The sequence below is a fragment of the Anolis carolinensis genome, chromosome 2 (genome assembly GCF_035594765.1).
Source record: "Anolis carolinensis isolate JA03-04 chromosome 2, rAnoCar3.1.pri, whole genome shotgun sequence".
Classification (NCBI taxonomy): domain Eukaryota; kingdom Metazoa; phylum Chordata; class Lepidosauria; order Squamata; family Dactyloidae; genus Anolis; species Anolis carolinensis.
Window position 1 is genome coordinate 92,334,111 of NC_085842.1, and position 1,153,433 is coordinate 93,487,543.

General features: G+C 40.8%; 2 protein-coding genes and 1 long non-coding RNA gene across 12 annotated transcripts; 1 reads left to right on the forward strand and 2 right to left on the reverse strand.

The window, feature by feature from the left end:
• Positions 1 to 64,476: 64,476 nt before the first annotated feature.
• sgcd (sarcoglycan delta) lies at positions 64,477 to 971,389 on the reverse strand. Of its 9 annotated transcripts, XM_062973869.1 has the most exons (10): positions 971,250 to 971,330; positions 803,725 to 803,780; positions 598,815 to 599,006; positions 425,544 to 425,729; positions 273,595 to 273,696; positions 216,140 to 216,227; positions 208,368 to 208,487; positions 165,382 to 165,454; positions 87,360 to 87,483; positions 64,477 to 70,940 (listed from the first exon to the last, which is right to left on the reverse strand). In XM_062973869.1, exons 4-10 carry the CDS (start codon positions 425,727 to 425,729, stop codon positions 70,767 to 70,769), a joined length of 867 nt encoding a protein of 288 aa, XP_062829939.1. In that variant the 5' UTR covers positions 598,815 to 599,006; positions 803,725 to 803,780; positions 971,250 to 971,330; the 3' UTR covers positions 64,477 to 70,766. The 9 variants fall into 9 exon arrangements, with proteins under 9 accessions (XP_062829939.1, XP_062829936.1, XP_062829937.1 ...); XM_062973866.1 differs by lacking the exon at positions 598,815 to 599,006 and having other exon boundaries at positions 971,250 to 971,389; XM_062973867.1 differs by lacking the exon at positions 598,815 to 599,006 and having other exon boundaries at positions 971,209 to 971,345.
• LOC134296120 (uncharacterized) lies at positions 567,225 to 576,482 on the forward strand. The gene is given in 2 exon segments (XM_062970238.1): positions 567,225 to 571,090; positions 571,093 to 576,482. Coding segments are annotated over 2 exon segments (4,425 nt in total). The 5' UTR covers positions 567,225 to 568,140; the 3' UTR covers positions 572,568 to 576,482.
• A 43,179-nt stretch (positions 971,390 to 1,014,568) lies between the features above and the next one.
• LOC134296121 (uncharacterized) lies at positions 1,014,569 to 1,017,273 on the reverse strand. 2 transcript variants are annotated; one of them, XR_010002691.1, is made up of 3 exons: positions 1,016,887 to 1,017,273; positions 1,015,052 to 1,015,104; positions 1,014,569 to 1,014,731 (listed from the first exon to the last, which is right to left on the reverse strand). It is a non-coding gene; the product is annotated as an uncharacterized LOC134296121 (long non-coding RNA). The 2 variants fall into 2 exon arrangements; XR_010002692.1 differs by having other exon boundaries at positions 1,016,841 to 1,016,887.
• Positions 1,017,274 to 1,153,433: the final 136,160 nt, after the last annotated feature.

A 1,153,433-nucleotide genomic window follows, 5' to 3' on the forward strand; every position in this document is an offset into this window, starting at 1 on the left:
GAGGGATGCGGTGCATCGTGGGAAACACGACCACGTGTTCTGACAGGCAGCAAAAACAAAAGAAAAGAAAGAAACAGCCACAGCCGAAAAGGCCCACACGTTAAAATACTAGGCCGGCCACAGTGGGCCGGCACGCATCCCAGAGAGGAAAAAAGAGTGGCCGCCCCAAAGGAGGCTTCTGTGCAAAATCGCACAAAGGGGTAAAGAACGACAGCCGCGAGAGAAGAGGGATGCAGTGCATCGTGGGAAACACGACCACGAAGGCCGACAGGCAGCAAAAACAAAAGAAAAGAAAAGAAAGAAAAAGCCACAGGCGGCAAGGCCCACACTTTAAAATAGGCCGGCCACCGTTGGCCGGCACGCTTCCCAGAGAGGAAGAAAGAGTGGCCGCCCCAAAGGAGGCTTCTGTGCAAAATCGCACAAAGGGGTAAAGAACGACAGCTGCGAGAGAAGAGGGATGCAGTGCATCGTGGGAAACACGACCACGAAGGCCGACAGGCAGCAAAAACAAAAGAAAAGAAAAGAAAGAAAAAGCCACAGCCGAAAAGGCCCACACTTTAAAATAGGCCGGCCACCGTTGGCCGGCACGCTTCCCAGACAGGAAGAAAGAGTGGCCGCCCCAAAGGAGGCTTCTGTGCAAAATTGCACAAAGGGGTAAAGAACGACAGCCGCGAGAGAAGAGGGATGCGGTGCATCGTGGGAAACACGACCACGAAGGCCGACAGGCAGCAAAAACAAAAGAAAAGAAAGAAACAGCCACAGCTGAAAAGGCCCACACGTTAAAATACTAGGCCGGCCACAGTGGGCCGGCACGCTTCCCAGACAGGAAGAAAGAGTGGCCGCCCCAAAGGAGGCTTCTGTGCAAAATCGCACAAAGGGGTAAAGAACGACAGCCGCGAGAGAAGAGAGATGCGGTGCATCGTGGGAAACACGACCACGTAGGCCGACAGGAAGCAAAATCAAAAGAAAAGAAAAGAAAGAAACAGCCACAGGCGGCAAGTCCCACACGTTAAAATAGGCCGGCCACAGTGGGCCGGCATGCTTCCCAGACAGGAAAAAAGAGTGGCCGCCCCAAAGGAGGCTTCTGTGCAAAATCGCACAAAGGGGTAAAGAACGACAGCCGCGAGAGAAGAGAGATGCGGTGCATCGTGGGAAACACGACCACGTAGGCCGACAGGCAGCAAAATCAAAAGAAAAGAAAAGAAAGAAACAGCCACAGGCCGCAAGTCCCACACGTTAAAATGCTAGGCCGGCCACAGTTGGCCGGCACGCATCCCAGAGACAGAGAGAGAAGAAAAAAACCAGGAAATGTGGGCCCAAGCCCCTCAGACCCGGGGGGCCGGCCACCGTTGGCCGGCCCCACGCCCACACCCCACAACCCACGGGGAAGGGCATGTTTTCTTTCCATCTGCTTTCGAAATGTGGGCCCAAGCCCCTCAGACCAGGGGTGCCGGCCACCGTTGGCCGGCCCCACGCACACACCACAGAACCCACATGGGGAAGGGCATGTTTTCTTTACGTCTGCTTTTGAAATGTGGGCCCAATCCCCTTAGACCAGGGGGGCCAGCCACCGTTGGCCGGCCCCACGCCCACTCCCCACAACCCATGACACAAAGACACACTCCATGACAGCAAACCGTCAAGCCTCTGGAAAAATCAAGCCATTTTTGTAGTCAATGATTCCATTATATCGTGATATTTTGCAGCCAAATTCATAAATTAAGCAATAACAACATAACATTACTGCATATTGAACGACTTCTTCTGTCACATTGGTTGTATAACATGAATTTTTGGTGCTTTATTAGGAAAATCATAACCTCATATGATGTGTAATACGCTTTTCTTCAACAAGTCCAATCCAAGATATTTCCTTATTTAAGCTTAGGTAGGCCCGTTCAGCTTTGATCAGTGAGACTCTTTGTATTCAAGGAAATGTTGGGTCAATAAGACAAAAAATAAAACTGAAGTCACAGTCAGCATACAGCATTACCAGCTTAAAAAACAGTGGTGTAAAAACACGGCTCTGGTCCGAGGGCTGAATACTTCACAGAGAGGAGGTAGTTTGACAGTTAAAAAACAATACAGTGCGAAATACTATTGGCCTGGCAACCAATTCTTCAATAGGCTACGAACGACCACACAGACCTCTAAGGCTTTTTGGAAGAGGAAGGTTTTAAGGCTCTGATGTTAGGTTCATGTTTCCATGGAGTTGCACTTCAGGGAAGACTTGTGTGTATTTCTGGTGTTATTAAAGTTCTCCAGCAGATGAGCTGGATAGAGGGAAATGACTTCTGTTGGTATACAGTTAAAGTAAAGTTGAGGAAGTACAATTATGAAAGATATTGTGTGTAATGGAGTAGAAATGAATCCAAAGTAGAAACAAAGCACAAATGTTGATTCCAAAGGAAACATGAAGACATAAGTAATTGTTTTTAATAGCAAAACAGAGTTTCTGAGTGGATTGATTCTCTACTTATGAGTCTGCGGAAGATTATCATCACATACTGTCGACTACACCCGCTCAAGGCAATGGTACAGTGAAAGAAGACAATTTTGAGAAGTGGTAAAGGCCAAGGTGTCCCACTTTTTTCAGTGATTCCACCATCTTCTATCATTATACACACAGGCCAGCAAAAAACAGTTCCCACGAGACGGAACCTGCGCCCACACCTCGAAAGCAGCCGCAAAGGCACACGCCCTGACGGGCAAACGGCACAGTCCGCATGCGCGGCCAGAGGGCAAGGGGAACCAAAGGCGGCCGTTCTGCGGCCACAACGTTGAGTACACTGCCTTTCTAGGTGAATGGGACACTGTCCCACTGTCTTTGATCATTCCACCCTCTTCTATTGTTATACCAACAGGCCAGCAAAAAACAGTTCCCACGAGACGGAACCTGCGCCCACACCTCGAAAGCAGCCGCAAAGGCACACGCCCTGACGGGCAAACGGCACCGTCCGCGTGCGCAGCCAGAGGGCAAGGGGAACCAAAGGCGGCCGTTCCGCAGCAACAGCGTCAATCACAGCCTTTCAGGGTGATGGGACACAAGGTTTACATTTTGAGAAATGCTGGCAAAATCGTAGGTGTCCCACATTCTTCGGTGATTGCACCCTCTTCTATCGTTACACCAACAAGCCAGCAAAAAGCAGTTCCCACTCGGCATAACCTGCGCCCACACATCGAAAGCAGCCGCAAAGGCACACGCCCTGAAGGGGGAACGGCACCCTCCGTGTGCGCGGCCAAAGGGCGAGGGGACCCAAAAGCGGCCGTTCAACGTCCACAGCGTAGACCACGGCATATAAAGGAGATGGGACACTAGACAACCATTTGGAGAAATGCTGGCAAAGGCGGAGGTGTCCCACTGTCTTTGATGATTCCACCCTCTGAGTTATACCAACAAGCCAGCAAGAAGCAGTTCCCACTCGACGTAACCTGCGCCCACACATCGAAAGCAGCCGCAAAGGCACACGCCCTGACGGGCAAAAGGCACCCTCCGCGTAAGCGGGCAGAGGGCTAGGGGACCCAAAGGCGGCCGTCCCGTGGCCACTGCGTCGACCACACCCGCTCAAGCCGATGGGACAGTGAAAGATGAAAATTTAGAGAAGTGCTGGCCAAGGTCAAGGTGTAGTAATCCCTGCGGCAAAACACATCCTCAAAGGTTCAGATGGACAGATACCTCTGTAAAGTGAGAGTCTGGCGTATTCCTTCACCTAAAATGATTATCTGAAGTATCCACATCAAATATAACAGTGCTCTTTCTGTACAGGAACTGCGAGGATCTGGAGAAGACCAAAAAGTCATGGCTCATGAGGGAAATATTTTTTGACCAAAAAAAAAAAAATAGAGAATTGAATGAAATCCGTACTGAACCCAAAGAGGAAGCATTTCCTACCTTGGCTTTTATGGACTAATTTCCCACAGAATATCCTTCTACCTCTACAGAGTCAGTATTACAGGAGAGAAAACGTTTTGTAATTTCAGACTACAGAGATGGGCCAAAAGTAACTATATTAAGTTCAACAGGGACAAATGAAAGATACTTCACTTCGGAAGAAATAATGGAAATCCAAGCGACTGATTTTTGGACGCCTGGCTTGACAGCAGTGTGTGAGAAAAACATCTGGGAGTCCTCGTGGACAACAAGATAACAATGAGCCTACAATGGGTTGCGGCAGATCAAATATCCAATGGGCTTTAGGCCTGCATCAATAGGGGAATAGCGTCTAGATCCAAGGCAGTCATGCTCCCCCTCTACTCTGCCTTGGTCAGACCACACCTGGAATACTGTGTCCAACTTTGGGCACCGCAGATAAATGGAGATGCGGACAAGCTTGAAAGCGTCAAGAGGAGTGCGACTAAAATGAATAAGGGTCTGGAGAACAAGCAGTATGAGGAGAGGCTTTAAGAGCTGGGCATGTTTAGCATGCAGAAGAGAAGGCTGATAGGAGACATGATAGCCATGTACAAATATGTGAGGGGAAGTCATAGGGAGGAGGGAGCAAGCTTATTTTCTGCTGCCCTGAAGACAACGGGACGGAGCAGTGGCTTCAAACAACAGGAAAGGAGATTCCACCTGAACATCAGGAAGAACTTCCTCACTGTGATGGCTGTTCGGCAGTGGAACTGTCTCCCCCAGACTGTGTTGGAGGCCCCTTCTTTTGAAGCTTTTAAGCATAGGCTCGATGGCCATCTGTCGGGGATGCTTTGAATGAAACTTCCTGCGTCTTAGTTGGGGGAGAACTCGATGGCCCATGAGTTCTATTCCAACTCTACTTTTCTATGATTCCATGATTCAATGATTCGGGAAACGGCCCCTTGAGATTGATGAACCCAAAAACGACAGTGGGCAACGTTGAGTGATGATAAAGACGAGAAAGGAAGGGAAAAGAGAGAGGAAAGCATTGTAGGATAGAGGAGAGAGTTGTTGGACAGAGTCCAAAGGGGCAACCCCCCCCCCCCCCCCCGGCCACCAACAAAATTAGCCAAAGTTACTCTGAAGCAGAGCTGCTTAAAGGAGGAGAACTGTTGCTCTAGGAGCCGTCGGTGTCAAAATCCAAATCTGGGAAATTCAACACGGGAAGGTTGGCCTTCAGGAAAACCAGTTTCTCAACTGTTTGAGGGTCCAGCAAGCTGCGGTGGGGTGTGACTACATCTCCCACTAGGCTGAAGACCCTTTCGCTCTGCACGCTGGTGGGAGGACAGCTGAGGAACTGGCGGGCTACGTGTGACAGATCCGGCCACATGTGTTCACGTGAAGCCCAATAGGCCAATGGATCACAAGAAATTATCTCAGGAGGCTCCTCAAAGTACCTGTTGACCGAGCATTCGGCCGAGTCTACCTTTTGAGCAGAAGCCAGCAAAGAGGATTCTTCAGAGCAGGCAAGTATGGCCACCGTCTCTGCAAAAAAAAACGTTTCCTGGTCGCGGCTGGAGATCCGTATCCCTACGGCAACCCCCTACCGGCTCCCCGGGACTTTCAGTCTCGCCACTAGCGCTAGTGCTGGGGGTGACAGGAATTTCCGGAAGAGGGGCCGCTGTGCCCGTTTCCTCCACCCTGGCAGCAAAGACCTCCATCACAAGGTTAACTAGTTGGGCCTTCCACACGGTAAGGTCTTTTGGGCAGACGTTGTACTTTAGCCGGGGATCACACAAGGCCGCCAGCATATGGACCTTGCTGGAAAGAAGTTGCTCAAGGCATTTCCGTACAGCAAAGGACAACCTCCTCACCACCTCCTGGGCCGGCGGTGTCAGCGGTCCAGCCAGGGAGTCCAGTGTTCGACCGGCCCCAAGCCTTTCTAGGTGCCTCCTTAACCTCAAGACCATGGGCACTGCCTGGCTAAGAAGGGCTTTAGATTCCGAAAGGGTCTCAGTGGCATGTTTGAATGGCTTTAGTACGTCTACTAGCTGGGAGATGGTGTCCCACTCTTGCTTATTTGGAACAAGCTTGCTAACAGGCGCAACCAATGTGAGGGAGATGCCGTGTACCGCCTTCTGCTGCTCGACTATGCGTTCGAGCATTTTAAAGGTTGAATTCCACCGAGTTGAGACGTCCTGGAGCAGCTTGTGCTGCGGGAGGCCTTCAAGGCTCTGCCTGTCTCTCAGCTGCCGGGCTGCCTTGATGCTCCTGTGGAAGTAGCCCGCAATCTTTCTACAGCGCTCGATCAGCAGGGCGATGTTTGCGTTGCTGGCTGGCTGCTCTTCCGGGCTCTTTAAACCTTCCTTGACGGTATTGTGAAGCAAGTGGGCCATGCAGGACACATTCTGAAACCCGGCACTTTCAACCGCTTTGATCATATTTCTACCAGCGTCAGTCACCATAAAGCCCCTCCTCATTTCTTCCGGCCTGCACCGCATCCACTCCCCCATCATGTTTCCCAGATAGCTGCAGATGGTCTCTGCCTTGTGATCATGATCAACTACCTCCAAAGCGAGGAGTGCCTTTTTTTTTTTTGTGTGTGTGTGAAGGGGGGGTATTTTTGACGGTTTTTTTTTCTTTTTTTGTATTAACAGTCTTTAATTTTCCTCTCTACTATTCTAATCTTAATTTCTGCACTTTCTATATTAAAAAATGTTCTCACTAAAAAAAAAAACAAAAAAAAAAACAAAGCGAGGAGTGCCCAACGATGGGATGTATCCATACTGCCTTCCTTCTCCCACCAATGTGCCGTGAGAGAGAGGTAGGAATGGCCTCCTCCCAAGCTTGACCAAATGTCTGAGGTAAAATGGATGTGTCCTCCCATGGCGCTACGCAACATCTGGATAATGCGTTCCTTGCATCCCTCGTACAAACCGGGAATAACTTTTCTGGAAAAGGTGTGACGGGAGGGGATTTTGTAGCGGGGGCACAGGCGTTTCATAAGGCGTACGAAGCCTTCTTGTTCAACCAGGCGGAAGGGATGGTGATCAAGGGCAATCATCTCTCCCACACTTTGGGTTATCTGCTGGGGTGTGAGTAATGTTTCCCCCGTTTTCTTTCTGGGTAATGGAATGACCCAATCCTCCAAGGTGGACTGTGTCTGCCTTCCACCATCTTCACCAGGAGAACTTTGTGTGCTAATGCAGCCACTGGAAGGGCTTCCTGCTCCCCCTCCTACCGATATGGAGGGATGGTGTCGCTTCAAGTGAGAACTCAACCCCGAGGTCGCAAGATGTCTCAGGTCTCTGCCTCTGCTGATATTTGCCCTACAGTGCCTACAAACTGCCAAAGTAGCATGCTGAGAGTGGACATGGAAATGGTCCCAAATATATGACCTTGGCCTCCCCACAGCCACTGTGGAGACGCCCACAGAGATAGGAGTCGAGGGCACCCTTTCAGCAGCATGAGAAAGTCTATGGTTTGATGGTACTACCTCCTCTACCTCCTCCTCACTGTCAGTAGCGGGTGGAAGGGTGGGGTTATCTATATCCTCACTATCCACCACCTGTAGTTCCAGGACGGCAACACCTGTATGTTCCATTGATCGTCCTGCTGTCTCAGCTCCATACGACAACTGGCTCCGTGTGGAGGGCTGTGAACTTTTAGCATTCGAACAGCCAGGTTCTTCATCAAGTCCACCCACTCCCATCGTTCCGCGTTCCAGACGGATGGGACCCACCCTAACTTTTTTGGCCCCCCACAGTGTCCGGGCTGTTGCTTGACCACTAGCTGGACTTGCTCCCCCAGACCCGCGTTCAGCTGAACGCTTCATAATAACGGGAGTGTTTTCAGGTGACAGAACGGAGGAAGGTAAGGTATTGTGTAACTGGGGGGAAAGATTTGTTGTTTCTTGATTGGCAACGTGTTCTGTTCAGTTCCTATTAAGTGCCGCAAAACCGTCTATTACTGTTTTAGTTATTGTTATTCGTTTACAAGGGGATACCTGTACTTTCCTTTTCTACAAAGGAGTATGGGAGCTGCAACCCTTTTCCAAATTTGGCTTTAGATTCACAGCATCCCTGGCAGAGACAAACAGCCCTGCTTGAGCAGGCAAGGGGCAAAACAGGCTCCCTTGTTTCCCAAAAAGGAGGTGTAGTTCTACAAAGGAGTATGGGAGCTGCAACCCTTTTCCAAAATTGGCTTTAGGTTCACAGCGTCCCTGGCAGAGACAAGCAGCCCTGCTTGAGCAGGCAAGGGGCAAATCAGGCTCCCTTGTTTCCCAAAAAGGAGGTGTAGTTCTACAAAGGAGTATAGGAGCTGCAACCCTTTTCCAAAATTGGCTTTAGATTCACAGCGTCCCTGGCAGAGACAAGCAGCCCTGCTTGAGCAGGCAAGGGGCAAAACAGGCTCCCTTGTTTCCCAAAAAGGAGGTGTAGTTCTACAAAGGAGTATGGGAGCTGCAACCCTTTTCCAAACTTGGCTTTAGATTCACAGCGTCCCTGGCAGAGACAAGCAGCCCTGCTTGAGCAGGCAAGGGGCAAAACAGGCTCCCTTGTTTCCCAAAAAGGAGGTGTAGTTCTACAAAGGAGTATGGGAGCTGCAACCCTTTTCCAAACTTGGCTTTAGATTCACAGCATCCCTGGCAGAGACAAACAGCCCTGCTTGAGCAGGCAAGGGGCAAAACAGGCTCCCTTGTTTCCCAAAAAGGAGGTGTAGTTCTACAAAGGAGTATGGGAGCTGCAACCCTTTTCCAAACTTGGCTTTAGATTCACAGCGTCCCTGGCAGAGACAAGCAGCCCTGCTTGAGCAGGCAAGGGGCAAAACAGGCTCCCTTGTTTCCCAAAAAGGAGGTGTAGTTCTACAAAGGAGTATGGGAGGTGCAACCCTTTTCCAAAATTGGCTTTAGATTCACAGCATCCCTGGCAGAGACAAACAGCCCTGCTTGAGCAGGCAAGGGGCAAAACAGGCTCCCTTGTTTCCCAAAAAGGAGGTGTAGTTCTACAAAGGAGTATGGGAGCTGCAACCCTTTTCCAAGCTTGGCTTTAGATTCACAGCGTCCCTGGCACAGACAAACAGCCCTGCTTGAGCAGGCAAGGGGCAAAACAGGCTCCCTTGTTTCCCAAAAAGGAGGTGTAATTCTACAAAGGAGTATGGGAGCTGCAACCCTTTTCCAAAATTGGCTTTAGATTCACAGCATCCCTGGCACAGACAAACAGCCCTGCTTGAGCAGGCAAGGGGCAAAACAGGCTCCCTTGTTTCCCAAAAAGGAGGTGTAGTTCTACAAAGGAGTATGGGAGGTGCAACCCTTTTCCAAAATTGGCTTTAGATTCACAGCATCCCTGGCAGAGACAAACAGCCCTGCTTGAGCAGGCAAGGGGCAAAACAGGCTCCCTTGTTTCCCAAAAAGGAGGTGTAATTCTACAAAGGAGTATGGGAGCTGCAACCCTTTTCCAAGCTTGGCTTTAGATTCACAGCATCCCTGGCAGAGACAAACAGCCCTGCTTGAGCAGGCAAGGGGCAAAACAGGCTCCCTTGTTTCCCAAAAAGGAGGTGTAATTCTACAAAGGAGTATGGGAGCTGCAACCCTTTTCCAAAATTGGCTTTAGATTCACAGCGTCCCTGGCACAGACAAACAGCCCTGCTTGAGCAGGCAAGGGGCAAAACAGGCTCCCTTGTTTCCCAAAAAGGAGGTGTAATTCTACAAAGGAGTATGGGAGCTGCAACCCTTTTCCAAAATTGGCTTTAGAGTCACAGCGTCCCTGGCACAGACAAACAGCCCTGCTTGAGCAGGCAAGGGGCAAAACAGGCTCCCTTGTTTCCCAAAAAGGAGGTGTAATTCTACAAAGGAGTATGGGAGCTGCAACCCTTTTCCAAAATTGGCTTTAGAGTCACAGCGTCCCTGGCACAGACAAACAGCCCTGCTTGAGCAGGCAAGGGGCAAAACAGGCTCCCTTGTTTCCCAAAAAGGAGGTGTAATTCTACAAAGGAGTATGGGAGCTGCAACCCTTTTCCAAGCTTGGCTTTAGATTCACAGCGTCCCTGGCAGAGACAAACAGCCCTGCTTGAGCAGGCAAGGGGCAAAACAGGCTCCCTTGTTTCCCAAAAAGGAGGTGTAGTTCTACAAAGGAGTATGGGAGCTGCAACCCTTTTCCAAAATTGGCTTTAGATTCACAGCATCCCTGGCAGAGACAAACAGCCCTGCTTGAGCAGGCAAGGGGCAAAACAGGCTCCCTTGTTTCCCAAAAAGGAGGTGTAATTCTACAAAGGAGTATGGGAGCTGCAACCCTTTTCCAAGCTTGGCTTTAGATTCACAGCGTCCCTGGCAGAGACAAACAGCCCTGCTTGAGCAGGCAAGGGGCAAAACAGGCTCCCTTGTTTCATAAAAAGGAGGTGTAGTTCTACAAAGGAGTATGGGAGCTGCAACCCTTTTCCAAGCTTGGCTTTAGATTCACAGCATCCCTGGCAGAGACAAACAGCCCTGCTTGAGCAGGCAAGGGGCAAAACAGGCTCCCTTGTTTCCCAAAAAGGAGGTGTAGTTCTACAAAGGAGTATGGGAGCTGCAACCCTTTTCCAAACTTGGCTTTAGATTCACAGCGTCCCTGGCAGAGACAAGCAGCCCTGCTTGAGCAGGCAAGGGGCAAAACAGGCTCCCTTGTTTCCCAAAAAGGAGGTGTAGTTCTACAAAGGAGTATGGGAGCTGCAACCCTTTTCCAAGCTTGGCTTTAGATTCACAGCGTCCCTGGCAGAGACAAACAGCCCTGCTTGAGCAGGCAAGGGGCAAAACAGGCTCCCTTGTTTCCCAAAAAGGAGGTGTAGTTCTACAAAGGAGTATGGGAGCTGCAACCCTTTTCCAAGCTTGGCGTTATAGTCACAGCGTCCCTGGCACAGACAAACAGCCCTGCTTGAGCAGGCAAGGGGCAAAACAGGCTCCCTTGTTTCCCAAAAAGGAGGTGTAATTCTACAAAGGAGTATGGGAGCTGCAACCCTTTTCCAAGCTTGGCTTTAGATTCACAGCGTCCCTGGCACAGACAAACAGCCCTGCTTGAGCAGGCAAGGGGCAAAACAGGCTCCCTTGTTTCCCAAAAAGGAGGTGTAGTTCTACAAAGGAGTATGGGAGCTGCAACCCTTTTCCAAAATTGGCTTTAGATTCACAGCATCCCTGGCAGAGACAAACAGCCCTGCTTGAGCAGGCAAGGGGCAAAACAGGCTCCCTTGTTTCCCAAAAAGGAGGTGTAGTTCTACAAAGGAGTATGGGAGCTGCAACCCTTTTCCAAAATTGGCTTTAGATTCACAGCGTCCCTGGCAGAGACAAACAGCCCTGCTTGAGCAGGCAAGAGGCAAAACAGGCTCCCTTGTTTCCCAAAAAGGAGGTGTAGTTCTACAAAGGAGTATGGGAGCTGCAACCCTTTTCCAAAATTGGCTTTAGGTTCACAGCGTCCCTGGCAGAGACAAGCAGCCCTGCTTGAGCAGGCAAGGGGCAAATCAGGCTCCCTTGTTTCCCAAAAAGGAGGTGTAGTTCTACAAAGGAGTATAGGAGCTGCAACCCTTTTCCAAAATTGGCTTTAGATTCACAGCGTCCCTGGCAGAGACAAGCAGCCCTGCTTGAGCAGGCAAGGGGCAAAACAGGCTCCCTTGTTTCCCAAAAAGGAGGTGTAGTTCTACAAAGGAGTATGGGAGCTGCAACCCTTTTCCAAACTTGGCTTTAGATTCACAGCGTCCCTGGCAGAGACAAGCAGCCCTGCTTGAGCAGGCAAGGGGCAAAACAGGCTCCCTTGTTTCCCAAAAAGGAGGTGTAGTTCTACAAAGGAGTATGGGAGCTGCAACCCTTTTCCAAACTTGGCTTTAGATTCACAGCATCCCTGGCAGAGACAAACAGCCCTGCTTGAGCAGGCAAGGGGCAAAACAGGCTCCCTTGTTTCCCAAAAAGGAGGTGTAATTCTACAAAGGAGTATGGGAGCTGCAACCCTTTTCCAAAATTGGCTTTAGATTCACAGCGTCCCTGGCAGAGACAAACAGCCCTGCTTGAGCAGGCAAGGGGCAAAACAGGCTCCCTTGTTTCCCAAAAAGGAGGTGTAGTTCTACAAAGGAGTATTGGAGCTGCAACCCTTTTCCAAAATTGGCTTTAGGTTCACAGCATCCCTGGCAGAGACAAGCAGCCCTGCTTGAGCAGGCAAGGGGCAAAACAGGCTCCCTTGTTTCCCAAAAAGGAGGTGTAGTTCTACAAAGGAGTATGGGAGCTGCAACCCTTTTCCAAACTTGGCTTTAGATTCACAGCGTCCCTGGCAGAGACAAGCAGCCCTGCTTGAGCAGGCAAGGGGCAAAACAGGCTCCCTTGTTTCCCAAAAAGGAGGTGTAGTTCTACAAAGGAGTATGGGAGCTGCAACCCTTTTCCAAGCTTGGCTTTAGATTCACAGCGTCCCTGGCAGAGACAAGCAGCCCTGCTTGAGCAGGCAAGGGGCAAAACAGGCTCCCTTGTTTCCCAAAAAGGAGGTGTAGTTCTACAAAGGAGTATGGGAGCTGCAACCCTTTTCCAAACTTGGCTTTAGATTCACAGCGTCCCTGGCAGAGACAAACAGCCCTGCTTGAGCAGGCAAGGGGCAAAACAGGCTCCCTTGTTTCCCAAAAAGGAGGTGTAGTTCTACAAAGGAGTATGGGAGCTGCAACCCTTTTCCAAGCTTGGCTTTAGATTCACAGCGTCCCTGGCAGAGACAAACAGCCCTGCTTGAGCAGGCAAGGGGCAAAACAGGCTCCCTTGTTTCCCAAAAAGGAGGTGTAATTCTACAAAGGAGTATGGGAGCTGCAACCCTTTTCCAAAATTGGCTTTAGATTCACAGCATCCCTGGCACAGACAAACAGCCCTGCTTGAGCAGGCAAGGGGCAAAACAGGCTCCCTTGTTTCCCAAAAAGGAGGTGTAGTTCTACAAAGGAGTATGGGAGGTGCAACCCTTTTCCAAAATTGGCTTTAGATTCACAGCATCCCTGGCAGAGACAAACAGCCCTGCTTGAGCAGGCAAGGGGCAAAACAGGCTCCCTTGTTTCCCAAAAAGGAGGTGTAATTCTACAAAGGAGTATGGGAGCTGCAACCCTTTTCCAAGCTTGGCTTTAGATTCACAGCATCCCTGGCAGAGACAAACAGCCCTGCTTGAGCAGGCAAGGGGCAAAACAGGCTCCCTTGTTTCCCAAAAAGGAGGTGTAATTCTACAAAGGAGTATGGGAGCTGCAACCCTTTTCCAAAATTGGCTTTAGATTCACAGCGTCCCTGGCACAGACAAACAGCCCTGCTTGAGCAGGCAAGGGGCAAAACAGGCTCCCTTGTTTCCCAAAAAGGAGGTGTAATTCTACAAAGGAGTATGGGAGCTGCAACCCTTTTCCAAAATTGGCTTTAGAGTCACAGCGTCCCTGGCACAGACAAACAGCCCTGCTTGAGCAGGCAAGGGGCAAAACAGGCTCCCTTGTTTCCCAAAAAGGAGGTGTAATTCTACAAAGGAGTATGGGAGCTGCAACCCTTTTCCAAGCTTGGCTTTAGATTCACAGCGTCCCTGGCAGAGACAAACAGCCCTGCTTGAGCAGGCAAGGGGCAAAACAGGCTCCCTTGTTTCCCAAAAAGGAGGTGTAGTTCTACAAAGGAGTATGGGAGCTGCAACCCTTTTCCAAAATTGGCTTTAGATTCACAGCATCCCTGGCACAGACAAACAGCCCTGCTTGAGCAGGCAAGGGGCAAAACAGGCTCCCTTGTTTCCCAAAAAGGAGGTGTAGTTCTACAAAGGAGTATGGGAGCTGCAACCCTTTTCCAAGCTTGGCGTTATAGTCACAGCGTCCCTGGCACAGACAAACAGCCCTGCTTGAGCAGGCAAGGGGCAAAACAGGCTCCCTTGTTTCCCAAAAAGGAGGTGTAGTTCTACAAAGGAGTATGGGAGCTGCAACCCTTTTCCAAGCTTGGCTTTAGATTCACAGCGTCCCTGGCACAGACAAACAGCCCTGCTTGAGCAGGCAAGGGGCAAAACAGGCTCCCTTGTTTCCCAAAAAGGAGGTGTAATTCTACAAAGGAGTATGGGAGCTGCAACCCTTTTCCAAGCTTGGCTTTAGATTCACAGCGTCCCTGGCACAGACAAACAGCCCTGCTTGAGCAGGCAAGGGGCAAAACAGGCTCCCTTGTTTCCCAAAAAGGAGGTGTAGTTCTACAAAGGAGTATGGGAGCTGCAACCCTTTTCCAAAATTGGCTTTAGATTCACAGCATCCCTGGCAGAGACAAACAGCCCTGCTTGAGCAGGCAAGGGGCAAAACAGGCTCCCTTGTTTCCCAAAAAGGAGGTGTAGTTCTACAAAGGAGTATGGGAGCTGCAACCCTTTTCCAAACTTGGCTTTAGATTCACAGCGTCCCTGGCACAGACAAACAGCCCTGCTTGAGCAGGCAAGAGGCAAAACAGGCTCCCTTGTTTCCCAAAAAGGAGGTGTAGTTCTACAAAGGAGTATGGGAGCTGCAACCCTTTTCCAAAATTGGCTTTAGGTTCACAGCGTCCCTGGCAGAGACAAGCAGCCCTGCTTGAGCAGGCAAGGGGCAAATCAGGCTCCCTTGTTTCCCAAAAAGGAGGTGTAGTTCTACAAAGGAGTATAGGAGCTGCAACCCTTTTCCAAAATTGGCTTTAGATTCACAGCGTCCCTGGCAGAGACAAGCAGCCCTGCTTGAGCAGGCAAGGGGCAAAACAGGCTCCCTTGTTTCCCAAAAAGGAGGTGTAGTTCTACAAAGGAGTATGGGAGCTGCAACCCTTTTCCAAACTTGGCTTTAGATTCACAGCGTCCCTGGCAGAGACAAACAGCCCTGCTTGAGCAGGCAAGGGGCAAAACAGGCTCCCTTGTTTCCCAAAAAGGAGGTGTAGTTCTACAAAGGAGTATGGGAGCTGCAACCCTTTTCCAAACTTGGCTTTAGATTCACAGCATCCCTGGCAGAGACAAACAGCCCTGCTTGAGCAGGCAAGGGGCAAAACAGGCTCCCTTGTTTCCCAAAAAGGAGGTGTAGTTCTACAAAGGAGTATGGGAGCTGCAACCCTTTTCCAAAATTGGCTTTAGGTTCACAGCGTCCCTGGCAGAGACAAGCAGCCCTGCTTGAGCAGGCAAGGGGCAAATCAGGCTCCCTTGTTTCCCAAAAAGGAGGTGTAGTTCTACAAAGGAGTATAGGAGCTGCAACCCTTTTCCAAAATTGGCTTTAGATTCACAGCGTCCCTGGCAGAGACAAGCAGCCCTGCTTGAGCAGGCAAGGGGCAAAACAGGCTCCCTTGTTTCCCAAAAAGGAGGTGTAGTTCTACAAAGGAGTATGGGAGCTGCAACCCTTTTCCAAACTTGGCTTTAGATTCACAGCGTCCCTGGCAGAGACAAACAGCCCTGCTTGAGCAGGCAAGGGGCAAAACAGGCTCCCTTGTTTCCCAAAAAGGAGGTGTAGTTCTACAAAGGAGTATGGGAGCTGCAACCCTTTTCCAAACTTGGCTTTAGATTCACAGCATCCCTGGCAGAGACAAACAGCCCTGCTTGAGCAGGCAAGGGGCAAAACAGGCTCCCTTGTTTCCCAAAAAGGAGGTGTAGTTCTACAAAGGAGTATGGGAGCTGCAACCCTTTTCCAAAATTGGCTTTAGGTTCACAGCGTCCCTGGCAGAGACAAGCAGCCCTGCTTGAGCAGGCAAGGGGCAAATCAGGCTCCCTTGTTTCCCAAAAAGGAGGTGTAGTTCTACAAAGGAGTATAGGAGCTGCAACCCTTTTCCAAAATTGGCTTTAGATTCACAGCGTCCCTGGCAGAGACAAGCAGCCCTGCTTGAGCAGGCAAGGGGCAAATCAGGCTCCCTTGTTTCCCAAAAAGGAGGTGTAGTTCTACAAAGGAGTATAGGAGCTGCAACCCTTTTCCAAAATTGGCTTTAGATTCACAGCGTCCCTGGCAGAGACAAGCAGCCCTGCTTGAGCAGGCAAGGGGCAAAACAGGCTCCCTTGTTTCCCAAAAAGGAGGTGTAGTTCTACAAAGGAGTATGGGAGCTGCAACCCTTTTCCAAACTTGGCTTTAGATTCACAGCGTCCCTGGCAGAGACAAACAGCCCTGCTTGAGCAGGCAAGGGGCAAAACAGGCTCCCTTGTTTCCCAAAAAGGAGGTGTAGTTCTACAAAGGAGTATGGGAGCTGCAACCCTTTTCCAAACTTGGCTTTAGATTCACAGCATCCCTGGCAGAGACAAACAGCCCTGCTTGAGCAGGCAAGGGGCAAAACAGGCTCCCTTGTTTCCCAAAAAGGAGGTGTAGTTCTACAAAGGAGTATGGGAGCTGCAACCCTTTTCCAAAATTGGCTTTAGGTTCACAGCGTCCCTGGCAGAGACAAGCAGCCCTGCTTGAGCAGGCAAGGGGCAAATCAGGCTCCCTTGTTTCCCAAAAAGGAGGTGTAGTTCTACAAAGGAGTATAGGAGCTGCAACCCTTTTCCAAAATTGGCTTTAGATTCACAGCGTCCCTGGCAGAGACAAGCAGCCATGCTTGAGCAGGCAAGGGGCAAAACAGGCTCCCTTGTTTCCCAAAAAGGAGGTGTAGTTCTACAAAGGAGTATGGGAGCTGCAACCCTTTTCCAAACTTGGCTTTAGATTCACAGCGTCCCTGGCAGAGACAAACAGCCCTGCTTGAGCAGGCAAGGGGCAAAACAGGCTCCCTTGTTTCCCAAAAAGGAGGTGTAGTTCTACAAAGGAGTATGGGAGCTGCAACCCTTTTCCAAACTTGGCTTTAGATTCACAGCGTCCCTGGCAGAGACAAGCAGCCTGCTTGAGCAGGCAAGGGGCAAAACAGGCTCCCTTGTTTCCCAAAAAGGAGGTGTAGTTCTACAAAGGAGTATGGGAGCTGCAACCCTTTTCCAAGCTTGGCTTTAGATTCACAGCATCCCTGGCACAGACAAACAGCCCTGCTTGAGCAGGCAAGGGGCAAAACAGGCTCCCTTGTTTCCCAAAAAGGAGGTGTAGTTCTACAAAGGAGTATGGGAGCTGCAACCCTTTTCCAAGCTTGGCTTTAGATTCACAGCATCCCTGGCACAGACAAACAGCCCTGCTTGAGCAGGCAAGGGGCAAATCAGCCTCCCTTGTTTCCCAAAAAGGAGGTGTAGTTCTACAAAGGAGTATGGGAGCTGCAACCCTTTTCCAAGCTTGGCTTTAGATTCACAGCGTCCCTGGCAGAGACAAGCAGCCTGCTTGAGCAGGCAAGGGGCAAAACAGGCTCCCTTGTTTCCCAAAAAGGAGGTGTAGTTCTACAAAGGAGTATGGGAGCTGCAACCCTTTTCCAAGCTTGGCTTTAGATTCACAGCGTCCCTGGCACAGACAAACAGCCCTGCTTGAGCAGGCAAGGGGCAAAACAGGCTCCCTTGTTTCCCAAAAAGGAGGTGTAATTCTACAAAGGAGTATGGGAGCTGCAACCCTTTTCCAAGCTTGGCTTTAGATTCACAGCGTCCCTGGCACAGACAAACAGCCCTGCTTGAGCAGGCAAGGGGCAAAACAGGCTCCCTTGTTTCCCAAAAAGGAGGTGTAGTTCTACAAAGGAGTATGGGAGCTGCAACCCTTTTCCAAAATTGGCTTTAGATTCACAGCATCCCTGGCAGAGACAAACAGCCCTGCTTGAGCAGGCAAGGGGCAAAACAGGCTCCCTTGTTTCCCAAAAAGGAGGTGTAGTTCTACAAAGGAGTATGGGAGGTGCAACCCTTTTCCAAAATTGGCTTTAGATTCACAGCATCCCTGGCAGAGACAAACAGCCCTGCTTGAGCAGGCAAGGGGCAAAACAGGCTCCCTTGTTTCCCAAAAAGGAGGTGTAGTTCTACAAAGGAGTATGGGAGCTGCAACCCTTTTCCAAAATTGGCTTTAGATTCACAGCATCCCTGGCAGAGACAAACAGCCCTGCTTGAGCAGGCAAGGGGCAAAACAGGCTCCCTTGTTTCCCAAAAAGGAGGTGTAGTTCTACAAAGGAGTATGGGAGGTGCAACCCTTTTCCAAAATTGGCTTTAGATTCACAGCATCCCTGGCAGAGACAAACAGCCCTGCTTGAGCAGGCAAGGGGCAAAACAGGCTCCCTTGTTTCCCAAAAAGGAGGTGTAGTTCTACAAAGGAGTATGGGAGCTGCAACTCTTTTCCAAAATTGGCTTTAGATTCACAGCGTCCCTGGCAGAGACAAGCAGGCTCGGATCCCTTGTTTCCAAAAACCCTTTTGCGTTGAAAAAAGAAAGAAGAAAGCCCACCCCGCCCGCAAGAGGAAAGATGGCGCAGCAGAAAAATTGCTGGCCGGGTGGGAAAATGGAAAACGCCAATCTCGTGAGGAAAAAAACACCCACAGGGCAGCCCTTTGCAAAAAAAAGAAAAAGAAACACCCAACTGTTTCCAAACCCACACCACCCAAACTCACCCACCCAACCTTTTCTCCCGGTCTTCTGTAGCCTAGCTCTAGCTCAGACACAGCCAAGGAAGCTGTGACGCAGCAATCTTGCCTGCCTGCCTGCCTGCCTGCCTGCCCAGAATCTCCCTTCCACCCTCTTCAGATTCCAGGTGCAAATGAGCCACGAGGCTCCCTGTGCCCGCTCTTTTCATTCAGGACGTCCTACCAGCCCCTCCCCCTGGTTAAACGTGCTCTCTGATTGGCCACAAGGTGCAAACAACACGCTAGGTTGCCCCAGTGCACTTAAACAAGCTTGGGTGATTTGCAAAAGCTTTTTTTAAAAACGAAAAAAAAACGACGACATAACTAAAAACGGCCAGTCGCGGTTCGAAACCGCGCTATCCAGACGTGTGGACAATCAAGGCCGTATATTGCTTCAAAAGTAACGAAAATAACGAATTAATAACGGGTAACGGGGAAATCGAATTATTTGAGCAAGCCTAATAGCTAACACTCCAGAAGACAGGAGCAGAATTCAAAACAATCTTGACATACTAGAGAAACTAACAAAATGAAGTTCAATAGGGACAAATGCAAGATACTTCACTTCGGCAGAAAAAATGGAAATCAAAGATACAGAATGGGGGACGCCTGGCTTGACAGCAGTGTGCGCGAAAAAGACATTGGAGTCGTCGTGGACAACAAATTAAACATGAGCCAACAATGTGATGCGGCAGCTAAAAAAGCCAACAGGATTCTGGCCTGCATCAATAGGGGTATAGCTTTTAGATCCAGGGAAGTCATGCTACCCCTCTATTCTGCCTTGGTCAGACCACACCTGGAATACTGTGTCCAATTTTGGGCACCGCAGTTGAAGGGAGATGTTGACAAGCTGGAAAGCGTCCAGAGGAGGGCGACTAAAATGATTAAGGGTCTGGAGAACAAGCCCTATGAGGAGCGGCTTAAAGAGCTGGGCATGTTTAGCCTGCAGAAGAGAAGACTGAGAGGAGACATGATAGCCATGTACAAATACGTGAAGGGAAGTCATAGGGAGGAGGGAGCAAGCTTGTTTTCTGCTGCCCTGCAGACTAGGACACGGAACAATGGCTTCAAACTACAGGAAAGGAGATTCCACTTGAACATCAGGAAGAACTTCCTCACTGTGAGGGCTGTTCGACAGTGGAACTCTCTCCCCCGGGCCGTGGTAGAGGCTCCTTCTTTGGAGACTTTTAAGCAGAGGCTGGATGGCCATCTGTCGGGGGTGCTTTGAATGCGATTTCCTGCTTCTTAGCAGGGGGTTGGACTGGATGGCCCATGAGGTCTCTTCCAACTCTACTATTCTATGATTCTATGATTCTATGTTGCTAAGTTTAATTTAAAAAATCGCATTCTAGAATGCAAGTATGGTGTTAATTCTATGTAATGATACTATATGAACATAATGTTGTTAATAAAGTTCTGGTTTGTAAGGAAAACTCTGTTATCCATTCTGTTCACCTCTATCGTCTACCTTTTCTTTCTCAGTGATTGGTTTGGGGGAGGGGGCACCAAAATTCTGTTTCGCCTACACTTGAAAATTACCTTGGTCCAGCACTGGACATAAGTATTGCAGGGAAGATGAATTTCCAATGAAACACAGAGTAAAAATTACCTATTGATTTTGTATGTTGATCTGTATATTGAGCCTTCTTTTAGCAGAATTCCCCATAGTATTTTGAAGAGCCAAGCTCTATTGTCAAAATCTTCAAAACAGTACCTAGTTCTTTGATGCTAAGGTGTCCACTCTCTGCCTGAAGCTGGTGATACTGATGTTCAAGTTTCATCTATTTAAAGAAGGAAATACTGATACCACAAAGGTTTCTGCTATATCTTGTGTTAGCCATTAGAAAAGGCCTAGTCCAATGCAACACATTTGTATCTTAGCAATGAACCAGGTATCTAATTAACAAAAGTTCACTGCCTTATTAAATCTCATCAAAATGCCAATTACAGATTCTGTATTTAAAGCACTAAAACTTGTTATCTAAAAGAATTTAAGAGATTAAAAAAGAAATACTCTAAATTTGTCTGGTGAACAACTGGAATGTGTCTTGAAAGTGAGAACATGAATATTTGCCTAATTATTTTTCTAAAAGCTGTTTTTCTTCTGCTACAGTAACAATTTAAGGAGCAGTGCACTTTGAATTCATAATGCCTTTGTATAGGGGTGACAGCTAGGAAGCTGTAATGGAAGTATTCTGCTTGGTATACAGCTTGCTGGTGCATTATTAGAAGAAATGAATTCATTGTGCTAAATTAGAAGTGTTGTCATAGGCACAGTGAATGTTAACAGCCATGTAATCATGCAAAATTTTTGGGTTTTATCTAAATAAATCACTATACAGATGCAATAAACATAAAAGATCCATAATCCAAATACAGCTGATGGAAATATGTCAGAAAAGACTGTTTTCTCTTTAGTGTGACTTTCTGTGCTAAAATGCTGTCTTTTCAGCCCATCTAGAGTAGAGCCTTTGCCTTGAATTTTCTTGAAAAATGCCCATCCAACCTTGGTTTACCCCTCCCCCAATGTTCAAGAGAAATATCTCTTCTTGTAATTTGAACCCATTGATTAATGTTCTCACTTTGGAGCATTATTATTATTATTATTATTATTATTAATTAGGGGGCTCAAAGCAGCTTGCTCATTCATATTCATGGCATTCCTTCAGATATTTAAAGAAAGCTATTGTGTCAGTCTTCTCTTTCCAAAGTAATTCTTCATAAGGCTTGGTTTCACTGGAATACTGTGTTCAGTTCTGGGCACCACAGTTTAAGAGAGATATTGGCAAGCTGCAATGTTTCCAGTGGACGGCGACTATAATGATCAAAAGTCTGAAGATCATGCACTATGAGGAACGTCTTAAAGATCTGGGTATGTTTAGCCTGAAGAAGAGAAGGTTGAGAGGAGACACGATTGCCATGTTAAAATATTGGGAAGGATGTCATCAGGAAGAGATAGAAGGCTTGTTTTCTTCTGCCCTGGAGAATAGGACTCGAGCAATGGGTTCAAATTACAGGAAAGGAGAATCCATCTAAACATTAGCAAGAACTTCCTGACTGTAAGAGCAGTTCAAGAGTGGAACTCTCTGCCTGGGAGTGTGGTGGAAGATCCTTCTTTGGAGGCGTTTAAACAGAGGCTGTATGACCATCTGTATGGGGTAATTTGATCGTGCTTTTCCTGCATGGCAGGGGATGACTGGATGGCCCTTGTGATTTCTCCCAACTCTATGATTCAGTTAGAAAATGTCACAGATGTTCAGGAGTAACCACATTGCTCATGCAACAAAATAATACACAACCCACAAGCAGTGATACCTTTATTGGAACAACTCTAAAATATAAAAATATCATACATGTTGTCAAAGCATCACTGTCTTCATCACCAGACAAAGCTGTTAAAAACCATACAGGAGAAATAAAATGTAATTATAGAGCAGGTCTGCACAACCTTTGTTTGGGACTCCAGGTGCTTAGGACTCCAATTCTCAGAAACTCTAGGCAGTTTTCCCAATGGTCAGGAATTCTGGGAGCTGAAGTCAAAAACACTAAATTCTTCAAAGAGTCTGAAAAAAAGTTTTGATACTATTTAGATAAAACATGCCAAATGATAGTCCAATGAAAGAGTTTTACCTTTGTTGGAGATGTTGACCTACAGCTACAGGTGTTGCTTGACTATAGCTCTCATCAGCTTTAGTCAGCAAAGCTAATAATGAGAAGAGATGGGCAGTTTGGTTCGCAATCAGCTGGAGGGGCTTGTTCCCTATTTCAACCCTAAAGCAGCAGAACTTTGTTTTGTGCAACTGACTTGATAGTTTGTTTAGATCTGGTGCTACTCCCTGCTGTCCTTTAACAGTTCTGTATGCATCAGCTGGGCTAATAATAAATGTGTGCAAATACAGTAGAGTCCCGGTTATCCAACATAAACGGGCGGGCCCAATGTTGGATAACTGAAATTGACGGATAATACGGAGGCCCTATGCATGGAGGGAGGCAGGCTCAGAAGGAAGCTTTAATGGAAAATTTCTTCTCCCCTCCCCCCCCCCGGCGCCTTTCTTGTTTACCTTACAGGAGCTCAAAGGCTCCCACCAGCTGTTTCTAGGGGCGGGCAGTGAGGCGGGCTCCGTGTGGAAAAGGGCCTGGAGCCGCCATGCGCATGGCTGCCTCTGACGCGGCGTCTGTCTCCCCCTCCGCCTCCTCCTTCGCATCTTCCTGGGGAGGAAGAGGGAGAAAAAAGATCTTTTCTCAAACTCCCTGCCGAGGGAGAAAAAAGCTCTCCTCCCCCTCCTCCCCCTCTTCTCTTGAGCTCTCTCAAGCAGCCGAAGGGAGAGAGAGAGCTCAAGAGAAGAGGGGGAGGAGGAGAGCTTTTCTTTCCCTTGGCAGGAAGGGAGCTCGAGAGAAGAGCTTTTTTCTCCCTCGGCAGGGAGTTTGAGAAAAGATCTTTTTTCTCCCTCTTCCTCCCCAGGAAGATGCGAAGGAGGAGGCGGAGGGGGAGACAGACGCCGCGTCAGAGGCAGCCATGCGCATGGCGGCTCCGGGCCCTTTTCCACACGGAGCCCGCCTCGCTGCCCGCCCCTAGAAACAGCTGGTGGGAGCCTTTGAGCTCCTGTAAGGTAAACAAGGAAGGCGCCGGGGGGGGGGGGGGGGAAGAAATTTTCCATTAAAGCTTCCTTCTGAGCCTGCCTCTCTTCAGGCACCCTCCTGTGGCTTCAGTTTCAAAGGTTTCTCAAATGGCGCCTTTCAAGTTTGGCCCTCCCCTCTGCACCCTCCTCCATGCATGGGCGCAAAAGTTCCTTCCCTCCTTGCCACGCTCCCCCCCCCCCCCCGGGCAGTGCGTCGGATAATACGGTGTGTCGGATAAACGGAAGTCGGATAACCGGGACTCTACTGTAGTTTTTATATTGAATAATACAATGCTGGTTAGGCAGCAAGCCCTCTGACAAAAAGCTATCCAATATGTTGAGATGCTAAAAACATTTATTCTTTGTCAGATTATGTCCTACTTATGAATTTGAATGGGGAAACATCCAACATATATTAGCTGGACAGGAGAAGGAAAATCCCCCATTTCTGTCTTTTTTCTTCTAAATGAACTCCTAAGTAATGATCATTTTTTACTCCTTGAATGTCAATGACTGGTAATCCCTGTCTGAAGATCTGAGGAATTCAGGGAAGTGATGGTAGGTGTAGGTCCTGGCTAAATTGTGATTAACCTTGATCTATTTCTTACGATGACCTTGTTCATTGCTGTCTCTGTGTTTTACAAGATAATAAAGGGAAAAGTAAGATTAATAGATGACCAAAATAGAGAACTTTCCAGTACATAGTCTTAATAAAGTAGAAAGGCAAAGGTAGAGTAGTTATGTGTCTTATGTATGCACATGCTCTATATTTCATACAGTTACATGTAGAGATGGATGTCCAGAGACATACTTCCATGGCAGTGACCACCTTATAACTAGAAAGTTAACTTTTCCCATTGTTATGAGCCATGTTCAATAAATATGACTTGCAAGCAAGCTTTTAGGCAGAGAGATGCCCCCTGAGACAATCTGAATAAGAGGCCAGCTAAAGGAATTTTCTTTCCTGGATTGTTGACCCTCTGGGAAGAAGATAAGCCTCATTTTAAAAGTACAAACTGGAATTGTCCTACAAAATTATTTACCTCCTGCTGCTCATTGTTGCATTTAAGAGAGCAACCAGTGCTTAAATATCCTAATAAATGAGAGATCTTTCCAAACTAGTTCGCTTGTACACTTTAAACTTGATTGGCTTTGTCCCATGTGGCAACTCCATTGTTTTTCATCAGAAGATCCCCTAGGAATCACTAGGTGACATTATCACAGGGTGATAGAGGTCATGCTAATATCTGCCTTTGCACACAGATTGTAGTTTCACAATGTCTTTAGATCTTCTCTGCTAAAAGTACTGGTGTCGTACCAAAATACAACTCCCAGAATACCATAGCATTGAGCCATGGCAGCTAAAGCAATGTCAAACTGCATTAATTTTACAATGTAACAGCTTTCAGTACGGAGACCCCAACTCCTTATTGATCTGTGTCAGCAGGAGTGACAATGTTATTATTATTATTATTATTATTATTATTATTATTATTATTATTAAACTTTATTTGTACCCCGCTAGCATCTCCCAAAGGACTTGATGCGGCTTACAAAGGCCAAGGCCTCAACACACAATATAACAATACAAAACAAAAGACAAATTAAAAACAATTAAAACAGTATAAACAACAAGCAATAAACAATACGCTAAAACACAATAAAACTGGGCTGGTCAGTGATGAAAATGTGACACATGCAGAAAGAATGACTATTTCACATATAAAACAAATGGGAGGGAATGTAGAATTAAAATCATTGAAAACTTTTGGGTGGGAGTGCATAGCTGCAATTTTCTTGTCATTACAGCAACTAAGACAGGAAACAGAAGACTAAGAGTTGAATTTTGCCTGATCAGTAAAAGTAAGTTATTAATAGATGCCACAAGTTTCAAGGAAGCTGTAGAAGGCAAAAGTTTAAAAGTGACTTCAGACTGATGGCTTTGCTCATACGCTTGAATTCTAATTTACATTCAACGGATGAAACAACTCCTTTCATCCATGGATAGGAGTCCAATCCAGGAGAAGCCTCTACTGAACAAGTGTGTTGTGCGTGTGCGATGTTGTGATTTTGTTTTTTTAGTATTCTTTCTGTCAATTGCTGTCCCCTGTTACCCGCACAACAGGGAGAATCTAGCCTGTCTTATGCCACAACATCACAAATTAGCCCTTAGAAATGGGAATACCCCTGAAGCAGTTGAAGAGCACTTTAGACTTTCTGGACATTCTATTTTGGACCTTCAAGCAGCAGTTCTTGAAAAAAAAATGGTAAAAGAAAATTGAGAAAAGAAATAACTGAATTAGAATACACCCACAAAGATCCATTAGTAGTGTTTCTTTAAACAAAGATTATAATTCCTTAGCTAGCTGTACATACTAAAACATTTTTGGTCATCAGATCTACTAAGAAGAAAATTCATGCTTGCTTTATTACAACATTTTGATGGACCTGAAACCACACCAATGTATTTCAGCCTTCTCCACCATCAGGCTTATCTTAGTTTGTATGTAAAACCTGTCTCCCACATTTATCCCTTTAACTATTCTCTATGACCCATTGCTAAGAATGATCTTGTCACACTACCAAGATATCTACATGTTTTACATTCACAACCCCTTTCTCTTCTGAATTGTGCACTTGTCTGTCCACAGAGTCTTCACTCTGTGCATTTGGTAAAGTGGGCTGGTGCCCATGAAAACTCATGTTAATTAGTTTTCTCTTCCCTTTCCCACCCCACAGCGGTCTTCCTTGCTACCTCGTGAAGTCTAACTTGCCCCCGGTGATCCACGCCTTAGTCACCTCTAGGCTGGACTATTGCAATGCACTCTATGTGGGGTTGCCCTTGAAGATGGCCTGGAAACTATAACTAGTTCAATGTTCAGCAGCCAGACTGCTAACGGGAGTGAATTACAGGGAGAGGTCTACTCCTCTGTTTAAGGAGCTCCACTGCCTACCAATTCAAGGTGCAGGTTCTTACCTATAAAACCCTAAATGGTTCGGGACCTGCCTACATTCGTGACCGTATTTCCCCCTATGAACCTGCATGATCTCTTTGTTCATCCAGAGAGGCCCTTCTCTCGCTCCCGCCACCATCGCTGGCTCGGTTGGTGGGGACGAGGGAGCAAGCCTTTTCAGTAGTTGCCCCCAGGTTCTGTAACTCCCTCCTGGGGGAGATTAGGCAGGCACCCACCTTTGCTTCCTTTAAAAAGCAGCTTAAAACTTGGCTTTTTCGCTGCACCTTTGAATAACTGAGTCCCCTTGATTAAAAGTCAGATCAATAACACCTTTGTTTGCACAGGTCCCTTTTCTCACAACAAATTGGTCAGCCGTCTCCCTCCCCTTAGATCCTGGAATGTTTACACTTTGTCCTTTGACCCAAAGCACTTTAGAACTATGTCATTGCACTTTAATTTAGGTAGCCCCGTCATGCCATCCTCTCCACCAGAACCTGGTGGTCCATTTTATCTTACTTTATTTTAACTGTTTTTGTTTTTAACTGATTTATATGTTAATTGAGTTTTTTATGATTTACTGTATTGTTTTGGTTAAGATAACTGCTTGTACAACTTCTGGTTTTTACTGTCTTTGTATTTTAATGTGTTTTAACTGATTTATTGTTTTGTATTTCAGGCTTCTGACCCGTGTAGCTGCCCCGAGTCCTTGCTGGGAGATGGTGGCGGGGTAGAAAAATAAAGTATTATTATTATTATTATTATTATTATTATTATTATTATTATTATTATTCCTCTGTATCTTTATAACACATGACATATTCACTCAGGTCTCTGGAGGAGAATCTGGGTGTGAGAGATTCCAGGAAAAGAAAGGGTATGATAAAAATTCCCTCCTTCCACCAGCAGAAGCATTGTCGCACCTCAGGCTAAGTTCACCTTGCTATAGATACCCAGTCAGACACAAGGAAAGTCTTTTGAGGCTTTTTATTAAGCAAAGCAGGATATAATTCAAGCAAGCAATCAAAAGGTAGTTCAAAGTTATAAGGAAATAGTTAATAAGAATCCAATTGTTCACAATGCAAGGAAATGTCCATTAATCAATGATGCAAGGTCCAAAAGTCCAAAGAGCATGGCAAGAACAATAATCCACAAGGCAAGGCAATAGTCCATAGAGTCCAAGAACAAGATCCAAAATCCAGAGGTCCAATAGAGTCCAAGAACAAGGTCCAAGATACAAAGATCCAAGAGTCCAGGAACAAGGCCCAAAATCCAAAGGTCCAGGAGTCCAAGAACAAGGCCCAAAATCCAAAGATCCAAGAACACAGACGAAGAGAGCATCCACCTAGATAAGGCGAGGAAATTGCTCTGACAAAGAGCAGTCTGCAAAGCATCCTTTTAATAACAACTTAGAAAGGCATTTCTTTTCCCACAGCTGGTTTCTCTTTTGCGCGCCAAACGCTCAGTTCTTCGAACCTGGGAACCCATCCAAGACAAACGGTCCTCTCTGGATAGTTCATTGCTTATGCTACCGTTATCTTGCACCTGGCATGGAGCTGAATCTACTCCCTCATTATTTCTCAAGGGAATGTCAGCCTGTCCGTTATCTATGGCTCCTGGGTTCAGCAGGTCATCCTGCTCAAGCTGAAACTGCAAATTTCCGGCCTCTGAGCCAGACTCCATCTCTGAACCAGCTTCTGCCTCTGGCAGCTCTTGAATCTCAAATCCAGAATCCCCTTCATCTTCATCATGAATCTGACCAGCCCGTGGCATCTGCATGGGACAATACTGAAATTCAAAGTGTTGAACTTAAGTCACTGAAAATACTTATCTGTTACTGTGGAAAAACATACAAGCATGTATATAATGTTTGATGTAATGTTGTAAACAGTCTTCATTTGTGCATTCCTCATGTGCCTGTAATGATTATAATTAGTCTGTTACCATTGTTCTATTCTGTATATTAGCTAGTAATAGGACAACTTTATCTCTACGCGTCAGTTTTGGAATCTCCAGACAGGTCTAACATTTGAAGCACCAAAATGTGTATCGGCCAGTGTTATCCTATCTTGTTTGGTCATCTCACAGGAAAGTTTGCACATCGTCATTGCACATAACATTTATGTCCAAGTTGTATTTATGCATTTATGTACTTATAATCTGCACAAAAACCTTGTATGGCAAATAATACTTCCATGTTGCAGACAAGGCCACCATGTGAGATAATTGTTTTGAAGAAGCTATGTAGTAAAGAGATATAAATGTTCCTCCAGCTTGTTGAAGTTAGTCCTTCTTGGACATTTCTCCTTCCTGATTCTGTTACTGAAGCCTGCTGCTTCCTTTCTTTTAATTAGGAGTCTGCCACACTGTGTTTATGTGCCATCCATACAGACATTTTCCTCATTTACTTTGCTAAGTTTCTCACTACACAGATGCTAAAACCAGCTGCTTCACGAATCCATTTGAATCTTAGCAACACAAAATGCTTGAATCACCCTGAGTGTAGTTTATTGAGGACAATGCAATTCCATAAATTCTGTATGCAGCTGCTTACATTTAGCCTGGACACTGGAGAAGGTGAAAGTAGCCCAATGCTTCTGGAGGCCACTACCTAGGAGACGGATGTCATACAGAATAATTTAATATTGAAGGATGTTATGGTAAAGTTATTGTACACAAACACACCTAAATCTGCATGCTACTGTTGTAACAGCACTCCTTTCTGAATAGATCTGTGAACTCTGCCATCCTTGGGACCCATGAAGTCAGAGAGGGCAGGTCCAGATCCAAATCATAAGGAAAGAGACTTTGTAGCTTCAAGATGTAGAAAGGATATTATATTGTCTTATTGACCTGTATTTCTTTTAACTCTTTCACAGTCAGATTTGTAAGTAAAATGTCTGATTTTTGAATGTTAATGACCAACCCTGATAGATTATAAAATTTCTTTATGGTATTAATAACTTCTTTTATAGAGTCATCTGGTGAGCCCATTAGAACCATGGCATCATCTGCAAATAAATTAATTTTGACTAATTCCTCCCAATTTTATAGCCTTTAATTTTATCATTATTCCTAATAAAATTTGCTAAAGGTTCTATTGCCAATGCAAACAGGATAGGTGAGAGTGGGGTAGATGTGATTCTTAATGAGATATGCTTTTGAGATATCACAGGATGTCTACCCCCCCCCCCCCCCCACACACACACACCACTGGAGAAATTATACTTCTTAGCCACTATTGCACCACCTGACATCCACTGAGAAGTAGCAGTCAACAATGAAAGGAACAAGGCAGTGACATCTCTGGCCCATCCCCTGATTGGATATCAGCCAGCATGCCAACACCTTAAATCAAGAAATACAGTGGGGGGGAAAAGTATTTAGTCAGATACCAATTATACAAGTTCTCCCACTTAAAAAAGATAAGAGAGACCTGTAATTGACATCATAGGTAGACCTCAACTTTGAGAGACAACATGAGAAAACACATCCAGAAAATCACACTGTCTGATTTTTCATGAATTTATTTGCAAATTATGGTGGAAAATAAGTATTTGGTCACCTGCAAACAAGCAAGATTTCTCGGTCTCACAGACCTGTAACAACTTCTTCAAGAGGCCCCTCTGTCCTCCACTCATTACCTGTAGTAATGGCACCTATCTGAACTTGTTGTCAGTATAAAAGACACCTGTCCACAACCTCAAGCCATCACACTGCAAACTCCACTATGATGAAGACAAAAACTGCTATCGAAGGACACCAGAAACAAAATTGTAGCCCTGCACCAGACTGGGAAGACTGGATCTGCAATAGCCAAGCAGCCTGGTGTGAAGAAATCAACTGTGGGAGCAATAATTAGAAAATGGAAGAGATACAAGACCACTAATAATCTCCCTTGATTTGGGGCTCCACGCAAGATCTCACCCCATGGGGTCAAAATGATCACAAGAACAGTGAGCAAAAATCCCAGAACCACACGGGGGAACCTAGTGAATGACCTGCAAATTGCTGGGACCAACATAACAAAGGCTACCATCAGTAACACATGATGCCGTCCGGGACTCAGATTCTGCCATGCCAGACGTGTCCCCCTACTTAAGCCAAGACATGTCCGGGCCCGACTGAAGTTTGCTGGAGAGCATTTGGACGATCCAGAAGAGTATTGGGAGAATGTCATATGGTCAGATGAAACCAAAGTAGTACTGTTTGGCAGAAACACAACTCATTGTCTTTGGAGGAAAAAGAATACCGAGTTGCATTCAAAGAACACCATACCTACTGTGAAGCATGGGGATGGCAACATCATTCTTTGGGGCTGTTTATCTGCAAAGGGACCAGGGCAACTGATCCATATACATGAAAGAATGAATGGGGCCATGTATCGTGAGATTTTGAGTGCAAACCTCCTTCCATCAGCAAGGGCACTGAAGATGAAACGTAGGTGGGTCTTTCCGCATGACAATGATCCCAAGTACACCGTCATAGCAACGAAGGAATGGCTTCGTAAGAAGCATTTCAAGGTCCTGGTGTGGCCTAGCCGGTCTCCAGATCTCAATTCTATAGAAAACCTTGGGAGAGAGTTGAAAGTCCATGTTGCCTGGTGACAGCCCCAAAACATCACTGCTCTTGAGGAGATCTGCATGGAGGAATGGGTCAACAGACCAGCAACAGTGTGTGCCAACCTTGTGAGGACTTACAGAAAATGTTTCACCTCTGTCATTGCCAATAAAGGATATATAACAAAGTACTGAGATGAATCATGGTTATCAACCTAATACTTATTTTCCACCATAATTTGCAAATAAATTTGTGAAAAATCAGACAATGTGATTTTCTGGATGTGTTCTCTCATGTTGTCTCTCATAGTTGAGGTCTACCTATTATGCCAATTACAGGCCTCTCTCATCTTTTTAAATGGGAGAACTTGTACAATTGGTATCTGACTAAATACTTTTTTCCCCACTGTAGATTTTTAAGATCTACAGAGATACTTGCAGGAACACCTCAGCAATCATTCAAAAGTGGCAGGCTAAAACCTGGAACCTCAATCCATGGCTGATACCGAATGAGAGACTTCTCCCAGGGCACATAGAACACTGAACAGACTGCACTCTGGCACCACGAGGTGCAGAGCTAATATTCACTCTGAGTCCCCTTTGGGGTGAGAAGGGCGGCATATAAATGTAGTAAATAAATAAATAAATAAATAAATAAATAAATAAAATGAGGCTACAAAGTGGAGTCCACGACATGCGAGTGTGGGGAAGACCAAACCACAGACTACTTACTACAATGCTGTCTGAACCCTTCCACATGCATAATGGAGGACCTTCTCACAGCGACACCAGAGGCACTCCAAGTGGCCAGATTCTGGTCAAAGGACATTTAGTATAATGCCAAGTTTTTAACTTTGTGTTTCTAAATATATTACAACTGTACCCTCAGTTTCGCTTCTGACACGATAAATAGATAAATACCCTCCAACTTCCCCAGTGTGGCAGGGATAGTCCTAGTAGATTCACTGCTGTCCTGCATTCTGAGCTTCTTTTAAACTTTTCAAGTTTTTCCCTACTCCTCCTATCTTCTTTTGTCCTCTGATTATTTCAGTGGCTCCAAGCTGAATTCAAAGGGCATAAGTAGTAAAGGTAAAGGTTTCCCCTGTTAAGTCCAGTCATATCCGACTCTGGGGGGTTGCTGCTCATCTCCATTTCTAAGCCAAAGAGCCGGCGTTGTTTGTAGACACCTCCAAGGTCATGTGGCTGGCATGACTGCATGGAATGCCGTTACCTTCCCTCTGGAGCGGTACCTATTGATCTACTCACATTGGCATGTTTTCGAACTGCTAGGTTGGCAGAAGCTGGAGCTAACAGCGGGCGCTCACTCTGCTCCCCGGGTTTGAACCTGGGACCTTTCGGTCTGCAAGTTCAGCAGCTCAGTGCTTTAACACACTGAGCCACCGGAGGCTCCTAGGGCATAAGTAGTTTGCACTAAATTAACAGAACTGAAAGGAGAGGGCTGCAGCATCTTCTAGCTGATGTGTTCTTTCTCAATACATTTTGTTAACTTTGCTATGCTTTTTGGATAGCAAAGAAGCATATCCTGGTTTCATTAGTGGTTTCATCAGTGATGAAACATCCTGGTTTCATCAGTCAAGTGTTTGAAGGTATGGACACAATATCAAAAGGAACAGGTTTTGTTTCATGCAACTAGAAGTACATGAAGTACTTTATTTTAATCAAGTGTGCGAAATACAGTAGATGCTACTTCAATCCATAATGCAAATGGAAGGCATCCAGGTTTCAGTGTACAACATCCTAGGTGCAAGAGAATTAGAGGTGAAATATATAAAGATGAAAGCTGAAAACAAGCCTTGGAAATAATCACCCAGAGTATGCTTTTGAATACTGTTAAGACAAAATTGAGAGTGTATAATTGGAACATTATTTTGTAATTCAGAATTTGGCATTTTGCTCCACTGTATAGCCTTAGTGACGGTGGAAGACACAGCCATCTTGCTCTTGACGTCTCTTTTCTTTGATAAAGTCTGTCAGTGTTCTCCAGAAAAGAAGAACAGCAGCATAAAGATGTTGAAGGCAGATGAGGAGGAGAAAGAACTTCAGACATGCCTAGGATATTTCTCAGTTTGCACATTTTGAAAAATAAAATAAACCTCTATGTTACCTTTTACTCCTCTAAGAAAAGATTTATCTTTCTGATATTAAACCATATTAAGTTGTTCAAGTAACTGAGCTGTAGAAAATGTCCTATAAAGGGAGAATTTGTTCTTTTTGGGTTCTGGCAGACAATAAAGAGGGGTTATAGAGATAGTGGATATTATTTCCATGTGAATACATTTTTATATCAAAACATTTACGTGATATGGTATAAGAGTCTAGAACTCTTCCTCCCTCACCAAAAGAGTAGTGATAGCTCTAACAAGTGACAACAGATTTCTATGACTTTCTAGGGGATATTAAGGAATTTCCCCTTAAAATTTATCTCACTTAAGTAATCTTTCTTGTATGGACCCAAAAAGGAAGAGCAGAAATCACAGTGAAATGAGCAATCTTCCCCCCTCCCCACAGCTGAACCCTATTGCTCATGTGGCACCATCACCACTGACTTTTTGCTGGTAGTGCTGATGTTGAAATACAAGTTACATAGAAACTGTACAGGCATACAGATTTCTGCTCATAGGGCAAAAGCAGATATATTTAAAATCTCTTTCAAGATTACTCTAAATAAAGATGGTTGGCACACTCCACCTGCACAGTGAAGCCTGGGTGCTGGGTGAATCCAGATCACAAGTAAAAGCTTCATATAGAAAAACACCAGTTAACCCTTGATGGCTCTTAACATTAGTTCACCTGATGTTTGGGGGTGCACTGCCTGTGGCTGGTAGGAGCTACAATCCAAAACCTTTAGATGACCAAAGGTTGAGAGCCTTCATTTTGCAGAGTTCTATCCATGTCTAGGATTTGAAAGCATTCTTGGTAATTGCTGAAGCCTGCCTAGTAAGGTAAAGGTTTTCCCTTGACATTAAGTCTAGTCGTGCTTGACTCTGGTGGTTGGTACTCATCTCCATTTCTAAGTCGAAGAGCCAGCGTTGTCCGTAGACGCCTCCTAGGTCATGTGGCTGGCATGACTGCATGGAGCACCGTTACCTTCCCACTGGAGCCGTACCTATTGATCTACTCACATTTGCATGTTTTCGAACTGCTAGGTTGGCAGAAGCTGGGGCTAATAGTGGGAGCTCACCCCGCTCCCTGGATTTGAACCACCAACCTTTTGGTTAGCAAGTTCAGGAGCTCTGTGCTGCACTACCAGGGACTCCTTTTTATCCATGTCTAGGATTTGAAAGTATTTTTGGTAATTGCTGAAACCTGCCTACCTAACTGCAAATAATGCTTGGAAAACCCAGATCATGCATATTGGCATGAGTTTCCCTGTCCCTAATGAGGGAAACAAGAATAACTTTTGTTGGCTACATTGTGAACAGCTGCAGACCTGCTCTACCGCAGCTACTCCCAATGTTGGCTCATTAAGAGCTATGTCGGTTTGTTAAATTGACTTAACAAAGCTTCCAGTTGTGTTTTTCATCATAGAAACCAAGTATCATTATCCTAATTAATGAACTTGTTTCTTGCAGTAGCTGAAACTGCTGCAGGAAACTATTACTGAGGAAAGTGATAATAGAGGCAATGGGGCTAACAGATCCCTCTCCTTATATATGGCTTATACAAGTGTAGCAAACTGCTAAATAAGACTAATATTTCTCTAGATTCAAATACAGGAGTGATTGATTAGAAGATTCATTGATCCCCTTGCCCACTCATGGCATGTTATGATTAAGGTATTTCTGAAAAGTTCATTTACAAGTGCAGGGTCCCATTTCTTAGGCCAGTGGTTCTCAACCTTGGAGCTTGAGCTACTATGGAAATTCAGTTTCCAGAAGAAAAAGGCAGCATGGTCAATGGGGAGGAATTCTGGGATTTGTACTTCCACAAAATCATCCAAGGATGGGAACTACTTCTCTAGAGTGAATCCTCAGACTGTGTTGGGCAAAACTAGCAATCATGGTTTGATCTATGCCTGTGCATGACTGTTTTTAGAAGTATCAAAATGTGTTCCTCATTAGCTGCTCACTCAGTGTCCAAACTCAACTGATAGAAACTTTGTCAAATTTTGCTGTATTGCTGTGGCCATTGATGTATTAAACTTATTAATTTGATTTATACCCTATTTTCATTAACAAACTTAGTGGGAAAGAAAAAAAACACCCTGTCACCTTTAGAATTTCATTACAGAGAGAACAAAGATGAGCCCTGGGCATATAGCAAAGATAACAGATGGGCATATAGCAAAGATGAAAAGTAGAAATAGATAAGGAAGAGCCCTCACATGTTGCATGAAACACAGCACTCCATTTTAGGATAGAGGTACTGAACTCAGCATGTGTTCATATCATAACTTCAAAGCATAATGTTAGTGTCATCCTGCAATCTCCTCAGTTTTAGAAACAAAACTGGGCCTAATTTGTTATACCTATTAAACTGTTTGTATTTGATGCTATTTGCTGACTGATCTTTAGCATCTTTCTAGGCAGACACTGATCTCTTTGACAGATAAATGCAGAGCTGTTATTCATATGTTATATTATTTCAGTTTTTTTAAAAAGGAAGAAAACAAACCAGGAAAAAACAGAGAGCTGCTCATATATTGTAAACCATTGAAAGCCCATATTGCAGGTTGACATTAAAGGCTAAAAACTAGAGCTTGAAAGGAAAAGAGCATTAATTTTAATCAGAAACTGTGCTTGGTGGATCAAAAGCCATTTTAATGCCAGGCTTTGTAAGTAGTAAGTAAGTAAAACTTTATTTATATACTGCCCTCTCTCCCCGAAGGAACTCAGGGCGGTTTACAACTATAAAAATAGCAACATACATTACATAAGCAGCATAATACACACATTATTAAAACAAAATTAAAACCTATACAACTCATAAAACAGTGAACACCATAAAAAACAATCACAACAACCAGAAGAACAAGAATAAATAATCATATGGGTTGACATGGTCTGCTATTAGGGATAGGTGAGCCTTTTACAGCATGTTTCAGGGCCAGGGGTTGGCAGTATACCAGAGAAAATTATTCAAAAGCCCACCGAAACCACCAGGTTTTCAACTCCTTGCGAAAGGAGGACAGAGTAGGGTCTAGGATATTCCAGAGCCAGGGAGCCACTACTGAGAAGGCCCACTCCCTCGTCCCCAACAGTCATGCTTGGGATGAAGGTGGGAGCGAGAGGAGGGCCTCCCCAGATGATCTCACGGGGAGATGCGATTATGGAGATAGGCAGGGCCCAAGATGTTTTTGCAGAGTGCCGTAGGCTCTGATCTACCTGACAGCCACACCATTGTGTTATGACAATTCTTCCTAGTTTGAGAGCCTTGATATTCCAATATCCTTTGACCATTGCTATCTTATTGTTCTGCTAGATAGAAATTGCCTTCATTTTCAAGTTACAGTAATTGAAAAACAGAGGAATGCAAGACAAAATGCATTTCAAATCACTCTTCAAAGGGGTTGAAAAATGTGTGTGTGGTCTAGGTGTAAGTCATTATCTCAGTAAGAAGAGATGTCAATGTTTTCCCCCAAATGAGTAAGGGGAGAGAAGAAAAAGCTAATCATCTTTCCCTTGTCAATTTTTATTTTGCTTCTGAGTTTTGTCTCTCAATTAGGTGCTTTGCTTCTTTCATGATTCTCCGGAAAAAATGTAATGATCTACAGCTGTTGTGTGGATAATGAGATGACACTACGCAGCTGCATGGCAAGTCACAGCAGGAGACTGACACCTGTATGAGCCTTCAGAGTTGGGAATTTGGGGGCTGGGCCTCCCCCCCACAAACCCATGAATTGATGCTTCTCTACATTTATTTATTTACTTACTTACTGCATTTATATACCGCTTTTCTCACCCCTGCGGGGACTCAAAGCAGTTTACAACATAATAATGGCAAAATTCAATGCCAACCATACATGTGAAAACATAACAAACAGATCAAATCATAAACAATAAAATGAATAACAACTCAAAAATAACAAAAATAGAAATTTAAATATATAAATCAAAAAGTTAGGACATGTTTACTAATATATCTAATATTAGTAAACAGTTAAAACATTAAACGTAAAAAGGCAGTTTGCAACAAGCCAACAGGGCAGATGTAGTGTCAGAGTGTTTAAAGTGCTGTCTGAATTAGAATTATTATATTGCACAATTCCACAAGTTAAAAAAGACCAAGTTAAAAAAGTTTAGTTACCATTCCCCTCCCCCACCTGCCTCCCAATTCCCTCCCCATAATGTCTAGCCTCAGTCTTTATGCCCTCCTAAAGATTTCCAGATCATCACAAATAAGGACTCCTCTGGATACTGTTTAGGCACAGCCCGGGTCTTCATGGGGGGCGGGTGGTGTAAACTGTGATATGAGGTCCTTGGGAAAGTAGATGGAGGTGTTTTTCCCCGTGATGGTGAGGTGTCTCTATCCATGTTGGTAAAAGTCCTAGAGCGCCAAGATCTTGATTGGCTTAACATAAGTAGATTGCACATGAACCCAGAGTCTTAAGCTTGTCTAGTCCATAGGTCTTGTCCAACCCACCCCAACCCAGATCCAAACTAAAATAGCCCAACCCACTCTGAACCCAAAAAGACCCTCCAAGACCCCCCCCCCCCCCGCAAAAAAACCCCTTGCAAAGGTGATGGTAAAACTCCCTGAATCCAAAACCTAACAAAGACCATTGTGAGTCTCTAATACAAAATTGCACATCTGCAAGACAGGGTGCGACAAAGGGCCAGTGATGGTGTTTTTATCTGCTGCTGGCTTCAGGTGAAATAGCACAGCTGTGGGGGCCAAGCCCAGTATGTTTGGTGAGGCTGGCCCCAGGCAGAAGTTCTAAAGTAGAGCTCTCACCCTCTGGCTGCCTCCGTTGCTCAGCAACAAGATGAGAAGATTTGTACATACTCATGTTTATGTAGGTAAAAAGGTAAAGGTTTCCCCCTGACATTAAGTCTAGTTGTGTCTTACTCTGGGGATGGTGCTCATCTCCATGTCTAATCTGAAGAGCCGGCGTTGTCTGCAAACACCTCCAAGGTCATGTTTATGATTTAAAGAAATATCGAGACTGAAAAACAGTTTAATTAAATACAATCAGCTCAGATTTTCTTGATCCACGAGACCAAGAAAATCAACATATACTGAAATTGTCAAAACTTTAGTGAGTTGCAATTCCCTTCACAAGGTGAATGGAGTATAGTTTGGAGTCTATTCATTTTTAACATACACATACAGAGATTCCAACTTGTTGCACATTCTCAGTGCAGTCCCCAGCAAAACTGATCTGTTAGTGTCAAGCCTACTTTTCTGCCTTAATATAGAATCCATAATTTCCTGCAGCAGTTGGCAATAGCTACAAAAGCCCAACAGGGATTTCCTCCCCCCCCCAATGCCATTTTTCTTCCTTGTAAAGTACAAATAGTGCTGTTTTCACAGCATTATTGTTGACTGCTGTAGGGAATGGTGGATACAGTATATTAAGACAAGCACCTTATTGAAAATGTTAAGTTGTTCATCATTATTTGTACTTTTTGCATTTCAGCCCCCTCCCAACCCTTCTCCCACCCAAGCATGGATGTTTATCCAATAACTGAAGCCACGCGACATTAATCTGATAAAGAGGGGTATAGTCCAGTCCATGCAGGCATGCCAGCCACATGATCTTGGAGGTGTCAATGGCCAATGCTGGCTCTTTGGCTTAGAAATGGATTTAAGCACCAACCCCCAGAGTCAAACAAAACTAGACAACATCAGGGGAAATCTTTACCTTTACCTAGTCCACTTAAGCTTTTGCCAAAAAAACTTGTCTTTATGGTGTCAACTCTTGCACATCACCTTTGCTGTGACAGACTAAATTGACTAATCCTCTAGAATTTGAAAATAGCTATCACTGGATATGTGAAAGATGTAGGGGCCAAATAATTTGTCACAAGATACATGGATTCCAAAGTATCCTGCAGTTCATTTACACATTTGTATGCATTTGTATGCATGCAGCACCTACAGCTGTTTAGTTTTACCCCTTGGATGGGGAATCCTACTAAAGAAAGAATCTAAGACAGTTTTCGTTCAGAAAATGAAAGAACTAGAGAGGGCTGAGGCTGATATTTTACAGCAAGTAGAAATTTAAGCTCGATGTACCTTGATTTTCTTTCAAAGATTTCATTTTATTGAAGGTGCATGACCTTTTGGGAGTTCATATTCTTTTTCAGTTGTTGTGGAACAAGATAATCAGTATCTCCTCACATGGTTTACCCTTCTTCCTGTCAAAAGGCACATTTCAAAGGGCTGGAATGTGTTGACTGGGGTTTCAGATAGGAATGTAGTGTCATGTTCTATATACACAACAAATAATTCTTCTAGTACAGTGGTACTCAGTGTGGGGTCCCCAGATGTTTTTGGCCTTCAACTCCCAGAAATCCTAACAGCTGGTAAACTGGCTGAGATTTCTGGGAGTAGTAGGCCAAAAACATCTGGGGACCCTAGGTTGAGAACCACTGCTCTAGTGATATCATGCATATTATTATTTTAAGGCTTTAAGATCTTACTCATTGGAACTACTAGACTACTATTGGTTATACAAGAGATGGTTCTGAAGGATGTTTCCTTGATATTGACATAAAGGATCAGGGATGGTTTTCGCTGATACTGATTTTGTGTCACCTTTGAACAAAAAACTCTTGTATTGGTGGTGGATTGGTGCATGGATTCTAGGAGATATGTTTATGTGCATTAAATTTAAGATTTGTTTCCACTTGTTGAGATTGTTTTTTGTTACGTGCTTCCAAAATGAAAATCTTTTCAATGATAATTCTGTTTGCCAGAGGTGTAGCTAGCTACTCAAGGGGAGATGACAAAAAAAATCATCATCATCATCATCATCATCATCATCATCATCATCATCATCATCATCATCATCATCATAAAAAAAGAAGAAGACAAAATTACCAGGGGAATGCAAACACAGCAAATATGATTTTTAAGGTGTGAAGTTTTCAATGTCTTACTTTCATCCATGCAAACAAATGCTAGAAAGTGGAGGAACATTTTGTGGGAGTGGTGGAATTTTTATTGAGGGACAATATCCTCATTTTGAATCATTTTAACAGCTAGCCCTATAGAACCAAAAAAGGACTTATACATAATTTATAATGGACAAAACATTTTTGCACAACCAATATGCTTGAGGCAGCGAATGCGGCCATGACTCCTTGCCTTGCTCAACATATGCACATTAGAGCAGCAAGAAACAGATGGAGGCTGCCAACTTACTCTCAGGCGGGTGAATGAGCTGCTGATTTCTTTCATCAAGGCATCTTCTCTTGACACGAAGGTCTTGCCTAATGAGTTTGTCTTGCTGCAGGGAAGGTCAGCCTGAATGAGCTTGGCAACTGGACATATAGAGAAAGTTATCATCCAGGTAGGCTTGCACTCTAGCCTGTTTAATAAAACTATCTAGGAGTTGGGGAAAATCTTGGCTCCAGTCTTTGATGGATTTTCCTCCATCATTTTTTTTTGCTGACTGGACCTGGTGTGAATTAATCTACCGTTGAGCTCAGTGTGGGAGAGGTTCAGAACCATGGTTCTGTAATTGTCTCACCGGTAAGTTATAAAATTGAGGAAGAAACAGTGAGACCAATTTCTTGTTCTTTTCTTTCTCCATCAGCAACAAGCCACTTGGCTCATAGACCACCATCACAGGTGTGGGGATTAAATTTAAATAGCCAGCAATGGAAATAGAAAACATCTCCTGGCAAAACATGCCTTCATTTTTTCTTTCATTTACTATCCTACAGCAATCATGTTCAAGTGTAACTAAAACTAGAGTGAGATATTGTTAGAAGTGTTTCTTTAGTATCTAAAATTTTTCATCTTAAATTAGAAAAATAAACAATCCACAAATTATACAGGAATATCTCAGTTAGCAATGCTTCAGACAAAGAAGCTCCTGTTTTTTTTTTTTTTTTTTTAACAGGAGTCTTTTTATGTCCACCTAGTTCCTGCTTTTCTTCCTGGCAGTTTTGTAGCCACATTGGGAATATGGTGGAGGAAGGCTAGAGAGATGCAGGTTTTCATAGTGCCTGCAATAAGCAATGCAATAAAGAGCTATTCAGTAGTGGAATACACTGTGCCAGTGTGGTAAAGTCTTCCTTTCTGAAGGTTTTTCAACAGAGGTTAGATGGCAATCTGTTGAGAGTACTTTGATTGTAGGAGGTGGTTCAGCCCAACCTCCTCCTACAACCAAAGCATTACCAACAGATTGCCATCTAGCATCTGTTGAAAAACCTTCAGAGAAGAAGACTTCACCACACTGGTGCAATGTATTCCACTACTGAATAACTCTGTGATACAGTATATTCAACTTTTATGAATTTTATGATTCTTAAGACTAATTGCCATACATATTTGTTATTTTAAAGCTAATTGTATTGTTTTAATCTATTTCTGTAAACCGCTCCGAGCCAAACTGGAAGTGGCAGTATACAAGTCTAATAAATAAATAAATAAATAAATAAATAAATAAATAAATAAATAAATACAATAATAAATATATGAGTGTGTCATCATAGGACTAAATTTATTTATTTATTTATGTATTTATTCATTCATTTATTTACTACATTTATATCCTGCCCTTTTCACCCCAAAAGGGGGACGGACTCTGAGTGGTCTTACAAAAAGGCAGCAATTTTTAAAGTATATTTTTTGGGGGTTTTTCTTTTATACATCAAATAAAATTGCAATAGCTCTAGGGAATATGAGTATAAATAGGGAAAAGGGATTGGGTAGAAAGACATGAAAAAGGGATAGGTAAAAAAGAACGAAATAGGATGGAAACATAAAACACGAGGATGGGAAGAACAGAGAAGGGAAGGGAGGGGAGGGTCTTCTAAAAGTCCTACACTATAACATCCGATCTTCTTCCTCATTTCTATATTATTTTCTTCCTGTCTTTACCGTGTTTGTTCCAAAGTTGCTTCTCCTTTTCTTATGACTAATCTTCAGGTGGTATTTCTTCCATATTTCTTCTAGGTCATCATTTTTCCCTTTTTCTGAATTAAATAGTCTCTCAATGGGCTCCAGTCTGTTTCCCCTCTTACCGATCCTTGATGTCTTGTCAGTAACATTGTTAATTTATCCATATTTCTCATTTCCATTATCTTGAATTCCCATTGTTGCATTGTTAGTAATTCCTTTGACCTCCAATTTCTTGCATACATGATTCCCACTGCAGTTGTTAGATAACTTAAAAGTATTTCTTGATTTTTCTCTAGTTTATTCTTTGTTATTCCTAATAAGTAGGTTTCCGGTAGCATTTCATAGTTTAAATTTAAAGTTTTTTTAGTCTCTTCATGTTTTCATTTCCAATATACTTTTGCTTTTTTGCACATCCACCACATATGGTAGAATGTACCTTCTTGAATTTCATACTTTCAGCACTTTGTCTGCATGCTTTTTTTGTGGTGTGATGTACCATGAAGAGTTATTCAGTAGTGGAATAAACTGCTTCAGTGTGGTAAAGTTGTCTTCTCTGAAGGTTTTTCAACAGAGGCTAGATGGCAAACTGTTGGGAATACTTTGGTTGTGTTTCCGCATAGGAGGAGGTTGGACTGTATAGCCCTGTGATATATTCAAATTTTATGAATTTTATGATTTGTAAGACTAATACCTACACATGGACATATATGAGTGTGTCATCATAGGACTAAATTTATTTATTTATTTATTTACTACATTTATACCCCTCCCTTCTCACCCCAAAAGGGGAACTCCGAGCGGCTTTACAAAAAGGCAGCAATTTGATGCCATACATATATATACATACAGTAAAAAATAAACATATACAGTAGAGTCTCACCTATTCAACATAAATGGGCCAGCAGAATGTTGGATAAGTGAAAATGTTGGATAATAAGGAGGGATTAAGGAAAAGACTATTAAATGTCAAATTATGTTATTATTTTACATATTAAGTGCCAAAAATAATCTTTTACAAGTCTGCCACTTGTTTGGGAGTGTGGCTGCACTTGTGTTTTTTTTTGGGTGTGTTGGCCCACTGTGCATTGCTGCCTAGAGAAACAGCTGTGGATCCAGGCAGGAGACAGACAACATTGGATAATACAGAACATTGGATAAGTGAAGGTTGGATAAGCGAGACTCTACTGTACATTAAAACCATTAAAATCAGCAGTAATATTACAAATTATTAAAATCACATCATCCAGAATCAAATCCGAGGCCATTCCAGTAGTCATTTAACAATTTCATATACTTGTATTATATTAACTTGCTAGCAAAAAGCTTGGTCCCATAACCAGGTTGTTTCTTTCTTCCTGAAGGTCAGGAGGGGCTGCTCTGATTTCACAAAGGGGGGGGGGGGAGTTCCATAGCTGAAGGGTCACCACTGAGAAGGCTCTGTCTCTTGTCCCCACCAATTGTGCTTATTCCTGCACTGGAGGAGGAACATTCTCAGTTAACTACCTCTACAGCTACATCTCCCAAAAATCATACTTTGTAAGTTCCTCTAGCACGGCCATTTCCAGATTGTCATAAAAAAGAGAACAGTGGCAGTGGGGTGATATGACAGATACCAGCAAGAGGGTCTACTAAGTACCCCTGCACATTATACCATGGCACTGCATTAAGCAAAAACAAAATAGGTGGATAAGCTACCATTGATTTCTCACTCTCTGACAACCTAGAAACAACTTCGTTGAGGTTTGCAAGGGTAGGTTGGGTGGTGGTGGTCATGACACAGTTGGAACTGAATTCCAACCTTTGCAATGAACAAAAAAGTGTGTTGCAATGTCATAAGGCAGTTCTATGACACTGTAACTTACTAACGGTTTGCCCTCACCCTGTATTTCCAAAAGCATTTGGAATGTGTTTGAAAGAGGGAGAATATTTTAGATTCTGAAAGTCTTGCCAGGCAGAGTATTTGGGCAAGTGCTTGGCAAGCTAGAATTTGGGATCATCACTAAGCTGCCTTTAGTGAAGACAAAATGTTATTAAAGTTGAATTCCTATTTCAAGAAGATGTGGGCTACCATTTCCAACTGTGTGACTTTAAAAGAGAGAAGGACAAATATAGAAAGAAGTCCTATCATCCATATTGGTCTTGAAGACAAACAACAGCAGAGTAGGCAATCAAAAAGGGTACTTCCTGAAGCCACAACTATCTTTGTTGCCCCCTGGTTGTTCTATTTTTCCTCATTGCCAATTAGGGCTGCAAATCTTTGCTGGAATTCTGTTTATTTGTTTTATTTATTTATTTGGATTGTGCAAATCTTTCCCTTCTGCCAAAATGGCTTCCAGATTGGCTTCCAGATTTGACAGATCCCTGCCCTGAAGCTTACAAATGATAACAGGAAAAATAAAGAAAAGGTGCTGGCAATGGGGCATGGGATGTATATGACCTAGCTATGTAGCAAAGGTACAAAGAAATCATTTTACTGAATGGTGAAGGTGCACAGTGGAAGACAAGCAAGAGCATCCAATGTACATCGGAACCTATGGGATTAGTGTTCACTGAGCAGCGGAAAGGTTCTTATAGTAAAAAAATGCAATAATACTGTAAATGGGGCAATTAAAATAAATAATAATGAAACAATTTTAATAAAATAACAAACACACATCTTTAATCCTCACAGAACAATGGTAAATGAGACGGATGAGGTCAGTCTACAAGGTGAATCAACTACTGTACTTCATTTCAGCACAATTTGTTCACACCAGCCTGGACAGAAGATAGGCACCGATTGTGGTTTCACTGTGACCTTGACTGTGTGAAAGACCAATGGCTCCTCAGATGGCTAACTGGACCAGTAGTTTCATGTGGCAGAAAAGATACCCAACTTTCTAATATCAGACCTAGTTTCTGCTTCATGCAGAATTCTGGAACTTGTAGTTTAGGGATGGGCCTTTAAACTGCTCAGCCAGACAGGTCCTGGATCTCACTAAACTACAAACCCCAGAATTCTGCATGAGGCAGAAACTGGATTTAAAGTGGATCCATGCTTTAGTGCAGTGGTTCTCAACCTGTGGGTCCCCAGATGTTTTGGCCTTCAACTCCCAGAAATCCAAACAACTAGTAAACTGGCTGGTATTTCTGGGAGTTGTAGGCCAAAACACCTGGGGACCCACAGGTTGAGAACCACTGCTCTAGTGTGATGAGGCTGCAGGAGCGGAGAAGACAAAAATGGCCAAAGATCTTCATGCTAAATCAATAGAAGCTTCCAAGGCCAAAATGGGATGCAATTAGAAGGATAAACATGTGCATGCTTATCATTCATGATCATATCATTGTGTTCCATGGGGAAAAAGCCACCCCAGAGTTTGAACCCTATTTGAAACTCCTTCCACACTGCAGAAAATACAGTGGGATTCCACTGGCAACAGCTCACACCTTTGGCCTAGAGGCACCATGTGATTAGCAGTCAAGTGTTGACAGCTCAAATGAGTTTTGTGTGCATGCAGAAGAAGGATTTTACACTATAGTCCTGCTATAGCCTAAAGCAAGGATGTCTTTTATTCACCACATGCTTCAAAGTACAGCTCCCACAATGGTGCCTTACCATAGACCATGCTGGTTTGAGAATCTGGAATTGAAGTTTGAAACGTCTAGAGGATCGAAGGTTTACCACCTGTGGCCTAGAGCCTGCCCCCTTTTCCCCCACCCATTAATCTCTTTCACTGTTGTTTTACTTTATAAGCCTTATGGGGGAGAATTTATGACTTCTACTTTCTGTACATAAATGTAAGAAGCAGTCATAATAGAGACAGTAATAATAGGCAGTTAACTGCTTCATAGGCCACACTGTAAAAAGCTGACTGCTCTAGTACTTAACTTGATGCAGGAATAACAATTTTGCCAGATAAAAGCTCTAATCTAATCATAACCCAGTGATGCTTTAAACTCTGAAGTTTCAAAGCAGTAAACTTTCTCTCCTTTAAAAAATTGAACATTGTAACCTTTCATGCAAATAATTGTTGGGAGTCAGCAGGAAGGATATAACCTTTTTCTGCATATTGTAAACTAATAATTAATGTGAAGTGAGTTTACTACCTGGGAGAGTAAACAAGAATGTGATTAATTGTCACTGGTATTTAACAGGCTTTGCTTCTAGTCAATAAGCAGAGCAGCAAGGAGGCAGTGGGGAGTGTCTGCAACCTTTGTGAGCTATACCTGCTGATGAATTTTGGAGGAAGAAAGTCATTGTCTTCAATCATCAAAATCAAACCCACACCTTGTATTCCTCCCTGCAAGATAATGGCACAATCAGGATGTGTACATCCACTTATGGCAGGCCTGGAGGGCACTCAGCAGCTGTTGCGTAGCTGACTGAGATTGCAAATGGAAATGCCATGGTGACCATGGCTATTTTGGGGATGGGTGAGGGGTTGAGAAAGGAAAGGATTTGAACACCTAGGCCTTGGTTATTTTACAAGAAAATTGTCTGAAGAACACATGCAGATACCGCTTACTATCTCCAATTTGTCTATGTACAGCTATTTGCCAAGTAAACATTTGCTAGAAACAGAAAAATTGAAATAAATGCAATTGTGGCGTATTCAGTGCATTCCTTGGCTGTTCACAATGCAATCATTCACACTAAATCAGCGAGGGTCTAGTTGTAAACATTGTGAGTTTTATGGATGGGCAAGGAATAAAATTAAATTCTTCATTGGAATGGTTGTTTTTCTAGATCTTATTATGACATGAATGCATTGAAACAGCAGAGTTACTATGTAACATGTTCCCACTTTACAACAGCTCTTTAGCAACTGTCAGAATGACAAAATTCTGACTACTCTTTTTTTCCATTTTTCAGACTGGGTATATGGGCAGATAAGAGCTTGAAAATCAAGTACAGTATAATCCCCATATCCACAGGAGAGACACTTCCAGTCTTTGTGTGGATATAAGAAACCATAGATAATAATAAATCCTATTATTTTACAATGGGACAAACAAGTGAGGTACCAAGAAGATGGTGTAGTTTGTACAGGAGGTTGTAAGTGAATAAGAGAAACTTTATATGTAGCTTATTTTCTTAGTAAAATAATGCATCACCCATTGCTCATTTTTGAGAGCAAAGTGACAGTGATATGCTATCTTTTATTGTTGTTGTTTTTTTTTAAAAAAAACAAAACAGTGTGGAAAGAACATTTCTTTCTGATATGCATTTTATCATTAGAACAAGAAATCCCATTTGCTTTCAAAAATGCAGTCTACAAAATGGAAATAGTTCATTGTATAATGTATTAAGAGAACAAGGTAATAAATTTAAGGCAGGGAAACTAATTGGATTCACTGCTCAGCTGTTGCAGGAAGTCAACATGACTGGATTCATAGCAGACATCTTACATCCAGCCTTTAATTTGTGAAATGGCACATAGAGTTTCAGAGGTGTAGACAGCTGCATCTAGCCTAATCCGATGTCTACGTGGCCAATAGACCCACTGTTATGCCACTGCTGGCAAACAGCTCTCTTCCAGAGTCTTGCTGGAGCTGTTGCGTTCTGATGATGTCCTTTCAGGGGTAAAGCTATATGAACAGAAGTGATACATCACCAGCAAGTCCCTGGGAGGGTGTTGCTTGCGGGCATACATTATTATTAGGGAAATTATTCAAATCCACTTAGAAATTTCTCTTCTCATTAGTGGTCAGTGGCAGGCTCCAGATGTACAAATGGAGAGCTGCTTCATTTGTACAACTGGATTCTGCCACTGATATGTTTTCTGAATGCCACCAATGAACAATATGATGTGACTGTACTATCTCTGCTTCCAGGGCTTCCACAGAGAGAATTGCATCTAAAGAAGCATCCATATTTCAGGTACTGCCTATGCCAACCACTCATGCTGTTAATGGCTAAAATACTACCTTTGGGACTTTCAGACTGGAATAAAAGCCATTCCATTTCCCAGAGTGCCAGTAATTCTAGCACTGTGTTTTCAGATATCACCACACTGCAATTAGAGATGATGGTCCTCAGAATCCAAATGAATTCACTGACAGCCCTTTGCATGACTGACAAGTAGGGTGGCCACTTAAGCATCACTAATTATGCAAATGGACTTGCATTACTATATTTAGAAACACCCATCTGGAAATAATTACATTGGGTGATATCTAATTAACCCTGGATGCTATCAGAAGGATGCAATGAGGGGAAGTCCCCTTCCTTTTTGATCTCCTTTTTACTCTCAGTGGTGATAGATGGGGAGGCAAATGGGCACAAGGAGAATTTCCCTTTAGCAAGTGGAAATGCTTGAAATAAACTTTATCTCGAGCAGGACTGTGAGTAGGCTGGATTGAAAGCAGTCCTGGGATTTGATAGTTCATTTCACCAAAGTTATTGTTTGTTCTGTTTAGTTTCTTGCTCAATTTCAAGGCTGATCCCAGCCTTGTGCCCTATCTGGGGGTATTGTAGAGCTTATATTTCAGCCCTACCCAACTCTGTAACACTTGGGGGATGACATCCAAACTATTTGTGTCAGGAGAAGCTGTCCTATTGACTCCCAAGATGATTGGGACTCAGCAGGACAGCTTCCTCTGGGAACAGAGCTAGGTGTCTCTCTTGGGAAAAATGAACCTCACTTTTAAAAGCACTCTATACTGGTGTAAGATATCATTTTTCTGGCTTAGATTATGAACATTATTTTAGTCATGGAATCATTTCCAAAGTAGAGAGCTTTGAAATGGGGGCAAATTGAGGGAGGATTGCAGATTAGCTCACTAAATGTTTGGTGGTGTTGTGGAAGATTGTTTTTTAATGGATGTAGTGTGCTTTGAGTTTTACAGCGCTTTCTGAGAGGCACTATTCTCTTTTTACACCTTTTTTCTGGAGAGATTGGTATAGTCATAGCTTCTAATTTGCAGACATTACCTTATTTGGCACAGACAGTTCACTCTTTATTCACATTTGGCAGTTTGCCCAATAGTTACCTGCCTTAAAATTCTGTTGGAAGCCTTGTAAATTTCTATAGGGCAAAAACCATCTTTAAATACTTCAAAGGAGTGAGCACAGCATTTAGTTTCAGGTAGGAAGTACCAATCTCTACTTGTCTCCATCTATACTTAGGGTTAGGAAAACATCTTCCCCCTGTTACTCTGGACAGCTGCTGGCAATCATTGTCAACTATATTGGACTTGAATGAGTACAAGGCAGCTGATGTGCTCCTATATTCCAAAACGCTATGAAGAAAAAGACTGTTATGGCCTCCAGTAAGCTATATATTACATTCGTCTGCATGTAGATTCATTGCTACGCTCATGTCCAGCTTGTGGGCATCCCATAGGCTTCTGCTTACTGCTGTGGCAGTAAAAAAAAACTTGAATGTGGTTTGAATCAGCAACACTCTTCTTGGTGGAGAGCCATTAAGCCCATGCTCATGTATGTTTGCAACAGTTAATGCATGTTATCCTCCAGCCATGAGGGATTGTTGTTCCTTAGTTTTATCCTGGAATGGGCAACACACACTGGGGATGTGTAGGTGGCAGGTTTTCAGCTGCCATTGAGCATCATGAATAAAAGGGCCATCTTCCATGCTTAGTACCACTGTGGCCAGTCAATTATTGGGAGTCCTCAATAATAATTATTATTAATAATAATTATTGGGATGTCCTCACTGCGGGAGAATATGCGGGTCAAGAATAGGTCTCTTCAGCCACCCACCCTCAAGACACCAGGGATGGAAGACAATTGTCCTCGAGCTACGAGGGATCGCCTAAGTAATTAAGTATTGGGAGTACAGAATTGCACCCAAGAGCCCTTGCATAATTGGGGTAAGTGGATACCTATTTTTGTAATCCAGCCAAAAAATGCATTCACTGATGTTATTGAGGATTCCACCAGTGAACAGCTCTGGGATTAAAAGGTGGTACCAAACAAGAAAATGGAAGGTTTGTGTAAAGCTTGGAAGATAAGACAATACCTTTTAAAATGATGGGTAAGTATGCAGTCATTGAACAGAAAAATTTTCTTTGCACCACTAGCTCTTCTGTCCTTATTTTAACAATGCCTTCTTCTTTCCTATTGGTTTCCTGAATGTTTTGACACTAGTGACTAGGCATTTTCCCCACTCTGAATGTTGCTGTTGTCTCCTCAGTCTGATGCCTGCTGACCCGGAGCACCCTTCTGACATAGATTCATTCTCACCTCCTCTAGCAAAACTGTGACTTTGACATGGTACCCTTGATACCTTCAAAAATCAGGTTGGCTATTGGAAGGCACTGGTGGTAAAAAATATTTGAAAAAATCACTTGCTACCTTTGAAGTTTGCTTTCTGGCATACGAAAACCGCCCAAAGATGCTAGGTAGAAATGTGTGGTGTTGGAAATGTGTAAATGAAGAACCTAACACTTGAGGAAAAAGGGCCAGTTTATGCATGGCAGGATTATTCACAGCTGAATGTGTGATATGATTTCATTAAAAAGCACTGCACCTGAGCAAAGCATTGAATGTGTTCATTTTTGGAAGGAGAAATGTAATAATGATGTTTGGTACACAAGGGTTTGGTTCTTTATAATTAAAAACACGCTTTGGAAGTTTTTTCATTCAGATTTTTTCCAAGCGCTGCTCTGAATATATAAATGTCAGTGTTCATTTGTGTATCTTGCAGCCCAGTCCTCTCCCTGCTTGTCTAGAATGATGTTTAGTGTGGGTTACTCCTCCTAAAATATACATTGCAGCTTTACTCTTTAGGCTGTAATACGTCTATGTTCATAAGTCATCCAAGTAAAATAAATGCATGTCTCCATGTCTACAATAATTCTGTCTTCAAGATTCTGAACTTTCCTAAGAGCCAATTTACATTTTCTGAATGGAACGAAAATATGTGCCAGAACTCAACGATCACATAAAGGAATGACCATCCCACATGGAAGGTGTGTACCATTTTTTTATGCCTAGAGTATAAAAATTGAAGGCATGTTTTTTCCTGCTATCTGTTTAACCTTACAGTAGACAGCTGGGTAAGCAAATGGTTGAAATAGGTATACTAGAGAAAATGGTATTGTTGTGCCTTTCTGTTAGAGTTCTATTAGTAGTGTCATCGGTGTGGAAATTTCTTGACACAATATCAGATGAGAGTCCGAGACTTGATAAAGGAATGTTGATGTGTGAGGTTCCCATGGGAATTAACGTCAGAAGAACTTCTTATGTCTTTTGAATGGCTAGGGAATATCTGGAGTGAGCATACCTTCATTTCTCTAGTGAGTCTTATTAAGGTATCCTAATCAAACATAAAAGACATCTTAAGTAGAGAGTAACCATGCTTTACTAAGGCCATGTGTAATTCAGCCTTGTTGAATGGGAGCTGGCTAAGATGTTATGTCAAATTCACATGACCACATAATACTATAGAAAGCAATTAAAATTAAAATGACCTTGGGACAACAAAATTGTGGACTGGAATACAGTTGAAAATCAATATTGATAAATATAAGTCTCATCTCCTTAGTATAGCGTAAGTATCTGCATGTGGATTTATAAAGAGCCATATACCTTTCCCCAGTTTTCTGATCCACCCCTCCTCTTCTGCCATTCCATAAAACAGCATCAAAGGAGCATATAGCCACATTGCTATAGCCAGATGTGAAATTGTTTACAGCAGTGCTGAGACCCCCTGAAGGACCCCAGAAGATCTCAGTACTGATGTGATTATTTTGCATCTGCTTATGGGGACATATCTAGACACTTTTCTGACCCTGCTTGCTTACTATGAAGCACAGAATGACCGTGCAGAGTTGCTTCACTGGCTTTTCAATAAGTTAGAAAGGGGGCTTTGGTCTCTATGGTGCCTGAAAAAGGATGTCTGCATGCATAACTGTAAAATGTGGCATTAAGAAACTGGGTGAAGGAACTGCAAGTTGAAGGAAAGCGAGGGAGTGACACACTCAAAGAATGTACAAGACAGAAGAGATTTGGCTTTGCAGAAGTGCTTCTTCTAGTTGGCCACAAGCTAAATGTTTAGATCTAGTTGCTCATCCCAATTAGATGATTCCCATTGAGTCAAGGAGATTTTGGTAAGTCAACATTTATGTTAAGTTTAATGATTTAATGAATTTATTCTAGCTTGGAGAAGCGATTGCATGTCATTTCCAATCTGAACAAGTAATGAAATGAAACTACTGTACTAAGGAAAATTAATAAAATCTTCAGTTGCATTAACAGAAACACAGTGTCTATGTAAAGAGAAGTAAGAAACCCTGTTAGAACATTCAGATTGGAGTTAGGGTGGAGCAGAGTGTGCCAGTCCTGACCCATTATCACTCTCCAAATGTGGAGAGCAACAGTCTGAGGAGGGGAAGCTTTTCAACACGTAGAGATTCTCTGTATGGTTGTGACCTTGGTTTTTCTGTATTGTTTTACTGGAAAAGGAAGAATCCCATTAAAGTTTTTTAACATTTCAAATAATGTGCTTGACAACTTACACTAGATATTTTACTTGCACCGTTTTCATGGGCACATTTGATTTCTTCCAGCAGTTTTTCTGTCAATAGTTGCTGCTGAAAGATCGTCATATGCCAGGGATTCAGTTATTGTCTTTACCTTGGCTTCTGCAATGATCAAAAGGCTGGAGAAAGTGAACTCCAACTCGGGTTTCAGTGCTGTAATTCTTCAGTAAAGAGGTTATGAGAAATTTTTTAGAAATATGAATATAAAAATAATTTTGGGGTTTTTGTTTTTTTAAAAAATCAGCTGACAAAAAGCAGGATTAAAATAGCTACCATTTCTGTGGAAGCCAAAGGCACCACAATGTACCTATAATAGCTTTCAGCTCACTGCCTGGAGCTCAAATTGGCTGTCCAGTTTGAGCAACGTGCTCTTCAGCTAATTAGTTTTTATGCTGTGGGGAAAATAGCAAGGCAGTTCTTTAATATGCAATTGGGGCTCACTTTATAAGGCTCTGCAACGTTAACTGCATTTAACAGATCATAAATGTTATTTAATTGCAAATAATTCACCGTAACTTATGTGGAAACCTTTTAAAATTCCAGACTTGTCCTTTTCTTAGCTGTTGAGGTGCCTTTTGAGTGCTTATATCAAAGTCCTCATTGCCTTCGCTTACAGAGGAAATGTAATTTCCTTCTTCCTTCCATCAAGTGCAAAAGCCCCCTGTGAGTTTGTGCTGGTGTTCTTGGTAATGTGCTAATCCTATTGGGAATAAGATGTTTTCCCTGCTGAGTCTAGAGACGCTGTTTCTGTTTATGAGTGTGAGCTGCTACTGTGCCTGTAAGCACTGAAGTCCCCTTGTGCTAATCTTGAAGGAGCTGCAAAGGGTGCCAAACAGAGAGGGAACCACCTCCATTCCAATATGTCACAATTGCAGACGTTAGATAGGGGTGGTGCTACAAGCATCTGCCATCCTTGAAATTAATACCATTCAAAGAGAAATGCTTAATCGTCTTCCGATATAATGGTTTAGAAACTGACATGCCTTACATACATGGCCATTTTGTTTTAGAAATATGGAACAGAAATCACTATATTTTCATATATTTACTAGACTGGGATGATATTCTGTTTCACATCCTAAGCAGGGCATGATAGTCACTGTCTTATTCACAGTGGGGACAATATTATGGTGAAAATGTGTTTGGAGTAAGCTAAACCTTGCTGTGGCTTATTGATCACCTGCTCAAATGGATTGAACATTCCAACAAAAAGGAAGAAACCATGAAAATGAACGAAATCTGGTTAGCAGTATTAAAAAACACCAGAATCAAGACAGTAAATAAGGAACACCACTCAGAAATAGGAGAATTCCAGGCAGCAATCAATCAAGAGCTAAACAAAGGATGCCTCCAGGCAACAAAGGCAATGCATGTGCTCTGCCACTCAGTTATGTTCCCTTCTCTCCTTATTAAATGAGTTTTTGTTATTGTCCATGCAAGTTAGTAGTCAACCCATACCAGCAGAAATCCTAGTAATCCCTGTGGCGCTCTGAAATGATGTGTCAATCAGTTTAGTGTTGAGACATCTGTTTGGAAGCATCAGAAGCTTTTACTAAGTATTGGTGTTTGGTTTTGTTTAGCTTCAACAAGCTTCTGCTTCTGCCATCAAAATTCACTGCCTCCAATTATGTTTTTGAAATTAAACATTTGATGCATTCTCATTATTTCCACTTCCATCGTCCTTGCCTAATAAAGAAGAGCAGATGGTGCCAACATATTCCATCCTAGCATGACAGTTGGCATTTTCTGACTATGCTGGTGTGTTTTCTTGTAAAATGAAAATAAAGGCCTCACGGGGGAAACAAGTATTTCTGTGGGTGTATAGCAGTGCAGCTGCTGCCTAAATACTACCAGCAGCCCTGAAGCATGAAGTTTTAAAAAGATACCTCTACCGAACAACTTCATATGGCTCTTTTAGTACTGAAGTGCATATTTAAATAATAATAATAATAATAATAATTATTAGCAATAAGAAGAAAGGGAAGTAAAAGAATTGCATATTTTCATGTTGTAAATTGAGTTTTATTTTACACTAGCACTTTAGTGAGGTGGAATAAATATAAAGAATAGATAACGGCCACATTTTTATTTTGTACATTTTGTATTTTTCTTTACCTTCACTTTACGTTAAATCTAAAAATGCCTGGCTTTCCATTAGTAATATACTCAACCAGAATTGAAAATTACATTTGTGTGCATGCATTTTTTTTTTTTGGTTTTGGTCATGGTGGGTGGAGGAATTCATCACCTCTATCCACTGCAGTGACTGCTGTGACATGGAGGGGAGGCATTAGGGTGGCTGCTCAGTGGCTGGGGAAGCCCCTGTGAGGAGGATACCGGGGGTCATTCCACTATTCAGCATACTGGATCGGCCTCGGGTTATGTGTCTGCATAGACTTGCCCTGAGCCATACAGGATTGAAACCAATATCTATCTTGTTAAAAGCTACAGGTTCAGACTAGGTTCTAATTTCACAGACAATCCTGACGTATCCGATATTTTTTCAGGAGTGAGAACTAGGAGGTATACTGTATAAGGCATTGAATATTTGCCTTTTTATGTCTGTGAGCCACCCTGAGATGGGGCGGGATATAAATAAAGTTTTGTTGTTGTATAGGTAAAGGTAAAGGTAAAGGTAAAAGTTTTCCCCTGACATTAAGTCTAGTCATGTCAGACTCTGGGTTGGTGCTCATCTCCATTTCTAAGCCAAAGGTCATGTGGTCAGCATGACTGCATAGAGCACCGTTACCTTCCTACCGGAGCGGTACCTATTGATCTACTGACATTTGCATTTTTTGAACTGCTAGGTTGGCAGAAGTTGAGGCTAATAGCGGGAGCTCACTCTGCTCCCCAGATCCGAACCACTGTCCTTTCGGTCAGCAAGTTCAGCAGCTCAGCGGCTTAACCCACTGCACCATCTGGGTTCCTTTGTTGTTGTATAATGTTGTTTAAATAACACAATCATGTTGCTATTTGGTTCCTTTTAAAAGTACCCTTGGAATGGTGCCTTTTTATCTCGAGTGGACTATGCGTGTAAGTACTAAAATGAATCATTTTCTTCCAAGTACAGCCCTTGATTCAGAGAGATTTGTCAACATATTGATTCATCATTCAACAATTCATCATTTAGTGGGTCTGATCATGTTGAAAGTAGATCTAGAATCAATGACTTAGAAAGAGATTTAATTGTTAAAATTGTGTCAAAAAGACCTGCTATTTTTTAATATAATAATTTAAAATTAAATGTTTTTTCATGAAGTGGTGCTGCGCATGCTATAATAGCAAACATGGCAAATATGATGACATTTAATATGATATTTTGACAAAGTTATGTTGCTGGTCCTAATGTCTTCCAGGAATATTGGCACATGTGTATAGGGTGTCTTTCAATTATAGCTTTGCTTGATCCGAAGGTGACTCTTGCATCATTGATGGTTGGATAGGAAGACAAGCATGAAAGTGTTAGAGACACAATAGGGTTTACATTTTTGGCATCTCTGAAGAAAAAAATTAAATTACCACTACAATCCTTTAGCAATCCATCCGCTAGCTATTGACAGGCAGGATTTTGTTTTGCAGACTGCCAGTGGATTGGGGCTTTAGCATTTATATCCCCTGCCAAGTCTCTCTTAAGATAGCAGAAGATTCCACTGATGTCCATTCACCATCTATAATGTTTCACCAGTGATAAGGGAGGAGAGAGTTCCCTGGATCTAAGGCCTGTTTGTTGTGCTGACAAAAAACAGACATAAGCCCTGAATCCTGTGCATTAATTTTTTCTTCAATTTGGTGTCCCTAAAAATGAAAAAGAGGAAATTAATAGAGGACAGGGAGGGACAAAGAAACCCTACTCGCCTTCCCTTTGACAGGTTTGAACTGCCACATCTAGGAGATGATGCTTCTTCTGTTGTGGATTCTGTCCCTTCCTCCATTTGACTCCACTCTCATCTGGAAATGTGGTCAAGACCTCTAATGGACACACACAGGTTGACCCACATGGTTCTTTCTCTATTCATTATGTTGAAGAGAGTCATACACACTTTCTTTTACCCATGTAGACTTGTTCCTTCCCTTGAAATGAACAGGGAACCTCAACAAGCAAGATGTGTGAACACATTTGTTTGTACATGGATGAGTTCTTCCTCAATGTGGATATATTTGAATGGGTTGAATATGTGCAGCAATTACTATAATCTTGAAATATTTAAGGCTCGTTTAGCTGAATAGGTTTGCTCTTATAATTGGGTTAAAAAAGGAGACACAGTTCCTTTCTAAACAATCATTATTTTATTAATATATTTTACAAGATTGCTGTTGAAATCATTTTAAATACAAATCTTTTTTATACAGAAAGTGTAATAAAGTTAAAATAGTTCCTTGTGTAATTCATAGCATTATTGCAATGCTTACAAAAGTTTGCATAGTGTGCAAGGATTGATGTTACTTGATAAAAAAGCTTTGTTTTTGTCTCACGCAATCACACACATACATAAATAAAAAATAAAATAAAAAAGAGTGAAACAAAATGTAAACCTCTTAATGAGAAAACATGATGTAACTTTCTCTCCTGTTTACCTGATGAAGATCTTGGTGTCAAAACTAAGTATCTCACTCGCAAAGATGCAAAACTAAGAGGGCATACAGGTTTGACTTTTATGCTACATTCCTAAAGAGACAGTAAGAGCCTGACAGTTTTCAGCTTCATTGCTTTATACCAGCAGAAATGGTGTTTTGTATGCACAGCATTTTAGAAGATCAACATCAGTAATCTGATCTGTCAAATACCAGTGTCCAGTCAAGGAAAGTTATTACAATTAAACAGAAGCTGTGATCAGGTAACTGAGTTCAATACATCAACTTACTTACCTGGAAATAAATATTATTAAACACTGCAACTTACTTAGGACTGTAAGCCCTAGACCATTCTCACTTAAAAGGGCTAGATCCAGACTTAGTCATGGTTAGAATAAATCAATTGATATCAATGGGAGACAGGACCTGCATCTACATTGGTTTTGTATGTTTTGATCCAAGATCTGCCTTTCATAAGCTCTCCTTCAGAAGGTACTTTTGTTCAACTGTTTTTCCTTCAATTTCCTCTATAGCTTATCCCATTCAGAAGTATCCTACCTCTCCATGTAGCCTTTGAAACTGCCATGAGAAGAAAACGTTCAGGAAGTCTAGTTCCAGAAGTGTCATAGCATGTCCCACAATCCAGATTCCGTGAGTTTACTCTAGACATGACTCAGTCTGGCTCCAGCCCATTGGTTACTTCACTTTTCAGCAAGCTTAGTTCAAAGCAGCTCACAAGGGCAGTTCACTGCATATGAAATGGTGGGGGCTTAGAATATAGGAAAAGGGGAACTCTGTGGCACTACTTAAAGAAAAGTATGTAAACAGCTGATGTTACAAAATGAACACTTGACAAAGATGGACCTTTGGTTTGATTCAGCAGGGCTTTGTGCCAACTACTTGTAAACTTTCTATGTTACAACTTCAGCTAAGAGCTTGAGCACATTTTTGCACACTAAAATGTGTGCATCCCTCTAATTGTGTTGGTGTGCATGTAAAAGTTATCAGTGTGGTATTTAAAGCCAAGTCATGTTTCAATTAACTGTTTATTTTGGCCAACATGAGATTAATGCTGGAGTTATAGATCTGAATGCAAAATAACAACAAAAGTACCATTACTCACCTCTATAATATAATGGGTAGTTTCTAGAGATGTGTGTGAAAATGTTTCCTTCATGCTGTTCTTTTGTTTCGTCCATTCGTCTACACAAAATGAATGGCGACATTTTCATAGGAAACGAGGAAATGACACAAAATGAAAGCCACAACCATCGTGTTTGCTTTCGTTTTTCTTTCATACTGACAGAGGGCTGATGTTTTCCCACTATAAGGGCTGTTGTGGCTCATTGTGGTGCTGCTGGGGGCTTCTTCTTCCCAGATGCCCCCTGTGTGGCAGGAAATTCTCCCGCCGCCTGGTCTGCTGTCCAACTGGTGGTGGGCCAGCTCAGGCGGCTCTGTTTAAGGCTGCCCAGAGGGCCAGAGCAGGCATCAGGCCTGTTGGGACAGCCGCGGCAAGGACAGCAGCAGCAGCAGACCCAAACGATGGTGGACCAAGTGGCACAGTGTTTCTGAAGCTCTGGGAAGGTGCTTTGGCCTTCCAGGGCCTTGTTCAGGCCTTTTTACTTTCTTTAGGCCACTTTGGGGCCTACCCCCCCCCCCCCAGCATGCAAGGCCCAGGAAAACCCAAGATGCTTGTTGCCGGGAGGAGGGGGGTAGCCCCCAAAGCGGCCTAAAGAAAGAAAAAGGGAAAAAGGCCTGAACAAGGCCCCGCAAGGCCCAAGCACCCTCCCTGAGCCACAGAAATACCCATTGTTTGTTAGCGGGCCACGAATACGAACACGAAAATGAGATGACAGAAATGAAGCTACACAAAATGAACATGAATGCACAACTCTATTAGTTACATCAGCAGTAGTTGTAAGTAATAGTAAAGAGTATATAAAGAGTTAGAACTAGCAAAATGGAAGCAACAACAGAACTGATAACAAATCTCTGTTATGTGTTTTGATCCTAACAGATGTCAACATGTCATGGTTTATAAGAATGAAGGAAGAAACGGCACAGACTTCTTCACTGGTGCTATTAGTTCCACCCATTTTCAAACTCCTATAATCAAGTCACTAACGCATTTATTATCTCTTGCATTAATAAACAAGACTTAATTATCTGAAGCTGGCAATGGTAAACTCAAAGGGGAACCCAAGTATGGCCACTTTCTCAAACAAAACTTGCCCTATTCTTTCTCTCTGTTCTATCTACCATCAGTGGTATATATAACTAAACTGTTGAGAACATGAAGAACAACAGTATTTTTTTTGTCGACACTGGCCAAATTAGACAGTTTGTGGAATGTAAATCCCTGCCATCATAGCTATATCAATGATGCAAGAGTGATTTCTGCTTCTTTTCCTTGGGTTGCAAAGATAGCCAGTTATTGGCAGCAGAAGTGAACCCCTGAGCCATTTGGACACTCTTTTGGACCCAGAGCAAAAGCAATGTGTAAGGAAGTTCAGTTGGCCCTCTGTATTCATGTGTTCTACATCCACAAATTAAACCATTCCTGGCTAAAAAACATCAAGGGTAGCGGGGGGGGGGCTCCTTGGGGAGTCCTGGAACCAATCCCCAGTAATACTGAGGGCCCACTGTCCTAGATACCTCTTTTCACAATAGTAAGGAAGGACTCAGGCTGGCATAAGTGAGTTTATGCCAGAGTTAGTCACCAAAATAACTCAGACCTTGTTATCCTATTTTGTATGAAAAACAACCCCAAACAGTTATTTGTGAGATGCACTGGTATTTTTTAACATTCAAAATTGTCCAAAGATATTACCAAGGTTTCTGTGATATAAATTCTAAAAGCCCAAAGAAATAACATTACTTTATAAAATAATATTATATTCAGGCAACAGAAGCCTATTTTATCTCTTATCAATAAATATAGTTTTAGAATAGGGAAAGAAAATCCCTCTCCCATAAATACAGAATAATTCTTACAAAAACACCAATATTTACCTGTCACACACTGCAAAGCAACCTTATTCTTCTATGATATTTAGCAATAGCTTATCCTGCGGGTGAAAGGTCCTAAAGAAGCTTTTAAAAAGAGGGAAAAAATGTGTGAAAAAAACCTATTTCAAATATTTGGCAGGAAGGAAATATGCAAATGTAACATTTCTTACAAATCTTGCCTCCTGCTGTCTACAACCTCTGGCAGGGAGACAGAGCAGATTGAAAAAATAATAATCTACTTTCCTCTGTGTGGACCTTTTTCAGCCAACTCCCTCTCCCTCTCAAAATTTGGTCACAAAGTGATCAACAACCCACTTTTTGAAAGAGCACTTAAAAGATGCCTCATCTCTCATCTTCATAGCTGGCATGCTTCTGTGTAACAATTGCACCAGCCAGGAAAATGTGAATCAAAGGAAGACAGGAGGCTCTGATAAAAGAAGGGGAAACCTTTCCAGCAAATGGAAATGTTACTGGGCTTCCCTAGCAGAATACCATATGTACAAGTCAAATTAATTTCCGAGGAATTTCGCATCCCCATGGCGTTGCCAGATTTGCAAGAGAGATTTCAGTATACCTGTGTGCCATAATTTGGAAATCCATCCCTCCTGCACCCCCTCAGTCTCTTCCAATACAATAACCAAATATGAATAATTTTTGCAAAAAGGACTATCCCTCAAGAAATTCAGAAAAGTGTAAGGAAAAGGACTTTCAAACCATGGTATGATTTGAAAGCTATCCCCACTGAACTTAAGGAGAGTTCCTGGTGAGGAGGTATAGATAGGATAGCACTGCATAGATGGAGAAAGCTTTCAGAAGAATCTCCACCAAATCTGTTAGATTTCTAAGATGGAATCTGACAAATGAGTTTTGTATTCTGATATAACAGGTACAAGGACTCTTGTTCAAGCAGAACATTTTCTAATTTTGAGTGCCAAAGTACAAAGTAGAATGAATATCTAAAGTAGCAATGCACGTATTTGTTGATATTTCAACATATAAATAGCTCCCTTCTACAATCCATTCAAGCAGAGGGACTTGGAGGATGCCAGCCTGTCAAATTGAGTTGGCTGACATCGAAACACTTCTGCAAAAATTGGTTGTGGATCAGACTGGAAGTATAATTAGTTGAACGTAATAGCATAAATAAGCAAATATGTTTCATTTTCTCCCAGTGGATATATTTTCATAACCTGTGGTCTTGTTATGTTATACAAGCAAAGACACATTGCTCAATGTAAGTAGTGTGTTGCAGTCTTCTAAGAAAACAGAAGCATCTACCTAGACCACCCTTCGTATTGCAGAAAATATTATTTGGTAGCACCTGTGGGCTCTAAAGTATTTTATATGGTTCATTTATTTGCATATTGTATACATTTCAGAATTTGTGATCCCATTAGCATATTCTAGCTTAACCCAAGAAAAATGCCTGAGCATCTACAGAATCAGGCTTGAATCCTATTTTTAGTCCCATTTGAATGCAACAATTTAATCAGTGAGATTCAGTAAAATTCAGCAAGTCTACCTACTCTCTGGACTAATTGAGAAGATGCAGGGCTTTGAGTTATAATGTTGGAGAATTCAGAGTGTATTCCTCTAAAATCCCAGCCAGTTTACCAGCTATTAGAAACTATGGGAGCTGAAGTCCAAAACACCTGGAGGCCCAAAGGTTGGGAACTACAGTAGAGTCTCACTTATCCAACATAAACGGGCCAGCAGAACGTTGGATAAACGAATATGTTGGATAATAAGGAGGGATTAAGGAAAAGCCTATTAAACATCAAATTAGGTTACGATTTTACAAATTAAGCACCAAAACATCATGTTATACAACAAATTTGACAGAAAAAATAGTTCAATACATGGTAATGCTATGTAGTAATTACTGTATTTATGAATTTAGCACCAAAATATCATGATGTATTGAAAACATTGCCTATAAAATGCGTTGGATAATCCAGAATGTTGGATAAGCGAGTGTTGGATAAGTAAGACTCTACTGTACTATTCTAAAAGACTCAGCAGAAGTCCCACGACACCAGGCTGTAGCTTGAATATCTTTTACGGTTGCATCTTATGCAACTGTAGTTGCACACTGTAGCAAATCATGTGGGAATCTGAAGTGATTTTTCAGTGTAATGCAATAACTCCAATCTTTGTGTGTCTGCCTTAGACAGTTGATGAAAGTGGCTTTGGTAGCCCTCCTCAGCAACAGAGTCACAGGGAAACTGTGAACTTGCTGACAACAAATTACTTCTTGTTCAGAAATGTTTTAACAAGTCTCTTGAGGGCTACATTTCTTCTTTCAAATTTCCAAGAAAGAGCAAGGGGGGGAGGGGTCTTTTATACATCCCTAAATATATGACACTATTCTTTACTTTATTAGGAAGATAAGTCACAGGCTGTTTCCAACATGCTTTAATACCGTGAACTCTGTGACTGCCAGCTCACACTGAAGCTAAATATGTTAAATTTGTGCACTTGCTTGAGACTCCCCCCTTCTGCTATTTTTAAAGGGAAACTTAAATTCACAAGAAGAAATTATTAATAGACAGACACATCTTTTTCACTTACAAGCTCTGGAACTCAAGGAGGGGAAGAATTACAGGGGGATGTTTATAAGGAGCATGAAGTTTACCATAATAAGAGTCAATGAAAGAAAAAAAGAGTAACATACATCAAACCAATCCATAAAGACACACAAACCTAAATCTAATTTTTAGTCACAACTAGAATATACTCATTGGGTCAATGAAAATGTGGCAAACCACAGGTTAATTCCAAATATTCTATGGGCCAAGTCTGCTTGGAACAACTGAATTTTGGTCCATGAATTCTAGATTCTTAGAGATATTGACATATGTTGAAGTAAACTCTCCCATGACAAATTGCACCTATTTAAATCATGGTGCATGGAATTAACATGGAAGAAAGGAGACATTAAAACTGTGAATACATGCAGACTGCATATCTTGTTTTGTTTTTAGGAGAGAAAAAAGAAACATGGATTTCTACTTAGCAAACATTTTCCTTGCAGTATTATGCCCTCAGTTCATCAGAATATAAAATAATCAGAAAGCTAATTGCTAATGTCAATGGTTAGTCAAGCTTCTCTTTCCCTATTCACAGAGGTGAGTGAGTACTGAGTACCAGTTTGGTGGAAAGAAAAAAAATGCCTTAGGTTATAATCTGAATTTTAAAGAAGCAAACCAGAAAGCTGTTTATATTTTGAGGATAACATTCAGCTCTTTGTATTGCTCTTTTAAAGTTGAGTCTAAACCTAAAATGGATTCACCACTCTGACATGGACTCTAACTGCCACTGCCACACATAATGCCAAACGTTTCTGAGGACCAACTTATACAAACAGTTGTGATTCTGACAATCAGATGGCATGCTAAAGGCATTACATAAAAAGTGGTATGTTGGATCACATTTTCATGCAACCAAACCACAAGTTTATGATCTTGTGCATGTAAACTGATGTTGAATGAAAACGGTATTCACAGAATGGGGATAAATAAAAGGCCTAATCTTTAGCATAATTAAAAAAAAGATGGAGCTAGCTTTTTGAAAACAGTGAGATTTACAATGTAGGGATTTCCATGCCTATTAAGAAGTAGGTCAGATAGAATTTGTTGGCCTAAATAAAATTAGATGTTTACTGCATAAGACTGCAGGCTTAGGCAGACCCAGATTTCTTAGAGCTGTATCCAGTATCTTCCATATAGTCCACCATTTTCTTAAAAAGTAAAAGACGTAACACTTTGAGATATCAGATGTGCACAAGCCTAACTACATACAACCATTACTTATACAGCCTTCAAAGACTGGGGGCTGGTATCATGTTTGATATTTTAAATGTTGTAAGTGAGACTTATGATGCTGTAACTTTTTGAAACCATGTTTATGATTGTTGCACCAGTGTAATGCCTGAAAATGCCATCCAAAACCTATTTTAGAACCAGGCATCACCACCATTTTAGGGATTTCTGGGGTGTTGGGGAGCAGGATGGTGAATAAATATGTGTCCACTCTCCTAGCAATTGGATGTTTGCCAAAAAGCAGTTGTGACAGGACCCCCATATGGGTTCCCACAGTGTCATGAGTGAGGGGGACAGTTCTTCATTCATCACCCTGCTCCTCAGTGTTTCAGAAAACCCTATGTTGGGTGATGTTGCCTGACTTCTGCTAAGGTGAGGTTTTGGAGGTTTCTCCAGAAGATCCATTGCCATTGCAATGTCTCCTAATGCAGGATCTTGGCCTATTGTCTCCTTATGAACTGTCCAACAATGGCAACGTCACATCTGAATGGCTGAACTGTTTTGCTGACTGCTGAATCAAACCAAGTAAAAAAAGATGTTTGCAATAATTTTTCATATGTTACTTGTATACAGGCAATGAATAGCAACAGTTTTCCTCAATATATTCTAGGTGTAAAAACAATTCTAGTATGTTCTGAAATACCTACAATGCTAAATGTCACAGTAATTGGAAACATTTCTGCTTAGCCAACCTAAGTATTTCAGAAAGAAGCTACAGTATCTTATTCCAAGAGGTGTGATGCTTCAGTTGCTTGAAAGCTCTTGACATAATTTCCATTGACTTGAAATGATAAAGCTCAGGCCAAAATAGGTCCTAAATTTTGAGAGAGAGAAAAATCCTTAGGATGCCTTCTGGAGGCATTTAAGCTTCTAACATTTCTTACATTGTCTTCAGCATGAGCAGGCTCAGCATCCACCTTTGTTTCCCCTTGGCAACTAGAAATAAACTGCTGACTAGAGCATAGAATGCCTGATGTTCATTAAATGACAAAAAGGAACCTGCACAATTTTTAAAATAAACAGAAAAAGTGCACATTTTCTTGATTAAATGGGGGGGGGATGTACTGTTTCTTCATAGGCTAAACATGTCCTTTTAAAATACAATTATTCATGAAACCACTTCTTACAAGAGGAAAAAAGGATAGAACATGAAGCCATTCTTATATCTGAATATCCCATTTTTAATGCATTCATAAAAGATATAGGTCTCCGTTGCCAGTATATAATACTTTTTAAAAATAAACTGTTACAAATTATCTCCCCTTCTTTATACAGAAGTACATATGTGACAGATCCAAATGCAGAATGTGCAAAATGATGAATGCTTTCAAAATACATGTAACCCCTTTTAAACCAAAAAAAAAGGTAAACCAAGATATATACTAAGAATTCATCCCTATATGTTTTATGAATGCCTATAACAGTGACTTGTTATTATGATGCAGTGGAATAAATTCAAGGTTCTATTGGCAGAATTTTTGAAACTTGACTCCTCTTTTCTCTTCCTTCCAGACCCCTGCCTTTTACAGATACATTCTGGAGAAAGAAAGAATATTCATTGTTGTTCTTGTTCTGTGCCTTCAGAATATTTCCATTTTATGGCAACCTTCAAATCTATCATGGGCATTTTCTTTGCAGAATTTGTTTTGAGAGGGTGTCCTCTTGACTTCACCCAGTGGGTTTCCATGACTGAGTGGGGATTTGAACTCTGATCTGCTGGTATCTTAGGACCTCTTCAGACAGGGCATTGTTGCCCTGTTTTGCTGCTTTTATGCATGGCTTGGATAAGGCCTGCCATACGCCACCACATGATCTTTCCTCCCCTTTTTGCTGTGTGATGGCAGAAACACGCATTGCCACACATTACCGCCCTTTCTGCCATTATATGGGGTGAGGGGAAGGGTGCCAATTCACCCTGTCCCATCCCTGGCCCGTGCACCTTCCTTTTAGCGGTGCAATGGTACAGCCTGAAAGGGCTGTGTGAAGAGGTCCCTAGTCCAATACCCAAACCACTATACCATACTGGATCTCAATAGTCATGTTTCTCACCCTCCACCCCCAGCCTTCTCAGTTGTATTGGAATCTGTGGTTCTACCAGCAGAGGTCCACTTTGGAATTCTAACCTGTATAACCTCATGCTCTGAAAATGGCATATCATACTTTTGTTAGGATTTTGTTTAAAATAAGCAAAGGCAATATAGACCACAAATAGGAAACTGCTTCAGTTAGACTCTACATTTCCAAGAGGATATGGAGGTACAACTTTACAGAAGTCATACATGTTTCCTTGAAAAGATGACCAACAGTGCAGTCGTATTATATTACAATGCTTTGCAATTTGGGTGCTTGAAGAGATACAATTCAGGCCAGATCAAGAACTAATTTAAATATTCCTTTGTGTTGGAGATATGGTCGAGGACTAGGGAATGGAAGGCATTGCAGTCTGCAGATTTAGAGCTGCTCCTGCTTTATCTACACCAGGGCTCTGCTCTCTTTCCCACCCTCCAGTGCTGACACTGTAATACTGGAGTGGTGAAACATGGAGATTTTTTTGAAATTGTGACGAGGACTCTTTCTACCATGGAATATTGCCTCTAAACAAGCAGGGTTTACTAGAAACCATAGGATTGCACCATACGTAAAAGTGCCTAAAACACAGGATACTATCTTAACATGTATGGAGTTCAGTTTTGAAAGATGTGTCTTTTTGCTATTGCTCTTGACAATGTTGGGAGAATTACCAATAAAGGTCCCATAGCCAACTGAAGCTTACAAATTGCCTAAGCTCTAAACTAAAACTTTCAGTAGTCTGTAACTTTAATGATTTACTTTTGTCGGAAGACAAAAAAGGGGGAAAGTTCTTCAACAACATGTAGTTTGACAAACTTCAAATCCTTGTATTTTCTAGATGAATTTTGGATAAGGTTGAAAACAAGTGTATCTGGCAAAAACGATTTAAGAAGAGCTTAAATAACAGTAACCTCTTATGGTGAGAAGAATGACATCTGCAATTGGTAGGCTGTAAAGATCTCCCATACTATAAGGTAAATTTGGACAAGTAACTAAGCAAGCTCATTAAAGAATAATTGAAGACCATTGGGAAGCAACCTGATAGCATCATTTCCAACACTCAATTTTCTTTCTAAGCACCATAATCCTTTGATTTCAGGTAATATAGTTAATAACTAGATATGTATCTTTAAAGATCAGGAACCAGATTAACACAAAATCTGAGCTAACAAAAAGAGAAGCCATTCTGTTACAAACACACACATACCCACACACATCAATGGTATGTACCACAAAGGAAACTCATTTCAATGTCATTTTTCATTCTCAGTAAAATTAATAGAGGAAGAAATGATCAAACCACTCTGTTACATTGCAATATGTATATTTTCTTTGTAGTGTCCAGCTTGTTTATCATCGTGTGCAGGCTGACAAGTATTCCTTAATGAAATGGCCCTTGTATGTGATCAATGTTCAATATGAAATGAAAAAGAAACAAAATGTCATCACAGTATACAAACATTTCTGAAGCTCTGAAGCTGAATCTCCAGGATGAGCTGAAAGTTTCAATGCACCGGCCAAAACATGACAGAGATTTCCACTTGTTCCAGTTGCCCCGCAGTCTTTGTGAAGTTCCAGTGAGTCTACTTCACAAGCCATCACTCAACTTTCAAACACTGCAACCACCATTCTCTCTAATCTTCAGTCCAACACTACAAATAAATGAACTTAATAAAGAGATAAATATGATGTGCTTCTCCTTGCTGAGTGCATTGACTTAAGGCAAAGGCACGTCTCCCTCTTTGAACAGAGATGGTGAATAGTCCTGTGTCCCAATACAATTATTATCCTGGGTGACCCCCTTGCATCAAAGTGTCAGCTTGAAAATTAAGTGGTGACAGCAGCCATTCAATTTGCAAAATGCTTTAAATTCCTAACAGTGTCACTAAGGCTGAATCTTAAATGTATTTACCTGAACGTAAGCTCCACGGAACATGCTGAGACTTACTTCTGAGTAAATACACATAGGATCGTACTATAAAATGAAATGTGGAGCTGCTCATTTACCCAAAGTGCACTTCATTGGTGTCTTCAACCTTTCTTTACCACCAAGCTGAAGCACCAAAGTACAATATTTAAAAATGGCTTAATCCATACTCCATTGAAATCAATGGGAGTGCTTTTCAAGTTGACACTGACAATCTTGTCAGTCAGGTTCTTGGTACTCTCTAGTCCACAAGAAATCAAAGAAATGGCTTGAAAAGAATACATTAGATTCTGTTTTGAAGTAGCTAAACCTGTCATTATCAATTTATTTGAGTAAAGCTGAGGGGTATGAACGGGTCTCATATTATGCTTTATGCTCTTCATGGATAACAAAAATGCAGCTGGCAATTGTTTATGGAACCAATTTTAAAAATGATGTACCCTTCTCAGATACATCAGATCTGTGATATTATTTCTATCGCCTAGGTGATTTATGTAGGGAAACATAACAAAATGTTCGATGACAACATGCATTGTAGCATACTTGTAGCCTTTAAGTGTCTCAATACCATTTGTTGTGTTGGCTAACATGGCCTCCCCATCTTAACAGTTCTTGTAGGGAATATTATCTTAGACTTCGTTTTAAAAGAAACTCTTACATTAATTTTTAATGAACCAATTCTTTCACAATGAATGCAAACCATAAGAATCTTTTGTTTCAAAGTAAGCTTCTGTGATATTTGAAGTGTCTACAACTAATATTGACTGTTTTCAACAATCTCTGAAACATTCTATATAGGGAAGTTACTTTTTTCTAATTTATATCCTGGCCTTCTGGCCCAATAAACTATTATGGCAAAGGAATTACTGTCCTCTATATTTTTAATTTCATAATGCCAAGAACCAGTAAATGTTTTCCCACACAGATCTCCTGCATTTGTACTGAAATAAAGAAGACATTTCAGAAACTGAAAGCCTCAAATGTTGACATTAAAGGCTGTCTCAAACACCTATGGTTGTGAGCTTCTTAATTTTTTTTTTTGCAGGCATTTTAACTTGAGTTGAAAACCAGATTGCCTTTTGCTGATACTACAACTATTTCCTCACTTGTGCAGTTTTGAGTGATTCAAACCTGCATTTCACTGTACCCAGTGCAGAAGCCATATGCACAAGCTATGCTGGTTCCATGGTCATTTGTACTACAGAGAGTAATGCTGCCCGCAAAAAGCATGTTTTGCATAGGTGACACGGCAGGATAATCAGTCCAAGTTTCTTTCCTTCATCATTTTCTTATTTTTATGGGGAAATTATTTTCCTACTTGTGATCTAGAGGGAAAAGCAAATCTCAGCAAATGTGTGAGTAGACCTTGGGTTTTTTATGCTTACCTTCACATGTTTATTGATTTGGTCTTGCATTAACTTTAAAGCTTTTTTAAAAAAATGAAACTTTCATATTTTATTTATGTTGATCCAGTCTTTAGCCCCTTTGCAATGTCAATCATCATGAAGATGGATTCATGCCATGTAAGGGGAGGTGGCTGCGGAAGATATAACGGAAAGGGTTCCTCTAGCTCAGTGGTTCTCAACCTGTGGGTCCCCAGATGTTTTGGCCTTCAACTCCTAGAAATCCTAATGGCTGGTAAATTGACTGGGATTTCTGGGAGTTGTAGGCCAAAACACCCAGGGGTACATGGGTTAGAATAATAGAATCTTAGAATCATAGAATAGTAGAGTTGGAAGAGACCTCATGGGCCATCCAGTCCAACCCCCTGCCAAGAAGCAGGAAATCGCATTCAAAGCACCCCCGGTGGTTCTCAGTGGGTTGAGAACCACTGCTCTAGCTGATTAAGTGCCTTGATTGAATGTAGATCTCAAATGAGTGGAATATCCTCTGTGAGTAGTCAGTGTCCTTTTCAGACTATCACTGAATACACAGAAGTCGCAAACAGAGCTGAGAGAACAGCCATGATGCCACAGAAAGTCCAGCTTTCAGCTTGAACTCTTTTCAGTAGATAACACCTTGATGAGGACTTTTGTGTTACTTAATGAGACACCAGCTAGCCAAATTAGGCCCAGGGATATGGATAGCAACACACAAGATGTCTCTCGAGATATATGCCCCTAATTAGAAGTGAGCTACATGTAATTTAACCATAGGTGTCTTGGATCATTCTAAGCAGTAGGAAGTCTGATCATCTTATCTGATAGGTTTTCATGGTGTAATAAGAATCACAGATTCATGTCTCATTATGCTGCCTTTTACCAGACGGTTTACATTTTGCTTTGATGAGCTAGTAAATCGTCAGGGAATCACATTTACATGAATCTCAAATGGAAGGCAAGCCACCTCAAGAAGGGAGAGCAGTTGGTAAAACAATTATTTTTTGAGCATTTTTGAGGATTTGAGTTAGAGGGTGACTTATAAAAAATGTATATCTTTCCCATTCATCCAATTGTTGATGAGATTAACAGTTCTGTTTACTATTTATTTCTGAATAGCTCCATTCAGTGGAAGACTGTCCATGTAGCCCTGATGCCTGTGTTCCTTTTTGTTTCTCTGCCTCCAGAAATCAGCTGATAAGGATTGCTACAAGTTATATTGCCCTTTATTGTGACGGCTATAGTTTAAGGATGCTTCACACATGCCATTATACCTAAGTCAGGTATATAGAGACAGAGGAAACTAGAGACATATGCAAACTATCTCATGTGAAGACGTTGCACCTATCTGAGATGGACACACTAGAAAGCCACACTTTATAGATCCTGTTTTCTGTACGTTTGGCAGATAAAGATGGGTGCAACCACATCACATGACATTGTTTCTCTTTACACTCATATAGGCACAGAGTCATGTGAGATGGTTTTCTTAAACTAATTTAGAGAGGCTTGAAAGCATTACCATTATTTATAGAGACTTCGACATAGATTGAATACTTTTGGAAGCAGGGCTCTCTCTCTCCAATGTCAGTGGAGGTGGGTGGGTGGGGTGAGAAATCCAAATTATATTTTAGTCTAAACTATAAAGAAGCCACCTAAAGTATTGAACATATTTGGGGGATAGGGTTCAAGCACTTTAGGTTGCACCTTTAATGTTCAGACTAAAACCCATGGGAGCCACCCATGGCCACTGCTTGGTAGGTCCCAGATCCAAATTTGTGCACAGCTTTCAAATTCTGATGTTGAAGCAATGAATGCTACACAAAGAGGGTCACCCTGGGATTTCTTGTACCGAAACCTCATTTTACACAAAGGAGATATATATATATTTATTTATATCTATATATATCTATATATTTATATATTCACACCCACACACGCGCGCGCACACACACACACACACACACACATAAAAGTCTTTGATAGGCTTTCTGTGTTCTAGTAAAAATAGTTGGGGAGCCCAGGCAGGGGCCATGTTGCCCCCAGCTCCGCCTGCCACAAGGAGTCTCTCTCAAAGGCAGACACTTGTCTTTATCTGGCAGGTGGAAGTAGATCCTGCCTGAGTCAGGAATAACCTTCCATTAGGACACACACACAGCTCGTAGGCTTTCTGCCCAGATCCGGAAGGGGAGTAGGATCCCTGAGGCAATCTAGGTAGTTTGATATTTGCGGCCTCCAACGTTATCTGAAGGGGAAGAGAAAGGGAGGGAAATACATGAAAAGGAACACATTTATTTTTTTTATTTAGGTCATGAGATTTTAACACTTTCAATGGAAACTCACAGTGAAATTCAGGTCTGTGATAAATGAATGCCTGGAACCAAGGAGAAATAGCTATTTATACATATTGTTCAACAGAAATATCTATTTCTGTGTTATCATTTTGTTAATCTAGGCACTTCTGTATTGCATGCAGAACTAGTTTGTTACTAGTTATTGAGACTACGCACAAACCTTGTATTCACTCTGTGTGAAGGCTCCAGCATTCATGTGGAGCCATTCTTCTTTGAAAGCAGATTAAAGGTAAACTTTGGCCACTAAGTATTTACAGCCGGCTCCCATCAACCTAGGCATCATACTTATAGAGTGTAAATCTTTACCAGAGTTTTCCCTTTTTTATTAAATTTTATAATCATAATAATCACAACTATATTTTTTCCTCCCTCCCTCCCCTCCCTCCTCAACCACAGTATATTTCTACCAATCTTGCAGATCCAGCCTCTGGTAAAGTCTTTGTATTTTCTCTTTGATGTTATCATTGGCTCCTCCATTTTTTACCCAGTTGAAGTAGACCTTCTGTCTATTTGGGATGTCCTTCTGTTTGTTCGTTCTTGTTACATGCTTAGTCATCATTCTCGTAATGTCTAACAACACCTGATCGTACATATAATTGTTCAAATTACTTATCATCCATTTCGATTTTTCTCTCCATTCTCTAGTGATCACTGCATGTGTTGCTCTTATTGTTACTTTAAGTAACTCCTGACAATTGATTTTTATACTTGGGTGTTCCAACACTCCCCATAGTAGCAAATCATTCTTAATTTGAATTTTTATCTGTAATATCTCCTGAAGTTTTCCTTGTATCATTTGACAGAATTTTTTTTACTTCAGGACACTCCCACCACATATGTGAATAAGTAACTTTTTCTTTATTACAAGGCCAACATGTCAAATTCTTCCCATTTATCATTGGATCCCATGACCCTTGCCAACTATCGTCCTGTCTCCAACCTCCCATTCTTGGGTAAGATGATAGAGCGGGCTGTACTGGGACAATTGCAACAATTTCTGGATGATACAGCCGGCCTGGACCCTTTCCAGTCAGGCTTCCGCCCTGGCCATGGGACGGAGACAGTCCTGGTTGCCATTACAGATGAACTCCGTCGCCAGTCTGATAGCGGCGGATCAGCGCTTCTGGTACTTCTCGACCTTACCGCAGTGTTTGACACCGTTGACCACGATCTAATGATTCACCGTCTCGCCATGTCCGGAGTTCGCAGTCAGGCCCTCAATTGCTTCAACTCATTTCTGCGAAACCGGAGCCAATGCGTGGAGTATATGGATCAAGTCTCTGACAGATCTCCTCTCCTATGTGGGGTGCCCCAAGGTGCAATTCTCTCCCCTCTTCTCTTCAACATCTACGTTAGACCCCTTGCTAGTTTGGCTCAGAGTTTCGGCCTAGACTGCTATCAATATGCGGACGACAACCAACTCCTTCTGCGCTTGGAGCCTGGAGCAACGTCAATACCAGACAATTTCACCTTATGTCTGGAGGCTCTGTCGAACTGGCTACGTGCTAGTAGACTGAAGATGAACCCGGAGAAGACCGAGATTCTCTGGCATGGCCGCTTGACTGGTCTGATCCACTTGCTACCCACCTTCGATGGTGCTGCCCTATCTCCTTCGCCTACCGTTAAGAGCCTGGGTGTCGTTTTGGACTCGCAGCTGACAATGGAAGCTCAGGTTGCTGCTGCCAGAAAACAGGCCTTTTTCCACCTACGACAAGCGAGGCAACTGGCACCCTATCTATCTGATGAGGCTCTGGCAACAGTCATCCATGCCACGGTCACGTCTAGGCTGGACTATTGCAACGCCCTGTATGTTGGGCTTCCAATGTCCACGACCCGATAGCTCCGTATTGTTCAGAATGCAGCAGCCAGGCTACTCACAAGAACACCCATGAAATGCCACATAACACCAGTGCTGCAGCATCTGCATTGGCTTCCAACTGATTACCGTGGTCTATATAAAATGCTAGTCCTGACTTTTAAAACTCTTTACGGCCAGGACCCATCGTATCTTAGGGACCGTCTCTCCTTTTCCCATCATCGGAGGTCACAACGACCATCCCAACAAGACTTACTCTATGTACCGGGTCCTAGAGAAGTGCACTTGGGACTTCCGGCCGGCTGCAGAGCGAAGAGGCTGTGTAACATCGAGGCTCCTGCTGATTTACGAGACAGTGGTGAGATAACAAAACTTCTCCCCATTGTCCTCAGTCTGATGAGCAAACAGACTGAGAGGAGTTTTCTGGAAACCTGAAGCAGTTTAAAGTACAGGACGGAAGATTTTTTTTTCCTTTTCTGTTAATTTAAACAGCAACTGGGTGCCAAAGGTACTCCTGTCTCATTATCTCTTCTGCAAAACCTGCTGCCCGTGCACAATAAGGACATTTCCTACTTCTTCTTTTTTTCTTTGTGTTTCTGCTTGTTTGTTTGTTTCACCACTCAGTAAGGATCTGTTTGTTTTCATACCCTGGGCTAATGACAGCTAGACTGATTTATCCCCTTTGAGGGCCGAAGGGAGGAAATCTAATTGTCTGGATTCAGCGTTTTACAATATACTCCAAACTTAACTCCCCCAGAAGAAAGAGAAGATAGAGTAAAAGATCTATTGAAGCGGTTGTGTGGGGGATTTTGATATGTGCTAAATGTGCTAAATAAGGCCTCACAAGATATGGCTAGTTTGTCTTTGTATTTGTCTTGCTAAAAGAATTTATAATGGAGTAAAAGAACTCTACATGTTTAAGAAGTAAAGCCTACATTCCTCCTCTCCCCCCAATCTTGGTGCAGCTGCTGTAATTAAGGCTCTCCTCGAAAATTTAAAGTAGCCTCTCAAGGCAAAAATTAAAGTAAGCACTCCGAACGAAAACAGAAATGGAAAGGAAAGGTCAATCACCCCGACTGACTGGGATGAGCGTCAAAGGACTGATGACATCCTACGCCACTGTGGCCGGTGGTGCTGCTGACAAACAAAAAAAGCAGTCTGGCGGTAACACCTCCATTAGCACTTCCACCTGCTCAGTCTCGGAACAAGTTCTTCTGGAAATTAGATCTATGATCCAGGACCTAAAAGGGAGTATGGACCTATTGAGAGACGATGTCAAAAAAATTGCAGAAAGACAATTTGTTCTGGAAAATAAAGTCTCTAAATTAGAGACAGAGGGCAAGTCCCTGAAAAAAAAGGTGGAGTCAAACACTGACTCGATCAGAGGGGCTGAGATGAAACAAATGGCACTGCAAGATCAAATGGACTTACTGGAGCTGAAACTTAATGACTGCTCAATCAGAATCAGAGGCCTGCCAGAGGGAGTTGAGAAAGGCGATCTGAGAAATTATCTGATTCGAATCATTACAACACTTCTGGGGGAAAAGAATACAGATATGGTGCATGCGATGGTGTCAGCAGCATACAGAGTCAATGCAGCGTATGCAAGAATCAAAAAAGTGCCTAGAGACTGCATCCTCCAGCTCATCTCCAAATCCTTCAAAGAACTTATTATAAACCAGCAATATGAAGCTCCAGTTATGGTGGAGGGCCGCAAAATCCTGTTTCTCAAGGAGATCCCAACGAGGCTATTAAGGAAAAGAAAAGAATTTACTTTTTTAACGACAAAACTGAAGAAAAAAGGGGTGGTCTTTAGATGGCAGTTTCCTCAAGGTTTATCGTTCCATTATAAATCTAAAAGACATATCATTCTGGACGTACCGAAGGCAGAACAATTTCTACGAAAATATAACAGGGACTTCGAGGAAGACATGGACCAAGAGGAGACGCGCCCGCAAAAAAGAAGGCCACCAAAGGATCAGGAGGCCACGGCGGTACTACAGAGCCAACAAGCTGAGGGGGAAATACAGAGTCACCCGATAGGGGCAGACGGTGTAGATGAAGAAGAAGTTGAAGAAGAAGGAGAAGAAGAAGAGCCGGGTTTAGAGACAGTTTAAGATCAAGATAGTAGCGAAGATCGGGGAGAGTTTTTTTTTTTTTGGGAGAGGGGGAGGGGGAGGGAGGAGATAAACAAAAATGAAAGCACAGGGGTTAAAAATCATCTCCATGAATGTGAACGGGCTGAATAATTGCATAAAAAGGAAACGGGTTTTTCACTTCTTATATAAAAATAAGGTAGATATAACTTGTATTCAGGAATCCCACTTTGTATCCAGAGACAAACATCTGTTAGTCCAAGATAAATTAGGTCAGTTATTTACTACATGCAATGTTAAGAAAACCAATGGGGTGCTGTTCTATATAAATAGGGAACTAAACCCAGAGAAAATATATGAGGATCAAGAAGGAAGAATATTAATTGTCAAAGTGAGGTTTCAGTATAAACATATTCTATTAGTAGGGATTTATGCACCCAATACAAATCAAAAAACATTTTATAAAAAACTATCTAACATCCTAGCTGAAGTAGGGGAGAAAGAAATGCTGTGGTTAGGAGACTTCAATGGGGTAATGGACACAAAAATAGACAGAAATAACAAAAGAAAAAAGGACTCTAAAGAAGGAAGACTTCCGGGCATCCTACAAAGAGACCTAAAACACTGGGATTTATATGATCTATGGAGGATACAAAAATTAGACAGAAGGGAATATTCATACTATTCCCATAGACATGGATCGTCATCCAGAATAGATTACATCTTTGCAACTAAGGAGTTGGTAACCAAAACAGAGAAGGTGGAATTTCTTCCTAGAGTATTTGCAGACCACAATCCGATGTTGCTACAGCTAAAAGGGGGTTTTTGGGAAAGGAAGCCTTGGAGATTAAATGACTACATATTAAAAGACCAAAAAATTAAGGAAAAGATCAGGCTAGGAATACAAAATTACATTAAAGAGAATGACAAGGAGGGCATAGCGGTAAAGACAGTCTGGGATGCAGGAAAAGCCGTGATAAGAGGTTTACTAATCCAACAACATGCCAACTGGTGTAAAAGAAAAAACAATATACAAGTACAGCTGCTTACCAAAATCAGAGATAAGGAGAAAGAATTAGAAAAGTCCAAGGTGGATAGGAAAAAAGTACAGCAAGAACTAGCAAAAGCCCAACAGCAATATGAATTATTTTTAACAAATGAATTAGAAAGAAAAATTATGTACAAGAGACATAATTTTTTTGAAAATGCGAATAAACCCGGTAGGCTCTTAGCGTGGCAGGTGAAAGATCATAGGAGGAGACCATTAATTGCCAGGATAAGAAACAAAGGGGAGACTATTTCAAATATAAGAAAGATTCAAAAAATCTTTGAAGTCTATTATAGAAACCTCTATAAAAACACGCAGATAGATACAAAAAAAATAGATCAGTACTTAGCAGATATGAAGGTCTCCAAACTTTCTGAAAGCATGAAATCAGACTTGGATAGACAAATTACATGGGAAGAACTGAACTCTGCCATTGATAAGGCCAAGCTAAATAAAACCCCAGGTCCGGATGGTTTCTCAGCTCTGTTCTACAAGTTGTATAAAGAAGAGTTAGGCCCGTTACTGCTCTCAACTATGAATCAAGTGCTCCAAACAGGAGAGATGCCAGAGTCCTGGGAGGAAGCCACAATAGTTCTGATACCCAAACAGGACAGAGATACGGAACAAGTGAAGAACTATAGACCTATCTCATTAGTCAATAACGATTATAAGTTATTTGCTGTAATCTTAGCAAACAGGTTGAAACAAATCTTAGTAAAAATAATACATGGGGATCAAGCAGGCTTCCTTCCAGGCAGACACCTGAGCCAAAATGTAAGAACTGTGCTAAATATAATAGAATATGCCGAACAAGACCCAAGCAGAGAGATTGCACTATTGTTTTTAGATGCAGAGAAAGCATTCGACAACGTGCGGTGGGAATATATGTTGAAAGTGTTGGAGCTCTTTGGAGTGGGACAACATTTTAGAAGGGCCATAGGAGCCATTTACTCTAGACAAAGGGCCAAGCTAAAAATAAACGACGAAATGACAAATTACATAGAAATTCAAAAAGGGACTCGACAAGGGTGTCCTCTGTCGCCGCTACTGTTTATTTGGATATTAGAAATTTTGAACATCAGAATTAGAGAGACCAGCGAAATCAAAGGAGTCAGGGTAAAAGGATACGAATTTAAAGGGAAGGCTTATGCAGACGATTTGGTCTGCTTCTTAAGGGAACCATTAAAAAGTACATGCACATTATTTGAGGTTATTAACAAATTTAGCATGGTGTCGGGCTTCAAAATCAATAAGGAGAAATCGGTTTTTCTAACCAAAAATTTATCCAATTGTGATACGGCTGACCTAGAGAAACTGTCTAACTGCAAGGTAGTGCCAAGAGTAAAATATCTTGGACTATGGTTAACTAACAAAAACAGCAAACTCTATCAAAATAACTACGACAAAACGTGGAAGGAGATAAAAGGAGACCTTGAAAATTGGCAAAGACTCCAACTTACCTGGCTAGGGAGGATTGCTGTGATTAAAATGATGGTGCTACCCAAAATGCTGTTTATGTTTCAAAATTTACCAATTATCAAGGGGGTAAAGGTGTTTGAAAACTGGAAGAAAGATTTGGTTAAATTCATTTGGAATGGGAAAAAAGCTAGAATTGCCTATAGGAATCTTATTGATGTGAAGGACAGAGGGGGCCTGGCACTCCCAGATCTCAGATACTACTATGAAGCTGCTAACTTTAGCTGGCTAAAGGACTGGATTAAATTGGACAACAAAAAATTACTTAAATTAGAGGGACACAATTTAAGATATGGCTGGCATGCTTATCTATGGGATGAAAAGGACAAGGTGAATAAAGAATTTAAAAGGCATATTATAAGATCCAGTCTCTTAACAACGTGGAAAAGATACAAGAAGGGGATAGAGCCCAAAACCCCTCTGTGGCTGCGCCCACTTGAAGCAGTCTTGAGACCAGCTACATGTATTGAAGTTGGAACGTATGAGGAATATTTAGTTAAAGAAAGAGGGCAATGGGCACTTAAGGGCAGAGAAGAATTAGGGTTAAAAGACTGGTTCAGTTTTTACCAACTGCATGATAGATTTAGAAAGGATGCGGCGGTGGGATTTGCATCCAAAAAATCCGAGTTAGAATGTATCTTTGACAGAGGCAACAAAGGCTTACTCTCAAGGCTTTATAAATTTATTCTAGACTACAACCTTGCAGACAACCAAATAAAAACCGTTATGATCTCTTGGGCCAGAGACTTTGGTAGAAACATAGACCTGGAAGAATGGGAATATCTCTGGAAAAAGGGGTTTAAATTCTCTCTGGCCGGCTCAATTAGAGAGAATATGTTTAAAATGTTCTACAGAACATACATAACTCCAGAGCTTCTGGCGAAAATAGAGAAAACAGAAGGAGGGGCCTGTTGGAGATGCAAGAAAGTAAAAGGAACATTCTTCCACACATGGTGGACCTGTAATATAGTTCAAGAATTCTGGATAAAAGTGGTGAAAGAAACAAATAATATGATTACCAATAAGGTCAAGAAGAACCCCGAGACATGCTTATTAGGTTTATTTAGAAGGCATATTAGCGCAGGAGATGAAGAAATTTGCCAATATTGTTTTGTTGCGGCAAGACTAATAATCGCAAAAACATGGAAGGGGGAAGAAGAGCTAAGTATTAGAGATTGGAGAGACAAACTGGGGGGATATATCCAAATGGCCAAGCTGACAAATAGCAACAGAGGAGGAAATAATGAGGAGTTTGCAAATAAATGGAGGCTGGCACTTGGGTATTTGGAAAAGAAGACAAAGGTAGATTTGATGACAGCCATAAAGGGGATTTAGCGAAAGAAGATACAGGGGTAGTTGACGGTCAGTTACGCAATACTTACTGAGGGGTATCGGAGGTCTAGGGGGTTGGGTTCACGGGCGAGGGGTAAGGGGGACAAGGATAAGTTAAGGTACAACAATGGTATAGCAAATCTGTGATTATCCATTAGTTTAGCGACACTACAGTGCAAATTGTTATACCTGTTTGTATTTTTTTTTGTTTCTTCTCTTTTTATTCCTTTTTTCTATTTTATTCCTTTTTCTTCTGCGGTTGTATATGGATACATGTTATTTTAGTTACTGTTTTTCACTTTCATTAATAAAAAAAAATGTGAAAAAAAAAAAAGAGAAGTGCACTTGGAAAGGACCAGGCACAGAGCTTTTTCTATTTCTGCCCCTGCCTTATGGAATGCCTTGCCGCCCTATATGAGAGCCATGCGTGAGTTGGGGCCTTTTACCCTAGCACTCAAGACCTGGCTCTTTACTAGAGCTTTTAATCTATTTTAATTTTTTAATCAATATTTGTATGTATGTATTTTTATCCTTTAAAATTTTATCTTGTAAATCGCCTAGAGCATCGTGGATGGAGGGCGATTAATAAGTAATTAAATGATGATGATGATGATGATGATGATGATGATGATACGAGCCATTTGTTCATGAGTTTTATACCATCTTAATACCATCTTTTTTCTAATTTGTTATATTTTTCTATTTTTATTTTATTCATGTTTTAAATTATTTCCTCTATTTCTTGTATCGTTAATGATTTAACCCCATTCCATTTATTACGTATTGCTCTGTAAACAATTTCCCTCTCTGCACTCCTTATCTTATTGCTCTTGGGATGCAATTCCTCAAAAGCCATGTGGTTGCATGGTAATGAAGAGGGATGATGTGGTCATTTTGTGGTTGCCCACCAAGGCACATCCAGTCACTGACTGGCTGTCCACTATTGTCCCCTTTCAACTCAATGTTTCTGTATGTGTGTGTTCTGGCATCAGAAGAGTAACACAAAGGTGCTGGGGGTTACCCCAAACCAGAACTTCTTAAACTGTTGGTCCCAACCTTAGGTGGTGTTGCAAAAGGCTCCCTGCCCCCTGTGGCAGAGTAGGAGCTGCATCCTTACATCATCACATTAGTGGTTTACAGAATAGGCATAGCATTTGCACCCACTTTCAGTCCTGTGGCTGCATCCTGCAGAAATCCTGGGAGCTAGGTAATGGAGGATTGGGAGGAGAAAAAGGATGAGGACAGGAAAGAAGTGATGTAAGTGTGAGCCCTGCCAGCCTCTCCAGGCATATACTGTATGCCGCTTTGAGTCCCACTTATGAGAGAAAAGTGGGATATAAATAAATAAAACTGCCCTTCTTTCTCCCCAATTTTACCCCTTTGCTTGAAGAAAATCAAATTTTTTGCACCTTAATCTTCCTACAGAGTTTGGCTTGCAATAGGATGGGCCCTCTGTATCCACGGATTCAACAATTTACAGCTTGAATACATCTATATATCTCAAATCTTGACTTTGCCATTTTATATAAGGGACATCATTTTACTATACTCATGTATATAATGGGATTTGAGCAAACATGGTTTTGGTATCCCTGCAAGTCCTGGGATCAAACTCCAGGGCCACTGTAATTTACTTAAGGAGTTTTATGTACTTGGAAGTTAGTCATGCCCGAATTGTTATTGCTGTGGTACAATTGGTCCTCCATATCCACAGATGTAACCATCCAATATTCAAAAAAGTTTGATTTGTATACCTATTTTATATACTTATATATCTGGGGTCATATACAACTATATTGAGCAAAAAGGGGTTGCAAGTTGAAAGAGTTTAAGAAGTCTTGCTCTAAACAATGGAGTTGGATTCCACCATCTGCCTTGTGCAATGAAATACACATATAGGTTTATATTAGTTTTATACCTTCTAATCATGTTTTTTTTAAAAAATTTTTTATTACATTCCAACAATTAAGAAAATTTTAGCGATGCATGTCTTATTTCAATATACATAATACCAAAAGTAAGTAATGCTTAAATGACATTTTAAACGATCCTTTGGAATGTAACTCCCACCCCCCTCCCCTCCCCCATTCCCCCTCCCCCCTGGAACAGCAATTCAATATATTATCATTGTATCATTTTAACTGTGTGGAATGCCTGGTTCAAGGTGGTGTATCTTTCGTCTCCATCTATTTTGTTAATTAGGACTGACCATTTCCTGAACCAGTCAGGTTCTTTTAGACAATTTGTATATTTTCTTTTCCTTTGATTAATGAAATCATTGATGATATATTCTGATATATAAGACCACCAAATTTCTACATTCCATTTTGTCTCATCCCTCCATCCTCGGGCTATTGTGGCTTGTATTGCGGCTGTCATATATTTTAGAATCTCGGTCCAATTATTGTTATCTTCCCTTACCTTTATTGTGAGGGACATAAATCTGGCTTTGTCCCATATTAATTCTTTCCCCATAATTTCTTCCATTTCTTTTCTTATTTTGCGATAAAAGATTTGAATTTTTCTACAGTCCCACCACATGTGGGAGAATGAACCTATTCCCCCACATTTATGCCAACATTTGTTCGAGGTACTTCCCGTTATATGAGCCAATTGTAGGGGGGTTCTATACCATTTTGTGATTATTTTCCTTTGTGTTTCTTTGATCCTTATATGATTAATTTTATGAATATTATTGATCCATGACCCAATTAGTTTCTCAGTAAAGTTTTTTTCCTGTTTCCAGATCTCTGTAAGCGTTTCTTTCGTATTATAAGTTAAGGTAATTAGTACATCATACCATAGCCCAATCATTCCTTTATCTGTTTCTAATTTCCTTCTAATTATTCTATCCAGGGGGGTTTCACCTACTTCTCTTCTTTTCATGGCCTGGACTTTACTGGACAAACCTAACCATGCTATCCAGTTCCCTTGGCCACATTTATCTTTTATTTTATCCCACTTTAATATTTCTCCATTGGGGTCCATAAGGTCCCCAATCCTTTTAATACCATTTTCCTTCAGTGCCTTAATTATATTCCTAAATGTCTTGTCCTTATTTTCCAATGTTTCTAATGGGAAAGGGTCAATTTTATTTATTTGTAATTTAGTTTGCCATTTTTTTCCAGATTGACAACATTGTTAAGCAAGGGCCTGCTTTTATGTTCTTTAGGTCTTTTATATCTATTCTCTCTCCCATTGATGTTCCCTTTAGCCAATTATTTGCTTCCTTTTCTATTTGCACCCATTTTTTTGACCCTTCCAATTCGAATTCTAGTAATCTCACTAGTTGACTTGCCTCATAGTATAATCCCAATGAGGGAGCCCCCCATCCACCCAATTCTTGTTTACTATAATATAAGAAGTTAGCAATTCTGTTTTTGTTTCCTCCCACTACCCATTTTTTGAAAGAGTTATCCCATTTCTTCAACAAATTGATAGGGATATTCACCGGGAGGGTTTGGAACAGGAATAAAAACTTGGGCAAGATCTTCATCTTGTAAATTTTTAGCCTTGAGGAGATATCTCGAAATTTTTTTCCCCATGAAATGATTTGTTTGCTCATATTTTTCCATAAATGATTGTAGTTCATTGGTATAATATTATTAATATTTTTTGGTATATCTACTCCCAGGTATTCCATCTTCTTATTCCCCAGTTTTATTCCCATGATGTTTTGAACCTTCTTAAGTTCTTCCCATGTTAGATTTTTATGTAGAATCTCTGATTTCCCTAAATTAATTGTGAGGCCCGAAGTTTTACCAAAATCCTTAACTGTTCTGACTATTGATTGTAGTGACTCCTCCACCTCCCCTAAAATTATCATAACATCGTCAGCGTATAGATTAATCTTGATGACTTCCTTGCCCACCTTATAACCTTTAATAGCTGGGTTGTTCCTTACTGAATTTGCTAAGGGTTCAATGGCCAATGAGAATAGGGCTGGGGAAAGGGGACATCCCTGTTTAGTTCCCCTGTTAATGTTTATTTGTCTAGTTTGTTCCCCGTTAACTAAGATAGTAGCTTTGTTTTCAGTATAAAGTTCTTTTATTACCTTACATACTTTCCCCCCCCATATTGCTTTCCTCACAGAGTCTGTTCAAATATTTATGTTCTAATGAATCGAATGCTTTGCAAAAGTCCAATTTTAGTATAAGTACTTTAGATTTTTTTCCTGTGGCATGATTCAGAATGTTCAGAATATTCCTTATAGGGTCTGCTAATTTCCTGTTTTTTATGAATCCGTATTGATCTTCGTGAATTATATCTGGGATTATATCTTTCAATCTATTAGCTAATATTTTAGTGAATATTTTGTAGTCCACATTGCAAAGTGATATTGGTCTGTACGAGTTAGGATCCGTTTCATCCTTATTTGGCTTTAAGATTGTGAGAATTTCAGAGAGTTTCCAAGAATTTGGTACAAATTGATTCCCCAATATTTCATTAAAGAGTATAAATAGGTTGGGAGTAATTTCATCTTTGAATATTTTATAAAAATTTGATGTAAATCCATCTGGCCCAGGTGATGTATTTGTTTTTAGGTTTTCTATTGTTTTTTCAATTTCTGATTTAGTTATTGTACTATTTAGAATAGATTCTGACTGTTTATTTATAGGTTTTCCCAAGAGGCCAATTCGTTTGGTTAAGTCTTTACCTTCGTAAAGTTTTTCATAATAACTAGCCATAATCTCCCTAATTTCCTTATCTGAAGCTTTCAGATGTCCTCTATCATCTTTCAGCTTGAGTATTCTGTTTCTAGCTTGTTTTGATTTTAGGACTCTGGCCAGCCTCTTCGAATTATTAATTGAGTTTATTTGATAATCGTTTTTAATCCATAGGTATTTTTTGTGGTCTCTATTTTATCTAAGTTGTCTAATTGCTGTTTTTTCTCTTTCCATTTTGTTTTATTCTCGTTTGATGGGATTTTTTGAAAACTAAGGAATGCATCTTCAACCTCTGATCTTAAATTCTGAATTGTAATCTTTTCTTTTCTATTGATTCCTATTTACATTGAAATACAAGTACCCCTTATGGTTGCTTTAAAAGCATCCCATAAGATCTCTTCTTTTATTTGTGGTTGTCTGTTAAAATGAAAGAATTCTTGAATCTGCTGTTTGATGACCTGTTTATCCTTTTCGTTAAAGGTTACCTTTGGGTTGAAAATCCATTTCCTTGGTGACTTTCTTATTGGGATTCCTAATTTTAACAGGAGGGGAGCATGATCACCTGGCCAGTGATTTCCCACTTTAACTTCCCTTATTGGTTGTATATTGTTAATTCCAACTATGAAATAGTCTATTGCAGAGAATTTTGTGTGCCTGTGGGAATAAAAGGTTGGGGTAGTTCCCTCCTCTCCTAATCTATTTTGAGCCTCTATGAGGTTCCATTTTTTAAAGTTTATTTTGCATTCAAGTCTGCCTGGATTCTGCCCCGTTTTTTTGGTTTGTTTATAGAGTTCCATATTAAGATCTCCCCCTATTATTATATCTCCTATTGCTTGTTTTACAATTTTAGCACAATACTTTTGTATAAATTCTAACTGATTTTTATTGGGGGCATAGATACTTACTATAGTAATTTCTTTATTATTTAATTTTCCCCTAATCATCACAAAACCTCCTTCCCTATCTACTATTTGTTTCTCTAACTCAAATTTATGTATATCCTTTATTAATATTGCCACGCCTCTTGCCTTATTTGACCCCCGGGATTCATATTGTAGTTCCCATCCATTTAGGTTCATCAATTTTGATGTGTCCTTTCCCTTGTGAGTTTCCTGGAGTAGGCATACATCTGCGTGCTCCTCCAATAACAACTTGGCAATTTTTTGCCTTTTAACTGGAGACGATAGTCCATTTACATTTATTGATATAACAATTATTTCATCCCCCATTAATCCGGTTCAAACTTTTCCCACCCTTTCCCCAGGTCTCTTCCACTATTTTAATTTGATTTAAAGCTGTTCCTAATCCCTGTCCTGAAGCCCTTTGCTTCCCCCCTCTGGATCCCTAGCCCCCCTCCTTGAGGACGGGGCTGCTTGGAAAGACCTCCTCGCACCCATCCAGAGAATTTTGAAGGCAGAGTCCCCTGCTGCAGCTTCCCTCTACCGTGTATTACCCCTTTACCCATATAACACCCTCTTATTACTTCCCATGTAGGCAGATGCAGACTTCTCTTCCTGCTTAATCAACTAATTAGCAAAACAAAATTAATGATCCAATTTCTAGATTCCCTTAATAAACATTGTTTTGTAAACACCTTAAGTTAAATTCCCTTCTTCAACTTTTAGTAGAGAAAGTACTTTCTTCTTGAGAATAGTCAGTCTTAAATCTCTTACAATGTATTAGGTGTTTTAACAATTATCACTGTCGGTTTAACACATATTTTATAAGCACTTTTTTTGTTCAGAGTGCATATACCACACCTCAGATAACTCCAGTCCCACTATTTATAGTTTCTTCTCGTTTGGGGCCTGTACTGGGATGCTTGTTGTTTCCCAGTTCTTTTTTTCCTAAGACCCTTCTTTTTTTTTAAATGATCTGGCCTCGGGTGAGCTTCGGCTCCTTCTTCTTCCTCCTCAGTTGTTGTGCCAGTCCCTTCATCTGGATCTGTATCAGCTGAGAGACTCTTGGGTGAAGGACAAGTTAATTTCAGCTCCTTTAGCATCTTATTTCCCTCTTGTGGGGTCCTCGCCGTGATTTTTTCCCCTCCTTTGTAGACAACAATAGTAGCTGGAAAGGCCCAGGTGTAGTTAATCTTCTCTGTTCTGAGTCTATCTGTAATGACCTTGAGAGAGGCTCTTTCATCTCTAGTTGATTTTGCCAAGTCCTGAAAGACTGATACTGTATTTCCATTATATTTTAAGTCCGGCACTTTTCTCAGGAACTTGTAGACTTTTAAACAGATGGACTCTCTGGCAAAAGCAATTATCACTGCTCTTGGTCTTTGTTTTTTGTTTTTATCTTTTTTAACATATGAAGAAATCCTGTGTGCACGGTCAATATCCCCTCCTGTAGCTGGAACCTGCAGTTCAGTCCACCATTCACTCAATGAAGTGATCAGATCATTATCACTTATATACTCTGGTATACCAAAAAATAAAAGATTCCTGCGCCGTTGGCGATTCTCCAAATCTACCACTTTCTGGTTCAAGAAGTGCACATCATTTTGCAAGGATTTTATTTTCGATTCAAAGCCTGTCTGTAGCTGGAGGATAAGCTGCATTTGCTCCTTAGTGTTTGTGACCTCAGTAGAAAGAAGCTCCATTGAGTTTTGCAGCCCTTGTACCATTTCCATCAATTTATCCAGCTTGGAATCAGTGGAATTAAGGTTTTCTGAAGCCATTCTAAAATGCTTTGTCTCTCGCTCTCCTTTCCCCTGTCCGCTCGACTGCCAGACGGCCTTATCTCCGGCAACTCCTGGCAGCTCCTGGCGGCAGTAATAGTTTATCTCAGGAAGCGTTTGAGAGTTCAGAGATTAGCTTTTAATGGCTATAACTTTCCTCCCCCCCACTTTCTAATCATGTCACCAACGTTATTCTAATCCTGGAATTAAGGACTTCAGCATTGCAGGCCAGAAAACCCGAGTGGGGCCTTTGTACATTTGATTTAATTTTACAAATCAAGCATTTACTGTGAGATGAGGAGGGGAGGAAGGTGGGATGTCTCATTTTGTAGACAATAGGTCATACGTGGTGCCTAGCAAAATATTAGGGAGAAGAATATATAGAAGAGCGATAGTATAGAAAGAGTTAGAAAGGATTGCTGCCTCTTTTTCTGATAGTGATATACACACACATGCTGCAGATAGATAGCTAGACTCAACAATAGGTTCAATGGGTCTACTGTAATGTGGAACTAACCAACAGGATTGCAGCCATTGCTTGATTCAAATCACAGTGCAGCTATTTATAAAGAACTCAAACAATGGGTTAATAAAAGAGAGGAAGGCACTTAGTGAGTAAGGTGTTTAAGGCAATGGACAATAGTTTAAATATAATCTCAGACTCTTAAGCATCTCCAGCAGCCTAAAAGATTTCTTTGACCACATTCCTTTTATCTGGATTGCTGTACAGATCAATACAGGTGAGTTAAACTCTCCTTATTGCAAAAATGGATGATATAAGATTTAATTATGCTAGTGAAGTAAATCTCAGTTTAAAGTGACAAAAGAAAAGAGAATTTAGTAGTACTGCACATTTTTACAGCTGCATAAATCTGTTTCTCACAACCAATGCTATTATCCCAGTACTTTAAAACTAATGAATCATTTTGCTGTTTTGTATAGAGGAAGTATAGTTTGCATACAATGAATTCCATCCTCCATACAAGGAGCTCTAGCATACTTGCTAAACCTTTCATGCTGCAACATCAATGGAATTGCTTAGTGAACATCATCATCCTATTTTTTAATTTTCAGATTATTAACAGATAATGGGCATTGTAGAACAATACATCAAAACCGCATGGACTTTAATGTAGGGCCCAGATCTTAATTCCTTTTGCTCATAGTTTTGATGCTGGCTTCATGTTCTACTTACCTCTCCATCTTTGGATTCCAGCTTGAGCTCTGTCCTACATGTGGCTTCCAGGTTGCCAGCCTCAGCATCTATTATAACTCCCTTGGGAGCCTCCATCACCAAAGAGCGGGTGGGTGACTCGAGTCTGTAACATGAAGAGAAGATCAGGTCATTTGCTGATTTATAATGGTGGTGAAAGAGAAGAGTGCTGGGGAGAGAACGTCATAAGTTAGGGATAAATGCATTAATTACCTTGAATATAATGTATGCCATTAAAAGCATATTTGTCTGGAGATTGCCTGGAAAAACTGTCATTCCGACATGGTGGCACTTCACAGCAACCCGAAGATCATTGCGAGTTCATAATAATTTCAGACCAAGCCTCTTTGTTTTCTCATTTAGAGTCTCTTTCAGGTATTTTTTCAGTGGTAACTGTGGAAAGCAACAGGTCTGTGTACTGTAGTCCTATCCTTTCCATTCTTGATTGTTACATGTTCATGAGGAAGGTCTGAATTGGAAATGTCATATCTACTTGGTAGAGTTCTGTGCATTGGCTTCAAATTGTATAGAGCTCTGTAATCATGTTTGGCTTAACAAATTGTCACGATATATTGAAAACATTGACTACAAAAATGCGTTGGATAATCCAGAACATTGGATAAGCGAGTGTTGGATAAGTGAGACTCTACTGTAAATAAGATCTGAGGTCCAGTTGTGTTTGAAACACAACAAGAAACAGGCACAAACGAAGAAGCAAGACCTGGAAAAGGTACATGGCTGGGAACTCACAAAGATAGATTAAAGCTAGGGAATGAAGATTTTCTGATAAACATTTGTCCTTCAGAAAAATTTACACCAAAATGGTATTTTGGACACAACTGGCTTAAAAAAAATATGGTATACAATTTCCAGATTCCCCAGTTCCTTGTTTCAGATAATTCACATGAGACAACGCCCATGATCCCAAGAATACAGATATTTTACACAAATGTTTTCCTGGCTCCACACACTTTATGATTTCTGATATCAACTGTTTCTTCAACAGGAATGGGAAAACAGAGAAGTATTGATAGGATGAAGCAGTCATAGGGTAAAAGGAATACCTATACATTATAGTTGCTAACTTTCTTTCAGAGATTATGCATAGCTGGAAAACCCATCATGTGTCAGAAAGCGAAAGGTTAGCTTCCAAGTTATATTTTAGTATTTCTTTTAAAAATTAAGGCTCAGCTGCTTAGATACCTTTATTTCTCTCACATTGCAGCAGAATACACGTAATTTACTTGAATGCCTGGTCAACTGATGATACAAATTTGAATTCAAATAAGGGATATTTTAATAAGAGGTTTATCTGTATCTGAAGCATTGTGCTATAAAAATACTTGAGGGTAGGAGCCTTCACTCACACTAAGAATGTTGTCTGGATTGTGTGAAAGGATTGCTCTAGGGAACTGGAGAGTTCTGCACACGTGGATAATTTACATTTTTCTGTGATTTTTCAAAATTAATCTTTACATTTAGCTCATGAGTAGTTGCAGGATCCTGATAAGCAACAAATGCACTGCAAATGAAACATCTTATTCAGGATAACACATCATACTTCAGATTAAATGGACTTCACTATGTGAAAGTTTACACTATAATAAATTTGTGAAGGTGCCACAAGACTCTCATGTTAATTTTCTTGGATGCCTTGACTGTCTCAATCCATTGATGCACCTGCAAGTCTTCTGTCTCTTCTACCCACAGAAAAAATAAATCATATGTAAGTAAGACAGGATATGAGTAAAAGAGATCAAGCAGAGTCAGTTTGAAATAGCATCAGTCAGTTCCTCGTTTCCAGTCAAATCCAACATTGTGAGCACACAGAAGAAGAAAAAACACTAACAAATTACTCAAGGATTCAAGTTAGAAGAAAGCATATTCTATTTCATTTTTTCTCATGTGATGTTTGCACCTCACTTTTCCTTCTAAAAGGAAGCCCCAAATAGTTTGCAACACACTTGAAAAATATAAATTACAATATGCATCTCAAGTAATTGTACTTTGTTCTCAGGCCTGTAGCCAGGATTTTGATTTGGGAGGGGCTGGGATTTTGGTTTTTTTGGGGGGGGCTGAGTCTGGGTGAGAGAGGATCTACCCTAGGAAACCTTTTGTATTGTTATCCCAATACCTCCAAGCATATGGGATATATTGAGGATGGTGATCAGATCATGATATGAATAAACGTAACAGTTTAAATAATAAATGTAAGGCCTTCTCACGGACCACCCTGTTTGCCCTTATTTCAATCCCACAACCTTCCCAGGTGGAGAACACCAGACAAGGCCTTCTCAATGGCTGGGCTTTGAGAACCCGATCCAGGGAGGCTACAATGCTGTCCTTTTATTGGTAAGCAAAGATTTTTTTTGTTATTGTTATTCAAATAGGCATTGAGAACTGAACAAAAGGACTTGTATGGGGTTGCTACACTACTTTAATTTCTTTTTGAGGGTATGTTTCCAATTGCTTAAATATTATTATAGATTAATTCTATTTTAATGTTAACTTTTTGTGTGTGTTTTAATTGCACATAATGATTTTAATTTATCTAAAAATATTCATGTGGAGTGGTTATTACTTCAACTTGTGATCCAGAAGTCCTTGTATATTACCACAGGCATAGGCATGAGCAAACGCCAGCCTCCAGGTGTGTTGGCCTTTAACTCCGAGAAATCCTAACAGCTGGTAAGCTGGCTGAAATTTCTGGGAGTTGAAGGCCATAATACCTGGAGGGCCAAAGTTTGCCCATGCCATAGTAAAAGCAACTGCCTTTGTCCAAAAAATAACCTACCACTGTAGGCATGTATTCACCAGTCACAACTCCCTAAATTTGTTGTTTACTCCAACATGCAAAAAAGCCTTTTATTTTTCATCTTTTTTTTTTTGCCCACCACCTCTGAGTAATTCTCCTACCCGTTCCTCTCCTTTTAAAAATAAATAAATAAAAGTATGCAGGAAAGGGAAGGAAAGTAGAACTGCAATGATATTAGCTGTTGTGGACTCAGCATGGCTTGTTGACCTTTTACCAAATGAAGATGAGTAAATGGCAACATATACTCATATTTTGAGTCGAATGCACCAACAAATCTAATGTGCACCTCAATTTTCAAAACCCTGAAATCAATGTATTTGCTGGTGAATGTAATGCGCAGCTGAAAAAAGGGCATTCTTTGTAATTTGGCCAAAAAAAAAAAAAAAAGATGTGCATTTCCTTTTTGAAAAATAACGCTTCCAGTAATGGAAAAGAAAAACTTGGGTGAATCTATCCACTTCAACTGCCCTGGCTCAATGCTATGGGATAATGGGAGGTGCCAAAGAATGCTGATGCCTCTCCAAACTACAAATCCCAGCATTGCATAGCATTGAGCTGTGGCAGCTAAATAAGAGTTGACATTCCTCAAATATGAGCTCCATGTGCTTCTGAAATAGCTAGCTTCCCCTTTTGCTTTGACTCAGCACTAAGATTACCATATTACACAAATCTAATGCATACCCTAATTTTGGGAAGGTAATTTAGCCAACAAAGGTGAGCATTAGGTTTGAGTAAATGCAGTAAATTGTTTGCCTTAACCTTTCTTGACCATTTGTGTGACCAATCCTAAAAGTATCCTTACTTTCCCCAAATAGATTGAGTATCCCTTATCCAGAATTCTGAAATTTAAAATACTCTAAAATCCAAAATTACTGACATGGATGACTAAGATAGTAGCTTATTTGCTTGATGGTTCAATGTGCACAAACTTGTGCACAAAGTTATTAAAAATACTGTGCATAAAATTTCCTTCAAACTATATATGTGAAACATAAATGAATTTTGTCTTTATTTTGTATTTAGACTTAGATCCCATCTTCAAGATATCTCATTATCTATGTGGAAGTACAGGCAGTCCCCAAATTACGAACAAAACAGGTTCTGTAGGCTTTTTCTTAAGGTGAATTTGTATGTAAATCAGAAGCAGGTACATTTTAAAGTGTAACTCCAATTGTCTATCTGTCTGCCTATATTTGTCTGTCTGTCTATCACTTAGGATATCACTGGGAAGGATTAACACCTCTGTGGTGTTTGTTTTGCTGACTGTGCCCCTGTTCAGAAGATTTCACCTCACTTCATGTCTCTGTGATAATTTGATTTTGAAAAATTTGGCTTGTGGAAACAAGGACTGGTGAGAAAGCTTCAATGCAGACAAACACCTTTTCCTCATGAAGAAGTGAATTTCCTTTTCTAGGGGTAGAGTTATCTCACTCCTGTTATCTCACCCCCAGTCTTAACTATGAGTCAGATGTAAGTATGTTGTTTGTAACTTAGGGACTACCTGTATTCTAAAATATGGGAAAAAAATCTCTTCTAGTACCAAGCATTTTGGATAAAGTATACTCAGTCTGTACCTTGTTTCAAATCCATCTTGAGGGCATTCAAGCTCTCAGTCAAAACGGCAACTGTGCACCTCCCAATCATGTGCCTTCTCAGTGTCATTGAAACACTGCAGAAGCATGCATCAAGAAAGAGTAAAACTTTATTTTCCCTAGTTGGTTTGAAAACTCCCAGAGTAATTTATTGGAGGTCAGCATATCAGTTTGTTCTGTAGTTTCAGAGGAATTCATTCTCTTGAGCAGACATAACTTATCCAGATTTCTCCTTTTCATTTCCTGCCTCATTAATCACTCTGAAATGAGGACAGCAGCTGAGCTCATATTTTCCTGCAACTTCCAATGGTACAGGCTCTGGTGCTTTCTTTGCTTTCTGAGTAAAGCTTAAATGAACATTTGTAAATATTCATCATTTGCCAAACCTTTCAATTTGCCCAAGTATTTTTTGAAGGTAAGAATTTGAAACCAATTTTGTAATTGAACTTTGATAGTGTAAAATTAAAAAAACAAGTATTTTTGACTTGTGTGGCTAAACAATCATGATTGTTTCTCAAAATTGTGTTTAATTTAGTTGGTTTCAATAAGAAATTTTATAAACTCTTAGCTGGCAAATACTAATTCCCATTGTATATTTTCTTTCAGATTTTCTAAAATTCCACTGTGTATTTTCCAAATACTATTATAATTTCAGATCATGCCATACTATAACATAGAGTGTAATGGTAAGGCCTATGCTCCATGCAGAATCAGAGTATCAGTTATGTAGCAAAACAGTATGAAAAAAGATGAAATAGGACAAGAAACAGACAGTCAAAAAGGCTAGATGTACACCTGGTGGAATGAATAGAAGGGGTCCGTGCTCCTCCCAGGATAGACTATGTTCTTACCTTTTGCCACTCTACTCAGAGAAGGGGATAGTTCCTTTTTTGATAAATGTTAATATACAATATTTATATTGACATGGAGATAAGTTGACCCAGGTTTTTTGAGTTTACCTTTGAATTAAAATTTCTAAACTGACATATGAGTATGTAGGGTAATATGGAAATCTACACAGATATGATTAGTTTAGATCGTATCATTACTAGGCATTTCACTGATGTGGTCTGGGAGTGCCTCATTCTGTGCAGTACATATGGAGTCTCTTTTATCTGAAATGCTTTGGATCACAAGTTTTTCAGATTGCTTTCTTATTTTATTTTCATATAAAATTTATTTGCATTTACATTGTGAATGAGGGATGAAAGGAAAAAGGTCTAGTCATGTGTCCAACATTCACTTTCCTTAAGGTACCCTAACGGGAGAAGAGAATAGAATAAATGAGAAGAGAAGAGGAGGAAGATGGGAAGGACGCTGTTAACACAAGACCCCTCGTAAAAAGCAAACATCCCAGATGCTTTCCCAATTGTCAGTACATTTTTGTCTTTTTACCAAAGTAGTTAAGAAGTGAATGGACAATCATCCCACCTGCCTTGCACCTCATGATATTTTTCATAATATCTGGGTTGAATACACGTGGCAGCCAGTGAGGCTGTTCTGCACTCAACCTTGTAGTCATTTCCCACCGTGCACAGCCATTGACCAGGAAAAGTTACAGAAATGTCCTTTCTCTCCCTTTCATTTTTTTCTCCTAACAGTGTGCTGACTAACACCCTTTCTCCAAAGGAGAAGTGGGATGTTGACAAAAGATTTTAGATTTTGGAGTATTTCAAATTTTGGATTTCTGGATAAGAGGAAATGGACTTATACTGACAAGAGTTAGCTAAATTAGAAGCCTTTGTAGCCTTTGTTGGCTGGAGAATGATATACACATGATTTAATAATAAATAAAAATGACTAAACTAAAGCTATTGTATTTTGACACAATATAAAAATATCAGATTGACATAATGCCTGTTAAAGCAGGAGGCAGTATGAAGAGGAAAATCACATTTCCTCTGAGTTGGAAAGAAATGAGCAGGGTTGTTGATGGCTGAGACTCCTGGAGGTCCCTCACCCATAAGTGAAAACCAACTTGCCAAGTAACAACAACAAATAGTTATGGATGTTTAGACATATGCTATAAGGACATTGGGCTTTTTGTATGTGTTTTAAAAGAGTTCCTTTTATATGCTGATGTCTCATTTTAGTTGTAACTCTTAACATGGTTCTCAGGAAGTAATTGCCAGCATTTGTATTTTTACAATGTGCCAATAAGGGTTTAGTCTTATATTTGGGGTGATGGGAACAGCTGATTCAAGGCACAGGGAATCTGTACCTCGAGGAAGTTAATTTCAATTCCTAGAAATCTAGAAAGCATTTAGAGGGTTTTGGCAGCCTGGTATCTTTTGCACAAAAAGAGCAAAGGGGGGAATCAGTCTTAAAAGGTACAACCAATCCACTAGCTGAGGCAAGGACTTCTGAGAATTGGAAGGGAATAGATCAACCTCTTGTTCAAAAGGAGAAGGAGGAGCAGGAAAGAGAAGAAGAGGAGAAAAGATGAAATCATGTTGTCAATGTTGACCTTAACTATTAGCAACCATTTAATGTGTTGAGCCAGCTCTGCCTGCTTCTGTATATTAATAGACCCTGATCTATGCCTACCATGAAAAATCAGATAACTAGCCTAGCTACTAAAGAAAAGTCATTTTCAGAGGTATGTTATCTAAACGAATGCATATTCTTACTCTCCTGGCATTCAGTTCGATCAGTTTTTGATATCAGGTTAAGGGTGAATCTATAGAATTAATGCAATTTGACACCACTTTAACTGCTATGGCTCAATGCTATGGACTCACGGGAGTTGTAGTTTTACAGGATCTTTAGTCTTCTCTGCCAGAGTGCTGGTGCTCACCAAACTACAAATCCCAAGATTCCATAGCATTGCAGTTAAAGTAGTGTCAAGCTGTATTACATCTACAATGTAAATGCACCCTAAGACAGCTTATCATTTGGTTAGGGTTTCCATGATGGTTGCTTTGCAATGGTTTGTCTAATGGTGATATACTTGTTTTGTTTTATCCTTATGTTTTACCTGTTTTATTTTCATTGTATTGTTCTTTCCACTTTAAGAAATACCTTTCTGTTATTTTGTAAGGGATCTTCTAACGCTAGGGTTAAATTGTACTAACTATAAAAAAAATATTGGAGCATACTGAGACGGATAGATTAATCACATCTCAGAGATTTTAATAGTCTTAATAAAACATCACAGCCAATGTGTTAATGTTACCATGTTTTCTTTTTCCTGTCCAACTTTGTATTATTTAGCACAGGGGTCCCCAAACTCAGGCCTGGGGGCCACATGCGGCCCATCGAAGCCATTTATCTGGCCCCTGCGGTGGCAGCTCCCTCCTCCTCCGCCGAGGAAGGTGCGTGTGGCACAGGGTAGGAGGGAAAGGCACACACCTTTCCCATCTCCTCCCTCGCCTGGTGCGTGCCTTCCAAAGCTTTGCTTGTATATAATGGTATTTTAATTATTATTTAATTAATAATGAATTATTAAGGGGTGCTTTGCTAGTGCTTTTGGTGAACAAAGGCAGAAGGAAGTTGGGCTAAATGGCCCAAGGGATCACTTTATTATTTTTATTATGATTATGATTAACATTGAGGCTGTATTTATTCCTGTTTTGTTTTGTTTTTTACTTCAAAATAAGATATGTGCAGTGTGCACTGCATAGGAATTTGTTCATACTTTAAAAAAAAACAAACAAACTATAGCCCGGCCCTCCAACGGTCTGAGGGACCGTGAACTGGCCTCCTGTTTAAAAAAGTTTGGGGACCCCTGATTTAGCATATGGACCTAATTTTGTTCACTGCACCAACAGATTATTATTTTCATGGTGATGTGCCTGTAGGGGTTAATTTACTGTCTTAACTGACTCTGTGCACAGTGTGTTGTTGCAATTGTGGACTATTATTTCTTATGGCCCTAATTATTTTCTATGGCATTATTTTAACCACTAAAACAGTTCATGTTGGGTATGCATCATTATCACCCGTTTCACCTTAATTGATAAATAGCCGTGTCAGACATTTCTAGAATCACATTCATCTTCTAGCAAGTAACTACTATCTTAAAAAAAAAATCTTTGTTTTGTTAAAATCAATGGATTTCCTGTTCAGACTGATGTGTTCTTCATATTTATGTGCCCGCTTCTAAAGAACCAATTATTCCTTCCAACTTTACTCAAAGAAAAAGCTATAATTTCACCCATTGACCAAAAGCTAATTAACCCACATGTCTTTGGTTTGATGAAATTACAGCTATAAATGCATTTTCATTTTGATGTTTAGGATTCAGGGTTGATTATCTCAGTGCAATAAATATCCCTAATAGGAAATACATGTAGCTTATTGGTTTGAGCAACAGAGATAGTTCATAATGACTGTCATAATCACATCCAATGCTAAGGGCCATATAGTAACACCAAGCTAATAGTCATGGTAATCTAGTTTGGTAAGTGGGGGAATGAAGAGATGCTCACCTAACCTCCGGATGCATCTGCATTATAGAATGAATGCCATTTGACTGCCTTGGCTCCATGCTCTGGAATCCTGGGAATTGCAGTTTGACAAGGTCTTTAGTCTTCTCTTCCAAAGAATGCTAATGCCTCACCAAACTACAGCTCCCAGGATTCCAGATAATGGAGCCAATAGAATTAAACTGGTGTCAAAAAGCATTAATTCTGTAGTGCAGATACATCCAGAGGTTAGGTGAGCATCCCTTCATCCCCCCACTACCTAAACTCTTTGAATCTGACTGTTGACTTGTTGTTATAGTGTAGATGCAATCTCTGTTTAAAACCTTCAAAGAAGGAGAGTTCATCTTCCAAGACAAGCTTTCCTATTCTTCCATCTTTCAAGGCAGTAAAACATCACTTACTGGAGATCACCATAACACAGAGAACTGGAGGGGATGATAAAGGTGGATGTATGGTGGTGCTGAACTGCATTCATTGTCATTGAGCATGAGCAGTCAGGACTCCCTCCTGCCTCTGCAGTGGGTAAGTGGTGGTAGTGGCTTTGGGACCCATGCCAGAGACAATCCAGCTTGCATCATGTTGGATCAGCCCTGAAATAGCGTGTCAGTGCAGATCCTCCCTTAGTCAAAGATTTCTCCTAAATCAGCATAGTCAATTTGTTCATCTCAGCTAATTAGGAGATCTTCATCAACAATTCTTCTTCCACTAGAGAAGCTTGCAAGTTTGCATATAGCATTCCTAACAAATAAAACTCCAGTGTCATCTTAATTTTAACCTTAATAGTATTTTTCTGCATCAAATGTATTTGAGGCCAACATTTCCAGGCCTTTCCACAAGCTGACCAAACAGGCACAAAGAAGAGATATAGTAGTCATGGGTGATTTCAACTATTCTGATATCTGCTGGAAAACAAACTCAGCCAAAAGTACAAAGTCCAACAAATTCCTCGCTTTCCTTGCAGACAATTTTATGGTCCAAAAGGTAGAAGAGGCAGCAAGGGGATCGGCTACTCTTGATCTCATCTTAACAAACGTGGAGGACCAGATCAATGCAGTTGAAGTGGTCGGATCCTTGGGGGCAAGCGACCATGTGCTCCTGCAGGTTGCAATACAAAGGAAGGCCGAAACGAAAAAAAGTCAAACCCACATTCTGGACTTTAGGAGAGCTGACATCCAAAAAATGAAGGAAATACTGAGCGGCATTCCATGGACACCAATACTAAAAGACAAGGGAATCAAGGATGGATGGGAATTTTTCAAAAGTGAAATACTGAAGGCGCAAATGCAAACAGTGCCAACAAAGAATAAAAACAAGACAAGTGCAAAGAAGCCAGAATGGATGTCCAAAGAACTTCTAACTGGTCTAAGACTAAGAAAAGACATGCACAAGAAGTGGAAAAAGGGAGACATCATCAAAGAAGAATTCAAACGAATAGCCAACTCCTGTAGGGAAAAGGTTTGCAAGGCTAAAGCGCAAAACGAGCTCAGGCTTGCCAGAGACATTAAAAACAATAAAAAGGGCTTCTTTGCTTACGTTGGTAGGAAAAGGAAGAACAAGGAGGCAATAGGGCCTCTGTGAGGAGGAGAAGATGGGGGAAATTCTGACAAGGGTTAGGGAAAAAGCAGAACTATTTAATGCCTTCTTTGCCTCAGTCTTCTCACAAAAAGAAAGCCAGCCTCAACCTCAGCAACATGGAGTGGATGAAGGATTGGGGGAAATCCAACCCCAAATAGGGAAAGAAGTCATCCAGGAATACCTGGCTGCTCTAAATGAATTTAAGTCTCCAGGGCCAGATCAACTACACCCAAGAGTATTGAAGGAACTAGCGGAAGTTATTTCGGAACCACTAGCAATCAACTTTGAGAGTTCTTGGAGAACAGGAGAAATCCCAGCAGATTGGAGGAGGACGAATGTGGTCCCTATCTTCAAGAAGGGAAAAAAGGACAACCCAAACAATTACTGTCCGGTCAGCCTCACATCGATACCAGGCAAGATTCTGGAAAAGATCATTAAGGAAGTGGTCTGCAAACACTTAGAAACAAATGCGGTAATTGCTAATAGTCAACATGGATTTACCAAAAACAAATCATGCCAGACTATTTTGATCACTTTTTTCAATAGAGTTACAAGCTGGATAGATGCGGGGAATGCCATGGATGTAGCCTACCTGGATTTCAGTAAGGCCTTCGACAAGGTTCTCCATGACTTTCTGACAAACAAGCTAGTCAAATGTGGGCTAGGCAAAACTACGGTTAGGTGGATCTGTAATTGGTTAAGTGAACGAGCCCAAAAAGGTGCTCACCAATGCATCTTCTTCATCTTGGAAAGAAGTCACGAGTGGAGTGCCACAGTGTTCCGTCCTGCGCCGGGTCAAAGGAGTGAAGCCACCATCACCAGGGGCTTTGAGGAAAGAGGCAGCATTTGTTTCTTTGCTACCTCTGGCTCAGCTCCTGGAACTCACTCCTTGCAGTACTGAGGCCCAGGCCCTGTGACTCAGTGACTCTGGGAAGCAAGGCCCAGCAAGAACACCTGCCTGCCACCATAGGCTGGGGCATAAAAGGACCACATCTGTGGGGGCCTCAGCCATAGAGGGCCTCCACCATCTTGCTTCCTGGGGGAACAGGGAGAGTATATAAAGAGGGGTTGAAACTTTATGGAGAGGGAGATGGGGGATGGTGGTGGGGGAAGAGATGGGATCTATGTAATGACATGTTTCATGCATTAGTCTATATTTGATGTTTTTATAGTTTTAATGGTTTTAATCTACAGTTGTATGTTTTTGATTTAGATATGCGATATGTTTTTTTATATATATGTAAGGCATTGAATTTTGCCATTTATTATGTTGTAAACCGCTTTGAGTTCCCCCGGGGTGAGAAAAGCGGTATAGAAATGCAGATAATAATAATAATAATAATCATAATCATCATCATCATCATCATCATCATCTTTATTAAGGACTTAGACGAAGGGTTAGAAAGCACAATCATCAAGTTTGCAGACGACACCAAACTGGGACGGATAGCTAACACTCCAGAAGACAGGAGTAGAATTCAAAACGATCTTGACAGATTAGAGAGATGGGCCGAAACTAACAAAATGAAGTTCAACAGGGACAAATGCAAGATACTGCACTTAGGCAGAAAAAAATGAAATGCAAAGATACAGAATGGGGGACAATGCCTGACTTGACAGCAGTATGTGTGAAAAAGACCTTGGAGTCCTCGTGGACAATAAGTTAAACATGACCCTACAATGTGATGTGGCGGCAAAAAAAGCCAATGGGATTTTGGCTTGCATAAATAGGGGTATAGCGTCTAGATCCAGGCAAGTCATGCTACGCTTCTATTCTGCCTTGGTCAGACCACACCTGGAATACTGTGTCCAATTCTGGACACCGCAATTGAAGGGAGATGTTGACAAGGTGGAAAGTGTCCAGAGGAGGGTGACTAAAATGATCAAGGGTCTGGAGAACAAGCCCTGTGAGGAGTGGCTTAAAGAGCTGGGTATGTTTAGCCTGTAAAAGAGAAGGCTGAGAGGAGACGTAATAGCCATGTATAAATATGTGAGGGGAAGTCATAGGAAGGAGGGAGTAAGCTTGTTTTTGGCTGCCCTGGAGACTAGGACGTGGAACAATGGTTTCAAACTACAGGAAAGGAGATTCCACCTGAACATCAGGAAGAACTTCCTCACTGTGAGAGCTGTCCAGCAGTGGAACTCTCCCCCCCGGACAGTGGTGGAGGCTCCTTCTTTGGAGGCTTTTAAGCAGAGGCTGGATGGTCACCTGTTGGGGATGCTTTGAATGAGATTTTCCTGCTTCTTGCAGGAGGTTGAACTGGATGGCCCATGAGATCTCTTCCAACTCTACGATTCTATGATTCTAAGACTAGAAGACGTTATAGAATGTCCCAGGACTGAATCTTATGTTTTAAAAAGCCATAGAAATGGATGAGAATTGGAATAGAGAATCAACAATGCTGAACAACAACAACAACAACAACAACAATAATAATATTAATACTTTATTTTTCTATCCCGCCACCATCTCCCCAAAGGAACTCATGGCAGTTAACATGGGGCCAAGCCCAAAACAGAAACAAAATGTGATAAGTTAAAACCAGTATAAATAACTAAAAACAGTATCAACACAACAATAAAATAAAATGAACAATTAAAACACAAAATACAATCCTCTGAGAATTGGAACCCATTCTGATCCTCTTATAGGGTATTTCTACTGTTGAATAAAAGTAGCCATTAAAGTCTTGGGGTCAATTCATTTCTGTAAGCTGTCTATCTCCACAGCAACATATTGGATATATATTTGCAGTAGAAAAAATCCATTATTTAGCATGTGCTGAGAAACCAAGCTTGTAGGGGTTGAAACATAGAGACCTGTAATACTAGAGTAGGACCTTCCAGTCAAGCTGACACGTGATCCTAAAGATGACGTGGGATCCAGAGGTTAGCAAAACCAATAAGGGATAAGCTATAAATTAACATGTGCACGCCATGTTAGTTCTCTTGCACAGGACATTGTCATGTGTGTTTGACCCTGTACATAGACTTGTATAAATAAAGAGATAAGCCACTCTGATAAGCAGAAATTAAGGGTTACTTATTTATTGCACAGACACAGAGCAGAGTGGATGGGCCAAGAGGGGAAAAGGAGGGGAAAACATTCCTGCCGGCTGGCAGTTTTGAGATAAGCCTCCTTTTCGGCATCACACACCAACAACACTGAGCAATTCCAATCCAATTATCTTTTCTGTGTGATAGCATATGATCAGAAGTTGATCTTAGTATCAGCCTATGCCGTGTGCCTTTTATATTACTATTATTCAGTATGAATCTCTAAATTAAGTGTAGGATGCAATTTGGAAAAATTCAGTGGTAGTTCGTAGTATGATAAGCCATTTTGTATCTTATATAAGTATGGTGATTGCATGTTCCCAAACCTGTCCATTAATCATACAGTCATTGGAAATAAGATCAAAAGGAGCAATGCCTTCAATTACACATGTTAGCATTCTTTGACATTAGTGATATTAAATATTTTAAGATAATATTAATAAAAATGTGCATCACCCAAACTAGTGTAAGATGTGTTCTCAACTGGGCATATTTCCCAATAAAATTGCCTTCCACACTAACAACAATTTTATCCACCTCTCCCTATGGATTGAAGTGAGGAACAACAGATCAAAATGCAACTGATAGACACATAATAAAAATAATCTGGATGGGACCACTGAAAGAGATTCATTTTCAGAGCTATTTTAAACTCAGTGTATCCAGTTGTTGAATCTCTTCCAGCAGGTCACTGCATAATTTGGGAGCAGCTGAAGAAAAATTCTTCTGTTTAACAGTTGCTAGTCTAGTCCTATCTAAGGACTTCATAACATGGGATAAGTAAAGCATTTGAGATAGTTGGTTGTCCCTTGAGCTTCATAAAGCCCCATTTGGAAATTAAACAGATGATTTTGATAACCCCATCACACCCTTCTCCTTTTCTCCACTTTCTGTAGGATTTATCTGTTTGATTTTCCACCAAAGACTTGTTTTTCCCACTCTCCCTGAACTGTTTTCTTTCTTTTTAAAAAATTCTCTCTTTGTAATCTCAGGAGTTCAATTTACAGCCCAAAAAATTCACAACAACATATATAGGGTGGTTATTCTTACGTTGTAGAATTGTGAACAGGAGGGAAGGAAGAAATGAAACTTTAGCTCTTTTATGTCTCTGTCTGCTAGCCTTTTGATAGACAAAACAAAAGCCTGTCAGCACAGCAGGAGTTTCAGAGAGGCAATTGAGAAAATAGTAGGTAAGAGTTCAGAAGGACTTTTACTAGAAGGGAGATAATGTAGGAAGAGGGGGAAGTGTTAAAGAGAGAGCTCAGAGACAAGCACAGGATTTGCATGCCTTGCTATGTTTTTCTCCTGAATGTTTTGAACTTCTTTCAATGTTTGCTATAACTTCTCAGTCCCAAAACTATAATGGCAGAAGAAAGGAATCAATACTGCCCATCTTGGTTCCTTCCTCCATAGTGACATCATTGTTATATTTACAAACGGGCGAGGGGGAAATCCCATCATATGTTAAATTGGACATTTTTACATGTCTCTTTGAGGGAAATTGAAGAATAAGTAGCTTGCCAACTGGCTTAGGAATTGTCAGGAAAACCCACACTTTAGAAACGGCAAGATATCTCTACCCCACATTTGAACCTTGTGTTATGTGAAGGGCATTGTTGGTTGCAGTTTGTTAAGTGTGTAGAAACATTGATTTTATTACATGTGATGAAGTCCTAAGTGAAGTAAATGTCCCCAGAGAATTTGAGCTTATAGTGTGTATTATATGGGAGAAGAAGATCCCTTAGACAGCCTTATAATGGGTTTTGTAATACATGTACCTCCCCTATTTTTTTTTTTGCATATCTCTGTGTCTGTATATATGTATAAAGAGTCAAACCATGAAGGCCTTGAATACTTTCTACCTTTCCTGGAATAATCTCAGACTTTGTTAATATAAACTGTAACGTTCACTTTATCTATGTCTTATACATACCAGGCACGATCCCTGGGGAAGGTAATGGCAACCCACCCCAGCATTCTTGTCATGAAAACTACATGGATCAGTACAACCAGAGAAATGTCGGTATACTTTCGGATGATAGGACCCCCAGGTGGGAAGATGGTCAAAATGCTACTGGGGAGGAGCAGAGGACTAGTCCAAGTAGCTCTAGATATGATGACGCAGTTAGCTCAAAGCCGAAAGGAAGGCTAACGGCCAACGGTGCTGGAGGTGAAGGACGAATCTGATGTTCTAGAGATCAACACACTATAGGAACCTGGAATGTAAGATCTATGAGCCAGGGCAAACTGGATGTGGTTATTGGTGAGATGTCAAAATTAAAGATAGACATTCTGGGAGTCAGTGAACTGAAATGGACTGGAATGGGTCACTTCACAAAAGATGACCACCAGATCTACTACTGCGGACAAGAGGAACACCGAAGAAATGGAGTAGCCTTCGTAGTTAATAATAAAGTTGTGAAAGCAGTGATTGGATACAACCCAAAAAATGATAGAATGATCTCAATTAGAGTTCAAGGCAAGCCATTTAACATCACAGCAATCCAAGTACATGCCCCAACCACAGCTGTTGAAGAAGCAGATAAGTTCTACGAGGACCTTCAGCACTTAGTGGATAACACACCAAAAAGAGACATTATTCTCATTACAGGAGATTGAAATGCTGAGGTGGGCAGTCAAATGATAACCGGGATCACAGGCAAGCATGGTCTGGGACAACAAAATGAAGCAGGACGTAGGCTGATAGAATTTTGCTAGGAAAACACAATGTGCATAATAAACACTCTTTTCCAACAACCTAAAAGACGACTTTACACATGGACTTCACCAGATGGTCAACACCGAAATCAGATTGACTACATCCTCTGCAGCCAGTTGGTGAAAATAAGACCTGGAACTGACTGTAGTTCAGATCACGAACTTCTTATTACAAAATTTAGAATCAGACTAAAGAGAATGGGGAAAATATACAGACCAATTAGATATGATCTCACAAATATTCCCAGTGAATATGCAGTGGAGGTGAAGAATAGATTTCAGGGACTATATCTAATAAATAGAGTCCCAGAAGAACTATGGACAGAAGTCCACAACATTGTTCAGGAGGCAGCAACAAAGTACATCCCAAAGAAAAAGAAAACCAAGAAGGCAAGATGGTTGTCTGTTAAGACACTGGAAGTAGCCCAAGAAAGAAGGAAGGCGAAAGGAAACAGCGATAGGGGGAGATATGTCCAATTAAATGCACAATTCCAGAGGTTAGCCAGGAGAGACAAGAAAGTATTTTTGAACAAGCAATGCTTGGAAGTGGAAGAAGACAACAGGATAGGAAGGACAAGAGATCTTTTCCAAAAAATCAGAAACATCGGAGGCAAATTTCAGGCAAAAATGGGCATGATCAAAAACAAAGATGGCAGGGACCTAACAGAAGCTGAAGAGATCAAGAATAGGTGGCGAGAATATACAGAAAATCTGTATAGGAAGGATAATAATATAGAAGATAGCTTTGACGGTGTGGTGAGTGAATTAGAACCAGACATCCTGAGGAGTGAGGTTGAATGGGCCTTAAGAAGCATTGCTAACAACAAGGCAGCAGGAGATGATGGGATCCCAGCTGAGTTGTTTAAAATCTTGGAAGGTGATGCTGTCAAGGTGATGCATGCCGTATGCCAGCAAATATGGAAAACACAAGATTGGCCATCAGATTGAAAAAAATCATTTTATATCCCCATATCAAAAAAGGGAACTGCTAAAGAATGCTCAAACTTCCGTACAGTGGCACTTATTTCCCATGCCAGTAAGTTTCTACTCAAGATTCTACAAGGCAGACTCCAGCAATACATGGAGCGAGAGTTGCCAGATGTCCAAGCTGGGTGTAAAAAAGGCAGAGGAACAAGAGACAAAATTGCCAATATCCGCTGGGTAATGGAGGAAGCCAGGGAGTTTCAGAAAAACATCTACTTCTGCTTTATTGACTATTCTAAAGCCTTTGACTGTGTGGATCATAGTAAACTATGGCATGTTCTTAGTGGTATGGGGATACCAAGTCACCTTGTCTGTCTCCTGAGAAATCTGTATAAAGACTAAGTAGCCACAGTAAGAACAGATCACGGAACAACAGACTGGTTCAAGATTGGGAAAGGAGTACGGCAGGGCTGCATACTTTCACCCTCCCTATTCAACTTGTATGCAGAACACATCATGCGACATGCGGGGCTTGAGGAATCCAAGGCCGGAGTTAAAATTGCTGGAAGAAACATTATCAACCTTAGGTATGCAGATACCACTCTGATGGCTGAAAGTGAGGAAGAGCTGAGGAGCCTTATCACCAAGGTGAAAGAAGAAAGTGCAAAAACTGGGTTGCAGTTAAACGTCAAGAAAACCAAGATCATGGCAACTACACCTATTGATAACTGGCAAATAGAAGGAGAAAACGTGGAGGCAGTGACAGACTTTATATTTCTAGGCGCGAAGGTCACTGCAGATGCAGACTGCAGCCAGGAAATCAGAAGATGTTTACTTCTTGGGAGGAGAGCAATGGCCAACCTTGATAAAAGAGTGAAGAGCAGAGACATCACATTGGCAACGAAGGTCCGCATAGTCAAAGGAATGGTATTCCCCATAGTAACCTATGGATGCGAGAGCTGGGCCATAAGGAAGGCTGAGCGAAGGAAGATAGACGCTTTTGAACTCTGATGCTGGAGGAAAATCCTGAGAGTGCCTTGGACCACAAGAAGATCCAACCAGTCCATCCTCCAGGAAATAATGCCTGGCTGCTCACTGGAGGGAAGGATATTAGAGGCAAAGCTGAAGTATTTTGGGCACATCATGAGGAGACAGGAAAGCTTGGAAAAGATCACGATGCTGGGGAAAATGGAAGGAAAAAGGAAGAGAGGCCGACCAAGGGCAAGATGGATGGACGGTATCCTTGAAGTGACTGGCTTGACCTTGAAGAAAATGGGGGTGGTGACGGCCGACAGGGAGCTCTGGCGTGGACTGGCTCATGAGGTCACGAAGAGTCAGAGATGATTAAATGACTGAGCAGCATACATACCAAGGAATGTGTTTAATCTAAGAATGGAAAGAGAGCTGGGATTTAGAGATGGAAAGAATAGTCACTGTTGTTCACTTCTTGGCTGAAAAAAGGATTTCCTGACACTTGGGAAGCCAGTGGTAATAATTTCTTCACAGTTTTTGTCAGGTATTTGTACATCCTGAAGATTTTTGGGGAAATTAAGTTGCACCAAAATGGTTAGGAATTGCTTCTGAGTAAATAAGTACAGAGGTAGACTGCACATGGATCAGAAATTTGTATTAGTTATTTTATGCTGATAGCACCCAATTTTAATAAGGGACTCTAAGGATACTGGTTCCATGATTATTGTAAACCCCTCGAAAACCTGCAAACCCATGTGCATTTCTCAAAAGAGTGTTTTGCACAAAGGCTCCACATTTCTTCCCATTCCTGTGCTGAAATCTTTTATAAAGCAGTAGCTTTGCCCAGCCATGCATTGCTGTGGCTTAAGGGAATCATTTGTTGGCCAGGTGGAATAGCAGTGAATAGCCTTGCAGCCTCAAAGCCTGGCCATTTTCTGGAGTAGCTGGAGTAGCACCCTCAATCAAAGAGCCGCTTTGAAGCCTGGCTACTTCCTTTGTAGGGGAATCATTGTTTGGCCAGCTTGAATTGCACTGAATAGTCTTGCAGCTTAAAAACCTGGCTGCTTTTTACCTAGGGCATCCTTGCTAGGCCATGTTGAATGAGACGGAGTAGCCTCGTGGCTTCAAAGCCTGGGGATTTTTCACCTAGGGGAAATCTTGGTTGGCTAGGTTGAAAAGCACTGAATAGCTTTGCTGCTTGCAAGCCTAGCCGCTTTCTACCTTGCGGAATTCTTGTTTGGCCAGTTTGAATAGCAATTAATAGTCTTGGTGTGGCAGGTATGAATGCTGCAATTAGGCACCTTGATTAGCATTTACTGGCCTTTCAGCTTCAAAGCCTGGCTGCTTCCTGCCTGGGGGAATCCTTTGTTGGGAAGTGTTAGCTGGTCCTGATTGTTTCCTTTCTGGAATTCCCAATTTCCCTGCTTACAGAGTGTTGCTCTTTATTTACTCTCCTGGTTTTAGAGATTATATTGTTCTGTATTATTATACCACAGTAATTATTTCATATTATATTTATAATCTTATATTATCTGCTTAGAACTGGATTATATGAGACCCCTTCTACACAGCTGTATAAAATCCACACTGAGGTGGATCATATGGTAGTGTGGACTCAAGAAAATCCAGTTCAAAGCAGATTATAAATGGGTAATGTGGCTGTGTGGAAGGATCTTGAGTCTACGCTGCCATATAATCCAGTTCAAATCAGATAATCTGTATTGTATAGGCAGTGTGGATCAGGCCTAAATGCACTCTGCCTGTGCCCTGGGTGCCATTTTGGCTGAGGGAGTTGCTAGGATATGAAGGGGACGGGGCCTAAAGGCAGCAGGGAGAGGGGCTAAAGGCACAGAGCCTACCTTTCTAACTGGCAGTTAGGGGGAGAAAGGCTCTTCCTCATCCTCTGTAGTTTGTACTATTTTTCTAGGTTTTTTTTATTGAAAGACATATTTTTGATGACTATGTCTTTTATGGGCAAATTTGGTGTGATTTGGTTCAGTGATTTTGTTGTTTACTCCATAGTATGTATATGTGTGTGTGTGTGTAGATTTAGATTTAGATTTAGATTTAGGTGTAGGAGACTACCAAGTAGAAACTGCAAGGAAGTATATTCATTTTCTCCTACAGTATGATGAAATAGTCCAAGATTTAATCCATAGACCAGACTAAGGAGCCTTGCTATCTGAATAACAAAACATGTGGGCACACCTTAATAATTTCTCGGTTCAAGAAAGTGTAGAATCTTAAGCTATCATAAAGAAACAATGTTTTAAGTCCTGCTTATTTTAAAATGTCAAAAGAAGTCCAGGCATATACACAGTAGACCTTGACTTTCAGCTATGACTGTATGTGACTGTCATGAAAGGAAATATATGATAGACATTGAGAAAAACCTTTCTTAATCACTGCAGTTCAAGAGCTTCATGATGTTCTATAAAACTACAACTAGAACCAGTTGTTTCGTAAGCATTCCCTGAATATCATGGCTTGCAGTAAAATATTTGTCATGATCATTTATTGCATCAATCTTGTTTTCAATTATATTCTAATGAAATTCACCAATTATGGTTTGAACTGTTTGACATACCATAGTAATCTCATTCAACAGAGATAAATCTTCCTAACATAAGTTTGTCAGCCTACTTTCTATAACAGCATTAATGGTGGATGTAAACAAAGACATGTTATTATCTTGGTATTCTATGATAAATCCTGGGGTTTAGTGTAACATGCTCTTCTGTTTGACAATCTTAATCACTGTGTGGTTTCCAACAATTATGCTTTAGATCCAGAACAAAACACAAGACTCAGGGATAGCCGATTTCTAAATGCTGTTACTATGACCTAGTATCTGAAATTATGTATAACTCTCTTTCAAATACAGGTAGAATAAGAATATTCTCAACTTCCTTTCCTAGAGATTAGGTAATTCCTCGCCAACACCTTTCCTTTCAAAGCCTGCTAATACTTCCAGATTTTGCCTTTTTGTATGCAATGGAGAAAAATCCACCACTGACATTCACTGAAAAGATTAATACACCAGGATGTCATAATTAAACAGAGGCAGTACAATTAGGTGTCTATGACTTTGCATCAAGTATTCAGTTGGCTTATATTTAAAGCATTCTTATATACATAGAAAATATATCTTAATAAATGAATATTCAGGGTCATGCTTAAGGTATAAATGCAGCAACTGTTTTACTAGAATAACAATAGCAGAAGAGGAAGGGAAGGCTGAAAGGGGCTTCAAGGGTCATTTAGTCTGGGCTCTTCCAATTCAAAAAATGTAATTATTGCATCCTGGAAAGTTGGTCATCTAGCCTATGCTTATGAGCAGCATCCAATGAAGGAGGGTATACCATGTTCCTAGATAGTCCTGTCTGCTATTGAACATCTCAGGAAAGATCCTCTGTCACGTTTCCAAATCCAAGTCATCATTTGTCCATAGCTGGCAATGCAGATTGGGTATCCCTTATCTGGAATCCCAATGTACTCCAGAATTGCCCACAAGGGTGATTGGGATGCTGAGACTTTTGCATTGCGATGATCTATATTACACAAACATTGTTTTCTGCACAAAAATATTTTTAAAATATTGTATAAAATTATCTTCAAGCCAATAAACTGCCGGGCCCAATTTAAGGTGCAGGTTTTGACCTATAAAGCCCTATATGGCTCGGGCCCTACCTATCTCCGTGATCGCATCTCCTCCTATGAGCCAGTGCGGACCTTGAGATCATCTGGGGAGGCTCTTCTCGTGCTCCCACCACCATCTCAAGTGCGGCTGGTGGGGACGAGGTAATGAGCTTTCTAGGCAGTGGCCCCCCGCAGGCCTGTAGCGAGGGGGGGGGGTTTAGGGGTTCAACCCCCCCCCCCCGAAATTTTTCAGGTTATAAAAAAAACCTGGTTTACTCATGAGATACAAAACATTAAGAGTCCCTCCAGGCACTATCTCAAGCAGATATTGACAGGTTTGTAGCGGGGAGGGGTGTGTGCTAGGGGTTAAACCCCCCCCCCCCCAAATTTTCAAAACCCCTTCCGAAATTTTTTTCTGGCTACGGCCCGGCCCCCCGGCTCTGGAATGCACTGCCAAAAGAGATCTGGCAATCCCCTACATTATCCAATTTCCATAAGGAACTGAAGACCTGGTGGTGTCGGCAGGTTTTTGAGTAATTACATTGGAATATCAGCGATTTCTGGGCCTGAATATATTGCACAAGATTTCTCTAGCCTAAAATGATACATTTTAATATATTGGGTTTATGGTTCCCATCCCCTTGATCAGGTCATGTAAGTGTTATTTATTGCTATAATTATATTATTTTACTTTGCTTCGTGTGTTATTATGTTGCTATGTAATGTTTGTGTTGTTTTTATTATTGGAAACCGCCCTGAGTCCCATCCGGGAGATAGGGCGGTATATAAATAAAGTTGTATTATTATATTATTATTATAAGTGCATGACATGTATATGAAACACAAAATAATGTCATGTTTAGACTAGTGTTCCATTTCTAAAACATCTCATTATGTCCATGTGTGCAAATACAGGTATCTCAAAATCCCTTCTCCCTCAAAATCCCTAAATCCAAAGCACTTTGACTCTCAAGCATCTTGGATAAGGGATACTGTTTAAAGGCAACTCCAAAGTGAATTTTGTCCATGGGGGTGGGAGAAGGAGGCTTGTTTGCCAGTAATTCACATTAGATGTTAGTTCCCATACTGTTTTAATATATGGCTTGAGAAGGAAATGAGACAGTAAATTACCTATAGAGGTGTACTTTTAGTCAAAACTATTTTGTGTTTTCACTTAGGTCTTTGAGGTTGCCTAACTAATAAGCTGCAAGAGTTCTGAAGCACTGATACTTTAAAGGGTACATGGAACTCTGGGATAATGCAGATGTACTAGTTTTGGTACAGAATATGTTATATAGTTACTGTTAAATTTAAAGTTGTGAACTGTTTGAACTACTTGCAATGTAAATATATAATTGGCTCCATAGATCCCAAGGAAATGGTACAAAATAAACTAGATGGTAAAAAAAGAATAGTGAAATGTGGAGGAGATTTTTTAAAATCCTGATGTTGAAACCATAGACTATGCAATTATTCATTTTCTTAAGATCTTAAGCATCTCATCCCTTTTATTATTTAATGTTTTTATATAATCTTTTGGTGCTATTTTACATTATATGGCTTTGGGAGGACAATCTCTCATGAAAATCAATTTTTAAAAGCTTAAAAGCAATTGGAGATGAGTCTGTAAACATTCAGACAGGACTGTACTAGGTGCTATGACAATTTTAGTTACATCTATGACTACCCCTTAGGGCTGCAGAGATGAAGAAACATATAGTATTTGATTTCCTTATTTATGAAAATACCCCACATCTGTTCCTTGGCTTACTTGCTTTAATGTGGATTTGGGGGCCACTTTTGGTTTTATGTGACTAAGTTAACTTTGCAATAGCAGGAACCTAGTAGGGAGAAAAGAATTCTATATCAGCAGCAGTTGGGACTTTGCTTGATGACATCATACTAATTAAAATCTAGCAGCATTGCCTTCCATTGGCTTTTTCAAATTTAGTACTGTAGCTAGCTAAAACAATCTCAGCAATTGTTAATATTAACTAGTGGGATATAGCAGAAAGTGCCCCAAGCTCCTACTCAATGTGTACTTAATCTCCTTGTTTATCCATCTACAAGCAAGATTAGAATAATATTATTGCAGAAAAACAGGCCAGATTTTGACAAGGCAGAAGAACAATAGATCAATGTTTTGTGCTTTCACACTTAATCCAAAATAGTCTGAAGAAACCAAAGGGATGCCTATACACGGCATTTGTGGATTTTACCTCAGTTTTTGACTTAATTGACAGACAGCGTTTGTGGGAAAGCTGGCAAAGACTAATGTGGATAGACGGCTGTTGTTATTATTGCATCAGCTATATTCGGGGACAGACCTAAGAGTGAGGTTAGGTCTGTCAGGTAAGCTATCGAACAACATTGAAACAAAAAGAGGACTTGAGGCAAGGCTCTTTGCTAGCACCTTTTTTGTTTAATTTCTATGTAAACAATCTAGTTGCCGAGTTGAGCTCCCCCGATCACTTCCCTCCATTAGGAGGTAATAGGAGAATCCAAATCTTATTATATGTGGATGACATGGTCCTCCTGTCAACTATGCAAATAGGTCTCAGGAGACTTTTGAGATCACTAAGTAGAATCTGTGAACAAGAGAAGCTGATGATCAATCACTCTAAAACCAAAGTGATGGTATTTTCCAAAAGGAAGCAAACACATAAATGGAAATTGGATGGTCATGCAATAGAGCAGTGTCATAACTTTAAATACCTGGGCATACACTTCTCATATAATGGTAACTGGAAGAGCCATATAGATGCAGCCAAATTATCTGCCTGGAGGTCAATGAAATCAATCCTAGCCTTCGCAAAAAGAAAGGGAGGTTCCTTGCTATATGTCCCACAGTGAAGATTTTTGTGGCTAAAATTTTACCCAAACTGTTATACGGAGCAGAAATTTGGGGACAGGGTAATACAAAACAGGTTCAAAGCATTCAGAATAAGTTTGCTAGAGCTCTTTTAGTCCTTCCCTCTGGGACTCCAGCTGCCTTGTTAAGACTTGAATGGGATCTTCCCTCACTTATGGCCAGAATGCATAAGCTTAACATCTCATACGGGAAGAGACTTCTGGGAATGGAGGATGAGAATATAACAAAGCAATGCATGATAGAACAGTATAAGCGGGGAGGATGGGTTCAATACTGGCTACCCTTACTCCATCAGTATTTTGATGGGTCAACAACAACTCTAATGCATCTGGACAAGAAGGTGATTAGAGACAAAATCTTTGAGATGGATGCAACTGACAACCTGCAGATTAGTAAACAGCAAGGTTTCTCTATCTGGTATCCCCAACTAAAGAGTGACCAATATTGTCAACAATATCTGCAAGACCTAACGTCTGCAGTCCTGAGGAAAGCATTTACAACCCTGCGCTTCCAAACAATGCCATCAAACTGGCTAGAGGGAAGATACAGAGGGATCCCCCATGTCCAACGACTTTGCATTTGTGGCACGGGGAAAAAAGAAGATCTAACACACTATCTGTTACATTGCCCCTTGTATAATGATCCTAGGAAAAATCTCCTGGGAACACTCTTGGAAGAAAGGGCAGCATGGAAACAATGTGCTGTGATCTGTGACTTGCTAGCAGATTATTCCAAAAATATAACACTAAAGGTTGCTACATTTGTAATCGCAGCCCAAAAGATCAGAGCTAAAGTAGCAAAATCCATACTTGATGTCAGAAATGGAAATGGGGATGGTTTGGGATGATACAAATCGGACACTGTCATTGTTATGTTTCTGCTATTATAATTTTAAAGAGCTAGTTTTAATTTTTGAATAAATGTTAATGTTCATATTGGAAAGTGTTTATAAAGGTTGTATATTACTGATGTCATGGCCTATGGCTAGTACAATAAACAATTCATTCATACAGGCAAGATTAGGGATCCCACACATCCTGTCAAATTTGGCAAGACAAAATGATGTACAATATAAGAATTATTTCTGGCCATGTACTCTTTATGACCTCGAGATCATGCAAAGAATTGGAAAACAAAGGTTTTGCCTTTCAGGAAACCCACATAATTCCCACTGAGATGAATGACTAAAACATGAGGATGAGCATGCTCCTCAAATGATAGAGGCAAAAAAATCCAACGAAGCTGCAAGACAAAGTAGTAAACATTTAATCTCTCTCTCCAATCATTCCTGGCTTATCCAACATGGAGGTCATCAAAGATTGCCCTTTCCCTATAGCACGTTGTGCTATGTGAGTCTAAGGTCACATTCAAAACGTAACAATAATAATTTTACATCACTTGTTCCATCTCCGCATTATTATTAATATTTTAAATTAGCGATGGGTTGGTACAAGGGCTGTTCGGCAGTGGAACTCTCTCCCCTGGACTGTGGTGGAGGCCCTTCTTTGGAGGCTTTCAAGCAGAGACTGGATGGCCATCTGTCGGGGGTGCTTTGAATGCGATTTCCTGCTTCTTGGCAGGGGGTTGGACTGGATGGCCCATGAGGTCTCTTCCAACTCTACTATTCTATGATTCTATGATTCTACAAGGTTCATCCTTCATTTTACAATCTTTTTTGTTATTAGCAATTTGGAAAGTGAATCAAATACCCACATTAAGCTTTTTAAATTTTATTTCAGTCAATTATCTGAATAGAAATTTTCTGCCAGAAAGAAACACCAACTTGTTTAAATTCTTCAATGTAGGAAGGTACAGAAGAAATCATGTCAGCCAACAGCAAGGAAAAGATTGGCCAACTGAGCCAATGCCTTGCTAAGATGGGGAAAAATAAATGGGTAAATGTTGCACTTTGTACTGATATCAATTCACAAAAAGCAATAACATTTCATTAATAGTGTAGTGGAATTGAGAGTAACCTTGTCCTGCAGTTTAATAGTGAGATTTCATATTTGCTTTTAACACTGAAAACTGATAAAAAGAATGAAGATGACAACCAGTAAAAAAAGCAGCCTGTGGGCAACTGTTCAGGCCTGAATGCACAGTATGATGAAAGCTATGGAAATCTAGAGATGAACAAAACACTGTGCCAGCTCTGGAAACCTGTCATTTCATGGTTTCCCAGGAGGATGTGGAAGAGAAGTGAAATGGTGCAAAGTAAGCCAGCACTCTTACTACAGAAATGCTTACTATTCATACCATTTATATTGCACTTGATTTGTTCAAAGTGTTGTGTGCTCTCCCCTTTCCCTGATATAATAATCAATTTTACATAAAAAAAACTGAGAATGACAAAAGATGACTTGCCAAGCATAATACTGAAAATACAAGTTTGAATATGTGTTTATAATTTGGTCTCACTAGGGCCTCCTCGCTGACACATTGATGCATAATGTATCTATATATGGATCCATCCAGGATAAGTAATATTATTTGATCTCTTTTTGCTTGTCTTCTGTGTGTGTGGCATGGGCAAGAAAGAATGAATCTGTGAATTTTCATTAAACACGGGAATTCAGTAATCATATTAACTCAATTTGAAAAGCTCTCCTGGTATGATGAATTGACCAAACATTTGGAAATGCTTTAAAGATTTCTGACACACTGATACACCTGTGGTATATTCATTCATGCAAAGTCAATTGGTAATGATTCAGCTAAATTAACCCTTCATTAACTATCTTACTTACTTGGGCTTTGGCTTGTTGCTGCTCTTTTAATTAACTTCAGTGATGAAACAAGAGGCATCTAGTATTTCAAGTGACCAAACATTTTGAAACCCACAAATTATTTCATGTTTCATTTCTGGGAAAGTGAAGCGTTGAAGAGCTATTTACTAAATGATTTTTTAAAAATATAATTTTATTAAAGCTTTGAATTACATAGGGGGCCCTACAGGAAAGTTGGGGAGGGATCACCTGGGGGAGGGAGGGTTAAAACTACGACTGGGGGGGGGGAATGGGTAAAGGGTGTGGGGAGTGGGGAGAGGGTAAATTCCCTAAAGCACATAGTTTGAAGGAAAAGGGGGTGGGGGGAGGGGAGGTAAGCTAATGGTTGGGGTATATTGGGGGGGGTTGACTTCCTTTCTTCTTTCTTCCAGATTTTTTAAATTTTTTTAAAAAAATATTTTTTTAAATATTCTGCTAAACCTTTTCTGTAGCTGTCAATAACAAGTTATTAAGAGCGGCTCAGCTGTTTTTCTGATCAGAACTTTACACAGATCAGAAATTTATGCTGCTTTTGTGCTTTTTAAAATAAAAGAAATGATGCTAGGAAGAGACAAATGTGCAGAATATTTGTTATTGTGTGCCTTCATGTTGTTTCCATCCTTGTTCTAGAGTTGCAGTCCAATGCTCAAACACTACATCATGCTGGTTTTAGGGGCCACAATTTGGCCAAATGTTAAAGGGTGTATGCAGGGCCAGCCCTAGGTAATTTTCAAGTGTAAGCAAACAGAATTTTGGCACCCCCCCCAAACCAATCACTGAAAAATAAAAGCGTTGGATAAGTGAAAAAGTTGTATAATAAGGAGGGATTAAGGAAAAGCCTATTAAACATCAATTTACATTATGATTTTACAAATTAAGCACCAAAACATCATGTTTTACAACAAATCAACAGAAAAAGCAGTTTAATACATGGTAATGTTATGTAGGAATTACTATATTTGCGAATTTAGCACCAAAAATTGAACTGGGATATAGGGTGGTGGACTCAGATAACCCAGTTCAAAGCAGATATTGTGGGTTATTCTGCTTTGATATTCTGGGTTATATGGTTGTGTGGAAGAGCCTTGAGGGTCCTTCCACACAGCCATATAACCCAGAATATCAAGGCAGATAATCCACATTATCTGCTTTGAATTGGATTATATAGAAGGGTGGACTCAGATAACCCAGTTCAAGGCACCTATTATGGGTTATTCTGCTTGATATTCTGGGTTATATGGCTGTGTGGAAGGGGGCCTTGTAAAACTAGGATTCCCAGGAGCCTTGGTAGCTCATGTGGGGCTAAATTGCATTCATTGCTATGGCTGACTTCTCTGGTCGAGTTAGTCCGCACATAGTGCCTTTCATGTTCCTTGAATTCCAGATGTGAAACAATCAGGGCCAGCTAATGACTTCCCATCAAAAGATTCCCCCAGGCAGGAATCAACCAGGCCTTGAAGCTGCAAGGCCATTAAATGCTAATCAAGGTGATTAATTGCAATACTCACACTTGCCTCCAACAGACAAGAGATCTTTCTCCCACCCTGGACCTTCCACAGATATATAAATCTCCCTTGCCTAGCTTCCAATATACCTCACAATCTCTGAAGATACCTGTCATTAGATGTGAAACATCAGGGGAGAATGCTTCTGGAACACGGCCATACAGCCTGGAAAACTGACAGTAATCCAGTGATTCCAGCCATGGAAGCTTTCAACAACACACAAAAAAACCCCTTGCCTTCAGAGTCATCATCACTTGAAAGCACACATGCTGACTTCAAACTGTAGCCTCCAGATATTCACCCCACAGACAAGAAGGAGGCAGACAGTTGGATGAGGAACTCCTGGCTGTAGAGCGGGTGGCTCTTGGCCCGCCTCCAGAATGTCACAGCAGACGAGGGGTTAAGCGGCAGTGGACAGGGCTTCAAGTCACACGGCCAGCCAATCAGGCGCCTGGTTCCTTGCCTGCGCAGAGTGGCCCAGGTTTGAGGTGCGGTCTGAGCCGCTGGAAAAGTTGCCCCAGGGCGGCTGGGGAGAAGTTGGCAGTGCCGAGCCGCTGTCTGCCGGCTGGCCAACTTCTCCCCGGCCGCCCTGGGGCAACTTCTCCAGCAGCTCAGACCGCACCTCAAACCTGGGCCACCCTGCGCAGGTGTGGCAGTGGGCACCTGGTTGGCTGACTGTGTTGCCTGAAGCCCTGCCCACTTCTGCTTAACCCCTCGCCTGCCAGACTGGGCCCAGGAGACAGCCTGGCAGTGCCATGTGGCAGAAGGCTATGCCTGGGCAGAGGTGCCTCAACAGTTTCTGAAGGCGCCATCCTCTAGGGGGTACCGTTGAGGCACCTCCGCCCAGGCATGGCCTTCCTGCAGCTGCGGCCTGGCTGAGGCCGCCACAGAGGCAGGAAGTGCCTCAACGGTGCCCCCTAGAGGATGGCGCCTTAAACAACTGCCTAATTTGCCTTGCGGTTGAACCGCCCCTGGGTGTATGAACCATATTAAATCAGAATCATAGAATCATAGAATCATAGAATAGTAGAGTTGGAAGAGACCTCATGGGCCATCCAGTCCAACCCCCTGCCAAGAAGCAGGACCCCCTGCCAAGAAGAAATTGTGGTCCTGTTCCCCAGAACATGATCTGAAACATGGCAGTCCACAGGAAGTAAGACAGAGGGTACAGGAAAATGATGTCTGATGAGTGTCTTCAAGTAGATGTCATATATTGTCAGATTTTCCCTCTTCGGAGTAGGTTTGTCACTGTGCAGCCCCTAAAGTGGAAGCAATCTTAATGTCACCTTTAGGACATCTCTGGCTTTTGCATCTCTTTGTTCTTGCCACCTATGTTAAGTTATGGTAGCCTTAGTGACAAGTTTGTGGCCAGATAGACCATGCCAGGTGTACTGTGCCCTAGACAGTGGCTCATCCTATTAGAATTCAGAAAGCGATGTGGAGCAATAAGAATCTACATTGTGACAAACATATTTCTATTGTAAGAGCAGTACTTCCTGGCAAAGCAATTGCCTTTTAAATATTAGAAATGTAGACATATTACAGAACAGTATAATTTTAAACAGTAAAAGACACCAATAGCCAGGCCTATATGAATTGTTCTGCAACCAAATAATTTCTTGCACAGTGCTCAGTGATGATTTTCACTCACTGCTATTACCAGATGTGCTTTCTTTCCCAGGAAAAGCTAGAATTTTACTTTTCTCAGTAAACTATTCAGTAATCACCCAGTAGGAAGTAAAGTGATGCAATTAGAGTCAGAGTGAAGTGAGATATAGTAAACAAAAAAATAGAAAGGGAGTTGGTAATTTTTAGAAGCTGACACAGTGCCTGAAACATTTTTTTTCAGTGTATTATTAGTACTATTCTTTTGCACAGTGGTTTCACTTTACTTCTATTTTATAACTAGCATTCAAGCAAAGGGAAGCAATGCCTTGATTTGGGACACTAGGTTGATGTTCTTCTTACTGTCATGTGCTGTCTGTATTGAAGCTTTTAAATGATCAAATACAATAGTTACTGTTGGGTTTTTGTACTAGTGGTCCAGTTCTCTCCAACATTCAGGCTATTATTTCCAGCACTTGATAAACTCCTGCCCCCAAGAAGAATATCTCCTTCCACATACCACCCCCAGCTCCAATCATGTTGCTGACACTATAAGCAAAAACATTCCTGCCAACTGTTCTGAGGTGTAATTCATCATTTGCCATCTTTATAAAACTGACCATGATCCAGGAAGGCAAATTTTTCCTGGTGGCGCCATTTGCGGAATGAGTTGTTCACCTCTACTATTCTTCACTCCCTTCTTAGGAGCCCCTGGTGGTGCAGTGGGTTAAGCCTTTGTGCCAGCAGGACTGATGACTTGAAGGTTGGATTGCTGACCAGAAGGTTGCTGGTTCGAATCCAACCCGAGGAGAGCGCAGATGAGCTTCCTCTATCAGCTCCAGCTCCATGCAGGGACATGAGAGAAACCTCCCACAAGGATGGTAAAAACATCAAAACATCCAGGCATCCCCTGGGCAATATTCTTGCAGACAGCCAATTCTCTCACACCAGAAGCAACTTGCAGTTTCTCAAGTCACTCCAGACATAAAAAAAACCCATTCCTGGGTGGTGAGAGATGAAATGACATCCTTTGGATCTATGAACAGCTAAAGCTAGTGCGCCAACTGCGACCGTGCCTCGAGAAGTCTGACTTGATCATGGTGGTCCATGCTCTGGTAACCTCAAGGATGGATTACTGTAACGCACTCTACGTGGGGCTGCCCTTGAAGATGGTCCGGAAACTGCAGTTGGTACAACGGTTGGCAGCTAGGTAACTAACCGGAGCCTCTTACTGGGAGCGGTCAACCCCCCTGTTCAAGCAGTTCCACTGGCTGCCGATAATATTCTGGGCCCAATTCAAGGTGCAGGTTATTACCTATAAAGCTCTAAATGGCTTGGGACCTGCCTATCTTCGTGAGCGCATCATCCCCTATGAACACACCCGATCTCTGTGATCTTCCGGGGAGGCCCTCATCTCACTTCCACCCTCCTCACAACTGTGTTTGGTGGGGACGAAATAGAGGGCCTTCTTGGCCATGGCTCCCCGACCTGGAACTCCCTCTCCAGGGAGATTAGGTTGGCTCCCTCTCTATCTTCCTTCAGGAAACAACTGAAGACTTCCCAGATTAATAGGAAATCTCCAACTCCAAGTCCCATAAGCACTTTATTAGAACTAGATCGTATATCGCACTCTGCACTTGCCCTAGAAGCCTTATATATCATCTATCACATCAGCACTTTTAATCTTGTACCCATTACTCTGGCCCAGCCCATTTTTATTGTGTTTTAGCGTATTGTTTATTGCTTGTTGTTTATACTGTTTTAATTGTTTTTAATTTGCCTTTTGTTTTGTATTGTTATATTGTGTGTTGAGGCCTTGGCCTTTGTAAGCCGCATCGAGTCCTTCGGGAGATGCTAGCGGGGTACAAATAAAGATTAATAATAATAATAATAATAATAATAATAATAATAATGTTTTGGCAGGCCTTCGGTGAGACAGTCATTAATTAATCAGCCCCAGAGGGTTTTTCATAATCTATCCTGTATTTATTATGTTCTTACCATTTATGTGTTTTAAATGCAATTTTTAATCCTTGTATTGTTGTTTTAATTGATATATTGTATTACTGTTTTATCTTTTTTATATTGTGATTTGTATTATGTTGCTTATATTTTGTCCTTATGTTGTTTGAGCCTCTGCCCCATGCAAGCCACCCCAAGTCCCCGCGGGGAGATGGTGGTGGGGTATAAATAAAGATGATGATGATGATGATTATCTTTAGTTACCTACCCAGAATGTCATAATCACTTGTGATATCATGAAAGGTAGTTTTGCAGTGTTATTGCTTACCATGTGAACAAAAAAGGATGATTAACAGAGTAGGCTTGCCAAGCCTTGCCATTCTCTCTGTTGCACCATGGGTTTTTCTTCAAGGGAAATAGTACTTCACTCATTCTGTCAGGCCCACAAACCACTTATCCTATTTCCCTATATCAGGAGTTCCCTGCCACCATCACATGGCTTCTTGAAGAACTGGCAGGGGTCATTTTATGTGCAGAATCTATCAAAATTATGTGCACCTTTTCTGAGGACTGACACTGTTGTCGTTCCTGTTTTTCATCATCATTGATAATGATGAATTATTCCTGATCATTCTACCTCTAGGTGTTATGTTCCTGTGTTTGAGAACTACGCTCCTTTCCAGGGGAATCCCCTGTGTATTACTCATTCAGGATAGTCTACTCTTTCAAAGAAAACCTCATGTTCCCAATATGCTGAAGAGTAGATATATGGGCCTTCAGTTGTTGGACCTTCTTTTCCACTAGGCCAGGGGTTCTCAAAGTTTTTCAGCTGTGGAGCCCTTTGTGATGGAAAAGTTTCTTGTGGAGTCCAAAGAAATGTTTATATATTATATTATACATTATATGATATATCACAAATAATGTATATATATCAGGCATGGGCAAGGGTTTGGATGCAAGGGTCACATTGCGTTTTTTAATTTGATAGACGGGCTGGGCTAGAGACAGATGGATCGAGAGTGTGTGTGTGAACTAATTGAAAAAACATGAACAAATTCCTATATACACTGCTCATATCCTGTTTGCAGTGAAAAAAAGAAAGAACAATACAATATGTTAACCAACATCAACTTAACAGTATTTCAGTGGAAGACCCCATGAGCCATCCAGTCTAACTCCCTTCTGCCATACAATAAAAGCACAAATCAAAGCGTCCCCCAACAAATGGCCATCCAGTCTTCGAAGTAGTAGTAGTAATAGTAGTAGTAGTAGTAGAAGTAATAGCAACAACCACAGAGGCCATCCAATCCAGTCCCTTTTGGCCATGCAGAAAAAGGGTTCGGGAAGCAGGGAAGGCATGGGGAAAGAGTCTGCATGGTGAGGAAAAGAAGGGAAGGTAAGAAAGGAATGAAAGGAAGGCATCATAGAATAAGGAAGGAAGGGGTGGCGAGAGAAGGAACGGGAAGGATGGAAAAGGGAAGGGAGCCCTTCATGGCAGGCGTCACCAGGGAGCAACCAGCCAACTGGTGCCTCCTTCCCCACCACCTTGTGCTTGGAGGGGGAAAGGGAGGAAAAGGGAAGCACTTGCACTAGGCCACCAAGTTTCACCTGATGCAGGTGTAGCTACCCACATCGTCTGAAAGAACATAAACTTACCACAGCTGCTGCAACAGTCTTAAGTAGACAGAACACTGAGCCCTCTCCCTAAAAATCCCCCTTGCTAAATACTTATGTAAAACATCACTGTTGGCTGAGTGCCTGTTTCCCAAGCTACGGGAGATGGGGCTGCAACCTCATTTTTCTATCTATCTATCTATCTATCTATCTATCTATCTATCTATCTATCATCTATCTATATAAAAATGGTAATGAAATTTCGGCCTAGGACAAAACAACAAAACTACACATCCCAGAAACACTAAACTTGGCAGCACAACCCTTCATCTATGCCTCTACATTCATACAACAAAAAGAAAAGAAAAATAAAGTCCTAATTAGAGAGAGAGGAATAATTGTTTTTATCCAATTGCTGCCAGTTAGAAGGCTAAGCTCCACCCACGTGGTCTCCTAGCAACCCACTCAGCCCAGGGAACAGGCAGAGTTAGGCCTCACTTAGGCCTCTTCCACACTGCCTATAAAATGCAGATTATCTGATTTGAACTGGATTATATGGCAGTGTAGACTCAAGGCCCCTCCACACAACTATATAACTCATTTATAATCTTATATTATCTGCTTTGAACTGGATAATCTTGACTCCACACTGCCATATAATCCACTTCAATGTGCATTTTATACAGCTGTGTAGAAAGGGCCTCATATAATCCAGTTCTAAGCAGATAATGTAAGATTATAAATATACAGTAGAGTCTCACTTATCCAACATAAACAGGCTGGCAGAATGTTGGATAAGTGAATATGTTGGATAATAAGAAGGGATTCAGGAAGAGCCGATTAAACATCAAATTAGGTAATCATTACACAAATTAAGCACCAAAACATCATGTTATACAACAAATTTGACAGAAAAGGTAGTTCCATGCGCAGTAATGCTATGTACTAATTACTGTATTTACAAATTTACCATCAAAATATCACAATGTATTTAAAACACTGATAAGCAAATGTTGGATAAGTGAGATTCTACTGTAATATGTAATAATTACTGTGGTAGACTAATACAGAACAATATAATCTCTAAAACCAGGACAGTAAATAAAGAGCAACACTCTAAAATCAAGGAAATCGGGAATTCCACAAAGGAAACAATCAGGGCTAGCTAACACCTCCCAAGAAAGGATTCTTTCAGAAAGGAAGCTGAGAAGGGAGTGAAGCAGTGTGTATTACAAAAGTCATTATTATTATTATTATTATTATTATTATTATTATTATTATTATTATTATTGTGTTGCTGTGAACTGTGAAAATGAAGACAATCTCGCTCCAAGCATTCAAAAACACTAAAATCAGAATATATAAAAATTACTGTGGTATAATAAAACAGAACAATACAATCTCTAAAATCAGAACACTAAATAAAGAACAACACTCTGAAAATGGGAATTCCACACAGGAAACAATCAGGGCCAGCTAACACCTCCCAACAAAGTCTGGCAAATCCTCTGTTTTCTGAGGACCACAGACAGTAGAAGCACATAAAATATCGCAAAGAACACCACTCTGAAAACAAGGGAATTCCAGACAGGAAACAATCAGGGCCAGCTAACACCTCCCAACAAAAAAATCACTCAGGGATGAAACAGCCAGGCTTTAAAGCTGCAAGGCCATTACATGCTAATCATTTTGCCTAATTGCAGCATTCATACTTGCCTCCAACAGACAAAAAAAAACCAATCAGATATATTGTATATTTACAAGTTTTAGAAAATAATATCCCCTGATGGCACAGCGTGTTAAAGTGCTGAGCTGCTGAAGTTCTGGACTGAAAGGTCGCAGGTTTGAATTGGGGGAGCGGAGAGAGCCCCCACTGTTAGCCCCACCTTCTACCAACCCTAAAGTTCAAAAACATGCAAATGAGAGTAGATGAATAGGTACTGCTCTGGCGGGAAGGTAACAGTGCTCCATGCAGTCATGCCACATGACCTTGGAGGAGTCTACGGACAACACCAGCTCTTCGGCTTAGAAATGGAGATGAGCAGCAACCCCCAAAGTCAGACACGACTGGACTTAATGTCAGGGGAGAACCTTTACCCTTTACCTTAACTACCACCAATTCCTCAATACTTTATTTCCCATACCACCATACTTCGCCACAGCAATGTGTGGCCGGGCACAGCTAATATACCTATAAAGTAATTGTATGCTATTTTATGATAACAAAATGTAGGTTAGTTCTCTTTCCTGTTACCTAGGTTTCAAAGTACTGAAGATTCCTCACTATTGGAAGATTATGATCACTGTGTTACTTCCTATACAACAGTCCAGGATAGCATAGCAAGAATAAAATGGCAGTCAGAAATCATTAAACTGGTCCATTTGTTAACAATGCCTCTTGTGCTTGTTATACAATGAAAATACACAGCATGGAAAACAATAATTCTAAAATACTTGCAGTTTTAAAATATTATGGTCCTGAACGCACAGTGTGTTTATTTTCGTTAAAGCTAAAAATCCCATAAATTGACTATAATGCACAATGAATTGATTATGTCAAAATATTTCAACAAATAAAGCTATTTCAGCTGGAAACAGGAAATGTTGCACCATCAATAATCACTGTGCCATGTTCCACCAATTTCAAAATTAGGTGTAAGCTCTGAAAAAAATCAGTAAAACACTGAGAAGGAAGTGAAAATCTTTTGGAAACATAGAAGATAGCTCCCTTTCCAAGGTGCAGGCCATATCTACATGTGCCATTCTGGGATCAGTAAATGCTTTAATGCATCTTGTATGGCCTCTGTATCCAAGGGATTACTACAGATAGCAAAAACGGCACATAATACAAAACCCTATTGACCAGTGGAAGCATACTATAGAGACCTCTTCATCATGACTCTATGGTCAACCTCCGGTGGAAGCATGTAATAGAATCATGTTTGAGGACCTAGAGAATATATGTAAAAGACATATTTTATCATATGCGGGTACTAGTCCAATACAGGGTTGTTCTATAGATGAGTTTTCATGGGCATGCTGACTTCTATGCATCTTTCAATGGAATCAAATGTTCCACAGGCCCGTCCTTTTGTATATTTCAGGTTGTCAGCAACATTGAAGCGTATAAGCAAATCCAAGAAGTGGAGGATATCCATGAAACCAGCAGAGCTCTCCCACTCATCTATTATGAATTTGTATTGATTAGTATCGCCAACCTCTTGTATAAAAGGAAAATTTGGCAAGGACTAAAATCTCTAAAATCTATTGCACACAGCTGTTCTACATGGAATTGTTTTCCATTTAAACATGAGTTATTCCTTTTATGGACAGACTGTGTTCAATGTTCACTATTGTTTCTTTGTGTGCTATGTTATAATGTATATAAACTGGGTTGCTATGCTTTGTTTGTAACACCTTTACTGGGAAAGGATAGTAAGGTATCTTTCAGTTGGAGGATGTCTGGACTACATCTGGAGGATGTCTGACTTGGAAGGGATCAACTAACTAATAAACATTATGTCAGGTTGCAACTTATACCTCAGCTTTCTTTGGATTTATAAAAACATTTAAAAAAACTCATAACTCAGCTTTTAAAATTATTGCTGTGGTTTTTAATATTGTTTTTAGTGTCTGTCACTCTATATGGATTTTAAAAATTATTTTAATTTTTTAATTCCCAGTGTTTCACTTTGGTTAATTTTGAGAATGCAGTATATAATTACCAACAAACAAATATTGCTATACTTTACAAGAGATAGCCAGCATGTTATAATAGTCTGAGCACTGGAGAACAACTCTGGAAATCATGACTGGATTCCTTGATTGACCTTGGAAAACCACTGAGTGGCCTTGAGCAAGTAATTTTCTCTTGACTTCAGAGGAAGGGCAAAGGAAACCCCTGGGATTTTTTTTTGCAACTTTGGATTATTTTAAGTCAGAAATAAATTGAATGCACACAACAATAATACACAACAAGATGTTTTGTCCTCTTGAAATTGTAACACCATCCTAATTATTTTTAATACAATGACTTGAGTGGTCCATATGAGAATACATGTCTCTGGTGTTTATTTCACCTATTTTGAACTGTCTTTTTTGGACCTAGTATGTATTTTTTCTGCTTGAAATGTACGAGTAATGCTGAATTGTAGGAGGGGAAGGGAGGGATCTAACTTCCATGACTTTAAAAAAATGTAGTTCTAGAACTGACCTTTGCAAGATATTTTTTTTTGGTGTGAAATTGATGAACCAGTTCACTGTGATTATAAAATAAACAAGGTTTTAGTGGAGTCTACAGAGACCACTTTCATTTTAAACTACTTGGCTGTGTGAAATACTACATATGTATTTTACCATGTAACATCTGTGTTACACCACACTAACAATGCTATAACTGATAAAAGAAGTACAATTCTATTGACATGGACTTACTGGCTATGGATTCTTTATTCTCTTTGCTTGTGCTGACAAATATCTCCCAATAATTCTGGTTGTCCTAATCCCACACTGATGCCACATTAAGATTGATTAAGGTGTAATGTTTGTTTTCTCTTTGGTTTGAAGGGACTGAATTCATAAATGAACAGGAGAATCGTACCAGGATTTAACTGGCATATGTGTATGCGTGTGTGTAGTTTTTTTTAATGTTCCCTCAAAATATTTTCCAGCATAGTCTTTGAGCTTCCATAGTAAACAATTTCAACGCAAGGCAATGTATGTGTCAGAACAACACAACATTCCCCTTTTCACCTTTGGTTGATCTGTCAGTTTGAGTGGAAGAGCTGGCTAGACAACAACAACAACAACAACACTTTGTTGGTAGGCAACCCTGTCTCCCTCCCCAAGGGGACTCAGGGCAGAGTACCTGCTGTTTTAAGCTTTTCAGAAAGTGGATTATTTTTAATTTGTAGTATCTAATCAAGTGTTATTTGGGGTTGTGCTTCCCTCCACTTATAGCATGGAAAAACCCTTCCTAGAGACTGGACTGAAAATGAGCCTGCTTATCAACCCAGTAAAAGTTTTCTAGAAACATATTTCTCAACATGATCTGTTGTGATATGATTAATGTGTGAAGAACTGCACAGTGGAGTGGAAGTGAGTACTGAAAACCATGTGAAAGGTGTGATTGGTGCAATTGCTCTCCAGTAGCAGAGATGTAAAAGGTAAAGGTTTTCCCCTGACGATATGTCCAGTCGCGACCGACTCTGGGGGTTGGTGCTCATCTCCATTTCCAAGCCGAAGAGTCGGCGTTGTCCGTAGACACCTCCAAGGTGATGTGGCTGGCATGACTGCATGGAGCACCATTACCTTCCCACCGGAGCGGTACCTATTCATCTACTCACATTTGCATGTTTTCGAACTGCTAGGTTGGCAGAAGCTGGGGCTAACAGTGGGCGCTCATTTCGCTCCTGGGATTTGAACATGGCACCTTTTGGTCCGCAAGTTCAGCAGCTCAGCGCTTTAATACATTTTGCCAACAGGGGCCCTGGGCAAATAAGGAATGTTTGAAATCCAAATGGACAAAATGGCAATTTAGGCCCCAGCTTTGTAACCTTACTTTTTCTACCTGTCGCTACATAGGAAAGAATGGGGAAGAATTGAATGTGTTGTTGTTGTTTATTCATTCAGTAGTTTCCGACTCTTCGTGACCTCATGGACCAGCCCACGCTAGAGCTTCCTGTTGGTGAATGGAATGTAGAGAAATGTTTATGGGACAAAATGAATGGTCATTACAGAGAGTAAAATGGGATCATGAGTGTTTTTGACTGAACATTGGGAAGAAGTACAGAGATGGTCTATTTCACCTTCTGCATAATGTATTAGACAAAATAAATAAATAGGAATCCATTGCCAGGATTGATGGTATTATTTTTATTTCATGGCAACACATTTTGAATCTACAGTAGAGTCTCGCTTATCCAACCTTCACTTATCCAACATTCTGTATTATCCAACGCAGTCTGCCTTTTAGTAGTCAGAGTTTTTGTAGTCAATCTTTTCAATACATTGCAATATTTTGGTGCTCAATTCGTAAATGCAGTAATTACTACATAACGTTACAGTGCATTGAACTGCTTTTTCTGTTGATTTGTTGTAAAACATGATGTTTTGGTGCTTAATTTGTAAAATCATAACTTAATTTGACATTTAATAGGCTTTTCCTTAATCCCTCCTTATTATCCAACATTTTCGCTTATCCAACATTCTGCCGGCCTGTTTATGTTGGATAAGTGAGACTCTACTGTATTTGCCTCCCCATTCCTTTTTAAATTAAAGGTAAAACTGAAGTGGTCTACTATACAACTGCCGCTATATGATGACAAGCCACTTTGGCAGGCACCTTTGAAAATGAGATTATCTGAGAAACTGAAAGGATATTTATAGAGGATATTTATAACCTGATCATTATAAGTACAACTAGAAGACACAGTTCTAGCTCTCACTGGACAGAAGCTTGGCACATTATCACATAGCCTTCTTAAGATGACTTCTGTTGGTGACAACCCTGGCATTAATTTTCCTGTAAAGTACATTTGACTCAGTTTTGCCATAGTTGTAAAGAAAGTAAGAAAAGTGTGAGGAATGGACTAAATTGTAAAACCCCACTTTTTAATAGCTGCAGCTGATTCCACCTTCCCCTTTTATATTGGTTACTTTGTGCTTATTATATTTTTGATCATGTTTCCTGCTTGTCTCTATTTAAAAGGAGAGGCACAGAAGTTTGTACCAATGTAAATAAAGTCCAATAGCAAAGTCCAACAACAGCCCAGAAAGTGAAAAGAAATATTTATCAAAGGAATAATAAGAATGTAGACTTCATTGACTAGTTTGTGGTTCGGTTTGCCTCACCTGCACTAGCTCAATTAATCATTTGGAGCAGGGGTTGATGCCCCAGCAGGCTGCACCATAGGATTTCTAATATGAGAAGCACAGCATGCTGTTTTGGCTGGCATTTTGTGTTACCACATCACTTCTATCATCTTTCTTTTCTGGGAATGTCTTGCTTTGTTGGGATGGCCTTCCCTTAGCCCTTTTAGAATGCTAGATACTTTGGGCTGGAGATTGATGAGGGCCCAGAGAGCAGAGCCGGCACAACAATGAGGCGAATTAAGTGGTCGCTTCGGGCGCCAAACATACGGGGGTGCAGTTGAGACTGCTTTTTCTGTTGATTTGTTGTAAAACATGATGTTTTGGTGCTTAATTTGTAAAATCATAATGTAATTTGATGTTTAATAGGCTTTTCCTTAATCCCTCCTTATTATCCAACATTTTCACTTATCAAATGCTTTTATTTTTCAGTGATTTTTTTTTTGGGGGGGGGGGCAAAATTCTGTTTGCCTACACTTGAAAAATACCTAGGGCCGGCTCTGCCAGAGAGCCATCCCCCTCACACAATAGCATCCTAAAAATGGAAAAGGCCACAAGTCCTACATCATGCAGGACACACAGTCAAATCCCTCCCAGCCGATGGATTGTGTGAAGCCTGAAGGCTTCACAAGTTCTATTACTGATTTAGTGTAATAGTGTAATGAATATCTATGTAGCTTGTGGGTGCCTAGTGATTACAAAATGCTTTATTTCAAAATTATTTTAGACACTAGGAAGTGAGACTGAGTTCAGGTTTATCCTTAGCCATTTATTGTGCTTTGGGGTTAGAGCAGGATATTGAGGCCCCTTCCACATAGCTATATAAAATCCACATTTAACTGGATTATATTGCAGTATGCACTCAGATATCCCAGTTCAAAGCAGATATTGTGGGTTATCTGCCTTGGTATTCTGGGTTATATGGCTGTGTAAAAGAACCCCGAGAGACTGATTTTGTATCTCTCCTTAACCAAGGAAATCCACTGAGTGGCCGCAAGCACATCCCACTTCTTAGAGGAAGGCAATGTTCTGAATAAATCTTATTAAAAAAACCCTGTAGGATAAGGTCAGCAAGAAGCAGAATCAACCTAAAGGCATACAACAGCAGCAACAACAATGTGGTTTCATAGCTAACAATTGTCCAGTTCTTGGACAGCTTACTCTTATTGTCTGTTGCTTCACCCTATTCTTGAGACCTCTTCACACTGGGGTTTTTAAGGCCCTTTTTCCCTCTTCAGGACAGGGCCTGCCGAGTACCATCAAATGACATTGGCTTGGCCCTGCCTCATTCCTCCCAAAGTGGAGAGGAAGCACCACAAGACACTTCCTCTTCCAGCATGGAGAGGAAAGTGTTTTTGGGTAGCTCAATTTTTTTGTTCTTTCCTTCATATGATAGAGAAAAGGGCAACACGGCAATGCACCCTTTCACCCATATGATGGGGACAGGGACAGGGCATCAATGCGTCTTGTTCCATCCCCACCATATGGTGGGGGAAGGAGGGAGGAAGGGCGAGCAGGGTGCTACGAGGCTCCCCGCATGTCTGCATTTTCCCCAGAACCTTTCGGCAAAACGGCCTGGCTCCAGGAACCATGTGAAGAGGTCGTAGTCTGCTTCACAACAGCAGATTGCCTACTCATCACCTTCAAAAAGAGAAGCAGAACTGAAACACCTGAAGGAGTAGAAGATATACCCAACAGCTACTTTTGTTGAGTTCTTCACCATAGTTACTGCACCCTCACCCCATTCCAGTCCAAAAGGTGATTTGCACTGGGACGGGCATAGTTCTCACAAATTATAGAACCATCAGAAGCACTGATTTAGTAGGCCTGCCACTGGAAAAAATCCAAATTAGGAAACTACTTCAGAAGTGGAAGTGACTTCCAGATTACTTCTTGGTTTAAAGCAGGCATCCTAAAAAAGGATTCTCTGGGACTAAAACAGGATACCTGCTTGCTGCCAAATTTGTCTCCAAGGAGTCCAGGAAGGACCTTTCAAATAAAACAAGTTTTTTAAAAACCTAAGATTAAAAGAATTAGATGGGACCTGAGGAGTGGAGCTCTCTGAGGTCTGGTGAATATTTTATGTGGCCCCAGAACTTGGGTAGCTGCTTATTCTAGTCCAAACTGAGTCAAAAGAATGATTAAGCGTTGTTGTGGGTTTCTTTAAAAGTTTTTAAAAATAAACAAAAATAAATACCACACCATTTCTCTGTGTGAAATTTGCTCATAAATTAGAAAAAAATGCTACTACTGTAATTACTTAATGGACAATCCATGCACTAGCAGCTCTTCAGAATACATTTATTGGGAAAATAAGGAACATAAAAAGAACTGACAGAATATATGAGTAGATTACTACCATCATTCTTAATATGCGATAGGCCTTCCTTTACAAAAGGGAAGAAATCAGTTTTAGAGGAGTAGATCTTGATAACCAGACTTTTCCAAATGCTTTAGAAATTACTTCAGCCTAGCCCTGGTAATAAATTCTAACTGGTCTTAGTTGAATAATTGTAAAATTGGCCTCATTTTAAAATGGAGCTATTGGAGTAAATTTTATTCAAGAGGGTGTGTTTTAAATGTTTCTCATTAAGAGCCAAAGACATAGACCAGTGAAGAATCTTGCAATTGAGGCTCCTTCCACATAGCTGTATAGAATCCACATTGAACTGGATTATATGGCAGTGTGGATTCAAAAACCCAGTTCAAATCAGATATTGTGGATTATCTGTCCTGACATTCTGGATTAATGGCTGTGTGGAAGGGCCCTGAGTCTTTCCAAGCTGTTTAGAAATAACACACCCTTTCCCAGGGGTATACCTTTCAGTTTCACCCTTTTATTATTTAACTTACATACTGAAATAAATATTCCTGGCAATTAAAAAAACATGATGTTAAAATTGGTGTCTGTCCATCTGGATCTGTAATAAGACCTTTCAAGGCATGTGTGAAAGATGAAAGCACCTGATTGCTATGTCTGTTCCCTTGAGTCATTGAATTCTACATATGGAGTGCATATATGATGGGTAAAAAGACTACTTATGGGATAAGACCTGGCTCACAGGATCCATATCTCAGTAGCACAGTGGCCTTTCATCTCTAGCTCATTGCTGGGACGAATCCAAACCAGATTGAAAGTCATTACAACTGACAACTGTTGTTCAGTGACTTATATGAGATGAAAGAAGCTGCCAAACTACTTCATGGTATGCATACTTTTTTCTTATGAACAAAACTTTGACCACATAGGTATTTGTTATAGCTACAATTTAATCTTAAAAAAAGACAAGAATAGGTGACTTGAAGGCATATGACCCTAATTCAGAATGACTTCAACATATTGTAGGAGTTGGCTGAAATTCACAAAATGGATTTCAAGAAAGATCAAGGTAAGGTGCGTCATGTAGGCTGGAAGAATAATTTGCATAATATAGGATGGATGACTTCAAGCTTGGTAGAAGTACATATGTTTTAAAAGAACCTAGGAGTCAAAGGACTCATCTCCACTGACCATTTAATGCAGTTTCAAACCAATATGTGATTTCGACTCTGCTAAGCTATGGGTTCAGCCTCCTGCTTTGTCTGGGCTCCGAAGATTGAATGAGAATGCAAACTGGTTGAAGACAAAGAACAGAGGCTTTATTCACTTTGGCCAAAGTGGATGTCAGCAGAATTTGTGTTCCCAAAACTGACCAAGGGCAATGGAAGTATACAGAGGATTTATAGGAGTTTGACAGCACCTCAAAACAGTGGACTTTTGCTTCTCTGAGTCCTGATTGACTCAAGCTGGCTAGGATACATGGGGGAAAGGAATATGGATAGAGTCCGAGCTGATGGGTGCTAATGACTGTATTTCTGTTAGCTCAAGATGGGACAATGGGTCTGAATGGGTTCCCAAGAAAGGGAAAAAGACAGGGCATTGTGCAACTTCCATGATCTTTTGGTTTGAATTAATTGTTAGGTGCATGGTAGTATTGTGAGAGGATTGTGACCACTGCTTGGGGGAATATTAGGATTTGCCCTTGTGTGTGTGTATATGTGCTTGTGTAACTTTGTCGATTCAGGCTAGAGATTGTCTGTGGAAGTTAGCAGAACTGAGTTTCTGGGGGAAAGGTCACCCATGGGAACCCTTCCTGCCACTCCTGGGGGCTCAGGTATTGGAATCCATTTGTGGTCCTGGAATTTTAATGACAAAATTAGTATGTGGTTTTGCTGTGCAGATGATTACATAAGGAATCCTGGAACCGATTTGAGGTCCAAGTAGTGATTACACAAACCACAGAGCACTGATGCACGTTAAGAGCTTTCTTTAACTCACTTTCCTGGGAGTTTGTTGTCTAGTTAGCTTCAAACTGAATTAGATAGTCAGTACAGATGGGGCCTTAGTACTCAACAAGCCAAACATATATCAAGACTATAATGCAGTGACAACAAAGAAAAAAATGAATGCTGCTCTAGGCCTCATCTATTGAAGCATTGTCCATCTCAAGGGAAGTAATAGTATCATTTCAGTCTGCTTTGATCAGCTGAAGTATTGTGTCCAGCCCTACACAACATACTACACAAGCTTTCCCCTTGAATTTCTCTACAACTCAACATAACCAGGGCATCATTCCCTCCAGTTTTAGAAGGATTAGCACATTTACTAATTTGGGGAAAATTTTAAATTAGCTAGCTTCATGAATTTCTATATAATGTATCTTAGCTGCTATGACTGGCTGGAGTGTAGTGGAGTGGGATGGAATTACTCCCCAAAGAAGTAGTCATTAAGGGTGTGCAATTCGGTAAATACAGAATGGTTTTGGAAAACTACTAAAGCTTTGAGACTTTAATAGTTTTCCCCAGCAGATGCAGTATCAGATGCAACAACCTTTGCTCCCAGCAGTTATCCCTTAGCAAAATCAATAATAAATTAACTGATAGAAGTAAAATAAAATAAACATAGAAGACTCTCAGCAGCCTGGATTCTTTTCTAATAGCAGTTGGTCACTCAATCCTCCTAGCCTCTCTCAATATAGCATACTGCATCCCTAGCCTTAGCCTAGCCTGCTGCTCTGCTCTCTCACTTGCTCTCCTCTCCCACCTCGCAGTGGAGGCAGCCTCGTGGAGCTCCTTAATTTAAAGGGGAATGGCCGTAGCTCTGCCTACCCCCCCCCCTCCAGCCCTGATAGGCCAAGTGGCATTATCATGTTTGGATTTTCCTCCCGATACAGTTTGCTTACTCTGGAAATTAGAACTGCACCACAGAGAGAGTTACGACACTTACAAAACTTACGAAAAGTTACTGGGTGAGAGTTTTAATTCTTCCATTTTTGGAATATGCACTGCCCACATTTCTTAATATCGAGTTGTATGGATGATTTCTATGAAATAGATCCAGAATATGACACCGACACGACTTTCAGCAGAGACCTAGTAATTTCATTTCACTTGCATGGCCAAAATGAATGAGTGTGTGCATGTGTGTGTGTCTTCTGACCCCACTCATTTCTTTTAGGATCTGTAAAACCTCCAAGCAAACAAATGGAAAACTTCTGTGGGATAAATTCCTACTTGATAACACTGGCCACATAAACACAGTACATGATTCTTTTTACAAGAAACCTGTCTACTTTAAAAGGTCACACTGATTGCAATTTGAATATATTACAAATCATCTGGAAGACATACTCTTCTGTAATACTTTGATGGTCATAATACAGAGAACTTAATTTCAAGAGCCTTCTGAAGTAGTAATAATCTCTAACCTTTGACACATTACAGGGAGATCCTGTATTTTATCTATCAAACTGAGCAATTATAATGACTTACCATTAATAACCATTTATATTTATTACTCTATCATTAAACCCAGAACACTAAATCTTTCATAATAAAAAGAAGATAATGTTCATTATATACCATTTTATTTCTTGTCTCTTAAAATGCTAATACCTAAAGAGTCAAGTTTATCCTCCACCACAGGTAGATTTCAGCACCACAGGCATAAAATGTTGCCTCTTGCTTTCCTCTCTTATTATATAAAATGTAAGCAGATTTTCATTAAGCCCACTGCAAAGGAACATTACACTTTAGCTCCAGTGTCCTCTTCACTGCCCTAACTTTTTGCCATACTAAAACCTGCTGGGAGGCCATTTTCCTTTCCTTTTCTTATGACCTCATTTGATATCGAACCTGACCAGTTTAGGTATTTTTTTTCCTTTGTTTACCTTTTTTAACTCAATTCCTAGAGCCTCCTTCATGACCTGATGAAATTTGTCTGCCGACAATTTTTGTTAAGAGATAAAGGACTCATTTTTTTCTTTCTTTCTTTTCTTTTAGTGAAACAGATAGGCAAAAAGAAATTTAGTGAAACTTTCTTTTAGTGAAACAGATAAACAAAAAGAAAATGTTTTATGTAACCCATGGTGAAAATCAATGACCTTTAAAGCAACCTCACAGGGTGATATATTGGTTTGGTCAAGGAAATTCTATCTCAATATTTGATAAACAATTGGCAAACTTATTTTTTAAAAGTTTTGCAATAATCAAACAACTGACATTTTTCCAGAAAGAGGAATATTTAAAGAATGGCCATAGTATTTTAAATACTTAAATACTTAAAGGAAGCCAAGGGAATATATATATTTATTCGGTAGCAGGGATAAGTATGTATGTGTTGTTCACTTGGGGTCTCTTGCCTGCAATGTGTAGAGCTGATTTATCTTTCTGATATGGTTTCCAAATGTATTGGCATGTGTTTCTTAGCACATACCTAGTACTCTCCCATTATTCTCATGGGAGGAATTTGTCCTGCGCCTCAGACAAGAGATATACAGTTCAGAATAGCTATACTACTAATATTAGAAAATGTTGACCATTTCCGCTACCTTGGCAGCCACCTCTCCACAAAAGTCAACATTGACACTGAAACACAACACCGCCTGAGCTCTGCAAGCGCAGCATTTTTCAGAATGAAGCAGAGAGTGTTTGACGATCGGGACATCCGTAGAGATACCAAGGTGCTTGTTTATAAAGCCATTGTCCTCCCAACCCTGCTCTACACCTGCGAAACGTGGATGGTCTACAGACATCACACCCAACTCCTGGAGCGTTTCCATCAGCGTTGCCTCAGAAAAATCCTGCAAATCTCTTGGGAAGACAGGCAGACAAATGTCAGTGTGCTGGAAGAAGCAAAGACCACCAGCACTGAAGCAATGCTCCTACGCCATCAACTTCGCTGGACTGGCCACGTTGTCCGAATGCCCAATCACCGTCTCCCAAAGCAGTTGCTCTACTCCGAACTCAAGAACAGGAAACATAATGTTGGTGGGCAGGAAAAGAGATTTAAAGATGGGCTTAAAGCCAACCTTAAAAACTGTGGCATAGACACTGCGAACTGGGAAGCCCTGGCCCTTGAGTGCTCTAATTGGAGGTCAGCTGTGACCAGCAGTGCTGCGGAGTTCGAAGAGGCATGAATGGAGGGCTTAAGGGAGAAACGTGCCAAGAGGAAGGAGCGTCAAGCTAATCCTGACCGGGACCGCCTTCCACCTGGAAACCGATGTCCTCACTGCGGGAGAACATGCAAATCAAGAATAGGTATCTTCAGCCATCTACGGACACCCCCCCCCCCCAAGACCCTATAACTGGAGGACAATCATCCTCGGCCTACGAGGGATCGCCTAAGTAAGTAACTACTAATATCAAGACAAAGCACCCATTGTAGTTTCAATGTGATCCTTTGTTTACATTTGCCACAGAACTCACTGAAAATGTCCCCTCTCGAGTAACAGAGCTAAACCAGCTCCTTGGTTCAATGAGGAGCTGGCAGCGATGAAGCAAAAGAAAAGGGAACTAGACCGAACACGGCTATGTGCCTATCTAAGGACATATGCTGTGGTAATAGAAGCTGCAAAGAAAGCTTTCTTTGTGGCCAATCGGAGTACAATGTTCACCTGTATGCAGATGATGTCCAGTTTTGTCACTCCTTCCCACTTGTTACTAAGGAGGCTGTCCAGGTCCTGAACCGGTGCTTGGCAGCTGTGTCAGATTGGATGAGGGCAAACAAATTGAAATTTAATCCAGATAAGACAGAGGTCCTCCTAGTCAGTCATAAAGTCAAACAGGATATAGGGTTACAGCCTGTGCTGGATGGGGTTACACTCCACCTGAAGGCGCAGGTTCGCAGCTTGGGGGTGATTCTAGATTCATCATTGAGTCTGGAGCCCCAGGTCTCAGCAGTGGCTAGGGTAGCCTTTGCACAATTAAAACTTGTGTGCCAGTTGCACCCATACCTTGTGAAGCCTGACTTGGCCACGGTGATCCACGCTCTTGTTACATCCTGAATAGACTACTGCAATGCACTCTATGTGGGGCTGCTTTTGAAGACTGTTTGGAAGCTCCAATTATTCCAACGGGCAGCAGCCAGGTTGCTAACTGGAGTGGCGTACAGGGAGCATACCACCCCCTACTACGTCAGCTCCACTGGCTGCCAAAGTGCTGGCTTTAGCCTATAAAACCCTAAACCGTTCCGGCCCAGTTTACTTGTTCAAACGTATCTTCTGCTATGACCCACCTCGCAGTTTAAGATCCTCTGAGGAGGCCCTGCTCTTGATCACACCACCCTCGCAAACGCGGCTGGTGGAGATGAGAGACAGGGCCTTCTCTGTGGTGGCCCCCCGTCTGTGGAACTCCCTCTCTAATGAGATCAGGCAAGCTTCCTCACTCTTGTCCATCATCGGAGGTCACAATGACCATCCCAATGCGACTTTATGTACCGGGTCCTAGAGAAGTGCATTTGGAAAGGACCAGACACAGAGCTTTTTCTATTTCTGCCCCTGCCTTATGGAATGCCTTACCGCCCTACATGAGAGCCATGCGTGAGTTAGGGCCTTTTACCCTAGCACTTAAGACCTGGCTTTTTACTAGAGCTTTTGATCTATGTTAATTTTATCAATATTTGTATGTATGTATTTTTATCCTTTACAATTTAGCTTGTAAATCGCCTAGAGCATCTTGGATGGAGGGCGATTAATAAGTAATTAAATGATGATGATGATGATGTCTCACCATGAATTATCACCATGAATTATCTTGTGCAACATGCAGTGGGGATGACTACACAAACCACCCCCTGTCTTTACAGTGTCAATTGAACATGACTGCTTTCACTTTTCTTGCTTACCCCCAACCCCAATGTGATGACTCATGGGCCATGTAGTCCCGTTCCTAGTACTGTTGTGACAGATGAAGAGGAAAACTTGGTGTTTTCTAGATCACAATCAGAACATGAGAACCACGTCAGAATGGTGTTACAACGATTGCGGGATCATGGACTATATGCCAAGTTGGAAAAATGCGCTTTTGATCTACAAGAGGTAGATTTCCTGGGATACCGTGTCTCGCCTCTAGGGCTCTCCATGGACCCGGCAAAGGTTTCAGCAGTATTGGAATGGCGGGCGCCAACCAACAAGAAAGAGGTGCAGCGTTTCTTGGGGTTCGCGAACTACTACCGCAAGTTCATTCCAGACTTTGCCCGCTGGTCTGACCCAATCACCAGCTGCATCTGTGGAAAACAGCCCTTCCACTGGACGGAGCAAGCAAAGGAAGGGTTCCAGCAACTAAAAAAGCTATTCACATCCCAGCCAATTCTACAGCACCCTGATCCTAAAACCCCTTTTGTTGTGCAGGCTGACGCCTCCGATGTGGCAATCGGGGCTATACTCATGCAACCAGTGGGAGAACATCTTCACCCTTGTGCCTTTTACTCCCGTCAACTAACAGCCCCAGAGAGAAATTATACTATTTGGGAAAAGGAACTTTTGGCCATAAAGGCAGCGTTTGAAAATTGGAGACATTGGTTAGAAGGGGCCAAATTTCCCATTGAAGTTCATACTGACCATCGTAATTTAGAACATCTAAGAACTGCCCGCAAGTTAAATCAAAGGCAGCAGTGCTGGGCTTTGTTTTTTGAGCGTTTTGACTTCCAGATCCATTATGTAACCCCTGCTCAGACCAAGCAAGCAGATGCTCTTTCACGGAAACCAGAGTATGCTGCAGGGCGCAGAGAAACCTTCGAATCTCAATTGCTACAGCCTGAAAACTTTGCCACGCTCACAGTGGGAAACACCAAATCCACTGCAGTTGAACCAACTCCCTCTACTCCAGGACCCCTTTGTGCTCAAGAAATTAGAGCCAGTCAACAAGCAGACGCCTGGGCTCAAGATCAAATTCGCCAAGGACTACGTTTCCCTTTCTCACTTAAGGATGGGTTATTATGCTACAGAAATCATGTCTACATCCCCCCAGGACCAGGTAGGGAAAAGGCACTTCGCCTGTGTCATGACTGCAAGCCAGCAGGGCACTTTGGACTATTTAAAACCATGCATTTGATCCTACGAGATTTTTCGTGGCCCAAGATCCGCAAGGATGTGGAAAAATATGTCAATACCTGCCCGGTATGCCAGCGTTCCAAGACAAGAAGGGAGAAGCCCTCAGGACTACTGCATCCCCTTCCTACTCCATCTCGTCCATGGGAGATAATTTCCGCGGATTTTATCACTGACCTACCACCTTCTCTTGGTTTCACCACGATCCTAGTGGTGGTGGACCTTTTTACCAAGTTGGCTCATTTCATTCCCTGCGATGGCCTCCCCACGGCCAAAGAGACTGCAGATTTATTCCTTCAGCATGTTTTCAGACTACATGGATTACCCAAGAGTTTAGTCACAGACCGTGGATCTCAATTCACCTCTCGTTTCTGGAAGGCACTACAAAAACTATTGGGCATAGACTCTCGTTTATCTTCAGCTCATCATCCCCAAACGGATGGGCAAACTGAGCGCACCAATGCCACTTTGGAACAATACCTTCGCTGTTATGTAAACTACCAGCAGGAGAACTGGGCTTCCCTGTTACCTCTGTCAGAGTTTGCCTACAACAACAGTGTCCAGGCTTCAACCAAAGAAACCCCGTTCTTTGCAAACTACGGCTTCCACCCACGTTTCTTTCCTCCTGTCATTGAAACCTCAGAAGTCCCCGCAGCGGAGGACTGGCTGCAAGAACTCACAGCGGTGCAACAACTATTGTTCCAGCAACTGGACCAAGCCAAGGAGGACTATAAACGCCACGCTGACCGTCATCGCCAGCCGGGCCCCGAAATCAAGGTAGGAGATCAGGTTCTTCTGTCCACTCGCTTTTTGCCCTCCCACCGTCCCTGCCGGAAGCTAGATGCCCGTTTCATTGGTCCCTATCCAGTGGTGGCGCAACTTAACCCCGTGACTTTTAAACTCCAACTTCCGCGCTCTATGCGCATTCATCCAGTGTTTCATCGCTCCCTGCTCCTTCCGGCGGATGGTGTGCGCCCTGATGCAGACCGGCCGGCCCCCACTCCTGTTTTGGTGGACGGGGAGGAGGAATTCGAGGTTCAGGACATTTTGGATTCTCGCTTCCACCGCTGCCGCCTTCAGTATCTCATTGACTGGGTGGGTTTTGGGCCTGAAGAACGCTCTTGGGAAGACGCTTCCACAGTCCATGCCCCTGATTTAGCCCGCCGCTTCCATCAGGCCTACCCTGCCAAGCTGCGACCCCGCGAATCGAGGAGAGAGGCCATGTTTGAGGGGGGCCTTGAGGAGGGGGATAGTGTGATGACTCATGGGCCATATAGTCCCGTTCCTAGTACTGTTGTGACAGATGAAGAGGAAAACTTGGGTTTCCCACCGTTTCTGCCAGATTTGGAGCCCTTGCAGCTGCAGGATGTTTGCCCACAAGAAGTCAGCCAAACAAGCCTTGAGCAGAAATCTCCCCCATTTTCTCGCCGCCTTTATTATAATCAAGATAGACACGCTCGGGAGGCGACTCGCCGAAGCGCCCGGATAGCTGCCAGACAATTAGATGATTAAGTCTGTTTCCCTTGGGAAAGTTTAAGGAGTCCTGCATCTGGACAGTATAGGTTTCGGTTCTTGTTCCCCAGAGAAAGTGTGCTTTGGCGGGAAAACAAGATCCTATATAGATGTTTGGCCACAAAGGATTCCTTGCGGAGTCAATTCGTCAGCTCGTGGAGTGAGATCGTGTGTAGACTTCGTACCCCAGTTCTCAGCTCCTGAATCAAGTTCCCAGCCCTGCCTTGTTCCACGGATTTCTATGGACTCAGTTCTTGTTCCACGATTGCCTTGTTTCAAGTTGGACCTTGCCAAGTCTCAAGTCTTGCCTTGCCTTGCGTTTTAAACCACGGACCCTGCTTCTCGGATTCCAGCCTTGTTTTCCTTTCCTTCGGATTTACCTTGAGCCTCAAAGACTATGGACAGTTCCCCACACTTTTGCTTGCCAAATAGTGTGTGTTTCGGTGAAGTGGATTATAACCTTGGACTTTAATATCATATATTGGACATTGTTTTCCTGGACTATATTTGACCTTCCCTGAAAGGTCTACTTCTGAACTATATTCTACACTTGTTTTTATTGACTTTAAATATTTCTTTAATAAAGATATTAGATAGATTCTGGCCTCTGCGCATGGTTATTGGTGCTCTGTAGCCTGGGTCCTGACACCCAACAAGGAACTGTACAGCAGAAAGCATCTGTGTTCATACATGATCTCAAACCAGAATTGAGAAAAAATGTCATCCACAGCCTGTGTTTTAGTGACCTTGGTGTAATCATCATCATAATAATCATCATCATCATCTTTATTTCTACCCCGCATCCATCTCCCAAAAGGGACTCAGATGGCTTACAAGCATTCGGAATGTAACAATACATATGGTGCAATAAATACAGATACATCAATATCGAAGGAAAACATTATTTACATCATCAGTACATAGATCAACACCACAATAAAATCAATCAACCCTAAAATAGACATCGATAAAACATTATGGTTATTATAGACATAAAATGAATAACAACCAACCAGTCATATAAAGTGTTTTCAGTGAAAACCAATGGGTCTATTATTTAAACCTTTTGGGCTCTTTACCTATTGGAAAGCTTGGTTAAAGAGCCAAGTTTTTAGGTTGGATCAAAAATATTGGAGGGTGAAAGCTAGCCTAATTTCCTTTGGGAGGGTGTTCCAGAGCTGGGGGCCCACCACCGAGAAGGCCCTCCCCCTCGTCCCCATCAATCGTATTTGTGAAGACAGTGAGACCAAGAGGAGGGCCTCCCTGGTAGACTTTAGAGTCCACGCTGGTTCATAAAAAGAGATAGGCTGGATGTGAACCATATAGGGCATTGGTTCTCAACCTGTGGGTCCCCAGATGTTTTAGTCTTCAACTCCCAGAAATCCCAACAGCTGGTAAACTGGCTGGGATTTCTGGGAGTTGTAGGCCAAAACACCAGACTGAGAACCATTGCTCTTTGTAGGTAGGCTTTGTGGGCTTTGTACCCCACAAAACACAGAATCTATTTTTTAAAAATCCTCAGCTGTTTTTAATCTCTCGAATTACTGAAACAGATGCAAAATACAGCATTTTCTTCCCTCCTATGCTTCCTAACCCCTCATACCCTCACTGCTGTAGTCCCTGTCAAACCAACAAAACCTGGGATGAAGCATACAACTAAAAAACAGAGCTAGGGAAAGTAACTTTTTTGAACTAAGACTTTCAGAATCAACCAAGCGGTATGGCTACTAATTGTACTGATTAAGGGATTCTTTTCTTTTTTTGAAAGTTATTTCTTTTAATTAGTTGACACAGTTTGACTATACTTTTAGAGAAAATAATGCAATGTGACATTCTCAGACGTTCAGTACAAAACTTTAAGACAGCATGGTATCAAGTACTTTTTTAACCATTTTAACTAAATGCAGTTATTTGTAATTTGGTGCTTCAATCCCATTTGACCTGTTTTTTCATCTTTTTAAAAGTTGTAAATAGTGCTACGTAAAATTATACAAACGTTCAGAACATTTTCCATTGGTAACACATGTTTACATTCTTCCTCATTTTTCTCCCTCCCTCCCCTCCCCTCCCCAGGAACAGTTTACAAATTTTCTATATTTATTACAATTGTTCGATCATGAGGATAATCTTGTTTAATTCCTTATATTTGTCTTTCCCCTTTATTCTGTAAATTAAGTCTTTCCATTTTGCCTCCCATGTCTTTCTGATTTGGCCTTTTCTATAGTAATTTTTCCTTTTGTTAATGTAGTCTTGGAGGAGGTAGTCTGCTAAATATTTATACCATGTTTTAATGTCCCATTTCTTTTGATCCTTCCAGCCTAAAGCGACTGAGGCTTTAATTGCATCCAACATATAATTTATTAATTGTTCCCATTTTTTAGTTCCCCCTTCACCTTCAATTTTCTGGAGGAAAAATTGTCTCTTGTTCCAATCTATTTTTTATTCCTAATAGCTCCTCCATTTCTTTCTTAATTGTTTTGTGGAACTTTTGTATTTTTTCGCAATCCCACCACATGTGGGTGTATGTTCCGGTTTTCCCTCAGTTGCGTCAACATTGTTTTGGGGAGTTTCTGGTTATATGGGCTAGTTGCACAGGCGTTCTATACCATTTTGTCTGGATTTTGCGTTGCATTACCTTTATCTTTAAATGTTTTATTTTATTAATTGAATTTATCCAGTTGTCTATTTCTCTCTCATTACAACTTAGTTCCTCCTTCCAGATTAAGGGTTTCTGGGGAGTGGAAACCAAAAAATAAAATTTCTGATTTCTGTGGGAAAGTAAAGGAAAAAGAGGAATGAAAATTTCCAAAACACAATCAACAGTCTTGCATAAAGCGTAATGTTACTTTGCCAAATCACCTCAGACCCAATCTATACTGCCATGTAAAGCAGTTTCAGAATGCAGATTAATCCAGTTTAGTGCAGTTCAGTCTGCATTATATGTGCCTACACTGATAATTATTAATGAAATTCAAACTGCTTTTTATGACAATATGGATGTGGCCTCAGGCTACAGGAGGGGAACTGGGTATGTAAGAAAAAAATCCTGTGCATTCATTGTAATGAAGGAAGGAGATTTGAAAGTAGTGCTTTTCCTTGCCATTTTAATTGTGACATTGAATGGTTTCCTTCCTCAACAAATAAATACAGATTTGAGTAAGAAGTCTTAGCTAGGGAAAGACTATTGCTCCTTTTCCCTCTAACAGTCCATGCACCCACATTGTGCCAACCTTCAAAGAATTTTTTTTTACTCCTTGTCCTTGAAAGACCTAGTTTTTCTTCAGTTTGCATTTCTTTTCTTAAAACCATGCAGTTGCTTTCATCTTACTTCTATAGTAATCAAATTTCTGCCTCCACATTTTTTACTTTACCCACAAGTCACGTGAGATTGTCTGAAACCCATTTCTATAATTGTCACTTGCCTCACTGTCTAAGGACGCATTGTCCTCATGTAGCTGAAATAAGAATGACTGCATTATTTGACTTGCCAAAAACATCTTTCACGTCCATATTTATACATGCATTTCTAACAGCTTCACCCGAAGGAGCTAAAGCAGCTGTGGCCACTTTTTTTTTTTTTACTGGAGATAAATAACAGTTCAGCAGTTCACAGCTGTTTTTACAAAGCTGATCAAGATGGACTTTCCTGCTCTTTGCATGGCATAACATGTACACAAAACAATAGTGGGCTCCTTTTCTCTCCCTTTGGCTTCTCCTTCCTCCCTTCCTTAGGCTGTAAACTGTAGTTTTTATTATTTATAATAGTCTTTTAGAGTTTATTAAAAAACCGCAAAACAGCGAATCCACAAAAAGTGAACCACAAAGTAGTGAGGGAACACTGTATTTAAAAGGGGAGATGTGACAGCAGTGTACAAGGAAAAGTGTGATAGGGAGAAATAAGATGGAAGCCTTCTATGTGTTTGTTTGTTTGTTTGCTTGTGTGTGTGTGTGGAGCAACTGGAGATGATCCTAACAACACATGAATCTTAAGGCTATTCTTCAGGCATAATTTTTGGAAAATGACAAGAGTTTCTCATGATTTTTTCACAGTAGTAAAACAGTAAACAATGTGTGCATTAATTCTAGTTATTCACCTGAATTCTACTTTTTAACTAACTCCAGTTCATTACTTGCCTCATTTAGCAAATGCCCATAGGAAGCAATAATGTCCAAAACTACTTTGTATATGGACTCGGGCTACAAAGGGACCGAAATTTTACTAACATGTCATCTGCTGTTGAGATGAGCCAGTACTATTTAATTGATACCTAAAGGCACAGTCTCCATCCTGCAAAAGAACTTCAGTCCATTGTAAAAAAAAAGAAAAAAGATTTGAACTGCATTTAAGTGTTTTCTTTGGTTCCATGTTTGCAAAAACAAAACAAAACACGACAAAAGTTAACACCAGAACTAATGCAATCCTGTTTTCAAAATGTACACATTTCAGAGCCTTGTTTTACTATTTTATATCGTCTTTAAAAATCTAACCATAAGAAAAAGAAGGAAAAGAAATTGACCTTTCCTAATCGTGTCCAACACCTTATGACTTAAGCCTCAAGGAATTTACTGCTGTGATTTTTATAAAACAGAATATTAAATTTATTCTCCGAAGTGGCAGCTTCACATTGAACATGCTTCATGCAAAGTTGCTGGAAAAGCACTCCCTTCTGACACTGGAAGGATAAGATTATAGCTTCTGGAGCCACTGATTTTATATCAGATTATTATTTAGAAATTACCCCAGATTAGCTATTTGGACTCTGTGTTGTTAGTTAAAGAAAAGGGCTACAGTCTTATAAGAGACATAATTAGACCTCTTTCACAAAATCATTAGTAGCTCTGACATACTGTGGATACCCAATCAGCTAACATTGTCCTTTGGTTTAAATCTGCACAGAATTATACACTTGAAGAACAGCTCAGCAGCAACAACCTATCATTAAAAGATAAAATCACTCTAAGCCACTGGGGCCCATGTAGCTACTTCTGTTTGATCTTAGAGGAAAACAGCTATAATGCTATGTATAATTTAACTGTAGGTAAAAACTTCACAAACACAACACACATGAGCTCTCAATGTAAGTTTATAAAATATTGTATTTTGAAGCATTTAAAAATCCCATTATACTTCAAAAGAATACCTATTACTCCTGGCTTTCACATTGTTATAAAATGGCTATTGATTTCCAACTGCAGTCAACAGATGGAATGTCTGGAACAAAGTGTTTATCATTATAACAACAGTGGACCAAGAGCCAAAGGGCTTAATTATATTATACTGCAACCCTCTTGCCCAGCCTTCAATTATTTGAACCTCCCAGTTATAATGCTCACTTCCACCACAGAAAATAGTCCCCTTTTGCCAAATCTCTTCTTATGTAAACATCTGGGACAATCTCCAATTTTTAAAAATGATTTAACTTTCTATTCTATATTTCATGCTCATCTATGCACACACACTTCTTTTTCACATTGCAGATAACTTTATGGACACATATATGTTGGATATAGAAGGTTTGGTTCAGTTCTGAATAGGTAAGAAAAAACATGGACTGATGATTTTATAGGGTATGCAACTTCAAGATTACAAAGCTTCAAGCTGGTACAAAGCTGGTAAAGAAATAAAAAAAATTTTTTTCAAGCTACTTTGTGATTTTGTTGCTGAATGAAAGCAGAGAGATTGCTCTTCAGGAAACTCACATCTCCCAAAGATTTGCGGCTTTACTAACCCAAAAATTCCTCTGCAAAGAGTTTTATTTGGCAGCACAAGAAAAAAAGAAGGGGTTGGTAATATATGTGAAGGAAAATCTCTCAGCTAAACTTGCATTTAAAGATAATGAGGGTAGAATAATGGCCATCCTAATAGAAAGAGGAGGGAAAAGATTATTAATATGTAACATATACGCACCGAATGGGCCAAAAGGAAATTTTACAAAGAAACTAAGAGAACTAATTGGAGAACAAAGTTATGATGACCTCATACTCCTAGGAGACTTTAATGGTGTGTTAGATAATAAAATGGATAAACAAATACAGAGAAAAAAAGAAAGGGCAGGAAAATCTGGGACAACTCCCCAAGAGCTTTATCAACTTAAAGAAAGAATATGATTTAGAAGATGCTTGGAGGACACATCGCTGGTCAGAGAGAGGTTATACCTACTACTCAAGTAGATATAAAAATTGGTCCAGGATCAATATGATCTGGACAACAAAAGCCTTGATTCTGAAAATAAATAAAATTCGAATACTACCAAGAAAAGATACAGATCATTGCCCAGTAGAAAAAAAAAAATCAAAAAGTCGGAACTAGAAAATGGAGACTAAACCAAAATTTACTGAGGAGGGAAGAAGACATAGTGAAAAATAAAAATAAAAACTTCTCAAAGACTATAGCACTCTGAATAACACTGCAGAAATAGAAGTCAGCACCACCTGAGACACCAGCAAAGCCATAATGAGAGGCAATTTTATCCAACAAAATGCCACAAAAAACTAAGAAACCAAAAATTGAAAGAAATACAACAAAGAATAGAAATGGTGGAAAAGAACCTTTAAAAAATCCAGAGAGCCCTACGCTCGGAAGGAGTTGGAGCTCCTGAATAAGCAACGGCAACATTTAGAGACAGAACAAAGGGCAAAATAATCGAAACTTGTTAAACAATATCACTTCCAAAACGTGAATAAACTGGGCAAATGGCTAACATAAACATTAAGAAAGAAAAAACAGGCTCAATGGATAACACAGATAAAAGAGGATCAAAAAGTATATACAACAGAAAAAGAAATCATGGACCAATTCAGTAAATACTTTGGAAACCTATATAAAAAAGGTTATATAAAAAGAGACAAAATTATGGAATATTTAGGGCAACAAAGGATACAAAGGCTTACAGATGACCAGAGAGAGCTGTTAAACAAAGACATATCACAAAGAGAAACTGAGGACGCAATCAAGAAACTGGACACAAGCAAAGCTCCGGGCCCAGACGACCTGACGCCAATATACTATAAAATACTCAAAGAAGAATTATTACCTCACTTACAAAGTGTTATGAACCACGCCCTGCATCAAAAGAAAATACCAAAATCCCGGAAAGAGGGAAATATAATAATGCTCCACAAAGACAATATCTCATTATTAAATACCGATTACAAAATCTTCACATTAGTAATTTCGGAAAGACTAAAGACATACCTAACGAATTGGATAAAAGAGGACCAAGCGGTATTTCTACCAAATAGAAACATTAAATGTTACATCCGATGTTTAATTAACACAATTTAATATTATGAAAAGCACAATTAAAAAGTGGCAATAATGACGGTCGATGCTGAGAAAGCTTTCAATCATATGGATTAGGATTTCTTCAAATTGCTAATGAAAGACATGGACATAGGTCATAACTTTATGAACGTAACACATGCAATTTACGATGAGCAGGAGGCCAGTGTCTGGATAAATGGTCAAGCGTGTCAAAGGAGAGAATTAGGCTGGAGTATCAGGCCTACATACAGAGACGTACTGAAAAGAGAAGGAAAGGAATTAAAGTTAAAAATAAAATATGAATTAAAAATAAGAATTAAATATAAAATATGAAAACATGACTCGGCTTCAATATTATCAACTAAAAGAGTGTTATGACAAAGATAAAACTCAGGGTTTTGAGGATAAAATATCACCATGGGATGAATTGCTCCCCAAAGGAAAAAAGATAATTGCAAGGACAAATACAATTTTATTAGAATGGAGAACCAAAAAGAAACAAACAAAAGAATGCATGATAAAATGGGAGTGGGAAATAGGAAGAACGATTTTATTAGACAAATGGGAAATAATTTGGAAAAAGCTAAATTACACATATACCTACGACCCAAAAGAAAATTGGATAAAAATGTTTTATCAATGGTATATGACCCCCCAAAAAATAATGAAATTCACTAAAGACCAGAACATTAAGTGTTGGAAATGTGGAAAAGGTGAAGGATCATATCTACACATGTGGCGGACCTGTGAGAAAGTGAAACCCTATTGGAGAGAGATACACAATAAATGCCAGAAAATACTAAAAATTAAAATTCCATTACAACCAGAACAATACTTATTGGGTATAATACCCAATGGGGAAACAATGAAGACAAGATATTTATGTACCTAATGACAGATGCCAGAATAGTGCTCGCCAGGCTATGGAAACAGAAAAAAATATCAAGAGAGGAGGAGTGGATAAAGAAAATATTGGACATAATGAATATGGATCAACTAACCTTCCTACTGTCAAAAACACAGAACAAATCAAAGACGATGACAGATTGTACACTGGTAAAAGGTTGGATGAAGAGGGAAAAAAATAGAAAAATTAGAATTGCTATAACACCCATCAATTGAACGTGAAAAATCTACTGTAGAAGACAAAAGTAACAAAGAATGTAAACAACAGATATTAATATTAATGGACATGACACCATTATAGAGGAGAATTGAAGTCAAGAAACGCCCCCCCTTTTTTTCTTTCTTCCCCTTTTTTACCCTTCCCTAATGCCCACTTACACACACACCCTTCCCCCTTCTCCCCTATTACTTTTCCACCCCTTTTTCTTTACCTCCTTCCCCCAAGTCCACCAAAGGTGGTTTTTATCCTTTCACTATTGTAAAATTCAATAAAAATTATTTTAACCGAAAGCTGAGAGATATAGGTGGACACAATTGATGAAAGATGAACATGTATCAAATGTATCAAATGGGTGAACAAAGCTGATTCTCAAATTCTTCTGAAGGCTACAAGGCAAGGAAGCAGTGAAAAGAGAAGGTGATCATGTGAATGTGAATCCTAGTTCTTTATCACTCAGTTCAACTTTCAAAGTTCTGAAGCTGTTTTGCAGATCAAGACATGAGCATGCAGAAAAGCTTTAGATAACTAGCTTCTCTTAATTTAGATAACTAGCTTCTCTTTAGATAACTAGCTTCTCTTAATTGATAATACCCCATCCTACTACACCAGCATTTGCAAGAGCTGCCTCGCCAGACCGGGAGGTGGCCTGCTGGCAGCACACACTGTTGTGGCCACTGCACCAGGGCTACACTAGGGCTGCCTCGCAAGCATCAGCTGAATAGATCTTCTCAGAGACTCAAGAGATCGTGGGGGCCTCAAACATCCGCCCACCCACACTTCTATCCTGAGAAGGGGCTCCCTACATCTGCCCCTTGATGACTGCTGGCCTCTATCGCTTCTGCCTGCTACACCAGCATCTGCAAGGCTGCCTCGGGCAGCACACACCAGGTGCCACCACAACCACTGCACCAGGGCTGCACTAGGGCCGCTTGCTGGACCGGGAGACAGCCTGCAGGCTTCAGGTGGAATAGATCTTCCTAGAGACTCAGAGATCGTGGGGGGCCTCAAACATCCACCCCTTCCTGCTACACCAGCATCTGCAAGGGCCACCTCGCTGGACCGGGAGGCGGCCTACAGGCCTAGACTGCCAGAGGAGGAATCACCCTGTGGAGATCAACTTACGTCATCTTGTTGTTGTTGTTTGTTTGTTTGTTTATTTGGTTTTAAAAATTTTGTTTTAATTATTAATTTTAGCTGTCTTCTTATTTTTGCTGGGCTACCATCTCATGACCAGGCCAGCATTGTTCTAGTCTTTAGGTTATGTTGGGGAGGAGAGAAGAGGGCTAGTTAATTTCAAACTAATATTGCTATTGCAAATTTTGGTGGGGAGGAGATAAACATATGATTATTTTATTTAGGAGAATGGGTGGCATATGATTTTTTGGAAGGGAATGAGCTACTATGAGAGACTTCCTATGAGTTAATTTGAGTGGTTTTGGTTAGGTTTTGGAATGTGATAGATGGTCTGAGCAAGAAAGAATGTCAGTTGAAGGTTTGTCGAACAGTAAAGTGGAGGGTCCCAGGGAAGAACCCTATGAGAGATTTCAGGAAGGTAGGCAGAAAAGGAATTTAGGAAGAAAGTGAAGGAAAACACTGAAAGAGTTAGAATGGTACTATATGAAGGCGTTGGGAAGTTGTAGGAAAATACATTTGTTGGAAAATCATGGGAAAAGTGAACTTTCACATTTATGTGACCTCATGGGAAAGTCGTTCAATCTCATTTTACAGCAATTCGAGACACTGAATGACAAAATAGACCATCTCTTCAAGGGGATTTCACTCATGGCAAAAAATCCTATACATTATAACATCATGAAGGAGGAGGATATTGTGTTTACTAATTGAACTGTGGGCAGTTGGTCGCTGGACTTGGACGGGGAGGGAAGGGGAAGGCTAGAGGAACATAACGTGGAAGAAATGTCAGAGCCTGAAGATTGTGTGAGAGAGGGTGGGTTTTCTCTTAATCAAAAGGGACAAGAGAGGGCTGGGCATTGGGAGATAGTTCCGGGCCTACAAAGGGCAACTTGCGATGAAACATCCGAGTCTGATATTCAGTCTGTGGATACAACACACCAACTGCAACATCTTTCACAACCGAACAAACTGGCATTTGAAATTTCAGACTCAATAAGATCTAGTAATGATAGTGCACACAACTCTCCGGATAGGTCCCCTCCATTCTCAGAATTTTACATCGAGACTCCCTTATTAACATCAGCCCCTGCCCAACCTATTCCTCAATCCCACCCACGGACATTGCCCTTGTTTAGCCCTCGATGATTCCCTTCTTTCACCACTGCAAGAAACTTCTTTAACCACTAGTCAAGACAGGATTCTATGCGGCTCTCTGTTACTGGAGAGCTGACTAGTGCCCCCAAACATTAGTTCTGCCCAGCCTGTCTTCCTGAGGGGGGGATGGACCTGAGCCGCAGCTCAAGACTTCATGGTTGCCATGACGACCATGGGGCTGCCCCAATTGATATCTGCGCCCACTTATCAGGCTGGACATACACTCAATGTAGTTTTTGTTGTGGACGGTGGAGTGGTTGGAGTGGAAGAGCAAAATATTCTTCCATTGTCATGGCCCGACCACCATCTGACCCGTTTAGGACTCACTATGATCCCAAATGTCTGCAGGAGTGGTGGACCGATTAAGATGGTTGGCCCCAGGAGACTTATGGATTCTGACAGACTCCTAAGGTCTCTTGAGGATCTTCCTGTCATGGAGACTGACGATCCTGTCAACGCCTTGGTTGATCACTATAATAGCAGGATGACCAGGGCAATAAACATGATATCCCCCCAATGTCCCCTCTTGCTACATAGAATTACTCCAGCTCCCTGGTTCTCTGAGGAGCTGGCAGTGATGAAGTGTGCGAGGAGACTAGAGTGCCTCTGGAGGAAAACTTGTGGCGTCTCCGACCGAGCATGGGCTAGAGTCACAATTAAGACCTATTCTGCGGCTTTGCGAGCAGCCAGGAAGGCTTTCCCAACTGCCCGCATAGATCATCAGAGTTGTTTCAGGTTGTCGGGGAGTTCCTTCACCCTCATGGGGGGGGGGGAAGACCTCTGAGTACTCGGCATCTCAGTGCTGCAGGTTCGCACACCATTTTGCAGACAAAGTCACTCAGATACACTTCGAGTTGGATGCTAGTCTTATTGCAATGACAGATGAGGTAACCAAGGCACCTGTCTGTCCGATTTTGTGGTATAAGTTCCAACTTGTTCAACCTGATGACGTAGACAGGACCCTTGGAGCTGTGAGAGCGACCGTGTGCTTTGGAGCCTTGCCCTTCTTGGACCGAGGAGGGTTAGCAAAATGGTTTGTGATGATAATGAATTCCTTGTTGGATCAAGGAAAATTTCCATCGTGCCTTAAACAGGCGATAGTAAGACCAATACAGTGTTCCCTCACTTACTGCGGGGGTTATGTTTCAGGATCACCCGCAATAAGTGAAAATCCACAAAGTAAGAACACTAGGCTTCTCCTTAATAAGGAAGTAGAAAGAAGGAGGGAGGGAGGAAAGGAAGAAGAGACGAAGAGAAGAAAGAGGCAGGGGAACATGGTGCTGCCTCCTTCTCTTCCCACTGCCATTTGGGCTCCTTCTCTGCCCTGCCTCTTGCACCCGACTGAGACCACCGCCACTGTAAATCATAATTTTTTATGATTTATAGTATTATTTTGGTGTATATTTAAAAATCGCAAAATAGTGAGTCCGCAAAAAGCGAACCGCGAAGTACTGAGGAACACTGTATTGAAAAAGACTTCCCTTGATTTCACCATATTAAACAACTACAGACCAATCTCTAATCTCCCTTTTTTGGGCAAGGTGCTAGAGCAGGCGGTTGCATCTCAGCTCCAGGGATTCCTAGATGACACTAGAAACCAGTCACAGTCTGGTTTCAGACCTGGGCACAGTACCAAGATGCCTTTGGTCACCGTGGTGGATGACCACCGCAGGGAACTGGGCAGTGGGAGTGTGACCCTGCTGGTTCTCTTGGATATCTCAGTGGCTTTCGATACCATTGATCATGGTATTCTTCTGGGTCAGCTCTCTGGGATGGCCCTTGGGGGCATTACTTTGCTGTGGCTCCGGTCCTTCTTGGAGGGCCATTCCCAGTTGCTGAAGCTGGGGCACACCTGCTCGGACCCTTGGCCATTGGGATCCTCCAAGGTTCCATTCTGTCCATTAAGATCATCCGGGAAGGCCCTGCTCTCGATCCCACCCCCTTCGTAGGCACGACTGGTGGGGAAGAGAGGGAGGGCCTACTCGGTGGTGGACCCTTGGCTGTGGAACTCCCTCCCCAAGGAAATTAAATCAGCCCCCTCCCACCTGACCTTCAAGAACAAAGTTAAATCCTGGTTGCGAGACTAAGCGTTTGCACAATGATTCCCAGTGCAACAATTGATATCTCATTGCAATAATGAACAATTACAGATGACAATTGGAATGGCTCCTGACATTTGTTTTGAGATTGTGTGATTTTAAGTCATTGTTTTAATTGATATGTTTTAATGATTTGATTTTAAAGTATATATTGTTTTTATGTTGATATGTGATCAAGGCATCAAATTGTGCCTTTGTTGTGAGCCACCCTGAGTCCCCTGCGGAGTGAGAAGGGTGGGATATAAATTAAATAAAAAAACTTTTTAAAATTCCCAAAAATCAGTAGATATATGAATATTTCTGAAAGTTGTGGGGAATGATTCCCTGTTATTTTATGTCACTGTATAGAAAATTCAAGGAGATAGGTCTTGTAGTTTTACTTTTTAAAATGTTGTTTATAAAAACTTTGAAAATCCCTCCAAACTCTGGATAAGTGAAACATTCTGAAACCTGATGGGCTAAAAGTGGTAAATGTGTTCTACCATTGTAGCAAATTTTACCCCAATAGATGTAAAAATGAAGAAAGGAGCCCCTGAAGTCTCCCCACTTGCTCAACTATCATAACTAAAAAGTTATAGTAATGAAATGTTCACCAACTACACTTTAGAAACACTTTAGAAATGAAATGCTGGCACCCCCTAATTTTGTAATGAGTTTTGAATTATTTTTTTCATCATTGCACAGCTCTAGTAATTACATGTTACTGATACCACACTTCCTGCAGAAGTGCTTTTGGATTTTGAAAACACTCTAAACACCAATTCAAAGTGCTTTCAGGTATCTAAAAACAGAAGTTTTTAGACTCCATTTTTGAAAAGGAGTACTTCAACATGAGTTGAATACTGATTTGGAGCAACTTTACACTAATGTCATGGGATGGTAGGTGTTTCCATTCATGGCTAGGCAGTGTCAAATGCATGCTACAAGCCTGATGAGATAAGGCTGAAACTACAGTAGAGTCTCATCCAAGCCTCGCTTATCCAAGGTTCTGGATTATCCAAGCCATTTTTGTAGTCAATGTTTTCAATATATCGTGATATTTTAGTGCTAAATTTGTAAATACAGTAATTACAACATAACATTACTGCGTATTGAACTACTTTTTCTGTCAAATTTGTTGTATAACATGATGTTTTGGTGCTTAATTTGTAAAATCATAACCTTATTTGATGTTTAATAGGCTTTTCCTTAATCTCTCCTTATTATCCAAGATATTCGCTTATCCAAGTTTCTGCCGGCCTGTTTAGCTTGGATAAGTGAGACTCTACTGCATATGGCAATTTAACTTGAAACATTTCCCTCAGTCTGGAAGTAGGACTGCCAGATGAAGCCTTCTAAAATTCCTTGTTCTGCACAGCCACTATAGGTAAAGAAGCCTCCTTCCATATTTTAAATCTGAATCCTATCTGGAAGATGGCAAGAAGCTAAGCTCAACACACTCCACTAGTAACAACACTGCTTTATTTATTTAGAGCAATTATACACCACTCTTTAGTTAAAATGCTCCCATTATGCTTACAAATAGTTAATTTCACAATTCTCTGCCGCCAGGAAAAACGTCCAGCAAATGTTAGCTGCTTCTTACTCCCTTAGAGACAGTGGCATTTGGGCCATAGAAAGAGGGTTTTTTCCTCAGCTGCTGTAAAAAGACACAATGTTGCTGTGCTTGGGTGAGTGCAGATCTCACTCTATTTCATTGATATTCTTTTCTGAATCCAACTTGAATTTTATTCCTGCCCCGTTTTCTTCAGCACCTGAGAAAGTTTGTGCAATATTTTCTCATTTTCTTCATCTGAAAATTTATATGCCTAATTTACTTAATTTGTTAAACTGTACACCTGCCATGAAATGTATTTTGCACAATGTTATAATTTTTAAAGGATGCAGTGTTATATGCCCACTTTATGTCTCTGAAATATCACGCAAGCTTCATAAATGTGCTAATGTTCAAGGCAAGATGCAAATTTTCTCATGTCATGTCTTGGGAAGTAAAAAGAACTGTTACTTTCACTGAAGTTGTTGAGTCAATTGAAATTTCTTTACATCCATAATCAGTGGAAGGCCCATTTCTTTAGTAATGCAAAAGTATGCAGTTTAGCACTAACTTTCTCTTGTAGCATTTCCCCATAGTTTTCTTTGTATGTTTTCCTTCCTTTCTTTGGTTGCACAACTCTGCTATTTTTAATTATGCCATGGCTGTTTGTAAATATTATGTATTATACATAGCATATTGGACACAATGTATTTCCTTTGCTTGCAGAAATAAAATATTTTAGAGGTTAATCTTTACATCTCTCTACTGTAATTGCTTAGATACTTCCAATAAGAACTAATAGTCATAAAAGAGAGAATCACAGCAATACTGCTATGACATGATGCCATTTCATCCAGATTTATTGGCATGATAGCTTTTAAAAAGGCTGAAATTATTACAGCAACTTGACCATATTTTCCATTTTGCTCACCATTTAATGCCAAGCAACACAGAAAATTGAACTTATGTTCCAAAACACTGGCTTTGAGAGTTAAAATGTAAAGTTCATACATTTGAAGTGTTATCATAGGTATGTTTATTGAGAAGTCCCACTGTTGAAAGTAGCTTACCAATAAATGTATTGGAATGTGTCCAATGGGACTGAATTTTTAGTAGATATACATACAATTGTTCTGTGAGTTAGCATTACAGTACTTGTCTCCTGTGTTGGTGTCTTAAGCCTAAATCTCCAATAACATTCATATCAGTGCATATCAGAGTTGGGGGTGGGGGCACTTACTTGGATTACAACTTCTAGAAACCTGCAGCCAGTTGACAAATTATAATTTCCCTCTTTGCCTGTATCATTCCAATTTTATCACTTCACAGTTCTGACTTCATTATTTCCTTCCTATTTATACTTAGGAAATAGAGCCTTCACAGGTCATTTGTCCTCTCATACTCAGAATTTGTCTTCGCAGTCTGGGGGTCCTCCTGGACTCATCGCTGAGCCTGGAGCCCCAGGTCTCGGCAGTGGCCAGGGGAGCCTTTGCACAACTCAGACTTGTGCGCCAGCTGCGCCCATTCCTTGGGAGGTCTGACTTGGCCGCGGTGGTCCACGCTCTGGTTACAGCTCGTTTGGACTACTGCAACGCGCTCTACGTGGGGCTACCTTTGAAGACGGCCCGGAAGCTTCAATTAGTACAACGAGCGGCAGCCAGGCTTATAACTGGAGCGGCGTACAGGGAGCACACCACTCCTCTGTTGCTTCAGCTCCATTGGCTGCCAATATGCTACTGAGCCCATTTCAAAGTGCTGGTTTTGGCCTACAAAGCCCTAAACGGTTCCGGTCCAACTTACCTATCTGAACGTATCTCCTCCTATGAGCCCATGAGAACTTTAAGATCGTCTGGGGAGGCCCTGCTCTCGGTCCCACCTGCCTCACAAGTGCGGCTGGTGGGAACGAGAGACAGGGCCTTCTCGGTGGTGGCTCCTCGGCTGTGGAACTCCCTCCCCAGTGACATCTGGCAGTCTCCATCCCTTCTGAGTTTCAGAAAAAAGGTGAAGACCTGGCTTTGCGAACAAGCATTTAATGAATGAATTATGATGGCTTTAACTCGGTCCGGACTAAGGTTTGCGTGCAAGGTTTATGTGGACGAATGGATTAAGTATTTTATTATACTGTTTTAAATGTATTTATTGGATTGTTTTAAATTGATTGTTTTAATTGCTATGTTTTATTTTTTTACTGTATACCGGCATTGAATTTGCCAGATTGTGAGCCACCCTGAGTCCCTTCGGGTGAGAAGGGTGGCATATAAATGATGGAAATAAAATAAATAAATAAATAATTTATGTCTTATGACAACAGTAGCAACAGTTTCAACAAATTCTTCTAGAAAAGATAACTGCCAATATAAATTAGTTGCCATTACTATGCATTTATAGAGATCATATAAGCGATATTGTAGCAATTATAGCAAAGCTTGGAGAAGAGAATGATGCTGGGGAAAATGGAAGGAAAAAGGAAGAGAGGCCAATCAAGGGCAAGATGGATGGATAGTATCCTTGAAATGACTGGTTTGACCTTGAAGGAACTGGGGGCGGCAATGGCCTACAGAAAGCTCTGGCATGGACTGGTCCATGAGGTCATGAAGAGTCGGAAACGACTGAATGAATAAACAACAACATAGCAACATGAACATGCATAGGACATGAGACACCATCAAAACCCATTAAAATTTTTTGAGAGGGCACCGGGATCAGTCAAGCTGTGCCTTTGGATGCTACAGCACCTTATACTCCAGCTAGACCCTTTGCCCTTTTAAAACTCAACTCAATTTAAAATTGAGGATTTATTTTCAACTTTGAGCAGCAGGAAAGCTGCAGAGCTCCAACTTCCAGCCAACAGGCTGCATGGGTAACTCTGCACTGCCACTGCCTAGCACATTTAGGCCCCATGCTAGGGAACGGCATTGTAGAAGTAAATAAAAATCTCCAAACTCTGCCAAATTAAGTCCACACAAACATCCCATAGAGAAATGTCTAGCTTAGTGCTTTCTGATGTTACTTACTCTATAGTTAAGGAATATATATTAATTCAACATCTGCAGATTGAATGTTATTCCTCATTATGAGCACAAATAGTTTAATGTTCTAATTGTTTTCTATCCATTTGAAAGAGATAACAAAGATTCTCATAAATGTGAACTAATGTGACACAGAAAGACATATGCACTGTGGCATTGGGCATGCTACATTAATGAGCCAGACTGCAGGAAACTTGTATTGGACAATATACTGTTATACTGTGGTCTCTGTTGAATTGCTGCTGCTGTTTAATGTATCCACAGCCCTTCTATCCTAGTCTCAACTTATAAAAGAAACTAAACAAAATTTTAATCTATATATTTTCTTTTGTAGCAATAAGAAATTCATAAGGCAAGCACGGACAACTTATGTAAAAGTGGTTCAGATCAAAAAAGATGAAAGGCTGTTATAAGACATCCTACTTTTTCTTTTTATGAAATGTCAGATGTTACATTCTTAGGTTTATCACAAATGCTACTTTACCTTTACATTAATTCACCAAGTCACCACAAGGCAAAGATGTATAAGAAAAAGACAATAGAAAAAGTTGCCAGCCAAGAGCCGATGCCACTCCAGCAAGGAAAATGGAATGCCTGATTGCAGAAAAGGTGATCCCACACTTGTAAAGCAGCCTGTGATCCAAAACCATTTGTCAAAAAAAGGATGATAGGAAGTCTGTGGAGAGTGATGGCTGTGTAATCATTTGGAACTTATGGCTCTTAACAACAGACAAGACATTTGTGAAAGTAACAGAGTGGGAGTAGAAAGGGAAAGAAACCCAAGTCCAGGGTTTTGGGTGCATGTGCATAGTATGACTTTAGTCATATTGTGCCTGAGGCATTGATTCAGTGATGAGGCTATGGTACAAAGAGAGAATGAGTGTTTGATTAGACATTAATTGCTAGGTTGAAAGACAGACAAATGAACTTGTTAGTGATCTGTAGCAATGAGTACAAATGATAAGAAAGGACAAGTTTTCAAGTAATTCATTCAGGTTTCTACATGAAATGCACATGTCGTTGTGTTAAAGAACCTTTCCACATGATGGAGTGACCAACATATCAATCTACTCTATATAGTGGCTGCAGTTTTGCATGACCTGCCTCCAGGAGGATGAAGGAAGGCAGTCAGAGTGATTGGCACGCTGAAGAGGAGGAGGGTCTGTTGGAGGAATGGGCTCTGCAGAAAATGCTTCAGCTGTACTCATCACCCTGCCTGCCAGCACAGGAGGAGGAGCGTTTCCTGCTGCTCCCTCCCTCCCCGAATGCCAGTGAGAGGAAGAGAAGGGTGGAGGAAGAGACTTTAAGAACATCTGCCTGCCGGCTGCTCCCCCATTCCTCACCACCCCGCCTGCCAGCACAGGAGGAGCGTGTCCTGTTGCTAACCCCCTGACGCCGGTGAGAAGAGGAAGAGGGTAGAGGAGGAGACTTTAAAAACATCTGCCAGACACTCCCCCGTTGTTCACCACCCCGCCTGCCAGCACAGGAGGAGGACAGCGTCCTGTTATTCACCCCCTGATGCTGGTGAGAAGAGGAAGAGAATGGAGGAGGAGACTTTAAAAACATCTGCCAGCCGCTCCCACGTTACTCACCACCCCCACCTGCCAGCATAGGAGGAGAAGCCTGATGTTCGCCCCCCCCATGATGGTGAGAGGAGGAAGAGGGTGGAGGAGATTTTTAAAAACATCTGCCTACCAGCTGTTCCCCCATTGCTCACCACCCCCATCTGCCAGCACAGGAAGGGGAGTGTGTTTGTTCCCCTCACTGCCCCCGACGCCAGATCTTATAAAGGTGGCATTCCCCGGGAGACACTGTGGGGCGAAGAACAGTGTGCCGCAGCTGTGGTGTGCTTCAGAGTGGAGGGTTGAGAGTTGTGTGGCTCCTCCTGCAGCCCGGAGGCCGCCACCGCCTGTTCATTTGTTCCTTGCCTTCCTGTTGGCACCTTTCTGGCAGAGCCTTTTCAGTCTTCACTGACTCAGTAGCAACCATGGGGACTGTGGCTGGGATTCATTTAGGCCTCTCCATTGCCATAATAATAATAATAATAATAATAATAATAATAATAATAATAATAATAATAATAATAATAATAATAATAATATGTTTATTTGTATCCCGCCACCATCTCCCCCGGAGGGGACTCGGGGCGGCTCACAGAAATATCAAATACAAAACAATAACAATATACAATACATCAATAAACAATAACATGCACCAATCGTAATATATGCACATTAACAAAAAGAATAAAAACACACTTATTAAAAACATAGAATGTAAAAACAGTGAGGTTGTAATAGTAGGTTAGCAAAGTGCACATCATAGGTTGTAAACTCAAAACATAGATAAAGTGCTACAGATTCGTTTGAGGTCAATTTGGGATGAGAGGAGCCCTGAGCTAATGTCAAGTAACCAGGAGAAGTGTGACCAATGCAGGAAAGGTCGAGGAATATAGTTATAATTATGATGGGGATGGGCGATCTTAACCAAAGGCCTGGGTGAAAAGCCAGGTTTTCAGGCTCTTCTGAAACACCATCAGGGTGGGGGCTTGCCTGATCTCCCTAGGGAGCGAGTTCCAGAGCCGGGGGGCCACCACGGAGAAAGCCTTCTCTCTCGTCCCCACCAACCGTGCTTGTGATGGCAGCGGAAGCGAGAGGAGGGCCTCCCCCGATGAACGAAGAAATCGTGCAGATTCATAGGGGGAGAGACGATCACAAGGGTAAGTGGGTCCCAAACCGTTCAGGGCTTTGTAGGTAATCACCTGCACTTTGAATTGGGTCCGGAAAATGAATGGCAGCCAGTGGAGCTCCTTAAACAGGAGGGTTGATCACTCCCTATATTGGGCTCCAGTTAGAAAGAAGGCTGCCGAACATTGGACTAATTGAAGTTTCTGGGCCATCTTCAAAGGCAGCTCCACGTAGAGCGCATTGCAATAGTCCAATCTAGAGGTAACTAAGGCATGGACCACCTTGGTCAAGTCAGACTTCATGAGGTACAGTCGCAGCTGGCACACAAGTTTTAATTGTGCAAAGGCCCTCCCGGCCACCACCAACACCTGAGCATCAAGCGTCAGCATTGAGTCCAAGAGGACCCCCAAACTGCGGACCTGCGCCTTCAGGGGGAGTGTGACCCTGTCAAGCACAGGTTGCCACCCTATGCCCCGATCAGACATATGACTGACCTGGAGGACCTCTGTCTTGTCAGAATTAAGTTTCAGCTTATTCACCCTCATCCAGCCCATCACAGCTGCCAAGCACTGGTCCAGTATCCGAGGGGCTTCCTTGGAGTTTGGTGGAAAAGAGTAGTAGAGTTGGGTGTCATCTGTGTCGAGATGGCACCTCACTCCAAAACTCCAGATGACCTCTCCCAGCACTTTCATGTAGATGTTAAAAAGCATGGGGGACAGAATGGAACCTTGCGGGACCCCACAGGTCAATGGCCAGGGGTCCGAGCAGGTGTCCCCCAGCTTCACCAACTGGGAGCGGCCCTCCAGGAAGGACTGTGTGACACCTCAGGCAGCGTGAGCACTGGGAATCAGACACGAAGGCCAATAAACAATCTAATATCTTTATTAAGGAAATAAAGGAGGAAATAAAAAATAAGCAGAGTATATATTCCAGCAGTAGACCTTTCAGAAAAGGTCAAATATAGTCCAGTAATATGTAAGCAGATATCCAGTATTAGAGTTCAAAGTTTTAAATCCATTAACCAAAACACACTCAAACCTGTAGGCTGTTTGAGTGGGGAATTAAGGCAAGAGCTGTCCAGAGTTCCAGGGCTCAATCCGAGGCTAGGATGCAAAGCAAGGTAAAGTTAGTCGTGGTAAAGCTGAATCACTGTCCAGGCTTGACAGGAAGGTGAGAGGCAGCCGGTCTACTCGAGAGTAGCGCGCTGCAGAACTAGAGTCGATGTGATCCCTCAACTGACACGTTGAACACCGCAAGATCTATTTGGTGCCCAGAACTTTTATGGGACTTTGCTCTCCTCCTCAGCCAGGTGTCCGAGCTCTTTCCCAAGGGAAAATGACCAAGACAACAACTTTGCCAGATGCAGTCCTCCCTGAAAACTCTCAAGGAAACCAGCCTAATTAACGCTGGCTTTTTCTGCTAAACGAGCGCTCCTTCTCAAAATCTGTTTTTCCGCGTGCGAAGCCTCCCAAGATAATCGGCGGTCAAAACTAACATTCTCTGGAGAACCGGGCTGAGAGCCAAGGCCCTTTCTTGTGAACTGTGGGCTAGAATTGTCAACAGTGGGCACCTGGAAAGGGATGGAATCAAGCGGAAATGGCGGAAACCCCATATCTTCTTCGGTCTGCTACATAATAGCGATGGGGTCATGATTCGGGGGTCTCTGAGACACTACAGACTGGAGCCACTGCAGAGCAGTACTCCCAAGGCCCATCCCGGAGAGCCGACCCAGAAGGATACCATGGTTGATGGTATCGAAAGCTGCTGAGATGTCCAAGAGAACCAGCAGGGTCACACTTCATGCCACTGCTGGGTAGAGGGGCTCCTCATTGTCCCCTCATTGCCGAATGCTGCCGCCACCCACTTCTGTAGTTGGCTGCTACTCCAGCTTCAAGGACTTCTCGACATTTTATCTCACTGTTTGGACCTATTTTTTAGTTCTGTTTTTGGGCTTTTTTGGGCGGGGGGCTTAGGTTTTGTTATACATAGTTGGCAATGGAGAAAATTGAACCACCAAATATCTGTGATCTAATAGGTCAGTCCTTGCAACTGATATTCCACCATATTGTGATGTCTCAGGGACCTTTGACCCATGACCCCACAGCCATCATAGATCAAACTGAAGAAGATATGGGTTTTTTCCCATCTCAGCAAGATTCTGTTCCATTCCAGATGTCCCCTATTGACATTTTGGTGCCAAAGCCAATTACGGACGCCCTTGAAACAGAGCCTGGTTCCCTGGAAAGTGTTGTGTTTGATAGGAAGTCTTTTCTCAAAACACATCGCTCCCATAAGGAGTTTCTGAGACGAAGCGCGAGATTAGCGGAGAGAGACGATTATAATTAAACTGTTTCCCTTGGGAGGTTTCGGGGAGGCAGGCATGTTGAAACAGCTACTTTCTCTGGGAACAATTGGGGAGTTAAACACCTGTTGGGGGGAACTCTTGAACTTCCATAAAAGTTGTGCACTGAGCTCTCCCTATCGTGGTGTCAACGTGACTAATCAAAGAAGAACATCGTCCCTTGTTTCCGAGCTCCTAAGCGGCCTTTCGGTGCGCTTACTCACGAGTAGACCGGGAGTTGCGTTTTCACTCCTGTTCAAGTTTGGACAGCGTTTCAGATCCACCACGAATTACCTTGCCTAACCTCGAATCCTTGTCTGAACTTTACTTCAAGAATCTCCCGGTGAATCCTTGCTCTTTCCCCACTCAAACTTCCAAAGAGTTCGAGTGTGTTTCGGTTATTGGATTGTAGACTTTGGACTCTAATACTGGACATATAACTTCATTTATTTGGACTACTTTTGATCTTTCCTATAAGGACAATTGCTTGACTATATACTCTGCATACTTTTGTTTTATTTTTTATTGCATTAATAAAGATATTAGATTGTTTATTGGCCTCCGTGTTGGTTTCCAGTGCTCACGCAGCCTAGAGGTGTTACACATATTGACACTTTAAGCAAGAAACGGGACCATCTATTTTCTTATGTATCGCTATTGGTGAAGGTTCCTATGGCTGAACTGTGCAAGGGGGAGAGGGAAGAGTTGGGGAGGAAGTGGATTTTATCAGGGAGGGAAGGGAGGAGGAAGGAAATATCTTGGAAGGGGAGGAGAGTAATGGGAAGATTTTGGGATCTGTCAATAGATATGATAGACCAGCAAATTTAGATGCAGATGTTATTTAGGGGGGTGGAGAGTCATCTCGCCAGTGGAACAATTATTCCCATAATAAGATTTTGCAAATAGATATACTGGCCATTGAAATATTAAGTTCCTGAACAAATAGGAACAGATGGGGTGCCCAGGAAATGGTCAAAAATAATTAGGCCAGATCCTTTTTAGGAAACCTAAAGATATTAATATCCATTCTATGATATGGCTCCAGAGAAATGGCTGCAGTATCCACCTTCTGCTTAAATTTGGAGATGTTTGCATCATCAAGAAATTGTTTATGCTTAGACTCACCTTATTTAATTGGGGAATTACAATTAGAAAGGTATTTTCAGACCCAGATATCCGTTCTTTTGTGGTGGGGCTTTCATCTAGACTCCCAAATAAACAGCCCATCAATAGCCCCATGCAACCTCAGATCACGGAATCAGATTTAAATTAATCACCAGCCACCTCTCCAAAGATCAGGATAAACCATAAAAATATATCTATACTAGCTCCATCCCCAGAATCACAAAAGTGATCCCCAGAACTTTTTTCAGGAAGCCCCAACAGTTCTTTTGAACTGGTTCTGGTTGATTCCTTTAGGACCTTGCCTTCGCCTATAACCTCTAGCAATTGACTAGTTTCCCAACTTAGTCCTGCCCCCTTCCACTTAGAGACTACCATGGGTACCCCTGAGAGAGGGGAACCCCGGAGCCAAGGTGCCACAATTGAGACTGTGCTGGGAAGGAGGAGGTGTGACCCACAAAGCCATCCCAGGGAGAAGCACAACAAAATTCTTGAGACCCTGAGGTAGATAGATTGGATAGCCTAAAGGATAGGCCCCTGGGGCTCCAAGACCTGTTGGTAAATGCTAGGTTTTAAATACGGTTGGTGGGGATGAGAGAGAGGACCTTCTCGGTAGTGGCTCCCTGGCTCTGGAATACCCTATCTAAAGAAATTAGACTAGATCCTACCCTTCAAGCCTTTTGGGCAAGTTTAAAAACATGGGTCTTCAGACAGGCCTTTGAGCCTGTGTAATCTGGCCCGATGATCAATTTTTACAATTTTTACTGGGATTTTACATGTATTGTGGTTTTTATACTTGTGTCATATATTTATACTGTTTACTTGTGTACTGTGGTTTATATGCGGCACTATAATGCGTCTGTGAGCTGCCCCGATTCCCCCCAGGGAGATGGTGGCAGGGTACAAATAAAGACTTATCATTATATTTATTATTGTTTAGTAGATCTTCAAGCAGAACTGCGTAACCCCTGGTCCTACCCTCCAGCTGTGTTGGAAAGTCAGGGCTAGGACTACAATAATAGTAATAATAATAATAATAATAATAATAATAATAATAATAATAATAATCTTTATTTATACCCCGCCACCATCTCCCCAACGGGGACTCGGGGCGGCTTACATGGGCCATGCCCAAGACAATACAATATAAACAGCATATAAAAGAACAGCACATCACAATACAATAAGCAATACAATAAATAATAATATCCATTACAAAATAAAACATCTGGTTATGTTCCTCTAGCAAGATGTAAGCCTATCGCATCATTAACAGAGGTCCTCTAGGCTCCTTCAGGTTTTCAACATCTGATGTAATCATTTCACATCTGGTTTCAGAGACACAACCCAGATCCTTCTGCAGTCTCTCTCCTCAGCTGTGTATCAAGTATAGAATAGCTGAATCTGTGCAAACTGTAATTTGACCACTGTATCACACAACTGCGTTCTTTCACTCTGTCATTCAGTGTGGCCTCCTGAAATCTTCTGTCTTCTTGTAATTGAGGTCAGAATTTATTTTTTTCATTTTAAAACTTCCTAAAAAGAATCAATTGCAGAAGGGTAGCAGACGTATATCTACCTTGTTGTAATTTCTTGGCAACTATGTTGGCCACAAGAGAATCTGTCCCCTGTTTTGATTGCAAGGTGAAATGCCACCAGTCAGAATGCTGAATGCAAGAAAGCTAACTTCAAGTAACACAGAAATGAAATTTCAAAGTTTACCTTAGTTCCTTGAAGGGATCTGCCCTGACATTAGGAGTTTCTATGGATTTAGGGAACACTGTGCCTTCTGCTCCTGAAATCACAAAACATAAAAACGAAGTGGATATATTATAAACTGTTAGTAGGGGAGTGGTACTCCAACCACAAAGTGATGTATTTTACCATTAATCAAACTGCAGCCCTGAACACAAATTTTTATCAATATCCTGAGTAAGGCGAATGACCCCCCCCCCCCCCATATCATCAACATAGTTGTCCAACTTTTCAGTTCAGGAACCTTTCTGCAAGGTTTAAAAGCATGCTCACTGGGCATCCCGGAAGTTGCAGTCCAAAAAAGTAACATTTCCATGCTCTCCATACTTTGCAGATCACAAGCTGACCCAAATTATTATTCCCGCAGAACAGGAAAAATAACATTCCAGGAAACTTGTTACGAGGGGGCTTACCTTTGTTTTTCTTGCAAAGTGCCTTTTTTGAAGGAAAAAAATCCCCATGGTGTGTTACCTTTTCATGTAAAAATGACTTCTCCATCCCTAAACCTGCCCTTATCCCTTACCCAAAAGGCTTGGGACCAGAAGTTTTAGATTTCAGATTTTTTTTTCCAGATTTCGGAATACTGTATATACATATATGTTCACAATGCTAGATAACCTTATAAAGGCTTTTGCACATTTTTAAAATGTCAATTTAAGGATTATTTTTGGCAAAATAGTTTACTTTTAAAAAGGATCTTGGTTATATTTGGAGATTCGGATGGCACCTACTTCAATTAGTAGGAGTCCTATTCTGATTCATAATCCAAATCTCCAAAGCTTCATAATTGCTTCGTTAAGATTCATTCCTTTAACGGCATTGGGCAAAATTGTGAGGCTCGTTTCTCTGTCATTTTTATGGTTATCAAAGTATTATCTCATAAATTATCTAAAAGCCTTTTTTGCTCTCAGATATACAAGTTGTGTAGTTTATATATATGTATTATTTTACAATACTTTTAGTTCACAAAACAGAGGTCCGAAGCTTTGCACACCCCTAGTAAAATGTTCATCTTTATTACTGAATTTTTTTCCTAGTAAAGATAACTTAATTTTTTTCCAGTTCAAAAGATCCTTCTTTATTTCCTTCCAAACTTGTACATCATTGTTTTCAAATATTGTTGACATCTTCTCTGTAAGCCAAATTCCCAAGTATTTCACTTTTTTGTCTATTTGAAATCCCGAGTTTTCTGTCAATTTTTGTCTGCCTTTCTGTTGTACATTTTTAAAGATTTTGTTTTTTTTCCCTTTGTTGACCTTAAATCCTGATATTGTGCCATAATCTGCTAACAACTAATTTACCGCAACTATTGATTCTGCTGGGTTTTTCATCAGCAGCTTTAAGTTGCTGGCATATGCACATATTTTTTGTTCCACTTTTCTGACTTTTAAACCTCTTACATTAGAGTCACTCAGTATTTGATTTGATAGCACTTCCAATGTTGTTATGAAGAGAAGTGGTGAGAGAGGGCAGCTTTATCTAACTACTTTAGATATATCAAAATATGCTGTTAAATCTCCATTTACTTTTATTCTTGCTACTTGTGGTTTATAAATTGGAGTTATTCATCCCATGAAGTTTGAGCCCACTTGCATTTTTTCCAACACTGTCATCAAAAATTCCCAGCTGATATTATCAAATGCTTTCTCTGCATTCACAAATATTAGTGAAGTCTTTTTCTTATTATGTTTCTCCCAATATTCCAGTTCATTAATTGCTTCCCTGATATTATTTTTAATTTTGTCTTCCTGGGAGAAATCCATTCTGGTCTTTTTAATAATAAATTTCATTAAAACTTTCTTAAATCTTTCTGCTAATACAGTCACGTATATTTTGTAATCTGTATTTTAAAATGAAATTGGTCTGTAGTTTGCCATATTGGTTTAATCTTCTCCTTTTTTAGGAATCAATGTTATAGCTTACTTATATGTATTTGGAAAAGTTTGTGTTGTCTGTATTTTTTGAAAAAAGGTGCCATAGTTCAGGGGTCATCTGGGCCCACCTTCAACTTTCAATAGCTTTCCACATTTCCATTACTAATTTCTGTGCATTCATAATTTTTTGTTTACTCTTAGTCAATTCCATTGTTTTAATCTGCTTAAAGTATTTCACAATTTGCATTTTATCAGTCTTCTTACTTTTGTACAATTTTGCAAAGTACATTGAAAATGCTTGTGGTAGTTAACAGTTTGATGTTATTTCTCTCAAGTTTTCTTTAATCTTTCTTAGTCTCTCTAAAAAAACTTTGTTCTAATTTATGTGTGGGAATTTAAATATTATCTACATTACGATGGGATTTTTATTTTGAAGGCTTTTTTGCAAAGAAGCAGAGACAAGTTAATGGCTTTACTTTGACTAATCTCTTAAAACTTTTTCTTGTAGAATGTGAAACTGGAAAACTGTTTCACTTCTGTACTGTCAAGGGCACTCCAGATCAATGTTGTAATTATTCCCTCTGAATATATAACTCCCAAGCAGACCCGTAACCAGGATTTTGATTTGGGGGGGAGGTGAGGTGAGTCTGAGCGAGAGAGGATATATCCTAGCAAACCTTTTGTATCGTTATCCCAATACCCCATGCATATGGGATATATTGAGCATGGTGATCAGATCATGATATGAATAAACATAATAGTTTAAATAATAAATGTAAGGCCTTCTCGCGGACCACCCTGAGAATTTCGGGGGGGGGGGGGGGGCTGAAGCTACATGACTGCCAGGTGCAAATCCCCAATGGGGTTTCACCATATGAAAATTTATTTATTATTTATTACAGTATTTCTACCCCGCCCTTCTCACCCAACAGGGGACTCAGAGTGGCTTACAGTATAAAACACATATATAATAATCATAGTAACATTCAAAATCAGTTTAAAATTAAATTACATTTAAAACATTCATAAAAACACATATACATTTAGGCGTATTTCAAGTACGAACCGGGTCTGTCAATTATATCCTGAAGCCTATGTTACAGACGGTGCTGCCAAAATGATGAATAACTGACAAAAAACTTTTTTGGAGTCTGCTTCCAAAATATACCAAATGAAAAAAAAGAACAAAGTGAATTATAGGTGACAGCACCTATATGTTGGCTAGAAGTAGAATGTTATGCAAATATCAAAACTACCAGAATGTATCAAATCACTTCAGTATAGGGCTTGTAAAATTGCATTTTATAGCAAAAGAATGAATATCCTCAGCACTTTTTAAAATCCTATAAAATTTGTTCAGATGGATTTGGTACCTTTTGGAGAGAAGCTCCTCACCTTATGTCTTTTTGTGACACATAACATCTGTTTCCTGAAGCAATTGTTTCACTCTCCCCAATAGTAGGTCTATCCATTATGTTTTAGAAAAACCTTACGCAGTTCTTTCCCTCAGTATGAATTGTATGTGATCCTGATTTATTCTTTTGGGTGTGCCAACCTTCCCCTTGCTCACTATGAGACTTGGGTGGGCCAGATACATTACACAAAAATGTCATTGCTGTATTCCTTGAAAATCATGTGCTCTGCTATGGTTCCACAGGCTATAAAATATTCAAGACTGGAGATCCCATCAGGTCGTAAGATATTCAATATGAAAATACATTTTTGTGTGGCAGTGAGCAAAGAAGTCAATAATACATTGTATTATCACTCTTTGATCTTTTTCAGGCAAAAAAACTTGGTTGGTAAATCAGCAAGTGTTCCCTTGTTTACTATTGAAAACATTTCTCCATCTGTTGTGAACAAGCTGAAAAGGAAAATCCTGTTTCTTTGGAAAACCTAGGTAGCATTGTCTTCAATCAGTCAACTGACTTTGGAGATGTATCTTCACACATCTACAATCTACTAGATAATGTTAGAGGACAGCTAGGCTGTTGCGTATTTATACCTGCTGTACATGCCATGAAAATAAATTATTCTCCCTCTTTATTATTTGTAAAAAAAAAAGTTTGATTAAACCCCAAGCCTAGCAAAAAAATCTTTCTTGTGACACAGTCTAATTTACCAGCAATAATGTTCATAAACACTTTGAGTGGAAAATCCATAAAGCTATTTCGGCTTTAAGTTCCATTTAATGCCCCTCAAAAATGATTTCATCAATGTGTATTCCATTTGCTGGCTTTCTGCCCAATAACTTTATTCCATACAATCAATCAGGAATTTATAAAGCATGTGACAGGATCTATCTAAAGTGTTTTGAATTATTGTAATGATTTAAGTAGTTCTTTTAACCCCCCCCCCCCCCCCCCCACACACACACACACTGGTGAATGTTGGGAAAATAAATTTGTCAAAAATCCCTCATGTGCATTCATTTGTGGCAATAGCAAGAAGGAAAGCTTTTATATTAAAGAGATATGTACTACACGCTTTCTCAGACACATTTGGTGAGAGCAAAGACCTTGATACCAATCTACATAAACGTATTAACCATTCAATTAATCCGCTCTGCTGGCTAACTTCTTATATCCATTGCTACATGGCAGGGAACTTTAAGTCCTTATGTTCCGTTAAGAGACAGCTAGGAGAAGAGTGACTGATCAATTGCAGTATTTTCCTTTTGACCATTTTTTAAAATGCCTTCTGCCACTGCCAGTATCTTTTTGGATTGAGCAAACTCATCTCATTCATGCAAAGAGATCAATGGAAGGTTGAACAATATTCATTTCCCCTCCCCATTTTTGCATCTAGACCTCTCCCCTCACTAAAATGAAAAAGTTGGTAGAATAAAAGAGAAATAATGTGGCTCTTACATTCTTGGCAGAGTTTGACTTCTCAGAGATATCACGTTAGCTGCAGTCTACTGTTTCTCTCTATTTTGTATGTTCGGTAATCTGATCATTCACATCTTCCTTCTGGATTGCAGGTCTACAGCAAACTTCTACAAAATTGTCCCCACTGCTTTCCTATCCTAAAATTTTTACTCAAATACTTCCAAACTACTTGCCATGTCCCAAGTCAACAATTTATTTACAGATGTACATATTTTTGTATACATCAGTAATAATGCTCCTCCGCTTCCTTTCTTGTTTAGCCTATTCCTCAATTACTATATACCTCAATTACTGCCAGTGGGTCAGTGTCTTTAGAAAGTGCTTAGAAGGTAGTTACTCTTTTTTCTAAAGATGTAAATCAAATTAATAACACCACTAGCCATCTGTGATTGCTTCTGTTAATTACATGCTTGCAAAGCCTTACTCAATTTATCATCTTGAAACACTGCAAACTGTAGAATATCTTTATTAACAGGGAAAATGGTAAGTGATATCTAAACCTCTAATCCCAGCCTTCGAAAAATTATAAAATTTGCTATTGCAGAATAAAAATCTCATTAATGGTGTACCATAAACTAGGTTACCTGGAATTTTATAATAATCCAGAACTATAATAATTTGTTGGCCTTCCTGCTCAATTTCAGGACTTGAACAATAATTTACATTGCACCCTCAAATATACATGGCACTGTACAGTAAAACAACCCAAAACTTGAGGTCCTTCCAAAAGTGTACAATCCAAGAAAATGTATACACACATAAAAGCAGAGAGGGAAGCAAGGAATAACCAAATGCAAAACTCTACCATTCAATTTGCAAAACAAATAATCCAGATAACCTCTCCCTCCCCATGTAATACAAAGCAATCTGACCAATACATGTGACCAAAATATACAAGACTACAAAATAAACTAAAATTCCAAAATCTTTGGAAAACAAAAAAGTTGTTAATTAAGATTTTAAAACAATGAGGAGAGGAGCAGTCTTTAAATTTCAGGGAGACAATTCTGAATAGAAGTGACAAGTAAGAAAGGACAAAGCTGACTCAAGGAAGAAGATATTTTTGGATGACTGAGAAACCTAGAATTCCCAGAACACAGATCTCAAGCAGGCTGATAAAAAGAAGTTAAAGGCTAAACAAAGAGTTAAAAGAAGTGGAGTAACATGATCAAAATGACAGGCCAAAAAAGTCTTTGCAGCAGTATGTTAAATGGAACCAGAAGACTAAAATAAGATAATCCAACTCTGGGAAAAAGGTAGCATACAAATTTAACAAATAAATGAATAAAATAATTATTAATTAAAAAAAGAACACAGTTGCTGGGACACTTCATTTAAGGTTGTGAGTTTGCAAGCACATCTAAACTGTGGAATTAACCTAATTTGGCACCACTTTGACTTGGCTGAATGCTATGGAATCATGGGAATTGCAGTTTGATGGGGCACTACCACTATTTCACAGAGAAATCTGAAGAACTTGCAAAATTACAACTCTCATGATTCCATGGTATCAAACCATAGCAGTTAAGTAGTGTAAAACTGAAGTATTTCTACAGTTTAGATGTACACTGCTCTCCCACGACCAAATGGGAATCACACAAGAATGAGATTGTGATTCCAATCATAGAGTTGGAAGGGCCCCCATGGACCATTATCCATGTTGCCCATTTCCTTACCCATTCCAACCTGTCTATATTCTTCTTGAAATGAAGTGCCGAAATGTGGACATAGTAGAGGCAGTCTCCGACTCACAAATATCCGACATACAAATGACTCATAGTTAAGAACAGGGGTGAGACAACAGGAAGTGAGAGTTATCTACTCCTAGGAAGGGAAATTCACTCCTGAAAGAGTTATCATGGGGAAAAGATATTTCCACTGAGTTTTCTCACCAATCCTTGATTCTACAACAAGCCAAATTTTTCAAAATCAAATTATTATTGGGACAGAAAGCGAGCCAAAATCTTCTGAACAGGGGCACAGGCAGCAAAACAAATGCCACATGGGTGTTAACCCTTCCCTATGCTATCCAAAGCTTTAAAAATGGGTCGAGTTACACTTTGAAATGTACCTGTTTCAACTTGCATACAAATTCAACTTAAGAACAAACCTATAGAACCTATTGTGTTTGTAACTTGGAGATTGCCTGAACTCCAGATGAGCTCTGACTTGGACAGAATATTGTGGAATTATTACTTCCCTTGACTTTTTTTTTCAATTAATTTTTATTGTGATTTTGTTATACAGTACATATTAAGGGGGCAAGAAAAGGGGGCAAGGGGAGGGTAAAGGAGGGGCGTTGGGGAGGGAAGGTTTGGGGGACGAAAGGTTGAGACCAGAGGAGGGAAGGGGTATGTTGAAAGGTTCTGGGGTAGGAAAGGGAGAGAAAGGGGAGGGGAGGGGTATATCTGGGGGGGTATAGGGGGGGTACATTAGGGGGTTAGGGAGGAAAGGGGGTATGTGTGGACTTCCGATCTGTATTCATCTCGTTTCTTCTCTTCAATCACCACCTACAGTCATTTATTCTTTTTTATTCCTTTGCTTTGTTTCTTTAAATAGTCCTCTAAGCACGACCAGTCCGTCTCTTTCACCAATCTGCCATCGTTCTTCTTTAGCAGAAAAGTTAATTTGTCCATGTCTTTTATGTCAATTACTTTATCGATCCACCAGTCTTTCTTCAGTGATTTTTCCGATTTCCAGTGTTTGGCAATTACCATCCTGGCTGCCGTGATAAAGAAGGTAAAGAGTTTGTCTGTATTAGAGTCAATTTTTTCTTGTTGGTCAATTAGCCCTAGCAGGAGAAGCTCAGGTTTTAGTTCAAATTGTGTTTCTAAAATCTTGTTACACTCCCCTAAGATCATTTCCCAATTTTTTTTAATTTTCCTACAGCTCCACCACATATGAATGTAGGAGCCTGTTTGTTCTTTGCATCTCCAACAGTTAGCATTGACATTTTTATACATTTGTCCTAATTTCTTGGGTGTAAGGTACCATCTATGTATGGTTTTCAACCAGTTTTCCTTCAGATCTGTGGAGTAGGTGTATTTCATTTTAACTCGCCAAATAGATTCCCACTCCTGTATTAAAATTGACCTCCCTATATTTTTGGCCCATTGGATCATCGAATTGGTAATTTCCTCTGCTTCTGTCGCCCAGGTCAATAATTTATTATATAAAATAGAAATGTTTTTATTCTCTATTTGGAGAAATTTTCCCCAAAAACCCTGCTCCACCTCAAAACCTTCAGTTTTATCTCTTTTGTATGCTTCTTTTAATTGGATATATTGGTACCACGATATGTTCTTGTTTAACCTCTGAATTTCTTCCAACTCTTTTAATTTCGGTATTTCCGAGTTCCCTGCTTCAATCACCAGTATTTCTTTGTATGTGGGACATTTTAACCAGCCTAATAGCCTTCTATGGTTGGCTTCTAATGGTGATAACCAAGTCGGAGTTTTTGAATGAAAATATTTTTTATATTTTTCCCAGGTTCTAAAGAGAGCTGATCTAATGTAATGATTTCCGAATTGTTTTTCAATTTTTGATTTATCGTACCATAGGTACCCATGCCAGCCTCTTCTTCTCCAGTTTGATCCAGTCTTTGACCCAATAAAGAGCGCTGGCCTCATGATATAATCTCAAGTCAGGGACACCAAATCCTCCTTTATTTTTTGGAGATATCATTGTGGTATATTTGATTCTTGGTCTTTTATTTTTCCAAATAAATTTCATTAATTCTTTCTGCCAATCCTTAAATATTTTTATTTTTCTAACAATCGGAATGTTTTGAAATAAATACATTAATCTAGGGAGGATATTCATTTTGATTGTTGCAATTCTCCCCATTAATGAAAGATTTAAACTAGTCCATTTCTTTAAGTCTTGATGAATTTCTGACCATTTTGCTGTATAGTTTAAATTTAATAATTGGTTATTTTTAGCCGAAATCCAAATGCCCAAGTATTTAATTTTTGATGGGGTTTCTAATCCTGAAATATCCTTCAGGTCCTTTTGCTTTGCCTTAGACATATTTTTGGTGAGAATCATTGTTTTTTTGTGTTTATCTTAAAACCTGCCACTTTCCCAAATTCACCAATTTTATCCAGCCAATTATGTATAGTCTGTTTTGGATTTTCAATAATACATATAACATCGTCGGCAAAGGCCCGGTATTTGTAATTTTGTTTATCAAGTCTTATCCCTTGTAGCTTCTCGTCTTTATTAATTGCTTTAAGAAGTACTTCTAATGCAAAAATGAAAATTAGCGGGGATAAAGGGCATCCTTGCCTCGTACCTTTTTCAATTTTAAAATTCTCTGTTACATCCCCATTTATTATGATCCTTGCCCATTGCTCGTTATAGATGCTCTTGATACCGTTCTGGAACTGCAGACCCATGTCTAATTCTTGAAACAATAATTTGAAAAACTGCCAATTTAAATTGTCAAATGCCTTTTCGGCATCTAATGCTAGGAGCCCTACTTCTTTTTGGATATTTTGATCATAATATTCAATTGAATTGATTATCATGCATACGTTGTCTTTAATGTTTCTTGAAGGCAAGAAACCTGCTTGCTCTTCACTTATCCATTCTGATAAGAATTCTTTTAACCTGTTCGCTAGTACTTTAGTAAAAAAATTTGTAATCCGAATTTAATAACGATATGGGTCTGTAGTTCCGAACATCTGTCATATCCAATCCCTCTTTCGGGATCATTGTGATTCTTGCTTCCTTCCATGAGTTTGGGACAATTCCATCCTGTAATGCCAAATTCATTAATTTTTTGAGGAATCTGATGACCTCCTTGTGTTCCAGCTTATAAAAACCCTCTATGAACCCATCTGGCCCTGGGGCTTTATTATTTTCTAATTCTCTAATTACTTTGATGATTTCTTCTTCTGAAATTTCTTTATTGAGTTTTAATCTTTGTTCCTCCGAAATCTTTTCTAATCTCTGTTTTCCTAAATATTTCATTATCTCTTCGGGGTTTATGCCGTCATCTTTGTAAAGTTTCTCATAGAAGAGTTTAAATTCTTCCTTAATCTCTTTCTCTGTAGTTGCTATCCTATCTTGTATTTTTATTTTTGTAATAAATTGGTTTTGTTTCTTCTTCCTTAATAATCTAGCAAGCCATTTACCTGGCTTGTTTGCATTTTCGAAAGAGTTTTGTTTAACCCATTTTAGTTGTCTAGCCATATTCTCTAATTCCAAACTCCTTTTGTTTTTCTTTACAAGTTCTAAAGTTCTTTCTATCTTTTTGTTTCCAGGGTTGTCTTTTAGTTCCTTTTCCCTCATCGCTATTTCTCTATTAAATTTGTCCTCCTCTGCTTTTATCTTTTTCTTTTTCCATGAATTTAGTTGAATCAAGAACCCTCTTGCTACTGCCTTATAGGCATCCCAAATGTTCTGCGGGCTAGTCTCCTCATTATCATTCAGCCTAAAATATTCCGACGTCATGGCATTGATCTGTTTTACGTCCCCTTCTCATCTAAATAAGTTTTCATTTAATCTCCAATATTTAGGTGTCGATTTTTTATTAATTTGCATTCTAATTGGGCAGTGATCAGACGCCTCTCTGGGCAGGATTTGTATACAAATACTTCCCTTGACTTTGAAACTGTTCTTTTATTAATGCAGGCTAAGATAGCATGTCTAGGTTACGTAAAAGATCGTCTTCTCCCATACAACCCACCTTGAACACTTAGGTTCTCTGGGGGAGGCAGTTATTCCAACCAGCCAGAACCCAACTTGCAACCACCACCCAGAGGACCTTGTCATCGGGCAGCCCAGGACTGTGGAATAACCTGCTGGAAAAGCTCAAACAGCTAAATGAGCTGTCCGAATTTAATAACCATCTAACACTTATCTCTTCTGGCAGGCTTACCCAGACAGTTTTTAAGCATGAATTTTAAACTCGTGTCCTTTGTTTAATCTGTTTTGTGTATTTTAATATGTATTTTATAGAAATACATTTTAATATGTGTATTTGTGATATTTTTATAATGTTTATGTGTTTTAATTCTGTAACCTGCCTTGAACCATGAGGAGAGGTGGGTGAGAAATAAGATTATTATTATTATTGGCCTTCTTTGATGGAACAACATACTGACCAACTTGTGCTCAACTGTAGTTTCAAGGTCTTTTTCACACATAGTAGAGTTGAGTCAAGTATTCCTCCTTCTATGCCTGAGTATTTATTTCATTTTGATGGCCTAAGCATAGAATTTTGAAGTTGTCTCTGTTGAATTAGTTTCAGCCCAGTTTTCTACCGTAATTTAACAAGATCCTTTTGAATTATGTTCTTATCTTCTAATTTGCTAGACCGCTCCCCCCAATTCAGTTTTGTATCACCTGCAAATTTGAGAAGACCCTCCATCTCACCACCTAAATCATTGATTTAAAACATTCAAGAGCACTGGCCTCAAGACAGAGCCCTGTGGCACTCCACTTGAGTCCTTAATTCAATCTGAAGCACAAAAACTGATAACAACTTTTTGAATATGTTTTTTCTACTAGTTGTGGATCCATCTGACAGTGTTTCCATCTATTCCATATTTATTCATCTAATCTAATATTATGGAGGACCTTATCAAATGCTGTTAAAATCAAGATAAATAATATTCACATCATTTCCACCATCTGCTAAACACATGGCCCATTCAGTTTGCTATTGTCTTACACATGCTGGCTCCTACTGTACTGTTATCTTGCAACAGACTCCGTATAATCTGTTCTAAGAAAGGAATAGGGAGAACTACATATAGGGTCTAGAAACATGAAGGAATATACATACTATGATATGAACAAACATGGGAATGAGCCCATAAGTAGTCCTTGACTAGCCAATACATAGTACTATAATAGAAATAATTATAATCAAGAGGTCAACAAGGACTAAGAATGAATGGGCATCAGGGATACTGATTTGAGTTTAACTGCCAGTTCTGAGCTTGCCAGTGCTTTGAACTATTTGTTCATAGTAATATAGTCAAAGCATGTAGTAAAGATCCATAAATGAAATATAAGCAAAAAAGTAATAAACAGATATTTCCGACCCCATGTATAAGATTCAAATGCTGCTACTGCATTTTGATCAGCATTTGTAAAATGGGAATTATAGTGACTGTTGCATTGAAATGTGATTTCCTCTGCTGAGAGAAAGAAGAAACAGAAACATAAGTACTACCATTTACAAAACAGAATTCTCAGTACTTTGCTATCAATTTAAATAATCCTTCTCATTTTGTTTTGTTTCCTATGTCTCGATGGTGACTATTATCAGAGGTTATTATAGTCTGACTGTATACTGCAAAACTGAATACTGCATATCTGCAAGTCATGATCACATTAGAACAAAATTACAAATACTTTTAAATATGCCAAACACATAGTGAGCTGTAGCTATCTATCATTTAAACTCTGCTATGTCAGATTGCAGTGAAGGTACTACATTGATTAGGTACTAATAGAAAACCTGGTTGTTATGTACATACACATACATAAACACAAAGTCAGAAGTTGCTCACAAGCGTAATCCAGTGTCTGAGAAATATAAGTTGAAAAAAAGTTGAGCAGTATGTATTGGAGACAGACCAACACCAGACCTCTAGAAACTACACTTTCCATTTTCAATAGACAGTTGACAGCAGTAAATTCTTTTTTAAAATTCACAAAGAAAATGGAGAATATTGGCATGTGTTTGTACTTGTCTCTTGTTCTGTTGAAAGCAACTTAAAACAGACAGAGTATATATAGGACCTAGGCACATACATGCATTTCAGCAGTAACCACATTTCTTCTAACTTCAGCTTTATTGGGTGTGCAAAGAAGAGGGCACTTTGAGGTGCTTATGGTACACCTCATTAAAAATAATAAGGCTGCAGAACTGATAGACTACAAAGAGAATTGATACCAAATTCATGAACGTGCAAGGTACAGTTTCAACATCATGTCTCATGATTTAACTACCCCTTAAGAAGTACAAGAACAGTGATATCAAACAGAAAATTCTGTGCCATGAGAACACCTTCACTCCGCCCTCAAAATGTTAGTGAGTCTCCACTAATTTTGATTCCAGATGTTTTCGGCATCATTTTTGGACAAGCTTCCCATGGACTTCCATGAACTACCTCTTCACCACAGCTATATTTGTTCCTGTTGCCGGTTTTGGACGAAAAAGGAGCACCTATGTTCACAAAACCAGAAATAGTCCATGCAAAAAAAAAAAAAAAAAAAAAAAGAGTAACCACATAGAATATATTACTCCCAAAAAAAGGTTATATAGATTGAGGATCCCTTATCTGCAATTCCAAAATTAGAAATTCTCCAAAATTGTCTACATGATAGGTTGAGATGTTGACACATTTCCTTTCTATTGGAACTTTGTTTCACGCACAAAATCATTTAAAAAATATTGTAAAAGGTTTATTTGCAAAAATTGTAAAAATAATGAAACTTCTTTAACAAATTGAAATTCCATACAGTGTCTAAAATATCACCTCAAAGTTAGATCTTTCTATTTAAAAAGAAAAAAAAGAAAGAAAGCATGGATTTTAAAAACAACAATATTAAAATGCCAGTAAAATAAACATGGCAAACAATATTCATTCATGGACTAAAAATATATCAAGGTGTATATGAAGCATATATGAATTTTTAAATTAATTAAACATGGATGCCATCTTCAAGATATCTCATCATGTATGTATATGCAAATACGGGTACTCCCTAATTATAAAAAAAATTACAAAATATTTTTGTTCTCAGGCATAAGCCAGGATAAAGACTTTCAAGGAAAAGCAAACAAATACAGAATTAGACTGACTTGCATTTCAATTTGGAAACTATACTGTGTGTTCTTTTGCTAATCCCTATTGGACAAAAACATTATTAATCTGATCTTGGTAGATTCTTCTTCTTTCTCAATTGAGATTGAGATTACACAATAAATGTTACATGTGCACATATACCCTTCTCCCGCAGTATAAGATATGGCTCTTAAAACCCACATGTGGTGCCTTTATCTTACTCTTTTTAATCTTATCAGCTTTATATTCAAAGCCTTGTTTAAACAACATGAGAAGTATCTCTGGAACGTATGACTCTGGCAGCACCGCAACTCAAGTCCTAGAGTCAGCTGATTTTTAATGCAACCTGGATGCTATTTATGTACAATAAAACACTACTGTCTCACTTTAATAATACATTAAATTGCTGAGGACAAGGGTTCCCAAGAAAACACAAACATCATTAACATGTGTACTGACAAAGTGGCAATTTGCAATCTTATTGTGATACCCCACTAATAATTTACAGCTAGTAAAGGAATTCGGTACCTAAAGTTTCAATAAGCTAAGCCATTGACAGGAAAGAGGAAATGGCCATCTAAATGTCTTGGTAGCAGTGAAATCGAATCTTAAAAATCAACAATTAAAAACTGAATGCCTTTACCATGAAAATAGTAAAGATAGAAGATCCACATAAATCAGGTTTTTCATGGAGTCATTGAAACTAAAGGGCAGAGTGGGTAACATCTGGCCAATTTATATGAAATACACTGTGATCATCATCCTGTTGGTAACCCATACAAGCATAAGTCTAACTTGCACCAAGTTCTTCCCTTTTCAAGTAGCAGTTGCCAGCAGCAAACTCCTTTTATAATTTCCAAGGAAATGGGAAACAGTGTTTTGTTTGTCTCCCTGTTCTGTTGATTATTGTGGAGGTTGGTATTATTTTCTTCTTTTGCAATAACCCAAGCCCATCTGTTGTGATGGAGTCTTTGAGTAGTGATACTACTATGAGTACTAGAAGGGGAAGAAAGACTACCCGTGAGCAAGACTCCAATGAGGAGTGACAAAGGAAGCGGATCCGGGAGAGACTTGCGGAGCCTACTGACAATGACTCAGTTGAGGAGGATGATGGGGTTGAGAATCAGGAGGATGGGATGACAAGTTCAGAGGATGAGGTAATGGACTGGACTAAGGTGCGGGAGATCCAGGACATCTTTAGAGAACCCACAAGTAGCGACACGTTCAAGGGTTGGCACAGTGGGGATCCAGCTGAATCTTGGGGAATTATGGGTTTGGATAAAAGATGGACAGATTGGAGGGATCAGCAAGGGGCTTCAGCTGAAAGAAGGTCTGGTGGGGCGTTGCCTGATTCCAGTTCTGAGGAGGAATTGTGAATAAAAGTGGGGTTGGAAAATGGGGCCCTTTTGCAGTCGGCAAGGTGTTGATTGATATTCGTGTGTCCTTGAGAGCTGTTTGGGAAGACGTGTTTGGGAAGACTGCTGTGGACGTAAATTTAATCCAGATTATTCTTGGCTACAGGGGTTGGAACTGTGAGGGTTTTCTCTGGACTACCTTGTGTTGATCTTGTGCATTAGCTGCTGTGCTGCATTCTACGCCTTGGCTCTGTGTTTGACCTGGACTGGATTCTAGTGTTTGCTGCCTTCTCCTGCTTTGACCTGGATTGGATTCAACGACGACGATACTGTGTTTGACTGACTTCGCCAGACATCTTTGGCCCCCCGCTGTTCTTCTCTTCCTGCCTGCTGGCATCCTGCTGTGAATTGGAGTGCTTTTTCTGTTGTTTTGCAAAGTTTGGAGTTTGATCCAGATTATACTCTGGTTAAATCCGTGTTATTTTCCAGGGTTTGGGGTTTTGCTTTAACTGTGGGAAATACTGTGATTTACTGAAGATTAAGTGTTTTGAGCCTTTTTTGAGTTTGTTTTTGGGCTCTTTTTGTTGTGAACTAATAAACTCTACTTTTACTAAAGACTGGTCTGGCGCTTTAAGGGGTCTGTCTTGCAACACCATCTCCTCAACCTCACTTTTGTCTGTGATAGCCCTCTTCTCTGTGGGCAACCTAGTGCTCCTCAGAAGATGTACAATATAGCTGGCTACAGGAAGGACACAACTCTCCTGTTGTAACAGCTCAATTGGCTCCTAACCCACCTCTAGGCACAAATCAAAGTGCTAGTTTTGTCCTACAAAGCCCTATATGGTTTGGGTCCAGATATCTTACTTGATCAGCCCACGATAACTCAGAGAGGGCTATATCTCTGCCCCATCATCATCTCAGGCTTTTATGGTGGGAACAAGGGAGAGGACCTCCTCAGTGGCTGCTTCCAGACTTTGAAACTCCTTCCCTAGAGAGGCCAAGATGGCCCATCCCTGTTCAGCTTTCATCAGCAGGTAATTTTTTTTCCTTCCATGAGGTGTTTAGAAATAGATGAGGGTGTGATTTTAAAGGTGGTGCAATTGTGATTTTAAGAATGCTAGAAAGTTTTAATGCATTATAATATTGTTAACATTTAATTATTTTAACAGTATAAATTGTTTAATTGTTTTTCTATTTTCTCTTTATATTTTAATGTATTTGTATTGTATTTAATTAGCATTGTTTTACATTTATTGTTAGCTGCCTTGAGTATCTATATCAGGTGATAGGTAGGATAAAGATAACAACAAAAACATCAACTATTATTTTCCCTGTTAGCTGTGGATCATGGGAGCCAGGTGGACAGTCTGCCTACTCTGATCTATGTGATGTGGATAATGGAAGTCTAACACATAACCACAAAAAACAAAGTAAGATGGTGGTTTTTTTCTTGGACTGGACTGGTCTTATTCAGGTAGAAATGGTTGGGGGGATAGCAATGAAAGTTTGTTTTCCTTCTTCTTAGGTGAAAGTTCAGTTGTGCTAATTTTTTTAAAGGTGTAAAAATGGCTGTTAAGAAACACCAATATTGTACAGCTGTAATATTCTGAATGTTCCTCCTTCAGTATGCCCATTCAATTATCACTAGAATATTGGGTATCCTTCTTTTGTTGAGATACTGTCAAGAGTCAGACGCCAGTTAGCATACAAAACAGAGTTTATTCTGAAGATAAGCCAGAAAATAACATAAACACAGGAAATATCCTTGAAACACTTCACTTTTCGGTGTTTCGAGAGTAGATTAGACAATAAAAACTCAAAAATGAGCCACACTAATTTCCCATGCTGGCATTCAATAAAAAACTAAATAACGCTTCAATTCAGCTTTGGAAAACAAATAGAGTTAATTGCTGGAAAATAAACAAACTAGAAAAGCAATAAAGCTGCTTCCACGGTGCAGATAAGCCGAAAGCCTCAAAGGGATGATGAATAGCCGTCGTCAGAGGAATCCAAGGTCAGGTCAGGAGGCAGCAGAAATTCCGAAAGACAAACCAATAGTCAGAAGCCGGGAGTAGCCGTCAGTCAGAGGGTGTAGACAGAAGCCAGGTCAAATTCAATCCAAAGTCCGAAGAGGGTGCAGTCATCCAAAACAGGACCACGATAAGACACAGCGAGAGCCAAGCTAGGTGATATCAGCAGATTCAAATCATAGTCCAAGTCCAGTCTTCATGGAAACACAGAGATCCCAATGGCGCCTCAGCAACACCTTGCCACACGCAAAGTGCAGTGGCCAAACATTCCCATTTTATTCCCCTTCCTCCTGGGTGACCAAACACTCACACCCAAACACCAGGTGTCCCAAATCTACTCAGAGTCTGAATTCCACACAGCTAGAGCTCGTGGATCTGGAGTACCTAGCAATTCGTCGGAGTCCCAATCATCCTGCCCACACTTAGCCCCATGAACACTTAAAGAACCATCCTCCCTTCTCCAAGCATCCCAATTGGGATCAGCTCCTGCAGAAACCCCAGGTTCAGAAGTATCCATAGGCCCCAAATCCCCAGACATCTCCGGTGGCTGTGCCCATTCAGTGCCCGCTTCCCCAGCCACCACCTGTTCCTCAGCATCCATCTCCTCATCTGAATCTTCCTCAGAAGATCCCCCATATAGCTCTCTAAGTCGCTTCCTGCGCAACTCCTCCAGTGAACCCTCATCACGAGGGTTTTTTCTTCCTCTTCGAATTCCAACACCATCAACCATAATCCCCGAAGGCGCAGTCACAACAGATACATTTGTCAGGAAACTAATAACAATGAAGTTAGTCGGGGACGCTCTGTGTAAAGTTATGTTTATGTTTAATTAATGTAATTTGTTTGTACTGCAAATGTGTACAGTAAAGTGCTTGAAGAAAGAAAAGGAAGATCTTCTGGTTGTTGCAGTCTCTTCACTCTATTATTTCCAAGCTGCTCTGGGTTTGCTGCCCTGCAAGCAAGCTTAGTCATTAATCAACAAGAGACATCCTTAGGTTTTCATTCAAAAAATAAGGTCATAAAACTAAAGTGGAAGGAAAGATTGAATGTTTAAATTCATTAACTTTGGAAAAGTTTTCTAAGGGCCTTGTCACAAAGGCCAGGTGAAGCATCCCACGTCGCTTGGCTTCCGGGAGAAAAGAGATGGGCGGCAGGTTGAATCTGTTACTCCACATTCAGGTCCCTCATGGTGACACTTTCCCCATCTTATGGGGAAAGCGTCACCCGAGCTCCAAGAATCTTTGCTGGTTCCACTCTACTGTATAATGAATTAACTTCTACCTTCACTATATATCAAACCCTTTAAAAAAAATCTCACTCTTATTTTATGATTAAAATGTTTGAGCACCTTGCAAGTAAAGTCTAATGGAATGTATTAGGTGACAGCATCAGGGCTCTTTCTGCTCTTCTATTAAAGGACTTACACTAAAGAACTTTTCTGAATTTCATCCTTTCTTCACCTCATCACCTAATCCACCCTGAGTCCCCTCGGAGAGATAGGGCGGAATACAAATAAATTATTATCATCATCATCATCATACTTCCTAAGTGTCCTAGGACACTTCTTTAGGGACAGAGCCTTGTTCATGGATGGAGCTCCATGCCGGCCATCACATGATGCTGTGTGACTTCCGGTAGAGGCCCCACCTCTACTTGTACATGGGAGCCTTCCCGTGTTGTGGTGTGTGAATTGAAGCCAGTATGCGCCTGCCCTGTTTGGGTGGCGCTCCCCAAACATCACACAGGGGAGCTGCATAGTGCCAGAATGGCATGTGGGGCACTTTGTGCCTGCAGTTTTGCCACACTTCCTGGTGAAAACAGCACAGGTGGGATGTGCTCCTCTGTGTGACAAGGTTGCCTGTTTGCTTTTATACAACAACATCCTTTAATCAATAGTGTTTCACACAGGTTAGAAACTGCTTATACAGTTGATTTGGAAAATATCCCTTTACATGTCTATTGTTAAAAGATGAGGTTCAACTTACACCACATAATGCCATTCCTTCTTTTGAAGCTCTTGCTTGGATATTGCGTTAACATTTATAAACAGAAATATGGCTAATTAAAGCATTAGCAAGATGACAAAGTAGACATCTCTTTAATTAGGGCTGGAGTACTAGACGTTGTTGGACTCCAGCTGTTATCAGCCTCAGAAATTCTGGGCAATGGTGAGAAAAGATGGCAGTAGCAGTTTACCAACATCTTGAAGGCTAAAGGTTCTCCATTTTTGACTAGTTTTGCTTGATATCTTAATAGAGATTTGTGGGTGGCATCATAAATACACAAGTGATATATATGGCATAGGCTCTTATCACTGATCATCACACTAAGCTGATGATATAATAGACATTATTCCATAATTCTATGTAGAGAATATAATGCATTCCATAAATTTAAAGTAATAATTACTGAGAGTATTTATTAGATGCTTAAACCTTGTTGATAAGCATGCCTTCCCAGACGTTCCTTGCATAAGAATACAGCACAAAACTGGGACAAAAATGTCAGTGGATGTAAAGCACCGAGACAGCAAGAATGTGATTAATACAAAGACAGAGATATTAGCTCATCATATTCATATTAAATCATGTCTTTTCCCAAACTAAACTGAAATGCATCAAGGGCAATGCAAATTATTTTTCTCCCTCAGGAAGGATCATGAAGCTTCTGTGAAAACAAGGTTGCAAAAACAAACATAGAGGAGGAGGAAGGGGTTGGTGAGCAGGAGAACTATTGGCTTAAAATAACATGTTTCTATGTGCACTCCCTTGAGAATAAGTCCCACTGGATTTAACATTCCCTCAAGGTTACCATACTATGTGACACTTGTCGTAAATGCATAAAGGATTCAGGAACTGACATTTCTGACCATATGTTTGTGGCCCCTTATAGTACTGAGGCCTTTCCAAACAATCAATTTGAACAATATGATACCACTTTAAATGCCGTGGCTCCATATTATGAAATTATGGAATTTATAATTTCATGAGGTACTACAAAGGCCAAGATTCTGTAGGATGCAGTCATGGCAGTTTGTGGAAGCATAGTTCTCTCATTTTGCAGTGTGCATCAGATTGTATAAAACCATTCTTTCTCATCATGATCACTCTTTTAAAAACATAGAAACATCACAAATTGTGTTTCTGATTCTTTATGTGTTTAAAACTGGTCCATTCCTCCACTCTTGTCTTCAACTTTCTTCATTTTCTTTCCATGGTCATGAGCTGTTTTAACTATGTTTAACTACATTTATTGTTTTATCCTTAATTTATTGTGTTTTGTTTTGATTTACAGACTCTTGTTTTGACAGAGCAATTGTTGGGGTTCTTTGTTTAGCAACAAGCTAACCCCCTTCTTCAATGGAAGCACTCCCCCTCCAGTTAAGGAGTAGAATCACCAATTTTATCTTTTGTGCAAATGCTTTATACAGTATTTACAAAAGTCTTAGCAGAGTTTCTTGACTCTTTTCCAGCCCTTCTTGATACACTTTATACTCCCAATGAGTTCATATTTTCACCATAGTATTTAGCTCTTCTCTCTGATCTTCAGTGATACTACAGTGTCTCTCTATCTCAAACTCCAGAAGTTCAACACGGTAGCAGCAGCTCCAACTCAAGCAACACTTTCTCTCTCTGACACTCGCCTCCAAAATGCTCATCTCTCGCTTTCACTAACATGCTCTAACTACAGAGAAGCTTGTGCTTCTTTTATTACTCTTCAATTATTCTACTCTGGCTGGAATAACTCAATAATAACCAGGTGGTTGAGTTCTTAAAGCTTGCTCTATAATGGTCCTGATTATTACAATCACTTATTGTCACTTCAGAAATGATATATAGTTACAAAACTCTGATATGTTTGATATTATGTATATTGTTCTTGTGTTGTGAGCCGCCTCAAGTCCCTTTGGGGAGAGGGAGCGGGATATAAATAAAGATTGTTATATATTTATTTATGGACATAATAAAGAACTGGGTGAGATCAAAAAACAACAATTCAGTGCCCCACAAGTGACCAGTAAGACGTTTTCATGAAGCTGACAAGCAAAGTATGAAGGTATAAGGTAGAATTCAGGAGCACAGTACCCTCTGAAAGCTATATTTTGGGTATAGGACATACATCTTTTAGCTATGGAAAGGTATACCTGCCATTAAGTTGTCTAATCCTGCCTAAAAGCCATCATGACAGCAAATTCTCTGATGAATTATGCATTGTCACATTACAAAAAGCAATTCTTTCTGACTATCCTTGATCTCTTTCCAGTTCATTTCACTGGATGACTGCAAGTTCTACTATTATGAGAAAAAAGCCTTTCTCCATTTTGGTCCTGTAACACGTAATTTCATAAACATACCTACTTATTCATCTATTATTACAAGAAGAACAAATGTTTTTGCCATTTTCGTGAAACCATTTCAACCCACAATGTTGCTCTTTCTACAACTTTTTCTTTCTACAGTTTTTGATACTGTTTTTGAGATGGATTGACCAGAACCGTACACATTGTTCTGCACGAGAGAGCTAGTTGGGGAGCTTATTTTTAATCAATTTCCGGTAGTAGATAGTTTTCCTTCCTCATGGTTCTTCTCCAATGAATAGGGTGTTGGGAGGAATGCCAGATGAAGCTCTTGTAACTTTAATCCCAAACAGGCTGAGAAGCAGGACAAGTTATTGTAACAATCCATGAAGCTTGATGAAGTTACCTGTCTTCTTTTTCCTTTCAAAAGTTAGCAACAAGAAAAGCACTTGTTGCCCTCTGTCCCCTTTTCCTTGCTCTCCATAAGTCATATTGAGAGCAGACAGCTGCGGCTGAGAGTTTGAAAGTTAAGAGAAGATAGGTACCTTAGCCTGATTTGGTAGATGGTACCTTGTCCTGTTTCTCAATCTGTTTGGGATTAAAATAACAAGAATCCCACATCATATTGAACCTGGCAACTAGCAACTAGTACTCACCATGATCCCAAAAATTCTTTCCTTTATTAGTCACCCATGGGTCCATCTCCAGCAGTATGACTCTATTAGAATTCATTTCATATTGGTCATTTTGACTCATTTTGCAGTGTTGCACTTATTGGCAATGCTTCTGGTCTTTTTGAATGCCTGAGAGGTGACAGCAGCTATTTGATGCTTCCCTTCAAAAAAGTGCCAAGAGAATAGAGGGGATCAGTTCTAGTTTTTCCAGGACAGACTATGCACTTAGCTTACACCACTCTACCCATAGAAGGACATAGTAATTATAAAAGGCCTTTTTGAATGCTTGGGTGGAAAAATGACAGTGGTCCGGGGAAACTGACCCACTGAGGTAGCACTAGTGCTTCCCCTTTTCTGAAAAATGATCCTTAATTTATCCACGAGTCATATCACAATCCATAATTTTGCCCTCAAAACCTATCCTTCACTTACACATGAGGCCAAGTTCTACAAAAGTTTGTTGGAATTTGTTGCCCTTTCATCTAATCTGGATATAACTTTGTCTTCTTTTATTTTAAAAAAATTGCAGCCTACTTGCAGATTCACTATACTTGTATCATCTAAAAATATCCATCACCGCTCAAGCAGGGAGCTTTGAAATGGTTGAACAGAGGCTCCCTGAAGCTCTAGGTGCTCTTACTGTCTATTACAGGGAAAACCAGCTGATTCCTAATCCATTTGAAACACAGGTGTTTTAATCCATCTAAAACACAGACAAGTATCTTGAGCTCTGAGGATTATGTGGGAAGGAATCTCACTGGAGCATTGTAGCACACCAAAATACTTGGGAGTTACCCTGGACCGTGCTCTGACTTACACGAAAAGCTGCTTGACTATCAAGCAAAAAGTGGGTGCTAGAAATAATATCACATGAAAGCTTACTGGGACAGCCTGGGGATCACAACCAGACACAGTGAAGACACTTGCCCTTGCGCTTTGCTACTTTGCTGCTGAATACGAATGCCCAGTGGAACATATCTCACCACATTAAAACAGTGGATGTGGCTCTTAATGAGACATGCATTATCACATGATGTCTACCCCCCCACACCACTGGAGAAATTATACAACAGCAACAACAACAACAACAACAACAACAACAACAACAATGTATTGATTATTCAGTTTGCCTTATCAAGAACAGACAGTACAAACACAATACACAACATACATCTAGTTCACTTAAAATAAAATACAGATATTCAGGAATTTGCCAGCTTGGTGCCAATGTAGCTTAGCCAAAGATATATGCATCAACTATCCTCATCTCCCATACACTGCACCCCAATCTGATCTATGTACTTCAGTCTCCTTTTAGCAGCTTTATAAATATACCTTTGTTGTCAGAATGGGGTTATAACTGGCAAAAAAAATGAAGTTTTGGCCACTATATCCCAGCTTGTTTTATTACAAATAAAAGGCCATAAGTATTGTTTCCTTTCTTTTTCATATAGGATGCAATTATGTGGCTCAAATTTTTGACTTTAGGGGCGCCACAGATACATAGTCATTCTTTGTATGGGATGTGGTTGAATCTGCCATATCTCTCTATGGACTCCATTTGTTTGAATCTTGCCCTGGTGAAAGCAATTCTTAGGTGTCTTGGCATATCTGATTTTAGGTACAGTGCCCACTGGAAATTATGTTTAAAGCGTCCTAACCACTTCAGAGATCCTGTGTTTGACAGGATTGTTATGTCTTTCTGGGCTTCAATACCTAGGATCCTTTGGATTACTGTCTTTTTTTTTCAGCATCCCTATTCTGGCCTAAGGAAATAATTTGTAATCCGCAGGTGCGAAGATACCTTGTTAGTTGTTCTGCCCAGGAAGCGTGGTTTAGTCCATTAGATTGTTCTAAGAAGCACCATTTTGGGAGTCTGTTATTTTTGAGATTTTTTTTTAATTTTAGACCAGTAATTGAAGGCCCTGATTTTGGCAAGTCCTTCAATAGAATATATTTCTAACTCTGCTCTGACTGCAGCAGTGAAGGTCTTAGAGTAGGAATATTGGCAGTGTTATCTATGTGATTACATAGACCTGCTATTTGGGGGGGGGGGGCACCAGTCAGGGTTGGATTTAAATAACTCAGGTGGTAAAAAGTCTTCTCTGGGAGCTTTATTATTGTTAAGGCTTTTACTCTTTTACTCTTCTACTCTTTATTTCCGGTACAGTAGTCGGGGACCAGTCTGGCAGCTTTTTGAGTCTGTCTACAGAGATACTTGCAGGAACACCTCAACAAGCGAGAGTCCAAAAGTGGCAGGCTAAAACCCAGAACCTCAAGCCATGGCTGATGCTGAATGAAAGACTCCCTCCTGGGCACACAGAAGACTGGGTTACTTGGAAGGTGCTGAACAGACCATGTTCTGGAATCACGAGATGCAAAGCCAGCCTTAAGAAATGGGGCCACAAAGCGGAGTCCAAGACATGCGAATGTGGAGAAGAGAAATGGAGATGAGCACCAACCCCCAGAGTCAGACATGACTGGATTTAACGTCAGGGGAAGTTTTTAACTTTGTGTTTTTAAATACATTACAACTGTACCTTTGGTTCATTTCTGACACAATAAATAAATAATCTAAAAATATGGACAATTAATACACACAACATCTTCCCTAACATAATTGGGGAGGGGGGAGATAACACAGGCATTTTCTGCAATGAGTTATGGAGGGTGTAATTCAAATTATCATGATCCTTTTCAGAAAAGGGATATTGCTAATGTCACTGTACTTTTAAAAAAAACTGCTTTCTTGGGTACCAAGGTCATATTGATCTTTAGAGTTAGGGGTAAGAGACAGCAGAAAGAACAGAACTGACTGTGGCACCCCATTCAGTTCTATTTAAAAGAATACATTGCAGTGCTCACCTATGAGACATTCTACTTGAAAAGGCAGTGAATGGAAGATCACCATGGTTCCCTATAGATCTTATCTATAAACTCCTCTGCTTCTGTGTTTAATGCCTGCTGCTTTGGCCTCTAGAAAACTGACTTATTCTCTAAATGCCTTCAGCAAATCACATCAAGCACAGGCCCATTATGACTTTTGCCTAAAGCAGCAGGTCATCATAAATATAATTACTTTGATCTATGCAAAAGAGAGTCCCCATGTCAAAAGTCAGACGCCAATTAGAGAGCAAAATAGAGTTTATTAAAGCAACAGTCCAAAAAATAGCTCAACAAACTAAAAAGACTTAAAACACTTAACATTCAGTGTTATTAAGTAGAACAAGCGGGTAAAACCCCAAAAAACAAGAACTGGCAAATAATCCGGATTAGCCAGAGATATAATCCGGGTTACACTTAAAGTTCTAGAGCTTGACCCAAAAGTTCACAATGGGCTGAAAAACAGAGGCATGAACTAAAGCAAGCAGTATTGAAGCCCACAAACCTTTCCCAAAACTCAAAAGTACAAAAGGAGTTCAAAACAAACAAATACCCAAACTGAGCTAGGGAACTCCCAATTGAGAGCAGCAAAGCCAGCGAAACAGCGAGACGCTGGCGAGCTTGCAGCAACCGCTGCTGGAACATACACCAAACCAAGAGTTAAAGGAGCAGAGTGGGAAAGCGTCGTCAAGCCGGTCCGAAGTTGGGATAAACCAGCAGTGCCAAGCTGCTGCAGAAGCAAATGCCAGGCCAGGAGTTAAAGGAGCAGAGCAGGAGAACGTCGTCAAGCCAGTTTGAAGTCAGGATAAGCAGACAGCGTCGGTATCAGGAGTGAAGGTAGTAGTCAGCAACAGCAGACAGCCACGGAATAGAGAATGATGCCAAGCCATGGATTGAGAGCGAAGAGCAAAGCCGAGTCAAGTTCCAGTCCAAGGTCCAAGGTCCGAGAGGTTGAAGTCATCCAAGAAGGTCACAACACGAAATGGCACAGAGAGCCAAAGCAATGAGTGCGAACAGCAGATCCATTGCAAAGTCCCAGTCCAGTCTTCAGTAACACACACAGGAAACCCAATGGTGCCCAACAACACCTTGCCACACGCAAGGTGTAATGGCCAAACAACCCCCTAAATATCCAGGTCTCCCTGGGTGTCCAAACTATTCACACCCAAAGAGCAGGTGTCTCAACTTCTTAATCTGAATCAGAACTCCCTTGGGTAAGGTGTTCCGAATTCCTCATCAGAGTCCCAATCATCCTGTCCATGCCCAACTCTATCCACACCTGTGGACCCCCTCTCACTCCTCCAAGCAGACCAAGTGGAATCTACTTCTGAAGACACCCAAGCTTCCTCAGCAATATCCATGGGCCCCGATTCGTCCCCAAGCATCTCCGGTGCCCATGTCCAGTCCGTGCCCAATTCCTCTGTTAACACCTGTTCCCCAGCATCCATTTCCACCTCAGGATCCCCACATGAATCCTCCTCAGAAAACTCCCCATCAGTCTCCCTGACCCTTTTCCTAAACAAATCCTCCAACGAGCCCTCCTCGCGAGGGTTTTTCCTTCCTCTCCTGATCCCACCACTATCATTCACAGTCTCCGAAGGCGCATTCACAACACCCCAGACCTGCTGGAATGTGACCTTAATCATGCCTTTGTGTTCACAGATTGCTTATTTGAAAGTTAGTCTCTATAATTTACAGACTCTATTACTACTCATTTTGAGGAAACTATAATCCATTTAGATGAAATTTGAATAGGAAGGATATCACAATGGAACTAAGCAGGGTAACGTGTTATTATCTCAATGCAGTGTTTTCCAAGGATCCATTTAAATAATCTTGTATTTAGACAACAAATTACCTACCAATAAAAGATCATATATTACAGATAAACTGGGAATATCCTTTAAAATCTATTAACTGTCAATCATGATATATTCTTGAGTTTGCTTCCAGCCTCCTGCTTTTCAAAGCTCCAGCTGCTAAGACTTTTAAATTGGTAGTTAACCTCTCCCCACAACATTCCCTTTGGGAAATATCTGCAGTTACTTTGTTTCATGCAAACAGCCTGAAAGTCAAGCAAATGTATCCTTGCTTTCAATGATGCACACATCTTGTAACAAGCCTAAGGAAATATTAGAATGCTGTTCTCATTTAGTTAAGAGTTGGGGAATGAGCAAGATGCAGGCCTTGTGAAGCCCTCTAGAGCCATTTCTGTGACCCATATTTTTGAAGGGAAAAATGGGGAGGGGTGTTTTAAGAATGATTTAGTAAAAAATGGTCCCAATACATGCAATTCTATCACATTTTGAGGGTCTCTATTTTATACTCAGGAGAGGCTGTTTCCTCGGGAGCAGCAATTTTCAACAGATCTTGATTTTCAAGTCACTTACTATTGGATTTGAAGGCTTTTCCTAAAACTAAAAGGAATACCAAAATATGGTGAAAGTACTCCACTGACATTATTGGAAGGGAATAGAGCAAAATAAAATTATTAACAACATTGAGGCTGGGTGGCCATCTGGCACAAAGGCAGAAAGGGGATTTGACTAAATGGTCCACGGGGTTTCTTCCAACCCTCTTTATTATTATTATTATTATTATTATTATTATTATTATTATTATTATTATTATTAACATTGAGGCTGGGTGGCCATCTGTCAGGGGTGTTTTGCTTGTGCTTTCGGTGCACAAAGGCAGAAGGGGATTGGACTCAATGGCCCAAAAGGTCTCTTCCAACCCTCTTTTTTATTATTGTTGTTTTTATTTATTTATTTATTATTGCTCAGTGGCCAACTATAGTCTGGCCCTCCAACGGTCCGAAGGATCGTGAACTGGCCCCCTGTTTAAAAAGTTTGGGGACCCCTGGCATACACCATGGTTTGAAGTGTTGTATTTGGTATCTCATGAGCCTTTGTTATACCACTGAAGGCAGAGGCAACTGGAAGCGACATTTTGAACAACTGGAGATTGGATCTGGCATTTTTTATTTTTTTAAAAAAATTCTATTAATATTTTTCCAAAGGGTATTGTTGTGACTGTGCCTTCGGGGACTGTGGATGATGGTGGTGGGATCAGGAGAGGAAGGAAAAACCCTCGCGAGGAGGGCTCATTGGAGGATTTGTACAGAAAGAGAATTAGGGACCTCAATGGGGAGTCTTCTGAGGAAGATTCAGATGGGGAGTTTGTGGAAGAAATGGATGCTGGTGAACAGGTGGTGGCTGAGGAAGTGGGCACTGACTGGGCACAGGCACCGGAGATGCCTGGGGAATTGGGGCCCATGGATACTGCTGAACCTTGGGTATCTTCAGGAGCAGATCCCACTTGGTCTGTTTGGAGGAGGGAGGATGGATTCTCAGGTATGCATGGTGTTGGGTGTGGGCAGGATGATTGGAATTCTGATGAAGAATTAGGCATGCCCGATCCACGAGCCTTAGCTGTGTGGAGTTCTGACTCAGATTAAGGATTTGGGACACCTGCTCTTTGGGTGTTGGCGTTTGGACACCCAGGGAGAATTGGGATAAATTGGGAATGTTTGGTCACTTCACTTTGCGTGTGGCAAGGTGTTGCTGGGCGCCATTGGGATTCCTGTACGTGTTAAAGAAGACTGGACTGGGACTTTGCTTCAGATGTAAGTTTATCTGGGTTGCTCTGCAACGGAGGGCTGGAACTGTGTGGGTTTTCCTGGACTGCACTGTTATTACTATTTTTAGCTGCTGTTGCCTCCGTTGCCTTGGCTCTTTGTGCCATTTCATGGACCTTGAATTGATGACTACAACCTCTGGATCCTGGACTGGAATTCGACCCTGTTTCTGCCTTCGCTCTCTGATTAGTCTACCCACGGCTCTTGACTTCTGGCTTGCCTCCTGACCCTGCTGCTGTCCCTTGTCCTGACCCTGGATCAACCTGACGACGTCTCTTCGCTTTGTCCCTTGAGCTTCTGGCATTACCTGCACTCTTGAAGTAGTTTGCTGCTGTTCCTGCTATTTCGACTCCGGACTGGTTTGACGACATCTTCTTGCACTGCCCCTTTAAATCCCCAAAGCCTATTGCTTGCAACAGTAAGGGTTTGGAACCACACTTTCCCTTTTGCACCGGCTCCAAGTTTGTTTGCAAGCTCCTTTGCCCGGTTTTTGTTTCTGTTTAGAGCTTTGTGTTAAAACTGCTAGCTTGAGACTCTTGGGAGTTTTTTGGGAGTTTCCAAGTCTTTGATTTGTTTTGGCTGCTTTTCCAAGCCAACTTAGTTTGTTTAGAGCTGAATTGAAGCACCTTTTGTTTTATCTGGATTATTTGCTTAGATAATCCGGTTTGGTTGCTAAAGCATACTTTTTGATATATTTTTGTTTGGACTGCTTTTAAACACTGAAAGTTAAGTGTTTATAGCCATATTTTGTGTTTGTGTCTATTTTTTGGGCTATCTCTTGAATAAACTCTGTTTTGCTCTCAAATTGGCGTCTGACTCTTGACAGGTATGGTAGGGATATAGAAAGTAGGAGTGTTAAGATTAGTGTTAGTGAATTAATAAATCTTAACAAATATCTAATAAATCATCAAGAGAGAGGAAAGTGATATGGAGGGAAAGGGAAAAACATTATATAATATTTTATTGTATTACGCAGACTGAAGCTAGGAAATCAGAAGATATTTACTTCTTGGAAGGAGAGTAATGGCCAATCTCAATAAAATAGTGAAGAGTAGAGACATCACACTGGCAACGAAGGTCCTCATGATATGATATTCCCTGTAGTAACCTATGGATGTGAGAGCTGGACCTTAAGGAAGGTTGAGTGAAGGAAGATGCTTTTGAACTGTGGTGTTGGAGGAAAATTCTGAGAGTGCCTTGGACCGTAAGAAGATCCAACCAGTCCATACTCCAGGAAATAATGCCAGCTGCTCACTGGAGGGAAGGGTATTAAAGGCAAAAATGAAGTACTTTGGCCACATAATGAGAAGACAGGAAAGCTTGGAGAAGAAAATGATGCTGGGGAAAATGGGAGGAAAAAGGAAGAGGGGCTGACCAAGGGCAAGATGGAGGGATGGTATCCTTGAAGGGACTGGCTTGACCTTGAAGGAGCTGGAGGTGGCCATGGCCAACAGGGAACTCTGGCATGGGCTGGTCCATGAGGTCACGAAGAGTCAGAAGCGACTGAACGAATACACAACAAAATTACATCCAGTTTTAAATTTCTGTTACCTTAATATCCATTGCTTAAACTACTGTAAAAAAAGTAGATGTGTCTTCTATATAAAAGAGGGGTCTTATTATCCCTTATTTTTAAACCTAATAGTCCCGTCTTCCTTAATCATCTTATTTATTTATTTATTTATTTATTTATTTATTTATTTATTTATTTCAATTATTTATACCCTGCCCTTCTCACCCGAGGGGACTCAGGGCGGCTGGGTCTTCAAATCTTCTATTTGATCTTGTTTCAAAGTGCTTGTCTGTTCTTTTTCTTCTTGAAAGGTCTTGAAAGGTTAGTTCCTGCTAACTTGTTCCTTTTTTAAAACTCTTATTTAGTTGTGTTTATCACCGAACTGATCTTATAAAATTATTAGTAAAAATCTATTTATTAGTAAGTTAGTGTTATACGTACAAGATTTAATATATATAATTGTTATTCACCCTCCCTTTTTTACCACACAGCTTTTCTATTAATTAATATATCTTGTATGAGGAGTTTGTTCCTACTATTTAAAAATATAAAATGTTTTAAATCACCAAATTTTAAAATCTCGTTCTTCTTGATCTCTTGTTCAGCCAAAGGAAGTCTCCCCCCCCCTTCCAATTGATCCCAGAGCTTTTAGTTTCAACTACCCACAATCATTTGGAATTCTCCTTTCTTTAATATCTGCTTTTACAAAGTCCTGTACAAACCACTCAAGAATATAATCTCGCTCATTTTTCTTTAAAGTCATTGTGGTCTCTTCCTTTTGCTTTATGTTTCCTGTCTTGCATTCAGCATTTACTTCAAAGTTCTGAACCACCTGCGTTTCCTCATATATTCCAACTCTTTTTGTAGAGATTCAATTTGGAAACTTCTTCAGGCCCCAGATCTCTTCTGTAGTATCTCCCAACTTAATTTGAGGATTCTCTTGTTCTAGCTGTATGTTTTTTTGCATTCTGTAATGGTTCCCTCTGGATTCCTTTTTTTGTGATTCTTTATTTGTTTATCTTCAAGTTCTTCTTTCATTTTTCCCTTCGTATTTGGCTCCCACTGCTCATATCTTCTGGTTTTTCTGAGCAGATTCTAAGTAAATTCTAAGCAGACTTACTTTTTAATAATTTAATAATTTCGACTCTCTTTTATTTATCAGTTTATATCTGCTAGATATTCCTGTTCATATGAAATAGGGTAACAGTGTAAATCATTATCATCAAATACTTGCTGGTAGATAAAGGTTCGTTATTTCATTGTTTCATTTCCTTCTTCTTCTTTAGATAGTCTTTGATTCTAAGGGGGTCTTGAGGGAAGGTAATCAGGTTGAGAAAGTTGGTCGCGGGTCGGCAGTATAGCTGAAAACAGCTGCAAGTGATTGTGTGTGTGCATGTCTTTCTTTTTTCTTCCCCTCAATGGTGATTCACCTAGGGAGCTGCACTCCTCTGGGAGACTCCCACAAGTTCACGGCTTCCTTGTTGCAAGGTTTGGGAAGGTCCGCACTTCTCCTTGGCTTATTTATGTGTAGCCAGGTGAACTCCTGCCCCTATTTTGAGCTCATTGGAGGCACTAAACATTGCCAATGACTATGGACAGAGCTCTTTGTCATTTAGTCTGCCGCCATTCCTACACCAGAAGCATCTGGCATTTTCAGTGACACCCCTCTCCCCCCATTGAGATGGTACACTTTTCTTTGGCTGAAGAAATAGCTAGTTTTTGGGATAAAAAACAAGATACATGGAATCTGTAAGGGTCTAAGAGGATAAGGGCCACTGGAGATTTCCTCTCCCCAAAAGATAACATGTGTCATTTCCCCTCCCTCTGTGTGTGTGTGTGCTCTGTATCTCAATTTTTACCAGTGATGATGTCTGACAAACTCTTCTCCTGTGGGGTTCAGCATGGAGGCAGTTACATGCCCATATTCATGTCATAGCTGCTTGGACATAATTGTTTAAAATATATTTTAATGTAGTATTGCTTTACAAATATCATCATCTACTGACTGCAGACTACAACAAATATACAAACATAAATCATAGCCTGATTTCACTGGATCTAAATACCATTCAGGATCAAACAAGTTGTCATACCCCAGCCACCTTTGGCTTCTGAGCCTGATCCAGAAATGAACTATGACCAGGAGGAAGCTTATTCTGACTTTTTACCTAGTCCACAGAGCTCTTTCCAATTACAGCTGCTGGCTGTTGATAGCTCAGATGATTCCTTAATTGGGAAAGAAAGTGAAAATATTACTCCAAGCCAAGCCGCAACTCCCGAGTAGACCTGGATTAAGTCTACTTCCTTGCTTTGTTCCTGAACCAAGTTTTGCCTCAGTTTCATCATGTTCCTGCCTGGATATCAAAGACTTCCTAGTGACTTTGGACCTTGTTATTTCAGTCATGCTTCCTTGTTTTTCCCCGCTCAAGAACTTTCCAACAGTTTTGAGCGTGTTTCGGTTTCTGGACTTTGGACAATAATATTGGGCATTTCCCTTCAATTCTTTGGACTAATTCCTACCTTTTCATAAAGGACTATTACCTGCTCAACCTTTCCACCTATTTCATTCTTGGACTTTTAATTGTTCTAATAAAGATATTATATGTTTATTGGCCTTTGTCTGGTTTTCAGTGCTCACACTGCCCTTGGGTGCAACACAACTTGATTTGAAAGTAACTTTGTCATTTTTGGAGTATGGATGAAAAGACTAGTTGAGGTTCAACTTAGATTGCCTTTTTCAGCAGTGGATTGTGTTGTGCCAAACCAGATCAAGAATGCTGTTATGATGGTTCCTGAACATATGGTCATCATATTACACCCTTAGGGAGCAGTGATGGTAGCATACTAGCTATAGTGATCTTAAAAAACCAAATTAAGCATTTGCCTACCCATTAATTTCTCAAGAAACTCATGCTAATTTAAATTGCTTTACATTTAATTAAAATGTTTTTGGATAGTGATAATAATGTAACTCTGGTAATTAGTATCAAGTGGCATCTAGAGGGCATATTTAAAAACAAATCTGGAGAATAAATAGAGCTAATTAGTGCCTGGAATAATGTTTTATGATTCTGCTTTGTTTATAAGTGCTATAATGTTCACATATAATTTTTCACTAATGAAGATGATAATTTATGTATAGCAAAGTAATTTTTTCCAATTTCTTTTATTATAGCATATCTTGGATACAACCTTTCCCCCAGATGATCAGCATGTGTTTAATTTCCAAGGAATTTAAACAGGATATGCAGCGGATGGTATTATCTACAAGATGACTGAGCAATGTAATCAGGAGAACATCTAGATACCCGTTTTTCACTTAAAATGAACATACAGTTGCTCAATAATGTTTATTTAGGTTATGGGGGTTGTTAACCTATCAGCTACAAAGCTACAGGTAGTACAGAGCTAAATCTAAAGTATTAAGAGTTATTGATGTGTCAGTTGTAATAGGACAGTAGTTACCTTCAGTTATGGGACAGTGCCATAATCACTTTAAACAAGTGATCCAAGATAATGAATCCTTTGTTGTGCTATTGAGTGCTTTTACGTCATTTTTGACTGATGGAGACCTTAAGACAAACCTATCAGGGATTTTCTCCAGAATCATAGAGTTGGAAGAGACCACATGGGACATCCAATCCAATCCCTTGTTATGCAGGAATACACAATCAAAGAACCTCCAACAGATGGCCATCCAGAATGTTTTGTAAGATTTGTTCAGAAAGGGTATGCCATTATAGTTCTCTGAGGCTGTAAAACCTGCCCAGGTTCAACCCCTGGATTTCCAAGGCCCAGCAGGGATTTTAACCTAGTCTTCCAGAGTCCTAGTCCATCCCTCAAACAAATGTACTATGTTGGCTCTTTATTGAATCATATCTCTCCCCAATCCTCCAAATTTTAAAAGTACAGTAGAGTCTCGCTTATCCAACCTTTGCTCATCCAACATTCTGTATTATCCAACACAGCCTGCCTTCCGCCCAGATCCACAGCTGCTTCTCTAGGCAGCAAAGCGCAGCAGGCCAACACACCCAACAACAACACAAGTGCAGCCATGTTCCCAAACAAGTGGCAGATGTTTTGAAAAACATGATGTTTTGGTGCTTAATTTGTAAAATCATTATGTAATCTGATGTTTAATAAGCCTTTTCTTAATCCCTCATTATGCAACATTTTCACTTATCCAACATTCTGCCGGCTCGTTTATGTTGGATAAGTGAGACTCTACTGTACCTTAACCTTGTCTGATTTTGGCAGCTAAGCTTGGTTAGCCCTGGTTAGTACTTGGATAATTATAATGGTGATGACATAATAACAATAACAATAAAAATAATAATAATAAACAACTTTATTTATATCCCACCACCATCTTCCCAAAGGGACTCAGGGCGGCTTACAAAGGCATTCCAAGGTACACATATAACATACATCAAGCAAAAAAAAAAAAATGGATGGGAGGTTGCAAGGGAATACCAGATGCTGTATATTATATTGCAGAAGAAGGAAAGAGCCAAACCACCTCTGTGTATACTTTGTCTTAAAAAAAATGTCTTAAAAGTTCAGCACTTTGAATGGCACTTGTAAAATCTGAACTAGCACTCAGAATCCAATACTCATCTGACATGGGTACTACCAAATTCCAGAGTTATTTTTTGTAATTCAGTATAGCGCTATCCTTCTCCATGAAATATGGTTTAGAGCACATTTCCAAAACATCTGAAATAAAGTACAAATGAATATATTGTACAGGAATTTCAAAATGTAGAGTCTTTAGCTATCTCCATTAGCCTTTAAAAAAATAGCCAGCACTTTAATGTAATTAATGATTTAAGGTTGAAAGAAGACTTTTGGGCAGCAGATATTTCAGAAGTTTTATCATTGCTTCAGAAATTTAGAAGGGGCAAAGGAGAAAAATGTTTTAAAGCCACGGTCTTGACATACAACACATACAAGTAGTTTCTGTAATTTTGAGGACAGTATGTGCTTCAAGTGCACATGGTCCCAATCTCATTTCCACTCCAATTGAACTCCAGATGGTGGGGAACATCCATAAGATCTATTTGTGTAGATCAGGGATTTGGATTGTGAAGACATTGGACTGCAACTCCCAACAGCCTAACGACCTCATCACATATGAAAAAATAGGCATCCTAGGATGCTTCTGACCAGTTCATTAATGGAGCCCCTCACTCATCTTCATCACTATGATACTTCATCTTGTTGATGGGAAGCTTCCCACCGGAGTGGAAATCATCTATTGGACAGATGGCAAGCTATTTAACCACAGCAGACTGAAAGCCAAAACCAAGGTCACAACATCTGTTATAGAACTCCACTATGCTGATGACAACGTAGTTGTGCGCATTCAGAAGAAGATCTACAAGCCACTCTAAACACCTTCGCAGAAGCATATGAGAAGCTCGACTTCTCAATGAACATGGAGAAAACCAAAGTACTCTTCCAGCAGGCACCAGCCAATCCCTCTGTAATGCCTGGAATACAGCTTAATGGTGTAACATTAGAAAACGTTGACCCATTTCCACTAAGTTGGCAGCCATCTCTCCACAACAGTCAACATTAACACTGAAAATTAACACTGAAATACACCACCGCCTGAGCTCTGCGAGTGTAGCATTTCTCCAAATGAAGCAGAGTGCTTGAGGATTGGGACATCCAAAGGGATACCAAGGTGCTTGTTTATAAAGCTATTGTCCTACCAACCCTGTTATACACCTGCGAAACATGGACTGTCTACAGACATCACACTCAACTCCTGGTATGATTCCATCAGCGTTGCCTCCAAAAAATCCTGCAAATAGGTGGATAAATGTCAGTGTGCTGGAAGAAGCAAAGACCATCAGCATCGAAGTGATGCTTCTGTGCCTGGACTGGCCACGTTGGCCGAATGCCTGATCACTGTCTTCCAAAGCAGTTACTATACTCCATATAATTCAAGAATCGGAAATGTAATGTTGGTGGACAGGAAAAGAGATTTAAAGATGGGCTCAAAACCAACCTTAAAAACTGTGGCATAGACTTCCCAAGAATTGGTAAGCCCTGGCCGTTGAGCTAATTGGAGGTCAACTGTTACCAACAGTGCTGCAGAATTCGAAGAGGCACGAATGGAGGGCTTAAAGGAGAAATGTGCCAAGAGGAAGGTACATCAAGCCAACCCTGACCGGGACCACCTTCCATCTGGAAACCAATGTCTTCACTGTGGAAGAACATGTGGGTCAAGAATAGGTCTCCACAACCATCTACACATCCACAGCCAAGAAGCTACACTTGGAGGACCATCATCCTTGAGCTATGAGGGATTGCCTAAAGCAGGCAGGCATGGAGCCCCACACTGCCCGTCATGTAGACTAACTTCTGACGGGGCTCCATGGGTGAACTGGGGTGGCAGCATGGCAGGACACTGTGCCAACAACATGGTAACCTCCATTAGGAACAACAGAGTTATTGTGGGATTAAGCTGCATGGCGATGCCTCCCTACGTGTGATTGGGAAGTGTCAGCAGTCAGCTGGAGCAATGGGATTGTCCCACTGCCATCCTGATTTGCCATGGAGACAGGTGAATCACAATATTGCACCTCATTCATGTAATGGGGTCCATAGTCAGTGCCATGAATAGTTAGGGATAATGGGGTTTTCAGGACCATAGCACAGCTTGGAAATAATAAGTTACAAGCAATATAATTATCTGTAACTAACTACTTGGGAGGAGGGTTGATAAATTTACACTTCAAATGCAGTGAGTAAGAGTGAAATTTCTTCGGTGTAATGAAGAACAGTTTTGAGTGAATTTCAAACATTACTTTTCAGAGGCTTTTCAGAGGCAGGACTTTTCTCCTAACAATCCTAAGGGTACTTTCCTTCAAAAAAGTAATGGAAAGTAATAGGAAAGTACCGAGCACCTCAATGTGAGTAATAGTTCTCCAGCATTTTAATGATTAAGGAGCCCAGGTATGTATGCCCTCAATTATGGTAACATTCACAAGAATAAACTGCTTTTTAAAAGTAACTTTCTAAACTCTGCACTACAGGTGCTCTAACCTTGATATGCTGTGGTTAACAAAACAATTAGGACCTATTCACACTCACCTATCTGTTGCTCTGTTTCGCCGGCAAGGCGTATGGGGCACCTTTCAAAGACCTGCACACCCTCCCTCCTTCCCCCATCACAGGTAGGGAACAGGACAAGGCATGCTGGCACCCTGTCCCCATCAGATGGGGAAAAGGGAAGAAAAATGTGGGTAGCTCCATTGGAGCTACCTAAAACACAACTCACCTTGCATTGGTGGCATAGAAGAGTCTTGCAACAGTTCCGTGCCACTTTGGGAATCAATGGGGAGGAGCCAAACCAGCGTCATCTGATGGTGCTCGGCAGGCCCCATCCCAGAAGAGGAGAAAGGGGTCAAATGCCCCAAGTGTGATATGGTCTTTAGTAAAAAGACCATGTATCAACAGTTTTCATCAGAAAGGAGAAGAAATACTTTCAATGTGTTCATTGTTTTTAATTTAAAAACTACCATTCATGTTGACAAGATGTTTCAGATCCCTCAAGTTTCAGTTTTACACAAGTGACTTTGAAATGAATTATATGTATAACATCATCAAAATATGTGGCGTCTTGCTACCAAATGCTTATACCCTAAAAGTTTTCCTAAGTACACCCTTTTCCTACAAAAGGATATGACTTTTTAATTTTTCTGCACAGATGGCAGCTTCAAAAGCAAATGATGCCTTACTCTTTCATATATATTTTGAAAAAAATCCTAACTTAGATCTTCTAAACAGTTTTTCTTCATGTTCCTTATGACTTGTCGTTAATGCTGGAAACATCTTTAAGAATTCAAAGGAAAAAGAGCCAGCATTATTGCTTTTGTCACTTTAAGGCTCCAGAGCTGCTATAGAGAACAAACCTTATGATCAAGCTTTGAAGAAGTACAAAGGGAAGACAGTCATTATCATTAACAAGATTAAAAGCAGACCACGTGTCCAATGACTGCTGTGCCAACCTCTCCAAATGATTTTCCATGCCAGATTGCAGTCGCACACTTCCCCTTATTGTAACAAGGACACATAAAGTGATATGAAGAACAGGTCACAATTGTTTACACAGAAAACAGACAGCAGTACTCAGACTTCATCAATGCTAAAACAAAGTGATTAGCCAAATAGTGTATTTTTTCATGTACTAATTGGACTATGTGGAAACCAAGACAAGAAATATGGCACCTACGAAGCACCAAGGAGACTATAAATGTCCCCCCCCACCCCTTATAGTGTTACTAAAACCCACGTGCACTGTAACCTCACCTCTGATGTCATTGTCTCTTTTCTTTTTTCCTCTGATGTCTTTGCTTAAGATACATAAAACTTTCATGGAGGCAATCTACTAAAACATACACACAAAAATGGCACATGAACTGTGGAAGCATCCCTTTCCCTTTATGTTCCAGACACAAAGTAACAACATAAAATACATACAAATATATCCTCTTTTTGAGAAGACAACACCCGTTCATGAAGATCCTGCCTGTCCTGTACCACATTTAACACTGAAACAGGTAAAATGGTTTGTTCAAGAAGGATTTCAGCAGTTTTGAACTCAGGCTTCCTAGATAAAGCATCAGCCCTCAAGTTCTGCTTCCCCTCTACAAATTGTACCCTGAAGTCGAACCTGGAAAAGAACAATGCCCACCTAATTTGTCTCTGATTCAGTTTCCTTGCAGTTTGCAAATGTTCCAAGTTTTTATGGTCAGATAGGACCACTATCTGATGTTTTGCCCCCTCCAACCAATGCCTCCAAACTTCGAAGGCCACCTTGATCGCTAGCAACTCTTTCTCCCAAATCGTATAATTTTGTTCAAACGCAGTGAGTTGTCTAGAATAGAAACCACAAGGTCTTAATCTACCAGACGGGTCCTTCTGCGAGAGTACTGCTCCCAGAGCATAATTAGAAGCATCTGCCTCAACAATGAATGGTTGGTTCACATTTGGATGTACTAAAATGTTCTCATTCTGAAAACTACATTTCAGTTGTTCAAAAGCCTTCTTGGCCTCCATAGTCCATTCGAACGGACGCTTCTTTTGCAGGAGTTGGGTTAACGGCACTGTCAATTGTGCAAAGTGCGGAATAAACTCCCTATAGTAGTTGGCAAAACCCAAAAACCTTTGTACATCCTTCTTGGATGTTAATTCTTGCCAGGTATTGACAGCGTCCACTTTTCTCGGGTCCATTTTCAGTTCCCTCCCAGATATAACATGTCCCAAAAACTCCACCTCAGACACATGGAAAACACACTTGGAGGCCTTAGCAAATAACCCATTTGCCCTGAGCCTGGACAACACTTGACGCACATGTTCCCCATGTTCGCGAGCGTCTTTCGAAAAAATCAATATATCATCCAAGTAAATCACCACAAATTTGTCTAAAAGGTCCCGGAACACATCATTAATAAATCTTTGAAATACCGCTGGAGCATTACAGAGCCCAAACGGCATTACTAAATTTTCGTAAGCGCCGAAACAGGTGTTAAACACTGTCTTCCATTCGTCCCCTTCCTTTATACGCACCAAATTATAAGCCCCACGCAGATCTAACTTCGTAAAGATGGAAGCTCCCTGAACCCGAGACAACAACTCAGGGATTAGAGGCAAAGGGTACCTGTCCCGAACAGTGTACTTGTTTAGCACACGGTAGTCGCACACCAGTCTCAAGTCGCCTGTCTTTTTTGCCACAAAAAAGACTGGAGCGGCCGTAGGCGAATTATAAGGTCTAATGAAACCCTTCTGCAAGTTCTCATCTAAGTATTCTCTTAAAGCCTGTCTTTCAGGTACAGTAAGCGCATACAACCTGCCTGCAGGCAACTTAGCACCTTCCACCAATTTGATCGCATAATCATAAGGCCTATGTGGTGGTAATTTATCCGCTTCCTTTTGGCAGAACACATCCCAGAAGTCCTGATAGCAAGATGGAACTCCCTCCATATCCCCACCAACTTCATTTAGTGTTAAACACACCGGCGGGTCCAAACTGATAGTTCTGCGTACCCAATCCACCCGAGGGTTGACCTGTGCCAACCAGTCCATGCCTAAAATGACATCATATCTAGGTAGTGCAGTGACATCAAAAGTTAACATCCCCTTCTGCCCTTGCACTTGCCAGGTTACACCCGCTGTTTCTTGATCCACCATCCCGGAATGTAACAACCTTCCATCAGCACCCTCCACCCAAGCTGTGGCTTTCTTCTTCACAATTGGAATTTTATTCTTCTCCACAAAGCATTGGTCTACGTACGAAACTGTAGCCCCTGAATCCAAAAATGCCTGGGTACTAACTGGTCTCTGACCCATTACACACAATTGTATGGCCACAAACACATGCTTATTCCCCCTAGGCAATTGCATCATAGGCCCTAATGCGCTGGATTCATGGTGCATTAGGGTTGCCCTTTTCCTGGCAGCTGAGATGGTTTTAGAGTGCAACCATGAGCAAAATGCCCCCCATTTCCACAGTACAAACACAACCTTAATCGTCTGCGTCTGTCTTTCTCCTCTTGGGACAATTTGCGTTGCATCCCAAGCTGCATGGGTTCTTCCCCAGAGTTCACAGAGGCACTAGCATGATACTCCACTACTGGAGTCCCACGAGTTTTCTTTCTGAACTCCATTCGAGCCTCTATCCTACAAACTTTGGTTACCAGCTCATCCCAATTTTGAGCTGGTTCCTCACGAGACAGCTCATCCTGTAAACATTCATTCAACCCAGCAGTAAAAACCAACATAAAAGCATGTTCTCCCCAGTCCAGTTGATGCTTAAGCAAATTAAACTTATTCAAATAATCAATTAAAGACCCTTTACCCTGCTTTAACCGATATAAAGCCCAACCTGCATTTTCCTTTTGTAAAGGATCTCCAAACGTCTCATTAAGAGCTGCCTTAAAGTCCACCAAATTATTCTTAATTGGGCTATTGCCCCTAATTACATTGACTGCCCAACGCCCCGCTGGCCCAGTTAATAAACATAAAATAAATGCAACTTTGTTAGTGTCTGTAGGAAACGAAAGATCAGATATTTGCAAAAAATATAAGTCCACTTGAGCCAAAAAAGTTGGTAGTTTTTCTCTGGTCCCGTCAAAACGTTCAGGCACAATGACCTGTCCTTTAATCTGCTGTGCCCTCTTTAAGGCTACCAATTCCAATTCCAAAGCGGCCAGCCTGTCGTCCAGCCCAGTCATGTTGACTTGGCTCTCTCTGTTGTTGTTGTTTGGGCGTGTGGCAATCTGTCAAGAGTCAGACGCCAGTTAACATACAAAACAGAGTTTATTCCGAAGATAAGCCAGAAAATAACATAAACACAGGAAATATCCTTGAAACACTTCACTTTTCAGTGTTTCGAGAGTAGATTGGACAATAATAACTCAAAAACGAGTCACGCTAATTTCCCATGCTGGCATTCAATAAAAAACTAAATAACGCTTCAATTCAGCTTTGGAAAACAAATAGAGTTAATTGCTGGAAAATAAACAAACTAGAAAAGCAATAAAGCTGCTTCCACGGTGCAGATAAGCCGAAAGCCTCAAAGGGATGATGAATAGCCGTCGTCAGAAGAATCCAAGGTCAGGTCAGGAGGCAGCAGAAATTCCGAAAGACAAACCAATAGTCAGAAGCCGGGAGTAGCTGTCAGTCAGAGGGTGTAGACAGAAGCCAGGTCAAATTCAATCCAAAGTCCGAAGAGGGTGCAGTCATCCAAAACAGGTCCACGATAAGACACAGCGAGAGCCAAGCTAGGTGATATCAGCAGATTCAAATCATAGTCCAAGTCCAGTCTTCATGGAAACACAGAGATCCCAATGGCGCCTCAGCAACACCTTGCCACACGCAAAGTGCAGTGGCCAAACATTCCCATTTTATTCCCCTTCCTCCTGGGTGACCAAACACTCACACCCAAACACCAGGTGTCCCAAATCTACTCAGAGTCTGAATTCCACACAGCTAGAGCTCGTGGATCTGGAGTACCTAGCAATTCGTCGGAGTCCCAATCATCCTGCCCACACTTAGCCCCATGAACACTTAAAGAACCATCCTCCCTTCTCCAAGCATCCCAATTGGGATCAGTTCCTGCAGAAACCCCAGGTTCAGAAGTATCCATAGGCCCCAAATCCCCAGACACCTCCGGTGGCTGTGCCCATTCAGTGCCCGCTTCCCCAGCCACCACCTGTTCCTCAGCATCCATCTCCCCATCTGAATCTTCCTCAGAAGATCCCCCATATATCTCTCTTAGTCGCTTCCTGCGCAACTCCTCCAGTGAACCCTCATCACGAGGGTTTTTTCTTCCTCTTCGAATTCCATCACCATCAACCATAATCCCCGAAGGTGCAGTCACAACAGGTACTAATGTTGGAGAGTGGTCCCTGGTCAAAATGGTCCCTGGTCAAAAAAAGGTTGGGAACTAGATGTAATGCAAAGTCCTGATTCCTATTCCTTCCAATGACCACACAAAGCATCAGCAAGAGATACATTCAACTGCTCAGATGAGAAAGCTGTTTGGTGAGGAATCGCAATCGAAGGAAGAGCAGCAAAGGAAGATAGTTCTTTCTTTTTTGCCACATCCACCTGATTTCCAAAGTGATTCTAAATTAAAAATAAAAACACACAACTACATGTCAGTTCGATTTACATTAAAAAAAAAAACCACAACATGCTAATCATTGTGCTTTGGGAAGTCCATTTGTTTGAAGTTATCCTGTTTCCCATCCCTCTGTCAATCTTTCTAGCAAAGCAACAAAATGTGATGTTGACTGATGGTGTGCCTTCCAGTCTTTTAGGAATTTGTGTCAGTTCTGAAGGTTATGAAAAAAGAGAGCTGCAAATCCCATGAAGATTCAATTTCTTTTAAAAATAACGGAGACCAGACACCTAAAACACTCCCAAAACATAAACATGCATATAATGATAGAAGCTTTCTTGAATTTATTTACCTAAAACTTTCAGTCTTTCTGCTCCAACTACCACTTCATTCTCATCTGCAGAAAACAACAACTTCCCCGAGGTGGTTAGCACTTGAAATATTTGGCTGTATGCTTCCACTGATTTGGGACCTAAAAAGAAGAGAGAAAATTTAGTAGGTATTTTGACTGACATTTTTCCTGGAAACCATAGATTACAATATCTTTACTGAATTTGACACACAGACATGCAATAAGGAGGTTATGGTAATAATTCTGAACATATCATGCCACTTGAGAGACTAGAGCATAACCCTCCTCTCTGCTTCAATATTTCTTCTAGTCAAAAACCAGACAAGCCCTATTGATGACATTTTAAAAATTGTTTACATGAACTCAATTTGCCCTTTGTTATGCATAGTTCACCATATTTGAAAGATCACTGAAATTTTGGATATTCCCTACAATCAGACCAAATGATAGTTTATACATTATATAAATTATAGTTTATAAAATATAGTTATAAATTTTAGTTGGGTTCTATTATGCAAATAAAGCACAGCCAAGTACTCCCATATTTCAGAATCCAGAATGTACGGTGTCTTCTTTCTGAAATGTATGGAGCAGAATTGGAAAATATGGAGAAGAAAGTGATCTATGTCTATAAGGTTTGTCTGAACAAGGATAGCAGAATGATCCTAAATGAAGATGGCAGCTAGTCATTAATTAAACTAACTTAATTGGTCTAAACAAACCATGGAGTTTTGCTCCACATTTTATTGTACTGTCTGACACCAAGCTCTCTGATCCCTTATATCCAAACAAAATAAATAATAGAACCAAGAGAAAACCATGGATTTTTCTGACATGTTAGGAGGGAACCTGCCAGAGACAGGAAGCTGCTTGCTTCTGGACGAAACAATAAATCCACTGTGGAAAAAAGCTCCAATGTTTGTTTGGGCTCTGCTCTGCAAACATGAGCAAATCAGCAGTGCAGCGACATTTTGTTTGTTCATAACAAGCCAATTTTTTCTTCAGAATTCTGATTTGCAAACATACTACTGGCTAGGGTGTTTGCAAATACCTCTCACTATCTTGGTAGAGTTCAGCTTAATATTTGGTTATGGAGTTTTAAACGGTACAGACCTAAATGGCTCTGATCAATGCACTGACCTGTACATGTAGTGGAGGGCGAAAATCAGTTTTAGTCCCAACTAATATCCCACAGCTCTCAAACATGAATTCAGGACTGGGGTCCCTTCCTATACATTCTTCAAACAAAAGTGTAACAATCTCATGTAAGTGATGTGTATGTGCCATAGAACATGAATATAATTTATTTGAGGGAAGTGCTTTTCAATTATTGAGCCGCTGGGTGTTGGAGTTTGCAGTACAGATAAAAATCTTCATTCTTTGTGAGAAATTTTCATAACTTTTGTAGATACAAATCCCAAAGGCAAATCTTACAGCAGTGATAGACAAAGTACAGTCTGCATTGCTCTGACATCACTAAAGTGTTTTTCTTTGATATATATCAGGGCAGGATTTCTCAAAATTCCCTGGAAGCCTAGTGCTTCACAAATGGTCATTAGGGCTTCCATGAGACAATGTGACTGAAACAAATTAGGACAGTTGGAAGGTATGCTATGTTTGATCTTGCTACATGTAGAGAATTCCAATATACAATATCAAAAGGGTTATTGTTGAAGAATCTGACTAGATAAAGGATTTGAAAGAGAACTAAAATTATGGAAAAGCAACAGGATTCAGATAGGAGATAGATTTTAGGCAAATATGGTTAACTTGAAAATCATGAGATTTTCAGAATAGTGATTTTAGGATCTTAGGAATACTATTATCCTGGCTTCAGTTTTTCTTGAAGACTGGAAAAAAGATTATGTATTTTATTAGAAGATCTAGAATAAAAATATTAGCAACTATCCATATTCAACTATCAACTTTACTTATGTAGCTTTAACTAGCTGTAAAATCTCTTTAAAGCTTTGTCATTAATCTCATTTTTAATGCCTCTGCTTGAATACATCTTCCAAAAGTGAATATATTTAAGCATATGCATATTGTATTATCATATGTGAATTAACCTTTGGCTCTAAGTGATATGCCATACATTAATCTTTTTAACTCCTGAAAATTAGCATCCTGAGCAAACACTTACAACCATAAAAATGGAAGTAGAGTAAGATATTCCAGGACAAAGATACCTGCCTACTTCAAGCAATTTAAATTCAGTTTGCTCAAAACATACTCCATGCAGCAGGGAAAATCTAAATTACAAACAACCAATAGGAGTTACAATATTTTTAGTTCTCATTCCTTAATACAGAAGTCAATTAGACCAATGGCTATACAAGTGAATTATATTACACATATAACTTTAGTGATCTGTAGGGATCGGGAACAAAATTGCCTCCCATATCCGTTGTATTCATCTGGATGGCACTACAATGGGTCATTAACTACAACCCCCAACTGCCAATTTAGAGGCAGTTTCAAAAAATAAATATTCAATAGATTTACCATTCCTTTCTTCAATGAAAGACAAGTTCTTACTCTTTTGAATGCAAACAATTATGTTTTTCATTCTACTAGAAATGAAACAGCAGAGAGATATTTCTCAGTGGTCAGGCAGATTACAGTGTTACACAGCAATCAGTAGTGGTAGGAAATGAACAGAAGTTGAATTGAATAAGTATAATGTTCCATGAAGTATGAGGTTATCCACCCAGCAGAACAGGTATAGTAGTAAAAGGAAGGTTTATAAAACTGTAATTAAGGTATTTTTTTTTGCCTGAGATGTTATTGACTGTGTTTAAACAGTATGTCAATAAAAATACTTAGCAAAAATAATAACAAATCAATTGAAAATAATTAACTATTTAACTATTACAGAACCAGAACAAGGATTTTCAAATGCTGACAGTCCATCTGATTTTAAATTTCTTCCAGAAGCCTCTACCAGCATGACCAATGATGATAAATTGAAGCTGATGCCCAAAACATATTTATGGATATAAATTCAGCAGGAAGCCAGAACTCCATTGCACCTTAAGGTGTGGCCTCTGGCTAAGAGCCACAGGGATAGAACCACTGTGCTTGTGACATGAGACTCATGCCTCTGGCTGCATCAGGGCCGGCCCTAGGTAATTTTCAAGTGTAAGCGAACAGAATTTTGCCCCCCCCCCCAAACCAATCACTGAAAAATAAAAGCGTTGGATAAGCGAAAATGTTGGATAATAAGAAGAGATTAAGGAAAAGCCTATTAAACATCAATTTACACTATGATTTTACAAATTAAGCACCAAAACATCATGTTTTACAACAAATCAACAGAAAAAGCAGTTCAATACATGGTAATGTTATGTAGGAATTACTATATTTGCGAATTTAGCACCAAACATTGAACTAGGATATAGGGCAGTGTGAACTCAGATAACCCAGTTCAAAGCAGATATTGTGGGTTATTCTGCCTTGATATTCTGCATTATATGGCTCTGTGGAAGACCCTGAGGGTCCTTCCACACAGCCATATAACCCAGAATATCGAGGCAGATAATCCACAAGTATGTTTCAGTCTACTTGGAATACACAAAGCATGTAAGAACCAGTCCAAGAGTCCAGAAGAGCCTTGACTCCCCATATGACCATCATCCCACTTTCTTTGCTAGTTAACTTCAACCCAGTATGCTTTATTATGCCAATTGTTTGCCTTAGATCAGGCATGAGGCAAACTTTGGCCCTCCGGGTGTTTTGGACTCCAACTCTCACAATTCCTAACAGCCTACCGGCTGTTAGGAATTGTGGGAGTTGCAATCCAAACACCTGGAGGGCCGAAGTTTGCCCCATGCCTGCCATAGATAGTTGAGCAAATGGTTTTCATGGTTGCCCCTCGCTGTTAGGAATTGTGGGAGTTGAATTCCAAAACAACTGGAGGGCAGAAGTTTGCCTATGCCTGCTGTAAAGTAAACAAATGCAACTTGGCAGCATTTTAACTGACATGACTCAATGCTATAAATCTTGGGAGTTTCAGAAAGTCTTCGGGCCAATGACTCCATCCCTCAAGCCCAGGTATCTGAAGCAACTAATCAGGAGGCTGCATCTCAGGCCTCCCCGGGAGTGCTCGGAGAGCTCCATCAACCCCCTCCCGAACCCCCCCCCCCCCGGCCCACCCCGAGTCCTGGCTTACGGTGCTGAGGAGTCGGGCGAGGACTTGGGGCTGCTGCAGGAAGAGCCACAGGTCAAAGGGGCTGCCCACCTTGCCGCTCCATAGGCGCCCCCATTGCCCTGGCCCCTGCTTTCCATGCCGCCGCCCTCCATGCCTCACCAGCGATGGGAGAAAGCTGCAGCTGCCTCCTCAGGCCATGCCCCCAGGGAGGAGACTTCAACTCCCAACAGCCTCACTGCTTTGGCTGATGCTCAGGGTTGGTGGGAACTGGAGTCCAAAACATCAGGTTCACCACCGAAGCTTTGGAAGCACTTGAAGGAAGTGACTCTGTACCTCTGCTTTAAAGTGAAGGCACCTCAGCACCACTTATAACTGCCATGGTGGCCCGGCCACCATGGAGGCAGGAAGGCCACACCTGGGCAGAGGTGCCTCAACAGCGCCCCCTAGGTGCCCCCTAGAGGATGGTGCTTTCAGAAACCACATACTTCGCCTAATGGTTGAACCGCCCCTGGGCTGGATCCACACTGCCATATAATGGAGTTTGGAACAGCATTATATAGTCAATGTAAACCAATATAATGCATTACATAGTGGTGTAGATCCAGCCTTTGACAAGCTGTCTTCTTTAACAATAGCTGCAATGGTTAGAAAAACCAAAAACAATCTCACCGATGTTTCCCTTTGTGCTGATATTTGAGCTATCACTTTCAACTGCCAAGGCTTTAGTTTGAAGCCATTACATTTGTCACATTACTACCAAAGACATTCTTACTAGTCTTTTGGGGGCTGCAGCCCATTTGTAGCCAATTGTCTAAGAAAATGAAGTTGCAGTCCTAGAAGGCAGCCTCTTCTGTCAACATAATTTGTGTAGCCAGTCTTCTCTGGCGGATCTAATAAGAACTTATAGTCTGAAATATTAAGTTCTGATTTTAAGACTTCACATCCTTTTTTATGTGCTCAAGATACTCTCTTATCTTGGATATCCTCATCTTGAAATATTCCCAAAGTATTCTGACTGAGGCCCGAAGATACTTTAATCAAAAACTGTATAGCAAAACTACTTCTGAACTACAACACCTTTCATCAAAAACTGTATAGAAAAAAACTACTTCTGAACTACAACACCTTTCTTCTTCAACTTTCAGTATATTTTGCAAATGTCTAATAAAGCTAAATTAAACCTATAGTTTTCTTATTCTAAATATTATTTGTACTTCCATGTATAATGATAACTTTTTGGAGGTTTAGTACAGAGACTGAATGGCAAACTCTCAAGGATGTTTAAGCTGAAGATCCCTGCTTCTGAATACCAGTTGTTGAGATATATAAGTAGGAGGCAGCATCTGCACTCACATTTTACTTGTGAGCTTTCCATAGGTATATGGTTACAATATGTTAACAACCTACATTACAACAGTATTGTAAAAAAGTATAGTTCAGCAATACAAATAGTAACCTATTCCACTGCTTGGCAGAAGACATACTTTTGCCAGCATCCACTTTAACACATCCCAGAGAGATTAATTATTGCAATTATTTACAATAAGAGAAAGAATGTACTCTTATTTGCACACAGCTGAAGAACACAATTTGAGTGTACAGCTCTCACAATTAATGTCAAAGACTAGAGAGGGAAAACAGTTAAGCAATTCACAGACAAATTCTGTATATGTCATTACTGCCAAGGTTTATTTATGACAGATGCCAAGGTTTCAGTTAATTCGGATCAGTATAATTTCAGGAAAATTCTATAACCTCCAGCAAAATTGGCCCAAATCTTATTGTCAGCCTTGACTAGATTAGAACCACTGAAACAATTGGATTTACTTCTGTGCTGACTCAACATGTAACAACAGAATGAATGGGCTCACTCTAATCAGACTAACCAATAGGATTCCAGGCAATGTTTTTCCTTAAACAGAAATATGAGCTGACAACAGTCAAGTCAAATGAGATACTAAAATGATGAAAAGTTGCAATAAAATCACACATAAAGCTCACAGTATTGATTTTGGGCCTAAGTTTTACTTAAACAATAATTGACCTGTGCAGGCATATATAAAGAGATGCTATGAGAAACTAACATTTCTATTTTTAAAAAACTCAAATGTGTTTTGCTTCAACCTACATTCTACAAATTAGCTAACTAAATGGTTGAAAACAACCAAAGCATTTTGCACCACTAAACAATGAGTAATTTTATATTATTAAAGCACTGATTAATTTCCTTTCATCTCTACTTCCTCACAGTCCACTAGGCTCGCATATGCAATCCTCAGATTTGGTTTTCAACTGAAATAGAATAAACACAGTCATCATTTCACTGCTGCCTCCTACAACACACCATAAAGAGAATGTCTGATATGATGAAAGTGAAAGCACGGTTATATGCGATTACATAACTCCTGTAAAAGTAGCTAAAATATTTATTAAAATATTTGCATTTAGAATAATCAAAGTACCCTATACAGTTGAGGCAGCTGCTTTCATAATGAGCCCTCTTGAAGAACTCTATGCAATTAAAATGTCTGCTAGATGTGGTTTATCTATTCTAAATAAACATGCCACAGCAATTATCCCTAAATCAGGATAACTGAGTAACCTGAATATCTGACATCTTCTTAGTGTAGCATTTCCCTGCCTAAGCACCTGCATGATTCTTACACACACATGCACCACACTCCCTTTGGAATTGTATAGCTGGCACTGCTTCTGAATCCTACTTTTCAGTGTTTTCTGCTTGCCAATGGCAAATGATTCACCAACAAACAAGCTTATTTTGAATATATATGGGACTGAATGCAGATGGGTGGATTTATTTCCTTTCCTCCAGGCCACTTTCACACATGCTGCTAAAATAATTGCTGACTGAAATGGTTTATTTAATTATTTAGCCTGCTGCCTGGAGGACGGGTGTTACATACACAAGGTAGGCAATCTAATTCCACACAGAGCGGCATGTTTATGGATTGCTGGTGCTTCTGCACAGACACTGCCCTACTCCCCCTTGTCTGCCTGCCTGCCCTCCTTTATGTCAGGTCACTTACTACAAAAAGCAGAAAGATGCTCAAAGGCAACAAGTCTGCTGAGAATTTCCCAAAGCATCCACTTGGTCTGTCAAACATAAAGTGCACCATTTAGTAAATATAAGTTCTATTTATTGGCACAAGGTAATTTTTTTTTTACAACCCCCCCCCCCCCCCCCAAATCTTAAAAAGACAAAAGCTGTGAATATTAATCAGCACTGCGCTGGTTGTCTTGGGCATGTTTAAATTGTCCAGGGATGTTCTTGGGCTTGTTACAAATGAAACATCAGATTGGTAGTTTTCTTCCTGAACTTCTGCTTGTACAAGTGACCTTTTGCCTTGGGATTTGCTTTCAAATTACAAAAAAAAAAAAAGAGAGAGAGAGAGAGAGAGAGAGAGAGAGAGAGAGAGAGAGAGATTCCTTTCATATCTAACATTCTTAACTGTGATTCCGGCAAGTGCCAACTGGGTCATGGCTTGGATTATACCAGGTCAGTTAGTAATGATTATCCCGTGGGCTAATGATTACACAATGCCCCATCAAAGTGCCTCTTTTCTCTTCTTTATCCCTTCCTCCAGCATTTCCTTCCCCTTACCTGTTACCAGCCGTGTAAGAACTTTACTCTCCTCATTGAGAATGTTCACTGTAACATTTCGAGCAGACTGGAAGTATAGAGGGCTGCCCTACAACAAGAGCACAAGAGAAAATTAGTGAGATGGGCACATCACTTTCCATGAGTCAATGTACTGTGCCCTCAGAAACCTTCAGAGATGTCCACATGCCTGTTTCATCCATTTATTTTTGTTTCTCTTTACAAACAAATAAAATCTCTGCAGTTTCAGAACCCTGCTTGTAGATTTGCACATCCTAGTTTCTATAACAGGACCATAATTGGACAACACATCCAAGTTCAGGTACATTGGTTACTTAGTTTGCTCCAGGTGGTTAACTTTTGAAACCATGACTGAAGGGGTAAATAGGGAACTGTCCTATTTCAGTTGGGATACCCACAATTAATCTCCCACTTTTCTGCTTTCCTAACTGCTTTTAAAACGTTCTAGGACTCCTACACATGAGCCATAAATCCCAAATTGGGCCAGGTGTCACACTTGGGTGTGCATATCATATCTAATGACTTCTATCACTAATTTTACTCCATGTTAGCAGAAGTCGGTGAATTCTCTGGAGTTTACCTGAACTTTGGTGTGAATAGCTGGGTCAGTTCTAATTCACAGATGATTCTGGTCTTTACACAGACCAGTGCTACCATCCCATTTGGAATAGGTCAAATCCTAGGTCCCTTTCATATTGTACAGTTACAGCACCGAAACTGCCATGGTTCCATCCTATGGAATCCTGGGATTTGTGATTTGGTGAGCAGCCAGTGCTTCTGAACTGCAAATGGGAAGCAGCTTGGTATAGCAGCTTGAGTGTTGGACCAGAACACTGGGAAATCAGGGTTCAGATCCCTGCTGAACTATGAGGAAGTCACATTCATTGTCTGAAGCTGTGCACCCCTCCAGAACCAAAAAGGCTGAGGTTCAGGAATAACCTCTAGTTACCCTTCTCAGCTTCAGAAGCAGAAAAAACACCTTCAATTGAGTCATGCTGACAGCTTCCCTTTTCCACACCACATAGAACCTCATCAAAGTAGAGTTTGGATCCACTTTAAATCCACTTTAGTGAGGGGTCTCAACTCTGTGTGCCTGGATTGGAACCATTCAGAACTGGCACACTGACAGCAAATGCTGAAATTTGGGACGACACACTTTCAACCTCAGAGGAGGCAAAGGCAAACCACAACTGAACAAACCTTGCCAAGAAAATTCTATGACAGGTTTGCCTTGAAGTTTCCATAAGTCAAAAATTTTATTGGTTTGTGTTATGATATTTTTAACTGCTTTCAGTTCCTATGAGGAGAAAGGCAGGATAGAAATAAATAAATAAACAAATAAATAAATAAATAAATAAATAAATAAATAAATAAATAAATGTCTTGAAGAGATACAACAATGGCAAAGTGCAAATCCCAATATTCCATAGCATAGAACTGTGTAAAGTGGAATAATACTCCTATCATTGTGAAGTGTGAAAAATCTCTTAGTCTGGGGTACTAGGATTTTTTTTGTTAGCTGCCATTAAGTTAGACCACTGCTTAAGGTGACCCCATTAATAACTAACTCCTAAGTCACCCAAATTTGGGTCTAGAGGTTTCCCCTTGAGACAATGCATAGGGTAGAGACTCTGCCAGTTGATTTAATGCATGATTCAGCATGATCCAAAGCATTTCAGATTTCAGAAGTACTTGTCTCATTTATTAATTCTGAGTGGAACAACATCTCTAAATCAAACCAGAAATTAGGGTCTGCAAACAAAGAAGCAGAAAAAACCTTTCAGCCTCAAATACTAAAATGAAAACCAACATAAAACAATGTCTAGCTGGCAGCAGGTGTCCCCTGGCGTCTGTCGTACACTTCTCTATAATCAAAAAACGTTATTTTAGCCATACTTTCAGCACAACTAATTCTATATTATTATGTAGACATAATTGCTTTAATATTATTTATTTCTAGCAAAGGAGGCTCTCTTTTCTCCTCCCAAGGCAGAATTCTTTTTAGAAACCAGGCAATCCTCTAACCCCCCACAACGACTTAAGTTTTCAGGCTGGTACAGTTTGCCTTCTTTAATTAGATGAGCTTTCCTGGAAAGGTCACTAGACTTTCAGACTCTATTACTCCCTACAGTGAGTTGGGAGGACAGGGGAATGGAGCTCCAGTATGTATTACAGTTTTGCATAAAAGGAGCCTGTACTCTTTTAAAATAACATTAGAGAGGTAGGGTAGCAGTCACAGTACTCTTTAAAAAACATTTCTAATTACTGCTCTCTCTTTCAGTCATTTCGTTTACATATCCAGACCTTTGCTTCTTGTGGTTTTCAGAGAACTAAATTTGCCTGATGGAAGAATGATTGTTGTGTTTGTCTGCAAGGAGAAAATTGCTCAAGCACTTAGACGACTGCCTACTTAATTTTCCATAACTCATTCCATTAGAGGCTAAAAGGAATCTAACCACCAAGATTTATCATTCCTTCAGCAGCATTGGACAGCTATGGCATCCAGTGTTGTCTTATGCTAAAACACCCAAGGATGAATTTATTTTCTGATTCACAGTTTTTTAAACCAATTTGTAGGTCACTGGATTGAAGGAACTCAAAGTGCTGCTTCTCTCATCAAATTGCAATGACAATATCCGGAGAGAAGGTGTGTTCTTGCATGGCGGAGGACTGGGTTGATGGTTCTTGTGATCCCTTCTGACTCTATAATTCTTTGATCCTACAGGTTCATCAAACAATGATTGATATCACATTGGGCCCAAAGAGAATTGCAAACCAGGACTTGTTCTCAATATTAGGTCACAATATTTATTTTATTATTTATTTATTTCCCATACTTATATTCCACCCTTCTCATCCCGAAGGGAACTCAGGATGGCCTCATAACCGGCAGCAATTTGATGCCCGACATAACAATTCCAAAAATTAAAATTAAAATCAAACATTAAAACATAAATTATTAAAACACCAATTAAAATCATGCAAGTTCAAAATCGTAGTCCAGAATCAGTCCATTAGTCAACACTTTAAAAAGTTCTCAATTATTGCACAGCTATAATTATTACTCAAATGCTTGGGCTCCTAAACTATGTCTTAAGTTTTTCCAAAAGACAGGATGGAGGGGGCTATTCTGATGTCAATGGGGAGGGATATTCACAGTTTGTTTGAGATGCGTTTCGATAAAATAAAATTACAGTGGAAGTTTGATCTCTGTAATATCTGGTGTTGTCTTGCTGTTTACTTAAATAGAGCAAAGATATCACTCCTTATATTTCTACTGACACATCATTATCACCTACAGAAGACTTCAGCACTTCTTTTTAACACTTTAGCAACATCTGTGTGTTTGCAAACACACTGTGGATCTTCAACAATTCTTCCTCCTACACAAAACAAAATGATCCTTGGACAGCTATGAACATGAACAAGCCCAGCAATATTAGAGAGCTGGTGTTAATTTGCAGGGAAAGAAGTAGTTTTGTTAAGAAAATTCATGCTTCTGAATATTTAGCACACTAAATAATTGATGACATTTTCCCCTCTAAATTAGAAATGGTTCTGCTTCCCCATTTTTTTCAAAAAGCTTTCTGTGGAAATAGGAATGCTTGAACCAAAAGTGTAGATAAAAGGAATAGGAAGTGACACAAAGCCCAGCTGTAATCTAAGGAGTGGCTTGAGATCCACCACCTAGAGCTGGATTTGGAAACCCACTAGAGAGGGAGAAGAACCAGAACTGTTGCTGCCATGGCATCTGTGTCAGTAGAATATTCTTAGAGTTCTTCTTTTTTAATTAGATAATCTCCAATCCAATAAAATACAGTAAGAAAAAGGAACAATATATAAACAAAAAGAAAGGAGGTGGTACTCAATGCCTTACCCTTGCCCATAGAAAGGTCAATAAGGAAGTCTGGAATGCTCTGAACAAAGTGGTTGGGCCACATTCCCCCACAACCCACCATAGTTTTCTAATAGCCTGAATTGCATAGGACTGATGGCATTCATTTGTCAGAACAATGTAACTTTTTTCCTGGGGAACTTCCTACAGATAGTGAGAACCTTGTTATGGCCTGGTGGTGGAAACTGACTCAGCAAATGATTGCCCCTTGTCCATGCCAGATAGTGGATGAGGGAGAATATATAACATCTGTGTAATAGAGGTGAATTTCTGGGGATAGCCTCTTTAGGTCCTGAGACCCTGTGGGAGTGGAGGTCGGGATACGGAAAGTCTATCCTCAAGGCTTATCTGAAGTTTTGATTTGAAGTATAGAGTCCTGGGACTTGTGTGGGAGTGCCTTATAAATGGCCAGCTGGGGAACAACCCAGATGTTGATTGTTTTGACCAAGTGAAGATTGAAGAAGTTGTCAAGGGTTGACACCTGACCTCAGCTGAACCTATATTAAATGAACACTAGCTTCAAACTGTAGTAAATGGTCAGTGTAGTAGATGGAGCCTTAGAAACAAAAAAAAATTAATTCTGGGAAAAAGTGTATTCTTTACGAGCTTCAAATGGCAGGGGCAGGATAACAATCTCTCACAAAAGTGTGTAAACGAAAACTCATAATTGTGTCAAGTACTCTGTGGTGTGTGTAATCACCATCATTCCAAGATTTCCTATATAATAATATGTGTAGCAAAAACCACTTTCTTCAAAACTGATTTGAAACTGCATTAAATGGAGTGTGGATGGGACCTTAGCTGTATTTGGTTTTTAACTTAATCTGTAAGCTACTTTGGGCCCTTGATTGAGAAAAAAGGTAGGATATTAATTAAATAATTAATTGTTTTTGTCCTTTGATGTTTTATATTTTATCATTGCTTGTATTTTGATTTTGCTGTAAGCCGCCCCGAGTCCCCTTCGGGGGAGATGGAGGCGGGATATAAATAAACCTATTATTATTATTATTATTGACACAACGACGTTGTATGACACAGCAAACAAGATAGATATGCTGGGTTTTGTTTCACAAAATCACAAGTCGAACACTTCCCAAGTGTCTAGGACTGTGTGATGTATTTTCGGATGATGCGTGCAGATCCCAGCAGGGTGGCTTTTTGCAGTTGGCAGATCGTAATTTTGTCAATGCCTATTGTTTCCAAATGCCGGCTGAGATCTTTCGGCACGGCACCCAGTGTGCCCATCACCACCGGGACCACCTGCACTGGTTTCTGCCAGAGTCTTTGCAGTTCAATCTTGAGGTCCTGATAGCGGCTGAGTTTTTCCTGTTGTTTTTCGTCAATGCGACTGTCACCTGGGATGGCAACATCAATGATCCAAACCTTTTTCTTTTCCACAACTGTGATGTCTGGTGTGTTGTGCTCCAGAACTTTGTCAGTCTGGATTCGGAAGTCCCACAGTATCTTTGCTTGCTCATTTTCCAATACTTTTGCAGGTTTGTGATCCCACCAGTTCTTTGCTGCTGGCAGGTGGTACTTGAGGCATAAGTTCCAATGAATCATTTGGGCCACATAGTTGTGCCTCTGTTTGTAGTCTGTCTGTGCAATTTTCTTACAGCAGCTGAGGATATGATCAATGGTTTCATCGGTTTCCTTGCACAGTCTGCATTTTGGGTCATCAGCTGATTTTTCGATCTTGGCCTTAATTGCATTTGTCCTGATGGCTTGCTCCTGGGCTGCAAGGATCAGGCCTTCTGTCTCCTTCTTCAGGGTCCCATTTGTGAGCCAGAGCCAGGTCTTCTCCTTATCAGCTTTTCCTTCAATTTTGTCAAGGAACTTTCCATGCAATGTTTTGTTGTGCCAGTTGTCAGCTCTAGTTTGTAGTGTGGTTTTCTTGTACTGGTTTTTTGTCTGCTGTGCTTTGAGGAGTTTCTGATTTTTGACTTCAATCAAAGCAGGTTCTTCACTTTGCTTTACATATTCTACCAGGGCATGTTCTTCTTCTTTGACTGCTTGTTTGACTTGTAAGAGTCCTCTGCCCCCTGATCTTCTAGGCAGATAGAGCCGGTCAACATCGCTGCGGGGGTGCAGGGAATGATGGATGGTCATGAGTTTTCTTGTTTTTCTGTCCAAATTGTCCAGTTCCATCTGTGTCCAGTTTATGATGCCAGCAGTATATCTTATGACAGGTATGGCCCAGGTGTTTATGGCCTTGATGGTGTTGCCTCCATTGAGCTTGCATGGATGACCTGAAGCTATATGGCAAAACAGAAACTGAAATTCAGTCTCTGACCAACACTGTCCGAATTTTTAGCACTGATATCAACATGGAGTTTGGTTTGGACAAATGTTCGACAGTGGCATTGAAGAAGGGAAAAATCATTGAAAGTGAGGGCATAAATATGCCTAATGGCCAAACAATAAAGTGTCACCAGCCAGAGGCCTATAAATATCTGGGCATATTACAGCTGGACAACATTATTATTATTATTATTATTATTATTATTATTATTATTATTATTATTATTATTATTATATAAATAGTGAAAAAAATATCATCAGCTGAGATGACTGCAGGTACTGCAGTGGCTGTAATCACCACAATTCCAGTCAAGAATTGATACAAGAACTTTTAAAAAATCTCAAATCTACCACTATTTTATCCGTTCTCATATTACCTTATATTATTTTATAAATTACAATTTTAAGACAAGTGTCCCATAGAAGAGAAAGCCTATTCCCCTCTAGATTTTTTGGACAACCCATACCTCCCCTCATCGCAGCCATGAAACTTCAGACTGATGCATTTGGAGAGTAACCTTGGCTGGAGAAGGTTTCTTTGAACCATACATTTTGGGTCATGTCTTAATCGAAGTTAAGTTGTCTTGACAGCATGAAGAAGAATGTGGAGGATTCTGTGTCATCTAATGAGAGACACAAAAACATGATAATTTGTTGACTTGGAGGATAAATAAATACTAAGTGTGCAATAATGAGGAATCACAGAAAATCTTCTTTGATAAAGGAGATATCTTAGAATCGAACTAGATACAAGAGAAAAATTGAAATATAGGACCCAACTCATAGAACTATTGAATGTTTTAGTTGATTTCTGCTTTTTGTGGAGATCTTACATTGAGGACAGGACTTAATGATTCCTTCTAACTTTATGATAAGAATGGATAAAACAGAAATATCTCTTGCCTTCACCAGCCATAGCTTCCTATTCTTATGCATTTCTTATTATTTGAGGTATTCTAACCAATGTGTTTGGCTTTGACTGGTGGCAAGAATCAGAAGACAGCTAGATATAAAGACTTTAGAATGGACCACTGAAAGAGAGTGGTACTGAAACACATCTGCTCTTTGTTTTAATGTTGTTTTGTTTATACCAATGGTCATTAATCATTTACAAGTAAATAACATGCTGAATGGATTTTTACAGTATTGAATCTGTAATGTTTCAAAACTTTATGGTTTATGTATGTAATGTGATTTACAGAAAATTAACCTTTTTAATGTATTTGTAACATATACATTCATAGTTTTACTTGTTTCTTGACTGTTGTTTTATTTCTTACAGTCTAGATAAAGAGCCATACTTGTTACTAGCTTTTAAAAAACTGCATAAGTGGACACCTAAAACTGGACTAGAACCCTACTGTGACCCTATTACTGATCAGCCTTCTACCCAGTGTTTCCTTTCTTCCCTTCCTCTGGAATGAGACTGTAATTTGACCATGTGTCTTCATTCAATATTTATACAGGTTGACTGAGTGTACCAACACAGACTAATTCTGAGACATGGCTAGGAAACATGGTTCAAATCCATTCTCAGTGTACAAAACTGACATCTCTTTCAATGGAAACAACTGGAAAATACTTTTGTGAAAGAACTTGAAACATACACTTTCAATCAATTCTTTCGTCTTTCCATTTTGATCTCCCTCTGTCGCTCCATAATAATGGTACATCCCTGGTCATGTACCTGTATTGGTTTTCGCAAATACTGAATTCATTAAAACATGTGATTTATGCTGAAGAAAATAGTATTTGAAAGGTTCAGCAGACATGTCAATACAATACAGCCTGCTTCTTAACTAATCAGCTATCCAGCTATCCAGCAGAATGTGAGATGGGTTTTGGTTTTCAAAAACAAACAAATAACAATAAAATCCACTATTGACAGATAACTCACTATGCTCAATACCTAGCAAAAAAAGAAGCACAGCTTTTCTTAGCCTTCGGCTATTTTATTTACTCGTAAATTGTAAATGTTTCTGAGTTAAAGATGACAATGGCGAAAACGCAATGACTTTGATACATAACTTCATACTATTTCTTAAATTTATTTGATGTTTTATATAGATTGCTTTGACTTTAGTGAAGGTTCATGTGGAAGCAGAATAGAAAGACTACAATGTGATTTTGAATTTTGAAAGTGAATTGAATAATAATATAATATCTCACTAATAATATATTGTATTTCATAAATTGTAAGATTCCATCATTTGTAAGATGCAGTTTTGAGATCCAATTTCTTTTGAGGGGGCACCTCGAGAGGAAGAAAGAGGCTACCACTGTTTCCACTGCTGCTGTCCCCCCCCCCCATTCCTCTCACTTCAAGGCACATTTGGCAACATTGAGGCATGGCAGTAACCAAGGCAAGGAGAACCAGCAACCTGGAGGACAGAAGGCGCACTCATGTCAGCTGTGTAAAAGATGCAGAATGGGGAGGTGGAGCAGGTGTGAAGTTTGGGAGGCTGTCCAGGGGATGGCAAGGATAGCTGGCTTCCCTCCTGCTCTCTCAGTCATGTCTCCTGATTCTCTTTTACTTTGTTAAAGAACCGCAATTCTAGGGTGCCATCAATTCTAAGACACATCCCTTTTTTGAACCTCAATCAAAAAATTGATGGGGGGGGGGGTGTCTTAGAAATATAGTGTATACAAAAAGGGCAAAAAGATAAATTAAAAAAAAACAAGGGAAGGAAGTAAAGATCAAAATACTAGGAGATGTTTCTTTGTACCTTGTGAGAAACAGCTCTCCTTCTCATAGATATAAATTTGCTTTGGAGAGAGCTAGTAAGCTATAAGACAGAAATGAAAATGTCAGTTCCCTATATCTTCAATTAAAAGTATATCAAGCAAGCGAACTGGAAAAAACTGAGGCCACAAAAAGCTTCTGCACCTCAAAGTAAATGATACTGGGCAAATGGGCCAAAATTTTCATCAAGTACAGTGGTTCCCAACTCTTGGTTCTTTAGTTGTTTTGGACTTCAACTCCCCAAAATCACAACCAGATTACCAGCTGTTAGGAATTGTGGGAGCTGAAGTCTTAAACACCTGGGGGACGAAAGTGGGAACCACTCATCTAGTATATAATGATCATGGTTACCTTCACTGCCATACTGCTTTGTCCCTACTATTTTGCATGACTATGGTTACCTTCACTGCCATACTGTTTTGTCCCTACTATTGAAACAAAAATGGGTGGAAATTGCCATGTGATAAACAGTAAAATCAGCACAAACTGCTAAGACTGGCCAGGATTGGGATTACAACATTTTCTAGATAGGAGATCCATCCATTCCAAAAGATCAAGCTATCATCTTGGGGATGCCCTGTTGTATGTCCATTCATTCTATGTCGTTGAGTCCATAAAACAGGGCTGTGTCTCTAGCAGTCCTTAGCTTAAGCCCCAGTTAAGTAAATTGGGTGCAAACTGCTTCTGCATTTTGAAATCAGTTTGCAGCAACTGAAGCTGGCCAAGGACAAAGGAGAAAAGTTATACATGTATAACTTAAAACACTTTTTAAAAAAGTACAGACTCTTTCCAGCCCATTGGACCACATGGCTGATCATGGCAGGATGGGTGGAGCAGGCCACCACATGACCTCTCGGCTGGCTATGCACTGTTACTGGATCAGAGAGGGACAAGAAGTATCAGCCAATAGGATTAAGCCAGTGTTGTAGCTCAACCTGAGCCTGGGATTGGGCCCATTCAGCCAGTACTTGTCCCTGCACCTGCTTTGCTAGAGGACTCTGGGTTTGGGTCTGACATGCAGCCAGAGTTTGGGCCTGACATGCAGCCAGAGTTTGGGCCTGACGTGCAGCCAGAGTTTGTCCCAGTGGATTCTAGGACCAGAGACCTAATGGTTGCAAGCAGGCATTGTGAACTGCATTCCTCTCAGCAGTCAAAGCCAGATCTCCAGGTGTCAGATGGGCATTCTAGTTTAGAGGAGGATAATGAGTTTGACAGGAGGGGTGTGATAACTCATCAAAGGAGGGAACGAGAATGTTTGTGGAGAGGTAAACGAATGCTTTTGAAGTGCCCTAATGAATAGTTTTCTCATGAGAGAAAGATTTTCTCATGGAAGAAAGAACTTGGATTTTCCTTAAATGCCTGGTTCTTCTCTGCCATAGCAGAGGTGGCAACATTGCAATTCAAGAGAGAAAGATCTTTGCTCAGTATTCCTGTATATTCTTGCAGCCGTGGATTTTGCTTCAAGTCCCAGCCTTGTGTTGCCTTTGAATCCAGTTGATTGTTCCAGTAACCTTGCTATTTGGATTTCTATAACCTTGGAGTGTGATCCTGCAATCTAGTCTTGTTTTCCTGTGGTTCCAGTTTGTCTCATGCCTTGGAATTGAACCTTGTTTGGACTATTCTTGATACTTTTCGTGGGACTGAGTTCGATATCTGGTTTGGACTATGGTTTTTGAGTGACTTTCTTAGACTCTTGCTTTAAGATTTTCAAGTACGTTGCTCTTGTGGATTTAAACCCATTTTATTGACTCTGAACTTTCTTTGCTTGTGCTTAATTATAACCTTCAATAAACAGCTCGTTTGCTTATATTCTAGGGCTCCAGTGTGGTTTTGAGGTGTCTACGCAGCCTAGGAATGCAACACCCATGCTGTTTGATTTCATTGGCTGGGGGGGGGGCAATCTGAATGAAGATTACATGTTTCACAGATCAGACTGTGATACATTAAAGTGGGGACTCAGGTGTATGGGGGAGGCTGGTCTGTCCTGGCATTAGGGACAGAGATGGTAAGGGAAGACATCCTATAGATGTCCACATGGTCTCTTTCCTCATTATCCCATGGGTTCAAGTGATGAACGAGAAGATTGATCCCATTGATCAACGGTCAGATTGGTTGGTGCCTGGATCCAGGATCCACGTGTTTGGGTCAACACCTTTTATAGCTGTGACCAATAAAGTTGTTCTTTCAATGAAATTATTGCAATGTGATTTTCTTATGGACTGAATGATCTTGCCCTACAATAAAATAAAAATAAGATATACTTCATTTTGGAGTAAATTCCTAATCCAGAATTAAATCTACCTATTGGAAGCAGATTTTAATCAAAGCTTGTCACTTCTTTCCTACCTACAATGCCTTTGCTTTAAATGTGTATTTGGCAATGACTTGTGCTATAACACGCAGGTTTATTGACTTCACATGTAGTTAGCTCAACAGTGTTATTTGTCAAGAGCCTGATATAGTGATACTAATATTTTCATGCTTTCTTCTAGAATTGCTTCATTTAGTTCCAGCTAAGAATGTTGTTTATCTTCATTATGACAATGCCTCTTAACCGTTTTGTTTTCAACAAATCACTCAAGCTTCTTTGCTTCTTTTGTTTTCAAATGCCAAATGTTCAAAAGTTAGCAAATTTGCGTATTGCTGCTCTGTAATTACACACTTTCATAGTGTAAACTGGTGTTCTATTTCTGTTTAGTCTTGTCCATAATGTCAAAGTATTCATCCTGTAAAACTTTCCATTTCAGAGTTCCATCTAGGGACCTCTTCACATGGGGCAATTTGCCCCATTCTGCTGCTTTTATGCATGGCTTGGATGGGACCTGCCATGCACCATCATACACAGCAGACCCTGCCCACATTCCTTCCAAAGTGGAAGGGAAATGCTGAAAGGCATTTCCCCCTCCACTATGGGGCAGGGGGAAAGTGTGGTTAGCACTTTTCTCCCTTTGTGATGGCAGAAACAGCAGCAGGGCAATGTGTGTTGATGGGGGGGAGGTAAAGGGTGCCAACGCACCCTGTCCTGTCCCCAACATGTGATAAGCTGCCCCATGTGTCTTCCCTATCATGGTGCAACAGCCGTGTGAAGAAGTCTTATCTCTCTATGTTCTCTCTCTCTCTCTCTCTCTCTCTCTCTCTCTCCTTCCTCCAGCACTCCTGCTCTCCCTCTCTCCCTATATATGTCTCAATGTCTATAAGTACATGCCAGGAAAGAACTGAAATTTAAATACCATGTTTGGCATTATACTGTAGAAATCATAGCAAAAAGTAATTCCTTTCAAGAGCATGTACTAAAAGACCAAACTTCAAGAGAGTATTAAACAGCCAAACAAATTAAGAAAGGAGATGGAGCAAGGTATTTGAACAATGATCCCACCCCCAATTACTGGCAGCCTATGGACAAGTGTGTGTGAAATATCTTCACAATTGAAGCCAAGGCACATATGGCAAAGGAACATCAGACAAAGGTCAAGCTGATCAAAAGCATTGATGAGGAAAAATTAGTAATAGAGTTTCTTTTCTTGACAGGTAAAATTTGAAGAGCACATTAAAACTGGCAAAAGTTATTGCCATGATGTCAAACCCTTTACCATAATATTTATATAGAGATATAGTGTGGAACCTTTTCCATATACATGGCAAGAAAAAGGTAGATGGAGGGGGGTTTTTTTCTCCTCAGAAAGCTTTGCAGTTTTTTGGATTTCTGGGCAATAGCAATGGCTGCCACTCCTCCATGAAACTCAGTGAGAGGAGAAGCTTTTGCAGTGACAACCACCACCAAGGCGAGTTCTGGCCACTGGATTTCTACTTGGATCAAGAGGAAAATTTGAAAGCACCCCAAAGTTCTTGAAAACCTGGCAACCTGGGCTGCAATGACAGAAACGAAATGGTTGATCATGAATGGAATGAAGAAGGGGCACAAGATGCCATTATGCTTGTACCACCAAAAGCAAGTTTGTAGAAATAACAAAGTCACCTACTACACATTCTTTTATTACTTTTATTTAATATTATAACTTTACCGATTATAATTACATGGATCTTCAGTTCTGCAGTAACAGCATTACCTTGGTGAGTTTCCATCCCTTTTCAACTTTAAGAATTAGTAAGAGAGTATGTAAGTGCTTTTTAAAGATCAAATCATGCAAGACCCAAATTTAATTGGATGGTGAGGTAATTAGTAAATGGGTGAAAGGTTTAGTGACATTAAATCTTGAAATTTGTTAGTTTTCTTTATTTTGTTCATCAAAATATTGTGGAATACTTTTAAAGTCTGAGAAATCTCATGCAAAAAGACATTGATTTTAATGTCAGGAATCATACTTACTGGCATAACAAAATAACAGAAAAGGCTGTGGCTTCACAGTGCACCTACATTTCCAGATGTAGAAGAGAAATTAACCTTTTAATTAATTGGCTGGATATTAAAAATAACAATGTTTAAAGAAAAAAATCAAACAACTAAATAGAATGTGTAGGGAGAAAGTCATAAAAACTGAAGTGGAGAATGATATCTGGCTTGCTAGAGTGGTTAATAAAACAAGAGAAATGACTTTTTTTGGTTATATCAATAGCAATACTTAGCTACTATAAATGAATCCAAGTTTCCAGAGTTAGATGAACTCCATCCAAAACATTCAAAGATCCGGAAGAAGAAATTGCTAGGCTTGTGCAAAAATTTCAGACGTTTTATAGATATTAAAATTTGTTAAATCTGTACTTCCAAAGTGATATTCGTAATTTCCCAGAATTCTGCTCACATCGGAAAGCCATAATCAGGAGAGGGGAGAGATTTGTCCCTCCATAGCAGCAACCAGGAAGAGTTCCAATAAGTGGCTGAATCTGCAAAGAGGAGGACTGACTGATACTTCTAGTAAGCAAGCAAGTAAATAATAATAATAATAATAATAATAATAATAATAATAATAATAAGAATAAGAATAATAATAATAAATAATTGTTTGTTGGAAATGAAAGCTATGGACTTGTCAACATCAGAAGAGGAATTTTCCAGGGAGACTCATTGTCCGCTCTGCTTTTCATTATTGCCATGATCCCTCTGTCAACAATCTTACAAAAAACAAATCTCGACTATCAAACATCTAAGAAATCTCACAAAATTTCACATCTGATGTACATGGATGACCTGAAGCTGTATGGGAAAACAGAAACTGAAATCCAGTCTCTGACTAACACTGTCCAAATTTTTAGCACTGATATCAGCATGGAGTTTGGTTTGGACAAATGTTCGACAGTGGCATTGAAGAAGGGAAAAATCATTGAAAGTGAGGGCATAAATATGCCTAATGGCCAAACAATAAAGTGTCACCAGACAGAGGCCTATAAATATCTGGGCTTATTACAGCTGGACAACATCAAGCATGAACATGTGAAAACTGTGGTCAGCAAAGAATACACACAAAGGGTCAGAAAAATTCTCAAAAGCAAGCTCAATGGAGGCAACACCATCAAGGCCATAAACACCTGGGCCATACCTGTCATAAGATATACTGCTGGCATCATTAACTGGACACAGGCAGAACTGGACAATTTGGACAGAAAACAAGAAAACTCATGACCATTTATCATTCACTGCACCCTAGTAGTGATATTGACCGGCTATATCTGCCTAGAAGATCAGGTGGCAGAGGACTCTTACAAGTAAAACAAGCAGTCAAAGAAGAAGAACATGCCCTGGCAGAATATGTAAAGCAAAGTGAAGAACCTGCTTTGATTGAAGTTCAAAAATCAGAAACTCCTCAAAGCACAGCAGACAAAAAATCAGTTCAAGAAAACCGTACTACAAACTAGAGCTGACAGCTGGCACAACAAAACATTGCATGGAAAGTTCCTTGACAAAATTGAAGGAAAAGCTGATAAGGAGAAGACCTGGCTATGGCTCACGAATGGGACCCTGAAGAAGGAGACAGAAGTCCTGATCCTTGCAGCCCAGGAGCAAGCCATCAGAACAAATGCAATTAAGGCCAAGATCGAAAAATCAGCTGATGACCAAAAATGCAGACTGTGCAAGGAAACCGACGAAACCATTGATCATATCCTCAGCTGCTGTAAGAAAATCGCACAGATAGACTACAAACAGAGGCACAACTATGTGGCCCAAATTATTCATAGGAACTTATGCCTCAAGGACACTAGATAGAGTTGGTTTAGAAAAAGAATGTATAATTTCTTTTATGCAGAATACTGTGCAAAAAATGGAAGTCAATTTTATGTCCTCTTTTTCTTTCTTTCTTTTTTCCTTTTTTCTTTTTATTTTATACTAGCTTGGGGTCCCAGCGGTGCCCGGGTTATTAGTAGACGGCATTGAGTTGTTTGGGGATGTGAGGAAATATCACTTAAGTTTGGTCCAGATCCGTCATCAGCTGGGTTCAGTGCTGTCTGTATAAGGGTGAACTACAACTACCAGAGCCAAAGGAGAATCACCCCGAAACCCTGCCTGTATGCTCAGTTGGACATGATGAGGCAATGTGCCAAGTTTGGTCCAGATCCGAAGTCGGCTGGGTTCAGTGCTAACTATATAAGGGTGAACTACAACTCCCAGAGCCAAAGGAGAATCACCCCGAAACCCTGCCTGTATGCTCAGTTGGACATGATGAGGCAGTGTGCCAAGTTTGGTCCAGATCCGAAGTCGGCTGGGTTCAGTGCTAACTATATAAGGGTGAACTACAACTCCCAGAGCCAAAGGAGAATCACCCCGAAACCCTGCCTGTATGCTCAGTTGGACATGATGAGGCAGTGTGCCAAGTTTGGTCCAGATCCGAAGTTGGCTGGGTTCAGTGCTGTCTATATAAGGGTGAACTACAACTCCCAGAGCCAAAGGACCTAGCAACCCGAAAGATAGTTGCATCTATCAAGTAGGAAATAAGGTACCAGTTATAAAATGAGGAGGCAAATTTAACTCATTTATGATGTTGGAATGAGGAAGTGCCATCACAGTGGATGATCTCTCGGTTCTATGTGTATATGTATATAATGTGATCCGCCCTGAGTCCCCTTCGGGGTGAGAAGGGCGGAATATAAATACTGTAAATAAATAAATAAATAAATAATGTTGCATAAGTGCCTGATGTTGCCTGGGTTCATTTGGTAAGGATATATTTTAGAAATAGGCATTGTTGGATTTTGGATTTAAGAATAAAGCTATTAGAAAATGCATAACCATATAAACAGAACCATTTATATATATATAAACAAATCACATTATATACATATAGAGCAAACATTCAATGCCCATATACACACAGAACCGAGACAGAGACAGACGCAGAGACAATTTAACCTTCTCCTGAGGGGAACAGCTGCTTCATCATCCACTGTGACGGCACTTCCTCATTCCAACGTCATAAATTAGTTAAATTTGCCTCCCCACTTTATAAGTGGTCCCTTATTTCCTACTTGATGTGGTGCTACTTCCATCAGCCCAAGATCAACCTATTTACGTACTGCCTCCTGACCTTGTTGAAGGAGAGTGCTGTATCCAAAAGACACAGGCAAAAGCTGCTCTGTTTGGAACAGGGAAAATGGCCGCCTCTTTTGCGGCCTAGCACAATGGAGCCAGGCTGCAAGGCCTGAAACATGTTAGCAAAATGATCAAAGGCGGCTTGGATTGGGGCTTTGGGGGCTAGAAGTGTTCATAAGCATATCATGAAAAAGATAATAACAATATTCTCTGCTGTCTTTTGAAGAAAGTAGGGCCTTACAAAGAAGTTGAAAGCTGAGGCTAGATGGTGTCCCCTTTTGGGCCTAGCGGCATGGGGCAAGCCTGGAAGGCCTTAAACATGTCAGCAGAGGGGCCAAAGGGAGCCATCTGTTGTCAGTGGGTTCATGGATCGTAGGGGTCATGTGTGTCAAGTTTGGTCCAGGTCCGGCCTTCCTGGTGGTCCCAGTGGTGTTTTTTATTACCAAAGTGTAGGCCAAATGCTGTTAACTCTCCCAAAGCTAGCATCGTTCTGAGGAGATAAGTAGGCCAAACGAAGCCAGTTGGTAGTAGTTTTTCCCTCAGCGATCCCAGTGGCCTGTGAAAGTGGTGGCCAATCAGAGCTGGCCCATATTCCGGTCGGCCAATCAGAAAGCTGACCAATATTCCGCCAGGCCAATCAAAACGCGAGCACATATTCCGCCAGGCCAATCAAAACGCTGATACATACTCCGATTTCACTTTTATTATAGACTAGCTTGGGGGCCCGGCTGTGCCCGGGTTATTTGAGAACGGAATTGTTTGCCTTTGTTCCAAGTTTAGTCTCGATCCAGTGTCAGTTGGCTTTAGTTGGTATGGGTGAACTACAACTCCCATATGCAAGTCCAATGTCGATCCCCCTCCAAACAGCTCTGGGATGTAAAGCAGGTCATGGGGACTCGATGTGTCAAGTTTGGTCTTGATCAGACATTGGTGGGGGTCGCAGTGGTCTGGGGAAGTGAGTGAAGATACTGTCAATCCCATCATCCATGGTCTGTTGTTCCCTCAAATGATAGGAGGACGTAAAGTGGGCCACATTGCACCTATATGTCAAGTTTGGTACAGTTTCATCATTCATGGGGATCACAGTGGTCTGTGGGAGGTGAATTGGATGGAAGTACTGGAAATCCCATCATCCTTGGTGCATTCTTCTGCAAACAACACCAGGACATAAATTGTGTGACATTGCACCTGTGTGTCAAGTTTGGTCCAGTTCCGTCACTGGTGGGCATCGCAGTGGCCTGTGGGAATCGTAGTGATTGAAAGTACTACATATCCCATCACCCATGGTCCATCATCCCGCAAACGGCACCAGGACATAAAGCGCATCATGGGGTAGGCTGTCTGGAATTGTGGGAGTTGGAGTCCAAAACACCTGGAGGGCCCAAGTTGGCCCGTGCCTGGTTTAAAGGCTTCCATAGAATCCTAGAGTTAGAAGGGGTGCCCAAAGGCCATCTAGTTGAACCCCCTTCTGCCATAGAGGAAGACACCATCCAAGCCCTCCCGACAGATGGCCATCCAGTCATAAATGCGATTGGGAGATAGAGAGAGTCCTAGATTTGAAAGGGGTCTTTGAAGGTCATCCAGTCCAGCCCCATCTGCCACAAAGGAAGAGTCCATTCAAGCCCTCCCGACAGAAGGTCATTCCAACCATACATACAATTGAGACATTTATTTATTTATTTATTTATTTCTGATATTTCTCCCCCGCCTTTCTGCAATGGACCCAAATTGGCTTGCAAGGTCATTAAGCCACGTGCTAACATCCACCATATAAATAAAACATAAAAGTAACGTCAAGCAATAGTAGTATAAATAAGACATAGCAGGGTTCAGTGGGGCAGGTGAACTACAACTCCCATATGCAAGTCCATCATCCATGGTCCATCCCACCCCAAACAGTGCCCGGGTGTATAGTAGGCCAAGGGGACTGTATGTGTCAGGCCTGTTAGAGTGAGTAGGCCAAAGCCTGCTCTGTGGTAGTTTTTTGCCTCAGTAAAAACTGGGGGGGGGGGGGAGTAAACCATCCTTAAAAGGAAAGATTTAAAAGATAGTCATTATTTTCTCTTTAGTGTGCTGTGAATAATACTATGTCCCAATGAGCCAGGGAAAATCTGTCTTCTTTGGAACAGTATTAAGGGGTGAAGATGGCCCCCGCCTTTGGCCTAGCCGGGCCTAGCAGCCTGTCAGTAGAAGCACTGAAGGAGGTGAGGTGAGGGGGTAGAGTTTTCATAAACATACCCACAAACATTGTTGAAAAGGAAGCATTAAAACATAATTATTTTCCATCATTAGTTGGATTCAGAATGCTGTGAATGTGTGAGTGAACTGTAATTCTTAGAACCAAAGTTTTTTATTATCAGTCTGACAGTTGGGCATGTTGGGTCTATGTGGTCCAGATCCGTTGTCAGTGGGTTCATGGGTCGTAGGGGTTATGTGTGTCAGGTTTGGTCCAGCTCCGGCCTTCCTGGTGGTCCCAGTGGTATTTTGGATTACCAAAGTGTAGGCCGAGGCTGTTAACTCTCCCAGAGCTAGCTTCGTTCTGAGGAGATAAGTAGGCCGAACGAAGCCAGTTGGTAGTAGTTTTTGCCTCAGCGGTCCCATTGGCCTGTGAAAGTGGCAGCCAATCAGAGCTGGCCCATATTCCGGCCGGCCAATTAGAAAGCTGATCCATATTCCGCCAGGCCAATCAAAACGCGAGCACATACACCGCCCGACCAATCAAAACGCTGACACAAACATACAAACATTCACTTTTATTATATATATATAGATATAGATATTCTTTTTTCTCTTCTTCTTTCTTTCCTGTCACTGATATTTTGTAATTTTTTTCTGAAAGACAAACCTTGATCTTATTTTATTTTTATGTTGAAAGCACTAATAAAAATTATTTAACAACAAAGGAACTTATGCCTCAAGTACCACCTCCCAGCAGTAAAGAACTGGTGGGATCACAAACCTGCAAAAGTATTGGAAAATGAGCACGCAAAGATACTGTGGGACTTCTGAATCCAGACTGACAAAGTTCTGGAACACAACACACCAGACAGCACAGTTGTGGAAAAGAAAAAGGTGTGGATCATTGATGTTGCCATCCCAGGTGACAGTCGCATTGATGAAGAACAACAGGAAAAACTCAGCCGCTATCAGGACCTCAAGATTGAACTTCAAAGACTCTGGCAGAAACCAGTACAGGCGGTCCCAGTGGTGATTGGCACATTGGGTGCCGTGCCAAAAGATCTCAGCCGGCATTTGACAAAATTACAATCTGTCAACTGCAAAAGGCCACCCTACTGGGATCTGCACGCATCATCTGAAAATACATCACACAGTCCTAGACACTTGGGAAGTGTTCGACTTGTGATTTTGTGATACGAAATCCAGCATATCTATCTTGTTTGTTGTGTCATAATAATAATAATAATAATAATAATAATAATAATAATAATAATAATAATAATAATCAGTGCTGGTCTGGGAAGAAATCCCTAACTGGATGGCCCTTGGGAGTCCCTTCCAACTCAATAGAGGAAGCATATTAATTAGTTTAGATGCTGGATGGCCATCTGTCAGAAGAGTTATGTTGGTGCCCTTCTGACTGGAAGAAGGGAGTTAGACTAGATGACCCTTGGGGGTCCCCTCCAACTCTGTGAAGAGGTAGAATTGGTTAATACTGGTTTCTATTGGTTAATTCAAGAGACATTCAATGAGATAGCTGTTGTAGTTTAAAAAAACATTTTTGTCAAATCTTTAAAAACTCCCTAAAATCAATAGATGTATGAATATTTCTCAAAGTTGGTGGGAATTATCCCCTGTTCTCTTGTGTCATTGTATAGAAAATTTAAGGAAACACCTCTTGTAGTTTTTAAAAATGTTGTTTATAAACATTTGGAAATTCCCCAAAAATCTGCGGATAAGTGAAATCTTATGAATCTTGATGGGCTAACAGTGGTAAATGTGTTCTACCACTGTAGCAAGTTTCACCCCAATAGTTGTAAAGATTAGGGAGAAAGAAGCCCCTGACGTTTCCACAACTATAGTAATTTGTGCAATTACTATAATGAAAAAGTAATGAAATTTTGTTACTCCTGTTATAGTAATGACATTTTTGCTAACCATACTTTAGAAACACGTTAGAAACGAAACACCAGAGCACTCTAATTTTGTAATGACATTTGAAACATTTTTATCAATCGCACATGCCTAGTAATTGCAGAAGCACTAGCAATACTTTTTGAGAATTCCTATAGAACAAAAGAAGTCATAGTAAAAAAGAAAGAGGGAAAGAGGACTCAAACAAATACCTCTCAGGGCCCTTCCACACTGCCCCTACAGGCACTTCTACACAAGGCTTAAACCTACTCTGAAGCGGGTTTAAGTCTTCACGCCTTTCCCAAAGACCCAGGCTTTCCTGGGGGCCTGTCCCCACTCTAGCACAGTAACTACCACACTGGAATGGAACCACCTCAACTACCTCCCAGCCTTAAAATTTAAAAAAATATTACTGGGTCATCATGAAGCTGCTCCGGCAGCCCTCCTGGTGTGCAAAAATGATGCGCCAGAAAGCGTAGGGGGAGGGGAGGGCCAAGATGCAATTAACACCCCCTCTCCACCTCCTGGTGTGTCATTTCTATTGCTAGGAGGGCAGCCTCATGGTGACCTGGTAAGGATTTTTAAATTTTAAGATTTGGGGGGGGGGGGGCAGAGTTGGGAAGGGGCTGCATGTCCTCTTCTCTGGGCTCATGGAGCCCAAGTAAGTGTACTAGTCTGTGGGGGCAGACTTCTGGGACTGCAGAAGCACAGGGCCCATACCCCAATAGAACTGGGTCTTTCAGGAAGGCCCTGATCTAATGGATTATCTCATTAATTCAGGAAAAAGTAATTTTCCTGCTTTGTCCCAAATTAATTCAGTTTTGCTTGAGGTGTCATTTGGACGCCTGAGGTAAACGTCCAGCAAGGCCTGCATTTTGGGACCTGTCGGGAAGGGCCATTTATCCCAGAATCTGATCCTAGAATATCTGCTTATCTCAGACAATCCGACAGTGAAGACACATATATTCCTGTTTAAAGCAGATAATCTGAGATTAGATTCTGCGATTTAGGGCAGTGTGGAATGGCACTCACTCAACCTGACATCAATACCAAGGAAGATTGTAGAGCAATAATCAAAGAGACAGTTTGTAAGCATACATAAAGGGTCCATAAGAATTTCTTTTAAAAAGTCATGGCAAACTAATCTACTGTAATTGATTTTTCTCTTTTTAAGAGTGGCAAACTTTATGGATACATGAATGAAGCATATCTTGATTTCAGTCAGACCTTCTGCAAGTTCCTCCATTATATTCTTGCAAACAAACTAGCAAAATGTGGGCTACTAATTGGTTGGCTGACTGAACCCAAAGAGTGCTGCTTCCAGGGGCTCCTTATCCACATTGTTCTGTCCTAGGCCCAATGCTGTTCAACATTTTTATCTATGAGTAGGAGAATGGAACAGAGGATATGCTTATGAAATTTGTAGATGACACCAAATTTATACCCTCTGAGGACAGGATCAGAATCCTTTTGTGAATGCAGGAATACAAGAATTTTGCCTATAAAATGATATAATATCCACTACAGAAGGCTGAAGCTAATTTTGCTTTAATTCTGTTGGGGGAAAGCAGAATTACTATTCTGTTTCCTGAATAAATAGTTTTGTTCAATTTTTGCTGTTGTTTATCTTCTTTTGTTTTTGATGTTGACCTTTGAAGCAGGCAGAAATGTATTTTTCTGTAACAAAATCTCTTTTCTTTAGAAGACATATAACCTGACAATATAAGCTTTCAAAGAAGAATGAGCACGATCTGTGAATGAAATTGATAACAAAGGCGTATTTAAAAAAACACAGTGCTGTTCTCCAGTACATGCTAAATTCATTTGTAAAGATGATTGCCTCTAAGAAGGAGACAGTGACTTTTAGCTCAGAGGAAGAATATCCTCTGGGTAGTTCTTTTTTCCTCTGCCTTTCAGTAAACAAATCACTTTCACAAAAGAATGAATCAAATAATGCAATACTGATCAGTACGGATTTGATACCAGCTCTGTTTGGTAAACAATGTTGTCATCTCTAAATCCCTATGACCGTTTGTAGGGAAGAATCTGTAACAAACTGTCTTTGTCTGCATGCTTCTGCACTATAATATTTTCCAGTAATATCTCATTTTTAAAATGCTGAAATACACTTACCTCTTTAGATAACTATCAAATGAGCAATTTCAGAAATGCACCTGTTCCCAAATCAGGCTGGATTTCAGATCAACTACTTGCTTCACTTTTGCTCATTTCTTTGGATCAAGTGGCACTCATCAGTTACCCAGCAGGAATAGATGAGAGCTCATTGCTGATGAGAAGTTAATCAGCAAGGGCAAGTTCTGAAAATTTTGGATGTGGAATTCTGTATATGCCGTTTCAATGGTAACATACTCATATATTACAGCACCTTTCATATTTAGTAGAGCAAAATGTTAACTTTCATTTTGCCTTTGTTTTTTAAAAACCTATTGCTGCTCTTGTTTGGATATTTTCCAGTCACTCCAATCAATATGACATGTTGTTTTCAGTAGATATGGAGATGATATTTTAAAAATGATTTAAAAATACATTTCTCAAATATCAAGAAATGTACAGAAAATGCTTTTTTTTAATGAAGAATTATATCCCTACGTTCGAGTGTAATCTTGGTTCCATACTTAAATAACAATAAAAACAAAAGCAAGGGATTGGGTCCAGAATCTATCTTTCTTGATGGAATGGTTCAACTCATGAACATTTCTGTGTTCCGTGCTCAAACATATCCTCAACAAGTTAGCTCACTCAATTCTGTCCAAGGTTACCCAGTAGGTTTTCATGGCTGAGCAGGAATTTGAATCCTGGTATCCATAATCATAGGCCAATGCTCAAACTACATCACCTCTTCCCAAGTGCCTGACAGGGCTGAACCTCTATACCCCGCCCCCATGTTCTAACAAGTGCCTCAGGGGAGGTATACAGAGGCTCAGCCATGTCTCGCGTTCTTGGGGAGATGCTCCACCCCTAGCCCTGCCCTTTTGTCTTAAAAGGCCTCTTAGGAGAAGTATAGAGGCTCAGCCTTTTCTCGGGCTCTTGGAAGGAGGCCCTGTCCCCTTCCCTAGCTCCGCCCTCTGTGTCCCAAGCGCCTCAGGAGAGGTATAGATTCTTAGCCCTGTCTCTGGCTCTTGGGAAGAAGCCACGCCCACTCCTCTAGCTCTGCCCCCTGTGTCCTAACAGGCGCCTATGGGGCTCAGCCCTATCTCCAGCACTTGGGAAGTGGCCCCGCCCCTCCCCTGGCCCCACCCCCATCTCCTAATAGGTGCCATCACCACCCCCCTGGATCACTGCAGTGCCCACCAGGGGCAATAGCGCCCACTTTGGGAATCACTGCTCTAAAGTTTGGAAGCCAAGCCAAACAAAGAGCAGCTTATGGAACTGGATATGCTTAGCTTGGAGAAGAGAAGACTGAGAGGGGACACAATAGGAGCCATATTGAAATATTTGAAATGATGTCCCATTGAGGAGTGAGTTCATTTTCTGCTGCTCTGGAGACATACAATGGAGCAATAGAATCAAATTGCAGGAAATAAATTCTGGCTAAACATTAGGAAGAACTTCCTGATGGAAAGAGCTGGTAGACAGTGAAATATGTTGCCTTGGAACATGATAGAATCTCCTTCTCCATAGGTTTTTAATCAGAGGCTGGATGGTCATCTGTTAGGAGTGCTTTGACTGTGTGTTCCTGCATGGCAAGGGTTTGGAATGGATGGCTCTTGCGGTCTCTTCCAACTCTATGATTCTATAATGCCTTTTGAAAGACCAGCTTCATTTCTTGGGTGAAGTATTGGACCTAGCATTACCCCTGGAAGGCAAGGTGGCTGCTATGGTCAGGATTGCTTTTCACCAACTTTAGTGTTTGCACTAGGGGTGTTCCTTTTCAGATTCATGGTGCAAGTAATGCTATAATGAGGTTGGAGGCTAAGAGGTTCACTTAATGTATAAGAGATGGTTTGATCATACTTAAATGCCTGTGTAACATTGTGATATGAAAGCAAGTGCAAAAACTCTACAGCTATCTCTGACAAGAGAAAATGAAAATCTATCATAATAGAACACACTCAGGAACTTATTATAAAGATATATATTCTATTTTATCCATAAATGTAGTAAAATATTAGCAGCATTTTTGTTAGCAAATGATTATTCATAAATATCTGTACTAATTTTTTCACTTTATAAGTATTTTCATAAAGGAACAAAGCTGATAAGAAAAATGATTTCTGCAATCTGTTAAAACTGGTAAGATAATGCTCTTGTACACATGTTGTATCACTCTCCCCGCTAAATATATAGTTTTATGCCTGCTAATAGTACCCTGTCCATTTCTTGGTTTTTGCCTAGTAATTATGTGCATAAGAGAACAATTTTAACTGCTGTACAAACAAAACCAAATCTATAATTTTCTTTTAATTTTGTTGGAAAAAAGATTCCTGGCATAGGGCCTAAATTGCTGTTCTGATAGAATCTAGCAAAAAGCTTATCCCCTTAGAAACTGCATTTTCTGCAACCTAGATATTTTTATGTTTAATACAGAAACTGGAGTATTATAATACAAATTGCTTAAAGAGAAGTTTCTCTTCTTTCAGATTGCCTCATCAGCTGCTTTGCAACTGAGTTTATGTGAAAATTAAATTACATTATGTTTGTGGGTTTCTTTCTTTCTTTTAAAAAAGGCTACCCTGTTATGTCTGGCTCAGCGTCTTTGCCATATTCTTTACTTAATTGGGTTATAATTAGTAGCAGACTCCAGATGCCAAGAAGAAATTGATAGAAATATAGGTTCCAAAGATTATGCAATTGTTTGAGTCACATTTCTAGCTCAATAACAGTTGTGTTGTGAATACATTTTTAATCTCTGTGAATTATATCCAGGGGATATATAATGGTAAAACAAGAAATGGAATGTATGAACATTGCAAAACATGAAGTAAGTTGGTATGGGACATTTGTCGTCAGATAATTACTCGGTGCTTTGTTCAGGAAATGAAAATCTAAGATAAAATTGAGTGTGATTACCGACGTTATCACACCAGGGCTTTAAAGCAGGCAGTCCCGCATTTTTGCCGCCTGCAGAATTCTGGGAAATGTGATTTAGGGTGGGGCCTTTTGAATTCTCAGCTGCAGAGGTCCTTGCCATCCCAAACTACATTTTCCAGAACTCTGTAGGCAGCAGAAATGGTAATTGTGAGGAGAGATGTAGCAAGAGCAGTCAAAGGATAATACAAAGTCTGACCCATACAACTTCAGGGGAAACCCAGTAACGTAATCATAGTTTACATTTATTCTCCAACTACAGGGACAGGAGGAGAAGATCATAGATGATGGAAATGAAAAAAAAAAAGAAACAGTAGAGGTCATGTGATCACCAAAGTGCTGCAAAGGGGCATTTTGCCCCAGTGTAATGAGATGGTACGACTTGTAAGGATGACTACGAAGAAACTGGACAAGCTGGACACCAAAGAAAGGTGACAGGAACAAAGTCAATTCATTTGAAATAAGTTGCTGGAGAAGGATTCTACAGTTACTCTGGACAACTAAAAAGACAACTAAATGGGTCTCAAGCCTGAACTCTCCCTAGAAGCCAAGTTGATTAATCTGAAACTAACGTACGTTTAGCCATGTCATAAAAAAGACACAACTCAATACGCATGGTAATTTAGAAAGAAGTAGGAAGTGAGGAAGTTTGCCTTACAGGTTGATAGACTAAATTAAGGATGCAATTCACTGACCTACAAGACTTGAGCATGATTTTGAGAATAGTGTGAGATTTCTCATTCACCATACATTGAAATTGACTTGATGAGAGTTAGCAACCAATACATTTATTTACAATATTTGACTGTAGCATTTCTAGTTGTCCCTTATAGAGACAAATAGACAGCCAGCCCAGTCCTACTAGTATAATAAAAGCAAGACTGAAACAGGATCCATTCATTCTTGATTGTGCAAATGCAAAGTGTATTTTATCCATCCTGCTGCAGTTCTTCAAACTATTACCTGCCGTACTCTTCAGTAGGAATATAGATTCCAATCCAAAATACCTTTGCTTGAAGGTATGTCTTATAATTTTTATTCAACATGATTTTAATTAAAATAGAACACCACAGGGAACTGAAGTCTCTCCCAAGACTGCTGCTTTTTCAGCTATGTTGTGTTTTCTCGACTTTAAATCTTCTGACATTTTATCTTTTCTTTTCCTACATTGGTTTATTTACTCTTTCCCCTTGGTTGTTTGTTGATAGTTTTCTCACTTACTAAGTAAACAATTTATGCTATCAAATGCTTCTGAGGCTAGGACCTCCACGATCTAGAGCACTGCTATGAAAATGAAGATTCTGGAACCTTAAGAGATAAAAGGAATACTCCTGAATTTTCTCATGCTTCATGAGAGATGTTTCAACACATTCAGACACTCAGTCCTTGCCCCAAAGGAACATATGTTATTATATTTTTCTCATTTAGAAAAAAAAATGAAATGCATAAATATAGGAAGGATGATGCCTAGCTTGAAAATAGCACATGTGAAAAAGATGCAGGCATCTTACTGGACTGCAAATTAAACATGAATCAACAGTGTGATGTAGCACCTATAAAAGCCAATGCAAATCAGGGTGGCATCAATGTGACCATAACTTCAGGGATGTAGTAGAGCCACTCTATTCTGCTTTGGTCAGACCTCACCTGGGCTACTGTACGGCTCACTTCAAGAAGGATGTTAACAAGCTAAGATAATTGGTTTTAGTTTATTTTTAATTGTTCAGTTTGAATAGGTTTTCCTGATATGAATAAATCATTAGTTGTATAGATAACTTAAATTACCTATAGTTGTCTTCATGTTTGAAAAACTGATGTTCTGAAAATAGACAGGGGTGATGGATGTGGATCAAGAATTTTCTTATATTGGCCAATCAGGTCCTCAATAAAGGGGTTGTTTCACTTTTCTTTTCTTTTACAAACATACTTGCCATGTTTCCTTTTGATGTTTTGCTTCTTTCAGTTTGTACCCATGCAATACCACTGTTATTCTTAATTAATTTCTGTAATTGGACAAGTTGAAATTATTGTAATATAATTTCAAATTTGGTATTGCCAGGCCTTCCCTCGAAGCATGACCATGTTTAGAACTGTTAGCAAACCTCATATATGTTCTTCCTGCAATAAATTTTTCAATATGCTTTTGCCATTTCCTAAAGTTTTCCTTATGCTTTTTTATGGGATTGTACTAAATAGAAATAAAAACTTAGATAGAATATGTGATTTGGCAGCTGCTATTTTAACCAATAGTGATAGTTTTAATTCACATTTGACCTATAGAAATTACAAAATAGTACAATACACATACAAAAATATAAAGGAATGGACCAAATTAAAACTACAAGGAGAACATGGTGTGTAACAGACCAGATGCTGTTTGTTTTTCTTAAATTACAATTTAATCTTTTCTCAGCTGGATATATGTGTTTCCTCACATGTAGCAACAGGAAATTTGCAGGCTGCCTGAAATTTCTATGTGTCATTTCATACTGTATGTAACCATAATACTAGAAAACATCCACATAGACTTAGAAAAGAGAACATAATTCATTAGTGTCCAAATTCATCTGTACCCATATGTTGACATGTAAGCCATACCTTTGGGGAAACAGTAATAGGAAGAGTATGCAACAACTGAAAGAGAATCAATCAGAAGTCACAGCTTGCAACCTGTCTAATTATGATGTACACTTCACATCTTTCATTTCTGAGAATCCACATTCTGAACAAGCAGATGGTGTTGCTATGGGATTACACCATCTTGAAAAGATATAAATGAACAAAGCTTTCATGCAGCATGCCTGAAAACTGTCAATTTCCAAACTACTCTCATACGAGAGAACCAGGTAAATAAAATTTACCACAAACAAAAATAAATCTACATACTTATCATGTTTGAGTTTCTAAGGATATAAAAGGATGTATTCCAACTTCTATATATCTTGTGAGTGATAATGTCTAAAGCAGAAAAAACTATGTACGGAAGTGGTTCCAATGGGCAATAACAAAAGGAGAAAGCTTAAAAATCATATGCCTTCTTTTCTAATAATGTAGCTCCAATTACCTTTCAAATTTTGCCCAAATGAAAGTGGGTCTTCTATCCCAGTTCCACCATTTGTAGTGCACAATGCGGTCTTTTTAAATGGGTGGGCAAAGTGTAGACATGATAGCCATGTACAAATATGTGAAGGGAAGACATAGGGAGGAGGGAGCAAGCTTGTTTTCTGCTGCCCTGGAGACTAGGACGTGAAACAATGGCTTCAAACTACAGGAAAGGAGATTCCACCTGAACATCAGGAAGAACTTTCTCATTGTGAGAGCTATTCAGCAGTGGAACTCCCTGCCCCGGACTGTGGTGGAGGCTCTTTCTTTGGAGTACTCCTTTAAAGGACTACTCCTTTAAGTAGAGGCTGGATGGCCATCTGTCGGGGGTGCTTTGAATGCAATTTCCTGCTTCTTGGCAGGGGGTTGGACTGGATGGCCCCTGAGGTCTCTTCCAACTCTACTATTCTATGATTCTATGACATCCATATGTTCTTGGACTGAAGACTCCAGCAGTTCCAGCAAGCAGAGAGAAAGCTAAATAGGCCCTTGTTATCCTGATTAAAATCTTTTTGAAAATTGTATTTGACCCTTATGACAATGGATTAGAAGAGTCTCTATTTCATGTATGTAGCTTGTGTAATTTTTACTAATTCCATGGATCTCTCACTGGTATTTGATTTATTTATGGGTGATGATAAAGTTGTAACAAAAAATATTGCAAAGTCTCCTTTCTGCTAAAGTTTATGAAATTGGTATTCAAACATATAAATATAATATATTTGAGTTTAAAAAAATATACTTTTATTATGTTGTAGGACCTTAAATAACAGGTTATTTCCTACGGGTTTTTTTAAAAAATACTTCATTCTGTATTATGATGGATAGCCTATGTTTTAATGGTGTGTGACTAATAAAACAGAGTATATACAGAGAGATAAAAGTGAAGGATCATGGGAGCTGCAACACAAATCTAGAAAGGCAAAGTTACATAACTCTACTCTAGCATAATGAATTTTTCATGCAGCTGAACAGAAGATCTGTTGGTTAATAGATTGTTCTTTTAGCCATAGTTTACTGGGTGGGGGTTAAGGGCAAAATAATAATAATGATAATAATAATAATAATTCCCCCGTAGATGCCACTTTGTCATGGTGGGGGGCTTAACTGTTCCAATGATGCTGAGAGCTGTGCTGGCGGTAGTGTAACTACCGGCAGGTCCAACCAAGCCAGAGAGGTCTCAGCTGAGGAGTGGAACTAAGAGCACCTAACCCATTAGCATTATGGAGAATCAAACCAAAACTAAGCCTATACTGGCTTGGTCATCGCCCAGGATAAAAAGGACTGCGGTGGATGCTTCCGATTCTGGACATCCATCAGCAAGTGGGCTACAGAATCAAAATACAAATGAACAGTCACAGAAGCGGCAGAAATATACTGTCGCACCTCAGAATAGTTCACCTTGCTATAGACTCCCAGTCAGACACAGGAGAAAGTCTTTTGTAGTTTTATTGAGAAAAAGCAGATATAAGTCAAAGCAGGCAATAAAAAAGTCAATAAAATCCATTAATCCATGAGCCATAATAATCCACAAGTCCATAAGCCAAAACAGTAAACGATAGATCCCAAAGAACAAAGGCCCAAAGGTTTCAAAGATCCAGGAACAATAATCTTTCGTAAGCATGAAGCAAGAACATCCACACAGATGAAGCGAGGATTTGCTTTGACAAAAATCTAACGGAAAACACACACTTTTAAAAGCACCCCAGAAATGCATTCCTTTTTCCTGAGGAGGCCTCTCTCTTGCCTGCCAGTCTCACACTCCTACGGGGCTGAACTCCTTTCCATAATGACCGGTCCGCCCTAGATAATTCAAGGTCCTCGTTATCTCACACCTGAACCAGGGCTTGAGACATCTCTTGTTCATTGATTCCCATGGGAATGTCATTCTGGCTGTTATCTACGGCTTGTGGGGTCAACAGTTCATTCTGCTCAAACTGCATTTCTTGAGCCTCTGAATCAGCCTGTATTCCATGCCATCATCCTGAAATTCATCCTGCATCCCATTGTCTGACTCCTCTGGCTCTTGTATCTTAAACCCAGAATCCCCTTCTTCATGCTCACTCTGGCTATGCTGTGGCTGAGTCACAACATGTACAATGCCAGAAAACCACACAGTCATGAAATGCTACTACAAATCTGAACCTCAAAAGCATGGCTACCAAAAAAGGATGCATCAACTGTGGAAACAAGAGTACCCTGACTCACAGATTACAGAACCCTGACTGGCTGACCAATGAAGATTCATAATAAGAAACAAAGTGTTCAGTGAAGTTGAAATTCAGAAAATCTGCAAAGCAAATTACCATCAGACCACAGCACAGACAGCAGCAGAGACTCCAGCAACACTTGGAATGGTGGAACAGATTGAACCAGAAGAAAGTGTGGAGCCTTTGCAAGAATTTGAAGAACCAGCACTTGAAGCACTTGTTGAACCATCAGAAACCTTGACAGCAAGACAACAAGAGCTCAAGGATAAGATCATGGCTCATGCTGCAGCAAATGCAATAAGAAAGCGGCTCCCAACTCTAAAAACAGTGCCCAAGAGACACCTGGTGCCTCTCATGAAAGATGTGAATACTGTACTCTCCATGTCCAAATAACATCAATTGAACAAACAAACCAGTTTGTCTACAGTGCAGCAGTGATAGTAACAGAGGAGCTTGGGCTCCTACAACCAAGGCAGCCCCAAAGAAAATTGACTGGAAAACCAAAGTGGAAGGTCAGGCTAGAGTTGAAAATCAAAAATCTTAGATCAGATGCAAGTAACCTGAAAAATATGAAAGAGAAGAAACTGAAGAATGACAAAATCAAGCAATACCTGATCCGAAAGTACTGGCTGAACACCAGAAAAATTGAAGACGCTTTGGAAATTGTGAAAGAACAAATTACAGCAACAGCCAGAAAAATTGAAAGATATGAAGCCAGAATCATCCAGTACAGACAAAATCAACTGTTTCAATCAGACCAAAGGCAGTTCTACCAGAGTGTGAACCAAACAACAGACACAGTAACCATAAAGCCAGACAAAATGGCAACAACCAAGTTCTGGAAAGAGCTTTGGGAAAATAATAAGAACTAAAACAAAAACACTGGGTGGATAAAGAAGTTTGAACGAAAATTCTCACAGAACAAAATGGAACAGATGGAAATAACAACTGAAATGATCAGCAAACGAGTGCAAAAAGTCAAGAACTGGACATCGCCTGGTAGTGATCAACATCATGGATTTTGGCTCAAACATCAGATTAGTTTACATGGGAAAATGACCCAACAATTCAATGAGATGCTGCAGAAAGGAAGTATCAGTGAATGGCTAACAACTGGAAGGACTTACCTGATACAAAAGGATCCAGCAAAAGGAGTAGCACCAGGAAACTACAGGCCAATAACGTGTCTGCCCACTATGTTTAAACTACTGAATGGCATTATAGCTGACAGAATTCAAGACTATCTTGAAGAAAAAAACATCTTGCCAGATGAACAGAAGGGCAAAAACACAGAAAAGCAGGGGCACAAAAGACCAGTTATTAATTGACAAAATGATTCTGGAGAACTGTAAAAGCTGAAAAGCTAATCTTCACATGACGTGGATTGACTACAAATAGGCCTTTGACTCACTCCCACACAGCTGGATCATCAAGTGCCTGGATGCCATCGGGATTAGTAAAAACGTTGGCACCTTTATTGAAAACATGATGGAGCACTGGAAAACTGAACTGTTTGTTGGAAATGAAAGCTATGGATTTGTCAACATCAGAAGAGAAATTTTCCAGGGAGACTCATTGTCTCCTCTGCTTTTCATTATTGCCATGATCCCTCTGTCAACCATCTTACAAAAAACAAATCTCAGCAATCAAACATCTAAGAAGTCTCACAAAATTTCGCATCTGATGTACATGGATGACCTGAAGCTATATGTGAAAACGGAAACTGAAATCGAGTCTCTGACTAACACTGTCTGAATTTTTAGCACTGATATCAGCATGGAGTTTGGTTTGGACAAATGTTTGACAGTGGCATTGAAGAAGTGAAAAATCATTGAAAGTGAGGGCATAAATATGCCTAATGACCAAACGATAAAGTGTCACCAGCCAGAGGCCTATAAATATCTGGGCATATTACAGCTGGACAACATCCAGATACATGGTGATAAACCACAAAAATGAAGAGTGTTTGCTCAATGGCCTTCATTGGAGTTAGCAAGTAATTTCAAGTAGCCACCAGGATTGGAACAGAAACACAAGAAGTTTCATTGTGTCTCAGTGCTATCACTGCAATGCCCAATGAGAGCAGATCAGACATAAATCAAGTAGCTCATGAAATACAATCTTCAATTTATGAAAACCAAGGTCTCATCTGCTTAGAAATTGCAAGAAATGAAATTTGCATCACTTTTAGTCCAGAGCTCAGTTCAGCAACAAATCTGTCAAATGAAATAATTATATATAAAAGGTGGGTAATGATAACACCTTTTCCAGCTGGATTTTGCAGATGAAGGATGAAAAATCTTTTCCAAGGACCTTTTCACATGGCCCAGCTGGGCCAATCCATCTTGCCAGCTTTTGCTGGTGAAATGGAAGGTGCATGGGGCGACTCATGGTGCCCTGTGAACCCTGCATGCCCTGCCTCTTCCCCTCATCACACATGGAGAGTGGGAAAGGCTGTGTGGCAGAAAGGGTGGCAACGTGCGGCAACATGCATTGCCCTGCTGCCCTTTCTGCCATCACATGGGCTTTTGGGGTCAAAAGTGACCCTTTCCTCCCTGTAGTGGAGGGCTTCACATCTACTTTAGGACGAAAGTGGTCAGGGCCTGCTGTGTGTCATGTGATGGCCCACGAGATGCCCCATCAAAGCCATGCATGAAGGCGGCAAAGTGGGGCATTTTTTTCCTTGTGTGCTTTCAAAAATGTGCTTTTCACTTGAATGTATTATTTTTTACACTCACAAAGCTGGAAAAATTCTTGCATGTTGGTTTTCTCCTATGCGTTTAATCTTTACTCAAAAGTAATTCCTATTATAACAATCCAACTGTTTTTTCCAAAGATCAGTGTTCACTGGTAATCCAGGATGATCCCAATTTAAGAGTATTTTGGCAGTGTTTTGCTGGGAGTGGATGAAGAAGTGTGGGCTCTCAGGGTGCCTATAAGTGGAGGGTCAAGAACACTCCAAACTGGGACAGAATAACCTAAATAATATATGAACTACTTGGTCAAGAAGAGAACAAAATTACAGTGCAAAGACAAAAAATAATAAGAATTTTACTTCAGAAGTCATTCAGAAGGAAAGCATTAGCCTGAGAAAAGACAATGGCCCATTTAATGGCAGTGGTGTTAGCAAAGAGATTCAGTTTTCTACTACCAACATAGTTTGTAGCCCCCTTTTGAGATTGTGGAGCCTCCTTAGGTATTAATTTCAATTTAACACATGTTTAACTTAGGAGCTATAACGGATTCATCAAGCTCAGCATGGCTAGGGAAACAAGTTGTTTCTAAGGTCATATAACTCCCTGTTTACTAAAAATGCTTGAAAAATGATTCCAGCTTCCTATGGAGAAATTGCCACCAGGGAATATAAGGGATTCTTTTCAGAAGAAAAATGTACACGTGGATGCCTGGGCAACTGCTAGACCCTAATCTACAATGGCAAATCTCTAGGGCATAGATCGGAATCCAGCAGTGATGATTTGATTGACTACGTATTTTATGGTACAGTAGAGTCTTACTTAACCAACGTAAACAGGCCGGCAGAGCGTTGGATAAGCAAAAATGTTGGGTAATAAGGAGGGATTAAGGAAAAGCCTATTTAACATCAAATTACGTTATGATTTTACAAATTAATCACCAAAACATCATGTTTTACAACAAGTCTGCCACTTGTTTGGAATTGTGGCTGCATTTGTGTTGTTGTTGAGCATGTTGGCCTGCTGTGTGTTACTGCCTTGAGAAAAAGCTGTGGATCTGGGCGGGAGGCAGACTGCATTGGATAATACAGAACATTGTATAAGCAATGGTTGGATAAGCGAGACTCTACTGTACTTCACAATATAATTATTATTGTATGAATAGCTTCTGATTCTTGGGTGGGTATATGTGTGTGTGTGTGAGTGCAGTGTACCTTCAGGTCTCCTGTTGACATATGATGACACTATTGAGTTTCATTGGGTTTTTTAAAGCAATGAATACTTAGAAGTGATATTCGTTAGTGATTTTCCATCCAAATTCTGGTCCTGCTTAGCTTCCAAGACCTGGAAACTTTAGGGAATTTATACAGTACTGTGATTCTTGAATAGCATACGATTCAAAACATAAATAAATACTTCTTAGTTTTCATAGCCATGGTGGATCACCTTATATTACTCTAAGAGTTATTCTGTATTTAGGACAGTAGGTAAGCCCTATATGACCAAATTTTGTTTTTTATACCTGGATTCTGACATTCCAGTGACTTGCAGCAAAGTAAAACTAGAGTTTCCCATATGTTGTTTTAATGGCCCTTAAAAATCTTGCTTCCCAAGATGAACAAACCATATACAATAGCCTAGAACTGGCTATGTGAAATCGTAATGAAATGCTGACATTTATGGAATCCTGCATAGAGAGGACCAACAATGACAGCATCAGTAGTCAGTCACCCCAAGCAAATAACTGGCTCTTTACCAGGCTCTTTACTAGAGCTTTTAATCTATGTTAATTTTATCAATATTTGTATGTATGTATTTTTATCCTTTACAATTTTATCTTGTAAATCGCCTAGAGCATCGTGGATGGAGGGCGATTAATAAGTAATTAAATGATGATGATGATGATGTTGATGAAATACCAAGCTTCTGAATATGGATTTTCTTCTGCACTACAGCAAGGGAGGAAAAAGTTGTATTTTCCTTACTCATCTCTTCTAATCCCATTCATGATCAATCCTTTTCAGTAGACACCATTTGAATCCCCGTCCAAATCCTCCCTTGAACATTAAATGAAAAGACAAATTTAGCATGTCAAATCTAGTTTGTCTTCAAGTGCAACAGTGACTTGTGTCAATCTGGAAAACTGAGAGCTTGGAGATTGTGAAAGAGAGAAGATCACACATATACAAACCGGGGCAGGGGGAAGGGGGAATTCAGGAAAGACATGGCTAAAGCCCCTTTACACAGCAGTATAAAATCCACATTGAACTGGATTATAAGGCAGTGCAGACTCAGATAATCCAGTTCAAAGCAGATATTATGGATTATCTGCCTTGATATTCTGGGTTATATGGCTACATTGAAGGGCCCTAAGTGAATGGTTCAAGAATGGTTCCTGGTCCCATAATCAAAGTGCAGAGTTGACAACAGCTGCAGATGGAAAAGCAAAAAGGCTCCACCCGACAAATGATTCGATCTTATTCCCCTAATCAGCCTGATTATTACTAATTTTATTTATTTCTCTCCTTTGAAATATTGCTGTTTTACAAGGCAAAGGCACACCACATTCTTTGGCTGTTACCACCATGGGCTATGATCTTGTCTAATCTAATCAAATAAGCTTAATCAATCTGCTTAGTATTTAGATAGCAGATCGTTAAGAAAGAGTTTGACTCAAGGTGAAGGGGAAAAAGAACAACTGGAAAAGATTTCACCATTTTAAATTGGTTGAAACTCTGCCAGGTCTCCCAGGAGGGGTTCCTGTTATGATTCAAGTGTAGTTTTTCAGCTGAGATAGAGATCCAAACAGACAGACTTGTGAATGTGATTATATATGATAACACTGCCGTTGAAGGCCCTCAGTCAGGACTATTGTTTTTGAATGCAATTTTAAATCTGTTCTTATTAAATGAGATGTTTTTTAAAAAAAACAGAGAACACGGTCCTTAATGGTTTAGAACATCTATGCTCTTGTTTAACCATGATTAGGCAATCAGAAACCTCCTATGGAATCCTGATTTTTCTCTTTCTCATCATCCGTTAATGGCTGTATGAGTTTTTGTTACAGGGTCACCTTAGGGTTGCTAGGATGGAGCCCACCGGAGCCCTTCACTTGATACAAGGCTACTTCCAGTGTGGCTCCACCTTGGAAGCATCCTCGATGGAGGCCAGAGAACACGGCAGACTTCCCATGTTCTCATTGCTTAGAATGGGGCCAGCTCAGGGGAATCCAGGTAGCCATGCTTTCCTTCATGTGATGGGGAAAGCAGCAATGTGGGTGATGCTTTCTTCCTTCCCCATGCTCCTCCATCTAGGGTGCTTCTCAGGCAGTCTGTTATGGGGGAATGACAATTTTTGTCCTTGTGATTCCAGGACCTATATTATATTTCTGTCTATTGGCTACATCCACTTCTTTCTTCTTTGGAAACTAGCATCCAGTAGCAGAACAGCAGACATTTTTGAGTACCAGTTTTGGGAGGAAAGAGGGATACAAGGTAAAGGTGATGATAATGATACTTCACAGATCAGATACTGAGTAGCATTGGCACAGGTTCCAAACAAGGTGCCAATTTAAGTACTCCTACAAGATTTACAAATGTTTGTCTTTTTGCATCTACTAGGGTCAAACTCGGATGCTGCTGTCAAATTTATTACTACTACTATTACTACTACTACTACTGCTACTAAAAAGGTAAAGGTTTCCCCTGACGTTAAGTCCAGTCATGTCTGACTCTGAGGGTTGGTGCTCATCTCCATTTTCTAAGCCGAAGAGCCAGCGTTGTCCGTAGACACCTCCAAGGTCATGTGGCCGGCATGACTGAATGGAGCGCCGTTACCTTCCCGCTGGAGCGGCACCTATTGATCTACTCACATTTGCATGTTTTCGGACTGCTAGGTTGGCAGGAGCTGGAGCTAACAGCGGGCGCTCAAGCCGCTCTCGGGATTTGAACCTGGGACCTTTCGGTCTGCAAGTTCAGCAGCTCAGCTCTTTAACACACTAAGCCACCGGAGGCTCTGCTACTACTATGCTTATTTATACCTCACTTTTTCTCTCTACAAGGAAACTCAAATGGCTTGCATTAAAATAAATTCAATACAGTTAAAATCTACAAATATACAAACATTGAAACAGAATTAAATATCATTGGTATTTAAAAATTCAGTTAAAATCCATAAAAAACGTATTCAAAATTAAAACCACAGCAGCCCCTGACTTGATCTTAAAAGCCTTCTTCTTTAATAGCTTTCCTGAATAAAAAAGTTTTAGCCTGCCACCAGAAGAACAGCATGTGATAAGTATGATGTGTGGATTTAAATATAACCAGCACTTTGAATTGTGCCAGAAACAAACTGGCAGCCAGTGGAGCTGTGGCAACAGAGGGGTGCAGCTCTTTGGACCCGCTGAAGTTTCCAAACACTCTTCAAAGTCAGCCCCATGTAGAGCACATTACAGTAATCCAAATCTACCATGGCCAGATCTGGCTTCTCAAAGAACGGGTGCAGTTGGTGCACACGTTTTAATTGTGCAAAGGCCTTCCTGGTCACTGCAAATACCTGGGCCTCCAGGATCAACACTGAGCCCAGGAGGGCCCCCAAACTGCAGACCTGTGTCTTCAGGGGGAGCCTCCCAGCAGGATGATAACACATCTGGGCCTCCCCTGGGCAACGTCTTTTAGACTGCCAATTCTCTTACACTAGAAGTGACTTGAAGTATGTTCTCAAGCCGCTTCTGACATGATTTAAAAAGGGTAGGGAGTGTAACCAGACCCAGCACAGGCTGGATCCCTATTTCCTAATCTGCCTTACAAATGGATTATGTTTCAATTTGTTTGTTCTCATCCAATCAATTACTGATGAGAGACACTGGCTTAGGGTCAGGTCAGCCTCCTTGGCCTTAGATGGGAAGGAGTAGCAGAGTTGAGTATCATCTGCATATAGGTGGCACTGCACTCCAAAACTCCAGATGACCTCTCACAGTAGTTTCATGTATTCAAAACCCAGTACTTAAAAGTTACCTCCTCAGTTCCCTTCCCTTAATATTTTATTTTTGAGAACATGAAATAATTGTGGATTTGATATGCAGACTCAAAGGAAAATCCATGTATTTCAAACTGAGAGGTCCCTCCAAAACAACCTTCTGGAAAAATTTAGGCTTTTGTTTGTATTGTGACAGCTCTACAATTGTCTTACCTGGCATATGGCCCTAAATATCACGTACAAAGATACAAACATGTTGTTTTCAGTGACTCTACAGGTGAACCCACTATGAAAATATAGACAGAATCCAAGGCAGGTAGACCCACTTGTCACAGTTGATTGACTTTAATAGGTACTGATTATGCTGCTCATATTGCATGAAATTAAAAAGCTTACAAATGTTATGAGCCATTACCCTTCCATTTAAGGGAGTTTATGACATGTTAGCAACATTTAATGAAATTCTTTTCAATATGCTATAGGCAGCTTCACTGATATTGCATTTTGAAATGTTACTTATGAAATTGTTTCCAGAAAGTTTATTTACTGCAAGAATGTCTTCTGACTTCTCCCTCAGGGTCAGAATATACAGTAAATGAACTACCAGAAGATTTTATTTTGACCTTTTGTCTTTTTGTTATTGAGGATTCTGTTGAAATGGCAGTTTGAGGATACAGAAAAAAAATATGTACACAAGGTTTCTCTTCACTATCATATCTGAGTACAAGGCAAAACAGACATTTATTACAGCTCACATTGGATGTCTAGTTGAGTTTTCTCTTTCATGTGTTCTTATAATACATTAGAGAGGTGGCATAATTAAATTATTATTTTTATTACAGAGGAATTAAGAGAGAGTGAATTTTATCAATGCAGGTCATTTGTCCGGAAGAGCAGCTTTTATGTTGCTGGGAACCTCATTAGATCTGAAGCATTGGAGACCCATAGTTGTGAGAATTTAATTCAAAGCTTTAAATGGCAGTCTTCAATCCAAGAATATAGAAAACATTTTTGAGACCAAGCAAATGAGATGCACTCTCACATGGAAGTCTCTTACTGCATTAATCCTAATGTCATTTTTTCCAAACAAAGTTTCACCAAGATTCTATCAGGAGTTTGTATCACCTATGTTTCTAAGGTATTGTAGACATTATTTTGAGGAAGGAAAGAAAGAAGGAAGAAAAAGGGGTAGTAAACACATTTGTTGGAAGTCACACATGTGCATTCAAAAATCCACTGGTTTTTGCCTGAAAACTTCCACCTCCACCTTGTAAAATGCCAGAAACAATATTCAAACAACTTGTGATGTGTATGTTTAGTTGACATTTCTTGCAACTAGAATTGTTGCTACATTAATTGTCTAAATCTGTCTTGTTTATTCTTCTAGTTGCCTCCTCCTTACCTTGTTGATTATACTTGACTGGAGGCAAAATAAAATTCTGAGATGAAACCAAAGGAGACATCAGAAGCATTTCTTACAAAGCAAATTCTCTGCTACAAGGGAACCAAAAACACAGACTCGGGGCAGAGAAGCAGCAAACATTGTAAAGCCTTGGGTGGCAAGATGCAGCTGTCTGAAATATTTACTTATTAGTCAACAGCTGCTAATTAACAGCTTGTTGTTTTGTTGAAGAAATACAATTTTACAATAATATTTAACAGCATTTGCTATTGAATGTAACTGAAAACACTAAGGAGACATGGTTCCATAAGTTAACCACTACTTTGGTCCAATTCAGCTGATCACTTTTGTGCTTCAAAGCATGATCTTTACTGCCTGATGCAAGAGCTCACCACAGAAATCATACTATCAAGTAACCTCCCACAATCTTAGCCTGCCAAATGCTTTAAGCTACACCACCCATCAATCCCCAATAACATATCTGCAGTTGTATTGCAAAACATCTGGAGTTCAATAGGCTAGGGAAGTATTATGTAAACAATGGGAAATATTAAATGAGATCTTTTTCAGTGTCTGCAATGGTAGAACATGGCCTACACATGGCCACATATTCAAATGTGGGCCAGAAAGGTCACTCCTTGGTATCCAGATGACATCCAAGGACTTCTGCTCCCTAAGGCAGGATAAAAGCAGCTAACCCAATTTTACCCTGCACTAACCCTGTTTGGCCCCACTGGACAGTCACTGGTAAGCAGCTTTATCATTGTTTGTCACTGCACTGCTACTTTGGCACTGCCCAAATCCTCATGCAGCTATATTATTTTGTTTTAACCTGGGATGTAGCAGCCAGGTTAATGTGGATCAGCCTTGTAACCCAAAATATCAATCCACAATATCTGCTTTGAACTGGATTATCTGAGTCCTCAATGTCATATAATCCATCTTAATGTGGATTTTAGATAGCTGTGTGGGAGGGCCCGAGGACAGTATGCTGTTTGACTTGAAGCAGAGGGTACCATTGGCTGTACCTCCTGTTGTTTTGTGCCTTAAAGTCATTTCTGGCTTATAGCGAAGCTAAGGAAAACCTATTATGTCATTTCATTGGCAGGATTTGCTCAAAAGTATTTTGCCTTTGATTTTCCCTGCAGTTGGGAGAGTGCATGACTTGCCCAAGATCATCCAGTGTCACTGGCAGGCATGTAGCCTGGGGGTGGTCTATGAAAAGGCCTTACCGGTATTATTTAAACTGTTATGTTTATTCATATCATGATCTGATCACCATGCTCAATATATTCCATATGCATGGGGGCATTGGTTTGCGAGGGTAGATCCTATCTCACTCAGACTCAGCCCCCCCCCCGCCCCCTGAATCAAAATCCTGCCTACAGGCCTGTCCAGTGAGTTTCTGTATCTGCTGGGATTCAAACCCTAGTCCCATGATCAAACACTCAGTATAATCCTTACTCAAACCACTACAGCATATTACACAACACCCCACTAAGCTACACTACATCACATCATGCTAGTTCTCACTGTTTTACTGTTCCTCTACAATGGTTCTCAACCTTTGGTGCTCCAGGTGTTTTGGATTTCTGCTCCACAATTCCTAACAGCTGGTAAGATGGCTGGGATTTCTGAGAGCTGAAACCCAAAACAACTGGAGGACTAAAGGTTGGGAACTACTACTGACAACAAAATATCTTGATCTCACCCTGCTCTGGTGTTTTCACTGCATACTTGGTTCAATTGCTTTGGCCAATAAGTTTTGCTTCCTTACTTCAGTTCTTGGTCCAATTCTAACATCTGCCTATAATTCAGTGAAAGATTCAGATAACACTGACCCTTCTAAATAAGAGATAATTCATCAGATGTGTTCTCATTTATGAGACTGTGAGACTACTAGAAATATAAGTTGGCTGCTTTGATGTCTTGAAGTAATAGTAATAGGATATTTCTTCAAATCCACTGTGTTACTTGTTCACAAAAGCATGGGTAGTACTTAGCACTCAATAGATTCTTGCTGCTGCCAGTTTTAGCCAGTTTTGGAGAATTTCCCGCACAGATAACAATATATTAACTGATTATGTGAATTATATTCTTTGGTTAACAGTGTGATCCTAAATTAAAGATCTATCAGATGAAACCTCATCAGACAAAGGTTGTCAAGCTGGGGGAGAATGTGGCATCCGTGGAGCAGTGGGTCAAATCTGGCAGGCAGAGGAGAAAATCCTTCCTCCATGCATCGCATTCCCCACATTGTTCCCTTTTCCATCCCACAAGAGGAAGCGTTGCCACCCAGTTTCCTCCCATGCTTTTCCTGGCTTGTCTTAACACACTGCCAGGACGCTGGGAGGATGGATCCCACTGGCTCTGCGACATCTGATGGGATCTGGCAGGCTCTGTCCTCCCAGTGCCCTGGAAGCATCCTAGGAGGCTGAAATTATCAAATGTGATGAGGTTCTTCAATGATACCAGATTGATTTGTGCTGCTGGTATGACAGTGTTCACCACTGAAACTTCAGATATATGCAGAACTTAGCCACTAAACTGTCAAGACACAACATGTTTATGATCTTGCCCTTTTGGTCATATTACTATGATAATACAACAATCTTTTCGGGGCACTGAGTGGTTAAAGACTTCAACCTAGCAGCATTAAAACTTGGTAATATCCGAGAAAACTCCAAACCTACTTCATGAATAATAAAATGATTCTATTTATTTATCCAGGAATTTTGTCTCAGCAATAAAGCTTGGATAATTATACCTCTCATTTATTCCAGATTGTCACATGACCCCTGGATGTTAGAATAAAGAAAGGGCTAAACAGTTTCCAAAAGACTTCAGGGATCACACAGGGTGTCAATAGTTAATCAGACTAACAGCTTTGATTTGTTGTTGCTGTTATCAAGACAGAAACTTCCCACATTTGCCTAGCAAACTCTCTGTTCTTCCCAGCAGTTGTTGGAAGACTTGGACACAACATAGTTTAAAACAAAAGAAAATTCATGAAAACAGACTCTTCACAAAAGTGATAGGCCATAAAATTGCTCTCTTAATTCTAAGCAGTAATGGCAGTGCTTATATTTTGGGATGACAGAAGTGTTATCACCATTTCCCATCACATAAAATTAGCAATTGTGCTGTTGTGTGCAACTTTCAGTCAGACTTTGTTCATGCAGTTCATAACAGCAAGCAGATGGTTCATGCAATAGTCTGCAATAAATTACAACAGTTAGAAAGACAGTTATGCACCAAGAACAGCAAAGAATCTGAGCTACAGATGGGCTTATGGATGACCCTTCCAGTTTTTAATAATCTCCATAATTTATGTACAGGCAAGATATGCAAAGATGCCTAATACACTTTCTTGAGGAAGCACAAATCACTTCTATTTACTCAAGCAATGCTTCATGGTCCACTTAACTTCTTAATTAAAGGCAGCAAGATGCTCATGTTCCATGCAAGTGGTACGGAAAATAATGTTTAAGGTACAATATGTTCATCTGGGAGGTTTGGCTACTCTGCTTGCTTCTGGAGAACTTGACACATTAATCATTTCCCCTTAAAACAAAGCAAAAAATGCATTCAATCACAGTGATGTCAGTCATCTCCTGGTTACTCCTCAGCTAATTCATTGTCATTAAACTGCTTGTAACACTTCAGTTCCTAGCCAAGTATGATCTATACAGGGATTTGACCAAAAAGTCTTCTACTATTTGTAAATTCTGAATACAAAATATGAAAAGCAAAATCCGTATATCAGTCTTATTCAAGAGGTTTGACAATGGTGCTGACACCATTTCTAAGCCTCAATACACAGCCTGTGCCAAAGAAAACTTGTCAGTCTTTAAGATGTCTATAAATAATATATTTCATTTTTACTGCAATGGAACAATATACCTAACTGCCCTCCACTGCCAAGTATTTTTTTAAAATTTGCTTAACACTTCCGTAGAGACAGCTGTCAAATTGGATGTGAATTATAAGGTTCTTCATATACTGTATATAGAGTCTAGGAGTGTATCCTTTAGGCAGACATAGGATTGATTGCATACAAAAAGAAAGGTAGACAATATCACAGGTACCATCTTAGGAAAACAGTATTTATGGAGGGAAAGTGAGGTTCTCAGAATAGAGAGTATGATACAGTGGGGGGCTTTTTTCTTTTTCCTACACAACATTTCCAACTTCAATGTATGACTTTTTATGGATGTTGTGTGTGGCATCTTTGTGTTTAAAGATTGTGTGCTTCAGGAAATAAAAAGCACTAATGTCTTTGCTAAATCATTGATGGAAATCTATACTGGCTCTCCAAATATTTGCTCAGGAGATTCCATTCTGGGAATTCTAATGCTTCACTTTAAAACAGGAATTCGCTTGTCCAGCTGTGTACACATTTAGTCCTATCTCTTATGTTAAATGGGCATTCAGTACTTTCAGAATAGGTTTACCCATTTCTCTTAATTTTCTACCACAAAAGTCTCTCTTCTCACAATAGCAGGGCTGGCAGATAAAGACCTTTTTATTGAAGGAAGATTTTGCTTTTTAATGTGTTGTGGCAGATAAGGTTTTTAATGGATAGTTGTGTGTTTTACTTTATTATGTTTTAAGAACCTTTTCATACTGTTTTACTTCTATTTTTTAAACAATAGAAATGTAGTTTAACTATGCTTTAACTTTTGTATTAAATCTTTAAAAGTTATATTATGCTTTTAAAATGTTGTATGCTTGCCTTGTATCCCAAAAGGAAGGATATAAATAAAATAAAATAAATGATCTGCTATCTACAAGGCAATCCAATTTCCTGTTCAGATATATCCTCTTATTGGTGCATCCAGCAAGTACTTTCTGAATCGAGAATTTTCATCAATTCCAAAAATGTTTCCATAAAGAGAGATCCCTAATGTCAAATATACCTCACCTCCATAAAATACTCTTAGAAAATTACAAGCATAAGAAGAGCCATGCTGGATCAGATAGAGTCCAACATTCCCTCTACATAACCACACAATCACCTTTCTATGTGAAAAATACACCATATCACTCAGAGGCTCAGCAGGCTCCTAAAGCCCCATCACCCTCCCCACCTTATGTTGATTCATGTAGGTACCAATGACACCGCTAGGCATACTTTTCAAAAGATCACAAATGATTTTCGAGCTCTGGGAACAAAGCTAAAACTGTATAATGTACATGTGATCTTTTCATCCCTCCTCCCCGTTGTAGGACATGGCTCTACAAGGGCCGGAAAAATAGTACAGGTCAATAACTGGCTCAGAAAATGGTGTCAAGAGGAGCATTTTGGCTTCCTTGACCATGGTCTACTCTTCCAAGAGGATGGACTACTGGCAAGCGATGGGGTGCATCTCACACAAGTAGGAAAACATCTTTTTGCACACAGACTCACAAACCTCATCAGGCGCACTTTAAACTAAATCCACTGGGGGAGGGGAACAACAGCCTGGCGAACACTATATTACCCACGACCACAGGGAACCGCCGTAAGGCTAAACGGAGGGCTGCACAAACACAGCAAGGACCAAGTACAGAGAGCACAATAATCCCAAATAAACAGTTCGAGGGGAGGTCACAGGGGCTTACATGTCTTTACACTAATGCTCAGAGCATGGGAAATAAGCAAGACGAACTCCAACTCCTAGCACAGCACCACACATACGATGTCATAGGCATCACTGAAACCTGGTGGGATGACTCCCATCACTGGAATTTAACCATTGAGGGCTATAACCTCTTTCACATAAATAGAACAAAGGGGAGAGGAGGGGGAGTAGCTTTATATGTCAAAAACAGTTACGTTGCAGAAGAAATGCAAGACTGTAATCCGGGAAACCAGCTTGAAAGCATCTGGATAAGAATCAAGGGAACCGGGACTCAAAAAGATCTTGTCGTGGGTGTCTACTACAGACCTCCGAGTCAGGATGAAGGACTTGATGAAGCCTTCTGTCAACAGCTGACCAAACAGGCACAAAGAAGAGATATAGTAGTCATGGGCGATTTCAATTATCCCGATATCTGCTGGAAAACAAACTCAGCCAAGAGTACAAAGTCCAACAAATTCCTCACTTGCCTTGCAGATAATTTTATGGTCCAGAAGGTAGAAGAGGCAACAAGGGGATCAGCAACTCTTGATCTAATCTTAACAAATGTGGAAGACCTGATCAATACAGTTGAAGTGGTTGGATCCTTAGGGGCAAGTGACCATGTGCTCCTGCAGTTTGCAATACAAAGGAATGCTGAAACTGAGACAAGTCAAACACGCATTCTGGACTTTAAGAGAGCTGACTTCCAAAAAATGAAGGAATTACTGAGCGGCATTCCATGGACGCCGATATTAAAAAACAAGGGAGTTAAGGATGGATGGGAGTTTTTCAAAAGTGAAATACTCAAGGCGCAAATGCAAACAGTGCCAACAAAGAAGAAAAATAAGACAAGTGCAAAGAAGCCAGAATGGATGTCCAAAGAACTTCTAACTGAGCTAAAGCTCAAAAGTGACATGCACAAGAAGTGGAAAAGGGGAGAAATCACCAAAGAAGAATTCAAACGTATAGCCAACTCCTGTAGGGAAAAGGTTCGCAAGGCTAAAGCGCAAAATGAGCTCAGGCTTGCCAGGGACATAAAAAACAACAAAAAAGGTTTTTTTGCTTATGTTGGTAGAAAAAGGAAGAAAAAGGAGGCGATAGGGCCACTGCAAGGAGTAGATGGGGTGATGGTGACAGGGGATAGGGAAAAGGCAGAACTGCTTAATGCCTTCTTTGCCTCGGTCTTCTCACAAAAAGAAAGCCATCTTCAACCTCAGCAACATGGAATGGACGAAGGATTGGGGGAAATCCAACCCCAAATAGGGAAACAAGTTGTCCAGGAACACCTGGCCACTCTAAACGAATTCAAGTCCCCAGGGCCAGATCAGCTACATCCAAGAGTATTGAAGGAACTAGCGGAAGTTATTTCAGAACCACTGGCAATCATCTTCGAGAGTTCTTGGAGAACAGGAGAAGTCCCAGCAGATTGGAGGAGGGCGAATGTGGTCCCTATCTTCAAGAAGGGAAAAAAGAACGACCCAAACAATTACCGTCCGGTCAGCCTCACATCAATACCATGCAAGATTCTGGAAAAGATCATTAAGGAAGTGGTCTGCAAACACTTAGAAACAAATGCGGTCATTGCTAATAGTCAACACGGATTTACCAAAAACAAGTCATGCCAGACTAATCTGATCTCTTTTTTCGATAGAGTTACGAGTTGGGTCGATACAGGGAATGCCGTGGATGTAGCATATCTAGATTTCAGTAAGGCCTTCGACAAAGTCCCCCACGACCTTCTGGCAAACAAACTAGTAAAATGTGGGCTAGACAAAACTACGGTTAGGTGGATCTGTAATTGGCTAAGCGAACGAACCCAAAGGGTGCTCACCAATGCGTCGTCTTCATCATGGAAAGAAGTGACAAGTGGAGTGCCGCAGGGCTCCGTCCTGGGCCCGGTTCTGTTCAACATCTTTATTAACGACTTAGACGAAGGGTTAGAAGGCACGATCATCAAGTTTGCAGATGACACCAAACTCGGAGGGATAGCTAACACTCCAGAAGACAGGAGCAGAATTCAAAACGATCTTGACAGACTAGAGAGATGGGCCGAAACTAACAAAATGAAGTTCAACAGGGACAAATGCAAGATACTTCACTTCGGCAGAAAAAATGGAAATCAAAGATACAGAATGGGGGACGCCTGGCTTGACAGCAGTGTGTGCGAAAAAGATCTTGGAGTCCTCGTGGACAACAAGTTAAACATGAGCCTACAATGTGATGCGGCAGCTAAAAAAGCCAATGGGATTTTGGCCTGCATCAATAGGGGAATAACGTCTAGATCCAGGGAAGTCATGCTCCCCCTCTATTCTGCCTTGGTCAGACCACACCTGGAATACTGTGTCCAGTTTTGGGCACCGCAGATGAAGGGAGATGCTGACAAGCTGGAAAGCGTCCAGAGGAGGGCAACTAAAATGATTAAGGGTCTGGAGAACAAGCCCTATGAGGAGAGGCTTAAAGAGCTGGGCATGTTTAGCCTGCAGAAGAGAAGGCTGAGAGGAGACATGATAGCCATGTACAAATATGTGAGGGGAAGTCATAGGGAGGAGGGAGCAAGCTTATTTTCTGCTGCCCTGCAGACTAGGACACGGAACAATGGCTTCAAACTACAGGAAAGGAGATTCCACCTGAACATCAGGAAGAACTTCCTCACTGTGAGGGCTGTTCGGCAGTGGAACTCTCTCCCCCGGGCCGTGGTGGAGGCTCCTTCTTTGGAGGCTTTTAAGCAGAGGCTGGATGGCCATCTGTCGGGGGTGCTTTGAATGCGATTTCCTGCTTCTTAGCGGGGGGTTGGACTAGATGGCCCTTGAGGTCTCTTCCAACTCTACTATTCTATGATTCTATGATTCTATGATTCTATGAAACATGCCATCAGGATTACAGTGGAAGTCACCCCCCCCCCATTCATATCCCCTAACAACTGTTATACATATTACCTTCACTTAATGATCCATAACATAGAATTCACTACTTCCATAGCTTCTCTACCTCATTTTCTTTGGCTTCCCCATCTCCTGAAAATGCAACTTCTGCTTAGAGAGAATCCTCCAGATTTAATACAAAGACAATCCATGTACAAATCCCAATTATTCCCAGAAAGTAGAACTTGGATTCAACCCAGTACAAATCCTATATTGTTAGATGGCCAGTAAGCACACTTGAAATGATGCCTCCTGAACCCACAGATTGTGAAGACACTGATATCTTATGTTGACATCCATAGGTTTGGACAGAACCACTTCACAAACACACACACCCAGTCACACAAATTATTCATCTGAGTGAAGGCAAGAGTCAACTGAATATTTATATTCTTTTTCTTACTCAATATCCAAATTTAACAGAGGATGGTAGTCTATTTTGATGCCTAACTGGCATTAATCCAGTATTAACATATTCAATAGGCATTTCTCAAAATCAGAAGGCGTAGCTTCCTCCCTCCCTCCCTCCCTCCCTCCCTCTTTCTTTTCATACAGAAAGTCATATGAACATTATACACATAATGCTGAATTAGTGGTATAACTTTATTACAGTAGGATATATAATTACACTTAATTCCAAGTTTTTGTGCTTTGTCTACTATAAATATAATCAGCATCTGCAGTCTTCCCATATGAAAAAGTTAATCAAAGCTAGAAGAATGCACACACATTTCTAGCATATTTAATACTCTGTCGCACAACAGTATCCATCACTTTAACACATTCTTGCTGTGTGTTATGATTTCATATTATTGCTCATATTTGTTTGCCATCAATCTGCATGTGGGTACATCGGTGAAATGCCATATTTTCTTCAGACTAAAACAAGTTAATAAAAACTGGTGCTGTGTTCCTTTACTTCATGAACTAACCCAGATTCAGTGCAAGTAAACATACAAAGGAATTAAGAGATTATAATGTCACCTGTCCCATAATAGGATTGATAAACCAAAATGATGCTCCATCCAAGGATATAAACATAACAGAACCAGCGGAAAATATGACCTTTCTTCAGAGACACCTGGACATTTTCTGCTCCCTTACACAAAAGGCCACAGAAGTTGCTTGATGTATATGTAATACTGATACATTTTCCATGCGACTGCAGGTGTGTTGGAAAGCAAAAATAAAAATTACTCTGATGACTTCCAGTCTAGAATTCAATCTGGAAATCACTATGATGGCTGAGAATTCAGGAGCTTCATGCACACAAACCACAACTATTCTACTATCATCTTTTTTTTTTAGCACAATGTAGTCCCTTCTGTCCACTGAAAGCTGCTCTTGGGAACTGGAGCCCTTTAGAGCTCTAAATTAGACAATCATTTCTTGTAAACACGAGAAAGGTGTTATTTGATGATTATGGACCTCAAGCTATCTGATATGAGAGATCAACAAGTGTTTTCCACTCAGTGTGCCAGAGACCAATACTACAATTGTGCCCATTGGCTATATCAGTTCCATCCCTCCCACCGTACCTTGGATTAGCAGTTGATGGCTTCTTCGCTGGCACTACTCTTTGGACCACATTTTGAGTATAATTGCTTTATGGAACACATTGAATCCCAGTCAATATTTTAAATATGCAGCATGGCTGCTATTACACTCTTTAATGAGCAATTTTATATTTTCTGAAATGGCCTAATAAATGTGGTAGGCTTTATGTTCTATCAAGAGAACAGCAGCCACAGATGCCATCTTTTCCTTCCCAGACCTTAACAAATCCTTTTGCAATTAAGGCTACTAGTAGAGGTGAAAATGGAATATGGGTTCAAGGATTCAGAGACTTTCTACTACCCTAACATTACTCATAAACAGAACCAGAAACTGATGTCTGGCGCAGTGAATTGCTTCTTGTTGGTACCAAGGCTAGTGAGGAGTGTATACCCTTCTTTCCTGGTAGTTAAGCCAATAATTCTTCTTCCATCACAAAAATCCTTATACTATGTCAGAACTAGTCCTTTAGGAATCTTTTTCTCATGATGTCAGTTGAAGAATTCTAATTACTTCAGCAGCACTGAATAGGGAGGAAAACAATTCACTCACCTCATGCATGCTGTCTGCACAAAAACCTCTTTCACCATTGTAGTTATGAAAAAGAAGCAAGCCCAATATTTCCATAGCCTATAATATTTATTATATTTTAGATAAAATCCACTTTTCATTTCATTAATAAAAAGGAGTGTGCCATTGAGCAAAGTTAATGATCGGCTTACATAACTATCAAAAGAAAATTAAACTTCTACTCACTACTTCACAGTGAATGAAATGTTATAGGTAAAAGACCCCATAAGAAAGCATGCATATTTGTAATTATTTCCTCATTTGCTCTTCTTCAAAATGGTTTGTTTCTGCTTTGATTAATCTATGGCCAATTTGCAAAGGTCATAATCTCCAATAATGAAATGCAATTTTACACTGGATGTTGCACTGAATAGTCTACAGAACTTAATTCTTGTAAGAAAATGAAATCCAAAGTTGAAGGATGTTAATTTTATTCAGTTAGACATCTAATCAAGACAGCATGTTAACACATGAATAATATAAATATATCTGAAAAGGAAACAGGAACTTTGATCCATTTCAGATTTTTAGGACTAATTTGAATTGAATGAGTACATAAAAATGAGACAAATTCAATTATTAGAAAAAAATGCTAGTTGTGGTCATTTTTAAGCATTTGCTGTTGGAATTTTAAAATATTGGTAGTTAGTCCATTGCTAAAGTTCTTAGAAACTTTTCAAAATTATTTACAATCTTACTAAATTCTATTCATTCCAAAAGTTAAATTCCTCTTGCTTGCTAGTGGTTCACAAGCTTTCCAAGTGGTCTTTAAGTCAGCTTGATCTAAACTATAGCTACACATATTTTTGTTATAAAAGTATTTATCATTCAGCCACTGAACCAGATAAATATGTGATGTAAATACTGAGCTGTACTTAATGTGTGCGTGTTGTGAGATTCTAAGAAGGGAAGATTACATTAATGACACTCTATAATTTCAGGGGAGAATCTGTCTTTTTTAAAAAAAAAATTATTGATATTTCTCACAAGGTGACTTTGTATAAAGGTGGGAAAGATAAGGGTGAATTGGGGAGAGGGAAAGAGGGAGGGTGTGTAAAAAAGGTAGGGAAAAGGTTAGGAAAAAATTCGGGAATATAGGGGTAGTTTGTTGACTTCCATTCTTGCTCTTCAAGGTAATCAAATTCTTTAAGGTTCACTCTTTTTCTTCCAGTGCCTCCCTTCTGTCCCTTCCGCATGTGAATCCCATTCAAATGTATCTTCCTAACTGTTATATAATAAAATTCATCTTTTGTTGTTTTATAAAATCTTTTATTGGTATCCAATATGTTGTTTTTTTCAGAATTCCCTGAGTATTCCTGAGTTGGTATGTTAAATTGTCCATGTTCATAACATCTAGAACTTTCAGGATCCTTACTTACTTACTTAGGCGATCCCTCGTAGTTCGAGGATGATTGTCTTCTATCTGTGGGGTCTTGGGGGTGTGTCCGTAGGTGGCTGAAGAGACCTATTCTTGATCTGCATGTTCTCCTGCAGTGAGGACATCGGTTTCCAGGTGGAAGGCGGTCCCGATCAGGGTTGGCTTGACGGGCCTTCATCTTGGCACGTTTCTCCCTTAAGCCCTCCATTCATGCCTCTTCGAACTCCGCAGCACTGCTTGTCACAGCTGACCTCCAATTAGAGCGCTCAACGGCCAGGGCTTCCCATTTCTCAATGTCTATGCCACAATTTTTAAGGTTGGCTTTAAGCCCATCTCTAAATCTCTTTTCCTGCCCACCAACATTACATTTCCTGTTCTTGAGCTCGGAGTAGAGTAACTGCTTTGGGAGACGGTGATCGGGCATTCGGACAACGTGGCCAGTCCAGTGGAGTTAATGGCGTAGGAGCATCGCTTCAGTGCTGGTGGTCTTTGCTTCCTCAAGAACGCTGACATTTGTCCGCCTGTCTTCCCAAGAGATTTGCAGGATTTTTCTGAGGCAATGGTGATGGAAATGCTCAAGGAGTTGAGTGTGACGTCTGTAGACCGTCCACGTTTCGCAGGCATAGAGCAGGGTTGGGAGGACAATGGCTCTGTAAACAAACACCTTAGTATCTCTACAAATGTCCTGATCATCAAACACTCTCTGATTCATTCGGAAAAATGCTGCACTCGCAGAGCTCAGGCGGTGTTGTATTTCAGTGTTGATGTTGACTTTTGTGGAGAGGTGGCTGCCAAGGTAGCGGAATAGGTCAATGTTTTCTAATGTGACACCATTAAGCTGTATTCCTGGCATTGCAGAGGGGTTAGCTGGTGCCTGTTGGAAGAGCACTTTGGTTTTCTCGATGTTCAGTGAGAGGCCAAGCTTCTCGTATGCTTCTGCAAAGGTGTTTACAGTGGCTTGTAGGTCTTCTTCTGAGTGCGCACAGACTACGTTGTCATCGGCATATTGGAGTTCTATAATAGATGTTGTGATGGCCTTGGTTTTGGCTTTCAGTCTGCTGAGGTTAAAAAACTTGCCATCTGTCTGATAGATGATTTCCACTCCAGTGGGAAGCTTCCCATCAACAAGGTGAAGTATCATAGCGATGAAGATGGAAAATAAGGTAGGGGCAATAACACATCCCTGCTTGACACCTGATTCTACCTTAAATGGGTCACTTTGGGAGCCGTTGTTGTCCAAGACTGTTGCCATCATGTCATCATGGAGGAGCCAAATGATGTTCACAAATTTGTCAGGGCACCCGATTTTTTGGAGGATGGTCCAGAGAGTGCTGTGATTCACTGTGTCGAATGCCATGTACAGAAGTTGATTATATTCCCTGCATTTTTCTTGGAGCTGTCGTGCAGTGAAGATCATGTCCACTGTTCCTCTGGAGGGACGGAAGCCATTCTGGGATTCTGGGAGGGTGTCTTCTGAGAAAGGGAGAAGGCGGTTTGCAAGGATTCTTGCGAGGATTTTCCCAGCGGAGGTTAGAAGGGAGATACCGCGATAGTTCCCACAGTCTGTTCTATCTACTTTCTTGAAAAGGGTGATGATGGTGGCATCCTTGAAGTCTGCTGGGATTTTCTCAGTTACCCAAACCTTTTCAATGAGCTGGTGGAGTTGTTGTATCAGCTCAGGTCCACCCTCTTTGAAGATTTCAGCAGGGATCCCATCAGGTCCACTGGCTTTGTTGTGGTTTTTTTTTTGTTGGCTGATGGCATTGCTAACTTCTTCCAAACTAGGCAGTGCTGCAAGCTTATCCCTGGTTTGTTGTTGCGGGATTTGTGAGAGGTCTCTTTGGCCACACTGGAGCTGTGATTCAGCAGGTTCTGGTAGTGCTCTTTCCAACGTAGTGCAATTGATGTTTTGTCCTTCAGAAGTTTGGTTCCATCTGATGAGCGTAGAGGCTGTATGCCATGGTTTCTTGGTCCGTAAATGATCTTTGTGGCTTTGAAAAATCCCTGAGCATCATGGGTATCTGCAAGGTGTTGGATTTCTTCAGCCTTCTTTGTCCACCAGATGTTCTTGAGTTCTCTGGTCCTTCTTTGGACCTCAGCTTTTGCACTGGCATATATCTTTTTCTTGGCAGCACAGTTGGTGTCTCTCTGCCATGTTTGGAAGGCTTTCCTTTTGTTATCAATTAGCTGTTGGATCTCTTTGTCATTATCGTCAAACCAGTCTTGATATTTCTTAGTTTGGTATCCAATGATTTCTTCGCAGGCTGTGATGATGGAGGTCTTCAGTTTGTTCCAATGTTCCTCAACATTTTCGGGGTGTTCTGTGGGTAGATGATCTTTGAGTGTTGTTTGGAGGAAGGGCTCGTTTGGCGGGCTCCTGGAGGGCTTGGGTGTCCATTTTAGGCATTGTTTTTCTTCCTTGGAGTCTGCGTTTGGGGACGATCTTGATAGCCATCGTGGATCGGATTAACCTGTGGTCTGTCCAGCAGTCATCAGCACCTGTCATGACTCTTGCGAGAAGCACATCGCGGCGGTCTCCATGACTGAGCAGCCCTTTTTAGGATCCGCTCTGCTCACCCCACACGGGGAAGGGGCTAGAAAAGGTGCCCTAAACATAGCCTGCTTCTCTTATCCCTCTTATCCCTTATCCCTTTTCAGGCTCTAATCCTCTATTGATGGGGTTTCCTTAATCTTCCAATTTCTGGCATATGTTATTCTTGCAGCCGTCACCAAATAATTGGTCTTTGTTCCTGTCTGTTTCATAATATATTATACCTAGTAAGAAAAATTCCTGTTTCATTTGGATTTTGATGGATAGTATTGTCTTTATTTTTTGATGAATCATTACCCAAAAATTATTGGCTGCCTTACATGTCCATCACATGTGGTAAAAAACCCCCCACATGTGAATCAAATTTCCAGCACTTTTCTTGTACATTATTGTAACATTTTGCTAATTTCTTGTACCAATTTTCCTTTAGGTCAAATGAATATGTGTATTTTAATTTTTATTCTAACATTTTTCCCAGTCTTCCATTTGAATTGAGTGTCCAATATTTCGAACCCATTTTACCATACACTCTTTCATTGTTTCCATTTCTGTTGACCACTGAAGCAACATCTTATAAATCTTCGTAATCTCTTTCTTTTCCAATTGGATTATCTTGTCCCATATCAATTCTTTTGTCATGAATCCCAATTTCTTATCTTTATTGAAGTATTCTCTTAGCTGTCTATATTGGAACCAGGAGACATTCTTATTCAACTTGTTTATTTCTTCTTAAGATTTTAATGTGTAGTCCCCATTTTGTTTCATCAGAATTTTTTGTAAATTGGGAAGAATCTGTCTTTCTAATCTCCTCAAAATACTACAGTTTCAACAGTTGCATCTCAAATAATTTTAAATTAGCTTATTATTAATAAATACACAAGGGAAGATGATCACTTACCTACAAAGGAAGATGACCTGGAACTATGACCATCTCCCTTCATGTGCTAATTTATTTGTTCTTTTGTAAAGCGCCTGTGTTCTTGCAGAGTTGTATTCAACTCCTTATATCAGTGGTTCTCAACCTGAGGTCCCCAGATGTTCTTGGCCTACAACTCCCAGAAATCCCAGCCAGTTTATCAGCTGTTAGGAGTTTTGGGAATTGAAGGCCAAAAACATCTGGGGACTCCAGGTTGAGAACCACTGCCTTACATTTAAGGAATTACACTCTTTATTTGTAGTGTAAGTGTAGAAAGGGTAATAAAAGAAGGAGTTGTGCAGCAATCTGTAACACTGGGAACTCGTCTTGGTTACTTGGGCTTTAACTAAAAACAATGCCTCTGTTTTATCAAACACGTATGCACCTACCAATGCTAATCTGCTAAATTTCTCTTACTACACAATTCACTCAGCAAATTATAACCAAGTTCAAAATGGGCTGTGTTATATTGCTGCCTTGAATTCCACAAAACCCCACAAAATCACTCAAAACCCTAAGAAATCAAAAAGGATTAGCCAAAAATTTTGATGGCCCAGATCTGCCTTTCTGTCTCATGCCAAGAAGGCTTCTGCTAACCTTATTGCAGGAATTGAAGTGAGAATGTGCCAGCTTCCATACTGTGGGTAAAATTCCTATTGGTTCCTCCAGCCAAATCCACCCAAGATAGATCTCTCTTTGAGTTGGTTAGGGTTCATTTGGATGTTGCAATGGTGGCTCACAGCTTTCACATTATTAGGCAGTAACGTGGTCTAATTTGAGGTGTAGTTTAAACTTTAAAGGGGCTCTCCAAGGTGCTGAACCCATTGGGGCTGGTGTTCAGTACTCCCTTAAAGCTCAAACTAAAACATAGAGCTAGAGGCAAAGTTGAAATATTTTGGCCACATCATGAGAAGACAGGAAAGCTTGGAAAAGATCACGATGCTGGGGAAAATGGAAGGAAAAGAGGCCAACCAAGGGCAAGATGGATGGATGGGTGGTATCCTTGAAGTGACTGGCTTGACCTTGAAGGAACTGGGGGCAGCGACGGCCGACAGGGAGCCCTGGTGTGGACTGGTCCATGAGGTCACGAAGTCGGAAACGACTATGTAATTGATCAGCAGCAGCAAAACATAGAGCAGGCTTGAGCAAACCTTGGCCTTCCAGGTGTTTTGAACTTCAACTTCCACAATTCCTAACAGCTGGTAAGCTGGCTAGGATTTCTGTGAGTTGAAGTCCAAAACACCTGGAGGGCCGATGTTTGCCTATACCTGACATAGAGGGATATTCCATATCACTAACATGGAAACCATCAGTGGATACTCCTTGAACTTGACAATTGATAAACAATGAGCAACTCAATATATTTTGTGATCAGATAAAGGTGAGCCTCCCAGTGTAGGAAAATTCCAAATCCACTGAAACTGTGAATTGAGCTTCGTCAGTAATCCAGCAGGTTAAAACTACCATTCCAGTCTGTCAAATAAAGTTAAACAATGGAGTAAGAGGCAATTGTCACATTTAAAAGCCACAATTTTACCCATATCAAAGGAATAAACCATATTACTTTTCACATATTCATAGTCCCAGGTTGCAATGGTATACTGTAAAGGGCAAAGATATTGATGAGAAGCTGATTGGTAACCAAATGCTATAAAAATGTAATGACTTGGAGTTTTGTACATCTTATAACTGTCATGGCTGAAATCAGGGTGCTACTGGACTAACTTTTTATGATCAAGGAAGGCATTTTTTTTAAAAAAAATGAATAAAAAATCCACAAAGGCTCTGGAAGTTTCATATCTGTTTCACCTACAGAATGGCTAATTTCTCTTTGCTACCCATAGAAACACATCCAGATCCAGTAATTATACTCCTGTAGAGCAGTTTACCTAATATTTAATTACAGAAGAAACTGACTACAATAGTAGTGACATATTTTCAGTAACAAAAAGACAGAAATCGGGTTTTAAAAAAAACAAATGGCATTCTGGGAAACTTACTGTCTTGGACCGGATTTCTTTGGCGTAGAGAGGTTTCAAGAATTCTGAATCTCCTTCTAGCTTTAAACCTTTTTCTGTGATTCTTAAATTCCCCATTCCATCCTGAAATACAGAAACAGTTCCCACATTAAGTATGATTTCATAAACACCAGACGGCCAAAATGTACTTCTTGAAAAAGAACACCTCGTAAAATGTTGGGAGGCAGAATACAATGTAAAAACCATTTTGGTGTAGTATTTTAGGGAAAATATGTTTCAGGTGATCTTTCAACATTTCAACATTTGTATTGATGCCGCCCCTTCATTGATAGCAGGTTTTAAGTCAGAACACAATAGGTGAATCTGCTTCACAATAATTTCTTTCAAATAGGCAGCATACACTTATGTTTACCTATAAAGACTTCACACCCTGCAATCTGAATATCTTCTATCTGTCTTTTTCTCCCTCTCCCTCTTTCAATGCACAAGTAATCCAGTGTTTTATTTTAAATAGTAACAATTCCAAGTTATCAAACACAGACAATTCTTCAGAAATCCTGTTTGTTTACCTAGAGACTCTAGAACTCTATAGTGAAGAAGAAAGAGAGAAGGATCTTGTTCAGATGCTAAACAACAGTTTATTAGAATCTGAATTAATATTTTCTGTCCATCCCATAATTTATTTTCAATAATGTAAATCTATATAGGCAGGCAAAACGTACCCACATTACACATTTAACCTTTGAAAATCATGACTGCCTGTTAAACTAGGCATTCTGGCCTAGTCAAAGATACAATTAGCATAAATATGTATGCATGTGGGCAGTACAGATGAAAAGGCCAAGTTATTATTGAAGAAATCAAATAACTGCACCATGCCAAGTGACATTTCTAACATGCCAAATAATTAGGATTCAGAAAATAAAGAAAAATAGAGCTAACAACATGGCAGCAATTTCAGTAATGTACTTTCAAAGACCTGTTCAACCAGCAAATACTCAAAGTTCATCACCTTAAGGCAGAGCCGGTCCAATATGGAGGCCAATGAAGCCCCCGCTTGGAGCGCACGTTCCCCTGGGGCACCATCGAGCCCCCCCCCCCCCCCCCCGCGGGGACCACCGGCTCCCTCGCCGGTGAATGCAATAGGCCTCAGTTGAAGCCTTCCGCGTTCGGCGGAGGCAGGCATGGCTCTTTCTTCCCTTCTCTCTCCTCTCCCTGCTCTCTCTCTCTCTCTCTCTCTCTCTCTCTCTCTCTCTCTCTCTCCCCGACCTCTGAGGCCTGGATCTGCCCTCCGGGGCCTTCTCCTGGCCTCCGAGGCCTGGATCCACACTCCGGGGCCTTCTCCTGGCATCAGAGGCCTGGATTCACACTCCGGGACCTTCTCCCGGCCTCCAGGCCCTTTGCTCACCCTCAGGAGCCTGTGGCAGGCATCCTCAGAGGTTGTGAGGTCTGTTGGAAGCTAGGTAAGTGGGGTTTATATATCTGTAGAAGGTCCAGGGTGGGAGAAAGAGGTTGGATGGCCATCTATAGGGAGGGTTCTAATTGTATCTCCTTGCCTGGGAGTCTGGGGAAATTTCCTTTCCTGGTGCTTTTTTAAAGCAGAGGCTGGGTGGCCATCTATAGGGAGGGTTCTAATTGCATCTCCTTGCCTGGGAGTCTGGGGATGTTTGCTTATCTGGTACTTTTTTAAAGCAGAGGCTGGATGGCCATCTATTGGGAGGGTTCTAATTGTATCTCCTTGCTTGGGAATCTGGGGAAGTTTGCTTATTTGGTGTTTTTTTAAAGCAGAGGCTGGATGGCCATCTATTGGGAAAGTTCTAATTGTATCTCCTTGCTTGGGAATCTGGGGAAGTTTGCTCATCTGGTGATTTTTTAAAGCAGAGGCTGGATGGCCATCTGTCGAGAGGGTTTTAATTGTATCTCATTGCCTGGGAGTCTGTGAAAGTTTCCTTCTCCGGTGTATTTTTAAAGCAGAGGCTGGATGGTAATCTGTCAGGACAGGTCCTTTTCTCTCTCTCAAGTCTCCCCCCTTTTTTTCTCTCAAGTCATCTGGCATAAAGGTAACTACAGTAGAGTCTCGCTTATCCAACATAAACGGGCCAGCAGAATGTTGGATAAGTGAATATGTTGGATAATAAGGAGGCATTAAGGAAAAGCCTATTAAACATCAAATTTGGTTATGATTTTACAAATTAAGCACCAAAACATTATGTTATACAACAAATTTGACAGAAAAAGGAGTTCAATACACAGTAATGCTATGTAATAATTACTGTATTTACGAATTTAGCACCAAAATATCACAATGTATTGAAAACATTGACTACAAAAATGTGTTGGATAATCCAGAATGTTGGATAAGCGAGTGTTGGATAAGTGAGACTCTACTGTATCATGTCTCCAGTGGATTAGTGAAATGGTGTCCTTTTGGATTGAAAAAAAAATATTTTCAAGCTATTGATGGTTGAATATGTGGGTACAGAGCTGGTCCAGATAACTTCATATAGTTTTATCAAATGTTCTTCTTCTTTCTTTTTTTTTTTTTTAATATTTATTCAGGTTTTACATATATATGATAAAAGAAACATGGCAATGGCAAAAGACAAAAGAAAAAGAGAAAAAATAAAAAGGGGGAAAATGTAAAAATAAAATAAAATCAAAAAATAAAGTTCCCTGCTTCTGGTTTGTAGGATTCAGGAAGCAAGGCAAGTGGGGTTTATTTATCTGTGGAATAATGTCCAGGGTGGGAGAAAGAGCTCTTGTCTGTTTGAGGCAAGTGTGAATGTTGCAATACAGTAGAGTCTCACTTATCCAACATAAACGGGATGGCAGAACGTTGGATAAGCAAATATGTTGGATAATAAGGAGGGATTAAGGAAAAGCCTATTAAACATCAAATTAGGTTATTATTTTACAAATTAAGCACCAAAACATCATGTTATACAACAAATTTGACAGAAAAAAGTAGTTCAATATGCAGTAATGCTATGTAGTAATTACTGTATTTACGAATTTAGCACCAAAATATCACGATATATTGAAAACATTGACTACAAAAATGCCTTGGATAATCCAGAACCTTGGATAAGCGAATGTTGGATAAGTGAGACTCTACTGTACTTTTATTTTTGAGCTATTGGTTTTGGGGGGGGGATGGCAAAATTTGGGGGGGATGGCAAAATTTAGGGGGGGGGGCGCCAAAATTCTGTCCGCCTACACTTGAAAATTATCTAGGGCCGGCTTTGCATTAAGGCCCTCTATGTTATCTGCTTCTAATAAGAGTGCCGAAAGATGGTGAGCACTAGCTGTTTTAACAAGTCTTTGAAAATGCATTATTGAAGTTTTTGTAATGTTGTTAACTCAATTTTTTTCTTTACATTCTGCATCCTGATTGTTCTGCATGTTAGAAATGTACTTGGCATTGTGCGGTTCTTTGATTTTCTCAATAATAACCTTGTCTGTGTGTGTGCAGCAAAATGTATTTTAAGAGGTGAAAGAGTGTAGGCTAGTGGTAAGGCTACACTGAGGCTTGGGAATCAGAAGTTAAAGCATGAAAGTCACTTTGGGCCGTTATGTCTCAGCCACATGTACAACACAGGTTGTTATGCAGATAAGGCAGAAAAGAGGAGTGACATGTATATAGAATATTATTTACTGAATGAAAAACAAGACATGAATATAACTAAGAAACATTTTAATGTTTCTTACCATGTCCCTGCTTCTTGGCATGGTACTAGAGAGCAATATGAAGTATTGGTCCACACCAGTGATTCCAAAACTTTGGTCCTACATCACATTTGGACTTCAACTCCCAGAAATTCCAGACAGCTTGACCAACAGTCAAGAAAACAGTCAAAAAATTTAGAAGACCAAAGTTTGGAAAACAGAGATCCACAGAAAGCACACAATAGCAATAATCACATTTTCTGTGGAGGGACACTTCATGCTGCCCATTCTGCTGTGATCCTGAGAAGGAAAGGTAGTGGTAAAGAAACTTCTTTGAAATAGACCTCATCGGGAACCATGGCCATTGTTTGTGTAAGGGATGTAGCCCATTTGTTCTAAATAAAAAGTAGAGCATCAAACTCATAATTCATCAAATAAGATAAACAGCAACAATCAATTTGCAACAATATAAGAAACAAAGAAATGTGCAATAGAAGAGACTGTTACTCAAAAGAACCCTGTAATGATAATACACTGATTGTCTGTTCCTTTAATGAGAAAAAAACCTTACTTTTTCAAATCAGCATTTTATACTTTAGTAACTATGTACCGTATATACTTGAGTATAAGCTGACCCTAATATAAGCCGAGCACCTAATTTTACCACAAAAAAACTGGAAAAACATTGACTCCAGTATAAGCCGGGATGGTAAATTTCATAGAATCATAGAATTATAAAATAGTAGAGGTATAGAATAGTAGAGAATAATAGAATAATAGAGTATAGAATTATAGAATAGTAGAGAATAATAGAGAGACCTCATGGGCCATCCAGTCCAACCCCCTGCCAAGAAGCAGGAAATCGCATTCAAAGCACCCCCGACAGATGGCCATCAAGCCTCTGCTTAAAAGCCTTGAAAGAAGGAGCCTCTACCACAGTCCAGAGGAGAGAGTTCCACTGCTGAACAGCTCTCACAGTGAAGGAGTTCTACCTGATGTTCAGGTGAAATCTCCTTTCCTGTAGTTTGAAGCCATTGTTCCACATGCTAGTCTGCAGGGCAATAGAAAACAATCTTGCTCCCTCCTCCCTATGACTTCCCCTCACATATTTGTACATGGCTATCATGTCTCCACTCAGCCTTCTCTTCTGCAGGCTAAACATGCCCAGTACTTTAAGCCGCTCCTCATAGGGCTTGTTCTCCAGACCTTTGATCATTTTAGTTGCCCTCCTCTGGACGGTTTGCAGCTTGTCAACATCTCCCTTCAATTGTGGTGCCCAGAATTGGACACAGTATTCCAGGTGTGGTCTGACCAAGGCAAAATAGAGGGGGAGCATGACTCCCCTGGATCTAGATGCTATACCCCTATTGTTGGCTCATGTTTAACTTGTTGTCCACAAGGACTCCAAGATCTTTTTCACACGTACTGCTGTCGAGCCAGGTGTCCCCCATTTTGTATCTTTGCATTCCATTTTTTCTGCCGAAGTGGAGTATCTTGCATTTGTCCCTGTTGAACTTCATTTTGTTAGTTTCGGCCCATCTCTCTAGTCTGTTAAGATCGTTTTGAATTCTGCTCCTGTCTTCTGGAGTGTTAGCTATCCCTCCCAGTTTGGTGTAATCTGCAAACTTGATGATCGTGCCTTCTAACCCTTCATCTAAGTCATTAATAAAGATGTTGAATAGAACCGGGCCCAGGACGGAACCCTGCAGCACTCCACTTGTTATTTCTTTCCAAGATGAAGAAGACGCATTGGTGAGCACCTTTTGGGTTTGTTTGCTTAGCCAATTACAGATCCACCTTACTGTAGTTTTATCTAGCCCCAGAAGGTCATGGGGGACTTTGTCGAAAGCCTTACTGAAATCCAGGTACGCTACATCCACAGCGTTTCCTGTATCGACCCAACTCGTAACTGTATCGAAAAAAGAGATCAGATTAGTCTGGCATGACTTGTTTTTGGTAAATCCGTGTTGGCTATTAGCAATCACCGCATTTGTTTCTAAATGTTCACAGACCACTTCCTTAATGATCTTTTCTGGAATCTTGGCTGGTATCGACGTGAGGCTGACCAGACAGTAATTGTTTGGGTCGTTTTTTTTCCCCCTTCTTGAAGATAGAGACCACATTTGCCCTCCTCCAATCTGCTGGGATTTCTCCTGTTCTTTAAGAACTCTCAAAGATAATATGCAGTGGTTCTGAAATAACCTCAGCTAGTTCCTTCAATACTCTTGGATGTAGCTGATCTGGCCCTGGGGACTTGAATTCGTTTAGAGAGGTCAGGTGTTCCTGGACAACTTGTTTCCCTATTTGGGGTTGGATTTTCCCTAATCCTTCGTCTATTCCATGTTGCTGTGGTTGAAGATGGCTCTCTTTTTGTGAGAAGACTGAGGCAAAGAAGGCATTCAATAGTTCTGCCTTATCCCTGTCCCTTGTCACCATCACTCCATCTTCTACTTGCAGAGGCCCTATTGCCTCCTTGTTCTTCCTTTTTCTACCAACGTAAGCACAAAAGCCTTTTTGTTGTTTTTAATGTCCCTGGCAAGCCTGAGCTCATTTTGAGCTTTAGCCTTGCAAACCTTTTCCCTACAGGAGTTGGCTATACATTTGAATTCTTCTTTGGTGATTTCTCCCTTTTTCCACTTCTTGTGCATGTCTCTTTTGAATCTTAGCCCGGTTAGAAGTTCTTTGGACATCCATTCTGGCTTCTTCGCGCTTGTCTTATTTTTTTTCTTTGTTGGCACTGTTTGCATTTGCATCTTGAGTATTTCACTTTTTAAAAACTCCCATCCATCCTTAACTCCCTTGTCTTTCAGTATTGGCATCCATGGAATGCTGCTCAGTATTTCCTTCATTTTTTTTTTTGGAATTCAGCTCTCTTAAAGTGCAGAATGCGTGTTTGACTTGTCTTAGTTTCAGCCTTTCTTTGTATGGCAAATTGCAGGAGCACATGGTCACTTGCCCCTAAGGATCCGGCCACTTTGACTTTATTGATCAGGTCTTCCACATTTGTTAAGATGAGATCAAGAGTAGCCAATCCCCTTGTTGCCTCTTCTACCTTCTCGACCATAAAATTGTCTGCAAGGCAAGTGAGAAATGTGTTGGACTTTGTACTCTTGGCCGAGTTTGTTTTCCAGCAGATATCAGGATAGTTGAAATTGCCCATGACTACTATATCTCTTCTTTGTGCCTGTTTGGTCAGCTGTTGACAGAAGACTTCATCAGGTCCTTCATCTTTATTTGGAGGTTTGTAGTAGACACCCACAACGAGATCTTTTTGAGTCCTGGTTCCCTTGATTCTTATCCAGATGCTTTCAGGCTGGTTTCCCGGATTACAGTCTTGCATTTCTTCTGCAACATAACTGTTTTGACATATAAAGCTACTCCCCCTCCTCTCCCCTTTGTTCTATTTCTGTGAAAGAGGTTATAGCCCTCAATGGCTACATTCCAGTGATGGGAGACATCCCATGAGGTTTCACTGATACCTATGACATCGTACGTGTGGTGCTGTGCTAAAAGTTGGAGTTCGTCTTGCTTATTTCCCATGCTCTGTGCATTAGTGTAAAGACCTTCCCCCAAGCTATTTATTTGGGATTATTGTGCTCTCGGTACTTGATCCTTGCTGTGTTTGTGCAGCCCTCCGTTTAGCCTTTTGGCGGTTCCCCATGGTTGTGGGTAAAATAGTGTTCGCCGGGCTGTTGTTCCCCTCCCCCAGTGGATCTAGTTTAAAGTGTGCCTGATGAGGTTTGTGAGTCTGTGCGCAAAAAGATGTTTACCTACTTGTGTGTGATGCACCCCATCACTTGCCAGTAGGCCATCCTCCTGGAAGAGTAGGCCATGGTCGAGGAAGCCAAAACGCTCCTCCTGACACCATTTTCTGAGCCAGTTATTGACCTGTACTATTTTTCTGGCCCTTGTAGAGTCATGTCCCACAACGGGGAGGAGGGATGAAAAGATCACATGTACATTACACAGTTTTAGCTTTGTTCCAAGAGCTTGAAAATTATTTGTGATCTTTTGAAAAGTATGCCTAGCGGTGTCATTGGTTCCTACATAAATCAACATAAGTGGGGGAGGGTGATGGGGTTTTAAGAGCCTGTTGAGCCTCTGAGTGATATGGTTTATTTTTGCCCCCGGGAGGCAGCATATTTCTCGAGCCATGCCATCTGGTCTGGAAATGATGGCTTCCGTTCCTCTAAGGAGGGAGTCACCTACTACCAAGACCTGTTTCCTTTGAGGATTGACAGGGTTCCTTTTGTGCATGACAGTGTGTAAGTCCCCTGAAGAGTGTTCTAGTTGAAGTGAATTGTGTAGGTGTAAAGTGTTGTCCTCCTCCTCGACATCCCCAGTGCATTCATCAATGACAATCCATTGAGATGCGTCCAAGAGCCCATCACTCCCAAGGATGTTTCTGTTGCGCCTGGCCTACAATTGGAGATGGAGCATCTGCATGATTGTGTAAGTGTGAATGTGGTGATGCATCACCCCTGTCAGGGCTATCCGCCATGCAATGATCAAGCATGGCCCACTGAGTGGTATCTAAGTAACTGTGGTCCTCCACAAGATGTGTTTCCTGATCAGATGTTAGTGGTGTAAGAATTTGGAATCTGTTGTGTAAGTCTAGCTGAGCAGAAGTATTCTGTGGAGGCTGCCTGGTCCTGTGTCTCTTTCTACGGGTGACCTCTTTCCAAGCCTGAGGGTTGTGGACATTCGAATAGATCTCCCCATAAAGTTCCTCATCATGCTATTGGTGTGATGTGGGTTGTGTATCTAGAACAGTGTGTTGTGCAGTGTCCAAGAAGAGCTCAAGTTCTTGAATGTCCTTAAGGGTCTTAATATGGTCCTCGAGTTGTTGGATCCTCTGCGCCATCAGAGTCATCTGTTTGCATTTGGAGCAGATGTAGTTGACTAGTTTTTGCGTGAAAAAGTGGAACATGCCACAGCAGGTGCATGTGATGGGAAAGTTTTGCTTTTGTTGCATCTCTTGGTGAGTGAGGTGGCCTAGTGGGATCTTTATACAGTTAGGTAATATGCAGAAATAAAAATAGATACCAACAAAATTACATTAATTGAGGCATCAGTAGGTTTTTTTTCGTGTCGGAGTTGCTTCTGGAGTGAGAGAATTGGCCATCTGCAAGGACGTTGCCCAGGGGACGCCCAGATGTTTTGATGTTTTACCATCCTTGTGGGAGGCTTCTCTCATGTCCCCGCATGGAGCTGGAGCTGATAGAGGGAGCTCATCCGCGCTCTCCCCGGGTGGGATTCGAACCTGGCAGCCTTCAGGTCAGCAACCCAACCTTCAAGTCACAAGGCTTTTATCCCCTAGGCCACCGAAGGCTCCTTATCAGTAGGTTAAATGTTTTTGAATATTTACATAAAGCTCAAATTTAAGATAAGACTGTCCAACTCTGATCAAATCATTATTCTCATCTTCTTCAATGTAAATGTGCTTATGTATCCTTTTAATAATAATAGAGTAAAATAATACATGTAATAATAAAAAGAGTAAAATAATAAATGCAAAAATAATAATAATATCAGAGTGAAATAATAAATGTATTAATAATAATAATAAAAATAGAGTAAAATAAATGTAATAGTAGCAACAATAATAGATAAAGATAATAAATATAATAATACCAATAATAATGGAGAAAAATAATAAATGTACCATATATTCTTGAGTATAAGCTGACCCAAATATAAACCAACCAGGACCCTCACCCGAGTATAAGCCAAGGGGGGCTTTTTCAGTCTTAAAAAAAGGGCTGAAAAACTAGGCTTATACTTGAGTATATAAGTACCTTATTTTTTCCCTTTCTTCCTCTCTCTTACCATGTTCACCTGAAAAAGTTTCCACATTACATCAAGCTACCTGCTTTCCAATTCACACCTGAAACACCTTTGTCCTCACCCAGAATCATCATAGCTGCATCTTTTGATAGCCTCTTTCCTATAATTTAGTCCTGCCTTTGAATGGTGTCTGTGAAGCCTCTTCCCTTGCTAAATATTTGACCCAGTCATCTGCCATATATTGATTTCAACTTTTTGAAGAATAGTTACCTTGAAAGGAATCCATGAAACAACACTGTTTCATTATAATGGAAAGAAAAGAGGGGGATAGAAAGAAACCCAATGTACTATTCTTCCAGCTACACAGTCACTGAAAGGGGGTCAAAAGCTGACTAAATAAGAAAGGATTCATGTGTATCTCCCCCAGCCCTGCTGACCATGCAAGGCAGTGATCAGACTGAATGGGCCTGAATGTAATATTTCAATTTAAATGGACATTTCCCCTTAAATTCCTAACAGTATTTTGCTTATCCGGACTTGATATGTCACCACAAATCACATCTGGAAAAATGTGGGAGGGGAAAAATGAAATACACTGTGTTTCAATGTCAATTTGATGATGGTTCCTTTTTTTAAAAAAAGGGAGCAACCAAAGATGGCAATTCCTGAGAAACAAGTTAGTGCAAGCTTATCTTGATTATGATGTTTATGGTTCTGAACACTAACATGTGATTCCTAATATTTCTTGAAGGCAAGGAAGACCATTATGCATTTATGCACATTAGGTATTTCTCAAGTGTAGCCAGAATCATAACTTATTTTCCTTCCACAGTTCAGCAAACATGAATTGGAATGGCATTGCTATTTCTACCATTTACTTTGCTCTCAGAAGGTCAAGGCCCATGGCAAGAGATGAAGCCACTGAACCTGCGTGTGGTTTCCCGTTTTGGAGGAAACCTATGAGCATACTAGAAAGGCTTCTTTACAAACACTTCTCTGAATATCACAATCTTTCTTGCTAGCATAGGATGTCTTTAGGGAAAACATTTATGTTGACTACATAGCTGACGTGATCGTTGTTTCCTTCACTGCTTAATTTTATTCATTTCTACACTGCATTTTTCTCAACCTGGAATAAAATGCAAACTCAAAGCAGCAATCAAAACAAGTATAAATAAAAACAGATTGTATCTCTCTATCAATTTGCCCTGACTCTGAGATCCTCAGGAAAGGCCGTTCTCTCAATCCCACCACCATTGCAAATAAGGTTGGTGAGGACAGAAGAAGCAGCCTTCTCAGTGGTTACCCCCCGACTCTGGAACTCCCTACCCAGGGAAGTCAAAATGGTTCCCTTTCTGCTGTACTTCTAATGGCAGGGCATAGTTTCAGGCAGTCTTTTAAAGAAGAAAGCTTTTAAGACTAAGTCAGGGTATTGTGTGGTGCTAGTTAATTGTTTTTAACAGCTATTTATTTATTTATATTTATTTATTGTATTTTAACTGAATTGTTTTAATAATGGTCCTAGTTTAAGGTAAAGGTAAAGGTTTCCCCTGACGTTAAGTCCAGTCATGTCTGACTCTGGGGGTTGGTGCTCATCTCCATTTCTAAGCCGAAGAGCCGGTGTTGTCCGTAGACACCTCCAAGGTCATGTGGCCGGCATGACTGCATGGACGCCATTACCTTCCCGCTGAAGCGGTACCTATTGATCTACTCACATTTGCATGTTTTTGAACTGCTAGGTTGGCAGAACCTGGAGCTAACAGCGGCCGCTCCCGCCACTCCCAGGGTTTGAACCTGGGACCTGGGACCCCTGCACTACAGGGGTAAGAAGGAATCCCCTTTCACTTTCCCATTGAAGTATTTCTGCTTCCATGTGAAGGAATACACTGGGTTTTACCTCTTCCTTCAAACTAGTCACATCTTGTTTACTGATCTAGATGAAGCTTCTGCTGTCTCTAAATATGTTCATCTTCCACTGATCTGATAGATTTTACAACTACCATGGCTCCCTGACACAAGAGACAACAGATTAGATTTGCTTGGGGCTGATAGGCAGGGGTTATCTATAGTTCCAGCAGTGGGGAAAAATGGGAAATGTATACACATGCAAACATACAAGACAGTAACTGGAATTCTGCAAATAAACCAAAATTGTGTGTAACAGAAAGCCTAAAATCTTTGCACATACAATTATAGACACTAAAATAATGATAACAAAAAACACATCCTGCTTTTTAATGAAATCCCAAAAACTATAACTAGTTTTGGATAAAAAGAAAATGCTCTCAAAGGGATATGAATTATTATAGAAAATGTTAATGAGACCCCAACTTTGAACTGTACTAACAAAGTGACATTGTGAACACTGTCATATTTTTTGCTTGAAATATGACCCTTGCTGTTACCCACAAGTGGGTGCAGAAGACTAGTATTTAAAGGGGGGTTGTACTTGCAGGGTTCCAGGGGAAAATGGAAAAGGATATAAAGCAAACCCTTTAGCACTATATAAGCGAAGCACTCTGGTCTCAGAGGTGTGAGAATTAATGCTATCATACAATATCGAAAAGGACGTGGTAAGCAACCCTTCAAGTGAAATGCATCCCATGAAGTATATTGATTATTAGACAGGACTGCACAGTAAGAGGTGGTAATAAAGAAAAAATTGCTTAGTATCAGCTGAAAAACACCAGTGTATGTATTCTGGTCAGACTGTATTGAGCTTTAACTGAAACATAAAGAGAAAGAAATAAAAATGTGATTAGGGAAGCACAAAGCAATTCAGAATACATTCTCACAATGGTCTCATTTTCTATTCTGTCATGGAGAATTATTTCAGACGTTTATAAATCTGACAAAGCTGTGGTAATACTAAAAAAGGCTTATCCTGGCATTGTCAAAAAGGTCAGGAGACTCCAGGGCACTTTCACAGTTGGCACTGCTATCCTTCTGTCTAGCCAAAGTACATGTCAGGCAATCTAGTTCCATTCAAGATCTAAGAGAATGGCCTCCTCAGTGAAGAATAGCCTCCTGCTCACATTTCAATATGTCTGATACAGCCAATGGTCGGTTTTTGTTTCAGGGGACAAGAGGCAAGGGCCTTGGTCAACTTCTATTCTCTCCTCATCATGATTGCTGATATCCACACCTAAATGGATTGTTCTAGTTTTATCAATGCTCTGAAAATTCCCCTCATTACATTGTGTTCCTCCACCCAATAATCTCAGCTCTTTCTCCATCTTCTGCCTCCCAGTATCTCCCATGCCCCTGGCCCGCTACAACCCGATTGGTTAATATGATCAGGGTAGTCAACTAACAGTACAGCCAATGTGGTGCGGTGATTTAAACATTGGACTAAAACTCTAGATATCAGGGTTCAGCTATAGAAACCATCTAGGTCAGGGGATCCCAAACTAAAGCCCACAACCCCAATGTGGCTCTCCAAGGTCATTTATCCTTTAACTTAGGCGATCCCTCGTAGTTCGAGGATGATTGTCTTCCATCTCTGGTGTCTTAGGTGGCTGAAGAGACCTATTCTTGACCCGCATATTCTCCCGCAGTGAGGACATTGGTTTCCAGGTGGAAGGTGGTCCTGGTCGGGGTTAGCTTGACGCTCCTTCCTCTTGGCACGTTTCTCCCTTAAGCCCTCCATTCGTGCCTCTTCGAACTCCACAGCACTGTTAGTCACAGCTGACCTCCAATTAGAGCGCTCAAGGGCCAGGGCTTCCCAGTTCTCAGTGTCTATGCCACAGTTTTTAAGGTTGGCCTAAGTTTTTAAGGAGCCCATCTTTAAATCTCTTTTCCTGCCCACCAACATTACGTTTCCCATTCTTGAGTTCGGAGTAGAGTAACTGCTTTGGGAGACAGTGATTGGGCATTCAGACAACATGGCCAGTCCAGCGAAGTTGATGGTGTAGGAGCATCACTTCTATGCTGGTGGTCTTTGCTTCTTCCAGCACGCTGACATTTGTCCGCCTGTCTTCCCAAGAGATTTGCAGGATTTTTCTGAGGCAACGCTGATGGAAACGCACCAGGAGTTTGGTGTGACATCTTTAGACCGTCCATGTTTCGCAGGCGTAGAGCAGGGTTGGGAGGGCAATGGCTTTATAAACAAGCACCTTGGTATCTCTACGGATGTCCCGGTCATCAAACACTCTCTGCTTCATACGGAAAAATGCTGCACTCGCAGAGCTCAGGCGGTGTTGTATTTCAGTGTCGATGTTGACTTTTGTGGAGAGGTGGCTGCCAAGGTAGCGGAAATGGTCAACATTTTCTAATGTTACACCTTTAAGCTGTATTCCTGGCTTTGCAGAGGGATTAGCTGGTGCCTGTTAGAAGGGCACTTTGGTTTTCTCGAGGTTTTGTCTGCCTCTCCTACCCTGACTGGACTGCCGCATGCAGAGGGGTCACCACTCTGTGGCCAAAAAAGAGAAATGAGTTTTGGAACATGGAACGTACGGACACTGTTGGATAACACTGACAGCGAACGCCCCGAACGCAGGACTGCTATCATTGCAAGGGAGCTGGGATGCTTTAAGATTGACATAGCAGCCCTTCAGGAGACCCGGAGAGCAGGAGAGGGACAGCTGAAGGAAGAAAAGGGAGGCTACACCTTCTTCTGGAAGGGACTGCCTTAAGAAGAGCGAAGAATACATGGAGTTGGCTTTGCTATTAGAAATGACCTGGTGAAGCACCTGACTGAAGCACCCACTGGCATCAATGAACGACTTTCAACCCTCTGAATTAACCTTGCCAAAAAACCAACAGGCAATCATCATATGTGCTTATGCACCAACTCTAGATGCTGATGAAGACATCAAGGGAAAATTTTACTATCAGCTGGACACCATCCTATAGGAGATACATAAGGAGGACAAAATCATCCTCCTGGGTGACTTTAATGTCAGAGTCAGACGGGACTCTGACCTGTGGCCGGGGATCATAGCAAAAGACGGGGTCGGAAACAGCAACTGGAATGGCATCTTGCTTCTCACCAAATGCGGAGAGCACAACCTTGTCATCACCAACACGCTCTTCCGCCAGAAAAACAAGATCAAGACATCATGGAAGCACCCCGGTCAAAGTATTGGCACCTCTTGGACTATGTTATTACACATGCCAGAGACCACCGCGATGTGCTTCTCACAAGTCATGACAGGTGCTGATGACTGCTGGACAGACCACAGGTTAATCCGATCCACGATGGCTATCAAGATCGTCCCCAAACGCAGACTCCAAGGAAGAAAAACAAGGCCTAAAATGGACACCCAAGCCCTTCAGGAGCCCGCCAAACGAGCCCTTCCTCCAAACAACACTCAAAGATCATCTACCCACAGAACACCCCGAAAATGTTGAGGAACATTGGAACAAACTGAAGACCTCCATCATCACAGCCTGCGAAGAAACCATTGGATACCAAACTAAGAAATATCAAGACTGGTTTGACGATAATGACAAAGAGATCCAACAGCTAATTGATAACAAAAGGAAAGCCTTCCAAACATGGCAGAGAGACACCAACTGTGCTGCCAAGAAAAAGATATATGCCAGTGCAAAAGCTGAGGTCCAAAGAAGGACCAGAGAACTCAAGAACATCTGGTGGACAAAGAAGGCTGAAGAAATCCAACACCTTGCAGATACCCATGATGCTCAGGGATTTTTCAAAGCCACAAAGATCATTTACGGACCAAGAAACCATGGCATACAGCCTCTACGCTCATCAGATGGAACCAAACTTCTGAAGGACAAAACATCAATTGCACTACGTTGGAAAGAGCACTACCAGAACCTGCTGAATCACAGCTCCAGTGTGGCCAAAGAGACCTCTCACAAATCCCGCAACAACAAACCAGGGATAAGCTTGCAGCACTGCCTAGTTTGGAAGAAGTTAGCAATGCCATCAGCCAACAAAAAAAAAACCACAACAAAGCCAGTGGACCTGATGGGATCCCTGCTGAAATCTTCAAAGAGGGTGGACCTGAGCTGATACAACAACTCCACCAGCTCATTGAAAAGGTTTGGGTAACTGAGAAAATCCCAGCAGACTTCAAGGATGCCACCATCATCACCCTTTTCAAGAAAGTAGATAGAACAGACTGTGGGAACTATCGCGGTATCTCCCTTCTAACCTCCGCTGGGAAAATCCTCGCAAGAATCCTTGCAAACCGCCTTCTCCCTTTCTCAGAAGACACCCTCCCAGAATCCCAGAATGGCTTCCGTCCCTCCAGAGGAACAGTGGACATGATCTTCACTGCTCTTCACTGGAAGAAACAAAGACCATCAGCATTGAAGCGATGCTCCTACGCCATCAACTCCGCTGGACTGGCCATGTTGTCCGAATGCCCGATCACCATCTCCCAAAGCAGTTGCTCTACTCCGAACTCAAGAACGGGAAACGTAATGTTAGTGGGCAGGAAAAAAGATTTAAAGATGGGCTTAAAGCCAACCTTAAAAACCATGGCATAGACACTGAGAACTGGGAAGCCCTGGCCCTTGAGCACTCTAATCTGTGACCAGCAGTGCTGCGGAGTTTGAAGAGGCACGAATGGAGGGTTTAAGGGAGAAACGTGCCAAGAGGAAGGAGCGTCTAGCCAACCCTGACCGGGACCGCCTTCCGCCTGGAAACCGATGTCCTCACTGCGGGAGAACATGCAGATCAAGAATAGGTCTCTTCGGCCATATATGGACATACCCCCAAGATGGAAGACAATTGTCCCCGAACTAAGTATAGGAGAAATCCATAACTGAGTTTTGTCATATACCCTTTGTTTGTATTTTTTTCGGTTTTCCTTTTGTTATACCATAGATAGTCATGCCACCCAAATCTTAAATCATGGCCTTCTAGTATTAATAATTTAGTTTGATTCAAAGTAGTCCAATCCTTCAACCATACCAGACTACAGGCTTCATAGTACAGCTTGAGATCAGGTAAACCAAGTCCTCCTCTCTTTTTGTCATCCATTAGTATCTTTAGTTTTTTCCTTGTTTTTTTGTTTTTCCATATAAATTTCGTTATGTCCGAATTCCATTTTTTGAAGAGATGCTCATTTCTAATTATTGGCAACGTTTGGACTAGAAATAGTAACTGAGGTAAGATGGCCATTTTAATTATCGCAATGCGTCCTAGAAGGGAGACATTTTGATATTTCCATTTTTCTAAATTTCTTTGTATCTTTGTCCACAATTGTTCATAGTTATTTTTCAGCAACTTAGCATTACTAGAGGTCAATATCACTCCCAGATATTTTATTTTATTCTCTATTTTAATCTCCGTTTTGATCTCTAGCTGCTCCTTTGCCTCACCATCCATATTTCAGTTAATATTTTGGTTTTTTGTTTGTTTAATTTGTTTTCTAGTTACTTTTAAACATTGTTCACCCCTGGACTGCAGAGTTATCAGGCAGGAAGAACTATTAGATTTTATACTTGAACTTATAAACATGGTGCAATTTTTAAAAAATTGAATTTGGACTCCACACTTGAAACAACCTGAAAGCACACAACAAACCCCACCAAGGGGTGACAATACAAAAGCAGAGTTTTCCTATGTATTAAATTGAATTATTTTCAACTTTGCATAATTTATGTCATATACATGATTTATTCTACTCACAGTGACCTTTCACTTGTTTATGTTCTTTAAAAAACTATAGAAAGAAAAAAATGCCCTATATAAGAAAGGTCTATTGCACATTTACAAAGAACCTCTAATAGAATAACTGGGAAAAGTTATTACTTGAGACCTCACAGGTTGAAAAAGATACTTTTTTATCTATAGCTCACAGAATCCCCAAACTGATGTGGCTTGTGGTTGATTGCGAACAGGCTAGCTGTGAATTGTGGAAATAATACTTCAAAAACCTTTCCAGTGAGGATGTAGTCTCAGGGAATTTTGAAACTATCGCCACAAATAAATATTTCTAAACCCTAAGAAACCATTTCCTAGATTATATTGGCTAAAATGATTAATGGCATAAACACAAGGCAACTACTAAACTTCTTCAGTGGTTTCTTATTTGTTTGAAAGGCAGAAATATACTGTTTTTGTTAAGAGAAAAGGCATTTTGTCCAGTTCTTTATGCAGCACGTAGAACAACAGCAGTGCTACAACGTGAACACAGTAGCAACCGCTGACTGGAAAGTGTTAGTATTATCCTCTGATACTAACACTGGCTTTTCTACTCCAAACTCCCTTAAAGGAACGAGGAGCCATAGCAACAGTACCATCGCTGTCGCCACAATGGCATCAAACATGTTCTGCATGATGGGCATAACCTCCTTATAAGGTGATAAGAAAGCCTGTCCTTATTGCTCTACATGGCATTAGTCACCGTTCTATAATCCTCTGTTAATTCCAAAATTACATGGTTTTAAGGCCTTTTTAAAATCCAGGTTGCTCACTGTGTGCCTGAATAATCTATTTTGAAAAAGGACACAATCTCACAAGGTTCTAAGAGGACGGCTCTTGCCATTAAGGGTGATATTCATGGCAAATCTAAAACTTTCATCAATGACTCTAAGCAGCATATCAATCCTTATTGCTTCTAGCAGATAAAAAAAATCATAAAGCATACATTGATGTTGAAAAGTGGAAGGCTGAATAGTAAAAAGAAAAAAAACCAAACACACAAAATGATGCCAAATTTCAGGCACAACAGACCCTGAAGGACTCCATAATCTATTGAATATGTGAGTGTTATATCACATATATAACCCCATGATAGGAAAACAGCTTTTGGATATGATTTTACAATATTAAAAATCCAAAGTGGTCACCTATAAATAAATCCAAAGAGACTGCATTCTGCCATCTGGGATATAATATAAAGGATATCTCTTTAGGATAAATTAATGACTTACTTTCCACTGCCCCTGCAAACTCATTTTTAAAAGCACTTCCAGAATTATGACTGAATGCAACCATTAAATTATTCTCCATTTGGTTTAACAGGGCAATTGTTTCTTTGAAGTGTTAGCAAGCCAACTCCTAAACTTGTATAAATAACTTCAAATGCCAAGAGAACATTATTATCCGGGAAATAACTTGTACTACTACTCACCATCTTTTCCACCTATAGGACTTCTGATAATTTTTGCTTGAAATATCATTGTCATAATAATAATAATAATAATAATAATAATAATAATAATAATAATAATAATAATAATAATAATTCTTATTTGACTCTCCTTGTGGCTCGAGGTGGGTTACAACATAGCTAAAAACACATAATCATTATATAAAATACACATATAAAATGTACAAAATACATATATTAAAATACATAGAACAATGATTAAAATATAGTGGATACAAGAAACGAGTTTAAAATTCATGATTAAAACTATCTGGGTAGGCCTGCCAAAAGAGATAGGTCTTCAGACGTGTTGTAAATTCTGGCAGTTCATGTAGCTGTCAGAAATCTTCCACCAGGTTGTTCCACAGTCTTGGGGCAGCTGATGAAAAGATCATCTGGGTAATGGTTGCAAGTCGAGCTTAGCAGGCTTGAGGAGCCACCCCACAGAGAACCTCAGTGTATGGGAGAAGGTGATCGTGAAGGTAACCTTGTCCCAAGCCATGTAGGTCAAAACCAACGCTTTGTGCTTTGCTTGGAAACTAATTGGCAGCCAATGGAGTGACTTTAGGATAGATGTAATATGCTCACTCTTGGATGTTCCCTAAATCTATTTGGTTGCTGTATTTCGAACCAGCTGGAGCTTCCAAAATTGGTACAATGGTAGCCTAATGAAATGTGCATTGCAGAAGTTCATCCTTGAGGTTACCAGCATGTGCAATAGCAAATCTAGGAAGGAGTGCAGCTGGCATATCAGCCAAAGCTGGTAGTAAGCACTCCTGACTGTCGCATCTACCTGAGCTGATATTTGGAGAGACGAATCTAGGAGCACTCCCAAGCTGTGAACACAGTCTTTCAGGGGAGTGCAACCCCATCCAGAACTGGTTGACACAGCTTCATCCCCAGATTAAGACCCATGGTGGGAAGAACCCCTGTTTTGTCTGGATTCAGTTTCAATTTGTTTTTCTAATCCAGCCCATTACCTCCTTCAGGCATTCATTCAGAGAAGTCATGTTATCCTTAGCTAGAACTGCTTTGGAAGGCATATTTGGGTCTCATCAGCATACTGATAACACCCTTCCCCATGCCTCTGGATGATCTCTCCCAGCAGTTTCATGTCAATGTTAAAAAACATCAGGGATAGAATGGCCTGTTTGGGATGCTACATAACAGCTCCTTTTTTTGAGGAGTAGGTATCCTCAAGCACCACTATCTGGAACCTGCCTGAGAGGTACGACTAGAACTACTGCAACAAAGTGCCTCTGATTTCGTAATGCCCTAGAAGCACCAACCGGGACATACTGTTGTACTCCAGGGCAGGAAGCACCTCTGTACTTAAGCACCACACTCCAGTGAGTGTTAAATCAGCAAGCAGTATATTGAAGATTATATAAAAGTAGTTCAGCAAAAATAGTAAAAAGGTCATAGTCCAAATGTATGCTAAAGTCCACAAGATTCAATACACAAGAGTAGTTTCAGGAACCCAGAACAAGGCATTCAGCACAGGAATACAAAGAACCAGGATACCAGCATGAAAAGCCAATACAAACACCCAGGAACAATCCTTCAAACTTGGCAGCATGAAATATGAACGAACGAAGGCATGGAACTAGAATTCCCTTAGCAGGCTTGAATAGGACTTGGTAAGAGATGTTGCCTCAATAACCAACATAGACTAGACTGCTGGAAAATCCTCCTGGTCTCTCTAATACATACATGAAATCATGCCATTTTCCCTGACTACAATGTAACAGTTTTTTCTCTAACAAGTGCTTTGACCTTCGGAGATTCTGTTGAGCAGCCCGGAGATTATGAAAACTAAGTCTTCTATCTCATTATCCTTGCCACCTGGGATTTCATCTTCTGAACTCCTTTCAGCCTCTTTGCATCTCTAGAGAAAGACTTCCAATCTCAGCAGCATCTGGGTCCCTCTCTCGATTGTGATCTTCACTAGCTGCTAGAGATAAAGACTGCTCAGTTTCAGGACTTAAAATCTCCTGCTGACTTACAGGCCCAGAAAACCCATGGCCCACTTCTTCATTGACATTAAGAACAGGCACAATCATGGGCTAAACTACAACACATATACCCCTTGTCAATGTTAAGACAGATGTTGTGACTCAGTTGGAACCTCAGATTGACTCTGATGAGGATGATGGGATTCAGGATCAAAATCAGGTCACAATGTCCCTGTTGTAGAAGATGAGGGACAGAGAGTGCAAGTTCATTTTCTCACAGCAAGGAATGATGTTGATGATACTGAAACTAGCCAGGTGCAAATTGATTTAGAAAAGGAGGACAGTTCTCAGTCTGATAACGAGGCTCAGCAAACTAACAAGTAGGTTGACCTTGATGAAACGGGTTCCTTGGATCGAGCTGACCGTTTGGAATTCAGGGTTCGGAGGATGTGAGAATTGCAAACAAGAGGGAGGTTAGAGGCCAGAGAAATGCTTTCATGCTTTGCAAAGGGTATTAAAGCAATGTGTTTGGAGACAAACCTTTGTCAAAGCAACTTTCGTTCAACCAAGAAGCTAGCTCTCATTTTCCTGGATTATCTTGCAGCCTATGTGTTCATGTTCCTGGGATTTTGTCATGCTCTAATGGAACTTCGTTCATTCCTTGTGACTTCTTGAATTATTATCTAAGGCTTTATTTTGCAACAAACTTTTGGAACTTTCCTGTTGTTTTTTAAGAACTTTTTACTTTTTATTTTCTGATAAACTAAAAAGACTTCAACCTGTGTGCAGTCTGGTGTATATAGCAAGGTGAAGCTAGCCTGAGGTGTGACAACGGAGATAATTCACTAAGGCAACCATAGTATCCTGTTCTGAAGCTGGTTTAAAATGGGTTGAGGAAGTGTGTGTTATCCAAGAATGCCTGAAGTTGGAGGGCACAGTAACATGGTTAGTATTCCTTTTCACATCTTTTTGTCTATGGAAACCATCTCAGTATATATGGATATTTTGATTTTTTTTTTGATCCTGGTTTAAAGGGAAAATCAAATAAATAATGGGAGTGGATGAATTCCTGTCACTTTGCTGTGGCCGGAGGGAAAGGTGTTGATGGATGATGGCATTCTTTATCTTTACTTCTTTTTCCCCCTTTCACCTGAATCATCTATGATAGCACTGGCACTGATCTAGTTTACCACATTTGGTGGTAATGAGGGAATACTATTTATCTCATTTATATGTCAGCAAAGCACAGAAGCAAATGAGCCCATTACATCAAGATAGGTGATGGAAATGTTGCAGGATTAACAACTATTGACGGGTTTTACCTGTTAATAGCTAGAGACAGGCAAATCATAGTTAGGAGGCAGACTAGCAGCTGAATCAGTTGCACTGCTGATAGGCTCGAGCTGCCACACTGATTTTCCTTGCCTTGTGAGAGTTGCAAGATCTAGTGGCCCCTTGCATGTGAGCGTTGACTTCGTCCTAGGGGCACTGTTAAAAGCCTATGGTCAGCTTGCATCTACTAATCATTCAGAAGTGATTAGCATATTTAAATGAATATATTTTGGGAATTAAGTCCAGCTGAATGCAGTGGAGCATACCAAACTCTATGGAGATTAAGACCGTGTTCTCAGAATTATTTGTATGTTGCATTAGCATTTTTAAAACTGCTTGCTTGTAATGCTTTAATTCATTTTGAAAATATGTATCTTGTCTTCCTTTGTAAATGTAATCCCAAATGGATGGCAACATTAAAGAATTAAAACAATGTTAACCACAAGGGTTCCATCAAACGAAGTACCCCCTCCCTGGCTTCATAGCAAGAAATAACACAAGTAGCTTTCTTGAACCTCCTCCCATCACACCACTATAGTAAAAAAACAAGAAAAACAAAGAGTCTTTCTTTTGCATGTGCTACATCACTAAAAATACCATCCTCGGTTAAAATTCTACCAACTGGAGATTATATTGATTCAACTCTCCCTCTTAAATACATTGTAAGATGTTTAGGATCTAGGGATGTGAAAGAACAACCAAGATAGAGATTGAGTTGGGTCAGCTCTTGACTCAACAAGAGAGACTGTTGAGAAACCAAGAAAAGAGTTTGCCTCTTGCATGAGACTAAAGATATATCTACACTGTAGAATTAATGTAATTTGACATCACCTTGACTGCCATGGCTCAGTGCTATGGAATCCTGGGGTCTGTAGTTTAGTGAGACACCAGCCCTCTTTGACAAAGGAAGCTAAAGTCCTTGCAAAAAAACAATTTCAAAAATTTCATAACACTGAGTCACGGCAGTTATTGGGGTGTCCAACTGCATTCTACATTGTAGATGCACTCCAGGATGCCAAATGTGTTTCCTTGGTATTTTTCTCAATTTATCTGGAAAGTTGAGGAATTGAATTATAGACATTATAACCACAAACCACAGGAGCACTCTAGAACAGTTTGCTCATGGGCCTCATCAACTGCTGCTTGCAGGGAGCATGGAAAAAGATGTAAATACTCAAGGTCTCGTGGATAACTAGGAACACAGATAAAGAGAATATGGGCCCGGCAAGTGTAAGCTAAACCGAATGAGCCAGGACAGAGGAACACTCACCAGGTTGAAGTCAAGCCACAGAGATTTATTCAATACAGCTGAAAGGGATGGAAGTACAAGTGGATGCTTCAAAATGTACAAGCATAAACATTCAGAGAAAGCATGACATCTTATACAGTTTGACAGCAATTCAAACCCCCCACTCCTCTCCCTGATTGGCTGAGAGGAGCCAGTCTGGGTCCGCACCCTGAATGGCCAAGGGTGCTGCTGATGTAGCTGCCTCCAGGCAGGAATTCCCTTTTTTGAGGAAATGTCGGCCAGGGATTGACCGGCCAAGGAACCAATCAGCTGGTGAAATGTCCCCGGGGAGGGGACGTCCTTTGTGAAGAGAATGTAAAAGAAAGAATAATGAGCCTTTGATTTGCTCAACTGTCCAGTTTTGAACAAAGGTGCAAGACTCCTGAGAAAATGGTGATGATCTTAACAATCAAAGGCTGGATTTTCAATAAAAAGGTTTAATAAATGTACATAATCTGAGACTCTGTTTCAGCGGTCAGCAATCTCTCAACCCAAGTGGACTATTTAGCTAAACAAATATTTTCTGGTTTATCTGGGCTAACATGGGAAACTGTTTATCTCTACATACACAAGCAATGGATTATGATTATTGCTCTGGCTGGGAAACAGACAGAAGGATTTGCTCACCCTTCCTTGCTCAGGAAATCTCTCAGTTGGGTTACAAAGAGGTTAATATCTTTGAGCTACATCTCGCTATGTTTTATAAAGATGGTCATACATTTTATATAGAGAAATAGACTTAGCATATAAAAATATACAAGGTAGGCAGAAAGTCAGGAAAATGGATACATTTTATTAAAAGGTTGCAACGATAAAGATTTTTGGGGAAGCAACTGCTGCCGGTCTTCTCCCAACCTGCAATGCTTCAAAATAGCGAAAGTTTAAAAAAACTTGGAAAATAATAATATGTTTGTTGTAAAGCCCATATCAAATTACAGATCTTTTGGGGAGGGGTGTCATCGTGGTTTGACACTATTTTGTCAAAAATTATAACAAAAAGAAAGTGAAATATCCTTCTTTCCTGACTTCCCTCCTTCCTCTGCTTTGCATCTATACACAGAACAGTAAAGTAAGATAACAGGAAAACATCTTCATGTTCAGGTGTTAGGGACTTTAGGCAGAACTTCAAAAGTAACTTTTCAAAAGCTCTAGGTTATAGTTCCAAAGAACCAAAGATAAGTTAGTTATTGTTAAATTTTGTTGCTTTATCACTTTTTTTTTTAACTTGCATCCTAGACTCATAGATTTATAGAGTTGAAAGAGGTTGTAAGGATCATTCCCATTTGGCTATACAGGAACCCACCATCAAAGCACTCTTGACAGATGATCATTCAGCATCTGTTTATAACCCTCCATAGGAGAAGATTCACCACACTCCGAGGCAACATATTCTGCTGCTAAACAGCTCTAGCCATCAGTAAATTCTTCCTAACATTTAGATGGAATCTCTTTTTTCTGTAGTCTGAATTTGTTGCTCTGTGTCCTAGTCTCCAAAGCAGCAGAAAACAAGCTTGCTCCCTCTTCAATGTGACACCCTTTCAAATATTTAAACATAACTATTATGACTCATCTCCTTCTCTTCTCCAATCTAAACATACTCAGCTCCCTAAAATGGCCATGGTGTCCAGACCTTTTGGTCATCCTTCTCTGGATGCACTGTCAATATTCTTCTTGAATTGTGATGCCCAGAACAAAGTATACCACGTGAGGTCTCACCAAAGCAGAAGAGTGGGACTATTACTTCCATTTTCTCAATATATAAAGTGCTTGCTATTTTGTTTTTAAATCTCAATGCTGTAGTCCACTGCTCTGTAGCACAAAACATACTTTTGTAGTTTGTTGCAGTTTTTTTTAAAAAAAAAACTTTTTCTGTTTCTCAAATGTAAATATAGTAGCTACTTTTTAAACGTATCATTATCATGATCAGTGCAGCAGTTCCCTGTCCTACAGAGCAAAACATGCTCTCCTTCTGCGCAGCTTGCTGTTATCTCAACATGCAAAACAGTTGCACAAAGCACAGTGGGAGCCAGAATTTGAACCATCTGATATCCTTCCTTTAACTTTCAGTAAAGCCACACCACACAAGAAACTGTGGCCCTTTCTACATTGCCATATAAAATCCACATTATCTGCTTTGAACTTGATTACAGTAGAGTCTCACTTATCCAACACTCGCTTATCCAACGTTCTGGATTATCCAATGCATTTTTGTAGTCAATGTTTTCAATACATCGTGATATTTGGGTGCTAAATTCGTAAATACAGTAATTACTACATAGCATTACTGTGTACTGAACTACTTTTTCTGTCAAATTTGTTGTATAACATGATGTTTTGGTGCTTAATTTGTAAAATCATAATGTAATTTGATGTTTAATAGGCTTTTCCCTAATCTTTCCTTATTATCCAACATATTTGCTTATCCAACGTTCTGCTGGCCCGTTTACGTTGGATAAGCGAGACTCTACTGTATATGGCAGTGTAGACTCATATAACCCAGTTCAAATAAGGTCATGTGGATTATCTGCTTTGAAGGCAGTTTAGAAGGGGTCAAAGTCATTCCTTGTTAAATTACAGTAGTTAAGTAGCTACATTTTTCCTACTGGGAAAAGGAAGAAATCACAGACACTACAATTATTTCTAATGAGTTACTTTTTTGTTGGAAGACATTGTGTGCTTCATAATACATAAGAAATAGTTTTTGTATAGAGAAATGCTTTTGATGAAGCCAAACACATCTTCCCTGGAGTCTGTGTGTCATTTACATCAGGAGTCAGTCTGGACCACAAACAAAGATATGCCATTGCATTTAATATTTTCAAGAGGGAAACTAAAGTATATCTATTTTTGCTCTGGGCACACATGTAAGAAAAATCTCACTTACAAGATCAAGACCTCAGAAGCTGGTGGGTTTTTAAATATTTGATTTAGTGACTGTGCCCCCAAGTGCTTTTAATCCCCCTCCCCCTGGAAATATTAAATTCTCATAAGGATGTGGATTGCCCTGAACAATGGCTTTGTATTAAAACTTAATGTAAGCAGTCTATTCCCTTGAAAAATTGAGGAACAGTACTAAGAACTACAGAGCACAGTCTTGCCTTAAATTATTCAGCCTTTAATTTAATAAGGATGAAAACTTACACAGCAGTTTTATTGGCTTGTTTTATACAGTTCTGCAAAATGGAGAGAATAAAATATATACACTGCTTTTAGACTGTAGTGTCTCAAGAAACAGACTGTGATAATAGCTGCCTGGTTTGTGAAACTGTCATCTGATCGTTGCTAAAAAAAGAGAGAGGATTTTGTTTACTTGAAAAAGGAAATCAGTTTAGCAACTAGTTATGGTGAGGAGATCAATTTAGGTCCCTTATACACTGCCATATAAAATCCACATTATCTGCTTTTAACTAGATTATATGACTATATAGACTCATAATCCAGTTCAAAGCAGATAATTGGATTATTTGCTTTGATAATCTGGATCAAATGGCAGTGTAGCTCAGTACTACCTTTACTTTGCACTGAAGAAAAAGAGATTGATGAAAAAAATCAATTTTTTGCAGATGAAAACCAATACAAGTGTGGCCAGCAACATCAGAGTATGCATAAGATGGCAAAGGTTATTATTGAGGAAGCATAGACAAGTTATGAGAGGCTGCAGCAGTTTGCTTTAGTCTGAGCCTGTCGGAGAGGACAAGTTCCTTGCTATTTGTACAGTCACAATGACTATGGAGAACACCACCAAATTATCTCAAAAGTATCCAAAAGGAAAGATAAAAGTGTCATCCCTGTCTAAGGTTGGATTTACACTGCCATATAATCCAGATTATAAAAGCGGAAAATCCATATTATCTGTTTTGAGCTGAGTTATATGAGTCTACAATGCCATATAATCCAGTTCAAAGCAGATCATGTGGATTTTATACAGCTGTGTGGAAGGGACCTGGAACTATTTCAAAATGATGAGATGGCCTGATCTCTCTCTCTCTCTCTCTCTCCCCCCCCCCCCCCCCTTGCACATTTTTAGTCAAATTTGCAAAAAAAATGTTTTGGCACAAACTGACTGAGTGATTTTTGTATAAACTATTGTTGTGGCCTTGTTAGGTGAACTGTGTAGGTTGCTTCATTCTTATTGATTAATCAGTTAGTTCCCCTGCACTCAGTGTGTGTGTGTGTGTGTGGAGGGGTATTTCCCTTTGCTATGCAAAGGGGAAAGAGTTTAGTTTTACACAGAGACATTTTGTTCAAATAATATAAATGTTAAAAAATAAATGGCTCCCTGTCTCGTTCTCACACAGGAAGTTAGAAATCTCATGGGCCTTGTAGATTCATCACACCTTGTTGAGAAGCAGACATTTTCTAAATGTTCATCACAGATCAATAGGAGCATAATAAATAATTTTTATTGTGTCAGAAGCGAATTGAGAACACACTGCAAGTCGCTTCTGGTGTGAGAGAATTGGCCATCTACAAAGACATTGCCCTGGGGACACCCTGATGTTTTACCATCCTGTGGGAGGCTTCTATCATGTCCCCATGTGGGAAGCTGGGGCTGACAGACAGGAGTTCACCCCATCTCACGTATTCAGCTGGCACAAGGGCTTAACCCATTGCGCCACCGCAGCTCCTACAATAAATACATGAAAGGCACAAATGCTCACACATTTTCAGCCCTTTCTTTCGGAAAAAGAAAAACCAGGAGGTATATGAACTCTCTCAGTCTCTATGTTGTTTTTGTTTATTGGCTTCCAGTGTGTTGTTAAATTCGACTCCCTGTCAATTCAGTGAAAAGATTCTTAGATATACATAGTAAGTGCTATACCATTGGGATCTCTGTATTCATTTCAAAGGTAATATAAAGGAAATGTGAAGAAAGACTTCAAATGTTATCATTTTATTGATAGATATACACCAGAAATTTATTGATTTTATTTTTATGTTTTGAAGCTAACATTTCTTCTCTTTACAGCAAAGCCACTGAAGTCAAAGTCCATTATTACTGAGAAGCCCATTTTTTACACTAAACACAGGATTTAGTCCTAAATATATAGATCCAATCTTTTGGATCTAATTTGGGACTCTCCAAATAGTGATACAGGAAAGACCATGCCTACTGGTGAAGCAAACATACGAGGGTTGAATGAAAAGTAATGCCTCCACCTTCGTTACTTGGGTTTGGATGGGAATATTTTAATAAATCAAACGCAGAAATAATCCTTAGAATGTGCTCTTTAACTACCACTATTCAGTTTTCCAAATAATCACCAGACAATTGGATACATTTCTGCCAACAATGAACAAGTTTTCTGAAGCCGTAATGGAAGAAGTCAACACTCTGTTTTCGCAACCAGCATCTCATAGTACCTATTGTGCACAGATCTTCCGATAATCAAGCAAAGCAATAATGTGACCCACACGTTCTTGTGAAATGCCAATTATGCTTGAAATTTCTCTCTGAGTGATACAACGATCATCCTGAATCAATCTGTCAACCTTTTGCTTGTGGTTGCTGTCACAGGACATCCAACTCTTTGTTTGTCACGCAAGTCAGATGTTCCCACCTCAACATCTTTAAACTTACTTGCCCAATGATGCACAGTACTCACATTAACACAATCACCATAAACAGCTTGCATTCTTTGATGATTCTCCTTTGGGGTGACACCTTCTGCTGTCAAGAATTCAATGATTTCACATTGCTTAAGTCGCATTGACCGACCTTCTGTGCAGAGTTCCATACTTTGCACTTTAACAACACAACCGTTCAATGCTAAGGCTTCCTGCCAAATGGAACTGTAGAGGAGAGTCTACTGAACAAGCCAGTACCTGTTGCATACCAGTACTGCAATCTGTTGAGGAATTATGAAGGTGGAGGCATTACTTTTCATTCAACCCTCGTAGATAAGTGACAAAGCTCCTGTCTAGAATTCCTTACATTTACATGTGCCTTTTGAGAAATGAACAAATGTTACATTAACCTGATGTGAATTGCTCTTGACAATTCTCATGACACATGGATTCACAAGGAAATATATGAATACTTTTGGGCGGTGAATGTTCACTTGAAAACATATTCAGTGCCTTTTAAGGAGGCAAAGAGGTCAGCTGAGCTACCCATATTTATTTGTTTGGCAGACAGAACACGTATCCATTTGTTTTGACATCATCCATTCCCAACTCCAGCTACAAACATACAGGTCTTATTACTAGGAGTAGTGATCACTTCAAAATGAGGACAATGCATTTTATATAGTATAACACCCATTTGATACAGAAGTTACAAGTACAGCCACAACCAGAGTGAGGACTGCTGGAGGAGCCCATGACCAGAGCACAATCTCCTTCATCTGTCAGCCCTGCAAACTCTTTTGCCATTTTCAAAATCTCCCAGTGAAAATAATATGGACTGACTAAAGCCACTTCTTTTTGAATCTTCCTGAAATAATTTATGCATACACATCCAGACAATATTAAACAAAAACAAATTTCACTTGTAATAATTGAGGACCAACAGGGAAGTGAAAGAAATTAACAGAGGGCTGCTTCACAAGTTATTAAGATTCTGTGGGAAGATACTGCTGAAAAATACTGAGGTACAGCAATCAATCATAATCAAACACAATCTAAATCAGCTGTATCTATTCTCTTTGGGCCCCTCAAAAACAGAACCAGGTACTGCAGAAATTGTACTTGCTTTTACATATTTGCTTTTAGTGTACTGTGTTGATTAAATACTTTTCAAGGGTTTCTTTCTGTCCAATGTGCTAAAGGTTAGTTTGAAGTGCTGAATTGTTAAACAAGAATATTCCAAATATATGGCACAAAGGAATAACTATTTCACAAGCACTTTCCTAAGCAAAATAAATATTTGAAGTTTAAAATGTTCCCTGCCATAGATAGCTATGTCATATCAGGTGACAAAAAGGGACAAAGAGTCAGAGAGAAAGAAAGAGAAAACTGAATTTGGTCAGACCAGTGTTTACCTTGGAGGATCCTGTTTATACCATTAACAGGGTAGCTCTTCAATATTCCTAGTCAATATCTATGTCTCTAGCATTAAGAGACACAGAGCTTTCTCCTCCAGTTATTAGGGCGAAAGCCAAAGAAAATGGGATAAACTCCATTTTGATTTACAGTCTGTTTTAATCATTTTGTGCCTGGGGCTAAAACTGTTCTCATGTAAAATCAATTGGCCTTTTCTCCCCTTAGCATAACAGTCAGCTTATGGCTGTATTCAGCTTTTATTTGAGTCACTGCTAGTCCTTCTTTTCACCTTAGTACCAGTTCTTGCAAGCCATTCAATGAATATAGAATAATCCTTGAGCAAAGAAAGCACAAGTGTAAAATGTGATTTCCAGTTAATTTTTCAATTAACTTGCCACTGGCAAATTCCTTTTTTAAGGCAATCTGAGCCAGCACCTGAATATGTAAACCATTTTCTCCTATATCTGGAAAACTTTTTCTAGTCTCTTTCCGCTATATCAATGGTTCCCAACCTTTTTTTGAACAGGGACTACTTTGACCAGGGACCACTCTCTAACATTAGTTATTTTTTCCATGTCAGGAGCAATTTGAGAAACTGCAAGTCACTTCTGTGACAGAATTAGCCATCTGCAAGGATGTCTGACTGTTGGATGGTTTCTCATCCAGTGGGAGCGTCTCTCATTAGTACCAAAAGGGTTACGAATCAGATTTTGGTCAACTTTAGATTCGGTTTGGTTATTTGGGGTGCTGATTCAGAAAACTGCATTGGATAGACCACATCAGTTCTAGTTTCTGATATAGAACATATGCCATTCAGGAGTTGCCATCTGCTTGCCCACAGAAAACCATATTTAATAATCTAGAGCTGATGTGGTCTACCCAATTCAATTTTCTGAATCAGCACCCAAATAACTCCAGGAACAGGCCTTAAAATGAAGACACCAAGGCAACCCCGCTTCTAGGTGCCACATGGAACAGCTCCACTCAGGGGGAGGGAAAGGGGGGAGGAGAAGCAGCAGTCAGGAGGCTTGTTGTCATGCCTTTCATGGGTAGTCAGCCTCTTCCCATTGGCCCAGCACTATAAGAGGGTTTCACGGAACCAGTCACTCTCATTGCAAGAGCATAGTAATGGTGAGGCCGCAGACCACTTGGGGACCACTGGTGGTCCACGGACCACAGGTTGGGAACCACTGCCCTATATCATAAAGAGCATATTATATTGTAACTTTCTTAATCCCCAGTCGATATGTAATAATATTGCATAACACTTATGGATCTAAATGCAGTTGTTACCAAACTAATTAATGGAACTTACAAATATATAAATTGAGATACCAAACTTACATTGATTCAGCAGCATGTTTGCTCTGTTTAGGAGCAGCATCTGGATTTAAGTGTATGGTGACACCAGATATATCAACCACTTTAGGCATATGTTCTCTGGCAAAAGGACTAATACAGTCATCCCCTGGGACCAATTGAGTTCCATTCCATTTAATTAGTCTTTTGAATTTTGAGAACTGCTTACAATAAAATCTATCTGTTGGAAGATATTTAGAGGCTAACATTTTATTAATAACAAAATATATACTGCAAATCTCTTCTTTAGAAAAACTGCAGCAAATTTGAATACAAAGTTACTATGCATTTTATAATACATAATAATATATTATATGAAAGTATATATTAACTTTTAATTTTTATATCTTGTCTTTCCCTATGTCAGGATACCTAAGTAAATGTTACTACTTTATCATTCCGTTATGGAGCATTAAAATGGCAAATTTTCTTTTAAACATTTTCTGCATTATTACCATATTCCAAACAACAGGTACCGAACAACATTCAGTAAAAACGTTCACATTATGCACATTCAATTTGTAATCTGTTTTGCTTTGTCTCCTGTTTTATCTATGTTCACAGGAATTCATTCAATTAATTGATAGGTTTGCTCAGTTTTATTATTGAGAAGTGTTGAATACAAAAAATTAATCAAGATGTTCCAAACTGTAGAAATGAAAACAGATATAAAAACGTATTACTACCTATCACAGGAAATTATAGGTTTCACACTATTATTAAAGTGAAGTAAGGAACAGTGGATTTTTTTATGGAGAAACGAACCTTCTGGAATAAGTGTATCCATGATGCAACTCCTTGGGAATCTAATATATAGAACTAACTAGCTGTGCCCGGCCACGCGTTGCTGTGGCGAAGTCTGGTGGTATGGGAAATAAAGTATTGAGGAATTGGTGGTAGTTAAGGTCAAGGGTAAAGGTTTTCCCCAGACATTAAGTCCAGTCGTGTCTGACTCTGGAGGTTGGTGCTCATCTCCATTTCTAAGCCGAAGAGCCGGCGTTGTCCGTAGACTCCTCTAAGGTCATGTGGGATGACTACATGGAGCAGCGTTACCTTCCCGCCGGAGCAGTACCTATTGATGCACTCACATTTGCATGTTTTCGAACTTCTGGGTTGGCAGAAGCTGGGGCTAACAGTGGGGGCTCTCTCCGCTCCCCCAATTCAAACCTGTGGCCTTTCGGTCCAGAAGTTCAGCAGCTCAGCGCTTTAACACGCTGCGCCATCAGGGGATATTATTTCCTAAAGGTTGTGAATATACAATATTTCTGATTGGTTTTTTGTTTGTTTGTTGGAGGCAAGTATGAATGCTGCAATTAGGAAAAATGATTAGGATGTAATGGCCTTGCAGCTTTAAAGCCTGGCTGTTTCCTCCCTGAGTGAATTTTTTGTTGGGAGGTGTTAGCTGGCCCTGATTGTTTCCTGTCTGGAATTCCCTTGTTTTCAGAGTGGTGTTGTTTGCGATATTTTATGTGCTTCTACTGTCTGTGGCCCTGAGAAAACAGAGGATTTTCCAGACTTTGATGATGGGAATACTTTGTTGGGAGGTGTTAGCTGGCCCTGATTGTTTCCTGTATGGAATTCCCCTGTTTATTTACTGTCCTGGTTTTAGAGATTATATTGTTCTGCATTATTCTATCCCAGTAATTATTTCATATTAAAGAAGAATCTCACTTATCCAACATTCGCTTATACAATGTTCTGGATTATCCAACGCAGTCTGCCTTTTCATAATCAATGTTTTTGTAGTCAGTGTTTTAAATTCATTGTGATATTTTAGTGGTAAATTTGTAAATACAGTACAGTAGAGTCTCACTTATCCAACATAAACGGGCCGGCAGAACGTTGGATAAGCGAATATGTTGGATAATGAGGAATTAAGGATAACCCTATTAAACATCAAATTATGATTTTACAAATTAAGCACCAAAACATAATGTTAGACAACAAATTTGTCAGAAAAAGTAGTTCAGTACACAGTAATGCTATATAGTAATTACTGTATTTATGAATTTAGCACCAAAATATCACGATATATTGAAAGCATTGACTACAAAAATGCGTTGGATAATCCAGAACGTTGGATAAGTGAGACTCTACTGTAAATACTACATAGCATTACTGCGCATGGAACTACTTTTTCTGTCAAATTTGTTGTATAATATGATGTTTTGGTGCTTAATTTGTATAACGATTACCTAATTTGATGTTTAATTGGCTTTTCCTGAATCCCTTATTATTATCCAACATATTCACTTATCCTGCCGGCCTATTTACGTTGGATAAGTGAGACTCTACTGTATATTTCTAATCTTATATTATCTGCTCAGAACTGGATTATATGAGGCCCCTTCTTCACAGCTGTATAAAATGCACACTGAAGTGGATTATATGGCAGTGTGGAGTCAAGATAATCCAGTGCAAAGCAGATAATATAAGATTATAAATGGGTTATATAGTGTGTGGAAGGGCCTTGAGTCTACACTGCCATATAATCCAGTGCAAATTAGATAATCTTTGGAAGAAGTCTAAGTGAGGCCTAAATCTGCCTGTCCCCTAACTGAAACCTGGCTGTCCCTTGGTTGCTAGGCAACCAAGTGGGCAGAGATTAGCCCTCTAAACTGGCAGCAATTGGATAAAAAATTTTATTGCTCTCCCTCTAATTAGGACTTTATTTTTCTTTTCTTTTTGTTGTATCAACCTTGAGGCGTGGATGATGGGTTGTGTTGTCAAATTTTGAGGTTGGGGGGCCTGTACTTTTGTTGTTTTGTGAATTGCCGTGATGCCATCACTCTTTTATATATATAGATAGGTACAAAATAGGTATGCAAATCAAACATTTACTGAAAAAAAATTAGCTTTTGCAAGGCTTGCTAAATAGGCTGATTTTCACTTTTATGAAGTACAACTGAAGCAATTTCTGCAGAATTCACTGTAAATACTGCATGTTGTTGCTAATAGATTTGTTTAAATGTCTAGGTGATATTCAGAAACCTTTTACTGTTTTTGTGATGCCAACATTGAGCTAAGGGGACCCCACTTGGAGTCGGGGCCCACAGTTTAAGAAGCAGTGTTCTAGGTGACTAGAAATTTAGAAGCTTGCTATATCATTCTTTTTCTATATCTAACTTAAAATGTGAGCCATCTTAATTAAGACATAGCTAGGCTTGGAAAAGCAAGGCTCTTTGGGGTGACAACCAATGAGGAGCATCAGACACGGCCTGTCCTGTTCCTAATAACTGCTATTGAACGAGGAGAATGAGGAACATAATGGCAGCCCACAGGATCTTCTTTTTTGCCTTTTTTGAGGGACAATGTTTCTGGCACCTCATCTATTTACCATGTTCATTCAGCACTTTGGGATACATCTGACCCTGCAGATTTGAAATTATGTAGGTTGGCTAAGTTATTCCTGAATAATTCCCTTATCAATCTTACTTTGCAATCCAGATCCATTGCCAAGGTCTCTGCTGCTGCATGGAAGTACACAGCTCTTTTTTGGGTGCGGGAGCAGAAGCAAAATAGGTATTTAGTAGTTCTGCTTTTTCATTGTGATCCCTTAACATTTTTAAACATACTGTATATATATAGCAGAAATTAAGATGAAAAGATAGCCCCTTAATTTTAATGTTTTCACCCACAGGAAAAAAAACCTGAAGACATTCACACTCTGATTCTAAGGAGGGGAAATCAAGCAAATGAGATGGTTCTGATATATTCCAGTTATGATTTTTCATATTTCCCAAGTGCAGCTGGGTATTGAATATTTTGGACTTCAGTAGAACAGAGAATGAATGGAACATGATGTTTATGGATGTCTTGCATGCCCCTCTGAAATTGTTGATTAGGAAGAGTTCACTTGGGAAGTAACTTACTTTAAAATCAGATTTCCCTGTCTTAAAAAGCAACTCAAGTGTTTTTCTTAAAGGAATCACTATGGAATTTTTATAGTAGCATTTGTAACAAAAATGTATGATGTAGTTCCTTTGCTATCAGAATATACTGAAAAATAATTTAAACTGTCTCCCAGAGTTATCTACAGTGAGTCCATGACATTGTTGTTAGTAGGCTGGCTCCAGGGATAGCATAGAAATGAGGCACATATGTGATTGCCCTCAAATAAATAGGTATGGCTCTATTACTTTCTATCACTTCATAAACAAATGTCAAAAACATTATTATTGAGACCAAAACATATAATTTATTATGCACCTCTGCTACTCATAGAAAATTGCTAGGTAAAAAGCTGCATGGGGTTTCTTTAGTCAAGAATCTACTGCCCAAATCTAGAGAAGAAACAGCCTAAAGGCTATTGTATTTTTTTTAAAAGGCAACATTATTTATTTATTTACATCACTTTTACCCTGTCCTTCTCACCCGTAGGGACTCAGGGCAGTTTACAACAGTCGGCAATTTACATTGCCCAAAACACATTCAATAAAACAATAACAAAATCAATAAACATTACAACAATACCACATCAATTAAAAGCTCTATTAAACTCTATTAAAACATGAATGATAAAATTTTAAAATGCATATGTAGTTAGATTCATCCACTGGCACCTTTCGTGTACGCCTTGATTCAAGCCATATCACCTCAGATATTTACTCCTCGAATGCTTGAGCACATAGCCACATCTTCACTACTTTCCTAAAACCTAGGAGAGTCAGGGCTTGTCGAACATTACTGGGGAGGGCATTCCACAGCTGGGGAGCCACTACTGAGAAGGCCCTGTTCCTTGTTCCCACCAGCCGGGCCTGTGAGGCAGGTGGGATCGAGAGCAGGGCCTCTCCAGATGATCTTAATAACCTAGTTGGTTCATAGGAGGAGATACATTCGGACAAGTAGTTTGGGCCAGAACCATTTGGGGCTTTATAGGTCAAAACCAGCACTTTGAATTGGGCTCGGTAGCATATTGGCAGCCAGTGGAGCTGGCTTAGCAGGGGGGTGGTATGCTGCTCCAGTTATTAATCTGGCTGCCGTCCGTTGTACTAGTTGGAGCTTCTGGGCCATCTTCAAAGGCAACCCCACGTAGAGAGCATTGTAGTAGTCCAAATGGGATGTAACAAGAGTGTGGACCACCGTGGCCAAGTCCGGCTTCCCAAGGTATGGGCGCAGCTGGCACACAAGTCTCAGTTGTGCGAAGGCTCCCCTGGCCACCGCCGAGACCTGGGGTTCCAGGCTGTGAACCCGTGTCTTCAGTGGGAGTGCGACCCCATCCAACACAGGTTGCAACTCTATACCCTGTTCAGCCTTACAACTGACCAGGAGGACCTCTGTCATGTCTGGATTCAGTTTCAATTTGTTCGCACTCATCCAGTCTGACACAGCAGCTAAACACTGGTTCGGGACCTGGACAGCCTCCTTAGTGACAGGTGGAAAGGAGTGACAGAGCTGGACATCATCTACGTACAGATGACACCGAACCCAAAAACTCCGGATGATCTCTCCTAGCGTCTTCATGTATGCGTTAAACAACATGGGGGACAATACAGAGCCCTATGGGACCCCACAAGACAAAGGTTGTGGGGTCGAGCAGGAGTCCCCCAGTGACACCATCTGGGACCGACCCTCCAGGAATGAGCGGAGCCACTGCAAGACAGTACCTCCAAGTCCCATTCCTGCGAGGCGTCCCAGAAGAATACTGTGATCGATGGTATCAGAGGCCACTGAGAGGTCCAGCAGAACCAGGAGGGATGCACTCCCCCTTTCCAGCTCGCGGCGTAGATCATCTACTAAGGCGACCAAGGCTGTCTCAGTACCATGCCCCAGCCTGAAGTCAGACTGCACCGGATCTAGATAATCAGTGTCTACCAAGAATGCCTGGAGTTGTGGGGCCACCACATGTTCCACAAACTTGCCCAAAAAGGGGAGATTGGAAATAGGCCAAAAGTTATCCAATTGAGTGGGGTCCAGTGATGGTTTCTTCAACAGCAGCTTGATCACAGCCAATTTAAGGCTTGCTGGAAATATGCCTTCCCGAAGGGAGGCATTCACCACCACCTTCATCGACTCGGCCAATCCCCCTCTGGCTTCTCTCACCAACCAGGATGGGCAGGGGTCTAGGATGCATGTGGTAGCCCTCACCTCTCCAAGCACCTTGTCCACATCCTCAGGCTGCACAAATCGAAATGAATCCATAAAAATTGGACAAGCGGATGCTCTAGGTATCTCCTCGGAGACTCCCGTTAACATGGTGTCAAAGCTAGAACAGATCCAAGCGACTTTGCCTGCAAAGAACTGAGCAAATGCTTCACAGCAAGCTGCCGAGTTGTCAGGAATTCTGTCTTAGGAGATGGGATATAATAAACCTCTGACCACTCGGAACAGCTTCGCCAGACGGTTCTTTGCAGACACAGTATTAGCTGCATAGAAGGAGTTCTTTGCAGCATCTATTGCTGCGGCATATGCCCTGAGGTAGGAACATAGCCGTGTTTGGTTTGGCTCATCTGACTCTAAACGCCACACGCTTTCTAGTTCCCTCTTCTTTCACTTCATCACTGCCAGCTCCTCAGTAAACCAAGGGGATGGTTTAGCTCAGGTACTCGAGTGGGGATGTTCTGGAGCGATCGTGTCTGTTGCCCTGGTCATCTCCTTGTTCCAGAGAGCGACCAGAGTGTTGACAGAATCGCCAACCGAGGTAGCGGGAAACTCCCCAAGAGCCATCAGAAATCCATCTGGATCCATCAGTCTCTTGGGGCGGACCATTTTAATAGGAGGTTAGGGGGCGCAGCAAGTCTAAACCTGATCAGGTGATGGTCAGTCCATGGCAACGGAGCAATAGTGAGCTCCTCCACACTGCCACCGTCCTCCCATCCCTGGCAGAAAACCAAGTCAAGTGTGTGCCCCATGGTTGACATGGTGGCCATGAAGTCCTGAGCCACCCCGGAAAGAGTGGTCTCGGCATGGACATTGAAGTCCCCCAGCACTATTAGCTACAATGACTACAATGCCAGGCCTGAGACCACCCTGGCTAGCTCAGGCAGGGAGACTGTAGTGCAGCAGGGTGGTTGGTACACTAACAGAATCCCTAGTCTGTCCCGGCCACCTACCCTCAGATGGGCACATTCAAACAGGGATGGGGCACCTGGTCAGGGGGATGGACTCCTTATAGACTTATGCGACCCCCCCCCCCACCCTCCAGACCTTGGTTGGTGCTGCACGGTGTAACCTGGTGGACAAAGCTGGGTGAGGTTGGCCCTCCCAGCCTCGTCCAACCAGGTCTCCGTTATGCACGCCAGGTCTGCCCGCTCATCCAGGATAAGATCCAGGATAATTGCTGATTTTCCACTGACAGACCTGGCATTCAGCAGCACCACCTTTAGATTGGAGGGACCGCTAGCCTGGGCACCCAAATTTCATATGTCTGGAGGCCGTTTTAGATCTACAAGAACTCTCCTTCTTTCCCTAGGCCGAATTAAAATATGCCTCTCTTTCCTGTATCTCCCCCTCCCCTGAATTACTTCAATAGGGGGCCCCTAGCCGATGCATGCCCCCCCTCCATGGTCCATCACAGCGGTAATACTAGTTGTTAAGTACAAGCAAGATCTTATAATACCGCTTCTTGCTTCCACTTCTTTAGGGCCTCTATATATAAGAGGTTCTGCACCTCCCTCTCTTCTATCCTTATAAGTCTAAAGTGAAACTTTCCATGTCGCCAGCCAGTAATGAGCAAGGCTGCCCACGCTCTTGATGGGCTCCTCCACTGCTGCTACTCATCTCAAACACAAAGCTAGGGCACCCTCGGAGCACCGATGCCATCCACGCGCCTGCCAGACACGCTGCCTTGGAGCGCCCCAGTGTCCTGGAAGCACTCCCGGCCAGCTTCCATGCACCTCTGACACAGCCGCTTGATGTTTCATACAGCCACACCACCGACCAACACCAGGAGCACCGCTGCCTCAGAACTATGATCCTCCACAGACCCCGCGCGGGAGCTGACGAACAAAACTCCACTTGGAAGCCCGGTAGTAGACGATAATAGTGCTAATGGTGCCATTCTTAATTAACTTCCCTTGCGAGCGAGGCTCTTTCTCTTCTCCTCCACTCCTCCACGCTGGCTCGCTCTCTGTTTCTCTCATTTTCCCTGAAGGCCAGCTTAAAACGACCCCCCAAGGCAACCTTTGTTACCCTGGGTTTCAATCTTCGTTTCCCCTCAGGAATGGGGTTACAACGTTGAGAGACTCAGGTGTTTCGGAGAACCAGTGCGGGGCCCACAAAGTCTTACAGGGAGTCTCACAGCCACGAGAACATGGTAGAAGCGCTCAACCTTCCCTTCCCGCTCTTTCTTTCCTTTACCACTCCCTCCAGGATAGAAACGGACCCAAAAGTATTTCAGGGTCCCTGGAGTATACTTTTGCAATTTCCAGCACAAGAAATGGGAAGGAAGGGCTGGTTATGGAGGGTTGATGGAAATTCCCCTCCAGTCTCACTCCAGCCTCCGGATCAAGTTTCTACTCCAGTCGCCATCTTTTCCCATTCCAGTTTTTAAGTAAAGTAATATAAAAAATAAAGAGAGAAAGATAGAGCTGAGCTCTGTTTGTGTACATATGCACACACTCATGCCTTCAGGTCACCTGTCAACTTATGATGACCTTCATGAATTTCATAGGGTTTTCTTAGGCAAAAAATATTCAGAGATTCTTTTGCAAACTCCTCCTCTGAAATATAGCACCTGGTATTTATATGTGGTTTTTCACCCAAGTACTCACCAGGGCTGACTCAGCTTAGCTTCCAAGATCAGATATCTGGTGATTGTAGGATATTTAGACACAAAAAGACAGATACAATGGATGGAGAAACACTGCCTGGATTCTGGTGAACACACTAGGATTTCAGAAATGGAAATTTTATGTTTGCTTGAGAACCAGCATTTAAGATAATACTCCACAAATGCCATGAACTGTAGGAAAGATCCCAATTAATCTGTATCACAAATCGCCTAGTTCATAATGAAATTGATTATAGAGAATAAAAAATGGCTCAAATCTACATGGACAATAGATCTATTTGCTGAAAGCAACCCAATGGTGCGATCTCAAAATTGGCTAGAAGTGAAAGTTAATATGATTAATCAATTTTAATGAGTAGATATTACAGCCACCACACAGTGTACCAATTCAAGGACTTAATAGTTAGCAGTATACACATACACATATCTAGAGACCATCACAAAAATTACCGTATTTTTCGCTTTATTGGACGCACCTGATGATAAGACGCGTCCAGGAATTAAGGGCAAAATGGGGCGATCTGTGCCGTGTGCGCGCGCGCTCGGCACAGATCGCCCCATTCTCCCTGCCTGGACGCAGATCCAGATCTGCGTCCAGGCAGGGAGAATGTGCCCATTCTCCCTTCCTGGATGCGTCTGCGGACGCATCCAGGAAGGGAGAATGGGGTGACCTGGACCGTGCGCGCACGCGCACGGCTCAAATCGCCCCATTCTCCCTGCCTGGACGCAGATCCAGATCTGCGTCCAGGCAGGGAGAATGTGCCCATTCTCCCTTCCTGGATGCGTCCGCAGTTCAACTAGCTTTTCCTTGTAGCTTTTCCTTGTGTTTACATACTTTGCATATATTCTGACCCAAGAATATCATAGAGTCATCCTGGAGGACATAAAAATGCTCAAGAGGAATATTTTGTTGGGCATAGATAAATTAAACAGTTCATACCACTCCCATGAATATATTTCTATATATATTTATTTCTATATTGAAACAAAATTAAAGCATGTATTGCAGAATTTGCAGATAATAATGAACCTACTGAAATGAAGGCCCTTTGGCACAATAATACCATAGAGTCATGTTGAAAGACGTAGAAAATGCCCACAGACATTTGGGGAGCAGTGTGCGAGATGCCAAAACAGTGCCATTTTTGGTGCCATTTTTGGCTGCCCCCCATTTTGTTTACCAAGAAATTCCTGAAATCAGAGGGGGAAAAATACTGTTCCATGATCTGGCAGCCGGACATTCCGTTTATGTTCTAGGAAGATCCATCCCATTGCCGACAATGGGGGAACTTGTGAGATTCTTGGAGAACACATTTATGACTGTAAGCTCCCCACGTTTCAGAACATTTTGATCATCCATTGATTTTTAGGAAATTTCAAAAGTTTCTTTAAATAAAGGCTGCTGGACTAGCGCAGGAGTACACACAAGCCAGAAGGTAGGGCTGGGGAGGAAATAGCAGAGAGTCAAAGAGGTGCACTAGAAGAAAGGGTTTTTTGGTAATTCTTAAATATTGGTGGGGAGGGGAGGCTGCTAGTGCAGGACAGAGTATAGAAGCCAGAAGATAGGGCTGGGGACGGATTGAAATTGAAATAATGTTCTCCCTGTGGGGATTTAAGGGAGTCAGGCTATTCCTTTCTTCCCTAAACCTATCCCAGACTCAGTCAGGTTAAAGTAAAAAATATTTAAACAAACACATAAAATTGCCTTTATAAAACACACAGCCTCCTCCTCCAAATCGAAGGCCCACCCACCCCTCTCTAGCAAAACTAGTAAAATAAAAGATATTAACTAAGAAAATGTAATGGTATAATGTAGGGGGGGAAAGATCAGAATTCTCAAAAATCGTTCCTAAGTAGTGATGGCACCGAGATAGAACATGGAGCTGGCTAGCACATGATCTTCCTCTCCTTCTCCCTCCCTCCCTCTCTCCCTCTCTCCCTCTCCCTCCCTCTCTCTCAAATACCAGGATGACACAGAAAAATGGAGGAGCTCACCCTGGTATATATAGACCAGGTTTGTAAAAGGACACGTGATCTGCTTTCTTCTTCTGATTGACTCTAGCAAAGCTACTGGGGAAAATACCTGTGTGTGGCTGCTCTTGTCAGTCATGGAGCTGCCAAATCTCCCGAATGTAGCTGAAAAATCTGGCGCCATGTGGTCCATTCTAGCTGATTGTTTGGCTGCCCCCCGTCTGTTTTCTGTGGCTGATGGAAGACCGAATTTCCCCAAATCCCAAATAGTGAAATGGAATTGTACACACCCCTAATGGGGAGTATGTTGTATAGGAGTACACCAGATATTTATTCATGAAACTTTTCAAGATAGACTTTTTACTTTTGCATGGCTTCACAGTTTCTACACTGATTCTATTGTTTCCCTTGACTGCTATTACTCTGACACCATTTTATTTCTCACTTCAGTATATCTAGCCAATATAAATAAAAGCAGATGTCCAACATCCTTAAATTAGCATGCGTCTTCTCACATCAAGTATCTTAAGCAATCTTAGCCTTTTCACCTGAGTTGTTTTCACCAATTTCTAGCTCTCAACTCCTTGCAGTCTGATGACAAGGGACTAACCTGCAGATCATCTCCCGTAAACTTATTCTGTTGAAGCACTTTCTTGGTTTAAGAGATTATTTGCACTACCACATGAAATGCAATCCTTTCCCCTCCCTTGGCAAACTGACCAGGAGTTGGGAATCATGCTGCATAGTGTTCTTCGGATGATTTCCTTTAAATTGGCAAGCATTTGCAAACTGTTTTTAGAAAGGTAATGAAGTGCTCACAAGCACCTGGCAGACTATTTCCATACTTATTGGAAAGGATCACACACCAACACCCACACCCAGACAAACACTTTTTACTCTAGAATTTCACCCAGTGGTTAGATATGGAACAAAAATATGCTGTACTTCCTTGCTCCTCTTATTTCAGTTCAGCCATGCGTAACTATGATTTCCATTTCATTCAAATTATTGCTTAGCAATTTTGATAGGGTTCTAATTATAACGTTCCTTTCCAAAGTTGCTGTGCGCCATCCTTTCTCATGTGTGTTGATCCATAACTCATTTCTACTGTGATATGTTCATATTTTAACTCATTAAAAGCAAATGGCAAACCCTGCACTTTTTTGTCTTTGTATCTATGATTACATGAAAATAAAGTCAAAAATGTTGCTGTCGTTTTGCATATGGGTGATTCTTTCTTGTTTCTTTCAGGACACTAGAAGCGTATGTTTCCTGGTGCTTACCCACAGGCATTCTCATTAAAGAATCAATAAAGTAACTTTCGCATTTCAAAAATCAACATTCATTTTATGGGTCTTGGTTAAATGAGAAAGCTAGCATGGTCAAAGCCTAGGTGTTGTAAAATTCAGCAATTCTGATAAATAATGGTTAGAAATTATTGTTAAATTTTGAGACCAGTATTACAGCAAAACATCAATGTGTAATTTAACAACAAAGTACACCAGAATAAATCAAACACTGTTTCTACTTTTAAACCTAAAATCCACTCTAATCAGAATGATATTGAGAAATCATACCCCAAATTCTAAAATATATTAAATATATGAAATCCTGAATGCAGCTTCACCAGACCTGGCAAGCACACAAATCCTTTACTCATATTAACCTTTTATCATGAATTACCCTTTGGAATGTTGCTCCAACACACCTAGGCTCCTCCTTCCATTTCCATAATCCTCTTACAATGAACTGGGAGATTTGAGAGAAAACAATAAATGAAATCATGTCAGAGTCTCTGGATCTATTTCCTGCTTCCATTGATAGGTTCAGAGCTATCTGTGGGAAAGATCCGGCACCCATGCATCAAGTCAGCTTCACCTATTGAGATAGTCATCATCCTCAAGTATCAATTGTGCATACATAACTAACCCAGGTATGTTAACCAGAGCTGACCCATTAAGCCCATCAAGAACTCATTGTATATTGCCACACCCCATTTCTTTTGATTGTGCCCCCTCAGAGGAAGATCATTAAACCAACTGACACTTCACAATCATCCAATGACAGTTTATTGAATTTCCCGCCACCTCAAAGAACCAACCAGTGATGAAATTCCAGTGAAAGCACAGTTACTCAGAGCATGGATCCAAGCCAAACAGTTTTTCAGACAACCAGGAGCTGGTGCTGGTTTCTTGAACAGCTGTCAGATGAAATAAAAATGCTCTGTATTTTCAATTGCATCATGTCAATACTTTGGAGTGCATTCTCTACTGACATCCTCTTTGGCCATTAAGAATAAACCTCTGGTTTTGCCTTTTACCTGTCTTTGTCCGATTTGGCCTTCTGGAATAGCTAGATCAGGGGTTCCCAAACTAAAGCCTGCAGGCTGAATGCAGCCCTCTAAGGTCATTTACCAAGCCCCCACCCAAAAGTTTAGATTTAGGGTTGCTCTAAGTTTGAAATGACTTGAAGGCACACAACAACAATCCTTATTAACAACCAAAAGCAGGACCACACTTGCCACTGAAATACAGGTAAGTTGATGTTGGTTAAAATTGTTCTTCATTTTATATACAGTAGAGTCTCACTTATCCAAGCCTCGCTTATCCAAGCTTCTGGATTATCCAAGCCTCTGGATTATCCAAGCCATTTTTGTAGTCAATGTTTTCAATATAACATGATATTTTGGTGCTAAATTCGTAAATACAGTAATTACAACATAACATTACTGTGTATTGAACTACTTTTTCTGCCAAATTTGTTGTATAACATGATGTTTTGGAGCTTAATTTGTAAAATCATAACTTAGTATGATGTTTAATAGGCTTTTCCTTAATCCCTCCTTATTATCCAAGATATTTGCTTATCCAAGCTTCTGCCGGCCCGTTTAGCTTGGATTAGTGAGGCTCTACTGTACTATATTATTCCATAGGGTTGTTTTTTTTTGCACTACAAATAAGACATGTGCAGTGTGCATTCATGTTTTTTTTTCAAAGTATAGTCAGGTCTCCCAACAATCTGCAGGACCATGAACTGGCCCCCTGTTTAAAAAGTCTGAGGATCCCTGAGCTAAATTCTCTTCTCCCTCTAACCCATGATTTAGTGGAACTGAAATCACTCAACAAGAAGTTAAGCGGGATAAAGCACACAATAAAATTATTTTTGCACAAGCTTAATGTCAGGACCCAGGCTGCAGAGCACCAATAACCATGCGCAGAGACCAGAATCTATCTAATATCTTTATTAAAGGAATATATAAAGTCAATAAAAACAAGTGAAGAATATAGTTCAGAAGTAGACCTTTCAGGAAAGGTCAAATTTAGTCCAGGAAAACAATGTCCAATATGTGATATTAGAGTCCAAAGTTATAATCCAATAACCGAAACACACACCTTGCCGAGCAAAGTGTGGGGAAATGACAAGGTCCTTTAGTCCAATGGAGCTTGACAACAAGGCTGGAAAACAAACTAGATTCTTGGCAAACAAGACTTGATACGAGGCAACAAGAAGCAAGAAGCAAGAACAAGGTCCGTGGCGAGGTCCGGGGAACAAGGCAGGCTTGGAACTAGAACAAGGTCCTGGAAACAAGGAACTGGAGTAGCGTAGTCCACACACGATCTCACTCCTGAAGCTGACGAATTGACTCCGCAAGGATTTCCTTGCGGTAAAACACCTATATAGGATCTTGTTTTTCTGCCAAGGAACACTTTCCCTGGGGAACAAGAAGTGAAACCCAAACTGTGTCCAGATGCATGATTCCTTAAGATTTCCTAAGGGAAACAGGTTTAATCAGCTGTTTAATTAGTCTGGCAGCGATTCTGGCGCTTCGGCGATTCGCCTCCCTAGCGCCTCTATCTCTATTATAATTATCCTTACGAGAGAACGGGGGAGAATTCTGCCCAAGGCTTGTTTGGCTGACTTCTTGAGGGCAAACATCCTGCAGGTGCAGGGGCTCCGATTCTGGCTGAATCGGTGGGAAACCCAAGTTTTCCTCTTCGTCTGCCACAACAGTACTAGGAACGGGACTACATGGCCCATGAGACATCACACTTAACAGATTAGAGAGCTGGGCCAAAGCTAATAAAATGAATTTCAACAGGGAGAAATATATGGTACTACATTCAGGCAGAAGAAAAATGAAATGCACAGATACATGATGGGTGATGCCTGGCTTGACAGCAGCCCGTGTGAAAAAGATATTAGAGTGTAAGGACCTTGTCACAAATAGCAAATAGTCCCGTTTTGTCGCTTTTGGACGGGGCTTGAACGGGCACATTCCATGTTCCTCCAGAAATGGAGGAGCAGCATCAAAATGTGCTTTCTCCTCCATCAAAAGGAGGAAAGTGTTTCCTCCCCTTTTCCCCATATGATGGGGAAAGGGCAGCAGGGCACACACATTGCTGTGTGTTGCTGCCCTTTCTCTCCTGATGGGGACAGGGACAGGGTGCCAACACGTGATGGGGGAAGGAGGAAGAGTGCAGAGCACCACAAGGCACCCCCTAGATCATTCCTTTAGCTAGCGATTGCTGGTGCAATGGCACGGCCCCTGTGGGCCATGCAAAGAGGTCCTTAATAGGCAACAAGTTGAACATGAGCCAACATTGTGATGCAGCAGCTAAAAATGCTAATGGGATTTTGGGCTGCATCAAAAGGAGTATAGTGTCAAGGGAAGTAATGGTGTCCCTTGATTCTACTTTGGTCAGACCTCATCTAGACTCCTGTGTCCAATTCTGGGCACCACAAGTTAAGAGAAACATTGACAAGCAGGAATGTGTCCAGAGGAGGGTGACTAAAATGATAAAAGGTCATGAGACCCCTTAAAGAGCTGGGGATGTTTAACCTGCAGGAGAGAAGGCTGAGACATGATCGCCATGTTTAAATATTTGAAAGGGTGTCATAAGGAAGAGGGAGCAGGCTTGTTTTCTGCTGCCCTGAAGAGTAGGACTCAGAGCAATGGGTTCAAATTACAGGAAAGGAGATTTCACCTGAACATTAAGACGCTCCTGACTGTACGAATGGTTCAGCAGTGGAACTCTGCCTCGGAGTGTGGTGGAGGCTCCTTTTTGGAGGCTTTTAGCTAGAGGCTGGATGGCCATTAGGGTTGGGCAAAAATTCTATTTCTGCGTATGTCGTATCTAATTCGTTTGTTTTGTAGCTTTCAAAGCGACTTTTGAAGCGGGTTATCCAGTCATTTGTATCCTGCGATATCGAACCGCGATAGCCTATTTTTCTAATGGAATCAGATGTTTGTCGGAAGCAAAGCATGTGCATTTTCAAATCACCCAAACTTGGTTTGAGGGAGGTGCAGACTAGCCTGGGCTTGCCTTGCCTCCCTGTGGCCAATCGCAGAAGGGAGGGAGTCTTGTTTGTTTTTCCCCATGGTTGCTTTCTATGGGCCTCTTAAACCTGGTTGCAAGAGAGAAATCCCTTTCCCCTGTTCCTGTCCTGGAGTGGTTGCTTAAACCGGGTTGCAAGAGGAAGGAGTCGCATTGCAGGATCTCCGCTCTTCCCCTTCGCAGCCTTCCCTCCTGCTTTTGCCAGAAGCTTTAAGTGAAGAAAGGGAGAAAAGGAGGGGGGATCCATCCCAATCCATGATCCAGATCACTTCTCTCCGGTTTTGTGCTGGCAAAACCCCAAACTAGAACTCTCCACTCAGGTTGGTGACTTCAGGGGAAGAAGAAAATTGGAAATGGGCAAGGGAAGCGAACGAGGGCTATCCAGAAAGTTCATTACGTTTTGGAATTAAAAATAAACAAAGTGTCAAGGTCAGACGCCAGCCAATGGATGGAAATACAGTTTACTGTATAAACAACTCAAAAAAGCTCATAAAACAAACACAGGACCTTGCAACACTTAAACTTCAGTGTGAAAAAGACATTTGAACTGAAAAAACTCCAAAAAACCAAACCGGAGTATAATCCAGAGATATAATCCAGATATAATCCAATTATCCAGAGATATAATCTGGATTAAAATGAAACTGCTTAGATTCAGCTCAAATTTGCCGGATAACTTGAAGAAGGCAAAACAAACTACGGGCCGAATTCCCAAAAGTCCAACATAAACAGAATCCCAAATGGGCTACAAATAGTTTTAAGGCTCAAAACAAACAATGTCCCAAACCGGGCCAAACTTTGCCACTGGAGGCAGCTCAAACAAACCAGTGCCAGAAACAAGGTAATGAAGGGCAAAGAGTTACTGCAGGGTCAGAAACCAACCCAGTTGTCAGTAGCGGAGTGTAACTGCAGAACCCGGAGCCAAACTGGAATTGGGAGCGAAGAGTAATTGCAGAGTCAAGAACGAAGCCAGCGGTCGGTAACGGAGCGTAACTGCAGAACCAGGAGCCAAACTGGAATTGGGAGCGGAGCATTACTTCAGGGTCAGGAACGAAGCCAACGGTCGGTAACGGAGAGTAGTTACAGGGTTGAGAACGAAGCCAAGCTGGAATAGGGAGCGAAGAGAAATGCCAAAACAATGTCCAGTCCAAGGTCCAAGATGAGAAGTCATCACAGCAAAGTCCTCGTCAATGGGTTGACACAAGTAGCCAAGACGATGGAGGTGAACTAATGCAGACAGTAATCACAATGCAGTCTAAGGAAAACCCACACAGTTCCAGCCCCCGTCATAGAAATAACCCGGAATAAACTTATGTCGGTTGCACAGTCCCAAGCCAGTCTTCAGGAACACAAACACGAAACCCAATGGCGCCCAACAACCACCTTGCACACGCAAGGGCCCAATGGCCAAATGCTCTCAATTTATTTACAACTCATCTTCAGAACTCGAGCCGGGCACCGCCCTTCCCACAGGTTGCTTCCATTTCTCATCTGAGCTGGAACCATCCTGCCAATGCCCAGACCTACCCACAGCTGTGGAACTATCCCCACTCCTCCAATTAGACCACCTTGGGTCTGATCCTGAAGGACCCCATGTTTCCTCAGCGTCCCCATTACCAGTGAGCCCAGCCTCCCCATAACTACCCTCTGGAGCACATGTCCATTCCATGCCATCCTCTTCTGCCCGTACCACATCCCCAACATCCATTTCAAGCCCATCCTCCCCTTCAAAATCCTCAAATGAATCCTCATCTGTTGATTCCTCAAATATCTCTCTAAGCCTCTTTCTCTGTAACTCCTCAAATGAGTCTTGCTCCCGAGGAGTCTTTCTTCTCTTCCTGCTACTATCAGTAGTACTATTGACCCCAGAAGGCTCATTCACAACACTATCCCCCCCTACTAGTTTCTGTAGTAGTAGAACAATGACTTTCAAAGTAAAGACAACCCAATGAAACTGGAAATAGGACTTTCAAACCAGGAACAGATTTCTGCAAATATTAAAAATGGTTTTATTATAAAAGCTATGAAAATTCACCAAAAATCAGAGGATAAGGGAAACATTCTGAATTTTTGTGAGCTAGCAGTGTTAACTGTACTCTACCACTGTACCAAGTTTGAAGAGGATAGCTCAAAAAATGAGGGCGGGAGAGTCCTGTAAATTCCCCCCTGCTGTTTTTGGCCACTGTGCATGCGCGTCCGCCATTAACGAATTATTTTCGAATATTCCAAATATTCTTAAGTTTTGAAACTTTTTTGGGCCAAATTTCAGAAGTAGTTTCAGAAACGAAGCACCAGCGCCCCCTACTTTTGAAGCGAGTTTAGAAACATTTTTTTTCATGGATCGCTCAAGCCTAATGGCCATCTGTCAAGTTTGTTTTGATTGTGCTTTTTTTGCATGGCAGTGGGTTGGACTGGAGGGCCCATGTGGTCTTTTCCAACTCTATGATTCTAGAGGTCTGACAATACCGCTCTTCTTCCCCAATTCACTCCTCCTTCCAAAAACAGCCTAAAACAATTGCCTATTATAAACATCAAGAGAATTTGGGCCAGAATATGAAGGATCACATGCTGAAGCACTGTAACTATCATAGTTTGTGTTATGGTAAAGCATCAATATCAATCACAGCACCCAACCATATGAAAAAAGGGTTCTGTTGTAGCTTCCACAACACTGTATATTTGATCCTTGCTAGAATTTTTTTAGGATGAGTAAGCAAAAGAAAAACAACAGTGAAAAAATGCACTATTATGCAATTGTTTGTTAACAGGGTACAAGCAAATTATTTGTAATTCAATTTAGATATTAGTGACTTAAATTGCCATCTCTCTCAGTCTCCTTCTCACTTTCTGTCAGTCTATGCAATGAGACAGAATGCAAGGCAAACAGAGATAAAAATCCATCCCATCAGCATGTGATCTTGAAAATCTGGACAATTTAGTCAGTAGCTATATTTTACCTCTTGACTGAGCTAATTTTTTTCTTCAGCAATCAGCTCTCTTACGCACCTTCTTTAATGAATACATGCTCCTCTGATTAAATTACCATTTTTGTCTACCTAATTAGCCTGAAAAAACCCTATGCTGAGCTGATCCAGGAGCAGCTTCATTACTATTCACTGGTGCATGCTTGCTACCCATCATTGTCAACTCAGTGGGCTAATGATAAGAAGAATATTAAGTTTGGTTAATTTGGCTTTCCTTGGCAATCTTTATGCCAATCTAGCCTCTGAATTGACCCTTTAGGACAGAGACAGATGTTTTAATCAAGCAGATGCATGCATTAGCCTTCATCAATGTGGTTGGCTAGGCTTGTGTGGCACACAAATGTGAAACTAGAACTGATTAAGCAGACTACATTACTTCTTTTGGATACTCTTTTCTACTAATACACATGAGGCCATGGATAATCAGAATTATAAACAGAAATCTATTTACCTATACTTGATGCTTTAATAGATACAGTCACCAGGAATCGGTGACATTGCCTGCCTGGAACATAAGAATAAGTTGCTTAATGCCTCATTAATGCACATCAGTTAACAAAATCAAACTAGACATAATGAACAGATACAGTTGGGTAGACAGCTGCCACTAAAAACAAAGCTTACCAGAAACTCTCATGATTCAAAGTGCAGATAATTAGACAAAGCCCCTTAAGTCAATGGAACACTTAGACATCAATGACAAATATCACATTTTGCCTGCTGCACAAAAGAATAGGCAACTTCACCCTGACATATGAATCTATTCAAGCTTCAAAAAGCTCTTAACATAGAGAGGAACAATGTTTATTTGGTGAGTACATGGCATACTAGTTAAGATAGTAAGAATGTGATGGGTTCATATTATGTGCCAAAAGACTTGAAAGAATGGGATGCAATTATCCAGTTTGGATACACAAGAACTGTAACAATAGCAGCTGGAACAATGACACCAGCTAGTACGTTTTGTTTAAAAAATGATTTCAGGTTGAAGATGCTTATAAATAACTGTTGGGTTTTGGTTGTGTGTGTATGAAATGTGAATCAAGTGTTTTTGCTGTTTTGCAAGTGTGTGTTTCGGCAATGAAACAGTTAATAGCAGGCCAGTTTGACTGACAGCCTGCTGTGGCCTATACAATATGATTTGGAGGACAGGACTTCCTTCGGACTGTGGAATGTGTTTCTTATCTGTTGAACTGTGTGTGCTGAGCTGAGCAGCAAAGGAAGAATGCCTGCTTCTAACGATGGGTTTTTTCTGTGATGTAAATATCTTTGTAAATATTAAATGAATGTTTGATCTGCAGATGTCTTTGAGTCTATACTGCTTCTCAGGACGAGAACGAGTAGTCTGACATTGGAGAAGAATTGGTGAGGGCAGAGGATCACCAATTCATCAGGGTGCTGATGCGGATTGATTGATCGATGGTTTTGAAGAAACCCACACCCACTCGCACCCTGCCGACAATAACAACCTTAATCAGAACTTATTATTGCGGTTGAGATGCATTTGTGTGCATTAAACAACAATAATATCAGAAATATTCACAAAGAGCCACTAACAGAGTTCTGTGTTATTGGCTCTACATTGCAAATGAAGGCTGGAGGATAAGCTAGCGAGAATGACTTGTCAAAGACCACCATATTTATTCCTGGCAGTGGTGCAAATTTCAAATAACCATTTCATAGTTTAATATCTTCATCTTGTGCATTTCAGGCATCCATCTCAGTGTTGTCTGTTGTCAAATTGGTGGACGCTGCCCTACACAAAGATTCAGTTTAGATGTCACATTCTGAATCCAACAAAACTGTGGGAAACATGCAATGTTGATGTGTGCACTACAAGGGCAGCATGCTCCCCCTCGCACTCTTTCACACCCATTTCAATGCAGAATTTATTTTAGGACATTAATGCAGGACTATCACCCTATCACACAACATTCTGTGATATCCATTGCCAGTCTGGCACCGGTCCATGATTATGCCATCAGGGGTTATTGAGGAGCAAAGTTTCCCTACCTATCTTTTGTGCTACATCAGTGGCTGTATGAAGCCATTCATCACCATGATGGTAAATTGCCACCATCCTGTATCATGAGAATGGCATAGGATAGCAACAAGTATGCAGTAATGACTTTTCGTACTTTTCATGAGAAATAGGTCAGCAATAGTTTGCTGTGAAGTCTATGAAAGAAAACTGTACTTTGAGCATTCCTCACAAGCCAGGATTACAAATCACAGTTTGACCTTGAACACTAGTTTTTCATCCAGACACTATAATTTACCAAACTAGGAAGTATTTGTATGAAGCTTCAGAGAATGAGAAGAAGGATGAGAGGGAATGGGAGAAAAGAGAGCCCATAAGCAAAATGCAATATTCCGCAACCTACCAATGATTGTTAGACCAAGATAGGTGATGGCTCATTCAATCTTTTCAGTAGCAAATAATTTTTTGCATAGCTTTACAGTTTTCTTTGTTTTTTGTTTATCAAGCCTAATGCTCATGAACCACCTGAAGAGTATTATTTCTCACATTATGCAGGCAGCATTGATTGCTTATTTGTTTAAGTTTATTCCAGCTCCAGCCAGATGGCTTAAAACTGGCAAAATAAAAGCATACATAAATCAAGACATCAAAAATTGATACAAACAAGATGTGGCTAGATATACAAAGAATGTAATACGTACAGCAAGTGGATGTATCACAAATTTGTTTCATTCAGGACACTCTTGTCAGTAGGAGAGGGAGGGAGGGAGGGAGGGAGGGAGGGAGGGAGGGAGAGAGAGAGAGAGAGAGAGAGAGAGAGAGAGAGAGAGAGAGAGAGAGAGAGAGAGAGGGGATGACCTCTGGGATTGGTGGGAGACATATGACTGTGATTTAAACTGTTCTGACTCTTGGAAATACTATATTTTAGGATGCCATTCACGAATAGGAAAACATAATTTTATTATCTAAAGGTTTAGCAATACTTTCCTCATATAAAATGTGTTATTTCAGTGTTCTTGTGATGACAAAAGAGGCGTGAAATAATTGAAGGAAAGGTAGAAAAGAATAATTAGCTAATAAATAGTTCTTGTTCTCTGGTGTCATAAAATTTTAAGTGCAAACCAGTTTGATTTTAAGCATAAAATCTTCCTGTGTTCTTTGTCCCTCATCCCCCCAGCTCCCTACCCATGCCATATCTTTTTAAGTATGTGCAACATGCCATAAAGTCTCCTATACATTGGGTAGTGTATAGATAAATATGGGTATCCTTTTTTGCATTTCACTTGAATATGGTTCATATTTTTTCCTGTGAAGTGTCCTTTTGGGACTATGTTTAGTTTGTTTTCATTTTCAAGTTTGCTGAACTAAACATTTTAAGGAAAATAACATATCAAGAGAAAGCATTGTTTTCACTTAACAAATGACTATTTGCTGATGTCTGATTTAACAGAATTGAAAGCTTCAATTTGAATCCTCAAAGCTACAATTGTTTATCATCCAGAACACAATAAGCACGAAGGGAAGTGTAACACAGTTCTCAGAAAATAATATTATGCAATACTACTTAATCCTCCTCCTAGGACTCCTTTAGGCAAATTTAGTTTTGAGAGTGCCATTTCCATGAAACCATTGCTTAATTTTCTCTGGGAGTCTCCATCCCTTCCGACATCCTACATCATTGAAAAACTTCTAAAGTTGATTGGGGCTGCATATTCAATGGTATCTTAATCTGGGGTCTTCTGAAGCATTATGCTCCAGACTGGCCCCTAACTGACTATGATGCCAGCCACATGCATTGGGCTGAACGCTCTATGGTGTCACACTGGTATCCAGATAGTCTTGCTGAGCCATTCCCTTGCCATCTGAGGTACTATCATTGCTCCTTACTAGCCATAGAGCCATTGCAGCCAGATCTGCTGAGTTCATAACAAGGAACCCATGTGATCAAAAAGGAAGAGAGAGAGACACCCCCTCCTTTTTGTTGATCACACAAGTGCCCCATTCTTATTTCAGCAGACATGACTGTGGTGTCCAGATGCTTGCAGGAAGCACTGTGGCTGTTGAGGAGTGGCAGCAGCAACACGGGGTGACCCATCTTCACTGAAAAAATAATGCCAGCAGTATGCATGTGGACAAGTGAATGGACCAAAATAGATCAAGCTGTCCAGATGGCAGCAAAACCCATAAATAACCTGGGGTTTCCTGTAAACTCCAGATTATCCCCTAAGTTTGCTTCGTGTATAACAAAGTCAAGTCAAGGGCAAACAACTCTCAATACTTATCAGAAGTCACAATGTTTCATGAAGAATGCCAGCACTAGAATCAGACCAACTATGGGTTTATTTGCTGGCATACATGAGCCCTAAGTGACAATAAGAGTTTTACATTAAAATCTATGTATGAGTTAGATCTCATTGCTTTGGCTTTTGCCCTGACTAACACTGCAAAGAAGAAAATACATGAATATTTCAGGAAATTGAGACCTTGAATTTGGCCCTCAAGTTGAAAAAGGCTTCTCATCCTTGATGTGACACAAATAAGGAAGAAGGCCCAATTGAAGACTGTTTTACTTTTTAAAGATTGTTCTGAAGATAATGTTTGCAAGTATCAACAACGTCTAGCTGCAAACATATTTCTGTGCAACAGAAGAAAATACCATGGGTATTTTGGGGGGCCACAAAGAATTAGCCTTTTCATCCAAAAATGATGGAAATTTGAACCTTCTAGGCAGGTAAACACACTGAACCAATGACCACTGGATTGTTCTCCTCTTTCTTCAAAATGCCAGGAAAAAGTAACAGGACATCGGACCTTCGAGAGCACAAAGGCAGAGGTTTTCAGCTATTCAAATGGAACACTGAAAACAACTCAATTTAACACAGAGATGGACATGAGATGGGACAATACCAGCAGTTTAATATGAAGGACAAAAAAAATGATGTTCAGCCCTTTGCATGACTGTAGTGACAATAAACACTGATGACCTCATCATATGGCTCCAGATAAGCATCCTAGAATGCTTAGAGCCAGCTTTGGGGACAGAGCCCTATGGCAGCCATCAGATGACATCACCTATGGTTTTCACCAACCGGGGTAAAAGTGTCACCAGATGCTTTCCTGGCAACACGGGAGACTTTACATGTTGCGCTGACTCCAGTGGAGCCAGCGTGGGGCCTCCCTGCAAGGGCGACCCTTTCCCCATGTGTTGGGGAAAAGCATTGTGAGAGGGATCTGTGGGAGACAAATTCACCCCACTGCTCCCTTTTTTCTTGCCAGAAGCCAGGCAAAGTGGAATGCTTTACCTGGCCTTTATGATAAGATGGTAAACTATCTTTAAAAGCAAGGTAGGCATAGCAGCAACTTAAAACTGAGTATTTTTATTTTAGCATGACATTTAGTGCATATAAACCTCCTTGGATACACTCTGTTCTGCATCAGAAGAGATGGGCTGATATCCACAAAAGCTCATGATAAAATAAATGCCAGTTAGTCTTAAAGGTGCTGCAACATTCTCTTCCTCTCGCCTCCTTTTCTTGCTGAAAGAGACTAACATTGCTACATTTTATATCACTGATACCTAAAGTGTATGAGTAGGTTGGGCATTTTCTCTGGGCATATGTTGTATTCAGTGCATATTCCCTGGAAAAGTCTACAGGGTGCTTGTTCTGATGCACCAGGATGCACCTTTGATTTTGAACTCTTCTTGACCTGTTTTATTTTAGCTTGCACATTATTTTCATGCTTTAAAAAAATCTGGGTTTTTTACTTTTTTATTTTGATGCATTAGTTATGTATTAGGATGCTTAAAATTTGTGCTGGAATTGTTCCAGCAATGACCTTGAAACACATCACCTACATTTTAGCAAATAATTAACCAAAAGTCCTTTAACATACAAGAGGTATGATAAAGCTTAACTGTAAAGAAATATGTTCTCAGTAGTTGTTATTATTACCATGTCCATCCGTTTCTCAACTGATGAGTGAGAAGAGTGTAAGGTAAAGGCTGTCTGTGGGAATAACAATAAGACCAAAATGAAGTGAATGGTTTTGAGTGAAGAGCCAGGTTTGGAAACTGTATGCTACATTTCTGTATTTTACTGACAACAGAACAGTGCTCGATGCCCTAATTATGCAAATATGCTCTCTTCATGTTAATAAAACTATGTTTTAGATGATAAATAGCAACTCTGAAGACAATCATTATGAAGCTCTGAGCAATTTACCACAGTAAATAAAATGTACTTCAGTACATAAAATGAATCACCACTAGATATGTAATGTTAACAAAGATCATGAATATAGTTTAGGTTGTTCCACAGTACTGACATTAATCTTCTCCTCCCCTGCAACAATTCCACTCTGTGACGTTAGTATATTAAACTCATACTCTGTTCCTCTGGGCCAAAACCTTTATTTTACATTTGTCTAACACTGCTAGGAGGAGGAAAACATAATGGAAAATAAACTTCTGGGGGAGAATATCCTTAAAGCCAATGTTCCAAGCATTTAATATGGTGTAAATCAAGTTTTACTTCCAGAATCCGTAAATTAAGAGGAACAAGGCCTTTGGAGTCAGACATGACAGGTCGTTCATTTTTAATGTTCGAATTAAGACTCCTTTTCTCCAGGTTATATTGCCATGAAATTGAACTGTATGGAATCAAAAACAAAACAAAGGCACTGGTATCAAAGCAGCGAAGAAACAAAGAGCTGGAAGGATGTGGGTGGTCTTCTAGTTCACTGCTTCTTACACTGTGGGTCTTGACCCCAAATGGGGTCCCTCTGGCTTAATGCTGAGATTCTGAAAACTTTGGCCGCAACCAAAGGTTTCTGAATGTTATCTAGTGGCTGTTTTAGACGTTTAAACAAATCTGTTGTGCAGTATTAACATGAACTCTACCGAAGATGCTTCAGCTGTATTTCATAAGAAGGAAAATCGGCTTATTTAGTAAGCCTTGCAAATGCTGATTTGTTATCAGTAAATGTTTGATTTTTATATCTATTTTATATGCCTATTTTATATACCTGAGGTCACATAAACATTTCTCAGGATTGTGAGTGGAAAACATGAAAAAGCCCTGTTCTAGTTCACCACTCTGTTCTACTCAATGTTGAATATTTAGGCTAATTGCAAGTATACTACCTCTTAGAGATTACTATTCAGTTCTTGCTTAATTACTCTCGTTGCAGAAGAGCCCACTACCTTGAAATCAGCCTGTTCTACAGTCAAGCGGCTCTTACTGTTACTATTTTTCCACCCTACATCCTTGCAATTTCAACTCATTCGTTCTTGTTCTGTCTGCTGCAACAACAGAGTATATTGTCCTTATGTTCTGCATCAAAGCCTTTCACATATTTGAAAATAGCTGTAACACCCCCTTAATCTTCTCTTCTCCAGACTAAACATGTTGCGCTTCTTCAACTATTCTTTGTTTAATGGTTTCCAGAATTAAGAATTAAGACCTCGCCTTCATCCAGGAAAGATCTATGTGTCACGTCACATAAAATGCCTATTTTGTCATCTTGTAAGTTTCAGTTTTCTCTTTTATTACCTGGTAATTGAGAGTAACCCATTGTTGGATGGCTTGCATTTCAGATTTAATGGTGTAAAAAATCTCCATTTGGAGGCTATTATGAAAAATATCTGAAAGCGAGGGAAATAGAAAAACTAATTCAAATGCACCACTTCACCGGGTTATCTTAAAAAACAAGCAATTGAATTCTATGAAATCTATAAGAGCTTCAAGTCTGTGAAATTCCTGAATTGTATCAGCAAGAATGTCAAATGCACACTTACATTTTAAATGTTTCAATACAAAATTGCTGCTCTTTTCTTCAGCGAAGGCCCCTTTGACACAGCTGAATAAAATCCAGATTATCTGCTTTGAACTGGATTATATGGCAGTGTAGACTCAGACAATCCAATTCAAATGTGGATTATCTGCCTGGATACTTTGGATTACACGGCAGTGTTGAAGGGGCCTGAGTTAGATAGGTGTGTTCTTTGCAATTGATAGTAGCTTTTATAAACCAAAATACAGTTAGCATGTTATTGTCATGTAGAATTAGGAAGAAAAGCAAATGTGTATACTAAGTAGCCTAATAAAACACAAAATATTATTCAAAGAAGAGTGCAAAAATGTACCCTACATTTTCTACCCTATTTTTAGGTTCCTGCAGAAACAATGTTATCAAATAACTCCTGGAGGAAAAAGAAATTTTCCAGTACTTTTTTATATGAACAAATTGCAGCAGAAAAAAACAACGTGCATAGCCATATTGCTACTTTGCACCCTCTGTGCTCCTGGCATGTTACCATTCTAGGCTATTGTTGAGAAGAAATGGCATCCACTAACCTACCCACCCAGAGGCGGAATGCATTCAAACGTTTTCCAAAATAGCTTTTAATGAGAGGGCAAAAGAGATGAACAAGGATGCAGAAAACTTCAGCTCAGCCTTAATTCAAAGACATCATTTATAGTAGTGTAAGTAAGCCTGAAAAAGAACTTCACAACTTAATTACAGAGGAATAGACATTTTATAGCCATTACTGGCCCTCTTGATCTCAGGAAGAAGCAATTTCCCTATATTCATGGTTCAGCTCATTATTACTCAATTGAATGTCCAACAAGCATTTATTTATTCAGATTTTATTAAAAGTTTTAAAGTTCTATGTGCCACCTGTGTGGTGTTTCCACAGTGGTTTATAGAAACACTAGCTGTGCCTGACTACACGTTGCTGTGGCTTATGGGAATCATTTGTTGGCCAGGTGGAATAGCAGTGAATAGTCTTGCAGCCTCAAAGCCTGGCCGTTTTCTTCTTATGCGAATCCTTGTTTGGTGAGCTGGAATACAATGGAATAGGCTTGCTGCTTGGAAGGCTGGGTACTTGTGTTCTAGGGGAATGGTTTTTTGGCCAATTTGAATTGTACTGAATAGCCTTGCTGCTTGCAAGCCTGGCCGCTTTCTACCCTGTGGAATTCTTGGTTGGCCAGGTTGAATAGCAATGAATATCAAAGCAGATACTGTGGATTATTCTGCCTTGGCATTCTGGGTTATATAGCTATGTGGAAGGGCCTTAAGTTTACACTGTCATGTAATCCAGTTCAAATCAGATAATCTGTATTTTATAGGCAGTGTGGAAGAAGCCGAAGTGAAGAGGCTCTGCGCTCCATTGTTGCTGAGTGGGTTGCTAGGAGACAAAGTGGGCGGGGTCTACCCTTCTAATTGGCATTTAGGGAAAAAACGGCTTTTCCTCGTCAACTAATTTGGATTTATTTTTCTAGGTTTTTTTGTTTGAAAGACATATTTTGGATGACTATGTCTTTTGTGGGAAAATTTGTTGTGATTTGGTTCAGTACATAATAGGATATAAGAAAAAGAATTTTGTTCAGAACTGCCAACTAGAACAGAAGCAATTCAATCAATTGTTGATCAGTGACTCAACACACAAGTAAATGTAGCTTTTTAAAATCGTGTCAGAAGCAACTTGAAAATAAACTGCAAGTTTCTTCTGGTGTGAAAGAATTAGCCATCTACAGAGATGTTCCCTAGGGGACATCCGGATGTGTTAGCCAGGAGGCTTCCCTCATGTCGCTATAAGCTAGAGCTGGCAGATGGGAGCTCACCTTGTCTAGTGGATTTGAACCGGCAACCTTCAGGTGAGCAGTTCAGCTGACACAAGGGTTTAACCCATTGTGTCACTAGGGCTCCTTAATAAATGCAGCTGATTCAGTGGCACAGTTCAAAAAAGGACTAAATACTAGGCTTGAGCGATCCACGAAAAAATTGATTCTAAACTCGTTTCAAAAGTAGAGGGGGGTAGCGTTTCATTTCTGAAGTCATTTCCGAATTTTGCCCCCCCCAAAAATTCGAAATTAACGAAAATTCGTTAGTTTCAAAAGTAATTCGTTAATGGCGGACGCGCATGCGCTGTGGCCCAAAACAGCCCAAGAGTGGGGGAAGTTAGGGGGCTCTCCTGCACTCATTTTTTCAGCTATACTGATCAAATTTGGTACAGTGGGAGAACACAATCCACCCTGCTTGTTCGCTAAATTGCAGAGCGTTTGCCCTTTCCTAAGATTTATTGCGCAATTTCATATTTCATATAAAAAAACTTTATTTACCAATTGCAAAAATCTGTTCCTGCTTTTGAATTGTTATTTCCTGTTCAATAGGGGTTCCTTCACTGTCAAAGTCCTTCTTCTACTTGTGTAACATTGTTTCAGTGCCCGTAAATCTGTCAAAATGTTAGGACATTGGGGGCCATTGGCCAAGAGACACATTGTGCTGCCCACAATGCGCAATGACTTTCCCCAGGCATCCATATTGGAGGCCATTATACCACAGTGGTCAAGCCCCTCCCCCTCCCAAGAAATGTAAGATTTGTGCGACGTTGGTTTGATTTATCGCCTGATGGCAAAATGGGGGCTTGGATCCCACTCCCCTGGGGAGCCGGCCACCGTGGGCCGGCCCCCACCCCCGCCCCTTTCCCCAAAGCAGCAGGGCGTGGGCTTAACTGCGGAGATAGACATATGGGGGCATGGATCCCACACCCCTGCCCCTTTCCCCAAAGCAGTAGGGCATTGGCTTAGCTGCAGAGATACACATGAGGGTTTGGATCCATTAAAAGCACTGGCAGGGGGAGTGGAAAAAATTGCAGCAAAAAGAAAGAAAAAATCAACGTGGTGATCCGAACCGCAATGTCTATCTCAGCAGCAAAGACCCCACCCTGCGCCGGCCATAGCCGGCCGGCACGCATCCCGCAGACAGAGAGAGAGAAAACAAGAGGACCCCGCGCCAAAGGAAGGATCTGGGGAAAATTGCCCAAATATGTACGGAAGGACAGCTGCGAGAGAAGAGAGATGCGATGCATCGTGGGAAACTCGACCACGTAGGCCGAGAGGCAGCAAAAAGAAAAGAAAGAAAAAATCCGCAGGCAGCAAAGACCACACCCTGCGCTGGCCAGAGTTGGCCGGAACGCATCCCTGAGAGACCGGCCTGGCCCACCCACAAAGTTTTCTGCTTTTGCGACCTTAGCCTCTACCCGCGCCACCACCCCACCACCCAAGGGGAAGGGGGTGTCGCCTTTTGGGCAGCTAGTGAAAAGGGGTCCCAAGCCCCACTGACCAGGGGGACCGGCCACCGTTGGCCGGCCCCACGCCAACACCCCACCACCCAAGGGGAAGGGCGTGTTTTCTTAACGTCTGCTAGTGAAATGTGTGCCCAAGCCCCACTGACCGGGGGGCTGGCCACCGTTGGCCGGCCCCACGCCAACACCCCACCACCCAAGGGGAAGGGCGTGTTTTCTTAACGTCTGCTAGTGAAAAGGGGTCCCAAGCCCCACTGCCCAGGGGGGCCGGCCAACGTTGGCCGGCCCCACGCCACCACTCCACCACCCAAGGGGAAGGGCGTGTTTTCTTAACGTCTGCTAGTGAAATGTGGGCCCAACCCACTGACCAGGGGGGCCGGTCACCGTTGGCCGGCCCCACGCCAACACCCCACCACCCAAGGGGAAGGGCGTGTTTTCTTAACGTCTGCTAGTGAAAAGGGGTCCCAAGCCCCCCTGCCCAGGGGGGCCGGCCAACGTTGCCCGGCCCCACGCCACCACCCCACCACCCATGAGATCTCACCCAGCACTGCCTATTTCTGCCAAGAAGCAGGAATTTCCTTCTTGATTGGCTCTCTCATACCACGGTGTTTGTCGCATCACCCTGGCCGATCACAAACAAGATCCAAGCCTTCCGGTTGTCTGGGCACCACACTCGCATCAAACGATGAAAAACTTGTTGAGATCCCCCGGGTGGGCTCCATTCCACCATGTTTTCTAACCAGACTTCTGTGTCAACCAGACCAGAGCCCCAAAGTCTCTAGCCGCCACAAAGGCACACTCCCTGACAGCAAACCGTCTGCGGCCCTGGCCGCACCCCTACCGGATGGACACAAGCAAGCTGGCAGTCCGCAGGGTAGTCGTGGCCACCATCACATCAATAATGATTATAATAATAATAACAACAGTAAGTTCTTTATTTTTATTCCCCGCCCCATCTTCCCGGAGGGACTCTGAGCGGCTTCCATGGGGCATGCCCGTCAACAATACGATGGCAGCAATTAAACCAAATATATATATATATATTAAAGAAAATGTTGCATCAATAACACATAAAATAAAAAAGCTGTCACAGTCAGCATACAGCATTACCTGCTTAAAAAACAGTGGTGTAAAAACACGGCTCTGGGCCGAGGGCTGAATACTTCCACAGAGATGAGGTAGTTTGACAGTTAAAAATCAATAAAGTGCGAAATACTCTTGGCCTGGCAACCAATTCTTCAACTGGCAATGATCCACCCCACAGTCCTCGAAGGCTTTTTGGAAGTGGAAGGTTTTAAGGCTCTGATGTAAGGTTCATGTTTCTATGGAGTTGAACTAGAGGGAAGACTTGTGTGTGTCTGGTGTTATTAAAGTTCTCTAGCAGATGAGCTGGAAAGAGAGAAATGACTTCTGTTGGTATACAGTTTCAGTAAAGTTGTGGATGTAAAATAATGAAAGATATTGTCTTTATGGAGTAGAAATGAAACCAAAGAACTTAAACATAGCACAAATGTTGAGACAAAAGAAACCATGAAGACATAACTCATTGTTTTTAATAGCAATACAGAGTTTCTGAGTGGTTTGTTTCTCTACTTATGAGTCTGCGGAAGATTAGCATCACATACTTTCCCTCTGTGTCTTATCCTCTCAGACACACGCATAGAGAAAATAATTATAGCAGGCAATGGCTGGGATCCATTAAAACAAGGTTTATCCCTGTCATTGTGGGATTTCAGTTATCCCATATTGTAAAAGCATTGGAAAGGGGTGGGAGATAAATAAAATGTTTCCGTTATCCTAAACGACAAGAGGCTTTGGGCAGGGTGTCCCACATATAACGATGGCAGTGTTAACAAAGTTGGCTTGTAAAGCACCTTTCATTTCATCCGTCAAAACACAGTCCTCATTTTCAAATATAAAACGCTAAGAATTGTCCTGGACTGTATAATCAGCTTAAGTGTTGGAAAAGTGCACCTGGTACTGTTGCACTGCAGACATTTCTGCAAGTACCATAATATTTTCTGATGTCAAGACATAAAATTATTTTATTAATTTCATTAAAATAAAATAAAATTAAAATTATTTTATTTTATTTTGTCCTCATGTTGTTTGGGCCGCTGCCCCAAGTAAGCCGCACCGAGTCCACGCAGGGAGATGTTGGCGGGAAATAGAAAATTTTTTAATCATTTTACATTGATCGTATTATAAACTCTCTGAGAGTCCTCCTCGCTTCAAAGGGATTTCTTGATATTCCAGGACCGGGAGTTTGGCCTCGAGGAAGAGTATTCTCAGATCGGTCACTCGGCAAGCTGCTGCAAGGGGTCACACCATCGTCGGCCATGTTGAATACTCTCTTCAAAGCCTTGAACTGCTTGGAGGATAATTAATGGAATGTGCTGGGTTATTTGGGAATTCCAAGTCACCTAGTCTGTCCCACGAAAAGTGTTAGTTTACATGCTGGGAACAGAAAACGGATCAACCGCCGTTTGCAAGATTGGGAATGGGTTGCGGCAGTTCAGCCTCTGGAATCATCTAGCTGTTTGTGTGGAACATTAAATGCGACATGCGTGGCTAGAGGACCTGTAGGCAGGATTTGACATTAATGGAAGGCACATTTACAACCTATGGTATGAGATAACAGTCTGCAGGCTGAAAGAGAGTAGGGGCAGAGGAGCCTTCTCTCAAAGGTGAAAGAAGAAAGGACCAAAGCTGGGGTTGTAAGAGAAGGAAGCCTAAGGGAACCACACAGATTTGTAACTGTCAACAACATGGATTGGATGTGGAGGGTATGACAGACATTTTATTTCTTCTTGCGACATATCACTGCAGATGCGGACTGTGGCCTGGAAGTTAGTAGAGGTTTTGCAGAGCTATGTCCACACTTGACAAAATAAGAGCAGAGACTTCACGCAAACATTGGAGGACCGCATACTCGCATTGTCATCGCAATGCCATACCCCATAGCAACCTGTGGATGTGAGAGCTTGACCGTAAGGAAGGCTGAGCGTGGGAAGAATGGCACTTTTGAACTTAATTGCTTTTGGAAAAACAGGACAGTGCCTGGGAGTGTAAGAAGATCCAACTGGTCCATCCTCCATGTTATAATGCCCGGCCGCTTCAAGGAGGTAGTGAAATTACAGGCAAAGCATCAGGATGGCATGGACTTGAAGGAAATGTCGCCGTTGATGTCCGACAGGGAAGTCTTTTGTGAATCCGTCCGAGAGTTCTCCATAGCTCGGAGAAGACTACAAGTCTGAGCTCAGAGTGAAAGACTTACTGCGGTGTGATTCCACCCTCTTCTATCGTCCTGCCAAAAAGCCAGCAAAAAGCACTTCCGAAGCCAGAGAACCTGCGCCCACAGGTCACTAGCAGCCGCAAAGGCACACGCCCTGACGGGCAAATGGCACCGTCCGCGTGCACGGCCAGAGGGCGCGGGGACCATCAGGCGGCCGTCCCGCGGCCACAGCGTCGACCACACCCGTTCAAGGTGATGGGACACTAGACAACAATTTTGAGAAGTGGCCAAGGCCGAGGTGTCCCACTTTCTGTGGTGTGATTCCACCCTCTTGTATCGTCCCGCCAAAAAGCCAGCAAAAAGCACTTCCGAAGCCAGAGAACCTGCGCCCACAGGTCACTAGCAGCCGCAAAGGCACACGCCCTGACGGGCAAACGGCACCGTCCACGTGTGCGGCCAGAGGGTGCGGGGACCATCAGGCGGCGTCCCGCGGCCACAGCGTCGACCACACACGCTCAAGGTGATGGGACACTAGACAACAATTTTGAGAAGTGGCCAAGGCCGAGGTGTCCCACTTTCTGCGGTGTGATTCCACCCTCTTCTATTGTCCCACCAAAAAGCCAGCAAAAAGCACTTCCGAAGCCAGAGAACCTGCGCCCACAGGTCACTAGCAGCCGCAAAGGCACAAGCCCTAACGGGCAAACGGCACCGTACGCGTGCGCGTACAGAGGGCGAGGGGACCATAAGGCGGCCGTCCCGCGGCCACAGCGTCGACCACAGCCTCTCAAGGCAATGGGACAGTGGAAGAAGACAATTTTGAGAAGTGGTGGACAAGGCCGAGGTGTCCCGCTTTCTGCGGTGTGATTCCACCCTCTTCTATCGTCCCGCCAACAAACCAGCAAAAAGCACTTTCGCAGCCAGAGGACCTGCGCTCACAGGTCACTAGCAGCCGCAAAGGCACACGCCCTTACAGCCAAACGGCCCCGTCCGCGAGCGCGGCCAGAGTGGAAGACAATTTAGAGAAGTGGTGACCAAGGGCAAGGTGTACTACATCTGTGTCTAGCAGCCACAAAGGTTCTGATGGACCGTTATCTCTGTAAAGTGAAACTCTGCCGTATTCCTTCACCAAATATGTCTTACCGAAGGATCCACATCGATAATAACAATGTTCTTTCTGTACAGGAACTGCGAGGATCTGGAGAAGACCTTACAGTCATGGCTCGTTCCCGAAATATTTTTTGCCAAAAAAAGGGTAGAGATTTGAATTTAATCCGTTCTGAACCCAAAGCGGATGCATTTCCTACCTTGGCTTTTATGGACTAAGTTCCCCCAGAATATCCTTCTTCCCATCCAGAATCATTATTACGGGAGACAAAACCTATAGGAACCTCAGGGAACGGCCTCTAGAGATTGATTTACCCAAAAACGAAAGTGGGCAATGGTGTGTGATGACAAAGACGAGAACAGAAGGGATGAGAGGAAGGAAAGCATAGTAGGATAGAGGAGAGAGTTGTTGGACATAGGCCAAAGGGGCAACCCCCCCCCAACAGAAATAGCCAAAGTTAATCAGAAGCAGAGCAGCTTAAAGGAGGAGAACTGTTGTTCTAGGAGGCGTCGGTGTCAAAATCCAAATCGGGGAAATTCAACACGGGAAGGTTGGCCTTCAGGAAGACCAGTTTCTCAACTGTTTGAGGGTCCAGCAAGCTGCGGTGGGGCGTGACTACATCTCCCGCTAGGCTGAAGACCCTTTCGCTCTGCACGCTGGTGGGCGGACAGCTGAGAAACTGGCGGGCTACGTGCGACAGATCCGGCCACATGTGATCACGTGAAGCCCAATAGGCCAATGGATCACAAGAAATTATCTCAGGAGGCTCCTCAAAGTACCTGTTGACCGAGCATTCGGCCGAGTCTACCTTTTGCGCAGAAGCCAGCAAAGAGGAATCTTCTGAGCGGGCTAGTATGGCCACCGTCTCTGCAAAGAAAGTGTTTCCTGGTCGTGGCTGGAGATCTGTAACCCTACGGCAACCCCCTGCCGGCTCCCCGGGACTATCACTCTCGCCACTAGCGCTAGTGCTGGGGGTGGCAGGCATTTCCGGTAGAGGGGCCACTGTGCCCGTTTCCCCCACCCTGGCAGCAAAGACCTCCCTTACAAGGTTAACTAGTTGGGCCTTCCATACAGTAAAGTCTTTTGGGCAGACGTTGTACTTTAGCCGTGGATCACACAAGGCCGCCAGCATATGGACCTTGCTGGAAAGAAGTGGCTCAAGGCGTTTCCGTACAGCAAAGGACAACCTCCTCACCACCTCCTGGGCCGGCGGTGTCAGCGGTCCAGCCAGGGAGTCCAGTGTTCGACCGGCCCCAAGCATTTCTAGGTGCCTCCTTAGCCCCAAGACCATGGGCACTGGCTGGCTAAGAAGGGCTTTTGATTCCGAAAGGGTCTCTGTGGCATGTTTGAATGGCTTTAGGACGTCTACCAGCTGGGAGATGGTGTCCCACTCTTGCTTAGTTGGAACAAGCTTGCTAACAGGCGCAACCAATGTAAGGGAGATGCCGTGTACCGCCTTCTGCTGCTCGACCATGCGTTCGAGCACCTTATAGGTTGAATTCCACTGGGTAGAGACGTCCTGGAGCAGCTTGTGCTGCGGGAGGCCTTCAAGGCTCTGCCTGTCTCTCAGCTGCCGGGCTGCCTTGATGCTCCTGTGGAAGTAGCCCGCGATCTTTCTACAGCGCTCGATCAGCAGGGCGATGTTTGCGGTGCTGGCCGGCTGCTCTTCCGGGCTCTTTAAACCTTCCTTAACGGTATTGTGAAGCAAGTGGGCCATGCAGGTGACATTCAAAAACCCTGCACTTTCAACCGCTTTGATCATATTTTTACCAGCGTCAGTCACCATGAAGCCCCTCCTCATTTCTTCCGGCCTGCACCGCATCCACTCCCCCATCATGTCTCCCAGATAGCTGCAGATGGTCTCTGCCTTGTGATCACGATCAACTACCTCCAAAGCGAGGAGTGCCCAACGATGGGATGTATCCATACTGCCTTCCTTCTCCCACCAATGTGCCGTGAGAGAGAGGTAGGAATGGCCTCCTCCCAAGCTTGACCAAATATCAGAGGTAAAATGGATGTGTCCTCCCAAGGCGCTCCGCAACATCTGGATAATGCGTTCTTTGCAGCCCTCATACAATCCGGGAATAACTTTTCTGGAAAAGGTGTGACGGGAGGGAAGTTTGTAGCGGGGGCACAGGCGTTTCATAAGGCGGATGAAGCCTTCTTGTTCAACCAGGCGGAAGGGATGGTGATCAAGGGCCATCATCTCTCCCACACTTTGGGTTATCTGCTGGGGTGTGGGTAATGTTTCCCCTGTTCTCTTCCTGGCTAAAGGCATGCCCCAATCCTCCAAGGTGGACTGTGTCTGCCTTCCACCATCTACACCAGGAGAACTTTGTGTGCTAATGCTGCCACTGCAAGGGCTTGCAGCTCCCCCTCCTACCGATATCGAGGGATGGTGCCGCTTCATGTGAGAGCTCAACCCCGAGGTCGCAAGATGTCTCGGGTCTCTGCCTCTGCTGATATTTGCCCCACAGTGTCTACAAACTACCAAAGTGGCACGCTGAGTGTGGACATTGAAATGGTCCCAAATATATGACCTTGGCCTCCCCATAGCCACTGTGCCGACGCCCAGGGAGATAGGAGTCGTGGGCACCCTTTCAGCAGCATGAGAAAGTCTATGATTTGATGGTACTACCTCCTCTACCTCCTCCTCACTGTCAGTAGCGGGTGGAAGGGTGGGGTTATCAAGATCCTCACTATCCACCACCTGTAGTTCCAGGACGGCAACACCTGCATGTTCCATTGATCGTCCACTTGTCTCAGCTCCAACCGACAACTGGCTCTGGGTGGAGGGCTGTGAACTTTCAGCATTCGAACAGCCAGCTTCTTCATCAAGTCCACCCACTCCCATCGTTCCGCGTTCCAGACGGATGGGACCCACCCTAACTTTTTTGGCCCCCCACAGTGTCCGGGCTGTTGCTTGACCACTAGCAGGACTTGCTCCACCAGACCCGCATTCAGCTGAACGCTTCATGATAACGGGAGTGTTTTCAGCTTACAGAAGGGAGGAAGGTATTGTGTTACTGGGGGGAAAGATGTGTTGTTTCTTGATTGGCAATGTGTTCTGGGTCGAACTGCCGCAAACCCTTCTATTACTGTTGTTCTTATTGTTATACGTAAAAAGGGGATACCTGTATTTTCCAGACCTTGATAGAGTTAATAGGAGAAAGATATTTGCAGCAAGCCCTACTTGAGCAGCTGAGAAGAAAGGAAAGAGGGGGAACCAAAAACAGGCTCCCTTTTTTCCCAAAGCAGGTGGTATTATACGGAGGATAATGGGATGCGCAACCCTTTTGCCAGACTTTGCTAGCGATTCACTGCTGCCTGGCACTGACTGCAAGCCCTATAGAGCAGCAGGAACCAAAAACAGGCTCCCTTTTTTCCCAAAGCAGGTGGTATTATACGGAGGATAATGGGATGCGCAACCCTTTGGCCAGACTTTGCTAGCGATTCACTGCTGCCTGGCACTGACTGCAAGCCCTATAGAGCAGCAGGAACCAAAAACAGGCTCCCTTTTTTCCCAAAGCAGGTGATATTATACGGAGGATAATGGGATGCGCAACCCTTTTGCCAGACTTTGCTAGCGATTCACTGCTGCCTGGCACTGACTGCAAGCCCTATAGAGCAACAGGAACCAAAAACAGGCTCCCTTTTTTCCCAAAGCAGGTGGTATTATACGGAGGATAATGGGATGTGCAACCCTTTTGCCAGACTTTGCTAGCGATTCACTGCTGCCTGGCATTGACTGCAAGCCCTATAGAGCAGCAGGAACCAAAAACAGGCTCCCTTTTTCCCCAAAGCAGGTGGTATTATACGGAGGATAATGGGATGCGTACCAGCCCCTCCCCTGGGTTAAACGTGCTCTCTGATTGGCCACAAGGTGGAAACAACACGTTAGGTTGCCCCAGTGCACTTAAATAAGTTTGGGTGATTTGCAAAACCTTGTTTTCCCAACGAAAAAAAACGACGACATAAGAAAAAGGGCCTTTCGCGGTTCGAAACCGCGATATCCAGACGAGTGGACAATCTAGGTCGTATATTGCTTCACAAGTTACAAAAGTAACGAATTAGTAACGACTAACGGGGAAATCGAATTATTTGAGCAAGCCTACTAAATACATTTAACATACAGCATGTTAAAATAAGACATTAAAATATCTTGGAGAAAAAATGCTGTAGAGATAACAGTGATGATTATGCCCAGTGGGTCTCCCTGGGAATGATCATTACAAATGAAAAGACTTCCTTCCAAATCTCTCGCTGGTGGTTACCTTTTGGTTCAGATGGAAGGGCAAACCTGTTGGGAGCCTCTGAACATGCCTGTGCTACCAGACAATATGGAAAAGGTATATGTGTGATCAGAAGCGGCCCTAGGTAATTTTGCCTTGCAGGCAAACCTAGTGGCCGTGCCCCCCCCCCGAAATTGCACCCCCCAAGGCCCCGTACATATCTTAGTCGGCAATGGGAGCGGTGGTGGCAGGGACCATCGGCTCCCTCCTCGCCGAACACGGAAGGCCTCAGACTTCTGCCCACAAGCAGGCACTTACATTGGCCGCTATGTTGGGCCAGCACTCTGTGTGATGTTCAGATAAGGTCAACCATACAGACGAGGGAGTCAGATGCCAAGGTGAACTAGGCAAACATGGACAGATTTGGTATTTGCCTAAACCAGCGGTTCTCAACCTGGGTTCCCCAGATGTTTTTGACCTATAACTCCCAGCAATCCCAGCCAGTTTACCAGCTGTTAGGATTTCTGGGAGTTGAAGGCCAAAAACATCTGGGGACCCCAGGTTGAGAACCACTGGCCTAAACTAACAAATATTACTTGATGATACATTTGGCCCAATGCTACTGACTCTGTTGTAACAGTCACACAGTGTTTTACTGTTTTAATTGAGTATGATATTGGTTTTTAAGTGTGTTTTACAATTGTTGGTTTTTACTATATTTTGTATTATGTGTGGCAGTAATCTTGTCATTATGTAAGACCGCTCTGGGTCCCCTTGGGGGAGAAGAGTGGTATATAAATTATATAAATAAATAAATAAATACTACAAAGAACAACCAGGAATATGGTGTTAGTGGTTTAGCATTGGACTACAACTCTGGACACTAGCGTTCAAATCCCCTCTCAACCTTGAAAAGCTACTAGGTGACCTTGGGCAGGTGACATTTTCTCAGTCTCAGTAGAAAGCAATGGAAAATCTCTTCTGAGCAAATATTGCCAATAAAATCCTGTTGCCCTAGTGTTGCCATGGGTTGGAAGTAGCCTAAAGACACACAATAACAACATAATAGTTTTGATTGTATCAAATCTACATATAGATTCTCTTAAAACAAATGCAGCTTCTGTTGTTTTCTAAAGAGAAGGAAAGGTCCTCCAAATCCTTCTGAAACCAGTCTGCGCCCTCTGAAACATTACCAAGTGGTCTGTGGTGGATATAAACTCCCATTGTTCCAGCATGTGTAAATTAAGAGGAATAACAGGTCAGTTTAGATGGGCATTTAGTATACTAATGACCCATGTGCTGCTTTAAAAGGCAATGGCAGAAACATAATCATAGGCAGGCCTGTAGCGAGGGGGGGGGGGGGTTAGGGGTTCACCCCCCCCCCTAAATTTTTCAAGTTATAAAAAAAATCTCATTTACTCATGAATTTTAACTGGTTAACCAAATCCCCATGCTAAGTCTATGAGATGCAAAACATTAAGAGTCCCTCCAGGCACTATCTCAAGCAGATATTGACAGGTTTGTAGCGGGGAGGGGTATGTGCTAGGGGTTCAACCCCCGCCCCCCCCCCCAAAAATTTTCAAAACCCCTCCTGAAATTTTTTTCTGGCTATGGCCCTGATCATAGGCTATCACTCATGGCCGAGTATGATTGTGGAATCTTGGCAGTGGGTCCGCAAATGACTGTGGAGACCTATTCTGGATGCGCGTTGTCTTTTGCAATTTGAACATACATTTCCTGATGGAAGGAGGTCCCAATAAGGGTTGGCTTGATGCAACTTCCTCTTGCCATGTTTCTTCCTTTCCCCCTCTATTTGTGCCTTTTCAAAATCCACAGCACTGTTGGTAATAGCTGACCCCCAGTTAGAACCCTCGAAGTCCAGGGCTTCCCGGTTCTTTGTGTTTATGCCACATTTTTGATGTTAGCTTTAAGTCCATCTTTAAATATATTTTTGCTGTCCACTGACATTCCATTTTCCATTCTTGAGTTGACAGTAGAGTACCTGTTTTGGGAGACCATGATCAGGCATTTGGAAAATCTGGCTAGTCCAACAAAGTTGTTGGCAGAGAATCATCACATCAGTGCTGGTGGTCTTTGCTTCTTCCAGAATGTTGACATTTGTCTGCCTGTCTTTCTAAAATATTTGTATGGTTTTTCAGAGGCAACACTGGTGGAATGTTTCCAGAAGTTGAGACTTATGTTTTTAAATGGTCCATGCTTCACAGGCATACAACAGAGTTGGAAGGACAATAACTTTATAAACAAGCATCTTGGTATTCCTACGGATGTCCCTATCTTCAAAAACTCTCTGCTTCATTTGAAAAAATGCTGCTCTCACAAAGGTTAGACGGTATTGTATTTCTGTGCCAATTTTGACTTTGTGGAGAGGCGGCTGCCAAGGTAGTAGAAATGGTCAATCTTTTCTAGCGTTGCACCATTAAGCTTTATTTCAGGTATTGCAGAGGGATTTGTTGGTGCTTGCTGCTAGAGCACTTTGGTTTTCTCGATATTCAGTGAGAGAAGCTTTTTGTATGCTTCTGTGAAGGCAATTAAAATGGCTGGTAGGTCTTCCTCTGAATAAGCACAGACTACATTATCATCAGCGTATTGGAATTCTGTAAGAGAAGTTGTTGTCACTTTACTTTTGTCTTTCAGCCTGATGAGGTTAACAAGCTTGCCATCTGTCTTAAAGGTGATTTCCACACTGATGGGAAGCTTCCTGTTAACAAGTTACATAATCATTGCTATGAAGATGGAAAATAAGGTTACATAACCCTGTTTGACACCTGAACCCACCTGAAATAGATCACTTTGTGATCCGTTGCTGTCCAAGAGCTTCATCATCATGATATCATGCCATGCTTTTGGTTTACTAATTATTCTTGTAACGAGTCAATGACGGAAAGAAACACTTATCTAGGCAACTAAAAAACACTGCAAAGTCATTATTTCATGGGAAAATGTTTTCCCATTTTGATGTTAGTATCAAGGAGCCCCGGCGGCGAAGTGTGTTAAAGCACTGAGCTGCTGAACTTGCAGACCAAAAGGTCCCAGGTTCAAGTCCCGGGAGCGGAGTGAGCGCCCGCTATTGCTCCAGCTTCTGCCAACCTAGCAGTTCGAAAACATGCCAATGTGAGTAGATCAATAGGTACCGCTCCGGCGGGAAGGTAAAGGCATTCCATGCAGTCATGCCGGCCACATGACCTTGGAGGTGTCTACGGACAATGCTGGCTCTTCGGCTTAGAAATGGAGATGAGCACCAACCCCCAGAGTCAGACATGACTGGACTTAACATCAGGGGAAACCTTTACCTTTACCTTTTATCTGACTAATATGAACTATTTGGTTGTTATTGAAGCACCATGGTAAAATATAATATATCAATCATATATAACCACCAGCTTTTGTGTGAGACTTTCTGCATTTTGTTAAAACTACCCAGAGATTATCTTAATTGCATACTGAATATGCAAATTACTTATGGTTCTCAACTTCATGGTGCATTTCAGCGTGTTCCTTTTCAGTTTTGACATCTAGCAACTAGCATATCACTTGCAACATATATTTTAGCTTTCGCTATGCTGCTCCAGTAGTCTAACTTTGCTAACAGGTGCAATACATTATGATCGTAACTCCTTCAACATTATGTAAGCTCCCATACATTACTTAAATTGGGAAGGCACTGACATATTTATACAGCAATTAAAATGTTAAGCGTTCCCTCAGGCACTATCCTTCCCAGTTATTTTATCTAAAGGTATATTAATCTTATGCCATGGAATTGCGTAATAAAGACAACATTTGATTCTTTTACCTAAACCTTAAGATCATGTTGTAGTATATTTGGATTTCTTTAAAGTACCTCAAAGCAATGCTATTTTGGAAATATTATAAGAGTGGTTTTAAAGAAGAATACAAATAAGCAGGTAGACATTTGAATCTTTTAATGATATTATGGAGCCCAATCCTTTTGTGTAATAAAACAGACTATTTAGTTCAATTGAGTTATTTTCAAACCATAAGCACGCATATGGCTACAGCCTTTTTTCAGTTATCTTTTATTCTTTCTAGTAGGAAACCTAAACACAGATTTAGGCATCTTTTTACATGTTAAGCTTAAATAAATACACTATTTATACATGGAAACACAGGTTTTTCACCAATAATACGCAGCACAACTGTATGCCTATTTACCTGGGTGCAAGTTCTACTTTGTTTAATGAGATGTATTCTCGTGCAAGCATGTTTAAGATTATGCCAAAAAATTTGGTGAACATGCATCCAGCATTTTTACACATGATGGCTTAAGAGGTAGAGTCAGCCAAGGGCAAAGAGGTCTGATTCATCAGAATATAAACCTGCTACTGGTGGTAAAATATTCCAGATGTCCTGTGAAAATGTAACTCCTTTTCAGACATTAACTAGGGATTCATTGTTGGAAATTTCTGTCCACATACTAAGCAGGGTAAGAGAGTGAGTGAGGCATTTGTTCAGAATTCTAAACTTGAGCATAACTGAAAGAAGATTTTATAATGCTAGAACAATACTTATGCAATCACAGTTGTTTTGGTTCCTCTTCTATCTAGCTATGAATATAAATCCCTGGTCTTCTGTAAATGAAATTCTATTTATAGACAATGAAGCTACCTATAGATTATTTATAAATAATTTATATCAGTGGTTCTTAACCTGTGGGTCCCCAGATGTTTTAGCCCACAACTCCTAGAAATCCCAGCCAGTTTACCAGCTGTTAGGATTTCTGTCTTCATATTGAGCATTACATGACTGTTTTAGGAATCTGGAATACTGATAGAATGTAGTTTCCTCTAAGTCTCTTTGACATACTGAAAACCTCTCACCATGTCAAGGTATGTATATGAGATGAAGGGATATTTAGATGGGATTAAATAGCTAAACCTTGTTTTTTCTTCAATATAGAAACACTAGCTGTGCCCGACTACGCATTGCTGTGGTGTTGTCTGGTGGTGTTGGTGAGAACTTTTTGAGGTAGTGGTGGTATTGAATGTCTGTTGTATGGTTGTCTTTATGTTTAGTATGCATTTGGTTGTTTGTGTACTGTGAGCATGGTGAGGGTAAAGGGGGGTCTATGTCCCTGTGTAGTATTGTATAGTATTTATACGTTGTCCATGTGTTGTGAATGCTTGGATTGTGTCCTGCTGCATAGTAGGAAGGGTTGGGCTGGATGGACCTTAGGGGTCTCTCCAAACTCTTGGATTCTATGTTTCTATTATTATTATTATTATTATTATTATTATTATTATTATTATCTTCTTCATCATCATCATCATCATCATCATCATCATCATTATTATGTAGAGGCTGGATGGCCATCTGTCAAGAGTGCTTGGATTGTGTCCTCCTGCATGGTAGAAGGAAGTTGATCTGGATGATCCTTAGGGGTCACTCCAAACCTTAGGATTGTATGTTGTTGTTGTTGTTATTATTATTATTATTATTATTATTATTATTAGTAGTAGTAGTAGTATTGAGAGGCTGGGTGGCCATCTGTTGGGAGTGCTTGGATTGTGTCCTGCATGGCAGAATTGGGTTGGACTAGATGGCCTTTAGGGGTGTCTCCTAACTGTCTGATGTTATGATTAGATGTGTATTATTATTGTGCAGATATTGGATGGCCATCTGTCAGGAGGGGTTGGATTGTGTCCTGCATGATATAAGGAAGTTGAACTGGATGATCCTTAGGGGTATCTACTAACCTCAGGATTGTATGATATTCTTATTCTTATTATTATTGAGAGGCTGGTTGGCCATCTGTTGGGAATGCTTGGATTGTATCATCCAATGGCAGAGTTGGGTTGGACTGGATGACCTTTAGGGGTCTCTCCTAATTGTCTGATTCTATGATTCGATTTGTATTACTACTGTGCAGATCTTGGATGGCCATCTGTCAGGTGTGCTTGGTTTGTGTCGTACTGCATGGTAGAAGGAAGTTGAACTGGATGATCCTTAGGGGTGTCTCCAAACCTTATGGTCTTCTTCCTCTTCCTCTTCCTCTTCCTCTTCCTCTTCCTCCTCCTCCTCCTCCTCCTCCTTCTTTTTCTTCTTCTTCTTCTTCTTCTTCGAGAGGCTGGGTGGCCATCTGTTGGGCGTGCTTGGATTGTGTCCTCCATGGCAGAATTGGGTTGGACTGGATTACCATAGTAATTATTTCATATTACAGTAGAATCTCACTTATCCAATATTCGCTTATCCAGTGTTCTGGATTATCCAATGCAGTCTGCCTTTTAGTAGTCAATGTTTTTGTAGTCAGTGTTTTAAATTCATTGTGATATTTTGGTGCTAAATTTGTAAATACAGTAATTACAACATAGCATTACTGAGCATTGAACTACTTTTTCTGTCAAATTTGATGTATAACATGATGTTGGTGCTTAATTTGTATAATCATTACCTAATTTGATGTTTAATAGGCTTTTCCTGAATCTCTTCTTATTATCCAACATATTCACTTATCCAACGTTCTGCCGGCCTGTTTATGTTGGATAAGTGAGACTCTACTGTATATTTATAATCTTATATTATCTGCTTAGAACTGGTTTATATGAGGCTCCTTCTACACAGCTGTATAAAACGCACAGTGAAGTGAATTATCTGGCAGTGTGGACTCAAGATAATCTAGTTCAAAGCAGATAATATAATATTATAAATGGGTAATACAGTTGTGTGGAAGGGCCTTGAGTCTACTCTGCCATATAATCCAGTTCAAATCAGATAATCTGTATCTTATAGGCAGTGTGGAAGAGGCCTAAGTGAGGCCTAACTGTGCCTGTCCCCTGGGCTGAGTAGGTTGCTAGGAGTCCAAGTGGGCAGAGCTTAGCCTTCTAACTGGCAGCAATTGGATAAAAACAATTGTTCCTCTCCCTCTAATTAGGACTTTGTTTTTCTTTTCTTTTTGTTGTATCAACCTAGAGGCATGGATGAGGGGTTGTGCTGCCAAGTTTAGTGTTTCTGGGATGTGTAGTTTTGTTGTTTTGTCCTAGGACAAAATTTCATTACCTTTTTATATACAGTAGAGTCTCACTTATCTAACGTAAACGGGCCAGCAGAATGTTGGATAAGCGAATATGTTGGATAATAAGGAGAGATTAAGGAAAAGCCTATTAAACATCAAATTAAGTTATGATTTTACAAATTAAGCACCAAAACATCATGTTATACAACAAATTTGACAGAAAAAGTAGTTCAATATGTAGTAATGCTACGTAGTAATTGCTGTATTTACGAATTTAGCACCAAAATATCATGATATAGTGAAAACATTGACTACAAAAATGCGTTGGATAATCCAGAATGTTGGATAAGTGAGTGTTGGATAAGTGAGACTCTACTGTATATAGATAATGTATATATATTAGGCATGGGCAAACCTTTAGACCAACATAAACTTAAAGGTATTTCAGTGAAAGACTCCAGGAGCATCCAGTCCAACCCCTTCGCCCAAGCAGGAAATGCACAAACCTTGAGTGGTGGGAGTAAAAAAGGCTTTTGGGGGCAAGGGAAGCGGTGGGGGGGGGGGGGGGAGGAGCAGGAAAGAGGAGGGAAAGCTTGGTGTGGAAGGAGCTCCGCAGAGCACATTTTGAAACCACTGCTTTAAGGGAATGCAGACCTAGCCAGAAAAAACTGAAAGCATCCCTGGTTCTTCCGTTGCCTCTCTCAGGGTGTCATCTAGACTGCTTTAAAATAACAGAAGGTCTTACATTTTCTTGCTGTTCTTCTAATTTTTTTTATCATCCATACACATTTATTCCAGAATACTTTTCATCAGCTCCCAGTACAATTGGAGACTTTTTACACCAGCTCCCCATAGCACTTTATTTTAACTCAGTATAACATGAGAAAGAAAAGGGAGAAAATCTGGAGCATTTCAATTCGTCTGGATGAACCTTTGCCCTCTTTGCTCCAATCACAATTATTTTTTTCTCTTTTTCTTATTTCACATTTCACTTTTCCTTCCATGATCCTGCTTTCCATATCCCCTCTTTACTCTGCCATTTTTAATCTCAGTCTTTTTTTCTCCTTCCTCTTTCCCAATGCATTTATGCTAATTGTTCTGCGTGAGAGGTTTGCTGCAAGTAGCAAAGTTCAACAGACAGAACTGCAATACAGTATGGCATTTGTGAGGATCTGTGCAAATGAGTGAGGATTTTGTAAAAGCTGATCCTGGTGCCTATTAATATTTCACAACCATACATAGGTTGACCAACAGTAATTATTCCAGAAAGTACATTTTCAATTTGTCATTCATCTGGCCATCCATTATTTGTTCGTGACTTTGACACTCCAGTCATTCCAATTATTCTTTTTTTAAATGAAATTCTGTGCACTCAGCTTGTTTGAAAATGTACCAATTTCTTTTTGAGACCAAAAAAAAAGTGTTTGCATGCATGTGTAAATAATTTGGAATGCTGTATTTGTTTTTGTAATCTTTTTAGCAATAAGGGACTAGATCAAAACTGGACCTAAAAATATATTTTTTGGCTTTCTAAACTATTCTAAGTGAGGCTGTGTTGCATTTTCTAACTAGGTTACATTTACTTTTGCTCACCAATGTCCCATTCTGTCTGTTTTGATATTAAGCCCTAGTGCCCATTCATCAGAACTGAGGCCAGCACACTTATAAGAAATGAAATGGTTTTATGAGCGCTTCCCGAAGGTATCATTCATCAGTTTGAAAGGGATGGCTATGATGATACACTGCTATGTATTCCATTTGACCTCTGTGAAATTTAAATGCAAAGGTAACACAATACAACTCATTCACTTATACTTTATATCATCATTCTTCCTCTGTTCTCTAAATAAAAAGCAACATTTTTGGAGAAACTGAGCCTTTACAAGCGCAGGGTCACACATTTAAACAAACAAACAAACAAAGAGATGTGGAAAAAGAAATGGTTTCATGAGTCTGCTTACTCTCAACGGCTCTCATTTTTTGATGCATCTTATCCCCAAATATAAAAACCTTTTCACTCAAAATGCAGTTTTTATGGTTGTTACTTATTGTAATCCAGTAAAAAAAAATCAAGAACAGGTTTGGATTTCTGATACTGCTGCTTTTTAAATGCACTTCATAACTGTTATATTCAGTAAATAAAGTTTACTGAATGGGATGGGTGAAGGGCAGGATGCTAAATGTTGTTGGACTGCATCTCCCAGAATTCATTACCAGAATTCATTAGCATGTTCTTATGCTGGGACTTGCAGTGCAACATCATTTGGAGGGTAACATGATTCACACCTGTAAGTGAAGCTTCCTCTTTTTATTTTGCAAATGGATGGAACTCCCTGCAAATTAATTCTACTATGGAGGCGACATTTTCTTCATTATTTATTTAGTACATTCACAGTGTAATCTTGTGCATGTCTCTATCCAAAGTAAGCTGCATTGAATTAAATGTGGTTGACTTTCAAGTGTGGGTATGGTTGAGCCTTCATATTACATTTCTTAGAATGCTATTGTTTACATGGCCTAGTACAGAAAACAACAAAAAAGAACACAAAATTAATGCTACAATGTAGTGTACTTGTCTGTTTGTTTGTCTGTACTGCTGTTGTCATGGAGAGCACCTCCATCCCATGAGTTTTGTACCCAAGATCATGCAATGAAGACATCACGAGCAACATTAAGAAAGGGAGTCTGATAACATGAACCAGCTCAGACTGGAAGGCATGGAGGCTGGACAGAGGAAATTTCAGGAGTTTGAGGGGGTGGGGTTTTGGGATTGAAACTGAGATGTTGCCTGTGTTTTCTTTTATTAAAACTTTGCTGTATAGTAGTAATCAAGTATTAAAAGAAATTTCCAAGATTTCCTTGTGAGTTGAATTTAATTGCTACCAAGGTTCTGCCACCATCACAGCCAGGGCCGTAGCCAGAAAAAATTTTCGGAAGGGGTTTTGAAAATTTGGGGGGGGGGGTTAACCCCTAGCACACACCCCTCCCTGCTACAAACCTGTCAATATCTGCTTGAAATAGTGCCTGGAGGAACTCTTAATGTTTTGTGTCTCATAGACTTAGCATGGGGATTTGGTTAACCAGTTAAAATTCATGAGTAAACCGGTGGGGACATGGCGGCAGGATCACCTTCCTAAGAGCTTGCTCTGAGGAAGGAACCACGTTGAGAGGTTGGTAGAGCTTTTCGCTCCCCACCCTGGGACTCGATCCGCCCTGGGACTCGATCCCTGGGCGGATCGAGTCCCAGGGTGTCGCAAAGTTCACTGGGACCCTCCGAAGACCCCAAAGATTCCCCTCCCCTCAAGGGAGGGAGATCGAGTGGGTCCGGAGACCTGTGAGCAAGCGGACCTCTCCGTGGGGAGCAAGCGCAAGCCTGCAGCAACTGCCAGCCGAACCTCCACTTAAGAGATAAAGAAACACAGAAGAAATCAGCTCGGCGACGGGCAGGGGAACGTAAGTTTCCTTAAGAATTTTAATCTGGAGTGGGAGGGAGATCTGCCCCTTCGCTCAAGAAGTAAACAACATCAACAACAATAGAAACGAGAATTTATAAACTCTAGTATATAATCACCCCCGGATTTTTAGACATTCTCACTATTATTATTATGAGGGGGGGCGACCGGTACAACAGAAAATAAAATACCTTCCATACTGCCAGATGACCTTGGCGACATATTGTTGAGTCTACAGAGAGGATATTGTAAACTATCTTTGTAAACATTCTCGGAGGACAACTTATAAGGGAAGTGACATAGGAAGTGAGAGCGCCTGGTGGTCCCAAAGCAGGAGTAAGGGCAGCTGAAAGGGCGGAAGTTGGCTCAAGAGGAAGATGGGCAACTGAAGCTACGGTCGACATCTTTAAAGAGGGCAGAACCCCGGACGGGGGGAAAAAGGGAAAAAAGCAGCACCATTGGAAGCTAATTAAAGGAGAAGAGCCTAAATTACGATTTTGTAAAGGGAGATCCAATATTTTTAATACTTCCACTGAACAGACTGAGGTTCAAGGATGGATTGAGGATAGAGGATTGAGGCTCCAGGAAAGAAGAAGAGAAGATTGAAGAGAAGAAGAGGATCTGGAAGAGTGACAGAGTTGACGGAAGAACTGCAAGGGAAGTAAAAAATAGGTCAGATCTGACGGAAGACAGATGATGAGACGGACAGGACTCCACACATAGATACGACAAGACCACAAAGCCCATATAGGGAAGTATTAAGAGTAGGAGAAAGGCAATATTAGGAAAAAATCAATAATCAATTAATCATACAAATAAAATACATTATCTTTATCAATTAATGAACTAAATTAGTAAATTAAACCATTTAAATCAATTTTAATTTTAATCTGGAATTAATTTTTGGAATTAAATACCTAACAATTTAAAGTAAATAAATTATATATATTTATTCAGAGCCACAGTTACAATTATATATATATTAAATACTGGATGGGATCAAAAATAAGAGCTTAAGAATTTAATTGTCAAATAGGGCTTTGGAACAGAGTTTCAACAGACAGAGATGGCTACCTTCAAATTTAAAGGGGAAAAAGATAAGGATTATAAAGAAGTCCCGAGAAGAGGGTCAGTAGGATCGACAGAGGTGACAATGGAGGATCTTCTTAGGGAGATTCCGAAATTAGCGGAAAAACAAGATATACATTATAAGGACCTACAAGGACAATTTAACGAACAGTTTAATGAAATGAAGAATGAAATCAAGAAGGAAAGAGGACAAATTAAACAGGAAATCTCCCAAGTGTATGGAGAAATAAAACAACTCAAAAATGACAACTTAAAATTGGAGAAGGATCAGACACAACTACAAAAAAAGGTGGAAAATTTAGAAAAGCAAAAAGAATGGTTAGATTGGCTAGAAAGAAATCAAGAAAGATGGCAACAAAATGAACTAGAATACCAGCTCAGATTGAGAAATCTTCAAGAAGACACCAAATAAAATATAAGATCTATAACCATCCAACTATTGGCAAATACACTTGACTGTCCCAAGGAAGAAATGGATAAAGAGATCGAGAGAGTTTATCGAATCTCTACCAACTATACAAAGAAACACAAGGTGGCAAGGGACACGATAGTACATTTCTCAAGGAGGAATATTAGAGACGAAATTTTACGAAGGAGTAATAAAAAGTCGATCTGCTACCAAGGAACAAAAGTAGTGGTCCTTAAAGAATTCTCCCAAGCAACACTAAACAAACGTAAAAAATACTTTTTCCTAACTGAAGAGCTTAAGAAACGACAAATTAGATTCCGCTGGGAAAAATCCGAAGGGATAATGACTACATACAAGGAACAAAGATTCTGGCTCACTTCTGAAGACAAGGCAAAAGCCTTCTATGAGATGCTAAAAAAAGACTCTGAACAAGAAAAACCCTCTACAACACCCAGAAAAGGAGAGAAGAAGAAAAGACCCAGACCTGACTCATCGGATACTCCAGAAGATAATAAAGATGAACCGGTTACAGATAACGAAGACAACACTGACCATGAATGAAAGACAAATAAAATGTTATTCCTGGAATGTGAATAGTTTGAATTCACCCAATAAAAGAAAAAGGATATTCAATAAACTAAAGTGTGGTAATTGGGATATAATTGCCCTACAGGAGACACATATAGCTCACAAACACGTGTCTTACTTAACACAGAAGAAAATTGGTAAGGAATTTTATTCCTCATATGAAGGAAAGAAAAGAGGAGTTGTATTGTATATAAATGAAAATTTACCCTCAGAATTTCAATTTAGAGATCAGGATGGTAGACAAATAGCAGTAACAATAACAGTGGGAGATCAAAATTTTTTAATATGCAATATATATGCTCCCAATGGTCCTAAGACAAAATTTATTACCAATTTGGAAGAAAATCTATCAAAAGTGAATATGATGACTTAATTTTACTCGGGGACTTTAACTGCGTATTAGACAAGAGATGGGATAAAAGTAAAACAATAAAAAGACCCAAAGAAGTAGGGACCAGCACCCTCCCTCAAAAATTCCTGAAGTTTAAAGAAGATCTAGAATTAGAGGATGTATGGAGATATAGAAACCCCAATGAAAAGGATTTCACATTTTATTCGCATAGACATAAAACATGGTCTAGAATAGATATGGTTTGGACAACGAAGAAAATAACAACCAAAATTCATGACTTTAAAATACTACCGAGAGACATTTCAGATCATTGTCCGCTGGAAATAATTATCAATCAAAGGAGATATCAGGGAAAATGGAGACTAAATGAGAACTTAATTAAAAAGGAAGAAGATATAAAGAAATACAAATTGTTAATAAAGGAATACATAAAGTTCAATGATACAGAGGGAATGGAACCATCACTGATATGGGATGCAGCGAAGGCGGTTATTCGTGGACACCTAATCCAACATAGTGCTCGAATCAAGGCTCTTAACAATAAGGAATTAAAGGAGATACAGAAAGATTTAGAAAGCAAAGAAAGACAATTAAAGGCAAAACCAGGGAACACAAAAATAACACAGGAGATTAAGATCTTAAATCAGAGAAAGCATCATCTAGAATTAGAAAAAATAGCAAAACAATTAAAATTTATAAAACAAAACAACTTTGAAAACGCTAATAAACCAGGCAAATGGCTGGCCCAACAAGTTAAAAAAAATCACAATCAAAACAGATAACCAAAATAAAAGCAGGGGATAAAGAAGTTTTCACAGATAAGGAAATATTGCAAGAATTTCAAAAATTTTATAAGCAATTATATACCAAAGATCAGATTTCAAAGGAAGAAATTTCCCAATACCTTGATCAATACAGATCTCCAAAGGGAAATATTAAATAAAGAAATAACAGATGAAGAAATTAAAAGTGCGATTAACAAACTAGACTCAAATAAAGCCCCAGGACCTGATGGTTATACTGTGGGTTACTACAAAAACTTGAAGGAAGAATTAACACCAATGTTAAAAAAAGTAATGAATAATATTATCAAGGGAGAGGATGTTCCACATACATGGAGAAAAGCAGAGATAGTAATGATCCACAAGGATGGGACGGATAAGTCAGATACAAAAAACTATCGCCCTATCTCATTATTAAATTTAGATTATAAAATATTTGCAAATATTATTGCTTCTAGACTGAAAGTTTTTTTACAGGATTGGATCGGCGAAGAACAGACAGGCTTCCTCCCAAATAGAAACCTGAAAGAAAATATTAGGACAATTTTAGATTTAATTGAATACTATGATAAAAATAATCAAAAAGAACTGGCCCTACTGGCAATAGACGCTGAGAAAGCCTTTGATAATCTTAATTGGGACTTTTTTAAATTATTAATTCAGGAACTTGATATGGGCTTTCACTTTAGCAATGCAATCGCAGCAATCTATGAAAAACAGTCTGCAACAATTATTATCAATGGCCAAAAATCAGAGGAAATATCAATAGGGAAAGGCACCCGGCAAGGTTGCCCCCTATCCCCATTAATATTTATAATGGCTATGGAGGTTTTATTGAAACACATAAGAGAAAACAACAAAATCAAAGGTACAAGGATTGGAAAACATGAATATAAAGTACGGGCATTCACAGACGATGTTATAGGAATTATTGAAGATCCAAGAGAAAATATATATAATTGGCTACAAAAAATAGAGGAATTTGGGAGAGTGGCAGGTTTTAAATTAAATAAAAAAAAACAATGATCCTTACTAAAAATTTAGACAGAAAAAAGCAAAAAGAGTTAAATGAGATGACCGGAATTCAAATAACTTCAAAAATCAAATATTTAGGTATTTGGGTGACTGCAAAAAATCTCAACTATTGACAAACAACTATGAGATTCTCTGGAAAGAAGTTAAAAGAGATTTGACGAAATGGAAACACCTAAACCTCTCACTACTAGGAAGAATCTCGTTGGTAAAAATGAACATCCTACCCAAGTTATTGTTTTTATTCCAAAATTTACCTATCATACGAAACATTAAAAAGCTTAAAGAATGGACGAAAGACTTACTAAAGTATGTTTGGAAAGGTAAAAAACCCAGGATAAATTATGTAATTTTGACGGACAAAAAAACCAGAGGAGGATTTGGCTTTCCGGATCTAAAACTGTACCATGAGGCATGCGCTCTAACTTGGGTGAAAGATTGGATGACTTTGGAAAAGGAAAAGACTTTAACTTTAGAGGGTCATGACCTCAGGGTAGGTTGGAATGCATACACTTGGTATGACAGAGCATATAAAGAAAAAGGGTTTGGAAATCATTTTATAAGATCTTCCTTGTTGAGAGTCTGGAACAAATATAAAAGACATTTTTATACTAAAACCCTGTTGTGGGTATCAGCTATGGAAGCGAACCAAAGGAGACTCCTGGGGTGGATTAGATGGCCATCATACAAAGATATTTTAACTAAGAATACTACAGACTTAAAATCTCATGAAGAACTGAAACAAAAATTTAACAATATATCTTGGTTGCATTATCTACAGATTAGAGAACACTACAATCAGGATAAAAAGATAGAATTTAATACTAATGAATCTTTCTGGGACAAAATCCTTCAGTCTCAAAAGAAACTAATTACAAAAATTTATAATAGACTATTGGACTGGACAACTGAGGAGGAAGGTGTAAAAAAATGTATGATACAATGGGCTCAGAACATAAGAAGACCAATCAACTTTAACGAGTGGGAACTGATTTGGAATAAAAAGTTAAAATATACCTATGCGTATATACCTCAAAGAAAATTGGCTTAAGATGTTTCACCGATGGTACATGACACCGATCAAATTATCCAAAATGTATAAGAATGCTGAAAATAAATGTTGGAAGTGCTTGGAACATGAGGGAAGTTTTTTTCATCTATGGTGGACTTGTAAAATATCTATGAATTATTGGACAAAGATCCACGAGGAGCTGCAAAAAATATTCAAAAGAACTTTTCCAAAAAAAACCAGAATACTATCTTCTTGGTTTATTAGATAAGGACTTTATTTTGACAAAAAATGAAGACATTCTGTTTACATATCTCTCGACGGCTGCGAGGATTGTCTTTGCGAAATCATGGAAATCACAAGAAATACCGGACCTGGACTCATGGAGAATTAAAGTGAGGGAAGTTAAAGACATGGACCAATTAACTTTTTTTCTTAAAAAGAACTCGGGAAGCCCCATAAGACAAACGGACTGGGAATCAGTAGAAAATTATTTTAGAAGAATGAAGACATAACTGATTATTAATAATGGAAGAATCATTAGGGTCAGAAGGACAATAAGTAATTTTAGAGGAAAGAAACGACTGGGCCCTAACCACTAAGGATTAAAGGAAGTCACCGTATTTTTTTTTATTTTTTTTTCTTATCATTATTATTATTTTTATTATTATTTTACTATTTCTTATTTTTTATATATATATGTATATCCTTTTACATATATATACATACATTTTTTCATTTTCTATTATCTTGCTCTTCATATTCTTTTTTCTCTATTTCACCTATCTTTTCTATCATGGCATTGTTCTCACACTTTCACTGTATCTTATTGTTAATACTTCAATAAAAATGATAATAAAAAAAATTCATGAGTAAACCAGTTTTTTTTTATAACCTGAAAAATTTCGGGGAGGGGGGGGGGGGTTGAACCCCTACCCCCCCCCCCCTCACTACAGGCCTGATCACAGCTATACTATTTCAGATACTGTCACCAAAATAGAAGATCTGATGAGGCCTAAATGAAGATGGCATGAAGGTTGTGGGTGTAACACATTACTGCATGTACATCTAAAGAAAAAAATGTTTTTTGAGTTTTTGCTCTAAAATGAACTTATTTAGAATGAACATACTATTTATATAATCAAGTTGACCTCATGAGATCAATGAACAAACTTTACCTTCTTCTTTTGTGTGTGTGCAAAACTGTTTTTTTTTATATCTATTTTGGAAAGAATTTGGTATTGAATAACTTAAAACTTGTAGATGCTAACAAACAAATATTTGTTGTTTTGAAGTCAGAAGCAAATTTTTCATCAACAACCCACACCACACCAGGAATGTTCTAAGATAAAACAATGTTACAGTAGCAGAAAAAGCCTGAATTTAATATAAACTAAATTATACAGAATACTATAGACAACATATAATTTTGATCTTAAGACACAAAATGGATTATGATCTTGGTACTTGGAGAAGCACCTCTTCCAAGTATACTTGCCTAAGAACTGGGATCTGCAGGGAGGCCCTTCCTTTTGGTTCCACCAGTGGGGATAATGCAAAGTGAGAGAACATAGAATCATAGAATCATAGAGTTGGAAGAGACCTCATGGGCCATCCAATCCAACCGCCTGCCAAGAAGCAGGAAATCACATTCAAAACACCCCCGGCAGATGGCCAACCCTGGGAGGGTGTTGTCTTGTCTGTGTCACCTTGAGTGTGGATTTTCCTCCCACTGGAGGTCTGAAGAAGGCCAATGTTGATTTATTTCAAATGCCAAGTGAAAACATGTTTGTTTTTTATTAAAGCCTTCTAAATATATATTTACACATTAATGTCACTTTAAGAGTAGTTTTCACTGTTGTTTTTAAAGTGGTTGCAGTGGCTTTGAAATTTAGTATGTTTTTATGTTGTTTTAAATTATTAATTCTCTGAAACTGGGAGTTTTAAACATTATTTATATGGTAGGCTGTTTTGAAAAAGGCAGATACAATTGTTTTAGAGAAATAATAATAATAAACTAATAAAAATACAGTATTTTCAAAACTATCCTTTATACAGTTGCATCATGTGCAACTAAATCAAACATGGGGGTTGTATAAGATGGGGAATAAGAAACGGTAGATGAAAGAAGTAAAATTTGATTGTAGGGGAACATAAATAACACATTCAACAAATAAGCAGGCTAAACAGAATTGAACTAAAATGCCAATCCACTAATGCATTTTCAGTGGCATGTGAGTTTGCCATAGAATATTGAAGGGAAAAAGTGGGTGAAGTGTGGGGATACAACTTTTATCTGTATTTTTATTTCATGCTGGAAGACTGCATAAAGGGAAAAAAGACTTCCTTGCTGTTACATTGAACAAAGCAATTTTAAAATGCTCTGAAAGGGCATTTCAGATATCAAAAACCACATCACTGATTCTGGATAAGATTAGAACTGAAAACACTGAAGTACTGAAGTACTTAAAATGGTTCACAAATGCATAATGTAAGCCTGAGCTGAAATGGTTCCAAGTACAGGCAGCCCCCAAGTTACAAACAAGATAGGTTCTTTAGGTTTGTTCTTAAGTAAATTTGTTTGTAAATTGGAATAGGTACATTTTTAAGTGTAACTCCAGCCATGTGGTGTTTGTTTTGCTGCCTGTGCCCCTGTTCAGAAGATATCAGCTCACTTTCTGCCGTTGAGATAATTGGATTTTGAAAAATCTGGCTTGTTGTGGAAACAAGGATTGGTGAGAAAGCTTCAGTGGAGACATGTTTTCCCCATGATAGTTCTTCCAGGAGTAAATTTCCCTTCCTAGAGGTAGATTTTTCTCACTTCCTGTTGTTTCACCCTTGTTCTTAACTGTGGGTTGTTTGTAAGTCGAATGTTTGTATCTCAGGGACTGCCTGTACTATATGCACAGTCTATTGTGTTTGATTCCTTTTCCTACACAGTTAATTTCAGATTGCCTCATTATTTTCAAATAATCCCACACTGCTCCCTTTTTCCAAAATGACAAATTCTTTTTGTATGATGCCCTGCCTGAGTAAAAACTTATTAAAACACTGAGTAGTAATATATTCAAATCCGTCATGCACGGTGCAAAGTTTGAATGCTTTATTGCCTGTAGATAATTAAAAGCAATATAGCTTGTGGTTTCTCTATAGCAGAAGCAGAGTCAATCAGGTAACGTTAAAAATAATTAGCATTGATGGTTGAAAGAATGTATTTAATGGTAATAATCCCAAATATGCATAAAGTCAGGAAGCCAGTTTTAATATAAAATCTAGGGTTGTCACATGATCAGAACATTCTTGTGTTGATATATTGTAAAAATTGCAGTCAATCAATGTTGTAATTAAATCTGCATATGTCTGCATAAGATAAAAATGTGTGCCCACATGTGTTGTGTTTATTCAAGTAATTTCTGATCCTACCATAACATTTTCTTGGCAACATTTGTTAGAGGGGATTTGCCATTGCTTTTCTCTGAGGCTGAGGCAGTATAACTTGTTCATAGTCACCCAGTGGGTTTCCATGGCCAAGCAGGTATTTAACTCTGGTTTCTTGGAGACCTATGACGTTATCCCATCTTAACTTTTCCCCATTTTCTTCCTGTCTTCATATGCTGGCAAAACAGAGTCCGACGGAGGCCATCCCATGATTCACAGTCACTTCTAGTGGCTGCTTGTGGGAATCCAACTTGCCAGTGTGTGAAAATGGTAAGAAGACTCAATTTTCAGGAGTTAGGTCTCCACTCTTCAAGATGCTTTCCCCCACTTTCCCTCCCTCCCATGGGATAACATCCTCAGTCTAACACTTAAACCACTGTATTCCTGCTTTGCGGCAGTGATTATTTATTTATTTATTTATTTATTTATTTACAGTATTTATATTCCGCCCTTCTCACCCCGAAGGGGACTCAGGGCGGATCACATTATAACACACATAGGGCAAACATTCAATGCCCATAAACACATCAGAGACAGAGAGAGACACGCAGAGGCAAGTTAACCTTCTTCTGAGGGGATGTTCGATTCTGGCCACAGGGGGGAGCAGCTGCTTCATCATCCACACTGACGGCACTTCCTCATACCAGGTCGTAAATTAGTTAATCTTGCCTCCCCACTTTTTATAAGTGGTACCTTATCTCCTACTTGATAGATGCAACTATCTTTCGGGTTGCTAGGTCAGCAACGAGCAGGGGCTATTTTTTATTTTTAATTGACGGGTGCTCACCCCGCCACGGGCTGGCCTCGAACTCATGACCTCATGGTCAGAGTGATTTAAGGCAGCTGCTCAACAGCTGCGCCACAGCCCGGCCCCATGATTGCTTGGTAATGGGCTAAATCAGGAACCTAGAGGAAATCCGAATAGCACATCACAATAAAGGACCCATTGGGATTTAACAGGTCCATTGGAAGACTGAGGCAAAGAAAAGAACCGGGAGCTATGACTGAAGGAAGAGCTATAAAACATTAAAGAAGCCAAGTGAAAATAGATCTGTGCAGTTCCACTAAGACAAAGGCTGTTTTATGTTCCTTCTCCTCAATGGCCAACACAGGCAGGCAGAGTTATTCCAGAGCTGAAACATTCTTCACAGAAAAGCTGGACCAATCGCAGTCTGGCTTCAGGCCTGGTTTCAGTACCAAGACGGCTTTGGTCGCCTTGGTGGATGACCTCCGCAGGGAACTGGACAGGGGGAGTGTGACCCTGCTGGTTCTCTTGGACATCTCAGCGGCTTTCAATACCATCGACCATGGTATCCTTCTGGGGTGGCTCTCTGGGATGGGCCTTGGGGGTACTGTTCTACAGTGGCTCCAGTCCTTCCTGGAGGGCCGTTCCCAGATGGTGAAGCTGGGGGACACCTGCTTGGACCCCTGGCCATTGACCTGTGGAGTCCCGCAAGGTTCTATTCTGTCCCCATTCTTTTGCTTTTAACTGTATAATGTATAAAGTATAATGTAAGCCATTTGCTTTATTGAACATATGTGGATGGTTTTCATTGCCTTATAGCTTTATGGCAATGTCCCCCCTTGCTGTATCTTTCAACTAGATCACCTGTTTTTGAGGCATGGTGTCTTGTCATATATATGTTCTTTGGTACTAAACTGCTGTTGTCATGGAAGCACAAACTAGTCCCAATGGAAAAAATGAGCCTAGCAGCGAAAGAAGCTCAAGACATTTGCCTTTTAGACAAGATAAATATATAAAAAGTAAATAATAATTAAGGAAAGTCACGTTAATCTACTAAGTGGCCAAATTAAATTTGCCTATCAGATTCTATTTAAAAAAAACCAAAAAAACCCCCAGAAAACAATTCAAGAAGTAATCAACATGGAGGACTACAACTAATATTCACATCTGAACTCCAGCTGGATTCTTAAAATGATTGCATTAATGTGGAGCCTTTCAAAAACCGTGTATTGTGAAGCTAAATTTGCACAAAGTGAACCTAGTTTGTATACCTTTGCATTTTTTTTCCTCAGATAAATGAGATGACAAATTAGGGAGATCAAGTAGCAGTAAGGGCTTGATTTTTTAAAGCAATATCTAAGGGAAAGGCACCTTTTTTCCAGGTTGAAGTGTCCAGTAATAACTGATCTCACAATTTCATGAATTTTAGTAATGAAAAAGCTATAATATCTATTCTGAACAGAAACATTAAATAACCTGATTATGCACTCATTTTGTGGAAGAAAGGAAGAAGCACAGCTGTTGCATTTCATTTAGTTAAGGAGCACATTCTGTACATAATGCCAAATTATCAGAAATTCATGGGAGACTCCAGATTTTCACTACAAGACTCTGAACTTGGACCTTTTTCTGAAGGATCAGCAGTGAAGGCAATCAAATTCTAGCAATCAGCAGTCTATGGTTAGAGAAATAACAACATGCCAACTAATCAGAAATCAAAATAAAAGTGGCATACTAGGAATTCTGTCAAGGAACCAGATGTTAGCAAAATGTTAGAGATATATATTGATTGTATGCCAAAGAAAATGGAAATGAAATATACCCAGATGTCCCAAGGGGAAGCTGTATCACTGTCAGTGAAGGAATATTAATGCATTTTACAAAAGATGTGTCAAGTACCTTGCCTAGTACCTAGGAACATTGGGGAAAAGCCTTCTCACTGGGATAATACAGAAATGTCCTCTATTTACAATAATTATTGCAACATGGCAAAAATCCATTCTGTTTTTGCTTCAAATTTCAGGTGCCCCCATTCCATTTTCAGGAAGATTATAGGAGATTGATTAGACAATCTGGATTACCATCCCTGCTATGAGTCAGTGACGGAGCATCTGAAAAGTTCTGCAGAATCTGGGGCCAATTCAGAGCATTTCTGTTCCAGACCAGCACCTGATTTTGATGTATGTGTAGGTGAGCCTTCTTTTAGTGTGCATTGTGCTAATATGTACACATGCAAGTCTGCCATTTTCAGGATTAATTTAAAGAGGGTTTTATACACATAGAGTTGCTAGTGACAAGGAAGGATGATTTGGACAGCTTGATTTTCCCATGTCCCAACTTTTAAGTCTTACTTCATTCAGAAGTGATGAGACACACAAAACTGACTTGAGCTATACGAAGAAGAAGAAGAAGAAGAAGAAGGAGAAGAAGAAGAAGAAGAAGAAGAAGAAGAAGAAGAAGAAGAAGAAGAAGAAATAGAAGAAGAATAAGCAGCCGCAGCAGCTGCAGCAGCAAGGACTGAAGATTTCTTAATTGTTTTTCTTCTGATAGGATCTCAATATTATTGGCTGGTATTTCTGGGAAGTGAAAACCCAGTGCACTGAGCCACACAGAGACACATCACCTCTCATCCATTCAGTGACAACAACGGGCCAATGGGAGGAAAAAAATAATTACTCTGCTGTCATTTGAGCAACAGTGTTGTACAGATTGACAGATGACAGTGTGTAGACATTGTTGTGAACTTGCAACGTTAATTAGTTCATCTACAACAAGACAATATCAGTGTCAGCATCCCACATGATATATAACAGCATATCTTTCTAGAGTGGGAAGTTCAACAATGAAATGATTTTTTAAAAAATAACACCCAGGCAGTATCACTCTTTAAATTATAGGACCTAATAAAAAGAAAAAAAGTCATATTAAATATCAAATCCTTCTATAGTAATGTCACTTTAAAATGGCCTAAAGCTAAAGCTGAAACCACCACATACAGTTTCACACTATTCGTTTACAGGTCTGAGTCACCTTTAGCAAACAGATGATTCTGGTACATATTCCATGTGGTTGATTTTATGCAGAAAATTACTGTTACCTGCATGCTAATAAGTGGCATGCAGGTAACATAGCATGTTATTGTTGATTTTCTATCAAAATACAATAGTGAACATTAATGACCCTTGTAAGAACATCGAATGGCAAAACATATGTTTTTGCAAGCTCATAAACACTGGGGAAAGTGCACTGATGCAGGTACAATTTAAAATTTTTGTTCAGTAGCATTTCCACACCACCTGAGCTAAACTGGAGAGGTGGAAATGAATTCTTTTGATGCCGCCGACAGGATTTCCAGCTAATAGGCACTTAGAAAAGAGCATTCGAGAGGCAAGAGTACAGCTAGCTTGTGACTTCTATGTCACTGGAGCAATGAAACCTTTCTCGGTTTTATTCAGAATTTTAAAGGAGCCATCCAAGGCGCTGAACTTATTAATGGCAGAAAGTTTAGTACCCTGGATATTATTGGTGTTGTTACTGACTTTGATTTTTGGGTTCCAGTGATCTAAGAGCCCCAACTATCAACTGCTCTGTTCACATTTTGCAAACTCAGACTTCCTTGATTGAATCTATCTACCTACCATTAACCAAACATTATCATTGTTTCCAGTGAATCATATAATAGCTCCAATTTATGGCAGCCTCATTTGTAATCATCTTCATTTGGAATAAAAGTTCAGACTAGATTTAATCATGGACCTTGTTATTTTAAGCAATGCACAATATCCACAGAACTCTTATATCGACAAAACTTCCTGATAGTAAGAGCTTTTCAAAAATGAAGTATGTTGCCTTGGAGAGTAGTGGAGTCTTCTTCTCTGGAGCTTTTTAAACAGAACCATCTGTTGGGAATGCTTTCATTGTTTGTTCCTGAATGGCAGAATGGAATTGAACTCTATGGCCCTTGTGGTCTCTTATAGTTCTATGATTTTATGATCCAATGGTGTTGCCATGTTTGACAGATCCTGAGCAAGATGCTCCCTGGGTAACTCCTATACTCCCATCACTTCCCACTCCATGTTCTCTCACAGGCAGGCACAACTTTTCATTTTATGCTCTTACTGCAGATGAGAAGGAAAGGATCATTTGTTCTTATCCTGTCACTGAGTAAACCAGGAATGGTAGGTATGGAGCGGGCCTGTTTTTTGCTGCTCCAGAGACCAGGACATTGAGCATTCAAACTATAGGAAAAGAGATTCAACCTAAATTTTAATAAGGACTGCCTGATAGTAAGAACTCTTTGGCAGGGGAAAATGCAACTTTGTCTGGTAGAGTTTCTTTCTTTGAAGATTTTTCAACAAAGGCTGGATGGACATCTGTTCAGAGTGCTTTGATTATTTACAGGATTCCTGCATGGCAGGGGGTTGAACTGGATGCTCCTTGTGGTCCTTTCTAACCCTATGACTCTACTTTTCTTCCTGTCAGATTTTTTCACTTTCTATCTTTCACAACCATACAAAGAAATCAGAAATATTATAACCTGGATGATTCTAACATTGACATTTCTGTTAATATCTTTACATTTGTGGATCTTATCTAATGCCTTCATAGTTACCTTTTCAAGTCTTCATTGTAATTAATAATGGGGCCAATGTATAAGAAGTGTTTAACTATATCAGAGGTTTTATAACCCAATTTAAAGTTATACAGTATTCCTGTTGTAGTTGCGTCAAGGGGCAGTTCTGGTACTACTGGTAAAATTGCTAGTAGGAGGAAAAGGGATAATGTTGAGCAGGTGTTTGATGAGGAACAGCAAGTAAAGCGGATTTGGGAAATACTTATGGCTCCTACTGATGAGGAGATGTTTGAAGGCTTCTCTAGTGAGGAGGACTCAATGGAGGAAGATGATGGGTTAACAGAAAGTAGAGGAACTAAGAGGTCAACTTGGGAGCAAGAGTCAGATGAGGAAAGGGAAAGAAAGAAGATCCGTGATATACTTATTGCTCCCATGGAAGATGAAACGTTTGAAGGTTTTTCTGGGGATGATGGGTCTGAGAGTGGGATGGAAGAAGCTGCAGGTTGGACTCAAGTAAATGTGTGTGCAGCACCAGTTTCTGAGGGTGCATCAGGAGACTGGCATGCTACTGGTACACCAGAGACATGGGGAGATCTAAGTCTTGAACAAAGATGGAGTGATTGGAGGGCTGGTGGGTGAGGTTCACATATGAGATCAAGATCAGCTGTGGATAATGATGACAGGGCAGAGGCCTCATCATCATCAGACTCCGAGGTGTAAGTTAAAAGTGGAATTGAAAGTGAAGGTCCCTTGCAGAAGGCAAGGTGTCATTTTTGGGACATTGCTTTGTCACTGCTTGTTCTCCTTGGGTCCTGGCTGTACAGCTTCGTGTTCTGAATCCGGATTGATTCCTGCTTTGGTGTTCCTGACTTGGCATTCCTAACTTGGCATTCCTGCTTGGCGTTCTTGGCTCCTGAATCCAATTTGGCTCCTGACGACAGTGTTCGTTCCTGCTTTGGCATTCCTGGCTTGGCGTTCCTGGCTCCTGAATCTAGTTTGGCTCCTGATGACAGCATTTTGCTCCTGGCTTGGCGATTCCAACTTGGCGTTTCTGGTTTGGCGTTTCTGGCTTCCACTGGCTCCTGAATCCGGTCTGCCTCCTTACGACGACAGTGTTTGCTCCCGGCTTTGAGTTTCTGGCTCCCCTTTGGCTTCTGAATCCGGTCTGCTTCCTGACGACAACAGTGTTTGCTCCTGGCTTGGAATTGTCGCCACCTTTTGGCTTTTGAACTTGGCTTGGCTTTTGACAACGATATCGTTTGCACTCATTATTTAAGAGCGTTTGGCGCTTCCCTGACAATCTGTGCCACAGCATAGCGTGGCATTTGTTTCAGTGAACGTTTTGGTTACATTTGAACCGGATTATCAAGCTAGATAATCCGGGTTATCTTTCTGTTCCCATTTTGTGCCTTTTCATGAAGCAAAGACATTTAATTTTGTGGAAACACTGAAGTTAAGTGTTTCTGAGTTCTATTTATCATTTAATAAACATTTGTTAACTTTACTTATTGTGTGTGGCTCTTTAAGAGGAGTCTGTACCTTGACAATTCCCTTACTTATTGTGGGGGTTACGCTCCAGTTCCACCCGCAAAAAGTGAAAATCCGTGAAGTAGGGACACTATATTTGTGTTGTTTACAATCTCACTTATGCAGTCCGACTATGTTGTTTACAATCTCACGAAGCTGCTTCAGTCTTTTTTTCTCTCCTTTTGGCTTCTCCTTCCTTCCTTCCTTAGGCTTCTCCTTAGGAAGGAAGGAGAAAGAGAGAGGAAGGAAGGAAAAATCATGATTTTTATGGTTTGTTATATCCTTTTAGTGTTTATTGAAAAACCGCAAAACAGCGAATCCACGAAAAGTGAACCATTAAGTAGTGAGGGAACACTGTATACATTATTTTTGTCTTACTAATATTCAACAGTAACCCTGCATTTGCCTTAATTTTAATCGCTAATAGCAGCTCCAAATCTTTGATATTTTCTGCAACTAGTATGGTGTCATCAGCATATCTTAAAGTTTTGTGGTTTATTCCTCTGAATCTAATCTTCCATTTTGCATGATATGATACATTAGAAAATGTTTTTAAAATATAGGCTAGAATCCAGTGGATTGATATCAAAGTTGTTAGCTGCCACTATTTATAAAGGATAACTCTAAGGTTTTCCTGAAAAGGCAGTAATAAAGTGCTTCCAAATAGCCTTTAAAAGAGGGTTTGACCTCTATTTTTGGTGTATATATGGTTTTGAGATAATATTCAAGCCCTAGGGCAGTGGTTCTCAACCTGGGGGTCCCCAGGTGTTTTGGCCTACATCTCCCAGCAATCCTAGCCAGTTTACCAGCTGTTAGGATTTCTGAATGCCAAGACATCTGGGGACCCCAGGTTGAGAACCACTGTCAAGACCCAGGCTACAGAACACCAATAACCATGCGCAGAGGCCAGATTCTATCTAATATCTTTATTAAAGGAATATATAAAGTCAATAAAAACAAGTGAAGAATATAGTTCAGAAGTAGACCTTTCAGGAAAGGTCAAATATAGTCCAGGAAAATAATGTCCAATATGTGATATTAGAGTCCAAAGTTATAATCCATTAACCGAAACACACACTTTGCCAAGCAATAGTGTGGGGAGATGACAAGGTCTTTTAGTCCATTGAAGCTTGACAACAAGGCTGGAAAACAAACTAGATTCTTGGCTAAACAAGACATGATACGAGGCAAACAAGAAGCAAGAACAAGGTCCGTGGCGAGGTCCGTGGCCAAACGTGAAACAAGGCAGGCTTGGAACTTGGTCCGGGAAAACAAGGAACTGGGGTTACGAAGTCCACACACGATCTCACTCCTCAAGCTGATGAGTTGACTCCGCAAGGTTTCCTTTGTGGCAAAACACCTAAATAGGGTCTCGTTTCCCGCCAGAAGAACCCTTTCCCTGGAGAACGAGAAGTGAAACCCAACTCTGTCCAGATGCATGACTCCTTAGAATTTCCCAAGGAAAGCAGACCTAATCAGCTAATTGTTTGGCTGCGATTCTGAGGCTCCGGCGATTAGCCTCCCTAGCTCCTCTATCTCTATTATAATTGTCCTTTCGGGAAAACGGGGGAGAATTCTGCCCAAGGCTTGTTTGGCTGACTTCTTGAGGGCAAACATCCTCCAGGTGCAGGGGCTCCGATTCTGGCTGAACTGGTGGAAATCCCATGTTTTCCTCTTCGTCTGCCACAATAGTACTAGGAACGGGACTACAAGGCCCATGAGACATCACAACCACTGTTAGGGTATATGTATCATCCCTGTGGTGGCTGCCCCATAGTGGCCATCTTCTCAGCCCATTCTGCTTGCTGGGTAACCCATGTGCCTTACTGAGATGAGTACATCCAGATTCTTTGATTTGGTCACTCTCTTCTCCAACAACAGCAGCAGCATGTCTTAATGGCAACAGTAGCAGAAAAAAGTCAGGGATAAGGCAGGCAAGAGGGGAAAATGCCAAACAGGAAAAGACAGAGCATTGTTGCCTATCATAGAATCATAGAATCATAGAATCATAGAATAGTAGAGTTGGAAGAGACCTCAAGGGCCATCTAGTCCAACCCCCCGCTAAGAAGCAGGAAATCGCATTCAAAGCACCCCCGACAGATGGCCATCCAGCCTCTGCTTAAAAGCCTCCAAAGAAGGAGCCTCCACCACGGCCCGGGGGAGAGAGTTCCACTGCCGAACAGCCCTCACAGTGAGGAAGTTCTTCCTGATGTTCAGGTGGAATCTCCTTTCCTGTAGTTTGAAGCCATTGTTCCGTGTCCTAGTCTGCAGGGCAGCAGAAAATAAGCTTGCTCCCTCCTCCCTATGACTTCCCCTCACATATTTGTACATGGCTATCATGTCTCCTCTCAGCCTTCTCTTCTGCAGGCTAAACATGCCCAGCTCTTTAAGCCTCTCCTCATAGGGCTTGTTCTCCAGACCCTTAATCATTTTAGTTGCCCTCCTCTGGACGCTTTCCAGCTTGTCAGCATCTCCCTTCATCTGCGGTGCCCAAAACTGGACACAGTATTCCAGGTGTGGTCTGACCAAGGCAGAATAGAGGGGGAGCATGACTTCCCTGGATCTAGACGTTATTCCCCTATTGATGCAGGCCAAAATCCCATTGGCTTTTTTAGCTGCCGCATCACATTGTAGGCTCATGTTTAACTTGTTGTCCACGAGGACTCCAAGATCTTTTTCGCACACACTGCTGTCAAGCCAGGCGTCCCCCATTCTGTATCTTTGATTTCCATTTTTTCTGCCGAAGTGAAGTATCTTGCATTTGTCCCTGTTGAACTTCATTTTGTTAGTTTCGGCCCATCTCTCTAGTCTGTCAAGATCGTTTTGAATTCTGCTCCTGTCTTCTGGAGTGTTAGCTATCCCTCCGAGTTTGGTGTCATCTGCAAACTTGATGATCATGCCTTCTAACCCTTCGTCTAAGTCGTTAATAAAGATGTTGAACAGAACCGGGCCCAGGACGGAGCCCTGCGGCACTCCACTTGTCACTTCTTTCCATGATGAAGACGACGCATTGGTGAGCACCCTTTGGGTTCGTTCGCTTAGCCAATTACAGATCCACCTAACCGTAGTTTTGTCTAGCCCACATTTTACTAGTTTGTTTGCCAGAAGGTCGTGGGGGACTTTGTCGAAGGCCTTACTGAAATCTAGATATGCTACATCCACGGCATTCCCTGTATCGACCCAACTCGTAACTCTATCGAAAAAAGAGATCAGATTAGTCTGGCATGACTTGTTTTTGGTAAATCCGTGTTGACTATTAGCAATGACCGCATTTGTTTCTAAGTGTTTGCAGACCACTTCCTTAATGATCTTTTCCAGAATCTTGCCTGGTATTGATGTGAGGCTGACCGGACGGTAATTGTTTGGGTCGTTCTTTTTTCCCTTCTTGAAGATAGGGACCACATTCGCCCTCCTCCAATCTGCTGGGACTTCTCCTGTTCTCCAAGAACTCTCGAAGATGATTGCCAGTGGTTCTGAAATAACTTCCGCTAGTTCCTTCAATACTCTTGGATGTAGCTGATCTGGCCCTGGGGACTTGAATTCGTTTAGAGTGGCCAGGTGTTCCTGGACAACTTGTTTCCCTATTTGGGGTTGGATTTCCCCCAATCCTTCGTCCATTCCATGTTGCTGAGGTTGAAGATGGCTTTCTTTTTGTGAGAAGACCGAGGCAAAGAAGGCATTAAGCAGTTCTGCCTTTTCCCTATCCCCTGTCACCATCACCCCATCTACTCCTTGCAGTGGCCCTATCGCCTCCTTTTTCTTCCTTTTTCTACCAACATAAGCAAAAAAACCTTTTTTGTTGTTTTTTATGTCCCTGGCAAGCCTGAGCTCATTTTGCGCTTTAGCCTTGCGAACCTTTTCCCTACAGGAGTTGGCTATACGTTTGAATTCTTCTTTGGTGATTTCTCCCCTTTTCCACTTCTTGTGCATGTCACTTTTGAGCTTTAGCTCAGTTAGAAGTTCTTTGGACATCCATTCTGGCTTCTTTGCACTTGTCTTATTTTTCTTCTTTGTTGGCACTGTTTGCATTTGCGCCTTGAGTATTTCACTTTTGAAAAACTCCCATCCATCCTTAACTCCCTTGTTTTTTAATATCGGCGTCCATGGAATGCCGCTCAGTAATTCCTTCATTTTTTGGAAGTCAGCTCTCTTAAAGTCCAGAATGCGTGTTTGACTTGTCTTAGTTTCAGCATTCCTTTGTATTGCAAACTGCAGGAGCACATGGTCACTTGCCCCTAAGGATCCAACCACTTCAACTGTATTGATCAGGTCTTCCACATTTGTTAAGATTAGATCAAGAGTTGCTGATCCCCTTGTTGCCTCTTCTACCTTCTGGACCATAAAATTATCTGCAAGGCAAGTGAGGAATTTGTTGGACTTTGTACTCTTGGCTGAGTTTGTTTTCCAGCAGATATCGGGATAATTGAAATCGCCCATGACTACTATATCTCTTCTTTGTGCCTGTTTGGTCAGCTGTTGACAGAAGGCTTCATCAAGTCCTTCATCCTGACTCGGAGGTCTGTAGTAGACACCCACGACAAGATCTTTTTGAGTCCCGGTTCCCTTGATTCTTATCCAGATGCTTTCAAGCTGGTTTCCCGGATTACAGTCTTGCATTTCTTCTGCAACGTAGCTGTTTTTGACATATAAAGCTACTCCCCCTCCTCTCCCCTTTGTTCTATTTATGTGAAAGAGGTTATAGCCCTCAATGGTTAAATTCCAGTGATGGGAGTCATCCCACCAGGTTTCAGTGATGCCTATGACATCGTATGTGTGGTGCTGTGCTAGGAGTTGGAGTTCGTCTTGCTTATTTCCCATGCTCTGAGCATTAGTGTAAAGACATGTAAGCCCCTGTGACCTCCCCTCGAACTGTTTATTTGGGATTATTGTGCTCTCTGTACTTGGTCCTTGCTGTGTTTGTGCAGCCCTCCGTTTAGCCTTACGGCGGTTCCCTGTGGTCGTGGGTAATATAGTGTTCGCCAGGCTGTTGTTCCCCTCCCCCAGTGGATTTAGTTTAAAGTGCGCCTGATGAGGTTTGTGAGTCTGTGTGCAAAAAGATGTTTTCCTACTTGTGTGAGATGCACCCCATCGCTTGCCAGTAGTCCATCCTCTTGGAAGAGTAGACCATGGTCAAGGAAGCCAAAATGCTCCTCTTGACACCATTTTCTGAGCCAGTTATTGACCTGTACTATTTTTCCGGCCCTTGTAGAGCCATGTCCTACAACGGGGAGGAGGGATGAAAAGATCACATGTACATTATACAGTTTTAGCTTTGTTCCCAGAGCTCGAAAATCATTTGTGATCTTTTGAAAAGTATGCCTAGCGGTGTCATTGGTACCTACATGAATCAACATAAGGTGGGGAGGGTGATGGGGCTTTAGGAGCCTGCTGAGCCTCTGAGTGATATGGTGTATTTTTGCCCCCGGGAGGCAGCATGTTTCTCGAGCCATCCCATCCGGTCTGGAAATGATGGCTTCCGTTCCTCTAAGGAGGGAGTCACCTACTACCAAGACCTGTTTCCTTTGAGGATTGACAGGGTCCCTTTTGTGCAAGACAGTGTGTATGTCCCCTGAAGAGTGTTCCTGTTGAAGTGAATCATGTAGGTGTAAAGTGTTGTCCTCCTCCTCAACATCCCCAGTGCATTCATCAATGACAATCCATTGAGATACATCCGAGAGCCCATTACTCTCCCAAGGATGTTCCTGTTGCTCCTGGTCTATGATTGGGGATGGAGCATTTGCATGATTACATAAGTGTGACTGTGGTGATGCACTGTCCCTGTCAGGGCTATCCCCTGCGCATTGATCCAGGATGGTCCACTGAGTGGTATCTAAGAAACTGTGGTCCTCCACAAGATGTGTTTCCTGATTGTATGTTAATGATGTAAGAATTTCAAATCTGTTGTGTAAATGCAGCTGAGCAGAGGAGTTCTGCGGAGGCTGCCTGGTCCTGCGTCTCCTTCTATGGGTGACCTCCTTCCAAGCCTGAGGGTTGTCTACCTTTGAGGTGATCTCCCCATAAGGTTCCTGATCATGGTCTTGGTGGTGTTGGTGTGATGCAGGCTGCTGGTCTACAGCAGCGTGTTGTGCAGTGTCCAAGAAGAGCTCGAGTGCCTGAATGTCCTTAAGGGTCTTAATACGGTGCTCGAGCTGTTGGATCCTCTGCTCCATCAGAGTCATCTGTTTGCATTTGGAGCAGATGTAGTTGTCTAGTTTTTGTGTGAAAAAGCGGAACATGCGACAGCTGGTGCATGTGATGGGAATGTTTTGCTTTTGTTGCATCTCTTGGTGAGCGTGGTGGCCAAGTGGGATCTTTGTACAGTTAAGTAATATGCACGCACTTTATGTGCAGACTGCAACAAACCACGTCTTTGTGTATTTGTTTATGTTGCTTTGTTTCCTGTATGTACTGCAAAGGATAGTTAGTAAAGGTGCCTTTTTGACCACAGGAGCCAAGCCCAAACTCAGTTTAAAATCTTAGCCAAATCTTAGCCAAATCCTACCTGAAGCCAGGGAGCAAAAATGTCCTCCTGCTTCCTCTGCTTCTGCGAGAACCAACTGCCCTTCTGGGATCAGGCTCTGGCAGAAACTCACACTGGCAAATAAAGCTTTCCCAGAAACTCAATTAACAGGGGACAATGCCTGCTGTCAATCAACTTAAGTACCTGGCTCTCTTTCAACACAACAGTCACACAACAGTTAGACTTTGACCACAGGAGCCAAGCCCAAACTCAGTTTAAAATCTTAGCCAAATCTTAGCCAAATCCTACCTGAAGCCAGGGAGCAAAAATGTCCTCCTGCTTCCTCTGCTTCTGCGAGAACCAACTGCCCTTCTGGGATCAGGCTCTGGCAGAAACTCACACTGGCAAATAAAGCTTTCCCAGAAACTCAATTAACAGGGGACAATGCCTGCTGTCAATCAACTTAAGTACCTGGCTCTCTTTCAACACAACAGTCACACAACAGTTAGACTTTGACCACAGGAGCCAAGCCCAAACTCAGTTTAAAATCTTAGCCAAATCTTAGCCAAATCCTACCTGAAGCCAGGGAGCAAAAATGTCCTCCTGCTTCCTCTGCTTCTGCGAGAACCAACTGCCCTTCTGGGATCAGGCTCTGGCAGAAACTCACACTGGCAAATAAAGCTTTCCCAGAAACTCAATTAACAGGGGACAATGCCTGCTGTCAATCAACTTAAGTACCTGGCTCTCTTTCAACACAACAGTCACACAACAGTTAGACTTTGACCACAGGAGCCAAGCCCAAACTCAGTTTAAAATCTTAGCCAAATCTTAGCCAAATCCTACCTGAAGCCAGGGAGCAAAAATGTCCTCCTGCTTCCTCTGCTTCTGCGAGAACCAACTGCCCTTCTGGGATCAGGCTCTGGCAGAAACTCACACTGGCAAATAAAGCTTTCCCAGAAACTCAATTAACAGGGGACAATGCCTGCTGTCAATCAACTTAAGTACCTGGCTCTCTTTCAACACAACAGTCACACAACAGTTAGACTTTGACCACAGGAGCCAAGCCCAAACTCAGTTTAAAATCTTAGCCAAATCTTAGCCAAATCCTACCTGAAGCCAGGGAGCAAAAATGTCCTCCTGCTTCCTCTGCTTCTGCGAGAACCAACTAATACTTTGTCTTCTCTCCCCACTCACTATTGTTGCATGCATCTCTCATAACAGCTAACACTGCCAAGAAGGAAAACACACGCTATACCAACAGAGTGGACCATAACAAAGAAATGTCAGAAGTTTGCAGGAGCTGTTGGGGGGGAAAGTCGGTAAAGTTGACCATACTGACAATTTGCTGACAAACTGCTGCCACACATATGCTAAAGAGAGGGCTTAAAATAAATTCACAGTACTGCAAACTCATTCTATGTAAATACTGAATACTTTTCTAATGGGTGGGTCCGTAAAATTTTGTTTTACCTCAGGCATAAAGGGAGAAAAATGCCCTATGCATATACTTCTACTAAAACATTTTTAAAGCAAAAAGATTTTTTTAAAAGCATCCACCATAGCTCATACATAATGGAATAGATTTGATGGGGAAACTCTGTGGGAAGTTTCATAAATGAAACATCTATGACTTTAGTTGAAATATATTATGAAAAGATACATATTGGTTTTAATATTAATAAATTCATGCAGAGAGAGTATGTATGTTGAAATAACTAGCAGAACAAGTCTGTTAAAGAAAGCTACATGTAGTAAAGCACTTTGGGAATTAAAGTACTACGGCCATATGTTTTCTATGGCTTATGGTTTGATATACTTTCTACACTTGAAAAATTTGATCAACTTGTAGTGAAGTTCTTTAGCCATAAGCTATTACAACTTATTAATGAACAATGAGTGCATTATTTTATATGGAAAGATCTTATATAAGCATTAGGCTTGCTCAAATAATTCGTTTTCCCCGTTAACCGTTATTAATTCGTTATTTTCGTTTGTTTTGAAGCAATTTTGAAGCATTGGTTGTCCACACGTCTGATATCGCGGTTTCGAATCGCGAGAGGCCGTTTTTCGTTATGTCGTCGTTTTCTTCGTTAGGAAAAAAAAGCTTTTGCAAATCACCCAAACCATTCAGGCCCTTTCCTTTTGCCCCTCAGCAAAAGGGGCGTCACGGGCTCAGCCAATGGGAGGGGGCAAGGGGGAAGGAGGCCGAGGAGGAGGAGGAGGAAGACGGAGGGGGGAAATGGCCGCCGCCGCCGCCTCGCCTCAGCTCAGGCCTGGTGTCTCTCTGAGGCGGGAAGGCGGCGGATGGAGCTGAGACCGAGAGAGACAGAGAGGGGCCCGGCGGTGAGGTTTTGACGTCTGTGCGAAGCTAGGCAAGTGGGGTTTATATATCTGTGGAAGGTCCAGGGTGGGAGAAAGAACTCTTGTCTGTGGGAGGCAAGTGTGAATGTTGCAATTGGTCACCTTGATTAGCATTGAATAGCCTTGCAGCTTCAAAGCCTGGCTGCTTCCTACCTGGGGGAATCCTTTGTTGGGAGGTATTAGCTGGCCCTGATTGTTTCCTGTCTGGAATTCCCATTTTCTGGGTGTTGTTCTTTTACTGTCCTGATTTTAGCTTTTCTGTAGCTAAAAATGCATATAAAATTGATTCTATAGGGAGGATAAATGATTGGATTTCAACTCCTACAGCTTGGCTTTCTCTGCCAATAATGGTACCCATCTTGGATATTGTAAGGGATTTTTTTTTTATTATTATTATTATTATTATTATTATTATTATTATTATTATTATTATTAGACCTTGCTCCCAGGAAGGTGCCTTCGCTGTGGCTCCCAACTTATCTATCTATCTACCTTTCCACATATTCTCCACATTGTGTGTATGTGTATGTATATTATATATACATGAGCCCCGATGGCGAAGTGTGTTAAAGCACTGAGCTGCTGAACTTGCAGACCGAAAGGTCCCAGGTTCAAATCCCGGGAGCAGAGTGAGTGCCCGCTGTTAGCTCCAGCTTCTGCCAACCTAGCAGCTTGAAAACATGCCAATGTGAGTAGATCAATAGGTACCGCTCTGGCGGGAAGGTAATGGCACTCCATGTAGTCATGCCGGCCACATGACCTTGGAGGTGTTTATGGACAACACTGGCTCTTGGGCTTAGAAATGGAGATGAGCACCAACCCCCAGAGTCAGACATGACTGAACTTAACGTCAAGGGATACCTTTACCTTTACCTATACACACACACACACACACACACATTATGCAGGGACTATATACACAGTATATCACACACACACCAATTTAACAAAGTTTCAGCCACAAAAACAAAGTTTCTGAAGTAGAACAATGACTTTCACAGTAAAGACAACCCAATTTAACAGGAAATAAGACTTTCAAAGCAGGAACAGATTTCTGCAATTATTAAAAAATGGTTTATTATAAAAGCTATGAAAATTCGCCAAAAATCAGAGGATAAGGGAAACGTTCCAAATTTTGGTGAGCTATCAGTGTTAAATGTGTTCTACCACTGTACCAAGTTGGAAGAAGATCACTCAAAAAATGAGGGTGGGAGAGTCCTGTAAAGTCCTCTCCCTCTGTGCTGTTTTTGGGAATTGCGCATGCGCGTCCGCCATTAACGAATTAATTTAGAAAATAACGAATTTTCGTTAATTTCGAAATTTTTGGGGGGCCAAATTCGGAAATACCATCAGAAACGAAAAGCTGCCCCCCTCTAGTTTTGAAACGAGTTTAGAATCAAATTTTTCGTGGATCGATCAAGCCTAATAAGCATCATACATAGTAAAAGCATAACAAGACTCGGTCAGAAAGACATGTTTTAAAAGAACTTCTTGATGGTAAGAGCTGTTTGATAGAATATGCTGCCTTCTAGTGTTATGGAGTCTCTTGCTCTGGAGCTTTTAAAACAGAAATTGGATTTCCTATTGTCTGGAGTACTTTGACGGTGTATTCCTGCACAGCAGTGGGAAGAACCAGATGATCCTTGTGGTCTCTTTGAACTCTATGATTCTACAGAGAGCAAGTGGTTTTGTTTCAGGCTGACATGTAAAGGCTTAAAAACATTGCAACCAACAAGTTTGGCTTTGTGAAACATATCATTCTTTAGTTTTGTCAGACAGAAACTTCTCACAATCATTGGGTACTACCTGAATGTAATTTAATCATCTAGCTTGATTATCTGAAGACATCACAGTGAGTACTACATTTAGCCATAGACCTGATATAACAATGTCTCTATGTACCTCTTAATCAAATACTTCAGAGTTTTGCATTTTTGGCTCAGTATGCACATTTTTGAACTGATTTTGAACAAACTCCATATTTAGAGTTTCCTGCAAGTACTGGAAGTTCAGCAAACTAAAAAAAGTACATACCATTTTACATAGGACTTGTTGTGAAGCACATTTTAAAGACGACAGGTCCTATCAGTCCTACTTTGGTTTTATTCAAATCAAAAGTGAACTGTCAGCACAAAAAAACAAAACAAATATCTTAGTAATCTCAAACACTTCACTGAAACCACAGAGGAATGACAATTCTTATGGTTTTACTGGACTCATCTTTTAAATAACCATGCAGATGAACCATTTTCCTTGTGGCAACATTTACTATACAATATACAACTGATTGCCTGTTCTATTAGCCTGGAAATGTTAGTATTATGCTTGAATTTGACAACAATTTTGATGTAAGTTTTTGACTTGAACAATTTGCCTTGCCCATATATTTCAGGTGACCACTGGCTGAATGCATGGAAAAATTGGTTCATGAGACACAACTATTACATCCAGAATATAAAGAGGTAAGACCATGCAATGGGTTATGAAACTGAGCCACACTCTTAACCTGCTGTGAGGCCTTCCTAAGTATCAACATTGTGGTCAAGGCCAGGGGTCCACTATGACCTTCCCCTTTACAAGACAAGTCACATGGGACCTCCAGCCAATCTCTTGATGCACAGTCTGGAAGTAGTTGACATTGTTACTTTGGAGGCCCATTACATCTCAAACCCCTGAAGCTCCAACATTTAAAGGGAAATGTGGGAAGGAGCCAAATACAGGGGTTATTCCCTTCCTAGCTCCTCGGCCCGATATAACTGGAGGTGCCAGTCCAGAACCTAACTTTTCACCCAAAGAGATACTTTTGGTGCTCATGAGCCCTAGTATTGCTCAGTGTTTTACACTACCTCTTAGTGTAACCAAGTCAACCTCTTTGTTGTTGCTGTTGTATGCCTTCAAGTAATTCCCAATTTATGGAAATTCTATGGTGGACCTATCACAGGATTTTCTTGGCAGTGTTTTTTCAGAGGGGATTGTTTCTGAGGCTAGGAAAGTGTGATTTTCCCAAATCACTTTACCATGCTAGATGACACCTGGTCCATTTCTCCCATTGATCCTGAAGTCTACCACTGTAGGGTAAGCAAAAACTTCCCTGCCATCTTTGTCTAACCAATCAGGTGGCAGAGTCAAAAGTGACTACATGGTCCATAGATGTGACTAGCCAATTTGTGCTGACTCACACAGTGGGGTGAACAGATGAAAAAAGGAGACCAAAGCTAGATTGAGCTCTGAGGATGTATACCCCTGCTTAGCTCTGCCCCGTTGTTGGTTGCATTATTATGTTATCATGATGGAACTTCAATGTTCCACCCCATCTTCCAGATGGTCCAAATCCAGCCTTGCCTCTTCCAGTAGCTGCTCATAGGATAGTAAAAAGATAGTTTTGTATGTACAAGGTGTCTGTCTAGATATGCACAAAATTGTCTCTTGAGTATTCCACAAAGCAACAGTCAGTTGCAAAAAGGCACTGATGTTCTGTAATATATGAAATATGGAATAATACCTTGAATCAGGAGTATCTTTTAAAATAGGGTATTTCTGGAAACTACACTTAACATTCACTGTCTAAAACACAACTCTACTTATTAGCTGAGTAAAGTGACAGATCCTTCCACCAGGTGACTGAAGGGAGAGATAATTTTTGCTTAATTCTGTAGCAGCTATTTCAAGGCAAGAACAATTTCAGTCAAAATAAGATTGAAAGTTTGCACATTGGGCCATTATAATTACTTGTTCTTTTATTTGGACTTGGCCTGAGGGTTTCAATGGACTGCCAACTTGTGTGCTCCACCACACCTCCCTTGTCATCTTCTCTGCAGTAAAGTTCTCACTTTATATTGAGCCCTTCTTTTGAGAGTGAGAATATATAGACATTCATGGCACCTTCCAGGAATACACTCTGATCTCAGATTAGATCAAGTAAAAATAAAAGTACAAAATGTACAAAGGATCAGTGTGCAAGTATTATCTGCCCAGTCTGACCCCTCCCTGAGCAATTACTATGTATGTATATCCAAAAATGGAGCAATATGCACCTCTTTTGTTAATTATTCTATCCATAATTGTGGGTACCATTACCTTTACTTAATATTTTCTATGAATTACTGTTGTAAACAGGTGCCCACAATTATGGATAGAATAATTAACAAAAGAGGAACACTGAATAAAGGATGTGGTGGACCCTTTTTTTTCATGCATGTACACACTCAGCTTTCCCATAAGGACCAGAGACCCTTTTCCAAGGGTGAAAGATGAAATTCACTGTATCTTTCCAATGATCTGCTAGTTTTGCTGCTAGGCAGAAAAAAATCCAATCCGTTATTTATGTAGGATAGGTTCCTTAGATCCCGAACATAGCATTAAGACATCTGTTGCTGGATGATTTTCAACCTCCTGGTTAATAATAGTACATTTTTTAAAACACAGCTTGCCAAAACTGATGAATGAAAGGACAAGTCCACTGCAGGTTTTCCTAATTTATTCAGCGTTTTACACTTAAATCTTTTGAAACTTGATTAACTGCAATGGTGTGATGACTCATGGGCCATGTAGTCCCGTTCCTAGTACTGTTGTGACAGATGAAGAGGAAAACTTGGGTTTCCCACCGTTTCTGCCAGATTTGGAGCCCTTGCAGCTGCAGGATGTTTGCCCACAAGAAGTCAGCCAAACAAGCCTTGAGCAGAAATCTCCCCCATTTTCTCGCCGCCTTTATTATAATCAAGATAGACGCGCCCGGGAGGCGACTCGCCGAAGTGCCAGGATAGCTGCCAGACAATTAGATGATTAAGTCTGTTTCCCTTGGGAAAGTTTAAGGAGTCCTGCATCTGGACAGTATAGGTTTCGGTTCTTGTTCCCCAGAGAAAGTGTACTTTGGCGGGAAAACAAGATCCTATATAGGTGTTTGGCCACAAAGGATTCCTTGCGGAGTCAATTCGTCAGCTCGTGGAGTGAGATCGTGTGTAGACTTCGTACCCTAGTTCCCAGCTCCTGAATCAAGTTCCCAGCCCTGCCTTGTTCCACGGATTTCTATGGACTCAGTTCTTGTTCCACGATTGCCTTGTTTCAAGTTGGACCTTGCCAAGTCTCAAGTCTTGCCTTGCCTTGCGTTTTAAACCACGGACCCTGCTTCTCGGATTCCAGCCTTGTTTTCCCTTCCTTCGGATTTACCTTGAGCCTCAAAGACTATGGACAGTTCCCCACACTATTGCTTGCTAAATAGTGTGTGTTTCGGTGAAGTGGATTATAACTTTGGACTTTAATATCATATATTGGACATTGTTTTCCTGGACTATATTTGACCTTTCCTGAAAGGTCTACTTCTGGACTATATTCTACACTTGTTTTTATTGACTTTATATAATTCTTTAATAAAGATATTAGATAGATTCTGGCCTCTGCGTATGGTTATTGGTGCTCTGCAGCCTGGGTCCTGACAGTTTGACTCCGCCACCTTAAGCACCAATTAACCTAGGCCAGAATGTCTACTGGAACCGGGGCGGAAGCCCAACCACTCAGCTACACCATCTCCAAGGATGAAGTGGACAGAATCCGAGATATGCTCCATACGCAGGAGGGAGAAATACGGGGCTTGAAGGAATGCGGAACCCGTCTCCCTGCCCTGGCGTTGCCAACCAAGTTTTCTGGAGAAGCTTCCAAGGTTCATGTTTTCCGTCGTCAATGCCAGGCATACCTAGAAGCCCGTCATGCCGAGTTTCCCTAAGAAGACATCAAGGTGGCATGGATTTACAGTCTCCTAGACGGGCCAGCGGCCAATTGGGCGACGGCGCTGTTCGATGAAGCCTCTCCACACCTAAGTTCCGCGCAAAACTTCCTGAATCACCTTAAGGCGACTTGGGGGATCGAGGACAATTTAGAGGCGGCCGGCCACAAACTCCGGCGCCTTTCCCAAGGAGACAGGCCAATGTCCCAGTACATAGCCGAGTTCCGAGTGCTGGCCCAAAACACCGGTTGGAATGACATAGCCCTCAGAGGACAGTTTCGGGAGGGTCTCAACATCGAGATGTTGGAAGAAATCTCCAAGGTGGATCCTCCAAACTCTCTTGAAAGACTTATTGACCAATGTTTACGAGCCGAAGTCATGCTTGCCAACAGAAAACAGTGGCTCTGAGGCCAGAGTGGGAGAGCTGGGGCAAAACCTCCCGCTCCCGCCGGCATCCAGCCACGTCCAGTGTGGAGACCCCCGCCACCAGCCCCATACCCCAGAGAAAGCGGGGAGGTGCCGATGCAGTTGGGCAATGTGCGTCCCAGATTAGATGTTGCCGAGAAGGCCCGCCGCCAACGTTTAAACCTCTGTTGGTACTGCGGAGACGGGGGCCACTTTGCCAGAGAGTGTCCAGCCAAAAGAAAGCCCGCCGCTCGTTTGGCGGCGGCGTCCTCCGTGGAGACGGAGACGGCCGAGGCGGCTGGCGCAAAGCCGGCGGGGGAAGCCAGCGACCGGGCGTAGAGAGGCTCGCCAACCCGGTCAGAAACCCCACTCAAGAGCCGCCAACCGGGGTCCTATTTCTCCTAGTGGTCACCTTGTGGTCAGCGAAAAAAGGACCCGTCATGATCCATGCCATGATAGACTCAGGAGCAACAAACAATTTCATCGATAGAGAGTATGCCGACTCTCTGGGATTACAATACCACGATTTCAAGAACGCCCGGGTGGTGCAAGCCATTGATGGCCGCCCCCTAAAGACAGGTCCAGTAAGCCAATGGTCTGAACCCACCAGAATGTGGATAAGGGAACACATGGAAGAGATTTCCTTTTTTGTTACCGAGGTTCCTCACTTCCCTGTGATTTTGGGAATCCCATGGCTGACACTCCACGACCCTAGCATCTCATGGACCAACAGAGAACTTCAGTTTGCTTCTAAATATTGCCAAAACCATTGTCTTGTAGCCAAGGTCTGTCACGCCACAGACGCTGAATCCATCATCACCTTGCCCAAGAAATACTCAGACTTTTGGGATGTTTTCAATGAAAAAGAAGCCGAGAGACTACCCCCGCATAGGCCTTATGATTGTGCCATTGACTTGGTGGAGGGGCCCCCGATCCCGCGAGGACATCTCTACTCCTTGACTGAACCAGAGCAAGAAGCTCTCAGGGAGTTCATAGAGTCAAACCTCCGCAAGGGGTTCATCAGACCTTCTCAATCCCCAGCCGCTTCCCCAGTGATGTTTGTGAAAAAGAAGTCAGGGGATCTACGTTTGGTTGTGGACTATAGAGCACTGAACAATATCACTAAACGGAAACGCTACCCCCTGCCTTTGATCTCGGACCTATTAGACCGGCTTCGGGGGGCCAAGGTTTACACCAAGCTGGATCTTCGGGGGGCTTACAATCTAGTTCGCATCAGAGAGGGGGACGAGTGGAAAACCGCCTTCCAGACTAAATTCGGATTATTCGAGTCCCTAGTCATGAATTTCGGTTTATCCGGAGCTCCCGCAACGTTCCAGCACTTTGTCAATGATATTTTTCAGGATTATCTAGATCGGTTCTTGATCATATACCTGGACGATTTTTTGGTGTTCTCTAGATCACAATCAGAACATGAGAAACACGTCCGAATGGTGTTACAACGATTGCGGGATCATGGACTATATGCCAAGTTGGAAAAATGCGCTTTTGATCTACAAGAGGTAGATTTCCTGGGTTACCGTGTCTCGCCACTAGGGCTCTCCATGGACCCGGCAAAGGTTTCAGCAGTATTGGAATGGCGAGCGCCAACCAACAAGAAAGAGGTGCAACGCTTCTTGGGGTTCGCGAACTACTACCGCAAGTTCATTCCAGACTTTGCCCGCTGGTCTGACCCAATCACCAGCTGCATCCATGGAAAGCAGCCTTTCCGCTGGACGGAGCAAGCAGAGAAAGGTTTCCAGCAACTAAAGAAGTTGTTCACGTCCCAGCCAATTCTACAGCACCCTGATCCTAAAACCCCTTTTGTTGTGCAGGCTGACGCCTCCGATGTGGCAATTGGGGCTGTACTCATGCAACCAGTGGGAGAACATCTTCATCCTTGTGCCTTTTACTCCCGTCAACTAACAGCCCCAGAGAGAAACTACACTATTTGGGAGAAGGAACTTTTGGCCATAAAGGCAGCCTTTGAAAATTGGAGGCATTGGTTAGAAGGGGCCAAATTTCCCATTGAGGTCCATACTGACCATCGTAATTTGGAACATCTAAGAACTGCCCGCAAGTTAAATCAGAGGCAGCAGCGCTGGGCTTTGTTTTTTGAACGCTTTGACTTCCAGATCCATTATGTAACCCCAGCTCAGACCAAGCAAGCAGACGCTCTATCACGAAAACCAGAGTATGCTGCAGGGCGCAAAGAGACTTTTGAATCCCAATTGCTGCAGCCCGAGAACTTTGCCACGCTCACAATGGGAAACACCAAATCCACTGCAGTTGAACCAACTCCCTCTACTCCAGGACCCCTTTGTGCTCAAGAAATCAGAACCAGTCAACAGGCGGATGCCTGGGCTCAGGACCAAATTCGCCAAGGACTACGTTTCCCTTTCTCACTTAAGGATGGGTTACTTTGTTACAGAAAACACGTCTACATCCCTCCAGGACCAGGCAGAGAAAAGGCACTTCATCTGTGTCATGACTGCAAGCCAGCAGGGCATTTTGGACTATTTAAAACCATGCATTTGATCCTACGAGATTTTTGGTGGCCCAAGATCCGCAAGGATGTAGAAAAATATGTCAATACCTGCCTGGTATGCCAGCGTTCCAAGACAAGAAGGGAGAAGCCCTCAGGGCTACTGCATCCCCTTCCTACTCCATCTCGTCCATGGGAGATAATTTCTGCGGATTTTATCACTGACCTACCACCTTCTCTTGGTTTCACCACGATCCTAGTGGTGGTGGACCTTTTTACCAAATTGGCCCATTTCATTCCCTGCGATGGCCTCCCCACGGCCAAAGAGACTGCAGATTTATTCCTTCAGCATGTTTTCAAACTACATGGGTTGCCCAAGAGTTTAGTCACAGACCGTGGATCTCAATTCAACTCTCGTTTCTGAAAGGCACTGCAAAAACTATTGGGCATAGACTCTCGTTTATCTTCAGCTCACCATCCCCAAACGGATGGGCAAACTGAACGCACCAATGCCACTCTGGAACAATACCTTCGCTGTTATGTAAACTATCAGCAGGACAATTGGGCTTCCCTGTTACCTCTGTCAGAGTTTGCCTACAACAATGGTGTCCAGGCTTCAACTAAGGAAACCCCGTTCTTTGCAAACTACGGCTTCCATCCACGTTTCTTTCCTCCTGTCATTGAAACCTCAGAAGTCCCCGCCGCGGAGGACTGGCTGCAAGAACTCACAGCGGTACAACAACTATTGCTCCAGCAACTAGACCAAGCCAAGGAGGACTATAAACGCCACGCTGACCGTCATCGCCAGCCGGGCCCCGAGATCAAGGTAGGAGATCGGGTTCTTCTGTCCACTCACTTTTTGCCCTCCCACCGCCCCTGCCGAAAGCTAGATGCCCGTTTCATTGGTCCCTATCCAGTGGTGGCGCAACTTAACCCCGTGACTTTCAAACTCCAACTTCCGCGCTCCATGCGCATTCATCCAGTGTTTCATCGCTCCCTGCTCCTTCCGGCGGATGGTGTGCGCCCTGATGCAGACTGGCCGGCCCCCACTCCTGTTTTGGTGGACGGGGAGGAGGAATTCGAGGTTCAGGACATTTTGGATTCTCGTTTCCACCGCCGCCGCCTTCAGTATCTCATTGACTGGGTGGGTTTTGGACCCGAGGAACGCTCTTGGGAAGACGCTTCCACAGTCCATGCCCCTGATTTAGCCCGCCGCTTCCATCAGGCCTACCCGGCCAAGCCGCGACCCCGCGAATCGAGGAGAGAGGCCATGTTTGAGGGGGGCCTTGAGGAGGGGGATAGTGTGATGACTCATGGGCCATGTAGTCCCGTTCCTAGTACTGTTGTGACAGATGAAGAGGAAAACTTGGGTTTCCCACCATTTCTGCCAGATTTGGAGCCCTTGCAGCTGCAGGATGTTTGCCCACAAGAAGTCAACCAAACAAGCCTTGAGCAGAAATCTCCCCTATTTTCTCGCCGCCTTTATTATAATCAAGATAGACGCGCTCGGGAGGCGACTCGCCGAAGCGCCAGGATAGCTGCCAGACAATTAGATGATTAAGTCTGTTTCCCTTGGGAAAGTTTAAGGAGTCCTGCATCTGGACAGTATAGGTTTCGGTTCTTGTTCCCCAGAGAAAGTGTACTTTGGCGGGAAAACAAGATCCTATATAGGTGTTTGGCCACAAAGGAATCCTTGCGGAGTCAATTCGTCAGCTCGTGGAGTGAGATCGTGTGTAGACTTCGTACCCCAGTTCCCAGCTCCTGAATCAAGTTCCCAGCCCTGCCTTGTTCCACGGATTTCTATGGACTCAGTTCTTGTTCCACGATTGCCTTGTTTCAAGTTGGACCTTGCCAAGTCTCAAGTCTTGCCTTGCCTTGCGTTTTAAACCACGGACCCTGCTTCTCGGATTCCAGCCTTGTTTTCCCTTCCTTCGGATTTACCTTGAGCCTCAAAGACTATGGACAGTTCCCCACACTATTGCTTGCTAAATAGTGTGTGTTTCGGTGAAGTGGATTATAACTTTGGACTTTAATATCATATATTGGACATTGTTTTCCTGGACTATATTTGACCTTTCCTGAAAGGTCTACTTCTGGACTATATTCTACACTTGTTTTTATTGACTTTATATAATTCTTTAATAAAGATATTAGATAGATTCTGGCCTCTGCGTATGGTTATTGGTGCTCTGCAGCCTGGGTCCTGACAAATGGGTATAATACCATCTGTGAATGAGCTAACACATGTTCTTTTTCATATATGCTAAAACAGAATTCATAGGATTTTCATTCAATTTTCTCATATTTCTTATATTTGTTCAATTTATTGATATTTAAATCAATCTCCTATACTTTTTAACATCTCCATTACAGCTATAGGTGAATTTGATCAGTAAGTCATAGATTTTAGGTGTTAAGCCTTGATAGTATTTGCGGCGGTAATAAGCTCTTCAAGGGGTGGTAGTGTTTTATGCAGTAATGCCAGCCACATGACCTTGGAGGCATCTACAGACAATGCCGGCTCTTCGGCTTAGAAATGGAGATGAGCATCAACCTCCAGAGTCAGACATGACTGGACTTAATGTCAGGGATTACTGACTACTGATGTATTAGAAATGCAGAAAGTCACCTGAAAAATATGAAGCAATTGAACTGACACACCTCCTATGTAATTAGATGTGAATTTGTAGCTCAAATTTTGGTCAGAGTGACAGATACACACACTGTTACAGTATCTTATATTAATTTTTGCTTCCAAAGATGCACTAGGTCTTATTTTCAGGGGATGTCTTATTTTTCCATGAAGAATTCACATTTATTGTTGAACAAAAAAATGAACATTTATTATATATTGTACAGTTATCATCACAAACCAGCATAATCAGACAAACTGAATCCTATCAAGAATTTCTTGTTACTACCATTATTTCCATGTACAACAATCTATGGTACGTACATTTACCAATCCTGCATGCTCTGTGTTGTGTCTCAGCTGGAACTTCAGAGTGATGGGGATTATGGGATTCAGGTTCAAGATGACTCTGATGGGAATTATGGAATTCAGGTTCAGAGTGTCCCTGCTGTAGAAGATGAGGAACAGGGAGGCTTTCTCACAGCTGTGATGAACCATGGGCCTTGTAGTCCTGCTCAGGACATTGTAATCCCTGATGAAGATGAAAACTTGGGTTTTTTACCTTCCCAGTCTGAACTGGATTCCTCTCAGCCAGATCCTTCCCAGGCAGATCTGGAAACCTTGCACCTGCAAGAAAGTTGTGCCCCAGAAGTATGTCAAACAACCCCAGAGCCTACTTCTCCCGTGTTCTTGCGCCGGGAGTTTTGTAAACAACAGAGAAGTTTGGATTCAGCTTCGCGCAGGAGTGCGAGGATAGCAGCTAAGAATGTTGCCAATTAACATTGGTTCTCGTGAGAATCTTTAAGGAGTTTAACATCTGGTCTCAGAGTTTAGCTTTCGTTTCTGATTCCCAGAGAACCGCTTTGGTGAGAAAGTTGGACTCTATATAGGTGTTTTGCCCGCGTAGCAACTTCGCGGAGTCAATTCGTCAGCCTACGGAGCGAGTCGTGTCTGGACAGCGCGCTCCGATTCAAGCCTCGCTTCAGCTCAAGCCTTGCCTTGCTATCCAGCCTTCGCCTTGCTTCCCAGCCTTTGTTTACCGACGGACTTTGCCTTGTTTCCCAGGACTAATCCTTGCCTTGTTTCACGGATTTTACCAAGTTATTCCACGGACCTTGTTCTTGTTCTTAGTTACCTTGTTCCACGTTCAAGCCTTGTTTCAAGTATCAAGTTATTTCCTAGCCACGCTCAAGTTTTATGGACTAAGGACCTTGTCATCTCCCCTCACTTTGCTTGGCAAAGTGAGTGTTTCGGTTATTGGATTACAACTTTGGACCTTAATATTTCTTATTGGACATTGCTTTTTTGGACTAATTCTGACCTTTCCTGAAGGGTCTAATTCTGGACTATTTCCTATACTTGTTTTTATTAACTTTATATATTCCTTCAATAAAGATATTAGTTAGATTCTGGCCTCTGTGTATGGTTATTGGTGCCTCTGCCGCCTGGGTCGTGACAGTTTGACTCCGCCGCCCATAAGCACCAACTAACCGAGGCCAGGATGTCTACCGGAGCCGCGCCGGCTGGACAGCCGCTCAGCTACACCATCAGCAAGGACGAAGTGGACCGCATCCGTGACAGACTCAACGCGCAGGATGGAGAAATAAAAGGGTTGAGGGAGCGCGGAGTTCGCCTCCCGGCCATGGCGTTGCCTACCAAGTTTTCTGGAGAAGCTGCTAAGGTTCATGTTTTCCGCCGCCAATGTCAAGCTTATCTAGAGGCCCGTGATGCCGAGTTTCCCCAAGAAGACATCAAGGTGGCGTGGGTCTACAGTCTTCTAGACGGACCAGCGGCTAGCTGGGCGACGGCCCTGTTTGATCAAGCCTCCCCCCACCTAAGTTCAGCACAACGCTTCTTGGATCACCTTAAGGAGACCTGGGGAATCGAGGACAATTTGGAGGCAGCCGGTCACAAACTCCGGCGCCTCCTTCAAGGAGACAGACCCATGTCTCAGTACATAGCCGAGTTCCGCGTGCTGGCCCACAACACCGGCTGGAACGATGTAGCCCTCAGAGGACAATTTCGGGAGGGTCTCAACATTGAAATGCTGGAAGAAATCTCCAAGGTGGATCCTCCCCAGACCCTCGAGGCACTCATTGATCAATGTTTACGGGCTGAAGTCATGATTGCCAACAGGAAACAATGGGTTCGAGGCCAGGGCGGTAGAGCCGGGGCAAAACCCCCCGCTCCCGCCAGTGTTCAGCCACGTCCGGTGTGGAGACCCCCGCCGCCAACCCCATACCCCAGAGGAGGCGAGGAGGTGCCGATGCAGTTGGGCAATGTGCGTCCCAGACTAGATGCCGCCGAGAAGGCCCGTCGTCAACGCTTGAACCTCTGCTGGTACTGCGGGAACGGGGGCCACTTCGCCAGAGAGTGCCCAGCCAAAGGGAAGCCTGCCGCCCGTCTTGCGGCGGCGTCCTCCACGGAGTCGAAGGCGTCTGAGCCGACTGGCACACAGCCGGCGGGGGAAGCCAACGACCGGGTGTAGAGAGGCTCGCCAACCCGGTCAAAAAATCCATCCAAGAGCCGCCAACCGGGGTCCTGTTCCTTCTCGTGGTCACATTATGGTCAGCAAAAAGGGGACCCGTCATGATCCACGCCATGATAGACTCTGGAGCTACCAACAATTTCATCGATAGAGAGTATGCCGACTCTCTGGGATTACAATATCATGATTTCAAGAATGCCCGTGTGGTGCAAGCCATAGACGGCCGTCCCCTCAAGACGGGCCCCGTAAGCCAGTGGTCGGAACCCACCAGGATGTGGATAAGGGAACATATGGAAGAGATTTCCTTCTTTGTTACCGAGGTTCCCCATTTCCCTGTGATTTTGGGAATTCCATGGCTGACACTCCACGACCCTAACATCTCCTGGTCCAACAGAGAACTGCAGTTTGCTTCACCGTACTGCCAAAACCATTGCCTCGTAGCCAAGGTATGCCATGCCACAGACTCCGAGCCCATCATCACCTTGCCAAAGAAGTACTCCGAGTATTGGGATGTATTCAATGAGAAAGAAGCCGAAAAATTACCCCCACATAGACCTTATGACTGTGCCATTGACTTGGTGGAGGGGGCCCCGATCCCGCGAGGGCATCTCTACTCCCTGACTGAACCAGAGCAAGAAGCTCTCAGGGAATTCTTAGAGACAAACCTTCGCAAGGGGTTCATCAGACCCTCTCAATCCCCAGCCGCCTCCCCAGTGATGTTTGTGAAGAAGAAGTCAGGGGAATTACGCTTGGTGGTGGACTACAGAGCATTGAACAATATCACCAAGCGGAACAGCTATCCCCTGCCCTTAATCTCGGATCTACTGGACCGACTTCGAGGAGCCAAGGTCTACACCAAGCTGGATCTTCGGGGGGCTTATAATCTAGTTCGCATCAGAGAAGGGGACGAGTGGAAGACCGCCTTCCAGACTAAATTCGGATTATTCGAGTCCCGAGTTATGAATTTCGGTTTATGCGGAGCTCCCGCAACGTTCCAGCATTTTGTCAACGATATTTTTCAGGACTATCTAGACAGATTCTTGATAATCTACCTGGACGATTTTTTGGTGTTTTCCAGATCACAATCAGAACATGAGAACCACGTCAAAATGGTGTTGCAACGACTGCGGGATCATGGACTTTATGCCAAGCTAGAAAAATGCGCTTTTGATCTACAAGAGGTAGATTTCCTTGGCTACCGCATCTCGCCTCTAGGGCTTTCCATGGATCCAGCCAAAGTTTCAGCAGTATTGGAATGGCGGGCGCCAACTAACAAGAAAGAGGTGCAGCGTTTCTTGGGGTTCGCGAACTACTACCGCAAGTTCATTCCAGATTTTGCCCGCTGGTCCGACCCCATCACTAGCTGCATCCGTGGAAAGCAGCCTTTCCGCTGGACTGATCAAGCAGAGAAAGGGTTCCAGCAACTGAAGAAACTATTCACCTCCCAGCCAATTCTACAGCACCCAAATCCTGGAACCCCTTTTGTGGTGCAAGCGGACGCCTCTGATGTGGCAATTGGGGCTGTACTCTTACAACCGGTGGGAGATCACCTCCACCCCTGTGCCTTTTATTCTCGTCAACTAACCACACCAGAGAGGAATTACACCATTTGGGAAAAAGAACTACTGGCCATAAAGGCAGCCTTTGAAACTTGGAGACATTGGCTAGAAGGGGCCAAATTCCCCATTGAAGTCCACACTGATCATCGTAATCTAGAACATCTAAGAACTGCCCGCAAACTAAATCAGAGGCAGCAACGTTGGGCTTTATTCTTTGAACGTTTCAACTTCCAGATCCATTATGTGACCCCAGCTCAAACCAAGCAAGCAGACGCCCTGTCACGTAAACCGGAATACGCTGCAGGACGCAAGGAGACCTTTGAATCCCAACTGCTACAACCTGAGAACTTTGCCACGCTCACAGTGGGGAACACCAAATCCAGTCCCATTGGTTCAACTTCCCCTACTCCAGGACCCATCTGTGCTCAAGAAATCAGGGCTAGTCAGCAAGCAGATGCCTGGGCGCAGGACCAACTTCGCCAAGGTCTGCATTTTCCCTTTTCGCTTAAAGATGGGCTGCTCTGCTATAGAAATCATGTTTATATCCCACCCGGATCGGGCAGGGAAAAAGCGCTTCGTCTGTGTCATGACTGCAAACCAGCAGGACACTTCGGACTATTTAAAACCATGCATTTGATCCTAAGAGATTTTTGGTGGCCCAAGATCCGCAAGGATGTGGAAAAATATGTCAACACCTGCCCAGTATGCCAGCGCTCCAAGATACGAAGGGAGAAGCCCTCAGGGCTTTTGCACCCCCTTCCTACCCCATCTCGCCCATGGGAAATAATTTCCGCGGATTTCATCACTGACCTACCACCTTCCTGTGGATTCACCACGATCTTAGTGGTGGTGGACCTATTCACCAAGTTAGCCCATTTCATTCCCTGCGAAGGCCTCCCCACGGCCAAAGAAACTGCGGATCTATTTCTTCAGCATGTTTTCAGACTACATGGATTGCCCAAGAGTTTAGTCACAGACCGTGGATCTCAATTCACCTCTCGTTTTTGGAAGGCACTACAAAAACTACTGGGCATAGACTCTCGCTTATCTTCAGCTCATCATCCCCAAACAGATGGGCAAACGGAGCGCACCAATGCCACTTTGGAGCAGTATCTTCGCTGTTATGTAAACTACCAACAGGACAATTGGGCTTCTCTGTTACCACTGTCTGAGTTTGCCTACAATAATGGAGTTCAAGCTTCTACAAAAGAAACGCCGTTCTTTGCAAACTACGGTTTCCATCCACGTTTCTTTCCCCCTGTCATTGAAACTTCAGAAGTTCCCGCAGCAGAGGATTGGCTGCAGGAACTCACAGCGGTGCAACAACTTTTGCTCCAGCAACTGGACCAAGCCAAGGAGGACTATAAACGCCACGCTGACAAACACCGCCAGCCGGGCCCCGAAATCAAGGTAGGAGATCGGGTTTTTCTGTCCACTCGCTTTCTGCCCTCCCACCGCCCATGCCGGAAGTTAGATGCCCGCTTCATTGGCCCCTATCCAGTGGTGGCGCAATTAAACCCCGTGACTTTCAAACTCCAACTTCCGCGTTCAATGCGCATTCACCCAGTGTTTCACCGTTCCCTGCTCCTTCCGGCGGATGGTGTGCGTCCTGATACAGACCAACCGGCCCCCCCTCCTGTTTTGATGAATGGGGAGGAGGAGTTCGAGGTTGAGGACATTTTGGATTCTCGCTTTCATCGCCGCCGCCTACAATATCTCATTGACTGGGTGGGTTTTGGGCCTGAGGAACGCTCTTGGGAAGACGCCTCCACAGTCCATGCTCCTGATCTAACCCGTCGCTTCCATCTGACCTATCCCACCAAACCGCGACCTCGCGCCTCGGGGAGAGGACCCCAGTTTGGGAGGGGCCCTGAGGAGGGGGATAGTGTGATGAACCATGGGCCTTGTAGTCCTGCTCAGGACATTGTAATCCCTGATGAAGATGAAAACTTGGGTTTTTTACCTTCCCAGTCTGAACTGGATTCCTCTCAGCCAGATCCTTCCCAGGCAGATCTGGAAACCTTGCACCTGCAAGAAAGTTGTGCCCCAGAAGTATGTCAAACAACCCCAGAGCCTACTTCTCCCGTGTTCTTGCGCCGGGAGTTTTGTAAACAACAGAGAAGTTTGGATTCAGCTTCGCGCAGGAGTGCGAGGATAGCAGCTAAGAATGTTGCCAATTAACATTGGTTCTCGTGAGAATCTTTAAGGAGTTTAACATCTGGTCTCAGAGTTTAGCTTTCGTTTCTGATTCCCAGAGAACCGCTTTGGTGAGAAAGTTGGACTCTATATAGGTGTTTTGCCCGCGTAGCAACTTCGCGGAGTCAATTCGTCAGCCTACGGAGCGAGTCGTGTCTGGACAGCGCGCTCCGATTCAAGCCTCGCTTCAGCTCAAGCCTTGCCTTGCTATCCAGCCTTCGCCTTGCTTCCCAGCCTTTGTTTACCGACGGACTTTGCCTTGTTTCCCAGGACTAATCCTTGCCTTGTTTCACGGATTTTACCAAGTTATTCCACGGACCTTGTTCTTGTTCTTAGTTACCTTGTTCCACGTTCAAGCCTTGTTTCAAGTATCAAGTTATTTCCTAGCCACGCTCAAGTTTTATGGACTAAGGACCTTGTCATCTCCCCTCACTTTGCTTGGCAAAGTGAGTGTTTCGGTTATTGGATTACAACTTTGGACCTTAATATTTCTTATTGGACATTGCTTTTTTGGACTAATTCTGACCTTTCCTGAAGGGTCTAATTCTGGACTATTTCCTATACTTGTTTTTATTAACTTTATATATTCCTTCAATAAAGATATTAGTTAGATTCTGGCCTCTGTGTATGGTTATTGGTGCCTCTGCCGCCTGGGTCGTGACACAGCAGGGAATGGTGTTGATGATACTGAAGGAAAAAATTTATTGTCAGCTGGACACCATCCTATCGGAGATACCTAAGAAGGACAAAATCATCCTCCTGGGGGACTTTAATGCCAGTCAGACAGGACTCCGACCTGTGGCCAGGGATCATAGGAAATAACAGGGTCAGAAACAGCAACTCGAATGGCATCTTGCTTCTCACCAAATGTGGAGAGCACAACCTTGTCATCACCAACACGTTCTTCCACCAGAAAAACAAGCTCAAGACATCATGGAAGCACCCCCGGTCAAAGCATTGGCACCTCTTGGACTATGTAATTACACAGGCCAGAGACCGCCGCAATGTGCTTCTCACAAGAGCCATGACAGGTGCTGATGACTGCTGGACAGACCACAGGTTAATCCGATCCATGATGGCTATCAAGATTGCCCCCAAACGCAGACTCCGAGGAAGAAAAACAAGGTGTAAAATGAACACCCAAGCCCTTCAGGAGCCCTCCAAACGAGCCCTTCTCCAAACAACACTCAAAGATCATCTAGCCACAGAACACCCCGAAAATGTTGAGGAACATTGGAACAAACTGAAGACCTCCATCATCACAGCCTGCGAAGAAATCATTGGATACCAAACTAAGAAACATCAAGACTGGTTTGATGATAACGACAAAGAGATCCAACAACGAATTGATAACAAAAGGAAAGCCTTCCAAACATGGCAGAGAGACACCAACTGTGCTGCCAAGAAAAACATCTATGCCAGTGCAAAAGCTGAGGTCCAAAGAAGGACCAGAGAATTCAAGAACATCTGGTGGACAAAGAAGGCTGAAGAAATCCAACACCTTGCAGATACCCATGACGCTCAGGGATTTTTCAAAGCCACAAAGATCATTTACAGACCAAGAAACCATGGCCTCTACGCTCATCAGATGGAACCAAACTTCTGAAGGACAAAACATCAATTGCGCTACGTTGGAAAGAGCACTACCAGAACCTGCTGAATCGCAGCTCCAATGTGGCCGAAGAGACCCTCTCACAAATCCCGCAACAACAAACCAGGGATGAGCTTGCAGCACTGCCTAGTTTGGAAGAAGTTAGCAATGCCATCAGCCAACAAAAAAACAACAAAGTCTGCGGACCTGATGGGATCCCTGCTGGAATCTTCAAAACGGGTGGACCTGAGCTGATACAACAACTCCACTAGCTCATTGAAAAGGTTTGGGTGACCAAGACTTCAAGGATGCCACCATCATCACCCTTTTCAAGAAAGGGGACAGAACAGACTGCGGGAACTATCGCGATATCTCCCTTCTAACCTCCGCTGGGAAAATCCTCGCAAGAATCCTTGCAAACCGCTTTCTCCCTGTTTCAGAAGACACCCTCCCAGAATCCCAGAATGGCTTCCGTCCCTCCAGAGGAACAGTGGACATGATCTTCACTGCACGACAGCTCCAAGAAAAATGCAGGGAACAAAATCAACCTCTGTACATGGCATTCATTGACCTTGGCATTCAACACAGTGAATCGCAACGCTCTCTGGACCATGCTCCAAAAAATTGGGTACCCTGACAAATTTGTGAACATCCTGCGGCTCCATGATGACATGATGGCAACAGTCTTGGACAGCAACTGCTCCCAAAGTGACCCATTTAAGGTGGAATCAGGTGTCAAGCAGGAATGTGTTATTGCCCCTACCTTATTTTCCATCTTCATCACTATGATACTTCACCTTGTTGATGGGAAGCTTCCCACCGGTGTGGAAATCATCTATCGGACAGATGGCAAACTATTTAACCTCAGCAGACTAAGAGCCAAAACCATGGTCACCACAACATCTGTTATAGAACTCCAATATGCCGATGACAACGTAGTCTGTGCGCACTCAGAAGAAGACCTACAAGCCACTCTAAACACCTTCGCAGAAGCATACGAGAAGCTCGGCCTCTCATTGAACATCGAGAAAACCAAAGTGCTCTTCCAACAGGCACCAGCTACTCCCTCTGCAATGTCAGGAATACAGCTTAATGGTGTAACATTAGAAAATGTTGACCATTTCTGCTACTTGGCAGTCACCTCTCCACAAAAGTCAACACTGACACTGAAATACAACGCCGCCTGAGCTGTGCGAGTGCAGCATTTTTCCGAATGAAGCAGAGAGTGTTTGATGATCGGGATATCCATAGAGATACCAAGGTGCTTGTTTATAAAGCCATTGTCCTCCCAACCCTGCTCTATGTCTGCGAAACGTCGACGGTCTACAGACGTCACACTCAACTCCAGGAGTGTTTTCATCAGCGTTACCTCAGAAAAATCCTGCAAATTTCTTGGGAAGATGGGATCAAGTGTCTTTGGGGTCTTTAGGGGCTAATTGTCACAATTTACTTTTGGTTTTGTCCAGTGCCTTATTTAAGACAAATAAGGTCCTCTGCTAGTTAAGTTATAAGGTCCCTTATTTGGGCCCTGAAGAAGAAAGGCCCAGTAGGCCTACACTTCCTGCTTTGTTGTACAGTCCCATAGACTATCAACTCTATCATTATATAATGGAACACCTTCAAATTTAGAATTGCACCATATAAACAAAATCCATTGTAAAAAAATTTTTTGGAAGGAAGATGGGTTCCCCTGGTCAATGGAGCCCTGTGCTTAAGCACAACTAAGCACAAAGGTGACTCTGGCACTGGTTTTGTCTTTTATAGTACTAACTATAAATCATAATTCCATAAGTTGAGAGCTTAAACCTCTGACACAAATAGGAACCAGCCTCCACTGGACAAAGAAAAAAATAACAATGGAAGAGGCTATTTCAATTGTTCTTTGACATTTGAGGTTATAGGCAGACACATATATAAAGAGATCACCGTTTACTGTCTAGTTTTGTTGACATTAAACTACTGTCTCTTAGGTCTTTATGTGCTCTTTATCATCACCCTAACTGAAAATAAAATTGAAAATGCCATTTCCCTCCAACTCTATGATCCTAGAAATACTTTTGCATCTCAATTTAAACAACAACAATTGCAGGTACACAGTTCTTAAAGTAGGGATTCAGATAGGAAAGGGACTGAAATCTGTCTTCTGGTTCTTGCATCATTATGAACTAATAGAATTATGTGGATTTAATTCTCACTTATGCCACTGTGGGCTCAAATCTCCCCATCCTGCCTTGTCTCCTTCCGTCTTGCATGTAATTGGATTAATCTGCCAATTCCTGACAACACTGCATACAACATTATCAATCCCCTGGCCATTTTATGCACTGTTGAGATCGTATCTTCTGTATCTTTAAATTGAACTAGAGATTTGTTTATCCCATGTCCATCTCATTTCTTCTTTATTCTTCCAATCTGTGCCATTCTGCTGGAATATAGGACTTTTATGTATTGGCAAGATTGCCTTTGAAGTTTCTGCTGACTCTCATCCCAAAAATGGGAAAATACTCAAATAAAAAAAATATTCCTTCCACTAGTAGTAGGCATAACAAATGCCTAATCAAGGTATGCATGGATAGAGATGTGGCTTACCTAGAGCTGTCATGTTCCCTGCCACAAATAAAATAAAACTTAAACAAGATAAAACAAATCGGCAAAAGTCACAAAATTGTTTATAAAGAACTAAACTAAAAAATCGCTAGATATCAGTATAATGTAAAGATTCACACACATAAAGCAGTGATATTAATACATATTATATTATAGCAACATTCTTGTATAATAATTCTCCATCAAATGTATGTCTGGAAAAGCATGAGGATGAAGCAGAAATCTCAAAGAAATTTGAATCACTGCAACAAAAGAAAGCTAGATAATAGTTGCATTTAGAAAAGGGTGATCATAAATAATTGATAATATAATTGATGGGATCCACTAAAATTAACAGATAATAAATATCTCAAGAGCAGACTAGGGAGCTAACGCAATACAATATCTAAATTAAGACTGAATGCTTTGAGTTCATCTCAGGAAATGATACATGATGAGGAAATAAAGCTATATCTATACAGGAATAGAAGAATTATTTTTCCTCAAAATGCACTCCATTATTGCAATGATGTGTGTCTCAAGTATATGCTTAAATTAGTGATGGGAAAGCATAAGTGAATGAACATAAGATAATAGTATCTAAAAGGGATTGTGTTCCCAATGCCATTTTCTGAGAAAGAGGATGGGTGTCAGAAGGTGTCTGAAGGATGTATTATACTTTAATGAACATGAACAGGTATTTCAAATGTAGCTAGTTGCTATATTTACCTCCTTTTACTCAAAGGTAAGTACAGGGCTTCCACCATCAATCAAGACTCTAGCATGTGGGACCAACTCAAATTCCCACTGATGCCCACAATTTACATGCCAAAAAGAATCCAGTGACACAAACTGAAAATTAAATACTACATCCATATTAAGGGAACTGAATATGACAGGATCTCCTGAAAATACATTTCAATAAGGCTGCTGACAACCATGTCTATGAAGAAATATATAATTTGACAGAGGTAAAAGCAGAAGAAACTCAAAGAAAGAACAACAATAACACGTGGTCTGTGTACCAACTGATCAGTATTTATGAGTATTTTCCTATTGTTCTTGACCACAGGTCAAAATCTCGCCCAATTCTTGCATTAAAATCACCCAAAAGGATAATTTTTGTCCTGCATAGGTATCTTAGGTCACTTCCAGACAGCCCCTTTAAAGCGGGAATTACTGCATTTTAAAGGGGGCCGTCCAGATGAGGTCCCAGAGAAATTAGATTATATTCACCACAAAGCATGAAAACCTGTTTTGTGGTGATATACTTGGTTAGTGGTTTATTCTGTGCCTTCTTCTAAGAAGGCACAGGACAAATCCACTATTTCTGCTGTCTGGACAGCTCCCTTAAAAGTTCTGAACTTTTGAGGGGGCAGTCCAGACTGTAGTCCCGCATTTTTCTGTGCTAAATTAGCCCGGAAAAAGGCGAGGACACCAACCCCCTCCAAACCCCTTTGAAAATAAAAGAACTTATCTGTCCTCCATTATCTTGGTGCTGGAGCTCTCCTGGCACATAGGAATGACGTGTTAAAAGAAAGGGGGGGCAGGAGTGATCCCCCCTTTTTCCTGGCATGTCATTCCTATCTGCCAGGAGAGTTCTAGCACTAAGCTAATGGAGGCCGGGTAAGTTCTTTCATTTTTAAAAGGAAGCTTGGGGTGGGGTGGGAGTTAGGGTGTCCAGATGTTCTCCCGGTAAGTTCCAGGAGTGCAATAGGACACCCATTCCAGAAAGCACATGCTTTTTGGGATGTGAGTAGGTTAGGATCCGGGAACATTCACTCCGGGAATTGTTCCAGGAACAATCTCTCTATAATTCCAGCAATAAAGTTCAATGATTTAATACTAGAATCCATTGACTGTTTCCGCTGCTAGGCAGCCATCTCTCCACAAAAGTCAACATCAACAATGAAATATAACACCATCTGAGCTCTGAGAGCACAGTATTTTTTTGACTGAAGCAGAGAGTGTTTGAGGATCAGGACATTAATTCGAAGAGATACCAAGATGCTTGTTTATAAAGTTATTGTCCTTCCAGCTCTGTTGTATTCCTGCAAAACATGGACTGCCTACAAATGTCACTCTCAACTTCTGGAATGATGCTATCAGTGTTGCGTCCAAAAAGTCCTGAAAATCTCTTGGGAAGACAGGTGGACAAATGTCAGCATTCTGAAAGAAGCAAAGCCCATCAGCATTGAAACAATGATTCTCTGCCATCAACTTGGATGGACTGGCCACATTTTCTGAATGCTCGATCACTGTCTCCCAAACAGTTAGTCTCAAGAACAGAAAATGGAATGGCAGTGGACAGCAAAGGAGATTTAAAGATGGACTTAAGTTAACCTTAAAAATGGAATAAACACCAAGAACTAGGAAGCCCTGGCACTTGAGTGTTCTAACTGGAGATCTGCTGTTACCAACAGTGTTGTGGATTTTGAAGAGGCACAAATAGAAAGCAAAGGGGAGAAATGTGCCAAGAGGAAGGTGCATCAAGCAAACCCCTTTCAGGACCTCCATCCATCTGGAAAGTTATGTCCTCATTGTGAAAGATCATGCAGATCTGGAATAGGTCTCTATAGTCATTTATGGACCCACCACCAAGACTCTATCCTTGGAAGACAATCATACTCGACCATGAGTGATAGCTTATGATATTATATTATTTATGAGCATTCTAAAACGAACCATGGGGTCTTCTGTGCATTTCAGGACACTGGCTATTAAGATTGAATGGAGTAACAAAAAAGGATGTTTATAGATGTTTATAATATTTTGAGTCTGCTGAGGCCATCTTGAAAGCCATCCTTTGCAAAGCACCTTCTGCTCAAAGTTGCATGGAAATCAAAAGTCAATTCCGTAAAAGTAGTGGGATGAACTGAAATGGTTATTTCCATGAGTACTGATTGCTTTGTAGGTTTCTCTATCAATTTGTCATACCATACCTGGAGCAAAGGTTGTGGCTGAGATTGCCACCAGAGAGGAATCCATAAACCCTTACTTGTGTTGGGCAGGGGAAGGGGGATATGCAAGACAATAATTTGGCATTAAGAACGGGAAGCAAAAGGAAGCACAATTCTTCGAAGATACTGGAAAAATGCACAGAGAAAGTTCTTCAAGCTGCTCCCAACCAGGTGGTTAAAAACATAAAAAGATGGCCCCATACAGCAGTCCACAAGGCTAGGTACTTACATGATACTCACTCCTGATTTTACCTCTCCAGCTAACATATAGTCCCTGGAAAAGGTATTTGAAGTAAGGGGGTGGACTATGGTCCTATCTGAAGTGGGCAGAGAATGAAGATTTAGCATCACACAATCTTAGATTTGGGAGGGACCACAGGCCACCTAAACCAATCCTTTGCCATGCAGGAATGCACAACTAAAGCATTCATGGAAGATGACCATACAATCTGTGTTTAAAGACATCCAAAGAAGGAGAGTCATCCATCTTCCTAGGCTTTAGATGGAAATTCTTTTTATGTAACTTGAAGAAAAGTAAAGGAAGCCAGCTGAATGGAAGGAGGAAGTTGTTCCAGCATAATCAGTGGCAACAGGAGTTGGTGTTCGAAGCTAATCCCAATTGCTGTGCCACAGTTGTTGCATAGCCAGACAAAATTTGTATTAGGAGGTACTATATGTCTCTTTAGTCAATATGGGTGGGAGGCAATCATATCAGCATAGTATCTCAACAAGATCATAGGCCAGATTCCAACTCCCTGAATCCCTTAGAATGGTGTTTATCAAACTGTGCTCCTCCAGATGTTTTGGACTTCAGCTCCCACAATTCCTAACAGCTGATAAACTGCCTGAGATTTCTGGGAGCTGAGGTCCAAAACACCTGAAGGAGCACAGTTTGAGAAACACTGCTCTAGAATATTCAAGAAGTTTTTGTCAAAAAAATAACTTTATCCAACTCTGCTACAGCAATAAAATATTCCCTAGTAGCTTTGTGTCGATGTAGCCCACATGTGTGACAGTACAAAGAGACTGTAAAGAAGAGTAATTGTTCTCATCCTTGTTTCTTCTATATCACCCCCATTGCTTTTCTGTGATTTCCCTCCTCTTGCTTGCCTTTTTCTAGCTTATGGCTTCTCTTTACTTCTGCTGGAGCTGTATCTTCCCCCAAAGTACAAAAGCTCAACAGGGAGTCAAGTCTGATCAAAAGACTGATCTTCTTGCATAGAAGGGATGGCTTTCCAGGTGGTGCTTTGCCTTTGGCTATCACTACAGATTAGAGAGAAGAAAGCCAGCTCAGGGAAGGGTTGCCTGTTTAATGGCAATGTTTCACACAGTGCACCATGCCAAGGGAGGAAGGCCAGTGCCATGCAATTGAAGAGGGCACATGCCCACACACAACCATACACACTTATCTATGTTTTAATTTCCTCTGATCCAGAATCTAAGCCATCTTTGATTGCTTGTTGAATGCCTCTTAAGAAACTGAAACACAAATGTGTTTATAATATATTATAAAAGGATCAGTTAAGACTGCTTTTAAATGCATGCAGGGGGGTCACACAAAGTCTGCAAGAAATCATGTTGGTTTCAATTAAAATGCCATGTTGTAATTGATTTTTCTGCTAAGATTTTCTTGTTGGAACAGCAACATTCTAATAGGATAGTTGGACTCCCACCCATATACATGTACATACACAAAAAAGGTTACCCATGTGAAAACTGGAAAGGGCTCTTGTACCTTTAGTGGTTGCATAAACTCCATCACAGCCATTAAAGGTACAGAAACCATTTCCAGTTTTACCTCTGGCAACCCTATCACATTCCAACAGAACTTGTTAATAATGTAAGGGTACAATTAATTTAAGATCATTTTGCAAAACATTAATTTTCTTGATAAGACTATGTTCTTTCCCTTACTACTTTGTAGTTAAGAAAATAATTTGTAAGATATTTTTCAAAATTCCTTTCAGCCTAGCATCAAAATCACATTTCTAGACTATCATAATCTAATTCATGGCTTCTTGTGTGGAGTTTGGAGGCCTGCTACGTGCTGTGGAAATGCTTCAAGTGATACAGCAGAATGTACAAAATGTTATAAATGAAATTTGAGCTGCTGATGGCTCCAGTCTCCTAGCATTGAACAGCTGATCTATATATTCCACAGTGGTACCGGTGCTGTAGAAGAGCAAATGCTCCTTTCAAGATCCTTTTTGACATGGATATTTCCCCTCCATAAGAATCCTTTAAGGAGAATCTTGGTCTTTATTTTTCACCCTCTTATATTATAGAATCAGAGATGGAAGAGACCTCATGGGCCATCCAGTCCAACCCCAAGCCAAGAAGCAGGAAAATGACATTCAAAGCAGGCCTGACAGATGGCCATCCAGCCTCTGCTTAAAAGCCTCCAAAGAAGGAGCCTTAACCACACCTCAGGGCAGAGATTTCCACTGCCAAACAGCTCTCACAGTTAGGAAGTTCTTCCTAATGTTCAGGTGGAAATTCCTTTCCTGCAGTTTGAAGCCATTGTTCCACATCCTGGTCTGCAGGGCAGCAGAAAACAAGCTTGCTCCCTCCTCCCTATGACTTCCCCTCACATATTTATACATGGCTATGATGTCTCCTCTCAGCCTTCTCTTCTGCAGGCTAAACATGCCCAGCTCTTTAAACCGCTCCTCATAGGGCTTGTTCTTCAGACGCTTGATCATTTTAGTTGCCCTCCTCTGGACACTTTCCAGCTTATCAACATCTCCCTTCAACTGTGGTGCCCAGAATTGGACACAGTGTTCCAGGTGTGGTTTGACCAAGGCAGAATAGAGGGGTAGCATGACTTCCCTGGATCTAGACACTATACAGTAGTCTCTCACTTATTCAAGCTAAACAGGCCGGCAGAAGCTTGGATAAGTGAATATCTTGGATAATAAGGAAGGATTAAGGAAAAGCCTATTAAACATCAAATTAGGTTATGATTTTACAAATTAAGCACCAAAACATCATGTTATACAACAAATTTGACAGAAAAAGGCACAATGATATAATGGGTTGACTGGAAAGACATGTGTCAGCAGCTGATTGGCTAAGCGTGCCAGGAGCCAACATTCTGATTGGCTACTGTCTCTGGCTTGCTGCTGAGAGAAACGGTTTGGGCAGGCACTTTTATCTCAGAGAGCAAAGAGGTAACCGCTAGGGAATTAATGGCTGCCAACTCTCTGAAGCCTGATCATTTCTAAGGCAATGAGACATATTTAAAGACTGTTTTAAAAGGACTGTTTATTCCCACTGTAAAAAGCCAGAGAGACTACTGTATATATTGTTGCTCTGTTTGACCTATTGAACTGAAGCAAAGTTACTGTTACTTATTTCACAAACCTGAGTGGCATGTTATTACACTGTAGGGTAAACTTTGGTTCAGAAGCCGTAGTAAAGCTTCTATTTATTTACATCTACAACCTCCAACATGGTTGCCAGTTAGTTTCTCGGCAAAGTGTAAAGTATAAGTTTTGATCTTTAAAGTCCTATATGGTTTGGGTTCAGGTTGCTTACAGGATTGCCTTCTACCATACAAGATCCTCTGTAGGGTGGCTACTCCAGCTTACCAGAACTCACTTTGAGCCAAAAGGAGTGGTGGGTATAAATAAAATGTGTTGTTGCTGTTGTTATTGTTGTTGTTAAAACAACAGAGGATGGAAAAAGACAGCAAGAAAATGAAACACATAACACACTGTTTGCATTCAAACAAGGGAGCCACTCTTTTGTGCTCAAGCAGTTCTCTTTTATTTCTTGGAGAAAGGAATATAGACATGAAAGTAGCTGAAGTGGGAAAAGTGCACAATTTTGGATATTTCCAACTTGATGGGCTTTGAACCAAACTGTCATGTTGCCAGCCCAATAAAAGAATAGACGGGTGGGGGGGTTGCGTGGCCAGGTATCTGGGCTGAAGGTATGAGTGTGAGCTGCTCCTTTTGGACGAGAGGGGGATATGGATTTCTCAACAGCAAATTTCAAGGTGGGAAGCACATCTCTTTTTTGTTTCTCAGGAGAGGACTTTCAAGCGAAAGAGGGAAAGTCTATCCAAGCAGGAATTCCCAGTTGCTACCACATGTATTCTATGTCCCGTTGTTCCTTCCAATGGTGGGAATCAGACTGATGAGTGAACTGAAGAAAAGACTTATTCTTCTCCTCTTGTTGTGCCCTCTATGACCAAGCGGTAGATACCAGCAATGTTTAGCAGAGAAATATGCAAGTATGGTGTTTATTGTAAGTAAGGGTTACAGCAGTTTAGGAAAGTACAGGGTGTTTGAAAAAGAACTCCCTATTCACCATTTAATTTAAATGGCGAATAGGGAGTTCTTTTTCAAACATCCTGTATAATGCAGCTTAGATATCGTGACAATTTGATGGAAAAGGGCAGGCAAACCCCTGAGTCAGCAACACTGCAATATTCATGTCTTTATCCATTCCAGTCTTGACAAAACTGAAAGTTGAAAGTTGGAAGATCACGTACTGCAGAAACAATTGAACCTTTTTTGAGAAAAAATATATACAGCTACATCCATTTAATTTGAAATGATTTTAAAAACTGTTCAAATTTGCACACCTATAGTATGTGTGTGTGTGTGTGTGTGTGTGTATGAATATATATATATATATATATATATATATATATATATATATATATATATATATATATCTATCTGTGTATGGATTCATCTCCTGTCAAAACTAGTAAAATCCCATTCCATCACTTAATGGATGTTCAGAATACTATGCTTTGGAAAGTTCTCTTTTTAAAAAGACTCTCTTTTTAAAACAGGCCTTCAGCAGTGATTGATTTGGTGTGCTGTTTTAATATGTATTGTATATTTTAAACTTTTTAACCGTTTATAATTCAGTGTTTTATACATAGTATTTTAATTGAATTTTTTACTTTTGTGCTTCATATTGCTTTAACTATTCTGTTTTATTTATACTGTAAGCTGCTTTGAATCCCATGCAGGGGAAAAAGTAGAATGTAAATGAAATGAAATGAAATAACAGAAATTCACCATTTTATTTTAAAGTAGACCCTTCTTATTCATCCACTTCAAGTGCCCTATTTTCTGTAGCAAAGCCCATGTGGATAAGTAATTTTTTTTGCTTTAACTGGCATCTTGGTATCATGGATGTTTGAGATATTTATTATAATAATGTATTTGGTTGAATGTAATGTAAAAATGCAAAGTCTGAATGTGTTCTTTTTTTCCTCCAGCAGCTTAAATGGGACATTTTTATATATATATATTTTTTAAATATAATTTTTATTGAGTTTCTACACCACAACACACCGAACAAAGAAAGAAGAAAAAGAAAAAAAAAACCCACACACCCCCACACACCCCCAGTTACATACTTATAGTACTTCCCATCCTCCCCTTTTGGGGGGTCTAATTTAAGTCAGATTTTGTAATTGTTTCTCAGTCCTGATTGTATTGCTGTGTTCCAATTTATTCCTTCTGTGACAAGGCCTGTTTCTTATTGCATGTCCATATATTTTTTATATTGATCCCAGTCTGTCCTTTTAATTGGTTGTCCTCTACTCCTCTTCAATAAAAATGTTAATTCGTCCATGTCTCTTATGTCCTCAATTTTCTCGAGCCATTCTTCCTTTCCCGGAGTTCGCTGTGATTTCCAATGTTTTGCAAAGGTGATCCTTGCAGCTGTATTGATGTATGTAAATAATTTGTCGTCGTTTATGCTAAATTGTGTTTCTGAGTCTGTCAAGTTTAGTAAATAATATTCTGGTTTCATTGGAAATTTTTTCCCTAATATTTTCTGAGATTCTGTATGTATCATTTTCCAAAATTTGCCCACTTCGTGACATGTCCACCAAGCATGGTAATACGATCCTATATGGTCTTTACATTTCCAGGAGGAGTTTTGAGTTCCTTTGTACATTTTCCCTAACTTTTGGGGTGTAATATACCACCTATGGAAAGATTTCAGCCAATTCTCTTTTAAATCCCACGCATAGGTATATTTTCTTTTCTTCCTCCATAACGTTTCCCACTCTGTCATAGTTATTGTATGTCCTATGTTTTGTGCCCATTTCACCATACATCCTTTAACTTCTTCTGCTGCATTTGTCCATTCTAATAGTTTATCGTAAATTTTGGTTATTTCTTTCTTATCTGATTGGAGGATCTTATCCCAAAATTTCTCATTGGAACAGAAGCCCACTTTTTTATCTATCACAAATTTTTCTTTAATTTGAGCGTATTGTAACCACGTTAGGTTTCTAAATTTTCTTTTTAGTTCTTCTATGGATCTAATTTGGAATTCATTGTTTTTCTTAATTAGAATGTCTTTATATGTAGGCCATTGTGACCAACCTAATAATAATCCTATTGTTCTCTTCCAGTGGTGAGATCCAAAGTGGGGTTTTATCGTACATATATTTTTTGTATTTTTCCCAAACTTTGATCAATGATGAACGTATAAAATGGTTTCCAAACATTTTTTCTATACGTTTTTTATCGTACCATATGTACGCATGCCACCCCCTTCTCAAGTCAAAGCACTCCATGTTTAGTATATTCTCCTTTTTAAGATTACACCAATCTTTAATCCACGTCAAAGCACAGGCATCCGCATATAGCTTTAAGTTCGGCAAGCCAAATCCACCTCGATCTTTTTTCTCCGTCATTGTTGCATACCTAATTCTGGGTTTTTTACCATTCCATATAAATTTAGAGAGGTCTTTATTCCATTCCGCAATTGTTTTCATCGATCTAATTATGGGTAAATTTTGAAATAAATAGAGCATTTTCGGTAGGATGCTCATCTTAATTGTTGCGATTCTTCCTAGTAATGAAATGTTTAAATTCTGCCATTTTTGTAGATCTTGCTTTATTTCCTTCCACAATAGTTTATAATTATTCTCTAATAATTGCGCATTCTTAGCTGTAAGCCAGATTCCTAAGTATTTAATCTTTTTGGATATTGAGATTCCTGTCATGTTTTTCAGTATTTCTTGATTGGTTTTAGACATATTCTTTGTTAATATCTTGGTTTTTTTCCTATTTAGACGGAAACCAGATACTTCTCCATATTCTTCAATCTTAGTTATCCACCTAGGTAGTTGTGTTTTCGGGTCCTCTATAACGCAGATAATGTCATCCGCGAATGCTCTGTATTTAAGTTCGCTTTTCAAAACTTTTGCGCCCTTCAATTCTTGGTCATTTTTTAGATTTTTTAACAGAATTTCTAAAGCAAAAATAAATATCAAAGGGGATAATGGGCACCCCTGTCTTACCCCTTTTTCGATCTTGATGTTCTTTGAGTGTTGACTATTAATCAAAATTTTGGCTCTTTGTTTGTCGTAAATCGTATCCACTGCATTGTAGAATTGATGTCCAATATCGATTTCCTTAAGTAATAGCTTAAAAAAGGTCTGTGATGACCCATGGGCCTTGTAGTCCTGCTCAGGACATTGTAATTCCTGATGAAGATGAAAACTTGGGTTTTTTACCTTCCCAGTCTGAACTGGATTCCTCTCAGCCAGATCTTTCCCAGGCAGATCTGGGAACCTTGCACCTGCAAGAAAGTTGTCTCCCAGAAGTATGTCAAACAAGCCCAGAGCCTACTTCTCCCGTATTCTTGCGCCGGGAGTTTTGTAAACAACAGAGAAGTTTGGATTCAGCTTCGCGCAGGAGTGCGAGGATTGCAGCTAAGAATGTGGCCAATTAAGACTGCTTCTCGTGAGAATCTTTGGGGAGTCTCACATCTGGTCTCAGAGTTAGCTTTCGGTTCTGATTCCCAGAGAACTGCTTCGGCGGGAAAGCTAGACTCTATTTAGGTGTTTTACCCGCGTAGTAACTTCGCGGAGTCAATTCGTCAGCCTTCGGAGCGAGTTGTGTCTGGACAGCGCGCTCCGATTCAAGCCTCGCTCCTGCTCAAGCCTTGCCTTGCTATCCAGCCTTCGCCTTGCTTCCCAGCCTTGTTTATCTACGGACTTTGCCTTGTTTCCCAGGATCAATCCTTGCCTTGTTCCACGGATTTATCAAGTTATTCCACGGACCTTGTTCTTGTTCTTAGTTACCTTGTTCCACGTTCAAGCCTTGTTTCAAGTATCAAGTTATTTCCTAGCCTCGCTCAAGTTTCATGGACTAAAGGACCTTGTCATCTCCCCTCACTTTGCCTGGCAAAGTGAGTGTTTCGGTTATTGGATTACAACTTTGGACCTTAATATTTCTTATTGGACATTGCTTTTTTGGACTAATTCTGACCTTTCCTGAAAGGTCTAATTCTGAACTATTTTCTACACTTGTTTTTATTAACTTTATATATTCCTTCAATAAAGATATTAGATAGATTCTGGCCTCTGTGTATGGTTATTGGTGCTCTGTAGCCTGGGTCGTGACAGTTTGACTCCGCCGCCCTAAGCACCAATTAACCTCGGCCAGAATGTCTACCGGAGTCGTACCTGGGCCGAGCGGCCAGCCGATTACCTACACCATCGACAAGGAAGAGGTGGACCGAATCCGTGATAAGCTCAATGCACAGGATGGAGAAATAAGGGGTTTGAAGGAACGCGGAGTTCGTCTTCCGGCCATGGCGTTGCCAACCAAGTTTACTGGAGAAGCTTCTAAGGTTCATGTCTTCCGTCGCCAATGTCAAGCTTATCTGGAGGCCCGTGCTGCCGAGTTTCCCCAAGAAGACATCAAAGTGGCATGGGTTTACAGTCTTCTAGACGGGCCAGCGGCCAGCTGGGCGACGGCACTGTTCGACCAAGCCTCTCCACACCTAAGATCAGCGCAACACTTCTTGGACCACCTCAAGGAGACTTGGGGAATCGAGGACAATTTGGAGGCAGCCGGTCACAAACTCCGTCGCCTTTTCCAAGGAGACAGACCTATGTCTCAGTATATAGCCGAGTTCCGAGTGCTGGCCCACAACACCGGCTGGAACGATGTAGCCCTCAGGGGACAATTCCGGGAGGGTCTCAACATTGAAATGCTGGAAGAAATCTCCAAGGTGGATCCTCCCCAGACCCTCGAGGCACTCATTGATCAATGTTTACGGGCTGAAGTCATGATTGCCAACAGGAAACAGTGGGTTCGAGGCCAGGGCAGTAGAGCCGGGGCAAAACCCCCCGCTCCCGCCAGCGTTCAGCCACGTCCGGTGTGGAGACCCCCACCGCCAACCCCATACCCCAGAGGAGGCGAGGAGGTGCCGATGCAGTTGGGCAATGTGCGTCCCAGACTAGATGCCGCCGAGAAGGCCCGTCGTCAACGCTTAAACCTCTGCTGGTACTGCGGGAACGGGGGCCACTTCGCCAGAGAGTGCCCAGCCAAAGGGAAGCCTGCCGCCCGTCTTGCGGCGGCGTCCTCCACGGAGACGAAGGCGTCTGAGCCGACTGGCACACAGCCGGCGGGGGAAGCCAACGACCGGGTGTAGAGAGGCTCGCCAACCCGGTCAAAAAATCCATCCAAGAGCCGCCAACCGGGGTCCTGTTCCTTCTCGTGGTCACATTATGGTCAGCAAAAAGGGGACCCGTCATGATCCACGCCATGATAGACTCTGGAGCTACCAACAATTTCATCGATAGAGAGTATGCCGACTCTCTGGGATTACAATATCATGATTTCAAGAATGCCCGTGTGGTGCAAGCCATAGACGGCCGTCCCCTCAAGACGGGCCCCGTAAGTCAGTGGTCGGAACCCACCAGGATGTGGATAAGGGAACATATGGAAGAGATTTCCTTCTTTGTTACCGAGGTCCCCCATTTCCCTGTGATTTTGGGAATTCCATGGCTGACTCTCCACGACCCTAACATCTCCTGGTCCAACAGAGAACTGCAGTTTGCTTCACCGTATTGCCAAAACCATTGCCTCGTAGCCAAGGTATGCCATGCCACAGACACCGAGCCCATCATCACCTTGCCAAAGAAGTACTCCGAGTACTGGGATGTATTCAATGAGAAAGAAGCCGAAAAATTACCCCCACATAGACCTTATGACTGTGCCATTGACTTGGTGGAGGGGGCCCCGATCCCGCGAGGGCATCTCTACTCCCTGACTGAACCAGAGCAAGAAGCTCTCATGGAATTCCTAGAGACAAACCTTCGCAAGGGATTCATCAGACCCTCTCAATCCCCAGCCGCCTCCCCAGTGATGTTTGTGAAGAAGAAGTCAGGGGAACTACGCTTGGTGGTGGACTACAGAGCATTGAACAATATCACCAAGCGGAACAGCTATCCCCTGCCCTTAATCTCGGATCTACTGGATCGGCTTCGAGGAGCCAAGGTTTACACCAAGCTGGATCTTCGGGGGGCTTACAACTTAGTTCGCATCAGGGAAGGGGACGAGTGGAAGACCGCCTTCCAGACCAAATTCGGATTATTTGAGTCCCGAGTTATGAATTTCGGTTTATGCGGAGCCCCCGCAACGTTCCAGCATTTTGTCAATGACATTTTTCAGGACTATCTAGACAGGTTCTTGATAATCTACCTGGACGATTTTTTGGTGTTTTCCAGATCACAATCAGAACATGAGAACCACGTCAAAATGGTGTTACAACGATTGCGGGATCATGGACTTTATGCCAAGCTGGAAAAATGCGCTTTTGATCTACAAGAGGTAGATTTCCTTGGTTACCGCATCTCGCCTCTAGGGCTTTCCATGGATCCAGCCAAAGTTTCAGCAGTATTGGAATGGCGGGCGCCAACTAACAAGAAAGAGGTGCAGCGTTTCTTGGGGTTCGCGAACTACTACCGCAAGTTCATTCCAGATTTTGCCCGCTGGTCCGACCCCATCACTAGCTGCATCCGTGGAAAGCAGCCTTTCCGCTGGACTGATCAAGCAGAGAAAGGGTTCCAGCAACTAAAGAAACTATTCACCTCCACCCCTGTGCCTTTTATTCTCGTCAACTAACCACACCAGAGAGGAATTACACCATTTGGGAAAAAGAACTACTGGCCATAAAGGCAGCCTTTGAAACTTGGAGACATTGGCTAGAAGGGGCCAAATTTCCCATTGAAGTCCACACTGATCATCGTAATCTAGAACATCTAAGAACTGCCCGCAAACTAAATCAGAGGCAGCAACGTTGGGCTTTATTCTTTGAACGTTTCAACTTCCAGATCCATTATGTGACCCCAGCCCAAACCAAGCAAGCAGACGCCCTGTCACGTAAACCGGAATACGCTGCAGGACGCAAGGAGACCTTTGAATCCCAACTGCTACAACCTGAGAACTTTGCCACGCTCACGGTGGGGAACACCAAATCCATTCCCATTGGTTCAACTTCCCCTACTCCAGGACCCATCTGTGCTCAAGAAATCAGGGCTAGTCAGCAAGCAGATGCCTGGGCGCAGGACCAACTTCGCCAAGGTCTGCATTTCCCCTTTTCGCTTAAAGATGGGCTGCTCTGCTATAGAAAACATGTTTATATCCCACCCGGACCGGGCAGGGAAAAAGCGCTTCGTCTGTGTCATGACTGCAAACCAGCAGGACACTTCGGACTATTTAAAACTATGCATTTGATCCTATGGGATTTTTGGTGGCCCAAGATCCGCAAGGATGTGGAAAAATATGTCAACACCTGCCCAGTATGCCAGCGCTCCAAGATACGAAGGGAGAAGCCCTCAGGGCTTTTACACCCCCTTCCTACCCCATCTCGCCCATGGGAAATAATTTCCGCGGATTTCATCACTGACCTACCACCTTCCTGTGGATTCACCACGATCTTAGTGGTGGTGGACCTATTCACCAAGTTAGCCCATTTCATTCCCTGCGAAGGCCTCCCCACGGCCAAGGAAACTGCGGATCTATTTCTTCAACATGTTTTCAGACTACATGGATTGCCCAAGAGTTTAGTCACAGACCGTGGATCTCAATTCACCTCTCGTTTTTGGAAGGCACTACAAAAACTATTGGGCATAGACTCTCGCTTATCTTCAGCTCATCATCCCCAAACAGATGGGCAAACGGAGCGCACCAATGCCACTTTGGAGCAGTATCTTCGCTGTTATGTAAACTATCAACAGGACAATTGGGCTTCTCTGTTACCACTGTCTGAGTTTGCCTACAACAATGGAGTTCAAGCTTCTACAAAAGAAACGCCGTTCTTTGCAAACTACGGCTTCCATCCACGTTTCTTCCCCCCTGTCATTGAAACTTCAGAGGTTCCCGCAGCAGAGGATTGGCTGCAGGAACTCACAGCGGTGCAACAACTTTTGCTCCAGCAACTGGATCAAGCCAAGGAGGACTATAAACGCCACGCTGACAAACATCGCCAGCCGGGCCCCGAAATCAAGGTAGGAGATCGGGTTTTCCTGTCCACTCGCTTTCTGCCCTCCCACCGCCCTTGCCGGAAGTTAGATGCCCGTTTCATTGGTCCCTATCCAGTGGTGGCGCAATTAAACCCCGTGACTTTCAAACTCCAACTTCCGCGTTCAATGCGCATTCACCCAGTGTTTCACCGTTCCCTGCTCCTTCCGGCGGATGGTGTGCGACCTGATACAGACCAACCGGCCCCCCCCTCCTGTTTTGATGAATGGGGAGGAGGAGTTCGAGGTTGAGGACATTTTGGATTCTCGCTTTCACCGCCGCCGCCTACAATATCTCATTGACTGGGTGGGTTTTGGCCCTGAGGAACGCTCTTGGGAAGACGCCTCCACAGTCCATGCTCCTGATCTAACCCGTCGCTTTCATCAGACCTATCCCACCAAACCACGACCTCGCGCCTCGGGGAGAGGGCCCCAGTTTGGGAGGGGCCTTGAGGAGGGGGATAGTGTGATGACCCATGGGCCTTGTAGTCCTGCTCAGGACATTGTAATTCCTGATGAAGATGAAAACTTGGGTTTTTTACCTTCCCAGTCTGAACTGGATTCCTCTCAGCCAGATCTTTCCCAGGCAGATCTGGGAACCTTGCACCTGCAAGAAAGTTGTCTCCCAGAAGTATGTCAAACAAGCCCAGAGCCTACTTCTCCCGTATTCTTGCGCCGGGAGTTTTGTAAACAACAGAGAAGTTTGGATTCAGCTTCGCGCAGGAGTGCGAGGATTGCAGCTAAGAATGTGGCCAATTAAGACTGCTTCTCGTGAGAATCTTTGGGGAGTCTCACATCTGGTCTCAGAGTTAGCTTTCGGTTCTGATTCCCAGAGAACTGCTTCGGCGGGAAAGCTAGACTCTATTTAGGTGTTTTACCCGCGTAGTAACTTCGCGGAGTCAATTCGTCAGCCTTCGGAGCGAGTTGTGTCTGGACAGCGCGCTCCGATTCAAGCCTCGCTCCTGCTCAAGCCTTGCCTTGCTATCCAGCCTTCGCCTTGCTTCCCAGCCTTGTTTATCTACGGACTTTGCCTTGTTTCCCAGGATCAATCCTTGCCTTGTTCCACGGATTTATCAAGTTATTCCACGGACCTTGTTCTTGTTCTTAGTTACCTTGTTCCACGTTCAAGCCTTGTTTCAAGTATCAAGTTATTTCCTAGCCTCGCTCAAGTTTCATGGACTAAAGGACCTTGTCATCTCCCCTCACTTTGCCTGGCAAAGTGAGTGTTTCGGTTATTGGATTACAACTTTGGACCTTAATATTTCTTATTGGACATTGCTTTTTTGGACTAATTCTGACCTTTCCTGAAAGGTCTAATTCTGAACTATTTTCTACACTTGTTTTTATTAACTTTATATATTCCTTCAATAAAGATATTAGATAGATTCTGGCCTCTGTGTATGGTTATTGGTGCTCTGTAGCCTGGGTCGTGACAAGGTCCAATTCAAGTTATCAAAGGCTTTTTCCGCGTCAATGGAGAGCAATGCTACTTCTTTTTGATGATTCCAATCATAATATTCTATTATATCCAAGATACATCTAACATTGTCTTTCAGTTTTCTTCCCGGAAGAAAGCCTGTTTGTTCTGGATTAATCCAATTGTTTAAAAATTCTTTGAATCTGTTAGCCAATATACACGTAAAAATTTTGTAATCTATATTCAATAAAGATATGGGGCGATAATTTCTTACATCTGAGGTATCTTGTTTATCCTTGGGTATGGCAATTATATTTGCATCTCTCCAAGAGTCAGGAATCTCTTTGTTTTGCAATTCTTCGTTCATTAACCTTTTCAGGTGAGTAATTAATGTATCTTGCATAATTTTGTAAAAGTTTGCTGAGAATCCATCCGGCCCAGGCGCTTTGTTAGGCTTTAGGGAGTTAATTACTTTCTTTATTTCATTTTCTGTTATTTCTTTATTGAGGATTTCTCTTTGTTGATCGCTAATCTTCTCTAATTTCTGATTTCCCAAATATTGTGATACTTTTGTCTTATCAATTTCATCGTCCTTATATAGTTGTGAGTAGAATTTGTTAAATTCATGTAAAATATTCTCATCCTTGGTAATACAATCATTGTCTGTCTTGATTAGTGTAACTTGTTGGAGTTGTTTTTTCTTACGAATTTTCCGCGCCAGCCATTTCCCGGGTTTGTTAGCGTTCTCAAAATTAAATTGCTTGATGAATCTTAATTGGTTAGCGGTCTGGTCCAGTTCCATTCGACTCTTCTCTCTTTTTAAGTTCTTAAGTTCTTTGTTTGCCTTGCTATTGTTTGGGGAATTTTTCAGAATCTTCTCATTTCTTTCAATCTGTAAATTTATTTCCTTCATTTTCTTCCATTTTTCTTTGTTTATTCTTGCTTTCTGTTGTATTAAATGTCCCCTGATCACCGCTTTGTAGGCGTCCCAGACAGTTGCGTCTTTGATATCTGGACTGACATTAAAGTCAAAGTATTCCTTTGATAGCTTCTTATATCTTTCGATGTCTTCTCCTTTTTTCAGCAGGTTTTCGTCAAACTTCCATTTAGGTATAACCTTTTTATAGTTGATAATCATTTCCATAGGGCAGTGGTCTGATTTGTCACGGGGGATAATGGATATCTTGTCAATTTTTGTAAATATTGTTCTAGTTGTCCAAATCATGTCAATTCTTGACCAACCGGCATGTCTATGAGAATAGAATGTATAATCTTTGTTTAATGGGTTTTTTGCTCTCCACACATCAATGAGATCAAATTCTTCCTTCAACCGGATGAAGTTTTTTGGTAATGAACTTAACGTATCTTTGTTGCTTCTTTTATTAGTTGATTTGTCCATTCTTGTGTCCAGTACCCCATTAAAGTCACCTAAAATTATGACCTGTTCCAGATGGGTGTTTTCGATCTGTTCCTTCAAATATTTTGCAAATTGTGTCTTGGGGCCATTTGGGGCATAAATGTTGCAGACTAATATTTTTTGAGTTCCAATTGTAATTTCCACCGCCACTACTCTCCCCTCTGAGTCCTTAAACTTCAATTCTGCTGGAATATTATTGTTTATGTATGTAACCACCCCTCTTTTTTTCTTTATATCCAGTGAGTAGAATTCTTTTCCGTAAACTTTGTTAACTAAATGTGCTCCATGTCTTTGTGAAATATGTGTTTCTTGAAATGAAATAATATCAAATTTCCCTTTTTTAATTTGACGGGTGAGTGCGTTTCTTTTATTTGGAGAATTTAGACCGTTCACATTGTTTGAATAACATTTTATTTGTCGTGTAAATTCATTCATTGTGATCATTACCAAGTCCTAAAGTTATAGTTCCAAGATCTTCTTCCACTGCCGTGTCTTCCACCTCCTCTATAATCATCTCCGGTTTTTCCACTTCCGTATTTATCTCCATTACCTTCGTCGCTGTTGGCAATTCTGCGCCTTGGGGCGAAAGAAATCTTTTCCTTTTTGTCTGTGGTAGCGGTGTCTCTTGAGATTCTGTATACTTATCCTTCATCAAATTTTTGTAGAATTCCTTTGCCTTGTCAAGTGATGTAAGCCAGTATTTCTCATTATTAAGTGTAACCATAACACCTTCTACTTTTTCCCAGCGAAATCTAATTTTGCGTTTTTTTAGTTCCTCTGTAAGGAAGAAATAGTTTCTCCTTTTATTCAGTATTGGTAAGGGAATTTCTTTTAGTATTGTGATTTTATTGCTTTTGTAATAACTTGGTTGGGAGCTATTGGCCATCAATACCTCGTCCCTAACTCTCCTTTTTACAAAATGTACTATGACATCTCTCGCCACTTTGTTACGTTTGGAGTAGTTGGTTTGTATTCTATATATTCTGTCCAGTTCAGTTTCCATTTCCTGTACTGGACATTGTAGTATTTTTGCTGTAATTTGTGTTATTATTTGTCTTATATTTTCGTTAGTTTCCTCTTGTATGTTCCTAAATCGAAGTTGGAATTCCATCTCTTTAAGATCCATTAATTCTTGTGTTCTTTCTATTTTTAAGCTTTTGTTTTGCCAGTCCTCAACCTGTTTTTGTATTTTATTTTGGGTCTTTTCTATGCTCCCTCTAGCTTTTTTCAGATCAAGAATTTCCTCATGCATCTCTTTCATTTCATCTTTTATCTGAGTAATATCCTCCTTTATTTCTCTTTTCATTTCCATCATCTCTTGGTGCATTTCTTTCTGAAATCTTTTTTGGTCTTCCATGTTTAAGTCCTGTTTGTCTGAAATTTTCTGGATCTCTTTTAAAATATCTTTTAGGGTTAAATCTTCTGTTTGGGAGCCTCTCCTTGCTAACCCTTTAGTGTCTTTAAGGTCTTTAAGGTCTTGTTTAAATTTTGGCCCCGCCATCTTCTGTAGTGGCAACGATTACTGTGCTGTTCTTTTCCGTGTATATCTATATATTTATAAATGTGTAAATGTCTCTTTGATTGGTCTTTCCCAATAGAGTCAATTTGGGATTTGTACTACTATTTAATCGCGTGCACTATCTTATCTGTGTCTCTATGTATCTCCCTTACTGCTATCCTCAGTCTTTGTTCTTCGATATGATCTTATTTAGTTCCAAAATTTTCTAATCTCCAATCTCCTTTCCAATACCCTATGCCCTTAATCCTCCGCTGCCGTCATCCTTCCACCGTTTTGCAACCTAAGCTCTAGCCTGTCCATCTTAGAGTCCTGGTTCAGGTCCTTACAATCGTTGCTGTTACTCTGTACTTCCTGATTCCACGTCTTCCGGTCTTCCTTCTGCTTTCTTCTTCCTTCTCCCCGATCCGCCCTTCCTTCCGCCCTCGCCGTCCTCCTCTGCTACCTCCTCTTCCGTCCTTCCCTGATGAGTTCTTCCGCTTCGGTCACCTCCTGTTCCGCTACTTTCCCACAGTCCTCAGCGGCACCTTGCTTGTTTACAAGAAGGACCCTTCATAGTCAAAACAATATGGCGTCAAGGTCAGCTACTGTCCGTTTCCTTCTTACTCCGTTCCTTTCCTCACTTGTCTGCGGTCCGCGAACCCCGCGGCTTTTTTTTTTTCCCTGCCCTTCGGCTCGCCTCTCCTCCGAGAGACTGGCGTCAGAGCGTGAATAGCCGTTCGGGTACCTGCGTTCCTCCCATCGATTGGCCAGGGAGAGGGGAGATTCTTTGCTCTACCCGACCGCGTTGCTCGATCTTATCTGGTATTCTTGTAGTCGATTTGCATGTCTCTGTGGATGCCTCCTTAACCTCAGGTTTCGGAGAGTTTTCCTTCTTTGTAGCTGATCCTTCTCCTGCGTGGCTGGATTATGCCTTGTGTACTCAGACGTATACACGTCCTGAGTTTCAGCGATAATTCCCTTTTATTTTATATAGGTATTTATCTTCTTCCAATCAGTTTAGTGTCCCCTTAAGGTTAGAATTTTTTGTTAAGATCTCAGTTTCTTCCAATATCTCTTCTTTTTGGTTTAAAATGAGCCCGGCCAGCAGTCAATGCAGGGCTTGCGCCCGCTTCCTGACTCGCGGTTCGCGGACCTCCACGGCTGACTAGGTCTTTCGGATCGTACCTCTTCCGAGGTATTCCCCGCCGGACCTGTCGCCCTCCGGAGGCTTGCGTCCCTCCCCGGTTCGATCCCCGGGGAGAGGGGAGCTAAAAGCTCTAACCCAACCGCTTTGTCAGTGGCTTGCTGGAGGAGCTTCAGCAAGTCCGTCCTGCCGCCATCGTGGCTCACCGGAAGTCCCGCTTAAATGGGACATTTGATGTTGTATTTATAATATCTGTTAATCAAAAGCATTTCAAAAACAATCTGAAATTATTAAAACAGATGCTAAACATCTAGAACCACCATGTAAACTTATGCGGACACTAAAAGGTAATAAAAATATTAATGTGCTGAAGAACTTTTATCACCACAGAAAACAGTGCAGCAGGGAACCAACAATAATGACAGTGGAGTCTAATGATGTGTTGGGTCAGTATAAAGAAGCCTTGTACTATTTTGGCACTTTCAATGAAGAGGTGGAACCCATGAATGCAAATGCATGACCAGAGCTGGCCCTAGGTATTTTCAAGTGTAGGCGAACAGAATTTTGGCGCCCCCCCCCCAAACCAATCACTGAAAAATAAAAGTGTTGGATAAGCGAAAATGTTGGATAATAAGGAGGGATTAAGGAAAAGCCTATTAAACATCAAATTACATTACGATTTTACAAATTAAGCACCAAAACATCATGTTTTACAAGAAATCAACATAAAAAGCAGTCTCGACTGCGCCCTGTATATTTTGCGCCCAAAGCGACCGCTTAATTCGCCTCATTGTTGGACCGGCTCTGTGTATGACAAACATCTGTCCATATCACCAAAAAAGCCAAATACAACTGTTTTAGAGTGAGCCATACAATGCAAAGTGAGCAATACACCAAAGCATCCCATTTTCTATTTAAAAATATAAACCCACATTTATCAGAAAGCACATGAAAATAAGAAGCCAATATATCCAAATTACTCACAAGTAAAATGAAGCATTACCAAAGGCAACCAATCATTTGTCACTGAATAATGTGAATTCTTGAGCCATAATGCTAATAACTTCTAAATGCCGGCTTATTCTACAGAATCTTACAGGTTGCAATGTTTCATATGCTCAAACCTAAAATCCCATCACTCTTACTTTAAACAGCATCTTGGAACACTTCCATCCAGACTTTGGGATTGAGCCATCACATGATGTCACGCAACTTCTGGCTAAAGCCCTGTCCCCAACAAGGGTAAAAGCATTGCCAGAGCCTCTCAAAACAGGAGGCTTACAGCGTTGTTCTGGTCTCCAACGGAGCCAGCATGAATCCTTGGCACTCTGGCAACTCTTCCCCCATGTGATGGGGAAAGCGTTGCCAATAGGGAGCTGAATGCGGGGTGACAGATTCACTGCACTGCCCCTCTTTTTTCTCCCAGAAGCCAGCCAAAGTGAAATGCTTCACCTAGCCTTTGTGATGAGGCCCTTGGTATAGGACTAAAGACCATATTCAGGTCTGCCAGGAAGGGGAGTATTGGCAGAGAGGTTAGTCAAACCTACAAAGTAAATAATGCACTTTCAAGCTGGAGCAAGTGAATCACAGGGCAGCCATTTCAGAAGCAGGTAAACTGTGTGATGCCATTTCAGCATTTCTTTTCCATCCCTGAAGCTATCCCCAAAAGCCTGGATAAGTTTAGCACCATAGGACAGTGTACCACTATCACTCATTAAAATGCAATGAGTGCTCATTATCCCCAGTAAGTACTCATTGTATTTTAATGAACACAACAAACATGCTGCTAGAAAAAAACTCAAGGCTGTGATACAAGCTGATAACAGATAGAACTAAAGAAGGGAAAAGGTAGACTGAAAAAAGTTCTATTTTCTAAAGCCCACAAGGCTTCCTTTGTTGTGTTAAGTAACTTCAACTTCAAATGTTGAGAATTCCTAAATCAAGCCACTCAAAATCATGCGGGAATAGGAAATAAGACTGAATGTATTGCAAATAATTTTCTTTTTCTTACATCCTTTGCTTTGAATTCTGTGCTGATGTATTTCTTGTCACCATATTCAACAGCATCTTGAAATAACCCACCCTAACGTCACTCATGAAACAACTGCTGGTGCAGGTCCTAGGCCACCAGCCGGGGAGGGGGGGGGTTAAGGGCTCAACCCCCCCCTAAAGTGTCAGGTTAAAAAAACCTGGGTTACTCATGAATTGGTTGAAATTCATGAGTAAACTGGTTGTTTTTTTTTACCTGACACATTTTGGGGGAGGGGGCTGAACGCTTAACTCCCCCCCCCCCTGGCTACAGCCCTGCAGATCACAACCTTACAGAGAACATGAAGCGATAGTTTGCTGATCCCAACGGTCACTACAATCTTGAATACTGATGCATTGTTTGTTTGATACCTCCATCAGAAAAGTACAATTAATACTAATTAATACTAATACAATTTAAATCATTGTTCTTTTGTGCAGTCCTAAATGGTTTGTTTTGTTAAAGCTCAACCTGTTCAGAAATAAATTGGCTCCAGGTATTTTTCTATCACATCTCACTAATAATGAGGCACTATCTAACACACTCCACCACATATCACACACACTATTCATTCCTTGCAATGTATGAGGTTTGAAGAAAGGAGAGCACATTGTTGTTTTAAAATGCAAAATTTTGCAGAGAGAGTACTAGGTTAATTCAGTATCTGCTATACCAGAAATGCAAACATGCCCATACTCCTCACTCCTCCACAGCAACAGTATAATCACAATTTTAAAAGACAAAATGAAACCGTGTGTAAAAATCAGCAGAGGCTATTTGAGCCATTTACTGTTTGAACCCTGTTATGCATTAGATCCAAAGTATAATTTAGAACAATACTTCACTTCCAGCGTGTTGTTTTCCCTGTCCAACTTTAGACCACTGTGTATTAGTGTTGGTTGCAGTAATGTAATCTCTTGAGTAAGTATAACCATTTAGAACAATACTTCATTTCCAGTGTCCAGCGTGTTGTCTTCCCTGTCCAATTTTATATGACCACTGTGTATTAGAGTTGGTTGCAGTAGTGTTATCTCTTGAGTAAGTATAACCATTGCAGTTTATCATTTAAACAATCTTTTGAGGGTTTGCACAAGACAGGTGGTCTGACCTGACCTCACTGGATACAAGATAGGAAAAGGAATAGGAGCTAGATAATACAGCTGTTTTCATGAGAGCCTTTTGCCATGACACAAAGCTGAAACAGATAGCCAGATAGACAGACAGACAAAAAAGAATGCCAGTTACTACTCATAAACCAGCCAATGAAAGCTATCTTTACAATTTTGTCATAGAGCAATATTTTCAGAATTTTTCTTTTCTTAGAGAAGCTTCATGCACTCCAAGCTGATTTTATTATTTTATCCCCTAAGGAATTGGATGAAGCATGCTTTTTAAGCTGGAGTACATTACAAGGGAAATCTCACTGTCCCAGTGGAATCTGTTCTGTTTCGCTACACAGAATCACAGGCAGCTTCCATAAGGAAAAGGAGCATTTCTTCAAAAATGATGCCTTTCTATACAAATAAAACGTTGTAATCCCTACAATAGGGCTTCATTTGTAGGGTGTATATTACCTTTCTTCTATGTGATAACCTTTGACTTAAAGACAGAGTCATTTTCCCAAAGCCTTGAAAGTTGTTTTCAAAGACCAAATCATTCTTACTAGTCAGTACAGTGTCTGAAAAAGGAATCTGCTGCCAACACGCTTTGTATTTTAAGCAGAAACATATTGCCTTGTTCATTGTACTGGTCATAATGTTTCACTAGTTTACATTAGGACTGATCAAAATCTCACACAAAATGTGAAAACTTCCATCAAAAATTTGCTAAAATACCTGAAAATGCTCTTTAAAATTAATTTTACAGTAACTATAAATATTAATCAGTATACCAATCAAGTTGCATTTTTCAGACTTGTCTATATAGAGTGACTAGTTGTAATTAACTATGTTACTTACAATGTGTTAGCTTCAAACGCTAGACAAAAAAGAAAATGGTATAGTTGAATATCCCTTTCTGAAATGTTTTGGGCCAAAAGATTTTGGATTCTTTTTTCAGATTCTGGAATATTTCCACATTTGTACACAATGAGATATCTTTGAAATAGGATCCAAGTCTAAACATGAAATTCATTTGCACACCTTACAATATAGCTCAAAGATAATTTTATACACAATATTTTTAATGCTTTTGCACATGAAACCAAGTTTTTGGTTTCCATCAGAAATCAAAGGTGTCCCTGTTTCAGCAACTCATATGGACAATTTTGGATTTGAAGTACTTTGGATTTCAGAATTTCAGATAAGAGATGCCCGATCTATAATAGTTAATTTATACTTTGTTGACAACAGGGGCTTTTAAAATACATTAAAAGAAAACTGAAAATCTTTGCATACTAAAATGATTCTGCATGCACACTTTTCACCTTTCCCCTAATATTAAATTCTTCCGAAAGAAACAAGTAGATTTCTTGAATTCTACAAGGCGCTCTGCTATGTACATGGGTAGGATACAAGGTTTCCTCAATCTCTCCAGCTCTATGTCTTCACCTGGCAGCCTGGAAAGCCTCTGGAACACAGCTAATCTCCCCTGCCCCAAGGTGTAACACCTAAGTGTTCTTTACTTACAATTGTGAAGTTCATAACCTTGAGAATCCAGATGGTCATAGCAAGGTTTACCAGGATTAAAATCATTAGGAGTAGCACAAAGAAATAGAGGCACCTCTTCCGCCAGCCATAAATCCCCACTTTGTAAACATGGGGCCCTTCTGAGCTCTGCATGGCGCTCCTGTGTGTATACTGTTCCTGAGGCATCTGGAAGAAACACAACCAGAGATAAAAAGTATAGGTTAAGCTGCAGGGGAAAACCAAGCAAGTAGAAGCAGACAACATCAATGCACTATAGAATATTTTGAAAAACACCCATAAGATCAGTCTTCTTCTAGTTTGCTTCTGGCTTCATACTCTGTTTATTTTATAAACACCAATTAATTATAATGTAGATATGCTGCATACATTCTGATATTTATTGCAAATGCACATTTGGAGTAAAGTCTGATCTCAAACATCTTCCTGAGCTCCAGGATTTGCGAGGCAGACACTCTGAGGCCATTTGAATCCTAAAGGTGACATTTTGCTACATGTTTTGCAAGATGAATTGTGTTCAGCACTTAGTTTTGAGGATTCAATATTATTTCTCTAAGGTTTCAATTCAACCCCCCTCCCACATCTAAAATAACATTTCCCCGAATCAATCTTAACATGCAGTATTTCTCCAACTTTTTATACACAACTGAATAACAGCATATGTGTCAAGGACAGAACGCCACAAGATTCAAAGTAACAGAGTTTATTAGATTACAGAACTCAAAAATGCCCGTAAAACACAAGGGCCAGGCAGTTTTTGCCTTTAGGAGCAAAAAGGGGCAAAAGTAAATGTTCAAAAGATAAACCGGATTAAACCGGAGTTTAATCCGGGTAAAAACAAACTGCTTGCTTCAGCCTGGGTATAAACGAAACGAAAGCCAAGGAACAAAAGATACAAAGAATGCAACTAATTGGCAGCAGATTCCTCTCTGCTGCCAACACTGTGCTTAGAGTAACTTGCGTCGCTCCCCCACACACACAGCAGACAGGATCTCCAACACGAGTAAATCAGCCAAGGATTGTAGCAGTTGAGTAGACCAGTTCCGTTCCGTAGATCAAAGCCAGAAGCAGACGTTTGTAGTTTTTCCAAGTCCAAGAAGGGGGGAAGACAAGCCGTGGTCAGTTCAGTCCGAGTTCTCAAAGCAGGAGATGGCGTCCGTCAAGAAGACGACGGAGGGTCAAGCTAATAAGAGTAAGCACAGGTTTGCACAAACAAATGCCCACACAATCCCTCCCGCCGTCTGACCCTGGATTCCAATCAACTTACGTCACAGCACAGGAAAGCACACAAGTCTTCAGGGAAGCGTCCCACACACACACGGATCCCAAGCGTTTGCCCAGATTACCTTGCCCAACGCAATTTGCAATTGCTCCCAAGCCCCATTTTATGCCAGTTACAAATCTTCATCACTGTCAGCTGTCCTCCTTAACCCGGGCGTTTCCTCATCACTTTCCTCGTCAGAGCTGGAACACCTCTGACTACGCCCAACAGCATCTCCAGCTGTGGATCCCGTCCCATCCCTCCAGCTAAACCATGGGTCTAATCCTGAAGGTCCCCATTCATCTTCTGTCCCATCATGGCCAGTGGCACCCACTTCCTCCCTTACCCGAGTCCAATCCATCTCATCCTCCTCTGAGCTAACCAGCCCCTCCTCCATTCTCTCCGTAAACCCTTCGAAAGACTCCTCGTCAGATGGTGCTGCAAATATGTCTCGCAGTCTTTTTCTCTCTCGCTCCTCGAGAGTATCTGACTCTCGAGGAGTCTTACGCCCACGTCTGTCAGTAACAGAGCCATGAGGCTCAATCATAACACTATCCCCTCTCACAAAGGCCTCCTCCCCCGATGGCGGAGAAGTGGCAGTGATACCCTCCGCTATAGCACCACGACGACTAGAGGTATCAAGTTTCAACAGTGAACGATGAAAGACTGGATGGACCTTTAAACTAGACGGTAAACGCAAACGAAACGCAACAGAAGAAATCTTTTTAACGATAGGAAAGGGACCCAAATACCGAGGCGCAAACTTTCCCCCAGCCTGTTTAATATGTTTGGAAGATAACCACACCAAATCCCCTTCTTCCAACTCCTCCCCTGCCTGCCTGTGGCGGTCAGCCTGAGTCTTCTGCGTTGCCTTAGCTTCCAACAGTAAGCGACGGGCAACATCATGCAATGCAGCCATTTCCGAAGAGCGGTACACAGGGTCCGAAGAGACCACATTGGTCGACGGCGCCACACCTCCCCGTGGGTGAAAACCATAAGTTAGCTCAAATGGCGTATGCTGACTAGACGTGTGCACCGCATTGTTGTAAGCAAATTCCGCCACCGGTAACCACTTTACCCAAGCCGTGGGTTGATCTAAACAAAAACAACGCAGATACTGCTCTAAGAGCCCATTAACCCGTTCCGACTGTCCATCCGTTTGCGGATGGAAAGCTGAAGACACGTTTAACTTAGTCCCCAAACACTCATGGAAGTGTTTCCAAAAGCGTGACACAAATTGCGGAGCCCTATCTGAAATAATCACCTCGGGTGCTCCGTGCAAACGATAGATGTGCTTTGTAAATAGTAAGGCCAACGTAGGGGCCGCCGGAATGGTTGAACAAGGAATAAAATGAGCCAGTTTACTAAATAAATCCACCACCACCCAAATACAAGTATAACCCCCAGACTTAGGCAAATCTGAAATAAAATCCATGGAAATGATTTGCCATGGCCTCTCCGGAACAGGTAAAGACGATAACAACCCTCTAGGGCGCCCAACAGGCGTCTTACTCTGCTGACAAACGGCGCAGCTGTCACAAAAGCGCAGAATGTCTTGCCGCATCTTTGGCCACCAGTAGCTCCTGGTGATAAGCTGTACGGTCTTGAACCTGCCAAAGTGCCCAGCCATGGGTTCGTCATGGTGGGCTCTAATCACCTCCAACCTGAGGGTCCCTACTGGTACGTAAACCTGCCCCCTACGCACCAATACCCCGTCTTGATCCTGGAGATGCGGCAGTATGGTACGGTTACCTGCAGAGAGCAGCATCAGTTGCTCCTGAGTCCACACATCATCCTTCTGAGCCTCAAGGATCTGGTCATGTAACCCAAGCTCATTATCTACAACACACAGAGAGGCAGTAGGCAAGATGGTCTGACATACTACCTGCTCATTGGTCTTAAATTCCGGCTTGCGGGATAAAGCATCGGCCCGCAAGTTTGCCTTCCCCTCCACGAACTGCACCTTGAAGTTAAACCTGGAGAAAAACAAAGCCCAGCGGATTTGACGCTGGTTTAACTTCTTTGCTGTTTGCAAGTGCTCTAAGTTCTTGTGATCAGATCTGACCACGATCTGGTGCCGTGCCCCTTCAAGCCAGTGCCGCCACACCTCAAACGCCACCTTAATCGCCAACAACTCCTTCTCCCATATGGTATAGTTCTGCTCGAAGGGTGTTAGTTGCCGCGAGTAAAATCCACAGGGACGCAAGGTCCCTGAGGAATCCTTCTGAGACAATACAGCCCCCAACGCGTAGCTAGAAGCGTCCGCTTCTACCACGAACGGTCTGTCAACATCAGGATGAGTTAGTATGTTGTCCGATTGAAAACTAGACTTTAGTTGTAGAAACGCCTCGTGAGCTTCCCGCCCCCACACAAATGGCTGTTTCTTGCGCAGAAGCTGCGTCAAAGGTACCGTGAGCTTTGCAAAATTCGGAATAAACTCCCGGTAGTAATTAGCGAAACCCAAGAACCTTTGTACATCCTTCTTAGTCTTCAGCTCCTGCCATGAGTTGACGGCGTCAACCTTATGTGGGTCCATTTTAAGTTCCCTACCTGACACTACATGACCTAGGAACTCCACTTCAGGCACATGAAAGACGCACTTGGAAGCCTTGGCGAAAAGCCCATTAGCCCGCAGTCGGTGCAGAACCTGCTTGACATGTTGACGATGTTCTTTCTCGTCCTTAGAAAAAATCAAGATATCATCCAAATAAATCACTAAAAATTGGTCAATTAGGTCCCTGAACACATCGTTCATGAACCTCTGGAATACCGCAGGAGCATTACAAAGCCCAAAAGGCATGACTCGGAACTCGTGGCATCCGAAACACGTGTTAAATGCCGTCTTCCATTCATCCCCTTCCCGTATACGGATTAAGTTATAGGCCCCCCGCAGGTCAAGCTTGGTAAAGACCTTAGCCCCTTGCACCCTTGATAACAGTTCCGAGATTAAAGGCAGCGGGTACCTATCCCGAATGGTGTATTTGTTTAGGATCCGATAATCGCAGACCAACCTAAGTTCCCCAGTCTTTTTGGCTACAAAGAATACCGGTGCCGCAGTTGGAGAACTAGATGGGCGAATAAACCCCTTGGCTAAGTTTTCATCTAGAAACTCCCGCAAAGCTTGCCTTTCCGGTACAGTCAAGGCATACAGCCTCCCTGCTGGCAGTTTCGCACCTTCTGCCAACTTGATGGCGCAATCATAGGGCCTGTGCGGTGGTAATTTGTCCGCTTCTCTTTTACAAAATACATCAGAGAACTCCCCATACTCAGCAGGCACTCCCTCCATATCAGAATGAGTAACATTTAGAGTGCAACAATCCTGCCTCTTTAAGATCACTTTACGTGTTGCCCAATCTACTTGTGGGTTTACTACAGCTAGCCAATCCATCCCCAGGATCACATCATATCTAGGCAAGCTCGTAATATCCCACACAAACGTTCCCGTTACTCCCTGCACCTCCCACGTTACTGCTGAGGTTTCATGGTTAACCACCCCAGTCTCCAGCAGTCTCCCATCTGCTCCTTCCACCCACACGTCGCATGCCTTGCGCACTCTAGGAATGCCATGCTTCTTAGCAAACTCAATATCTACATAGGAGACCGTAGCCCCTGAGTCCAGCAGTGCCAAAGTAGAAACAAGTTCCCTTCCCCCAACAGATAATGTAATGGGTACGAAAACATGCTTCCTCCCCTCAGTTGACTGCTTGAGGAGCCCTAGTGCGTTGGACTCACGTCGCACTAGGGCTGGCCTTTTCCCGAAAGCTGGGAAGGTTTCACATTACAATTTTTGGCAAAATGCCCAGCATTCCCACAGTACAAACACAAGCCCAGCTGCCTCCTACGGCTCTTTTCCTCTGTAGACAGCTTTTTAAAGACCCCAAGCTCCATGGGCTCTTCCCCCATCACCACAGGTGCCCTGGTTACATGCATGGGTGGCGCACACATTGCTTTTGAGTGTTTACGAGCCTCGAACCTTGCGTCTAAACGCAGCACCTTAGCTACTAAGGCGTCCCAGCTTTCAGCCGGCTCCAAGCGTGCTAATTCATCCTGGAGCATATCACTTAACCCGGCAGTAAATAAAAGCATGAATGCATTTTCCCCCCAATCCAGCTGGTGGCGATACAGGTTAAACTTATTTAAGTAATCCAAAACAGTCCCCTTTCCCTGTTTCAACCGATACAGAGCCCACCCAGCGTTCTCCGTGCGGAGAGGATCCCCAAAAGTGTCAGTTAACAACTTTTTGAAATTATTCAAATTGTCCTTGACTGGGTCATTTCCCAAAATTAAATTAGTGGCCCATTGTCCTGCGGGACCGGTCAACAAACTCAAAATAAAGGCCACCTTGCTAGTGTCTGTAGGAAAAGCATGAGCACTGAGCTGAGAAAAATAAAGCTCCACTTGTGCCAAAAAGGTTGGCAACTTGCACCTGGTTCCGTCAAAGCGTTCAGGAGTCAAAACATGTCCTTTCACAGCCTGAGCTGTTTGGATAACGGTAAAAGCCGTTTGCAATTGGTCTACTTTGGCCCTTAACTCATCCATCGTCTTCCTGACGGGTTTATTGCTGCAATAAACTTTTTATGGGCGTTGGGCAATCTGTCAAGGACAGAACGCCACAAGATTCAAAGTAACAGAGTTTATTAGATTACAGAACTCAAAAATGCCCGTAAAACACAAGGGCCAGGCAGTTTTTGCCTTTAGGAGCAAAAAGGGGCAAAAGTAAATGTTCAAAAGATAAACCGGATTAAACCGGAGTTTAATCCGGGTAAAAACAAACTGCTTGCTTCAGCCTGGGTATAAACGAAACGAAAGCCAAGGAACAAAAGATACAAAGAATGCAACTAATTGGCAGCAGATTCCTCTCTGCTGCCAACACTGTGCTTAGAGTAACTTGCGTCGCTCCCCCACACACACAGCAGACAGGATCTCCAACACGAGTAAATCAGCCAAGGATTGTAGCAGTTGAGTAGACCAGTTCCGTTCCGTAGATCAAAGCCAGAAGCAGACGTTTGTAGTTTTTCCAAGTCCAAGAAGGGGGGAAGACAAGCCGTGGTCAGTTCAGTCCGAGTTCTCAAAGCAGGAGATGGCGTCCGTCAAGAAGACGACGGAGGGTCAAGCTAATAAGAGTAAGCACAGGTTTGCACAAACAAATGCCCACACAATCCCTCCCGCCGTCTGACCCTGGATTCCAATCAACTTACGTCACAGCACAGGAAAGCACACAAGTCTTCAGGGAAGCGTCCCACACACACACGGATCCCAAGCGTTTGCCCAGATTACCTTGCCCAACGCAATTTGCAATTGCTCCCAAGCCCCATTTTATGCCAGTTACAAATCTTCATCACTGTCAGCTGTCCTCCTTAACCCGGGCGTTTCCTCATCACTTTCCTCGTCAGAGCTGGAACACCTCTGACTACGCCCAACAGCATCTCCAGCTGTGGATCCCGTCCCATCCCTCCAGCTAAACCATGGGTCTAATCCTGAAGGTCCCCATTCATCTTCTGTCCCATCATGGCCAGTGGCACCCACTTCCTCCCTTACCCGAGTCCAATCCATCTCATCCTCCTCTGAGCTAACCAGCCCCTCCTCCATTCTCTCCGTAAACCCTTCGAAAGACTCCTCGTCAGATGGTGCTGCAAATATGTCTCGCAGTCTTTTTCTCTCTCGCTCCTCGAGAGTATCTGACTCTCGAGGAGTCTTACGCCCACGTCTGTCAGTAACAGAGCCATGAGGCTCAATCATAACAATATGGGGGGGGGGGGAATGCCAATGTTTAATTTAATGGTAGACCTTTAATGGGATTACTATTTCAAATTATGATATATTGGTTGTTCACAACTTAACTATTATAAAGTTGACGCCATGCTATGGCAACTCTATGAATGAGATGCTTTCAGATAACTCTATCAACATCAGCCTTGCTGAGGTCTTGCTGGTCAGCGTTCCCTATCCATCTGAAATGCAATCTCCCTCTTTTCCTACTACCTTTTACTCTCCCAAGCATTTCCCCCTAATGAGTCATGTCTTCTCAGGGCCGGTTCAACCGCGGGGCAAATGACACGCTCACCTCGGACACGCATCATCTGGGGGTGCTGTTGAGGTGCCTCTTGAGGCACTTCCAAGTGCCCTAAAGACAACTTTCTATTTGTGCCACTCACCTCCCTTTTGTTTGCGCCTCTCCCTCCGCGGCACTGGAGCGGGCCGAGAACACCCCCAACACCCGCTACCAAGGCGAAGAGGTGGCGGCGGCAAGGGGCTTCTTCACATTTTCCCCCCTTCCTGTCTTCGGAGGGGTGCTAGAGAGAAGCGCAGCCAGGCCCAAGCAAGGCCCCAACCACTTCCTCCCTCCTTCCCTTCTTCCTACCTTCACCCGGGGTGGTGGGGCCTTGCTGGGGCCTGGCTCCGCCTCTCGCCGGGTGGCTCAGGGGAGAAAAGAGGAGGAAGAAATTGGGTTTTTGAACCCATCTGGCATGGTTGGAGAAGGGAACTCTGGTTTGGCGCCCTTCTTTCCTAGCCCCTTTCGCGTGGATCTCTTATTATGTCCCTCCTCAATGGATAAGTGTGTCTGTCCTTCTGGGGGGCGTTTGGCCTCCTCTCCAAACGCCCCCCAGGATCCGGGGGGGGGGTTGGTAAACCGCACACTAAGCATCAGTTAACAGTTAACAAACCATGACAAATAACTTCTTGACATTAAGAAATATTTGACAGGAGTGGAGACCCATGGAAAGTGGAGAATATTTCTTTAATGAAGGTCTATATATAAATGTTCAAACCGACAGACCACAGATTGGAGATGTAGATTCTTACACAGACAGGACATGGGGCTAAGTGATCTTTCAAATGATTTCCAAGACTACAGTTCTTTGAGAAAAGATCACTCTGCCACATTGTATTAGAAGTACTCTGTTTGGCATGAATACCCTGGTTGCACAAAAACTGTTACTGAGATAACTCTTAGGCATCATGTACTCATGGAATTATAATGAGTAAAATCAGCTACGTTGCAATTGTCTCATTTTTGAGAAATATCTAAATGTACTTCTTCTACATAGCTCCTGTTTATCAGAAGAACCTGGGAATTTAAATATTAGTCTAAGTAATTTACCAAACGACAGGTGTCAGGATTCTTTGGTGGATGCCAGAAGCTTGAAGACATTGTAAACTCTTAATTAGATGATATGTAATATCCACTCAGTCCAAAAGAGGGGGCAGAGAAGGAATGCTGCTATTTGCATATCATTGCTCCTTTGCATCAATAACAGGGAACAGCTGCCTGCTTGCTAGATTTTACTCATTCCATATTATAATTTAATTAATGAAAGATCAGAATGATTGCCGGATAGAATGATTACAAGACTAAAATCTTCTAATCAGTGTATAACAATTTCATACAATTTATCTGGAAGCTGATCTGGAGAAACAAAGTTGTTTCAACCCCCTGCAATAATCTTTTGAAAGTTCTGTCTCACAAGTAACCGTTCTGATGCCAGATAAAATTTCTACAGTGCGGGGAAATGTTGATTCATTGATTGGGTGTATTTATCTAATTTAGTTGTAATGCAGTTACCAAAACTAAGCATGTTTTAATGTGAAAGGCATGCTTTACAAATGTGAAACATAGAATAAAAATAGCCAGCAATTCATATGGTTTGAGGGTAGGTGCAGTTGGATGTGGACAGCATGGTTTATATCCAAAGCAGTGTGAGTGCAATGAATTCTCCACCTACCCTTTCTCCTGTGCAGCCTCATTGAAATTTGAGACTGCTAGGTATAGGTCTGGACTGTGGGAAAGGACCAGAAGTAGGGAGGAATCCCAGAATGTCTTGTGTAGCCATGTATTTTATTTAATGTGTATTGTCTTTATGCAGAATCCTTAAAAAGCTTGTTTAAAGTTTGGCAGGTGTGTTCACATTGCTAGTTCTCTCACAAGTGAAAAACTCAGTAAGCAAATCAATTTTTTTCTTTTTTTTTTCTTTTTAAAAAATGGCTTAATGAGCATTTTAACCTTTCATTTGCACAGTGGGCTGTTCTCCCATTTTTCATTTCCTGCAAGTGGAGGGCAAAGGATGCCACTGTTTTGTCCTCTGGATTCACACAGATCTCACATTTTGCCTGTTGTTTGTTCACCCAACTGTTGGCTTCCAACAACAAATTTCAGGAAAGTATACAATATCACATGAAAACAGACTTGTTACGTTTCAGTGTTTGTTCAGGTTAAAGCATATTTGTCAATATTTATTGGTCACCAATGTTCAAAGCTTAGCTTAAAATAAAATAAAACTGGTATTATCATAGTTTGCCTAAGTGCTTAAAGGACTCAATGCACTTTACATCTGTAATCCTTACAACAAGCCTATATGGTAAATCTGTACAGTTTCCCTCTGCTCCTAGATCCAAAATAAGACAAGGCTAGGAGATAACCAACATAATGTAGCAGTTTGAGCATTGGACTATGATTGTGAAGATTAGTGTTTGAATCTCTGTTCAGTCAAGCAAGTAAACTGAGGGACCTTAGGCAGGTCACACTATACCCTTTTCCCTGAAAATAAGACATCCCCTGAAAATAAGACCTAGTAGAGGTTTTGCTGAATTGCTAGATATAAGGCCTCCCCCAAAAGTAAGGCCTAGCAAAGTTTTTGTTAGGAAACATGCCCGCCAAACAGAACACCAGAGCATGCAGGATTGGTAAATGTATGTACCATAGATTTTTGTACATGGAAATAATGGTAGTAACAAGAAATTCTTGATAGGATTCACAGTTTGTCTGGTTATGCTGGTTTGTGATGACAACTACTGTACAGTATATAATAAATGTTCATTTTTTGTTCAACAATAAATGTGAATTTGACTTCATGGAAAAATAAGATATCCCCTGAAAATAAGACCTAGTGCCTCTTTGGGAGCAAAAATTAATATAAGACACTGTCTTACTTTCGGGAAAACATGGTATCAGCCACAACATAAGGCAAAGCAACCCCCCTCTAAACAAATCTAGCCAAGAAAACCCCATGATAGCTTCACCACAAGTCAGAAATGATCTAAAAGTACAGAACAACAAGATAGCAGTCTGCCTAAGGCAAATACATGGACCTCTGGTGCAATTTACAATGAGTTTACAGCTCATGCATAATAACCACTGTAGAGTGGTGCCATCTGCAGAGGACTTTAGGATGGAGTGAATTCTTTAGTTCACTGCTTTTTAAACTGTGAACTAAATTGTGGATTCATAAAAAATTGACAAAAATAAAAGGTTTCTGAATGCCATCCATTTATACAAATCTTTTTAGTAACAACATATAGTCTTTATAGTGGACTCTGCAGAAAATGCTTCAGCTGTACTTTATAAAAGGGAAAGTCAGACTGTTCAGAAAACCTTGCAAATGCTCATTTATTATCAGTAAATGTTTGATACTTGTGCCCTGGGTCACGTAAAACTTTATTGGGTCAAAAGAGGTCACAAGTGGAAGAAGTTTAAGAAGCCATGCTATAGATGGCAATGCATGTTACTTTCAAAGTTATATATGACCCTCTCATGTTCTTTATGTGGAAATATGTTTTATTTTATTACCAGTAAGTAAGCTGAGGAAACAAAGCGGGTTATTCAGCATTACTCAGCTGCTTTTCCTTCTATATTAAAGTCATTTGCAAAAAAGAATAAATAAATAAAACAGTTAAATGAAATCACCAGATTTTGATGCAACATATTTCTGAAAAGAAAATACAATAGAAATCCCTATGAAAGAACAAATAAATTCATTCTGTAGGAAAAACTTGGAAGTTAGTTTTAGTATCAGACAATTGCGGAAGAAATAAACAGCAGCAAAATAATCTTTGTTCTCAACATAGCACAGAGAAATGACAGACCTCCTTTATGCAAAAGATAAACAAGTTCCTGCTGCCAATAATTTAAAAACTTTGTTTCATTCTAGAAAGGAAAAAAAACCCTTTATGCAGTATGACCCCCCATATCCGGGGAGGGGGGGGGTGGAGGATTTCACACAAATATGTAAAACTACAAATAATAGTAAATCTTATTGAAGTGAAGGACCTCTGCCCAAGAATACCATGTAGGCATTCTGGAGGACCTAAAAATGCCTAGAGAGGCAGACAGTATTGTCGCACTTCAGAATAGTTCACCTTGCTATTGATACCAAGCCACACACAGAGATAGTCTTTTGTAGTTTTATTGAGCAAAAGCAGTAGAATCATAGAATCATAGAATAGTAGAGTTGGAAGAGACCACATGGGCCATCTAGTCCAACCCCCTGCTAAGAAGCAGTATATATATAATATCAAAGCAAGCAAAAATATAGTTCCCAAAGTAGTTGTAAAATAGAGTCAATAAATCCAATGATCCATAGACAAAAGCAGAAGTCCTTTTCCAAAGATACAATAGTCCACAGGATACAAGGATTAATGAGCATGAGAATTTCCAAAGCATGAAGACACTCTGATGAAGCGAGAATTTGCTTTGACAGAGGTTTGTCTCCCAACACACAGTTTTAAAAACAACCCAAAAATGCATTTCTCTTCCCTTCAGTGGCCTCCCATTTTCCAGCTAATCTCAGGCTACACTGAGGCATTCCTTTCCATTGCAAACGATCTGCCAAGATAGCAATGGAGTTTCTTGACTGTCAAGGCCAAACAGCTCATTATCTTGCACCTGAACAGGAGCCTGAGACAAATCAAGCTCATTATTTCCCATGGGAATGTCACCCTGGTTTGCATCTGTGACAGGCTGGTTCAGAAGTTCATCCACAGGCTGCGCTTCTGAACCAGCCTGTGTAACTCCATGATTCCCCATCCCCATGACATCATCCTGGAATTCATCTTGCATCCCATCATCTGACTCCTGCATTTGTAACCCAAAATCACCTTCCTCATCTTCACTCTGGCACTGCTGCAGAGTCACAAGTATTTTGTCAGACATGGATAAATGAAACCACAGATAAATTAATGAATTAATTTTCTAGCTTTCTCTTTATGTGGGATCCAATGCAGATTGTTCACAAATGTCTTTAAGATTAACAGAGTATTTCTCAGAGCTTTGAGAAAGTCATTTCAAAGAGCTTTCCCTCTTATTTTATTATTTTAGAGACAGACAGGAATCGACAGTCATCTCTCCACATTTGCATGTTAAGAATACACACATTACTCTATTAATTATTGCATTTTCTGCTGTCAGACATGTGATCTCTCCCAAAGATGTTCTTCCTAGGAGTTTTCTAGGTCCTTCAGTACAATTCTATGGTCAACTTTCACCAGAAAAAAAAATGTGTTTTTTCCACTTTTGTGGGGATCCAGAACCCTAACCATCATGAAATTTGAGGAAAGGCTGTTTATGGTTTTTCTTCAGGTTTTGTACAATTCAGTCCAAAACCTGAAGTCACCCTTTAAGATGCAAAATTATTAGATCAAGAACAAAGAGTCATGACACTATATCAACACAAACTACATTTTGCTGATGCTATCAAAAAGTTAGGCCATGGCAAAATGTCTTTTTTCGATGTGTCAGCCAGATGTCCTATTTTTTGCTTAGGAAGGTCCGGCCCATTGGCTCCCCTTCCCATAATTTTTAGAGGTATTGAGATGAAATGACCCCACTTGGGGAACACATTTACCACTGCAAGCCTACCAAGTTTCAGAATTTTTGGGTAATCCACTGATTTTTTAGGAAATTCTTAAAGTTTTTAGAAATGAAATCTCCTTACAAAAATCCCCAAAAAGGTATTCCTTGGAATTTTTCCACAGCAACATTAAAGGAGCAGCAGCAGAAGAGTATCATTCCTGCCAACTTTCATAAAGATCCACACAACCCACACTTTATAGGATTTTTCTCTGTTTTCTTTACTAATAAAAACAAATACTGTTTCTAAGCTTTTGCATTTCTACATGGTTATCAGGCCAGAAGAACTGGGGCAAGAGTACACACACGCCAGGAGGTAGGGCAGGGGTGGGAAATAAATGAATCAGTCAAAGAAGTGAACAACAAGAAGAAAGGGCTTTTTTGTTAAAAAAAATAAATATTGGGAGGGGGAGAGGAAGGTACAGCACAGAGTACAGAAGCAAGAAGGGTTGGGAAAGGATTGAATTCTCCCTGTGGAGACTCAAGGGAGTTGAGCTATCTTCTCCCTTCACTAAACCACCGCAATATTTAAACAAACACCCCCAATGACCTTTCAACACATGCCCACCCTCGCTTTCCTAGTAAAATAGTAAAAAAAGGACGGAAAGATTTTAAACTTATAAAATTTAATAAACTTGACAAAGGAAAAGATCGGAATTGAGTCCAAAGCAATCCTAGACAACGAGGAGCTAGCTAGCACACAATCTCTCTCTCTCTCAGAAGCCAGGACACCACAGCAAAATTGAGGAGCTTGCCCTGGTATACATAAATCAGCTTGGTGAAAAGATACGTGATCTGCTTTCTTGCTTTGATTTGCTCAGGCAAGTCTAAGGAGACTCCGCCCACATGTGGCTATTGCCATGACACAGCCAAAAACAACTGAAAGCAGCCAGTATCAGCAGTCACATGGTCCATTTCAGTTGAGTCAAAGGAAGCCTTTCTGTTTCTGGGATTCAGTTTCTGAAAAATTCCCAGATTCTGTTTTGAAACATGCCACATTGCACACCCCTAGAACATACATTCTGAATTTATCAAAGATGTGTAGGATAGGTGGAAACAATGAGAGAAAAGCGTTCAAGAGTGTGTTGTGGCTTGACCGATTTTTCTTTGCTAAGCAAAAATCCATATACATCACCAAATCACTGGGATGATTTCACACTACACAAATATAGCATCGTGGTTATATTTTAACTGCCATGATCGCAAATTAATGATTTCTGATATTTGTAGTTTGTTTAAGACACTACTTAATTCTAAATGCCTCTCCTTATATTGCAGATCTCAAGTTTCCGTAAAATGGAACCATTGCAGTTAATGTGGAATCACAGTGCTATAACTATGTTATAGATGGATTGTCACCTTGACGTGGTGAGGGGGCTTGCGTATTCCAATGAACCTGCGGGCACAACCACGGGAGTCACTGTCACGACCCAGGCTGCAGAGCACCAATAACCATACACAGAGGCCAGAATCTATCTAATATCTTTATTAAGGAAATATATAAAGTCAATAAAAATAAGTGTAGAATGTAGTTCAGAAGAAGACCTTTCAGGAAAGGTCAATTATAGTCCAGGAAAACAATGTCCAATATAAAATATTAAGGTCCAAAGTTGTAATCCAATAACCGAAACACTCACTTGCCAAGCAAGGTGAGGGGAGATGACAAGGTTCTTAGTCCAAGGAACTTGAGGCAAGGCTAGGAAGTAAACTTGATTCTTGGAACACAAGGCTTGATACAAGGCAGCAAGGAACGAGGAACAAGGACAAGATCTGTGGTAAATACTTGGCAAGGTCCGGGAAGCAAGGCAAGGTTGGAAACGTGAACGAAGGCTTGGAAACAGGAACGAGGCTTGGAAACAGGAACGAAGGCTTGGAAACGGGAGTAGCGCTGTCCACACACAATCTACTCCAGTTGCTGACGAATTGACTCCGCAAGATTCCTTCGGGGCAAGGAACCTAAATAGGGTCTCGTTTTCCCACCAAAGAACACTTCTCTGGGGAATCAGAACCGAAAGTCAATCTCTGTGTCCAGATGCATGACTCCCTAGAATTTCTCATGGAAGCAGTCTTAATCAGCTGAATGCCTGGCTGCGATTCTCAGGCTTCTGCGATTAGCCTGCTGAACTCCTTTTTGTTGTTGATAATAACTACGGCGAGAAAATGGGGGAGATTCTGACTCAGGGCTTGTTTGGCAGATTTCTGGAAGGCAAACCTCTTGCAGGTGCAAGGGCTCCAATTCAGGCTGGGAAAGTTCCAATTCTGACTGAAATGGTGGAAAACCCAAGTTTTCCTCTTCATCTGTCACAACAGCGCTAGGAACGGGACTACATGGCCCATGAGTCATCACAGTCACACACTCCCAGGAGTGGCCACAGGGGAGGATCCAGACCAAGAACAATCTGAAGACCCAAAGACCTCAACAGCGGAGCAGGCAGAGGATAACATGGTACATGTTACAATGGCTGTGAAGGCGGAAGAAGGCTGCAACAGACTGAGAAGCCACTGTCGTTGTGTAATCACACCACTGCTGGGACCTCACTCTGTGAAGACTGTGTGTTGACCGGCCGTGCACCGACCTCCACACATTTAAAAAAATCACGCACAGGCGTCTTCCAAGGAATGGACGACCATTATCCTTGAACTACGAGGGATCGCCTAAGAGAACTATGTAAAGCAAAAGGACCAGGATTCTGGTATCCAGAGTCTCTCCTCTATTCTTTGATTGTTATCTCACTAAAATTATTAGTATAGACTGCAAATTGTACATGTTCTGTTTTTACATTAATATGAACTGGCTTGCTCTCCAAAATACATTAGTAACTTAGACAATAAGCTGGGTCAATTATAGTTAGTATTTGGATGGGAGACTTCTAATTAATTCTACATGCTTAGTCTATATTTCAGAGGAAGGAACTGTTAAAACTACATCTTAGTATTCCTCATCCAAGAAAACTGTATGAAACCCATAAGATCACCATAAGTTGACACTCAGCTTAAATACACACGTTTATTCTAGTTTTGAGTATAAATATAGTTCTGCAACAATACCTAGGAAATTTCCTTAGAAACCTCATATTCACTGCTTTTACAGTTTACCTATCAAATGGTAAAATCACAGCCAGCTATTCAACATTTTAAAGAGCTTCAGTTCAAAACCAGCTATATGTTTTGTGCCTTTGATAATATTTCTGTGGCCTCCTTTTTTCAGTTCTTCAGCTTGCCATCTAAAAGCAAATGCCATGCCCAACTTAGGGCAAGTATTTGCCACAAACTTATAAACAGAAGAGTACAAAGAGTGAAAGCAGCAATTCTGCTCTAAGCAGTTGAAATCTGAAAAATGCTCAAGGAAACTAATTTAGCATATGATTCAGATCTATGGGGACATAGCCTACCATTTACATTGATGGGGAAGGTGGGTGGGATTTAAATAGTGTATATTTTCTATCTCATACTGTCTCTCATCTTGATTCAGTTCTCTATAGGAGGAGGAATAATGGTTGTTATTTCACTGAGAGAAACAAAAGGCTATGCAGCACTTTTAAACAGACAGACAAAATGCAAGGCATTGCTGTTATCTGCCATTTTCTCAAAATAAGAAGGGAACCATTGAAGTTTACATTTTCCTTCTTCCTTGCATTTCAACAGGAAGCTATGCATCCAGAGACTATATTATCTTGAACATTTGTTTAAATTGTGTCTGTTCTAAATTTCTATCCTCCTCCTTGAATGATGATCAAAAATTCTGACATGTACAGAAAGAGTTATTCTTATTCTAACGAAAATATTGTATGACAATCTGATAGAATGTCACTCAGTAAAAAGTCAGTGTTAGAAAAAAAAGTGTTAAAGAAGAGACAAGAACAAATGTAATGGAAAAGCACATATATATTATTGTAAAATACTAAACGGGTGTATTTTTAACTGGGTTTAAACAAGAAAACCCCTTACCTTTAAGGAATCAAGCCCATCTTGAAAGGAACTTTAAAGCAACCACTTCTGTGGCATTCTAGAAGTTTTAGAATGCCAGTTCCCATTAGCCAAATGGTGAGGGATGATGAGCATGGCAATTAATCAAGACCTGCAGGCTATTGGTCCTTATCTCTACCACTGAAGATGAAAAAGTGCAAGAGACAGGCGCTGACAATGTATTATCTTGAGTTAGTTGTGCTGTGTTATGCAGAAATATTGTCCTAGGGCAGAAAGCAATCCTATATGATTTGTAATGGGGCAACTATTTTCTATTTGTGAAATTATGAAATAATAAAATGGTTTCTTCTTTTTCTTTCCCCTACAGAAAATTGCACTGTGATGTATACCGCATAAAGTATATTATAGTTAATTAGATGTCACTATTTTATTTGATCTGACCACTAGGACCTCCAAGCATGAAAACATACACAAGGAAATGACTCTTCTACAAGAGTCACACTAAATGCATGTTCTAAAACAAAATGATTTCACATTCTATATGCATGAAAATGACTACAGTAGTGTAACATAAGGTTTTGAGCTACTAAGTTGTAGCCACGTCTTTCAGGCCCAGGATTTGACATCTAACAACAATCAGCACTATGTCTTTGGGCATTTTGCCATGGAACTACCTTTTTGTGGGATGCAGGCTCCTGCAAGGCAAGAGGCTATAATGCAGCTAGTACTAAGAAGTGGCAATGGTAAATCATTCCTGAATCCTTTAACCTTGAAACATATGATGATTGCATTCAAAACTCAGCAAAAATCAATATACACTCCTGTAAAACTGTAATTAACATACAGTATCGAAAGCAGACATCCCTGCAGCTGACATTGAAGTGTAGCATACTCCTTATTTCTCTATCTTCACAAAGCCTTGTCATCACTATGATATTTAATTTTGATTTTTCACATCTACACAGACTTCCTATTGCCAAATGCAATCATTCAATTTGGGCCATCTGTAATTACTACTATATGCCACTGTGATGCCTGCCGTAACTTAAAACCTATTTGAAGGATATCACATTTTAAACATTTTTTTAAAAAAACTATTCCATAAACCCAACTGCTTCCCATTAGTTACTTCAAAGCATATTGTTTCTCAGGCTATCTGTTCTTCTTGTTATCAGCTTCATGGAAATAACATCTTCTTGATTTCCTGTTTCAAGAGACTGGAATGATTTGTATCTTTACTGTAGTATCTGACCTATCAATTCATTGAAAAAGTGTATGTTCAGTTAACAGCAACAATAAAATGGAAACACCAACAAAATACCTATTATCAAATGTTCTGCTAAAATCTAGAAGGTAAGCAATTGTGTGTAAAACATGCCAAAGAATATTAATGTAGTGCTACCACCTCTTCACACGGGGCATTTTTGCCCCATTTTATTACTTTGCTTCACGGCAAGGATGGGGTCTGCTACGTGCCATCACACGATGCACTGCAGGCCATGCCCACTTTCCTCTCAAAGTTGAAGTAAGTGCTGAAAGGTGCTTCCTCCATACTCCAGGGAAGCAAGTGTATTTTGGGCATTCTGATGGAGCTACCCATACTTTCCATGTGTTGCTGCCCTTTCTGCCATCTGATGGGGGAGGGAAAGGGTGCCTCTCCCATTCCCACCATGTGATGAGGGGAGGAGAGAGGGCATGCAGGGCACCATGAGCTGCCCTGTGCCCCTTCCCTTTTTCCGGCAATTGTCAGTGCAACAGCACAGCCCAATGAGGTCCTTAGATGTGATGGGTTTCCTGAACTAATGGAGCTACTAGGAGAGGGAAGATTATCTCCCTGTTGAAAATTCTTTCTCTCAAAATTGCTTCCAAGGAGCTTAGAAATCCCCTGAAGTGGATTTTGTTGGCATAACAGGGAAGATGAAGAGCAGCCTGAAAAGAAGAGGTAGAAATGCAACTTCCCCACTGTTCCCACCTTAGGAATGCCTGCTCGGTTCATTCTCAAATTCACAAATGCTACTTCTGTTACTTCTAAATAAGGGTGTAAAGAATACTTCCCCCCCCAAAAAAAAATAACCATAAGAAAGATTATTCTGACATATTGAGACACCACATTGGAAAAAGGTGTCATTCACTGCAACCTTTTTGACATTTCAAACTTTTAGATTAAATACTTCGTCTTACAAAAAATTATTTGTGCCAAAAGTAGTGCTCTGTGTACAACACTCTTTTTGATGGGAAACCTTCTCTTTTGAACTGTGTTTCATATAAAATTTCTCAGAATTTAAAATTATCAAAAAGCATACAGCAATTGTTTTTTGGGGGGTGGGGGAGTTGGATTTGTAATTCTTGTGACACCATACTGGAAATGTTATGAGGCAGCAACATCAAATATTTACCTCTGTGTCCACCTCAAAGACTTAGCAGCAACCAATACTTAACTAATCAGTATCAACAAGATGTCCATTGAAAGTCCAAGAAATGTTGGAATTAAAGGAGAAGCTTCACATACTAAAAGCTGTGCAAAGACCTTGGAATTCACATTCCAAGCTTCAAGTCACATTCTCCTCTAACTAGTACAAGATTGATTGACCCTCTTTTGACACTGGAGTGTCTAATTCAGTGACACCTTGGGAGATAGAGTAGGCATCAAGGGCAGAGATCAAGGAGATTGTGAGAGGGAAGAGGACAAGAAGAATGTTTAATGAAACAATAAAAACAGATCCTTTGGCACTTATCTACCTAGAAGAGTGACAGGTAAGTGGAACTCACAATGCATCCTCTTGTAACATTGCATCCTCTGTTTAATGCATTCTCTGTGTAATGTTAACTGTTAATGATGTTTTTATTGTGAATGCATTTTATTCTGTTTATTGTGGAAATTTGGGCTTGGCGGCATGTTAGCCACCCCGAGTCCTTGTGGGGTGATGGAGGCAGGGTACAAAAATAAAGTTGCTGTTATTATTAATTATTATTATTAAGATACTAGTGAGGAAAAAGGTGTACTAAAAATATGAAAAGACTGCCAGCTACAACTGTGAACCAACATGTGTCTGCTTGAAAGAAATATACTATAGTAAATATATGGCAAATATTACACAGAAGCATTTTTTGCATATCTTGTTGTATACAAAATGAATAAAATTCAATAAACAAAAGGCTATAGATGTAGTGAATATAAGAGACAAGTAAAGTTCTTCCCTTGGCTCAGGTCTATTAGTTCTGAGAAAGCCCAATTGTGTGCCTACATTCCTGCTGCTGTGGACAGGATCCTCCCTTTTACTTAACCTGTAGCTTCATGAATTAGCTATCTGAATGAGGGGGCTAAAGCAGAACAGATCACACTCATGTTGGGTTAAAGCAGTGCTTTTCAAACTGTGCTCCTACAACTGTTTTGGGCTTCTGCTCCCAGAATGCCAAGCCAACTTACCAACTGTTAAAAATAGTGGGAGTTGAAGTCCGAAACATCTGGAGGGTCACAGTTTAAGAAACACTGGGTTAGAGACTAGTACTGATGGAGGTCTTTAATACCATGGGGCATGTCTTTGGTGACTAGTTATCATTTGAGTTATTGATGGGAGATTTGTATGTCTATTGCAATCACAACAAGGATACAGAGAAAGTCTTTCTAATCAAGAATGTAACTTCTTGGCCATCAAGCCATTCTAAAATACCTTTCTTAACATAGGTCTAGGTCCCTTCTACATTGTCATACAATGCAGTTTGAATCTGCATTTTATGGTCTTTATAGACTCAGGGCGAATCCACACAGTGCCCAAAAGATATGAACTCCCACACTTTACCTGAGGTGTCCAAACGACGCTTCAGGAAAAAGCGAATTAATTTGGGACAAGGGCTACTTACCCGGCTGCCACTAAAGTAATGCCTAAGCAATACTGGCATGTAGAAATAACTTTTTAGCCTTTGTGTGTGTGTGTGAGGGGAGGTTCTTTCATGTCTGGGTGCCCTGCTGGAAGGTCTGGCAGGGCATCTAGACACCCCCCCCCTGCAACATGTGGCTTTTGGGAGGAGGTGTAGGGACTCTAATATGACCCCCATTGAGGTTTTTTAAACCCGACTAGGTGCAGATTAAAGGTCTGTGTGAAACCGGCCTCATATAATGAAGTTCAATGCAGTAAAACTGCATTATATAGCAGTGTAGATGGGACCACGTTTGGGCTCAGAGTATTGCTGGACCAAGCCCTTAACCTTGCTGCCATGCACCTAAGAGTCTTAAATGAAAAAGGAGTTTTGTCATGGAAACACAGTTCTGAAAATTCTGCTCATAAGATGTCTGTATCTTCTGCTTTTCCTCTCAATCTAGCAGCTTCTCCTAATTCTGATCCATTGTTTGATTTTCTCTTTGTTTTTCTATAAATTCAATCCAGTTCAATCCCTTTAAAATAAAGCCAGGATGGATACCACAAAACCGAGCCAACAGCCATCCTAGATTCTTATCCATGTGGTTTATTATCTCTTTACTTTGCTCCTTTGAGAGGCATAACTCTTTTGCCTGGTGGTTGGTTCAATTTTTCTATCTCAATTTCTCTACTTCAGTTTGATTTATACTTGATAATCTGTTAAAAAATAAACAGAAACCACTTTTCCACCCCTAGCATTATCCTGCATTATAGTTTCACTTATGAATTATAATGAAAAGTATTAACATCTGAATAGGATAGGGAAAAGAGCCATAGGCTCCCAGTATGATTTCCCTGACCTCATTGCTACTAGTTGCCAATATAATATCCTTTCCCCATGCAGGCATAGTTTTCTTTAAAAAAAAGTTTTTTGCATTTTCTATTGCCTTTTCTGGTGCACAATGTATTTGAGAAAAATACACTCTTTACCAAGATAAGGCAAGTCAAATAGAAGAGTGATAAGAAACTGTCTTAAGATACAAGAATCTGAGTGCTAATTCTGACTCATTTTCACATCTTGACTGTGGAATGACTTCCAGACACTACACAAGCCTGCCAAGTAAGATGCATTGGTCACTCCTAATGGAAATCCAACACATTACAATATCCAGTAATAAGATGCACATTAAGTAGTCGTTTCCAGGATTCCACCACTCCACACTTTGAGCAAAGTTTTCCTAGAGTAATTTAATTGACCAAAACAACACATTTCATCAGAAGAGAAGCAGCATAAGGGATCCAAGTGTTGCTTTTTGGAAAGCTAATCCTGAGCGTTTTCTAAGATATAGTACAATGTGTTTCTGAATGTTTTGCTAGAGATCAGACAGAGAAAACTATGGAGAAAGAAACACCGTAGCAGAGCAGCAAAAACAACTCTTGCGATTTTTGATATGCACACAGCCTTGAAATTATTCAGCAATAGCCTCAAGTTTCCTCTCAGGAAAACAGCAAAAGATACATTTGTGAATTTCATTTGCATTTACAGCAATGATACATAGATGGCATTTACTGAATAGCCATTACATTACAATGAGCTTTGCTTCAGTTCTTCGTCCTTACACAGCCATGGATAAACTTTAAAAATGTTACTTCCCCATTCTCACCATTACCATGGAAAAAGGAAAATGTTGGCAAGCATGTATGCTGCATGAAAAGAAAGCCAAGATACTCCTCTTCCCTGCAAGATCAGAACTTAACTAACAGTTTGGAAAGGCAGCACACTCTAAGGCAATCTCTATACTTTCCAACTTCGCCCTCCCCTTAAACCATTCAGCTGAATGCAAAACAAATCCTTGCATTAGAAAAGAAAAACAATGCCCAAAAACCCACATGGAGAAAGAACAATAGGCTCTTACCTCTCTCTTTCCCAAGCCAGATGAAAGAACAGTTCCTTGAGTATGCCCTAATAGGGCTAGGGTGTGGGAGACACAGAGTTGCTTTCAGAGCTGCACGAGGCCTACCCTGTGTTCAGAAGCTGCCCCTGTCAGATTTTCCAACACCAGAACTTGAGCCAAGTCCCTGCCCATGCCTGAAGAATTTCCTAAACAGCATTCCCGTTCTTTTTCTAGCTGCTTTGAAACCACACTCTGTCTTTTACTTCAATAAGGCTTTGTCAGGCCAAGTTACAGCTACTGGTCTGGCTCCAAATATCAATTGAAAACACATGTGTTTTGCATTAGAGAGACCCTTCCCCCTCATAGAAACATGCCCCCGCTTCAAGCACTGGGGCTTGGTATGTTTTGCATTTAGAACTATAAGGCAAATCATTCCTGGAATAAGAGTTGTTATTTTTTTTTCTCTTTGTGGAGGTCAATTCTTCACCCTTCCTGTCTTGCACTAAAGCTCCCAAGTAACCTTTCGACTGTTCAGCCAAATTCTTAGCCTCACCAGAAGGATAAGAATTAAACTTTCAATTCAACACCACCCTCCGTTTACCTATGCTTCTGTCTCGTTTTAATTCCAATTGCGTAAAGGGGAAGTTTATTTTTAGAATCTCCAGACTCTGCTCAGCACATTGCTGCTGTATCCCAATCCTGACAAGCACGACTGTAAGCTGTAGATGCTAAAAATACTACCATCATGTCTGAACTCTCTCAATATTCTTATCCTGGCAGTCCCCTACAAAAATCAAGTTAGCATTTTTAAAAGGTTTTGTATCTGAAATATAGGCACTATCTGTACTATTTTAAGGAAAGGAAGGAAGAGAGCTGTATGGGTATGCATGCTGTATTTTTTTTTTCCAAAATGGGTCCCAGTTTTTGGTATGTTCCAAGTGATAGATGGATCATGATGAACAGATGACGATTATGACAACAATGATGATGACTATGACATTTTTCTGTTTAAAATGCCCTGAGATGTGTTTGCATAGGAACAGAAAAAGGAATAGAAAATGCATCCTTCGCATACTCCCTTGACAAGCAAACAACTCCAACTGTGGGGGCAGGGGTACAGCAGCAGAATTGTCAAGGTACCATACCAACATAGACAAAAAATAATTTCAAAGGAAAATATTGCCATTTTTTAAAAAGTGCACAGTTTATTTCATCCACTTTTTTAGCATTTTGTTTTCATTTTACATTCATAACTCTCAGAAAAACTGTTACACAAACTCACATCTTATCTGGGTGTACCTTTTGTACTCCTGGGAAAGAGGTAGGGCATGCTTCACCTTTCTTTTAGTAATCCCAACTAGGTTGGGGTTGATTTGGTGTCAGCATTTCTTTGAGGTTCATGCAAGTTAAGAATCAATCCCAGTTTAACATCAGCAGAAGCTTTTCATCAGAACTGGAACAGAGCTGGTCTTAAAAGGCTAGCCTGATGTTTGTTTGCCATGGCTGACACTCAGAATCTCGGAGGTGAGACGAAGCCTTCATTATTATTTACTTTCAGCAATGTGACAAGGATTTTATTTTCACACCTCCACTTTGCTTCACCCTCCCTTAACACTATGACTGTTATGGTTGAGCCTTCTGGCTCTGATACTAGGAGACGAGGTCGTAAGACTCCTCGAGTGTCAGACTCTCTTGAGGAGCGCAAAAGGAAACGGCTCCGAGACTTATTTGCAGAACCAACGGACGAAGACTCCTTTGAGGGTTTTACCGAGGGAATGGAGGAAGAGATGGTTAGCTCAGAGGAGGATGACATGGAATGGACTCGTGTGAGGGAGGATTTGGGTGTCACCGGCAATGATAGCATGGGAGGCGACTGGCGGGTTGCAGGATCGGACCCGTGGACGGGCTGGAGGGATGGAACGGGATCCACAGCTGGGGATGCTGTGGGGCGTAGTCAAAGGTGTTTTAGCTCTGATGAGGATGATGATGATGAGGCACCTGGAATTAGGATAGCAGCTGATAGTGATGAGGAGTTATGAACTGGCATAAAATGGGGTTTAGAATCAATGGCTAATTGCGTTGGGCAAGGTAATCTGGACGAACGCTTGGGCTCTTGTTGGGGAATTTCCTGAAGACGGGTGTGATTCGTTTGCTGAATACGTAAGTTACCAAGGACACTGGGCATAGACGGCGGGAGGAACTGTGTGGGCTTTTCCTGTGCAACTTGTGTTTAATCTTGATAGCTTGGACCTCCGTCGTCTTTTTGACGGACATTAATTGCCTACTCTGGATTGACGCTGGACTGACTGACTGACTACGACCTCAGACTATCCCTTCTGTGGCTATCGGTGGAACTGGTGAACTAAAGACGTCTGTACCTGGCTTTCGACCTTGGACCGGATTGGGACCCTGCTGACCGCTGCTACCCTGATTGATGTGTTTGGACCCGGAGTTCGCTCGTTGCACGGAGGAGTAACAACTTAGTTACTCAATCGTAGCTTTTGAGTAGCAGAGAAGAATCTGCTGCCAGTTATTTGTGTTTCATTGAATCTTTGTTTACCAACCTTTGTTTGTTTAAAGTGCCAGGCTGAAGTAAGCATTTTTGATTTAACCCGGATTAAACTCCTGTTTAATCCGGTTTATCTTTTGAACCGTTTTTAGTATCTTTTCACATTGAAGGCAAGTGTTTGCCTAGCCCTTTGTTTCTTACGGGCATTTTTTGGTTCTGTAACTTTAATAAACTGTGTTGAACCTTATTTGGTGGTGTTCTGTCTTTGACAATGACTGTATTGTGATGGAGTCTTCGAGTAGAGATTCTACTAGTTATGTTAGAAGAGGCAGGAAAACGACTCATGAGCAAGACTCTGATGAGGAGCAACAAAGGAAGAGAATCTGGGAAATACTTATGGAACCCAGTGATGATGAGTCCTTTGAGGGTTTTGAAGGGGATTGTGGGGCTGGGAGTCAGGAGGATGGGATATCTGACTCTGGGAGTGAAGAGATGGATTGGACTAGGGTTCAAGAGATCCGGGATGTTTTTGAGGAACCCACAAGCAGTGGTAAATTTGAGGGATGGCACAGCGAAGATACAGCTGGATCCTGGGGAGTTATGGGTTTGGATAGAAGGTGGACTAGTGGAGAGATCGTAGAAGAGCAGCAGCTGGAGGTAGGGTTGGTGGGGCATTGGGCGACTCCAGCTCCGATGAGGATTTGCAGCAACAAGGTTCAGCTGTGGATAGGGCGTTAGCTGGCTGAGGACTTGAAATAAAAGTAAGTTTGTTGCTAATGTAACCTTGCAATCAGCAAGGTGTTTGTTGGGCGCTTTCAGGATCTCTGTTTCAGAAGACGTGTTTGGAAGACTGCTTTGGGACCTGCCGGCTTGCCTCCGTCGCTTTGGCTCTTTGTGTTTACCTTGGACTGGGAATCGACGCCTGTGACCTCTCCCTAACGATGCGGATTGGAACTCGATACCTGTGACTTCTCCCTAATGACTCGGACTGGAACTCGGTGCTTGTGGCTACTCCCTAACGACGCGGATTGGCTTCACAACGACATTTTGGGGCACGGTGTGGCTGCTGGTCGCTGCGGGTTGTTTCTGATAGCTTTCTTGTGTTTACTAAGCTCCAACGAGTAGGTGGAGTGAGTTTTCAGCCATTTTGGCGTAGTTTGTTTTAATCAGGATTATTTCCCAGGGTAATCCGGATTATATCCCGAGTTCGGGTTTTTTGAGTTCTTTTTTGGACATTCTTACTTCACACTGAAGAGAAAGTGTTTTGAGCCCTTTTTGGTTGTTTTCTAGGCTCTTTTGTGTTGTTTCTGCAATAAACTGAGTTATTTATATTGGCTGGCGTCTGACTCGTAACAGAATGAGAATATATTGAGGCTGTTTCTTACTGGCTTCTTGGGGCCCTTCCATACAGCCATATAACCCAGAATATCAAGGCAGAATAACTCACAATATCTGCTTTGAACTGGGTTATCTGAGTCCACAATGTCATATATATCCCAGTTCAGAGTACATAATGTGCGATTTTATTCAGCTGTGTGGAAGAGGCCTTAAACAAGGATAAGTCTTCCACAGTGTGCACATATTTGCATAAGAAGAAAGTCATTTGATTCTGTAGACATGAGCATAACATATTTATGTTCACTGCACCTAAGGGTCCCTAAGGAGTTCTAAGAAAAACATGTTGAGAGAAAAAATGAGTGTGAGTGGAATTTCAATATGGATTCACGTTTGTTTTGCTCCTTGATGCTAATCTGCTCCTTGATAGCAACCTGCAATCTTACTATTCCAAATTTTACTCATTCTCCATGTGTATCCTTTGACTCTTGCCCTCTTCTTGTATTCCTTTAAACAAGATTCTGATACATTCTTCCTTTTGTTCTATGAATGAATGAACTTTATACAACTAGCCCATTTCTGCTTATAGCAATTGGAACACAAATGAACTTCAAGGTTTCATAGAGTTCCTTTTTGTCTCTGCCTGAAAACACTGAACCTTTTACTTACAAAGTATGTGCCCTACTCTAGAGCTATATCCTCTCTACAGTGCTTTTATTCAACCTTCCCTTTATTTTTAAATCTTTTTAATGCACAGCATGCTACTTTTTGCTTTCCTTTTGACTCTCGTTCTGCCTTTTTGTGTTTTTCCCAACTCTAGAGGGTGCTGTGTATGTGTGTGTGTTGCACAGTCCACAGAGGTACATTACACTCATTCAGGTTCTTCTCAGATGGGCAGTTCTCTTGAAAACCATTTTTCCATTTGCTTCCATTTTTCTCCTTTTGATTAACTTGACCCAAATTCAAATGCTATTTCATTTCTTGATTTTCAAGCTATGATTTGAACAAAAAGAGAATATGAAAGATAATTTAAATTTTAGCATTAGAGATTATTTTATCCACCACATGTAATAGTGCAGTGATTGCTCAGTAATGATGTTCAGTATTATTGGTATAAAAGTCTCTTGCTCCCATGGAAAAATTAACATCTTGTTTATTATGGATTGGTTCCATTTATCTATTTTGGCCAATATTCTCTAACAACTCTTGGTATATTTAACTAAGTAACCTCTCTTAGACCTAACCTGAATCTACTGGTGCTCCAGTTGCTGGCAGGATGAATCTCCCCTCAACCTACTTTACTGGTTAGGTTGCATGGGCAGAAGAAGATCCATTCTGCTATTGACTATAAATGGGTGTATGGCATTTCTATCAGGTTTGTGGGAAGGCTAAGATCAAGAGAGGTTATTCAGTTAAGGACAGGTAATTGGTAGTGTATATTGAGATTATTGATAGAAACAGATAAACCTAGCTGTCATATTAATCTTTTGAATGATACCATAAATGGAAGGCCAGAAAAACAAATGTGTATACATATTAAGGGTGTGCAATTTTTCTGTTAGTCACCGTAAGTTGTATCAAATTAGTTAAATTCATACTTATGACACAATATCCGACATGTGGCCTGTGCCAAAACTTAATAACAAAAACTTACCCAATGCTTTTTCATTTGCATTTTGTAAATTTTGGAAGCCTCCCAAAGTCAGTTTAATTTTCAGCGCAAGCAAGCAAAGCAAAGCCAAAACGTCTGCATTTTCTTTTTAAAGTAATGGTCTCTCACCATTAGGAGAGGGAAGCAGCAGGGTGAAAGCAGAGTTCACTGGGAAAGAAAGCACAAAATACTGTGAAATGTAGTTAGGGAAGGTGAGGAGCCTATGCCAGAGAATTCAAAAGGCCCTGCCCTAAACTACATTTCACAGAATTCTGCTCAGCATCAGAAAGCCCCAATCAGGACAGACGAGAGCCATTTTCCCTCTGTAACAGCAGCCAACCAGAGTTCCAATAAATTACTGAATCTGCAAAAAGGAGGACTAACTGATACTTCTAATAAGTAAATCTCTGTGCTGGGCTGGGAAGAAATCCCTAAAAGGAAGTTCTATTGGTTAATATTAGAGACATTCAGTGAGATAGCTGCTGTAGCTTAAAAATAACTTTTTTGCCAAAACTTTACAAAATTCCCTAAAATCATTAGATGTATGAATATTTCTGAAAGTTGTGGGGAATGATCCTCTGTTCAATGAGATAGCTCTTGAAGTTTTTTTTAAAAAATGTTGTTTATAAAAACTTTGAAAATTCCCCAAAGATTTGTGGATAAGTGAAATATTTTGAATGGGCTAACAGTGGTCAATGTGTTCTACCATTGTAGAAAGTTTCAACAAAATAGCTATAAAAATGAGGGGAAAAGGAGCCCCTGAAATTTCCGCACTTGTGCAATTACTATAACTAAAAAGTAATGAAATTTCATTACTCTCGTTATAATGAAAGTTTCACTAACAGACTTTAGAAAAACTTTAGAAACAAATGCCAGCACCCCCTAATTTTGTAATGACTTTTGAAACGTTTTTTTATTGATTGCACAACCCTATGTATGAAGTGTGCTGCTAGAATGTAAACTCAACTGGGCTCTATTGAATTTTTTAAATTGTATTACTTTTAATGAACATTTTTAAAATAAGTGGCATTAGTGAAGTTGATTATAAATAAGGCATCCAGGTCTTTCATAGCAAATATAGAAGAGCAAGTGGAAGGAAGCCTTGTAATAACTATGGAATTTAAAGCAGAATTGTGTATGTGTGTGCGTACATGCATGCATGCCTTAGAGTCACTTGTTGACTTTTATGGAAACCCAATGAATTAGGCAAGAAATACTCAAAGGTGGTTTTGCCAGTTCCTTCACCTGAAATTTACTCACAGCTACTGGTATTCATGGGTAGTCTGCTATCCACACATTAACTAGGACCAACCCTGCTTAGTTTCAAGATCTGGCATTTTCTGATACCTTTAGGATTCTTAACATCAGACAGCTGTACAGTAAGCTTAACTGACTAGAAAATTAATAACCTTCTAAAAGTTGAGTGCCAATGTACTAAATCTGTCAGGTTTACAGCAAGCTAGCGAAATAAAAATAAAAATTATTGCACGGTGATATTTTTGTGTATCCAAAAAAAAACACTTTGTAAATTGATGTAATTTGCATCTCATGAAGTAGACATAAGTCTATGAAAATTTATGCTACCATCTTTTTTCTCTTGGTCTCAAAGGTGCTACAAGATCCCTTTACATTTCAACCTTTTACAAATCACTGCCCATATAAGTATAGTTTTGAAGAACAAATGACCTGTTAACTTACTGTATCATACAGAGCACTAGATTAAAAACTGCCATCCACAATCAAGTAAACAATATATTTCTAGTGGATGTTAAATTGAGGCATACTGGGAACTGACAATGTTCTCAGAATTAGACGAATAAAAGAGGATGAAAACAACAAGCAAAACAGCTTAGCTCAAAAGACCTCTTTTTCTGATGGTACATTCTTAAATATCTTCAAATACCAAGTTAAGCAAAAGAGGTTGCTAGGTTTTTGTCAATTGCATAAATGTATGGATTCTGCCTTCCGGCTAAAGCATTTAAAAAACAAAAAGGGCAACAATAATACAATCAACATCATATGGACATGTGCTTATCAGAATGACATTAGTTCACAAAACATTCATTCCTCTGATTATGAGTCATAGGCAGGAAGAAATATATTATTGGAAGTTTTTTTAAATAATTTTTATTGAGATTTCCAAGAAAAATATACAGTAAAAACACTTTGGGGGATGGGGGGGGGGGGTATAAGGAGAATATATGGAGAAAGGAAGAGGAAGAGGAGAGGGGAAGAATAAAAGAAAGAAAAAAGAGGAAAAAACGAGGGTGACCAGGGGAGAGGGCAAAAAAAAAAAAAGGGAGGTTAAAAATCAAAGAAATAGGAGACTTCCGAGTCGCATCATAGAGGTGAGTGTCTGTTCAGTCCATCTTCCCTTGTGATCTTCATTCGATTCTTCGGTTTCTTTTTAGTTTCTTCTCCTTCGAGCGTCTGTGGCGGGTTGTTTATGTAGATATTGTTTTTTTATACATATTTATCTTTGTTTATTTTAATTATTTGTTTTTCGGTATTAATTGATTTAAATCTATGTTTTGAGTGCCAGTGCAGATGTGATCTTAATTAGAAGAGGCTGTCCCAGCTATATTGTGGCTGATTATCTCATTGGTATTGTTATTTTATTTACAGCTATAAATAATTTTATTTTTATTTTTATTTGTATATTTACAATTTTTTTTGAATTGTTGACTATTATTATTTTTATGGGTTAATGATTCAGGTAGGTACAGCTCTGAATTGTGTGGGTCCCGTATGCCACAGAGGTAGAGGTGTTCAAAGATTGTTATGTTATTGTTATTATTGTTATTATTATTGTTATGTATTGATGACTTTATCCACCTGTTGCCAATTAGTTTCCTTCCTTACATATCCCTTTTGTTTTGCTAATAAAAATGTTAGTCTATCCATGTTTTTTATTTCTGAGACTTTAACTAACCAGTCTGATTTTGTGGGTATTTCTTTTTGACGCCAATATCTGGCAAATACTATTCTGGCCGCAGTTGTGAGGAAGGTCAGTAGGCTCTCATTGTTTGATCCTGCTTGGATTTTAGAAATACCTAATAGGTAGGTTTCCGGTAATTGTATGAATTTCACGTCTAAATTTTTTTGAATGTTATCATGTATCATTGCCCAGTATTCTCTAGCTTTACAACATTTCCACCAAATATGGTAAAAGCCACCTTCCTCCTTTCCACATTTCCAACAGTTGGTGTTCAGATTTTTGTTTATGTGACCGAGTTTTTTTGGTGTCATATACCATCTGTAAAAGAGCTTCATCCAGTTTTCTTTTAATTCCAGGGCATATGTTAATTTCAGTTTTCTGTTCCAGCAGGCTTCCCATTCCTCTAGGAGGATTGGTCTGCCAATGTCATTAGACCACTTGGTCATGCAATTTTTGATGTAATTTGTTTCTGTGTCCCACTCTAATAAGATCTTATAGATTTTGGAGATAAGTTTCTTGTCTGAAAATAGAATTCTATCCCACAGGTTGTTTTTGTCCATGAAGCCAATTAATCTATCTCTTTTATAATATTCCCTAAGTTGACCATATTGCAGCCAAGACACTTTAATTTGGTCTTCCAAGATTTCCTGGTGTGATTTTAATGTCCATTCTGAGTCCTGTTTTTTTAGAAGTTCTTCATATTTCGGCCAACTATTCAATCCCAGTAGCCTTCTTTGTGCTGCCTCTAAAGGGGATATCCATTTTGGTGTCCTGTTATACATTCTTGTTCTATACTTTTGCCACGTTTTTATAAGGGCTGACCTTATTGGGTGATTATTAAAGTCTCTTTCTATTTTGGCTCTTTCATACCATAGGTACGAATGCCATCCCGCCCGGAGATCAAATCCCTCAATATTTAACATTTTTCTATTTTTGAGTTGGATCCAATCTTTGATCCATAATAGGTTACAAGCTTCAAAATAAATTTTAAGGTTTGGTGCCGCGAAACCTCCCCTTCTTTTATCGTCTGTTAAGTTTTTCATTTTAATTCGAGGTTTCTTCCCCTGCCAAATAAAATTACTAAGATCTTTGTTCCAATTTTCAAAGTTTTTCTGATTTCTCAATATTGGTAGGCATTGGAATAGGTAGAGCATTCTTGGGAGAATATTCATTTTGATGGTCGAGATCCTTCCCCATAAAGAAATTTTTAAGTTCTTCCACTTGTCTAAGTCCTTTTTAATCTCATTCCAAGTTTTTAGATAATTGTTTTGAAGTTATTGGATGTTTTTTGGAGTTATTATTATTCCTAGGTATTTTAATTTTGTCGTTATTTGGATGCCTAGTTGATTGGTGATTATTTCCTGTCTCCTCTTGGAAATATTCTTTGTTAAACCCTTAGTTTTATTCAGGTTAATTTTAAAGCCCGCTAGTGTGCCGAATTGTCTGATCACTTCCATCCATTTTTCGCCCGTAATCACTGGGTTTTCTATAAAACAAATCAAGTCGTCTGCATATGCTTTTATTTTGTAATTTATCCCCTGTATTTTTGCTCCTTGTAGCTCCTTATTATCTTTAATATTGTTTAGAAGGATCTCTAATGTCATAATAAAAATGAGCGGAGAGAGGGGGCATCCCTGCCGTGTTCCTTTTTCGATACTTAGTGTTTTTGTTTCCTGTCCGTTAACTCTAATCTTGGCATATTGGTTTTGATAGATGGTTTCTAATACATTCCTAAAATAATAACCCATATCCAATTCTTGTGCTAACAATTTAAAAAAATCCCAATTGATCCTATCAAATGCTTTCTCGGCGTCTATAGCTAGGAATAATGTTTCCCTTTGGATATTTTTTTCATAGTAGTCAATTAGATCAATCACCATCCTGACATTATCTTTAATTTGCCTATTAGGTAAAAATCCCGTTTGGTCTTGGTTAATCCAATTTTCTAAAAAAAGTCTTTTGTCTTTCTTCTATGATACTCGAGAAAATTTTGTAGTCAATGTTAAGTAATGAAATGGGTCTATAATTTGTAATATCATCTGGGTCAGTGTTATCCTTGTGAATCACCGTGATTAAGGCTTCTTTCCAAGAATTTGGCATATCTTTCCCTTCTCTTATCCTATTCATTATCTTTTTTAAATGTGGGGTCAACTCTTTTTCAAATATCTTATAATAGATTGCAGAGATGCCGTCTGGGCCCCCGGCGATTTTGTCCCATCCAGTTTTTTAATGGCCTTCTGTATTTCCTTTGCTGATATTTCCTTATTTAGGGCTTCTCTCTCTTCCTCTTTAATCTTTTGTAAGTTTAAACTGCCCAGATAACTTGAGATGCTCTCCTTTTCCACCTCCTCCTTTTTATAAAGCTTACTGTAAAATTTAAAGAACTCATTAAGAATTTCTTTCTTTGTGACATAGGTTTTATCCTCAGATCTGATTCTATTTATATAGGTAGCCTCTTTCTTCCTTCTCAGTTTTCTAGAGAGCCATCTCCCCGGTTTATTTGTGTTTTCAAAGTAGTTTTGTTTAACAAACTTTAGTTGATTGGCTCTTTGTTCTAACTCAAAATATTATCGGTTTTTTTGACTTAGTTTTAGTTCCTTTAATGCTTTAAGATTTTTGGGGTTAGCCTTTAGTTTTTTTTCTAATTGTATGATCTTATCTGTTATTATATTGAGTTGTTCTTGTTTCGCTCTCTTTTTCCGGGCCCCTTGTTGTATAAAATACCCTCTCATTGTCGCTTTACTAGCGTCCCATATGATGTCGAGGGGGGTTTCCTGATTGTTGTTTATTGCAAAAAATTCTTCCAACAGATTCCTATTATTTTCTATGTCTTCTTTCTTTTTCAACAAGTTACTGTCTAACCTCCATCTCCAACTGTTTTTATGTTGATTTAAGATGATTTCTAAAGGGCAGTGATCTGAGTGCAGTCTAGGCAATATATTAACTTTTTTCACTCTTAGTGATAGGGATTTTGACACCCAAAACATGTCGATTCGGGACCAACTTTTATGTCTCTCAGAAAAGAATGTGTAATCCCTTTCTCTTTCATGGTGTGATCTCCATATGTCCACTAAATTGTACTCTTCTTTAAAAATTTTAAAGTCTTTGGATAGCGTATCCTTAACTACTTTTTTCCCGTGACCTTTCCCTGGGTTCTTATCTATTTCGCTGTTGAGTACCCCGTTGAAGTCGCCCATTATAATCATATTATCAAATTCCTTGTCTAATATTAGTTCTTTTAATTTTTTGATAAACATCGATTTATTCCCGTTAGGGGCGTAGATGTTGCAAAGCAAGATTTTAGTCCTTTCCATAGTTATAGTTACACCTAGAATCCTTCCATCATTGTCCCTGAAGGACATTTCAGCTGGTATTTAAAATATTTTATTAATGTAACTGGATCTTGGATAACAGGTGTTTTATAGTTAAGCGAAAGTGTATCAGTGGTATTTTACATCCTGGGAATTTTGTGTGGGTATACTCAGCTTGTTTGTATACTTCTTGCATTTCTAGGATTACAGCCAAGGGCCTGGTGTACTGTTTAACAAGCTCAACTGTGTTTTTGCGATTATTTATGGTCACCTAGCTACTTATGTAGTAATGATTTTCTGAGCAATCCATTTTGTCTCAACATGGAGAGCTAGGGTTGGCAAAAATAATTACTGTTTTGCCTTCCAACTACAGTACAGATTTATTTTGTTGTTGTTCTTGATATTGTTAATTGCCTTCTACTTGGCCTTGACATATGGCGATCTTACAAATGAGAGAGCTCCAAGAATTTGTGTCATCAAGAGCTCTACTCATTTATATTCAGTTTAACTGCGGTTGTAAAGTTTGCTTATGGAAAATGTACTTTTCACCATTCTATCCATTAAGTTTCCTACCATTTTTTCTTCAGTTTACTGCTAGTATGTTAGAGCACAAACATCCTTAGCAAATTATAAATATATTTGTATAGATGGAAGGATGTCAGTATTTGTGAGAGAAGATTATGCTGCAGATTAATCAGAAATTATTCCATTTCATTATTTTTAATGATAGGTCAGCAGGGTGTTGGGAGAGAGAAAAAAAACTGTTCCTATTAATAGTTTTGAGAAAAATAATACTGGGATGAATGATATATCTCTGTAACAACTAATCACAGCTGTTAGTGAAAGGGATGATAATAACAAATTGATCTTGCTATTATTAGAACTATAGTATATACAGTAGAGTCTCACTTATCCAACATTTGCTTATCCAATGTTCTGGATTATCCAACGGCTGGTGGGGACGAGAGATAGGGCCTTCTTGGTAGTGGCTCCCCGGCTGTGGAACTCCCTCCCCAGTGACATTCGGCAGGCTCCATCCCTTCTGGGGTTCAGAAAAAACCTGAAGACCTGGCTATGTACGCAAGAATAAGCATGTGTTGGCTTTGACGCGGTCTGAATTACGGCTTGTGTATAAGGTCTGGTGGATGAATGGCATAAGCACTTTGCATTGTTTTAAACTTTGCATATTGTATTTTATGACTGTTTTAACTGTTTAAATGTTTTAGTTCATTGTATAGCAGTGCAACGGCATCAATTGCCACTTGTAAGCCGCCCTGAGTCCCCTCAGGTGAGAAGGGTGGGGTATAAATAATTGAAATTAATTAAATAAATTAAATAAATTTTGGTGCTAAATTCGTAAATACAGTAATTACTACATAGCATTACTGCATATTGAACTACTTTTTCTGTCAAATTAGTTGTATAACATGGTGTTTTGGTGCTTAATTTGTAAAACCATAACCTAATTTGATGTTTAATAGGCTTTTCCTTAATCCCTCCTTATTATTCAACATATTCACTTATCCAACATTCTGTTGGCCCATTTATGTTGGATAAGTGAGACTCTACTGTACTGGGATTTTTCCTGATACTGAGTGAAAAGCACTGGATACCAAGAGCATTACAGCCAGAATATATTCAGATGTTAAGGTGCAAAATGCAAGAGAGTAAGACTGCAGTATGTTTTTTCTTAAAGATAGCAATGAGAAATTTCAGATATTTGCTTCCTGTTGAAAGAAAAGACTTTATCACAAAAAGCACAATTGCAGGAGGATAAATGCACTTTTGGATGGAGTTTACTGAACAACTCAACATATTTCTTGTAGTCACATTGACTTTAATAATAATAATAATAATAATAATAATAATAATAATAATAATAATAATAATAATAATAATAATAATGTATTTGGGTTGTTGTATGTCTTTCGGGCTGTGTGGCCATGTTCCAGAAGCATTCTCTCCTGACGTTTCGCCCACATCTATGGCAGGCATCCTCAGAGGTTGTGAGGTATGGATAAACTAAGTCAGGAAAGGAAAGAATAAATATCTGTGTAGAGTCCAAGGTGTGGCAAGAGTTCTTTGTCACTGGGAGCCAGCATTAATGTTTCAGTTAATCACCCTAATTGGCACTGGAAATGTTTTGTCCCTTGCCTGGGGGCATCCTTTGTTCAGTCAAGTCCTCATTGTGTTGGTTCCCATCTACTGTTTTGATTTTGGAGTTTTGTAATACTGGTAGCCAGATTTTGTTCATTTTCATGGTTTCTTCCTTTCTGTTGAAGTTGTCCACATGCTTGTGGATTTCAATGGCTTCTCTGTGTAGTCTGACATGATAGTTGTTAGAATGGTCCAGCATTTTTGTGTTCTCAAATAGTATTCTGTGTCCAGGCTGGTTCATCAAATGCTCTGCTATGGCTGATTTCTCTGGTTGAATTAGTCTGCAGTGCCTTTCATGTTCTTTGACTCTTGTTTGGGCGCTGCGTTTGGTGGTCCCTATGTAGACTTGTCCACAGCTGCATGGTATCCGGTAGACTCCTGCAGAAGAGAGAGGATCCCTCTTGTCCTTCGCTGACCGTAGCATTTGTTGGATTTTCTTCGTGGGTCTGTAGATAGTTTGTAGGTTGTGCTTCTTAAAATACATAGATAACAATGTAAGATCATTAAAACAGATATATTAAAAGGCATAGACCTTAAATTAAAACACATTAAATAACGAATAATAATCAATGTAAATATAAATTCATTGTTTAAAATTGTCTGGTTTGTGATTAGGTCATCTCTTTTCATTGGTGGGAAAAACTGTCAAATAATTCAGTATCACTGTTCTTTCATTACTGTCTTTTATGTGAGAACTTCCTTCTGATGCTGTATGAGTATCTTGCAAGATGGCCAGAACTGTGCAGTTGTACCATTGCAGTAATATAGGAAGGAAGGAAAATACAAAAAATGCGAATGTTCTGGGCAGAACAAACATGGTAGGACATGCTGTTGTGTGGATGACTGTTCACATATATTTGTATCAACAAGGGACCAGCACTACTCAGTTGTTGCAAGATGTAAATGTGATAATTCCATTAGAAGTATGATTGCGTTTTCTTAAGGAACAGAATTGCAACAAGGCTGGTGTGATAAAGTCCAACATTTTTGAAAATCAGGCATTATTGTTTTGCAAAGAAAGCAGCATCTTCCACACAGCAAATATTATTTCATGTGCTGAAAACACTGTTTTCCATGCAGAAAATGCTGTTTTCCACACAGAACACCCACCTATAAATTTTGTATAAAATAAATCCTGAACTGGGAAGATTTTAATCAGCCTATGATTGTTCTCATCAAAGTTTCTCAACACTCAATAGATAGATTTTCTAACAATTAAAAAAAAATCAAATACTCTTTTTATCTCAGATGTAGCTAAATGAATAGTGCTTCTCTGTCAGCTCCACTTTGCTAAAAACAATAAAAACTTTTTCTTTTATGAATTAAATTTCCCATCCGGTTATTTTGTGGTCCATTCACACCACAGGTTAGTTTTGCTGCAATATGTTGCCTTGCTTATTCAAACAGCAGGGCCTCATCTGTTATGAATCATAGTAATATAAAGAAAAATGGTATCACTTAGCTCCAGTCATGAGATAATTTCCACTCCCCATGAATGAGCTCTTTGCAAAGATAAGATTTATCTAAATTCCTCTCTGTAAAAAGTTCTACCCTGTAAAATTTGGTGCAGATGTCGTGCTGGAGGCTGACCTTTCAGCTGAACGCACTTCACCCCTGCCACCCTCAGCAATTACCATCTAATTATGCCAATGGCCCCTATCATTTGCAGGCTCTTCTTAGAAATAATCCCAGGCTTCCTGCTAGCTGAATTTGTGATTAGGGATGTAATAATTGTTCCTTTAATAAAAATAAAAAATGGTTCCTTTTCATTTCTCAGGCATTTTTAAATGTTAAATACCGGTACCTTGAATGACTTGTAAAGTATATGGACTATGATTTTTGAGGCCACATTACTGTTATCGTCCTTTCTGGGGAAAAGTAAAATGCTGGACTTTAATGAGAGAAAATGAGATTTGTGATTTAAATAGGTCCATCTACGACTTTATTTCAAACAGGGACTGCCTCAAAGCAACAGAAATAAAGCGTGTGGAGAAAATACATATGTATTATATAGATGGAAGAACCAATATTCCTTTGTCAAGGACAGCAATTTATTTTCTATTATATCTTAATGGTTTCCACATTTGTCATCCTTATCTGAGCAACCCTCCCTTTTGTTCATTCACAATGTAGGTTAAATGCATGCTGCTGTCCTACAAACTCCAGCCTGATATATTGCCCTGATGAATGGAAATCATCACCATGGCCTAAAATAATGAGTTGTCAGGGGCAAAGGGTCCAGGTTCCTTGCTGTTTGCACTCTCATGTGATAGTATGAAAACAGAAATGACATTTTCCCTAAGCTACATCAAAGTTGTTCTTGCTTTCCTATTTCCATGTGTTTAGGTTGGAAATCACAGTGCTATCCAACTAGTGGCATGTGTTCTTTTGTTTTCAATGCCTAGATATAATACCATCAGAAAAATCTGAACTGAACCCTTATGTACATATCAGAGAGTAATTTCAATAAGATAATTAGTAAAGTACTTTCAAGCAGAGTAAGTAACCAAATAGACAAATCAGGGAGGGATAGCATTAGTTCATAGATATCATTTGATGATTCTATACTATGATAAATGAACTGATTGGCTGCATCTTCTGAAATTGGCAAGCAAAGAGCAATTTTCATTTTACTATATTGTATGTATTGTATACATACAATAAATATGGGATCAATCTGAAGTAGCAATACTCCACTAACTATTAAAAAATCTCCATGCCCAGTAATGTATCTGTTTTGTTATTTACACTTCTCAGACCAGAAACACTAATGTCTCCCCAAGCAACTATTCCTAGTATACCAAAGGATACTGTCATGACCGTTAAAGTGGGGATAATGTGTTATAACAGTGTATTATGAGAGAGCCCAGTCTCTCTTTTTGTACTTTAATGTTGTCTGCCCCCCCCCAACCCAGCCTCCTCAGTTGATTACATAGGTTTTTCACATCCAGTCCTGTGTTCCCAGCATTAAAAGAGTAGAAAGTATGGTTTTGCCTCCCACTCACCTTTCTCTCCCTAGTTTTAAAAGCTACACACATTATTTAGGCCCTTTCTGATAATTTGTTGATCCCTTTCACATGTGTTGAATTTTTACTTCTCAGTTAATAAATTAACTACCTTTTAGATATAAGACTTTATAGATACTGCATATAGTTGATACTTTTATAAATTGTGTCTGACTTCTTTCTTGTTCATCATTATATTTCTTTGTATCTTTTCCCACTGAGTTTCTCAGTTTTCAATTTTAGGTTCCTCTGATCAGACAGCTGTTATAGGTACCCAGGTTCTCAATTAACAGGGTAAACGAAAAAGTGCCTTAAATGCCATATCTTTGCAGATGATTAGACAAGGAGTCAAAGTCCCTTAGACTCCTGCCATAACGTCTTTCAAGTGTGCGCACCAGTAAACAGAAAATTCTGGGAGCATCACGCTGCCACTGAGAGCCAAGGTAGAGATAAATCTGGAGCTAAACACAGTTTTGGGTGACATAAAGAATAAATAGTGGTCATTACCGTGTTTCCCCGAAAATAAGACAGTGTCTTATATTAATTTTTGCTCCCAAAGATGCTCTAGGTCTTATTTTTCCATGAAGAAGAATTCACATTTATTGTTGAACAAAAAATGAACATTTATTATATACCGTACAGTAGTTGTCATCACAAACCAGCCTAACCAGACAAACTGTGAATCTTATCAAGCATTTCTTGTTACTACCAATATTTCCATATACAACACTCTATGGTACATATATTTACCAATCCTGCATGCTCTGGTGTTCTGTTTGGCAGGCATGCTTCCAAACAAAAACTTTGCTAGGTCTTACTTTTGGGGGAGGCCTTATATTTAGCAATTCAGCAAAACCTCTACTAGGTCTTATTTTCTGGGGATGTCTTATTTTAGGGGAAACAGGGTAATACCGAGAATTCTTGTTTTTTTCTTCTATCCTGTTTATTTTTATCCTATCTTTTCCACAAACTGGGACTTAAAGCAGCTTACAGCAACTAAAAAGACATAATTAAATATTGGCCTTAACATTGGGAAAGAAATGCAACACACAATTAAATCTAGAATGAAGTTTGTATTCTTATAGTTTTTGTAAGCAAGGACAACTATAAAATGCCTTCATTTTAAGATGTAATGTAGTTAGGGAAAGGAAGACATTTCAGCAGCTTATATACCGAGTATGTAGCAAATGCAGCCAATTAGCCACATAGAGTGACGCAAAGCCAGTGATAAGGCAGATCTAATTAACATTTTGTTTCCATTGATCCTAGCATTTAGGACTACCATATCTTGACTCTACCTTATTCTTTCTTATGCAGTGATATACAGTTATACTTTGAGTTAAGAGTTCAATTCATTCTATGGCCAAGCACTTAGCTCAAATAATTCTTATTTCAAAGCAAAATTTGACATTGAAATACTATCAACCTATTCCAGCCCTCCCCCCTCCATTATTTTTTTACGTGTATTTAAATAAGAAAATGCACTTTATAAATAATGAATAAATGCACATGCATATGGAACAATAAAGAGCAAAAGATCAACTTTAAAATGGTAGAAGCACAAAGTTGTAGTAAAGACACACAAAGCACAAAGTAAAGAGGCAGAAACATCATTTTCTTCATACTGTACTCATTCCAGCCCCCCTCTCTCTTGCTCGCCCTCTGTCTCTTCATGAAGCCAAACATACCAGGAATAAAAAACACACGAAATCTACTAACCCAAAGTTCCTCAAAGCAGACAAGTGTAAAGTGGACAGCAATCTTCCAAAGTGGACAAGAGCACCAGGCACAAGGCATGGAATCACGAGGCATGGAGGCTGCTCCCTTGAAGCCCTAAAGCCCTGTATTCTGGTGCTAGCACTCACTCTGACACTAGCACTTAACTGAAAACACTGTTCGTATGTCAAAGCAAAACCAGGTGTGCAATGGCTCTTAAGAGCATCCCAACTTAAGAGCATTTTGAGTTAAGTCAAAGTTCCATTGTAATTGAATTGATTCTATAAATTATACAATTCCTCTTTAAGGTCATCCCATGAAGCACATTATAGTTCTACAATTTTATACACAACTAAATAACTAAACCATATATATATATATATATATATATATATATATATATATATATATAAGAGAAGATCCCAGATTTGTGATATGCAGTCAAAATGACAGGTGCTTGGCCCACCATTTGGCTACTGTAAAGGCCAAAGGTCCAGAATTTCCTACAAACCTGTCTGTCAGAAATGAGAAATGTGGAACCACTTTATGGAAAAAACCTTTGCATCAGGAGTCCTGAACAGACATTCTTGCTCAACTGCCTCTCCAGCTATTCACAGCCTCAACAAATAAATCACGGTGCTACAATAAATTCAGAAATGCTCAGAGAGCACTAAAGACACTAGAGAGGTTGAAGCAGTATGACTTTGACAAAGAAGTGTGAAATTTTCTGCTTTCCCACAGAAATAGTGCAGGCAGAAGTGGACATTTTAAAAAGGAGAAATGAAGCAGAGAATTTAAATTCAGAATATTTCCTAGTGAACCTCTTACAGGTCTGTTATCTGACATATATATCCTTTTTCTCACTCTCCTTTCCCTGTAGCCAGCGTCACTTGCCTATTTTTATTACTCCATTGTAGAAATGTCTCCCCGAATCTTTGAAAGGTTAACAGAAACCTCTGTCCAGAAAACACAGAAACCAAGTCTTGCTACAGTCTATGAATTTTAATGATCTACATTACAACAAGAGTGCTATTTTTATACCTGTATGCAATCACCAGTATCTCAGTAACTGTATTAAATATGACAGAGACCCAGGAAGAAACAATAATAGAATTGCACAGCAGTTGGCCTGTCATTAATAACAGTAGGCCACAGTAAAACAGGAAAGGAACAGACAAAAGAAATAACATGGTGAAGAGCACTGATAAGATTCAAGACAAGCATCTATATAGAAATTGTGTGCTGCTATGGTAAAACGTATCCATTACATGGATAACAGTAAATTAGAACTATTCAGTGCCTTTCCATTCTATAAATATAGGTGGCTAAATGTAATAGTCTGATAAGTTGTGGAGACAGTTGTACTACCCATAGGAAAAGTAACATTTTACTTAGCACTGGACACAATAATGTTAGGTTCACCACGGGAAAGAACTCTTGTTCAGTCAGGAGTAAACAACTTTGTACTCTCCAGAAGTTCTGGATTGTAACTCTTATGAGGCTTCATGGGCACAACCAATGGTGAATAATTTCACAGACTGGAAAAACACCAGTCCGCCACTTCCATATTAGACTATTAAGAATCATGGTCAATGATCTATGACTACAGAAGTAATAATTACAGATATCTGGCAACTAGGAAGTTGCCAATGTCTGTACAGATGGTTGTTAATACTCAGCAAGCCACAATTCAAGATGCTTTGAAGTGTGTTTTTGAAAATAAATTTCCAGTTCTAATTTGTCATTATACCTGAATGACAAATTATGACATTTGTTAAAGTATGACAAATAATGGCATTACACCTGCCATTATCTCATTTGACTCCTAGTTTATTTTGTAGCTCTGCCCAAGCTACAGAAATAAAAAAAGGGTCGTCTAGAAGATGAAACAAATCACACAACTGAGACTATATACCTGTGTTGTGATTTTGTTATATGCTAATAAAGGCTGTTTATATGACTACTACTGAGTATTCCTTGCCTAAGAAAACCCCATGAAATTCCTGGGTTTGCTGTAAATTGACTTGGGGGCACACATCCACACACATCATCTTTGTAAAATCTACCTCTTTGCTGACAAAGTGCTTTTACTCTCGTAATACAGCATAGATGATGAAAAACCACTGAAAATGCCAATAGCTGGAAAAAATGTAATTGTGGTTTTATCTAAAAGCCTACCTAGGTAACAACATCCCTTCTTTTGCTTTAAATTCTGTTTTTACAGCAATCCTTCTACTCCATTATTTAATGGACCTTTTTATCTTGCACACCTGTGCAGTACACAATTCAGAAGAAAAAGACATGAGTGATCATAACAAGAAAAAATTCTGTTCAGGTGGGATATGGATTTGAAAAAAAAACCAAGCTTACTATTATGTGTAGGGATTTTGATGTTAGCAATTAAATTCACTCACATTTCTTTAATGCTAGGTTACTACTCTACAGTAAACTTGCGAATGAAGAAAATGTGGCAAGTTCCACTTAAATACGTCCCAAACACCATGCCCTCAAGTCTCAAAAGTTTGTCCGTTCAGCCTCCAGGTCTCCCAGTCTGAGCAGACTCATCAGTCTCTTTCTCATGCCAGCCTCCAGATGGCTCCACTCTGTTTTCCTTCCTTGACCTTGATGGCATAGAGGTGGTCTGGTGTCCTTAATACCACAAAAGAGAGTTCATTATATGGATGCAATGCCCAGAAATTTTCTTTTTGGATAGAATTTTTTCTGGGCAATATTTCAAGCATGATTTTGTATAAATAAGTTCCAAAATGCAAAGATTTTCATCAGATTGACACTTGAGAAATGCATTGTTCAAATACATTCAAATATTCTTTCCATCTACAAGAAATATTCTTTCCATCTACAAGTTCTCCAAAGATGAGTTTGTTTGGGTTCTCCTTCAATGGCAGAATAACAGGTGAAATGGTGATGTTTTGCCAGTCCATGGATACTTCTAAGGGCTTTAGAATTCACAAACAAAACCAACATTTTGAATATGGAGTGAATGTAATAATCTATAAGCAGGGTGTGTGATTAAAAAAAGAACTGTGCCTCATTGGTGCATTTGAAAAGATCCAGAGCAAGGATGCAGTAGATTGAACACAGAGCACATTTAGTGCTTTCTCTTGGCAATTTTTTCCCAGCAAATTTGGATTTTGAGTCAAACCTCAGCTACATAAGAGCAATCCCAAGAAGGAGATTAGCTAACTACAGAATCATTACCATGGTAAACTCTTTTTGATTTTGTTAAAGTATATATAAGGCTTATACAGTGGAATCTCAACTTCTGAACATCCCAAGTTGTGAGCTTTTTGAGTTACGATCCATCGCTTGTCCAATTTTTTCATTCAACAAGTGAGTCGGATCTGAGTTACAAGCCCCTTCTAAGATGGCGACCGTGCTGGGAAACTGGGATGAAGAGAGAATGGCCTGCCGTGGGACTCTAGCAATGCTTGGGCCTGGAGCAAGCCATACAAGGCCAACAAGAGAGCTTGGGGGGAGCTTCCATGGCAGTGAGAAGAGCTGGAGACAGTCCCAAAGGCAGGCCAAGCTCACAGGGAGGGAGAAAGGGGCCTTGGTGTGGGCAACTGGAGGTCTCCTTCCTCTCTGTCTCTGCCTTGAAGGGTGCACAGTGGCAGGGAGGCCAAAAGGAAGCTGCTCAGGGAGGAAGGGAGGAAGGGAGGGGGCTTGGTGCGAGTGACTGGAGGCCTCATTTTTCTCTGTCTCTGTTTCTGAAGGGTAGATGGTGCTGGGGAGGCCGAGAGGGGGCAACTCAGTGAGGAAGTAAGGAAAGGCTGGCTGAAGCCCCTGAACCCCATGGAGCTTTGGCAAATAGTTTAATTTGTTCTGTGACTGAGCTCTGGAATAGATTCATAACATATCAATGGAAATATTTGTTTTGACATATGAGCAAATTGAGTAATGAGCTTGGTTACAGAACAAATTCAACTCATATGTTAAGGTATCATTGTATCTCACATCCAGCAGAATGACTGTAAAAATGTATCCTTTCTATATAACTTGTTTCTTGTGGGCATTGAAAACCAGGAATATCCAGGTGAATGTATCTATTCCTATCTATAAATATTAAAGGGTGTCACAAGTGATCTATTCATTTTATAGACACATATGACTTAATCTTTCATTGCAAATCACAAATCTGCTCTGAACAGTCTACTGATTAAGAAATTACAGCACTTCTTTGAATCAAAGTGAGAGAACTGGCATTGAGCTTGGTTCTGGCAATGTGCTGTTAGTTAGGAAGATTTCCATGGTGTCCAGATTGTTTGATATTGTTTCAACCTGGTACCTTGGCTACTTGTTACCTGGAGACTATACTCATCTTTTCTCTCAGGTGATTGTTCTGTAAATATAAATAATTTGTCCAATTTGAAAAGCATTTCTAAAAATGACTGTTTCACAGTACATGGTAGCTTGATGATGTGAGCTAAGGGAAGCAAGATTGAAAAACAGAGCATTTTTTTTAAAAAAATTCTGCTCCCCACTTGTAAAAGATGCAACACAGCAGGACTGCATTTGTGTGAGAATGTTTCCTTATGTTATTTTCACTTCACCCTATCTGTGTGTGTCTGTGCATGAACACACATGCACAAATGTACATGGTCCACACAATCTATCAGGGACTATTTATAGCAATGTGATTGAGTCTTTTTTTTTTACCAACTGGATATAGCATAGGCTTCATCTCCACCAAGTACTTTATCCAGGGTGACCACACACACTAAGCCAAACCTTCTGCAGTGCTGGGTTGGCATGCAGATGGCTAAGGCCACATCAGACCTACTGTGCCATCTCATCTGTATTGCTACCACCACTCTTCACAGCCAGAGTTCCCTATGAGCATAAGGTCATCACCATTATGTTTGCTGAAGTCATAAGGGGGCACCTGTGAAATAGCAAGAAGTGAGTAGATTGATCCATCCCCCATTCTGACCACAGTTAATGTAGCTGCAATGACCAGATACTATCAAGGTCCTCTGTGACTGGTGAGGAGTCATGGTGGTGACATGTGGATGACCCAACCCCTTCCCTACAAACTTATCACTGCAATGAAAGGGTCACTGTGGTGGTATGTGTGGATTGGGGCAAAACAGGCTAGCTACCCAAATAGATGCAAAACCTATGGCTACTCTGGAGGGTCGTGCAGAATCCCCTGACTTTGCAAAGTTGGGCTAAGAAGAGAAACTCCAGATGTCACTATGTTACTATGCCTCACGAAGACTGCCAGCACTGAATTTGGACTATGCTTTTTTGTTTTTTTAAAGCCCTAATTTTTATCTGTGTTACAATCTCACTGAAATACATAATCTTACTGTTAACACAAGGAGCCGAAACAAAGACCCCAATTCTGCTCTATATAAAAGAAGAAAATGGCTGCCTCATTGCTTCAAATAATATCTCCCATTGAGAGATCTACATACATATATACTCAACAGACTTTGCTATTTTTACCAGAGCAAATATGAGGAAATGACTTTGCTCCTTTACTAGAGGGAGAGATGAGGAAAAGAGATTGAACTTCAGAAAATCTATCACTATGATTGTGATCTAGATTTTTTCTTTTGTCATAAAACAGAATTTAGTGATAGTCCCTAAAGATGAATACTCTGAGTTTGATTATGAAGGAGTTTATCTCTGCAATATTGGGTTTTGTCACTTCCTATTGTTATTATTATTATTATTATTATTATTATTATTATTATTATTATTATTATTATTATTATTGGAAACAGAAACTTTTCAGACTGCAAATAATATGTGAGCAGATTATGTCAAAATCATGAAGTGAGTTTAAGTCCCCACATCTATGTCCCCATGCCCTCCCAGTAACTTGGGGCCACCAACCCTCTCAACTCACCTCCCAAAAGGCTTAAAATAAAAGAAAATGTACCAGGCTGTCATACCGCCTCTCCAGTAGGCCTCCTGGCACATAAAAATTACATGCCAGGAGGCAGGGGGAGAGCAGGAGCTTTTTGATCGCCTCGCCTCCTGGCGCATTAATTTCTACATGCCAGGAGGCCTCTGGAGAGGCATCATGGTGTCCCGGTAAGTTTTTTAAATTTTAAGGGCCTTTGGGGGGGAGGGTTGGGGGGACTGCCTTCCTTGGTTCTCAGGGCTTTTGGAATCCCGAAGAACCGAGATGAGCTGTGGGGGCAGTCCCGTGGGTCAGTCCGCAAAGGGCCCATGCCCCATTAGACCCGGGCCTTTCAGGAAGGCCTGGGCATAATGGGGTATCAAATTAATTTGGGACAAAGCAGGGTCTACCTTTGTCCCAAATTAATTCACTTTTATCTGAGGCATCATTTGGACGCCTCAGGTAAAAGTCCATCAGGGACTACATTTTGGGCCCTGTCTGGAAGGGCCCTTAGACAACTCAAGACACTTTCTGAAACCCTAGCCTCTGCTCCTCCATTTGCCAACTAGTTTGCTTTGTTAGATTTCCAAGTGAAGTTAACGCCTAAATATAGACACCCTGCTTTTGGCATTGCCATCTATTTCCCAGAGACTCATATAAACACCCACATCAATTATCCCCTGTATCAGTGACTGTTTATAGTTAGCAAAGGGCATCCACTGCTGGAATTTGATTCATTTTGAACCACTGAAGGAAACAAATTCAGGACTATGACTGAGTTGTACAGCTCAGTGGTAAGGGTGTGCATGGTAAAAACATAAGGGAGAGATTAGAAATATTACTTCTTTGGAGTTGTAATTTTCAGAAGTCTCCAGTCAGCATAATGTTGCTTACCAAAACCCATGACATAAGGCTCCTTTCTATGGATAGAAATAATCTAGGGATAGAAATAATTCTAGGAATAGGCATCATAATTTAAACTGCCAGAATCTTTGCATGGAATTGATAAATAATAACTATCATGCCAGAAGGAAGAATGGAAAAATACTGTAATAGGAAGGAAGAATAGAGACCTCATCACATGGATGAGGTCTAGTGTTGTGATTCACCAGTCTCCGTGGTGAATCAGGGAGGCAGCAGGGCAATCCTGGTGCCTCGGACGGCAGCTGATGCTTCCCCATCACACATAAGGAAGCGTTGCCACACTGATTTAGTGGTAGTATCGTTCTTCCTTACAGAACATGGGGAGGCCTCTATGTTGGCAGTGCAGCATTCTACCATGCTGCCACCCCAGTTCACCCATGGAGCCTTGTTGGAAGTCAGCCTATTTTGTCTGATGGGCAGTGTGAGGCTCCATGAATGAACTGGGGCAGAAGCGTCCTAGAACACTTTTTTTTCCATATGTGATGAGGTTGTAAGATTGTACATGACTGTCCCTAACCCAAAGGATGAAAACTCATTACAATAAGAAGGGTGGAAGGAAGGAATAGCATTGTCAGGTGCAATCACTGTATAAATGTTTGGAAATATTGCACAGGTTCATGAATATATATGCATGTGTATAGATTTTTTTTGTTCTTCTTTTATGGATGTGGAAATATAATATATATATATATATATTTAAGAAACACAGATGGGTACAAGAGAAAATTAAGCCTGATGTCTTGCTAGTAACCAAAATGACTAAGCTGATGCTATCATACTTTTGAGATATAATTATTCATTAGAAAAAAAAACAGAAGGAAAAGAATGAAACTGTCACTGGTTCTACGGCAGTGTTTCTCAAACTGTGGGTCCCCAGATGTTTTGGCCTTCAGCTCCCAGAAATCCTAACAGTTGGTAAACTAGCTGAGATTCTAGGAGTTGTAGGCCAAAACACCTGGGGATCCACAGGTTGAGAACCATTGTTCTACAGATCAACACCACTTTAACTGCCATGATTCAATTTTATGGAATTTTGAAATTTTATAAAGTCTTTAGCTTGCTCTGCCAAGGCGCTTGTCCCTCATCAAACTACAACTCTCATGATTCCACAACAGTTAGAGGGTATGAAGCTGCATTAATGTCTTGCCAGCCTGCATTACAGGTGGATTGGCACCTGCACAGGATCCAGATCCGAGCATTAACCAACCTATCACTGGATAGCTGCCAAAGTAATAAAGAGGAGGCTGCAAATGACCACTAGGGGAGCTGCTCACTCTGTGCGACCACTGTCATTGGGGTGGGTGATAGTTTCAGACTCCCAGATCCAGGCTCCATGTCAACTGCCCCCTGAGTTGTGACAACATACAAATTCAACATGCCCCCACATTCCAAGATCAACCAGCATTAAAAAAAGGGGGGGGGATGGAGGCTGAGGTGGAGGGAGGGAGGGTGCTCAGGTACAGGCTCCCTAGGAGCACAGGGAGCTCCCTGAATAAATCCAGGTGACAGAACTGACTGGAAGCATCCAGATGAACACCAGGGTATGCCAGCCTGCCATGAGCAAGGGGAAACTCAAGGGGTGCTGGGATGCCAGCCATTTTTGAGGATGGTAAGGAAAGGCAAAGATGTACAAAACCGCACTTCAGGGTGGCTGGCATAACTCCACACTCCCTTTGTGAACAACAACAACAACAAGAAGACTTTATTACAGTCCATGACTAGTACAGAGTGAGGCACAAATGCCCTGGGAAGGGGAAACACAGTTCTCTCTATGTATTTTCCCCTTTTTATTATTACCTTTTTAATAAGCATTTTGCCAGTTGATTTTTTTAAAGTACTGGAAGGGAGCATGACAGATGCTAACACAGAAGTGTCCATACTCACTATGTAAGGTAAGTCCTGGGCAGAGCCGGCCCTGGGTATTTTTCAAGTGTAGGCGAACAGAATTTTGCCCCCCCCCCCAAACCAATCACTGAAAAATAAAAGCGTTGGATAAGCGAAAATGTTTGATAATAAGGAGGGATTAAGGAAAGGCCTATTAATCAAATTACATTAAGATTTTACAAATTAAGCACTAAGACATCATGTTTTACAACAAATCAACAGAAAAAGCAGTCCAATACCTTGCGGAGACAGGCCACAGGAGACAGGAGTTGCCTCGGTGGTGCCCCCAACAAGATGGCGCTACAGGCAACTGCCTAGTTGGCCTGGTGGTTGAACCGCCTCTGGTCCTGGGTCAGTGGCAGTTTCATCATGAGAAACTGGCAGATTGGCAGTGAGTATCACCTGACATCATGCAATAGAGACAATAACTTTTGATGTGCCAGTTCACCATTTCTGTGTGATGTCCCTAGTCTAGCTATAAAACTATAATTATCCATTGTTACTTGCAAGATCTGGAAGCATACTTTTTGTAATGTTTTTCAAATTATATGTCTTGAGATATAAAAGATTTCAGATTTACATGGCTGAAATGTTTTCAGCTATTTTTGAAATAAAATCTACTTCTTTACAGCCAGAGACCTTGTTTCTCATTAAAATTCAGATTTTTATCAGACACGTTAAGTTTCATTTGTTTTTTTAAAAAGCCTATTAAACTATGCAATATGTTAGCAACTAACAAAGATCAATTTCAAATATCAGAACTATTTGATCTTTACTTCTCATCATATTCACTCACTTCGTCATACGTTTTTATGCCTTGTTGTATTACAGTGGTTCTCAATCTGGAGTCCCCAGATGTTTTTGGCCTTCAACTCCCAGAAAACTTAACAGCTGGTAAACTGACCGGGATTTTAGGTAGTTGTAAGCCAAAAACATCTGGGGAACCACAGGCTGAGAACCACTGTTCTATTAGAACTGATATTTTTGTTTTATTTTTAATTATAATGACTTCAGTAGAATAATGTATATAAAAGATGTTTCTAGAGCACATATGTTAAATACAAGGCTCGTGGGCCAAATGCAGCCCACCACATCATTTTATGTGGCCTGCAAGGTTTTCAATGCCAGTGCAACACAGTTTTATTTATACAGTCTTACAATTACAGACAACCCTTTGAAGGTAACCATAAAGCTGATGTGGTCCTCGGTGAAAATGAGTTTGACACTCCTGTTGGAGAGCAAGGAATGGTAACGTAAAGAACTCCAAATATCATAGATTCTGCTCTGGTGTTTTTGAAACACCAGAGTACCTCCATGCCATGAGTTCAACCCAGGTTGAAGAATGCAAAACATCTGGAGGCCCATCATGGGAATGAGGCTGATATAATGCTCAGACTGGACCTGGAGGAGACTGCAAGAAAGAATTTTCATGAACCAAGAGGGTAGGATTTCAGGAAGGTATTGAACTTAAAGTTTGACCACATTTTCCTTAGTTGTAACTTTGCTGTAGTGTAGTAACCTGGCATTAAAGATATTTCCAAGGTTTCTCCTGTGAGTGCCTTTGATTGCTATCAAAGTTCTGCCATCATCACACTAGAAGCTTGTTAAAACTTTAGTTTCTGTGGCAGTTCATGCTAGGATAATTTTTAAAAAGAAGATACAAAGCACTATTAATTAAAACATAGGTAGTTTCAGGGAAAACTTCCAGATTCATTATACAATGAATCTGGCAGTTTTCCCTGAAAGCTGATTTTGCAGATAGCATATCAAAAGCAAGTAGGTCATGATGAAATGAATTGATATGAAAGTACGCACATGGGTTTAAACTCAACGGGGAGGGGGGGGGGGTTCCATTTCATGTTATAAAACTGCCAGTTCAACACTAAAGAATCACTCATATCAAAAAAATACAATCAGTGGCATGTTGGGCAGATGTATATATGACAGCAAATTATCCAATTATACATAATAATGACTCTTTATACAACTGGAAACACGCTCTTTGCAGTGTAAGAAAGGAAGCCTTCATAGTTCCAATATAAAATATTATTGTATCCACATTTTTTATACACCCAGACTGTGAATGATGGGATGATGAACCCAGAGACGAGAACTTAATGATTAGTAACAAAAAGATTAATCAACTTAATATTTGTTTTTTTTGGGGGGTGATATCTCCAAGTTAACTTGTTATCAACAGTCTGGGTCAAATTTTGCAAACCTGGAGCTAGGAGCTTGTTGATTGAACCTGTTCAAAAATTGATTTTGCCCATAGCATATCAAAAGCAAATAGATCAGGATAACAGGAACAGATATAAAGGACAAACAATTGATAAACAAGTATACTCAGCCCTTTATATCCTCAGATTCTTTGACATGGTTTGTATTAAGGAATATGCACAAGGTCTTTGGACAAATGGATTTATGCATTTCATATTTTTAAGTTTTGTATACTGACTCATGTGTTTTAATGCTTAATGTAAATTGTTTTTAATTGCTTTATGTTTTATTGGATTGTTGTTTTATTGGCACTGAATTTCCTTTAGGTGACAAAGGTAGGATAGAATTCATGTAAATAAATAAATAAATAAATTCTTCACCCATAGATTCGATCGTCCATGGCCGGAAAATATTTTTAAAAATCCAAAAAAGGGAACTTTGATTTTACCATTTTATATAAGAGAGATTGTTTTACTACATTATTGTATTTAATGACACTGAAGCATCCATGGATTTGGTCAGCAGATAGTAACAGCCCACTGTACTCACAAACATGGCATACCAACAGTTTACAAATACGTATGGAGTTCAGCAGTTAACTATGACAACTGGCAGTGATGGTTACTGTAAAGATCCTTCCCTCCACTGTAGTTTCAGCTGCCTCAGTAACTCATCTTTCTGTCATTTGGTAGAGTCTGAGAAGCAGAGGTCGAAGGCTGGTTCACCCTGCTCTCTCTTTCCCAGTGACTGGATTCTGAGCGGGAGGAGGTGCTGCGTTCTGAGCCTCAGCATAGTTTTGTATGAGCTGGCAACTGTGGAACAAATGAGATTGGAGCTGTTGCTAGGATCTGTGTGTGAGTCAGTAAGCTAAAAAGGGAAGGGGGAGCAGTTGAGATTCTAAGAAAGAAGAAGAGGGAAAGCAAGAGAAGAGCTTTGGGTGGGGTGAAAATGTATTTCTCACAAAAGCCCATATATTTGTTTCCTTCTTTCCCTAGTGCAAAATAAGGATGGATGGAGGAGGCAATGCATCAATGAGATTTTGCATTTCTTTTATTGAAGTCACCCACCTTAAATATAAATGGCATCAATTGAACTATGAAACATTTGTCCTCTTGCCAGCAGTTAATGAAACTACAAGTTATTTTCTATCAGTTTTCTCATTTCTGGATAAAGTTCCAATAAACAACTGTAATCAGAATTATTATTCTCTATGTTACTGTGAGAATTCTGCTGCCTTTTCAGAAAAGGAGAAGATCAAAGGTGGAACCTGAACTTCTAACAAGATTATCAATACTGAGACAATATTATTAATAATAACAATAATAATTTTTTTAAATTTATATTCCGCCCTATCTCCCCAAGGGAACTCATGAATACATTTAGGGTGCATCTACACTGTAGAACTGATGCAGTTTGACACCATTTTAACTGTCATAACTCAATGCTTATGAAATCATGGGAGTTTTAGTTTTACAAATTCTTTAGACTTCCTTGCTAAAGAGTGCTGGTATCTCACCAAAGTACAACTCCCATGATTCCATAGCATTGAGTCATGGCACTTAAAGTAGTGTCAAACGGCACAAATTCTACAGTGTACATACAGCCCTAATGTATCAAGCATGAACAATCACTTTTCCTTTCTAAATGCACTAACCAAGGAACTAACAAAGACCATGTTTGGCTCTAAACAATTTATGCAAAGTTCTGCATATTGTTGAACATTTTCCGCTGTTTTTCATGTATAGTGAGAATAGTACCAAAATCTCTAAACAGAATGCAGTTTGTTGATGACAGTAAACAAAGAAAGACTCCAGGATGAAATTCTGGCCAGATGGAAACCTAAATGAAAGGAAAACTTCTCTTTCTTTCATAAATACCACCAGTGCCTGAACCATCAATTCAAACTCGCACATCCTTTCTCATATGCACATATAAATGCACATGCACACATTCAATTTACCCCCTTCACCAAACCATTTCTTCCTTCTCATCTAGTTTTCCTGAATTTATTAATTTATTTATTACAACATTTATATCCCTCCCTTCTCACCCAACAGGGGACTCAGGGAGGCTTACAATAAAACATACATATAAAACCTGTACAATACACTATAAATCAGTTAAAAATTAACTTACATAAAACATTCATAAAACATTATAAAATACAGATAGGCGTGTTCAAGTTTAAAATACTGGGTCTGTCAATTGAGTTCCAGCGTACATAATAGTAATTAATGCTGCTGATTCTTATTCGAAGGCCCCACAACCAAGTTTTAACCTTCCTACGGAAGGATAGGAGGGAGGGAGCCTGCCTGACTTCAATGGGGAGGGCGTTCCATAGGCGGGGAGCCACTACTGAAAAGGCCCTGTCTCTTGTCCCCGCCAGCCGCACCTGTGAGGCTGACGGGACCGCGAGCAGGGCCTCATCTGATGATCTTAAGCTTCGAGGTGGGTCTACTGGGAACCTTGTCACCAGTAGACTTCATTCTACATACTCAAAATCTCTGTGTTGGCAGAATGTCACATTAACATAATTTTATGCATTTAATTTCATAGGTTGTTTGCAAAAGAGAAGAGTAAGAAAACTTCAAAGGTCAGTAGCTTTAAGCTCTAACCTATTTAAAAAGAGGATCAAGGAAAAGGACAGATGTCTTGTGACAGAAAGTGAGAGAATGTTTTGTAGCATATTTAGGTAATGCAATTACATCTTCTTGAGGTGTCAACTTAACAGTTTGAGTATTTCACAAAGTAGATAAAATGCCACTGATGCAATTTAAAAAACAAACAAAAAAAACAAAAAAACAAAACAAAAACAACTCTCTACTCTGAATGGAAATGACCTGTTTTCTCAGCCAGGGCATTACATGGTGGTGATACTCTATTTTTAATTAAATCCAATGAGTTTTAGTCTGAAATTTAGGCTGAGTCTACTCAGAAATTTTCCAAAACATACTAAACATCATTATTTTCAGTGTTTCTCCTTTACATTGGAAAATTTCCATTCCACCCATCATAGAGCAGTGAAGATGGTGGAGATCACTTTCCTGGGCTCCAAAGGGTTGAAGTCACACAAAAAAATGAGTGGGGAGAAGGAGTGGGGTTGGCCTGCTTGGATTAGGTGGTTCCACCCTATTCTTTCCCCCTTTGGATTCTTTGCCCACCCTTCTACCTTTTTCAACAGGGTGAGATTTCTGGTTGCTTTGGAACTGTGTAAGATTTTCCCCTTTTCTTAAGGTTTTTTTTTCTCCTACTTTACATCATCAAGGAGGACTGGACACCTGGCTAAAGTTGGAGTAATAAATAGGTCTTCCTGTCAGGTTTTGTGGGGAGACAGAAGCAAGTGATGCACCTTCTGGCATATTTGGGGTAGGATGGGAATTTGAACTGTGATTCATGTGATTCTAGGGTTGGTGAAACGTTCTGCCCTTGGGGCTCTGTCTCTGGGTCTTTGCCCTCCCCAAGGGCCATATAGCTGGAGGATTTACACTTTCTGATCAACCTTTCAGTTTAAGTTTACTAGCTGGCCTGGAATTCCTCTTGGGGCTAAGGTATTTTCACCCAGGGCAGTCTGGGGAATCTGGTCTGAGACAGACTGTTCTATCTGCTCCCACACCAAGAGGCTTCCCCTATTAGTTTTTATTATTACCAAAATAAAATTGAGTTATAACAGAAGAAGCACAAGGCACATCAGGAATAGCCCAGAACAGTAATGATCTAGTAGTTTATTTATTTATTTATTTGCAACATTTCTACCCCGCCCTTCTCACCCAAGGGGACTCAGGGCAGCTTGCAACAACCGGCAAAATTCAATGCCAAACAAATCAATATGTGCTAGTGGGGAAATGTTAGTTGGAAAAAATTGCAAAACAATTATATGTATATAGAAAGCTACAAAGCATGGCTATGTTTACATGAGATATAAAATAGGAATATCTGTTGAAGAACCTCTTAGGTGAAATTCAAATAAAAAGACAGTCTATATTTCATGTCTATTTATTTACATTTTTTAAAACCAGTAAAGAAACACATTCCTGAAAAGAAGTACCAAAATATCCGTGTGTATATATGCTTCTACTGTATATAACAAGTGAGAGCTGTTAAAATGCACACATTCCCATTGCTTATATCCAGAGGGAATCAGTGATTCTCAAGTGACTCAAATGGGGCTCTCTCCTGGTGAACACATGACGGTTTGTTTCCCAGTAAATATTCAGAGAACATCAGTGAGCCACTTCAGTGGCTTTCAACTCCAGGGGGGGAAATCATGACAGGATAACCAACCAGCCCTTAAGGCTTCTGGGAAAGATCAAATGACAGAAAAGGAAGAATTTCAAACTGGTTTTGAATATCCTGGGCAAAAGTCTCTAAAACTCTTTCTGTGCCTAGGCTATCACTAGACTTGTCTTGTACTGCCCTGTTCATGGAACACAGCTTGCTTTTCTGATTATAAAATTGGTGTGGTCTCCTTAAAAATCAGAGCTATTCATCAAAGCAAAGCTCAGCTTCTTGGTTTTTTGACCACAATACAAAATGAATGCATTGTTCTAGAGTCACCACTGGAAGGCATATGTTAAAGCAGCACACACAGAAGCCAAGCAGATTTGGGTCTGGTTAGTGGTTGAATAAGGGACCAGAATTTGGAAACTTATTTAAGAATAATTCATTATTCTCAAAGCATTCTCACTACAAACTCCAGAAATGTATGAGTTACTATTAAACCAGAAAACACATTGCAACTTACTATGTTGTTTTGTTGCATTACTTGTTATTTCTCAAATGCTTTTTCACCCACTCATGTCTTTTAAAAAGTATGAGTCAATAAGAGAATGGCATAAAACTTGGAAAAATAGTGCTTACATGTCAAAAAGTCCTTTTAAGGGTAACTTCTAAAATTGGTATTAAACGTTATTTTTGCATTCTCATTTTTACAACTAGGCTCTCACTAGCTCATACAGTGCTTTTGTACTTTACTTACTTAGGAGATCTCTCCTTGTCCAAGTATGATTGTCTTTGTTTTATTTTTTCTCTCTCTTGATGCCATCACTATAGTTTGTTGAAACAATCATATTAAAGCGATATTACTAGTTTGAATGCAAATTTAGCTGTTTGATGTGCAGCTGGGAGAAGCCAGTTTGCCAGGCCTTCTTCTGCATGGAGCCCTTCCAGGTCCCTAAACTGCTACACAGAGAATTGGGTAATCCTGCTGGGTAGAAATAGGATGTAACACAGCAGGCTGAGAGGGAAAGTGGGTAGAAAAAGCTTTTGAAACCATTGGCAAGCTTAACATGGCTGGCTTCAGAAGCAACATCAGATCTGATTTCAACATGTCTTTACTCAAACAATACTATTTTAGAAAACTATTGTTTTGAAGTGTATTCTCCTGAGGTGGTGCTGGTCCTTTTGTATCTCCATGGAATAGATCCACATTTTCTTTGTCCCATTGTCCCCTGGTCATCTCCTGCACTCATCACATTAAGCAATAATTGGCAGCGTTTCCCTTTGCTTCATGTTTTATATTGTTTCAATCCTTTAAGCATGACTCTCAGTTTATCCATGGGTCATATCAAAATCTATATTTTTGACCACAAAACCTTCCCTTGCTTTATACATGACATCAACATACACTCAAGTATATATGGTAAGTGTGTTTCAGTTCACTAAAACACATACACACACTGCTATCTTTGAAAACATCAGGGCAAATGCCACACCATTTTCCCATGTCTGAAATGGTCTGTGCGCTACTTTATTCTAAACACATCTTTTTCTTGTAAATTGCAGACCCCCTATCTCTTATACTCTGCAGACAAAATTAATATACTATCTGAGAATACACCCGTGTTGCATAAATATATTGGCTGTTAAAGGTTGTAATCATATTTTATCTCAACCTTGTTCTCTCATTCTATTGAAAAATATGTATTAGCAGATAAATCCACACATTCTTTGTGGCCACCCCTCGTCTTCAACTATTACTTATCTCACCTGAGGTCTTTAGAATTAACTACCATTTTCTTTATTTAGGTTTTTTTTTCTTTAACACCTGAAATTTCACCTGAAAAATAGCCAACCTTCCTTCTTTGCAGCTAGAAATATATAATTTGAAAGGAAAGAAGAAGAATTCCATTAGCATCTTTATGATTAACAAGAGGAAATAAAATCATACGCAATTCAACCATTTTGGGTGTGTATGTTTGTGTGCTAGTGTCTCACAGCTGCACACGAGGAAATGTGCGCATTCATCCAACACATGCAGCTAAGAAATAAATGCAAATCATGTATTCTTATGAGGACTTCCTCATGTTCATGTACACCATATGCCATATAATTTCAATTAAACCCAATTCAGACATACTTTTAAAGTAGGTAAGATTCCAATCAAGAACTAATTAAGATGTCTCCCAGGACCCTCCAAAATGAATATATGAATGATTTCATCCCCCAGTATTTTAAGTTAGATTATCCCAAACACGTCATCCAAGTTCAGTGAAATCCTTCCAGAATTTTTTTCATAATGTGGAAACAAACAGAAAGAAAATTTTGTTCTATATATATCAACATCAACTTAAGGGCATTCAAAATTAAGAGCATTTTGAGTTAAGAGCCATCGCTCAGTCCAATGTTCGGTTTGTCATAAGAGCAGTGTTTTGAGTAAGTATGAAAAGCTTCCTTCCAAAGTACCGGCCTATTATATGTGCTCATACATTTACTGTATCTGCTGTCAGACACAAGCCATGGATATAGGCAACCCTTATTAGACCTATACCAGTTTCGGTACACTATATTTGACAGGTACTTCTATAGAGACAACTGTTCAGGCTAAGAAAAAAGGGCAATAACAGCAATCAAGTGGAAACACTTGTAGTTATGATGATGATCCAGAGATTGGTTGGAAGAGGAACGAGGCCAGGAGCCAGAAGGAATTAAAATAAGGAATGACCCTGAAATGGGGAAAAAGTGAATTCCTGTATAAATAAACACAACAATACTATAAGGCAAAGGTGGGGAATGTGTGATCTGTAGGTTGTATGTGGTCCTTGAACTTCACTTGTGAAGCCCCAAGAGCTCTCCGGAAGTTCTTCAAAGTACTCCAACCCTCAATTTAGTTTTTTAAAAATTGGAATTTGGGTATGATTTTCCACTAAAACTTTACAGAAAACTCGTAAAACGCGTAAAAACACCTATTTCTTTCACACTCTCCAGCAGCCCAGCACATACTCAAATACCTCCAGTTTATCATAGTATTTCTTGAAACAGGCTGGAAATAAAAGAACATCACTTCTAACTACCATTTTCATAGAGACTGTAATAAAAATAGATTTAAACTTGGAAACAGTGCACCATGGGGGGGGGAGGGGGTTGAGTTGGCGAGAAAATTGGTCCTCAGCCTCCAAGGAATTGTCCTTATATCTTTATTTCAGAGTAGAGCATAGAAAACGCCATGAGGCATACATTTCAGTAGACCTGCTTGAGATTTTTATCATTAAGCAGTCACTGAATTCTCAACACTAGTCACCTCTATACCATTTTCCAGGACATTATTTCATACTCTACCAACTTGGTTTTAATTAAAGTTAAGGCACCTTCCATAAAACATAATTCATTAGGTCTTAAATAGTCTTAAATAGTTTAATACAATTAGAATTTCTACCATTTCTAATTATTTAATAATATTTCTTTTTTGGAATAATTGATCATTTAACATTATTTTAGTTAAGCAACAATGATATTATGTTATAGACAGTAAAACTTTAAAACTTCCACATGCATATATAAGATCTCTCTTTTTTGGAGAGAGTGCAAATGCACTGGTTGCATTATCATAAGGTCATATTATTAGATGTGACAGAATTGTGAATATCTTTTTTGAGGACTGAGGTTATGCTAACAGGAGGAAAATTAAATGTGCTGATTAGAATGTTTAATGATGGTTATAAAAACTTGCTTTACAATGACTTGGCCTTTTGTTTTTGATTCAGGAAGCACATTCTGAAACTGCTTATAAATAGAAAATAGTAACAGGAAGAGAATAAACTAACTTGAGGTATAAAGCTTGACGGGAGATCTACAGATACCATGCACTTCTAAAAAGATAAACAAATAGGTCCTACAGTGAGTAAAGCCTGAACTCTCCCTAGGAGCCAAAATGACTAAATGGAGACTGTCTTATTTTGGCCATTATCATGAAAAGACAGGGCTCACTAGAAAAGACAAGAATGGTTGCTAAGGCAGAAATCAATAGGAAGACCACCTTACAGGTGGATAGACTCAGTCAAGGAAGCCACACGCCCGAAGTTGCAAAACCTGAGTAAGAGTTGATAACAAGGTGGTTTATAGGGCTCTCCTTCAAAATCAATATCAGCTTCATAGCAATTAATAAGATAATAATCTATTACCACTTATTAAGTGGTACAGGACAGTGTGAGATTTAACATATAATTGAACAAAAACATAGATTGGAAAGACAAACAAACTAGCATGGATATAGTATAGATTGACACCATCTGTTTATTTCTTATATAATACTAGTTCTTTAGTGAAACAAATTTCTCATGTAAGAACTACATTTGGGTAGAATTTGTGAATTATTGTTTGCTATATTACAATCCACCTGAACTGGGAACAAAGTTTTTGGTCTTTCCATTTTCAACCTGAACTAAAGTCTAGTATCTTCTGTCACTGTTCTCCTTACACTGTTGCAGCCAACACTGGGAGATCTTTTCCCTGTGAGCCATTAAAAAAGCAACTGCAAAACACCGATGAAGCTAGTTCTGGTTTGTTTATGTCAGCTAAAAGTTTACAACTCTTTTACATCAGTAAAGAAACAAATAACACATGTAGCTACTGTATTTATAATTTTCTTCAAGCTATAGTGCCTGGGTTGTACTATTGGTGTTGTACAAGGATTAAAAGAGCAACAAGAATCTTCACAGGTTAATGATGGAAAACAATTCAAAAGAAAGTATATATTTAAAAGTAGATATTTAATTATAACATATACATATTAAGATATGATTTTTGTTTGTTTAAAAATACATGCTAGATTTTGTTTGTTTTTCATTAAACGGACTTGCTGGGAGTTAATTCTCATGAACACCAAGGGTAAGGCAGTTTTGCTGTCATGCTGTTAGAATTAGACATTCAATACCTAAAGATAAGAGATCCTAGCTAACACTGGATGCTAAGCAGGGTCAGTCCTGGTCAGGGCCAGCCCTAGGTAATTTTCTAGTGTAAGTGAACAGAATTTTGGCACCCCCTCCCCCAAACCAATTACTGAAAAATAAAAGTGCAGTCCCTTGCTGCGGGCTTCCATTCAGCCAACCTGCAGGGAGGGAACCGAACTGTGCCTGCTGCTTGCTGCGGGTCCCAAATACAAGATAGCGGCAGAGGCTGCCAGGGTGAGGTGGTGGCGCGATGGCAGCGAGAAGGCCCATGCGGGGGATGCAGGTGAGGGGGCTTTGTGGGGGTGCCCGGAGGATGGAGGGGGACGGTGAAAGTAAGGGGAAGGAGAGGGGGCGGCATCTCGCTGGCGGGAGGAGGAGCCTCCACTACTGCTGCTCCAGCCACCACTGCTGTCGCCATCTTGGCTCGGCCATGCTACAGGAGTGCTCCCGCCTTTCTCCCTCCCTTTTCCCCTGTTGCCATGGCTCCCAGAAGGAGCACGCCCCTAAACACTCCCCCCGGGTTCTGCTTTTCTTTTGGTTCCACATGGTGTTTCCTTCTCTCTCCCCTCTCCGCCAATGGCCCACATTCCGAGGTGGAATGAGGGAGGGAGGGAGGGAGTTCGAGCCTTCCTAGGCAGGCCTAGCCAATGGCGCCATGGTTCCCTGCCTCCCTGCGCTCATAGGCCTGCCGTCAGAGCTGGGCCTTGCTCGGCTTCACCCCCAGCAGCCCCATGCCAGGACCAGGTGGCCAGGCCTCTTTGAGGGGCAGTTCGCCTCTCTCCCGATATGGAAGTCTCCAGGCTTGCCCCACTCCCTCCCTCATGCAGAGGGAGGCCTTGGGGCCCGAAATGGCCCGCCTTGGGTCTCCTCAGGCTGGAACCTCCATCCAGGCATGGCCTTCCTGTGCCTAAATTGCCTTGCAGTTGAACCGCCCCTGGTCCTGGTTAGTACTTGGATGAGAGTTCATCAAGAAATATCAGGAACTGTAGCCTATATTTCAGGAGGAACTGGCAAAACCATCTCCGAGGCCCCATCTACACTGTACACCTAGGTTGGTATGGGATCTGATTGACCATAAAATGCACATAGGCTGATCCAGATTTACCTTAGGAAAGCCGCTTAATGTGGTTGTACCTTGGGTTACAATAGCTCAGGAGAAAGCCTTAATCCTACACCAGATTTCAGGGTTTTCCCTGAGGTGTTGGCAGACACCTGAAGCCAATTCTTATGTGGAACTGTCCCTGGGTTCAGGCAGCCAGGACACAGGATGACTGCCCCCTGCCACCTCTTCCTTCATGTTGCAGCTGGCTGCAGCATCATTACCTCCTCCTCCCTCCCTCCCTCCTTTCTGAATCACAAGACGTGGAAGGAAACTGATGGAGCCCCCAGGGTAAGGTAAGTCATGGTCTCATTGCTGTAGCCAGCAGTGAAACAAAAGAAAAGGGGTGGCAATTCATCCCTCATCAACTTTGATGTGGTCGGGCAGTAGGGACGCCAGATCTGCCCACATTATTGGAATGTGTAGAGCCACCATGAGTATTCCTTGCCTAAGAAAATGCTAGGAAAATGTAAGTCAGCAGACAAGTTGAAGACACCTCTCCCCTCAAGACGTAGGGGCGTGCCCTTCTGGCATGCATGTCGTAGGTTCACCACAAGTGCTCTATGGTATACCTGGAAGTGATTTAGCAGTTGATATCTCATACCTGACAGGTGTGGAGAAAGGTGGGGGAGAACACTGCACACAAATTTGGGAAGGAAAACCTCTGGGGTTTGGACAGAAGATTTGTGGGCTAACCTCTGTTTTTGCATCACTCCACAGGTTGACACATCCTAGCAAGCATGGGCAGGAATTTCCTTCAATTGCTTTCCTGGACAACTTAAGACAGACCCTGGCCTGGGCTACATAGTCATTAATTTATCTTCTCTTCCCATCACTGGTTGACCAGTATTTTAATTTAGGTTGATTTTGTGCAATAAAGTTGTGGCTATCCACACATATCTCATAATTTGACTTTGACTATTTTGACTTGACATAATTTGATAAGTCTGTCTCTGTCTATTTTGGTTCAAGGAAGATGTCTTAACCCCATTTTTAAATGATGAAGTTCTAATTTATTAGCTCCCTTTTTATTATGGAGCTAGCATGTTTTATGTGCACTGTTTCTAAAAACGATTTGGGGACAAAACTAGCAAAAAGAGCACGAATTTCCAGGGAACAGATGGTTCAGTTGACATATTTTTAATGGGTTTGACACTTTCTGTGTGATAGGTTCTGACTAAAAGACAGGTATGTACAAAATAATGGGAGATAATGAACTACATCATAGCAAATGTGATGCCATGCTCACCTCCCATATTGTAAAATCCTAACAGGAATGAAGAGACTTTTCCTCCCAAGACAACAGCACACCTGATCTCAGGAAACAGGGACACACTGTCCTTTTAAAACTAGGAAACATTTGACAGTGTGACATGCATCTTTTAATACACAGACGATAGAAGTTGCAGACCTGTCTATGAATGGGAATGTAAATCTCACTCATGATAGGAAGAAATTCAGAAGTTTTCTCCACAATAAACAAGATTATGACATATTGGGAACATATCAGAAAAGAGTAAGGGTTGGAAATTGTTTTTTAAACTATATAAATTGCATGAAGGATTTGTATGCAAACCACAGTGTTTTTGTGCAAAGTATAAGGTTTTTATGAACAAAATATTGCTGTTTCCTTCTTCTGAACAACAGAAGGATTGTTTATCCATTTTTGTCTACAATCTTCTCCTCCTCTGCTTGTTCTCTTCTGCATGTACTTTACTTAGGAAAGGAAGAAAGAAACTAAAGGTTTCTCAGAGGCTTCTTATATCGGACTACAGGCATTGTTGTGCAAGGGTGAAACATTCCACAAAATTACTATTTTCATAAACAGAAGATAAAAATATCATTACATTCCTTACTCGAAGCAACTGTGTCTAATATGTGTTAGTCTACGCAAAAGATGGGGAATTATGACTTTGGAGTCTGTTGTTGATGTTGTTGTTGTTGTTGTTGTTGTTGTTGTTGTTGTTGTGCATCTTGAAGCCATTTCTGATTTATGACAGCCCTAAGGTGAACTTATCATGACATTTTCTTTGCAAGATTTGTTTGGGGGAGGTTTATTTGTCATCTGAGGTTGAGAGAGTGTGACTTGCCCACTAGGCATGTGCATTTAAATCAGAAGAATCTGAATTTGTCAGAAAATCAGAAGTTGTGTAAGCCGGAAGCCATATCCAATGCATTTGCATGGCCCTCACCAAATATTTTAGAATCAAAACTTATCCCATACTTTTTCATTTAGTGTTGTAAATCTCGGAAGCCTCCCAAAGTTTGTTTCATATTCAGTGCAAGGAAGCAAAGCCATTAAGCCAAAAAGGCTCCTGCCTGCCTTGCCATTCCTCTCCCTGAATTAATGGCGTCTCGGCATTAGGAGCAGTGAAAAGAGGAAGTACAGCATTTTGGGAACAGCACAGAACTCTGAGAAATCTATTTTGGGAAGGGGAAGAGCTCTATGCCAAAGAATTCAAAGAACTCTGCCCTAAACTACATTAGCATTAGAAAGCACCAATTAGGAAAGGAGTCAGTCTGTAGCCAGCCACAGTTCCAATACATTTGTTAATATTCTACACTATGATTTTGTTCCTGGGTTATAAATGGAAGTTCCTAATTGGTTCTGTCATAAAAAAACATGTTGAAAATGTATTACACTGTGAAAATGTTGTCTTCACATGAGGGCCATTGTCTTATAGTACATTTTGCTCTGTTGAGTCTCCACAAATTTAGAAAAGTTTCTTCCACAAAAGCAAAGGTTCTGGACTAGAACGATTACTTTCAAAGTAAGGACTACACAATTAAACAAGAAATAACACATTGAAACTAGGAACAGATTTCCTTTATTATAAAAACTGAAAATTCACCCAAACTCCATGGATAGGCAAAACATTCTGAGATTTGGTGGACTAACAGTGGAAAATGTGGTCTACCATTGTAGCAAGTTTCACCCCAATCGTTTTAAAAATGAGGGATATAGGAGCCCCTGAAGTTTCCCCAATTATAGTAATTTTATTATGCGCAATTACTATAACAAAATAGTAATGAAATTCCGTTAGTCTCGCTATAATAATGAAATTTTCACTAAGTATACTTTAGAAGCACTTTAGAAATGAAGCACCAGTGCCCACCAGTTTTGTAATGACTTTTGAACAATTTTTATGGATCGCACATCCCTATTGCTCACAGTCATTCAGTGGGGTCCCATGGTCTCCAGAGTTATAGTCCAAACTCAAACCACTACACCATGCTGGTTATCTCAGGGTTATAAAATGAGCAAAAGCCTTGCCCCAAAGGAATATATGTTTTTTTTCTTAAGTGTCCCATGAACTCCGTAAATGTCACAAGAGGGCTGGATTTAAAACTGAAACATCATTGAAACTGTAGTGATGAGATTCATAGCCTAGCACATAGCAGTGACTTTAAAAACCATTTGTAGCATTATGCAGTTGTGAAACACATGGCGTAAAAAGAAAGGTACCTGCAAACAGAATTAGACCAACAGTTTATTTTGCACCCAGTCTAATCAACCATCAACAAACTGGCTGAGATTCAATCATTCTTTGACTGAATTCCTCCCAAAGGTGTGTGGGTGGGGGAGGTAATATTTCATAGTGCAGTTCTGACAACTGGTATTTCCCCTCATTGTGTGCCATAATATATTTGAGGCATGCAAGTTAAATGAAAGGGAAACTAGTTTTACTATAAAAAAATTGATTTCATGTTGAAACATGAGCATTATGGGTTCCATGCTCTTTGGGCCCATTCTCACTCTGTGCTATGGCAAAGATAGATCAGTGATACCTTGTTGATTTATATCTTCTGGCTGATACATTTCTTCAACTTAACACTCTGAAAACCACAGCCTTAAGCTTTTAAAAATCTATAAATAATAGCATATATGTCCCAGACTCTTTGAAGGACCTTATCTTCCCATATGAGCCTGTCTTAGCTTCTCTTTGTCCCACTGCCTTCACAGGCATGACTGGAAAAAACATGGGAGAAGAGTGGCTGCTTCCACTCTTTATAACTCTCTCCCTAAGTGAGCTATGTGGGTTCCCCCCACTTTAATTTTGGTCGAAGATCAAAACCCTTCTTTTCAACAAGCCTTTGGAAATTAGTTTTTAATGTGAAAGGTGCTTTTTATGGTGCTGTACTGTTTTAAATGTTTGGTTTGACGCAGGATTTTAAATCATTTTCATTCTGCTATTATCTAATATTTCTTCAATTTTAGTTTTGTATGTTTCAACTATTTTCTACCTTTTTGTAAGTTTCATGACTTTATCACAAGGGGGAAGCCCCCCGCCGATGCTATTTCGCCAACAGGCATGGCAAAATGGCAGGCGCACCGCTGCTCCGGCACAGCAGTACTTTCCCCATCATACAGGGAAAGTGTCACCCAAATAGGACAGAAATGTGCTGGCTCCAATAAAGCTAGCACAACAGGGGAAGTCTCCCATGTGGTGGGGAAAGCATCCAGTGATTCTTTCACCCGAGGAGGAGGTGAAGCCACAGAAGTCACATGGCTGCCATGGCACTCTATTCCCTAAGAACGCTCTAAGCATACTAGGATGCTTATTTTCATCAATGTGATGAATATGACATAAATAAAAGGGTCAGATATGGGTTTCTGAATCATGTGAGCACTTTTGAGATGCTTATCCTGGGATGTAGTACAGTTCCATATGAAAGAAAGAAAGAAAGAAAGAAAGAAAGAAAGAAAGAAAGAAAGAAAGAAAGAAAAGGAAAGGAAAGGAAAGGAAAGGAAAGGAAAGGAAAGGAAGAGGGAGAGAAAGAATTGCATTGCTCCACTAAAGTGTTCCAAGAGTTACTTAACCAATTCATTTGTGTTTGTCTCTGTATGCTTTTCTATGTACCTCTGAAGAACTGTTAAAGAGTTATTAAGGCAGTATTCTTAGTTATTTGAGCTCTATTGTTAACAAGATAAAATAATATTAAGTATGGAAAAAGGTTCTAATGCACAGAGACAAAAATGTTAATTATTTATAGCATCTTCATCCTCCTCATCATTAGTACTCCTTATAATTATTTATAGACTGTTTAATTGGGAGAAATCCATCACACAGTTCCTAAATGATAGATCAGACTTTCAAATAGCAAAATAGGCATGATAACTTATCTCACAAAATGTGGCGAGCCTTGGCTGCTTAATTGATTAATAACCATGCAAGTGCTTTTCTCTTTCTACCTTTGAAGTGCTGCTAAGAGCACAGTAGATTATGCTTAGCAGTGATATTAGCTCCTTCACTAACAGAAACTTTGTCTTTTAAAAATTAAGCAGACTCTAAATGTAATACAAGCGGGGATAATTATCATCATCATCATCATCATCATCATCATCATCATCATCATCATATCCTTTCTCTAAAATTATTTATGAAGTGCTACAAGTGCTCACACTACCTCCCACGAGAGCTGAATGGTGCAACTGAATGGTGAGTCACCTGCATTTTCTAATTAAGAATGATGTAGAAATGTTGCTTAGCGATATTTTTAATGGCAATATTTGGGCTGGATGATTAATTATATATATTTTAGACTGATCACTGTTAAGATATATGAAGCATATTCATGAGTTGTGTGTGCTCCTATTGCACAGAGGTTTTATCTAGAGATTGCAGCTGGGGTGTTGTGGGGTGGGGGCAAGTATTGCTCATAGCCGAGTTTGAACTACATTGTCTTCTACTCAAGAATGTAAGGCTCCTAAAATATGAAATATTTCCCAAAGCCACTGGCATGGCCTAGCAAAGATAAATCTATCATATTACCTTAGCTACATATATAGAATATTTAATAATCTGCAGCCATTAATAACTTTGCTAGTGCTTGTAGTGAACAACAATAGAATTACAACGATTATATTTTCACATTTTAATAAACTTAGAACTGGCTCATGTCTATATGTAAATCATTCATTATGTTTAAAAAGCTCAGTGCAAGCCATGCCAAATACAAGATCCATAGAAAAACCCATATAATATAGGAAATATTGTCTCTATTAGCACGGCTAATTTTGCAACTCCACATGTCTTAGTACATCTAAGGCCCTAGAATACCAAGAATTATTTTTTTCACTACACTCTAGTTATTTTACAAATTGAATTCTAATTTATTTTAGTTTTAGACACCCTACAAGGAAATAATTTACATTTAAGATTGCAATCCTAAACACCTCTGTTCTAAAAACAGCATCAGAATATCCATAAGAGATAGTTATGGTCCTGACAGCCTCCCACCAGCAGTCTAAAGAAGAGGTACAAGCTAGGAAAGCAGGAAAGTAATGGAGTATAATGTAATGGCTTGGCACCAGAATATTTGCAAAAAAAAACACCTTGTCCCGTATGAACTTGTTTGAAATTTGGGGTGTTCAAAGGAGGCCCCACTGTACACCTACAATGTGTTTTAAAACTATCACAACTTTAAGGGTTGCAATACTTACTTACTTAAGCGATCCCTCGTAGTTCGAGGATGATGGTCCTCCATTTCTTGGAAGATGCCTGTGCGTGATTTTTTTAAATGTGTGGAGGTCGGTGCATGGCCGGTCAACACACAGTCCTCACAGATTGAGGTCCCAGCAGTGGTGTGATTAACACAACGAGAATGGCTTCTCAGTCTGTTGCAGCCTTCGTCCGCCTTCACAGCCGTTGTAACATGTACCATGTTATCCTCCGCCTGCTCCGCTGTTGAGGTCTTTGGGTCTTCAGATTGTTCTTGGTCTGGATCCTCCCCTGTGGCCACTCCTGGGAGTGTGTGACTCCCGTGGTTGTGCCCGCAGGTTCATTGGAACACGCAAGCCCCCTCACCACGTCAAGGTCACAATCCATCGAGGTTGCAATACAAAGTAGCATGCACTGACCTCACTAAGGCAAGTAGTTATTTCTGAATAGTTCTGGTCTATCAAAACACAGATAAGAAAACTTTACTAGAATAATTGTATGTTAGGGCTATTTGCAAGCATATGTAGGGACAAAGGGATTTATTATGTTGTGTGCATAATAATGTCTGTGCTATCAATCAGTTATTGATTTTTAATGGCTGCTGTTAAGGTAATGACTACTGTTACCCTATTCTATTGATTACAATTCCCTGTCACCACATACATACAAGAATGTTGTGTACAATATCTTCCAACTCATGTAACACACCAAGAATCTCATGAAGCGGTGGTGCAAGAATGTTTGTGCCATAATAACCATCATAAGCCTTGAAGGAGTAACAAGACCCTGTAGTTTTGATTAATTAAAAACCTTTCTGAAACAATGAGAATTAAGCATGATTTATAAAACCTGACACCAAGGAAAGGATATCCACACTTTGCATCAAAGATACTGATGGCTTTTATATATCTATTAAAAAAACTCTACAGAAGTTAACTGAGATAATTTTGTATAAAGGAATTGTTCTAGAACTTCCAGCATATCCTCTTGGGACTTGTTGCTCTAAACGCTGTATTAATGCTAGACTGACCCACCTGTCCAAAGGGAGCTTGACTTGTCCTAAGTATAGATAACAGGTGGATCCCTTCAAAGAACCTATTGAAGTGTTAAAAAAACCTTTCAGAAGTAGCTCTTTTTGCAAAACTTCAGGATGTGCTTTTGATGTGACTATGCAATTGCTTATGTGTTTGCTCCTGTAGCCCAAAGCATATTCCTTTTATTGCTTTACTTGTTCCAAGCAAACGTTCGACCCATTCAGAGTCAAATCTGTCCACTTGTCTTTTTTGGACGTCTATAAGTGCATCCTTTCTTTATAACTTTATAACTTTCTTGGGCTGCCTGACTTAAAGATCAACTCATTTTCCTCTTGGGACATGTTCAAAGTTTTTTTTATGTCTTTTTAGAGTGGCAAATAAACATATTACCCCAATATGAATGTAGGGCTTTTCCTTGGATGTATCATGTATTTTTTAACTAGTTCACCACTTCCAATGCTATGTATAATTTAAAAAAGTAACCTTGTGACTTGCTAAAATTGCAACCATGATAGTAATGAGTAGCCGGGGGTGTGCATTTTGTCATAATTTACATTTGAAATTTCTTCTAAAAGGTAATTTTCTGAGCTCTATAGGGTATACAGTATGGAAGAAACTGCACTGCTATAAGACTCTGTCTATTCTTTTGTTCAGCTTCCTGTTTAAAATGTTGCCCAAGGCTGGCTTTATATAGCACAGCAGGGTTGCTAGAAGAAAGCAATAGCTTCTTAAACTGAATTTCTGCACAGCACTAAAGCAATTATAACACAGTTTCAACATATGATTAACTCTTACTCTTTGTGATATATCTACCAGCTTCCCAGACAACTATCAATGCTCTTTGTAATGGCCTTTAGGGAGTTCAACTATAAATGTTTGCTTCTCAATGATGACAATAGGCTGAATTAATCCGAATATTTCCTTTCTTCCTTCTGGTACTTCCCATACAAATCATGTTGACAATATTAACATCTTCCCAATGAGAGTAGCCATAAAGACAATCAATTTTTTTCTCTTCATACTGTACAACTCAAATTCTGAACTGTCCTTGCTCAATGAGCTTATTCCCAAGAACATAAGCAGAACTTTTTGAAAACTAACACTTTGAATTAGGTAATTGCATTACTTGACATAGAGTTAATTCTAATACACAGTCTTACAATATGACAGACAGACAGACAGATGCAGAAATAGTAAAAAAAAAAAAAGTTTGGCAGTCTGAAGTGAATCTCCTTGAGATTTCCTCTCTAGGAAGAGTTCTTTTAAACATATTAGCTGGAAATGGTGAAGCAGTTCTAACATGGGCCGACAACAGCAGAATGAGCCTCCTCCATGACAGTAAATTACCACCATCTTTTAATAGCGGCCGATGGAAGCGTGGTTATAACCCTGATCTGATTTTTGTAAAGGAAAGCATAATCCACCAATGCATCAAAAGGGTATTAAACCCGATACCTAACACACAACACAGACCAATATGCTGCGTAGCATATACAGCTGTAAGACCAAAAAGTGTCCCATTCTGCAGAAGATATAACTTCAATAAAGCTAACTGGGCAAAGTTTACAGAGACCTTGGAAGCTGCTATTTCTGATATAGAACCTTCTACAGAAAATTATGACCTGTTTGTAGAAGCTGTGAAAAGATCCTCAAGGCTCTCAATCCCTAGAGGCTGTCGCACAAGCTATCTACCAGGCCTAAACGAAGAATCGCTAAATCAGCTACAGGAATATCTCAGACTATTTCAAGAGAATCCATACAGTGATGGGACTATAGCAGCAGGCCAAAAACTATCTACAGCCTTAGCTAATGCTAAGAAAGAGCGTTGGATAGAGCTGCTTGAGAACCTTGACATGTCCAAGAGTAGCCGAAAAGCCTGGCAACTGCTGAGACGCCTGGATAGTGACCCTCTGGTCAACCATGGACACGCAAACGTGACACCAGACCAGATAGCTCACCAGCTAATTCAGAATGGGAAAACTAACTGCAGCAGAGTAAAGATGAAAATCAACAGGGTGCCAGAACTTGAAACCCACCAGTTGTCTTCTCCTCTAAACCTGAAAGAACTCAGAGAAGCCATCAAGCGATGTAAGACTGGTAAAGCACCTGGCCTAGATGACCTGATGATGGAGCAAATCAAACACTTGGGCCCCAAAGCTGAAAACTGGCTTTTGAAATTCTACAATCAATGCTTGGCACACAAACAGATTCCCAGAGCATGGAGGAAAACTAAGATTATTGCCATTTTAAAACCTGGTAAAGATGCCTCCAATGCCAGGAACTACCGACCAATCTCCCTCTTATGTCATCTATATAAAGTCTATGAGAGGATGCTATTAAATCGACTAGGACCTGTTATCGAACCCAAGCTTATTGCACAACAAGCAGGTTTCAGACCAGGGAAAAACTGTACAGGTCAAATTCTTCATCTGACTGAGCATATCGAGGAAGGCTATGAGAAAGGCTGCATTACGGGAACAGTTTTTGTGGACCTTACGGCAGCCTATGACATGGTGCCACATAGAAAAATGCTGCATAAAGTCTACCATATCACCCGGGACTTTGACTTTACAAAAACTGTCCAGACCCTCCTAGAAAACCGCAGCTTCTATGTGGAATTTCAGGGCCGGAAAAGCAGATGGAGGAGGCAAAAGAATGGTTTACCCCAAGGCAGCATTCTTGCACTGACCTTATTTAACATCTTCACGAACGATCAGCCACTACCACCACTCACAAAGACCTTTATATATGCTGATGACCTTGGCCTTACAACACAAGCGAAAGATTTTGAAACAGTTGAAAACCAACTCACTAATGCCTTGAAAGATCTCTCCAGCTACTACAAAGAGAACCACCTGAAGCCCACCCTGCCAAGACACAAGTGTGTGCTTTCCATCTACGTAACCGTGAAGCCAACAGGAAACTGAAAGTTACTGGGGAAGGCCAAGAGCTCGAACACTGTTTCCATCCTAAATATCTTGGTGTCACCTTAGATCGAACACTAACATATAGGAAACACTGCACGAACACCAAGCACAAAGTAGCTGCACGCAACAACATCCTGCGGAAACTGACTGGCAGCTCATGGGGTGCAGACCCACAAGTAATAAGAACATCAGCCCTGGCCTTGTTTTTCTCAACTGCTGAGTACGCCTGTCCTGTCTGGCAAAAGTCTGCCCATGCGAAGCAAGTGGACATAGCACTAAACGAAACATGCAGAATAATCACAGGATGCCTTAAACCTACACCTGTTGGTAAACTCTACAAGCTAGCTGGCATTGCCCCTCCTGATGTGCGACGGGAAGTTGCTGCTAACTGTGAGAGAAATAAGGTTGAACATTGTGAAAGCCACCCACTGCATGACTATCAGCCTCCTCCCAGTAGACTCAAATCAAGGAAAGGCTTCATGAGAACCACCACTCCTCTTGATGTTCCTTCAGCAGCAGCAAGGGTGTCCCTCTGGGCAGCTAAACCTGGCAATTCTAACTGGATGGCCCCCCATGAGGGTCTTCCTCCAGGGGCAAACCAAGAATGGGCAACTTGGAAGTCCCTGAACAGACTCAGAAGTGGAGTGGGCAGATCTAAAGACAACTTGGCAAGGTGGCACTACCTGGAGGAATCCTCCACCTTGTGTGACTGTGGAGCAGAACAAACAACTCCGCATATGTATGCTTGCCCACAATGTCCTGCCTCATGCACGGAGGAGGAGTTGTTTAAAGCTATGGACAATTCGGTTGCTGTTGCCATTTCTGGTCTAAAACTATTCAGTTGTTTGTGATTTCCTCTTATTTATTTTTTTCCATCATTTTTAAATGTATTTGTTATGCCATGCTTTTGACACGAGATAAATAAAAGCTGGAAAACAGTTCTGTATTACACATTCCTGCAATTTTACTGAGAGTATTGTATATCTATAGACGAATGAGCATAAAAAGTAAACCATAATGATATAACGATTTATTTCTGAAGGATTATTATTAGGAAATCATCCGACACATGTCGCATTAATATTAACAAATATTAATTATATAGAATTGTTGTGAGATTTTCCACTATTTCTTACTGCATGAAATAGTTGCAGAATCAGCATCTGAATGGGTTAAAGGAAAAATAACAACAGAAACGGGTGAACTCTGGAGGTGTACTGCTGTATCTCTAAAATACAGATTGAAATCTAGAAGAAAAATGGTTCTCTGGCAGAGAAAATGTTCTGAACTTATATCCATAAAGTCAAAGGTTTGCTAAGCAAATAACAAATAAAAAAGAAACTCTCTTTGCAAAACTCCTAAATCACCCTGATAGTGTGAAGCATTTGTTGGGGTGGAGGGATAAAATATCTGAAAGGAGATGGGTTGAAGGGATCAACATCTGTTTTCCATACAGAAATGACTACATTTCTTTCTATATATTGATCCTTCCTTGCACAAAAATACTAATGACAAAAAGAGAATTTCTTGAGCAAAAGAAGTAGACACAGAAATCAACACAGACATCTCTTTTACTTTAATATAGTATAAAACAGATTGTGTATATGTGCCTTCAAGTCGCCTATTGATTTGAAGCAACTCCATGAATTTCAGAGTTTTCTTAGGGCTTATATACACTGACCACATATGTCAGAGCTGATCAGGAGTGGAGTATTCCAAATCAGTACTGTGTGTCAAGACCCAGGCTACAGAACACCAATAACCATGCGCAGAGGCCGGATTCTATCTAATATCTTTATTAAAGGAATATATAAAGTCAATAAAAACAAGTGAAGAATATAGTTCAGAAGTAGACCTTTCAGGAAAGGTCAAATATAGTCCAGGAAAATAATGTCCAATATGTGATATTAGAGTCCAAAGTTATAATCCATTAACCGAAACACACACTTCGCCAAGCAATAGTGTGGGGAGATGACAAGGTCTTTTAGTCCATTGAAGCTTGACAACAAGGCTGGAAAACAAACTAGATTCTTGGCTAAACAAGACTTGATACGAGGCAAACAAGAAGCAAGAACAAGGTCCGTGGCGAGGTCCGTGGCGAGGTCCGCGGCCAAACGTGAAACAAGGCAGGCTTGGAACTTGGTCCGGGAAAACAAGGAACTGGGGTTACGAAGTCCACACACGATCTCACTCCTCAAGCTGACGAGTTGACTCCGCAAGGTTTCCTTTGCGGCAAAACACCTAAATAGGGTCTCGTTTCCCGCCAGAAGAACCCTTTCCCTGGAGAACGAGAAGTGAAACCGAACTCCGTCCAGATGCATGACTCCTTAGAATTTCCCAAGGGAAGCAGACCTAATCAGCTAATTGTTTGGCTGCGATTCTGAGGCTCCGGCGATTAGCCTCCCTAGCTCCTCTATCTCTATTATAATTGTCCTTTCGGGAAAACGGGGGAGAATTCTGCCCAAGGCTTGTTTGGCTGACTTCTTGAGGGCAAACATCCTCCAGGTGCAGGGGCTCCGATTCTGGCTGAACCGGTGGAAATCCCATGTTTTCCTCTTCGTCTGCCACAATAGTACTAGGAACGGGACTACAAGGCCCATGACACATCACACCGTGGGAGTCTGCACAGTTAGCCACTGAGCTGATTCAGAGGTAGGCAGGTATCTGCACTGTCCCACACTGAGCTGGCCCAGAGATTAGAAAGACTGCATGGCCCAGTATTTCTATTGCTTAGTGGCATAAAACTGCTAATAGCTGTCACTTTGACATGGGGACGAATCTGCATTAAGCAACCTTGCCAGGCAAATTGGCCTCATGTGTCATGTGGAGTTCATGGAGTCCATTCACCCCCGCCACACTTCATTTGGCCTATGGAGAAGAGCCTGAGGTGAAAAATACTCAGGGGTCGTTTTGCAAACTCCTTCCTCTGAAATGTAGCCTACAGCACCCGGTATTCACTGGCAATCTTCAATCCAACTACTAACCAGGGTTGACTAATTAGCCTGCAAGACCAGGTAGGCTCTGGTGCCATTAGAATATTTTGGCCCATATTATGGAGAGGGGAACTGTAAATAATTCATCCTGAAGGAATTCATTATAATAGATGTCAGTGTAATTTATACAGTTCTTCCACAACAAGGACAATAATATGTGGAACCATGTTCTTACTTGCGCTAAGTGAAATGGTTATATAATCTCAAGGATGTTCTTAAAGCTATTTGCAATTAGTCTCACAATGCTTTCCCACAATGTTTCATAGGTGCAGCAAAACCTCAATTTTAAATATTTCTCATTATAGTCTGGAAGCTTCTGCCTTGATATTCTGGGATATAGGGCTGTGTGGAAGGGCGCAAAGAGGCAATATTTAAGAGAAATCAGAACTGCCTTGGAAATATTTATAATCAGGATAGAAGTAACCAATAAGCTGCCAGGAAGATGTGCATCTGGGGCCCCTTCCACACAGCTGAATAAAATCCCATATCTGCTTTGAACTGGGATATATGGGAGTGTGGATTCAGATATTCCAGTTCAAAGCAAATATTGTGGGATTTTCTGCCTTGATATTCTGGGTTATATGGCTGTATGGAAGGGCCTTAAGAGGGAGGTAACAGCTCTATTAGTCTCCGGAAATACACAACTGTTTCTTTCTTCTCCATTCTCTGACCCCAAGATGTAACTACTTATGAGTAGCACCAGCCCACAGACCTGAAATTTTGTAATTTCATTCTCAAAATCCAGATTGATTCCAAGAGAGTTAGCATTATGTTGATCACTGCTTTTGAATAATTCTTAATAACAAGAATGTGCTTAAATGTAGAATTCATTTATTTTGCATTTGTATTAATTTAGATAAGGACAAGTCCAGAGGGATTGTTTAATTGCCAGAGTTTTCAATGATGTATACAGTGACACGCAGCTAAAACCAAAATTATCTGTGTACGTGTTGCTTGTACAGCCATCCCATTCATGGGATCAAGGCTGTGGAATTGGCTGCCAGGCTTGCTGAGGAATTGTGGGATAATAATAATGATATTAAAAAACTTTTCTCTCTTAAAGGACACACAAAGTGGGGTACAATATTTAAAACAATACATTATATAACTTAAAGCCTAAAATATATAAACACTAAAATGGAATTAAACAAGGGGATATAAAAATTATTAAAACTATTAAAAACCTATGAAAATGCACAATACATGCCACATTTAAAGCTCAGACTTTAAAAGCCTGCCCAAATACAAAGTGCCAGAAGGCCAGCAGGGAGGGGGCATTCTGGCTTCTCTAGGCAGGGACTTCCAAGAGTTAAGCCAACAAGAAAGCCCTCTCTTGAGATCCCACTAACTGAGCTTGTGACGTACTAAAACAAGGGCCTCTTCTAATGAAGAGGTTCACTTAGGGACATGCAATCTGCCAAACAGCCTGGACCCTGACCTCTTCTTGCTTTTATTATGCTTGCTCCCAAGCATAGTAAAATCTGGAGAGCAAATAGTTTCTTCCCCTTGAATTCATGCTTTACATTTTATTTATTGTTTAAATAACATCCTGGGGCCTTGAACAATTTTAGTCTTAAATGTGTCATTCTAAGTTTCATAAAATACTGAGTTTGGAAATTTGTGTTCTAGGCAACAGCTCTCAGAATTAGCACAGACACGGCTGTTGAAGAATTCTGGAGCTGTCACTCAAAAAAAGTAACTTTCTAAAGCTCTAATGTAGTTATTTAAAGTTCATTCAGTGTGTTTCTTATCTTCATGAAGTATAAGTGTATAAATGCTGTTGTAAGTCATCCCAAGTCCCTTTTGGGGGAGGGGGTGGGATACAAATAATGTTTATTATTATTATTATTATTATTATTATTATTATTATTATTATTATTTTATGAAATCCGCAATGTGAAATTAAACTCACACTCAGGGACTATTCCCTTTGAGCAGAGTGATGCTTTCCTCCAATCACTTTTGCTCTCTGTATAAATACACTTATCACTTATCCAACGTTCTGGATTATCCAAGACATTTTTGTAGTCAATGTTTTCAATACATCATGATATTTTGGTGCTAAATTCGTAAATACAGTAATTACTACATAGCATTACTGCGTACTGAACTACTTTTTCTGTCAAATTTCTTGTATAACATGATGTTTTGGTGCTTAATTTGTAAAATCATAACCTTATTTGATGTTTAATAGGCTTTTCCTTAATCCCTCCTTATTATCCAACATATTCACTTATCCAACATTCTGCCAGCCCGTTTATATTGGATAAGTGAGACTCTACTGTACTTACCTTTCTCCTTTAATTCAAACTTACTGCTTTTTTTGTTGAAAAAGAAGGAAGACACTTTTGATAAATATAGGAGAAGTTCTGAGGAGTGCAGAATAAGCCTTCCTTTAAAATGAGACTTGAAGCAGTTTGAAGCTAGTTTTTTATTCTTCCCATGACTTCCACTAACTCATTCAGAAGGCCTGCCTCTCTCTCTCTCTGAGTTATATAGAGCCATTAACATAGTATTGGATGCCACTGATACTTCAATGCATCCCCTCTGCACCCCCTTGAAGTAATGAAGTGCTTACACAGATGCAGAGAGAACTAAATGACTTGTCCAAAATAATGAGGAAGGCTGTGAAACAGCTGCGAGAGTATTAAAGGTGCTGCAAAGTCTATTATCTGAGTGCTGCACAATGTCATGCTAAAAAGTTTTAGCTTTAGCTCACCCTGGTCTCCAGCAATACAACCTCCCCACCCAGCTTCTGCCTTGTAATGTTGTCATTTGCTCATGTTTACAGCCTATACTTTCATGTCAGTAGATCACATTGGGCACTATAGGCTTCAGCCTGAGAGAATAAAATAAGCGGTAGAAAACATAGCAAAAGCAGCTGAAGTTTTAGCCTTGATCAGATACAGGAATTTAAATTTTCCCCATACCAAGACAGGATTTTTTCAATATTTGAAACAGTTTTTATACATGGAGAGGATTGTATTGGGTAGAGTTTCTACATTGTTATATATCTGTCACAGCTACTATTATGTTTATATTTAACAGATCTTTGAGTAGGACACACCTTCCAAACACCAACTTCCAGCTACAGCCCTCCAACTCACTCACCAGTGAAGATCAGGAGGGAAGGAGGAGGCACAGGCTAAGTACAAATCCGGGTGCTCCTTTGTCCCTCCACCATTCTTCACAGGGGATCAATACCCATGTTAAGAGGGCACAGCTGAGGCTAAAAGTTGGGTTGTTTTTTTTGAAGTCCAGGTTCCTTCACCCTTCGTATAGCACTTCATCAGACATAAAGATCTGTTCAGCATTAAAGTCACCCAGTTTTGGATCCAATCAAACAATTCTATATTTGGGGAAGATTTATTTGGGGAAAATAATGCAATGTTTGGAGCACAAATCTCTATATCTCGCACAAAATGTTTTGTACAACATCTATGAGATTTTACATTGGATTGTGGGCTTGTGAGCAAGGCGGTTACAGATTTTACAGAGATTTTACAGAGAAGGTCCTGTCAGAAACTTCTGATCACACAAGGAAGACCAAGAACTTTAGATCAGTGATCAGAGCTGATACACACAGCCCACATCCTCTATCTGAGCAAGTTTTCAGTTTTAGTATGATATGTTTATTCAAAAACATGTCCTACGACTTGAATTAGGATTATTTCAGTTTCACTATATACTTATGCATCTTTTCACACTCTTTTGGAGGTGTTCCTTGTACTCATCAGCCGCTCTCTGGCAGCAGCAGCTGACAGAATGGCTGGTACCAGAATGTTTGTTCTTCACTTAGCTGCTGCTAAAGCAAATAATGGCTCATTTGTAAAGGCAGATGAAGGTCAGACTGATTGGAAGGCTGCAAGGCTTAATACTCTGATATTCCAGTACACACCCACATACACACAGGGTGCAAAATTAATTACTATGAAGGGCTGGATGCTATGGTAGGCAAGCAGCTGCTATATCACAGTTTCTTTGGGGAAAGGGAGAAGTTAGTTTGGCAGCTTAGATGTGAGTTTGGTGAGGCTTTTTTTAACAATTGGCAAGGATGCTGGAACAAGAACAAGAAATACCAGTGGATGATGCTCTAAGGTAAAAGTTGGTGTCAGTGATGGGGAAATATTTTGGATTTCAATCTGAATAGATCAAAAGCCCAAGGGTCTTCCTTCCTATTCCTGACTTGGGTGATGGATATAAAGTCTATTTGTAAGGGAACAGGGGTCTAAAGATCATTTACTTGTGTATGAACACACATAGCTACATACAAATGCACCAAGAAAGCTACATATCATAACCCCAATCCTACTGGTGTTTTCAATCATACACCTACACCTATTGAATCACTTACTGAATAGTGGACCAACATTATTAATTTAGTGTGTCTTCCCTACTGGATTCAGACTAGTCTACTGTGGTTGGGACTAGCAACTGGATTTAGGCTAATTAATTAATTTCTTATCTTATTTGAACTCAGGCTATGCAAAATATTATATACAATACAATTGCTTGGGATAAAGCAGGCTAAAATCCATGAAAGCTTATGCTAAAAAAAATCACCTGCAAGATCTCCTTCACCCTTTTCCCTCTATGCTGAAATAGACTAATATGACTATCACAGTGAAAAATACTGTTATACTATTATTGTAAGTGTTATGACCTTTATCCCTGCTGGTTTACTCCAAATGACTCAAACAGCACTCTTGCACTGATTGGGAAGGCCTAAACTGGGCCGGGCTGTGGCGCAGGCTGTTGAGCAACCAGCTGCAGCCAGCTGCAATGAATCACTCTGACCAGGAGGTCATGAGTTCGAGGCCAGCTCAGAGCCCCGTGTTTGTTTTGTCTTTGTTCTATGTTAAGGCATTGAATGTTTGCCTTATATGTGTAATGTGATCCGCCCTGAGTCCCCTTCGGGGTGAGAAGGGTGGAATATAAATACTGTAAATAAATAAATAAATAAATAAATAAATAAATAAATAAATAAGGAGTCTACATGTGTTCAAAATAATGCTGTTAAAAGCCTTCTTGAAGTGGAGAATTCTCAATAGTGAAGCGTGTCTCATTGTGGAGAAAATCCTTCACATATTTAGTCAACCATGCAAAGAATCCCCACTCAGATTTTCCTACGTCATAGAGAAAATTCAGGGGCAGAGTGAGGCAGTCTTTTTGTCTAAAGAATCAAGCAAGAACATCTGAAAGGGAGATAAGAACAAAATATTTTTATGTTAACCTTTTAAAAAAAACCAAATGAACACCTTTCTTTCTATTTGATCTTATGGACAAACCAGAATGGCATTGCTTTAAAGCTTCAACAGTACCATCTTCAGACATAAAGACAAATTTTGCCTGTTTTATGCTGTGACATCATAAAAAAGAGAACTCCAGAGTATAGTTGCAACGCTAACTTTTTAGTTGTCCTACAGAAGTTTAACAGGACCAGTCTATAATCCATGGAACCACCAATGCAGATGAAAGATACTCTCCTTGCAAAATACTTCTACAACACAGCCATTTGGACAACTGACTGACAGCTGATAAAATTACCTATAATAACACTTTGGATTCTGTTGAAAGATTCTTTGAAAAGAGAAGTGAAGTTTTGTGAGAAAACCCCAGTAAGTTGATGTAATTCATGTAAGTGTAGTTGCCTTTCTGGAGTCTGAGAAAATATTCAGTGAAGGACAGATGAAGTGGACAATGAAAAAAGAAAGAACACATTATCCTACCTAAAATGTCACACCGTGTCACTTTTTCAATTTTGTAACCTATGAAATGTAGCATAAGGAAAAACAAATAAGCTATCAAATTCCTTCTTTTTGAGGTTTAGGGCAGAAAGTATCTTTATGAAAACCAAGTGCATAGGAACCAAATAAACTCACAGGAGGAAGAGAACTGTCAAGGTACTTCAAGCTGTGTGCCAGGCATTCACAGGGAGATACAAGCACCATTTAATTCTTTTAAGGTTAAATGCAAGAACATAGACCTGTTCTTCATTGGAATAAGAAGGGTCGGGAGGTTGTGCTTACTGGGAGAAAAGAGAAGCTTATTTTTCCTATATCAAGAAACACTTTCCTACTGTCTACTTAAATTATTTTGATTGTTAAGCTCAGACAAAATTTTGAAGGCTGTTGATTTTACTGATCAGTAGAAATTATTGTATGGAAACTTTGTATTTGGCTAGCTAACAGCTTTCCTTATGACCACAAGGGGAGTTGCTGATTTACACTAACAGTCCTGAATTGCCATTTGCGAAAGTTAACCAATATTCTTTCTGTAAACAGGTTTTGAGAAGTTAACATTTTAAATACATTCATGCTGTCAGAATCATATGTAAAAACAATACCCTCTCACATACCAAAAATCCTATCATTCCTAAAGATGTTCATTTTTAGCTGTATCAACCATTCAAATGACAACATTGTTTTCTGAATAAATTCTCAGATCTAAGCTTGGCGATTGGGATGCCTTTGAAATTTCCATTTATATGGTCTCAGCAAGCAGTCAACACAAAAATGACTAAAAATAGAAGCAGAACAGAATCATTACAGTTGCTGGTTTGTTTGCAGTTTCACAGGCAAGCTTTATCGGTCTATAAAAGGAGTTAGAAAGTGTGCACTCATCTGAGTCAAGCCCAATGCTCTGTTTTGCTCAGCAGTTACTCTCTTGTGGCCTCATTAACTGATCTCTCACCAGCTAAGCAGCAAAGCAGTGTCCCAGATTTTCACTACCCAGTTTTGACATTTATAAAGTACTTTCAGTCTTGACAAGATCAAAAACTTAACATTCTTTCAAATTTCATAATAACTCCGAAACACTGTGAACTCATGCAGGGTGAGGGGATATTGTGTTCTTATTAAATAAAAGCCTAGAAATCAGTGCCATAGCCAGAGGAGGTGTAACAAAGCCAGCCCCCCACTCAAAAAAAGAAAATCTGAGCTGTAAGAGTTATATTCTGCCTTTCTCCCAAAGCTTGAAAACAAGGCTATCATAAGATTAAAAGTGAGTACAGTTAAAAATCCCAAGAAGGAACAATGTTAAAATAGAATTATGCAACTCATAATTTTCAAACACTATTGAATTAAATATCCAAAAGGCAATATCCGAATCCCATCTGATTTTAGGAGCTGCTGCATATCTATATATATAAAGGAGTAAAAAACTGGCCGCCGTGAAGGTAGCAACAAAACTACACATCCCAGAACCACAAAACTTGGCAGCAGAATCCAGCGGCCTTGCCCCTAGGGTCCAACAACAAAAAGAAAAGAAAAATAAAGTCCTAATTAGAGGGAGAGGAATAATTGTTTTTATCCAATTGCTGACAGTTAGAAGGCTAAGCTCCGCCCACTTGGTCTCCTAGCAACCCACTCAACCCAGGCCCTCTTCAATCAGGCCTCTTCCCCACTGCGAATAAAATACAGATTATCTGATTTGAACTGGATTATATGGCAGTGTAGACTCAAGGCCCTTCCACACAGCTATATAACCCATATATAATCTTATATTATCTGCTTTGAACTGGATTATCTTGAGTCCACACTGCCATATAATCCACTTCAGTGTGCATTTTATACAGCTTTGAAGAAGGGGCCTCATATAATCCAGTTCTAAGCAGATGATATTGTATTATAAATATACAGTAGAGTCTCACTTATCCAACATAAACACCCCGTCAGAACATTGGATAACTGAATATGTTGAATAATAAGAAGGGACACAGGAAAAGCCTATTAAACATCAAATTAGGTAATCATTATACAAATTAAGCACTAAAATATCATGTTATACAACAAATTTGACAGAAAAGGTAGTTCAATGCGCAGTAATGCTAAGTAGTAATTACTGTATTTACAAATTTACCACCAGAGTATCACAATGAATTTAAAACATTGACTACAAAAACATTGACTACTGAAAGGCAGACTGTGTTGGATAATCCAGAACATTGGATAAGCGAATGTTGAATAAGTGAGATTCTACTGTAATATGAAATAATTACTGTGGTAGAATAATACAGAACAATATAATCTCTAAAACCAGGACAGTAAATAAAGAGCAACACTCTGAAAGCAGGGAAATTGGGAATTCCACAAAGGAAACAATCAGGGCTAGCTAACACCTCCCAAGAAAGGATTCTTCCAGAAAGGAAGTTGTGAAGGGAGTGAAGCAGTGTGTATTACCAAAGTCATTATTATTTGTCATGGAACCAAGTCCCAGGGCTGAATTTCCAAGCCCTGGACTTGGAGTCATAACATAAATAATCCTGGATGTCTCATGGAAGCACCTGGCAGAAGAAGATAGAAGAGCCTGGGAACTCGGGGTTGAAAGTATAAACAATTATAATTGGTAGAGTGTGTGGGGATAGTAGAAATGTGATACAGGGGGTGGGATTTGGTGATGATATTTACGTGTGGTGTGACGTTGCAACAAAGGTGATAAAAATGGTTGTATGTAAACATTAGGTCATTCTCGACTTTTTCAAAGTCATGTATTCTTCAATAAAGATTGGATTTGAGAGCAGCTATCTTTGATCTGCGTTCAGACTGGTCTTTTGAAGTGAGCCCGACATTTAAGTCGAGAATCCCGTTCTCACCCTCCTGCGGATTCGCAGTGAAGTGAAGATGAGTGGAGAGGGCGATCAAAGCCCAAATGGAGCAGGGAGGCCTTTGCCAGGGGCCCGGCCGTTGGGGGAAGAAACGCTGCAAGCCATCGCTTCCTCTACGGGGTACCCCAGGCCGAACGGCGTGACCCAGAGGATTCCCAGAGGAGGAAGAGGCGTCTCGGCAGCTGCAGAAACCAGTTGGGGATCTGGAGGGAGCATGCCGGAGACCGTGGCCCTGCGGTTATCCATCTTGGAGACTAATTTGTCCAGGCTGTCGGGAACCGTGGGGAGATTGGTGCCACTATTGGAAGAGAATCTCCAGAAGGAGCCCCTCCGATATGGCGCCGAGAGAGAGCCAAGTAAAGAAGAGGCTTGGAGCCAGAAGGGCCAGCGCACCTCGACGCAGAGCCCCGTGGTGGCGAGGGGCGAGGGGGATGAGGAATACTGGCAGGAGCTCGAGTTCCGGGACAGAATGGCGCGCGAGGTGGAGCGCCAGCAAGCTCTGGGAACTCTGAGGCCGCCAACTCCAACAGGACTCCCAACCCCCCGAATGGGCGTCGGGGTGGAAAGACCACTGGGACCAGGGATCGGGTCCAGTGGATGGGCGGATGAAGAAGAGGAGGAGGATGTGCCGTACGACGAAGGAAGGCGAGGTGCGGGGGCTACAGCGAGGCCCGCATTCGGATGGGTGGAAGGGCCAACAGCAGCGGCAGAATTTCGGGAGCCGCGGGGAACGACCGCCGGGATGGGGCGCGGCGTGTTCAAAGGGGCCGTCCAAGGAAACCCGATGCAACCCTTCCCCATACCTCCCATACAGCATCAACGGGCCGCAGAATGGATGCATAGGAGGGAAGAGCTCAAACTGGAATACGGAGGGGAATCATCTGAACTGGACTTTTTCCTCATTGGCATCAGAGGATACATGGAGGACAATGCACACACATTCCCCTCCGAAGGAAGCATGGTTCGGGCCATCGGCAACACACTAAAGAGAGGAGCGGCCAGCTGGTATGTGCAACTACATGCCAGACGCGACCCGTGCTTGAGGTCAGTGCCCCGCTTCCTCGCCGCACTGGAAAACCGGTTCAGAGACCGGCTAGAGCAATTGAGGGCTCGAGACCAGCTTAAAGGAATAAAGCAGAGGGATAAAACGGTGCCCGAGTACGCAGAGGAATTCCTCCATCTCGCGGAAGGGGTGCCAGAGTGGTCTGAAGTGACCAAAGTGGAGATATTCAAAGAGGGACTACGCCCCGAGGTTTTTAGTTGGGCAGCGCACAGAGACGACCCAGAGACACTACAGGGCTGGATACAACTGGCGGGGCGCGTCGAATCCACCCTGGCCCAAGTAAAGCGCTTCCGGAGCGGTGGCGGCGGCGGCCAGCAAAGACCGGTAGCGAGGGGTCGAGGGGAAACGAGGAAGCAGGAAAAGCCCGGAGGGAGGCCGGGGATCCCCTTCAAAGGAGATGACAACAGACCCAAGCCGGGATGCTTTGTATGTGGGAAGACGGGCCATCGAGCAGCAGAATGTTGGGCCCGGAAGGGGGAACCGCCAAAACCCTCAAAGCCCAAGCCAGCAGCCGGGAGACGAGCGGAGGAGGAGGTGCGAGCCCCAGAATCTCCGGAGAGGCTGGTGAGTCAAGACAAACGCATGCTGGTAGTGCCAATCTGCCTATCGGGGTTAGAGAATCGGGCCACCTGCAGGGCATTCGTGGATTGCGGTTGTTCCAGGAACATTATAACTCCGGAATTAGCAGGAGCACTAAAATGCCAGCAGACGCTGCTTGACTCCCCGATTGCATTTTCGCAGCTAGATGGATCAGTTGCTGCTGGGGAAGTATCTACGAAGGAAATACGGGGGGTCCCATGTAAAATAGGCAAATGGGAAGGAAGAATATCCTTTGTGATAGCCCCTATTGCCACATACAATGTCATACTAGGGATCCCATGGCTCGAACAGACAAATCCCGAAATAGATTGGAGAGGAAAGAGCCTGGCATTTAAAGAGCAACAAACACAATGGGAGATAAGTAAAATAGCAGGAGAGGAGGACGAGGAAGATGAAGCAGGGGAAATAGACCCACAGCTATTGCCACCTGAATACAGAGACTTTGTGGATGTTTTCAATCAGAAAGAGGCAAGTAAATTACCTCCCAAGAGGAATATAGAAGTAGAAATTGAAATAACCCCAGGAGCAAACTTACCAAAACCAAAAGTGTATCCCATGTCTGTTCAGGAGAAGGAGGAATTAAGGAAATATATTGATAAGAACCTGGCGCGAGGCTTCATTAAGCCATCCAACTCACCTCTTGGAGCCCCAGTGTTATTTAGGAGAAAGAAAGACAACTCTTTAAGATTGTGTATTGACTATCGAAATTTAAATGCAATTACTAAGGACAATAAATACCCTATGCCCTTAGTAAAGGATTTGATTACCGTATTGAAGAAAGGGAGCATATTTACTAAACTGGATTTAATCGAAGCGTACCATAAATTAAGAATCAAACCCGAGGATACTTGGAAAACTGCATTTTCCTGCGCATTCGGCCATTTTGAATATTTAATTTTACCATTCGGATTAAAATACGGCGGCGGTTGCTTTATGCAGCTCATAAATGAAATACTGCACCCACTGTTGTACCGAGGAGTATTCATATTTCTGGATGACATCCTGATCGTGAGCGAAGATAAAGAAAAGCACGTGGAATTGGTCCGGGAAGTTTTGCAAAGACTAAGGGAAGCAAAGCTATATGCAAAACTATCCAAATGTGAATTCAATAAAACTCAAATTGACTTTCTGGGGTACCGGATATCTCCAGAAGGGTTAGCTATGGACCCGTCTAAAGTATCAGACGTAAAAGAATGGGGAATACCTCAAACAAGGAGGCAATTGCAATCATTTCTGGGATTTGCAAATTTTTATAGATCGTTCATAAAAGGCTTTGCGCAAATAACCGCACCCCTTACTGAACTTTTAAAAACAAAAGGGAAAGGGGAGACAGCAAAGGTGAAAGCTCCTGGCGCCAAACTGAGTTGGACGCCAGAATGCCAAAAGGCATTTGAAACCCTAAAAGGACGCTTCACAGAAGAACCTGTCCTAAAACACCCCGATATCCGGAGCCCTTTCATAATTCATTGTGATGCTTCAGACTGTGCATACGGGGCAGCACTATTGCAAAAAGATCAAAATGGGAACTTAAAACCTTGTGGATATTTGTCTCGGAAGTTCAGTGAAACTGAAAAATGTTGGCCCATATGGGAAAAAGAAGCATTAGCCATATTAAAAGCCTTAGAATGCTGGCGGCACTTCCTCGAAGGGAGTGGAATCCCATTTGAAATTTGGTCTGATCATAAGAACCTCCAGTACTTAAAATCTCCTCGAAAATTGTCCCCTAAACAAATTAGATGGGCACACTACTTTAGCAGGTTCGATTTCCAATTAAAGTTTTTCCAAGGGAAACAGAATGTCTTGGCAGATGCTCTTTCACGCATGCCACAGCACGAGGGCACAACCACAACAAAAGAGGGAACATTATTTTCCGATAAACAATGGGGTTTAGCTGTCAGAACAAGAGCGCAGACCCAAAGAGAGAACAATGCTACTGTCGAATTTGACAAGGAAAATAGTTGGGGAAAAGAACTGAGACAGTCATACGAAGGAGATCAGTGGATCGCATCCAACGCAGAAAAGGGGGAGCAGAAGGGAGGATTTTGGTTTGTGAACAAGAAACTGTATATCCCAGCAATATTAAGGATTAAGATTTTGCATCGTTTTCACAATAACCAGAGCGCTGGTCATACAGGGATTACAAAAACAACAAAGGCGATAGCAAAACATTGTTGGTGGCCAGGGATGAGGAAGGACATAAAGAATCATGTTATTCAATGTGATGATTGTGCCAGAAATAAACCGAGAGGAGGGAAGCCAATGGGGCTATTACAAACAGTAGCAGAACCTACCAGACCTTGGGAATGTGTAGCTATGGACTTTGTGGGGGAACTGCCGGTTAGCAAGGGACATCGTTATATTTGGACGGTATTAGACCTGTTTTCTAAACAGGCCCACTTTATAGCACTGACGAAACTACCATCGGCAGAGAAACTGGCTGAATTGTATATAAACCATATTTATAAAATTCATGGATGTCCCAGTAGAGTGGTCAGTGACAGAGGGGTTCAGTTCACAGCAAAATTCTGGGAAAAATTCTTGGAAATGCTAGGAGCAGAAAGGAGTCTAAGTTCTGCTTTTCACACCATGACAAATGGGGCAGTAGAACGTACTCAACAGACACTTGGGCAGTTCCTTCGCATGTACTCTAACTTGAGACAAAATGACTGGTCTAAGTGGCTGGCCTTCGCAGAACTGGCTTTTAATTCGACTATACACTCCGCAACAAATAAAACCCCCTTTGAAGTAGTTTACGGGTATGAAATACAGCCTCTGCCCCAATTGCCAAGATGGACAGAGAATGAAGAAACGGGGGCAGGGAAATGGAAAACTCAAATGCTAGAATGTTGGAGTCAAGTAACTGCCTCCTTAAAGGAAGCACACAAAAAGTATAAGACATTCGCAGACAGAAAAAGGATGGAAGGCGATAAATTGGAGAAAGGAGATTTAGTGTGGTTAAGTACACAAAACATCAAGTTGGGGCTACCTTCGAGAAAACTGGGCCCCAAATATATTGGACCATTCAGAATACAGGGTGTTATAAACGAAGTGACTTTCCAATTGGCATTGCCAAAAAGTTTGGGGAAAATACACCCAGTGTTCCATCGCAGTTTACTGAAAAAGTATATGGGTACTTTGGACAAAACGGACACATAGAGTTATTGTTTGATTTGTTTCAGAATTGTGATGAGAGAAACACCGAAGAGGAGGATGAAGGAAAAGGGGGCGCCATGTCATGGAACCAAGTCCCAGGGCTGAATTTCCAAGCCCTGGACTTGGAGTCATAACATAAATAATCCTGGATGTCTCATGGAAGCACCTGGCAGAAGAAGATAGAAGAGCCTGGGAACTCGGGGTTGAAAGTATAAACAATTATAATTGGTAGAGTGTGTGGGGATAGTAGAAATGTGATACAGGGGGTGGGATTTGGTGATGATATTTACGTGTGGTGTGACGTTGCAACAAAGGTGATAAAAATGGTTGTATGTAAACATTAGGTCATTCTCGACTTTTTCAAAGTCATGTATTCTTCAATAAAGATTGCATTTGAGAGCAGCTATCTTTGATCTGCGTTCAGACTGGTCTTTTGAAGTGAGCCCGACATTTATTACTATCATTACTATTATTATTTGTATTATTATTATTATTGTGTTGCTGTGAACTGTGAAAATGAAGACAATCTCGCTCCAAGCATTCAAAAACACTAAAATCAGAATATATAAAAATTACTGTGGTATAATAAAACACAACAATACAATCTCTAAAATCAGAACACTACATAAAGAACAACACTCTGAAAACAGGGGAATTCCACACAGGAAACAATCAGGGCCAGCTAACACCTCCCAACAAAAAAATCCCATCACCAAAGTCTGGCAAATCCTGTTTTCTAAGGGCCACAGACTTTTTTTGGACTGTATGCGCTCAAGCACTGCATATGGCTACTTCTTCATCTACACAGACAGTAGAAGCACATAAAATATCACAAAGAACACCACTCTTGAAACAAGGGAATTCCAGACAGGAAACCATCAGGACTAGCTAACACCTCCCAACAAAAAATTCCCTCAGGTAGGAAGCACCCAGGCTTTAAAGCTGCAAGACCATTACATGCTAATCATTTTGCCTAATTGCTGCATTCATACTTGCCTCCAACAGACAAATTTGAGAGAGGAGAAAGCAGATCCATGAAGTTTTGCAAACTCAATTTCTCCCCCACCTCACCAAACCCACTTAACATGTTTCTTTTTCTCTCTCCTTTATACTCTCATCTTCCTAATGCCCTCCTCTTTCTTCAATCTATTTTAGCATTTTGTAACTTACATCTTATGAACCCTAAGGCTGTGAGACTAATAAGAAGGAGACAGTAAGTTTGGGGGGAAAGACTCTGAGAATTAGGCTTTGGGAGAAGAGCTGTCTAGCCAATGTAAAATCTGTTGGCTTTTTATGTGTCTTTTTCATTAAATTATTAATTTAATGCTGAAATTCCAACTTCAAGCAACCACTTCAGTTATTTTAAATCAATTAACTTGCTCTTACTTTATTTGAAAATGTTCAACTTAACTAATAATTTAAAGGTTAATCAGTTGGTTGGCTTGTTAGTTAGAGCCCATCTTTAAATTCTGTCATTCCTGCAGGTCTAGAGAGCAGTATCAGGCAGGCAGTGAGCAATGAAAAATAAGTTGTCCATTGCCATAAGAATGATGCGAATGGCAGGTTGGACCTTTAATGGAACTTTTGGTTTTGGGCCAGTTATGCTACCCCAAAAGATTACAGAGGAGAGAAAGAATCAGCACATCTTAAAAGTTTCATTTTTCTAATAATGTCCTGATTTCACCGAATCATAGAGTTGGAAGAGACCAGAAGGACCATCCAGCTCAACCACCAAACTCTATTTATTTATTTATTTATTTATTTATTTATTTATTTATTTATTTATTTACATCATTTCTACCCCACCCTTCTCACCCATAGGGACTCAGGGCAGCTTACAACAAACTGATTGTATTCAGTTTGGGATACAATTAGATACAGTAGAGTCTCACTTATCCAAGCTAAATGGGCTGGCAGAAGCTTGGATAAACGAATATCTTGGATAATAAGGAGGGATTAAGGAAAAGCCTATTAAACATCAAATTAGGTTATGATTTTACAAATTAAGCACCAAAACATCATGTTATACAACAAATTTGACAGAAAAAGTAGTGTAATAGGCAGTAATGTTATGTTGTAATTACTGTATTTACGAATTTAGCACCAAAATATCATTATATATTGAAAACATTGATGACAAAAATGTCTTGGATAATCCAGAAGCTTGGATAAGCGAGGCTTGGATAAGTAAGACTCTACTGTATAAAGTATTATTTCTCTGGTAATTTCTTTTGCAACTGTCTTTGGGGCACAGTCTGTCTGGGCTTTTTTGAAAACTAAAATATCTCTCCTTCAGGAGAGATAAAGTAGGGTATAAATGAATATAGTACTACTACCGTGTTTCCCCGAAAATAAGACAGTGTCTTATATTAATTTTTGCACCCAGAAATGCGCTAGGTCTTATTTTCAGGGGATGTCTTATTTTTCCATGAAGAAGTATTCACATTTATTGTTGAACAAAAAATGAACATTTATTATATACTGTACAGTAGTTGTCATCACAAACCAGCATAACCTGACAAATTGTGAATCCTATCAAAAATTTCTTGTTACTACCAATATTTTCATGTACAACACTCTATGCTACGTACATTTACTGATCCTGTATGCTCTGGTTTTCTGTTTGGCGGGCATGCTTCCAAACAAAAACTTTGCTAGGTCTTACTTTCAGGGGAGGCCTTATATTTAGCAATTCAGCAAAACCTCTACTAGGTCTTATTTTCTGGGGATGTCTTATTTTAGGGAAAACAGGGTACTACTACTAGTAGTAGTAGTAGTAGTAGTAATAATAAATTAGACGGAGTCCTTATATTCAGTTTATATTGTATTACATTAGTTCCATTATTTCCAATGATACTTTCTCTGAGTATCAGATTTTGATTGCTCTGTTCTCTTAATGTGGGGGAAATGACATTTACAGGAAGGCACCCCCTCTGTCCAGGATGCTATCATCAGTGAAATAATAATGTTTAAAGTTGTTTTGCCCTTTCTAATTGAAATCTGTGTGACCTAGTTCTGCTCAATAATTTGGGATGTGTGTTTCAATCACATAATACCATGTTTGTTGTCTCAAAAAATGCATAAGCTGGTTTAATTCTCACAGTTTAGGGCTTGCTTTGACATCCTCATATCTAAGCAGCTTTTTACCTATTAAATAATATATCTGAACAATCTTTTCTCACTGGATATTTTCTTCCAGGTTTGAGCGGTGGGTCAACAATAGTCTTTCATCTTTTGGCACATTTTTCAGACACTCTTTTTCTGAGAACATCATCCTGGCAGCCTTTGATCACTGCAGGACTATCAGAAAGCTCTTACTTTCCACTCAGAAATGTTCCATAATGGACAGAGATTCAAGAGAGCTCAATTCACAGACAACCTACTTCCTCTTTTCTGCTCTGATGCTTGTTGTTTCTGAATTTTGGTGACCCAAAGTCAAACTTATAGCAGGGTTTTCTTGGTAAGATTTGTTCAGACAGAGATTGCATTCCTCTTTTTCTAAAGGTGAAAGGCTGTGACTTGCCCAAGGTCACACAGTGGGTTTCCATGGCTGTCTGGGGATTTGAATGATGGTCTGCAGAGTACAGAGTACAGAGTCCACTACACTACACAAATTCTACAGCGGCACGATCCAAAACCACTATATTTGTGACAGGGGGTCAGTTCACTATAGATTATGCCTTTTGGGAAACCTTTCCAAAGCAGCTATCCTAATGATAGAGGAAGAAAGTCTGATAAGAATTCTTCAATAGTCATTGATGTAAAGAACACTTCCTGTTACAGTGTCTGCTTTCCATGAAACAATTTTTATTCTAACCTAGCTATATGTATGTGTGTGTATATATATATAGAGAGAGAGAGAGAGAGAGAGAGAGAAAGAAGGGAGGCATATAATGACCTTTCTCTGTCTGCAGTTTTAGTAACTGAATGACTGTTTCAGAGAGTAAAAATGGATTTTCCATACACTGTTCATTCAGCTCTTACACATGGTGTGTGCAAGGAGAGAACAGATGGAGAGGTCAGCAAATAGAAAAAAGTGTCACACCCTATTAGTTACTGAGCATACTCAAAATAAGAAATAGATATTATGTCTCTGAATTGGTTGAATGCATAAGAGTCATAGCTACATATGAAATGATTTTGTAGAAATGCTGGTTGTTTTGCACTGGTTCATTTTAAAGAAGGTGATGCTGGTTGTCGATTGGTCATTTATCTTTTTCCTTTTCACAATTGAGAAAGATCTAAAATTGAAAGCTATAGATGGAAGTATCCATGACATTACAATATCCATTCCTGCAGTCATACAGAATAAAGTGGTATCTGTATGCAAGGGGTAACAGTAACTTACAAATGAACTGGGAGAATTAAGTTGGTAGCATAAGCTTCTGTAGTCCTAGTCATCTTCCTCAGATGCAACAAGCCTCTCCACAGGAAGTACAGTCTGTCTGCAAAAGCTTTTGCTACCAACTTCTTTATCTAGGGACCTCATCAGATGGAGGTCAAGAAAAAGGAGGTTGACAAGAGGGGAGCAGCGAGGGAAATGTAAAAAGAGTGAGGTGGATTGGCATTATCTGAAAGCAGAGGAAAGACTTATCATATGTAAGTCATAGTCAGGTTTGTTACAGACAACTATTGAAAACCATTCACCTCTTTTGGCCTTGCACCAGAAAATTCAAAAATGCAAATTCAAAAAGTGATGGTTTATACCTCCTCTCTGTGCAATGGTATGATGTCTATGTCATGCATGAAAATGTGGTCGTGAGCAAAGGAAAAGTTCAAGAAAAAGAACATATGAAACAATGATCTGCCTCTATTGTATTCTGTTATGATGAGCTGCCACTTCTATGAGTTCAACTTTGACCAAGGATACTTTTTTGAGGCACATGATCCATTTGTATAGTTGAACCAAAAAGGCAGAAATAGTGAGAAATATCTGGCTAACAATCTGTGGAACCAAATATCATCAGGAATCCATGCATTTATGAACTTGTGATATGTTTTTTGCCAACCCCCGCCCCTAATGTATAGGTTTGAAGCTACACTTTAAAAATATCTGCATTAAAAGATCTACACAAATGGGCTTTAGTAAGGTAAAGGTAAAGATTTCCCCTGACATTAAGTCCAGTCGTATCCGACTCTGGGGGTTAGTGCTCATCTCCATTTCTAAGCCGAAGAACCGGCGTTGTCCGTAGACACCTCCAAGATCATGTGGCCGGCATGACTGCATGGAGTGCCGTTACCTTCCTGCCAGAGCGGTACTATTGATATACTCATATTTGCATGTTTTTGAACTGCTAGGTTGGCAGAAGCTGGGGCTAACAGAGGGCGCTCATTCCGCTCCCCGGATTCGAATTTGCGACCTTTTGGTCACCGGGGGCTTTAGTAATTGGGCATAAAAGTGTACGTTTAAAGCATTGGACAAAAAATGGGTATATTTTGGAAAGTACAGATGTGCACGCAAACATATTTTAATTTATTAGAACATATACTTCACAGTATAATAAACAGTTCAGCAATAAGTGTCTTGAAGAAAACCTGTTCAGACATTGACATAGAAAGCAATTACAGACAGCCCTGGATTATGAACAAGATAGGTTCTGTGGGTTAGTTCTTAAGTGGAATTTGCATGTAAATTAGAACAGGTACATTTTAAACAACAACAACTAATTTGTTATTGGCCTCTCCCTGAGGCTCGAGGTGGGATGCAACATCATTAAAAGAGGAGAAAAACACTATTAAAAGACATACAACAAAATACACAGAGTTAAAGTACAAGTTAAAATCCACTGATGATGTACAGATTAAAATTCAGAACTCAACATTGACCAGGTAGGCATAACAGAAGAGATGGGTCTTCAACTGTGTCTTAAACTGATCTAGCTGTCAGAGCTCTTCTGGCAGGTCATTCCACAGTCTTGGGGCAGCTGATGAAAAGGTCCTCTGGGTGACAGTTGCCAGTCGGGTTCTGGCAGGCTGGAGTAGCCACTCCCCAGAGAACCTACAGGGTGGGTTGTACAGGAGAAGGTGGTCATGTTACATTTTTATTGTAACTCTGGCCATTTTTTTTTATTTTGAATAGTATAGGGAAGGGTCACCACCCCTGTAAGTTTTCTCCTCACTTTCTTTCTCTGTGACAATTGGATTTTGGCTTGTCATAGAAACAAAAATTGGTGATAAAGCTTCAGTGGAGGCATCTTTCCCCCATGATCACTCTTACAGGAATGGATTTCCCTTCCTAGGGGTCATAGAATCATAAAGACCACATGGACCATCTAGTCCAACCCCCTGCCATGCAGGAAACAAACAATCAAAGTACCCCCAACAGATGGTCAATTACCTCTCACTTGCTGTTGTCTCACCTGTTTGTAACTAGGAGTTGTATGTAAATTGGGATGTTTGTAATGCATTGGTTGTCTGTAGTTAAATGAAAACAAATTATAAGGATAATGTACAGGTTATTTCAATAGCTTAAGATACTATTTTTCACCAAGGATGAGAAAAATTGCAAGTACACTGTATTTCTGAATAAAAACCTACTGAAGCATAATTTCTTCTTCAATCTTTTTGCAATAGGTTGACAAACTAGTTTCCTGAATGTTGTATAACAATGGAAATGTATTGCAATGCTGTTTCTATCTCCATTAAATCTTTTAGAGGCTTGTCATTTCTAAAAACAAAACAAAAAAAACTATGGGGTGAGACATGTCACATAAGACTTGACAGCATAAATGATATGGCATGAGTGGGTGGTGAACTAAAGAAAAAGATGAAAAGTAGCCAGTTGGAAGGATTTCCTCACTTTTCTGGAGTGTACTCACTGTGTCCTCTACTGCACAGTCATTCCATAACTAAGCTCTCACAAAAATATTTGAAAGCACTCTAAAGATGTAAGTAGCTTACAGTCTGTACAGCCACACCTCTCCAGTCATCCTTAACTAAAATCTGGGAACTGACAGTAACGTTTTAAAAGTCTAATGGTACAATGAGAATTGTTGGTTGGTTGGAGTATTTAAAATAACAGGTTCTAAGTAGCTTACGAAAACCAGCAAGGCAAGCCATAAAGCCAGGGGAAACAACTCCTTTCCAAAACCAATGTACCAACTTAAAATTCACTGAACAAGACATGTGCTACAGAGCAAAGAAAACGTGAATAACAGAAATAGTAAATATTTGTCTCCTCAGTTGATATAAATCCCAGGGTTTTCACAGGATTTTTTTTTTCGTGTCAGTAGCAACCGGAGTTGCTTCTGGAGTGAGAGAATTGGCCGTCTGCAAGGACGTTGCCCAGGGGACGCCCGGATATTTTGATGTTTTTACCATCCTTGTGGGAGGCTTCTCTCATGTTCCCGCATGGAGCTGGAGCTGATAGAGGGAGCTCATCCACACTCTCCCCAGGTGGGATTCGAACCTGGCAGCTTTCAGGTCAGCAACCCAACCTTCAAGTCACTTAGTCCACTACGCCATCTGGGGGCTCCTTTCACAGGATATTGCCATGGCAGTTAAAGTGGAATCATAGCACTATAACTGTGGTGTAGGTGGGTGACTTAGCATCCTTTTTAATACTTACAGTACTACCATTAAAAACAGAAATGAACTTCCAGAATAGTTATTATTTTGAGGAGATGGCATTTTTGTCAGGCTGTGGGTCCCCTGAAAGGATTCATAGGGAGGATGTTAGGCCTGGAGACACCTCAAATGCACATCTTTGCCCTAACCCATGGCTTATCTTTTAGTCTTTTAGTCCTGTTCCCAACATTAAAAGAACGTATTTGGTTGCATTGATGTAGCTCAATTTACATATTCATGCATAACTTCTAACAGCTTAACAACTTAAAGCAAAGCCAGGAAAATGTTTTAAGGATTAGTTAAGGACATAAAGACACCACAGAATGACTCAGGCAATTTGCCAACTTAGCCTAATACGATTTGTCTTGCAATAGCTCTTTGGAAGGAAGAGCCCTACTCAGCTTTCCAGTGACTGTAAAACTGGAGAGATTGGGAGTCAAATCTGGGACTTTCTGCTTTTTTACCAAAGTAAGGCTGCTTATGTGGGCATGGAGGAATTCACACGATCCATAATGCTGTAAATTTATGGTTGTACTCTTTTGCTAGACGTTTGTCACACTTGTAGTTAAGATGAGATGCTTTTTCAGGTGCAATTAAATAGTACTTCTTAAAATGTAAATACATTATTTATAATGCTAAATTCCAAATTGCCCAAATGATGCCTCAAAGAGTTATTGATATCATTATTGAGAAAGCATCTTTAACTGTATATCATGGACATGACTTAATATTTTATATGTGTTATCACTGTTGAAATGAAAGACAATGGGCTTACCTACATTGACCACTTAGGTAAGTTTGGAACCAAGTTGGCAGAAATTCTTATGGAACTGGTTCAAGGCCAGGAAGGTGATTACATTTATCAAAGATTTCCATTTCTGGGAGAGATGCTCATCAGCACTCTAGAGGCACAGGAAATGAAAAAAAGGGAAAATGACAGAAGTTGAGGTAATCAATTACCCCACCCGGGGAGTCAGTTGGCACCCTGCTAGCTGACCATGCTCTTAGGGCATTTTAAAGCAGCCCTTGCTCCCTCCTTTTGGATTCTACAAAGTGCTTGATATTCTGGGGAACCAATTTCTGGGATATATTGGAATCTGCTGCAGCACATTAAATGATGTATCCCAGAGTTTCCTTCAACTTTCATTACTGTGCTTTTTTTGTAACTGTCGCAGTTTCAAGTTGGTCTAAAGCTGCATTACATGGTCATTGTAGATGGGACTAAGGTTTTGGTTTGAGTTGTCCAGGGTGCCAAATCATATTCCCAAATAAATTCAGCACTCTAGATAGTCCACTTAAAATCTGAACTAAAATCTAGAGTGGATTCGTTACCCCAAAATCATTGGACTTAACAGGCAAAAATGTGAAAAATAATGGATACAACGTACAAAATTTTGAAAGCTCAGTAATATGTTTTTTTGAAAATATTCAAATCCATTAGAATTTTTTATTTAATTAAGTCCAGCATTTTTCAGTCACTAAAGCCTACTTTTCAGCTAAAAAATACCCTTTCAAAATGCTTTAAAATACTAAAATACGTTGTTTTGGGGACTGCCCCATCCTGAAATATCAATACCCTCTCCAATGCTGAAATGTCACCATGAGTGACATGTTATATCTCGCACTTGTGACTAGGGTTGGCAGATCTTAAGGTACCTGAAGCCCCCAGTTTTGGTGAGAGCTGGGTCAGATCTGTGTGATAGGTTGGTGTTCATGGAATCAGATCAAGCAAGAGGTTGCGTGCATGCATGGCTTGGCAGAGAGCCTTTAGGCTGGCTGTAAAGCTTGCTGCACATTGCAAATCAAGTGCTGCAATTTGCAAATGCACTTAATTCCCAACAAGGAAAATATGTTCTATCTGTGTACATTTTTGACATCACTAGAGTCCATTCCTAACACACCATCTTTGGCACAGAAATCTCAAGATCTGGGGTGATCCTGATATGGCAAGCTTACCATGTCCTGAAAGTGTCAAAATCATGCCAGTTCTGTTCTCCAAGTTCCAGAGTATAGCCACCTCTAACACAAAGGCTTGTAGTAAGACCTACTCAATAAAGTGGAACTCATCTCTCCTTGAATAAGACTACACTGGAACATGCACATTCCAGACCGTTTCTTTACTGCTGTTACCCAGGATGCTCCAGCTAAAATTCAATGACAAATTATGTCTCATCAGGTGTGAATCATGCATAAATATGTAAACAAATATGCTGTTATTGCATCAGCAATAAATAAGTAACTAACCTGACACAATCAAATGAATCTGGAAAAGTAAAAAAACAAAATAATGAAAATACATGAAAGCAGATAAAGTGAGAGTTTTCTTCACAGACATTTCACATACATAACATCTACATTCACAACTCACACTACTTTAGACTACAACAATCTCCTTCTCCCTCCTTAAAACATTGGTCCCATCATGGATTGGGGGAGATCAATGGAAGCAAAGCTATCAAATGCACATTGTTTGAAACTGAATATTCTTTAGACACTAAACCCAGAAGGTGACAGATGTAATTCTACACTAGTAACAATCCCTAGTACAACTGTTTTATTTCATTCAACAAAAAACATTCAGTATTAAAGAAGACATGAAAGCTTCAAATCAAAGAGATATGAAAACTTCAGATCATCAGATTCTAATTAGGGTTTCTTGCTACTTACTTTTGCTAGCATTGCATGCATTGCTGTGACTTACTAAGACAAAACCCTTCATTGACAGTAATCAGTGAAACTGCATCAAGAACAGAATGGGAAATCTTGTTTACACAGTTAAATAATGATTAATGCCTGCCATATGGAAGCATGTGCTAACACTAATGAATAGTCCTCTGTACAGCAACTGGTAATGGGTTTGCAGAACAGGCAACCTGGCACTTATTAGAAGATCAGTATAAAAGATCAAAACTGAATATTAACCAACTGGCTTGCAACTTCAAAATAGCAACAGTCACAATTAGAATGAATATAGCTTTCAAGAAAAGGTTCACACAGGGCAACCCTGTTTTGATAGCTTTTTGAACAGATGTCTTCGGTATTGAGTGGCATTTGCATTTGTATCTATCTTGCCCTACAATATGGAACTAAAGCTGCATTTCAACAAAAAGGAGGTTGTGTAATCGGTCTGAAACATGCTATTAAAGGACTCAATGACTGTTTCAATGGAAATGCTTGTAAAACAAAGCAGGTATACCATTAAGAAAGAAATACTATCACTTCAAGATTCAGAAAATGACTGTCTCTGAAAAGAGAAAGGGGAGTCCAAGTAAAGAAACAGGGTCTTCACACCCTGAGGCATACAAAAATACACGGTTAGGTTACAATTGTATGACAATGTTAAAAACGAACCCCTACTGAATTACTTGGATGAGTCTGAAATGGACAGCCACATCATGGATTATGAATAATTACTCAAAACAACTTGCCTAATACTCTGTGGCATCCTGCACTGTGGAAATTCTATCAATAGTGCTTGCCATTTAACAATAATAATACTTCCATAGACCTTTGGGAAGGCAGAAGTGAAGGATATTGCATTATTATTTTTGCTTTGCAATTACAGTTGTTGAGTTATTTACAGCATTCAATCCCCAACCTTACTGAGTTGAGTGGCATGGTTGAAAAAGTTCAACTTGTGTTTCTTGAACTACAAGTAAACAACCCTGACATGAAATCACAAAAATGTATTTTTCAGATGCACTGACTAGATTGAAAGCCATGATTGGAAAGTAAGAATATAAAAGACTGTGGGTTTGAGAGATGACTGAGAAATGTAGTTAATAAACAAATCTAGATCTGTTATTGACTTGAGCTGAAGATTAATTTCACAGCAAAACAAATATTTTCTGACTATGGGGCTATTTTTGTGGAACAGCATACTGGCTTCCTCTGCTTATTTGATAGATTAGGAGTCAGGGCACTGTCAAAAAAGGAAAATGATTGACAAGTAAAACCTTGGGGAAGGAGGGGTTAGCTTGCAAATGCAAGACTGAATACTAGGACTCCGTGAGTACTGAGCAAGAAAAAACAGTATGCCAAGTAAATTGAGAGAAGAAAAAAGAAGTGGAGTTAACTGGGGGGGAAAAACAGACAGTGTGTGGTTGAAGAAGTGGACCAGGGCTTAAAAGTGTGCCATATGGTTATAATTTAGATATATCAAAAAAGCATGGTTTTGGAAAGTAAGGCCTTGAAAGATGAGGGAAACCTGTATATGCTAATTTCAGAGTACCAATAACTCTTCATGTCAATTTTAACTTAATGGCGAAGCTAAGATGAAACTATCAAAGGGTTTCTTGGAAAACAAAAGGAGTTTGCATTTGCTTTCCTCTGAGGCGGAGATAGGCTCATTTTCACAAAGTTACCCAGTGGGTTTCCAGGGCCAAGCAAGTATTCAACCCCAGCATTGCTTAAATCACAACACTATGCAGGCTCACACCTGGCCAATTCCTCCCAGTAGTCCCATAAGCTCAAACTTCCCTGCCATTCTGACATTACCAATCAGGTGACAAAGCCAATTTTTCTTACCAAGTCCCTAAAAGGGATCAGCCACAATCTGCACTGATTCACATAGAGGGAGGTGGGATGAACATCTGAAAAAAAGAGTCCAAAGCTAAAGTGGGTTCTGAGGCCATATACCCCTCTTAGCTCTGCCTGTGTTGGTTGCATCCTAATACTAGCACTGTGGCACTTCCATGTCAAATCTTGTCTTCCCTCCATTAGTCCTACAGTGGATAACTGAGTCAAATTCTACCCATGGAGTACTCAAGAAATGCTTTTGTATATACTGGGTGTCTAGATATGTAAGCATCCCTCCAAATCCATAAATTCTATATCTGCAGATTCAATTATTCAAAACTATAAAAAAAATCCAAAAATCAACCCTTGATTTTGCCATTTTATAGATGCTTACTATGGCATCAAACTCCCAAACCATTTCCAATTCAAAAGATTGTTACTAACATCCTGAATTCATTCAAGAACCATAGCAGCAGCCAGTGCAGTTTTTAAAGCTGCTGTAATGTGGTTTCTAGATAATGTTGATAGCTATATAGCTGCTGGATTTTGTACTAGCTGCACTTTATATGTCCTCAAAAGCAGCTCCAGGGGGTGTGAGAAGAATTATTGTGACCAGAATATCCTCGTCTAAGAACAGTCATAGTTGTTGAGTTAACCAAAAGCCAAACAAAGACATTTTCAAAGAAGTATCTATTTTTAAAATACTCTTTTTCCAGTTTAATATTTGATATAGAAAACAGCAAGCTTTTCCCACAAATTCTCCCACAAATTTCTCCCACAAATTCAAAGCCTCATATCCATAGCAGTGCCTCTATTGCCCCCAAATATAACTGCATTTAGAGCTATTTTCCCTAATATGAATGGAATGGACAAGTGTGTGTGGATTTAAGCTAGCATTTTGTATCTTTTAAACTTCTTGTGCACTCAACAGAAATGTGTGTCTTAAAATAAAAGGCTTTTAGACAACGAAAGAATCTCTTCAATTTCTCCCCAAGTATAATGAGCATAGGTAACAGTAAAATGGAAGCTTCTATCTCTTGAGCACTTTAGAAAATATTCAAGTTAGCCAAATGAGAGTAGAACTGTTGTAAAACATGGTCTGAGCTTCTCATCTGGGACAGCCAAGTTCCATCAATTACATTCAGATTCCAACAGTTATTTCCCCATTTAGCATATATTTGCCTAATGCCCTGCTCAAAGAACTGTGCAATAATGTGAGTGAACAGCCACTCTGTTTTAAAGATGTTTGTATGCTCAGAATAACTGAAAGGCATAAATCAACCCTGAAGACATTTAGAGACAAAATATTTTCCCCAAATTTCCTCAAACCCTGTTTTATTTTTGACAAAGCAATGAGCCCTCTCTCCTCCCCTCTTTTGTTTTGCTGTATTTTATTAGAATGCTCATTTGACTTATTATTTACTCCATGGACAAGTATTCTCTTAATATTCTTTGAAATAAATGAAATTTCTTGACTTCAATCAGACTGCACATTGAATGTTTTCTTAACTGACTGCTGCATTCATTATACCCTGTTTTATATGCCATGTGCTTTGTGCTCTCAATTTTAGACATGTCCACTGTGCTGAATCTCCCCTATTCTTGTCTATGCAGAAACCCATTTATTTTCAGTTATTATTGACATTAGGCTAGTATAGAATAAAATATTTTATTGTCATTGTACAATGAAATTAAATGCATTCTCCAGCACACATCACAAACAACACACCCATCCCTCCACAATCCCACCCCACTACACAGCCCCCAATGCCATTTGTCTTTGCCTTTATCACCCTGTACCATCTGTCAGATGGTAATAATTTTTTAATAAAGACGAATGTTCTGGGTGAGATGGATCCCCAAGAATGCTCTGAGCACTCTTAAGGCTGTGGGACCTATAAAGCTATTCCAAAGAGGAGAGAGAGAGCAACCTGTGATTCTCTGTGCAAAACCCTGCTGATATGAATCACCAATAGCTGCATCAAGAGAGTCTAGAATTGTAGTTTTTGCCTCCAGTGATGGCAAAAAGGATGGTCAGCCAAAATAGTTCTTTATAAGAGCTGTAGCCCTCCAGAGGCTGGAGGAAGTAGGGAATTTACTATGGATTAAACCCATGCGCCAGCAGGACAGCAGTTCAAATCCAGGGAGCAGGGTGATCTCCCATCTGTCAGCTCTAGCTCCCTATGCAGGAAATGAGAGAAGCCTCCCATAGGATGGTAAGACATCAAAACATCCAGGCGTCCCCTGGGCAACGTCCTTGCAGATGGCCAATACTTTCAGACCAGAAGTGACTTACAGTTTCTCAAGTCACTCCTGACCTGACACAAAAAAACCCAAAACAGAACAAAAAAATGCATGGCAGCCTGCTAAGAGTTGTGAACTTGAAAGACCTCCATTTGTCAATGCAGTGGCATTATGCAATTACATGAGAGAGAGAGAGAGAGAGAGAGAGAGAGAGAGAGAGAGAGAGAGAGAGAGAGAGAGAGAGGGGGGGGGAGAGCTGCTTGTTCATTCAGCTCAATGCTATTATTTCTGAGAAACTGGATGCAAATATAGGCAAAGCCCAGAGAGAAAACTGAACATGATGCCATATTAGAGAAGTGAGCTTGCCAGCTGCTCTTTATGTGTAATTCCATAGAAGAAGAGCATTGAGAGACTGATTAAAAATACCTCATCCTCAAGCTGACATGATTTAGAAGGCATTGTTAATGTGGAATAACATCTGCCTAATTCTCCTTATACGCAATACTCCAAAGTATGCTGGGGTGAAAGACTTCTTGTATAGGAGGCAAACCTGCATCATGCAATATGACGACAGAAATTAAAACTTTATCTGTGTACATTGCCAGAGTAGTTCTGAATGCTTTTGTGAATTCAGAAAAAGAATAATGTTTAAAGAAATTAAAATGGAATCATGAACTCCTGCTTACTGCTACTCTTTGTTTGGGAATAGTCACACAACTACAACCACATCTGCTCTAAAATCTGGAGTTACACACCCTGATTACTGAATAAATCTGGAAACTCCTCCTTCAAGCTACAGCTGATATGTTTTTTTCTGTGGAGCAGTACCAATCTGCAAGCTTTTGGCTGCTCATCCACATCAGGTTTCCCACCAAACCAAAAAAAATGATTGCAACTAATGGGAACAAATGCAATGCTTGTGCCTGGGACACTGGAGCAAAAAACCCTGCTTATCCACCACATCAAAAAGCCTACAAAGCAGAGCTCTAGACAGTGTTTTTCTCTATCTCTATTATAACCTAATGCATTGGCTGAGGACTGAGAATGGGAGGAGGATCCTGGCTTCTCCTAAAATGAATGGAGAAGATTAAGTGAGTTCTACAAGGCATAGTGATATTTTAAAAAGAAAAAGAAAGTAAGAAATTTGGTGATTATGACTCACCTGAAGCAGCTGCATCTTCCCATGCCTCTCCTACATATCCCCATGACAACAGGACTAGTATCAACTTAATATACTTCCAAAGCTTTGTATTCCCATCAACAAATAATATTAATGTAAAGATGCAGCTAGTCACTTTCACACGCAACTCCAGCAGTTCCTAATCATAATGTTGCCTGCTAATGATGTTCCTATGCTACATATGCATTACCCACCTGTCCGTATTCAGTGATAATAGGAAGACTGTTAAAGTTTTAGTATCATTCTCAGGAGACATAATTTTTCACCTCTGCATTTTGCCCCCTCTGGCAGCTTGAATTTGTTTGGTTTGTTATGTTGTTGTTGTTGTTGTTGTTGTTGTTGTTATTGTTATTATTATTATTATTATTATTATTATTATTATTATTATTATTATACATTATTAGAGAGGAATAGGAGGATAATGAAACTTGCATCCTTCATATTAACCCTCCTGTGCCAGCAGACCACAGACAACACAATGTAGGCACTGAACCACATTGGAGTGTAATGATTTACAGATGTGTGAAAAGTACTTTGTTTGGAGTGAGAGAAGTTCATTATTTGTAAAGCTTTACAAGAACAAGGACATCACTAGAATAATTTTTATTGAACAGCTGTGGATTGAATCCTAGCAACATATGTGAATTTTGGGGCCTAATGCATGAACCTGGCAGGACAGATGAAGAAGCAACAGAAGACACTATCTCCCTGACTTCACTCTTATTACATTATGTCTGCCATGTATTCAGAACAGAAACATGAAGCCTACTGGAAGAAGAAAGTGGCGACCTCACAGAACAGCTGCAATTCTACAGGTCGATGCTATTGTTGTCAGCTGCTCTGTGTTCTCTCATGGCACTGAGACCAAAGAGCATCCTTGTCTCTGTGCTTGTTGGATGGAGACCTGATTGCCTGTAGGAAAACAAGCAAAACATGGATTGTGGAGAGTGTTGGGCGGTATCAATTTAAGGAGCTCTTGTGATTAGGAGACTTGTTTGAGGTTCTCTTTAGGGCATGACAGGCTGCATAGATTTGCGAGCTGACAGAACACTATAGAATCCTAGAATCATAGAGCTGGAAGAGACCACATGGACCATTTAGTCCCACCCTGTCATGCAGGAAATGTACAATCAAAGTACCCCTGACAAACGGCCATCCAGCCTCTGTTTAAGAGCCTCAAAAAAAAAAAAAAAAGAGCTTCCACCACACTCTGATGTAGAGAGTTCCAGCGTTGAATAGCCTTTACAGTCAAGAAGTTCTGCCTAATGTTCAGGTGGAATCTTATTTTTTGTGAGTTAAACCCATTGCTCTGAGTCTTAGGACCCTTCTAGACAGGCCCTATATCCCTGGATCTGATCCCAGGTTTTATGTTTATCCAAGATTATCTGGCAGTGGGTACTCATGTAATCCATGTTAAAGCAGAAAACCTGGGATCAGATCCTGGGATATAGGGCCTGTCTGGAAGGGCCCTGTCTACAGGGCCCCGTCTACAAGGCTGGTCCCTCTTCCTTACTACCTGTGTTCTCTCCAGTTCTGCATTTCTCAGACTAGCTGTTGTGTCCCAACCTGCACATGACCTGTCAGATGAATCTGGATTGGGGCCTAGCATTCCTATGCAGGCAGAGTTGGATGAGGCTGCTGTTCCTGGGCAGCCAGAGTTTGTTCCTGAAGATTCTGGGAGCAGGCAGACAATGGTTTCAAGCAGGCAGCTTGAATCTTGGGAGAGTCAAGGATGAGTTATCCCTTGGCAGATGGGCATTCCAGTTGTGATAAGAGTAATGAGGTTGACAGAAAGAAAGCAATATGTCAACAGAGACAAAAAAGGGAGGTTTCGAGAAGCAGACGGTTGCTAATGAGAAAGGGTTTTGAGCAAACTTACCATGGAAAGAGGCCTTGATTCCAGCTTTAAGAGGAACTGCTTCTGAGAGAAATTTTCAGAGGTGGTAACTTGTCAGGACCCTGGCTGCAGAGCACCAATAACCTTACACAGAGGCCAGTCTCTATCTAATATCTTTATTAAAGAAATATATAAAATCAATAAAAACAAGTGAAGAATATAGTTCAGAAGCAGACCTTTCAGATGAGGTCAAATATAGTCCAGAAATGTATTGTCCAATATAAGATATTAGAGTTCAAAGTTTTAATCCACTTGACCGAAACACACACTTTGCCAAGCAATAGTGTGGGGAAATAACAGAGTCTTTAAAGTCCAATGAAGCTTGACAACAAGGCTGGAAATAAACTTGATTCTTGGCTAGATCCGTGACTGAAAACGAGGCAAACATGAAGCATGAAACAGAGTCCGTGGTAAAACCGTGAGACAGGGCAAGGCTTGAAGCTTGATCCAGGAAGCAAGGAACTGGGATTACGAAGTCCACACACGATCTCTCTCCTCTAGCTGATCAATTGACTCCGCAAAGAATCCCTCGCGCCAAACACCTATATTGGGTCTCGTTTTCCCGCCAACAGAACTCTTTCCCTAGAGAACGGGAAACGAAACCCAACTCTGTCCAGATGTGTGACTCCTTAGAATTTCCCAAGGGAAGCAGACCTAATCAGCTTGATGTTTGGCAGCTAAGCGTAAACTCCTCCGTTGGGCCTCCCTGGCTCCCCTTTCTCTGGAATAAGATTCTTTTCTGGGAAACGGTGGGGAGTTCTGCCCAAGGCCTGTTTGGCTGAATTCTTGAGGGCAAACATCAACATCCTGCAGGTGAAGAGACTCCGGCTCTTGCTGAACCGGCGAAAACCCCATGTTTTCCTCTTCGTCTGTCACAATAGTACTAGGAACAGGACTACAAGGCCCATGAGTCCTCACACAACTTTGCTCATCGAGAGTATTGTTCCTGTTTCATGGACTCTTGTTTCATGCTTCATGGAATTTTGTTTCATGTTCCTGTGGACTTTCATGCCAAGTACCTGTAGCCTTGATGAGTTTTGTTTCAGTTTTTGTTCTTGCTCTTGGGGAATTTTGGATTATCCAATCGTTGTCCCTGAAAGTTTTGGAGTTTGGATCCCTTGTTCCAGTTAAAGATCCTGTTCTTTGTTCCAGATTTGATCCTGTTCCTTGGACTTATTTTGATACCTTATCGAAGTTTATTCTTGTGTTTGAATTTCATGGACCCTTGCTTCAAGATTCTCAAGTATCTTGTACCTAGTGGACTAAAACCTTGTTTCATTGACTTTGAACTTTGATTTGCTATTGCTTACATATATTCTTCAATAAACAACTTGCATTGCTTATAGTCTGGGACTCCAGCGTGGTTTTGAGGTGTCTCTGGAGTCTAGGTGTGCAACACTAACTCTACTTTCCCATGGATGACAACTATATAAAGGATTCATCTTTTGGTGGAGAAAATCTTGCCATTCATTCCATACTTGGCATATGAATGTAGGGAGCTTCAATGGAATGCTGTCTGCAGTTGCTCTTCACGCTGCTCCATTTTCCTGATTCTTTATGTAGGAATAAACTTAATCATGAAGAGTGATAGAGCCTTGCTTCTTGATATGTGATATGTGGTTACTTGTTTGTCTGTGCGCTTTGACTTAATCCTAAATTAGTTGGAATCCAGTATGGATGTGGAGAAGGACAGTGATGGGAAACAGTCTGAGGTGCTCCACTGATTTTGATAGGCATGTTTTCACTTACTGCTCCTCTTGCTGGTGTAACATGTCATCTGACTTAGGTTCAACTTCCAAGAAAGCAAAGCTTCCAAATCATCTTTCAGATTCTCCTTTATACATCTCAGCTATGGCTCTGATTGTTGTGACAGTTTTACTGTTAGCAAAAGTAACTACCTCTTGACAATGGAAGAACATCATAATATTAGCATGGTTTCTTCCCCATCAGCACAGAGAGATGTTATCCCACTCGGCAAGTGCAATTTTTAAATAGGATTGTTCTGTAAGGCATGTGGATTAATCTTCAGTATGCAAATTGAGTTGGTTCTTTCAATGCTAGACTACTTAAGCAGTGTGTAATTTCATATAATCAAGATTATTAATAGCTTGAAACAAGAAAAATGAACAGCTGGAACAAGAGAGAACACTGCTCTCTTGACCTTGACTTTCAGAGCAGGTTAATGTCCACATATCTGTGTCTGGTAGTAAGACACCAGGGGAGATTTGGGGGGGGGGGGGAGATAGAGAGAAAGGAGAAAAAGGAAGTTTTCTGAATGGGCAAAAATTGTCAGGCTGTGTCCCTTCCTCATGCAAGCAGCCCAAGCTGAGGTAAATTTTTAAAAAAAGTTCTCAGGCTTTTTTGAGTAGCTGCACTGATCCACACATTCAGACTCACCCAGTAGAAAATTAAACAAATGCATATTGATAAAATTCAATTCTTGCACCTATCTATGACCTGGATTCACTTTGATAATTATTTATTATTGTATCACCGTATATATAATTGCCATATATTATCTGCATTTTCTTCAGGAATCGAATTTTGAAGATATTGATATTAAACAAAATTAACAAGATATCACCACCACACTATCAATAACACTGTTTTTATATTATGCCATCAATATACATGGCACTTCACAGAATAAGACAATTAGAGACTGCCAATCTTGCCAAAAGCATTTGTGGGCAGTCCCCACTTGTTCTCAAGTTGAATTTGCTTGTAAGTCAGAGCAAGTACATTTTAAGTGAAACTATCTATCTATCTAAGGCCCCTGGTGGCACAGTGCGTTAAAGCGCTGAGCTGCTGAACTTGCAGACCGAAAGGTCCCAGGTTCAAATCCCGGGAGCGGAATGAGCACTCACTGTTAGCCCCAGCTCCTGCCAATCTAGCAGTTCGAAAACATGCCAATGTGAGTAGATCAATAGGTACCGCTCCGGCGGGAAGGTAACGGTGCTCCATGCAGTCATGCCGGCCACATGACCTTGGAGGTGTCTACAGACAACGGCAGCTCTTCGGCTTAGAAATGGAGATGAGCATCAACCCCCAGAGTCAGTCACGACTGGACTTAACGTCAGGGGAAATCTTTACCTTTACCTATCTATCTATCTGTGCCCCTGGTGGCACAGTGTGTTAAAAGCACTGAGCTGCTGAACTTGCAGACCGAAGGTACCAGGTTCAAATCCCGGGAGGGGAATGAGCGCCTGCTATCAGCCCCAGCTCCTGCCAACCTAGCAGTTCGAAGACATGTAAATGTGAGTAGATCAATAGGTACCGCTCCGGCAGGAAGGTAACGGCACTCCATGTAGTCATGCCGGCCACATGACCTTGGAGGTGTCTATGGACAATGCTGGCTCTTCGGCTTAGAAATGGAGATGAGCACCAACCCACAGAGTCGGTCACGATTGGACTTAACATCAAGGGAAACCTTTACTTTTTACTATCTATCTGTCTATCCATCTAATTCTATCTATCTTTGGACAGCATAGGGAAGGATTGACACCCCTGTGGAGTTTGTTTTGCTGTCTATGTCCCTGTTCAGAAGATTTCATCTCATTTTCTATCTTGGTGCTAATTGGATTTTGAAAAATGTGGCTCGTTGTGGAAAGCTTCAGTGGGGACACCTTTTCCACTTTCAGGAGTGAATTTCCTTTACGAGGGGTAGATTTCTTTCACTTCCTGATGTCTCACCCCTGTTCTTAACTATGAGTAATTTGTAAATTAGATGTTTGTAACTTGGGGACTGCCTCTAATCTGGAGCTAAGATGGCGGCGTGGCAGCAACAGCCTTGATGGGCTCTGTGGCTAGAAGATCTAAATTGCCACAAAAAGGCTCGCCTATTTCGCTTCCTATCTCCCCAAACCCTGTTTAATACCTGAGGGTTGGGGTGCTGGCGTTGGCAAGAGCCTACGGTGTCGGGCTGAGCAGCGAGAGGCTGTGGGAAGAGAAGGAAGACCGGGAGGTAGTCGAGCGGTCGCCATTTCACCATTCCGCTGTTTCTCTCCCTCTCCGTGAGTCTTCGTGGCCTCTAGGTTGGAGCTGCTGCAGCCTCTCGGCCCCGCTGAATCGGCAGGGGGGAGGTGGACTATAAGACTGGGCATTTGCCCTTTTGTTTTCGGCTTCTCCCATCCCTAGCGTTGGAGGAGATCCTCCGGAGGGCTTCTAGCAGGCCAAGGCGGCTCCGTTTGGCCCAAACGACCTCCAAGCGGCCCCTGGACTGGACGCCCCTGGGCCGGGAGATCTTTTTTTCAGCGTTGTTATCTTGTCATATTGGGAGATAGGCCATCCAGGGACCTATTCTTATTCTTTGATGTCTGTCCCCTCTCCGCCTGTGACCTCCGTGTGGCTCCTCCCCCCCCCCCGCTGCTGCTGTATTAAGGGGGCTGCAAGTGTGTTTCCGAGAGGAGGAGGAGAGGAAGAAGAAGGAGATCAGGAACGACTCTTGTAGCCACCATTGTTCAGCTTGTGGCGCTTTCTCTCCCCTCCCTGGCCCTTTTTGGACTGAGGCCCTGGGTTAATCACCCTCAACAACTTGTGGAGACTTGGGCTAAACATCATCGGGAGGGACCTCTGGAGGAAGCAGGAGGTATTGACTTATGGAGCCCTCTTATTAGGAAAGAAGCTTCTGTGCTGCTTGCTGCATTACATCCAGCCGCCAGACTGCTTATAAGGACTATACCATCATCCCCATATTGTCCCATACTTTGCTACTAGTTCCTGAGGCAGCCAAGTGTACAATTACGGCCTGGAGCCTCCTCCTCAACCGGGCGGAGTTTCCACACAAGACTCCGCACATTCCATCTTCTGGTCCCTGCTATTCAGTGAGTCAGCTTGCCAATCCACTCAGTCTGCTGACCCACTTAGGCCAGCAGGGCCTGTGCATTGTCTTCCCACCCAACCATCACTGGACTGCTCCAGCACCACATTCCATCTAGAAATGCACTGTTAGCACTTTATTGATGATCATCTGGACTGAGCACTTTATCTAGCCCTCATAATTGATTGTTATGAATTTTCCATGCTGCTTTGAATTGTGTTCAGCCGTGTTAACTCAGAGCTACAAGTTGAGGGTTGGGGTGGGTTGCCTAAGAAGCTAGGGGAGGGTGTGCCTTATTCACCTTCAGAACAGCTGTAGTCTTACCGGGGATGTTGAAGCACAAAGTCACCTTATTATTGGAAGAACTGTATAACGCTGTAGTAAGAGCTAAAGCTTCTGGCACTTTAATGGTGATTTTATTGTTATCCCTTAGCTTGTTGATCTACCTCCCTCACCCCATTGATTCTATTAGAACAATCTATGAACTAGATTCCCCTCCACCTTTAGCACTTTGCACTTTTGGGAAATTAAAGAACTTTATATTGCACTTTACGCTAGTAACTCCCAAGTGGGGGGAATGGGGAGATGAAAGAGCTACATCCAAAGGAGAGTGGAGTGAGATACAATTTAAGCAGGGATCTGGCTCATATTTGAAAGCTAGTGCCAGCCCAATGACGGAAGAAGGGGAGAGGGGCCATGGAGGGGGGGGAGGATGTCCACTAGCCGAGGGGCCCCCATAGAGGTAATCCAGGGGAGGGGGAGATACAGGAAAGGGAGGCCAAAACTGATTCAGCCTAGGGAGAGGAAGAGATTTCTTGTAGATTTAAAACGGCCTCCTGATATGGTAAACTTGGATACCCAGGTTGGCGGTTCCTCCGGATTAAAGGTGGTGCTGTTGAACGCCAGGTCTGTAAATGGAAAAACAGCAATCATCCAAGACCTCATCTTGGATGAACGGGCAGACCTGGTGTGCATAATGGAGACCTGGTTGGATGAGGCGGGTGGGGTCAATCTCACCCAACTTTGTCCTCCCGGGTATGCCGTGCAGCACCAACCAAGATCCGGAGGAAGGGGAGGCGGTGTTGCACTGGTCTATAAGGAGTCTATCCCCCTGATCAGGTGCCCCATCCCGCAGTCAACCTTGTTTGAATGTGTCCACCTGAGGGTGAGTGACCGGGACAGATTGGGGATTCTGTTAGTGTACCGCCCACCCCGCTGCACTACAGTCTCCCTACCTGAGCTAGCGGGGGTGGTCTCGGGCCTGGCATTGGAGTCCCATCGGCTTTTAGTGCTGGGGGACTTCAGTGTCCATGCTGAGACCATCCTGACTGGTGCGGCTCAGGACTTCATGGCCTCCATGGCAACCATGGGGCTGTTCCAATTGGTATCTGGTCCCACCCACAGAGCGGGGCACACACTTGACTTGGTTTTCTGCCAGGGATGGGAGGAAGGTGGCGGTGTGGAGGAGCTTACCATCGCTCCTTTGCCATGGACCGACCATCACCTGATCAGGTTTAGGCTGAATGCACCACCTAACCTCCGCAGGGGTGGGGGACCTATTAAAATGGTCCACCCCCGGAGGCTTATGGATCCAGATGGATTCCTGACGGCTCTTGGGGAGTTTCCCGCCGCCTCGGTTGGTGATCCTGTTGATGCCCTGGTCTCTCTCTGGAATAGGGAGATGACTAGGGCAGTAGACACGATTGCTCCGGAACGTCCCCTCTCGAGTAACCGAGCTAAACCAGCTCCTTCGTTTACTGAGGAGTTGGCAGCGATGAAGCGAAAAAAGAGGGAACTAGAGCGCGTGTGGCGTTCAGAATGGAACGAATCAGACCGAACACGGCTGTGTCTCTACCTCAGGGCATATGCCGCGGCAATAGATGCTGCCAAGAATGCTTTCTTGGCAGCTAATATTGCGTCTGCAAAGAACCGTCCGGCGGAGCTGTTCCGGGTTGTCAGAGGCTTGTTAAATCCCGTCGCTCAAGACGGGATCCCTGACAACTCGGCAGCCCGCTGCGAAGCATTTGCTCGGTTCTTTGCGGACAAAGTCGCTCTGATCCGCTCCGGCTTTGACACCATATTAACGGCAGTCTCCGAGGATGTAACACGAGCACCTGCTTGTCCTATTTTGATGGATTCTTTTCAATTGGTTCAGCCTGAGGATGTGGACAAGGTGCTTGGAGAGGTGAGGGCTACCACATGCATCCTAGACCCCTGCCCATCCTGGCTGATAAAGGAAGCCAGAGGGGGGGTTGGCCGAGTGGGTGAAGGTGGTGGTGAATGCCTCCCTTCAGGAAGGCATTTTTCCAACGAGCCTCAAATTGGCTGTGATCAAAGCGCTGTTGAAGAAGCCATCACTGGACCCCACTCAATTAGAGAACTTTCGGCCTATTTCCAATCTCCCCTTTTTGGGCTAGGTCATGGAATGTGTGGTGGCCGCACAACTCCAGGCATTCTTGGTTGACACTGATTTTCTGGATCCAGCGCAGTCTGGCTTCAGGCCGGGGCATGGTACCGAGACAGCCTTGGTCGCCTTAGTCGATGATCTACGCCGGGAACTGGACAGGGGGAGTGTGTCCCTGCTGGTTCTGCTGGACCTCTCAGCGGCCTTCGATACCGTCGATCATGGTATCCTTCTGGGGCGCCTTGCTGGGATGGGGCTTGGAGGTACTGTTCTGCAGTGGCTCCGGTCCTTCCTGGAGGGTTGGTCCCAGATGGTGTCCTTGGGGGACACCTGCTCGGCCCCACAACCATTGACTTGTGGGGTCCCGCAGGGGTCAGTACTGTCCCCCATGTTGTTCAACATATACATGAAGCCGTTGGGAGAGATCATCCGGAGTTTCGGGGTGAGGTGTCATCTGTACGCAGATGATGTCCAGCTCTGTCACTCCTTCCCACCTGTCACTAAGGAGGCTGTCCAGGTCCTGAACCGGTGTCTGGCCGCTGTGTCGGACTGGATGAGGGCTAACAAATTGAAATTGAATCCAGACAAGAAAGAGGTCCTCCTGGTCAGTCGTAAGGCTGAACAGGGAATAGGGTTACAGCCTGTGTTGGACGGGGTCGCACTCCCCCTGAAGACACAGGTTCGCAGTCTGGGGGTTCTCCTGGACTCATCGCTGAGCCTGGAACCCCAGGTCTCGGTGGTGGCCAGGGGAGCCTTTGCACAACTCAGACTTCTGCGCCAGCTGTTCCCGTTCCTTGGGAGGTCTGACTTGGCCACGGTGGTCCACGCTCTAGTTACAGCTCGTTTGGACTACTGCAACGCGTTCTACGTGGGGCTGCCTTTGAAGACGGCCCGGAAGCTTCAATTAGTACAACGAGCGGCAGCCAGGCTTATAACTGGAGCGGCGTACAGGGAGCACACCACTCCTCTGTTGCGTCAGCTCCACTGGCTGCCAATATGCTACCGAGCCCAATTCAAAGTGCTGGTTTTGGCCTACAAAGCCCTAAACGGTTCCGGTCCAACTTACCTATCCGAACGTATCTCCTCCTATGAGCCCATGAGAACTTTAAGATCGTCTGGGGAGGCCCTGCTCTCGGTCCCACCTGCCTCACAAGTGCGGCTGGTGGGAACGAGGGACAGGGCCTTCTCGGTGGTGGCTCCTCGGCTGTGGAACTCCCTCCCCAGTGACATCCGGCAGGCTCCATCCCTTCTGAGTTTCAGAAAAAAGGTAAAGACCTGGCTTTGCAAACAAGCGTTTAATGAATGAATTATCACCAGGCCAGGAGGATACCGAAACAGAGCAAGACCAAGATGACTCGGACATGGAAGACCCAGAAAAGGAATTAGAAAAAGTTGGACTGGCCCCCCTCTCTAAGCAAAATGATGAATGAGCAACGAATAAAATGTATATCTTTAAATACAAATGGTTTAAATTCCCCAAATAAAAGAAAGAAAGTCTTTAATAATCTGAAACGTGGTAACTATGAGGTGATTGCACTTCAAGAGACACACATTGTACAGAGACATACATCACACCTAATAAATAAGAGACTAGGAAAGGAATTTACCTCCTCATATGAGAAAAAGAAGAGAGGTGTGGTTTTATACATCAGAGAAGATATACCTTCTGAATTGGTATTTAAGGATCAGGAGGGTAGATATGTTGCCGTCATAATTAGAATTGGAAATCAAAATTTTTTAATATGTAATGTTTATGCCCCGAATGGCCCAAAGACAAAATTTGCAAACAAATTAAAGGAAAACTTATATAGAATGGAATTCGATGATTTAATCTTGTTGGGAGACTTTAATGGAGTAATGAACAGTCAATTGGATAAGAGCAAAAAAACAAAAAGATCTCCAAAAGGTAGAATTTCAACATTACCACAAAATCTTTTAGAATTAAAGGAAGAGTTTGACTTAGAAGATGCGTGGCGAGAGAGAAACCCGGAGAAAAAAGACTATACTTTTTATTCAGATAGGCACCAAACATGGTCACGATTGATATGATATGGATTACAAAAAATTTATTTACAAAGATTAGCTCTATTGACATCCGGCCAAGAGATCTTTCGGACCATTGCGCAGTGGAAATGATTTTGAACCATAAAACATATCACCCAAAATGGAGACTAGACAAGAACTTGCTTAAGAAAGAAGAAGATATAAAAAAATATAAATCCTTGTTTAAAGATTACCTAAGAATAAATGATACGGAGGAAATGAATACAAATACACTATGGGATGCCTCCAAGGCAGTAATTAGAGGGCACCTGATTCAACAAAAGGCCAGGAGAGAGAAATTAAAGAAAATGAAACTAAAGGATATTAGGGGGGAAATCGCGGATAGAGAAAGTGAAATGAAAAAGAATCCAAATGATAGAAAATTAGTGCAAGAACTTAAAATTTTAAACCAGGAAAAACATCATATTGAATTGGAAGAACAAGCAAAACAATTAAAATTTATTAAGCAAAACCATTTCGAGAATGCAAATAAACCTGGTAAATGGTTATCAAAACAAGTGCGAAAAAAGAGACAAACGCAAAAAATTTTAAGCATAAGAAAAGGAGACAAAGTGATAAACAATGACAAAGAGATTTTAGAAGAATTTAAATTTTTTTTTGAAAATCTTTATTCAAAAGACCTAATTTCAAAAGAAGAGATAGTTGAATACATAGGTAAATTCAAGCTACCTAAAATATCTGAACTTCAGAGGGAAAAAATGAATAAAGAAATCTCAGAGGAAGAAATTTTAAGGGCAATTAACAATATGGATGCTAATAAAGCCCCGGGCCCGGATGGGTTCACAGCAGGCTACTATAAGGTGCTAAAACATGAGCTCATTCCACCATTAAAAAAAATCATGAATGGGATTTTAAATAAGCAGGGAATACTGGAAACATGGAAAACAGGAGAAATAATACTCATTCACAAGGACCAGACAGAAAAATCGGACATACGTAATTATCGCCCAATTACGCTCCTCAACACAGACTACAAAATATTCACTAATATATTAGCTACAAGATTAAAAGAATTCTTAGACGAATGGATTGGGGAGGAACAAGCGGGTTTCCTACCAAAACGCAATTTAAAAGATAATATTAGAACGATAATTGATGCGATAGAATTCTTTGAAACTAATCATCAAAAGGAAGTGGCCTTTGACAATTTAAATTGGGATTTTTTCAAAATTTTGATGCATGAATTAGATTTAGGCTATCAATTTACCAATGCAATCAATACGGTGTATGACAAACAATTTGCCAGAATTCAAATTAATGGGTTAACATCAGAACTATTTGAAATCAACAAAGGAACCAGACAAGGTTGTCCCCTCTCTCCACTCATATTTATATTATCATTAGAATTACTATTGAAAAGTATAAAAGAAGATAAAAACATAAAGGGAATAAAAGTTGCAAAATATGAATTCAAGACGAGGGCATTTGCTGATGATATAATAGGTTTAATTGAAAATCCATGTAAAAATTTGGACACTTGGTTTCAAAAAATACAGGAATTTGGCAATTTGGCGGGTTTCAGATTGAATAAGAAAAAAACAATGCTATTAACGAAGAATATGACAAAGAAGAACCAAGAAATACTAAGTAAAAAAACAGGTATTCAATGTGTGACAAAAATAAAATACTTGGGGATCTGTTAATAAACTCCCAATTATTAACAAACAATTATGTTAGTGTGTGGAAAGAAATAAGAAAGAACTTAATATCATGGAAGAACTTAAACCTATCCCTTTTGGGAAGGATATCTCTGGTTAAAATGAATATACTGCCCAGACTTTTGTTTTTATTCCAAAATATTCCCATAATACGAAAGAATAGCATATTCAAAGAGTGGAACAACGATATAATGAGGTTTGTTTGGAAGGGGAAGAAGCCTAGGATCAAATATACAATATTAAGAGACAAGAAAACTAGAGGAGGCTTTGGACTCCCAGACTTAAAACTCTACCATGATGCCTGTGCCCTAGAGTGGATTAGAGATTGGATGAACCTTAAGAAAGAAAAACTACTTACCTTGGAGGGTTATGACTTGAGAGTGGGCTGGCACTCGTATGTTTGGTACGAAAGAGAGAAAAAAGAGAAAAACTTTGGTAATCATTTTATTCGGTCCTCTCTATTTAGAATATGGCAAAGCTATAAAAAAAATTTTTATTTAAGGACGCCACTATGGTTATCGACTATGGAAGCCAAACAAAGAAGGCTTTTAGGGTGGTCTAACTGGCCAACATATAAAGATTTATTAATCAAAGGCTCATCAACCTTGAAATCTCATGAAGAGGTGAAACAAAAATTCGCCCACATTTCCTGGCTACACTATCTGCAGATTAAGGAGCAATTTAATAAAGACAGAGAAATTGGTTTCAGCCAAAGTGAGCAATTTTGGGACAAAATTCTAGTAACGGAAAACAAGATAATTACAAAAATTTATAATAAATTATTGGAGTGGGCCACAGAAGAGGATACTGTAAAAAATTGTATGATTAAATGGGCGGAAAACATTCGAAGACCAATAACCTTAGCTGAGTGGGAATCAATTTGGACTAAAAAATTGAAATATACATATGCAATGGACCTGAAAGAGAATTGGCTAAAAATGTTTCACCGTTGGTACATTACACCAAAGAAATTAAATCAAATGTATAAGAATACTAAAAAAAATTGTTGGAAATGTGAAGAACAAGAGGGAAGCTATTTTCACATGTGGTGGTCATGTAAAGAAACAAAAAAGTATTGGGAGAAGGTCCACAAAATTTGCCAACAGATACTCAAAATAAACTTTCCTAGGAAAGCGGAATATTATTTATTGGGAATAACGGATCAGGACATCCATTTGGGTAATAATGATGACATCATATTTACATACTTAACAACTGCAGCCAGAATTAGTTTTGCCAAAAGATGGAAGTTAAAGGAAACACCAACTATGGGAGAATGGCTGCAGAAAGTGAAAGAGATAAAGGATATGGACAAACTAACTTTTTTACTAAAGAAAAACACGGGGACCCCGATAACATTTACAGATTGGTCGAAAGTGGAAGAATATGTAAGAAAAAGAAATTAAAGGTTAAACGATGAAGAAGAAGAAGGATGAATCATTTCTGTGCCACTTGTTGTAAGTGTATAGTAAGGTAAAGAAGGAATGACTAAGCTAATAAATAAGGACAATATCCCTCCCTTTTGGTAGGGTTCGTTCTTTACTTCAGATAAAGAGGTTAATTCAATATAGTTTCTATTGTATTACCCTCACTCAACTATATGGACTGGAAACCGCTAAGGCGAAGATGGAAGTCTTTTTTATATTTTTATATTTTATTTTATTTTTAACTTTTTTTATATATTTTTTTTTCTTTGAAATTTTACTTTTTTTTCTTCTTACTTTTTCTCTCTTTTTTCTCTTTTTTTTCTTCACTTTCTGTCAAAATTATTGTTCTCACTCTTTCGTTGTTATTTCTTTATTATACACTCCAATAAAAATATATACCAAAAAAAAATGAATGAATTATGATGGCTTTAACTCGGTCCGGACTAAGGTTTACGTGCAAGGTTTATGTGGACGAATGGATTAAGTATTTTATTATACTGTTTTAAATGTATTTATGGGATTGTTTTAAATTGATTGTTTTATATTGCTATGTTTTATTTTTCTACTGTATTGTGAGCCGTCCTGAGTCCCTTCGGGTGAGAAGGGCGGCATATAAATGATGGAAATAAATAAATAAATAAATAAATATCATCTATCTATCTATGGAAGATAGATATCTATTTCACAATGCAATTATAAAACTAGCTATACAAATAGAACTGCAAATATAAAACCAAGGCAATAAAAATATAAGTTAAGGGTGCTCACTGTAATGCTTTCTGCATCTTGGTAAACAACCAAGGCAAACCCTGCTCAAAGGGTTTGTTAATGTCTCCTTTCCTTTTCCCCAAGACCTCTTTTGAAAGCAGTAGCAGAGATGTGGGCGAGGGAGACATTGCATAAGAAGAGGATGTCAACCATTTGGAAGTGAAAAGAAGCTGAATTGTGAGGAACTTCAAACCCCACCCCCCAAATCCTCACTGGTTTCCTTTTCTATTACAAAAATGTTTATTGTTGTGAAACATCATTAGGGAACCATCGTAATGATTTTAAATAAAAAAACTATCTTTAAATTTTAAAAAATAAATAATGTTGCTTTCTCAAATACAGCACTGCAAAAATCTGTGTCATGCTTTTATTTGCTAGAACTGTCATCTAGTTACAGAAAAGTTTCCTCTATGACATCACATTAGTCCTACTCCAAGCCTCTCAACTTTGACTAGAAATCAATTCTCTTTCAGCTATGAGGCTTCTTTCTTACTTAGGACCTCATCCGACGGAGCTTGGGAGACATCTTTGGATGCTTTCCCCTGAATCCAGTAACAGATGGGCATGCTGCCTATCCCACAACATCCCTGGATTTCTGCCAGAGGCTCAGCCCACAACTGGAGTGGAACCATTGTACAACACTTCCCTCCCAACATGGGAGCCTGCCCATGTTGTTTGGGTAATGATTCCCATGTGTGATGTAAGAAGTGTCACCACAAGGGAGTGGCATGTGGGGTGACATATTTGCCCTGCTGCTTCTCAGAAGCAGTCACTGAATCTTCTACAGCCCTATGATTCTGTTCTACTTGTTGCTGCTAATTATTCTCAAGTCAGCTATGAAGTACAGGGAACCTATCAATGGCAGACCTCTTAGGCCCCGTTACTGACAGCCCTGATCAGACCTTACAAATGCAGGGCTATGGCTTTCTTAATTGAATTCATCTACTTAGAATGTGAACTTCCTCAATTCCTGTTGCTTTCCACATTATCAAGCATCGTTGTCTTTTCTAATGAAGTATGGTGTCTCTGCCACATCCTTCACAAATTCTATGTTCTTACCCATTTTAAACAATTCCTTCCTCTTACATTTCAACCTTGCACTCTTTTATGCAATGCATCCCATTCTGACCTTTCATTGTTTTGTTGACAGAATATTTTAAACATGCAACTGTTAATATCATTCCATAAATTTTACTTTTAAAGTCCTTTTCTTTGAATATCCACTGAAATACTTATAGCTAGTTAAGTGTGTGTATGTACTTCAAGTTGCCTTTCAATTCATGGTAACCCCATAAATTTCATAGAGGTTTTATTAGGCAAGGAATACTGTGAGGAGTCATCCAAGGGCAAGATAGATGGATGATATCCTTGAAGTGACTGGCTTGACCTTGAAGGAGCTGGGGGTGGTTACGTCTGACAGGAAGCTCTGGCGTGGGCTGGTCCATGAGGTCACAAAAAGTCGGAAGCAACTGAAGGAATAAACAACACCACTGTGAAGTGGTTTTGTCAGTTCCTTCCTCTGAAGTATAGCTTACAGATCCTAGTACCCATTAGCAGTCTCCTATCTTAAGTATTAACTTGAGCCAATCCTGTTTAGCTTCCATGATCACACAGGATGGTGATGATGATTATGATGGTTGTTGTTGTTGTTGTTGTTGTTATTACCCTGCTTTATCTCTCTTGAAGGATGCCTTTTGGTATATGAGCCCTACATAGTTACGTGCTTCCCTACATTATCTTAATCCTACAATTCAGGTGCTTATGGACGTATGTTCAGCCAGCAATATATATGACTGTATCAAGAAAAAGACAAAACTACTTAATATATCAGTGTTTTTTAGTGGAATGGTTTGCAGGCAAGAATCTTCACAGTACTTCTAACTTCACATATTATTCTAAGGAAATAAAGCTAAATAAAAAAGCATACTTACAAACCATACTACCCTTGCTTAGATGTGAAACTAAGGGCCCTTCCACACAGCCATATAACCCAAAATATCAAGTCAGACAATCCATAGTATCTGTTTTGAACTGGATTATATGATCCCACACTGCCATATAATTCAGTTCAATGTTGATTTTATACAGCTGTGTGAAAGGGACCTAAGACTAAATTAAAAGGTGGGCCACTGTAACAGACCAGAGAGTTACTTTAGTCTCCCTGGAGTTCTTGAGAGGCTTCATGCTTCACTATATGCCCTAAAAAATAAAAATGGCCTCCATGTCATCTAGAGCAGTGGTTCTCAAATTGTGCTCCTCCAGATGTTTTGGACTTCATCCCCCACAATTTCTAACAGTTGGTAAACTGGTTGGGATTTCTGGGAGCTGAGGTCCAAAACACTTGGAGGAGCACAATCTGAGAAACACTGATCTAGAGGATATGTGAGCATTTTGGAAATTAGTCTCTTGGGAGACCCAGGAGGCCACAATAATGACTGGGTGGGCTTGTGCTGTTCATGGGTCACAATTTGCCCAACCCTTCACTAAAGTATGTTTTAACAATATATAAATAAGCCTTAAAATCACACCCATCATCCACCTCCTGCTATCTGGAAGCTAAATGAATAGAAAATGGAAGTGAAGGCATCTGATCCAGCACAATTTCCCATGTTTCAAGCTGCACTGCAAAGCTCTTATACATAGCAGTAAACCACAGTTTAATTCACATCTAAACTACTTAAATATCTGTTTATGTAAATGAGGCAATCTTTTAAAATGCCCTTGTACATTTTTCCTCATAATATTTTGCTATTAAATAAATCACTGTCTTCAAACATATGAAACACACCTCCTAGATTAACGTGAGAAGAATTACCTCTTGGACTCCTTTCTCCCAACACTTTTGGAAAAGCTGCACATACTGTTGCAGTAAAAGCCTTGTGATTGCCAAATCAAATAGGAGAGAATATATACATTATTTTATTATTGGCATCGCTTTGGGGGCTGTTAACAAGAGTTTATCAAGCACTGATGCCAACAGAAGAGGGAATTAATATTTTTATTTATATAATCATAAGCATTAAGATAAGCTATGGCAGCATCAACAGCATCAATAATCACATAATTCTATTCTTAGCTCCTAGGTTTTTGTAGGTGGCTATGCTGTCAGTGCAGAAGGCAAGTCTCAATTCTAGGAAATGATTAAAAAGCCAGAGGGAAAATTACAGTCTTTTGACAACTCCAAGAAAATGGGCAGCTTACTGTTGACAGACACCACAATTAGAGGAGGGCAATTTTGTCATGATTTCATGATAAAAACTCCTATCTTAATTGCAAAAGGATTACCAAGTATCATCAGAATGAAAATAATCTGCCTTACGTAAAAGGTCTTGGAAAAGGAGAGGTAGCATTTACAAGGCATTTTTTCAAGAACTATTTCCCCATTCAGAATTTCACTGTGTTGTTAAATAATAATGCTGATGGTTGTCTTTCAAAATCGAAGAATCAGGTCCTGATTGCTAGATGTTTTCTTTCTTTCTTTCTTTCTTTCTTTCTTTCTTTCTTTCTTTCTTTCTTTCTTTCTTTCGTGTTTCCAGTTCAGTCTATAGGTTTATCAGCTTAACAAATAAATCACTGACATAAGAATTAATTTAAATATCATTGGCTGAATACTGCAATATGAAGATTTCTTTTTATTAATCACATTTTCTTTTTTTTTAAAGTCTTGCTAGTCATTTATGATATTATAAGTTAGACTTACCACTTTGTAACTCATTCCTGTTCACATTTATGATCATGGTATATCTGCCACAATCATAAATAACTCTGAAACCTTCCTCAAAATGCTGGCAGCTATACCTAGGGACGGGGTTCTTTGGCACTAGTGAGTGGGATATTCAAAGGTGATATACTCAATTTCTTCCCACTAGGAAATACAGGAAACCAAGACATTGGAATGGGACCCCCAGAAGTTTTGCAGTTCTCCTTGGCTAAACTCCTATGCTTCCCCATTCTCTCTCACCACATCTTACACAGTCACTGTTCCTGACCTTTATGGGACGCAGTTGAGGCGCCTCCAGTTCAGCTGAGAGATAGAGAGAGCTCCAGCTTTGATTATGAATCCCTGAATTGCAGAGAGTTGGATTGGATGGTCCTTGTGGTCTCTCCCCATCCTATGATTTAGGTGCCCCACATCATCTCTATCTATTCAAGTACAATTATGCATGGCATGCAGAAAGAAAGATAGGGAAAAGTCTCCTCCCTGATCAGGGTGGTTCAAGCGTTACGCTAACTACATAGATTGCTGAAGGTGTAGTCCTTTATGGGACACAGTTGAGGCGCCTCCAGTTCAGCTGAGAGATAGAGAGAGCTCCAGCCACCATTCCCTCCCATTGGGCATGCAACAGTTGTTGTTTGCTGTGGGAAATGGCTCCATCCTCACTCAGGAAGCCTTCGCAGAGCTGCTGGCGCTGGATGCAGCAGTGTGGGGGCTGCGGAGCAAGACGGGGCTTTGCTTTGAGGAGGTATAGAGCCAAGAGAACCCCATGCAAATATCCCAAAATGACCTCAAGAACGCGAGGCCTTTGCCCTCAGCCCTACACCTTTCCCCGAGTTTCTCCGCCTCAAGTGAAGCTTCGAAGTTTACCTTCTGCAAGGCCTGGCATTTCCCAGGAGGGCCATGCCGTGTTGGACTCGAGTGACAACTTCTCTGGTAAGAAAAGGAGGCTTTTCCTGCCCCTCGGCTCAACTCCGACAGGCCCAGAACTCCCACCCATGGAGCCAGCCAGCCAGCCTCCCATGGAGAAGGAGGAGGGTGTGGGCACCATCTCCAGGCGAAGGGCAGGAAAGTCCCCGAGGAGAGGAGGCCTGTCTTGGCCTGGTTCTCTCTCTCAGACTCCAGTTCAGCAGACAGGTTGGGATTCATAGGCCTCACTTTCCCCCTCAAGGAGTGAAGAAGCCTCCCATGTTCATACCAGGCTGGCCAGTGCATTGTGCTTTCCTTAGCCCCTTACACTCCTATATACTCCAGTTCCTGAATCCAGATTATCTGCTTTGAGCTGGATTTTATGGCACCGTAGGCCCCATTGACACAGCGGAATATCTGCTTTGTACTGGAATATAAGGCAGTTTGGACTCTGACAACCCAGGCCCTGCCACACAGCCATATAACCCAGAATATCAAGGCAGAAAATCCCAGAATATCTGCTTTGAACTGGGTTATCTGAGGCCCCTTCCACACGGCGGAATAAAATCCCACATTATCTGTTTTGAATTGTAATGTATGTCAGTGTGGACTCAGATAATCCAGTTCAAAGCAGATATTGTGTGATTTTCTGCCTTGATATTGTGGTTATATGGCTGTGTGGAAGGACCGAGTCCACACTGCCATATATTCCAGTTCAAAGTAGATAATGTGGGATTTTATTCAGCTGTGTGGAAGGGGCTCCAGTTAAAGCAGATATTGTGGGATTTTCTGCCTTGATATTCTGGATTACATGGCTGTGTGAAAGGGCCCCTAGACTCATGTAACCCTATGTAACATGATTTGTGTTCCAGGATCACAAACGTTGGTTCTGTCATTTTAAAAAATGGGAGAAGTTTATTAAATGGCCAAAATTTTGTTTTTTCTGGGTCATCCTGCAGCATGTTTTGTTATTGTTTGCCCATGAGTGTTATTATTATATTTATACCCCACTTTATCTTCCCAAAGGGGTCTCAAAGCAGCTTGACATAAAAGCATTGGTATCCAATTTAAAATATATAAACATTAAAGCAGAATTAAACACAAACAGTATTCCAAAAACTTGTTCCAGAAACCATGTTCCAGAAGCATTCTCTCCTGACGTTTCACCTGCATCTATGGCAGGCATCCTCAGAGGTTGTGAGGCCTTTTGGAAACTAGGCAAGTGGAGTTTATATATCTGTGGGATGTCCAAAGTGGGAGAAAGCACTCATGCCCAAGGCAGGTGTGAATGTTGCAGTTGGCCACCTTGATTAGCCTTGCAGCTTCAAGGGCTGGCTTCTTCCTGCCTGGGGGAATACTTTGTTGGGAGTTGTAAGCTGGCCCTGATTGTTTCATGTCTGGAATTTCCCTATTTTTTCAGTTTTGTTCTTTATTTACTGTCCTGGTTTTAGAGGCTTTTTAAAAAATAATAATAATAATACTGGTAGCCAGATTTTGTAGGATTAATACAGGTTGATGCCACTCTAACGAATCATGGAGCTGTAGCTTTGCAAGATTGCTCGTCTTCTCTGCCAAAGAATGCTGATGTCTCAGCAAACTACAACTCCCAGGATTCAATTGAGCATTGGGCCATGGCAGTTAAAGTGGTGTCAGACAGGGATCACTGGGTTGCTGTGAGTTTTCTGGTATGTATGGCCCATGTCCCAGAAGCATTTTCTCCTGATGTTTTGCCCGCATATATGGCAGGCATCCTCAGAGGTTGGAAACTAATCAAGTGGGGTTTATATATCTACAGAAAGTCCAGGGTGGGAGAAAGAAAGAACTCTTGTCTGTTGGAGGCAGGTGTGAATGTTTCAATTGCCCACCTTTATTAGCACTGAATAACCTTTCAGCTTCAAAGCTTGGCTGCTTCCTGCCTGGGGGAATCCTTTGTTGGGATGAGTTATTATTATTATTATTATTATTATTATTATTATTATTATTATTATTATTATTATTATTATTTTATTGTATGACACAGCAAACAAGATAGACATGCTGGATTTCATATCACAAAATCAGAAGTCGAACACTTCCCAAGTGTCTAGGACTGTGTGATGTATTTTCAGATGATGCGCGCAGATCCCAGTAGGGTGGCCTTTTGCAGCTGACAGATCGTAATTTTGTCAATGTCTATTGTTTCCAAATGCCGGCTGAGATCTTTTGACACGGCACCCAGTGTGCCCATCACCACCAAGACCACCTGCACTGGTTTCTGCCAGAGTCTTTGAAGTTCAATCTTGAGGTCCTGATAGCGGCTGAGTTTTTCCTGTTGTTTTTCGTCAATGCGACTGTCACCTGGGATGGCAACATCAATGATCCAAACCTTTTTCTTTTCCACAACTGTGATGTCTGGTGTGTTGTGTTCCAGAACTTTGTCAGTCTGGATTCAGAAGTCCCACAGTATATTTGCGTGCTCATTTTCCAATACTTTTGCAGGTTTGTGATCCCACCAGTTCTTTACTGCAGGGAGGTGGTACTTGAGGCAGAAGTTCCAATGAATCATTTGGGCCACATAGTTGTGCCTCTGTTTGTAGTCTGTCTGTGCAATTTTCTTACAGCAGCTGAGGATATGATCAATGGTTTCGTCAGCTTCCTTGCACAGTCTGCATTTTGGGTCATCAGCTGATTTTTCGATCTTGGCCTTAATTGCATTTGTTCTGATGGCTTGCTCCTGGGCTGCAAGGATCAGGCCTTTTGTCTCCTTCTTCAGGGTCCCATTCGTGAGCCATAGCCAGGTCTTCTCCTTATCAGCTTTTCCTTCAATTTTGTCAAGGAACTTTCCATACAATGTTTTGTTGTGCCAGCTGTTAGCTCTAGTTTGTAGTGCGGTTTTCTTGGACTGGTTTTTTGTCTGCTGTGCTTTGAGGAGTTTCTGATTTTTGACTTCAATCAAAGCAGGTTCTTCACTTCGCTTTACATATTCTGCCAGGGCATGTTCTTCTTCTTCGACTGCTTGTTTTACTTGTAAGAGTCCTCTGCCCCCTGATCTTCTAGGCAGATATAGCTGGTCAACATCACTGCGAGGCTGCAGTGAATGATGAATGGTCATGAGTTGTCGTATTTTTCTGTCCAAATTGTCCAGTTCCGCCTGTGTCCAGTTTATGATGCCAGCAGTATATCTTATGACAGGTATCGCCCAGGTGTTTATGGCCTTGATGGTGTCGCCTCCATTGAGCTTGCTTTTGAGAATTTTTCTGACCCTTTGTGTGTATTCTTTGCTGACCAGTTTTCACATATTCATGCTTGATGTTGTTCAGCTGTAATATGCCCAGATATTTATAGGCCCCTGGTTGGTGACACTTTATTGTTTGGCCATTAGGCATATTTATGCCCTTACTTTCAATGATTTTTCCCTTCTTCAATGCCACTATTGAACATTTGTCCAAACCAAACTCCATGCTGATATCAGTGCTAAAAATTCGGACAGTGTTGGTCAGAGACTGGATTTCAGTTTCCGTTTTCCCATACAGCTTCATGTCATCCATGCACATCAGATATGAAATTTTGTGAGATTTCTTAGATGTTTGCTAGCCGAGATTTGTTTTTTGTAAGATTGTTGACAGAGGGATCATGGCAATAATGAAAAGCAGAGGGGACAATGAATCTCCCTGGAAAATTCCTCTTCTGATGTTGACAAGTCCATAGCTTTCATTTTCAACAAACAGTTCAGTTCTCCAGTGCTCCATCATGTTTTCAATGAAGGTGCCAACCTTTTTACAAATCCTGATGACATCCAGGCACTTGATGATCCAGCTGTGTGGGAATGAGTCAAAGGCCTTTTTGTAGTCAATTCACGTCATGTGAAGATTAGCTTTTCGGCTTTTACAGTTCCCCAGAATCATTTTGTCAATCAATAAATGGTCTTTTGTGCCCCTGCTTTTCTTTTTGTTGCCTTTCTGTTCATCTGGCAAGATGTTTTTTTCTTCAAGATAGTCTTGAATTCTGTCACCTATGATGCCAGTTAGTAGTTTAAACATAGTGGGCAGACACGTTATTGGCCCGTAGTTTCCTGGTGCTGCTCCTTTTGCTGGATCCTTTTGTATCAGGTAAGTCCAGGGGGCCCCAAACTTTTAAAGCAGAGGGCCGGTCCACAATCCTTCAGACAAATTCCTATGCACACTGCACATGTCTTATTTGTAGTGCAAAACAACAACAACAATGAAAGAACAATACAATATTTAAAAATGAAAACAATTGTAACCAGCATAAACCTATCACGATTTCAATGGGAAGTGTGGGCCTGCTTCTGGCCAATGAGATAGTCAAGTGAATTAGGATTATTGTTGTTGTTGTTGTTGTGTGCCTTCAAGTCATTTTAGACTTTGGGCGAGCCTAAGTCTAACATTATTTATTTATTTATTTACTACATTTATTTATTACATTTATATCCTGCCCTTCTCACCCTGAAGGAGACTCAGAGCAGCTGTATGTACATACAATATATTATATTATTAGCATAGCACAATATTAGCATTATATATTACCATATTGAACGATACCACTATACTGTAATATTATATGTAATATATAACATATAATTAATATTATGATATGGTATCATTATCAGGCCTTAGTTTGGAGACCCCTGCACTATACTGTAATATTATATCTATATATATAAAAGAGTGATGGCATCAGGGCAGCGGACAAAACAACAAAACTACAGGCCCCCCAACCTCGAAATTTGACAACACAACCCATCATTCATGGCTCTAGGTTGATACAACAAAAAGAAAAGAAAAATAAAGTCCTAATTACAGGGAGAGGAATAATAGTTTTTATCCAATTGCTGCCAGTTTGAAGGCTAAGCTCCGCCCACTTGGTCTCCTAGCAACCTACTCAGCCCAGGGGACAGGCACAGTTAGGCCTCACTTAGGCCTCTTCCACAGATTATCAGATTTGAACTGGATTATATGGCAGTGTAGACTCAAGGCCCTTCCACACAGCTATATAACCCATTTAGAATCTTATATTATCTGCTTTGAACTGACTCCACACTGCCATATAATCTACTTCAGCGTGCATACTAAACATAAAGACAACCATACAACAGACATTCAATACCACCACTACCTCAACAATTTCTCACCAACACCACCAGAAAATGCCACAGCAACGTGTGGCCGGGCACAGCTAGTGTAATATATAACATATAATTAATATTATTATACGGTATTAGTATTATATTGTATAACATTATAATATTATTATCAATATTATATGTAAATACAATATATTATTAAAATGATATAAAATATTATATTATAAAACGGAGGCCGCGGGCCAGGTAAATGACCTTGGAGGGCCGTATCCGGCCCCCGGGCCTTAGTTTGGGGACCCCTGGGTAAGTCCTTCCAGTTGTTAGCCATTCACTGATACTTCCTTTCTGCAGCATCTCATTGAATTGTTGGGCCATTTTTCCATTTAAACTAATCAGATGTTTGAGCCAAAATCCATGAAGTTGATCACTACCAGGCAATGTCCAGTTCTTGACTTTTTGCACTCGTTTGCTGATCATTTCAGTTGTTATTTCCATCTGTTTCATTTTGTTCTGTGAGAATTTTCCTTCAAACTCCTTTATCCACTCAGCATTTTTGTTGTAGTTCTTATTATTTTCCCAAAGTTCTTTCTAGAACTTGGCTGTTGCTGTTTTCTCTGGCTTTATGGTTACTGTGGCTGTTGTTTGGTTCAGACTCTGGTAGAACCGTCTTTGGTCTGATTGAAACAGTTGATTTTGTCTGTACTGGATGATTCTGGCTTCATATCTTTCAATTTTTTCTGGCTGTTGTTGTAATTTGTTCTTTCACGATTTCCAAAGCTTCTTCAATTTTTCTGGTGTTCAGCCAGTACTTTCTGATCAAGTATTGCTTGATTTTGTCATTCTTCAGTTTCTTCTCTTTCATATTTTTCAGGTTACTTGCATCTGATCTAAGCTTTTTGATTTTCAATTCTAGCCTGACCTTTCACTTTGGTTTTCCAGTCGATTTTCTTTGGGGCTGCCTTGGTTGTAGGATCCCAAGCCCTTCTGTTACTATCACTGCTGCACTGTAGGCATACTGGTTTGTTTGTTCAATTGATGTTATTTGAACAGTGGAGAGTACTGCATTCACATCTTTCATGAGAGGCGCCAGGTGTCTCTTGGGCACTGTTTTTAGAGTTGGGAGCTGCTTTCTTATTGCATTTGCTGCAGCATGAGCCATGATCTTATCCTTGAGCTCTTGTTGTCTTGCTGTCAAGGTTCCTGGTGGTTCAACAGGTGTTTCAAGTGCTGGTTTTTCAAATTCTTGCAAAAGCTCCACACTTTCTTCTGGTTCAATCTGTTCCACCATTCCAAGTGTTGCTGGAGTCTGCGTTGCTGTCTGTGCTGTGGTCTGATGGCAATTTACTTTGCATTTTTTTTGGATTTTTTCGAGTTCAACTTCACTGAACACTTTGTTTCTGATTATGAGTCTTCATTGGTCAGCCAGTCGGGGTTCTGTTATCTGTGAATCAGGGTACTCTTGTTTCCACAGTTGATGCATCCTTTTTTGGTAGCCACGCCTTTGAGGTTCAGATTTGTAGTAGCATTTCATAATTGGTGGTTTTCTGGCATTGTATATTTTTGCCGCTTCTGTGACTGTTCATTTGTATTTTGATTCCATAGCTCACTTGTCGGTGGATGTCCAGAATCAGCAGCATCCACCGTGGTCCTTTTTATCCTGGGCGACGACCGAGCCAGTATAGACTTCATTTTGGTTTTATTCTCCATAATGCTAATGGGTTAGGTGCACTTAGTTCCACTCCTCAGCTGAGGCCTCTCTGGCTTGGTTGGACCTGCCGGTAGTTACACTACTGCCAGCACAGCCCTCAGTCATCATTGGAGTGGTTAAGCCCCCTACCACATCAAGGTGGCACCTGCAGGGGGGGGATTATTATTATTATTATTATTATTATTATTATTATTATTATTATTAGGCCTTGCTCCTGGGAAGGTTTCTTTGCTGTGGCTCCTTACCTATCTATCTACCTTGTCACATATTCATCACATTGTGTGTCTGTGTCTGTGTATGTGTGTATATATACACACACACATATGCAGGGACCATATGTGCCGTGTGTATGTGTGTGTGTATATATACCTTCTACCTTTTATTTTTCTGTGATTGGTTTGGGTGGAGGGGGGGATACTGCTTGCTTACACTTGAAAATTACCTAGGGCCAGCTCTGTCCCTAATGTCTCCACAGCACTCAGACTCTGTCCTAATACCCAAATGTATCTACAGTCAATGAACATGAAAAATGAAATTTGTGAAAGTAAAATTTACTGATGGCTAGCAACTTTATTTTATTTTATTATTAGATTATTATCGAAGTAGAGTATAACATTACACATTTACATTATAGAAAACAAGGGAAAAAATGAAGAATTTTTTTCCACATACAGTAGAACCCCAGTAGTCTGAGTTAAACCGGCGGACCTCAACTCGGTCAACCGGATAACTTGGATTACCAGGCTTCCTCTCCATTGCGATACAGGCTGGATTGAGAGGCGCTGCAAGCACCTCCCGATCCAGCCCTCGTCCCAACCGTGGGGAGACCTCTCCGTGGGGACGAAGGCTGGATCAGGAGGCGCTGCAAGCACCTCCTGATCCAGCCCTCGTCCCAACTGCGGGGAGGCCTCTCCGTGGGGACGAAGGCTAGATCGGGAGGTGCTTGCAGCACCTCCCGATCCAGCCCTCATCCCCACGGAGAGGCCTCCCCACGGTTGGGAGCACCCGCGGAATGAAGGGGCTCTCCCTCCCTTTGGCAGAGGCTTGGAGCCAGGGAAGCGACTCCTGCTTCCCTGGCTCCAAGCCTTCGCCAAAGGAAGAAAGCTCCTTCGTTTGGCGGGTGCTTAAAGGAAGCACCAGCGGAACAAAGGGGCTCTCCCTCCTTTTGGCGGAGGCTTGGAGCCAGGGAAGCTACTAGTTTATATATGTGTGTGTGTGTGTGTGTGTGTGTGCGCGCGCGTTTATTTTCTACTTCCCTCTCTCCCCTCCCTCCGAGAACAGTTGTCCTCTCATTTACATATTATTTTATTTATTCAATCATCACATTAATTACTGATTAAACAAATCATAATTTTAATAAAGCATAATTAAAACAAAAAATTTAAAACTATCATTCAAGGCATTAAAAGTCCAATATGGGACAACAGTATGGGCGACAGTCAAACTGAGGAGAAGAGTGTCTATGTCAAAATAGAACATACATCCAATAGACAAGACAGGTAGGGAGATAAATCTGGAATGAAAACAAACTATCAAATGACAGGGCAATTTTCAATATGGTTTTAGTGGGCTTGTCTAATCGAGTGCACAACAAAACAACCATGTTTTTAACTGCTTCCGGAAGGTAGAGAGGATTGGAGCTAACCTAATCTCCCTGGGGAGGGAATTCCAGATACGGGAATTCAAGGCCTTCTGCAAGTGAAGAAGTGGAATTTTGTCGTGATATCAGATTACTGTATATACTTGAGTATAAGCCGACCCGAATATAAGCCGAGGCACCTAATTTTACCACAAAAACTGGGAAAACTTATTGACTCGAGTATAAGATGAGGGTGGGAAATACAGCAGCTACAGGTCAAATTCAAAAATAACAATAGATATTAATAAAATTGCATTATTTGAGGCATCAGTAGGTTAAATGTTTTTGAATATTTATATAAAACTGTAATTTAAGATAATAATAAGACTTTAATAAGATAAGACTGTCCAACTCTGAATACCTATATACTCAAGTATAAGCCGACCTGAATAGAAGCCAGCCAGGACCCTCACTCAAGTATAAGCCGAGGGGAGCTTTTTCAGCCCTAGAAAAGGGCTGAAAAACTAGGCTCATACCCAAGTATATACAGTAAGCCTTCACGCGAAGGGAATCAAGGATAGATTAATTAGGTGCTTGGAAAGATTCCATGAAAAAGCCTTGAGGCCTCGATCTCAAAGGCATGACCTCATGGTTTCTTGGTCAGGCCTGGGCTTAAATTAAGTAGTGTTTACCTGTGTCTTCAAAAGAGACAATGTTGCCTTTGAATCAAGTTCCTGTTTCAGCTTTCATGCTCATGCTACAAGTCTATTGTGATTGCCTAAGTTCCTGGATGAGTTTTTGCGTTGGAAAAATTCCTCCTTCATGCTTATGGATTTATGCATATGTTCTTGATTTCTTGGATTTCATGTGCCCTGCTATGATGGACTATTGATCTTTTGCTATTTTATAGCACCTTTCCACTGTTTTTTGGGAAATGCCTTCTTTCCCTTTTGTACAGACTTTGTAAATAAACTGCTGTAGTTAGTAACTACTGGACTCTGTGTGGTGCTGGGTGAAAAGGTGTTTCAAGAATATGTGACAAAAATATGCATATATGATATGTGTATGAATGGAAGAATGAGTGAGTTAGAAATTTGAAGACATCAGTCTGTAGACTAATACTTGCAAAGCATTAACTACCTGCTCAGGAATTGTAATTAAAACCTGCTAATGAGACCTGAAATAGTTGATCTGCACAGCAAACTGTGATAAGAACTGCGACTGATAAGAGAAATGTTTACATCTGTTAACATCTGTCAACATTTGCTGACTTGATGAACTTTTGCTTGTTTGCTAACACCAATCAAGAGGAATCAACATCTGGTCCAGGAAACTGCGGATATTCCAGGATGGAAGACATCTATCACTCATTTACAACTTTAGGACAACATCATCAGCAAAATATTGCTATATAAGTGACCTTATGACAGTCCAGAAGGTGTGACAGACAGCGACGCTGTTCACCCGCCATGCTCAGTGGAGATGGTGTACTTGGGAGTGGCAGATCTGCTATGGGAAAGCAGGATTCTGTTCACTGTTTGTGGCCTCCTTTTCTCAGGGAAAGAGGAAGGAGTGCATTTTGAAGTCATCGTCTTTTTGAAGTTTTGGCGTTTTGGAATATGTCTTGGCAGGCAGCAGTGGAAGCTGGGTCTGGCCTAAGCAGGTGCTTCTCCAAGAAGGGAGAAAGAATATGGTAATATTTGTGTGCATGAAGATGGATGCATGTTGTGTGTGAATGATGAATGAAAATGTAACCCCCGCCCCTTTGTTTGTTTCTTAGCCAATGTAACTGTAGGTTGTTTGTGAATCCAATGTAGTTGCATAGAATCTATATGTTTGTATGTCTAAATGTTGTTCTTTGTTGTTCTGTAAAAATTCTGCTATACCTCTCAGACTGAAATTGCAATAAAAAGAACCTATGCTTTAAAGTTATTGAAAAGTTATTCATAACATTTTTGGTGTCAGAAGTGGGATATTCTGTTCAGTCTGAGCAGGATGTTTTAACTTTTGTTTTAAAAGTCTTCATGACACATAGAGTGTAACACTTGCCCTGTATTAAAATGATTAACTCTGCAAAACCTTTTTTTAAAGAAATGCATATGTAACTTTATGGGAAACTACAAGGTGTTTCAAATTATCTGTCCGAACGTGTCTCCCGCTACGACCCACCTCAAAGTTTAAGATCATCAGATGAGGCCCTGCTCGTGGTCCCGTCAGCCTCACAGGTGCGGCTGGTGGGGACGAGAGACAGGGCCTTTTCAGTAGTGGCTCCCCACCTATGGAATGCCCTCCCCAGTGAAGTCAGGCAGACTCCCTCCCTCCTATCTTTCCGTAGGAAAGTCAAAACTTGGTTGTGGGGCCAGGCCTTCGAATAACAATTAGCAGCGCTAATTATTATTATGTACGCTGGAACTCAATTGACAGACCCAGTCTTTTAAACTTGAACACGTCCATCTGTATTTTATAATGTGTTTTATGAATGTCCGGTGTAAGTTAATAATTTTTAACTGATTTATAGTGCAATTTTTATATATGTGTTTTATTATAAGCCGCCCTGAGTCCCCTGTTGGGTGAGTCCCCTGTTAGGCCTCTCTCTGAATACACACTGCTCTCTCCACCAGCAGTACTCAGTCAGCCCTGAAAAACTTGTCCAAACTGGTTCTGCAGCAGCAGAACAGAAACAGTATCAAATCAAACCCCAGGTCTTTGCAGACTCAGCCAATCGGCTTCATGCACTTCATTTTCCAGTTAACACACACAGCACAGTGCCTTTGGAAACCATGACAGACCCTACACGTGAAAGGCAATCATACTTGCCAATAATGATGACTGAACGTTTAATATATTACTCATCATGATGTTGAGCTAGAGGACAAGAACTGGAGAGGAAGGGCACATATGTGACACATATGTTGAGGGATATCTACTCTGCTTATTAAATAAACTGTATCTTCATCTTATTATGTTGAAGTTTATTTTATTCACCATACAACTTTGGACACTTCCCCAATGCTACTCTCTGGCATTCTTTTCAATCCTTTGTTCAGAGAGGATTTCTTTTGGTGCTTGAATTGAAAATTATATATAGAACAAATAATGCAATCCAATAAAATTATGTAAAAACAGTTATGTTTCACAATGTTGTCCAGATTTTCATTATTTATTCCAAATGTAGTACCTGGAGCTTTTTTTTCCTAGAAAAAGTATCCTATGTACCATATATGCTCATTGAAGCTTTTCAAGTAATCCTTTCACCATAAGGGTTCGGAGTGGATTTTCTTTTTTTTAAAGCCTGCTATTCTTAAAAACCTCATATACGAGATTAACTGAAATATACTTCTGACAAAAGCACTCATTCGGTATTTGACTGCTTCAAACCTTCCTATGATTAGATAAACTCCTTTTCTGGCTTTCTGCATCTCTGTTTCAGATATTGAGATTTCTTGGAAAAACATAGATTTTAATATTGTAGTCATGTAAAATATTGTTTATTTTAATATTTAAATGTAAAATTGCATTAATTAGGAAAATACATGAGAAGACAATGAAATAGGGCTCAGTTTCTGCAGTAGAACACTGAATAATCATTTTATGAACATTAAAATTTATTTTAATTTTACATAATGCATATCCTGAATTTTGAAAATTATCAAGGTTTGTGCTCCCTGCTTTAAAACACTTTCTACCAACACAGAGGTTGGTGGCCAGAAGTAGTGGTAGCCTATTTCAGGTTCTTGATGTTATTCATTCTCCATTGCATCCCAATTCATAAATAACTCAGATATCTATGCTTTCAAAAGGAGCTTGTCTGTGAAATGCACATGGCTGTAAGATGTCATTATAATTATGATATGTACAATGATATACACCACTGCAAATTACAAAGGTGACTATTGTACTTGATTGACTTATCTCATTTGTCATTGCAAAATGCAGACCTATGTTCTTAATAAAAATTCAGAACACAATCCCATTTATTTAAAGCCATCAGTGTATACTTTTTTAAAACTATGCTACGCTACTGCATAAACAGTATATCCTAATCAACTACTGTTATGTCTTTCCTTGGGAAGAATTCTACAACCAAAGCAATTGATTGATTGGATTTCTGAACTTCCTGTCAGGATACATGATCTCAAAGCATTTTATGACATAAGAAACATAAGAGTAATGCAAAAATATTTAAGCATAGCATCATCATGGGGGAGCAACAGTATAACCATTGACCAAATAAAACAATAGAAGAAAGCAACATCAAATTGAGAAAAAAACATTTAGCCAACTATATTTGTTTCCTACTTGTTTAGTAAGTTGGCACCCGTAATTTGTATCACTTCATTTTTTATTCTATTTTTTCATCGCCTTGGGAGCTCTTGTGGGCTAGAAGGGGGTATAGAAATATCTCAAATAGCTTAACTGAAATAATGCATTGAACATTTCTGTTGCCTGTTTAAGTATGAATGGAACTACAGCAAGTTTCGATTTGTGGGGACACTCCTTGAGTAAGACATTGCCTTTAATACCTGGTTTCCCTCCTCCCTTTAGCCCCAGAACAACCTCTACAAAATGATCTCAAATTAATGGGGCATATTTTTGAAAGGACCTACAACCTGTCAAGGGATGAGGAATTCACAAAAATATCATCACCTCTAACAACACACTTTCAGTATAAATTGATCAAAAGGTATAATATCTATACAACTGAAATACTGCAACATTTTAAATTATTTCACCTGCACAAGATAAAAATCAGGGAATTCAATAATATTAGAAGTTTATCACACAGACAGGTGCAATAATCTCCTCACTATGATTAACCCACTCCTCACTATTAACATGTGAAAATAACTTGCAAGTCTGTAGGCTTGTGCAATGGGTCTGTTCTTCTTCTATCCCAGGTATATTTGTCATTTTTCATTGCTGACAAAAATGGCAATGAGTCTGTACATCTGTTGGTAATTTCTATATTTGAAGTTGATATCCTTATAAAATTGTTATTTTTAACTTGGCATTTTGACTGCACAAATAATCCTAGTGTTTCTAAGACTGATTTAGCTAGCCTGAGAAAAAGAACTGTAAAGATCTGGCTACAGCCTTCAACTTGAATTGCAGGATAATACTGTATCTCCAGTTTTTAGAGAATTCAGTGTAAAAACATTGTAATATATGTCGTCCAATGTATTTTAAAATGTCAGGAGATCAATTAACATTACTTACTGGATACATCTAAAAGGCCAAATGGAGCAGGGTAGGGTTGAACAGGTTCTGTGGTGCATGATGCACAGGACCTATTTGCCCTGATGCCTATCAGGCTTGCTTAATGTGGTCTTATCCCACATTAAAAATAATAGGTGATATTCTGGAGTTTCCCCAAAATTTCATTGTGGCAATGTAAAGAGCTGAGTCAAGATGAGAAGATGGTATTCCGGCAAGCACCCACCCTGGTTTCCTTCAAAAGCTGCTTAAAACCTGGCTCTTCCGCTGCACCTTTGGATAACCGAGCCCATAGCTATAGTAGTTGCACAGGCCATCTGTTTGACTTGAAACACTGCACTTTATTCCTCTGCCCCAAAGCATCTTAGAATATAACATTGCACTTTAGTTCTAGTGGCCCCTCCAGGCCATCCTCTCCTCCATTCCAGTGGTCCTTTTTTCTTTCTTTCTGTGATTCATATGTTATTTGAGTGATTATATTGTTCTGTTTATGTGATTGTTTTAGTCAATTGTTATGGGTTTTTTTGGGTATTCTTATAGAGTTTTATAGTGTTTTCAGTGTTTTATTGTACAATGTTTTATGCTGATTTTATATTGGAAACCGCCCAGAGTCCCTTTTTGGGAGAGAGGGCAGTATACAAATAAACTTTTACTTACTTACTACTTACTATTCACTGTCGCTGTCATGCCCTCGGCTTAGCGGCCACCACTGGGTGCAAAATACTGGAGGTGAGAACTTGCCACATCTACTGGCATTGGACAGAGGGCTAGAGTGATTGTTCCTTTCCCCCTCCCCTCTCATGCTTAGTCAGTTTGTCCTGCTGACCTGAAGATCTGAAGGTTGGTGGTTTGAATCTGCAAGATGGGGTGAGCTCCCATCTGTCAGCCCCAGCTTCCATGTGGTGACATGAGAGAAGCCTCCCACAGGATGGTAACACATCTGGGCAACATCTCTGATGGCCAATTCTCTTACACCAGAAGTGACTTGCAGTATATTCTCAATTTGCTTCTGACACGATAAAAAAGCATGTCCTGCATCAGTAGACGTGAAGAATGATGAACACCTGCCCTTTTTGTTCCCTGTGGTCCAACTAAGCTGAAAACACAGAAGTAAAGGAGTGATTTGGTGTCACCTAGGCAGGTTTGGTGCTGTTGGGTCATGTAGACTCCTTCCAGATTGGTGCCATGCAGTGTGGAGTCCCTTCAATGCTTGATCCAAAGCCTCCACATCAATTACGAGGCATGAAGCCCATGTAGATGGACTCTATGATAAGTGGTCTGTAAGAATGAGTTATATCTTCAGCTACAGGAATATCTCAGGCTATTTCAAGAGAATCCATACAGACTATAGCAGCAGGCCAAAAACTATCTAAAGCCATAGCTAATGCTAAGAAAGACTGCTGGATAGAGCTGCTTGAGAACCTTCATGTGTCCAAGAGTAGCCAAAAAGCCTGGCAATTGCTGAGACGCCTGGATAGTGACCCTCTGGTCAACTATAGACACATAACGTAACACCAGACCAGATAGCCCACCAGCTAATTCAGAATGGGAAAACCAACTGTGACAGAGTAAAGATGAAAATCAACTGGGTGCCAGAACTTGAAACCCACCAGTTGTCATCTCCTCTAAACCTGAAAGAACTCAGAGAAGCTATCAAGCGATGTAAGACTGGTGAAGCACCTGGCCTAGATGACTTAATGATGGAGCAAATCAAACACTTGGGGCCCAAAGCTGAAAACTAGCTTTTGAAATTCTACACTCAATGCTTGGCATACAAACAGATTCCCAGAGTATGGAGGAAAACTAAGATCATTGTCATTTTAAAACCTGGTAAAGATGCCTCCAATGTCTGGAACTACCGACCAATCTCTCTCTTATGTCATCTATATAAAGTATATGAGAGGATGCTATTAAATCGATTAGGACCTGCCATCGAACCCAAGCTTATTGCACAACAAGCAGGTTTCAGACCAGGGAAAAACTGTACAAGTCAAATTCTTCATCTGATTGAGCATATCGAGGAAGGCTATGAGAAAGGCTGCATTATGGGAACAGTTTTTGTGGACCTTATGGCAGCTTATGTCACGGTGCAACATAGAAAAAAGCTGCAAAAAGTCTACCATATTACCTGGGACTTTGACTTTACAAAAACTGTCCAGACCCTCCTGGAAAACCGCAGCTTCTATGTGGAAGAAAAGTAGATGGAGGAGGCAAAAGAATGGTTTACCCCAAGAAAGCATTCTTGCACCTTGTTTAACATCTTCACGAATGATCAGCCACAACCACCACTCACAAATAGTTTTATATATGCTGATAATCTTGGCCTAACAACACAAGCAAAAGATTTTGAAACAGTTGAAAACCAACTCACTAATGCCTTGAAAGATCCCACCTGAAGTTTAAACCTGCAAGTTAAAACAAGTGTGTGCTTTCCACCTACGTAACCGTGAAGCCAACAGGAAACTGAAAGTTACTTGGGAAGGCCAAGAGCTCGAACACTGTTTCCATTCTAAATATCTTGGTGTCACCTTTGACCGAACACTAACATATAGGAAACACTGCATGAACATCAAGCACAAAGTAGCTGCAGGCAATAACATGCTGTGGAAACTTACTGGCAGTGCATGGGGTGCAGACCCACAATTAATAAGAACATCAGCCTTGGCCTTGTCTTTCTCAACTAATGAGTATGCCTGTCCTGTGTGGCACAAGTCTGCCCATGTGAAGCAGGTGAATATAGCACTGAATGAAACATGTAAAATAATCACAGGATGCCTTAAACCTACACCTGTTGATAAACTCTATAAGTTAGCTGGCATTGCCCCCCCCCCCCCGATGTGCAACGGGAAGTTGCTGCTAACTGTGAAATTAATAATAATAATAATAATAATCTGCATTTCTATACCGCTTTTCTCACCTCTGGGGGGACTCAAAGCAGTTTACAACATAATAAATGGCAAAATTCAATGCCTTACAAATATATAAAAATATATAACATATCTAAATTAAATACAGTAGAGTCTCACTTATCCAAGCTAAACGGGCCAACAGAAGCTTGGATAAGCGAATATCTTGGATAATAAGGAGGGATTAAGGAAAAGCCTATTAAACATCAAATTAGGTTATGATTTTACAAATTAAGCACCAAAACATCATGTTATACAACAAATTTGACAGAAAAGGTAGTTCAATACCCAGTAATGTTATGTTGTAATTACTGTATTTACGAATTTAGCACCAAAATATCATGATATATTGAAAACATTGACTACAAAAATGGCTTGGATTATCCAGAGGCTTGGATAAGCGAGGCTTGGATAAGTGAGGCTCTACTGTACATACAAAGGTAGATCAAATCCATTAAAACTATAAAAACATCAAGCAAAGACATATGCATAAAAACATGCTATTACAGCAATTAACATCGATCCCTTATCTTCCCCCACCACCATCCCCCATCTCCCTCTCCATAGAGTTTCACCCTTTCTTTATATACCCTCCCTGCTCCCGGACAGGGAGCAAGATGGTGGAGGCCTTCGATGGCTAAGACGCCCACAGGCGTGATCTTTTTATACCCCAGCCTCTGGAGGCAGGCAGATTTTCTTGCTGGGCTTTGCAGAGTCACAGGGCCAGGGCCTCAGCTCCACAAGGAGTGAGTTCCAGGAACTGAGCCAGAGGCAACAAAGAAAAAAAAGGCTGCCTCCCTCCTCAAGACCCTGGCGATGGTACCTTCACTCCCTTGATGGTCGAACATTGTGAAAGCCACCCACTGCTGAGGCGGGAGGTTAAAGAACCCCAGGAAATACCATATATGGGCAGAGATGGCGACAGCTAGCAACCCGGGTGCATAAACTCACAGAAACATGTGACTTCTGGGAAATCATGTGTTTCTGAAGAAATGAAAGCTAAAGATAAACAAACAGCGCATGCGTACGCAGGCGCTCTGAATGATTGTGAGCACGGCACAGAAAGAGTGCGGCCGGCCCGCTGGTCAGCACTGATTGGGTCCAAGTCAGGCAGCGTCACAACTCTAAGCCAATGAATTTGCTTGTGGGCGGGCATAACCCGAACCCTGTAGTGTGTATAAATATTTACTCAGCCCGCCACTGGGGGTTCTCCCTGGAGAAAGCACTTATTTTGTGCGAGGGGGAACCCTAGTGGCCATTAGCGGAATAAAACTGCTTTCTTGGAATTATTCCAGTTGTCCGTCTCCAATCCATCCACTGCGCTCAACAAGGACCGTAGCACAAAGGTTCCGCTACATTTTCTGGTGACCCCGACGTGATTTCCTATAAGACGGGCCAGGAGGTTGGAGACGGATCCCGTTGGCGGGACGGCCCCAACTCAGCGGTGGGGGCCTGAGGCAACTACCGTGAGACGAGAAGGGGCCCCTGAATATTGCAAGACCGGCTGCGGTGCTTGCCTCTGATGCCAACGCCGACTGACGGTGGGAGCTGCAACACCAGCGAGGTTCCATAGAAACCAGCCAGGAGGAAAAGGATCCAGGGAAAAAGCCCAGGGGCGAAGGTTGGTCCGACGTCTACAGAAATCTGGCAAGTATAGTGGTTGCATGAGACATTAAGGGAACACCAGCGCCGGGAGGGACACAAAAAAGTTCCCAGGGAGGTGGAAAGGGGCTCTGTCTTGTGTTTCCTGACGCATGCCGTTGAGTGGCCGGGTGCCCAGGCCAGGACAGTCCCCTCTATTAGGCAGGATGGGAGGGAAAAATTCAAAGAGCTCCACTCCCTTACAATGCATCTTAGATAATTTTGGCTCTTTTGCTATCAGAGCCGTAGCAGGCAACCCAAGGGACCTGAGAGATTATAGACTGAGGAATTTGTGTCAGGGAGAATGGCCAGAGTTTGGGTTAGGTTGGCAAGTAGAAGGAACGTGGGATCTGAAACTGATCCGAACAGTGGAAGAATATTGTGCTGTGAATCATCCGAACCAGTGGGTCTATATTGCTACTTGGGAACGGGTAGTTAGAGAAGATCCAGGTTGGGTTCGACAGTGCAGGAATGGCAAATGTATGGTGGTGAAGAAGGAAGGGAAAAAGAAGGAAGTTTTCCAATCCAATGAGGAGGACTACCCAGATTTACAGTTGAGTGTACAGGCTAGACAACAGGAATTATTGCCGCCACCCTTGCCACCGCCCCCCCCACCCCAGGGAACAGCCCCCGGTGCACCTACACTAGAAACGAGACCCCCACCCTACTCTCCAGAGTCAACCGAAGCGGCCAAGAAACACTATCCTAGCCTAGAAAAATATCAGGAGGAAACAAAGGAAAAGAAGAGGTCACAACGGATGCCCAGTGATGCTTCTCCGGCACAAACTCGGAGACATGGAGCTCCGGTGTGGCCTGGTGATTCACCGACTGGCCCGGCCCTCCAGATGCCCTTAAGAACGGTGCCTGTGATAAACAACAGGAATGAGATAGTTCAAGCATACCAGGTAGTGCCTTTCAGTAGTAGTGACATTTTGAACTGGAAAAATAATACTCCACCTTATAGTGAAGAACCCCAAGCTATGGCTAGGCTATTGGAAGGGATTATGGCAACCCATAATCCCACCTGGCAAGATTGCAGACAATTGTTGAATATGTTGTTCACATCAGAAGAGAGAAGAGCAGTGTTGAATAATGGGGTAGCCATAGCCCAGGTTGGGGCCCCACAAGATGGTGATGCAGCCGAGTGGGGAGCACAGAGGTTTCCTGTGGAAATAGATCCCCAATGGGACACCGCAGAAGAAGGACATCTGCAGAGACTGAGAGGATTCCAGCGTATATTGGTAGAAGCGGTAAAGAGGGGCCCGCCGCGACCCGTCAACATTATAAAAATTCAGGGAGTGGTACAGGAAAAATCTGAGTCACCAACAGCCTTTTTGGAAAGGCTGGAGGCAGCATATAGAAAGTATAGCCCGTATAATTTGGAGGATGAAAACGGTAGGAGGGCGATTCAACAGTCTTTTATCAGTCAAGCGGCTCCTGACATCCGGAGAAAGATTCAAAAGCAACCAGGATTTCTAGGAAAGACTATGAATGAATTGTTGGCACTCGCAGATCAAGTTTATATGGCAAGAGACCAGGTAGAAGAAGAGAAGAAGGACAGGAAGAAGAAGCAGGAATACCAAGCATTAGTTACCATGATGGAACAAAGTGCAAGTGGACAGAGAGGAAGAGGAGGATATGCCAGAGGGGGACAAGGAGGAAGAAGAGGGCCCCCTCGGAGGTTAGGTCGAGACCAATGTGCTAAATGTAAGAAGTTTGGACACTGGAAAGGTGAATGCCCAGAAGGAAGAGAAGGAAGTCAGGAAGGACTGAGAGAAAGAGGAAGGCCTGAGAGAGGAAGAAACCCAGGAAGGGGAAGAGGACGTGGAAACTACGTACCTTTTCCTGCGAGAGAGGTGATAGCTGCAGCAGCTGTGATGGAAGAAGAATGGGAAGATATGGATGGAGGAGAGGAATGAGGAAGCCAGGCTCTTGTTTTGTTGGACCCCGGGGAGCCGATGGTCACACTTGAAATCGGGGACCAACAATTGGACTTTTTAGTGGACACAGGTGCTGAAAAATCAGTAGTAAATACAAAAATTAGTCCACCAACTTGGGAAACTACGAAAGTAATAGGGGTGTCTGGGAAGACCCAGAAGTGCCCCTTCCTCAAGGAACGCACCTGCAATCTGGCCGGACATCAGGTCAAGCATAAGATGTTATATCTTCCAGACTGCCCAGTCCCTTTATTGGGAAGGGACATTTTATCAAAATTACAAGCACAACTCCAGTTCATGAAGAATGGACAAATGGAACTATCATTTCCCATGGAAGAGGAATGGAGACTGTTTCAAGTTAGGATTTTTACTGAAGAAATACAATGGCCATGGCATGAGACTCCTTTAGTGTGGGCAGAAGATAATCCTCCAGGATTAGCTAAATATGTTCCACCGGTGGTGGTGGAAGTGAAAAGAGGAATGGGACCCATATGTAAGCCACAGTATCCCGTCAGTCGAGAGGCGGTGCAGGGGATCAGAAAGCATCTAGAGCGACTTCTGCAGCATGGGATATTGATACCATGCAGTTCCCCGTGGAACACGCCCCTGCTCCCAGTCAAGAAACCTGGAGGACAAGGAGAATATCGCCCAGTTCAAGATTTGCGGGCTGTAAATCAAGTCACCGTTCCCCTAACCCCAGTAGTGCCTAATCCATACATCATGATGAGTCTAGTACCAGCATTTGCCAAATGGTTTACTGTATTGGATTTAAAGGATGCATTCTTTTGCATTCGATTAGCCCCTGTATCCCAACCGATCTTTGCTTTCCAGTGGGAATCTCAGCAGTCAGGGCAAAGGACCCAGTATGTTTGGACACGCCTTCCTCAGGGGTTCCGGGACAGCCCGACCATTTTTGGTCAAGCCCTGGCCAAAGACTTACAGGATTTTGTAATACCTAAGGAAGAGGGAATTTGGCTTCAGTATGTAGATGATCTGCTTGTCGCTTGCCGGACACTAGAGGGCAGTAGAGACCATACTTTGAGGCTACTCAAGGAATTAGAAATAAAGGGTTACAAAGTATCAAGGAAAAAGGCCCAGTTGTGCTGTCCCACGGTGAAATATTTGGGGTCCATCTGACCGAAGGAAAGAAGATGTTAGGAGCTGAAAGAAAGGAAGTTGTTTGTGCCATCCCCACTCCCAGTACCCGGCGACAGGTGCGGGAATTTTTGGGATCAGCAGGATATTGCAGACAGTGGATCCCCAACTACGCCGTGTTGGCTAAGCCACTGTACCAGGCTACGAGAGGTGGAAGAGAAGATCCATTTGAGTGGACAGAAGAATGTCAACAGGCATTTAAGGCATTAAAAGAAGCTTTGATGTCATCTCCAGCATTAGGACTGCCCGATTTGGAAAAACCATTCACTCTGTTCGCTGCAGAGCGGGAAGGGACAGCGGTTGGAGTATTGACCCAACCACTAGGTTCATGGCAAAGGCCGATTGCCTACTTGTCAAAGCAATTGGACACAGTGGCTCGTGGATTGCCACCTTGCCTGAGGGCTGTGGCAGCATCAGTAGATTTAATCAAAGAAGCGAATAAATTGACCCTAGGACAGCCACTGACAGTTAAGGTGCCCCATAGCGTTAAGGCACTGCTAGACACTAAGGGACCGCGCTGGCTCACAAGTGAGAGGTTAATGAAATATGAGGGATTGTTGTGTGACAACCCACTGGTGACCCTGGAGACTTGCTCCACTCTGAATCCGGCCACCTTGCTCCCGACTCCAGGAGACACCAAGATCCATCAGTGTGCCCAGGTGATGGATGAGGTATTCTCCAGTCGACCGGATTTGAAGGATGTGCCACTAACTAAGGTGGACGACACTCTGTTCACAGATGGAAGCTCCTTTATGGAAAATAATCAAAGACACTCAGGTTATGCGGTTGTCCGGTGGGGGGGAGAGACGCTGGAAGCAGGGTCACTGCCCCCGGGGACTTCTGCCCAGAAGGCCGAATTGATTGCCCTGACCCGAGCGTTGGAATTGTCAAGCGGAAAGCGGGTTAACGTCTACACAGACTCAAAATATGCCTTCACTACCCTCCACGCACACGGAGCACTGTACAAGGAGCGCGGGCTCCTCACGTCTGGAGGAAAGTGCGTGAAACATGCTGGAGAGATTGTGGATCTCCTGGAGGCGGTTTGGAAGCCAAGGCAGGTGGCTGTGATGCATTGTAAAGGGCACCAACGTGGAGACGATCCCGTAGTGCAAGGAAATAGGCAGGCTGATCTGGCAGCCAAAGAGGCAGCTAGGCTGCCCTATATTGAACATCAGGTAATGGCCCTACAGGTAGAATTAACTGAACATAACATTACATATACACCAGAGGAAGAAGAATGGGCCTTAAAGGAGAAGGGTCAGTGGTCAGGAGAACTCATAGTGATGCCAGACGCCCGTGTCTACGTCCCTAAGGACTTGGCATGGCACATAGTTCAACACATGCACCAAAATACACATTTAGGAAAAATGGCATTGGCAAATCTGCTAGGACGACAGTTGTATATCGATGGATTACATAGCCTTTGGGTTCGTGCCAGACTAATCTGATCATGCCAGACTAATCTGATCTCTTTTTTCGATAGAGTTACGAGTTGGGTCGATACAGGGAATGCTGTGGATGTAGCCTACCTGGATTTCAGTAAGGCCTTCGACAAAGTCCCCCACGACCTTCTGGCAAATAAACTAGTAAAATGTGGGCTAGACAAAACTACGGTTAGGTGGATCTGCAATTGGCTAAGCAAACGAACCCAAAGGGTGCTCACTAATGCGTCATCTTCATCATGGAAAGAAGTGACAAGTGGAGTGCCGCAGGGCTCCGTCCTGGGCCCGGTTCTGTTCAACATCTTTATTAACGACTTAGACGAAGGGTTAGAAGGCACGATCATCAAGTTTGCAGATGACACAAAACTGGGAGGGATAGCTAACACTCCAGAAGACAGGAGCAGAATTCAAAACGATCTTGACAGACTAGAGAGATGGGCCGAAACTAACAAAATGAAGTTCAACAGGGACAAATGCAAGATACTTCATTTCGGCAGAAAAAATGGAAATCAAAGATACAGAATGGGGGACGCCTGGCTTGACAGCAGTGTGTGCGAAAAAGACCTTGGAGTCCTCGTGGACAACAAGTTAAACATGAGCCAACAATGTGATGCAGCAGCTAAAAAAGCCAACGGGATTCTGGCCTGCATCAATAGGGGTATAGCGTCTAGATCCAGGGAAGTCCTGCTCCCCCTCTATTCTGCCTTGGTCAGACCACACCTGGAATACTGTGTCCAGTTCTGGGCACCACAATTGAAGGGAGATGTTGACAAGCTGGAAAGCGTCCAGAGGAGGGCGACTAAAATGATTAAGGGTCTGGAGAACAAGCCCTATGAGGAGCGGCTTAAAGAGCTGGGCATGTTTAGCCTGCAGAAGAGAAGGCTGAGAGGAGACATGATAGCTATGTACAAATACGTGAAGGGAAGTCATAGGGAGGAGGGAGCAAGCTTGTTTTCTGCTGCCCTGCAGACTAGGACACGGAACAATGGCTTCAAACTACAGGAAAGGAGATTCCACCTGAACATCAGGAAGAACTTCCTCACTGTGAGGGCTGTTCGACAGTGGAACTCTCTCCCCAGGGCTGTGGTGGAGGCTCCTTCCTTGGAGGCTTTTAAGCAGAGGCTGGATGGCCATCTGTCGGGGGTGCTTTGAATGTGATTTCCTGCTTCTTGGCAGGGGGTTGGACTGGATGGCCCATGAGGTCTCTTCCAACTCTACTATTCTATGATTCTATGATTCTATGATTCTAGCCTAACGGCAGCAGCAGCCCGAAGATGCTGGACATGTATAAAAAATAACCCCAGAGAAGGACCCCTCAAGCCACCAGGAGTCCAACATGTGGGTGGGGTACCCTTTGAAGCTTTAGTCACTGACTTTACAGAAATGCCCCCATACAAAGGATACAAATATTTACTGGTGTTCGTGGACACATACACAGGATGGGTGGAGGCTTACCCTACAAGGACTGAGAAGGCTGTGGAGGTGTCAAAAGCTCTAATGAAAGATGTTATTCCCAGATTTGGCATACCCTTAGAAATTGGATCAGATAATGGCCCCGCATATATTCAACAGGCCGTGCAAGGATTATGTAGAATTTTGGGCATAAAATGGAAGTTACATTGTGCATATAGACCCCAATCTTCTGGAAAAGTGGAAAGAATGAATAGGACATTAAAGGCTCAGCTTGGGAAACTTTGCCAAGAGACAGGATTGCCGTGGACGGTGGTTTTGCCCATGGCATTATTAGGAATCAGATGTACACCACACAAACGGACAGGACTCTCCCCTTTTGAAAGACTCTATGGACGACCCCCTTTGAGCTTGAAGGGAGCCTTAGAGACAGGAGCTGAGCAACACCTCATAGGAGAGAAACAGACATTGGCCCAGGTTCAGGCTTTGGGCAGACAATTGCAGCAGTTAGAAAAATACATTTCTGAATTGAACCCACCATTCCCTACCACACCTCTACATTGTTTTTCACCAGGTGACGAGGTTCTGGTCAAGGATTGGAAGATTGAGCCATTGGGACCCAAGTGGCGAGGACCCTATGTTGTGCTCCTGTCTACCCCCACTGCAGTGAAGGTGAAGGAGATTAAGCCGTGGATACATTACACCCGTGTAAAACTAGCACCTGAGGAGTGGCGGACGGAGCGAATTCCTGGTGAGGACCTGAGACTCAGGATCATCCGGCAACTCCCTAAGGGGTCAACAAGGCCATGAAGCTGATCCCTTCGGGTGCAATGGAGCGTCGGTGGTCAAGTATGTCGCAGCATGGTCCAACAAAGGCGCTCTCCGGGAGATGGTGGCTAGACATTTTGAGAGGAAAAAGTGGGAGACAAGTTATGAGGAGGGGAGGAAAGCGCACTGTGTTTGGTATATTATTTGTGCTGAGTTTTATTCTCTCTGTTGGAAAAAGAGCACATGGGAATTGGATAAAAGAACATGCCAATTATATGTTTGAGCAGCACGGGAAAGAGGTAGCATTAATATATGAACACCCCCTCACCATAGGAGATTTTTCATTTCTTCCCGATTTAATTGATGAACCACAGATTGTGTTGGAGGGATTGTCCAAGGCTCAGGAGGGTCCACCTACCGTGTTTTCTAGCATACCGCAAAAAATAAATAAAACTCGGTTTCGACGGTTTAGATACCATACCTCCACCAGGGGTTTGTGCTTCTGTTGTGGAGGATCGGGAATATGGAATTCTGAGTGGAGATACTGGGGAACTAGGCAGGCGTTCTTTTCCCGATTAGGCAATTACTCCCATTGTCGAGACCGGTTCTATCTACATGGATGATTTAATACATCTTATGGCTCACGATTAAATCTAACCGCAACCGAGTGGGCTAGCATGTATCCAGATTATCCTACATTTAGTGTGAATGATTCTATTGAGGGCCTAAAATCTTATATGAACATACTGCAACAATTAACCCAACTGAGCCTAGGTAAAAGCCTCTGTCCGTTATGGCAAATTAGGGATCCAAATCTATGGTTTTTCTTTGATAAATGGGCCACAAATTATCACCCCGGCAACTACCAGTGTGTCGGTGTGGGTTATTTGACATTCCCAGTTCAGGTCTTACACAAAAGGCATCAGCGCCTGAAACGGGACATTGTGCAAACAGGCCCTCTAGGACCAGAATGCTCGGATGAGGTCATTATTAACAAGGCCCTGTCAGGTTCAGAAGCCTCCCGTGTAGGAGGAGGCCTGATCACAGGCTTGTTGACCCTGGGTGCTTACCCAGGGATTGTAGCTCAAGCAAATCGTAGAAGTGTTCTAGGCCTGACTTGCCGCCTTGAAAAGTCCATAAATGCCACTGGTAAAATTTTCCGGGAAATCCAGTCTGAAGTAGAAGAAATCAGCCAGATGGCCCTACAGCATAAGCTGGCCCTTGACTACCTACTGGCGGCCAGGGGGGGTTTATGCGCCATGGTCAGAGGGCGTTGTGTAGTGAAATTTCATAACTTGAATAGTACTATTGAAGATGACATCGAGTCATTACAAAAGTTAATTTACAATAATGTCCAGGAGGTAGAAGGTTGGTCTCCCTTCTCCTGGGTGACTAGCTGGTTACCCTCAATAGAATGGTTGAAGGACATATTGTTGGTAGGGATTTTAGGATTGTTAAGATAAACAAACAGCGCATGCGTACGCAGGCGCTCTGAATGATTGTGAGCACGGCACAGAAAGAGTGCGGCCGGCCCGCTGGTCAGCACTGATTGGGTCCAAGTCAGGCAGCGTCACAACTCTAAGCCAATGAATTTGCTTGTGGGCGGGCATAACCCGAACCCTGTAGTGTGTATAAATATTTACTCAGCCCGCCACTGGGGGTTCTCCCTGGAGAAAGCACTTATTTTGTGCGAGGGGGAACCCTAGTGGCCATTAGCGGAATAAAACTGCTTTCTTGGAATTATTCCAGTTGTCCGTCTCCAATCCATCCACTGCGCTCAACAAGGACCGTAGCACAAAGGTTCCGCTACACTGCATGACTATCACCCCCCTCCCAGTAGACTCAAATCAAGGGAAAGCTTCATGAGAACCACCACTCATCTTGATGTTCCCCCAGCAACAGCAAGAGTACCCCTATGAGCAGTTAAACCAGGCAATTCCAACTGGATGCCCCCCCCCCCCCCCATGAGGGTCTGCCTCCAGGGGCAAACCAAGAATGGGCAACTTGGAAGTCCCTAAACAGACTCAGAAGCAGAGTGGGTAGATCAAAAGACAATTTGGCAAGATGGTACTACCTGGAAGAATCCTGCACCTTGTGTGACTGTGGAGCTAAACAAACAACTCCGCATATGTATGTTTGCCCACAATGCCCTGCCTCATGCACGGAGGAGGAGTTGTTTAAAGCTATGGACAATGCGATTGCTGTTGCCCGCTTTTGGTCCAAAACTCTTTAGCTGTTTGTGATTCCTTTATTTTTGATAAGGCAGATATATAAAAATAAACTATTATTTTTTAATATGAAATGATAAGGTAAAGGTAAAGGTTTCCCTTGACGTTAAGTCCAGTCATGTCTGACTCTGGGGGTTGGTGCTCATCTCCATTTCTAAGCCAAAGAGCCGGCGTTGTCCATAGACACCTCCAAGGTCATGTGGCCAGCATGACTGCATGGAGCACCGTTACCTTCCCGCCAGAGTGGTACCTATTGATCTACTCACATTGGCATGTTTTCGAACTGCTAGGTTGGCAGAAGCTGGAGCTAACAGCGGCCGCTCACACTGCTCCCGGGATTTGAACCTGGGACCTTTCGGTCTGCAAGTTCAGCAACTCAGCGCTTTAACGCACTTCGCCACCGGGGCTACCATGAAATGAAACCCATATTATATCTAAAGACATATAATATTTGTCATTTTTACAGTCAAAAAGTCAGAAAAAGACATTAAAACATATTTGTGTTAGATGAATGAAATGCTTAATTAAGTATATAATTTACAATAATATATAATAATTATAACATATTGTATATACATATAGTATTCATAATATTATATTGTAATACAATATAATATTAATAATACAATATAATAATATTAATTATATATTATATTTTATATGTAATATTACTAATAATATTACAATATATTGATACAGTACAATATAGTAATTTATTACCAGTATTGTACTATGCTAATATAATATTGTATGTAAATTTAATTTGTAAGCCGCTCTGAGTCCCCTTCGGGGTGAGAAAGGCAGCATATAAATGTAGCAAATAAATAAATAAATAAATAAATAAAATAAGTATAATGGGCTGTATATCTGTAATAGTGATATAAATTGCCATTTGACTCATTTTAATATGTGAGAATGAAAACTGCTAAAGTTTTCTTCCTTTTCCATGCTGGAAGAAAGAACTCTTGTGGGAGTTGTTGATTTCTAAGCAGGTGTCATAAAGTGTCAACACTACCTCTTGTATCAAGAACGAGAACTTTTTAAAATATTCTTTGCATTCTTAGTCTATAATGGAAATCATGCACCAAGGCAGGCATATTTATTTGCAGATGAAAGTGTACTGAAATTTGTTTGCTTGTTTAGTTATGCCTTTGCCATTTAAACAAAGATTGCAGCAGTTTAAACAATCACAGAAATATCAAACATTGAGTGAAAAAAATGTCTTCACTGCTCAATGAAAGCTGTGCAAGGAAGACATAAACATTAAACAAACCTCCACAAGGAGTGGATTTCACAAGCAGAATCCTGTCAGAGAGATATTACCACTAACCTAATCTCTTTAACTGATGACATTTATTTATTTATTTATTTATTTCCAGAATTTATACCCCGCCCTTCTCACCCGGGGGGACTCAGGGCGGCTTACACAGTTGGCAACATTCAATGCTAAGAACACAACAATAAAACAAAAACAGTACACACAATCAATTAAAACTATAAAAATATATCATTAAAATACATTATAAAAATTAAAATATATGTAAATTAGCTCCATTTGTCTAAAAACCTCATGCTTCAGCCTTCAATCGGACCATGTCGACGTTATCATATTACTCGTTAAAAGCTTGTGCACACAGCCATGTTTTCACAGCCTTTCTGAAACCCAGAAGAGTTGGGGCTTGTCGGATATTTGTGGGGAGGGTGTTCCACAGCCGGGGAGCCACCACCGAGAAGGCCCTGTCCCTCGTTCCCACCAGCCGCTCCTGCGAGGCAGGTGGGACCGAGAGCAGGGCCTCTCCAGATGATCTTAGGGATCTAGCTGGCTCATATGAGGAGATACGTTCGGATAAGTAAATTGGGCCAGAACCGTTTAGGGCTTTATAGGTCAAGACCAGCACTTTGAATTGGGCTCGGTAGCATATCGGCAGCCAGTGGAGCTGGCTTAGCAGGGGGGTGGTACGCTCCCTGTATGCCGCCCCAGTTATTAATCTGGCTGCCGCCCGTTGTACTAGTTGGAGCTTCCGGGCCGTCTTCAAAGGCAACCCCACGTAGAGAGCGTTGCAGTAATCCAAACGAGCTGTAACCAGAGCATGGACCACCGTGGCCAAGTCAGACCTCCCAAGGAACGGGCGCAGCTAGCGCACAAGTCTTAGTTGTGCGAAGGCTCCCCTGGCCACCGCCGAGACCTGGGGCTCCAGGCTCAGCGATATAGCAAAGGATCCCACCAAGATAGGAAACTTTGGGAAAGTACATATGGAAAGGTATGATTTTTCACATATTCTGACCGTAATCTGTTTAGGGATGGTAATATCAGACTACTTTCTGCAGCCAATAGTATGGTGTCGTAAGCAGTTGGATCAGGAGAAACCAATATGGAATGAAAAGGAAGCTAAAGCTATAGTGAATGTAAAGGTTTCTCCATTAAGTCTAGTCGTGTCCAACTTTGGGGGTAGGTGCTCATCTCCATTTCTAAGCCAAAGAGTCAGCGTTGTCTGTAGACGTCTCCAAGGTCATGTGGCTGGCATGACTGCATGGAGCACTATTACCTTCCCGCCGGAGCAGTACCTATTGATCTACTCACATTTGCATGTTTTCAAACTGCTAGCTTTGCAGAAACTGGGGCTAACAGTGGGAGCTCACCCTGCTCCCTGGATTTAAACTGCCAACCTTTTGGTCAGCAAGTTCAGCAGCTCAGCAGTTTAATCCGCTGTGCCACTGGGGGCTCCTATATAAAGCTATAAAAGAAGAAGAAAAATCACTTGAAAGCAGCGCAAATCAAGGCAGAGTATTCAGCTTGATAAAGAAATGATGGCTGTAATCTTCTCTAGTTTGTACTTGGAAGTAAGAGAGGCCTAAGCTAAATGAGATTCCATTCATGCAAGTAATTGTGCCAGTAAAGTAAATTGTTACTTTTTAAAAGTAAGCAGGCATCCTGCCATCTGGAGTAGTACAACAGCTTCCACTGGCACAAATATAAGTTTTTATTCCAATGCAAACTAAGTATGGGGAAACAATCTAAAATGTACCCACATTATAAGGCAAAACATCTGAGTCTAGCACAATTCTCTCTGGGACAGGGTATATGGATCTACAACAGCCCTTTCCTTTTACTATGAAAGAGCCTTTCACACAATTGCTTCATGTCTGAATGTTATATCATCCTGTCTGGCTTTCTCTGAATTGGATCTAGATATTACACTGAAAAAGGTAGCAAGTAATATTTGCTGGTGCATTACATTTGCCAGCTATTTTTTCATGGTTTCAGGGTTTTGAAAATTCAGTGTATATTACCTTTGATAGGTGCACTATACTTGAGTAAATACGATATATAGCATTTAGATCCCAGAATTTTCTTGGCTTTCAAACATTTTGTTTATTTTCATATCTCCCATAGATCTTGGGAACATGACCAAAGGGCCCTTGATATTCTGTGACCACTCAACTGAAGAAATTACTTTTTAGATATTTTCAGTTGTAAAGTATTCCAAATATTGTCATAAAGGTGTTACATTGGTGGAAGTTTGATTGCTTTAATACACACATACACACAATACATAAAAATGAGAAAAATATGAACTCTGGAGAGAAATGTACTATTATTCTTACTGTTATTTTAAATGATATTATACTGACTTAAATTGTAATGTTTAATAGAATCAATTATTTAATTGGTTAACTTTTTAGCTGTAGGCATTAAAATCTATGTTTTAAGCTATCTTGGGTCTTATTGTGAGAAATCTGGGATATACATTAATTACCTAAATAAATACATGAATTAATAAAATAATTAAATAACAGAAAGCAGTACATGTGAACAAACATTAAGATAGTGTCTAATTTCTGACTGTTTGACTTATCTTTCTCCATAGCATTAAAAATAATCACAACTGGAAAATTATAATTTACATATCATATGTAAAGTAGACATAGATTTACACTTACAGTTGTCATTGTGTCTGTATTTAACTTCATCCAGACTTGAAGCTATAAATACACCCAGTTTAGTGTCAACTGTGCTAATAATACTTCCATGACAGAAAGAATGTTCAGATGTGCAGGAAATGTAAAAGAGTACTTTTGACGTAATAAACCATATCAGCAAGCCCTGTTCCCAAAATCAGCTCAGGATTATTGAAGAGAGCTTTTTGAATGCCACTCTAGTATGGCTTTTTGCCAAAATGGGTACATTTCTACTGCTTGATTAGCACAAAACAGAAGGAAGGACTTTAAAAATAAGATGAGCTGTTACAAACATGGGCACTTCATCTGGCTACAGACAGGACACAAAAGAACCCTGAGTGTTCAGTGGCCTCCCTCCAGGTCAATATGTAATTAAAAGATGAAAACAACTGTTACGAAGTATGCTCTGTGTGTTTACATAGATCAGCAGGCTTAGCAGACCTACAACATATTAAATATGTATAGCCATATAAGAGTGATCTATGCCTACAACAAACACAGTGTAGATTATGCTTGGATAAAATGTACTCTTTGGGCAAATATATATATAGTGAGATAAAGCAGGAAATGATGCTAATAAGAAACACTGTCTCAGAAATGAGGCAAGGTAATTATATCAGCAATATTTTGACAGAGAATCATTACTGTGAAAAGCTTGAGTTTCAGAGATTCAAGGAAAAACAGATAAAACAGCCTAGATGAAGAAACCAATGGAACCTGCAGTACTCCTTTTAGATGGAGTAAAAGTGGGGCAAGTGCAGCTTAGGTTCTGCACATCACCTCTATACTTAATTATTGTGCCCCCCCCCAAAAAGAAAGCCTCCTACAGGCCCCAAAAGTCCCCCAAACCCCCATTTATTTTTAAAAAGACAATTCTAAAAACATCCTAATACCTGTTGCACCTCAAAACCACACTGGAGCCCCAGAATATAAACAAGCAAGCAGTTTATTGAAGATTATATGCAAGCAACAGTACATCAAAGTTCAGAGTCAATAAAATGGGTTTAAATCCACAAGAAAAAAGTACTTGATAAACTTGAAGCAAGAGTCTATAAAAGTCACTCAAAGAACATAGTCCAAACTGGATATCAAAGTAAGTCCCAAGAAAGGTATCAAGAATAATCCAAACAAGATCTCAAGGATTAATGAGTCAAACTGGCATGACTCAAAAAGGCATGAGTCAAACTGGAAACACAGGAAACAAGACTAGAATGTAGGATCAAACTCCAAGGTAGTCCAAGGTACAAAGTCAATGTGGGAATACCAACTAGTCTAGATGCACTGACTCAGTGGGAATTTGTTAGATCAACACTTACATTAATTCAATGGGTTTATTTTAATTGGGAATAACAATAGAATTCAGTCACTGTCTATTATGCAGTTGTCTGCATATCTGTAGTAGTGATTTGGAGGCATGCATCTGTAAAGTCACCACTTGTCTAGAAGTACTACAGGAAGTAAGTGGTGACTTTTAAGACACTGATTAGAAAAATGTTGGTCTATAGTGCATCTACACTCAAGAATTAATGCAGTTTATCTGCCAAGGCTCAATGTATGGAATCATAGGGGTTTCAGTTTTATAAGGTTTTTAGCTTTCCGTGCCCAATAGTGTTGGTGCCTAACCAAACTACAGCTCCCATGATAAAATAGCATTGAACCATTGCAGCTAAAGTGGTGTCAAACTGCATTAATTACATTCAGTTAGTTACATTCAGTAGTTACATTCAGAGAGTTGGTATAACAACAGTGTGGCACAATGACAAAAGCCCTTTTATTTATCAGGGAAAGGAATATCTAGAAGGCTGGACCTCTACAGTATTATGTGATCACAGCAGTGGTGTGGCTTGATTTTCTTCTTGGAAGCAAATCAATGACAAGTTTGAGGGTTAGGATGGGAATTAACAATGGAATTGAAAAATTGTTGTGCCAATAGCAATGGAGCTAATGCTTTGTTTTGTTTGATGCCAATGCAGTATACATTTAAGATTTTTGACCATGCAACTTGTGAACAAAGCATCACTAATTTATGCATTTGCTAAATGTTATCTTGTTCATGGTCAACAAATGGTGCTGAAAATGGCTAAGAACCACCCACATCCACCTATTGATTGTCATATTTTAAAATGCTTCCATACATATTCACTTTAGTATTACGTTGTTATAGGAGTTGTTTACTGACACCTTTCCTTCCACTCAGTATCTGAGAAGGAGAAAAAAAATGGCAGGAGAAACAAAGTGAGAGATTTCATCTATTAATTTCAGAGGGATGCAGCTAAACAGATGTGGAATAGTAATATAAATGCTACTAATAATAACTATTGTTGTTATGTTGCAGTTATTGCAATGTACCCCTAACCAAAAAGTGTCTCATATTTAATTGAGAAAGTCTAGGTTAATGCTGTAAACATTCAATTGAAAACATAGTCTGTGGCTCAAACTAATTGTCAGCACTGAGCAACCATCACCTTTAACCTTGTATAGATTTATTACTGCATAAGCATCTTGTATGTGACAAGAAATGGTTGAGTTAATTCTCAGTAGCCAGAAATTCCTCCAGGAGAGAAAGCAATCAGAGTGCATGTCTACTGAACACCCTGAACCTTTGATGATAATGACACCAACAGTAAATGTGGTAATTAAAACCCTCAGAAAAAGATGTTCCTTTAAAAGATGTTTGAAAGTTATTTCCAAAACAGTTAGCATCAACTTTATGAATTATGGTCTCTGTGAAAACACTAATGTGACTTACAGTATTGATTTCAATACTGTACTCTTTGAAATGTCCTCATCTGGAATATCATTTTCCTCTATGTGCAATGCAACTGACATGTTGTTATCACCCTTCCATGACCCCAGTTGTGACAATAAGCTCCAACTATGCCCTGAAGGTCTACTTTCAGCAGCTACTTTCAGCTTTAATAGGCTAGTGCCACTATGCATTATTGTTGTGGTTCTTCTTCAGCCTGTGAAGAACATTAGCAATGAATACCCTGGCACTTCAATTCATTTACATTTCTAAAATCAAGAGCATTTTTTAAACAGAAGTTCTGTCTATGGATGTTCCCAGAAGTACTCAACAGAATCTATATTTCACATAGCTCACTTGTTCATGTCCATGGTATGTGAGGAGGAGGTCAATTCAGCTTGTCTACACCACAGAGAAGTGGGGATATAAAGGGAGGGAGAGAGGGAGGGAAAAGAAACTGGAAGAAAATCAAACCTCTGATAACCGGCCAATAAGAATCAACAGGGTGGGGTTTTTTTTTAAGAAGAAATGCCTAGCATGGATATGTACATGCAGAAGGTGGAGCTGTGAGTGAGCTAATTGGGAGCCGTTATTCCAGGTCTCGCCCGAGTCTGCAGAAGAGGGTGGCTGAGGGAACACACGGAGAGAGAAAGAGAGTGACAATGGTGGGTTATTTAGTTGAGGAAGGGAGAGGAAAAGGGAGGTGGACGGCTGTGAGGTGCTGGCCGGCTTGAGTGTCATCTTCTGGTGATATATAAACTAGCTTTTTGTAAACATGTATTTTATACTGTGGTCAACAGTGCTGGCGGGCCAAATGTTATTGATTTTATGACAGAGGCTGGGGGCTAATAGAAATTTGAACAAGGACTGCAAATGGCCCCCGAGCCGGACTTTGAACATGCCTGATCTAGAAGATCACACCATGTTTCAACATTTTTGGCTGATTAACATAAAATTGCATTTGGTTCGAATAAAGGTTAAGGGAGAAAAAGTTCATTGTCACTCTTCCCAACAATCATTCCTTCCCAGAAACCCTTTTATCTTTTCTCTTCCAATTGACAGAAACATCAAGCTTGTCCTCCATCTCTACACCCGCTCCACCATATGTGCACACTTTAGCCTTTGTTGTCAACTGAGATTAACCTAGTGTGGGATTTATCGGTAAGGGAAAGTTTATTTTCCCCTATAAATTAATATACTACACAATCATTCCTTGGACTTTCTCTACAGGTGATACAAAGTAAAACATACAGCTGACTTGAGGGCAAAAATCACACCATAACTAAAGAAATGTTTCTGAAATGGTTGCACTCAATATAGAGCAGATCAAACTTGCTTTCAGTTTAACAGCATCATCACAAAAGCTTAAGTTCATCACCACTTGTGTTTGAGAGCTGTACATACTAAAAGAGATACTATATATTTCATCAGTGTTATCAACCTTGATTTGCTCTTATATGTTTATAGTGCATGCAAGGACTGTGTGAACATGACTAAAGAATGAGCACCTGTAAGAAACAATAAAATACAAAACAGCCCCTTGGCTTCAAAATCAAAATTATGTTAATGCATTTAGGAAAACTATTAAAATATTACAAAAGTGAAACATAAGTGATGCGAGCTTTCAAATTATCCAGTGCTGTTTGTCAAGCAGTGATACAAAAATTAGGGGCTGTGGGGGAAAACGAAAAATCCAAACTGTTAGATTGAGCAGTTCCATAATTGCAAGATGGATACTACAGGCCCAGGACTGTGGGTTATGCTGACTATTAAACGAACTCTAAAGCCCACATGGGTGATACCTTTATGAGGCTGAGTGGAAGGCACAAAAACAATACAGTGGTGTTCAAACACACTAATTTCTTTATTAAGAAAAAGTGTTTGAAATAGTTAAGAACAGAAAACAAAAGCAGTACTGTTGAAGTTACAAAGGTTTGCATGATTGTTTTGGAGGTTACAAGGGGATTGTTTTCATGCAGGAAGAAATGTAAGGCCCACCCGCTCAAGTGAGGCTGAGGAATAATAGGGACAAAGTCTGTAAAAGCAGGCTACAACATTTCAGCTCTTCATGCCATAAAGTCTTTTGCCTTGGGATGTATTTGAACCCTGTCCATTGATGCCAAAGAGCCACTTTTGGGGCAATCATCATCCCAGTGAAATTGCATATTAGCAGATTTGCTGTTAAATTTAGGTCTCCATTTCAGATTGTTCTGCCTGTTTTTGAAGATATAGACTCTGTATAAAATGGCCAAGGAGCCCCGGTGGCGAAGTGTGTTAAAGCACTGAGCTGCTGAACTTGCAGACCGAAAGGTCCCAGGTTCAAATCCCGGGAGCGGAGTGAGCGGTCGCTGTTAGCTCCAGCTTCTGCCAACCTAGCAGTTTGAAAACATGCCAATGTGAGTAGATCAATAGATACCGCTCCGGCGGGAAGGTAACGGCGCTCCATGCAGTCATGCCGGCCACATGACCTTGGAGGTGTCTACGGACAATGCCGGCTCTTCAGCTTAGAAATGGAGATGAGCACCAACTCCAGAGTCAGACATGACTGGACTTAACATCAGGGGAAAACCTTTACCTTTACCTTTACCTTTACCTTTATAAAATGGCCAGGAAGCAAAATATATATAGAACTGCTTGCCTGAGTATTCACTTCAAAGTTTATTTTGTTATTCCCTCTCTGTTAGGAACAGTCTTCCTGATGCTTGAAAATGGTGCTTTGTCAGGAGGTGTGCCAACAATTGGACTTATTTGTTGGTAAGCATTCTTTGAATCTGAGACTACATAACAATATTATTATTTGCTCAGAGAAAACCAAGAAAATGGCTATTACATTTGCAAAGATTTCTGACAAACTTTGATATGACATATGAAAGAAATAGATTGGAATAGTGAGTTCACAAGTGTTCAAACAAACAACGTTGGCTGTGAACTTAGATGAACTGCCAGCAAAGACAAAGCTACTACCAAAACACTGGGCAGTCAGTTCTTGAATCATCTATTATAATGGAGCAGCCTATGGTATTCTAGTGGCGCTTTTCCCAGCATTTAAAATCATTGTTGTGAGCAAAGCACAAAATGCCAACACACTGTCAGCTTCTTAAGCCTTTGCCTCTTCCAAATATGAAAAACAATCAATTTCTGACCTGCTTGCTATTTATCTTGTTGTTTAATATCACAGAATATCCTAAAATATTTTACCAGGGAAAGATGTGCTATTATTAAAAATTTCCCATTTTTACTCTTCCCTTCTGTCTTCAGTAATCTGAACTACTGTCACAGGAAAACTATGAAAAAGATGTAAAATGGATTATTTTCTAGCATTATTTTTACATATGCCTACAATTTTATTGTGGTATATGTTGTGGTATATACTTCTAGTGCAGGGGTATTAAACACATTTTCATCAAGGGACATATCAATCTTATAGCTGCCTACAAAGAGCCACTAAATCAATGGATGGAGAATCCATGGATACAGAGGGCCAATGTCAATTTTTTGCATAGTAGTTGACACTATTTTGTTTTTACCTAGTTTGGAATAGGGGATAATGGGAATTGCAACCCAAAACATTTGTGGCTGTGAGGGTGGAGAAAAGCTAAGACATTCTAAAATCAGACATCATATCCACAAGCCTTATATCTAAATTCAAACCCCACTATTCTGAGTAAACAGAACAAACAGCAGCCTTCCAGATGTTACTGTCTCACAACTCCCATCAGCTCTAGTCATGATGTATAAAAATGAGGAACACAGGAATTTTAGTGCAGCATTTGGAGGGCCACACAAAATGACATGGTGGGCGGGACTTGGCCCAAAGGCCTTGACTTTGGCATGTGCTCTTGTGCTTCCCCATCCCATTAACCCCCAGAATTCCGTAGGATGTTGCCATAGCAGTTAAATTGGAATCACAGCACTATAATTCTATAAAGTGAATGAGTCCCGGGAGAACTAACCAGCATCTTTATGAAAATCCCTAGGTGTACAGAAGAGAATAGTCATGTGTGCACCAAAAAGAATAGGTTTTGTGAAACTTTTGTTTTGTTTGTTGGAGAAAGCCTTAATTTCTCACGAGACTACCCAGATTTTAAAACCCACTAGGTAAAAACAGTAGACCCTGCGAAAACAATGACATAGTCCATTGAAGCCCCTGATACATAATGTGAGCATTTATGTAGCTACTTGCAAGACATATACAGAAGACAATTTAACATTTGCGGGTAATTTGAAAAAAAAACCTATAAAACGAACATGGACAATCTCTCCAGTAAAATGTAGCACACTCTTATGGCAAATATGCCAACACACAACCAGCAGTCACTTTTCTATTATGCTATTAATATCCCACTAGTTTTCTAATAATGATACATTGATGATACAGGTAATTAGGCAGGTTGCAAGTGTCTTATGAGTAATACGGGGTTAGCAATTATTTTTTGCTATCCTTAAAACAGTAGGTTCACTCCAAGAGACAACGATTCACTTAGGTAATTAAATTTTAAAGACTATACAGTATCTGTCAAGCATTTTAATTATGTTTTGCCATGCAGTTGCTAGTGTCTTGGCTCATTATGGGTCAAATGAAATGTTATCCTGAAAGTTTTCTTTGCTTCAAAGCTGACTTCAGAAAAATCTGCGAGCTGGACCTATAATAAAATGCTAGCTCTTTAAAAAGAAAAAAAGTTTGAAGCTCATGGAAAGGAAACACTAATGCATAATTTTAATAATTACAGAAGTGGCTCCAGTTAGGAAGCACTTTAAGCTAATATGGTCATATAAGTATTAAAACAAACACATGGCAAAAATATTCAGCTTGAGGAAGAAGACATTTTACATCCCAAAAGCAAACATTAAAACTACCCTCCATTCTAGCAACCAATCTGCATTTAGTAATGCATGCAATAAACATCCACCCACACATATTCATATTTAGCCTAGCCTCAGCATGATGCATACTTAAACCTTCTCTATATGTGGATTTCACCTGAGCTGTCAAATTTGTATCATAAAATGAGATACTGCTTGAAATGTTATTCTGGAATCCTTTCTTCTCGATGGGTGTTTTCAGAGATAGTGAGGCTGTGGGATAATGTATCTTCAAAAACTTAACTATATCTGGGAAGACTCTGGGCCCTTCCAGACAGGCCCCATATCCCAGGATTCAATCCCAGGTTTTCTGTTTATCCCAGGTTATCAGGCTGTGGGGATTCATATAATCTAGGTTAAAGTAGAAAACCTGGGATTAGATCCTGGGATATAGGGTCTGTCTGGAAGGGCCCATTGTAGATATTCACTACAAGGACTAATATGATTGTCATTACAGTGTATCATTTGGCTCTTGATGGATTTATTTTACACTTATGTCAGTTTTAGATTTCAAGACACTCCCCTTCCAAGAATTTCTACCCAGTTTTGCTGATGTTATCATGTTTTTTCACAGAGATATTAGCTATTGGAGATGTAGTGTTAGTATATGTCAAGGTGATAGATTCAGTGAAAGCTCTTTCAGGACAGGCTGGGTGAAATGGGTTGCGAATGTGATGCCACCACAAGATTTGATATGTTAGCACTACAAGTCTGCTGATCTTGCAACTTGGCAAAGAAAATACAAAAGATATAACTTTGGCATTAACCTCAGATGGGTTTGAGGAAAATTCACATCCATATTACGACTTGTCAAAAAGTCTACATAACTTTAGCAGTGATGTAAGAGCACAGAAAACTACATCCCATCTTGTATGACAAAGCCCCATAAAATCTCTGAAATGTGATCAGCCAAGCAATTAGAAATTTTATTTACTTAATATTTGGAAAGAGATGAAATAAAACTCCCTTCCTCCCTCTCTCCAAAGAAGGTGAGATAGGCAAAGCAGACCTAGCAATTGTCTGTGTTGTGTCACCATTATGCTTAAATGTCAGTATAATAATTACATATACTGTTCACTGAAAATATACCTTGCTCTGAAGAAGGACCATTTCATCAGAGCTTTGCATTGGTAGGTTAGACTACCTGATCTGATTTCTTGTTTAGTCATGGAAACCCATTGGGTAACCCTGGGTGAGTCATACACTCTCTTCTCCAGAAACCTCATGCTAGGGCTACCTGAAGGTCGCAAACAACTTGAAGGCATGCAACAACAACAACAACAACAACAACAACAACAACACCTCTTCCCAAATTCTGCTTACATAACACTTCTCTTTGTATTAGATTCCAGTCATTCAAGAGAAATTATAGCTCAGGTATGCAATCTCCTTTGGTTTGAGCACAGGAATATAGAGACATTCCAGATTGGACTTTAACACTTATACTGGAAACATTTTAACTGTACAAGTTAGTGCAGCACAGATAGAAGCCCTGAAATATTGTGACTGTCCTCTTGAATTTGGCTATTTATCAGTGACACTTCTTGTAAACATTTCTTTATGGGTTGAGAATTGTGTAGCTTAACAAATAAGCTGCTTATGGTTTTTCTTTCACAGGAACAGTGCACGCTCATGGCAGTAAATATCTGTATGGAGATTCTTATCACCTCAATTTCAAGCATTCTCAAAAATAAGAAAGTTTTTTAACCACAGAAACAGAACTACTGTAATTAGAAATATCCCAATTACCAAACAACTGTGCTCCTGGCAAGTTTTGTCTAATTTTTCCTCCCCACACTCCTAATCGCAGCCTCTTCAAGAATCCCAAGCACATCTCTAGGCAAAATAATTCTTCTCCTCTACTTTAGATAGTTGTTGTTGTTGTTGTTGTTGTTGTTGAGGGAGAGTATCCACCAACAGTAATGGTGTGAAGGGCTGGACCCAACTGTTGATGTTGACATGGGATTCACGTATATGGTTGTTTCATATAACTCATGGGTTAAAACTAGAGGTGCACAAAACTTCATTTGTAATTAGTTTTTCATTTGTAATTCATTAGATTCATACATATGAAACAATATTTAGAAACATAAGAGGTGGCCATACAAAAAACTTAAGATTCAAAACACTGACCTATGACTTTTGGATGAGTTTTGTAACTCTCGTAAATGGCTCTAGGTCTCTATCACAAGCACTGCTTCTCTCTCCAAAAAGGCAAGGTTTAGTTCCCCCAAAGAGTCCTGAGAAGGTTGGTGAGGCCAGAGAGGAGGGAGAAGCATTTTCCTCAAATTGGACGGTGAGGGAGGGAGGAATGCCTAACTGGGTAAGGAAGAAGCCCCTCTGCACATAGCTGGCACAGACAGAGTGGCAGAGACCACACTCACATTGAGGCTTTAATGAAGGAAGTGAGCAGAATTCTGGGTAATGTAGCTTAGGACAGGGCCTTTTAATCCTCTGCCACAGGGCTCCTAGCCTTCTCAAACTTTCCCAGAGGGAGGGAAGGACGGAGGGATGCCTGGCTAGGCAAGGAAGAAGGGAGAGACAGGCAAAGACCACATTCACATTGAGGCTTTAACGTGGAAAGCAAGCAGAATTCTGGAAAATGTAGTTTAGGGCAGGGCCTTTTGAATTTTCTGCTGCTGCTGATCTAGAGGCAATGGAGCACCTTTGTTTTAAAACTAACTTCTCCAACTTGGAGAGGGAAGCGAGCAAAATTCCGCAAAATGTAATTGAGGTTGGAGCCTTTTGAATTCTCTGCCACAGAAGTCCTCACCTTCCCAAACTTCATTTCCCAGAATTCTGCTTACCACCTTGTGCCACCAATTCTGCCACCACTACCTCCTTCTCCTCCTGTTCACTCTCTTAAGGGGATTTTGAGATAAAAGAAAGGGATTACTGGGAGTTAAATCAACCCTGTGAGGTAGGCAATGCTTAGCGGCAGTAACTCCAAAGTTTACCTAGTATGTTTCCTATTGTTGTTGTTGTTATTCTTATTTCAAAGGCTGGATGGGCATCTATTCGGGGGTGGTTTGACTGTGCAATTCCTGCCTGGAAAAATAAAGAGGGTTGGACTCCCCCCTCCCTATGCAATTATTTAACAAAAAGTAACGAAGAATTTGTTACTTCGTTATAGTTACACAAGGATCTCTTACAATACTTTAGAAACACTTTAGAAATGATTTGGTGTAGCCCCCCAGTTTTGTAATGAGTATTGAATCATTTTTTTTTTCACTGATCACACAAGCCTAATAGAAAAATGAAAAGGAGGAGGGAATTTGAAAAAAGCCATGGTTTTACTAATGCACTACAAAATCTGTTTGCCTCCAGGTCCTCGCAGTTCTTACTTATATGCTTCTCTTTAACACATACTCCCCCTTGGTAGTCTTCAGGGTTTTATTTGAGTCCCTAACACTTCTTGTATTGTGATATCTTGCCCAGACCAGAGAGCCCCTTTGATGGAGTATGTGTAAAGCTAAAAATGGGCGCAGGATCTGAGTGACATATAAGCTTTGGCATCCTCTCATCCTCAAGTATCTCAATGTATATTAGACCTTTGTGCCTTAAGCATGAATATCTTATCTGTAGTCATATTTGGTTGAATGTGATTACAAACTTTCTGAATCTAATTTAGGCTGATTTTCACGAGAGCTCTATAACCACTTCCAGTCATTAGCAGCTACAGAGGCCACTGCAAATCTTTTCACTTAGTGAATGAAAGTCTGAATTTCATGCAGGCCCCCAAGAACATTGGGCTGTTGGGATACTGTGTGCGTGATTTTGCCGCATTATTTCTGTTCAGCTGTTCCACTTTCCTGCTCAACATGTGTGGGTTTATTGGGATTTCTTCATATGCGAGAGGCTCACATTGTTGTGTAATCCATTTGATAACATTGTTATCGATCAATTTGATAACATTGTTATTTACTGCTCATATGTCTCCTATTCATAACAATAATCATCAGGTTTTGTTTTGTTTTTTATAAAATTGAATTGTTTATTTTGCTCCTTTGGGGGGATTCTGCTTCTCCTGCAAAATAAGGTCTCAATAAAGTGGACATAATGAGAAGTGGCTGACAGATGAATATTTGGTTGGATCCAAATGGTTTCAGGACCCAGGACAGTAGTGAGTGGGATTAAGTACCATGGTTAGCAATCCTGCAGTAAAGGTAAACTATTCAAGAAGCAACCTGAAGTAGCTATCAAGATTAAACATAATAATAATAATAATAATAATAATAATAATAATAATAATAATAATAATTTATTTTTATACCCTGCCCCATCTCCCCGAAGGGACTTGGGGCGGCTTACAAGGGGCCAAGCCCGGACATCAACAATATAAAAACAAAGCAATAAAACAGATTAATCAACAATTTTAAAAAGTCATAAAAAATCACATACAAAAAATATAATGATAAAATCTTGGATTGGATCCAAAGGAACTGGGCCAAAAGTGCAAGTTATGTCGCTATCATCAGGTAGGGGTGGTTGGTTACCCAAGTTACCCAACATCTGACTTTTGAAGGACTAGTGGCCCTTTCTGTAGTCACTGAAGGCAAAAAAGAAACACTATTTTCTTCATTCCAGAAGACATATTTCTTCAGTGGGTATAACAAGTTATCCCACTTCTTTAGACTTGAAATTCTGCTCAGAAGATAATGGATCAGATCCCCTTAAAACTCCTTGCCTTCAATAAGCAGAAAATTTACACAGCAAAACTGATGTCAAGTTATATTTCGAGAGGAATTTGATGGGGATAGATACCAGTTGGTAGTGAATTGGTGCACTAGGATTAAAGGACCATTGAGAAACATTTCATTATCTAGCTGCTCTTGCCTTCTGCTTGATGAACAGTAGTCATGCAATACTGAGACAAACCAGAAATAAGCATTCTTGGCCTAGGTGTAACAAAAAAAAAAATCAAGGTTATGGTGCTGAAAACGGTATATTTTGATTTGGGGCTGTGCAGATATTGAATAAACCAAAATTAGGCAAAATAAATCAATGACATTGTTACATCTGAATGTGACCAATTACAGCCATTAGGAAAATTGCTCCTGCCCATAAGATGACAGGTGATGAAAAATCAGAGGTCATACTTATGGATATGTGTGACTGGACAGATGGAGAAGACTGCATGTGGATAAGAAATAGACAGGGGATCTCAGGGGAGAACAAGGGAGAGGGGGGAAGAAGTGATTCTGACCCACCCACTGATATAATGTTGGCCCCAGAGTAAAGAATACGGTATTTGAACTACATCATGTCTCAGTCAAGACCACTGTCAAATCAGTGAGCCTCCTCAAGTATCCTTCCTTGTATTCCCAAGGCTCTGTAAGACCCATTCCTAGGTTTAAAAGAACATAGCTTGGAAAAGGCATTTATCTCCTAGATGACAAACAGATGATGATGATGATGATGATGATGATGATGATTTACAAAAAAAATCACAACTGATAGTTGGGAGCTAGAACATAATTATGCTACATAGGATCTATGATAGTATTTTCAAAAGGTATAACTAAAACATAAAAAGTTACAAAATCAATTCAAGTTCAAGAGAAATATGAGTTATATCCAAAAACCAATCTTCCAAAGACAATTAACTACAATGAAACTTACAAAGCATATCAAATGAACTCTTTGAGGCTTACAAAGTATCTCATATATATGCCTCCTCCTCAGAATCCCCCACACAACCAATTTTGTGTATCCTATAAAATATGTAAAATCTGGTACACAACTGGAGTAATCATTTGAAATGGATAAAGTATTTGGAAATAACAATATATACAAGGAGCTTTGTCTTATTTTAAAGAATGGGGAAGAGCCCAAAGACAAATCTATGCAAAAAAATTAACAAAAGTACTTAATAAAATGTGATATTCTACAGAACTGAACTACAGTGTTCCCACACTACTTTGCGGTTCACTTTTTGCGGATTCTCTGTTTTTCGGTTTTTCAATAATCTCTAAAATCATAAAAAATCACAATTTACAGCCTAAGGAAGGGAGGAAGGAGAAGCCAAAGGGAGAGAAAAGGAGCCCAAGCGGCAACAGAAGGAGAAGAAGGTGATTTATTAACACACGTTTGGTTGATAAAGACTTAAAATAGTGTATAATCACTAAAATAATGTATAAATATTGAGATAAATATAGCATCCCTACTTCGTGGATTTTCACTTATTGCGGGTGGTCCTGGAACCTAACCCCAGTGATAAGTGAGGGAATTATTTATTTTATTTATTTCCGATATTTCTACCCCACCCTTCTCCCCAAGGGGACTCAGGGCAGCTTACACAACTGGCAGGATCACTACCATCATAATACAATAAAATAAGAATTAAAACAGTTAAAAATAACTGTACATGCATTGTGTAACTCTGAAACACAATTGTCACTCCACCAGAATAAACATTTTAATGTGTTCTTCATATTTACATTCTTAGTAAACATATGTTTCATGTTGTATTCAGATTTACACATCTAAACCAGAAGCTTAAGCCTTCATAGCTTGAACTTTTAATCTTCTCAAATAAAATCCAAAGAAAGAAGCAATTTTACGTATAGGGAGCTTTTGTACATTTGATTAGAGAAGCAATTCAATTCCATCCCCTTACTATATGGAAGGGTGCAATTATTGGCCTAATAAAGAACCAGCAATGGTGCTTGGGTTAAGTTGGTGAGATTTCATGAGACATGGACATACTGTGATTGTTTCAATAGCATCTGAAATTATATGTTATACAACTAATAGTAGAAATTGAAAACTAATAGTACCTACATTGGAATATTTTTCTAGACCCACCCCCACCACTTTCACTTACTATACAGATTTGCTCAAAGCTGCATGAAATCAAGGTAAGAAAGTGGTAGCAGATCAGTGTAGATCTCAAATTACCCTGTGTTTTCAGGATCAACTGCAAAATACACACCATATTCAAAGAATATATGCAAGCATTCACTTAAATACAGAACATTCTACAGAATCAACAACTTAAAAACAAACATCATAGCACATGGGTCAATGGATCCTAATTCCTATGTATTTGTTTATTTTGAATGCATGCACTACATTTTGAACTAAGAGATCCTGGAGTCACTTACAATTCAAATTTAAAAATAATTTCAATACGTTTTCTGAAAAACAGCAACAACAACTGAGAACTTTAAAATACAACAAAGAGAAAAAATAAGAGCAAGAGAAATTGATAAAGGCAAAATGATGAGCCCATTTAGCTGAAACACTATAAGGCCATGAGGACTGAAGATTTTCAAAGACCTGTCAAAAGTTAAGGCCTAGTTCATAGTCTTTCCGAATGTACAACAGCTCCTCTGACAGCCAACCTGTTTCAAGGAAACATTTGAAGAGCTGGTTTTGACCTATACAGCCCTGTACGGCTCTGGTCCAGGTTATTTGAGGGAATGTATCTTTCTGTATGAGCCTTTGAGAATTCTACGATCTTCTGGAGAGTGTCTTCTCTCTGTCCCACCGCCCTCTTAAGCTCCTTTGGTGGGAACAAGGGAGAAGGCCTTTTTGGTGACTACTCCAAGACTCTGGAACTTCTTCTCTCCATAAGCAGATGAGAACATAACTCGGCAATCAGGCATTTAGTTAGGGGGCGGCTGCAGGAGATGATATGAGTGGGATTTGGAACAGGGATGTGTAGTTGTTTTTTTTTTACTGCAAATTCAACTGTATTTTTATTCATGCTTCATGACACAAAGATGTCATTGTTTTTTTTTAATTTTTTATTCATATTTACATGCATTTGGTTTGTTTTTAATTTGTATTGTATCATGTTTGCTTGCATTGAGTCCTTATGTTGAGCGAAAGATGGGATAAAAATGAAATATAGATGAATTATACAATCGTCTATACCAGTGGTTCTCAACCTGTGGGTCCCCAGATGTTTTTGGCCTTCAACTCCTAGAAATCCTAACAGCTGATAAACTGGCTGGGATTTCTGGGAGTTGTAGGCCAAAAACATCTGGCGACCCCAGATTGAGAACAACTGTTCTATACAATCCAAAACAGATTTTCATCAAACATAATGGTTTTTGCTTTGATGCAATTTAAATTTGGTTTTAAGCTTATATTAATTCTTCTTTTGTATAATTTTAAATTACCTTTTATGTACCACTCAGATAGCCTATTGTGTGTGTTTGGCATAAAATATTGTTATTAAAGTTAGAATAAATTAGCAAATGAATAAATTAATGAAATAAGGGCATTTAAACTAAAAAAAACTATTAAAATAGTTGATGGGATCTCATACAAACAAAAGTACATTTTCCCCAAAATTGGAAAAATTGTTGTTTTCTGATGGGCCTTCATGAAAAATAACATTACAAATATTGTGATTTCAATACAGTTGAATCTACAGAAATACTTTATTTTTTCTGAAACGCTCCCTACTTTTTAAAAAAACTGCTTAAACCGATTTATCTCCAAAAGAAGTAAAAAAGTAATAGATCCCTTCCTTTTTAAAATCAATTTCTTAACTTTTGCAAACAGTTGTAATAACAACAACAACAACAGCAACAACAACAACAACAACATCAACAACAACAAAACATTATTCTCATTAGCCCCTGTATTTTTTTATTATTTCCTTAAAATATAGAAACAAATACTCAGCTGACTACTTGTGGCTGAATAAAGTGGAACACTTTGGAGATTGAGTAATGAGGTTTTAATAAACAGATGGTCTCACAGATCTGTCACAGAAGTGAAAGAGTGGCAAGTTAATGAAAGAGAAAGTGAGCCAAAGCTTTAAAACAGTTCTTAAAACTTGCTCTCATAGTCATCAAATGGAAAGAAGAATGGAATTTCCATTAATTAAACACTACTTCACATATCTAGTAGAATGAAAATGAAATGGATGTCAAAAGGATGATCTGCTATATACACACTCTGTTCCCTTAAAATGTACAAACACGTGGGAGCCAATCACTTCCCTAATGATACTATTATTCATTTACTGAATTACTGTGTACCAATATCTGTATTTATAACCTGTGACTGATTAGAGAAGACATTCAAAATAGAAGACTAGCATTGCAATCTTCTTTCCTCCAAAGGCAGACTTACCTTCAAAGGTAAATTGGCATAGCCTCCCAAGAATCTAAATCCCTTCTCCTGCCTCCCCTGTACCTTAAATTGTAAGTTTCCTCCCATTTATTTCAATGGGGACAAAAGATCTTCAGTAGCTCCTCCACAGCAATATAGGTGGCTTATGGTGTCTAGGAGGATTGTGAATGATGCACATTCACTGTCATAACAGGTAAGCCCTCAGCTCACCCTAAATTGCCACTTCCACCGAGTCCTTGATGGAGGAAGTACTCTACCAAGGACTTGGCGTCACGGTGGATGATAAATAAATAAATAAATTCCTCCCACATTTAGAGAAGACCCAACAAGTCTTCTGTTGATCCTGGGCACGTCCCAATGATCCACACAATGCAGCCTAAGTACTTCTCTCCTTAATGAACCCATATCTCAATAGACTATAAGATACTTACATTTGGGATTACTTCAGTTATCAAGCTGGAGCATTGTAGAGCTTTGACATAACACAGTGAATCTCTTTCTTTTAACTAAACTTTAGTAGTAATAGCAGCCAGATGTCTTCTAAATAGCTGGTTAATTCTTCAACAAAGCTGAATGAATTCTAGCTAACCAGTCACTATCCTTTAGAAAAACACGAGCCAAACCAACAGTTTGGAAATGTCATACTTTGGAAGTTTTTTGGTATCTCATAAAATAAGCAGCTTTGCTTATGCTGTACAATTTCCTGTTTTCCTCAAAAACGATTAAACACAATATGCTTCTTTTCTTATCTTTTTCTGCCCAGCAAGTCAAAAGGTATAACTCTATGTCACACCTGATACAGGACAAAAAATCAGTCAAGTCTTTCATACTTAAAATCACAGCAGTAATGGAACAGTACAGGATATTTCATACAAGGACAGGAAGAAAATAAGATTAAGATAACAACTTGTGACTCTAATATTCTCTGACCTTCTCTTTTATAAATATTCAAAAAAAAAGGCCAAGTATTCTGTTTCTCATGCTATAGATGCTTCTTGATGCAAAATCACCTTAGCTATCACACACGAATCAAAATAGCAAGCAATTTAATATAAACATGAGACACTCTTACAAATTACTTATTAAATTATTTCAGACCAGTAAGTACTTAATAGCTGAGAACTACTATTTTCTATTAAACAATGAAGTAAATAGGAAATCTAATGATAACAGATATATATGTACCTCGGTAAGCTGGATTGTTTGGTTTCTCACACAGGTCTTCTTTTTCAGTTCTTCAGAGCAACATTGGAGCGAAGGTAAGTTCCTCAGGTTGCCACCAATTAGAAGTCAATTTCAAATTCCACAAAGGCTTGGCTTTCTCTGTGTATATATGTATGTATCTTTCTCTGAGGACAATTATATTGTCCTCCAGTTCTTTAAGAACCACAGCGGAAAAAGAAAGGGAGAGGAAGAGAAAAGAAAGAAGGTGTGTCACTAAACTCTAGGGTCACTTGTTTGACTGATTCAAAATAGAACATAAGACAACATCTAATGGAAATGAAATGTCACGCAGGGACAAAAAGCAACCTACGGTCCATCATACATGGCAGTTTTTCAGGACGATCTTTGAATTCAGGAAGTGTAAAGCAGAACAATTCATGCTTTATCGTACATTTTCTGTGCCACTAAATTAGGAAGGGGGCACATACTAAAAAGTGCATTATTGGATCTGAGCTGTCAATTATAAGCTGATATTGCTACAAGGAGCTTAAAGAGAAAGAACAAAGCAAAATTATACTTATTGCTTAAAATGCAGTTTTAGTATTATTATTATTATTATTATTATTATTATTTTTAAAAACGGATCAAATAACCAATCTGAAATTGTCACTATGACACTATGATTTCCAGATCCCAAAAGTCATACAAATAATACTTGGAACATTTTTAAACAAGCATAAAGATAATGAACAGGGAGTAACACTGTGTACTGAAAACACAGTAATTGGATACTAAGAGAGAATGCCATAAAGCAATGTAAAGAGCGAAAAATGAAGGCTCAACTTACAGATGATAGCTCCTTGCAACAATTAAGCAGTAGTATACTTATTATTGTTATAAATCCTCAATCCAAAGGGATTAGGAGGTAGCTGAATTAGAAGACAAACAAAGACAACTGGATATTTCGTGTATAGCAGGTGCGAAGATAAGTATTCTCTAAAGTCTGACAAAGTCCATGTTTTGGAAAACTTCTGTTTGCCAACAATCATCTGACAATGATTATCATTTCACAAAGGGCATTTGTGCATGTGCACAGATCTGTCATCACTGAGACCTATCTATTATTTTTTTTTGTTATTCATGAACTAGGGCCTAAAGCAGATCATAAGGCAACTGAAAAATGCAAGTACCAATACAAGAAGTTATTGTACAAACAATAAATGGAGGAAATTATACTTTGGACTCAGTGACTACCAAAGCATATAAAAGGTGATTTAGTGAAAGTGATGAAATGAATTGTCTGGCCAGACTTGATCTATAGATGCCAATGAAACCCAAGACACATAAAATAAAACTTTGTTCTGACCCTTGGCTAAATACACACACCCTACTTAATACTGTATTGCTTGATGAGAAAGTACAAAGACTGGAAGTGGGGAATAATGGGTTTGCTTTACTAAAGCAACAATAGTCCTAGCTGGAGAGAAAATTCCTGTAGAAAAAGGAGCTTCCTTCTGACCACTTTCTTCAAGCCATGCATAAGAATATTTTGGCCCTCCGCTCCCAGGCTCCTTTGTGTTCCTGCCTTAGCTGTCTCTCCTTTCAATGGGAACTTGAATTTCTTCTCAAACTCTTTGACCACCATCTTTGAGCCTATATCTTATTCTTGCCATTTCTCCCCCTCCTGCCCTTTGCCATCTTCAGAAACTGAAAGCTTCCCTGCTCTTTTCCAAAACTCTTAACTCCCTTTACTCTTCTGTCTTGGTATAAAGTTCAGCTTTTAACTTCAGCTGTTGATCTCCTGTTACTGAATCCTTTAGATCTGAATCACAAACCAATCCAAGACTCACTGGGCCAACTTCCTAGCAGTTTTCTAAACCTGTACTTTGTCAGAGTCCAAGACTGGAGTTTCAAAAATTTCCTTTTTCAAACTACAATGTAGTCCACTGAAATGCAAAATGTGCTATCTCACTGAGCTCTATCAATTAGATGTTTTGTGTTCAACCATGTACTTGCAGATTGGAGAGACAGCAATGAAGTTTTAAAGCTGGCTTTTAAAAGCTCTGCCCTGATTATTTAATTAATTATTATAATTGGTACCTGTGGGAGCTCATAACAAAGGGATAGCAAGCTTAAATGGTAACATGGTATGTTACAGTAAAAGAAAACAATTAAACATAATAACAAAACACAATTGAATTAGAACTTCAGAAAACAAATTATTTGAAATAATCATTCTTTAAAAAATTAACACTACTGATCCCACCCTTAAAAGTCTTTTCCTTGGCAGTCTGCCAGTTACTGAAAGCCCACTAGAATAAAATTAGTGTGTTCAAGGAAGGAAAACCAGAAACAGTTCAGTATAGCTTATTTGAAAGTTATTCTCAGTGAGATACATCAATTAAATTTGTTTGGTTTAAGCATAAATTTGATTGGGAGGAGAGGGATATGTGGTTCACCAGATGAGTCTGGAATGTGATTTCTTCACTATTCCCTATACTGGCCTTGGCCAATGGGAATGGTAAGGATTTGTATACAAGTCTGGAGAATTGCCATTTCTTGGTGGTGCTTCTTGTCTAGTATTGCTTGTTAGACAAGGAATACGGCATATTAGGAAGATAAGTTAAAATTGGGTTGTTGTATGTCTTTCGGGCTGTGTGGCCATGTTCCAGAAGCATTCTCTCCTGACGTTTCGCCCACATCTATGGCAGGCATCCTCAGAGGTTGTGAGGTATGGATAAACTAAGTCAGGAAAGGAAAGAATATATATCTGTGTAGAGTCCAAGGTGTGGCAAGAGTTCTTTGTCACTGGGAGCCAGCATTAATGTTTCAGTTAATCACCCTAATTGGCACTGGAAATGTTTTGTCCCTTGCCTGGGGGCATCCTTTGTTCAGTCAAGTCCTCATTGTGTTGGTTCCCATCTACTGTTTTGATTTTGGAGTTTTGTAATACTGGTAGCCAGATTTTGTTCATTTTCATGGTTTCTTCCTTTCTGTTGAAGTTGTCCACATGCTTGTGGATTTCAATGGCTTCTCTGTGTAGTCTGACATGATAGTTGTTAGAATGGTCCAGCATTTTTGTGTTCTCAAATAGTATTCTGTGTCCAGGCTGGTTCATCAAATGCTCTGCTATGGCTGATTTCTCTGGTTGAATTAGTCTGCAGTGCCTTTCATGTTCTTTGACTCTTGTTTGGGCGCTGCGTTTGGTGGTCCCTATGTAGACTTGTCCACAGCTGCATGGTATCCGGTAGACTCCTGCAGAAGAGAGAGGATCCCTCTTGTCCTTCGCTGACCGTAGCATTTGTTGGATTTTCTTCGTGGGTCTGTAGATAGTTTGTAGGTTGTGCTTCTTCATCAGCTTCCCTATGCGGTCAGTAGTTCCCTTGATGTATGGTAAGAACACCTTTCCTCTGGGTGGATCTTTGTCTTGACTCTCATGGCTTGTTCTTGGCCTTGCAGCTCTTCTGATGTCTGTGGTGGAGTATCCATTGGCCTGTAGAGCCCAGTTTAGGTGGTTGAGTTCACCTTGGAGGAGGTGAGGTTCGCAGATTCTTTGTGCACGGTCTGTCAGGGCTTTGATTGTGCTCCTTTTTTGACTTGGGTGATGGTTGGAGTTTTTATGAAGGTATCTATCTGTATGTGTAGGTTTTCTGTAAACTGTGTGGCCCAATTGTTGATTGGGTTTGCGGATGACCAGAACATCTAGAAATGGCAGTTTTCCTTCCTTTTCTTTTTCCATGGTGAATTGGATGTTTGGGTGGATGCTGTTAAGATGGTCCAGGAACTTGCTGAGTTCTTCCTCTCCATGGCTCCAAATTGTGAAGGTGTCATCTACGTATCTGAACCAAACAGTTGGCTTTTTTGGTGCTGTTTCTAGGGCCTGTTTTTCAAAGTATTCCATATAGAAATTTGCTACTACTGGGCTGAGAGGGCTCCCCATGGCCACTCCATCCTTCTGTTCATAGAATCCAGTGTCCCACTGAAAGTAGCTAGTGGTGAGGCAATGGTGAAACAGGGCTGTGATGTCTTCTGGGAAGTTTTGTTTGATTAGTGTGAGGGTGTCAGCTACTGGGACTTTGGTAAAAAGGGACACCACATCAAAGCTGATCAGGATGTCCTTGGTGCTTAGATTGAGGTTGCTGATCTTTTCTATAAAGTGTGTAGAGTCCTTGATATAATGTGCAGTGAGCCCAATGTGGGTTTGTAGCTGTGTAGCCAGAAATTTTGCCAGGTTGTAAGTCGGCGATCCAATGGCACTTACAATGGGTCTGAGTGGGATGGAGTCCTTGTGGATTTTGGGGAGTCCGTAAAGCCTGGGTGGGAGGGCTTCTGATTTGCACAGCTGTTGGCGTATGTCAAAGTTAATGGAGGAGTTCTTGATTAGAGTGTTCGTTTTTCTGGTGATTTTGTTAGTGGGGTCTTGTTTCAGTTTCTTGTAAATTGTGGGATCTAGAAGTTGTCTGATTTTTTCTTTGTATTGTTTTGTTTCCATGATTACTGTGGCATTCCCCTTGTCAGCTGGAAGAATGATGATTTCAGGATCTGAGTTGAGATCTTTGATGGCCTGTCTTTCTTTTCTCGTTATGTTGCTGCATCCTGATCAGCTTTGATGTGGTGTCCCTTTTTACCAAAGTCCCAGTAGCTGACACCCTCACACTAATCAAACAAAACTTCCCAGAAGACATCACAGCCCTGTTTCACCATTGCCTCACCACTAGCTACTTTCAGTGGGACACTGGATTCTATGAACAGAAGGATGGAGTGGCCATGGGGAGCCCTCTCAGCCCAGTAGTAGCAAATTTCTATATGGAATACTTTGAAAAACAGATACAAATAAAAAATACAAAGAAAAACAATACAAAGAAAAAATCAGACAACTTCTAGATCCCACAATTTACAAGAAACTGAAACAAGACCCCACTAACAAAATCACCAGAAAAACGAACACTCTAATCAAGAACTCCTCCATTAACTTTGACATACGCCAACAGCTGTGCAAATCAGAAGCCCTCCCACCCAGGCTTTACGGACTCCCCAAAATCCACAAGGACTCCATCCCACTCAGACCCATTGTAAGTGCCATTGGATCGCCGACTTACAACCTGGCAAAATTTCTGGCTACACAGCTACAAACCCACATTGGGCTCACTGCACATTATATCAAGGACTCTACACACTTTATAGAAAAGATCAGCAACCTCAATCTAAGCACCAAGGACATCCTAATCAGCTTTGATGTGGTGTCCCTTTTTACCAAAGTCCCAGTAGCTGACACCCTCACACTAATCAAACAAAACTTCCCAGAAGACATCACAGCCCTGTTTCACCATTGCCTCACCACTAGCTACTTTCAGTGGGACACTGGATTCTATGAACAGAAGGATGGAGTGGCCATGGGGAGCCCTCTCAGCCCAGTAGTAGCAAATTTCTATATGGAATACTTTGAAAAACAGGCCCTAGAAACAGCACCAAAAAAGCCAACTGTTTGGTTCAGATACGTAGATGACACCTTCACAATTTGGAGCCATGGAGAGGAAGAACTCAGCAAGTTCCTGGACCATCTTAACAGCATCCACCCAAACATCCAATTCACCATGGAAAAAGAAAAGGAAGGAAAACTGCCATTTCTAGATGTTCTGGTCATCCGCAAACCCAATCAACAATTGGGCCACACAGTTTACAGAAAACCTACACATACAGATAGATACCTTCATAAAAACTCCAACCATCACCCAAGTCAAAAAAGGAGCACAATCAAAGCCCTGACAGACCGTGCACAAAGAATCTGCGAACCTCACCTCCTCCAAGGTGAACTCAACCACCTAAACTGGGCTCTACAGGCCAATGGATACTCCACCACAGACATCAGAAGAGCTGCAAGGCCAAGAACAAGCCATGAGAGTCAAGACAAAGATCCACCCAGAGGAAAGGTGTTCTTACCATACATCAAGGGAACTACTGACCGCATAGGGAAGCTGATGAAGAAGCACAACCTACAAACTATCTACAGACCCACGAAGAAAATCCAACAAATGCTACGGTCAGCGAAGGACAAGAGGGATCCTCTCTCTTCTGCAGGAGTCTACCGGATACCATGCAGCTGTGGACAAGTCTACATAGGGACCACCAAACGCAGCGCCCAAACAAGAGTCAAAGAACATGAAAGGCACTGCAGACTAATTCAACCAGAGAAATCAGCCATAGCAGAGCATTTGATGAACCAGCCTGGACACAGAATACTATTTGAGAACACAAAAATGCTGGACCATTCTAACAACTATCATGTCAGACTACACAGAGAAGCCATTGAAATCCACAAGCATGTGGACAACTTCAACAGAAAGGAAGAAACCATGAAAATGAACAAAATCTGGCTACCAGTATTACAAAACTCCAAAATCAAAACAGTAGATGGGAACCAACACAATGAGGACTTGACTGAACAAAGGATGCCCCCAGGCAAGGGACAAAAACATTTCCAGTGCCAATTAGGGTGATTAACTGAAACATTAATGCTGGCTCCCAGTGACAAAGAACTCTTGCCACACCTTGGACTCTACACAGATATATATTCTTTCCTTTCCTGACTTAGTTTATCCATACCTCACAACCTCTGAGGATGCCTGCCATAGATGTGGGCGAAACGTCAGGAGAGAATGCTTCTGGAACATGGCCACACAGCCCGAAAGACATACAACAACCCTGTGATTCTGGCCATGAAAGCCTTCGACAACACATTAAGTTAAAATTGTTTCCCCTTAGTTTTAATTTGGATGTGCATTTAATATTGTATTGTTTATGATTCATCTAAAACAGTAGTGGAGGTATATTTTGTGTGGCTTGAATCTGAGAGGTTTTATCAGAAAAGAATTTCCTCCTATTGTTGATTTTAAAAACTACAAACTGATTTGCAATCTTATCACATATTTAGTTGTTGGCTGTTATACAATGAATTCACTGGCATAGTTAAATAAACACCAGCAAATGAAGAATGTAACAGTATGTGATAAAAATAATGTTTTTTTTCAAATATTGATTATTAAGATTCCCCATCTTTCTTAAAATGATTATCAACCCATCATCTAGTTGAAAATAAAGTTTGACGTTAAAAAGATTAAATAGTCAGACATCAAGATGCTTGAAATTTATGGCTGCTATATTCTCTGGCTAAATACTAAAGATTTTATTCTTTACTGCTACATTGGATATTAAACCACTGAGGTGTTGGGGAGTTATTCATTAGAAAGTGCAATCATGCCATGTAAACCTATTCCCAAGTATTTCTCTCAGAACCTGTCACACAATTTGGGACTGTAGTAGTTTCTACTTATATGAATTGTTTCTTTTAGTAACAAAAATGTTTTCAGCTACAAAAAAAAATATTTCCATATTTTAAATTGAGCTATTTAAATGGGACTAATTGATGTGGAAAGGGGCTGGTATGATTAAGGGACAAAAATTCAAAAGCCTGTGGACTTATGGAAGATTAATTCTGAAGAATTAATTTTTTCTCTTATTTATTGATTGATTAATTTACAACATGTATATCCTGCCCTTCTTCCCCTGAAAGGGACTGAGAGCGGTTTACATGAGTGGTATTATTCCATGCCGAACAACAACAAATAAAAGAAACTAAACAACAATTTAAAACAACATTAAAACAACACATATAAACATTAGACAACTGTTGTGCATAGATCCGAAGTCAGATAATCAGATAATCAACCCCTCTCTTTCCCCTGCTCTGAAAACTGCCCCCTACTAATTAACCAGCACATTGTCCAACCATACCTCTTACCAGAAACTCCATATCACATTTCAAAAAAGAAAAAAAAACCACAATATTTATTCTCTTTACACGTCAATGTTCTTCCCAAGAGTCTCAAATAAGTACTGAGTGGTGCAGATGGGAGAGAGGGATGTTTCAAGACAACAAGCTGACTGTACAACTAAATCCCACCATATTACTTTCTTCCAGTTTCACTTGAAGTGCATGTTGGGCAAGATAATAGCTGGAGGAAAAACTTCAAAAAACACATAAGAGAGGATGATAATAAACACTGACCTGCCTAGCTGCCATGCACAATGCCAGATCCTGACCCAAAGCTAGAATTTTGCTGGCTCTTGGGCATAATCTTTGTGCTTCCAAGTTTGTGGGCCAGTTTCACTCACTGCTTTCAATAAGCAAGAGCAACGGAAACAAATTCCCCATTTTGCCTCATGGTGCTGCTCAACCTTTGTTCCCTATTTTCAGTTGCACTGCATAGCATGTTGATGAGAAAGCACAAGAAGGCATAGGTGCATGGGAGCAGCATTATTGTGCTTAACATATGCCGCCTCTGTTCACAAATTTGGCAGAAAAAGCAGCAACAGTAGTAAACATTTAAAATAGTTTGACACAGCTGTATGCCTGACTTCCATATGAGTGGTAGCTATTAGCTACAACAATAGTGTATCCTACCTATAATACATCCTGAACAATTGGTACATGGAACTGGTAGGGCTTCAACAACAGAGAAGAGCAGAGTGATTATTTTGTAAAATGCAGGACTAACATATTGCAGGAGTATTTCTTTAGGTTTTAAACTACAGTGGGAGATACGATTTGCTGAGTGAACACATTACAACAGATGATTCAGTGTATTTCAAATGCTTCAAATTGTTTTGAATTGATGTTGCATTTAATGGGGCAGTCTAATTGTTTTAATTTTTATTATAATTGTTATAATAACAGTACATTATAAAATGTTGTGGGAGGCACCTTGAATTTCATGTTGGAAGAAAGTGGGATATCAAGGGAGGGAGTTCTTGATGGGTCCTTCTACACTACCAAATACAATGTAGATTATCTGCTTTGAACTAGATTATATGGCAGTGCAAACTCATATAATCCAGTTCAAAGCAGATAATTTGGATTATCTGATTTGATAATCTGGGTTATATTGTAGTGTCGAAGGGGCCAAAATACGTTTTGAATATGTCCATCCATGATTGACATAAATACATCTGTGTCTTCATCCAAAAAATTCTGGAAAGTTCAGTTTAGTGATGCAGACAAGTGCCATTAATACAGAGCCAGCCCAAGGTAATTTTCAAGTGTAAGCGAACAGAAATTTTGGTGTCTCCCCCGCACACACACACACACACACCAAACCACATAAACGGGCCAGCAGAGCATTGGATAAGCAAAAATGTTGGATAATATGAAGGGCAAGTGTGAATAACTGCAATTGATCAACTTGATTAGCATAGAATAGCCTTGCTAGACATGGTTATGGACCAAGCATTTGAGCATTATTCCTAGCAGTGCAATACTTGAGGAATTTTTAAGTATTGACCACTGGACTGATTCTGGACTATGATTTTGAACTTGTGTGGTTGTAATTGTTGTTTTTAGTAGTTTTTGTTTTAATGTTTGAGTTTAATTGTCATTATATTATTGGAATTTGTATGTCGGCCATCGAATTAGTGCCAGTTGTGAGGCCACCCTGAGTCCTCTTCAGGTGAGAAAGGCGGGACAGAAGTATGGGGAATAAATAAATAAATAAATAAATTCAGGACAGTAAAAAAAGAACACTCAAAAACAGGGGAATTCCAAACATGAAACAATCAGGGCCAGCTAACACCTCTCAACAAAGATATACAAACCCCACTTGCCTAGTTTCCAACAGACCTCACAACCTCTGAGGATACCTGCCGTTGATGTGGCCCTCCTCTGGACACTTTCCAGCATTATTTGGTAGAGAAGGAGAAAGAATTTGGGCCCTTCCACACAGCTCTATAACCCAGGATATCAAGGCAGGATAACCCACATTACCTGCTTTGAACTGAATTGTCTGAGTCCTTACTGCCATATATACCAGTTCAAAGCAGGTAATGTGGGTTATTTGTTTGAAGCCATTCTTCCAAGTTCTAGTCTCCAAGGCAGAAGACAACAAGCTTTCTCACTCCTCCCTATGACTTCCTCTCACATAATTATACATGGCCGTCATGTCTCCTCTCAACCTTCTCTTCTACATGCAAAGCATGCCCAGCTCTTTAAATCCGCTCCTCATAGGGATTGTTCTCCAAACCCTTGATCATTTCAGTCACTCTCCTCTAGACAGATTCATGTTATCATTTGGTATTATTGTTAGTATTAATATTATTATTACCAGACAGACAATCCAGACCAGTTCAAAGCAAGTAATGTGGGTTATTTGTTTGAAGCCATTCTTCCACGTTCTAGTCTCCAAGGCAGAAGACAACAAACTTGCTCCTTCCTCCCTATGACTTCCTCTCACATAATTATACATGATGAGGAAATTCCCAGCTTGGTTTCGTCCCTGCAGGCTATATGATTATGTGGGATGCAGGACTTCTTTGGGGTCAGGAATACGGTTTCCTACCAAAGGGAAGGGAATGGGATCTCAGAAACATAAGACAATGAGGCAACATAACACACGGAGAAGTAGGAACACATAGATAGAAACACTGAGCTTTTAGGGCAATTTTATACACACGAGAGATGTAGTTTCCGAAAGTACCCTAGCAAGCCAGACTCCTCGGCACATCAATCCTAGGGGACTCTAAAGGGAGGGATGAAGGAAGGAATGTCCCCAAGTCTGGGAAGGCACGGGGCTGGGATGGCCCCGATAGAGGGAAAAGATGAACCGATTGCAAGAGAGTGAATAAGTTCTGGATTGCTATTGTTACCGAGTGGTCGGTGGTTCCCAGAGAAAGCACACCACTCTCAGAACCAGGAGGGCGCGAGTTCGAATCCTGCTCAGGGACATAAATGTCAAAATCAGCTGGAAAAAGGCATGGGAGGGTATGGAGCACACGGAGGGCTGCCAAGGCACACGTTTTGCCAGAGAAGGCGATGAGGCTCGACAGCTCAACAGATTTATTTATTTATTTATTTACTACTTTTATATGCCGCCCTTCTCACCCCAAAGGGGATTCAGAGCGGTTTACAAATTACATTCACATACAATACATTATATTATTAGCATAGTACAATAATAGCATTAAATTACTATATTGTACTAAATCATTACATTGTAATATTATTAGTAATATTACATTTAATATATAATTAATATTATTAAATTGTATTATTATCAGTATTATATCGTAATAATAAATAAATAAATAAATAAAGTTTTTTTATTATTATTCTTTGAAGATAGAGGGAAAAGATGAACCGATTGCAAGAGAGTGAATAAGTATATGTTCTGGATTGCTATTGTTACAGAGCGATCGGTGGCTCCCAGAGAGAGCACACCACACTCAGAACCAGGAGGGCGTGAGTTTGAATTCCGCTCACGGACAAAAATGTCAAAATCAGCTGGAAAAAGGCACGGAGGGTTGCCAAGGCACATGTTTTGCCCGAGAAGGCGACAAGGCTCGAGAGCGCCCCCTGTCGACGTGCGCCCAACGCCGAGGCATAATTGGTTTCCCACGTTGGACCGGCCCTGCATTAATACCACAACCTTTCAATTATAGATCAATAATTCTTGCTGAAGCAAAAGTCAGTGTACCAGTAGTGTGCAAAACACTAGTTCTGAAATGTTCATTTATCTCTGAAGAACATGGTTATCCTGTGCTCTTCCCCTTATATATGTGGCCTGTTTCCTCACATTGTTGGTACCAATGACAAATGCTCTGTGGCACTGGTGGATCAATGACTGAAGCTAGGAGCTGTTTGTGTGATGGGAAAGGGATCCAGTGGAAATCATTTGAAACTCTATGCCCTACTCTTTCAAGTGGTAAGAGTTTCATTCATGGTTTGTGGTTGCAGAGATATAGTGATTTTAAATTGGGTTCATCTGAAAAACCCTGTATTTTATTTTCAAGTGTGATGAAGTCATAAGAGAAGATCTATCCTTTACACTAATGACAGGTGAGAAGTGACTTTCAGTATGAATACTCACAAACCACTGCTTCAATCATCCTAGATTCATTATGTAGATGAAAACCTGCAAGTTGTCCCATGCGAGATGCTGGCAATATGGCGTGTTAAGTATATCAATGTAATTCAAAGCTCCATTTCATCTTGAGCAATTCTGTCCTCCCTATGGAAGCCCCTGAACATGATCCCACATTTTCCTGACTTCCCAAAAGATTTCTGGGGATATAGAACTATATTTGGAGCCAATTCATCAGCCAGCGTACATCCACACAACGCGCACAGGCTGATTCAAGTCAACCTGAGACAAGTAGCTGCATCCCAGTTTTTAAAAAAAAACACACAGGGGAAAGTCTGAATTCTGCTCTAGGATTTGGAATTTTCCCTGTGATGAGACAGTCAGGGCACCCATCCCATACTCCTATGCAGTATCTGGGATGTGTGTCACCATAGCCATTGCATGCTCCCTGTGCTCACACAGCCTGGAAAGGTTGTGGGGCTGTCCCACCTCCCCTCTGCACCCCCTACTGCCCCCTAAAGACAGGCTCTTATCAAGCTGCCTTACTCCGTCACATGGCAAAAACCAACCGGGAAATAAACATAACAAAGATCAGGTATGTGCCAATATTCTGTCTTCTTTGGAGGAATGGGTGCTGGGGTGTGTGAGCTGGCTCCGTTCCCAGTCATGCCAAACCAACTTTGACATGGCTGGCCTATGAGGATGGTGTCCCACCACAGAGGCAGCACCCCTGTCTGCCATAATGTGACCCCAAACAGATATGTTTCATGCCAGGTTGAGGCCATATTTTGTGCCTATGTAGAACCGCTCTGAGGCTCCAAGCCAGTTAATCAAGGTAGCAATTAAAATACAACTGTAGCATTGAAAAGTATTGCACTGAATCAAAAAGATCTCACAGTCAAAACATAGTAATGACCTTGGATCAGTAAGAAATATAAGACAAAAAGTAAGTGCCTGTCTAACTTGGTTTTTCAGTGATACCTTCCCTTCCTCTGCACATGAATGGCAGGAAGTGATGGGTTTCTAGGTTCACTACAAAGTTGGCAACAAGAAATTGGAATGTTTGACGGCTATGGTGGTTTGACAGGTCAGACTTCCTCTGTAACATTAATTAATTAAATTATGACTTTACCCTGTGAGAAAATGGCAGGAAGGTGCACTGATCAACAGATATGAATCTAATGAGACATTGCAATTCTTTTTTTTAAAATCCTTTATGTCATTTAGGTGCACTCCAAGGTTGCCTGGATAAAAACTAAATAGAGGGATGAGTTCACTGTGTTCATAATTTGATTTTATTCTCTTTACTTTCTTAGAAATACCTTCCCCAAGAGAAAATGCCCTCATACCAAATGAGGATCAGTGCTCATCCAATGACTATTTCATGTTGTACTCTGCCCCGAGCCACAAGGAGAGGCAGGGAATAAATAAAACATTATTATTATTATTATTATTATTATTATTATTATTATTATTATTATTGACACAACGACATAGTCTGACACAGCAAACAAGGTAGATATGCTGGATTTCGTATCACAAAATCACAAGTTGAACACTTCCCAAGCGTTTAGGACTGTGTGATGTATTTTTGGGTTAATGCGTGCAGATCCCAGTAGGGTGGCCTTTTGCAGTTGGCAGATCATAATTTTGTCAATGTCTATTGTTTCCAAACGCTGGCTGAGATCTTTTGACACGGCACCCAGTGTGCCGATCACCACCGGGACTACCTGTACTGGTTTCTGCCAGAGTCTTTGAAGTTCGATCTTGAAGTCCTGATAGTGGCTGAGTTTTTCCTGTTGTTTTTCATCAATTCGACTGTCACCTGGTATGGCGACATCAATAATCCAAACATATTTCTTTTCCACAACTGTGATGTCTGGTGTGTTGTGTTCCAGAACTTTGTCAGTCTGGATTCGAAAGTCCCACCGTATCGTTGCGTGTTCATTTTCCATTACCTTTGCAGGTTTGTGATCCCACCAGTTCTTTACTGCTGGGAGGTGGTACTTGAGGCATAAGTTCAAATGAATCATTTGGGCCACATAGTTTTGCCTGTTTGTAGTCTGTCTGTGCGATTTTCTTACAGCAGCTGAGGATATGATAAATGGTTTCATCAGCTTCCTTGCACAGTCTGCATTTTGGGTCATCAGCTGATTTTTCGATCTTGGCCTTAATTGCATTTGTTCTGATGGCTTGCTCCTGGGCTCCAAGGATCAGGCCTTTTGTCTCCTTCTTCAGGGTCCCATTCGTGAGCCATAGCCAGGTCTTCTCCTTGTCAGCTTTTCCTTCAATTTTGTCAAAGAACTTTCCATGCAATGTGTTGTTTTGCCAGCTGTCAGCTCTAGTTTGTAGTGCGGTTTTCTTGTACTGATTTTTTGTCTGCTGTGCTTTGAGGAGTTTCTGATTTTTGACTTCAATCAAAGCAGGTTCTTCACTTTGCTTTACATATTCTGCCAGGGCATGTTCTTCTTCTTTGACTGCTCGTTTTACTTGCAAGATTCCTCTGCCACCAGATCTTCTAGGCAGATATAGCCAGTCAACATCACTGTGAGGGTGCAGTGAATGATGAATGGTCATGAGTTTTCTTGTTTTTCTGTCCAAATTGTCCAGTTCCACCTATGTCCAGTTTATGATGCCAGCAGTATATCTTATGACAGATATGGCCCTGATTGTGTTGCCTCCATTGAGCTTGCTTTTTAGAATTTTTATGACCCATTGTGTGTATTCTTTACTGACCACAGTTTTCACATGTTCATGCTTGATGTTGTCCAGCTGTAATATGTCCAGATATTTATAGGCCTCTGGCTGGTGACACTTTATCGTTTGACCCTCACTATTTATGCCCTCACTTTCCATTATTTTTCCCTTCTTCAATACCACTGTCTAACATTTGTCCAAACCATATTATTATTATTATTATTATTATTATTATTATTATTATTATTATTATTATTATTATTATTGGTAGTAGTGGTATGACTTCTATTATTATTATTCATACATTAAACCTCTGCAATTTCTACAACCAAATTGGTTCAAATAATGAAAGTTTTAGGGCCAATGTTGCAAAGAACATGTTTCACGGTTGAAAGGAATTCTGCTGAAATGTATTGGCTTTAATGGCTGGAATCACTTTTGCCACTTTATACAACAAACCCTATTTTACTAAGCCATTGTATATAATGGGACTTGAGTTTCCATTGATGTTGGTATTCTGGGGGAGGAGGGTGTTTCTGGAACCAAACCCCAGTGGATACCAAGAGCCCACTGTTTATCTCCAATGCACAACAGACTAAAAACCGAATCCCTTTGTTGTCCTATATTGGTGTATGCCTACTTAGCTTAGTACAAGTTATTTGTTGAGTGATAAAGAAATATATATGATTCTTCAATCTATTTGACTAAAAATATCAGGGAAGCCAGGTGGCACATCTTTGCTCCCAAGCACTATGGCTTAAGGTGCCTCCTACATACCACCAGCATGGCTCTGCTAGAGCAAGTTTGATGCTGCATCAGAGATCAAATAGCATCTTAATCTAAGAAGGTTTTTGGATCTCAACCTATGGCTAGACTTACATTCTTCACAAATTTAAATGGTCTCAGTAACACTACAATTCTTTTTCCAGGCATTCATCTAAGTTATTAAAAAGAACCCCTGCATTGTATTGTTCTGACAGAGTTGTTGCCATTGGCCATAATCCAAAAAAGGCTCAGCTTGGGGTGAAATATTTGAAGGATCTACCCAAAAAGTAATCACAATTGAGAAACTGTGGGGCACCCAGCTCTCTTTAAAATCTTGCACTATACTTGTCCTATTTTTGGATTCAGTCAAGAATAGCATTCTTTTTCCCCTGGAACACCAGGTCTTGCTCTCCATTCCAACATCATGTAGTATCCTTATTGGCATCTTCTGACATGGTTTGATGTGCCAGTTCAGAGATGGCTATTTAAATCTATCTGTTGAAATCTCTCAGCAGTTGGTTCACAGGGGAAAAGTATTGCCATTATAAGACTCAGAGTTTGAAGGGTTTTATCTCCCTTACTACAAAGAAGTTCACACCTGCAATGTATAAAATCAACAGGGAGTAGAGTAAAATATTTCAGCTTGAACTGTATTTCACATGGAATCCTAGTTTTTAAAAGTATTGCTCCTATTTCCTCACCTACTGCTTTATGAGAGGTTGCAAAGTATTACTATTTACATTTTTATCACAATGACCTTCAATATACTCAGTGCTACAGGTATGCTTTCTAGATGCCCCTCCCCCCAAAACACAACCCTTTTCCCTTGCTTCTTTTTATTCTATTTATATCCCTCCTCTGGGGCCATATTAAAGTGTATGTGGTCCCATTTTTGCATATGTACAATCTATGGTAGCAGTGAAAGTACAAAGCCTGACTGCAAAATCATCTTTTTCACTCCCTCTGCCCATATTTTCTGCGTCTGCAGTTGAAAAAATGGCTAGGTTCCAACACTTAAATTAGATCTCTTTTTCACGACACAATTACCTTGATATGAATTGCCATAGGTTCCATCTTATGGAATCCTGAAATTTCAGTTTCGGAGGGGGGGGGGGGTTCAAATTTTTCATCTACAGAATTATATATCTCTGAAGAAACTGCAAACTTCAGAAGTCCATAGGATGTTGTTATAGAAGTTAAAGTGGAATTGTCAAGAGTCAGACGCCAGTTAACAAACAAAACAGAGTTTATTCAAAAGATAAGCCAGAAATAACATAAACACAGAAGGTATCCTTGAAACACTTCACTTATCAGTGTTTCAAGAGTAGTTTGGATAAAAATAACTCAAAAACAAGCCACGCTATTTTCCCACGCTGGCATTCAATAAAAACTAAAAGACGCTTCAATTCAGCCTTGGAGAACAAATAGAGTTGACTGCTAGAAAATATGCAAAATAAACGAAGGCTTGAATCATAGAATCATAGATTCATAGAATAGTAGAGTTGGAAGAGACCTCATGGGCCATCTAGTCCAACCCCCCGCTAAGAAGCAGGAAATCGCATTCAAAGCACCCCCGACAGATGGCCATCCAGCCTCTGCTTAAAAGCTTCCAAAGAAGGAGCCTCCACCACAGTCCGGGGGAGAGAATTCCACTGCCGAACAGCCCTCACAGTGAGGAAGTTCTTCCTGATGTTCAGGTGGAATCTCCTTTCCTGTAGTTTGAAGCCATTGTTCCGTGTCCTAGTCTGCAGGGCAGCAGAAAATAAGCTTGCTCCCTCCTCCCTATGACTTCCCCTCACATATTTGTACATGGCTATCATGTCTCCTCTCAGCCTTCTCTTCTGCAGGCTAAACATGCCCAGCTCTTTAAGCCTCTCCTCATAGGGCTTGTTCTCCAGACCCTTAATCATTTTAGTTGCCCTCCTCTGGACGCTTTCCAGCTTGTCAGCATCTCCCTTCATCTGCGGTGCCCAAAATTGGACACAGTATTCCAGGTGTGGTCTGACCAAGGCAGAATAGAGGGGGAGCATGACTTCCCTGGATCTAGACGTTATTCCCCTATTGATGCAGGCCAAAATCCCATTGGCTTTTTTAGCTGCCGCATCACATTGTAGGCTCATGTTTAACTTGTTGTCCACGAGGACTCCAAGATCTTTTTCGCACACACTGCTGTCAAGCCAGGCGTCCCCCATTCTGTATCTTTGATTTCCATTTTTTCTGCCGAAGTGAAGTATCTTGCATTTGTCCCTATTGAACTTCATTTTGTTAGTTTCGGCCCATCTCTCTAGTCTGTCAAGATCGTTTTGAATTCTGCTCCTGTCTTCTGGAGTGTTAGCTATCCCTCCGAGTTTGGTGTCATCTGCAAACTTGATGATCGTGCCTTCTAACCCTTCGTCTAAGTCGTTAATAAAGATGTTGAACAGAACCGGGCCCAGGACGGAGCCCTGCGGCACTCCACTTGTCACTTCTTTCCATGATGAAGACGACGCATTGGTGAGCACCCTTTGGGTTCGTTCGCTTAGCCAATTACAGATCCACCTAACCGTAGTTTTGTCTAGCCCACATTTTACTAGTTTGTTTGCCAGAAGGTCGTGGGGGACTTTGTCGAAGGCCTTACTGAAATCTAGATACGCTACATCCACGGCATTCCCTGTATCGACCCAACTCGTAACTCTATCGAAAAAAGAGATCAGATTAGTCTGGCATGACTTGTTTTTGGTAAATCCGTGTTGACTATTAGCAATGACCGCATTTGTTTCTAAGTGTTTGCAGACCACTTCCTTAATGATCTTTTCCAGAATCTTGCCTGGTATTGATGTGAGGCTGACCGGACGGTAATTGTTTGGGTCGTTCTTTTTTCCCTTCTTGAAGATAGGGACCACATTCGTCCTCCTCCAATCTGCTGGGACTTCTCCTGTTCTCCAAGAACTGTCGAAGATGATTGCCAGTGGTTCTGAAATAACTTCCGCTAGTTCCTTCAATACTCTTGGATGTAGCTGATCTGGCCCTGGGGACTTGAATTCGTTTAGAGTGGCCAGGTGTTCCTGGACAACTTGTTTCCCTATTTGGGGTTGGATTTCCCCCAATCCTTCGTCCATTCCATGTTGCTGAGGTTGAAGATGGCTTTCTTTTTGTGAGAAGACCGAGGCAAAGAAGGCATTAAGCAGTTCTGCCTTTTCCCTATCCCCTGTCACCATCACCCCATCTTCTCCTTGCAGTGGCCCTATCGCCTCCTTTTTCTTCCTTTTTCTACCAACGTAAGCAAAAAAACCTTTTTTGTTGTTTTTTATGTCCCTGGCAAGCCTGAGCTCATTTTGCGCTTTAGCCTTGCGAACCTTTTCCCTACAGGTGTTGGCTATACGTTTGAATTCTTCTTTGGTGATTTCTCCCCTTTTCCACTTCTTGTGCATGTCACTTTTGAGCTTTAGCTCAGTTAGAAGTTCTTTGGACATCCATTCTGGCTTCTTTGCATTTGTCTTATTTTTCTTCTTTGTTGGCACTGTTTGCATTTGCGCCTTGAGTATTTCACTTTTGAAAAACTCCCATCCATCCTTAATTCCCTTGTTTTTTAATATTGGCATCCATGGGATGCCGCTCAGTAATTCCTTCATTTTTTGGAAGTCAGCTCTCTTAAAGTCCAGAATGCGTGTTTGACTTGTCTTAGTTTCAGCATTCCTTTGTATTGCAAACTGCAGGAGCACATGGTCACTTGCCCCTAAGGATCCAACCACTTCAACTGTATTGATCAGGTCTTCCACATTTGTTAAGATTAGATCAAGAGTTGCTGATCCCCTTGTTGCCTCTTCTACCTTCTGGACCATAAAATTGTCTGCAAGGCAAGTAAGGAATTTGTTGGACTTTGTACTCTTGGCTGAGTTTGTTTTCCAGCAGATATCGGGATAATTGAAATCGCCCATGACTACTATATCTCTTCTTTGTGCCTGTTTGGTCAGCTGTTGACAGAAAGCTTCATCAAGTCCTTCATCCTGACTCGGAGGTCTGTAGTAGACACCCACGACAAGGTCTTTTTGAGTCCCGGTTCCCTTGATTCTTATCCAGATGCTTTCAAGCTGGTTTCCCGGATTACAGTCTTGCATTTCTTCTGCAACGTAACTGTTTTTGACATATAAAGCTACTCCCCCTCCTCTCCCCTTTGTTCTATTTCTGTGAAAGAGGTTATAGCCCTCAATGGTTAAATTCCAGTGATGGGAGTCATCCCACCAGGTTTCAGTGATGCCTATGACATCGTATGTGTGCTGCTGTGCTAAGAGTTGGAGTTCGTCTTGCTTATTTCCCATGCTCTGAGCATTAGTGTAAAGACATGTAAGCCCCTGTGACCTCCCCTTGAGCTGTTTATTTGGGATTATTGTGCTTTCCATACTTGGCCCTTGCTGTGTTTGTGCAGCCCTCCGTTTAGCCTTTTGGCGGTTCCCTGTAGTCGTGGGTAATATAGTGTTCGCCAGGCTGTTGTTCCCCTCCCCCAGTGGATCTAGTTTAAAGTGCGCCTGATGAGGTTTGTGAGTCTGTGTGCAAAAAGATGTTTCCCTACTTGTGTGAGATGCACCCCATCACTTGCCAGTAGTCCATCCTCTTGGAAGAGTAGACCATGGTCAAGGAAGCCAAAATGCTCCTCTTGGCACCATTTTCTGAGCCAGTTATTGACCTGTACTATTTTTCCGGCCCTTGTAGAGCCGTGTCCTACAACGGGGAGGAGGGATGAAAAGATCACATGTACATTATACAGTTTTAGCTTTGTTCCCAGAGCTCGAAAATCATTTGTGATCTTTTGAAAAGTATGCCTAGCGGTGTCATTGGTACCTACATGAATCAACATAAGGTGGGGAGGGTGAGGGGGCTTTAGGAGCCTGCTGAGCCTCTGAGTGATATGGTGTATTTTTGCCCCCGGGAGGCAGCATGTTTCTCGAGCCATCCCATCCGGTCTGGAAATGATGGCGTCCATTCCTCTAAGGAGGGAGTCACCTACTACCAAGACCTGTTTCCTTTGAGGATTGACAGGGTCCCTTTTGTGCAAGACAGTGTGTATGTCCCCTGAAGAGTGTTCCTGTTGAAGTGAATCATGTAGGTGTAAAGTGTTGTCCTCCTCCTCAACATCCCCAGTGCATTCATCAATGACAATCCATTGAGATACATCCGAGAGCCCATTACTCTCCCAAGGATGTTCCTGTTGATCCTGGTCTATGATTGGGGATGGAGCATTTGCATGATTACATAAGTGTGAATGTGGTGATGCACTGTCCCCATCAGGGCTATCCCCTGCGCATTGATCAAGGGTGGCCCACTGAGTAGTATCTAAGAAACTGTGGTCCTCCACAAGATGTGTTTCCTGATTGTATGTTGATGGTGTAAGAATATGAAATCTGTTGTGTAAATCCAGCTGAGCAGGGGAGTTCAGCGGAGGCTGCCTGGTCCTGTGTCTCCTTCTATGGGTGACCTCCTTCCAAGCCTGAGGGTTGTCTACCTTTGAGTTGATCTCCCCATAAGGTTCGTGATCATGGTCATGGTGGTGTTGGTGTGATGCAGGCTGCAAATCTACAGCAGCATGTTGTGCAGTGTCCAAGAAGAGCTCGAGTGCCTGAATGTCCTTAAGGGTCTTAATACGGTGCTCAAGCTGTTGGATCCTCTGCTCCATCAGAGTCATCTGTTTGGATTTGGAGCAGATGTAGTTGACTAGTTTTTGTGTGAAAAAGCGGAACATGCCGCAGCTGGTGCATGTGATGGGAATGTTTTGCTTTTGTTGCATCTCTTGGTGAGTGTGGTGGCCAAGTGGGATCTTTGTACAGTTAAGTAATATGCACGCACTTTATGTGCAGACTGCCCCAGACCACCTCTTTGTGTATTTGTTTATGTTGTTTTGTTTCCTGTATGTACTGCAAAGGATAGTTAGTAAGGTGTCTTTTTCGCGCACGCTGTTGAAACCCTCCAGAAGCTGCAGAGTATAACTGAAAGTGCAAAAGCCTCTTTTGGTTCCAAACTGTTTCTGAAAACAGACAGCCGGCTCTGCAGATTTAAAGGGACAGTTCCCAAAAGAAAAACAGCAAACTGGCTTGAAAACAAACAAACTAGAAGAGCAGTAAACTGCTTCCACGGTGCAGATAAAGCCGAGAGCTTCAAAGGGATGATGAATAGCTGTCGTCAGGAGAATCCAAGGTCAGGTCAGGAGGCAGCAGCAAATTCCAAAAGGCAAACCAGTAGTCAGAAGCCGGGAGTAGTCGTCAGTCAGAGGGCGTAGACAGAAGCCAGGTCAAATTCAATCCAAAGTCTGAAGAGGGTGCAGTCATCCAAACCAGGTCCACGACAAGACACAGCGAGAGCCAAGCCAGATGGTATCAGCAGCTAGAAATAGTAATCAGAATGCAGTCCAGGGAAACCCACACAGTTCCATCTCTCTGCTGCAGAGCAGTCCCAGATAACTTACATCCGAATCACAGTCCAAGTCACGGAAACACAGAGATCCCAATGGTGCCTCAGCAACACCTTGCCACACGCAAAGTGCAGTGGCCAAACATTCCCATTTTATTCCCCTTTCCTCCTGGGTGACCAAACACTCACACCCAAACACCAGGTGTCCCAAATCTACTCAGAGTCTGAACTCCACACAGCTAGAGCTCGTAGATCCGGAGTACCTAGCAATTCGTCGGAGTCCCAATCATCCTGCCCACACTTAGCCCCATAAACACTTAAAGAACCATCCTCCCTTCTCCAAGCATCCCAAGTGGGATCAGCTCCTGCAGAAACCCCAGGTTCAGCAGTATCCATAGGTCCCAAATCCCCAGACATCTCCGGTGGCTGTGCCCATTCAGTGCCCGCTTCCCCAGCCACCATCTGTTCCTCAGCATCCATTTCCCCAAACTCCCCATCTGAATCTTCCTCAGAAGATCCCCCATATAGCTCTCTAAGTCGCTTCCTGCGCAACTCCTCCAGTGAACCCTCATCACGAGGGTTTTTTCTTCCTCTTCGAATCCCATCACCATCAACCATAATTCCCGAAGGCGCAGTCACAACAGACTTCCCCAGTCATAACTTTGTCACAAAGTGAGTTTGCAGTTGCACAGTAAATCACTTCTAAATTTCCCTAGAATGTAAGCACTATCCCTCCAAACACATTACACACGTGCACACAAAATCCAAGCTTTCTCCACATTCGTATGCTTTCCAAGGAGGAGGTGTACTTATGAGTGTCAAACCTTGTTTTGGGTTGCAAGATATACACAAGCTGAAACATTTGTAAAACAGAAATTTGAAATACAAGTAGTAAGGAAATGCTTACTGGACAACTGAAATCAATGTACGTGCCAGGAATTATCTGAAAAACTGTGGAATTTTGTTTTATAAAAAGGAAGCTAACATGGTGAAAGTGGGAAGCTGTGGCTTTGCTGCCAGAGATTTTTTTAGGCTGCTTGTAAGAAGTGCACTGAAGAGCAGCTTGGAAATGGGAAAGTGAATAAGAAGAAAGTGATACCCAGAACAATACAGATTTTCCAAAACACTGCAGCACTGTGTTTGACTTATTGAACACCCTCAAAACTGTTTCAAAACACTTTCTGCACCCTAAAAATGGGATTCCCTCATATATAGAAACTTGGCAAAAAATTATAGAATCCTGTGGATTCTGAAGAGAACATCTTGATACAGAGAAAACAGAAGGGTGAGCAGAGAAACAGATGAATCATGGTAAAAAGGAGAGATCTGAAGACGTGCAAATGGAAAATAAATAATAATTTGGGAGAAAGAACAGATTGTCCTCTACTTTATTTTACAGTACATCGGGTTCATCATATCTGTGGGTTCATGATCTGTGGATTCAATTTATTGAGGAGTTTAAAGTACACAATACTGCACATTTGGATAATCAGTGGGGAGTGTGCTAACGGCATGCTTCTGCCTCCAAGGCGGCAGGATTCTTTATAAGGCAGAAGTGGAAGACTTATTGTATAAGCCTTTCAAAGTATGGACAGTATTCATAATAAAGTAGTGCAGCAGGGGAGGGGGTGGCAAGGTCCAGCTGCCAGGTGCACCCCATTCTTCAGGTTCATCACCTCCAGGAAGCCCATCAGATACCCACTTATTTCTTGTGCCTCAAAATCAAAAGGAAGCAGTTGGCATGCTTCTGGGAAATGTTTTTTTTTCCATGTCAGGAGAAACTTGAGAAACTGCAAGTTGTTTCTGGTGTGAGAGAATTGACCATCTGCATAGACATTGGCCAGGGGATGCCCGGATGTTTTTGATGTTTTACCATCCTGTGGTAGTCTACTCTCATGTGCCCAAATGGGGAGCTGGAGCTGACCGAGAGAGCTCACCTGCTCTCCCTGGATTCAAACCACCGACCTGTCGGTCATCAGTCCTGCCAGCACAAGGGTTTTAACCCATTGTGCCATCGGGGGCTGGTGAAGCATGGAGAACATGATGTGCCTAGAGGCCAGGACTTACCACCAACTCCACTTCTGTTCTATGCCATTTTAAATAGGAACTTGAGCAAATAAATTTTCTTTGGTATTTACAGGGATCTAGGAACCAATATCCTGTGAATACTGAGGACCCACTATATATTGAACTCTTTGTGGGTACTAAGTCATTGTCCTTTAAAGGGGCTCTTTAATAGTCTGTTCTGTGGTTTATTCTCAAAATTTATCACCAAACAACAGCAGTGAGAAAAATCGAGATAAACATTTGGCAGGGGGTTTTTTGGTATGGGACTGGGGTATCCACATTATTAGCCCTATACTTGGTGGGTTCATGAGAGCACAGTCCACGGTCATTCCTTGCAACATTCCTTCAATTCACTGTGCCCTGGAGCAAACAAAAGGTATTGTTGGGGCACTCGTTATACAGAAAAGCCATACAGACACTATTAGTTATAACTTCTGAAACAGACCTCTTTTCATTTATTTGCTTACATCATTTAATAGTCATCCAATAGCAAATGTTATCACATCAACAAACTGATTAACACCAATTAAAATCATTGTTCCAATACTATACCACAAAAACCATATATAAGCATAGTTAACCACACATCATGTGCTTTAACATGTATTCAGTTGTTTTAATACATTTGTGGGTCCATGGGTGCTGTAGGAGAAAAGCCTTGGAGAAATTGGCTGCTTGAAGCTGGCAGATTTTTTGCCACCCTTCCCACAGCTGCACAAATGATTGAACTAGTGTGCCAATATGATTATTGCCAAGATGCACACAATGTGGGAAAACTTCTGTGTATTTTGTCCCCCAAAATCTTTCTGGGTTCCAATAAATCTAAGATACTTTGAAAAATATTATAATTCATAATTTAGACCAGCCTTTCTTAAGCATTCTATGCTGAATGAAGCAAGTCTTGAAATAATTTTCAGGGCTTAAGGAACCTGTGCCTAAATGTATACACACACACACACACACCATATATACTGTATATATACTGTATGTGTGTGTGTGTGTGGAGAGAGAGAGAGAGAGAGAGAGAGAGAGAGAGAGCGCATTAAAAGTGTTTCGTTATTTCCGGCACAATCTCTTGCAGCTCCCCATGGTTCTAGTTCATGCTACAAAAAAGAGGGAACACAATACATTCATAATTCCATATGAACAGAAATATTTGAAGGTTCTGCAGCAGGAAAATATTTCTTTTGAAAAACAGCCAGCTCTTCATGGCTGATTAGTGCCAATATGTTTGCAATTGATAACCAATGGTGGGGCATAAAAATCAGAATTTCCATAATTGCTTCCCTCAACGCATCCTTGTCACACTTGGTGTTTCATTCCATTTCAGACTTCAGAAATGCAGCTTAAAACACTTCCACAAATGAACTGTTTCAATGGATAAGCTTCAAAAGGAAGCCAGCTTTTACAACATTCATTATAATGCTAGATGTTATCTTATTAATTAACCCTGTAGTACCTGCCTCCAAACTAACAATGAGCGAGAACTGAGAACACTTAAAATTATTCTTAGATAAAGCCAAAAAACAGTGAGTGATTGGTAGGTTTGCCATGTATCCCTTATTATCAGAGGTGGGCAAAGTGTGGCCTACAAGCTCCTGGGACATTATTGTGCTCCCCATGGATAAAAAAAAATTATTCCCCCTCAAAAAAATCCCCAAATATTATTTCTGGGGCTGTGAAAGGTATTTTCACTATTTGGAACCCCCTAAACATTTGCATTTTTTTTTAAAAAAAAAAATCTTGCCTCAAATGCTCATTAAGAACATACTAAAATATGCCCCTGTGTTTCCTAAAGCATTTTTGGGAGCATTGGATACAGCCCTTTGAAAAGTCTTACAGGCCTAATACAATCTCTTAGTCTTCCACATTTGCCCTCCATCATAGGGATGTCTCTTATCCGAAGAATGAAAAGCATGTCTTTTGGGTTGCTGTTAGTTTTTGGGCTGTATGGCCATGTTCCAATAGCATTCCCTTCTGACATTTTGCCTGCATCTGTGGTAGGCATCCTCAGCGGTTTGTTGAGAAGTCTGTTGGAAATGAGACAAGTGGAGTGTATCTGTGGAATGTCCAGGGTGGGAGAAAGAATCCTTGTCTGTTTGAAGGAAGTGTGAATGTTGCAATTAGCAAGCTTGATTAGCATTGAATAGCTTTGCAAAGTCAATCAGTGAAGGTATTTGCATAGAGGTATATATAGAGTAACAGATATCTATATTTCAGTGGCTTCTCTTTGTAGTTTGACATGGTAGTTGTTAGAGTGGACCAGCATTTCTGTGTTCTCAAATAATATTCTATGTTCAGGTTGGTTCATCAAAGGGCTTCGCTGTGGCTGACTTCTCTGGTTGAATTAGTCTGCAGTACCTTTCTTGTTCTTTGATTTGTGTTTGAGTGCTGCGTTTGGTAGTCCCTATGTAGACTTGTCCACAGCTGCCTGCTATATAGTATACTTCTGAAATAGTTATAGGATCCCTCTAATCCTTTGTTGAATATAGTATTTGTTGAATTTTCTTGGTGTGTCTGTAGATTGTTTGTAGGTTGTGTTTCTTTGTCTTTATTTTCATGGCTTGTTCTTGGTCTTGCAGCTCTTCTGATGTCTGTCGTAGAATACTCATTGGCCTGTAAAGACCAGTTTAGGTGGTTCCGTTCACCTTGGAGGAAGGTAGAGTTTGTAGATCTTGTTTGTGCGGTTTACCAGAGCTTTAATTGAACTGAGTGATAGTTGGAGGTTTTGTGTAGGTATCTATCTATGTGTGTAGGTTTTCTGTACTGTGTGGCCCAATTGTTGATTTGGTTTGCAGGTGACTAGGACATCTAGAAATGGAAGTTTTCCTTCATTTTCTTTTTCCATGTAAATTGGATGTTTGGGTTGATGTTGTTGATGTTCTTGATGTGGTTCAGGAACTTGTTTAGTTTTTCTCCATGGCTCCAAATAGTAAAGGTGTCACCCACATATCTGAACCATATAATGGGGTTTTTTTGTTACTGTTTCCAGGGCTTGTTTTTCAAAGTGTTCCATGTAGAAATTTGCTATGACTGGGCTGAGAGGGCACCCCATGGATATGCCATCTTTCTGTTCATAGAATTTATTATCCCACTGGAAATAGCTTGTAGTGGGACAATGTTGAAACAGGGCTGTGATGTCTTCTGGAAGGTTGATGAGTGTGATGGTGTCTGCTATAGGGATCTTGGTGAATAGAGACACCACATCTAGACTGATCATTTTGTCAGTGGTGCTGAGCTTGAGATTGCTGATTTTTTCTATGAAGTGGACTGAGTCCTTAATGTAGTGTGTAGTGAGCCCAATATGGGTTCTTTTAAACTGCCATGTGACTGGAATTTTTCAAAAATGTAACTGAATGTACGATCAGTCACTATAAATGATAACTGTTCTGTTGAACCTAAACATAGTGACTTTGTTTAAAGAGTGGGAATAGTCCTGGGGAGCAGGGCAAACAAAAATTATGGTGTGTGTTGTTTTTTGTTTCTGTTTTTTTTTAAAAAACAAACCCTTTCTTGTATTACAAAACATGATTCTACAATACCACATTTTTCAACCTCCTGGCAGTTGTGTCTCCAAAACTGTCATAAGCTTTCAGGACTTGAGTAATTCAATTCCTCTTCCACCTTTGCAACTTCTGTTTTTTTCTCTTCTTACATGGATCTATGGAAGCCTTAGCTGAGGCTGTTTTTGAAGACATTGAAAATATTTATATTTGAGTGTTATCAGCATGCTTATAACACCCTGCCGTATGCCTCCAGGTGATCTCTCCCAGTGGTTTCATATAACTATTTCAAAACATTGGGGATAGAATGGCACCTTGTTGGATGCCAAACAACAGCTCCCATTTTGAGGAGTGGCTATCCCCAAGCACCACTATCTGGAACTTGCCTGAGAGGGATGACCGGAACTACTTTAACACAGTGACTCTGGTTCCCAGCCTTCCAGATGTTCCAGAAGAATACCAAGGTTGATGGTATTTAAAACTGCTGAAAGGTCTAGAAACACCAACAGGGACACATTCCCCCTCTGTATTGAGATGGAGATCATTCACTAAGACGATCATAGCAGTTTCCGCTCCATATCCTGCTCTGAAGCCAGTTTAAAATGGGTCAAGGAAGTGTGTGTCATACAGAACTGCCTGGAGTTGGAGAGCAACTGTCTTCTCAATCATTTTGCCTATAAAAGGAAGGTTAGAGACTGGTCTGTAATTATTAAGATCCAGGGGATCTAAGGAGGGCTTCTTCAGCAGCGGTCTAACTATTACTTCTTTTAAAGGGGATGTAAAGTTCCCCTGGAACTTAATGAGAGATGCATTAATAATTTGCTGTATTTGACGTCAAATAGTAAATGTCACACAATCTAAAATATGAATATGTCTCAGAGCACAGTTAACACAAATGCCTGTTTGCATGTCCACTGTACAAATATGTTGAAAATGTTAGAGGGATCTTGTCTATGAAGTGAACTAAAGTGCTGTGCAAATAACTAATAGGAAACAAATAATATTATGCTTGTCATGCAAAAATAACTTGTCATGGATCTATTCACTATATAGAATAATACACTGACTAAGTATTTAAAACTCATATATTATCAATTCCTGGAATAAATTACTTGGTCTTTCGCTTCATGTTTTTGTAATGAGAATGAAAAACAAATGTACATCTACATAGTCGGCACCATCATGAGCCAAGTGCATTTGATGTGAAAACCTAATGTTTAATTGCTTGTTTTAAATTTGGCTGGTAAAAAAATGCACAGTGAAACATTACTCTTTTAATTATGTTAATTTATAACTGAGAAGTTAAATTTACAAAGGCAATACCATTAATTATTTATTTGCCCATTAAGTCTGAATATATATTATCCAGCTAATTAGCTTCCTTGTGTCTCCCCAAAAAAACCAAAATTGAATAACAAGCCTATAAACTGATTCATATGAGGAAAATAAACTGCTTTCTTAAGCAATGCTTCTTCTAGCTGTCTCCTTGCACTTAGCTTCATATCAGTGGTGGCTTCCTTACCAGGAGGGTAAATCAATCCTAACTTTTTTTTTGAACTATCAATACACTATCCAAGGTGCTGAACCTATTTTGGAAATAGGATTAAGAACGTTGGATAGCTCCTTCGAAGTCTGGACTAAATTATGGACCAGATTCATTTCCAACTCATTGTGTGAGTAACGCCAGAGTTTGAAAATGCCATTTTCAGCTATATGTCTCAGAATTCCCCCCAGATTGTGAGGTCTGTATTCCAAAAGGTAACTTCCTCAAGCTCTGCATGGGCTGCTCACTGAGTAAGGGCAGAATGCAGTGGTACCTAGAACAGCAGCTTCAAGGCCATTGATATCTCAGATGTTCCCCCTTAAGGGTGGTGCGGTCCACTTTGGAGAAGGAGGTTTCACCCAAAGATTCCCCAATGGTTCCTCCCACCAGTGAGATAGCTAGAAGATCCCCAGTCAGTATCCTTTCAACAGGAAGACAGCAAAGTGGAGCTTTTGATCAGTAAGTCTTCTAGTCAATCTTCTGACAAAGAAACGTAGGGAAAGTTTGTTTCCCTCTCACAGAGAACAAAAGGAGGGAAACATTTAAACACCTAATCAAATGGTTGAAACAAAACACTTATTCCAACAATTGAAACAAAAATGGAAAAAAGTGCTCCGTGCCCCCACCTTCTTCTCTGGCAATTTAATTTAGGAGGATAGATAAAAATAGTGTTCCTCAAATTTGGTTTCTCATTGTCTGTCTCTTAAATGTCTTCCTGCTTGATCTACCTCACGGTATTGTTGTGAAGATAAAACAGAGAACAGGTAACCCAAGTATACCACCGTGACTCACCTGGAGGACAGGAAGGTTATAAAAGCAATAAAAAAAAACAAAATTATCTTAAAATCCACTATAAGATGTGCAACGGTATCAGAAAATGATATAAGGGTATACTTGGTTTTGGTTTCGTAAAGTCTCGGTTTATTCATAATGCTTTACGGAAGAATTCAGTTCTCAATAAATTATTAGGACCAGGACTTAAAATTTGACCTATCAAAAGTTGTCTCAAGACAAACTACCTCATGCTTTCCTGTTTACAGAGAGACAATAATTTTCAGTTACCACAATGATACAACAATTCTCAACCAGGTGGCTTCCATGAAGTAATAATGGACTTGCAAACGAATAATGTCTGTATTTGACCATAAGAATCTGTTAGGAAATCCTTCTAATTAACGCTCAGATGTAATTTCAAGGAATAATGTTGTACTGTAACTGAGAGCAATGTTTTCATTAATATTTTATCTTTCACTCTTCATGAGTTGAGTAGCTAAGCTAGTGTTCAATGAATATTTATGCAAGCATGATGAAAACAATAAAATTAGATCATTAATGGCACATAACAATTAGTGTTGCATTAATATGCGATAAAAACCTAATTTGCACATTGTCTGAAAGGATATTTGAATCTCAGCTGTCCGTGTATTAAAAGTTGCCAATGATAGAACACTCTATTTCTATGGAGCTCTGTGAAAAAATGAAACTCTTGAATATGACTCATTAATTTGTTAATATAAATTCTCTGGTATTACAGCAATTAGTGGACTCTATCCAACATTATGCTGATGCTACCTGGATTAGATTCACTAAAATGAATGGAATTTTCTGGCAGAATTCAAATGCCATTGATTTAAATTGATCTTCTTCCCATGCAAGTAAAGTGGCACTCAATATAGACTTTTACTGTATCTCTAGGGAGACATGTCCAACCATGATTCAAGAAATTAAGAGGCACTAGGAACCATATGTGAAGCTTGTTTTCAAAAAGTACCAAATCCAAATAAATTGAAAAACGAGTAACACATGGAATCACATTGTTGGCTAGGAGTGGAATATTATGTGCAGTTCAAAACTATCAAAACGTATGAAATCACTTTGGTAAAGAGCTTGGAACATTGCATTTTATACCAAAAGATGCATATACTCAGCACATTTTTCCTATAAAATTTGTTCAGATAGATTTGTTACCTCTTGAAAACAAGCTTACATATTACAAGCATTCCAATAGATAATGGAATTTCAAAGAATTTCAAAAGATATGTACTTTTAAGATCTATCTGTAAAAACCATGAAAAAGTATGAATTGCTCTTAAAGATATGGGTGCACCACAACATTTGGTTGCCTGAACTGAGGACAAGAGGTTACTGTGTGACGACAGATTATGGAGAAAGGGAATAGTTTCAAATTGGCAAGGGGACAGACAAGGCTGCATTTTATTATCCTGTCCGTTTAATATGCATGCCGAACCTATTAAAAAAACAAATTCCTGCTTCTTGGCAGGGGGTTGGACTGGATGGCCCATGAGGTCTCTTCCAACTCTACTATTCTATGATTCTATGATTCTAATCGGTTCTGGAGCAAATGAAATCTGAACTCTTCCTAGAAGCCATGGTAATCGAACAGAGACTCTTGTACTTTGGCCATATCATGAGATGATAGGACTTACTAGAAAATAAAATAATGTTTGGTAAGAAAGCAACAGGAAAAGAGGAAGACCACATTCCAGGAACCCACTGCCCTGAGGGCACTTTTAAAAGTGAGCCAAAAAATCCAGGGACCTGACAGCAAGTCCACATACATAACTATCAATGTTCCTCTGCTGTCCTCACACCTTTCTTTGAAGTTGATCACGATGTGTGTGTGTGTGGGTGGGTGGGTGGGGGGGGAGGACATCCGGCAGAAGTTTTTTAAAAAAACATTCTCTCCGAGATACACTGGATTTCATGCAGAGATCCCAATGTACATACAACCAGATTGCTTATGTCTCTTTTCATCCAACTGTAAATTCAAGCTTTGTTTAGTATTATAAGAAAGAAAGGAATGGCTGCAGAGAGATCTAATTGCTTCCCTTTAGCCACCTGTGTGACAGCCCGATTGGCTGTTTTGGGCTTTTAAAACATGTGTAAAGCACACAGAACCCCCATGACGAACTTTACATCCTGATGAGGTTTGGGGAGAGTATGGATGCACTTTACATTCTGGTGAGGTGGGAGTTTTAGTTCATCCGGGATCCAGAGAGCCCTCTGAACCCCACCAATTACGGAAGTGGACCAAACTTGGCACACAGACCCAACATGGCCAACTTTGAATACTGGCAGAGTTTGGGGCTGATTTACCTTGGAATCTGGGAGTTATAGTTGACCCGTATTCAGAGAACACTGAACCCAGCAAATGATGAATCTGCACCAAATTTGGCACACAAGTCCAACATGGTCAACTTTGAATACTGGAGCAGTTGGAGGTGATTGACCTTGGAATCTGGGAATTATAGTTCACCCATATTCAGATAGCACTGAACCCAACCGATGATAAATTTGGACCAAATTTGGAAACAAAGCCAATGTGGCTAACTTTGAATACTGATGGGGTTTGTGCGTGATTGACTCATGATTTTGGAATTTGTAGTTCACCCACATGCTTATGCATTTTCTAATGAAGCATTCATGAAAACAAAAGGAAACACTGACTTTATTTTTTTAAAAAAAACAGCATTTTAAATTACCAAATTGATATTATCTAACATCCAAAAACAAACAATGCCTTTTTAAAGTAACCTGGGCATTGCTGGATACTCAAGCTAGTGTATAATAACACTGCCAAAAATGTGATGAAGCACATTGAAGGCCAGAAATGTCCTAATTAAACTTGATAGTCTTTAAGACTAGATTGTTGTTTCTGCAGCAAGAGACTAATACTGGAATGCAAGCAATTGTTTCACAGAGATGGGAGAAACTTTGCAGCTTGTTACAGTGTTTGTATGTAATTCTTTGTACTTTGACAAAGTATGGCACACACCCAAAGGGGTCTAACATGTCGTTGATTGTTCGAATGCACATTTGAAAAACCATGTTTTTAGCTGTTTAATAAAGGCAGACAGGGTTGGGGCCAGTCTAATCTCAGTTTACTTCTCTACAAGAATTTTGACATTAAACCCTCTCAGAAAAGAACAAAATCGAAAGAGACCTTGAAACCACACTAGCAAACAAAATTCTAACTTGGCAGATTACTATACATAGGGTCCTGAACTAAACATGTAGGACCCCACAACCCTGTCTCATGTGTTATATTTGGCTGTTTGCTGCAGGACTGCAAACATCTATTCTCTATTCACATATTTTCATATTTCCTTGCAACAGGCAGCTTCACTGCTTGCATCTTACAGATTATCAGTATTTCATATTTCATCATAGTTGGGAACATGGTCATTGTTCCACTGTCCTAAGCAAAATAAAAGCCATCATGTTCTGAGCTATGGGAATTTTAATAGTTCTCAGCAGAAGGTCTCAGACATTCTTCATACAAATCCACTTTGGCAATGTTTCTGACACTACAGCTTTGCTTCCAGAGAAAGACAATACAAGTAATTCAAGTGCCAAAAAACTATAGCAGAAATACCAAGCACTTATTAATATGAGAACCTGCTGAGAGATCAGAGGAAGGGATCTCCGAAGTAATGTTGAAATTATTAGGAAGTTGTGTTCCTTTCACACACACACAACCCTGTACTTTTGTGAAGATTCTCTTAGCATCATTTAAAGGATAGGCAGCACGTTTTCCGTTAAATCAGAAGCCCTTCTTCCTTTCCTCCATAATCTCAAAAGAACTCATGTCCAATTAGAACTATCTGCAGGTTAAGCTTCTAAAATCATGATTTCAGCAAAACAAGACAAATGCATTTTAGAGTATTACATTGCGGACAATTTTGGTATATTGTAAGAAAAATGGTTTTAGGAGCAGTTATACTGAATGACTTATTGTCCTAAAGACAATATAACACAGCAGGGAAGCATAGTGCTGCTACAAAGATTCATGTACTATATATTCATTCCCATTTTCCCAAGATGTGAAAACATGGGAAAATCTAGAGAAGATGGAATAAAATAGTAATATTTTTACCGTTTCCTACTTTGGCTCTTCTGTTTTCTAATAAAGAATCCTAAATATTGCTGTTATCCCTAATATGATAAGCCCAAAGGCAGTTCATAAGTGCTCAGCAGGGTAATTTAGTATAGTGCCCCCACTTTCCCATGATTAAGTTGAAACAACTCAGACTATAACTTTGGGGTGATTCTGTGGTGTACCAGGTGAATGGGAAAGAGCCACAAGGTTTAATTGACAATATTTGTTCAGAGGATACCTTTTGTCTTCTGAGACCGAGGGCCCGTCCAGACAGTACCTTTATCCCAGGAGCTTCTGCAGCAAACAGGAGTGTGGCCAGATACCATCCTCTGTAAACCCGGAAGCAACTGCTACCAAAGGCAAAAAATGCAAGATTTCCAGTTGCAGGAATGTTGCGTTTTTAGCTGAATATCCAGATCTTCGCATGTCTGTATGTCCTTGCAATCGGAAATCATGGGATTTTTTAAAATCTGGGTTTGATCTTGGGTTTTAGATGTTTCTTCCTGATTGGTCAGTTACTAAAGAAAAAGTGACACTTGAGTAGAAGGCAAAAACTTGGTCCTGGGAAGAGGAACTTCATCCTTCACCTGTTTAATGAAGTTTGTGGCAGAAAAATGAAGTTCCTAGGGCAGGGGTCCCCAAACTAAGGCCCGGGGGCCAGATGCGGCCCATCGAAGCTATTTATCCAGCCCCCACGGCACAAGGGCAGAAGGGGGTTGGGCTAAATGACCCAAGGGGTCTCTTCTTCTCTTACAACCCTTATTATTATTATTATTATTATTATTATCATTATCATTATCATTATCATTATCATTATACATTGAGGCTGGATGGCCATCTGTCAGGGATGCTTTGCTTGTGCTTTTGGTGCACAAAGGCAGGAGGAGTTGGATTAAATGGCCCAAGGGGTCTCTTCCAACCCTCTTTATTATTATTATTATTATTATTATTATTATTATTATTATTATTATTATTAACATTGAGGCTGGGTGGCCATCTGTCAGGGGTGCTTTGCTTGTGCTTTTGGTGCTCAAAGGCAGAAGGGGATTGGACTCAATGGCCCAAAGGGTCTCTTCCAACCCTCTTTATTATTGTTGTTGTTGTTGATGTTATTAATTATTATTGCTCGGTGGCCAACTATAGTCCGGCCCTCCAACAGTCCGAAGGATCGTGAACCGGCCTCCTGTTTAAAAAGTTTGGGGACCCCTGTCCTAGGGTGTAACAAGTACTTTTACATTAAGTAGTACACAATGACACAGGAACAGGCACTTTCAAACAGGAACAGAATGCCATCATTACTATAATTACTCAGACCTTCTTGTATAGCCATCTGTGCAGACAGGTTTCATGGGGTACTTGTGCCAGGGAACAACAGGATGGATTGCCGGGTTATACATGTGTTTTGTCATTGGGTGTATGCTGACAACATGTGTACAGTTTATTAAATGGCAAAAACTTAATACTGACTGTTGGGACTTGGATGTGCTGGAGAAGAATGTACATACTGAGAGTCAAAGTCATGCAGGTGGCTAATAGGAAAAGCCATGTATAACCCAGGAACAGCACCCTGTTGTTTGATGCCACAAGTACACAACCGAATCTGTCTGGACAGATGGCCAGGTAGCCAGGCTGTAAAAATAGTCAATAATGACAAAGTTCTGGCTTAAAAGTGTTTGAAGTTGGGATCAAAGATTTAGGGGTCTTGCTTGAAGCAGAGACCAGCACATGACCCCAAAAGGAGGGTTGCACAACACCCAAGAAGCTCCTGAGAAGCAAAATTAAAGATTTACCTATTTCCCAATAAAAGGCTCACCAAGTTTGAAGAAGAGGCCACCGAGTTTATTCTGGTCCAGCTGGAGAAGAATGACGGTTGCAATAACATGCAAGAAGAACCAGAATACCATTATACAGAAGAAACCACATTTTATACATTTTATATTTTGAATTTCCTGCTCCCACCCACCCAACTGGCTTCATGATGATTGGTCAGGGGAATCCCTGACGTCAGAGGCCAGGAGAAGTGGTCCGGGGGCTCGGGCACCTTGGCCAATGAGAGTGCGAGCCTCACCTGTGATGTCTCTCCCCGGCTAGCCACTGAGGGAGATGGAGGCGTGGCAGCAGGAGAAACAAAGGCAATCATATATTTATGAAAGGATTAATGAGTGCCCCTATACTGGATCCATTGTCAAGCGGCCCGGCGAGAGCCCTCGGGCCCTGCAAGCCAGGCCTATCCTATTGATACAAAGATTGAAATAACAAGTCCCTTGAATAGGGGTCTGACAACTAGATGTCAGTTCCATTGTTCAAAAGTCAGCAGTATCAGCAATCTTGATGGGATTAGGTGTTTCAGGATCCGGAGAGAGGGAGATGACATTTTCTTAGAAAAACAGCAGCATACTTGCCCTCCATAAAGAGCATATGCCATTCATGAAGGTTGATTAAAATGTCCAAAGGTCGCTCAATTCTTAAGTGGTCTGGCTTTGCCCTCGGAGGTCTAAGAAAGAGTCCATTGTGCTATTTTCAGTCCATTGAGTAAGGATATGGGCCTGGGGCAGGTCTGTGGCACCCAGGTCAAGGAATGCTGGCCAGAGTTCACAATGGGGTCACTTACTTCACTTTATAAGAAATCATTAAAATATAATAAAAATACACTAAAATTGATAGAAGACACATAGGATTCATAATGGAGGAGAAAGGATATTTGGCATCTCCATCATGGAGGGAGACAGATGCAAGTTTCATCCAAGGTGCTACATGGGGCTTCGACCTCCCCTGTGCTTCCCTTGGGGGACAAGATGAGGGATTCTGGGGATCCTCCGCAGCCCAGCAGACAGGGGGCTTTTTGGAATTCTCTAGAACTGGGAGGCAATACAAGGATTACAAGGGGTTCATGCAGGAGGGGAAAGGGGGTCCCTGATACCTTGGGGGTTCATAAAAGGCGCAAGAAAGACACTTTAGATTGCGTTGCCTATGTTCATTCATAAAGAGAAATTCATTCAGGAAAAAGGGAACCAATTCATCTGTCAGGAGGGGAACTGGTGTCTTTGTGGCAAAAAGCGAAATAGCAGTTTGGTTTAAAAGGTCTCTAGGAGTTAAATGGCATTGATCCAGAGTGAATGTGAGGTGTGGATATGGGGGTTTTGCAGGTTTCCGTATCCGTGGTTTGCAAAAGTTCCCTTGTTCTCCAGGCAGTCCTGGACCACCTCGGCAAAGCCGGCCGGGATTTGCAGCTCAGAAAGAGGTTTTTTGGCACTTTTTATGTTGCAAAGGAATGGTGCAGGAGAGAGCTTTGTAGGCTGAGTGAGTGAAAGCGAAAGTCAGATGTAATTTATTACTCTGGTTAAAATGTAGCGAAGGAGGCTATTAATATAATGTAGCCCTGGTTGAAAGTGGCTGCCTGCAGTTTTTAAGCTGCTGAGGCTATTCTGAAGTGGAAAGGCAGTGTTTCTGAGTGGCTGGATTTGATTTGAAGGGGAAATACAATGTTTCTTTGAGTCTATGGAACACTTGGCAGATATCAGCTGGGTGTCAAAGCAGTGTGAGTGCGGGGGCTTGTGTGCTCAACATTATGTGTGTTCCTGTTTGATTGTATACTGCTGACTTGGGCAGTAGTGGTCCTGCCCCATGAGGTTTGTTTGTTAGGGAGATACTTCATGAAACATCTGGGGGGTACAGTTTCTCTGGCCAAGACAAAGAAATTGAACCTTTGCAATTATCTGCATATCCGAATCTCCGCATTCGCATCTTGCCATTGAAAAAAAACCTCCAAGTTTTCTGGCAGCCATCTTGGGAGCTTCTAAATCTTGAAACAAAGCAGCAAGTCTGGACAACAGAGGAAGAAATCCCAGCACTAATAGGTCTGTATGTGGACTTTTTCTGAAGTCCTGGGATTTTTTGCTCCTGTTTAAAACCTGTGATTTAGTGCTGTCTGGAAGCGCCCTGAGAGCAGGCATGTAGCTGGGGGGGGGGGTCTTGAGGGGCTTCAGCCCCCCCCCCCCCGAAATTCTCAGGGTGGTCTGCGAGAAGGCCTTAGATTTATTGTTTAAACTGTTACGTTTATTCATATCATCATCTGATCACCATACTCAATATATCCCATATGCATGGGGGTATTGGGATAATGATACAAAAGATTTGCTAGGGTAGACCCTCTCCCACTCAGACTCAGCCCCCCCCCCCCCGAACCAAAATCCCAGCCCCTTCCGAAACAAAATCCTGGCTGAACAGGAATTCCAAATCTGTTATCCATAATCATAGTTCAATATTCAAACCACTACACCATGCTGGCTACCTACCTACCTACCTACCACTAATTTGGAATGTGGAGATAATGGAAAAAGTAATGGTTCGGTGGATAAACTTCATGGTTTACATACAGAAGGTTCCAAATTTGGTCTCTGAAGTCTTCACATTAAAGAGATTCAAGAAGCAGGTATTGCGAGAAGCACAAAAACTAGATTCTATGGATTTGAAAGACAACCGTTACTAGAAGACTGGTTTCTGCTGGATTGTGGGATCTTCTATGTCCCACCAGTAAAGTGAATATACTGTATGGAAACTTTGGAGAAGCCTTAGAAGCCAATCCTTCCTAACTCTGGAATCCTCTGCCCTTGGAGATCTGATTGGTGCCAACACTCATTTCATTTACATGCCAATACAAAAACTTGGTTGCTGATCAAAGCCTTTGGGACATCACTAATTCATCTGAAATACTTAATGTTATATACAGAAGAACCTCTACTTAGAAGCATCCCAATTTAAGAGTATTTTTAGTTAAGAGCTGTAGCTTGTCCCAGGTTTACATAAGAGCAGCATTTTGAGTTAAGTAGTAGCACCAGAGAGAGAGCTAGCAGAATAGTACATGGCTTTAGGACTTGTAGCCTCTGTGCCTCATGGTTCCACACCTCGTGCTCTTGTCCACTTTGGGAGATTGCTATTCGCTTTGCTCTTCTCCACTTTGAGGAACTTTAGTTTAGTTGATTTTGTGTGGTTATTATTCCTGGTATGTTTGGCTTCATGAAGAGAGAGAGGGAGAGAGAACAATTTCTTATTTTATAACATTTTCTTATTTTAAAACATGTAACAAAGAAGGGAGGTGGAATGGATTAATAGCATTTCAATAGGAATTTTTGCTTGGAGATAAGAGTGTTTTGAGTTAAGAGCTCATTCACAGAACTAATTAAATTCTTAACTCAATGTATCACAGTACGTCAAGGAGTTTCAAAACAATGGACCCAACTTGAAATTGCTATATTTTTGCTACCACGAACCATCCATGGATGAAACCTTTATAACTTGATAGGGTGGGACACTAAGCTTCAAATGATTACTACTAGATGTTTCTGCCAGGACACAAACAGCCCCTAACCTCAGTCATTCTCAAGATGGCAGCCCTGCAGCATAAGGTTAATTTTCCATTTGCAGGATTATTTTTAAGATTTGTTTCTGGTTCAAAATTATTAGTAAAACTTGATAACTTGATAACTCATTAAAACGTTTGTAATGTTTGTGTAACTAACATGTTGCCATTGTGAAATATATGACTTTGAAATTGGATCCATTTTGAAACACCCTTCAGAGTTTAAAAAATAACCTTTTAAAGTATGTTTTAACTCATTGTTTTCTATGCTTTTAGCTTAAATTATTTGTATTGTTTTAAACTGTTGAATTTGTTATTTAAATATTATTTTTAATCCATCCCAATATAAATTTGGTACAGGATGGAGTATAAATGTTTTATTAAATAAATAAATATAAAAAATGTTGTAGCAATAATGTAAGAAAGGTGGGAAATTTTGGTGTTATATTCTAATATATCTGTATTATATAAGTGAAGAGTTCTGCTTCACTTTGCTTTAATAGCAGCCCTTCACCTATTTTCCAACACAAAAACACACATGTTTCAGGTCAGTGTTATAATTTTATCCTCATGTTTGATGTTGGGGAAAAACAGGGGGGACTTGTCACAAGGCATTGCCTTGCACAAAACATATTGGGATTTGAAAGAGGTTTGATGACTTCTGTTTATAGAAACACACTTGCATGGTAAATTACATGCACAAGAATAAATAGTAAACAAAGGATATTTGTCCAGCATCTGTTATTGATCTGAGAAAAAAGCTACAATACACCCAGGTGTAAATAAATAATACTCATAATTTTACTGCTACATTGGCTCTCTGGGACAAGGGGTGTTATTTATTATACATTCAAACTGTGCCTTACTCAACTAATTTTAGCCTTCAGGAAATGCTTCAATATAAATGCTAAATAAATCATTATTAAAACAATCATTCCCTAATGAGTTGGCACACCAAGCCATTCAGTAATACATGGTATCACATACAGCTCTCACTAGCAGACTAAGACGGCAGTGATTTTTTAAAAAAGAAATCTCTATGCTATCTAGTAACAATCTCAGAGAAAGAGGAAGAACCATTAATATGAAATGTGGGTCTAATACATAAACTGCATAAATTGAATGTGATGTCTATTTTAACTACACCAGAGTATTCAGGACATGGTGTATATCTCATTTATTTATTTGCATCACACAGGGAAAATTGCCTAGCATACAGTGACATCTACAATGATATCCCAACCCTTTTTTATCATGAGGAAGAAACAGACAAAAAAGTAATACAGGGTGTGTCAATTAAATAAGGACTCTCAAAGCCTCCTCTTTGTCAACATATAAGAGCCTTATGCTTTCTTTATACTGAAATTGAAGACATCAAATTGCAGAATAAGATATGGATATTCTAGGAGAGCACAGACAACTCCCACAAGAAAGAAGGTTCTTATGTAGGCTGGTAAGCTTCAACGCACTGATGGCCTTATCTTTCAGCTCCATCTCTCTAGAGCTCATTCAGCCAGGGACCAATGGGCACAAACTCCTAACAGCATCACCAAAGGCAGATTGTTCAAACTGGAGACATCAGAGCAAGATTCATCCATACTCTTCAGGGATGGATGAATCAATAAGCAGAAGAGAACTGGTAATTCCAATCGTGTGTGTGGCAGAAAAGCTCTAAAATGGAAGCAATTGAGCGACAACAGTTGTGGAGGTGATATTGGTGGTGGATGTTGCAGAGAAAACACCAGTCACACTTTAGCTATTCTTCTTAGTACTATGCAAAAAAGCATCACAAATAAATCACAACCACCTCTAAATGTCTTTTATCTGACAAACACTATGATAAAAGAATTAATAATGCATTCCTGAACATTTATGTAGTGAGGAGGAAACTGGCAGATATGTAAAAAGTTTGTGTTGTGAAAGTGTTTTGAATTATTCCAGTAATTTGAAAATAAGTAATATGATATGCATGCAAAATAATATTTTCTCATAGAAAATATTGAAGACGACACATACCTAGGGGTGGGGAATAATACAGTACCAAATTACATGTTTCAACTCCTTTTCCAAATGTCATTCCTGAGGTTTAAATCCCCTTCGAACGTGTTTCTCAGTCAGTCAACATGTCCCTTACCACCCACATTACTCTTAAGCTTTCCTTCTTGAATAATTTCATGTGATCAATGTAACATCTCACAATTTGTATTTTATAGGCTTTAGTTTTGACCTCTCAAATCCTGGCCTCACTAATGGATTTAAAGGCTATCTTCCCTTCCTTATAGTGTATAACCCTTACGGCCTTTTATCATCCTTTTAAAGCTATGCCCATAATTATAGTAATCCTGGATGATTTTTAAAAATTAACAAAGCAACATAGCTTAACACAAATTTGTGGGTGTAAGATAATTTCTTTTAAAGACAGTTTATGTAAAGAACACACAGTTCAGGAACTACTATGGCTGCAACTAATTTAACATTTAAAAAGCTTTAAAAGAATTCAGGTTGTTTAACTCAATAGTAGTAGATCACGTACTGTACTTGTCACATAAGTATGCAACAATAACACTCAAGTTGATGGTGTCATTTTCTTTCAATTGTTTTCATGACATTATTCTTTGTCTATGCATGAAGAGGCATGCATTCTATCAAGATTGCATTGAAAACACTGGTGAGTAGACAATTAAGCAGCAAATTTCTTTTTAGAGCTTCTTAAGTCCATTGTTCACACATCCTATTGAAGTTAGTCTCTTTTTGAAATAAAACCACTAGTAAAGCAAAGAAAGCCCCCAACAGGCCTGAAAAGGGGGGGGGGGAGGGATGAAATAATGGAAATATGCTCAAATGGCCAATTGAACACCCCCAATTTTAGACAAAATGATTTTTGGAGAATCCTGGAGATCACAAATGGACCATATCTTATCTAGCCTTGTTTTAAAAGATGCAAGAATTGTGCTAAGGACATCCATTGGAGATAACACTCCTTTCAATTCTGATATTCTTCAACAGCTATTCCGTAGCTTCAGAAAACACAGAAAAACCTTTATGGAAATGTAGGGATTTCATTTTACAAGGGGCAAAGTGGGTGGAATTGTCTTCTTTGCGTAGTGTTTCATGGGGTTCCGTCTTTAAAGAAGACAGATACTTTGCTCACCCCCATCACATAGGATCGCCTCCTCCCCTTTCTAGCTCAATCATTTCAAGGATACAGAACACATTTTAAAACAGGCATTTTTTAAAACACCATTTTCAATGGGCTTATTTCCCTGAAGCTCCTACACTAAAGGAGGCAAGCACACTTTTAAAAATTCTTCTTTCAATGGAACCCACACTGTCTTTAAAGCACTAAATGGAAACAGGAGGTGGATTAGCAGACCAAGCCCTTAATGTAGAGGCACTCAATATTGTTTTCTAGATATAACCCCTGTAGTTGAAAATTTATATGGATTCACTGTGATACAGTTCTGGTATTTAATTTTCCCTCATGCCATCATTCAGGACTCCAGAATTAAGCCATTCAAAATCAGAACAAATAAATAGCAACAGATCTTAAGGAAAGGCAATACTAAAGTTCAAACTTTTTAGCAAGTTGTTGTAAAAGATGTATTAAGCTTTTCTATATTCTCCTTGCAAAAATCATGTTTGAAAAAAGAAAACATGAAAGAAAAGCAACTGGAAGGATGAATCTGTAACAACATTAACATGACAAGGAAGTCTTTACAAATGGTTCAGCTTTACCAAAGGTTACAAAAAGAACTAGAAGCTTTTTTAGTCATGCACAAGTGTCATCAACAGAGAAAAACTGCTCTCTGGGCTGATAAAAGAGGTTCCAAGAGCATCTGGGCTGCAATATTTAGCATTTCCTCATACTTTTTGATTGCTGTCTGAAGTCTGGACTTTGAAAAGCTACTGCAATCAACTAAAGGCAGAAACATTGACAGAAGACTTGGGGGGGGGAGGTAGCAAGGAGCAAGCAGTGTGGAAATTTTATTTTCTTTGGTTTGTCTATGTAAACACATTTAACTCCTTTGGTATCTACTCCAATATTCTAGGGGAACTGTGGTGAAAAATTGTATCTGCCAACAAAAAAGCAACTACCACTTTGTGGTGTACAGAAAGCAGTGTCATGTCAGACCATTTGGCCCATCTAGCTGGCAATATTGATCTTACTGGCAGTATTGACTCTCAAGGGTTTCAGGCAGGATGTTTTTCTTATTCCAAACTAGAGATCCCTGGGATCCCCTAGTGGTTTCCACCTATGTAATAATTAGGTTTAACCATCCTTCACATGATTAAGCATTTTAGGGTGGTTATCTGGCAACTACCCTTTGTTCTATGATACTTCAGAGTGATATAGTGCCAGAGGATGAGATGGCATGGAAATATAATGGTACAAATCTAATTAAAGTAATGAAAATATCCACATTTGCCATTAAACGTACTCATTGTGGACCAAGTTAAAATTGGACCAAATGGCCCCAGGTCTTCATATGACTCACCTCTTGCCAGTGTGTTGGATGAGCCACAATTCTGCCTACACACTTAAAAGACAGACTGTTCAACACATAGCATAAGGGAGAGTATCTGATTATTTTTTCCATGGTGTATAGATGGCTTTTAACATAGGTTGGTCCTATAGTAAAAGCAGACTGCACACCATGGCACAAAGCAAAATTTCTGCACAGCAGTGGGTTGGACTGGATGGCCCTTGTGGTCTCTTTCAACTATACGATTCTATATCTAGTTTTGGGGTGACAAGGCACTGAACTCAATTCAGATGAGAATGAGCCAGCCAGGTCTAAATGCAGGACTGCTAACCAGTTGGCTTACTGATATCAGAACTGAAGCTAATGAACAAGAAGCAACAGGAACATCAATGATCAGTTTGTCTGAAAATTTACATATTTCCTCATTTCTGTTCTGCACTACCGTGTCATTCATGGGTGCAAAGACCATATCTAGTGGGAAGCTATAAAACAAAAGTGCTTGACTTCATACCCAATAAATGTCTATTAAAGATTTAGACTTTTCAGACAAGTGCTAGAGAATGGAATGATGAACTCCATTTAAATTTGCAACCTGCCTTAATAATGTTATCCATTATAGGTTCCTGCTGTGAGGAATTTGAAAACTGAACTGGAAGGAAAACCTCTTCAAGTTGATTGACTAGCCATTATATGGTTAGTCAATCTAGCCAGCACAGATGTTTGCCCTGGTGTATATGTACTGACTATTATTATTAATATCCCACTTTATCTCCCCCAAAGGGGACTCAAAGTGGCTTAAGATAAAAGCATTAGCATAACCTTTCAAAATAAAGAAATATATGAACATTAAAATTGGATTCAGTATAAACAGTATTAAAAAATTCCCTGTTAAAAACTATCAAAACAAATTCAAAGTTAAAAACCACAGCACCCCCTAAATTGATCTTAAACACCTTCATCTTTAAAAGTCTGCTTGAATAAAAAGGTTTTAGCCTGCCACTGGAAGGACAGCAGGGAGGGGTACATTCTGGCTTTCCTGGTGTAATAGTGAATGGATGATTGAGATGGCGATGTGACAGGGAGGAATCCTTTTGATCCCACCGCTGCCACCAAATTGTAATGATGATGGATGATGATTGTGATGGTGTGAAAGCCAATTGTAAATGCTGTTTCCACAGCTGAAGGGATTGTTGAATCTTTTAATCCCTCTAGATTATATATATATCACCTTTATATGAGGGGAAGGATTACAGGGGATGATCTTTATTTCAAGATCCCAGCCTCTGTCTCGGTAGTTAGGGATTTCTGTGTGGTGATTCTCTTTCTGAGGTAACTGCGATTATTATTCTTCCCCAATTGATTTAGTAAGGTAACTGCCACCAACGTGAGGCTTTTGAATTATCACCGATGAAATTTGGCTCCACGGATGCAGATGAGATGAAATGAGTCAGTTGTTAACAAAGAACAACAAGTTTATTGCATACAAAGCTTATGGTTGCAGGTTGATTGATTTACTTATGGAACTTTAAATAAACAAGTGGTTTAATAACTCTTATAACCACCACAACAGTAGTCTTTGGTGTAAATCCACTCTCACTCTCCTACTGATGATATAAATTGTAGCGAACTCTAACCTCAGCTGAGTTCCTTAGTGAACAATGTCCCAACTACAATAATAGCTTTTAATTTGATCTAATACCAGTCAAATCCCTGATCACTAGTCTTTTCTCAACTAGAGATCTTAACTAGGCTCCCTTTAGTCTGCCCTGACTAAAGATTTTTGGCCAGGCCTGTCTCCTCAGCCCTTCTTGACTGAAAAGCCTCCAGCCACGCGCACACACACTCTCACACTCCCCTTTCTCCTTTTTAAAACTGCCCTTTTTTCCTTTTCTTGGCTCCGCCCACTTCTCCCTCTGATGAGCTAGCCAGCTTCGTCTCCTTGGTAACCGCATACTGTGGATTGAAACAAGATGGCTTCTGTTTCAGCTACTGTGTCAACTGAACACAAATACATACTCCAACAGACAAAATTAAAACAATAACTATGACTTCTCCACACCTGGGAAAGGACTAGACTAGGATCAATAGGAAGTCTTTCCACAGTCACAAAACTGCCCCATTTACATATGCCATGCAGCTGTAATTACACGTGTGATACTTATCAAGACAGCAAAGGTACACATAACCTTATTTTTCTTCTTCTTAAAGGGAGTATTTCAAAATCTACATAAAAAAGAAAATGGAAAACAAAAATGGTAGAACAAAATCATTCAGAAAATCATTTTCATTATTCAGAGCATACTAGAGGCATCATCTACGGACTACAACCTCTTACCAAGTACCTACAGCCTCTGATGACAGCATATGACAAATGGTGCTTGCAGACAGGTTTTTCCCACTAGAGCTGTATATACCAAAACAGTGGGCAACCAACACATAATGGTTAGTTCTGGAATGCCAACCATTATATGAGCAGCAATGTCAATCCTGATCCTAGCATGTTCTGTTTAGCAAATGTAATGGGTAAGCTGAACTTCAGTGTGATGACATGAGATGATCTCAGTGGAATTATTTGCTGAATATTTAAGGAGCAAGTAATACAGTGGCAAAAGACTCACTCATAAGGTAACTACATTTTGAAGAGTTAGTTAACAGTAGCAAGATTACAGGAGGTATTGTAGTGCCTAATGAGAAAGACTTTGAGCAGTGCTCACCTTGTTTGTTTTGCAGTGTTTTCCTACTAAGTAATGATATGGTGCAATGTTTTCCTCCACAACCCCTGGGTGCTTATTCAACCCACAGCTGGAGAAAAGGGCAAAGCTATGTTCAAATCTTCCTACAGAAGATCAAGCTGCTTTGATGGCAGCATGAGGTCTTTCCATTTCCTCTTTTTATGTACTTTCTCACTGCTGATTTCTTTTCAGATACACTGCAATGCTTGTTGCAATTTAGAGACACTTCTTTCGCATTAACACAGGTAGAGTAGCTTAGTTATGCTGCTGAAGGAAAAAAATGGAGTGGAGAAAGAGAGCAGATTCAACAGTCGTTACTCCACTTGTAAGCCATAAACAATTCCCAGGATCTTCCTAGTCTCCTGTGTTTAATTTTTAAGGATTTTTTTTTAAAAAAAGCTGTTTCTTGTGATGAACTAGAAAACTTAAAATTAGAAACCTCCTTCAGCTCTGATTAGAGATAAACAATTGTATTAAGGAGATATAGCAAGAAGGGAAAGGGTGTTCAATGAAGAGGAACCAGCCACGGGCTTGGGAAGTAACTTGTTTTTGTCCAAACCACAAGCACCTCATGGACTTGCCTCTGTCCACAATTTCAGAAGGAAGTATCTTCCAGATTAGACAGTGAGCTACTGCATAGAATCATAGAATAGTAGAGTTGGAAGAGACCTCATGGGCCATCCAGTCCAACCCCCTGCTAAGAAGCAGGAAGTCGCATTCAAAGCACCCCGGACAGATGGCCATCCAGCCTCTGTTTAAAAGCCTCCAAAGAAAGAGCCTCTACCACGGCCCGGGGGAGAGAGTTCCACTGTCGAACAGCCCTCACAGTGAGGAAGTTCTTCCTGATGTTCAGGTGGAATCTCCTTTCCTGTAGTTTGAAGCCATTGTTCTGTGTCCTAGTCTTCAGGGCAGCAGAAAACAAGCTTGCTCCCTCCTCCCTATGACTTCCCCTCACGTATTTGTACATGGCTATCATGTCTCCTCTTAGCCTTCTCTTCTGCAGGCTAAACATGCCCAGCTCTTTAAGCCACTCCTCATAGGGCTTGTTCTCCAGACCCTTAATCATTTTAGTCGCCCTCCTCTGGACGCTTTCCAGCTTGTCAACATCTCCCTTCAACTGCGGTGCCCAAAATTGGACACAGTATTCCAGGTGTGGTCTGACCAAGGCAGAATAGAGGGGGAGCATGACTTCCCTGGATCTAGACACTATTCCCCTATTGATGCAGGCCAGAATCCCGTTGGCTTTTTTAGCTGCCGCATCACATTGTTGGTTCATGTTTAACTTGTTGTCCACGACGACTCCAAGGTCTTTTTCGCACACACTGCTGTCAAGCCAGGCATCCCCCATTCTGTATCTTTGATTTCCATTTTTTCTGCCAAAGTGAAGTATCTTGCATTTGTCCCTGTTGAAATTCATTTTGTTAGTTTCGGCCCATCTCTCTAGTCTGTCAAGATCGTTTTGAATTCTGCTCCTGTCTTCTGGAGTGTTAGCTATCCCTCCCAGTTTTGTGTCGTCTGCAAACTTGATGATCGTGCCTTCTAACCCTTCATCTAAGTCGTTAATAAAGATGTTGAACAGAACTGGGCCCAGGACGGAGCCCTGCGGCACTCCACTTGTCACTTCTTTCCATGATGAAGACGACGCATTGGTGAGCACCCTTTGGGTTCGTTTGCTTAGTCAATTACAGATCCATCTAACCGTAGTTTTGTCTAGCCCACATTTTACTAGTTTGTTTGCCAGAAGGTCGTGGGGGACTTTGTCGAAGGCCTTACTGAAATCCAGGTAGGCTACATCCACAGCATTCCCTGTATCGACCCAACTCGTAACTCTATCGAAAAAAGACATCAGATTAGTCTGGCATGACTTGTTTTTGGTAAATCCGTGTTGACTATTAGCAATGACCGCATTTGTTTCTAAGTGTTCGCAGACCACTTCCTTAATTATCTTTTCCAGAATCTTTCCTGGTATCGATGTGAGGCTGACCGGATGGTAATTGTTTGGGTCGTTCTTTTTTCCCTTCTTGAAGATAGGGACCACATTCGCCCTCCTCCAATCTTCCGGGACTTCTCCTGTTCTCCAAGAACTCTCGAAGATAATTGCCAGTGGTTCTGAAATAACTTCCGCTAGTTCCTTCAATACTCTTGGATGTAGTTGATCTGGCCCTGGGGACTTGAATTCGTTTAGAGCAGCCAGGTGTTCCTGGACAACTTATTTCCCTATTTGGGGTTGGATTTCCCCCAATCCTTCGTCCATTCCATGTTGCTGAGGTTGAAGATGGCTTTCTTTTTGTGAGAAGACCGAGGCAAAGAAGGCATTGAGCAGTTCTGCCTTTTCCCTGTCCCCTGTCGCCATCACCCCATCTTCTCCTTGCAGTGGCCCTATCGTCTCCTTTTTCTTCTTCTGCAAGAACCAACTGCCCTTCTGAGATCAGCCTCTGGCAAACAAAGTTAGACTTTGACCACAGGAGCCAAGCCCACACTCAGTTTAAAATTTTAGCCAAATCTTAGCCAAATCTTAGCCAAATCCTACCTGAAGCCAGGGAGCAAAAATGTCCTCCTGCTGCCTCTGCTTCTGCGAGAACCAACTGCCCTTCTGAGATCAGCCTCTGGCAAATAAAGCTTTCCCAGAAACTCAATTAACAGGGGACAATGCCTGCTGTCAATCAACTTAAGTACCTGGCTCTCTTTCAACACAACTGTCACGCCCGAGGCAACGGAGCACTAAGAACCGAACACAGAGGCCAATAACTATCTAATATCTTTATTAAAGAAATATATAAGAATAATAAAAACAAGTAGAAAATATGGTCCAGAAGCAGACCTATCAGATGAGGTCAAATATAGTCCAGAAATGTTTTGTCCAATATATGATATTAGAGTTCCAAGTAGAATCCAAACAACCGAAACACACACTATTGCCAAACAATAGTGTGGGGAAATGTCCAGAGTCTTTCAAGGTCCAAGGTAAATCCACAACAAGGCTGGAAACAAAACTTGATTCTAAGAACAAGGTCCGTGGCTAGGAACAAGGCAAGGCAATTCTTGAATACTTGGTTAGGCAAAGCAAGGAGACTGGGTTTGTGGACTTTGCAAAGTCCACACTAGGCTGGAAACACAAAATCACTCCTGAAGCTGCTCTGTTGACTTCGCACGGAACCTACCGTGCCAGGCACATTTAACTAGGTCTCGTTTTCCTGCAAAGCAGGTGTCCAGTGCTCCCTTTCCCTAGGGAACAGGAAACGAAACACAGCTCTCTCCAGATGTGAGACTCCCTAGATTTTCCCAGGGGAACATGGCTAATCAGTGTCTTGTTTAACTGCAAGTCTCAAACTCCTCCGAACCTGCTCCTTCTCTCCCCTGCCCGCAGTATAGGATTGTCTCCTAACAAAAGGGGGTGAGAACTGCTCAAGGTCTGTTTTAATGGGTTCTTGGGCAAAAACATCAACATCAGGCATCTGGAAAAATTCCAGCTCTTGCTGAGCTGGCGAAAACCTCATGTTTTCATCTTCATCAGCCACGGTGGCACTGGGAGCAGGACTACAAGACCCATGAGGCATTACAACAACGTCACACAGCAGTTAGACTTTGACCACAGGAGCCAAGCCCACAGTCAGTTTAAAATCTTAGCCAAATCTTAGCCAAATCCTACCTGAAGCCAGGGAGCAAAAATGTCCTCCTGCTGCCTCTGCTTCTGCGAGAACCAACTGCCCTTCTGAGATCAGCCTCTGGCAAATAAAGCTTTCCCAGAAACTCAATTAACAGGGGACAATGCCTGCTGTCAATCAACTTAAGTACCTGGCTCTCTTTCAGCACAACAGTCTCACATCAGTTAGACTTTGACCACAGGAGCCAAGCCCACAGTCAGTTTAAAATTTTAGCCAAATCTTAGCCAAATCCTACCTGAAGCCAGGGAGCAAAAATGTCCTCCTGCTGCCTCTGCTTCTGCGAGAACCAACTGCCCTTCTGAGATCAGCCTCTGGCAAATAAAGCTTTCCCAGAAACTCAATTAACAAGGGACAATGCCTGCTGTCAACCAGACTTGGAAGTTCAAGTCTAAACAAGATTATTTTTTTAAATGTTTGAATTAAGTCAAACCCCACTTGGCTGCTATAAAAATAACCAGGTATATCACAATTAGTATACCAGGACAGTATTGGGTATTGCTAATGTTTAATTCAAAGACACTGTATACACATTGGGATTTATTATAGAATACATACAGGGGCTCCTGTTGTGGTTTGGCAGCATGTAAAGGCTTAATTTGGTCAAAAGAATGCTTGCCATGCAAAACCATAAAAGTGAGCAAATTCATTTTGAGGGAATGATCGTCATCTCATGGTCTTGTCTGTCTATCAAGTAAATGTATCATCAGAAAAATAAGGTAGTGCCCCAGGTGATCCATCCATGAAGAAATGTGATTTTTCATTTTGATAAAAATTCAGGAAAGCAATCATAGGGAAAGGAGAATGACCGATCACACAAATAACAATGGTCAACAAATTTTGGGGAATGTTTTGTTTCCACACAATTTTGGGTGAACCAAGTAGATTTTAATATTTTGAACACAACTATGTATTTATTATGTTTGTAACATGTACAGTTTTCAAGAAAAAGGCAATACATCCTAAGCATTGCTATATGGGTTGCTGTGAATTGTCATTGCTATATGTCTACAGTGGCATACACTATGACAGTAATGGTGTCATCAGGAAACCAAACTAAAAATGTTTAGATGCAAATTTTCATTTGTAATCACTTTCCAACGCTTTGCGGATGAGAGTCCAACAGTAGCCACCCAAAATAGGCAGATTTCACTTGCCCTGATACCGCTTCTCCATCTTTGCAATGTCCCAATGAAACCTTTCACCATGTTTGTCACTCACAGAGTTCAGGTTGTGTGGAAAGAAATCCAAGCGGTAATGAAAAAAATATATCTTCAGTGACATGTCGCAGTTCATTGATTTGTATGCCTGAAGCAGACTTTCAACCTGTTGGACATAATCTGGTGCTTTATAGCTGCCTAGAAAGTTACAAGCAACATTCTTGAAGACTGTCCATGCAACATGTTGTGCATTATGTAGAAGAAGGGAAAAATCACTGAAAGTGAGGGCATAAATATGCCTAATGGCCAAACAATAAAGTGTCACCAGCCAGAGGCCTATAAATATCTGGGCATATTACAGCTGAGCAACATCAAGCATGAACATGTGAAGACTGTGGTCAGTATAGAATACACACAAAGGGTCAGAAAAATTATCAAAAGCAAGCTCAATGGAGGCAACACCATCAAGGCCATAAACACCTGGGCCATACCTGTCATAAGATATACTGCTGGCATCATAAACTGGACATAGGTGGAACTGGACAATTTGGACAGAAAAACAAGAAAACTCATGACCATTCATCATTCACTGCACCCTCGCAGTGATGTTGACCGGATATATCTGCCTAGAAGATCAGGGGGCAGAGGACTCTTACAAGTAAAACAAGCAGTCAAAGAAGAAGAACATGCCGTAGCAGAATATGTAAAGCAAAGTGAAGAACCTGCTTTGATTGAATCAAAAATCAGAAACTCCTCAAAGCACAGCAGAAAAAAAACCAGTACAAGAAAACCGCACTACAAACTAGAGCTGACAGCTGGCACAACAAAACAAAACTCAGCTGCTATCAGGACCTCAAGAACGAACTTCAAAGACTCTGGCAGAAACCAGTGCAGGTGATCCCGGTAGTGATGAGTACACTGGGTGCCGTGCCAAAAGATCTTAGCCGGCATTTGGAAACAATAGACATTGACAAAATTACGGTCTGCCAACTGCAAAAGGCCACCCTACTGGGATCTGCGCGCATCATCCAAAAATACATCACACCGTCCTAGACACTTGGGAAGTGTTCGACTTGTGATTTTGTGATATGAAATCCAGCATGTCTGTCTTGTTTGCTGTGTCATACAATAAAATAATAATAATAATAATAATAATAATAATAATAATAATAATAATAATAGCTTCATTTGTACCCTACCCTACGGGGACTCAGGCTGGCTTCTAACATAGTAACAGGCAAACACTCAATGCCTACATAAACAATGTAGAGCTTGATATGGATCTATATTTATATATATATTAATTTCACATACGCATTTCCCCCTGAAACGTTTGCAAATCCTTTCTATATATGTGCATTTCCCTCTGGCAATATTTGCAAGACCTATATATTTATGTTTATATCTATCTAGAAATCTCTATGTGTGTGTGTGTGATTGTGTGCATTTCCCCTGCAAATATTTGCAAGCCCTATATATGTATATTCATATATATCTATCTAGACATCTCTCTATATATAGATAATTATATCTGTATAGGGTTTGCAAAGACTTGCAAACATGTGAGGCGAAAATTCATATATAAAATAATGTATACACATAGATACAGATATAAAGGTACATGGAAATCTTTAGATATCTATATGTATACAGGATTTGCATGTATACAGGATTTGCAAAGACTTGCAAACACATGAGGGGAAAATTCATATATAAAATTAATGTAGATAGATAGATAGATAGATAGATAGATAGATAGATACAAATATAAAAGTACATAGGGATTGCAAAGGCTTGCAGGATGAAACGCCTATATATCTGTAGCAGAGATTAACAAATATTTCAGGGGAAAATGCTTTTATAAGATTAATGGGTATGCATTCTTCTTCCTGACTTGCAAGGGCTTCTTTCCCTTTTCAAAACATTCACTTGGTTAAGAGCGAGAGAGGCTTTGGAAAAGTAAACATTGATAAGAGAGGGTAAGATGAGTGATAAATATGTCATCTATTGCAAGCAACAGCCTCCCGGCTCCGCTGCCGGCTTGACCTTGACCCGATTATAAGCCGGGGGAGGCTTTCCAGCTCATAAAAAGGGCTGAAAAACTCAGCTTATCTTCAAGTATATACGGTATTCTTTCTGTAATGTCTGATGTTCCAAATAATATAAGACAATTTCATAAATTTATAAGAATCCAAAGGTAGCAGAGGCAAAGTTCATTTCTTCACAAAATCTAACCAAGCATCATGGGCAAAATCTGCTCAACACAGAAGCCTCAGTTCATATCTGCAGTAAAAGCACATGTGATTAAAATGGACATTACAGCACATCTCCCTATCTTAGAACAGAAAACGTTTCTAATACATATAATATTAATACACAAATATTTTAAAACACTGCAACTACTGTATTTATCATTAGAATAAAGGCAGCAGTAACTAATTGACTCATTGTTGAGTATAGTCTTTATCACCATCCTTCCTCAAAAGATTTATCGTTCTGGCAAAAATTCAGATCTGCCTTGCAGTATTACATGTACTGAATGACTGTTTACTGCTGGATGTCTCATAAAATTGATCATGATCCTCATTGGCCTCAAGGGAGCAGCAGAAAATTGAATATCTTGCAGCCAGAACTTCCAAGTCTATCTTTGTGATCTTAACTGATCCCTACTCAGCTTTCTGAAATCCTCACTCAATATTACTTTTGAGATTACTTATTTGTCCTTTGAAAAAATATCATCTTGGCTCCACAAATCGTCCTGCACTGGACGTTTGCCACTGGCTTTTGCCACCAGGACAACATCTGTCAAATATTTTGGCCATGCCAACTCTAAATATTCCCACCTGAAGTCAACAAACTTGCTTTGTTGCTTCTTGTATTATATACACTCCATCTGGCTGCACTACTCTTTCACCTTCCATAGAATCCTCCTCACTTAAGGGAAAATTCTTAAGTGACAGGGTATCAGCCAGATACATAAGTTTACCTTGAATATGTATGAATACTACACAGGACCGGCCCCACTATAGAGGCCACCTGACGCCACCGCCTCGGGCTGCCTCGCGGCCTGGAGGGACCTCCGCTGCAGTCTGGCCAGCTAGAAAAGGCCAGACGGGCGAGCGGGAGTAGCATGGGAGGCGGGGCCAACTCTGGCCCTGCCCCCCGCCCAGCGTGCCCTGGCCCCGCCTCCCACGCAGCGTGGGAGGCGGGGCCAGGGCACGCTGGGCGGGGGGGCGAGGCCAACTCTGGCCCTGCCTCCTGCACTATTCGCCCTGGCCCCGCCTCCCACGCAGCGTGGGAGGCGGGGCCAGGGCACGCTGGGTGGGGCCAGGGCGCGGGAGGCCGGGCCGGTGGCGGGGGCGCTTTTCAGCACCCCCGCTTCACAATCAAAATTATCTCCGCCCGGCCCTGATACTACATTAAGTTGATATCTTTGAAGATTTCAAAGCATTCATTATGAGTAGGCACAAGGCCTCCCTACAGTTTTTTAAAATGTCCCCAAAGACTTTTGATCCATCTGAGTTAATGCTACTTTGCCAAACTGATGGAACTCCTTTATTACATACATGACAGCAATAAGTTATTTATCAATTTGGGCATACTTTTGCTGTCAAACTATGTGACCCTGAGGCATAAGAAATCTACCCAATCAGTTTTAATCACAAATTTTAAACTTGTGTCTTCTGTTTAATCTTTGTTCTGTTTATTTTAATATGTATTTTGTAGAAATGCTATTAATATGTGTGTTTTATAGAATGTTTTAGAGGATCTTGTGTTTTTTAGTGATATTGTAATCCATCTCCAGCCACAAGGAGAGGTAGGTAAGGAAAAAATATTATTATTACTGTCGAACTCCAGAGCATGAAGCATCTCTGTACTTAACCACCACACTCCATTACAAGTTAAATCAGAAAGGCAGTTTATTGAAGATTATATAAAAAGCAGTTCAGCAAAAATAGTAAAAGCTACAAAGTCTATATGTAAGCAATAGTCAAAAAAGTTCAAGGTAGTTTCAAAAACCCAAAGCAACAGGACATCCAGAACAGGAATACAAAAGAACCAGGAAATCAAGCCAGCATAAAATCCAATACAAAAATCCAGGAACAATCCTTCAAACTTGGAAGCAGGAAACATGAACAAAGACATGGAACTAGAATTCCCTTAGCAGGCTTGACTAGGACTTGACAAGAGCTGTTGTCTCAATTACCTACGTTGACCAGACTGGCTGGCAACCCCTCCCACCTGGCCTCTCTAATATACACATAAAATCAAGTCTTTTCCCTGACTTCCTGATAAAGGCGCTGTGACCTTTGGAGATTCTGTTGAGCAGCATGAAGTTTACGAAAACTGTCTCCTATCTACCAGCTCATTATCCTCTTCACCTGAGATTTCATCCTCTGAACTCATTTCAGCCTCTGACCTTGTTTTCCTTGAGAATGATTCGTCAGCAGCATCTGGGCCTCTCTCTGTAATGTGGGCTTCACTAACTGCTAGAGACACAGCCTGCTCATTTTCAAGACTTAAAATCTCATGTTGGCTCATAGGCCCAGAAATCCCATGATCCACTTCCTCAGTGACATGGGGAGGAGGCACAACCATGGGCTGAACGGACTGAACTACAACAATTAGATACTGGTTTGTAATCCTGAAGCAAACATGTTCCTAAGCCATCTTCCACTGCGTCAGCTTAGACAACAATTGGTTTTGACAATTATAGATCAAAGATAGCCCCCACATTTGAACATTTACTACCACCTTTGGGAAAATATTGCTTTTCTGTTTCTTTCATTTGACACAGCCTCAGAAAACAGTTTTATCCCACCTGCTGTGTTTTAGATAGCATGTGGTTATTCTTCAACATCACCTGTATCCAGAGGTATTATGAGAGATAAGCAGAACACCATTAATGTTCACATACAACTCCCAACTGAGACCACTCAGACACATCATCAATGAACTACAAGATATTCTTGACAATAATACTGCCCTTTCAAATCTCTTTGTGGCAGACCTTTACTTGCTGACAAATGGTCTTCCAGTCTCAAGTAGTTACCTACCTTCAGGAGGAGACACAACTTGGATGGGGAGACGGGTTCAAGACCATCCCAGAAACCCAAATGTCAACTCTGCTCACACATCTACTCAGAAAATGTCATCACAGGACCTAAATGCATCACACACAATATTAGAGGTATTTTCATTTGTTCATCTTCTAATATGATATATGCCATTATATGTCAACAATAACCTTCAGCACTCTACATTTGGCAAATAGCCCAATGAATAAATTGACATAAATCAGATATCAAAATGGCAATACACAAAAACCAGTTGCAGAACACTAATCTTCCTGGGCATGCCATCTCTGATCTTAAAAGACTTGTCCTTGAACAAAGAATTACAAAGGAAAATTGGAAAGAAAAACATCAGAACTATAATATATCCACAAATTCTAGGTGATTGACAGTGGGTTGAACAGAGGCAACAGTTTTGTGGAATGCTGCATATATTATAACACTAGTTAAGGAGTTCCATTGGCTGCTGTTCATTTTCCGGTCCCAATTCAAGGTGCAGGTACTCACCTACAAAGCCCTGAACGGCTTGGGACTTTGCGACCGCCTTTCCCTCTATGAGCCTGCATGATCTCTTAGATCCTCAGGGAAGGTCCTCCTCTCATTCCCTGCACTATTGCAGCCCGGCTTGCTGGAACGAGGTAGAGGGACTTCTCTGTAGTGCTCCCCCCCCCCCCGGCTTTGGAACTCCCTCCCGAGGGAGATCAGATTGACTCCAACCCTGTCTGCTTTCATCAAACAACTGAAGACATGGCTCTTTCAGTGTGTGTTTGAATAGTCACCAACATGATTGACCCATATCACTGATACATTGGTTCTCAGCACTTTATTTCCCTTCCTATTTATCCTATCCCTCATTATCCCAGCCGACTCTGTCCATGCACTTTATTTAGTGGCCTTGAAATTCTGTAATTTTTTATGCCCAACCCCCTTTTATCCATAGTGATTGACGTTGTTTTTTACTTCATTTGCTTGGTCATTATATGTTTTATTGTATACTATGTTTTAATTGATTATTTTATTGATTGTTGTATCTTTATTTTTAGTTTGTTGATATGTGTTTTAAATTGTTATATTTTGTTTTTGTTGGGCTGAGACCCATGTTAGCCGCCTCGAGACCCTTCAGGGAGATGATGGTGGGATAGAAGAATAAATTTTATTATTATTATTATTATTATTATTATTATTATTATTATTATTATTATTATTAGTTAACACTCCAGCCTCATGAGAATCCTCTTGCCCATTTTGTCACATCTTCTTTCTATGGATTTTATCATATGGAAGTGGAAACTGGCACAGCAGCATGGCCATCATAGAATTATAGAGTTGGAAGAGACCTCATGGGCCATTCAGTCCAACCCCCTGCCAAGAAGCAGGAAATCGCATTCAAAAGACCCTCGACAGATGGCCATCCAGCCTCTACTTAAAAACCTCCAAAGAAGGAGCCTCCACCACAGCCCAGGGCAAAGAGTTCCACTGCCAAACAGCTCTCACAGTGAGGAAGTTCTTCCTGATGTTCAGGTGGAATCTCCTTTCCTGTAGTTTAAAGTGTTTGTTCCATGTCCTAGTCTCTAGGGCAGCAGAAAACAAACTTGCTGCCTCCTCCCTATGACTTCTCCTCACACATTTATACATGGCTATCATGTTTCTGGTGCTACAAGATCCCTTTGAATATTGCTTTCTTATGTCCTGTGTATTTTGAACATATTGTTGTTTTTCAGGGGCTGGCAAACCTTCTAAGCCAGTGGTTCTCAACCTGGGGTCCCTGGATGTTTTTGGCCTTCAACTCCCAGAAATCCTAACAGCTGGTAAACTGGCTGGGATTTATGGGAGTTGTAGGCCAAAAACATATGGGGACCTCAAGTTGGAAACCACTGTTCTAAGCAGATCTGTCCCAACACATTCCTTTGTTAGATAAACTATGGAGAGATACTTTATCATGAGAACTAAACACTTAGTTGTTTCTTGACACAGGAACAACAGAAATCTTCTGAAAAAGGGGAAACTGGCTAAAGAAGTGGGCAGATTTCCTGCTGAGGATGAAATAATCAAGTCTGCTATAGGGAAATGAGAACAAATAACACTGTCATTTGAAACAGATGAATATGTATATAACAGATGGATTTTATGGTCTGTTTACAGTTGGGAGTGTCTAGCCCAAGGATCTCACCTCATGCTCACTTTAAATAAATTTACTAGTGACTTCTTACTAAAGGAAACAAAATCTGTATAAATTAATCATAATGCCTTTGAATGCTTACCCTGCTCACAGCACTGAAATTAGCCCCCCCCCACTCCACAAACAAGCCATGTGAAATTAATGTTGTTAAAACTCAATTTATGTGTAGGCAGTGGGTGGTATACAAAAAACAAAGCTGTTCCCAGTAATAAATATATTAATATACAGATGCACTTTGAGAATGCTTATTGTGCTTTGATATCGCATATAAAACCACCTCTGTCAATAAAGGATAAAAATAATCTGATTTGCTACTTGTAACTCAATGGACAATCAAATGGCAATATTTTCCTTCTGTTAGTCTAAATATTTTCTATCCTACTTACACAGTTTATTTGCATTTCAAAATAGTTCTCACACTTGGTTCAGAAACAGCTGCATGCTGATAATCTCTTTTTGTTGTTGTCTTATGGTTTTGCCTTTTGCATACATGATTGTCTGCTCCGTTTCTGACTTTTTAAATCTCAAAGGTATTATTCACAATGGCTCCTCTACACACACACGCTGACAATCTAAAACCCATATTTAGTTGCTTCCTACCCTTCATTTTCCCTGTATATGACTGAGAGATGCCGTTCAGCAATTCTATTTGAACCCAAGATTTAGATGAAAACAGCAGAGATTTTGCCTCTGGTCCTACTAGCCTCTTGCAAACATTACGAAAACTGACAAGAGACCACTATTGACGGCCCAATCTACAATTCTAAAATAGCATGGAATTTCAATTGACACAGATGCTACACTAAGGTAGCACTGCAGTAAAAAAAAACCCAAAAAACACTGTCTGAATCGAATAGTACAAAGCCAAGAAAATTGAGTTTAAAAGATGAATTAAAGGCTAACCACACGGGACTTCTGGTGGGCAGTGATGGCGGCGGGCACGACTTGCTAGGGGCTCCTGGCAAGCCACCTCCATTCTCCAGTCAGGCGAGCTTTTAGCTCCCCCCTCACTGCGGATCGAGTCAGAGAGGGATGCAAACCCCAGTGCGGACCATCGAAATTCCAAGGCGAAAGCCTGTAGGATTCGGGGGCCGTGGGGACGCAGATGGAGAGGAGAGAAGCAGAGACCTGCACAAACCGCGAGCCGGCCCATTTTAAACTTAACGAAAGGAGGAGATTGAAAAAGCCACACGGCAGGAGAAGTAAGTACTTCCCCATAGAAAAAGAAAAAGCTTTCTACTCAATAGTGGATTAGGACTAGAACTTTAAAAAGAAAGGAGAAGCAAATGACGGGTTCTGGGAGACGGAACTAAAACAAACGAATAAACAAAAATACAAATATATGTAATAGCCAAACGTAAGGACAAATCCATCAGAGGACAAAGACCCCCCCCCCCCGAGTGGACTGCCGTCGATCCGAGGTACCACCGAAGGGTGAGAGACCTGCCGGATCCGGCAAGTCGCGGGGCGAAACCCTGGCTAAACCTTTGAGAATCTAGGCAATACAAACGTGAACGCGGAAGACAGTACAGAGGCTCCGTACTCCCCTAAGCTTCCAAAAAAAGAAAAAACTATATAATAAAACAACAGACTCTTAGAAAAGGGGCAGAGAGGAGAAAGGAGCAATATACTGTACCAGCGGACGACTTTGGGAGCCATGTTGTTATGTCTACGGTGCCCTTCTTCATAAACAAGAAAAGAGGAAGTGGGAAACCGGAAAGGCTCTAACTCCAAAAGCGGGAAAGGTGCGCCGACTAGTGGAAGTGGAAGGAGAGAGGCAAAGGCAAAGGAACCAAATTTCAAATGGGAAAACAGTTGGTGTGAGAAGTGAACAATTAAAGCAAATTGATTGAGCTTTGGACACACCATAAGACGCTTAAGTCATAGTAAATATCTGGGATACCGTCGATCCGAGGCATTTGCCAAGGCGACTGACCTGCCGGATCCGGTAAACTGAATGGGAGGAACAAGAAGCAAGAAGAGAAGAAGGGAAGAGTAGAGGAGGAAGGAGGATATGAGAAGGACAGAAGAAGATAGAAGAAAGACAGAGCAGGATTAGAAGAAAGGGATTGGTCGGTATAGGACAAAGATTACTACGAGGAAAGAAAACTTACTTGTGTATGCAAACAGCGACCCAACGGTAAAATGGCAGGATCAAAATAAAAAATGGACAATAAGAACATGATGAGGAGACCTTCAGAGGATGTGTCAATGAAGGATCTTTTGAAGGAAATCCAGAAATTGGGAGAGAGACAAGAAAATTATCAGATAGAGGCTCATAAAAGAATGGAAGAATACAACAAACAAATGACAGAAATGAGAATAGAAATAAAACAAGAAATTGGACAGCTGAAGCAAGAAGTGAGAAAAACATTTGAAGACATAAAAGATTTAAGACAAAACAACGAAAAATTGGAAAAATCCCAAGAAAAAATTAAGAAAAAAATGGAGAATCTGGAAAATAAAAACTTAAAAATAGAAAAACTGCAAGAAAGACTGGAGCAGAGAGAATTAGAATTCCAACTCCGATTCAGAAATATCCAGGAAGAAGAAGACGAGGATATTAGAGAAAAAATATTAAATCTGACGGCAAACCTATTACAAATGACACCGGATAAATTGGAAACAGACATAGACAGATGCTATAGGATACAGACTATTCAAAGAAAAATAAAGTGGCCAGAGATGTAATTGTACACTTTTCAAGAAAGAGAATAAGAGATGAAATTCTCATACAAAATAGCAAAAACCCAATTTACCAAAAAGAGTCAAAAATTGTGATTTTAAAGGAATTCCCCCTAACAACTCTCAACAAAAGGAGAAACTACTTCTTCCTTACGGAAGAACTAAAAAAATATAAAATCCGCTTCAGATGGGAGAGGTCAGAGGGCATAATGGTAACGTATAAAGACGAAAGACATTGGCTAACATCGGTAGACAAAGCGAAAGCTTTCTACAAAACCTTAAAAAAAGACATGGACCATGCATCCTCAATATCGCCCTCAGTAAAAAAGAAAAAACCAAAAAGACAAAGACAAAACTCCCCGGAAGATGTAGTCTTGGAAGCGGGAGCTGGATTGCAAGATATAAATATTACAGACGAAGAAGAGGATGAGAAAGAACCACTAAACGATGATAACCAAGATGAAGAGTAAAATAACACAACAATTAAAAATATATACAAACAATGTGAACAGATTAAACTCCCCCCAAAAGAGGAAAAACATTATGAGCCAAATAAATAAAGGAAAATACGACATAGTGGCGCTTCAAGAAACGCACATATGCCAAAAACATGTGGCCCATTTGAAAAACGATAAATTAGGGAAAGAATTCCTTTCGGCAGACCCAGCAAAGAAAAGAGGGGGGGTTATTTACGTAAATGAAAACATTCCAGCAGAGACGAAATTTAAAGACACAGAGGGAAGGGTAATTGCGGTAGAAATAAAGCTAAACCAAGAAAAAATCCTTATCTGTAACATATATGCCCCAAATGGACCAAAAACGCAATTCGTACACAATCTGAGACAACAAATATCAAAATCTGACACGGAACACATAATAATTCTAGGAGATTTTAATGGAGTGATAGATCAAAAAATGGACAAATCTAAAAAGAAAAATAGAAAAAGTAAAGAAAAAATTGGCCAACTACCCAAAACATTTTTAAATTTGAAAGAAGAATTCGACCTTCAAGATGTGTGGAGATACAAGAACCCAAACAGAAGAGACTATACATATTATTCGAATAGACATGAATCCTGGTCCAGGATAGATATGATCTGGACATCAAACTCACTGACAACAAAAGTGGACAGGATAAACATATTAGTAAGAGACAAAACAGATCATTGTCCCCTGGAATTAATAGCAAATCATAAGAGAAACTTTTGGAGATGGAGGCTAGACGACAACCTTATTAAATCAGAGAAGGAGATTTTGGAAAATAAGAAACTAACAAAAGAATTTTTTAGCACCAATGATAAAGAGAACGTAACAAAACAGATAATATGGGATTCATATAAGGCGGTAATGAGGGGGTACTTTATTCAACAGAAATCCAGAGCCAACAAAAGAAGGAACTTCAAAATAGAACAAATCAACAAGCAAATAGAAAATAAAGAAAGGATGCTCAAACAACAACCCAAAAACCAAAAAATTAAGAACGAAATAAATCACTTAAGAAAGGATAAACACCACCTAGAACTGGAAAGGACAGCAAAATCATTGAAATATGTGAAACAATACAATTTCGAAAACACAAATAAACCAGGAGTCTGGTTGGCAAGAAAGATAAGAAAGAAAAAACAACAACAGCAAATAGCAAAGGTCAAAGATAAAGACAAGGAGTATACGAGGGATGACGAAATAAGGGAGGAATTTAGAAGATATTATACCCAATTGTACAAACAAAAAGGTGAAGATTTGGAAAAAATATCAAAATATCTAGGAGAACAAAAACTGGACAAAATTACAGATATACAGAGGGAACACCTAAACAAAGAAATAACAGAAGAGGAAATCAAGAAAGCAATAAAAAATTTAAAACCTAACAAGGCACCAGGTCCGGATGGATACACGGCAAGCTTCTACAAAGTTATGAAAGAGGAGCTAGCTCCATTCTTGAAAACTCTAATGAATCAAGCATTGGAAAAGAAGGTTACCCCGGAATCGTGGAAGGAAGGAGAGATCATAACAATTCACAAAGAAGACACAGACAAATCGGAGGTTAAAAATTATCGTCCAATCTCGCTACTCAATTTGGACTATAAAATATTTACGAACATATTGGCAAATTGATTCAAAAATTTCCTATCTACATGGATTGGGCCCGAGCAAAAAGGATTCCTTCCGGGAAGACATATGAAAGAAAATGTGAGGACTATAGTATATGTAATCGAATACTATGAAACACACCACCAAAAAGAATTGGCACTTCTTTCGATTGATGCAGAGAAGGCATTTGACAATTTAAATTGGGCATTTATCAAATTATTATTCAAAGAAATTGATATAGGCTACAAATTCTATAACGCCATTGAGGCAATTTATACGGAACAAAAAGCAAAAGTCTTAGTAAACGGGCAATATACAAAAGATATACAAATTAATAAGGGAACACGTCAAGGATGTCCGTTATCACCTTTGATCTTTATATTTGCAATTGAAATTTTAATAAGAAATATCAGAAAGGATAACCAATTAAAAGGAACAAAAATAGCAAACTATGAATTCAAAATGAGGGCCTTCGCTGACGACCTTATCTGTATTATTGAAAATCCAAAATACCAAATCCAAAAATGGTTGGACAAATTAGAGGAATTTGGATCAGTCGTAGGCTTTTACCTAAACAAAAAGAAAACAAAGATTTTGACAAAAAACATATCTAAGAAAAATCGAGAAGGAATCGAGAAAGAGGCAAATATTCAAATAGTATCCAAAATAAAGTACCTAGGAATCTGGTTGACAGCGAAAAACGCACACCTATTGAAAAATAATTATCAAATGAAGTGGAATGAAATTAAAAAAGACCTACAGAACTGGAAGAATGTGAAAATCTCTATTCTCGGACGAATAGCGATAATAAAAATGAACATTTTACCAAAACTGTTGCATTTGTTTCAAAATCTCCCAGTGATAAGAAATAACAAACTCTTTTTGGAATGGAAAAAGGAAATAACAAAATTCATTTGGAAGGGTAAAAAGGCAAGAATAAATTATACAATAATGACTGACGATAAGAAAAGAGGGGGATTTGGTCTACCTAATCTAAAACTATATTACGAATCTTGTGTATTAGTATGGGTGAAAGACTGGGTGGCCTTGGAAAAAAATAGCATACTAACACTAGAGAGTTTCGACCTGAGGAGAGGGTGGCACAGCTATCTTTGGTATGGCAAAAGATCGGTGGAGAAAAATTTCGGAAATCACTTCATCAGATCCTCACTAATAAAAGTATGGGACAAATATAAGGATAGGATTTATAAGAAAACACCCCTTTGGATATCACCTTTGGAGGCCAACCAGAATAAACTTCTGGGATGGACAAAATGGCCAAAATACAAGGAAATACTAAGAAAAAAGGATGGACAATACCAACTAAAATCACAAGAAGAAATAAAACAAAAATTTGATAGAATATCGTGGTTCCAATACGCCCAAATAAAAGAACAATTTGGAAAAGATAAGGTACTAGGATTCAATGAAACTGATAACTTTTGGAATGCTCTAATGCAAAATGAAAGAAAAGAGATTACAAGGATATATAAGAAGCTATTAGAATGGTCTACGGAGATGGAATATGTAAAAATATGTGCCACGAAGTGGGCAAAAAATATTGGACGCCCAATCATGATGTCAGAATGGGAAACAATTTGGAACACAAAACAAAAATACACATACGCCACAGATCTACAAGAAAACTGGCTCAAGATGTTTCATCGATGGCACATCACTCCAAAAAAACTGGCGATTATGTATAAGAACACAGAAAATAAATGTTGGAAATGTAAAAAGCATGAAGGATCATATTTCCATATCTGGTGGACGTGCCCACAAACTAAATTGTACTGGAAATCTATACACGAGGAAACACAAAAAATACTACAAAAATCATTCCCAATGAAGCCAGAAATCTACCTACTTGGACTGACGGAGAATACTATGAAATTGAATGTAAATGAGGACAAAATAATTACCTACGCAGGAACAGCCTCACGAATAACCTTTGCTAAACACTGGAAACAAAAAGACATCCCAACAAAACAACATTGGTTGGAGAAACTGAATGATATATATGATATGGACAAATTAACGTATTTAATGAAAGTGAACAGAGGAAATATAATAAATTGAACCAACTGGGACAAATATGAAGAATACAAGAAAAAGCTAAAGGAAAAATAAGCAAAAGGAGAACCCGAGGCAACTTATAACAAATCTAGTCTAATTTAGGAAAAAAAGGAAGAAGAGGAAAAGAAATCTAAACCACAAAGATTAGAAAGCGGAAGGACACAAACTTATTTTTATTTTTATTTTTTATTTTATTTTTCTTATTTTATTTTTTCTCTTTTTCTTTCCCCCCCTTGCTTTCCTTCTGCCCCTTTACCTTAACCCCATATCCTACCTCTCACTTGTTTCCCATGATATTATCTATCTTTTTTTTTAATGTATGTGCACGCAAGAAAACCTGAATAAAAATCTAATAAAAAAAAAGGCTAACCACACGATTCATTGATGTGATGTGAGGTGCAGGAAACACAGAGATGGGAGGGGGAAGGACTAATAAAGATTAGCCATGCAATATTTTAATACATTTGTAAATCTGTCAATTCTTTTTCATCCTTCATTTCACAGGTTATAATTCATAAGGCTTTACTAGTTGTTGCAGGTAGAATTAGCAAACCTATGCAATTCCAGGCTTGGTTCTGTTTAGCTTTTATGCCTTACAAGTCTGTTTCTATGGAGGTAAATCCCACTGAGTTCAGTGAGGTTTATTCCCACATAAGAGAGCGTATGAAGGACCTAAAATTGGAATTGCTTTTTGCAGTCTTTATGCAGAAACATGGATTTGCTCCTCACACTGTAAGTGGTCAGAAGTCAGCATAACAATGATCCAATGATACAGTTCTTTTGTTTAGAGGAACTTAATGAACTTAATGAAAACTTAATGAAAACAGATGAATATCTAAGCAGCCCCAGACAACTGAAACTGAACCTAAAAAAATATTAAAAATAAGTGGTTATTATTATGGCAGGATTTTATTGACTTGTGTGATTTATTCTAAATAAATAAACTTTTTTGTCACTACTTCATAAAATGTATTATATGGTTTTTAAATGTGTTTGTGAGCGTGTGTGTATATGTGTGTGTTGTGTTCTGTTGTGTGTGTAGTGCTGTTGTTCCATGGATTTGTTTTCATTTGAAAAGGGACTATATGCTAAAAGACGTTCAGAGACAACACAGTATTTTATCATTGGGTTTAGAATTAAAACCAAAAGAATGTGAAAATTGGTTGTAATTGATCCAATAAATTAAAAAGTGTAGAAAACAAAAACAAAAGTATAATGGCAAATGGAAATAAAAAAATTCTTGATGAAGTTTAAAGTTCAACAGTGTGGGCCAGTGGATCACTTGTAGTCAGATAGGTATCAAATGATATCCAGTACTGCTTGCTAGAGTGAGCACAAGATAGTAGTTTCACCTTTATGATAAGAAGAGGTAGACAAATTAATACCTATCAGTCTGTTATTTCCAGAAATGAAGGTCTGTCATATTATTTGTTCTAGGTGCTCAGGATTGTCTGCTCTATTGTGCCATGTAGCCTAGGGAGCTCTAGTTCACTTTTAGTGGGGGATATTCAAATAAGAACATGCCAGAATGTAGGCTAACAGGTTAATGCTCAATCCAGTATATACAGCAGTATGCAAGCCCATCCTATATTGGAAACATAGATAATTCTGGATGAGACCAAAAGATCCGGATATATAGCATTGGAGTGTTCCTGGGTCTAGTATTTCTCATTGATCTCCAGGCTGTTGCTGTGGCACAAACTGCCTTCATTTGTCAGCCACTCATGCCCCTTCATGTAAATAACTGATCTGGCCAAACTAATAACTGCCACAGACACTACTAGATCATTTTAAGTTACCTTTGAGCATTCAAAATTTTTGTTGGGTGAAAAAAAAACAGATTCCAGGCTATATCTGGTGTGCATTTTAGACCATGCCAGCCATCATTGGTATAATTTGCATGGGCTTCTGATTGATCCATGAACACCAGTCAAGGACCTAGCAAGTACCTATGAATTTCTAAATGAGTTGAGAAAAAGATATCACCTTAAATGTATATTTAAATGTATAATTATGTATATTTTAATGGATATTCTTAATTTTATTGTAATTTTTAATCTTGATGGAGTTTTAAATTTGACGACAACTGTTTTTAATGTGTATGTTTATATTGTAAGCCGCCCTGAGTCCCCTGATGGGTGAGAAGGGCGGGGTAGAAGTGATGTAATAATAAATAAATAAATAAATAAATATCTGAAAGACTGCCAATTCCTATGTGAGGTGCCCTATAGAGTACTATAATTTACACACATTGTTTTATAACCACCACCTAAAAAACCTCACTTGATAGAAAAGACAGACCTCTTTTCTACAGCAGAATCTCCTTTGTGGTATTTGTTCACAAAAGAGATTACACTCTGTCCTGGATGATGATGGCAACATCTGACAGTAAAATATTTGTGCTTGCCAATGGTTCTGAAATACTGCCAACACTGAATTCTCAGTTGTTTTTTCTGGGTTCTTAATCTCTTGGTAATTTTGTTAATATAATTTCAGTAATTTTATTTGTTTGTTCTGTAAACCACTATGGGAGCCCTTGCACCATACTGAGTAGACAATTTTATATTAAAATAGAAAAATAAATATTTGAGAGTAAAATAGCTTCCCTCAAGAGCAGCTCTCTATGCAAAAAGCATACAAATAAACAAGATTTGGATAGCAACAGTCTAAGCACTTGAATTACTGCTTTCTCATCATAGACGCCTGCTCCTCACAATCTCTTCTGGGACCTGTGCCAAGAAAGAGCATGCTAGAGTCTTATTCTACAATGGAGAATACCAAGTGCCAAATGTTATTTTTTAGACTGCTTCTTCCAGAATGTCCCAGCTTCCAGAATACTACATGCAGGATTCTGGGATCTACATACATATAGTAATCTACAGTAATTTTCCCAGTTTTGATATTATGATAAACAATAATGCTGGTTTCTATCTTTCCTTCCACTCAGTAAGGCTGCAGTTCAGGAAGGAATACTTTCATTCTCTCACACACTACACTATATAATCTGTTGGATTATAATCCCACCCTTGCTCCTTCCTTCGACAACAATAGCTCCCCTATGAGAAAGATTTCCACTGGACTGTGCTCTCCTGTCCTCCTGCCAACATTATCATAATAAACACTGCCATTAATAACAACCAATTCAACCTGAATTTTGCCTAAAGCTTCCTCCCACAGCTTTGCAGTGGAATTAATACAATCACTATGGCACATTCTTTAGTGCCAGGTATAACAAAATATGCCTTCTGCAAAACATTTGCAGAAGAGACACAAGGCACATTCACTCTGGATCAGAGCAGCAGGTGCTGAATGCCATAATGAGCCACATGCCCACAAAAGGAAATAGGTGACATGATGCCAGCCTTTGTTTTAAGTGCAGCTTATGTTATTTATATTTACAGAGACACACTAGTCTTAGAACAACAGTAGTAACAAACATTATCTATCAAACTGTCAGTAACATTCTAAAAGAATAGCAGTTTCCAGTTCCAAGGTAATTTACTCAGGGAATCACTCAGACCACAAGGAAAACAATTTTTCCTCAGGCTTACATAGCAGCATGTTATCCAGTTTTTAGCATTGCTCAAATTAAGCAAAACACACACCATCTTCACTATGATTCAACACTGATTTGTACACTAAGAATCGCACCACAAAAAGTAACCAGGCTGTATCCATCTTTGCATAGAAGTGCAGATCTTGAATGGTAACAGGAGAAACAAGATATAGTAACACATAATATCAAGAACATGCAGGTATGTTTGTTTTGTTTTTTTGTGGGTAAACAGTTTATTAATGATATGTTACATAACAAAATAGCAAATTATAGCAGATGAAGTCAGATAACAATCCTTTTGAAATGCACATGCATATCTACATTAGTCAATCAATCGGTTAATTCTAACATTGAGTACATATAGTATTATTATCAGTAACTCAAAACATATAGAATTGCTCTTTCTACATGTTATCCACTATTTTCAATCTAGGTTTCTACTCATTTTTTTTTAAAAAAAATAAATATAAGAGTTCACCCTAACATTCAAACAAAGACACAACATATTACACATATTACAACAGACCCTGCACGCGCCCAAAACTCCTATCCCACACAAAATAAAACCCCTTCCCCACACCCGTGAACACTTCACCATGACTTCCAACCCTGAAGTACTATGAAGCCTTTAAGCCAATTTATCTATCCTTGTTAATAGTAACCCTAAATTCCTAATGGAACTCCTCTATATTACTGACTCTCTATTCAGATTTGCTATGGCCAACTTCCATGTTTCTAAAAAGTCCTCATTACTTTTGTTCCTCCTATTATTGGTAATTTTGGCCATTAGCATATATTCCCACATTCTTTCCCTCCAATATTTTTTAGTTAAACCTTTTTTCCCTTTCCAGTCTTTGGCTATGGTCAATTGTTATGGTTGAGCCTTCGGGCTCCGGTAATAGAAGAAGGGGTCATAAGACTCCTCGAGAGTCAGACTCTTTTGAGGAGCGTGAAAGAAAACGGCTCCGGGATTTGTTTACAGACCCGACAGATGAGGACTCATTTGAGGGTTTTTCTGAGGGTTTGGAGGAAGAGATGGCCAGCTCGGAGGAGGACGACATGGAATGGACTCGTGTGAGGGAGGATTTGGGTGTTGGGGAAACAGGCAATGAAAGCATGGGAGGTGATTGGCGGGTTGCAGGATCAGACCCATGGACTGGCTGGAGGGATGGAGCGGGATCCACAGCTGGGGATGCTGTGGGGTGTAGTCAAAGGTGCTTAAGCTCTGATGAGGATGATGATGTTGGGGCACCTGGAATTGGGATGGCAGCTGACAGCGATGATGAGCTTGAACTGGGATAAATTGGGGTTTGGGACCAATGTCTAATTGCGTTGGGCAAGGTAATCTGGACGGACGCTTGGGCTTTTGTTGGGGAACTTCCTGAAGACGGGTGTGATTCGTTACTGGACACTTTGGACCTCCGTCGTCTTTTTGACGGGCAATATCTACTCGCACTGGATTGACGCTGGACTGACTGACTTCGATTCCGGATTATCCCTTCTGCTGGCTATCGGTGAGACCTTTGGATTCCTAGACGACTACGCTTGGCTATTGACCTCTGGACTGGATTGGGACCCTGCTGACTGCCGTTACCCTGACAGCTGTGCCTGGACCTGGATATCGTTGGCCGCTGAACCTTAAACTGAATCCTGACTACGACCACGCTTTTCGTTCGCTGCAGGAAGGAATAAACAAGCCTGGTTTATTCTCCTGCTGTTTCTGAGTAGCGGAGAGGAATCTACTACCAGTCTGTTGTTTACATTCTGACTCCTGTTGATCCTCTTTTGTTTGCATTGTTTGCCAGGCTGAAGTAAGCACTTTTGATTTAATCCGGATTATACTTCTGTTTAACCCGGTTTATCCCTTTGAACCGTTTAAGCTCAAACTGAGCTGTTTTTTGTTACTTATCACACTGAAGTCAAGTGTTTGCCCTGTTCTTTGTTTCCTACGTGCGTTTTTAGTTCTGTAACCTCAATAAACTGAGTTTTGTTTTACTCGCTGGCGTTCTGTCTGTGACATCAATCTTGCTGCAGCAAAGCTATATTGGTATATTTCTTGGTCCTTTTGGTTATTGTTTTCTCTATGTAAACCTAATAGACACAATCCTGGGTTTTTTAAAATCTTATGTAGCATTTTATTTGTCTCTTTAATTACCTTGTTCCAAAATGCCTGGATGAAAGTCCCTTTCTGTTTCCTACACCTCCAGCAAATACCTTGTTGTGATTTATCTATTTTTGCCAATGTTGCTGGGGTGATATAGCATCTATAAAACATTTTATATTGATTCTCCCTAATTGATCCAGATATTGTGAATTTGAATTCTTTGTTCCATAGGTACTCCCAGCTATCCAATTCTATTGGCCTACCCAATATTGTAACTTAATATGTATTTGTATAATCTGGAGATTAACCCTTTGTTTCCCTTTTTCCATATTCTTTCCATTTCTGATTTTTTAGTTGCGAAACCTACCCTGATATCTTTTTTATATCTTTCATGCAATTGGTGATATCGAAACATTTAGGATCTCCAGTCCCATAATAAATAGTGGGGACAATGGGCAGCCTTGTCTAGTCCCTTTTTGTATGTCAATGTAGTCTGATAGTTGACCATTGATTTTAACCTTGCTCTTTGATTAGTGTATATAGCCCCTACTGCCCTTTTTGAATTGGTGGCCAACTTCAAATTTTTCTAGCACTTTTTCCAAATAATCCCATCTGACATGGTCGAAGACTTTTTCAGCATCAATAAAGAACAATGCCAAATCTCTATTTGGGTCTTTTCCTGCTACTTCCAGGGTGTTCAATATCAGTCTGATGCTTTGGTTTACTTGTCTTCCTGGGAGAAACCCCACCTGATCTTTATGTATTATCTGTGCTAGAGCTTGCTTAATTCTATTTGCCAATATAGTGGCAAATATTTTATAATCGCAGTTCAGCAATTATATTGGTCTATAATTTTTGATTAAGTCTAAGTCTTTATTCGGTTGGAGCTGAGGAGAGAAAGCCGCATGGAACCTCGGCTTTGTGCATTGGAGATAGACGGTGAGGGGAAAGTATATCTCCACCCCTCAAATTCCTCATCTTTGGGCAAGATAAAAAGAGAAGAGTGTTTGCCAGCAAAGAGCATCTGAAGCGGAAAGCTCAAAGGCACAGAGAGATCCTCCCATCTCCACAATCTCTCTGCATAAGGCTCCAACTTTTCTTAAGTAAGCACATGATTTACGTTTATTTGATTTAGCACTGAGCACTGAAGCTATAAATAAGTTCCTTTGACAATTAAAAGCTTTAATTTTCCTGTTGGAAACAAGATAACTTGCTAAGCTGACTCCTTGAGAGCCTAAAAGTATTGTATTGCAAAGTTTAAAAGGCTGCACTGAAATACTGTGCTGAAAGAGGCAGGTCGTAGTAAAAGACTATGAATATGCATGCTAATGACCATGCCCAATAGGAGGCTTGATCCAGAAGATGATGTATAGTTTCAAGGATCCTAACTGAACTAAGACTCAGAAAAGTAAAATTTGGATTAAAGGACATTTTTTCCTCTTATGTTTAAGGTTTAAGTACACCTATCCCTATAAGGGACACACTCCTGAACAGTTGTTTTGTCTACAGAAGGAACTGGATGGCCTTGAGCAAGAAGGGGGGGGGGGGAGAAGGAGAGGAAAAGGGAAAAAAGTTAAGATCCAGTTAGAAACAGGAGAAGGAGTGGGAAAAATGGATAAATGTTCCCCCAAAGTGAAGGGTTTGGGAATGAAAGGCTTGATATCATCTTATGCCACAGCCCCTTCAGCTTTTGAAAAAAAAAAAAAACAGTCTCCACAGCAGCAGCACCAACACCACCAGACCAAACCCTCCTTGAAATTAGAGAAATGTTTGAAAGTCTGACACAAGCAATAGAAACACTGCAGCAGGACATACAAAAAATTGCCAATAGGCAAGACCAAATGAACAATAAGATTGCAAAACTAGACAAAGACCAAAAATCTGTTTAAAAAAGAGTGGAATGACTGGAAGAGCAGAGTCAAACCTATGAAGACCAATATGAACAGGTCTTAGATGCCATAGCAATGCAAGAGCTGAAAGCCTGTGAGTGTTCTTTGAGGATTTGAGGTCTTAAGGAGGGCCTTGAAAGAGAGTCTCATCTCTTTCATTGCTAATATGTTGGCAGGGCTACTGAAAGAGCAAGATCTGGATATTATTCATGCATCAATTTCAACTTGTTTCAGAATAAACTCAGCCTTTACAAGACAAAAAAAGTACCCAGGGACTCTATAGTACAATTTGTTGCCAAACATTTAAGGAGATAGTGCTGAAAAAACAATATGAAACCCCAATCGTGATTGAGGGAAAGAAAATATTAATGATGAAGGAGATCCCGGGAAGGCTTCTCAGAAAAAGGAAAGAATTCAATGTGCTGGTGGTTAAACTGAAGAACAAAGGCACCCCCTTTCTATGGCTCTTCCCACAGGGTGTCTCCTTCTACCATAAGTCAAAGAGACACTATATTACAGATGCAGGGAAGGTCGAACAGTTCCTAAGGAAATATGCCCAGGACTTTCCAGATGGAGAACAACAGCTTGCAGGCAATGAGAGCCAGGGACACAGAAGGGGTAAAGGGGTGCCACAGGAAAGGAAAGAGCTAAAGAAGAAGGAGCAGGAGGAAAATGAGAAGGAGAACACCCAGATGGATGAAGAAAAAGAAGAGGAAGATCAAGTTGAAGAAGTGGAAGAAGATGAAAAAGTGGGGGAATAGACTAGCAAATAAAGGGACATTAAGAGTAATGAACTGATTATTGGGAAATATAATATGTTTCTTTTGCTGACTGGGATGGGAAAAAGGTGGGGGGATGGGGTTGAGTAGACTTAAATGTCTGTACAAAATTTAAAAATTATGTCTTGTAACATTAATGGTTTGAATAATGGCTATAAATTTAAGAAAGTGGTTCATTTCTTGCAGAAAATCAAATCAGACATAGTGTGATATACTGATATACAAGTATAGTCACCTGTTAAAAAAAGAAAGGTTGGGCCATTTATTCACAGCATGTAACAGTAAAATGACCAATGGAGTACAATTCTATATAAAAAAAGATCTGGCACCAGAGAAAATATTCTGTGATGAGGAAGGTAGAAAATTAATAATTAAAGTATATATACAAAAAAATCCTGTACTATTAGTAGGAGTGTACGCACCAAACAACAAACAAAAACTATTCTATAAAATTGACACGTATAATAGCAGAATATGGTGAAAAGGAAATGTTATGGATGTGGGATTTCAATGGAGTCATGGTGCCCAAAGAGGATAGCGATAGTAAATAAAAAAGGACAGAAAGGAAGGCCAACTCCCAGAATCCTTCCTAAGGGAAATTCAGTATTGGGAACTTTATGATATCTGGAGGGTCCACAATCCAACAAGGAAAGAGTATTCATACTATTCACATAGACATGGCACATCCTCAAGAATTGACCTGATATTTGGCACTAAGGAACTAGTGAGTAAAACAGAGAAGATTGAGTTATTACCTAGAGTATTAGCCGACCATAATCTGATATTAATGAAATTAAGAGTGAGATACAAAAGAAACAGAGCCTGGAGAATGACTGATTAGATTTTGAAAATCAAGTCACATAGGGAAAAATTTAGAATGGGAATTAATAATTACTTCAAGGACAATGCTAAAGAAGAAATGAAAGAGGGAATGGTTTGGGAGGCTGGTAAAGCAGTAATTAGAGGGTTATTGATACAACAAAACTCAATTTGGTACAAAGGAAAAAATAAGGCCCAACTGAAGTTGTAAAAAATCAGGACAAAGGAATTAGAAAAAGAAAAAGGTACAAAGACGAAATTACAAGGTGAACTAAAAAAATTGCACCAACAATACGAACGGCTAATTGCTAGTGAAATAGAAAGGAAAGTTATGTATAATAGATACAACTTTTTTGAAAATGCAAACAAACCAAGGAAATTATTAGCTTGGCAAATAAAAGATGCAAAGAAAAAACCATTGATAATGAGGATAAAAAATAAAGGGGAAATTGTCACCGACTCACAACAGATACAAAAACTATTTGAAGAAAACTATGTTAATTTATACAAAAGAACTCAGGGGGAGATTAAGACAATCTCCCAGTATGTAGAAGAGACAAACTTAAATTTCAGAAGCAATGAAAGCTGACTTAGTCAAACAAATCACACCAGAGGAAGTAATCACGACAATAAATATGGCTAAAGTAAGCAAGTCCCCTGGGGCAGATGGACTTTCGACCATATACTATAAAACGTTTAAGGAAGAGCTTGTACTACAGTTGGTGTCAGTGATGAATTCGGTCTTGAAAAAGAGGGAACTTCCAGAATTCTGGAAGGAATCCATAATTGTTTTAGTCCCCAAAGAGAACATACAGGTATGTTGATGTATGTTGTTACTCCTGCTTGGTGCCTGAATAAGGAAGTCAGCAGCAAATTTCTCACTAGCCTCCTACAAAGACAGAATCTGAAGCCAGGTTTTGCTTTTAACTTATGTTTCATGTATAATTTGTGAGCAATAAGCTAGGAATCCTGGTTTAGGTGTAAATGCCATGTTTTTCCTGCCAGTAGCAACACCTAAATAACTAGGGAATGTGGTGACTTCCGAGTTTTTAGCTGCTCCTACTAACACAAGGAGCACACACAAACTTCCTCGTTAACCAATCAGCCAGTATCATTAAGTGTTGTAGTTAATGAGTACACTGTAATGGTTTTGTTGACTAGAACTGATGCTTTCCAAAGTTACCTCACTTATGATTACTAAAATGATGAACACTGCCTGCTGTACTAAATTCATGTCATTATCATTTTTTTATCTTGCATTCAAACATTCACTCACAGAAGCTCCTCATCTTATATTCTGGGACTCAGATCAGAATCAGTAACAATTTCTGGCTCACTTAATTGGTCTTCAACCTTGTGAAAGGATCCGTTATTTTCAATTATTTTGCATGAAAACCACTTTAACCCCCAGGGATGAACCGGAGGTCCAACTAAACCAAGTTATTAACAACCATTTGGATATTTGAATAACTATTCACACTTTTAAGGACTACATGGGGACTAGGAAAAGGTACGTTAAGCAATACATATATGGCCTATGGAATCGTACCAAGCAACATAACAAGGAGGCTAAAGGAGAGTTGCTTATCAAAACCCACACAAACACAGTTATATAAGGGTAGCTTAATTAAGCTAATTTACTGAAAACAGCTCATAAAGAAATAGGCATCAAAGCAATTTCCACGTATCCTTTTGTCCTGGTCAAGTGAGGCAGAGAGATACAGTATTTCAGTCTGGGAGAGTTTTGAATTTTCTGTGATAAACATCTATGTAAATGCTTTTGGCATAATATTAATACTAGCAAAGTAGACACAGGTTTTTATCAAAGATTACAATTAACCAATTATTCTGGAAAGAAAGGTTCCAATCAAGGTGTCACTGAACACACTACAATTATGGCCTTAGTTTTGGAGCCATTTCCTCATGTCATGAACACAACATTTATGACCTCCCTAGTATCCAATAACCAAGTACAGCTCCTGGTGTGCTGTTCCATTATCCTGAGATAAATTTTCCTTTGATCCATAATAGCTTCAGACCAGTCACAGCTACCAGATAGGGATCACTCACAAATGGGCTAACAGGAATCATATGAGAACAGGATGATATGCAAGGCTGGATGAGGATAGGACTGGGGATCCAGAAAAGTTCCCAGAAAAGTTCTCTTTAGACCCATTCATGAGCTATTCTAGAAGTGGAAGTGCAGTATTAAAAAGCACAATAGACATCAGCATGAAAACATTATGTTCTTTGCCTAAGAAAGGGTTGGTTAGCTTTGCACAGGAGAGGAACAGGTGGATCTCTAAAGAAATTGTTTTCTACTGCTAATGGAGTTAAAAGTTTATCACCTGTTTTTTCACTGCCCTTTGTCCCAAAGCTCACATGAAGGAGAATGGTATCTTTTTTCAATGATATCTCTCAATACAAACTGACATTTGAGACAAGATGTCAGCTTGTGACTCTAATACTGTCACCTTTCTGCAAGGCCAACACAGCTACCCCTGAATATATTTCCATCATGAAAATGTGAACCATTTTCCATAAAGTCTAATCTCTTGCATGACTCAAGCAATCAAAATATACTGATGATAACTGAAACCTCAGGAGATTCAAGGGGTGACTGAGGAAGGAGAGGCATCTTTTTGTTCTTCAGCATTGGGCCCCAATGAGGGATCTGGAACAAGAGTATCAACTGCTCCATTAACTATTCTCAAATATATTCACGTCTCTCACTTTGAAGGGGTCTGATTACAGCCATGGCAAAAATGAAAATTTTGTGCTATTATTGGAATGGATCCAAGCTTTCTGACCTTTCCATAATTAGTACTTACAGAGACAGAAGGAAAAGAAGTCAGATAATGAGAAAAAGGCTTTGCATGCCAGCAAAGGGAAAAGAATGCCATCGGATAAGAAATGAGGGGGGAGAAATGCAAATGAGCATCCTTCACTCATTAGCACACCCCACTTTATAATATGGGTTAAATCAAGCTAAAGATTTCATATCAAACTAGAGTCTAAATCCTGTTGTTAGGTTCGACTACAGTACACTGCCTGAATTAATGAGTCTTATTTATTGACCTACCATTCAACAATTGATTCAATAGTTTAATCAAATTTGAACTAATTAATAGGATTTATGCTTATAAGGTCATTTATCCTACCGAAATTACACTGAAATCTACTTTTTAAAAGAAAGGTTGTTAGGGCTGGGGAGAGAATTTTGTTTGGTCTGAGTTCAAGTTCTAAGTCCAAATTCTCTGTTGTGAATGAGTCTTCTGAGGCTGTGAGTGATAATGGAGGGATCAGGAGAGGAAGGAAGAACCCTCGCGAGGAGGGCTCGCTGGAAGATTTATACAGGAAAAGAATCGGGGAGATTGATGAGGAGTCTTCTGAGGAAGATTCATGTGGGGACTTGGGAGGGGATCTTGAGCTGGAAATGGATGCTGAGGAACCAGTGGTGACGGAGGAAGTTGGCATAGATTGGGCACGGGCTCCGGAGGATCTTGGGGAGGAATCTGGCTCCATGAATGCTGTAAATGCTGGAGAGACTTGGGTATCTTCAGAAGCAGATCCCACATGGTCTGCCTGGAGGAATGAGAGTAGTTCAACAGGTGTGGATAGAGTTGGGTGTGGGCAGGATGATCTTGACTCTGATGAGGAGTTTGGGACACCTGATCCAAGGGCGTTGGCTATTTGGAGCTCAGATTCTGATGAGGAGTTTGGGACACCTGATCCAAGGGCGTTAGAGGTTTGGACGCCCAAGGAAACCTAAATAAATTGGGGAAGTTGGGTCACTATGCTTTGCGTTTGACAAGGTGTTGCTGGGCACCATTGGGTTTCCTGTACGTGATTCTGAAGACTGGCTTGGGACTTTGCAACAGATGTAAGTTTGATCCGGGTTATTCTGCAATGGAGGGCTGGAATTCTGTGGGTTTCCCTGGACTGCACTGTTATTACTATTTTGCATTAGCTGCTGTTCACCCCCGTTGTCTTGGCTCTTTGTGCCATTCCATGATGTGGACCTTCTTGTGACGACTTCACCCCTTGGACCTTGGACTGTAACTCAACTCGGCTTATCTCTTCGCTCCCAAACTCGGCTTGCCGTCGTTCCTGTCTTTGTGGCTGTCTACTGTTGCTGACTACTGGCTTTGTTTCCAACCCTGACGCATTCTCCTTATCCCGACTTCGGACCGGCTTGACTACGCTACAGCGTTCTGCTCCTTTAACTCCTGGCTTGGCGTTTGTCTCTGCAGCGGTTTACCGCTAACACTTTAGCGTCTTCCAGTTTCGCTTGTTTTTGCCGCTCACAGCAAAGAGCTTTTTAGCCCGGTTTGGGTTCTTGTTTCAGTTTGGAATCGCTGTTGTACTTCTGGGTTTTGGGAAAGTTTTTGGGGCTTCATAACTGTTTGCCTTTGTTTGTTTTGCCATTTTAAGCCCGTTTTGAGCTTTTGGGCTGAGTTCAAGTATTCTATGTTAAATCCAGATTATATCTCTGGTTAATCCGGATTATATGCCAATTAGTGCTTTTGGTGTTTTTCCTGCTTTGACTGCCTAATAACACTGAAGATTAAGTGTTTCAAGTCTCTGTTAATTTACTGAACTATTTTTGGACTATTACTTTAATAAACTATATTTTGGCTCTCAGTTGGCGTCTGACCTTTGACATTCTCACTCCCTAAACTATTGTGTAAAACAGAACTGAGTTATCCTGACTTGGACTGAAGATTTCTACAAACTATATTTGTATAGCTCTCCCCTCAGACATTTAATATACAAACAATGGCTATGTTAAAGAAAATTTAAATTACATACAAAAAGAAAAGAAATTTTGTGCACCTTAAAAAATATCATAGATTTACGAATTAATCATGTTCACAGCTTACACAGACTATAAACAGGCTGATTCTTCCATCCCTATTTGCACTTTCCATATTTCCTTTTCTCTTACACCACTGCTTATAATCACTATGTTTAATCATGGATATTTATAAAACTGTAACTCAGGAAATGCCTCAAATTAAGGGCAAGACTCATGCAACTGTCCAGATGTTGCTGAAAAGCCACATTCAGGCCCCTTCTACACTGCCATATAATTCAGATGATCAAAGCAAATTATCCAGAGTATCTGATTTGAACTGGATTATATGAATCTACACTTCCATATAATCCAGTTCAAAGCAGATAATCTGGATTTTATAAAGCAATGTAGAAGGGGCTAGAAATTGCAGTCCAATGCCTGGAAGGCCACATAAATCCAACCCCTGGTTTAATGCATCTGATGAGAATAGAATAAATCTTATACCATAGTAATATGTTGATCTTTAAGGTACCACAGAACTCTCTATTATTTTTGTTGTACAGGCTAAGGGCACATCTATACAGACCACTTCATGTAGTTTGAAGGCAGCTTGATGCACACCACACACATGCATTAAGAGCTCTTAACCAGGAAAAGCAAAGTTGGGGGATACTCTGAAACAAAGCCCATAATGCACATGAGCATGTGAAGGGTCAAACTACATTAAATGGTAAAACCAATTAAGGGAGTGGTACTCATCAATCTGCACATGTGCATTGCAGTGAGTGGAGGTAAAAAAAAAAATCTGAATCCTCCATGGTTGTGAAGCCAAGGAAACTGCTGATCCTGGAATCAGTTTGAGGCCATCCTTTGCAGTGTGTATAAGCAATATTCAGCACTCCGGAGTGGGTATAAGCACCTCACACCAGTTCCAGGACTTCACATGTAATTACAGTAATTTTTCTTCCTTCAATGCTGGTTTCACATTGGCCTAAGTGATCAGTTTTGATGAGCCCTAAATTTACTGCTCTCGAAACTATTTATCCTGATGACTAATTTCAGGTTCTAGTTTATACAACACTAATGCCACAGGATTTTATGTTCCTTGTTTCATTCTCTCTCCTTTTCACTCACTCCCATTCACACTCTGCAAACACCCTAAAAGTTTCTTTTTCAACTGCACAGTTGAGTAACAGAGTGTAAAAGCACTAGTAGTTATTGATTAGCAAGAACAAATTATCTGCCATCCCCTCCTCTCCTGCTTCCTTTGAGCTTAGCTGCTATCTTTACAGTAGTTTGAAAGAAGCTGGGTTTTCCCAGAAACCCTGAGTTATCCATGTTGCAATGCAAAGTATTTTGAGAGGCTCTGGTTTTGAATGAGAAAAATGCATTAGCTTTTTAAAAGGAACTGCACATTGCAAACAAAGAATTCTATAATTGGTTTTAAAAAAATGAATTGACATGGCTGTCTACAGTTTGGATTCTTCTTATATAGCCAATGTTGGGATGAGAAGTACCTGTGCTTCAGAATTTACCACTACAACCCCACTACTATAATTCAACCAACTGAATTATGACTTATGACAATTGAAGCATTTATAGCTACTAATGTTGTATTAGCCTAAAAACGATGCTGCTTCTCAATGTCTCATCTAACTTGTTGTTTCTGCCCCCTGCCTTTCATTGGCTGATTTGGATTCTTGTGCCACACTTGGCAGTTGGGGGTGTCACTGACAATTATTTATACCTGAGAAATAATATTTTCCTTCTCTATGTCGATTGAAATAAAAGCTTTGTGGGTTATTAAAGGAGCAGGAACAAAGTGAAAACTAAAAGCAATTCTCTTACTGTCACTTTGCAATCATGTTCACAGCACTCTACAGGTTTACTTACTTTGAGGTGCTGTTCCATTTGTCAGACATTGTGACGACTTCCAATCATATGTCTGAAGTGGCAAAATCCTTTGTAAAATGTGCAGCAATTGCTATTAAACAAGGCAGGAGGATTGGAGAGGGGAAAAAAAGAGTCATCACCATTCTCCTTTCCACTTGCAGGAAAAATGTAATGTTCGTTTAGAGAAGCTGCCATTTTTACACATCACAAAGACATACTGAAAAATACACTAAGGATGGTAATAATGCATGCTTTCAAGATGTTATTTGACAGCAACTCCCATCAGTCATAACCAGGACAATCAATTGTGAGGAATGCCAATAGCTGAAGTCCAAAAATATATGGACTTCAGTTCCCACCTTTCAGGTAATCTAATGTTAGTCCTCTTGAAGAAGAGCAACAAAAACAGTATTCTTTGGTCATTGAAGTTCCATATAAATATAAATCAGTAAATATATTCATTATTTCTACACTGCAGTTTAACACCACTGTTGCACCCCGAGGCAGCACGAGCACTTGAAAACCAGACTGGAGCCAATATAACACACAAGCCATGAAGCAGAATATATATATATCTATGCGCATTTAAGGTGGAAAGTCAGAGTAAGAAATAGTCCTTAATATATAGTCAATTGCAGTCCAGAAAGAGTTCAGCAAATTGTAATCCACAAGTGAAGCTCGATAGCTTCCTTTAAGAAATCAAAGTCTGTAGCAAGGCAAGGTCTATTCGGGATTCATGGCTCGGCGCGGCTCGCCTGGAACTGGGAACTCGGCACAGATTCAGGAGGCAAGGAACTGGAAACTGGAACCTCTTCCGAGGAAAGGCAAAGTTAACACCACAACAAGAATACAGTGAGGGGCACTTTTAAGAAATCCCAAGCCTGTGAAATTAAGGAGTACAGGACCCACAAAAACTTCCCATGGGAAAGTTAGCCATCCGACTTGTGAGCTAATCTTCGACTCCGTCTCACTCCCTCTTTCTTGCTGCTATCTCTGGTAACAAATTCCTTCTGATTAAAAGTCTCATCTTCACCCAGGTCAACACCATCTGGTGTGGGTAACGATGAAGAGACTTCAGAATGTTTGCCAATTAGTGGTTCTTCTGAAACCACCATCTCAGGCAGCTGCAAGGCCATGGGGCCTCGGCCTGGGGCAGAATTGTCTGCAAAATCCTCAGCCTCATCTGTTTCCAACTCCATCTCTTGATGGAATACAGGCCATGATGGCTTATCTACAACAACCACTTTTACTACCATGGCGCAAGGCTATTACATTCTGGGATTTCTAGTTCATTGAGGTACTAAAACTTCTTGGCAGAGAAGGCTAAAGACATTGTAAAACTACAATTCCCAGCTTTCCATAGCATTTAGCTATGGCTGTTTAAGTTGTGATACATTGCATTAATTCTACAGTGTAGATGCACCCTATGAGTCCTTTAAGTAGCACCGACATTACATTCATTTTCTACTGTATGGTCAAAAGTAATTTACCATACAATCTGATCTACATCCTGCTATCAGATAACAAAATAAATTAAATTTCTATCAAAACATCTTTATAATGAGATAGTAACATTTCTAAACTGAAGTTCAAATTCTCTTAAATATCCAAAAAGTATATGTTCAACTGAAAATCATGGGCTCTTTTAATCTTAAAGCATCACTTTTTTATCTTTGGCTTCATAAGTGCTAATAAAATGATTACATTAACAGAAGCCATGCCTGGGAATTTGGCACAAGATATAATAATATTGAGATCAATATTCACAAAAAATACCCTTGTTTCCACAATGACTAATACTGTTTCAAAATAAAACTTTTCCTTTTCTCATATTTCAAATACATGTGAAAATAAGTATTTTCAAAGCTAACCACCTCCCTGTTCTGTATTTTCACTCCATTATGAAAGCCAGCAGCACTTTTATGACTTTTCATGGCTTTGTCATTCCTTCCATTGTTGTAAGAAACCCAAACGAAATATGTCAAAAACAATAATGCTATTCTGTAACCAATAGGAATGCTGGGACTCATTCAATGAAAGATGTATCTGGGTGCCAATTATGTATTTACTCTATGTGTAACTCTTGTCAAAGGAACTTAGTTAACCTTGACATATTGTTTGTTAGTACAGTAGAGTCTTGCTTATCCAAGCTCCGCTTATGCAAGGTTCTGTATTATCCAACGCAGTTTGCCCTTTAGTAGTCAATGTTTTTGTAGTCAATTTTTCAATAAATTGCAAAACTTTGGTGCTAAATTCATAAATACAGTAATTATTACATAATGTTATTGTGTACTGAACTGCTTTTTCTATCCATTTGTTGTAAAGCATGATGTTTTGGTGCTTAATTTGTAAAATCATAACATAATTTGATGTTTAATAGGCTTTTCCTTAATCCCTCCTTATTATCCAACATTTTCACTTATCCAATGTTCTGTCTGCCCGTTTATGTTGGATAAGCGAGACTCTACTGTATATGCATGAAACATGTACACTGCAATAGGCTGAGACAATCTTTTGGTCTAAATTAAGTAGTTGGGATCTTATGTCCTACAAAGAACAAAATCAAAAAATTAATATAAGAAAGCCAACAACAAAAGACAAGAGAGTAACAAAAAACAGCAGCTTCTGCATGGATGCTAGCAACTCCATCTCTAATAGCACTGGTTCCCACAGGCACTTGAAATTATTATATTACAAACAGGGCATATGTATACTGTCATGAGGGCTGGAAAGTGCCTCCTATGGCACAGGGAACACCATTGGTTAAAAAGGCAGTTACTAATACAAGCAGGCCCGTAGCCAGGATTTTGATTCCGGGGGGGGGGGGGGGGGGGAGGGCTGGGATTTTTGTTCGGGGGGGGGGGGGCTGAGTCTGAGTGGGAAAGGATCTACCCTAGCAAACCTTTTGTATTGTTATCCCAATACCCCCATGCATATGGGATATATTGAGCATGGTGATCAGATCACGATATGAATAAACATAACAGTTTAAATAATAAATGTAAGACCTTCTTGTGGACCACCCTGAGAATTTCAGGGGGGGGGGGGGGCTGAAGCCCCTCAAGCCCCCCCCCCCCCCCGGCTACATGCCTGAACACAAATATGAAATCCATTCTTCTTCTAACATACTTTTCAGTCTGTTATTTTTTGCCAGCACAGCTGACAACTGTCACAACTACATCATCAGCATTGTGCATTGCCATTGCATATATTTCACCATGCAGGCAGCAACCTTAATTTAGTCCAGCAGTCGTAACTCAAACAGAGAAGCCTATGAGGATCTGTGTCTGGAAATGAAATCTCTTGGTGTGGTCCATAAACGATATCAGAGAAGCCATTACTCACTTTACAGCCAGGCTGTTTCTTCAGGTCTGCTTTGAAAAGGAAATATCAACACAACTGATAAACTGAGTGTTCTGTTTTCAGAGAAGACAAAATCTGGAGGAATAATAGATTTGGTATTACTGCTTTGGGGGGAGAGAGATAGCAGCAGGGGGGGGGGATTCTTCACAGGGATATACCAAAATCCAATCTTATACATTTTAAAAAAGAAACTAGAAATAACCTAAATTCCGGGTAATAAAATGCTACTATTGTTTGCCATGAATAGTTATCCAATCTAAATTAAGAGAAAACTAAAATATGTTGAATAGAGGCACTCTCACTAAGGGTAACCCCAATTGCTACAAATTTTCCACACCAAAAGCATAATTGTACAGAAAAAACCATAAAAACTGTGCATCATATAATAAGGAGTTCTGCAGCACAATAAAGACATTTTATTCACACAAGCTTATGTGGACCATTTTATTTTTAAAAAATTGGAGAGCCCACTTTGACATCAGAAACATTTTTCCAGTGCAGGCTTAAATCAGAAACATTTTAAAAATGCATGTAAACTGGTATACACAAGACAGGCACATAGTCATTCACACTTGTGTATGTTTTGGAGAGCCACAGAATACATTCAGTAAATCAGGTTTATTATTATTTTAAAAATGTAAAACATCAAAGACAACAGTTATAAATTCATGGTTTACAATTCCAAATGAAAGGAAAACAAAAATATTCAACTCAAAACCTCATTATTCATGAGATCAGAAATACCCATTTGACTAACTGGAACAGCATAAAGAAATTTCACAAATTAGAACCTCTGCAGTAGCTTGAGATTACAATCTGCTGAGAGAACCGATCAGTGCACCTTTTGATTTTTCACAACTCAGCTTTACCCCTTGTCCCTCTTTTTTCATTCATGGATGAGAAAAGTAGCATTTCACTCCTAAAAAAGAAGTGGACAAATAAAATAGACGAATAGGATCATTGCACTTATCCTGAGTCTGTAGCGAGACGATGCCATCATTTTAATGAGCTCTTTTCCCCAATTGCTCTGATACACAGCAGTCAATACCAATCAAAGCAGCTTGTGATTTCTTCTAGTAAGAGGGCATCCTTTGAAACCCAGGCTGGATCTACGCTTCCATATAATTCAATTTGGAAGTGTATTATATGGTCAGTGTAGGTCCATATAATGCAGTTTAACTGCATTGAACTGGCAGTATAGATCCAATCCCAGTCCCATGAATGAGCCTAAAGGAAAAGACTCAACCAACATTCCCAATGGATTTTTCTTGTTGTGTGCCTTCAAGGACTTCATCAGACTGTTCCCCCCTCCTTTTATACACACTTCAAAGATGGTTTAAAAATGGACTCCCACAGAGCCCATCTAATGACATAGGACTGATTGTTCATGAAATTCCATCTCTGCTGTGTGGGACTCCATCTCTACAGCATGTGAGAATTTTAAAGCTGGACACAAATTGACTTCACTCCACTGCATGCATGCATAAACACCTAAAAACGGGCATCTGTCCATGGGATAGGAAGTGGTGGATTGCTCAGTTTACTTTCCATTTTATAAAGTGCCCCTCCAGATCCTTCTGTGCACTAATGATTTAAATACAGTGTGGATCCCATTGAAAGAAGTGTTTAAAAACAAGCTGGTCTCCTTTAGCAGAGGGATTCAAAGAGAAGAGAGGAAGATCCGATTGAAAGGAATGTTAAAGGTGAAGGGTTTCAAAGGTGGGAAAATAATGGAAAAGAATGTCAGAAGTCTGCTGGTCTACTCAAGAAGGGTTCAAAGAGAAGAGGCAAAGAGCCCATTGAAAGGAGAGTTTTAAAACTGCAGCCTATGTGATGGGAAATTAAGCAGATGGTTGAGTTAGAAAAGGGAAGAGGCAATTCTATGTGATGCAGGTGAGTAAATTCTCCATCTTCTTTAAAGACAGAACTTCATGAAACACCACGTAAAGAAGATTATTCCCTCTGCTCCCTCCCCCAATGGGTTGAGATCCCAAGTCATTTCTGACCTATGGTGACCCTAAGGTGAGGTTTTCTTGGCATGATGTGTTTAGAAGAAGGTCTTCTTTTGTCTCCCACCCCAGGCCACCAGTGGGTTCTCTTTTAAAAAAAATACATATAATATAGGAGGGAGAGTCGATATGTCTTTTGTTTATTACAGAAAATAAAAAAGAAATAAAAACCAGAGAACCTAATGAAATCCACAGGAAAACTGGAGACACGTCTCAAAGCATTCAATAGACATCTGATTTATTACAGGAAGAAAGTCCAACACATTTCAACCTGCAGTATGTTTTTTTCGATGCCTTTCTCTAGGGAATATACACAAATATAAAGATAAAAAGACAGCACATAATTATATGATAAAGCATACACAATTTTACACAAGAAAACATTTTAATCTATATATTGTGCCTAGAGCCTGAACATACCAATTTGTCATTCATGACATGCAGTGCAAATGTTTCAAGATTTATGTGAGAAAGATAATAAAGATCTCTTAAAACATAAGGAGGCTAGTTTTCTAATCTAAGAAACATTAAAATTAGTACCTCTTAGCAAGTAATTTCATGGAATACCACATTCCAACAATAGACCTCAGATTTGAGGTTATAGAAATATTGATGTGAAAAATCTATTAAAGAAAGAGGTAGGTTCAAAAACAAAATGTTGGCCTTACAGAGGTCCAAATGAGAATGTTGACCTTCTCTCATCCATTTGAATTCCCTCACAGTTCTTTGGGGGTACTTTCTCCTCTCAGCCTAGGACTCATTTACACTGCCATAGAATGCAGTTTCATAATGCAATTGAATTGCATTGGACTGAATTATATGGCAGTGTAGACTCATATAATCTAGTTCAATACAGATAAACTACATTCTAAAATTGCATTCTATGGCAGTGTAGATGGGTCCACCTCTGATATATCCCTGAATGGTATCTAATTCCCACTACCTCTTTTTCCTGATATAACTAAAAAACAAAACAAAACTTTGAACCTAGTTCATATGTTTCCTTTTGTCCAGGAAATAGAATGAGATTCACTGCTTCAGAAATGTCAAATAAGTATGTATAGGCCCTAGGCAGTGTACAGAGATTAAAATGAGTTTCTTATATACTACACTATTATGTATGTTTTATTATAAAATGATGAGTTGTCTTTATTTTTATGACTTTTTATCTAGCCCCTGAAGATGGCCATAAACATATATATATAATCTGAAATACATTGGGATTTCTCTATAATAAAGTAGCCATTTATTGAGCACTTTGAGACATATCTCTTGTTTTTCCTATGCACTACAGAGAATGACTGTCTCACAGTAAGTAGCAAAAATTAGTTCTTTTGTAGCAACAGGGAAACCTCAGACTACCGGCATAAGTCAGTACTAAAGAAATATGTGTGCTGTGGTGGGGGAAGTTTAACTGGCAAAAGAAATTTCCCAGTAAGGAGGGTTCAGGGTTCTGTTGTCTGTTGGGGCACTGTCCACCAAAAGACAACTGAGACAAAGTAAGTGCAGCAGGCCTTCCACTTCCTTAGGGGTTTAGAGGCACTGGACCTACAGGAAAATTGAAACAAAAAAACATGAATAAAAACTATTTTTTAAAATCTAAGGAAACACTTCTCAGAATTTCTAGATCCTCCAATGTGATTCTATGGTCCACTTCCCATAGAGATTGGCCATAGAATCATGCTGAGAGATCTACAAATTTCTAGAGGGAACATATTAATCAATTCTGCAAATAATCAAATATGCAAAAGTTAAACCAGCAAGTGTGGAAGGCTGATTTTATATGCAATGTATAATGTCTCATGATAGAAAATACTGACTTCCATGCAGCAGCTGTACAAGCCTCAAACTACAGAAAAACTATTATTAAAAGCTATTGTGTGCCATAATCGCTGCAGATGCCTCCCATGTTGCCACGGCAGCATCACACGCTGGTTCTTCTCATTTTGTGGTATGGAGCCCTGCCAGAAGTAGCTCTACATCATGGGATGAGAGTCGGAGGACTTTGTGGTGCAAATAGAGAGGAACCAGTGTATGCTGCCAATGTTGGTCAATGTGATGAGGTCGTTAGTCCACATCAGAAGAACCTAAGAGAAGCATTGACCACCTTTACTCTCTGCTGTGCTGCTGTTTTTGACTTTACTTAAATGCCTAGGCAAGAAATGGCAGCAGTGGCAATGGCTCTCTGGTGCTTCCCATACCAAGAAGTAGAGCAGTTAAAGGCCTTTTTGACTTTCTGGGTGAGAATCAGCAGTAGCAGTTGTGGCTCCCTGATGCTGTGCTGATACTTTCCACTCTGGAAAATGATTTATCCACAGATCACATCAAAATCCATAATTCTGGCCTCAAAATCTATCCTTGATTTATACATGGTTTACTTATACCTGAGTATATAGAGTAATTAATTACAGATAAAAGTAAGTCTTTCCATGATAAGAATTTAGATAGTCAGATTTATATGATTCAGATCATATCCTAGTAAGAGCTTTTAATAAAATTCCATAACGTAAATCTGTGGATTACTGGTGGGGTTTTTTTTATAATGAAGCCCTATTAAGAAATGCTACCGTGAGAGCATTTCTTGGTTTGGGCAAAATATTGAAGGGAGAGCCTTGCTTACAAATAGTTTGCTCTGTTTGCTTCCTTTCTATGCAACCTGAAAAATATGTCTATGATCTGACATGTAGTACCTCCCTGCCTGGCATCTAGCAATAAACTGAATGGTATCCAAGTTAGAATCTGTAGCTAAGGTAGCAGCTTTGATTAATTTATTAAAACTCTGTCATAATTTGATCTTCTTTGAGATAATATCAGCAAGTAATGCCTTTGTCCATAAAAATGAGGTTCTTGTCAAAATAGATGATGCAGAGCACAGCCACTGCCAACCCAGTGTTTCAGTGCAGGTTTTTGAGGGCTGGCTCTGAATGCTTATTCCCTGTACTTTCAGGCATTACTCCCCATTTTTGACATTGGCTGATAAGAAAAGCAATGCAGATACAGGGGTTTCAACCAGTGACATAGGAAGTTTAGAAAGAGCTGCCCTAGAGAGCATTTAAACACATTAATCCAGGATCCTAGAACTCTCATAATGCAGGTTCTAACCATTCCTCAATAAGCAGGCCGGTAAAATTATTTTGGTATGAACCTCTAAAGAGAAATGATTAGATACCTTTTGAAACACATTCAACAATTGTGGAGGAAAGCCAGTATCGACAGGTTGAGCTGTTGGTTCTGGTGTGTTTACATGATAGGGAAATCTTCAGCTTATAGTTTTTCTTTTTGTTTTTTAAAAAATAACACTCAATTAAGGGCATTCAGCATATAATGAAACCACACTCTATTCCAGAAGTTCTCCCCCTACTTCTTTCTGAATTCAGGCAAGAGACAGAGACCTAGGCCTTTTTATTTCCCCAAATGTCGCCTTTACTACCCTTTTACTTCTGGCATGTAACACAATCAAGATGGTGCCCATGTTATTTGGGGATTGAAAAGAATCTACTGCTCTGTTTCCAGGGTAGCAAAGTCCCTGAATCCTGAGGAGGAAGGGGAGAAAATGGAGCCTTGGCCATAATCCTGGAATTTACAGTGGCACTCTTTTTTTCTTTTTTTCTTTTTGACTTTACAAATTTTTATTTCATTTTCATAGTTTTATAACATAAAAAGGGGAAGGAAAGTGGGAGGGAGAAGAATGGAAGATAAAGAAATATGATAAGCAACTAATATGTTGATTAGTGAATTAAATCTACACATGAATCTATTATATCACTGGGGATGTGGAGGGGAGGGTATTGTTATAAATATAACAATAAATATAAAGAAATTCCATCTGCAATATCTTCTATTTCAAAAGCAAATAGTTTCTTATCATCTGGCATCTGCGATAGTCTTATGTCTTCTTGTATTATCCCATCTTTTTCTTATCTTTTCCTCTTTTCCAGTGGCATTCTTCCCCACTTCTCTATATGAGGACAGGCTGACTGGGACTTGCCAGCTGAACATTCAACAAGCAGGAATATTGGAACCCAAGGGGTTTCTCCAATTTTGGTGGTTATAATCTGCTTTATCTACTGGGCAAATTCTGGAAGTATTATAACTGGCCAAGAAAGGATGGAAGGGAGAAGTTGAGGCCCTGGCTTCACTTCTTGTTTTGGAACTAAAATTTGGGCTGGCTAATATATGATACATCCAAGCAAGCACAGAGACATCACTGCATAGGTGGTTTTAATATTTCAATTCCTCAAAATCTCACTCAGCATAGATCTACACTGATCAACTATACCAAGCCGGATCCAAAGTGGCATATGCCAGATTGGCCCTGAGATAGGACAGACAGGCACATAAATGTATGCAACCTCTCCAGCTGCTATGGATGTAGGAGGGAGTCCCAACGACCTAATGTATTTCGATGCCACTGGACAGCTACCCTGACCATCTCTTCTCATCCTCCAAACTGTGGTGGTTCCATTGAAATAATGGAGCATTTCTATATGGGGATTTCACATAAATTATTTGATATTAAATGTGGGCAATGACTATTCTTTTATTCTTTAGATCTAAGAGTAAATACTTCTTTTAAAATGTGTACGTTTGGAACTCTGATGGAATGTAGGTGCATAGCAGAAGTAGACAATGATGGAAGGTGAATCCATCCTATTTTCAAGCCTCTCCCCTCTTCTTCCCACCTTCTGCCTACTACATTAAGCATTGCCATAAGGGCTGCTGTGGGTAGAGCAGGCCAAAAATGTTTTCACTATTCCAATTCCAATTTCATCTATGGATTGTGCTCAGGGTAAGAAACAATCCTTATGGATATGAAATTTTATCCTTGTTTTTGTAGCTTGGAGAGCCATCAAAATTATAGGGTATTTGTGTGTTCCTCAACCAACCTTGGACTACACACACACTAGACATGTCTCACTCTTCTCCCAGATTTTGTAAATCTTTACCATTGATTTTTAAAACACAAAATTATGGATCCAGGAGGATTCCTGACAGCTCTTGGGGAATTTCCTGCTTCCTTGGCAGGTGATCCTGTTGATGCTCTGGTCTCTCTCTGGGATGGAGAGATGACTAGGGCAATAGACATGATCGCTCCGGAGCGTCCCCTCTCAAGTAACTGAGCTAAACCAGCTCCTTGGTTTACTGAGGAGCTGGCAGCGATGAAGCAAAAGAAGAGGGAACTAGAGGGCGTGTGGCGATGAGAGTATAATGAGTCAGACCGAACACGGCTAGGCTCCTATCTTAGGGCATATGCCACAGCAATCAAAGCTGCAAGGAGAGTCCACCTTGCAGCCAATATTGCATCCGCACAGAACCGTCCGGCGGCGCTGTTCCGTGTCATCAGGGGGTTGTTACTCCCACCAATCAAGGTGGGAGCCCTGATAATTCGGAACCCCTTTTGTGAAGCATTTGCTTGGTTCTTTGCGGACAACGTCCCTCTGATCCGCTCCGACTTTGACACCATATTAACGGCAGTCTCTGAGGATGTAACGAGTGCACCTGCTTGTCCAGTTTTGTTGGATTCATTTCAATTGGTTGAGCTCGAGGATGTGGACAAGATCCTTGGAGAGGTGAGACCGACCACATGCATCCTGGACCCCTGCCCATCCTGGCTGGTGTGAAAAGCCAGAGGGGGTTTGGCCGAGTGGGTGAAGGTGGTGGTGAATGCCTCCCTTTGAGAGGGCAAGTTTCCAGCAAGCCTAAAAATGGCTGTGATCAAGCCACTGTTGAAAAAGCCATCACTGGATCCCACTCAGTTCGGAAACTTTCAGCCTATTTCCAATCTCCCCTATTTGGGCAAGGTCTTGCTTCGCAGCTCCAGGGACATTGATTTTCTGGATCTGGCACAGTCTGGCTTTAGGCCAGGGCATGGTACCGAGACAGCCTTGGTCGCCTTAGTCGATTATCTTCGTCGGGAACTGGAACGGGGGAGTGTGTCCCTGCTGGTTCTGCGGGACCTCTCAGCGGTCTTCGATACCATCGATCACGGTATCCTTCTGGGATGCCTCGCAGGAATGGGACTTGGAGGTACTGTTCTGCAGTGGCTCCACTCATTCCTGGAGGGTTGGTCCCAGATGGAGTCATTGGGGGACTCCTGCTCGGCCCCACAACCATTGACTTGTGGGGTCCCGCAGGACTCTGTATTGTCCCCCATGTTGTTTAACATCTACATGAAGAGAGATCATCAGGAGTTTGGGGGTCCGGTGTCATCTGTATGCAGAAGATGTCCAGCTCTGTCACTCCTTCCCACCTGTCACTAAGGAGGCTATTCAGGTTCTGAACTGGTGCTTGGCCGCTGTGTCGGATTGGATGAGGGCCAACAAATTGAAATTGAATCCAGACAAGACAGAGGTCCTCCGGGTCAGTCGGAAGGCCAAACAGGGTATAGGGTTACAGCCTGTGCTGGATGGGGTCGTACTCCCCCTGAAGACACAGGTTCGCAATCTGGGGGTGTGATGTCTCATGGGTCTCAGAGTTCTGATCCTAAGGCCATCATGGATAATGATGACGAAAACATGGGTTTTCTGCCGTCTCAGCAAGAGACGGATTTCTTCCAGATGCCTGTTGTTGACGAATCTACCCAGGACTTAATTAGAAGGGACCTTGAATCGGTTTCTCCCAGTGTTTCTCCCCCCTTTTCGAGAAAACATTCCTATGCGGCGAGTCGGGGCCAGAAAGAAATAACAAGGAGAAGTCTCCGATTAGCAGCCAAACAAGACGCTAATTAGCCAAGTTTCTCTTGGGAATTTGCAGGGAGGATTGCAGCTGCAGGAAGATGTGTTTTGCTTCTCTTTCCCTTGGGAAAGGAAGCTTTGGACACCTGCTTTGCAGGAAGATTGAAGCTCTTAAAAGTTACCCACACAGGGAAATCCATACGGAGTCAACTGATCAACTTCAGGAGTAACTTCGGCTCCTTTTCTAGTGTAGACTGCGTTAAGTCTACAACCCCAGTTTCCTTGCCTTCGCCGTGCCTCGCTTTGCCTTGTCAAGTTTTCAAGAACTATCTCGTCTTGTTTCCAGCCTTGGATTTTTGTCTCAAGTATCTAGTTTTGTCTCCAGTTCTTGCCTTGGACTTACTTTGAACCTCAGAAAACATTGTTGGACGTTTCCCCACTCTACGGCTTGAAAGTAGAGTGTGTTTCGGTTATGGGATTACAACTTTGAACTCTAATATAATATAATGGACAAAATATTTCTGGACTATATTTGACCTTCTTTGAAAGGTCTATTCCTGGACTACATTTTCTACTTGTTTTTATTCTTCTATAATATTTCCTTAATAAAGATATTAGATTGTATTTGGCCTCTGTGTCTGGTTCTTAGTGCTCCGCTGCCTGGGCGTGACAGGGGGTGATCCTAGACTCATCGTTGAGCCTGGAACCCCAGGTCTCAGCAGTGGCTAAGGGAGCCTTTGCACAGTTAAAACTTGTGCGCCAGCTGCGACCGTACCTTGGGAAGGTGGACTTGGCCACGGTCGTCCCGTGGTTACATCCCGTTTAGACTGCTGCAACACACTCTACGTGAAGTTGAAGACTGTTCGGAAGTGTTGTCGAAGGCTTTCATGGCCAGGATCACAAGGTTGTTGTATGTCTTTTGGGCTGTGTGGCCATGTTCCAGAAGTATTCTCTCCTGACGTTTCTCCCACATCTATGGCAGGCATCCTCTGAGGCTTAATTTGTAAAATCATAATGTAATTTGATGTTTAATAGGCTTTTCCTTAATCCCTCCTTATTATCCAACATTTTTGCTTATCCAACGCTTTTATTTTTCAGTGATTGGTTTGGGGGGGGGCGCCAAAATTCTGTTCATCTACACTTTAAAACTACCTTGGGCCAGCCCTGTATAGTGTTGTGACCCAGCCACTGACTGGCCAGATTCAAGATGAAGATGAAGGGGATTCTGGTTTTGGGATTCAAGAGCTGTCTGAGGCTGAAGCCAGCTCAGAGATGCAGTTTCAGTTTGAGCAAGATGAACTGATGACCCCAGGAGAGATAGATAACGGTCAGGCTGACATTCCCTTGAGAAATGATGAGAGAGAAACTTCAGCTTTGAGAAATAATGAGGGAGACGGTTTAGCTCCAGGCCAGGTGCAAGATAACGGTAGCACAAGCAATGAGTTATCCAGAGAGAACCATTTGTCTTGGCTGGGTTCCCAGTTTCGTAGAAGTGAGCGTTTGGCGCGGAAAAGGGAGACTAGCTATGGGAAAAGGAACTCCTTTCTGAGTTGTTATTAAAGCGTGCTTTTGCAGATCACTCTTTGTTAGAGCAATTCCTCGCTTCATCTAGGTGGATGTTTTCCTCGTCAGTGTTCTTGGATTCTTGGGCCTTGTTCTTTGGACTCTATGGACTAATACCTTGCCTTGTGGATTATTGCTCCTGCCATGCTCTTTGAACCTATGGACCTTGCATTTTGGATTATTGGACATTTCTTTACTTTGTGATCTTACTGGACTTATTGACTCTTTCACTACAACTTTGAACTACCTTTTGATTGCTTGCTTGATTTATTTCCTGCTTTGCTTAATAAAAACCTCAAAAGACTACCTGTGTGTCTGACTGGGTATCTATAGCAAGGTGAACTTAGCCTGAGGTACGACATGTAAGATCATAGATGCATGCTATAGTATAGTGCAATGAGGTTCTGCAATGATTGGGAGTGAGTGGGGTGACAGTGAGTAGGTGCAAGAATGTGCCTTATGTACCACAGACCAGTGACTTGTATCATTCAATGTAGCTCAAGAGACAACTTATAATTAAAGCAATCACTAATTCCTGGGATTTGGTGCTATAACTATCTAATAACTTTTTAGTGTTGAGAATGTTTTACTTCACATTGCTGTTTTGTATGAACAGTGATCCTTTCAGCCATAAGGAATGACTGGGTAAAATAATGAATATTAGATGACTCAGCAGAGTTCTTAGTAATTTTTCTAAATTACATATTATTTCTTTATCCTTTTTTCCAAAATAATTTTGACAAAACAAATGTAAAATACCCTTTAAAATTAATCATTCCGGTTGCCATTCTATCTTTTTTAAATTTGTTTTGTCAAAATTATTTTGGACAGAAGGATAAAGAAATTATCTCTCACTTCAAATTCACCATCTGTGAGTTGTTCACAGAATCTTTTGGCACAGTCTTGATCGTTCTAACTGCTTTAAAAAATCTCTCAATCTTTATCTTGGGGGTCTACATTTCTGTAGTGTGAAATGAAGGGCATTTTAAATGCACATTGTTACTCCCATGGTGAGACGTGAAAGTGATTACTCTGTGGTAGGATTGTACTGAACATGTTTCCATTGTGGAATTAAGACTACAAACTAATGCTGCATGGCAGTAGCTCTGAAAATTTCTTTGGATATACTTCCTGTGTGACAAGATTGAAGTATTAATACACTATTCTAGCTCTAAATTTTGCTTAAATATATTAATGAACTTTGTTACTTGTAACAATGTATTATTAATATTCTGGTTTTTTAAAAAGGGTTTTTTTTCTTTTTAAGTTTTAAAAGTTGCTTATCTCAACCATGCATGAGTTAAATTTGACTTATGGGCTGCCTGATCCCCTCAAACTATTTTTGTGACTCTCCCTTAGTTAAATTCTTTTAATTTTCAAAAATTCTAAATCTAGTAATGGGGGTAAAGTTTTCCTATACCAGCTCTTCAAAACCTAGTTCCTTTCTTGGCTTGGAAGAAGGGCTCTTCTGGGCCTAAAACAATTCTGGATGAGGGTATTTCATTGAATATCTCATAAAATATGCAGATGCTATTTTATTTATTTATTTATTTATGTATTACAATATTTATATCTCGCCCTTCTCACCCAATAGGAGACTCAGGGCAGCTTACAATAAAACACACATATAAAATTGTACAATACATTGTGAATTAATTAAAAAGTTACTAAATTACATCAGACATTCATAAAAACACTTAGAAAATACAGACGGGCATGTTTGAGTCTAAAAGACTGGGTCTGTCAATTGAGTTCCAGCATACATAATAATAATTAGTGCTGCTAATTGTTATTTGAAAGCCAGGCCCCACAACCACTTTTTAACTTTTCTACGAAAGGAAAGGAGGGAGGGAGCCTGCCTGACTTCACTGGGGAGGGCCATATAACCCAGAATATCAAGGCAGATAATCCACATTATCTGCTTTGAACTGGATTATATGGCAGTGTGGACTCAGATAATCTAGATCAAAGCAGATAGTGTGGGTTATTCTGCTTTGATATTCTGGGTTATATGGCTGTGTGGAAGAGCACTTAGGGTCCCCATGACCAACTGAACATACTGCAGGCATTTAGGAACCAAACTTGTCACAAAGACCCAACATGGCCAGCTGCGAATACTGGCAGGGTTTTGCGGGGGGGGGGGGTGAATGCCCTGGGAATCTGGGAGTTGTAGCCCACCTTTATCCAGGCAGCACTGAACCAAGCACCACAGGGTCCCCAAGATACAAAAAAAGTACCTTCTTTGGGGCGGGGGCTTTGCGAGGCTTTCCTGAGGGAGGGCTTTTGCTAGAGGGCACCTTGCCCACAGAAAACGGAGTCGTCTCCCTTTTCCCGCCTCCCTTCTTCAGCCGAGTGGGGGTCCTTTTCTGTCGGGGAAGCAGAAGCAGCAAAAGTGCCTCTTCCTTCATCTCGCCCCTCAGTCCAAGGAGGCTGCCTTTTCCTCGCTTCTGGGGGAAGAACTTCAACTTTGTGAGGCTTTCTTTAGGGAGGGCTTTTGCGAAAGGGTGCCTTGCCCATAGAAAAGCGGAGTTGTCTCCCTTTCCCTGCCTCCCTTCTTCAGCTGAGTGGGGGTCCCTTTCTGTCGGGGAAGCAAAAGCAGCAGAAGCTCCTCTTCCTTCCTCTCGCCCTCAGTCCAAGGAGGCTGCCTCTTCCTCGCTTCTGGGGAAAAAACTTCAACGCTTCGGCCATGAACGGCGCCGGGTCCTGGCTTTGCCTCTAAGGCAAAAGAAGCGCCCAGGGCCCCCAGAACATGGTGTTCATTGCCTCCCGACCTCCACCCAGTGGACCCCAGGGTTCCATATGAGGGGCCTTGCGCACCCCTTGTCCGGCCTGGCACACACACGGTGGTGGTTTCCACTTACCTTTTAAATTTTGCACTTCTTTTTTCCCCTCCCCCTCCAAGCCACTGAATCCACCAGAAACTTTTCATCACACTGAAGTTGGGGGCAGAGAGAGGGTAGCGGGAGCAGTGGCGCTGTCTCATTTGCTGCCCTTCAGCCTCAGCTGCCCAATAGGAAGGCCCACGCTGGCCCGAAGGCGAAGGAGGCGGGGGATGGCGCCATACTCCCGGGGCCTCAACTGTGCACCCCCCGGGACAATTGCGCCACTGGCAAGCGCCTACTTCAACTCTCAGGTAAACCGCCTCTGATCCTATACATTAAGTTTGTTCTTCACTGCATAAAAGATTTTGTGGAAAAACTGAACGTTTCACCATAAGTACAGTGGTTCTCAACCTTCCGAATGCCACGACCCCTTAATACAGTTCCTCATGTATTACCACATCAATACCCAGAACAGAGCACAAGGCATTATGAGCCAGAATTTGAACTATGTGACATTCCTTCTCTTACCATATGAATTAAATAAGAGTGTGCAACTGGAGTGAAGTTGTCCCTTTCTAAGTTGCAATCATAATGCAACTTAGTTTACAAACCAACTATCTGTAACTAAATACTTTCAAATTCTACTGATTCTAATCCACATTGATAATTGTTGCTCAATGGAATGAAATGATATAATATAATGATATACTCTGGGAATGGCAATTGATCATTTAAGGCTAGTGCATAAATGAGCTAAATAGATAATCCTCTGTTTTCTTTTTCTTTTTAAATCATCAGCTCTCAAGAAACTTCACAAAATGGTTTTTCATCTCGTCTTCATAGGTTAAAAATTTGGGGTTCATTGGAGGGAGAATGCTGGTGAAATTAAAACTGACTTTAAAAATATAGTGCTTCAAAGGTCTATACAGTGCATTCCTGAACTTAAGACAATGGAGTAGTAATTATTCAAAGTTCCATTGCATGGTACATAATGTTGTAATCTTCAGTATCTAACATAATGTAGCCAACTATTCACAGTAACTTTGAAAGCCAATACTATATTCGCCAGATATAATTATCCTATATTCTACTACAGTTAGAATCAGCCAATAGGATAAGTAAGAGGAAATAACAATTGTGTTCAAAGCCAGTCCTTCAAAATTGAATACAGGCATACCTCAGTTGACAAATTCTCAGACAAAGAAGCTCTTTTTAGAAACTTTTTATGCCTACCTTTTGCGCCTTGTCTTCTGCCTCACTGAAACTTTTTAGCACCACCACCACCATGGGAAAGATAATAAATGAATATTTGAGAAATACAGACATTCAGTATTGGGTTGCTTTACAGTAGAATGTCTACAGTAAGCAATGCAATAAGGATATCTTGTGCTGGGAGAGAATGATCCTACTCTAGCTGATCCTACTGTAGCCATGTGTGCGCGCGCCTACCTACAGCAGGAAAGGTTAACAGCAACTGCGCCCAGAATTTATTTATTTATTTTATTTACATCACTTTTACCCTGCCTTTCTCCCCAAGGAGACTCAAAGCGGCTTACAATAAATAGGCAAAAATTCAATGCCTAAAAACAATATAAAACAACAATTCATATAAAACAATATACAAAACAACAATTCATATAAAACAGATACCATTACAAAATAAAATCATATTATATAAAATTTTAAGCATGTCCAAGATTAGAATCCATTCATCCAGAATCCTCAATAAGTCTTCGTACAGGTCATGTAAAGTCCATGTTCTCATTCATTAAAAGCTTGCATGCACAACCATGTCTTTAAGGCTTTCCTGAAGCCTAGGAGAGTTGGTATCTGTCGTATGTTGCTGGGGAGGGTGTTCCCTTTCTAAACACATTTGAGCAGTGAAACAGAAAAAATCTAGCTCCATCATATTAAACAAGCACCACAAACACAGAAATCATAAAAACTGTGGAATTTGGTGAAAGGGGGAAAATCCATTAATCCATTTTGAAAGAATCTTTCAGCTTTTTTCTAAAAGGCTCAAAATATTTTGCTTACTTTTGCAAGGCTTACCAGACCTGCTTGTTTCATTTCACCTATGCATATTATTAGTTTCAGATAAAATATTTGCTGAACTGCTCTTTTTTTGTAGTGTACTGTAAGAACCTCTCCCTATTCTTTCCATGTAATGTGAAATGGCTCTAGTTCAGCTCTATGGTGGCCAAACACCACACAGAACTGATCAGGGACAATGTGGGGCAAGACTACCTTAATGTAGCCCTGATCCACATTAACCAAAATCTAGGCCAAATTTCATAGTATCTCCTGACTTTGGGCCCATGTAAACAGCTGGGCTGGTTCTGAGACAGAACGGACAGCTGTTTTTTTCACTACCATCCTGGTTTTCTAGGCCTAGGTGACCAGAGGCACAAGATGACAATTAACATCCCCTTCATAGAATCAGAGAGCTGGAAGAGACCCAAGGACCATTCTGTCCAACCCTTGCCACAAATGAAGTATGGCCATCCAGCCTCTGCTTAAAAACCTCCAGAGCAGGAGACTCCATCACCTTCTGAGGCAGCATATTCCACTGTTGAATAGCTCTTACAGCAAGATGTTCATCCTAATGTTTAGTGGAATCTGTTTTCCTGCAATGTGAATTTATTGCTCCATATACTCATTTCTAGAGCTGCAGAAAACAATGCAACATCTTTTCAAATAGTTTTATTTTATTTCGCGTCAAAAGCAATGCATAATAAATAAGTTTAAAAGCGATAAAATAAAGGAATCACAAACAGCTAAATAGTTTTAGGCCAAAAGTGGGCAACAGCAATCTCATTGTCCGTAGCTTTAAACAACTCCTCCTCCGTGCATTAAGCAGGGCATTGTGGGCAAGCATACATATGAACAGTTGGGGGACACGGAAAGAGCCTCCTCGAAGATTGAGTAAATCCAGTCGGGCGTCTCCTAGGCAATGTTTCTTGTAAACGGCCAATCTTTCCAACCCAAAAGCATTGCATCACTTTTAAACATTTTTTTTTCCAAATAGTTAAAAATGACTCTCATGTCCCCTCTCAACCTATTTTTCTCCAAGCTCCCACAGCCACTCATCACAGACCTTGGCTTCCAGACCTTTAATCCTTTTGGTCATCCTTCTCTCAATATATTCTAGTTTGTGATATGTTTTTTGAATTGTGGTATCAAGAACTGGACACAGTATTCCTTGTAAGGTTTGGACAAAGTACAATAGAATGGTACCATGATTTCTTTTAATCTAGAGAAGACACTGCCTTATCACACTGGGTAGCCTGTCCTTCTGCCACGTGGGCAGCCTGTTCTTCTGCCACCTGCAGAATTCTGGGAAATGTAGTTTGAGAAAGTAAGGACCTCTGTAGCAGAATATTCAAGAGGCCCCACCCTAAACTACATTTCCCAGAATGCTGCAGGCAACAGAAGAACCATGTTAAAGCCCCAGTGTGATAACATAGATGATCCCCTAAGTCTAGAATCACATTGGCTATTTAAGCTGCCACATCACACTGTTGACTCACAGCTTTTGATATACTATGACATCTGGATCCCTACCAGTTGGCTGTCACCTGCAGTGACATCAGATGCACCAATGGGGTAATTCAGGAAGGGAGGGAGGGAGTAAAAGGAGAAGGAGATTCTTTCTCTGCCCCTCACTCTGTCACCTTGGCCAACTTCACTGCACATGACAGCAGACCAGTTGGAGCTATGTCACAGCTGGACATTGCAACACCATTGTGAACTGGAGAGGATGGTAACAAAGACTCTCCAGCAGCACTGAACCAGATTCACCACTTCTTGGTGTCCAGGACGCCTCCTGCCACCACAGTGGCCAGGGGGACCAGTGAGAACTGTCCTAGGGCCAGTTTGGCATGCGCCATGCCAGATCAGCCGCAAGATAATGGGTCAGTGAAGATCTACTCAGTAATAGCAAGGCATAGCTTTGTGATGGTTTGGTGTACACAAATTTTGTTTCATGCACAAAATTGTTTAAAATATTGCCTATAAATTATCTTCAAACTATGGATATAAGGCATGTATGAAATATATAAAGATATGCAAATTGGGAAAGGAGTGTGGCAGGGCTGCATACTTTCACCCTCCCTATTCAACTTGTATGCAGAACACATCATGCGACGTGTGGGGCTTGAATGATTCCAAGGCTGGAGTTAAAATTGCTGGAAGAAACAATATGCAGATGATACCACTCTGATGGCCGAAAGTGAGGAAGAGCTGAGGAGCCTTATCACCAAGGTGAAAGAAAAAAGTGCAAAAGCTGGGATGTAGTTAAACGTCAAGAAAACCAAGATCATGGCAACTACACCTATTGATAATTGGCAAATAGAAGGAGAAAACGTGGAGGCAGTGACAGATTTTATATTTCTAGGTGCGAAGATCACTGCAGATGCAGACTGCAGCCAGGAAATCAGAAGACGTTTACTTCTTGGGAGGAGAGCAATGGCCAATCTTGATAAAATAGTGAAGAGTAGAGACATCACACTGGCAACGAAGGTCCGCATAGTCAAAGCAATGGTATTCCCCATAGTAACCTATGGTTGTGAGAGCTGGACCATAAGGAAGGCTGAGCGAAGGAAGATAGACGCTTTTGAACTGTGGTGCTGGAGGAAAATCCTGAGAGTGCCTTGGACCGCAAGAAGATCAAACCAGTCCATACTCCAGGAAATAATGCCCAGCTGCTCACTGGAGGGAAGGATATTACAGGCAAAGCTGAAGTATTTTGGCCACATCATGAGGAGACAGGAAAGCTTGGAAAAGATCACGATGCTGGGGAAAATGGAAGGAAAAAAGAAGAGAGGCCGACCAAGGGCGAGATGGATGGACGGTATCCTTGAAGTGACTGGCTTGACCTTGAAGGAACTGGGGGCTGCGATGGCCGACAGGGAGCTCTGGCATGGACTGGTCCATGAGGTCATGAAGAGTCAGAAACGACTGTGCGACTGAGCGGCATGCAAATTTACATAATCCAAAATCTGGGAGAAAATCCTTTCTCAAAACATTCTGGTACTAAGCATTTTGAATAAGAGATACTCAACCTGTACCTGTATCCAGTAGTTTAAAATGTCTGAATTAAATCTGGAAAGATGTGTGTATGTGTGTGTGTCAGAGCAGCAATTTTGATTAAACAAAATGTAAATTATTAAATAAACTTAACATTATCACATTGAAGTACTGTACCATGTGTTTATATAACAGTTGATTTAAAACGTATTTAGAGAGCTGTCTAAGAGCTGATCTATTTTCAATAATATGAATTTAATATTCAATTGACATTTAACTTGCAATCACTTTTTATTAAGAGTTTGTGATCATTATCATAACATGACACTTTCCAGACTTACTGCTATCACAGAGAGAAGTAAATTTATGGAAGTTATTCCAGCTATCAAGTTTTCCACATTTTATGTGCTTCTACTGTAATTATAACACAGTATTTTCAATAGCAGCATTTCATAGAGAGGAAAAGGAAAAAAGTGCATGGCTATTGCAGACATTAAAAAAAATTCGTCCACTTCTGTATTATAGTTTAACCAAAAATATCACAGTTTTGTTCAAACCTTTCATGGAAAGGATTCTCCTACACATCTTGTTCTAGTGGTTTATTTTAAAAAGATCTTGTGGCCTCCAACAGCTTACTCCTATGGGACCCCCTCTGTCTTTTTCCTATTTTAAACACAATTTATATCAACTAGAAGAGCAGCTTCACAACGGTCATCCCCCATGTGGTTTTGGTAACACTTGATCATAGTGCTGAACATTTATAGGTTGTGTGTTGTCATTTATAGATTCTGCCAAAGGAAAGCCATGCATCATAATGGAGCCCACCTCTTGAACTCATCTCCAATTTCATTATGTTCAGAAGTTGGATATGGACATATGTAATAATTGCACAGACAGAAGGAAAAGGCATGTAAACTATGTTGATAATACAGTCCATTATGAGCCCTACATTTTTCTTTTAATACATATAGGATAACCAGAAGCACAGCTTGAGACCCTGAGCTTTTACTCAAACTGGTTCAAGAAAAGGGAATAATAGCACTTCTTTCCCCTCTCCTTCCATTCTTCCCTTCTCACAAATTTTGGCGAATTAGAGGTACTCTGCTTCCCAACAAATGAGTCATGAGAAATCAAGAAAGGTTTTGGCTATAACTTTTCCATACTACTTCTATGAGCTAGAAGGTGAAGGCCTTCTCTCCACTTGAACAGTTCTAATTAATCATCTTCTAATTAATCTAATTAATTAGATTAATTAATAATCTATTCCCCACTTTTTCAGCTGTGGGGCTCCTGGCCATTGCATGCACCAGAAAAAATTCCAGATTTCCCAGCAAAGCAAAGCAAAGAAGGAATCTTCATACAGAAGCTACTTCCCTGCCTTGTTTAGCCTTTGCTTCAAATAAGAAGGCGAGAAAGTCCATGTGCATATTAGTCTGAAGCCCCTTTATTGTTAGCTGTATTATTTATAACCTTATGAAATTGGTCAAGACTAGGGGTTTTAGCACCTGTTTTTCCTCTAAGAGACAGCATGTATTGAATGCTGTTCTACTGCTATCTGTTTATGTCTTCTTAATAAAGACATGGTTTTTTTGCTTTGAAATCAGATTATCCATGACCTGATTTGTTTTCCATTTTGGAGCAATTCTAGTTAATTGTCTGCTTTTAAAACCTTTAGCCTGCAAGACCCTGCAGAGAGTTAGTGTCTAGGAGAGCTTTTCCCTCAAATCAGTAAACCCACACTTGTTCTTATCAAAAATGAAAGGCAAACATCCTTGTGGCCCCATATACAAAAATCCTTGGTTTTGCTTGTGTATCCACATTTGTTAAATATTAATAAGATTTAACTTATAAATTTTTGACCATCTTCAAATTCTTATTGATGGCCACAGTAAACTGAATAGAATAATATTGTGAATTGCATTATCTATCTAGCTAGTTCTAAGATGTCTTGCATGTATCTCTAGGGCTTTAAAGATCAAAGCTAGCACTGCAACCTACACTTGCCCCACCAAGTTTTCAACCAGTTGTGTTTTCCCAAATTACAGTACCTTACAGTAATGTACAAACATCTAGTCTGAAGAATGGTTTGAAACTATTTTTATGAGAAAGAGCTGTGAAAGCATATTAATTTTTACTAAAAGGAACTGAGTACATCACTTTACACTTTCAACTTTGTTAGAAACCTCTTAACAAAACATGTTAGCTAGCTCTAAAGGGTTCTGGCCCAGCTTACTTGTCCGAATGTGTCTCCCACTATGACCCACCTCGAAATTTAAGATCTTCAGGCGAGGCCTGCTGGCGGTCCCGCCAGCCTCACAGGTGCGGCTGGTGGGGATGAGAGACAGGGCCTTTTCAGTAGTGGCTCCCCGACTATGGAACACCTTCCCAAATGATGTCAGGCAGGCTCCCTCCCTCCTATCTTTCCGCAGGAAAGTTAAGACCTGGTTGTGAGACCAGGCTTTTGATAAGCAGCATCAATCACTACCACACCCTTTAGAACTCAATGACAGACCCAGTTTTTAGACTCGAAATGCTCCAATTGTATATCTATATGTATATTTTTATGAATGTTTAATGTATTTAATTTTAATCGATTGAATGATCTGTATTATTTTTATATACGTGTTTTATTGTAAGCCGCCCTGAGTTCCCTATTGGGTGAGAAGGGCGGGATACAAGTACTGTAATAATAAACAAATAAATAAATGTTCAGTTTTGCAAGTTGGAAAAGATCTATCATGGGTCCATTAAATGAGTGAATATAGATTGTCCTGTCATAATGTAAACATTTTTTGCAAATATTTAAAGTGGTGCTTTCAAACAGGAACAAGTTGGATGCTAACGCAGATTGTTCGGCTTACCTAAAATTGAAATAGGAATGCATTACACAATAACAATGAAATACCCATTAGAAACATAATTTCTATACAAAAATGCTATTTCCATTTAAAAAGAAAAACAGATCTTGACAAGATTTGTTCAGATTTGTGATTGCCTTCCTCTGATGCTGAGAAAATGTGATTTGACCCAGGCCACAAAGTTGGTTTCTATGGTTGAATTCAAACCCTGGTCTCTAGAGTTGTAGTTCAATACCCAAACCATTACATCATTCTGGATCTCCAAGTTAAACTACTTATTTATATTTTCTAGTAACTTATCATTGAATGCTGGTAGCACCATAGTTTCAAACTGAAATCTTTCTCAGCATCTTTTCACTGGAGACACCAGAATCAGAGCATCGAACATTGGTCGTTCTCCAGAATGCACACATAGTCTCAATGTACAGATTCTAGTCTGAAATACTTTGCAAGATCCAAAGAAGCTTAATTTTTTATGCAGTGTATGTGTGTGCCTGCGTGCGCACATGGTGTTGAATATCTTGGTTTCATATGAGATCTGTTAAATAAAATTAGATGTATTCCCATTTTATAATGATGTGGTAGACTGGCAAAGCAACCCACTGACTCTATAAATGAATTCAACATCCATGGAATAATGACTGTGAAAATAATAAATTCCCTAGCATGGAATAGATTTTTAGCTAAATTCAAAATAAATGTTTTGGATTCAGCAGTCAAACCAGAGTCAAAGTTACAAACTGCAATTTGATTTAGCTAGAGCAAAACAATTCACAGCAATAGTGAATTTGAATGCCATGGTACTTCTGTGTAATGTTAGATTTCCAATTCTACACTTCTGCTACAATACTATATATGACATTTAATTGCACTGGACCATTGAGTGTTATTTTAGCTCAATATAAGGCATCAAGGAACCTTATGAGAAAACCAATCTGACTATAACTTTCACATGATAGCAGAACAAACCCTCAGTTTTGCATGCCTCCTTGGAACCAAATGTAAATTTCTAATTCATCATAAGAAATTCTGTAAAAATCTTACATAGTAGTAGACTGTTCTAAAAAATTTTAAAATAATTTTTATGTTACTGCATTAGAAAGGCATTCAATTTCCAAAAGACACTCCATTAGAACAAAAGCTTCTGGAAAAGAGAAAGAGGCAATATTAGAAATTTCCCATTTTCTCTGCAAGTTCCTCGTCCCCTCCCACAAAGCCAGTTTTCACAGGTCAGTATTGCAGAGGAATTGATGGAAATAATCGATTTCAGTACTGATGGTACCCAAATTCTCATCCTTGCATAAAAGTTAGGATCCAGGCTGAATTAAAGTGCACATTATGTAAACAAAAAACAAACAAAAAAGAAAATCATGTTTTCTCAACATACTGTATATTATGTGTAGAGATAGGCCAAAGCATATCCCAAGATTTCTAAATACTGGAAACTTAAATCTAAAATTAGACATCACAATAAGAGCTTAATCTTTAGTTAATTTAATGACAATATTAAATATATAAGATTAATTTTAATGTTATATGATTTTCTTGGGGAAAGAGTACTCAGAGGTAGTTTTTCCAGCTATCTCCTTTGAAATATACCCTGCAGCACCTGGTATTCATTGGATGTCTCTCATCCATTAAATTAATTAATTTTAGTAGCCTACATATATACAATAAAGGCACACATTCCTGTTCAATCTTGGAAGGTAACCAGGGTCCCCCTTGGTTAGTACTTGAATGGGAGGCTACCAATGAATACCAGGTGGGTAGAATTTATTTCAAAGGAAAGATCAAGAATTCTTTGCTGAATAAATCATATGAAATTCATAGGGTCACCATAAGTTGACAGATGACTTTAAGGCACCTATACAGACTAAATATTATATATACATTCACTATGATAATAATTCGAGGTGAATACAACAACATTATTTCAGAAAATCAACTTTTTTTAAAAAAACAAAAACAAAACAAAAACAAAATATTATTAAATTGATTCCATATAATTTTTCTTTCATATCCTGGCAATTCTCCTGGTCTGTTTAAAAAATGATATGGCAGAATATATCATTCCAAATTCTGACACAAATTAAATTATATGCAAATATTTGCTACTTCATGGGCCATCCATCTGTCCTACATCACATAACCACATCAGCCATACACGTCTTCCTCAATATTCACTCATCAATATAAGGAAAGATTAGAAAAGAATGCAAGCTCCTGAGAGCTCAGACAAATCATGGCCATGACAGCAGGAAAGTTATAGCAGCCTCCCCATGAAAACAATTTGGGGAAACAGTTTGAGCAACAGACAGATGTCCAGAATATGAGTATGGACAATTGGTTCTGTTTTGTCTTTTTCCCACATTGAAACTTTTTGAAAGCCATGAAACAAAAAACATTTTTTCAGATTGGCTGTGTCCAATTTGAAAGGTCTCTTTGTATCTTACTTCAATGTAGCTTTCTTGAATTAAAGTGCATTTAATTAAGTAAAAAAAGAATTTTTAGGTTCAGTGTTAAAATGCTAACAACTAATTCTTTACTTCATGCTCAAGGCATAAAAATTACAATTCAAAAGCACATAGGAGGTTTGGAAAGAAAATAAAATGGTGTGATGGCTTTGAAGGTTACAGCCACTAGAAAAGAAAGAAAGTGTGCAATTAGAAACTTTTTTCTTTTATTTTGCTTAGAAAAAGTAAGCAATTTCATGCTTACTTTTTATAGTGCTTAGATGCAGTTAATTAATATTCTTTTTACTCAGTTTTTTTTTAAAAAAAAACACACAGTTAAAACATTTGTTTATAAAAGTTTAGTATTTCATGTTAAATAAAAGTTTTCACAAAACAGCTCTCAGACTCCCCAAATAAGTGTTGTAAAAGTAACTTTTTCAATCCCTGGGCATTTGTTCCTTTTTCCATTTAAAACTTTCCTCATACAAATATATACCCACAGCTTGATGAAAATCAAAGACTGCCAGGTTTTACATTTCCCCTGAAAATATTTTATTTTAATTTTTATTTAAACTATTCTTTCTTCAATTTTTTGCTGGTTGATTGGGAGTTCTAGTTGCTTGAGTTCGGTTTAACTAAAGGTCTACAATAATGTGCTCCCCCAAAGACTTAAAATATTTCCTGGAAGGTATTATGTAATAATTCAAAAAATTCTCTTCTTTTTATGAAAAGTGTTTTTTTCTCATATAAAATCAGATTGGAAAGTGGAAAGGGGGAGTGAATATGATGTCAATTTAAGCAAGTATAAAATCCAGTTAATGAGACCAGACAATGGAATGATAAATGACTAGTCTGGAATCTGAAGATAACCTTGGATCCAAATCAGGAATGCATTTTACAAGCTTGGACTTGTCTGTCAGATATTATATTTCCTGAAGAAGAATAATCTAGTCCCCTGGTTTCCCACATGGGGGGGAGGTATTTGAGTTTTAAAGGGGGCAATTTGAGAATGAGTTGTTTACAGGTTTGTTTTTGTTGGGTTTTTTTGCATTTCTTATGGTTCCAGGGACCTCATATACATTATATAAATATATATTCTAACATAAATGTTTTTAAAATTAAAATCAAAATGTACATGGCAGTCACCTGGTGACAATGGAGAGAGGAAAAGTCTGCTAAAAGAGAGGAGTGGGGAGTATAGTTAACTAGAGTGCAGGAGCACTAAGAAATTTTAACCATTTCTTAGTGATTACTTCCTCAGTATTTTAACTGTCCTTATGTTCTTTTATTTTTCTCTTTCATTGATTCTATGGTCTTTGAAAGCTTGTTTATACCAAGTTAACGATCTTTTTAGGCTTCCTAAAAAGTCTAAAAGTGGAAAGAACTGATCCATGACCTCATCTGGCCTTCACTGCGCTGAAGTGTGCTAGCTCCAATCGAGTCAGCACAAGATAGGAACCTCCTTGTGTTAGGTGGCAAGCGTCCTATGACTCTTCCACTCCAGAAGAGCTTCAACAGGAGGTGGAGCTTCAAAAGGGAATTCATCAATGTTGTGTGGTGGGCAGAGCCGACCCTAGGTATTTTTCAAGTGTAGGCGAACAGAATTTTGGCGTCCCCCCCAAAAAAAAACCAATCACTGAAAAATAAAAGCGTTGGATAAGCAAAAATGTTGGATAATAAGGAGGGATTAAGGAAAAGCCTATTAAACATCAGATTACATTAAGATTTTACAAATTAAGCACCAAAACATCATGTTTTACAAGAAATAAACAGAAAAAGCAGTCTTGACTGTACCCCCGTATGTTTTGCGCCCGAAGAGACCGCTTAATTCGCCTCATTGTTGGACCGGCTCTGGTGGTGGGCAGTGTACTCATCATCACTGGACTGTCCCTTTAGCACCCTAGGATGCTAAAAGAAGTAAGTGTGATGAGGTCCCTAGTCATCACACTTACTTCTTACACAAATTTGAAAACAATCATAAAGCCTGAATACTTCTTCTATTTGCCCATAAGGACCCTTAGAATTCCTGTATTAGGATATTCTTCTTTTCAAACTCATTTTATTTTCAAAAACGCCTCCAGAAAACGCTCAGCCTCAGCTCTCTCTCTGGTTAATAATCCCCTCTGGGATATTACAAATCAATTTATTTTTATCTTGAATCATACATCTTTTATTATATTCAGGTATCGGCTATTCATAAAATTGTCTTTGATCAAATACAAGTTTAAATAATGTCACAACATTCTTTACTAGCAATAACACTTTAAAAATCCCCGAGACATCATTTTCCTCAAACAACACCTCACAAAGAAGTACATACTATATTTAAACTAGAGACAAAACTTTTACAAACTAGTGTTGGGCAATAATTAAATAGCATTTATTTAAGCAACAAGAAATTGTTATACTAATTAATCTTTCCCAACAGATAGACTTCATACCTTGGACACTCCTTCAATATCACAAGTACCTGATAACAAGGCTTCAATTTCTGGGCTTTCCTTAAAAATGTGAGAAATTAACCTGGTAGCTTCCAGATGTTTTGTACTAAAATATCCACTGGCTCTGTGGAGGCTGATGACATTTGTAAACCAAGCATCTGGAAAACACCAAAGTGCCACCCTCTTCAAAATATAATTTTTATATTCACTGGGTACAGCCAATTGAGAGAATCAGTATGGCATAGTGTTTTGAGTGTTGGACTAGGACTCTGGGAGACTAGGGTTCAAATCTCCAATCAGATATGGAAACCTACTGTTTGACATTATACAAATCATATTTTCTCAGACATAGAGAAAGGCAATTACAAACAATTCTCAGAATAAAAAACTTGACCAAGAGCCCCCTCATGGTATGGTCACCATAAATCAGAAATGACTTGTAGTCACATAGCAACAACTTCTGAATGAATTTTTTTTTCCTGTCCTGTTCTTCTGTAGGATCGTTAATTTAGTACCATATCTGCTTATTCTGCTTTTGACTTGGCTTTATCTTACTATATCCTCCCTGATCCTGGCTTCACATCTGTTAACTGGTCAAATCCTCTAATCACCCATACACATATCAAGAAATAAGCATAGGAGATAAATCTAGGTGAGTGAATTTTTAAAAAATATTTTCTACTAAACACTGAAACAAGCCTCAAGTTGTTCAATCCCCATGCAAAAACATACACAGAGAAAGAAGCAGAACACCCTGATATATAAAACCATATATATAACATAGTAGCACCAGCATATTGGGCATAGCTGGAAAGAAGATACATTAATTTAGTATTATTAGTATTTGGCCTTTAGAAAAAAGACACCTCAAACATACCATCCTTCTTCGAAAAGGGCTTATTTTATAAAAACAAATATTTATCAGTTTTCTCCAAAATTGACAAAATTATAAGATTTTTTGCAAATTTTAGGTGTTTTTCACATGTAAGGACTTTTTTTTTTTTGCCAACAAACAATCTGTGCCAAAAAACATTTTGGGGTTTAGACAACATTTACAAAGATAAAAGAGTGTATTTCCCCCCAGAAAACCAAGCTTTCTGTACAAGAATGCACAAAGATTTGTGTCATATAAATTATTCGGGATTCTGCAAAAGGCATGCTGGAGAGAAAAATATGATAATATGTGTATATTCTAACTGACCTAGCTTGGCAGGACAGTCCCAATGGATTCTCTTTTGTCACATATTTTCAGCTGCTTTTCAAATGCCCCAGATTCTGTTTCCTTCTCCCACTTTCCACCTTTCTTCTTGACTGATTTCAATTGCTGCAAACTGGGTTAAAAGTACAAAAGTACTTTTCACTCTACTAGATATCTCATCACATTAAGACTGTGATTCACCACACATTGTGGCAAATCTGGCAGGGCCCAGTGGAGATGCTATTGCCCCATGATCCCTGCATTGCCCGTCTTCCCCCTTACACCATGCCAGAAGGAGAAGCATCACAGCCCGGCTCCCCCCTCCCATTGTTTCCTATACAACATGGAAAGCCTCCCATGTTGCTGCTGCTGTCTCCTGAGACAATTCCACTCCAGTTGAGGCATGCAGCCCTTCCAGAAGTAGATCACGTTGTGTGTTGGGAGCCAGAGGGCTCTGTGCCTCCAGTGAAGTCATAGTGTCATAGGACAGGCAATATTGCCCATCTTATGGGGTCGTAACTCAGCAAGGAGGAGAGAACAAGACGGTGAAACTCTTGCTAAAGCAAACTGGTGCACCCTTTCCTAGTTTGTCTGTTCTTTGTCATTACAAACTTTGCTTACATTGGACACACTAGGAAGTCCTTTCGCCTCATCAGACAAGCCGATTTGCCTGTCGTACGCTTCTTTCCCTCCACTTTAAGTACAGAGCCCTTTAGATGACACACAGGCACTTCTGGCTGGGCTCTTAACCAAAACAGGAGAGAAAGTGGCACATGCCACTGTGGCAACACGGGATCCTTATCCATGGATTTTCCACAATGGGGGTGAATCCATAGACGTTTATCATGAGGTCGCTTGTTTGAATCTGTGAAATGGTAGAAGCTATGCATGTTGCATTAAGTAGAGGCCCAGTCAGGTGATAAGAGGCAGAAGGAAAACTGCAATCAATCAATGGTCAGGGCACATATGAAGTGCAAATGTAAACATCTGAAAGATACAAGGCATGATAAATCCATCCAGGGGAATCATCTGCTGCTAAGAAAAAGCTGCAATTAATAATGTTACAAAAACAAACTCTTTCTTTTTGTGGTTCTAAACATTTCCACAAAATACTCAACTTATACAAAGACTGTGTTGATCAATCTTTGGAAGTCAAAGGCATAGTATTTGCATGTCTGCTTAGGACTGTAAGTACCTGACAAGGACTTCCGGTGGCTGCGCAGGGAGGCTGCCGAGCAGAGCTCCTGTAGTTTGTTTGTTTTTACTTGTTTTTACTAGTCAGGCAATACTATTTACTGCAATATTTTATTGTTTTAGAAGTTTTTAATTGCTAGGTCAGAAACAGCCAGAATCTCCAGATGGGGAAGAGCAGAGCTCCATTGAAATTATAATTCTTGGCCTCGACAGCCGGCGGTGGAGTGCGGAGGAGTGCCGGAGCCCAGATAAGCTGAACTTTTAACTTTTAACATTGTTTTTAGAACATTTTAAGAATTTTTTAAAAGAATGGTTTACACAAGGAATAACTACAGGGAGAAAGCCTTACCTTTGCACAGCCCAATACAAACACTCGTGGCTAAGAGACCACAGCCGGCCAAGGTAGATGTATCAAATCCTGTTATGGTGAAAAGCCACAGCCAAGCAAAAATGACTGATTATTTCCCCTTCTACTCTAAGGAAAAGGTTCAAACTGCTCCCTTAGCTAAGGAGACCGAAAAGGAAAGGGAAGCCAATATGTTTACGTCTGCAGATGATTTATGGAACTGGCCTTCTAATATCAATGGGCTACTACAGAAGGAGAGCGATAATACAAGCTTTGAGACTGTGAGAAGCCTACCTGTCAGGACCCAGGCTGCAGAACACCAATAACCATGCGCAGAGACCAGAATCTATCTAATATCTTTATTAAGGAAATATATAAAGTCAATAAAAACAAGTGTAGAATATAGTTCAGAAGTAGACCTTTCAGGAAAGGTCAAATATAGTCCAGGAAAATAATGTCCAATATGTGATATTAGAGTCCAAAGTTATAATCCAATAACCGAAACACACACTTTGCCAAGCAAAGTGTGGGGAGAAGACAAGGTCCTTAAGTCCATAGAAACTTGGCAATTAGGCTGGAAAGCAAACTTGATACTTGGCTAGAACAAGACTTGAAACAAGGCAACAAGAGCAAACAAGATCCGTGGCAAACGCGGGACAAGGCAAGGCTGGAAACTTGATCCGGGAAACAGGGAACTGGAGTACGAAGTCTACACACGATCTCACTCCTCCAGCTGACGAATTGACTCCGCAAAGTTTCCCTTGCGGCAAACACCTAAATAGGGTCTCATTTCCCGCCAGAAGAACACTTTCCCTGGAGAACTAGAAGTGAAACTCAACTTAGTCCAGACGCAAGACTCCTTAGAATTTCCCAAGGGAAGCAGACTTAATCAGCTAATTGTTTGGCTGCGATTCTGGCGCTCCGGCGATTCGCCTCCCTATTTCCTTTATCTCTATTATAATTGTCTCTTCGAGAAAATGGGGGAGAATTCTGCCCAAGGCTTGTTTGGCTGACTTCTTGAGGGCAAACATCCTCCAGGTGCAAGGGCTCCGTTTCTGGCTGAATCGGTGGGAAACCCAAGTTTTCCTCTTCGTCTGACACTATAGTACTAGGAATGGGACTACATGGCCCATGAGACATCACACTATCCCCCTCCTCAAGGCCCCTCTCCAAAATGGGCCCTCTTCCCGAGGTGCGGGGCCGCGGCTTGGCAGGGTAGGCCTGATGGAAGCGGCGGACTAAATCGGGGGCATGGACTGTGGAAGCGTCTTCCCAAGAGCGTTCTTCGGGCCCAAAACCCACCCAGTCAATGAGATACTGAAGGCGGCGGCGATGAAAGCGAGAATCCAAAATGTCCTGAACCTTGAATTCCTCCTCCCCATCCACCAAAACAGGGGCGGGGGCCGGCTAGTCCACATCGGAGCGTACCCCATCCGCCGGAAGGAGCAGGGAACGATGAAACACCGGATGAATGTGCATGGAGCGCGGAAGTTGGAGTTTGAAAGTCACGGGGTTAAGTTGCGCCACCACTGGGTAGGGACCAATGAAACGAGCATCTAACTTCCGGCAAGGACGGCGGGAGGGCAAAAAGCGAGTGGACAATAGAACCCGGTCTCCTACCTTGATCTCGGGGCCCAGCTGGCGATGGCCGTCGGCGTGGCGTTTATAGTCCTCCTTGGCTTGATCCAGTTGTTGGTGCAAGAGTTGTTGCACCGCTGTAAGTTCTTGTAACCAGTCCTCCGCTGCAGGGACTTCTGAGGTTTCAATGACAGAAGGGAAGAAACGTGGGTGGAAGCCGTAGTTTGCAAAGAACGGGGTTTCTTTAGTTGAAGCCTGGACACCATTGTTGTAAGCAAACTCCGATAGAGGTAACAGGGAAGCCCAATTGTCCTGCTGGTAGTTTACATAACAGCGAAGGTATTGTTCCAAAGTGGCATTGGTGCGCTGAGTTTGCGCATCCGTTTGGGGATGGTGAGCTGAAGATAAACGAGAGTCTATGCCCAATAGTTTTTGTAGTGCCTTCCAGAAACGAGAGGTGAATTGAGATCCACGGTCCGTGACTAAACTCTTGGGCAATCCATGTAGTCTGAAAACATGCTGAAGGAATAAATCTGCAGTCTCTTTGGCCGTGGGGAGGCCATCGCAGGGAATGAAATGGGCCAACTTGGTAAAAAGGTCCACCACCACTAGGATCGTGGTGAATCCAAGGGAAGGTGGTAGGTCAGTGATAAAATCCGCGGAAATTATCTCCCATGGGCGAGAAGGAGTGGGGAGAGGATGTAATAGCCCCGAGGGCTTCTCCCTTCGTGTCTTGGAGCGCTGACATACAGGACAGGTATTGACATATTTCTCCACATCCTTGCGGATCTTGGGCCACCAGAAATCTCGTAGAATCAAGTGCATGGTTTTAAAGAGTCCAAAATGCCCTGCTGTGATGACCCATGGGCCATGTAGTCCCGTTCCTGGCACTGTTGTGCCAGATGAAGAGGAAAACTTGGGTTTTTCACCGTTTCAGCCAGAATTGGAACTTTCCCAGCCAGATTTGGAGACCTTGCACCTGCAAGAGATTTGTCTTCCAGAAGTCTGTCAAACAAGCCCCGAGCCAAAATCTCCCCCGTTTTCTCGCCATGATTTTTGTAAACAACAGAGGGGAGTTCAACAGGCGTCTCGCAGGAGTGCTAGGATAGCTGCTAAGCATTCAGCTGATTAAGCCTGCTTTCCATGGGAAACTTTAAGGAGTCATGCATCTGGACTCAGAGAATAGCTTTCGTTTCTGGTTCTCCAGAGAACTGCTCTTTGGCGGGAAAACTAGACCCTATTTAGGTGTTTTGCCCACGAAGGGATCTTGCGGAGTCAATTCGTCAGCTACTGGAGTAGTGTGTGTGGACAGCTACTCCCGCTTCCAAGCCTTTGTTCCTGATTCCAAGCCTTCGTTTCCAGCCTTGTTTGCTCCACGGATCTTGCCTTGCCTTCCAGGACTCAGCCTTGCCTTGTTTCCCGGACCTTGCCAAGTAAATTACCACGGATCTTGTTCTTGTTCCTCGTTTTCTTGTTGCCTTGAATCAAGCCTTGTTTTCCCAAGAATCAAGTTACTTCTTAGCCTCGCTCTAGTTCATGGACTAAAGGACCTTGTCGTCTCCCTTCACTTTGCTTGGCAAAGTGAGTGTTTCGGTTATTGGATTACAACTTTGGACCTTAATATTTCATATTGGACATTATTTCTTTGGACTAATTTTGACCTTTCCTGAAAGGTCTATTTCTGGACTATTTCATACACTTGCTTTTATTAACTTTATATATTCCTTCAATAAAGATATTAGATAGAATCTGGCCTCGGTGTATGGTTATTGGTGCTCTGCAGCCTGGGTTGTGACACCTGCTGGCTTGCTGTCATGACACAGACGAAGTGCCTTTTCTCTGCCGGGGCCTGGAGGGATGTAAACATGGTTCCGGTAGCACAATAGCCCATCCTTAAGTGAGAAAGGGAAACGTAGTCCTTGGCGAATCTGTTCTTGAGCCCAGGCATCTGCCTGCTGGCTGGCTCTAATTTCTTGAGTGCAAAGGGATTCTGGGTTAGAGGGAGTTGGTTCAATTGGAGTGGATTTGGTGTTTCTCACTGTGAGCGTGGCAAAGTTTTCGGGTTGCAGCAATCGAGATTCTGAGGTCTCTCTGCGTCCTGCAGCATACTCTGGTTTCCGTGATAGAGCATCTGCTTGCTTGGTCTGAGCCGGGGTCACATAATGGATCTGGAAGTCAAAACGTTCAAAGAACAAAGCCCAGCGCTGCTGCCTTTGATTTAACTTTCGTGCGGTCCTTAGGTGCTCTAAATTTCGATGATCAGTATGAACCTCAATGGGAAATTTGGCCCCTTCCAACCAATGTCTCCAATTTTCAAAGGCTGCCTTTATGGCCAAGAGTTCTTTCTCCCAAATAGTGTAATTCCTCTCTGGGGCTGTTAGTTGGCGGGAGTAATAGGCACAAGGATGAAGATGCTCTCCCACAGGTTGCATGAGTATAGCCCCAATTGCCACATCAGAGGCGTCAGCCTGCACAACAAAAGGGGTTTTAGGATCAGGGTGCTGTAGAATTGGCTGGGTCGTGAATAACTTCTTTAATTGTTGGAACCCTTTCTCTGCTTGCTCCGTCCAGCAGAAAGGCTGTTTTCCACGGATGCAGCTGGTGATTGGGTCAGACCAGCGGGCAAAGTCTGGGATGAATTTGCGGTAGTAGTTCGCGAACCCCAAGAAACGTTGCACTTCCTTCTTGTTGGTTGGCGCCCGCCATTCCAATACTGCTGAAACCTTTGCCGGGCCCATGGAGAGCCCTTGTGGTGAGACGCGGTACCCCAGGAAGTCTACTTCTTGCAGATCAAAGGCGCATTTTTCTAACTTGGCATATAGTCCATGATCCCGCAATCGTCGTAGCACCATTCTGACGTGTTTCTCGTGCTCCGATTGTGATCTAGAAAACACCAAAAAATCGTCCAAGTATATGATCAAGAACCGATCTAGATAATCCTGAAAGATATCGTTGACAAAATGCTGGAATGTTGCGGGAGCTCCGGATAATCCGTAATTCATGACCAGGGACTCGAATAATCCGAATTTGGTCTGGAAGGCGGTTTTCCACTCGTCCCCCTCCCTGATGCGAACTAGATTGTAAGCCCCCCGGAGATCCAGCTTGGTGTAAACCTTGGCCCCTCGAAGCCGGTCTAATAGGTCCGAGATCAAAGGCAGGGGGTAGCGGTTCCGCTTCGTGATATTATTCAATGCTCTATAGTCCACAACCAAGCGTAGGTCCCCTGACTTCTTTTTCACAAACATCACCGGGGAAGCAGCTGGTGATTGAGAGGGTCTGATGAATCCCTTGCGAAGATTTGACTCTATGAACTCCCTGAGAGCTTCTTGCTCTGGTTCAGTCAGGGAGTAGAGGTGTCCTCGCGGGATCGGGGCCCCCTCCACCAAGTCAATGGCACAGTCGTAGGGTCTATGTGGGGGTAGTTTCTCGGCTTCCTTTTCATTGAAAATGTCCCAGAAGTCTGAATATTTCTTGGGCAAGGTGATGATGGGCTCAGCGTCTGTGGCATGGCAGACCTTGGCTACTAGACAATGATTTTGGCAATACTTTGAAGCAAACTGTAGTTCTCTGTTGGTCCAGGAGATGTTTGGGTCGTGGAGCGTCAGCCATGGAATTCCCAAAATCACAGGGAAGTGGGGCACCTCGGTAACGAAGAAGGAAATCTCTTCCATGTGTTCCCTTATCCACATTCTGGTGGGTTCAGTCCATTGGCTTACTGGACCCGTCTTTAGGGGACGACCATCTATAGCCTGCACCACTCGGGCATTCTTGAAATCATGATATTGTAATCCCAGAGAGTCGGCATACTCTGTATCGATGAAATTGTTTGTTGCTCCTGAGTCTATCATGGCATGGATCATGACGGGTCCCTTTTTCGCTGACCACAACGTGACCACTAGGAGAAATAGGACCCCCGTCTGCGGCTCTTTAGTGGGGTTTTTGACCGGGTTGGCGAGCCTCTCTATGCCCGGTCGCTGGCTTCCCCCGCCGGCTTGGCCCCAGCCGCCTCGGCCGTCTCCGGCTCCACGGAGGACGCCGCTGCCAGGTGGGCGGCGGGCTTTCTTTTGGCTGGGCATTCTCTGGCGAGGTGGCCCCCATTTCCGCAGTACCAACACAAATTCAAACATTGGCGGCGGGCCTTTTCGGCAACATCCAGTCTGGGGCGCACATTGCCCAACTGCATCGGTTCTTCCTCGCTTCCCATGGGGTTTGGGGCTGGCGGTGGGGATTTCCATACTGGTCGTGGTTGAATACTGGTAGAAGCGTGGGGTCTCACCCCGGCTCTTCCACTCTGACCTCGGATCCACTGTTTTTTGTTGGCAAGCAGGACTTCGGCTCGTAGACAATGATTAATGAGTCTCTCAAGAGTCTCTGGAGGATCCACCTTAGAAATTTCTTCCTGCATCTCGAAGTTAAGGCCCTCACGAAACTGTCCTCTGAGGGCAATATCGTTCCAATCGGTGTTCTGAGCCAGCACCCGGAACTCGGCTATGTACCGGGACAACGACCTGTCCCCTTGAAGGAGTCGCCGGAGTTTATGGCCAGCCACCTCCTCGTTGTCCTCGATCCCCCAGGTCCTCCTAAGGTGGTTCAAGAAACTTTGCGCGGAGCTTAGGTGCGTGGAACCCGCATCAAACAGCGCCATCGCCCAATTGGCCGCGGGCCCATCTAGGAGACTGTAAATCCACGCCACTTTGACATCCTCGTGGGGAAATTCGGCTTGGCGGGCTTCTATGTATGCCTGGCACTGGCGACGGAAAACATGAACCTTGGAGGCTTCCCCAGTAAACTTGGTTGGAAGCGCTAGGGCAGGGAGGCGCGCTCCGCGTTCCTTCAAGCTCAGAATTTCACCCTCCTGTGTTCGGAGAGTATCTCGGATCCTGTCTTCCTTGGAAATGGTGTAGCTGAGTGGTTGGGCTTCCGCCCCGGTTCCTGTAGACATTCTGGTCTTAGGTTAATTGGTGCTTGGGTGGCGGAGTCAAACTGTCAGGACCCAGGCTGCAGAACACCAATAACCATGCGCAGAGACCAGAATCTATCTAATATCTTTATTAAGGAAATATATAAAGTCAATAAAAACAAGTGTAGAATATAGTTCAGAAGTAGACCTTTCAGGAAAGGTCAAATATAGTCCAGGAAAATAATGTCCAATATGTGATATTAGAGTCCAAAGTTATAATCCAATAACCGAAACACACACTTTGCCAAGCAAAGTGTGGGGAGAAGACAAGGTCCTTAAGTCCATAGAAACTTGGCAATTAGGCTGGAAAGCAAACTTGATACTTGGCTAGAACAAGACTTGAAACAAGGCAACAAGAGCAAACAAGATCCGTGGCAAACGCGGGACAAGGCAAGGTTGGAAACTTGATCCGGGAAACAGGGAACTGGAGTACGAAGTCTACACACAATCTCACTCCTCCAGCTGACGAATTGACTCCGCAAAGTTTCCCTTGCGGCAAACACCTAAATAGGGTCTCGTTTCCCGCCAGAAGAACACTTTCCCTGGAGAACTAGAAGTGAAACTCAACTTAGTCCAGACGCAAGACTCCTTAGAATTTCCCAAGGGAAGCAGACTTAATCAGCTAATTGTTTGGCTGCGATTCTGGCGCTCCGGCGATTCGCCTCCCTATTTCCTCTATCTCTATTATAATTGTCTCTTCGAGAAAGCGGGGGAGAATTCTGCCCAAGGCTTGTTTGGCTGACTTCTTGAGGGCAAACATCCTCCAGGTGCAAGGGCTCCGTTTCTGGCTGAATCGGTGGGAAACCCAAGTTTTCCTCTTCGTCTGACACCATAGTACTAGGAATGGGACTACATGGCCCATGAGACATCACACTACCCAAGGTTCAGGCACAAGCCGAGCCAGGAGTAGTTACAACGCCCTTCTTGAAAGAGGCCTACCTTACTCCTTACACATCTGAGGATCTAATACAGCAGCAGCTTCACCTAGTTTCACAGCTGTGAGGAGAATCGACTGAGGGTTGCTCCTTTTTGGAAGTGAAACTTTCTGCTCTCTCCAATGACCTGCAGACAATCAAGAAATATCTACAGGAAAGCACGGGGCTCCTGAGCACTTTGGCAAAAATAATTAAAGTTGAGGTGCTAGAAGGCCGGAGTAACAGTGATGCCCCTAAAACGTCGATGGCTTCAAACACTTCAGTCGCCACTGGACAGGGTACAGCTACTCCTCGCCCCAGGGACATAAAAACAATACCAACAAAAGTGGATAAAACCAAGCTCTCTACAGAAAGAGATATCCACAAGGGCATGGCAAAAGGTATAAATACTAAAAAGGAGGCGAAACAAAAAACCACAAGTACTCAGCCAAGACAATCTAGGAATTACAAACGAGGCCTAAAGAAATTATTTGCACTAATCCCATCCTCAAAACCCACTGCAATGAGTAGGAGGAAAAGTAAAAAAAAGTACCTTGAAACTAAGAAACAGCGCCACTGGACAAGGCAAAGTAGACAGCTCCAGACCAGCAAATCCAGGGTACCAAAAGATCAACATGGTAACACAAACCCACTGGATTAACCAGGAAATCATAGGGAAGGGGGAGAAGGACAATATGTCCCCAGAAAAGACAGAGACAGCTGACGGATCCACATTGCCAATAACAAAACAGCAAAACTGTGAACAAATTTTCAGTGGCAAAGGACATCTTATTGGAAACTGGAATTTGGTTCTTGACCCAAAAAAGCTGGTGTTTATCAAAGTCCCCAAACCAGGAAAGCTGGCCGGTTTGGAAGACTGCAAAACTCATGTGCTAGGGCTTTTGGAAAAAGTCTTACCAGGGGGGCTGTTTCTTTCTGACATAGATACGGTTGAATATTTAGATAATGATCCAAAGCATGTTGATGTTATAGTCTCCCTTGTTGACCCTAATATAGCCAAATTTGTTATAAGAACCAGAGACCTTTTTCTAAAACAAGGCATGGTCATTACAAGATTTTTTAAACAGGTTCCTATCCAAAAGGTCCCAGATGACACAATGTCAGCAGAGGTACAGAAATCAGATATGAAGGAAGGAAATGAACAGAGGTTGTATTTCCATAAAGCCCAAGCAGTCCAATCCGCAAATGGTGAGGATGACATTCAAGGTCAGGGTTATCTGTTTAGTGCTGAGGAACAGTGTCTGATTGCATCCTTCGCAGATCTACCAGGGAAGGAGCAAAGCCAAATCATAGAAAGGCTGGAGGCACTAAGTTGTCTTTTGAAGAAAATTAATACAAAATGCTAGTACTCAAATGAAGAAGGCCTTAAGGAAACAATTGACCAGCAGAGAGCAGTTCCAGATAGCACAAATTGGTTAGAGATGAGATTTTTATACCCTGAGGAAAAAGATGAGACCATCACTAAACACTTCCCACTGTCCCCGAAGATCAATATTATGAAAACCCAAACTACTAGCCCCTGTGTTTACACTGATAATTCCTTTATCATACATTCAGGTGAAACATCCCTAGATACTGAAGTAGTGGGCAAGGGGTCAAACGTGGAAATAGCATGAAAGCTACACAGCCACTCAGGGTTCCAGGAGACTTCCCATCCAAAGATCATCCCCTGGAACATAGCCATGAATGACATAAAGATCCTGTCGTGGAATGTGGCTGGGGCAGGGGTAAATTCAAATGCTGAAATGGTTAATTTTCTCAATAACTTTGACTTAATAGCTCTGCAGGAATCATGGGTGGTTGATGGGGGCGATCAGTTACAGCTACCTGGCTATGATATGTGGTATAATAATGCCCAAAAATCAAAAAATAAAGGGAGAGCTTCTGGGGGTCTAGGGATCTTGCTGAAGACAGATCTAAACTGGAAAGGTACCAAATTATATGAGGAAGATGACTTGCCACAAGTTCTGGCTGTAAAGTTCAGTCACAGGAATAGTGACCTAATAATGATTAATGTGTATATTCCACCTTTCACATCCCCATATTATAGACCTGAAATATGGGTGCAGTTAGAAGCCATGATCTTAGACATCTCACTCCTTTACCCACACGCCGTAATTATTATGTTGGGGGATTTTAACGCCAGACTAGACTCCTCACCTGAGAACTTTGCGTCCTCTATAGGCTTACCCAGTCCCTCTGCAAGCGGGATACCCTGTTGGTCTTCCTGTGATACAAAGACCAATGCAGCTGGTGCAAAACTTTTGTCACTAATCAGCAAATGCAGCCTGCTCATCCTAGGGGGCAATGATCCTAACTTCAAATACCCCTACACTTACCATGGCATACACTCAAGTAGTGTACTTGATTTTATCTGTGTATCTGCAGGAAAAGATGATCTCTTTTCACAAATTGAAGTTCTTCCCAGAGCTGATAGTGATCATCAACCAGTCAGTGTTAAGATCAGGGTACCATTGGACCTTAGATTTACTAATGAGCTGGATCAATGGATTACAAACAACACCGAGGTACATCTAAACAAAAGAATCAGGTGGCACAAGGTCAACACTGATGAGATAAATAAGTCCCTTAATTCTCCAGACTTTGCTCATTGGTCAGCTACAATACAAACCTCCTCATCCGATTGGATGGCAGTTAACTCGGCGTTCGAGAATATATGCAGCCAACTAAAAAATCATTTAACTGAGAATGCTACCTCATCAAGTACCAAAAGATATAGAGCAGATTGGTTCGATACTGAGTGCCAATCCATCAGGAAAAGACTTAAGAGCCTATTGAGAAAGGCACAGGGGTCTCAATCCAAGACTATACACAACAATATGTTAGAACTGAGAAAGAAATATAAGCAAACCATTAGAGCAAAAAAGAAAACCCATTCAATATCCATCTGGAATGGGTTAGAACTTGCTGCTAAAGGGAGGAACACAGTCCTCTTCTGGAATTCAGTAGCTGGTATTCTTAAAGAAAGGAAATATGCATTTGATGCCCCTATTCCTGCAGCGAATTGGGAGATCTATTTCTCTCAACTGTTTGCCCCCTCGCCCCTTCCAAAGAAATACCTTACTCCTAGTATAGACAGCCCCGAAAATTTGCCAGACTGGCCCCCGACTACCGTACAGGAAATAAAGAGTATAATTGAAAGCCTTAACAACAATAAAGCTCCTGGAGAAGACTTTTTACCACCAGAGTTATTTAAATCCAACCCTGACTGGTGGGCCCCCTAATAGCAGGTCTATGTACTCACATAAATAACACTGCCAACATTCCTACAGGTTGGAAATTGGCAATAATTATCCCTATTTACAAAAAAGGGTGCAAAAAAGATCCAAAAAACTACAGACCTATCAGCCTAATAGATATAGTGGCCAAAATCTACTCTAAAGTGCTTCTTTCTAAATTAGAGCTTTGGGAATATGATAATAAAATTCTATCAGAAGAACAAGCCGGCTTCAGATCAGGAAGATCCACCATGGATAACTGTTTTATCCTAAACCACCTAATATACAAACATCTAAAAAGAAAGAGTAGACTTTATGTTGCTTTCATTGATCTAAAAGCAGCCTTTGACAGCATCAACAGAGAGCTCCTCTGGCAAAAACTAACAGTACATGGAATAGACCGTAGATTACTACTCCTGATCAAAAGTTTATACTCCAACAACCATATCCAGGTTAGGACGGGAATCAGTGGTGCCCTGACAAAGAGAATTGACTCCTGCAAAGGTGTAAGACAAGGCTGTTTATTAGCCCTTTTACTTTTCAACCTTTATATCAATGACCTGCCAGACCACCTCAGCAGCTCCGAGGTTCATATGCCCATAATTGGTAACAGACACATAAATACTCTTCTATATGCGGATGACATGGTTCTGATGTCTAATACCCAAATAGGTTTACGAAGATTACTGATCAAACTAAACATCTACGCCCACAAAAACGAGCTGACAATAAACAAAACCAAGTCAAAAATTATGGTGTTCGGAAAACGCCCATCTAGACACAAATGGGTTCTAGATGGAGAACATATAGAACAGGTTAGCTCTTTTACATATCTAGGCTTAGTATATTCAGAGACTGGCTCTTGGCTAGCACATTCTCAATCTTGTGCAATCAAAACCAGGGCACGCTCCAACACACTGGCAAGACTGCTAACCCATAGATATCCTGGCTCTTTAACTCCAATAATCAAAGTTTATAAAGCAAAAACCCTCCCCATGATACTATATGGAGCAGAAATCTGGGGCCTAAGCCAACTACCAATACTAGAACAAACACAATCAAAATTTCTAAGACAGATACTTGGCGTTGACGCTAAGACCACCGCTACCGCAGGTAGAGCAGAGTTAGAAATACATTCTATCGAAGGTCTCGCCAAAATCAGGGCCTTTAACTATTGGTCTAAAATAAAAAATCTTGAAAATAACAGACTGCCAAAATTGTGCTTCTTAGAACAATCTAATGGCTTTAACCAAGACTCCTGGGCAGAACAACTAGCAAGGTTTCTTTGCTCCTGTGGATTACAAATTACTTCATCAGACCAGAATAGGGATGCCGAAAAAAGGACAGTAATCCAAAGAATCCTAGATATTGAAGCCCAAAAAGACATAGCCATCCTGTCTAATACAAGATCTCTGAAGTGGTTAGGGCGCTTTAAACGTAATTTCCAGAGGCCATTGTACCTAAAAGCAGATATGCCAAGACACCTAAGAATCACTTTCACTAGGGCAAGATTCGAACAAATTGAGTCCATGGAGAGACACGGCAGATTCAATCATATCCCGTATGAAGAAAGATTATGTATTTGTGGCAGCCCTGAAGTTGAAAATTTGAACCACATTTTGCACAACTGTAATCTATATAAAAAAGAAAGGAAACAATACTTATGGCCTTTTATTGGTAATAAAACAAGCCAAAACTTCATTTTTGTTGGCCGGTTATAACCCCACTTTGACAACAAAAGTGGCCCTGTATTTGTTTAAAGCTGCTAAAAGGAGATCAGAGTACATAGATCAGATTGGGGTGCAGTGTAGGGGAGACGAGGATAGTTGATGCACTGATCTTTAGCTAAACTACATTGGCACCAAGCAGGCAGACACCTGTATATCTGTATTTTATTTTAAGTGAACCAGATGTATGTTGTATGTTGTTTTTGTATTGTCTGTCCTTGATAAGGCCAACTGGCTAATCAATAAATTGTTGTTGTTGTTGTTGTTGTTGTAAGTACCTGTGTGAAACAATGCTTGGGGATGTTACATTATCCTTGGCTGTGAAAATAAACAACAGCTAAGGGTGTCTTCACATGGGGCAAAAATGCATCATTTTGCTGCCTTCATGCTCGGCTTTGACAGGGCCTTCCATGTGCCATCACATGATGCATAGCAGACCCCTCCCACTTTCCTCCCAAAGTGGAGGCTCCATCCTCCACTATGGGGAGGAAAGCGTGGTGCAGGTAGCTCCAACGAAGCTACCCACACTTTTGACCCTCAAAGCTCATGTTATGGCAGAAAGGGCAGTGGGGCAATGCACATTGCCACCCTTTCTACCATGTGTTGGTGGTGGGAAAGGGTGTTAGTGCACCCTTTCCCGCCTTCCATGTGTGGAGGAGGGAGGGTGTGCGGGGCACCACAAGTCACCCTGTATTCCTTCCCTTTCACTGGCAAAAACCGGCTAGATGGAACAACCCAGCTGGGCCATGTGACAAAGTCATAAGTCACACAAAAAGTAAAAGAAAAAAAACTGGTCATACCATCAAGGAATTCCTTGGAGGAAAAGTGGAATTCAACAAAAAAAAAACCAAGCTGTATCCTGCACCTTCTGTGAAACAAACCAAATCTAGCTCCTTTTAAAGTAACCTGGAGTCTGTGGTTTACATCGAAGATGACTTGCTGTGTGTTGTATAACAAACTCCTCTGTCCTTTTTGTAAATAAGATTCAGTCTGAGCAAGTCTGCTCCTCAGGGAACCAATGCTTTAGTGTGAATTGCTTCCACTCAGAAGTAATGGAGTGAGATTGCTCATGCCATTACTTTAAATGGTTTGAGGCCATACAGTCCCCAATTTCATTAGCTACATTTATATACAGGCCTTCAGTGAAAGCTCTTGAATACAGAGGTGTGTAAATATTAGGATGTTGCATTTCTGGTTGTAAAAGCAACAAAAATCAGTTTCAAAGCTTTGGAGGAGGTTAAAATGTTTCAATTCTTCATAAAAGCAGGAAAATATTAGGGGGCATTAAACAACTGCTTTTCTCAGCTTGCTATTTTTTTTTTTTGTTACAATCCAGAGATAAAATAAAATAATATAAATATAATATAAATATAATAAAATAAAATAAAATAAAATCCAAGTCAAAAAAGGAGCACAATCAAAGCCCTGACAGACCGTGCACAAAGAATCTGCGAACCTCACCTCCTCCAAGGTGAACTCAACCACCTAAACTGGGCTCTACAGGCCAATGGATACTCCACCACAGACATCAGAAGAGCTGCAAGGCCAAGAACAAGCCATGAGAATCAAGACAAAGATCCACCCAGAGGAAAGGTGTTCTTACCATACATAAAGGGAACTACTGACCGCATAGGCAAATTGATGAAAAAGCACAACCTAAAAACTATCTACAGACCCACAAAGAAAATCCAACAAATGCTACGGTCAGCGAAAGACAAGAGGGATCCTCTCTCCTCTGCAGGAGTCTACCGGATACCATGCAGCTGTGGACAAGTATACATAGGGACCACCAAACGCAGCGCCCAAAGAAAGAGTCAAAGAACATGAAAGGCACTGCAGACTAATTCAACCAGAGAAATCAGCCATAGCAGAGCATTTGATGAACCAGCCTGGACACAGAATACTATTTGAGAACACAAAAATGCTGGACCATTCTAACAACTATCATGTCAGACTACACAGAGAAGCCATTGAAATCCACAAGCATGTGGACAACTTCAACAGAAAGGAAGAAACCATGAAAATGAACAAAATCTGGCTACCAGTATTACAAAACTCCAAAATCAAAACAGTAGATGGGAACCAACACAATAAGGACTTGACTGAACAAAGGATGCCCCCAGGCAAGGGACAAAACATTTCCAATGCCAATTAGGGTGATTAACTGAAACATTAATGCTGGCTCCCAGTGACAAAGAACTCTTGCCACACCTTGGACTATACACAGATATATATTCTTTCCTTTCCTTACTTAATTTATCCATACCTCACAACCTCTGAGGATGCCTGCCATAGATGTGGGCGAAACGTCAGGAGAGAATACTTCTGGAACATGGCCACACAGCCCGAAAGACATACAACAACCCTGTAATCCAGAGATAGGTATACATTTGCAGAGATTGTCAACTGAAGTCAACTCAGGGTTGTTGTATGTCTTCAAGCTCATTTCAGCATCAATGAAGGGTCATCTGTACATGATCTATAAGGATTTCAGAGTGTGGAAGAGATGGGTCCAATCCTGACGGATGCTCTATAGCTGCACAACTTTAAAAAATATATTAAAAATATATAAGTAGACTACTGAATCTTACAGAACGATCATGTTGAAATCTGCCATCCAGATACCTCATCAGACAACTGGGGGAAGAAGTGGACATTGGTCCACTTCGCCACGAGGCATGGGGAATGCCATGTGAGTGAGGGCACTCACATGGGAGAAGCATGGAATGTGCATGGCACATGGCTTCCCCTCATAGATTGGGCAACATGGGAAACCTCCCGTGTTGCCAGGGCATTGGTGGCATGTTGATCCCACCCCTCTGCACCCACGGAGCCGGCACAACATTGTTTGATGGGAGCCAGCCGGCTCTGTAGATGACTAGGGCTAAATTGGCATTTGCCACCGAATCTAGTCCCGTATGACGAGGATGTAAGTCAGGGACTTACCGTATATACTTGAGTATAAACCGACCCGAATATAAGCTGAGGCACCTAATTTTATCACAAAAAACTGGGATAACTTATTGATTCGAGTATAAGCCAAGGGTGGGAAATGCAGCAGTTACAGGTAAATTTCAAAATAAAAATAGATACCAATAAAATTTCATTAATCGAGGCATCAGTAGGTTAAATGTTTTTGAATATTTACCATATTTCAAAGAAAAGCAATAAACTACCTCTATAATTGGAAAAGTAGGGGCAACAAAAACAATATGGCATCAACAATAACCTAATAATAATAATAATAATAATAATAATAATAATAATAATAATAATAATAATAAAAACTCCATTTGGATCCCACCCTATTTCCCCATGGGGACTCAAGCCGGCTTCCAACATAGTAACAGGCAAACATTCAATGCTTATATAAACAATGCAGAATAGATATAGATCTATAATTATAGATACTAATTTCACATATGCATTTCCCCCTGAAACGTTTGCAAATCCCTCTATGTGTGTGTGTGCATTTCCCCTACAATATTTGCAAGCCATATATATATATATTCGTATCTATCTAGACATGTCTATATATATTTGTGTGTTCATTCCCCCCTGTAATATTTCCAAGCCTTATATATAGGTAGAATATATTCATATCTATCCAGACATCTCTCTTTATATAGATATTTGCAGAGACTTGCAAACATATGATAGCAGAAGATAACCGATTACCTAAAGCACCTCTCAAGCACCTAAAGCACCTGCTTTAGGTAATCAGTTATCTTCTGCTATCTATTTGTACTTGTAATTAATTTCATGCAAAAAATATAGGGAAGTGAGTTTCAAATAAAATAGTTTACTAATTTTATCCATATTGTATTTTCCCCCCAGTACACTTGCTCTGGGTAAAACAGAGTAGAACCACAACAGGCCTTATATGAGAAAGTGACATGTCATGATTTCCCTGATTCAATTGTTCTATCTTAGCTGTAACTCACAAATTAGATTCAGTTCTATAATTGCATTGGTAAGATAATAGTTCAGGGAGTCTAGTCCATCATTAATTTTAGTAACGATGCCAAAACTGGAAATTAGTTGATGAGCCCCTGATAGTGCAGTGGGTTAAATCACTCAGCTGCTGAACTTGCTGATCGAAAGGTTGGTGGTTTGAATCCAGGGAGTGGGGTGAACTCCAGCTGTTAGCCTCAGCATCTGCCAACCTAGCAGTTAAAAAACATTCAAATGTGAGTAGATCAATAGGTACTGCTCCAGCAGGAAGGTAACGGTGTTACATGCAGTTACGCCAGCCACATGACATTGGAGGTGTCTATGGACAACGCTGGGTCTTCGGTTTAGAGATGGAGATGAACTCAGTACCCAGAGTCGGACTTAATGTCAGGGGAAAACCTTTACCTTTACATAAATTCTCAAATTTCAAATATGCAGAAAGCCCTGATTTAGATCCATCTGATTTCAACATTTTTCTTAACCGAAACAGATTTTCTCCTTCTGCTTCCCCTCATTGTAGGGTGCCATTCTTGTTAAATATCCAGTAATAGAAATTATATCATCTGAGGCTTTTACACTAGTTTTTTATATATTTTTTCTTAAACTTATCTAAACATAACATTTTCTCCAAGAGGCTAGAGAGTGTGGCTCCTTCCACACTCTTTCAAAATAGAGTCAGGCTCACCCCTAGAAACAGGCTACATACTCATGCAATGTTCTCAGGAGCTGCATTAACTGTCATTTACACATTGTGATAAAGTGACTTCATCTAGAATGATCCAGGACTCAACCAAAAACAAAAAATTAAGATATATCAGCAAAGCAACAACCAATAATTTTCACTCTTTTTATGATGAATGTAACATGGTGGTCCCAAAGTGAGTAATGATCTAAATTACAAGATTAGTTTAAGATAATAAAAGTAATGAAAGAGGTGACACAATACATTCTCCACTAAAAAATTACTTTGAGCTTTCATTTGAATTAATATTCAATCTGTACATTTGAAAAAATGAAAATGAAACAGCTAAAGTAATAAAGGATTAAGCAAAAGAAATATGGCAAATAAGCACTGGCCTTACCCTTAGCCCCATGCTGATTATAAGAAAAAACCAGGGCCAAATGTGATGGCATACTGAGAGAGCTGTGAATAAATCTCCTGAATTTGCTGTTGCCCTAGGTAAAAGCAGCTCTCATGAGTGGGCAGAATCAGATGCAGGCCATGATGTTGTAGTAGTGTTATCGAGCCATGGTACCCCCCACCCCAAAGATTTATAGTTCACAAAGGGCTCAGAAATAAATCTATGACTTTTCCTTTAAAAAAAAAAAGACCCTTTCAGGATTTGGGCAAGTTCAAAGCATCAGAAGATCAAGACCGAACTAGCAGCAGCTGTAAACCCCTAAACTCTATTGTATCTAACCTTTTAATAAATTGCATCTACTTTTATGTTTTTGTGTAACTTGTATCTTTCAACTGTGTGCTGTATCTATCTATATAAGTGATGGAATCCCGGCAATGGACAAAACAACAAAACTAAACACCCCACAACCTTGAAAATTGACAGCACACCCCCTCATCCATGCCTCTACATTCATACAATAAAAAGAAAAGAAAAAATAAAGTCCTAATTAGAGGGAGAGGAATAATTGTTTTTATCCAATTGCTGACAGTTAGAAGGCTAAGCTCCGCCCACTTGGTCTCCTAGCAACCCACTCACCCCAGGGGACAGGCAGAATTAGGCCTCACTTAGGCCTCTTCCCCACTGCCTATAAAATACAGATTATCTGATTTTAACTGGATTATGTGGCAGTGTAGACTCAAGGCCCTTCCACACAGCTATATAACCCATTTATAATCTTATATTATCTGCTTTGAACTGGATTATCTTGACTCCACACTACCATATAATCCACTTCGGTGTGCATTTTATACAGCTGTGTAGAAGGGGCCTCATATAATCCATATAATTCTAAGCAGATAATATAAGATTATAAATATACAGTAGAGTCTCACTTATCCAACATAAACAGGCTGGCAGAACGTTGGATAAGTGAATATGTTGGATAATAAGAAGGGATTCAGGAAAAGCTGATTAAACATCAAATTAGGTAATCATTATACAAATTAAGCACCAAAACATTATGTTATACAACAAATTTGACAGAAAAAGTAGTTCCATGTGCAGTAATGCTATGTAGTAATTACTGTATTTACAAATTTACCACCAAAGTATCACAATGAATTTAAAACACTGACTACAAAAACATTGACTACTAAAAGGCAGACTGCGTTGGATAATCCAGAACATTGGATAAGTGAATGTTGAATAAGTGAGATTCTACTATAATATGAAATAATTACTGTGGTAGAATAATACAGAATAATATAATCTCTAAAACCAGGACAGTAAATAAACAGCAACACTCTGAAAGCAGGGAAATTAGGAATTTCACAAAGGAAACAATCAGGGCCAGCTAAAACCTCCCAAGAAAGGATTTTTCCAGAAAGGAAGCTGAGAAGGCAGTGAAGCAGTGTGTATTATCAAAGTCATTATTATTACTATCATTATTATTATTATTATTATTATTATTATTATTATTATTATTATGTTGCTGTGAATCATGAAATTGAATACAATCTGGCTCCAAGTATTCAAAAACCCTAAAATCAGAATATATAAAAATTACTGTGGTATAATAAAACAGAACAATACAATCTCTAAAATCAGAACACTAAATAAAGAACAACACTCTGAAAACAGGGGAATTCCACACAGGAAACAATCAGGGCCAGCTAACACCTCCCAACAAAGTATTCCCATCACCAAAGTCTGGCAAATCCTCTCTTTTCTGAGGCCCACAGACAGTAGAAGCACATAAAATATTGCAAATAACACCACTCTGAAAACAAGGGAATTCCAGACAGGAAGCAATCAGGGCCAGCTAACACCTCCCAACAAAAAATTCACTCAGGGAGGAAGCAGCCAGACTTGAAAGCTGCAAGGCCATTACATGCTAATCATTTTGCCTAATTGCAGCATTCATACTTACCTCCAACAGACAAAAAAACAATCAGAAATATTGTATATTCACAACCTTTAGGAAATAATATCCCCTGATGGCGCATTGTGTTAAAGCACTGACCTGCTGAACTTCTGGACCAAAAGGTAGCATGTTTGAATTGGGGGAGCGGAGAGAGCCCCCACTGTTAGCTTCAGCTTCTGCCAACCCTAAAGTTCAAAAACATGCAAATAAGAGTAGATGAATAGGTACTGCTCTGGTGGGAAGGTAACAGCGCTCCATGCAGTCATGCCCCATGACCTTGGAGGAGTCTATGGACAACACCACCTCTTCGGCTTAGAAATGGAGATGAGCACCAACCTCCAGAGTCAGACATGACTGGACTTAATGTCAGGGGAAAACCTTTACCCTTTACCTTAACTACCACCAATTCCTCAATACAGTAGAGTCTCACTTATCCAAGCTAAATGGGCCGGCAGAAGCTTGGATAAGCAAATATCTTGGAAATAAGGGGGGATTAAGGAAAAGCCTATTACACATCAAATTAGGTTATGATTTTACAAATTAAGCACAAAAAATCATGTTATACAACAAATTTGACAGAAAAAGTAGTTCAATACGCAGTAATATTATGTTGTAATTACGAATTTAGGACCAAAATATCACAATATATTGAAAACATTGACTACAAAAATGGCTTGGATAATCCAGAAACTTGAATAAGTGAGGCTTGGATAAGTGAGACTCTACTGTACTTTAATTCCCATACCACCATACTTCGCGACAGCAATGCGTGGCCGGGCACAGCTAGTATATATATAGACTTCTTCATAGAAATGTCTGTAACCCTCTTCAGATAATCTTCTGGGAATGGAAAACGTTGGGCAAATCCCTCTGTCTATTTCCCAAAACAGATAATCATCAGATTCATTGTGTGTATGCAAAGATAGGTGACTTCCTTTGCCAATCAGATAAGCCCCAAATGTCGGTAGAAGTCACATAACGCCGAAAGTCTGCTTTTTCTTCATGAAAATAGAAGCTTAGAGTATGCACATTAATTAACTCTTCTATTGACAGTCAAGCCTTTGATTACCCAAGATCAGCACCTTGGTCCCTCGAGTCTTGCTTGTTTCCTAAGATCCATATCTTTGGCACGGAACTGGACATCTGAACTCACCAAAACCTCATCAACATATCTTTATCATTTGTTTTTCTCAGACTGTGCCCTCCCAGGGAGTGTCTCTGCAGCTGATTGGTCCTTCACTCTGACCAATCCTCAGCTGCCATTTTCCCATCCACTAAATCCTGGCACAGATCCTAACCTACCTTTTTTCAGCCAATCAGGAGAGGGAGTGGGAAGTTTGAATAGCTGTCAGAACAGTATAAGATATGTTGTATTTCTCTGTATGCTCCCAGTGGCACAGTGGGTTAAGCCGCTGAGCTGCTGAACTTGCTGACCGAAAGGTTGGCAGTTCAAATCTGGGAAGCAGAGTGACCTCCTGCTATTTGTGCCAGGTTCTGCCAACCTAGCAGTTTGAAAACATTCGGTGGGAAGGTAACAGTGCTCCATGCAGTCATGCCGGCCACATGACCTAGGAGGTGTGTCCGGACAACGCCGGCTCTCCAGCTTAGAAATGGAGGTGAGCACCAACCCTCAGAGTCAGACACAGGGAAACATTTACCTTTTACCTTATGCTTGTACATTTTGAAGCAAATTGCTGTATCCTTTTTGGCCAAACTGTAATAATCCTCTGTGGCTGTCTTGGCCTATTGTTCAGCATAAGCTTTAATAATAATAATAATAATAATAATAATAATAATAATAATAATAATAATAATATTATTATTTTTGTACCCCGCCACCATCTCCCCAGAGGGATTCGGAGCGGCTTACAGATATAAAACCAGCATACAGTATACAGTTTTATAAAAACACACAAATAAATTTAAAAGGCATTAAAAACACAATCATTATAAAACACATGAAAAATACAGCAATAAAAACATAAAATGAGCTGGGCAAAGTGCACTGAGTGGAACTTGTAAACAAGAAGCTTTCTAACCACGGTCCTAGCTAAATCACTACAGAAGGAGATTTAACTCCTTTCACCCAGGGTTCCAATATGAGCTGTCAACAATTCAACTTCTTTAGGAGACAAAACAGATTTACCATGTAATATGAGTTGGAAAAGAAAATTGAGATCAAAAAATATTTGGGGCAGGTGTCCTGTGTTTATTTGTGTTCAAAGAAACTGTGTTCCGATTTTGAATTGGCCTGTTCTGGCACTTTCTTTCATTGTAAGGGTAGATGTAAGAAGAATTTTGCAAATGTTGGGAAGTTCCTATTATTATTATTATTTTAAAAAATAACAATATTTTTATTATGTGCAGTTGTATGCAGGAAGAAACCTCTGTGAGAGTCGGACTTTAGATAAAGTAGGAGCAAGAGATTATGCTCACATCCAAGTCAATGTGGCAGGATATGGAATTGGAATAGGGAATGTTGGGCATGTAACATTATCCTCTACTATGCCACAACCCTTTTAGGCCAGGCAGCACTGGGATTACAAAGCAATTGATAATGTGAGAAAGGTGTGCTTTTATAGCCTTCATGAACAGAGGCTAGAGTTAAGCTAGAGGTCAAGTCACTTGGGTCACAGCTGTAAGTTATTTAAGAACAATCCACTCCTTCATGAACATTCTTGATACACAGATGAGGCTCACTACCTCAATTTCAGACTCAGTTCATCCTGTTTCAATGCCCCAATACACACTGTAGTGCTTTAAGATAATTTTGAGATATTTGTTGGCATTATATAAACACGCAGAGCTTGGAAAAGTAACTTTTTCTGGATTACAACTCCAGGAAACTAATCTTTGTTGTGCAAAAATGTAATCCTTCAAACTTTAGAAGACACACTTTTCTCACAAATTAACAATAAAAATGCTCTCTTTTTTGCATTGTCCACAGTTATGACAGGTAGAAAAGGGAAGAAAAAATGTATAGGCAAACCCATTGTTGGATTAATCTAGACACTTAGTTTCTTCTCCAAGGTGACCAGACATCATCATCTTTCATTCAAAGATCTTATTGGCAGAGCTTGTCAAGACACTCATTTGTCATCTGTCACCTCATCCAACGGTCCTTGAATTGTACATATGCATGAAAACAGAGCAGTAATTCAAACATCATTCTTCTGTGCATGGCAGCTGTGAAGAACATAATCTGAAATACCCCAGGCTAGTTCATTTGAAGTGCAAATGACTAGTCTGTATGCAGCACAGTATTCAACAAGTGACATTCAACTGTTTTGGATCCAAGAGGACAGAAATGTTGAAGATGGAATAAGAATTCAAGGGTGGCCTTCATTTTACATCTCATTTCTACTTTATACTGCATTAGCAAGTTTCAAATTACCAATGACAGCATGGAAAATACTTGTTACTCCTCTCCATTTCCTTTTAAAAGATATCTCATGTGATCTTTAATTATGTTGATGTCAATGTAAATTCCTTTTGCCCTTCAAGGAAATGCCCTGCCTGACGTACCAGGCAGGAAGGTTGCTGCGGCTGGTGCACCTCCCCCACCATCCTCTCTTCAGGGTTCTTCCCAGGAGCCACTGAACCTGTACTTTTTGGTGCACTTGGCTGGGCAGCCAATGGGGTTGGTTCCAGCCTGCCCCCAGATCAGCTGCACATGGGCCCTGCTTTGTTCTGCCTGTGCAAGCAAAGCAGGGGCAGAACAGCACTGGGTGCCTGGCGCCTCTCAGCTGTTCCACGCAGCAGCTCCAGGCAGCATGAGGAAAGCCATGTGGAGGATGATCCGAGCAGGGGAGGCAGCGGCGAGGAGGAGTGGAGGACGGAATAGCTGTTCAGCCAGTTGGAGGCTTGCAACAGTGTGGAAACTCTGAGGTTCATCCCTCCCCTCCCCCCCACACACCCTTTCCATCTCCTTCCTGGGGCTCCTTACCTGTTGCAGGGATGCAGCTGGCTCCAACAGGTTCCTGGTGGATCATTTATTTTAGCATATTGGGGGGGGGGAGGAAGCCAGCTGATGGCTCCCTTGTTTTGTTTGTTTGTTTGCTTTTTGCTTTCATTCTCCCCCGCCCCTCAGGGGGCTTCTTGGGACTTAGTTTTGGAATAGCCCTCCCTCAATCATCCTTCTCTTGCCTGCGTAACTGCATCCTTCTTACAAGGGGACTGGGGAGAGGGAACAGCTAATCTTGTTCTTAATCTCTGCAGAACACATGGCAGCATGCCACTATAATAGAAATCAACTAAGTGACCATGGGCAAAGTGATGGCACAATTACCATGGAACCATAGAGTTGAAGAGACCACTTGGCCATCTAGTTGAACCCCCTGCCTTGGAGGAAAAGTTCAACCTAGGTACCCCAACAGATGGCCTCACAACCTCTGTTCCAATGCCTCCAATGAAGGAGCTTCCACCAGAGAGTTCCAGGGCTGCACAGCTCTCCAGTCAGATAGCCTCTATTTCATGGCTCTAGGGAACGTGTGTCCATTACACTGAGGCAGAGAGTTCCACTGCTGCACAGCTCTTCAGGCAGAAAGCCTCTGTTTTAATGCCTCCAAGAAAAGTGTTTGCATTATACTGAGGCAGAGATTTCCATGGCTGCATAGCTTTCCAGCCAGTTAGCCTCAGTTTCAATGACTCCAAGGAAGGAGCTTTCACCACATTGAGGCAGAGAGTTCCATTGTTGCACAGCTCTCCAGTCAGATAGCCTCTGTTTCAGAGCCTCCAAGGAAGAGGTTTCCACCACACTGAGGCAGAGAGTTCCACTTCTACACAGCTCTTCAGGCAAAAAGCCTCTGTTTCAATGCCTCCAAGGAAGGAGCTTCCACCACACTATGGCAATGAGTTCCATTGCTGTACAGCTCTTCAGTCAGAATGTCTTTCCAATTATTCAGTGATCACAGATGGCCTTCTTATGATTTTCTTCAGTATCTTTCCTGATATTCAGTCATGCTGGTCACCCTGGTCTAGCAGGACACACCTGCAGGGAGGAGCCACCCACCCCACCTAGCAAAGAATACCAAGCTATTCCAAAACATGGACAAAGGAGCAGAATGGGCACAAGGGGAACATAGCTCAGAAATATTTATTGCTTTCTCCATGCCTCAGATAGCATTCCCCTGGAGGACTTTCTCCCAAGTAGTGCTGCCCCCCAGCCCTGAGTCCAGCCTCAGACCAGACACCAGAGTTGTTCCAGGAGGAATTGGTAAGGGAACCCCCTTGAGTTGTGTTCCCTAGCCCCCGCCTCGGTCAGGCTGTCAGCCAGGCTGTCAGCACCAGGCTTACCCTGACAAGGCAGCGGCCACCTTTCCCTCAAAGGTTTGCATCTAGGCTTTAGGCTTGCATGCCTTTTGGCAAAATACAACACCCAATCAGCATTTTGTCTGCTTCCGGTGCACCTGTCAGATTTCTACTTCCCCAGTTTCCAGTTGGAGAACAAGGGGTATTTTAATAATGCCTGCCATGGGGATCTGCCAGTAGCTGTGCAGCTTCTTGTTACAAGAATCAGGGACTGCTGGGTATTCTTTTCTGTGTTTTCATAGGACTGGCATCAGCTCCTGCAAGGACAGAAAGTGAATCAGGTGTGGAGAAGGAAGGCACGACTGCACTCAGTGGGCCGAACATGAGGCACCAGTCCACTCACAAAGGGCAAGAGGTTTCTCTAAAGAAAGTGACACAGGCACAGAATGCTAGACAATTCAAGAAAGCAAGGTGCAAAAAACGCAACGGCAGACCAGACACCACTGGGCTATGGTTGTGTTGGGCCTTGCAGGGCAGGGGGATACCCCTGCAGGCACTGCTAATTGGGCTGCAATGGTTCAGGGTTGGCGGCGGGGGGGGGGGGGTTCCCCTTCCCTTTTGTGGCGTGGCATGGGCCCTGGATCTGGTTTGTGTACCTCCCCCCTTTATCGGTGAGAGGGGAGTGTCCTCGTGGTGTAGGGGTGCGGCAGTACTGGTGTCCCAGGCCGGAACCGGTTGGCTCACTGCCAGGGACCCCTACTGTTGTGAAGTGGCATTGGCCAGCATCGGGCTGTCCAATTCTTGATCCAGGACCCATGCATGGCTGCCAACCCTGTTTCTCATTGTAACCGATAAACAAGTTGTGGCCTTTGGCTATCCCAAACCTATTGTATCTGTTTTTCTTTGTGGGTTCCTCGTGGGGGGAGGTTGCTCGCTACTGCCCACACACAAAAAAAATCTTTTTTATCAGCAGAATGGCAAACTACTATAAGTAAACTAGTAATCACCCTTTCATAGCCATATTTTCTTTATCCATGAATTCAACCAACAATGGCTTGCAATTTTTTTAAAAAAATCCTGAAACCTTACTCTTTGCCAATGTATATAAGGGATGGCATTTTACTCTGCTATTTTGTATAATGGTACTTGAGCATCCACAGACTGGTATCCATGAGCCCAGCAGATACTGGGGACCATTGTAAATAAATCTGTCAAAATGCAGAAGCATGGACTCTCCTAACGCCTCATAATATATAAATGTTTCTGTTTGCTGTGTGAAATCTATCCAAAAACATTTTTGCATGGAGGGCTGGGGTAATTGACAATAGAGACATGCAAACAAACCCTTGACCAAAAGAAGTTGACAAACAGACTTCAGTGGGAACAAGAATTCACCAAGATGTTCAGTTCCATCTGCAGTTCCATCCAGCTTTACCTGCACACTGGGCTTGGCTCCCTACTACTGCTGCAGCTCCCACCTGAAGACAGCAGCAGTTAAAAGCGAGTCACTGGACCCTTTAAGAGCCTGTTCTGTTCAGTGGCAGAAACAGCCCGAAAGGTAAAAGCTTCTATACCTGCATGTATACAGAGTGTGGGGCAGCAATTCAAGTCATACAGGGAAGAAGGAGATATGGCAATGGTAGGGTCACATGTCCTTATAGTGCAGTAGTTCTCAACTTGTGGGCCGTGGTCCAGGAGTGGGCCATGAGAACAAAAATCTGGTCTGTGAACCTCCTCCTTCTTTATTTATTTCATTTATTTCATTTCCACTCCTTTCTGCAGTGCTGACTATTGCATTGGATAGACCACATCAGCTCTAGATTATTAAATATGGTTTTCTGTGAGCAAGAAGATGGCGCCTACTGGATGGCATATGTTCTGTATCTGAAACTAGAACTGATGTGGTCTATCCAATGCATTTTTCTGAATCAGCACCCAAATAACCAAACCAAATCTAAAGTTGACCAAAACCTGATTCAATCGACAGACCCAGTTTTTTGAACTGAACACGCCTACCTGTATTTTATAATGTGTTTTATGAATACTGATGTAAGTTAATAATAATTTTTAACTGATTTATATTGCACTGTATAATTTTTATATATGTGTTTTATTGTAAGCCGCCCTGAGTCCCCTGTTGGGTGAGAAGGGCGGGATATAAATATTGTAATAAATAAATAAATAAATAAATAACCTTTTGGTACTAATGTTGGAGAGTGGTCTCTGGTCAAAGTGGTCCCTGGTCAAGTGGGCCCTGGTTAAAATGGTCCCTGGTCAAAAAAAGTTTGGGAACCATTGTTATAGAGGAAGGAGAGAAAGGTGTTTAATACCTATCTCACTTTCCTGTCAGCCTGAGGAGCTTGAAGAGTGAGCCAGACCACCTACAAAATCTTGCTTTTTCTCTTAAGTAATGCCAGGTCAGTGAAAAATATGGCTCATGTCATCTATGATCTTATCAAAGATGAGGGAGCTCACCTGGCATGCTTCACTGAAACTTGGCTGGGAGATGATAGTGCTTCAACCTGGGTTCAGGCCCTCCCAGCTGGGTACTGCATCAGTGAGCAGGCGAGGGAAAGTGGGTGGGGGGTAACTGTGGTCTATAAAGACCATCTTACCCTGACAAGACTACCTACTAGGAAGCTGTATCACACCGAGTGCACAAACCTGAGTCTGACAACCAGAGATAGACTAGGGATTCTGTTAGTGTACCATCCACCCTGCTGCCTAACAGACTCCCTGGCTGAGCTCACAGGACTGTTCTCAAAGGTGTTGTTGGAGTCACCCATACTTTTGCTGCTGGGTAACTTCAACATACCACTGGAGGCCAGTTTGTCAGTTGCAGCTCATGAGTTCATGGTATCCATGACAAACATGGGCCTATCCCAACTGGTTTCAGGACCAATGCATTTGGCAGGTCATACCCTTGATGGGATTTTCAGCTCAGAAAATCTGTGGGTGGAGGTGATCAATACCTCAGAGCTGTCATGGGCAGACAAGACTGGTGTCACAGCCTCTAACCTTCCATTTTGGGCAAGGTGATAGAAAAGGTAGTTGCTCTACAACTCCAGGCAGTCTTCAGAGATACACACTTCCTTGAACAATTTCAAACAAACTTCAGAGCAGAATATGGAGTTGAGACTGCTATGGTCACCCTAGTGGATGATTTCCATCTCAACACTGACAGGGAGAGTGTGTCACTGTTGGGACCTTTAGACCTCTCGGTAGCCTTCAATGCCATCGACCATGGTATCCTTCTGGAATGCCTGGAAGGGCTGAGAATCGGGGACACTGTGCTGCAGTGTTTCCAGTCATACATCTCAGGCAGATTCCAGAAGCTGGTGCTTGGGAATAGCTGCTCCTCAAAAAGGAAGCTGTTATGTGGTGTCCCACAAAGTGCCATTCTATCCCCAATGCTTTTAAATATTTACATGAAGCTGCTAGGAGAGATCAGCCATAGGCATGGAATAATAATAATAATAATAATAATAATAATAATAATAATAATAATAATAATAATAATAACAACAACAACAACAACAACAAAATAAAATAATAACAAAATAATAAAAAATTATTTGTATTCCGCCCTATCTCCCCGAGGGGACTCAGGGCGGATTCCAACATAAAATGGTAAACATTCAATGCCTCCATAAACAAACAAATACTGATATAAAATGTTCCAGAGATGGGGTGTTATCAGTATGCTGATGACACCAAATATATTCCACTGTGCCTTCAAAAACAGCTTGACCTAAGGATAGCATGTCTTCTCTGAACGTAATGGGCTGGATGAGGGAAAACCAATTGAACCAATCCAGACAAAACAGAGGTGCTTGCCACCAAGGGGATGGAGGTGTGTCAACCAGTTCTGGATGGTGTTACCCCCCCCCCCCCCACACACACACACAAAAGACTGTATTCATAGCTTGGGGGCGTTCTGAATCCATCTCTCCAAATGTCAGAGCCCAGGTAGATGCAACTGTCAGGAGTGCTTACTATCAGCTTCAGCTGATATGCAAGCTGTGCCTCTTCCTAAATTTGGAAGGCCTTAAGATGGTAATGCATGCAGTGGTAACCTCAAGGTTGGACGTCTGCAATGTGCTTTACAGTGGGCTACCTTTGTACCAAGTTTGGAAACTCCATTTGTTTCAAAATACAGCATTCAGATTGGTTACAAGAATATCCAGGAATGAGAATATCACTGCTATCCTAAAGTAACTCCACTGGCTGCCAATTAGTTTCCCGGCAAAGTATAAGGTGTTCATACTGACTTTTAAAACCCTACATGGTTTGAGTCCAGGTTACCTATAGCAGTGGTTCTCAAACTTTTTCAGCCACAGAGCCCTTTTGGAAGCAAAAGGTTCTCGTGGAGCCCCAAGAAATGTTTATCTATTATATATTGTATATAATGTGTTGTCGAAGGCTTTCATAGCCGGGATCACAGGGTGGTTGTATATCTTTCGGGATGTGTGGCCATGTTTCAGAAGTATTCTCTCCTGACGTTTCACCCACATCTATGGCAGGCATCCTCAGAGGTTGTGAGGTATGGAGGTTGTGAGATCCATACCTCACAACCTCTGAGGATGCCTGCCATAGATGTGGGTGAAACATCAGGAGAGAATACTTCTGGAACATGGCCACACAGCCCGAAAGACATACAACAACCCTATTGTATATAATGTACATATGTTTATATATTATTATAATTGAGAAATGTTTCTATTGTGTATTCTTTTATATTATATATTAGGGAAACAATATTTTAAAAGACTCATGGCAGGCACAGCTTCCATTGGGATCACGTGAACATGCTCGCTTACTCTACCACTAAAGGGAAGGGAGGAAAGGAAGGGAAGGAAGAAAAGGAAGGAAAGAGAGAAAAGGAAGGGAGGGAAGGAAGGGAAGGGGAGGAAAGGGAGATGTATCTGATGAAGTGAACTACAGTCCATGAAAGATTTAAGTCCAGAACAGTTTGTTAATATTCAAATGCCACTGGACACTTTTTCTTTTCTTTTCTTCTTTTTGGCCACAACAGAAAATTATTGATATTCAAATAGACTGAAAACTACATGGAAATTGAAAGCTCTATGTTAGAATCACCTAAATGGGAAAAGTCTTCACCTGTTTCTCAAGTGTGACTATCGTCACAGATGTGAGGATCCAGACAGGAGATGAGAAGGTGATAGACTATTTCTTATCATGTTTTTCAAAATACTGGCTGATTGCTTTATGGCTACTCCCAAATGACTGAGGGCAGGATTGTTGAGCACAGGGAGCAGGAGGTGTAATTTGGACAGGTTCCGGAGCCATGCTTTTCCTCTGCTGGCTCTAACATAGTCCAGTTTTTACTGCTGGACTAGGACTCTGGGAGTCCAAGATTCAAATATCTGCTCAGCCATGGAAACCCTCAGTGTAACCTTTGGCAAGTTACATTATCTCAGACTCCGAAAAAAGCAATGGCAAACCTCTTCTGGATACAGTTCTAGGACCCCATGCGACTACTAAACATTGTGGGTTCTGAAGTCTCTTATTTATGAAATTACAGAGCAACAGAGGCGGTGGTAGCATGCCCTGAGAGAAAACCATGTATATGTCAGGCTCCTCCAACTCTAGGGAGCCTGCCAGTCATGTGAAAAAGAGAAGCAGATAGCTGCTGAATTCTCCTGTACAGTACTATAAAGAAATGCAAGACTGGAGAAAGGCAATTTCTGAAATGATGGGAAGGTGTGGATTCACTCCAAGCACTATGTTTGGATTTCTTTCACAGATTCTCAGTTTCCTTCCAGCCTCATGTTTCTCTACAGCCTCACAGGTGCAGTATATACTATGGTTAATTGTTTTGTATTGTGTATATTTGAGTGCATTGTTGGTTGAATCCAGAACCTATGGAGAAAGAAAACCCACCGTACATCTTGGTAATAAAGTACCTTGATGGGGGTCACCATGAATTGTAATTGACTTGAAGACACATAAAAATGTATGTTGCCCTTGTGATGCCTATGATGGAAGAGAGCAACCCAAGCAGTTGTTTTAAAATATTTTAATTAAAACTATATAATACAAAATAAAAAATCATACTAAGCAAAGCAATCTACATATGAAAAAACTACAAAATGCAGAAGCAAAAGATAGAAAAAATGAAATAAAAAATAAAGAATAGAGGAAATGATATTTTAAAAGTCTTTTCCACAGCTGCTATAGCCAGATCCTAATTAATCCCCTCCATCTTAAAAATAAACAGAGATACTTCTTTCTATAATCTATTAATTTCATTAGTGTGCATATAAAATATAACTGAGAATGCTCAATATTTATTCTGCTGAAAGTTAATAAAAGGTTAGCTCTCTGAAATCTAGCCATTAATAATAATTGATGATAACAATTTATTCTATTTGAACAAAAACAATCTATTTTTCAAATCTCATAATCCTGAAATTTTATATTTAAGTATTAAAATTAATAATTTAACACACCCATAGTTTACAGATGAAATACCATTACTCAGGTACCTTTTCTATATCTGAAATTCATTATTCCCATTTTATAATTTCAGTTACTTCAACATGAAACTTCATCCTCTGTGTTAAATAAAAAAAACTTTTTTTCTTTTAGGTCTAACAGTAAAGTATTATCTTTAGAACTCAACTGATAAAAAACATTTAAACCCTTTAAACCAATTTTAATCTAAATTGTACCTTAATCTTGACTCATTAGCTCACTACACAAACACAAAGTTGGCAAAATTTAAATTGACAGTGAAACGGAAAAAGGAAAAGTATGGTATATAATACAGTTTAAAGTAACTAATTTATGAGTTCTATATTTCTATAGTGATATAATCTTTTATATATCCAATCTGTAACACCCTGCTCCCATCCCAGGCAGAAAATCAAGTCTAGTGTGTGCCCTGCCCTGTGGGTGGGACCAGATACCAATTGGGACAGCCCCATTGTTGCCATGGCGGCCATGAAGTCATTATTCCCATTTGCTGCTATATGCTGCTACCGAAGAGGCCAGAAACACCTCCAGCAAGCCCTTCTGTTGCTGCCTTTGGGACTCCATGTGAGTAGACTACAGGCCCAGGCCTTTTCTATCTGGGTGTGACTCAGCACTTTCAAGGGGGGTGTAGCTATAAGCCTGAGTCCACAAGGCTGAGGAATCTACTGTGCTCCTGTAGAAGAGGCCAGAAATACCTTCAGCAAGCCCTGCTGTTGCTGCCTTTGGGACTCCATGTGAGTAGACTGAAGGCACATTTCCATCTTTGGCCCCTGCTGGTTGGTGAGTCAGCCTGCTAATCCACCTAGACTGCTAATCCACCTAGACTGATGGGGCCTGTGCGTTGTCTCCCTACCCAATCTTCCACTGGACTGCTTTAACATCCTGCTCCATCTAGAGATGCACTGCTATCACCTTATTGATTACCATCTGGACTAAGCACTTTATCTAGCTGTTATAATGATTTGTTTTAACATTCTATGATGAATTTTTTTCATGTTGCTATGAACTGTGTTTAGCTTATCAATTTGGAGCCATGAGTGGGGGGTTGGGGTGGGTTGCCTGAGAGGTTTGGGGAGGGTGTGCCTTATTATGTGCCTTATTATTGACCTACAGAACAGCCATATTCTGACCGAGGTTATGTCGAAGCACAAAGTCACTTTTTCATTTAAAGAACTGTATAACGCTATAGTAAGAGCTAAAGCTTCTGGCACTTTAATTGTGATTTTATTACTGTACCTTAGCTTGTTGTTCTGCCTCCCCCACCCCAGTGATTCTATCTTAACTACTTATGAACTGGATCCCCCCCCCACCCTTAGCACTTTGCACTTTCGGGAACAAGCAAAAAGGGAGGGACTTAAAGAACTTCATAGTGCACTTCACGTTAGTAACTCCCAAGTGGGGGGAGTGGGGAGAGGAATTTAAACAGGGTTTTGGTTTACATTTGAAACCTAGTGCCAGTCCAATGACGGAAGAAGGGGAGAGGGGCCATGTAGGGGGAGGGGGGTGTCCACTAGCCGAGGGGCCCCCATAGAGGTAATTCAGGGGAGGGGGAGATACGGGAAAGGGAGGCCAAAATTGATTTGGCTTAGGGAGAGGAAGAGATTTCTTGTAGATTTAAAACAGCCTCCTGATATAGTAAACTTGGATACCCAAGTTGGTGATTCCTCCCGATTAAAGGTGGTGCTGTTGAACGCCAGGTCTGTAAATGGAAAAACAGCAATAATCCAAGACCTCATCTTGGATGAACGGGCAGACCTGGCGTGCATAACGGAGACCTGGTTGGATGAGGCAGGTGGGGCTAATCTCACCCAACTCTGTCCTCCCGGGTACTCCGTGCAGTGCCAGCCAAGATCCGGAGGATGGGGAGGCGGTGTCGCAGTGGTCTATAGGGACTCTATCCCCTTGACCAGGTGCCCCATCCCACAGTCAACCTTGTTTGAATGTGTCCACCTGAGGGTGAGTGACTGGGAAAGATTAGGGATTCTGCTAGTGTACCGTCCACCCTGCTGCACTACAGTCTCCCTACCTGAGCCAGCGGGGGTGGTCTTGAGCCTGGTGTTGGAGTCCCAGCAGCTCTTAGTGCTGGGGGACTTCAATGTCCATGCCGAGACCATTCTAACTGGAGCGGCTCAGGACTTCATGGCCACCATGGCAACCATGGTGCTGTCCTAACTGGTATCTGGTCCCACCCACAGGGCAGGACACACACTAGACTTGGTTTTCTGCCAGGGATGGGAGGAAGGTGGCGGTGTGGAGAAGCTTAACATCGCTCCATTGCCATGGACTGACCATCACCTGATCAGGTTTAGACTTACTGCGCCCCCCAAGACTCCACAGGGGTTGAGGACCAATTAAAATGGTCCGCCCCAGGAGGCTTATAGATCCAGATGGATTCCTGACAGCTCTTGGGGAATTTCCCGCCACCTCGGTTGGTGATCCTGTCAATGCCCTGGTCTCTCTCTGCAATGGGGAGATGTCCAGAGCAGTAGACACGATCACTCCGGAACATCCCCTCTCGAGTACCTGAGCTAAACCAGCTCCTTGGTTCACTGAGAATTTGTCAGCGATGAAGTGAAAGAAGAGGGAACTAGAGCACGTGTGGCATTCAAAGTGGAATGAATCAGACCAAACATGGCTGGATGCCTACCTTAGGGCATATGCCACAGTAATAAATGCTGCAAAGAATACTTTCTTTACAGCTAATATTGCATTCGCAAAGAACCATCCGGCGGAGCTGTTTTGAGTTGTCAAAGGGTTGTTAAATCCTGTCATTCAAGACAGGATCCCTGACAACTCGGCAGCCCGCTGCGAAGCATTTGCTCGGTTCTTTGCGGACAAAGTCGCTCTGATCCGCTCTGGCTTTGACAGTCTCTGGCAGTCTCCGAAGATGTAACACGAGCACCTGCTTGTCCTATTTTGATGGATTCTTTTCAATTGGTTCAGCCTGAGGATGTGGACAAGGTGCTTGGAGAGGTGAGGGCTACCACATGCATCCTAGACCCCTGCCCATCCTGGCTGATAAAGGAAGCCAGAGGGGGTTTGGCCAAGTGGGTGAAGGTGGTGGTGAAGGCATTTTTCCAGCAAGCCTCAAATTGGCTGTGATCAAACTGCTGTTGAAGAAGCCATCACTGGACCCCACTCAATTGGATAACTTTCGGCCCATTTCCAATCTCCCCTTTTTGGGCAAGGTTGTGGAACGTGTGGTGGCTGCACAACTCCAGGCATTCTTGGTAGACACTGATTTTCTAGATTCGGCACAGTGTGGCTTCAGGCCGGGGCATGGTACCGAGACAGCCTTGGTCGTCTTAGTCGATGATCTACGCTAGGAACTGGACAGGGGGAATGTGTCCTTGCTGGTTCTGCTGGACCTCTAAGCGGCCTTCGAAACCATCGGTCATGGTATCCTTCTGGTGCGCCTTGCCAAGATGGGTCTCGGGGGTACTGTTTTGCAGTGGCTCTGGTCCTTCCTGGAGGGTTGATCCCAGATGGTGTCATTGGGGGACACCTGCTCGGCCCCACAACCATTGTCTTGTGGGGTCCCGCAGAGCTCTGTATTGTCCCATGTTGTTTAACATTTACATGAAGCCGCGAGGAGAGATCATCCAAAGTTTCGGGGTGAGGTGTCATCTGTATGCAGATGATGTCCAGCTCTGTCACTCCTTCCCACCTGTCACTAAGGAAGCTGTCCAGGTCCTGAACTGGTGTCTGGCCGCTGTGTCGGACTGGATGAGGGTGAACAAATTGAAATTGAATCCAGGTAAGACAGAGGTCCTCCTGATCAGTCGCAGGGCTGAATAGGGTATAGGGTTGCAGCCTGTGTTGGATGGGGTTGCACTCCCCCTGAAGACACAGGTTCGCAGTCTGGGTGTTCTCCTGGACTCATCGCTGAGCCTGGAACCCCAGGTCTCAGTGGTGGCCAGGGGAGCATTCGCACAACTAAGACTTGTGCACCAACTGCGCCCGTACCTTGGGAAGTCTGACTTGGCCACGGTGGTCCACGCTCTGCTTACATCCTATTTGGATTACTGCAACGTGCTCTATGTTGGGCTGCCTTTGAAGATGGCCCGGAAGCTCCAACTAGTACAATGGGCAGCAGCCGATTAATAACTGGAGCTGGATACAGGGAGTGCACTACTCCCTTGTTGAGCCAGCTCCACTGGCTGCCGATATGCTACCGGGCCCAATTCAAAGTGCTGGTCTTGGCCTACAAAGCCCTAAACGGTTCCGGTCCAACTTACCTGTCCGAACGTATCTCCTCCTATGAGCCTACGAGAACTTTAAGATCATCTGGGGAGGCCCTGCTCTCAGTCCCACCTGTCTCACAAGTGCGGCTGATGGGGAGGAGAGACAGGGCCTTCTCAGTGGTGGCTCCTCGGCTGTGGAACTCCCTCCCCAGTGATATCTGGCAGGTTCCATCCCTTCTGAGTTTTAGGAAAAAAGTGAAGACTTGGCTTTGTGAGCAAGCGTTTGATGAGTGAATTCTGTTGGCTTCAACTCGGTCCGGATTATGGTTCATGTACAAGGTTTTGCAGACGAACGGTTCAAGTATTTTATATTCTATTGTTTTAAATGTATTTATTGTATTTTGTTAAATTATCCAATTGTTTTAATTGCTTATGTTTTATCTTTTTGTATTGTATATTGGCATTAAATTTTTGCCAGACTGTGAGCTGCCCTGAGTCCCTTTGGGTGAGAAGGGCGGGATAGAAATTAGGGAAATAAATAAATACCAACTCGTATCCAACTTGTATAAGAAAGGGATTGTGGTGACGTATCTACTTAAATCTGAACTGGATTTAAACGAAGTCAGTGATAAATCATAACCCTGTCCCTGTTGTATATTCAACAACTAATGTTAATCTATTTGCAGAATTTGTTCTGAAAAAGCAACGTATATTCTAAATTAAGTATCCAATAATTATATTATTATGCAACTGGAATTGTATAACTCATAACATAAATGTATAATATGGCAACACTTCACATAAGTATACCTATAAACCTGTTGCAGTTTCAGGTTTTACTCTCAGTCTTGACACATAAGGTAAATGAAACCAAACAAAAAATTTTTTACTAACGTCTTGATAATGTTCTCAAATGCTGCTGGAGTTGTTATCCATATTATAGTTCTTAACATAAATATGTATACTTTAGTAACACTTTACATAAGTATTCCTTTAAAACTATTGCAGTCTCAAATTTTAACTCCAGTCTTGACAAATAAAAAGTAAAAATCAAACAAAGTCTTTCTGACGTCTTGATCACTTTCTCAAGCAATGCTGAAGTGTAAATTCAATTTTAATCAATATTTAAATTGAGACAAACAACTTACTTGTATTTTAAATATGAATTTCCATCACCTTTCCCTATCTTGAGCTCAACCTCCTCCCTGATAGATTGCTAATAATCTTCCCCAGTCTCATTCCTAAGTTCTTCTTCCACAGCTTCAGCATTCTTATAATTTTAATACTTCCAGTGTTTTTAGTCTTCATCCATTTGCTTTTTGAACTCTTCATCTAATGTTAGAGCTATGCCACGTCTGGCATCTCCCTATTCATCCTATGTAATATAATTTTAGTTTCCTAACCTAGTTTGAACTTTGCATGATCTTGTTCATTTTCCTCCCCATTCCTATGGCAATATATCTTGCTCTTCATTCACATCCAAAATTTGTTGTTGATCTCTTCTTTATTGTCCTCAGATCGTTCAGGACATTCATTGTCCTTTAGCATCCCAATCACCTTTCTAATGGACAACGACATAAAATGTAACATTCCTTTTATTTTACTCAATCCACCAAACACTAATTGATAGAAAACTACCTCTGCTGTGCATGGAGGGGAGACCGCTTTTCGTTCCTCCAAACAGTTGATGGGTGGTAAAGTCATTGCTTTGGAGAAAAATGTTTTCTATTATCTGACACAATGTCACTACAGTGCCCAATATACTAATCTGGATTTGTTTTTCATTTAGGCAGTTATATGTTTAATATTTGTTTTAAAAATGGCCTCAGAATTGAGAAATGTTATATAAAATATTAAGATCAGGTGGTATTTAAAATTGGCTTCAAAACTGATCACTTGGAGAAGGAAAAGACCACCTTGAAAATTCAGATAGGAAAAAAGATATGAAGAATGGCAGAGTGATGCAGGTAACATAGAAAACAGTGGAGTGGACAATGTTTTCTCTGAAGAAATAAGGTTATTTTCTGTTGCTTCTTTCAGATCATATCTAATATGCAATCAAAATAAGTGCTTCAGATAATCCAAATGATGTTAACATTGGGTGCATTATAGATGTGACACTTTCATTCGTCTGACCTGGAGAATTTATTTTGCTGTAATTAGAAAACAACTTATACTTTCCAGTACCGACTTTCACAAATATAGTACACTTTAACTCATGAATATATTTTGCAAACAAAATAATGAAGTATCTTATAAGGGGAAAAAGAAAAATTTCAAGAGACCATGACAGACTACATTAGCTAAGAAAAAAAGTTGAACTAACAAGTGAGTTCCTTGGATTCAGCATAACTTTCCCCTATTGTACAACAGACATCACAGAAAGAAAGAAAAATGCTAACACTCATTTGGATTTCTGACATGAGTAACACTGAATAAATATAACACAAATAATATCACTTATGGCACATCTGCACTGTAAAATTGATGCAATTTGAAACCACTTTGGAATTATGGAAGTTGTCATTTTATAGAATCTTTAGCCTTCTCTACAAAATAGTGCTGGCACCTCACCAAACTACAACTCTCATATTTCCTTAACATTGAGCCATGGAAGTTAAAGTGGTGTCAAACAGTATTACTTTTACTACCCTTGGTCACTCTCAGTTATTCCTTCTTCTTCATTCAAGCAGTCGCTTCCGACTCTTCGTGACCTCATGGACCAGTCCACGCCAGAGCTTCCTGTCAGCCGTCGCCATCCCCAGTTCCCTCAAGGTCAAGCCAGTCACTTCAAGGATACCATCCACACATCTTGCCTTTGGTCGGCCTCTCTTCCTTTTTCCTTCCATTTTCTCCAGCATCATGATCTTTTCCACGCTTTCCTGCCTTCTCATGATGTGGCCAAAATACGTCATCTTTGCCTCTAATATCCTTCCCTCCAGTGAGCAGCTGGGCATTATTTCCTGGAGGATGGACTGGTTGGATCTTCTTGTGGTCCAAGGCACTCTCAGAATTTTTCTCCAACACCATAGTTCAAAAGCATATATCTTCCTTCGCTCAGCCTTCCTTATGGTACAGCTCTCGCAACCATAGGTTACTATGGGGAATACCATTGCTTTAACTATGCGGACCTTTGTTGTCAGTGTGATGTCTCTGCATTTCCCTATTTTATTGAGGTTGGCCATTGCTCTCAGTTATTCCAGTAGAAACAACATGATAAACTTTCAATTGTTATCTTGGGGCATGTGGAAACAATGTAACAACTTCCTGGTAGTAGACTGTGTGAGTATGCAACTATGAATGCACATAGATGAGTACCATGCAAAAGTCACATTTACTAAACCACATTGGAAAGATGACCTAATATTAAATATGTTTGTCTGGAAGCAAGGTGCATAGGTTTAGAATCAAACACATACAATTATATATGAGATCATACACATGATTAATTTTATACTCGCAAGGATGAATAGAGATTAGAATTACCATTCCATGGATACTGGAACCTGTGCTTCAAACAGGATATGAGCTTCAGAAAGGTAGTACAGAATTAGGGTAGCCATGTAGTTCTGTCAACATACAAGCATTGCTATAAATAAATTACATGCAAAACAATTCAAAGAGAATATCAGAATTAGAAACCTATTAAGAACCTCAGACTAAGATACAGTGAAAGCTTATGCATCCCTACTGAGAAGTAAATGTCACTGTGTTGACAAGGGTTATTTCATTATAAGTAGATACAGTATTGTAGAATATGAACCAAGAATGCATGCTTGATTAATGTGAGTTATACAACCATGAAATATCCACATTGTCCAAGGATGTGAAGCATATTGTGGCAATGCTGGTGGAACAGCCACCATATCCAAAGCAGCCTCACACTCAAAAGTAAAGGGAGCAAATACTACTCCAAGACATACAAAAACAACAACAACAAACCCCATAGCAAAACAACTGATAGACCCACTCTAGAAGCCCCACCACAACCTATTGACCATAAATTGCTGGCGTCAGAGTCAACATACTGTATGAATCCATTTCACCATTCCATGTGACAAAAACCATATTGTTGTGGTGGACTCCAGGTGTGACATAGGTCCTGCCAGTTGGCCATCACCAAGAGTGACATTGGAGTAATGCTGGTCAGGCAAATAGGGCAATTGAGGAAGGGGGAGGTTATTTGTTCTTTCTCCCCTCCACCATGATCCTTTCACCCTGTCCAACATCACCAAAGGCGCTGACTGACCAGTAGAGCCTATCACACTTGGAGGCCACCTTAACACAGAGAGTGGGAGGGGATTGTAAGGGGAACTGTCTGGCAGAACCGAATGAGATTCAGTGCTGCTGAGTGGTCAGAAATCCCTCCCGAATCCACAGTGCCTGGAGGGAGTGTTATGTTCCAGCATATGCTACATTGGATTGACCCCAAAATAACAGGTCAGGGTAGATCTCCCCAATGACAAAAAGGCGAAATTAGACTTAGACATTTGATCTAATGAATATGAAGAGCAGGAGTCTGATCTACTGATTTAACATATGCTTGAAAAGCCAGTCTATCAAAACTGAGATAAAAGAACCTATGGGCACTCTCATTAGAAGAATAGATGGCCAAATAAGCCAGGACAAGTTATCTGACATTATTTGATAGTGAAAGACAGGCAAGTCAAGATCACTTTTGATTTAAACTGCTGGGTATTCTAGGAAGATATCTCTAGAAGAAAAAGAGCAAAATGTTATGACAACAATTCATTCATCTTGTGTCCACTGGACAAATGTCAAACTCTACAGTCATCTATTATCTGCTATCCTGACCTTTTCTAAGATTTTTCTTTTCTTTTCCCCCACTAGTAAATAGCCAATAATCCCCAACACCTCAGCTTTCTTAGATGGAAAGCACTTGATTAGCCCACCAACTGAGACAATTAGAATACATGGTTTATTGTTTCACTTGGCTTTGATCCTCAAAACCAGAATCAGCTTTTGAAATTGTTTTAAAATACATGTTTTTAAAAACTTTAAAAATGTTATTTAAGTCTGTTTTAATGAATTCTTTTTATCAGTTTTTGTTTGCTGCCAGAGATTCATGGCAGACTGTGGGGTGATGAACAAACACAGAAGTAAATGGAATAAAGTAAAAGATTCCCACAGGACTGAATAGTGCACCACGGTGTTTTGGAGACTGAACACCTACCACGTCCCAAAGCAATGTTGCATATCTGCACAATGAAAGTTACTTGGATTGTGTCTGACAAGCATTGAGATAAAGAACAGTGGTGGATGAGCTTATGAAAGTATTTACAAGCCTCCCATTCTCCTTTATCACTCATTGTGCTCTCTGTATACATTTTGCATGCATGCTTAGAGAGTGCAAAAAGAAAAAAGAAAAGAAATCTTATTTGTGTGCGATATAAGAGTTGCAATCAAATAAACACTGGGGAAATTAAAATGAAAAAAGGGAAAAGAGAGATAACAGAAGTTGTAACATGAAAGGGAGAACAACATGAATTAGAGAGAGATATTGACAAATATACTACAGAACTGTTATCAATGTTATTTGCATAATGCTGCATATAATGTTATGTATCTACACGTATCTAATTCAATCATCTACTCATACATAACAGTCAGTAACCAGAATGGCTGGGGCTTTCTGCTAGATACCACAAAAGCTAATGCTCTCAAGCCATGTATTCGCTATACTTAAGTTGTTCCTATGTTGGAAATTATTTGTAAAGCTGACACAAGGAATGAGGGGAAATAGTGAAAATTAAGTGTATGTTTAACCTAAGTGTTTTCTTTTGTATGCTCCAATTTTTTGGTACTGTATAGACAAGTAGTTCAGAGGTGCAGGGATAAGAATATGAGTTCCAAGTTGCCCATGGCAATTTATGGAGTCGCATAGCTATTTTCAGAGATGTGCATGCTCTGTTTTTCTGTGGAAAAGCTTCAACAGCACACAAACACATACACATCTCTTTATCTTAGCTGACTGTGCTGTTGCACTGCAATCAATCATGTTACATAGATAAATACAGGATATGAAGTTGTTACTATTCTTCAAGGGATTGATTGCTTATCAATCAGTCACAAATACAAGTGTTTAAGACAAAATGTGATAAGTTACATAAGTTGCCTACAAACACATGCTCATTCTTTACTGAAATAAAATGTTCAATAAATGTTTACTTGTACTAAATCAGAATTTTCTCATTTTCAAATGAAATTGATAAGTATTGCAGAGAATGAGTGAAAGCTAAAGGTACTGCATTTTATCCCAGCAAAAGAAAGTTAAACTGTTGATATAAGTGATGTCAAGTAGGTATGTGTCCTAAAAAATAGTGTTCTTCCAGAGGTCATCATTTTTCATTAAATATCAGGAAAGTATATGTTATCATTTTTATGTTATTGGAAATATTCCAATGAAGTAATTGCCACAGCTTTGAATGTATATGAATATAACATTTAAACCAAATATGCTGAACCAGACAACATTGTGTAGAACAGTTCTTTTTCCAGTAAATCTATTTCACTCTCTAATTTGGGGAAATGGTTTAGATTACAATTTCTATCAGTTCTGGTGGACCATATCAAAACTATCTAGAGAGCACTGAAATGAAAAAGACTTTGGCAAGACTATAAGGCTAAAAAATAATTATAATGGGAAACCAAGAATGTTTCAATCCAGTTCTAAACATTCTTACGAAATACATAGATTTTTTATTTCTATTTTTTATTTTAGCATTAATAAAGAAATTGCTTAGATGTTGAAACCTTTCTTTGGGTTTCATTGCTAGTTCATTTCCACATCCCCTTTAGATATTTAATTCTGAAAAGATTATGGGCTAACTTACATGTACATTAAATATTTGTAGCTGTGCAGCAGCAGAAATATTCAAAACCAGACCCAGATTCTACAGAGCTGTTCAAACACTCTGACCCCAACCCACAGTATTGGCAGGCACAGAGTCCATCCACTTAAACTAAAAGTAGCCGAGTTCCACTGAACTGTCATCCTTACCTGACCTGTAATCTCTTTTGCTACCATGACCAGCTGGAAAGCTCTGGATATTTCTTCTCCATTGCTGGGTGTTTTTGTTGATAAAAAGAAGCCACAACCAAGGAGAATGAGCGGGGACATCTCCTCATTCTCCTCAATCACATGGGTGCCTTTTCTGATATCAGCAAAGGCACATGGAGTTTTCCAGAGCTTTTGGGCCAGCTATCATGTTGATATAAACAATACAGGCTTGAAATATCTTATTTTTTCTATGCCACCAAGTACATGAAATAGGTGGTTAATATGGCACCAGCTCATATGGGCAGCTGACCATTACACATGGGAGCAGGTGCTGTTGCCCACTCTAGCCTCTAAGTATGGGGCTACTTCAGAGTTTTGCTGAAATTCCCTGACTTTATGTATCACAAGGTGAAACCAGATTAACCCATTTCACTCTGTGTCACAGACCTGTGCATTGTCTATACATCAGGGTTCAATTTCTGGCCGAATGCAGGGTTTTGGGCTAATTGATAATTCAACAAAACATATAACGGGATACCTTGACTTACGAGTAATCCAACTTGTTAGTTTTTCGAGATACAAGCTGTCACTTGGCTCATTTTTTGCTTCAAGATATGGGCAGAGATCTAAGTTACAAGCTAGATATAGTATTTCTTTTTTGTGGCCTCCACCTCCTCCACAGTCTCAACTTCAAAAAGTCCCTCTCGAACCCCCCTGCCACTTTTTCCCTCTTCACCACCCTTCATTTTTTTCCTCCACTTCCAGGTGGCATGGCCACGAGGGGAGCAGGAACTTATGGGTGAGGAGAAGGAGGTATGAGCATCCCCTTCATCAACCACTGCTGAGGAGGAGGGAAGGAGGGAGGGACGTAGTGGGAGTTAATAATATAATAATAAAACTTTATTTATAACGTGCTTGCATCTTCCCGAGGAGACTCAGAGTGGTTCACATGGGGACCAAACCCGATCAACAGATAAAACAATATAACAGCATATATAATTAAAACAATAACAGTAAAATATTCTTCATAATATACATAGCGAGCATCAGGACTAAACGGTGGGGCTATTAAGAAATTACAGGGAAGGCAGTCATGTGCAAAAACACAAGGCAATGAGATTCAGGAATAGGGCAAAGTGCTGAGGGTTAGGGTAGTAAATAGTTGAGACTGGATGGTGATTAAAATTGACCTACTGTTCAAAAGTTGAGGAGAAGGAAGAAAGCAGAGGCAGAAGAAATGTTCCTTTCCCCATCAGCAAGCTCCTTTGGGCTAGTGAAGGAGCAGGGGGGCTTTTCCCTATCTCTCCTCCTCCCTGAAGACTCCCAGTTTCCAGGTGTCAAGTTATTACTGTATGTCAAGTTATTACTGTATGTCTAAGATTTTGTAAGCATTAGGACATATTTACTCTTTTACTTTTTTCAGAATTCACTGAAACAAATATTTGTGAATGTATTTTTTTACAAAATAAATTTCAGCTAGTAATTATTTTTCATACTATAAGGCATTCCCATACAAACTACCTTACTCAAATTACTTTTACTCAAACTACCTTAAATTCACCTATAAAAGTAATAAATAAATCATAATGGCCTTACTGACAGGAATCTTGAATGAACCATCCAAAATGCTGGATGCACACAATGTACAAGAAACCTCCAACCATGTTATCTCTCTCCAAGCCAAAGTACAATTGAAAGGTTAATAGGCAGGGAGCCATACTGCAGAGAAGCATGGATAATTTCCTGTTGTAATGGAAGCCTTAAACAACCTCAACTACATTCTTCATGATTTCTTTGGATCCTAGAAAATTGCAGTTATTTGTTCAAAACAAAATGAAAAAGATCACAATATTATGGAGCAATTTGATCAGTGAAGAATGCAACACCTGTAATTCAATTTCATGGCAGCTGGTTTCACAACATGTTTCCCTAGCACAGTTACAATATAGACAGACTTGTCTAAGTGTAACGATTCTTCCCTTAGCAAATCAGGCTCTTGAGGCATAAGTGAACTTTAAATAGACAAAGACTATAAACAGTAAACAATCAATGTTATGATTCTATTATCCAGGCTTTTGGGCAGGGGGCTGTTGTTTCTTCCAGGCTTCATAAAAACTAGTTTTTTTTCCCTTTTGTTTTGTTTAAAGAACATAGGAAGTACAGCTATACCTCAATGAATAAAATGGATTTGTTTACTGGCATTTTTTCGTTAAGAGCAACGTTGGCACTAGTAGTAACACAGAAAGAATAGGAATAAGTTCCTACAACACAAAAAATAAGAGCAGTTTAACATGTTTCAGCAAGACTTTCATTCAAAATAAACATTTTGTTGTGTACATGTGAAATGAAATAATTAGGTCAGCTAAGATTTCCATAAGTAACACATCTTTCAAAATGCATACCAGGATAATTATTTCTTTTATTCCAATAGCTTCCACTTTTTGTATGATTTCAAATTATAAAACTTACAAATGTATGCCTTATCCGTCTACCAGGACACATGATAAAGCAAACTAATCTGCTGTCCCTTTTACTTTCTATTTTACTCTTCATACTTGCTTATTAGAGGGCTTTGGAGGTAGACACTGTCCTTGCCTGTTGTATGCAGGCAACAATAGGATCATCTAAAGCAGTGATTCCCAAAGTGGCCACAGGTTTTAACTTTTTTTGTATTACCTTTCTATTCTGAGTTCAAAAAATAGTTTCATAATTTCAAACTTCAATGTTTCTAATTTACACCTTTCTTTACTATATTTTATGAAAAGGGTAGGAACATTAATACATATATCTTTCTGTTTAATTGCTATTAAAATTTAAAAAAAATCCCAGGGGGCGCTGAGTAATATTTTTTCTGGAATGGGGGCAGTAGGCCAAATAAGTTTGGGAACCACTGATCTAAAGTCTCATAATTTCCTAGGCAAACCTTTAATGCACTGTTTTACTGCAGACAAATGTTGCAGTAAAAAAAGTCTTTCTCCAGCCCTTTTTCTCACTTTCACAGCACCAATGCTACCAACAGAAAGAAAGAAAGAAAGAAAGAAAGAAAGAAAGAAAGAAAAAGAGAAAGAGAAAGAGAACGGAAGGAAGGAGGGAACTTATAGGCAGATTAGAAAAAAAGAAAAGGGGAGGCTTGGCAGAGGTGGTCCAACATTAAGGCCAATTAATCCGTCGCTTGTGGCGCAGACCATGCGGGGGCACTGTCGAGGCGGCAGAAGGCCCAGCCACACGGCCACCCTCCTACTCTCCCTCGCTGTTGCTCGCTCCCCGCCCATCAATGGGCCTGTGCGTGTGCACAGGCCTTTCAATCAACTGTGGGGTCAATTGGAAGGCCTGCACACGTCTGGCCCAGTCCTGCAGGGCTCCCAGGAGGTTTCCTCCCACAGGGGTTGCTACTCTGCTCTGCCCTGCTCTGCTTGGGGCCAAATTCCTGCTGCTGGGAGGAGGCACATCACCCCCCTCCCTCCATCTTCCCCAAGCCTCGTAGGGCGGAAACATGTTCCCACTTGCCCAGGAGAAGCGTCTCTTCTACGTCAAGGATCGTCCCTGCCTTTCCCAGGGGCTGGAGTTGTTGTTGCTGCTGCTGCTTTGTGTGTATGTCATGGAGCCCCCCCCCCCCCCAAGAGAAGCCCCCCGGCAAGGTATGCTGCTCAGCCGCCTCTTCCCCGCAGGCTTCCCTGGCGCCTCGACTGTTTACATCTTGCCACTGTGGAAGGAGAAAGGCCAAGGGCTCTCCCCGCCCCTCCCCTCCTTCCTTCCTCCCTTCACCAACTGAGCTGAGGAAGGGAGGTCTCTGGAGCAGGGCAGCCCCTCGCCCTCTGCCTTCCTAAGGTTGGAGCTCCTTTGGGACTCTGGTGGGGATCACTCTCTGCCCTGAAAGGAAGTGCACCTCCAGTTGGGAAAAAAGTAGAGTGGGACAAAAGTCACAAAGGTGTCTGGTGTATCATAACTTTTTCAAAAGTTTATCAATTATTTCTATCAAGGGTTGTTGTATGTTTTCCGGGATGTATGGCCATGTTCCAGAAGTATTCTCTCCTGACGTTTGGCCCACATCTATGGCAGGCATCCTCAGAGGTTTGAAGTATGGAGAAACTATGCAAAGAAGGTTTATATATCTGTGGAAAGTCCAGGGCGAGAGAAGAACTCTTGTCAGTTGGAGGCCAGTGTGAATGTTGTAGTTAATCACTTTAATTAGCATTGAATAGCTTCATCTCCTGGCTTCTTCCTGCCTGGGGGCATCCTTTGTTCCGAGTTGTTAGCTGCCCCTAGTTGATTCATGTCTCCTCTGTTTTCAGAGTGTTGCTTCTTATTTACTGTTCTGATTTTTGAGTTTTTTTAAAAAAATACTGGTAGCCAGATTTTGTTCATTTTCATGGTTTCCTCCTTTCTGTTGAAGTTGTCCACATGCTTCTGGATTTCAATGGCTTCTCTGTGTAGTCTGACATGATAGTTGTTTGAATTGTCAAGCATTTCTGTGTTCTCAGATAATATACTGTGTCTAGGTTGGTTCATCAAGTGTTCTGCTATGGCTGATTTCTCTGGTTGAGTTAGTCTGCAGTGCCTTTCATGTTCTTTGACTCATGTTTCAGCACTCCAGAATCAGCTCCCCTCCCCATGCTTTCAATAATAATAATAATAATATAAATAGTAAGCAGACCATTTAAAAAATCACTTTGGGAGGGAAGGTAGTGGAGAGGGGATAGGGTACAGATGTTTTCCATTAAGCAGCCTTGCCTCCTTGATGTTATCCAGCTCTTGTGATCTGTTAGAAGACTAGAGAGGAGGAGGATTTGGGCAGGTTGGGCCCCTTCCACACTACCCCTATATTCCAGGTGATCTGGCAGTGGGGACTCATATCCCAATTTAAGGGCCCTTCCAGACAGGCCCTATATCCCAAGATCTGATCCCAGGTTTTCTGCCTTAAATTGGATTACATGAGTTTCCACTACCATATACTGTAATATACTGTAATAGTAAATTGAAATATTACCATTTCTGATTAATAGCTACCATCTGTGTTCATGCCCTGTTCGCTCCACCCACTCGATAGACATCTTGAGCAATGATCATTCTATTTGTCCCCAAGCAACTGAGAAATCGATGCTTCTGTCTGTTGGAGTTAAATGGGGCAAGTGGGATTTTATATATCTGTGGAATGTTCAGGGTAGGAAAAAGAACTCTTGTCTGTTGGAGGCAAATGTGAATGTTGCAAATGGCCAGCTTGATTAGCACTTAATGGCCTTGCAGATTCAAAGCCTGGCTGCTTCCACTCTGGGGGCATCCTTGGTTGGGAGGTTTTAGCTGGCCCTGATTGTTTCCTGTCTGGATTTCCCGGTTTTTATTTTTTTTATTTTTCCGTGATTGGTTTCCGTGATTGGGGGGGGGGGGGGGCAAAATTCTGTTTGCTTACACTTGAAAATTACCTTGGGCTGGCTCTGAGGCTTGGTGGCTCTTGCAAAAAGTCTTTGTAAGAACCTCAACTCCAATAATTTCATAGCAGTTAAAGTGTTACCCAACTGCATTCATTCTACATATACCCTTGTCAGATGCTTTGTTAATGATGGTATACTTGTACTAATCTCTTGTATTTCAATATTAATGATCATTCATTATATACAAAATTTACTAGAAATCATTTTTTCACAACTGCATTGCAATGGGGAGAAGATACATGAACAACAAATCCAGAAAGTTAATGGAGTGAGGGAGAGTAATCTTCTAGGCCACACTGTATAGAGATTGTCCACGTGCCATAAAACTAATGCTACACTTTGAATTTGGCCCAGTAATGGCTATAGTGCTACTGTGACACCTATTGGTACTACAGTGCTTGATTCTAGACAGTAATGTCACTTTTGTGTATTAAACAAAGACATCCCCACATAGATTGCACTACACATGTGTGACCTGGATCTTACCAGTGTGGAGATGATCAAGGCCAAGCAAGACAGGATTGAAGCACGCAGATCCGTCTAAATTCATAACAGGCATTCAGTGCCACAACAGCAAGCTATGATTCCTACATCAAAGAGATTCAGGAGCATCACCTAGCTGATATTACGTCCTCTTTGATTGTACTATTGAACTGTCTATTGTTTCTACAGATACTGATGATGTGTCACCTGTATTAATGTATGAGCCACTGTTCATCCTGGTGTAGTTTTCACATGACCTGGCAGGACCACAGCTTCAGTTTGTAAATGTACTATTTCTACTACATTTTAAAAGTTTGTCTAAATGGTGCTACTTCATTTAGCCTTCAAGCATGTAGAATAATCTTATTAAAAGCATGTGGGACTTCCTTATACCTCATAAATATTTATGTATAATAATGAAACTCCCAAAAATAACATATAGGTAGCAAGTCATAAGATAATCCTCTATAATTTATCAATATACATTAATAATTATCTAACAATCCTCAGTCCTTAATTTCAGAACTCGAGGTCTTTCATTTTTACCTTTGTACTATTAATTTTGTACTATTAAATCCATTTGTAAAGGTTAATACACAGAGAAGAGAAATTAAAATAAACTAAGCATTGTTGTATCCCTCAGCACTTGATTTAGTTGATTCCTAAACCTCCTCAGGTCTGAGTAGGAACTGTTTCTTAAACTCAATAGAAATCTATTGGTATGATAATATGAAATTCTACAGTCTATACCCACCAGAGCAATCTTCCCACAACCTATTCATTAACTCTGTAACTGAATTAGAAATTTGAAACTCCAAATGATTGCTTCCAAGATGTATATTAAAATAGCTCCATACTTAACTTTTTCAATTTAAATGGATCTTCTAATATGGTGAAGAATAACAATATATAAATCTGTAAAGGTGTGAATTACTGCCACAATAAGGGAATGCCTTTTGTCTCATTATGAACACCGGGGAGAAATTTGAACAGATATTGTTAACCTCAGCCTTCAGATACAAACTATGTAGCTGTTAACTTACATTCGACCAAAGGGAAAGCCTCACAAGACAGTGGCTCAGTGGCCCATTGTCTAATTAAATTTATTAACAAACAGCAAGAAAACATAATGCAGTGTGGTGATGAAGTTAGACTGCTTCAAACAAATCCTCAAACTGTAAGCTAAATCCAATTTTTTGTTTTGTCTCTAGCTGATTTAACAACTGGTTTTAGCACTTGGCACAAACATGGCTTTGAATCTGGGTGTCATCTTTGTCTGTTACATTATTTAAGCAATTGGAAGCAAGAGCACCGAAGGATAAACAAAAATTCTCCATTTCAGACACCAAGCTATGTGTGTGAAGAGGGGAACAGAAAATTTCATTAATTTTAGTAAGGGGCGGGTTTATCAAGCCTTCGTGACATCAAGTCTACCTCCATGATTAGTTCCCCATTGAAGCTCTTTTTTTTCTGCTACTGCAAGAAATGAAAACCTGAGGAAGAGGGCAACATCTCCCTGTGGGCACACTCATAAAGCCACCTAGAATTATGCTATTTCACTATAAGGCATCTTCTCTCAATTATTGAGTGTAAGAAAGCTAAGGCTAATGCTGATGCTGATGCTGACAATTCTGGAATTCTTTCACGCTTTGCAAATTTTGTTTGGTGAAATAATTCATTATATTTTTTTTATCAAATTGACAATAACACGAAATAGACAATTAAAGTAAAGTAGAACCCTACCCTGCAATTAGAATCCTCTATCATCCACTTTTCAAATTAACACATTGTGTATGTTATAAATTTTCATACTTCTTCAGTTTGTGTTAACTCTCTTATGAGTCTTTCAACTCAAGGTTTTTTTTAACACATTGATGAAACATTTCTTTCTATGACAGTAATCTGGTTTTAAATAAGCCAACTGCACAGTCAATAAAAGCATTCTTAGTGAGCTACTAATCTCTTAGATATATATAGCTGAAGCTATAAAGACTATGGCGAGTCACATATCATATGTGAATATTCTGTTTCCTAATACAATTGAAGCAACAGATAGTCCATGTACATACTACAGCATCCTGACAAACTATGGAAAAAAACCCACTGGCTTTTTCTGCTAGTAATGTGCTAATTTCTCAGAGTCTGATCCAGAGATATTTCTGTGCCAAAAAGAGATATTCTGTAGAATACATAGAACAGAAGTGCATTTGTGCATGAAAGATGATGCAATGCATATACCCTATCTGCCTGCATATGACAGCCTGATATTCTAGAGTACAGTAGAGTCTCGCTTATCCAACGTAAACGGGCCGGCAGAACGTTGGATAAGCAAAAATGCTGGATAATAAGGAGAGATTAAGGAAAAGGCTATTAAACATTAAATTAGGTTATGATTTTACAAATTAAGCACCAAAACATCATGTTATACAACAAATTTGACAGAAAAAGTAGTTCAGTACACAGTAATGCTATGTAGTAATTACTGTATTTACGAATTTAGCACCAAAATATCATGATATATTGAAAACATTGACTACAAAAATGCGTTGGATAATCCAGAACGTTGGATAAGCAAGTGTTGGATAAGTGAGACTCTACTGTAGTTGTATATGAAGATCCCACGTATCCATAAAATAACTATCAGTAATCATGCTCTTCTCCTTGCAGGATGTTCATGACAGGCTATCAAAAGTATTTATTGTGCAATCCAATGCTTGATTTGCAGACAAGAAGTCATCATTTCAGAGGTCCAACAGACTAGTTGGTCATCATATGCTATAGAGATGATTTATCATACAAAGTCTCCCTCTTACAAAAAAAAGGTAACAGTGAAAATACCTATTACAGTATAGTCTCACTTATCCAAGACTCGCTTATCCAAGGTTCTGGATTATCCAATGCATTTTTGTAGTCAATGTTTTCAATATATTGTGATATTTTGGTGCTAAATTCGTAAATACAGTAATTACAACATAACATTATTGCATATTGAACTACTTTTTCTGTCAAATGTGTTGTATAACATGATGTTTTGGTGCTTAATTTGTAAAATCATAACCTAATTTGATGTTTAATAGGCTTTTCCTTAATCCCTCCTTATTATCCAAGATATTTGCTTATCCAAGGTTCTGCCAGCCCGTTTAGCTTCGATAAGTGAGACTCTACTGTGTGTGTGTGTGTGTGTAGGTGTATATATATATATATATATATATATATATATATATATATACACATACACACATACACACACACACACACACACACATACACACACACACACACACACACAGTAGAGTCTCACTTATCCAAGCCTCACTTATCCAAGCCTCTGGATTATCCAAGCCATTTTTGTAGTCAATGTTTTCAATATATCGTGATATTTTGGTGCTAAATTCGTAAATACAGTAATTACAACATAACATTACTGCATACAGAATTACTTTTTCTGTCCTATTTGTTGTATAATATGACATTTTGGTGCTCAATTTGTAAAATCATAACCTAATTTGATGTTTAATAGGCTTTTCCTTAATCCCTCCTTATTATCCAACATATTCGCTTATCCAAGCTTCTGCTGGCCCGTTTAGCTTGGATAAGTGAGACTCTACTGTATATATATATCCCCTGTACTAACTAGTGTATTTGCTTGAATCTAATGCACATCTTTTTGGGATAAATTACATCTCCAAAATTAAGGTGTATAATAGCAAAAGTGCCTTGAGCTGCTAATTGAGGCTGGGACACAGGGAGATGTCATTGGAAAACAACAAGCAAAAGACACAAAAGATAGGAGGAGGAAACTACTTGCTTCAAATATATTTACTGCCTCACCATCCCAAGGTTAGCCTAATACTGACTGCTATATCACGGTGTGGGCAAAACCTGTGGGCAAAACCAAAGGGAGGACTTGAGAGGCAGGGAAAAAGCTCAGCTCTGGAAAGGAAAGAGGGAGGGAGGGAGGGAAGAGTGGCAACTGTTGTGAAGCCCAGCCTCACAAAGAGATTTTTCCTGTTTCTTCACCTGAAATGTAGCCTATACCAACTGGTGCTCATTCATGATCTTCCATTCAAATATTAAATAGCACTGACCCTTCTTAGTTTCAAAGCACTGACCCTTCTTAGTTTCCAAGATCAGATCAGAGTACACATCCTTCCCCTTTAAAGAGTTGGTATCCCACTTTAAAGTCTCCTGCAGAATTCTGTGGTTTGTAGTTTAGTGAGTTCCAGGACCTATCTGTCTGAGAATGTTAAAGGCCCCTCTCTAAAGTACAGAATTCTGCAGGAGGCACCCAAGGATTTAAAGTGGATGCACACTCTGAATCCTACTCTTTAAAGCCATGGTTCTCAACCTGTGGGTCCCCAGATGTTTTGGCCTTCAACTCCCAGAAATCCTTACAGCTGGTAAACTGGCTGGGATTTCTGGGAGTTGTAGGCTGAAACACTTGGGGAGCCACAGGTTAAGAACCACTGCTTTAAAGTGTAGCACCTGGTGCCTTTGCAGTATTTAGTCACCATAATGGGACATATTTCCAGTGAATCAAAAGAGCGTTCATGAGATTTGCTCATGGGTCCCTTTTGCATTCATGGTGATACAGCTCTAAGTAGATTCGGGAGCTAAAGTCCAGGGCCCAAGTAGTTTGATGAAATACCAGTACATTTTGGCAGAGATCCACAGCTGTTCCTCTAGGCAGCAACATGCAGTGGGTCAACATGCCCAAAAACAACACAAGTGCAGCCACACTCCCAAACAAATGGCAGACTTGTTGTAAAACATGATGTTTTGGGCTTAATTTGTAAAATCATAATGTCATTTGATATTTAATAGGCTTTCCTTTAATCCCTCTTTATTACTCAACATTTTCATTTATCCAACGTTCTGCTGGCCCGTTTATGTTGGATAAGTAAGACTCTACTGTACTTAGAATATAACGAATCCATGCTACAGAATAATGGGAGTTGTAGTACGGCGAGGCACCAGCACTCTTTGGTAAAAAAGTCAAAAGACCTCGTAAAACTACAATCCCACCCTCAGGATTCCATAGCCAGGGCATTTAAAGTGGTGTTAAGTTGCATTCATTCTACAGTGGAGATGCACTACAAGGAAGATGAGGAGGAAAAATAGTAAATTTCCTTCTCTAACTTCCCTTCCCATCAACTGTACTCACTAATTGAAACTGAACCAGTGGAATAGCACTCACAGAGTTGCTGGACACCTTCTTGTTGACTTCTGTTCCAATGATATCATCTAAGTCATCTCTAAGGCGAGAGATTTTATCTGTGAAAGGATTATTAAAAGCATCATAGTGAGCTACTGAAGGTTCTCAGGGAAAGTTCCCGGGGAGGGCACCTGAGTTAAGATTCTCACTACTCTGAACAGCTCAGCTGGACATGAATTCGCAGATGCAATGTGTGCAAAAAAGAAAGCTTTCTTCGCTGTGCATACTGCTACGTTAAAGGGACTAATAGTAGAGGCGCCTTGAGGGAAGGATTACCTATTTCCGTGGTTTCCCTTCTATCACTGGAAGTTTTTGTGTTCTAACACTTATTTTTTTAAAAAAATCTACACACACAGCAACTGCAATGCACACTTTTTGGCCAAATTACAAAGAGTGCACTTTTTTCTGCTGTGCATCACACTAGCCAGAAAATACTTTTTTTTTGTTCTGAGATTTTGAAAATTGGGTTGTGCATTAGATTTGATGACACATTAGACTTGAGTAAATACAGTACTCCCCACTCCTCCTGGTGTGCATTTAGCCTATGTTGTTATATGGAAGGTTATATTTTGTTTCTTTGGAGTACAGTGGTATTAATTTTTTTAAAAAAGATCCACAAACAGGCTTGCCTTAGGTGAAAAGAGAAAGACTGTAAGTGTTTTCTTTGGGGGGGTGGTGGTATTCTAGATATATTTTGCTCCAGGGAAGAACATGATCTCTAATCATATAGGGCACAATTCTGCAATAAATAACTGAGAGCACCTGAGGGGTTTTTGTTTTGTATTGCTTTGCTTTGCTTCAGTGTGGTCTCTTATTCCGCAAGGGGAATGCTCTTCTGGATATTTCATTTTCCCTTTATCTCTTATCAATGGAAAATATTATATCAAGCAGGCAAGAATGAGATACCAGAATAGGATATGGGCATTTCCTCAATAAACAAAGTTTCCAAGGAAAGAGCTTCCACCACACTCCAAGGCAGAGAGTTCCACTGCTGAACAGCTCGTATGGTCAGGAAGTTCTTCCTAATGTTCCTGTAATTTGAACTAATTGCTCCTAGTCCTCGTTTCAAGGGCAGGAGAAAACAAGCCTGCTCTCTCTTTCTTATGACACCCTATTCTTCTGCAAGCTAAACATAACCTTTAATCATTTTAGTTATTTATTTATTATTTATTTATTTACTACATTTATATCCTGCTCTTCTCACTCCGAAGGGGACTCAGAGCTGCTTACAAATCAAATGAACATAAAATATATTATTAGCATAGCACAATATAAGCATTAAATTGCTATATTGTACTTTATCATTATATGGTAATATTATTAGTTGCCCTCCTCAGGACACCTTCCAGCTTGTCAATATCTCTTTTGAACCGTGGTGCACAGAACTGGACACAGTATTCTAGTTCTTTTTTTCATATATAATTTTTATTAAAAAAGAAAAGAATATTTTCAATACATAAAAAGTGGGGGAACAATATAAAATATAGAAAAGTAGGAAAGAAAAGAAGAAAGTAAAAGAGACAAAAAAAATAGAAGATTTCCTTTATATATGAAAGTGGGGGAACAATAAATATATAGGAAAGTATGAAATACAATTTTTTTTAAAAAAAGGCACCATACACACAGTCCAGAAAGAGTATTCGATGACTTCCGCTCTTTCTACTCCTGTAAAATAACAACTTATTAAAGTCAATATAGAAACTAAATGTAACTTCTTTCCCCCTTACGTCTTTAATCTTTCTTGAGATAATTTTCTAAAAGTGACCAGTCTGTCTTTTTCAATCCGCTGCCGCTATTTTCTTTTAGTAAGAATGTTAACTTGTCCATGTCTTTTATATCCATAATTTTGATAATCCAGTCTTTCAATTCAGGAGTGGTATCCAACTTCCACCTTTTTGCAAAGACTATTCTCGCTGCTGTTGTTAAAAAAGTAAATAATTTGTCCAAATTTCGATCTGCAAATAATCCCAAATCAAACATATCCAATAAGTAGTATTCCAGTTTCATTGGGAAAAGATTTTTTGAGGATTTTTTGATATTCAGCATGGATAATTTTCCAAAAATCTGCTGTTTTTTTACATGTCCACCATAAATGGAAGAATGTACCTTCATTTGTCTTACATTTCCAACATTTATAGTCCATGTTCTGGTACATTCTTCTCAATTTTGCTGGGGTCATATACCAGCAGTGCAACATTTTCAGATAGTTTTCTTCTAAGTCTGATGCATATGTATACTTTATTTTCCTCAACCAAATTTCTTCCCATTCGTGAATTTGTATTGGTCTTCCAATATTTCTTGCCCACTTTGTCATTGAATTTGTAATTTGTTCTGTTTCGGTGGACCATTCAAGAAGTCTATTGTATATTACTGTAATTAATTTTTTCTCAGATTTAATCAATTTTTCCCAAATGTCTTCCTCGGAGAAGCCTAATTTGTTATCCATATTGAAATACTCTTTAATTTGTAGGTATTGCAGCCAAGTTACTTCTTTATACTTTTCCTGTATTTCTACTTGTGACTTTAATTGAAAAGTAGGTGCTTTCCCTTTTAGCAAGTCTCTATACGGAGGCCAATTAGTCCATCCAAGTAACCTCCTTTGATTGGCTTCCAACAGTGATACCCATTTTGGTGTTTTTGTATAAAAGTATTGTTTATATCTTTTCCAAACCCTAATTAAAGCTGACCTAATGAAGTGGTTGCCAAAATTTTTCTCTATTTTTGTTTTCCCGTACCAAACATACGAATGCCAGCCTCTTCTTAAGTCAAATCCTTCTATTGTAAGTACTTTGGATTTTTTAAAGTTTATCCAATCCCTTATCCAGACCAAGGCACTCGCTTCAAAATATAATTTCAAATCGTGTACTCCAAAACCACCTCTTTTCTTAAGATTTGTCATCACAGCATATTTTATTCTTGGTTTATTCCCCTTCCAAATAAATTTAAATATATCCTTATTCCATTGTGTAAATATTTTCATATTTCGAATAATAGGGAGGTTTTGAAACAAATATATCCTTTTTGGTAAAATATTCATTTTTATCGCCCCAATTTGACCTAATAATGACAGATTTAGGTTCTTCCAACTTTTTATTTCTTTTTGGATTTCCTTCCATTTATTTAAATAGTTGTTTTGAAGTAATTGATTATTCTTTGCTGTCAACCATATTCCCAAATATTTTATTTTTGAAGATGTTTTTAAACCAACTATTTGTTCAAGTTTTTCCTGATTCTCTTTTGATATATTTTAGTCAAAATTGTTGATTTTTTCTTGTTAATCTTGAGACCTGCAACATTTCCAAATTCCTCTATACTCTCAATCCATTTGTTGATACTTGCCCTGGGATCTTCAATGATACAAATTATATCATCTGCAAAATCTCTTGCCTTGTATTCATGTTTGTCAATTTTTAACCCTTTTGAGTCTTTATTCTCTCTAATATTTCTCATTAAAATCTCTAAAGAAAAAATAAAAAATAATGGCGATAAGGGACAACCCTGTCAAGTTCCTTTCGATATGGAAAATTCTTCAGAAAATTGCCCATTTATCAATATTCTTGCCCTTTGTTGACTATATATTGCCTCTATTGCATTTTGAAATTGATAGCCAAAATCTAATTCTCTAAATAGTAATTTAAAAAAATCCCAGTTTAAATTGTCAAACGCTTTTTCAGTGTCCAGTGAGAGTAGAGCCAATTCTTTTTGGTGACAACATTCATAATATTCTAGAGTATCAACTATAATTCTTACATTGTCTTTAATATTTCTATTAGGGAGAAATCCTGTTTGGTCTTCACCAATCCATTCCACTAAAAAGTTCCTTAATCGGCATGCTAGAATATTTGAAAATATTTTATAATCTATATTTAGTAGAGATATTGGTCGATAATTTGCCACATCTTCTGAATCACCTCCTTCTTTCTTCAACATTACAATTTCTGCTTTCTTCCATGACTCCGGGATTTCTTTATCAATCAGGGCCACATTCATTACCTTTTTCAAAAACTGAACAGTTTCTTCTTTCATTACTTTGTAGAAATTTGCTGAGTACCCATCAGGTCCTGGTGATTTATTAATTTTTAAATCTTTTATAGCTCTAGTAATTTCGTCTTCAGTTATTTCTTTGTTTAGTGCTTCTCTTTGTACATCTGATATTTTAGAGAGATTTTGTTTACATAAAAATCCGTTATTTTCCCTTTATCTATTTTGTCTTCTGTATATAAATTTTGATAGAAAGTCTTAAAATGGTCCAGAATATCTTTATCTGTGACCAATAATTTTCCCCCTGCTTTTATTTTAGAGATATGCTGCGATTGTCTTTTTTTTCTAGTCTGTTTTGGTAAGCCACTTCCCTGTTTTATTAGCATTTTCAAAGTTATACTGCTTTACATATTTCATCTGTTTAGCCACCTGGTCCAGTTCCAAATTATTTCTCTTTTTCACTAGGATAGCTAATTTATTCTTAATTCTGATTTCCTTTGGGTTGTTTTTCAACTGAGATTCCAATTTCTTTCTTAATATCATTTATTTTCTTGTTCCTCCCATTCTTTTCCCTCGAATTTTGTTGTATAAAATGGCCTCTCATAACCGCCTTATAGGCGTCCCATGTTGTTTGTATTCTGACATCTTTTGTATCATTCATTTTGAAGTATTCATTATTTTTTTGTTTTTCTGCACATCTTCTTCTTATCTAATCGCCATTTCCAGTTTTGTATTTTATGATTAATAATCATCTCTAGTGGATTATGGTCCGAAATATCTCTGGGCAAAATTTGAATTCATCCAATTTTTGTAGATAGTGTTTTTGAAGCCCAAATCATATCTATCCTCGACCAACTTTGATGTTGATTGGAATAGAAGGTGTAGTCCTTTTGACTGCAATTACGTTCATGCCATAAATCTTCCAACCCTAATTCTTCTTGTAAAACCATAAAATTTTTTGGTAACGAACCAATTTCTTCCTTTACTCTTTTAGGTTGATAATACGTTTTGTCCATTTTTGCATTTAATACTTCATTAAAGTCTCCGAATATAATAATAAAGTCATAGTCATTTTGAATTATTTTTTCTCTTAAATGTTTAACAAACTGCATCTTAGGTCCATTTGGAGCATATATATTACATACTAATATGTTATTAAATCCAATTTTAACCTTAACACCAATCATGCGACCCTCTTGGTATTTAAATTGTAATTCCACTGATAAATTTCATCAATATATAGGACTACCCCTCTTTTTTTCTCTTCTGCAGAGGAGAAGAATTCCTTTCCTAATTTTTTTTGAGTAAGATATGCAGTATGTCTTTGAGCAACATGTGTTTCTTGCAACGCTATTATATTGTATTTCCCTTTTTTAATCTTGCTTAAAAAACCTTTTTCTTTTACTAGATTAATTCAGACCATTTATGTTGTTGGAATAGCATTTCATTTGTCGATCAAAATCACTCATCATCCACATTTTTGTCTATATCCGGATCGTCGAGATTTCCATCATCATCCTTGATTTCGTCTGTATTCTTGTTCTTGTCTTCCTTTTTGGTAGATATATTACAGGTGATAATTACAGAATGAAGAGGTGATATTACAGAATGTAATAAGCAGTGCCCAGCAACAAAATGTATATATTTGGGATAGGAGGGGACTGCCCAAAACTAGCTGTGGAAGTATGTAGCAGGAAGGACTGCACTATAGTTTACAAAAAAGGGTGATGGGGTCTTGATGGACAACACTGACATGTCTACATGAAAAAACCCTACAATGTGATTATTTTTGTGAAAAATTAGAACAATTTGTTGGCAAAAGTTGCTATCATAGCCTCTCAGAGAACCGAGATGACTAAAAAACTATAAATTTTCTTAGACTATAAACTATAAACATCTTAGAGTGCAATCCTAATTTCCTTAGATATTATATGGCTGGAGATTTGTGAGTGATAAAATGAGAAATGGGATGCCTCTCCCCCAATGGGGAAAGTACAACTGGGGAAAGCACATTCAGTGTAGATCTATCACTGCTGAAAGACGGCTTTCTAGGGAAAGGTTTGGGCAATTTTTGGAAATACATATTCACTCAAAAAGATCCAGTACTGCCCCCTGTCTGAAGCTCCTATTATACACACTGATATATCAATGAAATGAAATTCTAAAAAAAACTTGTCAACCTAAAAAGCTCAGGAGAGCCCAGCCATGTGATAGCGAGGCCTAGGAAATGGTGGGGAATTTGCTCTCACAAACACACAGGTTGCTAGTTAATGGTAGTGCATGAAAGCACAGAAAATTCTCATCATATTAATAAGACTGCATGATAAATTATTTAACTGGGAGTAAGTAACATTTAATTAAGTAAGATTTGCATCTGATGAAAGGTTGAAAATTTTACTTCTTTTTTTGCCATGATGTTGTTGGAAGGGATTCTAGAAGTTGTCATGGTGGGGATGGGGATAGTTTCTCAATCAGTATGCACAGGAATGTACTAGAATGCATAGAATACTCATTGAATAGAAGAGACAGCAAGAGCCATTCAGTCCAACCCCCTGCCATTCTCTCATTTATTAATTTGCTTTTTGTTGTGCTTTCTAGAAAACAAAAACAAGTAAGTCTGTTGAGACAAAAAAAAATCCCAATCTTCTTAATGCATGTATACTAGGGCCATCCAAATGCTTCTTTCAGAATGACAGCTGGCACCTGTGGCCTTCTGTGAAATATTTTCTGACACTGATGGAATGGAACAGGTGGCCGAGCTGGCAGAATATGCCACTTTTGATTGATAAAGTGCTCTAAGTGTCACAACCATGTAGACTGTCATTAACACTGAACTATCTTCTGGTTCATCCACAGGGGAGGCTCCATGCAGACCAGCACAACACTCAGTCACCTAGAAGACAGAGGTCAAAAAATTATAGACCACTTTCTGCAGGAGTGCATTCTCTGTAGCTTCAAGCATCTTTCATAGCATTATGTTGTGATTAGCAAACATCTTTGAACAAACCACATCTCTATTTTGTATATTGTGTCAAGTTCCGTATTTTCAAGAAGGTCAGCTTATGGTATAATTTACAACTAATGTTGTACTGTTTATGGAGCTGGATGGAATACTTTTAAAGGCATCAGATCCCATTTGATATTGGAAGCTAAGCAGGGTCAGGTTTGGATAGTATTTGAATGAGAGCCCACCAATAAATACCAGATGCTGTGGGCTATATTTCAGAGGAAGAAATTGCCAAAATTAAGAAATTCTGAGTATTTCTTGCTTATGAAAGTCCTGTAAAATTAATTGGTTTGCCATAAGTCGACAGGAGACTTTACTAACACACAAATTGTCTATCGATGAAAGTTAAGCAAGAAAGAATAAAAGCGGAACTGTAGATAAATATGAAGACGACAAAAATAATGACTTCCACATATCTGTATGCTGGCAAACATGGTTATATTTTGAATTTTAAAAACTACAATGGTGTTACTGCATTAGCAATTAATGTTCAGTTTCTACACTCCACCAAATTGTGAGACACCATTCTCCATAATTTATGTAAAAAGATCTGCACAAAATGTGCATATATTGCATACATTCTGCACGCTTCATTCTCCAGCCACCAGATGCTCAGTCAAAGGCAATCCCAGTGGAAGACACAGAATCAACACCTGGATGCAAGAAGATTTCAGAATGGCGGGTTTATTCAAAAAGAAGCAGCACTATCTGCGTTTTAACAGCTAACTGATTGTGAAGAAATGATATGGCTGTACATTCATAAAATCCCTTTATCTCTGGATGTTTCTATACCAGCTTCCAGCACATCTCTGTCTGATTCTGACTACATCATCTCATTTCTGGGATTGTCTGCAGAATACTGCACTATGATTCTATAACCTACATACCTACAGCCACCCTTTGGTCTCAAACTGCTGGGACTCCAGTATGAAGAACCAACCTTAGACATTATGACAGCAGGATGTGCTTTGGAGAGGCGGTTCAGGACAGGTGTCAAGTGCTTCAATCTGTACTTTGAAAGCACTCAGTGTTCATGCTGACAGAACCAGCAGGGATTGATCTGAAGGTACGGAACAGGGCTTTGATAAGAGCCCCAGTGTGCACCTTGAAGACACTCCTTGCTTTCATAGACAGGGCTAGCTGTCAGCTGTTCTGACTAACACCTTCAGAGCTACCCAGCTTGGACTGTCAGTACAACCAGGGAGTGCTCTGAAAGGTGCCCACTGGGACAAGTGTCAGTTTCTGTCATGTGCAGAGCTGGCTCTCTCTACACCTCCTCACACAGTGGTTTTGAAATACTGTTTCTTTTCTTCCAATTGTATCAGGAAGTCAAATGGAAAATGAAATAAATATGAACTGAAATAGCAAATTTGGAAATTAATTAATCTGGACTAAGGGTCATTTTAATGGATACAAATGGAGATTTTATTATATATATATATATATACACACACACACATATACATACACACACACACACACGTAATGATAATGCTTTGATAATTAAAACTTCGATTAGAACTTTGATAAGGTTGTCCCATTTCAGCTGGACAGAGAGGATGGGGAAATCCTCTAAAGGACAAAGGCAGCAGCATTTTTGGATGAAAAGTATAACTCGGCACTGAAAATACTGGAATCTTCATGAACAGTGAGGTTTCTCAACACACATAAATGATATGCTTCTGAAATATATACAGTACCCACACAAATTGTCATTAACAAGTCCACAGATTGTCTTACAAATAGATCTTCATGCTATGATGTTGACTGAGTGAATGGAATGAGAAAAACATTACAGTACAGGCTGCTCACTGGAGGGAAGGAAATTAGAGGCAAAGATGAAGTACTTTGGCCACACCATGAGAAGACAAGAAAGCTTGGAGAAGATCATGATGCTGGAGAAAATGGAAGGAAAAAGGAAGAGAGGCCGACCAAAGGCAAGATGTGTGGATGGTATCCTTGAAGTGACTGGCTTGACCTTGAGGGAACTGGGGATGGCGACGGCTGACAGGAAGCTCTGGCGTGGACTGGTCCATGAGGTCACGAAGAGTCAACAAAGTCAACAACAACAAAGGCAGTCTTCAAGTTACAAACATCCTACTTACAAACAACTCATAGTTATGAACAGGGATGAGACAACAGAAAGTGAGAGAAATCTACTTCTCGGAAAGGAATTTCACCCCTAAAAATGTTATCATGGGGAAAAGGAGTCTCACTAATCCTTGTTTCCACAACAAGCCAATTTTTTTTTTAAAAAACTAATTATCACAGGGACAGAAAGTGAGATGAAATCTTCTGAACAGGGGCACAGTCAGCAAAACAAACACCACAGGGGTGTTAGCCTTTCCCTATGCTATCTAAAGTGTGTGTGTGGTGTGTGTGTGTGTGCGTGTGTGACTTTTAAAAGTACCTGTTCTGACTTACAAATTCAACTTTAGAACAAACCTAGAGAACCTATTTTGTTTGCAACCTGGGGACTGTCTATAGTTGACTTTCCCTAAATTACATCAGAAAACTGACAATTTGTCTTTTGGTTAAAAATAGTCAGGAAAGTTTTCTCTCCCCTTCCCTATGCTCTGTTTTTTTCAGGTCTTCAAATGTGTAATTTCTACAATAGTGTGCATAACACAAGGTAAACATAGATTCAACAGCATCCTCCAGTTGATGCTCCATAGCACCTGGTGTTCAGAGCCATATGCCATTATCATACCTCATAGTTGTGGATAACCTTACACTGTGTGAATTTAATCTATTTTTCAAACTCTTTACACTGGCAACAAACACTACCAACCTGTGGTAGCAAATTCCAGAGCTGAACTCAGTGCTAAAGAATGTGAAAACTCATGCAAAAGAGAAATTATAAATGTGTGTGCTCTGTGCATGTCTTTTTTTTATACATAACAAACTGTCTCCTTTACTCCAACTCCGTCAAAGCAACACAATAAAGGTGCTTAACTTGGCAGTGGACCTCACTTCACATACAGTTTTCTTTACATCAAAATGTTCCTTGTAGTGGAAATATATAAAATTGTTTTGGCAGGAAACAGGAAAAGCGTGCCAGAAATAAGTGACCTTTCAGAAGGCCAGAGAAATGCTCAAAGATGCCAGTTCACTCTAGTGCTCCAAATGATTGATAGTGACTTTGATCACCTTCCCCATGGGAATCCATCTTGTCTTATCTAATATGAAGGTCTAGAACTAGTGTTTCCCCAATTGCCCATAACAAGTTTTGCATTTTAATACTTTAAAATATATTTTTTAAAGTCCATCTGAGTTTTGTGAAATGCAAAGGCATGATGGTGGATTTATGTCAGTATTATCTAGAACTGCTATAACATGATAATCTTCCTTGCTTAGATCTAACTGAACCAAAGTGTACTTAGTTAATGATGGAGATGCATTCCTAGACATTACACTTTTAACAAAAAATGTGACACCAGAAGTAGAAATAACAGAGAAAGAATGGTAATAGTTTGGAAAATCACAAGAAAGAAGAGCCGCTAACATATTTTGGCAATTTTTTAATTTAAAACCAGTAATATGCACATGTCAAATGAAACAACCAGGGACCTCTTCACATGGACCTTTCAGGCTATGCTATTGCGCTGGCAACCACCAACAAAAGGGAAGGCACACAAGGTGGCGCATGGAACCCCATGCACCCTTCGTCCTTCCCTCATCACATGGAGGGGGTGGGAGGGGGTGCTTTGGCATCCTTTTCCTCCCCTCATTAGATGGCAGAAAAGGAGGCAATGTGCATTGCCCTGCCGCCCTTTCTGCCACCACATAGAGAAATTGAAGGGAAAGTACAGGTAGCTCCATCAGAGCTACCCAAACAACACTTTCCTCCCCATAGTGGAGGAGAAAGTGCCTTTTGGCGCTTCTCCTCTACTTTGGGAGAAATGTGGGTGGGGCCTGTGATGGTGCACAGCAGGCCCCATCCTTGCCGTGATTAAAAGTGACAAAACAGGACAAAAATGCCCCATGAAAAGAGGCCGTAGGTCAAGAAAACATAAAATAAATGGAAACATTTTGAACTTTCTAAATATCACTTGCAAGCTTCTTTTATAATACAACTATTTGATGTATGCATTCTTACAAGTGGGAATTTTTTAATTTTTTTTTTTTTTGTCGGGAGCAACCGGAGTTGCTTCTGGAGTGAGAGAATTGACCACCTGCAAGGTCGTTGCCCAGGGGACGCCTGGATGTTTTGATGTTTTACCATCCTTGTGGGAGGCTTCTCTCATGTCCCTGCATGGAGCTGGAGCTGATAGAGGGAGCTCATCCACACTCTCCCCGGGTGGGATTCAAACCTGGCAGCCTTCAGGTCAGCAACCCAACCTTCAAGTCACAAAGCTTTTATCCCCTAGGCCACCGGGGATAATGAAGTAAGCATAGCTTTACATTCTGATAGACATCTCCACCACTGCAGTGTATCTTTAAAACATCCTATATAGCAATAACGGTTTCCAATTTCAGCAGCTGACATGCTGATCTTTCAGTAGATCATTTCCTCGGTGGGTAGACATGCATGCTGCTCAGAAGCAGCAGTTAGAATTTACAAAATAGGTATATCTGCAGTGTGATCACCTTCAACAAATCCATAGTCATAGCTCGGCTAACAAAGTCGCCGGCAAAAAGCTCCTGTGGTGTTCAGCATGCTTTCCTTTATTTATGCAGGACTCATTTGATAGGGCTGTTTTATGTAATGAACATATTGTCAGTTTTGAATAAAATTTTGCTGAAATCCATTGAACTCATTTTCTGTGGCCTGGGAACTATTTTCATTCTTTCTATCTTATTTCTGTCTACTAACTTCTCAGTTAAAGATGCAATGTCGAGAAATGGGTTTATTTAATTAACACAAATATACTTGTACTACTATATTGCCATCAGCAAGTGTGCATTTGAGGAAAATGACACAACTTCCAACTTGTAGACAAAGAGCTTGTTCTTGGCTTATAGAAAAGTTACAATCAATGAAAGAGGCAGTATAATCATTAGAAGTGAGCAAATGATGAGTCCATGTGGAGAAGTTTTTGATAAGTCTGAACAATGCCTTGTTAATGCATTTTTGAAAGCTTAACTCAAAATGAGTGCACACTTATGTGCAGATGAACAAAGAAGTACTCTGCATGGGCTATTATAATCTGTCCCAATTGTGATGGACTTGACTGGATTTATCAGTGACTTGCTGTGACATTTTTTGGCAAATTAAAATTGCTCACATGAAATCCAACTTGGAAATCACTGCTGAATCATATTCAACTATAAAAAAAATCCCTAGGTCTTTTTCTCATCTGATAGTAACTAAATGACTTTTAGTAGCTATAATGGAAATGCGCTGGATTTTAGAAGAATGGCTAACTTTAGTTGGTCAAGTCTGTGTTACATTAAATACCAGCTCTACTGTAGTCCAATCTCAGGAGTCCTATTCAACTGTAACTGTGAGTGTTAAATGTCTGTGGAGAAACCCCCATCTTACATAACTAATCAGCCATACATTCTCTGTTAAGTAGAACTGAAGTAAGCCTTTAATATTTGCATAAACATCTGAGAATCTTATTTGACTGATATCCTATAACCAAAGAGCAAACAAGTCCGGTGAAGGCAATTCATTTCAAAGGACAAATAGAGTGTAAACCCTTCAAGATGTGAAGGTATGTCACAGCAAAAAAACAAAAACAAAAAACAAATAACTAGTGTGGGGAAAATACTGGAAGGCGAGAGTTAGGATTACTGTACATTAAAAAATTGGCCCATTATGCTAACCTTCTTAGTCTCTTATACTGAATTTCTTATTTATTCCCTCTAGAAGCCAGTCTGCAGTTTCAGCTGAGGCAGAGTTTTGGCGTTAAACCTGTATATAGCCTTGGCATCTGACTATACTTATCATCATCGCTTGGTCAGCATTCCTTTGAGATGTAGGGAGGAATTTGTACCAATCCATTACTCATAATCATAATACACATTATTCTATTTTATACAAACAAATCAAGCATGGTACCATGAATCAGAAGCACTTATTCAGAAAACAACATATGTTATTGATAGTAAAAGAATGCACATAAGATGTCCGGCTATAATGATTTCTGCAGAATGGGCCTGAGAGTGCTTTGTGCAGACCAGAAGAGTGAATAATGGACTGCATACCACTGGTATGTAACATCTATATATTTTGCCTGATATCTGATAAATCAGTGATTCCTTTCATCCTGTTGTACTCGTTGTCTCTGTTTTCAAAGAGAATGAAACTTGTTCAATGCTATATCTGGGGTCTCTCTAACATTTCAGACACTGAACACTTTGCCACATGCCCTCCCATGGCATTTCTCAGATCACTGATCATGGGAACTTAATGTAACAATCAACCTTCTGTAACTATGACCCTTTGATGCTCAGTGAGTCCCGTAACCAGATTTCCTCCCACAATTCTGTAATTGCATGATTATTTCAAATAAAACTCTTTCTCTCTTTCTTTTTGACTGGGAGAGTGGAGAGGCAGGTGAGAACTGCACCCACACACCACTTCTGTACCAGCCTGGAGAACATCACACAGGTAAGTTCTGGGAACATGGCATGATCAACAGGTTTTGACATGTTTTGTCTGGTCAGGAGACAGGGACTTTATTTTGAACAGGTGGCAATAATTTAGTTAGAACCCTGAATGCAATTATTCAGTGATTTGTGCCCAGGACCTAAAATGATCAATTCAGAAAAATTAAACATAACAAAAAAGAACAAAAGACCTCTTGCATAAGATCTGATAAGTCAAACAGAAATTTAAACTAAGATTACGGATGCTCTATGACCAACAGGGAACACCAGACATTGTTGGACATGTGTCACGACCCCGGCTACAGAGCACCAATAACCATACGCAGAGGCCAGATTCTAACTAATATCTTTATTAAGGAAATATATAAGGTTAATAAAAACAAATGTAAAAGTTAGTTCAGAAGCGGACCTTTCAGGAAAGGTCAAAATTAGTCCAAAAAAGCAATGTCCAATAAGAAATATTATGGTCCAAAGTTGTAATCCAATAACCGAAACACTCACTTTGCCAGGCAAAGTGAGGGGAGATGACAAGGTCCTTTAGTCCATAAACTTGAGCAAGGCTAGGAAATAACTTGATACTTGAAACAAGGCTTAAAACGTGGAACAAGGTAACTAGGAACAAGAACAAGGTCCGTGGAATAACTTGGTAAAATCCGTGGAACAAGGCAAGGATTGGTCCTGGGAAACAAGGCAAAGTCCGTAGATAAACAAAGGCTGGGAAGCAAGGCGAAGGCTGGATAGCAAGGCAAGGCTTGAGCAGGAGCGAGGCTTGAATCGGAGCGCGCTGTCCAGACACAACTCGCTCCGTAGGCTGACGAATTGACTCCGCGAAGTTACTACGCGGGTAAAACACCTATATAGAGTCTAACTTTCCCACCGAAGCAGTTCTCTGGGAATCAGAAACGAAAGCTAAACTCTGAGACCAGATGTTAAACTCCTTAAAGATTCTCACGAGAAGCAGTCTTAATTGGCTACATTCTTAGCTGCAATCCTCGCACTCCTGCGCGAAGCTGATTCCAAACTTCTCTGTTGTTTACAAAACTCCCGGCGCAAGAACACGGGAGAAGTAGGCTCTGGGCTTGTTTGACATACTTCTGGGAGACAACTTTCTTGCAGGTGCAAGGTTCCCAGATCTGCCTGGGAAAGATCTGGCTGAGAGGAATCCAGTTCAGACTGGGAAGGTAAAAAACCCAAGTTTTCATCTTCATCAGGAATTACAATGTCCTGAGCAGGACTACAAGGCCCATGGGTCATCACACTATCCCCCTCCTCAAGGCCCCTCCCAAACTGGGGCCCTCTCCCCGAGGCGCGAGGTCGCGGCTTGGCGGGATAGGTCTGATGAAAGCGACGGGTTAGCTCAGGAGCATGGACTGTGGAGGCGTCTTCCCAAGAGCGTTCCTCAGGGCCAAAACCCACCCAGTCAATGAGATATTGTAGGCGGCGGCGGTGAAAGCGAGAATCCAAAATGTCCTCAACCTCGAACTCCTCTTCCCCATTCATCAAAACAGGAGGGGGGGCCGGTTGGTCTGTATCAGGACGCACACCATCCGCCGGAAGGAGCAGGGAACGGTGAAACACTGGGTGAATGCGCATTGAACGCGGAAGTTGGAGTTTGAAAGTCACGGGGTTTAATTGCGCCACCACTGGATAGGGGCCAATGAAACGGGCATCTAACTTCCGGCAAGGGCGGTGGGAGGGCAGAAAGCGAGTGGACAGAAAAACCCGATCTCCTACCTTGATTTCGGGGCCCGGCTGGCGGTGTTTGTCAGCGTGGTGTTTATAGTCCTCCTTGGCTTGGTCCAGTTGCTGGAGCAAAAGTTGTTGCACCGCTGTGAGTTCCTGCAGCCAATCCTCTGCTGCGGGAACTTCTGAAGTTTCAATGACAGGGGGAAAGAAACGTGGATGGAAGCCGTAGTTTGCAAAGAACGGCGTTTCTTTTGTAGAAGCTTGAACTCCATTGTTGTAGGCAAACTCAGACAGTGGTAACAGAGAAGCCCAATTGTCCTGTTGGTAGTTTACATAACAGCGAAGATACTGCTCCAAAGTGGCATTGGTGCGCTCCGTTTGCCCATCTGTTTGGGGATGATGAGCTGAAGATAAGCGAGAGTCTATGCCCAATAGTTTTTGTAGCGCCTTCCAAAAACGAGAGGTGAATTGAGATCCACGGTCTGTGACTAAACTCTTGGGCAATCCATGTAGTCTGAAAACATGTTGAAGGAATAGATCCGCAGTCTCTTTGGCCGTGGGGAGGCCTTCGCAGGGAATGAAATGGGCTAACTTGGTGAAAAGGTCCACCACCACTAAGATCGTGGTGAATCCACAGGAAGGTGGTAGGTCAGTGATGAAATCCGCAGAAATTATTTCCCATGGGCGAGATGGGGTAGGAAGGGGGTGTAAAAGCCCTGAGGGCTTCTCCCTTCTTATCTTGGAGCGCTGGCATACTGGGCAGGTGTTGACATATTTTTCCACATCCTTGCGGATCTTGGGCCACCAAAAATCCCTTAGGATCAGATGCATGGTTTTAAATAGTCCGAAGTGTCCTGCTGGTTTGCAATCATGACACAGACGAAGCGCTTTTTCCCTGCCCGGTCCGGGTGGGATATAAACATGATTTCTATAGCAAAGCAGCCCATCCTTAAGCGAAAAGGGAAAATGCAGACCTTGGCGAAGTTGGTCCTGCGCCCAGGCATCTGCTTGCTGACTAGCCCTGATTTCTTGAGCACAGAGGGGTCCTGGAGTAGAGGAAGTTGAACCAATGGGAATGGATTTGGTGTTCCCCACTGTGAGCGTGGCAAAGTTCCCGGGTTGTAATAGTTGGGATTCAAAGGTCTCCTTGCGTCCTGCAGCGTATTCCGGTTTACGTGACAGGGCGTCTGCTTGCTTGGTCTGGGCTGGGGTCACATAATGAATCTGGAAGTCGAAACGTTCGAAGAATAAAGCCCAACGTTGCTGCCTCTGATTTAGTTTGCGGGCAGTTCTTAGATGTTCTAGATTACGATGATCAGTGTGGACTTCAATGGGAAATTTGGCCCCTTCTAGCCAATGTCTCCAAGTTTCAAAGGCTGCCTTTATGGCCAGTAGTTCTTTTTCCCAAATGGTGTAATTCCTCTCTGGTGTGGTTAGTTGACGAGAGTAAAAGGCACAGGGATGGAGGTGATCTCCCACCGGTTGTAAGAGTACAGCCCCAATTGCCACATCAGAGGCGTCCGCTTGCACAACAAAAGGGGTTCCAGGATTTGGGTGCTGTAGAATTGGCTGGGAGGTGAATAGTTTCTTTAGTTGCTGGAACCCTTTCTCTGCTTGATCAGTCCAGCGGAAAGGCTGCTTTCCACGGATGCAGCTAGTGATGGGGTCGGACCAGCGGGCAAAATCTGGAATGAACTTGCGGTAATAGTTCGCGAACCCCAAGAAACGCTGCACCTCTTTCTTGTTAGTTGGCGCCCGCCATTCCAATACTGCTGAAACCTTGGCTGGATCCATGGAAAGCCCTAGAGGCGAGATGCGGTAACCAAGGAAATCTACCTCTTGTAGATCAAAGGCGCATTTTTCCAGCTTGGCATAAAGTCCATGATCCCGCAATCGTTGTAACACCATTTTGACGTGGTTCTCATGTTCTGATTGTGATCTAGAAAACACCAAAAAATCGTCCAGGTAGATTATCAAGAACCTGTCTAGATAGTCCTGAAAAATGTCATTGACAAAATGCTGGAACGTTGCGGGAGCTCCGCATAAACCGAAATTCATAACTCGGGACTCGAATAATCCGAATTTGGTCTGGAAGGCGGTCTTCCACTCGTCCCCTTCCCTGATGCGAACTAAGTTGTAAGCCCCCCGAAGATCCAGCTTGGTGTAAACCTTGGCTCCTCGAAGCCGATCCAGTAGATCCGAGATTAAGGGCAGGGGATAGCTGTTCCGCTTGGTGATATTGTTCAATGCTCTGTAGTCCACCACCAAGCGTAGTTCCCCTGACTTCTTCTTCACAAACATCACTGGGGAGGCGGCTGGGGATTGAGAGGGTCTGATGAATCCCTTGCGAAGGTTTGTCTCTATGAATTCCCTGAGAGCTTCTTGCTCTGGTTCAGTCAGGGAGTAGAGATGCCCTCGCGGGATCGGGGCCCCCTCCACCAAGTCAATGGCACAGTCATAAGGTCTATGTGGGGGTAATTTTTCGGCTTCTTTCTCATTGAATACATCCCAATACTCGGAGTACTTCTTTGGCAAGGTGATGATGGGCTCGGTGTCTGTGGCATGGCAGACCTTGGCTACGAGGCAATGGTTTTGGCAGTACGGTGAAGCAAACTGCAGTTCTCTGTTGGACCAGGAGATGTTAGGGTCGTGGAGAGTCAGCCATGGAATTCCCAAAATCACAGGGAAATGGGGAACCTCGGTAACAAAGAAGGAAATCTCTTCCATATGTTCCCTTATCCACATCCTGGTGGGTTCCGACCACTGACTTACGGGGCCCGTCTTGAGGGGGCGGCCGTCTATGGCTTGCACCACACGGGCATTCTTGAAATCATGATATTGTAATCCCAGAGAGTCGGCATACTCTCTATCAATGAAATTGTTGGTAGCTCCAGAGTCTATCATGGCGTGGATCATGACGGGTCCCCTTTTTGCTGACCATAATGTGACCACGAGAAGGAACAGGACCCCGGTTGGCGGCTCTTGAATGGATTTTTTGACCGGGTTGGCGAGCCTCTCTACACCCGGTCGTTGGCTTCCCCCGCCGGCTGTGTGCCAGTCGGCTCAGACGCCTTCGTCTCCGTGGAGGACGCCGCCGCAAGACGGGCGGCAGGCTTCCCTTTGGCTGGGCACTCTCTGGCGAAGTGGCCCCCGTTCCCGCAGTACCAACAGAGGTTTAAGCGTTGACGACGGGCCTTCTCGGCGGCATCTAGTCTGGGACGCACATTGCCCAACTGCATCGGCACCTCCTCGCCTCCTCTGGGGTATGGGGTTGGCGGTGGGGGTCTCCACACTGGACGTGGCTGAACGCTGGCGGGAGCGGGGGGTTTTGCCCCGGCTCTACTGCCCTGGCCTCGAACCCACTGTTTCCTGTTGGCAATCATGACTTCAGCCCGTAAACATTGATCAATGAGTGCCTCGAGGGTCTGGGGAGGATCCACCTTGGAGATTTCTTCCAGCATTTCAATGTTGAGACCCTCCCGGAATTGTCCTCTGAGGGCTACATCGTTCCAGCCGGTGTTGTGGGCCAGCACTCGGAACTCGGCTATATACTGAGACATAGGTCTGTCTCCTTGGAAAAGGCGACGGAGTTTGTGACCGGCTGCCTCCAAATTGTCCTCGATTCCCCAAGTCTCCTTGAGGTGGTCCAAGAAGTGTTGCGCTGATCTTAGGTGTGGAGAGGCTTGGTCGAACAGTGCCGTCGCCCAATTGGCCGCTGGCCCGTCTAGAAGACTGTAAACCCACGCCACTTTGATGTCTTCTTGGGGAAACTCGGCATCACGGGCCTCTAGATAAGCTTGACATTGGCGACGGAAAACATGAACCTTAGAAGCTTCTCCAGTAAACTTGGTAGGCAACGCCATGGCCGGGAGGCGGATTCCGCGCTCCCGCAAGCCCTTTATTTCTCCATCCTGGGCGTTGAGTCTGTCGCGGATGCGATCCACTTCGTCCTTGCTGATGGTGTAGCTCAGTGGCTGCCCACCGGGCACGGTTCCGGTAGACATTCTGGCCGAGGTTAATTGGTGCTTAGGGTGGCGGAGTCAAACTGTCACGACCCCGGCTACAGAGCACCAATAACCATACGCAGAGGCCAGATTCTAACTAATATCTTTATTAAGGAAATATATAAGGTTAATAAAAACAAATGTAAAAGTTAGTTCAGAAGCGGACCTTTCAGGAAAGGTCAAAATTAGTCCAAAAAAGCAATGTCCAATAAGAAATATTATGGTCCAAAGTTGTAATCCAATAACCGAAACACTCACTTTGCCAGGCAAAGTGAGGGGAGATGACAAGGTCCTTTAGTCCATAAACTTGAGCAAGGCTAGGAAATAACTTGATACTTGAAACAAGGCTTAAAACGTGGAACAAGGTAACTAGGAACAAGAACAAGGTCCGTGGAATAACTTGGTAAAATCCGTGGAACAAGGCAAGGATTGGTCCTGGGAAACAAGGCAAAGTCCGTAGATAAACAAAGGCTGGGAAGCAAGGCGAAGGCTGGATAGCAAGGCAAGGCTTGAGCAGGAGCGAGGCTTGAATCGGAGCGCGCTGTCCAGACACAACTCGCTCCGTAGGCTGACGAATTGACTCCGCGAAGTTACTACGCGGGTAAAACACCTATATAGAGTCTAACTTTCCCACCGAAGCAGTTCTCTGGGAATCAGAAACGAAAGCTAAACTCTGAGACCAGATGTTAAACTCCTTAAAGATTCTCACGAGAAGCAGTCTTAATTGGCTACATTCTTAGCTGCAATCCTCGCACTCCTGCGCGAAGCTGATTCCAAACTTCTCTGTTGTTTACAAAACTCCCGGCGCAAGAACACGGGAGAAGTAGGCTCTGGGCTTGTTTGACATACTTCTGGGAGACAACTTTCTTGCAGGTGCAAGGTTCCCAGATCTGCCTGGGAAAGATCTGGCTGAGAGGAATCCAGTTCAGACTGGGAAGGTAAAAAACCCAAGTTTTCATCTTCATCAGGAATTACAATGTCCTGAGCAGGACTACAAGGCCCATGGGTCATCACAACATGTGGGCTTACAAACAAAAGACCCTCCCCATAAAAGAATTGTCATATAGTCTACGTACAGCAGTGTAACCCAACAGCCAAAAAGTGACCAAAAGAACAAAAACACACAGACTAGTCTTTCACTTCCTCAGGAGACTTTTTCTTGTAACAAAATAACACTACTGCAGTATTTACAAAACTAGGTTTCTTCTAACATAAAATTCATCAAACTTAACTAGGCATAAATCCAAAGTCTTTTCTTTGCCTAATTAATTCAAGGTTTTATCTTCTTTCTTCTATCTTCTTTCGTTGATTATTCCAACTTCAAGCAATCCATACATCACCGGCTTACACTGACCACAGCAACTCCTTTGTTCTTTGCTCTTGGCTCTTAACACCTCTACAGGCACACCTGCTCATAACAACCTGCTGGTTTTTCTGAGTCATTGTACCATTTTAACTCATTCAGTACCTGTGCATCATTTTGGTAATTAAAAATACAGTTAAATTTCAGTATCTCTCACAGACATGATCAAAAACCAACAATGGAAATAATACACTGAAGAACTACCATACTGCTTCAAATGTAAGCCATTTTTAATTAAAAAATGTGAATCTAAGGCACTATTGATGATAAGGTACACTCCATTTTTGGAGCCCCAAATATAGGAAAAAGATTCTGGGACATATAGTAACATGAGAAGATGGGACTCACTAGAAAAGCTAATATTGATTGATTGTATGTTTGGCTAATGTTGTTTGATTCAATGATTTTAACTCTCTATTTTAACTCTTAAGTTTAATTGATTATTCTGTTCGTTTCTTTTGCTATTTACATATGGCATTGAATGTTTGCCATCTTACTTTATTTTATTTGTTGGGAGCCGCTCTGAATCCCCTGGGGGAGAGAGGGTGAGTTAAAAATAAAGCATTATTATTATTATTATTATTATTATTATTATTATTATTATTATTGCTGCTGCTTAGCAAGTAAGAAAGCAGTTGGAAAAGAAGAAGGCTTCCTTGCAAATGGATAAAATCAATCAAGGGCATCATGGCCCTAAGTCTGCAAGTTCTGGGCAAAGCTGTTGATTGTAGGGTGATGTAGAGGTCTCTCATCCATAGGGTGGGTCATCATAAGGCAAAGTCGACTTGGTGACAGTTAATAATAATTCTCAGGCAGGTTCCAGATGGTGGTGCTTGGAGATAGCCGCTCCTCAAAAAAGGAGTGGTTATCTCCAAGCTGCTTCTATCCCCAATGCTTTTTGACATTTACATGAAACCCCTGGGAAGGATTACCTGGAGGCATGAGGTGGGATGCTATCAGTATGCTGATGACACCCAAATATATTTCTCCATGCCTTCAAAACAGTTTTAGCTAAAGTTAGTATGTCTCCCCTGAATAAATGCCTGGAAAAGGTAATGGGTTGGATGAGAAAAAACAAATTGAAACTGAATCCAGATAAGACAATAGATGCTTGCGGATCAACCTAGGGATGGAGGTGTGTCAACCAGTTCTGAACAGGGTTATACTCCCTCTGCAAGACTGTGTACGAAGCTTGGGAGCGTTCCTGAATCTGTCTCTCTACATCAGGGGTCCCCAAACTAAGGCCCGGGGGCCAGATGCAGCCCTCCAAGGTCATTTACCTGGCCCCCGCCCTCAGTTTTAGACTTAGGCTCGCCCAAAGTCTGAAATGACTTGAAGGCACATAACAACAAACCTACTTAACTTGACTATCTCATTGGGCAGAAGCAGGCCCACACTTCCCATGGAAATCCTGATAGGTTTATGTTGGTTAAAATTGTTTTTATTTTTAAATATTGTATTGTTCTTTCATTTACTAATATTGTGCTGTGGTAATAATATATTGTGTGTAGAATATTGATAATAATATTATAATGTAATACAATATAATATTTATTTATTTATTACAGTATTTTACGTAAGGAACTGAAGTCCTGATGGTGTCGGCAGGTTTTTGAGTAATTGCATTGGAATACCACTGTTCTCTGGGCCTGAATAGATTGCACAAGATTTATCTAGCCTACAATGATACACTTTATGGTTTATGGTTCCCGTCCCCTTGATCAGGTTGTGTAAGTGTTGATTATTGCTATATAATTGTATTATTTTCCCTTGTTTAATAATGTGTTATTATGCTGCTATGTAATGTATGTGTTGTTTTTATGACTGGAAACCGCTCTGAGTCCCATCCGGGAGATAGGGTGGTATATAAATAAAGATGATGATGATGATGATGATTATTATTATTTCTATCCCACCCTTCTCACCCAGTAGGAGACTCAGGGCAGCTAATAATAATAATACAATATAATAATAATGTATAAAATATAATATATTAATTATATATTATATATGAAATGTAATATTACTACTAATAATACGGTATAGTGGTATAGTACAATATAGTAATATATAATGCTGATATTGTGTTCTGCTAATAATATAATATAATATATTGTATATACATATAACTTGTAAGCCGCTCTGAGTCCCCTTTGGGTTGAGAGAGGGAGGGGTATAAATGTAGTAAATAAACAAATAAATAAATAAATAATTGTTGTTGGGGCGGGGGTTGCACTCCAAATAAGACATGTGCAGCGTGCATAGGAATTTGTTCGTGTTTTTTTTTCAAATGATAATTTGGCCCCTCAACATCTGAGGGACCATGAACCGGCCCTCCACTTAAAAAGTTTGAGGACCCCTGCTCTACATATTAGTCCAGATAAATGTATCAATCAGAGTGCTTCTTACCAGCTTCGACTACCTTTGCACCAAGGTTGGAAACTCCAATTAGTTCTAAACATGGCAGCTAGATTGGATGCAGTACATCTAGGAGTAAGCATATTCCACCCATATTAAAATCACTTCCCTGGTTGCCAATTAGCTTCTGGGCAAAGTACAAAGTGCTGATTTTGACCAGGTTACCCTATAGGATCATCTTCTCCTGTCCAATACACCGTGGACACTTAGGTCGTCTATGGGAATGTTTACTCCAGCCAGCCTGTCACAATGTGTGGCTTTTTGTTGATATTGCTGTCATCACTTTTACCATTTTAATTTCATCTACATTTCCTGAAGATGCAGTTACAAACACCATATATTTCAGCCGAGGCTAATAAATCAAGAGAATTGTTGGAATATCCTAGAAGCTTTCCAGGGCAAGGAACCCATCAAGAGAAATTCCAAAAAAAAAAAAAGTAGAGCTGAAGGGATGCAATGAGACAAAATAGCAAAAGAAATAGCAAAAGCATATTAAATAAAGCAACATGAAAAGAACTACAGTAAATAATATATCACATATAGAAAAAAGAACATTTTGGAAGATTAATAAGACCAATTCTGTGTTTTGGGAGAAGTATTGCATGCATTCCATGTAAAAACTCTTATTTTGTCCTGAGCAGTTTGCTTATTTGTGCAGTTAAAAAAATCAGACTGAAGCCCCTTGAGTATTGATTCTACCTGGCTACCTGGCTATTTACTGGCTATCCCCTTTAAAAAGCTATGAACAGCAGAGTGCCTCCATGGATGGTAAATCTAGCACTAATAGTCACATATACGGAACCCACTGGTCTTGTACTGACATTTATTATTGCCTGAATAAAATATGTGTCATTCCAACATTGACACAATTTCCCATGTCTTCCCTTTGTACTGTAACTAAAGTTCTTATGCACAAAGAAACTACAGAAGAGTTCAGTTAAGCTGTTACTTCTGGCTTAAAGAGAAGTTGAGTTTAATGTAGACTTCTTCCTGTAGATTTCACTGAAGTGTAAATATTCTGCACACAAGAGTAATCCCTTATAATGAGATGGATTTTTAAAAATGAAAATGTCTGAGAGGAAAACTTCCTGTGCAACTGAGCAGGGCCATAACTTGAATCCAAAAGCTACTGATGACGTTGTGTGCTGTTGTTGTTGTTTTGTTTTGTTTTGTTTTGTTTCTCCCCCCCAATGGATCAAGGAGGGGAACAACAACATATTAAAAGGCAACATATACAATCAATTTAAACTCATAACTCAGTTAAAACATCCATCTGAAAGAACATATATACTAAAAACTTAGTGAAGCAACCAGCACATAATTTAAAATTCATAATTTAAAAATCATTTGGACAGGGCTGCTGAAAGAGACAGGTCTTTATTTGAGTTTTAACTTCAGACAGCATATTTAGCAGTTAAGGCCCCTTCCACACAGTTGAATAAAACTCCACATTTTCTGCATTGAATTGGAATATTTGGCAGTGTGGACTCAAATAACCCAGTTCAAAGCAGATATTGTGGGATTTTCTCCCTTGATATTCTGGGTTATATGGTTGTGTGGAAGGGCCCCAAATCTCTTCCAGCAGATTATTCCACAGTCTTGGGACAGTTGAAAAGATTTCCTCTGAGTGACCATTGCCTATCTAGTCTTTGCTGACTAAAGAGCAAATGTGCCCCAGAGGAGAAGGTGATCCCATAGTTAAACTTGATCCAAACTATATAGGATCTAATTTGGGTTTTAATTTTGCCAAGTCCCCTTTGGGGAGATAAAGTGGGGTATAAATATAAATATAATAATAATAATAATAATAATAATAATAATAATAATAATAATAATAATAAGAAGAAGAAGAAGAAGAAGAAGAAGAAGAAGAAGAAGTAGTAGTAGTAGTTTGTATACAAGGGCTAACATTCAACAGTAATGGAAAGGAATTACAACGAGCTGGCCAAACGTAAGTAGGCATTTTCCAACTCAAATTGATGATAATGCCAGACTGCCTTTTTTGCAGGATGTACCATGAAACTAATAGGTTGAACCTGCTTCCTAGCAAGTCTTGGTAATTATTCACATAGGTTGCTTATGACAATGGGCATTGCATGTGAGCCTGAGGTTGGCTATATTTTCCAGTTGAACAGCAGCTTCTTCAGGAGTAAAAGTTACTGCACCAAATACTTTAAAAAGGAAGCTAAAGCTATGCATATAATGTCTTGATAACTTTATAATGCACACTGCAACTAAAATAATTTAATACATATATTGCTTAAGAGGGTTTTTTTTATTCCTGTTGTCCTACATCTATCCCGTGTGCTTCACTGATAGAAAATTTCCTTCATACTTTCTGTAACTTATATATTCTTTGTAGCATCTCTTTCACCCCACCTTTAAAAAAGATTCAGTGCAAAACCCAAGTCAAATTAATACTGAGGCTGACAGCAGTGATGACTAAAGAGGTATTTCATATTTCCTCAGAGCTGACTGATATAGTACCCTTTCCAGATACTCTACTCTATTTAAGACCCATTTAATGTGCTTTATAAAGATCACTATGCATTATTTATTTCTGGGTATTAGCTCAATACTCTTGAGGTATGATTTCAACCGAGCTTTGAACAAAAAGCAGAGTTTTACAGGGGTCAGATCAATGGCCTATCTAGACCACTATTTCTCTTCCAAGAGGCACAGTGATAATAGAATACAGCAACAAGTGAGAATGTTCATGAATTATTTATTGTTTCCCTTGAAACTGATTATCCTCAAGCAAACCAGATACGGATACCAGGATACATGGTTATGAAGTGTGGGGAACAGGGATTTTTTAAAGGGAAGAATGATATAACAGCAGCATGAGCATTTAAATTTCTACACGTTTTCTGTTCTGTTACACTTCAGAGCACTCCAAGTGCTCTTTAGTTCCAGTGATTGTCAACTGTGGTAGCATAAGATAACACAAAGTAGGATAAAGAGAAGCTGTGAATCTGCCAGAGGTTCACATGCAGGAATTTTCCCCAAATTTCTGTTCCACTGCTCTCATCCCCAAATCCTCTTAAAACCTTTTTTTTTAAAAAAAAATCAAGTACTGTAAAATGACCATTCTATGCAGGGCATGAGAATTATGAGGGCCCATGCCTCTTATTGGACTAAATGTTCCAACAGTTCCACCCACTATAGCGACTAATAAGAGCTGCTAGATCACAAAAACCTCAAGGATCACATGATCTCCACCCTTGATTTTAGGGACTCATTGAATGGGAAATTACTGAAAGGAAAATTCTGAAATCACATTCTGGGCTTGTATCTTTGAAATCTAAATACAGTAAAACACTGCTCGTCCGAGCCCCGCTCGTCCAAGCCTCTGTGCAATCCGAGCGGGGTGAACGGGGAGGGCCGCAAAGGCCCTCCCCATTCACCTGTTCGCTGGCATGTGTCCTAGCAACATGCACAGGACACTCGCTCCTTGGGAGGTGCCCCCTGCGTGTTGCTAGGTAGATAGCAAGCTACCTAGCAACACGCAGGGGGCACCTCCCAAGGGGTGAGCGCCCCCTGTGTTTTGCTAGGTAGCTTGCTATCTACGTAGCAACATGCAGGGCTGGCTCCTTCGCTGCCGGCCCCCGAGGCACAGGCGGGTGGGTGAACTGGGAGGGCTTTTGCGGTCCTCCCCCTTCACCCACTCAATGACTGGCCCAAACGCCTGCCAAAGGGAGAAGTTTCCTCTCCGTTCGGTGGGTGCTTGGACCCAGAGAAGCAGCAAGCTTCTCTGGATCCAAACCGCGGCCATGGAGGCTTCCCCTCCATTCAGCTGCAGCTTGGATCCAGGGAAGCTTGCAGCTCCTCTCAATCCAAACCACATCCGAACAGAGAGGTTTCCCCTCCGTTTGGCCGCAGCTTGGATCCAGGGGAGCTTGCAGCTCCTCTGGATCCAAACCTCATCCGAATGGAGACGTTTCCCTTCCATTTGGCCACAGCTTGGATCCAGGGGAGCTTGCAGCTCCTCTGGATCCAAACTTCGTCCGAACTGAGAGGTTTCCCCTCCGTTTGGCCGCAGCTTGGATTCAGGGGAGCTTGTAGCTACTCTGGATCCAAAACTTGTCCGAACGGAGAGGCTTCCCCTCCATTTGGCCGCAGCTTGGATTCAGGGGAGCTTGCCGCTCCTCTGGATCCAAACCGCATCCAAACGGAGGCTTCCCCTCCATTTGGCCGCAGCTTGGATTCAGGGGAGCTTGCCGCTGCTTGGATTCAGGGGAGCTAAGAAAACGTATCTCGGAGGTGGATTTTGATCATCTAATCATTCTGGGCAATTATAATGGTGTACTAGACTCAAATTTAGATACAAGTAAGGTATTTAAAAATAAGAAGAATGAAAAGGCAAGATTAATCCCACAGATCTTCAGGAACTTGAAGGAAGAATTTGACTTGAAGGATATTTGGCGTACTAAAAATCCAGATACTAGAGATTATACGTTTTTTTCTCATAGATTTAAAACATGGTTGAGAATCGACATGATATGGCTCTCTAATACATTATGTACGAAAGTAGATGAAATTATTATCTTACCAAGGGACAAATCTGATCATAATCCAATAATGATGAAAATAAATAATAAAAAAACATTTGGGAAATGGAGGCTGGACAATAATTTAATTAAGAAGGAGGAGGATATAATTAAAAACAAGAAATTGATGAGGGAATTTTTTGAGATGAATTCTACTCCAGAAATTAAAGATCAAATGATTTGGGATACATATAAGGCAGTAATAAGGGGTTATCTTATACAACAAAAAGCCATGAAAAATAAAGTGAAATTCCAAAGACTAAATGAGATTAATAAAGAAATAAACACAACAGAGAAAGATCTAAAGAGAGACCCACATAAATTAAACTTAATAACTAAACTTAAGAATTTGCGAAACAGAAAAAGAGACTTAGAAATAGAGCAGATGGCAAAACAATTAAAGTTTATAAAACAATATAATTTTGAAAATGCAAACAAGCCCAGAGCATGGTTATCACGAAAAATAAGAAAGAAAGAAAAACAACAACAGATTGTAAAAATAAGGAAAGGGAAAGAATTTTTTGTAGGAGTTTGAAGAATTTTATACTAAACTTTATAATCAGGACAAGATTAATTTGGATGAGATTGGGGAATATTTAGGGGCACAAAACCTTCAAAAAATTACTGATTACCAGCGAGAACAATTAAATAAAGAAATAACAGAAGAGGAAATCAGGAAAGCTATGAAAAGTATGAAACCCAATAAAGCCCCAGGACCGGATGGATTTCCAATTTCTTTTTATAGAGCGATGGAGGAAGAACTTTTGCTGTGATTAAAGAAAATAATGAATGATGCTTTGAAGAAGAGATTAATACCAAACTCTTGGACTAGGGTGGACATAATAACAATTCCAAAAGAAAATGGAGATGAGACTGAAGGACGTAATTATAGACCCATCTCTCTTCTGAATGTGGATTAAAAAATATTTACTACCATATTAGCAAATAGTTTCAAAACTTTTTTGAACAGCTGGATTGGGAAGGAACAAAGTGGTTTTCTACCGAATAGAAACATAAAGGATAATGTTAGATGTGTAGTAGACACTATTGAGTACTACGAACATTACCATCAGAAAGAAGCAGGAATTCATTAAAGATTGTATGATTAAATGGGGGAAAAATATAGGGAAGCCAATAAAAATTGAAGAATGGGAAAGAGCTTGGAATCATAGACTAAAATTTACGTACTCGGTAGACCTAAAAGAAAGCTGTCTGAAAATTTTTTATAGATGGTATCTGACCCCACAGAAATTATCAAAATACTTTAAGTCTACTTCAAATAAATGCTGGAAGTGTGGTGAAAAGGAAGGCACGTACTTCCACTGTTGGTGGACTTGTGCAAAAGCAAAAGAATTCTGGAAAGAAATACATAGGAATATACAGAGAATACTTCAAATTAGGATTAGTTTAGACCCCAAGTTGCTCCTCCTGGGTATGTATGACAATGTAGAAGAAAAAAAATAAAGAAATCTTATTTAATTATCTGATAACAGCAGCAAGAATAACATATGGTAAGGGATGGAGGGAAAAAAACAGTCCGGATATAAAAAAAACTGGTTTATTAAAATTTTGGAAATTATGAGTGCAGACAAATTAACATACTTATTATCGAATACTCAAAGCAAACCCAAAAAACAAACAGATTGGGAATTAGTTACAAACTATTTAAGAACAGCAAACTGTAAAGTGATAATATAAGGATACAATAACCAAAGATAAAAGACTACACAACTGCCCCGGAATAAACACTAAAGGAGAGAAAAATAATACAACAAACAAATAGAAAAGGAAAAATAAGGGTATAGTTTATACCAAATGAATACGATACATAACAACACACATCTGATGGAAGTCAATTTTAATTATATGTGATAACTATTAGTATTTAAGTGATGTTCTGATTTTTTGTTTTTTGCTTTCTGTTTTCTGTTTCTGTCCTCTTTTTCTTTTTCCTTTTGTTTCCTGATGTAGGGTTTCGATTAATAGATTTCCCCTAACCTCCTATATATATTTTCTTACCCCCATCTTATCCTCCATGTTATCCCCCTTCACTGTGTGTAATGGTCGATGTGATTCACACCCCTTGGCAAATGACTTTAATAAAAAATTATTTTAAAAAAAAGAAGAAAAAGAAGCCCTACTGGCCCTGGATGCCGAGAAGGCATTCGATAATTTAAATTGGAACTTCTTTAAATTATTAGTTAAAGAAATAGATTTGGGTTATTATTTTTCAAATGCCCTAGAGGCAATATATGATGATCAATATGCTAGAGTGTTGATAAATGGTCAACAAACAAAAGAATTCAAAATTGAAAAGGGAGCCAGGCAAGGGTGTCCCCTTTCTCCTCTAATATTCATCTTTGCCATAGAAATTCTAATAAGAAATATCAGACAGGATGCCCAATTAAAAGGAATAAAATTAAGAAGTCAAGAATTTAAAATACGAGCCTTTGAGGACAATATAATTTGCATAATTGAAGACCCCAGAAAACAAATTTTGAATTGGATCCAGAAAATAGAAAGGTTTGGTAGATTAGCGGGTTTTTACATTAACAAAGAGAAAACTAAAATTCTTTCGAAGAACATGACTAAGGGAAATGAGGAAAGACTACAAGAAATGACGGGAATTAAGGTGGTACCAAAACTTAAATATTTAGGAATTTGGATAATGGCAAAAAATGCCCAATTATTGGAAAATAACTATAATGTTAAATGGAAAGATATAAAGAAGGATTTACAAAATTGGCAATTTCTAAATATCTCACTTCTGGGCCGGATTGCAATTATTAAGATGAATGTTTTACCTCAATTACTGTATCTATTTCAAAATTTACCAATTATTAGGAATAATAATATTTTTAAAGATTGGAATAAAACATTATCTAAATTTATCTGGAGAAATAAGAAACCAAGAATTAAGTACACCATTATGACAGATGTAACAAAAAGAGGTGGCTTTGGTCTTCCTAACTTGCAACTTTATTTTGAAGCAAGTGCATTATTGTGGATAAAAGATTGGGCAACACTAGAAAATGAAAGTATACTAACTTTGGAGGGGGTGGAATTACGCCGAGGATGGCACGCATACATTGGGTACGAAAAAAGGAAAATTGAGAAAAATTTCGGGAACCATTTTATCAGATCAGCCTTAATTAAAGTTTGGGAAAAATATAAGCTGCGATTTTATAAAAACAAGATTCCATTGTGGATCTCTTCGCTGGAGGCTAACCAAAGGAATATATTGGGATGGCCAAAATGGCCAAAATATAAAGATGTTTTGATTAAAAGGAAAGATAAATATGGACTAAAAATACAAGATGAGCTAAAGGTGAACTTTCCGGCTATCTCCTGGTTTCAATATGCCCAAATAAAGGAACAGTTTGATAAAGATAGTGTAATTGGGTTTAGTAATCCTGATAATGTGTGGGATAACATATTACTAAACAATAAGAAAACAATTTCGAAGATCTACACTATTTTGTTAGATTGGTCAACAGAAACTGAGGAAATTAAAAATTGTATGATAAAATGGGCCAGAAATGCCGGCCGTCCAATTAAATTAGTGGAATGGGAAGAAATGTGGAATAAGAAGTTGAAATATACGTATGCTACTGATTTAAAAGAAAATTGGCTCAAAATGTTTCATAGATGGTATATGACACCAAAAAAATTAGGCCAGATGTATAAAAAATATGATAGAAAATGTTGGAAATGTAAAGTCCAGGATGGCTCATTTTACCACTTATGGTGGTCTTGTGAAAAGTCTAAAAAATATTGGAAAATGATCCACCAAGAAACACAAATTATTTTACAAAAACATTTTTTATTAAAACCTGAATACTACTTATTAGGAATTACAGATAAAGAGACCAAATTTGATATGAATGATGAAATTCTGTTCACATATTGTGCTACAGCCGCCAGGATGACATTTGCGAAAACATGGAAACTAGAGGACATTCCGAAAAAGGACTCTTGGTTGGATAAAGTAGAAGAGATATATAATATGGACAAACTTACGTTCCTTCTGAAGGAGACAAGAGGACACTATGTAAGAAGGACAAATTGGACCAAAATAGAAGAATATTTTAAGAAAGTAATATAGACTAAAAATGTGTGAATTAGAAAAATGTTAAATACAGTGAAATCATGTGTATAGGTATAGATTGGAAGTTTACTTCCTAGTTTTGGTGATGTTTCCCTGAACCCTACCTAGTTTTGTTTTTCCCTTCTCCTTTCCTTGTCTCCCGTCCTATTTACCCCTTTTTTTCTTTTTCTTTCTTTTCCTTTTTTTCTCCACTTCCCCTTTCCCCACTTTCCTCACATATCCCCGTTTTTAAATTGTGCACTGTATTTGCAAAATGATAATAAAAATACTTTTTTAAAAAAAGAATTAAAGAGTGCTTCCTTCTGATTAGGCATAAATAGGATTAAAATGTTAGTATTGCCTAATCCAGTTGACAACAACTTTCCAATATCCCAAATGGTAAGTTAAAGCTCCACTGCATTAGTGCAAATTTGACACATATATTAAAACTACACTGCATTAGTTCCATCTTTGCCTGGAGCTTATCACATGACGCTATGGCTCCCTCACTGCTGTACCATACTGTACAGCAGTGGTTCTCAACCTATCGGTCCCCAGGTGTTTTGGCCTACAATTTCCAGAAATCCCAGTCAGTGTACCAGCTGTTGGGATTTCTGGGAGTTGAAGACCAAAACATCTGGGGACCATCAAGTTGAGAGCCACAGCTGTACAGTCATATGGAAATCGATTATTTCTCTGCTTGAAACAATCTGTTAATGGGCTCCTTCCCTCTATAGTTTATTAGCCACTTTGAATATGAATGCTTAATTCCACTTGGTTGAAATATCGTGAATATAGTGGATGCAATGGGGGTGTTGCTCTCCATTTAGGGATTCCCTGTGAATCTTTATTACAGAAACACCAACTATTTCTGGAGACTGGACTAGGAGGATGGTGATGTTCTGGGTTTGCATGTGAAAAAGTCCTTTGGTTTATTAATTATATATTAAAGTATGCATAATGTAAGAAGCTGTTGGGAAGAAGCAAGAATTTAATATTGGAATGAATGCTGATGGGTGGTGTTTTAGTAAATTTGCGTAAGGCTATGAATGATAGCTGGGAGTTCAGTTTGAAAAGGGTTCAGTTAGGCAAAGGTTCCTTTTAGAATCGAGCTGCAGTGAGAGAAGATAGTTTTGTTTGGGGTTTAGTATGGTTGCTCTTTGTTAGCATGAGATGTGTATGAGAGAGGGTGTGTGGTATTTAGAATGTAGTAAATATTTTTTTTTCCTGATTTCATATGCTCAACTTCTGTAAATAAAGATTTTTGTTTTATACACTTTCACCTCCAAAAAGATTATATATTTCAGATCTTGAATCCAGACAAGGTGTCTGCACTGAGTTTTAAAAAGGTAAAGGTTTCCCCTGACGTTAAGTCCAGTCTTGTCTGAGTCTGGGGGTTGGTGCTCATCTCCATTTCTAAGCCAAAGAGCCGGCGTTGTCTGTAGACACCTCCAAGGTCATGTGGCCATCATGACTGCATGGAGTGCCATTACCTTCCCACCGGAGCGGTACCTTGGCATGTTTTCAAACTGCTAGGTTGGCAGAAGCTGGAGCAACAGCGGGCGCTCACTGTCGCAGCTATCAATCTGAGGTTCCAAACATTCAACCTCTTCTGCAGAAGCTGCACCCTTCATCCAAGGAGAAAACCCCAAAACAAACTGTCTTTTAGTAAAGAAAGATTTATATGAAAATACATACAAACAAAACAGTCCTTTGCTTTTATCAGCAGCTTTCAACAGTGAAACAAAATGTTATCTTCAAGCTTTCTTCAGCTCCACCCCAACAGCTTTCCAACAGCAACACCATCACCTTCACAATCACATTCACTAACACAAGATTTATTCAGTCTCTATTAATAGCACTCAGTCTTTAGCAGGTGTCTTGATTGCTGCTGGTCATACATGGATAGGACATGATTCTTACAAACACTTATCCATTTTCACATAAGAAATGACCTAAATAATATAAAACTCTGACACTCAGTCCACTCCCAGGATTTGAACCTGGGATCTTTTGGTCTGCAAGTTCAGCAGCTCAGTGCTTTAACACACTTCTCCACCGGGGCTCCTGCATTGAGTTTAGACAGACGGAATATAGACCGCAGTTGCCTAAATCTTCCTAGGTGTCTTTAGGTCACTGGAGCAGTCTTTATAGTAGGTGTTACACAAGTGGAAACTCCTTATATTAGAGACGGAGATCAGGGAAGATCCTTGATCTTGGTAATTTCAGTAAGTATCATAAAAATCTTCACATTTGTTGGGTTAAATAATAGAAGTCCACATTTGGACACATTTCATGGGACTACATGAGATGAGAACCCCTATAAGGATACCAAGACTTCCAAGAGTTTCTAAAACCATTTATACATATTTTCCATCCTCAAGCATATTAATTTTACATTATTGTAAAATATTCTTTTATTAGGGAAAGGTAACAATAACAAAATTCCACTATAATCTTGTTAAGAGTTAATGCTGAGAAAGACTGTGCATATATGCCAGGAAAAGTTTACATAAAGATTTAATACACAAAATATTTAAAGCAATATACAAAAGCAGGAGGAAAAGCAAGTATTGATGGAGAGGGGGAGCACAGAACAATGGTGAAAGTAGCATCCACCCAATCTGGACAGAAAGTGGGTTCTATAATAGCATCATTTGTGCAATTACAGCATTCTGCCTTTTTTTTTTTACTTCAGAAAACTCTCCCAATCATGGTGTTGGTGGAAGAGGAGGACTAGAAGCAATCGGTAGTATAATTGGCACTATTGTATTTCAAGCATGAGAAAGCCAATATGAAAAGTAACACATTTGAAGTGCAAATGCATTGATGATCTACAATTGCATTTCTGCCACATTTCCGAATTGGAGAAGTGGTTTTCAAATTAAACAACCAACTAGTGCAATAAGTACCACCAAATAAGAGACTGAACATGAGACTTAAAATTGCTTGTGTCAGTATCTTGCAGTCCTCTCCACTAAATCCAACATAATATCTAACATTCAGCAGATATAGGATTAGTTACAGTTATCCCTCCATGTTTGTTGATTAAGGATTTGTGGATTTAATTATTGTTTAATTGCTGTACTTGCCACTATCTCTGCTGCTAGCCTAAACATGATGGAAAAAGTATATTCTCTCTATGCATGATTATATCATTGGCTTCTAGCAGAAGTAGAACATAGAATTCTGCTAGAAAATTAGAAATACCTAGGGAGAATACTTCTCTGTGCATTTGTAGGTCTTTCGGCATAATTCTACAGTCAACGTCTAATGGAGATTGACCATAGAATTGCACTGGAGAATCTACAAATGTCCCAAGAAAAGTATTTTCAAGCAAAAAAAAAAAAAGGATTGTGATTTTTAGTTTTAGTTTTGTTATCCTTTGTCCCTCACCCACATAAATGTTAAAGCCAGCTAATGGTATATATGAAGTTCTCATGATGACCAGATTTTAAGATACAGTGGAACCTCAACTTAAGAGCATCCCAACTTAAAAGTGTTTTAATTAAGAGCCATCACTTGGCCCCGTGTTTCGCTTTGACATATGAGCAGCACTGTAAGTTAAGAGCTAGGTGAGAGGGAGCACTAGTGCAAGAGTACGTGGCTCTAGGGCTTCAAGGGACTGGCCTCTGTGCCTCATGTTCTTGTCCGCTTTGGGAGATTGTTGTCCACTTTGCTCTTGTCTGTTTAGAAGAACTTTGGATTGGTTGATTTTGTGTGGTTTTTATTCCTGGTATGTTTGGCTTCATGAAGAGAGAGAGGGAGGGAAAGCAAGAGGAGGAGGGAGGCTGGAATGAGTACAGTATGAAGAAAATGATGCTTCTGCTTCTTTACTTAATGCTTTCTTACAATAACAACAATAACAACAACAACAACAACAACAACAACAACAACAAGGGGCCGGGCTGTGGCGCAGCTAGCTAGTAACCAGCTGCTATAAATCACTACTGACCGAGAGGTCATGAGTTCGAAGCCCGGGTCGGGTTAAGCCTCCGACCATAAAAAAAAAAAATAGCCCCGGCTTGCTGTTGACCTAGCAGCCCCGAAAGACAGTTGAATCTGTCAATTAGGGAAATTTAGGGACGCTTTATGCGGGAGGCTAATTTAACTAATCTACAACACCATAAAACTGCTCACGAGGAAAAGAAGAGGAAGAACAGCCACCAATGGACGGTGAAGCAACAGCTCCCCCTGTGGCCGGAAATCGTGAAGCTGGAAGATGTTAAAAAAAATGCCTCTGTGTCTGTCTAAAACTGAATGTTGTTTGTCTATTGGCATTGAATGTTTGCCATATATGTGTTCATTGTAATCCGCCCTGAGTCCCCTTCGGGGTGAGAAGGGCGGAATATAAATACTGTAAATAAATAAATAAATAAACAAACAACAACAACAACAGCAACAACAACATATAACCTGCCTCCATCTCCCCAAAGGGACTTGAGGCGGCTTATATGGGGACCAAATCCTGAATAAACATGGGATTAACGGTACAAAATTAAAACACATAACAAAAACAATGTAATCAAAACAATTAAAACCAAGGAAATAAAAACATCATAAAATACATCAATCAACATCACAAAATCGAACAGTGGGCCTACTGAGAATTGCAAGGGAAGGGCAGGGCTTGTGCAAAATGAAGCACAATTGGACCAGGGCTGGTAATAAAGTGCTGGAAACCAGAATAATAAATAAATTAGGGGTGGACAGAGATGATTACAAGCTAAACTGTTATTTGAAGGCATGTTAAAACACCCAGGTTTTCACATCTTTGCGGAATGCACAACTTTGTGCTTCTGCCATTCTGCCATAACTTTGTGCTTATACCACAAGAAAGATCTTATACCACAAGAAAGATCTTTCTTATTTTATTGTTCCATGTGTATGTGCAGGTTTTGTTTTGCTGTTACACTGACTAACACACAGTTTGTTGCCTCAGATGTGCTGCCTTGCCACAACATTGTGCTTCTACCATTTTTAAGTTGATCTTTCTTTTTTATTGTTCCATGGGAATGTGCATTTATACAAAATTTATAACTATTTATATTTATAAAATACATTTTCTTATTTAAAGACATGTAACAAAAATGGGGTGGGGTCTCAGGGGCCAGAACAGATTAATAAGATTTCAGTGCATTTCAATGGGAAAATTCACTATGAGATAAGAATGATCTGAGTTAAGAGTTTGGTCACAGTATGAATAAAACTCTTAACTCAATCACTGTAGTACATGTAACAAATGTACAAAATTTATTTTAAGATAGGTTCTTTGTTTGCCATGGCCAGTTCATCCATTTCCACTATTCTAAAAGCTTTTACAATAAATCTTTCTGTTGTCAGAAAGTCTGATTTCTTCTAATGTTGTGCAGATAACATCCATGCTGTAATTACCATGTAGTGCAGTAGTGTAATGATTTATAGTTTGTAGTTTAGTGATTTGATTTATTTGGCATTCCCAATAAAAATAATCTAGGCACTAACTGTAGTTTTGATTTGAAAAAATTCCTGTACCTTGCTCAAGAATTCTCTTGGTTTTTTACAAAACCAGCACATGGAATTTATTAAAAAATCTAACATGCTAGAAGGAAAAATGGAAAATAAACTTTTTATTAGTTTTAGTTCTGTTTTTAATGTAGATGTTTTATCAATTGTATGTTTTTAAGGCATTGAAATGTTGCCGATATGTGAAGTCTCCCTCAGGGTTGAGAAGGACAGGGTACAAATATGATAAATAAATAAATAGCATATTGTAATAGGAAGGAAAATTGTACATGACTATCTTCAACCAAAAAGAATGGGAAGTCACTACTACAGAAAGGGTGGGAGAAGGAAATACCATAGTCAGGTAATAATACTAATACGAATACTACTACCACTACTACTACTACTAATAATAATAATAATTTTATTCTTGTACCCCGCCTCCATCTCCCCGCAGGGTACAACCAATGTACAGATGTTAGGAAGTATTGCATTGGTTAATGTATAAATACATTAACCCCCCTTGATGGATTGTCACCTTGACGTGGTGAGGGGGCTTGCGTGTTCCAATAAACCTGAGGGCACAACCACTGGAGTCATGCACTCCCAGGAGTGGCCACAGGGGAGGATCCAGACCAAGAACAATCCAAAGACCCAAAGACCTCAATGGCGGAGCAGGCGGAGGATAACATGGTACATATTACAACAGCTGTGAAGGCGGAAGAAGGCTGCAACAGACTGAGAAGCCACTCTCGTTGTGTTAACCACACCACTGCTGGGACCTCAATCTGTGAAGACTGTGTGTTGACCGGCCGTGCACCGACCTCCACACATTAAAAAAAATCACGCACAGGTGTCTTCCAAGAAATGGAGGACCATCATCCTCAAACTATGAGGGATCGCCTAAGAAATACATTTGTACAGATTTTTATTGTTGTCCTTTTAAATAAATATGTAAATTCAAAATTAGAATTTTTTAAAAAATTAGAACAAGATTCTTTTGAAGGAACTATGACCTTGAAATGGAAAGTAGGTAAATATCCAGGAATGACTAAAAACAAATATGAAAAACTTGAACTTTTTTTAAAAACCCTTATAATTTCTTCAAAAGATGCCTTTTTGAGGAAGGAGCATCTATTAGACTCATCAGTAAATGAACTTCTGTGCTCTAGTTGTGGAGAGGTAAAAAGCACACAGCCATGTTTGAACATTTCACGTACCTGAAACACTGTCATCCAGTTTTGCAGATATCTTAACTCAGATGAAAGGCATCTCTCTTTTAAAAAAGAAAAGAAAAGAATCATAATTACTATATTAGTTACAACTAAGCCTGTCCAGTTTTTTTGCTTCATTTGATACTACTCCATGCATTTATTGGAATGAAAATTCTACCCCTGACATGGCCTTTATCGTTTTATTTACAGTATTTATTTATTTACAGTATTTATATTCCGCCCTTCTCACCCCGAAGGGGACTCAGGGCGGATCACATTATACACACATAGGGCAAACATTCAATGCCCATAAACACATCAAACAGAGACCGAGACAGACAGACGCAGAGGCAATTTTTAACTTTCTCCTGAGGGGATGTTCGATTCTGGCCACAGGGGGGAGCAGCTGCTTCATCATTCACTCTGACGGCACTTCCTCATTCCAGGTCGTAAATTAGTTAAACTTGCCTCCCCACTTTTTTTTATAAGTGGTACCTTATTTCCTACTTGATAGATGCAACTATCTTTTGGGTTGCTAGGTCAGCAACGAGCAGGGGCTATTTTTTATTTTTAATTGATGGGTGCTCACCCTGCCACGGGCTGGCCTCGAACTTATGACCTCATGATCAGAGTGATTTATTGCAGCTGCTCAACAGCCTGCGCCACAGTCCGGCCCCTTGTCGTTTTGCGACTACACCCCCACAACTAGTCAATGGATCCTTTGTGAGGAGATAGGTTGAATTTAGGGATTCTATAAACAAGGAATCCAAGGTGTTGAACACTTCCTTCCAAATAGATTCCTAATATGAAATAAGCCTCATCCATATGTTCATTGGATGGTTCCAGTCAAGTTGCTTACTCTACAGTCAAATCACTGTTGATGGCAAATAAGGATGGTATGAAAATCATGGGTAAAATAGTAACATTGGATAGATTTTTTAAAAACCCTACATTTGATCTAGGTATCGTAATGTAGCAATCTGAAATAATGGAATCTACATTTGCTCATTCCTTCCTAAAGCTTCATATTGGATACCACCACTGTTAGTCAGTTAAAGATCCAAAAAGGACACAACTAATAGTCCCACATTTTGTTGTAGGCAATAATCTGTATTCTGTAGACGAAGCTCATCTAGAGATTATACAAGGAAACCTAATTGAACAGATTCTTCAGAGTGAACCCACAATAGCTAGATGTTGACTGACAGGAGTGAAAGAAATGTCCAAGCAGCTTTTAAAGAAACAAGCTAATGATTTATATTTAGCCACTTTTATTCAAAAGCTGAGCATAAATATCTTCCAAGTGTCAAATTTTGATTTTACTGGCATTCCTTTTTTGTAATCCAGATTTTCAGTGCAACAAGACTTAAAATGCAAGCACTTGTTAGTATATGAAATGTGCATTTGCCAGTGCATACACAATATTAAAATCTTATAGCAAAAAGCTTCCATCTACATAATGTCAAAGTTACTGAGTCATTGATTACAAGGAAGCAGGAAAAACACAAATCTTTTAGGGGCAAGTGTCAGAAAGTGAGGGGGGCTCTGCATGGTCCAGCTGGATGGAACCATTTTGATCCCACTGGACTGTCACCTAACTTTTCCTTTTGCCATCACTACCACTGGATGGCCACAGAGCTCACTAAGCTTTTCTAGAATCATAACTTCACTAGGTTCGAATCTAGATGCAATACGAGAGAAGATCTACCAACTCAGTGAACATTTTTAAAATCAACACTTAGGTCATTTCCAATTGGTGTAGCTGGGAGTGAAAATTTTATTTAGGCTGTAATATTTTCCCATTTCAATATATTTACTCACTAGTTTGGTGTTGTGGTTCCCATTGTTTTACTGGACAGATAAAGAATGAGAATGGAAAAAGAAAAACTATGAAGCCACACCCTCTTTTTGTAGTTCTACTTGATTTTTTTTGAAGCTAGGGGATCATTAGTAGCAACAGAAACTGCTGTCTCTGGAACAGAAAGTGCAATCAGATCTTTCATTTTCGGAGCCACAGAAAACCTCTTGATCTTGGCCCTTCCAGACTTTCAGTTGTATTATGAGGCAGCGGCCCTGAGCTGGGTCAAGGACTGGGTCTCTCTTAAGAAGAGAAAGACATTGGCCCTGGAAGGACAAGACCTAAATAAAGAGTGGCACAGCTACCTCTGGAGAGGGAAAACCAGCAAAGAAAAAAATTCAAAAATCACTATTTGAGGGCAGAACCTGGGAGAAATATAAAAATAGATTTTATACGAAGGTACCGCTATGGCTATCTCCACTCAAGGGTGAGCACATGAGGGAATTACCAAGAGAAAGATGGTTGACATATAGGCAACTATTAAATCTGAGAAACCAAGTACTTAATCTTAAATCATACGAAGAGATCAAACAATTAGAACCTACGATGACATGGCTGAATTATTGGAAAATTAAGGAGAGCTTTAAAGAGGACAAAAAGACAGGGTTTGAAACCAAGGATACATGTTGGGACAGAATATTAAAAACAAACAATAATAATGAAAGTACTATATCAGCAGCTATTGGTATGGGATACAGAATAGTCCCCCCACCTTTGAAGTTGACTGAATCACATTGGTGGTTGTTTGATATTATTACTATTGATATTATTATTGTTGTTTAAATCTTTGTTTTGACTTGTTTTATCATCTTCTTGTGTTTTAAACTGTGTGTATTGTTAATGTATTTGTGCTATTACTTTTGTAACGTTGTGAGCCGCCCCGAGTCCCCACGGGGAGATGATGGCAGGTATAAATAAAGTATTATTATTATTATTATTATTATTATTATTATTATTATTATTATTACAGAAGAAGAGCAAGTGAAAGAGGTTATGACTACATGGGCGAGGTAGGTAGGTCACACAATAAACCTAGCAGAATGGGAGAAGATATGGAAGAGAAATTTAAAATTCAGATATGCAATAGAACTGAAGGAAAATTGGTACAAGATCTTTTACAAATGATACATCACACCAGAAAGGCTTTCGAAATTTAGTAAAGGTAAGGTAAGGGAAATGCTGGAAATGCAGAAAACACAATGGAGATTTTATACATATGTGGTGGGGGTATAAGAGAATAAAAAGGTTCTGGTAGGAAATTCACAAAGAAATGGAGAAAATACTCCAAAATAAATTTGCTTTAAAACCAGAGTACTTCCTTTTAGGTATTACAGATTTTCAGATGGACCTCAATACAGAAAAGCTTTTCACATATATGGTAACAGCAGCTAGGATAGGTAAAGGTTTCCCCTGATGTTAAGTCCAGTCATGTCTGACTCTGGGGGTTGGTGCTCATCTCCATTTCTAAGCCAAAGAGCCAGCGTTGTCCGTAGACACCTCCAAGGTCATGTGGCCGGCATGACTGCATGGAGCGCCATTACCTTCCCGCCGGAGCGGTACCTATTGATCTACTCACATTGGCATGTTTTCGAACTGCTAGGTCGGCAGGAGCTGGAGCTAACAGCGGCCTCTCACACCGCTCCCGGGGTTTGAACCTGGGACCTTTCGGTCTCCAGCTCAGTTCTTCGCCACCGTGGCTGCTAGGATATGTATAGTGAAACTATCAAAAATGCAAGAAATTCCCTCAATTTTTGTTTGTTTGTTTGTTTTCTCCCTTTTCTTCTTTTCTATTTCAATCAATTGTTCCCTAACTTTTTATGTATATGTTTAAAATTATAAATAAAATATTGAAAAAAAAATAAAATAAAAATCATTGCTACCTAAGGCTTTAGCATAACAAAAAAAGAAAAGAAAACCTCTTGATCTACAGTACAACTCAATTGTCACTACATGGCAGTCCTCCAATTATGAACAAGCTAAGTTCTGTAAGTTTGTTCTTAAGTTGAATTTGTATGTAAGTCAGAACAGGTATATTTTAAAGTGTAACTCCAGCCGTGTGTGTCTGTGTGTGTCTGTGTGTACACACAAAAGCTTTGTATAGCATAGGGAAGGGTTAACATCCTGTGGAGTTTGTTTTGCTGTCTGTGCCCATGTTCAGAAGATTTTATCTCACTTTCTGTCAATGTGATAATTGGATTTTGAAAAATTTGGCTTTTTGTGGAAACAAGGATTGGTGACAGAGCTTCAGTGGAGACTCCTTTCCCCCATGATAGCTCTTTCAGGAGTGAATATATCTTTCTAGGGGTAATTTCTTTTACTTCCCATTGCCTCACCCCTGTTCTTAGCTATAGGTTGATTGTAAGTCAGATGTTTGTAACTGCCTGTATGTTACTGAAAGAAGCAGGTACTGGCATTCTAGCAAACACTAATTGAAATAAAAACATATTCCTGTTTGCAATGGCAGATAACTGGTGTGATTTCTTTGGTAAATATCCAGCTTTTTATAATTTTGCATCAGCTGTTTGTACTTATGCCTTTTCAGATCCCAACTGCCAGAAACACTTTAGGGCAGCTTGACAGCAGGTGTGTGAGCTAAGCAGTGAATGGAACCAGATCTTAAATTAGCCGCACTTGTCTAGCCAAACCTGTGATATACTAATCATAAACTGAATGTTGCCATGAAGCAGACTGATTTATTTACTTTCACTTTTGGATGCTTAACTTCTTTTAAAACCTCTAAATTTTACTTCATTGGAAGTTTGGAAAATTTTGTGGGCAGAGATCTGCATACAAATTAACAGAGATCAAACAAATATGCTGCTGCAAAATATTTAAAAAAACAGAAGGAAGAAAATGGTCAGAGCAAAGAGGAAGGTCTTCCTCCTCCTCTTTAGTTTTCTTCTCCATTTTTACCTTACTAGATAGATGTGCAGCAACAACCTTTTTATTCCTGTGCCACAGTCTGGATCAGGAACTATAAGCTCATAATGAAGACTGTCATACCACAGTGGTATCAATAGACTGAGCATCTGGAGTCACATCCAAATGCATATACTGCTAAAACAATTCAGTATTGACAGAAACTGTCAGACTAGCATTTAAAGATGTAGGTGTATAAGACGTAGTCAGGGGATGCTGTGGTTTTTAACTTTGAATATGTTTTAGATGGATTTTAACTGTGATTTTTTAGTGCTGTTTGTGTTTAATTCTGTTTTAATGTTTGTACATTTGTATATTTTAAACAGGAGCCCCAGTGGCACAGCAGATTAAACTGCTGAACTTGCTGACCAAATGGTCGGCAGTTTGAATCTGGGGAGCGGGGTGAGCTCCCGCTGTTCTGCCAACCTAGCAGTTTGAAAACATGCAAATGTGAGTATATCAATAGGTACCGCTCTGGCAAGAAGGTAATGGCACTCCATGCAGCCATGCCAGCCACATGATCTTGGAGGTGTCTACAGACAACGCCAGCTCTTTGCCTTAGAAATTGACATGAGCACCAACCCCCAGAGTTGGACACGACTGGACTTAACGTCAGGGGAAAACCTTTACCTTTACTAGGGGAGATAAAGCAAGGTATATAATAATAATAATAATAATAATAATAATAATAATAATAATAATAATAATAATAACTGTCCAAAAATGTCTTGCTGAAAAAAATATCATGTGGAGATGAGTTCAAGGGGAAACTATTGGCTCAGAGGTCACATTCTGTATCCAACATCCTTTTGGTTTAAGAGTAGAATCATTCCAAACATCTGGCTCGAGCGATGTAGTTTAACACTGCAGGTTCATCAGCTGTCCCATCTGACTATTTGAATTTATGAAGCATAAAATGCCTTCAGTATCTGTAATGCATAATCTGTCTGAAAGACATTTTAAATTACTTCTTTAAAATCATTTTTAGATATCTATGTCTACATGTGATACAAGATGTTATCTAGTGCTTTTTTTTTAAAAAAAAACCCTTTCTCTTGCATTTTTACATCAAACACTAATTGCTGAGTATCCTCTTCCCTGTTGCCCCATCTTCTCTATAGCTGTGTTCCACCCCTTTTCAATTGCGTTGTTAATACTAATTAAAGTAACACACGCAAGCTGCCAAAATAATTACTTTTGTACAGGCTTGCCAAATCAAGATAACATTCTTTTTTGTATTTGCAAACAGAGCTTGTGTGTATTTCAGCAAGGCGACATTGCTGCCATGTGAACTCTATTGATTCTGTGTTGGCCACATCAAGACTGTAGCGTCAGGATGGACAGCCTGTGCTCTGCTAATTTAGGGGAAATCAACACCTTAAAACAGATGTTGTGCTAATGTGCAGCAGTGTTGCCATATGCTAACTTTAAAGTATCCAATTCCATCTCTGTAGCCAAACACAGGATGGGTGTTAACTGTAGGCTCTTTGAGATGTTTGATTTACTATGATTATAATTTAGGACTTAGAGAGCAAAGAAGCTGATCAGTACTATGAATTCATTTCCAATTAAGTTGACAACTTTTAGTAGCTTTCTGAATTTAAGCCACTACATAACTGACTTTATAATACCCTTGCAAAAACCCATATATCTCATAGCCAAGAGAATTTTTGACTTATCCCCAGATTTTGGTGAATTTTCAAAGTTTTTATAAAAACATTTTTAAATAATAACAAAAATCTGTTCCTGGTTTGAGTGTGTTATTTCCTGTTTCATTGGGTTGTCTTTACTTTGAGAGTCATTGTTCTACTTCAGAAACTTTGTTTTTGCAGCTGAAACTTTGTTAAATTGGTGGAAACTCAGCAAACCACAATGTGCTATATATAGGATGATATCCCTTGTGCAAAGACAAAGTTTTGGCAATGTAATAAAGTTTTGCCATGTTTTTATGACAGAACCAATTATGGCATTTATCACCCAGGAATAGCAATCATAGTACACTCCCAACCACTCCCGGCAAATGGCCATCAGTCTCTGAATAAGGAAATCTGTTCCTGGTTTGAGAGAGTTATTTCCTGTTTGATTGGGTTTCTTGGGACTGAGAGTGTGTGACTTGCCCAAGATCACCAAGTGGATTCCCATGGCTGAGAGGGGAATCAAGCCACAATCATAGTCCAATTCTCAAATCTCTCTCTCTCCCTCCCTCTCTCCTGCCCCCCCCCTCTAAACTTCTTATACCTTCCAAGAATTCACAGATGAAAACATCCAAGTTTGGTCAAGATAGTCAATGTTATTAATAAGGAAAGAGTGAGGGCAAAAGGGGGTGGGGAATGCTAAGAGGAGAGACGAACTGGGAAATCTAGGAAATGTAGTTTTAAAGCAGGCATGCTCCTCCATTACTATTGGGGAAAATTCAGGGGCTGCTATCTCCCTTATTTTTAAAGCTATTGGGGTGAAACTTGCTACAATAGCAGAACATATTTATTTATTTATTTATTTATTTATAGCATTTATATTCCGCCCTTCTCACCCTGAAGGGGACTCAGGGTGGATCACATTACACATATAAGCAAACATTCAATGCTTTGACATAGAACAAAGACAAGACAAATGCAGTTTCTGAGCTGGCCTTGAACTCATGACCTCTTGGTCAGAGTGATTGGTCTCAGATGGCTGCTCACCAGCTTGCACCACAGCCCGGGCATATTTATCACTCTTTGCCCATCAAGTTTCATGATGGGGTTGTTGTATGTCTTTCGGGCTGTGTGGCCATGTTCCAGAAGTATTCTCTCCTGATGTTTCGCCCACATCTATGGCAGGCATCCTCAGAGGTTTGTGAGGTATGTTTCACTTATCCACGGAATTTTAGGGAATTATTAAAGCTTTTTAAAACAACTTTTTAAAAGGTCCTCTCTGCTCCCCTCCCCTTCCTGGCTGAGAGGCACAGGTTTAGCTTGGCTTCCCTAGTATTGACATACAACCACAGGTTTATATACTATTATTTCCTTAACTCCTCTTTGCAGATTCCATGATTATTATATTATAATTATTATACTAAATTATAATAATTGGACTGTCCCTCAATAGGACGATAGATTGCTGCTCTAGCCCAATGCTTTCTGGGAAATGTAGTTTAGTGCAGTCATTGTGGCATCTCCTTGCTTCCCATTAAATTACAGTAGAGTCTCACTTATCCAACACTCGCTTATCCAATGTTCTGGATTATCCAACACATTTTTGTAGTCAATGTTTTCAATACATCATGATATTTTGGTGCTAAATTCATAAATACAGTAATTACTACATAGCATTACTAAGTATTGAACTACTTTCTCTGTCAAATGTGTTGTATAACATGATGTTTTGGTGCTTAATTTGTAAAATCATAACCTAATTTGATGTTTAATAGGCTTTTCCTTAATGCCTCCTTATTATCCAACATATTCGCTTATCCAACATTCTGCCGGCCCGTTTATATTGGATAAGTGAGACACTATTGTACTATAAATGGAGAAAATTCAGAGGCTGCTTTCTCCCTCATTTTTAAAGCTATTGGGTTAAACTTGCTACAATGGCAGAACATATTTATCACTCTGCCTATAAAGTTTCATAATGTTTCACCCATCCACTTATTTTTTTGGGAATTTTCAAAGTTTTTTAAAACAACATCCCCCCCCCCCCCCATCAGCCCTGACTGGCTGAGAAGCATGCCAACATGTTTGGCTTCACCTTTCAGCAGGGTTTGGTCACAGCTACATCTGAGACATAAGAAATGAAGGCTCCTTTTGATTCAAATTCTTAATATTGGGAAGGCAGTGAGGAGGTAGGTCAGAACTTGCTTCAAAAGTGCTTTAGATCCAAATTAGATCCGAATTTTAACGAGTATATGAACAAACGCACAAGCCTAGTAATCAGGGTTGATTAGTTTGGGTGACTCCCAGACAAGTATAACTGAGTTGTGCTTACTATGTGTTTGCTCCTGGAAGCCTTGCTGAAAGTTGAGCTTACTGTACATTTGCTGGAAGCCTTGCTGCTCAGCATAAAGCTTCTGAATGGCAGCAACTCCATTTCATGCTGGCCAGTAGTTCTACATCCAAGGAACCTTGGAAGATTTATTTCTATGGACTATTTGGACTATGTGTGAGTGTAATACACAAAAAGAATTGTTACTATACTGTTGATTGTTTTTTGAATTCACTGCTCTGAATACTTAAGATTTTTTGCATTTTTCATATTTGAGTAGCATATTTTTGAACTGGCAAAACTGCATTGTGTTACTAGGTTACATGCACTGAACAATCTGCAACAAATATTACAGAGAGAAATGGTTAAAATTTGGAAACAAAAATTATGAAAAATATGTCCATTAAAATAAAAATAGAATTGTTATAAAACAATTTGGAGATGGTGCATGACTCCAATAATTTTAAATTATTATAAGACAAACAATCTACAAAATTGTTGGATGTGCAACAAGGAAACTGGGACTTACATACATTTATGGTGGGAATGTGAAAAGATTTTTAAAAACTGGGATAAAGTATTTGTTGAAATCAATGACATGCTATCAAACTACAAAAAAATCCAAATATAGCTATTCTATTACATTTTGGAGATATAAGATGATAATTTTTGTTACTGCTTTAAGATTATAGTTAAAAAAATGAAAATTACATTATGATTAAGAAATTGCTGATTGGTACAAAGAGGTGTGGAAAATCACAAGAAACAATAAATTGACTTGTGAAATAGAATGTAAAAAGGGATTTATGAAAAGAAAAGATTTTGAGGTAGTATGGGGTGAATTATTAGAATATATGTCAAAGAAAAAGGAATAAAACCAAATCAACATACAGTAGCATTTTGGAGAAGCAGACTGGGTTTTACCACAGCAGGTTAATCACCAAGCTGCAATAATTCTTGCCAACCAGAAGGCTGAGAGTTTGAAGCTCGGGTCAGGGTGATCTCCTGACCTTTAGCCCAGCTTGTGCCTACCTAGCAGTTCAAAAACAAATGTGTGTACATAAATAGGAACTGTATTAAAGCTGGGAGGCATTTAGGCTCTGCTTTTGATCAAAAAAGTTTACACACAAAGAAAGCTCCTCAGCAGGGAGATGGAGCGACAGTACCCCCTGGTCACCAAAACCGAGCACAGCCTCCAAAGATGCCAAAAGATGGGCTGTCTGTCTTATCATTGTTATAATTGGCATTGAATGTTTGCCGTATATGTGTTGTGAATGAGTCTTCTGAGGCTGTTAGTGATAATGGTAGGATCAGGAGGGGAAGGAAGAATCCTCGCAAGGAGGGCCCGTCGGAAGATTAACATAGGAAGAGTCAGGGAGATAGATGAGGAATCCTCAGATGAGGATTCATTTGGGGAGTTGCAAGGGGATCCTGAGGTAGAAATGGATGCTGAGGAACCGGTGCTGGCGGAAGGAGTTGGCATAGACTGGGCACGGGCTCCGGAGGATCTTGGGGAGGAAACTGGGCCCATGGATGCTGAGGACACAGGAGAGGCTTGGGTTTCTTCAGAAGCAGATCCCACATGGTCTGCCTGGAGGAATGAGGGTAATTCCGCAGGTGTGGACAGGGTTGGGCGTAGGCAGACCGATTCTGACTCTGATTCTGATGAGGAACTTGGGACGCCTGATCCTAAGGCGTTGGCTGTTTGGAGCTCGGACTCTGATGAGGAGCTCGGGACACCTGATCCTAGGCCACTGGTTGTTTGGACGCCCAAGGAAACCTAAATAAATGAGGGGTTATTTGGCCATTGTTCGTTGCGTGTGGCAAGGTGTTGTTGGGCACCATTGGGTTTCCTGTACTTGACTCCGAAGACTGGCTTGGGACTTTGCAACCAATGTAAGTTTGATCCGGGTTATTCTATGATGGAGGGCTGGAACTGTGTGGGTTTTCTGTTTGGACTGCATTGTTATTACTATTTTGCATTAGCTGCCACTCGCCTCCATTGTCTTGGCTTTTTGTGTTATCCTGTGACGTGGACCCTGTTGTGACAACTTCACCCCTTTGGACCTTGGACTGGAATTTTTGGCATATCTCTTTGCTCCCAAAACTCGGCTTGGCACCATTCTTATCTTCGTGGCTGTCTTCCGTTGCTGACTACTGGCTTCGTCTTCGACTCTGACGCTGTTTTCCAACCCCGACTTCGGACCGGCTTGACTTCGCTACGACGCTTCACTCCTTTGACATCTGGCTTGGATTTCAACTCTGCAGTGACTTGTCGCTATTGTTTCAGCGTTTTCCAGCTTAGCTTGCTTGCGCCGTTTTTGGCAAAGCACTCTAGCCCGGGATTGTTGTATGTCTTTCGGGCTGTGTGGCCATGTTCCAGAAGTATTCTCTCCTGACGTTTCGCCCACATCTATGACAGGCATCCTCAGAGGTTATTGGTTTATCCATACCTCACAACCTCTGAGGATGCCTGCCATAGATGTGGGCGAAACGTCAGGAGAGAATGCTTCTGGAACATGGCCACACAGCCCGAAAGACATACAACAACCCTGTGATCCCAGCCATGAAAGCCTTCGACAACACACTCTAGCCCGGTTTGGGCTTTCTTTTGAATTTTGGGGTTTTTTCTGTACTCTTGGGTTTTGGGGAAGTTTTTAGCTTCTGAGATTATTTGGCTTTGTTTGTTTTGCCGTTTTGAGTCTGCATTGCAATTTTGAACTTGATTCAAGCACCTTGGTTTTAATCCGGATTATATCTCTGGATATTCCGGATTATACGCCGGATTGTTCTTTTGACATTTTCTTCATTTTGAATGCTTATTTACACTGAAGTTTAAGTGTTATAAGCTCCTTGGACGCTTTATTGAGCTGTTTTGAGTTGTTTGTTAAATAAACTGCATTTACCTTACTGGCTGGCGTCTGACCTTTGACATATGTGTTCTGTGATCTGCCCTGAGTCTGCTTCCAGGTGAGAAGGGAGGAATATAAATACTGTAAATAATAAATAAATATAAAATAACTAATATTATTTATTTATTTATTACATGCATTTATACCCCGCCCTTCTCCCTGAGGGGACTCAGAGCGGCTTACATTCTGCCACGAGGGCCAGCAACAAATATACTATAAAAACAAAACAATTAAAACATGATAAAAACATGATAAAAAGTATACAAAAATTAAAACGCTGCAAAGCAGCGATATTGCACCATCCTCAGTCATTCACTACTGCTACAATTACAGATTTGCGACCCGATTACAACAGCCAATGAGCTTATTAAGGATGAATATATGCCCCATGGGTGGTGGGTACATATAGAGATTGCACGTATAAATATATATGATTTGTTAACTTATTTATTGTATGTTTTGTGTTAATGTTCATTTTGTGCGAGTTGTATAATTTATTTATTAAAAAAAACTAGAGGGGGAAGGAAGTATCACGTATTGGTGCACTTATAATGTGCCATCCACATAAATGATTTCTTACAAAGAAAGAAAGAGCAGATCCCTCCCTCAAAGGTCTTACAAACAAATGGAAGGTGGTCACAAGGAGAAAGAGAAATGATAACTTAGAAAGACACACCATTATTTCAGTTATAGGAATGGAAATTAGAGGGTGGTTCCAAAAACTATACATATTTTTGTATGTCAAATAAGTTTTATTTAAAAATAAAATAAAAGTCAAATAATAAAAAGGGGAAAAAATAAGGGAAAGATGGGGAACATAAAATGATACAGTATGTAAGTTATGGAGCCATGTTAGTTAAATAGTTCTACACGAGTCTGTCATCAAAGACAAAGAGGGGAGGGAATATCATTAAACATATTCTTTACTATTGGAAGGAAGTGAAGTAAAAGAAAAAAGTTCCAACCATGACATCTTTTCTTACAAGAGTAACCGATTATCCTTCTGAATCTGCATTGATTTATTTTGTTTTCTTATATTGCCCCTTATTTTCTTCTCTTCTAACACTGCATGGTATTCCTTCTCCTTATTTTATCAAATAACTAATTAAAATTCTATTTTTTCTACTCTTGATGGCAGCCAACTATTCACATACCTTAATTTCTTTTGTTAGTAGATTGGTAATATGCAAGTAAATGTTTATTATAATTATCATTCACATAGAATCTACACATAATAAATATTCTTATATAAAGAATAAGGGTGGATAAGGGTGAACTGCAACTCCAAGATCCGAGGTCAATCACTCCCCAGAGCAGGCCTGTATGCACACTTTGTCAATTAGCTCAGAGCCAAGGGGTGTCAGGGTGCGTGTTGGTGGGTCATGTGGATCTGTGTACCAAGTTTGGTCCAGATTTGACGGCAGCTGGGTTCAGTGCTTTCTGGATGCAGGTGAACTATAACTCATAAAATCAAGCTCCATTCCCAGTAAACCCTGCAGTATGTTAAGTTCGTCATGGGGCTTCTCTGTGCCAAGTTTGGTCCCAGTCCATTGTCGGTGGTGGTCACAGTATCAGTGAAGGTACTGCAAGTCCCATAATCTGTGGCAAGTTTGGTCCAGATCCAACATTGGTTGGGTTCCCAGTGCTGTCTGGAAGTAGGTCAAGTACAACTCCTGTAAATCATGGCGAATTCTCCCCAAACCTCTTGTTCAGTTGTTGATCAATTTATCTGTTAACTGTGTGCCATAGGAAAGGAAAGGAAAGTGTTAAGGGAGAGGCAGTGGGCGGGGTCATGCAAATTAAGAAACCCTGGGATGTCCATTGTGAAGGAAAAAAAGAACATCTAGGAGGAAATTGTCCCTGCATGAAAGCCTTCACTTGGGTGGGGGGCAGAACAGTGTTTGTAGAGGACACTGGCAGGGTTTGGGCTACATGTTAATGGTTCTCACTATAACCTGCATGTCAGTGGAGGGAGGACCACCGGTGTCTCCTGCTCAGTGGGAACTATAGCTGTTTGTGGAGGCGGGATGCTATCTGTGTAAGTGGACACCTCTGCCACATACACACATACACATTTTTCATTTTTATTATGTGTATAGATTAAGTATGCATGTCATCCATATTTTAGCTCTGACCCTTCTATTGTGAGTAATTTTTCATTTTTTTAGAGAAATCCATTATTTTATCTATATCCAGGCTGCCACATCATAATATAATTCCATATTTGGTAGTGCCACTCCACTTTTATCTTTTGAGTCTTGTACATTTTTCATTTTAATTCTAGTTTTTTTTTTGTTTTTCCAAATAAATTTTGTCAGTTCTTTATTCCAATCTTTGAAGAGTGCTTCTTTCAATATAACAGGTATTGTTTGAAATAAATATAACATTTTAGGCATTAGATTCATTTTGATTATTGATATTATTCCCAGTAGAAACAAGTATAGTATATTCCATCTTTGTAAGTCTTTTTATATTTCTTTCCATACTTTTCATAATTATTTTAAAATAAATTTATTGTTTGTCAAATGGATTCCTAGATATTTTACTTCCTTTGTTATTTCTATTGTTACCTCTTGCATCAGGGTTCTTTTTCTACACAATCACCAACAGAGGCAGTAACAGGACTTAATCTCTCTAGCTTCAGCAAGGTCACCATCCAGACTATACCTTATTTCAGTCTGTATTTCACAAAAAGATTACCTCCCTGTTTTAGTGCAACAAAGAACAGGAAGCCTGAAAATATATTTGGAACCATGTAAGTGGATCAGCTGCTACATAGCCTATGGTTACTTCTCCTATACTCTCTCTCCCCCTTTAACCTTTACCTTGGAGCATCCAAATGATGCAGCAGGCTGATGCCTTTTAACCCAGAATAAACCTTTCCTTAGCTCCATGATGCTCAGAAATGACATCATGAAGCTTTGGAGAAGGAAGAGGGGATTCCCTCTACAAAGCTCCATTGCATAATTTCTGAGCACTATGGAGCTAAGGGAAGCTTCTTGCCTTGGTAAGGAGGCTGTTTTGTTACTTTTGGGAGTGAAATTGTGGCAGGGAGAGGAGGGAGACAATACCCCTGCCTACCTATTGCCAGCAGCACATTGGCACAAGGTGTATCCTCAAAATGTGACATGAATTTGCATTTTAAATGCCAGTTCATGTTGCATTTTGGCCAGTGTCGAAGGGCCCTTGGTCCTTAAAGATAACTTGTGTCCTAATCTGAGCCAATGCAATTGTTTTAGGCTACCCCATTCAAATGCTTAAGTGCCAGATGTTGAGTGCAATAACATTTCTGGTAATTTTGCAATGGCATCCTCATGTAAAAACATTACTGTAATGTAAGGAAAGTATGTGGCTTTGGATCCTGGCCCATTTTTTAAAATATATAATTACCTTATATAATTTTTTTCTCACCACAGATTGATATTTATCAAATATCTGCAGTTACATAAATAATTTCATCCTACTTTCCAGAACATTAGACCGTGGCAATGTTGAACCCAGAAGTACACCCCAGTTGCAAACATCTGTGAGGCCGCGCCACATGATCCACTCCCTGCCACCATCATCATTTTAACCTTTTTATTCAAAATTCTATTGCTCATGCCCCCAAGGAAATCAGCTAAGCATTCAGCAACTGACATCCACTAAACCAGTTTCTGAAATAATGATTAGGGCTTCAATACCCACACATGACATTTTTTACACATAACTTTAATCTCCATGACTTTTGACATGTAGATCCCTAAAAAAAGGATACATTCATAAATTATTTTCCCACCACTTCAGGAAAGTTTATCAAAGTAGATCACATCATTTAAACAAGTTATGTACAATTGCATGAATTAAAAATGTATTCATGGCTCTGAAAACTAGATTAAAAGAATAGCTAAGACACACGTAATGTATCTATGTTGGGAAGGTATATTAACCTGATTCCAAACAATAGTTAGACCTGGCAATATAAGGCTCCCTAAGGAAAGAATACTACAGTTAGAACACTGGTTCCCAACCCATTGGTCACAAGACCTAAAACAAGATCCATGAGACATGCAGGGAAAATTGGTGCCAGGGGTGCGTGCCACCATTGGAGGAGAGAGAGAGAGAGAGAGAAGGAGAGGCAGAGAAAGAAAGAAAGAAATGCCAGCGCATTGCCCTCTCCCTTGCAAGTGCTTTCTCATCCTTGGGAGGTGTCCCAGGCCAGGGCAAAGAAAGCTCACCAGTGGTATGTGTGAGGGAATGAGAGAGAGAGAGAAGGAGAAGGAGAGAAGGAAGTAACTAAGGTTGTTCTGCTTGCCAGTGCTTTCTCGCCAGTTTTCTTTTCTCCTTCTCTTTCTGCTACGTTCTCACACAAAACGGTTGTTGAACCATTTTAAAATATTTCAATTGTTTCAATTTCTAGACTAAATAAGTGCATGTCAGTAAGTACCTTATGCATCTATGTGATGTTATATATATTATCTACGTCCTATATCTTATTATTTGGTGTGCAATCACATCTCCCCCTAACTGTCCCTCCTTATTGCCTATGCACAGCCCAAGGCTAGCAGTCCTTATGCCATATATGGAAGCACAAATGTTTCTCAAATGAAAGCCTTCGATAACACAACAAATCTCTCTCTCTCACTTCCCATTTTCTCTCTAACCCTACTCTACTCTATTCTTTACTTTATTGGGAAGTATTTTGACTCAACAAGTGAACAGGGAAAAGTACTAACCTTTCTTCATCTGCTTCCCTAAGTCTGTATAAGAGAGTTTTCCTTATGTGTTTGACAATATAGGGCTGGGTTTTTGAAAAGCTTCCTGGTGGTATTGACCATGTCCACAAAGAATCACTTATTTTCAGATTCATTGCTCCTCATCTAATTAGATCAAATGAAACTATTGATAAAAGTGGCAGGACCAGTATATTCCCTTCTTTATATGTGATTCATCAAGCTTTGTCAATACATCAGTATACTTTTTGTCTCTCTTAAACACCCAGCTTAACTATTCAAGGGCAATGCTTCCCAATCTGTAGTAAGTGATTGGCATCAGGGACAAGGCCATCATGAATCTCTGGGTCCAGATAAAGTGCAGCCTTCCTGCCAAGGTGCTGATACTGGAAAGGTTCAGTTTAAAAATGTGCAGAATCAGTTCATTAATATTTATTGCACATACTTTGCTAGCTCTCTACTACTTACTGAAGATTAACCATTATGCTCCTGCTGGTGCTCATGGCTTCTTAGAAATGGTCCACGCTGCAGGTATTAACATTACTGTAGGAATATGCAGTCCATTAGTTTGATCTCTCTGTACAACAATAATCTAATTTCAATTCCCACAGTATCTTATATAACTTGCCTTCTTTTTCTATAGTATGTGCCAGCTGTCTGAAATTCATTAAGTACTGTCAGTTCCCTTTCCCTTTTGGAAAAAAATCTAGACCCTGCTTAATCCTTTGCTTGTTTGCTTTACTACTAATACACATCTAAAATAATATTTAAAGAGTGAAAGAATTCATAAAGTGGGGACTACAGTGATTAAAAATAAAATGTCTAATTAAACTTGAAGCTACTGAAATAAAAATGATTTGATTGGTATGTTCCTATTCTTGCCTCCGGATGACCAGAAGCAGATGAACAGATAAGGAAGAAACAAGTGAAATCAGGTTCAAAGTATGCTGGCAAAAAACAGCAACATAAAACATTGTAGAAAAGAAAGTTCATGCACTGACCCCATTTTGCAGTCATTCAGCACAATGGAACAAGTAGACACCAGTCTCATGAAATATAGAAGAAAGCCCATGACATAAAAAAACAAAAAACAAAAAAGCAGGTCCCAGAGCGATGGAATTGTGCAGAAACTACAACTTTCTTCCCTGGAATAGTTAAGAGCAAAAGAATGTACCAATTTCATAGAGAAAGAAGAATTGCCATATGAGCACATTTTATAAGTGGAGCAGAACAGTCTTCCTGTAGCATAGCTGATATCCCTACCTCCTTGTCTCTGGGAGGAGAAAGAGAAAAAAGGGGAGATGGGGAGGAAGGGAATAGAGTGGGAAAAGGAGGAATTAATTATTCCAATATGCATTAATTTGGGTAAAATTAAGAATAGATGTAATAATCCTTCAAAGTAAGGGACACATAGGCAGAGAGTAGACATACCTAAGATGTGCTATAGACCACTGCTTAAACTGTGGGCTTCGACCCAAAATGGTCAATGTTAGGGTCACAAACAATTTGGCAATAGTACAAGGTTTCTGAACACCACCCATTTACACAAATCTTTTAACAACAACATGCACTGTTTACCGTGGACTCTGCAGAAAATACTTCAGTTGTACTCTACTCCCGAGATGTTTAGATACAATTTCCATTATTCCATCATCCACAATAGCCTGTCTTACCTAAGACAACAAGAGATGTAATTTAACATGTCTACAGCCCTTTCCACACAGCTGTATAAAATCCACATTTAACTGGATTATACGGCAGCATGGACTAAAATAATCCAGTTGAAAGCAGTTATTGTGGATTATCTATCTTGATATTCTGGGTTATATGACAGTGTGGAAGGGCCCTACAGTGCATAGAGTTAGGAAAGACTGGAAAAAAGTATTTGGAAAGTCTTTACTGAATATTCACAAATGTACTTTGATAACTACTTCTGAATAAGTATTACACACAAATACACGCAATGCAAGACAATAGAAATAGGCATCATTTTAAATTACATAGAAACATGGCTGCTGTGATGCTTATTAACTTGTGAGAAAGAGTGGTGTTATTTAATTGAAAATATCACCATGTTTTTAAGCCAAAATGTAACAAGCTACCCGTATAATCATACCATAACACACAGGAATAAATATACATAATTCCTAGTCACATTTTGCTACATTTAGTAGCAAGAAAAACAAAAAAAAGCCTCTCATTGATGAGAAAACACAAATTTTATAAATTAAAAATCAATTTTACAAAGAGAAAGACAAAAATTAATTTTTTTATTTATTATTGTGTTCATCCCTTGCATTAATAGAGAGAGGACCTAAGGCAACCTCTATCTCATCCTTGTTTTGACTTATCTCTTGGAGCTGCTGGCTCACATGCCAGTGACAGAGGGAAAGATCCTGCTGATAAAATATGCTATTTAATCCGCACAGTCTGTACAGAAGGACTCTCCTTAGGTTATATTTCGGAAAAACAATATGAATTCTTACAGAAACCAAATCCCAGAATTCCGGTCTTTTACATCCTGCCTAAAATTCATAAAGGAATTTTTCCTCCTCCAGGGAGACCAATTGTATCTGGTTCAGCCTCTATTCTGGAACCTTTAGCACAGTTTTTGGACCACCATTTACAACCTTTTGTACCCCTCTCACAGTCATACATAAAGGATAAAAAACATTTTATTAATATCAGAGAGACATTATCTATACCACCACAAGCTGTTTTGATGACATCTAACATTACTTCACTTTATACTAATACACCACTAGACGAAGCCAGGACAGTACTTAAAGAATTATTGGACACACGTGAATCTATAATACCACCCACCCATTTTCTAATTGACCTTTTGGATATAGTTTTGGACTATAACTACTTTAGATTTGGTTCTCAGTTTTACTTACAAACATTTGGTGTCACAATGGGGAGCCCCTTAGCCCCCTCCCTGGCTAATCTCTTCATCTCTAATTTAGAACAAATGTGGATCCTGAATAGCACTAAGAACCTATTACTACAAGATATAATATTATGGAAGATTTATAGATGATATTTTTCTAATTTGCAATACAGAGGAAACTGCAACACAACTTAGCACATGGTTAAATACAATACACAGATAAGATAAAATTCACCAGTACCCATAGCCATACAAGCATTAATTTCTTGGATGTCACAGTGTACAAAAAGGATAAGAGATTGATGGTCAAAAACTATAGAAAGCCAACAGATAAAAATTCCATAATGCATTACTCCAGCTTCCACCACCATAAATTAAAAACCAACTTACCTTTTGCACAATTAATGAGATTGAAACATAAGAATAGTTCCCCTGAGGACCTTGTAAAAGAAGTATCCATCTTTAAGAAACAGTTTAAGGAGAGAGGTTATCCTACAGGAATCATAAACACAGCTATTAGGAAAATAGAGTCTATAGACAGGAGTAACTTACTAAAAGAACAGACAAAGCAACACAATGATTGCATCATCTGGCCATTAACTTTAACACAATTCACTCCAAAAATCCACAAAATTATTAGAAAACATTGGCACCTAATTAGAGATATTCCTGGATGCCAAAACTTACCACTATTAGCCAACAAACGCTCAAGAAATCTTAAGGACATACTAATATGCTCTGATTTAACAAAACCTAACATTATTAAGAAATCCAACCTTAGAGGCCACACAAACTGTGGACATTGTGGTGTTTGCTCTCAGTCTCTTAGAATCAAACAACTTGTACATCCTACTTTAAAATTCAACATACATCTACAAACCTTCACTACATTGACCAGGTCATTTATGTTATACTATGTCCCTGTGAGCTCTTATATGTGGGCATGACTTCCAGATCTTTGAAGACCAGAATATTAGAACATCGCTCACGCAACAAAAACAAATCATCAGATTCCACCCTTTACTCACATTTTTTAGAGAAATAGTACTCCTATACAAGCTTTAGATGCTGTGCCCTAGAAAGGATCACCATAAAACCCCATGGGGACATGAAAAGGATTTTACTGCAGAGGGAAGCCTTTTGGATATTTAAGTTACATACAGTCCATCCACATGGCTTAAATGATAAATTAGCTCTCTCTTGTTTTTTGTAATTACCCTTAATTACTTCTCCAATTAGCCAGCAATCCTTAAAAAGGGAGCAACCTCCATGAGTTAACTGCTCACAAATGGAAGGCAGAAGAATCACTATCCACAGTTGAAGGTCTATAGCAGAGCCACAAACTCCTTAGTGGAAGTAAGTGTTTTTATTTTATTGCTGCTGCTGCTGCTCAGTCGTTTAGTCGCCTCTGACTCTTCGTGACCTCACGGACCAGTCCACGCCAGAGTTCCATGTCGGCCGTCACCACCCCCAGTTCCTTCAAGGTCAAGCCAGTCACTTCAAGGATACCGTCCATCCATCTTGCCCTTGGTCGACCTCTCTTCCTTTTTCCTTCAATTTTCCCCAGCATTGTGATCTTTTCCAAGCTTTCCTGTCTCCTCATGATGTGGCCAAAATACTTCAGCTTTGCCTGTAATATCTTTCCCTCCAGTGAGCAGCTGGGCATTATTTCCTGGAGGATGGACTGGTTGGATCTTCTTGTGGTCCAAGGCACTCTCAGGATTTTCCTCCAGCACCAGAGTTCAAAAGCATCTATCTTCCTTCGCTCAGCCTTCCTTATGGTCCAGCTCTCGCATCCATAGGTTACTATGGGGAATACCATTGCTTTGACTATGCGGACCTTCGTTGCCAGTGTGATGTCTCTGCTCTTCACTATTTTGTCAAGGTTGGCCATTGCTCTCCTCCCAAGAAGTCTTCTGATTTCCTGGCTGCAGTCTGCATCTGCAGTGATCTTTGCGCCTAGAAATATAAAGTCTGTCACTGCCTCCACATTTTCTCCTTCTATTTGCTAGTTATCAATAGGTGTAGTTGCCATGATCTTGGTTTTCTTGACGTTTAACTGCAACCCAGCTTTTGCACTTTCTTCTTTCACCCTGGTGATAAGGCTCCTCAGCTCTTCCTCACTTTCGGCCATCCGAGTGGTATCATCTGCATACCTAAGGTTGTTAATGTTTCTTCCAGCAATTTTAACTCCAGCCTTGGATTCCTCAAGCCCTGCATGTTGCATGATGTGTTCTGCATACAAGCTGAATAGGGAGGGGGAAAGTATGCAATCCTGCCGCACTCCTTTCCCAATCTTGAACCAGTCTGTTGTTCCGTGATCTGTTCTTACTGTGGCTACTTGGTTTTTATACAGATTTCTCAGGAGACAGACAAGGTGACTTGGTATCTCCATACCACCAAGAACATGCCATAGTTATTTATGATCCACACAGTCGAAGGCTTTCTTTGATTAATGGTTGTTAAACTAATTAGAAATTATTTAATGTTACTGGGTGCTGGCAACAGCAAATCTTTTATGTTGTCTTTTTAAAATATAGTTTACAAAAGCTTCAGGAGATTCTACCATGAACGCATGAAAGAACCTTCAGAAGCAACCTGAAGAAGGGATATTTATCCAGAAACAAGGATCACAAAATACCCGGGAACCCTTGTTGTTTTACACTCCTTTATACGCATCTCCGAGACGTTAACTTGCATGGGACAATGCTGAATTTATCTAAAGTGTGAACCACAATTTACAGAAGAAATTATCAGTTGTTTTATTTTATTGACCATGCATTCCTAAGACTTTTATCTGCGTGGGACAATGCTGAAATTCAAAGTGTTGAACTCAGTCATTGAATATACTTATCTGTTACTGTGGAAAACATACAAGCATGAATATGTTTGATGTAATGTTGTAAACAGTCTTCACTTGTTCATTCCTCATGCGTCTGGAATTATTATAATTAGTCTGTTACCATTGTTCTATTCTATATATTAGCTAGTAATGGGACAACTTTATTTCTACAAGTGACAGAGGGAAGCAGTATATCTACTGTGGGTTTTGGTCCATACTTTAATAGACCTATCCAAAATGTCTGGCCTGTTTATGACATGGTATACAGCAGAGACCAGCACCTTAGATGGTCTCTTTAAATTCTGGACTAAGATCTGGAGCACATTCACTGTCCCTGACATGGAAATCACCAGCTGCCACTGGTCCTGCCCTATTTTAAATATTCCTAATACTGGTAGACATCCCACTGTTGGAGATTTCTTTTCCACTGGAAGAAAGCAGCTCTGTCATATGTTCATCTCCTCATTTTACACAAACAGGAAACCTTCATTATCACAGTTCATTCCTTAATCCTTTTAGAAATGGTTAGGACCCTTCCTATTTAGAGAAGCATTTACAGTATTAGCTGAGGTATTACAGTATTAGCTTAAATTGAACATATTTTTATTTATAATTTTAATTTTAAAGAGCTGCCATGTTCATTTTTTAAATCTTATTTTTTTTGCCCAGAACCAATGGCCAAAGAGGTTTAAAGTTTAAACCAATACAATAAAGATAAAAATAAATGAAACTTTACACTGAAATGTATGCCTTCAAATTTCAGAATTGTGTTTATGGTTTGTTAATGTTTTGCATTGTTTGTGTTACTTTTGCAGTATGTTGTAAATGCTTTGTGTGCTATACTGGTAATATCGTAAATATTAATAAGGTATAAACAATGAGTATATAAATTTTCACAAGCAAACAAATTATGCTAGAACAACTGCATTCTGATATCTAGAAGGTTTACATTTCTTATCTCGGGTATATCGCACTATTTCGTTGCAATCCTGTTGGTTAATTACTACTAGAATAGATCAATTTAAACAGTTATTGGCTAAGTGAATTAACACACATAGTCAATGGATTTGACATAATTCTACTCTAGTTTTGACCAGCAATAAAATTTTGATCATTATGTCTGTATGCACCATTAGAGAAAGGGGATGATAAGTAAATAATTCCTAGCCAATAATTGGGGGGAGGGGGAGAGGAATTTCATTTTATTTAGTAAAATATATGTCACATCACAGGCTACAAAATGCTTTCGTCTAATCATGTGAAAATTAAAATCACTAAAAAAGACTAAAACTGTTTAATTAAATTTCAGTTAAATGATTTCCACATACTTGGTTTTAGAAATCACTACAAAAATAAAAACTGCAATGCACTAATAGATGTTCAACTGGCCATATTAATTGTTATACCTCAATGCCGTCATAATATTTTTAAAAGATCAATAGGGTACCCAAGTCAAATAACTCTTGTTACAGTGTGCATGATACAAAATGTTCAATACAAAGCAGTACCAATGAAGATTTAAATAAGACTATATTATGTTAAAGCTTATGTTTATACTGCGATGAATTCACCAATCACTTCGAGAACAATGTTCTCACCTTCATACCATTTTAAAGACTGGTGATATTGTATCACAGGGGTGTCCAAACCTTTTAAACCGAGGGCCAGTTCATGGTTCTTCAACCTGTTGAGAGGTCGGACTATAGTTTGAAAAAACACATTCCTAGGCACACTGCATATGTATTTTTTTTTGTAGTTCAACCCCCCCCCCCCCCCCCACAAAAGAACAATACAATATGTGAAATGAAGAACAATTTCAACCAATGTAAACATACCAGTCTTTCAATGGGAAGTGTGGGGTGGCTTTTGGCTTAGGAGAGTCAAGTTAATTAGGATTGTTGCTATTGTGTGCCTTCAAGTCATTTCAGACAGTGTCATATGCTGCCTCTTAGTCCATGTAATCTCCTTCTCTAGAGGTTTTTCAGCTGAGACAGCATGGACATCTGTCAGGAGGGCTTTGATGGATGAACTGTTCTCCTAATGAATCCTGTCTTCTTGTGATACAGCAATCTCAGTTCAGTCATTTTGGCTTCAGGTTTGATTTGTTCTAGGACTCATTTATTTGCCTTTTTAGCAGTACAGGATCAAACTCAAACAAACTCTTCTTTAGCTCCACATCCTTTCTTATACCTTAGTGGAAAACAGTTGTAAAACACCTGACTCTGCAAAGTACTGCTCGCTGTGGTAGAGCTCAATGTAAATTACTTGCTTTTCAAAATAATTCTCTTGAATTTCTAATCATTTATATCCTATACAAGAGACTGTATTTGCATCTGAATTATATTCCGAATTAGATAACAGGCTATGGCTGGCAGAACAGACTGACCTTTTAGAAATGTACAAAATATTTCCAAAAAGCAAATGTGATAGTGGAAACATATCTTTAAAAGACAGGTACATAATCTATACTCCAAAAGATAAAGGAGAATAGTTGGTCTTGGTTCTAGCAAACAGACTCCTGTTAGATCCAGACTAGTTAACACCTCTACATCAAAAAGAAATTCCATACTGTATTGTTTCTTGTTTTCCAGTCTGATTTGCTCTTTTATTGTTGCACTTAGTACTCAATTTTATGTATCCTATTTCTGCATGATCTGCCCTTTTCCTATGTGCTAGTCACTGAAGTCTGCCCTTCTCCTTCACGAGTTACTGGAGAATAAATCCTAAAGATAATGGTTGTTCAACATTCACCTCATACAATGGCCAATTAGTTGTCCATGGCAGGTGACTCATGCCAACAAAACATGAGTATGCCCTCTATCTTGGGATACATCTACACTGCAGAATTAACGCAGTTTGACCACTTTAACTACCATAGCTTAATGAATCTTGGGGCTTGTAGTTTAGGGAAGAGACCCTTAAACTGCTCAGCCAGGTAGGTCCTGGGTCTCAAGAAACTACAAGCCCCGGAATTCTGCAAGAGGCAGCCTTAGGATTTCAGATGGGATGCGTATTCTTTGCCTACTCTTTCTAGTGTGGTAAGGCACTTCATAAATTAATGTCCCCATGATTCCACAGCATTGAGCCATGACAGTGAAAGTGGTGTCAGACTGTATTAATTCCAATGTAGATTAAACCAAGGACTTTGGAATCACCTGTGATGCACCTATAGAAAGAGTTTCCTATTTCTTTGGTTTTAATTTCAATTGCTCAAATATTTGGTGTCCTAACACTTTGGTTTTCAGAGCAGACAGCAGTTGTAATGCACACTTTTTTGGAAAACTATAAAGGCTGCACTATTTGCTGCCATTTTCATAGAATCATAGAATCATAGAATCATAGAATAGTAGAGTTGGAAGAGACCTCATGGGCCATCTAGTCCAACCCCCCGTTAAGAAGCAGGAAATTGCATTCAAAGCACCCCCGACAGAAGGCCATCCAGCCTCTGCTTAAAAGCTTCCAAGGAAGGAGCCTCCACCACAGTCCGGGGGAGAGAGTTCCACTGCCGAACAGCCCTCACAGTGAGGAAGTTCTTCCTGATGTTCAGGTGGAATCTCCTTTCCTGTAGTTTCCTGTAGTTTTTTCCTGCACTTACTCGCCAGCAAGATTTTCTTGGGTTTCAGGGTTTTGAAATTTGAGATGTGCATTAAATTTGATGGGGTACTATATATGAATAAATATTGTATTGTTTTATTTACCATGTCCTTTATCCCAAGACAACATTTAATGGAACCCATATTAATATCTTAAACTATATTAGATAATTCCAATTTGCCCCTTTTCTCTCTTAAGTGTCACTCTTGCTTTTCTACCAAACTTCCACAATCACAGACCTTGGGTATCATTCAAGACGCCACAAAAAAAAAAAAAACCAAAAAAAAAACCCTGTAGTGGAGACTGGTTTCCATTAAAAAAACACGTTATTCTTCTTTTATCCCTTCTTTTTTTTTGTAACCCCAGCACCCATCAAATGTCAAATGTTTCCTTTGAAAGATTTCCACATCTGTTCCCCTCCTCTGTATTTTCAATTGTCTTCTCTGCTACATCTTCAGCCCATATTTTTCCTGGCCTGTCCTCCAGGAATATGCCTGCATCTCCTTCATCTAAATGTTTTGGCTGCACAATTCCACCTGAGGCTCTTTTCTGAATCAGCTATTCCATCTTCATCCTCCTTTTGAAGTCTCATGCTTTCCCCCCTATGTCCTTCGAATTGCTGACTTCAATCATGTAATGTGTCAGACTGAAATTCGTGCAATATTTCTTAACAATTATTCAACAGTTATCATTCCTCTCCGATTATCCCACAACTCACTATTTCCTCTTCTTCCATGGGTTGTTGCATTTCTTCAACTTTTTCAATTTGCAAAGTCCCAGCACATAAGGAGTTTAATCTCATTGTTTCTGCAGCACATCTTCTGTTATTATGTAGTAGCAGTAGCAGAGTCAGATTTTTAGTTTCTTTCAGTTCACAGAGAAAACAATTCATGATCTCACAGACCATTCCTCATTTTTCTCCCCTCTCCAAATTTGGCTCCCAAAATGACCAAACTTCTACAGTAGAACCTCTACTTACAAGAATTTTGAGTTAAGAGTGGTGACTTGACCCAAGTTTTGCTTTGACATAAGAGCAGCATTTTGAGTTAAGAGCTAGCAACAGAGGGAGCACTAGCACAAAAGTACAAGGCTTTAGGCTTCGAGGAAGCAGCTTCCATGCCTCGTGCCTCCATGCTTTGTGCTTTTGTCTGCTTTGGGAGATTGCTGTCTGATTTGCTCTTGTCCACTTTGAGGAACTTTGGACTAGCTGATTTTGTGTGGTTTTTATTCCTGGTATGTTTGGCTTCATGAAGAGAAAGTGGGAGAGAGAACAAGAGAGGGAGGGAAGCTAGAATGAGTATAGTAAGAAGAAAATGATGCTTCTGCCTCTTTGCTTCGTGCTTCCTTGCCACAACTTTGTGCTTCAACCCTTTTAAAGTTGGTATTTTTTTATTGTTCCATGTGAATGCCCAGGTTTTGCCTTGCTGTTACAGTGGCCAACACACATTTTGTTGCCTCAGATATGCTTCCTTGCCAAAACTTTGTGCTTCTACCATTTTAAAGTTGATCTTTCTTTTTTATTGTTCCATGGGAATGTGCATTTATAAAGTACATTTTCTTATTTAAAAACGTAACATAAATGGGAAGTGGGGTGTTCTGGAATTGATTAATAGGATTTAAATGAAATTTGCTTTGAAAGTGTTTTGAGTTAAGAGCTCAGTCATGGAACAAATTAAACTCTTGGAATTACTTTTGTATCTTTTACCTTGGAATGTATTTTTGAAATAGGTTTTTTTCTATGATACATCATTTCTATAATAAACTTTTAATCAGTGGATTGAACACCTTTTGGCTGAGCTATATTTAGGCTAATTAGCTCTTCATTTTTGGTGAAAAAGTGCAACAGGTGACTAAAATGATCAAAGGACTGGAGACCAGACCCTATGAGGAGCGTCTTAAAGAATTGGGTATGTTTAGCCTGCAGAAGAGAAGGTTGAGAGAAGACATGATAGCCATGTATAAATATATGAAAAAATGTCAAAAGGAAGGGGAAGAAGGTTTGTTTTCTGCTGCCCTTGAAACTAGGACTCAGAGCAATAGGTTCAAATTACAGGAAAAGAGATTCCACCTGAACATTAGGAAGAACTTTCTGACTGTAAATGCTGTTCAACAGTAAAACTCTGCCTCGAAATGTGGTGAAAGCTCCTACCTTGGAAACTTTTTACATCTGTCAGGGATACTTTGTCCTTTTCCTGCATGCCAGGCAGTTAGACTAGATAACCCATGTTGTCTCTTCCAACTCTCTTATTCTATGATTCTGTGTTCATAAAATACTGCAGGTGCAGAAGCTATCTACTATAGTAAGAATAATTCTCAGCACGAAATAGTCTGAAACAATTCCTAGGAGGAAAACTGTAGTAGTAGAGAAAAATCCTTAAAGTTCTTATCTATACCTATACTGTAATGTAGAATCAATGTATTATAATTCAGATTTGACTCCTATTGAGCAAGATCAATTTAATTTTTTTGTTTGGACAGTCACTCTATCTTAATAAACAAAGCATATGTTTTGCTGTGAAATAATAGAAAAAGAAGAAAGCGGTATGATGTATATATAACTGCTTAAAAGAAAACCAAAAGTAATTTTGGTCTGTTTCTTTTTCTTTCTCTTCCTTGATGCAAGATGACTAGATTTATTAATAAAGTATGGGATATAATGTTTGCAGAGAGGAGGTTTTAATCCAATAGCAGCCTTTAGATTATACTCTATCAATTCATCAAGTGAATCCAAACATTATGCAGACACCCAAGTAACTACGAAGCCTCAGGAAGTTTCAAAAGTTTCAAATGGAGTTGAAAGTGGAATGTTGTGTGTATCTAGCCTGCAAAAATTTCAAATGGAGTTGAAAGTGGAATGTTGTGTGTATCTAGCCTGCAAAAAAGAGGAGAGGGGGAGTCAAGCTTGGCTGGGAGGCACCTTCACCCCTGTAACTCTGATTACCAATCACCAGCAAGCCCCTTGAGAAATGAGTGCAATTGACTGACAGGCTGAGATATCTCTGGCCTGAACTGGAAAGCTAAACTACCATGCAATGAACTTTATATTGGTTCGCCTCTTTATCCTACTTCAATGTCTTCCTTCTTTAGTAATCACAGAAGGGAAACTAACCCACATCGAAACCAATTATATTCAATGCAAAAACACCAATATTTCATATGGATGTGAAAATATCATGGCCAAAACTGTACTTGCAAGTGTCATTTAAATCATGTTCTTAGCATAACTTTCAAAATGTCCATGTCATTGACTTCAGACCTATAGTAAAAAGCCAGATGACTAGAATAAATGTTGCTTTGGAAGCTATAAATATACAGTATCCAACCTTTGCTTATCCAACATTCTGTATTATGCAACGCAGTTTGCCTTTTAGTAGTAAGTGTTTTTGTAGTCAATGTTTTCAATATATTGCAATGTTTTGGTGCTAAATTTGTATATACAGTAATTAATACATAATGTTACCATATATTGAAATGCTTTTTCTGTCATTTTGTTGTAAAACATGATGTTTTGGAGCTTAATTTGTAAAATCATAATGTAATTTGATATTTAATAGGCTTTTCCTTAATCCCTCCTTATTATCCAACATTTTCACTTATCCAACATTCTGCCAGCCCATTTATGTTGGATAAGCGAGACTCTATTGTATATGTATGTATGTATGTATGTATGTATGTATACACACACACACACACACACACACACATATATTCCTGTAGACACAATAGAAATTCTAACATAATCACAAATGTTTCATTCTGTTCTTATCTCTCTGGTAAGATGTTCCTTCATCCTTGGTAGGTATATTAAATTCATGACCAACCCCTAAGTCTTCATATACTTTACAGAACGCAGACATCTGCAGTGAATAGATCCCAGGATGTTACTACCTATTAGCAAAATCTGTCTTCAAACATTTCTTACCTGGCCAGGCAAAAATAGTACAGGTGTTGATACTGGCAAAATTAATCATGAACCTCACTCATGCAAGAAAGAATACATCATAATCGATTGATTCACTGCAAGCAGTCAAGGTCTTTAATGAACAAGAAGTTACATACAAAGACAGTAAAGGTAGACTGCATGTGCTAATACAAATACACAATAGAAAACAATAACCCTAATCCCAGAACAGATAAATTAAAAATAAGATAATCCCTTGAAAGTAGATCCACTGAATCAACAATTGATTCAATGTATTTTCACCCTCACCAATATTTTCTGCTTTCTAGAAGTCCAAACAGAGGACATGTGTATGTATGCACAAATGTTTGATCCTCTTTTGGCATACAATAATAACCAGGGCCGGCCCAAGGAAATTTTCAAGTGTAAGCGAAACAGGATTTTGGTGCCCCCCCCCAAAAAAAACCCAATCACCGAGAAATAAAAGGTAGAAGGTAGAGGTGAATAGAATGGATGAAAGAGTTTACCTTACAACCAGAAGTTTATTAACAACATTATGTTCATATAGTAACATTACATAGAATTAACACCAATCTTGCATTTTAATAAATAAATATTTTAATAAACTTTGCAACAATTTTTTTTTTGTTATTTCTAGTCTACAAGTACTACACAAAGGTTTCCTGGTCATGATATCTCTTCAGAAGATTTTTCAGACTTCGGACTAGCTTCAGATCAGTTTTGTTTGGGAGAACGCAGCCCCAGGAGAATAGACACTTCCTTTCTCAGGAAGTGAACTTTTGTCCTTCAGAAGTGCCACGCCAGCGTGGACCATTGTAATGGGTGTAGCAAAGCAGGGGAAATCCAGTCATGAATCAATCAGGGCCAGCTAACACCTCCCAACAAAGTATCCCCATCATCAAAGTCTGGTAAATCCTCTGTTTTCTCACGGCCACAGACGGCAGAAGCACATACCATATCGCAAAGAACACCACTCTGAAAACGGGAATTCCAGACAGGAAACAATCAGGGCCAGCTAACACCTCCCAACAAAAAATTCACTCAGAGAGGAAACAGCCTGGCTGTAAATCTGCAAAGCCATTACATCCTTATCATTTTTCCTAATTGCAGCATTCATACTTGCCTCTAACAGACAAAAAAAAAAAACAAATCAGAAATATTGTATATTCACAACCTTTAAGAAATAATATCCCCTGATGGCACAGCATGTGAAAGTGCTGAGCTGCTGAAATTCTGGACCGAAAGGCTGCAGCAGGTTTGAATTGGGGGACCAGAGTGAGCCCTCACTGTTAGCCCCAGCTTCTGCCAACCCAGAAGTTCAAAAACATGCAAATGTGAGTGCATCAATAGGTACTGCTCCAGCGGGAAGGTAACACTGCTCCATCCCACATGACCTTGGAGGAGTCTACGGACAACGCTGGCTCTTTGGCTTAGAAATGGAGATGAGCACCAAACCCCAGAATCAGACATGACTGGACTTAATGTCAGGGGAAAAACATTTACCCTTTAGGGTTGTTGTATGTCTTTTGGGCTATGTGGCCATGTTCCAGAACTATTCTCTCCTGACGTTTCACCCACATCTATGGCAGGCATCCTCAGAGGTTGTGAGGTATGGATACCTCACAACCTCTGAGGATGCCTGCCATAGATGTGGGCGAAACGTCAGGAGAGAATACTTCTGGAATATGGCCACACAGCCCGAAAGACATACAACAACCCTGTGATCCCGGCCATGAAAGCCTTCGACAACATGTTTACCCTTTACCTTAACTACCACCAGTTCCTCAATACTTTATTTCCTATACCACCATACTTCGCCATAACAAAGCGTGGTCGGGCACAACTAGTATATATAATATATAATTATTAAAACTATAAATCCCAGCAACTACAACTCCCTACTCAATTAATTAATTAACAAAACATTCAGTCACCAACTACAACTCCCAAAACAAGGGATTAAACATTAAACATGTACAGTAGAGTTTCACTTATCCAACATAAGTAGGCCGGCAGAACGTTGGATAAGCAAATATGTTGGATAATAAGGAGAGATTAAGAAAAAGCCTATTGAACATCAAAATAGGTTATGATTTTACAAATTAAGCACCAAAACATCATGTTGGACAACAAATTTGACAGAAAAAGTAGTTCCATGCATAGTAATGCTATGTAGTAATTACAGTGGAGTCTCACTTATCCAACACTCGCTTATCCAATGTTCTGGATTATCCAACGCATTTTTGTAGTCAATGTTTTCAATATATCGTGAGAGGGCCAGCTAACACCTCCCAACAAAGTATTCCCATCATCAAAGTCTGGTAAATGCTGTTTTCTCACGGCCACAGACGGCAGAAGCACATAACATATCGCATAGAACACCACTCTGAAAACAGGGGAATTCCATACAGGAAACAATCAGGGCCAGCTAACACCTCCCAACAAAAAATTCACTCAGGGAGGAAACAGCCAGGCTTTAAAGCTGCAAGGCCTTTACATCCTTATCATTTTTCCTAATTGCAGCATTCATACTTGCCTCTAACAGACAAAAAAAAACCAATCAGAAATATTGTATATTCACAACCTTTAGGAAATAATATCCCCTGATGGCACAGCGTGTGAAAGCGCTGAGCTGCTGAAATTCTGGACTGAAAGGCCGCAGCAGATTTGAATTGGGGGACCAGAGTGAGCCCTCACTGTTAGCCCCAGCTTCTGCCAACCCAGAAGTTCAAAAACATGCAAATGTGAGTGCATCAATAGGTACTGCTCCAGCGGGAAGGTAACGCCGCTCCATGCAGTCATCCCACATGACCTTGGAGGAGTCTACGGACAACGCTGGCTCTTTGGCTTAGAAATGGAGATGAGCACCAAACCCCAGAATCAGACATGACTGGACTTAATGTCAGGAGGAAAACATTTACCCTTTAGGGTTGTTGTATGTCTTTCGGGCTGCGTGGCCATGTTCCAGGAGTATTCTCTCCTGACGTTTCGCCCACATCTATGGCAGGCATCCTCTGAGGTTGTGAGGTTTGTTGGAAACTAAGCAAGAGAGGTTTATATATCTGTGGAAGGTCCAGGGTGGGAGAAAGAATTCTTGTCTGTTGGAGGCAAGTGTGAATGTTGCAATTAATCACCTTGATTAGCAGTGAAAAGCCTTGCAGCTTCAAGGTCTGGCTGATTCCTACCTGTGGGAATCCTTTGTTGGGAGGTGTTACCTGGTTGTTTCATGTCTGGAATTCCCATTTTCAGAGTGTGTTTTTTATTTACTGTCCTGATTTTAGAGTTTTAAAATGCTGTTTGCCAGATTTTGTTCATTTTCATGGTTTCCTCCTTTCTGTTGATATTGTCCACTTGCCTCCTCCTTGCCCAGGAACTAAGGGAGGATTGGGCGATCTCTGCTGTGTGCGTGCACACAGCAGAGATCGCCCAATTCTCCCTTCCTGGACGCGGCCGCAGGTCGCCAGGGCGATCTGCGGCCGCGTCCAGGAACTAAGGGAGAATTGGGCAATCTGCTGTGGCGCTATGGGCTGCTGTCGACGCCTCGACAGCGCCCCTAGCGGCCAGCGCCCGAGGCCGCCGCTTCAGCAGCCTCATATGTCCAACCGGCCCTGATAATAACCAATCAATTTTCCTCCACCCCCTTCTTTCCATGAGGTCATTGTTAAAATAACTCATTTCCCACAGTGGCAGTACACCTGGGCCTTTTTTTCTGAGCCTTTTATAGTCTAAGCAGATCTCGACAACATTACCAGTCCAGTGAGAGCCCTTGGATAAAAAGAGCTGTCTGCTTAAGCTCCTCAATTTATCAGAGCCTGCAGACACGAAAGAATAAATGGGTGAAGTCAGCAAAGTTGAATTGCACCAAAAAGAAAATAAAGCCATTAACTAACTCCACACACAAGTGTTGAATTACCAATTAAGGGATATGCAAAACAAGCTGCCTGATGAGGCAGCACATAGTAGATAGATGTCCTGCTTTAAAATGGTGTATGGAACAACTCAAACATTAAATGAACAACATTGTTAGAGATGAAGTAACCATACTTCCCCACAGCTTCATTTTGAGTAAAACTATTAGCAAGTTTGTAAAATATATCGGGCCTTTTTATAATCATATACTTAAATTCAGCAAAACTGAATCACAAATGTGTAGTTGGGTGAAAATCTAGACCAACTGAGATAGTAAATTGCACTTCACCTTTTCCCCCAACTAAGTAACTCAAAGGACTAATGATATATTGAGGAAGGAAATTATTTTGCCAGCTTACTAACATTAAGCGATTGTATCATATATATGAATTCAGAATGAGCAAGAATTATTCAAGCAATTAAATAACCTTTTTGGGGTTTTTTGTCTGGGAAATGGCATTTAAATATCTTTTCAATTTGTCCCACAATACAATTACTTTCATAAGGATATAACACCATATGGTATATTAAACTGAGCAAGTCTGGTATCAAATATTTTCCATTTACCACTATAGGCCACATAATCCAACCCACACAACTCTGTTGAACTTCAGTTGGCTTTTGTAAATTACTGTGAACGTTTATTTAGATTTTATGTCACTATATAATTCTTGTCTGAGTCTGTCTGACTATATTGGTTTATGTTACTGATGTTATACTCAATTTACTTATATTAGATTTAATTTCATGTTAAGTTTTTAACACTGTATTCATAGGTGGGGTCTTGTTGGGATTTTATGCCAATATTCATCTGTTTTTTGAAGACATTGAATGTATGCCGTTGTTTGTTGGAATCTGCCCTGAGTCCCTTTGGGGAGATAGGATGGAATAAAAATAAAGTTGTTGTTGTTGTTGTTATTATTATTATTATTACTATGAGATATGAGACTTAATAATTCACTGTCTCTCCTGTTAATCTCTCCCTGGGTATTAAAGTTACATTGCACTTTATATTAGATGAGGCCAGACAGAACCTAGGCAAAGTTAACAAGCTTCTGAACGTATTATTTATGTTTATGGATGCATTTAAAACTCTTAATTACCATGGAAATAGACTGAACAGACTCAGAAGTTGAGTTGGCAGATCAAAAGACAACCTGGCAAAATGGCACTGTCATAAAGAATCCTCCACCTTGCTCGATGGTGGAGCAGAACAAACAACTCAGCATCTATATGTTTGCCCACAATGCCCTGCCTCATGCACAGAAGAAGAACTATTTAAAGTTACAGACAATGCGGGTGCTGTTGCCCATTTTTGGTCTAATATTATTTAGCTGCTTGTGTTCCCTTTATTTTATCAGTTTTATACTTATTTATTTTTGCAATGAGTTTGACACACACACACACACACACACACAAAAATAACCGCTCAAGGCAGGTTAGATTGCACAATGGATCTTCACCCCTTCTACTCAGTTGCACAGTCCCAGTCAAGTATGCAGATGGTCATTCTCAGAGCTCAGAAAATAACTTTAAAACAAGTAATTAGGTATTTTGTTATGAGTTAGAAAATGATGTATTGTCAATGTTGCATTACATTCCTCAGTGCACTCCTCGTTATTTTTCATTACTTTTAATTTCTTTAAAAGAAGAAACCTTAGTACTAATAAGAGAATGGGATAAAACCTGAATACCTGTCTAAGAGTCTCATTAAAATTCTACTTTGCAAAGTAATTTGAAATTGTTTCCCAGAAGTGAGGAAGTTAAGAAAAGGTTAGAAACCTTGATTAAGAAAAAGATTTCTACAGAACTAGAACAACTTGCCAACAAACTGAAATATATAAAACAATATACATTTGAAAATGCTAATAAATCAGGGAAGTAGTTGGCAAGAAAGCTAAGAAAAAAAGAATTTTGCAGCATATTACAAAAATTAAGGTGGGAAACAAGATTTGCTCAAATGATAAAGATATTTTGGAACAGTTTAAAACATTTTATAAAGAGCTATATAAGGAAGAAAAAATAAGTAGAGAAAAAAATTCAGAATATTTGAGTAACCAAAAACTAAATAAGATAACGGAGGATCAAAGGAAAGATCTGAATAAAGAAATCTCAGAAGAAGAGATAAGGAAAGCAATAAAAGATTTAAAAACAAATAAATCTCCAGGCCCCGGATGGTTTCACAGCTGTATTTTATAAAACCATGCAAAATGAAATTATATATGTTTTAAAGAGAGTGATGAATAGAATTCTTCAAAAAGGGACAATATCGGATACATGGAAAAAGGTATAGTAATGATTCCAAAAGATGAAACAGAGCGAAAGGATGTGAAAGGATACAGACCAATATCATTACTGAATACAGTCTATAAAAAATTTTCAACAATTATGGCGAATAGATTAAATGATTTTTTAAAAGGAATGGATTGGGGAAGATCAAGCAGGATTTTTGCTGGGAAGAAGCACAAAGGATAATGTAAGAACCATACTGGATACTCTAGAGTAGGGGTCCCCAAACTAAGGCCCATCAAAGCCATTTATCCGGCCCCCGCAGCAGCGGCTCCCTCCTCCTCCACCAAGGAAGGCACGTGCAGCACCTCCTCCCTCGCCTGGTGCGCGCCTTCCAAAGCTTTGCTTGTTTATAATGGTATTTTAATTATTAGTTATTTAATTATTAATTATTAAGGGGTGCTTTGCTAGTGCTTTTGGTGCACAAAGGCAGAAGGGGGTTGGACTAAATGGCCCAAGGGGTCTCTTCCAACCCTCTTTATTATTATTATTATTATTATTATTATTATTATTATTATTGACAGAAGGACACAGTATAACACAGCAAATGAGATATATATGCTGGATTTTGTATCACAAAATAATAATAATAATAATAATAATAATAATAATAATAATAATAATAAGTTTATTTATATTCCGCCTTCATCTCCCCCGAAGGGGACTCGGGGCGGCTTACAACAAAATCAAAATACAAGCAATGATAAAATATAAAATATCAAAGGACAAAAACAAAAACCAATAATAAAATATACACAATAGGTGAAAAAACACAACACAGAATTAAAACATCAAATTCAAAACAATGAGGTTGCACTAGTGGATTAGCAAGGTGCACATTATGAGTAACAAATCTGTAAATAGATAAAGTGCATTAGAATCATTTAAGGTCACATTAGGTAGGGAGGAGTTCTGAATAATATCAAGCAATCAGGAATCAGGGGAAGAGCGACCAGTGCAAAATCACAAGTCGAACACTTCCCAAGCATTTAGGACTGTGTGATATGTTGTTGTTGTTGTTGCTGCTGCTGTTGTTAACAACATTGAGACTGGGTGGCCATCTGTTAGGGGTGCTTTGTTTGTGCTTTTTATTATAATTACGATTATTATTAACATTGAGGCTGTATTTGTTCCCATTTTGTTTTTTTACCTCAAAATAAGATGTGCAGTATCAAGGCTAGGATAATAATAAATGGACAAGCTTCGGAAGAATTTCCTATTAATAAGGGGACAAGACAGGGATGCCCTCTCTCCCCACTAATATTTATATTAGCATTAGAAATTTTATTAAGAAGTGTAAGAGAAGATAAAGAATTAAAAGGAATTAAAATTGATAAACAAGAGTATAAAATTTGGGCCTATGTGGACGATGTGATATGCATTATCGAAAATCCAAGAGATAATATACAAAAAAGGCTCAGAAAAATTGAAGAATTTCATCAATTGGCAGGCTTTAAGATTAACAAAAAAACTGTGATTCTTACAAAAATATAACTAAAAAGAATCAAGATATATTGCAACAGAAATGTGGATTTCAAATTGTAAAGAAATTCAAATATTTGGGAATTTGAATCACAGCGAAAAATAATCAACTTCTGGAAAATAATTATACTCAGAATTGGAAAGATATTAAAAAAGAATTGGAATCCTGAAAAAACCTAAATCTATCTCTTCTCGGTCAAATAGCAGCGATTAAAATGAATGGACTTCCTAAGCTACTATATATTTTCCAGAACTTGACAATAATTCAGAATGTTAAAATATTTAAGGAATGGAACAAGGAAGTAATGAAATTTATTTGGAAAGGGAAGCACCATAGAATAAAATATAAGACAATGATTGATTCACAAAAGAGCGGAGGCTTTGCACTCCTGGATTTCAAATCATATTTTGAAGCCTATGCACTGGTATGGGTTAAAGACTGCATAAAGTTAGCAAAACCAAAAATCCTGGTCCTGGAAGAGTTTGACTTATGAAAGGGATGGCATTCGTACATCTGGTATGGTCAAACAGCTAAGGAAAAAAATCGGCAATCATTTTGTAGGTTCCTCCCTAATCCGGGTATGGGAAAGGTATAAAAGATATTTCTATGAAAGAACGCCAAGATGGGTATCCACATTAGAGGCTAATCAAAGACGCCTATTAGGGTGGACTAGATGGCCTATTTATAAAGAACTACTGATTGAGGAACATAATGAGATACAATTAAGAAGCCATGAGATGGTTAAAAAAGACTTTAAAAATATAACATGGTTACAATACCTCCAGATAAAAGAACATTTTAATTCAGATCGAAAAATGGGTTTTGGAAAAAAGAGTGACTTCTGGGAGATTGTATTACTGACAGAGAAAAAAAATAATAACTAAATTTTATAACAAATTGCTGGAGTGGGCAACTGAAATAGAAGAAGTTAAAAATTCAATGATTAACTGGGCCAAAAACATAGGCAGACTTATCAGAATGGGAGGAGGTCTGGACAAGAAGAATGAGATTCACATACGCTACGGATCTAAAAGAAAATTATTTAAAAATGATGGTATCTGACCCCACAAAAAGTTAAGTATAATCTATAAACAATCCAACGATAAATGCTGGAAATGTAAAACCAAAGAGGGAACTTTTTACCACTGTTGGTGGACATTTGCAAAAGCAAAAGAATTCTGGAATATGGTGCACAGCAAAAGCCAACAAATGTTAAGAATGAACTATTCAATTGAATTGATTTATCTTTTGGGTATTTTGGATAAAGACATTTTTAATGACATAAAGAAAAGATCATAATCTTCCTGTCAACAGCAGCGAGAAAGGGAGAGAACTGAAAACAAGTTGATTTGAAGAAAAATGAACAGGAATAATAGATGAATGGAAGGTGTGTGTGTGTGTGTGTGTGTGTGTATATATACTTTTTCTTTTTCTTCTTTCCTCTTTTTTATTATCTTTTTTCCAAACTTTCTGTTGTAGTTGCGCCAAGGGGCAGTTCTGGTACTACTGGTAAAATTGCTAGTTGGAGAAAAAGGGATAATGTTGAGCAGGTGCTTGATGAGGAACAGCAAGTAGAACGGGTTCGGGAAATACTTACGGCTCCTACTGAGGATGAAGGGTTCTCTAGTAAAGAAGAGTCAATGCTGGAAGATGATGGGTTAACAGAAAGTAGAGGAACTAAAAGGTCAACTCGGGAGCAAGAGTCAGATGAGGAAAGGGAAAGAAAGAAGATCTGGGATATACTTACTACTCCCACGGAAGATGAAACATTTGAGGGTTTTTCTGGGGATGATGGGTCTGAGAATGGGATGGAAGAGGCTGCAGGTTGGACTCAAGTAAATGTGTGTGCAGCACCAGTTTCTGAGGATGCATCGGGAGACTGGCATACTACTGGTACGCCAGGGACATGGGGAGATCTAAGTCTTGAACAAAGATGGAGTGATTGGAGGGCTGGTGGACAAGGTTCACATATGAGATCAAGATCAGCTGTGGATAATGATGACAGGGCAGAGGCCTCATCATCATTGGACTCCAAGGTGTAAGTTAAAAGTGGAATTGAAAGTGAAGGTCCCTTGCAGAAGGCAAGGTGTCTTTTTGGGGACATTGCTTTGTCACTGCCTGTTCTCCTTGGGTCCTGGCTGTACAGCTTCGTGTTCCTGAATCCGGACTGACTCCTGATGACAACGGCATTTGGTTCTGGCTTGGTGTTCCTGACTTCCTTTGGCTCCTGAATTGTCATGACCCAGGCTGCAGAGCACCAATAACCTTACACAGAGGCCAGAATCTATCTAATATCTTTATTAAAGAAATATATAAAATCAATAAAAACAAGTGAAGAATATAGTTCAGAAGCAGACCTTTCAGATAAGGTCAAATATAGTCCAGAAATGTATTGTCCAATATAAGATATTAGAGTTCAAAGTTTTAATCCACTTGACCGAAACACACACTTTGCCAAGCAATAGTGTGGGGAAATAATAGAGTCTTTAAAGTCCAATGAAGCTTGACAACAAGACTGGAAATAAACTTGATTCTTGACTTGATCCGAAACTTAACGAGGCAAACATGAAGCATGAAACAAAGTCCGTGGCAAAACGTGAGACAAGGCAAGGCTTGAAGCTTGATCCGGGAAGCAAGGAACTGGGATTACGAAGTCCACACACGATCTCTCTCCTCAAGCTGATCAATTGACTCCGCAAAGTTTCCCTTGCGACAAACACCTATATTGGGTCTCGTTTTCCCGCCAACAGAACTCTTTCCCTAGAGAACGAGAAGCGAAACCCAACTCTGTCCAGATGCATGACTCCTTAGAATTTCCCAAGGGAAGCAGACCTAATCAGCCATTTGTTTGGCAGCGATTCTCAGGCTTCTGCGATTAGCCTCCCTGACTCCCCTATCTTTGGTATAATTGTCCCTCCGGGAAAACGGGAGGGAGTTCTGCCCAAGGCCTGTTTGGCTGAATTCTTGAGGGCAAACGTCAACATCCTGCAGGTGAAGAGACTCCGGCTCTTGCTGAACCGGCGGAAATCCCATGTTTTCCTCTTCGTCTGCCACAATAGTACTAGGAACAGGACTACAAGGCCCATGAGTCATCACATGAATCCAGTTTGGCTTCCTGACGACGTTTGTTTCTGGCTTAACGTTCCTGGCTTCCTCTGGCTTCTGAATCCAGTTTGGCTCCTGACGACAGCGTTCATTCCTGACTTGGCGTTTCTGGCTTCTTCTGGCTCCTGAATCTGGTCTGGCTCCTGACAATGACAGCGTTTTGCTCCTGGCTTGGTGATTCCAACTTGGCGTTTCCGGTTTGGCATTTCTGGCTTCCTCTGGCTCCTGAATATGGTCTGCTTTCTGACGACGACAGTGTTTGCTCCTGGCTTGGCGTTTCTGACTCCTCTTTGGTTTCTGAATCCGGTTTAGTTCCTGACGATGGCAACGTTTGCTCCTGGCTTGGTGTTCACTGGCTCCCTTTTTGGCTTTGAATCTTGGCTTGGCTTTTGACAACTGTATCATTTGCACTCATTATTTGAGAGTGTTTGGCTCTTCCTTAATTCTCTGTGCCGCAACATAGCGTGGTGCTTGTTCCAGTGAACGTTTTGGTCGCATTTGAACCGGGTTATCAAGCTAGATAATCCGGGCTATTTTTCTGTTCCTGTTTAGTGCCTTTTCTTGAAGCAAAGACATTTACTTTTGATTGAAACACTGAAGTTAAGTGTTTCTGAGTTCAAAATATCATTTAATAAACATTTGTTAACTTTACTAATTGTGTGTGGCTCTTTAAGAGGAATCTGCATCATGACACTTTCCTATAAACAACGTTCCCACTCTTTCCTTGTATAAATATTAAGAAAATCTTTAATAAAAACTTTTTTAAAAAGTGTTTCTTGACACACTAATAAAGTAACCCCTCCTCATTTATTACATTACACAACCTACCCTCCATTCCCCTATTCATTATTTTGTTATGAGTAATTTATAACTCTTTACTTCCAAGACTGTCTTCTTTAAAATATTATTTTTATTTATTTTTGGGAAATAAAATAGATGGATTTTTTCAACGCACACTGGAATGGCAAAAATTGAGAACTACTTTCCCTAAGTCACTCTTTTCTCTCTTCCACCATATATCTTATTGCACAATCATATTAGTATTGCACTACTGTACTACCAGGATTCTGAAAAATGGGTTTTATCTTGTACTGATAAATTTGGTGTGTGTGCTAACAGATTATTTATATAGCAGGGGGCAATTGGTAGAAAGGGGCATTCAGGTATTATTAAAGTAACCAACCTAGGGCAGAATGGAGGAATAATTGATATGGAAAGTAATCCTTACTGATTTCAACATTGTTTACATCCAAATGAAATGTTTACATTTGAGAAAAACAAAAAGAAACACATACAATAAGATCCTCAAGAGAAAAGGATAGCATGTCTCAAATTGGCAGAAGATAGTCTTATTAGTTAATGAAGACCATTTTCTAGCATCTAGATGTGTGTCCTTTTTCTTTGATACATATTAGAAGTGTCATGTATTACAAACCTTAAATAAGCAATCTCATGACTGTAAATTGCAATTGTTTTAGTAAATAGAAACTGTCTGCTCCTGATGCCCTCTCCTCCACCAAAGGCAATAGCAGGCTTATACAGCGGATACTAAGAAAACAGCAAATGAAAAGTTTATTGTGGCACTGAAAATGACTGCTTAAATGAAACATAATAATAATAGTAAAAAAAACCCAACATACAGTAGAGTCTCACTTATCCAACATAAACGAGCCAGTAGAATGTTGGATAAGCAAATATGTTGGATAATAAGGAGGGATTAAGGAAAAGCCTATTACACATCAAATTAGGTTGTGATTTTACAAATTAAGCACCAAAACATCATGTTTAACAGCAAATTTGACAGAAAAAGTAGTTCAATACACAGTAGTGCTATGTAATAATTACTGTATTTACGAATTTAGCACCAAAATATCACGATGTATTGAAAACATTGACTACAAAAATGCGTTAGATAATCCAGAACGTCGGATAAGCAAGTGTTGAATAATTGAGACTCTACTGTAGTTACATGTAACTAGCAGTTAGGGGGGGCCATGAGGAGGAAAACAAACTAGCAACAATGAGCAAGAGAAAAATGCTAGTTCTATTCTCAAACTTCTAGCCATGGTGGCCCTAAATTAGGTTTCTTTAATTAGATTAACTTGCTAAAGCATAGCCTCATCATCAAGGGAAGGGAGAACACAGTAAAATCAAAAGAAAAACAAATGAATAATAATTTTTATTTCTTGCTCACCTCTCCTTATGGCTTGAGGTGGGTTACAAGATTGCTAAAACACACATTCATCTAAAGATATTCGTTAAAATTCACATATGAAAACATATTTCCACAAAATACATATTACAATACACAACACAACACAGAGATTAAACATAAGATGCAAGTTTAAAATGAGTCATTAAAACTGTCTGGGTAACCCTGCAGGAAGAGATAGGTCTTTACTTGTGTCTTAAATTGCGACAGTTGATCTAGCTCTCAGAGCTCTTCCAGCAGGTCATTCCACAGTTATGGGGCAGCCGATGAAAATGTCCTCTGGGTGGTTGGAGTAACCACCCGCAAGAAGGCCTAAGTGTTTTGGGCGGATTGTATGGGAGAAGGCTATCATGTAGGTAACCTGGAACAAAACCATGTAGGAATTTAAAGGTCAAAAACTAACTCCTTGTACTTTGCCAGGAAACTAATTGGCAGCCAGTGGAGCGACTTTAGGATAGGTGTAATATGTTCACTCCTGGATGTTCCCGTAATCAATCTGGCTGCCGTATTTTGAACAAACTGGAATTTCCAAACTTGTGACAAAGGTAGCCCAATGTAAAGCGCATTGCAGAAGCCTACCTTGAGGTTACCAGCACATATAAGAAGAGGTGTAGTTGGCAGAACAATCGAAATTGATAGTAAGCACTCCTTACAATCACATCTACCTGAGCTGACATTTGGAGAGATGGATCCAGGAGCACTCCAAAGCTGTGAACACTGTCTTTCAGAGGGGGTTTAATCCCATCAAAAACTGGTTAACACATTTCCATGCCCAGATTAGGGCCCTTGATGGCAAGCACCTCTTTTGACCTGGATTCAATTTGTTTTTCCTCATCTATGAAGAAACATGAAAACAATATAATGACAAAATCCACCTTATATTGTGCACCAAGTCAATTTTACTAGTGCAGTGTTTCCCATGCAAGCAAAACTACAAATCCAATAATTCAATATAATAGAATTATACCCTTTAACTGTGCAGTGAAAAAAATACTTAATTAAAACCTTATTATAGTCAACAAGTGACTTTTTTTCTCCGTTGAGATGTTCACAGACCTATTGTTGTCCATCTGTTTGAGTAAAGACACCATTCACCTTCAGTCAGTTCTACAATGTTTTACATAACATGAAAAAGTGCACCAGATTATGGAAGTCAGTGTCCATGCTGGTAATGAGAAATTCAGCTGCTTGAGACAAAATGTAGGTGAATTGAGGATCCAATATAGTGTAACCTTTTTTTCTCAAACTCAAAACATTATTTAATGCAGGGCGTGGAATCATCTACCCAGAAGTAGGAATTCATATTAGTTCATGCCATGTGTGAACATGTAACATGATAATCATAAATATTATGACAAATGTGTAAACTGGAGGACCATAATACTAAGATAATTTACAACTCTAAACACATTAGTTTTGCAATCTGGATAGATGAATTCAAAAAGCATTTGTACAGTTTCACATTTTGCCACTGTCATATGAAAAACTGCTTCAAGCATTGCAACTGGGTGACCATATGGCATCTCCTAGTCATTACTTCTCATTGTGGCACAGGGCTGGTGAGCAGCCTGCTGCAATAAATCACTCTGACCATGAGGTCATGAGTTTGAGGCCAGCCCGTTGCGGGGTGAGCGTCAATTAAAAAATAAAAAATAGCCCCTGCTCGTTGCTGAACTAGCAACCCAAAAAATAGTTGCATCTATCAAGTAGGAAATAAGGTACCACTTATAAAGTGGGGAGGCAAATTTAACTAATTTATGATGTTGGAATAAGGAAGTGCTGTCACAGTGGATGATGAAGCAGCTGCTCCCCCCTGTGGCCAGAACCAAACATCCCCTCAGGAGAAGGTTAAATTGCCTCTGCGTCTGTCTCTGTCTCGGTTCTATGTGTATATGGGCATTGAATGTTTGCCCTATATGTATATAATGTGATCCGCTCTGAGTCCCCTTTGGGGTGAGAAAGGAGGAATATAAATACTGTAAATAAATAAATAAAATACATTGTTCTACTACTTCACAAAGAAAGGGAGAATTCCTGCATTTTTATTTATAGGAAGGCATTGCTCAGTGGCACACAGAAGCACAATAAGTAAAAGGTCAGCGATATAGGCTTGGTCAATTTTCTTCTGGTTTCTCTTATGCAGCATCATTCTCATGGTACAATTGGATGTTTCAGGAAGTTTAACACCTGACATTTCAGATGAAATGTCATAAATATTATTGTGAATCTCTTCTTAATGTTAAATCTTTAACAATGACCTATTCTATCCATTCTATTCTTCTCACATCTTAGGAGTGGAAAAGAGGGCAAACACATTACAGTAAAATACATTTTGTGGTAATACTCACTTAAGAGATGAAACGTTTTCCACCCAGAGAACAAATGGGGCACTTTAATGATTCTTTAATACACCAGAACCTTCTCTTGTTGTGCTTGGGATCCAGTTATATTTTAGGGGGTGAAGATAAACTCCTGTCTGTTGCTCAGCAATTCTCCATTGATTGGAGCTTGAGATTTGCCGGGTTATAACACAGTCTCTTTTTTAAAACCCAAGAGCGCAAAATGTACTCAGCCCCTATGCCTCTCACATAGTTCTAAAAATTCAGAAGAACTATTAAAGTGGACAGAGAAAAAGCCAAGGAGAAATTCCTCATTTCAAACATTTAATAGTCAATAGAAGCTGGGACTAATCACTGAGCTTCTAATAGCTGGCCCTATTATTTCAAGAGAATCCATACAGTGATGGGACTATAGCAGCAGGCCAAAAACTATCTACAGCCTTAGCTAATGCTAAGAAAGACCGTTGGATAGAGCTGGTTGAGAACCTTGACATGTCCAAGAGTAGCTGAAAAGCCTGGCAATTGCTGAGACACCTGGATAGTGGACACGCAAACATGACACCAGACCAGATAGCTCACCAGCTAATTCAGAATGGGAAAACCAACTGCAGCAGAATAAAGATGAAAATCAACAGGGTGCCAGAACTTTAAACCCACCAGTTGTCTTCTCCTCTGAACCTGAAAGAACTCAGAGAAGCCATCAAGCAATGTAAGACTGGCAAAGCACCTGGCCTAGATGACCTGATGATGGAGCAAATCAAACACTTGGGCCCCAAAGCTGAAAACTGGCTTTTGAAATTCTACAATCAGTGCTTGGTACACAAACAGATTCCCAGAGCATGCCATTTTAAAACCTGGTAAAGATGCCTCCAATGCCAGGAACTACCAACCAATCTCCCTCTTATGTCATCTATATAAAGTCTATGAGAGGATACTATTAAATCGACTAGAACCTGTTATCGAACCCAAGCTTATTGCACAACAAGCAGGTTTCAGACCAGGGAAAAACTGTACAGGTCAAATTCTTCATCTGACTGAGCATATTGAGGAAGGCTATGAGAAAGGCTGCATTACGGGAACAGTTTTTGTGGACCTTACGGCAGCCTATGACATGGTGCAACATAGAAAAATGCTGCATAAAGTCTACCATATCACCCGGGACTTTGACTTACAAAAACTGTCCAGACCCTCCTAGAAAACCGCAGCTTCTATGTGGAGTTTCAGGGCCAGAAAAGCAGATGGAGGAGGCAAAAGAATGGTTTACCCCAAGGCAGCGTTCTTGCACCGACCTTATTTAACATCTTCATGAACGATCAGCCACTATCACCACTCACAAAGACCTTTATATATGCTGATGACTTTGGCCTTACAACACAAGCGAAAGATTTTCAAACAGTTGAAAACCAACTCACTAATGCCTTGAAAGACCTCTCCAGCTACTACAAAGAGAACCACCTGAAGCCTAACCCTGCCAAGACACAAGTGTGTGCTTTCCACCTACGAAACCGTGAAGCCAACAAGAAACTGAAAGTTACTTGGGAAGGCCAAGAGCTCGAACACTGTTTCCATCCTAAATATCTTGGTGTCACCTTAGATCGAACACTAACATATAGGAAACACTGCATGAACACCAAGCACAAAGTAGCTGCATGCAACAACATCCTGCGGAAACTGACTAAAAATTCTATCTAATTTTTTCCTTTAAATATTGAAATAAAGGTCTACAATGACATCTGTGAGTGGGACAAGTCACTATCTGGGAATGTTTTTAACAGTATATGACATAATACAAAATTCAACAGGTATTGAATGGGAAATCGGCCAGCAAGTTTCATTTATCCTTGTGACTATATACGAGTTGCAACACTCCAGATCAATTAGTGTGATACATAGGGATGACCTACAAGATGCATGGGACAGCATATGATTATTTACAATACAAATATGAGATAGTGTGTGAGAAAACAGTCTTTGCATGCAAAATACTCCAGATTCAGTCCCAGTCATTTCTAGTTAAATCAATGTATAGTTAGTAGAGCTGAAGTGAGATCTTGGAGAATCAACACCTGCTCAGTAATAAGAAAAAAGTATGTGGCTAAAGGGAGGAAATAGGATGTGTCAGGTCCTATTTTACCTAATATAGAAAATACAATCATTATTTGCACAAACAAGCTTAACATTTATTGTGCATATAATTGATTTTAAATTATGTCATTTAGGAAAATATTTTAATATAATTATGATATTATTCAGACATCTATACCTTAAATTGTAACAATATGTTACACTGAGGTGTGAATGAGTCTTTAGTCTGCAATCGTTTTCTTTTAATAATATCTGCACAGAGTCTTAGGCAACATGGAAAGGAGAATGAAATGTGTATACCAAAGATTAAACCAATGAGAAATGAGCCAGGCTTCTTGCTTTCATCCCTGCATCAAAATCTAATATTTGGTTGTTTCCTAGTTATTGGTTAGAATGCTTTGGTTTTAAACCTGTCAATTGCAAAAAAAAAAGAGCTGATTCATGGGCTTTCTATTTTGGGGAGAGTAGTTTTGCCTTTGCCTATGGAGCTCATATGCCACTTTACTATTTAAAATACTCTCAAGATGCTGTTTGCCCAGAGAGGATAAATTGAATAAAAGATTCAGACAGAAAAATACCTGCACTGCTGCATTTCAATAATTGAAAAATGCCAGAGGTTTCCAGTCATGGATCTCCTGCATCATGCACAACTTGACCCTGACTTTAGAGAGAAAATTTCTCTCTAAAGTATATTACTATTCAGTGTAGACTCCACCAAGAGAAAATAATGAATTGTCAGCAGATTACCAACACTGAGTCCCAGTCTTAAGAGAAAATGGGATATAAATAATGTGACCGATTGTTTCACTCATTTCAGTCTATTCTGGGTTTTGTCCATCATCTGAACTAAATGGCTTTTGTTGTAGCTTACTTGTTCTCAACGTGTTTGATGAAACTTTGAATTCTCCATCCCTCCCCTGCCTATTTATGTAAACCAAGCTGTGATTTTCTCTGACACTGTTTCAGTGTGATGCTTTATCAAGGACTTTTAAACTTCTCGACAAGCATGACAGTTTTAAGCAAGAAATAGAAGGGAAGCTAGCCTGAATTGTTTTTTTAAATTTCATTCCCTTATGACATTTATTCAGTTCTTCAATCTTGGAGAATAAGTGTAACACACTGGCATGTTTGAGAAAATGTATAAAACAGTTGCAGGATGGAAACATGAAAAAATAGGTGGTGAATATGTATGGTACATCATCCTCTGAAATTGGAATTCCAATCATGTTGATGCATACGCCAATTTCCTAAACAGGGGGCAGAATAACCATAAATTACATTTAAATATGATTTTTTTTAAAAAAGAAAACACATTTTCCCATACTTAAGTATGTCTTCTGAAATGCTGGGATTGCAAAGCTAGGGAGAGATAGAAACTTTCCTTCATGGTGCTCAGAATTACACTATGTAAATCTTCATTTATTCTTTCTCCTTTGGTGGGTCAATCAATATTCAGCACCCATTCTTACCAGTGAGTATGAACAATGGTAATAGATGTTCGGGTTTTCAGACCAAGATATGAAGAGCTATAGTTTCCCACCTGTGATTTGGATTAACTTCACTTTTATAGTGTTGTGCTATATGCAAGGGTTGTTTTATGTCAATATAAGGTAAAGGTTTCCCCTGACGTTAAGTCCGGTCATGTCTGACTCTGGGGGTTGGTGCTCATCTCCATTTCCATTGTGTACCGACCACCCCGCGACACAGTAGTCTCCCTGCCAGAGCTTGCGCGGGTGATCTCCGATGTGGTGTTGGAGTCTCAGCGGCTTGTTGTGCTGGGAGACTTCAACGTCCCTGTCTGGCGCAGCTCTGGACTTCATGGCCGCCATGACGACCATGGGATTGTCCCAATTGATATCAGGGCCCACCCATGTAGCTGGCCACACTTTGGACCTAGTCTTTGTTGCGGATGGGGGAAATGTCGGTGTGGAAGAGCAAAAAATTCTTCCATTGTCATGGACCGATCATCACCTGATCAGCTTTAGACTTACTGTAACCTCTAACCTCCGCAGGGGTGGTGGGCCCATAAAGTTGGTCCACCCCAGGAGACTTATGGACCCAGATGGATTCCTGACGTCTCTTGGGGATTTTCCTGCCATGCTGGCTGACGATCCTGTTGATGTCCTGGTAGATCTCTATAACACGGAGGTCTCTAGGGCAATAGACACAATCGCCCCTCTTGTCTCATCGGTCCAAACCAGCCCCCTGGTTCACTGGGGAGCTGGCGGTGATGAAGCGTACGAGGCGGGGGCTAGAGAGCCATTGGCGGAGGACTCGAAGTGTATCCAACTGAACACGGGCTAAAGCTTCTCTTAAGGCATACTCCGTGGCAATGCACGCAGCCAGAAAGACTTTCTCGACTGCGCGCATTGCATCTGCAACTAATAGACCAAGAGAGTTGTTTCAGGTGGTCAGGGAGCTCCTCCATCCCCCTGAGGGGGAGGGGCCTTCTGATCACCTGACAACCCGATGTGGTGAGTTCGCACATCATTTTGCAGACAAAGTCACTCGAATTCGCTCCGACTTGGACGCTGACATTAGTGCAGAACCAGGGGATGTAACTGAGGCACCTGTTTGTCAGATTTTATTGGCTTCGTTTCAACTTGTTCAGCCTGACGATGTTGACAAGGTTCTTGGAGCGGTGAGGGCGACCACTTGCATCCTAGATCCTTGCCCATCTTGGCTTATCAAACTCGCCGGTGGGGGGCTGGCTGATTGGTTTACGGGTATCATCAATGCCTCTTTGCAGCAAGGGCATGTTCCATCTTGCCTTAAAAAGGCAATTGTGAGGCCCATTTTAAAGAAGGCGACTTTAGATTCATTATTATTGAACAACTACCGGCCAATCTCCAACCTCCCATTTTTGGGCAAGGTCCTGGAGAGAGTGGTTGCTTCTCAGCTCCAGGAATTCTTGGTTGAGACCGATTACCTGGATTCGTCACAGTCTGGCTTCAGGCCTGGTCATGGGACTGAAACGGCCTTGGTCGCCTTGGTGGATGACCTCCGCAGAGAACTAGATAGGGGGAGTGCATCCCTTCTGGTTCTCCTGGACATCTCAGCGGCTTTCGATACCATCGACCATGGTATCCTTCTGGGGCGGCTCTCGGGAATGGGTCTTGGGGGCATTGCTTTGCAGTGGCTCCGCTCCTTCCTGGGGGATTGTATCCAGATGGTGAAGCTGGGGGACACCTGCTCGGACCCCTGGCCTTTGACCTGTGGGGTCCCACAAGGTTCCATTCTCTCCCCCATGCTTTTCAACATCTACATGAAACCGCTGGGAGAGGTCATCTGGAGTTTTGGAGTTCAGTGCCATCTTTACGCAGATGACTCCCAACTCTACTACTCTTTTCCACCAAACTCCAAGGAAGGGTCTGAGCGGCTGCTCAGACCCAAAACCGATGCCTGGCAGCTGTGTCGAACTGGATGAGGGCTAACAAGTTGAAGCTTAATCCAAACAAGACAGAGGCCCTCCTGGTCAGTCGTGGGACCAATCGGGGTATTGGGTGGCAACCTGTGCTTGACGGGTTGCACTCCCCCTGAAGGCGCAGGTCCACAGTCTGGGGGTCCTCCTGGATTCATCTCTGGCGCTTGATGCCCAGGTGTCAGTGGTGGCCGGGAGGGCCTTTGCACATTTAAAACTTGTGTGCCAACTGCGACCATACCTTGAGAAGTCTGACTTGGCCATGGTGGTCCATGCCTTAGTTACATCCAGACTGGATTACTGCAATGCTCTCTACGTGGGGCTGCCCCTGAAGACGGCCCGGAAATGCCAACTGGTTCAAAGATCGGCAGCCAGATTTCTAACGGGAGCCGGCTATAGGAAGCACACAATGCCCCTATTAAAGCAGCTCCACTGGCTGCCAATAAACTGCCGGGCCCAATTCAAGGTGCAGGTTTTGACCTATAAAGCCCTACACGGCTCGGGCCCTACCTATCTCCGTGATCGCATCTCCTCCTATGAGCCAGTGCGGACCTTGAGATCTTCCGGGGAGGCTCTTCTTGTGCTCCCACCATCGTCTCAAGTGCGGCTGGTGGGGACGAGGGAACGAGTCTTCTCGGCAGTGGCCCCCCGGCTCTGGAATGCATTGCCAAAAGAGATCAGGCAATCCCCTACATTATCCAATTTCCGTAAGGAACTGAAGACCTGGTGGTGTCGGCAGGTTTTTGAGTAATTACATTGGACTACCGCCGATTTCTGGGCCTGATTATATTGCACAAGATTTCCCTGGCCTAAAATGATACATTTTAATATATTGGTTGTATGGTTCACGTCCCCTTGATCTGGTCATGTAAGTGTGATTTATTGTTATAATTGTATTGTTTTACTTTTTTAATAATATGTATTATGTTGTTATGTAATGTTTGTGTTTCCTTTTATGACTGTAAACCACCCTGAGTCCCATCCGGGGGATAGGGCGGTATATAAATAAAGTTTATTATTATTATTATTATTATTATTATTATTATTATTATTATTATTATTTCTAAGCCAAAGAGCCGGCGTTGTCCATTAGACACCTCCAAGGTCATGTGGCCGGCATGACTGCATGGAGCGCCATTACCTTCCCACCGGAGCGGTACCTATTGATCTACTCACATTTGCATGTTTTCGAACTGCTAGGTTGGCAGGAGCTGGAACTAACAGCGGCCGCTCAAGCCGCCCCCGGGATTTGAACCTGGGGCCTTTCGGTCTGCAAGTTCAGCAGCTCAGCACTTTAACACACTTCACCACCGGGGCTCCTATGTCAATATATTTCCCCATAAAATACATATTCTATAATCAAACACAGTAAGTGGAGGTTGATCCAATAGAACTGGTCAGACAGTTCCTAGTAAACCTGGCTAAACCAACAGTCTCCTGCATGTCTCATTATTTATAACAAATACATGGAGTAGTATTCAGTGTTAACTGCCGCTTTAGTGAATCTCTTGGTTCTGTTGTTGACAAACTCAGGAAGTACATCCTTCCCTACAAAGACTCAAAGCCCTTTTACACAGTTGTATAAAATCCAGATTATCTGCTTTGAACTAGATTAGATGACAGTGTAGACTCAGATAATCCAGTTCAAAGCAGATAATGTGGATTATCTGCCTTGATATTCTGGATTATATAGCAGAGTTGAAGGGCCCTCAGTGGCATCAGTGGCTCATGTTTACATCAAGTTAAACATGAGTCAACAATGTGATGCGACAGCTAAAGAAACAAAAGGGATTTTGGTCTGCATAAACAGGAGTATAGTGTCTAGATCCAGGGAAGTCATGCTACTCCTCTATTCTGCCTTGGTCAGACCACCCCTGGAACACTATGTCCAATTCTGTGCACTGCAGTTTAAAGGAGATATTGACAAGCTGGAAAGTGTCCAGAGGAGGGCGACTAAAATGATCAAGGTCTGGAGAACAAGCCCTGTGAGGAGGGGCTTAAAGAGCTGGGCATGTTTAGCCTGCAGAAGAGAAGGCCGAGAGGAAACATGTTAGCCATGTATAAATATGTGAGGGGAAGTCATAGGGAGGAAGGAGCAAGTTTGTTTTCTGCTGCCCCTGGAGACTAGGACACAATGGAACAATGGCTTTAGACTACAGGAAAGAAGGTTCCACTTGAACATTAGGAAGAACTTCCTAACTGTGAGAGTTGTTCACCAGTGGAATTCTCTGCCCTAGAGTGTGGTGGAGGCCCCTTCTTTGGAGGCTTTTAAGCAGAGGCTGGGTGGCCATCTGTTGGGGGTGCTTTGAATGCAATTTTCCTGCTTCTTGGCAGGGGATTGAACTAGATGGCCCATGAGGTCTCTTCCTACTCTATGATTCTATGATTCCCAACCTTTTGTCCTTCAGGTGTTTTGGACTTCAGCTCCCACAATTCCTAACAGCTGGTAAACTGGCTGGGATTTCTGGGAGTTGAAGTTCAAAACAACTAGAGAACCAAAGGTTGGGAACCACTGTTCTTACATGGACAGAGGTTTCTTCAGCCCTTAAAGAAGCAATGGTGAAATAAGAACAATAAGGGGGTGCATAGGAAAGATTGATACAGTAGGTTCAAACAATGAATTCTTATAAAACAACAGGCTAATCAGTTACATGGAGCCAGTAATCTACTCTGTTGGTTCCAGAACAGCATTTATGTGAAGATCCTATTATGTTGGAATAATGGTGACAAATCTTACCTCTCTAATACCTTGTCCAACCACTGTATTTCAGAACATTATACCTGCTGTACAGGGTGATAGTATTTTGGAAGGCACACCAATTGTTCTCAAGGGGGGGAGATTCAAATGGATGAAGTAATTCTATACCAGGGGTCCCCAAACTTTTTAAGCCGAGGGCCAGTCCACAATCCTTCAGACTGTTGAGGGGCCGGATTATCATTTGAAAAAAACAAACAAATTCCGATGCACACTGCATATGTCTTATTTGTAGTGCAAAAACAACAACAACAACAACAACAACAACAACAACAAGAAAAATGAAAGAACAATACAATATTTTAAAATAAAAACAATTTTAACCGACATACATTGATCAGGATTTCAATGGGAAGTGTGGTCCTGCTTCTGGCCAATGAGATAGTCAAGTTAATTAGGATTGTTGTTGTTGTTGTTGTTGTTGTTGTTGTTGTTGTTGTTGTTGTGTGCCTTCAAGTCATTCCAAACTTTGGGCGAGCCTAAGTCTAAAATTTATTTATTTATTATTTATTTATTTACTGCATTTATTTACTACACTTGTTTCACACCCTTCTGACCCCAAAGGGGACTCAGAGTGGCTTACAAATTATATGTACATACAATATATTATATTATTAGCATAGCACAGTATTAGCGTTATATATTACTATATTGAACTATACCACTATACTGTAGTATTATTAGTAATATTATATGTAATATAGAACATATAATTAATATTATTATATGGTATTATTATTAGTGTTATATTGTATTACATTATAATATTATTATCAATATTATATGTATATACAATATATTATATTATAAAACTGAGGGCGGGGGCCAGGTAAATGACCTCAGAGGGCCACAGCCGGCCCCCGGGCCTTAGTTTGGGGACCCCTGCTTTAATGTCTATGTCCTGTTCTATACTTTACAAATGTATTTGTTCTTTATTTATAGAGAAAATTCATATGTGTTTAAAATAAATACCTATTTTTAATTTTTAACAAACTTTTATACTTTCCAACAATACCAACAAAGGGCAACATTCATGGAAATCATAGCCAGAATGCTGACAATGTATTCATTCATTTTTCAAGTAGACCAGATACAATATAAAATTGAAGGAAGAAAACTAAAACTTATTGTGCAATTTGTTTAGCTGTAATGCTTAAATTTATAATTAAACAAAAAAATTACAATGAGCAGACTGTATTTGCAAACAAGAAATTAATCAGATATACTTTTAACTATAACTTCAGAAGTACATTATTCTCATTTTACATCTGGTCTACTGCTGCCAATATAGCATCTGCATATCAGTCTTGTATTCAGTACAAGCAAGATTCACATCAAAATTCAACAAAAACTGAAATGCAAAACATATTGTTTAAATAAGAGAAATGTTATCAGCCAACAATGTGTGAAAAGCTGTTCTTCTCATGCTTTTTCCAGAGCTATCTGAACAACATAGTAAATTGGGGCAGCTGCCAAGTAAAGCCATATTACAACATAGGAAGATGTCAAGAATAAAAGGGAGGAAGCAATTCTACAGAGAGAGAGAGAAGAGGAGGAGAATGAATGAGTTGGAAAGGATACTACTCTAATCCTCTTGGGAAGACTAGCTTATCATGGTTAAAAAAAAACAGAACTATAAAATACAAAGACTCTTGCCTTCCATATCAAGTCAAACTGTATGAAATGTGAAAAGACAACTGAATGTTTTCCTTACATTCTTCAGCCTTGTCATCAGAAGCAGCCACTATAATAAAACATTTCTCAAACTTCCCTTTTCTGAGCAAGGTCTTGGAGCAGGTGGTTGCTTCTCAGCTCCAGGGTTTCTTGGATGACACTGATTTTCTGGACCCATCGCAGTCTGGTTTCAGACCTGGGCACAGTACTAAGATGGCTTTGGTCGCCTTGGTCGATGACCTCCCTAGGGAACTGAACAGGGGGAGTGTGACCCTGCTGGTTCTCTTGGACATCTCAGTGGCTTTCGATACCATCAATCATGGTATCCTTCTGAGTCGGCTCTTGGGGACGGGTCTAGGGGATACAGTTTTGCTATGGCTCCAGTCCTTCCTGAAGGGCCGTTCCCAGTTGGTGAAGCTGGGGGACACCTGCTCAGACCCTTGGCCATTGACCTGTGGGATCCCACAAGATTCCATTCTGTCCCCCATGCTTTTCAAGAGCTACATGAAACCGCTGGGCGAGGTCATCCAGAGTTTTGGAGTTCAGTGCCATCTCTATGCAGATGATACCCAACTCTACTACTCTTTTCCATCAAAATCTAAGGAAGCCCCTCAGATACTGGACCAGTGCTTGGGTGCTGTGATGGGCTGGATGAGGGCAAACAAGCTGAAGCTAAATCCCGATAAGAAAGAGGTCCTCCAGGTCGGTCATATGTATTGGATGGCAACCTGCGCTTGACGGGGTCGTACTCCCCCTGAAGACACAGGTCCACAGTTTGGGGGTCCTTCTGCATTCAACACTGATGCTAGATGCTCAGGTGTCAGCGGTGGCTGGGAGGGCCTTCGCACAATTAAAACTTGTGGGCCAACTGCGACCATACCTCGTGAAGTCTGATTTGGCCACGGTAGTCCATGTCTTAGTTACCTCTGGACTGGATTATTTCAATACACTCTATGTGGGCTGTCCTTGAAGACAGCCCAGAAACTCCAACTAGTCCAACTTTCAGAGCGGTCAACCCCCATTTAAGAAGCTCCGTTGGCTGCCATTCACTTTCTGAACCCAATTCACGGTTCAGGTAATCACCTTCAAAGCCCTGAATGGTTCAGGATCCACCTACCTTCATGACCGTATCTCCCCCTATGAACCTACGCAATCTCTTTGTTCATCGGGGAGGCTCTCCTCTCACTCCCACCTCTGTCACAAGCATGGCTGGTGGGGACGAGGGAGAGGGCCTTCCCTGTGGTGGCCCCCCGGCTCTGGAACTCACTGCCCAGGGAGATCAGGCAAGCTCCTACCCTGGTAGCATTTAGGAAGAGCCTAAAAACTTGGCTCTTCCAACAGACTTTTGGAGAACGAACTCCCCATCCTCACAATAGATGTCGTACCTGCGACCACTTCCTTATCTGTTGCACTTTATCCAGATTATTAGTTGATATAGCCACAGGGTCCACCCCACCCCAAGTTGTTCTCTCATTGATTATAGCACTTAGTTAACTACTTCATGTTTACAATACTCACTTGATGCACTTCGCCCAGTTCGTTCTTATTATTCTTATTTGGGGCCAAATCAATGTTTACTATGGTTATCATTTTAATTTTATTATGTCAATGTTGCAAGTTTAAATTTTAGTTTGTGTCTGTATTCTTTGATGTGTTTTACCTTGAAAAGTTTGCTGTTTTTTTTATCCGGGCTTGACCCCATGTAAGACTCCCTGAGTCCTTTCAGGGAGATGGAGGTGGGGTATAAAAATAAAGTATTATTATTATCATTTCTTGTCACGCGTCTGAATGAAAAGTTAAAATACAGTCCATATGGCTGTTTTAGAAGTAGCTGGTGGTAGTGGCCACACTGAGAGAAGGTAAACCTTTGCAATTAAAACAAAGCTATTTTCGAAGTGCTTGCCTCTTTCAGCCTTTTAGAAGGCTGAGATGACAATACTAGAAGAACTACAGGAACAAAAACTGAAATATCTGCTTTAATACCCTTTTTTTTCTTCATCAAACTGATGACAAGAAATATCAGTGATTAAAGGTGGTAAGGGTCATTGTATAACTCCAGTCATCATGATCCATGTAACTCATTTCAGAAACTCTGGTGGCATTTATTTTTCCATGTCAGGAGCGACTTGAGAAACTGCAAGTCACTTATGGTGTGAGAGAATTGGCTGTCTGCAAGGAAGCCCAGGGGATGCCCGGATGTTTGATGTTTTACCATCCTTGTGGGAAGCTTCTCTCATATTCCCACATGGAGAGCTGGAACTTACAGAGAGAGCTCACCCGCTTCTCTGGATTCGACCTGCTGACCTGTCAGTCAGCAGTCCTGTTTAACACATTGTTTAACAAGAGTTTAACACATTGCGCCACCAGGGACTCTATGTGATGGCATCTTGACCTTTTAAATTCTAGTTTGGTTTAAAATCTTGCATATTGTGTGTAAGGTGTTCTTAAGAGGATAGTAAATTATCTTGAGAAAATATGCTTTGAAGAATAGCATAAGAAATAGTTAACTTCATAGATAAAAGCAAGAGAGTGACTATAAACACCTATACACCATACTAATTCATTAGAAATTGCATCAGCATTGCAAAAAATGCAGTAACTCTAATGGTATCACTATGTAAGCAAAAGAAAGGGAAGGTGGCTGACAATACTAAAATTACAAAACACAAGTTGAACTACAAATACAAATTCGGCCATTTGGGTAGTCAAAACAGCAATCCAGATGTTCTTTAGCTATTTGGTAATGACATTGTATCTGTAAACTGTTCTCCCCAGAGAGGCTTCCCTAATTCTTATGTTTTTGATTCTAATGTTTATGGGTTTGACCCATTCTGCCACCGAGGGCTCCTCAGCACCAGGTGAAAGCATTTTACACTACCAGACCTTTCATTATAATTTTTTATATTTTAGCAGTCCTGATTTTTTTTACTTTGCTTTTACATAATACCATGCTTCTATTCTTTGCTGATGGTTTTACCTTTATTTTATTGTATAGTTTTTATTCATTGTCTAATTGTTGATATTCTACATTTTAATGTACACCACCAAATACATAGATAGATACATCCAACTGCTTGTTGAATGTGTCTAAAAGTGCAATCAAACTATAAGCTGGGAAGTAGCGGTAGAATACCTACTGCAGTGTAAATTAAGATATTAAGTATTCTTATGGAAAGATAGCAATTAAAGATGGAAATAACATTCAGAAATAATGAAAAATGTCAAAAACATATTGTTCAAGTTACAAGAATTTCTGACAAAAATATTGGACTGATGAAAATCTTTGCAGTTTGATCTTATCCAAATGTTGCATATGGTTGTATTCTGCAGGAAACAACATTTTCTGCATACAAAATAATACTTTTGAAATACTCTTTTCTGCACAGAATAATCTGTTACAATGTTGCAACATTCAAATGTACAGCTGCTAACTGGCCAGCAGGGTATACATGGCGATCCACTGTACCAGCTCCTGTAGTGCCAACCAACCTGCATCAGATAAAATATATCAGCACTAGGTTTTTAGATAAAATACAATGTCAGATCTAGGTCTAGGGATTTTCTAGGTCCTCCAGAAGATGCTATGGTGTGCTTTCATCAGGCATCACCACAGAGTCATGCTGGAGCATCTAGCAGATCCTAGATGATATACTTCTCTAGAAAATTTCTAAGTTGTAAAATGTGGCTCTGTGGTACCTTTCAGTAGAAGTATTTCATTTCAATTTGGTTCACTCTTAGTTGTTACCTGTTTCAACAATAAATTCAGGACATATATCTTGCAGATGCAAGGGTTGTACTGCATTCATAGCATAACAGGTAGGCCTCTTGAACTGTTACCTCTTGAAATGAGCTCATGGGGCTGTAGGGCCCAGAAACAATATGACACAGGGCAAAGATTTTTAGTCCACCTCAAAAATGTAATTTCTTTTGTCTGGTTTGTCTGAAGAAGAGTACACTTGCACAAACCAAACAGCCTTGCTAAACACTATCTGCCTACTAAGAAGTATGTACTGTACATATGTGCACAGTTAAAAATACTATGCCAGTTTTGTCCATTACTTGAAAGTCAGATTTGGATATGTTGAAACATGCCTTGATTATATCCCATTTGGAATATTGTGACATAAACATGGCATAGATGTGCAATCTATTCAGATTTTTTAAAATATGCTAATAAATATGGAAAACAACATAATGGCAACAGACTGCAAACAGAAAAGGAAGAGAAGTGCTAGGGATCATATCACAAACATGCATGGGATAATGTAACACACCAGATAATTCCAGAAGAAAACCATTCTGTGCAGATAGCAGTTTGACTATGTAGATCATGAGAAATACTTTGCTCTAAAAGAAATAAGAGTACCACAATGTCTGGTTGTCTGTGGGCAAGACATCACCCACAGAATACAATATGAAAAAAGACAATAGTTTCCCACCAGCAAGCAGCCACTAAATACTGTATTTTATCATTCTATCTGGGTTCCATACCAAAAGAAAGGAGGCCTCACCAGAATGAAGCTGAAAAAATGTGACCAATGCTTTATCCTATGCTCTCCCATCAATGTTATGAGATTTTGAGGAAAAGAAAACAATTTCCTGGATTTTTTTTTGCAGTATCATTTCCAACTCACCACCAAAGACCCATCCCATTTCTCTGCTCTACACAGTCCTAAGTTAAAGGGAGAGCTGGGACCCTTTGAATTACCTCTATTGTTTCCTGCCAGAGCTTTCCAATGCACTCTCTCATAGTATGGGAGTGGATGTAAATAATCAGCATAAAGAGGAGGAACTCCATCTCAGGCAGGCCTATGGAAGCTGACAGGTACACAATTTTGCTGGTTATTTCAGCAAAGCCAGGCACTTTCACTTGTACACCTCTGCCAGTCTGATCTCCTCCCTCCTCCCTATGGCGATTATTTGCATCCATTCCTGTGGTGTGATTGAGTGCATTTCAAAGATGCAGAAGCAAACCCCAGCGCTATGTAATGAATTCACTTGCACTGTGGGGAGGTGGTTTTAAATAATCAACATGGGAAGGAAAGACTCAAGAATACTAGCAGACCTTTGCAATTCAAAGCACGCAGCTTTCCTCAAGTATAGAAGCAGAAAGAAAACATGCATGCTTTCCAGTGCACTCATGTCACAAGGACAGATATGCACAAGTATTACGGGATGCAGGGTCTTAGGAACCTTCTACACTGTCCACTAATGTGGGCCTAATGCAATGTCTAGGATGTCAGATTGCAGCCCCATGACAGCTAGACAGGGACTCCCACAACCACCTCTGAGGCAGCAGGGAGTTCCGACTGCCCAACCACCCTAATGGCCCCCTTCTCTCCCCCCCACCATTTTATGGCTGTTGCCAGCCATGCCCATGCCACCTACCTGGTCTTGGACAATCTGGCTGACATCAGCTATAGTCCCATCTCAAACCTCCTGCCATCTACCTTAGTAAGATAGGCGGGATTTTTAGGGGGAGGACTGCCATCCATCTTCTTCAAATTGCCTGATCCCAGTGATTCAGGATAGCAGCCAAGACAGCTGTGGCCAGTTCCATTTAGGAACCAGTCCAAATGTCATCACTTCCCCTAATTTGGGGGAAAGCCTGAATACTAGGTCATGATTATAGTTTTCCTCTGAGTTAGCTTAACCTGGGACATGGCCACATTAAGGCAGCCTTGCCCTAGGTTAATTCGGATCAGCCCTATACAGTGTTTAATATTTGGTGCTGATCCACTGACTACACATCAACCTAAGTGTTAAGTGTAGATAAGCAATCTGGCCAAAACATGCAAGTGAAAGACTTGTTTTGCTCAAGAGTGGAAGCAAAAACAAACCCCAGCAGGTTGCAATAGTCTTAAACACACTATGGATCCCCAAAAAGCCTGATCTCAAATGATCTGGAGTGTTATCTTTTTACCTTACACACTTTCCTGGTTGCTTTTCTAAATCTAAATCCTGGCAGCAGCTCAGCCAAACAAAAACAGGAGCAGGGAAACTATGGAAGCAACTGCAGGACGATTTCCCCCTTTTCTCACATGAAAATTTAAACAATTATTGTGTGGTTTCCTTATCTTTTAGCAGTCCTATTTACATTAGGATAATTACTATCATTATTATATAATTGTTATTATATTTATTATAATAATTATACTAATGTATCATTACTAGGAAACACCTGCCACCAGATAGGAAGCTGCAGTACAATATTCATATCCATGTGACTGGTATCTGCAGCTTCATTTACCTAGAGTAGACTAAAAATGTCCTCTGTAGACATTTTCTAGTTGATTTGATGGCATGCATCTGCCAAAAGTTGGCCATAGAATGATGTTCTCTCTAGGCATTTCCTAGTTCCCCCAACATAACTCTATGGTATACTTCTACCAGAAGTCGTTCATACAATAAGATTGGCTATTGATATCGAGGACGCAAGCCCCCGCACTCACATTGCTTTGACACCCAGCTGATCACTGCCAGGAGTTTCCCATGCTCAAAGAAACATTGCATTTCCACTTCAGATTAGCTTCAGCTGCTAAACACCACAGGCAGCCACTCTCAATAACCAGTTCCCCTCCCTCAAGATGAATTGGTTCATCTTCCATGAATGAATCTCTCTTTATGAATGAGCATGGACAACACAATCCAAATGGCCCTCTTGCACCTTTTAATGAACTCCCAAGGTATCAGGGACCCCCTTTCCCCCTCCTGCATGAACTCTCTGTTTTTCTTGCGCCGTCTTCCAGTTCTAGGGGAACCCCAGAAGCCTCCCGCCTTTAGGGCTGCAGGGCACCACCAGGAATCCTCACTTTGCCCCCCCTCCAAGGGAAGCTTATTATGTTTTTTATTATATTTATGATTCCTTATAAAGTGAAGCAAGTGACTTTGTTGTGAACTCTGGCCAGCATTCCTTTGAACTGGGTGCCACCAGCCAGCCCCAGGTCCACATTCTTGCTTAATGGGCTTATCATGATCACCATCTGCAATAGCTCAATGGACTCTTTCTTAAGTTTTGGAGGGCAAAGCCAGGCCACTTAAGTATTTAGCAATCTTTGGACATTTTAATCATTTTTCATGAATGGCATATCCCCTCTGCAGAGAGGCAGGTATGCTGCAGCTGTTCCAACACAGTGCCATCTTCCTATCCCGGATCCTGAATTACCTAATCCCATCAAGATCACTGATACTGCTGACTTTTGAACAATGGAACTGACATTGAGGTGTCAGACCCCATTCAAGGGACTTGTTACTTCAATCTTCTTATCAATAGGACAGGTCTGGCTTGTAGGGCCCGAAGACTCTTGCTGGGCCGCTTAACAATGGACCCAGGATAGGGTCACTCATAATCCATTCATAAACATGATCTCCTTTGTTTTCTCTGCTGCCGTGACTCCATCTTCCCCATTGGATAGCCAGGGAGAGATGTCACAGGCAAGGCTCGCGCTCTCATTGGCTGAGACACGCAAGTCCCCTGGCTGCTCCTCCAGGCCTCTAACGTCAAGGATTCCCCTGACCAATTAGCATGAAGCCAGTTGGGTAGGCGGGAGTGGGAAATTTAAAAGAAAAAATGTATAAAAAGGAGATTCTTCTGTACATGGGCATGCCGGTTCTTCTTGCATCTTATTGCAACCGTCATCCTGCTCCAGCTGGACCAGAAATAAACTCAGTGTCCTCTACTTTGACTCTTGGTGAGACTTTTTATTGGGGAATAGGAAAATCTCTATTTTGCTTTTCGGGAGCTTGCCAGGTGTTGTGCAACCCTCCTTTTGAGGTTGTGTGCTTGTCTCCACTTCAGGCGAGACCCCTAAATCTTTGATCTCAACTTCACTATTACTAACCATTTCATGTATCCAAGTGAAGTCCTGCAACATATTCCTTACAGACACATGGAGCATACTGTATTATTTTTAAGTGGGCCCTCCAAAAAGTTTTCCAATGGCAAAAGGCATAAGAGAAAAACAACTTCTCTTGTTGTCAGGACCTCCATTTTAAACATTCTTCAAGAAGTTGATAGGAAAAAGATCCCATTGCTTGATAAGGACAGGAGAATAAGCTGAAGAAAAGGCTGACGCAAGTAATAGGGTGGAGGGAGAAAAAGAATGACGAAGAGAGAAAAGAAGTCTTTTTAAAGGGTAAAGAAGAGTGAGAACAAATAGAAACAAAAAACATTAGGATGTAGAAGAGAAAGAACATGTGGGTATAGACAACCTTTTAAAATGTACATCTTTGTTTATTGAATTTTTTCATGCAAGCTGTAAAAACTTCAGCTGTGTTCACTGTGTGAAATTATCAAAGTTTAGATGAATTTTTCTTTTTAGTAATTTATTTACAAAAAATAGGGCAAAAACTTTATTTTTTTTTACACAAAATCATTCTGCACAAGCAAAAGCTTTTCTGCATAGAAAAAGGTGCTGCATATTTCTGTCCATAAATACTTTATGCATAGAACAAGCATTTTTGTGCTGAAAGGATTTCCTGCACAGAACAACAACATGCACATTTTGCAGAGTAAGTCCTAAATTGTAAATTGGTTTGAAATACTGCATATTTCGAAGACTTTCTCATGGTAGGAAGAAAATTGCTAACATTAATTGCTGACTCCTTTGAAAATAACTGTATCTTTATTTCAGGTGAATTTTACCTTTATCTTCCTATCTTTATAAGGAAATATTAAAGTAGTGGTGTATCTAAAAACATGATAGATAGGTACTTTGAGAACCAATGTAATAAAGACTAGATCAGTAAGTCCACCCAATCCACCAAAATATTACCCAGGCTTCTCTTGCAGTGTCCTTATGAAACACTGCTATTTTTGAATCTTACAGGTATTCTTTTAAGTCTTTTATTTATTCCCATATTTCTTTTTTTAATGGTCTCCAATAATTCTTCATAGTGATATCTGAATATCATTTAATTATATTTTGGACATTTGGCATAATGAATATTTCCTGTGCAATATTGCACATTTGTATAACCAAGTGTTCATAAAATGTTTAAAAATGCTCTGTCTTTCATAATGTCTAAACCTCTTACTGAAGCTATACAGACTAGGATAAACTATTATGCTCAGTGGATTCACTCAAGTATTACATTGTAAGGTCTCTTGCTGACATAACTAGGAATGGACTGCATACTTCTACAGAAAGGTGCAATAAGAACAGGAGAGGTTCATGTGTGTATTTACATGAACATGCACCTTCAAGTCATCTGTCAGTTTATGGTGACTGTATGAATTTTGCAAAGTTTTCCTAGGAAAGGAATACTCAGAGGTGGTTTTTCCAGTTCCTTCTTGGAAATATAACTTACAGCACATGGTATTGGCTAGAGGTCTCTCTGATAAGCTTCCAAGATTGAAGAGCTCTTATACAACAAGTTAAAATGCTTTAAGAAAGAAGGTTTGCAATAGAAATAGGCAATCACAGAGACCTTGGGCAAATTCAGCTAGGAAGCAGCCTCATCTTGTCTGTAGTTGAGGTGCCTTGAGAAGTAAAGTGGCAAGGATCCTGTCACTTTAATGCAGGGGTCCCCAAACTTTTAAAGCAGAGGGCCGGTCCACAATCCTTCAGACTGTTGAGGGGCCGAATTATCATTTGAAGAAAAATACAAACAAATTCCTATGCATACTGCACATGTCTTATTTGTAGTGCAACAACAACAACAACGAAAGAATACAATATTTAAAAATGAAAACAATTTTAACCAACATAAACCTATTAGGATTTCAATGGAAAGTGTGGGCCTCCTACTGGCCAATGAGATAGTCAAGTTAATTAGGATTGTTGTTGTTGTTGTTATTGTTGTTGTGTGCCTTCAAGTCATGTCAGACTTTGGCCGAGCCCAAGTCTAAAATTAATTATTTATTTACTGCATTTATTTACTACATTTATATCCCACCCTTCTCACCCCAAAGGGGACTCAGAGCAGCTGTATGTACATACAATATATTATATTATTAGCATAACACAATATTAGCATTATATATTACTATATTGAACTATACCACTATACTATTATATAATATGTAATATATAACATATAATTAATATTATTATATGGTATTACTATTAGTATTATATTGTATAACATAAGATTATTATCAATATTATATATATATACAATATATTATATTATTAAAATTGATATAAAATATTATATTATAAAACTGAGGGCGGGGGCCAGGTAAATGACCTTGGAGGGCCACAGCCGGCCCCCGGGCCTTAGTTTGGGGACCCCTGCTTTAATGTCTATGTAGGAGAATATCACAAAGTGTGTACTGAATGACAATCATCATATACTGAAATACAAGAACATTACAAGAACAAGTGCCCTGTCAACCCTCCCACCACCCCCCTGCCCCAGAATCCTAGTTCAGATGATCCCACAGGATCCCTTCCAATTCAATTATTGTTGTGTTTTAATTCTTAAGATTTCTCTAAATACAGTCATTACAACAAGTGACAGTTGATAGCTAGTAACAGTCTGTTGATGTGTTTCAGTGGGGACTTAGATGGCCCATGAAGATATTGTACATGATAGGCTGAAATCTCTTTAATCCCTTGACAAGATAAAAGAAGCAGGCTGGTAATATTTATGTAAGTAGCAAGAGGCTGGTTTGTGTTAAGACTGTCATGGAAAGGAGGTATGGGGCTTCATTTGCTTCCCGCATAAAATCTTGTGTTATCCAGGTGGAGGTCAAAAGGGGGCACTAAACAAAGAAGGTTCATTTTATGGGAGTGGAGGATGGGTTAAAAGAGTAAAATCATTTCCCCCTGTTTTTCTGTTGTTTTCCCCACCCATGCCCCCATCATGGAAACAACTCTAATTTATGATATGGAAAATGAGGAGGGGGAATAACCAGCACAAACGGGGAAAATGGTTTTCCTCTGTCAACTCATCCCCCTCGTAAAATGGACTATCATTCTCTCTCTCGCACTCCCTAGTGGCCTCCACCTGGATAATGGAACAGTACCAATCCTGCTTCCACAATGTAAAGTGCTGCAACCCGTTAAAAGTTATTCATGCCTGAACATGTGGGGACCAACATAGCAATACTATTTGTGTAATGTTTAAATGGTACCCTCTCCTTATATGAGCTCAGAACAGAAATAAATAGCAGATACAAAGCACCATACTTCTATTTTAATTAGTTTTTCTAGGAGGGATGTCCTGTGACTTAAAGAGATGATATACTCCCATCCCCCTCACGCTTTGGCTTCTTTCTTCACCACTTTAATAACCACTTGTCCTGAACTGACAATGCACACCACTCGTCTCTGATGGTTATCAGATGCTCTATCAGCATTAGCAATAGCTTCTTCTGGATGAAAAGTTTCCATGATTAACTTTCTGAATGTCAATCGCTTGCTGTACTCTGAATGCAGAGTTGTTCATCACTCAGAAATAAAATTCCCTGCTGAACTAAAAATGTGTCCTGAATAAATGCTAGGAAGAGAGCAGCCTAAACACTTGACAGAACTGGAAGTCAAGCTGGCTATATCTTTTTCACTTTAGAAATCAGAAAGCATAAGATTTCTTCTAGTATCCAAGACACTTGTAATAGTAATATTAGGCTCTTACAGCAAACTGTCATCCTGTATCATATGAGAAAGAGTTGAACTTGGGGAAGATAGAGAACATACTTTTCTACAGTCATTCTCATTTTTTACCATCAGCAGCACTGTTGACATGAGAAGGAACTGTGAAGAGGAAGCTCTAAACCAAAAGCAATGGATCGTAATAGTTTGAACTGAGGTAATCTCACATAGTAAGCTTATTATCTTTGTACCTATACTCAAACAAACAAACATGAACACATAAACAATTTTTTTGTACAAAGTTTCCTCATATTTCTTCTCTCCACCAAATGAAGCTCAAGCTCACACATTCAAAAGTAAAACCAAAACCCCAGATCTTGCCCTGTAATGTGGGGAAATCCTTCTTTCCAAATTCTATAATTGCTCATTTAAGATGCTATAAATAAATTGCATTCTATTTTTCAGGGTTTACTCTCTAGTAAGACTGCAGCCTTAGACTAATTATATCTATTTAAAAATCACAATACAAAGTATATAAATAGTTGCTGTTGCTGTTTTAGAGAGCATCAATTCTTCTTTCTTGTACTTTGCAGCAATTTATTGTAAGATTTTATGTAAAATTTGATCTTAAATACAGTTCCACATACCTGTCTCATATACAAATGTGGGAATTTAATGTCGTGTTCTAATAATAATTTCTGTATTTTACACCAAATCCCTTTCTGATCCCTCAAAATAACTGTAATTTCAATCTGTGAGAAGGTTTTTCTGAAGATAAACTCCTCAAGATTCTTCTTGAAATGAGAAGGCTCAAAACCCATTCTATTAATCAGCAAAAAAAAAACATCTTTAATAGTTCTATTTTCTCTTATTTGGTTGAGCAACTAGACTGTAACAATAGCTTGAAAGATACAGTACTTGGAGAACACCCCCAGTCACAACCACAGGAAAACAACCTTACAAAAAGACGTGTTGGATAAAAAATAGCACTACCCGTGCTTTCAGCAAAGTCCTCTAAATTGTAGGTTTAAGGTTTGTCCCTTTGGCTATGGAGACACAGTACTTTATTTCTAATGAACCCCACCTTTTTTTTCTTCCAACTGAGTGGCCATTTGGTTCAACTAAGAACCTAATCACATGGAGGTCCTTGATGCGGGGGACAACAAATGGATCCATAGGGCAGCTGGGCAAATTGTGGGGCAGTGGGGTAAATCTGTTACCCAGCGCCCCATATCGCATGCACTATCCACTTACCCATCATATGCTAGAAAGCTTACCTTTCCAGTGTGGTCTCTCACTGTCCCATTATTTTCTATCTGAACACACGTAGTCTCCCATATTCAGATTTCCCCCTCTTAAAACATTTCACCAATGCAGCTGGCACAGAGCCCTGCCGGAAGTAGATGTGTGTCATATGATGAGATCCAGCCAGCTCTATGCTATCTGCATGGGCGAAGTGTTCTATGATGGGGAATTTTCCCCATATGATGAGGTCCTTATACTGTCCTTGTTGAGACACAGAGGCCTTAAAGAGCCACACACGCTTTTAGTCCAACAAAAGGTTTATTATAAAGCAACAAAAATACGCTCAGAGACACTTAACTTCAGTGTCTCTAACCAAAACTCAAGGGTTTGCCCAAACTGGGCTTCAAAAAGCAACCGGAAAATAACCCGGATTAAACAGAAAGAAAACCGGATTTAAATTCAGTTCAAAATAAACAGCAAGCAAACAGCGCTGTAACAAAGAGTTCCACTAGACAGTGCTGTACCCAAAGAGTCAGTTGCGAATAGGCATTGCCAAAGCCAGCTGAAGTCCCAGGGTCGCCGTAAAAGGAGTCCAAACAAAGCATCGTTTCCCAGGTGGTCAAACAGAGCCGTAGTTGAGGTAATCCAAGGGTCCAGGAAGGGAAAGAGCCACACTCACGATAAGCCAGTCCAAACGTCATCACTAAGGTGGTTAAAAAGAGCCATAGTTGAGTTAATCTAAGGGTCCAGGAAGGGAGAGAGCCACACTCATGATAAACCAGTCCAAACGTTGAGAATTCTCAGGAAACAGAACTCCAAGCTGCAGAACCCGAACCCAAAACCCAACACAAGAACAGGCAGCGACAAAATAGACACGATACGAAACTGACACTTTGCCTTCTGCAAGGATTCCCTATTTCAGAGCCTACTTTTAACTTACACATCATTATCCGATGATGAGCTGGCCTCCACCCCATCATCATCTCTAGCAGCTGTCCTTGTCTCCACACCCGAACCCCTGTTTCCATCTCTCCAGTTCCTCCATATCCTGTCAAGACTTAGGTTTCCTCATGACTTGGATGTATCTCCCATTTGCCAATCCCCATGTCCCGAAAACCCCACAAACTTATCGCCAGAAACTGGTTCTGCACATATGTTCCCAATCTCTTGAACCCTAGTCCAATCCATTGTGTTCTCCCCATCCTCATCACTCCCAGACGCATCACTCCCAGAGAAACCCATAAACAATTCATCATCTGTGGGAGCAGTAAATATATCCCGGAACTACTTCCTCTCCCGTTCTTCATCTGATTCCTGCTCCCGAGTAACCCTTTCTGTGCCTCTATTCCCATCCATCATATTTCCTTCCTCGCTCATCGACTCCCCGCCACTTGAAAACCCTTCGAATGTGTCTTCATCAGTAGGTGCCATAAGTATATCCCGGATCCGTTCCCTTTGCTGTTCCTCATCTGACACCTGCTTGCGATTACCCCTTCTTCCCCTATTGGTACTGCTACTACTGCTTGCAACATTATTTACTGACTCAACTACAACAGTCCTACATAAAGATGCTGCTTCTTCATTTCAGCAACTTTCACCATAAGAAGCAATATCACAAGTTTTTTTTTCCTAAGTGAGTCCATACACAAATTTCTCTTGGGTGCACCATGTCTGTCACTCTTGTTACTAGGCTTAGCTCTTGCTGCCTCAGTATAAACATTGCCGCCATCATTCAGTATCATACCCTATCAATATCATTTTGTATTAGATTATTGATTGACTTGGGATGTTTGGGTCCCATTCTTTCCACTTGGTTTTCTAGAGACTATTCTGACTACCAACATATGCCATTCTCAGATTCACAGCAGGTAACATGGGGTGTATCTACATTGTAAAATTAATGCAGTTTGACACAACTTTAACTGCCATGCCTCAATGCTATGGAATTGTGGGAGTTGTGGTTTTACAAGACCTTTAGACTTCTCTGTCAAAAAATGTTGCTATTTCACCAAACTGAAACTTCCATTACATTGAGCCCTGGCAAAATCCCACAGAATTGAGCCTTGGCAGTTAAAGTGTTGTGAAACTGGGTTAATTCTACACTATTGCATGCACCCTAGGATAGGCAAATTGTCATGGACTAGAATCTGGTGTGTTCAAGACACCAGGACACCTCCATGCCAATCATTCACAGCCAAGGTTGAAGAATGAAAACATCTGGGGCCCTGCATGGAAAAGAGCCTGAAAACACAAACCAGCTTAGACTGGAAGACTGGAAGCTGAATGGAGGAACTTTAAAGACTTGAGGGGTGGGGCTTTTGGGTATTAAACTGAGAAGTTCCCCACGTTTTCTTCATTTGTAACTCTGCTATATAGTAGTAACCTAGCATTAAAGAAATTTCTAAGATTTCCTTGGAATTTAATTGCTAATAAGGTTCTGCAATCTTCATTGCAGATGAAAGGTTAGAAGGCACGATCATCAAGTTTGCAGATGACACCAAATGGGGAGGGATAGCCAACACTCCAGAAGAAAGGAGCAGAATTCAAAACGATCTTAACAGACTAGAGAGATGGGCCGAAACTAACAAAATGAAGTTCAACAGGGACAAATGCAAGATACTTCCTGTGAAGAAGTGTATAATTATATTTTGTTTATAGATGATATGTGTATTTGATTTTGTTTAAACAGTCAGGTTTGGCTAAGTTTAAAATGGTGAGTATTTCAGTTGACCATATGTATGGGGGAAGGTAGCCATCTTAGAATGCTAGAACAGGTTACCATAGCAACAGGGGCGGAGCCAACCGCCTCTTGGAAAGGAAAAGGGGAATGTTTTAAAACCCAGCAGTCTGTGATTTCCATCCACAGTGAAGGAACTGATTCTCAGGTAGAGAATCAAGGTGACTCAGAAGAATTTGAGTCAGGCCTAAAATAAAAGGATTTATTTTAGGAGTCTGTGATTTTCCAGTCACAGTGGTGGATCTGATTCTTGTGTGGAGAATCAGACTGGCTTAAATAGAAAGATTTGAGTCAGATTTAGGTTAGACCAGACTAGGCAAGTTAGGTGATTTGTCTAGGGTCAGTTGTAGAATCTGTGGATTAGGGAACATTAATCCCAGGGGATCCAGTAGGATCAGGGTTTAGTGTAATCCAGGGAAAGAAGTATTTTTGAAAGTTTAACCACCTCATAACCGTTGTAACCATTAAGCGAAGTGCCTTTACCAAGTTATCTGAAACCATCAAGCTCTGTACCTGCAATAAACTTGTTTTGATTTTATTCAAATCAAGCCTCTGTCATACTCTCATATTGAGTTAAGTAACATCAACACCTGAAGTGGAACAAATAGAGAAAGCTTATAAGAACCAGTACCATCTGCCTGATGTCTCCATTGGTGGCAGCGAAGAAGAAGATAATCAAATAATCAATTAACATCATCTCTCATAAAACATCTTTATTAAGTGGTGGCATCTGTGTGTGTGTGTGTGGGATCAAAAGAGGGATTCCATCTCAGTCACACATTCCTGTCAGACACCTCACCTCTGTACATATTGGTGGCAAGCGGAGGGATTCAAAAGGGATTCCATTCCCTGTCACCCTCAGTTCTGTACAATTCCCTTCAGCAGAAAAAATGGAATGCAAAGATACAGAATGGGGGATGCCTGGCTTGACAGCAGTACATGTGAAAAAGATTTTGGAGTCCTTGTGGACAACAAGTTAAACATGAGCCAGCAATGTGATGCGGCTGCTAAGAACGCCAACAGGATTTTGGCCTGCATCAATAGGGGTATAGCGTCTAGATCCAGGGGAGTCATGCTCCCCCTCTATTCTGCCTTGGTCAGACCACATCTGGAATACTGTGTCCAATTCTGGGCACCGCAGTTGAAGGGAGATATTGACAAGCTGGAAAGCGTCCAGAGGATGGCAACTAAAATGATCAAAGGTCTGGAGAACAAGCCCTATGAGGAGCGGCTTAAAGAGCTGGGCATGTTTAGCCTGCAGAAGAGAAGGCTAAGAGGAGACATGATAGCCATGTGCAAACATGTGAGGGGAAGTCATAGGGAGGAGGGAGCAAGCTTTTTTTCTGCTGCCCTGCAGACTAGGACGCGGAACAATGGCTTCAAACTACAGGAAAGGAGATTCTACCTGAACATCAGGAAGAACTTCCTCACTGTGAGAGCAGTTCGGCAGTGGAACTCTCTCCCCTGGACAGTGGTGGAGGCTCCTTCTTTGGAGGCTTTTAAGCAGATGTTGGATAGCCATCTGTCGGGGGTGTTTTGAATGCGATTTCCTGCTTCTTGGCAGGGGGTTGGACTGGATGGCCCGTGAGGTCTCTTCCAACTCTACTATTCTATTATTCTATGATTCACACAAACAGAAAGTGAACTTAAAATGAACAGTTCTCCAAAGTAAACACTGATTAAATTGGAGAACAGTTTTCATATATACGTGTGTATAAGTTGACCTCATGTATAAGTCAATGGCTGCTTTTGGGGTCAAGGTAATGGATTTTGATATGACCCATAGAAATGGCAATTCTGGAAAGAGGGGGAAAGTGCAAGCACTGTCTCAAGAAGCCTACCAGGAACATGTGGTGGAGAAAGTAGAGATGGCAATGCTTTTTTGGGGTCTTCCTAGGACTAAGCTCTAGCCTTTTTCCATCCAACTCAGATAAAGAGAGGTTTCATTTTTTTTAATAAGACTTAATGCACAGTACATGACCCATGGATAGATTTTTTTTGTTGTGTTTTGGTCTAAATTTTCTAGATTTATACATGAGTAGTAGTAGTAGTAATTTTATTTCTTACCTGCCTCTCCACGTAGTTTGAGGAAGGTTACAACATCGCCAAGAACACATAATCATCTAAAACATTCCATAAAATACACATATGAAAACATATTTCTACAAAATACATATTAAATACACAGAACAAAGATTAAACATAAGACACAAGTTTAAAAATCATTATTAAAACTGGCTGGGATTATATACAGTATCTTTTTTCTGGATAAAATTCAGCATGATAATCATAGCCTACAAATCCATATATGGTTTAGGTCCAGACTATCTAAATGACTATATCTGAGACTACCCAAGTTTAAAGATCCTTGACAGAGGACCATCTTTCAGTCCCTCCATCTTCAAAGGCACAACTGGTGGAGATATGGAAAAGAGCCTTTCTCAACTGCCCCTAGGCTATGGAGTTCCTTTCTACAGGAATAAGTTGTCTCCTCCTGCTCTCATTCCACTGCCAGGAAAAGGCCTCCTTGTTTGAACAAGCATTTAGCAAATAAGATATTTGGAAAGATCTTTAATTGGGTGCATGTGCTGTGTATTTGATTATACTGTTCTGATTGTAAATGGTTTTGCATTGTTTAAAATACAGTTGGCCCTTTCTGCTCATTTCTTGTCCTGTACTACTCCTGGACAGTATTCCAATTACCATAGCTGAAAATTTTGTTTTCTTTTTTGAATCCAAGAAGCGAACTTTGTTTTTGCCATTACACGAAACAGGTACAATTCTACTACCTATAATGGGATTTGAGCATTCATGGATTTTGTTATCCAACGGAGACCCTGGAACTAAATCCCAGCACATACCAAGGGCCTATAGATGTTTTAAAGTGGTTGCTTATTTAACTTTTTTCTTGCTAATTTTTAATTCTTCAGAACAGCCTTGGGTCACATTTGGTAAAAAGGTAGATAAAATTAAATAAATAAATAAATTTGATTGGTCTACATGTCAGTAACTTTACAGATCACAACTGATGTCTGGCAATATGCAAGATTTTTAATTGTATCATTCAGTGCTACTTTTCTTTTGGAAGCCAAGAAATAACAGTAGTCTCATCTGTCTTGTGAATTCTATGGAGTTCAGGAGTATATATGATTATAATTTTACTATTGTAAGGAAAAGACTATCACTTCACTCTATTTTTGGAAAGACAGGTTAACTGATTACCACTGAGAGATGAGCCCAGTCAGAAATGTACAGTATTCAAAATAGTGAGACAGGGATGATATGATACAAGAAATTAAGGAAAAATTGTTTCTGAATGAGTAAGGCATTAATCAGCAAAAGAAGGTGCAAGGGAATAACAAATTGATAAGCATGGAATGCAGTCCTAATTTTCTTGCTGATTAATTAAATCTCCTCTCCCTCTATTCATGTCAGATCTAATAACACAAAATAAATCTCAATAAACTGAAATGCTTATTTTCTCCTCTTCTCATTTGACTATGCAATCATAACTTATAATAACTTATCTGGAAATCATTAAATCAACAGACAAAGTCTGAATTCACTTCTCCAAAAAGAAGCAACACTATCAGTTGTGACATTATCAAATGTTAGGAAGTAGGCAAAGTGAATTAGCAGAAGCATCAAGAACTTCAAGATTTGTAATTTCCCTTTGCTCTCTTACCGAAGAATACTATCTTCCATTACATTAAGACAATAATGAGGAATCTTCTACTGCCAATATATGAGCTACATCTGAAGACCTTTCTTTCACACCTGTCAACATTCCCAACCTCCCCATACGAGACATCTGACCCAGATCCAGATCCTTGTTTTTACGGTAAACTGACTGCACAGAAGTGGGTATGAGACAGAAACTGTCCACTTTACCAATGGAGATATAAAGATAGTAATGAGCAATGATCAATAGCTGTGAGACTGTGTGCATTGTAGCTATGTGTGAGGTCTTCCATAATCTAAAAGGTTTAGGGATATTGTATCAAAATTATTAAAGAATTATTAAAGAAAATGATTTCCTTGACTTGGAACTCTTTTACAGACATAAGATAATATAACATTATAAATATACAGTAGAGTCTCACTTATCCAACATAAATACTCCGGCAGAACATTGAATAAGCGGATATGTTGGATAATAAGAAAAGATTAAGGAAAAGTCTATTAAACGTCAAATTAGGCTATTATTTTACAAATTAAGCACCAAAACATCATGTTATACAACACATTTGACAGAAAAAGTAGTTCAATGCACGGTGATGCTATGTAGTAATTACTGTATTTATGAATTTAACACCATAACATCACAATGTATTGAAAACATTGACTACAAAAACATTGACTACTAAAAGGCCGACTGCATTGGATAATCCAGAACATTGGAAAGCGAATGTTGGATAAGTGAGACTCTACTAAATATGAAATATTTACTGTGGTATAATAATACAGAACAATATAATCTCTAAAACCAGGACAGTAAATAAAGAGCAACACTCTGAAAGCAGGGAAATTGGGAATTCCAGAAAGGAAACAATCAGGGCCAGCTAACACTTCCCAACAAAGGATTCCCCCAGGCAGGAAGCAAACAGGCTTTGAAGCTGCAAGGCCATTAAATGCTAATCAAGGTGCCTAATTGCAGCATTCATACCTGCCACACCGAGACTATTCATTGCTATTCAACCTGGCCAACCAAGATTTCCCCCAGATAGAAAACCCCCAAACTCTGAAGCCACAAGACTACTCTGTCCCATACAGCCAGGCCTAGAAAGGATTCCCTATGTAGAAAGCGGCCAGGCTTTTAAGCTGCAAGACTATTCAGTGCAGTTCAAGCTGGCCAAACAAGGAAGTAGCCAGGCTTCAAAGCGGCTCTTTGATTGAGGGTGCTACTCCAGCAAATGGCCAGGCTTTGAGGCTGCAAGGCTATTCACTGTTATTCCACCTGGCCAACAAATGATTCCCATAAGTCACAACAACGCATGGCCGGGCAACCTAGTATTATCTATGGGAATTCCTGGTCTCTTAAAGCACATGTTTTGCATGAAGTCGCATCATAATCTTTCAGTTCATGACTCATGTTATTAACTTAACAAGAAACATTTGCAACTTGTTCATGACTCAAGAGTAGAGGACAGAACAAGATATGAACAGAAAGGTACAGATAAACTGGATCAGAAAACCTTTCATAATAAAAAATGGAAGAGCACCAAATCATTTGCAGAGGAGCAGAAGTGCATCAGAAGCTGATCAAATAGAATATGTAAAACAATTGGATGACTTATCAAACAACATTGATGATTACCTTAAAAATAATAGCCTGTCCTTTTATGTAAAAATAGAGTGGGATGGGGGGAACGGGACTCTATACTCTTAAAAATGTGTTTCTTTGTTTTACATCACCTTGGCAACCTTTGTGAGCTGAGAGACAATACAATACAATTCAGTGCAAAAAACACAATACAACTCTTCTACACACAGGACTGGCACTCATGGATTCCCCTATCACATCTGACAAAATATGTCATCTCTAGGATTTTTCGAAGTCCTTCAAATGATTTAATAGTATTCTTCCACAGAATGTTATCACATAGTGATCAGGGCGGCAGGGGGGTAATCTCGGCAGCCTGGTCAGCAGCTGACATTTCCCCATCACACATGGGAACGTGTCATTGTGTGGATGGTACCTGCATAAGCCCCATTGTTCCTTTTGGAAAATGTGGAGGCTTCTGTGTTGGTGACAGCAGCGTTCTTCCATGCTGTCACCCCAGTTCACCCATGGAGCCCTACAAGAAGTCACTCTACTTTGTCTAAATGGGCAGCGTGGAGCTCCAAGGGTGAACTGGGGCAGAAGCATCCTAGGATGCTTATTTTGCCCCATGTGATAAGGCTGTAAATCTCCTGGTGAGTAAAATTTTGATGGACAATGCCGGCTCTTCGGCTTAGAAATGGAGATGAGCATCAACCCCCAGAGTCAAACATGACTGGACTTAACGTCAGGGGAAAACCTTAACCTACCTTTACCATGGCTTCTTACACATATACAGAGAAGTAAAACATACAGTTCTGATGGCAAATACCAAGGAAGTGAAGATGCTTGGCAAAGAACAAAAGCAGGCAAAAACAATTTGTTAACTTTGTCCTCTGGGACCCTTATCTGCAACTCACATGTCAATTGCTCAGAACTTTCTGGATTCTCCATGGAATAGAACAATCACTGCCTTTTGTGAGAACAGAAGGGTCTGTGACATGAATTTCTAACATTATCTTTATTGTTCATGGTATCAAATAAGCTATTTAAAGTTCTAAGATAGTTTCAAAATTAGCACATTAATAATGCAAGTGGCTGCCATAGTCTTCAGTTTTCAATTGCTATTTTGATAAGCCCAATCTGTATCTAAGAGTAATTTATTAATCCTTTTCCTGTGAATTTTCTTAACATTTCTGTGGAACACCACTCCAGACAGCTTTTAAAAGAACTCAAAAGGATAGAGAGAGACATTGACTATGCAAGTAGAGAAGTTGGAGAAACAATATTTTCCCCAAAACAATGTTTTATTGAAAAGGAAATTTCAGTAATCCCTGGGAAGATTTATGACCTGTATAGAAAGCAGGATCGCACATGGCCTAAGAAATAAACCACTGCTCTCCTAAGGGTCAATGGAGGACCAGTTGTTAAAAAAAACAGAAGTCAACTAGAACTTTGCCCTTACTCTTCAATTGAATTAAACATATCATAAGGTAGGAAATGAAAGTGCAGCAATAAGGGAACATCTACAGATTACGCTAAGCACCCCGAAAAGCTAGAAACGATTTTCCCACAGTATTTCTGCAAATGACCTTTCTTTCTCAATATACACTGTCTAAATCTAGCAGCCCCTTGTTGGAAGGTGTCTCCCACCCTCTGAAAGACAAAAGTGAAAAACAAAAAAAAAGTTTCTGTATTTCACAATCTGCAGCATTGACATGGAGGAATAAGTCTGATCATTTGGGCAAAAGGAAACCAAGTTTTCTGAGTTGATATTTCAAGTTAACCTCTAATGATAACAGTGCTAGAGATGGGGAAGTGTTCATCATTATGCATCTCCCAGCCAAGAAAACCTTTGGGAAACCCAGTCAGGAATAATACGAGGGCTATCCAGAAAGTAGGCTACGTTTTGGATTTTAAAAAGATCAAAGTATAGGATAAATCATTTACCATATACAGCTGAAAGACACATCCCAAAACTACAATCTCATGTATTCCCCATTTAAATTTAGCCACGTTTCTTATAGATAAATGAGTTTGAAAAGTACTGCACCAGTAAATTCCCCGCTTGTGTTGTCAGCTCTTCCCCCTTCTCCCTTCCTGCAGCGGAGCCAAAACGCTGTGCTGCCAGCCACGCCCCCATTATTGGAAACGGAGGAGAGAGGCGGCAAATTTACTGGTGCAGTACTTTTCAAACTCATTTATCTATAAGAAACGTGGCTAAATTTAAATGGGGATTACATGAGATTGTAGTTTTGGGATGTGTCTTTCAGCTGCATATGGTAAATGATTTATCCTATACTTTGATCTTTTTAAAATCCAAAATGTAGCCTACTTTCTGGATAGCCTTTGTAACATAAGGGGTCCACCATAAAGAGCAAATGATGCTTGAGATTGCAATGTAATTCTTAGTTTTGTTTCAAAGGAGCAAGCAACATTTCTGTTGTCTTTGGTTATTTATTCACAATTTTTGGCAGCTGCAGCAGCTTTTATTTCCACCCTCTAATTGTAGGGTTTGGTTTGGTTTGGTTTGGGTTTTTTGTTTGAGAGGAGGAGGGGTTCTGAGAAATATTGGATCAATAAGGTCTCAAGGGTCACATCTGCATTTTGTGGTTCATGCCAGATTTCTTGACACATACCAAATGAAGTTTTGCTTCCTGGATAATTTCAAGATTGTGGGAAAGATAAAGGCAATTCTTTGATCTTCTTATCGCCTCCTTCTCCACTTTTAAAAATAGAGTTATAGAATAACAGTGCATCAGTGAAATGACATTTTTGTATTGAAATGCTGTTTAACTGATACACTAAGAGTCAAAGAAAAATAACAAAAATTGTAAACCTCAACAATCAATCATCACTGCATTAAAAAAATACTGAGGATCAAAGAGCTTTTATGTCCAACTAACAAACAAGTCTAAAAAAATTACAGAACAGAACCCATTGACAGGGAGTGAAAGAGCCATTAATGTGACAATTGTCAACATTCATCAAAATGAAGCAGTTATACTACATATTTTGAAGTACTCAAGGTTACAAACGTTGTCGAGTATGTGTCCAGTGTCTGCCCAGTATTTCCACATCCTGAAGACTGTTCTTTTGTGTGTTTTTTTGGGTGACACATAGAAAATACAATCTTCATGCAAAAGAAATAGCTTCTGCAGAAAAATTGTATTGTATGAAAAATGATTCAAACATTTATGGGGTTTTTTAAAACACAAAACCATGTGTTCTCAAAAACTGTGTTCAATAAGCTTCATGAAAGTGGTATGTTCTACACACATACCTGGCTTTTAATAATCATATGAAGATGACGTTCTCTTAAGAGGCTGAAAACATATCACTCAAACTGTAACAATGTCCCCATTTGTTTCCATCCTATTTATTGAAGAAATGAAAAAATATATATTCTCTAGTGTATTGTGGGGATGATGTAACAACAAGTGTTAGTGAGTGGCAGCCTGGGTAACTCCTCACATATTGACTTCACATATTGGCCATGACTGTGCTACTGTGTTTCTAGCTGTGGGAAAACAGAGCTCATCAGAAGGACTCTGTTTCCAGTTCCCTGACCTCAAAATGGAAGCAACCCAGCTGTTTCCCTCATCTAAAGCCTCTGCGGGGCAAGGAGGTCAACAAAAGATCACTGACTTTGAAGGGGTGGGAGGTAGATGGCAGAACCTTCATGTGCCTCCTTTAGACCTGAAGCACAGGGAAATGAAGGACTTGAGGAACAGCTGGTCTGAGCTTTTCATAGCTGCCTGAGATGAGGGTACCCAAGAAAGTGGTAAGCTTGAGTGTATTTGAGGGAGCTGTGAAATGAGTCCCTCTACAAAAGGGAAAGCCAAACAAATTAAAAGAAAGGATATAGAATCATAGAGTTGGAAGAGACCACATGGGCCATCCAGTCCAACCCCCTGCCTGCCATGCCGTGAATGAATGACATGTCCTGAAATGGCGCTACACAGATCCGGAGTGGTGAATTTTTGACTGGCCCCAGGATGGTTTTGACTACCAGCCCCGAAGCCACTATGAAGGTGAGAAGGAGTCTTGACCATCCAGCAGCACTGAATGGCACAACAGTCTCTTGATATCATATCAAAAGGAAAAAGAAAACCCACCTTTCACCTCCATGGATCCTTACAAATTCCTCAATGATTACAGGAAAGTTTCTTATATTTCATAAGTAACTAGAACATATACTTCCATTTTTCAGTATCCACCTCTTCCGAGTCCTCCACATTTCCCAGCATGGCCCTGCTGGAGCGGAGGAAGAAGCCAGACCTGGCTGCCTCTTCCAGGCTTTTGCTGCCGCCACTGCCGCCAGCCTTCACTCTCTCACACACCCTCCCTCGCCCACTCGTCCAGCTGGAGCAGCATTCCTTCTTCCCTGGCTATAGAGAAGCAGCGAGAGCAACATGATGGGCCTGGACCAAGGGCCCAGCCGGCCCTGGTAGGGAAGGGTTCACTAGCTCCCCGGGGCTTGCAAGTGGGAGAAAGGCCACATAACAATTAAAATAATGTATAAATATTAAAATTAAAATAGTGTCCCTACTTCACAGATTTCCACTCATCATGGTAGTCCTGGAATGGAACCCCCATGATAAGTGAGGAAACAAACAGTATGTTCCTGATAAATCTAGTCTGCATCCAAGCACGCTCACCAAATTCAGTATAGACTACTGAGCAAACAATTTGCATAATTCATGCTACCTAAAATATAAGATTCCTATCTCCATCATTAAATTCTAATAGATCTGAAAAGATTTTAAGCCCAATTAACTATGTATTGAATTGTGGCCTTTGTCAATTATCCTGGTACTTGCACCCATGCAAAAATTAATGAACCCATGCATTTTTATCTGAAATAATATAATACTCACCATGATAAATGAAATATACGTTGAAGATATGCAACATCATATTTATCCAGTGCATAAATTTCCTGAGCAAGCTAGAGTTTAAAGGCTTGTGAGCATGTGTAAGACTTGTATAAATATGGCATTTCACCTTCATAAACAGAATAATGTCTGCATTATTTATAAATAGCTTCAAAATCTAATAAATATTGGGGACTAATGAACAAAAATATCAGTAGGCGCTCTTTATCCACAGATTCTGCATTTATGGATTCCATCATCCACAGCTTGAAAATACCCCCCTCCCCTCCAAAAAAAAAACCCCTAAGGCTTTATTTTTGCCATTTATATAAGGGGCACTATTTTACAATGATATGGTTTATAATAAAGTATGTGAACCCAAGAATTTGATATCTATAAGGAGGACATAGAAAGAGCCTCCTCGAAGACTGAATGAATCCAGTCAGGCATCCCCTGGGCAACGTTTCTTGTAAACAGCTAATCTTTCCAACCCAAAAGCATTGCTTTTAAACTTTTAACATTTTAAATGTGTTTTATCTCTCCACAAATGGATGAATACCAAAGGTCTTTATCAAGACCATTGCTAACAATAATGTCTATTAATATAGAAGGTTTGTCACTTGCTAAAGAAGAGCTACTAGCCAAAATGTCTGAGGACATTTCGTGTGATATCTTATGTATACAGGAAACACACAGAGGCATCACAATGAGAAGACCAGAAATTCTTGGAATGCAACTGGCAGTGGAATGACCTCACAGACAATATGGTAGTGCCATTTTTGTACGATCTGGTGTGGCAATCTCTGCAACTTCTCTCACAGAAGTGAACAACACTGAAATCTTATCTGTGGAACTTGATAGTTGCTGCGTATATCACTCTATAAACCACCTGGGGCTGATTTCTATTTTATGCCCCCAACCAATCGCCACAACCATGAAGCCCATTTTATTGTGGGAGATTTCAATAGCCATAGCTGTGTCTGGAGCTATGACAAAGATGATAGAAATGGCGAAGCAGTTCTAATGTGGGCCGATAATATTAGAATGTGCCTCTTTCATGACAGTAAATTACCACCATCATTTAATAGCGGCCGATGGAAGCGTGGTTATAACCCTGATCTGATTTTGGTAAATGAAAGCATAATCCACCAATGCATCAAAAGAGTATTAAACCCGATACCTAGGTGACTTAATGATGGAGCAAATCAAACACCTGGGGCCCGAAGCTGAAAACTGGCTTTTGAAATTCTACAAATCAATGCTTGGCACACAAACAGATTCCCAGAGTATGGAGGAAAACTAAGATCATTGCCATTTTAAAACCCGGTAAAGATGCCTCCAATGCCAGGAGCTACCGACCAATCTCTCTCTTATGTCATCTATATAAAGTATATGAGAGGATGCTATTGAATTGATTAGGACCTGTCACTGAACCTATGCTTATTGCACAACAAGCAGGTTTCAGACCAGGGAAAAACTGTACAGGTCAAATTCTTCATCTGACTGAGCATATTGAGGAAGGCTATGAGAAAGGCTGCATTACGGGAACAGTTTCTGTGGACCTTACAGCAGCCTATGACACGGTACAATATAGAAAAATGCTGCATAAAGTCTACCATATCACCCGGGACTTTGACTTTACAAAAACTGTCCAGACCCTCCTGGAAAACTGCAGCTTCTATGTGGAGTTTCAGGGCCGGAAAAGTAGATGGAGGAGGCAAAAGAATGGTTTTACCAACCTTAATAATAATAATAATAATAAAACTTTATTTATAACCCGCCACCATCTCCCCGATGGGGACTCGGGGCGGCTTACATGGGGCCATGCCCAGACACCATACAATATAACAAAATAAAACAATATATCATAACACAATATAATAGTACAAAAATAATCATATACATTACAACACAAATCAGAGCAGACAGGGCGGGCCACATGAACATTTAATTAAAAACTCGGGAGAGAGAGGCATATAAATAAAGAGAACAGGGGTATAAGATGGAACAGTCCAAACAGTCCAAAGGATAAAATCCAAGGGGAGTAATCAAAAAGGTATATAACATTTACTCCCCGAAGGCACATCGAAAAAGCCATGTTTTTAGATCTTTCTTAAAAGCCAATAAGGTGGGGGCTTGCCTGATCTCAGAGGGCAATGAATTCCACAGTCGGGGGGCCACAGCAGAAAAGGCCCTCTCTCTCGTTCCCACTAGACGGGCCTGGGATAAAGGCAGTGGCGAAAGAAGGGCCTCCCCGGATGAGCGGAGGGATCGAACAGGTTTATAATAGGAGATACGGTCACGAAGGTAGGTGGGTCCCAAACCGTTTAGGGCCTTATAAATGATGGTATTCACCTTGAATTGGGACCGGAAGGTGAACGGCAGCCAGTGGAGCTCTTTGAACAGGGGAGTAGATCTCTCCCTGTAGCTCGCCCCTGTAATTAATCTGGCCGCCGAGCGCTGAACCAATTGTAGTTTCCGGGCCGTCTTCAAGGGAAGCCCCACGTAGAGCGCATTACAGTAGTCCAGTCTAGAGGTAACTAAGGCATGCACCACCGTGGTCAAGTCAGACTTCACGAGGTATGGTCGCAGTTGGCGCACAAGTTTGAGTTGTGCGAAGGCCCTCCCGGCCACCGCCGACACCTGAGCCTCAAGCGTCAGCGCTGAGTCCAGGAGGACCCCCAAACTGCGGACCTGTGATTTCAGGGGGAGTGCAACCCCGTCCAGGACAGGTTGCCACCCAATACTCCGATCCGACACGCGACTGACCAGGAGGGCCTCTGTCTTGTCAGGATTGATCCTCAGCTTGTTCCTCCTCATCCAGTCCGCCACAGCGGCCAGGCACTGGTTCAGCATCCGAGGGGCTTCCTTGGATTCAGATGGAAAGGAGTAGTGGATTTGCGTGTCATCTGCGTAGAGATGGCAACGCCCTCCAAAACTCCGGATGACCTCTCCCAGCGGTTTCATGTAGATGTTGAATAGCATGGGGGATAGAATAGACCCCTGCGGGACCCCACAGGTCAATGGCCAGGGGTCCGAGCAGGAGTCCCCCAGCTTCACCATCTGGGAACGACCCCCCAAGAAGGACCGGAGCCACTGCAGCACAGTGCCACCAAGCCCCATCCCAGAGAGCCTCCCCAGAAGGATACCATGGTCGATGGTATCGAAAGCCGCTGAGATATCCAAGAGAACCAGCAGGGTCACACTCCCCCCGTCCAGCTCTCTGCGGAGGTCATCCACCAAGGCGACCAAAGCCGTCTCGGTACTGTGCCCAGGCCTGAAGCCAGACTGCGAGCAGTCCAGAAAATCAGTGTCATCGAGAAACTCCTGGAGCTGCTTGGCAACCACCCGCTCCAGCACCTTGCCCAAAAATGGGAGGTTGGAGATTGGTCTGTAGTTGTTACAAATAGATGGATCAAGCGAAGGCTTTTTTAATAGTGGTTTTACTACCGCCTGCTTAAAGCAGGATGGAACTGACCCCTGAACCAAAGAGGCATTTATTATGGTCACAAACCAATCCAACAACCCATCTTTGGCCAGCTTGACCAACCAGGAGGGGCAAGGATCCAGAGCGCAGGTGGTCGCCCTCACAGACCCGAGAATCCCCTCCACGTCATCAGGAAGAACAAGCCGGAAAGAATCCCATAAGATCGAACAGACAGGTACCTCGGTTACCTCCTCTGGAACTACAATTAAACTGGAGTCTAGCTCAAGGCGTATCTGAGCAACTTTGCCTGCAAAATGGTGAGCGAAATCGCTGCACCTAGTTGCCGAGTCATCGGGAAGCCCCTGTGCCTCAGGAGGCCGTAGGAGCTCCCCAACAACTCGGAACAACTCCGATGGCCTATTGGCCGCAGACGCTATGCGGGCAGTCGTGAAAGCTTTCCTGGTTGCTCGCAAAGCCACGGAGTAAGCCCTAATAGCGGCTTTAGCCCGTGCTTGGTCAGACACATCCCGAGATTTCCTCCAGATGCACTCTAGTCCCCTCCGCGCACGCTTCATCACAGCCAGCTCCTCAGTGAACCAAGGAGTCGACGTGGCTCTACGTAGCGAGAGGGGACGTTCGGGAGCGATCGTGTCCAGTGCCCTTGCCAACTCCCTGTTATAGCGATCAGCCAGGGCATCGACAGGATCGCCAGTCTCCAAGACAGGAAGATCCCCAAGAGACCTCAGAAGTCCATCCGGATCCATCAGTCTCCTGGGGCGGACCATCTTAATGGGTCCACCACCCCTGCGGAGGTTAGAAGAAACGGCGATACTTAAACAGATCAGATGATGGTCAGACCATGACAATGGAAGAATATTTTGCTCTTCCACTCTGACTGTCCCACCGTCCACAACAAAAACAAGGTCCAAGGTGTGTCCTGCCTGATGTGTGGGCCCAGATATAATTTGAGACAGCCCCATGGTTGTCATGGCAGCCATGAAATCCTGAGCTGCTCCTGTCAATGTGGTCTCAGCATGAATGTTAAAGTCTCCCAACACTATCAGTTGTTGGGAGACAAGAGCCGCATTGGAGACCACTTCTGCTAGCTCAGACAGAGAGACTGCTGGGTCGCGGGGTGGTACACCAGCAGAATCCCCAAGCTGTCTCGGGCTCCCACCTTCAGGAAAACACACTCGAACCTCGGAGATTGCGGAACGGCGCATCTGATCAGGGCGATGGACTGCCTAAAGATCACCGCAGCTCCTCCTCCCCGCCCCCCAACCCTGGCCTGTTGATGCACCGCGAAACCTGGAGGACACAGCTGGGTGAGATTCACACCTCCCAGCTCATCCAGCCACGTCTCGGTGATGCATGCCAGATCCGCCCCCTCATCCAGGATCAAATCCTGGATGATAGCTGTTTTACCGTTGACGGATCTGGCATTCAAAAGCAGGACCTTGAGGTTGGGGGGTCTGTCCTGAAGACTACCGCACCTAGACCTCTCCAGGGTCGCAAAAACTCTGTTGCGCTTCTCCCCGGGACGATAGTGACCGTGCTTTCTCCTCCCCCATATCACCTCAATGGGGCCACCTCCATGAAAGCCTTCTTCCCCCTGATGGATAAACTGGGTGGAATTGCCAGTTGCCAGGACTAGTCAGCTGTCCTGGCAAGGAGAGCCTCCAAGGGTACTTGTTTGTTTAGAGAAGGAGCTTCTCTCCACTAATGGGAGAGAGGGGTCAGTTGATTTACCATCAACATGAATGGGAAGGTGACTAAACAAGACTGGAGTCTTGTTGTGGGATTCGGAGGTAGAATAAGCATGACTTAGAATTGGGGACTCTTGAATGTCAATACTCAGCCCGATGTCCAAGGGGCGAATCAGTGGGTCTACCAGAACCCTCCTGAGAGTGATGCCCCATTGTTGCAATTTGGGCCCACACAAAAACAATTTTTCCCTTAATATTTTATCTTCCAAGCCAATAATAAGACGCAAGGAGCGGTTCCAGGATTGGTATTCTCTACAAAGCCAGTCGATTGTCTTGATTCTCACTTCCGACCAGCTTATGGATAAAATTTGTGCAAGAGATACCTGGACTGCTCGCTTAGAAGTCCACCTGCCTCTGTTCAATAACGAGTCTGAAACTTCCACTGCAACCTTGTTTGTTCGTAACAGATGTTGAGAGTTGCAGGAAGTCTCCAAAGATTGTCCGGCCAATTCAGAGGGCAGCACAGTGTTAGACTTCTGCAGGACATTGTTGGTTTCCTTCCCATCCCCCCTCCCCAGACCCATTCCCCCAGATAGAAACCCACCCTCCTCTCTAGTCCCTCTAAGGCCTGGACCGACGACCACCTTCTGCTCCTTGAGCTTATTTACCATCTTCACGAATGATCAGCCACAACTACCACTCACAAAGAGTTTTATATATGCTGATGACCTTGGCCTAATGTCATACCCCAGCCACCTTTGGCTTCTGAACCTGAACCAGAAATGAACTATGACCGGGAGGAAGCTTATTCTGACTTTTTACCTAGTCCACAGAGCTCTTTCCAATTACAGCTGCCAGCTGTTAATAGCTTGGATGATTCCTTAATTGGGAGAGAAAGTGATGATATTACTCCCATGGCTGAACCAGATGTTCTTAGTTCCCCAGAGAATGTGTCCTTCAACAGAAGGGAGTTTCTGCATCACCAGAGATCTGAGAAACAAGTATTCCGCAGGAGTAACCGCTTGGCATCTCGAGGGGATGATGCATAGAAGGTTTTCCCTTGGGAACCTTTAGGGAGTTTGGCTTTCCTTGTTTGTGATCATAAAAGTGCTTTGCACCGTGGACCCTTTGCGGTATCAACGTTGCTATTTCCTGAAAAAGGTTCACTGACTCTAGCTCCTGCTTCTTCTAAGCCAAGTTTCCAGATCCTGGCAACCAAGCCGAGCCGCGACTCTCAAGTAGACCTAGAGTAAGTCTCCTTCCTTGCCTTGTTCCTGAACCAAGTTTTGCTTCAGCTTCATCACGTTCCTGCTTTGATATCAAGAACTTCCTAGTGACTTTGCACTTTGTTATTCAGTCTTGCTTCCTTGTTGTTCCCCGCTCAAGAACTTTCCAACAGTTTTGAGCGTGTTTCGGTTTCTGGACTTTGGACAATAATATTGGACATTTCCCTTCAATTCTTTGGACTAATTCATACCTTTTCATAAAGGACTATTATATGCTCAACCTTTCCACCTATTCATTCCTGAATTTAAAATTGTTTTAATAAAGATATTATATGATTATTGGTCTCCGTCTGGTTTTCCAGTGCTCACGCTGCCTTGGGGTGCAACACCTAACAACACAAGCAAAAGACTTGAACTCACTAATGCCTTGAAAGATCTCTCCAGATACTACAAAGAGAACCACCTGAAGCGTAACCCTGCCAAGACACAAGTGTGTGCTTTCCACCTACATAACCGTGAAGCCAACAGGAAACTGAGAGTTACTTGGGAAGGCCAAGAGCTTGAACATTGTTTCCACCACAAATACCTTGGTGTCACCTTAGACCAAACACTAACATATAGGAAACACTGCATGAACACCAAGCACAAAGTAGCTGCACACAACAACATCCTGCGTAAACTTACTGGCAGTGCATGGGGTGCAGACCCACAATTAATAAGAACATCAGCCCTGGCCTTGTCTTACTCAACTGTTGAGTACGCCTGTCCTGTCTAGGACAAGTCTGCCCATGTGAATCAGGTGGACATAGCACTGAATGAAACATGCAGAATAATCACAGGATGCCTTAAACCTACACATGTTGATAAACTCTACAAGTTAGCTGGCATTGCCCCTCCTGATGTGCGATGGGAAGTTGCTGCTAACTGTGAGAGAAATAAGTTCGAACATTGTGAAAGCCATCCACTGCATGGCTATCAGCCTCCTCCCACTAGACTCAAATCAAGGAAGGGCTTCATGAGAACCACCATTCCTCTTGATGTTCCTCCAGCAACAGCAAGAGTATCCTTCTGGGCAGCCAAACCAGGCAATTCCAACTGGATGGCCCTCCATGAGGGTCTTCCTCCAGGGGTAAACCAAGAATGGGCAACTTGGAAGTCCTTAAACAGACTCAGAAGCGGAGTGGGCAGATCAAAAGACAACTTGGCAAGGTGGCACTACCTGGAGGAATCCTCCACCTTGTGAGACTGTGGAGCTAAACAAACAACTCCACATATATATGCTTGCCCACAATGTCCTGCCTCATGTACGGAGGAGGAATTGTTTAAAGCTACGGACAATGTGGTCACTGTTGCCAGCTTTTGGTCTAAAACTATTTAGCTGCCTGTGATTTCCTTTATTTCATCACTTTTAAATTTATTTATTATGCAATGCTTTTGACACGAAATAAATAGGAGCCTTGGAATAAAAACCCAATGAATACCAAAGGCCCACTGTAATCTGAACACATGAAAAGAATAATAACCATCATCATCATCATCATCATCTTTATTTGTACCCCGCCTCATCTCCCTGGGGACTCAGGCAGGGCCGTAGCCAGAAAAAAAATTTGGGAGGGGTTTTAAAAATTTCGGGGGGGAGGGGGTTGAACCCCTAGGACCCCCCCCCCCCCCACACACACACACACACTACAAACCTGTCAATATCTGCTTGAGATAGTGCCTGGAGGGACTCTTAATGTTTTGCGTCTCATAGACTAGCATGGGGATTTGGTTAACCAGTTAAAATTCATGAGTAAACCAGGTTTTTTTTATAACCTGAAAAATTTCGGGAGGGGGGTTTGAACCCCTAACCCCCCCCCCCTCCCTACAGGCCTAGACTCTGGGCATTCATGTTCTTTCAAATATTTCATGTTTGCTAAAGAGGGAGTCTTAAGTAAATGAAAATAAATGAAATGTAAACATTATCTTCCTATTATCCCAGTCCAACCACAGATGATAAATACATTTTGCATTCTTATTTTTTAAAAAACCAGTTTAATAAGCATGACATTTCAAAACTATGGGTTGGATTCAGACACATTCATACTCAAATTTGAGTTGCTGAAATTGATAGAATCTTGCAGTAATTACTAAATTGAGCTCTATTGATTTTTAGTTGCTCAATTCTGAAAATGGCTAAGTAAGGGTTGTTTTTGTTAACTGCCATCAAGTCTACTTTGATTCACAGCAACCCTGTGAATAAGAGGCCCGCAAGTATCTCTGCTATCATTTGCCCTGTTCAGATTAGTTACAGTTTTTTTTTATTGTATGTTAAAATGGTCCTGCCTTCTGTGTTTCCCCTAGAGTTAAGACACTCACTGAATATTTGCTGTCTCTCTTTATGAACTCATTAGAACACTAGAGTCATTTGTAGAGGGGCTTCTCATTGTCCCACAACTTTGTTGGGCTCCTTCGGTAGGAACAAGGGCTGCTGCTCCCTAGAGAGGCCAGCAGTTAAAAACATTCCTCTGCGACTGGACATTTATAAACTGATTAGGGTTGAGCTGTTCAAGGCAGTGTGATTGGGATTTTAAAGTAGGTATGCCATTTTCATTCATTTTAATATTTTTAGTGTTTAATAGTTAATAACATAAATTGATTAATTGTTTTGAATTTTATATTTATAATCTATTTACATCACTTTTAATTTGCATTGTTTTATATTTGTTGTTAGATGCCTTGAGCTCTATATCAGGAGAAAGATGGGATAAAGATGAAGTCAATAAATACATTTCAATGTTATTTTCCACTAGTCACCTTTAAATCCAAATTGTATGAATAGATTGGTTTTTTAATAAATATCTTCTAATTAAACAATCTAGAATTGAGATTTGAAATTTACTCGAAATAACACTCCTCTGCGAAATAAGGTTACAAATTATGCTCTTTGCGAATACAAAGACCAGCTGTTGAGACACCAGTATGCAGATGGCCAACAGCTGGTTTAAATGTCTGAGTGAAAAACAGCTGCTTCCTCTGACTTTTCTGTGTGAAATGTTCACTTCCCAGGACTAGCATATGTCCAACAGGAGAACAATGTGTTCTGAAACATACTGAGTGAAGATGAAACTTCTTATACCTGCTGTGGAATCTCAGTAAGACTTTCCCTTCTTAATCATGTAACAGAAAGAACATTATGCAAAGTTTTATTGAGCTCGTCTCTCTCTTTAACAGCACCTCTTTGGCTCAGAAATCACAGCTCTGTCTGTAGAAAGTGGTAAATGTCTTTGAAGCAATTGAAGACAGAACATAAAAACTGAGTATTCTCCAGGATAATCAGAGAAAAGCGGAGAATAGATTACAATGCCACAAGGTAAAGGAGAAAGAAATGATGCATTCTTTTGTTGTACACATAGTTCACATCTCCAAATAAAGACTGAATGAATTGTATGATTGAAATAAACGCATTAATACTTTAACTAACATATCCCATACTCTCCTATATTTTACAGATGACAATTAGGCCATGAGGTCAGGTTACACATTAGTATGTGGTCAAGAGTGAAATTTTAAATATATAAAGAAAAACACACAAGCTAGGAGAGATTGCAGCAGTTTGTTTTCACCTGAGGCTGTCAGAAGGCTTCGTTCCCTACCTCTTACTGAATTTATTGAGTGGAAACTATTATTGCACATACTGAATTCAATCTGCATCAATGGAAGTAAGAGAACCAAGGACAAAAACAAGAGGAGAGAGAAAACAAGCAATTTTAAAAGCCGCTGGAAAAGTGGGATGACAGAGGATGACAGAGGATTAATCAAGACTGTACCTAACAAATTGGGACAGCTGGAGGTTTGGTTTTCTGTGATGAAAAACCTTATTAAGTGGCAAATTCATGATATTAGCTATGCAAACAGGACACCCAGCTTCTGCATCTACCAATTTAACCCAGTTTTATACTTTCTGTAGCATGCTTGCCTTCTAGCCATTAAAAGAGACAATTCTAAAAGTTTTACAAATATGTTAAAATTACAATCTTATTCACAGATGTGAATTTTGTAGAATGCAACATGCACGTAACTTGAACCTTTACATTCTGACATTAGAAAGGGAACCTACTGCCACATCAGGAAGGAAGATAGTAAGTCCATCTGCATACATAAACATAGACAGGCATTCCACTGATCCATGTATTAAGATTGTTCCACCCTTCATGCTTAGGTTCATTCCACTGTTCTCCATCAGCCCCATATTCCTCCAGACTGTTGTATCCCAGCCACAGGCTGGCCAGATTCTGGATGAAGATGGAGGAGATTTTAGGGATTCTGGATTTGGGATTCAAGATCAGCAGTCTGAGGCAGAGGTTAGCTCAGACATGCAGTTGCAGGATGAGCTGCTGATTCCAGGAGAAACAGATAACGGTCAAGCTGACATGAGAAATATTGAGGGAGAGACTTCAGCCTTGGATAATAATGAGGATGACGGTTTAGCTTCTGACCAGGAGCAAGATAACGAGGAGTTATCTAGAGAGGACCGTTTGTCTTGGATGGGTTCCCAGGTCCGTAGAAGTGAGCGTTTGGCGCGCAAACGTGAATCTAGCTGTGGGAAGAGGAATGCATTCCTAAGTTGTTGTTAAAGCATGCTTTCACAGACTATTCTTTGTCAGTGCAATTTCATCGCTTCATCTGTGAGGAAGTTCTACCTAACCAGCGTTCTTGGATCTGTGGGCCTTGTTCTTTGGACTCTTTGCCTTGTGGTTTATCATGGATTCTGGGACCTTGTTCTTGGACTCTATGGACTAATTCCTCACATTGTGGATTATCTTGGATTCTTGGATCTTGTGCTTTGGACTCTATGGATTAATTCCTCGCCTTGTGGATTATCTTGGATTCTTGGATCTTGTGCTTTGGACTCTATGGACTAATTCTTTGTCTTATGGATTATTGTTCCTGCTATGCTCTTTGAACCTATGGACTTAGCCCTTTTGGATTAATAGACATTTATGAACTTTGTGAATCTCTTGGACCTATTGACTCTTTCACTACAATTTGAATTACCTTTTGATTGCTTGCTTGATTACATTTTGCTTTGCTAAATAAAAACTTCAAAAGACTATCTGTGTGTTTGACTGGGTATCTATAGCAAGGTGAACTTAGTCTGAGGTGCGACACAGACAAACCTGCCAGTGTAAACATTTCAGGAGCAGGAAAATTCCTATGCTTTCTGCTTCAGAAGCAGTTTTAACTCATGTGTGCAGATAACAACACCGTTGAGAATTTGGGGACTTAAAAAATTCCTACTTATTTCCTCTGATAGCCAGGCACATAGTACAATAGTATTTAATCCAAGGCTGAAACTCTAGTATTCATGGCATTAAATGTTGCTATTGTTCTCTCCTAAAAATGATTATATATTTCCCAAAATTATTCAAATGTAGGTCTTATTCAAGATGCCTAAATAGGAAAGTACATCCTTAAATTAAATGATTTATTAGCAGTGCCTTAATACCAGACAGTGTATAGTGTTTATCACTGAAACACAGACAGTGAAAAAGAATTGAGAGAAATCTTCCTTTTTGAAAAATTGCATGATAGTTATTTTTGAACTAAATTGTCATATCTTTTCTTCCCTTATTTTCAAGAATGCATGGATGCAAACCTAAAAGAACTGGGAGAACTCTTTCCAAACACTCACATTCTTGCAATATATTATCCTTCATCCTAGGTATTTGCCAAAAACAAAGATCAGCGACTTTGCCCAGGAAGGGGTGGTTAGAAACTGGGCAGCAATTACTCATTGCAGACGGGTCCAGTGATGATTTCTTCAAGAGCAGTCTAACTACTGCCATTTTCAGGCTAGCTGGGATTTTTCCTTGGCTGAAGCATTAGCCATCCTTGCCACCCAGTCAGCCAACCCTCCTGTGGCTTGTTTGATTAACTAAGAGGAGCAAGGATTTAGAATACAAATGATAGGTCTCACTTCTCCAAGGATCCTGTCCACATCCTCGGATTGCATTAATTGAAATCAATCCATTAAAACTCAACAAGCAGGTGTCTGAGTTACATCCACAGACACTGTATCAATAGAGGCATCTAGGTCGGAACAGATCTGAGTAACTTTATCTGCAAAGAACCTTGGAAACAAGGGAAATCATTTTCAGTGGCTGCTTCCAAACTGTAGTACTCACTTCCTAGAGAAAGCAGGATGGCCATATCCCTGCCTGCTTTTCACAGCCAGGTGAAAACATACTTTTGCTATTGGGCATTAATGAAATGATCACAGATGGGCTGCTAGGGATGGTATGAGTAGAATTTTTGGGGAGGTGGGTAGTTTTTAAATGTAGTTCTAAAGATTTTAATGTTTTTATGTTCCATGACACACAGGATTTATTTTTATTTTTATAATCACATTTAATATATTTATTGCGTTTTAATTGTATTCTATTTAATTATATTTTGTTATGTTTGTTAGGGACTCCTTGAGTCCCTATATTGGGAGAAAGGCAGGATAAAAATAAAGTATGCAACAAGCTCAAAATTGATGGCATGGTACAACTTGTGTACAGATAATGTCTGTGAGTTACATATTTATTACTGTTGCTTTCTTCTTTCAAAAGCTAAGACTCTTCATACTAAGGGCATCATGAACATGAAGGTGGTTCAGGTGAATAAAAAGTATTCACTTGAACATTTGTCCAATCCTACTTGAAAAACAAGCTGTCAACTAAAGTGCTATCAATCTTGCCATATACAGGCTAATGTGTGCAGGAAATAGTAACTGTTTTCTATTTACTTCAGAATAACGTCATACCGATCAGGAAAGTAGATTCACCATCTACTGACTGTAGAATCTTGGTTTGTTTGGAAACAAGATGTTTCAATCCCAATTAAGAAAGTATTTTTGTTTTTGTAATACACAATCAGCGCAAGTAGCTAATTGTTGGAGGTTTATAATTAAATGGGAAGGCTTTGTAAGGTATAAGTTAAAGGACATTTGTAATAATCCATGCAAAACATAGTTAGCTTCACCTAAGAATCTTTTGAGTTTACTGTTCAAAAGCAGGAAGATGTGGATGGGAGATAAAGAGCCAAATATACTAAATTTCCATTGCTCTGGAGAGAAGAAAATACTTGCACAACTAGCAGAAAACAAGAAGGTAAATAGGGTGGCCCTTTTGCTAAGTGCAAACTTAGAAGGGTGGTCATGTATATCATTCTGCATGGATTGTTGGCTTAAGATGACATAACCATCATAAAAATATGTGCCTGTTCACTTATAGTCTCTACCTGCAAAACCTGTTGTAGTAGAGCCTGTGAGTAACGTGACAAAGAGTATTATGGGTGCCAGAAGGAGAAAAAGGTTTACTCAGGAGCAGGAATCTGATGATGAGCAGCAGAGAAAGAGGATCCAGGACATACTTACAGCACCTACAGATGAGGAGTCATTTGAAGGATTCTCTGGGGATGATAATGTTGGAGACAGTAGTATGGGTGCCAGAAGGGGGAAAAGAGTTACTCGGGAGCAGGAATCTGATGATGAGCAGCAGAGAAAGAGGATCCAGGACATACTTACAGCACCTACAAATGAGGAGTCGTTTGAGGGATTCTCTGGGGACGATGGGTCAATGAGTGAAGGAGAAGAAGGAGACACCATGGATTGGACTAAGATAAGAGAAGTGCAAGCTATTTGTGAGGCGCCAACAACTAGTGATACCTTCATGGGGTTCTCTGGGGGTGAAGACTGGCAATCAGGGGATCCAACTGAGTCTTGGGGGGATCTAAGTCTTGACAGGAGATGGAGGAATTGGAGGGAAAGTCAAGGGAATTCATGTGAAGAGCTGGGAGCAGCTGCGGGGGATAGTGATGGGGCAGTGGTCAGTTCATCTTCGGAGGATGATGTGTAGATAAAAGTGGGTTCAGGGTGAAGGGGTCTTTGCAGAAGGCAAGGTGTTGATGTGCGTTTGTATGCTGGATATTGGTAAAGATCCTTGTAGACTTGCTGTTGCCTGTTTCGTGTTCGGCGTTGGATTCGGATCTGCAGTTTGGACTTCTCTCTCTCTGGACCTGGACCGGTTTGGCTAAAGACGCTGCTTCTGCGGACACTGGAGCAACGCTGTTTTGGATTTCTCCCAATTCAACCCTGGACTTCGGCTGACAACACTTCTCTTCCTGCGACTCCTTTTGTTAACCATTTGTATACTGTGCCTTTTTGTTTTACCTCAGAGCGCTTTGTTGGACTTGTTGCTCTTTGCATCCAGTTAATCTGGATTATATTTCTGTTTACCTTTTGAACCAGGTCTAGTTTGGTTTTTTGAGTTTTGACCAGTGAAACTGCATTTTGGTATCACTTTCCTTTTGTTTTAATAAATTCTGTTTTGAAGTCACTTTTAAGTCTGGCCCTTTAAGGCGTCTGTGATTCCAACAAAACCTTTCCACTAATAGTATAATGTGTGAGTAAAAAGGTTATGCAAAAAGAAAATATAAGTAAAAGCAGACTATTATAACTTCTATGGACAAGGATACCCCTTACTTTAAGAAAGTCATTTGCTCTAAATCATTACCAGAATGTAAATTATTATGATGATTTCGTCATCAAGTCTTGTCCTCCCTGTGCTTTGGCCTTGACTTCACATGGATTTCAAATATTTTTACATCTATCTAATTCACATATACTAACACAACAAAGTTCTCCCATATATAGAAATATTTCGTTTCAGTAAAATAGATCCTTTATGTTCAGAATTTGGAGGGGAGAGAGGAGAGTTATTGAGACTGATACCCTCAAAAGCCCTTAATACAATAACCCCACTAAATATTCTTGTGTAAGGGGGTTTGACTTTTTTGACCTACATGGTCTATTTACCTAACCTTGAGGGACTAACAAGATATATTTTTTACAAAAAAAATTAAGAAAAGAAAGCATTGGGTAAAGAACCAATTGGGAAATCTAAAATCTGTTTGCTCTTTAGTGTAATCTCTCATTTAAATAACGAATAACTTAATTCAAAATAAGGATTAAGTCAATGCCGAAATTCCAACTTAAGTCAATCAATTAACATAAAAATAAATTTAATTAAATTATCCCTGTTAGGCAATTTTAACTTAATTAATAATTTAATTGATTTTAATTAGTTCCTATCCGCATCTCACCCTGCAGCAAATTACACTGCAGATACAAAGTTTATCCTTCCCTGCTGCCTTTAGTACTGGAGGCATGTGCTTCATTCTGGGAATTTTTCTCCTATAGAAAAGAATGATATGTGGATCGTTCCTCATACTGAAGGAAAAATTATAAGGCTAGGAATCTCTTGAGCAGTCTTAGGGGTGCACCTTCTAAAACAAAAGATGATTATGATTGTAATACAGTTGATAAAGAAGAGCAAATAGTAAACTTGTGCACTGATACATTTTGGCCATTTGACTTCAGCTTCTTTGGCCTAGCTGGACAACCATAACAGCAAAGGCACAACTGTCATAGTTTTTACACCTGAAACGGCCCACGTGGCTGCTAAGCACAGCTACTTCCCTTCTATTCAGGAGGTAATGTATATAATAATAATAATAATAATAATAATAATAATAATAATAATAATAACAACAACAACAACAACAACAACAACAACTTTATTTTTATATCCCATCATCATCTCCCTGAAGGGACTCAGGACAGCTTACAAGCAGGACCAAGCCTAATAAAAACATAGTTAACCAAATAAAAACACATTTAAAAACACAAATAAATATATAACAAGTTAATTAAACAACTAAAACAATAAAGTATAAAAAATCATTAAAATAAAATGAAAACAATCTCAATAACCATAACCAGGACTTTAGTGGGCATATCCAAGATTAGAGAGGGTGGGGGCTGGGCATGGGTTTATGCAAAAATAGATTGTAGGGCCAGAGCTGGGGGTAAAGTGCTGATTTCAATCTAACAGTTAATTGGGTCTGAACAATAATAGACAGGAGCCTAATAATTTGCAAATGTGCAATGAAATATCAATGTTTTAAGGTCCCTACAGAAGGTAGACAGAATGGGTGCTAATATGCTTATATCTTTTTTAAAGAATGGCAGTAGCTAATAGTCCTTCAGATGGTGTGGCTCCCATTAAAATAAATGTTTAAAAAGGGTGCCTCCCTTAATTCAGGTTCATTGAAAGGGGGTTGTGAGCAAATGATCCCAGAAAGAGTGGTTTCTTAAACCTAATGCCTGCAATCCAGGTTTTGTTGAAGAATATAAGGACAAAGGATCCCAGAAAGGGTGGTTTCTTAAGACTGATGCCCTAAAAATGACAGAAAGGGGAGCCTCATAAGTTTTCCATTGCCACTAATGGGACGGATCTTCTTGGATCTTTCAGTTGCCGGATTGAAAAACAGATTTTTTTTTTCCCGATTGAATTCGGGAGGTTCCTGTAAAATGGATCTGGGGATCCACCGAAATCCGGATACCAAAAACAGAATGAGGTTGAACCAAACTGCACACTCCTAGTTAGCACCCCTGTGCTTTACTGTCTGTACCTCTGTTCAGAAGATTTCATCTTTCTGTCCCTGTGACACTTGAATTTTGAAAAAAAAATGACTTGCTATGAAAACAAGGATTGGTGATAAAGCTTCAGTGGAAACACCTTTTTCCCATGATAACTCTTCCATGAGTGAATTTCCATTCCTAGGGGGAGATTTCTCTCCCTGTTGTCTCACCCCCATTTGTAACAAGAAGTCATATGTAAATCAGCTCTTTGTAACTTGGGGAATACCTGTACAGGCACACCTCCATTGACAAAGTAAATTTGTTCCTGCTCTTCTTTAACAGACATTTTAATACTAGAGGCAGAAATAGTATGGAAGGAATAGGGAGCGATTCAGTCTGCTTCATTAAAACTATCAATATGCATTTCAGGTAAGTCTTGCATAAGTAAAGGAAAACATTTTTTTTAATATTCTTAAGATCATTTGAATTCTTTCTCCAAAAGCCATGAGTTTTGCTTTCAGCCTCCAATTTTTCATTATTATTATTTCTGCTTCGGTGACCAAAGATACAGGTCTACGCTTTTGTTTACATGGTGTTGAGTAGAGGCAGGCTTGTCTCCTCTTTTTTCTGTTTTACTGTTTACATATCTTCTGTGAGGGTTTGTGGAGGTAGATACTTTTACCATGCCTGTTGTACGCAGGTGCAAATAGATAAAGCAGTACTCGTATTCTCTATTTTGTCCTTGTTGAAGCTTTGAATACTGCAGAAACACTACTGCAACCTGATACTGAAGTATGTATGTTCGGCCCTTTCCCCTTCATCACCTTCTCAGTGTTCATGCTGCAAAAAAGGCTTACAGATAGAAGACCAAGAGGAAAGTGGGGGTTTAATATTAATAGATTAAGTTTGTAATAAAGAAAACAACCTATATTACTATTGATTTATTTCAAGTTTTTTAACGTCTCTCTGAGCTTTGCACTCTGAACATTCTATGAGGGACACTTTTTATATGAGTATCATGAACACTTCCATTTCCAGATTCAAATCAACATCATAGCAATAATATAAAATGATACATGTACACACAGATATCTATCTATCTTTCTATCTATCTCATTTAAGGGTGATGTACTTATTTTCTTATATTTCACATATCCCATAAGGCATCAGTGCAGGCAGGACTGGCTTGCAGAAAAGTTCTAAACTTGAATGATTTTTAAGTTTTAAAAGTTTTACAGTAATATGCAAATCCTAATATACAAAATATACAAATATATAGGTAGCTATAAAAATATTTCCCATCTGTTTTGCAACAAGAATATTTCCAATCCATTTTGTCTTAAATCAATAAATTAAAATCCTGTTACTGAATTTGAGGTGGCAAGGGCCTTATTCCTGTTCCCTGGCAGCTCACTGATAGAACATCTGACACAATTAGAACAGTTCAATGTGCCAAAGTTTAACAAGCTATCTGGGAAAGTACTGTCTCTAGGTACCACCTTGACAAATGGGAAGTCTTGGGCTTTTAGGGCTTTTCTGGAATTTGCCAGTCTCTTGTTACTCCTGGAAGATGAGGTCCAAGGAAACCCAGTTTTGACATCATGTCTATCAAAACAAAATGCCCTGCTGTTATTCTCATTGGGATTTTAATTCAACAAACTTCTCTAAAAGGTAAAGTAAAGATTCAGCCTGACAGATGAGAGCAGCAGCTCCTCCAATGGCAAAGGTAGCTTCCTGCTGCTTCTCAGTATTTTCCATTACTCTAAATGCAGCAGTAAACACAGTGAACTCACATAAAAGATGAAAAAAGGCAACTCAAAATAAGGATTAGGGCAAAGGTAGAAACTATCTATCCTAAATGGCATAATGCAAAAAGGCCCTTTGCTCACATAATATTTATGAACAGTTAGACTGAAAAAGGGGGAGGAGGTCCTCTAACAGTACAGCAACCAGGGGAGGCAGGGAGGCTTTGCCTTTTCTTCAGCTAAGCATTTAGCAAGAGCACATTTTCAGCTTAGGCAAATTTCATTTAACATAGCCCTGGACTGCTACAATGTCCATTAAATTCCGTACCACCATGCAAAAAATGTGAAATCAAAAGTCATGGAGAGTGATTTGAGGTAAGCCTGCTGCTAAAAATCTCTCCTTGCACAAAAGAGCAACAATACAATAATAATTTACAAAATGTCCCCCTTCCATATACAGAAAATCCCAGGGAAAGGGAAATCCAGAGTGGCAGGCTCTTTCCCTTTCTTAGCCTTTTGGTAATTGCATGGCTTCCATCCCACAACTACAGGAAGCTCCAACCTAATCCCAGGACCATTTAGACTGCATTTTCCGGTCCAGTTCTGTCAGAGAGCACTGTTCAAAGCCATCCTGCCCTCTTTTGCACAGGTGTAGTGACATCCATGGCATATCAGGTCAAAGGGGACAGGATGGCTGAAAAAAAGATACCAGGGCAAAACAAGAGGAAGAACCAACTGATATGTTCCTGGTGGCACAGCAGTAGAATGTTAGAACGTAAAGTAAGTAGCAGCATGGACCCAACTTCACTAGTGACCTTTTTGGCATGGGCTGCAAAATAACAATTTCTGATTAAGTGGTGACTATGGCAGCTGCTACACAGCTACATAATCCAGATCAGAATGTGGATTAAAGAAATCCAGTTCCACTCCAAAGAGTCTTCACATGCAACCAGGAACTGTGAAAAAGCTCCTGCAGTGTCCACAAAGCTTCCCTCATGCTCAATCGATCCAACAGAACAACTTTTTTCCTAATGCCATTGGGAGAAATGTACTAAACTGCAGCAGCCAATGGATAAGAATCAGCAATGGAGTTCATCTTCCAATGCATAAATAAAAATGGGAAATTGATTTCCTGTTGAGGAGGGAGGAGAAAGGTGTTTATTTACCTTCCTGAAAGTGCTATATCCAGTTCCTTTGTCCAATTTTTCCAGCAGTGGTGCTATTTACCTGCATGTTCCTCTCAAATTTCTTCTTTGCAGCATTCATACACAGATCAGCTGCAGCACAAATTATCATCATTCCAGACTTTCTCCTTTCTTCTTTTTAATACATGTTTTCCATGTGGATGAATGATGCAGCATGCATTAGGGGTGTGTTTTCTAGCCACTCTTCCCTATAATCCACATCATTCTGGATTTTATAGCATGTGTAGATGGGGATAATGAGATAGTAGATTATAGAAGGGATTCTGTCCTTCAAAGTCGCTACATGACACATTCACCTTGAGTCTATTTCCCTTCATACAGTTTCATATGCTATCTTTATCAATACTTGTTTTAGAAACACAGTTTGCTACTTTAATCTGATCCAACTGTCATGTTCTAAATCATGACACAAAGTTGGCTTTGAAAGAATCAATTGTCTTGAAGGGTACTATGTATTATCACTAAGTGCTCGATTTAAATATTACCTGTGCCTTGGCAGGTGACACAGATAGTTACCTAGCAGCAGAAATGTGCATAAACTGATATGTCATTACCAGATTGCCAGTAATAATGAGGGTGGTATTGTAAAGTATTATGATAAACCATTTCTCCTCCTCCTTCACTACTAAAGATAGACTGGAGGAGAAAGTATTGAATTTTCTCAAACATCTCTCTCATTCCAAGTGATCATCAGTTTTATTTCTTTTTCACATATCATCTTTACCCTAGGACAATAATGAGTGCATATTTACATAATTTCCTTCATGTAAAATCAAAAGGCAATAATTCTTCCAGGGTAAATTTACCTTTATATGGTAGGACTGATAAAATGAACTTTCTAGAATATATGCATTTGAAGTCTTTAAACTCATGCTTACTATGAATTTGTTCATATGATCAAGGAAGTCTCAAACAGAAATGATAATTTCCTGGCAATCACGCCACAGTTCTTCAGTGCAGCTACACTGCTGTGTTATGTATGAGTTGCAGTTTCCAAATTGTCTTCAAGACCAACTTCATTCAGAGTGCATTGTAATAATCAATATGTAAATCACCAGAGCATACATTATTGTATCCAAATTCAGTACTGTTCAGCACTTTCAGTGTACAACAAAATTAACTGAATGAATGCTCTACTCAAGGCTTCACAGGCTTTGTCAGATTTGTAAGTAGTCTCTGACCGCCAGTAACAAGTAAAGACTATTAATGTTCTTGCCCTCAACACAAAACAGTGCCTCAGCAGATTGAGATGTTGAGAGAACAACCATCAAGCTGAAATTTATTTTTAACTCAGATTTTTTTTAAAAAATGTATTTTGTAGAAGTACATGTTTTTCTACATACTGTTTTATACAAAAAGGTTTTTCTGCACAAAATTTTTTTCTCGCTAATTACTTTTTCACAGTTTGAAAGCATGAAAAATTGTGTAAAATGACAAAGAACTTTCATGATATCATAAAGTGGTGAGGAATTTCCCAAATTAGGAGGTATTGCCTTGTATACAAAAATTGTGAAAATATTATTTAATAAAATATTATTAAATAGTTTTCCAGTATTTAGTTCATTTATCTTTTTTACATTCTTGGATTGCTTTTCATGCTAATGTTTATTCTTTTAACAATAATCGTAGTAGTAGTAGTAGTAGTAGTAGTAGTAGTCATAGTAGTAGTAGTAGTAGTAAGCTTTTTTGCTGCATATTTTTTAATATATTTTTGGAAGCTACTCTGCATTCTTACTTTCAGAACAGCAGAACAAAAACAGCAAGAAAGGATTACTTATTCCAATACATTTAATTCCATTCCAACATCATTTCTTTCTAAGCTGTAAACCAGTGTTCCTACCTGATGTGGGAGGATCAGAAATTACTTTTTCCTATGTGGTAGAGACTATAGTAATATATTATGCCCATTAAGTACAATTCTTTCTTTCTTTCTTTTCTGAAAGCTCTCCAAGGACAAGCAGTAGATATTTCAGGGACTGGCACTGGTTCAGTGACTGCCACTCTGAGCAGGACTGCTGTGTTTCTAAATGTCAAAACAGGGATGGTATTTATGCAACATAACTCCCTGTAATATAAGCCAGTTTTTAATCACAAAACAGTAAGACTTGCAACAATAATTAAAATAAATGTACAACATTTCCTTTCACAACTCCATCAATATGTATGAAATACCATACACACAGCAGTTCCTGATTGCCTATTGTCAAAGTAATCCTACACTGTATAAAAATGAGCATGAATATTTAGAAAAATGGAAGTTTCAGTAGGAAATAGTCAAAACATTCTGAAAAAGCATATTTTTAAAAATAATTTAATTTGCTATCATCAGCACCCTTTCAGTTTTTAAATGAATGTGATGTGTTTCATAACAGAGATTATAATAAAACTGAACTTGCTGCAAAACAACACAAATTATTGGTTTAACTGTAGTAATTCTGCATGTCATTGTTTCACAATCCCATAGAGCTCTTCTACTTGATACTTTCTCCTTACAAATAAGGAAACCTAAATATATATTTTAAATGTGTATTCAGGTACAACAAATATTTGACAAACCGCACCTCCCACTATAGACCAACTCAGACACGGCAGTCATCAAAGGAGGCCCTGGTCTCGGTCCTACCTTTGTCCCAAGGGCCTTCTTTGTGGCCACCCCGCACCTCTGGAACTCCCTTCCTAAGGAGTTAAAGATGGCCCCCCGCACTCCCCACCTTCAAGAAACAGCTGAAGACGTACCTTTGCTCACTGGCTTATGAGGAGGAAGAGGAATAGATGGTAATATTACCATTATACCTTTGATTAATAGCTAGAATCCGTATCCATGCCCTGGTTGCCCCACCAGCTCAATAGACTTCTTGAGCAATGATCAATCTATTTGCCCCCAAGGAACTGGGAATGCTTTTGTTTGATGTTTGATGTTTTATGTCTGATATGGAGAACAAGCCCTATGAGGAGCGGCTTAAAGAGCTGGGCATGTTTAGCCTGCAGAAGAGAAGGCTGAGAGGAGTCATGATAGCCATGTACAAATACATGAAGGGAAGTCATAGGGAGGAGGAAGCAAGCTTATTTTCTGCTGCCCTGCAGACTAGGACACGGAACAATGGCTTCAAACTACAGGAGAAGAGATACCACCTGAACATCAGGAAGAACTTCCTCACTGTGAGAGCTGTTCGGCAGTGGAATTCTCTCCTCCGGGCTGTGGTGGAGGCTCCTTCTTTGGAGGCTTTTAAGCAGAGGCTGGATGGCCATCTGTCGGGGGTGCTTTGAATGCGATTTCCTGCTTCTTAACGGGGGTTGGACTAGATGGCCCATGAGGTCTCTTCCAACTCTACTATTCTATGATTCTATGATTCTATATAACAGGTTGTGTTTTTAAATTAATTTTAGTTGTTAAGTCGTAATTTGTTTTTATATGTTGGGTTGTCAATTTTCATTATTATGGGTGTATTGTGTTTGGGCATTGAATGTTTGCCTTTTATGTTTGGAATCTGCCCTGAGTCCCTCTGGGGAAGTGGTTCTCAACCTGTAGGTCCCCAGGTGTTTTGGCCTACAACTCCCAGAAATCCCAGCCAGTTTATCAGCTGTTAGGATTTGTGGAAGTTGAAGGCCAAAATATCTGGGGACCCACAGGTTGATAACCACTGCTCTGTGGAGATAGAGTGGAATATAAATAAAGATTATTATTATTATTATTATTATTATTGACACAACGACGTTGTATGACACAGCAAACAAGATAGTTATTATTATTATTATTATTATTATTATTATTATTATTATTATTATTATTATTATTATTATTATATGACACAGCAAACAAGATAGATATGCTGGATTTCATATCACAAAATCACAAGTCAAACACTTCCCAATTGTCTAGGACTGTGTGATGTATTTTCGGATGATGCGCACAGATCCCAGCAGGGTGGCCTTTTGCAGTTGGCAGATCGTAATTTTGTCAATGTCTATTGTTTCCAAATGCCGGCTGAGATCTTTTGGCACAGCACCCAGTGTGCCGATCACCACCGGGACCACCTGCACTGGTTTCTGCCATAGTCTTTGAAGTTCAATCTTGAGGTCCTGATAGCGGCTGAGTTTTTCCTGTTGTTTTTTGTCAATGCGACTGTCACCTGGGATGGCAACATCAATTATCCAAACCTTTTTCTTTTCCACAACTATGATGTCTGGTGTTGTCAGGACCCAGGCTGCAGAACACCAATAACCATGCGCAGAGGCCAGACTCTATCTAATATCTTTATTAAAGAAATATATAAAAACAATAAAAACAAGTGAAGAATATAGTTCAGAAGCAGACCTTTCAGATGAGGTCAAATATAGTCCAGAAATGTATTGTCCAATATAAGATATTAGAGTTCAAAGTTTTAATCCACTTGACCGAAACACACACTTTGCCAAGCAATAGTGTGGGGAAATGACAGAGTCTTTAAAGTCCAATGTAGCTTGACAACAAGGTTGGAAAATAAACTTGATTCTTGGCTAGATCAAAGACTTGAAACGAGGCAAACATGAAGCATGAAACAAAGTCCGTGGCAAAACGCGAAACAAGGCAGGCTTGAAACTTGATCCGGGAAGCAAGGAACTGGGGTTACGAAGTCCACACACGATCTCTCTCCTCAAGCTGATCAATTGACTCCGCAAAGTTCCCCTTGCGACAAACACCTATATTGGGTCTCGTTTTCCCGCCAACAGAACACTTTCCCTAGAGAACGAGAAGCGAAACCCAACTCTGTCCAGATGCATGACTCCTTAGAATTTCCCAAGGGAAGCAGACCTAATCAGCTAGTTGTTTGGCAGCGATTATCAGGCTCCGGCAATTAGCCTCTCTGACTCCTCTATCTCTAGTATAATTGTCCCTCCGGGAAAATGGGGGGGGGGGAGTTCTGCCCAAGGCCTGTTTGGCTGAATTCTTGAGGGCAAACATCCTCCAGGTGGAGAGGCTCCGGCTCTGGCTGAACCGGCGGAAATCCCATGTTTTCCTCTTCGTCTGCCACAATAGTACTAGGAACAGGACTACAAGGCCCATGAGTCATCACACTATCGCCGCCCTCAAGGCCCCCCTCAACCATGGCCCCTCTCCTCGAGTCGCGACGCCGCGGCTTGGCAGGGTAGGCCTGATGGAAGCGGCGGACTAAGTCGGGGGCATGGACTGTGGAAGCGTCTTCCCAAGAGCATTCTTCGGGGCCAAAACCCACCCAGTCAATGAGATATTGAAGGCGGCGGCGATGAAAGCGAGAATCCAAAATGTCCTGAACCTCGAATTCCTCCTCCCCGTCCACCAAAACAGGGGCGGGGGCCGGCCGGCTCGCATCGGGGCGTACACCTTCCGCCGGAAGGAGCAGGGAACGATGAAACACCGGATGAATGCGCATGGAGCGTGGAAGTTGGAGTTTGAAAGTCACGGGGTTAAGTTGCGCCACCACTGGATAGGGACCAATGAAACGGGCATCTAACTTCCGGCAGGGACGGTGGGAGGGCAAAAAGCGAGTGGACAATAGAACCCGATCTCCTACCTTGATCTCGGGGCCCGGCTGGTGATGACCGTCAGCGTGGCGTTTATAGTCCTCCTTGGCTTGATCCAGTTGCTGGTGCAAGAGTTGTTGCACCGCTGTGAGTTCCTGCAGCCAGTCCTCCGCTGCAGGGACTTCTGAGGTTTCAATGATAGAAGGAAAGAAACGTGGATGGAAACCGTAGTTTGCAAAGAACGGGGTTTCTTTAGTTGAAGCCTGGACACCATTGTTGTAAGCAAATTCCGATAGAGGTAATAGGGACGCCCAATTGTCCTGTTGGTAGTTTACATAACAGCGAAGGTATTGTTCTAAAGTGGCATTGGTGCGCTCAGTTTGCCCATCCGTTTGGGGATGGTGAGCTGAAGATAAACGAGAGTCTATGCCCAATAGTTTTTGTAGTGCTTTCCAGAAACGAGAGGTGAATTGAGATCCACGGTCAGTGACTAAACTCTTGGGCAATCCATGTAGTCGGAAGATATGTTGAAGGAATAAATCTGCGGTCTCTTTGGCCGTGGGAAGACCATCGCAGGGGATGAAATGGGCCAACTTGGTAAAAAGGTCCACCACTACTAGAATCGTAGTGAATCCAAGGGAGGGTGGTAAGTCAGTGATAAAATCCGCGGAAATTATCTCCCATGGGCGAGAAGGAGTGGGAAGGGGATGTAGTAGCCCTGACGGCTTCTCCCTTCGTGTCTTGGAACACTGACACACAGGACAGGTATTGACATATTTCTCCACATCCTTGCGGATCTTGGGCCACCAGAAATCTCGTAGGATCAAGTGCATAGTTTTAAATAGCCCAAAATGTCCTGCTGGCTTGCTGTCATGACACAGATGAAGTGCTTTTTCTCTACCGGGACCTGGAGGGATGTAAACATGATTCCTGTAGCATAGTAGCCCATCCTTAAGTGAGAATGGGAAACGTAGTCCTTGGCGAATCTGTTCTTGAGCCCAGGCATCTGTCTGTTGACTGGCTCTAATTTCTTGAGTGCAAAGGGATTCTGGGTTAGAGGGAGTTGGTTCAATTGGAGTGGATTTGGTGTTTCCCACTGTGAGCGTGGCAAAGTTTTCGGGTTGCAGCAATCGAGATTCTGAGGTCTCTCTGCGTCCTGCAGCATACTCTGGTTTCCGTGATAGAGCATCTGCTTGTTTGGTCTGAGCCGGGGTCACATAATGGATCTGGAAGTCAAAACGTTCAAAGAACAAAGCCCAGCGCTGCTGCCTTTGATTTAACTTTCGTGCGGTCCTTAGGTGCTCTAAATTTCGATGATCAGTATGAACTTCAATAGGAAATTTGGCCCCTTCCAACCAATGTCTCCAATTTTCAAAAGCTGCCTTTATGGCCAAAAGTTCTTTTTCCCAAATAGTGTAGTTTCTCTCTGGGGCTGTTAGTTGACGGGAGTAATAGGCGCAAGGATGAAGATGTTCTCCCACTGGCTGCATGAGTACAGCCCCAATTGCCACATCAGAGGCGTCAGCCTGCACAACAAAAGGGGTTTTAGGATCAGGGTGCTGTAGAATTGGCTGGGTCGTGAATAACTGCTTTAGCTGGTGGAACCCTTTCTCTGCTTGCTCCGTCCAGTGGAAAGGCTGTTTCCCACGGATGCAGCTGGTGATTGGGTCAGACCAGCGAGCGAAGTCTGGGATGAATTTGCGGTAGTAGTTTGCGAACCCCAAGAAGCGCGGTACTTCCTTCTTGTTGGTTGGCGCCCGCCATTCCAATACTGCTGAAACCTTTGCCGGGTCCATGGAGAGCCCTAGTGGCAAGATACGGTATCCCAGGAAGTCTACCTCTTGCAGATCAAAGGCGCATTTCTCTAACTTGGCATATAGTCCATGATCCCGCAGTCGTTGTAGCACCATTCTGACGTGTTGCTCGTGTTTCGATTGTGATCTAGAAAACACCAAAAAATTGTCCAAATATATGATCAAGAACCGATCTAGATAATCCTGGAAGATATCGTTGACAAAATGCTGGAACGTTGCGGGAGCTCCGGATAATCCGTAATTCATGACTAGGGACTCAAATAATCCAAATTTGGTCTGAGAGACGGTTTTCCATTCGTCCCCTTCTCTGATACGTACTAGATTGTAAGCCCCCCGGAGATCCAGCTTGGTGTAAACCTTGGCCCCTCGGAGCCGGTCTAATAGGTCTGAGATCAAAGGCAGGGGGTAGCGATTTCGCTTCATGATATTGTTCAATGCTCTATAGTCCACAACCAAGCGTAGGTCCCCTGACTTCTTTTTTACAAACATCACTGGGGAAGCTGCTGGGGATTGAGAGGGTCTGATGAACCCCTTGCGGAGGTTTGACTCTATGAACTCCCTGAGAGCTTCTTGCTCTGGTTCAGTCAGGGAGTAGAGGTGTCCTCGCGGAATTGGGGCCCCCTCCACCAAGTCAATGGCACAGTCGTAGGGTCTATGTGGGGGTAGTTTCTCGGCTTCCTTTTCATTGAAAACATCCCAAAAGTCCGAATATTTCTTGGGCAAGGTGATGATGAGCACAGCGTCTGTGGCATGACAGACCTTGGCTACTAGACAATGGTTTTGGCAATATCTTGAGGCAAACTGTAGTTCTCTGTTGGACCAGGAGATGTTTGGGTCGTGGAGTGTCAGCCATGGAATTCCCAAAATCACAGGGAAGTGGGGAACCTCAGTAACGAAGAAGGAAATTTCTTCCATGTGTTCCCTTATCCACATTCTGGTGGGTTCAGTCCATTGGCTTACTGGACCTGTCTTTAGGGGATGGCCATCTATGGCCTGCACCACCGGGCATTCTTGAACTCGTGATATTGTAATCCCAGAGAGTCGGCATACTCTCTATCAATGAAATTGTTTGTTGCCCCTGAGTCTATCATGGCATGGATCATGACGGGTCCTTTTTTCACTGACCACAGCGTGACCACCAGAAGAAATAGGACCCCGGTTTGCGGCTCTTGAGTGGGGTTTTTGACCGGGTTGTCGAGCCTCTCTACGCCCGGTCGCTGGCTTCCCCCGCCGGCTTGGCTCCAGCCGCCACGGCCGCCCCCGGCTCTGCGGAGGACGACGCCGCCGCCAGGCGGGCGACGGGCTTTCTTTTGGCTGGACATTCTCTGGCGAAGTGCCCCCCATTCCCGCAGTACCAACACAGATTCAAACGTTGGCGGCGGGCCTTTTCGGCAACATCTAGTCTGGGGCGCACATTGCGCAACTGCATCGGCTCCTCCTCGCACCCCATGGGGTTTGGGGCTGGCGGTGGGGATCTCCATACTGGACGTGGCTGAATACTGGCAGAAGCGGGGGGTTTCACTCCGGCTCTTCCACTCTGGCCTCGGAGCCACTGTTTTTTGATGGCAAGCAGGGCTTCGGCTCGTAAACAATGGTTGATGAGTCTCTCAAGAGTCTCTGGGGGATCCACCTTAGAGATTTCTTCCTGCATCTCAAAGTTAAGGCCCTTGCGAAACTGTCCTCTGAGGGCTATATCGTTCCAACCGGTGTTCTGAGCCAGCACCTGGAACTCGGCTATGTACCGGGACAACGGCCTGTCCCCTTGGAAGAGACGCCGGAGTTTATGGCCGGCCGCCTCCTCGCTGTCCTCGATCCCCCAGGTCTTTCTAAGGTGGTTCAAGAAATTGTGCGCGGAGCTTAGGTGCGTGGAACCCGCATCAAATAGCGCCGTCGCCCAAGTGGCCACTGGTCCATCTAGGAGACTGTAGATCCACGCCACTTTGACATCTTCTTGGGGGAACTCGGCTTGGTGGGCTTCTAAGTACGCCTGGCACTGGCGACGGAAAACATGAACCTTGGAGGCTTCTCCAGAAAACTTGGTTGGTAGCGCTAGGGCAGGGAGACGGACACCGTGTTCCTTCAAGCCCCGTATTTCTCCCTCCTGCGTACGGAGTGTGTCTCGGATCCTGTTGAATTCTTCCTGGGAAATGGTGTAACTGGGTGGTTGGGCTTCCGCCCCGGTTCCTGTAGACATTCTGGCCTTAGGTTAAATGGTGCTTAAGGTGGCGGAGTCAAACTGTCAGGACCCAGGCTGTAGAACACCAATAACCATGCGCAGAGGCCAGACTCTATCTAATATCTTTATTAAAGAAATATATAAAAACAATAAAAACAAGTGAAGAATATAGTTCAGAAGCAGACCTTTCAGATGAGGTCAAATATAGTCCAGAAATGTATTGTCCAATATAAGATATTAGAGTTCAAAGTTTTAATCCACTTGACCGAAACACACACTTTGCCAAGCAATAGTGTGGGGAAATGACAGAGTCTTTAAAGTCCAATGTAGCTTGACAACAAGGCTGGAAAATAAACTTGATTCTTGGCTAGATCAAAGACTTGAAACGAGGCATGAAACAAAGTCCGTGGCAAAACGCGAAACAAGGCAGGCTTGAAACTTGATCCGGGAAGCAAGGAACTGGGGTTACGAAGTTCACACACGATCTCTCTCCTCAAGCTGATCAATTGACTCCGCAAAGTTCCCCTTGCGACAAACACCTAGATTGGGTCTCGTTTTCCCGCCAACAGAACACTTTCCCTAGAGAACGAGAAGCGAAACCCAACGGGGGGGAGTTCTGCCCAAGGCCTGTTTGGCTGAATTCTTGAGGGCAAACATCCTCCAGGTGGAGAGGCTCCGGCTCTGGGTGAACCGGCGAAAATCCCATGTTTTCCTCTTCGTCTGCCACAATAGTACTAGGAACAGGACTACAAGGCCCATGAGTCATCACAGGTGTGTTGTGTTCCAGAATTTTGTCAGTCTGGATTCGGAAGTCCCACAGTATCTTTCCGTGCTCATTTTCCAATACTTTTGCAGGTTTGTGATCCCACCAGTTCTTTGCTGCTGGAAGGTGGTACTTGAGGCATACATTCCAATGAATCATTTGGGCCACGTAGTTGTGCCTCTGTTTATAGTCTGTCTGTGCAATTTTCTTACAGCAGCTGAGGAGATGATCATTGGTTTCGTCAGTTTCCTTGCACTTTCTGCATTTTGGGTCATCAGCTGATTTTTCAATCTTGGTCTTAATTGCATTTGTTCTGATGGCTTGCTCCTGGGCTGCAAGGATCAGGCCTTCTGTCTCCTTCTTTAGGATCCCATTTGTGAGCCAGAGCCAGGTCTTCTCCTTATCAGCTTTTCCTTCAATTTTGTCAAGGAACTTTCCATGCAATGTTTTGTTGTGCCAGCTGTCAGCTCTAGTTTGTAGTGCAGTTTTCTTGTACTGGTTTTTTGTCTGCTGTGCTTTGAGGAATTTCTGATTTTTTACTTCAATCAGAGCAGGTTCTTCACTTTGCTTTACATATTCTGCCAGGGCATGTTCTTCTTCTTTGACTGCTTGTATGAGTTTTCTTTTTTTTCTGTCCAAATTGTCCAGTTCCATCTGTGTCCAGTTTATGATGCCAGCAGTATATCTTATGACAGGTATGGCCCAGGTGTTTATGGCCTTGATGGTGTTGCCTCCATTGAGCTTGCTTTTGAGAATTTTTCTGACCCTTTGTGTGTATTCTTTACTGACCACAATCTTCACATGTTCATGCTTGATGTTGTCCAGCTGTAATATGCCCAGATATTTATAGGCCTCTGGCTGGTGACACTTTATTGTTTGGCCATTGGGCATATTGATGCCCTCACTTTCAATTATTTTTCCCTTCTTCAATGCCACTGTCGAACATTTGTCCAAACCAAACTCCATGTTGATATCAGTGCTAAAAATTCGGACAGTGTTGGTCAGAGACTGGATTTCAGTTTCCGTTTTCCCATACAGCTTCAGGTCATCCATGTACATCAAATGTGAAATTTTGTGAGATTTCTTAGATGTTTGATAGCTGAGATTTGTTTTTTGTAGGATTGTTGACAGAGGGATCATGGCAATAATGAAAAGCAGAGGGGACAATGAGTCTCCCTGGAAAATTCCTCTCCTGATGTTGACAAGTCCATAGCTTTCATTTCCAACAAACAGTTCAGTTTTCCAGTGCTCCATCATGTTTTCAATAAAGGTGCCAACGTTTTTACTAATCCCGATGGCATCCAGGCACTTGATGATCCAGCTGTGTGGGAGTGAGTCAAAGGCCTTTTTGTAGTCAATCCACGTCATGTGAAGATTAGCTTTTCGGCTTTTACAGTTCTCCAGAATCATTTTGTCAATAACTGGTCTTTTGTGCCCCTGCTTTTCCGTTTGTTGCCTTTCTGTTCATCTGGCAAGATGTTTTTTTCTTCAAGATAGTCTTGAATTCTGTCAGCTATGATGCCAATCAGTAGTTTAAACATAGTGGGCAGACACGTTATTGGCCTGTAGTTTCCTGGTGCTGCTCCTTTTGCTGGATCCTTTTGTATCAGGTAAGTTCTTCCAGTTGTTAGCCATTCAGATACTTCCTTTCTGCAGCATCTCATTGAATTGTTGGGCCATTTTTCCATGTAAACTAATCAGATGTTTGAGCCAAAATCCATGAAGTTGATCACTACCAGGCGATGTCCAGTTCTTGACTTTTTGCACTCATTTGCTGATCATTTCAGTTGTTATTTCCATCTGTTCCATTTTGTTCTGTGAGAAGTTTCCTTCAAAATCCTTTATCCACCCAGCGTTCTTGTTGTAGTTCTTATTATTTTCCCAAAGTTCTTTCCAGAATTTTGTTGTTGCAGTTTTCTCTGGCTTTATGGTTACTGTGTCTGCTGTTTGGTTCAGACTCTGGTAGAACCGTCTTTGGTATGATTGAAACAGTTGATTTTGTCTGTACTGGATGATTCTGGCTTCATATCTTTCAATATTTCTGGCTGTTGCTGTAATTTGTTCTTTCACAATTTCCAAAGCTTCTTCAAATTTTCTGGTGTTCAGCCAGTACTTTCGGATCAGGTATTGCATGATTTTGTCATTCTTCAGTTTCCTCTCTTTCATATTTTTCAGGTTACTTGCATCTGATCTGAGTTTCTTGATTTTCAACTCTAGTCTGACCTTCCACTTTGGTTTTCCAGCTGATTTTCTTTGGGGCTGCCTTGGTTGTAGGAGCCCAAGCTCTTCTGTTACTATCACTGCTGCACTGTAGGCATACTGGTTTGTTTGTTCAATTGATGTTATCTGGACAGTGGAGAGTACTATATTCACATCTTTCATGAGAGGCGCCAGGTGTCTCTTGGGCACTGTTTTTAAAGTTGGGAGCCGCTGTCTTATTGCATTTGCTGCAGCATGAGCCATGATCTTATCCTTGAGCTCTTGTTGTCTTGCTGTCAAGGTTCCTGGTGGTTCAACAGGTGTTTCAAGTGCTGGTTCTTCAAATTCTTGCAAAGGCTCCACACCTTCTTCTGGTTCAATCTGTTCCACCATTCCAAGTGTTGTTGGAGTCTCTGCTGCTGTCTGTGCTGTGGTCTGATGGTAATTTACTTTGCAAATTTTCTGGATTTCTTCGAGTTCAACTTCACTGAACACTTTGTTTCTGATTATGAATCTTCGTTGGTCAGCCTGTCGGGGTTCTGTTATCTGTGAGTCAGGGTACTCTTGTTTCCACAGTTGATGCATCCTTTTTTGGTAGCCACGCCTTTGAGGTTCAGATTTGTAGTAGCATTTCATAATTGTGTGGTTTTCTGACATTGTATATTTCTGCTGCTTCTGTGACTGTTTATTTGTATTTTGATTCCGTAGCCCACTTGTCAATGGATGTCCAGAATTAGCAGCATCCACCACAGTCTGTTTTATCCTGGGCGACGACCGAGCCAGTATAGACTTCATTTTGGTTTGATTCTCCATAATGTTAATGGGTTAGGTGCTCTTAGTTCCACTCCTCAGCTGAGACCTCTCTGGCTTGGTTGGACCTACCGGTAGTTACACTACCGCCAGCACAGCTCTCAGTCATAATTGGAGTAGTTAAGCCACCCCAACACGACAAGGTGGCATCTACAAGAGGGATTATTATTATTATTGAAAACATACTTCATAACACCATTGCTGTAGAAAAGTAGCACCAGAAGCAGTTCTTCCAAATTATGGCTATCTTCTTCTGCTAGATAACTCATTTTAATGCAATTTACACTGATGATTACCTATAGAACTAAGAAGCAGAAAGCTTACCACTAACTCACTAACTACTGTTGGCTTGTATTAGATATTACATTGAGACTTTCATAACTGCTCTGTATTCATTAACCCTACATAGGCGCAGCCCAATTTAACAGCCATAGCTAACCACTTTAAGAGCCAGGTGCTGGATAAGACAAAGACCATCTGTTCAACTGGACACTGAGATGCATGGAGAACAACATTTCCACCTCACTCCTGCCAGTGACCCAGCACCTATCAGAACCAGGATTCCTGTTGCAATTCCTTGTTGCCCAGACTAGTTGCAGGCTCTCAAGGTGGCCTAGGGAGAGAAAGTCGAGACAGGAAATGTTATTGAGTTACAACTCTCAAAGAAAGTAGCAAATCTAGTCTGACACTTCAGTACAGATATAACAAAGAAATTGTGCAGACTATGATAAAAAATATATAATGAGGTAAAGTGGCAACCCCCAATTTCCTTAATCCCAGATATCTTTCTCCTTCAACGTCTCAAACGGAAATGGTGGCCGCTTCTGTCATGAATATTTTGGGGTCATAAGACTCCACCCACCAGACACGTGCCATGCTGAAAAGCCGTATAATTGCTGACAGTATGCATACTGATTTCCAAATCACATTTTGCAGATGAATGTCAACAGATTACTGATGGGATGGGGTAAATGTTATGTGATGCGACCTGTGGGAAATGGCCCTCAATCAGTCTCAGAAACTGAGTATTTCCTAATGTGACAAGGTCTTTATAGACAAGTATATATGGCAGGATCAAAAAATAACAAGGCCAATATTTTTTTCTCATGGCATCAGATTAAAAAGCAAAATGTTAAAGTCTCAAAAATACTTTATATTAGATTGTACCTTTATAAATGTATCACAACTATGAAAAAAGAAAAATAATAACATTCACCAAACCCACGGAAGGAACTTCATAAATAACGTAGTTACAAGAAAATGAATGCCAAAGACAAACCAATTACTTATATATTCTTATTCTCCTGAACTGCTTTTCAAAACATTATTTTCTAGACTGGCAACACTGGAAAGATCCTCTTAATTAGAATAATAGCTAACTGGCTCTGTTCAAGAGATTTGGATGAGTCATTCATATCCCACATACACATATAATTAGAAACACCACTTTCAAATGTTTAATCAACAAGTGACAAGCTTCAAACAGACTATTACCATCTCAATAAATAGTTGTATTTTAAGAATGTCACTGTCATTATTATTTCAGATAGACCACTCAGCAAACTATATCAATAGAGAGTTCAGACGAGACCCAAACCTTTGCCTAACTACGGGCTTTGCCCTGCTCTCCAAAATCTAGTTGGCAGCTGCAGCTGAAGTCCTGTAAGACTTAGGTGTTGGTGTATTTCCTGGACAAAGACAAATTACACTCTCAGAACACTTGCTGCCCATATATTAAAAATCCCTGTCAGGATAAAGTGTTATTCTGGCACCAAATTCTTAGCATCCTGCAAAGCAACTTGTTAAAAATAGCATTTATTTTCTTATATTGAGTTTTCATATTCTCTGAATAAGAGTTAATAGATAAAGTCCTTATGGAGATTAGTTTGTCCCAATTTTGGCCACTGCCACTAAAAAAACTATTGTAGTTGCTAGATGATTACAGTGTTCCCTCACTTATCGTTGGGGTTAGGTACCAGGACCACCCGCAATAAGTGAAAATCCGCAAAGTATTTATTTTAATGTTTATACATTATTTTAGTAGTTATACAGTAGATTAAGTCTTTATCAACCAATCGTGTGTTGATAAATCGCTTCCTTCTCTTCCTGTTGCCACTTGGCCTCCTATTCTCTCCCTTTGGCTTCTCCTTCCTCCCTTCCTTAGGCTGTAAATTGCATTTTTTATTCTCTCTCTATATAAAAGAGTGATGGAATCCCGGCAACGGACAAAATACAAAACTAAAGGCCCCCCAACCTTGAAATTTGACAACACAACCCATCATCCACGCCTCTACGTTCATACACCAAAAAAAAAGAAAAAGAAAAATAAAGTCCTAATTAGAGGGAGATGAATAATTGTTTTTATTCAGTTAGAAGGCTAAGCTCCGCCCATTTGGTCTCCTAGCAACCCACTCACCCCAGGGGACAGGCAGAGTTAGGCCTCACTTAGGCCTCTTCCACACTGCCTATAAAATACAGATTATCGGATGTGAACTGGATTATATGGCAGTGTAGACTCAAGCCCTTTCCACAAAGCCATATAACCCATTTATAATCTTATATTATCTGCTTTGAACTGGATTATCTTGAGTCCACACTGCCATATAATCCACTTCAGTGTGCATTTTATACAGCTGTGAAGAAGGGGCCTCATATAATCCAGTTCTAAGCAGATGATATTGTATTATAAATATACAGTAGAGTCTCACTTATCCAACATAAACAGGCTGGCAGGATAAGTGAATATGTTGGATAATAAGAAGGGATTCAGGAAAAGCCTATTAAACATCAAATTAGGTAATCATTATACAAATTAAGCACTAAAACATGTTATACAACAAATTTGACAGAAAAGGTAGTTCAATGTGAAATAATGCTAAGTAGTAATTACTGTATTTACAAATTCACCACCAAAGAATCACAATGAATTTAAAACATTGATTACAAAAACATTGACTACTAAAAGGTAGACTGTGTTGGATAATCCAGAACATTGGATACGCGAATGTTGAATAAGTGAGATTCTACTGTAATATGAAATAATTACTGTGGTAGAATAATACAGAACAATATAATCTCTAAAACCAGGACAGTAAATAAAGTGCAACACTCTGAAAGCAGGGAAATTGGGAATTCCACAAAGGAAACAGGGCTAGCTAACACCTCCCAAGAAAGGATTCTTCCAGAAAGGAAGCTGAGAAGGGAGTGAAGCACTGTGTATTACCAAAGTCATTATTATTACTATCATTATTATTATCATTATTATTATTATTATTATTATTATTATTATTATTATTATTATTATTGTGTTGCGGTAAACCGTAAAAATGAATACAGTCTCACTCCAAGTATTCAAGAACACTAAAATCAGAATATATAAAATTACTGTGGTATAATAAAACACAGCAATAAAATCTCTAAAATCAGAACACTACATAAACTATTTTGAAATTGAACATAAAGAACAACACTCTGAAAACAGGGGAATTCCACACAGGAAACAATCAGGGCCAGCTAACACCTCCCAATAAAGTATTCCCATCTCCAAAGTCTGGCAAATCCTCTGTTTTCTGAGGACCACAGACAGTAGAAGCACATAAAATATCGCAAAGAACACCACTCTGAAAACAAGGGAATTCCAGACAAGAAACAATTAGGGCCACCTAACATCTCCCAACAAAAAAATCACTCAGGAAGGAAACAACCAGGCTTTAAAGCTGAAAGGCCATTACATGCTAATTATTTTGCCTAATTGCAGCATTCATACTTGCCTCCAACAGACAAAAAAAAACCAATCAGAAATATTGTATATTGACAAGCTTTAGGAAATAATATCCCCTGATGGCGCAGCGTCTTAAAGCGCTGAGCAGCCGAATTTCTGGACCGAAAGGTCGCAGATTTGAACTGGGGGAGCGGAGAGAGCCCCCGCTGTTACCCCCAGCTTCTCCCAACCCTAAAGTTCAACAACATGCAAATGAGGGTAGATGAATAGGTACTGCTCTGGCGGGAAGGTAACAGCACTCCATGCAGTCAAGCCACATGGCCTTGGAGGAGTCTACGGACAATGCCAGCTCTTCGGCTTAGAAATGGAGATGAGCACCAACCCCCACAGTCAGACATGACTGGACTTAATGTCAGGGGAAAACCTTTACCGTTTACCTTAACTACCACCAATTCCTCAATACTTTATTTCCCATACCACCATACTTCGCCACAGCAAGGTGTGGCCGGGCACAGCTAGTGATTTATAATAGTCTTTTCGAGTTTATTGAAAAACCGCGAAACAGCAAATCCGCGAAAAGTGAACTGCGAAGTAGTGAGGGAACACTGTACATTAATTTTCTGGCTTCATTATTGTTCCTGGTAGGAACTGGGAGTACTAAGATTTTTATACCATGGTTTCTGATTTGTTCCCTCCTTGTGCAACTCAGCAGGACCCCTGTTTTTGAAAAATAAATAATCAATTTGATGTAGTTCTCGTTTTAACTTATAGTTGGGTCACTGTCTGTTATTATTTGGTGCAGTTCCACAGAAAGGAGATATTTATTTTTCCCCCCTTCTTTTCCTTCATCTTTCTGTGTCGTATTAATTGAAATCTCTAGAAAAGTTAATTAAAGATGACATCTCCTAAGCTAACATTTCATAGTGATGAAGTTCATGAAAAAAAGGAATTCATTCTGAACAGGAGTTTGTATGTTCAGCTAAATGGTGGGTTTTCATGAACATTGTCACTGCCCAGATCTACACACTGGCAAGCCAACAAGCAGCCCCAACACCCACTACATTGTCTTTCAAGTTGTAATCTAAATAGGGCCTTTTATGGTGTGCATAATGGAATACATGAACCAACACACTCTTAACTTCAGCACATTTGTAAAATGGCCAATACAGAATCTTCTTCAAATGACCTACAGAGCATGGAACAAAATCCAAAAAGATAAAACAAAAGTAATTGACAATAGTTATTTAAGTGTTTGCTTTATAAAATGTATTTACTTATCCGAACGTATCTCCTCATATGAGCCAGCTAGATCCCTAAGATCATCTGGAGAGGCCCTGCTCTCGGTCCCACCTGCCTCGCAGGTGCGGCTGGTGGGAACGAGGGACAGGGCTTTCTCGGTGGTGGCTCCCCGGCTGTGGAACACCCTCCCCACAAATATCCGACAAGCCCCAACTCTTCTGGGTTTCAGAAAGGCTGTGAAAACATGGCTGTGTGCACAAGCTTTTAACGAGTAATATGATAACGTGGACATGGTCCGATTGAAGGCTGAAGCATGAGGTTTTTAGACAAATGGAGCTAATTTACATATGTTTTAATTTTTATAATGTACTTTAATGATGTATTTTTATAGTTTTAATTGATTGTGTGTATTGTTTTTGTTTTATTGTTGTGTTCTTGGCATTGAATGCTGCCAACGGTGTAAGCCGCCCTGAGTCCCCCCGGGTGAGAAGGGCGGGGTATAAATCCTGGAAATAAATAATAAATAAATAATAATATTGTCTTAATGCTATTTTTAAATCCTTTCACAAATTACCCTGGATATAGTTTATCCATAAGGCAGCATATAGCCAAACTGAAACATAACACATGCATACACAAGCATAAACATAGGTGTGATGTAAGAGTCAGAGATCACAGGTGCATTTGTCTCCAGGAAAAGTAGCATGAAAGCTTAAAAGTGTTCTATATTTGTTGTGCAGACAGAAAACAGTTATTTTCACTGTAGGCACAGAACCATACGATAAAGTCTTAACGGCTATTAAGACAATCTGAAGTGATAATCAAATAAAAATGTTCCAATCTTCAATGTAGCCTTTCAAGATTGTTCAATCCCCCCTTCCAAAAAATACCCCTTTGCAAAGAGGGAATAGTAAATGTTCTGTATGTTTGCACTATGAATGCAAACATATGAATGAGGGGGTCTTGAGGGAGGCAGGAGGCCTCAGCCTGTGGAGGCCCTGATGGACGACTCGCTGACAGACAACATGCTGCTGCTCCATAAGGATACCTTGCCAGACCAGGAGGCATCCTCCACTAGTAATCACCATCGATGCAGCTCCTGAGAGGCCACCTTGCTGGACCAGGAGGTGGCCCCCACCGGGGACTATCATTGCTGCTCCTCCTGAGGAGCTGCCTCGTTAGACCAGGAGGCGGCCTCCACTGGGGACTGCAGCAGTTGTTTACCTGGGGGCTGCTGCTGTTGACTGACGGTGCCCTCTTGCGCCATCTGATGCCGCCACCATCTTTTTCTCCCATTTTTGTTTTTCTCCCATCTCCTATAAAATTTCTGTTTGGTTTTAGTAAGTGGAAGTTGAGTAGAGCATGTAGATTGCTCTCACATTGTTTTTATCGTGCTGGGCCATTTTTGTTTTTGTTGTTTGTTGTTAGATGTCAGATATTTTGAGGTAGGAAGGATAGTTTTGTCAGTAGAAGGGAGTTCCGGCAAGGAGCTGAGACAATATGTAATTCCCTATGCATTGATTATATGGTTTTATTTGATGGGTTTTTGGAAGGTGTGTGAGGGTTAGAGTAAGTGAATTTGAATGTTGGTTGAAAGTATATGAATAGTAGAAAGTTGGATGGGAAGTTCTAAGTAGGGGAAAGAGAAGGTTATCAGGAAGGTCCAAGCTTAGGAAGGATTTGAGTGGTTACTATTGAAAGTTTTGGGAAGATATTAGAGAATGAATCAGGTGGATATGCATGGGAACTACGAACTGTCTCAGCTGTGTCATCTCATGGGCACGTCCTTTAGTCTTATTCTCTCACAATTGGCTACACTGAATGAAAAAGTAGATCACCTCCTTAAAGGGGTTTCACTGCTGGTAAATAATTCCATACAGCATGATATCTTTAAGGAAGAGAATTCTATGGTCATTAACCCAACGGAGGTCACTTGGCCGTCAGATTTGGATGGGGAGGGACAGACTGGGCAACAAAAGTTTAACAAGGAAGTAATGTTGAAAAACGGGGACGGTGATGGGAGGGAAGGCTTTTTGTGGTCAAAAGGGGTATGGAAGGGTTGGGAATATGGAGTTAGATTTGGGAGCATTGAAGCAGACTATGAATCTTCCGTCAGATATGAACTCTTGTCCTTCATACGCAGTGCGCCGCCATCAACGCCTTCTTCAATCGGAACAACTGGCGCTTGAAATTATAGATTCTCGATTGAACAGGGGCAGATGGACTTCAAAAAGAGTGATTCAGAGGTCTTTGGCCCAAATTCTATCAAGGAGCCTGACAAAAGTCAAGATCAAGACCATCACTTGGCTATATAAGGACTGTCAATTTTATGACCGTTTGATACACCTCATTACTACCTTTGCTGACAATTTCATAATGAAAGAAACTATGGGCACTCAGGTCTCGGCTGTACGTATGGGGCATCACTCTTAGGAAAGTAATGGTGGACCCCTGGATTCGTCCTCTTATGGCCGACCTGGCTTTACATTCTCAAGCCCTTATTAAGCCCAAGGATAATGGGATGTTTAATTCTTTGGATAGGCCTGTTACCCCCTTAAATTTTCATTCAGGTATCTCTGCCCAATCTTCCTTCATTTCCCTACCTAGTTTCTTTGAGAGGTCCCTTCCCCCTGATAGTTTCCACCTGTCCCTTTCTCCAGACACAAGTCATGATAGGAATCCTCGTGACTTCTTGGATCCAGAGAGCTGACTAGGACCTTTTAATTATACTTCCATTGAGCCTGTTTCCCTGGACGGTGGAGACCGGGGCGGGGGGGGGGGGGGTCCTATTGAGGTCATGTGGGGGGAGGAGGAAGTGCGGTCACCAGATTCCCAGGGAGAAGCAAACCAGGGTTCTTGCGACCCTGGAGAAGGTTAGGTGTGGTAGCCTTCTTGGCAGTCCCTCCAGGCTTAACGCCAGATCTCCTTAACTGCTTAACTGCTTACTGCTTAACACCAGATCCGTCAATGGTAAATCATCAGTCATCCAGGATTTAATCCTGAATGAGCGGGCGGATCTGACATGCATCACCGAGACCTGGCTGGACGAGCTGGGCAGGGTAAGTCTTACGCAGCTTTATCCTCCGGGTTTCAGACTGCATCAGCAGGCCAGGCCTGGAGGACTGGCAGGTGGGGTTGCTGTGGTCTTTCGGCAGTCCATCGCCCTGGTCAGATGCCTCATTTCGCAATCTGCTGAGTTTGAGTGTGTCCACTTGAAGGTGGGAACCCAGGACAGTTTGGGGATTCTGCTGGTATACCGTCCACCCCGCAACACAGCAGTCTCCCTGTCTGAGCTAGCAGAGGTGGTCTCTAGCATGGTGTTGGTCTCCCAGCGACTGATTTTGCTGGGTGACTTCAACATCCATGCTGAGGCCACCTTAACAGGTGCAGCTCAAGAATTCATGGCTGCCATGATGACCATTGGACTGTCCCAAGTAATATCGGGTCCCACTCATCAAGCTGGACATACACTCGACCTAGTTTTTATTGCAAGCGACAGTTTGGTTGGAGTGGAAGAGCAAATTATCCTTCCATTATCATGGTCCGACCATTATCTGATCAGTCTAAGACTTACTGTGACCTCAAACCTCCGCAGGGGTGGGGGACCCATTAAGATGGTCCGCCCCAGGAGGCTTATGGATCCTGATGGATTCCTGAGGTCTCTTGGGGATTTGCCTACCTTGGAGGCTAATGATCCTGTCGATGTCTTCGTCAATTGCTATAATAGCGAGATGACCAGGGCAATAGACATGATCACCCCTGAACGTCCCCTCTCGTTGCGTAGTCACTTCAGCACCCTGGTTCACCGGGGAACTGGTAGAGATGAAACATGTGAGAACAAGACTAGAGGGCCACTGGCGGACATCTCGTGGTGTCTCTGACTGAGCACGGGCTAGAGCCACTATTAAGGCCTACTCCGTGGCGTTGCAGGCAGCCAGGAAGGTTTCATGACTGTCTGCATGTGATGACCCATGGGCCTTGTAGTCCTGCTCAGGACATTGTAATTCCTGATGAAGATGAAAACTTGGGTTTTTTACCTTCCCAGTCTGAACTGGATTCCTCTCAGCCAGATCTTTCCCAGGCAGATCTGGGAACCTTGCACCTGCAAGAAAGTTGTCTCCCAGAAGTATGTCAAACAAGCCCAGAGCCTACTTCTCCCGTATTCTTGCGCCGGGAGTTTTGTAAACAACAGAGAAGTTTGGATTCAGCTTCGCGCAGGAGTGCGAGGATTGCAGCTAAGAATGTGGCCAATTAAGACTGCTTCTCGTGAGAATCTTTGGGGAGTCTCACATCTGGTCTCAGAGTTAGCTTTCGGTTCTGATTCCCAGAGAACTGCTTCGGCGGGAAGCTAGACTCTATTTAGGTGTTTTACCCGCGTAGTAACTTCGCGGAGTCAATTCGTCAGCCTACGGAGCGAGTTGTGTCTGGACAGCGCGCTCCGGTTCAAGCCTCGCTCCTGCTCAAGCCTTGCCTTGCTATCCAGCCTTCGCCTTGCTTCCCAGCCTTTGTTTATCTACGGACTTTGCCTTGTTTCCCAGGATTAATCCTTGCCTTGTTCCACGGATTTATCAAGTTATTCCACGGACCTTGTTCTTGTTCTTAGTTACCTTGTTCCACGTTCAAGCCTTGTTTCAAGTATCAAGTTATTTCCTAGCCTCGCTCAAGTTTCATGGACTAAAGGACCTTGTCATCTCCCCTCACTTTGCTTGGCAAAGTGAGTGTTTCGGTTATTGGATTACAACTTTGGACCTTAATATTTCTTATTGGACATTGCTTTTTTGGACTAATTCTGACCTTTCCTGAAAGGTCTAATTCTGGACTATTTTCTACACTAGTTTTTATTAACTTTATATAATCCTACAATAAAGATATTAGATAGATTCTGGCCTCTGTGTATGGTTATTGGTGCTCTGCAGCCTGGGTCGTGACAGTTTGACTCCGCCACCCTAAGCACCAATTAACCTCGGCCAGAATGTCTACCGGAGTCGTACCTGGGCCGAGCGGCCAGCCGATTACCTACACCATCGACAAGGAAGAGGTGGACCGAATCCGTGATAAGCTCAATGCACAGGATGGAGAAATAAGGGGTTTGAAGGAACGCGGAGTTCGTCTTCCGGCCATGGCGTTGCCAACCAAGTTTACTGGAGAAGCTTCTAAGGTTCATGTCTTCCGTCGCCAATGTCAAGCTTATCTGGAGGCCCGTGCTGCCGAGTTTCCCCAAGAAGACATCAAGGTGGCATGGGTTTACAGTCTTCTAGACGGGCCAGCGGCCAGCTGGGCGACGGCACTGTTCGACCAAGCCTCTCCGCACCTAAGATCAGCGCAACACTTCTTGGACCACCTCAAGGAGACTTGGGGAATCGAGGACAATTTGGAGGCAGCCGGTCACAAACTCCGTCGCCTTTTCCAAGGAGACAGACCTATGTCTCAGTATATAGCCGAGTTCCGAGTGCTGGCCCACAACACCGGCTGGAACGATGTAGCCCTCAGGGGACAATTCCGGGAGGGTCTCAACATTGAAATGCTGGAAGAAATCTCCAAGGTGGATCCTCCCCAGACCCTCGAGGCACTCATTGATCAATGTTTACGGGCTGAAGTCATGATTGCCAACAGGAAACAGTGGGTTCGAGGCCAGGGCAGTAGAGCCGGGGCAAAACCCCCCGCTCCCGCCAGCGTTCAGCCACGTCCGGTGTGGAGACCCCCACCGCCAACCCCATACCCCAGAGGAGGCGAGGAGGTGCCGATGCAGTTGGGCAATGTGCGTCCCAGACTAGATGCCGCCGAGAAGGCCCGTCGTCAACGCTTAAACCTCTGCTGGTACTGCGGGAACGGGGGCCACTTCGCCAGAGAGTGCCCAGCCAAAGGGAAGCCTGCCGCCCGTCTTGCGGCGGCGTCCTCCACGGAGACGAAGGCGTCTGAGCCGACTGGCACACAGCCGGCGGGGGAAGCCAACGACCGGGTGTAGAGGGGCTCGCCAACCCGGTCAAAAAATCCATCCAAGAGCCGCCAACCGGGGTCCTGTTCCTTCTCGTGGTCACATTATGGTCAGCAAAAAGGGGACCCGTCATGATCCACGCCATGATAGACTCTGGAGCTACCAACAATTTCATCGATAGAGAGTATGCCGACTCTCTGGGATTACAATATCATGATTTCAAGAATGCCCGTGTGGTGCAAGCCATAGACGGCCGTCCCCTCAAGACGGGCCCCGTAAGTCAGTGGTCGGAACCCACCAGGATGTGGATAAGGGAACATATGGAAGAGATTTCCTTCTTTGTTACCGAGGTTCCCCATTTCCCTGTGATTTTGGGAATTCCATGGCTGACTCTCCACGACCCTAACATCTCCTGGTCCAACAGAGAACTGCAGTTTGCTTCACCGTACTGCCAAAACCATTGCCTCGTAGCCAAGGTATGCCATGCCACAGACACCGAGCCCATCATCACCTTGCCAAAGAAGTACTCCGAGTATTGGGATGTATTCAATGAGAAAGAAGCCGAAAAATTACCCCCACATAGACCTTATGACTGTGCCATTGACTTGGTGGAGGGGGCCCCGATCCCGCGAGGGCATCTCTACTCCCTGACTGAGCCAGAGCAAGAAGCTCTCAGGGAATTCCTAGAGACAAACCTTCGCAAGGGGTTCATCAGACCCTCTCAATCCCCAGCCGCCTCCCCAGTGATGTTTGTGAAGAAGAAGTCAGGGGAACTACGCTTGGTGGTGGACTACAGAGCATTGAACAATATCACCAAGCGGAACAGCTATCCCCTGCCTTTAATCTCGGATCTACTGGATCGGCTTCGAGGAGCCAAGGTTTACACCAAGCTGGATCTTCGGGGGGCTTACAACTTAGTTCGCATCAGGGAAGGGGACGAGTGGAAGACCGCCTTCCAGACCAAATTCGGATTATTTGAGTCCCGAGTTATGAATTTCGGTTTATGCGGAGCCCCCGCAACGTTCCAGCATTTTGTCAATGACATTTTTCAGGACTATCTAGACAGGTTCTTGATAATCTACCTGGACGATTTTTTGGTGTTTTCCAGATCACAATCAGAACATGAGAACCACGTCAAAATGGTGTTACAACGATTGCGGGATCATGGACTTTATGCCAAGCTGGAAAAATGCGCTTTTGATCTACAAGAGGTAGATTTCCTTGGTTACCGCATCTCGCCTCTAGGGCTTTCCATGGACCCAGCCAAAGTTTCAGCAGTATTGGAATGGCGGGCGCCAACTAACAAGAAAGAGGTGCAGCGTTTCTTGGGGTTCGCGAACTACTACCGCAAGTTCATTCCAGATTTTGCCCGCTGGTCCGACCCCATCACTAGCTGCATCCGTGGAAAGCAGCCTTTCCGCTGGACTGATCAAGCAGAGAAAGGGTTCCAGCAACTAAAGAAACTATTCACCTCCCAGCCAATTCTACAGCACCCAAATCCTGGAACCCCTTTTGTGGTGCAAGCGGACGCCTCTGATGTGGCAATTGGGGCTGTACTCTTACAACCGGTGGGAGATCACCTCCACCCCTGTGCCTTTTATTCTCGTCAACTAACCACACCAGAGAGGAATTACACCATTTGGGAAAAAGAACTACTGGCCATAAAGGCAGCCTTTGAAACTTGGAGACATTGGCTAGAAGGGGCCAAATTTCCCATTGAAGTCCACACTGATCATCGTAATCTAGAACATCTAAGAACTGCCCGCAAACTAAATCAGAGGCAGCAACGTTGGGCTTTATTCTTTGAACGTTTCAACTTCCAGATCCATTATGTGACCCCAGCCCAAACCAAGCAAGCAGACGCCCTGTCACGTAAACCGGAATACGCTGCAGGACGCAAGGAGACCTTTGAATCCCAACTGCTACAACCTGAGAACTTTGCCACGCTCACGGTGGGGAACACCAAATCCATTCCCATTGGTTCAACTTCCCCTACTCCAGGACCCATCTGTGCTCAAGAAATCAGGGCTAGTCAGCAAGCAGATGCCTGGGCGCAGGACCAACTTCGCCAAGGTCTGCATTTTCCCTTTTCGCTTAAAGATGGGCTGCTCTGCTATAGAAATCATGTCTATATCCCACCCGGACCGGGCAGAGAAAAAGCGCTTCGTCTGTGTCATGACTGCAAACCAGCAGGACACTTCGGACTATTTAAAACTATGCATTTGATCCTAAGGGATTTTTGGTGGCCCAAGATCCGCAAGGATGTGGAAAAATATGTCAACACCTGCCCAGTATGCCAGCGCTCCAAGATACGAAGGGAGAAGCCCTCAGGGCTTTTACACCCCCTTCCTACCCCATCTCGCCCATGGGAAATAATTTCCGCGGATTTCATCACTGACCTACCACCTTCCTGTGGATTCACCACGATCTTAGTGGTGGTGGACCTATTCACCAAGTTAGCCCATTTCATTCCCTGCGAAGGCCTCCCCACGGCCAAGGAAACTGCGGATCTATTTCTTCAACATGTCTTCAGACTACATGGATTGCCCAAGAGTTTAGTCACAGACCGTGGATCTCAATTCACCTCTCGTTTTTGGAAGGCACTACAAAAACTATTGGGCATAGACTCTCGCTTATCTTCAGCTCATCATCCCCAAACAGATGGGCAAACGGAGCGCACCAATGCCACTTTGGAGCAGTATCTTCGCTGTTATGTAAACTATCAACAGGACAATTGGGCTTCTCTGTTACCACTGTCTGAGTTTGCCTACAACAATGGAGTTCAAGCTTCTACAAAAGAAACGCCGTTCTTTGCAAACTACGGCTTCCATCCACGTTTCTTTCCCCCTGTCATTGAAACTTCAGAGGTTCCCGCAGCAGAGGATTGGCTGCAGGAACTCACAGCGGTGCAACAACTTTTGCTCCAGCAACTGGACCAAGCCAAGGAGGACTATAAACGCCACGCTGACAAACATCGCCAGCCGGGCCCTGAAATCAAGGTAGGAGATCGGGTTTTCCTGTCCACTCGCTTTCTGCCCTCCCACCGCCCTTGCCGGAAGTTAGATGCCCGTTTCATTGGTCCCTATCCAGTGGTGGCGCAATTAAACCCCGTGACTTTCAAACTCCAACTTCCGCGTTCAATGCGCATTCACCCAGTGCTTCACCGTTCCCTGCTCCTTCCGGCGGATGGTGTGCGACCTGATACAGACCAACCGGCCCCCCCTCCTGTTTTGATGAATGGGGAGGAGGAGTTCGAGGTTGAGGACATTTTGGATTCTCGCTTTCACCGCCGCCGCCTACAATATCTCATTGACTGGGTGGGTTTTGGCCCTGAGGAACGCTCTTGGGAAGACGCCTCCACAGTCCATGCCCCTGATCTAACCCGTCGCTTTCATCAGACCTATCCCACCAAACCGCGACCTCGCGCCTCGGGGAGAGGGCCCCAGTTTGGGAGGGGCCTTGAGGAGGGGGATAGTGTGATGACCCATGGGCCTTGTAGTCCTGCTCAGGACATTGTAATTCCTGATGAAGATGAAAACTTGGGTTTTTTACCTTCCCAGTCTGAACTGGATTCCTCTCAGCCAGATCTTTCCCAGGCAGATCTGGGAACCTTGCACCTGCAAGAAAGTTGTCTCCCAGAAGTATGTCAAACAAGCCCAGAGCCTACTTCTCCCGTATTCTTGCGCCGGGAGTTTTGTAAACAACAGAGAAGTTTGGATTCAGCTTCGCGCAGGAGTGCGAGGATTGCAGCTAAGAATGTGGCCAATTAAGACTGCTTCTCGTGAGAATCTTTGGGGAGTCTCACATCTGGTCTCAGAGTTAGCTTTCGGTTCTGATTCCCAGAGAACTGCTTCGGCGGGAAGCTAGACTCTATTTAGGTGTTTTACCCGCGTAGTAACTTCGCGGAGTCAATTCGTCAGCCTACGGAGCGAGTTGTGTCTGGACAGCGCGCTCCGGTTCAAGCCTCGCTCCTGCTCAAGCCTTGCCTTGCTATCCAGCCTTCGCCTTGCTTCCCAGCCTTTGTTTATCTACGGACTTTGCCTTGTTTCCCAGGATTAATCCTTGCCTTGTTCCACGGATTTATCAAGTTATTCCACGGACCTTGTTCTTGTTCTTAGTTACCTTGTTCCACGTTCAAGCCTTGTTTCAAGTATCAAGTTATTTCCTAGCCTCGCTCAAGTTTCATGGACTAAAGGACCTTGTCATCTCCCCTCACTTTGCTTGGCAAAGTGAGTGTTTCGGTTATTGGATTACAACTTTGGACCTTAATATTTCTTATTGGACATTGCTTTTTTGGACTAATTCTGACCTTTCCTGAAAGGTCTAATTCTGGACTATTTTCTACACTAGTTTTTATTAACTTTATATAATCCTACAATAAAGATATTAGATAGATTCTGGCCTCTGTGTATGGTTATTGGTGCTCTGCAGCCTGGGTCGTGACACTGCATTGCGTCTGCAACAAATAGACCTTCAGAGTTGTTTTGGGTCATCGGGGAGCTCCTCCACCCTCCTTAGGTTGGGGGGGGGGGGCACCTGACGACTCGGCAACTCAGTGTAGCGAGTTTGCTCACCATTTTGCAGACAAAGTCGCTCAGATTCACTCCGACTTGGATGCCGGCCTTGATGCAATACCAGAAGAGGTAATCGAGGCATCTGACTGTTCGAGCTTGTGGGATTCGTTTCAGCTTGTGCAACCGAAGCGGTGAGGGTGACCACCTGTGCCCTTGATCCTTGCCCTTGCTGGCTTTTAAAACAGGCCAGTGGTAGGTTAGTAGATTGTTTTGTGAGGATACTTAATGCCTCTTTGGAGCAGGGTAAATTTCCATCTTGCCTCAAACAAGCCATAGTGAGGCCAGCTTTGAAGAAGGCCTCCTTGGATTCCACCATTTTAAGTAACTTCAGACGAATCTCTAACCTCCCTTTCTTGGGCAAGGTCTTGGAGCGGGTAGTTGCCTCTCAGCTCCAGGGATTCTTGGAAGATACTGATTTTCTGGACCAATTGCAGTCTGGCTTCAGACCTGGGTACAGTACCAAGACGGCTTTGGTCGCCTTGGTGGATGACCTCTGCAGAGAACTGGACAGGGGGAGTGTGACCCTGCTGGTTCTCTTGGACATCTCAGCGGCTTTCAACCATGGTATCCTTCTGGGACAGCTTTCCGGGATGGGCCTTGGGGGTACTGCCTTACACTGGCTCCAGTCCTTCCTGGAGGATCGCTCTCAGGAAGCAACCCTCCTGAGAGGTATCCCCCAGTAGTTCCTGGGGGATTCCTGCTTGGACCCCTGACCATTGACCTGTGGGATCCCGCAAGGTTCCATTTTATCCCCCATGCTTTTTAACATCTACATGAAACCGCTGGGCATGGTCATCCAGAGTTTTGGAGTTCAGTGCCATCTCTACGCAGATGACACCCAACTCTACTACTCTTTTCCACCTAAATCCAAGGAAGCCCCTCGGATATTGGACCAGTGTCTGGCCACTGTGTTGGCCTGGATGAGGGTGAACAAGCTGAAGGTTATCACCTACAAAGTGATGCAGGTTATCACCTACAAAGCCCTAAACGGTTCAGGACCCACCTACCTTCGTGACCGTATTTTCCCCTATGAGGCCCTCCTCTCGATCCCACCACCTTCGCAATCACAGTTGGTGGGGACGAGGGAGAGGGCCTTCTCCATAGTGGCCCCCCAGCTCTGGAACTCTCTCCCCAGGGAGACTAGGCAAGCCCCTACCCTCCTTATTTTTCGGGATAGCCTGAATACTTGGCTCTTCCAACAGGCTTTTGGCGACTGATCTCCTTAGTTTGAGATTGCCCTGTTGTTTATCCTACTTTTATAGTATTTTTACTCCTTAGCCATACATAGTTTTTAGGTGTATGCCTTCTCCAGCACTTTAATGGGATAATAGTCCCTGGTACCTACCTCTCTCCTAATTGCATCGTACAAAACTATTTGCACTTTTCTGGCCCACTTCCCCTTTTAGGAGCCATGTCAGGATTTTATCAAAGTATGTTTATTGAGTATTAGTATATATGATTTTTCTGTTTATGATTTGTTTTTATTGTTAGATTTTATATTGTTTTTTGCCTGGGCTTGACCCCATGTAAGCCACCCCGAGTCCCGTCGAGGAGATGGGGCGGAGTATAAAAATAAAATTATTATTATTATTATTATGAATTAATGATTTGCAAAATATACTAAATACATTAATTCCAAAGATCATGCAAATATTTCATTGATCTGATATAAAAATCAAGAAGACACCATTTGCAGGTGCATCTACAGTATAATAGAAGCACTTTAGTTAACAGGTAAAATGTTATCTGGCAATACAGGCACTACCATTAAAAAGAATTAAGAGGAAATGTGTTAGAATTGCTATTGATCTGATAAAAGATTGCATAAAAATGTGTTCATCTAAATGACAATTGAGTGGTGGAAGGAATACAAACTGGTAGTTCTGAAATGTTTTAACACCAGCATTTAACAGCCCAGGAGCTGCATTTGACCCTGACAGCTGTTTCAGTGCCTTAAACTGCATACCAAGCATAATTGGAAATAGAGCAACCAACTGAGAAGCACAACATGACTTCGTGGTGCAATAGGGTTTTTTGCATGGGGGCATACAATTCTAAGTTAGTGACTCAAAAAGCTCCAAGCAAAAAGGAGCAGTTGAGGCCATCCTTTTCAACCTATCAGAGCTCATTCTCAGAACTAAAAGGAAAGGGCTCCCTCTGCATTATAATGTCATAAAACATGTCATAAAGAATGTCTTACCTAAATGTGTAGTTAGTCTTTGAACTAATGGACTTTGCAACTACAATCTGCAATAGCAACAATGCTCTGGGATAAAGTCACTTTCATAAATTAGATAGAAATGGTGAGAGATTTTTTTTTTCCCCACAGTGCAAATCAATTGGTGACATATCCTTCCCATGAACACAGATTTCAAAGAACCTCTTCCTCTGTTTGGAATATTTGTCATATGAAATTATTCTCTGCTACTCAGTTTTTAAAAAGGCCCACTCCCCGCTTGCCAGTTCCCTCTCTTCCCAAACAGAAATAATGCTAAAATATAGTAGCTTTTGAAAAAAAAATAGAGTTTAAGAGACTGGAAACTCACACATAACTCTCTCTGGGTCTTATCTTCTGGAGAGTGTATTGTCAGAAAGCAGAAAATGTAGTTTGTCTCGCATTATCTGTAATAAGATAGACAGTCCTTCATTTTAACAAGGTGCCACTGCCAATATCAGTCCTGCTGTGTGAAAAGCCAGTGCAACACTTTGTTTATTTATAAAACTGCATGAAGCCCAGGGAAACCTGAGGCAATTGATGATACTTTCTACTGGCTGGGACATATTGTGTATTCAGTCTGCACCTTGATAGCAAAAAAAAAAAGCCAACAGATTAGAATCTGATCACAGTGTTATCACAGTGTCCAGTGACCTACTTCTATAAAACTGCTAACAATTAGTTATTTCAACCTTGCTTCAAGCCACATTTACATGGGAACTGCCAAAGGCAGTATTCAAATTTATTTGAACCAACTCCTGAGAAATGTTGGATTCAGATAACAGAGAAGCTATCATTTGATATACATACCAAAGTTCTACCACCTCATCAATGAACTGTAAGAAAATACCCCCAAGTCATTCTTACTAGGTATGAGGACAAGACTTTTGCACTGAGAATAGAATAGTTTATTGAAATGATAGTCCATGGGGGAAATAGTTCTACCAGCGAAAATTCAATTATCATTCTTGTTCAGTTGTACAAAACTTTCAGTACCCACTTCATGTGTGAAGTTCTAGCTACAGAAATTTGCTTTCATTTTTTTTTCTAGCAGAGTATACTGACTTTAATGTCAGTGGGGTGGTGAATCTGTTCCAGAAACTTTAAAGTACCTCTCCAAAATGCTGAATCACCTTGGACAGCTCCTTCACTGGGAACAACCAAAATACACAAAACAATGATACCTTTATTGGATCAACCAAAATGCACAAAATACATCATGCAAGTTTGGACTACAATTTGCACGTTTTAACTATAGAGCACCTAAACATTTCTCCAGATTTAACTATACAAAGACTTGAGAAATTCTTGTTTTCTACCTATGAAGCAGACAGTTAGCCTCTCAAAGGACAGAAATTGCTTGAATATCAATTAGAATCATAGAATAGAATCATAGAATAGTAGAGTTGGAAGAGACCTCATGGGCCATTTAGTCCAACCCCCCGCTAAGAAGCAGGAAATCGCATTCAAAGCACCCCCGACAGATGGCCATCCAGCCTCTGCTTAAAAGCTTCCAAAGAAGGAGCCTCCACCACAGTCTGGGGGAGAGAGTTCCACTGCCGAACAGCCCTCACAGTGAGGAAGTTCTTCCTGATGTTCAGGTGGAATATCCTTTCCTGTAGTTTGAAGCCATTGTTCCGTGTCCTAGTCTGCAGGGCAGCAGAAAATAAGCTTGCTCCCTCCTCCCTATGACTTCCCCTCACGTATTTGTACATGGCTATCATGTCTCCTCTCAGCCTTCTCTTCTGCAGGCTAAACATGCCCAGCTCTTTAAGCCTCTCTTCATAGGGCTTGTTCTCCAGACCCTTAATCATTTTAGTCGCCCTCCTCTGGACGCTTTCCAGCTTGTCAACATCTCTCTTCATCTGCGGTGCCCAAAATTGGACACAGTATTCCAGGTGTGGTCTGACCAAGGCAGAATAGAGGGGGAGCATGACTTCCCTGGATCTAGACGTTATTCCCCTATTGATGCAGGCCAAAATCCCATTGGCTTTTTTAGCTGCCGCATCACATTGTAGGCCCATGTTTAACTTGTTGTCCACGAGGACTCCAAGGTCTTTTTCGCACACACTGCTGTCAAGCCAGGCGTCCCCCATTCTGTATCTTTGATTTCCATTTTTTCTGCCGAAGTGAAGTATCTTGCATTTGTCCCTGTTGAACTTCATTTTGTTAGTTTTGGCCCATCTCTCTAGTCTGTCAAGATCGTTTTGAATTCTGCTCCTGTCTTATGGAGTGTTGGCTATCCCTCCCAGTTTGGTGTCGTCTGCAAACTTGATGATCGTGCCTTCTAACCCTTCGTCTAAGTCGTTAATAAAGATGTTGAACAGAACCGGGCCCAGGACAGAACCCTGCGGCACTCCACTTGTCACTTCTTTCCATGATGAAGATGACGCATTGGTGAGCACCCTTTGGGTTCGTTCGCTTAGCCAATTACAGATCCACCTAACCGTAGTTTTGTCTAGCCCACATTTAACTAGTTTGTTTGCCAGAAGGTCGTGGGGGACTTTGTCGAAGGCCTTACTGAAATCCAGGTAGGCTACATCCACAGCATTCCCTGTATCGACCCAACTCGTAACTCTATCGAAAAAAGAGATCAGATTAGTCTGGTATGACTTGTTTTTACTAATAGATTTGCTATTTTAATGCTTTTGCTTTACTGCCCTTTGTCCTAGCTGCCTCTGCCTATATCAGTGGTTCTCAACCTGGGGTCCCCAGATGTTTTTGGTCTTCAACTCCCAGAACTCTTACTGCTGGTAAACTGGCTGGGATTTCTGGGAGTTGTAGGCCAAAAGCATCTGGGGACCCCAGGTTGAGAACTACTGGCCTATATGAACATCCCCCTGGGCCATCTTAACTAACAACAGATGTAACAACCGTGATAAAATGTATAACTGTGAATCTGTAACACCATCACCTTTCTTCTCCTGTATGATTTTTAACATATCTACCTGCTGAAGAAGGTAGTGAAGCTTCAACAGTTTAAATTTAGCTGTTGAAGCTTCAACAGCTTCAACAGCAGAATTCAAAACTATCTTAACAGACTAGAGAGATGGGCCGAAACTAACAAAATGAAGTTCAACAGGGACAAATGCAAGATACTTCACTTAGGCAGGAAAAAAATGGAATGCAAAGATAAAGAATGGGGGATGATGCCTGGCTCGACAGCAGTATGTGTAGAATTCATTTATTTGCCTTTTTTAGTAGTCCATGGTACCTGCAGAACTCTTCTCCAAATCACCTCAAATAAGTGATTTTTTTCCTACCAGCTTTTTTATTGTCCAAGTTTTATAACCATTCATAGAAGTGGGAAATACAGTGGCATGGTTAATCCTAGCAATCAGTGAAATATCTTTACACTTCAAGATCTTGTCTAAATCCTTCACAGCTTCTCCTCCAAGTCCTTATAGGAAAAGCAAACTTCTCTACTGCTGATGTGGTCACTCTTTTTTTCCCCCTGAAGTTACCTGAAGTGCTTGAAAATCTTTCACCCACTTCACATGTATTCATTTTTATCAAATGATTGATATATGCAACCTCTTTGAAGTGCAGCCAGTATAAAGTGGAGAAGAAAAGCCCATACTGGAGGTCCATGTAAGAAATACAGTTATGATTAATCTGTAAATTGTATCAATTTGAAACATTTTGTACTGCAGTATTATTTACACTTTTGTAGAAATAAGGTCTCTTGAACTACGTAGAATTTCTGAGTGCATGTGCATCTGGTTATTATGATAAACTTATGAAACTATATCTAAAGTAGACCATTCAATGAGTTCAACATTTCAATGGTTATTTCAATTTGAAAATATCAGCTCTTCCCAGGTGGCATAACACAGGAAAGAATGAAATTGTTCTTTCTCTTTCAAGGCATACTGAGGAATCAGCAAATGGATTATATAGAAATGTAGATCTAATTTTTTATTTCAAATGCAGGTGGGAACACTATTTAACAAATATTGTCTGTTTTCTGTTATTTACAATGTTTGTCAGATTGCATGCTTATATATGGTAATTTTTTAAAAACTTTGTAGGGAAGAATAATTTAATTTAGGATATTAAGGCTTAATCCAATCATTAGCTACATAGAGAGCACACCCATTGAATCCAATGTGTCTAGTCTAATTGAGACAAGCAGTTTGAGTCTTGTGAATCAGCATATTCTAAAGTAACCATATTATTTGAATCAGCTTGATGTAGTGGTCTGGGTGTTCGTTTGGGAATCTGGGAATATAGATTTCAAATTCATGAACTTGAAGGAACTGGGGGCGGCGACGGCCGACAGGGAGCTCTGGCATGGAGGTCCATGAGGTCACAAAGAGTCAGAAACTACTGTGTGAATGAAGAAGAAGAAGACTCGGCTGTGGAAGCCATTGGGTGACTTCGGCCAACTCACACTCTCTAAAGCCCAAGAAGAAGGCTACTTTGAACAAATCTTTCCAACAAAACCCAATGATAGAGTTACCATATGTCACAGTCATCTTGAAGGCAAATAACAGCAGCCGCAACAACATCACAACACTGAAAGCATAAAAAGGACTGGACATCAAGTTTCACTAAGTCATTTATGTAAAGGCTCACATGTTTTTGACATAGAACAAAAACACCTCATTAACTATGTGTGGAACAAGCTTTAAATGAAATTTCTTTTTCTCTTTTGGTTTTTAATCTAAATGAATTCATGCAAACAATGGTGTATGAATGATGCAATAAAGTCAGATATTTGTCAAAAATATATTAACTGGAAATTCTTTTCTGCTTATGAGAGCAACTTCAGATTAAAATTGTGCTAGAAAACTATTTTATATTGACTAAAATTTTATAAATGTTATTTTCTATGACACCTCAGAAGCCAAGATGGCTCATGTTTTTTGAGACTGCAGCTAGCCTATGAAGGAGACAATTGTTTGTCTTTTAGCCACTGCTGTGCAGTAGCAGTACAGTAAATGTCAGAAACAATAAAGGAGTGAGAAACAGGAAATAAAGTGGAAATTATCACCTAATTTTCTGTGAGACAGGTGAAATGCCCTACTGCCTCTCCTTTTCATTATGTTTAAAATAAGAAACAAAAAAACTATGCTGCAAAAGGATTTTAAATAAAATGATCCAATTTTATCTTAGCAGCCCCATGAAAATACACACTTCAATATAAAGAGACAGCATATATTTTCATAACAAATCAATGGCTCTTTTTTAATTTACCTCATAACAAATCCATGGCTCTTTATAATTCACCACAGTCACCAAGCATACATGCAAAATGTTTGATATGACAATACTGTAGATTAAGCACTGATTTACACTGATGGCAGCTGGCATCAAAATTAATTTTTATCTTCTTTTTAAAAGAAAGATCATTAGTTAACTATCCTGTGCTTCTATGACGCACAAGTCAGATACCTCCATTTGTTCTGGAGCATAATGCCATGAAGAGTTTGTAAACAAAAGGTGCTTATTATAAAACAAACCAGGGTGCCCCATCCCTGCTTGCCTTTAGGTGGCAGGTGAAGACATATCTCTGCCATCAGGCATCTGGAGGATGATGAGGAGTGGACCATTAAATTATTTAAATTATTTAATTATTTAATCTATATTACATTATGATGCAAAATACATGTAGATGGTTCAGATTAGAGCACAGATAAAATACCAGATACACACATACAGGCCACGTTCACATGTGACAATAAAGCAGAGCTCTGTGGAACCTCTGGTTTATCAAGTACAAGAAACATTCTAGTGCATGCTGCCCAATTGTTCTTTCTTCTGTCAGAAGAGGAACAAATAAACCTCTAATCCTTCGACCAGGTTTCCTTGGGTTATTTTTTTCTGAAAAACAGGCAATAAGCCACATAACAACCCTTGGATTCACAATAAAGAAACTACAGGCTAAAGTTCTATGGTTTCTTTAGCATTGTGTCTGGTTCAAAATAAACCAGAAATATCCTGAATTATGCATCTAGAATCATAGAATCATAGAATCATAGAATAGTAGAGTTGGAAGAGACCTCAAGGGCCATCTAGTCCAACCCCCCGCTAAGAAGCAGGAAATCGCATTCAAAGCACCCCCGACAGATGGCCATCCAGCCTCTGCTTAAAAGCCTCCAAAGAAGGAGCCTCCACCACGGCCCGGGGGAGAGAGTTCCACTGCCGAACAGCCCTCACAGTGAGGAAGTTCTTCCTGATGTTCAGGTGGAATCTCCTTTCCTGTAGTTTGAAGCCATTGTTCCGTGTCCTAGTCTGCAGGGCAGCAGAAAATAAGCTTGCTCCCTCCTCCCTATGACTTCCCCTCACATATTTGTACATGGCTATCATGTCTCCTCTCAGCCTTCTCTTCTGCAGGCTAAACATGCCCAGCTCTTTAAGCCTCTCCTCATAGGGCTTGTTCTCCAGACCCTTAATCATTTTAGTTGCCCTCCTCTGGACGCTTTCCAGCTTGTCAGCATCTCCCTTCATCTGCGGTGCCCAAAACTGGACACAGTATTCCAGGTGTGGTCTGACCAAGGCAGAATAGAGGGGGAGCATGACTTCCCTGGATCTAGACGTTATTCCCCTATTGATGCAGGCCAAAATCCCATTGGCTTTTTTAGCTGCCGCATCACATTGTAGGCTCATGTTTAACTTGTTGTCCACGAGGACTCCAAAATCTTTTTCGCACACACTGCTGTCAAGCCAGGCGTCCCCCATTCTGTATCTTTGATTTCCATTTTTTCTGCCGAAGTGAAGTATCTTGCATTTGTCCCTGTTGAACTTCATTTTGTTAGTTTCGGCCCATCTCTCTAGTCTGTCAAGATCGTTTTGAATTCTGCTCCTGTCTTCTGGAGTGTTAGCTATCCCTCCGAGTTTGGTGTCATCTGCAAACTTGATGATCGTGCCTTCTAACCCTTCGTCTAAGTCGTTAATAAAGATGTTGAACAGAACCGGGCCCAGGACGGAGCCCTGCGGCACTCCACTTGTCACTTCTTTCCATGATGAAGACGACGCATTGGTGAGCACCCTTTGGGTTCGTTCGCTTAGCCAATTACAGATCCACCTAACCGTAGTTTTGTCTAGCCCACATTTTACTAGTTTGTTTGCCAGAAGGTCGTGGGGGACTTTGTCGAAGGCCTTACTGAAATCTAGATATGCTACATCCACGGCATTCCCTGTATCGACCCAACTCGTAACTCTATCGAAAAAAGAGATCAGATTAGTCTGGCATGACTTGTTTTTGGTAAATCCGTGTTGACTATTAGCAATGACCGCATTTGTTTCTAAGTGTTTGCAGACCACTTCCTTAATGATCTTTTCCAGAATCTTGCCTGGTATTGATGTGAGGCTGACCGGACGGTAATTGTTTGGGTCGTTCTTTTTTCCCTTCTTGAAGATAGGGACCACATTCGCCCTCCTCCAATCTGCTGGGACTTCTCCTGTTCTCCAAGAACTCTCGAAGATGATTGCCAGTGGTTCTGAAATAACTTCCGCTAGTTCCTTCAATACTCTTGGATGTAGCTGATCTGGCCCTGGGGACTTGAATTCGTTTAGAGTGGCCAGGTGTTCCTGGACAACTTGTTTCCCTATTTGGGGTTGGATTTCCCCCAATCCTTCGTCCATTCCATGTTGCTGAGGTTGAAGATGGCTTTCTTTTTGTGAGAAGACCGAGGCAAAGAAGGCATTAAGCAGTTCTGCCTTTTCCCTATCCCCTGTCACCATCACCCCATCTACTCCTTGCAGTGGCCCTATCGCCTCCTTTTTCTTTCTTTTTCTACCAACATAAGCAAAAAAACCTTTTTTGTTGTTTTTTATGTCCCTGGCAAGCCTGAGCTCATTTTGCGCTTTAGCCTTGCGAACCTTTTCCCTACAGGAGTTGGCTATACGTTTGAATTCTTCTTTGGTGATTTCTCCCCTTTTCCACTTCTTGTGCATGTCACTTTTGAGCTTTAGCTCAGTTAGAAGTTCTTTGGACATCCATTCTGGCTTCTTTGCACTTGTCTTATTTTTCTTCTTTGTTGGCACTGTTTGCATTTGCGCCTTGAGTATTTCACTTTTGAAAAACTCCCATCCATCCTTAACTCCCTTGTTTTTTAATATCGGCGTCCATGGAATGCCGCTCAGTAATTCCTTCATTTTTTGGAAGTCAGCTCTCTTAAAGTCCAGAATGCGTGTTTGACTTGTCTTAGTTTCAGCATTCCTTTGTATTGCAAACTGCAGGAGCACATGGTCACTTGCCCCTAAGGATCCAACCACTTCAACTGTATTGATTAGGTCTTCCACATTTGTTAAGATTAGATCAAGAGTTGCTGATCCCCTTGTTGCCTCTTCTACCTTCTGGACCATAAAATTATCTGCAAGGCAAGTGAGGAATTTGTTGGACTTTGTACTCTTGGCTGAGTTTGTTTTCCAGCACATATCGGGATAATTGAAATCGCCCATGACTACTATATCTCTTCTTTGTGCCTGTTTGGTCAGCTGTTGACAGAAGGCTTCATCAAGTCCTTCATCCTGACTCGGAGGTCTGTAGTAGACACCCACGACAAGATCTTTTTGAGTCCCGGTTCCCTTGATTCTTATCCAGATGCTTTCAAGCTGGTTTCCCGGATTACAGTCTTGCATTTCTTCTGCAACGTAACTGTTTTTGACATATAAAGCTACTCCCCCTCCTCTCCCCTTTGTTCTATTTATGTGAAAGAGGTTATAGCCCTCAATGGTTAAATTCCAGTGATGGGAGTCATCCCACCAGGTTTCAGTGATGCCTATGACATCGTATGTGTGGTGCTGTGCTAGGAGTTGGAGTTCGTCTTGCTTATTTCCCATGCTCTGAGCATTAGTGTAAAGACATGTAAGCCCCTGTGACCTCCCCTCGAACTGTTTATTTGGGATTATTGTGCTCTCTGTACTTGGTCCTTGCTGTGTTTGTGCAGCCCTCCGTTTAGCCTTACGGCGGTTCCCTGTGCTCGTGGGTAATATAGTGTTCGCCAGGCTGTTGTTCCCCTCCCCCAGTGGATTTAGTTTAAAGTGCGCCTGATGAGGTTTGTGAGTCTGTGTGCAAAAAGATGTTTTCCTACTTGTGTGAGATGCACCCCATCGCTTGCCAGTAGTCCATCCTCTTGGAAGAGTAGACCATGGTCAAGGAAGCCAAAATGCTCCTCTTGACACCATTTTCTGAGCCAGTTATTGACCTGTACTATTTTTCCGGCCCTTGTAGAGCCATGTCCTACAACGGGGAGGAGGGATGAAAAGATCACATGTACATTATACAGTTTTAGCTTTGTTCCCAGAGCTCGAAAATCATTTGTGATCTTTTGAAAAGTATGCCTAGCGGTGTCATTGGTACCTACATGAATCAACATAAGGTGGGGAGGGTGATGGGGCTTTAGGAGCCTGCTGAGCCTCTGAGTGATATGGTGTATTTTTGCCCCCGGGAGGCAGCATGTTTCTCGAGCCATCCCATCCGGTCTGGAAATGATGGCTTCCGTTCCTCTAAGGAGGGAGTCACCTACTACCAAGACCTGTTTCCTTTGAGGATTGACAGGGTCCCTTTTGTGCAAGACAGTGTGTATGTCCCCTGAAGAGTGTTCCTGTTGAAGTGAATCATGTAGGTGTAAAGTGTTGTCCTCCTCCTCAACATCCCCAGTGCATTCATCAATGACAATCCATTGAGATACATCCGAGAGCCCATTACTCTCCCAAGGATGTTCCTGTTGCTCCTGGTCTATGATTGGGGATGGAGCATTTGCATGATTACATAAGTGTGACTGTGGTGATGCACTGTCCCTGTCAGGGCTATCCCCTGCGCATTGATCCAGGATGGTCCACTGAGTGGTATCTAAGAAACTGTGGTCCTCCACAAGATGTGTTTCCTGATTGTATGTTAATGATGTAAGAATTTCAAATCTGTTGTGTAAATGCAGCTGAGCAGAGGAGTTCTGTGGAGGCTGCCTGGTCCTGCGTCTCCTTCTATGGGTGACCTCCTTCCAAGCCTGAGGGTTGTCTACCTTTGAGTTGATCTCCCCATAAGGTTCCTGATCATGGTCTTGGTGGTGTTGGTGTGATGCAGGCTGCTGATCTACAGCAGCGTGTTGTGCAGTGTCCAAGAAGAGCTCGAGTGCCTGAATGTCCTTAAGGGTCTTAATACGGTGCTCGAGCTGTTGGATCCTCTGCTCCATCAGAGTCATCTGTTTGCATTTGGAGCAGATGTAGTTGTCTAGTTTTTGTGTGAAAAAGCGGAACATGCCACAGCTGGTGCATGTGATGGGAATGTTTTGCTTTTGTTGCATCTCTTGGTGAGCGTGGTGGCCAAGTGGGATCTTTGTACAGTTAAGTAATATGCACGCACTTTATGTGCAGACTGCAACAAACCACGTCTTTGTGTATTTGTTTATGTTGCTTTGTTTCCTGTATGTACTGCAAAGGATAGTTAGTAAAGGTGCCTGACGGCGCGCGCGACACTGGCAAATAAAGCTTTCCCAGAAACTCAATTAACAGGGGACAATGCCTGCTGTCAATCAACTTAAGTACCTGGCTCTCTTTCAACACAACAGTCACACAACAGTTAGACTTTGACCACAGGAGCCAAGCCCAAACTCAGTTTAAAATCTTAGCCAAATCCTACCTGAAGCCAGGGAGCAAAAATGTCCTCCTGCTTCCTCTGCTTCTGCGAGAACCAACTGCCCTTCTGGGATCAGGCTCTGGCAGAAACTCACACTGGCAAATAAAGCTTTCCCAGAAACTCAATTAACAGGGGACAATGCCTGCTGTCAATCAACTTAAGTACCTGGCTCTCTTTCAACACAACAGTCACACAACAGTTAGACTTTGACCACAGGAGCCAAGCCCAAACTCAGTTTAAAATCTTAGCCAAATCCTACCTGAAGCCAGGGAGCAAAAATGTCCTCCTGCTTCCTCTGCTTCTGCGAGAACCAACTGCCCTTCTGGGATCAGGCTCTGGCAGAAACTCACACTGGCAAATAAAGCTTTCCCAGAAACTCAATTAACAGGGGACAATGCCTGCTGTCAATCAACTTAAGTACCTGGCTCTCTTTCAACACAACAGTCACACAACAGTTAGACTTTGACCACAGGAGCCAAGCCCAAACTCAGTTTAAAATCTTAGCCAAATCCTACCTGAAGCCAGGGAGCAAAAATGTCCTCCTGCTTCCTCTGCTTCTGCGAGAACCAACTGCCCTTCTGGGATCAGGCTCTGGCAGAAACTCACACTGGCAAATAAAGCTTTCCCAGAAACTCAATTAACAGGGGACAATGCCTGCTGTCAATCAACTTAAGTACCTGGCTCTCTTTCAACACAACAGTCACACAACAGTTAGACTTTGACCACAGGAGCCAAGCCCAAACTCAGTTTAAAATCTTAGCCAAATCCTACCTGAAGCCAGGGAGCAAAAATGTCCTCCTGCTTCCTCTGCTTCTGCGAGAACCAACTGCCCTTCTGGGATCAGGCTCTGGCAGAAACTCACACTGGCAAATAAAGCTTTCCCAGAAACTCAATTAACAGGGGACAATGCCTGCTGTCAATCAACTTAAGTACCTGGCTCTCTTTCAACACAACAGTCACACAACAGTTAGACTTTGACCACAGGAGCCAAGCCCAAACTCAGTTTAAAATCTTAGCCAAATCCTACCTGAAGCCAGGGAGCAAAAATGTCCTCCTGCTTCCTCTGCTTCTGCGAGAACCAACTGCCCTTCTGGGATCAGGCTCTGGCAGAAACTCACACTGGCAAATAAAGCTTTCCCAGAAACTCAATTAACAGGGGACAATGCCTGCTGTCAATCAACTTAAGTACCTGGCTCTCTTTCAACACAACAGTCACACAACAGTTAGACTTTGACCACAGGAGCCAAGCCCAAACTCAGTTTAAAATCTTAGCCAAATCCTACCTGAAGCCAGGGAGCAAAAATGTCCTCCTGCTTCCTCTGCTTCTGCGAGAACCAACTGCCCTTCTGGGATCAGGCTCTGGCAGAAACTCACACTGGCAAATAAAGCTTTCCCAGAAACTCAATTAACAGGGGACAATGCCTGCTGTCAATCAACTTAAGTACCTGGCTCTCTTTCAACACAACAGTCACACAACAGTTAGACTTTGACCACAGGAGCCAAGCCCAAACTCAGTTTAAAATCTTAGCCAAATCCTACCTGAAGCCAGGGAGCAAAAATGTCCTCCTGCTTCCTCTGCTTCTGCGAGAACCAACTGCCCTTCTGGGATCTTATCAATAAGAACATAGAGTACAGATCTAAGGCTGCCCAATCTAACCATTATTAGGTAACTAACAGCTGATTGCCACTCACAATGTGTGCTGTTTGCCACTCACAATTAAATGCTCCAAGTTCTAATTTCTATAACTAATAACTGCCGCAGATTAAATGATGTTTCTTTGTCTATGGACACCTCCTAACTGTAGTGTATAGAAGGGTTTTTATAAGAGTTTTGTAAAATGGTGTTTCTAGTTAACCAACTGCTACAACATGATTAGCAATTTAAATATTCTGGCAGAAGAAGATATCTAAACAGAGGCATAGGGTAAAACTGACCCATGAAACAACACTTCTTCACTTGCATTTAAAAAGAAGGCTATGATTGAATGAAGGAAGAATGAAGCTTTATTTATATCCCACCCCATCTCCCAAAGGGACTTGGAGTGACTTATAATTAACAAAATTGTGTACTGAAACAAACTGATTAGTCTTTAAGGTGTCACTTTTTATATCAGCACAAGGTGCTTGTGATCTCGAATCCACAGTTAAGAAATCTGGTAGCCTTATAGCTGCCTGCATTCCATAGTTCTTCTCTCCACATTTTAAGCTTTAAGATGCAGAAATGATGCACAGGCTTCTCTTCTTTTTTGAAATCATTTTTAATAGAATGTTGACATTTGAAATGTATTTCTAGCTTCCTCTGCTCTAGACAAAACAATTTAAAAACAGTTCACAGTCTAAGAAAAATTGGGATCTAATTTGGGAGAGGTGTCCTTGCTTCCTGCACTATCATTTGCATCTGTTCAAGAAGTCATAAAATTCAAGTCTGGTTTACACCTGTTTTTAAAGAAACCACTACTGGCTACTAGATTGGGCAAAATGCAGTGGTGACTAATATTAGACAATTATTCAGTTCAGGGTTTTAGTTCAAACTTTAACACTGTTATCCAAAACATAGGGCCAGCACTGGACAGCTCCGTTAAGAGCAAAACCACCACTCCATCAACACTGAATTCACCAACCACAAAATACATTTGAAAAAAAAAACTGTTTCATTATCATAAAATGGGACTGGAACTAGCAAGCAACCAGTGCAAACGTAAGTAGACTCCCTAAATATGTCCACAACAAACCATATTTGTTAGGAGAAGATCAATGACATTCAGATAGTTTGCAACCCTTCAGTTAATTTCAGATGGAACTCTATGCACAGTGCTTTACCACATTCAGTGTCTTCTCCATGAAAACAAGAGGAAAATGAAGGTAAGGCATGGAAAAAATTGTTTTGATTACAGAAGGGAAAGATATAAGCCCTATCACACACATACATACACACACACCTACCACAACTATAATGTTACACTCACCTTGATCCCAAGGCCTAGCAAATACTACAGTATCAACAATGAGTAGAACTAATAAAAGTTCCTCTTGGCACTTCTGTTACCTACTGAATCAAGATCTAACATATATTAGAACCAGATCTTGGAAAGGCTACTTTTTTATTAGAATTCCCTGGAACATACACAATCTCCCTGCAATCAGCATTTCAAACCTCTGACAGATCAATGCTAACCGGTCCAGCAGTACTTCATGAGTTTTACTTCTGTGCAATCTAGGTTCAGTTTCAACTCCATCCATAATTTCTTCTCTTCCTCACACTCCATGGTAAACAATAAACACAGCAAGACAAATAAAGGAGCTATATAAATGATTTATCATAGCCTACATTATCATGTATCATTTACCTGTGGCAGCTTATGTCTTGAGAGTAACTATATACAGGGAAGTCTTCCTCATTTAGCTTAGGTACACATACTTCCATTTATATGTAGGTTTGCCTCAGGCACAATGTTATTTGACATAGGTAGGTCTTCTTACATAGATCACTAAATCCCTAAAAGGCAATACAAGGTTGTTTTCTTGCTATGAGTACTAAATATATTTTTCCTCTTCACTGACAACATATTTAGTAAACAGGATGCAATTTCCTTTTGATGAAGTAGTTCTGTTTCTCCCATCAAAACTATTTTCAGACTGTTGCCCCAGGCAAATGTTTATGATGGAACAGTTTACATATTAATATTAAATGGATTACAAATTTCCTTACTGACATAAAAGAACCAGATTACTGGGTGGTATCTGATACAGTTACTATAAGACTCCACCAAGTGAGATTGATTGTTTACTAATTTGATTAATATATTCTTTCTGAAAATCTCTAGGTCCTCCAACCTGGCTCTATGGTCAACTACCACCAACAGTTGACTATAGAGTTACATTTGAGGGCATAGAGATTCTAGGTATTTTTAGATCATTTCTAGATCATACAGATGTCATTGATTACAGAATAAAGCCCATATTAATCATGTAAGATCCATCCAACACAGAGCATTTTCATTTCTTCCCATGCGAAAGATCTTTCCTTGGCTCCCTACCCCACCTACCAGTACCAGCTCAATCCTACAGAACAGATTTGGGGGTATATAGAATACCGTAGATGAGAGAATGGATGCATCCACTTCCCCAGTAGTGACCACTTTGTAGATAAAAAGTGACAATTTGATTTACGTACTCCATTGTATTCCAAAAGAATACTGAATCAACTTTCCAGAGATATAAACAGTTTATTAAAATTCATTTTTACCATGGAAAACAGCAAATAAGTAACCATAGAAATAGGTCTTTTCAAAAACCCTACCCTGCTAACAAGAGTAAGGATTTTCCTCAGATCTCAGTATTCTGTCCTAAAATACCATGTGGATCAGGAAACCAATGTTCTGCAGCTTTGGACAGGCTTGAATTGCACCATGAGACTAAATATGCAAGAAATGTTTTCACTTAAATACTACACAGAAAAATCCCTTATACCCTGTTTTTCAAATTAGGCAAAGCTTTTCATATCTGGTTTTACAGTTTTTCTTGTTATAAGAACTGTTTTCACAATTTCTCTACTGTACATATAAAGACCACCATTTTCAAATGAAAGCTTTAAGTCTTAACATTTGGTAGGAAGACTTATTTGAAAAGCTTGGATGCAAAGCCAAGACCATTTCCTATGTATTTCTTTCAAGAATTTAGAAGTTATTGGAGTGGGACAGACTTTTATTAGCTTTTTATCACAAAAGGAGCCCACAACTCAAAGCAGCTCTCCTTTAATTAGCTCTTGGCCAAATGAAGTTTACAGGAATGCCTCTGCATCTATACCTTCCACTGTGCTTCAAGCAGTGATAGCTACAGTCTTCACACAAACACAGCTTGTTATCCAGCAGTGATAAAACCAACCCATCATAGAAGTGAGTTTCCTTTGCCATTAATATAATCAGTTCAATATGATAACACCCACTTTTGCTTCTAACAAGGAAGCATCATACATGCAAAGAAGATTGAAGGAAACTTTCAAGATATACTCAGTCACTGCCTACCATCTAACAAAGCAATGAAATTAATACGCATGTGTCAAGCAATGACAACAAATATCAGAACAAATTCACAGCTTTTGTTTAAAATGATATGGTGTTTAAAAAGAAGTAAATAGTGTGTACATTTATGTAAAGAAAAAGTAAAGGAACTTTACACACATATATAATGTTTTATGGCTATTTATGAAAGTTTACGAGAAAACATTCAAATCTCTTCTATCAATGTTATTGGTTAGATCAAATTAATAACTTTATTGTGCAAACTTGCTATTCCATTACAGTGGTTTGTAGTGGATACATACTGCATTGAGTACATTCAATATCACACCTCTCTTCAGTAATGCAATTGTGGTAATTCACCATTCTGTGACCCTATGATTGTACTTCTAAGTACCCTCATATCTCTGCCTTCCTGCACTACTACTGTCAAGAGTCAGACGCCAGTTAACAAACAAAACAGAGTTTATTCTGAAGATAAGCCAAAAATAACACAAAAACAAGCCATGCTATTTTCCCATGCTGGCATTCAATAAAAACTAAGAACGCTTCAATTCAGCTTTGGAGAAACAAATAGAGTTGACTGCAAGATAACATGCAAAATAAATGAAGGCTTGCAACCTTCCAAAAGCTGCAGAGTATAACAGAAAGTGCAAAAGCTTCTTTTAGCTTCAAACCATTTCTGAAAACAGACAGCCGGCTCTGCGGAGTTAAAGGGACAGTTCCCAAAAGAAACAAACAAACTAGAAGAGCAGTAAACTGCTTCCATGGTGCAGATAAAGCCGAAGCTTCAAAGGGATGATGAATAGCCGTTGTCAGGAGAATCCAAGGTCAGGTCGAGAGGCAGTAGCAAATTCCAGAAGTCAGAAGCCGGGAGTAATCGTCAGTCAGGGAGCGTAGACAGAAGCCAGGTCAAATTCAATCCAAAGTCCGAAGAGGGTGCAGTCATCCAAACCAGGTCCACGATAAGACACAGCGAGAGCCAAGCCAGATGGTATCAGTAGATCCGAATCACAGTCCAAGTCCAGTCTTTACAGAAACACAGAGATCCCAATGGCGCCTCAGCAACACCTTGCCACACACAAAGTGCAATGGCCAAACATTCCCATTTTATTCCCCTTCCTCCTGGGTGGCCAAACACTCACACCCAAACACCAGGTGTCCCAAATCTACTCAGAGTCCGAACTCCACACAGCTAGAGCTCATGGATCCGGAGTACCTAGCAATTCGTCGGAGTCCCAATCATCCTGCCCACACTTAGCCCCATGAACACTTAAAGAACCATCCTCCCTTCTCCAAGCATCCCAAGTGGGATCAGCTCCTGCAGAAACCCCAGGTTCAGAAGTATCCATAGGTCCCAAATCCCCAGACATCTCCGGTGGCTGTGCCCATTCAGTGCCCACTTCCCCAGCCACCACCTGTTCTTCAGCATCCATTTCCCCAAACTCCCCATCTGAATCTTCCTCAGAAGATCCCCCATATAGCTCTCTAAGTCGCTTCCTGTGCAACTCCTCCAGTGAACCCTCATCACGAGGGTTTTTTCTTCCTCTTCGAATCCCATCACCATCAACCATAATCCCCGAAGGCGCAGTCACAACAACTACTGTTGCTTATTTTTTTTTTACTTTTAGTTCAGTTGCTGAATTTCAGTATTAAAAACCAAATCCAACAAAGATACATATAAAAGAGAAGAAATTCAATTAGGAATAGCAAAGGGAGGGGGAGGAAGAGAGAGAAAGAGAATCCTGCAACTGAGATCACATTACTTCATGTCAATGTGAAAGGGACCCATGATACCAAGATAGCTGATAGGAACATTGTTGGATTGGGAGCCATTAACAAGCTTATCCATTAATAGTTAGCAATGGGAGAATCATGAGAGGTGGGAGGCAAACTGAGAACAGGATGCACAGAACATTGTGTGATGAAGCTGCAATGCTGGTGTGCCTGCCTCATGTGATTAAATCCCTAGTAGTTACTATATAACTCATATAAACCCTATTGATTTCAACAGGTGTGCAAAATATAGCTACAACTCCACGTGTAAAGCCTCTGTTCACAAGCATAGTTTTATTTTTAGATGGGAGATGAAAATGAAAACACATCACTGAAATTTTCGACAACAATGCTGAGGTTCTCTTAGATCCCTCAACAGTACTATCTGCTCCTTAGCTCATACCATTTTCTATAACACATTATCATGCCACTTTTATATAATTGAATGAAGATTCATTAATTTATAAAATTCCCCTTGTAAGCGGTGGGCACTTTTTTTGTTCCTATCCACTTAAGCAATTTTCAGTCTGAATCATCTAGACCACAAATTGTTGTAGCTCATGTTTCTGGCAAAATCTGTGTCTTTCCTGACCTGGTGCACACAAATACCCATAAAGAAACAGAAATGCCTTGTGCCAAGGGCAAAATAAAAGTTAGGAAAAGAAAAAAAGGAGTATTACTTGCTTAACACGTGTTTAGGAAAATAAATGGTAGTTTCCCTAGAAGAAGAAATAAGATTTCCTGGTTCCTTGTTTTGTGGTGACTTATTTCCAATTCCAGAGCAAAGACATACCAGTAGTATATAGACATAGTGTAGACTTCTGGGGGGGGGGGGGGGTGGGGGGGGGAGCAGGATTTATCAAACACCCTATAATTTAGTAGTCTCCCTTCCAACTCAAAATTCCATTTTCCATCCCTTAAAGATACTAGTCCACCAATGAATAATTGTCCACATAGAAAAACTGGCTGATATAATAGGTATTAAAAGCCTTACATTTATATTCAGAAGCAAGACCTACCAAACTCAATGTGGCTTGGTCTCACACAAATTGGTAAAGGCTATCTGCTCTTCTACATATGCCCTGTTTTATATCAGAAACTCTAGAAAGCAAGGCAGAGCAGGTTGATTTCCATACTGTTTACATAAAGTATCGATGGTGTCTTGATTCTGACTGTTACTAAACTGCATCCATTATGTTATTTGAAAGGTTTTCTTTAGAAAAGCAACATCTGTATCTATTTCAACAGACAGCACACAATTTTCCTTGTCTGTCATTCTACCCATCTTCTATGTTAATGGCAAACATATAAAAATGCAATGGTTTCATTCAGAAGCAATGAGCATGTTTACATTTTCTCTCAGCTTTTTATATGGCTTTAGATAACTTTGTTTTAAGCTGTACCTTAAAAATATTCTGGAATTTGGAAATGTTTTATTTCCTGGCCAGAACTACACAGACAAATGTGTTATGGTGTATGCTATAAATATCTGATATCCATCTAGCAAAAACTCACAGTGGACATGTATATGACTGTACCATGAATAAATAAATATACAGAATTAAACTCAAAAGAAGATTGCAGAAAATATTCAAAACTGAAAAACATCAATTTTCATAGAACCAGCTTATTTCAGGCTTGAAAGTTGCAGACTCCTAGGCACCAAAGTATCAAATTTTGTTGTAGAAGGCAACGAAGACCCCTCTGACCCCTCAACCTTTGAGGATGCCTGCCACAGATGTGGGCAAAACATCAGGACAGAATGCTTCTAGAACAAGGCCATACAGCCTGGAAAACTCACAATATATCAGGTTTTTCCCCAAGAACCAGACATGTAGCCGGGGGGGGGGGGGGGGGGCTTGAGGGGCTTCAGCCCCCCCCCCCCAAATTCTTAGGATGGTCTATGAGAAGGCCTTACATTTATTATTTAAACTGTTACGTTTATTCATATCATGATCTGATTACCATGCTCAATATATCCCATATGCATGGGAGTTCTGGGTTAACGATACAAAAGGTTTGCTAGGGTAGATCCTCTCCCACTCAGATTCCCCCCCCCCCCCCCCACGAACCAAAATCCCAATCCCTCCCGAATCAAAATCCTGGCTACGGGCCTGCCAAGAACCAGTTACTATATTGAAAAGATCCACATTCCAATAACTTCACTTTGTTTGGTGTCAAAACCGACAAGTCACGGTCAAAACTTCTGTATATAATCCACATGCATCAAAGTGATGCAAATACACATCAACAAATATAAAATTTAGAGGCTCTTTCTTCCAGCTCAGCATCTCCTTTAAAATTCTCTGCAACATAGCCTGAAGGAAGCATGTCTGAAGAGACTACAAGTAGTGAAGCAACAGCTTTCTTCACGGGAAAAAAAGAATTATGGAGAGAATGTCTTTGAAACCATGACAGTTGACAATTTTTTGATTTCTGTAGATTTTGAACACTATGTTTAAGAAATCAATATTGACCAAAATTATTTCCCTTATTTATTATATGATCAAGATCTCTGAACCAGGTTACACTTCAAGTTCTAGGCCAGGGGTCCCCAAACTAAGGCCCGGAGGCCTCCAAGGTCATTTACCTGACCCCCCGCTCTTAGTTTTAGACTTTGCCTCACCCAAAGTCTGAAATGACTTGAAGGCACACAATACCAACAATCCTACTTAACTTGACTATCTCATTGGCCAGAAGCAGGCCCAGACTTCTCATTGAAATCCTGATAGGTTTATGTTGGTTAAAATTGTTTTTATTTTAAAATATTGTATTGTTCATTCATTTACTAATATGGTGCTATGGTAATAATTGAATATATTGTGTATACATATAATATTGATACTAATATTATAATGTAATACAATATAATACCAATAATTATACGATATAATAATATCCAACCTAGCAGTTCGAAAACATGCCAATGTGATTAGATCAATAGGTACCGGTCTGGCAGGAAGGTAAAGGCTCTCCATACAGTCATGCCTATGGCCACATGACCTTGGAGGTGTCTATTGACAATGCCGTCTCTTCGGCTTAGAAATGGAGATGAGCACCAACCCCCAGAGTCAGACATGACTGGACTTAACGTCAGGGGAAACCTTTACCTTTACCTATTATATATTAAATGTAATATTACTAATAATATTTCCTAATCCTAATAATCTTAGGATTTGGTTAAGATTTGGCTAAGATTTTAAACTGAGTTTGGGCTTGGCTCCTGTGGTCAAAGTCTAACTGTTGTGTGACTGTTGTGTTGAAAGAGAGCCAGGTACTTAAGTTGATTGACAGCAGGCATTGTCCCCTGTTAATTGAGTTTCTGGGAAAGCTTTATTTGCCAGTGTGAGTTTCTGCCAGAGCCTGATCCCAGAAGGGCAGTTGGTTCTCGCAGAAGCAGAGGAAGCAGGAGGACATTTTTGCTCCCTGGCTTCAGGTAGGATTTGGCTAAGATTTGGCTAAGATTTTAAACTGAGTTTGGGCTTGGCTCCTGTGGTCAAAGTCTAACTGTTGTGTGACTGTTGTGTTGAAAGAGAGCCAGGTACTTAAGTTGATTGACAGCAGGCATTGTCCCCTGTTAATTGAGTTTCTGGGAAAGCTTTATTTGCCAGTGTCGCGCGCGCCGTCAGGCACCTTTACTAACTATCCTTTGCAGTACATACAGGAAACAAAGCAACATAAACAAATACACAAAGACGTGGTTTGTTGCAGTCTGCACATAAAGTGCGTGCATATTACTTAACTGTACAAAGATCCCACTTGGCCACCACGCTCACCAAGAGATGCAACAAAAGCAAAACATTCCCATCACATGCACCAGCTGTGGCATGTTCCGCTTTTTCACACAAAAACTAGACAACTACATCTGCTCCAAATGCAAACAGATGACTCTGATGGAGCAGAGGATCCAACAGCTCGAGCACCGTATTAAGACCCTTAAGGACATTCAGGCACTCGAGCTCTTCTTGGACACTGCACAACACGCTGCTGTAGATCAGCAGCCTGCATCACACCAACACCACCAAGACCATGATCAGGAACCTTATGGGGAGATCAACTCAAAGGTAGACAACCCTCAGGCTTGGAAGGAGGTCACCCATAGAAGGAGACGCAGGACCAGGCAGCCTCCGCAGAACTCCTCTGCTCAGCTGCATTTACACAACAGATTTGAAATTCTTACATCATTAACATACAATCAGGAAACACATCTTGTGGAGGACCACAGTTTCTTAGATACCACTCAGTGGACCATCCTGGATCAATGCGCAGGGGATAGCCCTGACAGGGACAGTGCATCACCACAGTCACACTTATGTAATCATGCAAATGCTCCATCCCCAATCATAGACCAGGAGCAACAGGAACATCCTTGGGAGAGTAATGGGCTCTCGGATGTATCTCAATGGATTGTCATTGATGAATGCACTGGGGATGTTGAGGAGGAGGACAACACTTTACACCTACATGATTCACTTCAACAGGAACACTCTTCAGGGGACATACACACTGTCTTGCACAAAAGGGACCCTGTCAATCCTCAAAGGAAACAGGTCTTGGTAGTAGGTGACTCCCTCCTTAGAGGAACGGAAGCCATCATTTCCAGACCGGATGGGATGGCTCGAGAAACATGCTGCCTCCCGGGGGCAAAAATACACCATATCACTCAGAGGCTCAGCAGGCTCCTAAAGCCCCATCACCCTCCCCACCTTATGTTGATTCATGTAGGTACCAATGACACCGCTAGGCATACTTTTCAAAAGATCACAAATGATTTTCGAGCTCTGGGAACAAAGCTAAAACTGTATAATGTACATGTGATCTTTTCATCCCTCCTCCCCGTTGTAGGACATGGCTCTACAAGGGCCGGAAAAATAGTACAGGTCAATAACTGGCTCAGAAAATGGTGTCAAGAGGAGCATTTTGGCTTCCTTGACCATGGTCTACTCTTCCAAGAGGATGGACTACTGGCAAGCGATGGGGTGCATCTCACACAAGTAGGAAAACATCTTTTTGCACACAGACTCACAAACCTCATCAGGCGCACTTTAAACTAAATCCACTGGGGGAGGGGAACAACAGCCTGGCGAACACTATATTACCCACGACCACAGGGAACCGCCGTAAGGCTAAACGGAGGGCTGCACAAACACAGCAAGGACCAAGTACAGAGAGCACAATAATCCCAAATAAACAGTTCGAGGGGAGGTCACAGGGGCTTACATGTCTTTACACTAATGCTCAGAGCATGGGAAATAAGCAAGATGAACTCCAACTCCTAGCACAGCACCACACATACGATGTCATAGGCATCACTGAAACCTGGTGGGATGACTCCCATCACTGGAATTTAACCATTGAGGGCTATAACCTCTTTCACAGAAATAGAACAAAGGGGAGAGGAGGGGGAGTAGCTTTATATGTCAAAAACAGTTACGTTACAGAAGAAATGCAAGACTGTAATCCGGGAAACCAGCTTGAAAGCATCTGGATAAGAATCAAGGGAACCGGGACTCAAAAAGATCTTGTCGTGGGTGTCTACTACAGACCTCCGAGTCAGGATGAAGGACTTGATGAAGCCTTCTGTCAACAGCTGACCAAACAGGCACAAAGAAGAGATATAGTAGTCATGGGCGATTTCAACTATCCCGATATCTGCTGGAAAACAAACTCAGCCAAGAGTACAAAGTCCAACAAATTCCTCACTTGCCTTGCAGATAATTTTATGGTCCAGAAGGTAGAAGAGGCAACAAGGGGATCAGCAACTCTTGATCTAATCTTAACAAATGTGGAAGACCTGATCAATACAGTTGAAGTGGTTGGATCCTTAGGGGCAAGTGACCATGTGCTCCTGCAGTTTGCAATACAAAGGAATGCTGAAACTAAGACAAGTCAAACACGCATTCTGGACTTTAAGAGAGCTGACTTCCAAAAAATGAAGGAATTACTGAGCGGCATTCCATGGACGCTGATATTAAAAAACAAGGGAGTTAAGGATGGATGGGAGTTTTTCAAAAGTGAAATACTCAAGGCGCAAATGCAAACAGTGCCAACAAAGAAGAAAAATAAGACAAGTGCAAAGAAGCCAGAATGGATGTCCAAAGAACTTCTAACTGAGCTAAAGCTCAAAAGTGACATGCACAAGAAGTGGAAAAGGGGAGAAATCACCAAAGAAGAATTCAAACGTATAGCCAACTCCTGTAGGGAAAAGGTTCGCAAGGCTAAAGCGCAAAATGAGCTCAGGCTTGCCAGGGACATAAAAAACAACAAAAAAGGTTTTTTTGCTTATGTTGGTAGAAAAAGGAAGAAAAAGGAGGCGATAGGGCCACTGCAAGGAGTAGATGGGGTGATGGTGACAGGGGATAGGGAAAAGGCAGAACTGCTTAATGCCTTCTTTGCCTCGGTCTTCTCACAAAAAGAAAGCCATCTTCAACCTCAGCAACATGGAATGGACGAAGGATTGGGGGAAATCCAACCCCAAATAGGGAAACAAGTTGTCCAGGAACACCTGGCCACTCTAAACGAATTCAAGTCCCCAGGGCCAGATCAGCTACATCCAAGAGTATTGAAGGAACTAGCGGAAGTTATTTCAGAACCACTGGCAATCATCTTCGAGAGTTCTTGGAGAACAGGAGAAGTCCCAGCAGATTGGAGGAGGGCGAATGTGGTCCCTATCTTCAAGAAGGGAAAAAAGAACGACCCAAACAATTACCGTCCGGTCAGCCTCACATCAATACCAGGCAAGATTCTGGAAAAGATCATTAAGGAAGTGGTCTGCAAACACTTAGAAACAAATGCGGTCATTGCTAATAGTCAACACGGATTTACCAAAAACAAGTCATGCCAGACTAATCTGATCTCTTTTTTCGATAGAGTTACGAGTTGGGTCGATGCAGGGAATGCCGTGGATGTAGCATATCTAGATTTCAGTAAGGCCTTCGACAAAGTCCCCCACGACCTTCTGGCAAACAAACTAGTAAAATGTGGGCTAGACAAAACTACGGTTAGGTGGATCTGTAATTGGCTAAGCGAACGAACCCAAAGGGTGCTCACCAATGCGTCGTCTTCATCATGGAAAGAAGTGACAAGTGGAGTGCCGCAGGGCTCCGTCCTGGGCCCGGTTCTGTTCAACATCTTTATTAACGACTTAGACGAAGGGTTAGAAGGCACGATCATCAAGTTTGCAGATGACACCAAACTCGGAGGGATAGCTAACACTCCAGAAGACAGGAGCAGAATTCAAAACGATCTTGACAGACTAGAGAGATGGGCCGAAACTAACAAAATGAAGTTCAACAGGGACAAATGCAAGATACTTCACTTCGGCAGAAAAAATGGAAATCAAAGATACAGAATGGGGGACGCCTGGCTTGACAGCAGTGTGTGCGAAAAAGATCTTGGAGTCCTCGTGGACAACAAGTTAAACATGAGCCAACAATGTGATGCGGCAGCTAAAAAAGCCAATGGGATTTTGGCCTGCATCAATAGGGGAATAACGTCTAGATCCAGGGAAGTCATGCTCCCCCTCTATTCTGCCTTGGTCAGACCACACCTGGAATACTGTGTCCAGTTTTGGGCACCGCAGATGAAGGGAGATGCTGACAAGCTGGAAAGCGTCCAGAGGAGGGCGACTAAAATGATTAAGGGTCTGGAGAACAAGCCCTATGAGGAGAGGCTTAAAGAGCTGGGCATGTTTAGCCTGCAGAAGAGAAGGCTGAGAGGAGACATGATAGCCATGTACAAATATGTGAGGGGAAGTCATAGGGAGGAGGGAGCAAGCTTATTTTCTGCTGCCCTGCAGACTAGGACACGGAACAATGGCTTCAAACTACAGGAAAGGATATTCCACCTGAACATCAGGAAGAACTTCCTCACTGTGAGGGCTGTTCGGCAGTGGAACTCTCTCCCCCGGACTGTGGTGGAGGCTCCTTCTTTGGAGGCTTTTAAGCAGAGGCTGGATGGCCATCTGTCGGGGGTGCTTTGAATGCGATTTCCTGCTTCTTAGCGGGGGGTTGGACTAGATGGCCCTTGAGGTCTCTTCCAACTCTACTATTCTATGATTCTATGATTCTATGATTCTAATATTACAATATAGTGGTATAGGACATATATAATGCTAATATTGTGCTATGCCAATAATATTATATATTGTATGTACATACAACTTGTAAGCCGCTCTGAGTCTCCTTCGGGGTGAGAGAGGGTGGGGTATAAATGTAGCAAATAAATAAATAGTTGTTGTTGGGGTTTGTTTGTTTTTTTGCACTACAAATAAGACATGTGCCGTGTGCATAGGAATTTGTTCGTATTTTTTTTTCAAATGATAATTCGGCCCCTCAACAGCCTGAGGGACCATGAACCGGCCCTCCACTTAAAAAGTTTGAGGACCCCTGTTCTAGGCACACAGAGAACTTGAAAAGTTACTTCTAATAAATTCATTGTGTACTCATTACATTTTTGCTGAACAAAAAGAAAGAGGTTCTTTAATGATGTCAATTGGGTGATCTTTTAATAACAGAATAGTATAATCTTAGCACTGGTCCATACATTAGAGAAACCATGGAGGTGGATCACCAGTGACAATGCAGGGCAAGGCATAGAAGGAGGAAAGGATGTATTGCAATGGAGGGAGATCCCTTCCCATTGAGCTCAATAAATAAATTCATATTGTAAAAACTAGAAATATGCTAAATTTATTTGTAGTTATTATAATATATACCACAGTACCTAAATATATTTTACACCTGGTGAGGTAAACAGAGTCTTGATGAAAAACTGGAAAATTCAAAATCAAATTTCATCACAATCCTCATTTGGTAACTTTGAATCAGCCACCAGTTTTCAGCCTAAGCTACTGTACAGTGGTATTGTGAGGATAAAATGTGGAAGGCATGCATGCTCCCCATGGCTCCTCAGAGGAAAAGTGAGATAAACCTAACAAGCAATAATGCTACAAATTAATTCAATAATTATTGATTATTATTAGTACCAAATAAGCAATATCATCTCAAAGATACATATAGTACAGGGCCGGCCCAAGGTAATTTTCAAGTGTAAGCGAACAGAATTTTGGCGGCCCCCCCCCAAAACAATCGGATATCGAATTGTTGGCAGTTGTGAGGCTACCCTGAGTCCTCTTCAGGGTGAGAAGGGCGGGACACAAGTATGGGAAATAAATAAATAAATAAAACCAGGACAGTAAAAAAAGAACACTCAAAAACAGGGGAATTCCAGACATGAAACAATCAGGGCCAGCTAACACCACCCAACAAAGATTCCCTCAGGCAGGAAGCAGCCAGCTATGAATATGTGAGGGACATTCAATGCTAATCAAGGTGGCCAACTGCAACATTCACACTTGCCTCAACCTCACAACCTCTGAGGATGCCTGCCATAGATGTGGGTGAAATGTCAGGAGAGAATGCTTCTGGAGCATGGCCAGACAGCCCAGAAAATGCACAGCAACTCAATAATGATAATGATAATTTTATTTCTTACCCGCTCAAGACGGTTGACAACATTGCTAGAACACATAATAATTTAAAAACACTCCGTAAAATATACATATGGAAACATATTTCCATAAAATACACAAAACAAAAAGGAGCCCCGGTAGCGAAGTGTGTTAAAGCACTGAGCTGCTGAACTTGCAGACCGAAAGGTCCCAGGTTCAAATCCCGGGAGCGAAATGAGCGCCCGCTGTTAGCTCCAGCTTTTGCCAACCTAGTAGTTCGAAAACATGCCAATGTGAGTAGATCAATAGGTACCACTTCCGGCGGGAAGGTAACGGTGCTCCATGCAGTCATGCTGGCCACATGACCTTGGAGGTGTCTACGGACAACACTGGCTCTTTGGCTTAGAAATGGAGATGAGCACCAACCCCCAGAGTCAGACATGACTGGACTTAACGTCAGGGGAAACCATTACCTTTACCTTACACAAAACAAAAATTAGACATAGAGTGGAAGTTTAAACAATATCATGAAAAGGGCGAGAAATCTGCCCCTCTCCATATGGTATGAATCAGGGGTCCCCAAACTAAGGCCCGGGGGCCGGATGCGGCCCATCAAAGCCATTTATCCAGCCCCACGGCACAAGGGCAGAAGGGGGTTGGGCTAAGTAACCCAAGGGGTCTCTTCTTCTCTTACAACCATTATTATTATTATTATTATTATTATTATTATTATTATTATTATTATTATTATTATTAATATTGAGGCTGGGTGGCCATCTATCAGGGATGCTTTGCTTGTGCTTTTGGTGCACAGAGACAGAAGGTAGTTGGACTAAATGGCCCAAGGGGTCTCTTCCAATCCTATTATTATTATTATTATTATTATTATTAAGGCTGGGTGGCCATCTATCAGGGATGCTTTGCTTGTGCTTTTGGTGCACACAGGCAGAAGGGGGTTGGACTAAATGGCCCAAGGGGTCTCTTCCAAACCTCTTTCTTCTTCTTCTTCTTCTTCTTCACATTGACGCTGGGTGGTCATCTGTCAGGGGTGCTTTGTTTGTGCTTTCGATGCACAAAGCAGAAGGGGATTGGACTCAATGGCCCAAAGGGTGTCTTCCAACCCTCTTTTTTATTGTTATTGTTATTATTTATTTATTTATTTAGATATTTATTTATTATTGCTCGGTGGCCAACTATAGTCTGGCCCTCCAACGGTCCGAAGGATCGTGAACTGGCCCCCTGTTTAAAAAGTTTGGGGACCCCTGGTATGAATAAAGAAATCCACTGGACTTAACTGGCACTTGTATCTTTATTTCTCCATTGGAAGAAGTGAGGCACCGTGGAATTAACATAGTTTGACTCCACTTTCACTGCCACGGCTCAATGCTATGGAATCCTGGGAGTTATAGTTCGGTGAGGCATCTAAACTATTTGGCAGAGAAGGTTTAAAGACCTTATAAAACTACAATTCCCAGGGTTTCATAGCATTGAGCCATGGCAATGAAATTGGAGTCAAACTGCATTAATTCCAAAGTGCAGCTGCCCTTTGGTGAGATATATGCATCCCTCTGAAGTACACCACTACAATATACACTACAATATACCCTTAGGCCCTTTCTGTATTGCCATATAAAATGCAGGTTATCTGCTTTGAACTGGATTATATGGGAGTGTAGACTCAGATAACCCAGTTCAAGGCAGATAATGTGGATTATCTGCGTTGATAATCTGAATTATATGGTTATGTAGAAGAACCCATACCCTGCCATATAAGATCCAGACTATCTGCTCTGAACTGGATTATATGGCTGTGTAGATGCATATAATCCGGTTCAGTACATATGACCTGGATTATCTGCCTTCATAATCTCAATTATATGGTTATGTAGAAGAACCCATACCCTGCCATATAAAATCCAGACTATCTGCTCTGAACTGGATTATATGGCTGTGTGGATGCATATAATCTGGTTCAAAGTAGAAAATGTGGATTATCTGCCTTGATAATCTGTCTTCTATGGCTGTGAAGAAGGGGCCTTAGGAAACTATAAATCCTAGGAGTAGGCCCACATTTTCCAGCTTCTGGAACATGGCCAGGCAGCTGAAAAACCTGCAGCAACCCAGCCTCAGGCCCCTCCATTTCCCCCCTCAGTTGCCAAGTTGGCCCAGGCCTGCCCTGGAGACATGCGTGGCGAAATGCTGGGAACAGGGACGGGTTCCTACCTGCCCCATCTTCATGGCTGAGAGGGTCCCCAAGGAGGTGCATGGCAGGGGCACAGGCCTGCTCGACCTGCCAGAGCTCCTTCCAGCCTCGGAGGGCTGCCGGGCGTTGCGGGAGGAATCCAGGAAGGGTGCAGGTGGAGCAGCAGGCCCAGAGGCCTGGCCTCAGGTCTTGTTCAGGGGCAAGAGGGCTGCAAGGGCGAGAGGGCCGAGTGCGAGAGAGGTGTGAGTGGGCCGAGTGCGAGAGGGGCGTGAGTGGGCCGAGTGCGAGAGAGGCGTGAATGGGCCGAGTGCGAGAGGGGCGTGAGTGGGCCGAGTGAGAGAGATGCGTGAGTGGGCCAAGTGCGAGAGGGGAGTGAGTGGGCCGAGTGAGAGAGAGGCGCGAGTGGGCCGAGTGCGAGAGGGGCGTGAGTGGGCCGAGTGAGAGAGATGCGTGAGTGGGCCGAGTGCGAGAGGGGAGTGAGTGGGCCGAGTGAGAGAGAGGCGTGAGTGGGCCGAGTGCGAGAGGGGCGTGAGTGGGCCGAGTGAGAGAGATGCGTGAGTGGGCCGAGTGCGAGAGGGGAGTGAGTGGGCCGAGTGAGAGAGAGGCGCGAGTGGGCCGAGTGCGAGAGGGGCGTGAGTGGGCCGAGTGAGAGAGATGCGTGAGTGGGCCGAGTGCGAGAGGTGCATGAGTGGGCCGAGTGCGAGAGAGGCGTGAGTGGGCCGAGTGCGAGAGGGGCGTGAGTGGGCCGAGTGAGAGAGATGCGTGAGTGGGCCGAGTGCGAGAGGGGAGTGAATGGGCCGAGTGAGAGAGAGGCGCGAGTGGGCCGAGTGCGAGAGAGGCGTGAGTGGGCCGAGTGCGAGAGGGGCATGAGTGGGACGAGTGAGAGAGAGGCGTGAGTGGGCCGAGTGCAAGAGGGGTGTGAGTGGGCCGAGTGAGAGAGAGGCGCGAGTGGGCCGAGTGAGAGAGAGGTGCGAGTGGGCCGAGTGCGAGAGAGGCGTGAGTGGGCCAAGTGCGAGAGGGGCGTGAGTGGGCCGAGTGAGAGAGATGCGTGAGTGGGCCGAGTGCGAGAGGGGCGCGAGTGGGCCGAGTGAGAGAGATGCGTGAGTGGGCCGAGTGTGAGAGAGGCGTGAGTGGGCCGAGTGCGAGAGGGGCGCGATTGAGCAGAGTGCGAGAGATGCGCGAGTGGGCCGAGGAGTGCGAGAGGGAGCCTCAACAGCGCCCCCCTTGACGTGCGCCCGAAGCGGCCGCTTAAACGGCCTCCATTGTTGGACCGGCCCTGATATAGTATGACCCTTATTCATAGACACAGTACTCACTGTTTCACTTACCCAAGTTCTCACCCCCACCCCCATTTTATGACCTTCTCTAGGTCCTCTAGTGCTATTCTATGGTCTGCTTTCAGCCCAAGTACAGTCAAATAGGTTTTACTATTGTCCACACTTTCAGGCACCCACAGGGGAATGTATCCCTTATGGATATACTAGGACTCTTGTATACATAGAAAGTTTAACCTGTAGTGGGTGAGAATCAACATAGTGTAAGCAGTTCTGAATTACAACTAGCCCTATTGTTAATATAGCCATCCCATTTTCCCTGAGCTACTTGGCATAGGGACAGGGGGGTTGGCATCTACTTTGGTCATCCTGTTGTTGTCATACCAGTGGGCACAGAGCTCCAATTGGCTCCTGCCCATCTCTAGGCACCATTGCTGATGTTTGCAAAGATGCCCATACACCTTCTTTTCCCCCCTTCACTTCTCCAGCTCATGCAAGCAACTTTAGAGCTCCACAGCGGGGTCAGACTGAGAGTATTGCACACCAAACCCAGGATTTCCTGCCCAGGGAGATGTTTTCTAGAATTCAAGTCAAACAAATGAATATGCAAGAGCAGGACATGCTTTTTTGTACATTAAGCTTTCTCAACATTTTAATTACTGTAAACTTTAGGAAAAAAATGGTGATGTATGCACCATTTCTCACCACATTTGGTACACCTATTCATCTTTTAATGATGAATTATCAAATTTGAATTATTTAAATGTAAAAATGAAAATAATTGTAAAGTTCATAGTAAAAAAAGTGATGGTGGAGAGGTAATCATCTTACTTACTTACTTAGGCGATCCCTCGTAGCTCGAGGACGATTGTCTTCCATCTTGGGGGTGGGTTCTTAGGTGGCTGAAGAGACCGATTCTTGACCCGCATATTCTCCCGCAGTGAGGACATCGGTTTCCAGGTGGAAGGCGGTCCCGGTTGGGGTTAGCTTGACGCTCCTTCCTCTTGGCACGTTTCACCCTTAGGCCCTCTATTCGTGCCTCTTCGAACTCCGCAGCACTGCTGGTCACAATCTATAGACTTATACGTTTTTAAATAGCAAGATTCCATCATGATGTATGTGTGGCTGGGACTTTCCACAATCAACAACAGACATAAAGGAAGTCTTTTTTAAAGATGTCAATAAACATTTAATTCATATTTATGATACATAAACAGTTTGTTTCCCAACCTCAGGCCTCAAAAATAAATATGAAGAATACATAATTTGCTTCTTATTTTTAATCTGAAATAATCTAGAGCTCAAGAGTTTGTATTTATTCCAAAAATAAGAATTTAACAATTTCATGGATCAAAGTTTGCCGAGCTTAATCATTTTCAGTTATCCTGTAAAGCCAAGTTTTCCATTAATACTCCCTAAAGTAACATGCTGTCATAGCGCTGTTTTTTCTTTAAAAAGAGAGAGAAAACAACAAGACAGGCTTGTCAGTTACTATTTTGATAATGCCAGAATAAGTGTTTTTCATTTTAAACTGGGCACTGTTGAGGCTTGCTATCTTTTCAGATTTTTATTACCAATTGCCCACAGCATTTAAGAAATAATGACAAGCATGTTCCTTCCAGCAGTCACAAAACAACAAGTAGCATATGATAGAGCAGAAACATGTACTACAACTAGAGCATCTAGTGAGTCTAAGGAGTCACTTCCAGCAATTTTACCACTTCTCTCAAGTACAAATTGACAAAGGAATTAATAGGTCTTACAAAGGTGCCCCTCTATAGCATATACTGGCATGGAAAATGGGGAAGAGCTCCACTATGTAGACCACCTCCCAACACCACCTACACAAATGAAAAGCAAAGTTACTTTGCAGGCCAACTTGAAATCAGAACATTGTGAAGTGGCAGATCCACCGCATTTCTCATTCTTTTCGGGCACCTATACAGTTGTGTTGCCCATTCAAAAAGGGATGTCAGAAATTCAATGTTTGCTAGTTATTAGGGTGAATGATGCAACAAGGATCCACATTGTATATCGTCATAAAATTTCTCAATAGAGTTAGAACATCTCAATATCCACTCTGATAAATATCCAAAGTCTTCCCTATTCTTCCTACATATCAAGGAGAGAATTTTACATTCAAGGCAGAAGCTAAGCTTCTGCAGTATTGTATCTACCGGTATATTCCTAACTTATTATATCATCATTCTTTTCTAATGAGGTAATATTCCCCATAAAGATGTATAGAATATTTTTACATGTATTCCATTTGTAGATGGAAATTGTGTATTTCACTATATAGGGACCATTATCAGCACCATTACCATCACCATACTTTTATGTGGTTAGACAAATATGCCCAAAGCAGCTCAACGGAGTGCAATTCATAATAGAATGTAACAGTGACTTCCAAGATCATCCATTGTCTTGGCTCAAATTCCCAAACATTCCCCCAACCCCCTCCAAATGGAAAGGGCCATAAAAGAAAGCCAAGAGCTATGCTAGACACAGTTTCTAGACAACTAATTCCCACTTAGAGTTTTAACTATAAAGCCTCCTTGGATCAGCTCCTCTTATTTCTCATTACATCTAGTCTAGCAGAGGCCATATTCTCTGGTCTCAGTGTCCTGTAGTAGCCAATTCTAATCAATTAAATTGTAAACCATCCTGCTATTCAAAACATATTTTCTATTAAGACATCCTGTTCTTTTATTTCAGTCACCTTCAACTTCAGGTTGATTTTTCTCAAAACTTGATCACTATTACAGGTCTGAGCCTGGCTGGAGAAGGGCCATGAGCTGTAACCTTAGTCAGTTCTTGCTTTCTGAACCATTCTACAGAAGTTTGAAACGTTATCCAGATATTCAACACAAGATGTGTAGTAGTTCAATTTCATTCACGAGAATTTTCCACAATGCCACAGAAAATTATCATTACATGATTATAAGGCATCAACAAAAAACAGAACAAACCCAATATGTCAAAATCCACAGGGAACGATTATGTGACTAAGTTCTCAGGCATCATCATCTGAAGAATGCAAGTGATTCTTCTATTCAGCTATCCTCTTCATTATATGTAAGGAATGTTGCAAATTTTAGTTCCTTTAGTTTTCATCTCATTGTATTATGGGTACTACAGAAAGCACTGGATGTTTTAAGCAAGAACAATGCATGTCCCAGACAACTCCTAGACAATCTTCAAATGAACAGAATTCTTGAGATCCAATGATTTATGTATTTATTTATTTGAGTTATATCCTGTTTTTTTTTTTTCAGAGATGGGATTCAAAGCAGCTGACTGAAGTCTTCAGCAATGTGTTCCCCCTGAGTTCACAGAAGCAGCCTACAATGTTGTGAATGTGTCACTATCACTTTGACTGAACACAGCAACCTTAGTCTTTGGAATGGAGTTCATGGGATGATGGATGAAAAAGAAACCAGTCACCCAGTCCTGTTATTTGTTTATCTGGTGGTGGGGGTGACCACCCCCACCACAACTCTGCAGCAAGGATAAGATTTTGTTGCACCCAGTTAGAAAACTATGACATAGCCTAATTCTGCCTAAACGATGCTAAGATTATAATCCTACATACAATTGTTTGGTAATGAGTCTGTGAATTCTATTAAGCTTCAGAGTAAACACATCCCTTAACAATAATTGAGTCATGGAGCCAATGCAAAAAAATGCCACTAATTATAGCGATAAAGGACAGCACTGTCTAAGACCATAATACCGTCCCAACCTATTAGACAATAAGTAACAGAATAAACAAGAACAAGTTTGGTGGCTACATTGATTTTATACCCACATTTTAAACTAACATTTCTCAAACTAGTACCCAAAGTCTTGGTCTAATTGTGAACCAACATTTCAAGAATGGAACCTATTATAAATGTTGACATGTGTGAGCAGCTTCTGCTTAAGTTATGCCATTATAAGAGTGCAAGAGTGTTGCATCCTGATTTCAAAGTCAAAGAGAGGCTGCAATTCTCAATAGTGTTTTCATCTGCTTGCATCCAAAGATCCAAAGAAGGGAAAAAGTGTGACATACATAAGATCCATTATTGATGCAAACCTCCTAAAATATACTATTTAATTCCACATACAGTGTTCAAATATTAAAGCAAAGCAAAAATGAAGTATGTTTCCTTAACAGGTCACATTGCCAAGACACGTTGGGCTGGAAAACTTGGCAAAAGTATTTTCAGTTTCACTTATATGACTTTTCAGATGAAGAAAATCATGTAGTTCATATGATTATTCCCATTTCATTACTCTACTAGATTTTTTAATTTGTTTGGGAATAGTTCTGACATGAACTCTCTAAGCCGTTTGGAAAAACTTAGTTCAAACGATTTGGCATAAATTTGAACATCCCTTTAAATGGAAAATAAATACCAAGAAATACTGGGATAAATTGAATTGGTCTGAAAAAATGTTAGTGTACATTCCTATTGTTTTAAAATTCTGTTTTTAAAATCTACATTTGTCACATTCTTTCCTCCCTTACTATATTATTATCCCAAAACAAAAGAAAGAAAAATACTGTGAAACACTTCCTTAATGTCACACTTCACTGAGATCTACTAGATTCAACTACAACTTCAGAAGAAAATTATTAAGTATGCTATCAAAAAGACCAGCAATCCAAAGTTTTGCCATTCATGGTTGAGAGATTTTGTGATTGAAAGGCTATTATTTTCCCAGAAGGATTGTTGCTGCTGCAAAACATTTTTCCTCCCTGAAGGCAACACACATTTATGTGAAACCCCTGGTGTGCAATCTTCTATCCCTTCAATCTAAATGGTCTTTTGGCTGTCCCAAAGTTCATGTCACCCAATCCAAGACAATTAAAGTGATTCAGCAGAATGTTCTCTGTTCCCTCAAGAAAAGTGACATCTCTGGACATCACACATCCACCCCAGCATGCTTAAAGGCGAGTCACGTTTTTCTATTTGTTCCTCCTGAAAGCCACATGAAGCTGTGGCAGCTTTCACCTAAGCACACCCATGAAGAGGAAGCGCTTTCTCTCATGCCTTCTTCTTCCCCTTAAAAAAACACCTGTTGATGGGCAGTGTCAGCCAGATCTCATGTTTGTTTGGATCTCACCAAAAAAGGCCACAAGACTCAACATTTCTGCTAGTCTGACAAATGTGTTAGCTAATTTAACCCCTCTCCCAGACACAAGCTGGTATCTTGACTTTATTGCAGTGGCCTCTCTTGGAAAGGAGATTCCACCTGAATATTTGGAAGAACTTCCTAACAATGAGAGCTGTTCAGAAGTGGAACTCTCTGTCGGAGACTATGGTGGAGGCTCCTTCCTTGGAGGCTTTTAAACAAAGGCTGGATGGCCATCTGTCGGGGTGCTTTGAATGTGATTTTCCTGCTTCTTGGCAGGGGGTTGGAGTGGATGGCTAGGAGGGCTCTTCCAACTCTGATTCTAAAGGCTTCCCCTCCCCTTTTCTTTTTTCTCTCTCTCCACCTATGTAACTTATTGGGCTCTAACATGCCTGTAGCCGCTTTCCACTCACTGCCACAGAAAAGGCCAGGAAAGACTTCTTCAAGACCTTTCTTTGAAAGGCAAACCGGGGCAAGACAGGGAGGCAGCGAGCTTGCAAATGCCTCGGGTGAATGACAGCAGCCCTTCGGGGCACTGGAGGCGCCCGCTTCTCTCCCTGGCATGCAAATGAGAGAGCCACGCGCGTTCGCTTGCTGGCTCTCTCTGCCTCCCGCCCTAGCGGATGAACCGCTCCAAACAGAGAGGGAGTGTGTGTGTGTGTGTGAGCATCGCTTGGACTTCTCGAGCCGTAAGGGTTCCCAAGGCAGCCCGTGCACAGCGACGGAAGCTGCAAATTGCCTCCAAACTTCCCAAACTGGGAAAAGGAGGAGGGGCCCTTTTAGTCAGAGGAGAGGAGAAGGGGACGAGATGTCGCCCGCAAAAGGATACCCACCGATCCCCAGCCGAGCCTGAAGCGGGCGCCGAAATGCTCACCTCTTGGCTGGCTCTGCCTGCTGGTGCTTCTGTCCGCGGCTGGCCCTCCCTCCTCGCCGTCCGGGGGCGGGAGAAAGGCGCTGCTGCTTTTGGGGCGCCGCGGTGGGAGAGGAGCTGCCCGAGTTCAGCCGAGGCGCTTCCCTCCGGTGCTGGCGGGCAGTTCCATGCGGGAAGGACGGAGGGAGGGCGGAACGCGGGCCGCAACGAGAGAGAGCGAGAGCCGGCCGGGGGCAGGGAGCCGGCTAGGAGATCATGGTGCCCCTGGCCGAGGCGGCGAGGGCGCGGAGCGTCGAGGCCGGCCGCGGCCCCTCTCTCCAGCACTGGGCAGCTCCCGGGAGAAGAAGAGGTCCTCCTCCTCTTCTTCCTCCTCCTCTTCTTCCTCCTCCTCAAGCACCCTCAGGACGGGGCATCCTGGCCGGAGAGCGACACCGGCAGCCGGGTGCTGCATGCACAGGACTCTCCGCGATGCCTCTCCTCAGCTTGGGAGATGCCGAAGCCGTGCCGGCCGAAAAGAGGGAAGGAGAGAAATCCCTCCTGGTGCCCGAGCTCTGGCTGGCCGGCCGCCCTCCTTCCTTCCTCCTCCTCCTCCTCTGCTGCCGGGCTTCTCCCTCAGGCTCCGCGCTGCCCTCCCTGCGCTTCCAGGGCTCCCTCCTCGCTTCCTGCCAGCTCAGCCCAAGGCGCTGGCAGAGGCAGCAGCGGCGACATTCACACCATTCCCACTCGCCTCACGGGCCGAGGAAACCGAAAAGGAAACGAAGAAGAAGAAGACCACGTCGTCGTCCTCCTCAGAGCTGTTGCCCACGTGCCGCGTCTTCCCAAGGCAGGCGTGTGTGTGGGGGGGTGGGGGGCGCCTGCCCGCGCGCGCTTGTATGCGTGTGTGAGCTCGCGCCTTCTGCGCGCGCTCCCAACCCACAGCCAACACAGCAGGCGCGCGAAGGTATTTCCTCGCGCGCCTCCCTCCTTCCTTCCTTCCGCGCGCTCACTGGGGCAGCTGGGACTTTCCCGAGGTGCCAACTTCAGGAATCCCGCTTTGACTCCCTTTCGCGAGTCTCGGAAGAAGACAAGGAGGAGGGGGAGAGGGAGGGCTGGCACGCGGCCCTCACGCCCTGCAAGCCTTACGCGCCGGAGCCAAGCTGCGGACGCGTTCGGAGACGGGGAATCCTTGCAGCCGGCATCCTCCCCTCCGAGACGCACTTACGGTACTTATCCAGAGAGAGCGCAGCAGGGCTAGCCTCTCATTCACCCCGCTTCCGCCGCGATGTTTCACGTGAGGAGATTGTAAGAAACCCGCTGGGGGGAGTCTGGCGGCGTTCCTCTCCGTCCTGAGCCTCACTCCGCGCTTTGGATGCACAGGGCCAGCGACATCGCCAAATCGTTTCCAAGAACACGGTGGCAGTCGCGGGGGATGGGGATTAGAGGGGAAGGGAGGCCCCTGCCAAAGTTTCCCTGCCTGAACAAAGTTACGTAGGAGTCAAAAGGCGCGTTCGTTTTATGACAGAGACAGACAACTTGGAGCGATGTGTTGTCGAAGGTTTTTATGGCCAGAATCACTGGGTTGCTGTGAGTTCTCCGGGCTGTATAACCCTGTTCCAGAAGTATTCTCTCCTGACATTTCGCCTGCATCTATAGCAGGCATCCTCAGGATGGGTTGTGAGGTCTGTTGAAAACTAGCAATATTATTTGAGAACACAGAAATGCTTGACCACTCCAACAACGATCATGTCAGACTACACAGAGAAGCCATTGAAATCCACAAGCATGTGAGCAATTTCAACAGAATGGAGGAAACCATGAAAATGAACAAAATCTGGCTACCAGTATTTTTTTAAAAAACTCTAAAATCAGGACATTAAATTAAGAACAACACTCTGAAAACAGGGGAATTCCAAACATGAAACAATCAGGGCCAGCTAACACATCCCAACAAAAGATTCCCCCAGGTAGTAAGCAGCCAGACCTCAAAGTTGTAAGGCCATTAAATGCTAATCAAGGTGATTAATTACAACATTCACACTTGCCACCAACAGACAAGATTTCATTCTCCCACCCTGAACCATTCACAGATATATAAACCTGCCTTGCCTATTTTCTAATATACCTCACAACCTCTGAAGATGTCTGCCATAGATGTGGATTAAACATCAGGAGAGAATGCTTCTGGAACATGGCCATACAGCCCGGAAAACTCACAGCAACCCAAAGTTAAGTAGGATTCAAAAAGCGTGTTCAGTTTATGACAGCGACAGAAAACTTGGAGCATGTTCAGGGAAAGGCAACGGGTGTGAAAAGAGGTGTGGAGAAGAGCTGGTAAAGAAAAACTCATGCAGTGGTGCTATGATACACTATTTAAATACCCCAAGGACTGCCACAAGGAGGAGAGGGCAGGCTTCCGCTCTGCTGCCTTGGAGGATAAAACTGGGTCTAATGGTTTTCAGTTGCAGGAAGGTAGATTTCAGAAAAATCGCCCCGAGCCCTAGGGGAGTGGCGGCATATTAAAAAAAGGTAAAGGTTTCCTCTGACGTTAAGTCCAGTCGTGACCGACTCTGGGGGTTGGTGCTCATCTCCATTTCTAAGCCAAAGAGCCAGCATTGTCCATAGACACCTCCAGGTCATGTGGCCGGCATGACTGCATGGAGCGCCATTACCTTCCCGCCGGAGCGGTATCTATTGATCTACTCACATTTGCATGTTTTCGAACTGCTAGGTTGGCAGGAGCTGGGGCTAACAGCGGGCGCTCATTCCGCTCCCGGGATTTGAACCTGGGACCTTTTGGTCTGCAAGTTCAGCAGCTCAGCGTTTTAACACACTGTGCCACCAGGGGCCCCGGCGGCATATAAGTTTGAATAATAAATAAATAAATAAATAAAACAATAGAAAGAATGTAATGAGAGTGAGAGCAGTTAGGCAATGGAACTCATAGTCTGGCAGACTGTTAGGAATTGTGGGAATTGATGTCCAAAACACCTGGAGGGCCCAAGTTTGCCCATACCAGTAATAGTCTATGGAGTGACTCTCTCTGGATGTCTTTCAAAACAAGCTGGACAGCTCCCTGCTGGAAATGCTTGAGCAGGAGATTCTGCAAGAATAAAATTGCCTGCATAAATTATCCTCACATGCCTGTTAATGTTTCTACAACTTAGTCAAAAGTTGCCATCAGATGTCCAAGTATAAATATCGCATTAGCACATTGACACTGTGCATTGTTGTGAGTTTTTCAAAATATAGAATATAAATACAGTTAAGGAGCAACTTGATGTTAGTTAAATTGAAGAATTTAAGTGCCATCAGTGTGACTGGAAAGGCATAGGGTATTTACGCAGATAAGCCATTTACTTGTGGCTTGTGTCACATTTACCATATTGGTCGTCATAGGTATATGACTGTCGACATTCAAAGCACTTCAGCACCACAATTTGTGCTCAAAATAGTTAGGAATGGATTTGAAAGGGGAATGCAAACTGTGATCCAACTCAACCATGGATATAAACCCAGATTCCCTGCTTATGATTTTCAAATGCTACACATAGAGTTTAATTTGACTGAATAATAAGGCAAGTTTTGACAAGGGATGAACATATCAGGTGCATTGCTATTTACAAAGCAGTCACAAGTATAGATAAAGTGACTGGAAATATATTTATATGTCATGCCACAAAACCTGACAGGGGAAGATGCAGAGAGGCTGGCCAAAAAAAAACAGATACCGAAATAAGTATAGTTAAATAATAAATACATGAGAAAAATGTTTCAATACTCATTACTAAATTGGCGAATAGTTTCTAAAACATTTCTAAAATATCGTAAGGGGTCTGTATCATAACTATAATGATATGAATTTTTTTTTACTTTTTTAAGAAATTGCACAAGTGGTGAAGCTTCCAGGGCTAATTTCTTCCTCATTCTTACAGCTATCGGGATGAAACTTGCTAAAACTGTAGAACACATTCACTACTGTTAATCCCTCCCCTAAGTTTAAGAATGTTTCACTCATTCACTGATTTGAGGAAATCTTAAAAAGTTTTTATGAACAACATTTTTTTAAAAACCCACAAGAGCTATCTCCTTGAATTTCTGTTTTCAGTTATGCAACATAACCAGGGCATAATTCCCCCCATGTTTCACAAAGATTTGTACATCCACTGATTTTTAGGGAATTTTAACAAACATAAACTTAACAGTACTATTTCATTGGAAGACTCCAAGGGTCACCCAGTTCAGCCACCGTCTGCCAGGCAAGTAAAACACAATCAAAGTATCCCTAACAGATGCCCTTCCAGCCTTTGAAATAATAATAATAGGAAACCTGTTGGTGTGTGAGAGGGTTAATTGAGACACATTCACATCTCCGTCTCAATACGAACATAAACATAAACCCACAAACAGTTGTCAGTCAAACCTGGTGGTTCTTATCTTTTATTGCAGTAATTTATAGCTATTTACAAAGCACAGCCAGAGAAGCTCATCTACATGTCCAGCTGAACTGATGGTGGCAACAGAAGAATATTATCAGCAAACTTGTCAACACCCACATTCCACAACAGTGACTTATGTCTGGGTACGTCTGTGGAAACTACAAAGTGTCACTCTAGCAATTAATATTACTCTATGCGCTTAACCATTGCTCTACTGGAATGCTGCATACACTAGCTTTAAACTACATTTTGAACATTTCACACCACACAAACCATAACTCCAACAAAACCTACTAGGTAAACTTTGGAGTTCCTGCCTTTCAACTTTGCCTACCTCACAGGATTAATTCCTCTCCCAACAATCCCTTTATCTTGAAATCTCTTTAGAGAATGAACATACATTTTCCCCTATCAAAACTTTCACAGAGAAGGAGGAGGTACAAAGCAGTAAGCAGAATTTGGGGGATGTAATTTGGGAAAGTAAGGACCCTTGCAGCAGAGAATTCAAAAGACCCCACCCTAAACTACATTTCCAAGAATTCTGCTTGGTTCAGAATACCAAGGCTGCCCTGATTAAAGTCCCAATGCCTCTGCCTGTTTCTCTCTGGGCCAGTCGTGTGCTGGAACCAAATCCAGCCCCTTTGAGGGAGAAGTGACACCTGCAACAGAAACCTGGAGCCACTTACGAGACTTACATAGCTCTTCAGAAAAGTCATAGATCAGTGTTTTGAATTTTACGTTTTTTGCGTGGGCACCACCTGCATTTCTAAATATCTTACAAAATAGATCCAATGTAAGAGGAACAAACAACTTTTTGCACAGCACGAACAAATAGAGGCAAATGTGAAGAATTATCATCAAAGTATTTGAAAAGAGTCTATCATCTCAAGGCCATGACTCTTATTGCTATTTAGTGTTTACCTTGATTGGTATAAGGGGGCTCTTTTCTCTGCCATGCACATGTACATACATATGATTGGTGGGTAATTCAGATGAATTTATTAAATTACAATCTCTATGATGATCTAAAAACAAATGGATGTTTTTGAAAAACATTCCTTTTCTCTAAAATAGATGGCTCTATTTTTCAAGAAATGAAAAAAATCGGGGGGGGGGGATAAATTTCATATGCTAAGATATATGTGATAGGTCTTATGAAAAGGCCCCACAAAATGTCTCAGGTATGATCCTTGAAAAGCAGGATGCTGTCTCCAGAAGTTGTCATGTTTCCTTGTGCTACAGAAAAGCACAGCAACATGAAGGTTGCAATAAACACTGCTTAAAGTTGCTGGGCCAGTGACAGCAACAGCTGGTGCCATCACCCCCAAGTGACTTGCTGTCCCGGTTAACACAAATTATTGTGCTGTGATTTCCTAGTGAATCTTTTCTGTGACTCACTGCCAAACTGCTAATAGCCCACAACTACTTGAAAATATTATTTGAAAGCTAGCTATGAAGTGAGACCATGAAAAATTAACAAATTATATTGTTTTATTGATATGATTAGTTATTCCGTTACCTTATATTCTCCAGTAACAGATATGTTACTTTCAGCTGCAACTTTTTCACCAACAGCACCCCCGCCAAGCTTTATATTCTCCAAGTTTTATATTCTCCAAGCTTTTATATTCCATAAAAGACACTGCTGTACATGCTTACCAATGCTACAATCAGGTATATGAAGTTCATTACTGATGGCTCCCAATACAATGGTCTTTATTTCTGCTCCTGTGCAGACTCTTCAGAACAAGTTTTATCCTCTCCACTTTTGTAATTTTATCTATTCCCAGTCACAGGCTTGGCTCTCCTAACAAAACTGCATTGTCAAGTATCTTTACACCTCATATTTTTACATTCTGCCTCTTAAGCATGGCTCCTTAAACCTTTGTGAATCACTCTCCCTTCCCTCAATCTAAGATGAAGTGAATGGTTGTAATGAAAGACAATACTTCTGGAATTGTGACTTCCCATTTTAGCAGAAATTCACCTGTTGCTAGCTTTGTTTTATTCATGATATCAAGTGAAGACTTAGATGTTTCCTGGGTACTTTCACACTATGTATTCACTGACCCTGGTTCGTAGGGTTTAAAACATATATTCCTGGGTTTAAAACATATATTCCATGTTCTATTTTTCTATGTTTCTAATCTAGATGACTTTAGTTTTGATATACTCAGTTTGGGTAATCTAGAAACCCCTTGGGATGAAGAATAGGGGGGAAATATATCAGGTAAGCAAGGATTATCAGATTGAAAACTGGATAGGATTCCTCTTATTTTAGGAGTTGTGTCAAAGATGGATTTTCAGCAACTGCTTCTTATAACACAACCATATGATAAGCAATGCCTGCTGAAATGCCTTCCTCTAGTCACTAAAGGGACAGGAGTCATCTCCAGTTTTCACTCGGACAACCTCATATGTAAGTAAAGAAGAGGTGTATCAAAAACTCATTGGGAACTGGTTCCTCATCACAGCAAACTGCCTGACAAGCAATTAAGTTTTTACAAGGGAACCTGTGTTCCTCCAGACATTACTGGATTCTAACTCCCATCATCTATCAACATTAGCAGAACTGGTTAATGAGGTGTATTTCAACAACAGATGGTTGGCCTTGACCTGCCATTATTATCTAATGGAAAAGCAACAATAACATCTGGAAGGCCACATGGTCTTTACAGTAAGAGTAGAGAAAGCATGGCCTTTGGGCCACATACACCTTTTCTCCCCACCCAGTAGTTTTTGCAGATTTCAGACTCTCTGAATCACCCTTGTTTGGGGAAATGACTTTTCTGGAAACCTTCAGAGTTAAAACATCAGTTTTAGAAGATAGAAAAGAGTATTTTGAAGATGCATGTCTTAACAACTAGAATTTGATTTTGGATTTCTTGGCACTTAGGAGAGAGAGAGAGAGAGTGTGTGTATAATCATATTTGTTGCCTATCTGTGGTTTACAGTGTCTGCAACAAAAGCTGCTTTCAGATAAAGAAATAAAGGAGCTTTCTGCTGGGTACCTTTACATTTTGAGATATTTCAGAAGGGTTTGACTTACTGTCTTCTGTGTGATTTTATGAGGAATTTTCCTGACAGGCAATACAGAAATGCCCCCAGGTGTGTTTCCTGAAAAATTTAAGAAGGATAGGTACTGGGCCCAGGAAACTACAAATGTAAAAACAATATTTGAGGCTTTAAAGAAAGAGCTATTTATTGGCAACAAAGTTTCAGAATCAGAAAACTGAAGGATTAGAGCTTGATCCTAGCTGCTTAATACTTCATCTCTGATGGAGTGAATGGACAGAATATGACACATTGTAATGCATAGATATGAAAGTATTTATGCTTGATACACACCATAATTCAGAGTCAGAAACATACTATACTTACAGAGACAGCAAGACCTGAAAATAACACTACAAACTGAAAGAAAACCAAATGCTCTTAGAACCAGAACTGCTGTATTTGTTAGACTGGGTGAAGAGCAAAGAGAAGACAAGGAAAAAATGGAGATGCAATTTGCTAATAATTAATAGAACAGCATGGACTTGTGATAGACTTAGCAACAGCAAAGAAGGGGCAAAAATGAAAGAATAATTGGATTTTCAAAAATGATTGATCAGGAACAAGGAACAATGGCTCAAAGGAATTAAGGAAAAAGTTATATATAATGACTAATTTCATATTTTTTCTTTTAATAACTTCTGCTGCTGTTTCTACCAGTGAAACAGACAATTAATGAAGAGCACAAAGGCATTATGACAGCACCAGTATGCCATTGGCATTACTAGTTGGGTGATCCTTGAGCTTAAAGATTTTATTTCATAGCCCAGAATATGCTCACTTAAAATATTCAACTCTGCTAAAAGGGTGCCAAACTGTTTTTGTTAATGCATTTTCTTGAAATCAATCAACTGTACAATGAGAATGGAATAACCAAGACTGGTTGATGTAGCCTAGCCTGTACAGCCCTAGGAAACTCAATGAAGACAGTGTTGTTGGAACTCTGTGCAATGACTACAAATACTTACATTTCTTTTTTCTTCCAAAGTGGAAAGAAGGTGGATTAAACTGAACAAATTTAAGGAATTGCAAGACAGCTTTCTTTGAACAGAACTGCCTGTGGCTACAAGCTGAAGAAGATTTGTCTGCACATCTTATGCAGACAAAAGAGTACTACAAATGTTAGCAGAGCTGAAATAAATATTTTGGCAAAACTTGCAGAAAAACAAACGAAGAACAGATTTTTCTATGTTTCCACAGTTTTATCAATCTAACATTGTATGGGTCTGTTTTCATAGTAACACCATCTCACATTACCTATTCCTGGAAGTTTTTCAAGCTGTTACTATGTATGTGCTTTCCCACAATAGCAAAAGTTATGATTGAGCTTCTGAATATAATGGATAGAATGAAAATGATAACAAAATTGCTTCAAATGCATGTCCTGATGATTTTGCCCAATTGCTACTGATGTAGATTGCAGTGATAGCTATGAAGTTGATGGTTATGAAATGACAATTGTAATGATAATATTAATGACAGCTGTCAAGTCTACAGTACTAAAGTACTATGAAATGATATTAAATGATAGTGGTGTAACTAATAGCTCATTACTGTTGTAAGTTCCAGATACTGGTTGATATTATAAAGTTTTATGCATGAATATATATTTATAAAATAATGCTGATTTTATGTTTTTAGTTGTTTGTTAATCATATAAAGATAAAATTGAGATAAAAGTGATTAACAAACAGAACTACAAAATATAAAATGAGAAAATGAGAAAAAGAAAGACAGAGTAACTGTGTCTTTCTTGGATCAATCACACATAGACACTGTGGTATGCTTGCATTTGGACTAAGGACTTGTCTACATGGGCATTTAAACCTGGAATCGGTTAATGATTGTCCCCAGGACATTTCTCCACTTCTGGTAAGTATCACAAGCTAAACAAGGTTTAGCCATACATTAGAAAAAGTCGAGGGGTGTGCTGGAGTTTGCTTGAAACTCCAGAGTAGTCCCATGGCTTTGGGGCTATGTGGACAGCTGGTTCACATCCAATTCAGACTGGTTCATTGTCCAGACAGGCCATCACTTTTCCCCATGCTCATCAGCTTCTTTGATGTCATGGAGCACCTGCAATGGCCAGGAGCTCTGAAGCTGGCTGGAACCAGTGAGGCGATGGTCCAGAAGGGCTAACATAAACTCCAACCTACAGCAGCAGATTCAGAAAAGTTTGAGCGGCCAGTATAGACATGGCCAATGTAGACACAGCACATGATTCCTGGTAACCAGGGAACAAATCCCTGCTCAACCATAGCAACCCAATAGATGACCTTGGACAAGCCACACTCTGTCAGTCTCAGAGGAATACAATGCCAAAAGCAAAAGCAAACAAGGATGCAATATTTTTGTGAATAATACTTATCTGAATAATAGATCTCACCTTTAAAAAAATCTTTATGTTACCATAAGTCTATAATCAATTTGAAGGCATATAACACCAAATAGAGAGCAATAAGGTTGAACACTTTGACAGCCATCCATTTCATGGCTATCAGCCTCCTCCCAGTAGACTCAAATCAAGGAAAAGCTTCATGAGGACCACTACTCCTTTTGACATTCCCCCAGCAACAATGAGGGTGTCCCTCTGGGCAGCCAATCCAGGAAATCCCAGTTGGATGGCCCCCACGAAGGTCTGCCTCCAGGAGCAAACCAAGAATGGCCAACTTGGAAGTCCCTGAACAGACTCAGAAGTGGAGTGGGCAGATCAAAACACAACCTGGCAAAATGGCACTTCCTAAAAAAATCCTCCACCTTTTGCGATTGTGGAGCAGAGCAGACAACTGTGCATCTGAATGCTTGTCCACAGTGTCCTGCCTCATGTACAGAGGAAGAATGAATGGTTTTAAGCACTCTATGTGTTCTATATTTGTATATTGTTTTATTGTTATTGCTTAATTGTTTTTAATTATTTTATGTTTTATTATACTGTGCTGTTGTTTATTGGCATTGAATTTTGCCAGATTTGTAAGCCACCTTGAGTCCCCTCAGGTGAGAAAGGTGGGATAGAAGTGATGTAAATAAATAAATAAGAATTGTTTAAGGCTACAGACAAATCAATCGCTATTGCCCGTTTTTGGTCAAAAGATATTAAGCCACTTGTGCTCCTTCTATTTTTTTTATCAGTTTTATACTAATTTATGCTATGCTTTTGATACGAAATAAAATAAAGCAAATAGGCATGCATGCATGCAAACAGTGGGGAATTATAGGGCAATTCATCATAATTCTTAATATAACACCCAAACAATCAATTACCCCCAATATTTAAATCAAGTACCACAAACACATTTAGAAACCAAATGAATTGGATCTAAGAATTCTTCTTCCCACCCACCTGGGCACACGCCTGAAGGAGCATTTGAAATAACAGCTTCTCAGCTAACACTTTACAACTCTGCTACACCATCTGGAACAGCTCTTCCTATCATTTTTATGCCATCCCGTGACTATGCTTTTTATATTTAATGGTTATTCAGCGCAAGGAATGATCTGTGCCCTCAAGGAGAATTGATTATTCTTCATGCCACTATTTAAATGACCTCTCATAGCCAGACCTTGCTTCAATATCCAAGAATGTTATTTTGTCAACAGCTTGTATTCACAAGCTGAAAGATTAAATCTCTGCTGAACAGAAACAGGTCAGGCTTCAAGAAAATGCTCTGAATTAGGTTTGGGAACCCAACAAAAATCCAGGGGAATTGTTAAAGATGGCATGTCACAATTTATTTCCAATAACAAGACAAAAAATTCCCTTCAAGTTAACTTGTCTTCTGTCATCTCCAGTTAGGTTTGTGAAGAAGAAAAATGCTAGAATATCAAAATAGAATCAGGAAGTTCCACTATATAAACTTCACTCAGCCTCACATTTTCTAGTTATTCTGACCAAGACACATTTCTTTGAGAAAGAAATGGAAGAGTGTGTGGCAAAATGCTAATGAATCCATTATAGAATAGCTGATCTATTTGCATGAAACTGCTAATGCCAGATTTTTGCATATGAAGATAATCAGGGCAAAAAAGAGCACAAAATGATCTACTTAAACCCATTGCCCTTCATCAGTAATGGACTGGACAACAGCAAACAAATTGAAACTTAATCCAGAAAAGACAGAGGTGCTCCTGATTAATTAGAAGGCAGATCAAAGAATAGGGATCCAGCCTGTGCTAGATGGGGGTTACATCTCCCCTGAAAACACAGGTTCAACAGGTTTCTGTGGTCAGACTCTTAACTGAGGCTGGCTCCAGGGAGCAAACAACCTCTCTATTGCAAAAACTCCACTGGCTGCCAATTTGTTTCCAGACACAATTCAAAGTGCTGGTTATGACCTATAAAGTTCCATATGGCTCAGATCCAGGCTATTTGGCAGATTGTATGACTGGCTTGACCTTGATGGAGCTGGGGGTGGCCACGGCCAACAGAAAGCTCTGGCGTGGGTTGGTCCATGAGGTCATGAAGAGTCAGAAGTGACTGAACGAATAAACAACAACATCTCCCTGTAGAAACCTGCCTGGGCCCTGGCATCTTCAGGGAAGGCTATTCTCTCAGTTTCACCACCATCACAGGTTTGGTTGGTGGGACCATGAGAGAGGGCCTTCTCAGTGACTGGTTCTTGATGCCCAGGAAAGCTAGACTGGCCCCTTCCCTGCTGTCCTTTTGATGGCAGGCTAAAAGATGTCTGTTTAGGCAGGGTTTCAAAGAAGATTTTTTTTAAAAAAAAAATCAAGCTGGGGTGGGCAATATAGCCCACTAGATTATTTTAATTGTTCTTAAGCATTTTAAATTATTTTAATTGACTTCTATGCTTAATTCTGTTTTAATATTTCTATGTTATGGATTTTAAATTGTATTTAAAGATAAAGGCAGATGATGATGATGATGATGATGGTGATTATTATTATTATTATCAACAATCTATATATATAAATGTGATGGCATCACGGCGACCAACAAAACAACAAAACTACAGGCCCCCCAATCTTGAAATTTGACAACACAACCCATCATCCACGCCTCTAGGTTGACACAACAAAAAGAAAAGAAAAATAAAGTCCTAATTAGAGGGAAAGGAATAATTGCTTTTATCCAATTGCTGCCAGTTAGAGGACTAATCTCTGCCCACTTGGTCTCCTAGCAACCAACTCAGCCCAGGTGACAGGCAGACTTAGGCCTCACTTAGGCCTCTTCCACAGATTATCTAATTTGCAGTGGATTATATGGCAGTGTAGACTCAAGGCCCTTCCACACAGCTATATAACCCATTTATAATCTTATATTATCTGCTTTGCACTGGATTATCTTGACTCCACACTACCATATAATCCACTTCAGTGTGCATTTTATACAGCTGTGAAGAAGGGGCCTCGTATAATCCAGTTCTAAGCAGATAATATAAGATTGTCAATATACAGTAGAGTCTCACTTATCAAACATAAACAGCAGGATAAGTGAATATGTTGGATAATAAGAAGGGATTCAGGAAAAGCCGATTAAACATCAAATTAGGTAATCATTATACAAATTAAGCACCAAAACATCATATTATACAACAAATTTGACAGAAAAAGTAGTTCCATGCGCAGTAATGCTATGTAGTAATTACAGTAGAGTCTCACTTATCCAACACTTGCTTATCCAACGTTCTGGATTATCCAATGCATTTTTGTAGTCAATGTTTTCAATATATCGTGATATTTTGGTGCTAAATTCATAAATACAGTAATTACTACATAGCATTGCTGCGTATTGAACTACTTTTTCTGCCAAATGTGTTGTCTAGCATGATGTTTTGGTGCTTCATTTGTAAAATCATAACCTAATTTGATGTTTAATAGGCTTTTCCTTAATGCCTCCTTATTATTCAACATATTTGCTTATCCAACATTCTGCCGGCCCGTTTATGTCGGATAAGTGAGACTCTACTGTACTGTATTTACAAATTTACCACTAAAATATCACATTGAAATTAAAACACTGACTACAAAACATTGATTACGAAAAGGCAGACTGTGTTGGATAATCCAGAACATTGTATGTATATGTTGGATAAGTGAGATTCTACTTTAATATGAAATAATTACTGGGATAGAATAATGCAGAACAATATAATCTCTAAAACCAGGACAGTAAATAAAGAGCAACACTCTGAAAGCAATGAAATTGGAAATTCCACAAAGGAAACAATCAGGGCCAGCTAACACCTCCCAAGAAAGGATTCTTCCAGAAAGGAAGCTGAGAAGGGAGTGAAGCACTGTGTATTACCAAAGTCATTATTATTATTATTATTATTATTATTATTATTATTATTATTATTATTATTATTGTTGTTGTTGCGGTCAACCGTGAAAATGAATACAATCTGCCTCCAAGTATTCAAAAACACTAAAATCAGGAGATATAAAAATTAATGTAGTGTAATAAAACAGAACAATACAATCTCTAAAATCAGAACACTAAATAAAGAACAACACTCTGAAAACGGGAATTCCACATAGGAAACAATCAGGGCCAGCTAACACCTCCCAACAAAGTATTCCCATCATCAAAGTCTGGCAAATCCTCTGTTTTCTCTGGGCCACAGACAGTAGAAGCACATAAAATATCACAAAGAACACCACTCTGGAAACAAGGGAATTCCAGACAGGAAACAATCAGGGCCAGCTAACACCTCCCAACAAAAAATTCACCCAGGGAGGAAACAGCCAGGCTTTAAAGCTGCAAAGCCATTACATCCTAATCATTTTCCCTAATTGCAGCATTCATACTTGCCTCCAACAGACAAAAAAAAACCAATCAGAAATATTGTATATTCACAACCTTTAGGAAATAATATCCCCTGATGGCACAGTGTGTTAAAGCGCTGAGCTGCTGAACCTCTGGACCGAAAGGCCGCAGGTTTGAATTGGGGGACCAGAGTGAGCCCTCACTGTTAGCCCCAGCTTCTGCCAACCCAGAAGTTCGAAAACATGCAAATGTGAGTGCATCAATAGGTACTGCTCCAGCGAGAAGGTAACGCCTCTCCATGCAGTCATCCCACATGACCTTGGAGGAGTCTACGGACAACGCTGGCTCTTTGGCTTAGAAATGGAGATGAGCACCAACCCCCAGAGTCAGACATGACTGGACTTAATGTCAGGGGGAAACCTTTACCCTTTACCTTAACTACCATCAATTCCTCAATACTTTATTCCCCATACCACCATACTTCGCCACAGCAACACATGGCCGGGCACAGCTAGTAACTTACAAATGTATATTTTAATTTCTGTGGTGCCACTCTGTTATGTGATTTCATCTACTACAAGGAATACAGGTTTGGGCCTTGGCATATCTAGCTCCAAAGGACCGAATTAGACACATGCACGTTGAAGACAATGATCAGAGGCTTTATTCTCAATGACCAAAAAGGATATCAGCTGAGACTATGTTCCAAAAAACTGACATGCCACACTTGCAAGCATACAGCACTTTATAGCACTTTGACAGCTATTCAAGACCTGGCTTTGATTGATCTAAAACATTGCTGGCTAGAATCCACTTCCTGATAGGTCCAAGGTTCCATCTGGTTGGTCCCAGTTGCAGCTGGTAATTTAATAAACTATAATTGTGCTATTTTGAAAGTTTGTGTCTGTTTAATAATCTGCACAGAGGAGGAGTGGAAGCAGAATGGAATGCTGTGCGGCAAGAGATAATGGGCTGAAATAAATTTTGATGTCTCTGTTCCAGTCAATACAATGGGTGACAGTCAAACAAACAAAAGGGTGCTCAGGGTGTTGGCAATTTTCATAGAGACCCCAAGGAGGAGGTCCAATTTGGGAACATACACAAGGAAATGTTCCCAGGAATAAAATAAAAATATCAGGAAAAACAGGAAAAGAACCAGCAATTCTCTCTTAAGCCCATTTTATGTTCTGTGCACTTCCCACATTTTCGGTGTGCTTCCTACACAAAATTATTCATACACAAAGTGATTCCTATGTTTCAGTCCATTCCAAAATGGTATTTCCGACTTTTGCATTTGTTTTCAAGAATATTACAATCTTACATATTATATTCATTCAAAATGTAAGTATACGTAGTTTGGTCTAACTCCAGTAATTAATCCCCACAAAGCAGGCATATTAAATCAATACATATTTTTTAACCATGGTTTATGAAGGCTTTATTGATTTAGTTGGGTTTATTCTAGCTGAGATTTAGACTTGGATTTAAACTGAATCATTGTATTACCTGTGCAACCTGTTTTCTGTTCTAAGAACACTTTACTTGCATGTTATTTAATAAATTCATGTAAAATAGAAAGATATTATTTTGTGTTTATTTATGTTGAGAGCTAATAACTCCCATGAGGTAATAAATGGGATTAGATTAGATATGGAGAAAAGTAGATAATTTTGTTCTGCCCCAGAATATAATATTGTGGAATATGAGCACAACCAAGACCTCTCAAAAGATGTAAAATCTGTTGTCCTTATAGATGTGTACCAGAGAGATGAGAACATATGACACCAGTGAAAACAAGTTGTGTCCATAATAAGGAAATAGTTACAGTGTTATTGCTGATATTAGACCTGCTATTTTTTAAAAGTTAAAGCACACTTTCAATGTAAGGCTCATCAGGGCCATAGCCAGAAAAAAATGGGGGTGGGGGTTGAAACTTTTTAAAGTGACATTCATGAGTAAACCAGGGTTTTTTTAAAACCTGAAAAATTTTGGAGGGGGGGGGTTGAACCCCTACCCCCCGCCTCCCGGCTACAGCCCTGAGGCTCATCTAGGTGGGTATTCAAACCTGGATTCATCCTGTGTTGGCTCCTGGCTGTCTTCACAGCATTTCTCCACTTCTGATGAGTAATGTGTCTTTTTCTTGCTTTAGTATAAATCATAGGATATGCTGGAAACTACTTTGGGGTAGTGTTGACAGCTGGATAGGATCTGATTCAGACCACTGCGAAAACAGGACAGCAGTACCATCACCTTTTCTCTGTGCTCCTAAATCGCAGGGGAAAGGGGAACTGATTATGCCTCTGCAGTCACTAGAATCATAGAATCACAGTGTTGGAGGAGACCACAAGGGCCATCCAGTCCAAACCCCTACCATGCAGGAATACACAAAGCACTCCCCAACAGATTACCATTCAGCCTCTGCTGAAAAGCCTCCAGCATGGGAGACTCCATCACACTCTGAGGCAGCATATTCCACTGCCAAACAGCTCTTATAATCAGGAAATTCTTCCTAATGTTTAGATGGAATATTCTTTCCTGCAGTTTGAATCCATTTCTTTGTGTCCTAGTCTCCAGAACAGCAGAAAACAAACTTTTCCCCTCCCAAAGGCCACAGCAACTCCTGGCCAGTTGCAGAGCTCCATGAGAGCTCCTGGTCATCACGTGTTCCCTGTGCTGGCATCAGCAGAGGTGCCGTTGCAACCAGGAAGAAGGTCAAGATTACACACACACACACCCCTTTGTTCTTGCTCATGTGAGAGCCTCTGTTGATATCAGCACAGGGTTCCCACAATGGCTGGGAACTCAAATACAATTCTTCCATCAACTGGAAGTGTTGACAGCAACCCAGAAGGTGTGAGGATGATCCAGCAGTGTCATTTTGATTTCAGCAATACTGGACCATGTAGATCCCAACTTGCCACCACAAAGGGTTCAAGGCCAGCCTGAACCATTTCTGTTCCAGACTGGCCCTGGATTTGACAGCCAGTGCAGACGTAATAGTTCATCTCTATGTATTGTCATATGCAATGCTTTCGGTACTTTCTCGAAAGTTTTATATTACAGTCACGTTCACTAATTTTTCAGAATGAATGATGACTACTGGCTATGATTCAGAACTAAATTCTTTCAGCAGTTCTACAGACCATAAACAGGAGCTTGACACATGTTTCTTTCAAATTTGCATTGTCCTGGTCTACTTTAAAACTTTTATTCAAGCATTTCTTTTCTTCCACCTTTCTAATAAGATGCTCAGCCTCACTTGAGCAGCAATTACCCACGAATTCCACTAGCTGATTATTCTGTTTAGCAGTTCTAATAAAACAGCAAAAATCAACACATGGCATCTGCAAACTTGAAATGTCAACTCATTTAACATTTATCCATCAATTGCTAAGACAACGTTCATACATTAAAATAGAAGTTATATGAAAAACAATTATTTTTCTTACCTTCTGAAATTTGATGTATAGCCTGCTATTAGTTTTGCTCGACTAAAAAGACTTCAAACTATTTTTATTTTCCCTTAGGATGCCATATATCGAGAACAGTCCATGCTATATAATTATTATTCCACCTAACATAGTACCTTCTGGGGTGTATCTCACACAAGTAGGAAAACATCTTTTTGCGCACAGACTCACAAACCTCATCAGGCGCACTTTAAACTAGATCCACTGGGGGAGGTGAACAACAGCCTGGCGAACACTATTTTACCCACGACCACAGGGAACCGCCAAAAGGCTAAACAGAGGGCTGCACAAACACAGCAAGGACCAAGTATCGAGAGCACAATAATCCCAAATAAACAGCTCAGGGGAAGTTCACAGGGGCTTACATGTCTTTACACTAATGCTCAGAACATGGGAAATAAGCAAGACAAACTCCAACTTTTAGCACAGCACCACACGTACAATGTCATAGGCATCACTGAAACATGGTGGAATGACTCCCATCACTGGAATGTAGCCATTGAGGGCTATAACCTCTTTCACAGAAATAGAACAAAGGGGAGAGGAGGGGGAGTAGCTTTATATATCAAAAACAGTTACGTTGCAGAAGAAATGCAAGACTGTAATCCGGGAAACCAGTTTAAAGCATCTGGATAAGAATCAAGGGAACTGGGACTCAAAAAGATATCGTCGTGGGTGTATACTACAGACCTCCGAGTCAGGATGAAGGACTTGATGAAGCCTTCTGTCAACAGCTGACCAAACAGGCACAAAGAAGAGATATAGTAGTTATGGGCGATTTCAACTATCCCAATATCTTCTGGAAAACAAACTTGGCCAAGAGTACAAAGTCCAACAAATTCCTCACTTGCCTTGCAGACAGTTTTATGGTCCAGAAGGTAGAAGAGGCAACAAGGGGATCGGCTACTCTTGATCTAATCTTAACAAATGTGGAAGACCTAATCAATACAGTCGAAGTGGTTCGATCCTTAGGGGCAAGTGACCATATGCTCCTGCAGTTTGCAATACAAAGGAAGGCTAAAACTAAGACAAGTCAAACACGCATTCTGGACTTTAAGAGAGCTGACTTCCAAAAAATGAAGGAATTATTGAGCGGCATTCCATGGACGCCAATATTAAAAGACAAGGGAGTTAAGGATGGATGGGAGTTTTTAAAAAGTGAAATACTCAAGGCGCAAATGCAAACAGTGCCAACAAAGAAAAAAAAAGACAATTGCGAAGAAGCAAGAATGGATGTCCAAAGAACTTCTAACTGAGCTAAGAACCAAAAGAGACATGCACAAGAAGTGGAAAAGGGGAGAAATCACCAAAGAAGAATTCAAACGTATAGCCAACTCCTGTCGGGAAAAGGTTCGTAAGGCTAAAGCGCAAAATGAGCTCAGGCTTGCCAGGGACATTAAAAACAACAAAAAAGGCTTTTTTGATTACGTCGGTAGAAAACGGAAGAACAAGGGCCTCTGCAAGGAGAAGATGGGGTGATGGTGACAGGGGACAGGGAAAAGGCAGAACTACTTAATGCTTTCTTTGCCTCGGTCTACTTACAAAAAGAAAGCCGACTTCAACCTCAGCAACATGGAATGGAAGAAGGATTAGGGAAAATCCAACCCCAAACAGGGAAACAAGTTGTCCAGGAACACCTGGCTGCTCTAAATGAAGTCAAGTCCCCAGGGCCAGACCAACTTCATCCAAGAGTATTGAAGGAACTAGCAGAAGTTATTTCAGAACCACTGGCAATCATCTTTGAGACCTCTTGGAGAACAGGAGGAGTCCCAGCAGATTGGAGGAGGGCAAATGTGGTCCCTATCTTCAAGAAGGGGAAAAAAAGGATGACCCAAACAATTACCGTCTGGTCAGCCTCACATCGATACCAGGCAAGATTATGGAAAAGATCATTAAGGAAGTGCTCTGCGAACATTTAGAAACAAATGCGGTCATCGCTAATAGTCAACGCGGATTTACCAAAAACAAGTCATGCCAGACTAATCTGATCTCTTTTTTGGCTAAGCGAACAAACCCAAAAGGGTGCTCACCAATGCGTCGTCTTCATCTTGGAAAGAAGTGACGAGTGGAGTGCTGCAGGGTTCCATCCTGGGCCCGGTACTGTTCAACATCTTTATTAATGACTTAGATGAAGGATTAGAAGGCACAATCATCAAGTTTGCAGATGACACCAAACTGGGAGGGATAGCTAACACTCCAGAAGACAGGAGCAGAATTCAAAACGATCTTAACATAGAGAGATGGGCCGAAAGTAACAAAATGAAGTTCAACAGGGACAAATGCAAGATACTTCACTTCAGCAGAAACATGGAATGTAAAGATACAGAATGGGGGATGCCTGGCTAGACAGCAGTACTTGTGAAAAAGACCTTGGGGTCCTCGTGGACAACAATTTAAATATGAGCCAATGTGATGTGGCTATACTCCTATACTCAATAGGAGTATAGTGTTTAGATCCAAGAAAGTTATTCTACCCCTCTATTCTGCCTTGGTCAGACCACACCTGGAATACTGTGTCCAATTCTGGGCACTGCCGTTGAAGGGAGATGTTAGTTGCCATCCTCTGGAAAGTGTCCAGAGGATGGCAACTAAAATGATCAAGGGTCTGGAGAACAAGCCCTATGAGGAGCGACTTAAGGAGCTGGGCATGATTAGCCTGCAGAAGAGAAGGCTGAGAGGAGACATGATAGCTCTGTATAAATATGTGAGGGGAAGTCATAGGGAGGAGGGAGCAAGCTTGTTTTCTGCTGCACTGGAGACTAGGATGCAGAACAATGGCTATAAACTAAAGGAAAGGAGATTTCACCTGAACATCAGGAAGAACTTCCTCACTGGGAGAGCTGTTCGGCAGTGGAACTCTCTCCCCTGGACAGTGGTGGAGGCTCTTTCTTTGGAGGCTTTTAAGCAGAGGTTGGATAGCCATCTGTCGGGGGTGCTTTGAATGCGATTTCCTTCTTCTTGGCAGGTGGTTGGACTGGATGGCCCATGAGGTCTCTTCCAACTCTACTATTCTATCATTCTATGATTCAAGAGCTCTCTAAATGACCCCTCCTTCAAACAACACTCAAGAATCATCTACCCATGAAACACCCTAAAAATGTTGAGGAACATTGTAATAAACTGAAGACCTCTATCGTCACAGGTTTGAAGAAACCATTGGATACCAAACTAATAATAATAATAATAATAATAATAATAATAATAATAATAATAATAATAATAATAATAATTTATTTGTATTCCACCATATCTCCCAGGGGAACTCAGGGCAGATTCCAACAAACAAAAAACACAGAGGCAAACATTCAATGCCTCAAGACAGGTATAAACATGAATACATTAATTACCCACCCAATCCCAAAGCAAACTGACAATGAACAATTAATTATAACATAAAATTTAAAATTCCACAAACATTTAAACAATAAAATTATATCTAACCATAAAAAATATGAACTTTGCTTAACAGACCTCCCAGAGGCTCACTAAAAAATTCACTAAGAAACATCAAGACTGGTTTGATGAAAATGATAACAAGATACAACAGTTAATCAATAAGAAAAGGAAAGCCTTCCAAATATGGCAAAGAGACTCTAGTTGTGCTGTGAAGAAACAGATCTAAATTAGTGCAAAACCTGAGGTCCAAAGAAGGACTAGAGAATTCAAGAACATCTCATAGACATAAAAGAGGATATTCAGAAGACATTCTCCTGGAATCCCAGAATGGCTTCCACCCCTCCAGAGGTACAGTGGACATGATCTTCACTGCACAACAACTCCAAGAAAAATGCAGGGAACAAAATCAACCTCTGTACATGGCATTTATTAACTTTGCAAAGGCATTTGACACAGTGAATCACAGTGCTCTCTGTACCATCCTCCTAAAAATCAGATGCCCTGATAAATTTGTGAACATCCTGTGACTCCTCCATGATGACATGATGGCAGCAGTCTTGGAAAGGAATGGCTCTGAAAGTCACTATCTCCCAAAGCAGCTACTATACCCTCTACACAAGGATGGAAAACGTAATCCATCTGATAATCAATATACTCATTGTAAAAGAACATGCAGAGCAAACAGGCCTCTACAGTCACCTAAAGCCCCACCGCCAAGACCCTGAACTTGGAAGGCAATCATACTCGGCCATGAGTGATAGCCAGTGATTATGATGATGATGTTGGTGAATCATACTTGAATGCTGCATGTGCATTTATATGTGCATTTATATTCATGTGTGTTTTGAATACCTGTATTTAAAAAGCAAAAAGGGGGACAACTGATTTCATCGACATCATGATCATCATCCATCTCATCTCCTCATATGCCACTTTCCAGTGCTAAAGGCATGCTCAGAATAGTGGCTTACAACACCACCAGAAAAAATTTATATCATACAAAAAAGATAATTCAATTCATTGATTTCATTCCTGCATTCAGCAGCTCCATCCACCATGTTGTGTACCTTCAGGCTCATATTTTTGAGTCATATAGTGGAAGAAGCACCCATGTTTTGACTAGGGTCCAGTAATTACTATTGTCAGGATGTGGAATTGTTGCTTTTTTGGACCCTAAACTATCTGAACTATGCCATGGTATTGATATTTCTCAATACCAACTGAGCTCCTACAAACATATTTGAAAATCCTTTTATTCTCCTTTCCTTTTCTCAGCTGCCTGTCATATGAAGTCTTAGCCCTGTGATATGATTACTTCAAGACTTTTACAGGAATTGGGATTCTGCACAGGCCATTTCTACCACACTTCATGTTTCAGGCCTCATAGCCCTGGCTTTAAACCACAAACATTCCTTCAAAGCTGATCTGCCAGTGTTGAAGTTTTGCATTGATTTTTAATTCATTATTCTTTTAATTCTTTGTTGTGTGCATCTTCTATGAATAAAATTGTCCAGTGCGTATGAATTAATTAATTATGTATTAGAATTTATATAGTTATGTTTGCTAATTCACAGTGTTGATCATTGTGTACATTTTTATTCTTATGTGCTAATTAACATTCCCCAGGGATATAGACTACTGCAAGCGTAAATTATGGGAAGAAGTTGGCTAAGTCACACTGTTGCCAAGGTTAGAATGAGTATTGTGAGAAGAATATATAAAAGTTTGTATACACGAACAGAGAAGACACTGTACATTATTGTAGAGTGGAAAAAAATGCAGAGAGCTAGTATTAGGCAAACAAGACAATTGTTACTGGTTAGGCAATTAATGGAACAGTGAACATAGCAGAAGATAATATTTAAAGGAAACTCAGGAAAATTTCAATAATGTAGTGTATCCTTTTTATTAGGCACACAAACCACCATAAATTAAGATATCGCCCACCAAAATTACATAATGATTAGTGCAATAATACCTTGAGCTGAGACAGGTTACTTCATTCTTTATTCATGAAAGATCATAAAACAACTTAATTGTGAAGCATGTCTATTAGTCATGGGCCTGAAATTTGTCTCATTTGTTTCATCTGTGTTTTTTGGGGGGGGGGGGGGTTTGCGTGCTGTTCATTCAATGGTGTGTGGAATGGTGTGTGGTCTCCAGGCCCAAAGCACCTGTGACTGCCAGGGCTTGCAGCTGAGCGCCAAGCGGCGTGCAGAGCACCTCTTATGCACTTGGCACTCGGTGCTCACCTACAGGTCCTGGCAGTCGTGGGCTCTTTGAGTGTGTGCCCGCGACTGCCAGAACATGCAGGCGAGCACCAAATAATGTTTAATTATTTCACAAGATACTTTCCAGAATAAGATAGTCTGCTTCAAAATCAGTAACAAAATTCTATCCATGCCAAGCATCACACCTTAAATTAAGCACTGAGAATCAGAATAAATTCCCGTTAGACTCTGCAAGGCCCATTAACCATAGCAAGTAAGGTAAGAGCTATACTTCTCTCTCTCTCTCTCTCTCTCTCTCTCTCTCTCTCTCTCTCTCTCTCTCTCTCTCTCTCTCTCTCTCTCTCAGCCTCTAGCATGTGTCTTGTAAAGAGCAAATAGAAAATAAATTGTTTGGTTTAATTTGTGATGGGTTTAGATTAGGAGCATATATTTTCAATGGTCATTTTGTATTTACAGCATGGCTGTCTAGTTATGCTACCAAAGTGTACTTGTTTGCCTGCTGAGAATGATAGCAGCAAACTTACTTTGGGTACTATTACAGGTAATTACAGTCTTGCTTTGACTTCTTACAGTCAAAGAAGAAGAACATGCCCTGGCAGAATATGTAAAGCAAAGTGAAGAACCTGCTTTGATTGAAGTCAGAAATCAGAAACTCCTCAAAGCACAGCAGACAAAAAACCAGTACAAGAAAACCACACTACAAACTAGAGCTGACAACTGGCACAACAAAACATTGCATGGAAAGTTCCTTGACAAAATTGAAGGAAAAGCTGATAAGGAGAAGACCTGGCTCTGGCTCACAAATGGGACCCTGAAGAAGGAGACAGAAGGCCTCATCCTTGCAGCCCAGGAGCAAGCCATCAGGACAAATGCAATTAAGGCCAAGATCGAAAAATCAGCTGATGACCCAAAATGCAGACTGTGCAAGGAAACCGATGAAACCATTGATCATATCCTCAGCTGCTGTAAGAAAATTGCACAGACAGACTACAAACAGAGGCACAACTATGTGGCCCAAATGATTCATTGGAACTTATGCCTCAAGTACCACCTCCCAGCAGCAAAGAACTGGTGGGATCACAAACCTGTAAAAGTATTGGAAAATGAGCACGCAAAGATACTGTGGGACTTCCGAATCCAGACTGACAAAGTTCTGGAACACAACACACCAGACATCACAGTTGTGGAAAAGAACAAGGTTTGGATCATTGATGTTGCCATCCCAGGTGACAGTCGCATTGACGAAAAACAACAGGAAAAACTCAGCCGCTATCAGGACCTCAAGATTGAACTTCAAAGACTCTGGCAGAAACCAGTGCAGGTAGTCCCGGTGGTGATGGGCACACTGGGTGCCGTGCCGAAAGATCTCAGCCGGCATTTGGAAACAATAGGCATTGACAAAATCACGATCTGCCTACTGCAAAAAGCCACCCTGCTGGGATCTGCACGCATCATCCGAAAATACATCACACAGTCCTAGACACTTGGGAAGTGTTCGACTTGTGATTTTGTGAAACGAAACCCAGCATATCTATCTTGTTTGCTGTGTCATACAACGTCGTTGTGTCAATAATAATAATAATAATAATAATAATTTAAAAATTGTAAAAAGTTAACACTTTTATTGAAAACATGATGGAGCACTGGAAAACTGAACTGTTTGTTGGAAATGGAAATTATGGACTTGTCAACATCAGAAGAGGAATTTCCAGGGAGACTCATTGTCTCCACTGCTTTTCATTATTGCCATGATCCCTCTGTCAACAATCTTACAAAAAACAAATCTCGGCTATCAAACATCTAAGAAATCTCACCGGGGCCAGGCTGTGGCGCAGCTGGCTAGTAACCAGCTGCTATAAATCACTACTGACCGAGAGGTCATGAGTTCAAAGCCCGGGTCGGGTTAAGCCTCCGACCATTAAAAAAAAATAGCCCCGGCTTGCTGTTGACCTAGCAGCCCCGAAAGACAGTTGCATCTGTCAAGTAGGGAAAATTTAGGTACGCTTTATGCGGGAGGCTAATTTAACTAATCTAAAACACCATAAAACTGCTCACGAGGAAAAGAATGAGGAAGAACAGCCACCAATGGATGGTGAAGCAACAGCTCCCCCTGTGGCCAGAATCGTGAAGCTGGAAAGATGTTAAAATGCCTCTGTGTCTGTCTAAAACTGAATGTTGTTTGTCTGTTGGCATTGAATGTTTGCCATATATGTGTTCATTGTAATCCGCCCTGAGTCCCCTTCGGGGTGAGAAGGGCGGAATATAAATACTGTAAATAAATAAATAAATAAATAAATTTCACATCTGATGTACATGGATGACTTGAAGCTGTATGGGAAAACTGAAACTGAAGTCCAGTCTCTGACTAACACTGTCCAAATCTTTAGCACTGATATCAGCATGGAGTTTGGTTTGGACAAATGTTCAACAGTGGCATTGAAGGAGGGAAAAATCATTGAAAGTGAGGGCATAAATATGCCTAATGGCCAAACAATAAAGTGTCACCAGCCAGAGGCCTATAAATATCTGGTCATATTACAGCTGGACAACATCAAGCATGAACATGTGAAAACTGGTCAGCAAAGAATACACATGTGGAGAACTGATGTGGCAGGGAATGGAATCCCCTTTGAATCCCTCAGCTTTGCCACCAATATTACACAGAGGTGAGGTGTCTGACAGGAATGTGAGGCCGGGATGGAACCCTTTGTGTCCCTCACATGCACACACACAGATACCACCACTTAATAAAGATGTTTTATAAGAGATGATGTTAATTAATTATTTGTTTGATTATCTTCTTCTTCGCTGCCACCAATGGAGACGTCAGGCAGATGATACTGGTTCTTATAAGCTTTCTCTATTTGTTCCACTTCAGGTGTTGATGTTACTTAACTTAATATGAGAGTATGACAGAGGCTTGATTTGAATAAAATCAAAACAAGTTTATTGCAGGTACAGAGCTTGATGGTTTCAGATAACTTGGTAAAGGCACTTCGCTTAATGGTTACAACGGTTATGAGGTGGTTAAACTTTCAAAATACTTCTTTCTTTAAGTTGCACTAAACCCTGATCCTACTGGATCCCCTGGGATTAATGTTCTCTAATCCACAGACTCTACAGATGACCCTAGACAAATCACCTAACTTGCCTAGTCTGGTCTAACCTAAATCTGACTCAAATCTCTCTATTTAAGCCAGTCTGATTCTCCTCACAAGAATCAGATCCTTCTCTGTGACTGGAAAATCACCAACTGCTGGGTTTTAAAACATTCCCCTTTTCCTTTCCAAGAGGCGGTTGGCTCCGCCCCTGTTGCTATGGTAACTTGTTCTAGCATTCTAAGATGGCTACCTTCCCCCATACATATGGTCAACTGAAATACTCACCATTTTAAACTTAGCCAAACCTGGCTGTATAAACGAAATCAAATACACATATCATCTACAAACAAAACATAACCATACGCTTCTTCACAACACACAACGGGTCAGAAAAATTCTCAAAAGCAAGCTCAATGGAGGCAACACCATCAAGGCCATAAACACCTGGGCCATAGCTGTCATAAGATATACTGCTGGCATCATAAACTGGACACAGATGGAACTGGACAATTTGGACAGAAAACAAGAAAACCATTCATCATTCACTGCACCTTCGCAGTGATGTTGACCGGCTATATCTGCCTAGAAGATCTGGTGGCAGAGGACTCTTGCAAGTAAAATAAGCAGTCAAAGAAGAAGAACATGCCCTGGCAGAATATGTAAAGCAAAGTGAAGAACCTGCTTTGATTGAATCAAAAATCAGAAACTCCTCAAAGTACAGCAGACAAAAAACCAGTATAAGAAAACCGCACTACAAACTAAAGCTGACAGCTGGCACAACAAAACATTGTATGGAAAGTTCCTTGACAAAATTGAAGGAAAAACTGACCAGGAGAAGACCTGGCTATGGCTCACGAATGGGACATTGAAGAAAGAGACAGAAGGCCTCATCCTTGCAGCCCAGGAGCAAGCCATCAGAACAAATGCAATCAAGGCCAGGATTGAAAAATCACTGATGACCCAAAATGCAGACTGTGCAAGGAAGCTGATGAAACCATTGATCATATCCTCAGCTGCTGTAAGAAAATCGCACAGACTACAAACAGAGGCACAACTATGTGGCCCAAATGATTCATTGGAACTTATGCCTCAAGTACCACCTCCCAGCAGCAAAGAACTGGTGGGATCACAAACCTGCAAAGGTAATGGAAAATGAACACACAAAGATACTGTGGGACTTCCGAATCCAGACTGACAAAGTTCTGGAACACAACACACCAGACATCACAGTTGTGGAAAAGAAAAAAGTTTGGATTATTGATGTCGCCATACCAGGGGACAGTCTAATTGACGAAAAACAACAGGAAAAACTCAGCTGCTATCAGGACCTCAAGATTGAACTTCAAAGACTCTGGCAGAAACCAGTACAGGTAGTCCCGGTGGTGATTGGCAATTGGGTGCCATGCCAAAAGATCTCAGCTGGCATTTGGAACAATAGACATTGACAAAATTACGATCTGCCAACTGCAAAAGGCCACCCTACTGGGATCTGCGCACATCATCTGAAAATACATCACACAGTCCTAGACACTTGGGAAGTGTTTGACTTGTGATTTTGTGATACGAAATCCAGCATATCTATCTTTTTTGCTGTGTCATACAATGTCATTATGGTAATAATAATAATAATAATAATAATAATAATAATAATAATAATAACCATCTTTCTGAAGAGGCAGCTCACAGAAAGCACTCAATAGTGTAATAATATACAAATACAACAAAATACAAAAAGGTAAAAATGTGTAACAATAAAATTAACCCAACAATTTTACTTAAACCCACAATAAAACCCCTATTAATTAAAGATACAGTCACTGATGAGTGCTGGGAAAAGGTGTTCCATCTGCATGGCAAATCAGGCTGAATCGGATCCGATCCAGCTGTCCAGCCTCCCCCAAAGCCACGGGATACTCAATTTTCAAGCAAACTCTGAAGCATCCCGTAACTTTGCCAGAATCAGAGCATTTGAATCCCAAAATCCTGGGATATGTACAGAGCCAGCCCTAGGTATTTTTCAAGTGTAGGCGAACAGAATTTTGCCCCCCCCCCCAAACCAATCACTGAAAAATAAAAGCATTGAAATGCATTGAAAATCAGAAATGTTTGATAATAAGGAGGGATTAAGGAAAAGCCTATTAAACATCAAATTACATTAAGATTTTACAAATTAAGCACTAAAACATCATGTTTTACAACAAATCAACAGAAAAAGCCATTCAATACCTTGCGGAGGCAGGCCGCAGGAGACAGGATTTGCCTCAATGGCGCCCCCAACAAGATGGCGCCACAGGCAACTGCCTAATTGGCCCGGTGGTTGAATTGGCCAGCTGCATTACAAACAGTCACATCAACCATGAAACTGCCAAATCACAAATCCTGAAGACAACTACAGTGTTCCCCTCAGACAACATGCACCATCGACCCCCCCCCCCCCCAGTGTAAAAAGCTATTCAGCTACCTATCCAAGGATGAGATAGGCTAAAGAAGCTAGCCCCATTACGTTTAACATGACTACCCATATCATCTCATACTATGCACCACAGACGGGCTGCATTGAAACTGAAAAAGATGAATTCTGGAACAAACTGGATGCATACTTGCAATTAATTCTTCCCTCGGAGCCTATCATTCTCAGAGGAGACTTAAATGGCCATGTAGGACAACAGCAGGATGGCTACGCACAATATCACGGAGAAAATGGCCTTGGTACCTGAAACATAGATGAGCAAAGAATACTGGGCTATAACTTGGCTATAGCTAGCACTTGTCTATCACCTTGTCTGTCTCCTGAGAAATCTGTATAAAGACCAAGTAGCCACAGAACAACAGACTGGTTCAAGATTGGGAAAGGAGTATGGCAGGGCTGAATACTTTCACCCTCCCTGTTCAACTTGTACGCAGAACACATCATGCGACATGCGGGGCTTGAGGAATCCAAGGCCGGAGTTAAAATTGCTGGAAGAAACATTAACAACCTTAGGTATGCAGATGATACCACTCTGATGGCCGAAAGTGAGGAAGAGCTGAGGAGCCTTATCAACAAGGTGAAAGAAGAAAGTGCAAAAGCTGAGTTGCAGTTAAACGTCAAGAAAACCAAGATCATGGCAACTACACCTATTGATAACTGGCAAATAGAAGAAGAAAATGTGGAGGCATTGACGGATTTTATATTTCTAGGCGCGAAAATCACTGCAGTTGCAGACTGCAGCCAGGAGGAGAGTAATGGCCAAGCTCGATAAAATAGCAGAGACATCACACTGGCAACGAAGGTCCGCATAGTCAAAGCAATGGTATTCCCCGTAGTAACCTATGGATGCGAGAGCTGGACCATAAGGAAGGCTGAGCGAAGGAAGATAGATGCTTTTGAACTCTGATGCTGGAGGAAAATTCTGAGAGTGCCTTGGACCGCAAGAAGATCCAACCAGTCCATCCTCCAGGAAATAATGCCTGGCTGCTCACTGGAGGGAAGGATATTAGAGGCAAAGCTCAAGTATTTTGGCCACATCATGGGATGACAGGAAAGCTTGGAAAAGATCACGATGCTGGGGAAAATGGAAGGAAAAAGGAAGAGAGGCCGACCAAGGCCAAGATGGATGGACGGTATCCTTGAAGTGACTGGGTTGACCTTGAAGGAACTGGGGGTGGTGATGGCCGACAGGGAGCTCTGGCGTGGACTGGTCCGTGAGGTCATAAAGAGTTGGAGACGACTAAAAGACTGAGCAGCAGCAGCAGCAGCACTTAGTTTCAAGAGAGTGTCATAGTTAGCTACACACACTAGGATTGTCCTCTTGACCTAAGTTGACTATTGGATGGTGAGAAGAATGGATTTGAAATTTCTTAAAGACACAAAAATTTCATTGATGTATAAAACATACATTACATTATTATGTGTTACACAATAAGATAGACCCAGTTGGGACTGTAAAGAAAATACTCAGCAATACTAGCATACTATCTTATGAATATGCACATTTAAATCTGTATGAGAACATATACATTTAAGATCTTTCTATCAATACCATTCTTGTAACAAAAGTTGTCCCTTCTGAAAGCATATCTCTGCAGCATAGGCTATTCATTCTGGACATTAAAATGAGCCATTTGAAACGACAGCAACCCCCCCCCCCCCTAAAACTAGGCAAGCAAAATTCAAATGGTAGAGACTGAACGAACACTCACAGGGAGTCTAGCTGCTGCCCTGAAAAACCTCAAAGTAAACTCTGACCAGTCAGCTGAAAAAATGTGGAAGGTTGTTGTAAACCAAATCCACCTAGCTCCTGAAATAACTGTGTTAAAGACAAAGTCAGGACATCAGTACATTGACAAACATAGTGGTGTAGTGCAAGTGTACAAAATCCAATCAAGAAAAAGAAGCAGGCATTTTTAACATGGAGAAAATCACACCTACAAATAGACAGGGACAAATACTGACTATTGAAATCAGCAGCAAAACATGCAGTAACAGATGCAAAAAATGCCTACTGCCAACATGTCTATGATAAATTAGATACACCAGAAGGAGCAAACATGGTACTGACTTGCTAAATCATGCCAAAGGATGACACAAGACATTACCCATGTGATGCACATCAAGGATAAAGATGGTAAAATATTGAGTAACACTCAATCCATCCTACAAAGATGGTCTGACAATTTTTTCAACATTACTAATATAGAATTTCCCCACCCACCAATAATAAGCCTTTCTCCAGTCTTTGGCCCAGTATCAGCTATCACAGCCGCTGAAGTTAAGGCAACCATGCAAAAAATGAAGAACAAAAAGGCCACTGGCCCAGATGAAATAGCTGAGATTTGAAAACTGCTCAAAGACTGTGGGGCTACCTTTCTAGCATCACTATTCAACAAATTATAACAGAAAAAGCTCTCCCCACCCAAGGATTAGACACTACCAGTATAACCATACCAATTTGGAAGGGCAAAGGGGACATCTGTAATAGTTCAACATACTGCCCAATATGCCTATTATGTAATGCAATAAAAGTATTTGAAAGAATACTGGACAAAAGGCTAAGAAGTCACACAGCCTTTACACCAAATCAGTGTGGCTTTGTCAGGGGGTGTGGCGCAATAGATGCAATACATGCTGCCCGGTTACTCATGGAAAAACCTTGGGAAAAGAGGAAACCACTGCCCTTTGCATTCCTTGATCTTGAAAAAGCATTGGATCGGGTTCCCCATGACCTGATCTGGTGAGCACTACAGTCACATGGAATACCAGAAGACTATGTAACATGAATAATGCTACTATATAATAATACAGCAAGTATGGTTTGCTGCCCTGCAAGGATTTCACCACCCTTCAACATTACTGTTGGCGTGCACCAGGGATCAGCACTCTCACCATTACAATTTATGCTTTGCATGGACACTGCTACTGCAGATTTACGGACAATGCATTCCTGGACACACCTATATGTAGATGACATAGCACTTGGCCACCAGAAACATGCAGCCCTCCAACAACAGCTGCAGATATGGAGTGATAGACTCAGTGAAAATGGACTTCAACTGAACATGCACAAAAGAGATTATCTGGAATGTGGTCTTCAAACTGCAAAAACAATTCAAATTAATAGACAAGCAATAAAGAAGGCCACCCAATTTAAATACCTAGGATCACTGGTCTCCATAGATGGTGATACAGTGCCAGACATACGGATACGAATAAATGCAGCCTGGTTGAAATGATGGCAAACTACTGGCATTCTGTGTGACTAAAAATGCCTTAACAACTCAAGTTGTTCACCCAGTAGCCCTCTATGGGGCAGAGTACTGGCCAGAAATAAAGAAACATGAACAAGCCCTTAACAGAATGAAAATGCTGAGATAAGCACTTGGCTTGACACTTCTTGACCATGTGCCAGATGATGACATCCATCAAGGACTAGGAATAAAAGCGATCAGCAAGAAAATGCAGGAAGCAAGACCATGGTGGTACAGCTATGTCATGAGAAGAGAACCAACATTAATAGCACAAACAGCTATTAATAGTACATTTGGAGATTGCAGAACGACAACCATATGGATGGCCAAACAAAAGATGGATGGACACCATCAACAATAACATGTGTGCTGCCAACCTGGGACCTGAGAATGGCCAAAACAAAGCCCTGTGGAAACGACAGTCACAATGCTAACCTCTCCATTGGGAAAATAGCTTAGAAAGAAGAAGAAAAAAGAAGAAGTAGTGTTCATGAATCTGGAATAGCTACCTAGATTAGCTCATCTGTAATTGCTGTGTGTTCACCAGTCACAATTATAACACTATTGCCATGATCTCCTGAACCAACTCCCATCCAATTTACTTTACTAGGCAACAACAAGAAGGAGGTCCATTCTACTGGTGACAAAATCACAGTTGAAAGACTTTTCCCTTAGGTTTGGGGGTGGGATTGGGCAAGGAGAGATTAATGAAGTATACCAAGTAGTTAATACTTGGTATTAGCCAGCTTCTCTAAGCTTTGCTCTTGGAATCTATTAAAGCAATTGCTTGGCTTTCTATTCAATTCTACATTTTACAAAACAAATTATTCCTGATAAAAGGGTTGCTTTAATGTTTTGTTTTATTTTATTTTCAAAATTATAAGGCATTTTTAAAAGCATGAGTTCTTTCCTCGAACTCAAAACCTAGTTTCAAATGACATTTGACAACAGATGGTTTTCTCACATGAAGATCTTCTAACTGTGCAACCCTCCTATGACTCAGAAATTCATGCATGACTTCAGTTGAGGCACTGAGCAAAGTGAAGTACATGAATAAAACTCCATACTTCACCAGGCACACCTCATTTACTCTACTAACAGTCACTCATAATACCACAGAGGAGAGAAGAAGAAAAAGCATCCACACTCACATAAATGACATGCATCCAACCTGATGTGTCATTTAATTTTTGGTGACTGGAGAAGCATTTCCCATCAAGTCTTGTAAAACACCCTGCTACTGAGTTTCACTCAAGCACTGCAGTCCTTGGGGGCAGAATGGGCAACATCAGAAACATTTTTAATTAAGTACAGTAGCCCTATCAGTAGTTCTGTCCCAACTGTCACAAAAGTTTAGATTGTTTGTTTAAATATTTATTACATAACAGGAGCCATATTTTTTCAGTTGTTTCATTGTAACTGTAAACTGAACATAATTTTGTTTTGTAAACCAAAAGGACACATATTGTGCTCAATGACAAGATTATAGTCCAAGCAGTTTTTTCTGTTTTCCTTAGCAAATGATTAAAAAAAAAGAGCATTTCTAACAAAAAAAAAATAATTTGCATGCAAATAGTCTCTTGTGGCATATAATTTGTATGTTCCAAATAGTGAACAATAACTACAAGGTGTTGTTGTGAGTTTTCCGGGCTGTATGGCCATGTTCCAAAAGTATTCTCTCCTGATGTTTTGCCCACATCTATGGCAGTCATCCTCAGAGGTTGTAAGGTATATGAGAAAACTAAGAAAGGAAGGTTTATATATTCGTGGAAAGTCCAGGGTGAGAATATACTGTGTCCAGGTTGGTTCATCAAGTGCTCTTCTATGGCTGATTTCTCTGGTTGAGTTAGTCTGCAGTGCATCTCATGTTCTTTGATTCATGTTTGGGCAATGCTGCATTTGGTGGTCCCTATGTAGACTTGTCCACAGCTGCATGGTGTCAGGCTCACTTCAAAGGACCAGTCTGAACGCAGATCAAAGATAGCTGCTCTCAAATCCAATCTTTATTGAAGAATACATGACTTTGGAAAAGTCGAGAATGACCTAATGTTTACATACATCCATTTTTATCACCTCTGATGCAACGTAACACCACACGCAAATATCATCATCAAACCCCACCCTCTGGATCACATTACTACTATTCCCACACACTATACCAATTATAATTGTTTACACTTTCAACCCTGAGTTCCCAGGCTCATACTATCTTCTCCCGCCAGGTGCTTTCAGGGTTATTTATGTTATGACGCCAGGTCCAGGGCTCGGAAATTCAGCCCTGGGATCTGGCTCCATGACATGGCGCCCTCGTTTTCTTCATCCTCCTCTTCGGTTCTTCTTTCATCACAATCCTGAAATAAATCAAACAATAACTCTATGTGTCCATTTTGTCCAAAGTCCCCATATACTTTTTCAGTAAGTTGCGATGGAATACTGGGTGTATTTTCCCTAAACTCTTTGGCAATGCCAACTGGAAAGTTACTTCATTGATAACACCCTGTATTCTGAATGGTCCAATATATTTGGGGCCCAATTTTCTCGAAGGTAGCCCCAATTTGATGTTTTGGGTACTTAACCACACTAGATCTCCCTTCCCCAATTTATCGCCTTCCACTCTTTTTCTGTCTGCGAACGTTTTATACTTTTTATGTGCCTCCTTTAAGGATGCAGTCACTTGACTCCAGCATTCTAGCATTTGAGCTTTCCATTTCCCTGCCCCTGTTTCTTCATCCTCTGTCCATCTTGGCAACTGGGGCAAAGGCTGTATTTCATACCCGTAAACTACTTCAAAGGGAGTTTTATTTGTTGCTGAATGTATAGTCGAATTAAAAGCTAGTTCCGCAAAAGCCAGCCACCTAGACCAGTCATTTTGTCTCATGTTAGAGTACATTCGAAGGAACTGCCCCAGTGTCTGTTGAGTACGTTCTACTGCCCCGTTTGTCATGGGGTGAAAAGCAGAACTTAGACTCCTTTCTGCTCCTAGCATTTCCAAGAATTTTTCCCAAAATTTTGCTGTGAATTGAACTCCTCTGTCACTGACCACTCTACTGGGACATCCATGAAGTTTGTAAATATGGTTTATGTATAATTCAGCTAGTTTCTCTGCCGATGGTAATTTCGTCAGTGCTATAAAGTGGGCCTGTTTAGAAAACAGGTCTAATACTGTCCAAATATAACGATGTCCTTTGCTAACCGGCAGTTCCCCCACAAAATCCATAGCTACACATTCCCAAGGTCTGGTAGGTTCCGCTACTGTTTGTAATAATCCCATTGGCTTCCCTCCTCTCGATTTATTTCTGGCACAATCGTCACATTGAACAACATGATTCTTTATGTCCTTCCTCATTCCTGGCCACCAACAATGTTTTGCTATTGCCTTTGTTGTTTTTGTAATTCCTGTATGACCAGCGCTCTGGTTATTGTGAAAACGATGCAAAATCTTAATCCTTAATATTGCTGGGATATACAGTTTCTTGTTCACAAACCAAAATCCCCCCTTCTGCTCCCCCTTTTCTGCGTTGGATTCGATCCACTGATCTCCTTCATAAGACTGTTTCAGTTCGTTTCCCCAACTATTTTCCCCGTCGATTTCAACAATAGCAGTGTTCTCTTTTTGGGTTTGTGCTCTTGTCCTGACAACTAAGCCCCATTGTTTATCAGAGAATATTGTTCCCTCTTTGGCTGTGGTTACGCCTTCGTGTTGAGGCATGCGTGAAAGAGCATCTGCCAAGACATTCTGCTTCCCTTGGAAAAATTTTAATTGGAAATCGAACCTGCTGAAGTATTGTGCCCATCTAATTTGTTTGGGGGACAATTTCCGAGGCGATTTTAAATACTGGAGGTTCTTATGGTCAGACCAAATTTCAAATGGGATTCCGCTTCCTTCGAGGAAGTGTCGCCAGCATTCTAAGGCTTTTAATATGGCTAATGCCTCCTTTTCCCATATGGGCCAACATTTTTCAGTTTCACTGAACTTCCGGGACAAATATCCACAAGGTTTTAAGTTCCCATTTTGATCCTTTTGCAATAGTACTGCCCCGTATGCACAGTCTGAAGCATCGCAATGAATTATGAAAGGGCTCCTTATATCGGGGTGTTTTAGGATGGGTTCTTTTGTGAAGCATCCTTTTAGGGTTTCAAATGCCTTTTGGCATTCTGGCGTCCAACTCAGTTTGGCGCCAGGAGCTTTCACTTTTGCTGTCTCCCCTTTCCCTTTTGTTTTTAAAAGTTCAGTAAGGGGTGCGGTTATTTGCGCGAAGCCTTTTATGAAGGATCTATAAAAATTTGCAAACCCCAGAAATGATTGCAATTGCCTCCTCGTTTGAGGTACTCCCCATTCTTTTACGTCTGATACTTTAGACGGATCCATAGCTAACCCTTCTGGAGATATCCGATACCCCAGAAAGTCGATTTGAGTTTTATTAAATTCACATTTGGACAGTTTTGCGTACAGCTTTGCTTCCCTTAGTCTCTGCAAAACTTCCCGGACCAATTCCACGTGCTTTTCTTTATCTTCGCTTACGATCAAGATATCATCAAGGAATATGAATACCCCTCGGTACAACAATGGGTGTAGTATTTCATTTATAAGCTGCATAAAGCAACCCCCGCCATTTTTTAATCCAAATGGCAAAATTTTATATTCAAAATGGCCGAATGCGCAGGAAAATGCAGTTTTCCAAGTATCCTCAGGTTTGATTCTTAATTTATGATATGCTTCAATTAAATCAAGTTTAGTAAATATGCTCCCTTTCTTCAATACGGTGATTAAATCCTTTACTAAGGGCATAGGGTATTTATTGTCCTTAGTAATTGCATTTAAATTTCGATAATCAATGCACAATCTTAGGGAGTTGTCTTTCTTTCTCCTAAATAACACTGGGGCTCCGAGAGGAGAATTGGATGGCTTAATGAAGCCTCGCGCCAGGTTCTTATCGATATATTTCCTCAATTCCTCCTTCTCCTGAACAGACATGGGATACACTTTTGGTTTTGGTAAGTTTGCTCCTGGGGTTATTTCAATTTCTACTTCTATATTCCTCTTGGGAGGTAATTTACTTGCCTCTTTCTGATTGAAAACATCCACAAAGTCTCTGTATTCAGGAGGCAATAGCTGTGGGTCTATTTCACCTGCTTCATCTCCCTCGTCCTCCTCTCCTGCAATTTTGCTTATCTCCCATTGCGTCTGTTGTTCTTTGAATGCTAGGCTCTTTCCTCTCCAATCTACTTCAGGATTTGCCTGTTCGAGCCACGGTATCCCTAATATTACGTGGTATGTGGCGATAGGGGCTATCACAAAGGATATTCTTCCTTCCCATTTGCCTATTTTACATGGGACCCCCCGTATTTCCTTTGTAGATACTTCCCCAGCCGCAACTGATCCATCTAGCTGTGAAAATGCAATTGGGGAGTCAAGCAACATCTGCTGGCATTTCAGCGCTCCTGCTAGTTCCGGAGTTATAATGTTCCTAGAGCAACCACAATCCACGAATGCCCTGCAGGTGGCCCGGTTCTCTAGCCCCGATAGGCAAATTGGCACTACTAGCATGCGTTTGTCTCGACTCACCAGCCTTTCCGAAGATTTTGGGGCTTGTACCTCCTCCTCCGCGCGCCTCCCGGTTGCTGGCTTGGGCTTTGAGGGTTTTGGCGGCTCCCCCTTCCGGGCCCAACATTCTGCTGCTCGATGGCCCGTCTTCCCACATACAAAGCATCCCGGTTTGGGTTTGTTGTCATCTCCTCTGAAGGGGATCCCCGGCCTCCCTCCGGGCTTTTCTTGCTTCCTCATTTCTCCTCGACCTCTCGCCACCGGTCTTTGCTGGCCGCCGCTGCCCAGCTAAAAACCTCGGGGCGTAGTCCCTCTTTAAATATCTCCACTTTGGTCACTTCAGACCACTCTGGTACCCTTTCCGCGAGGTGGAGGAATTCCTCTGCGTACTCGGGCACCGTTTTGTCCCTCTGCTTTATTCCTTTAAGCTGGTCTCGAGCCCTCAGTTGCTCTAGCCGGTCTCTGAACCGGTTTTCTAGTGCGGCGAGGAAGCGGGGCACTGACCTCAGGCATGGGTCGCGTCTGGCATGTAGTTGTACATACCAGCTGGCAGCTCCTCTCTTTAGTGTGTTGCCGATGGCTCGAACCATGCTTGCTTCGGAGGGGAATGTGTGTGCATTATCTTCCATGTATCCTCTGATGCTAATGAGAAAAAAGTTCAATTCAGATGATTCCCCTCCGTATTCTAGTTTGAGATCTTCCCTCCTTTGCATCCACTCTGCGGCCCGTTGATGCTGTCTGGGGGGCATGGGGAAGGGTTGCATCGGGTTTCCTTGGGCGGCCCCTTTGAACACGCCGCGCCCCACTCCGGTAGTCGTTCTGCGCGGCTCCCGACATTCTGCCGCTGCTGTCGGCCCTTCCACCCATCCGAATGCGGGCCTCGCTGTAGTCCCCGCACCTCGCCTTTCCTCGTCATACGGCACATCCTCCTCCTCTTCCTGGATCTCCGGCTCCTCTCCGCCTTCATCTGCTAATCCACTGGACCCGATCCCTGGCCCCAGTGGCTTTTCCACCCCGACACCCATTCGGGGGGTTGGAAGTTCTGTTGGAGTTGGCGGCCTCAGAGTTCCCAGAGCTCGCTGGCGCTCCATTTCGCGGGCCATTCTGTCTCGGAACTCCAGCTCCCGCCAGTATTCCTCATCTCCCTCGTCCCTCGCCGCCACGGGACTCTGCGTTGATGCGCGCTGGCCCCTCTGGCTCCAATCTCCTTCTTTACTTGGCTCTCTCTCGGCGCCATATCGGATGGGCTCTTTTTGGAGATTCTCTTCCAATAGTGGGACCAACCTCCCCACGGTTTCCAACAGCCTGGATAAATTAGTTTCCAGGATGGATAACCGCAGGGCTACGGTCTCTGGCATGCTTCCTCCAGATCCCCAACTGGTTTCTGCAGCCGCAGAGACGCCTCTTCCTCCTCTGGGAATCCTCTGAGTCACGCCGTTCGGCCTGGGGTACCCCGTAGAGGAAGCTACGGCTTGCAACGTCTCTTCTCCCAACGGCCGGGCCCCTGCTCCATTTGGGCTTTGATCTCCTTCTCCACTCATTATCACTTCACTGCGAATCCGCAGGAGGGTGAGAACGGGATTCTCGACTTAAATGTCAGGCTCACTTCAAAGGACCAGTCTGAACGCAGATCAAAGATAGCTGCTCTCAAATCCAATCTTTATTGAAGAATACATGACTTTGGAAAAGTCGAGAATGACCTAATGTTTACATACATCCATTTTTATCACCTCTGATGCAACGTAACACCACACGCAAATATCATCATCAAACCCCACCCTCTGGATCACATTACTACTATTCCCACACACTATACCAATTATAATTGTTTACACTTTCAACCCTGAGTTCCCAGGCTCATACTATCTTCTCCCGCCAGGTGCTTTCAGGGTTATTTATGTTATGACGCCAGGTCCAGGGCTCGGAAATTCAGCCCTGGGATCTGGCTCCATGACAGCATGGTATACGGTAGACTCCTGCAGAGGTGAGAGGATCCCTCTTGTCCTTTACTGAACATAGCATTTGTTTGATTTTCTTAATGGATCTGTAGATAGCTTGTAGGTTGTGTTTTTTTATCGGTTTGCCTATGCGGTCAGTGGTTCCCTTGATGTATGGTAAGAACACCTTTCCTCTCGGTGGATCTTTGTCTTTACTCTCATGGCTTGCTGCCCAGTTTAGGTGGTTTAGTTCACCTTGGAGGAGGTGAGGTTCGCAGATTATTTGTTCACAGTCTTTCAGGGCTTTGATTGATTTGGATGATGGTTGGAGTTTTTATGAAGGTATCTATCCATGTGTGTAGGTTTTCTGTAAACTGTGTGGCCCAACTGTTGATTGTGTTTGCGGATGACTAGAACATCTAGAAATGGCAGTTTTCCTTCCTTTTCTTTTTCCATGGTGAATTGGATATTTGGGTGGATGCTATTGAGCTGGACCAGGAACTTATTGAGTTCTTCTTCCCCATGGCCCCAAATGGTGAAGGTGTCATCAACATATCTGAACCAAATAGTTGGCTTTTTGGTGCTGTTTCTAGGGCTTGTTTTTCAGTGTTCCATGTAGAAATTTGGTACTACTGGGCTGAGAGGGCTCCCCATGTCCACTCCACCTTTCTGTTCATAGAATTCATTGTCCCACTGAAAGTAGCTTGTGGTGAGACAATGGTGAAACAGGGCTGTGATGTTTTCAGGGAAGTTTTGTTTGATTAGTGCGATGGTGTCCGCTATCAGGACCTTAGTAAATAGGGACACCACATCGAAGCTGATCAGAATGTCCTTGGTGCTTAGCTTGAGGTTGCTGATTTATTCTATGAAGTGTGTTGAGTCCTTGATGTAGTGTGTGATGAGCCCAATATGGGTGTGTAGATTTTGTGTTACATGTATATGAGCCTTTATCTCTGAATCAAACACAACATCTGTGGAATGGACTATTTGAAGTTTGATACTCGTGTATAATAAAATACAACTACCATTTTAATTTTGGGGTACTGTCCAATTGTTCAGGCAGACACCACCAGGGGCCACTAGAGAGAGAAGGATAGTCCATTTTATGGGGGTAGAGGATGGGTTGAAGGAGCAAAACCATTTTCCACTGTTTCCTTGTTATTTCCTCCACCCATATCGTGTAATGGAAACAATCCTCGTTTATGATATGGGTAGTGGGAAGGGGGAATAACCAGTAAAAACAAGGGAAATGGTTTTCCTCCTCCAACTCTTCCCATCCCACCCCTGTAAAATGGCCTATCCTTCTATCTCTTGCACCCCCTTGTGGCCACTGCCCAGATAATGGAACTATTTTTGTATTCTGCTTTATGTTTTGTTTATCAATTAAACTACAATTGTACTCTAAGAAAATTGCTAAATGGAAGTCATTAATATCACGCAGGTTGGTCTTTCTCTCTATGAAAAAAGATAAGGCATAATATATTGGCCTTTACTCTGCTGCTATTTCTATTCATGCCAGATTGAGAATCAGAGATAAAAACACGTATCACAAAGAAGTTGGAGACAAAAAAAATCCTCTTAGAAACAAGCCTGCAGACTCAAGAGAGATCACAGAAGTGATAGTGATGTGATGAGCTGCATTATCCTTATATTCTCAATTAGCTAAGTGATCAGACCCACAAACTCAGAGACACCCAGCTACATTAGTTATAGGTTATCAGTGATATCAGCCCCTTCAAGGGATGAAACTACCACAGGCTTGGGAGATCAACAGGCCGAAGATAAGCATTAGCATTCAGATGGCTTTCTAAGCAACCTTCAAACTCATGATGCAATAAAGAAAAAGCTTTTAAATCTCTCTTGGTAGAGGCATTGGAAGGTTGCCATGTTCCTACAGGGAAATAACAATGGTAATCCATATAAGGATACAGAAATAATTTTCCATATAAAGACATTTGACTTCTCTAAATGCTAATCTACTTTTTCTAGTTTTCAAAGGACTTCTTGGTGTCAAGATGTGTGTAAAATAATAATCAGAGCTGGAAATGATCAAAAGATCAACTTGTTCAGTATCCTGGTGAAAAAATATTTTGCCAGTTTGCACCATACAGATCAATATTGGTAATCCTTCCAAAACACAGTGTTTTCAAGTAAGGAAAAGTATGAAAAGTTGTACGCAGGTCTAGGAAATTCAGACCTCAAACAATTGATCCATCCCCAATGCCTAAAGAAGAAGGCAGTTGTAGGATGTTGTAGGCTGCACCTATGCTGCTGCTGCTTAAGAACTTCCATGGCGATTGGTACAGGAGGGAAATATTACATGTTTCTCATGTTTCCACTATAAATTTAAATTAACATTTAATATTAAGTACTTTATGTTTTTCTGTTCCTTCTGAAATATCTGAATGAGTGCTCAAACATTCCTTTCATGGAAAAAATATGTGAGCTTCAGACAGTTCATACATCTCACAATAAGGATAACACACAAGAATAGGCAATACTTCAAAAGAAACATGATGAGAAGAAATGTACTGCTTTATGATCTCCTGGGAATATGTAATGCCTTTACAGTTCTAGTTATATCAATGGCTTTGAGGAACCTGAATATACAGCAATAGCACTAATTCAAAGATAGAATTCTAAGTAATCAACTCTTCCATTCTGAGATACACTGTACATGGGAGACTACAGCTGGTAAGAAAGTTTGTAAGGGTGAGGTTGGGCATGATCCAGAAAAATTACTGAGACCTAAAAGATGTGAATGTATAACTCTGTAGGTACTATAGCTGCATCACCTTTTGTGAAATGGCTTGATCTTTGGACCAAGTTAAGTCAAGTCAAGTCAGCTTTATTTAGAGGAACTGCGGTGGTGCAATGGGTTAAACCCTTGTGTCGACTAAATTGCTGACCTGAAGGTTGGGTTGATGACCTGAAGGTTGCCAGTTTGAATTGGCGAGATGGCGTGAGCTCCCATTTGTCAGCTCTCACTTGCAGGGACATGTGAGAAGCCTCCCAGCCAATACATCCGGGTGTCCCCTGGGCAACATCTCTAGAGACGGCAAATTCTCTCACACCAGAAGCAACTTGCAGTATGTTCTCAAGTTGCTTCTGATGAGATAAAAAGAGTCCATCCCATTTCCCCTTGGAGACTTGGAGCGGCTTACAACATAGATAGCAGCCGCTCTGGAGACCTGGGTTTACATCCCTGCTTGGTGATGGAAACCCACTGGGTAACCTTGTGCAAGTCATACTCTCTCCTCCTCAGAGGAACACCCCTCTGAACAAATCTTGACAAGAAAACACCATGATGGTTCGCTTTAGGGTCACTATAAGTGGGAAATAACTTGACAGCACACATCAATAACCTATATTTGTCAAATATGTACTTGTTCTATAAAGGGTAGTTAGTAGCTTGTGTGGGTTAAGGGAACACATGACCGAAGACATCTTTAGAGTAGTGGCAGTTTGTGAAAAGACCCAACCCTGAAAAATAATGAGTGAGGTGCCCTCCCCACATGAAACATGAGTTTCCACTGCTTTACAGTATTTTTACAGAAGAGCTAAACAGAATAAGCAGTATGAATGTGACCTCTTTCTTATATGAGTTTTCATGCTAACAAATTAAAGATACAATTAATGAAATACCTTCAATTAAGGATACAATGTAGCAGAATAGTAATAAAATTGAGCTGATAAAAGCACTAAACTCAGCACACAAATTCTGATCACATTTTGGCATGTGTAATGGCATTAATCAGGTTGTAAAACAGTCACCATATTGCTGTACAATATCTTCAAAGCACTTGTAATAAAAGTCCAGGTCTTATTTTCAGTACTCTTCCAAATCCACTCAGCTTGTACAAGCTTTCCTGCTCCATTCTTCTGCATACAGTTAACCGCCATAGAATGAAGAACAAACAAACAATCATTTCTGGTACCCTTATTCAAGCACAGCAAAGTTGGTATGCATAAGACTTGTAGCACAAATAAGATAATCTTTCAGTAAATTTAACCTCACTCACAGCTGCCTACTCTATATTTTTTTGGCAGACATACAGAGATTGTTCTGCTTCTTTCAATCACTTGCGAACTGATCTTTCTATAGAGAAAACCTAGTTTCAACACAGTTAGAACAAAATAGAGAGCAATAATGTCCATTCAACAGATGCAAAAATTCAGTGTCTTAATGTTGTGTCACGTACCTTCAAGCCCTATTGGTAAAGCTTCTACAGGAGGTATATGAAGGGAGTTTCATCTGTTCAAAAAGAATAAAACCCAGAGCTTAGAAATCCCCATGGGGCATGAAGAATTTTCAAAACTATATGAAAAAGAACTTTTGCAAGTTCTGGAAATTCATTTCCACTAATTAGAGGCAATCTTTAAAAACACCTTATGCATCTATAAAGGTGTTTTGTGGATTTTCCGAAATTACACTGAAACCTCCACTTTTACTGGTGTCAAGGGATTCAGATATCTATTTTTTTAATAGACGAAGCTTTGTTAGATTGTGTTGTCGAAAGCTTTCATGGCCAGAATCACAGGGTTGTTGTGTGTGTTTCTGGGCTGTATAGTCATGTTCCAGAAGTATTCTTTCCTGACATTTCATCCACATCTATGGCAGGCATCCTCAGAGATTGTGAGATATATTGGAAAAACTAGGCGAGGAAGGTTTATATATCTGTGAAAGGTCTAGGGAGGGAGAAAAAACTCTTGTCTGTTGGAGACCAGTGTGAATGTTGTAATTAATCATCTTGATTAGTATTAATGGCCTTGCCAGCTTTATGTCCTGGCTTCTTCCTGCCTGGGGGAATCCTTTGCTTGGAGGTGCTAGCTGCCCCTGATTGATTCATGTCTGAAATTCCTCTGTTTTTAGAGTGTTATTCCTTATTTACTGTTCTGATTCTTGAATTTTTTAATACTGGTAGCCAGATTTTGTTCATTTTCATGGTTTCCTTCTTTCTGTTGAAATTGTCCACATGCTTGTGGATTTCAGTGGTATCTCTGTGTAGTCTGACATGATAGTTGTTAGAGTGGTCCAGCATTTCTGTGTTCTCAAAGAATATACTGTGTCCAGGTTGCTTCATCAAGTGCTCTGCTATGGCTGACTTCTCTGGCTGAGTTAGTCTGCAGTGCCTTTCATGTTCCTTGATTAGTGTTTGGGTGCTGTGTTTGGTGGTCCCTATGTAGACTTGTCCACAGCTGCATGGTATATGGTAGATTGCTGCAGAGGTGAGAGAATCCCTCTTGTCCTTTGTTGAATGCAGCATTTGTTGGATTTTCTTAGTGGATCTGTAGATAGTTTGTAGGTTGTGTTTCTTCATCAGTTTGCCTATGCGGTCAGTGGTTCCCTTGATGTATGGTGAGAACACTTTTCCTCTCGGTGGATCTTTGTCCTTATTCTCATGGCTTGATCTGGCCCTACAGCTCTTCTGATGTCTGTAGTGAAGTATCCATTGGCCTGTAGAGCCCAGTTTAGGTGGTTTAGTTCACCTTGGAGGAGGTGAGGTTCGCAGATACTTTGTACACGGTCTGTTAGGTCTTTGATTGTGCTTCTTTTTTGACTTGGGTGATGGTTGGAGATTTTATGATGGTATCTGTGTGTGTGTGTGTGTAGGTTTTCTGTAAATTATGTGGCCCAATTGTTGATTGGGTTTGTAGATGACTAGAACATCTAGAAATGGCCATGGGGAACCCTCTCGGCCCAGTCATAGCAAATTTCTACATGGAACACTTTGAAAAACAAACCCTAGAAACAGCACTAAAAAGGCCTACTATAGGTTTCAGATATGTGGATGACACTTTCACCATTTGGAGCCATGGAGAGGAAGAACTAAACAAGTTCCTGGACAACCTCAACAGCATCCACCCAAACATCCAAGTCACTATAGAAAAAGAAAAGGAAGGAAAATGCCATTTCTAGATGTTCTAGTCATCCGCAAACCCAATCAACATTTGGGCTTCTTTGTTTTTCCTGACCATCCCACCCCCTACCTGCCACTGGAGAGCCAAAATTGGCATCAGAAGCAGGGAAAGCTACCTTATTGGATGTTGAGTGCTGCAGGCCCTCCATGTGGAGGGAATCCACCCAGCTGCTTGTGACATCAGAGCCGGCTCCACCAATCAGCATGAAGCTGGCCCCAGCTGGGTATGCACACAAAATACTAAAGACCGAATTGTATAAAATTTGTGTTTTATTTGTACAATGCATGTCAGCTTCTTTGAGCGGCTTTCCGCTGGCTGTCATCCTTTTTGGTCAGATCAAATAAATTACCTTGGTGGCTTCTGCTTCAACTGCTGAGACTTCTTTGATTGGGTTTTAGCTTTAGGTCTTGCCAGGCATGGACTCTGCAGCCTGGTGCTATATCTCGCTATCTGCTTGTCAGATCTCATTATCTGCATACTGGGTCTTGCTAACTATGGTCCAGATCTCACTACCCTAAATTTCTCGAGTAAGTAAGATGAATGAGTTATAGTCGTTTTGGTGGTGGAGGAGCTTCATTCTCAATACAACTTGTAAGGAATCTCAGTAATGATTGTAGGAATAGGTCTGCTTCCACTCTATTGATGCAGACAAGTTGTGGAAACAACAGCACCTCTGTGATGAAAAGCAATGTAATGCATTATCAGGAACAACTACAATGTGGGAGCAGATCCCAGGACTGCTATTTGCCTTCAGTGTAGGCCACAAGTAATCTGGAATATCCTGCTGGGGTCTTAAGGCACCAGTAGTCTGCTCATGGCCCTTGGGAGAGAAATTCTATTGGCCAAGCAGCAGGTCTACAGGGTAATTACAAAAGATGTTGAATTCCCCAGAAGCAAGAACCTCTCAACTTTTCTTGCCCAAAAAGTGTTTAAACAAACAAATGTGCAAAAGATGGAGAGAAGTATTATTTATTTATTTATTTATTTATTTATTTATTTATTTACAGTATTTATATTCCGCCCTTCTCACCCCAAAGGGGACTCAGGGCGGATCACATTACACATATAAGCCAAACATTCAATGCCTTTAACATAGAACAAAGACAAGACAAACATAGGCTCTGAGCCGGCCTCGAACTCATGACCTCTTGGTCAGAGTAATTTGTTGCAACTGGCTGCAGCTGGCTGGCTGCTCACCAGCCTGCGCCACAGCCCAGGCCTAAGTATGGTGACAGTTCACTTCAAAGAATGCGATTTCCTGCTTCTTAGCAGGGGGTTGGACTAGATGGCCCATGTGGTCTCTTCCAACTCTACTATTCTATGATTCTATGATTCTATGATTCTAAATATATAGTTATGTTTGTCTGGATCAGCATGCAATGAGGTTTTGCAACACCTTTGAGACTAACTGAGAGAAAAACATTGGTAGCATAAACTTTTGTAAACTGAAGTCTACTTCACCAGCTATCAACATTTCTCTCAGTTAAGGCCTTTTCACACAGCCATATAACCCAGAAGGCTGATATCTGCTTTGAATTGGATTATCTGATTCCACACTGCCAGATAATCCAGTTCAATGTGTATTTTATACAGCTGTGTGGAAGGGCCCCTAGTCTAAAAGGTTGTACAAGATCCCTTTGTATTTCTGTTTGTGATATTCTTGGAATTGTAATCCAAAAAGGATTTTTACATGAGGAAAATCTGCCTTTGATTCTCCATTTTCCATTTTGTTTCATTTTTCAAAATAAAATGTATTCCCTCTGAAAGGAGAAGAGGAGGAGATGGGATGGTCCAGTCTTCCTTGTTTCTCTGGTTGCAAGGCAGTTTAAAACCTTTAAAATGGAGGTCCCTGAAACTCCACTCTTCTCTTCTTCTTCCTGAAATGGATGTCTCTGGAACTCAGATCTTTCCTCCTGCCTCCAAAGAACTTGATTCCAGGTTTTGAAAAATTTCTTGCCTTGGAAGAAGGGGAAGGGAGGAGAGAAGAGTGGGGATTCAGAGACCTTCATTTTGTAGTTTTTAAACTGTCTTGGCCTTCAGAGAATGAAGGAAGGGAGAGTCAGTCCCAAATGGGAGTGTGCCCATTATACAAAAATAAAAAACCCAAAAATACAATTTTGGGCACCCAAAAAATGGGGGTGCGATTATTTTGTGGTGATAACTATTATGCAATGAAATATGGTGTGCTGTTTTGCTGAAAAGTAACTTTTCAATAGAATATATCTAGATATAGATCCCATTAAAATTTAAAAGACTTCCATGTAATGTGTAGATAATTACTGTAAGATCATAATTAATTGGCTTGAAATATAGGTGGCCCCAAATCGATATTGCAAAAAATGTGAATAAACAATTGATTTTAAGTGGAGATAACTGTTTTTAGTGTTATGTATTTATAGTTTATTTTATGTTCCGGCATTAAATGTTTGCTGTATATATGTTGTGCTCTGCCCTGAGTCCCCTTCAGAGTGAGAAGGGTAGAATATAAATGTTTTAAATTAATTAAATAAATAAAGGTGAAGGCACCAAAATTTGTAAATGTTTTTCACTGCGTGTATACATAGTGTTTGTTCGGTTGCATTTTAATTGTAGATTTTCAGGTGCTAAGGCACACAAATTTTAATTCTTTGTTAATCCCTTTGTAAGAGTAGAACTAGTAATCAGGGTTTTCAGCACATTTTTCACTGTTCATTCAGTAGGTCTACTCAAACTGGAATTTGATGACCAATAGGATTAATACCACAGCCTGCATCTGCAGACTGAAAGTGATGTAAACAAGGCCAAGTTTTTTTTAAAAAAAAATTGATCTTTTTCAGATTAGTTTGAGTCTGAAGATTCAAGCTGTGGTACCACATTCTCCAAAACCACTTTTAAAATATGGAAACCAGAAAAGGCTTTTTGTAGCCACCAGTGTCAAAATGGGGAAGCACAGAATCAAAGCTACACCAAGGCAAGTATATAGATTTCAAGACCATGCTGACACTTCTTTGAAAATTAGGCTTTATATTATTCAAGTACATGACACTATTGATCTCTCAAGTGAAATAACCTGTTCCTTGCTGTGACTATTATGTGATGTTTGAACAGGAAATATCAAGAAGCCCCTAACTTGATGAATTACACAGTAGTACTCAAGAGGAAATATCACTTCTTATCCCCTCAGAGGTCAAACTTCAGGCTCTGGAGCAAAAGATGTGGTTTTCTCCTTCTTAAGCATACAAATCTATAGCAATGAATGGTCGTATCACAGAACTTTCATTAATAAAGCAGATGTATTTAACTATGCAATCTCCTTTGCCTGTTGTATCTGTGAAGCCAAGGAGTGTGTTACTAAATCAAAGATTTAGACAAAGATTCTAGAGTTACTCAATAGAGATTTATTTTGTCTTAAAAATATAGAATCCTGAGAGGTAGTTCATGAAACTGGTTGAAAAGTTAGCTTCACCATCTTTTTTAAAATAAGAAACCTTTAAAAAGATAATTCAACAGTAGAAGAATCGGTATGTGATACAGTACATCTCTAAACAAGGCTGAATCCCTATTCCCCAATCTGCCATTTGACCAACCAGGAGCATCTCTATCTCATTTGGATCAAGTTTCCTTTTTTTGCCTTCATTCGCTCCTTTACTGATGATAGGCACCAGTTTAGAAACAAACTGTTGTCATCCACATTCTGATGTCATAAGACTTCAAAACTCTTGGCAACCTTTCCCAGCAATTTCATGCTTATGCTAAATATCATGTGGGACAGAACTTAACCCTGAGGGACTTCACAGGTCAATGGACAAGGTGTTGTACAGGAGTCCAGTAACACTCCCTTCTGGGTTCACATCCACCAAGAAGGGATCTAGATAATCTGTTTCAACCAGGAATCCCTGGTGCAGAAAAGCCACACATTCTATAATCTTGCCTAAAAATGAATGTTAATTGGCTGTTGTAATGATAATTTAAGATAACTTTTGAGAAATGTTTCAGAAAAAGAACCTGAAAGACTATGCACATGTGGCACCCTGGACACATGCATTCTCTCCCCACCCCTCTGCACTGCTAAGATGAAGTGGGCACGGAAAACAAATTTATTTAATGTTTTTAATCATTGGCTTTATTGTGCTTATCTGCTTATGTTTCAAGCCAACATTTATAGGAACAACCACAACAACATGTTGTTATTGAAAAGATCACAAGATTTGGCTTTTCTGTTGTTTGATGAAGCCAGTAGCTGTTTAAAAGCATTGTTCAATGAATGGATTTTGAGTGTTTGCCTTTGCACAAGAAATAGAAATTCTGCTGTTAAGAACATGTGAAAAGAAAGCTATTATTGGCTTTGCCTTGGGTTACCCCCTTTTTTACAAGAATATTCTACCAGGCTGCATTCTCATTTTATATCTAACTGTGAGTTTCCTTTTATTTTAAAATGCCGTTTCATTATTCCCACAATATATTGGCACACTGTACACTAACATGTTTCTGACATTCCCATTGCAACTACATGACTATATATTAGCCACAAAAGAACTGGAGTGGACATTCAGGCAGAAACAAATCTGAAAGCAGTGAACCATCCATTGTGAGGAACCCAGGAGGAAGTTGGCAGATAAAAGGATATTGGCATGTCCCCACAGTCAAAGCACATCATTGAAAACCTCTTATTTCAAGAGCATAGAAAGCTTTCTTCTATCTTTACTTCCTGTTGGCTCTATTGACCACATAATTCATAGAACTTATATTTTCCTAAAGGTGAACAAGTATTTCCTAACTGGCAGGTGAAGGGATACACCAGAGGAAAATTCCAAGGCAAGTAAGGAGACAGGGACTACTTTATGTTTTAATACATTTCAGGACTTGAGAAAATGACATTTTGGGTTTGGTCATGCTATCTTAAGTATTTGGGAATTGTTATCCAAAAAGAAATGTTTCTAAGCTCCAATGCAGTGAAATTCAGTAGATATCTTGTCTAAGAATTCTATGTTGACATCCCTGAAACCCTTGGATTGACAAGGACATTAATTTTGAATTTTTTTTGTACCTAATAACCCACTAAAGCTACAGTTGCTTCACATTTTAGGGCTGACTTTTGTGAATTTGTTCATTCACAGATTTGATTGAAATGTAGGAATCCTTAGTTCCTCCAGTGTGGCTGCGTGGTCCTCTGGTCACACTGGAGGACCTAGGGCTTCCTACAGAGAATACCTCTCTAGAAATCTTCAGCTCTTTCCAGCAAAGGATAACTATAGAGTCATGCTAAAGGACAGACATTCCTAGAGAGGTGTTCTTTCAATTTAAAAATAGCCATTTTTATTTGCAGTTTTTCACTTTCATGGGGGTTTTGTGACCCTAAGTCAGCAGATATGGTGGGCTGACTGCAACGGAGGCAGAGAAGTTCTTATGGGTACAGAAGGTCATTTAAAGTTGTCAAGGGACTACAATACCCAATACTTCTCAGCCAATATGCTTACTGGGGAGTTCTGGAAGCAATAATTCAAAACAGAAACTTCTTCCAGCTCTGATCAAAGCTGTGTATGAGAATCCTTTATCTTATACACAAAAATCTGGAATGAAAAGTTACAGCCATGTTGATCTGTTGCAACAAAAATAACATAAGACTCCTACAGAGTGACCAAAAAGTCTTAGGATTTAGTGGATGTTGTACTTATCAGAAATTAAACAAAAGTATCCTCATGATAAAATGTCCTGAAATGTTCTCTGTTTCAATATACCTCACAACCTCTGAGGATCCCTACCATAGATGTGGGCAAAACGTCAGGAGAGAATATTTCTGAAATATGGCCATACAGCCTGGAAAACAACCCTATCCTTATGATATTTCTTATTCTAGTCTACTGTTTGTCAATTGCAGGACTGGCTTTGACTTTTTGAGCCCAGGGCAGAGAACTCTTGAAATATGCCACAGGATGACATATACCACTACTGCAAACACAGGCATGCACCTGGATGTATATTTTTAGCACAATCACTATACTCACCCAGGTCTCATTGAAATGCTTACAATAATTTTTAGGTGTAGATGAATCTTGTCAGTAACAAGTTACATGTGATTATAGTTGCAGTGGTTCAGATAAATGCTGTCATATGTCCCAAAAATATTCCAGGTTTAAGCATTATTTTCAATAGACTTTCAGTGTATTCACACTATAGAATTATTGCACTTTGTCACTACTTTAACTGCCATGGCTCCCTCTATCTGAATCCTGGAATTTGAAACTTGGTGACAGAAAAACACTCTTTGGCAGAAAAGGCTAAAGATCTTGCAAAAATACCAAGATGCCATAGGATAAAACTATGGCACTATAGGTCAAACTACATTAATTCAATCAGGTCCAACCTCCTATTCAATACAGGATCTCCAGGTAAAGTGCTGTTAACAGACGATGTTTCTTTACCTGCGACTGTTATTGCTTTGGGTTTTGAAAAATAACTGACTCATATAAAACTTTGGAACCTAATTCACCAACTAATCTTCTGATGGGGTAGGTAGTAATGTATATATTAGTATTCTATTAGACTTGGAGAGCTTGCATTTTATGAAAATATTGATTAATATATGATGATACAGAGTGGTTTTACCAGAGAACTGCTTGACTTCAACAAAGCATAACAAAATTCACAGCAAAAATGATGCATGTACTTTTAATGCATGTACACAATCAAAATAATCAGAGATCACAACCTCTCAAGAAAATACACTGAATAAAGGGGTGTTTGTTTCCATTTATATACTCTGGCTGCAACAAATCTCCCCTTGTAAAGTAGAGGAGTGATAACTGTGGCCCCAATCCCTTTTTGTGGGTTCTCCAGTCTCCCCTGAAATCTTCATCTCCCAATGAAACTGGAAAAAACGCGCCCATTAAATGTCCTGAAATGTTCTCTGCTTCAGTCCTGAAATATAACCAAAATGAGCAGAAATTGATGGGGAAAAAAATCTGACAAGCACATAAAACTGGTGTATGTTTTAGCTGATGTTGCCCATTCCTTTTATAAGGCATGATGAAATAATGAGTCATTACTTAACAAAACAGCTCCATTGGACTAAAATGATTTTGCTCAGTTTCCAATATTTTTTTAATGTTTTCAGTAAAATACCCTTTTAAAATCTTTGTTTCATTACGAATTAAGAAGATACCTGAATGAAGAAAATGATGGATTTCTTTAAAGAGCAAGTGTTGCTGTTAAGTGAAGATTGTGATCTCTGCTGAAGAAAAGGTGGGAGATTGTCCTATGTCATCAAGACTGGCTTCTCTAATTGAAACTCCCATATGTTTTGATTAATCACATTGAGCTTTTATTAATTGCTGATGAATATATTTAGTCTGCCACATTCATCTGTAGGTCTCTGCCCTTGCCTTGGTCCCCACTAATGGGCTTAATGCAAAAGTGCCTGAGACCGTTAATATAAAATTGGTATGGAAGCAGTAAGTAGACTATCTGCTGAGATTATACTGAAAAATTCGAAATGTCACTTTAATGCTGCTGGGAGTAACCAGCTAAAATCCATTTGCAGAAATCTCCGGCTTTGAGCATATCAATGGGACAGTTTGTGCTAAGAGTGTTCATCATCATACATATAGGAGGGCATTTCCAACCCTTATAATAAAAAGTGACATCCTATTTTATCTCAAAGAGACAAACTGGGAAATGAAATTGTACCTAAGGGGAGCAATGTGAGATGTAACTGACCTAGGTTCTAGGCATAGCTCAAGTCTTTTCTGGAGCAGATACAAAAAAAATAATCCCCTATGCCAGTTTTACCCAACTGAGTGCCATCTCCCAACTTCCTCGATAGGATCCCATGCTGTTTAGGGGTGATAAGAATTGAAGACAAAAATATCTGGAGTACATCAAGTTGGATATGACTTCTTTTAGTAGCTCATGTCTGTGCAAAAATGAGATGTTTTCTACACCTGGAAACCCCCCCCCCCTTTTTTTTTTTTAAATTCTGACTTCCCACTTATTTGGTGTCCTGGATCCTCATAAGATTTATCTTAATGATTAAATAACAAAGTTTTGTTGCTCTGTTATCACATCTCATTTGCAGCAGAGAGAAAATGAAAGGCATTAAAGTCTGAAAAGAATGGATGCTTTGTGGCTAGGAAATATTATTCCCCAAAGGTTGGCCTAGACTTGTCCTTTTGGAGGAAAAGTAAGTTTGGGAGCTGAAAGCAAAAAATATAAAATTATCACCAGAGGATGAAGCAATGCCAGTTTTTAGAAGAAAAGTTGTATCGGGGAGAGTTTTGACTCCAGCCATTAAAATAGCCAGATTTTATTTCAAGTAACCTCACTGCTATTTCCCTTGTTCTGCCTAGTCCCACTGTGGAAAAAACCCCCCAAACATTCTCTCTCCAAAGGCTCTGTGTGATCCCTCCAGTATAGGGCATCCTGCTAGATCAATACAAGCCTTCCCACATCTTTAGTTGTCTCCATCTACAGAGAGAGAGAGAGGAAAACTGGAAGCCATACATTGTTATTGTTCTTATAAGCCAGGTTAACTTTTCCTGTGAGGTCAGGACAGGGTGAGGAGACAAATGTCAGGTTTTCTCATGTTTCTTAAAAATCTCATTTGCAATACAGAACTCACTCAGATTCAGAATTAGGCTTGAAACCAGTTAAATATTTACCAGACATTTTGGGAAATCATTTGGTTTCTTCAAAATTTACCTGAAACTGCTTTCTGAGCCTTATTATTCTCTTGATGATATATGTAACTGAATACATGACAAAATCCCATCTTTCTCCCACCTTCTGAGCCACCCTTATGGACCTACAAAGTCACTCACCTGCCTATAACCATCATCTTCTCCTTAATCATTATCTTTATGTCTTATCTAGTGATAATGCAATAGAAGAAGGGAGGCCTTCTATAGCAATGCAGAAACCATTTTCATAGCACCTTTGCAGTACGCTTTGAGCAATAGAGGGTACTTCCATTCTTGTCACCAGTGCAGGAGTTGGACTGGATAGACTTTGTGGTCTCTTCTGTGGCCACTTCTACAATGCAAAATAAAATCCAGATTATCTGCTTTGAACTAGATTATATTCCACCAGAAACAAGCTTAAGAATAAAAGACTATAAGAATAAAGTTATTATAAGACACCATAGAAGCACCCCCTTCTCAAAGGATTCGTACCTCTTAGACCAGGGGTGTCTAACCTTTTAAAGGTGAGGGCTAGTTCACAATCCCTCGACCTGTTGGGCGGGGGGCAGACAATAGTTTGAAAAAAACATGAACGCATTCCTATGCACACTGTAGATGTCTTATTTGTCGTGCAAAAAAACCAACCAAACAAACAATACAATATATAAAATGAAGAACAATTTTAACTGCCTAGCCCTCCCCTTTTCTTCCCAAGGGAGGAGTTGCAGCGAAGGGCAGCCATTTTGGAAAACACAGGGAGGCAACACAGGATGAAGGCAGAGCAGAGAAGGAACAGAGGAAGGGAAGCCAGGCAGGTGCTTGACCTCCGGGGCCCACCCTTTTCAGCCATGCAGAGGCAGTAGCAGCAGCAGTGAGCACACGCAGAAAGCAGTGCAATTGGGGAAACTTCCTTTGCATAAAGAAAAGGTTGCAGGGGAAAAGAAAGAAAGAGGCAAGGGGACACTGAGACAAGATGCCTGAGGACAGAGTTACCCAAGGAGAAACTGAAAGGACGCAAGAGACCACTGTGGAGAAGTCATAGTTATTATGTTTAATTTTGACTGTTAGAGTATGTATTTGTGTTTAGTTGACACAGTAGCTGAAACAGAAGCCATCTTGTTTCAATCCACAGTAGTGCTGTTACCAAGGAGACGGAGCTGGCTAGCTCACCAGAGGGAGAAATGGGCGGAGCCAAGAAAAGGAAAAAGTGGGAGTTAAAAAAAAGAAGCCAGGGAGTGCGTGGCGGGAGGCTTTTCAGTCAAGAAGGGCTGAGGAGACCGGCCTGGCTAAAATCTTTAGTCAAGGCAGACTAAAGGGAGCCTAGTCAATATCTCTAGTTGGGAAGGACTAGTGATCAGGAATTTGATCGGTAGTAGATCAAATTAAAGGCTTTTATTGTAGTTGGGACATTGTTCACTAAGGAGCTCAGCTGAGGTTAGAGTTCACTACAATTTATATCATCAGTAGGAGAGTGAGAGTGGAATTACACCAGGGACTACTGTTGTTCTTTGCTAACAACTGACTCATTACATCTCATCTGCATCTGTGGAGCCAAATTTAATCGGTGATAATTCAAAAGCCTCACATTGGTGGCAGTTACCTTAATAAATCACCTAATTGGGAAAGAGTAATAGTCACAGTTACCTCAGAAAGGGAACAACAACACAGAAATCCCTAACTACAGAGACAGAGGCTGGGATCTTGAAATAAAGATCACCCCCTGTAATCCTTCCCCTCATATAAAGGTGATATATATATAATCTAGAGGGATTAAAAGATTCAAAAATCCCCTCAGCAGTGGAAACAGCATTTACAATTTGCTTTGACACCATTACAATTGGCTTGAGTCTTCCCAATTGGCTTTAGCACCATCACAATTGGTGGCAGCATCGGGATTGAGTCTTCGTAATTAGATTAAACCATCCCAATTGAAGTAACGTCTGCGCAACCACCATCTCACTTTCTCTCTTCCCAAGGAGACTGCCTTTTCTGGGGCTCCGATTCGCAAGAAGGAAGGAAGGGAGAGAGGGAGGGAGAGAGTCAAGGAAGGAAGGGAGGAAAGAAAGAAGCAAGGGAGGGAGGCCTGAAGAGAAAGGGCCAGTGGAAATTTGAACAGGGGCCGCATTGAGCCCCCAGGATGGACTTTTGACATGCCTGTCTTACACTATATAATAATACATGCCACAAACCACAACAATGTGCTTCTTGCAAGAGCCATGGCAGGCACTGATGACTGCTGGACAGACCACAAGTTAATTCAATCCACGATGTCCAAATGCAGATTCCAAGGAAGAAAGACAAGGCATAAAATGAATACTCAAGCCCTTCAAGAGCCCTCTAAATGAACCCTTCTCCAAACAACACACAAGGATCATTCTCTCACAAATCTTGCAACAATATACCAAGGATGAACTTGCAACACTACCTAATTTGGAGGAAGTCAGAAAAGTCATCAGCCAACTAAAAAATAACAAAGCAAGCAGACTTGATGGGATCCCTGCTGAAATCTTTAAAGATGGTTGAGCTAAGCTGACACAACAACTCCACCAACTCATTTCAAAAGTGTGATAGATGAAGAAAATCCCAGCAAACTTCAAGGATGCCACCAACATCACCTCCCAGAATTTCAGAAAGGCTGCTGCCCCTCCATAGGAACAGTGAATATCACCTTCACTGCGTGAGAGCTCCAAGAAAAATGTATAGGGAATTATTTGATCTTACAAAGGCATTCAACAAAGTGAATCACAGTGCTTTCTGGACCATCTTCCAAAATATTGGATACTCTGACAAATTCTTGAACATCTTGTAGTTCCTTCATGATGATATGATAGCAACAGTCTTAGAATACTGTGTCCAATTCTGGGTACCACAATTGAAGGGAGATGTTGACAAGCTGGAAAGCGTCCAGAGGAGGGCGACTAAAATGATCAAGGGTCTGGAGAACAAGCCCTATGAGGAGCAGCTTAAAGAGCTGGGCATGTTTAGCCTGCAGAAGAGAAGGCTGAGAGGAGACATGATAGCCATGTACAAATATGTGAGGGGAAGTCATAGGGAGGAGGGAGCAAGCTTGTTTTCTTCTGCCCTGCAGACTAGGACACGGAACAATGGCTTCAAACTACAGGAAAGGAGATTCCACCTGAACATCAGAAAGAACTTCCTCACTGTGAGGGCTGTTCGACAGTGGAACTCTCTCCCCCGGAGTGTGGTGGAGGCTCCTTCTTTGGAGGCTTTTAAGCAAAGGCTGGATGGCCATCTGTCGGGGGTGTTTTGAATGCAATTTCCTGCTTCTTAGCGGGGGGTTGGACTAGATGGCCCATGAGGTCTCTTCCAACTCTACTATTCTATGATTCTATGATTCTATGGCCAGTTCATTCAGAAAAAGACCTACAAGTCACTCTAAGCACCTTTGCAGAAGCATAGGAAAAGCTTGGCCTTGTTTTGCACTTGTTGTATTTTGTATTTTTGTCACTCCTTGAGTGTTTTGTGAGCTGTCACTAATCCCTCTGGGAGATGGTGGTGGGATATAAATAAAGTTGTGTTGTTGTTGTTGTTGTTGTTGTTGTTGTTATTGTTATTATTAACAGTGCAACAGTAGAAAATGTTGACCATTTCCATTACCTTGGGAGCCACCTCTCCACAAAATTCAAGATTTACACTGAAATACAACACTGTCTGAGCTCTGCAAGTGCAGCATTTTTTAATGAAACAGAGTGTTTGAGGATCTGGACATTTGTAGGGATGCCAAGATTCTTGTTTATAATGCTATTTCCCACCCAACCGTGTTATATGCCTGCAAAACATGGGCCATCTACAGATGTCATACTCAACTCCTGGAATGATTCCATCAGTGTTGCCAGCAAAAAAATCCTGAAAATTTCTTGGTAAGACAGGCGGACAAATGTCAGCATTTTGGAAGAAGCAAAGACCATCAGTATTGAAGCTGTGATCCTCCACCATCAACTTCACTGGGCTGACCATGTTGTCCAAATGATCAATCACCATCTCCCTAAGCAGTTGCTATACACTCAACTCAAGAATGGAAAATGGAATGTTGGTGGACAGGAAAAGGGATTTAAAGATGGGCTTAAAACTAATCTTAAAACTTGTGGCATAGAAACCAAGAAACCAATCTGGCCTCTGAGCATTCTAACTGGATATCAGCTATTAGCAACAGTGGGCGAAAGGGGGGAATGTGCCAAGAGGAAGGTGCATCAAGCCAACTCTTGTTGAGACCACCTTCCACCTGATAATTGATTTCCTAACTGCAAAAAACCATGCAGATCAAGAATAGGCCTCTACAGTCACCTATGGTCCCGCTGCCAAGGCCCTACACTTGGAAGGCAATCATATTTGGCCACGAGTGATAGCCTATGATGATGATTGCAATGTAGACTCTACGGCTGTGCAAAAAATCATATAGCTTAAGAACCGAAACTCTCACCCAGTACTTTTTCGTAGGTTACGTAAGCATCATAACTCTCTCTGTGATAGTTTTAATTTCCAGAACAAGCAAACTGTACCAGGAAGCGAAGCAAAACTTGTAGCCTCATTACACGAGAGCAGGTTTTCTCAAACCTTTTCAGCTGCAGAGCCCTTTTTGAAGCAAAAGCTTCTTGTGAAGCCCCAAGAAATGTTTATATATTATATTATATATTATATATAATTTATATATATCAGGCATGGGCAAACTTTTGGACACAGGGCTACATTGTGTTTTAAAATTTGACAGATGGGCCAGGCCAGAGGCAGATGGATAGAGTATTTGTGTGAACCAACTAGAAAAAAAAATGAACAGACTTCCGGTGTGGCGTTCATGGTGGCTGGCAGGGCGACGAGAGGGCTCTCTCTCAACGTCAGTCCTATTGGCGATTCGGAGGAGTTTTTAACTCTCACCTTCAGACGGATAGATGCCTGAAGGACAGCCAAGCCCATAGGGTATCATCCCAGGGTCAAGCGCCCGGCTACCCCTCAAGGGTGGTCGGTCCACGATCCAGCGGGATAGATCCCAGGGCAGAGCTGGTCGCCATAGGAGAACTGAGGCAAGCACCTTGGGATAACAGCCTACCAACGCCCATTTTAAAAATCAAGAAACAGAAGACCACAGAAAAGTAAGTTAAATAAACGTTCTTTTCTAAGGGGGACTTCCTCCGCTACCAAATTCAATTGGGATCATACTGACGACAACCATTACTTTACAATAATATGGAGAATGGAAACTGAATGAAAAACAACAGAAAATAACAGATAACTCAAGAGACAGGGGATGCCAGAGTTTTCTACAATTAGATCTTATCCCAAACTTGACGTTTAGTCAAAGAATTTAAGAAAGCAAAAGATTGAGAATCTCTTTATATTGCTAGAAGAACTTAAAAAGAATTAAAAACGTAAAATAAACCTCAGGAAATGGCGGCGAGACCGCACTGACCTTGGAGAGGAGATCCACGGAGGATTGTTTTGTCTACGGAGCCTCGGCAATAAACAAAGAGCTTGGAAAAGGAGTGCTCTGTGGGGGAGGCCCAGAGTGACCGGAAATAGAAGAGGAGAGGAGGGAGACGGGGGGAGGAGATCGAGTGGGCGATAGTGACGAAAGGAGGAGGAAGGAGCGGGAGAGTGAGGGCGGAAGGTGAAAAGACAAAGGGCGGAAATCAGAGAAGTCTGGGCGGAAGAAGCCAACAAGGGAGGTACGGGCAGAGACGAGAAAAGGAGGAAATAAACCGCGACGGACGTGGTGCTCTGGAAACTTGGCACGGGGGAAACAAGAGCTCAAATCGAAATATCCTGGCAAGTGGAAGGACTCGAATACAAAGCAATATAAAGCAAATTAGAAAGAAACTAAGTAGAGACGGGAGGGGATCCAAAGGGTTGAAAGAGGAGAAGAAAAGATAAGAATTAACGAGGAGGAGGAGGAGAAAAGCAGTCACAACAACCCTATACCTGATACCGGATAGAACAAGACTCCAGCCAAAATAAATTCATATAAATAAACTTATATTGTACTATACCACTACACTGCCATAAGCAACTTATATAAGCAAACCCACAGACACAGTACGAATAAAGAAAAGACAGAGTAAATTTATAAAGATAATTATTGAATGCCAAACGGTATATAACGAATATTGAATTTTTGATGAATTAAAATAAAATTAAACCAGACAAATTAAAGGCATTACAGTGAAGGAGAAACTATCGCTTTGAACGAGAAATACGAATCATAACGAAGAAAAGAAAGAAAACAAAATTTAAGAGAAATGTCATTCCTAAAGATTAAGGATGACAAAAAGGCAACGGGAGTGGGAGCAGGAAGAAGAGGTTCAATACCGGATGACCTATCCCTCCGCGATTTGATGAGGGAGATGCAGAAAATCTCCGAAAAACAAGACGCATATCAAAAGATAGCGGAGGAACAAAGAATGGAGGCAAGGAAAGAAATGAGAGAAGAAATAGACACACTAAAAAAGGAAATCTCAATGGAACTAGGGGTTATGAAGAAAGATCTGGACTATTTAAGACAAGAAATGAAACAAACAAAGACAGAAACAAAGAAAATAGAAAAAACACAAGATAGAATAAGCAATAAATTGCAAGGACTAGAGGAAAAAAACATTAAACTAGAAGACAAATACGAACAATGGGAGCAAAAGGAACTGGAATTTCAATTAAGATTCCGAAACATCCAGGAAGAAGCAAAGGAAAATATCAGACTAATCATCACCAAAATTGTGGCAGAGAAACTACGGATAACAGAAGAACAAGCAGATCAAAATATCGACCGGGTATATAGAGTAACTACGAACTACTCTAAGAGAAACAAAGCTGATAGAGATGTGATAGTTCAATTCGGACGAAAAAGAGTTAGAGATGAAATTTTGAAAGAAAATAGCCAAACACCAACCATATTTAAAGGGAAGAGAGTAGCAATACTTAAAGAATACCCAACATCGACTCTGATAAAGAGGAGAAAATATTTCTTTCTAACGGAGGACCTGAAAACATTGGGAATACGATTCAGATGGGAAAAAAAAGAGGGCATTATGGTCTCCTACAAAGAGAATAAGCATTGGTTGACAACAGAAGAGAAGGCCAGGGAGTTCCATAAAAGACTTAAAAGTGAGATGGGTGAAAGTAAATCTAAAGAAGGCACGGTTTTAAGAGAAACAAAAAAAACCAAGAGAGCAAGGTTTGATTCTCCGGAAGAAGAAGATATTCAATCAGGAAAAGAGGAAGAAATTTGCGATAGAGAAGAAGAGGAAGAAGAAGGAGTAGAAGAAGAAGAGAAAAACAAAGAAGATGGAAATCAGATTCTTCTCTAATAATGTTAACGGATTAAACTCCCCACAGAAAAGGAAAAAAATATTTAACGCCATCAGGAAGGGTAGATATGACATATCGGCATTGCAAGAAACCCATATCTCCCAAAAACACATATCGTATCTGACTCAAAAATCAATTGGCCAAGAATATCTATCCTCAGCCCTTGAAAAAAAGCGAGGAGTAGTAATTTATGCAAACCCAAGACTAAACACACAGTTGGCATTTAAAGATGACGACGGAAGGATAGTGGGAATTATATTACAATTAGATAAACGAAAGATCTTAATATGCAACATCTATGTGCCAAATGGACCCAAAAAAATTTTTGTGAAAAAACTGTCAGAATTAATCAGAAACCAGGAATATGACGAATTAATTATTATGGGAGACTTTAATGGAATAATGGATAAGAAGTGGGATAAAACGGAGAAAGCGACGAAAAACAAAAATAAATCATCGGGACAACTACCCCTCGATTTTATGAAAATGTACAAAGATCTAGACCTGGAGGATATATGGAGAAAGAATCATAAAGAAGAAAAGGACTATACCTATTTCTCTAACAGACACCAAATATGGACAAGAATCGACATGATTTGGGCCTCTAATACACTAACCACCAATATTAATTACATCAAAATATTACCCAGAACTTATACAGACCACTGCCCAATGGAAATGATATTAAATCAAGGAAAAAAGACTTGGAAATGGAGGCTAAATGATATTTTACTAAAAGAAGAAGGAGACATTAAAAAAAATAAGGAAATTTTGAAAGAATTTTTCGACCTTAATGAAACGCCAGAAATTACCATCCAAACCGTATGGGATACCTCCAAAGCGGTAATGAGGGGGTATTTTATCCAACAAAATTCAATTAGGAAAAAAAAGAGAGATTTGGATATAAAGAAAAACCTAGAAGAAATCAGCAAAATGGAAAATGAATTAAAAAAATCCCCCAACAATAAGAATATCCAACAAAGCTTGCAAGCACTACACAGACAAAGAGAAAATTTAGAATCAGAGGAACTGGCCAAAAAACTGAAATTTATCAAACAACACCACTATGAAAATGCTAACAAACCGGGGAAATGGCTGGCTTCTAAAATAAGGAAGAAGAGACAAAAACAATTTATCTCTTCGATACGAGTAGAGAACAAAAAATATTCGTCAGACCAAGAAATAATGGATCAATTTTACAAATTTTACAAAATTTTATACACAAAAGACCAGATAGAAAAGGAGGAGATAGTTAAGTTCTTGAATAACCAGAAACTAGCCAAAATTACAGACAAACATAGAGAACTCCTAAATAAGGAAATATCAAAAGAAGAATTGTATAAAGCAATCAAGAAGCTTGACCCCTCAAAGGCGCCAGGACCCGATGGATTTACAGCGGGTTACTACAAAACATTCGAACAAGAATTGTCACCAATGCTCCTAAAAATAATGAATCAAGCAATGCAAAACGAGATAATTCCAAATTCGTGGAAGGAGGCTACAATAACATTAATCCATAAAGAAAAATCAGACCCTCAGGATATCAAAAATTATAGACCAATCTCGCTTTTGAATACAGATTACAAATTATTTACAAATATATTGGCGGAAAGATTGAAAACCTTTTTAACAGATTGGATAAAAGAAGACCAAGCCGGATTTCTTCCAAGGAGACAAATAAGAGATAATGTCAGAATAATATTAAACGCAATAGAATATTATGAAAGAAATAATCAAAAAGAATGTGCCTTCCTCGCGTTAGATGCGGAGAAGGCGTTCGATAATATTAACTGGCATTTCATCATCATGTTGTTAAAAGAATTGGATATGGGTCATCAATATATTACAGGAATAAAATCAATATATACCAATCAGGAAGCAAAGATTTGTATAAATGGCCAAGAAACAAAAAAATTTAACATAGCGAAAGGCACAAGACAAGGATGCCCACTTTCACCTTTATTATTCATACTTTCATTAGAAATGCTCCTAAACAATATAAGAGAGGACAAAGAATTAACCGGAATAAAAATAAGAAAAGAGGAATATAAAATAAGGGCATTCGCCGACGACATGATTTGTATAATTGAAAACCCATTGGGAAATATCCAAAATTGGCTAAAAAAAATTGAAGAGTTTGGTAAAGTCTCGGGTCTGAAAATTAATAAGAATAAAACAATGATAATGACCAAAAACATCTCAAGGAAAAGACAAGAAGAATTGGGAAGTATAACAGGAATAAAAGTCACGAATAAAATAAAATACTTAGGAATAGTTATTACACCCAAAAATGCACAATTATTAAAGAATAACTATGAAGAAAAATGGAGGGAAATAAAAAAAGACATGGAATCATGGAAACATCTAAATTTATCGTTACTCGGAAGAATATCTACAGTCAAAATGGTCGTGCTTCCAAAAATTTTGTTCCTGTTCCAAACAATCCCCATAATAAGAAACTATCAAATATTTAAAAAATGGAATTCAGACATATCTAAATTTATTTGGGCAGGGAAAAAAGCGAGAATAAAATTCCTCAATTTGATCGATGAAAAAAAGAGAGGAGGACTGGGACTACCAGACCTGAGATCATATTACGAAGCTTGTGGCTTATCCTGGATTAAAGATTGGTCAAATTTAAATAAAATTAAAAGCTTAACTCTAGAAGGATTTGATCTAAGATGCGGTTGGCATGCCTACATGTGGTACGAAAAGAAAAAAGTGGAGAAAAACTTCGGAAATAACTTTATTAGATCGGCCCTCATTAAAATATGGGAAAACTATAAAGCAAGATTTTATCAGAAAACACCTCTCTGGATATCTCCAATAGAAGCAGCACAAAGAACAGAATTAAGATGGGAAGAATGGCCAACATATAAAGATGTCTTGAAAAAACAGAATGGGGAATTTATATTGAGAACGCAAGAAGAAATAAGAAATAGATTCCAAAAGGTTTCGTGGTTTCATTATAGACAGATTCAAGAATATTATAATAGAGATAAAAAATACGGATTTGCAGATAAAGATACCTTATGGGACAAAATCAGACTGAATGAGAGAAAAGAAATCACTAAAAATTATAAAATATTGTTACAATGGACTACTGAAACAGAACAAGTTAAGGACTGCATGATAAAATGGGCAGCATATGTGAGGCACTCAATAAATATGGCAGAATGGGAGAAAATGTGGAACCTCAAACTGAAATATACCAACTCATATGACCTTAAAGAAAATTGGTACAAAATGATGTACCAATGGTATATGACCCCCCAAAAGCTGGCAAAGTGTTATAAAAATGTAAAGGATCACTGTTGGAAATGTGAGAAACAGACAGGCACATTCTTCCATATGTGGTGGGGATGCAAAGTGGCAAAAGATTACTGGAAAAAAATACACGAGGCGATACAAAAAATCATCAAGGTCAACATCCAATTAAGACCGGAATACTTTTTACTAGGGATAATCAATATGAATCTTAACAGAAATCAAGAGATTCTATTTCATCACTTAACAACAGCAGCCAGAATAGTCTACGCAAAAAAGTGGAAAACAACAGAAATACCAACTAAAGAAGAATGGATATTGAAAATAATGGATATAAAGAATATGGACACATTGACATACTATTTGAAGACCCATCATGGTAAACCAATAAAAGAAACTGATTGGACACAACTAACAACTTATATAGAACAAGAAAAACTTTTTTTACTAAACCAGAATGTCGGAGTGGACTTATAGCGAAAACAAACACGAAACTTTTTACTACCCAAAAGAAAAGACGGGAAGTACCGATTTTTATTTTTATTTTTTTGATTTCCTTTTTTTTTATTATTATTATTATTATTATTATTATTATTATTATTATTTTATACTTTTTATTATTATTATTACTACATTTTTTTTTCCTCTCTTTCCTCTCCTTTCAAGACCCTTGCCCCTTTCACTATCTTTACCTTTACACACAATGTTCTCACCCTTTTTATGTATATAAAAAATCTGAATAAAATATATTTAAAAAAAAAAAGAAAAAAAATGAACAAATTCCTATGCACGCTGCACATATCTCATTTGTAATGCAAAATGGGGGGGGGAGGGGGGAGAAAGAACAATATAATATTGAACATTAAGAAGAATTTTAATCAACATAAACATAACAGTATTTTAGTGGAAGACCTCAGGGGCCATCCAGTTCAACTCCCTTCTCTCATGTAGGAACAGCACAACAAAAGCACCCCCAACAGATGGCTACCTAGCCCTTGTAGTAGTAGTAATAATAATAATAATAATAATAATAATAATAATAATAATAATAAAAGGCCTTTGACTCACTCCTACACAGCTGGATCATCAAGTGCATGGACACCATCGGGATTAGTAAAAACGTTGGCACCTTTATTGAAAACATGATGGAGCACTGGAAAACTGAACTGTTTGTTGGAAATGAAAGCTATGGACTTGTCAACATCAGGAGAGGAATTTTCCAGGGAGACTCATTGTCCCCTCTGCTTTTCATTATTGCCATGATCCCTCTGTCAACAATCTTACAAAAAACAAATCTCGGCTATCAAACATCTAAAAATTCTCACAAAATTTAACATCTGATGTACATGGATGAGCTGAAGCTGTATGGGAAAAAGGAAACTGAAATCCAGTCTCTGACCAACACTGTCCGAATTTTTAGCACTGATATCAGCATGGAGTTTGGCTTGGACAAATGTTTGACAGTGGCATTGAAGAAGGGAAAAATCACTGAAAGTGAGGGCATAAATATGCCTAATGGCCAAACGATCAAGTGTCACCAGCCAGAGGCCTATAAATATCTGGTCATATTACAGCTGGACAACATCAAGCATGAACACGTGAAAACTGTGGTCAGCAAAGAATACACACAAAGGGTCAGAAAAATTCTCAAAAGCAAGCTCAATGGAGGCAACACCATCAAGGCCATAAACACCTGGGCCATAGCTGTCATAAGATATACTGCTGGCATCATAAACTGGACACAGGTGGAACTGGACAATTTGGACAGAAAGCAAGAAAACCATTCATCATTCACTGCACCCTCGCAGTGATGTTGACCGGCTATATCTGCCTAGAAGATCAGGTGACAGAGGACTCTTACAAGTAAAACAAGCAGTCAAAGAAGAAGAACACGCCCTGGCAGAATATGTAAAGCAAAGTGAAGAACCTGCTCTGATTGAAGTAAAAAATCAGAAACTCCTCAAAGCACAGCAGACAAAAAACCAGTACAAGAAAACTGCACTAAAAACTAGAGCGGACAGCTGGCACAACAAAACATTGCATGGAAAGTTCCTTGACAAAATTGAAGGAAAAGCTGATAAGGAGAAGACCTGGCTCTGGCTCACAAATGGGACCCTGAAGAAGGAGACAGAAGGCCTGATCTTTGCAGCCCAGGAGCAAGCCATCAGAACAAATGCAATTAAGGCCAAGATCGAAAAATCAGCTGATGACCCAAAATGCAGACTGTGCAAGGAAACCGACGAAACCATTGATCATCTCCTCAGCTGCTGTAAGAAAATTGCACAGACAGACTATAAACAGAGGCACAACTACGTGGCCCAAATGATTCATTGGAACTTATGCCTCAAGTACCACCTCCCAGCAGCAAAGAACTGGTAGGATCACAAACCTGCAAAAGTATTGGAAAATGAACATGCAAAGATACTGTGGGACTTCCGAATCCAGACTGACAAAGTTCTGGAACACAACACACCAGAAATCACAGTTGTGGAAAAGAAAAAGGTTTGGATCATTGATGTCGCCATCCCAGGTGACAGTCACATTGACGAAAAACAACAGGAAAAACTCAGCCGCTATCAGGACCTCAAGATTGAACTTCAAAGACTCTGGTAGAAACCAGTGCAGGTGGTCCCGGTGGTGATCGGCACACTGGGTGCTGTGCCAAAAGATCTCAGCCGGCATTTGGAAACAATAGACATTGACAAAATTACGATCTGCCAACTGCAAAAGGCCACCCTGCTGGGATCTGCGCGCATCATCCGAAAATACATCACACAGTCCTAGACACTTGGGAAGTGTTCGACTTGTGATTTTTTGATATGAAATCCAGCATATCTATCTTGTTTGCTGTGTCATAATAAAATATAATAATAATAATAATAATAATAATAATAATAATAATAATAATAATAATAATAATAATAATAATAGCAGAAACCCCAGGGGCCATCCCATTCAACTCCCTTCTGCTATTCTGCTATGCAGGAAAAACACAATCAAAGTGGTGGGAGGAAAATAGGGTTGTGGGAGTAAAAAAGCTGAGGGGGAGTCTGGATGGTAAGGAAAAGAGTATGGGCAATGAGGGTGGTAGGGAAGAAAGGGTCTGTGCCCCAGGAGGACGTTGCTACTGCTACTGTTGTTTTGACAGGTCCAAATTTTAATTTCCCTGCATTTCTCAGTTGGAATAAAAAAGAGAAGGTGGGAAGCAGCATGGCACCATGGAGCTCCTGACTTCGGGCTCCATGGAGCACCATTTGAGAACCCCTGCACTAGATCGTGGATCCACTTTAATGCCAGTTTCTGCTTCCTGCAGAATTCTAGTGCTTGTAGTTTAAAAAGGGGCCTTTAAACTGCTCAGCCAGACAGGTCCTGGGCCTCACTAAACTACAAACCCCATAATTCTGAAGGGTGTGTATGTGTGATGCCCTGGTTATGTTGTGTGATTGTAGAGAAATTCATGGAGCTCTTGTTGTTTTTTTAAATGGTGTTCGTAAAAGATTTTAAAATTCCCAAAAAATCAGAGGATGTATGAAATGTTCTAAAACTTGGGGAGGGGGCAGTGGTAAATGTTTTCTACAGTTGTAGCAAGTTTCATCCCAATAGCTCTAAAATGAGGGAGAAAGCAGTCCTGGAAGCTTCCCCACCTGCCCAATTACATAATGAAATAAGGATAAAAACTGTGTTACTTTGTAAGAGTTATAAAACAGACTCCTTACAATATTTTAGAACCACTGTAGAAATGAATCATACACCCCCTCCCCCATCAATTTAGTAATGAGTATTGAAACATTTTTTTCATTGATCACGCATTCCTAATAGATTCATATAATCCAGTTCAAAACAGATAATGTGGATTATCTGCTTTGATAATCTTGATTATATGGCAGCGCAGAAGGGGCCTAACTCTGTGATTCTCTTATTCTAACAGCAATAAAGTTTACTGGCGTGAACGAAAGGCCTTTGGAGTTTACTTGCAGGGAAAGAGCAATGAAGATTCTATCTGGCTTATAATTAAATCCAAGCCAAAGAAAGAAATACTACATATCTTAGACTGCTGTTTGAGATTAACATTATGAATGGCCCAAATTCTTATTTCAGTGCCTGAAAATATCAGCACAATGACAAGACACCAGTGGCACCTATTGAGCTATCCATACTCTTGATTTTTTTTTTTTGCTATTGACAAAGTGGTGCTCCATTTGGCCTTATTATGCTGATGGAACTACATATTCTTATAGTATTTGCTACTGGGTTGGTTTCAGGGCCCTGCCACAGCAAGTGATATAATGAAGTGGCTCACGCATTTAAACAACATTAGAGAGTGCCCCATACTGCATTTAGATGACAGAACAAGCCATTTCAAACAATTTCCCTCTGATCTTGGTTTTACAAGTGCTGCTGCTCCTCCTCCTCCTCCTCCTCCTCTACAGGTATTTATATGTAGTCAATGTCAACATAGGGATAGATCAAGACTGTTGGGGATCTTAAACTATAATCATTTTAGGACCTTTGCAGCCTTTGTACACCTCCTTTGAACCACCTAGATCTTCTAACTTCTACCCTGTACCAACATCTCTGTTGTGAGTGCTAATTTGCTATATTCATGTCTTCTAAGTGATTAACCAGATCCCAAAGTGTATTCATTGATTAACTGCGTATAATAAAATTGTATTGAGGTACTTTGTGTAAGAAGTGCACTGAAATGTGTTGAAAAATCTGTGTTGTTCCATCCAAAGTGTATTAATATTCATTGATCAGCCTTGAAGTCTACAGTACTAACTGCAAGGTCTATTAGTTTAGCTTTATTATCTTAAAGCTATTAATGAAACTGAACTGGAATTGTTTGTTTTAGAACATATTTTAATTTATTTTGATAACAGTTTGTCTATTTTGTTATATAAATATCCATATGAGTTTTAAGGGGAAAGCTTGAAGGAGCATACCATAATTGCTATGAGTTCATGGATGGTGGCAACCTTTTCCAGTTATCTTAGCCCGGGAAGATGTTTCTTAGTGGAGATCAGGAATTATAACATTCACTATGAACACATGTGTTTTTTGATAAAGCTGTTGTTGAGCTTCATTTATGGACCAAGAAATCATGGCATACATCCTCTACACTCATCAGATGGAACCAAACTTCTGAAGGACAAAAAATAAATAAATAGCTTTACGTTAGAAAGAGCACTACCACAACCTCTGAATCGTAACTCCAATGTGGCTGAAGAGGTTCTCTCACAAAACCCACAACAACAAACCAGAAATAAGCTTGCAGCACTGCCTAGCTTGGAGGAAGTCAGCAACGCCATCAACAAAAAAAATAACAAATCCAGCGGACCTGATGGGATCCCTGCTGAAATCTTTAAAAAGGGTGGACTTGGGCTATCGCAACAACTCCACCAGCTCATTGAAAAAGTGTGGGTGACCAAAAAAATCCCAGCAGACATCAAGGATGCCACCATTATTACCTTTTTTTTTTTAAAAAAAGGGGGGGGGATAGAACAGACTGGAAATTTTTGAGGTATCTCCATATAAACTCCTGCTGGGAAAATCCTCTCAAGAATCCTTGCAAACCTCCTTTTACCTGTCTCAGAAGACACTCCTAGAATCCCAGAATGGCTTCGGCTGCTCCAGAGAACAGTGGACATGATTTTCACTGCACGGTAGCTCCAAGAAAAATGCAGGAAACTCACTTAAGGTGGAATCAGGTGTCAAACAGGCATGAGTTATTTCCTCAATCTTATTTTCCATCTTCATTGCAATGATACTTCTTCTTATTGATGGGAAGTGTTTCACTGGAGTGGAAATCATCTATCGGACACATGACAAGCTATTTAACCTCAACAGACTGAAAGCCAAAACCAAGGTCACAACAACATCTCTTATAGAACTTCAATATGCCAATGATAACATAATCTGTGCGCATTCAGAAGAAGACCTACAAGCCACTTTGCAGAAGCATACAAGAAGCTCGTCCTCACATTGAACATCAAGAAAACCAAAGTGTTCTTCCAGCAGGCACCAGCCAATTCCTCTGCAATGCCAGAAATACAGTTTAATAGTGTAATGTTAAAAAATGTTGAGCATTTCCACTACTTTGGCGGCCACTTCTCAAAAGTCAAGATTGATACTGAAATACAATACTGCCTGAACTCGGTGAGTGTGGCATTTTTCCAAATGAAGCAGAGAGTGTTTGAGGATTGGAAATCCGTAGGGATACCATGGTGCTTGTTTATAAAGCTATTGCCCTCCCAACCCTGTTATATGCCTGTGAAACGTGGACTGTTTACAGACATCACACTCAACTCCTAGAATGATTCCATCAGCATTGCCTCCAAAAATCTTGTATATTCTTGGGAAGACAGACAGAGAAATGTTAACATGCTGGAAGAAGCAAAGATCACTACCACTGAAGCTGTGCTCCTATGCCAGATATGGGCAAACCCAGGCCCATGTGGCCCCTTGGGCTATTTTTTCAGGCCCTCCTCTTTCTCACCATCCTACCCTTCCTTCTCTCTTTCCTTCCTCCCTCCCTCCCTCCCTCCCTCCCTCCCTCCCTCCCTCCTTCCATCCCTTCCAACGTTTCATCCTTCCTTCCATCTTTCCTCTCTCCTTCCATCTCTCTCTTTTGCCTACCTTCCCTTTTGTCTTTCCTTCCTTCTTTCTTTCCCCCTCCATTCTCTTCCTTCCTTCCTTCCTTCCTTCCTTCCTTCCTTCCTTCCTTCCTTCCTTCCCTCCCTCTTTCCATCCTTCCCTCCCTCCTTCCTTTCCTTTCTTGTCTTTTTCCTTCCTCCTTTCCTCCTAGGGGATGTTTAGCTGGGAGAAGTGACGGATGAGAGGAAACATGAGAACCATGTTTCAATATCTCAAATAGTGTCCCATTGAGAAAGGAGAGAGAAAACTGACTTTCTGCTGCTCTAGAGACCAGGGCATGAGGGCGCAATGGGTTCAAATGGCAGGGAAATAGATTCAACTGAAAAGATTAGGAAGAACTACCTGAGAGTAAGAGCTGTTGGAGAGTGGCATAGGCTGCCTGGGAGTGCAGTGGAGTCTTTTTCTCTGGAGGCATTTCTGCAGAGGCTGTCTACTGAGAATGCTTTGATTGTGCCTTCTTGCATGGCAGGGGGTTGGACTGGATAGCTCTTGGGGATCTCTTCCAGCTCTAGGATTCTAGAATTCTATATCAGGAGTCTGCAATACGGGGTCTAATGGATACACTTTTTCTCTCCCATTCATCGTCTCATCCTGACCAAGGCTAACCCTTTTGGGACCCAAACATTTCTTATCTTTCCTTCACTTTCTGCCTCTGAAAGAGAAGAGGAGGAAAAGAGACTTGGGGAGAAGCCCCTCCCTCCCAGCCCACGCTCTGGCCCATCTTATGGCCCCCAAGTTAGAAATGTTTACCCATGCCTTCCTACCCCATCAACTCTGCTAGACTGGCCACATTGTCCGAATGCCCAATCACTGTTTCCCAAAGCCATTACTATACTCCCAACTCAAGAATGGAAAATGGAATGTCGGTGGACAGGAAAAGAGATGTAAAGATGGGCTTAAAGTTAACCTTAAAAACTGTGGCATAGATAGCAAGAACTCGAAAGCCCTGGCCCTTGAGCACTTCAGCTGGAGGTCAGCTGTGAACAGTAGTCCTGTGGAATTTGAAGAGGCATAAATGGAGGGCGAAAGGGAGAAACGTGCCAAGAGGAAGGCATGCCATGCCAACCCTGATTGGGACCACCTTCTACCTGGAAACCCATGTCCTCACTATGGAAAAATAGGGCTCCACAGTCACCTATGTATCCACTGCCAGGACACTACACCTGGAAGACAATCTCGGACAATGAGGGATTGCCTAAGTAAGTACTGTATATACTCGAGTATAACCCTAGTTTTTAAGCCTTTTTTTTAGGACTGAAAAAACCCTCCTCGGCTTATACTCGGGTGAGGGTCCTGGTGGGCTTATATTCAGGACGGCTTATACTCAAGTATATATGGTATATTTATTATTTTTCTCTATTATTATTGGTATTATTACATTTATAATTTTACTCTATTAATTATTATTATTACATTTATTATTTTACTCTATTTTTGTTTCTTTTACATTTATTTACTCTGTTTTTATTATTAATAATACATTTATTATTTTACTCTATTATTACATTTATTATTTTACTGCATTTATTATTATTATTATTACATTTATTATTTCACTCTATTATTATTAAAAGGATACATAAGCACATTTACATTGAAAAAGATGAAAATAATGATTTAATCAGAGTTGAACAGTCATATCTTAAATTACAGTTTGATGTAAAGATTCAAAAACATTTAAACTACTGATGCCTCCATTAATGTAATTTTATTGGTATCTCGGCTTATACTGAAGTCAATGTTTTCCCAGTTTTTTGTGGTAAAATTAGGTGCCTCGGCTTATATTCGGGTCGGCTTATACTCGAGTATATACGGTAAATGTTGAGTTTCACAGTAGTAGAATAAGCATTTTTCTTATTTTAGCATCTACACATAGCATATGCCTCAAGATTTGAAAGTGTTTGCCTTTCTTTAATGTAGAAAGCATCTTAGATCAATATTAGAAAAGTCAAATGCTTTACCTTGGCCTCGAAATTAATGTGATTCAAACGGCAAGTGTGGCTCTGTGTATTTCTTTTTCAAAGCGAAGAACAACACTATAGTAATAATCAAGGTTCCATCCAGATTTTAAGTGTATGTCTCTTGAATTCATTGTTGTCACTGGAAACTATTTACCATCTGGGGTTGTTGTGTGTCTTTCGGGCTGTGTGGCCATGTTCCAGAAGCATTCTCTCCTGACGTTTCGCCCACATCTATGGCAGGCATCCTCAGAGGTTGTGAGGTATGGAGAAAACTTATTTACCATCTCCCTATTCAAGCAAGGAGCAGTTTTTCCAAAGGGGAGAAAATGTAATAAATCTCTTAACAATTAAATAATAGAGCTTTTGCTTGCACATTAAAAAAAATATTGCATCTTGGGCCTGGATGCATTTTTCAAAAACCCAAACAGAACACATGTCTGTAACACAATGAATACAAAAGAGTGATTGATTATCTAGAAGTAGGAAACTTCAAAGTTTCTATGTTGTGACTTCAGGCATTCAATGGCAAATCCAAGAATATTTGGTTAAATAAAATCAGTCTGAAATGTAATTCCTGCTTACTTAGGAGTAACCCTCATTGAACTCATTGGGATTTTGGATTTACCTCTAAATTGACATGCAAAGTATATGTATTTTTGCATGTCAATGACAAAACCATCCCAGAGTATTCCTATGAAATTCATAGGGTCAACATGAATCAATATGCACCTTGAAGGAATGAACCTGAAGTTGAATGCACACAAACATGTTTTGAAAAAGAATTCATCAGGGGTAGGCCCTCTCAGGGAAAAATGAACTCTAAAATTCCTTCAGATTCATCTAAGATTGATAAAGTTTGAAAATGCCATTAGGAAATGAGATGGGTATATACTCTCTAGCTTACATAGGTATTAAAGGTATAACATCTCTTTCTTTCAACTTTTTGCATTTGAATTACTGTATAAAAAGCCTTCTCGGTGGTGGCTCCCCAGCTGTGGAACACCCTCCCCAGAGATATACAGCAAGCCCCAACCCTTTTGAGTTTTAGAAAAGCCTTAAAAACATGGCTTTGTGCCCAGGCTTTTAACGAATGAATGATAAAGACGACCCAGATTGTTATATGGATAAAGTTGGAGGATATTGGACAAACGGATTTTAAGCATATGATTTATGTTTTATATTTTATACTGTATTTAATTGGTTGTAATATATTTTTATATGTTGTTGTTTTTAATGATGTATCGGCATCGAATTGTTGCCAATTGTACGCCGCCCTGAGTTCCTCCGGGTGAGAAGGGCGGGATAGAAATATTTGTAATAAATAAATAAATAAATAAATAAATAAATAAATGGCTTGAATGTTGAACTAGCACTCCAGGAGAACAGGGTCCCTCCTCAGCCATGGAAACCCATTGAGGAATCTTGGATAAATTATACTCTCTCAGCCCAAAGGAAAGCATTGGCTGTCACGACCCAGGCTGCAGAGCACCAATAACCATACACAGAGGCCAGAATCTATCTAATATCTTTATTAAGGAAATATATAAAGTCAATAAAAGTAAATGTAGAATATAGTTCAGAAGATGGCCTTTCAGGAAAGGTCAAATATAGTCCAGAAAAACAATGTCCAATATGAAATAGTAAGGTCCAAAGTTGTAATCCAATAACCGAAACACTCACTTGCCAAGCAGAGTGAGGGGAGATGACAAGGTCCTTTAATCCATGAACTTAAGCAAGGCTAGGAAGTAAACTTGATTCTTGGAACACAAAGCTTGATTCAAGGCAACAAGGAACGTGGAGCAAGGACAGGATCCGTGGTAAATTCGTGGCGAGGTCCAAAACCAAGGCAAGGTCCGTGGAGCAAGGCAAGGTCCTGGGAAGCAAGACAGGGCTGGAAACAGGAGCAAGAACTCGACCGCAGGAGTAGCGTAGTCCACACACAACCTACTCCCGTAGCTGACGAATTGACTCCGCAAGACTCCTTCGTGGGCAAAACACCTAAGTAGGGTCTCGGTTTCCCGCCAAGAGCAGATTCTCTGGGGAACCAGAAGCGAAAGCCATTCTCTGGGTCCAGATGCATGACTCCCTAAAGTTTCTCATGGGAAGCAGGCTTAATCAGCGGAATGCCTGGCGGCGATCCTAGCGCTCCTGCGAGAGGCCTCCTGAGCGCCTTTTTGTTGTTTATAATAATCGCGGCGAGAAAATGGGGGAGATATCGGCTCAGGGTTTGTTTGGCAAACTTCTGGAAGGCAAATCTCCTGCAGGTGCAAGGGTTCCAGTTCTGGCTGAGAAAGTTCCAATTCTGACTGAAACGGAGGAAAACCTAAGTTTTCCTCCTCATCTGTCACAACAGTGTTAGGGACGGGACTACATGGCCCATGAGTCATCACATTGGCAAATGTCCTCTGAATCAAGTCTTGCCAAGGAAACCCTATGAAGGCATATAACAACAACAAAGGCTTGATGCCTGGGAGGTGTAAAGATCATAGTGGTGAATCTGGCTTTGAGTGCCAAAGAAACCTTCGGTGCTGTGCAAGAAGCCCAATATAGCAGGAGCGTGGCTGGAATTCAAGTTTCCCTGTGACAACAGATCCGTTATTCCTTGCACAACACCAACCAAAATTATTTTTAAATGAAATTAGAGAGAAAGCCCACAATAAGTCTAATTGCATTAGTTCCCCCGCAAATGCCTCCCCAGTACACTACTGCAGCAAATAATTAAATAATACTATTCCCTTGCTGATCTATCAGTATCAATTAGGCTACTGCACAAAAGTGTTTAGATAACTAGATTGACATTGTCTCTTATACAAAACCTCTGCTGATGAGAGTAAGGAGGGCTAGGAAATGGTGGGACAGGATAGAGCAATCAATACATCAGCATTGCAGTGGATGAGAGGGGAAGGGAGGGGAGGAAAAGACAACTGTAGACTTATATTTACAATGTGAAATGTAATGATCTCAGGACTTTCCATTTTGGATCCCAAATTGATAGTTACTTAGAATACACATGTCTGAAGGTAGAATTGAAGCAGGGGTGTTTATGTACAGGGAATAAATTCAATATGGAAATATAAAAGCTTGGCACATTGCAAAAGGCAGATCACATCTGACAACTTGGTAATGGCACTAGAATCCCCACCTGGGGATTGCAGGGCTAAGCATTGTTTATCTGCTGTCACTATTTTATTCCATAAACAACAAAACAAACCCTTAGCAGAATATTTAGAATTTGTGGTATGTAGGTACACTGCATGCCAAAACAGAAGTGTTTTCTTGACAAATAAAAGGATGTCATTTACTTCTATAGCATTCTGATTTACTCCTTTAAAATTTGTGGAATAATGTTTTAAATCAAGTATCACATTAGCACAACTGGGCTTTCTTTCCCTTCTCTTCCTTCTGCAATCCAGCATGATTTGAAGTTGCCCAGGGGATTTTCCCATTCCAGCCCTTCAAAACACATCTACAGGGATGATGTGAAATCACTCTCCTCCTGGTTTCACTGACAGAAGGATTACTATCCCCAGAACAAAATGATGTGGCCAGCAAGGTGCAGTATGACTCCCATATTTGTGGGGGATATTTCCTGGCTGAACCATGGTTATGTGAAACCACAAGTATAATTGAACACCATTTATTTCCCTCACTTCAAGCCTTCAAGAGTTGTATTAGAGGTCCAAGAGATTTCTAGAGAATTAGCAGTTCTACAATTTTCCCAAGTCCTACAATACAACTGTGGTAACTTCCAGGTAAAACATACCATAGAATCATTTGGAAGACCTAGCAAATTCCCAAACCAACCCTAAGCATGGGTAAGTGAAACCTCGGATATGGGTTCCACAGTTTCATGTGTATTACTATACTATCTTTTAGAATGAATAAGGAGACTAGAATAAACAGAAAGAAAAAGAAAGACAACAGTAGAAAGAGATGTAGGCCTGGAAAAGTGAATGATGACATTTTCAGAATTCATGTTTTGGTGAACAGGCCACACATTTCCCACTATTGATTTAAATGTCTATACATAATTCATTGTTCTTTATTTATTTTCTTTTGTTGTATTCTGAAAGCTGTGTTAGATTCTGATGTATAGCTATGAGTTAAGGACTTTGAATCCAAGTTGAACAGTGGTTCTCATTTCCAGGACTTAAAGTCATAAAGTCACTGCAGGAACTTGAAGATTACCCAGCCCAATCACACCAAGATGAAAAAAGTGCTTCACACTTAGGATTGATTCATGGCTAACTTGTTTTCTTATATTGGGGCTTCTTATTCTCTTACTTCCATTAAGCTATATTTATTATGCTTGTATATAATTTCATTTTTAATTTGTATTTCAGAAAAAAAATCAAATCTGTGCATATGAAGTGATATTCGACACGTGCAGAAAAGGTGGAGGGGATTTAGAAATGGAAACACTCACCAATAATTTTCGTTAATGTTCTGTAACATTTGGATGTCTCCCAAGGTCAGTTTAATTTTCATCAGCATCAGAAGGCACCAATCAGGATTGTGGAGGGAGAGGTTTGTCCCTCCCTAACACCAGCCACGGAATCTGCAAAGAGGAGGACTGTGACTGATATCTCTCTCTCTAATAAATAAGCCAATCTCTGTGCTGGACTGGAAATAAAAATGACTACCTTGGGGGTCCTCTCCAACTCAACAGGGGAAACATATTAATTGGATGTCAGGAGAATTTGAATTGTGCCTTTCTCCTCAGAAGAAGGGGGGTCAGTCTAGATGTCCCTTGATGGTGTCTTTCCTATGATTTCAGTTCCTGGGTTATAAATGGCAGTTCCTAATTGGTTCTGTCATAAAAACATGGAGAAAGTTATTACACTGCAAAAATGTTGTCTTTGTGCAAGGGATATAATCCTATACATGGCACATTTTGCTTTGTTGAGTCTCCACAAATTTAACAAAGTTTCTACCTCAAAAACAAAGTTTCTAGAGTAGAACAACTACTTCCAATGTAAAGACCACACAATGAAACAGGAAATAATACTTTCAAACCAGGAACAGGTTTTCTTTATTATTAAAAATGTTGTTTATAAAAACTTGCCCAAAAGTTTATGGATAACTGAAACGCTCTGAAATTTTGGTGGGCTAACAGTGATAAATATGTTCTACAACTGTAGCAAGTTTCACCTCAATAGCTTTGAGGTGAAAGATGGGGGAGATGGGAGTCTTTGAAATTTCCCCGATGGTAGTAATTAGGCTTGTGCAATGTGTTTGGATTTTTGTAAAACTCAGATCTAATTCAGATCTAAAGCACTTTTTAATCGAGTTCCAAACCACCTGCTCACTGCCTTCCCAATAGTAAGAATTTGAATCAAAAGGAGACTTTGATTCTTAAGTCTTGGATGTCTTCGGATGTAGCTGTGACCAAGCTCCTCTGAGAGGTGAAGCCAAAAATGTTGGCATGCCTCTCAGCCAATCAGGGCTGACAGAGGAGGGAGGGGGAGGCAGAGGCCTCATTCTTATCCTTTTTTAAAAGTTGTTTTAAAAAACTTTGAAAATTCCCAAACTCTCAGTGGATGGGTGAAACATTATGAAACTTGATAGGCAAAGAGTGATAAATGTTCTACCATTATAGCAAGTCTCACCCCAATAGCTTTAAAAATGAGGGAGAAAGGAGCCTCTGAATTTTCCCCATTTATAGTAATCTAATGGGAAGCGAGAAGCCACATGCCTGCACTAAATGACATTCCCCAGAATGCATTGGGCTGCAGCAGCTATCTGTGGCATTGGGAGACAAACTAATTATTATTATTATATTATTATTATTATTATTATTATTATTATTATTATTTTATTTTTGTACCCCGCCACCATCTCCCCAGAGGGACTCGGGGCAGCTTACAGATATAAAACCAGCATACAGTATACGGTTTTACAAAAACACACAAGTAAATTTAAAAAGGCATTAAAAATCACGATCATTATAAAACACATGAAAAACACAGCAATAAAAACATAAAATGAGTTGTGCAAAGTGCACTGAGTGGAACTTGTAAACAAGAAGAAAGATTAAGGTGCTACAACGTCATGGGAATCTGCAAAGAGGAGTTAAGGAAATAACAGTATATAAACCTGTGCAAAAATTATGTGGTTGTGTGTTAATACGAGGGAAGCTAAACTTGTGTTAGGGATTCCTCTTCTTCAGAAGAGGAAGGGGAGCAGGAAAGTATTCATAAATCTGAGGGTGAGTTGGAATCTGAGGAGGAGATTTTGCAAGTACCCACATTCAGGAGAGGCGAAAGGAAACAGAGCAGAGACGTCATTCAGCTAGAATAGTAACCATCTGTCCTGTTTTGTCTTTCAAGAGCACCCTTAAAACACTGTGGTAAGTAAATGAAAACTGCTCTATTTCAGCAAAACATAAAGTACAGCACACTCAGTGGAATAGTGCCAAAGGAAGCAAGGAAGTCTTAGGGTAAACACAGTTCTTAGTCTCTGTTAAATTCCCAAATCAAATATCAGTATTACTTCAGACAAAGAAACAGCAATAAATTCTTAGGAGCAGTTTCCCAGACACAGACTTGAAGCAGGTACAAGGGGAACGAAGAGTCAGTTTGTTACCAGCAAGAACTGGCTACACCTGCTTCTGCTTTATAGCCCTGAGTCCCCTCACAGCTGCTAGAGCAGTTCCTAATTACTCAGCTGTATTTCTGGCAGCTATTCTAGCTGAACAACATTTCTGCTCTGTTTCCTTTCGCCTCTCCTGAAATGTGGGTACTTGCGAAATCTCCTCAGATTCTAACTCACCCTCAGATTCATGAACACTTTCCTGCTCCCCTTCCTCTTCTGAAGAAGAGGAATCCCTAACAACTTGTGCCTCTCAGCCAATCAAGGCTGATGGGGGAGAGAGAGGAGGCAGAGAGGATCTTTTTAAAAAGTTGTTTTAAAAAGCTTTAATAATTCCCTAAAATTCAATTGATAAGTGAAACATTATGAAACTTGATGGGCAAAGTGTGGTAAATTTGTCCTACTACTGTAGCAGGTTTCACCCCAATAGCTTTAAAAAATAAAGGGGATAGCAGCCCCTGACATTTCCCCAATACTAACTGTTGCACCCCAAGGCAGCATGAGCACTGGAAACCAGACAGAGACCAATAATCATATAATATCTTTATTATAAATTCCGGAATGAATAAGTGGAAAGGATGAGTGGATAATAGTCCTTTGTAAAAAGGTATGAATTAGTCCAAAGAGTTGAAGAGAAATGTCCAATATTATTGTCTAAAGTCCAGAAACCGAAACATGCTCAAAACTGTTCGAAAGTTCTTGAGTAGGGAACAACAAGGAAGCAAGACTGAATAACAAAGTCTAAAGTCACTAGGAAGTCTTTGATATCAAGGCAGGAATGAGACGAAGCTAAGACCAAACTTGATTCAGGAACAAGGCAAGGAAGAGGATTTACTGCGGGTCTACTCAGGAGTCACGACTCGGCTTGGCCGCCAGGAACAGGAAACTTGGCTTGGTAGAATCAGGAGCTAGAGTCAGTGAACTGTTCTCAGGAAATAGCTACGTTGACACCGCAAAGTGTTCACAGTGCAAGACACTTTTATGGAACTTAGACTTGATCACAGTGAAGGGAAGCCAAACTCTCCAGAGGTTCTCAAGGGAATCTTCTATCCATTATCCCCTCAAGATGCCAAGCGGTTACTCCTTCGGAGCCCTTGTTTTTCTGATCTCTAGCGATGCAGAAACTCCCTTCTATTGAAGGACACATTCTCTGAGGAACTCAGAACATTTGGTTCAGCTATGGGAGTAATATTTCCAGTTTCTCTCCCAATTAAGGAATCATCCGAGCTATCAATAGCTGCAACTGTAATTGGAAGGAGCTCTGCGGACTAGGTAAAAAGTCAGAATAAGCTTCATCCTGGTCAAAGTTAATTTCTGAATCAAAGGTGGCTGAGGTATGACAGTAACGGAGGAGCCATATGCCTACTTTAAAACTACATTTCCCAGAAGTCCCAGTTCCTCTCTCTCTTGACATTCCCCACTCCCTTTGGTCCTCACTCTTTCCTTATTAATAACATTGACCATCTTGACCAAACTTTGATGTTTCTTGGCCATAGGTGTCCTGGTTTTCATCTGTGAATTCTTGGAGGGTATGAGAAGTTTAGACAGAGAGAGACAGCATGGTTTAGTGTAGTGGTTTGAGAGTTGTACTACGATTGTGACGTAATTCCCCACTCAGCCATGGAAACCACATTTTTACTCTTTTAAGGAAGGTCAGGAGGGAGGGGGCTGATATAATATCCCTGAGGAGGGAATTCCACAGCTGAGGGGCCACCACTGAGAAGGCCCTGTCTCTCATCCCTGCCAGTCGTGCCTGCGAAGGAGGCTGGACCAAGAGGAGGGCCTCCCCAGACAATCTTAAACTCCAAGATGGTTCATAAGGAGAGATCCATTCAGATAGGTAAGCTGGGCTAGAACAATTTAGGGCTTTATAGGCTAAAACAAGCATTTTGAATTGTGCTTGGTAGCAGACTGGCAGCCAGTGGAACTGACATAACAGAGGGGTTGTATGCTCCCTGGCTGCCTCCCATTGAACCATTTGAAGCTTCCAAACAGTCTTCAAGGGCAACCCCACGTACAGCACGTTGCAGTAGTCTATTCAGGATGTAACCAGAGTGTGGACTACCATAGCCAAGTCTGACTTCCCATGCTTCCTCCCATGGAATCAAGGACATCTGCATTGGGGTGATGAGGGGCATGGGGCACTGGGTTCCTCATGCCCCTCAACAATGCAAGATGACGTGGAACAACTCCGGCAACCATGTGACAAGGTTGTTAATTGCCAAAGGCTTGTTTGAATAACAACACATAAAAGAGAAAAATGGCATGGAAAAGAAGGGATGCTTTGGACACACTTAATAATTTAAGAATATGAGAAGCATTGTGCTGAATGAAATCAAAAATCTACCTTGTCCAGGATCCTGTTTCCTACAGTAGCAATTGTTATAAAAAATTTTTTTACAAAGAAGCAGAAGTGTGGGAAGGTGGGTTTATGAGGACATGAAGAAGTGTGTTTGCCAGATCATGAATTATTTTTTTCAAATAATTTTTATTAACACAAGAAGTCATTTACAATAGAAGATGGGAATTGAAAAAAGGGGAGAAAAGTAAAGAAAGAAGAAAGAAAAAAAGGTGAAGGGTTGAGAGAAAAATTATTGGAGGGGATCTATGTCTTGGCAGGAGATGGAGGAATTGGAGGGAGAGTCAAAGGAATTCACGTGAAGAGCTGGGAGCAGCTGTGGAGGATGGTGATGGGGCAGTGGTCAGTTCATCCTCGGATGATGGTTTGTAGATAAAAATGGGTTCATGTGATGACCCATGGGCAATGTAGTCCCATTCCTGGCACTGTGGTGCCAGATGAAGAGGAAAACTTGGGTTTTTCGCCGTTTCAGTCAGAATTGGAACTTTCCCAGCCAGATTTGGAAACCTTGCACCTGCAAGAGATTTGTCTTCCAGAAGTCTGTCAAACAAGCCCTGAGCCTAAATCTCCTACGTTTTCTCGCCATGATTTTTGTAAACAACAGAGAGGAGTCGATCAGGCGTCTCGCAGGAGTGCTAGGATAGCTGCTAAGCATTCAGCTGATTAAGCCTGCTTCCCATGGGAAACTTTAGGGAGTCATGCATCTGGACTCAGAAAATAGCTTTCGTTTCTGGTTCTCCAGAGAACTGCTCTTGGGCGGGAAAACGGGACCCTATTTAGGTGTTTTACCCACAAAGGGATCTTGCGGAGTCAATTCGTCAGCAACCGGAGTAGCGTGTGTGGACAGCTACTCCGCTTCCAAGCCTCCGTTCCTGTCGCCAAGCCTTCGTTCCCAGCTTTGTTTACTCCACGAATCCTGCCTTGCTTTCTAAGACTCAGCCTCGTCTTGTTTCCCGGATTTTGCCAAGAAATTACCACGGATCTTGTTCTTGTTCCTTGTTTCCTTGTTGCCTTGAATCAAGCCTCGTTTTCCCAAGAATCAAGTTACTTCCTAGCCTCGCTCAAGTTTCACGGACTAAAAGACCTTGTCATCTCCCCTCACTTTGCCTGGCAAAGTGAGTGTTTCGGTTATTGGATTACAACTTTGGACCTTAATATTTCATATTGGACATTGTTTCTTTGGACTAATTTTGACCTTTCCTGAAAGGTCTATTTCTGGACTATTTCATACACTTGCTTTTATTAACTTTATATATTCCTTCAATAAAGATATTAGTTAGATTCTGGCCTCTGTGTATGGTTATTGGTGCTCTGCAGCCTGGGTCGTGACAGTTCAGGGGTGAGGGGTCTTTGCAGAAGGCAAGGTATTGATGTGCGTTCATGTGCTGGGTATTGGGAAAGTTTCTTGTAGTCTTGCTGCTGCCTGTTTCATGTTCGGATCTGCAGTTTGGACCTGAACCAGTTTGGCTGGAGACACTGCTTCTGCAGACATTGGAATTCTTTGTGCTTCGAATTCTTTGTGCTTCGACCTTGGACTTCGGCTGACGATGCTTCTCTTCTTGCAACTCCCTCTGTTAACCATTTGTGTACTGTGCCTTTTTGTTTTGCCTTAGAGCACTTTGTTTGACTTGTTGTTTTTTGCATCCAGTTGATCTGGATTACATTTCTGTTTACCCTTTTGAACCAGGTCTGGTTTGGGTTTTTGAGTTTTTGACCAGTGGAACTGCATTTAAGTATCCTGCATCCTTTTCCTTTTGTTTCAATAAACTCTGTTTTGAAGACACTTTTAAATCTGGCCCTTTAAGGCATCTGTGATTCCAACAAAATGGCTGTCCAGCTATACTGAAAAAAGATTATTCCAACCAAACTTCTAATGAATGAAGAATTGGCATAGTCATATGTTAAAAAGAATAATATCTACACATTATTTATTTATTCATACAGACATGTATATCCTGGTTGAAAAGGCCACTTGAATCATTACTTTAAAATGCAGAATATGATAAAAACACAATTTTGGAAAAATAAAAATACAAAAATCAATATAATGGTACTGATTTTTAACAGACAAGATTGGTATGCCAATCATTTTATTTAATACTTTTGTGTTGTTTTATATTGTTTCACTTTTATATTGTATTTATTTATTTGCATGTTAATGGCCTATGGTTTACGGAAGCAAGCAAACTAGCCCAGGAAACAAGGCCAGGAGTTAAATAAAAATGTAAAAACATTAGGCTAAATGCAACGTGACACTACTGGTAAAATTAGGACTTCTTCCTATCTGCCTTGCAGAACTGAAAACAAAAATGCATAGATTTGCTTGTTCTCCAAGGCCAGTTTTTAGAGTTTTGTGGGGAGGAGCCACTGTCACTGTCTAAAGCATATGTTATTAGCAAAAGCATGCTATTGGCTATTGCCCGCAATGCTACTGGATAATACTATATAAAACAAAAGATTACCACAATCAAAATAAACTTCAGCAACTGACAGAGGAAGGAAGCAAACCAAAATCTCTATTGCAAAGGTAATGGAACTGTATCCTGCAGGTCATATGTGGCCCCAATCCTTTTGCTGCAGCTTTCTACTCCCAAGACTCCCAAAAGCTCTTGAACCACCCAACACAATCTTCTTTTTGCCGAAAAACTGTCCCCTAAAGCACTCCAAAACCACTCTAAATGTGGTACCTTGGCTTGTTTTACACCATGTAGTGCTTCGCTCTCCAAATGGGGGACATGAAAGAAGCCTCCTCGCAGGATCGTGAACATCCAGGTGTCTCCTGGGCAAGGTCTTTGTAGACAGCAGATTCTCTCACAACCAGAAGTGACGTGCAACTTGCAACATGCAAGCAAACCAACCAACCAACCAACTGACCTTTTCAGGACCAACTATGACAATAATGTCAATCAACATCGAAGGCATGTCAGTTGCCAAATAACAGCTGCTTTATGAACTGTGCCGAGATAAGAAATGTGATGTGCTGTGTGTCCAAGAAACACACAGGGATAAACAACAGAAATGACCAAAGGTCCCAGGAATGATCTTAGTGGCAGAAAGACCACATGCACAGTAAGGAAGCACTGTCTTTGTCACACTAGGCCTCCAAGTCATCAGTATCAATAACACTGAAGAAAACAATATAGAGGTTATAACAGTAGAGCTCAATAACATCATTATTACCTCTGTCTACAAACTCCTAAATGAAGAGTTTTGTTTCTCCTCTCCAGAGAACCTTGATAGTCACCAAAGGACTGTAGTAATTGGTGACTTTAACAGCCATAGCCACTGCAAGGTTCACTTTGAAAAAAAAAAAAGCACAAGAGTGGCTTCTCAAACAGGCAGGGGGAAATCTCTCTTTCAAGATCCCAACCACCATTAAATGTGGGACACCCTGCCCAAAGCCCCTTTACATTTAGGCCAAGGGAATCTTTTTCTTAATATCCCACACCTTTGCCACGCCTTTTTAATATGGGATCTCTCAAATCCCACTATGACAGGGGGCAATCCTTCTTTCAGGATTCCAGCCACTGCCAGTTATAAACACTTGAGATTGCGCGTTTGCATGTATAAGATGATGTGACACTGAGGTAAAATATGTGAGACAAATCTGCCACTGACTCTAAGTAGAGCAATTCACCACTCAGGAACACTGTCTTTATTAAAAACAAAGAATTATTTATTTATGGTTTCTTTAGTCCAAAAAGCGTAACTTGTTGCAAAGTTTTACTTCTTCAGTTTCATTTGTACACAATATAGACAATATCTTTCATTCTATAACATCTACAACTTGACTGAAACTTTGTCTCAACAGTATTCCTTTTCCTCAGCTCTATCTTACTGGAAACCTAAAGTTAACTGACTTCAAACATCTTCTTTCTATAGCTCACTGGCTAGAGAACTTCACTAACTGAACTCCAGACATCTTCTTCCTAGCTCACCGGCTAGAGAACTTTCATAACTAACTGAATCTCAGACACACACAAGTATTTTCTCTAGCTTCCCTCACTAGAAACATGAACATAACTGAACTCTTTTTAAAACATTTCCTCCTTTTTCATCCAGCTAGCTCCGCCCCTTTCGTGCTAGCTTCAAAATGGTTACATTTCTACAGAAGCAGCTACGTTACCATGGTGACACATAGCCAATTATCAGTAGCTAACTCCTGCCCACCTTTATCTCTGAATCAACATTAAATAACATAGACAAAAATCACCAATAAAATAAGGCTTTCTGTTACAGCCACAAATTGAGCTATGCTCAGGAGGATTAAAATGGAGAGGCTGTCCTTGTGATGTCTCAGAGACCCTTGAGCCACGACCCCGCAGCCATTATAGATCAAACTGAAGAGGATATGGGTTTTTTCCCAACTCAGCAAGATTCTGTTCCATTCCAGATGTCCCCTGTTGACAGTTTGGTGCCAAAGCTAATTACGGAAGCCCTTGAATCAGAGCCTGGTTCCCCGGACAGTGTTGTGTTTGATAGGAAGTCGTTTCTCAAAACACACCGCTCCCAAAAGGAGATTCAGAGACGAAGTGCGAGATTAGCGGAGAGAGAGGATCATAATTAAACCGGTTCTCTTGGGAAGATTCAGGGAGGTTTACATCTGGCAAGTTGTTGTCATCGGTCCGTTTCCCTTGGGAAAATGTGGACTCAGACACCTGGTTCGGGGAGTTTTTTGAAGTCCCATAAAAGTTCTGGGCACAGGCTAACTATCGCGGTGTCAACGTGACAGTTGGAAAGTTAACATCGACTCTTGTTCCTGTGTACCTCAGCAGCCTGATGACGCGCTACTCTCGAGTAGACCGGGCGTTGTGTCCCGTTTCCCTGCCAAGACTGGACTGTGTTTCAGTTCCACCATGACCAACTTTGCCTTGCCTTGCTTCCTTGCCTTGCCTTGTTTCCCTGCCTTGGACTTCGAACCTGGAACTCTCTTGAGAGACCTTGATTTATTCCCCACTCAAACTGCTTGGAAGTTTGAGTGTGTTTCGGTTATTGGATTTGAGAAACTTGATCTCTAATACTGGACATTATACTTTATATTACTGGACTATATTTGATCTTTCCTAAAAGGACTATTGCTGGACTATACACTCTGCTTATTTTTATTTGTTTCCTTTATTGCTTTAATAAAGATATTAGATTGTTTATTGGCCTCGGTGTTGGTTTCCAGTGCTCACGCAGCCTAGAGGCGTTACAGTCCTTTCCTGGGCTGAACTGCATAAACTATCACTTATTCACAATAGTAAGCTCCCACCATCCTACAACAGTGGGAGATGGCACCGAGGATATAACCCAGACTTCCTATTTGTGAGCGACAGCACTGTGCAGCAATGCTATAAATCAGTGGGACTACCAATACCAAACACACAGCATCAGCCAATAGTATGCCAATTGTTCCCAACCATAAGGCTTCTGGAAGTTCGATTTAAATGAAGATTCAACTTCAGAAAAGCAGATTGGTCCAAATTCTCAGACATGCTAGATGACAAGAACATATCAGTCACCCCAATCCCTGAGGAATACGAGTGCTTTATCAAAATAGTAAAAACTTGCTCACTGGCCTTTATACCGAGAGGCTGCAGAACACACTACCTTCAGGGCATTGCTTCTGATACAGCTGCCTTGTTGGAAGACTACTACAGGCTCCACAAGGAAGACCCATTTAGTGAGCAAACTCTCCAGACAGCGCAGAGCATTCTGTCCTCCATCTCTGAAGCCAAGAAATAACAGTGGATAAAGCTGATAACAGAGGTCAACATGGGCAGGAGCAGTCAGAAGGCATGGAGGCTGTTAAGACAGCTGAGCAACGATCCCTCACAAACTAACACCCATGCCAACATAAAGGCAGATCAGATAGCACATCAACTTCTGAAGATTGGGACACCCAAACTCTCCATCAAAGTAGGAAGGAAACCATTAGTCAGACAACCAAATGAGAACATCCACCTTTATGAACCCTTTACATCAACTGAATTGGACATGGCCCTCTATAAATGTAAAAATGGCAAAGCAGCTGGCCTGGACGACCTACAGATGGAACAAATTAAGAACTTTGGCCCAAAAGCAAGGTGCTGGCTGCTGAAGATGACGGACAACTGCATTGCATCCTGTCGGATTCCCAAAATCTGGTGGAAAGCAAGAGTCATAGCCATCTTGAAACCAGGTAAAGATCTAATAGACCCATGTTTGGTTCCGGAGCAAGCTGGCTTCAGGAAAGGCAAAAGCTGCACATCACAAGTGTTGAATCTGACTCAGCACATAGAAGATGGGTATGAAAGATGGCAGATTACAGGAGCTGTCTTCATAGACCTGTCAGCAGCTTATGACACTGTAAACAATCACCTTCTCCTGAGAAAAACTTATAATAACATAAAGGACGACCACCTCACCCGCTTCATAGGAAATCTGTTGCAAAACAGGAGCTTTTTGTTGAATTCCAGGGTCAGAGAAGCTGATGGAAAAAACAGAAGAACGGCCTCCCTCAGGGGAGCGTGCTTGCTCCATCAATGTTTAACACTTACACAAATGACCAGCTACTGCCAGAATGGACAGAGAGTTTCATCAATGCTGATGATCGTGCCATCACCGCCCAAGCAGGGAAGCTTTGAAATGGCTGAACAGAAGCTCTCCAAAGCTTTAGGTGCTCTTACTGCCTATTACAGGGGAAACCAGCTGATCCCTAATACATCTAAACCACAGACGTGTGCTTTCCACCTTAAGAACAGACAAGCATCTTGAACTCTGAGGATTACCTGGGAAGAAATCCCACTGGAGCATTGCAGCACACCAAAATACTTGGGATTTACCCTGGACCTTGCTCTGACTTACAAGAAGCAAAGCTTTACTATCAAGCAAAAAGTGGGTGTTAGAAATAACATTGTACGAAAGTTGACTGGCACAACCTGGGGATAACAACCTGACACAGTGAAGGCATCTGCCCTTGTGCTTTGCTACTCTGCTGCTGAATACGCATGCCCAGTGTGGAATACATCTCACCACATTAAAACAGTGGATGTGGCTCTTAATGAGACATGCCGCATTATCACAGGATGTTTACATCCTACACCACTGGAGAAATTATACTGTTTAGCCAGCATTGCACCACCTGGCATCTGCTGGGAAGTAGCAGCCAACAATGAAAGGACCAAGACATTGACATCTCCAGCCCATCCCTTGTTCAGATATCAGCCAGCACACCAACTCCTTAAATCAAGAAATAGCTTTCTAAGATCTACAGGGATACCCCCAGGAACACCTCAGCAAGAGAGAGTCCAAAAGTGGCAGGCTAAAATCTGGAACCTTAATTAGTGGCTGACGCCGGATGAGAGACTCCCCCTTGGGCACACAGAAGACTGGCCAACTTGGAAGGCGCTGAACAGACTGCGCTCTGGCACCACGAGATGCAGAACCAACCTTAAGAAATGGGGTTACAAAGTGGAGTCCTCAACATGCGACTGTGGCGAAGAGCAAACCACAGACCACCTACTGCAATGCAGTCTGAGCCCTGCTACATGCACAATGGAGGACCTTCTAACAGCAATACCAGAGGCACTCCAAGTGGCCAGCTACTGGGCAAAAGGCATTTAATATAGTAGTATTAATGCCAAGTTTTTTTTCTTAAAAAATCTCTGTTTGCAAATCCATTACAACTTGTACCCTCAGTTCACTTCTGACACGAGAAATAAATAAATAAATAAATAAATACTCTCCAAATCAGCCAAAATCAGCCAAAAGCTTACCAAAATCAAAATGGGAAATGATGTCATTTGTAGGTTAATCAAGGCATAATGTTGACCCATGAGGCGACGACAGAAGTTTTTGTTTTATCATGTCAGGAGTAACTGGAGTTGCTTCTGGAGTGAGAGAATTGGCCGTCTGCAAGGACGTTGCCCAGGGGACGCTCGGGTGTTTTGATGTTTTATCATCCTTGTGGGAGGCTTCTCTCATGTCCCCGCATGGAGCTGGAGCTGATAGAGGGAGCTCATCCACGCTCTCCCCAGGTGGGATTCGAACCTGACAGCTTTCAGGTCAGCAACCCAACCTTCAAGTCACAAGGCTTTTATCCCTTAGGCCACCAGAGGCTCCTGGCGACAGAAGTGAAAATTGACCCTTGTCCCTAAAGCAAATGTCTGTCCCTGTCCCTATCTGGGAGGGACTACTGAGAATATCCTCTTACAACTTCACTCGATCCTGCTTGAATTGTTCACAAAATAAAGGCTGCACATTCCTTTTTGAACTTAAAGATAATAAGTTGGTACCCTGTGACTTATCCTGCGTCACAGCTATTAAAAACTAATACCAATATTTCGAATTTTGCTAGAAAGTGGCTGATTGTGAATAATATATTGATCCCGAGTAATTTGGTGTAGAACACATAACCAGAGGAGTCTCAAAATTGTTCCTATAAAGTATGGGCATCGCAACTGGTAATGCCAACCAACAGTTATTTCATCCTTAGTCATAATTCAGATACGGGTATGCTTGCTACCTTTTCTGCCTGTGGATATGTCTCTGTGTCTTTACCTGCTCCCTTGCAGTAGAAATTGATGCCTCTAACATCTACGGATAATGTTCCAAAACAGTAACAGGAGTCCATTAGTACTTACCATTGCACATGTATGTGGCTTTTGTGATCCCTGTGATAAAGGGTAATGTCTAAAGTCACAAGTCATCAATATCATCATCATCAATTACTGCTACTCTTGTTGTAGAATCATAGAATTATAGAATCATAGAGTTGGAAGAGACCTCATGGGCCATCCAGTCCAACCCCCTGCCAAGAAGCAGGAAATCGCATTCAAAGCACTCCCGACAGATGGCTATCCAGTCTCTGCTTAAAAAGCTCCAAAGAAGGAGCCTCCACCACACTCCGGGGCAGAGAGTTCCACTGCCGAACAGCTCTCACAGTGAGGAAGTTCTTCCTGATGTTCAGGTGAAATCTCCTTTGCTGTAGTTTCAAGCCATTGTTCCGCATCCTAGTCTCCAGGGCAGCAGAAAACAATCTTGCTCCCTCCTCCCTATGACTTCCCCTCACATATTTATACATTGCTATCATATCTCCTCTCAGCCTTCTTTTCTGAAGGCTAAACATGCCCAGCTCTTTAAACCATTCCTCATAGGGCTTCTTGTCCAGACTCTTGATCATTTTAGTCACCCTCTTCTGGACACCTTCCAGTTTGTCAACATCTCCCTTCATTCTCCCGTTTTCCAGATGTGGTCTAACCAAGGCGGAATAGAGGGGTAGCATGACTTCCCTGGATCTAGACACTATACTCCTATTGATGCAGGCCTAATTCCCTTTGGCTTTTTTAGCTGCCCCATCACATTGTTGGCTTATGTTTGACTTGTTGTCCATGAGGATTCCAAGATCTTTTTTACACATACTGCTGTCAAGCCAGGCGTCCCCCATTCTGTAACTTTGCATTTTATTTTTTCTGCCTAAGTGGATTATCTTGCATTTGTCCTTGTTGAACTTCATTTTGTTAGTTTAGGGCCATCTCTACAGTCTTTTAAGATCATTTTGAATTCTGTTCCTGTCTTCTGGAGTATTAGCTATCCCTCCCAGTTTGGTGTCATCTGCAAACTTGATGATCATGCCTTCAAACCCTTCATTTAAGTCATTAATAAAGATGTTGAACAGAACTTGGCCCAGGACTGAACCCTGTGGCACTCCACTCGTGACTTTTTTCCAAGATGAAGACGACACATTGGTGAGCACCCTTTGGGTTTGTTAATCTAGCCAATTACAGATCCAACTAACTGTACTTTTATCTAGCCCACATTTGACTAGTTTGTTTGCCAGAAGATCGTGGAGGACCTTGTCGAAGCCCTTACTGAAATCAAGATACGCTACCTCCAAGGTGTTCCCTGCATCTACCCAGCTCGTAACTCTATCGAAAAAAGAGATCAGATTAGTTTGGCATGACTTGTTTTTGATAAATCTGTGTTGACTATTAGCGATGACCATATTTGTTTCTAAGTGTTTGCAGACCACTTCCTTAATGATCTTTTCCAGAATTTTTCCTGGTATCAACGTGAGGCTGACAGGACGGTAATTATTTGGGTCGTCCTTTTTCCCCTTCTTTAAGATAGGGACCACATTCACCCTCCTCCAATCTGCTGGAACTTCTCCCGTTCTCCAAGAACTCTCTAAGATGATTGCCAGTAGTTCTGAAATAGTTTCCGTTAGTTCCTTCAATATTCTTGGATGTAGTTGATCTGGCCCTGGGGACTTGAATTCATTTAGAGCAGCCAGTGGTCAGATCTGTTTCAGAAATATTTTAAGTATTGTAGAATCATAGAATCATGTTGTTCTGGCAACATCTCCTGAATTTCCAGGCAGTTCCATCTAACTTTAAATTATCACTCAGATGCTAAAGGGAGGGACCCTTGTTCTGGCAAAATAGCTGAAGTAATAACAAAGGAAGCAGAGATGAGGAATTGCCAAACACAGTTTTGTAAACCAAATTTCTCTTTTCAATTCAGCCTAATATTAAATCTTTCTAATGACCCATTCATTTACAGTCCTGTGTAGAAGTATGTTTTTTTAAATCACACTGTAGGTCTTTTCTTCTTCTTTTTATTCACATACTCAGCTAGCTAATGTGAAGTCATTCATTGATTAACACTGTCACAAGCAACAGGATTTGAATTCCCCTTTAGATATCCCATTGTTTGGTTGAGGGGGGCATCTCAACTTACAGGTTATAGCCTAAAGAAGTTGACACATAGTTCTTTATTAGAAATGCCCATGCTTGCATTAAATACAGACCTATTGCAGTCACACTGCTTAAAATCTAGCATTTAGAATTAATAGGTGTTAGAAAAGTTATCTGCCTAATTGTCTGGGAGAATGCGCAGCCTTCAATTAAAAGAAATGAGGAATATTCATCATAATAGAGGAGACAAGGGTAAAATTTAAGGCCTGCATTTTTTTCCTGCAGGGAAGAGGGAGTGAAGAGAGAAAAGTATGGATAGCAGTGGGGAAGGCACAATATTGAAATTCTAATGTTGTTTCCTTAAATGAATGTAAAAAGCAGGATCCTCAAAGTATAATTTCTTTAAATACCTTGTGCTCAAGATTCCCCTCTAGGCAACATTTCATCTATCTTAATTTAAAAAGTAGCATTAAATTTTATTAATGAGTCCCAATTAAGCTGGTAACATGCTTCAAAAAACATGTAGACTTAGGGAAAATGTGAAACATTAACACTGGGAGATTCACCCATAAAGCCATTTTAAACAATATTTTTTTCAAAAAACATCATCTTCCCAGCTGCTATAATCTGACTTGCCTCAGGCATTCTCCTTAACTTGATTGATGCTTATTTTGGGAAATGGCACATAGAGCCTCAGTTTTAAGGTCAAGCATCTTATAAAGTTGACAGGTTTGGGTGAAAAGCTTTCTGTCTGGCTTTGAAACACAATAAGAAGCAGCTGTGTCTGCTGAGCCAGTCCATTTTAAATAAAATCAGGATGCTACTTAAATATTAAGGCAAATTCAAGCCCAAATGTGAAACTAATTGGTGCAGCGGGCAGTGTAGTTTATGAACCTCTCCAGGTGAATGTACATTTGCTTTGTAGCAATCCATCTATTGACAAGGTCTACACAGTCTCAAAAGATGGATTTCTAAATGCAGTGAGAAATCAGATTTCTCAGTACTTATTCTAGCCCTAACCTAAACTGCATCAATGCTGGACACTTCATCTACTGGAGAGTCAATATTTACAGCAGATGGACTATTATGGGGGGAAATGGGTTGCGATTCCAGAAGTAAATCTTAGATCAAGATCAATCTTACCTTAGATCAAGATCAATCTTATCAACTCCTTTCATTGCAAACAATACCATTCTGAAACCATAAGAATTGTTGTTTTTTTTCCTTTAGAAGATCTAGGCAGGCAATCCTTCAATGGAAGAAAGGACTAAAGATGAAAGTTGATCCTCTCTAATGGCTTCTAATTCTCAGGAAACCCAGGAATGATTCTTTAAAGCCCATCCAGGTGGTTCTAGGGAGTCTGCTCTGAAATCATAAAGATACAATAAACAGGCACCAGGTGAAAAGATTAATATTGTCACAGAAATTGTTTGTTTTTCATCTATGTATATATATAAAAGAGTAATGGTGTCACCGCCTGCTGCTAAACAACAAAAGTACAAGCCCCAGAACCTAGAAATGTGGCAACACAACCCACCATCCCTGCCCCTAGGTTCCGACAACAAAAATAAAATAAAAATAAAGTCCTAATTAGAGGGAGAAGACTAATTGTTTTAACCAATTGCTGAAAATTAGAAGGCTAAGCTTTGCCCACTTGGCCTCCTAGCAACCTACTTAGCCCAGGGGACAGGCAGAGTTAGGCCTCACTTAGGCCTCTTCCACACTGCCTATAAAATACAGATTATCTGATTTGAACTGGATTATATGGCAGTGTAGACTCAAGGCCCTTCCACACAGCTATATAACCCATTTATAATCTTATATTATCTGCTTTGAACTGGATTATCTTGAGTCCACACTGCCATATAATCCACTTCAGTGTGCATTTTATAGAGCTTTGTAGAAGGAACCTCATATAATCCAGTTCTAAGCAGATAATATAAGATTATAAATATGCAGTAGAGTCTCACTTATCCAACATAAACACTCCGGCAGAATGTTGGATAAGTGAATATATTGGATAATAAGAAGGGATTCAGGAAAAGCCTATTAAACATCACATTGCTGCCAAACTGCCATACATGTCTATGCCAGGCATCCTCAGAGATTATGGGATCTGTTTGAAAGACATGTGGGATTTTTATTTCTATCTCAGCAATGATATCCAGGATGGGACAACTCTTATCTGTCTGAGGCGACTGTGAATGTTCCACTTGCCCACCTTCATTACCATTGAATGCCCTTGCACCTTCAAGGCCTCCCTACTTCCTGCTTCGGAGGGGGAATCCTTTGTTGGGAGATGTTAGCTGGCCCTCAGTACATCATGTCTAGAATTATCTGATTGCTCAGTACTGTTGTTTAGTTGACTGTCCTGATTTCACAGATTTTTTAAATACTGGGAACCACATTTTGTTCATTCCAGGCAGGCAGGAACCAACCAGGCTTTGAAGCTACAAGGCTATTCAGTGCCAATTCCAACATTCACACTTGCCTAAAGCAGACAACAGTTCTTTCTTCCACCCTGGTCATTCCACAGATATATCAACCCCATTTGCTTTTGTTACAACGCATTTCACAACCACTGAGGATGCCTGCCATACACGCAGGCGAAACATCAGGAGAGAATACATTTGGAACATGACCAGGCAGACCACAAAACTCACAGCAACCCAATACAAAGAGAAACAAAAATAATAAAATAAATACAAAAATACATTAAAAAACAAAATAAAATAATACAATAAAAATAATATAATCAAATAATAATATATAATACATACAAATAATAAAATAAAATAATAAAAACACAAATTATAATAAAAGAATAAAAAATAAAATAAATACAAATAATATAATAAAAAAACTCAAAATAATTAAAAACACTAAAAAAATTAATACAATAAAATACTATAATAACAGAAAATAACTAAAAATAATGCAAGAAAATAATAAAATATAATAAATAAAAAGATAAGTTACAATAAAATTAATTAAAAAATACAAATAACATCAAATAAAAATTCCACAACAATTTTTAACCAATACCACCGCCACTTTGCCACAGCAACGCATGGCCGGGCACAGCTAGTTTGATTATAACAATGTCCTGCTGTTCTACTACTTATTTAAATTGATTTTAGTTCTTTTTGTTGTTTATATTTTATTACATTTAATATTTGAGGAGGAGTAAATTTGTCCATAGTTATTATTATGTGTTTTTATTTTTGTTTTACATCCTTCTTGTTTGAAAATAAGAATGGACACAGCTTAAATAAATAAAAAAAATGGTGTCCCTGGACTCCAATAGTTTTCAGGTGCATGCTACTCTGACATATATGTTACATTTAAGTATCACAGTCAACAGACATTGCTCTCTATTAATATGGGTATTTCCTTTGAAAACCAACTAAAATCATTGCTGTTGGGGTTTGTAAAAGACACCATGATGTAATGGGTTAACTGGAAGAATATGTGTCAGCAGTTGATTGGCTGAGCCTGTGAATAGCTGGCAAATCTGATTGCCTACTTTCTCTGTCTTACTGCTGAGGGAACCGGTTTATGCAGTTTTTACCTCAATGAGTGAAAATTAGTCATAGAGAGTGCTGACTGGAAATAGCCAGAAAAGAAGATGGCTTCAGACTCTCTAAAGCTTTGTCGTTACTAAGGCACTGAGGCATATTTAAGGACTATTTAAAAGGACTGTTTATTCCCTCTATTCTCTATAAGCAATCAAAGAGACTGTTGTATATATTATTGCTCTGTTTGATCCATAAGTCATATTAAAATCCATAATTTTGACCCAAAAGAATGCCTTTGACTTATACAGGAGTTGACTTATACATGAGTATTTACAAGGATATCCTTTCATCTGGCCCCAATTTAATGCCAATCCATTATCTCTTGAATACAAATTGAGCTAACTGCTGTTGTGAACTCAAATTACAGTATACACATTGAATAAATGGGATTTATTGTTGACTCACTATTTCACAATTATTCCACAGATCTATCCTAATTAGTACCAGCCAATATAATTCAGCCCTTTATTTTTAGGATACTATTATTATATTATATTAAGGAGCCCCAGTGGCGAAGTGCGTTAAAGTACTGAATTGGAGACCGAAAGGTCCCAGGTTCAAGCCCCAGGAGCAGCGGGAGCGGACACTGTTAGCTCCAGCTCCTGACAACCTAGCAGTTGGAAAACATGCCAATGTGAGTAGATCAATAGGGAAGGTAACGGCACTCCATGCAGTCATGCCGGCCACATGACCTTGGAGGTGTCTACGTATAACGCCGGTTCTTCGGCTTAGAAATGGAGATGAACACCAACCCCCAGAGTCAGACATGACTGGAATTAACGTCAGGGGAAAACCTTTACCTATTATATGAACATATAGGAATAACAAAGCCATAGTTGGCAATATTAACCACATGTTTCTAGTACTCTTACGTTAATTTATACCACCTAGGTAGTAACAACACAATTCTATAGATGTGTATTAAACCTTCTTACTCCCATATATATCTTTAGAGAATTGCATCCTAAGACTTAGTGGCTTTCCTGATCACAGGACTGTTTTTTTAAAAAATCTTATAGACAGTAGTGGGAAAGAAATCCTTTGCATAGTGTTATATGAGTTTGTCAGGTAGACTACCTGAAAAGCAATTATTCATTTTGCATGATCCACAGGCCAACAAGGGATTTATATAAATCATATCATATATATTATTATACTTTTGTTGTTTGCAGCCAGTATTTTCCAGTAAATTATGGATTGTGTGCACTTTAATAATAAATACAGGCCTGGTAGCAAGGGAAAAGGGATCAGAAGAAATCCAAGCTGACATTTCTGTGAGATGGGGACCTCAGCTTCTTTCTGAACTGTGTTTCACAGTTAGAAATCCAAGCAAGTTGTAGAATAGATGGGATTGTAGCTATTCTGGCTCAGAAGTAAATACCATCAGATGAAGTTTTAAGCAGACATGTTTTGGGAGACCAGCTTCAAAATAATGTCTCTTTTAATCTTGAAACTTAGAGATGGTACAGAAGATCATGGTTAATGTCACATTTCAGCTATGGTGTGTGTGTGTGTGTGTGTGTGTGTGTGTGTGTGTGAAAGAGAAAGAGGGGGGGGGTTGAACTAGAATGTGATACAGGGTTTGACTATTGGACAAAGACTATGACAGACTGAGATCTGAATTCTCACCTGAGATATGGAAATCCATTGGATGACCTTGGGCAAGTCATACTCTCTCAGACTAAGAGGGAAACAATGACAAGCCTCCTTTGAATAAATCTTGTCAAGCAAACCCTATGGTAGAGTTCTATATCTAAATCAGATTAGTCATATGCCCTACTGTAACATGCTCTACATTTGAAAATTTGGTCAATTTGGCCAAGATCAAAGCCTTCCAAGTTAAGCAGCTCCGAACTCTCCTGGGACTTTCCAGAACAACGCTGATGGCTGCAGTAAGGGCAGAGCTAGGAATGCTCTCAGTAAAAGCTCAAATTTTAAATGAGACAATTCAATTACTGGTCAAAGGTAAATCAGATGAATTCAGTAGACTTCCTCGCCTATGTTTAGAGGATCAAGACCAGCGTGCCCACAAGTCATCATGGATAGTGGCCTTAAACAATGAGATGGCTAAAATTGGCCTTCCTTTACCATTTTTGAATGATCTAGGACCTAGCGCAAAACAAGTGCTCATGCAACGTACTCATGATATCTATGCTCAATTGAACCTAGCAAGTATAGGTAGGTCTTCTGCCACAAAGTTTTTAGCCTCCCACAAAATGAATATTCATTTAGAACACTATTTGACTATTCCAGTTCCGTTACCCTTAAGAAGAATATATACCAGGGCCAGGTTTGAACAACTCGGTATTATGATGCAAACTGGTCACTACTGTAACATCCCAAGAAATGAGAGATTTTGTGTCTGGGGAGAACAAATAGTGGAAGATTTCAAAAATCTTTGATTGACTGCCCAGCATATGCTGAACTTCGACACAGATATTTACATCCATTACTATCTAATTTTAGGTCCCCCAACAGAAGTGATCTTCTGACAGCCTTCTTGCAAGGACAAGAAAGATCCACCATAATCAGAGTAAGCCTTTTTATCCTGAAAGCTATCAAGAAAAGAGCACATTTCCTGAAAGAAGAATCAGGAAAATAAGATTTTGACGGCAAACAGAAGGTCAGCTGCTGTCCTCCCATCCTTTTTTCCTTGTTTTTATTTATGTTGCACTTTGAAATGGTCATATGACTGGTCAAACAAATTATTATTACATGAAACACTCCTTGCCCTATCCACATTTTAACCAGTCGTAATCACTCCCGGCACCACAGATCACTTAGCCATCCCTGATACCCAACAATGGATTACTCTCAACACCCAGAAACAACAAGCGATTCCTTTAACCCTGAAACATATTGGTATATGACTTGCATCCAGGAGCTACTCCATGAAGAACTTATACATACATTATTTTATTTACTGAATTGACTTTATCTACGCTCCAGTAACTCTTGAGAACATTATCAAGACGGCATTAAGATTGTGCTTGGTTTTCTTTTATTTGTTTTGGCATAACTGGAACTAAACTAGAGACTGTAACAGTTTTCCTTTAAGACTTATGTGAATGGTTGCCAAATTGCTAATTTGTATGTTAAGAATTGTTCATTAACTCGATTCATAGCTGCAACAGCACTTTAGATTATTATTAAGTCAACAATAAGACTTTGTTTTTCATTTCCAATCGGCAAAACTAGAACTAAAACTAGAAACTGCAGTGAATGAGAATACAAGTATTGGATACCTTAAGTAGAGTATACGTAGCTATATATACTACGAGTAGACGTGTGAGTTTTCACGGGGACGGGGCTAGGATCTACCACTGATTCCGTTCAAATCCAGTATAGACTGATATTAGTACAATACTGCAATTCCCTTCTTTTGCAGTTTGAAAAACAGTTGTTACTAAAATTTGTTTATAAAGAAGATAATATTATATTAAAAATATAAAACTTATATATCTATTACTTGATATTATATTATGTACCATACTTTCCTTTTTACGTTTTACTGTAGATTATAGACATCTGCACATTTAGGTAGCATCTATAATTAAGGCAGTTTGACACTTCTTTGACAACCAGGATTTAATACTATGGGATCTTGGGAGTTGTAGTTGGATGAGAAACCACCACTCTTAGCAGAGAAGGCTAAAGATCTTGTAAAACGCAACTCCCAAGGTTCCATAGCATTGAGTCATGGCAGTTAAAATGGTCAAACTGCATTAATTTTTTAGATGCATTCTTTAAAACGTTCTCAGAATACCCTATCTAGAATCTATGGTTGTGCTGCCTGGGGAAGTTATGATATAAAAATATACACTCTACTATTTCCCATATAAAAACTAGGACATGCATAGCCAAGCAACACTACAATGCAGTCAAGATGGCAAACATGAATGATTAGAATGAACGCATGAGGCGGCGGCGGGTGGAGGAGGGGAGGGGGCTTGCAATAATTTGTTTTTGCCTGAGCCTACTGGAAAGGGCAAGATTTCCTCCTTCCTCTCCTTTCTTACCTATTGTGTTAATTAAGTTCAAACTGCTTTTGTACTTTGAATTCAATTTGCACCAAGTGAAGTAAGCTGAGTACAAAGGAGGAGAGAAGAGGAGAGAGAAACAGGCATATGTTCAAAGAGGTTAATTGGGACTGTACCTGCCAAACTTATTTCCAGCCCAATGCTTTAGACTGCCTTTGGGAATTCACATAATGGAATGTTCCTCCAAATAGATTGGGAATGAGATTGGCAACTAAACAAAAAGACCAGTTGTTTTTCTACAAAGCCAGTAAACTGTTCTTATTTTAAGCAAGTGTATCTACACTATGCAGATATAGCAGTTCAATACTATTTTAACTGCTACCACATTACTCTACAAGGGTAGAGTAATTTGGTGAAGTAATCAGAATTTTTGCTAGCAAGCTTTATAATAATTAGTATTTTATTTCATACCTGCCTCTCCCCATGGCCTGCGGCAGGTTACAACATTGCTACAACACATAATCAAACCACATTATCACTTAAAAACATTATGTAGAATACACATATTAAAGTATATTTCTATAAAATATATATTAAAATACACAAAACAAAAATTAGACATAGGAAGTTTAAAATTCATCATTAAAACTGTCTGGGTAGATCTGCCAGAAGAAATAGGTCTTCACTTGTGTCTTACATTCTGACAGTTGATCTAGCTGTTGGAGCTCTATCAGCAGGTCATTCCACAGCTTTAGTACTGTATAAGCACATGGACTAGAGCTTTCTGGTGCTGAAGAGTTGGTTCTCCTACAAATGTTTTAGACTTTAACTTCTAAATCAGCATTGCAAATGGTAAGCAAATATGGAGATAACAATTCCATGCACATGAAATACCAAAGTGTGAGAAGCATGGAGAAGATAGTTCTAAATATCTCATCAAATTAGGATCCTAAGACTGAAAAGCAAGTCTTAGAATGAGCTCTGACTATGCTTGGAGTAAGAAGAGGAACAAGTGAAAGGGTGCAGCCACTGTGTATAGAAGATTATGCAATGCTAACAAGGAAGTGAGAAAAGGCCAAACTGTTCAATAATTTCTTGCCTCATTTTAGCCCAAGGGAAAACAATGTTCCAAACTGTGAAAATTGAAGGGGATAATAGCCTACAGGGAGTATAGGGATATCTAGCAACTCTGAATGAATTCAAGGGATATTACTGCAAGCTTTCTGTATCCCACAGCAACAACCTTCCATCATGATGATGTTGGCGTCATGAGGTTGTGACATGACAGCTGTGTGGAGCTCACTTCTGTATAGACAGTGTAACTCTGACTTTCTGCTATGTAGTTTCCCCTCCTTCGTATTATTACTATCGTCATCACTTACAGACACTTCACAATTGAGACAGGTTGGGTTAAAATGTTTTCCAGTGAAGGGAGTGCAGAGAACTATGTCACAGAAGTAGATGAACTAAATCCAACATTACTAAAGGAACATGCAGATGTAATGCATGTTCCTTTAGTGCCACTGCTGGTCAACTTTGAGGATGTCTTGGAGAACAGGAGAGAGTCTAGCAGACTGTAAGAGAACAAGTGGTGTCACCAGTTTCGAAAAATGGAAAATAGAACCTAAGCAACTATCAAAATATCAATCTCTAAAAAAGATTTTGGAACAGTAATTAAACAGTACATTTGTGCACACTTAAGAAGGAATGTTCTGGTTGCGAAGAACCAGCATAGATTTCTCAAAAATAATTTATGTCAGACTAATCTGTACTCTTTCTTTGTATAAAGTTACAATCTTGGTAGATCAGCAGAGTGATGCTGATTTAGTATATCTTGATTTCTTAAGGCTTTGTCAGGATACCCTATGAAGTTGTAGGCTAACTGATAAACTGTAAGCTAGACACTGCTGCTCTTTAGTGGATTTGTCCTTTACTGCTCTGAAGAGAAGTGAATGGGGAAGTGTCTCAGTGTTCTGTCCTGAACTCAGTGTTGTTCAACATCTTTATAAAAGATGTGAATGTAAGGATAGAAGGCATTCTGGTTAAATCTGCAGATAACACCATATTAGAAGGAGAAAATTAAAGTTTAATTAAAATTAAAATTAAAATGAACTTGACAGATTGGAAAGCTGGGCCAAAACTAACAAAATGAATTTCAACTGCAATAAATTAACCCCGAGGCAGAAAAAATGAAATATGCAAATATAGGATTGATGACACCTGGCTGGAGAGTAATATGTGTGAAAAGGCTCTAGGGCTTTAGTAGACCACAAGCTATATTTGAGAAAGCAGTGTGATGTGGCCGCCCAAAAAGCCAATGCAATTCTAGGCTGCATCAACAGGAATATAGCCAACAAAAGTATAGTATATTACTTTCATCAAAACTCACATGGAATAATGTTTTCAGTTCTGGACACCATGGTTCAAAAGTTGAAAGATCCCCAGAGAAGCACAGTCAAGATGACAAAATACCTCAAATCAAGACTATGAGAAATGACTTGGGGAACTGGGCATGTTTCCCCTGGGGAAGAGAAGACCAAGGGGTAATATAATAGCTATCTTTAAATATTTGAACACATGTCATGTAGAAGATGGAGTAAGTTTGTTTTCTGCTGCTCCAGAGACTAGAACAAAACCCAGTGTATTTAACTTACAAGAAAAAAAGGTTCCATCTAATGAAGGAAGAAAATATTTACCATAAGAGCTGTTTGACAGTGGATACTGTGCCTTGGAGTATAGAGGGCAATCCGTCTTCTGAGATTTTAAAATTGAGCTTCGATTGGTATCTTTCAGAAATGTTTTAGTTCTACATTACTGTAAAATAGGAGGATGGATTGGGTGGCCATTGGGGTCTTTCAACTTTATAATTCTATGACTTCAAACTAGCACAAACGGCACAAGGCCTCCTGAAATAAAAAGTGGCACACAATCATAATAAGTTACCAATTTTAATTTTATGCACTCTTTCAATTCAGAAATAATTAAGCTGTTTTGGATCAAGGCTATAATTCTTTGTGAACAGAAGAGCTCTGTTCTTGGAAGATACTTCTGCCTGATTTTGGGAGATCCCACAAGAATTCAGGTCAGCCCCTGAACATTTTCCCCACACTTTTCTAATATTTTATGGTGCCATAGTGAAGAAACGGGAAAAATATTCTGCTTTCAACAATCTAGTTGGATAGCTTTAAATTGAGATCCATCCCACTAGTTCTTCAGTCTCATCAACCTATTGCCTTCAAGTATGTTGGGTATTGACTCACCTTGTTTCTAGTCAACAACTGACAGGCTGGGGATCATAGAACATGTTATCCAAGACAATTTCAGGTTGAAGTTAGTTTGCTACATAGCTTCAGTACCAGGCATGTCTGCCTTAATTTGCTACCAAAAAGAAAAGAAATGATAAAAGAAACATCCCACATCATTCTTACTGCTAATGGTTTCCTCATGCATAGTCTGACATTTGTTTCTGCTCTCGAGATTTTTAGTTTCTTATTCATGTAGTTCAGATGTGTTACCCATGAAAAGTGACTTAGAATTGCTTTAGTAATACTGTGAAATTCTTTTGGGGATTGGAAGAAGTTTTCATAGAGTATCATCGAGAATTAAATGCTGTACATAAAAAGAAACCATTTCAACTAGTATAGCCATCTCAGTCTGATGATCAATAATCAAAGATTATTCTATGGAAAAGAATCATTTCCAGAGAGCCTGTTTTTCAGGTTGATATTATGGATGTACAGTAGAGTCTCACTTATCCAACATTCTGGATTATCCAACGCATTTTTGTAGTCAATGATTTCAAAACATCGTGATATTTTGGTGCTAAATTCATAAATACAGTAATTACTACATAGCATTACTGCATATTGAACTAATTTTTCTGTCAAATTTGTTGTATAACATGATGTTTTAGTGCTTAATTTGTAAAATCATAACCTAATTTGATGTTTAATAGGCTTTTCCTTAATCTCTCCTTATTATCCAACATATTCACTTATCCAACATTCTGCCGGCCCGTTTATGTTGGATAAGTGAGACTCTACTATAATGAAGGAAATAGAAACAACAAGAAGAAATGACCACCAAAGGTTTTACCATATTCTGAATAGCCCAGTTTTGTCCAATCATCTCTCAAATGATAATACTGCCCAAAATCTATATATTTATATAAAAGGGTAATGAAATGTTGGCCTAGGACAAAACAACAAAACTACACATCCCAGAAACACTAAACTTGGCAGCACAACCCCTCATCCATGCCTCTATGTTCATACAACAAAAATAAAAGAAAAACAAAAATCCTAATTAGAGGGAGAGGAATAATTGTTTTTATCCAATTGCTGCCAGTTAGAAGACTATGCTCCGCCCACTTGGTCTCCTAGCAACCCACTCAGCCCAGGGGACAGGCAGAGTTAGGCCTCACTTAAGCCTCTTCCACACTGTCTATAAAATACAGATTATCTGATTTGAACTGGATTATATGGCAGTATAAAAGGGGCCCCTGATGGCACAGTGTGTTAAAGCACTGAGCTGCTGAACTTGCGGACCAAAAGGTCCCAGGTTCAAATCCTGGGAGCGGAGTGCACGCCCGCTGTTAGCCCCAGCGCCTGCCAACCTAGCAGTTCGAAAACATGTCAATGTGAGTAGATCAATAGGTACCGCTCCAGCGGGAAGGTAACGGCGCTCCATGCAGTCATGCCAATGGCCACATGACCTTGGAGGTGTCTACGGACAACGCCGGCTCTTCGGCTTAGAAATTGAGATGAGCACCAACCCCCAGAGTCAGACATGACTGGACTTAATGTCAGGGGAAAACGTTTACCCTTTACCTTAACTACCACCAATTCCTCAATACTATATTTCCCGTACCACCAGACTTCGCCACAGCAACGCGTGGCCGGGCACAGCTAGTACTATATATGTTTACCATGTGTTGTAAATAATTCCAGACCAGTTACATCCAATCCCACCACACTCTTGAGCTTATCAACAGTTGGCTAGTTTCTCACCTACCATGTCAAAAGAGAGTGAAATAACAGTGTGAATGCTTGTGATATGATTGACTGAACCCTTATGTAACTTCTAAAAACTGTGACTGCCTGCATAACTATTTTTCTTTTAAATAGCCTTTCAGCAGGACTCCAACCACTGAGCTTATTTTTTAGCTTACACAGTGGGTGATATGTACACACCCATCTACAGCATAACCATCAGCTGTCCTTATATGTTGAGGCTAAAGGAGCAGATGGCATGCTTTTGAAGCAGATGGCATTGCCTGGCCAACCTGACTTCCAGTGACCCTTTGAAATTAGAAAAGAAAAGAAATTAAGGATGGACTCCTATGCACATTTATCTAGGAGGAAGCATGCAGTGGTCTGTCCAACTCAATAAACTGACTGGCATTGGTTTTGCAGGGTTTCAAACTGGGAACTTTCCCCAGTCCACTGGACTATAACAGGGATAGGACTTTGGACCTTCTACATATAAAACATGCACTCTTAAGGATGCCCATCACACTCATTAAAGAATGGCTTAGCCTCTAAAATACAGTAGAGTCTCACTTATCCAAACCTCACTTATCCAAGCCTCTGGATAATCCAAGCCATTTTTGTAGTCAATGTTTTCAATATATCGTGATATTTTGGTGCTAAATTCGTAAATACAGTAATTACAACATAACATTACTGCGTATTGAACTACTTTTTCTGTCAAATTTGTTGTATAACATGATGTTTTGGTGCTTAATTTGTAAAATCATAACCTAATTTGATGTTTAATAGGCTTTTCCTTAATCCCTCCTTATTATCCAAGATATTCGCTTATCCAAGCTTCTGTCAGCCCGGTTAGCTTGGATAAGTGAGACTCTACTGTAGTTATAATCCAAATCCCTATTGTATAAATATTATATATCATAATATCTGTATTCCCTCTTTCTTCCTAGCTACAAACTAGCTAAAGAAAAACTGAGTAAGTGAAAAAGAAAAGTTTTTTTTTCTTGTATGAGGTAAAATGGGCATTTAGACTTCAGAGCAGAGTTAGTGGTTCAGTCGTCTTATGGGCAGATTAATAAAAGAACTTGCCTCTTTAATGTCCACCTTTGCAGCAAATGTAATAGCCCTGAAGGTGCCATAAGATGTGCCTCTGTTTTTTAAATTAATTTTTATTCAGAAATAATTGGAGGGAGAATAGGAAGAACCAAAACTATACAAAAAAGCAGATTTTCCTACAATATATGACTGAAACTACTACATCTAACAAAAATAAATCTAAAAGCAATCACCCTAACCTAAACCATACCTACACTAATAAACTTATCATCATCATCATCATCAGCTATCACTTGTGGCCGAGTGTTGCCTTCCAAGTGTATAGTCATGGAGGTGGGTCTGTTGATGACTGTAGAAACCTATTCTGGATCTGCATGTTCTTTCGGAGTGAGGATGTTGATTTCCGGATGGAAGGCAGTCCTGACAAGGGTTAGATTGGCACGCCTTCCTCTTCACACGTTTTCCCCTTCTGCCCTCCATTCATGCCTCTTTGAATTCCACAGCACTATTGGTAATAGCTGATCTCCAGTTAGAATGCTCTAGGGCTAGGGCTTCCCAATTCTTGGTGTCTATGCCACAGTTTTTAAGGTTAACTTTAAACTCATCTTTAAATCTCTTTTCCTGTCCACCAAAATTCAGTTTTCCATTCTTGAGTTGAGAGTAAAAGTACCTATTTTGGGAGACAGGCAATAGGACAATGTGGCCAGTCCAGCAAAGTGGTGGAGGGTCACTGCTTCAGTGCTGGTGGTCTTTGCTTCTTCCAAAATGCTGACATTTGTCTGCCTATCTTCCCAGGATTTTTCAGAGGCAACACTGATGGAATCATTCCAGAAGTTGAGAGTGACATGTTTTGTAGATGGTCCACATTTTGCAGGTGTATAACAGAGTTGGGAAGACAATAGTTTTACAAACAAGCATTTTGGTGTCTTTGCTAATGTCCCAATCCTCAAACACTCTCTGCTTCATTTGAAAAATGCTACACTTGTAGAGCTAAGACAGTGTTGTAGTTCAGTGTAAATTTTGACCTTTGTGGAGAGGTGGATGCCAAGGTAGCGGAAATTGTCAACATTTTCTAATGTTACAACATTAATTTAAATTTCTGGCATTGCAGAGAGATTGGTTGGTGCCTTCTGGTAGAGCACTTTAGTTTTCTCGATGTTCAGTGAGAGACCAAGCTGTTTGTATACTTCTGTAAAGGTGTTTGAAGTAGCTTGTAGAACACAGAGTACATTATCAACAGCATATTGGAGTTCTATAACAGACGTTGTTGTGACCTTAGTTTTAGCTTTCAGTCTACTGAGGTTAAATAGCTTGCCATCTGTCTGATAGGTGATTTCCACACCAGTGGGATGCTTCCTATCAACAATGTGCAGAATCATAGCTATGAAGATGCAAAATAAGTTTGGGGCAATAACACATCCCTGTTTGACATCTCATTCCACTTTAAATGGATCACTTTGGGAGCCATTGCTGTCCAAAACTGTTGTCATCATGTCACCATGAAGGAGCCACAAGATGTCCACAAATTTATCAGAGCAACTGATTTTTTAGAGGATGGTCCAGAGAGCATTGTGATTCACTGTGTCGATCATATCCATTGTTCCTCTGGAGGAGTGGGAGCCATTCCTGGATTCACGCCCCCTCGATCGAAGGTTCTGACTGTGATTGCTAATTTTAACTGAATTGTCTTTGTCTTGTTTTAACAATGTGTTTATTTTGCTGTGTTATTGTATGTTGTTTTGCACTCATGTTGGCAACCGCCCTGAGTCCCTTCGGAGAGATAGAGTGGTATATAAATAAAGTTTTATTATATTATTATTATTCATGAAGGATTGACAATGTTAATTTTAAAGGTTGAGAGTTGTTCGTTAATGCTGATGAGCACTTCGAACAGATGCTTCACCAGGTCATTTCTGATAGCAAAGCTGGCTCCGTGTATTCTTCATTGTTGTTCAAGCAGTCCTTTCCAAAAGAAGGTGTAGCCTGCTTTTTCTTCCTTCAGCTGTCCCCCTCCTGTTCTCCGGGTCTTTTGGAATGCTGCTATATTGATGTTAAAGCACCTCAGCTCCCTTGTAGTAATAGCAGCCCTGCATTGGGGTATTCATTGTGTACGTTATCCAACAGTGTCCACATGTTCCATGTTCCAAAATTCATTTGTCCTTTCTGACCATAAGGTGGTGACCCCCTTGGACATGACAGTCCAGTCAGGGATAAGAGAGGCAGACAATGTTTAGGATGCCTTTTCTAGCCCCTTCCCCATATGAGGTCAACACAGGACTGCTTAGTCATCTCAAATAAGGATGACTGGTTCCTTCCATCTCTGTGAATAGATGATTCTCTCTGCAGTTATCATGTACAGGCAGTTCCAAGGTTGTGAACAGGACAGTAGGGGCTGTCTGTGCTCCTATTCAGCTTTAGAGATCCATTTCATAATTCAGAAATTTGTATGATTCGTTAATACAAATCTCCAAATTACTAATCCAAAGCATTATGAGATTAAATGGAAGCCTGTGAAGTGTTTAGGATAAATTAGTAAAGATTCATCGTTTCAGAGCATTTCAAGCTATAGTTTTTAAAAATAATTTTTAATTGAAAAAGCTTTTTTAAAATCTTAAAAATAAGTAGATGAACAAATCTTCCTGAAACTTTATTTATCTTTTATTTATTTATTTAGTTATTACAGCATTTCTACCCCACCCTTCTCACCTAGTACGGGGACTCAAGGCAGCTTACAACTTTGCAGAATTTATGCCCTGCTTATGTTGTCGCATTGTACAGAAAGTCAAGGGCACACCTCTTGTAGTTTTTTTAAAAAAAATTATTTATAAAAACTTTTAAAATGTTGCCTAGAAGTGTGCCAAGTTTCATCCTGATAGCCATACAAATGATGGAGAAACGAGCCTCAAATTTTCCCCATTGCTGATAATGGAACAAATCTTGACAAAGCAATTATTTTTAAATACAAATTTATTTTTATTTACATACATTAACAACTTACAGTGAAACACAACACAAAACAATGAGCATTTTACAAACACATAACCCCACAACCAAGGCCTGAACAAGTATCATTTCCTTTACCATAAGATTTATGAATCAACCATTAAACAAATGTCATATCCAAAATTCCTGACCAACAGGTTGTATTGTTTTCCTTTTTCACTTTCTAGAACATATTTAATAAAAACTGACCAGTATAAATCAAAATCAGATCTATTAGTTTCCCCCCTGAACACCTTCATTTCCCTGGATAATTTATCATTTAAGGCTACATTCCATACCTTCCTATACCATGCTTCCAGTGTGAGATTGGTTACTATCTTCCAATTCCTTGCAATTATAAGTCTTGCCATTGTGAGTAAAATAATCACCAATTCTTTCTTTTCCATTTCTAAATTCAGTTTTGTGGTGTCCATTAATAATGCTAATGTTTAATCCTATAATGTTACCAATTTCTATAAATATGTTGTTCCAAAAACTCTCCAACTGGGGGCATTCCCACCATAAATGAAGATATGTCCCTTTGTGCATGCCACATCTCCAACAGAGGTTACTTTGCTATTTCTTGCTTTTTAAGTTTACTTAGCCATTCTTCATATTTATTCAGCTCTCTACATCTGGGGTTTTTACCTAACCAATCCTTTTTCCAATTATATAGCTGTTGCCTCTCAACCAATTCAGGACACCTTGTTGTTCTAACTTGTTAAACTTGCCCCTAAAATCTTGTATCCATTCCTTCCAAGAAAGAGCAGTTTCCACCTCCACTAATTTTTTATTCCTAAGTTTAATTTTCAGGTCTTCTGGGAAATTTTCCTGTAAGACTATTGGGGTTAGAGGATAAACTCCTGGAAATATCTTGTTTTTTAATTTGGCCCATGTCTCCATAACATCTTTAGCCAAGTTATTTTTACACCCCTTAATTACTTTTCCAGTTTTCGACAAGAAAGACATTTCCCCATAATCTTTTTGCCAACATTTCCCTTCCAATTCCTGCCAAATTAATTCAGGTTCTGAAAGCAGCCTAAACACTCCCCTTATTTTATTTGTCTCATAATAGGTTTTTAGTTCTGGTATTCCTAATCCTCCTAATTTCTGTGGAATATACCATAAACCTCTCGGTAGCCTAGATCTTCTAGTTCCATTACAAAATTAATTAACTAATTTCTGCCATTTTTTAAGATCAACTTCTGGTAATTTAATAGGTAACATATTACAAAAGAAGTTAAATTCAGATAATATTTTCATGTTTAAAATGGTGATTCTGCCGAACCATTAAAGATTATTTTTTTATATTCCAGTAGTTGTTCTTGGATTTCCCTAAATAGTCTATCAAAAAATTTTTTAACTCTGAATAATTAACAGGTAGTGTAACTCCTAAGTACTTAATTTTGCTTCTAATCTTAACCTTAAATTGATCCATTTTTTCTCTTTGTCCTTTCCCTCCAGGTTTATTGTCAATATCTCCATTTTCTTCCAATTAATTATTAAACCTGCTATTTCCCAAACTGTTTTAAATGTAGATTTATCTGATCTAGTGCCCTATCTGGATTCCTAACTGTCAAAAGCATATCATCTGCAAATAAGCTGATTTTGATTTTGTTGTCCACTCCCATTCCCTGTATCTCCTTATCTTTCCTGATTGCAGAGGCTAGTAATTCCATAACTAAAATAAATAGTACTGGGGAAAGAGGGCATCCTTGTCTTACTCCTTGTTTAATACTAAAATATTCAGTACCTGAATCATTAATTATGCCCTGTTTTCTGAATATATTTGTTCTATTATATGTTGGAAACCCTCTCCAAAACCATATTTTTTAATCAGAGATTTCAACACTGTCCAACCCACTGTATCAAAGGCTTTATATATATCCAATGCTATAATGCCCACCTGAGCTTTCTCGTTTTTGGCACGCTCTATAATATTTATCACTCTAAGGACTAAATCAGACATTTGTCTTCCCTTCACAAATCCTCATTGGTCTGGATTAATATAATCCTCAACAAATTTTTTTTAATCTATTTGCCAAAATTGCTGTGAATATTTTTGCATCTTGGTTAATTAGAGAAATAGGCCGATAAGAGTCTAATATTAATTTATCCTTACCAGGTTTAGGTATCAATATTGTCCTGGTATGTTTCCATGAATGGGTTTTCCCCTCAATATTTCATTGAATAACCTCTATAATTTGGGTACTAGAAATTCTATATAAATTTTATAAATTTCAGCTGGAATACCATCTTCGCCTGGCATCTTACCCTTCCTTAATTTGTTGACAAAGCAATTATGAAGCTTTGGAGATTCGGATTCTGAAATGAAGTGGGACCCTTCCAAATCTTTACAAAATGAAGCGGGAGACATCCGAATCTCCGAAACGAATTCCTAAGTGGATTTCAGCCATTTTGCACACCTCTGCAAGACAGAATCTGAAGGTTTGTTTTGAAGTGGAGTTTGTATGTAATTTGAAACAGGCACATTTTTAAGTGTAACTCCAGCCATTTTTTTCCAATTTTGGATAGCACAGGGGAGGGTTAACACCCCATAATGGTTGTTTTGCTGTCTATGCCCCTGTTCAGAAGATTTCACCTTACTTTCTGTACCTGTGGCAATTGAATTTTGAACATTTTGGGTTGTCATGGAAAGGATGATAAAACTTCAGTGGAGACACTTTTCCACCATGATAACTCATACAGGACTGAATTTTCATTCCTAGGGGTAGATTTTCTCTAACTTCCTGTTGTCTCACCCTCATTTGTAACTAGGAGTCATAAGTAAGTTGGATGTTTTTGCTGTAATAATCTTCTGTGTTTTTCAAGTTGATCATCCAGCATTCCCAACAAATAATAATATAATATAATAATACTGTATAATTATACTGTACTATCACCCTGAGAGGACACAGGGCGGATTCCAGCATACATAAACAAAAAGGCAAACATATGCTAAAATGTCCCAACATCTTTCTCAAGTTACTAAAACTGCCTTTATACATCTTAGAAAGACTATCTGGCATCAAGTAATACTTATACATCATCTTATAACATTTTCTTTTAAATCTTTACTTAAAATAAACTTCAAACTCTTCATCCAAACCTTCTCCCACTGTTCCAGCTGAATTTGTTTACCTATATTTTGACCCCATTTAACCATACAATCTTTCACTTGTTCTTCATTCATTTAATATTTTAACAACGATTTATATATTTTTGCAATCAAATGATCATCTCCAAGATACAACAGATTTTCAAACACTGTCTTAACTGTTACAAATTCAGATATGTTTCTATACATCTTAAACTACTCAGTGATCTGTCTATGGGCAAAGCATTGCCCTGGGAAATCCTCCATCGGTAAACCCTTTCTCATTTTTAACTCGAATTATCTAATTTTTGTCAATCTTTTTGAAATTGTTTGAATGGAATTTCATTCATTAACATTGGTAACAGTATCTTAGGCAATACATTCATCTTGCTGGCTGAGATTCTGCCCATAAGTGACAGTTTTAATCTTTCTACCTCTGCAGATCTAGCTCTCCTTTTAATCAGAGCTAGAGCATCTAACCCATAAAACGCACCCCTCTCTTTTTTCCCCAGCAATGAAACAGTGAGATAAAACAATGGTTATCCTTGGCAGTGATCACTATAAACTGTACAGTTAGATACATTGACTTCTGGCTCACTTCTCAGACTATAGCATGTGCCATTAGGTATGAGATCATTGCAAAGCAGAGCCAGAGGTTAACATATACCGCGTTAATTAGTTAATTAGTGTGTGTCTAACAACTGGAGGTTGCTCAGCCTTGGGAAAAGAAGGAGGATTATTGCCATAGCAACAACTTCATTCTATGTGTGTGTGTGTGTGTGTGTGTGTGTGTAGATATATGCACACCACTGAAAAGAATCTACACAGTCAAATGTTTTTGTTATATAAAGATGTGGCAATCAACCTGTGCATTTCTAAGTCAAAACTTGTGGGAATTATATATTTATTGCTTTCTTGAATATCATAAAAAGACGTGAGGTAAAGCTATATCCATACGCACAGCTGTACATTTTATACATTCATTTTGGGGAACACTGTACCATTAAATGTTTAAACTTCCAGAACTTCTTTGTTCATGATCACAAATTTAAACTCATGTTTAACAGCGTGGAAAGCAAGACACATTCATATTAGCCAATACCGAGAATATTTTGTGCTGTTTATTAAGCTCCCATCACTCCCTATATCATACTTGAGATCCTTGAGATAAGGATTGGATAATATGAATTATGCATCAGAATTGTAAATATAACTGGAGGATTTTTCTGTGTGTCTGACCTGAAGGTCCTGGTTTTGAATGGAAGAAGCCCTAATTACTGGGTCTCCCTCACCAATATTGTCTTGTAATATCAGAGGAATACAGTTAGACATGTCCTTCGGAGGTATAGGATTGGTTTGACCATTGTTTTACAAATATTTAACAGAAATTACAGGGCTGTAGAAGGCAGCTGAACTAATTAGGAATCCCATTCTGGAGGAGATAACATTTCCCTCCACACCATTTTTCCAGTTACTACTTACTCCTCCTGGGGACCCAGAGCGGTCTTACATAATGGCAGAATTAGATGCCACATATAATAAAAAATGTAGTAAAACCAAACAGTCATAAAACATAATTAAAATCAGGTATTCAAATTTAATTAAAACAATTTAAAAAACCGTGTGACCGTTACAACAGGGGCAGTAGAATTGAGCCAAAAGTCAGAACCAGTCTGTGTTCAACTTCATATTAATCCAAAGAATCCATGAGGTCATATCAACCCATTTCCTATGATGGGCCAAAATTTTGGTCCCACATCCAGGTCTTCAGCTGCTTCCTAAAAGACATGAGTGAGGGGGCTTCCCTAATCTCCCTTGGCAAGGATTTCCATGTCCACGGAGCCACCACCAAAAAAGCCCTGTCTATCATCCCCACCAACCCCACCTGTGACAGCGGTGGGACCAAGAGCAGGGCCTCACTCGAAGATCTTAATCTGTGGGGCGGCTCATAGGGGGAGATACATTCAGAGAGGTAAGTTGGACCAGAGCCATTTACGGTTTTGTAGGCCAAAGCCAGCACTTTGAATTGTGCCCGGAAACTAACAGGCAGCCAGTGTAGCTGCTTCAACAGAGGAGTTGTATGCTCCCTGAATGGCGCTCAAGTTAGTAACCTGGCTGTGGAACATTGGACTAGTTCCAACTTCTGAACAGTGTTCAAAGACAACCCCACATAAAGCGCATTGCAATAGTCCAAACGAGATGTAACAAGAGCATGGACCACAGTGGCCAAGTCAGGCTTCCCAAGGAATGGGCGTAGTTGGTGCACAAGTTTGAATTGTGCGAAGGCCCCCCTGGCCTCTGCCAAGACTTGGGGTTTCAGATTCAGTGATAAGTCCAGGAGGACTCCCAAACTGCGATCCTGTACCTTCAGAGGGAGTGTGACTCCATCCAGCATAGGCTGTAACCCTATACCCTGTTTGGCCTTGCAACTGAGCAGGAGTACCTCTGTCTTGTCTGGATTCAACTTCAATTTTTTCATCCTCATCCAGTCTGATACAGCCGCCAGACACGGGTTCAGGATCTGGACAGCCTCCTTGGGCACTGGAAAAAAGGAGTGATAGAGTTGGACATCATCTGCATGCAGATGACACCAAACTCCGAAATTCCAGATGATCTCACCCAGCGGCTTCATGTAGATGTTAAACAACAGAGGGGACAGTACTGAACCCTGTGGGACTCCACAAGACAACCATTGTGGGGTCAAACAGCTGTCCTCTATCAACACCTTCTGGGTACGATCCTCAAGGAAGGACTAGAGCCACTGCAAAACAGTACCCCCAAGGCCCATTCCAGTAAAGTGACCCAGAAGGATACCGTGGTCTATGGTATCAAAGGCTGATGAGCGATCCAGGAGAACCAGCAGGGACACACTCCCCCTGTCCCCTGTCCCCCTGTCCTGGTTTTCTATCCAGGATCCTTGCAAATGTTCACCAATTGCACATTGTGTATTAGTGCATGTTATGCTTGCAACCTAAGCTCTGCTTGGCAAGAGAGGTGTGTCAATTTCTTTAGAACCACTAAAATATTTATTTAGTCTGATATACCTCTGTTCTGCATGGATGCTACTTATTTTTCCAGAAACAGAGCATATGAAGCTGTTTACGGAAAGCCTATTGTTAACAGGTTGGGTCTTCCCCAGTTACTCCCTTCTGCCCTCAGCCTCAGCACACTAAAGAGCTCGCTTAGCCAAGGCCAGTCTACAAGACAAGGTAGGACCAAGTAGCTTGTGATCAGCTTGTATTTGATACCTGAATATATGGGATGCTTACAAGGAAGCTGGATACAGAGCCTGTGAAGCTGCAATTTAAGTGCTGAGGGTTGACATCTGTGCCTATGCAGAAGGCTTTCTAATTAAACTGAACAAATTGTTTCTAAATAAAGCACCATCTTTCCCATCCCACTAAAGGCTTTCCATTTCCGTCTATTACACGCTATTAAAAAGAGAATTGTAATTTAAATCTAGGTAGTAACAATCTCTCATCAACATGCCCCCATTCTGTGCAAATAAAATTTAGCAGAACAACTGCATTTAATTAGACCATAAATTATCAACTGCTGCAAGTAATTTTCTTTCTCCTCCCCCCTCCCTCTGAGCTATGTAACTCTTGAGATGTGGACAAATCCTGGCAAAGAGGATGAACTAGCACAGTTCATATTACTAAAAAAGGTGGACAAAAGATTAAGTACAATGGCTGAGCACCTATCTCTGAAAGGAAGTGAGAAAAGTTCTTCTGAGGGCAACAATGCCCAGAATACCCATCAATTTCAATGTACTTGTTGAAAATCTTGATGTTTAACTCCACAAAAAAGGAAATGTCCCAAGTTCTGCACTCCCTTGTATGCTAGTGGGTTGAAATGTTTTGAGTATTGGATTAGAACCCTGAGAGTCCAGGGAATGAATCCACACTTGGCCACTAAACCCACTGGGTGACCTACAACAAACCACATTTTCTCTGTCTCAGAGCAAGGTAAGGACAAATTCCCTCTGAACAAATTCCACTAAGAAAATTGCATGGTAGGTTCACCTTAAGATCCTCATAAGTCAGACATTACTTGAAGGTACCCAACAACAAGGAATCTTTCTTTGGAAGTGGAAGAATGAGACATGCCTTAGCTAGGGTTGGGTGAGAATTTTGTTTCAGTTAATTTCTTAGAGGTTACTCAAATTCACATTTTTTCATATTTTGAAAAAGGATTTGACAACCCAGGCCTTGGGATATGTGTTTACATTTTGAAAAATGTGGATTTGAAGCTCCAAGTGCATTCTACCACAACAGTGTTGATGTTTCTTCATGTGATGACTCATGGGCCATGTAGTTCCGTTCCTAGCACTGTTGTGACAGATGAAGAGGAAAACTTAGGTTTCCCACCGTTACAGCCAGAATTGGAGCTTTTTCAGCCAGAATTGGAGCCCTTGCACCTGAAGGAGATTTGCCTTCCAGAAGTCTGCCAAACAAGCCTTGAGCCGAAATCTCCCCCATTTTCTCGCCGCGATTATTATAAACAACAGAAAGGTGCTCAGGAGGCGTCTTGCAGGAGCGCTAGAATCGCTGCCAGGCATTCAGCTGATTAAGCCTGCTTCCCATGGGAAACTTTGGGGAGTCATGCATCTGGACACAGAGAATGGCTTTCGGTTCTGGTTCCCCAGAGAATTGTTCTTTGGCGGGAAAACGAGACCCTATTTAGGTGTTTTGCCCACGTAGGAATCTTGCGGAGTCAATTCGTCAGCTTCGGGAGTAGGTTGTGTGTGGACTACGCTACTCCCGCGTCCAAGCCCTTTGTTCCCGTTTCCAGCCTTGCCTTGCTTCCCAGGACCTCGTCTTGCTCCACGGACCTTGCCTTGCTTCCCGGACCTCGCCACGAATTTACCACGGATCCTGTTCTTGCTCCTCGTTTCTTGTCGCCTTGAATTAAGCCTAGTGTTCCAAGAATCAAGTTTACTTCCTAGCCTTGCTTAAGTTTCATGGACTAAAGGACCTTGTCATCTCCCCTCACTTTGCTTGGCAAAGTGAGTGTTTCGGTTACTGGATTACAACTTTGGACCTTTGGATTACAACTTTGGATTATAGTGCAACATTCTACTTAAACTATCATGGCAACATCGTATGGCACTTTGGGATTTGTAGGACAGGGAGTGGGGGTTAGATTTCTCTGAGAGTTCCTGAGGTATTTCACAAGACTTTGAAACCTAGGATTTGACAGGATGAAGGCATAGCAGTCAAAGGGTAGACAATGACATGCTGGACTAAAGGTGCTTCTACACCACCCTGAGTCCCCCCGGGGAGAGAGGGCAGGTTATAAAGTGTTGTTGTTGTTGTTTTTACACTGTAGAATTAATTGACATCACCTTAATTCAATGCTATGGAATCCAGAGATTTGAAGTTTGGTGAGGAACCAGCACTCTTTGGCAGAGAAGACCTTGTAATACTACAACTCCCACAATTCTATAGCATTGGGTCATGTCAGTTAAAACAGAGTCAAACTGCATTAATACTACAATGCAGATGCATCCATAGACTTTGGAGACTAGGGTTCAAATTCCAGCTTGGCTATAAAACCCACCCTATACCCTGATCCGACATACGACTGACCTGGAGGACCTCTGTCTTGTCAGGATTAAGCTTCTGCTTGTTTGCCCTCATCCAGGCCATCACAGCTGCCAGGCACTGGTCCAGTATCCTTGGATTTAGGTGAAAAAGAGTAGTAGATTTGAGTGCTATCTGCATATAATAGGTTTTCAGTTTATGGTTAGCTTTAGGTTGCTTCTATGTGAGGACATGGAGGCGTATTGTTTTTTCTGCAATCAGCAGGAAATGGAGGTAAAACAATGGTTTGACATCATAGCTGATACAGGTAGACCATCTAACAATGGCCATTCATGTGGCTAGGACAATTCTTTAATAGTTACTCAGAAGTAACATACACTTAAAATATTCCCTGCAATTTAGTAACTTATTCCTTGTACAGATAATCACGTTCTTCTGGCTTTCCCATTTTCTGTTTCTGATCTCTGATCTCTTGCTCTTGCCACCCATTTCCTTTAGACTGATCATAGATTTTCACAATTCTCAGTAGCACAGTTACATCATGCTGTCATTTTCTAACTTGAGGTAGAGATTTGTTTTTGCCCATGTCATATGCGCAGGCATTCGGCAAATAAATTTGCCAATGAAATGGCAAATCCTTCTCGACTCTCACTTGTGTAGGGCTTCCAGAAGAGCCAGAATTACCTATCAAGCAAATCTGTGCTTGCGGTGATTAAGAATAATTTCATTTTAATTGTGATCATCACCTTCTAGTCATCAACTTCCAGTGTAACAGATGTGCTCGAACTGCATTTCCATGACAGACGGCAAGCAGCAAAAAGGTATTTTGCTGACTGCCAGAATTGCTAGATTACAACTGCACAATAGTAGGTGTCCCCCCCTCTTGATTAACAAACAATTATTTTTCCAAACATTATAGAGAGGGGCAATCATTTTTACTTGATTAAAACACCTTTTAACGACAAATAATACATTTTGTCTCTATCTCTATAGGTGTCAGTATTCATCTCCATTTCCATAGGCATCAGTACTTTTCTGTTAACATTTTGATCACACAGTTTTAAATGTATTGAGGGAAATAGACAGAGGAGGGGACCATTCATGCTGTGACTGATGCATCAGAACTGGCCAGAAACTGGATTTTGGGACCTCAGATGCATAAATAATACTCAAAGGCTCAGGAATCTGTCATGCTGCCAACAAGCAGATTTGAGAGCAACATGCCACAAAAGACAGTTTTACTTCCAGGCAGGGCCAATCCAAAACATTTTACTGCCTGACACAGAGAGGCAAATGTGACCCTCACTCCCCCCAGGTCAAAGTAAATATTACCTACAGCCACCAATGATGACAGATGAGGCAGGAAATGACAGAAGGACTGTCCTCCTGCCTGGGGGTAGAAAAATAAGAAATAATAACAAATTCACTAACTAATCTTGTGCTTCACTTTTCTGACACCCTAAAATTGCTTCTTGGGGGTGGGTGTCTCACTTTGTGTAGTGGCAAAGTATGCCTTGTTCAAGGTCTGGGGTGAAAATCAATAGGCTCTTCCCTATATATATATATAAACATTCTTTTGATATATTATGGAAGAATTTGGCAATGTTATCTTTTTGGAATCCCACCAACTGGTACTCGTAATTTAATACTTATCTCATCTTCCAGTCACCCTGACAACCTTAGGAACCTCACCTAGCTCTTAAGTAATGCCAGGTGAGTTAAAAATAAAATACATATAATCTATTACCAACTCATGTTTGTGGGAGCTGGCCTGGCATGCATCACTGAAACTTGGCTAGAGGAATGATAATTAGCTAATATAGGCTCAGGCTCTCCCAGCTGGGTACTATGTTAGCATGGAGGTGAGGAAAAGTAAGTGGGTGGGTGGGCAGGTGAGGGATAGGTAGCTGTGGTCTTTAAAGACAATCTTAACTTGACCAGACTACCTACTAGGGAGCTGACTGCAGTGGAGGTCCCTCCAGGCCGCGAGTTAAAATACAACTTAAAATCCACTGATAAAATACCTAAGTCTGAAAACCAGGGATAAACTGGGGATTCTGTTAGTAAATTGTTCACCACCACCACCACCCCCCCCCCCCAAACTGCCTAATAGATTTCCTGGCTGAGATCACGAACTGGTCTCCCAGTTGTTGTTGGAGTCACCAAGATTTTTGTTTCTAGGTGACTTCAACATATTACTGGAGGCCAGTTTGTCAGATGCAGGTCAGGAATTCATGGTATCCATAACAAACCTGCCCCTTCTCATACTGGTAGATGTTAAAGTTAACCCACTAATACAGATTTGTATGCACTAAAAAAATTGCTTCTTGCTCTCCCCAGGTCTTCTACAGTACTTCCTCTGCAATCACTTTCAAAATTGGTGCTATATTTTCTACAAGCATATACCTAAGTATGGCCGTAAACTTTGAGGAAAGGAAATACTTCTTGTGCCTGGACACAGATTTTGCTGAGACAAGGCATTACAAGATTACAAGCATGCCACTCCTTTGATTAGATGTAAATGTAACCTTAATTTCTTCTCAAATGTAGCAATGATATTGACCTCACTGCTTCTTGATGCTCACCTGGGGGCCCTGTTCTGACAACAGCAGAATTGACCACAGCAGCCAGGTACTCAGACAGAGCTCTGTGGCTATCTGGGAAGAGTGGTGGTGGGGATATGGAGAAGGTGACGGCCCAGTGGAGCCGATGAAACCCCAAGCTATCTGGACAGTGTCCCCAGAGTCAACATGCTTGCATTGAGTCTGGGGCTGCTCTGGGCCAGATGTACACCAGATGTATGTGGGTCCCAAGTCTCATCAAGTACTGGGCTTTCCTTTCTCATTTTGCCTCTTCCCATTGTGCCCTAGCATCATTATTTGGTTTCTGGTCTCTTTAAACCAAAGCTCCTGTTACATGAAAAGTAAGACTGGTTTACCGTCAGCTTACTGATCAGGATTTTGACATATCCTCCCTTTGCTTTATCTTGAGATAGCTCAGGGAAGAGGAAGGCGTAAGTAATGTTTTGGTGGCTATAGTATGCTGACTTGAAGCCTTAGCGAAATGAAAGACTTATAGGTAGGCTGAGGGAATTAAAGACAGAGGTGCCAAAGGGAATTAATCCATGACTGAGAAACTTGTCAAGAGAGCAGAATATGCATTATTTTTTCTTTCTTTGAGGTGCTGTAGAGTTTCCTCCAGGGCAAACTACTGTTATGTACCATGTCTAAAAGATGTGGTCCAAAGCAGGCTGTGTTCACCCAGTTAGAATCCTAATGCAATCTATACTCCTACATTATGTATTTCCCTGCTGGTTCACACTGGTTGCTATTTTTCTCCCTATTCTGTCTCATCCTTAGTTTTGTGGTGGAAATAGCACATTTTAAGTCAACTCAAGCTCCTTCCTTTCTTAGAAAACAATAATTACTATCCTGAAGTTTTAATGGTTTGTAAAGCAGTCTCTGATGGTACTGTTGCTAGACTAATTCTCTCACATTGTGCCATTAATGGATCTTAAATCTGTGCTTTTAAAGCTGCTGTTAAAAAACTAAGAAGAGGTTCTGCTTAGCAGGAACATAACAAACAAAGATGATTCATCTCTTTCAGAAAGCTCTGTGTTACTTTTCTTTCAGAACTACTGCACATCTTCCCCAGAGCATCCTGGCCTCATTCTGCAAGCATGGTGGAATGTGATACGATGCCTAGCATAAAAGGAGAAACAGAAGTAGATATTTGTTTTCAGAGTTTTGTGGCATGCTAGTATGACATCTACTTAACCTTTGGTCATATTTAGAAACAGGCCTTGAAAAAACATGGGACGTGATTGCAGACCCCACACCTTGCAGTTCATCTTGCATGGCTCAGTGGTTTGCTCTTCCACTGAGGAAGCATGCCATTTTGATCTAAAGTGTGATAACACTACTCCACACAGCTTCGTGTCTCAACTCCCTTTGCATTTACATATGGAATGAAGCTTTACGCATTACTCTCAACATTTAACTCAGAGAATTAGGGATTTTCTATTGTTCAGATCTCCTCTAAGGCCCCTTCTACACTGCCATATAAAATCCAGATTATCTGATTTGAACTGGATTATATGGCAATGTAGACTTATAAAATCCAATTCAAAGCAGATAATCTGGATTATATGGCAGTGTAGAAGGGGCCTAAGTGAGCCAAATGACATGCTGCCCCAAAACATTTGGAGGTCAGATGTTAACTCCTCTGCTACAGAGTGCAAATGGATTCTTCAATATTATTGAGAACCCTCTTAAAATTAAAGTTCTAAGATGCAGATTTAGGCCCCTTCTACACTACCATATAATCTAGATCAGGGGTCCCCAAACTAAGGCCCGGGGGCCGGATGCGGCCCATCGAAGCCATTTATCCGGCCCCCATGGCACAAGGGCTGAAGGGGGTTGGACTAAATGACCCAAGGGTTCTCTTCTTCTCTTACAACCATTATTATTATTATTATTATTATTATTATTATTATTATTATTATTATTAATAATAATAATAACATTAAGGCTGGGTGGCCATCTGTCAGGGGTGCTTTGCTTGTGCTTTTGTTCCGCAGAGGCAGAAGAGGGTTGGACAAAATGGCCCAAGGGGTCTCTTCCAACCCTCTTTATTATTATTATTATTATTATTATTTATTAACATTGAGGCTGGGTGGCCATCTGTCAGGGGTGCTTTGCTTGTGCTTTCGGTGCACAAAGGCAGAAGGGGATTGGACTCAATGGCCCAAAGGGTCTCTTCCAACCCTCTTTTTTATTATTATTGCTGTTGTTATTACTGTTGTTGTTATTATTATTATTATTAACATTGAGGCTGGGTGGCCATCTGTCAGGGGTGCTTTGCTTGTGCATTCGGTGCACAAAGGCAGAAGGGGATTGGACTCAATAGCCCAAAGGGTCTCTTCCAACCCTCTTTTTTATTATTATTGCTGTTGTTATTACTATTATTATTATTATTATTATTATTATTATTATTATTTATTAACATTGAGGCTGGGTGGCCATCTGTCAGGGGTGCTTTGCTTGTGCATTCGGTGCACAAAGGCAGAAGGGGATTGGACTCAATGGCCCAAAGGGTCTCTTCCAACTCTCTTTTTATTATTATTGCTGTTGTTATTATTATTATTATTATTAATAATAATAATAATTATTATTATTATTGTTCGGTGGCCAACTATAGTCCGGCCCTCCAATGGTCTGAAGGATTGTGAACTGGCCCCCTGTTTAAAAAGTTTGGGGACCCCTGATCTAGATTATCAATACAGATAATCTATAATATCTGTTTTGACTAGATTATATGAATCTACACTGCCGTATAATCTAGTTCAAAGCAGATAATCTGGATTTTATATGGTAGTGTAGAAGGGGCCAGAGGTTCATGGCCACCTTTTATACAGGCTTTCTCCAGTTTTTGTAACAAATAGGTATACATTGTAACTTACATTGAGACAGTTTTCCTCTCTTATGTGTGTTCATTGCTCAGCTGTATCATTTGTATAGGACATATTTAACAAGTTAAGTGCAATGGAGGTCGACTTTGCACACAGGTATGCACAATTTATTTCTATCACATTTAACATGGTGCATTTGTCTTCACCCTGACTCATGTTTCTAGGGTGGGTTCACACAATCTTGTGCAAAGGAGATGATCTTTGAAAACAAAAAAAAAATGTTGGCGCTCTTGCATGTGGAAGTTAATTTGTAGAATGCAATATCCTTTATGATTTTAAACATCCTGGTTTTGATGATTTCTGATTTGAATGGATGGGACTTTAGTTGAGACAGCACCCTACATGGCATTTTCCAACTCACATTTTCCCTAGAACGATATACATTTGGATTTATGATTTAATCAATTAGCTATGCATGTATTTTGTATTCTAGAAATGGCAAGTTATATAGATAGGTCCAGTTAATCCTCCAGATGTTCTTGGACTGCAACTTTCATCAGTTGATAATGAGGGGAATCTTAGAAATTGCCCTCCACCAACATTTGAAGGGCCATACATGATTTGTAGTTGTTGTTGTCATCATTGTGTACCTTTGGGTTGTTTCCAATTTATGGCAACCTTAAGGTGAAGCTATCATGTGGGTTTCCCTAGGCCTTCTTCTGAGGCTGAGAGAGTGTAACTTTTCCAGGATCACCCAATGGATTTCCATGGCAAAGCAGGGATTTGAATGCCGTCTCCTGATTCTGAAGTGACATAAATGTGCTACAGCAGGGGTGAGCAACAGTTGTGGGTTCAGAAAACAGTTTTATGCTCATGGGACCATCCAAGGGGCATAAGGGCTGTCAAAAATCTCAACCACAATTTGTTAAAATGGTCAAAGATCTTCCTCTGATTTTCAGAAAGTTGAGTTGTATGTTAAGTTGTATGAGCAACCTATTTAGAAATTAAATTCTTGCTCATAGAGAAGGAAAAGAAAAGAGAGAATATATGGAACGGTTAAGGGCTCCAAAAACAATTGTGGAGATAGCATGAAGTCCCAGACCCACTTTTTACTCCTGCCCAGTGAGACACAGAGTATCAAGAGGCTATGAAGATGAGATGTAGAAACATAATGAAACAATGGTGGTTGGGCAGGGGATTGGCCTATTTTTAATGGAGCAGGGTGGATTCAGTTTGATGAAAGTTCCTGGCAGGAAGAATCCTTTTGATGCCCTTGTTGTGTTGTTATGCCTTATTAAGTTGGTTTTTATTCATGGTGATTCTGTGAATGAGAGACTTCTGAAAACCCCACTTATCAACAGCACCATTCAGAACCAGCAAACTCAGAGTTGTAATTTCCTTGATTAGGTCCATCAACCTAGAATTCAGTTTTCATTCTTTCCTACTTCTTCCTACTTCACTGAGCTTTAATATTTTTGTAAAAGCTATAGCATGTCATGATATATCAAAATGAGATAGCTAGAAATAAATAAATCATTGTGACAGGAAGAGTTCAGGCTAAATTTGTTTTAGAACCCATTTGCTAGTCTTTTGGGCATCCATGCCATGTATGGAACTCTCCTCCAGTACCACGTTTCAGTTGAGTACCCGTTTCTGAGGGCTTTTTAAAAGCTTTAAAACTTTAAAAACTTTCAAGCTTTCATGATTGTATATAGAAATTGGAAATATGGCCTGGATGATTCTGACTTTGGTGTTTAATGATATATTTTTACATTTTTCCAGTTCCTTCATGGCTGGATTTCCATATCTGGTTTTTTGTTTTGTTTTTTTGGATGATTTTGATTAATGTCTGAGCCAAGACATACAATAACTATTTTGATATTGTCATCTGTAGTCATTATCCTTATTTTCTTAATAGTCAGTTTAACCTCTAACGTTCCACTTACCTCCTTGACGTTCTTCAATAGTTCTTTTAAAATATCTGTTTTCTGTTGATAATATGGTATTAAACAGAGCCAATGTGGTGGTTTGAGTACTGGACTACCACTCTGGTTGCCCATAGAAACCCACTGGTTGACTTTGACTGAGGTATACTCTCTCAGCCTCAAAGAAAGGCAACAGCAAACCACCTTCAAATAATTCCTTTTAACAAAACCCCAGGATATGTTTACTTATAGGATTACCATAAATTGGAAAACCGTGAAGGTGCACAACAACAGAGAATTTATCCAGATTTTGATGGAATGTAGCTTTTAATTTAATCAGATTCACCATCAGATGTGCTGATGAGGATGATGAAAGTTGCACTCCGAGAACATCTGGAAGGTAACTGAGCAGACCCATAAAGTATTCTGAAGTTGTGTGAATTCTTCCAGGAGGCTTCTGCTTCATCTAGTTCACCTGTTTCTTTCTACCTTCTGCATTCCATCTGTTTCTTCCCTGAGGTTACTCAGGCTGTAAACAGGAGAAAATAGAATCAGCTGGTGAGCTGAAACACAGTACGAGTGAAAAGGTCAGAAGAAACTTCTCTTTATCTCTCAGAGGACACACAGAGAGAAAGAGAGAGCAAACACATGCATTTAAATTCTGACATTCTTATCCACAATAAGATCCAAGAAACAGTATACCATGTATTCATTCCTGAAAACAAAATTTTGACAAGGAACGGGATGGGTTTACAAGTCTGTTATCAAGCAACCCATGTAAATCTAACAACATGTTCTTTGTTACAGGGCTTTTTTGGAGGATGATTATGGGGGAAATGATATAATTTAATTCATTCCAATTACAGTCCAAAATCTGAGGATATAAACTATCTGGCAATTCATAAAAGTTACAGATTCTTAGTTGATCTCATCTGTGAATGGAAAGCACAACTCCTTTGGTTCCTTATAGGCACTCCTTGATTCCTTTTCATCTTCCATGACACTGTTGTCATCCAACCAGTGGCCACTGATGGTTCCCATGTCAGACTGAATCCCACTCTAGTTTTTAGTCTGAACTTTAAAGGAGCTATCCAAGATGTCAAAAACTTTTTGTTTGAGTTTATGTTTCAGCACGTTGGAAAAGTTCAAGCTAAAATTTGATACAGATTGACCATGCAACTATCATAAAAGCCACTAGCCACCACTGCATCGAACCAGCAATATATAATCTTATCCAAAGTTAGATTGGATTTTTTTTCCAGAACAAATGCCAGGCTTTCTAGTAAAGCTTTTTTACCCAGTGTAGTAAGGAATACTTAAGAAGAAACTTTGTACAGGACCTACTGTGTTTGGGTTCCTACTGTGGGGCCTGCATTCACTGAGTGAGGGCTCTGTAGCAATGGCAACAACTTCTTTCCATCCTAAAACGATGACACGCAGATAGATAAAGAGGTTTCTAAAGACTATTCTGCATTAGAAAGGAAAAGTAAATAAGCAATGTGAATGATTCATCTGTTGGTAGTAGATAACACAGAGCTAATGTCAAAAGTCAGATGCCAATTAGAGAGCAAAACAGAGTTTATTCAAGAAATGGCCCAAAAACTAGTCACAAACATAAAAGATGGCTTAAAACACTTAACCTTCAGTGTTTTAAGGCAGTCCAAACAAAAATGTATCAAAAAATATGCTTTAACAAATAAACTGGATTATTCAAGCAAATAATCGAGATTAAACTAAAGGTTCTTCAATTCAGCCCAAAACGTTCTGAGTTGGCTTGGAATAAGCAGCCAAAACAAAGCAAAGACTTGGAAACTCCCAAAAAAACTCCCCAAAGTCCCAAACTTAGCAGTTCAAACTTAAAGCCTCAAACAGAAACTCACAATGGGCAAAGGAACTCCCCAGTGAGAGTAGCTTGTAAACAAACTTGGAAGCCAGTGCAAAAGGAGAGAAGCGGCTCCAACCCTTTACTGCGGCCAGCACCAGGCTTTGGGATTTAAAGGGACAGTGCAAGGAGATGTCAAACCGATCCAGAGTCAAAACAGCAGGGGCAGCAATAATCTGCTTCAAGAGTGCAGACAATGCAGGAGCTCAAGGAACAAAGCAAAGAGATGTCGTCAGGTCGGTCCAGGGTCAGGAAAGGAGACAGCAGCAAGGTTGGGATGCAAACCAGGAGTCAAGAGCCGTGGGTAGACACAAATCAAAGAGCGAAGGCAGAAGTAAGGTCGAATTCCAGTCCAAGGTCCAGGGGTTGTAGTCATCAATTCAAGGTCCATGAAATGGAATGGCACAAAGAGCCAAGGCAACGGAGGCAACAGCAGCTAATGCAAAACAGCAATAACAGTGCAGTCCAGGAAAACCTACACAGTTCCAGCCCTCCGTTGCAGAACAACCCAGATTAACTTACATCTGAAGCAAAGTCCCAGTCCAGTCTTCTTTAACACGTACAGGAGTCCCAGTGGTGCCCAGCAACACCTTGCCACACGCAAAGTGAAGTGACTAAACATTCCCAATTTATCCCAATTTTCCCTGGGTGTCCAAACACCAACGCCCTAAGAGCAGGTGTCCCAAATCCTTAATCCGAATCAGAACTCCACACAGCTAAAGCTCGTGGGTCGGGCGTGCCTAATTCTTCATCAGAATCCCAATCAACCTGCCCACGCCCAACACCGTGCACACCTGGGGATCCATCCTCACTCCTCCAAGCAGCCCAAGTGGGGTCTGCTTCTGAAGACACCCAAGCTTCCCCATTGTCAGCAGTATCCATGGGCCCCGATTCCTCCCCAGGCATCTCCGGTGCCCGTGCCCAGTCAGTGCCCACTTCTTCAGCCACCACCTGTTCCCCAGCATCCATTTCTTCCACAAATTCCCCATCTGAATCTTCCTCAGAAGACTCCCCATTGAGATCCCTAATTCTCTTTCTGTACAAATCCTCCAACGAGCCCTCCTCGCGAGGGTTTTTCCTTCCTCTCCTGATCCCACCACCATCATCCACAGTCCCTGAAGGCGCAGTCACAACAGCTAAATGGACAAGCAGTCAAGAGATTGGGAAAATTTCCTTTTTGAATACAATTTCACAAATCTGGCAAATAGAAGTGTCCAAAGACCACTGGAATTCTGGGAATTGTAGCAGAGTGTTTTCCAAACTCTAAAATAATTGTATCCATTAGTGAGTTCCTAATGTTACAATTTCTTTGTGAAATGGTGTCTATTATTTTAATTTAGAAGGGGAAAATTGAAACTATCAGGAAACTGGGAAGCAGAGTCCTGATCAAAATCAATGACTAAGCCCTCAGATGTAAAAGCTTTGTAATTTTTTTCATTCATGCCGCTTAATTCTTTCAGCAGTGCTCTAATATTCAAGTATCACTTCCTAAAGTGTCTGCCAGATTCTAGAATCACTTTGGGAAGGAACCATCATTAACTATCTGAATTAGAAAGCAGCCATAACTTCTTGACAGCCACATTCTCAGGAGACCACTTTGATTTCTTTGCTGCTTCCTTATTCATTCCTCATTTATTAAAAACTGTATAAAATGCTTAGCACACGAGCTTCAAGTTCAAAGCCGAAAGATGATGTATTTTTAGCTAATAACTTCTCTCTCTCTGAACTAGGAAAAGAAGAAGAGGTGGTAGCATTTAAACAGCAGATAATTTAGTAATTAACATAAATCAGGTGGGACCTGAAAAATGGCATAGCTTATCAGGAAGAAAAAAGTATGAAGAAAACAATGAAACCATGAGATAATGCAAAACTGAAACCATAGGAACTACAGAGAGTGAAAAAGGAAATAACTCATTGTAGAGGGGATACATGGATAACTAAAAAAGAGGCATTATTCAACAATGAGAAACATTTGACTCAGGAGATTTGCAAGAAGGGTATTGAAACAATAAGTCAAGAGGCTCAAATGTTTTCTGAACATGGAAAGGGTACTGAAAGCTATAAATGCATACTCCACCAATGAGTATGCTACAGGTTAGAAAAAATACCACTAAGCCTAATAACACACCAGGAAAATTAATAAGCAATGTCAAGAAATGTTGAGATTTTGCTCAGTACTCACTTCATGTGAATCTGACACATATTTCCAGTAAAGAGCAAACCACTATTTGTAAAGAGGTTTTTATGTTACTTTACTCGTTTATTTATAGAATTCAACGTTTGGCTTGCAAGTCAATTTTTTTCCAGTTGGGACCCTGTTGTACATCTCAAGGAAATGCAAGAAAACAAAAAACAAAAATAATAATGGAAAACTGGAAATCAAGTAGTTTTCGTTTGTTATATGTACTTTCCCAGATGCGCTATTGTCAGTTTTTATTTGAACATGAGTTCAAAGCAGTGCTATTGAAATAATTCAGATCCTTGAGTCTTACAGTCCCTGAAGCAAGCTTGTTTTTGGACTCACTCCTTCTGCTGCCTAGCAGGGAGATGTTATTTTTATTTTTGTTTTGCATCAGCTGTTAGAGCTCCTACTCAGTACATCCTTGGTTTTCTAGGCTAATGAAAACCATGAGCACAACAAAAATACAATAAAGGTTCATATTTTGTACTTCTTTCGGGCAGTGCTATCCTATATCTCCCTCTCTATGCCCCCACAGGAAAGATGAACTGCAAATAGACCTGTCCTTCTTGATCAAGTTATTCAGCACACAGAAAAACTGGAGGATTTAAAAAGTGGAAGATAAATTATCAGACCATATGTAGAAATATTCAGTCTGTTTACCCAGCTGTGAATTTTTATGATGTTCACAGATGTCTCTTGCTCTTAGCTGTTTGAATTTTTTGTCTCTGCAGTCCTAGCTACTGGACACTTTTAATTGAAAAGTTCATGCTCAGTCACTGATATTGCCCCCTATGGATTTTCTTTCTTTTAAAGATAAATATTGAAATGAGGAGAGAGGCAAGAAGAGAAATGTATGTGAAAATAGAATCAAAGAAGGATGACAACTGAGGATGTATTCTTACCTGTCTTCTTCCTTTCCCTTCAACAATTATTTGAACAAGAAAAAAGCACAGACATATTTCTTTAAAATGCCTTCAAAGTAAATTTTCTTAAAATACGGTATTTTTCATTCAGTAATCTATCTTCTATATAATAAAAGTCAGTGTTTGTATGTGGGTATGTATGTATGTATCTGTGTATGTGGCAGCTTTCTGATTGGCCGCCAATTCCACAAGCCACCGTGACTGCCAGGAATGTCAGTGTGATGTCTCAGGGACCCTCGAGTCATGACCCCGCAGCCATTATGGATCAGACTGAAGAGGATATGGGGTTTGTGCCAACTCAGCAAGATTCTACTCCTTTCCAGATGTTCCCTGTTGACAGTTTTGGCCCAAAGCTAATTACAAAAGCCCTTGAAACAGAGCCTGGTTCCCCGGAAAGTTCTCCTTTTGATTGGAGATTGTTTTTGAAAACATTCCATTCTGAGAAGGAGAATCGGAGAAGAAGTGCAAGATTAGCGGAGAGGACGCTAATTAAACTGATTCCCTTGAGAGTTTCCAGGGAGGGTTGCATCTGGCAAGTTGTTGACTTCAGTCCATTTCCCTTGGGAAAAAATGTTCAGGCACCTGGTTTGAGGGGAGATTTGAAGTCCCATAAAAGTTCTGCACGCAGGCTAGCCAGCGCGGTGTCAACGTGTCAGTTGGGAAATTAACATCATCTCTAGTTCCTGCAGCGCGCTACTCTCGAATAGATCGGGCGTCGCGTCTCGTCTCCCTGCCAAGTCTGGACTGCAATTCAGTTCCACTACGACCAACTTTTCCTTGCCTTGCCTTGCCTTGTTATCCCAGCCTTGGGCATTGAACCTGGAACTCTTTGAAAGACCTTGCTTTATTCCCCACTCAAACTGCTTGGAAGTTTGAGTGTGTTTCGGTTATTGGATTTAAAACTTTGAACTCTAATACTGGACATCTAACTTTACATTATTGGACTATATTTGGCTTTTCCTAAAAGGACTATTGCTGGACTATATACTCTGCTTATTTTTGTTTGACTCTTTTATTGCTTTAATAAAGATATTAGATTGTTTATTGGCCTCCGTGTCTGGTTTCCAGTGCTCACGCAGCCTAGAGGCGTCACAGTCAGGCCTGGCCCAAACTTGGCACATAACCCCCATGACACACTTTATGGCCTGGTGCCATTTGGTGAAGGATGGACTACGGATGATGGGATTTGCAGTACTTTCAATCACTTTGACTCCCACAGACCACTGCGACGCCCACCAGTGACGTAACTGGACCAAACTTGGCAGGCAAAACCCCCATGACCCCTTTACAGCCTGGTGCAGTTTGGGGGAGGATATACTATGGATGTACTATTGAACATACCCATTTGTATTTTAGAATGTTTTTATGAATGTTGATGTAAGTTAATAATTTTAATCTGATTTATAGTGTATTGTGTATAGTGTATAGTGTATGATTTTTATATGTGTGTTTATTGTAAGCCGCCCTGAGTCCCCTCTTGGGTGAGAAGGGTGGGATATAAATGTTGTAATAAATAAATAAATGTTGGGATTTGCAGTACCTCCACTCATTTCTTGAGACCACTGCAAGTACAAGGAAGGACAGAACTGAACAAAACTTGGCACACATACCCCAAATGACACACTTTACATGCTGCAGCACTTTGGGGGAAGGATGGACCAAGGATTATGGGATTTGCAGTACCTTCACCTGATTCACATCCCACAGACCATTGAGACGCCCACAAATGAGAGAACTACACCAAACTTGGCACACAGATGCAATGTGCCCCACTTAATACCCTGGTGTGGTTTATTTACATCACTTTTACCCCACCTTTCTCTCCGAGGAGACTCAAAGCAGCTTACAGTAAATAGGCAAAAATTCTATGCCTAAAAACAATGTAAAAACAACAATTCATATAAAACAATCTACAAAACAACAGTTCATATAAAACAGATACCATTACAAAATAAAATCACATTATATAAAATTTTAAGAATGTTCAAGATTAAAATCCATGGTTTGGGGGGGAGGATGGATTATGGACGATGGGATTTGCATTACTTTAAAATGCTTCATCTCCCACAGACCACCGTTACTCTATCCAATGATGCATCATGAACAAAATTGGCACACATACCCCCCATGACCCATTTTATGTCCTCCTGTTGCTTCGGAAACAATGGACCAAGGATGCTGGGATTTACAGTACCTTCTCTCACTCACTGAGACCACTGCAATCCACACCAATAACTGATCAAGACCAAACTTGGTACATAGAGCCCCCATGATGTACTCTACACCCTGGTGCTGTTTGGAGGGGGATGGATCATGGATGATGGAACTTGCATATGGGAGTTGTAGTTCATCCTCACCCACTGAACCCTGCTGCCATTTCAGCTAGACTACACTTGGAACACAGGCAAACAATGCCTTTCTCAAATAACCCGGGCACCCAGGCTAGTTGTGTAGAAATGTTGCAATTACCTTTCTCAAATCAACTAAGTGGCAGGTGGGGGGGGGGGATTAAATGCACTTAGGTGAAACAGGTTCAGAAGATCTGCAAATGAACTGAAATTTCACCAGAAACCACCTCTAAATTTTATAACAGCCCAGAATCAAAATTATTGTAAAATTCCCCTGTATTTCTTGTCTCTTTCCCAAACAGAAAATAAATGAAATCAGCAGCAAAATCAGTGTTCTTTAAAATAAGATAGGTTTTCATTTGGAGTCTATAAAAGTTGTGGCAGCTGATGACTTCTAAACTAGTGAGAGGATGAATTTATGCTCAGTTTAGAAAGAGCTGTCCAAAGTGCTGAACCTAACTTAGTGGTAGGACTTCACATATTATGTGGCTCCTGTAAGGTTTGGATTTTTTAAAAATATGTTTTTATTGTAAACACTGGTAGAATAATAACAAAATCCATCACCATTTCAATATACATATCAAATTATATATTCTCAGTAACATTACACTTGCTAATTCCACCTTTAGTTCCTACTTATGTCAATTGGTTTTTCACCCCTCCACCCACCTTCTGGGAACAGTACTTTTTTTCATTCAGATATTATTTTAATTGGTCAATCGTAAATAGAGAATGATTCAATTCTTTATATTTTCTTTGTCCTTTAACCTTATCCACCAATCTTCCCCATTTCACCTCCCAGTTCTTTTTTTCCGGCCTGATATATATTTAGTTCTCCTTTCAAGGATGTAATCCTGAAGCATAAAATCAGCTAGGTATTCATACCATTTTTTAACTTCCCACTTTGTTTGCTCTTTCCAACCCAAGGCAACTATTGCTTGAGCGGCAACTATCATGTATTTTATAATTTTCCCCCCAGTTCTTAGTGTTTTTGTTCTTGTCTAATTTCTGGATGAAGAATTCTTTATTTTTCAAAATCAATTTATGTCCTGTTAAATCTTCAATTTCCTTTTTTACCTTGTTATAAAATTTTTGTACTTTATCACATTCCCACCACATATGAATATATGAGCCAATTTTTCCGCATCCGTGCCAACACAATTTTGTGGTTGTTTTAGTTATAAAGGTAATTGGATTGGGGTTCTGTACCATTTAGTCAGTATTTTCCTTTGGGTTTGTCTAATCTTTATCTGCTTGATTTTTTAAATTTAATTGATCCAGTGTTCGATGTCTGAGTCATTGATATTCAAGTCCTCTTTCCATATCTTGGCCAATGTTTGTTTCAATTTATATTGTTTTTCAATTAATTTCTTACAAGGTTTAACGTAAAACCTGGGACAGATTCACCACTTTACTGACATGAAAACCACCAGCTTCCATGCTTCTATGTGGTAGAACAGACCATGGCAAAGATAGCTGTGCATAGAGTTTGCAAGTTAGTTTTTCACTGATGCAGCTGACCAAACTCTTGATAGTCACATATTAGTCACAGGGCAAATATCTTGAACATGCTAAATGCATGTTTCACGTGTATGAGATTTGCTAGGATTTTTTTAGTTGAACTGAATACTCGATTATGTGGTTCATATTAGGGACTACCCTGTATGACATCACTATTCCAGTGGCATTAGTCTCTCCCCTGTGACATCAAGAGGTTATTCCAAGGTGTCTGGTTTTGGCCCTAAAGTCCTGACCTAGCAAGCTTCACGATAGGAGGCTCAATGGCAAGGAAGTCTCCAGGTGCAAACATACCTGGCAGAATTTTTTTAAAAAAACCAATTATTTCAGCTCAGAGCATTCTGTCAATTGCGGTGCCCAGAATTGGACACAGTATTCCAGGTGTGGTCTGACCAAGGCAGAATAGAGGGGGTAGCATGACTTCCCTGGATGTAGACACTATATTCCTATTGATGTAGGCCAAAATCCCATTGGCTTTTTTAGTCGCCGCATCACATTGTAGGCTCATGTTTAACATGTTGTCCACGAGGACTCCCAAGGTCTTTTTCACATGTACTGCTGTCGAGCGAGGCTATGATTCTATAACTTATCTATTATCATAAATAACTGACGGACTTTTGTGATCATGGCAAAATTTTAACTATTTTCAACATGACTATGAAGCATTTACAAGTGTGCAAACCCAACAGAATGGCAGCCACTGTTTTTTTGTGAAAATCTTTGGCAGTGTCAAAGAATATGCCTTGGCTTGTTAAGATGTGCATAGTAATCTATTGACCCAAAATGTTAGGATGACACTCTCTCTTCATCCTTCATGGTTCTGCCTTGTGCCAAATAGCTACATTCAGGAATTAGCTAGAGAAAGCATGATTGTGTCAACACCAACACTGATCCATCAGCCTAAATTTCCTTATATGGAAATTGTTCAGCTTTTAGCATTTTTTTCAAATCACAGAGTTGGAAGAGACCACCATGGCCAGCCAATCCAACCCTATTCTGTTATGCAGAAATACACAAAGCACCTCCTGTCAGATTACCACTCCGTCACTATTTAAAACTCCAGAGAGGCAGCACATTTCATTGCTGAACACTCTTTTTAATGTCTAATGTCAGGAACTGCTTTCTAATGTCCAAATGAAATCCCATTTTAGTAGATCCTTTGCTTGTTTTTTTCATAGCTGGCAGTAAAGACCATACAATAGAGACCTTAGCATCTTTTTTTTAAAAAAATTTTTTTTTTATTTACATACATTAACAACTTTCAGTAAAACAAAACACAAAAGCAATGAACATTTTACAAACACATAACCCCCCCCCCCCCCATCAAGGCCTGAACAAGTATAATTTCCTTTACCATAAGATTTATAAGTCAACCATTAAACAAATGTTGTAAAAGATGATTATTGCGATGTTGTATGTTGTATGTATGTCTATGTGTTAAATGTTTTGATACGGCCGATGGGCTAATCAATAAAACGTGATTTGATTATTGCGATGGTGTTAAAACAAATTGTAAATGCTGTTTCCACTGCTGAGGGGATTTTTGAATCTTTTAATCCCTCTAAATTATATATATATCACCTTTATATGAGGGGAAGGATTACAGGGGGTGATCTTTATTTCAAGATCCCAGCCTCTGTCTCTGTAGTTAGGGATTTCTGTGTTGTGGTTCCCTTTCTGAGGTAACTGTGACTATTACTCTTCCCCAATTAAGTGATTTATTAAGGTAACTGCCACCAACGTGAGGCTTTTGAATTATCACCGATGTAATTTGGCACCACAGACGCAGATGAGATGAAATGAGTCAGTTGTTAACAAAGAACAACAAGTTTATTGCGTACAAAGCTTATGGTTGCAGGTTGATTGATTTACTTATGGAACTTTAAATAAACAAGTGGTTTAATAACTCTTATAACTACCACAACAGTAGTCTCTGGTGTAAATGCACTCTCATTCTCCTACTGACGATATAAATTGTAGCGAACTCTAACCTCAGCTGAGCTCCTTAGTGAACAATGTCCCAACTACAATAATAGCTTTTAATTTGATCTACTACCGATCAAATTCCTGATCACTAGACTTTCTCAACCAGAGATCTTGACTAGACTACCTTTAGTCTGCCTTGACTAAAGATTTTTGGCCAGGCCTGTCTCTTCAGCCCTTCTTGACTGAATAGCCTCCAGCCACGCACACACAAACACTCACTCTCTGGCTTCTACTATTTCAAAACTCCCTTTTTTCCTTTTCTTGGCTCCGCCCACTTCTCCCTCTGATGAGCTAGCCAGCTTCGTCTCCTTGGTAACCGCACTACTGTGGATTGAAACAAGATGGCTTCTGTTTCAGCTACTGTCAACTAAACACAAATACATACTCCAACAGTCAAAATTAAACACAATAACTATGACTTCTCCACAATGTCATATCCAAAATTCCTGACCAACATGATTATATTGTTTTCCTTTTTCACTTTCTAGAACATATTTAATAAAAACTGAGCCCTTAGCATCCTGAGCTTGTAAGTTGCTTTGTTGAATTAAGCAACCTTTTGTTTACTAACTCTATGTTTCACTCTCTCTCTCTCTCTCTCTCTCTCTCTATATATATATATATATATATATATATATATATATATATATAAATTGTCACACTTTTAATGGATGGCAAGGATATGGATTCATTTTGTGATCCACTTTCAAGCTAAAGAAATGAGGCCTCCACAGGAAAGCAGAAATCATAGTCATCCTAAAAACTGCAGAAAGACCAGAGGGAGATAGGTTCTTATAGACCAATTTGTCTATTAAATCAGGACTATAAAATATTTGCAAAATTTTAGCCATTAGATTAGAAAAGTATTACCCAAATTAGTAAAAACAGATCAATATGGATTTGTTAAAGGTAGATGTATTGGGCATCCAATTAGAAATATACTAAATATAATGGAGCACAAAGAAAGAAAGAAATTAGCTTACCTAAAATTAGATATACTTAAAGCATTTGATTTAATTTTCATGCTTCTTGGCAGGAGGTTGGACTAGATGGCCCATGAGGTCTCTTCCAACTCTATGATTCTATGATTCAAGAAACCATGCGTTCCTATGGGAGGTTATGAAGAAATTTGGAGTAGGAGATTTGTATATAAATGCAACTAAGGAGTTGTATAGAAATGGAACAGACGCACCTAGAATAAATGAAGGAACATCAGGGGAATTTCCAATCCAAAGAAGAGAAACAAAAGGTTGTCCTCTCTCACTTTTGTGTTAGGGATAGAGGTGTTGGCAGATAGAATAAGAAATAGCTTAAGTATTCGTGGATGTAAATTTGGTTGGGGAGAGCAGGGGAATTTCCAATCCAAAGAAGAGAAACAAAAGGTTGTCCTCTCTCACTTTTGTGTTAGGGATAGAGGTGTTGGCAGATAGAATAAGAAATAGCTTAAGTATTCGTGGATGTAAATTTGGTTGGGGAGAGCAGATAAAACTGAATCTTTTTGGCAATGGCCTCTTGGTAATATTAACCCTTTAGAAGGAATAAGAGAATAAAAGATCATACTGAGGGATTATGAAAATAATACAGGATTGGGGTAAACATAAATAAATCAGAAATTATATATTTTGAAGTAAATAGATTAAAATAGAAACAGATTAGAAAAAATAGAAATAGACAAAATAACAGGAATAGGTATGGGTAAAATACTTGGGAGTAATAATACAAAAACACAGAAAAGATGATGAAAAGTAACTATAAAGAGGCATGGAAGAAAATCCTTAAAATTGTGAAAGGATAGGGGTGAAAGAATGTAAGCATTTTCAGTAAAATAAAAGCTACTAAAATCTTCTCAATCCCAAAACTAATGTACTTATTCCAGGTCCTCCCATTAGAAATTAAAGACAAATTAAAACCTGGAATACAACTGTGGAGAAGTCATAGTTGTTGTGTTTAATTTTGTCTGTTGGAGTATGTGTTTGTGTTTAGTTGACAGTAGCTGAAACAGAAGCCATTTTGTTTCAATCCACAGTAGTGCTGTTACCATGGAGACGAAGCTGGCTAGCTCATCAGAGGGAGAAGTGGGCGGAGCCAAGGAAAGGAAAAAAGAGCAGTTTTTAAAAAGAGAAGCCAGTGAGTGAGAGAGTGTTTGTAGGCTGGAGGCTTTTCAGTCAGGAAGGGCTGAGGAGACAGACCTGGCCAAGAATCTTTAGTCAAGGCAGACTAAAGGGAGTCTAGTTAAGATCTCTAGTTGAGAAAAGACTAGTGATCAGGGATTTGATTGGTAGAAGATCAAATTAGCAGTTTTATTGTAGTTGGGACATTGTTCACTAAGGAACTCAGCTGAGGTTAGAATTCGCTACAATGTGTATCATCAGTAGGAGAGTAAGAGTGGATTTACACCAAAGACTACTGTTGTGGTGGTTATAGAGTTATCAAACCACTTGTTTATTTAAAGTTCCATAAGTTAATCAATCAACCTGCAACCATAAGCTTTGTACGCAATAAACTTGTTCTTTGTTAACAACTGACTCATTTCATCTTATCTGCGTCTGTGGAGCCAAATTTCATCGGTAATAATTCAAAAGCCTCACGTTGGTGGCAGTTACCTGAATAAATCACCTAATTGGGGAAGAATAATAGTCACATTTACCTCAGAAAGGGAACAACAACACCGAAATCCCTAACTATAGAAACAGAGGCTGGGATCTTGAAATAAAGATCACCCCCTGTAATCCTTCCCCTCATATAAAGGTGATATATATATAATCTAGAGGGATTAAAAGATTCAAAATCCCCTCAGCAGTGGAAACAGCATTTACCATTTCCCTGCCTCACACCATCATCCATCACACCATATTACATTTTGGTGGCAGCGGTGGAATCAAAAAGGATCCCCCCCTGTCACATTCATCATCACAACCATCATCCACTTCACACAGCCATTAAGAGAGTGGATCTTGAGTGAAAATAAATCGAGAATCCCAAATAAAGTATACTATACACACCAGGAAGAACTAGGGTGGGGGATAACAAACCTGGAATTATATTACGAAGCATTCCAATTAAAGCTACTACTAGAAAGCAGGTTAGGGAAAAAAGAAAAATGTTCAGGAATAGAAGATGCAGTAATGATAATTGATTCCCATAAATAGGATAATAGAAAAAGTGGGAAACAAAAATTGGATAAAGGTGTTAGGCTTATACAATAAACTTAAACGGGAAATATGGGGAATGTTTAAACAAAGATAATAAATTGGAAAGTATACTAATAAAAGGACAGAAAGTAAAGAAAGGATTAGTAGGAGAAATATACACAATGATGATAAAAGACGATAAATGCATACTAAGAACACAACAAAATACACGGCAGAAGGAAAGCCCCTCACAAAACAAACTACAGAGGAAATAAAGAAGGAGATTAAGAAAATTAAATTGGAAAAATACAAAGAGTTAGAAAGAAATTTTATATGGAAATGGTATAGGACACCAGTCTAGCTATCAAACATAGGAACAGGGCTAAGCCCAATATGTTGGCACTGAAAAGTAAAGAAAAGTTGGTACGCACATATGTGGTGAGAATGCCTAAATATAACAACGTTTTTGAAAAAATAATTAAAAATGGAGAAAATATTCAAAATACCAATCTAAATAAACATGGAATTTATGTTAATGGCAATAATAGGGAACAAAAACATGGGTGCAAAAAATCTAGATTTATTCAAAGCAATGGTCCTAGCAGGAAAGGTGGCAATAGCCTGGGGATGGAGAGATTGAAAAAAAAAAGGAATTTGGACAACTGGAATAACTATTTATTTGAGCAAATGCAAACAGACATTATATCATGTGTAGTTTGGGAAGATACACATGAGGATAAAACAGAAGAAATTAAAGATAAATGGAAGATTTAAATGAAATGGATAGAAGATGGTGAAACCGGTATAGATTACAAAGATTAAGAATACTGTGTTCATAGTTAAAGATAAAAGATATAGAGGAAAATGTGGTGGGGGAAGGAAGAAGGGAGGGTGGAGGGGCGAGAAAAATAAAAAATGTAATGAGAAGAATCAATTTTGTAAAGAAAGTGAATAGAAAATATAGAAATACTGTAATATCTAGAATGTATACATATAACAGTTGTTCATTATCTACTCACAGATTGTGTTACTATGTACTCAATACAATTATTTAAAAATAAATAAATAAATGAGGCCTCCACACTTTGTTATCATATTCTGGGCTCATCATAAGGGAGTCTAGGAATGGGTCTAACAGGATTAGTCCTACCTAGGGGAGGACCGCCTAACACCTAGGAAGTGAAGAAACCACATAAATATTGAACCCATATGGATTCTACATTGTGCCCTCTAGGGCTGGACCTAAGAAGGAAGCCTGGTGGATGCTACGTTCACATCGACAGCAAGGTGGCCTAGGCCTGTATTTGTGCTTCTGGTCAGAAAAGCCAAAAACAACTTAATAAGAAAGATGTGGCCTTATTCAGATCAAATTGGGTCTATTATTTCCAGTTTTTCCTCTATGCCACCTCCTATGACAATCTCACAATTTTCTTATTTAAGAAATGGGGGGGAGGAAGAAGAGAATTCACCAGTTCTGCATTGATTTGTGACACTCTACTTTATGTCACTTTTCCTATATCAGTCTATAGAGATGGAAGAGTTATCAAATGCACAAGGACAAGGAAATTGATTGTATTTGTCGGATTTATGGCGAGACCTTTCCAAGTAAGAATGTTTATCTTTCCTGAATGTATGGATGATTAGCAACTTCATTGAAAACAGTGCTGATGTTGGCAGAGCATCTTTGAAGATGAGGAATAAAGAATAAAAAAATCCAATTTTGTTTCTTTCAGTGCTTGTTCTTCCCATACACCACATGACTTTTCTTTTTATCAAAAGTCTCCACGTACTCAGGGAAAGATCTAAAAACAGCTGAAATCTCATTTTGGAAGGACCAGGAAGGCAATACAACAATACCAAGACACCTCAAATGAAAGATTCCAGAATGGCTTAGTATTTACTACTACTACTGCTACTACTACTACGACTGCTACTACTTTTTAAAATGCAGACACACCATTGATGTGTTGACTGTTGATGCTTGGTACTCTCAGCCTTCTGTCCTTCATCTTGTCAAAGTTGCATGGACTCAGCACACAGGCTATGGGCAATATGTGGACCTTCAGAACGTTAGGTTACACTATTGATCATCCTGGCTAAGGCTGATGAGAGTTATATTCCATCAAAAATTGACAATAATACTTTATGTATTTTTATTTAATTCTGCTCTATATACATCTTAATAGTCAGAGAGATGACCATTCATCATGGCCAAGCAAACAATAGGGACTGAATTTAAGCCTTCTATTAAAATATACATGTTTGATGCCCTGCTACATAAATGACTGCAGTAATGAGAATAACGTCATACATCTGCAGTTATGGGTTCCCCCTGCTTATGATAAACAGCCATTACAACCATTATAACAAAAACCATTCTAGTGTGTAGTTTCTGAAGTACTGCTTATATCATCACAAGCTGTTTCAACCATACTCACATACCTGGAATTTTGATTCATTTGTTTTTATTTCCCATACAGAAAATTCCCTCCTCTTCATCTGTTACCGTTTGTTACCCTGTTTCCCCTAAAATAAGACAGTGTCTTATATTAATTTTTCTTCCAAAGATGTACTAGGTCTTATTTTCAGGGGATGTCTTATTTTTTCATGACGAAATTTCTTCCCAGGATGCCTGCCACAGATGCAGGTGAAACGTCAGCAGAGAATGCTTCTGGAACATGGCCGTACAGCCCAGAAAACTCACAGCAATGCATGAATGACAAAGCTTTCCCCACTGCAGGGTTTCAAGTGATTGAGGGAGAAAGTGCCTCTGTTAAGTTTCTGCCTGAGACACAGCTGCTAAGGGAACTCAGTAACTCATAGGAAATAAATGCTTTCAGAGTTGGCAGTTACACAATGGATCCTGCATGCCCTTGTCTTTGGGACTGTCAGCACCTGCTGCTCCTGCCCCTTTGCCTTTGGGAGGAGGGAGCCAAGCAAACACAGTTGAAGCCCAGCAAGTGACACGTTTCTCACCAGGTCTCCCTCCCTCCACACCAGGAACAGCTTCCCCTGCCAAGCCTCCAGGGCTCAGGCTGCCCTTGGAAGGTGATGTCCAGGCACAGGGGTGGAAGAGAATGATGATGATGATGATGAGGAGGAGGAGGAGGAGGAGGAGGAGGAGGAGGAGGAGGAGGAGGAGGAGGAAAGCAGCAGGGGTGGCTTCAAGCCCACCTTCCCTCCAAGGCCAGCCTGGGGTCTCCACTGCTGGAATTTCGGCCTGTTCTGACTCAGGAGGAAATTCAGGGAAAGTTTGGACTGAAACGTAACTGTGCTTTGAAGAAGCAGGATATAATATGTCATTTGCTGGGCTTCAATTCCTGAGGGACCCCAAGAGCAGCCCCGGCGCCTTCCTCGCCTGCCCATGGCTGCTCTGCGGGCATTCCTTCAAGCGCCTTCCCTCCCACTTACATGTGAAGCAAAAAGCTGGCGGGCTCTTGGTGACTGAGGGAGGCCCAAGCCTTTTGAGGAAAAGAAGAGGAGGGGCTCTGCTAGGCTTCGTGTGTGGCCAGGAAGGAGGCGAGCAGGACTGGGGCACTGCGGGGAGGGGGAGGGCCTGTGCTCTGACCTTAAACACAGACAGGCAGCCTCTCCGGGCATGGAGAAAATACAGGGCAAAAGAAGAAAAGACAGGGCAAGGCAGGATGGAGGAGCCGCTTCCTCCCTCCGCCAGGAATGCGACAGGTGGGCAGCTGCGCAGCAGAGGAGGAGGAGGCCTGGAAACCAATCCCAGAGCCTGGCAGTGCATGCACCTCTCTCCAGGAAAAGCCTTTCAAGTTGCTCACATGCATTCACTGTTCCCAAGGATGAAGGGAGACAGGGAAAGGGGAGGGGGCATCTCTTGACACTTCCCAAATGTTGTTCCTCCAGCGCCTCCATCAAGAAAGGCACGGAGCTTGCTTGCTTGCTTGCCTGCCTGCCGTTTGTACTTCCAGTGCCAGACGGGGAAGATGGCAGTGGCAACAGGGACGTGCTCCCTGCTGAGTGGATAAAAACATGGGAGAAATCCGGCAAGGGCGAGTTGAGTGTGCAGGGCTGGGCCTCCCCGGGAGCCAGGGAGGGAGGGAAGGAGAGGAAAGAGAAGGGGGGGAGGGCTCCTTCCTCGGCAGCGGCTCCCTCCTGCTAGGTCTTACTTTTGGGGGAGGTCTTATATTTGGCCAGTCACCAAAATCTCTACTAGGTCTTACTTTATGGGGATGTCTTATTTTAGGGGAAACAGGGTATATAATTAACATTTACTACCTTATAAAATTGTTGAGAGAGGTAAGGGCTGTGGCTAATCATCCAATTATTACTGAGATCCTGAACTCTATCCTAGTAGTCCTATGGCCCCTGTGGTCTCCACCAACTCAATGATGTTATGATTCCAATTACAACAGATGACATCCTCCCTAAAAATATATATCTTCACAGTCTAAGCAAAGTATAGTATTGTGGAGATCAGAGCATTGGGGCATGACATCTGTAGCACTTTCCAAGTCACAGAGAGCTTTAAGAACAGGCAGCTTGGATCCCTCAGGATCCTGCCACAACTGCTTATCTTATTCTGGCTCAATTGGCAGGGCTCGCAGGGAAACCCTGTGCGAGCACATGGCAGCTTCTCCACACTCTGTGTGTTCCCAAATAGAAACTGAAAGTAGCCACGGTCAGCAGCCACGTGGTCTGTTTTGGATTTTTAAAAAAGATGGCAGCAGAGCCCTTGCCATTGCAGGAGTCCAAATAAGTCAAACCAGCCAAAGATCATTTTTTAAAACAGATCTATGCACAATCCTATTATTTAATTAATGACTCTTGTTAAATTAGAACTCATGTAAGTCCCATTTAAACAGTGTGTCTGTCTACTATACCTGGGGCTAGCAATGCAATTTAACTCTATGGCATCCTATTATAAAAATGTAAATAAAATTCAGGGTAAGTATCCATTTGCCACAACTTGGAAAAGTTACTTTTTGGATTATAGTTTCTAGAGCAGTCACTGTAATCATAATGTTTGGGCTTATGGTCCAATGAAGTAACCTTTTCAAAGCTCTGCTAGGTTGCAAGGAACAGGATACTAGTAGTCATGGGCCTGGAAACCGTTTCAGCCATTTAATTCAATTTTTTGTTTGGTTTGTTTCATTCAGATCGCACAAAATGGTACACCACCAACACACACACACACACACACACACACACACACACCCCGGTATGAAAATATCAGTGAAACTAAAGGAAAGTGAAAATGGTAACAGTTTGGTTGCCTGATTTTTGGCGCTTGGCTGCAGGTCCTGGCAGGTGCTGGTGCTTTGGGCCTGCATTCCACACACACACTTTCTTTCCAAGGAGAGTGCATGAGGGGCATGCAGATCCAGAGCACCTGCGCCTGCCAGAGCCTGCAGCCGAGTGCCAAGAGCCAAGGAAGAGGCACTCAGTTGCAAGCCCTGGCAGAAACGAGTGCTTTGGGCCTGCACGCTACACATGCACTCTCTTTGGAAAGAAAGTGCGTGTGTGGCATGCAAGCCCAAAAAGTACCCACACCTGCCAGTGCCTTTCTGGGCCTGAATGCTTGCAGAGCAAGGCCGCTGGCAAACGTGATGGAAAGCAAGCCCTGACAAGCCACTGGTGAAAGCGGCATGTTCTAGTCCCAGACCAAGGATCTCACCATGGGTCTGCCCCTACCTCCGATGAAGAGACATCAGCAGTGGTGCAAGGTAGGTTTCCCGACTAAAGGGGGAAACAGCATGGTGAAATGATGGCACAGCTGGCTAGTTTTACCCCTCTAGCCCAAAAAGTAAGGGGAATGTGGGAAGCCTGCCCATTGCCACCAATGGGATAAAAATATTAATTTTTTTGGACCCGGGATGAAAAAGCTCATTTCGAAAGGTGCCTGTTTTAGGGAGAGGCTCTCAAAAAAGGAAACGGGGCCTTACAAATAAAACAAACAGAAATGGATAGCGATTCTATACAAATGCACAAAACTAGATACTAGAGTGTATGCACATGTGAGCATATGTGCTGTTATGTTCATGGGAGAAAAGAAAAGAATCCATAACTGTACATTTTGTTAGTTCTGTTGTGTTTCCACTACAACACAACACAGAAGAATGCTTACTTGCATTTTTCCAATTACAAAACATTCTTGGGTTGCATTCTTGAGCATCAAAAAATCCCCTTTGAAACTTGGAATAATGAACTTTTGAAATCTGTCCTTTGTCATGAACAAATGAGACCATCCCCATTCCTTCATTAATGCTTCATAACACTCATCCCACAATATAATTACATGAAAGTTATTATTATTCCAAGGCTCAAATAGTAATTAGAAAAAAGATCAAATGGCCCAGATGAAACTGTGATTATTGTGTTTGCTCCTTGAAAGGGCAGATGGGATCTAATAAGCAGATAATAACATCTACAGTTCAAATGGGCGGGTACAGAACTGGCAACCTAATAATGTGGGGACTGTATTTGCTCCAGTTAGTGGAATCCTACCATTCCTTAATTCCTTAGCCTCAAAGCAGATTGTTTAAATCTTAAAATAACAAAAAGCAGATAAAGTAAACAAGTGTTCATAGAAGTCCTGCCCACAGTAGGCAGGTGAAGCCCAAGGCATGGGTGGGCACTTGAAGGCACCCGTGAAGGAGGCCAGATATTAGGTCCCAGCCAGCTAGGTCCCAGCCAGCCAGGGCACCAAGGCCTGCAGTGTTTCGGGACCTGCACTTTGACATAGATAATGATGAGCAATTTACTGACATTGCACCCTCCACAGAGGGGCCTTTACATCTGCAGGTGCCTGAAGATGTTGACGCTGGAGATTTGTTAATTGGAGAGGATTCTTCTAGTCCTCCCTCGCAGATAGGGCCAGATGTGGAAGAAACGCCTGGGAATGGGGTTTTTAATTGTAGAGATTTTGTGACTAGAGAAAGAAGTGCAAAACAGGAAATCTGCCGCAGCCAGAGACTAGTAAATAGATGGGAAAATGGGTAGCGTTCTCTTGGGAAAGTTTTGGGAGTTTGTACTCCCCAAATTCTGAACAGCCCAGAATCTGTTAAAAGTGTGTTGCTCGTCAGATTTCCTTGCGGTGTCAACAATGCTTTTTGGAGAAAGGTTTCTCCATTCCTAGTTCCTGTTTCCAGCCACGTTTTCCAGTTCCAGTCGGGCCGTACCTTGCCACGACTCTTGAGGAGACCTTAACTTTACTTCGGATGTTATTCCGTGTTCCTGATTCAAGTTTGCCTCAGCTTTAACAACTTTGTTACCTTGATTGCTATGAAGCATTTCCAGTGGATAGAACTCTGTTTTCTGCCAGCCTTGTTTCCCTGTTTAACTTCATGGACATTGATTTCTTGGGAGAGCTACTGAGTTCTCATTGTGGATTATAATATCGGATCTTTTCCTTCACACAATTGAAACGGTTATTGACTTTCTGAAAAGAACTATTCCTTACTCAGACTCTATACCTAATTTCTTTTGAATTTATAATTGTTTTAATAAAGATATAGTGTGTTATATTGGCTCTTGTCTGGTTTTCAAGTGCTCACGCTGCCTTGGGGTGCAACACCAGACTTGGTTGGGGCTGCCTGACTTCACTGGCCCCTCACCACTTGACAGAAGTGGATTGGTAGGCTATTTAAGCTTATCCATCCCTGTATTGGTCCTCATCATTTTTTCCTTGCAACCCACCTTCCTATCCTATTGGCAGTAGCTGGTCGCTTATGGGCTGGGTAGGAACTTTTTTCCCCCAAGTGTTTCTTGGGTTTTGTTTTTTTTTTGCCTAACCCACACTGTTTCATTTGGGTGTGGTAATTGGCTTAAGAGTGGAGACTCGTAAATAGGTTCCTTTGGTATTGAAGAGGTGAGATAGTCCCAGTAGCCACTGTGGCACCCCCCTTTTGGGGTAAACATTTTGAGGTTTGGGAGTGAGTGTCCTCAGGATGGCCTTCCACTGATGATTGCCAAGAGATGCAGCCAAAGAAATTAGGTTGGCCTTTGGTATCTATGGTACTTGTATGCCTTGAGCGGTAGTCAGAGGGAGTGACACCCGGTCCACTGACAGTACTCATTACGTGGCTAATAGCACAAGAGTTAAGTATTTAAAGGTTAATTCCGCCTTACAGTGTTTTCATTCGCAGGTGGTTCAAGAAGTTATAAATAAATAGGTCAGGAAATGGCCCTTTAGATCCATTTTCTGTGTCTGGTCTCTTTATTTCTTGGTGGGATTTTTAAACAGTAAAAGCATTAAGAGTTTGCATTTACCCAATTTAGATACTGAGATAATGAATCTTTTCTAGATTTGAAACTGAACTCAAAAGAAATTATCCAAAGAGCTGAACCTACCATGAGGATATGGTTCAATGCCATTGATAACTCATCTAGGTTTTAACTAAAATTCAGAGAAAATCAGCCAACCTGCTGACATGAAAAGCACAATTCACCACTGGTGTAGATGCCAGTCTCTTTTCAAAAATAAATTGATTTTGTAAACTTTGAAAAACACATCCCCTTTGATACTGTTCTGTAATGAAGTAAATAATAAAGGTAAGCCTCTGTTAATAATGTAAATGTGCTTCAGAGCATTACTTCTTTAACAGAAAAGTTGGTATAAGTCAAATTTCATTATTTTTCAGTTCACAAGTTACTGCATATATCTACTGTAGATACATGAATGAAGACCATATTGAAGATCTATACATATTCAGCTCTCCTTCACTATCTTCCCAATGCTAACACTAGACATTTCCACCTAGTGAACATCAGAGAGGAAAGGGGGAGTGCAGGGTGGATGTAAAAAAAGGTATGGTGAGGGAGGCAGAAGAAGAATGCAAGTGCAGGACAACAACAGCAATGGGTAAGATGAAAGGCCATCTTGGCAAAGGAGGAGAGGAGAGTGATCGTCCAATTGCTTGCTCATGAGTAAACTGTCCTCCCCCTCCAATTCTGAACAGCCCATTAGGGAAGATGAATTGCAGGGACTGTAGTTTGGAAGTCTGTGGAAGTGACAGCAACCCTAGTCATGTCACTGCCTTTTGTCACTCTACTCAGAGAAGGGAATAGTTTTCTTTTTTAAAAAAATCAAAGTTAATGTTACACCTTAACATTATCAAAAAAGGGTCCACCTCCTTTTTTGAGTAGAGTGGTGAAAGGCAAGAAAAAAGTCCATCCCATGAGAAGCTTTAAAAAGTACCAGCCTCATCAACTGTAGCAGGGAAGTGTTAAAGAACTGCTGCTTTTGCCACCCAGATTAATATTGTACTTTACGTAGACCGATGGAGTAACTGAGCCAGGTTTGAATGGCAGGTTAGTTGCCTAAAACCTTTCTACTTATGAAAAGGTATATACAGTAATACTTAAAGGGAATATCACCATGGTTCTTGCTTGAAATCTTGCAGGGCCACTGCCTGAATTGGCAAAACTGGGGTTGGTGAACCAAAACTGACTCATTATGAGGAGCATTATCTATTTTTCATAGAATATATTAGGCATGGGTGAATTAATCGGAATTGTCATAAATCGGAATAAAATCGTATTTATTCCGATTTGCAAACAGGGTTCCGACGCACATTAGTGCTTCGGAATTAACCTGCGATTTTGAAGTGTTGAAGCCCATTCATTTAATGGGCTCATTATTTGTTCGGATATATGAGAAAGCATTTTGGAAGCAAACAAACTTTGTTTGCAGAAAGGAGCAGCCTAGCCTGGGCTTGCCTCCCTGACCAATCGGTGTGGATGTCCATGTAAGGGGAGGGGTTTGAACATCCTCCTTCAAAAGTGTCTGCTGCAAGCCACAAGGCTCATTCTGGCCTGGGAAGTTGGAGCAAGAGGGTGGCTGGGCTGCCTGCCTGTTGCTGCTGGCTGGTCTTTTGCTGCCTTTGCCTGCCTGGCCTGTCCTGTTGTTGGAAGAGGCACTGGGGCAGCCTGTTGTGGTTCAGTCTGATGATGAAGGGGGATGGCTTTGTTCCTGTCTTGATTCAAGTGTTGCCTATGGTTCCTGCTTTCAAGCCTCAAGTCTTGGTTCAAGAGGCTATGGTTTTTTTTGTCTTCATGCTCCTGTTTGTATCATATACTTTGGATTTTGTTTTGAAGATCATGTTCCTGTTCTTGCTTTAAGCCTTGTCTTTTAAGGATTTACTTGCTGTTTTTGGGACATTGAACTCCATTTGGTTACTGCATTTCCGTTTGGATTATTGCATTTCTTTATTGCTTTTTGCCTTACTTTTTGCTACCTTTTAAATCAATAAACTGTTTATATCAAGTCTGTCTCAGTGGTGTGTGTTGAGAGCAAGGTGGACCCTCGCTGGGGTGCAACACAGCCATTGAAAGAAGAAGTCGACTCTTAACAAAGAAGAAAAGGCATTTTTGGGGTGGGGTGGGAAAGGGGGTTGTTGTTGTTTCTTTTAAAATTCTGTTTAAAAAGTAAAAACAGAAACACTTATTTTTTTGAGAAAAAAGTGGGGGTTGGGAGGGGAAAGTGCTTATTTTTAAAATCTGATGCATTTTATTTTAAAATCAAGGAGCTAGAAAAAGCGTTTATTTTTTGAGAAAAAAAGGGGGGGTGGTAGGGGGAAAGGGCTTATTTTAAATATCTGACACATTTTATGTTAAATTCAAGGAGCTAGAAGAAGCATTTATTTTTTGATAAAAAGTGGGGTTGATGGTATTTTTGGGTAGGGGAAAGGGCTTATTTTATGTTTGTTTGTTTGGCCTCATCAAAGCACTGCGTGTCTCATCATTTACAGAAACCCTTTCTGCTGTATTCCCCAAGTCTGTAGAGGCCAGCCACATTAAACATAACTGAATCCTTCTTTAGGTTCAAGCTCTCTCCCCCTTTTGGGTTTGATTGTTTGTTTGACCTCCTCAAAGTACTGTATGTCCCATCATTCCAAAAGGGAGGCAGAGAGGATCTTTTAAAAAAGCAGATTTAAAAAGCTTTAATCATTCCCTAAAATTCTGTGAATAAGTGAAACATTACAAATTTCATTATGAGTTTCAGCCACAAAAACAAAGTTCCTGAAGTAGAACAATGACTTGCAAAGTAAATACAACCCAATGAAACAGGAAGTAACACTTTCAAACCAGGAACAGATTTCCTTATTCTAAGGCTGATGGGCATCTGTTGGGAGTGGTTTCATTATGTGTTATGATTTCTGTTCCTGGTTGATAAATGTCATTTCCTAATTGGTTCTGTCACAAAACATGGCAAAACTTTATTACACTGCCAAAACTTTGTCTTTGTGCAAGGGACATTGTCCTATAAATAGCACATTATGGTTTGCTGAGTGTCCTGTCCACCAATTTAACAGGTTCAGCCACAAAAACAAAGTTTCTGAAGTAGAACAATGAATTTCAAAGTAAAGACAATCAAATGAAACAGGAAATAAGACTTGCAAACCAGGAACAAATTTCTGTAATTATAAAAAAAATGTTTTTTTTATAAAAGCTATGAAAATTCACCAAAAATCTGAGGATAAGGGAAACATTCTGAAATTTGGTGAGCTAACAGTGGTAAATGTGTTCTACTGCTGTAGCAAGTTGATCAGGATAGCTAAAAAATGAGGGTGGGAGAATCCCCTAAAATTCCCCCCAGTGCTATTTTTTGCTATTGCGCATGCATGTCCACCATTAATGAATTAATTAAGAATATTCAAAAGTTTCAGAAAGTTTTGAATTTTTTGCTTCAAAATTCGGAAATTACTTTAGAAATGAAGCGCCAGTGCCCCCTACTTTCAAAGAATCATTTTAGAATCATTTTTTCCCTGGATCGCACATGCCTAGAATATATCCCTACTTTCTGCACAAGAAATTATCTTCCCTGCACATGTGAATTTAATGAAAAATCTTGCCCTTCAAATACATTAATGCAGGATTCTTCATGTCAGTATTTGGGAAACATGTTTTCTGATCATTTCCAGAATTTTAAAAATTCTTTCCATTCTAAATACAAAATGTCTTGTGTTCGGGAACCATTTTTAGATGAGGTGTCTCCCGGTGGAAAGACAAACATTGCATGCCTTCTTTACATCCCTTAATTCCCTCTAATTGGGACTAACAGCAGAATTTAGGCCCTAAGATATTCTTTCTTCATGTGAAGAATCTGGTTTTAGGCAGGCTGGTCACAATGCAAAAATATAACTACATTTGTTAAATGCCTTTTCAAAAACAGAATTATGTATCATTAAAAAAAATCTAGGCTGCTTTCAGCAGTCAGATCCTTATTATATGATAAACCGAGGCCAACAATTGCAAGAATAATTTGACTCCCCATTGCCTTTTGAGGGAGAGAAGAAAAATAGCACCAGAACACAGATGCCAAAAATTTTGATAATGAGCAAGTGCCTGCTTTTAAGCAGGGATTGAAACATAACCATGTAGTATCAAATCCTAGGGCAAACTCAAGCAGTCAATGGATTTGCAGAAAGAAAATCTCTTCGTCTCTTAGATCAGAAGATCCACTCTTCTGCTTTATCTTGATTTGAGGATGTTCCAACTGCAGCAGAAAATGGTAAGTGGGAATGGATTAGGCACAGCTGGGGCTTTATTCTTAAACCTGAAGTATTAACTTCTCAACATGCCAAGGTTTTCTGTTTGAACTGCTTGTAAGTCCATTCTTTTGACAAGCTACCCATTTAAACTATTGGTAACAAGTACAACTATTCACCCAGACCTAAATAAGATGACATAGAAAATGAGACATATTTTGCACAATGAACCCACAAAAGCTTTATATGCAGAGTTGGGTAACTGCATTGTTTTTTGGGGGAAATGATGGGTCCTTGGAACACACCATTGGCAACATATGTATAGACAACAGTATCTAGAAGAGGGTTTTAAAAGTTAAATAGTACAGGGATCTTGCAAGCAATTTAATCAGTGAACTGCTGTGTTCGAGAGTCTTTTAGGCATAGTTATTTGCCTTTTGGAGTAGATGGTTGTCATAAAAGAGAATCATCCAGGGAGTGTGGATGTGAAGAACTACAAAACATATTTATCTTAACGACAAATCTTTATGCTCCAAATACTACTTGGGGTCTATAAAAGTTACTTTTCTCATACTGAAACTGTTATGGTTGAGCCTTATGGCTCCGATACTGGGAGACGAGGTCGTAAGACTCCTCGAGAGTCAGACTCTCTTGAGGAGCGCGAAAGGAAACGGCTCCGAGACTTATTTGCAGAACCAACGGACGAAGACTCCTTTGAGGGTTTTACCGAGGGAATGGAGGAAGAGATGGTTAGCTCAGAGGAGGATGACATGGAATGGACTCGTGTGAGGGAGGATTTGGGTGTCACCGGCAATGATAGCATGGGAGGCGACTGGCGGGTTGCAGGATCGGACCCGTGGACGGGCTGGAGGGATGGAACGGGATCCACAGCTGGGGATGCTGTGGGGCATAGTCAAAGGTGTTTTAGCTCTGATGAGGATGATGATGATGAGGCACCTGGAATTAGGATAGCAGCTGATAGTGATGAGGAGTTATGAACTGGCATAAAATGGGGTTTAGAATCAATGGCTAATTGCGTTGGGCTCTTGTTGGGGAATTTCCTGAAGACGGGTGTGATTCGTTTGCTGAATACGTAAGTTACCAAGGACACTGGGCATAGACGGCGGGAGGAACTGTGTGGGCTTTTCCTGTGCAACTTGTGTTTAATCTTGATAGCTTGGACCTCCGTCGTCTTTTTGACGGACATTAATTGCCTACTCTGGATTGACGCTGGACTGACTGACTGACTACAACCTCGGACTATCCCTTCTGTGGCTATCGGTGGAACTGGTGAACTAAAGACGTCTGTACCTGGCTTTCGACCTTGGACCGGATTGGGACCCTGCTGACCGCTGCTACCCTGATTGATGTGTTTGGACCCGGAGTTCGCTCGTTGCACGGAGGAGTAACAACTTAGTTACTCAATCGTAGCTTTTGAGTAGCGGAGAAGAATCTGCTGCCAGTTATTTGTGTTTCATTGAATCTTTGTTTACCAACCTTTGTTTGTTTAAAGTGCCAGGCTGAAGTAAGCATTTTTTATTTAACCCGGATTAAACTCCTGTTTAATCCGGTTTATCTTTTGAACCGTTTTTAGTATCTTTTCACATTGAAGCAAGTGTTTGCCTAGCCCTTTGTTTCTTACGGGCATTTTTTGGTTCTGTAACTTTAATAAACTGTGTTGAACCTTATTTGGTGGCGTTCTGTCTTTGACAGAAACCATATTCCTTAAGTAAAAAATTCAGCTCTCTCTGCAGCAGGTCATATATTGTTGTGACTGCGCCTTCGGGGATTATGGTTGATGGTGATGGTATTAGAAGAGGAAGGAAAAACCCTCGCGATGAGGGCTCACTGGAGGAGTTGCGCAGGAAACGGATTAGAGAGCTCAATGGGGAATCTTCTGAGGAAGATTCAGATGGGGAGTTTGGGGAAGAAATGGATGCTGGGGAACAGGTGGTGGCTGGGGAAGTAGGCACTGAATGGGCACAGCCACCGGGGATGTCTGGGGATTTGGGGCCTATGGATACTACTGAACCTGGGGTGTCTTCAGGAGCAGACCCCACTTGGGATGCTTGGAGAAGGGAGGATGGTTCTTTAAGTGTTCATGGGGCTAAGTATGGGCAGGATGACTGGGACCTGGTTTTGATGACTGCACCCTCTTCAGACCCTGGATTGGAATTTGACCTTGCTTCTGTCTTCGCCCTTTGATTGACGACTACTCTCGGCTTTTGACTCCTGGCTTGCCCTCCGGACTCCACTGCTGTCTCCTGACCTGACCTTGGATCCTCCTGACGACGTCTCTTCACCCTCCTCTTGGAGCTATTGGCTTTATCTGCACCGTGGAAGCAGTTTACTGCATTTCTAGTTTGTTTGTTTTCAGACCAGTTTGGTGTTTTCTTTTGGGAACTGTCCCTTTAAATCCACAGAGCCGGCTGGCTGCTACAGAAAGGGCTTGGACCCAAAAAGTGCCTTTTGCACTAAGTTTGGTTAGCTTTGTTTTTCCTGCTTGGAGTTCCGGATTTAAGCTACTCATTGCAGCTTTTGGAAGGTTTCAAGTTTTTGTATATATTGCCTATTTTTTAGTAGTCAACTCAATTTGTTTACTAAGCTGAACTGAAGCGTCTTTTTAGTTTTATTTGAATGCCTGCGTGGATAAATAGCTTGGCTTGTTAAGACATACTTTTGAGTTATATTTTTGTTCAAACTGCTCTTGAAACACTGATAGTGAAGTGTTTCAAGATATCCTCTGTGTTTATGTTTACTTTTTGGCTTATCTCCTGAATAAACTCCGTTTCGTTCGTTAATTGGCGTCTGACTCTTGACATATATCATCAAGGTACCCAATGCCTTGCTATTTTCTTTCAAACAGGTGATTTGGGATGATGTTTAGAAGCAAATAATCTGCAACAAAACTGGAAAATAATTTCACTTTGTCCCAGACATTGGAAGCAGTTAGCATTCCCAGATATAGCTGTGGTCTGCTCTTCCACAACAACATATGCCAGTTGTTCTGTCTTCATGCTATCTTACTACTTGGAAGGTGAACTGGCTGTGGAGGGAACTGATTGGAGATGATATAGTTGAATCAAACAAGAATTTATTAACTGACAAGAATTTTAGACTTTCCTCCTAAGTCTCACTCCAAAGTCTTTATGAGGAGAGGTAAAGTCTTTGAAAAATAGACAGTTCTGGCCGAACTGAGCCTCTTAAATCTTTTTTTTCTTATTGTCTCTTTCTTGTATAATGTTCAACTGTCTCTAAGATGGTCACAATATATAACTCTGACTGGATTTGAATTTTGCTATTTTTGCTATTTTGTAGACCCTCCAGCCCTCCTCTCTCTTCACCTTCCAGTCACGGACAAGCTGACTCTTCCAAGAACCAGAAATGTCTTGCCTGAGGCTACACCCTGGTTCTTAAAGGGGCAGGGTGACTGAGGCTTCACATGCAAAGAGGCTGTCTAGACTGACACCCCACCCCCATAAACTGTACATAAAGTGTTAATCCCTCTAACTAAAAAAGGGGCTGAAATAGTTGTGAACAATGAGAGTTCCTGTGGAGGCACAAGACCAGTTGTAATCAAACAAACTGCTTCTTGCTTATTCAAATTCTTAAAGCAATGTGAAAACTGTGGATGGGAATACTTGTTAACCTCAAAGCAAGTTATGTAATAAAATTCAAGGGAATTCCAGAATTTTGTACAGAAAGCCAGTTTGGGAAAGTAATTAAGCTGAATCAGGGGCCCTTCACACTAATTCCTCAGTGTAGATGTGCCCTTAGTCTAGGCAGAGACAGAAAATCCAAATCATGTCCATTACTCTCTGTTGCATGTAGGTTTAAAAAGTCTCAAAACAACCCCATTCTAATACTACTGATGCACCCCAAGGCAGCGTGAGCACAGTGAAAACTAGACAGAGACCAATAATCATATAATATCTTTATTAAAGCAAATATAAATTCAGGAATGCATAAGCGGAATAGATGAGTGGGAAATAGTCCTTTGTGAAAAGGTATAAATAAGTTCAAAAAGATGAAGGAAAATGTCCAATATTATTGTCCAAAGTCCAAAAACTGAAACACGCTCAAACTGTTGGAAAGTTTGAGCAGGGAACAACAAGGAAACAAGGCTGAATAACAAGGTCCCAAGTCACTAGGAGATCGTGGATATCAAAGCGGGAACGAGACGAAGCGAAGATCAAACTTGATTCAGGAACAAGACAAGGAAGTGAATTTACTCCGGTTAAAATCGGGAGTCGAGGCTCGGCTTGGCTGCCAGGATCAGGAGACTTGGCTTGGTGAAATCAGGGAACTGGAGTCGGTGAAGTGTTCTCAGGAAATCGCTATGTTGACACTGCAAAGTGTTTGCAATGCAAGACACTTTTATGGGAACGAAGATCAGATCCCCACGAAGGGAAACCAAACTTCCCCAAAGGTTCCCAAGGGAATTTTCTTATCCACAATCCCCTCGAGATGCCAAGCGGTTACTCCTTCTAAGCCCTTGTTTTTCTGATCTCTGGCGATGCAGATACTCCCTTCGGTTGAAGGGCATGTTCTCTGGGGAACTCTGGACATCTGGTTCAGCCACGGGAGTAACATCTCCAGTATCTCTCCCAATTAAGGAAGCATCTGAAATATCAACAGTCGGCAGCTGTAACTGAAAGGAGCTTGGAGAACTGGGCAAAAGGTCAGAATAAGCTTCATCCTGGTCAAGTTCATTTCTGGATCAGGTTCAGAAGCCAAAGGTGGCTGGGGTATGACAAGTACTTTCCTAAACTACACACCCTCCCAATCCAGCATAGCCAATTCCATGTCAGTAGGGAATGAAGAGAGCAACAGAAACTCATCCAGCTCCCCCCCCCCCTGTTACAGTGGATGCATCTCTGCTGCTTCCACTGGTCTCCACATCCACAAAACTCTTGAAGGGGTGGCCATACTGAAAAGATGAGTTTGGGCCAATTTGGACTGGCATAACATCAAAACAGAATTCTAATTTCCCCAATAACCAAAAAAGGGGGTTATGGTTGTGTATGTCAGATGTAGGCTGTGTACCTCACTAATGGGAAGCCAGCTGAGTTGTTAAAACATGGTCAGAGGTAACATCACAATACTCATTCATCCAGGTCTAAAGCTTTGAGTGTTTCAGTCTTCATTCTCTGGATTTGAATCACTCTGCATACAGCCACATTAGTATGGAATTTTTGCTCCAAATCCCGAGATTCATTCCTTCATGCCAGCTCCAATGGTTCCCTATCAAGACATGCAAAATTGAGGGCAGAATAAAAGGTTGTTTATTTCTTCACTGATCAAGGAAGGATGCCAAGGTTTGTGGCTATCAGTATTTTATAGTCTTTCAAGCATAGTGGACTTTGTTCTAATTGGCTCTGAGTTTCTTCTAATTCCTTTAACTACAGTAATAACCATAGAAGTCATCAAAGAGGGATTTGTTTAAAGTTCTGAAAGGATTTTCATCATCCTCATTGAATATTCTCTTACGATATTTCAGGACATTATAAAATGAGGCACTAGCAGCTGTAACGTGCTTCTTAAGTGAACTGGAGTCCATGCTGTCAGTAACAGAAAGGAACAGAATATACTTCACTTCAACATGTATTTGATTTTACAGGTTACCAAATCAAGGCCTGCACTATGGTTTTGTTCCACATTTTCAGTCAAGCAAGTACCAGTTCCGCAGATCACATTTTATGGTGCTGCCATGTAAGTGAAAATGTCAAATACTTAGATTTGTTATGATGTATCATTCAGCATCATTGTTAAATATATAGTAGGCCCTATATATCCAAAGATTCTGTACCGACAGATTAAACTTTCCCTGGCTAGAATGAGTTTATTCATCTGTTCCCAAAATAAAGGCCAAGATCCTGCATTACAGCTGTGGCTGTGTTATAATCGCTGTGCTCCATGCACTGATCCAACCTTTGAAACCCACCTTAAAAGCTGGTAAAGTATCACACATGATGGAGTTCTGCAATGATGGTGAGAAGGTGTCTGGGTGGTGTGACCAGCCCCCTTCTGCCGGTGAGTAATGGTACAAGAACCAGAAGCAGGGACCCCTACAAAGTCCTGCTGTTTCAGATTTCATTATTGCACCACAGTTCAATGATGGAAGGGAGCTAGTCACACCATCCTGTAGCACCCCAATTAGCAGTGCTGAAAGATCTCATCAATCAGACTAACTTTTAAAGTGAGTTTTGTGGACATTTTACTTGAGGAAAAAATTGTGAATTTGAATAGGAAATAGTTATGTGGCCACGTGTTTACCTTACCACATCATCTCTAAGAAGCTGCCAACCATGGACAGACAATGGCACCCACAATGTCACAATATAATTTGAACTATCCTACCCATATCATGAAACTCATCCGAAATCAATAGGTATTAAGATCTGCTTCAATAGTGCTTCGAGTCTTTAAAAAGAAGCTCATGACCAGATTCTTAAGTTATGTTAGCTTGAATGCTGGAAAAATCATTGTAGGCAGGAAAAAAAAAACCACTTTCCTCAAGATAACAGAAAATTGCCCCAGTTTGTTGGTTAAGTAAATTGAACTAATTCAAATGAACAAATCACTAAAATAATAATAATAATAATAATAATAATAATGATGATGATGATGATGATGATGATGATGATGATGGTGATGGTGATGGTGATGATGATGATGATGATGATGAATGGCTAACAACTGGAAGGACTTACCTGATACAAAAGGATCCAGCAAAAGGAGCAGCACCAGAAAACTACAGGCCAATAACGTGTCTGCCCACTATGTTTAAACTACTGACTGGCATCATAGCTGACAGAATTCAAGACTATCTTGAAGAAAAAAAATCTTGCCAGATGAACAGAAAGGCAACAAACACAAAAGCAGGGGCACAAAAGACCAGTTATTAATTGACAAAATGATTCTGGAGAACTGTAAAAGCCGAAAAGCTAATCTTCACATGATGTCAATTGACTACAAAAAGGCCCTTGACTCACTCTCACACAGCTGGATCATCAAGTGCCTGGACGCCAACGGGATTAGTAAAAATGTTGGCACCTTTATTGAAAACATGATGGAGTATGGAAAACTGAATTGTTTGTTGGAAATGAAAGCTATGGACTTGTCAACACCACAAGAGGAATTTTCCAGGGAGACTCATTGTCCTCTCTGCTTTTCATTATTGCCATGATCCCTCTGTCAACAATCTTACAAAAAAAAAATCACGGCTATCAAACATCTAAGAAATCTCACAAAATTTCGCATCTGATGTACATGGATGACCTGAAGCTGTATGGGAAAGCAGAAACTGAAATCTGGTCTCTGACTAACACTGTCCAAATTTTTAGCACTGATATCAGCATGGAATTTGGTTTGGACAAATGTTCAACAGTGGCATTGAAGAAGGGAAAAATCACTGAAAGTGAGGGCATAAATATGCCTAATGGCCAAACAATAAAGTGTCACCAGCCAGAGGCCTATAAATATCTGGGCATATTACAGCTGGACAACATCAAGCATGAACATGTGAAAATTATGGTCAGCAGAGAATACACACAAAGGGTCAGAAAAAATTCTCAAAAGCAAGCTCAATTGAGGCAACACCATCAAGACTATAAACACCTGGGCCATACCTGTCATAAGATATACTGCTGGCATTATAAATTGGACACAGGTGGAACTGGACAATTTGGACAGAAAAACAAGAAAACTCATGACCATTCATCATTCACTGCACCCTCGCAGTGATGTTGACTGGCTATATCTGCCTAGAAGATCAGGTGGCAGAGGACTCTTACAAGTAAAACAAGCAGTCAAAGAAGAAGAACATGCCCTGGCAGAATATGTAAAGCAAAGTGAAGAACCTGCTTTGATTGAAGTCAAAAATCAGAAACGCCTCAAAGCACAGCAGACAAAAAACCAGTACAAGAAAACCGCACTACAAACTAGAGCTGGCAGCTGGCACAAAAAAACATTGCATGGAAAGTTCCTTGACAAAATGGAAGGAAAAGCTGATAAGGAGAAGACCTGGCTATGGCTCACGAATGGGACACTGAAGAAGGAGACAGAAGGCCTAACCCTTGCAGCCCAGGAGCAAGCCATCAGAACAAATGCAATTAAGGCTAAGATTGAAAAATCAGCTGATGACCCAAAAAGCAGACTCTGCAAGGAAGCCAATGAAACCATTGATCATCTCCTCAGCTGCTGTAAGAAAATCGCACAGACAGACTACAGAGGCACAACTATGTGGCCCAAATGATTCATTGGAACTTATGCCTCAAGTACCACCTCCCAGCAGTAAAGAACTGGTAGGATCACAAACGTGCAAAGGTAATGGAAAACGAACACACAAAGATACTGTGGAACTTCCGAATCCACACTGACAAAGTTCTGGAACACAACACACCAGACCTCACAGTTGTGGAAAAGAAAAAGGTTTGGATCATTGATGTCACCATCCAGGCATGTAGCCGGGGGGGGGGGGGGGGCCTTGATGGGCTTCAGCCCCCCCCACCCGAAATTCTCAGGGTGGTCCGCGAGAAGGCCTTACATTTATGATTTAAACTGTTATGTTTATTCATATCATGATCTGATCAGCATGCTCAATATATCCCATATGCATGGGGGTATTAGGATAACAATACAAAAGGTTTGCTAGGGTAGACCCTCTCCCACTCAGACTCAGCCCTCCCCCCCCCCCCGGAACCAAAATCCCAGCCCCTCCCAAAACAAAATCTTGGCTACAGGCCTGTCGCCATCCCAGGTGACAGTCGGATTGACGAAAAACAACAGGAAAAACTCAGCTGCTATCAGGACCTCAAGATTGAACTTCAAAGACTCTGGCAGAAACCAGTACAGGTGGTCCCGGTGGTAATCGGCACACTGGGTGCCGTGCCAAAAGATCTCAGCTGGCATTTGGAAACAATAAACATTGACAAAATTACGATCTGCCAACTGCAAAAGGCCACCCTACTGGGATGTGCACGCAGCATCCAAAAATACATCACACATTCCTAAACGCTCGGGAAGTGTTTGACTTGTGATTTTGTAATACGAAATCCAGCATATCTATCTTGTTTGCTGTGTCATACAATGTCGTTGTGTCAATAATAATAATACAGTAGAGTCTCACTTATCCAACATAAACGGGCCGGCAGAATGTTGGATAAGCGAATATGTTGGATAATAAGGAGAGATTAAGAAAAAGCCTATTAAACATCAAAATAGGTTATGATTTTACAAATTAAGTACCAAAACAACATGTTATACAACAAACTTGACAGAAAAAGTAGTTCATTATGCATTAATGCTATGTTGTAATTACTGTATTTACGAATTTAGCACCAAAATATCATGATATATTGAAAACATTGACTACAAAAATGCGTTGGATAATCCAGAACGTTGGATAAGTGAGTGTTGGATAAGTGAGACTCTACTGTAATAATAATAATAATAATAATAATAATAATAATAATAATAATAATAATAATAATAATAGTATTTCTTAGCTGCTTCTCCTCATGATTCTAGGCAAGTTACAAAATTGCTAAAAACACACAATCATCTAAAAACATTCTACAAAATGCACATATTAAAACATATTTCTACAAAATACCAGTTAAAATGCACAGGACTTAGTAAAGAGTTGTAAAACTTAGGTAAAGAGCCAGTGTGGTATAATGGTTTTAGGGTTCAAATCATTGCTCAGTCATGGCAACACACTGGGTGAACTTGGACAAGTCATATTCTCTCATTTCTCAGGGGAAGGTAAAATCTGAACAATTCTTAGCAAGAAAACCCCATGACAGATTCACCCTAGGGTTGCCCTAAATCAGAAACAACCCAAAGCCACATAAGAAACACTTAATTAAATCTTGCTAGTATTTGGCAAGAATATAAAAGTAAACAAGTAATTTACTACATTTACTCACATTATCCTAATTAGAAAAAAGTCACACACATTGCTTTTAAAAAAGAGAAAATTCTGAGGAAATACAAAAGATTAAGATGCCTGACAGTCATAAAACTAATAGATGCAATGCTTTCAAAAGGGTAGGGGCCTCTCAGCCATTGCTCCCCAGGTCCAATGTATGGAATGTATACTCATACATTTCAAAACCGTCTTTCTAGATGGGGAGGCATTAGACCAGTCGCCGTATTTCACAGTTCATGAGCAGAGAAAGATTAAAATGATTAACAAGGACATCAGGGCAAGCTTGCAGCCTTGGACAGTGAGAAATTACTGTGATTAGCTATTCAGGATGATTGAAAGTTCACAGGGTGAATTGAGATCCATGGATACAAGAAAACAAAGATTAAGTGGGCTGTGTCCACTCTATGGGTAGTGGGGAGGACACTGATCCATGGATAGCAAGATGGTTATTAACATAGCTACATCAATAGTTATTAACCTGCTTGCATCAATATTGTTCACAGAATGAACTTTGCTTCATGGAGAGTAGGAAAAAATGATTAACACAGGAATTTAGCAGTGATCTCAGGGCAAATTAAGATCTATGAAGAGTGCCCAGGATTAATGCAAATATATCAGCATTGAAGTCTGGTGAACAGGTTCATGGACAGAAGATTTTCATTAGCACAGTTCTGCCAAATCAGCTCCTCCTCCTTACTGATGTGCATATGAAGGTTCTTTTCCACATAACCGAAGGTTAAATTATCAGATTCAACACCACTGGGAAAAGCTAGGTTCTCTGTGGGATTTGCCTTTTAGAGATTGGTGCAGGTTTCAAGGGAGAAGAAGCCCATTATGGGCATCTCAAAATATATGTGTGTGTCAAAGGGTAGCAGCATATTCACACCATGATATAATAGCACTATGGACCTCATCACCTTGAGGTCCACATGGCGGGCGATAGCAGGAGATTTGCCATGAAGCATGGTGAATCTGGCAGACAGCACTGGAAAACCGTTGCCCTACACCCCATATTGCCCACATCACCACCTACCCATCCCATGGGGGAAAGCATCGCTGCCAGGCTTCCCCCAATGCTCACCCCATTATTCTCAATAAAAATATGGAAAGCCTCCCATGTTATCATGCTTGCAGGATTCTGGAAGCATAGTGTCCTGCCAGAAATATCCCTACATCATCTGATGGGCTTCCAGTATCCTGCAAGTATCCCAGGACACTGAAAAATGGTCCAAAGACCCCACTTTTAACAGCTGTGGCTAAATTCTATGTAATTCTGGGATCTGACATTTAGGGAGTGGCACTAAGAATTCTCAACTAGAGACCTCAGCAAACTATAAGTCTCAGAATACTCTTGGATAAAGCCATGACAATTTCATCATCATCATCATCATCATCATCATCATCATCTAATAACTTATTAATCGCCCTCCATTCACGATGCTCTAGGCGATTTACAAGATAAAATTGTAAAGGATAAAAATACATACATAAAAATATTAATAAAATTAACATAGATTAAAAGCTCTAGTAAAGAGCCAGGTCTTGAGTGCGAGGGTAAAAGGCCCTAACTCACGCATGGCTCTCATATAGGGCGGCAAGGCATTCCATAAGGCAGGGGCAGAAATAGAAAAAGCTCTGCGCCTGGTCCTTTCCAAGTGCACTTCTCTAGGACCCGGTACATAAAGTAAGTCTCGTTGGGATGGTCGTTGCGACCTCCGATGATGGGAGAAGGAGAGACGGTCCCTAAGGTACGATGGGCCCTGGCCGTAAAGAGTTTTGAAGATCAGAACTAGCATCTTATATAGACCACGGTAATCAGTTGGAAGCCAATGCAGATGCTGCAGCACTGGTGTTATGTGGCATTTCATGGGTGTTCTTGTGAGTAGCCTGGCTGCCGCATTCTGAACAATATGGAGCTTTCGGGTCGTGGACATAGGAAAGCCAACATACAGGGCGTTGCAATAGTCCAGCCTAGACGTGACCATGGCATGGATGACTGTTGCCAGCGCCTCATCAGATAGATAGGGTGCCAGTTGCCTCACTTGTCGTAGGTGGAAAAAGGCCTGTTTGCTGGCAGCAGCGACCTGAACTTCCATTGTCAGCTGCGAATCCAAAACGACACCCACGCTCTTAACGGTAGGCGAAGGAGATAGGGCAGCACCATCGAAGGTGGGCAGCAAGTGGGTCAGACCGGTCGAGCGGCCATGCCAGAGAATCTCAGTCTTCACCGGGTTCACCTTCATTCTGCTAGCACGTAGCCAGTTCGACAGAGCCTCCAGACATAAGGTGAAATTGTCTGGTATTGACGTTGCTCCAGGCTCCAGGCGCAGAAGGTGTCATCCGCATATTGATAGCAGTCTAGGCCGAAACTCCGAACCAAACTAGCAAGGGGTCTAACGTAGATGTTGAAGAGAAGAGGGGAGAGAATTGCACCTTGGGGTACCCCACATAGGAGGGGAGATCTGTCAGAGACTTGATCCATATACTCCACGCATTGGCTCCGGTTTCGCAGAAATGAGTTGAACCAATTGAGGGCCTGACCGCGAACTCCGGACATGGCGAGACGGTGAATCAGTAGATCGTAGTCAATGGTGTCAAACGCTGCGGTAAGGTCGAGAAGTACCAGTAGCGCTGATCCACCGCTATCAGACTGGCGACGAAGTTCATCTGTAATGGCAACCAGGACTGTCTCTGTCCCATGGCCAGGGTGGAAGCCTGACTGGAAAGGGTCCAGGCCGGCTGTATCCTCCAGAAATTGTTGCAATTGTCCCAGCACAGCCCGCTCTATCATCTTACCCAAGAACGGGAGGTTGGAGACAGGACGATAGTTGGCAAGGGTCATGGGATCCAAGCTAGGCTTCTGTAGCAAGGGACGAACCCTTGCCTCTTTTAGGTTGTCCGGGAAGACCCCCTGTTCAAGATAGCCATTGATTATATTACTCAACGGATTGAGTAGATCTTCCAGGCAGCTCTTCACCAGCCAGGAGGGACACGGATCAAGGGAACAGGTGGTTGGTTTTGCAACAGCCAGGATTCTAGCGACATCTTCCCAGTCAAGCGGAGTAAATCGGTCAAAGATAGGCCCACTAAGTGGCCACAAAGTCTCAAGCTCACTCAAGGTATCAACTGTAGGGGGCAGTTCCTGCCGAAGCACAGTGATTTTATCAGTGAAAAACTTCTGGAATGCCTCTGCTGTAAGAGCCGTGGTTGCTGGGTTTTGGACTAAGGGAGCCAGACTGGTCAAAGCACGAACGATTTTGAATACTTGAGCTGGGCGTGATCTAGCAGAGGCTATTAAAGAGGAATTGTAAGATTTTTTAGCATCCTTGATGGCTGATTCGTAGGACCTACGAAAAGCCTTGAAAGCGGACAGTGACACCTCGTCGGGTTTCCGTCGCCACCGATGTTCCAGCCACTTTCGTGCTTGCTTCATCGTCCGCAGCTCATTAGTGTACCGGGGGAGCGATTCCGGTGAGGGTGAAGGAGGCATCTGGGGGCAATCTCATCCAAGGCAGCCAGCAAACTGACATTCCAGGTGTTGACTAGCTCATTGAGAGTGACGCACATAGTTCCCAGGCCCTTAAGGGCATTCAAGAACCTAGCAGGTTCCATGAGTCTCCTGGGCCGAGCAAAGATTGGTGTGGCAGGATGGGGAGGAGGAGATGGAATCTCAATCCGGGCCTTCAGGACAGCGTGATCAGACCAGGGAACATCAATTACCGCGGATAGAGATGTTCGTACTCCGATATTAAAAATCAGGTCCAAAGTGTGGCCGGCCCGATGAATAGGGCGAGTCTTGAGTAGTGAGAGCCCCAGAGCTTCAAAGGTTGGTACTAGGTCCTTAGTCACAGATGAAGATGGCAGTGCTTCGACATGTACATTAAAGTCACCCAGAACAATAAGTCTGGGGAACTTCAGGACCCAGTCCGCCACAAGATCTAATAAATTCAGCAGACTCTCTCCTGGAGACCCAGGCGTGCGGTAAACTACAATAATGGCTAGGGATTCCCTGCTAGCCAGGACCACACCAACACACTCAATACCGGCTATCTTTGGAGTTGGAATAGCTTTGATGTTAAAATAATCATGGGAGAGTATTGCTACCCCTCCACCCCGACCCCCACTCCGTGGCTGTTGAAATATCTGGAAGCCTGGAGGTGTCAGTTCATGTGAAGGAATGTTATCACCCTCACGGATCTAGGTCTCTGTGATACAAACCAGGTCCTCTGCTTGATCGAGAATAAAGTCAGAGAGGGTAGCAGTTTTGTTGACAATAGACCTAGCATTGAATAGTAGCAGGGACAGGAGGGGCGTTGGTAGCACCTTCTCGGCCGTATGCCTAGGGATGGAACGCAAGTTGGAAAGAGAACGAGTTTCCAATCGACTCGACCTCACTCTGGCACTTGACCTAGGACCACTGTTATCACACTTGGGAATATCACGTAGGACAGATGAAGGCCGAATCTGTTGCTGACTTTGTCTCTTTTTAGAGACCAGCATGCTATCATTCTCATATATCCCTCTCCTGATGATTACTGGGATCGTCCTCCCAGTTCTGGGTTCATCTGTAGTGTCAGTTAGGTACCCGATGTTCGAACCACCTCCAGAAAAGGGAATGAAGCAAGGCCCGAGGGGGTATGATTTTGAGCACCAACCTGTGGGCACAGCGGAGTTGGAGTAAATGCGAAGTCTCCTAAACATCGTTTAGGACGTGTAGGTGTTCCGTTGCACCAAGGGGATGAGCCCCCAGCCACTGGGTTTTTGGAATGACCCTCTTCTGTGGCTCTATCTTCCCTGTTTGTATTAATAGTGGCCCTAACTGGAGAGATATTCATCCTTTGTGTTGAAAGTGACTTCGGCATTCTTGTCCTGGCCCTAAAACCAGCCCCTCCAAAAGTTCTAGTTTTGTAGCCTTTCTGCTGAGCTCTGTGTTTCGATGAACTAGGGCTTGTGGCTCTAACCAACACATGTTCAGAACGTTGACTTCTGGGCAGTTCTCTGTTCTGTATGTCGGCGGAAATGTTCTCAACCCTCGCGAAAGCCCCTCTGGGTGTGATCTTACTCACTGGGGCATCCTGAGTTAGAGCTTCTTCAGTATTTTTCTCAGCATCGGCCCCCTTAGAGTTTCTTCGGCAGGAGACATCTCCTCCAGAGGAGCTCCCACTGGAAACTACCACTTCATGTGGATTCCCCTCAAGAGCAGTTACTTTGGAGATGTCCTCACCGGAAATGGGGCCTTTCCCTAGATGGTGCTTCCGTCTCTTTCTCATACTGTGTTTACACATGTGCTGTTTCTCTTTGGGACTTATCCATAGGGAGGTCAATTCCCTTTTAACAATCCCCGCACCAGGCGCCGTTTTCAAGGCCTTGATCTGAGCTTGTCTTTCAGACAAGGAAAGACAACGATGTCTGCAGCGATCTTCCAGCTTTTGGGCCTCGGTGATCGTCCTTGGATTCTTTTGCAGGATTGCAGAAATGTCCAATGGCTCTGCTTCCATCCACTGAGGCGGATCTGCCCCCATGGCCCCCATGGCCTTCCTAGATTTTTGGTTTGACCAGGGACAGGTGTCATCAGGATTTGCCCCAAAAGGGCAATATCCCCCAAATGAGCATTCCAAGACTGTCGCCTCCTGGAAACCCCCCCCCCCCCGAGGGTATCAGGGGCCATGATGGTGGACTCAGAGGCTGCGATGGTCTTGGTCTAATTTAGAGCATACTTTGTTGTTTTGTGTCAAAGGGCTCAGGATGTGGCTAAGGCTTTGAAAACACTAGATACTTTCTGATTTCTGAGGCTGTTAATCTTGGGGCCTGCTCTGCTCTTATGTGCCTGATTGTAGGGTACCATGCCCCAAGAAGCATATAATTTTGATATGGCATGCTTGCATTTCAAAAAGGTTAGACTAGATGTGAAACATGATCTGCAGACATTTAGATTCATAAGTCCTATTATCATTAAAATTTAAATCTGTGGTTTAGCCTCCCCCAGTCTGATATGAAATATATCATTGAGGCTGTGTAGGGATCCCCTTTTCATTTACAATTGCTTGCTATACAAACATGTCAATATACACACACAAACATATATGAGTGAAAACCAACGCTGCAGGAGTGAAAGTCCACTTCCACAATGAGGGTTTTGTCCTCCTCTTTTCCCTACAAATCCTGTCAGCTATCCTCCCGCATCTCTCTGGAACAATTTAGATGGCATTAGAGGGAGAGAAAGATGTTGCAGCGGGAAGAAGTAACACACTGGTTCCACTAAAGGAAGTAGTTTCATTATGAGAAAATTGTCATTGGATTTCACTGTGTGTAGGGTGTTGTGGGAAGGAAGAGAGAGAAATCGAGAGACTGTACTATAAAGAAAGATTTCTTTGGGAGATTCTTTGTCAAATTCAATTCAGATAACTGCTGTTCTACATCGATTTTTTTTCCAGTAAAGGCCTGAGAGATTTTGCTTTTGTTATTAATAGAGTACACTTTCTGTCAATTATATTGTTAGTTAACCTTTGTGCAAACTATTCTGGATACTTGTAAGATCTGTGATTCAGATAGACTTGCAAGGTCATCTATGAGTCCATTATATCTCTTAAACTGACCTGTTTGCAGCTGAACTGTTTCTTACCTTTATTGATTTATACTTATTTTAAAGGCTTCGAGCTGTTGTACTCATTATGTCTCGCCTCTACAACTTTGAAACATTGAGACTTCCCTAGGCTGAGTATAGTTTTTGTTTTTTATTGACTTCCATAAGCATGGTAATTACCTCACTCTAACTGACAACCATACCAAACAGAAGAACGAAAACTATAGCCTAGATATAATATTCATAAGTGGTTTTTAAATCAGATGACGTATGGAACCTGTTATTTGTGTAGGCCAAAAAGCTATTTTATTGACCTTCTCCTTAAAAGATAACACATGAATGTAATGGGTCCTCTTTCCCACATTTTGCATTGTCTGAAATATGTTGGAGAGTGAATGCTTGCAACAGGGATCCTGCTCTTTGTAGAAGATCTGCACACCTTATGTCTGTACGCATGTATGATCAGGGTTTGAAACTAGTCATTCTGAATATCCTCAACATATCTTGGACTTCAATTCAAAGATGTCTCATCCAACAAAGCCAAGTCAGAGACGCTATTTCCATTGCCAGGCATGTAGCCGGGGGGGGGGGGGGGGCTTGCGGGGCTTCAGCCCCCCCCCCCCAAATTCTCAGGGTGGTCCGCGAGAAGGCCTTACATTTAGTATTTAAACTGTTAGGTTTATTCATATCATGATCTGATCAGCATGCTCAATATATACCATAAGCATGGGGGTATTGGGATAACGATACAAAAGGTTTGCTAGGGTAGACCCTCTCCCGCTCAGACTCAGCCCCCCCCCCCCAACCAAAATCCCAGCCCCTCCCGAAACAAAATCCTGGCTATGGGCCTGTCCATTGCCCTATAATGCAGTGTGAAATTGCATTATATGGACAGTGTACACTCATATAATGCAATTTAACAGAACCATATTGCATTATATGAGGCTACACTAACCATATAATGCAGTTTCAATTGCATTATAGGGCAGTGAAGATGGGGCCAGAAATTCTGAAAGCTGTGACCCAACATCTGAGGACTCATAGATTGGGGAACAATGTTCTAAAACACATAGAATGCCTACATAAATACAGCCTGCTAACCCACCTCCCATTACAGATGTTTTCTTCTCAAAACAAGTAATATAATAGCAATAGAAATGTGATTGCAATTGCAAGGTCAGCACCTCTGACCTAGAATCATAGAATCATAGAATAGTAAAGCTGGAAGAGACCCCATGGGCCATCCAGTCCAATCCCCCGCTAAGAAGCAGGTGGCATACATCACATCCACCTAGCTAAAGTTAAGCAGATGTAGATCTGTCAGGATGAAAAATTGCTTGTGAACCTCATCTATGCTATTTTGAGTTCTATGCTGGAAGAAAATTAGGATATAAATAATTATAACAATAAAATAGGAAAAATGTGTTGTCGAAGGCTTTCATGGCCAGGATCACAGGGTGGTTGTTTGTTTTCCAGGCAGTATGGCCATGTTCCAAAAGTATTCTCTACTGACGTTTCTCCCACATCTATGGCAGGCATATCAGAGGTTGTGAGGTATATGCAGAAACTAAGCAAGGAAGGTTTTTATATCCGTGGAAGATCCTGGGTGGGGAAAGAACTCTTGTCTGTTGAGGCCAGTGTGAATGTTGTAATTAATCACCTTGATTAGCATTAACTGGCCTTTCCAGCTTTACCTCCTGGCCTACAAATACAACCTACAAGCTATCTACAGACCCACTAAGAAAACCCAACAAATGCTACGGTCAGCGAAGGACAAGAGGGATCCTCTTATCTCTGCAGGAGTCTACCATATACCATGCAGCTGTGGACAAGTCTACATAGGGACAACAAAACGCAACGCCCAAACATAAGTCAAAGAACATGAAAGGCACTGCAGACTAACTCAACCAGAGAAATCAGCCATAGCAGAGCACTTGATGAACCAACCTGGACACAGTATATTATTTGAGAACACAGAAATACTCAACCACTCCAACAACTATCATGTCAGACTACACAGAGAAGTAATATCAGATCAACTAGATGTTTGCTGTTCACTAAAACACACTTATTAGCATTGATTTTAATTGTTTGATATCAATGGGCTTTATGTTAGTTCATTTGGCATTGTATTTGATTATTTGTTTGACATTGTATTTGATTATTTTTGGACTTACTTGCATGAAAATTAAGAATGCAAGTCCATGTGACTCACACAGCAAGCCTATCAGAAGAAAATCCCAATGAGTTCAGAGAGACTTACTCTGAGGAAAGTATTCACAGGATTGAAATCTTAACTCATAATTTCTTTTCTGAATATTACCAGAATCATATCACATGCTGTTTCAGGGAGCTCCCACCCTACCCTCAAACAATGGTTACAGCATTTCATTTATCATGGATTTTAATACATAATCTGTAAAATGCTCTTTTAATTTTCTACCATGTACTATTTTTTATGATGATGGTAGCTGATTTCCTCTTTTTGTCTCTTAACTGCTTCAGTTTTGTTTGTTTGTCGGTTTTATGATTATGGTAATAGTTACTAGGGTTATTTTGAGATTTAATGTTCTTTAAAGAATAGTATTGATTTACTTATTATGTTACTGCAGATTTAAAGTGGAAAGTGTCATGTAAACATATAAATTAAATAAATATGTGCATGTTTAATACTTCTGAGCCTAATATTAGTGTTGTATAATTAAATGAAGCTGAAACTTAGCCTTTGAATTATTGTTTAATATTTAGAAATCTGCCTTGGCCATTCAATCTGAGTTTCCTAGGAAACAAAATGTCTGGAAGAAAGGCATTATTGTGAGATCTATTTTAAAGTCTGTTTTAAAGTAAGTCCATATTCTCCAGTAAGACCTACGTTCTGGGAAGTGTGGACAGAAATATAGCTTTAATATCTTAAAATACTTGCTTTTTCTGACAATGTACCTCAGTACTGCACTATGTTTTGGCTCCAGTCACCCAGTAACCAATGAGAAAGGACTCCAACTGCAGAAATAAATGCTGCTGCTCAGTCACATAGTCGTTTCCAACTCTTCGTGACCTCATGGACCAGTCCACGCCAGAGCTCCCTGTCGGCCATTGCCACCCCCAGTTCCTTCAAGGTCAAGCCAGTCACTTCAAGGATACCGTCCGTCCATCTCGCCCTTGGTCAGCCTCTCTTCCTTTTTCCTTCCATTTTCCCCAGCATCATTATCTTTTCCAAGCTTTCCTGTCTTCTCATGATGTGGCCAAAATACTTTAACTTTGCCTCTAATATGCTTCCCTCCTGTGAGCAGCCAGGCATTATTTCCTGGAGGATGGACTGGTTGGATCTTCTTGCGGTCCAAGGCACTCTCAGGATTTTCCTCCAGGACCAAAGTTCAAAAGCGTCTATCTTCCTTCGCTCAGCCTTCCTTATGGTCCAGCTCTCGCATCCATAGGTTACTATGGGGAATACCATTGCTTTCACTATGCAGACCTTCGTGGCCAGTGTGATGTCTCTGCTCTTCACTATTTTATCAAGGTTGGCCATTGCTCTCTTCCCAAGAAGTAAATGTCTTCTGATTTCCTGGCTGCAGTCTGCATCTGCAGTGATCTTCGTGCCTAGAAATATAAAGTCTGTCACTGCCTCCATGTTTTCTCCTTCTATTTGCCAGTTATCAATAGGTGTAGTTGCAATGATCTTGGTTTTCTTGATGTTTAACTGCAACCCAGCTTTTACACTTTCTTCTTTCGCTTTGGTGATAAGGCTCCTGAGCCCTTCCTCACTTTCGGCCATCAGAGTGGTATCATCTGCATACCTAAGATTGTTAATGTTTCTTCCAGCAATTTTAACTCTGGCCTTGGAATCGTCAAGCCCTGCACATCGCATGATGTGTTCTGCATACAAGTTGAATAGGGAGGATGAACGTATGCAGCCCTGCCGCACTCCTTTCCCAATCTTGAACCAGTCTGTTGTTCCGTGATCTGTTCTTACTGTGGCTACTTGGTCTTTATACAGATTTCTCAGGAGACAGACAAGGTGACTTAGTATCCCCATACCACCAAGAACATGCCATAGTTTATTATGATCCACGCAGTCGAAGGCTTTAGAATAGTCAATAAAGCAGAAGTAGATGTTTTTCTGAAACTCCCTGGCTTCCTCCATTATTGAGCGGATATTGGCAATTTGGTCTCTCGTTTCTCTGCCTTTTCTGAACCCAGCTTGGACATCTGGCAATTCTCACTCCATGTATTGCTGGAGTCTGCCTTGCAGGATCTTGAGCATTACCTTACTGGCATGGGAAATAAGTGCCACTGTACAGAAGTTTGAGCATTCTTTAGCATTTCCCTTTTTTGCTATGGGGATATAAATTGGTCATCAGATTGGGAAAAAAATCAATCTTGTGTTTTCCATATTTGCTGGCATATGGCATGCATCACCTTGACAGCATCACCTTCCAAGATTTTAAATAGCTTAGCTGTGATCCCGTCATCTCCTGCTGCCTTGTTATTAGCAATGCTTCTTAAGGCCCATTCAACCTCACTCCTCAGGATGTCTGGTTCCAATTCACTCACCACACCATCAAAGCTATCCTCTATATCAGGGGTCCTCAAACTTTTAAAGTGGAGGGCCGGTTCATGGTCACTCAAACTGTTGAGGGGCCGAATTATCATTTGAAATAAATATGAACAAATTCCTATGCACACTGCACATGTCTTATTTGTAGTGCAAAAAAACTCCCAACAACATTTTATTTATTTATTTACTACATTTATCCCCCACTCTCTCACCCCAAAGGGGACTCAGAGTGACTTACAAGTTGTATGTACATACAATATATTATATTATTAGCACCGCAAAAAAATAGCATTATATATTACTATATTGTACTATACCACTGTACTGTAATGTTATTAGTAATATTACATTTAATATATAATTAATATTATTATATTGTATTATTATTAGTATTATATTACATTATAATATTATTATCAGTATTATATGTATACACAATATATTATACTAGCTGTGCCCAGCCATGTGTTGCTCTGGATTATGGTAATCATTTGTTGGCCAGGTAGAATAGCAGTGAATAGCCTTGCAACCTCAAAGTTTTCTTCTTATGCAAATCCTTGTTTGGTGAGCTGGAATACAATGGAATAGGCTTGCTGCTTGGAAGGCTGGGTACTTGTGAGCCTAAGTTTAAAACTGAGGGCGAGGGCCAGGTAAATGACATTGGAGGGCCGCATCCGGCCCCCGGGCTTTAGTTTGGGGATCCCTGCTCTATATTATTATCCTTCCTATACAGATCTTCTGTATATTCTCGCCACCTTTTCTTGATCTCTTCAGCTTCTGTTAGGTCCCTGCCATCTTTGTTTTTGATCATGCCCATTTTTGCCTGAAATTTGTCTCAGATGCTTCTGATTTTCATGAAGAGATCTCTTGTCCTTCCTATTCTGTTGTCTTCTTCCACTTCCATGTATTGCTTCTTTAAAAATAGTTCTTTGTCTCTTCTGGCTAGCCTCTGGAATTTTGCATTTAATTGGGCATATCTCCCTTTATCGCTATTTACTTTTGCCTTCCTTCTTTCTTGGGCTGCTTCCAGTGTCTCAGCAGACAAACATCTTGCCTTCTTGGTTTTCTTTTTCTTTGGGACGTACTTTGTTGCTGCCTCCTGAACAATATTGTGGACCTCTGTCCATAGTTCTTCTGGGACTCTATTTATTAAATCTAGTCCCTGAAATCTATTCTTCACCTCCACTGCATATTCACTAGGAATATTTGTGAGATCATATCTAATTGGTCTGTGTATTTTCCCCATTCTCTTTAGTCTGATTCCAAATTTTGCAATAAGAAGTTCATGATCTGAACTACAGTCAGCTCCAGGTCTTGTTTTCACTGACTGGATGGATGTCCGCCACCTTTGGCTGCAAAGGATGTAGTCAATCTGATTTTGGTGTTGACTATCTGATGAAGTCCATGTATAAAGCCGTCTTTCAGGTTGTTGGAAGAGAGTGTTTGTTATGTACAGTGGGTTTTCCTGGCAAAATTCTACCAGCCTACATCCTGTTTCATTTGGTTGTCCCAAGCCATGCTTGCCTGTGATCCTGGTTACTATTTGACTGCCCACCTTAGCATTCCAATCTCCTGTAATGAGAATAATGTCTCTTTTTGGTGTGTTATCCAGTAGGTGCTGCAGATCCTCATATAACTGATCTAATTCTGCTTCTTCAGCAGCTTTGGTTGGGGCATATATTTGGATCACTGTGATGTTAAACGGCTTGCCTTGAACTCAAATTGAGATCATTCTATCATTTTTGGGTTGTATCCAATCACTGCTTTCGCAACTTTATTATTAACTATGAAGGCTACTCCATTTCTTCAGTGTTCCTCTTGTCCACAGTAGATCTGGTGGTCTTCTTTTGTGAAGTGGCCCATTCCAGTCCATTTCAGTTCACTGACTCCCAGAATGTCTATCTTTAATGTTGACATCTCACCAATAACCACGTCCAGTTTGCCCTGGCTCATAGATCTTACATTCCAGGTTCCTATATTGTGTTGATCTTTAGAACATTGGATTTGTTGTTCACCTCCAGCACCGTTGGCCATTAGCCTTCCTTTCAGCTTTGAGCTAACTGCGTCATCATATCTTTGGCCAGTTAGACTAGTCCTCTGTTCCCCCCCAGTAGCATTTTGATCATCTTCTGACCTGGGAGTCCTATCTTCCGATGGTATACCGACATTTCTCTGATTGTACTGATCCATGTAGTTTTCATGGCAAGAATACTGGGGTGGGTTGCCATTACCTTCCCCAGGAATCATATTTAGTCTGTCCTCTCTGCCATGACCTTCCCATCTTGAGTGGTCCTGAACGGTATAGCTCATGGCATCATCAAGGCGCTCAAGCCCCAGCACCACGTCAAAGTAACGATCTGTTGTAGTTGAGTCTGCTGGCAATATTACAAATGGTAGTAGGAGTACTAGTAGGAGGAAAAGGGTTAATCTTGAGCAGGTGCCAGATGAAGAACAGCAAAGGAAATGGATCCGGGAGATACTTATGGCACCTTCTGATTAAGGGTTTTCAAGTGATGAGGAGTCACTGAGTGAAGAAGGAGACGGGATGGATGTGAATAGAGGCACTAAAAGTGTTACTCGGGAGCAGGAATCAGATGAGGAATGGAAGAGGAAGAAGCTCCGGGATATACTTACTGCTCCCACAGAGGAGGAGTCATATTTGTGTTTCTCTGGGGACGATGGGTCTGAGAGTGATGAAAATGTGGAGGACACATTGGACTAGACTAAGGTACAAGAAATAAGGGATATGTGTGCAGAGCCAACTTCTAGTGAAACGTTTGTGGGGTTTTCGGGACAGGAGGATTGGCAAACAGGTGATACACCCGGGTCATGGGGAAACCTAAGTCTTGATAGGAGATGGAGGAACTGGAGGGATGATAGCCGGGGTTCACATGTGACGACAGGAACAGCTGTGGGGGATGATGATGGGGTGGAGGCCAACTCATCTTCGGATAATGATGTGTAAGTTAAAAGTGGAGTCTGAAATGGGGATCCTTTGCAGAAGGCAAAGTGTCGTTTTGGCATAGGTTTGTCGCTGCCTGTTTTTCCTGTTGGGCTTTGGGTCCTGGCTCTACAGCTTGGCGTTCCTGGTTCCTGTGATTCTTGGATTTGGACTGGACTATTGTGAGTGTGCTTTCTCCCTTTGGACTGGCGACTTCGGTTCTGTTTGGTGACCTTTGGTAACGACGTTTGGATTGGCTTATCGTGGATGCAGATTTCTCCCTTCCTGGCTTTGGATTGACTTGACTTCGGCTCCGGTTACCCACTTCGGAAACTACCTTTGGATTGGCTATCGTGAGTGCTGCTTTCCCCTGTTCCTGGCTCCTGGTTTGACTCGACTGCGGCTTGTGTAAACACTTTGAAGATGACATTAGTTTGGACCTTCTTTTCTGCTGTTTTTGGAACCTTGACTGGCTTTGTTTACTCTCTGTGTGCAGCGCTGTCTTCCAGGAAGCCTGTTACAGCGCTGTTTGCTGCCAATTCCATTGACTGCGTTTTAATCCAGATTATCCATCCATTTAATCCGGATTATTTTCCGTTATTCTTTTTGAGCCCAGTGTGGGCTAAAACTTTGAGTTTTGGTCAGAGACACTGCAGTTAAGTGTTTCTGAGCCTGTTTTTGAGTTGCAATAAACTTTTTGTTAGACTAAGTATTGTGTGTGTGGCTCTTTCAGGCGCCTGTGTTCCGACACGATCCTTTGCAGAAATAAATACATAAATAAAAATTGATACACATGTCCTATACAAACACCAAAGGAAAACAAAGTGAGAAGAATGAGAAATGATGGAGAAAGTGGCTCATTACAGGAAGGGCCGGTTCAACAGGGAGGCGAGTGAAACGCCGGCTGTGAGCGCATGTCAAAGGGGGGTGCTGAGCCAGCCATGCCAAACCCTTTGCGTCCTGGAGCAAAGGAGGCAAGAGCCCAAGCTGCCAAGGCGCACGCCAAGGAAGCGATCCTGGCCTGCGCCTGAGGGCTGTCTCCTCCCCGCCAAAGACACCACTATTCCAAAACAGGAACCACACTTTGGCAAAGCGTTACCTCCTAGCTGAGCTTTGGAGCCGCTTTTGCCTGTGCTGGCCCTTTAAGGCTGCAGCGACTGGGTTACCCCACTTTGCATGCTGGGAAATGCAGTTCTTGGCCTTCTCAAGTAAAGCGGAGGAAGCAAGTGGGAGGAGCCACCGGCACTTGGCTTCCCAGTAGGCACTGCACTGCGGACCGGACAGAAACGCGGTCCCTCTTAAAGGGACAGGCTGCATTTTGTTGCTTTCCCACCTGGCTACAAATTGATAGGAAAGCTTGGCTTCTTTGGGCTGCAATGCTATCGCCTTACCACTGAAATGGGGCTCAGGAGAAAGAGGTGAGGGTATCTGTCACTGGATGCAGTTTGTAAACAATATTCATAAGATCATATAGAGTGGGAAGGGACCTCTAAAGGCCATGCAGTACCCTTCTTTCTGGGTTGGGTGGAGATTGTTTGTCATTTGGGAGTTGTAGTTGCTGGGATTTATAGTTCACCTACACTCAAGGAGCACACTGAACTCCACCAACTCCACTTCTACACTGCGATATAATCCAGATTATCAGATCAGATAATGCAGATTATCTGTTTTGAACTGCATTATATGATGCCCCTTTGACAACTATATATAAAAGAGTGATGGAATCCTGGCACCGAGCAAAACAACAAAACTAAACACCCCCCAACATCGAAATTTCACAACACAATCCATCATCCATGCCTCGAGGTTGAAACTACAAAACACCACATCACGAATCTCCATAGGGCCTAAAAAAACCCAAAAACCAGAATGTACGATGTGCGCCTGCGCCAAAATGGGCCCTGCGTGAGGACAGAACAGCCCCCAACCCCCCCTCAACCAGTGACCCTCAACGACAAGGTTTCAATCCTCCCAGGCTCCTCTCCTGCCTCTCCTCCTCTTCTCTCCTCTCCTCGCCGCTTTTCGGCTCCACAGCGTTCCCCCCCTCCCCACCGCTGAATACGGAACAACAACAGGGAAACCGCTGCACCTGAAGAGAGGACCTCACACTTCAGGAGCAAGGTCTGTGGGAAATTGTGGCCTTCACAGTCCTCACCAGGGGAAACGGACCACAAACTGCGGACCACAAAAAACTTCGAGGGAGGGAAGGGAACTGTTGAGGACTTCAAGGGAAGGAAGGGAACTTTTGAGGACCACACCTTTCCTCCCTCTCCCCCCACCGCCCCTCACCTTGCCTTCGCCGCTTTGGGGGACCTCAGCTTTCCTCCCTTCCCCCACCAGCCCCCACCTTGCCTTCACCACTTTTGGAGGCCGCGACTTTCCTCCCGCCCACCACCCCTCGCCTTCCCTTCTCCGCTTTGGGAGGCACGGCTTTCTTCCTCCACCTCCCCTCCACCGGCTGAACCTTGCCTTCACCACTTTTGGGGACCGCGGCTTTCCTCCCTCCTCCCCCCCACCAACACGTGCGCCTTGCCTTTGCCACTTTTGGGGGCCGCGGCTCCCCCCCCCACCAACATCCACCTTACCTTCACCACTTTTGGGGACCGCGGCTTTCCTCCTTCCCCCTCCCCACTGCCCCTCGCTTTCCCTTCGCTGCTTTTGGGGCCCCCAGCTTTCCTACCTCCAGTTCTAAACAGATAATATAAGAATAATAAAAGAATATACATATAAGATGTAATAATTACTCTGATCTAATAAGAATACAGAATAATATAATCTCTAAAATCAGGACACTAAATAACACTCAGAAGACAAGGGAATTCCAGACAGGAAAACATCAAGCCCAGCTGACACCTCCCAACAAAGGATTCCCTCAGCAAGGAAGCAGCCAGGCTTGGGAGCGGCAAGCCCATTCAATACTAATCAAGTTAACTAATACCAACATTCATACCTGCTACACTGAGACTATTAACTGCTCTTCAACCTGCCCAACCAAGATTTCCCCAAGATAAACGGGCAGGCAGAACATTGGATAAGCGAAAATCTTGGATAAAAAGGAGGGATTAAGAAAAAAGCCTATCCTTCCTCCCTTCTGTTGCACCCCTAGGCTGCAGAGGCCTCAAAACCACATTGGAGCCCCAGACTATAGGCAATGCAAGCTGTTTATTGAAGAATATATTTAAGCAATAGCAATCCAAAGTTCAAGTCAATGAAACAAGGTTTTAATCCACAAGGTATGAGATGCTTGTAAATCTTAAAGCAAGGGTCCATGAAAACCAAACACAAGAATAAACTTCAAGCAAGGTAATCAAAATTAGTCCAAGGAACAGGATCAAAAACTGGAACAAGGATCTTTAACTGGAACAAGAGATTCAAACTGCAAGGCTTTCAGGGACATGGTTTGATAATCCAAAATCCCCAGAAGCAAGGATAAAAACTGGAACAAAACTCAAGATGCAAGGCTTACAGGAACTTGACATGGAAGTCCAAAGATAACATAAAACAAGAGTCCATGAAGCATGAAAAAGAGTCCATGAAGCAGGAACAAGTTTCTCAATGAAGTTAGCACCTCTGAAATTTCTCTCAGAAGCGGCTCCTCTTAAAGCTAGAATCAAGGCTTCTTTCTGTGGGAAGTTTGCTCAAAACCCTTTCTTATTAGCAACTGTCTGCTCCTTCTAAAAAAAAAAACCCTTTCTTTTCTCCATTGACATATTGCTTTCTTTCTGTCAACCTCATTACTCTTATCATGACTGGAATGCCCATCTGCCAAGGAATAACTCGTCCTTGACTCTCCCAAGGAATGTGGTTCAAACTGCCTGCTTGAAACCATTGTCTTCCTGCTCCCAGAATCCTCAGGAACAGCAGCCTCATCTAACTCCGGCTGTACAGAATCATTACCTCTGGCTGCATGGGAATCCTAGGCCCCAACCCAGATTCATCTGACTGGTCAGGTGTAGGTACAATCACAGGCTGAACAGGCCCAACCCCAGGCTCACCTGACAGCTCAGGTGGAGACTGGGATACAACACCTTCTCTCTTTCCTTCCTCCTTCCCTTTTGTCTTTCTCCTTCCCTTCCACCCTTTTGTCCTTCCTTCCCTCTCTCCTTCTCCCTCCCTCCCTCCCTCCCTCCCTCCTTCCTTCCTGCCTGCCTGCCTGCCTGCCTGCCTGCCTGCCTTCCTTCCTTCCTTCCTTCCTTCCTTCCTTCCTTCCTTCCTTCCCTTTTGTCTTTCCTTCCTTCTCTTTTTCCTCCCTCCCCTCTCTCTTTCTCTCCATTCCCTTCCACCCTTTCATGCTTCCTTCCATCTCTCTTTTCTTCCTCCTACCCTTCCTTCCTTCCTTCCTTCCATCCATCCATCCATCCTTCCATTCCACCCTTTCATCCTTCCCACCTTCTCTCTTTCCTTCCTCCTTCTCCCTCTCCCCTCCCTCCCTTTTTCCTTCCACCTTTTCATCCTTCCTTCCCTTTTGTCTTTCCTTCCCTCTTTCCTCCTTCCCTCTCTCCCTCTTTCTCCTTCCATTCTTCCCTTCCTCCCTTTCATCCTTCCTTTCTTCTTTCTTTCTTTACTTCCTTCCTTCCATCACCGGGCAGCCAGTCCTAGCAGTTAGTGCTAGCATTTGACCACCAAGTTTGAAAGTTTGTCCATGCCTGCCTCTAACTGGAGATCCTACATCAAGAGGCGACTAGACCTGATAGTCCACAAAGCTCTTTTGAAATCTATGAGTCTATGATTATATAGGTAGATTCCATAGATACTGGATTCCAAGAGGAAATAAAGTTCCAGCCATTTGTTAAGATCCAAGGATAGGCAACAGGATATAGCACAGCATCAGTATTTAAACTAAGACTTCCAATCTAAGTCAAATTAGGCAGTCTGTAAATTGATCCAAATTGAATTTTATGTGTACATATATTCAGTTTAGTTGTGTGACTATCCATTTCATTGTACAATAAAGGAAATTTATCACTGTGATATTGATTTCACAAATTTGTTTTTAATTTTGATGTTTTCTTTCTTTGCTTCCAATTGTTTTGCCTTTGCCAAATAACCAGATAAAGCACAGAAGGAAACTTCAGAAAGGAAGAGTGGTGATTGTTGCAATGATTCAAAAGGCTAAAATTTCAGTTCAAGTTCTCATCCTTTGTATTCTCCAAGCTAATTAATTTTAATTTCCAGGCACATTTTCAAAGAATTCTGGTTTCCTTTCATGAATAACACTGGCAGTTCAGAAAGAGAATGGCAACCTATGGATAAATTTAACAAGCCAGTCTTGTCTACAATTATTTTGTCTACATAAATTCATTTGAAACAGATGTTTGTTATCCAAGAACTGTATAAATTGGAAGAAACTCTCTAAGCACAGGAACATTTCCCTGTACTTCACCAGGTTGCTTTAGTAGGTTTTTAAAAATACTTCACATGGCATTTCCTGCTTCTTGGCAGGGGGTTGGACTGGATGGCCCATGAGGTCTCTTCCAACTCTACTATTCTATGATTCTATGGAAGAGGTTCCTTCACAAAAGGTGGTTTCCAAGTATTATTTCTGTGATACGGTATAAACTATTTTGGGAGTCTTCACTACATTGCACCATGCAACTGCTTTTAACCATAGTAAACAGACATACTTAAATAGTAAATATAAGTAGTAACATAGGAAGATGCATTACTACAGTCTAACCCAATATTCTTGGTTTGGGATTCATCCAAAAGTTCTGATTTTACCCATATATTTCCAGGTTTATAGCCAAACACCTCCTTCACACACTCGCTTGTGTTCTTCCTTCATTTCACTGTCCATGTGTGACATCTAGATTTATGCAACATTTCATAAATGGATTTTCACAAATTTCCACTGAGCCTGCTTTATTGTTATTCAGAAGTTATTCTCAAAGTGCTAAAGCACTTCAGTGATATTACACTAATCAATCATTAGGATCATTTTGTGAGGCTCTTTTTTCACTTGATCCCTTTCGAATCTGTGTCCTGTGCTTACAGATATTGTCCATCTTGGGTAGTTCTGGGATAACAGAAACAAAGAGAAACATTTCATTTTGAAAACTACTGCAGTAATATAAATTGACCTTTGAAGCACAGAATAAAAAGCTAAGGGTTTCCAAGAAATACTTTGGGATGAAGAAAAGATCATATAGATTTCCAAAATAAATTCAGTTTGTGCAGAAACAAGACCCAGGATTGGAGGGG

What these genes read in the sequence shown, in the direction of transcription:
- sgcd (XM_062973865.1), bottom strand. Translation starts at nt 768,403, where the DNA reads ATGAATATTTTACCAAAAAGGATATATTTGTTTCAAAACCTCCCTATT.